Below are 1,153,433 nucleotides of genomic sequence, written 5' to 3' on the forward strand. Positions count from 1 at the left end.
TGATGAAGATCTTAATCTGTCCTAAGTGTTTTGTCTCACTCGTTAAAAGCTTAGTTTTAGCTCAACCTTTCTATTTGTTGTCACAATTTTGGTATTATATACCTATATTAGAAGCTGGCTTAAGTACTTAAAGATCATTTCATACCTGGTACTACAGTGCTAATAATAATAATTTTCACTAATAACATCAGAGCTGTAAGCTTATATAAAAGTTTTGATGTTTGCAACAAACCATACAAATAATGTTGAAGCCCTTTAAGATCTGCTAAATTGTTGTGGGGTTTGTGGTTTTTTTGGTTTGAATTGGTTTGGGTTTTTTTTCTGTCCAAACTTTGAAGAGATCAGATTTAAAAATGTATATTCTTCATTTGTGTTTCAATAAACCACTTCTTTTTCTCCCACACCTAACTCAAAACTTGATTTTATGCTTATTAACAAGCTCTAAATGCTTTTCATTCAAAGTCTTTAGAAGATTTAGCTAAATAGTTGACTTTTAGTCTTGGAAGTCCTTCCAGGAATATTTTCCACTAGGCAATACCCTTCCATTCTAAGAATCATCTACTATTTACCCAGCACTAAATAATCTACATGCTCTTTTTTTTCAGATGGATGTCTTCTTACTGTCAACCACTAAGATGAAAACTGACCAAAATCTGAAAGTCACATGAATAGTTTATTTTGCATACAACAAATGAATATTAAGTGCATTGTGAAGCACAGCATTAGTTAGTGTAGGAAATTTTAAGTGGAAAAGTTAGCAACAAAAGCCAATATATGCAGAACATTAAGACTGGAACAAGTTTAAGAATGTAAGGAGAGCTGTATGTGCACTGCTTTGAAGACATACTAATTAAGTTGTATAAAATTTGATAATGAAATACCAGTCTTCATAACAATGAAAGAAATGATAAGAAAATAAAATACACCTTCAAGTAATTTCTTTTTTCCAGTTAATGACTTAATATATAGAAATAAGATAGGTACTCATTCAATGCTTGCAAGTAAATCTTCTGTCTAAATATTGACATTTGCATGTGAACTAGGGGCTTGATTCAGTGAGTCCATTACCATGTAAGACATATCCCATTGGGTTTTCACCTTCCTATGCAGTGTTACACAAATCTCCCACAGGTCCTATGCAGCTTCTATCAATCAAAAATAAAGTCACAGATACACTAGGCTATCCTAAATGGCATTGGATACCTTTTATTAGGATGAATCAAAATAAATATCCAAGAAGTGTAACAGGAACCTTATAAGCCATGATCACTGCCACATGGAACCTGTAGTGAAATTGTATTGCTTGCAAAAAAGAAATTAACCTGCACCACAGAAATTTTTCTCACTGTTAGACATTTACTAGAATTAAATTAAGTTCAAAATGTATGTACAGAGAAAGGTTATTCCTTTTATGCATTTTTATTTTCACAGTTAAAGATTTAATGAACTTAAAGATGTTTTCTGTTGTGTTGAACAGAAAATAAAGTACTAAGAAATATATGGAAGAAATTTTATCAAAGTCACAATCTAAAGAAGTTCAATGATATATTGTGAAAAGCAGCACACAAAAATAGAGTCTGGAAGACTGGTTATTGCTTTTCAGTGACAACAGAACATGGACACAAAATCCCAATAATTAAAATCATGTAAATGGACTTTTTTGATGTGGCTGTAAAAAAATATAGGATTCAGTAGCCCTCATAACCCACATGAAGTTGTAGATATTTTGTAGCTCTGGATCTGTAACAAGTCCAGCACCATATTGAGAATCAAGACAAAGATCTCGGGGAAAAAACACTCTGGAGATGTATGAAAAGGTAAGTCCAAGGTCAAGAGTCAGTATCAGAAACAGAGAATTAAAAATTGATCAAGAGGTAAAGGGAAGAGATAAAAAAGAACTAGGACCTAGAATCATTCAAGTGTCTCCAGTGACATCAGGAATGAAGCAGAGGAACAGACACAAGTAGCTGTTCTAGCCTACAGCTCTTAAACATTCTAATGGCTGCTAAACATTCAGTCCAACAGGTATAAACAGTTTAAAATAAATTCAGTTTGTCTTATTAGAGGAAATTGATATGAAAGTTTTGAGAACCAGAATCAGATTCAATTAGGCTGGGAAAGACCTCTGAGATCATTAAATCCAGGACCCAACATCACCACATCAACTAGACCATGGCACTAAATGCCTTATACAGTCCTTCCTTAAACAGTTCCAGGGAAGGTGACTCCCCTCCCTGGGCACCTCATTTCAATGTCTAATCACCCTTTCTGTGAAAAATTTCTTCCTAATGTCCAACCTAAACCTCCCCTGATGCAGTTTAAGACTATGTCCACTTGTCCTTTCATTAGTTGCATGAGGGCCCAGAAGGTGGTGGCGAACGGTGCTGCATCCAGCTGGCAGCCAGTCACCAGTAGTGTCCCCCAGGGGTCTGTGTTGGGACCAGTTCCATTCAATATCTTTATTGGCAACATGGATGAGGGGATTGAGTCTTTCATTAGTAAATTTGCAGATGACACTAAGCTGGGAGCATGTGTCGATCTATTGGGAGGTAGGAGGGCCCTGCAGAGATACCTGGAATGGTTGGTTGACTTCAGAACAAGTCCAAGTTCTGAATCCTGTACTTTGGCCACAACAACCCCCTGCAGCATTATATGCTGGGGACAGTGTGGCTGGACAGCATCCAGGCAGAAAGGGACCTGGGGGTCCACAGCGAGCTGGACATGAGCCAGCAGTGTGCTCAGGGGGCCAAGAAGGCCAAGGGCATCCTGGCCTGTGTCAGGAATAGCGTGGCCAGCAGGAGCAGGGAGGTCACTCTCCCCCTGTACTCAGCACTGGTGAGGCCACACCTTGAGTGCTGTGTCCAGTTCTGGCTCCTCAGTTTGGGAAGGACATTGAGATGCTTGAGCATGTCCAGAGGAGGCAATGAGGCTGGTGAGGGGCTTGGAACACAAACCCTGTGAGGAACAACTGAGGGAGCTGGGGGTGTTTAGCTTGCAGAAAAGGAGACTCAGGGGGGAACCTTATCACTCTACACAACTTCCTGAAAGGTGGCTGTAGCCAGGTGGGCGTTGGTCTCTTTCTCCAGGCAACAACTGACAGAGCCAGAGGACACACTCTTAAGCTGTGCCAAGGGAAATAGAGGTTGGATATTAGGAAAGAGTTTTTCACTGAAAGAGTGATAAAGTACTGGAATGGTCTGCCTCAGGAAGTGATAGAGTCACAATCCCTGGATGCTTTTAAAAAAAGACTGGATGTGGCACTCTGTGCCATGGTTTAGTTGAGGTGTTAGGGGATGGGTTGGACTCGATGATCTTGAAGGTCTCTTCCAACCTTGTGATTCTATGATTCTGTGGTCAGCTTGATTTTGCAGAAAAATGAACGTTTGTGACTACACAGGAGATAACAAGGAGAAAAATAACAGCAACATTCTAAGAGCAACTCCTGTCAAACAATCCTCTTTTTAAATTTTTTCCTAATTATGACAGGGTAGCAAACCTTGTAGATAAAGAAGATACTGCTGATTTTCCATATCTTGATTTTGTAAAGGCTTTTTATGCATTGCTATTACTAATGAGCCTTGCTAAATATCTAGGAAGTATCAGGTTTTTCAGGATTCTACTAAGCAGTCAATGCAACTTAGTAATAATGATTTTGACAATGCAATAAGAAGACAGGATTAGAAGTGAAAATTACGTTAACTAACTGAAAAAGCAGCATGATAAAATAACATGACATCTTTTAGGACTGTTTCTGAAGTCCTGCAATTAAGTATAAATAATCTTCCCATATACAGGTTAGGAGCAACAGATTATATTGCAGCTACAGTAAAAGTTCTGGGAATTTTAATGGCTGAATAATGCACTTAGTGAAATAGGGAAAATATCCTAATGGAAATAATTAAATTTTATCTCTAACTTTAAGGCCTTAATATTGGTTGAAAAAAGTAACTATTTGAAACACTCTGTTACAAATAATTTGGCTTTTTTTTCCACTGAAAAAGGGTGATGGTCTCCCTGTTTAATAGTCATCAAAACCATATGGAAATTTTATAGATCCTTTCAAATGGCACTTAACATCTGTATTTAGGAAACTGAACCAATGCCCAGGTATTGACATATAAACTAAATGTTTACATGTAATCAACGGAGATGCAGCCAATATGGACAGGGGAGACTGTAGGGATTTAGTTTTTTTATGTAAGGATACGTTTGAGTTACCACATGTGGTGCACCAAAGGCTTGAGAAATCTATATGGGTAGAGCAGATTTAATACAAGGAATTAGAGAAGATCTTTGCCATCCTGAAACCACAGTACTCGTTCAGAGATTGTCCCAAAGCATTCCAAATGAATGAACATCTGTAATTCTTTAGCTTAAACTTTTATTCTATTGTTATGCTTTAGAGTAGACTAAATCACTGCTGTTGGCTGTTTTAGCCATATGGTCAGTTACCCTACAGGAAGTTATCACTGCTGATCTATGTCAGGTGTGTAGACATAGAAAATAATGTAGGTGTCTATAGCATGAATATCTCATCCAGGGCCATGAAGGCACTAAGAGGCCTGACTGTCCCTGACCAGCCCCCTGGGCTCTGCCCACCTTGCCTTCTCAATTCCCTGGCATCTGTCAGCCCCTGCCGCAGTGGCACCACAGCAGGGCCAGTCTCCAGCTCCCCACAGCCCTGCCCAGCCCAGCTATGGACCCCACCATTGATACACCCCTGGATTTGCTTGCTGGCCTTGTCTCAGGCTGTGCCCCAGCCTGATGTCTGGGGCTTGCCAGTGCCCCCCAGCTGTCCTGCTCCTGGCTGCTGTGTAGGACTGACCCTGGCAGCCAGACCCTGAGGAATCCCCCAGCTCCCTGTCTCTAGCCCATGCAGCACCCTTGTAGTCAGTCCTACTAAAGTACTGTTATCCTACTGTGATGTTCTTACTGAGCATAAACTATGGTAAAACAAAGGTTATTGCCTTCACTGTAAGAATAACCAGAAAAATTAACTTACAGTATTTAATATGGTATAATGGCCTCCTCTTCCTTAAATTTACTGTATATATTTAAAATCCTTCTGTTTTTCATTAGTTATTCCATATTTTCCTGATGACAATTAGTGTCAAAAAAATGAAAATAGTACAATAGGATACAATGTATAAAACTGAAAGCAAATAAACAGAAAAAAAGTACCAGAAAATGTCCTTGAGATGGCAAAGCAGTCCTTAATGTAGTAGTGACCAGTAAGCTTACACAGAATTTGTTCTTTGTCAATGGGATGTCAGAAAAAAGAAAGATCACCCTAAATAATTGGTTTTGGGTCAAATACATAACATACAGAAGATGCTGAAAATTGTTTCAGTTCTCACAATTCCCAGTACTAACTTTACCCATTGGGATTTAACTATACTTTGGCTCTGATGGAATTGCTCCAACACTGAAGCTTAGTAAACCAGTAATTCTGAACTGACTCCTATCCCAACATAGCTATGAAAGAGAGGGAGGTGCCATGAATATTTTCTGCTGGCAGCTTCACTACAGCTAAATTCAGAAGCAGCTTTACCAGCTAGTGAGTTGTTGAGGGGAAGTATGAAAATATTAGCATCTGTCCATTTTTAGAATTTTCATTGGAGATGTCCTTAAAGTGCCTATCTCTTTCCATCAATTGTCTGAGGTGCTTAGCTTAGACTCAAATGCTAATTTCAGATTTGCTGCAACATTAATTAAGACTGATTCACTCAGGCTTTCTAAGCTAATTAGATAAATTATAATTACTCCAAAATATATAGTAGTCTTCTATTTGTGATACAGCTTTTGTTCAAAAACTTTACATTTCCCAACAAATCATTTTAGACTGCTAACTCAAGAATGAAAGGCTGAGCAGACTCCAGCCTAAATGTTATTCTTTTATCTTGCCTGTTACATCTTCTTCCTCTCCACATATGCACAGATGAATTTATGAAAAATACATTGCAAACATGAATTATAAACTCCCAGAACATATGGCAGCCCATAAAGAAGAGCACCTCCATAAAAGCTTTGCTGAAAATGAAAAGCTTTTATTTTTCACAACAAAAGCATGATAGCCAGCAAGCCTGCAAGCACTACTAGGGGTCCACATGCTCTGCTAAAGGTGCGAGAGCACTCCTTGTTTGATACAATGCCACGTGGGCTACTGTGATGGTTATGAAAACAAAACCACAAAACCATGTGCACCACATCCCAAAACTGGTCCTGAAATAGACATTCTTAAGGCAGACACAGATCCTTTGACATGGAATAGAAACTAAAGCATCTCATGGCTCTCTGCTTATTGATCACCTTTCAGACCTCAACTACTTGAGAAAAGCAGGTACTAGCTAAAGTCAATTTAAATTTACAGGGGAGGAAATTACAGGGAGCTGCCATGAAAGAAATTTATTATGTAATGCCTGGAAGGATACTAGACAGAGTCAAGGAGGTGAATTTTGCCAGTCTGTGAGATGGATATATAAAACAACAAGAAGGATGATTATGCATCTAAATATGCATAATTAGCATACACAAAAATTGAGTCTGGAAAAGGGGCTGAGGTTTTACCAGCTGAAGTCCTCTTTTAGTGTCTTAATGGTATAAATCCATTAATAGACAAAAGACTTCAGGTGCAAGTTAAGTGTCCTGGCGAGGTAAATGACTCCTATTTTGAACAATTATCACATTACCAAAAAAGTAATGACAATCTGTAAAGGTTTTGAGAAATATGGGGAAAAATACTGAAAATGTAAACAGTTTGGGTTTTTTTTTATATCTACAGTCAAATTCTCTGTAGTTGGGCCTCCAATACTACATTGTCTGTCAAATTGTACACACTGAATTGGGAATCATTCAGAAAATCTGTTGGAGTCTCAAACATTCTTGCACTTCGTAGACTGTTTCATGCTGATCTTCTCATAGATTTTAAAAGCTTAAGTTATTCCTTAACTCATTCATAGGCATCTCTTGTATCTCAGTTGATAAACAATAAACCTTCATTTTGTCCCCTTATTTTACGCAGATATTCAAGAACATTAATATATCCCAGATAATAAGGTTCGGGGGAGTATTTTTCCTTACTCAATTTTAATATAATTACAAAATTTACTTCAGGGTTAAATGTTACTAAGACTGTATTTATTTTTCTGCTGCATGAGCCACCTACTTGTATAAAGAAAAAATTTGTGCAATATCATGCATCTGTGAGATCTGCAGTATTATCAATTTCCTAGTCCAATCTTACTAGTTTTGTACATCCTAGTGATATGACATTTTCCTAAGTGTATTACTACCTTGCATTTATCTAAATTAATTCCTTTACTCTGAGGGAACCTCTTATGACAGGGTATAATCAATCAATCATGCTCTGTTTGTAGTAATTCAGCATGACAAGTCATGCTTCCACATTTAAGTGACCAGATTCATTCTGAATGTTTACACATGTGGTATTGCTGCATCTTTGCAGCTCCTTAGTGCCAAGTTCATCACTGTTATTCTTAGCTCACAGTGACAGTAAAAATCAAATTTAGCTATCTCTAGCCAAAGAAGGTGATGGACTCAAGGAATAAAAAAAATATGTCTGGGAGAAGTCTTACCCATGCAAACTGTGAGAAATATCCATCTTTCTTTAGTAATAAGGGATGTGCCTACCTTGAAAAAGACAGGGTATTTTATCTGACTGTGTGTTTCAAGTAACGAGTCTAAGCTTAGACTCACTAGGATATGTTCTGAGGTGAATCCCATCCTTGAAAAATAAGTTTTTAAGTGTTGAAAATCATTTGACAACCAAAAACTCAGGGCTTCCAGTGATGAATTAAAACATGAGGAACCAACTTCCAAACACTGATGGAGACAATTAGGTGATAGATAAGTTTTGGTGATTGTTTCTTCTGTATTTTTGTATTTTGAAAGATCATGGCTGTATATTTGGACTAATTATAGGGTGCCTGACAGATATTGTTCCCAAATGTAGCTTAGAAATAATCCTTCCAATTATAATGGGTTATAGGATATTTATACAGCAATCTATTTAGGAGATTGGTACAACGGAACATTTCCATATGCAGGAAAATCTTTTCAAAATCTTTTCTAAGTTCTTGTATCACAAGATTTCTTAAATATTAAACATTAAATTTTGTACAATAAAGATTTATCTCTTCAAGGATTTTCTAAATTTTCCTGGTTTAATTGTTGGACTAATACACAGGTGAAACTATTGTATGATCACACTATAAACTATTATCAACATCATATCTCAAAAGAGAATATGTCTTAATGTCATGCTGATAATTATAGACTGAAAATGTAATTAAAAAAGGGATTTTTTGACCTTATGAGATTTTATTTTAGAAACTTCATCTAATGCTAGAAAATAGATGACTGAAATCTGGCATACACAATTTTATTCAGAATAAATGGTATCTAACCAAATTATTTGATTACCTGAATGGTAAAAAGGTAAATGCACTGATATATGAAATGCAGGTCTAAACAGATTTGCCAGGGGCTAAAAAATAGGCTCCTTTCAATGTATAAATTAATAATTTGGAGTCTCTTAAAAAAGTTTTTAGCTTTACATAGATAGCGATTCCATCTATATCTTGTGATAAGTGGGTGTGAAAATTCTAATGGAACTAAACCTTATTACTGATTAACAAAAAGCATCTGTGCTCCTGACATAAATACAACAATCAAGCACTAAAACAATAACCATGGAGAAATGATTTTGATCTTAAAGCTCTTTAGTGGAGAATAGCAATTTAATAGGATTTCAGAATTACTGCTCAGGAAAATGACAGAGATAAACCAATGATTATTTTTTTCGACATAATTAACTTTGAAGAGAACTTCTTGGAATTTCTGGGACTCTGCAGGTAATTTTAGCTGGCATCATGCCTTCCATCTATAAAATTGAATATAGGGCTTCTACTTTTCTCCTCTACATGCAAATGTCATTAATTTAAGAATTAGCCAATAAGATTGTTTAAGGCATACACCAGATAGCTTAGCGTTAAGTTCAGTAACATTACTCTATATTAGTGAATGTTTGCAAGTTTCACTGAGGCAAATATAGTAAACGGTGTTATTTTATCTTTAAAAGAGTTGAAGAGACCTTGATCAACTTTTTTTTTTTTCCTCAGATAGTCTACAAGTACTCATATAATAAAAACTGTTATAACATGCAGTGGTCACAGTCATCCAGTTATTTTCCTTAGACAATATATCAAGCTTAAACATGATTAATTCAAACCATAAAATATATGTTTTTTAAGTGCTAGTTTAATTAGGTATTTAAACAAATAAATAACCAAGAGATGTCTTGGAGGTTTTATGTTAGAATTAACTATATTTTGAAAGCCCCCCCCTTTTTTTTTAAGAGATCAAGGCTGAAATTATCTAGGGTAAAATATAAACAAATAAAGATTAGAACTTGTTCAAATATTTAATGATATTTTATTCTAATATTTCCTGATTTTTTTTATCTTTTATTTTTTTGTTAACACAATTTATGTAGTGTTTTTCTTTCTTTTGCAATTTCTTGTTCGAGTGCTTCAGCTCAATAGTATAGTGCTCTGACATGAAAAGAAACTACCAAGCTGGAAATTCTGAAGTAGAATTTAATCAACTATCTAATTATGAAAAACTTTTAAAAATAATCAGAATCTGTTTTATTGTACTATCACTTTTAAGCTTTACTGGAATATGAGCTCCTTCATGTGTTCTTCTATGTTTTTCATGCTGGCTTTGATATTTATTGCAGTCTATTCTTAGCATGAATCTGCACTTGGAAGACCTTCTTTCAAGTTTTAGGATGAATACATCATTTTCACTTTCTGGCATATGTGAACAAAATATTTTGTGCTTCCCTCCAGCTGATAGAAAGAGGCATTTCATTGCCTCTGTACAAGATGAAGCAGTGAGTGAGTAAGTATGGAGCGGAAAGATTGACTGAAATACAGATTTAGGAAATATAATCAAAAGAGAAGAATGAAAGTCCAATTATCTTTTTTTTTATTATTCAGATTTAAAAAAAAATTGCCTCATAGCTCCTTTTCTTAATGTTTTCTCCATGGATTGAAAGAAGCAAATTTTCTTTTTGGTCAAAGCAATCAGAAGCATAACAGAGTGCAGCAATGGTAACGGGAAACAGTTGTCTGAACTGAGAATATCTTGGATGTAAAATGGAAAGTTATAGAGAGCTTTGTGTTAATTTTGAATATAAGTACACAGATTAAAGTGTGTGACGTGTCAGATGCCATGAATTCCCAAGCCCATGGAATTCATCTTGGGTTTCAGTGCTCCTTCTCCAACTGACCAAGACTGGTGTTAAGGTATTCCAATAAGGATGTTTTCTTTGCTGAATAACTAAAGAAGGATGAAAGTTTTTTTGGATAAACTGTTAGTCTTCTGTGAAGGGATAGTCAATCTTGAGAATGAAATTAACAGTTTACCTTATGTTACTAAGGTGTTAATTTTACACCACCTACTTTTTTTCTCAGACACATTGCATGCAGAAAATTCATCTGTTTTAGTATTCTCAGCCCAAACACAAAAAATTTACTTATCTCAACAAATGTGATTGATGAATGAAAACAAGCTAGAAAGCACATACTTTACTTGCTTGCAAGAGCTCTCCCTAAAATGAAGTGCATCATTGAACTAAAAAGAATATAGTTTTTCCTTTGGCCAAAGAGAGAGCCTGTTGTTTGTTCAGACAAAGGACTTCATAAAATTAGGTGTTACAGCACCATCTGGTGACTCCTATTTAATATCTTATGAGTAACTGCAATATCCACTTAGTGGTAGTAATTTTCTTTAATTGGAATAAATAGAATATTTTCTTGGTAGTTTTAAGTAACAATATTGTTAAAAAGTCACGTTTCTATTCTTATATGGAAACATGCCTATTATTACCAGACCTGATTACTCTTGCACCTATCATTATATTATGTGTTGGCTCTTTGGGGCAGACACTAACCATTACTCTATAAAATGGACAGTAAGACCTGAAACAGAGTTCTAATGGAAAAGAATGTAAAAGTGAGCAGAATTTCTTTTTTAGTGCTACAGATTTTTTTAGATTGGTGATACAAATTTTTAAAGACAAGTTCAATATGTGTACTTTTAGTAGCTAGAATAAAATGCACATAAATTATGTTATAAAATCCTTTCTTGACTGTATTTTTCATTTGTTTTAGCAGATAGGTCACTAGTTTTATTAAGGAGTAATGAAGACAGTGTGAACTAAGTTCAACTTTTCAACTTTTCAACTGGCAACTGCATTGTACTAAATCTAAGGAAAAAATAATTTGGAAGAAACATTTTGGTCAGGCCACATTTTCCCTTTTAAGGAAAGCTCCTAGTTTGGCTCCCTTTAGAAAAAAAAATGGAGTCATTATCCAGAGGTAGACATACAAATAAGCAAACAATCATATGTGAAAACATGGTATGTCCAACAAGCAACATTACAGTGAAAGCCCTGATGATTTTGTATAGTTTTGCTTTCTTGGAGTTCAATATGGACTAAAAGCTCATGGAATTATCAGTACTTCCTAATAACATGTCTAATGGTAAATTACTCTATGAAAGCTAATACATGTGGGAAGAAAACATATTTAAACCTTTTATGTTTTCATCAATCAGAAGTCTGCAGTACTTAGGTATTAGTCTCAGCAGTAGAAAAAATAATTTTGGGTAAGTTACTGTAGATTTTGCAGGTGCAGAACAATATTTTCAAGGTGGGAGAAATTGAAGGAGGGTTCCTGGAACATAAACAATGTCTCTCCAATTTAAGTAACTGTGACATTTTGGACCTGAAAAGAACTAATTTTAGAGGAATGTCAATTTGTTAAGCCTGATACATTTTGTTGCTGTTAGCAAGGCAACAGAGAAATTTAGTTTTTCAGGAAATTTATGTACTGCATGGACTTAAGGACAGTAAAAGGGAGAGGCATAGAGAGTTGGGACTTTCCAGCTTTGAGAAAAGAGAGCTCAGGGGAATTTTATCCATGTGCATAAATTTCTCATATGCAAAGGTAAAGAAGACAGAAACAGAATCTTCTCAGTGGTACCCAGAGACAGAGCAAGAGTCAAGAGACACAAATTGAAATACAAGAAAATTAATTTCACCATAAGAGAATTATTTTTTTCTGTGATTTGGTCTAACTCTGGAATAAGTTTCCCAGGAAGACTGTGGAATATATATCCCTGGAGATACTCAAAATTCAACTGGGAAAGGCCCTTGCACTGAGTAGGACAAATTGATTAGGCACTTTCCAGAGGTCCCTGCTAGCCTCATCTAGACTATGACTCTGTCACAATTCATACAACGTGTACAAAAAGAGAGGTTGCAAAGAGCCTTGAATTTCATGTTACTTCCTGAAACTCAAAGAAAAAAAAAAAAAATCAACATTCTTTAGGATGACTTCAAGTATGAGCTAATGTTTTTTATGGATAGCACTTATTTTAACCCTTCTATCCTGTCTCAGATGCCAGGTTTCCCCTAGACAGATTACCCCTTTGATGTTTTAGTTAGTAAGTATTGTTAGGAGAGAGTTGTTCACTCACTTGAGTTCAAAGATACTTACTTTTTTAGTTTTTTGTCTCTTCTACTTTGAAAAAAACTCCAGTTATCTTTTGCAGGTTCAGTTAAAGTAAATCCCTACACCATCTTCAGAGCCAAATTCATACACTCTTCAGTACTGTCAATTTCAAATCTTCAGCTAAATCCATATTTGGGAGAGACTTTTAAGACAAATATGGCAGGATAACAAAGTTTCATCCATATGGATTGTTATCAGTTTATGACAACATTTCAAAGTTACCTGTTAGAAAAGGACTAAACAGCAAATAAAGACATCTACTGCAGTATTATTTTAGTGCTTCTTTATTATGGAAAGGTTGTTATTTTGGTAGTGCCAAAAATCCTTGAAACAGGGTATTATTTCAGTCTTTGGGATTTTGTGGGGGATGAGGCGTTTGAGGGGATTTTTACGTGTGGTTTTGTGGTTTGGTTTGGATTTTTTTACCTTTTTTTTAGTTTGTTTCTTTTTGTTTGATTTTATCCATATAAATAATCAAGGAATCACTCAGTCTAAAAGGAATCTCAGCTGGTCAGCCAGTTTTACCTCCTGCTCAGAGAAAGGTCAGTGCTGAATTCAGACCAGGTTTTGCAAAGCTCTTCTACTATCAAGACCTTGAAGACTTTGAAGAACAAAGACTTCACAGTCTCTCTGGGCAACCTGCTTGTATGATTAATTATCCTCACAGCATTTTTTTTTTCTTTATCTCTATTCAGAACCATGCTTGTCTGAATTTACATATCTTTTTCCCCTCTTTGTGATGTTGTGTACCTCAGTTAAGACTCTGGCTTCATCTTCCAAGCAACCTACTTCCAAGTATTGCAGTGCTGCTACCAGGCCCCCTCAACTTTCTTGTTTAGGCAGAACAAGTTTGATTCTTTCAGTTGGTCCTCACAGAATGTGCAGTGTTGGTAATCTGGATATGCTTTAAATCTGTTCAGTGATCTTCACAGCGAGAAAAAGGGATTGTAATACTAGTGTTTGATACTAGTTTTTCTCAATGTTCTAGTGTAGTGCTAAAGTTTTGATGGGGAAAGAAACTGTGAGATTTTATATTGTTATAGTAGTAACATCTATTTTATTTTTGTTTATCATCTACTATACCCACTAGTACTTTATGCTTTCTTCTGAACTTTTTTCAATCTGTCTTCACAGGAGAGGTGTTCCAGCCTTCTGGTCATTTTTACAGCCCCCCTTTGAACACTCCCCAACAAGTTTACTTCCTTCCTATGCTATTGAATACAAGAACAAGGCCTTGTGTGTTGGTCCTTGAAGTAAATGATGCGACACAGCCTGTGTTCACATGACTAAAACTTTCTATTCTCTTCAGATAGAGTATTTTATCCCTAAAGTCCCCTTAAATATTCCCTCAGCTGTGCTATCTCTCAGATCATGAATAGGAATAGACTGGGGAAATCTGTTTTGCAACTGTAGCTGATCTAGGGAGCCTACCAAAGGTAGGGGAAAAAAAAAAAAGCTATAATTGCATACTATGGGCTGTGCCCATCCCCTGCTGCATTTTTCTATTACCATAGATATTGCCCTTAGGTTCAATTATGAATTTGGTTTTCACCTTGGGAGTATGTAGCAATTTCTCTAGAGTCATATGAAGAAACATTTTCTATTCACACATGTTCACAGCTACGACTATCTGAAATTTACTCCAGTTCCAATTTTTTTTTTCCAGCTCACAGTTTACTGACAGAGGGAGGGGGCTACACTGAGATAATAAATTAAAATAATCAGTTAAAGGCACACTTTGGACATATAAGTAGATTGAATTAATCTTGAATATCCTTCTTCAGATTTTGAAATGCCATTTTGGTTTTTTCATTGTATGCTTATCATAAACGATAATATGGATTTCAAATAAACTATTTTACATGTCCCTATTTCTATACATGAACATTATTGCTTGAAAATTATCACAAGAATATACAACTATTATTATGTGTGTGTTTAATGACCTTTGCAATATGAGTACCAGATAATCAGACAAATATATTTGATATTCAAACATAAGATGTAATTAAGATATGAGTAAGACACATGAGCCCTGCTTTTGGGAGGACTATTCACTTCTAAAATGAAATATTTTTTATCATCAGAATGAAATACCTTGAAGATTAAGAAACAGAAAATATTGATATTGCATGTTACCTCCATTCACATATTTTAAGTGGTGAAATTATTTCCATTTCCTTATGATCACTAGACTAAGATGTTGTTAAGGCTTATACTGAGTTAGTTACATTATTTTAATATGAGTAGAATGGGTGTCTTGGGTATCTTCCCACAGGGTGGGTGCTCTTACCTACTTCAGTAGACCACCTGTTCAAAACCTAGAGTGTTTGCCTTACTAATAGGCCCCAGGCAATAAAAGGCTTTACTACGAAATATAAGCACATTGGGTGGAATCAGTGACAGATTGTTAGTAGAGAAATATTTTTGAAATAAAGTAGACTATCTAAGCATATGTCATATTCAAAATTTTTTCAGTTCCAAAAAATTATGCACTTCTTATATACTCCTTGCTTTTGATTTTTTCATTTTTACTGTTAGATTTAAAGTAATTTCCAGACTTAGTTTCTGAATTTTCAAAAAGATTCAGTCTTTAAAATGAAAGATAAATCATACCTTTCTCAAATGACCTCAAGATTTAATTTAAGCCCACTTCAAAACCCATACATGTCTTTTAAAATTATGGATTACAATTACAGATTGAAAGTATTGGTTTATCAACATTGGTACAACACTAACTGCAATATAACCTGCAACATTAGCAAAAATGAGAACCTTCATTCAGGTAGCAGTTTGTGGCAGATTTCAATAGATATGCTTTTGCCCTGAAGATGTACTTTTTTTTTTTTTGCTTTACATGTATTTAAATGTATAGATCTTAAAAACAGAAGCTAATTACATTGATGTCTTACAGTTTAAGGATTTATGTGCCTTATCTTAAAAGATTTATAAAGTCAATGTACATTTCAAAACAGTCAAATCTCTTTCTTTTTTTTTTTAGGATCAATAATAAACCTGGAAAGTCTTACAGTTGATTGAAGTTTGTTTACTCAACAAGTAACAGCTACCACAGTTTAGCTACTGAAAGTGATATAATTAACAGCTTCTGTTAGCTCTAAGGGATTCTAGACATGTCAACATCACAACTGATACTAAATGTGTTGCTGAACCACTTTTAAAACTGCACCTCAGGTATTGGTTACTGGAAATAACTGTTTCAAATATAAGAGGGGAAAAATAATTTATTACCTTATTTAGAAAAGACAGGAATGTTAAAGAATTTACACATTCTTTATGCAGAACCTTGGTTAGAGAGAACATAGTTTGTGTAGGATATAAAGAAAGACCTTATCTGTGAAGTCTAAGTTCCCTGAAAACACCAGTGAAACTCAAAATACCTGATATAATGAGAGCCAGGAGTTCATACCCAGGTTTATAAAGTTTAGACAGATTAGTATGAACTGAAATATTTGATTTATAATAACTATATTATATCCATTTTTTTTTAACTGCAGCAGATAGGCATCTACACTAAACTAAATGTTATAAATGATGCTTGTGTCTCTGACTAGAGGAGAAAGGACATAAGGTAAATTGCTACCTTCTTGTTACCAGTCATTTACAAGGTTAGAAAGTAGGTGTGGTCATTTGTATAGGTAATATGATTGTCTCAGTTCTTTCCAGTGGAGAAATCTCATTACCACTATAAATTGTATCCCAGAGATGAATTTTCATGCCAATTATGCCAGTAGAAAGAGACATAATTCTCTCCTAAGGTAGGAGACAGTTGACATCTGACATAGTTGGAATGAAAATTTTTCTGGAGGGAAATATTTTTCCTCCTCAGCAACAAAGTTATTACCATATACATTAGACACCTGGAAAAACTGGCCCCTAACATTTAGGTGGCTAAAATGAAGTGAGATGATGCTCATAACTATGATTATGATGCTGTGTATGTTGCCTACGGGGAAAAAAGTCTGATTATTGAATTCTTAATATGGGTTTCTCTATGAGAAATAAATCAAGAAGATGCAAAAATGAGGAAAAATAAACGAATGAAGGAACTGTCTGTGTATCTATTTCCCCAGAATTCCTTCAAGCTGATGTTAAGCATATCAACTAATTTTTATAATCAAATATATGCAGGGCAAGATTTGGGATAGAAAAGAGAATCCGTAGAACAAAACCTAATAATACTCTTTTTCCTTTTCTCTCAACATTGCAGATAGCACAATTTTTGGTAGCCCATTTCATAATGCAGTAATTGTGATAGCATGGTTGTTCATACTGAGTAAAATAATACAATGTAGTGTAGATGGGTCCCTCTCTTGACCAAATATATTTTAGCTGTTACATGAACCTAATATATATCTCCTGTGTCATCAGAGAATCACTATGAAACCTTATTGCCAGGTTGGTTTTGATATGTGCATTTCTCTTTTGTGATCAGTGAGATAGCCTTAGCTCATTATTAATTAAAACAGTGGTTAAAACTGCAAGAGAACTTTCAAGCTTTTCTTGGGGCTTATCCTTTTATTCCAAAATCTGCATTACAACTAATAACAAGTGAAATTAATAGCATTCCCAACCTTTCATTAATTGCTTCAAAAGCTGTACCCTTTATAAATTAGGAACAAAGCTATCTGTGTATTCTTGGAAAGGAACATAAGTACTTGAACTCTGTCATTCCTGTGTCACTCAGGCCAGCATCTTCTCTTGGGGAAAGACCCAATCAGCACAGAAAAGGAAGCTTTCTGACTGATTCGGGGGCAGATCATTAGAATAACACATGCACGCCTCAAGACAAAGAGTAAAAGATGGGAAGGACATTGTCTGAAGCAGGGAGAGAAAGAGACCAGTTCCTGGTCTCCCTTACCAAGTTCCTGGGTAAGAAAGGTGAAGTAACTGAAAAGAAAGGGTAAGAAACAGTCTGACAAATAAATGCAAAGCAAAAGAGAAAGGGGTAGAGGAAAAAGGCAAGTGGAAAGGGAAGGGACCACACAGCAATTCTTATTAGGGGCTGTTACTAAAAGGCTTAAACAAGAACCTGCAGAAGGAAGGAAGGGAGGAAGGGAGGAAGGAAGGAAGGAAGGAGGGAAGGAGGGAAGGAGGGAAGGAAGGAAGTGGCGGAAGGAAGTGGCGGAAGGAAGGAAGTGGCGGAAGGAAGGAAGTGGCGGAAGGAAGTGGCGGAAGTGGCGGAAGTGGCGGAAGTGGCGGAAGTGGCGGAAGTGGCGGAAGTGGCGGAAGTGGCGGAAGTGGCGGAAGTGGCGGAAGTGGCGGAAGTGGCGGAAGGAAGGAAGGAAGGAAGGAAGGAAGGAAGGAAGGAAGGAAGGAAGGAAGGAAGGAAGGAAGGAAGGAAGGAAGGAAGGAAGGAAGGAAGGAAGGAAGGAAGGAAGGAAGGAAGTCATAATTAGGCAGTCATTTTGATGACTGGATGGAAATCCAAGGAATAAGGATAGGAGTGGATGTCACTAAAAAATGTGAAGGAAGGTAGGAGAGACAGATTGTATGAAGAAAAAAGCATCAAGAAAAAGAACCATTTGAATGAAGAAAACAAAATAGGAGGTTCTAGGGCAGTATTAGAATAAATGGGAACTACTAAAAATTGTAGTAGTAGTTAAGGCAAGAGACATCAAAGCAAATTTATATAGGGATAGGATGGTAGAGCTCTCCATATTAGAAGGATGCAGGTGGAATGAAAATTTAGAAAATAAAACTAGAGTTCTGAGAAACAGGTATAACAGGCATAACAGTTTAGATACGCGTATCTGAAGAAAAGAGGAAAACAGAACTTGTCTTGCTAAAATATGATTCCCTCCAATGCTTGAAGGGAATGCAAATGACAGCAAATACCTGTGAAACCTGCTGCTGTAACCTCCCTTGCAAATGTTGGTTTAGAGAGCACATTCTTGGCAGTCAATCAGCTCAAGTGGCAGAGTGTGAGACATGTGAGACATTTTTGGTGGTGGTAGCAAAGTACGCAATTTATAGTAATGATTTTAATTAACCTCTTAATAAAAAAGGGTGTTACACATCAAAAATTCATGTTCAGAGATTATTAATGGTCAAAAATCAGGTAGAAAAATAGCAAATACAAATTAAGAAAATATTAGAAAGTTGTTCATATAAAGCATGATTTTAGGTCCACATCCCCATGCGGAGTTTAATCTTGCTTCCAGCAGGAATCTTACTCCATTTGCTGTGGAGAAAGAATATGCTTGCATTACAGCCAGTGTAATGAAGTGAGGAAAGAATCCCTAAATCTTCTACCAAATTATCTGAAGGTATGTTAAGCTCTATAAGCAAAAATTTTTCAAGAGGAGAAAAAAGGGTTCTGTGGTTAAGGTATTTGATTTGTGTGGCAAAACCTGCATACTTTTCATATTTTGTTTCAGCTTGCTGTGACTTTTGGAGCTGGATTTCTAGTGTCTCATTTACATAATAGTAAGTATTCCCAATTGCAATTAAAGGCATTGGATCTGTGCTATGAACACAAAATCCTTTAGGAAGCTGATTTCCTTTAAAATCAAGACTCACACGAATCGAGTTTGACATCAAATATCAGTGCACCTTTTCAGTCTCCATCTAAGTTCCTCAATTAAGACAACCACTCCCTCACTATGGAGGGTATGGAGATAAATTAATTCTTGAATCATTCAAATTCCAGAGGCATAAGTATTATAGGAAAGCCCATGACAATGATACCTAAATATAACAAATCTATCTTTGAAAGAAAGTTTGAATATTTTGTTGTAAATACATGACTACAACATTTAATAGTGAAGAGAAAAAAATATTGGATGTTTATCCATTTGAAAACTACTATCCATTCACTGTATGAAGTGTCTGAGACAAAAATAGTTTAAAAGAATGATTATAACAGTTTTATTAGCTTGCTCAAAAAAGATAAAATTTTGATTTGGCATGTAGGTTTGCCTTCTGATGGTTTGGGTTTTCCATCTCAATATTGCTTTTTTATTATGATTTGTTTAGTTAAATTCTTCTAACTCTGCTTTCCCTTTGGTAAGATTCCCAGCAAATGCACATGAAAAGCACCTTTAACTTTTAAATTAGAAGAGTTGCTTTCCATATTACAACAGTTGTACATATTCCTTCCTTAAAGACTAAAGTCCATGTACTCAAGTTGTCCCAAAATATTACCCTTCCCCATTTTCTTATTGAAAAAAGACTTGAAGTTGATATTGCTATTACCATAAATTTTACAAGTTTTAAGCTTGAGATATTGGCAAAATCTAATCTAACATTGTATTTTTTTTTAAGTCCTAGAGATAATCCAGAAAGTGATCATACCTGCTTGGCCCTTGTTGTTTTGTTTATTTTTAGTTGTTATTCTCCCTCAAATAGGTAAATTTCGATTTTTTATTTTTTTTAAGGAAGAAAACTTCAAGTAAGTACAGGAAATAAGTAGAAGACTTTTCTATAAAAAGGTTATCTTCCAAACAACTAGTAAGCATTTTGTTACTTGAAGAAAGTTGCATTTTTTTCCCTAGGTGTAACCTGCAAGCCATATTTTAAATAATGGCAGCAACAATATCTCTTCATGGGTGTTCAGTAAGAAAAAATATTGCATCAATTTTTTCCTCTATTTGGCAAAAGCTTCTCACCAACACAGATGATAGCACTGTTATATCAACAATAATGCAATTAAAGAAAAAAAAAATCTGTTGTTTAATTTCATCTTACATTTAATTGTTTTTATGTTAGTTGCATTCCCCTAAGAAAGCAATAAATTTTTGTGGAAATGTAACAGCTTATGGAAACACAGCATTTTACATTCAGATCTATCATACAAACAGCTGTGAATATTTATATTGGTGTTAATTAAGTCTGTGATGGTATTAATTTAGATAAGGAAAGCTGACCAAATCCCAAAGTGCTACAGGATTTTTAACATATGTCTGAAAAAAATAATCAGAGACTTGCAAATGAAAGTGTGGTGTAAGATCTCACTCTAAAGATAGCACCTTCATGACGTCCAACCACTGAACCTCATTACCAGTCATCTGCAATATCATCATGGCTATCAGCTAATACAATATGAAACAAAACCCTCTTGCTCAGAGAGATGAAGATTAACTACTAAGTCAAACTGACACTACAAACAAGGAGATAGCTGGCACAGCCTCACCACCAAGTGCATTAGAGAGGTAAATAACCTCATTATTCAACAGATTAAATCTGATGGAGAGGGTTGTTCAGAGTATAAGTCTCCTCAATTAGAAATTTACAGCTCAAACTTCCAATAGGAAATTGCAATACCAAAAATTTTAATGGACTTCCCAATAATGAAATTAGACATATTATATATCAGATCCAGAAAATTGGGAAGGTTTTGGAGATAAATGGTGCAGGTACTTATTCACCCATTTTAAAAAGCCAATACTAGGTCTTCAGAAATATTTAACTTTTCTATTTCAACTGTGGTGTCCAGCTTCCATTCCTGTAAATTTCCCTCATCCTTTCTAAGTAGAAATCTTCCAGTGTAAATGAGTTTCTGTGGATTTTACATATATTTTCACATATTCTGATGCCTGAATGTATGGCATCAGAATATGAGCATTGAGCAAGGAAGATCCTATATTCCAGTCAGTGAGTTGTGCTGCAGCAAGATTTATACACCGATTACCTTTATAAAGCTTCTGTGTGACCAACACAGATAAAATGTCTCCCTTTCTGGAGAGCAAATAATTCCTGAGTGGTCTGGATTGCATCTTGTTTCAATTAGTTCTGGGGTTTGTTATTTTTTTCAAATCCTTGGCACAGATATCCAGGCAGGATACGGAACTTTGGTCTTTCCTTACAGTTTTGGCTCTGGCTTCAGACACACTATCTACTCTGCGTTGGTAGAAAGGCAGGAGGTGAGCTCAGACACTGGATGCTTTCCCACTTTGAGCACTCTGCTCAATTATTAATCTGCTCTCATGAGAGGCAGGGGGTAGCCCTTTGGCACTGTAAATATGAGCCAGTTCGTGCCACTTGACTTTGAGGTGTTGTTGGTTTTAAAGACCCCTTTATTTATCAGGAGCAATGTAGCTGTCAGCATAGCAACTGGCTTTTCAGGTTCTCAGGTTCTGTGCGTACTGACTTTAACATTACCTATTCCACCTTTTCTGTTCATACCAATCCCTGGCAGGGGGCATGGCCTCCTCTTCCCTGAGATTTTTTGGAAATGATGCACTGCAGAAGGAGTAACAACAGCTGAGTCATAGTGTTTCAACTCTGAAAGGATTTCTGGCTATCTTTTTGCTTTTATTGTAAAAGGAAAAGTTAGACAAAAAACAACTCAGAGAGACTACCCAGATTCCTGTGATTCACAGGCTCACAGAATGACTAGGTTGGAAGAGACCTTGAAGATCATCAAGTCCTACCCATGCCCTAACACCTCAACTAAACCATGGCACTGAGTGCCACATCCAGTCTTTTTTTTTTAACACATCCAGAGATGGTGACTCCATCACCTCCCCAGGCAGGCCATTCCAGAACTTTATCACTCTTTGCATGAAAAGCTTTTTCCTAATATCCAATATTCATAATATCTTAATAATTACTTATATTCTAGTATTCATTTAAGTAATTGTAACAGAATACACCAGCTTTCATACTTTATATCTAGAATTAGAGTGTAGGGATAAAAAATGACTAAAAAAATACTAGGGAAAAGATGTTAGATCAACTCAGTTTTTTTCCTTATGATCAGGCATAAATTAATAAATTTAAATCAGTAGAATATAAGTATGAGCCATAGAGTATCATCAATATAAGCCTAGAAATTGTTTCAGTAAATCTAAATACTACAAGAGGTTAAATCACTTTCAACCTTCAGCAATCTAAATTCATTGTCAGTGCTTTAATGTACGGATTGCAATAATACAGCTAGTACTCCAGAGAAATAAACTAATTTTTGCAAAGTTTAAGAGCATATTTTGTTGCATATTATAGTGCAAAGGTTCTACCATCATTACATTACAATAATCCCATATTGCTAGTTTTCATTCCTCCTCGATGTTTCTCATAACCAACTCCTCTAGACACTAACTCCCCCACATCCTCACAGTAGGCAACCAATCCACTCTTTTATAGCACTCTTCTGATTGGCTACAGGTGCAGCCTGTTAAAATCAGGCCTGCGCCTAATCCTTAATAATTGGCTCAGTTGCAACTCTTTAGGGGGTAAGATTACTTTCTATACTACCTTTATTTACTTATATTCTATTCCCCTACAATATTTTCCTGTGTTCTATATGGTTTTAGGGTTTGGGGTGGGGGGTTTTTGTTGTGCATTGGTGGGATTTTTTTTTTGGGTTTTGGGGTTTTTTTTGCAAATAACTAATGCAAGAAGCTACATAGTACAGCAGAGGGATCTTCACAAGGTTGAGAGGGGAGCTTATGTGAACCTCATGAAGTTCAATAAGGCCAAGTTCAAGATCATCTCTTTTTTCTGGTGACTAAAATGTTAGGACCTGAAGGATGCAGTATGAAGTTGTTTAGGACATGTTAGGGAGATTTAGATTAGATATTAGTGGTTGGGCACTGGGACAGGTTCCCCAGGAAAGGGGTTGTGGCACCAAGCCTGACAGAGTTCAGGAAGAGCTTGGATAATGCTCTCAGGCACAAGGTGTGATTCTTGGGGCTGTTCCATGCAGGGTCAGGAGTTTGACTTTGATGATCCTTGTGGGTTCCTTTTAACTCACAGTGTTCCAGGGTTCTAGGATAGAATGCTCCTGAACCTGGGTCAGTACAATCCCAGCCACAAGTAGAGGCTGGAGGGAAAATGCACTGAGGGAATCTCTATGGGGCTTGGGGGTGTTGGTTGATGAAAAGCTCAGCATGAGCTGGCAATGTGCATTTACAGACAGAAAGACAAATGTGTCCAGGCCGGCACCAAGAGCAGCGTGACCAGCAGGGTGAAGGAGGGCATTCCATTAATCTATTCCTCTCTTGTGAAACTCCATCTGGAATACTGCATCCAGCTCTAAGGCCCCCAATATAAGAAGAACATGGACTTGTCAGAGTGAACCCAGAGGAGGCCATGAAGATGATCAGAGGGCTAGAGCACCTCTCTCATGAAGATAGGCTGACAGAATTGAAGTTATTCACCCTGCAGAAGACTCCAGTGAGACCTTATACCCACCTTCCCATACCTAAAGGGGCCAACAAGAGAACTGGAGAGGGATTTTTGACTAAGCCATGCAGTGATAGTGCTAGTGAGAATGGCTGTAAGCTGAAGGAGGGTAGGTTTAGATTAGATATGAGGGAGAAATTCTTTACTCAGAGGGTGGTGAGGCACCAGAACAGGTTTCTCAGAGAAACATTGGATGCCCTGTCCCTGGAGGTGTTTAAGTCCTGTTTAGATGGACCTTAGAGAAACCTGGTCTAGAGGAAGATGTCCCTGCCCAAGGCAGGGGGATTGGAACTAACTTTAAAGTCCTTTCCAAAGAAAATCATTCTGTTATTTCATTAATAAGGTTCTCTGGTATATTTTAGCCTTTTCTCTTTTAGCCTGGCATTCTTAACTGATATTCAGAGGAAGTATTTTCAAAATAATTCATTATATATTCAGCTGACTGCAAGTGTTATTTATGTTTGATTAAATGGGAAAAAAATCCACTTCTTATCTCTATCTTTTTATGGTTAAATTGATGATGAATGTGTGGAGTTGAAAGGGAAACAGATTTGAAAATATATATATATGTAACTCTTACCAAACAGCTTTATTCTCCACATAATATATGTATTAACCATTATAGTATATAAAATCTAACCCAAAAGGAAAACCCAAATAATTGGACAAATATTAGAATTTTGTATTTAGCAAACAGCAAGGAAAAGATCCTTTTGTTAGTAGCATGCAGATGAATTAGGAGTGATTACATGAAAAGTGTGGTTTCAGCATAAAAACCCTGTGGACAAGCATAAAAACCCTGCGTAGGTTGTTCATACTTTATCACTGACTACATGCAGAAAATTATACTTAAATAAAACCTTCATCCTCCTAGGATATCAGTTTCCAGGTCAATCTCTGGTTGCCACAGTCCTCTTTTTTTTTTCAGAGGAACAAGATTGCTGATTTTATCTTTGCTAGAGAGAGGAGGTCAAGAGCCAAGTGGAAGAATAAGCCATATAACCACAATGCTCATCAGTGTGGAAACCAGCCTTCAGGTAGGAGCTCAGGGAATTGCAAGACACCATTCTTTCCTTTTTCACTTTAGCAGAGAATAAGCCAAACCCTTACATAGAAGAAGCCAAACCCATGTATCCAGCTATGCCTCATCTTTGGGCAATCTGGGGAAAGAAAGATCTCACTGGTAGCTGTGTCAGTGAGGCTTTTAGCTAAAATAAAAGCACATTACTTTTAATTATCCCTTTACATCAGCCTTCTAAGTATTCTGGATGAATCCAGGACTTTTGCAGATAATACAGGATTGTGAATGTCTGAGACTCCTTGCTAATAGCTCTGACATTATAATTTATCCACTTGGAATAAACTAAATTTGTTTTATAATTAAAATCATTTGTACTATGTCTTTATTGTTCCCCAATATTTTCATCAGCCATTTACTGTGTATCCATTCAAGAGTCAAATAATTACATAGGAAACTAAAGGGGCTATTAAATATTTATAGCACACCTAGACACATTATTCTGGAGGTCAAAAGAACACAGCATTTGGCATAATACTGCAATTGAGATGTGCTACTGAGCACCTAGGAGTGCTTGACTGCTATAACAAATTATACAGCCACTCGTTCTACACACTTTTGTTGCTATTATCAGTTAAATTCTCAAAACAATAATGCTAAAACACACACCTGGAAACAGTTACTTGAAAAGTTTTCCTCCACAAAGGAATAGGAAAATACTGTAACTAATTTGTTCAATTAATATTTGTTTGTTTCTTGTCAGTAATATTTTATTTTTAATATTGAAAATGGACAATGAAAATAGAGATCACACACTTTAAAGAGGATTGAAAACCCTGGTAGTACATACAGGCAATACATACTCAGTCTTTAAGGTCTCTTACACAAATTCCTGATCTTACTAGATTTTTTCTCTGTGTTCTTTAAGTCAGTAGAGCCTACATAAGATTTTTTTCAAGCCCACTCTTTTTTTTTGTCATGTTGTATTACACAATTGCACAAGTTTTTTTTATTATGATGCTTTGATTACTTACAAGCATTAACAAAAAACCTTTCAATTATGGCACACTACATATATACATATATACATATATACATATATACATATATACATATATACATATATACATATATACATATATACATATATACATATATACATATATACATATATACATATATACATATATACATATATACATATATGTGTGTGTGTAGTATATTAAGATTTACATAAATCTGAGATACTCCCATCTACCCACTTAGTTCCTCTCACAGCCATTTGCAGTTAATGGATCATTCCTATCTAGTGTCTGGCTTAAGTGGTCAGGGGTAAGCTTAAGAAACCTGAACTCGCCGGAGGAGATTGTTTTCTAATTTAGGCATGCAAATGAGGTACTTGAAGTTAGATAGTGTGAAAAACTGCACTATGTATTAAAAAGCCAAACTTTCTGACAGACAGACTTTATACCATAAGGCACAGTTCCTTTTGAGAAAGAATTTTTGTAATGGTTAACAGCCACAGAAAACTCTTAGTATTACTTTACATATAGAACAGCTGGTACACCCACACACCAAAAAAAAAGTATTAAAGGGCTTTGTCAGTTAGAAAATGTAAATACTTCAGTTAAAAAAAGTTCAACACACTTACTTTTCTTTCTTTTATAAACATTTCAGCTAATTACTTACAGCTTTAAAAGCCTCATTTTATCTCCGAAGCATCCTAGAGTTAGAAGCCTTTATCTAGGTTTAGTAGTTGTGGTAGAATGCCATTTGCATTAAGTGATCAGTAAAAAGATGTCAGCTGCATCTAATGTCATAAAACAAGAAATGTCTAGAAACTGCCTGTCTATTTGGGCTTAGTGCAGAATCTCCCATTGAATGAGAAAATAGTTCTATTTGTTTCAAGAAAAAGCATATACCTAATTTGTGTCAAAATGTTCTTCTCAAAAGGTTGCTAACTAATCCACAAAGAAATGACCTGTCAGGACACAAAACTGAGTATATGCGAAAAAATAGCATTAGATTGTGCATGTCGAAACTGCTGGCCTGCATTTTGGTATGGTTTAGCAGTTATCTAAAACCTCTTTGGGTTAGACTCTCAGTGACAAATTTCCAGATAATGGGGTGTCATAGCATTCACAAAATTCATTAAGACACACTATTTCTATTAATAAACACAGTTAGGACTGTGACTTCAAAAATCTCTGTAGTAGGATTCATTTAGAGTTTTTTTGGAGACAATGAAGAGATTTCCCCAGTCCATAAAGCTCTATGCATAGAACTAACTAACAAATGAAAAACTTTCTTCCATTTCCAAGTGAAAATCTTAGTTCTGGGCAAAAGAATTCTGGTAGGGGAAGGAAGCCTCTGAATAAGCTTCACACTTTAAGATCTGGACGTGAGGCCAAACATGAAAATGTAAAAGACTGGTTTCAAACTAATAGAAACACCCAGTTCCTGAATTTCTAATTTATTAAATCAGTAAAGGTATGATAGGCATATCAAGTTTGATAATTTGAAGATCAAAACGCCCTATTTTATCATGTTAAAGTGACAGATTCATTATTCCATTCATGTGCATTTACATAGCTTACATCATTGGCAGATCACATAAAGAAAAAACAATGTATTTCCTTAACGCTCTATCTTAAAAAAACCTCCCTAATCAGAATGCTTCACTATCAATTATTTTCTATGCGTGATAAAGTCCTGATTTGCTGTTTACTACCCATGAGTTTTTTAAGAAGTAAGGGGATTTTTTCAATAAAAATAGTAAGAACAACATGGACATTCATATTGCAAGGCTGTTGTAAAATGAATAAAGTTGACATCAAGCAGGCCCTGGTAAAACAATTTCTGAACATATTGGGAGTAGGAGGGATTTAAAGAAAAGAAGTGGAATGAAAAGGAAATACTGAATCCAACTGAAATGCTTCAGTTTTCCAGAACTTTATCAGTAAAAGAGCCTATATTTTTAATAAAGCTGCAGCAAATTTAAAATTGAAAACTTTATTGTTAGGTTTTTCTACAGTTCATTATTTAATTTTCACTTATATGATTAACCCCAGTCTTAATGATATAAAATCAGAAGTATATAGATTTATTTCACTCAACCCAGTGAAATAGGTAATATTCCAAGACATAATCAGAAAGAAAGGTGTTTGTTGATATACAGGAATATTTAGAAGGTAGAGTCAGGTAGACACTAATGACTTTGTAAAGTTTCTATCATCCTTCAAGCATATATAGTGAAGTCTGGGTTTTGACTGGTCTTTTTTTTTTTAGCAGAAAGATAGGGAAGTTATTTAGTATCAGCAAAACTTGCACAATGTGATGACCTGTAAATGAACAAATCAAAATTAATTGCAGATGTTGCACACAATTTAAAAGAATGCTCCCCACACCCTAATGTTTATGTAAGCAATAGTAGCCATTAAATCAACTTGCAAGACACAACATCTGAGTCTGATTTCTTGTGAGAGAAGGCAATATTGTGGGTAATGCATTGATCTTGGACCCAAGAGATTCCTAGCTTTTTGACAGCTTTACCACAAATGTCCTGTCTGACCTCGGAAAAGTTTATCAGGTTCAAATCCACAAAGAAATATAGTCATTCTGTTATGGAAATTTAAAAAAAAAAAAAAAAAAAAAAACAAAATTCAAAGTATAAATCCTTTGAAACTCTAAACATAAATATTTCCCAAATATCTTAGTTCTGCTTCTGAATACATTCAGAAATTTTTTCCCTATTGCAGGTCTCAGCAGCTTCATTTTATTTTATCTACCTGATCAAGATTCATGAAGTGGATATGGGTTAAGCAGACTGTTCTAAAAATCAGTAGACAGTACAGCATCTAAAATCTTTGGTGGATTCAGCCTTTAAGATCTCATTGTTACTGCTGCAAAGCAGAATAATGTGTTATGTATTTCTGTGTTTGAATATAGACCATGCTGTAAGTTTTTCAAGGTTGCTTATTAGATGTATTCAGGTGGGGTTCTACTTCTCAGTTATGCCTCACTTTCTCTTATTGGACTTTTTTCTTCTGTATAAACATTTAAATATCAGTTTGAGAGAGAAGGCAGATTCAAAGTCTCCTTTCTCTAGGTCTACACATGGTAAATGTGGATATGCTAACTTATGTGATTTTTCTGGACAAAGTATTGGAGGTAATCTATATTTTAAAAAGACTACTAAAGCTTCCATGAGAAAAAAGAACTCTAAATGGGTATGGCAGTAGAGCATAGGCAGTTGTGAATCCAACCATAAAATGAAGCAAAACCTTGTTTGGTTTGGCATTTTTGTTTCGGTTTTGTCCTTTTTTTTATCAATGGAAAAAAAGATACTGATTTTAAAGGCTTATTTAATACCTGTATAGATTGCTAAATGTTTGATTTATGTTGGATCTAACATAATCCAGGACATTTTTAGAATTTACCTCATAAAATATCCTGTGCACTGAATTTTTTTGTCTAATTGATTAAAATGTTTTATAAGATTCTCAGAATTCTCAGTAACTCTTTCAGAGGATCAAAATCTGGGCATAATATCAGCAAATAAGTATCTATCACATCTGATCAAAAAGGTATGAAAACTGTGGAATTACTTTCCTGAGACATGACTCTCCTCTGAGAAAATTGTTTTAAACAAACAAACAACTTTTGCAGGCAGAAAGTTTGTTTTTCTTTCCACTTGCTGTGTGCATTCCCATTAATGATTAGAATATTAGCTAGCAGGAACCAGCTAAACATTCAAATGTGGAGAGCATGTTTGGATAATATCGTGGACTTTTTAATAAACTTGATAAAGTTAAGTTTCCTGTAGTTACAGTTAATAGGACTTTAAAACAGGTTTCAAGCAAAAGCAGCCATGCTGCAGATCTGTATCATCCTGATCATTGCTTTTGCATTTACATACACAGATTACATTTGCATATCTTGATGACTTATACATTTTAACTAAATTTGATTCCACAGGAGTGTTTATATCAAGGGAACATGAACATTTTAAATTCCAACTTAGCTCTAAATTATTGATTTTAGGAGTACTGTGAAGGTTTTGTGCATTACTCAACTTTATGTAAAACGGCCAACTAATGACAATGTTTAATTCCGAACTCTGTGTTCCATTAGATTTATAGACCTCTCTCAGTTCTGAGCGAGAAGCACAGATATGGCTTTGTAAAAAATTTATACAACATAACATTTTATCATTTTGTTAATTTCTTCAGGATAATATAGACATGTCTACATGGGCTGCAGTACTTCAAAATCTGAGACTATTTTTGGTTTAGTAATTTTAGATGGCATTATGCTTTTATGAAATATATTTGTAACCTGAAACCAAAAATGACAGACATGGCCTCATCAGTCAATTTAAACATAATATCAAAATGGTGTTTCTGAAATTACTTCTCTGAAATATTAAATCACTAAAATGTTAACAGTAACATTCATTCTTCCCTTTGTGATTCTTTTGGACTCCCTAATTTGCAAAGAATCACACAATTTGGACCTGCCTTTGAAAAAGAATGCAAGACCCAGATTGCTGCTTTTTGTAGCAAGGAAGAAGATATATATTATCCTTCATACTGTAAGAATAAATGGTACCATCAAGTTCTCACTGATGTGAACTGAGACTGATTATGCATAGGATATAAAAAGAAGACTTGATGGGAAATGGAATTTCAGGAAATTACACTATTTCTTCAAGAAAGGGGGGAAACGCAGTAAAATCTGTGAGGACTGACATGTACCACAGGGACTGGTACTAACAGGAGCATTTCAGGGATTTTAAAACTCAGACATGGAGAGGTTACTCTTCTCAAATAATAGATTTTGCTTATATAGCCTAGCAATATTTTAGGATTCAAGCTAACTTGAACAGACATGGAATTTTAACCTAGGAAATAGTCAGTAAAGTCCTCCAAATTCTGGTATACATGGAAACATGACAAAGAGATACATATGAATGGAGGAAAATAAAAACATAAGGATTTTAAAAGCAAAAACAAAACTAAAATTCTGATTGAGGACTATGTTAAAACCAAACCCAAACAACTAAAATGCTTAACTAATAATTCAAATAGGTTGGACAATAAATTACAATAATAAAGATTTCAATTTCAGGATAGAAAGAAAGCGAGAAAAATGTTAGAAACCAAAAAAAACCCTAACACATTTATTGACTAATCTTTTTTTTTTTTTCCCTCAACACTTATGAAACAGAATTCCTCAATGCAGAAGTCACTCTGGAGAGGTATGTTTAGGAATCATACTAACGGGACCTTCCTCTAGTCCTCAACATCCAGGATTGGATTGTAGTAGTGATCTCTGTAAGAAGACAAGGAAGAAGGAAAGAGAGAAAGAGAGAAAAAGAGGAAAAGAGGAAAGGGAAGGGAAGTTCTGGGAAAGGAAGTTCTGGAAAGTTAGGGAAAGGGAAATAGAGGGAAGGGAAAGGAAAGGAAAGGAAAGGAAAGGAAAGGAAAGGAAAGGAAAGGAAAGGAAAGGAAAGGAAAGGAAAGGAAAGGAAAGGAAAGGAAAGGAAAGGAAAGGAAAGGAAAGGAAAGGAAAGGAAAGGAAAGGAAAGGAAAGGAAAGGAAAGGAAAGGAAAGGAAAGGAAAGGAAAGGAAAGGAAAGGAAAGGAAAGGAAGCACATAGATGCATAGGACTTTAATTTTCTGAAATCCATATGAAAAAAATGCCCTCCTAGGTATCAGGAGGTCTTAAACATTTTTGAATACATCGGTTGACAAATTCATGTAAAATATCATTTATGAAGTAACAAAGGTGCTGGTGCTACTTTAGAGTTACTTTAAGCAAGCAGAAGGAAGAAGTACAGGGGCTGGTTGTAAAAAATTAGCTTATAATGAGTAATAATGTGCTGATTCAGTTCACTTTAAATTGCAACACAAACAAAAATGAATATATGGCTGAATTCTGGGGTTTTAGAAAAGCAAACTTCAAGAAACTAAGAAGTTAGTTATTAGGGTTTACTGAACTGGATAATTCAAGGATTTGGACCTAGTGGCAGCATGGAATTAAGTCAAAGGTGCAAACACTATCTAAAGTTTGTATTGCAAGCAAGAGTAAAAAAAAAAATGTCTTAGCAGGAAAGAGGTACAGACTTCTCTGGAGGAAGAAACACCTCACATAGGATATGAAGAGTGAAAAAAGAACTTAAAAGGAATAAAAAGAGGTATTGATCAGCAAGGAGAGCTCTGTCTCAGAGGTCAAAAAGAGCAAAATAAAACAAGAATGGAAAAAAGCCTAGTTAAGTTGAAACTTGGAAAGAAAATTAAAACAAGCAGTGAAAGTTCTTCAATCATACAAATAAAAAAGGACAGGAAAAGAGAAAACTAAGCTATACATAAAAACATTTATGAAGGAGCTAATATAAATAAGGCAGCAGAACCAAATACTCTAAAACACTGGTAAGACATGACAGAAAACTCTGATCAGTCAGTAAGAATGAAAGTAATGTAAATTAGTATATTTAAGGCAGAAACAAAACTTGAAATGCTTATACAAACTTGATGAGGTATTCCATAAGCTTTGAACCGCAAATATGAAACAAATATGTAGATAAAAGTAAAAAATGAGAGGTAAGTGATTTCAGCTTGCATCAAAATTTTAAAAAATCTTTTTATATGTAAAAAGGCTTTAAATATCTATAGTGCATAAAATTAGCAAGAAATTAACGGTAAGAAACAGTGAAACGGGTGAAATAATGTGTGAATCATAAGAAGTGTGCAGGAAGTCACTGGAAAAACACAGTATGATATTCAAACAGCATCTTTCCAGAGTCCAAGATTCTCATATTCTGGAAGAATTACTGCTTTTAGTCCACAGTTTCCTAAATGGAATAATATTTTTAGGTTCATCTAAAGACCTATTGATCTACACTATTTGGTTGTTTTGAAAAAAAGTTTACTGTGACAACTAGGTTTACAATATTTTATGATTTGTGATTTCATTATAAAGCAAGGGTAATTTTTTCAGCCATGTATTTCCTTTTCTATGAAGGAATATTGTACAGAATAAGAAGTACTTCACATCAGCGGGGCAGTATGTTTGGTCTTGGATTGTGAAAACTGACCTTACTCTTAATGGCACTTAAGACAAGTCATAATGACACTCTGGGATGGGTCATTGGTGTGCAGGATGACTCTTCCTGGGACCAAGCTGTGGGTTTCTAGTTAGATGTTGGGAAATATATCTACCTGAGAGAAAGATGTATTTTTATAAATCCCACAGGTTTAGAAGGGTTAGAATATCATGACTATTTGTAACAACTCCTGCAGAGTTGCTTCTTTCCTCCTTTAGTGGCTCATGGGAAGTGTTTGAAAAGTACTTGTGCTTTTTTTGCAGAAGTTTTCAGAGAAGGATTTTTATTTTATATTGGACTTTCAGGATGAAAAACTTTAGGAGTTCCTTAAGTTTCTTCTGATAAATCATGTTAGAGAACTCCCTGTTAGACTCATTTATGTAGTCTCTGCTGACTCAGGCTTACTACAGTATTTTTTTTTCCTTTTTGGTTTAATTAGTATTTGGTTGCACTCACCTAACATTGTACAGATTTTCTCTCCAAGGAGCAGAAAGGTGGACTTCTCTTTCTGACTACAGTATTATTTACTTGGTTTTTCAAAATATTTTTAAGCAGTCACTATTAATGTTTGGAGCAGTGTCAATGCTCACAGTTCATTCAGTAGGGAATATCCAACCTAATTTTCATTGCTGTTTTTTTTTTTTTTTATATTTTCATGAAAAGCTGCTGTAAATATTTTGGGTGGATTATGAAGGAAAAACTAGAAAAGGGAGAAAACACCCATCTATGACAAATCAACAGGAAGAAAAAATAAAATGATGGAAAAGCAGAGCCTGAACTATCACAGGTCCCACTTGGAGAGGACTACCAGTTCATGGAGGCCTAAATTCAACATTTTTTGTCAGCATCTTGCACTGACTGCTAAGACCATTCTGCTGCAGCTCTCAGCTTGAAGGCTGTGAATCCTACTGAGCTATAAAGAAATTAGCTGGAGTGTATCAACCCAGAAGTATGTACCTTACCAAGCAGGACCACCAACCAGAGCTAGGTACTACCTCTGCATAGTGTTTTATTTCTTATATACTATCTGCAGCAGCTCATTTCCCTCTCCATTCCTCTTCTCCCACAAGTGATAAAGAAATAAATCCTCTCAGAAGATTTTCCTCATTAGAGCAGGAATATAATTTTTCCCAGAAGTGTCTGTATCTGGTAAATCCTAATTGATTGGACAGGCTGTAGAGATAATAAGCAGATGAATAAAATTTACAGAAGCCCTGAATGTGTTTTTCATTTTCGTTTCAGAGACTGATCGCATGAAAATGGAATATCAAAGCCCCAAATGAAAAACCTTTATTTACACAGAAATTCCTTAAAAGGGGATTTTACCATGCCCCATGCACATCTGGGACTGTGCTGCTATCTTGAGCAGCAAATTTAAGGATGATGTCCAGACTCGGTGTATTAGCTGGACTACTGGAAAGATGAGAGCCCGTTTTGAGGCTGGGTATCTTTGAATAGATCTTGTTTGAATTTATACTGTGTGCTGGACTGGAAAGAAAGAAGATTGGGTTGGGGGGCTGACATTTTTTAGTGACATTTAAAATACAAAGCCTTTATTCATTTCACAAGAGGTTTGAGCCACAGATCAAAGCTATTTATGGAAGTTGAAATGACACTCAGCTCTTCTAGTAGGAGAACTAGTGGATGACTGCTTTGACCTATTCTCCAGGTGTGTCCACAGAATAAACAATGATCTAAGATGATTCTTCCATCTGAATAGAAACACAGAATACACTGTTCATTTATCACTGTCTCTAAATGCACACAGAGAAGCAGACACCTCCTTGCTATACACCTTCTCCTCCTCAGGGTTAGCAATGTTGAATAACACAGATATGATAACATTCTCCTCTAACTCACTTTGCAGGCAGCGATCAATTTTAATTTCTTTCTTTTTCTAGACCGATGTGAACCTTCCTAATGTTTTCAGTACATATAAACTAAACCATAAATAAACATGGGTCTCATTTGAAGTTTTAGATGGTCTCACATATGTCTATCTACAGTATTCCATCAATGTTGCCCTATACCATTATCCATGCATCTGTCCATTTCTTTTTTGTCAGAAGTTAATCTCAGCTCTCTAGGAGAATGTCAGACCTGAACACCAGCTCCCTTTGAGAGTTATTCCATTCATTAATTCTTATCATTCCCTCAGAAGACCATATTTCCAAACTATTTTGAATATATTAAAAGAACATTTGAAGCAAACAGTTGTAAATTAATTTGTAAATTTATTACAATTTATGTATAGTTAATTCTTTGTTCATTTACTTATAACAGCATTTTCCTTATGATTTTTTGTATGTTTCTTTCTGTCCTTAAAATTTTGTGTTAATTATCTATAGTAGGGTTTCTTGTACCAAACAAACTACTGGATCTGGACATTGTGTAGGTTTTCATTTAATTGTATATATTTCTGTTTATGAAAAATATAGAGATAACTATGGAGCTGAAACAAGTAACCCAGCTTCTTTTTCATTGTCCTTAAGAAGGGACAGGGATGCCTGTATTGGGACTGGGGATAATGGAAAGTGTTGTAAAAATGAAAGATTAATCAATGTCCTAAAATGGGCATTAATGCCATCACCATATCAGTTTAAGCTGATGGAGTCTTGATATTTTTTTTATGAATACACTCAGTATATTTTAATCAGATGCAGGCAGGTATATTCCCAGAGAATAAATGCAGCTCAGTGCACTTTAGATTACTTTTTAAACTTGGAAACACAATGGATGGGGAAAATCTTTGTCATCCAATATTTACCCAGCCTGATCCCAAAAAGGAAAAAAGTTGAAGTCTACTCAGCCTTCTATAAAAGTTAAAATATTGTCTAAGATCATCTAAACAGTCACATAAATAAAATAATTTTCCATGTTCCTTTTTACTCTCTTGCATTTGTCAACAATTCCAGAAAATAGGGACTTAGTTGTAAACTGTTTATAAAATATCCTATATATATCTTCCTCAAACATTAATAAATTACCAGAGACTTAACCAATAGCATTTTAGCTAACTGTAATTCTTTACTAACTTAATCATAAAATGTTTTAAAGACTTGTTAGAATTTTTCAATGAACTCTATTAATAAAGTACTAATAACTTACCACAGTCAGTAGAAAATAGAAGGCATTATTAACAGAGAATAAAAAGAAATAAGAAACATCAATTAAATTTTCTCATCATGCTTCAGGCTTTAATTTTCTGATTACAGTATTGATGTAATTTTTTGTTTCTAAAGTCAATGTCTAAGGAACAGTTTCCTCTAGAAAAGACTAAATTTTATGAGTCTTGGAGACCTACTGTGTATTTGGTTTTATTCTTCTAGGGATATATTAATTACTTGAATAAGTAATTTCTGGCTCTTTCATGTAATTGTTGATAACTCTCATGCTTATACATACACATTTGTATATATATCTTAAAAAGCAGGCATGATGTCTAAAGAATGTTCACATCACATAACCATATTGATTATGAACTTTTACAGTGAATGACCTTCAGTCACTGCTCTAGATGACCCTAGGTACAATGTATAACTCTTGACTTAATTGCATGGTTATGAAGCTAGTTAAATGCATTTTACCAGAACCCATAATGAGCAACTTTTTGTTCAAAAACCTACCCATTAAGAGGTCTATGGTGTTCTAAAGCAGCCCCTGAAGGTCAGACACAACTCTAGAATACCTCAGGCAACTGTACCCAGCCTTCAGCAACCACTCATTGCAAAAGGAATTCAGGTACCTGAGGCTGTAGCGCATTTGCCCACACACCAGTGTCTAATACATTCTGAGATGTTTGTCCTCATAAATTGCACATGCTTTCCAGTTGTGTATCACACTTGTTTTTCCACTGGGATGTCTCTACTGCTCTCAAGCATCTGAAATGCTGACAAGCCCCTAAATGTATATGTAACTTGTTTTATCTTTGTCCTGAATCTCACCCATACTGACTCATTGAGCTGTCTATGCTACAAAAATTAACATAATGTACTCCTTTAAATCTCAGAGGAAGCCATTAATATCTGAAGGAAAGAGATGTGGGCTTCACAAGAAGAGAGGAGACTTTGTGGGTATCACAGTTTAAATGAATTATTTTTTTCCTCTCTTGTATTGCCTTCCCCGTTGCAGAGGGGACGTGTTCTTTGTTCTGTCCTTCTTGGACAATTTCATTAAGTGAGAAATAACAACTGTTTCTACTATAAGTGTGTCAAGCAAAATGTACATACTTTTAATATAAAAAATCTCCTCATTTTCCCATTTCAGACATCAGCACTGCAGCAGTGGAAAAAAATATGTCTTTTATCTTTCCTTAAATAAATAATAAAAATAAAACAATGCAGAAAGTATATACTTTGTACTTATTTAGTGCTTGTACTTATTTAGTATTTTATGAAAACCAGCCAATGGAGCTGAGCAGAAACATTCAAATACCTCATCTAAATTTTAAAATCTTAAACATAATGAATATAAATTACATTCCTTATATTTTTCAGGTTTCTTCCTTTTTCATCTTAACTTTTCATCAGCCAGAAGAGTGTTTTCCTGATAATTAATCCATGTAACTCCTTGAAATTTCTCTTACTCCTAAGAGGCCAGATGAGTCTTTTTCTCAGTAGACAGACAACTTTCTGAGCTGTTTACTGAGTGAATGAGAATTTCACTACCTGTTACACAGAAAGTACAGTTCTGTTAACCTTTCACTCAAACAGCCTGCTATTATCTAAAGTCATCTATCTACAAATGTATCAGGACAGAGCATTTCCTCATTAATATAGCTCATCGCCACAATAAAGAATAAAACAGGCTTCCTGACAGAGGATATTGAGCATCTTGCTTTCATCAAAATAAAACATTACCAGCTCTTGCCTTTTCCTGACAAAGAAAAAAAAAAGAAAAAAGAAACTTTCACTTAAAGTATTGCAGGAAAACTGGTAGCTAATTAGTAAGCTTTCCCCTGTGGCCTTACTATTATATAATAGTCTCTACACAATTGAAGACTTATTAAACAATTCCCTGATTTCCTTCACAACAGCAAATTGAATGTCTTTTTTTTTTTTTCTTTTTGGAGTGCTATGCCAGTGCTAGTGATCCAGTTCACCTCTAGTAAATGTGATAGAAGTGAATAACCTTTTTTGTCATTGTAGTTTCTTCTTCTGCTAATCTTACTGTAATTATTTTTTTTTTTTACATTTAGAGATTGAAAGATTGAAAAGCTCTCATCCTTTCCAAAGGAGATGATTACTGTTCCCCTCCTTGCTAAAGTCGCTCTCCAAATTTCTTTTTTTTATTAGCTTTCATATGTTTATAAGTACATAGTTTTACAAGTATTATTCTCCCACAGATACAACATATCAGTTAATTTGAGAGGTCTCCTTGTACAGATTTATGTCAGGCTTTCTTCATTGATTTGGACCAATTAATTTCAATTTTATAAGACCTTCTTTCTCCACACAACAGAAACACTACCTGCTAATAAGACAATTTAAATGGTGCAACAGAATTTCTTCATGTAATATATCTCTATATTTGGTTATCTTCATCATAAAGTGGAGTTATGAAGATATGATGGTCCAATTTTTTTTTTTTAATTGAGGCCTTAAACATATATCAGCCAACATCTTCCAACCTGCTGCTTGAGACAGCATCAAAGTGATTGTATTATCCAAAACCCTACCATGCACCCTGATAATTGTAGATAAAGTTACAGGCATATAACTCATTACAAATTACTGCAAACAGGAGGCTAATAATTTTTTTCATATTGCTGAAACATATAAGAAATCCAATTAGTACTTCTGATTTTGAAGATTTTGAATGGATGAACAAAAACTACCAAAATGGAAATTTAGCTATGTGGTGTTTAAGTGGTAGCAAATAAACAAATGCCATAGGATATCCATGATAAAGTGTATTTTCACTTATATATTCCTGTATTTTTAGAAGAAGACACTAAATTATGTTTGAACAGTGCAATGACCAATATGTTGGAAAAAAAGGGGATTACATGCTTCACTTGTTTCCAATTATTCTAGTTATCTGGCTATGATGAGGGAAAAAACAGAACCACAAGATTAAATTCATAGAATAAGTTATTCCATATACTACTACTAGTAACTTCCAAGGGCTACTAGTATCTTTTCCACTGATTCTACAAAGAGCCTTTATGAGACAAAGGAAGGTGTAAAAACTGCTTTTGTTCTGTCACTGTAGTTTTTGCATATGTGCATAGACCAAATAAACACAGAGTAAAAAATTCTCTATTGAGCCACCAAGCAACATTTTATTAGCTGCATCTTCAACACAGAAATTCAATTAATCCATGCAAAGATTATTCTGCAGTAACAATCAGAAGATTTCCCTCTCTTCATCTTTTTTTTAGTTTTTCCATTCCTTGATTTTGAATAAGGGAACTGAAGCGTTACAGAATTATTTCTTTACAATTATTACTTCATTTCTCTGCTGGACTCATCATTCAAGGATCATTCTTAAAAATTAGTTTTTGAACTCAACTTTTATGTTTTATCTGCCAACTGTGTGGAACAACTACTGCTTATAGGTAGGAGAGAGGCCTCAAGCAAACCTGCCATCACTGTCATGTATGGTTTTTACATCATACCTACTGGCCTACAACTGGTTTGCTTGGGTTTATTACCCTTTTGCTTCTGTTTCCACTTGGCTAAAAAATGCTTTTTTAGCCAACATGGGAAAAATCCAATGACTGCATCTAATTCAGAATAATTCTCACTGTTTTTTATTTCTTAATTGTAATCCATTTTACTTTCTTTTCTCTTAGTTTTGTGCTGACAATTTTATAATCACATTACGCTAGATATCTAGTTTTTAAATCACAACAGCTGGAAGATGGTTTCACCTTTGTGTGTGCTTGAATGGACTGTTAGTCTTCAAAACAAAGAATAATGCAGATGGGTTTGGTATTTTTTGTTTTCATGATTTTTTTATATCCTGAAAAAAAAATTAATCTAAACATCTGGCTTTTTATTTTTGCATGCTCTGTCTGTCAAGAGAAGTTGTCATTCATCATGGAAGAAAGAGCAGGACTAAGCAGAACCATGATGTGACACTGACAGACTTATCAGTCTAGAAAGTATATTGTAATGATAATATTCAAAATATTGGTAGGTAATTCAATATATTTCCATTCAGTCTATTTCCTTAATAAATGAAACATGAAAGGGCTTTATTTTTTGTTTATTTCTGACATAGAATATTGCAAAAAATTCAGAGATTTGTGATACTTCAAAAACTAAGAGGACAAACATATTAATCTAATGTGTACTGATTCCTGTTAATCATTACACCTGAAAACAATAAATATTATTGGTTTAAAACTAGGTCAAATCTAGTACTTACTGTATGCTGTCCAGGCAAAACTGTAGAAATTCCTGAACATGGAGCAAGTTTTCCTGTCAGGTTGCCTCATTTGGTCCCATAGTGACAGAGGTGAGAATCAATGGACCAAGAACCCCTCTACAAGTAGGTGTGGATGGTTCCTTCTCTTGATTTACTCAGAATGGAGTATATGCCAACCAATGGTTTCTCCAGATGAAATCTCTTCTGCTTAAGTTTTCACGTATCATAAATAGTTTCATCTACCAGCCACTGTTGATCCAAAGAGAAGATATACTAATAAATAGTATTTGTCATCACTTCTCCTGACTTGAATATATAAATAAAAAATGCATTTTTTGTCTTTGTGAGCTTCCTGCTCATCCTGAAGCTTAATTGCCACTAACAATTTCTTTAGCATTTCCAAGTTACTGTTCTCTGCTTACTCAATTTTCACTGTGAGGTCACTGGTATACATTAAACTGTAATTTTAATATGCTCTGTAAAAATTAAAGCTAGAGTAATTTTCATAAGACTCTACAATTAGGAAATTGTAAAGCATTCTCATAGAATGAATATAAAAGAAAATCTGTGTGGATTTTTTTACTACCTGAGCTAGTTTTTCAACAAATGTTTCCATTTTTCTCCATAAAATGACTTCTGCAGATCACAAAAATATAAGGTTTAGAATTTCTCTATCTGTTATTTGGGCAAGTATTTTAAAGCAAACATTTACTGTCAGTTTCCATAGTCATCCTTCAGTACATCTTGATTGCATTCATATTTGCATACATTAGATAAGATCATAGGAGTTTAAAGAGGGGTTTTTGCTGGTTTTTTTTTTTTTTTATAGACTGTATTTTGACAAGCATTTGGGGTTATATATTATGTTAAAACTGACTTTACAGGTAGCTTATCAAGTGTTAAACAATTGGTAATTTTACATTTATGTATAAATAGTACACATATATAATATGGATGGATCACACTTAAAAAGATGGTTTTTTTAGAGTAACAGTTCAAAATACTGTGCATTGTAATGCATATTATATATACATTAATGGAAATAATTAAGTTTTGTATCAAGAACAGCAAACTACTTTTTCTCTGTACAATATACCCTAACTCATATCAATAAACTTGTGCCCCAAATTCCTTCCCAAAAATGGCAAGGAAATATCCTTGTGGGGAAAATAACATACAATCAAATTTAAACAGTAAGTAAACTAAATTAATTTAAAATAACAATTTTGAAAACATGCTTAAAATTAGTCTGAACACTTGGAATGTTTGGAATATTTAGGAATCTGCAAATATTTTTCCTGAGCTCTTCATATATGAAAAATATATATCTCCCTTCACTGTGTTGTGGCTTGTTCTCTCATCTTTCAGATAATAGACACAAAAGAAATAAGAGAGAGCAGAAAAATATCCAGAACAGCACTACTAACTAAAACCTGAAACAATTGAAGCTACTTTAACAAAATAATTTTCTTTTTTTTTTAATTCAGAAGGATAGATAAATGACCAGGCTGTTTCATTCAAGCTCTTTTGACTCTAAATCTTAACATGTGTTACAGAAATCAAATAACGATTCAGTCTCTTCCTTCATGTTTAGTATTCCCATTAAATAAGCAGTTACTCCAACACATATATTTCCTGTGGCAAGAAAGCCACTGTAAAGCATTTATATCTTACTTAAGATGCAAATATTTTTGTACCTGTTCCAACACAAGCCAAATGCAAGCAATAAAAATACTTTATTAAATAGGTGAACGGGCAGAAAAGCCACATGAAGATGACATCTTCTAATTGCCTGTAGTGCATCTGCTAACAAACTGCCAAGGCTCAAAAAAAAAAAGCACTTCTAGGATAGAAGCCAGGACAATTGTAAAGGCTAAATTATTAATTAATATCAGGTAGCTATAATAACTTGCTGGTTTCTTGCCAAGATACAGCATGTTGCTGGAGGACTTCACAGAAAGGTTTTTATGAATGCTGAAAACTATAATAAATCTCAGAAAGTTCTAATTTTACAGGAACCTGATGCAGCCTTTTTTTGTGGCCAGCAGTCAGACTGAAAAAGCCATGATGCAATTAATTTTCTTAGATATTAAGATTTTAGATTTAAATTCAACACAATGAATAATTTCCCAGAAAGTGTAAGCAAAAACTAATACATTGGTTGATGAGTTCTATATGCTTTCTTAATGTATTTCTCTGAAACCAAAAAGCCCTCAAATCATGACTTGGAATTTAAATTTTTGAATTATACAGTGAATTCATCTCTGCATTTATTAACCCACATTCTGGTCAATAGACATCTGGTAAGAAGCATTTTTTACCTAAAACAGTAGTATGATGTTTAATGCTACATGCACTCTGGTTTTAGAGCAATAACTTAATCAGGCATCTCATGATACTTGTGCTTTTTAATGAACTAGACTCCTGGGATGATCACTGGTAGTTAATTCCCTACACAATGGAAAAAAGGTCATCTTGGTTCAGGTAAAGAGGATATTTATTAAATCTGCCAGAGGCTGAGAAAAAGAAGCTATATTTCTTGATGATGTCTTTGGCTGCATCATGACTCAAAAATACAGGAGAGTTCATGCACGTGACAGGTTTCATACACCTATCTCAATTATGCCCACATATAAAATTAATAACCAGAGGACAAGAATATTTTATTATAAAAGGAAGCAAAGAAAGGAGATAGATAGTGCAAGTCAGACCTGTTTAAGTAATTATTTAAAAATTGGACATTCCAGCCTAATTTCCTCAACTTCCTGAGAGGAGCAATGACTGAAACAGGAGCAGATATAGAATTTAAATTATTTTAGAGAATATTATATGTTCTCTTAATTGTTCTTTAGAACTGATGAAAGAAAAATCCTAGTGTCATATTTTATACATTCTAAGATAGCACTGCTTAAAATTTAGCAAGAGAAAACACAGGAAAAAAGTAATATGCTGTTTATTGTGTAAATTAGAAGTTATTTTGCTTGGCAATGAGTAACAGAAAAAGTTGTCTCACACAGATATATCACTAGGTATTTTTTCCACATTATATTTCATAGGTTTATTTATTTTCATCTCTTTGGACAAACAAATGAACGTTTAAAGTAAAACTTTTAAGTGTTTAATATGATAAAAGCTAAAATTATATTATGTGTTTAAACCTTATTAGAACATTGAATATACTCTAGTTAAGTTCCAACTGTTTTAAGTTCATATAAATTCAGTTAATATAAGAATAAGATTTATACGGACCCAGGATTTATTATCCTATTTTCTGTTTCTATTTCCCAAAGCACAAAAGATCTTAAAATGGAAATCTCTGCTATTATGCACTCTTAATTACTGAAGTTCATAGACAATAACAAAAGTTTGATTGCTGAAAATGTGCGGCTGTATTCTTTTCAAGAGACTACAGTTTTCATTATGAATCAATTAAAATTGGATGAACCTGTGTCAAATCCAATGTGACACTCAGAAATATTTCATATAAAGTTTTCTCCAAACATCTGTAATAGCAGTTTCACCAGAAAATGTAAATCCAACACCATTTCTTCTTTAGCAGAATGTTATGGTTTTAATCAGTTTTCCCAATCCAATTTATATATATATATATTGGTGTGTACATAGGTCTGTGTGTTCTCTTACTATATATGTGACTGGACTGTGGTTCATACTGTTCTAGTAAAACAACAGATGGACCTTTGACAAAGACAGCAAAGACTCTTTTTCTTTTCTAATAATTTCAGTTCAGAAGGAAAAAACAAGCCAAAACAAAACAAAACAAAAAAAAAAAACCAACAGAAACCACAACACCTAACAGTGATTTTTTTTTCCCTACTTATTTCCTGAGGTATTTCAAAGCACTTCAGAAACAGAAGTCTAATGCTACTGAACCACACTGACCTCTGAAAGGCAGGGAATCGCCTTGAAATACATACTTGTTCAGTGGTTGATTTGGGAAGATAAAATGCTGTCCAGGGCTGTAGGAAATGACCTTTTATATATTTTATAAGGTCAAAGGGTGTGAAGTAGACATGTTGGGCCATCTATTAAAAACAACAAGGTAAAAATAACTGGCCAAAGTATTTACCTGTTTGGACTTTTCCCACGTCTTATAAGAATGTGTTTTAAAAGTATTCTTGATTAGAGCTTCACAAAAAAAGCAAAGCCTTAGATTATGAGCTAATCTAGTTCCTATACCTGTTTGATAAAACAGCTTCTTTGGCTTGACTGAACTTGGCTGTTCAGATGAATTTCCCCTTTTCCAACATTTACTGGTTTTCATTGATTCAAAATAACTTTCCTAAAAATAACTCTTCAGTGAGAACTGAAATCTCCAGTAAGAAAAAGATCTGTCTTGAACAGAAACACTTTGAGACCAAGTGTGAAAACAGAATAAAACTGAGCTTAAGTATAATTGCAGTGAGGTGTCCTGCATTTTCACTGAAACAAACTGTTTCATTTTTTTTTAGACATAGTTTGAAAGAGATGTCTCCTGAACAATAAAGCAAAGAACTTAAGAAAGGACAGTAGAATAACACAAAACTTCAGTGCTGAGCACTCTTTTTGTTCAAAAATCCTCCCAGAAGGTAAGGATTTAATAATTAATTGTTTAATGGATTATTTAAGGGTTAAATAATTAATTTAATAATTCCTTTTTCTTATCTCCTTTCTTAACAGCTATTCTGTTAGGAGCCTGAATTGCCAACATGATGATTTCTGTCTTTGGCCAGAAGTAAATTTTGAGGGAGAAAACCAGTTGGCAAAAAGCCTCACTGACTCCAATTACTATATGTGATTTCAAATTGTAAACCTCACAAATATAAGAAAATTTATACTCTCCTTTTACAAGATAAAGGTGATAAAGAATTAGATATTGATGAGGAAAAAAAAGCAAAATTATGAGCTTTGGTATTTAGAAGGCAGAGTTATTTGGGGAAACCTGCCCATGAGAGGAAAAACAGACCAGTTGTTACTTTCAAAGATCACAAGAATTGCACTTTATTTCTAATTGAACAGTGGGATAATGTTAGTCAGAGAGACAGACTCAGTCTAGCACATCACTTAACAGATAAAGCAGCAAACAAGCAGTATTGTGCCATGCCTACTCTCATACATCCGCACCAAAACACAACGTGTCTAAACACATGGCAAAATGTCTTGAGCTGGAAATTATTATCAAGGATTTAGGCTTGACAAGTACTCATAGATGAGCAGTTTTGTAGCAAGTACTCTCTTTTCAATTGCTAGAAACTTAGATAAGCCTACAATTTATGAAAGACACTCAAGTTTATATTATAGTAATGTGGAAAGCATTGGACAAAACTGTTTCAAGTAAATTCTTTTTTAGTGAACTTCAGTAGAAACTGAAATACAGCTATATTAGCAGATGCATGCTGACATTCAGAAACTATTACAAAAATAATTTCCTCCATTTCTTTACCCAACCCCAGCTATCCACCACATATGCATACCTTGCCTTGCACATCTTTACTGGAAATTAATGTGCATTGCAGTACACTAATAAATCTCAGGATGAAGAGTAAATTCAATTCCAGAGTAAAACCAAAATCAGAAATACAACTCAGCATCATTCAGTTTCCTTAGAGCCAGCAGACACAGAGTAGACAAATTCTGAAATCAGGGATTATACCAACCCTCTAAGCCTCACACAACCAATGAGATATTACAGCAGAGCACCAATGTCATTATAGTTATGAGCAAGGAGGGCTTGCAGTTTAAAAAAAATGACTTAAGTACTCTAAAAATCTGCATCCTTAGAGTATCTTGAAATTCGCTATGCCTCACATGCATGTCAAGTCCTATTTGCTTTCTGTATCTGGGGCAAACACTAGCAAGAGGCAGTAAAGTTATACCAAGAGGTATGTACATATACATATGGAACTACAGGAGTTCTATGTAAGTGTAAAGCAACATATAAAGATTTGTTATGCAAAAAAAAATTGTGTATAAAGTTATAAATATATGTGCATATATATAAACTGTGTAAGATTTCATGTGCTCCTAAGAAATCTCCCAAGCAAATCTTAGTTTGTCAACATTTCTCCTCACTAAAACAAAGCAGCTAATCTCCGTTTCAGGCCTCGCTACTAAAGAAGTCAGGAAGGCTTGTCTCAAACACTCCTTTGCCAGGGAATTGAAGTAGATGTATGTGGTAAGCCCAAGTAAGTTTGTCCTGGTTGTCACTGCTGACAACCAAAAAGATGTTTCCGCATCATCACTGACAAACAGACAGAATGCTAGAAGATAGCCACTATTCTGATCCTTGCTGAGGCCATGGTGGGATGGCTCTGTGGAAATCAGGAGGCATTTTAAGCCGAACTAGATTCTGACTTGCCCTAGGTATCAATGAGTATGTACTACAGAATATTGGATCTTCATATTAGCTCATATTTGGAAAGACATTAAGTGTTATATCCAGTTCACACACAAAGAGCTGAGCTTACCAAGCTTACATGCCTTTTGGAAACAACGGAAATCCTGTTACAAAGAAAATCTGATTTTAGATTGCAAAAAAAAAAATCCAATATATTAAATTCAGAAGCTCTCAAATGGCTTACATTTCTACTGTGTTAAAACAATACTATGCCATAGTGACACCTATCACTCAGTCAAGTGGCATTCCTAAAAATTTATATGTGCAAATACTGCATCCAGTCTACAAGACTGGATTAGTAAACAGCCCACTATAAATAACGAGGAAAATTTAAGATTTTCTGAAATAATGTTTCAGGGAAAATGTTTCAGATATTTAGCACCTAAGACATAGCTAATAAATAACTGTTAATGTTTGCATGGAGTAACTATCAAGAAACAAACAAAAAAGGGTGTGTATCTAGCAAAGACACAGGAGACAGAGGGAAGGACAGTGTGAGGGATGAAATTAGAGAAGGAAGAAGAATGTGGGTAGAGAAGGCAAAATAAAAAATCAAAGTGTAAATTAAAATTAAAATGGAAAATTAATAAGGGGAGGAAGAAAGAAAAGAGGAAAAGCAAAAAGAACACAAAAAAATACAGGAGTACTGCCAAACAGCAGTATTGCTAAAAACCAAAAGGGAAATGAGACCTAAGTATCTAATAAAGATATATTAATAATTTAGCTTGAACTAATTGGAATTTATATTTTTGAAATTCCGTTTTTTAAAAAGTTAACCAATTATTTTAAGACACTGTACTATGGTCTACAGAGTCATCTAATAGTCAATACAAATACTATAAACTAAAAATTAATAAAGCTGACGGCACCAGAATTTGACTCAAACAAGATTTTTATGTGAAGAAAACTCTCTCTTCAACAGTTCCCCCAGACTGAGTATTCATTATCGCCTTTGTTGTGTTTAAACATATTTTTATGCAATATGCAATTCCTAATGTTTTACTTGTGATAAGCAAAGCAAACAAGTGAAACATGATACAGTTCAGAAAGAAAAATGCTTCTTAACAACAAACACTAAACTACGGTTGCAGATAATGAACTTTCCAGTTTGGAGTTTAGTTTTGGTTGGTTGGTTAGTTGAGGTTCTTTGTGATATTTTTTTAAATTAAGGATTTTTTCTCTAGCATTTTGCTAAAATCACAATAAAAAATAAATAGAATTTAAAAGAAAAAAGTAAGAGCAGTTTACTTTTTTTCATTCAGTGTTATTTTTCAATGAGGTTTTATTCCAATTTTCTTTGTGTGTATTTACATGGGCAATGGAGTTTTCAGAGGTATCCAAGCAGCTGACCTGGAAGCTTTCAGCATGTAGATACATTAAAAACCAAAGAGGTAGATTTCAACTGTAGATTGTACATACTCAACACTAAATAGCTACACTCATATTTTCATAGGAAATACTAGCTCAGAATCTAGGATTCTTACCCAACAAATTCTAGTCAGTGGAGCCTGTAAAGCTATCCCCACCTAAAATTAAACAGTGCAGTTGGCCAAAAAACAGCATTGCTGCTCTTTTGGACATTCTATGTTGTAAGAGGCATCTGCTCAGGGCTGTGGGATGTGGAGCAGTGCCTTTGGGCTACCTGTGTGGTATGGAAGTGGTGGCAGGCCTTCAGGCAGCACAGCCAGTACGGCACATCTCCCACGACATTGGACACCTATGGATTAACGAGTAATTACACCATGATGTTTGTTCAGCACTCCCCTATATTTAGGTTGCCGCAAGAGGAAATAACACATCCTCATGTGAGTGGAGACTCACTTCAATTGCTCATTCATAAACATCTCATCCTTAATAAGAGGAGGATCCAAGTCATCCATGACATTCTCAGAGTACTGACAGCTTTAGGACACCAGGTCATGTTAGAGTGGCAGCTGGCAGCTCTGAGTAATGCTCAAGGTTGTGCAGGGTGGGTACTCTAATGGGTCTAGATATTCATCTGTAAGGAGCTAAAAGAAGTCTGGTTACCTGCTTTCACCTTCAGATAAACACTATCTTTGGAGATGACCTCCTAAAAATTTGGACTTAAGACAGGTATCGGCAGATTCAAAAATCAGTCAAGTCGGATACTGCAGTATCTACAGTTTAGGAGTTTAGCCACACAAGTTGAATTTTCATTTAAGTTTCAGGTTCCTTTGAGAGACAGAAGTCAAGAAAGCTTCTGAGCTATGTAACCTCAGACAGTCTTAAAAGTATGTCCAGGTTCCCAAGACACCAGTAATGACCAGTGGCAGAGGCAGAGCCTTGAGCATGCCTCCAGTTTATGAAGGCTAAGGAACATCAATACCCAGTCTCTAATGTCTCCCATCTCCTCCACTTCTTTCTCTCTTTGTGTCTCTGTTTTCTGTCTCCACCCCCAATGTTTTCATAGTGTTTATCTAGGCTAGGTCTTATGACATGCATAAAATTTACATCTGCAGCTTAAAGGAATGTGTCAATATATTTATCACTGAACTGCTTTTTTTTTTTTTAGCATTGCTAATCTAACACCAATTATAACATGAAGGCTAATATTAATGAATTTTTCTCAAGAAATATAGTCTAACCTAATAAATATGATTCAATAAAAACAAATTTCAGGAAGAAGCCAGAGAGCTACATCCCTGCATGAGAAAAAAAAATTCTGAGCATTTTCTTGTTCAAAGTACTGAATATCATAATATAACAAAGGTTTACAGCCACACTGCCACAGGTATATTTCTGTCAGCTCTTTTATAAATGAAATGTCTCATCAGTCTGCAATTCCATTTCTAAAATACAATCCATATTCCGATTTTGAACTTGAAAGAAGGTGTTACATACCTTTAATAATCATGGCATGGTTCTATTAAAAATCTAAACCAGCAATTAAATTAAAAATTATACGAAAATATAGCTTCAAAGCTGGTATTTTATTATCCCTGTATTTATATGTGTATCTCTAACAGATTTACTAAATCCACAAAAATCACAAGGTAGGGGTAGAGAAAGAAGTTAAAACGAAAATCCTAGACTCTGATCTCAGTTATATATTTTAGTAATTTTCATATAAATGACTTCTAGTGTCAGTTGCATCAACTGAGATAAATATTTTTGTCAGATATTTATTATGAGTAGTTTTACAAAGTATTTACTAATAACTGCCAAACCAATTTAATCAGTCAGTTATCTGTAATATAACCACGAATAATACGATCTGTATTATTCAAGTTTTTTTCTTTTTTTGAATAAGCTTATTTTTATGCATAAATTGGCTAGAAACAGAGTTCAGTCTGGAAGAGGATAAAGTAAAATTACAGAAAGCTCTGAAGAAATCAATACATTTGCTTAATGTCAAGGGCATTTGTTGTAAAAACAGAGACAGTATCTTTTTTGTTGCAAGGTATGAAATGTTTATTCCTATAGACCTAGAAGAAAAACAGATGTATTTAATAGGAAGAAAAAAGTGTCAAATTTAAAATAATGTTCATCAGAACAGAAAAATAAAACAACAAACCAATAGATTTAAAATTTATATCCATGTGTTATGCTGTTGTTTTGGAAAAAATAAAGTAAATATATTTACACATTCACCACAGATTCCTTATTAAAGTACAGCAATACTAAATAAAGGGATGAACAGGTATCCTGAAGAAAAAAGCTTTAAGTAACAGCCAGACAAGAATTAAGCACTGTCTGAGCTCAAAAGGGTACCCAAGACTTGAGGCATGCCATCAAATTCCATAGCTTTCTTGACATTTGCATGGGAGGGTATTTCTTCTGCACAAAATGATATCTAGACCAGCTGTCTACCTCTCCAGAAGAACCATTTACACTTAGACCACTGAGAGCACACCTTGGTTCTCAGAGTTGTAACCCCTCTATTTGAAGCCCACAAAGTGTGCCATGCCAGAAGATGTGTCTCTGGCCAATTTTGAAAAGCAGGACCAAATAACAACCCTTTGTCATTGCGTTTCGCCTTTTTGGTTTTGTGCAGGTATTCATATTTCTGCCCACAGTTACAATGAATTTGCTTGGAAAGCCTGACTTTAGAATCTTAGTTGAACTGGAAATGCAGAATTTTGCCCAAAGAACTCAGAAACAGACTTCTAAAAGTGGCAAAATACATTAAAACTGTGAGTACCTCAGAATCAGGAAAAAAAAAAAACAAAAACAAAAAAAAAGGAGGAGTTTGTTAAAACTGTTACATGGTGGGTGGAATTTGGCTGAAGATTAATAGATGGGATTTTCAGCACAAGAAGGAACAATACAAATACATCAGTTCCATTTTGCATGTGGTGGAGCAGGAGTTTCCTACTGGGTGTCACATATCCAATAAAATGCAATATGGTCAACAATTTGTCATTCTTAACAACTCAGCAACTTACCAGACCTTGACAGTTCTGTTGACCTTATTCTGTGTTTTCCAGCATGAAATCTGAAAACTCATATTCACATTTTCTTATTTCCATTTCTCTCTCATTTTTTCTCTATTAATTTAATTTTGAAGAAGATACTACTACATATTTCTGGAAAGACTGGAAAATATAACAGTACATGGTTAAAAATGTGATGAAGAGAAGAGAAGAGAAGAGAAGAGAAGAGAAGAGAAGAGAAGAGAAGAGAAGAGAAGAGAAGAGAGAAGAGAAAAGAAAGACTCTGTTTCAACAGCATTCCTGCTGCTGAGAGGCTATTTTTCTGCCTGTCACCTATACCCAAGTTTATTTTTTTATGCTTCCTTTTTACATTTAAGCTTAGTATTTGTTCATCTATCCAGACATCCTGCTGCCTTTCTTTGAGCTGCTTCTCATCAGAATGGATTGTTCTTGATCATGAAAAGCAACCAGTTGTTTTCTACCTCTCATTTTTCAGTACCATATTCCTTGGGATTCTTCCACGCAGATATATGAAAGGTCTGGTCTTATGACATTGAGGACTGAGATCCTGTTCCCTCATCTCAAGATTATAAACACAAGCTCATTGTATCTTCAGGCAAGGCTGCTTCCATCCTTCTCATCTCTTGTTTGTAAATATGAGGTCCAGAATATCTCCCCTCATTAGCTCCTTGACCCGTGTCAAGCAATTGCCATAAGCATCCTGTTGGTTTTTCCCTCCGCAGATATCCCTCTCATGTGAAAAAGGCCTCATCTACCTGTTCTTCCTTGTCAGATCATCTGCAGCACACACCCTCAATGATGTGTAAGAGTGCCCTCTAATCCTCACCAGCTCTCAGCTGGCTCAGCTCTTGTCCCTGGGCAGAGTTCCATGCAGTCCAGGGGCTCCCTTACAAACAGCACAATTCCTTACTCTTTGCCTTTAACAATGAGAAGAAGAATTTGGTCTTGTGGTTTAAAATAAGAAAAAAAACTATGCATAGATGAGCAGAACAACTTGTTCTGCTCATCTATGCAGATTTATTGAAGTTCTTGTAAGTTCCTACAAAAATATTAAATGTAAACTAAAATTTTGATCCAAATGAGTAGGACATTGCTAGGATTTTGCTAGAATTTCATCACTGAATCCATAAAACTATGTTGTAACATATGGACTTCCAGATACAAACACCCACACAAATTAAAACCTATATGAGACAATCTGAGCAGCATTGCTTTCTGAAATGTTTAAGACAGGAGATATTTAGAGTATAGAATTACAGAATCATAGAATGGTTTGTATTAGAATTAACCTTTAAGGATCATCTAGGTTCCAACCCTCCTGCCATGGGCAGGGACATCCTTCAGTAGACCTGGCCTTGAGCACTTCCAAGAATGGTGAATTCACAACTTCTCTGAGCAACCTGTTCCAATGTTTCACTGCCCTCCTCATAGTGGTTTTCTTCCTTATATCTAGTTTAAATCTTTCTGAGTAAAACCATTGCCCCTCGTCTGATCACTACAAGTTCTTCCAAGAAGTTTCTCTCTCTCTTTCAAGAAAGGCCACAAGATTTAATCAAGAAAAGGAAGCCAGAGCTACATTAGTTTATCTAGTAGAATCTTAATGAAACCAAAGCTTATCTCAAGAAAGCAAAAATGGTTGTAATACTGCATGATCTTGAATCCAGACAGGCCACTGCTGCCAGAAAAGCTAAAATCAGTTAAACAAATGGGGTGTAGGCTGGCCATGGTCATAAATGACTGCAAGAAGCAGAAGATATGTAAAGGTTGAAACACATTTGCTGAAGTAGACATTAATAGCTTTTGTCTGTACTGGAAAAACAATTAGGAAAATAAAAAAGCTAAACATTTAAAGTGATCTTTTGGTGTCAATAACACAGTATTGTAATTGTGTCCACAAGAAAGTTCCATATACCTAATTTCCCACTTTCTGTTATCAGTCTAGGCCCAATAAAAAAAAATCTTACTTTCATCCACCTTTTTCTCTCTCTCTCTCTTCTTCCACGGTATGACACAGGGAAACTTAAAGATTTAAAGATTTGTCTTCTGCATGATGAAGAGAATGATTTTATAGAACCTCCCTATAGACACTTGATCCCATCATCCAGATAATTTACAAAGATACTAAAAAGCATTGGGTCAAATATTTATCTTTGGGGGCCCCACCTGTGACAGGCTGACAGTTTGAAAAGGAACACCACCCTCTGGGTACAGCCTGTCAGACAATTCCCCACCCAGCACACAGAAACTTGTCTAGACCATAACACATCCATTTCTCCAGGAAAAGGTTATGGGAAAACCTATTAAAAGCCTTGAAGAAATGCATGGAGATAATGTCCACTGCTCACATAATATCAACCAATCAGATTACTTTGTCATAGATGATCTGGTTTGTCAAGCACAATTTTCCCTTGGTGATTCCATGCAGGCTCTAGCCAATCATCTGCTTCATATACCTTGTGATAGCTCCTGGGAGGTTTTCCACCATAGCCTTCCCAAGGAATGAAATAAGAGTGATGGGCCTTATAATTTCCTGGAAAAATCTTTAAGCCCTTCTTGTAGATGGGGATAACATTGGTCTTCTACTAATATTCTGAGATTTCTCCATGATTTCTCAAAGATTATGGAGAGTAGCATCACACTGATATCAGCCAGCTCTCTTAACACCCGTGGGTGGATACCCTTGGGTCAGACCCTTGGGTGACCCACCAAGGGTGAAACCTTTGGGTCAGATATTCTCTGTTTCATCAGAGGAGTTCTACTTTTGCACTAACACTCCCGTAGAGGTAGCAGACTTAGCTTCAATAATTTGATTGCTTTGTGCCACACACCTTAACATAACTCCTACCCAAAAGGTACCATATGATACCACCATAAATAACTTGTATGTTAACTCAACAAAGAAGAGTCTGTGAAGGGTTAGAAAGATCTTGTGATTATTATTCCATAGCATACCATAATTCCCTGGAGACTTTCCTTCTTAATTTTCTGGTTTTGTTGGTTTCAGTTTGTTTTTTTTTGTTTGTTTGTTTCTTTTTGTTTGTTTGTTTGTTGGTTTTGTTGTTTGTTTGGGGTTTTTTTTTGTAGTGGTTTGGGTTTTTTTTCTCTGCAGGTTTTCCTCACAATATTGAAGAACACAAAAGCTAACAAATTAAAACCTTATAAACAATGTGAGCAGTGTGACAAATTTGGGTTAATAGCTATGTCACCTTGAGAAGGGTATTTTGGCTTTCTGAATATTCTAGTATATTTCAATGTCTATTTTGAATACTATTTCAAAATAGCTAAATTAGCTCAGCATTCATTTTGAAAGTGGAAATAGAATTAACACATGAAATCTTAAGGACCTGAAGTTAGAGGTCTAAATCTCAGGTAGCCCTCCAAATCTCATATTGCAGTCAATAACCAGAAATGGGCATGTGCAATTTCTGAGCTAATATAAGCATAAATGAACATATATGTTTTCTGTGTCATTCTAAAATGTCTGCCTAAATTGCTGGGATAATCTGATTTTCCAGGGGATATACTTAGCTGCTCAAATATGTTCATCTATTGTCATATGAAACTTTTTGACCTTCCAAGGCATTAATGACATTTGGTAAATCAGATGCACAGGCTGTAGGAGAGCTTCACCTTCTCGACCAGCAGCTAGAGGTCAGATATAATAATCAATGAAATACTGCTGAAAATAAGAAAAGTTAAAGCACTCAGTATACGGGCAAAATGGCCAGAATAGAAAATCTTCTTACACAAAATAGATATCACACACAGGAAGCAGAGTAAAGAAAGGTTGGGACATTTAATATCATGGGGATTTTGACAGACAAATAACTATTGAGCAAATACAATTGAATCAGGTGACAGAAACTGGAAATCTACAAAAAATTATCTTCCCAGACAGTCACAGACCCCATACCAGAACTATCTTAAATTCTTTTAACTACTTTTAGAACAGTATCCTGTCTAGGCAACATTTTAAAATAATAGTCAGTTTCAGTAACATACATAAATGAATCACTGGCTAACAGGATTTACTAAAGTAACTGAAGAAACCTAGATTTTTTTCTTGATAAAGAAGCATTTTTTTTTGGTTCTTCTTTTTAATCTGATGAAGTTGTAGTAGGATTTAGTGATACGCAAAACTTGAAATTTTCACATTACCATTGCTATGGCTAAATGTATCAGATCTGTAGAAATGTTGAGTATCATTTTAAGAAAGTGAATTCAAAAAATTTTTGACTGTTGTAGTTCAAACATGAAACAAATTTACAATATATAATACTTTTATTGTGTAAAATTTTAGTGAAACTGAATTTAATACTCATTTTTAATTGACATCACAGTATTATCTCTGAAATTTCTCAGTAAATTATTCTGTTCAACCAAAATTGCAATAGACTTCACATTTAGACCAATTTTATTCATATTTTGAAAGAGAAAATATAGCTGAGTACTTCCTGTGTTCCTTGGATTAAAACCAGCACAGTTATCCCAATCCATATGTAATGGGTTCCTCAGTTTACTCTAGATATGCTTTCAGATGTGTCTACATGGAGACACTTGGGAAAATATATTCAAACTAGAACTGTGAATTTAAATTGGATTACTTAAACAAGATGAAACTCATACAGAAGTAAATGTAATTTATCTGACTTTACGAAGTGGCCTCAGTAATACAATACAAAGAATATTAAGGAAATTATTTAGGGTAGTTTAATTTATTTATTCTGAAAGTTAATTAGAGCTATTTTTTCCTGAAAGACCCAAGTGTGCAAACATTAGAAGTTTAAGAAAACCAATATTTGATACCAAATGGTCGCAGATATCTATGTGGGTGTCTGTAAATTTACAGATCTACATATCTATGTATAGATGGAAGGATAAACATAAGCATTTGTTTACCCTTATCATTAAATATTAAATACAAGGTGGCAAACTACTTAACTGAATAAATTTTATTTGATTGTATTAAATGCAAATAGTTCTAAGGAACAGGTACACAGTTCAAACAATGACTAGTTAGCAATTTCCTCGCATGAACATTTATTTGCACTCTTTTTAAAACACCACAAGAGAATTACAGCACATCCTGCTGAACTGTGTAACATTTCATTTTATTTTGTGTCACTCTCTAGATGTAAAGACACTGCTTCAGGGTGCACTATAACACTGACAACTTCTTGCATAGCAAGTAAGGTTGAATAGTTCAGTAGACTGGAATAGCATTGACTGTTTATATTAGTAAATCAAGAAGTAAGTCTTGAAATTTTATTAAAACAAAATCTCTACACTTCCAGGATATTTTTTCTCTTATCATATCAGATATGGCCAGTTCTGGCCCCAAAATTCAATAAGACACAGATAGACTGCAGAGACTTCAGAGGAAGGCCACAAAAGAATCAAATGACTATAAAGCCTGCCTAATGATGAAAGATGGATGAAGTCTCTACTCCCTGGAAAAGAAAATGCTCAGGAGGACCTCATCACCATATTCCAGTACTTAGAGGGCAGCTGCAAAGAGGATGGAAGCACTCTTTTTTCAATAAGTCACACAAAGGCAAGGGCAATGAGTAAAAGTTGCTCCTGATGTTTTTTTGTTGGGTTTTTTGTTGGCTTTTTTTTTTTGTTTTGTTTTGTTTTCTTTTGTTTTGTTTTGCTTTGCTTTGTTTTTTAATAGTAAGAAGAATCAATCAGAGGGAGAGCCTTCTTGGAGACATGGGAGACTGCCTTTCACTGGAATTTTTCAAGGTGCAAGTGAATGATGTTCTAGGTAATCTCATCAAGGATCTCTTTCACACTGAAGGTTGAACTAGATGATTTTTTGAGATCCGTTCAAACCTAGGTTGTTCTATGATCCTATAATTCATTGTGATTTCAAAATTATTCCTGTGTTCTACACAGGAGACAAATTTTGTGTGACTGACAATATGTTTCTTAAAATGGGTACCACTAGAGTCAGGATTATTCTGAATCTGTTTCTACCCATCTTACATAATGTTCATCTTTGTTTCCTGTTCCTTAATGAATTTCCAACAAATAGAATTAGCCTACTTTGACTAGTTAACACTAAATGTGTCAATGGGTTGTGAAACTATGTAAGTGAAACTGAAGCCATTGCTGTCACATATATTTATACTTTTCCTGCAGATATGCTAAAAAGAAAACTGCCTTACACCACTGATGCATGACTTCTGAAAGAAGATCTCAAATCAAAATGAGCATTTTCCTATTTAATTATATTTATATTCCATGTCAAATTTAATAAATTCACTGCATTGTTTTGAAGTTATACCACTGAAGTATTTAGAAGCCATTACCATTTTTTATTTCTCTGTAAGTAGTGTTTTAAAGCAAATGTTCCTTGAGGGTTGAAATCTATTTTAATTGCATATAATTAAATATATTGGAATTTTATTTATCCTTTAAAGTCTTTACAATGTGTTTGAGATACAGCTTTTCTCATTTTAAATAGCTTAACCATTCTAGGTCCACTTTTTTATTCCAGGCTTATTTTACTACAGATTTTCTAGTTAAGTCTGTTAGATGGAAATTCTAGGCCTCATCTGTTTCACTTAAGAGAAACATTGACCCTGCAGTGTTAGCTTAAATTTTTTATGCTGGCTTTAGCAATTAGTCATTAGTAGTACAGAAGGTTTAACACAATTTTTGTGACTGAATACTCATAGCCCAGGTGGGATTTTTCAAATAGTTTTCAGAAGTCCTAAAAAAGACCCAACAAAACATAACAACAAAAGAAAAAGAAACCAAAACCCCCCAATATTGTTGATATTTTTCTGAAAATTACAGATTTTGGTCAGCTTCAGTACATGCGTATGTACATTTTAAAATATATACATGGATATATACCACACCGTACATACAGACATGGCAAAAGCACAGTGTGACTCCTATTTCAAGGACTGGTGCCAGGAAAGTTGTAGTGCTACATTTATATGGAGCAGAAGACATGTAGGAAGATTACAAAAATACAATAACTCCCAGAATACTGGAGCCAGTTCTGTGAAGATTCAGCCCATGAACAAATCTGGTATTATACAGAGTCAAGCAATGGCAGATAGAGAAAATAAACCAACTGAAAATAAGAAACTAAAAGAAAATAATTTTAAAAGAAACAAAAACATATCATCACATGCTACAAGATGGCTAAAGATTTTATAGTAAATAGCCCTTCATTCAATTATACAGACAGATGTTTCTAATAATAATTGTGATGTCTTGACATGTCTTTCCTGACTTCTGTGTGCTACCTTAGAGAGATGTGGCTCTTCCATATTTCCCAGACTTTAATGAATGACTAGGATACTCCAGTAGAGGACACTGTGAAGCTCATTGTTGAATATTGAAAAGTAACTCAGGTAGGTACATATATTGACTGTGTTTGACTGAAATCCACAATTTAGACACTTCAGTTAAGCACAGACATCAAGTATTTTGCCTTAGTGCAATGATTGAAGTCTCCTAATACCAGATCTTGGAAAATCAATGACAACTTTTTATCAGCTGGAGCTACTCTCTTGGATGACTATCACTGGCTAAGCATAGAAATGGTGGAAGTTAGGCACCTGTGACTCCTTGGGAGACAGTCTGTCTAGCCTTTCTCTGAAGACAAGCACCTGATGAAGTACAGCTGGCTTCTTTTCTTTAAAATATATTGTTGATCATAATATCAAACAGACTTTGTTATCATTTATCAAACAGACTTTGTTATCATAGTGGTTGGAGCACTTTCACAAACTACTCTGGCACTCATCTCAGCAATATGAGGTGAGCCTCTCAGCCTTTCAGCACTAATCTCACCTCCATATCTTAATGACCCATAAGATAATGGAGCTGATCCCTCTGGAATATGTGTCACAACATATGGAAGACACAGAAGTGATTAGAGACAGCCAACATGGTTTCACCTAGTAAAATTGTGCCTGGCTAATCTAATGTCCTTCTAATGTAACAGTGGACAAGGGAAGAGCTATGGATGTCATCTGCCCAGACTTCTGCAAAACCTTTGATACAGTCCCTCCACAATATTCTTGCTGCTGCATCGGAGAGACATAGGTTTGACAAATGGACTTTTAAATAGGTAAGGAACCAGCTGGGTGGCTGAGCCCAGTGAGATCTGGACAAGTGTTCAGCATCCAAGTGGAAACCAGTAATGAGTGGTGTCCTTCAAGGTCCATGCTAGGATAAACATTAGGGCATATCTTCATCAATGACATGGGCAGTGGCACTGAGAGCACACACAAATTTGCAGAAAATGCCAAGCTTAGTGATGCAGTTGTCTCACTGGAGGGATGGAATATCATCCAGAGGGTTCTGTGACAGGCTTGAGGAGTGAAACCATATGAACACCATTAAGTTCAAGAAGGGTAAGTGCAAGGTCCAGCATCTGGTTTGGGGAAGTCCACAGTATCAATGCCAGCTGGGGAGTGAATTTATTGAAAGCTAAAAAGAATCTGGGGATACTGCTGGATGAAAAATTACATATAAGCTTACCTTGAAGCCAGAAAGACAATTATATTCTGAGTTGCAAAGATAGAAGAATGGTCAGCAGGTTGAGGGAGGTGATCCTGTCCCTCTACTCCATTCTCTTAAGACCCCACCTGGAGTACTGCATTCAGCTTTGGGGTGACAAAGGAAAGACATGGACCTGTTAGAGAAGGTCCAGAAGAGGACCAAAAAAAAAAAAAAAATCTGAATCACCTCTTTTTAAAAAGGCTGAGAAAATTGTGCTTTTTCAGCCTGGAAATGAGAAGGTGCCGGTGCAAAATATTCAGGAAAATTTTTGCATTCAGTTGAATTTATGCATATGGCCAAGTTTATTCCAAGAAACAGTACTCTGTTATACCTTCAGCTAAAATTGAGGATTTTTTCTAAGTTTTCTAGTTGGTTTTTTTCCCTATTAAACTGTCCCTAAGCAAAATTCAAGAAAATCCTGAAAGGTGCTATTTACATATTACTGCTGAAATTTGATGAAGGTAACAAGGAAGACAGTATAATAGGAGGAAGAGTTTTCTGTAGTCTGCTCATCAGAGGGGACAATGAAAATACTTTTCATTTCACTTCACCTTCAATTTCAAATCATTGCATCCCCTTTTCCATTTTTTTTTTTTCTTTTTGAATTAGAGCATATTAAATTTCGGTTTATCTTTGCTACTTCACAATTTCTCAGGATTCTAGACTTCTTTTTCAGCTTTCAGTACATAGTGAGAGACTCCAAGCTGCTACAACACAGAAGTTGCTTTTCATTATCCTTTTCTTCACTGCATAAGAAAACAACTGTCATGGTGGTGTTTTTTATTTATTCATAATGTTATTTATCTCTGAAACACTCAAACCCAGTGCTCAGAAGATTTAGTTTGAAAATTATATCAAGTTATACCATGCAACAGCATAATGAGTGTGAATGAGATTCAATGGTAAAGGATAAAACCAGATTGTTGGTTTTCTTAAGGGTTCTTTTATGTTTTTCTTCAATTTCAACTCATTCTTTTGAAACAGTGAACAAAAAGGAAACAGTAGACAGCTTTGCTTTTACAGAACTTACAACACAGCTAGTTAGAATTTTATACTGACTATAAAAAAGACAATGCAATGTATTGTGTAACTTAGGAACATCCTACATGCAGTTTGAACACAAAATATTCGTACAACATTTATGTTTTGATTACACTCTAAGTGCTGACAAGGTACTGCATTTATGAATAATGCAAAGAAACTGAAAGAATGGGCTTTTTATATTCCATTCTGAGCCTCTGTTTTTCAGGCAAAATGATTTAACAATGTAAAACACATGTCATTGATAGAATATGATTAGAAATACATTGTGTTCTTGACAGTTAACAATTATTCCTGTGTGCATTACTGATGCAGTCATTGTAGCTGTAAAAGTTAAGTGTCAGGAATCTTAAAAAAAAAAATAAACTATAGTAATTTCAGTAATACCTTGTACTTCCAGCTCTATCTGAATAATTTTTGCCATTGAAACAAATAATCAGGGAAATTAACATATAAATATTTGGTATTTCCATTGATCAATTTAGTAAGCATTTAGGAAAAAAATGCAATCACACTAGAAATACATTCAGAGGCATGGTATCCCATACTCAATTAAATCAAGTAGAATAAAACAAAGAAACAAACAAAAATTCCCTTAAGAACCCATGTACCCTCATCCTGCCTAGTGAAGCTTTAAGTTTGGAAAATTTGTTGTATTTTTAATTGAAATGCATTGCATGATTAGTTTTGATTTATGAAAAATGAAATGTCTAGGCTGTTTTAATTTCCCTTTGCTGAAAATATTTTTAATCATCTTTTTAATCAATATTAGGGAAAAAGTCAACATTGTCACAGCTACAGGAGGTTCCCACAGAGCCTAGCTCCAGCATAAGCAAAATTCTCCAAATGACAAACATTTAATGTTGGGCTACACTAAACAATTAGCCCCCTTCAGAGAAAAAGCATCTAATATGTTAAAGGGTTATTTGTTTCAAGCGACTTAAAGAGTTACTCGAAGTTTTACATCCAAAAATGACACAATACTTCTCATTAGGATTTAATTAAAATGTTAATTAATTTAGTCACTTTAACTTTGTAACATCTTCTGTTGTTGGATGGTCCTCAAGAACTTCTATTCCTATAATATAATTAGGACAGAAGTCTAATCAGAGCTATATTCCATAATCGGAAGAACACCAAGATGTGAATACTTTCTTCAGAATTGGTTATAGTTTGAAGAACTTCCATCAAAACAAAACAAAGAAACAAAACAAACAAAAATGCCCCAACCCCCTAAAACAAAGCAAAACAAACCAAGAAAACAACCATGAAACCATGTGCCTTCCATGGGGTGGGAAAATAGTGTGCACACGCTATACCAGCACACAAAGACTTAGATATGTTACTATGCAGCTACACGCTCACCTGAGTAAAGGGGAGTTTTTTTTGTTTATTTAATCAGTCATTAAGAGAATGTTGGGATGAAATTTACTCAGCACTGCAAATGCTTTTGTCTTTAAAGGGACTCTAGACTTCCTTGTCCAGAAATAGGTTTCTTCACTGTAGAAGTCTAAAATTTGTCAGGATTCTGCTGATAACCTCCTAGAAGATAGAAGATATCTCTTTAAGGATTCTAAAACACAGAAGTGTTTTAGAATTGCTAGGTTATGAGGCTGGGACACCACGGTGAAGAGGTAACGTGCTCAGATCAAGCTGCCTCCTATTAGATTTGGACTTGGCAGTGCTAGGTTAATGGTTGGACTGAATGATCTTAGAGGTCTTATTCCCCAACTGAAATGATTCTCTGATTTTGTTTCCAGATACTTTCGAAGAGGTGCTTCCTTTGAAATACCCAGCATAAGATGTTTAACTTCCCTTTCCTACCTATTGTTTAAAATAGTTGTTTGGGGAGACAGACCAAGACATAGCAAGGCAGAGGAGTATATTTGGTACCTTTATTACTTTTGCAAAAGCATCTACTTTCATTCTGACTGCCCACTGTATCACTATACAGAAACCCTTCTTAAAAGAAACCCCAAAACTGAATAGGTTGGAGCCTTCTCATGAGGAAACCAGAAGGGAGGATGGGACTGTCTGTGGTCACTCTGAAGAAAAATGCATTCTCTAAGAATTACACGGAGGATATGTTATTTATCAGTTGTGAATGATAGACAGATCTCTTCTTCATCAAATTCATTGAGAATCACAGACTTTTTTCTTCTCTGCAACCTCTTAAGTCTTTCTGCAAGGAGAACCATCTACTTTAGAAAGAGTTTTAAGTAGATTTTGATCTTCCTGATAAAGCGAGCACTTAGATGCCTAACCCTATTTTGTACCTTTTATTGACTTTGAGATATATTGTACTAGTAAAGGTTTTAAAAATAAATTTTCAATCATTATTTGTTTGCTATATCAAACAGGATATTAGACTTCATCAGAAGATCTTTGAGATTACGCTTCAGGATGGCAAGGAGACACCTAAAAACTGTCTGATGAGTTTAAATAAAATTTGCTTTCAAGCAAGAAGGCTTCTTCTAATCTTTTTATCTTTATGAGATAAAATCATAAAATCTTCTACAAGATGAAGGGAAGAAAGGGACAAGGAACTTAATTTTCAAAAAAAGTCAGCTCAAAAAAAATTCAGCTCCCTGACAAAAGAGGAACTTTGATAAATGTTCAGTAAAAGGTAAGGGTTTTTAAAACATGTAGGTTTATCTCATGGGTAATATTCTTTGAGATTATTCAAAATTTCTCTGCAACATCACTTCTTATTTTATTTAGTTTAGTTGAAGTCATATACTAGAGCTGGTTACTGATCTCCAGCCAGGAAGACTTTCCCTGACCTATAATCCTACCAAAGCATTCCAGTTTAAAATGTTTGGAAAGCTGTTCTCAAGACTCAGCAAGGCTTAATTTAATATCAGAATTTTCCACTTTTTTAGTCTATCAAATAACCAGCAAGAATTTAATTTCATTTTCATGCAGTTCATTTTGTATTTATTTATTTCACTCAGAATGCACAGTCAGGAGAAAAGAGAGATGTAGTTGAAAAAGTGGGAGGTAAATAGATGATTAAATTTTTTTGGTTTTAGAAAAGGTGTCAGTCGGCAGTTTGCTTTACAGTCAAAGTTAGCATGTACTAGTTAGAGCTCATTAAAACAGGACCTGTATCTCTCACATATATAACACACCAAAAAAAAGTCAAAAACAGTGAGACCTGAGCCATCCTTCTCATGACTTTTACAAGGTACTGCATTTATGGGTAATAATAATAATAATAATAATAATAATAATAATAATAATAATAATAATAATAATAATAATAATAATTTATCATTCTCATTTAATATCCAGCTGTTGTTCTAGAAGGCCAGGGACCTCCTTTAGGTCCTGCTCTGTGTATGACAGACTGGTGTGGAGGACACCTTGGGATGTCTCCAATGGCAGTAGGTGTCTGTATTTCAGCAGCTGAATTGGCCCCATGTATAAGAGTTAATTATGATTGCAGACAGCTTAAAGTAGATGTCTGTGTACAGGTATTTGCATGTAACCTAGAGCTCTAAGTTACCATTTTGGGGCTTGAAAAGAGACCTCTGATCAATGAATCTTCTGTAATCCTGAAGAGCTATCAAGTTCACTCTAAAAAACACATTTGTGTTTAGCAAGATATCTTCTCATTCAGTTATATTTTCTATAATGACAGGATCTCCTGGGTTTTGGCATTTAGCTCCTATGCAGACATCTGTCTTTTAGGCCCCTTCAGTTAGTTATCAAGAATGTGCAACAGTTCACCAGCCAAACAGTGTGATCTATTTTACCTAATTTTAGCCATGAAAAAAATAGTTTGCTTGTCTAGACTGGTAGCCTAGTTCTTTCTGTATTAACAGATATTCCAGTTTTCAAATAATCAATTATACCACTTGTCTTCAGGCAGGAATAATGGCTTCCTGGAATGAAAACTTGTTTTTCAGTGCAAAAGAAACACACATAATTAGGTTGCACTAATTAAGCCTAATTACGTTAAACTTCAGGAGATACAGGTGAGATAAGGCCAGTGATGTGTGTTTCTTTCTCTGCTTCTACAGCTTCTTTATCAGTGCACTTTTATGCATCAGATGTGGATTCTATTTATTTTCCTTAAATTATGTGTCAGCTGAAGCTAAAAAACTCAGATTCCTTTAATCTTTACTATCAGTGATCAGTTTTTTCCTGTTAGATATTATTATAATCAGCTTTAATTACCATATATTCAGACTTTTAAATGACTAATGGATTAGATATGACCTGCTTCAAGCTCTTACTCTACGAAAGAACTGAAACTTTACAGGAGAACTAATTTGGATCGTTAGATAACATATGTATTTTGGCCACCAGTCCTTTCTCTCAGAAATACTACACTTGGAAATAAATGTCTTTGAGGTAGAGACATGATTCTCTTCTTTATATTGCAATCAATGGATCTAAAGCATATTATAGTGTGTTATTGGAATAACACTATTGCAGAGAAACATAACACATCCCACTACTGAAAGATAGTATGACTTGTACAAAGAAAATTTAATCCACTGACATATACTTTTATATAGCATTATAAGAAAGCAGGATAAGTATATTAAATTGCTGGGGAAAGAGACAAAAAGAAAAAAAAAACCAACACCATTAAATTTTAGCCTCCCCAAATCCTTCTGCAGTATTTCTTTCTTAGGTTTGATTGTTCCTGAAAGAGTGACTGTCAATTACACTATGTACTCATTTGTATACTCATATAAACTCTTGCAGTTCAGCCTAGATACTCAGGTTAGTAAGGAAGAGGGCAGAGTGGAGGGAAGGAAACTTTAATTTTTTGTATTAGAAAACAGACGCTTCAGGAAAGACACTAGAACAATGAAAACAGCTGAATTTGTGTCACTCAGGTAATAATCTGCACATGGGATTGTAATAGTGACTCTCTGACCTTCTCTGTGGAAGTACATTCTGTGTCAGATCATGAAAGCTGGTAGTAGTAGAGAGAGAGTTTCTTGTTTGAGAAGTGATTAAGTTGAATCTTTATCTCCTAAAAGATGAAAAAGGAATTCCATGATGTCATTTGTTTTGAGCTTTTCTGTTATAATGGTAGAACTTTTTCTTCCATATGAAGCATATAGAGAAAATAAAATTTTATAGATAGTCTATGATTTCTGTTGAATTTAAGCATTAATTTTTTAAAATTAATGAATTTTCTAAAACCCAAACCAATAGTTTTTTACCTACAAGAAAAATTCCTTACAGAGATAATTTTTAATAGAGTAATTACTAACCCACATATGTTATTCTTGCTCTCACAGTCTAAAGTAAATTTCTCAATTTTTCAACAGCTCACATAACACTGAATTCAGTTCTTGGATGTTTATGAAAGAAATGTAAATAGTTACTACAGCAGGCATACAATATTGAGACAGAAATCACGACAATGAAATAATATAGAATTAATGAAAAAGAAGAGACAAAAGCTGAGGTCAACTTCAGACAGTTTGTGTGCTGGTATTTATGAATGGAACTAGGCAAAACAGAATTATTGTCAGACTTGATCTCAGGCCCTTGTTGCTTGATTTGAGAAGTGTCTGTATAAGGCAAAGGCAGCACAAGCACAGTTAAAAATCTTGTGTTGTTTGAGAATGTTGCTACTAGGTCTGATTAAAAGCCCAATAGTCTCAGTCAAGTAACCTTAATGCAGCAGATACTTAAAGAAAGAAAAAAAATTCTACATATGGGTAGAATAAATTCTTCTTCTTGTCCAAAACCTAGTAAAGAAAAGACTTCTGGAGCCAAAACCTAAATTCAGTTCCATTTTGTTTAAGTCTTTTGTCAGCTCCTCCATGGTTTGCAGCTTTGGGTCTCCACAGCATTCTGTGATGTTCAGTTCCAGTTCTTAGTGGGTAACATAAAAGGATATGACTGAACTGTGTTGTAAGGAAAAGTATAAATGTAGCACTTGAAAATTTCATTTAATCTCTTCTTCTTTGGGGAAAAGTATTAGATAATTTTATTATCAGCTTTTCAAACACTCCTTCCTTTCTAGGTGTCCTTATAAGTGCAGTTAAGCCTCTTGAGACTCTCCCTATAGTTATCATAGAGCTGACCTTCTTCTCTCATTCTTTTTCTGGTTTACTCTTTGAAGAGGAAATGACCAGAACTGCACACAACACTTAAGATGTGGAGGTGTCATGGATGCTTCGTACCACGATAATGAAGTTCAGAAAAACTGACACCTGTCTGGAAAAGATGTATTTTTACTGGTGAGATGAAAGTTAATGAGTCCCTCTTGATGAAGATCAAAGAATAGGTGCATGGAAAAACAGGCTAGTAGAAAATGATCCTATTAATTAAGTAATCTTTCTCCAAACTTTAAAATTTCTTTCTTCCATAATATCTATAGGAAGCATGAGGAAAAAAGTTTAAGAAAGCAAGTAGTTTTCTTTGTTTTTGTAAAATTTCCTCAAGCAATCACAGTTTAAAAATGTAAAGGAAATTGTAGTGTAAGCATTTTATTTTGTTACAAAATTTTTGTATTTGTATTACAGAGTTTTGCCTTCTTTTGTGATTCTACCACTATCGGTAAGGATGGTTCTAACACTTTTTTGAAAGTGGCACAATACTTTTAAGAAACTTTACATTTCATGGCTTTCACAGTTATAGCTTATGTAGTCTAAGATAATTTTTCATCTTAACTACATAAGGTAATCTTGGTTCATTACATTTGTCCACATTTTCCAGAACACTTGCTTTGGTCAGTCTGCTATATTATTTGGAGGTATACTAATTAAGCTTTAGGTAAATGAAATAGCATTTGAATTTAAAATTATGTAAGACCCATTTTTACCAAAATTATCTATTGAGTAATAAATCAGCAGCACAGGTCACCTCTCTGATGAAATTAATCTGCAAAGCCACCTGTGTGACAGAGCTAATGGCATATTAGTGTGATTCATCATTAGTGATCATCAACAGCTGATGATGTATTAGGATGTTGCTCCAAGGATGGTGCTCTCCAGAAAGAATGAACTTCTATAATTAAATCATGTCACCAAAGTCAATTACAAGACCATAGTCTAACCCAGTCAACAGCAGGTAGGAACACAGGCATGAAATAAATTTTTCTGAAGCTTCCTGGTGGCAGCTTTGCAACCTTTTTAATCACATCTCATTACCCTTGTGGAAAATTATATTTGCTCAACTTCCTTCTCCAGTAGCATTTGACAACACACTATTAAGACCTCCAACACTTAGAAAGGGGAATATTATTCACATAATGTAAAAAAAAAAATTAAAATGTTCTTGTCAATAACACTCCTACATATTTCTATGAAGGTGGCAAACTAGGCTTCCATGAGAAATCTTCAGAGTATTACATAAATAAATAGATGGCTTCCTCCTTAGCCAATTTTTATCTTTGTCATGGCAATGGTCAGCAAAAATTGGAGAGGAGAAAACTAAAACAGAAAAAGAATATTGGATGAGTAGACCACGTAGACCCACATAATCATTTTAGCTTTAAGATTAGGTCACAAAGTTCAGTTTGGAATGATAGAACTATGACAACATAAAATTACATTGTATTCCTCTGATGTAGCTTTCAGTCTTTCCACATGTCCAGTCTCTGGATACTTGAGAGTAGAGATCAGCACCTCCCTCTACATTTCACTCTCTCAGGGAGCTGTAGAGAGTATGTGGTCACCCTTCAGCCTCCTTTTCTCCAAACCTGAAAATCCCTAAGTCATTAGCCACTTCTCATAGGACATTCCTGCCAGCTCTTTCACCAGGTTTGGTGACTTCTCATGGACACACTCTTCTTTCACATTCCTCCTAAATTGTCGGGCCCAGAAATGCACACAGCACTCCAAGTGAGGCCACACCATGCTGAATATAGCAGCATAATCCTGTCTCCTGATTGCCAAGTGATGCTGTGCCCCAGGATGTGATTTGCTCTCTTAACTGCCAGAGCACATTGCTGGCTCATATTTAACCTGATGTCAACCAGCGCCCTCAGATCCCTTTCTTGGGATGCTTCCCATCTGCACTTCTCCCTAGTCATATTTGTATAGCATATTATTATAACATAGCATTATTCCATCCTAGGTGCAGAATCCAGAATTTTGTCTTAGATTTCATCCTACTAATGATTGCCCAGTGTTCCAGTCCAGCTCTATCCTTCTACAAGGCCTCCTGTCCATCGCAAGTGTCAACAGCATCTCCCAGTTTGGTATCAGCAGCAAACTTGCTAACAGTGCATTCTACCTGCATGGAAATAATTGATAAATGTATTGAACAGGACTGGCACTAGAACTGAGCCCTGGGAAACACTGCTGGTCTCCAACTAGATGCAGTCCTATTTGCTAGGAATCTGAGCCCGGTCATTCACACAGTTCTTCACCCAACAGACCATGTACATCTCCACCTCAGAGTAGGACACCTTGTTCAGAAGGTTTCTGTGAGAAACAGTAACAAAAGTCTTATTAGAATCCAGAAAAACTACATCCACTACCTCTCCTTCATCCACTAGACAGGTGACTTTTTATACAAGTACATGAAATTAGTTAAATAGAACATCAGGAGCTGGAATTTGATGGTTCTGGTGGGTCCTTTTCAGCAGAAAATGTTCAGGGTATTCTATGACTTTCCTTTGTGAACCTGTGTTGTGTGTATGTTGATTGCATTGTTCTTTAAATGCCTTTCAATAGCACTTGAACTATCAGAGTGCTTCGCACCTAGTCCCTGGCAATTTTTGAACGTCTGTCCTCGCCACGACCTCTTTTTGTTTTTCTTCCCATTTATTACACCTGAATTCCCATGGTTCTAATATCCATGTCAGCCTCATTTGGGGAACTCAGTCTGACAATATTCTCAAATGAAACATTCTCCCTATAAACTGAGTAGAACAAATTTTTTGTTTTTTATAAAAAACAAGTATAATTGATAGTTCTCCCAACTTTTAAAAAACTACAGCTCCAGGATTTCAGAGCTTCAAATGCCCACATCATTAGCATAATATCCACCTCACTATGTCTAATAACCTTTAACGAACTTCAGATTTGTTAATGTGGCTAAGATTTTCTTGAATACCTTTATTTTTAATTTTTTTTTAATTTTATGTGTTTGAGCATTTTTAATTTTATGTATTTTATGCATTTATAATGTTGATCTTCTCAGCATTTTGTGGTAATGAATCTGACAGTGTAAATACATGTTAGATGAAGAACTTTGTTTTTTCTTCATTTTCAGCTTGATGCTGTTTTAACATTCTCTTACCATCACATTGAAACTGGACAATATTGTAATCAGGAAGGGATGAGTCAGAGCAGAAAGGTGACTGGTTCCTTTCCTCTTGATTAGCAATTGATTTTGACAAAGTAAGACATGGATTTTACACCTTTACTTCTGGATTTTTTGCTATATATATTTTTTATTTATTTTTTAAGTAAAGAAATAACTAATAATGCTGTAGCATTACAAAGGGGAAGTACCTACCAATTTCACATACCTGTGGGAGTCAAATGATATTTGACAGTACAAAATCTAAATCACTTTCTGAAATGTAGACTGTCTCCACAACTGTGAATTCATTTGACTGAATGTGAATGCTTACATGATAAGTATGTACATTTGAGCTTGACATCTTCAGTTCTTTTTATGTTCAATTGAAAGAGAAGGATTAACTTTTAGAGAACAGTTGGTTACATTCTAGATTAGACATCCATATTTCATCAGATGACTCACATTCTTAAAATGTTAGTTTTCCAGAATTTTAGGGTTGCAGAGAAAGGGCACAAACAAAAGTACTAAACTTTCTTAAAACCAACCCTACTGTACCTGACAATGAAAGGTATCAGGCAGAAAATCTACACTGATAACACTGATAAATTTTGTGACGCAAAGAGAAAAGCACAGTCAGGATCATATGGACCGATACAATATTTTTCCTAATGCATGCACAAAAAAGAATCAAAAAGGTGAGACTGGAGTAAAACACTCCTCAGATTCATCATGTGGTGACTAACTACCCTGTGAAACACCTAATCAACAGGAAGAAGAGTGATTAAATAATCCTGTCTTTCAGATGGAAAAGCCAACTACCAAAGATATTTTCATTGTGAATGAAGTTGGTTTGACCTAGATGGATCACAGCTGCCAGTACAGACTCAAGTCACAATGAGATGACATTTTATTCAATCTGATAACTCTGAACAAGATATATTCCACTTCCTGCTGATGGAAATCCCTGCCTTTTGCTTTTCTGGCAAAATGAACATGATGATAAGAAGAAAATAAGTGGGAAGCCGATTGAAGACAATGGAAAGTACAAGTGTTTATAGGAGGGTAAAGATAGAAACAAGGGAAAAATTGTGTGAGTACATGTACATGATGTGCCTGAATGTACTACATTTTTTCTACAGGGAAATAGGTAAGTGTGCTCTGATACTTTCAGTAGAAATGTGGGTGAAAAAAAGGTGGACACACTAGCAAAAGATACATAGGGACTACCTACATGTCATTTTGTCTTCCCAGAGAGTCCTCTCCTAAGGTGATTCTGTACCTTTTTTTTTTTTTTTTTTTTTTTTTTGTGACAAGTGGCCTCCAGATGTCAGAAATTTATTCATTTCCTTCTTCCACAAAGAGATCCAAAATTTCCAGATTACATCAGACACATATGAAGACATACGGCCTGTATGGCCCCTGCTGTTAAAAGAGATGCAAGAATCCCTTCCATCCCTCCATCCATCCTGAGCTGTCAGGTGTAAAGCCCTAAATTCTGGCATGGTCTTCAGCTTCCTGCTCAGTATTAATCTTCTCTAAAAATTCTCACAGGAGCATCTATTTTCTCTGGTAAGATAGGAAGAGTTTTGCTTCTATATTGGTCTTTCCAGACTCTTTATGAGGTATTCATTCTGCTTTGATCATGAAAACACTTCTGGTGCATTACCTTGGCAGCATAAATCACGGTCTCAGCTCAAGGTAAAAGCACCTAATTTTTACATAGTCTCAAAAAAAAGGTCAAGACATGTAATTTATATGTATAAATCCAAATGCTCTTACAATACTCTGAAACAAAAGTATGGCCTCTTCAGCCTTATCCTGTCTTAGTGAATGAAACAAAGTGAAAAGAAGCCTGAAACCTCATTGATCTGGCCTTCTTTCCTCCAGGCTTTGTAACATACTCTGTCTTAGAAGGAATTTAGAAGGAACAATCCCCCAAAGGAACATAGAAGGCACGAATTCTATGCACTCAGATTTATGTAGCAAGTAATACTTGCTCATCCTCAGAGAGAATAATCCAAGTGATCCATAATTTGAAGTACAGATAAAATTATCAAATGAAATTAGAAAATAAAATTCTTTAGAATATAGCTAGAATAAGTAAAATAAACTGATCAATATAAACCAAATTAAGATTTAGGTTTTAACAAAATAGATATAAATTAACAGGATTCAGGAAACTGAAATTACAGTATCTCATCAACAAAGAGAAGGTATTATGAACCTAATCATTTATCTTTTTTGTTTCAAGGGCTGACTGACAGTCCAAACAAAAAAAAAAAATTGGAATTGATATAAATGCTGGGACACTGAAGAAAATAGCATATTTTCTCATTTCTTTGAAATTATCTTCATTTCTAGTATGAGATTCAGAGGGAAAATTTATTCTGCTGAGTCTTTTCCAATATAAACTCTAGTATCAATGCATAATAAATATGAAACAGCACTCATTAGCTTTAAAACTGACAAAACTATACTCATTGTTGTCTAAGATGAAAAGTGGAGGAGAAATGTCATGCACCAAAAGATTGATCTTATGATAAATTTTTCATACACAATTGCCATATGTGAAAAAGTGGAGAAACTTCATATACATATTGTCACACTTTGTTAAGTACAGTTCATTCCTGAAGTGCTCTATATCAGTAAACAGAATAATTGTATCAGTAAGAGAAGAATGTAAATCTGAGGAAAAAATACATGTCCGTATTGTAAACTTTGCTTTGATGTTATGAAGATTATATGTTGCTCAGGAAAATCAGTTCCATCTTTCTAGCATAAATAATACCAAAAAATAAAATAATGTGCCAGGATTCCTAAGAGGACAATACAGACATTAGAAAATCTATGGCAGAGCAACCATAGGCAACAGACCACTCTTTCATAACTCTAGATTATTTTATTCCTCTAAAATTAAGTGTATCTAGGTCAGTAGACTGGAAGAGCAGATTCTGTCTTATTCCACGAGATCTTGAATAGTCACATTCTAAAACAGAGCACACAAAATTGGAAATTGTTGGTGAGAATATATGTGGTTAAATCATGGTACTATCTGTGGCAATTGAGGTTTGGCTCCTGAAGCACCTCAGCCAGCTGACTTCTACACATGAAGAAATAACAGTGGAAGAATTGAAAGGAAAGGCAGAACTGGGGCTTGCTTTGCTGTTTGAGATTTAAAACAAACAGCTTTGTGGGTGTCCAGCAATCCTGCTAGTGCTGCACTGAAAAGCTTCAGTGTGGGCACTAATCTTTAGGCTAGAAAGTTTGACTCTGTATTTCTTGTATATGTTTCAGCCCCTGTGGCCTCCGCAATGCATAGCAGTAGTCAAAGAGATATTGGTATTCTTGTCTAAGTGTTGTGAAACGGAAAACTGTCTTTCTAGTGATTCAAAAAGGGAATTTTAATCTCCTTAACTCCATACCATAAATTTTGTCGATACTTTATTATTACATCAGTAGATAAGTTTCATAGGGACAGGGGATGTCTAATATGTAAACTGAAGACATGATACATCAGATATCTGTGTTTAAATATCACAACATTTCAAGTTAAAGTGTATTCAAATTTATGATATGTTTACTTATACTCTCTGTTGAAAAGACATACGAACTGTGCAATGTCAAGGAAAGTAAAGAATGCTCTATATATTTATGTTCTTTCAAAGCAGACACTGAAACACATTTTTTAGAGAAAAAAATACTCTTCCTCAGTATCAGCACTTAGTTTCAACATCCCAAAGTTTAGAAAAGGTTTAACATATTAACATACAAAAAAGAATTGTCTCCTATAAAATATTTTAAAAGTTCAAATCAATATTTTAAATATTAAACTATCATTAATACCTCAACAAAATGAGTAGAAGTGCAAGTTCCATAAGCAACTGGTAACTGGTATTCAGTTTTAATAGATTTTTGTATTTAAGTAACTTTATAAATGTTAGAAAAAGTAGAAAAAAATGCTAAGTGTGGTTATTGTCATATAAATCAGGCAATAGTAAGAATCTGGAAAAAAAGACTGTCCATCAGTATGAAATTATAGACAGGGATTCTAGGTCATCCAGTTTCAATTGTAGAGTAACTATGGAACATTATCATTCCTTTTAATCCAGCTAGAGTGACATTTGAAGGTAGTTTCAACTTTTGGCTTCGTCTCTCCTAAAAATTATGCGCCTGAACATCATTCAAAAGGTTGCAAATGCGCTTTTAAAATTTGTCTCTAATGCATGTCAAAGTTACATAGGTCAGACATTCACTAAGTTAAATCTGCTGAGTACATTTGATTGCTAGAGAGCTCTACTAGTCAAGAAGAAATTACACTATAGTTAAAATCACAGAGTTCTTTAAATGTTAGGCAGTTAACATTGACTTCAACAGGCAAAGCTTTTTCCTGGAAAAAGCCTAAAAAACTGGAAGCCCAAGTAGAACTTCACCAGTGAGAAAACATCAAGACAATGAAAGAAATGAGAACAGTTGACCTCTTCCTGTTTCTTTTACAAGGAAATAGCTGGCCTAAATTCTAGTTCAGATACATCTCTTGAATTTGATAGGATTTGGCCCCAACACCAAACTCCCACTTTTAAATACTTAATATTTTGAATTCCAGCATTTTTCCAAACCTTTTGCGAAGACAAAATTTAGATAGTTTAGATAGTTTTCATGACCTCCTAAATTTAAGCAACAAAATTTCAACCCTTCTTATTTTAGAAACCACCATAGTGTTTCTGGATCTGTTCCAAATCTCCAGGCCAACTAGTCAGTCATCAGTCATCTTCAATATCGTGTCTCATACCTGTCAAAAAGAGATGAGAGAAAGAAAGTTGCTCTACATTGATTTTGAATTTTGCCTCAAATTCACAGAAATAAGTAATTAACACAATTATTTCCAAACATTTCTGTGGATAATAAATTACAATATTGATAATAATTAAAAAATAATTAATTGCATTTAATTATCATAATTTATGTGAATTTATGTTCACGAGACCTCTTCTTACACTGGCCTTACTGCTACCTTGACTGGTGTTCATTTCTTAGAAATGTTGAGGTCAGCTCAAGGGGAAAACTTCCAAGAAAAAGCTAGATGGTACAAGAAATAGTACTAGTGATTTAGTAGGTAATATTTTCTCCTCTGATTCAACACTGAATCAGTGGCTCTGCTTTTAAGGGGCACTCTGCAGTTATAAGGATAATATTTCAGATGAAAAATTAGTTCTAAGAATTTGACTTCACTATTTCTGGCCAAACAAAGTACAGTTGCATATATTTGTCTTGTCTTCCTTGCAAAGTCATCTCTTGCAGAGTTACATTTTATTGTATATTTCCTTATATATCTCATTTCAATAAAGGTGGTGAGGAGGGGGTTTGGAGATTTTTTTTTGCTTTTTCACTTTATGGCTGAAACTATAGAGTACCCACTGGGCAAAGTTACTTTGCCCCTTGAAAGGGGTTTCATGTTCTATATCCTTTTCATTGGTTACATTTTTCTAATATAATTTTTACTGCCATATGAGTATTGTAAAACACTGGAACAGTGTTCTTAAGGACACTGCAGCATCCCTTTCATTGCAGGCTTTACAGAACAACCTGGAGAGACTCGTATCAGAGACAACAGCAGTGCACCTGATCCTATTTCAATACAGAGCTGGATTGAATAGTAAATGGTTTCTGATGTCCCTTCAAGCCCTACCTTTGTCTTACTTTTACTCATCAGACTTGATTGTAACTCATTAAGTACCTTAATCAAAGTTGCCTTCATCCATGAAAAGTGTCAATAAAAGTACAAATAAAATAAAATAAAATAAAATATCAAAGTGGCTGGCCATCAAAGGTTTGAAAGATTAAAAGCCCAAAATGAAACAAAGTGGAATTGCAGAGGCTTTCAAGCAATTCCATACAGGCATGTCACTGAGTTGATCTTTGACCCAGAAACACTGCTGACTTACAGTACAATATAAACACATTGACTGTCTACATAGTCACATTTTCTTTTCTTCCTGAGCAATAATTGCACTTTCTCTCTGCAGTACTCTCTTAACATTTATCAAAACACCAGAGGAAATATGGAACAAAATATAGCAGCATCAGTCCTCAGGAAGAAGGCTGATGCCGACAACAGTACCCACATAAGCTATTTAAAGTACAATAGAGTTCAATACTAATATTTCATTTGCAAATAAACAGAGTCAAATAGGCCCTCAAAATATGAGTATCCCTTCAAAAATGAATGAAAACAATGTAATATAACATGAATTGGTTACATGTGTACAAAATATTCCCCCTTTCTAATTTAATTTTAAGGTTGATAAATATTTTGCCAAACTAAGCAGTACCACTGACTTGACCTCTTATTTTAAATTGTGGACGTTCATTAATTTGATAGTTTTTCTAAATATATTTTATTACTCTGGTGAAAATGATTTATGTATTTAAAAAAAAAATCTGAGCAAGAAAATATCTGGGGCAACATCAAAACTAGACATCAATCAAAATTGTTCTAATAACTAACATGGCAAGTGACCCAGTGTGGAAGAGTTCAGTTTTGTGGAAATGAGCTCAACCAACCTGTGGAATTATTTAGTGGATTTTACCTAATATTTCAACAGGCAGCACAAGGGATTAAAAAAAAACCATGGAGGGGAGAAAAACAGATATGAATGTATGTATGCCTGTAATATATTGTGGTGAATTGATCTTGTCTGGATAACAGGTTCCCACCAAAGCTACTCTCCTCCTCAACTGAACAGGGGAGAAAATGATGAATGAAAGCTCGTGGGTCAAGCTAAGAGCAGGGAGAATTACCAATAACCATTGCAGGCAAAACAGTCTTGACCTGGGAAAAATAAGTGAATATATGACCAATCAAATCAGAGTAGAACAGTGAGAAATAAAATATCTTAAAATACCTTTCATACTCCCATAAACAGTGAAAGACTCTATGTTTCAGCTGGACTTGCCTTTACTTTTTTTTGTCTTCAAAGGGATATTCTGCAGAAATACTTTATATTCAGAAAATGAAGAAAGAAAATAAACACCTGAATTTTTTGAGGAAATTAGTAAGGTAGCAACACAAACTGACTTTAATATCTAATAAAAATTAATTGATACAATTTTATTTACCTGAAAGTAATATTGCATGTATAGACTAAGTGATACTTTCTAAATTATAATTTTTTGGTTTTTTTTGTTTTTTTTTTTAAGAGTAGAACATAAAAGACTGCTTAAGATTAGAAATGAGAGACAGATGAAGTTAACTGAATGCATTCCCTATCTTAAATTATTCACTGAGCTATAGGGATGTCAAGAATTCTAGGGACTGCCAACAAATATGGGTAGGAATAATCTGCCTTGGTTTCTAGTCACCCACTGGGCATGCATGCTTGAGCTAATCACTCCAGGGTTTTTCACTGCCTGTGGAGAATGATCAGTATCTGCAGAAACCTGTCATCTCCCCTTAGGCATTTAAAAGAGGACAATGAGTCATCCTTAGCTTGTTTCAATCTATTGTCTCAAAAAGGAAAGGTAGAGACCTGTAAGCTTTCTACACCTCTACCTAGGGCAGAAAAATGATAGAACAAGTTGAGGGGTAAGGAAAAAAAATCCTAACTTAATATTAAAGATGGTTGAGATTTGGTGTTTTCTAAAACAGCATACATGGCCCCTGTCAGAAGGAAAGGGCTTGTTCATCATTTCATACCTGGTTACAGTTCTCCTTGGGCTATAATCTGTCAAATGGATTTGTAGACACTGTGACCCAAATAAAATATATCTGAAAATGTCACAATTTTATTTTTTAGGCAGAAATTTTAGGCAGTAAAACTGCACTCAATATATTCTTCACTTTAATTGCTTTAAGCTTTCATTATATGCCAAATCCTTCAGGTCTTATTTTGTCCATATCCAGATATTTTCTTTTGAAGTCAAAAATTTGGCAAAATATGGAGAGCCTAAAGAGATGGAATAAATACTCCCAGATATTTTTAAAAATGAAGATGCCAATGGGATTTGTGCTCTCTCATAATTTCAAAGGGACCATCAGTAGGAGATGTAAAAGGCTTGGTTCTCCTAAAACATGAGGCTTTCTGCTGAAAGCCAAATGTCCTCTTTGTGAAAAACCCCGGAATGCAATCCTATTCCTATTTCCATGTCACAGTGGCCTTCTCCTAAGTTATATTTGAATTCTTATGTTTCTGATTCAGGTTATTGCAGAGTGATTCTAGAATTCCTCTGAATATCTTTACTACTAATGTGACCTTGAAAGAACTGTAATATATATCACTGAATTTTACTTTCCATTTTATCCAAGTTACAATTTTTAATATTCTGGCAACAATAGATGTTTATATTTCAGAGAAATGTCTACAACAGTAAGAGAGTTATAAGTTTTCATTTTATAAGTTTTAAGGAAAAATGGGAGAAAAAAAAAGCTATTTAATTCACTATAGGATTTTCTCCAGAACCTCTGAGTCAAAAGAAAGATATTGAGTCACTTCAGTATCTGCCTCTGGAAAAGAGAAGTTTGTCTTGATGGTTTACATGTACCTGGAATACTGCCTATTTGTCCTTGAGAAATGTTTGACTTCTTTTATTGGGCTTTCAGAAACATTAAATCTTATGGTGCTATAAGCTTTCTATCATTACTTTGACTGTGTAATTTATTCCATCTAATCAGTAAACCACAAATGTTCTTCACTTTTACATCCTTTTTTTGATCATGCTATAACACCTCAGCATTACTTTAAAAATAAAATAAAAAAAAAATTCATCTTCATTTCAGCCCTTGTTTCTAAGCCCTCCTTCTCAAATGTTCTGCACACTGCTTTCTTTGCCATCTGCTTTGCTTCTTCCCAGTCTGAAAGAAGTTCATCCATATTTTAGCCACTTCTGATGGCTAAAGTTTAGTTGTCGACTGCTCCCCAAGTTGCTCACAAACCTTACTCCCCTATTTTATATTTTTCTGATTGTGACAAAGGAAATTTCTCTGATCTAGCAGTGGCAATACAAAGGCAGGGATCCCATAACATTCACAAGAATAGTTTCACAGCCTTGGTTAACTTATGATTAAGTAATGTAGCAGAGCTAGCTTAACTTTCACGTTAAAAAAAAGTGTTGGTTTTTTGATGTTTGGGTTTTTTCTACATGGACTTCATTGGGTTGGCTGATGAAGAAATTTATAACCCAAATCTTCTCTGCCTTTCAGTTAATAAACTGTAATGAGAGATACTATTTTTTCTGGCTCACTCTGCCTTTGAAATTCATTAACATCTTTGAAAAGTGATTTTTCTTGTTTTTTCACACAACTATTTTGATCATGTTCTAGAAAGTAAAGTAAGCAAAGTACCAAGTCCTTTAAATATGTCCACATATCTCAGATCATTTATTCAATTTACTTGCCTGTATCCTATCTCTTTACCAATCTGGATTCTTTGGCAGCAGGAGAAAAAATTATATTAAAATATTATATATCAGCTTATTTAAATAACAATATTTAAATAAAGAAATTGAAATCCAGATTCTAAAAGGTCTAAAACACAAAATATAAGACACCAGGCTGTTGTCATTGGCCAACAAAAATTTGAGGGGCTCCTTATTGGCCAAAACCAGAAGTGGTTACAGGCAATGTTTATTATTTCACTAATATCCCACTAAATTACTCAGAAAATTGTTGGGTAGTAAATGTGTGACCAGTACATAAGGCACTGTAATTGCAATCTTAAGCTATTTTGAGAAAAGGAGGTAGGAGATTTATTGAACCCTGTTAGACATTTCTAATTTTCTTCAAGTTTGTTATAAAATGTGGAAAATAATTGAAAGAAAGCTATCTAATCAGGTCATCATCCCATTTTTAGTGATGTGGCGCAAGAGACACAGTTCAGTAGTTGAGGTCTCACCCTTTAGAGAAGAATTTTAGAAAATAGTATCAGACATTGTTATTTCATTTAGTTAAGCTAAATTTATTGTTTTCATTTAGACCACTACAAGTAGTATAAGGAAATTATCTTTTTAAATTATAATGGCATTTGTAATTTTCTTTGTGCGAACTGTACTGTATTGACCTGGTATTTAAAAGCCACAAATATTTGGTATACTGCTAATTAAATCATCTGACAATCTGGATTAATTATTATATATTTGTTATGTATGCTCTGTAGAATGAATTAAATATAATAGCCAATAACACATCCCCTACTGATTTATCTACACTGTGGTAATATGCACAGTGGTTCATCTACCTGTATGTCTGCTGTATTATGACATAACAACATGTGCTTAGAACTAATTGAATGTTTAAAACATTTAATTTATACATAGAATAAAATGAGGTAAAAGTGCTTTGTCTGCTATTGCCATTCAGCTGAAACAACTTTTTTTCTTTGTCATTATCTGTTAGCTTACAATGGCACAATAGTTCCATTTTTTGGCATGTTTTCCTTTTGAAAACTGTATTTGAGTTATGTATATGCATATTTTCAATAAAATGAAAGACAGTTCATGAACAATAGCATTGCATAGCAAAACTACATGTTCTGTTGAATTCACAAGTAATCTCAATTCTGAGCATCTGCCAGGATTAGTCTTTGAAATCACATCATGTTGTCTCTTGTGCACTTACAGTATAATAACTTGACATAAAGTAAAACCTGCAACTCAGAAGCGTAAAAGCCCTTACAGTTTAAACTGGTCCTTGGATAACTCACTGAGATTATACTGATGTCATTTTCAAGAGTGCCTGATTTGATCCAAAGCTAGATTTATTTCTCAGACTCTGATTTTCCTGAAACACATAGACAGTAATAGGTAATTATTTTGGGGAAATAAAATTGTTTCCTTAGTGTAAATACATGTACTTCCAGTAAATTACATTCAGGTTTAAATGTTACTTCACTCTTGAAGGAAGCTGTTCAAGCATTAATTATTCATCTCAAGATGATCACAGATATTTTAATGTAGGGACTTTTAAAAAGAGTAGAGTAAGACACAGAAAATGAAGTCACCTCCAAGGAAAACCACAAGGCCCTTTCAGCTGGGCAAACACATGGGAGAGGTAAATCTGTGAGAACCTGACTGAAATGAATAGAAAAGACTGAAAACCAAAAAATTAGTGAGACTGAGGACTTAATCACCATAATTTAAATGTATGCAAGATACATGTATGTATCATATTTAAATGTATGCTGGAGAGTCCATTTAAATAAGAATTATGCACAGGTCTCATTGAGTCAGAACCAGTGCTTAGTAGATTAAATATGTGTTGGCATAACAAGGTAATTAGAAAGAGAAAAATTGCTATCCGGACTTTTACAAATATAAGAAATTCCACTATAAAGGTAAGTATTAGATGACTGAAGAGAACTGTAAGCTGGTTGAATGGTCCATGATTGAAGGCTATGGCAAGACAGAAGACTTGTGATAGAATCATTGAATTGTTTGGATTAGAAGAAGTCTATGAAGATTATCTGAACCCTCCTGACATGGGCAGGGACATCTTTTACTAGAACAAGTTATTCAAAGCCTCATCCAGCCTGACTTTGAACACTTTCAGGGATGGAGCACCCACAGCTTCTCTGGTCTCACTACTCTTCTCATGAAAAAAAATCTTCCTTATGTCCAACCTCAATTTACCCTCTTCAGTTCATAACTGTTTCCCTTCATTCTATCACTAGAGACCCTGGTAAAAAAATCTTTCTCCATCTGTTTTATAAGCCCCTTTTATACACTGAAAGCCCTTAGGGTGTCTCCTGTAATCCAGGCTGAACAACCCCATTCAGTCTCTCCAACAAAGACTGGCAGTTGCTCATCAAGACGATGGTATACATCAAAGTTTAAGAAAGATGGACACAATTCCTTACCTGAGAGTTGATACAGTTTCTTAAGCCCGTGTTGGGAAGGTAACCACTTTTACACAGGAACATGTGCGAAGGAAACCAGTCCCAGCAGTCACTAGTGCCAGCTTGTGGCAAATAACACACTTTTGTCTGGTATATCAGGGAAAGAACATTGTTCTCACACTAGGGAATCTGGCAATCTATTGGTGAAGTCTAGAGCAAAGTGACTTCTTCACTGAACTTTTAACTCTGAGAGTAGATAAGGGGATGAGGTCCAAGCAAAGCCAGGCTGTGGTGGGTCACAATGGCAAAACCAGCCATCCACTAGGTAGAAAGAAGGAAAGAAGAAATGATGTCCTGCAAAATACTTTTTGCCAAATGTGTCCCAGATGAATAAATAAAGTTGTGTCCCAGTTTAACAAATGTTTGGCAGAACAGCGAACCAATAGAAACTACAGTCATCTCACTTCACTATCTTTCACTCAGCCTCATTTCAAAGGGATATTTTGTCCAAATATGAATAGTGTATTTTCACACTAATTTTCTTTCATCTTCTGTAGCATTTAGCACCTGTCCAGGATTTTAAAGCTCACATTATTTATAGTTTAATCTGCTAGAAAATAACAGTCAATAAAACAGATAGTGTGATTTTTTGGTAGCTGACTGACCATTTGAACATTTCTTTACAATCAATAAAATGGGAAATAGAACTCAGATTCACCAGCAATAACTGTTTTGAACAAATACCAAAGAAGCAATGAGTTTGCAGAACAAATGGGGAAGGGAAGGGAAGAAGAAGGGAAAGGGGAACTGCAATAATTCATATAAAATTTCCTTCCTGTGCATCAAATTCAAACAAAATCAGTGTGTAACTTGTATTAAAGAATACTATTTTTTTTTCTTTCTGTATTTACTTTCTCCTTATCCAAAGTCAAATAAAACTTTTCAAAACAATAAAGAAATTTCAGTTATATTTGCAATAGTGTGTTGACTAGATACTCGACCCTGAGCAGACACTTCTATTAATCACAGTAGCAAAGAACAATATCACGGAACTATTTAAAATTTTAATAAATTTCACTTAAATTTATATAAATTTGATTGATAGAAACTCAAAAAATCATGGCAGGAGTTACTGATGAAATCTCAAAGAGGTTTTATTAATACAGGCCCTTTTAGCTGCTGTTCTTGCATGCAAGGTAAGAAGATTAATGCAGTGAATATGGGAAATGTTTGAAAGCTGTCGATCACAAATTCTACCATAAAATATATATTAGAGGGGTTGACAGAAGCCATGTATTCTGCTGAGATTCTGGTAGAACTGTTGCTGTTACTCTCCTGTTCTTATCAAAGTTCCACCCAACACTATTTGCACTGCTCCATGATGTAATTATAATTAGGAAAGACCTTGGGTCTTAAGATCCAGTGTGTATTTCCCTTCAATTCCAATGGGTTGGTTTGATTATACAGTTTGGAAACCAAGCATCAGGTGCAAAGATTTCAACTTGAACTACATGTGAGCTTTGGAAACTGAGGCACAAAGACAGCATCACCCTTAACTGCGAACACTCAGAAAATGGGCAGAAAGGGTTAAACCCCTTCCTCACTTGCTTACTCAGACTCCCCTTCAGTAACTTCCAAATAATAATATCAAGGCAGCTTCTCTTCCTTCTCAAGGCAGGAAACACCTCTTTCCTATTTTTACACAACATATGGAAGGGCACCTATGCCTCAGAGATGCTATCTCAATATGAGTAATGAATGATAAGAAAGGCAATGAAACTGGGGCAGCATACTCAAGCATGAAGAAAACTAAGCATTATGTGTTATATCTAACATCATGTCCTTCCTCTAACTAAATTACTCCAAGAGGTGTTTCAGCATATGGCTCACAGAATATGCACAGAATGACCTAAAAGCCACTGAAATACTGGGGCAAATAACAGTGTATAGTATATTTCATCCATTAGGATCAGTATTGAAGAGTTTTAAGCAACCTCTTTTTAGTAGGTATAACCCCTGTTTTAAATAGATCCATTTGTGTAATTTTTTTTCCATCTACAGGTTAAATACAGATACACCAAAAGACTTCAACATAAAAGAACTTTGACATACTAACTTATCTGAAGTGAGGCTTCATTAAATACATGAAAAAAAAAAAAAACTAAAATATCTTAAGATGACTAAAACACACATACACAAAAAGAAACTTAGCTTTTCTATTCAGACTCCATAAGTGACAGTATTTTCTCCACTAAATCTTAGAGAAAGAAAGAATTTACAAGTATTCAATTCATACCTTCATATTGATCCTCTGAAGTCAATCCACATGGTTAATTACCCTCTTCTACTTTTCATTTCTACTAGAAAGGTTACTTCAAATATGGTTTGGAGTTGGTTTTGAATGAGGGGAGACTTCTGAATTTTGTCCATGGGGTTGAAATTTTATAGAGGCTTTAGTTATGTCAAAGGATTTAAGTATTTCCACAGTGCAGAAGGAATACATGCTATTTATCTTTAGTGCCTTTTTATTTTATAATATGTAGGAGAATGTAACTCAATTCATATACAAAGGTTGATAAAGTGAGAAAGGCTTGGAAGATATGTGCAAAACAAGTAACTATTATACCAAGGTAAACAGCTAATTCATAATGAGCTGTGAAAATGAAAAAGCTTTGAGAAAGATTATTCCAAGGAACCAATCCATGATCCAATGATGATTTTTAAAATGCCACTTTGGCCCCTTTTAACAGTTTTTTTCCATTGGATATAATGAACTCACAGCTTCACTCCCTCATGCACACTAAAAAAGAAACTAAAAACTTGGAATAATTCCCCCAGAAAGTCATAAGAACAACATCCTTCCTGTTTCAATGTGAAAAGAGTTAATTATGTATTCAGTATTAAAAAACTCTTTTACATCATTTGAATTCCTACAACCATGTAACTTTCAGTGCAAGTAGCTAAAAGATTTATGTAATATTGCATATAGAAGCTTTCTTTAGCTAATTACATTCCTAATATCACTTGAGTGAGGAGCAGAGGAAAGAAAAGAAGGTGAGGAAATGAAAGTTTTCCCCACAGTAGACCTGACTTTACTGGGAAAAAGTTTCAAAGCTGTTTTAAATCTGTATTTTCAGAAGTAGGTGTCTCTAGAGTTTCCAAATCTTTATGTTGAAATGGGTTGTTAGGTCGTGCCTGAATATCATTATTCTGGAATAGCATTAGCAAACTCTTTTCCCTGCTATCCCAGACTAAACAACTTTCTTATATCAAAATGATCCTTTTCAATGGAAACTGTGGATATTTTTACATACTTTTTTTAGCAGTTAGATTGTATCTTGGCGTAATCAGCCTTGATGTAAATCTAGCCTACCTCTCAAAGGACAGTGTTGTACTGAATAAAAAATTGCATAGACTCTGTTTTCCCGTACACAGTTTTAAAAATAACGGTAAAGAAAATTATACAGAACTGTGCTGTTCAGGCAGACTTCTAATGAATCCAGGTGATTGATAGGATTTTTTATAAACAAACAGCCACGCAGAAGCCGTAAAATGGAAAGGAGGATTCATAGAATAGCATTATGCTAATCCCAAGAAACTAATTCTAGTGATGTACTACAACAGCCGCTGTGTACGTTCCATTCACCCAAAACAAGAAAATATACTGCAGAGACCACTCAAAAGTTTAGTGCTACCTTGCTGTGCTTTACTGCAAATCAGTGTAATATGAGTTTCTAGTGCCAATATTAGGATTTTGTGGGGAGTTGTGAAGGTTTGCTAGGGTTGTGGTTTAACCCCAACCAGAAACTCAGCTCCATGCAGCTACTCACTCATTTCTCCGTGGTGGGATGGGAGAAAGAACCAGAAGAGTAAAAGTTAGAAAACTTGTGGGTTGAGATAAAGACAGTTTAATAGGGAAAAACAAAAGAAGCACATGCAAGCAAAGCAAAACAAGGAATTTATTCACCACTCCCCATGGGAAGATAGGTGTTCAGTCATCTCCAGAAAAACAGGGCTCCATCATGTATAGTAATGACTTGGGAATAAGAAGTGCCATCATTCCCCTTCCCACTTTCCTCTTCCTCCCCCAGCTTTATATGCTGAATATGATACGATGAATATCCCTTTGGTCAGTAGGGGTCTGTCTGTCTGTCTCTCCTGGCTGGGTCTCCTGTCAGCTTCTTGTGCACCCCAGTCTACTTTTTGGTTGTGTGGAATAAGGAGCAGAAAAGGCATTGGCTCTAAGTATTGCCCAGCAATACCTAAAACATCCCTCTGTTTTCAGTATACAAATCCAAAACAGAGTCCCATACCAGGTACTCTGAAGAAAATTAACTCTATTGCAGCCAAAACCAGTACATCCAGTTTGCAAAAGAGCTGGATAACCAGTTTTTTCTTAATTCATAGGGGGTAATATGGCACATTTCTTTCTTCATCTAAAATTTCTAATCTCAGTAGAACTTTTTTACAGCAGCATAATATAAACCAATCCATGATTGCATTTTCTTTGTGAGCACAATGTCCTTCACTCTTCTCTATTTGTCTTAGAATATTACTTTTCTTCTCACTTCCTTTCCATTCACCAGACATTACTGAAAACTCTTGAGCTTTAGAAGATGGCCACATTCTAATTTCAACTTATCAAGAAAGGAATAGACACAGCCTTTGCAAAAAGTTTCAGAATATATGTGATTTTTGTAAATCTCCATTATGTATGCAATTTGATTAGAATGCACGTGCTGGTCTTAAACATATCTATAATGCTGTAACAGTTATGTGGGTTTTACTGTTATAGTGTAATAACATATGTTTTTGAATTGGTTAGACATTTTAACTATCACTCTCTGCTCTTCTCTAATGGCACTTGTGGAGATGTGTGATTGACACAACCAGTAGTGACACCTGACAGCAGAGAATGTGGGCCTGGAGGAGTGGGGGAACAAACAACAGCTACTTGTCAAAATTACATGATCAAAGTAGCCAGAGATTTCAGCGACTTCTGTTAAAAGAAAATAAACAGAAAAGAAAAATATGCACAGACACACAGAGGTCTGCAGTTAGAATTTGCATATGCAAAACGTAACAGAGGAAAAAAATTGTTTTTAATGTCTTGTTTCTCTACAGTCTGATGTGATAGAAAAAATTCCTTATGAGGTACATATCTATGTAGTTTATGCAATTATGAAACAGAACATCTTAATTATTAATGAGCCTTTTTTCCTCCACGTCTGTGAAACATCTGTCTCCTTTTATGTTATCAGTGACTAAGACAAAGAAACCAAGCAAATTCTTCAGATAAAATTATTTGGTCAATATCATATAAAACACCATTAAGGTATTTTGGGTTTTATTAATAGTAATAAAACACTATGTTTGTAAGATGGATTAAATAAACAAAACCACGACATAGTTTTTAAGGCTTGACAACCTGTCAGATTAGAAAGTACAGAAACTATGAGGACTGCTTAATGGATATAATTACAGAAACAAGTAACAAGTATAGTCCAAGGGATTACTCCCCAGCCATGGCCATGTAACAAATAATGCTAATTACATATTTATAGGTTTTAATAATTAAAATGGACTTCTAGCATCAACTGACCTTGCATTCAATACAGTTTACAGAGATTCTTATTCTCTGTGTTACAGTGTGTTTTCTTACATTCAACTGCAAGTCTTCAAGGATGAAGAGGATGCACCCAAAGATACTACTATAATTAATTGCAGCATGAATTCAGCTTACAAGTAGTGGCCCTTGATCTGCTTCCATATTCTATGGAAATCTTTAATAAATTAAATCCTTTATTTAGGTGACTTTAGAAGGTGCATTGGATTACTTCCTGACCTCTCTTTAATAAGATGAATAAGATACAGAGTCTATAATAAAGATGCTATTTATTGGGGTTATTTATGAGAGCATGTAGGGACAGGACAGGGGAAAATGGGAAACTGAAAGAGGGCAGGTTTAGATTAGAGATTAGGAAGACATTCTTTACTGTGAAGGTGGTGAGACACTGGAACAGGCTGACCAGAGAAGCTGTGGATGCCCCATCCTTGGAAGAGTTTATGGCCATGCTGGGTAGAGCTTTGAATAACTCTAGTCTAGCAAAAGGTGTCTCTGCCCATGGCTGAGAGGTTGGAACTAAATAATCTTTAAGGTCCCTTCAATTCCAAGCCTTCTATGATTTAGTGATTCTCAAATCTCTCAGTAAGACACATTTTTCAGTTTCTGAAATACCCTGAAATCTCCCCTGCAGAGTAGGAGGGCTTAACTTATGTCTACTATTTTCAATGCTTGTACATGAAGTGGCAGTCTGCATAATTTATATATCTCAGATAAACAGGCTCTCTAAAGATCGTGTTCACCAGATCATTTTAAGACTCATGTTTTGCTATAAATGTTTCTAATAGAAATCTGCTTACATTTATTTGAAGTTAGTAAAATCAGTCTTGAAATGCATATATCTTGGTTCAGACAGCATGGATGACCAACAGCTTATTAAAAATTCTTGACTGGGCATTTATCCATATAAACAGCAAAAGTGTTATTGCCGTGACTCTGCAGTCTTAGCAAATTGTAAGGACTTCAAGAGCATACTTGCCTGTCTCAAACATTGTCAAGGCCACAGAAGAAAATGCTCTTGCTAATTCCAGGCCTGGTGGAAGTGAGGATGAAAAATCTACTCCAAAATTCTCTTTGCATTTAAGTACCACAAGAACACTGAGCTACTCACACTTATCAAGGTTATTCAGAAACACAGAACTTGAGGCAACTGAGTTTTTCAGTGTATTTTTGGGTTATTTTGTGTCTAGATTTCACTTATTTTCCTTTTGGTTTAGTGTTTGGATTTTTTTGTTTGTTTGTTTGTTTGGGGTTTTTGGATGGTTTTGTTTTGGTTTTAGGTTTTGTTTTGTTTTTTGTTTACTTCTTTTCTTTTTTTTTTTTTTTACACCTTAAAGGATACATCCATCCACTTCCCAAAAGATTTTGAACAGTAACATTTTTAAGAACAGTAATAGCCCAAAACTATTCATGACCTTCCTTTAAACTCATATAATGCTTGCAAGAAAGCAATTACGTGTCAAGCAAACTCTATTTCAAATTACACAAAGTATGGATAGTCAAAATGGCTTAATAATTTCTAGTTTCTAATTTCTTGTATTAAGCTTAACTGTATTGGCAAAATATTCATATCAAAACACTTATGCTAATGAAAAAATTAGTTCCAAGCCTTTAATTTTTATAGCATAATTGCTAAATGACAAAAAAATGTGGAATTCAGATATAAGTCAGTTAAAGCATGAAGGACTCAATGTTCTTAAATTAGAGGATGATAGCAATAATACCTTTCATTTTTACGGCATCTTTCATCTTGGAATATCAAGAGGTGAAATAAATATTACTGATTCCTTCAAAATATTACTGATTCTTTCATGCAGTAAATTTGCAGATAAGAAGTCACTATATTGACATTAATGGTATCAAAAATGAAGGCAAATTCAATAAGTAAATGAGGTTCCCCCACTTTTGCTAGAGTAGTTCTTACATCAGAAGCTAGCAGAAAGTTCTCTGAAGTGTTATTGATGTGACAAGGACTATAGCCACATGTAACACTGAGAATAGACTTTAATTGCAGTTTTAATTCTCAACAGTCATACACAGGATGACTGCTTTATTCACAGGAAAGAAATAAGCTACAAATATAAGGCTAGTTAAACATTCGGTCCCAGGATATTGTCAAAGTTAGTTGACTACAAAATACATTTATCATCCATTGCAGATATTTAAATCTGAATAGATTCCATTTAAAAGATGACATAACTCTACACTTGCACTGGGCTTGCCATGCATTATTTATATTTTTCATCCTTTTCCATTTGCAAGTACACTGTTACCAACTTTTACATATTTACATGTAGCAGAACAATATCAAATTCACTTGCAACTCTTAAATGTCATCACTGATCCTTTTGGAAGGAACAAAAGGGTAATTTGTATAAAGGCTAATATCTCCCTCAATGCTGTTTTATGACATGTCATGACCTAACTGAAAACCATAATTATCTTTATGGAATAACTGTAATCTTTTGATTAATAGGCTTTCATGAGTTGAAACTGACTGAAATTTGGACTCACATTTAGATCTCTTTTTCAGAAAAATAAATCACTGATAATTCTACTGAGTCCAAAGGATCAAAATTAGTTTAAATTCAGTATACTAGATATCAGAATAGAGATAATCTTTCTTGAAATTTCTAAACTATCTTCTTCCATTGTTTTTGAAAAGGAAGAACAATCTTGCAAGAAAAGAAGTCATATATTATCACCTAACTACAGAAACATCTTGAGCTTGCAAATTAGAGTATGAATCCTTATCAACAGATGTAAAGAATGGGTTACATACTGTTTACTGCTTCTTTGATTAGTGAAGTTATATAGCAAGAGGGCTTCATTTTGGTTTGCGTTTTTTCTGGAAAATGTCATTAATAATTGCAGTCAGTGCATTCTGTACTTCACCTCTTGGCACGCAACCGCACCAGCTGAAGTGAAAAAAAGGCCAAGGATTCTAGAAATCTTAAATTACTGCAATTCCAGACTCTTCTCATTCTCCTAGAAATGGGAACCTAATCAAAGCTCTAATGACAAGTTCCAGACATGGTAATAAAAGAAGTTTGAGTCATAGTGGAGATGTGTTGCCTTCAAACAAAAAATTTCAAGTCCATTCTGCACAGCTTACCTCCTGGAAATCCCCTGCTGTATTCAGGGAAATATGCAAAGCCAGCTGTTAAGGAATGGTATAGGCATCTATTAATTATATTCTTTCTTTTCTGGCTGCACTTGGAATTCTTCTAGCAGGCCGTGAAATTCTTATATGCACTTCTGTGTTCACAAAACACTGTTCACAAACAGCACACCTGAACAGCAATGAACATAGTTTCTTATACTTAGAATAAAACAATACTTTAAATAAAACACAAATAGTAATATATTGCATCACTTTTTGCCCATTTGTCATTTCAGATTGAAGAAATTGTGCGTGGAATCAAGTCCTGGAACATTAAATGATGATCTTCTTGCAAAAGACATCCTTTTCTGTATTTCTTCTCAGCTAGGTGTTAATCCTTTCTCAGCATTTTTTGGAGCTGAGTTAATGTCTAAAAGTTCACCGGCACATAAGCCTCCTTCCTAACTTGCTACAATTGTGTCTTCTGATCTTAAAAGTAGTGGTGCTTTATCTAGTTAAAACATATGCCAAGGCATTAGTAATATGCAGCTACAACTGACCCATGCAACTACACACACACATACCCGCACAAATTCCTCCCCAGAAAAAAATATTCAAAGTCTCTAGTGCTTTTATTTTGGCATGTGATACATGCAAGGGTGACCTCAAACTACTCTTTTGTTTCAGTAGGCTGTATCTTGTTTTCAAGAAAACATGCTTTCTTTTCTGCTTCATAGTAAAGTCTAGATGTTTTCAGTGATATAGTTTCCTAACACGCAGGAGTTAGAAGAAAATTCACATGTTTTGACTTTCTGTATTTAAAATTATAGGATAAATTATACCAGACTCAAATTAAAGTGAAGTGTCTTTAACGTGTTTGTTAATATTGTTTTCATTCCGCTTTTATTGGTATTGCCTTTTCTTACTTTTTCTGACTTGACTGAGAGTGCTGAAAAATACAAAAACTCAGAGAAATATTGAAAATAGTAAAATATAGACAATTCTCATAAAGTAACTTCCTCATTTTTATGTCTACTTTAGTCTGGTGACATCTATTTCCTAATTAGGTGTATAATTCTAAGAACTGAATGCAAGGGACAAATACACATATTTTAAGTTCCAAATTTCATATTCCTTAATGCAGGCTTAAAACTTGCTTTCAGGAACATCCTGTCAATAAGCTTATTCAATGAAATATTTACAGACATCTAGCAGAAAGGGGATGCAAACTCAGCTTAAGCATACTTCCATCGCTTATTTAAGCAAGTACATAAAGACAGTTTTTGAGCTATTAAGAAAGCTGTACAAGTCATTGACCTATATAATTCACAGAATGGTACCAGAGCAGACTTCTGTCAGTGGCAGATAGACTTGTTAAACAGTCCATCACGTCCTCAGCGAGTATATCAGTCTCAGTGTACAGCAGGAGTCTCTGACAACAACAACCCTGTCATGCTAATTGCTAGACCAAATTTTATGTTAGCTTTATGTGGAGATAAATTATTCAGAGCAAATAACTTGGATCACCATGAGCTGGCAGTTTAGAGAGCTTTAGGGGAGATATTTACTGAAATTAATTTATGCTTTTAGAATATGAATGGTCAATCAGAAAAAATGTGCACAATATAAGCTGTCTTAAAATATTAATTTTTATTTTTGGATAAAGCTTATGCATCAATTTTCATTTTATATTTGTGTGTAAGGAAGGAGTCATGCAGAATCTGCTTGTAATATAGTCCCTCAAGGAATATAATTTAAAAAGACAATGTTGATATTTCATTTAGGCAATTTTCTTCTTATCTTTTTACACCATGTAGGTAGCTTAACAGTTAGACTGCCTTAGGATATTTTTGATATTGCTGGGACTCTGATATGTCAATATATAAAATCTAAATAATTAATTGATTCTAGAAAGCAGACACTAGTTTCTTCTAGACAAGTTTAAGTACTTGAATGAGAGAATATAATTAAGTTATCGATAATACAGACCAAGCAGACCAACTGTAATAAATTGCAACCCATATATTCTCATTTATAGAAAATACTCTCTATTATTTATATTTGTATTGATAAACTAAGGAAGTTTTAAAAAAATATTAAAAGAGATCTTCATAGAGTATGATTTTTATATAAAGCTCAGTTAGATTTTCTGTAGTTCACATTATTCATTGCATCACTTGGAGCAGTTAGCTTTCACATTCTAAGCAAGGTTTTGCCACACTGTATTTTGCCTTGGAAGACAGCTCCCACAGTTCACCTCAACAATCAAAATCAAGCACTCAGTCTGACTTGTAACATCCCGTCCTCAGAACATCTGATATTTGGAATAAGGAGATAAAGACTTCTGGGAAGTAAGCACAGTGTGATCACTCTGCCATTAAGAACACAAAAGATGGACATTGTTAATCTGGGTATCATATCTGAGGCTTCCTTTTGGAAACACTACACATCTTGCTCGTGTTCTCCTTTAGAACATTATCTTCCCATAGATGGATTCTTGATACTGAAGGATGTCATTTTACCTTCTATTTCCCTCACCATAAAGATTTAATTCATCTTTCTGTTGCACTCTTTTTAAGTTGTACATTTTTTGGCTCCAAGTTTTGTCTCTGAGAGAGCCTTAGTAAGTGAACTGTAGAATTCTATATAATTTTACTGCAAGAAAGAAATATAACACAACTTCCTTAAAAGATTTAAGGAACACTCTTTTTCCATCCACTTCTCCTTGATGTATCTGACTAATATTTCAATTGTATACCTTAATTAGTATATTCTTGGTTTCAGCCTGCTTGGCTCTGAAACAACTTTCTAAATGTATATTGTTAGAAACATGAATTAATTTTGAAGAAATAGTTAATGTACAGACATTAACTGCACTATTTTTCTTTTTTTATTAAATTTATAGTTGACATTATTCTGCAACTGCTATCTGATGGCCACAAATGTTGTAATCAGAATGGGATCCAGAAAAACCCTTCCTAATTGGGTAGGTACTTGGCAAACAGGTAGAGACATAAAATGTGCTACATGCCCAGTTGTGCACCTGGTTAGGACTAGAATTTCCAAGGATCTCTTCTGCTTATAACTACTTCACACAAAGTAGTTTGCAGTCTTGACAAGTGTTTAAACCAGTTTTTCAACCACGGCTAACTCATGCTATAAGAGCTAATTATGCTCAGAAAACCAGTTACATAAATTTTTTCTTTAAAGTCTCTGGTGGGATTAGCCCTGGTAATATATAGATGCAGTAATGAGTATGTAGTTAATTTTTGTGCTCAATTTTACATAACTGATTAGGGATTAAAGCTTATGTTCAAGGTGGAAAAACCCTAGGTTTTGTGTCCTCCTAAGTCTCTAAATACTTCCCCTGGATTCAAATCTTATTTTTTCCTTTCCCAAGAGAAGAATTTAATCACCTGTCTGGGAAAGAAGGAATGTATGTTCTCCACATTTGCTAAATCTGTAGAATCCCACAGACAGATATGAAATCTTTCAGAATCATATGGAAGGCTGAAGAGGGATCACAGCATAGTAACCATATAACCAAACTTCTAATTTGGGAACAAGAAGGTCATTAAATCTGGCTTCTGCTTGTGTCTTTCCCATTTCTTAATATACAAACAAAGTACAAATAGAAAGTCATTCTCTTTGATTAATGGTCCCATCACCATGTTAAGAGTCTAGAAACTTATCTCTCTCATCCCATAAATCTTCAATTCTTAGCTGTAGTGTCAAAGCTCTGTCAGAAGAGCTGAGGAGAAATCTCCCTCTGTTTCCACTGGTTAAGTCACTCTCCTGGGAAATACAGGTTTGAACTGCCTCAGGCTGAGGAAGCCACAGAAATGAGATCTGTTACATCTTGAATGTGTGCTCTAGGCTATCATATGAAAGGTGGACAACTTTAACACTTCCAGACACATTTAACAGGAGACAGGGGGGGAAAAAAATCTAGTTTTCCAAAGAAACACTGTCAGCCTAAAAGGAGAAAATTTCACCCTGTTAATTGCCATCTTAAATAATAAGTGAATTTTGAACAGTGAAGCAAATGCCTGAGTTCCTTCTGCTGTTTTAATATCAGGTAATTTATGTGTTTCCCGGCTTACTCTGTTGGATAATGGAAATAATGTTTCCTAGTGTTGAATTTTTTTTCCCTAAAATGTACATGGAAGTTTAACAGTGGATGAGAAATTATAAATTTTATTTTGGGAGATATATGGTTGCATAACAATATGGTCCACTGTCATTTCCCCTGGTTCTGAGACTAGTTCTAACTTCCATGTGAGTTTTCTCACGAGGCTGAAGAATTCATAATACAGCTCTAGGTCTACACTCAGTACTGATCCACAAGAATAGTTAACTAGTGCCTCTGTATAGAAATAGATAATTGGGTGCTATACAAACAGAAATTATACCAAATATAGTATTTATAAAAAGTATACAATACATAGGAGATAAAAATGCCCTCTCTCTGGCATTCTCATTGTTTTAAATCAGATTTCTAGTATTCTGTGAAGAACCCTGGGTTGGTGGCAAAATGAATGCCGAATAATGGCTCAGTATGCTTCAAAAAGATTTGTAAATAAAGTAGCAGTCTAATTATTTGCTAAAGTGTTTTCATAGAGTCATAGAATTATAGAATGTTAAGGCTTGGATGGGACTTCAAAGATCATCTAATCTCAGCCCCCCTGCCATGGGCAGGGACATCTCCCACTAGAGTAGGGTGCTCAATACCCCTGTCAACCTGCCCCTGAACACTGGCAGAGTTGGGACACCCACAGTCTCCCTGGGCAATTTGTTCCAGTGACTCACTACTTTCACATGAATGAACTCCTTCCTCATATCTAACCTAGATTTCCCCTCTTTTAGTTTGCATCCATTCTTCCTTCTCCTACCACTATAGTTCCTGATAAAGAATCCCCCTTTGTTGTCTTCCTTGTAGGCCCCCAGCCGATACTGAAGCATTGATATGAGGTCTCCATGATACCTTCTCAAGGCCGAATATCTCCAGCTTCCTCAGCCTGTCTTCACAGAGGAAGTGATCCAACCCTCTCAAACTTGTGGCTATCCTCTGAACTTGCTCCAAAAGCTACATGTCCTTCTCATGTTGGCAGCAGCAGAACTTTATGCAGTCGTCTGGGTAGTGTCTCACAAGAGCACAGTAGAGGGGGAAGAATCACCTCCTTCCACCAGCTGGCTACTCTCCTTAAGATGCAGCCCAGGATTCAGTTGTCTCTATGGTCTGTGAGCACACACTGCTGGCTCCTCTCCATGTTTTCAACAATTACCCCCAAGTCCTTTCCCACAGGTTGGGCTGCTCTCAACCAATTCTCCTCCCAGCCTGTAGGTGTGCCTTGGATTGCTGTGATCCACGTGTAGAACTTTGCACTTAGCTTTGCTGAACTTCAGGACGTTCACATGGGCCCACCTCTCAAGCACATCACGGCATCCCTTCCCTCCAGCATGTCAACTGCACACACAGGTTGTTGTCAGCAAAGTTGCTGAGGGTGCATTCAAACCCACTGTCCATGCCACCAACAGAGATGTTGAACAGTATCAGCACAAGTACCAAACCATTATTTTGAATACTTTGAATTTTTACTTTCACAGAGATATTTCATGTTTCAATGAAGAAATGCATCTGGTGATTTGTAACATAGAGGCAAACTGTTATTCTGTGTAATTTCTATGAATTGCATGTTTATATATAGTGGGTGGGACTGGGGAAGAAAGAAACACCTCACGCTAGAGGGTGCGAAACGCCAAAAGATAGGTGTTTTCTTTGTTAGATGCAAATTTCAAAAGAAAGTTTATAACTGAATGATACTAAATATTGTAACACTGCAAACAGTGAAACTCTGATGGTCTCTGGGAAGTACAGAAGCAATTTGGTATGAGTACTATATTTATTAAAGCACTACAGTAGTGATGACGGACAAAAATTGTGGTAAACATTTCTGAAAGTCAATATTTGCTCTGAACAGCGTATTGTTAAATTAATAATTATAAAAACCCCAACCAAATAAAAAATAAACAAACAACATAAAAAGAATATGTTATTATACCTATTTCACAAAGAAAGTTTCAAATAAAACTAACCAAACATCCTTTCTTATAGTAAAACCATGATTGTTGAATAACCACCAATGCAAACAATTTTTTCTAAGTTTTAAGAGAAATACATGCATAGCTGAATCTTATGAGTCATGAACTTGAAGCATCAGGGACCTCTTTAAAGCTCTTAAAAAAAAAAAAGTTGTGCTTTTTTTAATTGTTTAGTATTATAAGTGTTGAGAAATTCTGCTTTTTCATAATTCCATGAAATAGTTCAAGCATGAGCAAATGTGTGAACATAAGCAAAATAAGCTCAATCTTCATGAGCAGGACAGCAGTGACATAGCTGTACTAAGAATATGTATGTCAAATACTCATTTTGCACTTGGTCCTCCTGCACTTCCTTCATGTAAGAAAAACAAATCTCAAAACAAAAAAATTAAGCATAGCTTATAGAAAAAGGAAAGGAAATATGTATAGAAAAGAAATATGTTCACTAAAATCATAACCAGATTATTAAATTGCCTTGCTCTTGTCAAACAAGCCAATAATTTCTTTAAAATTTTATGCATCCATTTACAATGGCCACAGTTGATTAGAATACACTAATCACATAGATGGATTATGGTTATTTCCTTTACACAGGAAATAACCATAATGTATATATGTGATTAGTGTATTCTAGACAGTAACAGTTTTCACTTAAAGCAAATGTAAAGTTCCAAGTTTGATGTTATTAAAGGCAGCCTGGCCAAAATGTAAATGGTACAGCTTTAGTTTGTCTACACCTTCACTCCAGCATGAAACCCTAGAGTGTTATGTGAGATAGCATACCTTATTTCATTTTGAAATGCCAAGAAAAAAATTGTCGCAAGATGATTTTTCAAGATTAAATATAAAGCTTTGATAAAAACAGTTTCAGAACAACAAGGGTTGTTAATGTAAGTCTGTCTTAGCTATTAGAAAAACTATTCTGTAGGTATCAATCTCAGATAATTTCTTTTCACCCATTTTCACACACCTTTGTTCATGCTCAGTACTCACCAAATGCTAGAGTTAATTGCTTAGGAAACTGAATACTGGGTAAAGACATTGCCCTATTATGAAAATTTAAAAAAAGAGAAAAGAAAACAAAGTGCAGAATTCTGCATCACTTAACATTACTGTTATTTCAAGTATGAAGGTACAATAAGTAAATAATACAGTAAAATAAGAAAAAAGGCCATGTTTTTTTCAAGTTAGTTGGTTAACATCAATGAGTACAAGCAGGGGACTGAGTCTTTGTAGACATGATCAACCAGTAAGGCAGAGAGAACACAAAACTACATGTCTGGCATGGTATATCCCCTGGTCAGAAGCCATCAAACAGTAATCATGGCAATCATAAGAGCAGCAGGAGCTTAAATCACACCCTACCAGCAACATGCAGATGGTGATAACCCCTATGGATTCTTGCACAGATGTTTTCTGGCAAGTCATCAGAGGTACCCTTATACAGAGGCCACTAATATCTCCTAGTCTTTCATTCTTGAAACACCCAACTGAACAACAAAAATTTGGTAGAGTTACAAGCTCTACCAAAAGTAAGAGTAGACATCCTAAAAAACGGGCAGTACTATCATCCTCACATATGACCCAAATGATCACAGGAATTGATACATCCAAACTCTTTTGTTTTATAAAATTTTATGCCATGTTTTCCTAACAAAGTATCTATCTATCTATCTATCTATCTATCTATCTATCTATCTATCTATCTATCTATCCACATTGAAAACCAGAAATTTAATTTCATTTCTTTTGATTCTGCCATTTCTGCTCAGTTCTGAATATGCATATGTGGAACAAGTGAAGTAAACTATCCAAAGCAAATAGGGGTTTGTAATTAGAATCAGTTTCTCTTTTTCAATAAGTCTGTTGATTCCAGAAGCATATATTATCTAATACTCCAAATGAGTAATATGAACCAGGCAGGGGTACATTCTGTCTTCAGACAGCTAGACTTTACTTGACATCTGTATTTGATGTCTACATCTGAGCTTATTGCCCAGATTTCAATTATTGACAATAATGAGAAAGGTGCAGTTAGAGGCAGTAACAAAATTAATTTTAAAATAGGCATATAAAATTACTCCTTTGAACTGACCCCTGGAGAATTTTGTTTCTCTTCACAAATGATAAAGAGACCTTGGTTCATCTGCACTAATGACACGACCTGTATAAAAGGTTTATAAAATAATTTGTGGTAAATCATGCTCTAAATTTGGATTGTTTTATTTTCTCCCATTAGTAAAATAACAAGTCATCCTTCAATCTACAAAGAGCCACAGCTCTTCGCTTTCTCTTAGCTGGAAGTCTCCAAACATACTTTCCACTGCTTTTTATTTTAATAAAATACTACTCATTTAAAAGGCAATATGTAATTTTAGACATTAACCCATTGGAATGTGTCCAAAGACAATCAGAGGGATGGAACAGCTCTCTTACAAGGAAAGGCTGAGAGAATTTGAATTGTTCGGCCTGGACAAGAGAAGGCTTCAGGCTGACCTAATTTAAGCCTTCCAGTACCTTAAGGGATCCTACAAGAAAGATGGAGAAGGACCTTTTTATATGCTCAGGTAGTGACAGGAGAAGGGGGGATAGCTCCAGAGTGGACAGGAGTAGGTCTACATCAGATATTAGGAAAAAAATTATTTTCTGTGAGTGTAGTGAGGCACTGGCACATTCCAGAGGATGGAATGCCCTATCCTTGGAATTGTTCAAGGCCAGGTTTAATGGGGCTCTGAGCAACCTGATGTGGTGGAAAGTATCCCTAACCCTGGCAAAGGGATTAGAATGATCTGTAAAGGCCCCTTCCAACCCAAGCCATTCTATGATTTTATCAATCTTTCCCACCTTAATTTTTCAGGTCATATATTACTAGCTTGTGCTTTTCTTTCTTAAGGGAGTTGATCTTAATTTTTTCATCACTTCACACAATATTTATTTTGTTTCTTCAAGTTAATTCAGAATGAAAGACGAATTTACAGTTAAGTGTTTGTTCATACAAATGCAGAAATTTAACACAGCCAGCAGTTTGCTAGCTAATCATCCAGATCAGCTGATCTTAATTTAGTAAGATATTTTCTGAACTTTTATACTACTTTCTAGTTTCTAAACTATCTATTTGTCTTTGCCACAAAAAGCAGCCAATATACAAATTACTCTTAACTGTATGCTAATCTCTCCTTTAATTGAGACAGAAATACCTTAGGATTTCATGACTATTACCTCTTCAGTTCCTTCCCTGTACAAAATAGCACTGCTACAGGGAAGGTAAAAGATACTTTCTATCTTCTCTCTAATGTATTTCTTTCAAAAAAATAGGAACGACAGGTATCTGTCACAAGGCATTACTTGGATGTTTGACAATATAAGAGGCTCTTTTCAGCTTGCATTTAGGGGAATCCAAAGTTTTTGGGACTTTAAAAAGTAGAAATTAGGAATGTGTCAGCATTTCAAGAGTTTTTATTGCAATTTTGTTTCCTGGAAGAAACAAAAAGATTTAAAATAGTACTGCTTTGTCCACAAGCAGAGCATAAAACAAACCCAGCAGACTAATTCTTCATTAAAGATTTTATTGTGATCTCTGTAATTATTGGTGATCAACAGGATACTAAAAAACCCAACAAATCAGAAATGTGAGATATGCCTCATCTCTTTTTACACCATATGAGTAAATTGTCATCCAATACACTGATATAATTTACTTGAACTATGATAGTGCCCAACATAAGTGATCATGTTATTACAATTAAACTATACACACAATTCATGTAGTATACTTTAAATGCATCAAAATTTTCTAACTGTTAGAACTTTAACCACAACTAAATAGAAAATTATCAACTAATCAACTGTTTTCCCTGGAATGATGTAGTAATCTGTGTTTTTCCCAATGGTAGTCTACTCTTTTTGAATTGTATTGAGAAAAGAAATGACCAGAAGTATTGCAAGAGACATGTAAGATTGACAAAAGTATCCATAGAATCTAAAGAACAGGAAATATAAACCACAAAGTTACACTGATAAAATCCCACCTACCTTTTCAAAGTTGGAGTATACCATCTTCCAAACCATCATGCTGAATTACAAATTAAACTGCCTATCTCATTGTACTATGCTGTGTAGCCACTCTTGAATAATCTGCTATTCTTTACCATGCCAAACACAACATGACATCAATGGTCACCTCTTTCAAAGCAGTTGTAATATTTGCTTTGTGATGCGCTCATTTCTGATCACTACAAGAATCATTGTACCATTTCATTTCAAAACTTGTAAGTATTTGGATGATTGTTTTCTTGAAGTTTTTCTTATTTGATACATAAAGATACATCATATATACACCTTGAGTAGTGTGACTTCTGGAGTTAGCAAATTCTTATATACATAAATATTTATACATATAGCTTCTTCTCAAGTGACTAGGCAACAGCTATACCAGATTAATCTTGTTCTTTGAGATAAGTCACTGCACAACATGAAATGCTTGTTGATAAGCATCTTCCGTTCAGTCCTTCCCATTGTAATGAGAGGCTTCCTTGTCCTTAAAAGATAGTTGGAGTTCTTCTCAGAGAACTATGCTTGTTTCAGTATTCAATAACCAGTATCTGACAGCAAAGTTTCTGATATGGGCTATAGCGATGGTAACAGCATGCATGTAATTATTACAAACTATTAATGCAATTGTTTAGAACTGTAAAGGTTTAGCCACTTCCACAACAACCGCGACTGTGGTGTCAGTGTCGCAACCTCAGAACCAGACCAGCTGGGAGTTGTGTGGCAAAATGAAATAGTGACAGAAACGACTGAGATAGCCAAAATGAACGTAAACAAACGGAGCCAAAAAAGAACTTTAACAAATGGAGACAAAATAATCAAAAGAACTTTAACAAACGGATCACCCCATACTCCACGTGGTGGTATGGGGTGATCTCAAAAGACATTGAGGTCAGGCAAATACAACAGTATATAGGGAACAATCTGAGGGCAGGGGATCAATGAACAGGGAGAACCACAAACACAACCATATATGTAAAACACTACCAACCAATCATCAATGAGAGCTCAAAGCACAACCTTATTTGTAACAACCTTATCTACATAACATCTCCCATGATCCAACTCTTCTTATCCTAACTTATCCTGGTGTTCTCCCTTTTAACATCTGGTTTCCCAGGGCCTTAAATTGATGCTGTCTGCATAGGTAGTTGAGGCCAGTCCATTGTCCATTCCAACCAGCTGCAGTCCCACAAGAAACAAAACAAAAATCAGTGGAGTTCACAATTATTCCCTCAATGGCTAGCATTGGAATCAAATATTCATACAAATTGTGGACACCTAGGAAACCTGTTCTTTGACAGTAAGTGACTGAATTTTCTGTGTTTGTCAAGCAAGAGGGCAAGAGTACTGAAAGGTTTGTAAAAGAATATTGTATTCATCTAATTTAGAAATCTGAATAAGGGATACTGATTTTCATTCTATAACATTAAATAATCATTTTAACTTCTCAGAAGAGAGGATGTTGCAGGAAATACTTCAGAAACCACATTGCATTAGTGAACTTGATTATTTAAAATTTAGAATACATTCTTCTTTTTGCTGTACACTGGGATGAGCATCAATACTTTCTTTCATTACTGAGTTTACATAACTTTCAAAATACAGTAGGTTAGGGCAAAATTATAGAAAATTAATCAAAACTGCTAAATTCTAAAATATAAAGAAGTTCTCTTTAAATAACAGGAAAGATGTATAATTGCCTGACCTAATATTTGGGGTTTTTTTCATTAAAGAAAACCCATATTTTTTTGTGGTTCATTTAGCAAAACAGCATAAACCCACACATATGTTTCAAGTGCATTAGTTACAGATAATGACTAATTCTACTGGTCTACATTGGAAGAGTTTCGTAATGGCAACATTAAAAGTAAAAGCCAAATGACATTACATTTCTAGATATTTCAATTATCTGTATTGATAATTCTTTGAAAAAAAGTCTGAACAATGATGTAAGTAGTACTTTATGAGGTCCCCTAGTTTAAGGCCTGATAATGTCTTTTATTAATATACACAACTGCTTACTATCAGCTCCACTGTGACTAGGAGCAATAGATAGCTTTGTCTGTAACATTATAAGTAATGTTGCACATCAGCTATGTTGTAATTCACAGGAGATTAAAAATGTTGATAATATGCCTCTTAAATCACACTTCTGATAGCCTGGAAAAGTAAAATACTTACTTTTCAAAAGACCTTTAAGATCATCAGCTCCAACCATCAACCTAGCACCACCACCATGTTTCACCATGAAACCATGTCGTCAAGCTCTGTATCCACATATTTATAAACACTTCCAGATATTGTGACTCCACCACTCCCCTGAGCAGTCCGGCCCAACAGTTTTAGAACCCTTTCTGCAAAATTTTCCTGATACCTAATCTAAACCTCCCCTAACACAGTTGGGGGCCATTTCCTCTCATCTTGTCACTTGCTACCTGGGAGAAGTGACTGACATCCACCTCACTACAATCTCCTCCCAGGTAGTTTTGGAAGGTAATATTTCCTGAAACTCCTTTTCTCCAGGCTAAACAACCCCAGATCCCTCATCTGACTTGTGCTCCAGACCCTTAGGCAGCAATGTTGTTTTTCTCTGGACTCGCTCCAGCCCCTCAATGTCTTTCTTTAGTTAGAGACCCAAAATTGAGCACAGGACTTGAGGTGTGGCCTCATCAGTGTCACAATCCCTTCCCTGGTCCTGCTGGTCACATTATTGCTGATCCAGGCCAAGATGCCACTGGCCTTCTTGGCCACCTTGGCACTGCTGGCTCGTGTTCAGTCAACTATCAATCAACGCCTCCAAAACAAATAAATTCATGAGGAGGCTGGTGTTATTTCTTATACTATGATGTACATGATGCTTACAAAATTCATTTCTCATCAGTTGTTCTCATCCTTGTATCTGGAATGAAATTATAAATGCAGTTTCTGACATTAAAACATTTATTAAGATGAATTTTAAAAGCAGTAAAATATTTTTAGAAACCCCAAACATTATTCCTAATTGGAATCCCCAACGATATTCCTGTCACTTGTTTTCTTTATGAAATTTGAAAAAGGGATAAGAGAAAAAAAATTTCTTTAGGAAAAACTCCATTGGAAATAATAGTGACAGAAATTGATTAGAAAAGGTGTTTTAAAATAATCTGAAGTTTTGTCTTTGCACAGTCCTTTAAATGAGTATCAGGTCAAACTAGTCTTCTGTGTTGGATCTGAAATGTGGGCAAGTCCTTTCTTTCTTCTTCTAATGCCAAAGTAAGAACATCCAACCAAAGGGGTATAAGAAGATGCAGAATATTGTGGCTTTACTTCTTCCATTATTTACTGTAGGCTTTGTCATTCGTTCATTATCACTTACATTTAAATAATCTGTCCTTCACAATTAAATATTTTTTGTATTTATGTATACTAGGCACGGATTTATATTTTTGGTGGCTGCTTCCTCAGATAGAAGATTGCATAGATTATCTGTTCCAGCTTTAGTTTACATCCAAATTAATGTCACATCTGTAACAAAATGGTTTGCTCCCCTGTTGTCAAACACTGTAGGGCCAAGGTTAGCAAATTAGTTAGAATTAGCATATAGACCTTCTGGCAGGAAAAGAAAGCTTTCTAGTTGGAGCTGGGCACTCAGCTGGATCTGTCAACTCTAAGCTGCCACAGCCTCATTATCTCATTTGTCTTAGTTAGTCTAAATTGGCAGTTATGTCTTCATGGCAAATGTTTGTTTTTACAAATGAGCAATGAAGCAGTAAGTAGAAGACATAAAATGAAGATGAAGAATGAGTCAAAAGCTTATAGATAAGAATTAAGGTCCAGCCTAACATGGTGACACTGTTGTGGGTGTGTAGTACAGGCCACCTGATCAGGAAGAGGAAGTTAATGAGGCTGCCTAAAGACTTCTGGAAGCAGCCTCATGCTCCCAGGCACTGGCTCTCATGGGGAACTTTACCTTGGTAACTGCTGGAAAGACAAACAGAGCCAAGCACACACAGCCCAGGAGGTTTGTCCAGAGCACTGACCATAACTTTTAACACAGCTGGTGGAGAAGCCAATGGGGAAAGCCATGTGGTACTAATAAAGACAGACTGGTTTGGGATATGAAGACTGGGAGCAGCCTTGTCTGCCAGGACCATGAGATGGTGGAGTTCAGGATCATGGTTGGAGGAAGTAGGGAAAATTTCAGGAGTGAAATTTTTGACCTCGTCAAAGACCTTTATGGTGGTATCCCATGAATTAGGACTCTAGAAGGTAAGCATGTCCAAGAGAGTTGGTTAATATTCAAACATCCCTTCCTCCAAGGTCAGTATTTGTGCATTCCCATGAGTAACAAATCAAGCAAAAGGGACAGGAGTCCTGCATGGATGAGCAGGGAAGTACTGGCAAAAACATTATTTTTGCTTTCTTTAACAGAAAAAGGTTTATGGAATGTGGGAAAAGGGAACAGACACTTAAGATAAATACAGGAATGTTGTCAGAGTGTGCAGGGATGCAACAAGGAAGGCTAAGGTCCACCTGAAATTAACTACAGCAAAGGATGGCAAGGACAACAAGAAGAGCTTCTTCAAGCATGTCAGTAGCAAAAGGAAGACTAGGAAAAATGTGGGCCTGCTACTAAATAAGGTGATGAAGGATACAGAGAAAGAAGAGTTACTGAATGGCTTCTTTGCTTTGGTCCTAACTGCTAAGGCCAGCCCTCAGGAATCTGAGATCCTGGAGGCAAGAAAGAAAGTTAGGTAGAAAGGAAGCCTTTCCCTTTGTTGAGGAAGATCAGGTTAGAAAATGAATAGGAAAACCTGACACCCACAAATCCAAGGACCCTGGTGGGATGCCCCTACCAGTGCTGAGGGAGCTGGCAGGTGTTATTGTTAAGCCAGTCTCCATCATTTTTGAAAGGTCACAGAGAACAAGTGAGGTGTTTGAGGATTGGATGAAAGCCAATGTCATTCCAGCCATCAAAAAGGGCAAGAAGAGGGATTCAGGAATCTACAGGCCAGTCAGCCTTACCTCCATCCCTGGAAAGGTGTTAGAACGGAGTTAGAAAGGCTCATCCTGCATGTCATCATGATGTATGTGCAGGAAAAAAGTGTTATTAGGAGTAGCCAACATGGATTCACCAAGGAAAAGTCATGCATGACCAATCTGATAGTCTTCTATGACTGACTGGGTAAATGAGAGATGGATATTGTCTACCTGTACTTTAGCAAGGCTTTAGACATTGTCATCCATAATATCCTGATGGGCAAACTCAGGAAGTGTGGGTTAGGTGAACAGTGAGATGGATTGAGAACTGGTTGAATGGAAGAGTTCAGAGTGGCATGATCAGTGACAGAGTCTAGTTGGAGACATGTAGAAACAGTGCTTCCCAGGGGTCAGTCTTGTTCAACTTATCAATAAGTTGAATCAATAATCAGTAAGGTGGATCAAGGGGCAGGGTATATCCTCATCATGTTTAGACAGGTAGGAGAGTTAAGCAGAGAGAAACTTAATGAAGTACAACAACAGCAAGTGCAAGATCCTGCATCTGGGGAAGAATAACCCCCTGGACCAGTGTAAACTGAGGACCAACCTTCTGGAAAGCAGTTCCATAGAGAAGGACCTGGAGACCCTAGTGAACAACAAGAAGTTGATGAGCCAGCAGTGTTCCCTTGTGGCCATGAAGGCCAACAGAATGCTGTCATGCATTAGGAAGACCATTGCCAGCAGGTCAAGGCTGCCCTCTACTCATCCCTGGTGACACTGCATCTTTAGTACTGTGTTCAGTTCTATCCCCAGCTCAGGAAAGACAAGAAACTAGTGAAGAAGGTCCAACAGAGGGCTGAAAAGATGATTAGGGGACTGGAGCACCTGTCTTGTAAAGAAAGGCTGAAACAGATTGGCTTGTTTAGCCTGGAGAAGATATGATTGAGAGGGGACCTTATCAATGCATACAAATGTCTTAAGGGTGGGTGTCAGAGGCTGGGGCCAGACTCTTCTCAATGGTTCTTCCCAGTGCCAAGACAAAAGTCAATGGGCACAAACTCAGTCACAGGAAATTACCTCTGAATATGAAGGAAAGCCTCTTTATTGTGAGAGCGACAGAGCACTGGATCAGGCTGCCCAGATGTGTTGGAGACTTTCCTTCTCTAAAGATACTTTGAAACAACCTACACTAGATATTCTCCAAACATCTCTCCCAATCCCAGCTGCCATTCTGGAATTGTAAAGCCAACCCCCCCCCCAGAAAACTCTCTTAAAGGAGCTTACAAAGGGTCCTCTATTCTGGGAAAGGCACACAAGAGAAATACCTACTACATATTTTAAAAGTTCAAAATTATTTTACTAGCAAAAAAAAAATCAGAAAATCAAGGAACTTTGGCAAAAAGTTTAGTACAACATCCAATCAGCATAAAACACTCCTCAGAGCAATAACTTGGCCCTTTTAACTTAGCAAAAATTTAAACCTGTTTGATGTTGTTACTTTAACAACAGGCTATTAAGTTTAACACATCAGATATCAAGTTACTCAAAATGTTCCAAGAAGAGGGCATTAGAAGAAATATAGAAAAGATACAGAAAAGCACACATATGCCTACTAACTCCTGGGTTCCAGCAGAGTTCACACAGAAATTCCAAGAAGAGGTAGAATCAAGACATATTCTTGCCTCATGCTCAGCCTAAATACCTCTGGGCCTTCTTGGGCCCTCCCCCCAGGAGGGATTTCCAGTCATTCGGCCACTCAGGAGCAGGGTTAGGCCAAATTGGAGCTCTGCCTCAGGTGTGCCTGCCAAGGATTCAGTGATTGGCAGCTCTGCAGGACTGGGAGACAGGGGGGTGTGGGGAAGTTCAGCGAACAAGGCCTGACCTGCCCCCTCCCGCACATGGAGGCATCTTAGAATGTCTTGAGACATCAATCCTCCCAAGCTCTGACAATGATTATGATTCTGTTACGTTTCCCCAAAATTTAATTGAAGAATGCTATAGCTTGTGACTGGCTTCTCTGATTTTAATTCCCAGGCAGTTTTAAAAGCTATCCTTGTATTTTCTGACTCAGTAGATATACTATAAATTTATGGAAAGAGAGGTTATGAAACTAATGTTAAACAAATTTGTCTTCTTTCTCTTTCAAATTTTTTCCTTTTCTTTTTAATAACATCAACATGTCTAGCATTGAAATGTTTTAGAAAGCATAACTAGATCATCAAAAAAACATTGCCACAGTCATGATGATGTATGTACACCCCATTTAACAGCACTGACCAGATTAGGCAGTCAGGAAGGTTATACATCTTATTAAATAACATCACATTGCACTCTGGGCCACAAAATGACAATGACAGAATTTTCCAGTTAATCAGCATAGAAAGGCATTGCACAAAAGAGAGCTATAAAAGTTATATAATATGCTTTTATGCTTAGCGATATCTGGCACTGCAATCTAACTTCCAGTCATGTTCTGAAAATGACATTTCTAAAGCACATTTTAAGTCCTGAAAAAATTTCCTGGCATAAGAAAAGTACTTCCTTCTAACCCCCCACCCCCCTTTCCAAATTTTTACACTCCTCTATTCAGAATAATGGGGAAGTTATATACTTTGAAGGGTGTTTGGCCCCGTAGTTTCTAGACAACTATGCAAGAACAAGTGAAAATTATTATGCAAAATAGAAGATATTAACCACATTTTTCTGAAATATATAATATATATGTATAACATATAAATATATAATATTAGAGTGTTTTTCCAATGGCACAAAGTTAAGTGTAAAGGAAATAAGTTACTTACCCTTTATAAAATACTTCTATGATTTTATTGTCTTTCACTTAAGAAATGCTCTACTGCCTAGGATCTGAATTGCAGACCTGTGAATCAGGTTTAGCTCTGGTTTTCATCCAGTGACTGTATAATATAAAGCAAGGACTGTGCCTGCAGTGCATAGTTACCCTTTCCAAGCAGAGTAGCCTAAGTATGCTGATGAATGAGACCACAGCTTTCATTCTCATCATAGAGCTATGAAATTCATCACTGCATAACTGGGAGATCTGTGGGCAGGGAGAATCTTATTCTAGTTCAGCCTTCAGGCCCATTTATAGTATAATTCTTTTGAAACTGAAAAGATCTTTCTGTGAGTGTTTATTACACATTTCTTACATATTGCATCTACAACTCCCTTTCATGAAAGGCTCAATTCCATTAAGATTTAGTAGGCATGATGCTGGGTCATCTATCCATTTATGTCTTTGTGCTCCTATAATGCACATATAGTTTGTCTAGTTTATAAATAAAACTGAGGTTCAGGCTAACAGATAGATCCATTACTGTTTCCACAGCCATTTTGGACATACGCAGAGGGAGAAAAATCAGTGTCCCATCAATTTATAAGTTTGAAGGGAGGAAATACAATCATCTAGAACCCAGAGGAGAGGAAGGAAAAAATTATGGTTTACCTTGTCTAGTTGACCTCTAAAATGTTTTGGATTCTCTGAAAGCTACTTACAAATGAAATGTCCTGGATAATTACCTTAATATTTCTTTAATGGAAATAATTCCTAATGTTATTGAGATGTAATTTATTTCATGGATTCATTCGATTATTTAGAAACTCTAGTTTACTGTATTACATAGGGCAACTTCCTAGAATGGTATGCATACTGTATTACCAGATTATGTAATCCTATATTATGTTTCTTCTAAAATAAATGAATCATTAATAAGAATGATATGAAATTTAAGACACTTGAACATTTTTCCTGGGAAGTTAAACTTGTAAACTTGAGCTAACATTAAGACAGACAATGAATTTTTTAATCAATTTTTAAAAGACTATTAGTACATAATTAAAGCTTTTTGAATTTAATTTCTCTAATTTAATATGTGTTTATTTAAAATATATCTGAATAAGTGTGACATTTAAAGAAAAATGTTTAATTAAAATAAATAGTCTTGACTATGCTTCTTTCAAACACCAACATTTTCAGCAAAACAAACCTTGAGTTGTTTCACAGGGAAAGATATCATCTGATGATTTGTTACAGGAAAAACTGATTAAAATGAGGCCAAAATAAGTGTTTAACATTAATTAACCTGTTTTATGAACTTATTATTTAATAACATGTTCATTATGATTTGCACTGCCTGACTTCTGATCTCTGACCTAATTTTTTAGAAGCAGCACAGTTCTAGCAGGATACAGTTTTGGACACATTGTATTACTTATGCAACACACTATGCAGAAGTATATGAAAATGCACCAGGTTAAGGGCACTTGTAATTAATATTCCCAGTAGAAAACCTGTATTTTTCCAACTCCATCTTCATTGACATAGAACCTTCTCAAGTGGAATCTCTTGTTAATTCCAACTTTCCAACTTCAGGACATTTGAAAAAAAAAAAGAAAAGAAAAAAAAAAAGACTGAAACCATTAGAAAGACAGGAATAGGACACAACATTCAGAGCCACAGTTACGCAAAACAGGCAACTCTGTGATCAAGGAGCATCAGCTGGAAAAGAAGGCAACAGTCTCATAAGAGGGGAAAGCTCATGGAGAAATCAGAAGTTGATAAAGTATTTATGGTGCACTGATTTTTTTCAGCAGTATACAAGCCTTACAAATATAAGGAATCACAAAAACATGGAACAAAGTCAGAGGGCTCCTAAAATACAACCAAGTAAGCAGAGAATTAAAGAACTACCAGGAAGATAGATCAATAGTGCAGCAGTGTGTGCTCACAGCCTTGAAGGCCAGCTGCATCCTGGGCTGCAGCAAAAGAAGTCTATCTGTCAGGTCAAGGGAGGTGAGTCTCATGAGGACAGAGTAGAGGTGATTGTATCAACACAAGAATGATGTGGATCTGTTACAGGGAGTTCAGAGAAGGGCTACAAAGGTAATCAGAGGAATGGAACAGCTCTCCTACAAAAAGAGGTAGAGAGACATGGGGGTGTTCAGCATGGAGTGAAGTGGTTTATGGTGACATAATTGAAGCCTTCCAGAACCTGAAGGGACATACATGAAAGATGGAGAGACACCATTTAAACCCCGTGTAGTGACAGGACAAGAGGTAGCTTTAAACTGAGACTCGGTTTAGATTAGGTATCAGGATAAAGATGGCAAAGCACTGTAACCTGTGGCCCAGAGAAGCTGTGGTTGCCCCATCCCTGGAAGTGTTCAAGGCCAGGTTAGGTGGGGCTCTGAGCTACATCACCTAATGAATGGCATCCCTGCCAATGGCAGAGGGTTCACATCTGGGTCAAACAGGGATGAAGCTGGGAAAGGCCTAACCTGCTTGAAGTTGAATCTGGTAAGGGGCAACAAGAAGGCTTTCTAAATGTCTATTACTAGCAAAAGGAAGACTAGGGAAAATGTGATACTACGATTGTGTGAAGAACCTAGTGATAAAGCATAAAGAAAAAAAATGACGTATTTATTATCGCTGTACCTCAGTCTTTTCTGGTAATATAAGGGTTCAGGATTCTCAGGTCCATGAGGCCTGTGGGAAAGTATAAAGGTAAAAAGACCCTCAAGGGAAGAGGTTAGGGAACATTTTAAAACAAAATGAACATGCACAAGTCAATAGGATCTGATGGGCTGCACTCATGAGTGCCAAGGGAGCTGTTTTATGCCATTGCAAGGTCAGCCTTGATTATCTTTAAAAGGTTATGGCAAATGAAAAGGATCCTAAGGATGGGAGAAAAGAAAATGCCACATCTATCTTCAAGAAAGGCAGGAGCAAAATCTTGCCTAGAGTCTAGAGTACAACAGGCCAATCAGCCTCACACTGTTCCCTTAGAAAGAGATAGAGAAAACAATCCTGGAAACAGTTTTCAGGCACATGAAGGTTAAGATGACTGGGAGGAGTCAGCATGTATTGACATAGTCAAAATAATGTAACCAAATCTGATAGATTTCTTATGATCAGATGAATGGTTTGATGGATATGACGAGAGCACTGGTGCTTATCTCTATTTTATTTGAGCTCTTGACCCTTACTCATAACAGCCTAGCAGACAAGGTGGCAAAGTATGGGCTAGATACACAAAGAGTGAGGTGGATTGGAAACTGTCAGAGGTGCTGGGCCCAAAGGGTTGTGAATAGACATGTGAAGTCCAGACTGAAGGGACTCACTAATGGTCTACTCAGGAGTCAATGCTGAGCTGATATTGCTTAAGTTGATATTACTTCATTAATAATGGGGAAGATGAGACAGAGTGAACCCATGGCAATTTTATGGACAATACAAAACTGGGAGGATTATTAATACAACAGATGGTTTTGCTGTCATTCAGAGGGACGTGGACAAGCTGGTTGAAAAGAATTTTATGAAGTTCAACAAAGGCAAAAAATTCCTTCTCCCTGGGAGGAAAAGCTTCACGCACCAGTACATGCTGGGGGGAAAAAGATGAAAAACCTCCTTCCGAGGAAAGGATCTGAGTGTCCTGGAGGACACCAAGCTGACCATGAGTGAATTATGTGTCCTTGTAGGAGAGAAAGCTCCCTCTGAGAGCGCTGCCAAAAATAAGTTCTTTGTGATGTGAACATCTATAAAGAAAAATCTGACATTGAAACAGAGTCATCACTTTATTTCACATAAAGGAAGGAAATAGCCATCCAATGACAAATACTTGCAGTCAGTAGCAAATGCCTTAAACTGATATCAGAAAGTTGGAATGACCTATATCCTACTTTCCAATATCTAAAGTTATTATTTCTCCAGGTCTCTCTTTTCCTCATCTCAGCTCAAAACCTTATTTTCTTGATAGCAATAAAAATTGGAATTTTTACCCTTGGAAAATGTAGGTCTGAATCTTAAAGAAATTCTGTTAATCAGAGCAGAAAAGCTAGCTGAAACAAAGGTTTGTATTGCAAATTTGAAACCCAGGTCCTGCTACTTTTATTGTCCTTCCACTATCATTTAGACCATGCCTACAATTTTTAATGCTTTCCTGTTTCAGTCTTTTCAGAAAATCTCAGAATTTTGAGAGGTTTTGCTTCTTTGGCAAGCTTTGAAATATTTATATACCTATTTTCAATTTTTTTTCTCCATTTATGCATGAGGAATGATGTCACTGATCATAGTGACTGAAAAAGTAGTTTAAGGACCAATACTACGTTGGACTTTGCCAATGATCACTGGTATGTGAGCAGTTAGTGCCTAAAGGCCCCCTAGAGCTGCATAATTATTAAAGTAGTGTGGAAAAGCTGAGGTCACCGTACTCACACACTCTAATTTTTAGTAAAGTTTTGCATTTCCACACAATAAAGCAGCAATGTGTATGACTCACTATTGAGGACAATAACATGTTAGATTCAAACTCCAAAACTCACCTTCTTGTTTTCTATATTTGATATTCCTGTTCTCATTTCAGTTTGTGTCAGAGTCTAGAAAGACAGGCTTCAGGTATTAGATCAGCTGGGGTGGGGGAGGTGGGTTGGGTTTAGGTTGTTGAGTTTTTTTCCCTTTATAGTGCTGTGCAAATCTATTTGTGCTTGAAAGAACCAAATTCACTCACATGACTCTATCCCTTTTATTATTCATATTGTAACCTTATAATGATGCAGGGCTTGATGGAACTTCTCTTAGAGAGGGGACATTTGTTCTCCAATATCAAACAAACGTAAGTACTTGTATAGAAGGTGTCATTTATGTTGTCTTCATCTTCTGGTGTATTTAATGTCAAGAGGGTACAACACTTCTAGATTATTAAGAGATCTGCAAGTCTTACACAATTATTTTCTTAGGATGGCTGAGATGGGACTTGAGTCTGAAACTAAAACCACGAGCATGAGAACAACAGAACAGAAGATTTAAATTTCCACTTTTTTAGCATCTCTTCTAGTAGGAACTTCTCCAGTGCTCATTACTTCTTTATGCAAATTCTTGAGCAATGAATTGGGAAATTCTTCAATTCTTTGCTCTTAGCAGTGTCTCTTAACTCTCTTACAAGAGGCCTAAGGAATACAAGTTTCAATTCTGTCCAAATTACTAGATTTTATTTTTGATCCTACAGATATTCTCATTGATGACAAATTACTTTCTGAATCCTGTCAAGCTCCTGGCCTTGGTGGTATAATAATCCTCATTACATAAAGTTCCTTTTTCTATGCAGTCAGATACAGTTCAGTTTAGGAGATGTCACACCATGTATGTGTGCATATATGTATTTGCATATATTATTATTGCTACTATAATTTGGCAGTAAGGTTGCAAACAGAATGGAACCTTTCCTTTAACATTTCCATAAGAGTGAATTATTGCAGTGCCTTGACAATGGTGTTCAAGAAAGATGTAGAGGGACTTTTTACAGGAACATTTAGTGACAGGATCAAGGGGAATGGCTTTAAACTGAAAGTGAGTAGGTTTAGGTAATATATTAGGAAGACATTCTTTACTGTCAAGGTGGTGGGATGCTGAAACAGGTTGCCCAGAGAAATTGTGGATGCTCCACCCCTGGAAGGGCTCAAGGCCAGGCTGGATGGAGCTCTGGTCTAGTGAAAGTTGACCCTTTAAATGGCAGAGGGAATGGAAACTAGACAACCTTAAAGATCCCTTCCAACCCAAACCACTCTATGATTCTACTTCAAAGAAAAACAGCCTTTCCACATTCTTGAAAGAAAGGTTTGCTTTTACACTCTCTGGACATATCTGTAGAAAGATCAGCATAAGTAAAACAAACTACTGATACAGATTCTGCTCAAGGTGCCCCTGGAAAAAAACCCCATAAGCTCGAAGTCTGAAAGTTGCAATTCTTGCATTTTTGTAACAAGTTCTTCAGGGAAAATGTTCATTTTGCAATGATTTTTTTTTCATTTCAACTGTAAATTTTCTGCTAGATGGAACTCAATGATCTTTGAGGTCCCTTCCAACCAAACTGATATATGATTACTTCTCAGTTAACTAAGCATATTGAAAGCCCAAGACTCTTTGTGTTCATACAAACATTTCTACACTATTCAGTCATTAACATCTACAGATTTTTCTATACTTCAATAAACAATGGACTAGAGGATCCTTAATCTTTAAAATGGAGATAGATTATAAAAAGAAGTTTTATCTCTTCATGAGCTAAATATCTCATAGTGATCTCATAACAAGAAGTACCTCACTTCTTCTCTGAGTCCAGAGAAATCAATGGAAATTAACATAGAATTAATTACTAATTTTGGTAGGCCATGAAGGAATCATGTATGGAAAAAAAATTACCAGACTGACCTTTCAGTACGGTAAGTTTTTGTATGACAGATAATTTTGTGGATCAGCTATAAAATGTTTTACAAAGCAACTGTCTGTGAAATGGCTTGTCATGACCTACAACTTAAGGTAGCACTAAATGTTCTTCAGCCTTATGATTGCACAAGTCACAAATTGAGTGTTTCCTATAGTTTAAATTAGTTTTGAAACAAAACATACATAAGAAACAAGAATTTGTAATATGTGTTATAGCTTCACTAAAAGTGTTTTAAGGTATGCTTTGTAAGAACAAAATTCCTTCAAAAAAGCAATTGAGAAGATATTTCTGATTTCATACTGAATGAACTTTGATGGCCACTGTCTATTCAATATCATCACTGTGAATTTTTACATTAGCAAACTCAAACTTCAGCCACTTTGAAATTTCCTAGTAGGAAAGGTCAAGTACTCAGAGATGTCTACATACATCTCTCCTTGAATTCCTGAACCACTTCTTATATGAAAAGCCAGGCCTGAATATCTGGTTCAGTGGTGTTGGAGAAGCTTGCATTATCCTTTCTAGTGCTAGGCAACAATTGTCCTCTATCTACTGACCTCTTTACTGTCACTAAATTGTTTCTGTACTACTTCTCCCTAAATTGCATCTTTTTGCTCATAAACCTTTATGACTGCTGAGCTTTCTGAATATGTTCTCAGAATACATCATAAAGATGGGGTCAGCTTGCTTCTGCATTACTAAAAAATAAATCAAAACAGAAGCTTAATCTAACTACAAATTATACTTGTACTTTTGAGCTTTGTGTTCATAGAGAGTTACTTAAGTTCTCCTTTTCCCAATGGGTTGGATGCATGAAGTCTTAAAGGGATATAACATCTCAAAAGCAAATAATCAGCAGTTTTAGGCCAGAATAACCTTCCACAGTCTTCTCTGATGTTGGAAAATAACATCTTCTACCATCTTTTAACTACATAACTGTCATTTAAGATCTATTAAATGTAATAATTTCTAATGTGTGCAGTGTTTTTTGCCATGACAATAGAATTTTTTACCCATCTGTAGTACCCCTGCTATATGTCTTTATGTAAGTGTTTTGTTGACAGTTATCCCACAGTCCTGCAGTATCAGGTCTCCAAGTGGGATGAAATCTGTCTCATTTAGTCCCCCACATTTTGAATACATTTTTTATTATAGAAAATACCATTTCTCCTATAGAAAGATACTTTTCCACATAGAGAGATGAAATAGCAGCTACATCTGAGTACCACAGAGGAAGATACTGTATAATTATATTTAGACATCAAAATTTATACATCTGGGTGGGTTTTAGTTAATGGATACTAGAAAACCACAGATAAACAAAAATAAGTGTCTGTTTTCTGGTGAAATGAATTGCTTTCTAAACTGCTTTCACTAGTTATTGCTAGATCATCACTGACTGTAATGATGAGATAAACACATAAATGGATGCAAAATTGTGCCTGAGACAACTAAATTTAATTAACTGCAATCAACATCTACAATCTATAATTTGGAAGCTGAACTCAATAACCAAGTGCAAGGAAAAGTTCCTTAAGAATGCAATTCAACCCTTTCAATGTTTAGATGTATAGGGTAAGCTAGCAGCTCAAAAACTTGTCAATTTTTGTCAAGTAAAGTTCAGATTCTACATGGAAGTAAAGATCAAACCAAGATTCAAAGTTGCCTCCACAGTCAGTGCTGAGGATTTTTGTTGATGGTGTTTATAGTGATAAGGAATCAGAAAAAGTAAAAACTGGAGACTGAAAGTGTTGCTCTATTAGTGCTAAAGAAAAATAACATAAATCACAATATAAAACTGCACAAAACTAATGTAGTTCACTTAAAATCATCTTCTACTCTGCAAAGTTTATAACATCCTATTTTGATCACAGTTCTTTACCCTGAATGTTTTATGTTTAGAACATCTTACACAGGCCTTGCCCTAATTACCTAAAATAGTCCTCCCATAGTAATATGAAGATTTCAATTTTACACCTACTGGATTAAAAAGCCACAACCGCAGGCTGTCTATGGGTGATTAGTTCCTCAAACTGAATTTTAAATCAATTTAAAACAGGCTTAGTCAGTTATTTTAACTGGTTGTTTGGTTGTTTGTTTAGGATTTTCTTTTCGTTTAGTTTTGATTATTACTTGTTACTCCTCTTAGTATTTCAAATTGAAATTTTTAGTAATTTTATATGTACTGTTCAGTTTGGCCTCTTCCAGAATGTAACTAGCATATATATGCCAAAAATCAGTCTGGAATTTAAAATTTTCTTTAATATTTTACATGATTGTGTTGTAAAATTATTTAAAGCATTATAATTTCCTGTTTTGATCAGAGGAAACTAAGGTACCACTACCTAAAACAGACATTGCCAATCACTAAACTAATGGCAGATATAGCATGACAACTCTTGTTTTCGGTCCAAAAATAATGCCTTTTTTAATGAGTGACTAATGTTATGGGATTGAAATGTCTGCCCCATGTTTTCTTATAAACACTTTCTTCTTCATTGCCTCCTCTAAATCTATTCTTTCCACTTCTGCTGAATTAAAATTAATTCATCTTGTCAATTCTCTCTCTCTAGACACTCAAAGTGATGTGTCAATTTCCTGCTCACAGCCCTAGAAATGTCTGACACTCAATCCTGAACCTGATGTTTCAAAAGAGTCCTGACTTTGTAAGTGCTGATCTCTACCTTTCAGCCTGAGCTTGTTTTTCTGAAAATGAAGAAATAATCACATATAAGACCTATTCACCCATCGTCTTTCAGCACTCCATTACTACAAAAGATCCTTCACATCTACAGATGCTTTCCGTCTCCACCTATTTTAAACTGCATCTCACACAGATGTAGATGCCTACAGTGTAGCCATCTTCATGCATTTAAAAACATTGCCTTGTCTTTTTCCTCTGTCCAAGATGATCTGGTACCATAACCAACCTTCATTTGAGACACACAGAGACATGGAAATCAACATAGACACAGGCCCTCTGTGTCACAGGATCTGGCACAATTTGCCCTTAGAATTTGCATATGACTCATTAGTGGAAATAAATGAAGGCCATTTTGGATGAGGCTTTGAGCAACCTGATCTAGTGGGTGGCATCTCTGCCCATGGCAGAGGGGTTGGAACTACATGATCTTTGAGATCTCTTCCAACCAAAACCATTTTATAACTCTGTGATTCTACCAGCTACAGGAAACCAGTGGCCTTCTGCAGCACTTGCTGACAGCCAGGCTTCTGGCCTCCACAGACTCTCCAGAAGCAGTGGCCTCTGTAACTGAAAGGAACTGAACCCAGTCAATCTCCTCTTCCTCACTTCCATTTCTGTAAATGTCTCACAAACCATTTTCAGTGAATATGCAAACTGTTGTGCATGCCTATTCTCTTTTTCCAAGTAGCCCAGCTGAAGATTTTTCTGCTCAGCCTCAAAATGAAAATTATCCTCTTCTTACAATCTTTGCTGAGAACTGACTTCTCTTTGTCAATTTAGATGTCATCAATATGTCCACTAAAGGAATATAAAGCTAGAAGTAAGGAAGATACAAAAACTATGTACATACTCATAGCATACGTCATATTTAAGACACATTTGCTTTAGAAAAAATTCCATGATCCCCTATTGTAAATTTTGTCTCTTTTGTCACTACCCTTCAACTTGCATCCGATTATGCCAAATCAAGAACATAAAATCATTGGGGATTGTGGAAGTTAAAGTCTTTACCCTTGAAACTGATCAACTGATCAACTATATTTGGCACCAAAATAAGAACAAAACCAAGCCCAATTTAAATGATTCTTTGCATTGTAAAAACTGTGCAAACTCTTGAACCACCAGACCAAGAGTCATGCACCACCTTAAGGATAGACACTCTAGTGTACTAAGAACATTCACTTTATACTTTTTTCTATGACATGTACCCATTCATTGCAAGGAATACTCATATTCACACACAAACTCTTCAGCAGCAGCAACAGCAGCAGTGCAGATGATCACAATAGTGACACTTTTATTACTAGCCCCTTCTTTGGTATTCAGAATATTTTTTCTCTTGAGGGTTCTCTTGATGGACACTAAAGAGACACACTACAGAAACACATTTTTAAAAAAGGTTGTCTTTTGAGGCATTTTATTTCATTGTTAATTCAGTTAATTTAAAGTAAAAATCTTAAAAGCATTGCATTGTAGAAACCATAATTTTGACCTCATAATACTGAAGTACCACTGTTAGTTTGTTTTGTTGGAGTTTTTAAATTTTTTTTCCATTTAGAATTTCTGTACAGCAGAGTCTTGCCAATGAGAAGAAAGGGAAATGTATTTCAATGTTCCCTTGCTGATTTCTGGACCTGCTGAAGTCGATGGCAAAATCCTATATGTCACTCAATAAATTAAGATGAAACCCATAAAATTAAGGTATCACTATATTTTTCTTTGTTTTAAGGAAATGTGTTAATGTTAGGCATATAGTTTTTTTCATAGGAGAGCCATTCACAGAAATTTTCTAAAGGGAGCTGGCACAATCTTTCTCCCACTCCTGATGCAACAGAGCTTTTAATTATTGTCTGTACTCAGCAGTATTTCATTTCACAATTATTTTTAGCTTCACAATTATATTAGCTTTTAATGTGATACTATTAAAAAAGGCTGATAGAAATATGAAAAATTAGGTACATAGTAGAGCTCTTAGCATTAATGTGGTTGCTTACTTATAGAAGTTTTTCAGTTTGAGATTTCCTCAAAAAACTTGTCTAGCCTCTGTCTGCCACTTCAGTGGATTATGAATCTCTCACAGGTACTCTGCTGTATCTGTTAGCTCCATGGAGCTGTCTCATGTGTTTGGCATGCTCTCAGGTGGAACCAACATGCCTGTGTCTGGACAAGTGAGTCACAGACAGGATTCTGTGCCAGGTAAACTACACTTCTAATCGGGAATCCAAGCTTTCATACAAGAATAGTAACAACCCAAAAAAAACCAAAAACCCCCAGTGGGCTTGAGAGCAGTGTCTAAATGCCTCTTGAACTCGGGCTTGGAGCTGTAACCACTTTACTGGGGAACCTGTTTCACTGGCCAGCCACCCTCTGGAAAGTCCTTTTCTGATAGCCAATCTAAACCTTCTTGACACAGCTTCATGCCATTCCTGTGGGAAAATTTCCTGCCACTGGTCACCAGAAAAGAAGACATGGGTGCCTGATATTTTGCTTTCTCTTGTGAGGATGTTGTGGATAGGTACAGGATCTCCCCTCAGCCTACTCTTCTCCAAGCTGAACAGACCAAATTATCTCAGTCTGGCCTCTCGTCTAGACCCTTTACCATCTTTGTAGCCCTCCTTTGGACACTCTCTGATAGCTTTGTATATTTTTATATTGTGGTGCCCAAAATTGCCCCAAGCACTCAAGGTGAGGCTACCCCAGAGCAGAGCAGAGCAGGACAATCCCCTTCCTTTGCCAGCTGGCCATGCTGTGCCTGATGTACCCCATGGCATGGTTGGCCCTCCTGGCTGCCAGGGCACTGCTGACTCATGTTCAACATGCTCTCGACTAGGATCCCCAGCCCCCTCTCCTCAGTGCTGGTCTCCAGTGTCTCATTCCCGAGTCTGTACATACATCCATTTTCTTATCATTAATGCAACTTGATTCAGCTACTCAAACTCAGCAGCCCTAGGTACTGACACAGAGCATTTGAGTCATCCTCAGGGCTGACTGCATCCAAGGCAGCCAGGTTTTTGGTAGATTCAACATACAGCTTGAAAAAATCAATACCCTTCTAGTATAGTAGATAGAGGCAAGGTAAGATGCCCAAGGATGTGTCCATTTGCCCTAGAAACTATGAATGGACTAATGAATTGATCCCTACATTTGCAATCCTGTCAATGGGAGCCTAAACATCTATAGTGGGATTCAGTTGGCAAATACGGGTATTGGATGTCATGCAACACATTCATCTGGGTCAGGTAGAGACCAGAAGGAACATAGAGAAAACCTAGAAAACCTTCAATCATTTGTATCATCATCTGTAATCTAGATAAGATGCTCAGCAGTGCTAAAATGACATTATATGCCTATAGGAGTCAACCAAAACTTTCAGCTTTCTACCCATGGGTAGTTACTCACACAAAGAATTGAACTGTGTAAATAAAGGTATCCAATACTGCTTTAGATTAACTGTGCTATAGCAACTAGCAACTGACACAGCTAGAGCAGGGCATCTCCTTTCTCTTCCTTGCAGATTTGGATCCTCTTAGCTATGAGTCATTTTTTGTGGAACCAAATCCTGCCCTTATACATAAAAACCTCTTTCTAACTGCAAAGGTATAACATAATCCTATCATCACCTTTTTGAAAATCAGCTTGTTCTCTTTAGTACCAGACTTCAAAATAAGTTTACACTAAGCTGACCTGAGGCTACGTAGGCATCCATCACTTTATTTTTGCTCCCTACTTCATCAGTCAGTATAGATGGATGCCTGATTTAAGAAGACTAAATCTCCACTCATGTAAATATAGTTTTTAAGCATTTGCAATTGATTTTCTACACACTGAATACAAGATCTTTGCCTTACTCAAGAGAATTATATCATGTGTTCCTGGAGACATCTCACCAACTCCAATGAATCGCTAAACAGATATGCTGAGTTGAGTTTAATGGCAGTCTAGAATACCTATTTTTCAGTAATGACTACTAAAAACAGGTAAGATGAGTAATGCAAATGTAGATACTGCAACACAAATGTCTTAAGTTATTTTATATGCATTCCACTTTGGATTCCTATTTTTTCCCTTTTGCCTCTACGGTGAGTTATATTACATATTCACTAACTTCTGACATTGTTCCTGCTCATTTTCTTTTATAAAACTCAAAATTTATTACTTTTCTTTCAAGTTACTTTGCTTCCTAATCACATTCCTAATTTATTTTGTAAATTTTCAAGTTATGCAGTGATATTTTAAAAAGCAATCCCAGAAACTTTCTAATTAAAATATCTTTGCATGGAAGAGTTTAATCTTTTAAAGAGCGGATATTATACTTGCCACTGTCTCTTTGATCAGTCTTAAAATATGTGATGCTCATTCTGAGTTGATCAGTAATTTTTGTCTCTTGCAAAGAATTCTTTTATTCATTTTAAAAGTTTTGGGATTTGTATTACACCAAACTATTTGTGAGAGGTCTGTAAGCTTGATGGAAATCATTTTACTCATAGAATTTGTATAGACTTGATTGCTCTATCTAACACAATTTTGAATTTTGGGAAAGAGAGAAGACTATTTTAAACAACTCAGTTCCATGAGGGAACAATTTTTCAGTAGTTAGAGGACAGAAAAGAAGGTAAATGTTGGCTCTGTGGAAAGACTGACTCTGGCTTCTGTCGCAAAAGACGACATACCTCCTTTATTATGTGGTGAGACTCTGGTTCTATTGTTCCGCCTCCTCAATCTGACAGGGGAGAAAAATATGACAAAATGCTCAGTGGGCTGAGATAAGGACAGGGAGAATATTCAGCATTTATGACCACAAGCAAAACAGACTCTGCTTGGGGAAATTAATTTGATTAATTACCAATCAAATTAGAGGAGTGTAATGAGAAATAAAACCACATTTTAAAACACTCTAACCCACCCCTTCCTTCTTTCTAATTTTCTTTCCACCTCCCCCAGCCACTCTAGGGGGCAGGAAATGGGTTCCAGTCAGTTCATCACATGTTGTCTCTGCTGCTCCTTCCTCTTCAGGGAGAGTCGTCCTTATGCTCCTCCCCACCATGGGCTCCTGTTTCCCTAGGGGTACACAGGTCTCTCCAGGAGCCTGCTCCAGAGTTGCTGTATGGAGTCACAGCTTTCTTCAGACATCCAATGGCTCCAGTATGGGATCTTTAACACAGGCTGTGAGTGGATCTCTGCTGCTCTGTGGACGTCTGTGGGCTGCAGAGGCACAGCTGACTCACCATGGTCTGCACCATGGGCTGCAGGGAAATCTCTGCCTGGTGCTGGAACGCCTCCCACTCCTTCACTGACCCAGGTGTCTGCAGAGTTGTTCCTCTCACATATCCTCACTCCTCTCTTGTAGTTGCTGTTTAGTAACACAACAGTTTTTCTTCCTTCTCAGCTCTGTTTTCCCAGAGGCACTATCACAGTCACTGATGGGCTTGGCCTTGGACAGCAGGTCTGTTTTAGAGTCATTTGGCATGGGCTCTATAAGACACAGGGAAAGGTTCTGGTATCACCTCACAGGAGCTACCCCTGCAGCCTGCTACCAAAACCTTGCCACATAAACCCAATACAACTTCATATGCTGGTTACCTATTCAGCTGTTCATGTAACCTCTCTGTATGAGCTCCTGTGTAATCTGCTGTCCACTGAGAGGATGTCAACCTGTAATCAGTGTCTCTCAAAGTGCTTGCGTTTGGGGAGGTCTGGGGCCAAAGCTACCCCAGAGGAGCATAGTTTGCAAAAAACTATAGCTGAAGGCTCTGAAGCTGTTATCACATAACCCTATTTGCCTGCAATTTTGACTAAACACTGTTGGATCTACATGAGTTTACTCAACAGAGTTCTCATCTAAATTAACGGACATATGTTGGCCTTAGAAGGGATTCAAAAAAGCAAATTTCTGATCCTTTCATACTAGTTATATATTGTGGTCAATTTCTAGCACCATTTTGTAACAGAAGCTGTTAAAATTTTTCCTGAGGCAAAGTGATACATAAGAAATTTTCATTTTTATAAAAAAAACTGCTTTCTTTATCTTCCCCCCCCCCCCCCCCCATGCTTGTTAATGGAGGTGGATAAAAATGGGTCTACTTTTCTTTAGAAAACTTTAATGGAATCATAAACTTCCTGTATTTCCTTTTGTAAGAAAGTGGTAACCAGACAATATGATTTGTACTTCTCCATGCAACTTTCTACTGTTTGGTTTAGATAAATATTAAAATTAGGTTATTTGAAAAGCCTTCACTTACTGATGATATTAGCAACTGCAACTATTACTGCACTTATACTCCATTGACCTTTTAGAATCTCAGCCCTAAAACTCATTGCTGTGTTCTGATCAAATTGCATGTCTGGGGCTCTGGGATGATTTATCAGTTAGAAATTATTTGAAGGGATGCCTGATTGTAACATATTTCCCTGATGGATCTTCCATAAAACTTACAGTAGGCATAGAACGAGGTCACAGAGGTGTTATTCAACTTAAAGTTTCCATTCTAAGTTTCAAAATCTCTGCAATCTGGCTCCATTTACATCATACAGAAAGAGCAAAGCAATGATCCTAACAACAATAATGCAAATTTAACACTTGACCCTTATAGAGCATGTAACCCTTTTCAAAATAGTAAAGGAAAACTGTCTCAAATTACAAAAGAATCAAACATAGTAGATATGCATTATGAATGCTCATGAAAAGAGAAAATAGGAAGGATGCTTTATACTATATGGGTGGGTCTACAGAACTCGGTTACAAGAAACATGAAGGAATCCTTTATAATCAGATAGTAGGAGAACTTAAAAAATATTAGAGCAGTTATAACTTTTTGCTGTATTCTTCCTCTCTTCTGAGATGGTGGTAGAGAAAAAGAATAATCAGCAGCACAGTAAAACAAAGTCTCTCTAAAGTTAGTAGAAGGAAGCTGTAGCTCAGAGAAGAAGATTCAACCTGTATCAGCATAGCTAAGTGCAAATTCCATAGCATCATAGACTCTCCTGATTGGGAAGGGCTCTGCAAGGGTTATCAAGTCAATTCCTGAACCTGCACAGGACAACTACAAGAATCACACCATGTGCCTGAGAGAACATACTTCTTTTTTCTCACTTTTAATTTTCTGCAATAAGTGAACATATGCTACTATTTCTGAAAAATACATATGTGTAACCTCTTTCATGTCTATATGTATGGCAGGAGCTGTGAAACAAATATCCTGTTTCCTTGTAAATTTTTCCACTGTATCCAAAGGGATATATTGGGCCTACACAGAACCTGCAGCAACTGATAAACAAAATTAGAGTTCAGGAAAATGTGGATTCACTCAGTGTTCACTAACAATCAGTTAGGACTCCTGACATGCAGAAGAGTTGTAAGGATCACACTGGAACACAGGAAGTATGGCATATTCATCTCATCAGCTTTAGAAGGGAGTTTCTCGTTATAGTAATATGTCAAAGGTATTTGTGATCTGTTTCAAAGATTCTCCAAACTGATGAAACTGATGCATGACAGATCTAGTAATTAAAACAAGAAATCAAATACATTTGATTAATTTAAGAAAAGTGTTTGTGCCATGTTCCAAATCTGAGATCTGTCATTGAAATCATTCAACTGCACCAAGGAGATTTTGTCACTAGAGCATGGAGCTGACCACATACATTCAATAAACAGAAGTATTACTATGTTAATTTTAATCTTTAGCATGTGCAGTTTTCAATTATCAAGCTATATGTTGCTGTGCATACCCTCAGCTTAGAACAAAAATACAATTTAAATCTCTGACTTCCTTTAATAAAATTTAAAATACCCTAGTGACTTTTTTATCCATAAATGGAAAGATAACATACAGCACATTTGTAGTTATCACTAATCCCCCCAAAATTCCACTTTATGAAAAATAAAATATTTTCTATTTCTATACATGAAGATGGCAAACACTCTTCAAAAATAATCAAAAGTAGAAGTGTATGGAGTAGGTATACTATGCATAATCTGTGTATTTACTGAAATATGGCATTATTTCATATCAAATTTCACTGAATTGTACCCTACCTGAAGTAGTGTGAAGGGACTTTCCCAGTGTACAGCATCACCATGAGTAAGACAACAGTGGTGAGATTTATTTCAGAGAACAATAAGCAGCTTACTTTGGTTCATAAGTAAGTTGGTGTCCTAGTTCCTTGAGAACAAAACTGGCTCTGTGATAAAACCAAGGGCCTTATTCTAGACTCTGAGCCCAACTGGTCAAGTGGAATCTTTGTAGAAGTTAGAGCGAAGCAATAACATTCACAATTTACTCTCACTTATCCAGTATTTAAAGGGTTGCTCTCTGAAGCACCTGATATATAATTAAAATCAAGCCCTTAATTAACCCTTCTTTATGCATTTAAGATAATAACAATGATTAGAGTCTTGTTTCATTGCTATAAATGGCAAATATCCCCAAAGAAATGTATATTCTCTGAATTAGTGCTCACCCGGTGATTTGAGTACCACTTACTGTGTCAAAAGCATCATTTATTGCCAACATGTTGGCTTTTTTTCCTCTTTGAGTTTTGCAAGAACATTCTAATAGTGAGCAATTTTAATGTTGGTAATCTACATAACTGACTGGAATGAAACAAGACAAGAGAAGTGTTAAAGCTGTGAGCCTTGAGAGGTCAACACTGCTTCTTTAAAACCCAAAACCAAGGCTGAATTCCCATTTAGATGCTTCGTTGGACACAGAATTAAACAGGACACTGAATTAAAATCTGCACTGCTTAAGAGTCTAATGCTAATTCACCAAAATAAATGGAAAAATTACTATTCCTTTCAAGACCATTTTTGGACCAGATCCAAGAAGCATAATTTCCCTCTTACAAATAAGCAGCTCTTCATGCAGCAGCCGGTTCCTGAGCTCCAGTGAAAGCTCTGAATGAATAAAATGTTGCCATATATATATTACCGAGTCATGGTCAATTTGTTGTCTACCAGCACACCCATGTTCAGATTTTGTATATCTGACCATATTTCAAACTACAATAATATTGTTTTGGGTTTTGGGCAGGCACAGATTTTTCAGCAAATTCTTATCTGAATTAAATATCTGAAAAGTTCTTAATTTTTATTTCAGATGGAAATTAATAAATTACAGCAAGAGGTAAATGTCTCCTCTTTCAGGCTGTGAGCAGTTTTGATGGTACAAAGCTCATGAATTTCATCTATTTGAATGAGTAATGATATCACCAAGGGTGTAACCAGTCTGTCTTGCATCACACATATCTGAATCTGTTGTTTTGAGTTGTTAAAACAGGGACATTTGGGCACAGCAGTCTGACCTACTGAAAGTAAGGATGAGGTAGGTGTCTAGTAAGCTAAGGTGAATTAAGAATCTGTCATGGACCAGGAGAGAGCAAATCGCAACCCCCACTGGTTAAAGATCCTCGGGTTTATTTAAGAAGCAAGAAGATTAGAGCTTTTCCTCCACTCTTACTCCTTCACTCCCTCACTTAGTCACTCCACTCCAGCCATATGTTCAATAGTCCTTGACATGTTTTACCTGCAGGGGCATCCCTACTGGTCCAGAAATGTTGGGCAGAAATTCGTGTTGGTCCTTGCCATGCTGCTGCTCACAGTGAGCAGCCTTGTGTATTACCTCACACAGTCGCAGGACATCCCTTGGCATTTGTCTGTACACAGTATTTGGATTTCCATGGTCTTCATCCATGTCCAAGATTTTTCCTTCAATCAAGATATTTACCCATTTTGAGGGAATACTTCTTCCTAAATCTCAATAGTCAGTGTGCAGAGGCGCAACACATGGTCATCTTCCTGATTTGCAGTTCTGTCTTATGCCACTTGTCAACTGGAAGATTCAGGGCATGCTGCTTTTGTTCAGTTCAAGTTTCATCAGTATTTTCAGACACATATTCACCCAGTTATCTGCCATGTTAGCACTCACATTTTAAGCTGTTTTTTCACAAGAAATACGACTTTGTAAAAATTACTATGGTTATCAACATTTCAGATCATAATATATTTTAAACAAATGTCAAATAAATGCCAATATTCACAGATGATTCCTCTAATTCCAGAATTTTTCTTTTTATGAATTTTTTCTCTGCCTCTGCAATGCTGCCTCTGGAAAAATAGATATGATTTTCTAAAAACTGGATTTCACTATGCAAGTACTTTTTGAGTATTCATATTGTTTGCAATCACTTTTTTGCCTATGCCAGATGAAGTAGCTATATACTTGTAACAAGTTAATTTATCAAGGTGAAAGGCATTAACTCATTTCAGTATTTAATCACCAAATAAAAATTTACTAATCAAAGCAGCAATTATAATTTAAAATGCATAGAAATTAGAAACAAAAATTAAATATAAATAAGTTAATATTTTATAATAAGTTAATATTAATAATTTCAAAGAAATGGTTATATCTGGAAGTCAAGACTGAGGTTATAACTTGGTCTGAAGTTCTTAACCTTTTCAAAAGAGCCCTTCAGGGCACTATTCTAACAATAATCATGAAGAATTCCCTATACTAAAAGGTATAACCAAGATCATGTGTTCAGATTCAAGGGTTATAAAGGAATGGTTTGTGATAAAACGAATGTCATCTTAACACCTATAAATAAATTTAGGTGCCATCATGACATATTTACTAGACATTACAAAATATTACACAAAAAATTGAATTTTACGAGATTCTATGTTACTAGAAATTGTTCTATGGAACTGTTCCATGTTCTGGACAGAAAGCAGCATAACTTTGTCTTTTAAGATGTTTCTAAATCTTTTATTTTGACACATTCTAGCACCCCAAATACTGTGAAAGCCAAGACCTCTGAAAGCACAAGGCATGATATGGCTTATTGGTCTGAGGGTGAAAAATCCTGCCTGCAGAAAACACTGGTACTCCATGAAAGCAATGCTGAAAACGAGGGCTGCAGAGAGCTTACAGACGGGTGGTTAATTTGTCTGATGAGGCTCAGTGCAGGTCAAATAGACTTTTGTGTATTGAGTCATCATAATGTCTCTGAGACAGACAGTCATCTCTCTGGCTGGCTTTTAATGTTTTGGGGACAGCTAATGGAGAATTTGTATTGTTCAGCACAGAACTGGATGTGATTTCTCCATCTCGTGATCATGTACTGGAAATGACTAGGACAATTTTAGTTGCAAGGTCACTTCAAACCTCCAGCCAAACACCAGGAAAGTTCAGGGAAATCACTTTTTTTTCTATATTCTATACCTTGAATAACCTGAGAATTCAGTATGCTTGTTTCATTAGTCACAAATATATTGTCAGGTTCATAGTTCTATGATCTAAATATTCAGCATTGGTAATGCAGAGAACTGGTAATTTTCAGTGAGGGGATGAAAGCACCTGTTAGATACTAGCAACACCTCTTTACAGAAAATAATACAAGTTGTGCTGTTGCAGCATGTTTTTGCAACTCAAATTTCACTTTTCAACAGGTAGTTTACCTGAACTAGATTAAAATTGAAATTAATTACCACTGTAAACCAAATTGATTTTGAGTTTTTAAACATGTGCCACAAATATTTCACACTTTCAAATCATGGGCAGTTTTTAGTGAATTATTATAATGAATTGTTGATTATTACTACCATAGGCCAGATAAAATTAGTTTAGAACTGTTTATTGTTTATCAGTCAGAGTTGCTAGTTCATGTAGCAGTACATTTCTATCTATCATTCTATGACTTATATTAGCTCTTGGATATATATGCTGGTTGCATGAAAGTGTACAGCCCCTCTGGAAATTTTTTTTTCTTCTCAGAACACTTTATTAACCTACTGAGAAAGTAAATTCTACAGTGAGAGTGGATAATGAGAGAGAAATATTTCAAGACAGATCTTTATGTTGGAGTCTTCATTTACTCAATTACATAAATACATCATTTATGACTCATTCTTGCTATCAAGAGATACATTTTACATTGCAATTTTCATGATCTAATTGTTGACAAAATATTTTAAAATTATTTGTTTTCTTGTTCCTCTTTCTCTTCAAATTTTATGGCTTTGGATTTAAGAATTAGGAGGTGAAAAACACTGGAAGACAGAGTCAGCTTTGCCAAATACCTTCAGCTTTGAGGGGCATCTTCACCATTGCAGATTGGAATAGAACTCAGCTCATAAGTACATAAGTGAATGGATCAGATCAAACAAAATAAGCTTAAATCTGAGACAAACCAAATCAACAAAGAGATTCGCTTGTGTCATATTTTCATGCTACTTATTTTTCACTGCTTCCTTGTTTCAGTATATGTTTGCTTGGGCCCTGTGGGAGGACATTTGTTTTTATGCTTACTTCCACTTTCTGATTAATGGATATTGCACGGGGAACAAAAACACCAAGATAAAAAAACAAAACAACCCATAAAAAAAGGCTTTCTTAGCTTAATTTCTGTGCAGTAACATACAGATTATAAAGAACAATAGCAGCACAAACCATTAAGAAGGCCATCTTGAAAGCAGTGGTCAAAAGGCAGAATCATAAACTTAATATTACATAAAAAAACATGGCAAATTTAGAATTGTATTTTGGTGGAAGAAAAATTTAAAAATGAGAGAAAGAAAGAAAAACATTTCAAAGCTGCATGCAGCAAAGTGATAATCAGTGATTATTCATCTTTAAATTAAGGACATAATTTAAATGTTCAGTTAGATTTGATCTTAAAAGCCAAGATTCTTCTAAGTCTGAGTTTTTAAATGACACAAATTGTTTTATATGAGAATTCTGAGAAAGGAACTGTAACTAAAGAATGGATCACTTCATGATTAAATAAATTTTAACCTCTAAAAGTGAACTAGAAGAATAAATCACAGATTGTTCACTTTTCACATAAAATTATTTCCACACTAGACCTTCATATAATGCATGATGTGAACTCACAATATCACAATTTTTTATGGCAGTTGCCAAACCCAGAGCTCTAAAAGAACAAAATCAGAAAAAATCTATATGAAAGAAATAAATTGGTTGGCAAAAAGCTCTTTAACATCAATAAATCATCAGGGTAGACAATAGCCCATTTTGCCATTGATTAGTAATATTTTTTATTCATTATTTTTCTCTAAATTTCTTATTTTTAATTGCTCATTGGACAATAAATATGAAAAATTGCAACCTGCAGATTGCTTCCCATAGCTACTTAAAATTTTCTGTATATGTCTAGTCATCACCATCACATGCTATTTTTTCTGCTTTTGATATATCTGACTGTAAAAAGAGCAGTAGAGAATAACAAACAGCAAATAACAAATACATATGTCCATGTGTGAATGCCTTTTTTTCATATGAGCAGGTATCTACAGAAAAAAATTGTATTCCCCAAGCATCATTACAAGAAAAATTTGTTTCTGTAAATATTTAATGTGTGCAAAAAAAAAAAAAAAAAGACAGGTTGGAAACAGTTAGTAAACACCCATCTGGATTTAGACAAATATTTGTAAACACTGTATTTATACATTTCTCCATATTTCATTACATACACATCTTTCCCTTTATGCTTTCTAAAATGTGCACAAAAGTAAAATGTGGGAACCAGGGAACTTTTAAATGAATTTTATATTTTTTATTTGCCTTATTCTATATATGAAAGAGAGTTAATAAGGGAGTCTCAATTAGTTTTGTTTTCATTCATTAATATTGTGTTTTTAAAAACTGTAGCAAATACATCATATCTCTCTGAATATTATTATTACATTCTCTGATTGTTATCTTATGTGATATGGAAAGTAATCAACTATCCAATTTTTGTTGAAAATCGCAAAAAGACTGTCATATAAGATATAAGAAAGCAATTTCCTGAATTCATTGACCTTTCAATTGATATCATAACACAGCATAATCACTAGGCATTTAAATTAGCAATGTAACTCAGCGTAGACGGATAACTGTGAAATCTCCAGGGCTTGTTGCCTGAACAAGACCACAGCACTGTAGCTAAAAGGGTAAATGTGCTTCATGTTTAGGGATGACCTTTAAGTACCACAGCTGCCTATCATATGTCTTGTTAATCTGCCCTGTTGTTGGGTTCATCTGCTTATTTCATCCTCCTTTTTTTGTAGAAGTTTAGTTTTCAGTCAGGTCTGACACTTCTGCCACAGGTGCAAAACAGGTCTGTGTGCTTTATTTTGCTTTAATCTAGGTTCACAGACATCTGCCTGAGGAAAATATTTGAACACTGAATAACGGATTTACTCTTAAAATCTTTGTCTTTTAAATGAAAAAATAAATAAACAAGGGGAGTTTCATATTGCTTTTCCTTTGACACATATATTTGATTATAGTTTGATTAAAATCATCTGGCTAAAATGAATCATGATTTTATCTTCCTCAAGATTAAATATCCAGCCTAACTTTTTATAGTCTGTATAGTCATCGGAGCAGAACTGGCACTCATAACTTTTTCTGGGTATTCTAGTACCTAATCAAACATGAGGCAAAAGAATGTCTGCATAAAGATCTATCTCCATTTCTGTACTGAGGATAAAGAGCAGCAACCTGTCTCTCTCTGACAGTAGACAGAAGAATTCAAAGACAAGAAGGGAGGAGAATTCCAGGACAAGTTTTTTTAGAAGTCACTGTTGAGATAAGAATTCAAGGTCTACGAAAGTTTGTTTCTTCACAATGCTTCTTCTGTGTGCAATTATAGCCTTTCTGGGGACATGAAAGCGTAGATGTATGATTTCCTTTGTTTGAACTTACAAAATTATAAGTTTTCAGTTTGTGAGCCTTTGAAATTATATATACATGTGTACAGAGACTGGACCCACCTAAGTAGGATCACAGTTCAGCATAAGCTGTGTCCCATTAACACAGGGGAGATTATTTAATGAAAACCAAAATAAAAACAAAACAAAGCAGCTGACTTCCTTAACCAGTACTTTAGTCTATGAAATCAAATTCCATAACCATTGACTGGAAAAACTCTGGAAGAAATCTAAGGAGTGTTGCTTGATGAAGGACTGGAAAACTTGATTCATTGGTGTTTGACATGGGTTTGGGATTACTTGCCTTAGAGGCCAAGTGCCATACCACTGAAAACCCTTGACACTGACAAGAAAGGTGTTAAGGACTGATTTCAAAAAGCAGTTGAACAAACATTCTTATCCTATAAGTCACGTCTTCTGGACATTCACAGCTATATTTTTGCTCCAGTTAAATTTATACCACTATTCCTTTATACCACAGAGTGAAGTCTGATCATCTAATTCAAACCTATTCACTCAGTATTACTTACTGGCTAGCTGAAGACCCCAACAAATTTGTGCTGTAATAAAGTAACATCCCTAATAAGGTGATGATACCTGATACTTGGTAGCCTGAACAGAAGTACCAGAATGTTCCTCTTTGTAGAGAAACACAAGTTAATTGGTAAAATTCAAGTTAGTTTTTCTTTTAACTGAGGAAAGGACTACAGTTTACTGTACACAAATCACTCTGTTCTTTTAATCTGTGTTTTTTTCGTCTCTGACATATAAACTTTTCTAAAATAAGCAGTAATTTTCAGGGTTTATAACATTCATTATCCCCACTGCTTATCTTGTGTAGCAGGCTTGTGCTTTTTAAAAGGACATTTTTCTTCTTGTATTGCTGTTTACTTCTCACACAGTACTTTTACAGAGAAAATGTCATGTTATAAAGTGTCCAGGTAACCTCCATGCAATGTTTTTTTAACCATAACTTTATTTCACAAAAAGGCTTTTTAACAACAAACCCAGATCAAAGCACTGCAGAGTTTGGAGACAAAGCAAAAGTTCCACAGTAAAGAAAAATCAATGATCTTTCAAATAAATCAAGATTAAATCAAATCAAGCCAGTTTAACAGAGGATTTTAAAGCCAAACAGTGACTTGGCTTACCTGATAGCCAACCACAGGCACAACAGATCACATGAAAATAAAGCCAGTAGTAAATGCTTGTATCCTCTCCAATCTCATGTTATAAACAAATAAAAAGACATTGAGCTAGGTCCTGACACTGTTATTGGCAAGTATCTGTTCCACAGGATGTCTTTCAGTAGGGCAGAGCTAAAATTACATGGTATTTTATATAAGATGGCGGAAATTGACTTTTATCATCAATCAGCTATATCATTTCAAGTAACTGTGAAGTACTGAAAGTCAATAAACATATTGGAGATATCAATTAATTATTAGAATGTCTAAATTGAAATTCAGTAAGCTGTTTCAAAATATGCAAGCCTTAATTACTTCCTTTTGCACAAAACACATGCTAGATAGATTTTTAGAATACTATGTCTCATTAAACACCGTATTTATTTTGCAGTCCTAGTGGGGTGAAAGGTTTATAGCACATAGTCAGCAGTAGAAGGAAAAAATATTTGACTTGAACGTATACATTTGTTCTTATACTGTAAGTGATTTTGGCATTTATAAACTGGTTTTTGCTCTGGGCTCTCTAAATCTCAGCTAAAATGCCAAGCTAGTCATCAGCCATCCATTTCCCTTTCATCCAAGTGCTCTGCACAGTGTAGAACCTGACACATTAGAAATTGTGCTGATATTCTGCATACATGCACAGTCTCAGTTTATTGTTTCAGTTGCCAGTTAAGCCTGGCTAGTTTTGCATAAAGTAGCACATCTGACTTATCAGTTCAATCATAAAATATAAAGTGATAATCATAGTTGAAAAATGAAGTTTCTTTCTAAGCAACCTCCAATATTATTAGCAGGTAGCTAGCTCATAGCAAAAAAGTATAAAGATCCAACTTTTTGATAGTAGTTCATAGTTTATGATTCATCTTGTACTAGTCTAATATTTTAATGTTCAGAATTTTTCATGTTCAGAAAAAGGAAAAGGAGAGCTAAGGCCTTTTCACTACTAAATATTAGTCAAATGTACCCAGTGAATTCACCAGACTTCCTAAAAACTGGCAAACAATTAAAAATATCTGAATGTCTTTAGTTACACAAAAATGTAGCACCAAATGTGGGATACATCTCATTTAGCTTTATTAGCATAAAATGGAGGCATCAAACTTTGAGCTAGATAGACATCCACTGTATGCTCAGTATCTTCCTAGAGCAAGGAAGAAAGAGGTATTAGATTTATGACTTTAGCATATCAGACTGTGGGTAAGAGTCCCACTCCTCACCGTGCAATGTTAAGAGGATAAATATTTTTATCTGCTACTGATGTTAATATATTTAGGAAACATTTACAGCTGTCTCACTGGAAGGTAACACCTCCAGTCACATCTCAAAGTTTTGCTTTAGAGTCTCCTCTGTGTTTTATGGGTCTAGAAAACATGAAAGTTTTTTGACATGGACCTTTTCATTTTTCCCAGCTGGATGCTGATTTCTATAAAACAAATTATAAAGATCATTTTCAATGAATTTATTTTCATTCATCTGTATGGTTACTCCTTTTCAATTCCTGTGTCTTGTTAGTGTCTTAACAAAAGGAGAACAGAGACACTTTAAATGAGTATCAGACAGGGTCTTACTTTCATATTTTTGCAGGTAGTTTGATATTTTGAATTCTCACAAATCCCTGTATGTTCTTATTGAATCTTACACTGCCTTTGCAATTATTTGCTATGTGAGTAGTGGTAACTTCAGGAGGACAAAAATCCTAAACTTCTTGCAGAAAATACAGGATGCTTGTCCCAAAAGTTTTACTCTCTGGTGGTTTTTTCAGTTCAATTTTCCAATGCAGATCATCTTCACAACAGCTGCACTAATAGTCAATACTCCATGCCAGGTCCTATTTTCTGATCCATAGAACACATTAAATCACTTTTACTTGCTAGTTTGCCAATTAGCTTTTTCCACTGGATGAGTTTTCTTCATCAATTAAAATTATTGGTGATCATCTGAAGTAATTTCCCTAGTTCATTGCCACTATTTCTGTGCCACTATTAAAGCTAGTACATTATGCCTTTACCAGCTGCCTTTTACCTGTCTACTGATCTAAACAGACTGATGCTGAAATTGAAATTACAGTGATGGATATCAGACGTGCTCAGTAAGAGATTGGGATCCACTCAGAATTTACCTTTTTTTGTTTCCTTTATTTAGATACAACGAATCACAGAATGGGTTGGGTTGGAAGGGACCTCAAAGACCATCTAGTTCCAAACCCCCTGCCATGGACAGGGACACCTTTCACTAGACCAGTTTTCTCAGAGCCCCCAGCCAACCTGCTTTTGAATTCTTACAGGAATCTGAATGGAGTTTCATCCACAGCTTCTCTGGGAAACCTGTTCCTTTGCCTCACCACCTCACAGTACAGACTTTCTTCCTATCTAATCTAATGTTACTCTCTTCCAGTTTGAAGCCATTCCCCCTTGTCTTGTGATTACATATGCATGGAAATTAATATATATAAAATAATACATATATATGTAGGTCAGAATTCTATCAATTTCCATTTCAGCGAGACAGAGTTCATCCTGAAACTTAATAATAAGGTTTAGAAAAGACATCTACTTATGTAATGTAATTATCTAGGACAGTGGAAGCATTTTAAAAGAAATCATGTAGACAGTTTTTTAAGAATTTGATCACAGCTTTAGAGTTAGGATGTAGCAGCTAAGCCACATGTGATGGGTTGACCTTGGCTGGATGCTTGGTGTCCCTCAAGCTGCTTCCATCACTCCCACTCCTCATGTGGACAAGCAGAAAAATACAAGAGTCTTGTTAGTCAAGCTTAGGACAGAGAGGGATCACTCAGCAATTATCATGAGCAAAACAGACTCAAAGTGGGGAAATTAATTTAATCTATTACTAATCAAAAGTCAGAGTAGGGCAATCAGAAATCAAACCAAATCATACAACACCTTCTTTCCACCCTTCTCTTATTCAAGTGTGCCCAACTTAACTCAGGATTTCTCTACTTCCTTCCCACCACAGAGGCGCAAGGGGACAGGGACTGGGGGTTGTGGTCAGTTCACCACATGTCTCTGCCATGTCTCTCCCATGGGAGACGGTTCTCTATGAATTTCTCCGGCGTGAGTCATTCTCATGGACTGCAGTTTTCTGTGAACTGCTCTAGTGTGGGTCCCTTCCATGGGGTGTCGTTTCTTCAGAAACAAACTGCTTCAGTGTGAATCTGCTGTAGGGATGAGTCCCACCAGCAAAGCTGCTCCAATATGGGCTCCTCTCTCTGCACAGACCCTGCCAGCAGCCTGCTCCATGGGGTCCTGGTCTCCACTGGGTGTATCCACCTGCTCCAGTGTGGAGCCTTTCATGAGCTGGAGGGGGGCAGTCTGGCTCTCCATGGTCTTCACCATGAGCTGGGCAAACTCTGCTCTGGTGCCTGAAGCACCTGCTTCTTCACTGGCCTTGGTGTCAGGACAGTTTCTCTCACATACTCTCACTCCTCACCTTTGCCTGGAGCTGTGAACAAGATTTTCTTCCCTTTCTTATCTATATTATCATGCTACTGCTGTGGCTGATTGGCTCAGTTTTGGCCTGCAGTTCTACTGGTCATAGAGGAAGCTTCTGGAATATTCTAAAAGAAGTCACACCTGTAATTCCCACTGCTATCAAACTCATACCAAACTCATATAATACACCATGTTACTTCAAAGCAGAATAATTTTCTTCTGTTTTTCTGAACAGAAAAATAAACAGACATATATATAAATAAATGCCCTTAGTTTTTGTTGGAACTGAGCACCAAAGATGCAACATGATGTCACTGGAAGCCTTGAATGTGAGCTCTTAGATTGTTACACAGGCCTGGACCTCACTACAAAGGCTGTATAAACACTAAGTCACTCAAAAACAAAAGGCCTAAAAAGTTATGTGTCTGATGAGTAGTGAAATATATTCAAACATTGAATTATGTCTTTCCTTTCTACTTCTATTGAATGAGATCTGAAATTCACAGCAGTCAACCTTGTAATAAAATGGTAATAAAACATAAAAATGGATTTGTCAGACCCTTCTCACATCAACTTCCCCAGCTCAGCAAAGGATACATTTTTATTCATCTCAGACAGGGATCTAAAATTTAAAATTCCTTCAGGAGCTTAGGGACTCAAGTGATGATTTTAGACATGAGCAAATGATCACTGTTCCTCTTACAGTTCAGGATATACCCTTATACCATATTTTTATGCCATAGTTTTTGTCATATCCACATGTTATATTCTTAGCATTAATTTAGTAAAGTGGTTTGTGACTTCATATTCATTTTATGCTGAATTATTAGTTTTTCATAGAATCATGGAATGCTTTTGGTTGTAAGGAAACATTAAATGTCATCTAGTCCAACTTCCCCTGCAATACTCTGGGACATCTTCAACTAGATCAAGTTTTTCAAAACTCTGCCCAACCTGACCTTGAGTGTTTCCACAGTTTTAGTCTTTAATATCTTACATCCTATTTGTCCCTGCAATTCTCTCATCCTTAGGTTAAATGTTATGCAAATAAGGTGAAGGAAAGGAATAAGGTCTCTGTTATTGGTCAGCTCAATTTTTCAGCACATAAATAGGATTAATCTTTTCCTGGATGATTAAAATTAGCTCAAGATTTTCAATAATTGCAAGGAGGAAACAGAAATGAGAGCTGAAACATTTTCACACCATGACAAACTTTATTGCATATATTTGAGATGGTCTGAGAATACTTAGCTTTATTAGGTTGTCATATCATGTTGCACATTCCCAAAATGTATCAGCAGTTGCCTGTTTCATTTCCCTGTAAAAATTCTGTATTTGACTAGTTCATGATGTAGACCATTCAGTCTTCATATATTTTTAAAATGGAAGCTGGTTTAGAGATCATGTCTTAGAATATACTGTGGAGCTACTCCGGGAATGGAGAGTCTGGTCCTAATATCACAGATCAATTTAAAGACTACATATACTTTGATGACTCCCAAACTAAGGTAAATTTTTACTATTCTTAGCACTTTGCATCCATCTGTCCTAGATAGTATAAAAACATAAATATGAGAAGTACTTTTGACAAGAAAGAAATCAAGGCACAAAAAAGAGGAAACATGCAATACTAATTAATGGGACAAATATGAGAAATACTTTTGACAAGAAAGAAATCAAGGCATAAAAACAAAGGAAACAAGCAATACTAATTAATGGGATAAATCCAGATGTCCAAGTTCCATCCAAGAAAAGAAACCTTATATGTGTTAAAAAAAAATAAATCTTGCAATGTCTCTTAGGAGTGAATAAAAAGAAGCAGATATGCTGAACAATTTTAATGCCTGTTTTACAATGAAATTAATCATGTCCTAATCTCCATTCACTATATCAAGCAGATTTTATTGACTTTGAAGAAAGACCCACATAAAAAGCTTGGATAGACACATCTAAACTCTATACCTAGTGAAACAAATCCTACCTAAACACTTGGAAATTGTTGTGCAAGACATCAAACACTTTTTAGCTTCATTCCTTTTTTCTAAAAAAAAATTAATGAAAGTAATTGTAAAATTTCTCTTGTTTTCTTGAAAACTTTATATCTTTGTATCTTCTAGGGGCTTTTTGCTGTATTTCTGTTTGAAGGTGAGGAGTTGGGGGGTTTTTTACCAGGAAATTAATTACATTAATTACATTTTTACCAGGAAATTAATAACCTAAGAAAACCTAGACAGAGGAAAAGAGGATAGTATAGCAAGGCAATTTTTGACCTTTCAGTAGTGAGTTGACATATTTTTCTCTTAAGCCACTTATAAAATTATTTTATCTTGCCAGATAGCTATAACAACAAAATCATTTTATAATTACTGCTGCTTGCTCCTCTTTCTATGTGCTTCATTCCTCTTATATATTTCCATATATGCAAACATCAGCCTATAATTTCTCTCTGCACCATGAAACTAATATCCTGTGATGGAATGTTGTTTTAATTGAACTTTGAAGCGGATGTTGAGCTGTCATTTCTACCAAAGTTTCAATAACTCTTGTCTAAATACTGTGTAGTTTCTTAAAGAATAGTCCTTGCAAGCTCAGAAACCTCTTCTTTAATACATTTTTCTAGGTTTAGACATCATGAGAGAACTCTTTGTTGCAAACTCTTATTCAAATGTAAGTTGTCATGCTTTAGTGCGGTGTTTCCAAGGATATGAGTTATAAAGAGTCAATATCTATCTGGTACTGAGGTTGATGATTAAATAAAAAGCTTATATTTCAGAACTCATTATTGTACAAGTTATTTGCAACTAGGCCCCTACAAAACACTAATTAAAAAAAACCCAATCAAACAAATTCCTACAAATTGGACTCCCATTATGTGTGCTGACAGATGCATTACTTCCATACTGAAATTCCTATTTCTAACAGTTAGACCCAAAAACTCCCTAGGAAGATTTTGCACCATGCTGCTCCATAATGGTCAAGATCCCCTGTCCTGGTAGAGTTCTCTAGAACCAATTGGCTAGCTTTGTCATTAAAGTATATCTGACTGACAGCACCATCTATTCATGAGTCTTGGAAAGGTCAACAAGATGCATTTGGAACACATATTTGCAACTGAACTTCTGCTTGAAAGGTGAATTAAAATAATGGAACTGTAAATAAGGGGATGCAACAGAATATAAATGAGAAAGAAACTCTGAAAGACTTCTGACGAGGTTCTTTAGCAGGACAGGAAAATTACTTGTATCTAAGGCAATTATTAAAAAAATGAATTTCTAAATTTTCCTGATAAATCAAGCCTCTGAAACACTATGTTTATCTTTCCAATTTTTCTGGCATAGCAACCATGAAATGTCTCTCCTGTACAACTCCTATCACTACAAAATTTTTGATGTTCAGTGTTCTTGCCTAAAATAGAAAAAAATTTAAGTATAAGAGACTGTTTCCTTCCCAAACAATAAGAAAGACATTTTCAAAATACACAGACTTCATAACTGAAAGACTGCCATGCTGAAGCTGAAAGTTTCCACATTAAAGAACAACAATTTGCACAGCAATTGAAGGAGAGGATGATTTGAAATACTGGTAGATTGCAGATATATCCAGGATCAAGAGCCGTTTTTGATCCTTTAGCAACTGGATGAACAGAAAATAAAATTAATAAATTTGTGGGGTTGTTTGTGCCTGTGACCAAAGAAACACTGTAGCAAGGAGTTGGAAGTAGACTCCCAAGATGGAGTAAATAGGAGAAAATAAAAAATAACCCAGAAATGTGCATTAGCATCACTATCACATAGAGGCTACTGTTTTCTAGGCTCCAAAATGCAGTAATGCAAAAAGGATACTCTCAGACTCACTGGCACAGAATCCTGAGTGTCAAGGCAAGGTGAACAGGACTTCCAATACCTCCTACGAAAACAGAATAGCAAGCTGTTTATCCTCAGTTCATCTGCAGAATGAATCAGCTCTGACACGACTCAAATCTGTGATCAAAGGGGGTGAGTGAACCAAAGTTATTAGTGGTGTAGCTGAGTCAAGTACAAGCAAATCTAAATATATCCCCCAGGAGTTTACTGAAAAAAAACCCCAGAATATAAACTAATATTTTCCAGCTCTAAACATTCCAAAACCCCACAAATTCTTTATTACATGTGTAGAAGATTTTCATGTGAACATTAGAATGTTGATGCCTTGACTGGTCATTTTCATTTATTATTATTTAATTTTCACTGATTATTATTGACTGAAAAATGAATACTTTAGTTCTAGAAACAATACGTTATGCTATGTTGTGTTACATTTACTATATTGGTTTTATTGTATTATTTGACACAATTATGTCTTTGGATGTATGGATCTTTTATATTATCTGCACTAACATATACAAAAGATTTTGCTCACCTGTTGCAAACTATTCTTGAAATACCAAATATTTCTATTATCCCAATGCTTCAACTACCAAAGCCTAAAAAAGCTACATTTAATTTTTTGCTATATTCTTCTTAAATGTCTGCAATTAAATCCAAGACTACTCAAACATGCTTCAGGGGAGCACGGATATAGATGACTTTAATGGAAGCTGGATTTCATATACTGATATACTTCTCATTAGCACACTAAATACTGACACTACCTTACACTGACATAAAGAGCTAAATTTTCTAGAATACAGCCGACTGCAGATCAGAAGTTTTCAGCTGTTTCTAAACTGCAGTGAATATACATGCTGCATCCTATGGACCCAGTGCCTTCACTTTTCATATAATTACTCTCTTGTCAGCTCTGTCCTTCTTTCCAATAATTCCAGCTCATTCTAATTGGAGCTTCCACTAAAATGAAAACCACAAGCTGCTCCCTTCCCCCCACTCCCCCTGGTAAGACAGACAAAAGGCAGAGGTAGGAACAATGTATGGCAAACAGCAGTGAGATAAGAAAACAAACAGTAACAGCATCATTATTAATGACAAAAATCTACAAAACTAGGGTGATTTCCATGCAAAGATGCTCACCAACCAACCTGGCATCATGCGGCACTCAAGATAACAACAAAATGGCAGCAGGTCCTTTCCAGGCCACCTTTTCCTTCCTGACCATAATCCACACCCCCTCCTCCTCAGAAGTGAGAATCCCTTATTCCACCCCATGGCAGTTGAGAATAGCAATCTATAAATGCCCACACTAGGCTCTGCCCCCTCACAGCTGCTGTGAAAAAATGAACTCTGTCCTGCCAAGAACCAGGACAAACCCTCACAGTTAAAAACTGTTTGTTGATGTTCAGAGGGAGCCTCCTGTGCTTCATTTTGTGATACAATATAAAAAGGGTAGGCCAGCTAGGAAGTAGAACTTGGACCATGTGTGCTTTTGTAGGGAAACAAAGTTGCAGCATATACACGTGGTTCATTTACCAAAGGATTTCTGAGTAACCTTGCAAATGACAATGCAGTCCACTGAAAAATTACAGCAGCTCTCCATCTGTTTAATTTAGGATATGATAAATAGCATGCTGTTTGGATTTCTCTGCAACTAGAAGAGATGAGGTTCAAAATCAAGCTGGATATCTGTCTGCTCTTTCAGTAATTTCACAGTAGGGTTATCAGAGACTATTCTGTCTAGACTAATTGAGGGAAAGTTCATTGCTGTTGGAAATAGGTATCAGTGAAGTAATGTTTCATTTCAACCAGGAAGACAAATTGCTGTGTGTCTTACACTTGAAATAATTACAGTAACCCCTCAAGAGAAAGGGGATAATATAGGGGAATAATCAGTTAATTGTAATAAGTGATATGTTATCCCTGTGAAGCTTAATATAACAGGAACTACATGAAAGGTATTTGAGAACTGTGATGCCATTCCTCACCAACTGTAGGAGTACATAGCAAATAAAGTCATAGCTCACTGAAAACAAATATTTTTAGTCTTGGGAATGGCAAAGGGTTCTACAGATTATTTCTTTCTCATAACATTATATCAATATGGAAAAATCATTATTATATTTTATGAAAGCCTAGAACATACAGTCTACTTGTATCTTTAATCAGTTAACATCAATTAGGGTACCAACAATCCGAAAGCATGATACCTTTGAAGAAAGTATATGGAAGAGAAGTATCGATTCACCACCTATTGCAATAAAGGTAGATTGAATTTCCTAGGCTATTTCTAAACCAGAATTATATGAATCTTTTTACACTTAGAAGTAAAACAATTTTAAAGGATTTGAAGAAATCTCTTATTAAAACCTTTGCCTAGAAGTGTCAATGCCTATTTTCATACAATGATTGGACTTTAACCGATCAACAACCAGCAGTTTGAATATCCTTTATAATCACCATCCAAAATGGATTTTATGTTAGGTATCTCTTCATTGTAAGCAGATAGCTTCCAATGCTTTCACTCTCCATAGTTAGATGAGGGTTTATGGGTATCAAGATGAAAGAATGGGTGATTTTTTTATGTTATTTTCAGATTTATTTAAAAACATCTGAAATGCTAGCCAAATTAATAGGAAGGCATTTTCACAGGAATATATCTTGTCTTGAAATTACTGGTTCCAAGCACTAAACAAACATAAAAAGAAGCACAAAATTATACTGTTGTATTATCTGTCTCTAGTCTTCATATTTCTGTGATCTTTATATAAAGGAGAATAAGATAACTCTAGCTGTCTGATTCTTGATCCTGATTGCAGTTCAGAGCCCAAGAACTGAAGAAAGGTTTTCTACCAGAGCTAACAATTGTGACATACAGAAAGTGCAATATTTCAGGAAAATTCTAATCTGCTCAATTAGGGCAGGTCATAAGCTATTGCTACAGCTGCTGGAAGGAACAGTAACACAAAAGATGTTCCACAGTCTCAAAATCTGATGGCTTCATTGCTTAAACTTGGGCAAGAAATAACAAAAACTTACTGCCAAATACAGCCGCAATCATGGGTGCACATCTGGGTCTTATTCAAATCTCAATTAGACCTGAGTTAATTAAAAATAACTTGATCAAGACTATTACATTTAGAGCAATTTAAAAACAATATAAAGTTAGAATTAGGTCAATCACCTAAAACATATTAAAACATATTTAGAAGGAGTATATCTTGCATAGGTTTTTTCCTTCTCCTTTTTACTACTTTCCCAAATCCCAAAGATATTTTTGTGTAATTTTTTATTAAATTCTGAGTCATGCTATAGAATAGATTAAATTACTTTTTTTTCAAGGTCTGCAATTCTAAACCAGCTGGGAGACAACATATGCTTGCTTGCTCCTTTGAAAAAGATTTTAGTATTTCATGGCTAAAAATTACATTAATATTAATTTTAACCTATATGAGACATGCTAGAGGTCAGTTAAAGACAAATGCACAAGCTAACAATAAACAAATTACTTCATTTCACCTGAAAACATGTGTTCATATTACACTTATGCTTTAACCCTCACTAGAATAGTACTCATTCAGTTGAAAAAACTGCTCTAAATGAGTAACAAGCGTTGGCAAGTTTGCACCACTTCCCAGCTCAATATAGCCAATATAGTCATAGCAGCTTCTAAAACCTGGGAGAAATGATGCAGTAGTCCATGTTTCAAATTAGCTTTTCTCTGGTAAAGAGTTATTTTTATAATTACAACAAGATTGACTGGACTCTGTGGTAACTGAAGACCCCTACTAAAAATTCTGCGTACCTTCAGAGAGTGCATCAACCATTCTTGTTATCCACAAATGTTTTTATGTCCTTTGAAGTGATTCGTCTTTCAACATGTGCACACAGACTATATTCCAATGCAAAAAAATTTATTTCTTATCTTTCATTCCTTAGCTTAACTCCCTAAATCAGTTAAACAATCAATTAGTTTATTATTGAAGTGGAACTACAGTTACAGTTGCAGTACAGTTAACTCTGAATTGTAGTAAGATACCTACAAAGGCTGTGTCTCATCCCTCAGGGTGGGAATTACAAAGGCAGGGATTCTTTTTGTGCCTAATCCTTCATAAATGATTCTGGCCATTGTTTAGTATTTCAGAAATAGAGAAAGAGTTTTTTAAACCATACCAATTTCTTTTAAAAGCATACAGTTAGTACCCAGTTCTAGGAAGACAAATTCTGTTTTTCTAATATGAATTAAAGAGCAGCCATGTGGCTTCCATTCAGGCTCCACCAATTGATTTTTATCTTTTCTGAGGTTAAATTGCTTGCTATAATTAATGCTGCCCCCAGGTAGTTGTAACTTTTATAAATAATATCCAGCATGTGATAATAGGTCTCACTGGCCATGACAGCAGCATGGGGTCACATTAATACAGAATAAATGGTCTTGAAAAAATTCACTATTAAATTTATCTTTTCAGCTCTTTTCTCTTACAAATAACCCTGTAGTAGAAATAGGAAAAAAGAAAAACCCTATCAAATCCAGATAAAGTTCGTCATCTCCTAAATGTCTTGAATTGCCAAAGTGCTATTCATGCATATTCTTATTTTTATTTGAATGAATCAGGTTTCATCTTTCACATGCTGTAAATCCATAATAAGGTGTTTGAATGCAGTATTCAAAGTGCTTCCTGGAGTACACCATATTAAAATGGCTGCTCATACAACCAAAACACTTCTTCCCTTGTCTTCTTGGTTTCAATGGTATGCACTTCAGTATTCTTCACAATCCATCTTATCTCATCTCAGGCACAACAATATAAGATTAATAATATTAACTTTTAATTTGCTCTTTTACTTTATCTGAAAACACAAAGCTGGGGTAAAGAATCTTGTTTTCATTCCAGTTACGATGTAAATTGAAGAGCTAGTGGATGTGTAGACAGTTTTTGAATAATTGTAGAGGTTTTTCCAGGCCAAAAAGAAGAACATGGTATATACCCAGCATGTCTAACATCTGTCAAGTACACAGATGATGTCTATGAGTCACTATTGAAAGCTTTCATTTAAACCATGCTCAAATTATACTCCAGAGACAACTAGATCTCTCAGAACACAGAAAGCCCAGGAGTAAGAGAGCATGAGTGTAATTTGTACAGTCAATGGACCAATGTCCTGGAGAGAAACTAGGGAAGAAATTGACCATATGAACAGGCAAATTTTTTAATACCTTGTCATCATGCCATATCTACTAACCTGGAATTTAGGACAATCTTTAAGACACCAATATAGGCAAAGTCAGTGACCAAATTAGAATGAGAAATCTGATGGGTCTAAAGAAGTTTCAGTTACCTTGGCTAATTGATGAGAAAATTTGTAACTCTTCTGAAGGTTGAATGGCTGCACAATCATCTCTCCCAGGAACTGAAAAATTCCCATGTCTCCTCAAAGTGCAAGATGCAGGTAACATCTTTGTTTTCTCTAACAGAAATATACAGAACTCTGAATGTTTTTCTAGAAATAAGTGTGAATATAACATAGTATTCATAAATATTTCTACTGCTGGCATATCTCATTTCCAGCCCTCAATACATCTACATAACCTCGTTTCCCACATTAGAGTTTTATCTCCATTACGTTCTCAAGGGTGTGGAAAGAACAACTTCTTAATCTAACCTAGTAATCCTAAATCACTTATTTAAAAATTAGCAGCACCACTGCTTATTAGTTATGTTCTACTGTGTAAGTAGGATTTTGCACTGTCAATAGTCATTGTACATCCACAAAAAGTGGGACATTAACCATAGCAGCCATGTAGGCATCATTTCAGTAATGACTCATGCCACTGCTCTAGTGTTCTGCCCTGTGCCTCCCTAGATCAAGTTTGGCATTATGACACTGATATCTTAAACACTAATGGCCCTCTTGAGACCAATTGAGGCAGCTTGAGATGATCTCAGAATATTAAACATCCACGTTTTGAATAGCTTCTGATTCATGAGGAGGATACTTCCAACAGTCAAGCACTCTCCTCCAAAGGGATCTCTGAGTCTCAGAGGTGCTTAGCAAGTGAAGAAGGAGCATAGAATCCAGAAAGCTTGAGACTGCTTTGTATGACACTTGGCCCAGTTAATGTTAGTGAGTATGTTATGGGTCAATAGAGCAGTAAATCACAAATTCACAATTATCTGATTTTGTATTCTTCCCATTAGGATAGGATTGCTTTCTTAGCTGATTCTTACAAAAGAAAAAAGGAAAAAAAAAAAGAAAAAGAAAAAGGTGCCATTCAGGGGACACTTAGTAGTTTATTCATTGTATTGGTAGAGACAGAAAATAGCAGTTTTTCAACCTTTCTTTTACACAGTGTGAGTCCTTAACCAAAATGAAAGCTGTAGTATACTTGCCCATGTACTAATAATGAATACATTACAATTAAAATACAGAAGTAAAAGCTGGAAAAAAATAAAACCAAGAAATCTGGCAGTGTTTTAGGCAAATAAAAAGCTACAATGTAAAGAGGAGAAGATTGAAAATATTTTGTCTCAGAACCAGATATTCAACAGATTTTCAATGTTACGCTAAGTTATAGAAAATTCTTCAGTACTCTGCTGTAGAATATTCTTAGCTCATGGTCTTTAAACATGCCAGAAGGTTATTACAGTCCCTTTCCCATGTTAGTTCTCTAAAACTTAAAATTATCTTATCACAGTAATAAACTAAAGCTCACTTTCAAGTGCTCCTAGGGGAATGAATGCCTGAAAGGATTATTATGGGTTTTAAGGCAATGACCTCTTGGCCATCCATTTGAATCTAATTTGGCTAAGTAATAGCAATAAACTGTTACAATCCAATGAATATTTAATGGAATAAATAAAATTACATGTGTATTATTATTTTTGATTAATGGTTTGAATCTGACTCTCCTTGATTCTTGAAAAAATTTATATTTCCATATTGCCATTTATATGCAAATACATTTTAAAGATAGGTCTATTACTTTCTAAATCAGGCTGGTTTAGAAGAAATTAAGGCAAAGAGAATGTGATACAACAAAGGGAGATATGTATCTTATTTTCCATATACACCTGTGTTTTACAAACAAGTTCTGAGTGCTCTACAACTGAGCAGTAAAGGTGTAATAATGACCTCTTGCCTCTCTTCAAACTCTATGAGATAGCTAATAGATACATTATAGGAAAAAGCCTTGTGACAGAACAAGAGCAAAAGACAACTCCTTATTCTCTTTTCACACCTCTTTATTCAGCTGAAAATAACCTTAAATTAAACCATTTGATATGCTTAGTACATAAGCCATAAATAATTGAGGGTCCAGTCTTGGAGAGGTTGTCTTTTGAGGATCAGATATTCCAGGTATTATATCCCTGCCCTTTCTAAACTGTATGGTTGCATAGATGAGAGAAACTAGACAAGCAGTTAATAATTTATGGCTTTGATTGGGACAGTTAACAGACATCCTCAAAGAATCACAGTAATTATTGACCTGACTCTTCTCAGTATGAAATTTTGATACCACTGGCTGAAGTGATGAATAAAATCACCCATCTATAAGGTTTAAAACTGTACTTCTGGAACCTGGCTGGTGCTCAAAAAAATATCTGTGCAACAAAACAAAGCTGATAAAAGTGGTTCTCAAAAATCTGAGGAGATAAATGATTTTGAGATGTTCCAAATTACCTGAATCCCAATATCACTACCTAGCCCCTTTTAGTAGTTTATTCAAATAAACAAGAGTTTATTTAAAATAAACAAGGATTTTCTCATACTGGTCACAGTGTTGCTGTACTCAGCTTTATTAACTCTCATGTTTAAATTATAACACACAAAGAATGTTCATAATTAAGCAGCAATTTCATCTTAGCTACTGCCATTGTGTGCAATTTTATCCTGCACAGAAATGTATGTTAGACTAAGACACTTTTCATCTGGAATCATTATGTTTATGTAGAGCGGCTGTTCTCCATATGATAACAGTTGCTCATTTTGGAGATCAGAAATTAAATATATGTGTGTTTTACTGTTTTACTACCTGGGAAATCACCTACTGCAGAAAAAGTTCTTGTAAAATGAAAATGTTTATCTTGAAAAAAAATGTAACTATAGGTCAACAACTAAAAAAAAAGTATTTTTAATTTATTCTGTTATTGTCTGGTATGATATAGTATTTACATATACTAATATATTCTATTTTCTTCAAATGAGGGAAGTATTAGCTATACATTTCATACAAAAAAAACTGGGAATTCAGTTTGGCTATTTTTTTGAGGAAATACCATTAAATACTTCCACTGAAGAGCTTTTCTGGCAAGAATTTCCAACTGAGAGGTCTTTGAAATAGATTTTTTTTGTTTTTCTTAATCAAATATAAAACCCATCTGTATTGAAAGTAAATTGAAAGTTTTGAATTTTTATGTATAAAGCAGAAGGATATTTTCTGTCATTTGACATTTATAGATAGTTCCTGCAACTAAAATAATCATGCCATGGCATTTAAAAATTGAAAAACCTGAATTCTTCTCTTTCACTTTCCAGTGATTTTTCACTTATACAACCAAGAAAAAAAAAAAAAAATTTCAAAAAACCCTTGAAACCCAGCAGCGCTTTAGTATCTTTCCCTTAAAAATGTCAAAGCTATTTCTTTTTTTTTTATTTTACAGACCGAAATGAAAACCAAGTTGACAGATATTGCCATTATAACATGTCTTCTACAGTCATCCCAAGTGAATGCTTGATCATTCACACTCTTATAGTTCCAACATAGCTCAACATATGGTAGGATATTGTGACACACTTGCATGACTCATAAGTCAGGGATCTGATACATAAAACAGGAATCAAAGATCACAATTGCTCTTCAAGAAGCACAGGGGACATGGTAAGGGTTTTTTTTAAATTTATTTTGTTTTTCTAGGCAGTTTGATTCCAACAAAGTTATTCACGAACTGCCAGTTAGTTTATCATTGCACCCTTTGTTATAACAAAAACTCTGACAAGTCTCAGTATTTCTTTTTTCTCAGGCAGAAGAAGACACTTCATCACTCATAGCCTGCATGCAGCTAACTTCTTACTTCAATGCAGCTGTTTAAACATTGACAAAATGATTTTGCTAAGCTTTCTTAAACGTCCTGGGTCTTCTAGTTTCACAGGAAGAAATTATTTAGAGTAATGAGTTTTGTAACTCAAGACTGAATCCTAAATATCTTTAAAGATAAACCCTATAAACTTCATAGTTACATTTATTTAGCCTTGAAAATGCTGAAATTTTTGTTTACAAATCACTAGAAGCTAAGTTTCTCAGAAAAATAACTCAGTTTCTCAGCAGACTGCTTTACTTAGTATATGAGCTTTGGGTGTTGGTACCCAACATGAGTCTCAGCAGAAAGAAAAATATGGTCCAGCTATGCTGGACCAGTTATGATTTCTCACAACAAGCTTTTAAGGTATAAAATATTAACCAGTAACCAACAACATTAAAATTTTAAAAGTATTTTCTTTTACAAAACACGTAGATCAAAAAGACTGAATGCTGTACCACCATTATTAAGGATCTGACTGATATTTTATTGTCAGAAAGGACAATAAAAGTGTTCCACGTCCAGGTGGGCAGGTTTTGGACTGCTTAGGAGACTAGTTGAGAGAGTCCTTTGGGAGGCAATGCTGAAGAGCAAAGTCCAGGAAGGCTGGACATTCTTCAAGAAGGAAATATTAAAGGGGCAGGAGTAGGCCATCACCTTGTGCCAAAAGATGAGCCAGTGGAGAAGACCAAGCTGGCTGGAACTCAAGGAAAAAAAGGAACATTTATAACCTTTGGAAGAAGAGGTAGGCAGCTCAAGATTACAAGGATATTATGAGGTTTTGCAGGGAGAAAATTGAAAGGGCCAAAGCTCAAATAAGAATTAATCTGGCAACTTCTATAAAAGACTATTAAAATTTCTACAAATAGATTAGTAGCAAAAGGAGGGCAAAGCAGACCCTTCATCCTTTATTGGGAGTGAGGGAAAAGGTAGTGATAAGGGATGAGGAAAATGCTTTCTTTGACTTGGTCTTAGTAACACCAGTTGTTCTCCAGCTACCCCGCTTCCTGAGCAGAAAAACAGGAAAATGAGGACAACGAAGCTCCCATAATCAAAGGGGAAATGATCACCTGTTGGTGATTTTGCTTAATATCTTGACTTTCTCCTAATAAATTAATTCTACCTTTTCAGGCAATAAGATATATAAAGGTGATCTGAAAAACACCCTGAAAAATATGCAACTATTTACATGAAAGATGGAACAAAGATTACAAATTAGTATTTTAAATGGAACCTGACAGTATTTTTGTGTGCCTGTGACCAAAAACAAGCACTGTATAAAGAGTTTTCTAGGTGTTTCAGAAAGGTTAGGTTGTCATGCTTTTTTAAAAAATATTGTTCCAGATATGGGATCTAGAAGTACAGAATCTGTCTGATCTGGGTACATTTAGGGTGGAAATCTGTACATCTGTAGGGAAGATATTTGTCAACACAATTCAGGAATGAATCACAGAAAGGGTCAGTAAGTAGCTCACAGTCAATTTGAGCTACCAATTTCCCCCTAGAATTAAAGATTTTCATACCTAACACTAAGAACATATTTACATTCTCTATATGAACACAATAAAATGTAGTTGTTTAAATAATCCATGACATTTAGAACAGCCATCATGAAACACAAGCTTTTTAGCATGCATGTATGAATAAGGCAGTGCAGTCAAAGCAGAAATTCAAGTGTATTGTAAAAAATTCCCAGGCAATTAACCTCCCACCAGAAAAGCTGCAAAGATACATTTACTAGCATACAACAGGCATATATCAGTTTTTTGTTCATCAGAAGAGTTCTAAATGGCTAAAGTTAATTTTTGAACAATTATGAAATGCTATAAAATAGTATAAATAAATATAATTTTAAAATTTATTTTATTCCTGTACATTTTTAACTAGAATTTGTATATCATCTTTATTGTGCAAATTTGCGCTGTAGCACTCTGGGGTTATCCTTTCTTCTCTGCTATGGCAGGCATGCCAATGATCTTCTCTTACATCTTAATTTCTTCCCAGGTATATTTTGAAAAACAAAAGCTTAATTTTTTCCTTGGTTTTTTTTGTTTAGATTAAGTCCAGAAGCTATGATTCTCTCCAAGATTGGCTGGAATCCCTGGCCACATTCCTTTACTGACACTTTTCACAACAAAATATCATCTCCGCAAAAATTATCTGTATCTATGCAATGAAATAAATCTGCTGCATTTCCCAGTAATATGCAACACGAGTTGAGGAAATGGCACATTCCAAGAAGCCATACAGTGTGCACAAACATGAGCTCTAGTTTTATATGGTCATATGCCAGAACTGGGATAGTAAATCACATTACCTGGCATCAGCCAACTCTCAAACACTGTTTCCCACTGCAGTTAAATGAAAAAGTGAATTTCTAGGTATTTACTTTCTTGAGCCTATCTATAAGCATAAGTCCCTAGCTTTCTTAGTCTTTTCTCCATGATTTTGCATTTTTCTTATGGTTCAACAATAATAAAATACAATTATTATACAATAATACAGTTATTATACAATAAATTACAACAAGTTATTATTTATAAACAAGTTTTATTAATAAACAAGTTATTATGCATTTCCTCTTCAATCTCTAATATCAAGATTAAAAAAAAATGTCCTCTTTAAACTCTATTTTAGAGTATGGTGAGTTTTCCAGAATTTCCCTCTGTGCTATCTGCATAACCAGTAGTATTTTTTTTTTCATTTATGTTTAAGTCAAATGAGTGACCAGGTATAACCTAATCATTAGTGGTACACTCCTTGTAGAAATGAAAAAAGAGACAATTTTGCCATATACTGGCACAAATATTTATACAAACATATAATTAGGTTTGTGGAAAAAATAATCTGGTTAAGACCCAAATAATTATCCTGTCTCATTTTTGTTACTTATGGATCTCTTTAACAGTACTAATTTCATTATTTCATGTACCACAGTCCCTTTCTTTCACTCAAATTAGTACAGTTCCTATACAGCTTTCATCCATTCTTTTATTGCTATAATAATTCAGGAATAGGTCTTCTAAATCAATGATAGTTTATTCTCTTTGTAAATAAGGCACACTCTGTTTTGATACTTGCAATCTCTTACGGTCATAAGAATTTCTTGGGGTGTTTTCCAAAATGTGATGAATTGGCTTTGTACTCTGCTGTGCATAGTTCTGAATGGACTCCAGTTTTTAATTTCTCATATCTTTCTATTTTAATATCATTCTTCATAGTACCTTCTCCAACAGTTCGAAAATCCTGTCTGTTTTCCATCATATTCAGGTTTCTTCAGGTAATTTCTTTGCTTACCAAATTCTGCTTATTTTGTTATCTTAAATTTGTTTTCAGTCAGGTTCTTTTAATGTTCATTTGTCCTATTTTATAATTTTCCTTCTATTTCTATTTTATAATAGGGGATTCCAATTGCTCCCCCAAATTGCAAGAGATCTCATTCATAGATGCATTACAAATTTTTCTCTGCTTTTCTTTTAATAAACTCTATTAAAAGCACCTTTCCATCTATTTTACATGAAGCTAAGTACCTCTTATATCTTTAATAGTTAAAGAGCTAGCCTCCTCTGCTTGAATTAACTGAACAGTATTAAAATCAGGTAATGCTTCAGAAATAGCTGCTTTAGAAATATGACTGCCTCTAAATGTCTTCTGCTGCCACCCATTTATTACACATTTCAAGTGAACTTTAAATCTTCCACATTTCCAAATACTTTTGAGTCTAGTGAAATTTTTCAAGACTCCAGTCTTCTTTTACACTTCTTATTTCATCTTTTGATGCTGTGAATTTCTCTATAATCAATGCAGAAAAAGTGTCTAAGAATAGTAGGGTACTTTGAGACTCACCAGATTTCAAACTGATCAGCACTGTGAAGGATGGGCCATTGCATCTTATAACGTTCATTTGACAATTAATTCAAGACTACATGCATTTTTAATAAGAGTGGAAAGGAGGAGCTTGGGAAATAGCATCCTGACAGCCTTACCTTTGTGGCTGGGAACAGAACCTCCTGGATTCTATGCTAAGGCACAAGGTTGTGATTTGAGACAACCGGCATGTCTTTACCAAGGACAAGCCCTGCCTGACCAACCCAGCGGCCTTAAATGATGGAGTGCCCACATCAGTGGACAAGGCTTTGGAGCGACCTATGCATAACCTGGTGATTAAAGGGGGCTTACAAGGAAGATGGGGACAAACTTTTTTGCATATGCTATCACACAACAATAAGGGGTAATGGTTTTAAACTAAAAGAGGGCAGATTTAGACAAGATGTAAGGAAGACATGTTTTTTACAATGAATGTCAAACACCAGAAGAGATTATCATATAGATAATTAGAGTTGTCCCATTCCTGGAAACATTTAAGGTCAGTTTGGACAGGGCTTTGAAAAACATGTTCTAGTTGAATATGTCCGTGTTTATTGCAGGAGCCTTTCGAAGGCTCCTTCCAACCCAACTAGTATAAGACTAAATATTCTTCCATGGCATCCTAGTTTAGGCATGTTGTTAAACACCCACCTCACCAAGATTTTAGGTAATTGGCCCCATGGAGGTAATTCAGCTTATCTAACATTAAGTTCTTTGTTGAGTCAAAGGAGGAACTCCTTTGAAGATAAGCAGACAGACATACAGTCCATCCGGATAAGGCAGCTGTCTTTTTTTATTTAATATATGTGCTGGTTTTGGCTGGGGAAGAGTAGTTAATTTTCTTCAGAGTATTCCTTATAGGGTTGTGTTTTGGATTTGTGCTGAAAACTGCTGATAATGGACGTTTTTGTTATTACTGAGCAAGGCTTACACAGAGCCAAGGCCTTTTCTGCTTCTTGTACCACCCCATCAGGAAAGAGGCTGGAGGTACACACGAAGTGTAGAGAAGACATAGACCTCAACTGACCAAAGGGATATTCCAGACCCTATAGCATCATACTCAGCAGATAAAGATGGGGAAAGAAGAAGAAAGAAAAGAATGCTCAGAGCCCTGCTTTCCTGGAGATGGCTGAACATCTGCCCGGCCATGGGAAACAATGAATTAATTTCTTGCTTTGCTTTGCTTGAGCACATGGCTTGTATTTTATCTATTAAGCTGTCTTTATCTGAACCCAAGATTTTTCTCACTTTCAGTCTTCTGATCCTCTTCCCAATCCTGCTAGTAAGTGAGTGTGTGGGGTTGAGCTGTTAACTGAGGTTAAACCATTACAATGTGTAAGAAATCTTCAAATGATATTTTTTCAAAAAGAAACTCAAGTTAATTAGATCAACTATCTAGCTATTTGTACTACAGGAAAATTACCCGAAATTTCCACCACAAGCTTCTTGGAACTCAGTCTTGGAACTCTTCAATATAAGAGTGGAGAAAAACACTTTTTGCCTAATAATCTACTACATTATGCATTCACTGATAGAGGTTCTTGTGAGAAGACTTAGTAATTTCTATAAAGTCAAAAGTGGGCAACCACAATTGCATAGAGTTTTGTTCTGCTTTCTAGTTAATATCAGGCCACAGTTTAGTCCAGTGTGTATAAACCACAAGACCAGCCAGAGGAGAGAGCCTCATTAATACTACATACAGCAGAGTCCTAATTATTCAGGACTCATAGCTCCAAATATGTTTGCAGAACCCCTTTTTCTCTTAAAGAGCCATCTAACTGTAGTTTGATATTAAATTTTACAATTAGAGAAAAAATGCCCATCTCAGAAAAAAAACACATCTCAAACGTGTTGACAAACAAAATTAAGTAGATAAAACATTTTCAGAATAATGAAAACTAGGTACTTGAGTAGATGTCCAAGGAATGAAAAAACTTACTGTTTTAAGCAGTTCCCCAAGATAGTTGAACTATGATGCTTCTACCATATTTTAAGTGGCACATAGGGACACCAGATTCTATGTCTACCACTATTTACAGGTAAATATTCCACTTAAATTTCTTTTCTTGATTTTGCAAATTTCCTACAACAATCTGTTCAATACAGTTTATGATAAAGTATTTTTAAATCACTTTTGCATTATACCTTTTTTATCATTAAAATCTTGTGTTCTGAGATAGTCTTTTTATATTTTTTTAAATCTTATTTTAAATTATTATTTTTCCATGATTCTCATCATGCTTATCGTGCTTCAGCGCACATAATGCATATTGTACTCTTCAGTGTTCACTAATATGACATATTTTACAAGTCACAGCACAGCTTTGCTGCAAGACTTATTTGCTACTACTCCTCTGTACACTGTATACTGGTTATAGCACTAGAACTAACATATGTAATACGAAAACCTCTACTGAAGACAAGATCACATAGTCTGTCACTCAAATACTGATTTGAGTGAAATTGGTTAAGTTAATAAAAATCCCCTTTTTCTGCCAACCAACCAATCAATCAACAACCAACTTAAACATTCTCTTAACTTTGGAAGACTTGGAAGGAAGCATCAAATGATTCAGGGGCTAACATTACTGTCTTCTTCACTTTTGTTCAGTAGTGTGACATCTGTTGAATTTGACTATCTGCAAGTCATAATACTTTTTACCACTTTTGCATAATGTTTTTGGAACAATATGAAGCATCATTAGTGTATTTCAGTTCCAAATGTTATTGTCTCATGTTGCTTTATTACCATAATAAACTTGTGAATCATAGTAACTAACACAGTAGGTCTCCCGTAGTGAATTCATTTTCATATCCTCTTTTGTTATCATAAATGTGATCCAGAAAATTGTAAAGTCAGCAGTTCTGTGCAGTTATTAATAAAGCACATTACAGGGATGCATTAAAGCCTCAACAGCTGTATTACAATGAAACACTCAACTTATAATTACAATTATCCTAACACTTAATAATAATTGGGCCTCTGCGTCTGTAGCCCATTTGCTCAATAGGAGATTGGGTCTTGTCAGAAGTAGCCATTCCCTCAGCAGGTGACCTGGTTGCAAACATAACAGAGTTTAAACAGAGCATGAAGTTAGTAATGGCATAAAAAGGGCAGATCTGCAGGTGGGGTTACCATCTGTGAGGCGGAAAACGCGAAATAATGAGCTATATGGGCTTCTCTCTTCGTGGAGATCAGCTATCCAAGGGTGAAAAGAGGAGAAACAAAGATAATGGATGAGAAAGAAAACAAAGTAGACAGGTAAAGAACTTATCTGACCTACCATACACAGCTTTCTACCATTAACAGTACATAGGACTACAATGTCAAGAGCAAACAACTAGTTACAGTAATACTACCACATTTCTTCCAAAACAGAAAATTATTTTGAGAGTACTAGGAATTTATTTTTGAAGCCAAACTTTCTCTTCAAGGACAGCAGCAGGGATCCTGGAGATAGGTAGACAATTGCCCATTATAGCTTCTTGGTCTCCAACAAAAAGAAAGTATTGATACACTGTAACCTTAATCAAGAAACAGCAGCAGGAGTCAACCTGCAAAGCTGTCCTTACAGTCTAGAGATGGAGCTGAGCAGTCTGGAAACTTTTCCAGTTGGTAGCAGATTCTTTACGAGAAAACAGCACTTCTCTATGAAAAGGAGTACTTTGCATGCAGGAATTCAAAGGAATAGAAAAAACCCAAGTTTATACCCATTGTCATTACCATCCCTACCAAATTACTGACACAGAGGTGATACATCATGAGATGAAGTTGCCATTCCTCTTACTGTACAAACCATTATCTAGATCAAGGCTGCATCTGCTTTTGGATGCAGGATGGGAAGATAAAGAAGATTCCTTCTTCTAGGAAAACTGCCTTTACATGGAATCATCCTTGCCCAGCACTGCAGATAGGCCTATTGTGTAGAAATGCATACATTGTGAACTCTTTCAGACAAAGTGTTGAAACAGTGACTACACATATCTTCCTGTACTTTATTCTATAATGACTCTGATCTGTTCAAAGAAAGTCTTTCATATCATGTGGAAGAGCAACTGAGGTTTACTGGAGCCTTATCAACTCCTGGTCTGTTATTAGTTGGACAAAAATGTCCCTTCCATAGTCTCCCTTCAAGGTATGATGTAGCCAGGTGGATTTATGCCTTCTCAGCATGGTTACATGGCATAGGAAGAGGAGCCTACCTCAAGCAGAATGAATCCTTTGCAAAATCTTCTATTGCAGTTATTAGCAGGAGGGAGAAGGAAAAATTCAGCTCAGCCTGAAATACTGTTGAATCTCTGATTAACAAAAGAAGGAGAAGCTGACAGCTTGTTTTAATGAAAAAGAACAAAATAAAACAAAACAAAAAAAAAGAAAAAAAAAACAGAAACAATTAAAAAGGTGTTTTCTACTCCGTCCTCCCAATTTTTCTTGGAAAATCTAGGAGGATAACACTGTGGCGTAGAAAAGATCTAAAAGATCATGAGAAACTAATGTGGGAGGTCAGGAGATTTGAAGTATTTCTTTTAAAATATATAGAAGCTGCTCACTGAAACAGCATTAAGTGTATAATTAGAGGTCAGGATTGTGATCTGGAGATGCAGAAATAAAACTAGTCATCTGCTTATATATCTACCTTCAGTTAGAATGAATGGTCCTTTTATCCCTCTTCTTGGGAATGTTTATACAACTTGCTCAAACCAATGTTCTAGGAGTACATGAACTTAATCTCCCTCCATGCAAATTGTTGAAAGATGATATAAGAGTTAAACTCTAGTGTCAAGCTTGCATTCCAAAACACTAGGAGAGGAAAAATGCATAAAAAAGTGGCCTTCAGATACTGATAGGACAGAAATGGGACCAAACAAACCCAGCATTGATTATTATCTCAATACTTCAAAGAGTTTCTAAATTAAATTATCTGAATATCCTATTGCAAGTCCATGTTGGCATAAAAGGAGTGACGTAACACTGCAAGAGTATCAGTTTCTAGTGAATATTCAGAGCTAGAGGGATCTGGGCTCTTTATATAGTGAAGCAACTTAGGCACCTTTAAAAGATAAATCTATACTCCTACAAGATGTTCCCACCTAGAACTAGAGTTGTGAAGACACAGTTGGTGATCCTTTAGAATTACTCTTAAATGCTGTTCAATTAAACCCACAGTACGCCTTTCTTAGGATATATGAATATCATGATCCAAAAAAGAATGCTGGTGATATGTTTCTTTGATGGAAATTTTGAATCCATCAAAACTTGCTGTCAAGTATTTTAATTTTTGTAAGGGGTGGATGTAGCATAAGTGTCACACGCCCATGTTTCTTTTAATAGAAAATATTTTTATGTGACAATCAGTTTAATGTTAAAGAGTAAAGTAAATCAGCATACTTTAGACAGAATGAGTGTTCATTGTGCTCTAGTTTGCTCATAGGAAAATAACCTAGGGAAAAAACCTTTCTCAACACTTCTTTGGAAAGAGGTACCAGGACTCACTTAAAAAAAAGATACAAAAGAGAAAATTATCATCTATGGTAAGTGAATAGGGTTTATTCATAAAGGAAAGTTCTCAAAATGTGGTCCCTTTACAAAGATTAATATAGTTGTATTTTTATTTCTTAGAAGTTTGATCTTCATTTTATTACCCTAAATGGTCTTCATTTTATTACCTCTGGTTCTTATACCATCAGAGACATTTGAATTAAAATTTCACTAGTAGACTGATTTCAGGTATTCTTTTTCCCTAAAAAAACCCCTGTCTTTGCCAAGACAGGTTTGTCTTTGTCCTGCCTACTTGGGTGGAGTTTGTCATATATTAATCAATCTTTTGGGTTGGGAAAGACCTCTAAAATCATCAAGTTTCAATTGTAAACCTAAATATGTGAAATCCACAACTAAACCATGTTCCTAAGTGCCATATCTAAATATCTTTTAAACCCCTTCTCTGGGGAGTCTCTTCCAATGATTGGTAAACCTCTCATTAAAAAATGTTTCATAGTATTTAATTTCAAACCTTCCCTGCTGCAACTTGCAGCCATTTCCTCTCATCCTGCCACTTATTACCTGGCAGAAGGGGCCAATTCCCACTTGGCTGCAACCTCCTTGTAAGTAGTTGTAGAGAGTGATAAAGTCACTCCTGAGCCTCCTTTTCTCCAGGCTAAACAACCCCAGATCCCTTGCAGCTTCTCAGAGGGCTTGAGGTGGTCAAAACCACACAAATTACTGGAGGTAGCAATGCAAGAATGGTAGGGAAGAACAATTGCCTTCTTTGACCAGCCAGTTATACTGTCCTTAAGGCCCCCAGGACACAGCTGAGCCCTTTTTTCTGCTCAGACAGCTGTTGACATGTATTCAACTTCCCAACAACCCAATCTGCCCAGGTCTCTTTCTGAAAGGCTGTTCTCCAGCTGCTTGTCTCCCAGTTTGTACATATCACCAAAATTACCCCATCCCAGGTGGTGAACATAGCACTCTCTCTTGTTGAATTTCATACATTTGGCGATTACCCAGCTCTCACATCCATCCAGACCTCTCTGTAAGACCTTTCCACCCTCGAACTCCTCCTAGTTTGCTATCACCAGCAAACTTACTCAATATACATATGATTCTTTCACCAGGTCATTTATGAAAAAATTAAGGTCCCTAAAATTAGGTTTTGGGCATCCCCACTGGTGATGGGTTGCCAGCCTGGCATAACCCCGTTTACTAGAATGCTTTGAGCCCAACCCATCAGTCAAATGTTCACCCAATGTATGATGGACTTGCCTAACTGGATGCTGAACATTTTTGTCCAGGAGGACACTGTGAGAGACAATATATGTGAGAGACATTGCTGCACATAACATTGAAACATATTATTGGCATACATGCTCTAAATTTTCTTCAGCTTGAGTATTTTCACTAATGAATTAGTGAACTATGGGAATAGATTTGGGTAGGATTACATTAAATGGTACTTGCCTGTCATACAAATGTCTTCCATTGAACATAATAACTTATCTTCAGGTTTGCATGATTAGGCCTGGGCCTGATTTACCAAGCTGGAAGTGGATTGTGTTCTTCTGATTTTCATGCACTGGGGAATCCTACTTACAGACTTGTACAACACTATATGAGTTGATTTATGGATTTATGAATATTATAATATTAGAATACTTCATTGAGTTGTTAGATTTAGACTGGCTTGCTTTATATAAAGCATTTCTTTGAAATGTGCCAGTGCTCAGTTTTGATTTTTCACTCAGTAGATTTAGCATTCAAGAAAACATTTTCTTATTAGCTAGACTGCTTCACTTAGGGTGTTGTAATTCCCTAGCATTACTACATCATTGTTCATACATTATTATTGATTATACAATTTAGGGTCAGTATAAGGCCCTTATGTTTAAAATCTCAAACATACATTGCCAAGCATTTCACTGTTATGATTCACATTTCTGTAATATGGTCAACTGTTCTCTATTACCTGAGTCCATCAAAACTCAATATTTTTTATCCAGAATTAGTAATTGGCTCTTCTGCAGTTGCTTGAAGAAATGAAAAATTTTTATTTTATTTTAAGAATATCATTACAGATATTCTACAATCTATCTCTGATTGTAGAGAGAGATAGATTGTAGAATATCTGTAATGATATTCTTAAAGGCCTCCCTTGATCATCACTTCATGATACTTAAATATATTGTAAAAAATTAACTAATACAAGTAAAAGAGTTTATATATTCCACCATGCAGCTTTAATAAGGAAAATTAAAATAGGTTCTAGGGAAAGTATCTGAAAAATTCTACTGAATTTCAGGTTAAATCAACTTGTTACTCTAATTTTTAAAATTATGCGTCATCAGTGTCCTCGTATGGTGTAGAAATTTTACCCACAGTCATCCAAGCTTTGTCTGCTTAACTTTCGGAATAATATATTACTCAGTACTCAAAAATACATGAATATTTAGGCATTAAAAAAATAGTATTTTAAATGTATAAGTCACAAAGTAATTTATTAAAATGTGTCCTTGTCCTTAATTTTCCCCCCTTTTTTAGTAATACTTTCTTGAAGAATATCACCATTCTTCTCATGTGACTAGAGACACCACAGCATTTTCCTCCTAACAACTGTTGAAGGGATAACTCTCATTTATTTATTCTTTTCACAGCTTGGAACAAAAGTTGAGTAATCAATAAAAAGCTAAGTTAGAAATTAATGTACATATTTAAAATAAAATAGCATATTACACCTACATTGCTTCAATATGTACTACTCTAGCAGATAGTTTAGTTTCTTGCATTATACAGAAAGTGTCACCATATAAAAGAAAGGAATTGGGAAAAACTCTGAAGCATTATGTAAAGAAATATCATTTCCTTCCATACATCTTATAAATGCAAAGATGTGACTCAGAAATAAATTCTGGTCACAAGGAGATAACCAGTGATCTCAGATGAAAGATGAACTATAAGTGATCAACATTCTTTATAAAATAGATTCTAGTCAGCAATATTTGATTACAGTTTGAAGGAATTACAGGGTTTATGAATTACCTTTAATTCATATAATATTTCAATAATAAAATCTTTCCAAGAGGAATTTCTATAGTAATTTTAGTGAATTTAAATTGAAGCTTCATTTACAATATGAAAATCACATTTTTACACTATATTTTATCACTGTAATGATTCCTAGCTTTCTCATAATTTCTGAATAGTAAAATCCATTTTTTTAAGATTATTAGTAGCAATAATATATCAGTATATCAGAATTATTAATGAAAGCATATATATTATATAAACTTTACTTTCATGAATTCTTTATTAAAATACTGTCTTATACAGGGAACATGGCTCTTTAAAAGAACTATGCTTTGATTGGTTAAGAGTTTTTGATAATATATTTTTAACTTTATATAAATTGTAACATATTCAAAAGACTTGAACTAAATATATCTAACCATGCCACATTCCAATGACATCACATACACATTTTGCAAAATATTCTCTATAATATTATAAGTACAAGAAACATATTAACAATATCCCAGAACATATATAAAAAAATGTTGTGATTTCATAATTATAGGTGTGATCCCTATTCAAGATTTTCTGCACAGTGAGTGAAAATAGAAAAAACAGAATTCGATAGTTCTTTTGGTCACTTAACAAAAAATATGCTGATTTTTCAAGCATCACAGGTTTCTCTTAAAATTCAGACGAAGCATAGGTAAACTTCTAATAGCATTACATGATATGAATATATTACAATTATTACATTAACAGCCTCTCAAGATTCAAAATTGAGGTTTTCCACTTCAGTGAGTGTATGAAACCTAATAAAATATGCATACCTAACTATGTAAGTCCTAAAGGGTAATTTCACGCTACTACAATACAGTTACTTAATCTCTTAGCTTTTTTTGTGTTTTGCAAATTTTCGGGAAAGAACTTCAGAAATCTGTCTTTTAAGTAGATTTAGTGTTGCAAAAAATGAACAGGTTAATAGCAATTCTGTCTGTGATATGCTTTTTAAAGTTGCTTGTTTGGCTCCCAGTAAGCTGTTCTTACAACCTCTAAATTTTAGTATTTATATTAAAATTGAAACCAGAAGAAACTAAATGCACATAAATTGTTATTTATAGCAGTTTCATATTCATTCTTCAACCTAATCAATGAGTACTAAAACTGGAAGTGGCAAAGCAAGTTTGCACTTCTTTCTCCTTCAAAAACACAAACAGTAAATCATAACCACACATAATTTCTGCTGTTATATATTGTAAAGGTTATGTTTATACTATGAGCTGTGAATTAGATTAATGAGTTTTCTCAGCACCATAAACCTCCTCCACCAAAACAGGAACTAAATTGCAATAAATCACTGTTTATGTTCGCGCATTTATGGGACAGCAAAGATTTAGAGCTCTTCTACTTGGAAAACTGCCCCCAACACAAGAAGAAAAAAATTACAGCTTCTGTATTGTAAGGTGGATGAACAGGGGCAAAAGCATGAGCATTGTTTTCACTTCACTATAATAATGTCAGTAATTTATTAAAAGAAAGTGCTAGAGCAAAGCTTTTTTGCCAATGCTTCAGCCAAAGTGGCAACACACCATACATATACATTTTTAAATAACAACATATGTTTTCTCCTTTTATGGCACTGAATATCACAACTATTAAATTACACATATTTTACATTATTCTTGAAATGAATATTTTTTTGTAAAAAAAAAAATTAGTAATGGAATGGTATAAGAAAACTATTCTTTATATACTGCATGGATTAAAAAGTCCTTTCATGAACTTGAACAGCATTATTTACTTCTACACATTTACATTGGTGGTTTCAGATTACTGTGGTTGTGATTTCTAAATGTATTCCTCATAGGAAAGTACTGTACTTTCTGCATTTTCTGCATTTTGTTTCATCAGTCTTTCATTCTACATTTTATTCCATCAACTACCTATAACATTTTCTATTATCTGCACAAGAGAACAAACTTATTAAGACCTCTCTAATTTTTAAGAATGTTTTCTTCTTGATATTTTTAACTATCTGGTCTTAAAAAATAAAAAAAGAAAAGTAATTTGTTTTCAAGGAAATGTCATGCAAGTATACCTACTTTCCAATGTCTATTGTAATATTTTCTGGTTTTGGAGAAACCCCTAAAATTATAACAAGAATGTTTTGTAGAGCTACTACTTTGTTTTCTTCTAAGAGCTTCAAAAAGGGGAGCAGTGTTCTCTCCCCTTTCCAGGCATAAATGTCTTTGTAAAGAACTTAAGTCATCCCTTCACCATATTGCAGACAATTCGTCAACACAACAAAGAGGGATATTCGTACCACTCCATGCATTGTTAAACTGTGGAACTGATTTTTATAGAATGTAGCAGATGGCAAAATCTTATATGAACTACAAAAGTCATCAGATAAGTTCAAAAAAGAAAAACAGGCATGAATTGCAAGATTTGTTAAGGAAGTGATATTTTGCGCTTCCTACACCAGAGCTTTGTGTTCCAACACTCTTTCTTATAGCATGTATTATCTGCTATCAAGAAAGTAGTAAGTTGCATGGTGCTTAACTTACTTCTTATGGCTCTTAATCATTGAATGGTTCTTATTTTATGTTCTTATGTAATGTGGTGTCTTCTTCACTCATCTGCAGGAACCTATCCTCTCATCTGAGAAATGGTAAAATGGTAGCAGTTACTGAGTCTTTTACATAAGTGGACAAGTGAATGTAAGATCTTTCACAGAAACAAAAATTACTAATTTTAAATTTAAGTGATTGGTTAATAAAAAGTAATGTCTTGAAGGAAAAAGTGATTAGTTTGAATTTATATGCAGAAGGTAGCACACAAAGGCACATGACACTGTAAAGGTGAATTTAATTTTCAAAACTTTGGGCACCACTGTCTGCATAAAAACATATTATATCAGGTTTATAGTTTCTTAGAAAGCAGAAATGACTTTTAACTAAAAAATTCCCAAACCATTAGAATATGCATTTTGTAAGAGAAAAGTAAATCTCTTACCTAATGCAGTACATTTGTATTGCTCTTCTTTCTCCCTTGAACCTCCTCAGCGATTTTATGCATCATATTTTAGTTATTTCAGAATATTGAAAAATGACACTTATGGCCAATGAAGAAAGACTTTCTAAGAGTCAATCTAATTTCTGCTGATTCTATATGTCAGGATGCTATGTTCTTCAATTGCTTATTCCTTTTTACTGATTGTAAAAGGAGAATATACATTCACTTTGTCAGATATAGTTCTCCTCACTGTGGCAATCTGCATGTAGCCCTCCTGAGGAACAGTAAGTCTTTAACTCAAAATGAAGTGTTTTTTTTTTTTTTTTTAACATGTGGAGAGCTGAAATCAATGGCATCTACTCTAGAACCAGAATAGTATGTTAAGCAAAAAAAAAAAATCTCCAGTTAAATCACCAATCCCAAATATTCTTGCTCAGATTAACTCAGAGTAATGTCTAGTAAAGGTAAATTTATGGATTCAGAAAATGTCAGATATAAGGTTCCAATGAGATTTTATTCCTCAACTATACCAGAGTAAGTTACTTAATTGCAATATTCAGCTATGATATTCATTGCCCTGATTTGAAAACAAAAGGTTAAAGTTTAAACTCTGTACATCTGAAGAAGCAGCAGGAACAGCAGAATTTTCTGTACAACAACTAATGTTTCTGTTGATCTGATACAACAGGATCATTCTAAAGGATTGACAATTTTTATCAGTTTTTAAATCAATATTTTCCTTGGAGGCCATACAACAATAGAATGAACTGAGTTAGAAGGGATCCACAGGGATCATCCTGGCCCTGCACAGAATAACCCCAAAAATTACACCATGCGCCTGAGACCATTGTCCAAACACTTCTTGAACTTGTCTTGGTGAGGCTGCCCCAGCTCAGAGCAGAGCAGGACAATCCTCTCCCCTGCCTGGCCATGCTGTGCCTGATGCAGCCCAGGACAGGGTTGGCCCTCCTGGCTCCAGGGCACTGCTGGCTCATGTTCAGCTCGTCATGAACTGTCATGTTCACAAGCCATATACACATCTTGCAGTGAGGGACAGGTTTATGGATCCTTGCTTGTAATGGGTAGACAGCACTTCCCTTCTTCAGCAGAGACAGTCCTTACATTTTAAATCTGCATGACACTGACAACATGTTGGCACAGTTGTCATGATTTCTATGCTACAGTTAGTGTTCCCATGCAGTGGAAACAATGAACATGTTTCAAAGTCACTTTTTATCAACTTAAATGACAAATTCTGGAAATATCTAGCTCCTTATGCCTTAATTAAGGTACTTAGTCATCTGGGTAAGCAATTACTAATCTCTGCAGTTTTTCGCTAAAAGAGTTAACTGCCCAGAATCTCCGAGGTTTTTAGCACATAAAGGCTTGCAAGTGTATCCATCATATTAAAAGCAAAATTTCTGGAATATTTATAGACTGATTAAATTTCCAAGATGTGCTGTGTTTCCCCTTGAAGTGAGCAATTGGTTATTGTATTCTCTGTCCACAGAAGAAGTTTTGAGTAGCCTAGGTTTTCCAATTTTTTTCAAGTTCTTAAGTGGATTGTGGAGGACTGCTGACCTGATTCCCAATATTTGGTTTAAATAAAAACCTAAAATCCAGTCTCACTCTGTACTGGCTGGTTTTGTGAAAAAGTTTTGTTCTTTCTCCAAGTAAAATACAAATATAATTTTTATTATAAAGCATAAGAAAAAAGCAGTTTCTTCTGTTATACAGAAAACCAATAAAAATGTACCAAAGATAGTAAATAAAAAATACTAAAGTTCAGATTATTGTCTAAAATTCCACTAAGTTTTACAACATCTCTTGATGCATTGCTTTACTTTGTTTGCTATTAGGTACATTTAGTAAATTTATATTAGACTTGCTCCATCATAAGAAATCATCATTTCACACAGTGAAGATCACAAACAGAAGCATTAAAATAAGAGTCATTTAAGTTCCATACTAACAGGACTAATATTTTTAGAGACAGACATATAGATTTGTGTAGCTGATAAAACTTGTGTTGTTACATCATAAGATGATTACACAATTTTTTCTTATTCTTCTACCCTTTAAAAAGCATTATGCTCAGAAAATATTCTTCATCCATTTCTAATGAAGAAATAAGGAATTTTACAATTTTACAAAGAGAAAACTTTCTTCTGCAATGATTTTTAATTTTGTACATATATCCCAATAGCTATCTGGAGAATGTGGTTGTTTCTTAGATAATGGAAAAACCACATACAATTCAAATTGTATGTCAGGTGGTCTCACCAGACAACTCAGGTATTACACTAAAACCTAGATGTTAAGTGACATATTTTATTATGATTTATGGGCAATCACTTGTGACTTGCTGTATCTGAATTGTAATGTAGTAATACTGATGGGCAAATAGGAGTCAGAGGATATGCACATATATTAAACAGAAATTTCTATCTAAGTAGTAGTGATCATTCTCTACCTATCCTTTATTAGGCAGAAAAAGATAAGAAAACCATGTAAGGTACTCTTCAGAGAAGTGAAATTCATGATGAAATTATTGATTTGTGATATTTTACTAGATGTATAAAAAGGAAGGCTCCTTTTTTATTTTTTCCCAATTGTGCTCATAATTATTTACTATGTGGTGGATTAGTGCTGTTAAGTCATGCATTATCTTGAACTTAATTATAATACATGTTTCTGAAATAAGTAAAAATGTAAATAAACAGATAAGAATGTGGAACAATTAGAAACAGAGTCTGCCAAAAACAGGTTCAATTCATACATTGATGGTTTTAATTATATGAAGTGTCCTTAGAAGAATGTAGCATTTACACCACAATCCTCTTTGTGAACGCTAGAGGAGGAAAATAGCTTACAAAGTACATAATATAAAAAGGTGATCATGACTGCCCCAGTGTTGCAATCATATTTGGCCAAGTGAGGAATTTTGACATTGTTACTAACAGTGGCTTTTCAGTGTAATCTACTCCTATACCTTTTCATTTTCTTCTAGTAAAACTTTTGGAAACAGCAACGTTTAGGGCCTATGTAAAATGTCATATGAGATGTTATTTCAGCTGGTATTTTTGCTGTCATTCCAGATTTAATCACCAGATGATCACTATTTTGCAATTTTGAATTACCTGAGTCATCTAACTACTTGACAGAAAGATTTTTGACATGACTTCTGGAAGCCAAAGGATTCTTCCTCTCTCTCAAAATTTCTTTCCACAACTAAGGCTTTCTAGCTAAGTTTTTCTGAATTGTTGTTTTCCCTTAGGTCACTCTTACCAGGAGTTATTTCAAGGTTATTGTGTTATTTTATTTATCTTAGATTTTTTCTGAACAAGGAATGGTCAGACTGTAACAAGCATGATTAATTTACTGTAATGATTAACTTCCTATAGCCTTCTTATAATAACTATCTGAAAGATTAGACTTATCATCTAGGCTACTTTAGGTCTCTTAGAAAGCAAAGGTAAATAAACATATAAATAAAGAGACTCATCCCCTCTTAAAGTAGATGCCTAAGTTGGATAAAAGATCACCTACATGGCCTATCTTCCCCCCATTAATGAACTGCAGTGGAACCCAAGACAAAGCCAGCTTACTGTAAGCCCCCTGGAGTTTTCTGTGGAGTGCTATTTGTACACTTCAGCATCCTAGTACAACAAGTTTTTTGTAACTATAAACTTAAACCAAAAGATTAACCTGGTCTTGCTCTGGAACCCGTTATGCTTGGATGGAGATACTGCTTTAATTTCATCAGGAAGTAACACGCTATTTGTTTTCTGTTGTGCAGACAGGGTTGGATTTTTTTTAAAAGTGACTCTGTTCAGTGCAGTAAACCCACCCAGTAATAACACAGGTATAATCCCCACTTCCCAACCTGACAGCTGACAAATTCTGGAAGCTCAATTCTTGTTAACCAGTAACCTTTCTGTTTCCCTGGAAAATGCAGTGACAGTACAATGAGGATTGTAAGATTCTTCACATTATTTAGCACAGATTTTGTTCTCCCATAGAGACTACAAATGCCATGAATAATACAGATTCTAGATTTGGCATTTCAAGTATTTTGCCCCTGGTTTTTGCTAGCTGTGGGACTCACGTTATTTTACATAAGCAGCTCAGGTGACAGGGTAATAGACAAAAAGTATGAAAGAATTAATCATACTACCCCTCCAGACTTAAATTACAAATGGCACTAAAGAGACAGAAAATACCTATGTGAAAGGAGAATCTTAATTGTGACCTAGTTGGTTTTATTAGAGTTAATTAGGTCAGTGGAGCTGGCCTAATTTTTTAATTAATAAATTAATTCCAAAGGAGTACATTAAAATAATGCCAGACTTTAATAATCCAGGGAGGGTAATTACATTGCAGAGATTACAAAAACAGTTTCTAACAACTCATTTTTCATTTGAATAACTTGACTCTTACATAACAGTTTTAAACTATGCTGTACGGTAGCTACAGTGTAGGTGGTACTTCTTAAAAAGTTTAGATAAATATAAACTAGAAAGTATGCAATTTTTTTCTCTCCCAGATTCTCTAGTCAGTATCATTTGGGAAAAATTTATAACCTTTTTTTTTCATTCCTTTCCTATGTATTTCCAAATAGAAAATACAGATAATTTTAGCAACCTGAAGACATTAAAATTGTGGATAAATTTCCCAGTTTTTTTCCAATAATGTCTTACATTTAGTACAGTTATTCTTAATACTCAATTTCTCTGCTATTATATAATTATATCTTTTTTCTTTTTTTATTCCCTTAGAGAAAATAAAGAATTCCTAACAATTACAGGAAACTTTAATTGGTTTTGAATATTATAAATAAATCAAGTTTCTTCCCTGAAAAAAAATAGACCTGATGAGCTGTTTTATATTCCCAAAGGAATTCTAAATTCATTTAGGTTAAAATACCACTAAGATTAAGCACTTTTTTTTTATATGCCACTTAATTTGAAAATAAGATGTAAAGAAACTAACATAAGAAAAGAGCATTGGATAACATGGATGAGACTGTTCATGTTATACCATAGGATCAAATTAAATTATTTTGAGGAAATTTTGAAAAATGAGAATGGCTAATAATAAGACATCAACTTTTATTAGCAATAGATCTGAAACCAATTCATTCCTGGCTTCACCTGAGTCATCACTGCTCAGTCTTGTAAGCTCCATTGCAAGTTCTTACACAGCATGGAAAAGATAACAGTTTATTATGTGGTCTTCCTGCACAGAAGAAACTATATAACTATGATTCTACATTGCCTTATACAGGTTCATAATCTGGGAACACCAAATCCATAGGCTTTCGAGCTTGATCTCTCAAATCCCATCACACAGAACTTCAAATTCTGGAATTTTATAAAGTACAAAATCTACTACTTAAAGGTATAAATGTAATGTTTTCTGTTATTGAATGTAAATATAGATTATGTTCAATTCAATGTTACTTAGAAATATCTAATTTCTGTATCTCCTAGATCTGCCCTGAACCCTACCTCTGGAGAGATAACTATCTTCAGAAAACTATAAGACATTTCGTCTGTGAGATATTTTTCAAGACAGAGTCCAGAAACCAGGAGTTCTAAATCTACAGATAAATTAACTTATAATCTTTTTTGGTACACTCTGTCTGCTAACAACTGACATATGTAGTAAGTTAGGTATTTGTTTTAATAATTCTTTTTAACAATAATGAACCAAGAATTCCAAGTATATCATGGAGTATGATACACTGCACAAAGCACTGGGTTTTGAGTCAGGAAAGAAAAGCTATATCACAGGCTGGCTGTTATCATACACAGAATGTTAAGGTCACTTCATTAGTCTGTTTCTTTGTCTTCTTGTTTATAAACTGGAACTTGTTTATATAAAGGAGACTCATATGTAAATATGAATTTACTACATTATTTCTAAACTGACAATGATTATAATTGTCAGCCATTAGCATTATTGCAAGTATAAGTTCCTGGACATAGTTTTACCAAGTATTAAAATTTACCTATGAATATATGATTACAATAAGACAATAAAAACAGGTGAACCAAGTTAGGTTTAGATTTTTTTTACTTTATATAAATATGAGCTGATAATGTAGGTTTAACAATATTGATGCTGATCTAAGATTTTTTTGTATCTTAATATTTTTAAATCTTCACTAATATTTCCTGAGTTAGGGAAATATTTGTATATTAATTTGGGATCCTGGTGAAGAAGCAACAGCAATTTCCAGGATCAGGGCATGCTCTAGTCTGTGCCCATAAATGCCTTTTCAGTTCTTCAGATTATCCTCCTAACACTCAAAAATGTCATGATATATGCTCTTTTATTTCTAGATAACAAAGTTCCTAGTTTCTTCCCACAAGGTGTATCAGTTCACACTATGTGAAAACTCAGGAATATTTTTTGCAGTAATCTCGATAAAAACAAGAACTTCTGCATATCTGCCTGCATATACTGAACTAATCTGACTACAAATTTGACTATTAGAAAAAAACGGAATAGAATATAATTATGATATGTTATGGTGCTGTCATATAGAATGCTAACAAGAGAAGAAAGCCAGGGTTATTATGAGGCAATAAAGTGCAATTTTATAGGGAAAAGTATCACAAATTAGCCAAAGTTGTTCTTCCCAATCACAAATCAAATCTCCAGACACCTGCAGTAGCTGACCCAATAAGAGGGCCAGTAAGTTGTAGTACATGTTGGGAAAGGGACATACAGAGCAAAAAATTAGCAATCCTGTTTCTAGATAGTTGTAGGGTTAATTGGTATGGGAAAAGTTTAGAAATTATGGGAAAAATATTTAGTATTCATAGATGTTAAATATCGGGGGTTTTTCTTCTTCTTCCTTTTTTTTATATTCCTTCCATTTTTGGTGAACCAGTAATTAGGATTTTCTTTTGGAAGGTGAAGTTTTTGTCAGTCACAATCAACCACTAACATGAATGTGAAGGAGTTCACAGATGTCAAAATCTGCTATGCCAGTAGTTTTAGTATGATTAGGAAATATCGTCTCAGTACAGAGATCCAGCCTGCCATTTCTGGAATGGTATAGCACTATCCTGACAGGAATCCAGTGGAAAAAAACCCCTTTCTTAAAGGAGAAGGCACTTAAAAGGAGCTCTAAAATTGTACCTGTAGGAGAACTGAAATGTGCTAATGGTAATTTCCTTTCTAGTACCACCTCAAATAGTACACTTGTCCCAGCCGTGCTGAACAGCGAATGCCAAAATGCCACTTTTCAGTCCTTGACAAAAAGCTCTGCCTTGAGCCAGTTTGCTGAACAATGGACCTAGGAGATCAGCAGCAATAAGAAGCTTAAAAACAACAGTGAGGAACTGAGTTTCTTCTTGTGCTTGTTTCCTCTTCTCTTGTTCTTTGACTCTTTTCATGTCTCTCTGACATGATGCACATATTTTAAAAATACACAGATAATTTCAAAGTCATGCAAAGACTCCAACTGACTTCGATACAAAAGAAATCCCTTTCACCATTAAGAACATGAGCCTCCTGATACACAGAACAATGGTATTGTCCTCTAACAAAAATTTTTATTTTCCTCAATGACAAGACAATTTAAAACACACAAGAGTGTACACAAGAGTTCTAATTGCCGTATTTGTCAACAAATAATACAAAAAATATTTATCTTAAATACACAGAATCAAGTAAAGAAATAAAACCTCATAAACAATAACAATAAAATCCAAACCAAAAAACACTACTGTTTTTTAAAGTGAAACTGCCTGTCTTTATGTTAGACTTTACTTACTCTGGCATTCTTTTTGTACTTTGTAGAGTAAAAATTATGAAGGATTACCTTATTTGTGGAACAATACATACCACGAATGAAACATCAAAAGAATAGCCCTCTGTAGCAGATCACATTGTAATGCTTGCAAATACATTGCTACAGTCTAAGATTTTTGTACCTATATCTTCATTTTACAGGCAAGGTTGATAATGACTGTGCATATAATATATTTTATTTGGATTTGTAGCAAGCCTTTGATCAAATTTTACACGACAGGCCTCAGCTTAAAACTACAAGCTTCAGAGATCCAGATTAAGACACAGAAAAGTAAAAAGAGCTAGCTAGAAAATAGACTAGTGATTGTGTGGTGGGAAAAAACCCCCAAAATTTACAGTGGTTTAATGTAGATCAGTGTTCATATGTTAAAGTGTTAACCTTTGCAGAAAGTGTGAGGTAAGTAACAACACCTAACTAGCTGCCTGTAAATGTAAGGATGACACAGAGTGAACAGAGAGGTGGATGGCACAACCCACACTGGGGTGGAGGGTGTGAGGGGTGCTGGGGTGCATCCTCTGCAGGGAGGAGCATGGACACCTGTTCTCAGGGATCATTTGGGTGGCACAGGCCCACTGCTACACACAGGGGTGACAGTAAATACATTGGGCAGTCTCAGTTTTTGAGACTCTACCTCTATGAAAAGCTATTATCCCCTTATGTGTTTAAAATACTTGCTTTCCTGCTCCCGTTCTCATGAGCTGCATCATTCACAAGGCCACTGGTGGTGTCCCTATGCTCTGCTGTGTGGTAAGGAGGGAGATAAGTATACATTACATCACTGAATTCTCACTGTGAGAATATCCTTCAGTGAGCTGGATAAAATATTTTACTTTATGGCACAGGAAAAAAAATGATGTCAAAGTCTACAACTCTTTAAAGTTGTTTATTATTGTTCTATAGAAATAAAACAGTTCTGAGTTACTCCTTTTTGTGCAGTTTCAATGTAATTATTAACTTGATAAATCCAAATGTAGAAATATAAATAAAAGCAGACTGATTTTAAAGAGGTTTAGAATTAATTGATTTCATTTGTGGGTATCTAGTTCTTAGGAAAGAAAATAATTCTAGTCTAATATATATGTGCTTAAGTGCTAATCAAAAAGTGGCTTTAGATTAAATATGTGCCTTTAGATTAAATATTAAATATGCTTTATCTCATATGTGCACTGTATAATGAATGTTCATAATTTTTTTTTGTCCTACAACACTCCTGAAAACTTTCTTTCCAATAGCAGGACCAATAACCTCCATTACTTCCCTGAAATTAACTGTTACAAATAGAACAGAACAGAAGATAACAGAATAGGCTGGAAAAGACATTTAAGATCATTGGGTTTAACCATAAACCAAACACTGTGAAGTCCACCACTAAACCATGTCCTCAAACACCACATCTGCACATCTTTTAAGTACCTTCAGGGATGATGACCCAACCACTTACCCGGGCAGCCCATTCCATTGCTTGACAACCCTTTCAGTGAAGCATTTTTTTCTAATACCCATTCTAAACCTTTCATGGTGCAAGTGAAGACCATTTCCTCTTCTGCTGTTGCTTGCTACATGTGCGAACAACCAACCCCAACTTATTTACAACCTCCTCTCACCTAGTGTTAGGGACCATTAAGGTCTCCCCTGAGCCTCCTCCTTGCTAAACAACCCCAGCTTTCTCAGCTGCTCTTCATAAGGCCCTTCATAAACTCTGTTGTCCTTCCCTGGACATGATCCAGGACCTCAATGACTTTCTGTAGTGAGGAGCTCAGAGCAGAAGACAGGATTCAAAGTGCAGCCTCACCAGTGCTGAGTACAGGGGCACAATCACTGTCCTGGTCCTGCTGGCCACACTGTTGCTGATACAGGCCAGGATGCCACTGGCTTTCTTGGCTACCTGGGCACAGACTGGCTCATGTTCAGCCAGCTGTTAACCAGGAGCCCCATGTATTTTTGCACTAGGCAGATTTGCAGACACTGCACCCCAAGCTTGTAGTGCTGCATGGTGTTGTTGTGACCAAGGTGCAGAACCTCATAAAATTGGGATTGGTGAATCAATCCATCCTGTCCACATCCCTCTATAGAGCTTTTGCACCCATCCAGTCCCACAGACTTGTGCATTCAGCAGGTCTCTAAACATTCTTTTGTGGATTATGGGACTTCATTCTGCTTCCCATCTCTATCTTCTAGCTCAGGGGCCTGGTTATCCAGAGAAAAGCTGATTTTAGTATTAAAGACTAAGGCAAAGAAATCATTAAGTACTTCAGCCTTTTCTTTTTCCTTTCACACGATGTTTCCCCATGCACCCAACAAAATATGGAGATTTCCCTTAGCTCTCCTTTTGCTACTAATATTAAAAGGGTTTTTTATTGTATCTTAACGGGAGTAGCAAGGTTAGGTTCTATAGAATATTCCTTCTACCTCTTTTACCCGATTGTGTGGTGTATAACAGAATTCCACCATGCTATTCACCTTGTTGGCCTTCTCTGGTCTATAACAGAATTCCACCATGATATTTCCTTGTTGGCCTTCTCCCTGACTCTCACCCATACACACTATTGTCACCATCATTAAGCTCTAGACAGTCAAAATTCTCCCTAACATACAGGGCTGCCCCATCACCTCTCCTTCCTTGCCTATCCATTCTGACAAGTTCTTAGCCGTCCATTATAGCACTCCTATATTGTTGTGCAAGTTGTCCCACCATGTTTCATTGATGGCTACTGTATCATCATTTTTGTGCTGCACAGTGGCTTCAAGATCTTTCAGTTAACCCTGCTAGCTCCTGTGCAAAGATCCTTCCCCGCACTGAGACAGGTTTACCCTATCTGTTACCAGCAGGCCAAGCATCCTGTAAACTGTCCTCTAATCACAAAAACAGAGGCTGCAGAATGGGGAGTCTGTGTCTCACCATGGTCTTCACCACAGGCTGTGGGGGAATCTCTTCTCAAGCACCTCCCTCAGCTTCTCTCATGTGGGTGCCTACAGATTACTCATCTCAGTTTTTTCCTCATTCCCCTTTATGTTCTGCCCTTTCTAAAACATGTTTTGCCTAGGGTACCACCACCTTGGCTGTGGGGCTCAGCAGTGGATCATTTTGGGAGCTAGCTGGAACCACCTGTGCTCCTCACAGGGGCCTCCCTGCAGCCCCAGGAAATCAGCACCTGGAGACCTTCACCTGATGCTCATTTATTACAAGTGCAGAACACCTAGGCATATTGGTGATGATGAGAGAGACGGGGAGACTTGAGTAGTGGTCAGAATCTGAATTTATTGTGGACTACATATGCTTATATACCATTTGAGGAAGGCTAGTAATTTTTTACTACAATGACTGGGTTAATCATCACATAAACAAACATACATTTTGCAACATCTCTTGCTTGCAGAAGTTGACTCAGTCTTCCTGTCAGCCAGTCTTGATTCAATCCTCAAAGCTCTGTTTGTTCTTGCAAAGGCACCCTAATGATCAAATCTCTTATGCTAATCAGGTCCAAAGTACATCATAAGCATTGTAATTCAACATAATTGTGAAGCTTTACGTTGATTGCATGCATATACCCTTTGTACAATAAATGTGTGTAAAGTAAAGATGAACTTTGCCCATGAGATATGGGGTGAAGGTTTGAATGTGTAAAATTCTCAGATACTTCATGGACCAGAATAAGAGGTAGATATAAGAGTAAATACTAGCCTTCTCTCCTTAACTTTTCATGTCAAAATGCATTCAGCTTCTCTTCCTGAACACCCGATAGTTCTCCTTATCATCAGATGCTTATGATTTTGATTATTCATTAAAGTGGGAATATTTAAACATTTTATTTTTTAATCCCACCTATTCTGCATGCTTATTCAAATTGTCATTGTTTTCATCCAAATGGCATCGTGTCATAGTGATGTTCATTCACCAACTAATATTTCCTCTGTATATGATGAAAACTTCTATATTCATTGCTTTTCATTCTATCAGTTTTCAATACTGCTAGTTATCAGTCCTTGCCTGTGAAAACTGATCATACCTAACAATTTAGTGTACTTTTTCTTTTTTGTTCTTGAATGTGTTCTTTTCAATTAATTATCAGCCAAAACTGCACTGTTCCCCTGCATTTCTCAAATGCCTCTGGGTAAATCTCTCTCTGCCGTACAACACTAGCTCTTTATGCAAGGGATATATTACAGTTTCTCAGACAGAATATCTGCAATTCTACTGAGGTTAATTACTTTATATATGTTTTCTTAGAAATTATTTTAGAATATATTCATCTGGATTTCTTTTAATCATGGAGCGGATGCTTTCACCTCAGAATTTCCACATGATGAATGTCCTCAATGCTCTTAAAACTAAAGGAACAGCAATAGACAGAATATGAAAATTAGCTCACTTAGACCCAGAGCCTGTGCTTATGATATTGCACACAAACCTGAGGCATTTTTATCATTCATTACATGGATGATGTTGCCCAGTCTGCTTAAAAAAAAACAAAACAAAACACCAAATCCTGAAGAATGCTTAACAGCACAGACCACAGAATACTGTTCTATTTGTACACATACAATAATTGGAGAAAGAAATTTTTCAAAAGAAAAACTCTGTGAGAACATTGTAGAGATATTTGATTAAACCTCTCCTACTCAGTAGGATAAACGGTATTTTTTTTATCAAACCCAGAAGAAATTATTAAACTTCTAAGGGAAGAAAAATAATTGCAGTCACTAGCCACCTCAGCTTTTTGGACAGAAGATCCCCCTGTTAAAATTGCAGGAATCAGAAAGAATTGAGAAGGATTAAAAACCAAGAAAACAGAAGAAAATAGAGGTGGGAGAAGAAAATAAGCAATTTAAACATTAGATTAAATGTAATTCTGAGGAAGGACAACAAAGATTTTGGGGCATAATGAGTGAAGAAAGCATGTTTCAGTAAACTAGGAAATTTTCTCTTGTAATTTCATTCTCATACTATTCATCAAGTCCATATTTTGCATGGGTTTTTGGAACCATAGACATTATCTAAAGAAAACATTGCATCCTCTCAACATGTTTTCCTCCTAACTATACGAACCTACAACATCTCAAAGCTTTCAATGTCTCATGTAAAAAGGGGTAATATTAGAATTAAAAAATCAAAGTTATTGGTGATACATTATGGTTACTTTTGATCCTACAAAACAATCGCATGACAAAGCTGTCTTGCAGTCCTCATTTGGATTTTCATTGGATCCCTTCCCTATATTTACAAATATTAAAGAGACTAACAAGTTTAACATTTACTCGGGGACAGCAAAAAAAGAGGTCTCAAGTATAGATATATATAAACAGCAGAACACTTTTTAATCCCAATCTGTAGAAAGTGAGGGACAACTAAAGCTTCAAATCAGAGCACAAGAAGTATTCAGAAATTTGTCCATGAATCTAAGCTTCTGAACAATGTTACTCCACCTTGCTGTCAATCTTGACACCAATCAGGGACCTTCTGAGTGATGGAAATCTCTGCATCATCTCCTCTGAATCTCTAGGAAACGTCTTTCTTTCCCTCACCTTAAGGAGCAGTAGGGCATCTGTTTCCTGCTTTTCTGAGATATCTATTGTTTAGAAGAACTGCATTCTTACCTCAGGAGCTGCCACTTGGTCTCTTTATTTGGCCTCTGTCACCCTGTCCCAAGCTGCAGGTGCCTCACCCTGGTGGGCAAGTGCCTAAGTGGACTGGGAGCAGGCAGAAAGTACCAGATTCTCCAAACATTTCCATGTGATCCAGAGTGCAGGAATGTTACTTTCTGTGGGCTTGCCCCATGCCTTTGGAAGAAACAGTACATGAACAAATCAGATATGCCCAGTAACAACCACAAAATTACATATTTTCATGGATATATTTCTAGAAATAATGCCTGAAATTGAAGATTTGTGAAAAGCGTCAAAGGAACAGTTCTGTCCATTTACTTCAGGAGATGTGGTTAGGCCACTGTGATCAAGGTATTTTGTGCTGACAAACCAGAGTTCATTAGCAGTACATTACACTGAGTCTTCCCTTTTTTTATACTTTCCCAATTTCCCTTTACACAAATTATAGAATTTTGAGGCTAATGATGGATACAGCACAGCACAATCGTTATTCACTGGTCTGTTTCAGCAAAGAGGCTCCTACATGCAAACCCACAGAGAGTCATGGATGATGGGAAATAATATAGAGGAAAAGCTATTTTGTTTTTCATATTCAGCCTAATTACTGGTATATAATGAGGTGGCAGACTCACTGAGTACCAAGTGTACCTGCAGAGAACAGAGTTCATTTTCAAAATTTGTCTCAGTTTAGTGAAATTTATGAAGCTGAGAACAAGATGACAGAAGTAATAGCTTTCAGAAGAGAAGCACAAGTCTCGAATTCTTTTCCTTTAAAAGATAATTATGGTAACAAATATTTGAAAAAGAAAATATCCTAGACTGAATATTTTTTAAGTACATATTTGATAAGTATTAAAAACCCCAAACAAAAAAACAAACAAAACAAACAACAACAAAAAAACCAAACAAAAGACTTAATTCTGGTTACATTCTTCCCTTATGAATTTGTTACTTTCAGGTTACAGAATACTTGAATTCCCACCAATAACAGAAAAAGCCTTGCTATGGGCAAAAAGAATGCATTGTATATGCAAAGCTGAGAATTGATTCTCAGTCTCTTTAAATTAAGAGTGCAATCAAAGAACTGTTACTCCAGGTGCATTGATTCTAACATCTGATTCTAGGTCAAATCAGATGCAGGTATAACAATGTATACACCAGCTCTGCAGAATCTACTTCTCCTTTGCTATGCTCAGCCTTCTACTTCTCCTCTGCACCCTGTTGTCAATGGCTTCAGTTCTTGGGGGTTTTAGGTATTAAATCATCAGTATACCAGTGATGAAGGATGTATGGTACTATGTATTATTGGTTTCTTCCTCCTCACTCTAGGATCCACCCAGGTTCATTTTTATACACATATTGTCACATCCCACATCTTCCTTCCACCCGCCAGTGCACCATAGATCTGAATTTGCTGTATATGCTGTGATTTATACTTAATGGATACTTTTTGGTTTTTGTCACCCCTATAACTGGTTATTTTTTCCCTCCCATGTCCCAAGTCTGTGTTCCTTTGAGGACCAGTAGCTGAATGCTGGTGAGTGGGTTAAGGATGCTGGGGTCTGCTGTCACCCAGTGCCTGCATTTTCCAGACCCCTGTGATCACCCTGTGTCTCCATTTGCTCTCCTGTTCTCGGTTTGCAGCCTGTCACAGGCAATAGCAATAATATTCTTACTGGGTTACAATGCTACACATTTGTGATACAGGAACTTCTGATCCAATTTCACATTGAGCAAAAACGTACTTTCTCACAGAAATAGTAAAGTACTTTGTCTGAACGAAAAATATGGAACTGTTTTGACAGTGATTAAATAATATATTGACACTTCCAATTTCAACATTTTTTTTTCTCTAGTTGACTCTGCTAGCCCAACATTTTTAATGGGAAATATTAACCTGTTAATAGAGAATTAAAAGAACTTTTGCCAATAATATCCCATAGATTTTCAAATAAATCTTCCAAAACTGACTGCTAGATTCTATTTCCTGATATTAATACTTTTTGTTACTTGATTTCGTTCCTCAAAAGTGTAAATATCCTATGATAAATGGATTTACTGAAAGTTTCTAAGATCTATTACCATTGTTGAGTCCTTTTGCTTAGTTACACTTAGTGCAACATTTATTGTCCATGTTTAAATAGGTGTGAATTCTAAAATACAAATTTTATTTATAAAACCTTAAAATCAGCACTTGAACAGCAAATATTATATGTTTTATTCAATACTTTTATTTTATATGATCTTTATGCTAATGTCCTTTTATTGAACATGACTACTCTTCAAGACACAAAAGTAATTTAGTCTAACTATGATGATTCCAACTGAATTAATTAAAGTCACACTCCCTACTGTGGTTAGACAATGATTTAGAGTACCAGAGTGGTAGTGTAGATTGATATTTGTTGTGTAAACTGAAGTTAATTTAAAAAGTTTCAAGGTAAAATAATCCTTCCTATTTTCTAAATCACCTATAATACTATTTCAACAGCTTTACACTATGCTTTCAAAAATGGATGCACTTTCAGAGATTTTTTTTTATCACTTTGCCATGGTGATAAAGAAAATCTTCAAGATTACAATCCTTGGTTCGCAGTATTAGAGAGACTCTGAAATAAGAAAGTCAATGCTTATTAGGCAAAGAGCTGACAGAAAAGAGAGGAAAATCAAGAAAATAAAGATAAGGGAAACAACAGGAGGTTGCTTGTTGAGCCTAGTGACCTTATTTGCTGCTCTTATTATGCTAAAATTGTGCCAATCACAGAAAAATAGAGGAAAAAAAAGTCCTTTAAAATTCAATTTTTCAGCACAGTAGTTGGATATTATTGGATTTTGTTTCCTGCATCTATTCTCAAGATTTTACTTTTTTCCCTCAGGGTAATACTTTAAAATGCAACTTGTTGTAAGCTAAAATGGAAAAACCTCACCTGATTATACATGGGTAAGTTATTGTTACTGACATGTATGCAAGCTGCTAACTAGTGCTGTGTGCCCTTCATTCAGCCTGCATTATTTCCTTGACAGGCAGCACCAAAATTACTGGGCAAGACTGAAATACAGCCTTGAACTCGTCTCAGAGCTTATTAAATATTTAATAAGTAATAAGAATCCATCAAAGGATGGACTTTCCCCTACCTGTGACAGCTGGAGGCAAGAATTGTTTTACATCTTGGCCTGAAAAGTGATTCTCTATGAAAATGACACGAGCATAAGAGGCAGGAAAGAGGAAAAACACTGTTGTTAGCATTTAAACACAGAGTAGTCTGTGAAGAGCTGACTTGTTTGCTTTTATTATTATAGGGCCCCAGGAACTAGGAACTATGACTGCAGACACAGCTTTGTGTATTTTTCTATGTGTATGAGTTGGGCAGTATGAGTTGAGTAACACAGAAAGCTTTAATCCAGTTTCAACTGAAATTTCATCTTTTCTGCTTCTGCTATCAACTACTTAGGTACCATAATAGCTGAACTGTTTTAGTGCTGTTACTTTGAGTGTAATTAAGAAGGAAAATGTAGTTCCCTGCTACATTTGATGAAACACGCACGCATATACTCAGCAGCGCTTGTAACAATCCTTTTCCTGAATAAGAAATGTCTTCCCTGTATCTCTTCTGAATCTGCCCTCTATAAGCTTAAAAATGCTATCCCATGTCCTATTGCAGCAGGCCTCATTAAGAAGTCCATTCCCAAAGAAGCCTGTATTTTGGTGAATATGCTGAATTTGATTCCTTTCCCATATTTTCCTCTATTGTGCAAATCCAGATTATCAATTCTAAGAGCTACTTATCACTTTTATAGTGTTGAAAATTGTTCCTTTAAATATTTTCAGTTGAATGGGGTAAAAATTGAAGACGAAATGAGAGTTCCTAATAAATTACCAACTTCAAAGTGACCTGAAGTAGAGAAGTAAGAGGCTGAAAACTCTCTGTGCTGAAAAATCCATGAAAATGGAGAAGATACCCAGGTGAATTAGTGCTTCAACCCAGTGCAGGACAAAAGGAAGAAATCTTATGTCTTATCATCACAGCCCCCATTGCATTTGTTGCCTTTTTTTCTTTTTCTCATTAAATTAGATAAGGGCTTCTTTAATAAGCAAGAAATTTTAGAACTCTGGCATTCTCCATATAATTAAGCATGTGGGAGACAGGGTTTCAAACTGTGAAATAAAAACAGTGTTGCAAAATTTTTGATGTCATAACTCTTGAGAGATGAAAAAAACATTTTTCTCTGAAAAGTTCTAAGAATTGATCAAGTACTAGAAAAGGGTCTGAGAGATTCTTGAATTAAAATTAGCCCTTAAAAAAACCTAGAAATTATTCAAGTGGAATTACATTATAATCAACAATTCAATGTATAGAAAGTATAGAGATACTCTGACTGAAAATCCTAATGTAATACAAGAAAAAGCACTCAATATCAACTGAATGCAAAGTTCAGAGCTCAGGAATACCAACAGTATATCAATTTTATCCAAATGCATACAGGCTAAGAAAATTTGCATTTAAAAAAAGTTAAAAATTGAAACAGTCAATTGGATCTGTTTGCAGGTAGCTACAGTGAGCCCTAGGAAGATAAAAGAATAACTGCAGCACCCCTAGCTCAGATGAATGTTTTGTCAAAGCAGTGGAAAATTGAATCTAAGTGAACTATCACACTAAGGCAACTGTAACATTTCCTTATTCAAAACGAAACAAAGGTGCACTACTATTTTTATAGCTGAAGCAAAATTAACAATAAAATACAAGTAATGAAAAGTAAAATGCAAAAATTCCAAACTTCCAATGGTGTGCTTATTACCACTAAATTTATATATGAAGAAGATAAAAATTAGGAAAGCTTTTATAAGCTTAGTTAAAAAAAAATGTTGTTGGGCTAAAAATGCATCTAGCCAGATAAAACTAATTACTGATTTTCATATCTGGGACTATAAAGCTTGTATTTTAAATACATATATTCCAGAATCATATTCCTTGCTAAAGGGACATTGGGTCCAAAGAAGTATTAAAGTTATAAAGGCAATCTTAATGATCTGTTTCATGAGGCTGTTGGAGACAGAGACTGAGAAAACATAAATATCAGAGTATACATCTGATCATGTAACTCCCTGCAGCTGCTAGGCACCCCACCTCAGGATTAAAACAGGAATTCCATACTGCTTCTGGAATCCAGAACCCAGGATAAACCTCTGTTCAGAACTAATCAGAATCTAGAAGACAAAATGCAGAAGCAAATAATATCTACTTATATGAGTATTCAACTCAGGAGTTTACTCTCTCTGCCTCTAACCTTTGTTAACTTTCTTAATTAGTTAGCAGATAAAATAGGTTCTGGTATTTTAAGCTAACTAGAAGGATTTTTATTTTTCTGAAATGTATTAGAGAGAGACCAAAAAAAGCATTAACTGAAAGAAATGGGTAGGTATCAGTAACTTCCAACAAGGGATAGGGTGGCCCTTTTTTCCCATCACAGAAAAAAAAAAAGCTCAATCTTTTCCTTTGCCTTGGGGAAGGACTGAGAACAGACTGTCAGTTATGCATGCCCCCAAATCTTTATTAAGAGCCCTCAGAGTTCAGTAAATATCAATCACCTTCCTATGGCTCCCCCTGGACTTCAATGCACCCTGAGCCTTTCACAGCATGTGATATTCACTGGCTTAGCTACACACAAAACAAAGTACACAAGCACTACATTGTAGTTTTAGTGTCTAGTGACTGTATAGTGTCTAGTTACTTTATAGATTACTTTCCAGCAAAATAAGGAATGCTTCCTGTCTTTGGCAGAGATTTCCAGAAGTCTCAGTGGTATTTATAATGAAGGCAGAGAGATCCAATGATCTGATGAACTTTTGCACCTTTCAAGTTGAAAAAGTGAATTTAGATGTCTCCAAGGGTAAAAAGGCTTGAGCAGCTCCAGGTATTGATGATTAGAGTGCATACCAGGGATAAGCTCATCTTGTCTTCCATGACCTAGATTGTTCTCAGACAGACATTGCCCATAATTGATATCAGCGTGATTGATAACTAGCTTAGCAAGCTCCTAAGAGATACAAGGAAATAAGGAATTCCTCAATATTTAGACTTTTATCTTAACAAGTTTAACAGTCAATCTTGACAAGATTATGAAAAAAAATTATTGTGCTCTATCATGGATTATGCCGCATACTGGTTTTCCTTCTGCTAAAAGAAAATATTCTGTATAACTGTTAGTGCTGTGCAAAAATGTATTGAACATTTTCTGTGAAGGGTCTTAATTATTTATTTCTTAGCAAAGCAGTGAATTTAGTCTGAATTTAGAATGGTGTCTGTTGTTTACCTACCCAGCAGTGAACAGTAAGAAAAACAGAAACTACTAATGAGTGCAAGATATTTAAGAATGTCTCAGTGGGGTAAAGAAATGTTCTCTCAGCCATTCTATCTCAAAGCCAAAATTCACTCATCAAGCATGAATTATATCTAAGTCAGGGAGACTGAGACCTAGATCACTGTTAAAATCTAGACACAAGACAACTACTGATTTTAATAAGTTACATACTTGAGTGTTCCTTGGGATTTAGGTTGCTCAACGTACCCACAATTACATAACAAATACAAATTTCACATCCAAAACTTGTAGCCTATACATTGAGCCTGGCCTCAAAGTTAATTTTATGCCCTAGAAAATGAAATTAACCATTTATCTTTACACCAGTTTCTCCTGGAGAAATCAAGATGTGAGACAGATTGCAACAGAAATATCCATTGCAGCCTTCAATCCATCATGGAACAATTACATACAGGTAGTCACCTGCAAAAAAAGAGGAGAACCTCACTGCAAAAAAGAGCAGACCATGATGAAGTTGACCAGGCATTTTTTTAATTGGTTGCATCTTCATGGTTCTCCCTGATGAAGGTGTCAGCAGACAGCTGACAACATAAAGCTATATCAACACAATTTCATCAATATGATTTAAGGGGAGAAAAAAAAAAAGATTTTAAGCTCCTACTCCCTACACCAAATTTAGCAAAAATGTGTCTGAATAGATATTTCATACAAAACATGAATTTCATTGCATTAAAAAAGATTCCAGTAAACTCAACATTTTACTTATGTATTTCTGTGAATATAAATGTAAGCAGTAAGAAAGGCAGCACTATCTCCTTTGGTGCTATTTTTACCTCCCAAAACAGCATCTTTCTATGCCAAGAATGAAGATGTTGCTTGTTTGTTGCTCTCTCCTTGTTTTAACTACGTACCAAGGACAATCTTGGTTAGAGAAGCAGGTGTGGTGTAAAGAATAACTGATGAATTCAGGAGGAAGGACTCATTGTGTACTTTCAATAAAAGGAACTTTCTTATTCAGTCTTTCAGGACCCAGTCCAAGTCTCATTGAAGTCAGCTTGATTCTCTGCTCTGATTATTCAATACAGAATCATCAGAGACAAAGTAAACAAGACTTGTCCTAATAAGTTCCATAGGAGCTACAATCCTGCCTAAGGAAATCAATATGACTTCCATGTCTGGTTGTACATCACTGTACCCATTGTGCAATGAGTACTTTTACCCTCCAGATTTAGACATTGAGAGCACTTACTTCATCTAGTCATAAGTGCACCAGTGCTCAAACTCCCTGTGTTCTGAGAAATCCCAAATACAGCTGAACTTCACAGCCTGCAGTCTTCTAGTAACTTCTGTATCCTCTAGAAACTTAGAGTTCCTATCAGATTTTCATGTCTCACAGAAAATGCAGAACCTCAGCTGAGTCAGAAACGTAAGCCCAGATAGCCACCAGTATTTAATTCCATGGGCTGTGCCCCTTTTAGGTTTATTACCTCTCATTCCCCATTTATGCTGTGCTTGGCAACATAACATTAACCAGTAAGTAAATGTGGTGAGTTTAACAGTCCCTGTCCAGCAACTAAGCCCCCACTCTGTCATTCATTCAACCTCCCCTCGGTGGGATGGGGAGAGAATCAGTAAGATATAAATGAGAAAAAGTCATGGGTCCAGAAAAATGGCCATTTTATAAGTGAAAGGAGAGAAGAGGAAGGGAAGGGAAATTTTAGGCACTACTTCTACCTGCAGAAGTTTTATATCTGTTGTTCTAAGAATATGGTAATGGATGCTGTGTGTTGATACTCAGATTGCACATTTTGTGGAAGAAAATTTTGGTTTTAATAGAAGAAATAAGGATATGTGCCTATAAACTAAAAATATGTGCCAACTGAACGAGAATGGCTGTTCATTTTTTTTCTCTCCCTTTGAGCATATGTGAATGATCCAGCAGCAGTCTAACTCTTAATTCTTGTATAGGTAATTACCTCCTAAATAAGTTAATCAGCTTTCTTACCTTCTAAAAGGATGCATGAGTAAAAGGCAATTTCTGACACTAACACCTTGACAGGAGGAATAATGTAAAGTGACTGATGGAACAACATAAATAGCAATAAGCCACTAAGAAGATTCCCTCTTGAGTTCTTGCAAATGTGATTTTAGATCAGCTGCACTTTCATTTCTTCAGCTACACTTTTTTGGCAGTATAAAAACTTCTGAAGTATAATTTCTACATCTTTGACAGCTAGTGATGCTATATGCTGTCTTTTGCTGCTAATTATCCAGCATAATTTTCCTGGAATTTTTGTTACTACTTAAAACTTCTTATCAAATTACTGTTTCCAGCTACATTTCTGTCATTCTTGGGTGTTGCATAGCAGTGAAAAGACCCAAACATTCACAACATTTACATACAGTAAACTTTGCAGGTGATTATCTGAAAGTCCGTGGTCCTATCACAAAAGAGCTGATTGCTGCTGTGCTTTACCTTGACTGTGTGTGCACTTGACTCTGAGGGCCACCACCAAGCTGCAGCTGGCACAGCTGGCAGCAGCACACCTGCTAAGCAGAGCAGGCTAATGAGGATATCTCACACCAGCACACTTTTCTTTATGGTGGATAATATAGTTCTTCAGCAGAGGAAAAGTCCTTGTCCCTGTCTGCAAAGTCCAAACTCTGCATGGGTCTGCCACAAGCCTGCTCACTGCTTGCCCTGAAATGACAGCTGCAGTTAGCAAACAGCATTACATAGTGGAACTCTGTATTAATTTATTTATTTTTATTTGCCTTCCAAATACTCTTTTTTCAAACTTTTCTATGCTTTTTTTATAGAATTATAAAATACAGGCAAAGAAACCAAAGCTAAAACTGTGTGTCTCTTGCTATTGTGCCTTCATATGTACAAAGTATTATGAATATTCTCCTTAGGTAGGAGGTATACATCTGGTCACCATAAATTATATATAAAACAGTTAGCCAATATTTGCTCACCTTCAAGTAAAGAAAGGTAGAATGGTTAAAAATTAGATGTCTCCAGCAGCCTTTTCCATGTCAGTTGTTGATCAGCTTTCAAGAGCCATACACTGGCAAAATCATACCATCTAAAGTGTCATATTGGAGGAAATGTGTTCTTCTAAAGACTCTGAATATTGTGTTTAGATATTTTTACAGGCAAACACTTTATTAAATATGTATTGAATAAAATGTGTACAGATTTTTCATTTTCTAACAAGCAACTACTTGTTAGTATTTTAGTCTCTTAAGAAAATATACTATGGCTCTCTAAGAATTTAGTTAACAATTGTTTGGAGTGTGATTTTATGATAAAAAACAAACAAACAAAAAACAACAAACTTTTCCCAATTATTTTTTCACATTATGACACCCTAGGTATTAGCTGTTCGCATAGGTGTTGTGTATGTGCCTTATTGTATATGATTTTTTATAATTAGTCCTGCATTTAGACTCCTATTAACTAACAAACACCGCTCATATTGAACTGAGAATTAACTTGCAGAACAACTAATAATGTTTATGGAAAATAAGACAACTTTACTACTTATGTATTATGAATTGCAACTCTAGCAAAAGAGGAAATATGATTGCATAAATAAGACTACCCAACATTTCCTTTTACATTACTCACCCTAATTAAATAGGCTTTCAGTGTTAATTGCCCAATATTTCACTTTCAGATTGATTAGGACACTGTTTTCTTGAAAACTGGAATTCTGCCCATATCAACTTCAGTTCTTTGTCTTTCTTTTATACTTTTTCAGCATAAGAAAGCTCTGAAGCTGTCTTACTGACAGAAGCCAAAGGTTCATAACGTGGACTGCTTTTTTTCCCCCCCACATACTCTGTAAAGAGCAGGGAAAAAGTTACATATTTTAAAGATTCTTATTAACATAAATCAACTGGTCATTATTGAGTTTAGGATGGCAGTCTCTAAGGTGATACTCTTAAATAACTTTGATATTATTCAACTTCTTAAATTGTTTAAAATTTGTGTAAGTTCTATAAAGCTGGTGACTAGTTATTCAATAAGTTAGATATTTATTTGGAAGTAATACTTTTCTTTTTATCTATCTTTGAAGTCTAACTGAACTTATTTGAAAATTTAAATAGATATCTATTTTTAAGGCTTTTACCCCACAAAATAATTTCAGTTTTAGTATTAAAGAATGTGCTTGAAATTGGATAATTTGTAAATAACTATTGCAAAATTCTTTAGAAAAAAAGAAAAAAATATCTCATGTATCTTGGAGTTCATGGAGCTCTATGTTGCCTCAGATATTCTCCCTAACATTTAAAAATAGCAAATGCTTGGTATAACATTTCAAGATACTTGTTGTATCTTGTTATACCTGTTGAAGAAAATATAGTTCTTGTATCTTTAGTGTTCAAAAAGGTGTTTTCAATCACTGGGAAAATATCACTGTGGCTGGAATGTAGTTGTCACTACACTTGCATTTAATAAATTTTGAGACCTTGGATGCAGATTTCTGAAGCTACTATGTTGATCAGTTATTTTAATTACTTCATCATTTCAGTTGAACTACCTGAGTTTCCAGTCAGAAAAATATAAATTTAAGTTATATTTCAACCAAAGTTTTTACACATTTTTAATATATAGCACAGATCTGTCATTTCCTGCCAAAGCTCTTTGCCAGCAGATCAAGCTTATTCATTTATTTAAACAGCATCAATAGCTGCTTTAAGTGAAGGCTTGGGAGAAGCCCTCTGAACCAATGCCTCCTTGCACAAACACAGAGGAAGTCAATAATTTTTTAATTCCTCAGTTCTTCATTCTCCTCTTTCTCATTTTCTTGATTACATCCAAGACTCAGGCACATGGAGGGCACAAAGTAGCTTTGATCGGGCCCAGCCTGAAAGTTTGGGAATAAAACTGTAGGGCTTGCACTAGATGTGAATTCCATCAGCATAATATAGTGAAAAGCAAAGCAGAGAAAAATACTCATAACACAGTGATTCCTATATCATCAGAAAGATGAAATTAGGAATGGAAACCTGCCAGTATTTTGAGAAAACCCAAAGACTTCCACTAAATTAAAGTATCTGTAGAAATGTTTTCCAAACTAGTAATGAACTGTAATCCTGAAATATTTAGTTAACATAAAGTTTTATTTGTAATTCAAGTTTTCTCACGTCCCCATAAGACAGTCTAAAAGGTTTGTTCGTACCTGAAAAGGGAACTTTTAAAAGGTGTCCATGCTAAAGTTAATTTAAGCTAAAAATAAATGTCTTTTGTTTCTTTTGTAAACATGGGTTGTTCTGGCTCTGCTCTTTTGAAAAAAATAATATTGAAAATTAAAATGAGTAATTAACAATGTCTTCTCCCTTATCCCACTAGAGAAAAGCTTTTATTTTCCAAAAAAAAAAAAAGACCATTAAGCTGCTTAAACAAAACAGAGCATAACTAGACAATTTTGGGTTGTAGGCTATGCACAATTGCATCTGGAGCTAGTTCTGCTTATATTCATTCTATAAATGCAAGCTAAGAAAACAAAAGATTTTCAAGTCCTCCGCCAAGGGCTGCAAGGTAATAATAATAATAAAGCCACAGGTCAGGTGCTTCAAGATACTGCTTTATAGTACCTGATACAAAAATGTACATGAACACAGAAACTCAGTGCTTTGAAAACCAAGGTCAGCACAAGGTGTGCAGCTTTCAACAGCAGATTCAGAGGCTGAGTTGTAAAATAGTGATTGTCAGAGGGAGAAAATGAAAATCCAAACCTCATTTTGCTTCATCTTACTGCATTCAGAAGGTGCACATGAAGTGTCTGGGCCCTTTTCAGCTTCAACCATACCTCAGGCTCCTTCCACTCACCTGTGGCCTCTGCAGTGACAAGACTGCTGCTCTGCTTACTCTGCTGATGGCAGCAAACATTCCCCTGGCTATGGAAGTGCCTGTTAGCAAACGGTGTTAAGGAAAAATCTGGGCAGTACAGAAATCAATAGCAGAGCTTTTCATCAACTATAATGAAGCTGAATTTCATGTTGCAAACCAGAATTCTTAAGCTTCAGCTTGCTGAAGTTCTTTTCATTGGCATTCAGGAGCTGAAAACATTTATCCAATGACAGTTAATTTTTAACTTACTTATGATGGAAAGTGCTTTAATAAAAAGCCCATGTATGGCAAAAATAAAAAAAATTGAGAAACTTATTTATGAAATTAAATCTCTGTGTTTACTATTTGTAGACTCTTACTGGAAAACAGAACTTTTCTAAATGTATTCATACATGTTTAATACATTTCAAATCAGAATGAGGACATGAAGCTACAAATATTCTCTTGTTCTTTCATGCTGTGAGCATCTGGAAGGGACATAAAATAAACAGATGAAATTGCAACCACCACTGAAATATATCTCTTCCCTTTATTTAGTGTCCTGAAATGATTAATGCTCATCATCCCACACTACTTCAGTCGTTAGAATAAAAAACACAAATTCTCACATTTCTTGTTTAATTCATGGTGGGATAAGTAAAACCGTATTCTGTTTATTTAAGTGCATTTTAACTAATTAATCTGATCTCTTTCACAAAGAAACAGTAGAATCGTACTGGAAAACTAGTATTTAGGACTGTTTAGAAACTGATTTCCTTCCTTCCTCCCTCCCATTTTCTAATATTTCACTGAAGATAAAAGAGGTAAATCTGAACTGAAAAATAAATGTTTGAAATGAACATTCCAGACCATAAAAAAGTGTTTCAAGTACTTTGATTTTTTTTAAATGTTATTTCTTGCATTTATGAATGCACATACCAGCAAATACATTTAAGTATATAAATTTATATTAACATACTATCTACTCTTAAATCACTGCTTTTTCTGTTTTATCATTAGCGATTAGGCACTATGAAATAATTTTTATTCATAATGCATTTAAACTTAAGACCCTTCAATTTTGGAACATTTAGGCCAGATTTATTTGAAAAAAAATTAAACAGGATGTTGCAAGGAGCTAGTCTTGATTCTGGGCCTGACCAAAGACTAGGATATTTCCTGTGACTCAGTGGAGGGTGCCATCACACAGTGGGATGTCTTCTCAACCGGTTCTGTCAAATCAAACTCAGCTACTTGGTTTGAGTTGGTTACTCCAGACTCTCTTCATACTTAACAGAAAAAAATCCCCAAAAAACTTCAGACTGTGATTTGTGTGAGCCCAATGATGTGACTTGAAAGGTGATTTCTTCCTAAGGACTCAAACTCTAAGTTTCTTTGCCTATAGTCCACTGATATTTCAGATGCAGATGTGCAGACATTAAAGAAGAACTCTCCTGGCCCAGAGGAACCATAGCTTCAATACACCTTCCTTTATTCAAGATATCAAAATGACCAATGTTGTACCAAAGCCATGGGCCTTCGTTACCTCATTAGAAAGGGCAAAGACCTTCACACTCACGACCCACGTGTGAAGTGGTGAAGCAGTGCAGCACAGCAGGAAATACTCTGCCTTGAATATTGTTAAGCTCTGAAGACATGTAGTTATTAGATTTCTAAAGTCCATACCTCTTCTGGGTATTCTCATGGTTGCAGATCTTCACTGGCTCCTTCTTCTGCATGCTGCTCTCTCTCAGGTCAGGGCTCCCCCAAGACCCTCCCTGCCTGGCTAACCCGCCCCCTTTTATCCCAGTTATCTTCATTGGTCACAGCTGCAGCCCAATTAAGGACATCGCAGCTGCAGCCCATCAAGGGCAACCGGGACCTCTGGGGCAAAGCCTCTATACACATATTCAAATACATTTCCTCTACTATAAAGACAGACAGATTTCTATTTTCTAAAATATCAAGGTGAGGATAAATTCCCAGATTTTTAGAGCACTGGCTACAGACACACCATGCACTAAAGTACACAGCTGTATAAATGCTGCAGAAAGTATGTCTTTTATACACTGCTCCCCTCTGCTTCTAGAGAGACCAGGTTAGAAAAGCCTGGCTCTTATTTCTCTATGGTATGAATACAAATCCTCAAAAAAGGACACTCAAATTTGTGAACAGCTTGCAGCTTGCCTCATGTTTAAGGTAATTTCTAGCTCAGTACTAGGAAGTCAGTGAAGGGTAAATAAGAATTATTTCTTTTTTTTTTTTTTTTTGGGGGGGGGGGGGGGGGAATATCACCTATAATACTTAGACCTGATTGAAAATAAGACTGATTTCAATGTTCAAATAACTAGAAAATTTAGGGGGATAGTAAAATGTCAAATAGTTACACACATTATCAGTCCAATAGCTGCAAAGATCTTAAGCAAATCTTCTAATCTAGCCAAGTATTTTATTTTAGCTTTCCACAGTTATAGTAACAGGCACCTTTCACTCAAAGCCTAAGTAATCTTAGACCTTAATAGCTTTTCACTGCAACATGAATCATACTTTCCTTTACTCATCCCCAGTAATGGAAATGTGAATTTGAATTATTGGAATAAGAAAATTATAGGTAATTTATGTTTGTTGTAGTCTTGTTTCTATGATTTTGAAAGAAGATGGCCATAATTTGTAACCCTGGTAACAGGGACTGCACAGTCATTTGTTAAATATGACCCTACAAACAGCTTGTTCCTCTGGATTTTTGTTGGAGGGAAGGAAAAAAAAAAGAAAAAGAAAAATAAGAAAATGAGATTAACTCATCATTTGGGAATTTCCTTCTTGTTGTTATTGTTAATTATTCAAGCAGCATTAGAGAATTAAATATTACAAAAGGATTTCAATAATAACCACTTCTGCTGGAGCTATATTTAATTGTCTCAAAGGAAAAAAAATCTTTTAAATAATGTCACTGGATAATAACACCAAAAATTACCATCCATTGAAGAACACACTTGATTTCATCACATGCCTAATCAACTCCTATTCAGATTGTTGCCTAAGAGTTGGTTAAACATTTACTTACAATTGCAGCAAACACAGACCTTAGAGTGAGAGTAACTACATAAGACCTGAAAAAATCCTACAAAGATCCCAATTCTTTGTGAAAGATGTGGATCATGACTCTGCTCCCTCTGAAGTAAACAGAAATCGAAGTTCTTTAAAGCTTGCAAGAGATGCCTTGTAACTTTCTAGCATCTTGTCCTCAATTAGCATCAGTTTACAGCTGAAACATTGGTCTGTTAATTTAAATTGATTTGATGTGATGGAGCAGACTGTGTTCTAAATGCTTTTTCCTAAATCACACTCAATTAAATAAAAAGCTTGTGATGTGTTGATGGGATATCAGTGCCCACAAGCTGTAGGGTTTGGCTGTATTATATAAATGTTTCTTTTTTAAAACCAGTCAATCTCTGTACTTCTCAGTGCTATATCATTTGAAATCCACTGTTGAAAACATACTTATCCCCTGAAACAGTCCCACTCTAATGACCGCATTACATTAACAACCTTTTTTCCCAAGCATGTTCTGTCTGTGAATCTAGTGTACCTTTTACCCATTACATGCCTTCAGACATCCAATTTCACAGACATTTTGCACAAAGTAGTGAATTTCACCCTCTTACTCCATTTACCAGGTGTTTCTTCAGCTCTCAAACAAAATATTCAATCACCTAAGCCACTGTCACATCACTGAATTTTGCTAGTCAGAAGAAAATGAACACACCTGTGCACAACTTTGTTTGTTTGTTTGTTTTGTCATGCAAATAAAACTCAAATGCCCTCTTCTGATACACAGACATGTCGAGATTTCACCTGCCCTCTGTCAGGTCTGGATTTAATCGGGATCCCATACCTTTCCACATCTAACACTAGTTAATGGCTGATCATAAATTCCAGGCAACTTTCTTGGATAAACTTTTTTAGTGCACAATCAAGACAGATCCTCTTTATGTAATGGAACACCATATGGTGCTTCTGATAACACTGTAAAACCTGTGCATGAGCCTCCTTGAGACACAGCTGGCTAGAAAAATTTGACTTGGAAATTTTTGAAAAAATTTTCTGCGCTGCAGTGTAGTCGGATTCCTCATGGCAACATCCAGGCACAATGCACAGGGAAAGGAAGAACCACTGACTCAGCTGTGCAATTTCTCAAATATGCATATACACTTTCATATTTCAGTACTAAAGCACAAATGTACCTAAAATTCAACATCCCAGAGAGCATTTACCATTCCTATTCCTTTCACAAGAGAGTGAACTCAGGATTTAGGGTATGTTCTTCGAGACCCACAACCCTCTGGCCTGGCTGACCTGTGTACCTGGCTACTGAAGGAGAAACTTCCCAGTTCGCACCAAAAGCTTCCCCCTTTTTAAACAGTCTGTGACTCTTTCAACCCCCTGAGCTTATGCTGCAAATTTCCCAGCTCTGACATGAACATGCACCGTTTCCGCTTCTGGGCAGAGTTGTTCAAAGTCAATGGCCCTGCTGCTAGCAAGCACATTGATCCACTGGTGTAGAGCCATTAAGTGTTGATGGCCCTTGATTGCTCTGTCAAAGCTTCCCAGCTACAGTCTCTCCCCTACGTGCCAACTTCCTGCTTTAAAATGAATGCTTTAAGCTGCACTTAATAGCTGCACTGAATGCTTTGAGCTGCACTTACCTTCAAAATGAAGTGTAAAACACAACCGCCTATTCACAAAACACAAATGGGAACTACACATTGACAACGATATAACCCCAAAACATCACTACTTTTGTTGTGAGTTAAAAGAATGCCAATTACTCTTTTCCAGCAATTAAGACTCTAATCTAATGAAGGAAATGAAAAAAAGCAGAGTTTGAAAGAATATCACAAGAGTGAGTATGGAACAGAGAAGTCATCTCTGAGAAAGTGCATGGGTAATAATTCTCTGACTTCATAGCAAAAAAGGCCAAACTCTTACTAGGCCAGACCAAAATGATGAGCTATATGAATCTCAAGTGTTGTCAATCATGTGTCTGAACTACCCTAAAGAGTCGAGTTTTATATGAGACTTTTCAATGAGCTCAGTTTGACTCACTCTTTGGCACAGTGCGTGCTATTACTGATGATTTGCACACTAAATCGATGAAAATTCCCATAATAAATTATTGACTTATTTAATCCCATTTCACCCAGCCAGGCATATAATTAATCACAGTTTTGCAAAACCATGAGCCTGTTAAAATCCAAATATGTATGTAATCAACAGTGCTTCTCAGATTAGCTTTAATCTGTTGACTAATAACATGAAGATTGATATTCACACTCAAACAGCCCCTCTATCCATTGAAAGCATAGATGTATATTGAAACAGCAAGTGGATTTCATATTTTATCCACTAAATAGATGCCAGATGCTCAGCTGTTGTCACCTGGTAGAGGTCTATTGAAGGAAATGTCAATTTATACCAGCTGGTCTATGTGACTACATGTCTGGGTGAAAGTGAATTTCTATGATTTGTATAGAGAGTTCTTTGTTCCACTTACTTGATTCTTCTTTAATGATAGCAAAATAGAGTAAGCTGCATATGTTGTTTTAGTTTAGAAGTAAAATGTACAGCCTAATGTTGCCTTTATATTTGTTAAAAGAGTTGCATTTCCAAACAATATCCAGAAAAAACAGTTACATCCCCAGGAGTAGGAAGAACAGTTTTCAAGTGAGTTAAAAAGGTGAACAAAAAGAAGTAAAGAAAAAAAAAGAAAAAAAGGTTGCAGAGAAGAGCCCAGGAAACTCTAGAGGAAATAAAACTTGAGAGCAGAAAATTCGATGCAAAAAGAATTTCAGTAATGAGCAAATGCAGTTACAATGAGCTGCAGTCTCAGGTGTTTCCGTACATGGGGGTTTTTTTCTGTGTTTCCAAAAATAACATAAATATATACAATAGATCAGTCTATCCCTGTCTGAGTTAAATATGATTTTTGGTAGCTTTGCAGTTGTTGTTTTCAAGCTGCTTTTATGTCTTATTTTGATATGCAAATAACGGAGGCTCAAATGTTAAATCACCTACCAAACAGCAAGACATTCTTATTTTATTCTACCTTTCTAAACATTTTTTTTTTTCTGGTTTTGCTTTTCTAAAGGCAAAAAAATCTCTTCCAATCAGACTGGAAACAGGACTCCAATCTATGTAATTTAATGGGTGCATTCTGAGATGAAACCAAGTAAACTTAAAATAATAATAACTATACAGTGTTTTTAAAAACAGCAAGGTTTTCACAAAGGTATAATTATAAATAGGAAAAAATATACAACCTAGTGACTTAAACATTGTCAATTTCACTGAGACCTATCCTTGCTCAGATTCTAAAGGAGCTGAGTCCCCAGTAGAATTTTTCTTCTCCTTTTTTTTAAGATAGTATTTACATATACATACAGAGATTTATGATAATGCATTTGCAAGTGTTGCAGCCAGCCAGAAACAGTGAAGAAAATATATCTGTTACTTGCTTATATAAAGAAATGCTTATAAGCAGAGAATGCCTATGCCAGGGTGTGAGAAACTACCCCTGAAATTTGAATTGAGTGCACAGTAAGAAAGCTTTCACAGCATAGTATCAGCTGAAGTTGGGCTGCTGGGACAAGCTCATCTAAAATATTCTCAATATCACCCTCAATTAATGGTTCCACCAAGAGAAGTTTCCAAGAACCAGTGGCACAGTCATAGGCCAACATGCTTGTGATTGCATACACATTTCTCATGTATATACATATATATATATATGTACATGTAGGTATGAAAAATATGTATGTGTGTGCATATATACATGTGTGTGTATATATATATTAATATTCATACATATATTATCCTGTGACCCTTTATACTTAACAAAGTATATTCCACAACAGTGTATGCCAACAAATCGTGTTCATATACCTGTTTTATTTTTTTCTTTCTCTTTTAAATGAGCACTGGACAACACATTCTGCCCAAAAGAACTTCTATTTCAGTAACTAGGCAACAGAGGTAGAACAGTGATCAATTATGTCACATTTTGCCAGTAATCAGTGCGTATGACATCAAGGTTTCTTTCTTATCTCTCAGTAGTGCACATACCACAGCTTGCTAATAACTGCCAAATAGTAAGGGCTTTGCTTTATAAATAAGTGAATAACAGCAGAGGCTCAAATAAAGTCAGAGGCAGTATTACATTGGAAATAATTAGCCATGGTAGAAGAATACTTGCATAAACAAATCAAAACAAGCAAGGTCCAGCCACCTCTGACAAGGATCCCAGGACATAATTGAAGGCACTTAGCAAACCAGCTGTTTGGAGAGAAAAGGAAGACTATTATTTTATTCAGTTAAAATTAGCAGATGTACTTCAGGGGGCAGAAAGCAGTTACTTGACCTGGAATTTGGCCCAGCCACACCCTGGTTACGTGACTGTTGTGGTATAGATCTCTGTGGCCACAAACAGACAAACTTACAATTCACAGAGCTGCACTGGGATTATGGTATCTGCTTGCAATTTTTGTGGGTACTTTATAGACTATTCCAATACTGAAACTGTAAAGCAAGTTTCAGTACATACACTGCAGACTTGAAGGTCTGTGCATTAAAATTTTATGAAAGTGGATCAAAAAGATTATTTTAAAAGTTCTTCTGGGAAATGTTTATTTGTGTGTTCAACATTGCAATATAAATTACTGTAAGTGAGTTAAAGATTCTAAACAAAGAGAATACCAAATGCCCCAAAATAATTCATTTTCCTATGTCATCCTGTTCAAGAGGCATAACTCTCCTTTATTTTTTTTAAGTTCTTTGGACAACTAGTGAACTATTGCATAACACAGGCCCACTTTCTGTCAAAAATAATCACTGACTTCAACGGAGCTTGCCAAATTTAGATCAGCAGTGTCCAGAGTAGAAACTGGACCTCAGATATCATAAGTTTGTTAGAAATTTTTTGTAAAACCAGTATTTTCCTGCGATTGCAATTCTGAAGAACTGTAGACTTCCCCATGAAGGAACTAAAAAGATAAAATCTGCTGCTGGACCACAACTCTGACAAGTACATACAAGGGGATTTTTTTCTGTTACTGAGCTATTATGTCTACCATACTTTGGACAACATAATGTAGTCCATCGTGCCTGTAGGTTTGCTCAGCTTGTGGTTTATAATGTTCTCTGTGGTAGTCATTACACAGCCTGCAGTCACTAACAGTTGCTGAACATGCTTTTGAAGCTCAGTATAGAAGCCTGGCTTGCTCTCTGACAGACATTGAAAATGTTGTCTGTGGAGTCAGCTCATTTATTTAGATGTAGATATACCTAGAGTGCTACATATGTAGGTTTTCTTAGAAACAGCCTATCTATTTCAGAATAAACTATATGCACTTAGCTGGAGGGACTGTGTGGATCAAGCTTAGGGAAAAAATGAGATTTGGCAGAGGACAGGCAGAGAAACTTGTTTTACAGAGAGTTTTATAAAGTTGAACTGGGGGAAAGTATCTAACCCAACATCATAAAATATTGAAATGAGAGCATGCAATTAGGAAAATTATTCTATGAGATGTAATTAGATCTGTTTGATGTGAAAACTGGATGAGTAATCATTTCCTGTATGCAAATACTTAGTGTACATGTATTTCAAATATAAGGTCTAAAGAGTGCATACACTGTCTGCAATATATATTAATGACACAAATCTTCTAAATGGGTGTTCAGATATTAGTTGGGGACTAAACAATTCTATGAAAGGGAGTTGTCATTTTTCACAGCATTTTAGTTAGGGAGTGCAAGTGTGGTATAATGACTGAGGAGCTGCTATTCACGGGAGTGTTTTTTAAATGTACTCTACTAGAATACTTTTACTTTTTACTGCTTCACTGGACTGAGGTAAAAAATTATATGTATCTTTAAGGAATGTCATTATTTGTAACTGAGTGTATAAACTTAAGGAAACAAAATAGAACAATTATCTATTTCATAGAATCATAGAATAAAGTGGTTTGGGTTGGAAGAGATAATAGATAATCTAGATCCAACTCCCTGCCATGGGTAGGAACACTTTTTACTAGAGTGGGTTGCCCGGAGCCCCATTCAACCTTGCCCAGTGGTGGGGCATCCACAACTTCTCTGGGTAACCTGCTCCAGTGCTTTACTATCTCCTAAGTAAAGAATTTCTTCCTAATATCTAATCTAAACCTATTCTCTTTCAGCATGAAGCCATTCCCCCTTGTCCTGTCACTACATGCCCCTGTAAAAAGTCTCTCTTCATCTTTCCCATGGGCTCCCTTCAGGAATGCCACATTTCAGTCACCCTGAAACCTTCTCTTCTCCCATCTGAAGAATCTAAATTCTCTTAGTCTTTCCTCATATTAGGGGTACTCCATCCCAGCTAATCATTTTATCCCTCTTAATCATGACCTCTAAACAACTAATTTTTTCTAAGAGCACTTAGGTCTGCACAGCAATATATTTTGTTCATTAGGTCAACATCAATGATGTGCGCTCTGTTCCAAAATTAAACTCTCTGCTGTGGGAATACCTGCTAATCCCTGATAAAGTTTCTTTTTCCTGGAGTGTAGATTGTATTTTCATTCAAGGCACAGTGACTTTTGCCACTATTAATGTTATATGCCTACTTCAAGATATGTATGATAATGTGTGTTCATACATGTATATATATTTTTGAAGAGGTATATCATTAAAAAAAGGACCACCAATCACTTCTCCAGATGCAGAAAACAAGACAATGGTATTTAATTTTTCTATTTGTTATTAAAAATACTGTGTCTCTTTCCTAAACTTTTCAGAAAATTTAGCAAATATTTATTGATAGCATTCAGGCTCTTAAATTAGGAACAGGAATATATATTCCGAAGAATCCACATTTTTATGGACTACTCTATATGCATCCTCTTGATACAACTGCATCGGATTAAGTTCTCAGACATACATTCTATTTGTACAGAAACATTTGTAAGTATATTGAATAGGAAATTCTGCATCTCTAAAAGCAAATAAATGAGAAAATAAATGACCTACAAGCACCAGTCACTGAGTTGGTAATCAAATTTTGAAAGTCTTGAAAGAGAATTATGGGATTGCATATTAAATACTTGACATTATTTTCTTTTCTCCCAGAGAGAATATGACTTTCCTGTGCAAAACATTCAGATTATAGTTTGTGTCCTGTGCTCTCAGCCCTTTAAATTGTTTAAGACTTTAAAATTTAATCAAGGGATTTCTTAATGGAGGCGAATGAAGAGTAACATCACAAATACATTTGACAAAAGGGTAACAAATTTCTACTTAATTATTTACAATGGCCTTATACTGCTACTTAGAGACACAAAGTAGTCAGGCTCCTGAGCATCAGATCCAGCAGTCTGGAAGGACAAGGGCATCAATTCGTCCTCACATCATGCAAACAGTTTTCAAGATTGCATCTTGTTGATCTTGATGAAATTACAAGTCTAGGATCTGATGCAGCATGCCAGTAATTTATGATCACAGGTCACTCCAAGCTGAATGCTTTCAGGACACATCAAGCCTACTTGTCATTTGCATGCAACTCATTTTGTCACCTAAGAGATTTTTTACATCAGGCCACTGAGCAGGCATTTTCAGTTCTGGAAGGCCTGAATTTTAAAAAAATGACCTTTTTTCATCCATCACAACATTAAAACAAACATCAATGCAAAATGTAATATTAAAGCAATTAACCTATTATCTTCAGGTCAGGTGTTTGTTATTTTGCCATTTACAGAATGACAAACTCTCCCACTTGGCTGCTGATGTTTGGACTGGGCCAGCTGTCTGTTCTTTCTAAATGCTCTTTCAGTTGATTACATGACTATGAAGTGCCCTTCTACCCACCACTTGGGATTACTCCTATTTAACTCTATAGCTGAGCAATTTTCCCTATATTGCCTATTCAAGGAAAAAGGAAAAGCAGATTCTGTAGCTGTTATGTAATATTCTTCTCACCTTTCAATATTTTGGACAGGTTTCTTTACTTTTTTTTTTTTTCAGGGAAATCTTTCTCACTTCCAATGTACTAGGTGGGAAAAGAAAAAGTAAATATGTTATTTGATGTTATTTCTAATGCTATGCCACTCACAGGAACCAGAGGGCTTCTATAAGAATAGTAACAATTTAGAAAAGCAAGGTATCATTTCTCAAGGCATTTCAAAATTAATGCCTACATGGAAGAAGTATACCAAGCTTCATATAGACTCACTGGAGGAAGTTTAAATATTTGAATCATTCTGATTATGGGGGATGGGAATTGGGTAGTGAGGGGTAGCAACAGGAATATAATTTATTAGCACTAACTTAGTCATCTTCACTCTATGTCTGTCCTAGTCATCCTCAAGTTCTTTGCAAACAGCTCCAAGAAGAAACTCATCTCACCCAATGACATCTAAGATAAATCAGAAAAAAAAAGCCTCCTGAGGGTTCTAATTTTTATCTAATGACAACGGGGAGAGTTAAGATAATTCATTCAGCTTCAGACACAGAACTGATGGTTCTCAAAATTATACAGAATGAATCCTGCATCGGGCATATTTTTACTCTAGGTGCAGCCTGCCAACTGGGTTAAACCTGTGCTGTGGCATAGTTAGTGCTCAGCTTCTGTGTATCACAATGCACTCCAGCTAATTACAATGCTGAAGAAGTCTTGCTTCAAGTCTAGAGCATAACAATAGAAATGTTTACGTGACCACATAAAAGCATTCTAACACAATTTTAAAAGGTATTGTGCCTGTACAGTCTTTAAACTATGCAAAGCTGTTTAAGCCAGACTCAGTCCCAAGGAGTTAACTTGGAACTGTCTCTTGATCACACGCACAACAGGGTAACTATACACGAGATTAGCCCAGTAAGATTTCCATTTTAGTAGTAAATCTAAAGATCAAACCTGCAGCTGCTTGTGGTCTGGTCCAGATGGACAGACTTCTGGACTGCCTGGGAGATCTGTGAGAGGTCTTCAAACTTGGCAATTAAAAATGAGGGACAGGAACAGATTGGTGACCCACAAAGGAAGATTTATTAATATGAAAATAACAAACTGGATGAAGGCGAACATGGTACAAAGGGCGAAGGGCCAGGGTAAACACAACTTATGTAAGACAGGATAGAGGGGGAGTTTGAGGGTGAGAGTTCAATAGGAAAGAGGGATTAGGAATATGTAGAATTTTGCAGCCCTTTCAAACCAATAATCTTACAGAGAACTTTCTGCAGGTGATCAATATACAAGCACAGGGGATGCTGGGAGTGAACCAGTCTCATATATATATATATATATATATAATGTTCATGGGTTTTTTTGATTTTTTTTGCATTTGGATGTCATGCATAGCTTGGACTTTAAAGGAAGTGACATGGATGTATCATTTCCTTCTTTGCTGGTATACCATGTTGTACTTTGGACAGCCTTATCCTGTGACCTTATGCTTTGCCTGTTTTACCTCATCAGCTTACACGTTTCAGGTACTATAATTGGACAAATATCTCTCCACCTTTTGTTATTCCATATATTAAGACAAACAGCTCAACCAAACTCCCTGTCATGTCATCCTGTCATCAATTCACACACAACAGAGGGGGAAAAAAACACCTCTCCTTCTCTATTGCTACCAAAACTGTCATACAGAATTATAAACCAGGTCACATAATTTCCCCCAAAACATTTTCCTCAACATTCATGGGAGATGAAGGTGCAAAAAGCATCCAAGCGCGTATTGTCACTTATAGGAGAAATCTGAATTAGTCTTTCAAAAGTGTAAGGCTTTTTCCTTGTTCATATCTTTTCTGAGAAAAAGACCCAGGATGCTTGGATAAAGAAGTCAGTTCTAACCTCCAGCAAATGCAAATAGGTATTGCAAGAAAAATAAAACATTTTCTCTGTGTTCTGTTTTTTCTGTAATATATGCCTATCAAGGTTTGAGCAACAGTTCCAATTAAACAAAACATAAAATCTTGACATTTAGTGTTGAAACAGATAATAAGGGAGCACAAGTGAAACCTTTCAGGGGAATAAGGAAACTGAAGGTGAGTCATAGCACCTGGAAAGATCCGTTGATTCTGTATGAGACTTAAAGGACAAATTGCACGCAGACTGTAAAAACATAAATTTATACCAGATACAGCAATTTGGGTGCTTCAGGGCCATACATCTGTTTTATATACTGCTGAATAATTTAGTAATGAATTTTAAAATTAGAATAAGTTGCAAAGGGCCATTAATATTGCATGGAGCATTGTTGAATTACATGGTATCAAAATTACATCTATTGTAGAGTGTTTCTTCCAGTAATGGTCACCTATGTTTACACATAGTCACTGCTTTTCTTAATTGTATGTTAGTGATGTTTTGGAGACTGAAATCAACAGATGTTATATAGTATATAGCTCTTCCAGATGGCAAACACTCCTGCTTTAATGGCCTAAATCAGCCTTTTTTTATCATCAACACCTAAACCATCACTACAAAACTGTTTCTTTTTTTTTCTTGGAACTACTAAGTTGTGAAAAAACATAGTAAATCTTTCAGTGCAACTCCAGAAACATGACAAACACTGAAGATCAAATTGTTTAAATTTCTACTTGGTTATGCTACAGAGAGGATTTTCTCTGAAGTTCCCCAGGAAAAGCTTTGAAAAGTGTGAAAACTAGTGTTGTTGAAGAGAAATCTTTCTGTATCTGACCAAGTGTCAACATCTTTACCTTTTAAAATGCCATGCTTTTATGTTCTCATGAGATAAAAACACAGGGCTTTCTGAAACAGTGAGTGGAGAATAAAACTTCCTCTTTATTGTTAAAATGTAGAAGAATGTTTTATAGAGTAAATTATTTTCTCTAATGCAATATACAGTATTATTTTATAAGGATGGCATTGGTCAGTCATTCTTGCTACCACCTATATTGAATAAAAAATATTTTGTCATATTCTTTCAGTGAATGCTGTCTTCATAATGGAACATACGTACTGAAAAGTGTTTCAAGATGTTGACAGACTCTTAAATCAGCATTTTAAAAGTAATAAAAGATTTTTTCATCTGACCCTGTTTGATTCAGAAAGGTACAACCCTGGCACAGCACTGTTGCAAACAGCTACCACTATTTTCCTTTCTGAAGCCTCATTAAAATGGTTTAAGTATCTGCATTCCCAAATCAAACCCATATTCATTTTTCCTGTGATATTACTGTCAGTCTCAGCACAGCTGTGAGATATAACAACACAGCCTGCTGCAAATGAAGCAAAGATCTTTATTTATTTATTTGAGAGTTTAAAACAAGGACAAAAATTATATTCAAGAAGATAATTTCTTGGTTTGTATTAAGATACCTTCTATATTTAGTCACCTGGTGACTCCTTTAACCTCTCCTTGCTTCCCTAAAGCTCACTGAATCAAGTTGACTTTGCAGGCTTCCAGACAGGTACTTAGAATGGATGCACACGTTTTTTTTTTCTCTCACTCCTGCCTCGAAACACAAGGTCATATCTCCACTCTCTGTCCCTTGATGGGTACTCTCCAGCTGAAATCTGTTATGTAGCCATCTGTTTATTAAGTATCAACATTCTGCAAAATGCATCTGTAAAAGAATCTATTTTTTTTTTTAATAACAACTAGCATTTTAGAAAAACAATTTCCATTTTCTGCTCACCAGACTTGACAGTGAATTCCCTCTACCTTCTGCCCATTTTGACCTTATTTACTGCGCAAGTATAGATATTTTTCCTTTGCACCTTCTTCAGTGAATAGTGAACGTTCTTCTGTTTCATGTATTTTGTCTGTGCTTCAAAGTACTTGATGATACAATTATTGTGGTAATGTACCCAAGACTTTCTAAGATGTTTTCTTTCTCATGTCTGTGACTGAATGCATACTGAGTATAAATCATTAAATAATCACAATGCTAACAAAGGTCCAAATTTTGAAAACTGAAATGTCATCTTTAACATATTGAAAAGATTCTTCACTGATATAAGAGGGATGAAAAGAAAAGAACTAAAAAACTTTTATTTCTTTGTGATACTAAAATTTCTGAGATTTAATTATTAAAATTATAGGAGCTCCTTAGTCCATTTGTTACTAGTCTGATATTTATATGTGTGTGTTTAAATTCATTCATGCAGAGAGAACTGGTGATTGCAGACGACAAACACAAGACTATGAGTTCAGTGTTCAAATTCCTGGACAAATTCCTTCAGGTGTTACTGCCTGGCGTCCTGGAGGTATGAGGATGTTGGCTCCTCCATGGACACCTTTGTATGGAAGTAGATAGGCACTGTGCATTTGGCTTTGGCAAAAATTGGAAGAAAGAAGGACATCTTTTACAAGGAGGCACAGAGAAAATATAAATTCTCAGGCATGATTCTGGTGCAGACAAGAGTTTTAGCAGTAACTTACTGTAGCAGCATGGGTGCTACCAAGGTTCCTGGAGTGTCCCTGTCCTGTGCTTCCAAGCCCGGAGGCTGCTAACAATAATGATGCTGACAGAAAGAGGCAAGGATGGTTCTTTGTGTGATTGGCAGCAACCAAGTTTATTGAGACACAGGAATGCTATACAAGCCAAAATGAGTTCGGGGACAAAGACAAGAGCAATCTGAGGGCACAGGGTTTTTGTATGGGGTGACAGGGGAGGAGCTGAAGGGCAGGGTCCAATGGATACAGGAGAAAATGGTGTGGAGGTGGGACTAGGGGTAGGGCTAGCCAACAGAGCAACAAAGGCAGAGGAAAGCGTCAAAATGGGCCCAATGGAAGCACGGGGAGAAGAGAACATTCCAGGGGTTAACCATATATGGGAGATAGGGGCTGAACTAGGGTAATCAAACCACCAGGCCAATAGAATATCATTATCTTATATAAATCTATGTATGTTTGCAATGAACTGGGGGAGAGGCATCTTTCTCACCCTAAATCAGGGGTTCATGATTACACTTAAAGCCAGCCCTCCATGGCTGGGGGATTGAAGCACTAGTTGTAGGCTTCTGAGGTTCCACAACTTACAAGACTAGTTATAAAAAACAGATGAAGAAGAGTAAAGTATTATCACAGCACACTTTTTATCTATTATACTGTATTTTTTTTTTATCATCATTAAGAATCACTGCAGCCTACTACAACCTGAAAATCTCAAATCTTAAGCCAGTGGCAGAGAGAGTAACTTGAAAATGTATTATTAACATTATAACCAGGAATCTGGTTGATAGAGAGAAACAGGCATCTATTTTAAGACAGGTGTTTAAGATCAGCGGTTTAAGATCAGCGATTAACTTCGGGTCAGGACCAAAAGAATAGCTGACCATGGAAGAGTTAAATGCCCAATGTGCTGCAGTGATACACAGTGAGCCATATTTGTAGCTAATAGAGCAAACTAATTACCATGGCATGTAAATTACTGACAATTGCATGTCTTTCTTAAGTGTGTCAGAGTGCAGGTAAATTATCTGAATAGGCTGTTGAGCTACTCTGAGTCATTCTAGTTAAGCCTAGCTGATGGAGAGAAAAGGTGGATGCTGCAGATACTAACAGAATCCAATCTCATGTCCCTTCTTATTCAGGATGATTGTAGCTAATCCACAATTCAGTTTCATAATGCCTTTGAATATTTCCTACGGGGCAGCATGATCTATTCATATAAACATATATAAAAGTATGTATCATATAGATTATACAATTATTATTATTTTATGTTAAAAAACTATGATCTTGATACAAATCATTAAAAAGTCAACATTTTGGCAACCCATACCACTTTTCATTGATTGTAAATTGCAAGTCTTGGAAACAAAATATGATTTTCATTTAGATTATTCACATAGTCAAGGTATGGCATTCTCAAAAGCACCACTTGGTGGTGGAGATCTATGTAGTACAGAAAAAACTGAAATAACATATATGAGAGAACCAGGGAGAAGTAAAAATGACTTAAAAATCTATCTGCACAGATAGTTTTTATATGCAAAAAATATAGTAAAGCTTTATTGAACACTACATAGATTGGCCTTAATTTTAACTCTTTAATGTTAAGTTCTAAATGGAAAAGGCATGAGTAATGTATGTAGTGTCATTTATTTAGTACAGTTCCATGACCTTCAATACATTTCAAAGCAGTATTTGCTGCTTCAAGATTTGAATTAGTCTCTCAATCTTCCTGCAACAGAAAACTACCAGCTGTGACCATCAGTAATTCCTCTTTTTTTGTCATAACAAAACAAGTAGTGCCATATCCAGAGATAAATTAGTCTGGTGGGTTCAGAAAGGGGAGTCAGCAAAATTAAAGAAAGAATGAATTACCTAAGAGCAGAACAACAAGGCTGAGAAAAGACTCATGCTGAGAGTGCTGTGGCATGCATAGATGTATAATATAATTAGAATAACAAAAATAATTGCCGTACTTCCAGCCAAAGAGATTCCAAAATTTCTGTTCTCAAAATATAAATTAAAATGGCCTCCTAAAATTTCCAAACTTTTTTTTTTTTAATTTTCTGGCACGTTTAAGTATCTGTTGTTACTAAAATTATCTCGAATTCTAGCATTCTTTTTGTTCCATTAAGTGCAATAGATATGTGTTTTGAATCCTTAGAAGAAGAGAAATCCACTAATAAATAATAAATGCACTATATTTAAGAAAAAACACTTTTACACATCCGTCTTTGCCACCTCAAATTTGATGCAACTTGAGATGATGTCTGTATAGACAGAAATTACCAAAAATTATTTCCATGACATAAAGATCTATAACATCTTATAATAACTGGGAATCTACTGTATTTTTGAACAGAAGGATCCCTGTTGGCATTGAAGAAAACATAAAGATCTACAATTTTATAGACTGAAAGTTGATATATCAATGCCATTATAGGTGTGAAAATAAGATGAAAACCTCATGAGTGGTTAAAAATAAAAGTAAAAAGTATTGAAATATTGAAATCAGAAAATTAATGAAATCCAAGGACTGCTAAATCTGTACTACTCTAGGAAGAGTACAGGGCCTCAATAAAAAAAACAAACAAAAACCTCATTTTGTTCAGTCATCCACAAGCAGTACAAGTACTGACTATCAGTGCTCAGCTACAACAGAGACACCATCACAGGTGCCACTGTGTAGCTATTTAAAGAGCAAAATGTATAGCCTCTAACATATCTTAGAAAAATTAAATGGTTTGCATTGGAAAGGACCATAAGGATCACCTAGTTCCAACTTGCTACCATGGAGAGAGACTAATCTTCCTCTAGACCAGGTTACCCAGAGCCCCATTCAACCTGGCCTTGAACACCTCCAAGGATGGGACATCCACAACTTCTCTGGGCAACCTGTTCCAACGTTTCACTACCCTCACAGTAAAGAATTTCTTCCTTATAACTAAACTAAGTCTACTCTTTTTCAGTTTAAAGGCATTTGTCCAATGAGGAGGCATGTCCCTCTAATGAGAGTGCAGCAGAGGACAAGAATCATGTCCCTTGACCTACTAGTCATGATGATTTTGATGCATTTTCCACTCAACTTGTCTTTGTGCTTGGGATTGCCTCTACTCAGGTTAATGACTCTGTTCTTGGTCTTGTTTAATTTCATGAAGTTTGCATAGTCCAAGCTTGTCCAGGTCCCTGTGGACGTCATCCCTTCCCTCCAGCACGTTAACTGCACCACACTGTTTGGTGTCATCACCAAACTTGCTGAGGGTACACTCAATCCCACTGTCCCTGCCACTCACCCCTGAGGAACCCATTCATCACTGGTCTCCACTTGGATGTATATCTGCTGATTGCTACTCCACAATTTCCTAAAATTCCACAGACTGCCTCTGTCCTCAGTTCCACCCGTCTTAAAAATGTGGAAGAGAAAACAAAATCAAAATTGCATATGACTAAAGATTTAGTTTAAAACTAAGAAAGAAGCACAGTGTCCATTGGTCAGTAACTGAGAGATGATAAGAGAAATAGATGCTTTCAGAAACATACCTGTGCAACTCAGCTCATTAGTGGGATAAATCTGGTAAATCTAGGCTGGTTTAATCCAGCAGCAAAAGGTAATTCTATTTATAAGACAGATCTGTCTTGGATACCACACTAGAGCCTGAAGTCAACATCGCTTTCCTCCTATTCATGTGTCGCCTGACTTGGGAGGACTGAGCACACTGAATAATATTTATCCCAGATGGTTTTAGGTACTGAACCAAGCACTATTCCTGTCAGTTCCTCACACAGGCAGTGGAGACCTGAATGACCTATAGCAGTGCCAATCACAATTTTGCCACTTAAGTTAAATGCCTAAATTTAGGTGAAATTAATGCAGGTCTGATTAACTGCATAAAAATGGTTTCTTAAGGCCAAACTTGCCCCATAAAAGTGTAGGAGGAAAGCTATTTACTCCCACAGGTAAATTTTTGTCCAAGACATTCAGATGTGTTACAAACCATAAGTGTGATTGATATGGAGCTGACCCAGGTAAGAAAAGTTGTGGCACCTTAGCCAAAAGCTGAAAAATTACTGTGCTAATATGTGAATTAAGGCTAGATTCTTATAACATTTTGTCATATGTTATGTATATGAAAACCCAGAATTGCTCATCTGACTTCAGTAAACACAGTCCCCAAAATACTTGGTTTTCTAGATTTTCAACATGAATGGGGGCAATATTTAGTTAGTCACATGAGGTTTTTTCCCTAATATACAATATATGGCAATATCAACATGGCAATAAACACAGATCTTTCTTGGCTAGTTGTTTTGCTCTCCATTCCCAAAAAATCTGTCAGGCAGTCTGTCTCTAAAGCTTTTTGATTTTCTGAAATAGATGGTATTATGGAGCTGTGGTAGTCATTCCATGGTTAAGGTTGTAATACCTTCCATTAAAAACTCAATTAAGCCCTTACATCTAATTTTAACTTCAGACTGTTCTATTAGAAATTTCTCTTGTGTGGTATGCTAAAAGAAGATGACTTCTTTTCTTTTCCCCTAGAAAGTTTGAGGGTAATTGGACAAGGCATTTGTGAAAATGCTGGAAAATCAGTAGTAATTTGCATTTTACATTATCCTAATGTATTTCAGAACAGCATATCCCCAAACAGCATGTTGTAGAAAAAGCAAATGTGGTTTATTCTTCTGTCTTCACTGAGGACTGAGGAATTTATGATTTTTACAGGACTAGACAGATTTACCAATGCTAGGGAAGAATCAAAAGCTTAAAAGGTTCTCAGAAGTTGGGCTGCTGTGAGAGCTTTTTGTTTACCAGGTACTCAACAAAAGCAGGCTGTCTCTGCATTTACCTGCTGGTAGATGGGTTGGAGATGGAATTGGGAATAAACAGAGATATCAGATTAAGTTTTCCCTTACTAAAAAAAAATAAAATAAAAGAAGCAAAATCCCTTAAAATTCATTGATACAAATTTTCAGATATGTCTCTCTATTACTTTAGAAAAAATATTTCATTAGAAAATTCTGCAAGGAATAAGAAAATTGAAAGTCAGGAAAGTGTAGCATTTTAAAATAAAATTTAAAAATCTAGAAATCAGAAACTCTAACATTCCTATGCAAAGTATCAGCACCTCCATTATTCCTTTTTTTACTCTTGGTCAGGAAGCTTTCAGGTGTATCTGAAATGCCATGTATTGACCTTGAATTTTAGGTCATGATCATGTAGTAAGTGATAAACCACCATGCTGTATTACTACAAAAAAATAATATTAAAATATAGGTACCATAAAGTACTGGAAAAAATACAGCAAGTTTAAGCAAAAAGAAAAATATAACTTTATATTGTTCTATTCTTCTTTCCCTAGAAAGAAGAATAGAACAATATAAAGGTATTATGAAATATTCTCTCTTATGAAATATTCTCTCTAAAGTTCTTAGAACATACATATATAAAAATTACATTATTATCACAGGTATTTGATATAATTTCTGATATAAATCTTTCACTTTAATTTTTCACATTTTACTTAAGGGAGGCTGAGAAACATAGAGCAAGTGCCATATCTATAAGCCTGTAAACTGGGCAACAAAATATAGCCATTAGACGTTGAAGACTAAAATTTACCTCCAGCTTGCATTCAAATAAAAGATTATAGTATTATGCACACAGTTCTTCACATTAATATTTTATATACCTTACTAAAGGTTTTAGCATATTGTATTTCATACAATTTTCAGTTATATTAGAATATATAATTATATAGAACATATAATTATGTCTCAGAGTAGAGATTGATCATTAACCCAGGTGTATGCAAGGCATGGAAGGAAAATTATTTCCCCTAATTTTAGCCACCTAAAATTTAGTCACCATTTCCAAAGCAGTAGTCTCAAACTCTAATTATCCCATGACAACAGAGAACACCTCCAGAAAGCGAATTATCCTCTTTGAAGATGCCAAGACAAACTTCAGTTTCCTCAAAATAGGCATTCTCTGTTTCAAGTGTTGTAGGACATGAGACATGAAGATTGGGTTGGCAAGCACAACTAAGGAGACCCCTTTGGAGCTGTTGCTGAAAGCATACCACAGGACATACCAAAATGCTTAAAATGTCACTAGACTTAATGCTTTGCGAATTGGATTCCACACAGCTGCCATGTTTAAACCAAATACACAATTTCTTAGTGATTTAAATTAGGTAAGAGTATTGCCACCCACACTCAGAGGCAGAAACTAAAACACAGAGAGTCTAACACGTGAGTTTGTTATTCGCGTGACTTTTTTGAAATTCTGCTTCCTGGAGAACAGTTGATATAGGTCTGACCATCTATGTTGCAGAAGACTTTTACTGTCACAGAGATTAAAAAGAGGTATAATGAGTGACTTTTATGCCAAGGACAGCAAGCATAGAAAGTTCTGTATGTTCTTAACTTGTAAAAATAATTTCTGTTTAGTAAAATAATTAACCATGTTCAAAAAATACAACTTTAAGTCTCATAATCTTTACATGTATGCTTAAACTTAGCAATTCAGAGGCTTTCTTCTGAATGAGAGCTTAAAAGTTGAAGGTTTGACAAAAGAGAGAGAAAACAAGATAGCTCAAATAAATTGAAGATAAGAAAGCTAAAAATATTTCCTTCTTTCTAGAGTATTATATTTTCTTGGAAATACATAATGATCTAACTACAGTGATGTTCCTCTTACAATGAAAATTTATTCTTAAATGATTTAGCACTGTATGGCAGTGTATGATGAATAAATGATATATGAAGATTAAGTAAGGAAGCATTAGAGTGTCAATTGCTTTCTTTTTTAGCAGAATTAATCCCATAGTTGTATTCCAACCCAAACTTGCGTATTTTATATATCATAGAGAAGGAGCTCTTAAATGAATTTAAGATGCTATTTTTCTTGTTAGGACAAAAATCTTGAGGTCTAGACATGCCCATATAATTACAGATTTTTGTATGTTAGAGGTGCTTTGGATAAATTTTGCCAACCTACTCTTCTTCTTCATGTGCAAATGATGGCATATCAACATTTGAACATAGTTATAGCTGTCTACACTTAATAGACTACTGGAGGAATCAATATTAACCAGCTAATTTAGTCTACAAGTTTCTTGTAGCATGAAATAATTTTGTGCAGAGATTTGAAGTCTATTTAAAATTATTTTTCTAATTCAATAAGTTTCTGACTCTTGTATCTTAGCCATTTTAACACCAAGGTAGTGATATTCCTTGTAATCAGCTGTCAATCATATTTTCAGCTAAGGGCTTGCCCTACATACAAGTGTGAAAAACACTTAAAAAAAGTTTCTGTGTTCTTTAACGGTTTCCTAAATCAATATGACATATATTACTCATATTTCTTCAAACAATTACTGCATTATTACTGTCTCCTGTCAAAGGACTAGCAAAAAGAATCCGAATCCATCTCAAATCAATTTAGAATGACAGATTCACTTAATAACTGAGATGTGCAGTACACAGATTTTATTTTTTAAGCTTACAGAGAAAAATAGCCCTACTGTTCTTTTAAAATCCCTCCTGCAAAAACATTCAAATGGCACTGAATGTTAAAAATAGAAACTGTGATTCTTTATAATAGTGTATATTTGATAGACATTAAAAACATTATTAAATCCTTTACTTTATCTTGTTTGGCATGAGAAGTTTAATAAGTTCCATTTCAATGTAATGGAGTTTTTGTGTCTGTACATTGTGTGAAAGTGAAGAAATGCAGAACAGGCAGCTCTCCATTCAGAGTTCTAATAAGCCACTAAGACATAAGCCCTGCCTCAAATGGGCTGCTGTTTTTCACTTTTCTTACACATTTGGGAGGCATTAAGTAATTTTTCCTGTGAAGGAAACTTCTTTCCCTATCCAAAGGTAGTGCATTCCTCGTACACTGTCTAAATAACAAGCCACTTCCAGACAAATGTTAACTGAGGAACTTGTGTATTAGAAATGCTATGTGTAGGTTATATATGGGTAAAAGGCCATGGTGAAGATTTTGTCTCTCAGATATCCTGTAACTGCAGGAATCCTGGAAAAGGATAGACATTCTGCTTTCCTTCTGAAGTATGGTGGAGAGTTTTGAGTTTTGATCCTTTACCATAAATCTTCAGTTTGCCACAGGATGGTAGAAAGTTTTATGTGGTCTGTGATATACAAGGTCATATAAAATAGATGTTCTATAGACCCTGTACAGAACACTTACAGTTTGTAGGATTTGACCTAGATTATTTCCAGGCCTCTTCCATCCTATGACCCTACTCTTTGACCTGCAGAGGATAGCAGGTTAGACAGGTTACACATTTCATCTCTAATACCCAGAAAATACCTTTGCCCAAGTTTTCAGTCCTATCACTGCAACTGCACCATGCTTCTGAAGAAAACTCTAAATTCAAAGGTTTGAAGCTTTGATGAAGTGCTTGAACTAGAGCTGAATCTGAGGAAAGAATCTGACAGTGATACTCTGAGCAATGTGAAATTCTACGTCTGAAGAAGGATGAGAAGCTAGCTGGAGATCAGTGCTGATTAAAAAGCATTTCTATGATCAGGCACAGAACAGTGGTGCTCTACATTTCATTTCTGAAGTCTGAACATGCACTTGGTTAAATAAAAAATAACATTCTCGTTTATTTCAGTGATTGTTGGACTAAGCTTTTGACAGGAAGCTTGTCATACTCTTTAAATAAGGGGCAAACCTTCACAGCAGCACACACTTCCACTTACAGTTTTCAGAATACATAATATCCTACAGAAATTACAAATGAAAGTTGCTTCTAGTTTGCCTTCTCTCAATACAGCTGAGTCTCATAAATTTTAATTGAGCCATAGAGAGCAGAGTGGGTGAAAAGGAAGTGCAATGGGAAGAAAACAAAGGTGACCTGATACATGATACCTTTCTGTCAAAGCACTTCTCATAAAATACTGACTGGTACCTTAAGGAAATGAGTATGAATTATAGTAATGGGGAGCAGAGGGAAAGAAAGATGTTAAACTTGCCTTTCTTTCTTTAAAGGTTATTTCTAATTTTCATTTAATCTCCTTAATGAGATGCCTGTTGTTGCCCCAGACATACTTGCCTACTTCAACAGGTGACAGATTGAACTGCAAACTTCAACTATTAGACAAAAATCATAAAGAAAAAAATTATACAAGTGTTCAGAAAATTCAAAATGGTCACAAGTGAATGACCCACTCCTGAGTTTTAAATGTTAATTTTATACAGCTGATCTTCAAAATAAAATTGTATATCCTCCAGCATAAAGCATTATGTGGATATTAAATATATGAGGATGTTAAGAAATCAGCCTATTTACAGTTTATGGGCCATGTTTCATATTCAGTGTCAGGTTACAGGCATCCCTTTGAACCTGGGCCTTGCATGTCTTCTTCTGACTTTCAGCTCGGCACTGAGCTAAATCCCACAGATGGTGTTACGAGAAATTCTTGCTTTTATCACAGAGAAGACAACAAGAGTCATTAAAATTTGATGACTTAAATGGAATAATGTTCAACAAAGAGATACATGAAATCCAGAATAACTTTCTTTAAAGTTTGTGTGTGAAAGATAGCATTACTTGGTAACTGATTACCTTGAAAAGGCTTCAGCTACTGAAAAATTTGGTTGACAATTATAACAGAAAGGTTTGCACAAACTCTTCTCTCCAGAATAGGTGAAGTCTGTAATAAAAGTCATAATCCTTGTCCAGAGTTATCCATGAGAGAGGACCTAATGAAGATCACAGAAGCTTTTCTAACCATTGACTTATCTTCATCCACAACAGGATGAAAAATCCAGTGATACAAGGGCATGCACCCATCCTGAATGTGAGAATCTCTCCTGGGTTATTCAGTTCACATATAGCAGAATGGCTACATCCAAAATACATAGAAATCAGTGATGGACTACTCACTACTGAAACTCATATGGGCAAGGTGTAAAGACAGTTGTTGATTTGGTTCCTTTTTTTATTTCTTTCCCCACAGAGCAAATTCAATAATGTGAGGGCTCTTCTGCAGCTCAGCAAAATGATCTTCTGATGGCATGAAATCAAGGCCATGGATTGCATGCCCAGAGGTGTATAGTTAAGGCATGTATGAGGTTGGGATAATATTGAAGGGAGGAAACAAACCTGCTTGACTCTTGTCTGCCACAGCGTTAAAAAAAGAAAAGATCTGTATATGTTTGCAGGTTAGCTGCTTGAAGCATTGTGAGTTTTAGCATGAATTACCATTCATGCAAGCTGCAGTGGCAGAGAACTCCAGGGTTCCAACTTCACCAGGGGGAGCTTGGAATTGAAACTGATTAACACCAGAGATGCACTCACAGTGGGCAGAGAGGAGCATTCAAGCTAAGAGAAATTTAGGAGCAGGTATTCCCCTGTGTATCTGGGGAAAATGTACTTGGAATAGGTAATAGCTTATTATTCTTTCAATGTGTATACATTTCATCTTGGTTCAGTCTTACTTAAATACTAAGTGATTTCTTCTCCGTGATAACACAAGGCAAAGTTTTATCCTTTCAGAGAGAGTATCAAAGTTGAGAAGGGAATAAGAATGCAAGAAAATAGTGATTATTATCACTTACAATGTTTTATACCAATGTAAGAGAGCTTTCTGGATTTTTTTTTAACCTTCTAATATTTCATGATGTTATAACTATATTTTTTCTACTTGCCTTGCCAATGTATATTAAAACTTTCTTTCCATCCATTCTCTAAGAATTTAGGTAGAAAATTACCTTCACAATGAAAAAAATATCTGGGTTTTTTTTTTTTTTGTTTCTGTTTGTTTGGTTTTGGTTGGTTTTTTTAATGCTGTATGATCTCTGCATCTTTGTGCTAAATGGAGATGGTCTCTTCTTCCTGGCCATGCCCAAAACAACATAAAATTCCTATTTGTAAGTTGACATCACTGTTATTTCAATGCTTCTCACTAAAATTAAATAATTGTAGTTGGCACTACATAATCAGATCAAAATAAGAGTGATTTGGGAAGTGTAGAAGAACAAATGATTAACAGTGAACAATTTAATAACAATTAGCCTCTTTACCATTTAACAAATGCTCACAAGTAGCTTAATACATTCTCAGCTATATTCATTCCCTGTGACTGTTCACCACATATTTTCTCTCAATTGCATGGATTTTAAATGCTTCATTTGAACTGTTTATTCAAAAGCAGTAATATTTTTTTGACAAAATTTTAATTCAATGAATTGATAAATGTAAATGAATTCATGTATCTGGTTCAAGAACCTTAGATTAAAAATTCATAATTTACTCTCTCATATCTTTGCTGTCTGAGCAATAAACAGACTTTTACTAGGAAGTTTTCACTGGAATGTCTGCAAGTATTGTAAGTACAAGTAGAAGATATTTAATAGCTATATTCTGTTTGGTAGGGTAGTCTTCTAGAATGGGAAATTGAATCAACAAAACAATTTAACCTAAGTCTGCCCATACATCAAAAAAACCCTCCTTCATACCAATATTAAAAGAAACAGGTCTGATAATAATTTCTGAGCCAGCTCCCTCTGGAAAGTTGTTTAATGTGTTGGCATAAGTTCTGATGTCTCTTTATTTTCCTTCTTTTTCTCTAATGCACTCAGATAGATACACACTGAGCAACCTTACTTGTAAAAAGCTATCTATAGCAGCATAGAGGTCGGCCTCACCCCTTGGCCAGAAGTCCTTGCAACAGTAGTTTAAGAGGCATAATGTGGCCTGTATTTTTACTAGCAAATGTGACAGGCCTTTGGCAGAGCTGTCCTAAGCTCTCCCTCCTCTCATTTCAAAGTGCTTTACTGCATTTTTGCATATTCTTTCTCCAAAAGTTTCAGCAGGAATGATCAAAACAGCCATTAAATCCCTTCCCTACAATATTTTATGATTGTGATGAGGCTCTCCATAGAAGACTATTGAGATGTCACAGTGTTTACCAGAATCTACTACTTTTCAATCCTATGATTCTTTTGCATCATGCTGAACCCATTGATCACTCATTTGTCTTGCACATGGATTCATTCAAGCATAAACAAGGTTTAATTTATCCAACTGTTACAACTGTGCTTGACAATAAAGGAGAAATGGCTCATGCATAGCCCTCCGTTTTGTTAAAGCTGATGCCTTAGGCATAATTTTTCTTTAATAGCATCTGTACAGAGGACTCAAAATTTATTTTCTTCAAATTCCAAATTCAGTGACAGATTCACTGTAAATCTAAGTATGAATATGTGCAACTGATGGACACAAGGTTAGTAAAAGGGCAAGGGACTGAGGCTTTCATTGGAAAGCCTCCATTGTGTGGACAGAAGGCAGCTGCTGCTGCTGCTGCCACGTGATGTGCTGACAAGGGCTCTAACTGTTGCTCAGTTTCCTTTTTGTAGCTCTACTCACAACTTTGAAGTGCTGACACTTGGTTCCCCTTTCCTTTAATGACTTTTATTTTATCCTTATCACTTCAATATCTTCTCTTGAGAGACTTGCAGGCAGGTTATCAGTGCAGTAGAATTCTTAACATCTTTTCCTTTTTCTTTTTTTTTTTAATCATACCCATACTCTCCAAATTTAGAAATGCCTGGTTTTAGACCAGCAGAAATGGGGGTGATAGTCATAGTTAATGCAGAGTCCAGATCCCCAGACAAGTTTATAGGGATGGGGAACATCCAAGGTCAATTCCAAGGGAAATCATCAGCAAGCTCAGGTTAGGATCAGGTCCACATACAACAAGAAGTGTCAAACATAGCCCAGGAATTTCTGTGCAGGTCTACAGTGATGAGGCAGGTCTGAGGTCAAGCCAGAAAGTCAAGCCTACAATTCCCTGTATTTATCCTAGTTTCACTAAAGCTTTTGTTTAATGAGCTTTATTCAAATTGTAATCACCAGCATCTATACTAATCAAGTGGGAAATCCAAACAGTTTGACCTGGTAGAAGACCTCTTTTCTTTCTTATCATAAATTTAGACATACCCTGTGATGGCTACAATGAGAAAGAAAAGTGTGAACTTTCCCAAAACCACTGATTTTTTTTCATAACATATTCTTATTCACAAGGCAAATACTGCATGCCGGTCTCCCTGCTAGCAGCATGGTATTGCATTTGTTTTGGATTTGTGTTTTGTATGATTCATAGCCATATTCTGCAGCCTTTTCCCTAAGTATGTCAGTATTATTCTGCTGAATACCTATTCTAAAACAAGGTCTCCCCTTCTGCTATCTCTGTAGTGATATTTGCTATTCATGCTGTCCCCAAAGTAATTTCCTACTGCAGTTACTGTATTTTATAAACAACAGATGCTCCTTGCCCCTTGTCCATCTTAAATGATAGCTGTCAAGATGTGACATCAGAATAGGCCACCTTGGCAGCAAACAAACATAAAATACCCCATTCCAAAGTCTGGACTGTAGGTGCTTTTCAGTGCTAACTGCTCTGGCAGGAGATGTGAATATAATTCCAATTCTTTTGCCTTTTCTCTGGGTTTAGAAAAACAACCTTCCCAGAACACTTAAAATTCTGGCAAAAGAATTCATTTAATAAATTATGCTCCAATTAAATGCAATCATTCGTGTTGCCAGTGGGTACGATTCATACCCATACCAATGCAAAAGAACAGTAGAAAGCAAAATCTACCCTTTTAGTTTTGAGCTAATTTTCTTTCTTTCATTCATCCTAGAATTGTTTTGACTGTGAACTGAAAAAAAGAAAAAAAAAATCCTCTAGCATGATAATAGCTATTTTTCATCCTTTACCAGAGAAATTCAAGAGAATTTACATGGTAATTACAGGTCAAGATTTAAAAAGTTGTGTGAAGATAAATCAAATTCTCTTACACCTACTCTCACTGACTTGTCCTTAAGTTCTGTTGGATGGAAACCAGTACTGTTTTAATTATTAATTTTTCCCAGGCCTTATTTTTATGCTTTCTTTTCTCAGTGGAAATTTTAAAATGTAACTGCATATTTTTTCTTTTAGAACCTATTTTCCAGTACATTGTTTACAGACACTTGCAAATTCAGGAGAGCTAGCTAAGGGAAGAAAGCTGTGTTGTCAGAGTTTAACTCTGGACATTGCATTTTCATTGTGAAAGGGTTCAAGGGGCTGAAAATAACCAAAAATTACTGTCACTTAAATCCTTCATTTGCTTCTATTCCATCTGAATCACAAATTAGTTCAAAGAGTCTCATGGCCTGTATTAAGTTTGGTAAGATGACTAAGAAGTATGAACCTCTGAAATTTCTTACCTGTCATATGTTAGAAAGTTATGCCAGTTTAAACCTTGAATCAAAAGAAAAGATCATAATTTGTAAAGATACACAATTGTGAATTTCCTTTAAAGCAGGCAGGAGAAAGATGATTTGCATGAGTTTGCACACCAGGGACCCTGAGGACAATACAGTTAGGATCCAAACTTACTACAACTTAGATGTTCTTGCCTCCTGACTTAATAAGTTCACCAATTTACAGTTTCTTTAGACATTAGCAGAATTAGAATTCTTTAGAATTAGCAGAAAGCAAGTAAAAAGTATTCCAAGTGAGTTTCATGGAAAAGGCTCTAATTTACAGGGCGTTATGAATAATTTTTGTACTTCCCTCATACAAATTAATAATATGAAATGTCTATTAATTCACCTATTTCATCCCCTACAGTACAATAAATCTACTCTGCCCTAACATGAGTCTACCTTAAATGAGAAAGTAATGAGAAGCTGTCCTAGAAAGCACCTACTTGGCCAATGATTTGAGAAAAATTTCTGACCACACACATAGGAGGGAAAATCTATAGCAGATAAATTAGACATACAAGTCAAAAGAAATTTGACTTTCCCATTAAGAAATAAAATATACATAGATATAGAACTCCTTCTAATATGTCTATTTTTAATATGCCATTCATAATGGAGATTGTGCACAAAATTCAACCATTTCCACCCATTTCTAACTTTCTTTCTAACCTGGAGCCAACAGTGATTTCATTTACAGAATATTACAAAGATCTTTCTGCTTTTACAATATTTTAGAACATGGTATCATATAAAGTAATAGTCACTGTGATCAACTCTCCTCTGAAAAGTGAACACTTTGAAGAGACAGAACTTTACTGGCTACTCCAGCATTGCTGAATGAGGTTCCAACACCAACTCAGTGTTTTTCTGCTTGTATGTGTAATATTCATACCAGTACTTTCAGTTCACATGTCTTAAAGGGAGTTTACATATACCTGATGAATACTCTGTTAATTCAATTTATATTTCCCCAGTCCCATAGTCTTGGAATATTATTATTACTTTCCAGTTTATTCAGTCTGTGACCACACATTTGGGCATACTAAAACACAAGTTTCTTTGCTTGTTTCAAGTTTAGATGCATCCATATAACTTCCTAGCAACATATTATTCTTTCCATCATTTAATATTTTCCAGTCTTCATCAGTCATGTTTTAATCCAGGACAAGAGAATTGTTTTAAACTAATAGAGGAGAGATTTAGATTAGATGTTAGGAAGGAATTCTATACTCAAGAGGGCAATGAGGTATTGGAACAGATTGCCCAGAGAATTTGTGGATACATCATCCCTGTAAGTGTTCAAAGCAAGGTTGGATGGGGCTCAGAGCAACCTGGTTTGGTGGAAGGTGTTCCAGCTATGGCAGAGGAATTGGAAATAGATGATTTTAAGATCTCTTGCAACCAAACCATTCTTTGATTCTGTGACTCATATCTACACATTAGGTGGCCAGGGGTAGATCTCTATTCTCTGAGCCAAGTTTAATGCCAAGACTGTTTAAATATAGCCCCCTGCACATTGGCTGTATTCACAGTCTGTCATGCTCCTCTGACCCCAAAGCATCAGCATCTTTATTATTTTGAGGAAAAATTCAGGTCATAGACCTGAAGAAATGTGAGAATTGTTTTGGACACTTGTTTGAGAAGGGCAATGGCTTAGCAAACAGCCACAGCCAGTTTTACGGTCTCCTCTCTCTTTCCAAACATACTACTAATTATTGAGCACTGAACTTTATTAATACATTGCAAAAATAAGAAAGCAAAATCTACATTACTTATGGCACATCATCTATGAAAAATGCTTTTATTTGCTGTGTAAGTAGTCTCACATCTTCTTTGCAAAGAACATCTGTGAAAAATATCATTATTTATATTTTCAATTGCAGCACACAGCAACTGTATCACAGAATGCTTCAGAATGGTGGAAGGCACCACAGTGGATCATCTGGTCCAACCTCCCTGCTCAAGCAGGGTCATCCTAGAGCACATCACACAGAACTGTGCCCACATGGTTCTTGAATATCTCCAGTTAGGGAGACTCTACCACTTCTCTGAACAACCTGTTCCACTCCATGGTCACGTACACAGTGAAAAAAATTCTTCTTTGTATTCAGGTGGAACTTCCTGTGCAACAGTTTCTGCCCATTGCCTCTTGTCCTATTGCTTGGCAACACTGGGCAGAGCCTGGCTCCATCCTCTGGACACCCTCCCTTCAGATACTGATAGACAGTGATGAGGTCCGGTCTCAATCATCTCTTCTTGAGGCTGAACAGGCCCAGCTCCCTCGGCCTTTCCTCATTACAGACATGCTCCTGTTCCCCAGCCATCTTTGTTGCCCTAAATCAATATGTTATTTCTAATTCCAGCCTACAGCTACCGCTGATTAGCAAGAAGATTTAAAAAACAGCGACGATGTCTTTCAATGTTAAAAATTTACCGGGAGCTTTTGAAACTGTCAGAATTTTTGCAGCAAATGAAGTGTACCACTTAGAGAAAAGTAAATGAAGCTGAACATATACTTGATATTGATTCAGTCTACACACAGATGGCAACATGGATGCAAATAAAGTGCTTGTCCTTTTATTAGGCCTCAGTCAGGAGCATTATGCTAGACACTACACAAATACACACCGGAACATTCTGTTCCAGTATCATCTTTCTCCTGCTGCACACTAAACTCATTGATGACTCATTTGTATTGCCCAGGGAGTCATTCAAGCATACAGTGGGTTGATTTCCTCCAGCTGCTCTGAAAAGTTAAGAAGGAAGGAAGGAAGGAAGGAAGGAAGGAAGGAAGGAAGGAAGGAAGGAAGGAAGGAAGGAAGGAAGGAAGGAAGGAAGGAAGGAAATCATAAATGCATAATTTAATTTTGAAGGTTTTTCCTTATGTTTCTTGTAACAGGGATGTGATGGAATGCCCTTTCTTGTTCTGGTTTCTCAGGTTAACTTCTTAGTTTCCATGTTTCCTTAGTCTCTATGCCATGCAGAATTTGTTTTTGTAATCCTGTCTCCTCCCCTTTGATGCATTCTCCTTGCTTATTCTCCACTGCTTCCATGGCATGTGCTTTTACCAGCACATTACCCCGCTCCTCCAAGTGTGGCAAAACACTAGGAGCAATATAGGAGTTAAAAGTGTATGCTATTCACTGGCCAACAAATAAGTCTCTGAGTATTAACTAAACTAAGTAATGCAATTTTCAAATTCAAAATGTTCTACTGTTTTCATTCAGAGTGTGATGTAGTTAATATGTTGCAGCATTGTACATGATCAGTTCTACAGCACAAATGATTATTATATATATTCAGTTTTCCACAGAAAAGCCCCATTGGCAACAGGTTTTGTCTGAGGACAGTTTCTACCAGGTAACAGGTGTGAGACCTCCCCCTGCCCCATCAATCCTTGCTCACAGCAGGTGCATAGTTCTGTCTCTCACAATTAAGTCCTAGTGGAGTTTGAAACTAGATTTCAATCAACTGCTTTCTGATCCTGCGGATGGGTCTCAGCTACATTGGCATACAAAGTTTCTCTCTCCTCTTTTCCTGCTTTCTCACCTTTTAGAAAGAAAAATTGAAAGACTTTTTTTAGAAGTCTACTAAGAGCTTTGATGTTTAGGATTGACACAAATACCTGCTACTTAGCTCCCATCAGATACAGTAGAAATTCAACTATCTAAAAAGAAGAATAGTTTTTAATATTCTAAAATTAAAGACCTAGAAAAATCAGGCTTTTGCATGGAATCTTTTTGCAGAATAAGCTACAAAGTATTATAGTATTAGCTGCACAAAAACCTTAAATGTACAAGAAATTATTAGATTGCAAAATAAAAGCATTCTAAAATTCAATTAGTATTAAAGAAGTATTATCAATATTATAATTTTAATGTCTTATAGGAAAATTATGCAAATACAAGTGCAGAAAAAAAGGAACCTTAAGAGAAGTATTGCTTAGACTTAGATTAAGGATGTCTACTTCTCAAAGAAATTAAGTGTTCCTGATGACATTTAAAGGAAGAAAATCCATTATATTTGCAGTCAATCATCACTAGGATTCAGAGTTAATATCATACGCTACCTTTTGTACCTCATCAGAAAAGTCACAGATTATGATTTGTGCATACAGTGTCCCATAGCATTCATCTAATGGAATGTTAATTAGTTTTATTGTTGGTAGTATTTTTCTTTGGGGTTAAAAGAAATATATCTGTAGTTTGCTGATTGGTACAACTTAGTCTAAACTTACATTCACTAAAAACAGTTAATAACTGTATTCACACTCAGATTTCTGGAAATTGTCTAGTAACAGTCATTAGTGATTACTGAGGTGATCCTTTGACTCATATTTTTGTAGAGAAGAAAAAACCTCCATATTAGTAATACCCAAACCAAGGATAATTGATAATGTACAATCTTCATGCAGGTGCTCCTATGAAAGACTGGTAATACTGTCCCGAATATGACTGTGATGCACCATTACAGGAAACAAGAAGTGCTGCAACATTCCCCCAGAGAAAAAGGAATATGCTGTTCCACACAAATACTTCCCTTCTACTAATGCTACCTTTTGTCAACTGTTGTTTGTAAAATACTTCTTGTAGGGTTATTTAGTTAGATGTATTTCCTGTAAATCAAATAGAACTGTTAGGTCAAGCTCTATCTGGAAAACTGGGGGAAATTATCTTGACTGACTGGGTCTGATAAGCAATAAATACTGTATCTTTGGTAATAATTCCCACTTTAGAAATAATAGGAAATATCAAATGCAAAAAACTGACCTGGCAGTTAAAATAATGGGAGGGGAAGATTGATCCATAATGGCAAATAATAGACCAATGTTATTTGTTAACATTTCCACCTCAGGATGTTTTGACAACAGATATTCTCTCATTATCATGAAAAGCTTTTCCTATTCAGCCATTATTCATCACCCATCCTTCCTTGTATCTCCTATAGCTCATTGGACAGTATTCATAGCCTGCATTTTTCACAAGATGACCTCTTGTCCTTCCAGAGGATCAAGCAAAATTATGCTTCTTATTTGCCAAGGTTCCCTATATAGAGTTTTCTGGCTTCAAATGAAGCATTCCCAACTTATCTGAACATTGTCTTATAGTACTGCCATCTCATTCAGTCTAAAGACATTATTGTAACATCAAGTGGGAGACCATAAACAGATGTACATGAGCCATACATGCTCCTAAGGAATGAGATTAAAATGTGGTATTCCTTCTGGAATAAAATCTTGGATCAAATCCCATCAAATAGCTCTAGCAGTATTTAGTTCCCTGACTAGATTTTACTGCCCAGCTCTTTGGTTTATCTTCAGATTTGAGGCAAAAAAATCTGGAATTTATCTCCAAGCCTGGATTTTTGTAATTAAATGGGGATGTGGTGGCCAAAAGGCCTCAGAACATGTGCTGTGAACTCCACATATTCTCTCTAAGTCTCTAAAGCATTTTGGTAGCACAATGAGTATCGGAGTGATTGCAACTCTACAGCCAGGAGCCTATTGTCTATTTCAGAGCAGTGAGCTGAACCCAGTTCAGCTGGCTTTTTTGGCAATGGCACATGTCTAATCACAAGTTCTTACTCCCTACTTCATGCCAACTATGGCAATGCCATAACCCCTCCCTGACAGCCTTGGTGACCTTCCTTTACAAGCAATCCAATTGCACAAGGTTAAACCCAGGAATGGTGAGACTGTTGTGTAAGGTCACATGTTCCCATTCCAGCGGTAAATTATAGGCTTCAAATGTCAACAAAGCTGAAAATAATGAAGGCCACTGATAGAAGCTCTCAATATTATAAAAGTTATTTTTAATGTTTCTTAAAAGCAATGTAAGTATGGATTCAGAAAGTCACATGAGCTTATTCTTGTGATGCAGGTAGTAGCAGCCTCTGCAGAAAGGAGGTCAGACTCTGTTCTTGTTTATGTCAAGGACTCAAGGCAGTATTCCTGGTTGACACCAGAGACAAGGAAGAATTTCACCCTTAAAAGCTCATATTAAAGACAGGACAAAGAGCTTCTTTTTCAAAGATGCTTGGTTTCAATTTGTGTGTATTGGTCTTGATCGTTATCACTGCTCTATTTTTATATTGACACAATTCAGCTGGGTACTGATGAGTCACTTCTAATTTAGCCTAATATATTTGAAAGGAAAAGGGTTCAAACTGTATGAAAAATCATACATAAGGCAGACTTTTGCTGCTAATATGGGTTAGAAGAATTGTCTTAGCTATTTTGGCATTCATTTTGCAAAAAAAAAGTTTTAATTCCTTGCTTCTGACAGGCTAGGGATTGTTTTCTGTTATAGTACTTTATGAGCCACATCATTTGCTATGTGTCACATTTATCAAATAATGCTTATTAATAAAGTAATATTGAGTTTTTGACTAATTCATCTGAAAAATCCTTAGCACCCACGCATGATATAACCTTTTTGTAAATGTGAGTCATTTACTTAAACTAAGGAAATGTTTATGGCAGTGTAAAACATTAATTAGTTATCAGTCTAAGAAAATACCAGGAACTAATGTTCAAATTCCTTGTATTTTAACAGATGTCAAAGAGATTAAGTCAAACAATTAACCTTCTTTTGACAAAAAAATGTCATAGAGGAGAACACATACTTAGTGTACCTTTTAGACACAAAGAACATGCAAAAGCAAGCAAAAATCTAGTCAGCAAAAAGAGACAGTTATTTCTGTACAGAGATATATTTTACATTGGATGTTATTTGGGGTGCTTCTAGCCTTCATTCTATGCTTCACATTGCTTGGGCAGCATCTGCTAGCACCATTCCTTAGAAATATAGTCTGAAATACAAGTTTTAAATCGTGGTCAGAGTGGTCATGGTAATAGTTTACTAACCCATATTAAAATCTAAGATGCAGTGACTCTGCATTACCTTCCTTTTAGGGACTGGCTTGTCCTTGGTTAAATACTGCCCTTGTAAAATTGCAAGACAAAAATAAACTGTTTTCCTCTTAACTAAACACAGATAACCCTGTGATGTGAAATTACTGAAGAGATATGATTTGGGGAAATTACAGTTCCTTGCTTAGTATGTAGTGTGCATGCCCTACAGCCATCCCTAACCAGTAGCTCCCAATTTCATTTAAATTGTAATGATTTCCTTTAAGGACAATTACGTTGCCTAAGAGCAATGCATACATAATAATGCTGCTTTGGCATGGTTCAGTATAGAACAGGAGTAATAACTGTTTATTAATATGATAATTAACTGTTAATGCTTAGCAACCTAATTATATCGGTTAAATAACTTACATTTTTAAGCCAAATTCTAACAGAAGGAATTCTATTAAAAATAATAAAAAGCTATGAATAGTATAGTAAAGGGCACATTTACAGTTAAAATGCTGGATTTTGACTTCACTTGCATGAAACGGATTTTGGATTTCTGCATATTGTGAACAAAAGAAGTTGGAAGGGTTTCCTTGTTCTAATAGAAGATGACTCAATTTCAGAGTTTGGGCCTTATTTCAGACAATGCATAAATGAACTATGAACAGCATAAAATTTAAAGAAATAAATAAGGTTATGTGTACCCTTTAGGGTTATTAGAAAGATTTGAGAAAGGGAAAGATTTTAGCAAGAGCTGCACAAGTTTCACTAACAAAGTGACCTTAGAAAATTGTCTTATTACTTGTCCTTTGTTTGGTATAGTAACAAGAACCACATTGATATTGAACAAACACATCGACAAACACAACCCTGGTTAGGAACAATAAGATTTCTGTGCCAGACCTCAAAAAGGTGAACTAATTGGTGGTAGTCTGAAAGAGGAAAATCAATGATCGTCAAATATTCAAATGGTATCTTATGACAAAAAAATTCTTTGTTCTCTGTTTTAGCCCAAAGAAAAAAAAAAAGCTGAGGAGGAACAAGACAGTCTCCAAGTCAGAAGTTAAGTAAAACTGAGGAAGAACTGAATTGAGTAAAGTCAGTGAACTGAACAAAAAGAACAGTCTTTAACTGAACAAAGAAATGTTGAAGTGAAGCTTTAGAATGTGTTTCTAATGATATACATAGCAAACCCAGCAACAGGTAATTTCAAATATTCAAAATTAATTTAGGAAAATTGTTCTCTGACGTACTATCACTGTACTTAAGATATCTGTGCCATTTGATTATTTCTTCCCTTATTCACTGGATCTGCAACCTGTGCAGAAAAGTCACAGTTTCCCAGTTTCAGCTCTGTAGCTGCTAATTTTTATTGTTTTCTTCTCATATCTTGACCAAACAATGCTTAAAAACATTGTAATTGGAATTTTCATTATCACTCTTCTATAGACTTCAAAAAAAACCAGCTCAGGAATGACTCATGTCAAGATATCTAGAATCACAGATAAGAATGAATCTAGGTATCCTGAAGACAATGTCCTATCAGGGGATTATGTACTTTAGGCAAACCTTAACATTTATTTAAGCTGCAAGTGGAAATTTTCCACCTTAAGTCTTTCCTATAGCACTTTCTTTTGCCCCATAGTTTTGAACAAATATTGTGTCTTGTTTATCTAACACTAACCCTTAGTCCAGATTTTTTAAATTATAATAAACAGTTTTTTGAAATTCTATCAGTCCTTTACTTCTGGGATTTCCTACCCCCAGCCCTTTCTTCTGCTTGTCACTATTAAGTTAAATAAGAACATAATGTAGAATAATTTTACATGATCCTTCTGATAGCTCTGAAGCGGGTTTTATATCTATCTCCTATCACATTCATTATCACAATCTATAATTCCATTCTTCAGGATAAAGAATACAACTTGATTATGTATTCCTAATAAGTTCTTCCTTATGTGGCATTCCAACATTGAAAGTTTTAATTATCAACTAGCATTTGAATTTGATTTTGTTCCAAAGTTAAGAACAAGTGGCATTTGCAGAATGCAATGTCATACCAGCCAATGTCACCTGGCTGGTAGATAGACACTTACTGACTCTTTTTCCCTAGGAATTCATTGACATGATAAGGTCAACATACAAGGGGCATGTTCAAAAATATCAGGGGCAATAGGTAACACAGGGATTGATTCAAAATACCCCAAAGTGATCCAGAAGTTTTGTATTAACTCACTAGACTTTAGAATATAGATATTATTAATGACAAAAATTAAAATATATCTTAATAATGGTCATTTGAATCACAAATATAATGGTAGGAGAACTGACTGACACAAAGTGTACTCTCAGATGTCGTATTACCCTTACTCAAGAAAATTTCATTTGAAAGAATTGAAGGAAGCAAAAAAGGAACACTGAAATTTGTGACCTTTCATTACAACTGGAATAAATCAACTCTAAAATAAAAGGGCATAACACTAGCACTCTGCATTCTCCACACTGAGGAACCTCATTTATCTCTTAGAAGAGAAATGGATTTTTGGCAAACTGAGCTGGCTGACAGTGTTCTGACTTGTTTGAGCCAGCTATTTCAGGGTGATTCATTAAGATCTATTTCACAGAAAATTTAAGATCCCTGACTTTTCACTTTTTATTTCAGAATTAGTAATTCTGCTGCAGTGAGGTCAATTAAACCTTGCATTATTATCAAGCTGATAAAGTAAAAAAAGATTTTTATTTTCCTTTAACTCAGTTATGGATGGTGCAGCAGACTATACTGAGTCCTAGAACTCTACTGCAATCAGAATTAGTAGATTGAGGAGTCACTGGACACACACACACACACACTATATATATATATATGTATATATAAACACATATACATGAAGTAATTATGGTTGACATGAATCCCAGTATTATTTGAGTGTTTGCCCCCTTCAGGAAATTTGTGCTTGTATCCCTTGAGGTGTCAGTGCTGCAAAGATAGAAAGAGGGAGACAGAGTTGTTCAGAGGAATGTAAAGCACCAGTGCAATGCTGGTTAGTACCTATACAACATCTATGACCAGCAAGGTCCTTGTCAATGGCAAGTTGAACCTGAGCACCTGAGTCAGCAGTGCCCTGGATCCAGGAGGGTCAGCCACGTGCTGGGGTCAATCAGGCACAGCATGGCCAGCTGGGCAAGGGAAGGGATTGTCCTGCTCTGCTCTGCATTAGAGCAGCCTCACCTCGAGTGCTGGGGGCAGTTTTGGGTGTTACAATGTCAGAAAGATATAAAGCTGTTAGAGGGTGTCCTAAGGAGGGAAACTGCAGCAGTGTGACTCTATTGTCAGCGTCCGGCTATCTCCAGCACTGCCAGCAGCACGAGGGGGCCCTTCTCCCGAGAGCTGGCTTCGGGATAGGCCTAAGGCAGTGCCCAGCTTGCGGCTGCAGGCACACCTTGTGCAGGACGGAGTCTAGGAAAGGCTGTAACGAGCGGAAAGAAGACGGCGGACTCAGTAAGGGTGGGGAGTGAGAGTGATTGGCGGGGTACCGGGGAGGGATCAGAAGGAAAAATACAAAGGTTTCCAGGGAAACCAGGGCGGAGTTTAGGGGATACATTGTTGGCTAGGGTGGAGCCAGGGAGACAGACAGCTCCAAAGGCGGGAAGGGAGAACTGGGGTAGAACCATTTTCAGACAGAAGGGGATTGGAATAAACCAACCTAATAACTTAACAAAACACACTACAACAGGAAACAAAGATGGTGAGGGGAAGCTGTAGCTTGAGGGGAAGCTGTATGAGGAGCAGCTGAGGTCACTTGGTCTGTTCAGCCTGGAGAAGAGGAGATTGAGGGGACACCTCATTGCAGTTACAACTTCGTCATGAGGGGAAGAGGTAGATGCTGATCTCTTTCTGGTGACCAGTGACAGGACCACATTGAATGGCCTGAAGCTCTATCAGAGAAGGTTTATGTTGGATATCAGGAAAGATTTTTTACCCAGAGGGTGGTTGGGCATTGGAAGAGGCTTCCCAGGGAAGCAATCACAGAATCAAGCCTGACAGAATTCAAGACATTTGGACAGTGCTCTCAGGCACATGGTGTGAGTCTTTGGATGTCTTGTGCAGGGCTAAAAGTTGGACTCAATCCCTGAGGATTACTGAGGAATAGATCCCTTCCAATTCAGAATATTCTGTGATTCTGTGAACGTGATGACCTGACTCTACTGACCTTACCTCATGCCAGATAGAGACAGCTTGCGTAAACTGAGTGGCTCACAGATTCTGACTCAAGCACCTTCTCAGACTCTTCTGAAATGACTAAATACAGCCTGAGAAAGATGATCTACCAAACTATTTTGCAATCATTAAGGAGCTGCATAAAGCTAGTCAATAGGTAATACTCCATGCTTACCTCTGTATGCAGAAGTCATTTCTCAGGGAGAAGAAGCCTCTTTCAATCTAGAATCACAGTTTAGGTCCATTCCTGACAGTTTGGAGGCTTAGCTGAGCAGGCTTGTATTTGTTAATGAGTAGATGTCAGCGGTGGTCTCTCTAGATACACTATCCTACATGCTAGTAGGGTACATGCACTTGACTGGTACCACTTGCCCAGTAAGGGATCTGTGCTGGGTTTGAAACTCACCTGGAAGAAATTTATAAACATTTTAGTCTGCTTGAGTGCAAAGTTTGGCTTTCATGTGTGGCTGTTTGAGTATATGAAAAGGAATGCAAGACTTGTGGCAAGTCAGAACAGGAGAGAAAGATCACTTGATGTTCAGGTTCTGAATGTCTTCTGCTTGGATGTAGAGAAAATCAGGTTCTGGTCCTCACCAGCTTGCTTCTGATTTTCTAATCACCACGCGGTGTGAAATGCATAAACAACTCAAGGCATAAGGATTTGAAAGTTGATCTGTTTTTATCAGTGACCGTTCACTCATCTCATAGTCCAGGTTTCTAAATTGCCTCCATTTGATTCCAGGTATCCCACATCTCTTTGTACTTTGGTTAGGATGCAATAGCAGGAAACAATCCATGAAAAGGCAAACTGCTGGGGCTCTTCCCTCACCAGAAAACTGGAACAGGAGAAATACACAGGTATATATAAATACTAAGCAGGGAACAAGACTTACAATAAGTTTCTCATTTCCTACCTAGACTGCAAATTGTCTGAGCTGGAAGCTGCTTGGCTGAGTAAAAAGGAAAGGGACAACTTTCCTCTGGCCCTGCATTTCAGTGGAAGTGCCCACAGCTGCTACTCTCCAGAGAAGGTCCATGCCCTGTGTGCACTTCAGGAATGCTGTGCATGCTCTGCTACACTGTGACTTGTGCTGGTGACACAGGCATCTCAACCAAGTCTGGCCTCAGACTTGGTCGAGGTGCCTGTGTCACCAGCCCAAGTCACAGTGTAGCAGAGGTGAGTGCTGCTCACCTCACTCTCTAGGGCCACTTCTCCTGTGCATGTGTGCCTATCTATGAAATTTTTCAACTCAAATTTAAGGCAAATTTAAACTAGAGTAAACAAGTGATGAACCATATGCTTTGGGGATGCATATCCACATATGGTGGCAGTTTTTGCGATGCTCACTTTTCCTAATTTGCACCACATCAGTCGTTTCTTAATCTCCAGGTATACAAAAAAAAAAAAAAGTAATATATACAAATGGATAAAAATTACTTTCCTATCCTTCAGTTTCATTCTTCCTGGTGGCCTAATGTTCTTCCAAGCAAAAATAAGAAAATATTTTATTGCATTTTCCACAGATTGCTGGTCATGTAATTTTTTGTAACTTGTCTTTAAGGCTCCAGTGGAGTGATAGAAATAGCAGAGAGGGATTAAAATAAAAATCACTCAATGGTTTGTATAATCCTCTCCACATTGTTCTGTATTGTGGAAAAATCTTTTCTTGTCTCTTGGCATCTTTTTTTCCAGAAAATTAGTAAACTGGAGAAATGTTGGGCTGTCATATGTCTCCCTGTTTAACAGACTCTCAATCACTTTCATTTAGTGAGTGACACTGGACCTCAGAAGTGACCCTAGACCATATTCTCTCTTAATGTCACATTATTGTTATTTATTGTATCACTAGAGATAGATGCATCAGTTTGTAGACTACGAAAAGCAAGGTTGCTTTGCACTCCTCAAAACAAAATAATATCCTGTTCATAAATTAGTACTCAAACACAAAAGAAATATATACAAGTCCCACTGTAAAAAGAATAAAGTCACCACTTTATTTATTTTTCACATACTGTTATTCTGTCTTGACAGGATTTTCTTAGCACATATATAAATACAGACATGATTAAAATTGTTGATGACTTAAAAAATAGAAATGAAGACATTGTGAGGGAGAAGTCTATAAGCTGACTTGAAGAGGCTGAGCAATTGGTTGTGGGAACAGTATACGAAAGTAAAAGGAAAGATATCTGGAAATAGAAGGTAAAATTACTTAAAGGATCACATAGCAATATTCTTGCAAGAGATAAAAAAGGAAAATATTTTATTCCTAAGTATATTTATATATCTATATGAACTTCAAATAAAGAACAAAAAACAATAACATGCCAATGTTCTCACCCATTTCAAGCTGATGAAGGATTTTAGAACAATAAAAGCAATAAATTCCACAATTTTAGGAAGAAGAAATAGAACAGCTCATACAGAATAAGAAGATGCCCATAGCACTGAAAAAGGAAAAAGCTTTCATAGAGAGAACATTTCCAGTATCCAAGATGCAAAATCTGCAAAAATAATTTTATAAATAGAAGTATTTATGATGATGTGCATCTATATTCAAATCTTGAGATATTAACAAAATAATCTCAGCATTTTTTTATTAATTTTCTGCCAGCACTGTAAATTAGTTCTAGAGCTCTTTTCTAAAAAAAAAAATGTAATGGGTAACAGTGTGTGGAATAATTGTCTTTATACAGCTGAAGTTGACTTTATTATCAATCAGTGTCACATTTGAGCCATAAATATTTGTCCAATGTCACAACAACAATTAGCATTATGTAACACTAAAAAGCTGAGGGCCACTAAACAGTTTTGAGATTTCACAGCACAGCTTTTTGTCCCCTTGAAGCTGTTTGAACCTATTTTCTCCTTGTGATCCATTTATGAATAACAGAGGAATAAGTTTGATCTCTGCGCTTGAATTCATCCCAGCAAGACTCACCAGTCTTGCTTTAAAATCAGTGGAGAAAACCAGAAACTTTTGAACCATTGTTCAACTCATTTTAAAGTGAGCATTTAAAATAGGTCAGAAGTATTGTACCTTGAAAGGTCTTATTTTTATCTCTTGATTAGAAAAGGAGCCTAAAAAAGCTAAAGCACATATAGAGGTTTCCATGGTAAATTTCTAACATTAAATGAGGTTAATTCTATTAATATAATTGAAATCTTTACTTTTCTGTATAAAATCCTGGTTACATGTGTCCAGAAGTACAGGTAATGCCCCAGTGCTCACTCTGCTTGTTTCATTAATTCTCCCAAGATTCTGCCAGAGCAGCACAAAACTTTCAAATATATGTACACTGAATTATCTTCAACATTTTGTGTCTCAGTCAAAACACTATTGTCTTCAAGGTAATATTTTCTGAAGATAATTAATTATTCACATCCTCAGACAATGTTATGATAAGAAAGAACAATTTATGTCACATTACTTCAGACATCTAAAAGTTACAGACATAAGACTGAGTCAGTCACTCTAAGTTCCCTTGATAGTAACTAGAAAGAAATTGGCACCTCCAAAGAGCAATCCATCTGACCTATCCTAGATAGCAATCTTGGGATGAGAGGAATCATTCCCTTGAGGTATCCATTTCTCTTCATTGATTGTAAAGAAGGAATAAGGAAGGTTAGAGAATTTTTTTCCTTTTAAAAATGCCAAAACTAGGGCAGATAAATCTTACACTAGTAAGAAAAGAGTTTGGCTACTTTGTACAGAAAGCCTGTAAGAATACATGAGCCAAGGGGCCAAATTAAGCTGTGTTGAAAATAGAGCAACAGCACAGAATTTGGTGGATTTTTAAACATGTTCTCACTATATATTCTGTATAATTGGCCACTCAAGAAAACTCAGGAAAACTGTAAACAAAAAGGACTTTCTGATTGAATACAGAAATGAAGTATCTGTTCCAAGGCAGCCACATATTTCATACTTAATGTTAAGAATATTTATAGGAGTTCAGACTTAGAAAAAACTTGACAGACTAAGTTCACACACACTTTTAGAGTAACAAATTAACCCTCTTGATATTGGTGTCATACCTACAGAAAAAATTAAGGTCAACAATCTCCTTCTAAGTAGGAGGCTGTCAAGAGAGTCCCAGGCTTAAAGCCAAATGCAGAACTTGACCTACAGTGAGTGTATATTTGAAAGCTAGTCAGGGCTGGGTGGACAGAAATGGTAGGTTTGGAAGAAACTGCCTGGAATATAAGGGGAATAACATTTTCTTGCCAAATTAATTTACAAGAACCATCCTGTATCATTGAAACAAATATTTAAAACTTGTAATTTAAATTGTTCTAAAACAAGGAAATTTCTTGTAAAGTACGGAAATTTATTTTGTTCCACCCAGAATTTCCATAGTTCTAACTTACTAAATTTGGCATGAACTGGTTGGGTTATTTTGGCAATATTAGCTTCAAGTATAAATATCACACCTTTATAAAAAGTGCAATGAAATAAAAGCATTCCTAAACTTTTTTTTACCATAATAGCAAAAATAAACTTTTCATATAGTGATATTTAAATCTCTAATTGTGGTGGTTTGACAGGAAATGTGGGTTTTTTTGGGATGCTGTGTTTTGGGCCAATGGATATTCAGGCTGTAATATTGGCATTTAACCTGGCCATTAGGACATGGACACGCCTCTGAGAACACGGGGTTAAAAGCCTGACACGGAAACACACGAGGCTTCAGCTGTGTTTCCAGGGGAAGCCCATGGCACAAGAAGGACTCCTCTCCTCTTGATGAACTAAAGATTGATTGTCTGAAGGGTGGTGCTGGACTAAGAGTTGGTGATTTGAGGAATAGATGTATTGTGTTGGAAATTTGGTGAGGGGAGGAGGAAATGTATTTGTAAGGTTTTCATTTTCCCTGTGTGTGTGTTCCTTTTTATTTGTAGTTGTAGAGTAGTTAATAAAGTTTTGTTTTCTTTCTTCCCTAAGTAGGAGCCTGCTTTGCTTATTCCTGGTCACATCTCACAGCAGCTACCAGGGAGAGGGTATCTTCATGGGGGCACTGGCATTGTGCCAGTGTGAAACCATGACACTAACAAAGAATAATGTACAGAGGGGGAAAAAAGGAATATTATGCACATTCTTCAGATGAATATTGCATAAGGTCACGTTGGATGGGGCTCTGATCAAACTGATCTATTTGAAGATGTCCAGGCTCATTGCAGGGGCTTGGACTAAATGGCCTCTAAAGGATCCTTCCAGCCCAAACTGTTCTGTGATTCTATGATTCTATAAATTAATATTTTCATGTGCATGATTTCCTGCAGAGCAAACATATTGAATAGCTGTCCTGAAGTCAGTAGCAGCATTACAAAAATTGTTTAATGTCAAACTTTCAAATGGTTCTGGGTGTACTGGGACTCTGTTTTTTTACACAGGTTATTGCACTACAGGTATTCTTGTCCCTCACTCATTCTGGTCAGGACACTGACCAGAAAAATAATGTGTCAGCATTAATGAATGCATATTTTTGCATTACAGCAAAAATAATGTATCCAGTGTTTTACTGAAAAGAGACAGGATTTGCTGCAGTCAGATGTGGGGCACAGGCAGGAAAGAAGGGACACATGCATTAGTGAGCACTGGGAGAAGGAGAGCATTAGGGTAGAGCCAAAGACAGATGTTTGATGTGCGAGTCAGATCAATTGAAGTACAAGAGTAGTATCATGAATACTTTGACATGTCTAAAACTTCAAAATAATTTCACTGTAAAATACATTTGACCACATTTAGAATTATATAAATGCAATATCAACAATCTACAATGAAAAAAATAGATTTTTTGATTTTACAAATATGTTTCTCTGAAAGAAATGTAATACTCTTAAGAATTTATCAGAAACATCATAGAATCATCTTTTTAAAAACTGTTTTAAAGATAAAAAACATCTACAAAATTTCCCCTCCCAGAAAAGAAATAGGAATGTTTTTTCAGCTCTGGTGAACCCAGATATGCCTACAAAAGGTTACCCATAACATATGGCCTGATGCACTGACAAAGGACAGAAGGAAAAGACTTATCAGGACCTTGAACACAAAGACTAAAGGAAATACAACATTATACTGTGCTTCTGTGTTTGGGAGCACCCCAGAGACACAGGAACTGCATACAATATGAGAAAGATGATGCAAGACTCTATTTTGTTCCTCTTGAGTTTATCAAAAGTTATATCAATGTTAACTAAATGAGACTAGGAGTAAAATTTTCCATAGTGATAATCTTATTTCATAATGGTTCTTTTTTAAGTGTCCATGGGGGACACAAGAAGGAGAACACCAGGTCAGATAAGCCACCATGCAAATACATTATAGTCATTTTAATGGTGCAGAAAAGAAGACCGAGTTAGGATCCAAAAGGTAGGAACTGAGAACAGAATTCCAAGAATATTTCTTGCTCAGCAGGTGAACTGAGCAAGATGGGGAAACATAAAGGAAAAGAAGGTTAAATATGTTTGAAAACATATCAACAGTAGATAACTTACAATTTGACTTTCAACATAGAGCACATAGAGGCAAGTCCCATCAGGAATATTTACCTAAAACCTGTATGTGCATAAAAATATGCTTTTTTTCTAATATGAGACTTAATAAAAGATTTCAGCAACAACACAGTTCCATTTCACAGATCTCAGGGGTTTTGTGGACATTTATTTTAATTTTTACCCATATATTGTATTCAACAGAATGGTCCATGGTCTCTCATAGTGGATAAGCACACAAAGGTCATATGGCTCCACACCTGGTTGAACTGTTCAGCAGAAATGCAGCTGGACTGCGGGAACTAATTCTGTTAAATTCAGCAGGTACTTCCCAAAGTAAGTAGCTGGGAACAAACTACTTATTTCTAACTGAAACTAACTACTTACAGATTCTTTAATTACATCTTTCCTGTACAGTACTGAATCCAATAGGCCTCACAAACAGCTTCCTATAATGTAGAAGACTTAATGATAAAATGAAGTCAGTGTTCTGGATTAATGCCTTCCAAAGCCACAGGCTGTTAAGTAGATGACCAGAACAATTTTCAGACATGTTCACTAATCATCAAAAGGTCCTTAGTACCTAAGAAATGACCTTGAGCATGGTTTATTAATGCTTATCGTTAACTTAGTGCTACTGCATTCAGTTTTTGGACAGAAAGTTGCTGCCAATCAGCCTTAAAATAAGCTCAAAAATCTTCCTACTTGTATTAATATCAGTTAAACTGCTTATGATATTTGATGGCAGGTTTTGACTGTGAAATTAGAAAAATATTGGATGATGATATACTAGTGAGCATAAGACACAATTATAATGACAGCATTTGTTACCATAAATGTTAGAGTATACTATCAAACACGAAAATTCAGAGCAAGAGCTTAAGAAGGAAAGATTTAAAGCATATCCTTTTCTTAAGTAATGCACTTTCTTAAATGTAACACATGTTTCTTATGATCACTGAGGATCACATAGAGAAAGCTATACTCTAAAGGAATTTGAATACGTAAAGGCTGATGGTTAAAGTCATGCTGACACTGGACAAAATCTGAACATGAGAACCGGGTGGAAAAAGAATGAGGAGAATAGTATTGCATATGAAGGTTAGAGCAGAAAATTGGGGGCAATTAGTCTGGAACACTGCGGAGAGGCCATTGTTCCTGGCTAGGACATTTGCTGAGACTGCAAATCACATATTTATTTATTTCTGCTGAACTAGCCTTCTATGTAATAAAGTGCTGCAAGGGCACAGACCAAGAACAGTAACATAATTCATTTGAAATTAAGCCACAGCAACCAGCTTATAGATAAATGGATAAAGAGCTACATATTTTTCTGACATAAATTGGGTGTAACGTCATTGCAGTCAATGGAATTGTATCATTTTACATCAGGAGAGAATTTGTTCTAAAACACAAGCAATAGCTTTGGCAGTTATATCCCATTTCCAGTAATACCAAAGCTACAGAAAAATCCCATTTACAGCTTCTTGTTGATCCATTTAGTTGTTCTGTCTAATGGTTAGACAGGTCCTCCAAGAATTAAAAAAAATTAATTAATTTCCCTGCTGGTGATATCTGAAGACAAAAGTATGCAATTAAATTCTGACACTTTTTACACCTAAAAGTTTCACTGAGCTCAACACCACCATTTTATGATGTACAGATTTGGTACATTGTTTCCTATAGCTCTTTGTCATTTAAATTTCTGAATATTTGATTAGCAGTAAATAGAATATCTGCATAAGTGTAGATTCCATGACACCTTCAGTTCTGATGTTTCCTCTAAATATAGCTGAATCACTAAAAGAATGAGCTAGGACAATTTGTCCAAATTGAACATTTAAACAGTTTTTTTTTTAATAAAATCCCCATTTTTAATTTTTTAGGCATTTAGAAATTCTTTTAAAACTTACAGCAGCAATAATTCTTTATTTCACAAATTCCAGAATTTCAAAAATTAATCTAAATACTTGACTCTGCAGAGGCATTGCAATCCTTTCTTGCTCACATTTTCCTAGATATTTGTTTCATTCTTGTTATCATTTGTTGTTGTTGCTCATCCTGGTATTTCTCAAGTGAAGAAAGAATCTAAACTGCTTTGAGAGGACAGATGGATCTAAGAAGCCTTAGATAAGCCTTACTTTTATTCTGGAATATCTCCATATTTTTAATTCATGTTTCTGGCATCTCATGGAATCCAATAGGAAAACAGAAATGCCTTTTAGTGAAAGGGAAAGCTCTGTTCCAGAAGATATTAGTAATTTCCTAAATATTGCTACATATTTCTTCATGATCTTTGAACAAGCTACATGGACTTCTGACAGCCTCTTATATTCTTTATATTTCTTCTTTAGTCTGCTTAAATACAGATAAACCAGGGAGAAAAAGAAAATATTCTTTTTAGTCCTGCTTGGATCACAAAGAGCTACTTACAGTTGTGACAAGCACAACCTTTTCATCTTTTTAGAAAAAAAAAGGGTTGTCCATACCTTTATATGTAACATTAACAGGACAACAGCTTACACTGGAGGTTTGTGGAATCTGGCAACTTTAAGAAAAAATGCAGCCTGCAGTGCTGAGGATTCACAACAAATTTAGACTCTATGCTAGAAATCTGCTCTAAACATATTTTGGTGTGAGAAGTGCTGTAACTGTGTTATTGTCATATTAGGATACATCTGCAAAAGGACTTGCAAACCAAGCACTGACACTGTGGCTTTACTGTGTCACTCAGAAACATTTTGCTGGGCTGCCACCTACATCTATAGGCCACCTTTATTCCCTGTCCAGCAATCTCCATAATAGAAGTTCTCATCCTACTGTACTGCTTTGTGCTTATACCCTGGTAAGGCTGTTAAATGTCTGGTCTCATCAGGAACTTCCAGTGTGGCCAACTCTCCTGTGTGTTTGAACAGTATCACACAAAACACTTTTATCCAGTATCTCAGTAGTCTCCTAGGACAGAGACTCTGAGAACTGAATCTTCACCTCTAACCTTGGCATCCTTTGAGATGAATACTCTATTACTGTATTAAGAGTGGCTGGGACTTTTCTGTAGACTTTCTTATTGTTCAGTTTTTATTTGTCAGGTTTTGCGTAGCAGTGTGTAAAAGTGGTGTCTCAGGCTCTAGCATAAAAGAATTCTTGTGTCAGAGAAATAAGTATGACTTATTGAGTAAGGGTTTAATTCTTTTCTCTACCCTCAGTATTTTCAAAGAGCTTTACTATTTCAAATGACTCTCTGACTGGCTTGCAAGTTTCTGGGACACCTCCCTTTACCAATGCATTGAAAGAAGGAGAAAATACAGTTTTTCTGCAGAACTCTCAGAAATTAGGTATTGCAGAACATAAATTCTTCTCTGGATCCTTATCAATCTCCCCAATGACCTGAAAAAGAACAAAATTGTACTGCATTTATATCCAGCACAGCATCTGAATTTCAACACATTAATATAATGTAATTATCGTTAGGCACATAGAGATGCAGATTCAAGGTATCCATTTCTGATGGCCTCACATCCACATGGAGAGGCAGGTGAAATGCCATAGCTCTGCAGAATATGCTTCCTCTTTATCAGTCACCAATGCACAGTATTTGTAAATACTAAAGCATTTTATTTCAAATCCTTCTCAAGTTAATAATGGCTTTCAAAGTATTATAATAAATTCACCCTCTTGGAATGTGATAAAACCAGTGGAGTTTCACCAGATATGTACATGATTTGGTAGCAACAACTTTTATCTGCATTTCATTCATATCAAAGGATCCAATCGCCTTTATAAGCGGAGGGGTGAGTTCAGATACCAATGAAATGCAATCACCACAGGCGACATGCAGCAGATTTTCTCTTCTGTTTTTTTTATTTTAATTTTAAATTTACTTAACAGTTTGGCACTGGTAGTAGAAAAGAATCTCAGAGATGAGATAAATTGCCTGCACTGATTTTTTTTTTTTTTTTTAATTTCCTGAACACAGCAAAACATATTGTGAAGTTTCAGGGTCAACCACAGTCACAGTTTCAAAAAAGAGGAAGGCTAAATTAGACCCTTAACACATAAACACAGGTTTGAGGAAAGTTACTTACTAACCCACTGATCACTAGCCATCTCAGCTAGGTTGAGAGCTGCTTGATGAGCAACTTATTTGGGTAGGGATAGGTGACTGTTACTAGCAGAGGAATGTTTGAGAGAAGAAAAGGTGTTCACACAATGACAAGGCTTAAGACGTCAATAAAGCACATATTTATGGCAGTGGCATTTAGCAGTTAACTGCGATTCACGGGTTTATAAGCAAAAGACATTTAGTTTGCTAATTACAATACCAGCTGCAAAACTGAAGAATTCTGCTACAGTTTATGAGGCACAAAGTGTGGAGACAAAACAATAGAACATTTAAAATCTGACCATTAGGGGTTTTCTACTAAAATAGCATCTGAGTCCATCAGAGTACTACTGAAAGAACTTTAAATGTTCTCAGTCTTTCCTGCTCAGTCCCTGTCTTGCATTACAGTTTCCCATGCTGTTAGTCCTTCAGTTGATTGCTTTAGCACAGTGGATGGGTGTTTGGTGTGTGAGAGGCCTTGACTGGATATTGTCCAGGGAAAGTTTGATTCAGTGAAATAGAAAGTCCTTTCACAGGAAGACCAGCACACAAACCACAGATGTCTCAAATAATTCGCCCAAGTTGTGGGCTCCAAACCCCTCTTTTCTGCACATGACACAGCTATGAGAAAGTGGGCTGTGACCTCTATGACATTTCCAGGTGGTCCATATCAAGACCTGTTTTGTTCTACACTTCTAAATTTTCATTCAATTTTCTGAAATTCGCTGTTACTCTTCCATTTCCTCTACAGATGTGAAACTGTTTTCAGTGTGAACTTATACATACTATGGACAAGTAGATAAACAGACGACTCAGTGGAAAATATACACCTGGTCACACCCCTACAAATACACCAGGGATGATCTGCACACAATTTATGTTTAACAGGATTTGGAAAAATTGCCCATATCTTATAGCAGCAAGAGGGTAAGATTTCTTTCTGAGTTAAATATAACAGGGTCATTACCCTGGTTTTTGAGGCACATCCAGATAGAAATACCTATGAAAGTTACCCTCTGTGTAAGGAAGCAACAGCAAAATACACAGTAAAGGAACTTGAAGACACTTTTACATAAAGCTGATCTGAGTCGATGTCACGGGATTACAAGTTATATAAAAAGAAGTGAAATGAAAGCCATGGGATGATATCCATCAAAGTAGTGTAGCAAAGTATATAAACCACCCTTTGATAGCTTTCAAGCATTGGATGTTACTGAACAGCACTGACAGTAAATGCAATCCTGTAGTGGTCATTTACCATTGTATGTTAGCAGCCTCATGCTAAGTGCTACTATGCATGCTGTGCTATCCTTAGGAGAATGCATTTACCCCTCTGGAGCCACCTAATTTCCTTTATGAAAAAGATTTTCACATCAGTCAAAGTGAGTAGGAAGGGCCACTCTGTTCAGCTTCCTTTTCTGTCCTCTGTCCATCTCATTTTTGCCCACTTGCCAGAATATTTACATGAATGAAATCTACTTTAAATATGCAATGGTTAGAGGAGATGTACTGGAGAACTTGCCACTAAATAATGCCATTTAGCTAATTAAGTTAGACTGGTAATAAAGCTAATGATAGAAACAATAGTTTTGGCAACAAGCATCGAGTTCTGTGAAGAAGAATGTGATTGCTGCTTGGATCCCATTCACTTTTGAAACTGCCATTTTGACGTTCATAAAGTAAGCATGGCTTTGTGGAAAAAGAGTGCTTTCAGAGATGCATGGTCAGTAATGACTACAGAATGGGGATAAAACAGGCTGTTTAAGATTCTGTGCGTGTGTCATGCCAAACTTTATTCTCCAGAGGGCTCAGAAGCTCACAGCCAGCATCTTCTGGAAATGTGTCACCTTTGGTTGCTATTGATCAGTAGCTACCTACTGTTGTGCTGGAGATTCAGCTTACCAGCAACAAAGTACAGCAAGCACCAAGGGTGCTGCACAACAGTGCACAGAGCTTTTTGATGAACAAAGTAAAGAAAGAGATATCTTTGAATAAGGTCAGAAATTACTCAGTGATAACATGTTTTCATGTTATCTGTGAAAGCATCACCACAGCTCAGTTGACAGAGGTGAGAGACAACTCCAAAACACTGAGAAACAATCACAAAGGCTATCTTGTTTTTTAGTACTGAAGAAAAGAGCTTGATTCTTTTGGCTTTTTGTCTCCATTTTTTTCCAACTGAATTTGCACTGCTTTACTTCAGTTTTACGTAACAACACCGTGTGAAAAGTGATTTATTTTTAATGTATCACAAAAATAGTTCCTAAAGATGGTTCTTCTAAACTGCAAAAACCCCAAAAGTTTATAATAATTTGAATTAAAAAATAAAAATTGCCTGAGATAAATACACATGCAAAAAAGAAGTAAAGTTATGATGAATGGGATGCACACAAGTCACCAAAGTGCACACAGGCACACAAGTTCAGTTTACAGTCCAGTCAACCTATGGACTTTCTGCCTAACTTCCTTTCTGGAAACCCATAGGCCATTGGGACTTTGCATTATGTTCCCCCTTGAAATCAAGGTCCAAAACTTTGTTACAATAAACTTTTATTTTTTGTCACACTCATTGGAAGGATAAACCTGTGCTGATTGCATCTACCTATTCTCTGCAGCCCCTGAAATCATGGTACAAGTCTGTTCAGCCCCCTGGCAGGCAGCAGAAAAGTCCTTCTGAGCATATTGTGCTCAAGTGGAAGACATGCTTCATGCTTTGACTAATCATCTGACTTGTTTCCTTGAAAAATCCTTTACAAACCTACACATCTCCAACCAAGCAGTGGCAAAGAGGGGGACAGGGAAGAAAAGAAAAAATGAAGTCAAGAAAGAAGAAAGCTTTACTAGATAAACACAATAAGAAGATGCATAGATATTTTGTCTGAAGCCATTTGTGGACATTTCAGAAGGATGCATCACCAGGGAACTGAGTGTTTTTTGTCTAAGTTTCTGCAGTTATTTCCCATGTGGTTTCCTCCAACATTTACAAAAAAAATCCACATTCAATTTAGAATAATAGCACAGTCATTATCTAACTGGTGATACTTAACTTTGGCAGGGGAAAATTTACTGAAAGGTAGTACTTTTCTTTCCCATATCAGCCTCATTTTTGTGATTGGCAGCTGACTGACTCTCTTGGTTTTATGAGTATATTTGCCCTTTTATTTGCATTTCCAGCTTTCCAAGGGCTGTTAGGAATGGTTGGATAAAATTTACATCAATATCAGACTATTAGTATGTAATTAGTAATGTTGTTTGTGCCAGAGAACAGGCAACTATGGGAAAACAGGGGATGTCGGCTAAAGAAAGTCTAAGGCCCAGTCTTAAACATATGCTGTATATTTACTGTAACGGAGGAAAGAAACACCAAGTTATTTACAAAACCTGGAGAGATCTCCAGCCTGCTATTTATTACAGGAGGCAATGTTCAGCAGGCTTAATAAATAGATGTGCCCTTCAGACTGCTCTCAGTTTGTCCTATCATGTCTTTTTCCATCTTCTGCCTTATAACATTTTCTATGCCTTGTAAACTGATAGGAATTCATTCCTCAATGGCCATACACAGAGGTTAATAAGCTCCCAGCAGCAGCTGACTTGGCGCTAGAGGAGAAATATTCTATGCTACATCCAGTTCAGAAATGTTACCTTCATATCCCCTTCCCTGTTTTGGGAAACTGTGAGTCCTCTTCCACTTCAGTTTTTCTGGATATAGATTGGCAGTGTGCTAAGTCTCTCCTCTTGTCCTGTGTCCGAGAGGTTCATTGTGAAAATTGCAAGTCGATGTGACGCTGAGTCAGCCAGAGACATGAGGTAGGTGTGCCAACATTGTTCCCTATGTCAAACCACAAAACAGGGCTTTTAGTGTTAAAAAAACATAATTCATTAGGACCCAGGATAGGATGAAGTAACCATTACAATAGATAGAAGGAAAATTTCTGGGGAACACAGCTTAAACTGTTTGAGAACAAATCTCTCCCCATCCACTGTGCCCGTCCTTCCTTCTGACCTTGTTCTCCATCCTGCAGTTTTCACAGTGGATTGCAGCAGACTCCCTCTGACTGTCTCTGAAAGTTTCCTTTCTGTCACCTCTGTGTCTGTGTTCTCTGTTTTCTCACTGATTTGCACGCCAGCTGCAGGCTCCCTGCCTGCTCCACCCTGCACTTGCCAAAGGTTGTCCTGCAAAGCCTCTAAACTTACTCTCAGAGATAACACCATCTCTGTCTCCCTTCAGAGGGTGCAAAATCCAGGACAAAACAAAGCAGCAGCTTTTGACCTTGCTGTCCAGCACAGCCTTTTAGAAAAACACACTGCTCATGGAAACTGTGAACAAACAAGTAACTCAGGCTGTTTAACATGTCACTGTGACACGGTGGTGAGCGGGAGGAAAGGCTAAAAGAATTTAAGGGATTATTGGGGGACAAGCAACTAATCCTGTGTGTATTTCTCTCACATTTCTTACATTGTAAAATGTCATTCACTTGTGCAGCCATGAAGCAGAGGACTTGCTTGTTTAAGAAGAGCAGATCAGTAAGGTACTGAGGATTTCTATTCCTCAGAAGGATTCCTTCTGAGGTGATAAAAGATCATAGTTATCTATACTGGCACAAACAGCAAGGTGTCTCTCCCTTGTAATATTAGAGTCGAAATATGACACTTTCTGTGCCTTAAATTCAATTTTTTATCCTTGGAAGACATGTACAAATTCCACTATAAAATAAATGGAGTTTTGCACCAAGTGTTGAGAATGTTAGAGGTTAAAAATATTCTCTACCTCCTGCCTCATCTATGCCCTGCCATCTCTATATATTTTCATACATATGCAAGTTTATGCTCTAAAATGTTCATAGCAAGAGTTTGCTATAAAAAATGCTATGCATTATACCTGATAAAATGCTAAAATAAAATGGAATTAAAAAAAGCTGTGAAATATACCTTCGATGCTGCGTGATGCTGCACTAGGAAATGTACCTCAGAAGAAACTGCGAAACCTGTAACCTAAAGCATGGCACCAATCAATCCATAAGAAAAACTAATATGCATGATGCCTGGGTTTTGTGTACTCAGTGAGCACATTGACATGATAAGACTTTTTATTATTTGAATGTGCTTTCCCAGAAGGGGAAGTATAAAAAGTACACTGCCACCAATTCACCAATTTGGATTGAGGTCTGTAGCAGTCTGCTGCAAAGGAACCAACCATAATTGAAGGAAAAGGAGATGTCTAAATAGGCAAGCCTTTCTAGAAAAAAAGAAACTAAAACAAAACACCTGGAAGAATGCAGACGATTGATAGAGATTTTTTTTTTCCCCTACAGCTTTTTTCAACTATAGTCCTTAAAAGATTTTGAGACAGTAATTAATGTAAAAGTTGAAAAGTCCTCTGTTTACATATTTTTATTTTCCTGTTCCTTGCAATTAAATTCAGTAATATGAGCAATGGTGATGGATTTTTTCCACCTTTTCCAATCTTCCAGTTCCTCAGTTTCTTAAAATTCTGAAGTCATGAAAGCACTAAAAGAAATATTAAGCCCTGTAATTTTTCTAGTCAGCCCTTTTCCCACATTAATTTTTTAAAGTTAAATATTTCTTCTTTCATCATTCTGAAGCTTTTGTAGTCCCGAAGTCACAAATATAAAAATAAACCCTAACAGAACTATCACTCCATGCACTGAACCAAATGGCACAAATAAGGTAGGAATAGAAAGGACAAGTAAGGAAAATCTAAAAAAAAACCTAAACAAAACCCACCTATTTCCAAATTAGTAACTTTTAAAAATGCATGTATATATGCATTTTTTCCTCGTCTCTTTTCTTCTAGTTTGATCTTTTCAGTGCTGAAAAAAATGCAATTCACTGTCTATTTATGTTTTTGGCTTTGTGCAAATGTTTCTCTGCTTTTCAATAAATTCTACTCACAACACGTAAATATCTGTGACAAAGACCATCCCCCTGGAGTGTTACAGGATGCATTGCTAAGCAACATTTTTTTAGTTTGCTTTGGTTTTGTTCTCTTTTGTTCTCTCTTGGAGTTCTTTTAGTCACTTGCTGTCCTACTGTGCGAATGCAGAGGGAAGTTCAACCAGGGCCCCTCTCTGCAAGAAATATGCTATGTAAAGAATTCAGATTTCAGAGAGCCCATACAGAAGATTATGACATTTCTTAACTGACTTTGAATCTGATGTTCAGAAACAGAATCCCACTGGTATATGGGAATATAAACCTGGGGTATTTCTACTTTAGATTTCCATTATTCCCTGAGTGGATGTGTCTGATGAAGCCTCAACTTCAGAGCAGAAAATTAACTTTTGCACTTTTCCCCCCTTCTTCTTCCCTTTGTGTTTTAATTTGTAAAAGAAATCTGAATATATAGACTAGATGGGAATCACAGAGCACCCCAGCAAGGTCCTTGACTAGGAGATCAACAGTGAGGGCTTCAAGACATGTGAGAGTCTGCAGCTGCCTTTGACCTACTGTTGAGACAGGCTCAGCTTGTCTGAGCCCCACATAACTAAAAATATGCAGAAAAAAACATAAAAGATATCTCCTTGTATTGATGGGAATCAAGCATAAGCCTGAAAGTCTAGATGTGAATCTCCATACTTGAAATGTTTTTTAAATTATTAATGGACATGGATGCCTTAAAATTGGCAACATGAAGAGCAGGAATGCAAGCGCTCTCACATTCATAGATAGATCTGTGGTTGTGTAAAGTCCTCCCAATAGAGCAAACTTTGCCAAAAGCTAAAAACACAATATCAAACTTGGGCCTTTTCCTTAGAGGAAAAAGAAAAAAAAAAAGGTTGGATTGTTTTTTTCTTTTTTAAACAGGTAAAAGCTGCTTCTAAAGCTGTCATTTGAGAATATGAAGCTTTTCATGCCCTCAAACCATAAGGTGTCTTCCTGACTCTCTCTTATTAAGGCCTGCATTTCTGTTAGTGCTGGTGTTAGGGATGCATGGCAGGGGTTTCAAATGGGTTTGCAGCTGACCAGCAGCAGACAGAAATGGTAAGTTTTCAGATGTTTATGACAAAATTAATCTCTACAGACAAGGAAATCTTATATTGGTATGAGGCTGGCAGCTCCAAGGAAACCTTGACATAAATTTTCAGCAAACATATTCCTGCCATTGCAAGCTGTGCTATCCTATCAATTCAGTGTGATTATCTAGTCCAATACTGGGAATCCACATTTAATAGATGGCTCCAGCAGCAATCCTCTGACACCTTCAGCTAAAGCTTGTTCTCACTATCTTCTTTACCCTCATCTATATTGCTGTCTATAAGAGAGCTTCCCAGTTCCATGAATTGGTATGTAAGGGCAGGTATTTGCTTCATAAACTCCTGCTATTTCTCAGCTGCTTGTCAGTGCAGTGGAGGATTTTCAAAATGGCATGTAATTAACCATTACTGAAAAAGTAAAAACTAAGTGTAGCAGGTAAAAATGTGATTTGTCAGGGTTGTTCCTTCCTACAGATTTTTAAATAGCACCATGTCTCTCCCAAAAATGAATTCATGAATGACTATTGTATTTTTACCAGTGAACTGTACTTGTGGAAGTGGAAATTCCTGGCTTCCCTCCAGAAAAATAAATACTCTATGAACAGAAACAATGCCTCAACGTTTCATATAATAGGGTAGTAGTGCAGATGATTATAGGACACTTAGCTTACTGATAGTTCATGGACATCCTTACCCACTTTAACAAAAGTACTAATTTGTAATGTGCTAACAAAACTAATTTTGTTCAAAAGTTGCATTTTGGAAAGTAGTAACAGTAAGAGTTTCACTTTGAAGTTTCACACTTGGAGCAATTTTATTTGTGTGATCTATTCCACTGAGCACAGAATCCATTTTTTCAAGCACTGAAGCTATTTGGTGGGGTCAGCTTGAGACAATCTGGCAGTGCCTTTAACACTGAGCTGTATCACCCCCCAAGGGCAATAGAGGTCAAGGCATTAGGCCACTGACATCTTGACAACTGTGCAACTTCACTGTGATACTATCAAATAACAGCACATATAAAATGTAAATATTCCCATCAACCCAGCAATTAAGCGTAAAAGTATTGTTATATAACCACTAAACAAAAATCCTAGTTAAATTTTAACAAACTTACACAGATTCTGCTTTCCTTCTCCTTTGGTTTCCTAACTCATAACCTTTCTCTTTGTATTACCTTTGTTTCTTGCTTCAATCTTGGCCTTTGTGACTACAGCCCTTTCTTGTCAGAATACTCCCACATCTTTTGCTACCTAGTACTTCTAAAATGTGTATCATTTCTACAGCTAAATTGAATAAAGAATTCCTTTGCTACCAAAAAAAAAAAAATAGCATCTACTGCAAGAGATCACATTTTCCCATTTGGAGCTCCTATGGACTGCTTCCATTTCCCCAGCTATCTCGAGATAGGAAGCCCAGCTGTTTGCTTTTTTCACTTCTTTCATTAGAGTTCACACTTTACCTCCAGATACCCTGCTAGAGCAACTGTCTTCCTACACCAAAGCCCTCTGGAGATGTATAAACATTAGTGAGCATGTTAGAAGCACTAATGTGCAGAAACTCACCCTCTGCTGCATATGTGGCCTCTCAAGCTCTGTGCAGGAGTGCTCTTCTGTCTGAAAATAAAAAAGAGTGGAATAAGAAATAAGAAGACTTCTGTGCAACTGCAGCAACACATTTTTTTCCTCCTTCCAAATGCATTTACTGAGCAAACACCCAAATCCACTGGAGTTGTGGCTAATGAGGCACCTATCCTGCAAGGCTGTGGTCTCTGTCTCCTCAGGAAGAACATGGTGTGCACTTCCTCCATCCCCTCTGCCCCACCTTCATCTGCCATCAGCTCTGTGGTCTCTTTCTTACCTGAGAAAGCAAGGTCTTTTTATTATGTGAATAGGTTGAAACTGTATTTTTAATTATTTTACCAATACTACTGTTACTTGATCACAATGAAATTATGGTCCTATTTTCCTTTTCACAAAACTTTACGAGAGAGTCACTAGAATAGGGAATGCATCATCTGACAGGCATCTTCTTTCCTTTAGATTCGTTCCTGCAAATGTTTGCAACTTTCCTTGTCAGAAAATAATGCACTGGATGCAGTAGGATTTTTCATTAACTTGGTCACCATTCTAATAGTAACAGTATTCCCATAATATGCACCCAAATGAATATAGGCTTATTGTTGGATGTAAGTGATGCTGACCTTCAAAATGGAATGGTTACTCCAAAAAAATCAACATTATAAAAGAAAAATTTCCTTTTTTGCCAGTATTGTCCTATCAAAGATTTTATCTAAGTGGTTAACTTGACAGCTTTAAGAAAACTTTGTTATGATTAATTAATGTATTATGTCTTGCTTGGTTTTATTTCATACCACAATTTTTAATTCATTTCATATTACAATATTTAATTAATTTAATTAACAGTATAGCTTCATTAAGCAATGATATGTTTTTAAATTAAGCTAATTTCTAAAACAGATTTTGAGTTACATTTTAAAGCATCTCTTGCATTCAAGTTCTATACAAATTGCACTCTTGTACCCATGCCTGACCCATGACTGAAATTAGGCACAGTCTTAGATATTTAAATTCTTGCAACATAATAAGAAACTCTGACAAACAGAAGTGGGATAGATCCTTCTTTGGATAAGACGGATAGCAGAGAGATGCAGAATGTGAAAATGTTTAAGGTCTAGACAGAAAAAACCCTACAACTTCAGTTAAGAAAAACAATAATGATTTTCCTACTACTTTCTTATTTATATATAGGTATTTTATCTGGTTGGTTAATCTTGGTTTGTGGCTTGCATGCTTTTAATAAAAAGGTCTGATAAATATTTTAACCTATAAAATGGCAGGACTGAATAATTAAAAGAGAGAGAGAGACCTGTATAACTCATCAGCTTTTGGTGAAATGGATTTTTGTTAATTGTTGCCTCTCAGTACATCTAAGGTGAGAGATGGAAATCTAATAATGTCAAGTTGTGAATATAAGATGACATTCACAATGTGCTGCTCTTTCACATCCTTTCACAGATATTTTTTCCTACCATAGAGTTCAAACAATTATTTGATGAATTAGGAATTATTATTTTCTGGGTCTAGTTAGGTTTTAAAAATATTTTCTATAAATTTCTTAGTGCAATTTGAGTTACATATAAGAAGCACAAATAACTGAAGGTGACTGGTAAAAACTACATTATATATAGTTTATTTCCTTTTTTTTTTTATATTATGGCAACCTGACATAATATTTTGTCACTATAAAGGAACCAAAAACCAGGTTTCACACTAATAACACGTTAGCCTAATTCCTTTAAATGCCCGTGATTAAATGAACAACCTTAACGCACCAAGTATTCTGTTGTGACAGTTTTCTAGGATGCCTGGAGTCCCAAAAGCAGGACGCATTCAGCAACACTTTAAAAAGTAAATAAAATAGAAGATTACCATGGCAACTGTCCAGCCACACGCTCCGCATCGCCCGGCTGCTCCAAGGCGCTGCCGGGGGGAGGCCGGGCTGCGGCTGCCCTGCAGTACCCAAGAGCGGCCTCTAGATGCCGCTGTTTACTGCGGTTCGGCGCCGCGGGCTGGGGGAAGCGCGCCCGGCGGGAATTGTGCGAGCCCAGACCCCGGCTCCCCGCGTCAGCAGCCGAGGGTTCAGCACTTTCAGGGAAAACAGGCAGAGCTTCTATATTTATCTGTAAAAAATAACGATCCTCCCCCCCCCAAAAAAAAAGAAAAAAAACCCAAAAACCCCAAACTTGTTCTTTCATTTTCCAATAGGATCGCTCTCTGAAATACAATTAAAATAGTTTTCATTACATCGTAAGCCATAAAATGTTCCGCCTGCCTAATTACAGAAACTCCTTCTCACATACACACATACTTAATTATTCTGGATGTCTTTGTTTAAAAATGACACTGTATAAACATTAATCCTTTTTTTTCCCCAACTATTCTTTGTTCCATGATCTACATTCATTGTAGCACAGTAAATTTGAGATCATTAGATCACTTACTGCTATTTAGATGTAAATGTCTTCAAGGAAGATTAATTACTCTCTAATTTGGATTTTTTTTTTAAATGAGGATAATGAAGACATTCTCTGACACTTATATGATAATTAAAAACATTCATAAATCAACATAACCCCCACAAACACAAAAAAAAAAAAAAAAAACCAACCAAAAAAAAACCAAACAGAAACTCCCCTTGAGCCTCCATATAAGACAGTTCACAGCAGATAAAATTTTGGAAAGTATATAGGTAATTTTTATGGCATTTAAACTAGTAAATGAGGTTAGGTGAAGCTCCAGGAAGCCATTTAGTAGTTGAAATGTTCATGTTCAAGTTGCATATTCCTTACACGAGCACCTTGGCTCCCTCTACAACACAGGAAGAGTGCAGAATTACAGAGTGCTATCTTTAAGAAATGAAAGAGAGACCACTCTTTCCTTTATACCAGTCAGAAAAGTGGAAACTCTGACTAGCATGGTGATCAATCCACAAGCACATAGAGAGCATGTACTCATACATGTAACTCCTCAGTTCGGACCTCCTGGCAGATTCTCTCAAAGAATAAGAGAGCGCTGTTTAGGCAACTGAAAGCAACTGTTACCAACTGTTATTAGGAAGGCTTTTGAATTACCTGCTATAGACCTCTTAGAAGTGGAAAACGAGCCACCAAGAGTACTTGTATCACAGGCTAGAAATTCATTTTAGTGCTCTGAGGAAGCAGGAGAGCTGAGAGGCTTTTTTTCTTTTTTTTCCTTATCCTGGGAGACTCAAGCATGCACCGCCCTTTTGTACACCACCTGCAACTCATTGATTGCTTGGGGAGGATCAGGCCTACTGACACTATGAAGGATTTTCTTGAATGACAGTTTCATGCAAGGGATGTACACTGCTCATGGAATAAAGAATGCAAGCCAAGATTCACACTCTAGTCTTGTCCACTATGCCTGGGAATCAGCACACACACACACACACATACACAGACATATACAGCCTACCAAGACACAGCTAAGAAGTTCTTCCAGAATTTAGGAGTTGTGATTTTGAATCTATAAGGACAAAAACCAAGTAAGCGTGTTTTAGGCTAGAGGAATACTAAAACCATTTAAACATAAATTTCATGGTTGTGCTTAAAAATAGAGCAAAACAAAATGCACTATGCTTTACACAAAGCTTGATTCTGTAAGCATGCACTGTTTTATCCACTGAGAAAAGAAACAGGATCTTATTTGTAGATCCTGAAATGACTTGAGATATGCATTGCTTAGATAGGGCGAGAATAAGAGATTTTTGAACAGGCACAAAATCACAAATGTAGCTTCTCAGAGCTTCAATTTAAATAGTGGACAAACTTCCTTCAGTTAGATGACATTAAAGGTAAGACTTTTAGGATTGCATTGTGAGATAGATGCCTAGGTACTGTCCGTAACTTACTTGAGACAACAAAGTTATTTTTAGACCTGTTTTTGAGACTTTGGCATTTTTTAACCTTATAGCTTCTCAGATGTCCTCCACTATTATGCAAGATCTACTGCACATCAGAACAAGTAGTATCAGTGTTAATAAGAACAGAATTTGTGACTGCACACTTTAAATTGGAGCTCTCTTAGGCTAAGTGGGAGCACTGACATAATAATTTATAATGCTAACTGAAAGAATGGAATTAAAGAAAGAATTACAAAAATGAGCCTCCTGTCTGTATTTAGTGGGGAGGAGCTGTATTTTAGATATGACCTCCTCTTAATATCATTAAAACATGTAGGTCCTCATCCAAAACTAAATGGGTTTTTTATGCATTAAAGCTCATGTTCAGGCACAGCATAATTCTGCTTCATGACCAACTTTTTCATTTCCACTTTTGGGAAAACTGAAACATACAAACTTCTGCAAGAGAACCAGTTATGTTCAACTTTCAAAGGCTGATTCAAAGCTAATATCTACTAATAAATAAAAAAATAACAAGACAGAAAGATTACTCATTAGCCATAGATGTGTCCCTGCCAAAGAATCCAAGCTTTGGCAAAAACCTTCACCTTACAGTATTTTACATTTTACATGTTTCAAAGCAACAGATAGGTCTGGCTGAGGAATACCTACACTGTTGTTCCATTGAGAGAGTGTAGGGCACTGAGTTATCACAGACCAAAGCAGAGTGACAAAAACACTTTTGTCAATGGAATGGAGACTTTCACTCATGTTCACAGACTTAAATCCAAGATCAAATACTGGGGATAAATGGATAATGGATAATGGGACTAAAACCTGAAAGCTCACAATTTCACTGGTTGTCTTTTAGTAGGATATATACAGAGATACACATTTCTGTCTGTACAGAGAAAGATTCTTGCTCTACCATCTTTTCAATGCGTGCATCTTTTGGGCTAGCATACAGTCTCTTTGTTCACTTAAATTCAATCATGTTAATAAGAATCTCAGAGTTTTTCAATTTGAATTTTTTTATTATTTCTGTCAGTAATGAAAAGCATAATATTGTGCTGAATACAGCTGGCTGTCTCACTGTGTAACCTGAAGTCATCTGGCACTCATGCTCATAGAACAAATACTAATATTTCAGTAAGACTCCCTACATTTCTCAGTCAAGAATCAGCTGAACAGGAATGCAAACCAAGCAGCAGCTGAAGCACATCTTGAAATGACTAGTGTTCAGTGTATCAAGTTTACTGAATTGCACAGGAGTTTTGTGGAATTGACAGCACTGAAGCAGTGGGGGAGAAAAAGGCTTTATAATTATTACTCCTCACTGGTATGGTAACAGCATATGTAAGGTGGATCTGGTTTTACAATGACTAACATAGTTTGTTATGCCTTAAAGTAAAAGACCTCACAATTACAGCAATCAGATAAATGTATCATTTTTGTATTACACCTTAATGTATTTTTATTCTGGCATTGGGTGCATTTTACCTGAGTTTTCTGTCCAAGAAAATCTGTAAGTTTCTTTTTCTATTGCCCAGATTTACTGTCTTCAGTGACAAATAGTTAGACAGATATATTCTATAGAGAAGAAGAATGTCTGAAGAGGACTGTGAATAAACTCAACTTACTGTTTTTCAAAATATTCTATCTTAGAAACAAGTATCCTCTCCTCATCGCAGACCTGAGGTTTGCAAGCACAGATATACATGAATCAGACAGAAGGCCTTCAGTCTATCTAAGCTTTAAAAAGATAAAGGGGAAAGACGGAGATATGAAAGGGAATCTAAGAACTGATCCCTGTAAATCTATCTGAAAATAACAACTTTCTGGCCTGTGTCAAAACAAACTTTGTCAGGGAAAAAAACTGTGGCACTTCCAAGCTATTCCTAATATTGAATTTTTCAGATTATAAGCTGTCGTCCCTTGGAGGGGGCATTTTCCTTGCTCACACAACCTGAGTCTGTTCAAGTCTATTGCAAGAAAAAGAGCGATGGGTGCTTTGTTAGGCTTTGCTGTAGACCACTGAGGCATCCTCCTGCCTCTGCTAGGACTAAAAGCAATCTAATCTACCTGTCTAGACAAGGCTTTGCACAGGTCTGATCCCTTCCTTTGGTGCTGCTTGTGACATCCAGAAATTTGACAAGGAAAGCAATTATTGATCAGTCTGAAGTGTGTTTTGCAGTGATAATTGTCTAAGCATGACTGAGTGATGCCCCTGTAGATAGGTGCTTACTTATTTCCTGATGCATGTCATCCTCAGAGCGACAGAAACACTGATAAGAGAGAGGACAAAATGACTAACTTTGATGGAGTTTGTGTTGAAACATCTGCTGCTTGTCAACATGGGAGGCAGAAGCAGTGATTTATTAGTAATAAAGAAGGAAAACCCATGAAACTCCAATTTATTCTTCCTCTAAACCATTTTCTAAGAATGCCCAGTTAGTTTCCATAAAGGGAAAATACTGCCCCGTAACCTGTATGTTCTTACTTTGCTTACATTATTACTTACATGATAACACATTATTTACTTGAAGACTTTGAGTGACTTTTGCCCATTAAGAAACCTGGACAATAAAGTCACTAAATGGAACAGTGAAAATCTATGGAGAAGTCATATTGTGGTCCTTTAGATTTTTTTTCTTGCCCAGAACCTAATATTTTTTAGGATTTTGAACGGAATGTAAATGACAGCAAAGATATTTGGTGACATTTCCTATTCTGTGAATACATGCCAAACACAGACCTGTAATTTTCCCCCACTGTTTTTGTGTGAGTAATTTTGTTTGGATTAATCCTTTCTTTCAGGCTCAGCTCTGCATGAGCACTGTGCAGAATTCTGGCTTCCATATAAAGAGGAGCTCAGAGAGGAACTGGCCTCCAGAAAGCCAAAATTACATCAAAGTACTTCCCCAGAACATGGTGGCATGTAGAGAGTTGGGGTACTGCTGCCCATAGGAGGAGGGCACACACCTTGTCTTTTATAGATTTTGAGTCCAGAAGAACAAAGAGTCTTTGAAAATCACAGCCATGCCAGTGGGACACAGAAAAGGGATGCAGTCCAGGAATCTGTGCTCCTCCCTTCAGTGCATATGCATGGCAAATAGATGGGCATCATCTGCTCAATGAAAGGGTGTAGGGTGTAGCTCTTGCAGTATTTCTACCACCAGGGCACTAAACATACAATTTCCAAAAGATAAAACCTCAAAACCATAGATGCTTTGGTTTAACAGAGACATTAAGAAATACAAAAGTGTTAGAAATACGAAGAAGCAATCATGACAGCCGGCTGCTTTTAAACAGAAATTAGTCATCTGTCTGCCTGCCTTTGTAATTTAAAGAATAAAGCTATGTCCACGTCAAACAAGTATATTTTTTTCCCCAGAGGACATAGGGTTTAATGAAGATTTACTACCTTAGTAACCTTTTGTAAATGGTGAGGCATGACTGACAGAAGAGTAGGACTCAAAAAAGAAGATATTTAAGTTCAAATCCAGGTGTAAAGATGTCAATCTCGCTAATGCAAGTTAGTGTGAGTATATATATTGATTTAAATTGAGAATTTTCTATATTCTGTGCAAGCAAGGAGCAGGTCATAAGTTGAAAGCAGAAAAACAAAGTAAATGTCTGTTTTGGTAAACCATGACAATGCCTGAAGGAGGTCTCATTCCACGGTTTGGGTCTCATTCTGATCCTGCCAGCATTGCATCAGCATAACTCTGTCTACTAAAACTACATTAGTGTTCTGATGGAAATGAAAATGCTTCAGTAAAAATTTCTTCAGGTTTTTTTTTTTTTTTTTTTTTTTTTTGTCTGAAAGCCTTCAGTTCTTTTCCCTTCTACTCTTTTTAAACAATAAAGCATCAATAAGACATCAGGTTATTTTCAGGTTCTGGAATATTTTTGCCTTACACAAAAGCACATTGGTTGGAATCTGCTTCTGCATTCAGATTCATCAGGTACTTCTATCGTAAAAAATGACATGACTGTAGCAAAGATTTAGGCTTTTTTTTTCATTTTGTACCATATGAAATTACATCTAAGTGGTCCAATTATTGCATTTTAAACAGCATTTATTACTCTCCTTTAGTAATATCCAAATGGATTCTTAGTATTATTGTAAATAGACACTAAGCCTTCTGATGGAGAAAAAGCCCCACATACTTTCAAGCAAACAATTCAAGCCTGCATATTAATCTGTACCTTTAAATAAACAGCAATAATTAAGGGGAGTTGGGCACTTTGTTGTATTGTACAGTGACAGGGATTAAACACTGGCACTGCAAAATGCCAGCTTTCAGCTTGTGCACTTCTGGACCCTTCAGAGCCATGAACTGACATTTGTAATCTTTGTCAGTCAAAAAAAAATGGCAAATTCACTTAAATTTAGTTCTGCCATTCAAATGGAATGAAGGTCATCACCTGCCCCTTTTGTGATTTGATTATCCAGGGACTGAGTTTATTTTCCTGAAGAAAGACACATTAAAAGGTCCCAATTCTGCAACTCTTCCCCATCTCAGCAGCTCAATGGCTTAAATTATTAATCATTAACTGACTTAGCTACTGCTGTTTATTTAAGAGTACAGATTATTATATAGTCCTGAGCTGCTCGCTTAAGTGTTTTTCCTTTCCTAGAGCTCTCACAACCATTCTGAAAAACAATTAAATACACTTTGAAATTGCAAAAAATAGTATATTAAATAAATAGTATTTATAATACAATTACCTGGCTTATTCAAATGCTGTACTTACATATGATTTACATTACCCAAAGCACTTTTATTGACTTCATTAATGTAAATAAAGGCTATAGGTCCAATCCTTCTGCCCAAGAAGACTAGGTCACTCTGAAGCAAGCTCCTGAATTACAAACCATTAGGTGTACAAAGTCTGGACCAAAGCATCATGCTTGCAAGGAGAAACATGCTTGTAAGGATATACAGAAAACATGGGCTCCACAATCCTCTCCATATGCTGCTCCTGACTCTGTAGCATTCCTCTCTCATCTTTACAGAAGCCCTGAACATTTTGGCGGTTAGGAGTGCAGCAGATTACAGGCATCACTTTTTGGCCCAGTGCTTCCTGTAAGAAGTGGGTTTCTTGAGGTTACTATGAGACTGAACTCAGCAGGAGCCAAAATCAAGGATACAGCAATGCCAGTGCCAGTTAGAGCAGAGAGAATGTCTGCCCTGTAGAGGTGGACTCCTTCATGGATTAAAAACTATCTGTAACAGGGAGACTCTTCACTTCTTTACCTGCCACACTGAACTCCTAATCTCTTCTCCTTCCAGGGACAGCCACATCAGAAACACCCTGAGAGACTTCAGCAGAACTGGCAATATGGCCTTGAATACTTCCTATTGCAGATGGGACCAAGGATGGGTTTCCTAATGACTTCAGCAACGTACAGAAACAAGACCTCTGGGGATAATATTAAGGATTGCTCAATAGTTAGCACATAACCTGCTATCTGAACACACAAGCGGATTTTTATAATGCATTTTTTCCCTACGCTGCACTGAGGGGGACATCCTAAAGGTGCATCATAGGTCAGGTTCCAGTGTTGCAGTGCTCTGTCATGAAATAAGGAAGCTCATTCATTAGCATATGAATCAGCTCTCTACAGAAAGTGGTAGAACTGCAGGAGAGGAAAAGCCATTTTGCTTTAATAATAACAGCCTGTAAGAGGCAATCCCAGGTACAAAATGATCAAGTGACCAGAGCCAGTTCAGTGAAGAATGATAGCATTTTATGCTCAACACTTTAAGATTAAAGTCTTTAGTTAGCTAAGCATAATGTGAATCAGTTTCATGTATAATGCATTGTGTGAGCCTGTAGCCACTGTGATACAATGTAAGCAATTCCATTTAGTGCAATTTGACTGTAGCTAGTACAGAATAATTGGAGTCAGTTTCTAGCATGCTAGAATTTGAGTCAAATATGATATGGAAAAGAATTTGATACATAATAATATGGAGGCAAAGATAACAAGCAATGATGTGGATGAATAGTTAGTGGGTTATAATACAGAAGTCATTTTAATAAGGTGTGATGTGATTGCCAATCCAGTGTTCTTGTACATAGACAAAAGGCTAATCCATAATGGTAAGGAAAGGCAACTATTAAGAAATAGTACAAATAATGGCACCACAGCTGAATTTGAGGGGAATGTGACATCAAATACTGCAGTTTTCTCAAATATAAGAGCTATGGAATAAACATCTACCAGAGGGTAAACAAGAGGCTACTCAAGTGAGCACAGGACACGGCTCAGAGCAGTTCCTCACATTGCACGGGTGGCGTTAATGCTGCACTGGGTGATTCCAACTCCTGCTCAGGAATTCAGCCCCTTCTGGTTTTTTTCTACCATTATTAGAAGCAGTTGTGACAGTTCTAACCCCTTTGGTACTCTGGGCCTCAATTTTACAATCTGGTGTGCAAATACAACAGTTTAAAGACGTGCCTCTGCCATGAGGTTAATAATGTATGATTAGTTAAAGTACTACAGCGTTTTAAAGCAAGCACATAAACATTAACATGACAGATCTACATGTAAACATTGTTGGCTTTCTAGAATTACTTCTGAAAACAGCAAAAATGTGCTATTATTATGACTTGTGATTGCATTGGGTTTAAGTCCAACAGACACTAGTTCACTGAGATTTTTTTTTTCTCTTCCAAACTTTTCACAAGTCTAACCCTATGTACATGAGAAGAGCTCATTTATGAGCATGTCCTAATCGGTTCTGACTACAAGTTTAAGTCATCCCTGAGCAAACAGAAAACTATTCAGCTTAGCAATAAAGTTAAATAATTATTACCAGGCTATGTGATGTGACTACAATGTGACATTGAAATGACTATGGTGTGATTAGAATAAGAATGTTATATGCCTGTGATGTTACTAGAATGAGGCTATAAAATGTCTGTGATGCCATACTGCTGTGATATGACTAGTGTCAGGAAAAATGTGTGTATTATTAATGCATACATAAACATGCCATATTTCAGAAGCAGACTGCATTACACAGAATGCTAGCAGTTCTAATTATCTCCTTTATTAATGGCTGTTCTGCTTTGTATTTTAAAATACAAAAGAACTGCATACTTAATTCATTCACAGAATTCTTTTCCTAAGTGGTTTGGCAGTAAGGTTGCTCCTTCATGTCACTTGTTTGACTTTCAATGCTGGGGCTCCAGCCATCCTTCTTGTATTACATAATGAAGATTTTTCTTAAACTATTATTAGATCCAGTTCCGTTTTCTAACATTACTTGATGCCATCAAAACCGGGATCAATTTTTTTTCTGTGTGTAACAGTAACAAGAGTATTTTGGACACAACTACAAAGCACAGGGAAACTGAGAGTGTTTAATCTTTATGCATCATGGGATTACAGGATGTGCAATGCTCACATCCAGTATCTGCATCCATATGACTTGCAAGGATATGTACATTTATCAGTATGTAGCACACAATTCCAAACCATGCAAATTACTGACCTCTGAGAGGTACAAGCAGCTCCCACCATTTGTTAATAGTGCATCCTATGTGCAGACACATATGAGAGCCTAAGAGCCTGCATCTGAAAATGTAAAATCTTCAAGGTAAAACTCGAACCTTTAGCTCACCAATGCTATCCACTGAAAATGTGTAAATGAGATAGTACCACATACAGAAAAAGTCAAATGCTGATGTTATCTTTGTTGTTTTTCCTATGCATATATATTTGAAAGGCTCTACCAGAAGCAGCAGCCCGCATGGCCATGTACCTGGGCATACGAAATTGGATAGGTTCTAGCATACAGCTTGTAAGTTCAAGCTGAGAAAAGCTAGCAATAAAAGCACAGTCAAATAAAGGTTCATTCATGGTTCAGAAAACGTTGAAAAAGGCACTACATATAATGCACTATAGATAATGCACTATAATCATCTTCTTGTCACACTTTTGAGGTCACTCATATCATAATACATTGGCATTTTATTACAGTGTCTTCCAGCCATGTGATGCTTCTTTGTGGCTAGCTGGATAATTTACCTGTGTCATTTATGGGGAAGGCGAAACGATCACTTTTATTATTTATCAAACCACAGAGAGGAGGAATCTTTTCCAGTTCAATGTTTAAGCAGACAAAACCCAAACCAGCAGAGTAGCTCTCTCCCTCCCTTGGCGAGTGTCTCTCTGACCCTTCGGGAAAGGGAAGGAGAAAGGTGTGCAGGCGTAAATGGGAGCCGAGACAGGGCTGGAGTCAGAGCAGCCTGAATTATAGATGAAAGGGCATGTATTAAATATAAGGCTGAACCGGGCGAAGGCGGGCCGGGGCAGGCGATTGCCTCCGAACGTGCGCGGCGCCGGGCGGCGGCCCCACGGCCAGCGCTGCGCTCCGCGCCGGGCCCGCATCGCACCACGGGCGGTCGCGCTGCCCCGCGCAAGCGACACCGAGCACGCACTGAGGCATCCCCCGCCCCGCAAAACCTCACCCCGCGCCGCCAACCCAAACGCACCCCGAGCCCTTATTCCCCAATTACCCCTCAGCCGCGCGCAAACCCGGCGCTGCTTTCCGCCCCCTGCGCGCCCCCGACCGCGGAGCGCTCGCCCGCCCTCCGCCCGCCCGTGTCCGCCGCGCTCCTCCCGCGGAACGCCCCGCTCCCGCCGCGTCCCCGCCGCGTCCCCCCGGCCCCCCGGCCCCGCCGGTCCCCTCCGCGCGGCGCGCAGCCCCCTCCCGCCCGGCCGGGCCGGGGAGCGACGTGCCCGGCGGCCAATGCCGCGGCCGCGCTCCGCCATCCACCGCCCCCGCCGGCGCGGGCCAATGCGGTGCGGCGGGAGGGGTGGCCTCGCTCCGCTCCCACCCTCCCTCTGGGCTTATTGAGAGTTATATCAAGAATTTCAGTTCAGAGAGAGAGAGGGAGAAGGAGAGAGCGTATGTGAGGGAGAGAGGCTGGGAGGGAGGAGGGAGGGAGGGAAGGAGGGAGGGAGGAGGGAAAGCGCCGCCGCTTCCTCCCGTCACTAAAGCAATAACCTATTAGGATTTCTTTTTTTGATTTTTTTTTTTGATTTTTTTTTTTTTTTTTTTTTTGGGCAACTGTCACCCCAGAGCTAAAGAGGGAGAAGCACCGTCAGACCAACTCTTGCCATTTCCAGTCAGAAGTTGCAGACTTCATGTAGCTGCCTCTGCTCTGCCGAGAGAGGGACGGGAATGGTGTGCAGTGAAGAGTGGAAAATACCCCCGCTCTAAGAAGTGCACCGGATTTTTCTCTTGCTGTTTGTTTGGGTTGTTGCGTGCACGTTAGGCACCCAAAGGATCCCCGCTTCACAGGAATGAAACGTGGAGAGGATGACTAACGACAGAACTGTGAATTTGTTCCCTGGAGTTGATAATTTGCCACCCCGAAGCAACACATATCTCGAGGAGGAAGCGTTTGGCTGCTGCTGATTTCTCCAAAACTGGTGGTTTACCAGATGCATTGTGCTGTATCTGCTGGAAGAGATCATTGCTTAGCTGCAGCAGATCGTCAAAGGTAGACAACTAACGTAAGTGCAAAGTTACCCTTAAGCTGGGATGCATTTCCTTTAAAGAAAAAAAAAAAAAAGCCAGCACACAGTATATTTATCTAGGGGAAGAATCAGTGTTTGGGATTCTGTTGGTGTTGGTGGGAAAGGCTCACCTACACGCTGTCTCTGCATCCCTACCTGCATTACTCTGCTGGAAGTAATCACAGGCATCAGTTACCGTGCAGCTTAATGCAGATAAGATTAGTGCTCGGGGCTGCCTAGTTCTGTCAAACTGTAGGTGCTGGCAGCCTTGCACCCCGATAATGTGCGGTTAGCAGTGCATGCAAACAGAAGTCTGTCAGTCGCTTTCCTTTTTTTTTTTTTTTCTTCCACCTGCATTATTAGTCTGCAGTATTTATATGTGGCAGCTGCTAATATCATCCTGAAGGGAGACCAGTGTCAGTGGGGAAAGGCTGCACCTTTTTTCCTCCTCATATCATCAGAAAATGTATATTCCCCCCATCTGTAAACATGCTTCCTGCTTCTAAGTTACATTTGGAATTTCCAGCCTCCTGATTTAGACTGTGTTTAAAAAAAAATAAAGTTTTAGGTTATTAAACAGAAGGAGAAGTATCCAACATCTGGAGAAGAAACATTGAGCTGAGAGTGTAAGAAACTGTAAGTCCTGTTATTGTCTCATCAGTTAACAGGGATGTGAAGTAGCCAGTGACGACTGCTGCAGCAGCAGCATGTCCGGGTGGTTATTTCCCAGTACGATAGCTATAGAGGGGCATGTGAGGCACAGCGAGCAGAGAAAAATCTGGTTAGCAAGAGCTAAGAAATACATATGGAAGCAAACAGCAAATTACATTTGGCAGCTGGCAGAGCAGTTAGAATCTAGAAGTAGTCCGGGAAGGTTTTTTACTTGTACCAATGACTGGGTGGAGGAGGGTAGAGGGGGAATGCACTTTAGGGATTACACGGTGTACCAAGAAATTATTCAGAAAGTACGTGTGGAAACAGTAGCTGCCCTTAATCCTGCAAGTAGTTATTTTCATTCGTGCTCTGAGCAAATGCAGCCGATGGGATATTGGTGCATTTGTCCGGAGGGCTTGCTTGTAAAAGGGAGCAGTAGGAAAATGTACTGCTGGAAGCATGCATTGCAAAAAGAAGTAGTAGTTGGAGATTGTAGATTTATCATGCCTAAAAAAACAATAATGCTGTTCTGTGTGGTTGTGTTGACAGTGATGTCTCCAAATAAGAAATGAGATGTAATGCATCCTGCAGTCCATGCATGCCTCCTCTTGCAAATCGCGCATCATTCCTCTCTGGAAACCTTTAAGTCCTAAAATCCGTGGAAAGAGAATAAAAACATTATCATGGACCTGAGGGATTTTTACCTGTTGGCCGCTTTGATTGCCTGTTTAAGGCTGGATTCTGCTATAGCTCAAGAACTTATTTACACTATTAGAGAGGAGCTGCCTGAAAACGTGCCCATAGGGAACATACCAAAGGACCTGAACATTTCTCATATCAATGCTGCCACAGGGACCAGTGCCAGCCTTGTCTACAGACTGGTGTCTAAAGCAGGGGATGCACCTCTGGTCAAAGTGTCCAGTAACACGGGGGAAATCTTTACAACATCTAACAGAATAGACAGAGAAAAACTATGTGCTGGAGCTTCCTATGCAGAAGAAAATGAGTGTTTCTTTGAACTTGAAGTGGTGATTCTCCCCAATGACTTTTTTAGGCTGATCAAAATAAAAATCATTGTAAAGGATACTAATGACAATGCGCCTATGTTTCCATCCCCTGTCATCAATATCTCCATCCCAGAAAACACTCTGATCAACAGTCGCTTTCCAATCCCATCAGCAACAGATCCTGACACAGGTTTCAATGGTGTGCAGCATTATGAGTTGTTAAATGGGCAGAGTGTCTTTGGACTGGATATTGTAGAAACTCCAGAAGGGGAGAAATGGCCTCAGCTGATTGTGCAGCAGAACTTGGACAGAGAGCAAAAGGACACCTACGTGATGAAAATCAAAGTGGAGGATGGAGGTACTCCCCAGAAATCCAGCACAGCTATCCTGCAAGTCACAGTAAGTGATGTCAATGATAACAGGCCAGTCTTTAAAGAGAGTCAAGTAGAGGTCCATATACCAGAGAATGCCCCTGTAGGCACCTCTGTAATTCAGCTTCATGCTACAGATGCTGATATAGGAAGCAATGCAGAAATCAGATATATTTTTGGTGCCCAAGTCGCCCCTGCAACCAAAAGATTTTTTGCTTTAAACAACACCACAGGGCTGATTACAGTTCAGAGGTCCTTAGATCGAGAAGAGACTGCTATTCACAAAGTGACAGTGCTGGCTAGTGATGGTAGCTCTACACCAGCCCGGGCAACTGTCACCATCAATGTCACTGATGTAAATGATAACCCTCCTAACATAGACCTCAGGTACATAATAAGTCCCATCAATGGCACAGTGTACTTATCTGAGAAAGATCCCATCAATACAAAGATTGCCCTAATTACGGTTTCAGATAAGGACACTGATGTGAATGGCAAAGTGATCTGTTTCATTGAGAGAGAGGTCCCCTTCCACTTGAAAGCAGTTTACGACAACCAGTATTTGTTAGAGACCTCTTCCTTGTTGGACTATGAGGGCACCAAAGAATTCAGCTTTAAAATTGTGGCTTCTGATTCTGGCAAGCCCAGCTTGAACCAGACTGCCCTGGTAAGAGTTAAGCTGGAGGATGAAAATGACAACCCTCCGATTTTCAGCCAGCCTGTAATTGAGCTGTCAGTTTCTGAAAACAACCGGCGTGGTCTATACTTAACAACTATTAGTGCCACAGATGAAGACAGTGGGAAAAATGCAGACATTGTTTATCAGCTTGGTCCTAATGCCTCCTTTTTCGATCTGGATCGAAAGACAGGAGTTTTGACAGCCTCCAGAGTTTTTGACAGAGAAGAGCAGGAACGTTTCATTTTCACTGTTACAGCCCGAGATAACGGCACCCCTCCTTTGCAGAGTCAGGCGGCTGTAATTGTTACTGTGTTGGATGAAAATGACAACAGTCCCAAATTTACTCACAATCATTTCCAGTTTTTCGTATCAGAGAACTTACCAAAGTATAGCACGGTGGGGGTGATTACAGTGACTGATGCAGATGCTGGGGAAAATAAAGCAGTGACCCTTTCCATCCTGAATGACAATGAAAACTTTGTGCTGGATCCGTACTCTGGAGTTATAAAGTCCAATGTTTCTTTTGATCGAGAACAGCAGAGCTCTTACACCTTTGATGTTAAGGCAGTGGATGGAGGGCAACCTCCTCGCTCTTCTACAGCAAAAGTAACAATAAACGTGATGGATGTTAATGATAACAGTCCTGTTGTCATCTACCCACCTTCTAATACTTCTTTTAAGCTAGTGCCACTCTCAGCAATCCCAGGATCGGTGGTAGCCGAAGTCTTTGCTGTGGATATAGACACTGGCATGAACGCTGAGCTGAAGTACACGATTGTAAGCGGCAATAACAAGGGTTTGTTTCGGATTGATCCAGTGACAGGTAATATCACTCTGGAAGAAAAACCAACTCCTAATGACGTGGGCCTGCATCGCTTAGTTGTCAACATAAGTGATTTGGGTTATCCCAAATCCCTGCATACTCTTGTGCTTGTATTTTTATATGTAAATGATACTGCTGGAAATGCCTCTTACATTTATGACTTGATACGCAGGACTATGGAAACACCTTTGGATCGGAACATAGGGGACAGTAGCCAACCCTACCAAAATGAGGACTATCTCACAATCATGATCGCTATTGTGGCGGGTGCCATGGTTGTCATAGTGGTGATATTTGTCACGGTTCTTGTTCGTTGTCGACATGCATCCAGATTCAAAGCTGCCCAGAGGAGCAAGCAAGGTGCTGAGTGGATGTCTCCCAATCAGGAAAACAAGCAAAACAAGAAAAAGAAAAGGAAGAAAAGGAAATCTCCAAAGAGCTCTCTTTTGAACTTTGTGACCATTGAGGAGTCCAAACCTGATGATGCAGTTCATGAACCTATCAACGGGACAATAAGCCTTCCAGCAGAGCTGGAGGAGCAAAGTATAGGAAGATTTGATTGGGGCACAGCACCACCATCAACCTTTAAGCCTAACAGTCCTGATCTTGCCAAGCATTACAAGTCTGCCTCTCCGCAGTCTGCTTTTCATCTCAAACCTGACACTCCAGTTTCAGTGAAAAAGCACCATGTGATTCAGGAACTCCCGTTGGACAACACCTTTGTTGGTGGTTGTGACACCCTTTCCAAACGCTCTTCCACTAGTTCAGATCACTTCAGTGCCTCAGAGTGCAGTTCCCAAGGAGGCTTCAAGACAAAGGGCCCCTTACACACCAGACAGGTAAACGAGCACTTTTACTGGTCTATAAGTACTGCATACAAGTGCCCGATCAACCAGTATTAAAAGTGCCACTGTGTTGTGGGGTTGGTTTTTTTTTGTTGTTGTTTGTTTCATGCTAATTTAATTTAGTTAACATTATGGGGGGAACAAAAAAAACCTAAACCAAACACCAAAAACAAGAACAAACAAACAAAAACCTTGACCTTAATCATGTGTTTGCAAAATGCCTCTGATACTTTGGGTTTTCAAGAATTTTGGTTGTTAGAGGACTATGCATGTGCACATACATGCATATGAGCAAAAGTGAAGACTTTTTTTTTTCTCCCCAGTATTTAACTGTCCAATTGTAAAACTTATTGAAGAACTGTTTCCATATGTGCTAAATTTCAGTCAGAAATTTGACTGTATCAAGGTTGAAGGGATATGTACATCGTCTCAAATTTCAAAGAGAGTTGGCTTGAATTTCTTTTGCTGTTCGAGCTGATTTGGAACCTTGCTAAGTTAGTGTTACTAAAAGGGTTAATTTTTTTTTCCCTAACAAAGACAGCCAAATTTCCAAGCTACTTCATCAGTGAAGCACGTGGTTTATTGGTAGGATATAACTAAGCCATACGTAAGTCTTCCTCTTGTTTGAGTTCAACATGATTTTGTTGTAATAGACGAAAGTTGGTATCGCATAGACAGTTTGCTGCGTATTTTAAAAAAATTGCCAAAGCATACTTTTGAAAGGAATGCGTTCTCTGAATACATCTGAATTATGCAGGAAAAAGAAAAAAAAGTCAGCCCATTGTAAATATTTCCTCATCTTAGTAATGCATAAGTGATCTGACATATCTCATTTTAAACTGTGGAACACGCCATATGAAGAGGGATTAGGAAGCTGAGAGACTCATATTTCAACCAAATCCAGCATTAGGTGTGCTTTTTGCTTTTTCTTTTTTTTTATTTCTCCTCCTTAGGTTTAATAACTCCTTGCTAATAAAGATTTAAACGCGGTGCTGTCTTAATTCATTTTACGGGCGCTCCTCTTGCGGGCGCCGCGGGAGCGCGCGCGCGCGCGGCCCGTAGGTGGCGCCAAGGCACCGCGCGGCGCGCGCTGGCCCCGCGCCAGCCCTGCGGAGGCTGCGGGGGCCGGGAGCGCGCGGGCGCCGGGAGCGCGCCTGGGCCCGCCGGCTCCCTCCGTGCTGGGAGTCGCGTCCGTGCTCCTCGCAGAACCCCCCGGTGGACGGTGGTTTGTCCGAGGTGGGCAGGGATGTGGATCCTAGGGAAGCCAGCGAGGCACGTTTAGGCTTGTCCTTGCGAAAGGATTTTGACGGTAGCCAAGTTTAGGGCAAAGTCATCCTGTTGTTGTTGCGTTAGCCTTAGCTGTGATGAGCGTTCCCAGAAGTGCGTCTTGGCTTTGCGTGTCTGTGAGGTGTCACGCTGACAAGGTGCTAAGAATAAAACGAGCACTTTGGAGGCAGCTCTGCTAAAGTAACTGCTCTGGCACAACTCCTTCTTTATGAGACACTGAAAACACCACAGGAGAATCTCACAAACCCCTAACCTCTCTGAGGGACTTCTAAGAAGGGTCTACTCCCTAAGCCATCTCACAGCACTGTACACACATTGTCAGCGTAAGTTAAAAAAGCTATCACAAAACCCCCCAAAAATTATAGAAGAGCTCTGCAAAATCTGTGCTTACTTGTCTGAAGTTTTCTCCTCAGTTTTAGTTGCAAAATGTTATCCCTCCAAACCACACATTCCTTTTCTGTTCTGAGATTATTTTAATTTAGGCATCAATTTCCAAATTCTATCAGAAAACTCAGACTTAACTCCCCATAGTATCTAGAGGCAGTTGGGACACCCAGAATTTTTTTACCTGACAGAATGTGTAAGCTCTGCATGGCAAAATTGAACATGAGGGGGATAAAACTCCCACAGCCATACAAAAACAACTAGCAGTATTTCCAGAGTTACCTGTGTTAATTACATTAAATACCCTGGTCTCCATTTAATAATATCTGTAATTATAACTATATATGGACTTGATTCAAATTTCACTGAGGTCTTAGTGTATCCTTTTTGAAGTCAGTAGATACTCATGATTTGGATTGCTTCCTGAAAAAGCTGTATTATTATATGTAAATGAAAATACAACTCTTTCTTAGGTAGACAGTTACCTAATCTGAGTTTGTATATTTTTATTCTGTGGGGAATGATATAGTGTCTTTTTGGTTTTTTTCTCCCAATGATGAGTGTTACAGTATGTAATCTTTTTAGGCTTCCTTTTCAATTTTGGCAGGAGTAGTATAACCATCAATGGTAGTAATCATCAACAATCTTCCTGTTCTTCTGTCTGTAATTCCTAAAATTATGATGCATCTTAGCTAATATTCGTTTGCACAGCAGTGAAATACACCATCATATGTCTTTAAAAAAAATAGCGATAGAGTATGGCCTTTAAGCAAAGTATTCAGATTTAAAGATCTTACTGAACAGTACTGTGTGCTAATGCCACAGCATCTGAAAACAATTTTTACAAATTCCTTTAGGAAGAGATACTTAGTTCTGTGGCATTATACTGTTTTCTTCAGGTTTAACATAACTAATTTCTCTGCATCTAATGTTGAGTTATGTTACTTATGTATATACAGTAACTTGGTGGGTTTTGTAAAATGCATGGGAATTGTTGTGGATGATGTTAAGATAAGGAAAGATGAAATATAGGATAAATATATGTCTAAGAAATACTAGCATCCTCCACCTTTACTTACAATTTCTTTTAGTTCAAGGTAAGCACACACACAGTGTGTCTTGCAGATACATTTACATTAGCAAAGAGCTGAGACATAAGTCAGCACTTGGACTTCATTCAAGCAAAATTCCGATGCTTTTGTTGGGCACATGGCCCTAGAAATCTGTTAGAACTAGGTCTTAAATCAAAACACATTTAGAATTTAAAATATAGTGCTCAATAAAAAATTCTTAGGTTTTTTGGGGGGGTTTGTGGAGTTTTGTTTTTTGGGGTTTTTTTTTGGAGGGCAATTTCTGTTCAATCATCAATTAATTCAGTGGAAATTCTGTGGTTAAGTTTTTACATGTGACTTTGAATTGTACAGGCTGATGTTTCACAAGTACCCAGTATGAAAACCAAAGCCTCCTTCAAGTGCCTATCTTGCAGTAAACCTGGTGGATGCTCTGAAAAGAGCATTTTTGAATACTTGAACTTGGGATTGTTCTAAATGCTAATTCACATAATTAGGAGTATGGAAAGGATGTTGCACACCACCAGCTTATATAGCTAAGCTTCCAAAATCAGTGTTATGACTCATAAAGAATACTGAAATCTATGCAGGCTTCTCAATCAGTGTTCTTTTCAGTATTTGATTGAACTTTAAAATGCGCTTCAAATTAGTAAGTCATTACACCAAACAGCTACATAGAAATACAGCAGAAGACGACATGTTGTATTCTTCTATGTGAAAGACCTCGTTTGAAAAGCAAATAAACAGACAAAAACTCCTACTCAATGTCATTAGATTAACAATAGATTAAATAATAAAAGAAATTAAGGCAAATTTACTGTGGTTATCCCAATTTTAAATTATAACAACTTCATTTAATCAGATTTAAAGCACAGCAGTGACAAATAACACAGGTTTAAAAATATGTATCAGTATAGGTTATGGGCAAAACCTTCAGTCTTCATTCCTAATCAAAATGCATTTAGGCATGTGCTTAACTTTCATTTAATGTGTAAAACTGAAGCAGATCCTTAAAGTCCAAGTGACTTGAGATGTTGTCTTCAAGAAAAAGTTGTAAGCACACTATAAGCACTTTTCTGAATCCAAGTGATAATTTAGAAATTTTGGAAATGTGCACACTTCTAGAAGATTCAGGAAAGCTGAATATATGTTAACACTGTCCTTGTATTTCTGTGCTCTAGTGGCAGAAATTAGGGATTTGGGGCTCGAATGACACATTAACTACATTCCATACTAAAGTATATTTTTAATCTTATACTCAATAACATAAGCTCTGTAGAGATTGCTTTATTCCTTTTTTAGCCAATGGACTTCTTGCCTGATCAAGAAGCAAGTAGCCAGGCTCCTGCTGATCAATGCACATCACTTAAGCTTTATGTGGCAAATCTAATTGATGTTATCTTACTTTGGAGTGTTTAAATTTGTAAGTTTGGAGTTTATGTAAGAGAAAAGAAAAGCTGAAAACATTAATGACTCTTAATTTGATACGCTGAGAGTGGCAATTTCAAGGTGCATAAGTTGATGGAAATCTGCATTGGAACAGCAGTGCAGAGCTTACGTCACCTGCAAATATTAAAATTCTGTAACCATAGCATTCCACAATTCTGCGTGCAGTATTATTTTTAGTGGCCTTGTTTCATCACTTAGTATAAATAAAAAAACACATACATTCTTTTGTATGCTTAGTTTGGTTTATGTGTTAGCATGGATATTAGTCTTGGGTGAGGACTAGTCATCTGGAAAAGTGTCTGCATGTAAAATTCAATTGTTTTCTAGTTCTGTATATTTGTATATGTATACTAAAATATTAGAAATGGTGATCATGTATAGTGTATTTTTTCTATTGTTGAATAACTGAAAAATAGGTTAACAGATTTCACTGAACTGTCTAAAGAAATCCATCTTTGAGCTGAGACCAAGCATGGAAAATTTCAGCTGAAAAGAAGAATTTTTCAGAAAGTTATGAGCATGTAAAAACTGGGAGCTATAATGGATATCTGAACATAACCCTAAGCTATAATGCCATTTTCAATAGTGACGGTAGACGTGCTCAACTAGAGTAGGGAACATTGTGTGTATACAGATCAGACAGTAAAAGCTTAGTAATCTTCATTTCTCTTTAAATGTTTCCTGTGCATGAGATTTTTATCAGAATCACTGGAGCCTCATCTGTCCCGAATATCCAAAGCCAAAGTTTCACATATGCTAAGAAATTTGTGCCACACACGTGAGTGAGAACTGGATCTTGAGAGTTTTATGCTATTGCAATTTTGTGATAATTTTCTTTTGTATATAGGAACAAGGGAGAATCTTTTTAGTTTCCATTTCAGATTTTCAGTTCCAAAGAATCTTTTCTTCTAGCACAGCAAAACCATATCAGCCACACTTTATTGACAGCAATTTTATTGTAGCTAGAGGCTTACAGTAAGCTGTTTATTGCTGTTCCCTAACGCAGTTGACAGCAATTGGGGAATTAATTTTCTTGCCCCTGATGTGCTTTCTTGGGTATAAACAACAGATGTTAAAGATATGAAAACTGTGACCCATTTACATTCAGCAGCTCTTTACGGGAACAGTCTACCTGTCTGAAGTGCAGGTTTCAAGTCCTGAGTAATTTTGCTCCGTCAGTTCTAGGATTCTAACTTTTTCAATATTGTTTATCTTATACAAATACTGTCAAGGGCCAGGTACATAATGCCTATGGATAGATCCTCATCTAGGCAATTTCTGTTCAAAAATGGCTGGATTCAAGTTTCATTTAGTTCAGGAGATGCTGTATCTTCTTATTCAACCATTTAATTGCATTGAACATATAGGATTTAACTGACAGAATGGACATAAAGTGTTCTGAAAGACCTAACAGGAATTAAAGGTGCTACCTGATATTCTGGTATCACTTCTTTCACAGAACGTCATGGTGGTCTGTAAAATCTATACTCATAAGTTTCCTTAGTTGCTATCCAAGTGTGGCCATGTTGCATACATTCTGTAATGTCCATGTCTTCACTGAAGAAAAAGAACATACACAGAATCATGTATCATTTTTTCCTTCTTTTATTTCTTTGGCTTTCCAGCCCTTGGCACAATGTATGTAAAATTATTTATCCCCATACACTGATGTGGGCACTTAATCAGTTCATTTCTGGTTTACATGAGATAACATTCGTTTGAGTGGAAAGATTTACCAGACTGTACATAAGAGATGAATGGATGCTATCATATTTTACTGCAATATGGGGGGAGGAAAACATCTTTTGTTATTTCTGTCTTTTAGAAAGACATTTGCTATGTAAGGGGCTTTAGCATCTTACCTAACTGAGATTTTAAGTGCTAGTCTTGACACAAAATGCATGTTAACTGTTCCCTTACAATTAAAACACCATACAAAAAATTCCTCCTAAAGGAGTTGCAATAATTTTCTTGCAATGTGTTATTTTCTAGTGAGCTATAAACTCTCTCTTGAAGCAGAAATAGCTATTTCTGGCAGAAGACAACTTAAATTGATATTGCTACTTTTTCACTGGTTGTGAAATTACAAAAATTTGAAATAATAAAATAAATTGTTTTGAACAGCTTTATTGTTGTAGCCGTACAAACCTGTGTGTATATTATTCCTGGGACCACTGTGTTTCAGGAAAACATAAAGGCTGCTACAATTTTGGTACAAAAATTCTTGTTAATCTTTCTAAAAGTATCTGGACATTCAAATCTTGGAATGATTTGGCCTTCATTCCCAATTTAATTTTTGGGTTTTGCATATACTCTGAGTTATATGTGATAATACAGAGAAAGGTAGTTAAAAATTAGATTTCTGATCATACTGAGATGTTTAAATTGTACCAATCTCAAAAGTTACCCATTTTTTGCTTCTTTTTCTTTTGCAGCAAGTGAAGTGGAGGGTGGTGGGGGGGAGATTTGTTTTAAAGTCTTGACATGGGTTGTCCTGCATCTTCTGTTGCCCAGAGAGAAAATCTTGTAATTATTCATTTCATTGTAAATATTCATATTCAGGAGCTCTTGGTGTGTAGAATATGTAGTTTCCTATGACCTGATGTTGTAGCTTTGCCATTTCTTTTGTAAAAGTCACTTTGAACTTTTAATGCACAAATATTAATATTATTACTTGAAAGTTGGTTCAGAAAATGCACACTTCCTGTTACAAGAGGATTATAAAGAGCCTTTTTCTAGAGTAACAGTTCATCATTTGAAGTTGAATCCAAGCTGGGATAAATCTGCTGGTTTTTTCCATCTGCAGCTCTTTCTAATGCAAACTTCTTTATAAAAAACAATAGGATAATATTGAGATAATATTTCCAAAATCTAAAAAATATGTAAAATTAATCAGAAGTGAAGTGAATTAAAAATCCTTTTATTTTGAGCTGAATCTGATAAAATGGGAAAGATCAGCAGGATTTTGCTTTCTTCCTTTGCTTCCTGCCCCAGGTTTGCAGAAAGGTGGTTTTAAAATAACCATCTCTTCCCAATCCAGAAAATGAAATCGGATATTCTCACTGGCTGAAGGCTGAAAGAGAATCACTACTGATATTGATTTATAAAATACTTTGTAGCCTGAAACTGATATTCGTTCATTTGCTCTCATTCCTCCCAGTGAAATTGCCAGATGCTTCATTTGTAGTTCTGAAGGATGTTCTTATCACCTCCTAGGCTTTCATGTGTTACTAGCAAGAAAAATCTCTTGTTGGTTTTCTTTATCATTAAAAAATGTTAAATATCTGCCTGTACAATATTTTTCATCAAATGAACTAATTTAGGCTATGCCTTCTAAGGTCATAGAGCCTTTAAAACACTGAAAAAGTCAAGAGGAAGACCATGCTTCAATTATTAATGGTATTTTGCTATTCTTCCAAATTCTATGCTATTCTTTTGCTCTTCTTTGCTATTCTGTTGATTTGTAGCCTGCAGTAGTATCTCTTAAATGGCTACGCGTGCTAGATGTAAATATCTGTCTCCTTCATAACACATAAAGTTACAGAAACAATTGTCTTTCTGATGTAAAGGTTCTATAGGATGCATGTGTTCCTACATATGACCTGTGTAGCTGCTCTGCTGAGCTTCATGGTGAAATGCTTTGATCACTGAGGTCTACCTTCTCTTACCAAAAAATTATTTGGAAGAGAGTTTTCACAAAAGCTTGATTTTACAGGAAGGGATGCAGGAGCTTCAGAGAAAGGTGTAGGCTAATGTATTTTAAGATAACACCTCCTTCCTGTGTTGACAGGCCGCACAGCCTGAAAGGGAATTATATTTAACTCCTGGTTTTAGTAGCTTTCCATTCCGTGAGCTAGGTTTTGAGAATATTGTTGTTATTCCAGTCCCTCTTCTTAGAGCATGTGATGAATATTATCATGATTGCTTCAGGTGTCCAGCTTCTGATGGTGGATCTAACCTTATTTCTGTACGTGATGTTCACAGAAAGTACAATTGGTACAGTTTTCACCAGTACACATAGCTGGTAGTGCCTCAGCACACGGTGCATTTTGCTTCTGTTGAGACTATGGTGGGATTCATCTTGTTTGACTTCTAATTCTGTGACAAATCTAGTCTACTTCAGTGGGTTTGTGATTTACCCCACCCTGAAGAAAATGTGGTGCTTTAAGCTGAGTGACAAAGCTAAACAACACAGCTCAGTGAGTTGCATCCCACGTCCAGTGAAAAGTATAATTTGGTGTGATCCATATTCTTCACTTTCCTTTTCTCACCAAGGTCAAGAGAAGGGTTTTAAGGTTATATATTTCTTTAAGTGAAGGTATTATTTGAATAGTGCATGTGGGCACAAAAATGTATGTGCACAGTTGCCCTTGAGAAGTCTTCTTTAGATTACAACTCAAATTCAAAGGTTTCCAAATTAGCAGAAAGAGTTTCACTACTTTTTATTAAATCATTATGTGGCCATCATCTATCTATTTTGGTAAGACAGTGCAATGAAACATCAATTATTTTGTTTTGATGCTGATCTGGCTTTCCTCAGAAATGCGTGTTCCTTGGTACCTGATTCTGTGAACTTTAGTCCAGACCATTCACATTATAGTGTAAAAATGTTTCTTTTACCTCTCTGGTAAAAGGTATGTGTCTATAGCAGTAGGAATTTTCAGTCAGTTGTCAGATTGTCTCACTTTCACCATTGCAAAAATACAGGCCAAAATGTCAGTGACATGCTAGGTTACCACTAAGAGAATTTGAAATTGCCTTCAGTTTGTGACAACAGTACTCTGAAACATGGATGGTGTTGAAGTCTGCAGCATCCAGAGCAGCAGGAGGTAGGCTGTGTACCAGTTGCAAAGCCTGTATTTTTAACTACTGACAGATAAATAAGAAGCAAACAAAACCAACAAAATCCCCAACCAAACAAAAACAACCAACCAAACAAATAACATCCCTCCCCCCCCAATTAAATCTGCATCTGCTAAGGACGGTAAACGTTGCCTGTTGAAATTTAATCTCTCTACTGTACAGGAGATGGACTTTGCTATTTGAGATATCATCAGTTTCATTGCAGAAAGCTGTTACATCTGTCAAACATTTCAGTTTGAACTGAACGCCTGATTTTTTGCCTTTGTATGCTACAAGAGCACCAGCTTGTCAATCAACAGAAGTACAAAATTAGACAAGATAGGTGATCTGCTGCTGTGACTGGCATTTTATTTTTTTTTAACAACATATTTTTTCTTTCCTAAACTTAAAAATGGCAGTATTTTTCTTTAGTGGGGTAACAGATGAGAAAAATTGATATAATGGAGGGAGGTCACTCCAATCCTGTTAGTCTTGGCTTCTAATGCCCATTCTATTGAAAGCACTGGTACAGTCCAGGTGGACAATGGAGCTGTAGGAGACTATCTGGATGAATTTTATGAATGTCCATTTTGTGTGAATGAGGTGAAAATATGAATGAGACTTATTTGTTATTCTTCATTCTCACTGTGGTTTTACTGCATTGCAACAAACCTCATGCAGCCCAAGGCAGGGGCATAACCAGTAGGGCAGGACCACTTTTGGGGGGGCTGTGTAGGCTTTCAAGCTGCCTCCAGGAAAAGCAGGCTCCAAAACCTTCAGCAAGTAATTTGAATCTTGTAAAATTCGTGGGGTTTTGATCTGCTTCTCTGAGTACAAATCAGAACTTTTGTTTCTTAATGTGATTTTCCAAATTCCAGACTAAGAAATGGACAAAAGCCTTTTGAGAGGTTTGAGAAACTGATGCTCTTCTATGGTTTGGTGATGTGTCTATTGATAGCATCCCCAGTGAACATCTCTGGATTTCAGTATCACTCAGCTTTGTTGAATCTAGGCTTTGGCCCTCTTCTGTGCTTTAGCAGTTGATTAAGAAATATTCTAATCCATCACAGACTACCAAGAAACTAATGGCTTGTGAAGTATTTTAGTCTTCAGGCTTCCACTATAAATGATATGAAAAATAGTATCATTTGGCTGATGCTTAAATACATCTCTTTCTTTTATGAGATACTGTCTCTGTCCTTTCATGTTTCTCTTTTTTTTCTCTTCTTTTATTCTCTGAGAATGCTTATTTTTGTAAAACATATTTATGCACATATTAGAAATCTGAGTTTCACCCTCAAATACATAGTATCACAGTGCAGAAGTGGCACATTTTATGCACAATCTGTTCTAGTACACCCAACTCATAACCACACACTGCTTGTGTCCACACAAAGACTTTTAATGAACCATGGTCTTTAAGATTCAAGGATTTGAAACATTTGGAAGCATATCTGTATAGCAGCATAATATGGCAAGCCATTCTATATGTGTTGTAGTTAAAAAAAAGTAGACAAAATAATTATTTCATATATGTTTTTATTTGCTCACTTTTTTGTCTTTTCTTTTTATAAGACCATTCATACTTTTATATACGGCACAATTTGTAATAGGCATGCTATCTCACAGACTTATGATAGAAAATTGATTCTGAAAGAAAACAAGAACAAAAGAATGTTAGTCACAAAGCAGAAGAGCGGAGATTGCAACTCACTTACTGGATAGTGCTTCTTGAGTTCAGCAATTTGAAAGGGAGATTGGGAGGAGAGATGAAAACATTCATATATCTGTACATTTCAAAATGGTTTAAAGATGACTGAACTTGTTGGAAAACTTATTCTTTAGTAAGAAAGCTGGCAGTGCTGCTGTGATATACAGATTGTCAGTGATCCTTGAGTATACTTCTTCAAAGCAGTGTGCTGAGCACTTTTCAGTAGAGCAGTTCCATTCAGTGCCTGCTGAAGCTTTATAGATGTTGCAGAACACCTCCAGACAAAGTACTTCTCATTGTCAACTATGATATTTATGTGTCAAAAGTATGTCACAGAAGTAATTCCCAATTTTAGAACTTTCATTCTTTGGATCAGTGGTGATCACATTAAAAAACACTCTGCATTCACTGTCTCACACTCGGTATTATTTAACATTTTCATGTCCTAGTGCTAAATAGCAGCCTTAGTTGTATTCAGTATTGTGGAAATTCATTTCAGTAAGCCTCTAGCTACTGAAAAGTGTTATATCTTACATCCTGCTGTCCTCAGTAAAGATTGTTGGGGGTCAGGATAACCCTCTGCACTGTGTGCTCCTGCTTGCTACTGCTCATGACATTTGGCATCTGATAGGGATGCTGTGATAGCACCTTCAATTAAAAGCCATAGGCAACAAACATAACAAAGAGAATCCTTAAGACTGCTTAACATTATGCCATTGCTTTGACTTGAATAAAACCAGCATGAGAATAAATTGCCTGTGTTAGCTTAATTGTGATCTTCACCTAAGCACTACTCATGAGACCTTAGACCCAGCAGAAAACGCTAGTGGGAATATCAGGGGCTTTTTGTGAGATTGCTTAAATTTATCATATTTCTTTTAGAAAACACTGACACAATTTTATTCCAGCTTTAAAGCCTTAAGCTTTTGCTGCCTGTTTTGGGTTTTCATTACTTTTATGTCTATACAGTTACACAGATAATGAAAAACAAAAAAAAAAGCCTGCATATCTGAGCATATAACACTGCTCTGCAACTATATAGCACCTCATTAGTTTTTTCAGTATCAGAGATAAGTTAGCATTCTGTCATGAAATCTGAACTGCCACCACATCTCCCTGAAGCTTATAAGCCATGCCATAGTAACTTTCAAAAAGTGCATTAACTCTTGCAACAGAAGACTCAGTCTTGTAAACACAAAGAAATCATATGGCTCTATCTATCTGTGAAGCCAATTTGTTTGACATTTTCTTCTGTAAATTTTGCTGCTCTTAGAAATCTTTTGAAATAGAAAGGGAGAAATTTCAGTTTTGTCTCTTTTTGCACAATGCAATTGACTGAGGTAGACCTAACCTCATTTACATTTGGACTGTGCTGTACACTCATTACTCTTTGAATGTGATGTGCCTTTTCTCATTTTTTTAAGATTCTATCTTCACTGAAGGAAAAAATGTTTTATATCAAGATTGCTGTTGTGAGATATCTACCTAAATGTAAAATCCTTGTGGAGACAAGGTATTTTGTACCTTACTGTAGCTGGAACAATTCACTCGGGGTTGATCTCTACTGGCTATGTACAGATGAATGAATCTACAATACCTTATCATTAGCAGGATTTTCTACTGCCTTACCTACTTCAGCGTGAAATCATGCTGCACTGTCTTGCAGTAAGGTGCCTTTAAGGATATGATTTATGTGTGTACTTACTCTAGGTTATTTAACACTTCTCAACTGATGCCAAGTGAGTCTGTCCTACTGTCTGGAAAAACCATACAATTTGGTCCTGTGGTTGAATTAAAGTCCTTGGGCTTTTCACATATAATACTGATGATATTAGCAGAGGTACCCCTAAGTGTTCCTGCCAGGCTTGCATCACCATCTGGTGTAATTCCAATGCATTTTCATACATCTTCAATGTCGGTGTTACTGTTCTGCAAACTGTGCTGGATTGCCAATGATTGCAGCTGCATACAATGGCTATAACTCAGTCACCCCCTAAGGCGGAGTAATATGAGTCACCAAAATCAAACATTAATTCAGCACAGGCCATTACTTTGTGATGGAAATGGTATAGATGTGCCTGTATTCTATTTTTACTAAATTAAAACACAGTATTTTGTAGGAAGCATGATCAGAATAAAACATTCCATCCATGGGCTACTCCATGTTGGCAATAAATGTTCCTAGTAGACTAGGAACAAATGTCAGTTCCTTTACAAGTGAGGTAAGGAGTTCTGGGCATGAGTTGCCTTCTTTGAGTTTTTTTGTTCTGTAGCTGAGTCTTCCTGCTCCTAAGAATGCTCTTCTCAGTGTGTGTCTTCCACCTTTTGAAAGTTTCTCCTGAAACTGTCCATAGGTTTGGGGTTTATATTCTTAAAATGCTCCTTTGTGTTGTCTCATCTCTTTATTTTTGAGCTGATCTCAATGATGTTTTTTGATATTTTCTACTTCTGAACTTTCTAGGTAATTTGCTTGCCTCATATACAGGTGTTCCTGTACAGGTGTTCCACCTATCCTCTCATTTTCAATATACTTTTATTAGCAGTATTTTCCCCCATCAACCTACCTACAAGACCACATATTTGATACAGTCAGTAGTTTCTCAGTGTGAGACATTTTCCATTCACATGTGATACCTGCTGGCTGCTGCTTCCAATTATGCCATATGCTGGAAAGCTGAGTTGTTGAAGTATTGGAGTGAATGTTATAATCAAACTAGTTAAGAAGTAGCAGTGTGTCTCATAAAGGGTCCTGGACAATGTCTGATTTCTGCCATAAGCAAAATACTGACAAGTCCTGCTTTGTTTTGCTGCTTTTTCAGGTGGCAGAGAGCTAGACATACATTCATTATATTGTAAAATCATAACCTTCGAGATCTTGCTGAATCTGCCCTACAGCTATTTATCACATGATTGCAGGGAATGAAAATAACATTCTTGCTTCTACTAGGAATATGTTGCTAACCTTGGGGCAAGATAGTGCATAATTTTATGTGTGCCTAGTCTTGCTGTTATATATAGACTGTTTTGAGATGAATCAGTGTTATCATTTCCCAGAATTTAGCACTAGTCCTTTAGCAGAGCCAAGGAGATTTCATATACTTAGGCTCTTGGCTACAATAGTGACCAGGGATCTCAAGTCTGAGTCACATTTATATTAATGCCATTTTATAGTCATGGACAAAGGCCAAAAAGATGCTAATATAATTTGCTCCCAAGTTATTTTATTTTTTTTTTAGGTTAGGGCTGCATGTAACTCTACTTACTCTAAGTAAAGGCTATCTGAACCCAATTCTTATTTCATATTCATTAATTTTGTAGTTGTGAAATCACAACTGTTTCCCTGATGGTTTTGCATGTAATCAAGAGTTGAATCTGTCTTCTCATGTTTGTGCGATAACCCCTCTTTCTTCCTCCCACAAACAGGCTGAAGGAGATGCAAAGATCTCTAAACACCTTTTTCTGTCCTGTGGCACGCATCATTCTCTTGCAGCTTCTTGAGTAATAGCTGGGTTTAAACAAGAAGCAGTAATTCACTTTAAATAGCAAAAATTATGGAAGCTGAAGCTCAGTCCCTTCTCACAATTACCACTTTAACCTCTGAGCTGCCAAGCTGCTGCTTTTATACACATAGCTCTACTATAGCTGTGTAACAAATACACAGCTCTGACTTCTTGTGTTACTCTGTTTGCAGGATGATATGCCAGGAGTAGTTTTAAGCACATTGAAATAATCTGATACTACATAGACACTGTCTGTCATGGCCCACTTTTGAGCTACTTATGCATATAGACAACATTTTTTAGTATTGTCTTAAGATAAACATTTCTGGAAAAAAAATTCCAAGCTATGTAAACTGAGTTTCAGGTTTTAGTGTCTGTGATATTTTATCATCCTTAGAACAACAGGACAGCATGAAATTAGCAGAAAAAGACTGAGGCATATTCAACTGAAAATGGTTGAATATACAAAACACTGAATATACAAAACACTACATCCACTGTTTTAAGAAAATAAATACTTTCTGAGTGGTGTTATGATAGGCTGTGCCCTTAAAAGGAACTTGTACAGTTATAAAATAGATGCTATTTTCTAATCACGGGGGATGAAATAATCACATTTCTAGTCCACGGGTCTGTGATATTTTTAAGTAGTTTAACACAATGGTAAAATGCCTTGTACTTAATCCAAACCCACTGGAGCTTCAGATTATGCTGTTCCAACTTGCTGTGTGAATTTTCTTCAGGGGATTCCAAGTTGATTAAAGCGTGATAAAAATTGACATCAGGAAGGGTGAAGTTTGTTTTTATTCTCTTCTGTATTGAGTTAGCTGTCTTAAAATTTAGGTATAAAAGCAGCAGTCCACTTTTTCAGACTCAGCCAAGGCAAACATAATGATTTTAAATTCTGCAGAACATACTTGGGCAAAGTGCCCATTTATTTTATTGAGAATTTTGCCTGATTAAGAACTGTTTCTCCCTTATCTCTGAGTTTCTTGGACAAACTGTGTTGACTCTGATCCAGTAATGTAGAGCAAGCTTCTTAATCTGGCTCATTAAATAAAAGCTCAGCTGGGAGAGGAATGCAGTATTTTGTCTTTGCATTTCAATTGAGTCGAAACTTCTTCTTTTAAGCTCAGGCTGTGAGAATCATCTTCAAGCAATATAACATCATACACAAACTCAGGTGATAGATGCTTGGAATGAATACAAGTGTATGATGGGACACATCTTTCCTGTTAACAAAAACAAAAATAAATAAGCGCAGCGTTCCGGCTTCTTTATTCAGTTCTGTCAAGCAATACTGTTTTGACTTCAGCACTCCTGCTGTTTGGAGTCGTGGACCTTTCTTTTTACACAGACAGGGTATTATCCTAATCTGCATGCTGGGAAAAAGTCCAGTTGAGAGTAGCTGAAATTCTAAAAGAAGTTTCACTTTTGACCACATCCCAGTTTTAAATCAAGATTGCTAATGTAGAAAGGCTTGCTACTTCTAGAGTTGTGGAGAAGGTCTTGAACCTCTTTCTCAAAACCTTTTCCCTCACATTTTGATTTCTTTTCTCTGTGAAAATTGCTCGTATTTCTGCCAGTGTAATAATGAAAAGAGTTGCACTTTTTATTTCTCAAACAAATGATTATTTTTTTCCACTTGTACTGAGACTTCAAGCTCTGCCAAAAATCTGAATAAAAATCACCAATTGTTCTGTAATTTTTTAAGCAATTACCATTAAATACACACACTGTGGTTTAAAATGCTGTAAATACATAAAACTCCAGCAAGAAAAATCTACCACAAATCATAAACAAGTAACTGATGCAAGTACTAACATACATATTTTTCATTTTAAAACATATGAAGTATGAAACATAAATACATTGTCAGTAAACCCATGAGTCATCTAGTTATCATTTTATCACATGTTGAATGAGGGGAGGCTGCCTGTTAACTGAATGCTTGTAAGCTAATTTATCTTGCAGGAGTACCAACAATACTCAGTTTAATATACAGAAGTACTTGCTAAGAAGCTTACCAAAACAATATGGTGGGTTTAGATTAAAATCATACCAGAAGGTCCATCCTTCAGTTCTCTGAATCATAAGAAGAAACAGATTGTTTTAAATGGAAGATGAGAAATAACGTAATCTAACCAATCTGCACTTGGCAGAGTCAGGATAGGATGGCTGAGGGTTTTTTGCTTATTCTGAGCTAATATATTTATTTGACAGAATACTTAAGAACTGACCATTTTAATTAAGAATATGTTTTCCTCAAAAGCAAAACTCTTGGTAGGTTCAGCCAGGTCTTTATTGGCAGGTAGTTACATAATGCTCCTCAGGGTCAACCAGCAGAGTTGAAGGCATCAGCCCACACTTGGGAACTGCAATATTTAAGGCATCACTGGAAAAAAGTAGGTATTTGCTTCCTTCACAGTTTTTATTGCTTCCCCTAAAGCCTTCTGTCCATGATTCTTGAACTTCGAAGTCCATGAAGTTTTTTCTTCTGCTGCTTGGGAACTGTCACCTTTTAGAAATCTATTGATTAAAGTTTTGTGCCCCCCTGTTTTTTTTGCTGATGTTACAGGCTTAGCTTTTCTGCTTCTTTAGGGCACCTTGGCTTTTCTTCCTACTTTCTTCCTACCTAACCAAATGTAGCAAATGCAGGCCTACTTTTTTTTCACCTTTGCATTATTTCCCAGGAGAATGAACAAATACTCCTGTGGAGTAACCATTATCTGTTAGGAAGTGAATGATTCATCTGTTGCATGTTACTGGCTTGTGCTGTTTTATCAACAGTCAGTATTAAAAATGTAGACCTAATTAGCATATTTGGGTTTGGAATTTTAAAATAGAAAAAATTCCTGTTCCCTAAACCAATGCATTTAATTCTGTATCAATGACAGCTCTTTCAAACAGAACAGGCAAAAATACTTACATGAGATATGTTGTTGCATAGCTCCTGAAAAAAAAGAAAATTATAGTGGTACTATAGTAGTATATATATAGTAATGGTACATAGAAGTATATATATATATATAGTTGATTATATAATTTAAAGTGTTTTAGAATACAGAAATATCAATATTACTCTTTCAGTAAAGGGTAAACTGAGAGATAAAATCTTACAGGTGATGCTTATTTTCAAAGCAAATGGTAGAACATGGATTAAAAACTGTGTACATCCTATGCAGAAGCACTTATAGAGAAGAATAAAATTGAATTAGATATAAAGTGTTGATGTCTTCATGGAGGAAAACATAGCAGTTTTAGAAATCTGGGATGCCAGTACCACATCAGCAGCTATTTGCATAGTATTGTCAGGGACAACTGTTCTGTAGACAATCCAGTGAATCAGAGCTGTTTGATTAATCAAATCAAGTCTCTGTTGTAGCAATGCAGAGAGGTTATGTCTGCTGGCAATCTGATTTGAAATCAAATGCTTATGGATTAATGAACACAAATCAATTGCTTCTAAGCCCCTTTTCAAGTAAAATCTTAGGTCTTTAGAAATGTAGCTAAGTAGGGAATGATTAGCCTGGTCTGACAGTACAAGTGATAATTTATCCCCTCAAAATACACTCTTTACAATTAAAGAAAATCCAAGCAATTAAAAGGAGCCAAAACAAAGCAAAGAACAAAATTTGCAAGTCATGTTTGCTATTTTATTAACATATGGTAATGTAAGCAATCTGTAATCACAGTTATATTGCATTCTAATTGAACAATAAACGTAACAGAAATATTTCATATCAGCTGAGGATCTGTCCCACAATCTGTGTTTTAAAAAGCAGTCCAGGCCTCATCTCCAGATGACCCTTGCACTTTAATGTATTGAAAAAAAAAAAAAGAAAGTGTATTCTTTCTTTCTTAGCAGTAGTTGTTCATTATATAATCTTTAAAAAATGTGAACAATGTGCATATTATAAAAGGAAGTGTGTAATCCATTTGAGCATAAAAGAAAGTTCTTCTGCTTTTATAGGAATTGACTCAGAAATAATTCATGTACAATTTTGCATTCCCTTGGTCTCTCTCTTCTCCAAGAGGGCTCTGCTTTGGTTAGATACTAAATTAGTTATATCTAAATGCCATCTTTGTTTCTGCCCCCACTGAGCTTAACAGTAAATTTTCCTAGCTAGAATAAAGAAATCCTTGCTTTCATATTTTATCCCATCCCCGTGGTGCAGTAGACCAATAAGAAGCATCTAGTTCTTATTGAGTTAAGCGAATAGAAGCACTTTTCTGAAGAAAATTGGCTGACTTTCACACACCACAGAAAAAAATCATCAATTAAAAATGGAAACAGCTGGAAATTAACATCTTCCTCTCATTGAAGGTGAATATTAAACTGCTTCCGATTATACTTTCCCTTTCTTTGTTTGAAGATGATCATTATTATTTTACAATTACGCTTTCACTTCCTAAGGTAATAGTCATAGCCTTACCTGCTTGGGTTTCTTTTTGAAAAACTTGACTATGTGTAGCATTTTATTTAAAACTAGCTGTACTGGCTTTGTGCACAGCATAACTGAATCCTAAGTTCATTGAGGATAAAATTTTTATCAGAACAGTTTAGGGTTAGCAAAAGATTTGCATTAAAATCTCTGGGAGTTTTGCATTTTACACAAAGTGCTTTTGAAAAGCCTACATGCCTCATGTTGAACTCATAAAGATCACAGAATTCTAAGGATGCTGTCTGCTATTTCACTTGAAAGGTGATTTAATCTGGAGGTTAGAATATTTTAAATGGAAGCATTAGTGATGACAGTCATTAATCTGAAAAAAACCCCAACCCAACACCAAAGCAAAACCAGCAAGGCATCAGCCACTCTCTTAAAACTTTAAGAGGTAGATGCTGTTTTGTGCAAGGAGAAACTCCCTGAACTGGCCTCTTTGATGAAGTTTCATACTGTGTCACCATCTTAAAGTCATGATTCTTTTAGTGCGTAATAGTGAATAATATCTTTTAGCTGCTTACTTTAGTGCTAATTATTTAATTTAATTTTGGTCAGTTAGTTCTATTAATTTAGGTTGATTGGCTGGTGTAGATTTTCTAGTTATTTTGGTTGTATTAGTTTAGTTGAGCCTAAATAACTCAAACAAGAATAATATGAAGCCAGTCATCATGTTGTCTTATGACTGTGCATGTGCATGTATAGATATGAGAACAGAGATAGACATGTGCTTGTACGTACAGGATTACATGTATCTATTGAAATACTGAGGATTCTGCTTCAGAGAGAAGACATGATGGTGACCAAAGGTACATTATGTGAATAACCCAAAAGTACTTCACGTTGTCCAGTTGAGAAGTTAACCAAGTCCTCATACAGTAATGGACAATGTCTATTTATGAAAACAGCTGAAGATCTAATTTCATGACATTTGAAGATTTATTTTACAGAATAAAAACAGAAGCCAATGAACCATCTGAAAATCCAGTGCAATTGCAGTCCAAATCAATGTGAAGCTTCTCCTACAGAGACCTATGGCATATATACATCAAAGGTGAATATAATCTGTAGGAATGCCTTTAAACAAAAGCATGATAGAAGTCAGATGAAATGAACAGTTCTCCCGGGTTCCTCCTTAGCAAGCAGTTCCCTGGCTGAATCCCTGTTGCTTACAGTCTAAATGAGAGTAAAAACACATAGGGACATCACTAAGGCATCAGCAGTATGGTTGGAGAGAGTTTCTAGCTGGAAGAGATCATGAGGCACCTCCAAACAGATATTTCTGATTCCATTTGCGTTAGATGCATTTTACTATTTATTTCTGGATGTGAAAGTCCTCAGCATTGCAACTATGTGAACCTTTGGTCCTGTGGGATCTGGGCAGATATTTGCAAGATTTCAGTCAGGGAAACACCATGCTGACGCTGAGAGTGAGCTGTTGAGTGCAATTTCCATGAATAGATGTGTAGAACTGTTGCACTGTGCTAGAAGATAAAACTCCTTGCCACCAGTTTGGCTTGTACCGTTGGATGTGGCATGGTTGGGTTTTGCCTGTGCTGTGAGAAGGCCTGTCCTGAGCATCTCTGTAGGCAAAACCCATGTGTCAGTGTCCTTTGGGCTAAGGTAGGCAGCAGACTGGTGTGATGGTTTTTGCAGTCCATGCTATCTGCTACTACTATTATGACCTTTGAAGAGAGGTGAGGGTCAGAATTAGATGCCTAAGCCTTCTTTTTCCCTTAATTCACTTACCACTCTGTCAAATATTGAATGTGTATCATTGCTCAGCATGCATTAAGATTTCTTAAACTAAATTTGTTGAGACTTTTAAGTGTTTTACCATAAGAGTATCCTGCTGTTTTCAACACTGTCGAAGGAGATGAAGCTAGTATCACTGTAGATGACTTCTGATGGTGTTATAAGTGTTGAAATTCAACAGAAAAGTCTCAACTATTTTTAAAACTAGCTTTGGAAAATTATTTTACTTTTTCTTTCAGTGTATTGTTTGGGTTAGTTTTCAGTAGTCTTTTCAAGCTTAAATGTGAGCCCTTCTGCAGAAAACTTCCCACACCTTATGCTCTGTGTAGATCAAAACAAACAAAACTAGCTCAGTGGTCTGGAGGCAGGATACACTGTACCCATGGGTGAGTAAGAGTGATTTATGCAACAGGATGCTGAGATACATAAGTGATGGGTGGCAAGCATGTAGATTGTGTAATCACACTCATGGTTACTGTTACTGTAGAAAGGATAAGATCTTGCTGAGTTTCTGAAGGATGAGATAGTAGTGGCAGTACAAAGTTTCCAAAAGACAAGTCAGATCTGAGAAATAAAGTGTTACAACAATAAATATCTCAGTTACCTAAGAGCTTTATTTTAAATTTTCCTCAATTTTGTGTTTGATTGTAAAGCTTTGAGCTTTGCCTGTTTGGTTTTGGTTTGTTTTTTTATTTTTTTATTTATTTATTTGCTTATTTATTTCCTCTTTCAGAATTAAAATATCTAAATATTTAGTCATATTTTTTCTTAATTAAAGATTGTTGTTGTATATGTCACTAAAGACCTTAGTGCAACTAATGAGCAAACAAGCTTTTGTTTAAAGGCTTCACTAGATAATCAATCACAAATCCTGACTGGGAGCTTGTAGCTGTTACTTTTTCATGTCAGTAGAATTAAACTAAGGTTTACAGCTTTAAATTAATCAAGCTGATGAAAGGCTGGGGGTTTTTAATTTTTTTGTTTTCCTAAAAAGTAGATAAATTTGACTTCTGTCTATATGGGAAAAGTATGATAGGGATATACATGATCAGAGATAGAAATCCTGCGGCTGTGTGCATATGAGAGGGAGAGAAGATCCAGGCAGATAGATTACTTTGCAGTGTAAAAATGTTGAATTAAAAAGAAAAATGCTGGTGTTTACAGAGAATGTTGTATTTAATGAGAGCAGCCCTGGAAAGGAATGCTCCCAGTAATCTCTCTTTAACTGTCTCAAGTGGAAGAAAGCCAAGTTGTTCAGTTGCACAATGGGTTGCAATCATGTGGGAGAGTTCCCGGTTGGGAGTTGAAAACTGAAAACCTGACATGCATAAGTGAATGAAGCTACCCTATGTGATGTGTTGATTTAAGATTCTTCTCTCCCTCCTTAAAAATACGGCCTTTGTCTGGGTGCTGAAGAGGCGACATTGCGAGACACAAAATTAGTTTAAAATTGACATTTTGGAAATCAGCGATAATTTGTCCTGACGTTATGGCCACTGGTTGTGTTTGTGACAAGCAGGCTTGATCCAAGGGGGCACTGTGAGAGCCAAATTTAATAGACGACCATTGTAATTTTCTGCCTTGCAGACAGCAGGGACTTTCTAATGTTCCTTCACCACAACAATCAGGGATTACTAAATAACAAGTCCACAGGATTGGGGGAGGATTGAAAGGATTAATGGAGTATGACAAAATTGCACCTGAGGGGGAAAATCTGTAGCAGTTTTTGTATCCTGATGTGGTACATCAGGCAAATTGGCAATTGCTACTGATCTTTACACATGCATGTCTTCAAATAAAGTGAGTGAAAGTCAAGCAGATGCAACTATGAGGCTAAGGCTGTCATAAACATTCATGTCATCAACTGCATAAATCACTTAATACTCTCGTTTTAAGTATTTTGATGATCAACTATATTAAGCATCAGTGGATTGTAGGCACTGTACTAAATCATTTTTTCACTCCACTATAACCTCTTATCCTGCTAAACTAAATCCTAAAAAAGATTAAAAATGTAGGGTTAGTCCAACCCTTTTTTTCAAAGATAAATAAGGAATACAGTTTCTGTTTAGGAATACTGTTTTCAGCTTTAGAACTTAAAAAAAAAAAAAAAAAAAAGCAACCCAAACATATAAAAATTGTTTTGCAATCTGCATTCATGAGCTGATCTGATATTAACTAACTCCCACTATCCCTCTGATAAATACTATTTCAAAACAACAATAGCAATCCAAGCCCTCAGTTCTTATGGGATATTAATGTTTTTTTAATAAAATGTTTAGCACTATGAAACACAAGCAGTTTGAAACATAGCAGTCTGTTAACAGATACTTGATTTCTTTTCACACTGGTTTAAACCAAAAATCCCACCACCGGTGGCAGTGAATTTTACATGAAACAGAAACAAGGAGAAACAAGAAGAGAATTATTCATCTTTATTTTTAAAACTATTTTATTTGAAAAGGAACTTAATATACAATAAACATTTTTTATTACCTCTCTAAGAAAAACATAAACTTGGGACCATTATTTTGGCTTCATGGAAATTTTAGCTTGATGTTGTGTTCCTAGTAGCTGACTTAACCTTTAAATCATGGTAGTTTTCTTTTCCTCCCTGTTTGGTATAAACAGTCATTAGGGAAAATAGCAACTGGTGCAAATGGTTTAACTTTATGTAGGTCTACACAAGAAAGAGTAAATTAAAGCAGAGAAGTCACATACACACAGTTGCAATCTGAGGTCATCTCTCTCTGATTGTGAATTGTTTAAGGAAATGTTTCTTCAGCAGCATTGACTGAAGGTCATGTTGTTATTTAGACTTTTGACTAGTGGAACAGCAAACGATTCATTAATTCCATTAGCCATCCTTTCTGCACACTGGGAAAAGCTAATGTAATTGTCAACTATTTCTCCTGTATACTTAAGCTGTCAAGGATCCTGGAAGGCTTCAGTTATTCTCTTTGAAGATATCAAAGGAAGGGGTGGGCTATTTTGTATATTTAAAACAGAAATAGAGAAAAAATATGCCACATAATGTAAGCTAAAAGATTTCTTTTTAACCTAAAGTGACACTCAAATACAGTAATGCTGGGCAGGTTTCTGACTGGTAAAGCTTCTGCTTTCTGGAGTGGGTTTTTTTGTTTTTTTTTTTTGTTGTAGTTTTGGTTTTTTGTTGTTGTTGTTGTTGTTGTTTTTTAAATTTTCTTTTACTTGCTATTTTAAGAAAAAATCTTAAAGTACAGGCTGTCAACATGCCATTAAACCTGTCTTGTCTCCAGGAGCCATGCCAGGGATGTCTTGTTTCCATTCCCTTCAGGTTCCTGAGGCAGTTCAATCTCACCTGTGTGCTGTTGTGTGTGGTGGACAGGCGAGTGTAGCATGACTGAAGTCGGTGGGCTTGCTGTGCTCTTCTTGCATGGATATTAGGCAAAATTGTGGTGCATATTTTTTTTTATAGCTTGCCACCGTGAAGTTTCTGGTGGCTTAGTGGACAGCAAAAGTGAAAAACATCATGTGGATCTGCAAAATTATTGGTATTTCTTCCTGCTGTTAACAGGGATGACAGCTGAAAGCCTGCTGCATTTAGCATTAGCATGTCTACTGCTTTTAGCAGAAAAAAGCAAAGAGGGGTTCCAGGGAGAGTAGTCCAAACTGGTTTGCATCTGAACTGCAATTTCCGCCCTCCAAGTGATCACTGCTGTAGGTAGTGTTTTGCAGACAGAGAGTACTTTTTTTCTCTGTAGAAGAGACAGCTATACTGGAAAAGCAGTAAAGTTCTTTGGTGCAAGATACTTAATTTTAACTTCGGTTAAAAGAGAGAGTAGGTAAGCAAATCCATGTAGGGTGGATTTTTGCAAATCCATGTAGGGTGGGTTTTTGTCACCCCAAAAAGGAAAAACGTGCTCTCTTCTGCAAATCTTAACATCCCAGACATCCTTGGTGGTGGTTAAAAATCCACCATCGGTCATTACACATTTCAGCATATTCCTTTTATTCTGCAATAATGAATGCAAAGCTGTCTTGTCCTTTGCAAATACTTTGAGCTGTTCAGATAGCACATTGCAGAGTGGTTGGACACAAATCACATAACCCTACTATGCTCTGTTTGAAAGGAAAGTGCAACTTTTAATTCATTGTTGGCTAACTAATTTTCTGCTATGCTTTTCACACAGTTTTGAGTGACAGTCCCATACCCCCAGTACATAATTTGTTTAATTGCAGTGCTGAAAACTTGACGTTCTCTTTAAAGATTTAATTTTTCATCCTGATTGTAAAATAATTAGTAGTTTACTGCTTACTCTTTTGTCCTGAAAAAGGAAACACATTTTGCATACTTCTCCAGACATAACATTGTCACTGTGTGATGATTTTTTTCTCTAAAACATGAAAAACAGTAGAAAAGGAGATCCATCTGTTGGGAAAGTTTTCCTCTGTGTGTGATATATAGTAATGAGTAATCATAAATGTAAAACAGTTGATGTGACGATTTCCTATATAATGATTATGCAGTAGTTAGTAGCCACAGTATACTATATTACTCCTGTTATGTATTTTGGAGGTGGACGCTATGGATTCATAATACGGTTTAACTTGTATAAGTAGTATCAGTCCATCTGAGGGATATTCTTTCCCCAGGTTGAGAATTACAAATTTACAGTGTTGATTTTTTGAACCTTATGAGCCACTACAGAGTGGAAAATATTTAAGGATAGCAGTGTATGTGCTTCTGTATGTTACTGAGTGTTAAAATAAGCAATCAGTTGATTGTTAAATAAACCAATATATATATATATATACAATGCATTATATTTATGCAAAAAATAGTTGCAAAAATCAGGTGAAATGTTTCACTTTTATTGTAGAAATAGGCACCATTGATATGTATTTATCTATGCATAGTTTAGGAGAGAAGATGCTGTCAATGATTCTGTAATATTTTCTTCATTGTAGTGGCTATGGAGTTGAATAAGAATTCACTGATATGTATAGTAATGAATCTTTAAAACTATAATTTCTAATCAGTATTGGACAGTGCAAATGAACAGGTGTCCTTTAAAAATGGACTTTTGTACACTTTGAGTAAAGAATTACCTAAAAAAAGTAAAAAGTAGTTGTACATTCAAAATGTATTAAATTCCATTTTTCCTTTGCTATATTTTGTAAAATGTTTCCATTGTAAACAGTATGCCTCTCACACATGTCAAATCAAAGCTCTTTATTTTAGAAATATATACCTAATGTAATTGGAAGCTTATTGCACTCTCATGCAATGTATATATTGTGACTTCAAAAAGTCTGTACTGAACTTTGCTCAAACTACTAGTATGTGGATTTCTTTAAATTTATTTTTAATTAATGATATGAAGGATAATATCCTTTCTAAATGTACTTTAAAATTCACAATAAAGTTTCAGAAGTTCTTTTGTACAATGTTGAGGCTTTGTGTTGAATTTTCTTGTTCAAATCCTTTTAAACAGGTATCTTGACTAAGTTCCACATTCCTCGAATATGTGTAAATCTGTGTTTAACATCATCACGATTTAAATCAGGTGTGCCCTGTCACAAAGTACTGTAATTCCATTTACTTCAGAGTAAATTAGGCTACTCCACTGAGCACAGTGTCTCCTGGCACTTCTGTAATTTCTGCTGGAGATTCAATGTGTGTTCAACAATGTGTTGGACATCAAGGGTGAGATAAAATATATCTCCATTTGTATATCAGCCCTATCCAGGAGATAATTCAGAATAAATTGGATGAAATAGTGGGGAAAACATAGAGAAAAACATGTGTATTTTGGAATATCCAAAAATCTGTTTTATAGCTCCAAATGAAAACAAAAGGAAATATGGCAATGCTGGAGAAAGATGCAGTGGTCTAGTACGCAGTTAAATCTATTGCAAGCTTTCAGTTTTATTCTGAAATTCCATGTCTTTTGTTTTTATTGTTATTATTGGATGATTTGGTGGCAATTGAGGTAAAAATATTGGTGGCATCAATGGGGAATTTGCCAGAGTAAAGGAGTAATTGAGCCCTATGATGCTTGGAATAACAATAATTTTTTTCATGTCTGACTTTCTTCATCTGGAAAAAACAGTGACAATTGTTTTTTCTCAGATATAAAAATTTCTACTTACCTGTATGTTTAGCAATGGCTAAAAAGGTTAAGCAAGAGGATGGTAAAATTTTTCTTTTGAGAACAAAACAGTCTTATTCCCCATGAAATGGACTACTCTTTAACTGTTTACTTAATCAAAAGAGGATTTGGCTTCTAATTTTATGGATGAAGTCTTAAAAAACATTTAACATCGTGACTGTAAAAATTGCTACTGGCACAGTTTTAGGTCATCTTTTTACATGTTTGACAACTCCATATGGCATACCTGTATTATCACGAGATAGTAATTTTTCAAGATGCTTTCACTGGCACTGCATATCTGAAGACATATATAGCTTGATAGTTTCCATTCAGAAATCCCAATATAGCTCCTTAACAATGATTAGCTAGAGTTTTGCACATTAAAAATGTAATTCTGATGACAAGTAAATCTGATTTGAGAATGAGCTGGAAATGTCTTTCAAAATCCCCTATTTAACTTGTCTGTTTAAATAGGTAAAACTTCTAGAAATTATTTCCCACTGCAAAGCTTCAACTGAGGTCCAAGGCAAAATTAGACCTAATTATCTTAATGGCAGATAATACTCAGCTGAATACTTTACTTAAAAAATGCGTTAACTTTAATGGTGCTATTCATACAAAAAATCAGATCTTTCTTTCTGAGTTACTTCTTCTTTAAAGACCGAAGAACAGTTTTGAATTGTCTTCGTAAAGAACCTGAAATTCAGGCTCTAAAGAGAGCCCTCAGATCTCTGCAGAGAGATAGTTTCACCATACTCAACTATTTTTTAACAGTCTGTAATAACATTTATCTCATTAAAGATCTGCTATGGGGCTAACTCAACACTCAATTATGGTGAAGCTGATACTCCAAATGAGAACCATTTTCACTTTTAATTCTTGAAATGGGAACGGATGTTCAAGTATTTGCGTCTGAGGAAACACTGATGACCAAAAGGAGGTAGGATCCTGCACTTTTCTTGCAAATATAGCCAGAGACCAGAAATATTTCTTGCAAATATAGCCAGAGACCAAAAATAGCACACCAACATTACTCACAACAGAATAAACAAAGCACTCACTGTCATCAGGACTGCAGGTCGGCACACTGCCTGTTGACAGGTTTAATGATAGCCATCACCTGCTTGGCTTGCTGTACTTGGGACGCATAACTGTCTCTTGATGTACGGCTTTGCGTCTTTCCGCTAAGGTTCACATCATCACCTTTTCCATTATGGATCTTTTTATTGCAGTACTACTGCCAAAGTTAAGTTATTAGACTAATCTGCATTGTGATTGGGTAACCCAGGCCCATATTAGCTGGCAGCTGAATCTGAGAGGAGCCTGTTAGTCTCCGTATTGTGCAGTGCACTTTTAAGTGCTCCTTGGTGTGCCAGGGATTGTGTCATCCATGCTGGATGGATGGATTCCCCTTGTACAGAATCTGACTTTTCCTGATCCCATAAACAGAAGTCCCGTCCTAAGTTTCATTTAATAAAGTCTTTTAATACTGCAATAACTTGGTAAAATGGTGGTAAAAGCAAAGCGGTTGTTGAATTAGGATATGGTAAATTTCCCTAAGTAGGACAGACTTCCTGTATTGGGATTTTTTAAGAGCCATGCAAGAGACTGATGAGTGCCAGTTTCTAGGCCATTTAGTCATATTGAATATGATACATCAGCATGCCTTCTTTTTAGCTTAGAAAGAGTCAGATTATGGCCAATATAAACTAAAATCTCATAATTGATAGCCATCATCAAAGGGAAAAAACAAAAACAGTTTATTATGGACTTAGGGGGACAATTTAATTAGTTTTTGAACATAGATAAACTCAAAAACAATACCCTACAGAAAGAGCTCTGAATTAAGATCTTATTTTGATCTTATGGATGTTACATTTTTAAAGTTTTTTCAGATTTTTGTATATCAAGTGATACCATCAATCCATGAAGTTAGATATTAAAAGGCATTTAACAGTCTGACTCAGTCAGTTATTTCTATATGCATGAATTAATTTCAACTTTATTTTCTTAATAGAAGAAATTATTTTGCTGATGAAGTCTCAGGAAGTACGCTAGCATCTTTGCAGCTTTCTTGAAGATGGAGAAAATTTCCCAACAGCCAGCATTTAAACATCTGATAAGAACCTGCTTCATAAGAAAAGGAGGAAAATTATTTTGTCTTTGAAAAAGGCTTCCCTTATATTTTTGATGGGGAGCAGATTTGCTGTAGGAACTTGTTCAATTTCATTTTTGCATATTCACTCCCCATTTAATACAAAATGTTTTCTTGTTTGCAACATGAAGCAGGATCCTGTCACTGCACTGCAAAGGGAAAACACGTAGTGGGCTTGGCATTCCCTGACAATGTGCTTTCATTAAAACTTTAAAATGTAAATGTATGAAGAAATGCATGTCATATCCCATCACAGAGCTTCACAGCTATTGCATTCATTGCCACTACTGTGTGGCAGAGTTGCTCTGCTTTTTTTAGCTTGTTTGCCTTGTAAATGTAACTATATACAGCAAGTTATATTTGGGAGTGAATGTTTTGCGAACCTCAGCTAATCAATAGGAGCCTTAGCTCCAGCTCCATTAGACCATTAGCAGTTTAAATTAGTAACCAGTGGTTATCAGATCTTTAACCTTGCAATTTTTCTCCCCTGCCAGGTTCTTTCTCAAACTTTTTGCAACACTATTTTCAGGTCACTACTCAATGTCTTATCAAAAGGAGTGGGTGGATTAGAATTCAGATAGATGGGAAATGTTAAACGGAAATTGCTCAAGTATTGCTTTGACTATGGCCAGAAAGATGGTAATTAAAAGCAGTGGAGAACATAATCCTTTTCTGAATCCAAATGGCTATGACATTTCCTACAGCTGGGAGGTACAGGGCATGCTTTAACCAGCTACAAAGCTATTTAGATGGATCAGAAAATAGAGTGTAGAAAGATAATACCAGTGAATCCAATTCCAGAAGTGTCACATCATCCATCCTTTTGCCTTTAGTTTTTTATTTTAATGCTAAATACTTGAAATATAATCTATCATTTGGAACATACGTTAATTACAAAAAAATGTAAGAGCTCATTTTGCTGTCAGAAATATTACTTTTTTGGTCTGACAGTACACAGCAATATGCCTGACAATAGCATTATGTGTGGTTTGGAAAATATTTTCCTTCTCCAGCTTCTTCAAACTGGCCTTTCCAAAGGCTTACTCAGAGATCACAGAAACAAACCTCATTTCATGCCAGAAGAGCATACATTCCTTGGTTAGAGGGGGTAACCACAGGGTCTGCGTGCAGAACCAAGGCAAATTTTCCTTTGCTGACAGGAATGTCGCTGCTCTGCCCTACATGGGAGGGAGAGGTGGAAGGAGCTGCAGTTCTCTGTGCTTCAATGTCAGAACTTTGAGACATCATTTTACAACCAGTACACTTGGTACTTTTCTCCAGGTGTACTTTTAAGTCAATTCTTTCTGTGATTTGATGTGTTTCCTTTTATAGAAGTCTCTGGCAGGACACTCATGTCTCTGTGGTGACATACCTGCATACCACAGCGGTACAGTAATAAAGCTTCAACAGCGTTAAGTCTCTGAGCTTCTTTATGTTTTTATGCCTTTAAAAAAAAAAAAGTGTTTTGACATGGCTTTTTTTTGGGTTTTAGTTATAGGTTTGTTTGGGGCTTTTTTTGTCTTCATTTATGCTGGCCCAGTCTCTCCAGACTTGAAAAACTATTGAATTTTTTTTCTTTTCTAATTAATATTCTTTCTTAGATTTTTTTTTGCTGATGTAATTCTTTATCAAGATGACAGAATATTACCTTGTTGGAGGCAAATGTTGCCATCACTTAGAGTTATACCTTTAAAAACGGAAGCAGTATATTACTGTCCTGATCCTAATGCTTTTATAGGTTCCACTGTAAACATCTTTGCTATAGACCATGACAAGAAACTAGGTAGTCTGTCTTTGTAAGTGTGACAAGAATGTCAAGCTACAGTGGAAATAAATGGGAAATCAGCATTATTTAAAAGAAAAACGAATCCACTGTCATATCCAAAAATAGCTGGTTGCCAAAAGCAAATATTTCACTTAGGTAAAGGCTTTGAGCCATCTTAGACAAGACTATTTAAAGAATTTTGAGGAAAAAAAAAGATAAAATGAAGATCTATAATTATCAATAAAGATATTAGCTTCACTAAGAAAAATAAGTTCAGAAACTCTTTTAAGCATTTTCTCTAAAGAACTAGTGACACAAAAATGCTGTGTAAGAGAAATTGTTTCAGAAAAATAAATGCTGTCCTTTAGTATTGTCAGTTGCCTGCAATTGTCTTGGTTTAAATTCATTTGAGTGAATAATCTAATCACCTAGACACCTGTTATAGTTACTGGAGAGAAACAAACAAATTGGGAACATTGATTGATCTCATTTCATCCTGAAGTGGCCAAAATCAGTCCTATGAATGTAACCCTAAATGTTAGAAGCTCATGTGTAAACATGAACCCTGTAGAGATTTAAAGCTAGATGATGTCCATTTTTTCAGACATCATATTTCTTTGAGTGTTCTGTCTAAGTATTTCCAGCCACACTATTTCTCTGACAAGGCTGTGAGTTCAATATATAGAATAAAAGTCATTACTTGCAGTGCTCTTAATTTAGAAATGTGCAAGGAATAGAATTAAATGGAGTGGAATGTTTTCAGTGACAGCAGGCTGAAGCCTGGATAGTCACTGTCATTGCAGTACCTTAACAAAAAGCATAATTGATGATCCTAGCATTTTAGATATTCTTTAACAGTAATGTAAAGTAATATATGTGCATTTATACCATTTGACTACTTAATGACAATTGATTTATATGTTGGTCATTATCTCCTTTGAAGCAGATGAAGGAGTGAGAACATTTCTAAGAGTAAAAGCTCTATTTTGACCTATTTTTTAGTTTAAAAAAAAGAGCATTAAAATTAAATTTCATGCTGGAAAGTGGCTCTTTTACCTGCATGCAAACATTGTCTTACAGCCACCTGTGTCTGTCTCATGTCTAACTTACTCTAAAAATTGGCATTTTTCTAATGGCTAGCCCAGAAAACTCAAACCTGAATGACAGGCGTGAATTCTTTCTTTTGTATGCATCATCACCAATTAGACATGAGTCAGACTAAATTGCTCAATCAGGTTTATGTGTTTTTCTCGTTCTCTGAGGGACTTGCACTTCTCTAATGGTTTTGTCACAGATTTAATTTGTTTACTTTTTCTGGATGGGAGGGGGTTCGCTTCATTATTAAACCCTAGATTTTCTGACAGGGATGGAAGAAGCTTTATTGAAATATTTTTTTGAATTTCCTTCCAAACTGAACCTTACTGGAAAATTACTCCAAAGGGTATGGACTTTTATCTGTGCACCTCAGTGGCAGCACCATCCTGTCCAAGCTCCATCTCCATAACGCCTTAAGGCACTTAACACCATGAGTCTAGCTGAGTGTCAAGGATGCTGGGGACTGGGATACTTTGGTTGTTCTGATGCTCTGTTTTATATGTTTGAATTCACTGCTTCCATTCATTTTCACTCCAGGGTAAAGAAGATTTTAGCTTTCAATGACAGCAACAATGACCATAACAATTAAAAAAAAAAAGAAACAGGGAAGGGAAAGACAATTTCAAGTATAAATTCTAAAAGAAAGATCAACAAACCTATGTAATTTCAAAGGTCTATAGATTTTCAATAAATGCCCTAGATAATATTTATTTTGCAGCAGGATATGATCAACAGCCTGGAATTTATAGAAGACTCTGAGCTCTCAATCCATTCTATTTTTTTCCAGCTGTTCTGCCTTTGGGAGCAGTGGAGCAGTCTGGAAAAGACTGCAGCAGATGAATCCAGAGACTCCTTTAGAAACAGAAATGAGCAAAATATGTCAGCATTTCTCTACTGACAATTTGCAATAGGTGATCTTTCTCAAAAGTCTGTTGCACAGTACTAAAAAGACACACAAAAGCTTAGTGTGCCCATGGGGCTTCGGAGCCAGATAATTTCTCTCAGTGAGTTCACATCCATAAGTTAAGGACTATATTCTGGATGGTAGCTTTGTTGGTATAATAAAGTCTCATAAAAGAGAAATATATAAAACTAGATCCATTACCATGGAAATAGTGAAAGGTCATTTCCATGGAAACCACGGGAAGCTCTCATGCTATGATTTTGAGGAAGCCTCTCTTTGAAGATGTGATGCATTTATACAGGGAACCTTGTTTTAAATTAAATTAAATCTATGTATGTAAAGTGATAGACATTTTGAAAACTATAACTTTGTACAGCCATTTGCTGGAAAAGGAATGAATATCAAATTCAGATGTGTTCCTCATTTTGGCTATGGGGAAGCTGTTTGAATATCTTTTTTTGTGTCTAGTGCTGTAAATAGCTGAGATTTCTTACTGAGAACAGTAACCTTTTAGGATTCAGGACTATCATTTCTCTTTTCTATGGTTTCCCTTCCTGACTAAGCTGGATGCCAGAACTTCAGCCTCAGGAGAATGCTTTCTAGCAGATATGCATATATTTGTAATTTGAGAGCTCATCATTCAGGCACGATGATGAGAAAATTTCAAGGATCTACCTTTATCATGAAATTCTCTAAAATCATTACAAAGAGTGGGGTTCCGTAGAAACGTCTGTGAAATCCTGTGCAAGCTAATACATCCTAATTTTTGTTCCTTAGCATCCATCACCACAATTGTTTTTGATTTTTCTCTTTAGGCAGTCCCATATGTAGTTGTTTTTAGAGACTTTTCAATAACATTTCATCAGAACTACATAGATGATTAGCCTAAAAATGTTGCAAAAAATCTTACTTGAATAAATAATTCTCCAGTATTTTTTCACAGTGAGAGAATGTACTGTTTCTATAATGCAAGGAATGGAAAGGTAAATGGATAAAAGAACACTAAGGTATTTAAAGGTGCTTTTTATGATACTGGAACACACATACCCTGCCATTATTGCGTATTTCCAAGCAAATATAAAGTTGACTTGCAAAATCTTTGAAAGTTCCCTAAACTAGTTTTAAAAAGTAGATCAACTTCAGGATCCTTGTGCACTGGAGGGCAAGAATCCCTACTTAAAATAATTTACATAAAATCATAATGAATGTTGGAGCCAGAGTACTTTCTTTTTCTCTTATCTCATTAGAACCACTGAAGCAAAATTCAGGGCATCTACTTTTACATACCTGGTTTAGATTTGAAACAGCAGTAAGCTTTCAGACATCCAACTCCCCAGGGCTGCCCATGAAGTCGATGGGCAGAGTTAGTGATATCTAAGGTTAGGCAGACTCTGCACTACAGGTCTTGCCCACAGAAGTATTTAGGAGTCTATGCCCCATTAAGTCATTGGAATGCAGTCACTTAAATGCCTTTCCCAGCCTGACTGTGCAAGTACTTGATTACAGAGGAAGCCCAGTGCTGCAGCCACCTGAATCACCCTTTATTTTCAGAACAGCAGTAGCTGTAGGGCTGTGGTTGCACTTTTATAGACAAGGTTCTGCGTACTGTCCACACATTCATTTCTGTCAGAATTTCAAAATTCTAACCAAACATTAAAACTTTTACCTTTCTATGTTTGGGTGAGTTAAGGATCAAAATGTGTTAAAACCAGCATTTCTAAGTTTCCGCTAATTCAAAGGGTTATCAGTAGTCACTTTGAATAAGCTTGGGCCTGGCTTCAGTCTCAGTCTGGGAGTCTAGGACAAGGAGTTCTTGCTAAAAATAGTATCTGCTTGCATCTGCATTAACTGAAAATCAATTCAAGTTGTTTATCAGAAGTTTTTTTTCAAGTGGGAAGGAAGAAGTGATATAATGATTTGATGCACAGGTCACTCTGCATAAGGTTTTCCTAATTTGACATCCTGACTTTCAGGGTGCAGGTAAACTGAAAGAGATAAATGAAAACATTGTGAATGCTCTGCATGATTTGTCATTTCAAGGGGACAGCCTTGGTTGGAGTCATCATACACTTTATCATGAAGTCTAGTACATCCATGCACTTCAGACTTTGAAACTGGAGACTTTTTTAATTGTCAAATACTCTAAATGCATAGAAGATTTAAGGTGGGGTTTTTTTTCCATCATTGTATGTACATGTGTAATTCTTTCCACCTGCAAAAAAAAAGCAAATACTTGAGCTCCTTCAATATTTAATTTATTTTAATTTAGTTCAGTGATGCTCCCTACGATATCTCATATTTTTGGCCAGTGGTCCAGATGAAGAAGTGCAGATGCTTATGCTACTCCTGACTGAAGAATGTTGCTAAAGTACAGATGCTTATGTTATTCCTGACTGAAGAATGTTGCTAAACATTGGAATGTTGGTTTTGTTTTGTTTTTTTTTCCTTCCTCACTTTTAAATTCCTGAACAAAGACACAGATCTTGATAGCAGAAGATTCTTTTGACATGTGACCACCATGATGGGTCAGCTGAGTGACATCTATATTAGGATCTTTCAAAAAGTATTACTTATATTCCATCTTTATTCATTTGTCTTAGTTTCATATATGATACAGAAGTCTGTTTTCATTTATTTGGTTATTTCAGGTGTCAGTACTGTCCTATGGCATTTATCAGAAAGTGCTGTGTTAACAGATTTTCAGGAAATCAAACCAAAATATTTTAAAATTAATGCAACAGCAAATAAAAATCAGTCCAAATTCTATATCTCCTATATCTTCTTAAGTTTTGCTTCTCCAGTCTTCCCCACTGGGAAGTTATGTTCAAAGTTATAATTTTTTTGGCAGGAAAGTTCTGAACTACACTCAACAGAAAGTACGTCTATACTTTTATATTTATTTATTTAATCAGTTGCCAAGAAACTGCAGTCATCTAGCAAGTTCTTGTTACATTTGGCCAGATCCAGAGAAAAGGCAGGGAAATACTCAGAGAAGTTCAATGGTTTTGAAACTAATTTCATTTGTATATAGCTAGAAATACCAGAGAGCTGATTCGTGTCATGAAAATGAATCAATCCTATGAAAAATACTGCAATTCAAGAATTCCTTTGCAGAGGTGTTGGAAATGAAAAAAAAAAAACCTTGAAGTCAATTGGGGTGGAGGAGATAGGAAGAGAAAGAATAATGAGCATTTGTATAAGGTTTTCTTTATGCCTTCCATAAATAGTTTTTAAATATGTAGATGACTTCCTTATTTTGTCTAAATTATTTTTATTTCTAAATCAAAATTTTGCTACTTTTAACCTTCCTGCTGCCTCCAACATTTTTTTTTTCCAGCTAGGTTTTTAGAAGGCTATATTTAGTACAGTGAGCCAGCAGTAGTCAATTGTCCCAAGCAACCCCTGACTTCTACCATTTGTAAAGGTAGTACTTTAAACAGCATTCTTCCATATCTTCCAGTCATTAAAACAAGGAATGAAGCAGGACCAGACCCATTTGGTCTGACCTTATTGACCCAATCCAGATCTATTTGCAGTTTTTCTCAGCGATGCTGATACCCTGATACTCTTTTCACTTTTAATATTTGGAGGTATTAAATATACTCCTTTGTTTATTAATTTTTAAAGGATTTCATTAATAAATGCATAAAAATGGGTCTGCATTTCTAAATGAATCATTTTCATCAAAGGCAGTAGGCTATCATTACAACTGATAGTGTTTAATTGACATTTTTAAGATTAAAAGAAAAAATATAGTTTTGAATTATTAAAATGGGTCAAATGATAATTTGATGGTTTGAGCTCAAGAACAAGAATCATAACAGTATTTCTTTGTATATTTTCTGCTCTTGATTATTTCAAAGTGGGAAATTGGAAAATATAAGTTTGATTTCTTTGGAGGATATTTATCTGCTAAAAAGGGCAAGCAAAAGGTTATCCTGAGATGACATTTTTTGAGTATTATATGAAAAGAGGGATGATAAGGATTGTAGAAAGAGATGCAAGGAGTGAAGAAGCTTTACTAAAAAGAAAAAAGGTAGCAAAAGTGAAATTATCCATAATTTCAGTTTTTCAGGAGAATATATGCTAAAATGTCAAAAGGAAAAATATTCATTTTAATTATTATTTGTCAGTAGATGAGACACTCATTAATTTTATTATCTGATTTTGTGTTTTGATTACAGACAATGTTTATATCAACAATAACTTCAAAAGTGTTCTGTCACAACCAGATCCCATGTGCCTTGCTCTCTGCATTTGCAGAACATTTTACAGCACTGACGCCAATTCTACAGACAGTGCCTTTTAGCAAATTAAAGAAAGTTGTATATGTGTTTCAAGATCAAATCCCCAGTTGAGAAGTAACTCAGGAAACCAGAGACAGAATTTTGAGTTAGTTAGATGGTAAACAAAACTGTAGGAAGATGCAGCCAGTAGAGATTTTCAAACAAAAAGCTGTCCTCAGTCTGTATTGTATCATACAAATGTCAAGAGTGCTGTAACTCAATTGGAGATCAGAGAAGATTGTCCTTGAAACACAAAAGTTTCTAAAAATTTTTGGAGTGGAAGGCAAAATTAAAACCAAAAAGAAAAACATGATAGTCATGCCAACAGAAACAAAATCTAGTCTCACTCTAATTTAATGTGTCAATTTTTTAATGGTAATACTACATATGCATGGGGTACATCTCTCTTTTAACAGCTGTGGTAATTGAAATGCTATTCGCAAAAAAGCCAAAGAACCTCAACCAATTCCCTCCAAGTCAAAATGTGGCGCTGGTGTCCTTAGGGGTATGCTGGGTACAGGAGAAGGGCAGAAGCAGGAGCAATCAACAGAAAAGAGGCATCCGTTCATCCTGGGCTTGTGAAAAGCCCACGGCAGGGACACAGCTCCAGCTGCCTCATAAGTGCTGGGCAGGGGCTGAGGTCAAGAAGAGGGGATCAAGAACTTGTTTCTCATCACCTCCCATACCCTCCAAAGGCTCAGGGAGGGGTTAAAGACAAGGTGATTTCTTATTAGTTACTGACACTGAACAAACAACTTTTATCTTTACCTGACCTCCTGTACTTCCCAAAGGCTTGACTCAAGTATAAACATGTATAGAAGGTAAAAATCTACCCAGCAGTTCAAAGTTGCCCTTTAGTGGACAATTAGAGCTGTACAGTTCTTGCTTGTTTGTGATATTAACCACACTGTCAGTGCTAAAGGAAGTGATACTAAGTATAAGATGATAGTATAATCAATAATAATGCAAGATATAAGGCTCACTTCTTCCATCAGTGAAAAAATCTGCTGAGTTAATAAACTGTATTAGGATAAATTTTGATTTTTTTGTCCTTTCACATTGATATGATGCCTAATGAGTGAGGATAAAATCCTGCCAAAGATGCTTTCAGGTCTTTTATGAGTCACTAGCCTTGTTGTGCATGAACTACATAGCAAAGGATTACTACATTTAATGTTTTGTATAGTTTAATTCCTCCTTTAATATTTAATAAATAGAAATAAAAACCACTAAGAAGTTTGTTTTGTGGGGTATTCCCTATAAAACAGCCCCTTGGTATTTTTATTTATTTTCACTTTGAGGATTTTTTTGGGTTTTTAAGTCTTTTTATTCTTTATATTCTTGTAAGAAACCATTTATTTGCAAGGTTCTACAGTTATGGCATGACTGACAAAGTGACTAAACACATAGGAAATTAGTAATCCCTATTTTACTTTTTTATTATATGTCCTTATGTATAATAACCTTGTATAGAACATGCTTTTAAAATCTGTGTGTGGGTGTGTGAATGCATATAATTGAAGTGAGATGATGTGTTTGGTGTGCCTTACATTCTATCTGTTCAGGTAAGTAATTTGCCTAACTTTTTCCAGAAAAGTGTTGCTTAGTTTTGTTTGATCTGCTCCTATAAAATTTTAGCTCATCTCAATGATTTCGCAATTTTCATTGTGTAGGCATTACCTCTGTCTTCTAAATACTGAAGGCTTTAAACCCCTTTTTTGTTGTTTTTATTTTCAAGATGAAGCAACAGCTATCACATTCCCATTGATAATAATAGAGATTTTGTGTATGATTGCTGTGGGAGCTGGCATAGTGGTGTAACACATCTATCTAGATCATCCAAATGGCATTCAGATTCCTCCCAGAGTGTGTTGGATCCATGTCCAATCCCAATTACACAATGCAATCAGATAGTTATTACTAACTGTACTGGAATCACCAGCTTTTTGGAATGTCGAGCTAATAAGCATACAAAGAGATAAAATATCTTTGTAAATAAGCATTAGAATTACTATGTTGGGGATATTTTCATCCTTCTTGATATTTATTTTCATTTCCATCACCCCAAGTTGCACACTATATATTTTAGAAAGTTAAGATTGCTGGTAATGTGATCAGAAAAAATTACTGTGAAAAGCCTGTAAATTCATGTAACTCTTCTTAATGACTTTGCTGTCAGTGCCAGTAGAAAGTCAAAGATGGCTTTTCTAATTGCCAGCTCTGTGAATACAGTGTCTGAAAATCCATGTTTCTGACTTTTACATTTATCTTACCAATAAAAATTCTGCAGTTCAGATTTAGATAAATCATTTTGCTGATGGTGCATAAGATAAAACAGAAATTCAACTGACTTTTAACTGAGGACTGATTCTGTAAAGGTAAAAACTTGTATTTATTGTTAAAGGAGACTTGCCTGACTTAGAATAGCTGGGCAGATAAGTCCTTATGAGGGGGAAGGACAAGAATTGGTCCAGCAATGACTTTGCTGAGTTTATTTTTAAATATATGTAAAATACCTGACCTTAAACCTGCTGAAAAGAAGATCTGCTCTAATTTCAGCAGGCTTTGAATGTTGGGCTGATTAAAGATTACAAAGCACTTACTTCTCAGTTCTTGTAAGTACATTTATGAGAGTTTCTAAGGTTCTGCATGTACAATATGTACCATTATAATACCCTGCTGAGACAAGATAGTTTGAATCTGTCCTCCATCATACTTATTCTGACTCTGCAGATGTGAGGTCTAGTTACAAGACCTGGTCTTGCCTTTTTCAACTTTGGAAACATATTCATTGTATTTTCAACTTAATATATTTCAATGACTATTCTCTGAGAAAATACATTTTGAAATCCAAATTTTCTAACAAATGCACAAGTCCTTTTTGTGCCCTTAACTGGAGAATCTGTGAATTGAGTGTATAAGGAAGGTATGAAAGGCAAAAAGTCCTTATAAATAAACCTTTATGCTTCAAAAATAGTTTGATGGATTCAAACACCTCTTTGAAACAAAGCTCAAATATGCATTTGATACAATGATTTTTAATGATGGAGTCCATGGGTGTCTTGAGACATCCCATTTCCCATTTCTGGGCGCTTTATACCAACTGCTACTGTGTAAGTCAAATCCATCAGAGGACACCTTTCTGCAAATTTCTATGCTCTGCTGTTGCAGAGCTCCCTAAGGGCTCTGGAGACACAGGAGGAGAGATGTTTATTACGAGCTTCATTTATTGAAGAAAACAGCTCTTGCATTTAGGGGGAGGATCACAGAGACACGGTGAAACTCGGAGAAATCCCTCAGCTCTAGATTTTAAATCTCCCAAGCTTGCTTGTTCTTTTATTTGTGTCATTGTGCACAGAACAGCATGACCACTGTTTGCCTCCCGAGCCACAGCTGCCAGCGGGTGGGGGATAAGCAGGAGGCCCAGTGCAGCAGAGGGGAGGGGAGGATGTTTACCCTGCCCCAGCCTGCCTGAAGTTTATGCAGGAGGAACTGCTATTAGGGAGGTACAAAATTGTTAAAATTGGTGGATTTCTTATCTGACAGGGAACTTTCTTAACCTCTGTCTCTGTCTTTCTGCCTCACAGAGTGAGAGATTTTCCACCTCTCTCTAGCTCCACAGGATTTTCTCTAGCTGAAGCTGAGCTGATCAGGGCCTGGCTCTGGGGAATCTGGTGAAGTGTTAAAACAGGCCAGGTCTGTGGCTCAGTGGGTAGCTGGTGAAATTTCTGCGCAGTATAGGCAGTGAGGGCTTGTTGCTTCTTGGTTGCAATCATACTCTACTTCAGCAGTGTCACCTTAGAGGTGTTTCTTTATTAGTATTCAAGCTGTTCTGAAAATGCCAAAAAAAAGGACTTCTTATGTAGCTTCGCTTCCTTCCTTACTGATGGCTGATACAGATTTGCAGCAATTGCCAGTGTACAGGCTTTGGACCATGTGCTTCAGTTGCTTGGGAGTAGCACACCTTTGAACAGACATCCCAGGAGGCTGGGTGGCACACACTGTGCCAGTCTTCAGAAAGGTATAATTCACCTTTACTTAGTTACTCAGCAACTTCAGTGGGCTCTTATCATCCCTCCTGGACACACAGCAGCATAAATACACAGCAATCACTTCACTCCCCAGCTATACCCTGATTACTCTCATGGGTGTGCAAGGAAGAGGGAAAACCCTGCATGTAATCTCATGGATGCTGCAGCTCCAGTTTGGCCTTTTGTTTGTTTGGATTCTCAGACATGATGTGTAGAATAGATCAGTACTTTTTTTCTCTCATATGCTAATTTATGTAAGTATGTGAAGTTCTACTCGGAGGTGGGATCAGCTCATAGACAAGAACCATGTTCAGGGTGGGGATCACCTCAACTGAGCCTCATTTTCTGCAACTGAAATATTACACGAGCTCTGGATATAGTTGTAAAGAAACAGAGGGTAGGGTGTCACAAGTCATTTAGCATTTTTAACAGCACCAGATGACCTACAATTCCTTATTTTGCTCCACCAACTATTCATACTAATGCTGTGGCAGACTAATATTTCTTGCAGGATCAGATTATTTGAATTTGATATATTTGATCAGAGAAGGAACTGGTTCAATGTAACACCTGTATGTCATGCAATGCCTCCCAGGGAATTTTAATTGCTCTTACATAAAAAAAGTTTGAAGCTTGGGTTCTTTTTTTTTAAAAAGCTGTCTATTATCTAGAGCAGCTGTGTTATCTGGAAATGTTTTCCTTTACAGCATGCATGATGTTTAAAACCATGCTACTAAAAACAATGTTTTTATAAACAAGCACAAGCTTCTCTTCAAATCAAATCACTTTTTTGTCTCTCTATATTTTTTTCAAGCATATTTGTCTCTTTCATACCTGACTGTGTGTTTTATTTGCCTATGGTTTTTCTCTGCCAGTCTAATCTGTCTAACCTATTTTAGGCTTTTACAGCAGGCTTATCACTTCAGTATCTAGGTATTAAATGCTTCGATGCATTTCTGAAGGCTTTCATTTTACTTAAATGCCTTTGAACACACTTAGAGAGTGTTATTAATTGGGATCAGCAGCCCAGGTACTAATTAGGTATTGCCCTTCCATAAATTCTTTGTAACTTTCCTACAAACAGAACATTTTGGCTAACTCAATAATTTGTAGATGGAGAAAACCATTGTATGTGTTTTTGTCAATCTTTGCTGCATACCTATTTGATATGACATGGTTAGATTGTGCTTATTTGTCGAATGCAACCATAAATCTTAATAAATAAAGTTGTTGGCAATTATGGTTGTTAAATTCAGAGGGAATTTAATGAAGACAGTGAACTTTAAAAGCAGTCATCCAATGACAGTTTAATTCTAACATTTTGTTTTCTTTCATGTTTGGTATGGTTTAAAGGTTTTTATTTGTTTGTTGCTTTTTATCTCTATTATTTCATAGCAATAACTTGCCTAGAGTATTTTAAACAACATTTCCTTCTTCAAAACAGTGTGACTGTACTTATACAAGTCCTGTAATTTTCAAGCTGAAAACTCAATAATAGGATGGCAAATAAAATACCCAACCTTTTATGTGAGTATGACAAATTGTTTAATGCATCTAGTATTATATCAGCATTTCTAGCACAAAGCCCAGTGAGCACAAATTTAAATATCTCATAAAGTATCTTGAAGCTTATTGAAAGCTGGGAACTCTGGGAACTCTGGGGACACATCCTGCCTCCAGAGGTTCGGTGTCTGGGTTGGTGCTAGATATCTACCAGATGTAATCACACTTTGCTGGCTTTTTTACACAATAAGGAATGGATAGTGTTTTCTCCTGGTAGTGGTTCAGAGACAAGAAGAAAGTCGTATATGAGGAGCTTAAGTTACATACATAAATTCTTTCCTCAGACTTTTTTTTTTTTTAATGGGATTGAAGTATTTGCAGGAGAGTTCAAGAGACCATGTGCAGTTAAGAAAATAAACGAATCTAATGCTATAAACTCAGTGGGGAAAAATAAAATGCATGCTAAATGTGAGATGGTTTAAGTCTGATTCCCCACTAATGGGTTTGAAGCATAACTCCTCTGTCTTTTATGCTGTAAATTTTGAACTGCATTTTTTAACTTTGAAATTGTTATGATGAGAATGAAAATTGGTTGTTAGATAGAATAAATGTTTGGCTATTTATGAGATGAGGCTAAGAGAGATTTGTTTAACTCAAACAATAATCTTTCATTTGTACCACATTAATTTTTACACCAGAATTCTATTTCTGCATTGCGCATTTCTTTTCTAGTATGAGTGCTCAATATTGTTTCCTCCAAATAATTTTGTGAAAGCACGAGCTTCCTTGCTACATTTGGAAAACACTCCATTTCTTATGATCCATTTTTATGACCTTTTCTTTCAAATAGGCTCTATATTTCATGTACGTCATAAAGTCAGACAAATGCAAGTATATTCGGTGCATTCAGACAAAGTATATTCAGTGATTAAAATTTGCAGTTAGTATAGTTTAGCGTCTTGGCATAAGCTTAAAATGAACAAGTTTTTCAAATTATTTAACTTTCCATTACTTAAGGGCCTGAAAAGAGATGTGCATACACATGAATCAACATTACAGGAAGGAATATTCCCAGTGTTTAAACTGAAGCAAAAGAATTCTTCCTAACCGTAGCACTTAATGGTCTTGAAAATTGTAGGATATTCTTCCCATTATATTTACTACAAAGAAATTAAGGAAGGAGCTTACAAGACATTTAAACCTTGCCAGATTTTGGCTAGAAATTCAGCACCAGCATTGGTCAGGAATGGACCTGCCGTATTTACAGAGGCAATATCAAATGACATCAATTGTAAAACCATATGTAAAATTGCATCTATATAATCCCTGGAATTAATTTATGAATCTCAAAGGAAAGTAGCAGTGCACTGTTGCACAGCTGCACAGTTGCACTGTTGTGCAGTTGCTGCTGCAACTCCAGAGCAACATGCCAGTTCCAAAGATGACTGAAAGGTTTATTTCAGCAGGCTGATTTCCGCACCTGGAAATAAAATTATCATAGGCTGGTAGCACAGTGATTTATGAAATATAATGGGAATCGAATCTCAGATCTCAGAAATCTCCACATAACCTCTGCACGTCTACAGCTATCCCTGAAGTCATGATGCTGAATCCTAAAGAGCTGGAAAAGAAAGCAAGCTTTTGTCAGAAGTAGAGCCTTTGCTATTCTTCAGGAAGGAAGCTTTTGTTCAGCTTAGTGCAGTGAGTTACAGCTCAGCAGAACTTTTTGTACTTTGTTTTTGGCTGACATTGGACTGCAGCTGTGATACAGATACCTTTTCAATGGATCTTTGAGGAACAAAATGAAAGGTTGAGACAGGGCAAATATTTTTATGAGGTCCTCAGGGAAGTTGGATCCCTGGAGAAAAGGAGTGATGATCAAAAATTCACATAGTAATCTGACATTCACTGTTTGCCTGAAATCTGCACTTTAAACTAAAGGACATGCAGGTCACGGTTAAAACATGCAGTGTCGTGACCACAGCATCTCTCTTCTTTCCTCATTACTTCCAGTAGAGCGTCCCATGTACGCAGCAATCTGTAGATCCCCAGAGAGTCAGATTGCTGTGGAATAGCCCCTCTTCTCTTAAATCATATTGGAATGAGTTCTTCTGCCAGTAGACCACCAACTCTGCACTGTCATTCATACAGAGAGCCTTATATGAAGGAGTGACCTGGAAGTCTGAGCTGGGTATGCACCAGCCACAGTACAACACACTCTGTGTGCTTCCAGCCATGTCATTTGCCCCTAGAGCATCTGTTACTTCTTCTGATGCTCATAATTTATGCTAATGCCCAAAGGTGAGCTATTTGTGTCAATGTGTACACTTAATGTATTTTTTTATCTACACATATATTTCTGATAAAATTAAACTTTGTAGCTACACTGTAAGAACAAATGGAAATTAGCTGTGTGAAAAGAAAATACTGAATAAACTGTCATCTTAAAAACACCTGACACATTTTCAGAAGAATACAGTTGTATGTATATTTTAAACATGTGAAAACTCTTTACTGAAAAGTGGTGTTGGCTGATGACAGGAATGCAATACAGTTTGGGACTAATGAGTTCTCTAGGGGTGAAAATTATCTATGTAATTGGCAAGAAAGTTTTCTTTCTTAAAACTGATTGCTTTATTTATTCAGCTTAGTAGAGCAAGTCTTTATTGTCTGAATTGCATGTAAGTTGTTTGCTCTGCCCTTTTTTATTCCTCACAGATTTATCTCGCATTTGTTTGGAGTTTCTTACACCAGAAAATAGTTTTCCTAGAGAAAAAAAAAAGGGAGAGCAATTAATCTGCTTCACCATAGTTGAACAGTTCTTGAGTTGAACTGTTAGTTCATATTGAAAAAAAACCTTCCTTCATCTAAGAAAACTATTTCAATTTTTAAAATGTATACTGTGAAAAGTAGTTTTACAGCTCAATCCAAATCCATCTAAGCTTTGCAGAGTTGCTTTCCTTCAAGGGTGGATGAAATTTCTTATATTTAATGACAAATAAGTTAAAATATGTATGTGTTCAATGCCTCATGTTTTGTCCAGAGCATGTGAATGGCACCAGTCTTTTCTCCTGATCTTTTCAGGGATGCCTCAGTGAGAAGGATGGCAGGTCTAAGCATTCCATCCAAAACACGAGTTGTTAGCCTCTCCATTCTGACTGCTTTGCTCCTGGGCATCACTGTCCTTGTAAACAGATGTTTGGAACTTTTGAGATGAACATGACTAAAAATTTTCCCCTTTATTCTCTGTGTAAAAAATACCAAAGATTCTGGATAACAGGATGTTTTCCCTCTCTGTAGGCTTTGGTGACCACTGGTTCAATAAGGTTCTTGATTACTTATGAAAAAGGAAACTTTCCTCCTCTTTGGTTTTAGGAGACTTTTTTCCCCTTCTTTCTTTATAAATAGTTTAGAATACAGTTTTTGGGTTTTGATGACAGGAAAAACATATTAGCTTTTCAAAAGATTCTCACTAGAACTCTACAACTTTCTGATGTCAATCAGTTTAAAAAGTTCTAGCCAGTTTTCTGTTTATCTTGTACAACTTATAGAATAAAACAACTCAAAGCATCATTCCTACTGTCATGCCTGCATCCAGCCCACCATCCACATAACTCATTAGCATGAAGAATTTAGTGGCCTGAGCTCTTGGATGAAAAGCAGTAGCTGTTCAACTCCTGCTGTATGTCTCAGACATTCTCCAGATAATGTGGTACCTCTTAGTTGGCATCATCCTGAAAATGTATCTTGGATGGATTTTTATTTTCAAAGTGATAGTTTCCTGTACAGTCTGCTCTATCCTGGATCCAGTACAGTACAGAGGAAGGTAATTTATCATTCTTTAGACTGATTTCATAAGATGACATAGGTTGGCTTCTGTGAATTCAAAAATGCAGCAATATGACCTGCCAATGCTGCAGTGTCTGCCAATACTAGCACCTGGAAGTAATGTCCTTGCAGTGATCTCATGCCTAGTAAATTAGGGTTTCTAGAACTCTCCAAAGGACACTCATCTTCCAGTCTTCTCCCCAGAAGCCTAACCCTCCAAAGCCAGAACAGAAACAATGGCTGTTTCCAAAACAGAGGACCCAGTGGTGACGTGCCATTGCAGCTCGATGGATGAGAGGTTGCAAGTACTGTTCTGGATTGTCACTGTAAGGTACCCCCTCCCTAAGGGGGAAAGATTGCCTTTAAAATGCTCAGGTTCTCTCTGTCCCTATGCAGCCCAGGAAGGAGGGAGCACGATGGCAAAAAAGATGACTTTTGAAAATCTGACAAGGGGAAGAGAATGCAGGCTGTTCTGTGACTAACAGTGGCTATATGAAAGATCTAAAAGATCCTTCTCCACAGATTTTTCCTTCTAACAACAGGAATTAGAAATGGTTGCTCACAGTGCTTTTCCTTATATGGCAGCAAAACTATCACGTGTTTTGCTTCCCAACAATTTTGGCATGTATCAAATGTGAAGCTGGCTCAGAAACAGCTTGTAAAAGAGAGAAAAGTAAGACTTAGCTCCAGTAAGTGCCTGAACACTCTTTTTGGTTCACTTGGCATGAGGAGGATGGTATTTCAACTTGACATTGACATGAGCATTTCAATGGCTGGACAGTAAGCTCTCTGATAAAGCCATTGTCTGACTAGGAAACAGGGCTCTCGTACACGGCAGCTTCTTTATAGCAATTATAGTAAAAATTAACCTTTCAAAAGTTTCTGTTTGAGGGCCCAGAGCAAGGATTAATTTCCCAGCAACAATCTAAGCTCTTGTCTTTTCAAAAGAAAATAAAACACAGACAGGATTTTATGAGCAGTGTTTAGATGCATGTAAATATATGTCTTTTAATTTTCCTATTTAGGGTCTGCTTCCAGATACAAGCACAAATGATGAGTTTTATATGTGGAAACAAACTCTGCCTAAACTTTGCCTAAAATTCAAAGCAAAATAAAGAAATAACCTGCACAAAAAATAATGGTATTTAGAAAATGACGAGCTGAGAGTTTTAGGAATAGATTTTGACAAGAACTGGCTGCCTCATTATGCTTAGTATTTTTGGCATGCCGTTTGAATATAGTACTCTTTCTGAGAACACTGCACAAAAACATAGCTTTGATATGCTTTAGGATGCTTATTCTATGGTTCTCTGTATATTTCTTAGTTTTGAATTAGCTGCCATTGTGTGTTTTTTCAAAATGCCCATGCAACTCTTTTCATCTGTCTCTCCTTCTTCCTGTTCTTTGTTTCCTTTCCTTTGGTTATAAGCATTTTATATCAGATTTCTGAATCTGTTTTACTATACTAGAGCAGTGCCAAAAAGTGATATCATCTGGATGTTAAGCAGAGACATTATGTATGTATTGAAATTATTCCTAAGTCATATATTCTATATAATTTATGTGAGGGAATAAAATGGGGGGAATAAAATTTCTGTCATGGCTTGTAACTAATGTGCAAAAGACTTGCTTTGTCAGACAGTAAGTGGATATACACAGTGAGAACCCATCATATTTAGGTTAGCAGTTTGCAGTCCTTTCAGTTGTTTTTGGTTTGGGTTTTTGTTTTTTTTTTTTCATTTGAAGGTTTATTATCAGTTTGCTGTACATTCATCCAGTTATTTAGGATTCAGCAATCTTATCTCTGAATGTATGATCTTAAACCATTTATTAATCTGAAAATTAGTCTTCTTTTAAAGAGAATTTTTTCTCCTGACGAGCATCAAGAAAACCCAATTCCTCGCTGCTTTAGATGAATGGAAATTCTTTTGGTTTGTATGTGATAGCAAACTAGGATTTCTGCCAGTTCCCTTGATTGTATTAGAGAAATTCCAGACAGCTACAAAGCAGTAGTGGCTTAATGCATGTTTAGTATTGTAAGTCTCCTATTGATGGTGCATTAATAGCTGTCATCAGAACTATTGCATAAAAATGTAGGTGTCAGCAGTGCTATGCCTAATGGCAGCCTCCTTGTGAACACGTTACAGAGAGAGGTGAAAAAGGATAGATTATTGGTTTAGACCCTTGTCCCTTATTTAGAGGAAAAGAGGGGTGAAACTGTCACTTTAAATAATAATTTTCTACTTGAGGAGATGGTTTGTTGGTTATTCTCTCTTCTTGTAATGCCAAAGTTGATTTTTGTGTACTGGAGACAATAAATGTAATGCAGGAGCCTGATACATATTCATAATTTTGCTCTAAGGCTAAAGTGCTTTCCTTGTAAATTCATCTAGCTACAGATATTGTGAGCACCAAAAGCAATTACTTCACCCCATCAGATTGCTATAAAAGAGAATACCATTAAAATCCTTGTTCTGTATTTATTGTTCTAACAGTGAACAAGAAGAACATTCTGCTGAGACACCAGTGCAAGAACCAAAATTAGCATGCTTTTATGCAATTACATTTGACAAACCTGGACGCCTTTTTTTTTTTTTTAATGTGTAATGGAGTAAATTTATGTACCTATCAAAAACAATTCATAAAGCTCTCCAGTGCTAAATTGTAGTAAAGTGGGAAGGCTAGACAAATTTAGAAAAAGAACAGCATGCTTTCCATATTCAAAGAAAGACATGGAAATAAGAAAAGAATGCTAATTTCAAGTAGTTGTTTCTATTCCCTGTTTTTTTGACTGTATAACACCTAGAAATAATTCATTGGTTGGATTCTACAAAGAGTTCAAAAATATGTGTCCTGCCTCAAATACTTATATATAAAATAGAATTCAAATCTGCATAAAACCAAAGAGATTGTGGAAAACAGGAAAAAATAACAAGAGAAAAAAACCAAACCAAAGCAAAACATAAACCCCAACCTAAAGAAACCTGGGAATTGTTTTATAGCAGAAGACACTTATAAGTGAAAATTAGAGAATAAAAATTAAAAAACCAAAAAAGAATGTATTAGCTTTCTAAGAGGGTAACTAGGAGACATTTCACCAAGCTTCATATGGATGGAGATATTTGTTTAAAAGTGAACAGCATACAGAAGCTGGTCTCACAGTCTTATCAGAGACAGAGGTAAAATTCTCAATATGAAAGAAAAATGATGGAATGGTGAAAGGTCAGTAGTGGATTTTCTTGAACATTTAAAAAAAATTATGGCAAAGTAAATAATACAGAGGAGAAAATCTTTAAAAGGAGCATAAGGCAGGGAATGTGATGAAAGCATCAGACCAAATCAATTATCATTTGCATAAGTAGGACTTTACATTTGTAGGACTGCTGGAGTGTCACAGTGACAGTTGTTGAGACAAGGGGTCAGCTGTGAATATATGAGATGGGGAAAGTTATGTGATGAGTTTTTCATTGTACTTCGGGAAATGCAATAGATAGATGTTGGCCTGGAACTTTTCCAATTCATGGAGCTCCCACACTAATTATACCACAGTGATCATTGATTCATTTTGCAGTCAATGGACAGAGGCACCTCCAAAGCATCCTCTATCCTAGTTCATGAAAACAAAGTCAATGAGATTTTTTTTTTTCAGGGATTCTTGGCATTTTTGTGATTCCAGGTAGTTCAGGGACTACGCCAAGCAGTAAGATTGTCATAACATGATGCAGTAGTTTGATGGTGAATACCAATAGTTGGATAGTGAACGTAGATTTTACTGCAGTTCTACCAAAAGGCTCCATACTCTGTTAAAATCTTGCGCAGGCACTGTAAAATAAAGCCCTTTATACAATCATGTGTCTTTCTGGCATCATGTATCTCACTCAGAGATGCATGGAGATGGAGACATCTGAAGAAGGAGCCTTGTGGACCAGAAGCTTTATGAGGTGAACCACAAAGAGCTTTTGAAATGTTTTTAAGTGGACTGAATTGTGTCCCAAGATGTTCACAGACCTTGTTTCTTCTCCATTTAATGGTATAAATTGCAGGAACTGTTTTTCTGTTTGTTAATGAAGGTAATGTGAACTGCTGCAAAACAAATTGCATTAAATACATTTGTATATCATCTCAGATGAAAAATCCAATTAAAATTACTTATTTGCCATGAAAAAAATGATCATGAGAAAGAAAATTATTTTTAAATGAATGTTTTTTATGAGTTTTGCCAGTTTAGAACTGGTGTATACAGATTTATTATCTAAAGTTGTCTTTTTCTAAAAACAAACTGCTCTAAGAAGTCTGAGAATGTCTATGAATAAGTACTTGCAGCTGAAGCAGAGTTTAATACACATGGAAAGAATGTATTTCTAAGTATCTCCAAGGACAAATCCCTATTTTTACACAGATTTTCACATTTTATTTTTTCCTGCCTCAAGTAAAAAAGATTTGCTCGGGCAAATGAGAGTTTTCATAGTTAATTGTTTTGCTGTTTTTAAAATTAACCTCAGGACAAGGTAATTTCCTATGCAGCACTGGACTTAGGTGTTCATTTACTGCTTTGTGAGAAAGAAACGGTATCACCTGGATCTGTCTCTTGAGGAAGGACTCTCCAGAGGCCAAGCCACTACATGGTGGTCAGGAACAGATATGTCATCTGGGGAGGCATCAGAGGTGTGGTTGGAAGATTTTGTTGCCCTTATCACTGTGGTACCTCAGCATGATAGTTCAAATTTATTTAACATTGCTGTCTTCTGTGAATTAGGATGGTATTGCCCTTTCCTCTGAGCTGGCAAACATGCTGGATTAAGTGAATTGGCAGAGATGACCTAAGAATTGTGTACAAATAGTAGAAAACAGACACATGCTTCCTTAAGCCTATTTAGTTGCTTACCAAAGAAGCTCATTAAACACCCACCCTCCCCATCTCCCCCCTCTCCACTTTATTTGTGTTCATTAGGGCAGGTGTCTCAGTAGTGTGCATAGAGAAAAGCTTTGAACTTTGCTGGAGTTGTGGTTATATATCACATAATTCCTAGAACACAGAAGCAAAGATATAATCTTACAAAATTGGGTAATTTTGGAGGACAGCTGCTACTTGGTGCTATATCTATGAAAAAGAAAGCCAAGCCTAACTACCAAGGAAAAGGACAAGCATGAAGTACAGGGACACCACCCTTGCAGTTAATCCAGCAGGAAGCAGACACCATCATCTTATTGTCATGGTTCTTTTTGATATTTAAATTTCTCAGCTGTTTTGTATGTCAGTTTTAGAAAGAATATTTCCAATTCTGGTTTGGTTTCTCTGTTCCTATCAAAGCTTCCTGCCCAACACATTCCCATCTCAACATTCTCTCTGCCTACACACCCATTACAAGGTCTCCTTCAGTGGTAGGATTCATTGCCAATGATCTGTTCCCTCATCTGTCTGTCTACACAAGGGCTTTTGTTGCTGAAAACACTTTTTGTTTTTTTAAGCAAATTCTTGTCTTGTCAACAAGGCCTGCCTGTGTCAAGGTGGGACTAAGAAGTAGATTTAATTCTGGATGTCCATATGCAGTAGAAGATAATCTGAAGTTTGGCTGCTGTTCTTAAGCAGTATTGGACATTCTCTAGTATTCCAGATATATTTTGGACATTAACCTCTGTTGCTTTAGTTACATCTGTACTAATGAAAATTCCCGTAAAAGTTTCACAGCAAAAACTATCACTAGCAATTTAAGATAGGGGAGCTATCAGTTCAGTTCAGTGTTGCTAATAAATTCAATAATACACGAAATTGAAAGAAAATAGGTCTTTTCCATGAAGAGGCTGTAGTGCAAGTAGGATAGTTACAATGAGCTACTGCAGCCATTGTCAAAACCTGTTTAAAATAAGATTAGATAATTTCATTGTTGTACCATTTTCAGTTGGCAAGTTGTAACTTTGTTTTATGAGCGCTGTTTAATATACAAATTTCACTGGAACTTGAAGGAGACAGTAATAGTTGTGATGATTTAAGATTAGGAGTATTTGGATAAACATGTATGCTAGTTGTAATAGATCTAAATTGTCATCTGAGATTACATAATCTGATTTATCATTTCACTGAAGAATTGCAGATAATAGTTTACAATATATTTTCATATGTGGTCTTGTCACTGTTTCTTTTAGTAAATAATCCTCTTCTGTATAGCAGAAAAAAAAAAGAGTTTTATGTTTTCCTAAGGACATGTAAGATTAATGGAAAATAGTTATTTTTTATGTAGAAGAACTTCTATTATTCGCTCATTCACTTTGATCAGGGATGGACAGTTATGATCTTCATGTACTTATTTATATTTAATGCATTTTGTTTCTCCTTCATGTTCTGGAGTTGCTAGAGTAACTGCATTTGTGAAAACTTGCAGTTAATTTAATATCTATTTGCCAAAGTTAATAAAAGCACTCAAAAAAAATTGCTTCTTTGTCAACCTATTCTAATGATGATGGTGACTAGACAGGTCATGTCTCAGCTTCCAGAATCAGAGGGAGACATGAAAGGATTCTGGTAGGAAAGTATAATTACAGTGTAAGTGTTTTTGCAGAAGTGTTTTTGCAGAAGTATTTTTGCATAGATTTCCCAACCAACTCTTCAAAACTTTACTATTAAAATTTAATGGCTTGTTTAACAAATATTTTCTGTTTCAGCAGTCATGAGCCAGCTAGCTATTTTCTCTGCTCAAAGTGGCAGTCTGCTTGACACAGGAGATCCTTTTCTCTCAATGCACGATCACAGAGAGCACGGCAGAGAAACGAAGGCATACGCACTTTCCATCCCCCTGCTAGGCATTGTGGTGCAAAGGCAAGGTTGCACCTTATTTTCCTCCCTCACTCAAGCCTGTAGCCTTTTTGTCAAGGGCGCTGAAGTACATCCAAATTTATTTTCTGATGCAGACTCCTGCTGACTGAAATCTAGGTCGAAACCTTGTGACCTTCCTTCATGTGCCTTCTCTCTGCTCCTCAGCAGCAGCGCTGCTCGGTGCCGCACTGTGAGGTGGAGTTTGGCTGCTGAGAGGCACACGGCACTGGGCGGGCTGGGCTCTGCCTGGAGCTGCTGTTAGAAACCTTTCTTACGCAAGAGCTCCAGAGTCAATGCACTGCCTATTTAAAAATATCACATTCCTCCAGGAATGCTGAGTTATTTCAGTAGTGATCCAGTAGTGTCTCCTAGGAGAGGGAAATAGCTTCCCTCTCCTAGGAGTCACGGCAGAGGTCCTGCTCCTGGCAGTGAACAGCAGTGAGTGTCCAAGGAATGGGGTGAAGGCAGGGACATCACAGAGGTGACCTTCCAAGGTGGGGGGTAATTTATTTCTTGCTGCTCCATTCACAGCAGTGAGTTAGCAGCTAGTAAAGCAGGAGATCTTCTTCATTTGGTAGCAGGGACAGAGAGAGTTAACGCGAAGTAATGGGAAGTAGAACATGAATCAAGCAGGAGAAATATAGCTTGAGTATCAGAGAAACTACTTAGCAGTAAGCTGTATTACAGAATCAGGCAGATTCCCAAGGAGAGATGACGAATTTGTACTGCTTGTGGCATTTAAAAGTGAGCTGCGCACAGCACATTAAATACATTAAAAGGGATCTCACTGTCTCTAACAGAATGGCAGATTAGATTAATATCTCTAGATACAAATGTGTTGCTGTCCAGACAAAGATTTAAATAATTTCCAGAATAGCTCAAATAAACGCAACAGGAACTAGATCCCTTTTCTTTAAAATTGTAAGCAAAAAGTTTCAACTTGTTTTTCTTGTTTGTCTTGCAGAAATTACTTTCCTTCTGTGAACCAGAGTTGTGTATTTTAACTTTTTACACTTGTTCAGTGTTATAAAGTTCATTTAATAATCTGTATTTAATTAGATGTTGAAAAGATGTTGAAACATGTACTTTTCATATATATATATATGTGCATTTTTAGAGAATTAGGTGACTGGAAACATTTTGCATCATTTAATTTAACAAAACTAAATTACTATGTGCTTATTCTAGGCACTACCAAGTGGTATCTACATGGGAATAGCATACTGTTCAATTTAAGCAAGAATTTAACAACCTGGGCTTTCATTTTAACCACTTGAATAGATCTACCTTGTGTCTTTTAATGAATACTTTGTCCAGAATATCATACACACTCTACTGAATTAAATTCTCCATAGTCTGGAGCATTTACTTCCAAGAATATTTAATATGCACCTGCCTGCTAACATACATTTCAAATCTCCATGTGAAGCTATGAAGTAGAAATAAGGCACTTATTTAAAAACTTCACAACATTATACAATTTTGCCATTTAAGACCATTTAGAGCTTCAGGCACTTAGGTAACTTAATTTTTATATGAGGGAAGAAATTGATTTAGGTATTCAGAAGAAGATGAAGTCAGAGAGTGCTGTGCCAGGTGTTTCAGCTGTAGAAAAGCTTAAACCATGGAAGGAGCAATGTAGCAGCAAAGCAGACCTGCTGAATAATTCATCACTGTCTTACACACTTCTGCTGCTGTACCATTATTTAGGGAAGAATATTATATTGTTATTGATTACAGCTGTTGCTGACACGTTTCATTTGCTGGGAGATGTGTGTGCATGCTTTGTATTTCCGACACTTTCACCATCACCAGAGAAACTTATGTATGAGCTCGATTAAAATTTAAGAGGCTGGATGTTGTACACACATGTACACATACACTCAGCATTTATCCCTAATACTTGTGGTTTGGGCAGGGTGAGCTTGCTTCATGTATCAGAGGAGAAGCTTTCCCACAGACAGAGTTTTTGAAGTGATGAGAAACATTTCTTACAGGAGCACAAGTAACTTTGCCTTTACCAAAATACCGCTGGGAAATCGACTTCTTGGTTACACCGACCCACTGTCCCACGCAGCCACGGGAGCGCGTCCCAAAGGATCTTGGAGCATCCTCTGCCACAAGAGGAGGCTCTGCTGTACTGTGATCATGGACAGACCCATTTACATGAGCCAAACCCCAACCGTGCCCTTTCCTTAGGCTGCTGCAGTTGCTGGTACAAAAATGAACTTTTGCCTGAAGTTGGCTAAAGGCCAGAGGAACTTGATGGCTGGTAGTACATCTTATTTGAACAAGGAAATGGAATCCTGTTCCTCACATACTTGAAAACAAATACACATGTGTATATGTTCAGGCATATCTATAGGATTAAGAGAGATAAGAGAGAATTGAATATCAATATGAACTATAGATTGAAATGTATACATATATAGATATATGCCATTATTTGTGCTTTCAGATTTACACTGGAGCATTATAAAATATTTTAAAACTTCTGATGATTTTTAGACTTCTGAAACAGTGAAGGATATTTTCCTCTGTTAAGGAGATTTTTTTCTGATTTATTTGGTTGGTTGGTAAAGGAATACCTGGTATAGATGAAAAAGATATTGTGATAAAATCTATATTGTCTTGGAAGAGCATTGAGACGATTCCAAGTGGTTGTGGTGAGCTTTGTCTTAAATGTTGAGCTTGTAGGGGATTCTGCGACAAATTCTGAACAGCACAGAAGGCTGACAGAAAATAAGCTGCTTGTATCCTGGAGAAAATGTTTTCCTTACCTCTCCTTGCATGTCCAAATTCATTAAAAAAATTAAAAAAAAGACTATAAACAAAATTCAAGGAACCCTGAATGCTTTAGTAAAGAATAATCAGATTTTCTTCCATTGACTGAAAATCTACTTGGTGGAAATAAAATTCACTTTATACCAGATTTAATCCTTGGTAAGATACTGATCTGTTGAAGTCAATGGCTGCTCTCCCAATGATTTCAGAGTAAGGGCTCAGTCCTAATAGCCAGTTTTCTCAGGTGGCAAACAGTGATTAGATTCATAAATATCTGCTTCTGCTCAGATTTTGGAAGAGCCAGTTCACACTTAGCAGGTCCAGAAGCTTAGCAGATTACATGATTTCCCAATATATCAGTCATATATACAAAGCATATCCCTGTTGGAGATACACAAGTTGCTTTGGCAAAGCTTGAATGTCTTTTAACTCTCTGAATACTAGATGAGGATTGCTCAATAGAATATTCCATAATATGACTAGAAAGCATTTCTTGCAGATTTGTTCTTGCTCTGTCTCTTTTTCTTCTTTCTTGGCCTAGAAGAGAATTTTTTTTAAATTTTACTCCTTACAACTTATATGACAAGATTGATTTTAAATAGATTTCTTGTCACCTTGTCACCTTTGCAGAGACTCTGTATGGATATTGGATCAATATCTGAATAGAAATTTGTGAATATATCTTTAAAAATCATTCTTCAAAATGTTTGGCTTTTACTATGGTAAAAATGGGTGACTGCTGCAGATTTAAAAATAGGTTCTTAAAGGCTTTGATGCTTTTGCATCAAAGACCTCTCTTCCTTCTACTATTTAGTTATTATGATTTACCTAATGGAAATCCATACATAGATTTAGCCATTGTTTTGATTCTTGGCAGCTAGTAAAATGAAAAGCAATAAATCTCTGAAACTTATCAAGAATGTTAAAAGCTACAGCTTATCATTATTTACTGTCTAGAGATTTTGGTATATCTGATTAATTTTCAAGATAAGTGCCAAGAAAAAAAAAAAAGAATGCAATGTATCTTTTACAGAATGCTCAGCAAAACTTACAATAATATGGTAGTGATTAGTGCAGAGTAATGCTTGCAGCAGTCATATAGTGCCAGTGATTATACTTCAGATCCACTATAAAAGCAAGCTGTTCCTGATGTGCTCCTCAAAAGTAGGACAAAATGTTCTCCATTAGTCTGTTGCCACTTAACATCTTTCTCTACGTCATGTCTTGATTTTTCTCTCATGCCATCTGCAGAAAAAACATGTCTCTCAACCTTCTAGATCCTGAGATAGCAATGTTCAGAGCTGTAAGAGGAATTAGGCTGTGTGAGAAGTGAATCTTGTCATGGTGGTTTTGCAGAGGTTTTTAAAAATATAGAGACAAAGAACAAAGCTGACAGTTTTTTTAATTTTTATCTACAGTAAAAGTAATTGTATCATTGTTCACATATAAAATCATCTTCAAAATTAACGTTTAAAATTTAAATATAAATCATAATCTGTGATTTTAACCTACTTTTTGCTGCCAAAATATATGAACATTTACACCTTTATTCTCAACCTTAGTCATTAAGATTCAGAGTAATGTGAGAGCAGAATGCATTATGGGCCAGCTGAATGTACATTTTCTTTCTCTAGAAATGAAAACATTTCATAAAAATTTATACACAAATATGTAGTCATTGCCAAACGTGCTCTGTGTGTGTATATACACACCTGGTATCACATGAAAAGGGCTCTCACTACATAGAGAGCACTGTGGACTGTTATGACAATCTGCTTGTGTCCCCTTGCCAGTGCGTCCCCTGAAGCAGAATGCTGATGATATGAGCCTGGATCCAGGTGTCCTACTGAACTGATGCTGTGGTGCTGAGCGTTTCACCATCCCTGGCTGGCTCCTGTGGCTGCTTTGTACGTTTTCATGTGCTTTTATAAGAAGTGAAGAAAGAGCAGGAGTGCGTGTCTTCTGTGGGGCAGCACTGGGACCTCTGAGCACTGGGTGGTGATGAATGTGGAGTGGAAAAAGTGCAGAAAAAAAAAATGAAGTAATACACCTAAATTCACAGAGCTTTTTAGATAAAGGAGCACTTGTGACCTAGTGACACAGTGAATGGTGCCTTTTTTTGTACATACATTGCTTCCTGACATGATAATGCTGTCTGTGCCCTAAAAAACTAATGCCAAGAAGCTTGTGGAATTATTCCATCTATGAGAAACATGGCTAGTTGGGAAAAAAATTAGAGGCTTTAGTGGGGCTCAAAACTGTGCTCTGCGATACAGTGACAAACTTGAGGCTTGTAAGGAAGCCTCAAGTGATTGTAAGGAAGCACCTATGGACAAAGAGGCACAGGAACCTAGGAAATGGAATGTGTTTGCCCTCTGTTGATAGAGGGCAAAAAAATAATGGGGGATACAACTAAGGATCTCATGGCAGGTCTCTGAGATGATGTCTCTGAGACATCATATGATGTGAAGTTTTGATGAAGCCAATGAAAACTGGGGGAGATGTGCATTGAAGACATGTCTCACTCACCAGTGTCCATGTGTCATGTGGTAGATCTCTGAGACTTTTAACATGTAGAGTGTTCTCCTCCTTTGGTTCTTTTTCTCTGTTTCAAGCATGGTCTCTTTCTCTCTCCCATTTGGCTTCAGTTTTGATTTTCTTTTTACAATGAACTTCTTCTTTTGCTTAACAGTGAATATTTGATTAACAGCTGTTCAAATATTCTCCAACTTCCACTCCAGGTATGGAGTTTTGATGTTGTCTATGGTTTTGTTTAATTGGTTTGTTTTGTTTTTGGGGTGTTTTGTTGGTTTTTTTTTTGTTTGTTTGTTTTGTTTTTGTTGCTGTTGTTTTTGGCTTGGTTTGGTTTGATTTGGTTTGGGTTTTTTGTTTTGTTTTGGTCTGTTTTGTTTTTCTATGTTTATTTTGTTTTGTTTAGGTTGGTTGGTGGTTTTATTTCTTTTTGTTGTTGTTGTTGTTGCATCTTTCACACTGGCTTTTTAATTTGGGAGTTTTTATCACTGCTGCTTTTTGCAACTCTCACTGGTATCACCATTTTAATTTTTCTTATTCCATTTTGCTTTCCATGCTGTATTTCATTTAGTAGTGAGAAGGGAGATTGGCAGGTATTTTGTGCCAAAAATTGAAGGGTTGGAAACAAAGGGTTTTACAGAAGCAGATAGAATTATTTATTGTGGGAGAAAAAAAATCTCAGTGATCTTTTAAAATTAATTGAAATACCTTCAGTACTGGAAACACAAATATCACAACGTTGTGGAAGAGCTTAGCCTAAAGCAGACTGATGCCAATACAGGGATCACAAGTGACTTATAGTCAATTGGCATTAAAGCTGATTGAAATCTGTGACACTTCTGTGAAAAAGATGCCCCTCTCTCTGGGATTAACTGGCCTTAGTTTATATTTACAGTGTGAATACAGCTGCTGTTGCCATAGGATATGATTGCCTTTCATATTCTGCGATGTACTGTCTCGTGTACTGTACTAATTATGTAGCATGGTTTTAAAGATTTTTCTGTTTTCCATTTTCCAGTTAAGAACTGAGGCATGCACTGCTTCTATGGCTTGCTCAGGGTAAGATGTGGATGTCTGTTTCAGAGAAAGGACTTGAATTTCAAGCTTGTGAGTCAGTGCCTTAGCACTCAAATAGTTGCTACTCTCTGACACCTGTCTAGTAATCAAAGACCAAAAAAGTGAAGGGTAAAATGTCTATGGTATACCAAACTTTATACTGAATAAGAAACAGAGGGAAAGAATTAACCTAAAAAAGCCCATCCTCTAAAATGTTCTTATACTATTGAAACTGGGCCACTTGGGCACCCAGGGATTCAAGATTCATGGATTTAGGACAGCAAACATGAAGGTGCTTGGTTGTATATCCCCGTAGCTGAACAACCCACCAGGGATACAGGAATCTTAGAGATCTACTCATTTCACTGTTCATGCATTTTATATTAGAAAGTTGTCAGGTAAAGAAAAAGAAAGGAAGAATAATGGAAATTAAATCACCCCCTCCTCCCCCTGAAATAGGCTTAAGTTAAACTTTAGGCATAAATATAAGTTTATTCTTCGTTATTCTCATGGAAAGTAGATATCTAAAACTGCTTGAATGAGATATTGCAGGCATGTTCAGAAAAAAAATGCCTAGAACATGATGTGCTATGAACCCATAAAATAGATAAACTTGATCAAATTCTGCATTTTTAATTCTTTATGCAAATATTTTCTTTTGTATTTGTTTCAAAGAATACTATTTGTTCTTGCTGAGCATAAAAAAAGGTACAGTTATATAATCTAGATGACAACTGTCTGCAGTTTGCCATGTGCCCCTGAACATGATGAATAATGGGTGCAAAGAGAAAATATGGTCAGCAATAATATTTTCTCTTTAATTAACATCACATCAGTACAAGAACACTTCAGCATGTGTCTTCATGGACATGATTCCCACAGAACTGTTGAGTTATAGAGAAGAAATGTTACAGCTTTGAATTCCACTGTCTTATGATAAAATATTTCTAGAATAAAACTGAATTGGTTGGCAACATATTCACTTTCTTTCCACTGTCTTCTATATCCATGTATACCTGTAAGGTGTTTTTTTCTATTTTATTGTGGTTACTCCTTTAACAATTTTCAGCAAATATTCCTTTGCCAGTATTCTTGACAAGTTTTGTTTCTACACTTCAACATCCTCCTCCACTTAGGGGTAGAATAATGTCAGTCATCCTGCTCTAAAAAACAAATACGGAAAATGTAATTTCTTTTCTTATTTTTCCTTTGGCAACATGCTTTTCTCTGTTTTTACTGTGGAAAAAATGCTTTTTTTTTGAGAATGGCCCTTTTTTGGAAGACTTTATAAAGAATACAGCATCATGGATTTTAAGATTTGGAAAGGAACAGGATCATCTTGATGGACACAGTGAAGTTTTAAGCAGTGACTTGAACATATGTGTCTCATTTACATGACTCTGTAATTTTAAAGGTTGCAAGATATTTCTTAATGTTTGTTTCAAGACAAATAAATAGGATCATCAAATCATAGAATCGCTTATGTTGGGAAAGAACTTAAAGAGTCCAACCATTAACCTAACACCCCCAAATCCACCACTAAACCACATTTTTGATCACCACATCCACATGTCTTTTAAATACCTCCAGTGTTGATGATCCCACCATTTCTCTGGGCAGCCTGTTCCAATGCTTGACAACCCTTACAGTGAAGAAATGTTTCCTAATATCAAATCTAAACCTCCAATGGACCACCTTGAGGCTGTTTCCTCTTGTCCTATCACTTATCCATTGTTGTCTGGGAGAAGAGACCAACACTCACCTCACTATAACATCCTTTAAGGTAATTGTAGAGAGACACAAAATAAAAATAAATAAAAAGAGCAAAATTCTGTTATCTAGCTCAGAGAACAAGCAGTGTGTCACAGTTCACATTCATGCACCCTAGATGCTCCTAAAGGCAAGATGACCAGTGTCTTGCAGTTTGGGGACTGTCTCCATTCCTAGATAACCCCTGAACTACACCACAAGAATTTCTTTGACAGCAGTAGTTCCCTTAAAACTGTCAAGGACTGTGCCTCTAAACATGGCGACTGTGCCCTACTCCTGTTTAGTTTATGAAGCTGGATGAACCTTTGATTTTTATTGTTCAGTGACACTGTGAGAAGGAACACAGAATACTGAGAAATGAGCTACATATATTATTATGGTTTTCTGCCCCCTACACTGAACCTCAGCAGTATCCTACTTCCATAGTGGTTCATATTTGGGGATTATAAACCCAGAGAATGATAAACACCAGGAATTATAAATCCCAGAAGATGATGATTAAGCATGGATTTCCAGAACTCAAATTTTGTAGATGCAAACTCAAGTTTGCATCAGACCAAAAGGGACACTTGATTAACAGGGCAAAACAAATATGGCTGATTCTAGGATACCATGGTTTAAAAAAGTTTTTATGAAAAAAGTGGTCATATCTGAAGAATGAAAGCTAATATTCTTAGTATGCACTGCCTCATAATTCTGTATGTATTGAGAGGTCCAGTTACAAGAGTCATTATTAAAAAGCAGAGCTTTTTTCCTCAAGCCACATATGTACATGCAACTTGTTTGCTTTAACTTGGCAGAAGACTTCAATGAGTGAAAACCAGTGATGAGGAATTAGATACCTATCAACTTTCTGTATTTTGGTTTTGGTTTTTTTTTTGGTTTTATTTTGGAAGGGGGAAATATTCAATGCAAGACATTGAGATGCTTTTTCTAATCTAACTGTATTCTTTTATGGAGGGCTATTTCTTTTCAGAGGTATCCCAATTTTCTTAGTTTTCTAATCTTATATTATGAAGGATACCAATAACATATCTTGCTGAATATTCCTATGTACAATGGATGCTCCTAAAATATTAATGTCCAGTAAAATCCTTATTAAAAAGTGGAGGGATTCATTTCTGTGCATAAGTGCACATGCATGTTGATGTAGAAACACATTATGTGTCTTTCTACTTCCTTCCCTCCTTCCTGCCTTTCTTCCTTTGTTCCTTTACACATTACTGCTTGTAGATTTCTATTGTCTTTTACCATCCAGAAGGGATATCAATCATTTTGAGGCTGAAGTTATTTTCAGGAAAATGTTCATACTTTCAGGAAAATGCTTTTCATATTGAAAAATGATTGATTTAATCAGAAATATGAAAGCTTCTTTTACCTGTCCATGGAGTCTAAGAATTTGACTGCCCTTATGTTGTCATTGCAAAATAGAAGCAGAAATACGTATGCTTCTGCAAAAGACATTCCTTCAGTTTTGCTTTTTTATTGCTGAAGCAGCTTGAATGGCACAGCATAGGTTCAGATACTGAGGATACACAGCTGTGAGAAGTGTACTGTTAATTTTATCATCTCAGAGGGAACCAGGCCTGAAATAGGTTATTCCAATTTGGTACTGTTGCAGAGAATTCATCTGGGGCTGGCCTCAGTGTCTGCTTGGAGCACTCAGACGTCATCTTTGAAGCTAGCTGAGGGACTATACTGTTATCCCAAAGGAAGCAGAGTGGATTTGTTCCATTTGTGTGTTTGTACTCACTTTTATTCTGAATGTGATAGAGTCAAATGAGGCAAGCTCAGGAGTTTTACAAGCTCTGTGACATGGTGTGGCTCTTAAGTTAAACTAAAATCATATTTACATAAGCATGCTTGGTTTGATCCAGAAAACAATGTATATTCATATTCTGATGGAAAACACAGAGAGCCTGACTTCTTCTGTAGAGGTGACATGATACTCTGGCTGTAATGTAAGTTACCTAACTCAATCCCAAGGTGTAGTTCCCAGAAATACCTCATTATTGATACACACACACCCCTTTCTTCTTTTCTGACTGAATTCTTCCTGAAGTGAGATACTTTTTTAAACTAGCATAAAGTTCCTCTGAGAAATAGTTATAGAACCTTCCAAATGAAGTCAAAACAGGAGCCTGTGCAGCTAAGTAGTGTTTTCCCCCTCCCCACAACTGGAAATCATTGCCTTCTTTGCTCTGTCTCTGTGGTGTTTCTGGACTCCTAAGGTGAAAAGGAAAGACATTTTTTGTTGTTGCAGTTGTTGTCTTAAAAACAAAAACAAAAACAAAAACAAAAAAAACCACTGCACCCCACACCTCACCACACCCTGCTGCCTGCACTATGATTCCATATTTGAGACGACTGGCATTATGCTAGATTGAAATCTTCCTAATTGTTTAATTTGAGGGACATCAAATGGGTTAATAAAAGTTTTGTCCTTATTACTTGGAAACCAGTTCACACTCAGTGACTGCTGTGTGAACAGAAACAGGTTTATTCAGGCAGTAAGATACAAATCTTACAGTGCTGCTTTTTTTTAATTTAAAAGAAAAAGTTTACCTCTCTAATAAAAACAAAATTGCATCAATCTTCCTGGTTCCTTTCTGAGACAGTAGTGGTGGTAAGTCATAACTGCTACTGAACATCTATCTGAAAGCCAATGGCTGTCAGTGCTTTAGTATCTCAGTCATCACAGTATTTCTGGGTTGATAAAGAAGCAAAGGCTACATGCTGCTCTCCTTAAGTCAATGAGAACTTTGCATTGATTTTGAAGGAAGAAAGATGAAGACCCAAGTGTGAGATCTCAGATTTTACATTCTGGTTATCAATGATAAATATTGACTTCTTTCATGGTAAGTACTAAAGATTATTTTCTCCATTTTACAAGTGACAAAAATCAAAGCTGAGAGGTTAAATGCCTTGTGTTCAGCCACAGGTAAAGAACATGGAAGAGCTAAGAGGCTCAGAGAAATCTTGACAATCAGGTCTGAACTGAATCTTTCAGAAATTTGGCAGTTATAGGAGGCAGCAGATGAGACAGGAGGCATATACTGACTGGAGGGCCAGGGAAATGCAGAGAGATGCTTCAGGCATTAAGTTAAGCATGGGCCAAAAAAAAAACCTAAGAAAAATTTCCAGGCATAGACATGCAGTATATACTTCTCCTAATGGAGACATGGGGGAGTCACTTTGAAGTCAGGACTTTAGGGGTGTGGGACCCCAGGCTGGGAATCCTGATCTCCGTGCTCACTGCCTGATGAGGTTTGACAAGGTCTCACACTGCTTCACTGGCACTGTGGGAAGCAAAATTGCAATGTGCAGATACAGAAGTGCCAAGTCTGGTATACTTTATTTGGAGAGGCTGAGATTGATTTAGCCAGGTTTCTCTAGATTACAAAGTAAGAGAAGGAGCTGAATGTGCAGGCTAGAAGCCCTTTTAACCTTAGAACATGAAACCTTCTGCACTGATCAGCTTTTCCTAAAGGCCTTTCAATGGAAAAAAAAATTCTTTAGTATTAAATGATTTAACTGGCATGATGCACAGCACAAGGAATAGGATTTTGTTAGCTTTTTGCTGAGAACAGTTTTGCTGTCTGGAGTTTCTGCAGAGGGGAAAAGAGGAAGAAAAAAACAGCTATAGGGGCTGCATGTTGCACAAGCTGGATTGCTATATTATGTTTCAGTTTTATCATTTTCTTTCATAAGAATTCTAATTTAAAGTAAAAATTATCTATCACATTAAAATAGGTGGTAAGGATTATTACTAAAGAAATAGAAAGAACATGGAGTATTTTCCTGGTATTCCCCATTACATGTGTAATAGCTTCCCTGTTACCTAGGAGAGGAAGCAATGTATGTTAGGTATAGAAATTAGAAGGAGATAGGAAATGCCTCTAATTGGTCCCTAACTGTCTGTGGAAAGAGATGTTGCAAACAAGAAAAATATTCTTGTTAGGTAATGGTTTTGCATCCTAATTAATAGAGAAAAGGGAAAAAAAAACCCAAAGAATTTGCAATTATTTTGAAAAAAGTCTGAATGTATAGTCATCAGCCATAAAAAGTGTAATATGCATTTCATTTATATATGTATCCATGCATAACTACTTATAAATTCTCAGTATCACTGACTATTACTGGGCTGCTGAGGACTTATGTTAAATAGATAGACTTGCATTTAAATGCTGATCTCAACTTTCCACAAGAGACCAGTAAAAAGTCTTTCAGTAGAAAAGGCTGGGATCAGCAAAACATGAAATCATTATAGCTGCAGACTTTCTAGACCTGCTTTGTATTAAGCTTTTGAAAAGGACATTTGTTTAAGGATAAGATAGCTTTATCTTGCCTTGAATGTTTAATCTTATTCTATGGCAGAACCCCTGTATTCTCACAGCAAGGGCAGGGAACAAGAGCTGGGCCACAGAGCTGTCCACCCCCTCCAAACTGATGCATGAGAAGTCCTGATGCAATCTTACTCTTAAAGGATGTCTACATTAGGCAGCCTGGAAGTCTTTGTCCTGATTCCATCATTCTTTACACCATCATTTATCAGAAGACACCCGTGAAGATTTACCTGGGTCAGTGTCCTAGGGGATATACCAACTTTTTCCTCTTTCACTTCCCATACAGCAAGCAAAGATAAGGTCACAACTCCACTCCCATGGAGTATGACTTTCTCATCCTGTCAGGTTCTTGTTGAATCCTACCATGTATTTGGTCATACAGTGATGTTGCCATTTCCCTATGGAAACAGAGTGAGAGGCTAGAATGAAGTGACCTGCATTTTTTTTTAATGGAAAAAAAATTAAGGTACCATGTTTATGTAGATTTTACTTTTTTTCCATAATCTGGAGTTTCACTGATATATTACAAAGGAGCATAGAAGGATCCCATAGCAGTGTAATCCTGTGGAAATGTGAATGAAAAATTGTAGATTATCTGACCTTTAACTGCTAATTGATTTATCCTTCAACTGCACTCAAGTCATTAGGAATATTTCAGACCTAGGTTATCCCTAATGTCTGCAACCTGTAGAACACAGGAACAATGCAGAAAGAGATAGTTAAAAGGTGATTTGCATTTGGATTTGCAGAAGTAAAAACATTCAAAAAAGCTGTAGTATGATAGTAAATATTGTTTAGAGAAACCTTTTTTTTTCCTCCAGCATATATTTTTTGAGTTAAAAAAATGCCCTGTCTTGACTTCTTGCTGCACCAGCTTTTTTTGGCTTTCACCTGACAAAAGATAACTCCTCATTCTTTTCCCACTTCTTCATGATTCTTGAAGAGGCAGGACCTCCCAAGGCACTTCTTTTATATATCTGTTCTTCATCTTTTCATGCTCCTTTTTGCCTTAGGTATTAATTTGTTTTAAATGGGGATTTTCTCAAGGTAGCTTACTAAATTCACCTATTCACTACTTAAAAAAATATGTAAAAAACCATAGTGATCACCATGACTTCATAAGCAAGCTGATTCTTGCTCTATTCTTCTGAAATATGAGTGAATGGATGTCTCCTGAAGTAAGAACTATGAATTATAACAACAGATACACTGAAAGGATGCTATAAAAAGTGGTTGCATGTGTGTGGTAAGCAAAGACCTCAAAGAAAGAATCAGTTATCTTATAACAGCCATATACAATGCCTGTGATTTGTTCATATACAAAACAAAACTAAGAATTCAACATATTGAGAGGATCAGAGCTGAACTTAAGTGCAGTTGTCTTTTAATAGCTGCATGTACTAAAAATAGCAACATAGAAGTTGATTGTTTAAGCTCCTCAGAGATGCATGACATGTATCTGAGTCTATAATTTGGCACCTGGGATATAGAAACTGTTGTCACCCAAAGATTTGCTTATAATCCAATGATAGATGGCATAAAAAGTGTCTGTTCCTAGAAATGAAGGGTGGTCAAGGAAACAAGCTTTGAAATCCTTATTCTGTTCCCTTTTTTTACACTAACTATGATTCTACTGAAGTATTCATATACCTGATGGATGGCAAACAGGAACATTGTGACAGAAAGTGCTCTGCTTGGTAATCCAAGTGCTTAGAGGTAGATCACATCTCCTGAGCTGCTGAATTTTAGCTCTGTGTAGGTGGAATGTAGCCAAACAATGTCCGCATAGTTTGTGCACTAGTGTATAATTAGCCAAGCACTTAAGCTTTCTTTTTTGTTTTTGATCTTTTACATGTGATAACTAATGTTCTGTACATAAAAATGAGACAAAGTGCTCTCTTCAATTCTTTCAGAGTATTTCCATTTATAGAGATGTCAGAGAGCTTTGTTTTGTTATAATTCTAGGGAACACGAATGTCTGAGCTTTGAACTGATTAACATCTTGTGCATGCAAATCTAACACAAAAGAATCTATTTACAGCTTGACTTCACAGCAGATTGCTACCATATTAGCAAACACCTTTAAGTTGTTTGAAAAGTGATGATTTGTTATTTCCTTTAGGCTGTGTATCTCTCACTTATATATGGCTGCTTTTTTCTCTCTTTTAATAATATCCCCATCATCAGCACCAGCACCAAAAAAAAAAACCCAAAAAAACAAACCCAAACCTTTAATAATAACTCCCTAGGTTGATGGATAATATTCATTAAATAATTTAAATTGTGGCATGGAAACTTCCTCTTTCAGTCTATCTGTGGTTATCTTCAAGGTTTTACATATGGCTGCAAGACAACCCATAGAATCTTAATGCAAATTAGAACTTCAGTGTGACTGTGACTGAGTATGCAGAAATTGTGCAACTAAATGCATCAGAATAAATTAGTAAAGACATCTGTTTTAAATGGTTTAAAAAACAAATTTCTTTTTAGCTCTCTCTGCTATACACATATATTATCAATTTAATATTGAATCAATACAATTTCTGCTGTAGAGGTAAAACCTGATGCACATTCATTAGCTACAGACACCAATAAAAGGAAAGCTGAATGATCATTCAGACTATTTTACAATCTCATGCCTAGGAGTGGTTATTTTGGGTCAAGGATATTGTGAAGGAGAGGGCAAGTAAGGACAAACAAGAAAGCTTGCTCATTTGCTCCTCTGTTGTGCCTGTTCTAAATTTGGCTGTTTTCAGGGAATTCAATCCTAGCATGTTTAAAAGCAGTGCTGAATGAACAAAAGCTTGTCTGGAAAAAGGGGACCCAATTCTTAGTGGATGTGAGTTATCATGGCTGCACTTATATCAATTAAGCTACGGGTTGCTATATACAATATTCCAGAAAGCACACACATATTCATATTCAATCTATGTATATCTTTATTGTAAGATATTAATGAAGAGGAAGGCAGAATCAGATAAATGTTTACATTTTTAATGGGCATAGAGAGTAAACCTACTCAAATGTAATACAAATATATTTTTGTAGTTAAATTTTTGTAGTAGACTAAGAAATGTGAAAATAAAGACTGGTAAACATTAAATAATAAAGTTGTAACAGTAGAAATTTCACATTAGAATGCTTACACAAAAGAAAGACTAATTTTAGGATTCCACTCATAATTTTTAGGAGCCCTAGTCTTGGAGATGGATTCTGTTGCATTGGATATCATCCAGTTACTGTTAAATCCACAACTGAAGTACTGTATCAAGTTCTGGGCTCCCCAGTAGAAGAGAGGTATGGTTATAGAGTCCAGTGAAGGGCCACTAAGATGTTTAGGGGATTTGAGCATCTCTCCAGTGATGCAAATGCAGAGAGATCTGGAACTATTCAGAAAAAAAGAGAAAAGAAGGCTTGTGGGGACCATGCCAATGTGTATGAATGCCTAAGGGGATTGTGTAAAGAAGAGCAATACACTCTTTTTAGTGGTGCCCAATGACAGAGCAAGAGATAAAGGCACAAACTGAAACATGGGAGGTTGCTCTTAAATATGGGGAAGCTTTTTTTTTTTCACTGTGAGGGTGACCAAGCACAGGGACAGGTTGACCAGGGAGATTGGAAGTCTCCATCCTTGCAGATATTCAAAATCCATCAGCATTTTGTCCAAAGTAACCAGCTCTGTGTATCCCTGGTTGAGCATGGGGCGTTGGTTTAAATGGACTCTCAAAGTCTCTTCAATCCTCATCAATTCTGTGGTTCTGAGAAACCTGGCTGCTAACTAGTGAATTTTTGAAAGTTTGAAGCTTGTTTATAGTGCTGGACTTTTGCAATAGTGAAATGAGGACTATTTTAGGCATCCATTTTAATTTATCTATTAGAAGACTAAAAACTCAAGGAAAATAAATTGTTGTCTTATGCTAATGTGAGAATTAGTCTTATACTTTATGTGTAGTGGAACTTATATTTATGCAAATAGAGTGTAAAGAAAGTAGCTAACTAATAGCTAATTCCTCTTAATGGCAGAAGAAACAAAACTGATGAAAATGAGACTTCACTGGATGAAAAACATTCCAAGATGGGGGTAGCCAGTGTTTCTAAGGATGTGAAGTAACCAAACCTAAAATTGAAACTGGTGCTTGGATGTGAACCTTACCATCCCTCTTTCATAAGTGGCCTATTTTCAGTAGATTACAATATTGAGACCATTCTATGCTAATAAGAAGGTATAAAAATATTTCATACACACACTCACACACACATGCACGCACTACTGTTACTCATGATGTACCTTAAAGTACAACAAAGAGTAGGATGGAAAGAGCAATCAGAGGGAGGAAAGCTTCTGTGAGAGGCTGACATCACAGCTTTTTCAGGTAGCTCTTGAACAGACTGAATATGGAAGGGAAGAGCAGGTGTTCATCTGAAATAAGGTCACCAACGAATAGAATACCAGACACAGTTTGCTAAAATTGGGTCTGACTCATTTTGGAACAGTATGAAACATTTTTTCTAAAGAGGACCAGTTCTCAAAAGGATTTTTTTTTCTCCAAAGAGCTGGTTGGTCAGTCTGCTTTTAGAACATCATATGAAGGGCTGAGTTGTTGAGAAGTGCTGTTACTAAGCCATTCAAGCTTTCATTGTAGAACCTTTGCTCTTCTTGTCTTCACGAGAGCAGTGAAAGTTAGCTAGTACAGTAAAATGATGATCAAGTATTTTGTCTTTTCAGTTATATTCTTTTCTGCCACTCTTCAATCTATTGTATGCCTACAGAGCATACTAAATGTATCAAAATATAGTATTGTCAAAATATAATGGAACTGTGATTAGCACAATAAATGCTGAAAGCACTGAAACCCAGTAAATAATACCAAATCTTCAAGAAAAATCCAAATTAAGACTTCCTAGTTTACAAAATGTAACCCTGACTTTATTGCCATATACAAGCAAAATGCTAAACAATTTTTAACAAGAACAGACCTTAGTGATCAGAGATATAACAAAGAAGGATATATTAGGCAGCCTTATAAAAGATAATTTCTTCTCTGTTCCTATCTGAAAAATATGGCTATTAATCAGTCAGACATTGTGTGTTACCCAAACATTGAATTAAGTCAATCAACAGAGAAAAGACAGTATCAGAGATAAAAGAGCTTGTACACCCTGCGATGCAGAGAAAACTTATTAGAGGAGGGTTTTGGGGCTCCAACTAAACAATTGGTTTCCTTTGTGGTCCTCCTTCTGAATTCTTATCAGTCATGTCTGCTAATGTCCTTTGCCAGCCTCTCATTCACAATGTTTGCTCTCAGTTACATCCCTCAAGATGCTTGGTTTATTGAAGCCTGGTTAAGCTCAAATAGCTGTTTCTCATGTCGACCTGGCTTTTTTTTTTTTTTTCTAAGTTCTTGAACTCACAGGTTTAATTTTTGAGATTTCTTTATCACAAGAACTAATGTTTTTTAGCACTGCAAAATCTAATGGAGCATTACAAAACAAGGGAGACCGCCTTTTCCTTATGCTCCTATTTAATTTGGAAATATTAGATGATGTGTTAAACAGCTCTTTAAAAATCTTGAAGATATGACTTGTGTCACCTTTATTCACATTACTCCTAGGTATTCATATTATATTACTTGTTTCAAAATGGAAAAAGATCTCCTTTGTTGGATCAGAACTGGAACAGTGAAGATTTAAGAAAACCCATGCCTCTGCATTATTCTGCAAATCCTAATTAAAATAAATTTAAAAAAAGCAAATTACTAACTTTTCTAGTATCTTGTAATATTTTTCATTGAGACCATTTTTACATTTCAATTTTACATTGACTTACATTTCACCCTTGATTTTGATGGCTTTTAAAGCACATAAATTAGCTGCTAATACAGTCATACTAGATCCAGGAATATTCTCAGTTCTGTTGCTGCATGTTCAGTTACTGATAAATTATAGAGGGGATCATCCCAAGTATGATGTCTTTTGTGTCTGATGAGAAAATGCAGCTGCATGGTTCACACTCAGATAAGATTAATATATCTATACTGTGCTGGGGAATTTTCTTGCTGGCATGTTGAAGAAATCTGTTGAGTTTATGTTAAAGTCATTCATAAAGTTGGTGATGAGATTACAGATGATGACCACTTTCAGGATTAATATGTCATACAAAATTCTAAAGATTGTTCTTATTAAGGATGACAGTACATTTCCAGCTATTTAAATACCTAAAATGTTCTGTCTAATTTAAAATTACTAACCTATTACTACCTGAACTGAAAATTAGTAAAATTCTTTATAAATTCCATTTTCTATGTGAACCAATAAGTAGCAAACCAACAATTCATTACTTTTCTTTCAAAATACAAATATGGGAAAAATTGGATGATATAACATTTGACTATTTGAATTTGCCTTTAAGAAGGTTTACTCAGACGATGAACCTGGATTTGTCAAAAATCTTTTGTCTATCAAGGAATTCACTTAGAGCCTAAAAATATATTAATTTGAGCCAAGGGTAAAATCCTAGCACATTGCAACAAATTTTAAGGCTGCTTTGGCTTCAGAGGTTATCACTAATTTATTGTGGTTGCCTAAAGAAAAAAATCCTGAGAAACTTGAATTTAAATGTTCCTAATTCATTTACATTGTTATGACAACTTAATCTGAATTAATCTTGCTGTTCATATTATTTTCTTCACATACATACTTTGTATTTTTCCAATTCCATTAAGCGTCTTTGCTTTTAGGAGGGGATCTTGATGGTTTGAGATATTTTCTGAAAAATCTCAGGGCGTTTTATTACCAACATGCTCTAAAATTTCAAGCATGATTTGGCATTTTCAATTCTTCTATTTATCTTTGCCTTTGTATTTCAGTTGATCATGTCCTCAGCGTCCATTCTCTGACAAGTCTATGGACTTTGGTTTCTATGTGGAGATATGGTTTGTTTAGTTAGCAAAAGCACTCAGCTGTATGCCAGAAGCTGTGGTTATTATTTAGAACTAACAATGTTGAAAATGCAGTGCTTGTTTTTTCAGTACTTATTTTGGTTCTGTTTGAAGGCACTGGGCCAAAGTCATGAACAATATGAAAAGTTATAATCATATTGATGTTGGTATATTCAATCCTCTAATTTTGAGGTTAGATTGGCCCATTGCCTATGCATTTCAACTTTCAGAGAATCTGATATCAGAGCAATGGACACAAAATACATTTGCCTGTCAGTCTTTTTCAATCGCTCGACAGTCGGTATGGTATATCCTCTATAGCTGTAATTATAGTTCTCAAGGGATAGTCAAGACACAGAGCTTTCATTTCAGACAATGCTTGTTGCCTCAGAAGGGAACAATAAACATGCAGATATTCTTACACAGCCACTGGCACTCACAATAGCTTTTCCTAGATGTATAGGATCATAATGCTGATGAATTGTATGGTTTGTTGTACATTTTTTATACAGTTTCCAGCAGTCTCAAATTGCAAATGAGTCCAAAGAATTAATTTATAAACTTCATCTATGCTAGTATCAATAGCCCAATGAAATGCTAAAGAGAGTTGCATAATAAGTCTATGCATTTTTTACAAATATGCATAGACTGCACATTTAATTTCAAAGTTGTATTTATCTGCATGGTAGATAAACACTTAGATTGGTAGGTGTAAACTGAAGGTGAGAGATGGAGTCTGCTGAGGTTTCCCTTCTCCTGCATCAGAACTTGACCACACATCGGGAAAAGTATAGGCAGCAAAATGGTCCTCTGGTGCTGTCCTACATTCTCCTTGAGCATCGGCCAACTTTTGACTAGGAGCAAGTGCTGGAACATCTTAGCACAAAGGCTCTGCTCTCATCAAATACAGCTGAGTGCAGAAACAAAAGACTGCTGTTAAAGAAATCACTGCGCTACAGGAGGCTCGCATGCAGGCAAGGTGGGCCTGCATGCTCAGTCTTGGGTGTCAGTCCATCCACTCACTGGCTACTGCAGATAAGACCTGGGTAGCAGAATGAGCTGCCCTCTCCCTCCCACTCTGCATGAGACAGTATGACCTGGCTACAGGAATCAGAGATGGAAATGGAAATGGTCTGTCATTCCTTGTCATAAACAACGGCTGTTCGGAAGAAATTGAAAAAGGTTCTAAAGTGGAGGCAAAAGTGCATTCCTATTATAAATGTCATTTATTTAAATACCAGGATCACTGAAAGGGTATTTTATTCATTTTCTTGCTTTTGAAAAATTGAAGGAATATGTCAGAGAGTTTCACCTCAATGATCACAGTACAGAAAGCAAGGAAACAAGAGGTCAACTGGCAGTTGTCGGTTTTCCCATTACATTATACATCCAAAAATTAGGCTCTCAGTGATTTACCATTTGTGCTGTTTAATGCTTTCATCCAGTTTTCAAAAATTCATTAAAAAAATAGTATTGAAACTCACAAATACTTAATTCTGTCAGAATGGAAGTAAATTAGCATAAGTAATAATTAAATTTTTATGCCTTCTTGTTCTTTGAATACTGTTGCTAAGCCTTTTTTTTTTGGGCACTATAATGGTTATCAGTTCAATAGATTATTTATCAAGTACCTTTTGTTTAAGATTTTGTTTTTTTAATAAAGGTAAGAAACTGAGGGGCTGATTATTTTTGTTGTCTTAGCTGGAGATTACTAAATGGATGACTTCTTTTAGAGTTGTGTTTGAATAGGTTTGGACACATTTCACAGGAGTCTCTACCTTTTCCATTCACAGAATTCCCACAGAAATAGTGATTCTAGTAACTTCAACACCTTAAAATTACTTGAATGACTTTGTTTTCAGATGTTACTGTGAGCAGCCAAGCTTCTGTGTGACTAGAGAGAAGGAAGAGTGAAAGGTCTCTTGCATCTTTTCTTCAAAGCCACACATCTTTGTCTTCATGTGACTTTATGTGTATATCTTTGTGTTCAGGGATAGTTTTAGGATGAATACAAGCTGGCAAAGAAAAGAGGGATTTTCTGGACACCCCACATGGCCTACATTTATAAAAATGATGACGAAAATGAGGGCAGATGTGAAAAAAGGTTCAGGTATTTTTAGGGACATATATTTGCTCCACTCACTACTCATGTACATAACTATGAATGAAAAGGTAGAAGATTAGGTTCTGAATATTCAGTATCACAAATTCTCCACTGTAAACATTCATGTGTGAGTAGTCTGCTGTTCTTCGACCCAAGCAAGAGAGGGAAGGGAAGGAAAAGAAGTTAGAGGTTTGCTGTGAAAAAACACTGGTGTATTAAACATCCTTTGAAAGATGAGCTTTGCAACAGGAGATGTGCACCACAGCTGAAAGACATAGGAGATCAAATTAGGGGCCACAAAAAGAAGTACAAATACCTTTAATCAAAATTAATTTGCCTTGTCTAAACTCAGAAGCTAAAAGTAACCCAATTCTGCTAATCAGAAACTTAGTGGATTGTAGGCAAATTATCCTAAAATTGTGATATATTTTTAACCACTGAGAACAGGTTTTTAATTAATGAAAGAATGATAACTTTTCTTTTCAAGATCTCATCTGCACACCAGAGTAAGTCACAGGAGGATACATGTGCTGTGGATTATTACACTAGGATTATTACGCTAGAAACTAGGATTATTAAATTGTAATTGTTTATGAGTTGGTCAGAGTAATCAGAAGAACATCTTATGTTCTTTAAATGAAGAAGACTGCCAATTAGGGTTTTTTAATTATTTAAGAGTAAAATAATTAAATAATGAGATAATTGAATAAATTTTGTGTTTCTCCCGATTTTGCTACTAGCCAGCAATCAGATAATTTCTTCTTATCAAAAAAAAGAAGTGGATTGATTTTAAGGATTTAAATTCTTTTACAGGACTTAAACTAGCTATGATTGATAATGTGCCTGCAAGTTTTGGGAGCCTTATTGATCATACAGAGTTTGAAGCTTCTCAGAATTACTTTGCAAAATGCTTATGAACTCCCATGGAACTAAAAAGAACTATATAGAACTTGAACTAAATGCATCCTTTATTTTTGAATAACAATTTAAAATACCTGGTAAGAAAAATGGACCAAAGCAATCATTTAAATTCAACAGCATTTTAAAATTTTGGTAAATTCACTTTTGATTGTGAATGTATGCAATGTTTTAATTCATTTTGAAAATTAAATTAACATTTGAAATTATTTTGTGAACACATAATTTAAATAACACCAGAACTCAGAGTAGTTGGCTAGTCCTTTGGCTTTAGAGGGGAGTTTGGATTTGTTGCATTCATTTTCAGCTCTCCTTCATGGATTACTGAATGTTTCTGTGCTGTAAAGCTGTCTTTTCCCCCACCTCTCCAAAATGTGCTCTTGGGCCAGTTTCAGGGAGCATGCATAACTAACTTCCATCACTTCAGCACAAATAAAATAAGCTGCTGGAGTCTTTCTTCCCCCAAGTCAATAGCTGTGCAACTGCATGCCTCCTCCTTTTATTCATCTGATTGTACATATTGCTTTACCCAGAAAAACCTGCTTTATATGCCTATCTTCTCAATATATTTTTGCTTTGTCTTCCTGAGTCTTAAGCCATATATATTTTTCTTCCTCAGAAACCATCTTCCAGAGAGAACTAGAAAGCACCTTTCAAAATGACCCATGGCAGACAGACTCAGCGACTTTAATTTGCTTTTACATTCCCTCAGCAAAACAGAGATCACAATTCAGTAATCTGCTGGCAAGACAAACAAATAGTGACAACATCAAGCACTCTGGACTTCTCAGAGAGCATTCAGAATATAAAAATAACCAAGTTCATATTTGTTTATTTTGCCCTTTGGTTTTAGAACAGTTTAAGTCCACCTGAGTGATATTTTCAAATTCCCTCCTGCAATAGGGATCTACATGTATATTTTATTTACAAGCCACATGGCCTTCTTCCTTAAAATGCTCAGGCATTCTTCTAAGCTCCAAAAAGCACAGAAGAGGCTACAAAATATCTGATAAATCTTGATAGTAAATACAAAATGTGCAACTTCCCTTGGACTGACTATTCCTTCCCTTTATTGGGGATGGAGGAATAAAAGAGGAGGGCATAATTGCAGTTCTTTACACAGTCATTTTATTCTCAGTTCTGCTCCAGCAAAGGTGAGACTAAGGACAGTTTATCCTGTTGCTAAACAGGAAGATTTACTTAGCTCAATCAGTCTCATATACAAAATTGAAGTTCTCCTTTGATGATATTGTTTATTCTCATTGTATGAATCGTTTTTACACTTAAGTGACTTCAGAATTGAGCCTGCAGTGAAGTCAGTGTGAATGAGGACACTGTTTTAGAGGCCTACAATATGCTTATTTTAAATTGAAGAAAATTCTAGAAGAAACCCTTTACTTTCTTACTGCAAGTTGAACTGAAGCTGAGAGGAAGCAGTAATTCTACCTCTGCCACTGCAGAATGGGAGCCGGGGGCATGGGGGGCAACACTAGAAGAAAGCCAAATTTGAAATCTGTTTAAACAGCAGAGACTATGAAACCCGGCTTGCATAACAGGGTAGAACTGTACAGACATTTCAAGGTGTGCAGCCCTCTAGTGTTTTAAGATCAAATACTGTGAACAGTGGGATCCAACAGCTTTTCTCCAGCTAAGGGAACTTTCTGCTGTGCCAAACAACTTTTGCATTTTCATTCCCAGCTGAAGTGTAGCAATGAAGAGACCTGATTCAAGTAAATTACTCACGCATCAGCTGCTTGCCTGCATCTCACTTATATGGAACAGGTTACAAGTTCCAGTAGCTTTTATAATCAATACAGCAGCTCACTGAAGAAGGCATACTCTGCACAGACAGATTTTGTCATTTATTCTGTAAGTTCCATACTTGCAGATATGGTATGATATGGTATATTGCATAAGATCCCTTTATATTACGGTGCTTTGCAATAATTCTGAATTTCATTGAATTTCATTGAAATAAATAGAATCCTACCTTTTTGCTTTCAAAAAGTCAATTTGACCCATTGATCTAATTTGGTTCATTCTATTTTACCAGTCACTTAATGTACCAACTTTCTGAGTAAAATGCTTCCATAGAGGTGCCTACTCACCTGTTCTGGAAACTTAACTCAAAATAACCATTCCTCCCCTCAAAACAAGCCCCAAAACAAGCCCCAAATGAGCCAGGAGAATATCACACACAGACCCTGCTGGCCAATATGTGTCTGCTGACAGACTTTCATGCCCTTATTTTCATGTCTTACACCACGGCTGTGGCAGTGTGCTGGTTTTGGCTGGGGAAGAGAAGTTAATTTTCTTCAGTGTAGCTGGTATGGGACTGTGTTTCAGATTTGTCCTGAAAATAGTGTTGAAAATGTGGAGATGTTTTAGCTATTGTTGAACAGCTTTTATGCAGAGCCAAGGCCTTTTCTGCCCCTCACCCCACCTCACCAGTGAGGAAGCTGTGAGTGCACAAGTTGGGAAGGCAGACAACTGGGACAGCTGACCCCAACAGAGGAAAGGACTACTGAATACCATATGGCATCCTGCTCAGCATATAGAGCTGGGGGAAGGATAAAGAAGAAGGGGATGTTCAGAGTGATGGTCTTTGTCTTCCTAAGTTACCATTCCATATGATGGAGCTCTGCTGTCTCTGCCTGCCCATGGGAAGTAGCAACAAATTTATTGTTTTGCTTTGGTTTTGCTTTACCTATTTCTCATTAATTTCCTCACTTTTACCCTTAACGGTGCTCTCTCCATCCCACTGAGAGGGTGTGACCCAGCAGCTCTGTGGGGCTGAGCTTCCTGATGAGGTTAAAGCACAGCAGATGGGTGTGCCCAGGGCTGCTCCTGGTGGGGGCAGTGAGAAGGGTGGGAGCCCTTGGCCAAGGAGGGGCCCCAGCCCGGGACTGTGACCAGGTACAGCCATGAGCCCTGGATGAACAGTTACCTCACCCACAGCAGGTCTGTGAGGTGAAGCCTTGCCCTGGGGACTGGGACACTGCCATGGAGACTTGCTGGGATGTGTGCCCTCACACTACCCCCAGGTGAGTGATTTTTTTCTCTACTGGATATCCCTCAGTGATCCTATGGCCCTTTGGGTGGAGCAACCCAGTCTGCTGGTTCCCCTGGGGCTCCATGTCAGTCTGTGAATGCGTGCTTTGGATCTTTGTCCTTGTCCATGTAGCAGCAATATGCCAGCAGGCACAGGGAACTCGTAACCTGTTAAACACCATGGGACACATCATGGTCACCCATGGTGTGTGTCAGTTGTGGCCACTGGTTTTGGCTTTCATCAAGGTTTGTCTGATTCTGTTAAGTGAGTGGAGCTGTTTTTGCATACCTCTGTGACACCCGTGCAATTCAGCACTTCAGCAGCACGAGAAACACAAGGTGAAAACAGTAACAGTTAAGGAGACTGCCATCGCACATTTTCTTTATTGCCTTAGAGTGGGAAGGACATGTTCTCAGGGCAGAGCCTGTTGCCCTGAATGCAGTACTTACACCATTGTAACAGTTATGGTATTATGTGCTTTAAAAATCCTAAAATGAAAAAAACAAAAACAAAGCAACAAAAAAACCCCAAGCAACAAAAGGATGCTTCTAGGTAGCAAAGTAAAGAAATATAATTTAAAAATTATAAAAATTATAAGTAATTTAGCAAATTTACAAGTAATGAAAAATAACTATAGTTACCTAAATACATACTCAAAGATAATAGTTTCCTGTGTTAACAATTTTTCTTTTGAAACTTTGGCTTTGTAGAATAACTTTTGAGTTCCTAATTTTGAAGGGATTTTTTCAACTTAAAGTAGCAAAGTGGTATATCCATAGCCAGTGTGTTAGTCTCATATGCCACAGTAACGGGATATTTAAGAAGGTATATATTAAAAAGAGTTTATAAACCAATATATTAAGACTGATTTGTTTTCCGAGATTTATTTATAAATGTGGTTGAAAATCATTTTATGGATTATATTACAGTGAGTGAAAAAGGGGTGCTGAAGATGCCAGAAAGAGCAAAATAAGTCAGCTTCAATTTTTCCCCAAGCTGAGCAAGGAAATCAGAACCTTCTCAAGTTTCTGAGTAAACCTCTGTGTGTTGACTCTGTGTGTGGGGTGTTTTATCTGTGATGTTGGTAGCCTAATGGTAAACATCATAAAAGCTCTATGAAAAAAATAAAATTGTTCGCAGAGCATATGCAGTCACCCAGAGCAACAGAGGGGATTGTTCTAGGACAAGTGACAAAGTTTCTCCTGGTATATACTGATTTGTCACTCCCCTTGGGAAATAAATACGTCAATGCATTTGTTGCCTTATGTGTAATAACATACCCTTCCAGCCAAAGAAACAAATAAGTGCTTCCCTCCTCCTTCCCTTTACACATAATAAGAAAAACTGAAGTCATAGTTTCTGTCTCCGAGCAATCCCTCAAATAAGAAGCAGTGTCCTGTAATTTGATTCAGTTAAGCACTAACCTCCATTCCATTATTCAGGAATGTCAAATCTAAGCTTATGGGAGTAGAATTTTGAGTGAGAGTGTTTTTAATGGGCACAGTTTGTCTTGATTTCACATGCAAAGGGAGAAGAAACAAGGCACAGTGAACCTGAAGTCAGCGTATAGCCTGTGTGTGTGGGTTTGCACCTCTCAAGGTGGGTAGGGTCCATACAACGGGTGTAGTCACAAACGCAGGAGGTGCATTCGATGATTTCTCACTGCAGAGAGTATTCCTTAAGTGCCCAGCAAATCTACAAATTCAGCTTTATATTCCAACATGATCCTCTGTAGTGGAGACTACAGAATAGCTGGACTCACTTGCCCTCTTCTTGGTCCAGGCTATCTCTTGCACTTTAGAATTTGGGGGGTGGAAGAACTTAAGCAAAGATGGTTTGTGACTTTCTTGGTACTGCAACATTGAGTTTCCATCTGTTCCACTCCTGTAAAAGAATGCACATTAGTGCTGCCCCAGTGAATATAGCTAACTGTGAGTTCAGTCTGGTTTTTCAGGTGTGCTTTATAGGAAGAGCCCAGCTGTGCTGGAGTAGGGTATATTGTTTTCATATTGCTCTCTGTTTAAGGAAAGCTTTGGTGAAACTGTGCATGTGGGTTGAGTAAAACACAGTATTTTTTTATTTTAATTTTTGGGGGGTTTTGCAGTCACTGGCAATGTTAAAAAAAAAAGGTATGTAATAAAAATTGGTCTCAAAAGTTGAATTCTCTAGAAAAAATTTGTTCTGAAGGATCAAGCTGAGTTTCAAAAGCTTTTTTATTTTACAAGACAATACTGCATTGATCAGCAAAGTGTAACTAGCAGCCATTTTCTTGTATGCTTAGTTTAAAAAATAAACTGGAAGAGGAGAGAACTGTTCTGTTTAGTGCCAATCATTAATCCCTATATTTCCTTTTACTGTTGTTTTTTGAGGGTTGATTTTTGTTTTCTTGTTTGCTTTGGTTTTGTGATTTAGTTCTGTTCTTTTTAGAAATTTAGTTCTGTTTTTTTCTGAAAGTAAAGATAGGGAAAAATAATTGTAGAGTATCTGTTATATTCAAGAGATAAATTTTTCCTTTCCAGTTATTACTTGTTACTTGACAGTGTCTTAGTTCACAGTGTCGCATTTTGAAAGCTCTGCAGTCATTTTAGACCTTTGAAATCTCTTCATGAATACTTAATTCTGCATTTGTAGGAGAAGAGTCTGTGCTGGAGAGATCTGTAGTATCGTTCAATCTGTGGCCTCTAGCTCTCAATGCAGATTGTGCAAGGCAGCAGAATAAATTAGTATTACTTTGAAACAACATTTGTCCACTGGAATGTCACCCCTTCAGATCCTTGCACAGAGCATACAGAATAGCACCAGATACAGACAGTGATGTATGTTCCACTGAGGTTCTCCCAATTATTGTCATGACGCTCTCTTGCCTTCATTGATGTTTTGTGAGAAAACAGAGACCAGCGGTTGTTCCAAAATGTATGTGTGTGATGAATGTCATTTATTTTCATTTCTTTGTTCCCCTGTAAAGGAAGTGACTGGGTAAAAGTGAGGTAGATTTATTTGCTTGTAAGGGAAGATACCAGAGCAGAGGATAGAGAACACGTGGTAGCTAAGCCTGAAGACACTGACATACTGAAAAGTGCAGGGAGCAGATGTGATGCAGAAATAAAAACTTCTGAGGGATGCAGAGGGTACTGTGCAGAGTGTGCTGGAGCCCAGATTGAGTCATTTTGTCTGAAACCAAGCCTAGGGAGAAGGAATTGCTTTCAAATATATGACTTGGGATACAGCAAATGGGGCCTTCTTTACAATCCTGTTTTATTTCTGTTTTACTGAACTGGTTCTGAGATTTCTCTGTTAGAAATATTTACTTTAGTGTTAGTTCAAATACAGACTTGATTTAATGAATAATTCACAGAAATCACTGGGTTGGAAGAGACCTTAAAGATCATTGAGTCCAACCCATGCCGTAACACCTCAGCTAAACCATGGCACCGAGTCCAGTCTTTTTCTAAACACATCCAGGGATGGTGACTCCACCACCTCCCTAGGCAAACAATTCCAGTACTTTATCACTCTTTCAGTGAAAAACTTTTTCCTAATATCCAACCTGTATTTCCCTTGATGCAGCTTGAGACTGTGTCCTGTGGTTCTGTCAGTTGCTGCCTGGAAAAAGAGACCAACCCCACCTGACTGCAACCACCTTTCAGGGAGTTGTAGAGAGTGATGAGTCATTTCTCAGTCTCCTTTTCTCCAGGCTAAACAACTCCAGCTTCCTCAATTGTTCCTCATAGGGCTTGTGTTCCAAGAACCTGTTGAAGAGTTTTGGGTACTCTTTATCCTAAAAGGAAGTACCATTTCCATATAATGTAGTACTTCAAAGGTCTGGATGCCTTTGGCTCTTGTCACGAGAGATTGAATTTTTCAGAAGAGGAATGTTTTTTTTTTTCTTTCTTTTAAAGCAACCTGCATCCTGCATGAATTACTTGCTCTGAAAATGAATTCTATAATCATTTTGCTGTTAGAATCAGGCAGATGCAGATCAAGAATGGCATAGCATCTACCCTAGATTTTTCCCTTTTCTTTCCTTCCCTTTTTGTTTTTAATTGTTTAGACTTTTTTTTTTCCAAAAAGGAAAAAAAATCCAACTCCAATATGAAACCACAAACAACAAAAAAAAAACCCCAAACCACATAGTTAGCATGCAAGGTGCTGCTCTTTATGCATGTTAGACGCAATGTCTTGAAGACCATAATGTGCTTCTGGAAAATGGGAAAATAAGCAGTAAGGAAAAAAACAATGGATTCCTTTTTGTTTTTCTGCTTTTTAATATCTTCCAACAGAATTAACTTCTTTGAGCTACTCACGTATGGCATCCTTAATGTACTGAATGCCATGCTGTTCAGACAAACCAGAACCCGTAATAAAAACAATTCAATTAGACAAGACACTTAACCACTTTACCCTTAAGTGTAAATTGATACGTGAACTGAACTCAGTGGAATTTTCCCACCGAGCTCAGTTATGCTGGAATAGATAAAATGTCACTGGTTTGTGTACATCTTCTAAAAGTAAGGGGCTTGGCACATGCCATAGCAATTCTGGCAAACGTTCCCTCTCACCCTCTTTCTTGCTTTTGAATTTCCTGAGGGTCCTAATTAATACAGTTGGTAAGAAAAGCAGTCACAGTCTGTTGGCAGCCCAATGGACTTTGATCAGAAAGGAGGCCAACTTCTTGCCTCTTTTTGATCTTCAGTTTATTGGCCAGAATGTCTGATTTGGATATGAAACCTTTATTTTTTTCAAGATTTCTGTAATTATAAATTCCTTGCCAAACAATTCAATTTTTTATATTTCATACTGAGTTAGTGTCTCTACAATGATGTCCTCTTTTTGGGGAAAAGTTAGGGGCTTTTGTGCTCACAAACACTCTCTTGGGCCACAACCAAACATATGCCTCCTTAGCTTCAGAACACCTGGGACACACAAAAACTGTTATATTTACACAAGCTATTGGCTATATATACTTATGAAATAGAAGTATTCAGAGCTCGAGTATAATGTTGGAGTTGGCTCTATAGGAATGGCTTATTTAAAAATCTCTAAGTTAAAAAAAAAACTAACAACCCACCAAAAACCCTAGTTCTTACTTTGACATTTGTTTTGCATAGATTTAAAGCTTTTTAGAGGAGGTAATCTTGTCTAATCTCATTTTACAGGTTGGAAGAGAAGGATGTAGCTCTCCTAACTTCACTGAACAAACCAGTACTAAAGTTACAATTAGAAATTGAGGCCTCCAGGCTTCCTGTCAGAGCTTTCTATGTTAGGTCCCATTTACAGGCAATAATATAAAATAAAAGTTGTCTCATTGAAAATTGCCTATTCTGGATAGACCATTTTTAGAGTTGTGTATGTACGAGGTTTGTGTCCTTTGCATTTGGTGTTGCTAGTGTTACATTATGCACCTATTAAGAACTGTGATGCCTGTGCATGTCAAAGTGGCTAGAAATTAATGGGGATTATGGTAAAGACACTTGCATAGCAGACTTTGATTCTTGTTCTTGTTTCTTTACCATGGAAAAAGCTGAGAGAGCTGGGCCTGTTCGGTCTTGAAAAGACACAACTGAGATGGGACCTTATCAATGTCTATCAGTATCTGACACCCCAGAATGGAGGGTGTCAAGAGAATGGAGCCAGGCTCTTCTCAGTGTACTGACCAATAGGACAAGAGGCAAAGGGGAGAAACTGATGCACAGGAAAAACCACCCAAATATAAGAAAGAACTTCTTCACTACATGTGTGACCATGCACTGGAACAGATTGTCCAGAGAGGTTTGGAAGTCTCTGTCGCTGGAGAATTCAAAAACTGACTGGATGCAATCCTGTGCCATGTGCTCTAGGATGACCCTGCTTGAGCAGGGAGGTTGGACCCGATGACTCCCAGTGGTCCTTTCTCTTCTGTAATTCTGCGACAGAGGGAAGATAATCCCGGCATGGAAGAAGGTGGAGGACTGGCAGTAATTGATAAGGATAAAGACTAGTTACTGACACTTCTGGAGGAGTATGTGACCACATCTGGGAGCATGAGAAGTCCAAAGCTTAAGTGGTCACAGGGAGAGGGGAAGTTCATTTACACTGCAGCATAATTTGAGTAAAAGAGGAGGTCAGAATGCAGTAGTGACATGGACAGTAGATCAAATGAAACTGAGAAACAAAAAGCTAAATGGCTAAATGGAACAGCTAATATTTTCCTAGTGAGGCTGTGTGACATTCCATTTTAATGTGAACCAGAGTATATCCCATGGTCAAGGTTTTCCATGTAAATTGTCACTAAATCAATGACAAACCTACCTTCAGTTACAGTATTTTTTTCATGTACAGAGCTAGATGAGAATACCTTAGATCATTCCCACTCCGAAACCAGGTGGTAAGGAAGTTGCTGTTAGAAATTGGGACAGGAAAGAGAATTTTAATGTAACTGCACTTATAATGTAGTTAGTCTGGGGTCTGAATGTGGATTGAACAAGTCAAATTTAAGAGTACAGGGTGTAACGCAGCATGCAGCCAATTGCTGGCAGCCCCCTGGGCTGGGTCTCTCCAGAGAAAGATCAAGCACTCGGCAGTGGAAGGGAAAGATGATGTACTAAAAGGTAGGCTTAAAAGTGTATCAGTCTACATTCTGTTTAACCTCCAGGACCTTTGTGAAGTCAAGAAGCAGAGAAAGTAAGGAGTCATCAAAGAGAATGGAAAAGGAAGGATACCTGAGTCAAAAGTGGATAAAGGAGAAAACAACAAGGATATGAGTGATGATAAGGTGGAGGGAGGATAGCACAAGGGAGAGAAGGAGCCATATTGTTCTTTGGGAGAAGTGTGGAAGAAGTTCCCTTTTAGAATTTTGCACTATGCAGTATCTAAAGTTCACAATAAACATTATTTTAGTATGAACTACTATTTCTCATAGTACATACTGAAAGGTTCACATTTGAACATCTGGGTTTGAGCCTGCCCTGTGGCAGTGTGATGGGTAGGAGGTGAAGGTGGGCACCCCCAACATCTCACCTCTTCCTGAAGCAGGATGGTTTTCCTGGGCTGCAGGCACAGCATGGATGAGACAGCCATGGGTGAGGCAGGGCTGGGAGCCACACAGGTTCTGAGGCTCAGGTGGGGTCTGTGCCAGACTGACTGGAGTGATTCAGGGCTCTTATGGCAGGTGGTACCAGGGCACTTCTCAGAGGTACCACTCAAAAGTGGAAAGGCAGGAGAAATGGCTGCTCGGAGAGTGGTTCAGAGAGGCCATTCATACCCCTACTCTGTCCTTTCTCCCAGCTCAGGACCTGCCACATACTTAATCATCTTCATTATTTTTATGCTTTCCACTGAATGGATTTTTTTCTTAATTCTTTTTGAGACAAGGCAAGAACCTAGACTATTTAAGGTCACTGTATTTAAAGGTTTTATTTTCATTATTGTTCTGTCTTTTTATACTCCTAATTCTACAGGCCTTAATAACATTGCTGGGCTTTTTGACTACTGTTGTACATGGAACAAACGGTTTTATTGAACTGTCCAAAATACTTTCTACATCTTTCTCTCTGAATAGGTGCACTTAATTTAGAACCCATTTGTACACAGGGGGAAATTCACATTATTTCATCCAGTGTATATTGCCACTTGACTACACTGAATTTTATCTCTTGAGTTTTCATAAATTCATAACTTTATTAAGCTTTTCTGAAGTTCTCCCAGGTCTTCTCTAATCTTGAGTAACCTACGTCACTTTGAATGTGAGGTTTAAAGGTTCCATTAATACTCTAAATGGTTTTTAATTTTTTGTTTTGTTTTGGGATTGGCAAGGCAGTATCAGAGGTACATTGAGAATACCTTTGTTCAGCAGAGCTGCTGTAATTGCTTCTGTCTCTTGTAGTTTGAAGAAAGTGAAATAAAGTGAAAATACCCATTCATAACAAGAAAATGTAAAGTCAAGTAGGCACAAAGTTTTTAATATTTAATTTTCCACATTATAAAGCAGACTCTTCTTCTCCGCCTTCCCATAAATGCAGAAATGGATAGGATTAATTAAACATTAAGCCATTATTCTTCCAAAAAGAAAAGTCCTTGCTGGCCATGCTTGATATAATATATTCCCAAGGTGATCTTTCCCTCATTAGAAGTTTTTCCATCATTAGTTTAAAAATATTAATAATAAAAGAATAAATATTTTGTTATCATATTTCTTAAATTTTACTGGGGAAAGGGATGCTATTTTGTAAATATTCCATAATTAAATAATTAACTGGAGAACTTATTCCATAATGGAAATGTTGTGTGACATTCAGTGCTTTAGAATTAGTGACATTCAGTGATTTAGAAATCAGACAGAGTCTGCAGGAAGAAAAAGATTTGTAGGTCCTCAGGCTCTAAGGAAGAAGCATATTTACTTTCTAGACTGTTTGCCTTCTAGAAAAGGAGAAAGAGCAGGGAACGAAACCAACAGAATAGGGCCACTAGCATTTTTAGCTAATGATATGCAGTGTCAAGAAGGTGCTATTTGTATCTGTGAGATATTGCTGTGGGCTGACAGAATAAGAAAACAAGAAACATATGAAGTAAACTGAAGGAAGCAAAAAGATTCAATCCAGGAACAAAATAAACCAGAGAATTTTTTTTTTTTTTTTCCGTAAAAGCCATACTTGCTTAAATTGCTTAAGGATTGAGCATATGAACACAACTACTGCATTGGTGGTTGTCCTTAGTTTATCTTTATTCCTAGCTTTGTTACTTTGCAGAGTAAGTGCTAAGTGGATAGTTCTGGTCTACATTTTAACCATGATAGTACTGAATTAAAATGATAACTACTGACATATATAAGCAAAATAACTTGAAAAAGTAATTTGTCTTTAAAAACCTACAAAATTAGGTGATAGGTGAGGTGAGGAGGTTAGAGAAGAAGATAGATCTGTGCAATATATTTCCTGATGTCATATTGGTAAATAATAGATTGTTGGGAAACTCTCCAGGTGTAGGGAGGTAAGAATTTTAAGAAACAGTCGGAGCATGTACCTACTCCCTTTATTGCTCCATGGAAGCTTAGATGAATTCTGCTGATACTTTAACTCAGACTTTATCTACTCCCTTTTGAGCAATAACTCTGCAATTTGTAGCACTGTATTTTAATCTCCCAATGGTGTATTTACTACCTTAGATCATATGTTAACAGCAGATTGAGTCCCAGAGGAGAAAGGGCAAACCAGTCATTACTTAGATGTATAAAGCCTTCTCTCAGCCAACATCCACCAGTGTCTGTCTAAAACGAAACCAAAACAAAAGTGGACAAATGCTACAAACTTGGTGTGCAAATGTCAGTAGGAGAGGAAGTGAAAATGAGACAGTGGCCCCATCACTGCTTTGACTACAAGAATTCAATCTAAGGTAGAGCCTTTCTAGCTCCCAACTGCCATAACTTTGATTAACCTTGCAGTGTTTCAGCACAGGGTCATGTTATCCTGTTGACACTTTTCCTTTGAGATGTCAGTCACATTTCAATAACTTTCCAGTGCGGGCTTGTAAGTCCTGTCTCTTCATTGACTTAGAATGAGGCAGGTTGCTTATAGAATACAGCTTGAGGTGTCACTCAGATATTCTTGCATTGTGTTATCTTTGATTGACTTGTCTGGCATGGTGAAAAATTCATGGTATCTAACTGCCCCTGTTTTGACCGTCAGGGATGTCCTTTTTTATTTTTTTTTTTCCATTTTCATTTTTTAATTCCCAAAACTCTCTCACCTTCCTCAGAAAATGAGATTTAGTGTTTGCTTTTTCTTTACACTATTAACAAGCACAGAACAGTCCTGTCCTGCTGATGTAGTATCTTAACATTACTGTCCGAAGTTTAGGTTCTCACAGCATGAAAAGCATAAGCTCCACTAATGGAAGATAATATGTTAATGATAGCAGAGAAAGCACCATTTTAGGAAAGGGCATAAAGGAAATTCTGATTGGTTTAGCTTTTAGTTTGTCTGGCTTTTGTAATTCGTAAGGGTTGGGCCCAAAGTCATTTAAAAAGGGCCAGCAAGAAGAAAGGAAAAGCAATTCTGGTTTTAATGTTTATTATTACCAACACAGACTGTATCTGGCTTTGTGGAAGTAGAAAGCTATGTCCCAGGACAGTGATTATTCCAAGGCTGTGTTATTCAATAAACTGATTTATAACATATGATTCCAGTTATAATCCAAGAGTTTCTCCATTTATTTTCAACAAAATAAATATTTCCCTGCTGTAGCCACTTGAGGTTTATAATCTTGTTTTCAGGAGTGCCCTGGCTCACATAAACAGACTTACTCCCCTTCCAGTGCTAACAGAAAATGCAGGGCCAGTGGGGAAGGAGGGGAAAATTCTTTTATATAAAATAGTTCATATCTGTTTCATAGTGTTTCATAAATCTGGTTCCCAGGCAGTGGAGGAAAATGAATAAGAAGCATTTTTTCAAGCAGCTACTATAGCTGTTTTTGCTTGGCTGAAGGAAAGAAGTATATAAAAACAGCTAGTGCTGGAAACTGGATGTAAAACAATAGCAAACAAAAAACTCTTTAACAAGCATAATCTGTTGTCAGAGAAAGGCAAAGACATAATTAAATTCGCAACAGTGCTTATTTTTCTAATGTAAGTTGTGGAGGAGGCAGTCATGCTGAGATGTGGAGAAGGAAGCAGCGGCCGTATCCGGAGCATTGCCTTGCCAAACTCTTGAATGCATGTCCGAGGCTGAACCTTGGCTAGATCTGGAGCCATCCATGCAGTGCACAGGGAGAGCTCTGTGTCTGGGGTGGAACCCATAATTTACTGCCACGAGGAGACAGCTATTTAAGCAAGATAATAGAAGGGATGAGGCAGAGTCATGGATCATCATGTATGGTTTGAATAGCACAAATTAAAAATACCCCATGAGTGCTCATAGCCTGGTGCTGTGGCACTTAGCTTGGCAATAGGAGTTGGAATACTCTTGAAAAACAATTGAACTGTATTTTTTATGTTACAGCAGTCCTTGAACTACTGGGTAATTGGGACTAATTGTTCTTTCTGCAGCCAGGTTTTATTTTTTAAGAGGTACTTGTATAGACTTCCATCTTCTACTAGTGCTTGAGAATTTCTGTAAGAACATGCCCTCAGAAAAAGAAGACAGAAGTTCATCTAGTTTATTGATCCTCATGGGTCTAAATCTGCTCTCGACCTCTGTTGAGCTCTGTTGAAACTGAGACTTGTCCCCATGTCTCCAGAAGTGGGAACTTGAGTGTGTGAAAATCTTCAGTGTATGAAGTGTGGTGGGTTGATCTTGGCCAGATGCCCACCCAGCAGCTCTTTCACTCCTCTTGCTTAGCAGGGCAGACAGAAAATTAGATTAAAAATTTCATGGATTAAGGTAGAGACAAGGAGATCAGTTACCATCACTGGAAAAACAGGCTTGACTGGGAAAAAATATGATTTATTAATTTATATAAATAAATTATTTATGTTATTTATTTATATTAGCATAGAGTTGTATGTTGAAACATGAAGAAAAATTAAAAAATCATATTTCCCTCACCAATTTCCTCTTCACCGAGATGGAGGAGGATGGGGAATGGAGGCATGGGTACAGTACACAACAGATCTTTTCTGCTGCTCCTTCCTCTTCAGATTTTCCCCTGCTGCAGTGTGGGGACCTCCATGGGCTAGAGTCCTCCAGGATATGCTTCCTCTGTCATGGGGTCTTTCACAAGCTGCAGGGCTGTCTATGTTTCAGCACCTGGAGCTCATTCTCCTCATCTTAGTGTCTGCAGGGGTGTTTCTCACATTTTTTCCCCCCCCCGTTCACTTCTTACTACCTGTGCCCTTTCTGAAACCTGTTTCCTCTGAGATGCCACTCCTTGGCCGTGGGGCTTGGCCATGCCCTGCAGTGGGTTGGCTGGAGCTGTCTGCCAGGACTGCCCCTCACAGACACTGCCCTGCAGCCCTCCAGCATCAAAGCCTTGCCTCATACACCTAGGACACCAAGATGTGGTACCTGAGAATGGTAGATGATGTGTGAGTCAGCACAATGGAGGGAGCTGGAACAGAGAGTAAATTTATTTACATTTCCCTTTTCTCTATATTTTCTAATGTTTATTGCCTAAAGTTTGTGAATCTTAATATTTGCAGAAGCTTTGAGAACTTTGGCAAAACCAGTGGGTTCAAATTTGTCCAAAAATTAGTGCATTGACAGGAAGTTCCACCTTCTAATACACATTACAAGCAGATGTTATAGCTTATTATGTCTTAATGGTATCAAGAGATTAACCACACCAGAAAAGGAGAACTGAGCTATGAAAATGTTACAGATACGTATGGATGTTAGGTCATCATATACTTGGAATCACGACTTTTTTAAAGAAAAGCAGATAACATACATTCATAAATATCCAGATGCCCTTACTATTAAGTATTTTTTATGATGATTTAATTTCCATGAGCAGTTACATGTGTTTTTTAATACACTGATAACTCTTCAAAAGTTTTAGAAAATAACATTATGGCGTTTTCCTAGCAAGTAATTTCTTTTGATTTTTATTTGTTTATTTTTATATAACACATTGCATCAGTGCAAAGAATGTCTACGTATGTGTACGTGTGTTTTTTATGTGTGCAGTATATTATGTGTAATATAATGAAAGAATTCTTTCAGCAGCAGCATTATGGCCACTGCAGTGCTAAGGAGCTCAAGAAGTGTTCTTTCTAAAACACACTGAACCTCCATGTGCTGTGAACTTAATTATTCATTCATCTGTCTTGAAATGTAACAGAGAAATAAGAAAAAAAAATATTTCCCCGTGGAAAATGGGACAACCATGAGGAAAAAGACAGAAACCTGACATGACTGGAGATATCATGCTGTGGGCCTTTGTCTAACTGCTGAGATCTGTGTATTATCACAATAAATGGCTGTGGAAAGTCTTTTTAGGTATCTTTCTGAAAGTGTTCAGGAGCGAAATTCTGAAGTCACAGTCGAATTAGTGCTTTAATATCTATTGCCTATTGAAATTTGTCTCCTGACCTGGGTGCCTGTATTTTAAACAGTTACTGAAGACATTTAAGGTACATAAGCAGGTAGGATCACTCTGGAGTTCTATGAAGGTGTTTAACTTCATTGCTAAGAAAAGTTTCTTGTAGAAGCAAATTATCCTACTTCAAAAAGTTGAATTTGCCAGATATTTGTAATGTAGGTGTAAATAAGTTAAGTTCGGCTGGAGTGGAAATGACCATATTTAGCTAGCATGGTCAAATATGTAGTGAGTACTAAGTAGAGAAAAAATGAAGGGAAGGACTAGATTTTTATAATAACTGAGTGCAAACATAAATTTGCATTTTCACTTATTAGTCAAGAGTTTTTTACCTAACTTTTCAGAATTGTGCAATTTCACTGGGAGCTTTGGCTTTTTTCAGGATGAATAAAGATGTTAGGAAGCATCTGTGTCTGTACCCTGTACTTTTTTTCTCTTTACAGCTCTCTGTGCTGCTGGTGTTTAAGCCCTTCTTGTTGGGAGCTCATTCCAGACCTGGTATAATTAGGCTGTCTTTCCAGGTACTTTGCCAGCACAGCTCTACTGAGGCTTGCAGGGTAGTGCTGTAGCTATAGGACTGCACTAGCAATGGCAATGTGGTATGCATTTCTGGGGTAATGACAACAAATTCATCCTAATCACGTTGGAAGTGAATTAATAAAATTGTTGTTTTGATTTTTTAAATTTTTAGTGTACTGAATCTATCTGATTATATGTGAGTGTTCTTTGACCAGTGGCTATCATCTGAGGTGATGAGTCTGGATCATTAGCCTACTTTTGCAAACACTTCTCATTGCCTCTCTCTTTTGAATGCAGCAATGATAGAGTAGTGAAATGTTAGTATTAGGTTAAGCTTTTATTAGTTTTTATCCCACTTTACTTCACCGTAAGTCATATAACTTATGCATGAATATATCCCTGTGTGAGTGGGAAACATAATTTTCATTCCCATCAAGAAAGATGAGTTCAGCCCAGTTCAGAATCTGCATCCTAGCCTGTTAGATGAAGCAGCATCAACTGCTTCAACTTTGTGAGTGAAGCCAGATTCGCTAGATGTGATCCAAGAGTGCTTACTGTGGAAACTGATCTAGCAAGCCTTTTTCATGGATTTGGATGGACTAGAGGAGGTACTCAGTCCTGAGAAGGCAAGGAAATTGATTTCGTGCCTGCATCAGGTGTGTGACTGAGTTAGAGAAGCTTCATGGTCGCTGCACAACCTCCAAGCTTCAACAGCAGATTTTGTGAGTACTCTTAGGTGGTCTTAATTGAAATGTAATTAGACACGATCTGTTGATGCAGCTCAGCTGTGCTATGTCTCAGGTCATTTGCTTGTGTGAATAAGCCAATTTAGATAAGCAAAAAATACTAATTTTAAATAGAAAAAAATGTGGGTTTTTTGGGTTAGGTGTAAAGAAAACGTTTTGAGTGGCAAAGTTGATTAAGCAGATCAACTTTGTGATATTTTGTGGTATTGCTGTTTTGTGATATTGCTGTCACTGCAGATCTGGAGGACATGAACTTGTAAACATACTAATTCTTTTCTTACGGGTAGAGGTGACTTGCAGTAGGAGGACTGAAAGGCCCACAAAGGACTCCACTTGCCCTTAGCCATTTAGCAGAAGTTACATTGTAAGCCTGTGTTATGACCCACCCCTAAAGAACACCGTAACCCAAGTTCTTGTTGATCGATCCCTTTGGGGTGGGGTAGAATGAAACAACACTGAACGATTGCTGCTCATAAATATATGTATATAGGGTTTATTTTAGAACAATTTGGTTGTGATGGTTTTGGTTATTTTTGCCTATAGTAACATAGCAATGTAAAAGCATGAAAGTAACACTTAAGGAAATGTGTAAGGAAAAGAAAGGAAGAAAGGATAAGATTAGATACCAACACCTGTGGATTTCATGGCTAGACTTGGTTGTTGCAAATTTGATGTCTAGTGGTCAAAGTGGTGGTTGCAGACTGGATTCATCAGGGGTGGGGTGTGGGAGGAAAGTCCCCCAAACACAAAGTCCATTGGATTTATATTATGCATGTTCTAGGGGAAAATGCCCCAGAACCTCCCCTTGGGCTGGGAGTACTACACTGGGTGATGTAATACTGGATCATGGGACATGTCAGGAGTTTTTGACACCTTCTAAAATGTTGCAGCTGCAGTGTTAAGTCAGCAGAGTTGGGTCAGTTATGGCCCATCTTAGCCTGTCAACAGGGTTGGACACCTGTTAATGTCCAGGTACTTACCTGACCGGGGAGTTATCACAGCTGAGTCACTTGAATAAGGACAAAGAAACAGTACTTTGCCTTGCAGGATTTGCCTCTGTCCTCTTCTGGTTCAACACCAGCTGTAGCCTGAGGTGTGTGCTGTGGTTCCCCTCTGCACCTGGGAGGTTACTTTGCACATCAGCAGCTTGCCCCTGATTGTTATTTGTTATTTAGATGTTTTACATCAAATTCTGAGCTAGTATGGTTTGTCTAAAATTGTTGTTGCTGGAAAAAAACTGCAAGAACATGATATGTATTTTGTTTGAGTTCCTTCATTTAATCTTGAGGGGAAATAAAATTATTTGCCTTTGATGTTTAAAAATGTTCAGTATTTTAAGCAGCAGCTATCATTCCTGCCTCTGTATGCTCATGTGCCTCTGGAGAGAAACTATGAAGTCCCAGGGATGATTCTAACTGCAGCTTCAGTGCCATAGTCACTACTGGTTTGATTCTTACCATGCATTCACCCTGGGGCAGATACAGTGTTAGTTTCAATAGTATTTGGGTTTTATTAATTTTGCTTCATTGTATATTTTCACTTTCATTTCATTTGGGCTTTCTTTTCCTACAGAAAAGTTGTATTGAAAGTAGAAAATAAATTAAAAGAATCACTGACACACTAGGAGACATACAGCTCAATAACTCATTAAGGTTTAGAGATGCTTATTACATATATTCTCAATTTTCATTCACAACATGCAACATGCCAATTCCATCTCTCTTTTGACTGTGCATGGTTGGTAAAATGAATTAGATTTTTTCCTTTCACAGGATGTATTGTCTATTGAGATCCATGAAAACAAACACAATAAAAATTCCAATGAAATATTATTGTATAGAAAAAGTGGTTGCTTTAAAAGTCTGACTATTTCAAGTGCATTAATTGTACAAGGTACAGAATGTAATATTTTTTGAGAAAAAAAACCCAGGAACTTCTTTGAATTATTCATGTTTTAAAAATGGCCTTTATGACAGTTGTTTTCATAACTCATTTTTACTGCAAGTTTAGCACATACCAAAGCTCCCACTGAATTGAGAAATTAGGGTAGTTATTGTTTTATCTATTTTCATGCTTTCTTTTAAAGATAGAGCTTCCTTACTGTTAATATTCTGCACATTGTAGTGAATATGATACTTTTCTTCAATTCATCAGTCTAAGATTTTATCCTTCTTACACTAACAGGATAGTTTTCTAATTAAAAGAGTTTTAATTATCCTTTCTCTCCAGTGTGGGGAAAACCTAGGAGCCTACATAAATGGTACAGTCATAATACACCATGAGGAAACTAGTAACGAAATGAACAGTATTAAGCCTAAGATATTTTTTCTGGTTTTGGTCTGCAGAGGGGGAGGGTCAGAAACTCTAAACTGTCTCATTATCCTGTCTTTGTTCTGCCTTTTTGGACCACATGGAAATAATTTGATAAAGGCTGTTAAATGTCTTGGGTGGAAAGAGGGAGTAAGGACTGAGGGACAGGATTTCTCTCTTTGTGGACTCAGGCTGCCTGATGCATGCAGATTAGCCTGGATCTAGGTCCATGCTTCTCACAGTCTGAATCCAACACTTATATTTATTTAGCAGCTAGAATCCTACTACCCTCCCTGGAAGAATGACTTTAGATCCATATTTATTCATTATTTTAAGAATCTCATTTATGTGATCAAAAAGGGTACTTTATGTGCCGTTTGACACTCCTGTATTACAGTTGCAATGTTTTTGTCCCAGAATACAGATAAATTACCAATCTCTTGATATGTGCCAGGTTATATTCCTATTTCCTGACCAAATAAACTGATATAAATATGTTGCTTGTACTACACTTGAATACTGACTCTCAAAAATTGTGGTGACATCCAGAAAATTACTCATTAGGAAGAGGTATTTAGAATAAATGAGTTGTAGATTGAAGAAGCAAATGTGCTATAAATCTCATATTTAAATGTGCTTGATTTAATTTACAGTTCTGATTCTGGTCCATCTTCATCTGAATATTGCTTTCTTCTTCAGGATTTGGAACAAAATACAGAGCAGCCTAATAGGATATTGTGAATATGTAGTTACCTTAGACAGGCTTTTGGGATTTAAAGGAGAGTAAGAAAAGATGTTTGCCCTAATAAAGGGATTTTTTGAAACAGAAGAAAAACACTAATTTCTAATGAAAAACTGCTAAACATAAAAATTAATATGCCATATGGCAATTATGCCAAAAGATAGAATTTATTACCAAATAAAACTGTTGGCTTGTGCATTTCACAGTTTCCTCCATTCCCAACCAGTGTGTTTTTAGAGGCTTTCTCTAGGGTTAGTTGCCCAGACTTCTGCAAAAACAACAGTTTGTCGTTATTGCAGGAGGTGTTAGGAAATCAAATCCAACCGGAGCACCGAATGAAATTACAGACTCGTTTTGTCCCAGCTGCGTGACACATGCCAAGAGCTGGTTTTTCAGTGCAAACATTTAAAGAAATGAATACAGAATTCCATTTGTTCTTCTACTGAATGAATTATCCTTATTGTGTTTTTCATACTTCCACATGCTATTTAGTGTTTCAGCAAAGTCCTGTTTTCCCTTCACCTCAGTGAAAATGGTTTTAAATGTCCTGTTTTATTTTAATGTGGTCTTAAAATTAAAAAAAGACAACCTATATAAAACATGAGTTTGATAACTAAATAACCTTTATCAGACAGATTAAACTGTCTTTAACTGATTCATCAGTGATAGCTTATAACTTATAAAGCTAAAAGCTTCATATGTGATTTATCATTGTTGATGCTTTATCAAGTGACATATTTTCTAAAAAAAAAAAAGTGGAATTTCAGAATGATTCAGAAATTATGGTATTACAGAAAATTCTTATGAAATTTCTTCTTATGTACTCTCATCTCAAAGAGCCTGCTAATGAATACTCACATCCCAATGTGGTTTTGAATTTTAAAAAAATGTGTTTAAGATCTGTACGTCTCTGCCATCAATTTCCTTTATTATGTACAGTTTTAATTAGGTCACATTATGGAAAGTATTTCCCTTCTTCTTCCTTCTCCCACCTACTGCAGCTGTTCATCTATGAAAGTGGATGTTTGCATTATCACCTAAGATGGGTGCTCTCAAATGGTGAGGCTGCAGTTAGCATGCACTTTTAGATAGCATCCATGTAGCTTGCATACAAATTGTAACGTGACGTGTTTAGGGGATTTTTTTGTGTAAGCACCTGCTGAATGAACTTTCTCAGTGTGCTCAGCAGTGCTTAATGCATTCAAATTGTATTGCCATAAAGAGGGTGAGAGGATGAATTTGAAGACGTGAGATCCCCTCACTTCCACTTAGGCATGCAGCGTGACTCTCACAACTAAGTTGGCCGAGATCCTTGAGACATGAAAGGGAATTCTTCAACAGGAACAATGGTGTTTTTATTTGGCAGTAGGAAAAGATGTGAGGGAACACAATTAAGCTCCATACGCTTGTGCTGAATGGCTTGATTCAGCTATGTTGGTTCACTGATATTTCATTCCTGTTCCTGTGATTGGCATGGGGAGGAATACAGGAGAATGAGTCCATAGACGCTCTCTTCAGAAGGACAACTTTCTTATCTACAACCTGTCAAATTCGCTAAAAGCTAATGTCAGTGAATTAAACCCTTTCTGAGTGTACTTGTGCAATTTGTTCATCAGTTCGGTTCTGTGAGCAGGACACATCCTTGAATGTCTTCTGTCTCCCAGGCCTCTCCTAATTTGCCGTCTTTGGCATTTAATGTCAAGGAAATAGTATAATGCGAATTTGTGAAAAATATTTTCAGCAAGTTCATGCTGATACGGAATTTCCCTGAGAGGCAACATTAATAATGGGTTGGCACAACACATTTGCTGGAGTGGGTTTGATGCCTTGATTGAGTTTCCGTGGTGCGTTTGTTGTTGCTTTGGGGAACGTGTGGATATTGGGTTCAACAGACCATAGAATTTTGAATTAACCTCTCTTTTTCTCTTCATGAATATAATGGCTTCACAATCTGTTCTTGCTTTGACCTTTTATTTAAGGGAAGAAGTGAAGGTTTGATTTAAAACAAAAAAACTCTGCTATTTTTGAGAGGATTGTGAGGGAAAATAAATATGCATAAGGAAACATTGATTTCTAAGAATCTTAGACTACTTTCCCCAAAGAGTTTCCTGCACTGATTCTCCATAAAATATTCATTTTAGCCCTACAGTAGAAAAGATGAAAACCATTAGCACTAAGTTCAGAATATGGCAGCTCCTGTTTTACCCTTTGTTTAGGAGAAGCCTATGATGATTTTCAAGAGTTCTGGTAAATGCTGGCAGATGTCTCATTTTAGGTAATTTCTCTTTTTCTGAGAGGTGTAATTGAATAATGTAGTTTTATAAGATGAAGACAGAAAAATAATAGATTTTTTTTCGTCTTTTTAATTCTCTGTTGCAGTGCTCAGAGTATGTTCTGCTCGCCTTTTCACTCAAGGAATTTGCTCTGAGGGTCTCAAAACACCACAGTAGCTGTCTGATCCTTTCATTATTTCCAAAGCTTAAGAAGTTCCTTTAGTGTGTGAGTGTGTTTGACAGAGCTACACACTTGGATGGGAGAGAGCAAAGCTGCTAATAGAAGATAATAGTGAGAGGCTGTATCTGTATTGCAGAGCGAAAAATGTCCTCAAGTTAACTCAAGGGAAAGTTGGTATAATACCTACTAATGTGGTGATCTGTAAACTGAGATACAGGGTGAGTATGAAATGGGTTTGGTTTAATTATGGCATAATTGCTGAAGTACATAACCGTAGCACATTATTTTTACGCCTCAAATTGATGTATTACAAAGAAAGTAAAGATTAAATTTATTCTTCAGTATTTCACTGTGTTTAATCCCTTTTTGCTTATCATGACACACATTCTAGTTACTTTAAATTACTATCTGCTTTCTTTAGCTCAATCTATCTAAGGTGTTTATATCTAAACTTTGAATTCAAAATTTAAAAACCCCAAAACTCTGTGATATCTTTTTTTTAAAAGAAAAGCTGGTACAAACAGTGTTCCAAGTTTATTAGTTTAACTCTATTTTAATAGCAAGCCATTGGCATACTCCTGAATGTTCTTTCTACTTAAGTGCTGGGCATGATTACAAAGCTCTTTGGTGCTTTAGTGATTTGTTTCCAGAAATCCTTGTTGAAATTTGTGTAGGTTTTAGTAAGTGAGTTAAATTGGGGAAAATTAATTTAAACTTTGGGACAGCCTGTCTGTATTCCAGACTGGCAGCAAATGATTTGGGTGAAATTTATTTGCTCTAGGAATTAGCTGAAATAATAGTGACCAGAGTTTTAAATGTTCAGAAAACTGTGTTGTAAGACTTGTAGAAGGCTTTTTTAAATTTTTTTATTTTCCACTGAAAGGGCCAAAAGTGGCAGCTTCCATCCCTTGTTTATAAAACACTACAGCAAGCATAAAATGGTTTTGCATTGGTTATTGTATACACCAGGATTTTTCCCCAAATTTTCTTATTCTCGCTATTTTAGTTCTATTTTCTGTGACATCAAGTAAAACAAGAAACAGATAAATTTGTCTTTGCAGCAAGACAAGCTTAAAGTGCCATAAACACAGGGTGAAACTGAAGGAGTAGGGGGAACTGTTTTTTTATGAAATGGCTTAATATTCCATCTCTTTTTGGTCTTGCCTTTGCACCTACCACAGGCAAGAGACTGAATTGATCTTGCATGGATCCTAATTTACTGAATGATCAGCACCTGTTGCCCTGTTTAAGCAGGGCACAAAGAAATGAGCCTCCCAAGAATCCTTTAAAAAGTTGAGAAACTTTTTTTTAATACTGTCTGTTCCATTATTTTTACCTGTAATGGTGACAAAGGAAACTTTTGTCAAAAGTCATCATGATATTTCCAAGCCCACACAAAAAATGCTGCTTTTTTGCATTCAAATAGAAGGCACTTAACTTGTGACCATATGGAGCAAAAGTAATTACTGAGGATGAAAGACAAATCAAGACAATTAACATGCTTGGGTTTTGTCAAAGAGACAACCTATGGCGCAGAATACTGCAGTTCAGGTTTCATGGGTTTTGGGAAGGCATCAGAGTAGTGATTTGAAAGATTTATTCATTTATTGCAGTGACAAATGCAATGAAAATGTGTTCAGAGGCTTGCTTTATAGTCAATTGCTTCTTGTAACTGATCCATTTATCAGGTATTTGACTAGGAGGAACTCAGTATAACATTGTATTGATGTAGATCAGAGCAGAACAAAGTATGTTGAATTTCATAGGCTTGGCTATACAGCAGAGCTGAATATCAGTGTATCTTAAATATCAGGTATTTTCTTAATAGGATTTGCTACCTGTTGAATATGATCTTTCTGTCACAGTCTTAGAGCATAGTAATTTATAATGATAAATATAAGGAAATTGTAGATATACAGAAATAAAGGAAAGAGATTGCTCTGAATTTTCTTGTATGATTTTCATCAAGGACACAATAAGAGCTATTCACTGTTTTGTGGCAGAATATTAAAAACTGAGTGTTTTAGAGCATATCTTCACATTCTCTCTGATCTAGACAGTAAAAGACCAGTTCCTCTGCATAGGATAATACAGCTATGCAGACACATTATTTCTTCAGTTGTTTTGCTCTCACAAATAAAAGATTTCCAGGGAAGTTTCAGCTTTTAAAGTCATTAAGAAAATGCTCTTAACAAAAAACCCAGTGAAGGAGTTTGCAACTGGCCACACAGAATTAATTTGCAGTGTCCAGCCTTTATGATTATAGTGGGTGCTTTGATGCAACTCTGAGAATTAGGGATGCCATTCAATCGTCTGCTACTGCAGGTTCTTCAATCCTGAGTGGAAGCAATCCTTAATGTGGCATTAAACTTTCTTTTACCTGGGTTAAAAATGAAACATTTTGCCCCATTTAGGAAATGCCCCAGCATTTTTCCATCCCTGATGGAGCATTGCTTCCTCATTAAGGCTCAGTATATCTGATAGGAATCTGGGGACAGTGAGAAATCTGGAATCCAGTGTATGTTCCTACCTATGTTGCAAGTCTCCATGTCACATTCATCAGATTTATAGTTATATTTTTCCTGAATATCTAATTTTGGAATAATGAATAGTCAAGCCTGTTTTAGATATGGCTATGCTATTGCTAGATATGGCTCTACAGTATCCCTTTCCTTACAACAATTTTTCTTTAATGTGAGATTTGCATGGTACTCCCCTCCAAATGTTTCAAATATGTAACATATGAAGATAGAAAATTACAGGACAGAAATTGACTTTTTTCAAGCCTTTCTTATCAGGGATGACATTGTAATAAAAATGATGGAGTATATCAATAAAATACTGTTGTCTACTTGTGAAATGGTAGAAATAGTCTGAAAATAGATATTATGCACTTAAATTAAAAATTAAGAATGTGTTGGTAACCTATGATAAAAAATAACAGACTCAATTGGAAAACTAAAAAAGAACATAAATTTTGCTGTTTGCAGTCAGCGTTCTGAAATGGTGTGCTGTGCCACACATTTATATGCCTGCACAAATGTGTGTCCATTAGTCATGCAGTTATTGTGATAGTGGGCTAACGATGAGAACGTGAAGCCAGAAAGGGTAGGTTGCACATACGCACAAAAGGTTATTTTGCAGTTGACCCCATTGACATAACTGTTGACCTAGAGTTGCCAGCAAAGCTATGGCATGTTTTGAGATTGACTCGCCTGAGAATAGCAGCAACTTGTCCAAGAGTTGTGTTTTTGTTTTCTTTTTTTATGTCAGAGAAAGCAGCCTTAATTAAGATTAGTGTGATGACTGTAGCTGAATTTTCCTTCATTTAGTCAAAGCCTTTAAATTTCTTAATAGTGCTGTTTATAGTATGCTAATTTGAGTTAATTGTACTGCACTAGATGAGACACTGATTTAGAAATGCTTGTAATAGTCCAATTTTGAGTGGAAAGAGACCCTTTCTTGTTTTAATCTTGTAGGCGAGTATTGTCTGCTCTGACCTGCAATTCATGTAATAAATCATTTTTAACACTGGCACAGGTGTCCTTTTGAGTTTAAGTATGTTTTCTATTCATGTTGTCTCCTATAATTTTTTTCCAATGTATGGCTCATTATCACATCATTCTATGCACAAGTATTTTTATAACATCAGTTTTTGCAGACATTTCTACTTTCATAGCTGAATTTCGTATATTCATTTTTGAGTTTTCTATTCAAACTGTATGCATGAGCTTTAAAATACCATATTCAAATCACTCTTGCAATTTTTCAGTGAAATTTGAATCTGTCTGAACCTGATTTATTGTCCAGTCTGGAAACAAATGGTCTGATCAAGTAATGGTTGAGAAAGTAGCAAAGAATTCTAGAGTTCTATAATTTCAGATATAGATAGCTACCTCTGGCATTACAGAGGTGAAAGCTTGACTCTGCAGAAATGATTTATAGTAGTTCTTAAAAGTACAGTATTTCTGATAGACTGTGTGTAAAAAAATACAGGAATTTCTCTTTTAAAATTCTCTTCTGTTTGAACTGAAAAAAAAAATAATGGGGAAAATAATATGGTTGATGATCCAGTCCCTTCCAAAGCAGGATTAGGATACTTAGGTTGTTCCTGATAGGTTTTTTTCTTAAAGACACCCAACTGTGGGAATTCCAAGGCTTTCTTAATAATCTGTTTTAGTGTTGCAGTAATTTCTAACTGTTAGAAATCTTTTCAGCATCTTGGCACAACTAAATTTCGCTTGTTTTTTATCACAGACAAGACATTCCTCTTTAGGTCTACCTTTTATACATTAAAAGATTGCTATCATCTTTATCTTCAGCCTTGTCTTCTTAAAGCTTTAACAATCACATGTTATTAAATCTCAAATGTTTCCTTCTTGGTGAGACTCATGAGGGTTTTCCTTTTGACTTTTTCCTATTCATTTCCATCTCTTTGAACTGCCCCAAACAGGATAGAAACAATTCATCTTGAGTTTTCCCAAAAGCTGGAGCGAAGATTTCTCTTTTGTATTGTGCAGGTATTTTTCAGTTTTACATATCCAAGGTGTGTTTCTTGCAACAGAACACTTTTGATTTATTTCCAGATTGGATTGAGATTGGATCTCTAGATCCTTCTCTGAGAAACCTCTGCCTACACAGTTGTGATATCTAGATTTGCTCAAGCCCCTCAGAAATTTGCATTCTGGCTGACCTTTCAACACAGTGGAGGGTCCAGTATTTGCATGTAGTCTTAAAGTGCAATAAGCACTCTCTTCGCAGCTTTTTTGTTAAAACTTTAAGCAAGCCTGTTAGAGGGGAAAAAAATGTAAAAGATAACTTTAAAGCAACGGCATAATCATGATTACACTTTGTATACAGTTGCCTAATCAGTTTTGAACCCACACAATATTATTAGCACTTAGACAAATTTTCCATTTTTTTACATGCAGGAGGGTTTTCTATGAGGCAAAGGGTACAAACATAAATGACCTTGCTCACAACTCAACTCTCCACAAGGTCTGTTACTATTTTGTGGAGACATTGAATTCTGACTAGATTTGTTCTTAAATGATTGACTAATTCTTAACTGATTTTGGACCCTTCTTATGTCCTTTTCACATTGAGAGCTACTTAAAAATCATGTGGTTTATTTGTTCCAGAGCTTTTCTAGGACTTATTAGGTGACAGAAAAAATTGTTATTTCCAAGTTTCCACTTTTTTGAAAGATGAATATTATGTTTTTGCTTTTTTGGTTTTATTGATACCTCATGTGTGCTTCCCAGATTGCTTTCCTGATGGTTCTGAGATGGCTATACCAATTCTCTAAGTACCCTAGGAGGAAGTTCATTGGGCAAATCTGGTCTGAAAACTAATTTACTTAAGTACTCTGTAATCTTATCTGTCTGTATTTTTTAATTGACAGAATTATTTTGTTTTTTGTATTAATTATCCTAGTACTCTTCTCATTGTTGACCTTTCTAATTAAAACTAATGCAAAGAAGACGTTAAGTGCTTTGGCCTTCACATCTGTTAGTAACTTTTTTTCCTCTGTTGGATAGCAGAACAACACTTTTCTTTGTCCTCCTCTTAGTCACTTTGAATAGATTCAGTTTGATTAGTGCAGGGTGCAGATATTTTAATTATGATTTGTCCTCCCAGTAGGCCAGTTTAAATTTCCACAGAAGGGATTTTTTTTTTCATTGATCTTCCTGTATTTGTGTTCACGCCTAAAATTGAATTGCTGATATTCCTGAAAACTCTTATACCAATAAATACACATTATTTAAACTGAAGAAAAAAAAAAAAGAAAGAAAGAAAAAAGCATTCAAGCCTAAACCAAGGAAAGTCAAACTGAAGAGACTTGACAGTTTTGTTTGCGGAGTGACACATTCAGCCCCTCATTATTCACACACAATGGAAGTGAACACTTCAGCAACTGGAAATCACTTTGGCATCATCTGTCAGTCAGAAGATTTGATGGTGTGAATGTTTCTGATTCTCTAGCCTACTAAAAGGGGACCTTTTATATTCTGGAATAGCTTTATTGCATTTAGAAATTTTCAGTCTTGCCTGTTCTACTGTGAGACATGAAAGCATCATGAAGCATGATATTAACATGGATGTGTTAAAATTAATCTAACAAGAAGAACATTAATATCACAATCTAAGCTCTTTCAGCATTAACTTGGACTTATTCTCTTTGACTTGCTTAAATCCCATAACTGTTTTTCTTTAATATAATCTCTTTAGGTCTACTCCTGGTGCAATTTTAAAAAATAAATGCTTAGCAGATATTCTCCCTGGGACAGGACACATGGGAATGGCTGAAGATAGTTTAAAGCACTTAAGAGAGCGGTCAGATTGGGAATTTTCACTGAGTCTTTAAAATTTTCTCATGTGTCTGAAGCTGAATAAGGTTTTACCATTTTATGTGCAATTTTCAGGGTGCCTATGAGCCGAAGATTGGGAATGTTGACAGCCAAGAGAATATGGTTCTGGATATACTTTTGTCTTCAGGTGGGACAAGAGTGTTGAATGTGATGGTAAATACTATCTACTACTAGTCATATTTACTATTAGTCACAGGGAGGAGAAGCGATCTGGCTGCAGGAGACTGAGATTTACGGTGCTGAAAATGTATTAGTCCTGCATTAAGGAACTTGAAGGAAGGCTCCAGAGCTGGAGGAGAAATTTGGCTTTGCTGTGTGTGTATAGCAAGGAAACAATGTGAAAGAATATGGTTGAGTTAAGTTGAATCTTTCAACTTACAATATATATTCTTTAGGATGACTTTATCAACACTTCTGTTGGATTTAGAAGTAAAAGGACATAGAGCATCAGATGCTCTTGTAAAATACTCTGCTATATGTCTTATAACCAGAAAACTTAAAAGAAAAATTTACTTGTTGTAATACAGATTGTCAGTGATGTTAGTGTACTGTAAGCACTGTCAGACATTTTGCTAAACCTGTGATAACTAAGCATTATGGCAAAGATATCTGAATTATTTGTGAGATTTCAACAGATTAAAGTGTAGATACAGTATTTTCTAAGGGATAGAAAATGTGAGACTTTAGGGTGACTGTAAATGTAGTCCAAGACATGAAAAATACCTTCAAGTTAGCAATATCAAAATAGCATAAGGTTATTGCCAGCAGACAGAGCTTTTTTATTTGTTTTTTAAATTTTGTTGTTTGAATCCCATGAACTGCTTGCTCTTGCTTGGTTGGGCATGTCAGGTGGTAACTTGCTGTAGGCAGCACAGCAAGTGAAACCAATGAAATATTATAGCCTTGGGTACCTAAAATCCGTGGTATTTGTTAGCATCATCAGACAGATAATTCTGAGCGTAGATAATAGTAACTTATCACAGCCCCACATAGCACAAGGATGAAATCGGTCTCCCCAAGCTAAATCTGAAAGAGCTGACAACATATGCTAGAGTATGTAAGCTGTAGCTTTCATCATTCTATTGATTAAATACTGCTTTGACTAGCATACAATTACAGACAAACAAAGCAAAAAAAAAAGTAAAATAAACCACCAAAAAAACCCCAAACCTCAAGCAACAAGTAACTATTTCATTTTATGACTTTGTATTCCAGAAAGCATACTGAATTAAGCCTTCCATTGTTGCCATACTTACAAAATTGTTTTACAGTCTTCTAGACATTGTATATTTTCCCACTAAATCTTAGAATTGAGTGGAGACAAGAGTCCTATCTGCCTTGTGATAATTGAAAATAGCCTACTAAATAAGATCGCAGATTTCATTGGTTATTTGGGGCAGTGTAGCAGAAGACGACTTTTTGCATGTCCTCCATTCTTCTTAAATGTCACATGTGTCTTTACTAGGCTGTGTGTCATTACCCATGAAACTCTGTTGCAGTTATCTGATGATTAAATTGCAGGTTTGTGCAAATAGGTATAATTTAGCTAGTTCTGAAACTTGCTGCAGAGAGCATGCTTTGGAGTCAGCCTAGTTCTTGCAGTGGAACTTGAGCAAAAATTACTTGGCAATCAAAATAAAACCTAAGATTTTAAAGGGGTAAGTATCCAGTATGTGCCATAGTACATGTGTAAACATTGTTTTCTGACTCAAAAACATTAATTTCAATAACCAATTTTCCTCTATAATAAAATTACATTTTCCTGTCTTACTCTACCTGTTTATCCACCTTAAGCTCTAGGTATTAATAATAATTTTGTATGCACAAATATATCAAGTAACTTCTGATTTCAAATTTTTCACTTTTAGTCTTCAACAATTTCCTTTTAAAAAACTTATGAAAAACTACAACACAAATCTTCCATTTTGTTTTGTGCAGTAATATGTTCTTGATAACGTAATATTGAGAACAATTGTTGTAGACTGATTTTTACAAAGAAAATGAAATAAACCCAACCAGTTCTTTGGATCTTTTTGGCCATATTTAGAGAGAGGCAGCTTAGTGGTTTAGCTTGAGCCTGGAAATTAGAAAAAGCCCATCTAGACCACAGTATCAGGACTACAACATTTGCTTGGTGTATTTGAGAAGGACTGAAATGATTACAGTCCTTGTCCACCTACATTCACAGGGTGTTCATCTAACATCCATTCCCACAGCAGTTACTTTCCAATAGATTTTTTTTTATGTGAAAAATTGTTTTTTTTTTCCTTTTAGTGTCTTTTGCATTTTTTTGTTTCAGTTTGATATTGTAACTTTCCTATATAATTCCGAGAAAGAAATAAAATAAACCAAATTGTATGAACAATTACTATTACAGTAGACCTTTAACATGCTATGTCTGGAATTATTAGTGCATAAATCATCATCTTAAGAAGATTTTCTTGTCATGAGCTAGAATTCAGTGAAGTAGACCTTAGCCCTTTGAAGTGTTAAGATCTGCTGATCACATTAAAAAATCCTTCTTCTTATTGATTTTATTTTTCTTGGAAAAATAGTGATAAAAATGGGTCCTAGAATAAATTTAATTTGTAAGTTTTTCTCTATACTGCATAAAAGCATCCATTTTTCAACTGTTAAAAAGTTGATGGTCTTATTAATTTTACTGAAAGTGAACACTTCGGTAAAGTTGCAGTTAAGTCTCTGGTATAACTGTAATTTTAGAGTGGTAAAAAGACAGCTAGATGAATCCTAAATGAGAGAACATTTCTTTCTTTGTGTGTTGATACTAAGGACTCATTAAATCTCATATTGGGCTTGCAGGCACTGCAGAAGGACAGACATTTCAGAGATCTCCAACCTCTTAGGAACTTTGGAGGTTAATGAGTTATCCCATAGTTATTATTTTGTGTTTTATCAGGGGTTTGCTCTGGGCTTTTATTTGATTTTCAGATTGTAGTGTAATCTCCTATTTGTGAGTGTTGGACAACATCAACTTAGAAATGCTGTGTTTTCCAGTACTGATGGGCTATACCAAAATCTTTTAATGCTCTTTGAGACTTTTGTGATTCTCCAAGTATCCTAACATCATTAAACATTTCAGACAAGAATCAGCAGGGCTTTGTGGAGTTCTTCAGAGACCCAAGAACACTTTGGCCAGGGTAAAGTCTGTCGCACTAGGATCTGCTGGGCGTATAAGGACCTCCAAATATTCTATTTTGTAGTGCAGGATAAATAATGCTTCATTTTCTTCAGAGCCTCCAGGCTAACTTATGTCTCATGCGTGTCACAGAAGTGTCCTTTTTGAGGTGTTTTGATGTCAGGATGAAGGTCAACTGGTTAGTATGGGGAGTATATTTATATGTAAATATCTCCACTTCCTTCCCCTTATCCTTGGCAGCCTGGAGAGGCCAGTGGGGGAGCACTGCCTCAAAACTAGAGAAGCAAATGAAAAACAAGAAGAAAGGGAAGAAAAGGGCTCAAAAAATCGTATTATGATATTGCTGGAGGATCAGAATTGAATAATTTTTATGTCAGTTGGGATCTTTCATTGTAACTATTCTCATGTTTGTTTTTCCAAGACAAAGTTTTAAAAAAAAAAAACCCACCAAAACCAAGATGCTTCTTCTTCTACCAAATCTTCTAGGGCCATCATGATATTGTGCTAGCTTAAGCTTCCACTGTTCTAACTAAACTTCCATTAAGGAAGTATATAAGAAGATATTTAAATATCTGGCAAACATGAAACCACCTGCTCTAAAGCAACCTAAGAGCACCACCACAGTCATTGGTGTTACACCTTTAATGTAGTTTGTTTTATCCAGAATTTTCATGTAGACCCGTAAAGCATAGCAGGAACATCACCATTAGAAATGATGATTGATCTTGTGCGTGTTATGTGTTTGAAGTAGCAGGTCTCTGTCTGGGGAAAAGGAATCCCATTCTTTACACATAACACTTAGGAGTCAGTAGCAAATTTTCCAGCTCCTTCTTTGAGTATTTTATCAGAAACTCAGGGTCAATTCTCTTCAGATAGAAGCATCCTTTTGGAGAATTACAAACAAACTCAAAACTATTCCTCTTCACACATTCTCTCTCATACTCTGCAGATGTCTGTCCTTTATTTAGAGACTTGTAATCAAGACTCTCATCTTAGTATTTCTGATTGCTTCAATAAACCCAGAAAAACAAAGCAACCATGCTTTTTTTGAAAATAGATCTATCTTTTGAGGTAAAATGTATACTGGAGCTCATTATCTTTGGAACCTAAGTAAGAAGTTGAAGAATGAGAGTCAGTTGAATGAATGTTTCTCTTGTGAGGGGGAGAGGATTAAGGGAGCAAGGAACTAAAAAGACATTTGTTTTATAGCAATCAGGCCTTCTTGTGCTGACATGCAGTGTTTTTCCACTCCAGTTGACATGGTTAGACATCCTCTGACACCCTCAGGGGTGTAAATCAGAGACTGAGAATTTTAGACTTTTTGTTCTCTGGAGACATGTACCTAGTATTTTAAAGATTATTTATTTTTCCCAACTGTACATTTGCTTAGATGCACATGTGTTTAAATATATGCAAATATCTATCCCCCCTCAAATCTTCAGAAGGCAAGAAACTTCAATATGTATGTCTTGTTAACATTTTGCTATACATCTTCCAGAGGTGTACTAGGAACAGCCTGCTGTACAGCTGTTCTCCTCCAGCTGAACAGGTTCTTAGGGAATGAAGAGCTTAGAGCAATTTGTAGGCAATGAAGCAAAAAGAAAAATCCACAAAGAAGCAGCTGATGTTAGCAGCTTTTAAAGAGAATAAAAGGAAGGAGGAAGAATAGGGAGACAAATGTAGAACAGAGGGAGAGAACACGATTTTGGATGAAATCTGAATTACTGTTTTTCAAAACCAAGGAGAAACTATGGTGCTTACTTTTATAAGCCGCACTTTATCCTTTCATGCTTTTTGCTGCCTCCTGAACAATATCTGTGCTTACCATTCGCAGACACTAAGCCAGTGCTTTACCTTCATTGCACAAATGGCTGGGAGTTCAAGGCTGGCAGCCAAAATTTAGTGTTAGAGCTTTGTCACCGACACACACCTAGAACTCAGTTAGGGAAGGTGTTTAGGGCATGTTAAATTTTAAGCACATGTTTAAATCCCACTACTTGCTGTAACACTATTCTGGAATGAAACTGGCGTATTAAACTCTGCAAACCAATCTTGCAGTGCCTGTTCCCTTATTTGTACGCCAGGAAAAACAATGCTTAATTCCTATGTGTGTTTAGTAGCTTAATTCAGGGTGTTTCTACACCACTCTAACATGAAAGAATTGTGATTCCTTACTGTTTTTATTAGCATTCATAGGAATTGTTGTGTATGTAGTTCAAAGAAGAGATATACATCTAAATTTTCTTGGCATTATACAACTGAAAATTTTAAAGGAAAGACTGTATTGTCATTAAATCAATATCAGAGTCAAGTTCATCTCCTTAACACAGAAATCACATGGAGTTTACTTTCAAGTGGTCCTTTAGTGAATTTTTATTTGCTCTTATACAAAGTGAGTGTGAGATATTCACAGTCAAAACTATAAAGCAATATACAGTTCATTTCCAGCAGGACCTGTGAACTAAGGAAAGCAGTGAAGTGAAAAAAAACTATGAACACAGTATAAGAGCAGCTGTGAGAATACTAGATATTTTTACTTAGACATTTTCATACAGGCATTTTTTAGAAAGAAAATAAATACTTCATGGTATACAGATAATCAAATAAATCTTTAAAGAAAAAAATGTATAAGAATAAATAAACCCACTTTAAAATATAATGTTTGCTGTATTTTTGAAAATGAGTTAGTGATTTTAAATTCCCTATAAGAGTACATCTGATATTCCTGAGATATGCAATTGATGGGATGCAGTGTCATGGCTCAGAGGGACCCATTATTATATTTCATTGGTTCGTTTATTGCCCGAGGGTGAGAACAGGCAATAGAACAACGTGTCAAACTTACTTTTAACCTTTGGTCTTAGAAGAAGCTAAATTAAAGGTTTAAGTGTATTTTAGGTTATCATCCTTAGACTTGTCTCTCTCCTTCTCTGTTTGCAACCAGCAGGCATGAATGTTATCTAGTATTCAGTGTCAGCCTCTTATATTGTGTTCCACATAGACCTGTTGTTTTCACAAAAAGTCCCTTTATGCTTTTTCCTCTACTTTCTGTGACAAGCTATAGGTTGTGTCAGTTAACTTCAGTGATTTCTGCTTAGGGGGGAAGGATGTGAAAAAATAAAAAAGGAAATATTTCACTTTTGAGTGACATGAAAAAAGGACGAAACTGGCATATTTTTTTGAAATGTACACAGGTCACAAATCAGACAAAAGATTGTGGCACACATGCTTAGGAAGAGGAATAGACTGTTTTAAAATACTGGAGGAGGAAATGGCAGAATATGCTTTTATTGCAGAAATATTATGGGTGTTTGTCAGTAATTGCAATGCTGTTAAAGCTGGTTCCTTACTGAGCTTCAGACATAAACTGTTTGTGTAGGTCAGACAGAGGGCAAACCAGGCCAAATCACACCTGTGATCTAGAGAAGACATGTGGCTGTGGGCCAGGAGATCAGGGAAATTAATTTTACTATAAATTTAGAATAAAACCATAGCTCTGTATTTACTCCCACTTTCCTGCCTGCATCCCCTGCCCTCAAAGTCTTCAGTCATCAAGTAATGTAAAAAGTAATGATGGATGCTGATGGGCTAGGGGCCACGGTGATGATAGCCTTTCTTTCTTCCCAGAGAAATTTGTGTTTTGCAGTATTAATGTAAGGATGTTAGTGTCTCTTAAAAATAAAGAAAAAAAAATAGAATAATGTAGAATAAAATAATGTGGAAAGTTTTTTTAGCAAAAAAAATTTTTTTAGCAGCTTTAAGATTTAAGGAAGAAGCTCCAAAAATCCATTGTTGTAAGCCAAGGAGACCTCTGTTCTCTTGGGTAAAAATATATATATAAGATCATCTTATATGACTTTGTCATTAGAAACCACTGAAGGTGCTCATAGCACTAAACCTGTGATAATACGCATTATACTACAGGCAACTGCTTAATTCAAGCCCAGGTTCTTGACTTCAGGTTAATTATTTTATTTTCCTTGTCTGCCAGTTGTTTTAGGGTGGTGAAGGATGGAAAGTGCTGAACTGTCTCTTCACAGACACTGATGTCATTAAGTGTCCTAGCCTTTGCCCCATACACGTAATTCTGCCTGTCGTTAGATCTGAATAAAGCCAGCTCAGCAACAAAGACAATTATTTGGAGAGAAGTTTTATGTTACAGCTCTTTATTTCACTACTGAGGGTTTTTTTGTGTTTAGTGACTCCGTCTTGGGAATCCACCTCATTTCTTGGCTGCAATGACCTTTGTGTTTATAATGTTTCATCAGTTTCCAAGCAGTCAGTTGGAGGTGAATGCTGTAGTATTGATATATTTATCATCCATTCATGTGATGGGAACATAATTTCCTTAACTCCCTGGTCCCTCTCCATTTTAAGCTTTTCTGTAATGCATTTTGCTGATATCTTGAAGAAGTATTAGGTTCGTTGCTTTTCAGACAGGTAAGAGGTTTTATGATTTTAGGTTTCTGTTTTAAATATATCAGTTTGCACTTTTTATCATTCTACATGATTTTTCCTGTGCTAGAAGTTTGAACATGTATCTGTTGGTTATATCATTGTGTCAGTGTTTCATCCTTATTACTAAAATATTAATACAATATTCTCTCTTTCTTAAATGCTTTTCAATCACAAATCTGAGTGTACTTTGTAAAGAAATTCAGTAGTTAGTAAAGTTTACATGTTGGGAAAGGGAGGTAAAGGAATTGCCTTGAATTAAACTTAGAAAGCTACACTAGAACTGGACATTGAGGCCACATTCATTACCCTCTTCTGCTTCCAAAAGAGTGAGGTTATCATACTCCCATGCATACAAAGAAACAATTCTAATGCATGAGGAACCTTTCAATCTCGTTGCTTTATTCCTTTACCTTTGGGGCTTTTTTTTAATTTTTTTTTTCCCCTCAGTTGGATACATTGCTTATTTCTAAGGAAATTAACTGTGAATTAAAAAAAATAGATTAATTTCTGCAAATATTAGCACAATCAGTTTAAATTAAATTAATTTAAATTAAAGCATCATATTCAAAATATCTCTACTTGAGAATAGCCAGGTGTAACTTTGTTTTGGGTCTGGCTTTTTCCTACTTTAACAAGGAATAGGGCCTTTGCTGTGCAGGGTTGTCCAATAATGTTATTCATTTACTGCCTAGATAGCATTTGACAGCACAAAAAGAAAAAAAAAATTTATATCAGCTGCAAAAACTTACACACCTTCTTTTGTTGTGACAGTTCTTCTGAAATATTATTTTAAATAAAAAATACTTTCAAAAAAACCTCACTTCATTAAAAAAAAAGCCAGTCAGTTTACTAGTGACATTTAAATGGATTAGTGCCATGTCTTCTGTATGATGTTTCCTGATAGTCAAAGTTTAACAAGAAAATACACACCAAAACACAGTCCCTGTTTGCAACTGAATTAGTTTTTTAGTAATAATTTACTGAAACTAGATTTAGTTCACTGGAAGCTTATTTACATGGTCATGTTCAGGAGAATTAATCTGTAAAAATGAATATGAAGTGGATTATTTAAACCTAATTAAGTCCTTATATTGATGTTCATTCAAAATAAAAATTGCCTTGATTTGGTTTAACTTAACTCTCTTCCAAATGAATTACGACTCTCAGGGATTTAATATAGTTTAAATAATCAACTTTAAGAACTAAATACAGAATAATTTTGCTGCATGCTTTGGTGTATACAATGTGTCTGGGAGAAATCTGACTCTCAGATGTCAGCATAGGTGTAGACAATAACTAAATTTAATAGGTAGTCTGAAGTCTTGCAAAAGATAGTAAATTTATTTGAATTTGGAAGTGATATTTTAGGAGAGGTCAGGATACAGACATATAAACTCTTCCACAGGTAGGAATTTAGGATTCCAGGGATGTAATATCTTGGTACCTGCTTCCATTAACTGTGGGAGAATTCTAGTCTTTAAGGCTAACTTTTGTTGAGGTGCTCGTGACCCCGTCCCCTGGGAAGGAATACATTGGATAGGATCATCCTCTGTGTGCAGTAGGAGGTTGGAACTTGGCTGGTAATTAGAATTATTTGTCATTTATTTAGAACATGATAGTTTCCTTATTCTGAAATTTCTATTTGGATATATTCCGGTAATAATCCTGAATGACCAATAAAGTATTCATGAGGTTCTTTTTTTTAAAGGATGGCTTTTCTTTCAAAAATTTAGAGTATCACCACATAGGTTTGTGAGTGACAGATGACTTTAGGCAGGCATAGGACCAGACAGATTCCTAAAGGAAAACAGTTGTGCTGTGCTTGAATGAACATGGAATCTTGGAGGAACATAGAGGCATGGTTGAAATGAAGAGATCTCTCCCATGAGTGAGCTTCTTAGTATTTAAAAATGAAGTCTCCTATGGGCAGGAGAGACTTGCGTTGCAAATGATGACAGTCATTAGAGTATTCAAAGTAACTTCCTCCTGTCCCACTTTTTCTCTGCCACTTTTGCATGATGTTGCATGATTCCAGTACTTTCCCTTCAGTTGTAGTGGATTGCATTTTTTCACATGACACTTAGGAACCAGCATTATTTGAGGAAAAAATACTTTGAGTGGTAGATGATATCTGCTTATTTAAAGCAACATAATGAATGATGCTTGTCTATGATCTTACTTTGATAAATTTCCCAGTACATCAAGGATGTTAACTACTCCAAGGTAAAACTGTTGCAAGGACTGGGGAGGGGGAAACTCCAGAAAGTTAAGAGAAAGACTGATGGTTCTGTGTATACAGTAAGTACACAATAATTCCTGATATAGGTGATTTCATTTTCAAAACATTGGAAACATGATTGTCTTCTTGATTGATTTTTACATGGTGCAGTTTAAAAACTGGGTTTGTTTTTCTCTGCTTGCTTAGTAGAAAACATCATTGAAGGGAAAACTATCACTATAACAAAAAGCATCACAGAAATGTTCATTTCAACAATACTAACTTTATACACTGATTGTGCTATTGGATTTTGAAAGAAGAGAAAGGAAAAAGAAACTGTGAAACAATAATAAAAGGAAAGCAACAGAACAGTTTTGAGAACTGAGAACTACCTGGTAATATCCTTCACATTTCACCTTTATTTGAAACACAGCACAGAACCATGATGGTATTTATTACTGGTGAACAAATATACTACTTTACACATACGGATCAACTCTGGAGTAACTGAAAAAAATTATAATGGGGAAAAACAGAGTTAAACTGTGTAAGCACAGAACTGAAAACACACATTTGATACTTGCAGAAAAGAATTCCCTCTGCTGAGGGTCCCTGGCAGGATAAACCAGCACAATCTGCCTAGCAGTACCTTCTCCCTCACCCCCTGGTTCAGGTCCCCATCCTCTGCTCTTCTGTGAGCTGTTGCTGCTTGCCAGGTCCACAGATAACAAGCCATACTAAAAAGCAGTTAGTACTCTTCTTCTGGCTGAGCAAGCTAAATATGCTGTGGGCTCAGATGAACTCCAGTACCTGCAGGTCAGGAGGAGAGTGAACTGAGCCTAGAGTGAAAGAGGAAGGGGAAAAGGGCAGATAAAACTGCTTTTGCATATACTTGAACATTCAGTTCATAAATGTTCAACAAATACAAAAATGTTTGTTGTCTGTATAGGTACATATTTGTATCATTCTTATATGCTCATGCAGTACATCTGAAATGACGTATCTGTTTACTTCCCATTCATAACTTTGGAGGTGAAAATGCTTCTTTCTTTGTTTTTTCATGGGGTTTTGTGTTTTTTATTTTTTAGTTTAGCATCATAGTAAATATTTCTTGGGTAAATATCTTCTGAAACCTCTGAATTATTAAAGCATAAATTAGATGATTTAAGAGCAGAACATTGTTTACAGAAGTGCACTTGTCATTGCTGGAGAGGTAAAAGAAATAATCCTACTATGTCAGTAGTCTCTTGGGAAGACCTTACCTTCCTGATATCATCCATGTTTCTTGTAGTTCAGAACACTTGTTAAGCTGAAAGGGGGGAAGAGAAGTGCATGACATTTATATTTGTTGTAACATAAACCATTTCTTATCTCTCCCCTCAGTCCCTCTCCTCTGCCTCCCTTCTGTCTCCATTTACAACTTCACTATCCCTCCTGCCTACTGGGACCATAACCTTACTGTAATCTTTCTTCTTTTTTGCTGCCCTCTGCATATCTAAGGCAATCTTTTCTTTTTTTTTTTCCTTCAATATTCTCTAACCCCCCCACCCCCCCAAAACAAACCCGTATTTCTTTAATGCGTTTGCTTCCTGTTCTTTCTTTTTTTTTTTTTGACTGAATTTTCTCCTATCTAATCTCTGCCTCACAATTCCCAAATCAGCCAGATCGTGGGTCTGAAATCGCTGGTGACACTGCCAATTATATCTGCTAGTTCTTGTCATCGGTTTGTGGAACTGAACACCTTATTTCTTTTCTTTTCCCTGAAAGAAAATCTGAGAGAGATCTAACTATGCCAGAATGAACTGTTCTTCCAATCTGGACTGGCTTTCAATAAGCCTGGAAAGCATCTCTATACCATCATAAACTTCTCAACAGTTCAGCAGTCATTTTACTCACACTTGTTAACATATTTCATGGTTTTCATTTTAATTAGACATTTGGTGGTGCAGGTTTCCGTTTTTCAAATTTCCAAATGAGCCTAGAGGAATTTTGTCAGGACTTTTTTTTTTAAGCATTTCTATCTTGGAAAAGCAGTTTAACTTGCAATTTATCCTATTTAGATTTACAGAGTAAGCATCCCTGTGCTGAAATCCCATGAGTAGCTGGTCTGAACTGGTGCTCTGCAAAGGCGCTGAATACAGAAGCAGCAGTAAGTTTAGGTGCTAGTAATTGTGACCACAGCCAGTTTCACTCAAAATACATTTAGAATATAAAAGTGGTGTATCTTTCTTTTGGAGCATTTGCCCAGGAAGTGACAAACTTGGGAAGATCTGAATGGTGCAAAGTTCCTTTGTAGGTTTCACCCTGAATTTTTGTTGCTTCCCTCAGAAGAATTGATATTTTCATATTTTGCAGAATGTTTTGAGATTGTCTCTTAAAAAGAAATGTTTCAAAAAGTTGTATAGCTTTTGAAAGAAGCCTTGAAGAGTCCCTATTTTGAATTAATATTTCTGTGTTAATAGTTTTGAGGTTCAAATTAATGCTGTTATAAATGGCAGCACTTAGATGTGGTTTCTATGTTTCTGACTGCGCACTCACCAAGCAGATGTGGTAGTTAGATATCTTATAGCAATTCTATATAGGAGAACAGCTAAAAGTATGAAGTTAATGCAGCAAAATTAGGGACCATTAAGCCCCTATATAGAAACTTATTGAAAAGTGGAGTGCTTAAGGGAGGATTAAACTATAAAAAATATAAAGGCATTTTAATTCAGAATGAGAGAATCTACATATAGCTTAATGTGTTTTAATTTCTTTCCATTAACTTATACTTTTAGTTGATTCTTTTTAACCATCCCAAATTCAGGCAGTCCCAAGTGATACTATGTTTTCTTAAAAGCATACCTTTGGAAGTTTTTTCTTTAAAACTTTATATCCTTCTATCCCATTCCATGCAGGTAATCCAAGAAAAATTCTTGTTTAAAAAATGAACAAAAAATTTAATAGTAATATGCATTCTGTTGTCAACTGATTATGGTAGCAGACATGACCGTGAAAACGAGAAAATTTACCATTTTAAAAGAAATAAATAAGTTGAAAGAAAAATCATATTTTACAAGTAGAGATTAAAGGCTTGAGGGGAATTTAAAAGTTCATGAATCATGGACACAGTGGAAAATCATGGAGAACAGAAAATAAAGACCAAGATAACAGTAAAAGACATTACATACCTGGCCACTGAAACTGAATGTTCAAACCTGACAATTTATGATTGAAGTGAAAAATACAGATGTTTGTGTGTTTGGCACAGCTGATTGTAAAGAAATGCATGAAGCTGTGCTATGCCAAAGTGGGGATTTATCCTGTTACTTCATGATTGTTCCCAAAACAGTCTTTCTCTTCTTTATTTCTGTGTTGTCTTTTCAGGCTTTACTGATTTAGTAGGGATTCAGCTTGGCTGCTTGGTTGTCATTTTATTGTCCCTTAACCAGAATCACCATCTCTTTGTAAAGGAATAGATACAACTGCCAGATGAACTGTCCACATTATAATCGATCGAAGTTTTTGTCAATCACAAGTATAGCAACTCTGCATCCTCTTCACTCTTACTGAGGTTGCATCATGGACATGAACATTGCTACATCAGTCCACTGGAATCAACACTCCTTTTTGTGTTATGCTGTGTCATGCACTTAGGTAAAAGTCCAAACAGCCATAATGAAGACAGAATACAGTAATACAGTAAGAAACAGAGATATCAACAACTCACATAGAACTAGAAAATGCTCTGCTTCTTTCTAAGAGTTACTACTTTTGGGAAGAACAAAAGATCTGCTGGTTGGTTATTGCTGATTTGAGCTTTTAAAGGACCTTGCTAATGTCACTTTAATATATTACAATGCAATTGTTTTGGTTTTTTTTCTTTAATACTGACCTATATAATAAATAAGACTAAAAAATTCAAATCTGTTGTTGTCTAGAGAGATTTGTTATCATGTAGCAATGATACAGTTGACGCTAAGTAGATGTATTTATATAATCTGGTCCTTTTTTTTTAATATTTAATTAAATAGTAACAGTAGGACAATGGGAAGTAACAGTTGAAAGCATACAGCATTTCAGTTTGGAGATACATTAGCTCTTCAGTTCAGATCTTTACAGAGGTGTCCTGTTACAAGGGCAGAAGCACAGCAGTCTTCATAGAATGATGCCAAAAGCTTGCATTTGCTTTATCATGAATTACAGTGGGCTGCCAGTCCTTGGGCTAGTGCTTTTTCTTGTTTACCCATGCATTTTGTTGTTCAAGTGTGTAGACTTGCATTCTCTATTTAGAGAAATCAATGCTTTCATCCACCCTCCCTTTTTTTTCCTTTGCCAACCATTTTTCTTGTCAGTTTGCTTTCCCCATTGCTGGGTGAGCAGCTTATGAGAAATAAACCACTGAGGCACATCAAACCTTATAAGAAGGCCAGGGCAGTAATTCAGTGGCTGAGTCTTTCCAATCCATTCTCTTTCAAGTGGCTTGTTTAAAAACAAACAGCAGAAACAAAACCTCACAGTGTCTCTTGTTGGTATTTAACAAAACTATAGAAAGACCTTTTGCCTTAATAATGTCAGTGACATGCATTTTGTTTATCTTTCTAATTATTTATTTATAGTTGACATGAAAATGCTTCCCACTAGACATCACTAAATGCACAAAACCAGTTGTGTATTGCTTTTGTGAGACTTCTGTTATTATAACATGATTAAAATAGTATATTAATTATGCATCCTGCTATAAAACTGAATACAGCAGAGGAAATAAATATGTATTAATAAAACATTAGTTATTAATCTGTGTACTTGTCATTTCAATGAGATGCAAACTACTGCCTCTTCAGTTCATGAAGACCACCGCTACCTGTTTTATAAGTCCACTTACATCTCTATACCGTGGAAGGATAACTTTTTGTTCAAAGTTGTAGGAGGATAGAGTATAAGTAAATAAAGGTGTAAATAAAGTAAATAAATCTCACCCCCTAAAGAGTTGCAGCTGGGTTAATTATTAAGGATTAGGGGCAGGCCTGATGTTAACAGGCCACAGCTGTAGCCAATAAGAAGAGTGTTATAAAAGAGTGGATTGGTTGGCTGAGGGGGGTCTGGAGTCAGTTGGCTGCTGCAAGAAGAAGAAAGAGTCAGTCCTTGAAGGAGCTGCCAATGAGAAACATCAAGGAGATATGAAACTGTTGCACTAAGGAGACAACAATATGAAACCTTTGTGGTATAATGACAGCACAAAGTCACCATGTATTATAAATGAGTAGTCCCAAGCCAAAACTGTTATATTAAAAAGCTACAAATTTTACCTGACTGTGAGATAGAATGGTAACATAATAAAGCACATTTACCACAAGACTGGGCCATGTAGAGTAAACTTTTAATCATTAAAAGTGGTAGACACCTTTCTGAAGCAACAAGATTGATTCTGACCTTTTTTTTTTCTGAGATTCCTTTTTCAGCTAGGAAGGGAACTTTTATACTAAAGGGAAGCCAGCTACAGCTTATGGACTTGAAAAGTGTTGCAGACATGCATTTAAAAAGCAGTAGGCCTTGTAAAGTACATCATTAAATTGGATTGCCTTAAGAGATTATTGCAAGGTGTGTGGATATGTTAGATGTGAAGATGTTACCCTTACTAGGTAGTATCCAAGGGGTGTCTGAATCTTCACACATCAAACTGTCTTTCAGTTAAAGGACAGAATCAGTAGATCAGGAAGTAAAACAGGAGCCAATTAGCTGCAGCAAACTTTTACTAAATAAAACCATTTGCTTTCTTTTTGGCTCAAGATAGAATAAAAATTAGATTATTTAATGAAAGAGCTGCTTGGCAAGATTTGCACTAGGAAATTAAATGTGCCAGGGATTACTGATGCCAAAGAAGCTAACTGTCATAGATTGACCCATGTCTATATTATTAAAATTTCCTAGTTTACAAAGAAGGTGAGTGCAGAAAAAATGCCTCTAGAGAATAATTCTAACTCCTAAAGTTTGTTTAAAATATAGTTTGGGATGGGCCTAGTCCTAGTTGTCCAGGAATAAAACTAATCCATGGACTATTTACGAAAGTTAACAGGGGTTTGTCTTTCAGTCTCTTGGTTCATTTGCTAGCAGTGATTATTCTCTTGGCAGTGGTAGTGTTGTTGAGTGAATGACCAGTATGATGAAGTTGTCCAAAGACGTGTTTTTGTGGAAGATTTTAGTTTCATCATTAAATGGCATGTATATGACTTCTGTATTGCTCAGAATTTTTAGATTTAGAATGGAATGATGCATACGAAGGGGAAACTTCACTGCTGTTGAGGTTAAGTTAAAAACACACATAGAATCCTTAAACTGACAGCAATGTTATGGTTGTATTTTCAAATTATCTTAATATTGAACAATGATAAGTATAAATTTTCATCATGGGTGTCCATTCTTAGAAGATGTTTTATTATCTTGATTTAAAAGTTGTGTCAGCCAACACAGGCTAACATAATTACTGTTAATATTAGTGATAGCAACATGACAACAGTATAATGAACAAACAATATAATGAATAATATGTAACTCTCTCTTGGGATTTGCACCAAGAGATCTAGAAGGACATGAATAAGAATATCAATATTATTTTATGTACTGTGAAAGTCAGAGTCAAGTGGATTCATGACCAGAATCACCTTTTAGGTCACAGGCAGCATCAGGAGTAGAATGCAGACCTTTTAAATCCCACAGTATAACTCTGTTCAATGTAACATCATCTATGCTTTTGCACATAGGTTAAATTTTTTCCCCCATAAATTCTGAAGAAGGTTCTGAATGATGTATCATGGACAAGTCATCTTCAAGAGTCATGATTTAGAACAATATGGGAATGTTTACTGAACTAAAATGGCTTTCTCTTTTCCTGTCTCTCCTGTCTTGTATTTTAATATCTTCCTAGATTCCTCTGGGAGAAGACAGAAAAGATCACCCATTCAAGAAAGCTGTCTGCCAAAAAGCAGATTCACCTATCTATAAAGACTTCCTGATAAATTTTTTATATACTTCTAAAAAAACCCAAATTTCCAGTGGTGGAAAATAGCAGTCTCTTTTTATGCAATCTTTTCAGTGCATCATTATCCTTATTCTTAGCAAGATGTTTTTTTCCCTTAGTGTCTAACCTGCATTTCCTTTTTTCTAAGTCCATAGTGTCCTCTCCACTTTCCCTTTTACAGCAACTGTTGATATATTGAAAAATTCTTGATGATGTTATGTGTGGAAAATCTTGACAATAGAGTTTACCAAGGAGTGAATCTATTTGTTCTTTTCTTATTATATGCAAATTTTCCCATCACTTTCATGAGAACATTCGGGGAACATTTTACTTTTTTCCTTGAAAATGTGCCTATCTTCTTCCTTGTTAAAACCATTCTGTTCCTGACAGTATGAACCCCCCCAGTAAGAGAGATGAAAACACATGAATATTGGTGAATACTAGTTCATAAACAAAAAAAAAGGTGACAAAATCCCTAATTGCTATTGTAATTGTTCAGCTATTGTACTGTTGAATTCCCTTAATTTAAAAACAATATTGCAAAATTATATATTCACTTTTTTCTTTATTTTGTAAAAACCCTGGAGTGATTTATGGGAGAGGAAATGAAACGGTCTGGGTGGCTCCTGAATACTTTAGCTGCTTTAGGGAACCTTGGTAGAAGGAGTTGTCGTGCATTACCTGTTTGTATTTTTTTCCTCTTCTTTATTATCTTCCTTTTTTCACAAATGCATGTCCTGCTGTTTACTAAACTTACATAGCAACAGTGCATTCTTTCAGTTACTTTGAAGGGATGCTTTGGCAGTTCTGTATTCTCCTAAATGCATGCAAATTCTTCTGTTTAAAGCACTAGGCCTTCTTAAGTTCTGCATATGCACTAATGGTGGTGTAACCAACAGGGCACAAAATAGCAATGTCAGAAGGGTTATCCCTTTCTTTCCACACTGATACATAGATGCTTTCTATGTTTAAACTAACTTTTTGCTTTTTTGCCTACTTTGGTAATGTTTATTTTTGTAATTAAACCCCTCCCAATTTTTTCTCTAAGTTTTTGGTTATGCTGTACTCATTCATCAAGGTTGGTAAACCATGGAGAAAAAAAACCCTGTAGTGGATTTCTTGGCTGGGGAGAGGAAGTTGGCGTCACTTCCCAGGGTCTTTATAACACTCCTTTAGTTCCAGGGACAGGGAAATTTACTTAAATGACATTGTTGCTCTGGCATTTCTCCAAGAAATACCTCCTATATATACAGGCATTTTAGGGTATGGGGAGATGAGCAGTGGAAAACCATGTGTCTCAATCACACTTGAAACCTGTCTCTAATTCCAAATAGAAAGTATTCCAGTTCTATCTCAAGACAGCGCAACCTCGATAAATTATTTCAAAATTCTCTTTTGGGAAGTTCTGTGGCATCTCTCATTTGCTCAGATGACAGCTGAAAGGAAGTCTGCAAAGTAATTTGCAGGATCTGGAAAGACTAAGTAAAAATTGTTTGTGAAGCTAGAGAAAGGTTAATGGGGATTTGACAGGCTTCCTACCATATGCATTGGTCTGAATTGTCTGATACCTTTTTGTAATAAAGAGCAGCAACATGATCTTCAGGAGTTAAATGTTGGGTGGTGGACATATGTGGAATATGAACTTCAAGAATATAGTTTCATGAAGATTTGGAATGGTTCTTGCCTTCCTTTCCTATCATTGCAGCCAAGAAAGCCCTAGCTTGCTTTATATATAACATCTATGGCTTCTAGATTTTAAGCAGCTGATAAAGTATAGATATTTTTGACTGAGCATCTTCATCACATGTACACATACACACATATAGGTGCAGACACACATGCACACACCTGCTTTCTCTGACAAACAAACACAGAAGAGATGTCCAGTTGATGAAATTATAAAAATGCTATACAAGTGAAGTACTGCCTTGGGATTTCTTCAGACTAATGTTTTTAACAACATGCCAAGGCATTGCACCTCGGGCCCCGGATACAAATGGAGTCTGTAGTGAAAAGGAAAGGGGTGAAAAAAAAATGACAATATAATGCTGAAGTGAACTCAATGTTATTGAATGGTGCTAGAAACTGGGAAAAAACCCAACAGTGTAAAACTCCTTTTTGATTTTCTATTCTTGCTCACTGCCTTTTGTGTTTGATGGAACTCCTTTTATGAGTTAGATAGACTCTGATAAAGGAAGTAGTGATACATGAAGTAGCACTATGACAATGCATAAAGTGGTCATTGTCCTCACCCTCACTGCACTTTCACACCATTAACAGTGTAACTAATAAGACTTACACTTAGGATCTCACCTTTGTGCTTCCTGTGGTAGTGCCATAATTGAAAAGTAGCAGTCTCTGCTAAAGCACTGTAAAATATATCAGGTTGTTCTTGTCGCTCTAAACAGACACATCTTATTATTTCCCATGTGAGGAACATTAAGTGACTTGTTTCAGCACAAACAAGAACTCAGAAATTATGATGGGGAACTCATATATTTTTCCATACTCAGTTTATTTGAAATATCACTAAAACATTAACAAACATGAAAAATAACTGCATATTTGGCACTGAGGCAAATTACCAGACTGTGTTAACTAATTTTAGAATTCTTTACATAAGCACCTATCTGTATGAAAGTTGTAATTATCATCCTGCTAATACTGAGATTTCTTTTTCTGGTTTCTTCTCTTCATTCCCTTTGGCCTTGTTTTTATCCCCCCTCAAAGTACTTTTATCCCCCTATCCAGGACCTGCTCTGAAGTATTTTGCTTTCAACAAGAGACTGTCATTTTGTAGCAGATGCCAGTTCCAGTCGGTGGGACTGCAAACAGAAAATACCCAGGATAACTGATTCATCCTCCACAGAGACCACACGTAGTGCCTAGGAAATGTCTGCACTTCCAAAGAATGGATGCTGTCCCCAGCTCAGGTTTCAGTACAAAGTGCCAGAACAGGTGTCAGGAGAATTCATTTTGGCTTGAACTTTATGAACAAACTAAGGTATGATGAGGAATGCAGTCTCCGTTGACGTTGCTGCCTGCGTTCTTGCTATTTAAAGAACAGAGGAACAAGTTTCAGTGCACAAAGTGGGATCATTTCCCCCAATACCTGATTTAATAGTATTAATTTCTACTTACACAGTCTCTTTCTATTGAGAAGCTCACACTCTACAAACATGAATTAATTAAGCTTTATACTCCCTCTGTGCTTCATAGGTAGAGTCAGGAATAGAGTGGTTTAACATTATAATAGTGTGCCAGCTGGGAAATACCAGAAATCTAGTTCTCTTTGCACATGCCCTGGGGCAGATTCAATGCATACCTTAAATGCAAGGACTGAAAAAGACCATAAGGCATGTGATTGATAATACCTCTAGGCTTACAGTTTGAGATAAGGACCCCGTTTGGGAGAGCTGGAGTGCATATGGCAATGAAGCAAAAGGCTGATTCCATGGGAAAACATCTATGGCAGAGCCTGCTAAGGTACAAAGCTTTTCCAGTGGTCCTTGAAGAGACTGTTGCAGTGACCTGTATAGTTCTGACTTGTTGTCTACTCTCAAGTCAAACCAAGTAAATTGAAGCTACCTCTTCCTTATAATGATATCCCCAAGATCAAGGTGGTGGCTGTGTGCAGGTATGGATTTGCTGGTCAGGCTGAAAGGGTAAGAGCACTTCCATTTGGCATCACTTGCTATGGAATGTACTCCTGAGCTGCCTGACAGCCATAAATACTCTGGTCAGTAAAACTGGCTCTTTGTATAATCCCTGGTATTGGACACAGAAAAGTCAGTTGATCTTATCAATCAGGTGTCTCCTGGTTTTGTTACTATTAAAAGTTGTCCAATAAATTTTTCTAATTTTTTTGCTTTGAAGCCCTATTTCTTAACATGCAGTAAGGCTTGATTTTGTTTTCCAGAGTAGCACCTTTGCACTGTATGAATCATTACCTCAATGCCAGGACACTCTTACAAGGAGAGTGACAAAGAGAGTAAATGTATATTTAAAACATAGAAACTCATTTAAAACATAGAAACTCTTTTTAGAGTAATGCCTAGAATAAAATAAAGCCCTCACTGTTAAATCATAGGGCTGGGCCAATGCACACTGGGACAACAAATTTGAAATGTTGAAATGGTGCTTTATTTTTAAATGGCTGAATACCTGCTGCAGCATCCATAACACTTCTAACTTCTCTAAACCTATGTAATTTATCCTAGTGAAAAAAAGGAATGAGATTTAATCTACCTAAAGAAAAAAAAAAAATACCTGCTGTTAAGTATACATCCTAGTCCCATACTGTCCATACACATTGGTTTACAAACAAGTGACTCAATGTCTTCTAAAGAGAGTGGAGGACATGAACTGCTTGAGCTACAGTTGCTGAAAGCATTGCAATGACTTAAGCTTGGAATAGGCATCATATCTCAGTGAGGAGGGTCTTTATGCCCTGGCAGAGATTTCTCTTCTCCTTCTGGCAAGTGTTTGAATACTTTTGCAGTATTTCAGACTGCTTACTAATCCCCAGGCTGTGGTGATGCTGCCACCCAAGGAGATACAAGTCCCTCAGGTCACCCTAGGTTACCGAAGGAAACATGAGGTGTTATCTCCTTCTTCCTTTAGAGCCTAGTCCATAACCCTGTACAAATGTCTTTCCTCTAGAGTGTAAGGGGGCAGTGTAAGGCCTTTTATTTTTTTTTATTTGTTTAATAAAAATTGGATTCTATATTCTATTCTATGTTTTTAGCCATTAAAAGTCATCAGGGATTTGTTTCCTGATATTAGGACAGATCCTCAATGAGCATTTCAGAACTGGAAGCCACTGATTTCTCAGCCATAAAAATGGATTCCAATCCTACCTTATCTTAGAGTCCCACTACTCAGTATGGGTCAGATTATGTCTAAATTCTGTTTGCGTTTTAGGGTCAAGCTAGAACTTCATGGCAGACTTATGGAGGGAAAAATAATTGAGGCATTCTACCATCAGAGGCAGATTGTCCATCCAACATTGCAATAAAAGAGATTGGACTTGCCAGTTTTTTTGTAAGAGTTCTGCTACTATCATGTACCACCTTATCCTTAAATGGCAACCAACCACTGGCCAAACCAGGCGATGTCAGGCTATAATAGTAACTTTTGGCATAGAGTGAATCATTCAAGGGAAGTAGAACTCAAAATAGAAAGAACTACCCTTGAAGTTTTCTATCTGTACATGTAACCACTGATGAACTCCTTAAACAGTACAATAGGAACCTTTCCAGAACTTTTTGAAAACTCCAGTTGGATTTTTTACTAAAACAGTTTCTTCACATTTCCAGATCTTCATGAGTGTAGGTGATGGTGTGTGCCCAAAGAAGGCCAGCAGAGCTGGTGAAAGTATTAGAGCACAAGTCTTATGAGGAGTGGCTGATGGAAGCTGGGGTTGTTTAGTTTGGAAAAGAAAAGGAGGCTTAGGGAGGACCTTATTGCTCTCTACAACTACCTAAAAGGAGTTTGTAGCCATGTAGGTGTCAGTCTTCTCTCTTAGTTAATAAGTGATAGGACAAGGGTACACGGTCTCAGGTTACACTGTGGAGTTTTAGCTTAGCTATTAGGAAAAAATTTATTCATAGAGATGGTGGTCATGCATTGAAACAAGCTGCTCAGGCAAGCAGAGGAAACATCATCCCTGAAAATGTTAAAATCATGGGTATGAGTGCTTGGGCTTAAGTTTAGTGGTGAACATGGCAGGGCTAGGTTAATAGTTGGACTCTAGGGTCTTGGAGGTCTTTTCTAACCTTGACAATTGCTTTTTAGTTAGTGCAACTTCACTGACATAGATTGCTGGTAGCTGAAATACAGAAGAGGAATGTCTTTGATTTTCTCAAGTTGCTTCTGAGTTAAAGTTGCTACAGTCTGGACATGTCTGTTCAGTTTAGCTTCCTGTTTTGGTAGGTGATCGTAGTTAGGAGGATAAACTTTCATGTGTCAGAAAGTAAATTTAGTATTGTAACTGTGTCATGCTGAGATGGATTGAAGCAGTACAAAATGAAAGGGAGAAATCAGAAAATGAGGTTATGATGTCAAATTCCCTGACTGATTTTGAATTAGAAGCAGAAATATGCTTTGCTCTCTAATCGTGATTCAGTTTTACCACCCAAGTCCCCACCCCAAAGAAAACCACATTAATTCTCTTGAAATGTTCTTTCAAAATCCATTTTGATATTGTAAGAGGAAATAAAAAGGGCTGAAAGATTAATAATAGAATGCCAATGTATACGTGTAATCCAGACTTGAACCTGAGGGCAGTCCTATTAAGGAGTTGAATGACATCTGTGTGTAATTTAATAAATGACTGTTGTAACGCAACAGGAGAAGCTCTCAAACACATTGTTTTTGTGTTGATTGCTCAGTTCAATTACTGTAAACAAATAATGTAATGTTATAACAGTCACTGAAATAAATCTAGCCTAGAAGGGTTGGAAAAAGGTTGGAAATATCAACGCTGTATTTATTCCTAATTCAATGATTTGTTGTTAGACTCACCTAAAAATAAAAGGTCATGTTTTATGAGTATATCTCTAGCAAGGTTACCAATTTCAAATGCTTAATGACAACTTTTAGCTGACTGTTGGAATAGATTTTTTTTCCCTAGCATAAATATTCACAAGTTACTGTAAACACAGAAATACGTAGCAACAGGTAGAGACTAAATACATTATTTGGTAGACTTTTATTTCTATTTAAAGCCATTCCTATCTGAATGGGATTTTCAGTAACCTGATCTAGTGGAAGGTTCCCTGCTCACAACAGTGAGGCTGGAACTAGATGGTCCCTTCCAGCCCAACCATTCTATGATTCCTATAAAGAGCTGGATTTACATAGCTAAGATAGATGAACTAAAGTGAGTTTTAAGTTACCAAGTGGTATCTTAGATAATAAGCCAAGTTTTTTGTGGAAATTCCAATTTTGAGATATAACACAGTGCTCCAAAATAATTTTTCTTATTCCTCTTTTTCCAAATACTACAACTGGCTTCTTCTATTTAAACAATTTCATCTGCTCAGTAGAGCTTCACATTCTTTGAATTTTCATTCCCTTTCCCCTCCTAAACTTCTTGTGTAATTTAGTTACTTTATATCCCCAGCTTTTTCAGCAGCAGCCTTTTTCCTTCCCACGAGCTAGCCCTACCCAGAGCAATGCCTTAAGGCTGAGAGGACAGGATGCAGCTGCCTCTAAAAGCCTGTCAATGATGCTTCTTTTTAAGTCACTAAGAACTGCTAGCACAGCTGCACAGTGATGTGGATTTACACTTTATATTTTTTTTTCGTATATGAGGAATTACTCAAAAGAATAATGAGTTAGCTACTGATGCATGAAGGCAAATGAAGACACTGCCTTATGCTTAATGGCATCCTAAGGACAGCCCTGCATTTTAGAGCCAGTTTTTCTGGGGAGACACTGCCCGGGTCGGATGCTGCGGTTATTCTTTACAGGGAATTTGAGGAGATTCTCATCTTCAGATGTGACAGAGTAGGAACAAATTGGAGTTAGCATTAAATCTACAGCTAGTGTCTTGCATCCTTTGAGCACATAGTTGTTTTTGTCTTGACAGCTAACACAGTACCAGCAGACTGCAGCAAAAGCAGTTAATTTTGGGCTGTAATTTATGAATTACGATGCATTTTAACATCAGTGGATTTTTTTTTATTTTTATACAGAGCAGTATCTGGTGGCCTAAGTGATCAGTGTGTCCCCACTTTTCCTGCACTCCTCTTTTTTCTGCAGGCTCCATTAGTTACTAGTTTTATCCAGCCTGAGAAAAGCAAAAGGCAAGGGAGCAAGCCTGGCAAGGCTATAAGCTGAGGTTTCTTTGCCTTTTTGTTTCCCTTTTCCCTTTTTCTGTTTATTTAAGTTGTAGCTGTCATCCACATGGCAGCTGTGCCTGGTTGGAGGAGGGCAGTGAGAGCAGAGAAAATCCAAGCAGTAACACAGCAAAAGTGGATGCTTCTGGATGTTTGTTGCTATGGTTAAAATTGACAAGTTCAAAACATATCTTAACACAAGCCATTGTGGCCTTTCTGAAATTTCCAGCTAGGCTGGTTACAAAAGAATCAAACATTTGTTTGCTTGAAGAGGTTCTGTCCAAATGGCTGTCAGAAAGTGTGGATGTGTGGTTTGGTAGTGGCTCACCTGGTGATTCAGGTGCTCTCTAACACCAGATATAGGGGAAGAGGCTTGGGTTGCCCCTTCCCACATTCCTTCAAAATGGAAGTTCTCATCTGAAACTCAGAAAAACTGAGTTTCATCTTGAAAAAGAAAAATCATGTGCACATAAAGGAGGTTTGCAAGGAGTCAAGTGCAAAGGATTGCATTAAATTTCCCTACTATAGCAACATTATTACTCTAAGAATCTCTTTGGATTTTAATACATTTAACAGAATCACAGAATGGATAAGGGACCATAATGTGTCATCTACTTCAGTCTCCCTGCTCAAGCAGGGTCTTCCTAGACAATTTATATTTTTCCTTTTGCATCATGTTAAATTTTTTGTGATTTGTGTTCTTGTGCAGGTTGTGGCAGATAAAGTTGCTACCTTTAAATGGGATAATAAAAATTTCATTAAATTAATCAATTTCATTCAATCTCCAATTGCAGAGATCAAAACCTTTGTCTTGTAAATGGGCTGGAGAAAACACTTTCAGAATGATTAAAAGTTCTTTGAAAATGTAATTCTAACATTTAAAAACAAATTAACTGCCAGTTACCATGATTATGTGTGTTAAAATGTGAATATAATGTGTGAAACCAGCAGCTTCATATGGTGTTCATAAAAGGGAGACATCAAATAAATTTAAAACTAAAAAAGGGTAAGAGAGTACTTGTAAAATTATCTTAAGGTTGTACTGTAGGTGATTAGAATTAATTTTATAAATTTTTAAAATATGTACTATATATATTTATTTATATATATAATATATATTTAAATATATAAATATATAAAAATATATATAAAATATATAATATATATATTTATATATTGTACTATATTATGAAAATATTTGCTTTGGTGCCTTTATTAAATTTAGATTAATTGCTAAAAAAAATGTGAAATGTCAGATACTTCAACATGATACAACACCTTTCAAATACCTGGCAGAATCTCAGAGTACCTATCAATACATTACTTTGCCAGCAATGGAAAATGATTGCTGTATTTCGAAATGTCTTCATAATTGATTCATGTCATACACAAGTGAATTTTGGAATATCCTTGTGAGCTTTTGCAAACTGAGTTCCTAAGGCTTTGGTGCCTTTCAGCCATAGCTTAAATACCCCACAAATACATTGAGCATTTTAGTCTGTAAGTCTTTAATCATTAAATTATAGATTATGTGGGTATGCTCAGCATTTAGATGGGAATGAAATCTGGAAACTCTTGGTGTATACCAGTATGTCAAAGTTCTCATGTGCCAAAATATCTGCTGGTAAAACCTCCACCGCTGCTGCATCAGTATATGCATATGGAAGTTCATATACTGAATCTTCTAGTTTGCTAAAAGCCCTGCCTTTTGCATCTTCAAAGAAAATGTTCTTCCTTTTGGGACCCTTTCTTGACAGTTTTCTTGGGATAAAGAAAACCTCTCACCTGGGCAGAGAGCCTATCACTTAAAAATCACACCCAGGACCCAGTATGCATGCTTGTATGAAGGAGGAGTAGCAAGGACAGGTAACATTTCCTGTTCCTGAATTTTGCTTAAGAATTAAAGAAATTGTATGACTACTACTCCTTTTGGAGCGCTTGTCTGAAGAATGGGAGGCAGTGTGCTGGAAGGCTCCACAGCCTGAGGTTAGTTAGGTGAGGCACAATCCAAGGGGTGGGATATGCATCCACTCATCATCTTCCAGTGATTACTTTCTGCAACTGTGTTCAGCTGCTGGCTTTTACAAGGCTATTCTCTGGTATGTCAAAGTGTGAGAAGAACCTGACATCCTAACAAGATCTACACACAGTCCTGCAACTGGGTTGCAGATAGATATGTCACACTGAGTACTTTACCTTAGATAATTAGCACTATGATTAGAAGAGTGCCTGCAGACTATGACGTGCAGCAGTGAAGTTAGACCAGTACCAGAGGAAGTATGTCTTAAGCCTCCTGTGAAAAAGGCAGCTTCTGCTGGCATGTGATAATATAAGCAGTGTCCCTTTTCATGGAACAGCACTGGGTGTCATTCTGGCAATGTTGTATCAGATAAGGAAACTGCTGAGAAAGCATTCAATGAGATTTCTTGGGGCAGCTGCTTTATACGACTATCCAGGTATAAGGAAATGGTTAAACCTTTCAAGTTTGATTCCCAGAAGAAGAAAGCACTAGGAAAAAGGCTTAAGTTTCATCTATAACAATATTAATTTTTGATTGATTTTTTTATTAAATAAATTAGAAACTCAATAGGGTGAAAGTTTTTCTGCTTTCAAGGAGTTGGTGTATGCTTTTGTTTGGAAGAGATTAGGAATGTGATTTCACAGAGCAAACATAATCTCATCTTAAATGTTTACAGAATGCTAATTTTATGCTTCTACCTTGGCAGAAAAACAGAATAGCATTAATTAGTTTGACAATTTTCTAAAAGAAACATGTTCTCTCCCTTTGGCTAGGACTACATTAGTAAAAACCCCATTCAGGCCCATTCTTTGACCCACAGATAATGCAGCACAGTTTGCATCCCTATGGCTAAACTTCCCCCTGTTCTTTAACTGTCCTCCAAAAGAGGATTGCCTGCCTTTGTACCACAAAGTGGAAATTGCAACTGGGTCCTCCTATTTCACATGCAATACATAAACACTACTTGGGAGATGCTATTTGGCACAACTAAACAAGTGAGTATTGATAATTGTGTGCCATTGCTTGACCCTGTGTGTTTTATATTCTAACTATAGAGGCAGCCTGTGGCAGATGTCATACGACCACCACAAGAGTTAATACTAAAGGAATAGCTAAGTACTTGTTCTGTACACAGAACTTAATTCACTGGTTGCCCACATAAATGTTAGACAAAATTATACCATAGTTCTAACTAAAAGGACTTCTCCAAGCATTGAGAGGTCATGCAGAAGTCTGTGAAATGCCTTTTCCTGCAAGTCTAAGTTAGGCATACTAAATCCTGCATCACATTTGGATGATAAATTGGCTGTTATCCTCATTCTCTACCAGTGGCTGCTTTCTATAATGTCACAGGGTGTTTCCTTTTCGGCAGTTATGGCATTTGTGGAAAAAAATTGTAAGTGTCTCTTGAGCTAACTAAACAGTTTCTGTGTTTGGGTTTTTTTTTGTGCTCCGTGGGATGGAATTCCAAGATGGAATTCCAAGTGATTTTTAATTTTTTTTTTTTAATCTCAGAAATTCTATTACAAGAGATTCCTTCAGGTATTTTGATACTGAGACTTTATATCTAGAAACTGATCTATAGCTGTGGATGCAGATAAATTTTTAAATAGCAAAAAAAAAAAAAGTTCAGAAATATATGTATGCATTTTTCTTTGATGATTTAAGGATGCCCAAAGGAATATTTCCTATTCATATAAGATACTTAAGAAGATAAAATAGTTGACAGATTCTTTACAAGAAAAAGACACATAGACATTTGTGTTCATAAGTATTCAATACAACTGTTTCTGATTCATACATCAAAATCTCTTAATGCTAATATCTTAGATCTTCTTCCTGACCCCTCCACACACTCCAGCACTTCATATAGGATTGCCTCAGGATGCACAGTGCTAGGAATTAACAGTGTTGTTCTCCCCTGCAAAATTATTAGTATTTTGGGAAATGACTAACATGAAGTAAGTTACCCTTGTTGGTTAACCATCATGAGTTGTGTTTTCCTGTTTTACGGAAAGAAAGTTGCTCAAAAACTCAGTGGCAGATTCAATGAAAAATGGGTCCTTGGGGTCCTGAGCCCCAAAATATTACCCCAACTCAGCATTAAAAATGAACTTTAAATTTTGTGTTAGTTAAGCATCTGAGACATTCTATTTCAGTTTTTCTTTTGTAAGTATAAAAAGTTAGAAGTTTCTTATGGTGTTTAGTGTTTATAATGGAAAATTACTTAGCCATTTGAAGTTATAAGCATACTTCAAATAAAGCCTGTTTTATCTGTGTGAAGAAGAGTAATTCCTTCTCTCCAGACTTCCTAGAATACAAACATTATTACTGCAGTTTAATGTTGTGTGTGGATTGTTACTGCTAGTTCCCTTTGCTTTTTTTTATTTATTCCTTGGTATGTTTATTCATAGGGGAGTTATGAGATTGTGATTGAAGTTGGAAAAGACTGTTCCCTTGGGCTTGAGAAGTGACTGACCCTAATCAGCAGGGCTTGTTGTTAGTGCTGCTGGAATCTCTTCATCAGTGACTGGCAAGTAGTTTCCTGTCAAGTTTAGTTAGGATTGGGGTTTTCTCTTTTTTTTTTTTTTTTTTATCTCCAGCATAGACAATCTCTTTTTAATGTACAGTGTGAGTCCTGTGCTGTCTTAAATATACAAAGAAGAAACCCCGTGTTTAAAATGGAGAGACTATTAAAGTCTGGTCACCTTTATCTTCTACCTCTGGAGTTTTAAACTAAGCTTGATTCTGTCTTTGCTCAGTATGTTGGACAGGAGATACATGAGGCTACACAGGTAGAGAGTACAGGTGTGTGAATATGCTGTGATTGGATGAAGGAATGAAGACTATACCCTTTAGGAAGGATATTTTCTTCACTCCAGTGAATGAACTGAAGGGAAACAAAAATACCTGCCCTTCAGTTTTCCACACTGGGCAATTAATGGTATTAATTGCCACTGAGTTGTGGTATGCTCTTTATTTGTTGAATAAATTTATAAGGAACAACAGTTCAGTTGAGGGGATTGGATCCATGTTTGAAAAGGCACAATTGCCCCATTTCTGAGAGTGACTGAATTCCTTTCAACATTGCATCTTTTAAAAAATCCATTTTTCTTTGCAATATTTTTCTCAGTATGATGGTCTGGCATTGACCCTTTATATTTGCCAGATCCAGGTAAGAAGATACAGTTCTCAAATAGCCATTTTTTCTCGATGTTTCTGGCTATTGTTCCTCTTATTGTTGCAGTAGTGAACAAGTCTCATTCCTGTCATTTTCCCCCTCTAACTTCTGCTTTAGGAAGAGAAAAAAAGAAAAGAGAAAAGGAAATCACTAAAGGGAGAGTGACATTTTTCACACTTACTTTTGATGGTCAGAGAATTTATTGAAGTGCTGTTCTTGACAGGATGGTTTCAACTGCAATTCAAGCCTGGCCTCAGATCTGAGTCAAAGCCAGGATCTGACTACGACAAAGGGGGTTTGCCTAAAACCTTCTCACAGTTCCAACTACATCAGCGATGATCAGAGCTTCCTGTTTTTGTAGATTGTTGTCAGACTTTGTTATTAGACTAAAGTGCTCTAAGACAAATGGGGGTCTGTCATAGAAGTGCCAAGTGTTATTAATTATTAATAAAATATTTCATTAAATACCACTGTGCTGGTAGTGATCAGCTGCAAATTCAAGGGGCAAACTCTGAGATGGCTGGTATGTAAGTAAGGAATCTGTAGCTTTATTTTCAAGATTTTGGCCCATTGTCAGAAGGAATAGCTCTCCTTTGTGAAAAAGCTAAAATGCTCCAGTATATCTGAGGATGGCTTTTGTTTCCTGTGCATCTCAAAGCAACTGCTTTCCTCTCCCTTTGTTTGCCACCTCTTGACATGCTTAAAGCGAGGAATGATTGAATATCTGATTAACTTCACATAAGAAGCATTTTTGCCCAGTTTTCTGACGAGATGCTGAACCAGTCCAAATCCTTTGAGTCTTATGTAGAAGGTAATCCCACGATCCAATGTCAGAATAATCCCCCCAAGACAGCTTAAATATTTGTAGTTCTTTCTTAAATCAAGAAATCCCTTGGGGTTTATACCAATCCCAATTTAAAAAATGACTTGACCTGAAAACCCTGGAGGAATGTTTGAATGAGGTTGTCTTGCCTCTGGCTTCATGGCCAACTTATTCTAATAAGACGTGAATAAGATATACAAGGTCCTAATTTATAATGTGATATGAAAATTATACATTCAGTGAAAGGCTGGGGGGAAAAATAAGGGATGGCAATGGTGATAGAGACAGCATTTATTGTGATTACTGGAAGGGGGCCTTAGTGGGCTGGGATTATTGTACTTTAAGTGAAATTGATTTTGTTCATGATTTGATTTTAATCTAGTTTAAATGAATCAAATTCTACAAGGAGCAGATATTTAATTTAGTACATTAGGATGAAAAGGACATCAGTTCAGAGAAGTTTAATGCATATGATGTGATAAAAGCAGTATCTGATTATGAGGGGTTTTTTATAGTAATTCCTTGTTATTTCATTACTTCTTGGACATTTTTTTTCCTCTACACTTAATATTTTTATTAAAAATAGCCAAGATTCTAGTCTCCTTAATGATATTAAGGCTGATTGCCTAAGCAAAAACAATAATAGCGCTAAAAATTGGAGGAGGACACAGAGGGAGACAGAATTCCAGACTTCACACAGATTTTTACTAGGGAGCTACTGTTGGAACAAATAGAAGATCCTCACTTGGCTCCAGGACACTTGCTACAGGTGAGCTCCTTTGCAGAACGAGCCCTGCCTGTCTTGTTACAGACTGCAGCTGTAAACAGAGAGTCTGTAGAAACCAATCTCCTACAATTTTCCAGTCTGCTGTTTCCTAACCTAGAGGAGCTGGAATGCTTTGCAATTTGGAAGAAGTTGATTGCAGTTGAAGAGAGGTCTCCTGTACTTTAGCAGTCAGGACTGGATGGACCTTTTTTCTTCAGTTAACACCAGAGCTGGCAAAGCCATTCATGCTGAGAGTGTAAGGTTCAGCCAGTGTATAGGTACACATAGATTTCTTTTTCTCATACAATAATTTATGTGAAAATATTCCTATTTCACTCTCTGCTCCCTGACATCCAATTACTATTCCTCTTGTTGGAAGAAAGAAGTACTGTTGATTCACTGGCTTCCTTGCACATTTTTACCAATGTTTTTTGGGTCGTTATAGATAAATCACAGAAGTTGCAGTTTCTTCACTGAGGAATGTTTTCTGTTTGGTTGTTTAATGAACAAACCTTTTATATGCTTAAGGAAAAGATTTGCTGTGATGAAAAGGACTTTCTACTACCATCTACATTCACAAAGATTGGCATGGGTCACAGTGATCTGCATGGGAAAATAATAAAAAGGAATAATGAAGGAGAATTCTTACATCACAGATGGAGGGCATGAGTTGGTAGAAAAGCATTTTAATACATCAGTCTGGGAATGCTTGATTATATGTCACCTTGCTGTGCTTGCTTGTGTTAAAACAAATTATGAGTGTTCTTGCCCTCTTTGTATAAAATATAATTAAGATTTTTCATCTGCTGAAATGCTTTTCAGCAAAAGGAAAAAAAAAAAGGAGGAGGGAGAAGACAAAAACAAAAAGGCAACTCTGTGGGCCTGACAGCCTGTGTCCAGAGGATGGGACCTTGAATTTCAATGCTTAAATCTAATCATGTGTCTCAGGCAAAACTACATCCCCCTTTAACTCCCCCTTCCATGTAACAAGTTGTTCCAATTTAAAACCAATTTAGCTAAACTGGGACACTGGTGGATAATTGTCAGATGCCTCCTATTTGGAGGCAGAATTCACTCTAGAGAAATCTCTGGAGACGGGTTTACACTGACGTAAATGAAATTAAGATTTTAAAAGAGTGCACACTATCTGTAGAGAATGCATTGGATTTCCCCCTTATTTTAAGGCTTTAAAACTAGCACCTATCACCTGTTTTCCTAGTCCAAGAACTGTGGTCATGGTGGTTCCACATCCAAGGCTGAGCCAGCATAGGAACCATTTGAGCGACACATCGCGAATGCGGTCTGTCATGACAGAGATGCTATTTACCTTTCTGATTTGAAGTGTTGGCTCATTTTTGGAGTATCCAGTAAATAAGCCCCAGATGAATCAGCAAAAGTAGATGTTTTATGTGTTAGTATGTTTTACAGACAGCGAGACAACAAATAGATATATTGTTTCCTTCTGTGTTTAACTACTTACCTGTTGTAGGCAGCAACTTCAATTTTACCTTGCTGTTTTAAAATACAAAGGTTTTATAACATCTACATTGTTTTCTGTCACTAAGTAATTGGCATTGGCATATGAGACTATTATTTTGGATCACATGAAGGTCACTTGAGGTTTGAGTAAAGCTGTGTTTGACATGGCAGGGGATAGAGCACTGAATTTGATCCATGTCTTATCAATAATCTTGGATTTCTTCCACCTGCAACAACTATAGTTTCACTGTGTCTCTTGCTTTTTCCTTGAAATGCTGGCAGTAATGAGAATTTTGTTGTCATTGCTGACTATAAGTCTTGTACTGAGATTGCATCAGCTCATTTAGCTGGAGCTTTTCAGAGACCTACTGGCAGAATTGCTTTCCTTCCATTTTGCGGATTTAACCCAAAACCCAGTCTTCAGTAAAAGAGGTTCTACTCTTATATCCATTTTAAAAATTACCAGAACATGTTATGCCAGGGAATCCAATTTTCTTTATATACAAGTACTTCTAAATTTTCTGAATGCTTTAAAACATTTTGTTTCACTCACCAAAGTTAAAATCATGTCTTGAGAAGGGTGGAAAGGAGCAATGTAAACATGCAAATCTGGACATTTTATTGATAGGATAAACTAATATGGTATAATTAAAAGCTTTTGTATGTTAGTATTTTATAGTATTGTGTTTCCTTGCTCTTACTAGGCTTTGAACTGCCTGAAACTGTGAAAGCCAATATTCAATGTCACAGATGTGTGCAGGAGAATGCAAGCGGGTTGACATGTACTTGTCAGTGTCAGCTGAGAAAAGAGATGGCATGGATTGTTCAGTGGAACAATGAAGGAGGTGGTGTCTCTGGGACAATAGCATTAGCTGGCAGAGCAGATGGACTGCTAGCTTGGGAGGTCTAACTAATCCTCTGTCAGAACAAAGAACAAGAGTTTATGCTTTACTTGGCAAAAATCCATTAAAGTAAAACAGAAATTGGGATGTATTAGGAATCTTTAGTTAGGGCTACCAAGTTCAATAATTTTGCCTGTAAAGGCTGTTTGAAAGGTTCCAGTATGAGTGAATGTATCAGCACACAGATTCAATAGTGTTAAGCAACTATAGAAATTTTCAACATGTGAGTAAACTCTCCTAGGTACAGTGAAAATAAATTTCTAAAATACAGAACCTTTACTAGGAGACTGTCTTCAGTTCTTTATAACTTTGCCAAAACTAGCTTATCTGACATTTTCCCTTGCCAAGATTTGCCTAGCCTCAAGTTTTTAAAATGGCTAGAGACAAAATACGTTATTAAATAAAATTTTAAAAACTCTTGTATCTCTTTACTACACCAAATTTAGCCCCTCCGTGCTTTGAAAAAATATGAACCTGGAATTGGTAAGAATGCATCTTTCGCTCTTTCTTTGGGAAAACCTTACATATTTAGTCCACTCATTCACATTTAAAAATACCTCAGTTTGCCCTGGCTCAGTAGCAACATTTGCATTTGGCAGCTGAAGTCTGTGATTTGTGCCTGAATTGAGATCTCTTTATCTCTCTGAAATCACTGGTGTGACCTGACTGCACATGAACCATCCCTAAATAGAAATATCCATGGATATGAGGGTGAGCGGTTCTTCCAGTATGGTACTTGTGAGGGCTCTTGGTCTCCAGAGGGAGATTCTCTTCTGCGTTTTCAGTAGTTGTCCGGTTGATGTCCAAAAAAGAAATGAGAATTGCAGTCTGGCTTTGTTGCAGTGAGGTGAGGAGTACATGTGGAGTAGAAAACAGGGAATTTGTGTGGAAGAGATACCTCGGTCAGCAGGAGCCACCTGAGCATCAGTGTGGCTCATGGATTGTGCCAACTGCAGCTGCAGCTAGGCAGGAATGTTAAAACAGGAGGTAAAAGAAAAGGTAGCAAATTATATTGGCATGTTAAACAGGGCTTAAGAATCTGGAGGAGCAGAAGCAGACTGGATAGGAATGGTCACTGAGGAATATGTTAATGAGAAGCTCAGCACTGGACAATAATTATGAACTGGAAATTCTGAGTGAGAAAATATTCATGAGGGCTAATTGGAATGGTGGAAGCTTCCTTTTGTAGGATTGCTCTGATACTGAAAGTGAGAAAGCCAGGTCAGCTGCCTCTGCCAGATATGCTGTCATCCTCTTCATTGCCTGGAAAGGGAATTAAAGAAAGAGTACCTTTTTATGCCTGAAGTCATCCTGGAGACACATGACTGAATTTCAGCTCTCATTTCAGCAAAGACTTGTGTTTCTCATTGTGTTTCTCACTCCCTGTGTGACAGCCTGTAATGCAGTATTACTACATGCAGTAATTCTGAGGTGCAGAATGCCTTTGCACTTGCCCCAGCAGCTGAGGCCAAGGGGTATCTGTTCAGACCCTATTCGAGGCTGTGAAGTGCCAACTGCTGAGAGAAGTGACACCCTGAAGCTCTGAAATTTATTTTGCACCTCTCTTTCAGTTTCAACAGATGCACATCAGCCTTCTTTTGTGAAACATGCCCAGCAATGCTACCACGTACTGCACCGTGATGACATGTGGATAAATCTGTTAATATTTAGAAAGAAATAAAAGCTATAGCAGGAGAATCAGGAGCCCCTGAGGAAGTTAATATCTCCGTATCAAGAACAGCATGCTGGAAAGGGTGTGTGGTATATTCACTGAATAATGAGGATAAAGTAAGCACAGACAAGCTGCTGTTTAACAAGAAGTGTGTCATCTGTGCACTCACTGAGAAGAAATTGCAGATGTCATTTGCAATGTTTATGTACAGAGAGGGAAAAACAAAACAGAACATTTGTTATTATGATATTCCTTAATTTCTGGTTACCTGATTTTGTGGTGTTAACTGCTGTAAAATTTCAGCAGTGAAGCTTTCACTTAAGTTTAGGCTAGGCCTGCTACTCACCTTCCCTACTCCAGAAGGCTTTCTTAAAAAAACAAGCACTCAAAAAAAGCTGACCCAAAAAAAACAGCCTACCCACCACAAAAATTCATGCTTGCTAGGAAGGAGTTAAATAACAGGCCCTTTTTCTGTCTACTTTGCTAATCTGGACACTGTGTTAGATTTACAATTGCCTATGAAGTTATCTACCCTGTTAAAGCTCAGAAGAATTTTCAGTGACGCTCATTTGTAGTTATACCTGCTGGGGAAAGAAAGAGCTTGTGCAATTACAACTTCTCTTATAGCCATTGCTTATCTGAGTCTGCCTCCGAGTCAGGAAGCCTTTTCTGGCTTGAGCAGTGCAGTGAAGAATGACTCTGCTGCCAACAGAATGGAAACTCAAAACGAGATTGAGTTTAAATCCACAGCTGGGACTTGAGCACTTGGCACCAGGGATCATAAGGTCATTGCAGTAAGACAGGGAATGTGCATGCATAGTGTGTAAGAAACACTTCAGCTTGCCAGTCCTCACTGCAGATTTTCACTCTGTGGTTTATGTGTGCTGTACCATAGATACCCATTTTTTTCAACCTTCAAGAAAGCCCTAAATCTATATGATTTTCTTTTTTTTTTTTTTTCATTTTTATGGTCAGAAAGAAATATTTGTTTCTTAGAGTTGTCACTTCCAACACAGTGGAAAATGGATTTTCATATACTTTTTGACAATCAAAAGATACAAAATGTCCTATGAAATATGATTTTATTGTTCAGGCTAACAAAACTCACATAACTAAAGGCAACTTGTTTTTTAAACATTGTTTTAGATTTGTGTATACCTTTTAATGCTTTGTGGATTACAGATTGCACGACCACTGCATTTAGTAATAATATTAAATTCAGGGAAAAAATACAGATTTGTAAAGATGAGACTATATTAGTAGACAATTACAGTCTTACAGATTTTCTTTCCACTGTTTATTTCAGGTTAGATGTATTACCTTGCATTATTCTTGATAAATGACCAGAAGAGAAATTGTCTCTTTTTAAAGAGCCAGAATGACCTCTGAAACTGGAGGTGCATATTAATCTTACAGCCAATAATCCTGCCTGAAAAATACATAAAATGCATTTTAATAGAATGAGAAGTAATAATTTCTTGCAGTGAAGGAAAGGTGAAAGCTTCACTTAGACAGAAATCAGAAACTAGTCTTTGCTTCAAGGACTTAGGGTAAAACATGATAGTATAAAGAGAAACAGTCATGAGAGCATATTTGGGAATCTGAAGATTAAGTTGGCAGGAATAGAATTGTTTGATAAGAATGTACTAATAAGAAAAAACCTTTAGTTGGCATTTATAATCTCTTTGTGACTTCTGTAATTGCTAATGCACAGATCTCCCAGCCACTGAGCATGTTTTGTCTGTCGTCTGATAGGTACGACAAACTTGTCAGAGATTAGATGTACGTACTTTATGCCATATATAAACTATACTTTTAGACATCTGAATCCTCACAAGAGAGAGCTGATGAGCCCCCTAAGCTTTGAAAAACAGAGCTTGCGTGGGATAATTGAAATGCCAGACATAAAGCCATATTAAACTGAGCTTCATCAGTTAAGCCTCTCACAGAGCTGCATGTGCTGTATAAAAACTAGCAAAGCAACCAACTGGTACTCTAACTTTCAGATGGCAGGATCGATTTCTTTTTTTATAGAAAATGGGGAATAACTAGGATCTAAAAATGCAAATAATGCACACCAAGGATGGACTAAATGTGTGAAGGAAACTAAGAGTAGCAAAAGGTAGAACTGAAAGCTCTGTCATTTGATTTAAATAGACTGTAACACTGGAGGCTATTAAAAGAAAAATGAATCTAGATTTTGGAGTCTTATCATTTGAGAAAACATTCAGTTTTCTCAAATGATAAGATGGATGGGAAAAAACCCAACCCTTTTGCAATTCACTGAATCAAAAATGGAAAAAAGGAAAAAGAGTTTAAAGAGTGCTGGCACATATTGTTCTGAATTTAAATGGGCTCCCTGCAGTTGCTCAGTGAAGCTGGCATTCTTGACAGGCCAGCAAGTTCAGTTTAGTGATCAGCTACTTCGGGTTTTTAGGATCTGTGGCTCTGATAGGAATTGAGATGCTTCAGGCGGTCCCCACTACAGAATGAGAGGCGAGTACAGGGAGAATTGGGTCTCTCAGCACTTCCAGTCTCTAGGCTCCTTGACAGAGCACCCCTGGCATGACTAACTGCCCTTATGGGAGTTCTTAAAACACTCTTTTGGAATCATCAGCAGTTCATCTATGCAGCAAACATAAAACCAAATATTTGTTGGGGTCAATGAATACACACTCAGAGGAACTCATCAGGGAAGATGAATAGAACTTGCAGTAATAAGGAAAATGTCACTTTTCAGTGACTTTCCTGTCATTTTTTTTTTTGTTTTGTAGTGGTATCTTCTTTGCTTGACAAAGCTTCACACCTATTCCAAAGCTATTCAAACTTTCATTTATACTGAAATGATTTTGACTGCCAAATCCAACATTTATTCAGTAAAATAAACTTTTCTGTCTGTGATATGTTGTAGCATCTTCATATTTATTCAAATCCTTTCTCTCTCTTTCTCTCTCTCTCATTTTTAATTTTTTTTTTCTTGGCAGGACATTTTTTCTGCCTGCAACTTTCCAAAGTGGTGATTAAAGACACCCAACTTAATTACTGATTTACTGCTGTTAAATGATACCTCCCCCTCCCCTCCCCTTCTCTCCAGTTAAATTATTTGCCCATTTCTTATCACATGATGTGATTGTATCTGTTTAGCAGTTTACTACTCAGCTTCCACTTGGATCTCTGTTGCACCATTTGCTGACAAGCAGGAAATCTGTAAAATAAATAACCTTCACTTTACACGATGTTCTTACAAAACAGGCTTTGTTATTTTGAAGCTCGTTCTGCCAAATGACTAACACACAACATATTCATAAGTATCAAGGTTAGAAATACAGACCTGTCTTTATTGGCACTAATTTATCTTGGCAAAATGAAGATCAGGCTCTTAAAATATGATAGGGCAATTACCATTAAGCTCCCTTCTCTTAACCTTTCACTCTGGTTTCCACCTTTATGTATTAACCACAGTGTTTTATTTCATTCTGATTTGTTTTTATTGTACTCCCCATCAGGCTTGCAATAATGCTGCTTTCTGTGGCTTCTATGTGCAAAACACACACTCTTACAATAATCAACCTTTTGTTTATTCCATTTCAGGGGCAAGGGGGTTTGAAGAGAAGTACCATGAAGCATTCTCTTCATGCTCTAACAACAGGTTACAAATTGTGTTAGACTCCTATTGTAGGCAGAAGTGTATTATAATGACAAAAGAGTATTGATAGATGAAAGAATCCATTAACTGTTTGTGCCTGTCATCTTTCTCATCTGTGGTGCACAAGTTTCACTATATATCTGCCCAACAAACCACTGATCACAGACACTAAAAAACAGTTACAGGAAGCTTCACTCATACAGAATACCTTTGTCTGCTAAAACTCTTTTGGAATGTTGCTGCTGACATTTCAGCTATTGAAAGTAGTCTTTCTTTGCTCTAATTAGACAGCTGAGACTGTCAGCTTTTTCTGTGGAGTGAAATTTTTATGAGATTTATAGTGGCCTCTTCTTCAAGAGGTATTAACTGTGAAAGGACAAATCTGAGTAGGAAAACTTGCCACTATGAAAACTATTCAGATTGTGTTTGAGAGTGTGAGAGCTGTTAAAGACACACTGGCACAGGACAGGCGATTTCACAGAATCTTTTTCAAAAAATTAATTGTATGCATCCTGGGCTTGTCCTGTGGGTACAGCAGTCAGGGGATGACTTTGGTGGCTCTGTAGAAATTTTCGTGGCCATTGGGAGGTCATGCTTCACAGACCATATTTGGTCATTTACTGGAATAGGCTTCTTTTTAGTGCTTTTCTGAGGTTTGTGGGAAAAGGCTCTTCATGGCCCCTTCCTTTGTTGGAGCAGTGCATCTGTACATCACTCAGCAGGATTTGCTAGCTCTCAGACCCTGGGTATTGTGACTGTATGAAGAAAGGAAAATGTTACATTGCTGGATTTCCCTTAAATATCCTATCTTCTATTTGCTTCACTTTGAGTTCAGTGTTTACAGTTCTTGAAGGAACAAAACCTTGGGAAGCTTTCAATAAAAGTAGACAGAAGGGTAGTATACTAGTAGTTGTTATTTTGTTGGTGAGGAAACCAATGTAGATGTGATGTATGTGAAAATCAGAGCTCAGGGTATATAGGGTATTAGTATTGTGAGACCTACCACACAAGATCATCTCTCCTTGTCAGTGACACTGGATTTTTAAGATCAGATTATTTGATATTTGAAACAAGACAGCTTGCCAAAGTCATCACTTTAGTATCTTCCAGTAGATGCACTCCTTGTTCAACTCAATAAAATACCCATTCTCAGCTTTCATTAAGCATAAGCCAAATATCACCACCTCCTAAAAGTGCACTGCAAGATTCCAATATGTAGCTGCCTTCTGCTTATACTCCAGTAAGCTTGTGATAAGTTCACTTTAAACCAGATTTTCTTCCTGTTCCTTGCTTCCTTACCCTCCTTTCTTTGCTCATAAGGGTTTAATTTTCACTAGCTTGCCAAAAGCATAATTATGCTTGCTGCATATAAATACCCAGTGGAGATCAGAAGAGAAGACAGAGAAAGTAATTTTTAGAATTCTAAAAAAAAAATATCAAATGTAAACTGCAAGTGCCAACAGTATTGGAAGTGTGTGGGCTAGATCACTAATTTCCACTAAGGCAGGCTTCATTCAAGGAGAAAATATGGTTAAATTAGACACACTTAGGTAATGAATTCTTGCATATCCCTAATGAGCACTTCAGATTACCGGCTATTAGAATCCTAGTATACCCAACCTAAATTTGGATGGGACGCTACCTACACAACTCTCAGGAAAAAGAGCTACATTCACTTTTTAGTACATGGGCAGTTCATTTGACTGTATAATGTTGTGTGTCATAAATGCTGTCAATTTAAATAGGATTTAACTATCTGGATACACAGAAAATACAGTCTGGATTACGTAGAGAGTCTTTGTTCTTTATGTTAATTTGTGATTCACTGAATTCCTGTGAGGCAACTTTAGCAGATTGAAATTGCAGCAGCCCCAGTGACTTTCAGCAAGCTCTGCTTGCTGATCTGTGTTTGGAAAAGAAAAGAATAATTCTGCACTTAGTACATACTAATTTTAAAGTTTCCAGGGCATTCATTTATCACTTTCTGTAACCTTTGATGGACAATATGGACTGTGGGCTGGAAAATGCAACCACAGATTCACAATTTAGATGATATAGAGTTATATTTTGACATAGGCTGTGTTTCTGTCAGCATGACTTAAAAAAAAAAAAATGCCTTCAGATCAGAAGGTGAAATTCATATGGTCTGATCAGAAATCCCTTGGAGTCAATGAAAAAAAACCCCAAAAAACTCCTGTTAATGCAAATGGACCTTATATTAGACTGAAAACTATCTCCCTCAAAGTTCTTCTAAGCACTGTAGCTGCTTATTTTTATAGGTTATATTTTCTCTAACTCTTCTACTAAGGGTGTCTAGAACTGATATCTTTTTCTCTATTTTGCCCTAATACCTTTCTCCTTCTGGGCTTTTATCCTGGATCTCACCGTTAACTTCTGTACACTTCTACAGAGTTAAATCCCTATCTTTTGTCTTCAATCAAATAACTCTTCAAAACTCCTCCCTTTTATGAAGTCTTTAGAGACAGCCCGTTGAATTCAAGAAATCTGAAAAACAAAGAATATTCTAGACAAATACATAATATAGTTAATTACCTTCACTGGAAAACTGTGTTTTCTCAGCACAGTCAGGAATATTCTGATTTTCCATGTCATTTTTCCTTATGCCAATTTTTTTTTGCACTCTCCACTATTTTTTTTGTTCATTGGCATTAAAGAGCTTCTACATTTAGTTTATTATCACTAACATTTTTTACATTTTTACAGAAGGTTTCTCACCTTATTTCCCTATAATGGATGATTCACACATGAGGTTAATATATCTCTGAGTATAGAAACTCATTAGATCTTAAAAATACTCTGCTGCTAATGTAGTGCCATACTTTGTTTTTATCTGGTAGTGATGTTTTAAAAACACATAATCAAATTTATTTGAATGTCTAGCCAAAGTCAGAATGCTAACATTGCAAATAGGAATAAATTGTCCTGTAATATTTTCTGATTTTTGAACATTTGTTTTGTGTTACCTTGTGCAAGTATAATGAATCTCTTCCACTACTTGCTATGGATGAAGTGTTCAATAGGAACCCACTGACAGGTGGATAGGAGTTCATTTTTAACCTCTCTGCATGAACAAAATACTAATAAACTAGTTGAAAGCAAAATATACTTCTGTATGCTTTCTCTATGCATTAAAATTTATGTCAATCTTTCCCTTCTGTCAGGTCATGAGTGACATTTGAACAACAATTTTTGTTCACATGTGGCATATCTAGACTGTCTCTGGATTTCTCTTTAAAAATAAGAACAACCTCTTCCCCACCCCCTCCTCAAGCCCACAAACCAGAACAATTCCATAATTATATGCCATTTTCAAAGCCCTTTCTGTCACCACTAGAATGATATACACAAGTCATTCTTTTATTATATAGAATTGATACTGTATCTTATTTGATGCAATTTTGCATACATATAAAGGTTATTTTGCTATAAACAAAGATTTCCAGCATCTTTTTAATGGTGATTTGTTTCAAATATCATTTTTCTATTATCACCAGGATAATAGCAAAAAATAAGGTTATTCACTTTTTAACGAATACAGTTAGATACTAGATCTTGGTTCATGCATCTGTACCATCACAAGAAGCAAAAACTCTAGGAATTTGCATTAAGATTCTTTTGTGCATATAATGCTAATTTTTTTTTCCTACTTGTCCTTTGCAACCAAGGTTAAAAGTAATCAATACAGATAACAAATTATATCTAGAAATATTTGAAATTACAGGCTCAAATTTTCCTTAGCTAACAGCTCAAAGTTAAATACAAAGGGGTTATTAGGGATCTGCTTACTAATAACTATGATTATCCGAAATGAAAAGAGTAATTGTTATATATAAATTGCAAATCTGTCCTCACAAAACAGAATGTTTTCTCAGGACCCGTGGGCAATGCAAATATAACAGGGTAGTTGTTCTAATAAGACTTACTGAACATCTATTCCAGCAACTTTCTTTTTTTGTCAAATTTGTGAAACCAAACACTTATCTATGACAAAAATATAATGATAAGAAAAAGTAGGGCTGCTTGGCATAAGATAATATTACATGCAAGGTACTTGCAAGATCTTCTCTTCAATATCAGAAAATTGTAGGTTATCACTGGCTATGTTTCAATGGGAGGTCTTTTTTTTGTCTTGAGAGATGTTTCCCTTTACAGTTGACATCTAACTTTCACATCAAACCTTCACATGTATAAGATAAAAAGTTTGGAAAAACTTTAAATTCCTCAGTCAGCATTTCTTTTATGAGCTCAGTCACAATGTTACTTTACATAGCATATGTATGTCTTTTTCACCAATTTCCTTTTAGTTATTTTTCATAACCATGGAAGAATTAGTGGTGTTACTACCTTAGAGATGGAGCAGCATCAGAAAATGGGATAAATGAATAATCTGGATTAAAAGGCTTGGATGTAAATGTGCAGCTTTCATTGGTCAAAAAGAAATAGACAGAATGATTGGGATTGTCATACTCTGCTGCTTTTCAGTTCTCAAACTCCTTTTTTTTTTAAGATAACAGATGTTTTTCATGCATAAACCTTCATTTTGGATAATCTATGCAAAAGGAAACCTTGAGGCAGGAAGATAATCAACAGGCGTGCTTTGGGGAGGCAAAGGAATTGGCCTGTAAGGGATTAGTGGGAAATATTCTAAGGAAAGGGGAGTCATTGTGTTCAGTTCTTGCACAATTACACAAAGATGCTTCACAGAACCCATTGTTTAATTTTGTTTTACTTTTCTTATACATAAATACAACATCAGAAAAAGAAAAATCATTAAAATCTTAAAATTATATGATGCTTTTTGAGCACCATAGTCTCTTCTGTAATTGAAGGTCAAATGTTTTGTTGCTTTGGCACAGTATGATTCCATCAGGTCTGTGGCTGCATCAACAACAGCAGGTTTGCAGGGATTTATGACAACTAAAACTGGTTTTCAAACTGAATTCCCTAATTTTATTTTCACTTTTTCTTAAGCTGTTCAGAAACTGTTTTAAGTACAATTGCATATTTCTTCCCCTGGCATTTGTCTGACCTTAAATAGTTAAAGCTGACACCCAAGTAGGCCTTTTTTTAGTGCACAAATCTTTGTGATATGCATTTAGGTGTTGTCTGTTTCCGTTTTACTAACTTGTTGTGTTGTTCATCTAACTTCTCTGAGTTGAGCTGAAAGACTTGTATTTGGAGCTGTAGCTATCAGTGGAAGTAAATGAGTTGCCTCTAGTTACAACACAATTTTTTTTTGCCCCTTAATCAGCAATAGTCAGGAAGCCTGGAACAGGATAAAAAAAAATCAAAATAATTGGATGTAAGAAATCTGAAGGTACAGAAGAGATGTCTTTTTTTTTTTTAGTGGCAACTGTAGAATTTGAATAATTTAACCTTTAAAATGTTGTTTATTCTGTTGTGATCAAGAGGAAAAAATGTCACTCCTTTCTTTTGCTGATGCCATTTACAGGATATGATTACAGATGCAAGGTGTAGGTGCTTGTGTACAAGGAACCTTCATCTCAGTGAGGAGCTTTACTCTGGGAAACAAATCAACCAGAACACTTAAAAAAAACCCAAAAAAAACCAAAAAAATCACACTTGGATTTACCTAGCATTACTCTGGGCATTTAGAAGCTGAAGGGTTTGACTTGGAAATCTAGATATGAAAATCTGTCATAATGTATAAGAAGAGCTTTTTTGGTTTATTGCCCAACTCTTGATAATTTTCTTACTTTTTAAAATAAATATTTGTGGTCACCTCATCTCTTGTACTCTGGACTTGGTTGCTGCCTGGGTGCTATTTGGGACAGTCGCTTCCTGTGGGCTGGGGCTGGCAGCTGGAGTTATCCTCTCAGGGGGCACAGAGTGCCTGTTGCCCCAGCCAGGAGCAGAGCAGCTGGGAGGTGGCAGGAGCAGCCTGAGCACTGGGAATCAAGCCCTCCCTGGAGGCTGGATGGGACCAGGCTGGGCATCATCCCAAGGCCTGGACTAGTGGTAGGAGAGCTGGGTATGGGATGGCTGTTGATGCCAAAGGTGGTTATGAGTAGGTGGCATCTCCTTTTCGCACCGTGCGGTTTCACTTGTGTTCCCTTTCCTGCACAGTGGCACACACCACTGAAATTGAAGTTGTGTGTAACTAAATCAAGAGACAGTGGGATGATCAGTTCCAGCTGCCATGAAATGATCTGATACCTTTTTGCCACCTCCAGAAGTCAGAAAATTGCTGTTGTCTTGCTTTTCCTTGAGGAGATGCAGTTCAGGCTGTCATTGTTACACTGAGTATTAGTAGTGCCATGTGCTGCCTGGTACTAGTCTTTGTGGAGCCTTATTCATAGTGTCATGCCCATATGTGGTTTGTCAGCACTGCTTCACCCCTCGTGGGGAGATGGTGGTGTGCTGTCATTAATATCCCTATTCTGGGAAAGCCAACAGAGAGAGTGTTTGTGGAAAAGTGCGAATAAATCAAGGAACAGATCCCTTACTTGGAACTTTGTAGCAGAACTTTGTGTGCTTTGAAATGCGACCGAAACACTCAAAAAACCCAAAAAAACAAAAAACAAAAAAACCCTAAAACTTCACAGCGTGTTACCCTTGTGTCTTCCAAAAAAAAAAAAAAAGCTGTGTTTTCTGGAACATATTGCTTTGGCAGGTCTAGAATATATGTTCTGTTCTCTGCAGCACCACTGCAGATAGTCCACTGGAAATACTTTGTTTGCCATGTGAATCATGGCCCGTAGCACGCCTTAGGGCATGGCACTTGTGGGGCTCAAGTGAGAGCTGAGTTACTGTATATGCACGGTATACTTGCTTAAACTTTCTTCAACATAAAACACCACATTTACACATTAGACAAGCACAAAGAGGTCCATGTGGAGCTACTTTCACTTGAGGCAAAGTGTCCTTGTAGAGTTTTGAAGTGTGAAGTCAATTTTATCATTTTAAATTGTACAAATAAGCAGAAAGCAAAGTTAATTTGTATTCTTTTTCCTGTTTCAGGGCAATCAAGGGGAATTTTTTTTTTTTTTTTAGGAGGGCTAAGACAAATTACCCTTTTGTGAGGATGTAAGCCAGTTTTCAAAGGAATATAAAATACAATAAAGAATGCAGGGAGTGAGCCTCTCAGATGAATTGAGATATATGATGGGTACATTTATTTTGTGCTTTATTATGTGCAACTCTTTGTTGCACCTAATGTAGATGGCTGGAAAGGAAATAATTGTGTTGGGTTTGTGGTCTATAAGAAAAAGTGCTGTGCATTTCTTTTTTTCTGGGGAAACACTAGATATTGGACATACCAGTTGCATATTTGAATATATTTCAAGATCAGTCTTACAGGTTGTATTGCATCCTACTTGAAACACTGTCATATGCAGAAGGATAGTGCAGTGTGAAATTTATCACTTTACCATACAGGTTTTGGGGCATGTGTGCTGTTCCCATGAGTTTTTAAAAACTTTTTCTCATCTTATGATCTAGTTATTTTAATTCAAAACTGGGGGCTTTTTTCATCCCTGAGGAGGCTTCCAGAAAATGCTCACCAAAACATAGTAAACAATTTGAATTATTTGGGTTTGATTTAGTTGGAAGTATTCCCAGTGTACAGTGGCAGATCTAAGAAGATTGATTCATGAACAGCAGCAGTAATTCAGAGACCAAAATGTGGTCCTTTGAGCTTTTAAGGCACTATGACTTGCAGAGGGTTAAAACTAAAGTCTCTCTGTGGAAGGCATTGGAATTACATCTGAGAATGAAGCCACCACATCCCAGTCACCATACTACAACAGTAAGCTGAGAGTAAAATGCCTGCTGGAGCAACTGAGGAGTACTTAGTTTTTGCTGTGACTACGAAAGCTTTGGCAATTGCCTTTTCAAACCTAGAATGTCTGGGTTTCATGGAGAGCTTGGGATTGCCTAGCGAGGGGTGGTCTCTACAGCTGCCTGAACCTGAATAGACAGGCCAATCTAAAAATCAGCCTCTCTAGCATGTAGTTCACCCTGTATTAAGCCCCCATTTTAATTTACAGTCCATAATATAGTTTCTCTGGCAGAGATTCATAAATCTCCATTTCACCCGAACGACTGCTGCATTATAATGGTGCTTTCCCTGGTGCTGCCTCTATCTCCACGACGCCTGCCTTTTAGGACACGCAGCATTCAGCAGTGGGAATGTCACCTGATGCCAGTTCTCAAAGATGCCTAGTGTTATTGAAAATGCATTGATACCTCACATTGCCATGCAGGGCCATGGTCATTAAAATTTCATCATGTAAACCCTGCTGTCTTCACCAAAGAGGAATTGAGAGCCATAGCAGAGGACGATCATGCATTTTATCGGAATCTTCTGAAAGGAAAAAAACCAGCAGGCTCAGAGCAGAAAGAAACCAAGATTGAATTCACTTTAATTTAAATATAATATAATAAAATGTCAAAACCCGTGAAATTGACATTTATCTACTGTAGTTCATTTTAACTTTTTCCCCAGAGTGGCTCAGTGTCCCATGGTTGCACAACAGTTCAAACCAGTTGCACATGATGTGATTTTCATATGTTTTTCCTGCACGGCAGATATTCATCAAAGCATGCAACGGACAGCTAAAGCAAGAGGCAGCAAGCTATAGATTATCACATTGATATTTTAGGGGTCAGACTGCCAGATCAGTAGGTTTTGAGGCTGAACCATTTGTGCTTTCTAGCACCGATGCAGATAGACACAGGCAGGCCTATAACTAAGCAGAGAATTCTGCGGGTATGACAATGAAGAAGTTTCCATTAGAAAAAAAAAAAAGAAAAAAAAAGTGCCATTTATTGGCCAAAATATTTTAATTTGTTATTAGCGAAACCTCACAAGAAATAAGTTTCTCCTTGTTGTGGTTTTATTTTGCTTTTTCTTAATATTGTACTTGTGTATGTATGGTTTCCTTTTCAGTTAGAAATAAAAAGAAATTAGAGAAAGAAGATTACAGAATTAATTAATTTTTAAAAATATATAGGAAATATTTATAAAATACCTACTCTGGGTTAACTAGGAAATACATGAAAAAGGTGAATTTGAGGTGTTTTCTGAAGTGGTAACACCTTTTATTTTTTCTTACTGGCTTAAGCTAGCCAGTATGCAGAAATTACACTTCACTCCTACTGAAGACAGAGTCTTTCTGAGCTTCTCTGCACCTTTTGTATTAAGATCTAGTTCCCCCAGAAGAAATAATAAGAATGTAACAATTTGGATTCACAGCCTGTTGAAAACTTTAGATTCACTAGTTTGCCCCTAAAGAGAGGTAAGATCTATAACCAAAAGTTTCTAGCCCATGTAATTGTTCCTTAAATGAATAAGGATAAAGACAAAACCAGATCTCCTGCAGGTAAAAAAGTACTTCTGTTCTCATGTTTCATGCATAATGTGAGCTATTTTAGTGGTAGGTGGACTTCAATGAATAATGAATTCAGAAAAGGCAAACCCAATTTTACCCCAAGACTGGTATCTAGCTGTTCTTGATTTAAAAGTAAAAAGGGGGACTTTTTTCCTGTAAAGCATTAGTACTAGTGCCAAACACTTCAAAGATACTTAAAAGAAGCAGGTGTTTCCATTACTTAATGAAATAAAGGAGCAAAAAAAGAAAAAAGATTTTTCTAATTGAGAAGTAATGTTCATTGCTAGTAGGTATTGTAGCTCCTAGCCAGTAGTGGGTATTGTATAAATGTCACTTCTGGATTTTTTTCTTATTTTTTAAAGAATCATTGGCTTTAGATCAGGTGGCTAACTAGCAAGTGTACTTATTATCACCATGATTTCATTTCCCTTAGGAGCTAAAAATGTTTATTTCAGTGGTTGGTTTATCTTCTCTTTCTTTTATAAATGAGGGCACTTTTGCTTATCTCTGGTCAGGCTAACTTTGATTTCATAGAATATTGGATTGTCCCAAGATTTTTAGTAACTGAAGCCACAATTTACTTCAGGGAAGGTCTAGTTTAACAATGACAAAATGTTTTGAAATGACTCACAAGCAAAGATATGTTGATGTTAAAAAAAAAAAAAAAATTAACTGTCCTCTATGAACAAGTTTATATTCTGAGCTACAAGGGTCTATTTCTTTCCTAATTTTTTTATAAGTGTGTTTCTACTTTTGCTGGAGACACTCACACTTTTACAATTCTCTTGAAATTCTCAAAAGAGGAGGTGAATGGCAAAAAGAACTGTGATGCAGCCATTTGTGAAAGGAGGAACTGATTTGTCTGTGTGAAAATCTCCACAGCTTCATCTTTGTCCCCCCTTGTCTTCAATAGGCCCTCTGAGAAAGGAGGATGGCAGGTTGGAGAAGCTTTAGAGTAACTGCTGCTCTTCTTTGAGGGCCTGCTTCTGGCATTGTTTCAGACCACTGATCTTATTCCTACGGATTCAAGTGCATTAGAAATAAATAAACAGGGGATTTTGCATGAAAGATTTCTGTTTGCTTTTTTGTCTTTTGATGTACTTTATGATCTAGCTTTTTATATGGATAGTAATCATCTCAGTGAGTATTATCAGGTACTTAGTGAAAAATAGCAAGTTGCTCTTACCTACTAAAAATATCTTCCATCCTTTCTGAATATGAAGAAACTGCAAGAACTTCCACCAAATGCCTACTTTTTATAAAAATCAGCTAGATAATTATATTTTTAAATAGTATTTGTGGAAAGGGTTGTGATCAAGTGTTTAAAATCTAAAATTTGAAAATACAAAATATTTTGAAGCTGTTCAAGTTGCTTAGTTGCTTTCCAAATAATTAGAATATTATTTTTCTTGTTTGTGCTTGTAGGAATGTTTAATATACTTGTAGCTGAAGTCTGCTTCCTTAAAAAAAAAGAAAAAAAAAGATATGCCCTATTTTTGAATGCATATAACCTTTTGAAACTTGTAACTTGATGAAATCTGTTTGGACTTGTTTTCATGGATCTAGCAAAAGAGAACTCTGTGATCTCAGTTCTCTTTCTTTGCTTAATACCAGGTTGTAGGTCAAAGCCTTCATGAAGCTCTTCAAAGAAAGTACCAGAAGAATTCCCATTATGAGTAGTAGCTAAATGACTTGGGTTTAAATTGTGTCCTTTTCAAGAACAATAAAAAAACAATTGCACTGAAATATTGAAATTAAGTCAACACAACACATCAGTATAAAAAGCCAGTATGATTCAGATGAAAGGCATCATTTTGATTTCATGTTGTATGAGTTGCACTGAAGTGTAAGCAAATGAGAACACAGCTCCCCCTACATTCAAGAAAATTTGGTAGCTTTCACTAAGGGCATTTCTACCAGCTGTCATCTTTATATTATTATTTCTTGAATTCCTTCAGCTGTGGGAAATATGATGAATAAGAGCAGTCTCATAATGTATATTGATCATCCAAGTATTAATCTGCTCAAGCAACATTTACCACTCACTTAGCACTTTTCATTTCTTTAAATATGAAAGCACTTTTAAAAGGCTGATTTAGTCTGTATTTTTCCATTTTATCTATGGAGGAAACAAATCAGGGCACAGCTAAGTGACTCTCCCCAGTCATGACCTCAAAAGGGCGAGTGAAGTGGCTTGAACCCTCATGTTCCTTGGGCTGAAAGGGGACACCAATTTGGCCAATTTCTTCAACTGTGGCTGTGCCTGCTATTTCTGTAAAAGCATATTTTGTGAAAATGCTTCTCTCTATATTTATTCGCTGAAAATAACAATTTCTTCCATGTTTGTTTTATCTTAGTCTACCCATCTTCATGCCATTTATAGGCTTGAGAAACACATGCACACAGATATCTGTGTAGATTTTGAGGGCTCAGTACGAGGTTCTCTTGTTCCTCCTCTTGATCATGGTGTACTGTCAATCTTAGGAAAAAGTGTTTTAGGGAAGTCTAGTTCAGCACTTCAGCTTTAACAGATGTAGTACTTCATTTTTATCTCTTTCTGACAGTACTCTAGCAGGAGTTTTCCAGGGGTCTGGGACAATGTTTTGTGCAAGATAAGATAATACAGTGCACACATGCTGATTCCTAAAAGTGTGCTCTCTAGCATACCACGTTGATAGCACAGCAAGTAAACAACAATAACTACCTCTCTGGCACAAGCATCCGCAGCTATCACCAAGGGACACTGCCATCCAAAACCTTTTCTTCCATGCAGTGCTGCACAGCTGGGCATGGGCACTGTGATTTATGGTCCACTGACTGCAGCTTCAGCTAGCCTTCTCTGAAGCAGATTTTGCTTTTAAAACAGCCAGTCTCTGCTTTATTCTTTGTTTGAAAAAAGAAATCAACTGAGTTTTCCACTAGATTTGTAAAGTTCCAAAACCTTTTGTTTCAGTGACAAATATTTCATCTGTAGAAACCTTTTACATGTCAGGATGGAACCATCCCCAGGCTGATTTAAAGGCAGAAGACAGAAATGGGCCACTCCAGGCTTCCTCTAAATAGTTTAGATGAGAACAATGAGCTAACAGTTCCATGCAGGTTTCAGAGGCAGCTGAATTTGCTGGATTGCTGAGTCACTGAAAAGCTGTAGCATGAATGAAACAATAATTTCTTTCAATTAGAAACCCATGGAGGCAGGAATATACTTCAGCTATCATGGAGGTAAAGTGGAAGTTCGGCTCCATTTTGGTGATGTATTCCTCCACTGCAGTAGGGCAAGCAGTGGACAATGGAACTGTGCATCTGCTTAGAGACACAAAACTTTTCCTTTCCTTTTTCCTTCTTCCTTTCAGTATTTCCTAACTATTTTTTGTAAATTCATTTTACTGTTGGCTGACTGTCACTGGTCACCATAGCAACAACCTCTGGTAGCAGCAGGTCTGGGTTGCCCAATGTGAGCATCTTCACATTGAGCCTTGCCAAGGCTAGCTTTTAATCCAGGGTTATATATTGGCTCAACACAGTAAGATTGTTTTCTCCCTCTTTAACTGTCTGTCTTACTCATCTTTTCTTGAGTTGCTTCCTTCTCTTTCCTAATGTATCTTTTCGGCAATCTGATGTTAATTTTCATTTTTTAATATTTTTTATTATTTTGGAGGACTGGTCAGCTTAAATATCTTTTAACAAAATAACATACAACACAATTGCATTAAAGAACCTCTTTTTAAACTATAATTCATGATTAAAAATAAGGATTTGAGGTCATCTTGTTCTTAGGAAAAATATTTACAGTGTATTTGAAAAAAAATTACTTGCAAGCTCTTTATATACTTTGCATGGGATAACAATGGTGAGGTTTTTTCTAGGGTAACATGAAGAGAAATACGTTTAATGGAAGTGTGTTTGGAGACAAGCAAGGAGTATGGAATAGGTGTGAATGGTGCAGCACTTAATGGCAACATAACAGTCTTTGGAAATTTTTTAAACCCCCATACTCTGACCGTAAAACAGCATCTAATGGCAGTTGAAACCTTGCTGTAAAGCAACTGTAGCAAAGTGGTTAAGAGTACTTGGTTGGGAAATGAGAGCTGAAAGAGAAAACTGCAGTGCAGTGATTGGTTTGATTTGCTGAATAAATTGCTATGTTCAGATTCAATTTGTATCAATAAGGAAAGCACTGTACACCTGCAGAGCCTGTCACATTTGGTATCCAAAATTCTGACACAGCTAGTCTTAAACAATCTTTTTACTGTTGTCAATAATGAAAGCCAAAAAAACCTCAAAGCACCCCACCAAAAACACCTGACCTCTAAACTTGGAGTATTTGCATTTTTGTTCCATATATGTGAAAAAAGGGAGCAATGTTTCTTTGGGGTATTTCCTTAAGGAAACATAATACTTTTAATAAATATATGGAATATTGCACTATTCTCAATGGATTATTTTAAAAGTAGCCAAGGGGTACTGTTCATTCAGTGGAAGGGTTTCTCTTTATTAAACCTGACTGAAAGCTAGAAGCATAATACGCTGTCTCCTTAATACAGTGGAAATTGCATTTAGATAATTTGCAACTATGATACAAAATGAACAAATGTGTAGGCTTTTACATTTGCACCCCATCCACTGATGTTTATCCTTGTCTGTAATCTCTGTAGCATTGCAGAATGGAAAACAGCTGGTTTCTAGGGAGTGCTTTTCAAGTAGTTTTGGGTTTTGCTTTGTTTTGATTTTTTTTAGGGGATGGGGGGGATCCAAAACTCTTTGGATTTGTTTTGCAATGACCAAATAATTCAAAATCTGAATTGTACGTATTTGGTGGGTACTTTGGGGTTTTCGTTTTTGCTGTTGTTGTTTTTGTTGTTGTTGTTGTTTATTTGTTTTGGTGGTGGTTGATTTTGGGGTTTTTTTGAGTTAGGAAAATCTCTGCAGATTTTTTTTTCTTTTTGGAGTTCAAACTACTGTGATGGGGTTTTGCAGGAGAAATAGAACTGAACTATTATAAATTATTGATAGAGAATATTATTTCTGAAGAAAGAGGAAGGATTAATATTAAGAGAAAGTATAATGGCTCCAAGGTGCAGAAGTTGTTTTAGACCCCACCTAGTAGATTCTAAGGAAACTTGTCATGTATTTATAAAATGGCAGACTTGACTGAGAAGCCTAGTTCAATATTTTCTCTCAGGGAATTCCACTGATTTCTAGGAGAATACAAAGACTGTAAATTAATAATTTGTTTGAGAAAGTGTAGTGGTTTGATGATAAGTACCCTTTGTCCTGACTCTTCAAGCTGCTATGTTCGTACCTGATTTTAGTCAGAATCCTGCAGATTCTTTCTGATGGTAAACATACATATTTTTGCACAGCCCAGCACTAAGTACAGACTTAGAAATATCGCTTCTTAATTACAATTCTTGTTTGTGACCTTGGGGTCAAACTACTTTTTGAAAAAATGCCTACATGCCAAATTTTAAAGTGGGTTTCGCACTTGCAACCCAAAAGACTTATGGTCAGTTCTGTGAACTCTTTTTCATTTTTCCTTAATATTAGTTTAACACACTAATGTTTAATCAAAGCGTTTGATATTTGAATGTTAAACATAGCTATTTTCCTCTGGACACCTAAACCAATATTAAAACAGAGTAAACATGAGCAACTTGTTTAATTATTGTTAATGGTCTAGGCAAATTTCAAGACTGAAAAATCAGCAGTTACTACACATTTAACAGAAATGTGATTCTATTTTTTTTTTTTTTGTATTTTTACCATGTGAACTTAAAATATTTGGAGCTGCTGTAGCCTTCTTCAATAGATAATTTCTTTACACTGGAGGGATGTTTGTTGTCAGGATGAAAACTATGCTGACTTTTTGATGACTCAGTCAAAGAAGGTCTCCTTCCTAGTATAGACAGGAGTTAAAAGTCAGTGGTCAGAAGCATATGTTTAGTTTGGAATATGTATCCCCAAGTATTCTGGGATAAATTTTTCAAGACATGTATCCTTGCCCTATATCTAACGTGAGACATTCATATTATAAGTTAGTCCCCAAAAATATTCAAAATATTCGAGAAAATTTTTCTTAAAAATTTGTATTTCCATGCAATATATGTATTTTATATATATATATATATATATATATATATATATATATATTAAAGTCCATATGTAATGATAGGGATTTACTGGATCTTTTTCATTTTGGGGGGAAAAATACCCCAAAAAACCAAAAAAGCAAATAAAAAAATAAAAAAAAGAAAGATCAGTGAGGGAAAAAAATAAAAAAAGAAAAAGCAAGCTTACTTTTCAGTGGTGGATCAAATGCAGAAGGCAGTTAAAAAGAGAAAAAAGTGGTAGTTAGGGGAAGACCTTGACAGTGGAACTGACTGGTCTGTTAAACAGGGTTAAATTAATTTATTTTTATTTGACCTTGATCTCTAAGTTTGCTCACAGACCTAGTTAAATTGATATCTAGGATGGCTCACCATACTTCCTTAGGGCTGCACAGAAGGAGCCATTAAATACTTTTTCTTGTAGTCACTGCTGGAAACAGTAGAAACTGTGCTACAAAGTGTTTGGCTGTATGGCAGAACTTGTACCTACCCACCCGAAGAAATAAAACCTATTTCTAAAATATAAATTCAGAGGCCAGTGGATATTTTGGCTGCAGCTGTGAAGGTGAGTGGCTAAAAGCACGAGCAGTAGTCACGGCCATTCAGCTGTGAAGATGCCAAAAAAATCCACCAATATATAAAAAATACAAAAAAACCCATCAAGATTTTGCTGTGTTCTAGGGTTGAGTTTTTATTGCAGTTAGTGTTTTATTTCTGACCATGAAAGCTGTATTTTGTGTCCAATTTTCAGGCAAAGTCAGATGTCCTGACATTTACTGTAAGTAAACAAGAATATATGAAGGAAATTTTCTATGATTCCTTTGTTTATCCTAACAGAAACAAGTAAGTTCTCCACCAATGGCAAGATGTTTGAGATAAAATATGCACAATGGCATTAATTGTTGCAGTGCATGAAAAAGTAGGTGGACTGTTGTACTTGTGCCATGTTTCAAAGGCGTGATTTTTTCTTGCATTGTATTTAATGCATCATTTTGTTATAAATTCCATGCATATTCATTCAGCCCTTGCCATACACAGAGAGTTTTGCCTGAGTTCCTGTCCAATTTCTGCTACTTTATAGAAATATTTGAAGCACTTTAGCCCAAAGGGATTTGGTCTTGTGGTGCCTGTGTGTGCTGCCAGATTTTGTCATTTTATGTATTTATGTTCTTGATAGATCAACTGCTCCCTGTCTTCCTCTACTTCTATGGAGCTTTGCTCCTTTCATTTATATTGTTAATGAAAGTAAGGAACCTCTTCCTACATGGCTTTGTTGACTATCAAGCTTTTGAATGGAGGAAGCGAGTCCTGACTTTTGATTTCTTTTTGGTTTTAGAACAAACAGGTTAGAAGCATTGAGTTTCTGAACAAAAGAGATCAGACTTATATGATGATGCAAATGATGATTCAGAAGAGGTTTTAAAAGCAATGCCAATAAATATGATCACAAGCCATACCTACTCAGCTATTTCTCTATCTGTTGGCACAGCTCTGCATGTGTTTGCTACCCAAAGCCATTAAGCAATTTGTTTGCAATGAAGATGGTTAAGCCAAATGCCTGAAACAGAATTACTATGCTAGTCATGCCAATATTCCTTGGTGTACAGAGACAGAAAGCTTCCTGAGGCTGTGGCTTATTGATAGGTATGTAAAGACCTACAAGTCAAGAAGAAATTGAGAGGATGTTCAAGGATCTTCCTGTTTTTTCTGGATTGCAAGGAAAAAGGATAAATACCGAATAACAGCTAAACAAGTTTAGCAGTAGGAGACGAGAGGCTTTTTCGGCCATGTGACAAACATTTGCCTTATTCATGCATCATAAATCTGCAGCTTGTTGTCGGTTTTTCCTTAGTCTTCCGGTACAGAGCCCTCGAGCATACACACACTACTTGTTCTTGGAAATATATTGAAATAATAACTGTGATTCAGTTTGAGGTAAATAGAAAGGGAGGGACTTCTAATTTGGAGTGGCTAGATAAGTACTGTTCATGACTTTACATTTATTTGCTCCTTTCAAAGATATTCCGCCCCTGCCCCCCCCCCCGGCCAAGGTCCTACACTTTGTGTTCTGCTTTTCATTTAAAACCAGATAAAGCCAATTACATTGCAGGGAGTTTATGAAGAGCAACTTTTGAGGCCTGATTTCCTCCTGTCTTTCTTTAATACAGAGTAATACAAAAATAATGGCAAAATTTACATTGCCAAAGTGTAAAGTGTTAAAAAACCCCAAACTGGTCATTTATTAAGAGAGATGCCTGTTGTAGAAACTGGGACTTGTGCTGGAGGGAGTTTACCGTAGATTATTCCTTAAAATGACATTTCAACACATCTGGCAGGAGAATTGGTGAGCTTTCTGAGGTGGATGGCTGACACCTGTGAGAGGGGTGCTGTTTGCTCCCTGTATTGGGTTTATGGGCCAAAGTTTTGATAGTGGGGGCAGCTACAGTGGCGGCTTCAGTGAAAAGCTTCAAGAAACTTTCCCTGTGTCCCATGGAGCCAATGCCATCCAGGTCCAGGATGGAGTCCCTGCTGATCAAAGGCCAAACACATTAGTGATGGTGAAAACATCTCTATGATAACTATTTAAGAAGAGTAAAAAGTTACTGTGTTGCAGTACATGGTGAAGACCAAGTTGAGGCAGCTGTGCCCCTGCAGCCCATGGAGAACCCAGAATGCCAGAGCAGGCAAATGCCCCAAGGAAGCTGTGACCCTGTGCTGGAGGAGGCTCCTGGCTCCTGTGGACCCACGGAGAGACAGAGCCCCTTGCTGGAGCAGGTTTGCTGGCAGGACTTGTGGCCTGTCCCAAGGGGGTCCTGCGCTGGCAACCTGTTCTGAGGGACTTCACCCTGTGGAAATGAACCATGGTGGAGCAGATGCTGAAGAGCTGCATCTTGTGAGAGTTGTTCCCACAGGAGAATTTCATGGAGGACCATGTGGAGTAGGGGAAGAGTGTGAGGTCCTCTCCCTCTGAGGGAGAAGCACTGACCTCAGCCCCCATTAGGAGGACATAGAGATTAGGGTATTAAGGAAGGAGGTGTGGAAGGAAGATGTCACTAAGATTTGGGTTTACTTCTCATTATCCAGCTGTCATTTAACTGGTGATGAATTTGGTTGATTTCCCCAACTCTAGTCTGTCCTGCCTGTGACAGTATTTGTTGAGCGATCTCTTGCTGTCCTTATCTTAACCCATGAGCTTTTCATTATATTTTCTTTCACCTGTCCAGATGAAGAGGTGAGTGATAGAGCAGCTTCTGTGGGTACCTGGTGTCCAGACAGTGTCAACCCACCACATGCTCACATTTTTTTGATTTGGAAGTGCTTGGCTTTCCTCTAAATTCTGCCCACTTAGACCAATAGCATTACTGCTGTGCAAAACTCCAGTTGCAGGTTTTTGTCACAGAGATTTTGCATTGTCACTTGGTAATTCTCATTGACTTCCCAAAGAACTCATTTGCAATACAGAGTCATTCTAGGTACAATTACAATTATTTGATTGGTTATTATTTCAACCAGATCACATATTGCATATCACAGGAAATTGAAAAGGTTTCATAAACACCTGTTCCAAATTGTGGCTTTATGGGTGAAATTTAGAATGAAAATACTTTTAACCATGAATTTTTTGTTTTCTTTTTTTGTGGTTTTTTTTTTTTTTTGTGGTTTTATTTCTTTCTTTTTTGTGTTTCTTCTTTTTTATCTCTTCTTTTTTTTATGAGATGGGACTCTTTGTTGGAATCATTCTCAATTCTCATCAAATACATAGGATTTAAATATAAATTTAAAATAGAGATTATTTTCTTTTTTATCAATATTAGGGAATCTCAGATGATGACAACCAGATTTCTTTTCTGTTACATAATTTTTTTAGGTTTTTCTTTTATTTAAATCCATATCTTTAATTGCCAGATAGCATTTTTTGTGATGATAAGTGATGAAGACAGTGAGTCCCACTAGTGGCCACTACCTACAGCTGGTGCCCAGTCCACATTCTAATCCATTCTAGCAAGTGGTGGCTTGTGTTCATTTATGTAAAATTGCCATTGTATTTCAAACTTTGTATTCTAGTAAGATATGCTTCTTTAGAGACTGTTTAGAATAAGACTGACAAAATCTTGTGTTTTAAAAATGAAGGGAGAAGCTTTGAAAGTTTTTTTTAAAGCAACTCTTTTCAGAGTGAAAGCAAACCACATGCACATCAAGAAAGGAGAGTATGATAGACATTAAGAAAAACACGTACTATTTCTCTATTTTTTAACAGATAGTTTGAAAATGTCATATAAAGGCTATGTTATTCTTTTCATATTAGAAAAATCTCAGCAATGCCTAGACAGCAGGAAGAAAATATTCATGGATTTCTACATTATAGTCATAGTTCCTCTCATTTCCCAAAATGCACAGCTACTGTGTCATTTTAAGATTTAGAAGTCACTGCATTTATGTTTTAATGATCAATGGCAGCTCTTGATCTGAGTCATTAATGAGATTTTGACTGCATCTGCATTTAAAACTTGTGTATTCTGCAATGGAGAAAGTATGCTTGGAAAATGAGATTTCTGTCATGGTAATAATAAGTTTTACATGCTCAAGCTGAGAGGATTCAGTCTCATGAATCCTTTCCTCTACCCTATGGAAGGTTACACAGTACAAATTTTCTGTTGAATGGGGAGGGCAGAGAGAGAGCTCTTGCTACTATTTCCAATAGAGCCCTTTGTTCTACAGGCACATAGGAAATGGCCCCTACTTGAAGGGGCCATTCTTCTTCTTCTTCTATGCTGAGAGTAAAGTGGTAGGAAAAGTCTCCTCAAAGTGAAATGTGATTTTGTACCTCGATTATTTATTAAAATGCTTTTACTTTCTTTGAGGGCAGCAGAACACCTTGAGAATGACAGATTGAATGTGTATGGTGTCACTTGGGGGATGTTTAATATATTGCCATAGATATTTGGGTACAGTTAAACTGCTTTTAAAAATAGCAAATAATGGCCTTCCCAAACAATGCTTGAATTGTAATTCTATTCCTTAAAATCATTCCTTATAATTGTTTTTGTATTATAATTTTTTTAAGTTTGTGAGTATCAGTGGGTATTTTTATCAGTAATAACTTGCTTACAGGTTAGAGGAGAGAAGTATAAATATTTTTCATGCTAAAGAGATAAATTCTTAACAGGGTTTGCCTTTTTGCATGCTGTTTTCTCTGATGTATGCATTTCATTAATCTTTCTATACTTTCACTCAGAGATTTTTTCTGTCTACTTCATATTCTTGTGAAAATCTGGTTAATTTCTCTTTGGCAATAGGCTAAATTTAAATTCCCAATACAACAAAAAGACAGAATTTTCCAAATTACAAGTTGGTGAATATATAAAAAAACCCAGAGTGAATGATGATTGTTTTATTGTAGAAGCGTTTCAATGTTGTATTTAGACCTGTTGAAAAAAGAGCTGTTATAGGTGCCTCACTGATTCGTTTATAAAGCCACATGTTTTTCAGGGGATCACTACATATAGTCTAAATAGACCAACAGCTGTTGCAAAGCTAAAATACTGCCCATTAGGACATTAGAGAAGTAGCTTGGAACAGCTATAGATTATTTTCAGAATGTTGGGACCAGCCTAACACTTCAGATGCCTCACTTGAATGAAAACCAAATCCGTAAACTGCCCAAGACATTAGAAGACATTGGTAGAGAAGTAGCACACAGCAAAATAACCAATCAACTAAATGCTAATATTTTCTTTTGGACAACATACACCTGATTTCTGTTAAGGCCGAGAGTCACAATCCTAACCACTGTTTTAGAAAAGATTGTTAAAAATGTATGAAGTTACGAATAAAGGTTGTCCTGTAGGCTATTCATTATTTGGAGTTAACTGTATGGGAATTTGGTTGGCATGAACAATTTAGTAGAACATACTACTTCTAATTTGGCCATAGTAATTAAGGAGAATGGAAGATAAGGTTGACAAGATCGATAACATCTTTTTATTTTCTCTGTCAAAACTTGTCTACTACTGATTAAAATTATTTCTCAGCCCCGTTTGTCCTATACAAATCTTCAATTTGGCCAAATGCCAGCTCTCAGGTCTTCAGCCATTGTCTCATTTACAGCAGACAGCTTATCCTTTTGCTTTTGACTTACTATGTAGGAATTGCAGCCTGTGTTAGCACTTGGGAATTGCAGAACTTAATAACTAATCAGAATTATATAATTTTACACAAATAGCTACAATTCCAACAGATTAATTCACTTGGAATGTTTATGACTACATGATTCTGAGTCTCAGTTCTTTTAGAGCTTGAGTAGAGGACAGAATATCTATACCCCAAATATACCTTCCCTCCAAATGTTGAAAAAAATCAGACTGTAACATGCTTAGGACTCTCTATTCCTTCATCCCGTGTTAGAACTTTGCAGAATGAGAATAATTTAGGAGTGAAAGATTCTTTAAGATCATTGAGTCCAACTGTTAACCCAGCACTGCCAAGTCCATCACTGAGCCATGTCTGTAAGGGCCACAACTGCATGTCTTAAATACCTCCAGGAATGGTGACTCAACAACTTTCCTGGGCAGCCCATTTAAATGCTTGACAACCTTTTCTCTGAGATATTTTCCTGGTATCCTCCCCCAGCACAATTTGAGGCCATTTTCTCTTATCCTATTGCATTTTACCTGGGAGAAGAGAACAGCCCCTACTCGGCTACAGCATCTTCTCAGGTACTTGTAGAGAGTACAAGTTCACCCCTGAACCTCCTTTTTAATAGTCTAAACAACCTTGGTACCCTCAGCTGCTCCCTGTAAGATTTGGGCTTCAGACTCTGCAGCAGATTAATTGCCCTTCTCTGGACACCCTCCAGCACCTCAATGTCCTTGTGGTGAGAGGCCCAAAACCAAACACAAGATTTGAGGTGTGGCCTCACCAGTGCCAAGTACTGGAGGAAAATCACTGCCCTGGTCCTGCTGGTCGCACTGTTGCTGATACAGGCCAGGGTGCCATTGGCCCTCTTGGCCACCTGGGCACAACCAGCTCCTCAGGTCCTTTTTTGTTGGGCAGATTTCCAGCCATCCACCCACAAAACAGTAGGGCTGAATGAGATTATTGTGAACCAAGTGCAGAACCCATCACTTTGCCATATTTAACCTCATGCAACTCACCTAAACCCATGGATCCAACCTTTCTACATCCCTCTGCTGAGTCTTCCTACCCTCCAACAGGAAACAGTCCCACCAACTTAGTATTGTCTGCAAACGTACTAAAAATGTGACAATAGTGTCCACTTTCATCTATCTCTGGATAAATAATTTTCTGCTTTGTACTTTGAGATCTTTTGGAAGAAATGAATGAGCTGGAAAAAAAAATGTTCTTATGTCTGAACACTGACAGTTTGGGAGATTAGAAGGGAAATGAAGAAGAATAGTTCAAGTGAGAACTCCAGTTACCATGAACTAAAAATCCACTGAATTTCGTGAACTAAGGAAAAGAGTGATCCCACAGGGGTTTATAAAAGTCTTATTGGCTCAGAAATTGCTTTGCATTTTCGTAATTCCTTTTACTAGCAATTTTAATCTCAGGGGAAACAAAAACCCAAGATATTTTATGTAGTAATTGTCCACTGCATAGCATAAGATGACCACTCTGTAATACCCCTTATAATATTAGAACGTCCCCTTATAAACCTAAAACTTCCAAACTGACCATCCTAGATAAATGCAAAAGGGTTTAGAATTTTAAATTTAAAATAATTAAAAAAATTGAAAGGTATACATGCATAAACTACTGGCTAAGAACAAAAATCAACAATTTCAGGCCTCATCCTACAAACACCTTACTTAAGTAATTGCTTGCTTATATTTAAGTAGTGAATATCATTGGATTAATTATATGGATGACGGTTGCACATCTGGACCCTTGTTCTCATTGGAATCCTGAATAGAGGCTGATTTTGATACACGAGTGGTTTTGTGGAAGCCATTACAAATCTGATATTACCTATATTTTAATACTGGAAAATTTTAATGTGGACAAAGGGAATAGTAACAGCTTCTGTTCTGTGCAGCAATGCCCAGAGGTAAATTTATGCTAGGACAATAGAAGCAGAGAATGTGTTATTATCTTTGCTAATGCTAGGACTCTGTGGTTTATTTTAGGATTTATTTTTTAAAGGCATAGGTGCATAAACCATACCATATACAAATGTTAAGTGAAAGTTACATTTATAACTATAGTTAGGTATTAGTTATGTTTAGACTTAATATTAAGTATGTTTAAGCTTTTCTGATTGCTTAACTATTTTCATGGAAATGTGGCTTGTATTCTCATGAAAACTACAGAATAAAAAAAGCTGTACTTTGCCGTTGGTGTCTTCCAACCACAGCATTCCTGATTGAAATGTTTAAGAAAAAAAGGAGCTTTTCAGCCTTAGGGAAACCAATTCAAAACCATTAAGCATAGCTCAATCTCTGCACTGAACAGAAAAAAAATCACTTTTGGATTGAGGATAAAGTGTCGTGTATGCCAAATCCCAAATAAACACCAAATAAGGTGTTGAGAAAGCTACATGCAAGCCTGTGAGCTCTGCATAGGACTGAATATGATTTTCTTTGTTAAATAGATAAAGACGTAATAGATTGGAGAGCATAAAACTCCATAGGCCTTTATTTTAAGAAGGTCTCTTAGTTTCACCTTTACTCCTGAAACCTGACTTGCAATTGGGTAAGTGAAAGTCCAGGTTTAGAAGGTTCACTTTTTAGAAGAGCTGAATGGGTCTTATAACATTCTGCACATTAATTTTTGTCTTTTAAAATAGGCACAAATTCTCTTTTCTGTTTTTAAAAGACATTTACCATAATGGAAGCTGATGGAATGGTATTCACTGGTACTTCTTCCAAAGCTCATTATCAAGTATACAGTGTCAGAAAACAAAAACAAGTGCCCTACAGTGACACAAAACAAAACAAAATGCCCCTTTAACTAAAATGCTGAAATCTATCCCATCCATATTTCATACCATGAACATTTCTGTCTAATCTAATTGACTTAAATTTTCAAGATAAAATTGTTTAAATGGTAAAAGATGTGTATTTGTCTATATCAGACACAATTCATAACAAAAAAACACAGACCTAATATGAGATATAGGGGAAAAAAGGTATAATATGTTGTTTAGCTTCACTATGCAAAACAGGAAGATAGCATGCATTGTGTAACATGATTGAGGTAATATGGGAAACCTAGTTTTGCATAACCATAATGAGACATTTTATCTTTTGTTTTAATAGATAGGTGACATTTATTTTTCTTTGCTAAGAAGGGGAAAGCATATTTGTTAGAATGGTTTTCAGTAAATGTATTAGTTGTTCATATGAAAATGTTTCTTGACTTCAGGGCATGCTTTTTAAGTGGTGACAATATTCAGAACAGAGGACTTCAAAAGGAAGACTGGCAGACTTGAAAAGGGAGCATAAACATCTAGGTGAAAACTTTTTGTAACTTTTTGTTGCAAAATAATGATCATTTAGGTAAAACTGCTCTTTCTGATCAGGTGGTCTCCTACTTCTTTTCAGAATATGAATTTTCAAGAAGGAAGATAATTTAAAACTAGGTGAGTTTTAGTAAAATAAAATTGGCAAAATATGGCTGAAAACACAGTATTTGTGCATAATTTGGGTATTTCTTTTATTTAGGTAGTACTTAAAAAATACAATGCACTATTTTGCTTGTAGGTGCCTTTCAAATTAAAGGCATTTCCTTGTTTCATGGTGAAGGAATTGTAATCAATGAGAATTAAGTATTAAAAATTTAAAAGGTGAAGAACTATAAACATACTAATTATTCGGAGTTGGTGTTTGTAAATTTTCAAAGATTGGAAAAAAACTCTCCTATTCCTGTAGACTAGAAAGTATTCATTCTTTTTATTATCCCACATAATATAGGATCCATTTCTTCTAGACTTTTAAAATTAAATTCCTTTCTGTTGCTATCCAGCTCCTCCTCTTTTGCTATTGAATGTTGTACTACAATAGCATATTTATGCCTGAGTGTCTTTGTTACATGTCCTGTGGATTGAACTCAGCCTAAAACCAGTCTTGCAAACTAACTTAAACTCCCAGGCATATCTAAACCATATGGTGAGTGCAATGTGGATGTCCCAAAGACAACACAAATAGGTAATCTGCATGGTGATTTTAGCATTGTGTGTGATATACCAGCTCAATTTGTGAGAGGTAGAACATTACCCATTTTTTGCTACTTTAGCATTTTTATCCTAAAATAGAAAAAAGAGAAAATAATGATGGACTATGTTTTGTTAGTGAAGCATGCATATGAAAGTTCAGGAAAATAGTGAGTGCCAAAGCAGTGTACTAATATATACAGTCCCAATTCATAGAATCACACAGCAGCCCAGGTTGGAAGGGACCTTCAAAGGTCTAGCCTTTTGTGGGAGGGAGAACTTTGATGAGATTATCTGGCAACCTGCCACATTGAATCTTGAAAACCTTCTGTGATGGAACTTGTTGGGGAAGAGAAGGAGACAAAACATACCACATGTCTCTGTGTGGTAGCTAGTCGTATCTTAGCTCAGTTGGGGCTGCCTTTCTTCTTTCAGGTGTTATCCCTTGGTATCTTCACAGTCTCCCTATGGTGTCCAGTTTGTAAGCACCGTCTGAATTCAACTTCTTTTCAAGGCATGTACAGCCCCCCAGCTGGCCCTATGAGCACAGCTGCTCTCTGTGCCCCCACCCCCAATATCTTCACTTACTTTGTAGTTCCTCCCAAAACCTCACAGAATTTAGCAGGTATTTTGCTGGCTACATAGGTAGGTACTTAAAGGTTTTCTTCCTGCCTCAATCCCTTCCAGCTTTGAGAATGTCATGAAATTTATAACAGAGGGAGGAATACCTGTTTAAGAAAGTTGTTCAAAATCTGTGATCCTGCTTCTATCAAGTATTTCTCACACCCTGTTTTTGGTTCAGTTTTCACTTAACAGATCTGATCTGAGAAGTTCTTTTATGCTTATGCCTGCCATTGTTTACCTGCACTGAAAGCCTTCACATAGAAAAAACTAGGTAAAGAAAAAGCTAATGAATTAGAAAAGAAATAGTATAATAACAAAAATGGGAACAAGAATACTTTATCTCTCTGAGCAGCCAGGCAGGCAGAAAGGAGAAAAATGTGGTAAGTAAGCTGTGGAGAATAGGAAGTTTAAAAACTAAAGTGCCTCTATTTTAGAGACACTGCATATGTTTTCCAGCTGCAGGATGGGAAGCAAGATGTCAGTAGCATGGCTGGAGGGTAAGATAGGGCTGGAAGACAATTGGGGCACACAGAATTAATTGTATAGCTGTCACAGCAAAAATGTATTTAGTTCTGCATCTAGAAGTTTCACAGTTGCTCCAAACAAATGCACAATGCTATATAACTTCCAACAATGGTTATACTAATTGACAATGGGTGAGAAATCTAGCTGGCTAACTGGAATGGAATGGAATACAATAGAGCACAAGACAATTATTCTGCAAAAGGGAAGGCCAAAGTCCTAATACTAAGATTTTATAGGAGATACTAAGATAGTGGGGTAGGACTGGGATAATAGTAATTAGAACAGAATAGTTATTCATTATTACACAGCCTCCCACCAAGGCTGCCCAGATGTCTCAGGAGAAAATGCCAACATACGAAGCAAAGAAAAGAACAAAATAATCAGACAGCCAGAGATGGGAATATCCACTTAGAGGGAACTTTTCTCCAAATTCTTTTTTAAATTATTTTCTTTTAAATCATGAAATATGGCACATAACCTCTCTTTCAAAACCTTTTAACAGTTAGTTAGCATAAAATTCCCAAGAATATCAAGAGTTGTATCTGCCAAGTCCTTCTTTGAGTCTTGGTAAGGTCTTGACATCAGTGACATCCTGTGGCATTGAATTCCATAATCTAATTATGTGCTGCATTAAAAAGTATGTTCTTTTATCAGATTTGGAGCTGCTGCTTTTCACTTTCACTTAGTGTCCTTTTGTTCTTGAATTAAGAGACCCAGGACTACAGAAGCTCCTGATCTATTTTCTCTTTGCCACTTACCATTTTTATACTTTCATCATATGCCTCCTTATTCATCTTTTATTTTTTTTTTCTTAAGGTTAACAATTCCAGTTTTTTCAGTCTTTTCATATGAAGTCTTGTCTATATGCCTAATTATCACAATCAGTCTTTTCTGAATACCTTCTAATTCAGTAATATCTTTTTGTGATGGGGTGACCAGTACTTCACACTATTCCAGAGAAGGGAAAATTATTGATTCATATAATGACATATTTTCTTTCTTTCTTATTCTTCACCTCATTTTCTTCTGTAGCTGAAAATTTTATGTGCTTTTTTGACTGCAGCTGCTCATCAAGCAGGGCTCTTCATTGAGCTGTCTGCATGAGACCCAGGTGTTTTTCCTAAGATAGTGCTAGTAAGTGAGATCTCTGATAAAACAAATAATCTGTTACACATTTAGATTGCTTTGCTTTGTTTTTGGTTTTTGGGGTTTTTTTGTTTGTTTGTTTGGTGGTTTGTTGTCTTTTTTGGTGGGCTTTTTTGTTTGTTTTTTCAACAGGCCTTATTTAACATTTAAATAAATTATTGTCACATCTTTTAAGATGGCCACCCATCTCCCTGAGTCAATTTTCTCTCAGATTTCCTGTCTTATTTAGACTTGGTTAACATGATTTCCTTGTTATTTGTAAATTTTGCCAAATTTCTGTTCACTTTTTTTTGACATTACTTAATACATTTTGAACACTTGGTCCTTGTATGGTGCCTTGAAGCACCCTGCCATTGAGGTTTTGCTATAGTGAATATTGACAGTATTTATGTTTTGTTTTTTTAATCTTTGAGAAAAGTTTTGCTTCATTTTGCATCCTATCCCAAAATTACTTAGTCTCTGACTTGAGATGGAGACTGAATCTCTTGAGAGGAACATTGTTCTCACCACATTTATTCAATTACACTAACAAGGTTAAGGGCCAAGTTGCCTTCATAATTAAAACTAAATATTTGAGACACAACTATCCTGTTTGCAACCACAAGTATAGAAATTAAGGACAGAAAATGGAAAAGTAATTAATTCATCATGTTGGGCAGACACGTTCAAAATCAAGATGGGAGCAAGCTTTTAACACAGCAGTTCTTAGAATTGTCTTGGTGATAATCCTAAAAACCAGGAATTTAATCAGTCCAAATAGGCAGGAATATATGAGTCTACTTCTTACACCTCAGACTTTGTGTGAAAATAAGGAAAAAGCAAACTAGTGGTATGGTCTAGACAGCTGTTAATTTTCAAGGCTTTATTTCACAATCTGATATGAACCAAGATATTTTAAGATTTGAAATATTTAAAGTTCTTGTTGGAAAGGGGAAGGGCAAACTTATTTTGAGGCTTTATACGTCCTGACCTCCCCTAGGCCTGCTTATTTCCTGGTATCTCTCTCTCTTTCTCTCAAGTGTTCTCCATCCTCTCCCTGAGAGAGTCTATGTGTGCTTCACCAACCCTGACTGCCTACAGTATGCAACAGACCTCACCACCTTTCTTCACCAAGAAGATTGCTTGCACAGAGAAGGCTCCTGAGACTGCTTGGGACACCTTGCACAGATGCATGCCACTGCCTTGAACTCAGAATGGACACTAAAAGAGATCCTGAACATATTGGTGGGAAATATGATCAGACACCTGCAACTCAGACCCTACCTGTTTGGTAAAGGAACTATAAGGAAAGCTAGCACTTCTTGTGATATTCCCATAGTTTTATCTGACATAAATCCTGTATTTTCCATACTGAAGTCCACCCAACCCTAATCCAGACTATTTTGGGTGGAGCAGAGGTTGATACCAGTTAACAGGTGACAACAGGGATCAAGTATTTAATTTGTGAACAAGCCTATGAAAATGCTAGTAACTCCTCAATAACTAGTGCTGGTGCCTGATAGGCTGAGAGGACAGAACATAAAATATAATCTATGTCTATCTATGGACCAATTATACATACATATCTATATATATATATATGCACACATATATATCTCTGTGTATAAGAGTATTTATACTACATATATTCTTTTTCCTTTAGCAAGCTGCTTTGATACAGTAAAATATAGGATGCAGAAATATAGGAGAATAACAGTAAAATTTGCCACCGTGACCTTTTTGTTAATTCATAGCAACACAAAAATTATCATTAAAATATAGCACAATCGAAAATTTAGTTTCTCATTTGAAGGAAGAATAGGAAGAAAACTCAGTGCTCTCACTAAATTGTTGAAGCTCTAAAATACCACAGGGCTTGTGCAAAATAAGACAGTGACAGAGATGGACCACAAAATGTATAGTCACACCTATTAGTGAACATATTGTTATATTAATGGCACTTCTGCATCAAATATAAGAATAGAAATTCAGTTATTTTAGAGGGAAAAAATTATAGCAAAAATATGAGTTCACTGCAACAATTCAAAGCTGAATGCTTTTCACAATAGATTTGCAAAATAAGCAGCCACCTAATAAAAAGTTATGTCAGTTTTTACAGTTTGCCCACCAAACCTAAGAAAATAGCATTAAATGATTGGCGGCAGAGTTTTGTGGAAACAATGCACATGGAAAACAGTGACAATACTGTGCCTCGTGCTGGCTTCATACTGAAAATATCTGTGCTTTGCAGTTGCTGTGGAGTAATATATCTCTTGAAATGTGTGTACATTTAAGTAGTATTAAGAGATAAATATATGCCTTTTCAATGGTGCTTTTTCATTTGGGAGAATGTCACAGAATACTTTTCAGCACCTCTAGGAAGCTGTTACTCACTATGCAAAGCCTGTATCCCACTATATTTCGTGTAAACCCATAATGATAAAATATATCAACAAATAACTATTTAAATGCTGTCTGAAATAAACCTGTATCACTGTAACAATTCAGGGAAGAATCTGTACTTCTTTCTTTTCGGGATTTTTTTTCTTTTTTCTCTAGAACCTATATAAGAATTGGTTTGAATATATTTAGATTTTCCCATTTTCAGACAAGCTTCTTGTTTCTCTACTTTCCTTAAAAGGCTGTGCATCTTCCTACGTTCCCCAGTGTAGCAGGATATCAGAACCCATAAGGGACACTGCATTTTCCAAATAGAATGTTTTAATACTTTCCATCCTTCCATGTTGCCAGTCCCAAGTAATGACTTCTTTCTGGGGAGTGGTATCAATAGTTATTACTTTAATGTACAAGATAGTAAGTGAAATATCACAATGGGAATAAACTGTCAAGGATGATATTGGCTAAAATACCTGCTTATTTGAAAGGTCCAGTTTCATCATGAAATCTGTGACAAGAAAAACATCAAGTTTGAATCACAGGAGTTTATGTAACTACTGGTAGAAGGATTGGGTGGTGTGTTTTTGGTACCTCTACATTTCAATTTCATATAAAACAAAATGCAATTATGATATTTTTTCCTTTGGGCTAAGTAAACTAATAGAAATATGAGTCACAAAAGGTAATCTTTCTGAATTTAGGGTTGTTTTTCTTTTTTTTTCTTTTTTTTTACCTGAAGTTTACAGCCATAGAAGTATATCTGTATGATACTCAGCTGTCCTATGCTTGATCAAGAACTTGATTAAGGGACAATTTGGTGCTGTCTTTACTGGGGATTTTCCACATATACACAATCACAGAGACATAAATATATGCAATTTTTCTATTTAGATCTTACAATATCACTTAAAGTTAAAAATCATAACAGCAAAAACCAATAGGAATTCTGTTTTTATTAAAGTGGAGCTCAGATTTCATCCAAGTATGACAAAAATACTGTTGAAAAGCTTTTTTTTATGAACACTCTCAAATTACTTGGTATTTTGCTTTTTTATCTTGTTTTGTTTCAGTTTTTTTTTTTTGTTTGTTTTCTCTATGACAGCACTCTATTTTTCAAAGACATTGAATTTTTCCTGACACTTATAATTAAACTTTTTTATGTAAGACAAACCATGATCCTTAAACCATCCAGTCAAATCTCTCCAAGCAGAAATATATATGATTCCCAGAAGAAAACAGCTGAAAACATTAAAGCTAGATGGACAGATACATTAATTATTACATTAACTTCAAATATTTTTTTCCATACCAATGTGACTTGGAGAAATGGAGAATCTATCAAATTAAGTATTTGACAGGTAACATATAAGGTATCATGTCATTTATCTGTTAGACAAGAAAATGCTCTTCTAGCTGAATCTTAATAAAAGAAACTTCTGTCTTCATACTAAGAAAGATTTCACAAAATACTTGGATCGTGCCTATGCACAAGATGTCTACATTATATCCTTCCATATTAAGTATTCTTTTAAGAATATTAGTGTATCATTAACAACCTGTAAACATCAGCAGGTATGTGAATGCTGTCCATTCATAGAACTTGACTTTTGAAAACATAACTCTCAGAGTGCATCCTTTGAATTTTCCCAACTGGTATGGAACCCAAGGCTGAATCAGTGGAAATACTTAATCTTTTCCTTCCTATCAAAATTAAATACAGTATTGCAAACTTTTGTGTTGTATTCTCAAGCTCTTACTGACCATTTATTGTAAAACCATACCAAAAAAGAAATAAAATTCAAAATGTTCTCTAGCCTGAAGATTTCATAGTTGTATTTATCTCCATAGTTCCGTAAAAGCCCTATTCTACTGAATGAATAATATTTTTATTTTAAAGGCAAGTCTTTAGTAGGAAACTTAATACAAGTTACCTACCTTGTCACTTAAAATAAATGGTAGCTGTGATAGCTTTACTCATTGACTTGTTTTTAGTTGTTCATCTGGTTTTTGTTAAATTTCAGATTTTATTGATTTTGAACAGTGAAATCAGATTGGCCTTTAACTTGTAGGTTCCAATTCATATTCCATTAATCAGGTATAACATAGTTCTCTTCATGCAATAGTAAGTTAGAGCTGCAGGAGGCAGGGGGAGAAGAAAATCCCCAAAGAGAAAAGCAATAAATTTTATACTTTAAAATTTAAAAAATATATCAGTTCAATTAGCTTCTTCAAAACTATGTGTATTTTCAAGGTACTGATTTTTTTTTCCCTAGGCTAGTTTTAGGGAAGCAATTAAAGATTTAAAGTACAGACAGAAGTGTTGATTGTAGTTACATCATAGTTTGCTGTTACACAATACACTTTTTCTCACCATAAGACCAAAAAAACCCAAATCACCACCCCCATCCCCCAAAAGACATAGTACTTATTTTAAAAAAGAGACAACTGGTAAAGAAACTTGTTAATCCTGTGCCTAACTGTAAAAGAATTTTAATGTAGCAGTAGCTAGTTTGCATGCAAACATCTCTGAACTGCCTGGTAAATTTTAGCCCAATGTTTGAAGTTTTTTTCATAACATTTACTGAGAAATATGAGATTTAAAGTAGTGTATGTTATATAAGTTCTTCCCACCTCCCAGGATTTGGTAGATCCAAGTAAGTAGGCCTATCATGAATGTCAGTCAGTATGCCTTAATACAGATTCAGTTTGAAATACTTGTACTGAAAACCTACTTGCACATGTCTTCTGTCATTCCATGTCCTGTGCTTCTCCTTAGATGATCAGTTCATAGCAATTGCTGTGTGGGAAGCAGATCTGATTGGGATGGACAAACAATGTTGTACTGAGTAAAACTTATTTGAATTGAACTTTAGATATATATGAATTAATAGTAATTGTTATACATATAGGGTTTTTTAATTTTAGTGAACCACATATAGAAATGCCTGACTTCTTTCAAAGTAATTCTTTGAACGCCTGTGTCAGCTAAAGATTTTCTTGTACACTTAAAATAGATTTGTGGTCTTTTTGTTATGTTGTTTTTGAGATCATCAATATGTATCCTGCTAATGGAATTCCAAGATAAAATTTAATCTTATATTTAAGACTGTATCATAGTCTTTTCCCTACTCTTGGTACATAACTCACTCACTTTTTTATGCTATGGGCAGTTTGTATTCAACTATACATGGTTTTCATCTTGCCTCTCTAAGTTTTATCAAAATTGCATGCATTCACATTTCAACTGAGACAGAAAAATAATTTCTTCTTTTTCTGTCTCTCACCAGCTTATCTCATTTACCATTCTTTAAATAAATAATTGATAGTTGATTCATATTTTGCTTAAGCCCTTTATTATGGCTTGGTTGAAGGAGAGGCTTTCAGAAGCTAAGTTTGAATACCTGGATTGCAGCTCTCATTATGTTGAATTAGGATGCATAATTTATGGCCATATATTAGTTGTGATATATGGAAACAAATAGTTTAATATTGTTCTGATACAAAAAGAATTTAGTAATTTCTTAGATGATTGAGTTTGTGTGTGAGAGATGATAAACTAAGCAAAATCAACAATATGCCAGGAAATCCTTCAGATATTTACAGTATAAGCTTTTCTGTGTCCCAGGAGATCAAAAGAAAAGTATGTGGGTGGTGCACTTACCTACTTCTCATCTTGAGGCTTACCAAAGTGGTTGTCAGCGGAAGATCTGTATTGAGCCAATCAGGCATCCAGTATTAAGCAAAATGCATGATCTTTGTCCCCTTGGTAACAGTTGTGTTTAGCAGAACGCAAAATGTGTTGCTCTAAATCATTGCTCTAATTGGCACCTTTGTTGACAGTCTCAAAAGAAAGGTCAAGATGTGGTTAGGCGTGGGACTGATGTACTGTCTTACTCACAGCTGCAGCCTCCTTGGCTGAATGCAGCAATTTATTGAGCAGGCATTTGCTTTTTAAATTCTACGGATATTTTAGTAAATTCCATTAGTAGATACTATTTGCATTTAATCTTCTTGATTTTTTTTCTTTTATGCTTTGCTACAGATAGTGTGATTACTGCATTAAATCTAGGTGAGAAAAAAGGAAAGTGAGATGCCAAGCTAGTGCAAAAATACCTGTAAACCAGTCACTTAATAAATTTGCTTACTGTTGACAGGAACTGCTTTATGCAGTGGAATATTAACACCACCTAGGCCAAGTTACTTTGGGTGTTTGAAAAAAGTACATATTAGAATACCTGAGTTTAAAAATGTCTATTCCATATATAGTCATATTTTATGAGATGTAGGCACTCAAAGAGGGTGATTCAGAGTCCTAAATTAGTTGACTAAAGTTAGACAGTGTGAATACCTCCTACAGTAACAATATGTTGAAGAAGGACAGAAAGCAGGCAAGTGAAGACAGAAATGGAGTGATAAGGACAATAAATGAAGTAAGTCTGTAGTGAACTCTAGAAACTATTTGAAATCATTAGGAATTCTTTGACAAAAGGAAGATCAGTTTTCTTTAGAGCACAAGCTCCAAACCAAGAAGCATCTTCATGGGTAACTGAAACAATAGTGTAGGTATGACACTTTCAGCTGTGACTACCTCAGCATCCATTTGTTGTATCTACATTGCAATTGTTTCTGCAGTCCCCAGTCAGTGCTGGAGGATTAAACTACATATATAAATAATTCCTTCTTCAAAGAGCTTACAAAAAAAATAGGATTCATAGGTGAAGAATAAGAAGGGAAAGGGGAGATGAAAGAAATGGAATTACCTGCTCAAAGTAACGAAGGATAATAATTCTGTCTTACTATAACATGGACTGCAATCTATAATCCCTTACAATTTCCATGTGTGAAAGGATTTATAGTACACAGCTTTTAGAAATTACTTTTTTTAAAAAAAATTGCCTTTACTAAAAGAGAATACTCATGAGTAATGGTACCACGGTAAACAGTCTCATTTACATTTATGAGGGTTGGGTAGAGCTCTTGAAAACATAGTCCTTTCACAGTATTTATGGGGTTTATTGTGTTTTATTGTATTCCCTATTTTATTAAAATAATTCCTTAGGCTGTAGCTACCTTTTTAAAGAGAAATCAAGAATTCTGCATTCATCTGTCTGTAAATTTATTAGCTCATTAGTCACTGTACAAGAGGATGACAAATCTCAATTTTTCATCCTCAGAATCAAAGTTTCCTAAAGAACAACATCCTACGTATCCCAGACTTTCTTTTTTTTTAATTGGTGTTTAACATCTGATTAGAAGACTTTTTGGCATTTAATGGGATTGCTACAAAAGTTTCATGTCATGTATGGACATATATATGCACACACATACTAATGCTTTGCACCTATCCTTTTACCTTTGCACCTATCCTTATCATCCATTACCCTGTTTTGTGTAGGATAAAAACATTTGGCATGTAATCATCTGTCAAGATCTAGGTACCTCTGAGAAATTTTCCATTAGAAACTGTCATTATTTGGCATGTTAAAGTAAGTGCACAATAAAAAAATAAGTATCATTGTTTGTGAAGAAATGGGAAGCAAATTCTTCTGTTAAAATCAGTAAAGCTGTTATTTCCCTTGCTGTTCTCTTTGATGGACTTGCAGTTTGCTGACTCATTGTAAATTGACTCTGTTGATACAGTTTTGAAAGTTCACATGCTTAGTTTTGGTAAAGCTAATATGTGAGTCATCAGCTGTGGATTCAGGCTTCCCAGTTGTAGTAACAAACTGTACAGATGGTCTGATATCAATCTATTTCCAGTGGCTCTTTTTACAAAAGTACACTATATTGGTCTAGAGCAATATTTCTTGATCATATGTGGATTTCCTAAATTGTATGGTATTTTAGATTTGGGGTTAGATTTGACCTGGCCCATCTGTTGAAGACATTATAAATATGTTACTGTATATCTTATATTGTGGATGCAATTTAGCATCCAATGCCAGTTATTAGAAATCTGTTTGATCCTACTGTATAGAAGGCTTCAGCTGAATCCCTGTTTATTAGCAGAGAAGTGCTAATTTCAGCATGCATTCTTTTATTTGCTAACATTCAAGAGAAGTACTTAGGCATGTTGCCTTCTGCCTGAAAATACTGAAATTAATTTATATGGCCATTTATCCTATTCAACAAGAATATGTCAGTTTTTGATTAGCTACAGAAAATCTCAGTCTGTAATCGATTCCTAATGGCTATAGTTTTCTTTAGATAGGCTCATAAATTTTGTCTCCTAATAGAGAGAAAGTGAACTGTTGCAGTGTCACAAATTTAGCTATGTTAGCTTCATAAGTACTAATTATTGAGGTATTTACAGGTCTAGAAAAAATCCTAAATGTTAAAGAATTAGAAAAAAATATTTACTTCTTATTGTACCTATCACTTTATAGTTCTTCCTTTGTCTAACTTTCCATACTTTCTTGGGTCATTTCAATAGATTGTTCAGATATATTGGATTAAGAATGTATCCTTGGGTAACAAGGATACTGCAATCCTGCAATCTACTGCAATCTACTGCAATCAGACATGACTTTATTTGTTCTTGAGCAAAGAGATAAGCCCTTTCATTTGACCACTGTCAAATTTCTCTTTACTGTGGAGCAGGAGCCAGACACTGAATATATCTCTAGCATAGGACATAACCCTGCAATTATCACGGAGCACATCCCCAACACGATGCAAATTTTGTATTTTGGCAACAGAAAGACACTTCCTATACTCCTCTTGATGGTGTCCTGATAAACCTAGACAGGAAATAGGGCACATGGACCAGGCAGCACATGGAGTCATGTTCTAAGAGTGTTAACTTTTTTCAGCTGGAAAAAAGTTAACTTAAGTTAACTTTGTTAACTTAATTCAGCTGGAACATTCTGAGCTATTTATGATGATCTTGATTTTCTGCTCTCTTACAACATCCACACTAACCACATTTATTTTGCTTGCTTATGTACATATTATTGCTTAAAAATGTTAATACTTTTGTATGTCTGAATTACAAAACAGGGTATATACCTCAAAAATCACTAAAGCAATAGGCTTCACTTAGTAGCTGAAACTGTGTCAAATCTCTCTTTAAATCTGAATCTTTTCTTCTTCCCAACACCAAAGGTGATTTGAAAATTAACAAGAAAATCACTTATGAAACAAAAGTGGTTGTTGTATTATAATGAAAGAAAAAAAAGTGGTTTGCCTGTTACCAGAATAATTAAAAGCTGGTTGTGGTTTAACCCCAGCTGGCAGCTCAGCCCCACACAGTCACTTGATCACTCCCCCACAGTGGGATGGGAGAAGTGAATCAGAAGGGTTAAAGTGAGAAAACTCATAGATTGGGACAAATTCAGTTTCATTTAAAAATTTACAAAAAACATTTACAAAATGAAACATTTTAATCATATTTTAAAAATTTAAACATCTACAAAATTAAAAAAAAAACTAAGGAGATAATTTACCATGTCCTGTGTGTGGGCAGGTGTTTGGCCATCTCCAGGCAAGCAGGGCTCCATCATGTGTCACGTGGGACTTGGAAAAACAAATGCCATCACTCTGAATGTCCCCATTTCCTTCTTCTACCCCCAGCTTTATGTGCTGAGCGTGACATCATGTTGTATGGAAGATGCCTTCTGTCAGTTTGGGGTCAGCTGTCCCAGCTGTCCCACCTCTCAGCTTTTCCTGTACCTCCAGCCTCACTGGTGGGGCGGCAGGAGAAGCAGAGGTCTTGAGGCTGTGCAAGCACTGCTTAGAAATATGTAAGACACGTGGATGTTGTCAACACTGTTTTGGTCAGAAATCCAGAACATAGCACCATACAGTCTACTGTGAAGACAATTAACTCTATCCTAGCCAAAACATATTCAAAATTAAATTCAGGATTTTATTTTAATTATCTCATTTATTTCTTGAACCCAATGTATTCTTCATATAAATACATAGCATGATATTTCCAAAACCAGTTTCTGTTCTTGGATCCAGTAATGTACACTTCAGGACAGACCACTGTCTATGTTATTGTCATGGAATGAAAGAAAAATCATTTTTGTTTCATTTTTTTTTTCTTCACATTTTGAATAAAAAAATTAAATTTCCATATAAATATGTGGTTTCTGTTATAAAATGTGACTGCTTGTCTGAGGCTATAATCTATTTTCTTGGGTCATTTAAAGAAAGATAGGATTAGATATAGCATAGCTCAGCTTTGGTTTTTTTTCATTTTTTACTGGTAGTAAGTTCATCTCACTGCTTGTGTTTCCATGCAACCATATGTTTATGTGAAGTCACGTTTCACTTTTTGATGAATAAAGTCCTTCTAATTTCCTCTCACATCAGTTGTAGGACTCATAAGTGAGGTGCAAGTGTCATGTAGTTAGACCAAGAATATCATATATTTAGAACTTATCAGCATAATTATGTTTTGTTTCATTATTCAGAACTTATCAGCCCAATTGCGTGTTTTGTTTTGTCATTTACTTTCTTTTATAGTGTTTACTTGCTGAGAATTTTCTTCCTGGCTTTCTGGAAGAATGCCAGACTCCAAGGAAGTTTCTCTTCCTCTTCCTTTTTACCTTCTTATTCAAATGCTCTTGTGTATTCAGCAAGAGGATGCCAGCTGCATGAATTCAAAGAGCAGAGAGTGCAGGAGAAGACAATTTTAGCACAACTCACTGCTTTCTGTAGTATTGCTTATTGGAACCTGTTGTTCATGTGCTGACTAACATTGGAACACGTGGCAGTGTGAGATGGACAGCTATTGAACACCAACATTTTAGGATTCTGGGAAAAAAGCATGCCATGCATTTTTCCTTTGTTTGACAATGTGAGGAAGGGCATTTTTCGGGCCACTTTAACAGCCATTTGCAATCACTTTGTTTAGTGTCTGTGCAAATACATAGTGCAGCTCAACTATGCTGTGAAAGCCTTTCAGTGTTAGTGTTGAGCTGTCCTGATTTATGTAAGCCAAATGTTTTCGAAATGGAGCCACTTGCTGAAATCTTGTCTCTGGAGAGATGTGCCAGGACAGGGGCATATTGGTTTTGACTTAAGAACTTGTAACCGTTTTTCCTAGCCAGATTAAATATTACTAATGACAGCAGTTCTACAGGGAAACACAAGAGAACATTCTGTAGATAACTGTACAGGGGGGAGAGAATATATCTTCTCCATGCCTGTTGTTTTCAAAGTCTAGTCTTAGAAAAGTAAAGGACAGGAGGAAAATAAATTATTAATACTGCTCATGAAATTTTAAACGTACAAACATATCTTGAAATATAGTAGCAGGAGGGTGATAAACCCACACCCTTTCCACTTTTTTCCAGTAGTGGACATGTTTGTGCAACAGCACTCAAGCACAGCTTCTTACTGCAGGTGCTTTTACCATTTTGGGAGTTCACTGCCCTTGTTTTGTTAGCCTCAGCAGTTTGAAAGTGTTGGCTCACCCGCAGTGCTTGCAAATATATCACTGTCCATGCTGCCTTTGCTTTTTGTATTTACTGGTGTCTTATGCTTCAGGGTTTCCGATGCCCTTGAGAAGCTGTGATCATTTTTTACATCTGAAAGAGTGCCAATTCATTTATTAAGACTGAGTCTGCGAGGCCCGGATAAATTTATTCTATCTAACATTTAATAAAACATTAAATTAAAAATGTGACTTCTGCAGTGACATACTCAGCATTATCCTTCCAAGGTTTATATTTGAACGTTGCAGGGCCCCACCTTTCCAGAAGGTAACGTGCTATCAATCTAGCTCTGAGGTGACAAGGCCACTGATGTTTTCTGTGGTGGTTATTTAATAATTAATTTTTCATTGCTAGTCTGTTCAATAAATGGATTGCAACATTTAAGACCAGTTTAATAGGTTTACAGGTCCCTTATAAATTCCAACAATGATAATAGTTAATAGGAGAATAATGAATTTGAGCTCAAAGATCTCAAGATCAATCAAGCAAATTAAATCTGGCCTAGGCTGTGGCTGCTGAAGTGGTTTTCTTGTTTGTTTGCGTGTTTGATTGTGGATTTTTTTTTCCTATAAAATATAACCTGTGTGGATTACTCTATCTGATGATTTGTTGAATTTGTTGCCATGTTAATTTAAATCTTTAATCTGAGGATGTGGAATGCATATGAAGTGGCACATTAAATCAATATTATGTTGCAAATGATGTCTCCAAAGAGGGTACCGTTGTGTAGGGGAATGCAATAATAGGAATAATAAAAAAAAAGTGTATCTTGATCTTTCCACATATGTTAGTGCAATGCTGTTTATCAATTAAAAATAATAATAAAACAACACATACCTCTGCTTGTAAAGGCAAAACTTTTCATTGGCCTTTATCACATAATCAAAATACTAAGTAAAAAAAAGGTTCAGATAGGGAAGCCTTGCCAGTTACTATGAGGATTTGAGAGCATTAGCCCTACAAAGAAAGAGTGTATTGCTTAACAGGGGTTTGCTTGGCATTTAAAATAGATGGTTCTTGGTCTCATTAGAGTTCATGGTATTCAGAGGTAACCTGATTAAGAAAGTTAATAAAGGAGGGAGGTACATTTGGTTTATCTTCTTGCATTATGTCTCACCCAGAGCCTGATTGTTCACTTTTTTTCAAACTTTTTTGTATGATCACTTGGACTGGGGTGATTCTGTCATTTCACAGCCATTTCCACAACTCTTTATTATTGCACACACTGGAAAGAGATACAAAGTACTGTTATTCCTGGCTCTGAAATTATCTTACTGAACATCCATTGACTTCATTACCCATTTTGTACATTTGCAAAATACAAACCAAGTTGATGACCTCAGTAAAAAGTATGAATTAAAAATGCTGGATAAGAAAATAGTATGTGAGATTCACAACAGTAAGAAATTGGGGCATTCATTTTTCTAGAGCTTTGGCATATGATTTAAGATCTTTTCTTACCAGTTCTTTTTTAAAGGAATTCTGGTTAGACAGGACATTATCAAAAAAAATTGATATAACCTTGAAAACAAGTGGTGGGGGAGGGAAAACTCTGCACAACAACCACATCTCTTGTAATCTAGAGAATACAACCTTGGGTAAGACTACAAATCTAAACCAACCTCAGGTAACCAATACTGCATGTAAGACATCAAGGTATTTCCTTAACCTTCCTTATTCTTGACAGAAACCAAGACTACCACCTCTCAAGCTTGCAGACAGTGATGGAGCAAGTAAACATTGCCTGGGCAGTAGTTAGCTATGGATTTTTTTCTCAGAACAACTTCTAGAGGGAGCATAGGCTGTGTACCCATATGAAAAGGGAGAAAAGAAGAGAAGGGCTTGGGAAAATCAGTTGTGTTGGCTACTTCAGGTAGAAGGAAAATGAACCTGCAATATTATGTTGTACTACTAAACTCTAGAGAGAAGGTGGGAGGATATTATAGCAAAGTATAAGAGAAAAATTTGACAATGAGGGTATCACAAGATGATAAAAAGAGAAGAAAAGCTGGTAAACCTCCATTGCTACAAGAATTAATTATTTAGCCTGATTAGTGAAGACTACATGTGCTTAGAACAGGTACAACCTATCATTAACTGGTAATAGCCTGTTTCCAGGCTAGGCAGTTCCTGACTAATAACTACTATTGATGTTGATGTCTATCCTTAACAAAAGTAGTTATTTCACTGCTGTAAGCTGACCAGGTGCTGCAGGCTGGATTTGCCATGCTGGAACCCATCAGTATCACCTGCTGTTATTGCAGTATTTGCCATTTTCAAATTCACAATAATAGAATCATACAGTAGATTGGGTTGGAAGGAACCTTAAAAGGTCATCCAGTCTAACACCCTGCAATGAGAAGGGACATCTTCAACTAGAACAGGTTGCTCAGAGTCCTGTCCACGCTGACCTTGACTGTTTCCAGGGATGAGACATATATCACCTCTCTGGGCAATCTGTGACCACTTATCTTGTGAGAGGAGCCATTGGTGGCCAATTTCTGCACACCATTTCAGTGGCTGGCAGTGACCACTTTTCCCATTGGTGAACAGTCATCACTGAGAAGCAATGGGCACTGACAAGTGAATGCAAATTGCACCTAACTGCATAGCAGCTCACCAGCAGGGTGTAGTCTGTGTTAGCTCTTATTTTGGGGCAAGGAGATGCAGAAAGCTGTTACTGCTTCCTGCCAGCTATAGGTCCATAAGTAGTTTCTGCAATGAGTTTGTGATTCACAGCAGGTGATGGACAGTGATAGTTTACTAGTGAAGTTTGTAGTGACTTCAGATAAAAAGCCTGGGGCTGAGGAGGGAGAAGATAGGAAGCGTAGTAGGAAAATGGGATTATTGTAACTAGAAGGGAGGATCAGGTAGCAATTTTTTTTTTTTTTTTTGCTAATACAGAAGATGTAACATACAGGTTTTTGAAGGATAGAAGAAAAGACATAGGAAGAGGGTTTACAAAATGAAAATTTTAGATGGAAATTTTAAATGGCCCTTCCTTTTCCTCATGCACTCTCCTTTAGTCTAACAAATGTCTTGATATTGCTGTGGCTGAAATCCACTTAATATTTGCTCTCTGAATACCCATGCAATTTCAGTGAAGTCATTCCTGAAACATAATGGGAGATTCAAACTTAGTTCATATGGGCCTACAGATCAGTCACTAAATCCCAAGGAATGCTATTTTCTAAAGGGTGGGAGGAGCATTGGTGGGTGGCTTGACTGAAGATAAGTATTAAGAATAGATATGATAATGAGATTTGTCCTTGATGTACAATAAGTGCACAGAAAGAATAGCAACAGCAAACCTCTGAAGCTGGAAATATATAAGGGGAAATCAGAACATGTAGCAACTATTCTTCCTCATAGAAAGAGTAGGATAATTTATTAAAAGTAGTACCTTACTGATGGCTCCATATAGGCAAGCGGGAGAGTATAGTAATTTGTTTAGTATTTATTTTATGAGGCTAGCAATAGCACTGCAAATACTGCAGTGATGCAGAATGATAATGTGCAAATGTTAGCATGAATTAGTGGCCCTTTAAAATGCATCCTGGTACTACAGAAGCCAGGCAAGCATTTATTACAGTAGTCCTTACTATTGAGGAGATTTTAACTTGCTGTGTAAAATATCCTTTTGTAGCCTAAAATAAATTTTGAAGAGAGAATGACTAGAAATATAAGAAATTGTATTTCCTTACCTGTTAGAAGTGCAATGAAATAACTCTTAAGAAATCAGCAAGGTGTGAGTTTTATTTAAATTGTACACACAGTTCATTCCTATTCTGTAGGTACGTAACTCAAATATAAAATCAACATTATCTCAGATACAATGTCATCACCTTTAACTCCTTTTCTCTGGAAGCTAGTTATTTCTATGAATTTGGGAATGAAAAATCCTGTTCCTTGCACTCTCTCTAACAGTTCTTTGGTTTGGACAGAGTGCAAAGATCTGAGCAGGAAACCTTTGCTGCTGTGTACTGAGAATCTTTCTTTAGCCTGTCCAAATTACATTTTTTATTTTCTGTAGTGCTTTCAGCCTGATATAATTGTCACCTTCTTGGGGTTACTCACCTAACCTTGGTGTTACTATTCGTTCATTTAGGGTACGGAATCTTATGTCACTCCTTAAATACCTCTTACGGTTGAACATGCTATTTAAAAGCCTGGGCTTGTTAATAAAGTATGGTATGTGAGGTATCAGTTAATTCTATTTTAGGTTTATGAAAAATACCATTTTAGTTCTACAATATTGTAACATTTGAAAAATGTTGACTTAAAGACAATCACTACATATTTCTGCAGAAAATGCTGTGAAGACATTTACTTTTACAAAAATATTAAGTTTTAGGCAGACAAAATAACTCTTTCAACTCCATCTAAATTATTTCTTTTGTTATATTGCTACTTTCAGAGGACTCTAGAAGTGTTTAAATGTCCACATAATCAATTTGATGTGTGTGCCTCACTTTAAACTTGGGATCAACACAACACCGTTTTGTTTTTGGTTTTGTTTTTTTTTGAATGAGTTTCCAAATAAAATGCAGTTTTTAGGTTTTTGCTTACTGACTGAATTTCTTCATTTTCAGGCCATGCCATGGAGGATCAGAGTGGTTTTCCCTCAGGGTCCTTTTTTAACAATAGACAGCATCAGAGGGAAATTCGGTGAACAATGAAAAGCTCCAAAATGGAAACATTGCATCATTTCCATGGAACCCTGTTTTTATCCCATATTTCTAGTTGCTAAGTTATGCACAGGAAAGCTTATTTTATTAAAAAAAAAAAAAGGAAAAAAAGAAAAAAAAAGAATAAATATATATATATATATATATATGCACACACAGTCCAGTGTAGCAGTCAGTGGTCTTATTATTCATATAAATACCTAAATCTCCTTAGACTCTGGCTGGGCTCTTAGCTTCAGTGATATCTTGAGGGAATATGATAAAACATGCTTTCCAACACCAACTTTCTCCTTTCCTGGGAATAAACTACTTGTTATTATGAGAAGGTAGTCATTGTGTTCCTCTGGCTCTGATAGACCTGATCACATAACTTACTATCAGAGTGGCCAGCTTCTTATTCCCTGGGACAGAAAAAATGTGTTTCTTCCTCTCCATTTTATTAATAGTGTTTAGATTCTAATGGGTTGGTCTTGAGGAATTGAATTCATACCTGCTGAAAGCACCAGCCCAGGCTTGATTCAATCAGCCATATAGATCATTTATGGACCATGGGCAGCCTCAGGGAAATGCTTCTTCAAAAATAAGTAAGAAAGTATGATCTGAACTCTGTATAAATCCACATCAGACTTATAACAGGTGGGTTGAAGTAAAAGTAATTTAGAAAAAAGATTAGTGTTCCTTTCAGGAATATGCAGATTAATGAAGTAATTAGGACAGAGGGCCAGATCCTCAGGGCGTTGTAAATCATCATCACTTAGCTGAAGTTACTGAAGCTCTGCTGATTTATAACACCTACAGAATTGATCCAGTAGCAAATCCTTAGTGATGATGTTGGTATTTTCTCCTGGTAATAGAGCTGCAGGCATCCGGGATGACAGTTGGTTTGAGGGGCAAGTTCAGAATATAGATAAAGACAACATGCATATTTAGAGCATGTGGGGAACTTAAGACTGCAGAAGACCTTCTGGAGTTTCTGTGTTCAGTTCCTTTTTACTGTTGCAAGCAATGACATCTTATCATGCCATTCAAATTTTTTCTTAGAAACAAAAAGTGGTTGGTTGAGGCAGGATGGTATTTTAAGCACATACAGCATTACTCTGAAAAACAGATTGAATAGAAATTTTATCACATGCTGCCCTCTGGTTTCTTTTATGATCATTATTTCATCTTTCATTTGAGAAAGGGAGGAAGTTGTCCATTAAAATTTGGTGATAGGGGGTGTGCTGTGTGTGTTTGTGGGATCGATATAGACGGACTATGTTTCTAGAACATTGAGGAACATGGTAGAAAGGCACAGTAAGTTGACTTGGTGCTCTGTAGAGCAGTAGGAAGCTTCACTTAACTTACCACCTGAGTTATCTGCTCATCTGGGAACAGTCAGCACACCCCAGTTCTCTGTGCTGTGTCTACTGAGCAAGGAGTTTGGTCTGCCTAATCTTTAGTGCTGGCAGCAATATGCAAAGCCAGAAGGACAACAGCTTGGCTTACAAGTAGCATGCTGAGTCTGCAAAGACCAGATAGATTGAAAGACTGTCTATTGACTTGTAAATTCAGGAAATTTGATAGTGAATCCTGTGGTGTACTCAAAATGCAAAAGTGTTCTGTACTGTATGAATGCAATTAACAGAATAGGATTATACTTTGGATGAAAATCCTATTTTTATGCAGAAGTTCTGAATAAACTCTGGAAATTTTTGTTTAGTAATGAAGTGTAACCTCAGCTCCACAAACATTTGAAATTGTGTCATTGTTTTTAGCTGGAGATTTTTGCTTGCTTCAGATACCAGAGGAGTGCATATGTGACAATGTGGTGTGCAGGGGGGAAGATGTGAGAGAAGGAGAGAAAGGAGGGCTTTTTTGATCTTCCAAAATGCTGCTCCTGATTACTGATAGGGAAGATAGAATGGATAAGCATTTGGTGTTCATTCCTTAAACTCAATCTTTTTTATTTGAATTTATCTAAATTTCCTTATCTCCAGAGAAGAATGAAAATGAACATTTTGCTGAGAAATGTGTTATGATATTTCTAGATGTATTTTTTCTGACTAGCTTTGAGAGTCTCTGATGTTTTGTAGATTCAGTTAAGGTACCATCAAATCTTTGCAAGGCAATGTATACAGAAATTGACTGTCATGAAACACTAATAAACATTATCAAGTTTGTTGTCTTTCCAAACCTGCATGTTCTTATTTTCCTTCTCAAATGCAGCAAATTTTGAATGAGAGCTGCTTTATTTATTCAACTAAGTTGTTTTGGAAGAATAAGAATAACAAAAGATTTCCATGAGTGTTTTGCTGGAAAACTATTATTTGTTCCTCCTAACAAAACATTGGCTCTCCTGCAGCAGTGTAGTTACATTTCAAATCTGGAGTTAAGTCATATTGACATTAAAGAGAGGCTGCCTATGGTGAACAGTTAAATATCTTAATATTTAACTGATGAGTTTTGGAGTGGTGGCTTCAGGGTTTTTTGGTTTTTTGGGGTTTTTTTGGGGTTTTTTAGAGAGGAAAGGTACTTTTTGTGCTGTTGTTTTTTTCTTGATTTGTTTTTAGAAACAGGTCAAAGAATTCAGGTCATGAAGAAGTTCATAGCAATATCTGGTAAATCTAAGGTTTGAGACAGAACCCTGTCGCTTGCAGGAACAACATAAATTCAGATGATATTTTAAGTATCAGTAGTAGTGCATGTGTTCCCTGGCTTAGTATTCTTGAGGAAGTTGCACAAGAAGAGAAAAACTCAGCCAAGTCTGCAGGAATGTGGCAGTGTGAAGGAGCTTCAGAGGAATATGGGCTAATTTTGTATAGTGCTACTTCCATTTTCATATGCATTCATCACTATTAAAAATTAGTTGGAGGATGAATTGCATAATTTCTAAAGGAGGTCACACGTATGTAAATACAATTTGGATAATGAAATCTGAATTTTAGAAACTGTTTGCTAGCTATAGTATTTAATGGGAAATGGTACATATTAAATCAGCAGCAACACCAACACCCGACAATTATTTTAGTATATTGCCCACTAAAGGGCACTTTTTAGACATACTATGCAATAAAAGTTATGAATTGAGCCAAACTTACTATGCTAAGAAAAATTGCATTTTTTCTCAAGTGTATATCTGCAAAGAGAGCATTTACCCCTCTTCTGGGAGCAGCTTGACATTGGATAGGAGGAGAGCGGGATGAGGGAATATGTGACAAATTATGAGAGTTGGAATTTGCTGGGCAGAACAGGGAACAGAGGTGCAACCAATTGTAGGAAGGATGGAGGAAAAGGTTGCTCTTTTTTTTGCCTGTTCTTTTTCTTCCCAAAGGGACAGTCCCTTCTATGATGTTGTTTGTAATAGGCAAGCTATTGTAAGCTAGCTGATCTGAGAGAAAGCATGAGGAAGAGACACAGCAAGCCAGAGAGAGATTTGTCTCTAGTCTTTTCTTATTTTCTCATGTCTGGTAGATTCAGAGGTTTTTTCCATGTTATGTATCTGGTTTTCCAAATTAATCCCTAATACAGCTCAGTCTGGAGAAAAAAAAAAGAAAATTAGATATTAAAAAAAGGAAAAAAAAAAGAAATATTTTTAATTGCCTGAAAAGAGTGCCTGAAAGAAAGAAAATTGGCTGGTTTGCTTCCAAACTGTTGCTGAATCAAGTCTTGTCATAGTCATAAAAGAAATAAAATAAAAGAAGTTATTAGAGATGCTATGCAAAATTTTCCAGATGGCAAAGCCTCAGGAACTTTTAGCCTGATTACAAGCAGTATGAATAAAGGACTCTGATGGTTACCAAGACAGCAGCCACCACGTTTGGTGACCTTTCCTTATCATCAGGTGGGTTTGTTGTAGATGCTAATGGAGAACACAGACTTACCGCCAAGGCCAGTGATTTGGGGCATTTCAGGTTTCCCACAGGGAACTGACTACTGAAGGAATTTTTCTTCTTTGATAAATGGATTTTCACCTGAAAGTTTGGAATGGGTGTAAGGGTATTATCTTGGCATCTATCCTCCAAAATTCAAATTCTGTGTTAGCCAGTTTGGTCCTACGTACAATGAATGAGTTAATCAGGAGCAACCAGGCATGTCTGACAAGCACAATAATAAACATGATAACTTGGAAGGTGTTTTCACCATGTGGCATTTAGATATTTTAACAGTGCACATGCAACCATTTTGAAGTATCTTACATAATACACTGTGGGAACAGTGAGGAACTCACTTAGTGAAGAAATATCTAGGATAATGACACATACAGGTGAGTAACTGGGTCCAAAAATGCATCTCACAGAACCTAACATATCACAGTGCATGGGGTAGATGAATATTCTAAGAATAGGACTGTAGAGTCTGAATGCATATGGATATCTCTCCTTCCATAAATGCTGGATTTAGGGAGATTTTCACAGAGTTATGGTCTCACTGGATCTGACCTTTTTAAAGTCTGAAACATACCTAAAATTCCAAATTCTTATACCTCCCTGTGCAGAACCTCCAGTAACTTCATAAGGGCAGGCATGTCTCTGACAGGTATTTGAAGTAACAAGGTTATTTACCTTAGATACCTTAGATACATGACATCTAAACCATTAAATTAAGAATGGATATTATGTATTTTCTTTGAAATGTAATTACATCTTCATTTAGATATAGACTGGCAATTAATATGAATGAGAATGCAGGATGATTTTATAAGATTTGCAGCTAGACAATTCAATGAGTTGGCTAGGGGATGATAATATCTTGTCCAGTTTTTTTGTTCAGCATATTAGAATTAGTTTGTGGCTCAAAGCCTTTTCCAGCCATCTACAAACAGCAGTTTTCATTCACTATGATTAGGACTGAGTTTGATATGAGGTCAGCAGCTGATTCACTAAAAAAAACTCTTTTCAGTGTCTTTTTGCTACACTAAATTCTGTCTTTTCTATCTTTTGTCCCATCATGAGTTCATATCTTTGTTCTGTGTATGTGTAGAGGCTTTTCCACTACTTTTTGGTTTTTTTTAGTCAATGATACTCCCTTTTATATGTATGTATGTGTGTATGTCTATAAATATATCTTTCTGTTTACAAACATCAGATCCTTTTGGTATAATACTTTCTACATTAACTGACATTTTGTTTCCAGAAGGTAAAGATAATTCATCCCATGGAAGAGCTGAGCTCAGGTCACACAGGTGTGTGTATACATCTGTATTACTTCGTACTTAGAAGGGAGCCAGAGCCTTTCCTGCAACTTCCATGAAGCCTCAAGTCTGTAAATGAATTGTGGCAAACTTGAAATTCATGTTTTACAGAGAATTTGTCAAATTGACTTTCTATTTGAATTCCAAATTGGATCGGTCATACCGAACTATTTTTTTTCCTGAAATTTGTATTTTAAAAATATTTTGAAAGATGGGAATGAAATTTATAAAAGGTTGACAGCAACAGGGAAATCTGTCATGACATTTTTTTATCATACTTTACCAGTCAGCCTACATTTCATTTTTTTTTCTCTGTATGTCATAACATTTTTTACCATATGAATATGCATTACACTTATTCTTCCAGTTTATTTTACTATAGCTTGTGATGTTCAAAGGAAAATTTTATTTTATTTACTATTAAGCAAAGTTTTGATTGTCTATGCATTTTTTTGGTATGTAAAATCAGTCTTCTTGAAAATCAGTCATTAGCTCCACTTTGTTTGAGGATAATTGTTGTTCTTTTTTTATTATATATATCTATTATTGTATTAATGAATATAATTTAGATTATTGAACCTGATAATTCTTTGGGTGAGTTCACAGCAAGGGCACTTTGGGCTGAATGAAAAGTTGTAAAACTTTAGTCAATAAACCAATTAATGTGTTAACAGTGTACACTATTAGGTAGTGGTGCAATGCTGATCATACAACAGTCTTTAATCTTGAAGAGGAATAAGGTATTACTCTCCTTTTTTTATTTGTGCTTAAAAATTTATGTGAGAGTAATGGAAAGTAAGAGCAAGTTTCTTCAAATTATTCTTTCAAATAAATCACTTTTGAATAGAACCAAGCTTTAAAAAAAAAAACAACAACAAAGATAAACAATGAAAATAGTGTAATTTAAGAGATTGCTTCAGCTTCTTAAAACGCAATTTGTTTAGGAAATTAAATGCCTATTATAATATTCTGAGTGCTATCAATAGAATTAAGTGAGGTTTTTATTTTCAGGAAATGATAAACTGTGTAGCAGACTATGCCACACCCTGCAGTTTGTCTCCCCCCTTGTTTTAAGATTAAGAGCCTCAAGTATCATTAACAATCAAGGCAGGCTTTCCTACAGGAACAGTATCATTACAAATAAGTAGCTTAGCACTCTGTGCACGTTAATGCACAGAACAAATCCAAGCACTGATTTGTGAGCTCTAAAACCCATTAGAACACAGGCCCCAAAAGGGGCAAATCACTGAAATGTACTAATTATTGGTCAGGCTCTTCAGAAAGACTTTGGGTCAATGCCAGCCATTTTTAACATTTTCAGTAAGTTTAGACTGAGTTTTTTGTTTGGTTCCTTCAAAGAAACTTGTAGGTAGAGCATTTGTTTCATGCATGTGTAGATTGAAACCCTATGGATTTATGTGAGGTTTTGTGTTAAAAGAAGATGCATATTTAGTGAGTTCCAGAGTATTGCTGGGATAGGAAGGGCTATCACACTGTGCCATTTCTGAAACCTAAATTTAGCCTGTCCTTGAACCTGGCCCAGGTTGTATCACCATTGTTACTTGCCTGTCTGTTGCTGGGGAGCTGAAAAGCAGTCAGCATAAAATAATAAATGAGTAAATGTTTACGCCAATGTCATGCCTGGTGCACTGCAGACTGTCTGGGGCGGGGAACTTCTCTGTGAAAAATGGACAACCTGTGAATTTATGGCTCTGTCAGGTCATTCTCATGTCTAAGGGAATGGGTATAGTAGTTATCGACCAGCAGAGAATTTATATCTGGGATTGACTATCGCTTTTCAGTACAATGGATTGTTTCTCACACGTCTCATAAATAATGTTCAGCTTTTCATTCAAACTGATGAGTATACCAAAAAGTTGTATTTTCTGCTTTATTTCTGCTTGGTGTTCAAACAGTGTTGACATCTTGCCACTTTCTTCTGCTGCTTTTATATCTATGAGGCCTGAGAGAGAAAAGAAGATAAACAGCTATAGAAGTGCCTACTTGCTTATTTTTTTTAAGCAGTCAGAAACCATTTGTTAAAGGATGTGTACTGACACTGTCTCTCATCCTGGCTGAGTCAGTGGTGATGGGAATGGTTCTCTACACTTTGGAATCTCAGGTTGAAAATGTTCCAGGAAGGTGGTAGAAACTAAAGCTTCCACTGAGTAAATGGGATGTTCATTGGCTTCAGTGAAACTTAATGTATTTTTACAGTATAGCAGAGGCTGGCAGGGGTTTTAAAGCATATATTCCTTCAAATAAGCTATTCATTCATGTAGGAGCTGACAAAAAGCAACCACTTATGGTAAGGTATGTTTGTTCTCTCTAACTAGAATAAATCCATCATCTACTCTTTTGGTGAGAGGACCATGGTCCTACACCACACTTTCTTTCAGATGCTCTTGTGGAAGCAGGGGAGAATGGGAGAAGACAGAGTAATTCAAATAGTCATAAAAATTCATTGTAGGCTTTTCCAGCCTACACTCTTCATTTGTGAGCAGGCTGCACACAGAATTGGTGGAAAACATTGACTACAAAACTTGTGGCTTTCTAAGTTTCACAGGGAAATCAGATGTCAGTATTAGGGATATGGAGCCTCTTCTGGTGTGACTATCCTTCTGTCCTCTTCAGAGCCAAGGCAGCATTCATTCCTTTCTTCCACTAACTGTGTTGGACCCCAGAGCTGTCTGCCCACTTAGTGCCTGTCTAGCAGCTGTGTACTTTGGCAGGCCACTCCGGGGACAGTACTGCGGCTTAATTCCCAATTTAGCTTGAAGTGAGCCAGCTTTGCTTTTGCTAGTAGTGTAGGCATGGGAAGCGTGGTGGCAGCTCTTTGCTGAAGTAATTACTCAGAATTTCCTGGATTGGGCAGTCCTTAATGGACTGATACAATGGATACACTCTCACATCAAATGTGAGTGGTAGGAACTGTTGTACAGTTTACACCACAGAGGTAACAGACCTCCTGGGGATTTGCACCTCACAATACACTGAGAGCTAGGCATGACTTCTTTTTTTCGGAGGGGGAAGGGATTGGTTTTGGTTTGTTTGGCTTTTGGGGGGTTGTTTGGTTGATTGGTTGTTTTTTTGGGGGTGTTGTGTTTCTTTTGATTTTCCCTTCGGCTTCATTCTCCCTCAGAACAAAGATGTACCCATTCTTAAAATGCAAACTATACCCTATTTTGTTCCTTTCAGGAAAATAATTCCTTTCTAATGATTTCTAATGCTTTACTTGTACTATCATACAGTGGAAGTACTGCATGGGTTTATGTTACAATGCATTCTTTTTCATAATAAGAGCAAGTTTGATTAAGAAAGGCTTGAAGTGGATAAACAAATCGATTTTTTTCTTAATCTTTATTTTAGTTTATTTTAGTATTCTTCAGCTGCATTTTAACTGCTGTATATTAGTTTGGATTTTTTCTCCCTGTGTCTTTGTGAAGGCAGATTTTGGTTGCTGTTGTAGTAGATCACCAATCAACACTAAAATATTTTGCCTTGATTTTGAACTCTTAATATCAGAGTTAAAGGATATTTGGATTAAGTTTAGTTTGAATTATTCCTTCCTCCTGTTTGAGGGAAATACAATTAAGGCTGAAACAAGATCTCTTTTGCTTAATAAAGAGAGAACAGTGTATCCGATATGTGTATCTTTATTCTCAAAGTCTCAGAAGTGAATTCATTAGAAGGGAAGCTAAAGTACTGATTTGGTGATAAGGCAGGATGCTTCCACATGTAAGATTTAAGTTCAAATTTACAGCTTCATGCTTTGGAGTAGCTACTAATAAGAAGACATGGTATAATTTCTTAACAATTTTCCCCTTGTCATACACTGAATTGCAGTAATTGAAAATGGGTCCAGAGGCTCTGGTCAAAGACTGAAACCTATTCAGGAGTTCCTGCACTGAACACCTCCTATCCCATGGCAAGGGACCATGCTAATCAAAACCCTGAGGAAGGGCAGGGTGAAACTATTTCTAAATGCAGGCCCAATGTTAGCCATGTGAGACATTTTTATGGTTGGATTTGGGGACTGGTTTTTATTGTATTTTCACTTGATAAGAGAATTTGACTGTAGCTGAGCAGTAATACTTCACCAGGCTTTGCTTGCTAGAGCCTGCTAGGCATAGCTCCCCTGGGAACAGCATACTCCCCTCTGATGCCTCTGAACAGCCAAGGTTTGTTTTCCTTGACCTATGGATTTCATCCCAATCTACAGGGATCCTGGAGCACAACGGATGCTCTCTCCCTTGATCCATCTGAAAGCATACTGTGTTGCTATATAGCTGGTGGGCTTAGACAATGTGTACACATAAAAGGCTCAAATAGAAACCACTGACCTTGTTTGCTTATTCTAGCATGGTCTTTTTTATCCATTATGAAACTGAGATCAAATGCACAGTGCTGCTGAAAGCAAAAGGCCTGCCTGTCTTGGACAACCAAGGGAATGTGTGTCCAGTGATGAGGATCAGTACAGGAGCTGCATCTGACTCGTGTGATGCAGAGTTAAATATGTCTCAAGCTCCCGTAAATGTGAGTGACAAAGAAGCCTTGCCATTCTTTGTGAGCTTCATACTTTATGAATTGGTATACTTTTCATAGCATAGTATTTCCTTTCTGTATCCCCCATGCCAGTGTAGGTTTCGTATCTAATCCCTTGGATTCTATCAGTGTGTCTAAAATGCATCCCATAAGCTCAGTGAGAGCTTACATCCAGTATTTTGAATAAGCAAGTAGGATTTCTTGAATAGTACTTCATTTGTAAGAATTTTCATGCATGGTACTGTGGTCAAAACTGTGTTGATAGCCCATAAATTTCTCAAGAGAAGAAAGATTATGTGTTCATGACTTACACAGAAAAATTATTCTTCTTTCTGCTGATATTTGCTTGTGGGTTGGGTTTTTTGTTTGCTTCCAAAAAAAAGTTGTATATTTAGAGATGGCTATAAGTATGTACATTTTTAATTGTATAATAGATATGATGCTGTGCTACTTAAAAATGATATGCTGTGATAAAGCACTGAGCCAAGATCTGGTGCTCAGTCTCTTAACTTCTTTAAAGATTTTGAATAACCCTTGGTAGCTCACTTATCTCTGTAATTAATTTCACATCTGTGAAGTAAAAGTGATTCTTACTTTTTCTCTTCCTTATATATATCACTGTTAAATAGATGAGAGAAAGATTCTTTAAAAAGAATATTTCTATTTAACAAATTGAGCTTGCTGTATCTTATCTGGGTTTTCAGTTAATCCTCTAATTTACTCAAATGAGATTATTAAAAGTAAAAAAGTCCTTTTTCACTGTTGTAAAACAGTAAGGAGAAATAAAGTCTTTTTAACTATAATGAAAATAGGAATCATTATTACATTTTTTTTTTAAACAGAGAGCTTTATTCTTGCATAAGTATGAGGACAAATCCTTTTTTTTTTCCCCCTTTTCCAAAATGATATTCACTTTTCCATTTGTGTCCTATTGATCAATTTGGGGTTTATACATAAAAACATAATGATATTAAGGTGTATTTGCATTATATAGAGCAACATATACATTTTTAATGCCTTGCATTTAAATTATAGCTTAGACTATTTTTAGAGCTCTCCTTACTACAAAACTCATGCCATTTCATCCAGTGAGTGATTCAGTCTCTAAAGTCTGGCAAAGCAAATAAACATCTAACAGCACATCTAACAACAATGTTGTACCTTTCAGAACAGCAGTATTACCTTTAAATCACTAATCTGTCTTCACGGGGCTTGATATACAATAGTGCATTTTATTCAGTGTTGGTGCATATTGTTACTAGAATGAGTATTCAGGCAGCTTAGAAATGAGTAAGAGAAAAGCAAAGTTCTAGCAAAGTTGTCCCAAAACCTGGTAAGTTTCTGAATAATCAAATACTGAGGTGAGATCTGGAAACAACTGATTTCTAAAATGAAGGTGCTGCCCCAGCTGTGTAAAGTGGATACTTTTAGGGCTTGACAGTAGCTGAGAAGATGTTTTTAAAACTGTAGTTTTATACCAGGACACTTACTTTTTACCATAAAAATGTATTTTCTTTACCTATTAAAGTGCAAAAACCACTTCAACTTCCAGTGTAGCTGCAAAAATAACGTTTAATTTTCAACATATATTTTCTTTTGCCTCTGAATGTGAACAAAAGTGGTTTCAGTGACTTTAACTAATGGAAATACTTTGAAGTAGGATTTGGATTATTATATAAATTCTTGATATTATTCTGAGAACCTAATAAAAATACCAGAGCTAAACTTCCAAAGATATTTCTTCCTATTTGAAAATCATATATATGTGTGCTGTAATTTCTAAGTTTTGGGGCATGCAAAATTTGGGCTTGATTGTCTTATGATAAGCACCTATTGTGTATGCTCAGTGATCAGTGCTATTAATGCAATAATGGTTATTAATGCCGCTATCATTCTAAAATAAACAGAATAGAATGGTTCAGTTGAAAGGGACCCACAAGGGCAATCTAATGTTGGATTTATCTTTCTGATATAAGTTTGGCTGAACTTTAATACTTAATTTGAGAGAACTTAAATACTTAAAATAGGTAAAATCATTCTCTAAGAGGTAAATATTCATAAAATGATAGCGGTCATGTATCCACAGATAGAATTTGCAAGAGATGAATTTCATACTAACTCAAAACTCAGGCAATTAGGCCTTACCTACTGGCAAGGTGAAATTGCAGAAACATTTTTTAGCTAATTGGAAAAGAACAATACCAACAGCAAACTCATTACCTTGCATGAATCACAAAGTTACTCAGCTAAAGGCACTGAAATATTTTTTGGTACATGCTGATATAAAGATTTCCTAAAATTAGACAAGATTTTGAAAGCTAAAGTTAGATTTGTTATTTTGAAGTTTTGGGGAGTTTTGGTTGAATAACAGCTTATAAAAATTCCTAGTGTTTGTTATAGAAGATGAATCCTTGGCTTACTTTAGAGAAACTGTTTCGATTTTCATGCAAGTCACAACCTTCCAAATCATTGTGCCATAAAAAGCAACCTTACTCTTTTCTCTCCTCTCCCACTTTCCCCCTTAAAATGCTGTTATTTTTGTCTTTGTTACCACACACATGTTGAGAGTTTATTCTTTCACTTACAGGAATTTCTGTGATTCTGAGTGCCACTGGAAGACAGTAAGCTTAGACTGAATGTTAGAAAGAAATTATTTTCTGTGGGAGTGGTGAGGAATTGGAACAGGTTGCCAGAGAAGCTGTGGATGCCCCATCCCTGAAAGTGTTTGAGGCCAGGCTGGCGTGGTCTAGTGGGAGGTGTACCTGCCCACGGCTGTGGGGTTGGAATTACACGATCTCCAAGGCCCCTTCCAACCCAAACCATTTTGTGATTCTATGATTCTACAGTAGAAAGCAAACAACCTTAATTTAAAAGACCAGTGGAGGTGTTTTGGAAGGTTTTCTTCTTAAATTGATAGAGAAGCATTCAGACAATCCTTTCTGCTAGCAATTCTGCTAGAATTTCTGTATAATGCTGAAAACTTAAGCCATTGAAGCTCTTAAGAAAGTAACTGTAACTATACCTATGCAATGCAAAAAATTAAAAGCATAATCATATGAGGTTTTTAAAGTTTAGTGCCATTTATAGAAATTATTTTAATTTCTTTTGTGCTGACTTTTTTCTAATTTTTTAATCTAAGATTATGCTGTAGCTGATTTTAGGTTCTGAGATTCTGCTTCAGTGCTATCTACATTTTTATATAAAAGAAGAATCACTAAAATTTAGAATTTTGAAAAGCTACAGTTCATGTCATATTTGAATCACTTTTAGTAAAATACAAATTGTTTTCTTCTTTTTTATTTTTCTTCTGGAATAAGTAAAAAAAGAGAAGCTGGATTTGAAATCAGCTAAGTCCTAGTATGGTTTTGCTTTTCATGGTGAGTTAAAATAGGAGTATCTTATTAATTTTTTTTGTTTGTTTGTTTTCTTCAGAACAGACTAGGAGATTTAGGGAGAATGGAACAGAACAGGAGATTTAAGGAGATGCTTAGAAAACAAATATCACTGTAAGTCAACAGCTTTTCAGCAGGCTATTTTCTTGTAGAGCCTTTCAAGGCGATACATTGAGACAGTGTGGATAGGCGGTGTCTCACCTGACTAGTGTCTTTCTGAAGTAAATAATTTGAGCCTTTTTTCTTAGTGATGCTTATGGAATTCTTTGCTGTGCAGGTAGAGAAACAGGATATCTTTGTTGCTCTAAGGAAGCTGGAGGCCATCATGTTGCATCAGATTTTGGAAAGACGTATATGAGTCTGATATCACCTGCATGCCAAGTCGGAGATCTTTTGACTTTCAATTCCTCTTCCTTATAATAACTTCTACAGATTTGATTACTGAGTCTTTTATCTCTGGCAACTTTTGAGGTAACATAATATTGTGTTAAAAACAAGTGGAATATTTTGAGGTATGACTCCAAGTGCTGGTCTGGTTAGAATGTAATTCAGCATCTCTGTTTAGTACAGAAAGCTGGAGATGGAATTGTGGGCATGGAGGAGAGGTCTTTTGGTGCATACTGAGAACCTTACACAAGCTTATAGAAGTTCTAATCCCTGGTCCCTAGTCAAGATGAGAAATACCATTGCTTTAAAATTGTATTTTGCACCTCTTTTTTTGTGTTGTTTCAGTTGGTTTTGAGAATTAATTACACAAATATTTCAATGAAGTGATTTTTTCAGTATCATTGATCTCCCACACATGGAAAAGCTTAAAATAGCTATTACACTGGTTTGATGGACAGGAACATGATAGGAGAACTTAGATTAGCTTGGAATTTCCAATTAAATAGTATGACAGCAAACTTTTAAGGCCAGTGACAATAACCCAATGGTGTATTAACAAGAGTGACTTCAAAGAATATGTGACATCTCATTTCAAATAATTTCTTCAATGTCCAAGAATATAATCTTCTCTATGTTTGCATATGTTGAGTAAAACGGAATCCCTAGATAGTTTGTCATTATTCATTCTTGTGGAAATTATTGAAACTGCTCTTACTCTTCAAGTTTGGCATAAGCCCTTATTCAGTTTAACAGTGCTGTGATTTCATCACTGGTATGTTTTTGTTTATCAATACTTTATCCTTGTTCTTTGCTTCCTCTATAAATGATGAATTTCAGAAAGATTTTGAAATGTGAAAACTTAAAACATTGTTCTTTGGAGGGTTAATACCTTCTGTCCCTGTGTCCTCTCTGCCATATACAGTCTGAGATTTATTTTTGAAATACAGCACTTGAAAGTGTTGCTGTGAGGCTTATACCATGCTGCCTGCTCCTCCTCTCTCTGTGGGAAGTCATGGTTAGGCCTCAGGCTTGTCTCACATATTCACCAAATTGTCATTCAGAACAAGAACACGATGATGATCCACTATTGCTCAGTATTAGCTTACGTTTTGGCATCCTTCAGTTGGAAAAGCTTTAATTCCTACTAACATGGAGGCTATTTTTTGCAGGATAATAGAAATTAGGATTCCTAAAAGCCAGTTGGATTGCATATCATCAGCCTCAGTTGTAACAGGAATTTTCTAGATTGATTTGAAAAAGTGAAATCTCAAATCAAGCACCTTCTGCCTTTCATCTCATTAGACTGTGGCAGGGGGGGCAGTTGTGTGTGAAATTTGTTTTTCTTTAACTTTTTTTCTTTGATTTCCTTGATTTTGTATTTAGCCTTCAAACAGCTTTTATTATGTGGCTTAATTTTTTTAAGTTTTAAGCCTTTAAGGGTTTTAGGCCTTCATCTTAATGGTTAATATTGCAAAGGAACATGTTAATAAGAGCTGAAAACATTATTAGATATTGAAATGCTTAGAACAGGGATGAGATATAATTTTCCTGTCTTCATGGGAATTTACAGTTACTATTACCAATTAAATTAGTCTGCATGTGTATTTTAATGCATATAATGTTTTATTTTAAAAAAACGTATGTTTTCACAATATATGAAGCAGTATGCAAAATTATCAGCCATTAGTCAATATTTTAAAGTTGTCATATATTCCAAATTTTCTAGTGCTGACAAAATGAGATAATTTATGTGGCAATTTGCAGTATGACATAAATATATAGCATTCATCAGATAAAAATGGTTGCTGAGGAATTATACCATATTTAGTAGCATTAACATTTTTTGCCCTTTACCTAATGGCGTAAAAATGCTTCTGGAATGAAAATAGTTCTTTTCTTGAAATATATCCTCTATTAATATTGCTTGTAATTTCTGTTATGTATCACCAATTATATCTTGGCACTTAGCCTATCATGGTGGATATGCTGTGAGAGTTGCAAAACCATTTAATCTAGAAGACCTGGCGGACTGCAACAGTGCATTATATTTACAGCAGAGAGAGAGAGAGAGAGAGAGAGAGAATTTAGGGAGAAATGAAATTTTCCAGAAACTCTTGCTAATGGAGATTGGATGCCTACCAGAAATGATGCTAAGGAGATCTGAGGTAGGAGAGCAACAGAGAGACAGAGAGACCTTCTGCTCTGTTGCCATTCAAGCTGTAACCTGTTATGACAGTTGTCAACATTGCCCTTTCTGATTTCTCCCAGTTGTATTCCATTTATTATAAGCACATCAAAGAGATGCCTGCTGGGGAATCCAGAGGAGAGTCACTGCAGGAGGCTGGCTAACAGATTTAGTCAAAAGTATTCTTGCCCCCTGCTATGAGCCTTAATTTAATGAGCACTTTACAACAACAATATCAAAACAGGTATGCCCCTTGCTTTCAGTGGAGGGGAGAGGTGAGAAGAGTGGGCTTCCAAAATGCATCACATGTCTTTTTTGGAGCTGGAATCTGGACCCCTGTCATTTTGTCTTGTTACAGTAAGCAGAGCATATTAAGTTAAAAGCTTGATCTGTTATACAAGATGCATGATGTTTGAAGGCAGACAAACCCTGCAAGGTTTTCTTACTGACTCCCAAAAGATTTGGGTTTTTTTTTATTGTTGAAAATAAGAGGTAAGAAGGCCTGTATCTATTCAGGGGATGGGTGTTTTTTTATTGTTTCTTTTTTTGTGGTTTTTTTTTTAATTATTTTTAAAGGGAAGATAGATATGACTAAAGCAATGGACAAAGGGCAATATATAAATCTCAAACTGCATAAGATAAAAAATTAGTGGAATAAACCAATACAAAGCTTGTGATGTATTGGAAATGTTTAAATAAAGATAGCAATCCTGCATACAAGACATCCAAGGGTCTTTCACTTGTTGCTTTGGAGAAGGGATAATTGTACCCTCTACTGATTCAACCTCTTGCAGCTCCATTTTGCTAGAGTGGAAAACATAGCAAAGAATCACAAACTATTCATTAGAATGAAGCAGTTTCTTGTGGGAAAGCAGCTGATCAGATCTGTGGTACATGTTTGTGGGAGCAACTAAAAGGATTCTCCTGAAAAGTAGATTGTAGCCTCAGTTGAAGCAATGGGGCTTCCCAATGCAGTAATTTTCCAAATATCATGCAATGGTTGCTCAGAGGTATGTTATCCAAACTCAGGTAAAACAACTACATGACTACAAAAAGAGCTGCACAAAATGCACACATGCACAGGAGAATCATCCACTGAAGTACCAAGAAAATAACATTACCTTGTGAAGGGTTATGTAGTTTTGTTATATTTTGCAAATCCAGTTAACTGTCTAAAATATAGACACACATTAATCCCTAGCACAAATTTCACAGGCTCAGAGCTAATTATTTACCTTCTAAGTAAATGATTTCACAGAATTTTCCTTGTGTTAATGTCCTATAGACTTCTTTTAGATCAGTTTACAAATGACCAGTTTTTTAGATTATTCACTAGAGTTTACAAAATCTGTTGTTCTATGATGCTAATTTAATTTCATTTTCAAAGAGACACTGTAGGAGGCCATCACCAGTACACTAATATGGGGCAAGCTGTTACTAATATCAAATCAGAATTCATTAAAACACAATGGTGGAGATATCAATCCTTTATTAAAGTCAGGTTATGCCAGTGCATTTCTGTCAATGCAGAAGGTGAATAGTTCACTCAGGATTTCTAGTGCAGTTGCTCATAATTACCCTACAGGATGTTGAATGTCAGTTTGTTACATATTTATGCCCCAGGGGTCTGAATATTTAGTTTAATATATCACATAATGGACCTTCCCATTATATCCTACCTTGTTTCCAGTTTTTCCTTTTCTTCCAGTGGATAAGGGAATCTCTTTTTTACTTAGCAGAAAGTCCCTTTTTTTATGCAAACCAGCATTATTGAAATGAAATTGATCAGTCTCATTTTCTCAGTTTTTCTGGGTCCTACTATGACTTTTAAACTTCAGAGAAAACAGACAGCTGGCTTTGTAGCTTGTAGGAGTATGGATATCACTGAAGTCTAGATAACATTAATGTGACTGGGAGTTAATTTGCTTGTCTACGTGCTCTGCATTGTGGGGTGCATCTTTAGGTAAAACAGTTGTGCTGGAAAAGCAATCTGCCTTCAGAGCTGGGGAGTATGAATAAGAGGAGATAAGAGGATTCACAGCCAGAATAATTTCTAACTGATGCTGTTAAACCTTGATTTAGGATATTTCTGCACAGCTTGGCCCATGCTCACAAAATGAAACTGGTGGACTGTGCTGAGATCATAGGCAGTGATTAAACATTTATAGTTAAAGTAGTATACTATGGTATTGCTGCTGCCCAGAGGCAAAGCATTGTAATGCAGATTCAGTATTGCTGCTTCAAGAACTCTAAAACAAAAGGGGACTTAAGAGTCTCTTCTTTGGTACTTGCTTCTGGCTGTTCTCAAAACTACATGTATTCTTCTCCTTTATTTTAGTAGGGGGTCAGGGGCAAAAGTAGATGAAGGCTGCTAATAGTGCTTCAAACCCACACTTTCCATCTTTTGTCTGTCCTTTGGGTCTGTCCTTTGCTTCCAGTTTACTCCTATGTATATTAGGTTACTCTACTTTTATAAACTGGTTTACGCAATTAAATTCTGCAACCCCAATGAAAGCCTGAAACCCTACATAGCTGTGTCAGTGGTGATGGCCCAGGGGCAAGACAAGTAGGTAAACTAGAACATGTGCTATTAGAGGGCCAAAAGTTGTTGAAGACTTTTGAATTTTAAAAACATTCCTGTCATATCCTGTGATCACTTAAGGCGTATATATGAAAATCATGTTTAGAATGGGTGTGTGTGTCTTGTTTATTTTTAAGTGATTGTAAGAAATGATTTCTTGACTGCCAGCAGCAGCTGGTATTATTCAAGAGTCCCGTGTTGTGCTTTGTTTGTGTTTATTTGCATACCAGAGACTGCTGTTTGCATAATAAGACCACTTCTAGTTTAAGTCCCTGTATGGCTGATTGCACACACATCTCACCACAGTACTTTTATTGTGCTATCCCAACATCCAGCTCAGCTTTCTCTCTCACAAAGTGTTGACTTGGTAATGTTCATTGTTTCTGAAAAAAATAGTAGGGTCATGGCCAAATGGTTTTGATGCTAATTGTCATAATTGTTATGCTTTGAATTTCCTGATGCTGACAGGCTGGTGAAAGAGGAAGTGAGAAATGGGACTTAAGGACATAGATCATCACATCTTCATGATGCACATGGAACAGTTATGATAAGCAAGTGCTAGTTTACTGCAATAAATGGCACTGAGAAAAGAAAAATGGTTGTCTGCTTAAGTGTCTTAGAGGAGTAAATTCTAAGATGACCTACCATGGGACATACAGGAAATACTTAAAACTTTTTTAGTCTGCACTTAATGCTTCAACATTGGAATTACATTTTTAAAATCACTTTGTAAGCATGTATACCATGTACTTAGAGAGGACTTTTATGATGAAATTACATAACCTGTGATATGATTAGTCAGTGCCATACTTCAGCGTAACAATTAATGTGATTTAAAATGAAGTACCTGCTGGTGAGGCATCTACAGGTAAATGTGCATTGATAAGTTCTTAATTAACATGTAGCTGAATAAAAGCATGTCTGAAAGCTGAGCATGACCTTTTCTCTGGAAAGGACTGGAGATTTTGACTGGTTTCTTAGAGAAAGCATGGTCCTTGTAAGAAGAGATAAATGGCACCATCTCATAATGGAAGTGCTGCTGCTTTCTTAACTGATATTTGTATTTTTATGAAATTTAGCTAACCTAAGAGTGGCAACTGTGTTTCACAAGCACGTAACTCATGTCAGCACTTGAAAAAGGGAAGATCAACACAGTTATTAGCCAGTAAAATACAATTAAAGGCAATATCTTGTTTTAGTGCTGAGTTTTGAAAATAGGGATGTGACCTTTAAAAGTTGTATTGTCTTTTTGCCAGCTTATGACAGAATCTGTACAAGCCTGATTTGTCACAGCCCAGCATCATCAGTTGAGGAGATTTGTGAAACTTCTTGCTGTTGCTTATCTTGTTCTTTTTTATCTGGTTTTCATTTCTTTCTGCTTTTGTGTTTATCCTATCATTCAACATAAAGATAACTTAAGCTTCACCCACTGTGAGGAAAAGGGAAGAAGTGCAAACTCACATCTACATGAACATCAGCATGTCAGAAAAACAGGCATGTGTATGAGAGGAGGATTAGTGAGTCCTTTCTATGGCCTGCAGTAAAGGAAAAGGAGATATGGAGCAACCACAATAGATAGAAAAAAGAAATTAGGGCCTTTATGGATAATGCCCTTACAAAGTGTGGATGTGACATAAAGGCTTGGGCAGGGGATTGGGAATAAGGTCTGTTGGAAACATAAGAGTTTCTTCAGTTGACTTATCTTTGACCTTAGGGAACTTCTTTGGTGGCTTGCTTTGCTTAACTAAATCCTAATATGGGGTGGGGTTTTTTTTGTTTTGAGTGAAGGTAGAGGAAATTGGTTGTTTGAAAAATGCTTGAAATTCTTTGATGGAGATAAGTGACTCTTACTGCAGGCAGTTGGCATCATTTTTATACTTGCATTCTGCTGAGAAACAGTGAAGGGAAGGTAAAAAGTAACGCCTTTCACACCTTTCTCTGTCTTGCAAAGTGTGTAATTGTTTACCGTGGTGTAATGTAAGTGTAAAAATGCTACTGAACTAGAAGAAACCATAATTTTATGCTTATTTTTCCAGGTATGGATCACTACACAATGATCAAGACTGTAAGTAAGTCAGGCTTTCCTGGTAGATACAGGGTACCCATACTAGACATAGTATGGTACTATGCTCACAAATTGCCTTGAGAACCCTCTTTTCCTTGAAGAAGACATTTCTCATGGGAAAGCAATCAGAAATAACCTTTCTCTGTTTGCACAGTTTACCTCAATAATGGCTTGAGACTTCATTTTGAAAGTGGAGTAGGAGAATATGGCATAATTGCTGAGATAATCCTGCCCAAATTAGCATCAGTTGTTGATCTGATTTATTGCCTCTTCTTGGGTTACCTGGTGGCAATAAAAGTTAGATGGACTGTGCTATCTTTTGTTGAGCAGTAAACCTGAGCTTTCTACTGCTTGCAGAACTCAAGACTTTCAACTTTTCAACTTTCAACTTTTTTTCTATGTGACATGCCTCTGAAAATGTGGCCTGACAGAAGAGGCAGTGCCTTCCTGTATTCCCTTCACTGAACATCACCTTGCATAATGATGTAGGAGTTAACTATTTGCATTCTCTTATCAGCTAGAATCCTTAAGTCAAGTTGGACTCCAGTGAAGTGGCTGGATGATTGACTGTTTGGGGGCTTTGGGTTTTGGTTTGGTTTGGGTTTTTTTTTTTCCTGATTATAACATATTGTCTATATGTAGTGATCTCTTTTTTCTATAAATGGTGAAGGAATGACTCCAGATATGTGGGAAATTGCCTATGTTGTGAAATTTTAACTCTTTGGTGTCATTAGCATCTGTATTTTAAAAAAATAAGACAGACTAATTCCCATAAAGCTCCCTCAATGTAAGATCTTGTTAAAGACAAAATGTGTCTCAGCCTAAAGTCATAGTGCACTCTTTAGATAATGCAAATTTCAAAACCTTACCCAGCTGTATTTCAACCCAATGACCAATATATAGAGCAGATGCCTTTTCTGTAATTTTTCATAGTTTTATTGACAAATAGGAGATCTGTGTTGGGAGAAAGGCAGGTGATGGGCACTGCTGTTGTTCAAAGCACTGCTATTTACATGTGGCTTCTCTGTAAGGGACCATTTCAAGTTAGTCCTCTTTTTAATTCATTCACCCCATTCCTTAGAAGGCAGCTTTGAGAATGGCAATGATTAATTTGTGTATGAATAATATTTTTGTCCTGTCTGGGTCTCAAACATGATAGGATCCCAGCCCTGGAGGTCAGATTTCTTTTGCCAACGGTGAACTCTGGTTGACTGCTTTCTGCTGTGATTCTGTGAACCATATCAGTATTGATCAAAAGAAAACTGCTTTCACGTCTCTGATCTCTGACTGTGCTGTAGAATAACTCTTGTTTTAGTCAAACTGTGCTTGGGTAGTTTGCTGAAATGTTTCCTTTTTTTTTTAAATCTCAATTTGCATGATATTTGGCAATATAGCATGTTACTTGCATAAATGGGCAGGCTTAGTTTTATTAAGCTCTTTGAAGCAGCATAACAACACATTCTCATTTTCCTCAAGAGTCATTATATTGGACTTGGCTAAGATTGAGTTTCTTATTTTCTCCCCTCATCCTGCTGAGAAGCAGAGTGGTAGAGTTTTGTAGAGGGATAGAATGTAAGAAAACAGTGCAGAAGGTAGTCTCACACCTGAGGAGTTACAGCTGTACTAATCACCAAAGATTAGGAACAGCCTTGCCCTTAATAGGGTATAGCTGTGTCCAATAAGAAGAAGAGTGCTACAAAAGAGTGGGCTCGCTAGTTGAGGAGAGAGTTGGAGTTGGTTGTGCTGTGAGGAGTTGCCCATGAGAAATCAGTGAAAAGGTATGGGACTTTTGCAATAAGATGACAATAGAGTTTGGCTAGGTACCTGGTGTACAGCCAAGGTTACCCCACCACAGTCATCAGTGCCAAGTTATGCATATTTTGTAAGCATGTTCTTGAAAATTGTGTTTAAGGGTTGTAAGTGCAGGCAAGTTTTTTGTGTCTTTACAAAGCTACAAATGGCAGAATAACCAGTTTTGAATTTTGGCATGGAGAGAAAAAGAAAAAACCCAGTTTTTGCAAAGTGCAATGCTTAAAAAGGTACAATGCAATATTTAAGGAGATGTTTCATGGATCACCTCACTCTCTAGAACAGTGGTAAAACTCCAGAGAAAGTTGGAGTCAGATTTTGAGTTCATCAGTGAAGCTTTCTGCCTTTGTATGAGAAGAGTGTGTGACTCCATATTTTCACTTACCTATGACCCAGTATTACTGCCTGGGTTGGAACAGTACAGCTTTTTAGTTGCATACAGTGAGATGGCAAGTTTAAATAGGGATGTAAGAGTTGATTAGGAAAATTTGTTCCTGAGGAAATGGAAAATTTGGATAGTGAAAAGTCCTCTGATGGGAGGTGGTTGTCAGTAGCTACAGGGATGTTTTAGAAATCACCTGGTTCCATGTTTGATAATCTCTGCATGCTCTCTGGCTGGGAAGATCAGACCTTAAAAAAGAGAATGACTTAAAATAGGAGGCAGGAGAGAGAGGGAAAATGTATTGTGGCTGTTCAGATGAAGCTTACTGGCTAATTTACTTTATTTCTTCAACAGCTGTGAAGGAACAGTTTGAGAATCTGCTAGAACAATTAAGATCTATGTGTACAAATTCAATTGGTATTCTAATGTTGTATGTTTAATTGTGTTAAACTAATACATGAGTGAATTCTCTTCCTTTGTTTTGTTTTTCTTTTTAAGAAAGTCTGAGAGATATGACCAAGATGAGCTTTACTTGTTTATGAGGAAAAAAAAAAGGAAATTAAAAGATACCTATTTAAAATAAACAGTGTGTCTGTATAAAAAAATAACCAACTTAAAAGAGGAAATTAAGTCAGTTATAGGAAGGTGAGCTAATCCATAATAGATATTGAAATTGCTATTGAAATAGTAAAGCTAAACCAAACAATGTCCTCACTCAAGCATCAGCAATCTCTAAACAAATAGTGAATTTCTCTTGCTTCCATGTTGAAATATGTATTTCTTTTCTAAGCAGTGTGCTGCAACTCATGAGTAATCACAGCATCCCTCTTGCTGTAGAGGAGAATTCTGTTTTGTAAAGGAAATAGCAACTATAGACAGCAGTAAAACAGGCAAGGGTAGTAATTTTTTCCAAGAATGCCTTTTTAACTTTTATTGATAAAAAATACACTTTCAGATAATACCAATGCTGAAAGGTTTTAGTTGTTTTTTTTGTTTTTTTTTTTTTGCTAATAGGTGGAAGCAGATTATAAATTAATATCAGTGAAATTATTACAGGCAGTTATTAACATCTCCATAAGAAAGTATGTGTTAGTAGAACTATATTGTAGATATACTGGATTTAAAAAAAACCAAACCATATTTCTTGGCTTTGTAGAGGTGTAATGGTCTGTGCATGTTCCTAGCAGAGAATCTTATCCTGAGGCATGCAGTTCATTTATAAGAAAGTGAAATAGTTGTGTATTGATGTGACATGAGTACCTATTTTTTTTAAATATGGGGTTCTCTAATCAGACATAGAAAATGTCACTCTTTTATTCTTTCCTTCTTTAAAAGTGATTGGGAGGGGATTTTGACTCACATGACTGTTAATTTATTTTGTTTTCTTCTAAGTGTGGTAAGCTAGGAGATGCATACTGCATATCATGCTGTGTTTCTGTTGTCATTTTGAGATGATCTCCAGACAGTAAGGGCAGACAAAAAGTGTATGCCAAATGGACCAGACAGAGGGAAGATGGTCAGATGAATTAAAAATAGAATAAGTAGATAAATATTCCAGACCTGTAAAGTGGTGGGCTTTAATATCTCAACCTTCTTTATTGCTTTTCTTATCCTCAGATACTGAGTTCCTTTTGAACAAGCAGGTGTACTGCACAGTATAAGAACTTTTCATTAAGATGTCAGTTAAGATTTATTCCTAAATCTTAAAAACATCAGAGCATTTATAACTTTATCATCTTAGTAATTCAAGATGATTTTCCATCAAATTTTGTCTCTAAAATATATCCACAGTGGTTTTTTTATTTAATGACCATCACAAGTATTTTTTAATTTTAGCATAAAATTATTTCACTTGTACTTTATATCTCTTGAGAAAAAGTTCTGCTCAAACTGTTCTTAATTTTTTAATCTGAAAAATATCACTTTTTAAATGGGGAATAGGTGTTACTATCTAAACACTTCAGTTACCTCATACTAGGAAAAATATGTTGCATGTAAAGAAACAAGCAAAAAACCCATATTTTCCTCTGTCTTTGCATATCTAGGCGGCATGTATAGCAAACAGTGTTTAGATTAAACTTAAATTTGAAATGCAGCCACCCACCTACCAAAGCAGCACCAACTATTACTGAATTTGCAAAATTGCAGCATCTACTATCTGTCACCCAAGCCTCCCATAAATGCCACCTTCAGCAGACGTGTAAGAGTTTTACCACACAGAGACCATCCCTGGTCCTTCTCTCATGTCATAGATATGTTGTAGAACATGGTGACAGAATTTCTGCCCAGGGAGTTAAACACCTTGATTTTGATTCTGAAAGTGTACAGGGTTCAGCAGCCCATCAGGGAAAACTGCCTAATTATGATATTTTCACATGGTCTGCATAAGTGAACCATCTGCAGCAGTGAAACTTAGAATCTACACTAGCTAAGGGTTAAAAATGTCTAGACAAGAAGAAGGTTATCCTAGAATGCTTTTTGAAAGCAGTCTCCTGTCTCTAATTCTTGATCTGCTCCCTCTATTTCAGTGAGCCTTTTTTGCTATGGTTTTTTTAATAGGTAGATAATCTCAAGTGCTGATTAGAAGGAATTCTGTATATTTTTAAGACCAATAGGTCATCAACTGTAAAGTGCTGAATAGTTCAAGCACCTGTTTTTGTTGTTTTATTTTGTTTTAATTTTGTTGCTGTTGCTATTTTTTATTTAAATATACCTGACCTTATTTCTCAGAGGATAAATTAAATTCCCTGCTATGGAAGTTGTTGTTTACAACCCTTGCAAGTGTTGTGCCTGTATCTTGGCAATGAGAATTTTCTTTAAAGAGCGGGATAATGTACCTAGTCCATTCCTTACTAAACTCTGGTTTGACATGTTTATGCTTATTTCTGGATCAGAATTACATTTTACATAAAAGGAAACAGATTAATATTATGGGTTAAATGAAGAGACACCTACCTGGAATTTCAAATTCTAAGGATGAATGTTGAGAAGAATGTGTGTCTCTTTTATTCTAGAAGTGTACAAAAGACAGTAACAACTCATTTTGTAACTGGAGCACCAAAGTATCTTTAAAGTTCATTTTTATTTGATTTGACAAAAGTAGGAGACTACTTTGCTTGCAAGCTCATGTCAGCTTCTGTTTTCCCTTACTGAGTGGAAGGTGAAGTAGTTAAACATCAGCAGTTGCCACTGTTTAATGTTTTTTTATGAACAATTAGATCTACAGGACTGAACAGTGGAACAAAACTCTCTCTTCTGCCTTAAATGTAGAACTCCAAGATTCTATGCTGTAAATCTTACACCAACAGCATTCAAACATGCTGTAATTAACTGACTGATATTGTTATTGGATAATGAGTTTAACATGAGATGTATGAAGGCACAGGTGTATGAAAAAATGTCCTAAATTGTTCAGTTTCTTTAAGTGAAAGGAGGATGCAGGCTCTCATCTCTCCATCAAATAATCTAAAAGGTGTTAATTTTAGATTAAACTGATACAATATTTCATTGTATCAATTCATTGCTTTGTCATTATAGTATAGTCACTCTTAAAGGTAATATTTTTTCTGAAGAGAATAGTATTTGTAATTCTTTTAAAATTTCTTCCATTTTTAGAGATAGGTGTTCTGCTGTGGAATTGAAAGTGAAGAAAATGGATGTATGTGTTTGGTTTTACTGGAATCCATCACTTCTACAAAATCCACCCATTGTGCTATTTCAGTTGTGTAAACATAGGTGCCTAGTGTGTGGTTTGGGGGCTTCCTGGAGAGTAGTGAAAATTATTTTCTCTCCAATCATGCTTGTCTTAGTTTATCCTGTGGTGTTTCAGGAAGTCTTTGAAGAAGATGGAGAAAATAGAAGAGTAAAACTTTATTTGAGAGAGAATGCAGAGAAGCCACAAGAAACAGAACAGATAGAACATATTACAAATAGATTAATCATCATGTTGTCTTTTACAGCTTTTCTGTAAAAGCAGCTCTCAATGTGTAAAAATCTGGGAATGTGGATTCATTAGCTTGCTCAAATTCATAATGTGACACAGATGCAGTATCTTAAAGACAAAAGTCATGAAAGCTTGAGTAGTTTTCTGCTGTTAGTAGAAACTCCAGTGAGGTAGGAAATAGGAGTTAGGACTGTAGCTATCTAAGTACCATAAATGCACCGCTATGATGAGGTGCTTACACGTTCAATGTATACTTTAATTTCTTCTTGACAATTTTATCTCTTCTTTAAGTACAGTAACTTTTAAAACTTCTTTTTTCAAGTTGCAACTTGTTTCATTAACTACTTAATGTACATTTTGAAACACATCTTCAAAGATAGGTGTGTTTTAATTGTCTGTGGAAATCAGAAGCTGAGGAAGTACTGAATATTAAATAGGAAATGTATTGTGGTTCTGACATGTGAAAGCTAGAAATCTTACTTTAGTCTTCCTTAGGAAAGTTTAGTAATGTGCAATTAGAATGTTAGTAATCTACTGTATTTTGGTTTCCAAAATGTATCTTGCATTGCCAAGGTTGCTTTTAAAGTAATAGCTGATATTTCATTTACTGTGATTTAAAATCAAACAAGCCAAAATTAAAACAAAGAAAGGAACCCTGTCCCTCAAAATAATAATAAAACCCAACAGAACAATGACAAAACCACTAAAATAGACAAAACAAAAACCAAAAAACACCCAAGCACCTAACCAACCAACAAAAAATCCCCAACCCTCTTAGCTTTCTTCCTCATCTGGAGTCCTGTTCCTGATGCAACAATCCAGACAGTAAGAGGTAATAGTGAATATTCATGTAAATGATTACACACGAGAAAGACTAGTATGAAAACTTGACAAAAAAGGAGCCTAAGTGGGTAGAAAAGCCATAAGTTCTGTGAAAGAAAAGTGAGGAAAGTTTTTATATTGTGGTGTTACCTCATCTGTTAGTCTCTATTCTTAGGGTAGGAAGTCAGAGCAATTCATTTCTAGAAATTTATGGTTAGTAGATTGAGAGGCTTAAGTATAAAGGAAGATTCTTTTTGGAACAGCTTCACTTCAACCATAGTGTTGTAATCAAATTCACAGAGATGGGAGCTGTAGAAAATATCTCTCGACCATTTTTTCAGATAATGGAATAGGGTTATTCTCTATAAAAAAAAAGAAAATAAAATCAGGATTGTTAACCTAATCCTTAGCAAAACTGTATGCTTTGTTTCAGAAGCTGCAAATAATCACCTCAATTCCTTGCAGATAAAAAAGTTAAAATATGTCACTGAGCTATTGCTGTCTTAGCTCCAACTGCTTTTGGAGATGAACTGTATGTTCTTATGAATCTTCATCTAAAATATCTTCTTCCCTCTTTAGCTGTTAGCTGCTTTCTGAGGACTTCATCTGTTTTTTTTTTTTTTCAGACTGAAAGATTCATTTGGTGTTAACTACTAAGGTCTTTCACACTAGTATTTATTGCAGTAAATTCTATGAAAATAATTCTTTTCTTTCTGGAAGGGAAAACACTATCCTCTGCATAATCTCTGTAAGTTATTTACAGAGAATAAACTGTTATACATTAGAGATTCATGACTCCAAGAGTTTTCCACATTTTTTTTTCTGCTGAAGATAATTAGAATTCATGTAACCAGACCTACTGTGAAAACAGTCTAAGGTCTGAGTAACAGAAATCTGTTTTTATGGAAACAACAATATTATTGCACATATAAGAACTGAGGTCTTCATTTTAGTATTAAAAAGCAGAAAATAACCACCAGGTATTAATGTTCCCAAAGGGCTGTCAGTAATGTTTTCTAATAAAGCAAATGGCTATGTCTATAAACCCATACATTCCCTTTGCACATTAAGTAGTGGATGGGAGTTGTTAGAAAAGATTTACTGTTCTCATGGTAAATACAGGTAAAGATTTGATAAGACAATGTTTCCTAAATACAGTAACTTTTCTAGCCCTTCTGCATGGTTTTCTGAAAGACTATGCATTATAGCTGCAAAGAGATTGCTCCTGACAGCGATATCCTTCATATGAGAGCATTGTCAAAACATGTGTGTGTATCTATAAGGACAAAAACCAGCTGAAATACATCACTTGCTGAACATGTTGCTGGGCATGCTCAATCTGGCTCTGCAACTGCATAACAAAGCTTAAGGCACTCGTACAACAGATGTAGTGACTCTGGGCAGTGAATCTATACTCTTGGAATTATTATTTTTTAATAATTGTTAGTGAGGCTTGAAATATTTTCATATTTTGGGTAAGGAGGAGAAATGAATTGTCTTAATCACATGAATTCACATTCAACTTTTGTGTTTTGACCAACATTGTTGCTTTGTACATGCTAAAGGAGCGTGTAAGGTATAAAAAAAATAGAGGAAAGAGAAATTAGCTTTTCTTGCATACATTTTCTATGTGACTTCATAACTTGTCATTGTAGTCATTGAATCACATATTTACTGCTTGAGGAGTTGCATACATTATCATGCTGATTAGATGACAAAGAGACACGATTGGGTTTGAGTAGCTGTCATATACCATCCAGGTGTTTACTCTTCCTTACTCAAGTGAGGATGAGACTCTATTTTTTGTCCATAATGGGAGGGATGTGTTTTAGATTTCTCATTGAACCACTTCTGAATGTCTGTTCTCACTCACTGGGAATCTGTATTGTGTATACATTCATTGTCTTCATCTCACACAACTTGATGTTGTCACTTGTGTGTGCTGTCTTTTAACTTCTGCTCCAGGAAAAACATCCTAATATTTTTATAGTCAGGTTTAATAACCAGCAGAGAGATAAAATTCTAAAACTAACCCATCTTGACAGAAACCTTTGAACATTTGTTAGACATATCTGGATTAGGAGGCCAGCTCTCTTTTTTCTAAGAGTGTTATAATAAATGACAATCTATAGAGATGGAATGGGATTTGGCATTGTATGCTTTTGCAATGCTTCTAATTTAAGAAATATACAATTTGGGAATACTTTATTTTGCACTTGAGAAGGCCTAAGAAATGTGGGTACTTGTATCAGGCCTGTAGATGCACACGCGTGATTGTTAAGTTTTTGGATTTTTAAATGCCCAAAATGATTTTCCATTCTGTGCTTTGATCTTTTTGTGATTTGATTTATGGTCTGTGGTATCAGTAACAACTCAGGGTTGCTCTGAAGCATAGTTAAGGGACAGACTTTCTGAGGGAGGCACAGAAATAATAGATTACTCATTACTGTACAAGAGCTGTGTGCCTTACTTGACATGTAAAGAAACAACTTGTGTTTACCATTGGATGTGATTGAGTTCTGTGATTCTAGTTGGGAACTGTAACAGCAAAAATAGACGTTCTGCCTTAGGTGATGCTGTTCCTATCTCTCCAGTGCAGACCCTTCTCTATTGCAGACCCCGATTCCCATTTCCCTTTCCACCTCCATCATATCCAGGAAAAAATACTTGAACCACCTGGTGCAGTGTATCTGCAGGAATCAATTTTCATTTCCCACTGGCATGTGAGCAACCACTTGCAAGGTGAGTCAGTGGAAGCCGGCTGCTCCTCTGTTGGAAGCAGTGCATGAATTGTGGAGCATTACTGATGTGTTCTGGAGTGTGGGGAGGGAGCTCCTGTCTCGTTTGCCAGCAGCGCTACTGTAGAGAGCAAAAAGTCACGTCAGAGCGCAAATGAGGGATTTGTATCACCAGCTTCCCTGTGAAATGCACTGTGCTTTACTCTCTCTGTGAGAATGGTGAATGTGGTACAGCCACCTGTCAGCAGCCTGCTCCTCCACGCAAGAGTAGCTGATGGAGTCAGTGCTCATCTGTGGAAACATCTGGGTAATTAAGCTGAAAGCCGAAGAATATGAGAGTTCAGAAGATAGCAGAAAGTTTCAAATATACCTTTAGATAGAGATTTGATTATCACATGCTCTTCTCACACTTGGCTACGTAACTCAATAGACATTGATCAATTGACAGGTGCATCTGCCAATAGCATTAGGGACTGTTATACTGGAGCTAGGATAGAAAGGGAAAAAGGTGATCTCTTTTAAAGATTTTTTTTTTGTAAATACACATCACTCACACCTTCTGTTCAAATGGGCATTATGCAGCTTTCTACTTTCTGTTCCTATTTGCAAGTTTTGTTTTTTAGAGTAGGATTGGTACAAAATAAGGATTTAGCTAAAATCTTATTTCTTCCTACAAATAAGTGTTTTCAAATAAAAAAGTGTATTCTTATTGCAATAATAACTTGTAGGTGGTGCACATGCTCATTATATCAGTATTAGATGAAGTATTGGTATGGTAGGCATAAGATGAGAACATCAGTGTGTGTGATCTGTAATTGCAATATGTTGTTTTTTGCAGAATGTAATTTTCTATATAATATCTACAGATGTTTTAAAAACAAGCAGAGTTCTCAGAACACATGCTTTTCTGAAGATTCAAAGTGCATACAGCTGCTTAGTCTTGATTTTTTTGTTGTTTGTTGTTTTTTTTCCCTTTTAAATCGTGTTTTTATTATAAGAGATTGTGAATGTCTTACATTAAGGATTAAATTAGGGTTGGTGTTAATTGAGAGTTGTTTTCCTGTTAAAAAACCCACAAGATTTTTTTTCTAAAATCATGAATTCTGACTTTCTCTGATAATGTGTTGGATTCAGCTGGGAAGCAAGTGAATGTGCACAGATGTGAGAAGTTTTGTTCTACTCTGAAGTTTTGTTGGGAACTTTCAATAGGAGACTATTTAGGAGAAAGGCTACATGATTATTCATTTATTCCTTTTATTTCTATTATATTGCAATGATACTATTCATGTCACAATTCAGTTTCTACTATTTACATTTTAACCTGTGAATATAGTCAATTTTGCTGCTGAAAAAGAACTGTGTAGTGTTCCAGTAACTCATCTGCTAACATATTCGGCTGGCTTTGATGAATGGACTCAGTCTAAAGGATTCTCTACTGTGATGTGTGATACCTTGAACAACTAGAAATCTGTTTTTCATCAACACATTAGAAGGAATCATTTTTATTGTCACATGTGAATGACTTGTTCTGATTGTTATGTTTCCTCTGTCATACTGAGCTGCTCATTTAAAGTGTGCCAAGAGATCTTACTGGATAAAAACGTTTGTTCACATAAATAATACCTCAAATATTTAAAGCAGATTGATCCCCTGTGACTGTGATGTTTTGGTTATTTTTTAAATAGGAGTGACAGTTCTGGTTTTACTAGCATGCTAAGAATGTTGAAAATGTGAGAACAGCAACCAGTCTTTTAACATGAAATATTAAATTTGTATTAAAATTTAGATATTTTGACATGCACAACAGGCAAAAAATCTAGTTGTTTCTAGCTTAAATATCTGATCATAACCCAGACACTGAGGCACTTATATATATGTATATATATTAAAAAAAGTGTATGTTCAGCCAGACCTAGGAAGTAGATTTGCAATGTAAAAATGTTTCTGTCTATATTTGTTTTCTCAGTGGAAGAAAAGCTTAATGTGTGCACACAGTATTTCTTAGGTAATTAATTAATTTCCTATTCTTTGTGTGGGGCAGAATTTCTTAAAAACATACACTCATCTGATTTGCCTCTCATTTTATTACTTGCATGAAAATTTGCTTGGCTTTCCGATATTCTCTTTTACGTATTTAATTTTTCTCAGATTCTGAGAAGGCATTGTGTGGAGGGAGTCAACCAGCACAATGCCCACGATTAATGATAAGCCTTTCCTTGTCATTCTTTCTCTGCCTCATTGTAGGCATTTATAAGAAAAGTAAAAGAATACAATGTATCTGTGCTTCTGAATGCAAAATCCATCACTTCACCTTTTCTTCCAGTGAGAAGATGTACAGTTGAAGGGACAGACCAGGACAACTGGTTTCACTAAGAAACGCGTAGAAAGCATGCTTCTTTCTTCTTGTCTATTATATTTACTTTTAGTTTATTTTTTGGTTGGTTGGTTTGTATATTTGTTTGTTTTAAAATTTGTTTCTTTGCTTGATTTTTAAAATTTTGTAGTAATTTTATCTGTAATATTTACTTATCATTATGAAAAAACCCAAACCTTTTTAATATTGTCATTTTCCACTTATGGAATTTTTTGAATGGGACTGTGGAAACAAATCATCACAGGAATTTAGATGCAACAAACTGACATCACCAGGGTATCACAGTAGACTTAGCTTAATAATGCTATTCAGGGTCATAATGTCTGCAGGAATTGTTAGATGCTTACTCGAAGATCCTGTACAGTAAGATTTCCTTAACTTTTTCTCTTACAAACATTAACACTATTTTTAAAGATTGTTCTTAGTGTGCTGCATCACAGAACATGTTAGAATGACCCCCGTGCAGAGAAAGGTTTTGAGTAATGCAGTCTTTAGGGATTTATGTAATGCCACTTCCATTGGTCATGGTTTTTCATACCAGTCTTCAAGGTCCAGATTCAAACTCCAGTGGAGTCAGTAAAATACTTTCTTCTTTGTTCAGCAGACTTTTTAATTGGTATACTCTGATTTTACTATTTCTTCTAGGGTTAATTTTTAAAGCCTTTATACTCAGATTTCAAAAATATCCAGAGAGCCCTTAACCTGAGAAGAGATTTCTTGCAGTCTAGCAGCTATTGCAGCTTACAGTTAATTACCATCGGCGTTCAGATACTCAGTAAAGAGGGGGGGAAAAACCTTCTGATTCAGGGTAAAGGAAAGAGTCAATGGACATAATATATGCTCACTTCAATTCTTTGCTGTACATTACAGCATCAGCCAATTGAAGGACATTTCCCAACTATAGAGTGTGCTTTTTGTACAACGTTACTTTATTTAGAATTCAGTCAGTAGCATATAGTCCTCTACTGGGAAAGGAGTTTTTTTATAACTTTTCTTACCCTTTAAAAGACAGAGGCTGTGTCTTAATGATTTTGCAATTGTGTGACAGTACTAAGAGACCTATTATGACAAAAAGAGTAAAACCATTACTAGGAGTCTACCATGTCTTGTCAAAAGATTCATTTTTCAGTAGATTTAATGGATTTCTTGACTGAAATCTTGGGAGATTCTGGGTCTATAAAATTACTGATGTAGCCTAGTTGTATTACTAATGTAACCTGAGTCTCTTAAACAGGCTGTGAGGGAAAAAAAAAATACAACAAAAAGATGCTTGTAAGAAAGTAAAATTATTATGTCGTCTTCTCTGAAAAAAGGTATTTTTTTCAAAAATGCATTACAAGAGTGGGTAGCTTTCACAAAGAACCAAAAAATAGTCAATATAAAGAGAAGATAAGGTGGTAATAGTTGGTGATTCAGTCTTCTCCATATTGTGGCAGTTCCCAATAGACCTTCCAAAATAAAGCTCTGTGGAGTTACTGGAATTTAAGATTTTTTAAATAATTTGCTGCTGAAGATTTTAAACAATCTAGACTATTATGAGCCACATTCAGATTGCTTACTACATACACCTAAATTTTGTATTTGTTGAATGCTCATGCAGGGACAGTAATGGATAATAATTTTAATGGCTTGCTCTGTTGAACTGAGTATTTTCTAGGGGAAATAATACCCGAGTACCAGACCTACCACTTTCAGTGTATTGTCTTACCATATAATACTGTTAGATAGTTAAGCAAGTAGGTTTAAAAGATGCCCATGGTGGCTTTGTGCATTTTTTTAGAAACACTTCTGTAGAACTCTGTTTTTATCTGTATTAAATTCTGTTGTATTTTTCCACTGGAGTATTGTTTGCCAGTTGGTTGCTACCACAGGTTTGATAGAACTATCAATCAAAATCATTGTAAAAGGGAAAATGAAAAGCAGACAAAACAACACAGTGGGACTGGCTGTGAACAAAACTTATGGCCTTTTTTGTACTGTGGCTTGGACACTCATCAGAATGCCCTCATTTGTTTGGATGCAGTTGAACTTCAAAAGGGCAAGACAGATGTGCTGTTTTCAGGCATCTTAATTTATTTTGTGACACAGTTCATAAACTTGCAGCTAAATGTGAGAACAGAACACATTTTTGGGCCAGCTCAATGTATCTTTACCTTCTCTGGAAACAAAAGTATTTCATAATATTTTTTGTACTGTTAACCTTCCATACCTGAGTTGCACTACAGCAGAGTGAAGAGCCTTCCCTGAGAGATGTGCCAGGATGCTGCTGTCTGCTTGGCTGACATAGCTCAGCACTTCAAAAACCTGGACAGATGGGGTGCCATCTCATGAGAGACAACATTCTGCTGGGCTTCAGAGGAGCTAAGAGTTGAAGGTGGGGCTTTCTGTCCAGCTGGCATATCAGTTTTGCTGCTAGCTTGTGTTACAGCAAATGAGGAGATGATGACCAAATGAAAAAAAAAAAGCTAGACTCTGTAGCTACATCCATCAAATATAAGTATACCTTTTATGTTCTGAATCTCAAATCTTTAAATGGGCAGTCTTTAAAGATAAGAAAGGGCTTTAAATAGACCTTTACTTTTGTTGTCCTACTCTCTGTGTTTGGTCCTGTATGTTCTACCTGTAAATGTCCAAACTGCTACAGAAAGAACTTTCTCAGTCCTCCAAAAGTCTGAGAATGTCTTCCATTTTTGTGTTTTTCTTACTATTCCTATAAAAAGCACAATGTACTTTCCTGGCTTTGTGGTCTTTATTGAAACATAAGCTGTGCTTTGTACACTTAGTGTATTCTTTCTGTACTACTCACCAGCACAGCTAGCTCTTGTATTTTTGAAGCATTTGTGTATAGGAACAAATCAGCTGCATATGAATAGATCTGCACTGATGTGCCTTCTGCTTGCAAACAGCATAAGGCAGCCGAATTTCTACAAGAGATCAAAGAGTTAGGTAACATGAGTAAAGGTGTGCATTGGAGACAGAACAGATGCTCCAGAGTCTTTTGAACTTTCACTTACCACTTCCCCATTCCCAAGCATGGTGTCATGGCAGCAGTTTTTCACAGTTGTTAGAGAATGCATTCTCTCCCAAACTGTTACCAGACTTTTAGTGCAGCACTTCAGGCATGTGCTTGTGCTGTGTAACTGCAACTGAGTGTGGTTAAGGCTTATGCAGGCTGAAGTGCCTTGTGCTGAGGACTGAATTTAGCACTTATGAAGAAACTGAAACTGAGTAGTCTTCCTGTACATGGGAAGGGCTCACTATCCATTCGCTTAGCTAAAACGCAATCACTTTTTCTATTCATTTCCTGGTATAATAGTTCTCAGCTGTCCAACAGAAGTGATATTAAAAAATACCACTTTATATTTTAAGAACTATTTAATTTTCTTGCCCTGTCTGCAGTATGGAAAAAAAATAGAAGGCTGTCTTTCCTGAGCAGCTTGCACCCCCAGCATAATCTACGGTCCATATGCTGATGTGGGCCTGTGCACACAGCTGATTGTGACTGGAAATGAAGATGACTCTTTGTCTCTTCTGTCATGTTGAATTCTAAGACTGGCATTTAGGAAACCCTTTTGAATGAGTAGCTTCAAATTGATCCAGTTTGTTGAAAAGCTTGAGGCCCACTGAATTGAAAAATAGCATTTGGATTGGAAAAAAATGATTATTTCAAGTCACTGTGCAAGCTTTGTGAGACTGAATTTTGCATTGCAGCAGTCATTTAGAGTGTGCGACTGCTTGTTTCAGCATTCTTTTAATTCAGTGACTTTTATCCCACTAAACTTAGAACAGAAAATTATTTCTGTATATATATATATGTGTATATACTAATCTGTGTGTGCCTGAATGTATTAGTAACTGCTATGTCTAAGAAATAATTATTTAAAATACCTCCTAATGTTTGAAAATGTTTAGAAGATAGTCAGCTGCATTTTTCTGAGCACATTGCAGATGTGCATACCATGTGTTACGTATGGTTTTATACAGATCAATAGACTTGCAATATGCAGTTACAATCTATGGCTATAAACCTAAAGGCTGAAATAAGATTTCTAAATAATAAACTATTACGGATGAAATTTATTGACAGATTAATATTTTATCAGTTATTAATAAATACATGAATTGTCAATAGTGTTTTTGTGAGCACACAATATGACAATTTCTAAGCTTTGCTATTTTTTCCTTTAAGGAGGTCCTTATTACTAGAATGTTGTATTTTTTTTTCTAGTTGTAACATCATGAATCGTGAGTAAGCCTTCTGTTTGCAGCAAACCTTAAAGCTGTGAACTGCAATCTCGTCCCGCGGCCACAGGAGCTGGCGGGGCTGGCTAGCCGCTCCCGCAGTGACCGGTGGAGACCACGAATCCCGCCACTCCCAGGTCCTCTGAGAGAACCCCGAGTAGGGGCTCTGTCTGCAGCGTGGTGAGGCAGGCGGGAGCAGGACTGCGAAGCGCTGAGGCGAAGGAAGGAAGGGACACACGTGTAGTTGCCAATGCGCCTTATTAACCCGGGCAGGGCCAGTGACGGTGTCAGAGAAAAACCGTGAGGTAGGCCCTGATAAAGGGGATGGGTGTAATGGAAGGAGACATGAGGGACCAATGCACGAAGCTCAGGGGAGGAGCGGGGGACGCAACTGAACCACTAAGTATGGCACAGGGGAGGGAAAAGGCTCAGGAGACAACTCATATCTTAAGTAAGGGATGATTTACATAGAAAATTCTCGAAATAAAGGGGGGGAGGGGGGGTGGTTACAATGATAGACAGGTCACTGGCGGGAAAATAAGGGACAAACAACTCAGGAACAAACCATTATGAGGGAGAACATGGGGGGAACCGAGGGCCAAACCATAATCTTAACTTATAAAAAATAACCAACTTTACAATAAAACCCGTATAGAACACACAATGCTACAGTGAACTTCAACATTAAATGTTGAAGTTTTTTAGTAAGATTGCAGTATTCTTTTATGCTGTGTTTTCAAAATGAGCTGGGCATTATGAGGAAAGTTAAGGCTTACTGATTATTTAAAGGCTTGCTGTTGATTTAAAGTGTATAACTTCATGTGTTTCCCATTTCACTCTAACATGTTTGTTTTGTTTAGAGGTTATCAAAAGGATCTGGCAAATTCCATTCTTCAAAAGTCACAACACTGATCTCAGTCACGCATTTATTGGCCACCTTCTCTGGCTGTATGTCCTCCATCCTCAGAAAAGGCTGCCTGCCTGGAAAGCCATCTCAGGCCATACTGACAGCTTGAACAATATTAAGGGATTGTAGGAAGTTCTCACAGTCCAAACAATGGACAGTTTACAGGCTAATGAACAATTTGACCATGCTGATACATGTACCAGAGGTTAAGGCTATGACCTGCTGCTGTTCAGATTACTAGGACAAATGTAGCCACTGGGACCAAGATTAGCAATTTAATTAGAACACTGTAAAATACATATCCTATGTCATTTGTTGAACAGGATCTATGTAATTCTACATCTATTATATAATGGTTGAAAGAAAGGGAAAGTCAAGAAGTATTTTTGTGAACAATATCATTAGAAGGTTAGGTTTTAGGGTGTCACATCGTAATCTTCAGGTACCATAATTTGCACGTGTTTCCTGTTTCATCACAGTGAAATGCTCTCATGGAAAATATCAACAATTTGGCATGTATTACACCTTGACACAGTTAAAAAAAACCCAAAACCAAATGAAAAAAAAAAAAACAAAAAAACCAAATCTTCTAGAAACTTTGTTGTTGTGGAACACATAGAGTACAGGTAGCTCAGGGTGCAGCTGCAGTGGGAGCTGCAGGTTGAGCTCTGGACAGGAGCCCAAGGCAAGAGGTTGTGAATTGCCCATCTTTTCATCTTTTGTATAGCAAAGGACAGGACATGTGGCACAGCCAGGTGCCCAGACACTCAGTGACACAGCAGGAGCCAAGGACTGGGTAGGAAATGCAAGAGTTTCACCATCTTGGACTGTGATAAAAACCCAGAGGTTCCTTTGTCCAGAGTCCCTCCTGGGAGGCACAGGGAGCTCGGGCTATTCCTGTGTTACTCTGCCATGAATATAAGGCTTTGTGGAAGGAGGCATCTGAGACTGCCATGGGAAACCTGGGGTCCAGCAGGTCAGGACACCTCATCTGGCTGTGTGAGTGGGGTGTATGGGGAGTCAAGAGAGGCAGCCTGGTGCAAGAGAGGCAAGCCTGCTGCAAAGGGGCTTTGGTGCCAGTAAAGTCTCTGGTGGCTGGAGTGTGATCACCAGGGAGCCTCGGGAATGGTCTGACTGAGAAGTGTCCCTTAACACTGTAAACATTTAGGTGAAGATCAAGGATATCAATCATGATGATAACTAATGCTAGCAAGAATAATATTGGGGATAAATTTCCTATGTAAAGGTTTGAAGTAGTTCCTCACTATTAAAAATTAGGATGAAAATAGGACAAGGATCACCTGACCTAAACATGTGTAATTTGTACAGTGGGTTTATTCTGCATGATCCTGGCAAGAGCTGGAAACAAGATGCTGGGTTTAAAAAAAATAAAATTTCCTGAAATTTTCTTAGCAGCTTTTAAATTCCAGAATGTATCTTTATTCTGTTTTCCTGTTTTCTTTTTCTACTGCTGTTCCAGTAAGCTTTATAAGCTACAAACTGGTGTCCTCTATTATGTAGAGGACAGGTATTAGCCATTCAGTCTTCCTGCTGCTAATAGATGGCGAAGCTTTTGTCGGTCCTGAGACAGTACAGTGACACTTGTTCCGGAGTGATGCTTGTATGGAAGGGAGCTACGCAGCAGGACCACAGGGGAGAAAACAGAGTAGTTTCATCAAAGTGGTAGTTACTATGGGTGCAGAAGATGTATTCTTACAAAGAGTGTAACTGCAGTTGCTTACACGTTTGCATTTATAGATGCAGTATGCCTTAGAACACCATCAAGTCAGTGACTTGCAATCTTGTGCTTAGTTTATGGGAAAACTCAGAACTGACATTTTGGTGGCTATACATAAATAGAATAATTTGCGCCTAAGAAAAATGTCATACTTAAAATTTGATATTTTTCTTTTCAAAATGAAGGAAGCCTTTGGCATAAAATTTATTCAGGGTCACACTTCACCTATGACCTGTTTTTTTTTTTCCTTTTCAAACCTATGCCTAGTTACAGTTTAATATTTGCAGTCTCTAGATTGTCAACATCATTGTATAATAACCAACTTATTATAGAAAGCAGCAAATGCCATGCTGCCAATCACTTGTCCATCACACTAACAGGTGCACTGCCATTGTCAGTGTCAGGCTGAATACTGGGGATCAGTTAGACAGGTGAAGTAATTTACTCATCTTGTAGTGGCAGAAGGGGACACCTTATCAAGGGAAAAAGAGAAGTGTCTTCCCTTGGTGCATTTGGTATGTGGCTATGTAACTTGGATTTATAGTCTCTCTGTAGGAGCTGATGTGCACACTAAATTTCACTCTAAAGTGGGGGAGGAACTTCTTTTGGTATTATGGAAGAGTATTTCTTTTTTCCTTTCTCTTCACCTATCTACTGCTATTCTCACCCTCTCCCCCCAACACCCCCATCTTCAACCCTTCAATATTGTCAACTGAACAGACTGCTAGATTCAAAATGATTAAAAGATCTGCCAGTCTATTGGAGTAAAAGAAAACAAATAAAAATAAAATTTTAAAAAGACACAAACTTAATTGAGAATGAGAAAATATATGTCTTTATTTTTTTCCACAGTCATTTTTTAAAATGGTGGTTAGAAGAGAGAGGTCCAGAACATGTTTACCATTTCATTCAAAGAATAAATGTAGAAGTTATGACAGCAAGTACTAATGCCAGTGCTCACTTTTCCTGATCTCTATAGCTATGACAGCTTCTGGTTAATGCCCAGAAAGTTTTGGAGGCATCAGAGAAAAAAGTTGCTTTATTCAGCTGTCTTTCTCTGTTACTATCAGTGAGATGACAAATTCCCAGGTATCACCTGTGATCAGAATAGAGCTTTAAGTAGGAGAGCTAAGTTGGGTGGTTTTGTTCTTGTAGTTCTGACTAAAGCCATCTGTGGTCAGGTACAACCAGTAATTGCCTGAGCCAGTAAACAGAGATATTACAGGATCTATGAGTCTTCAAAGTCATAATGGTAGAGGCAACCAGTGGGAAGGAAGAATTCATGCTAATGATTTGGAAACCTCACTTTTATAGCAGCATGGAGAGTGGTGGCTGATTAGTAGATGAAATACACTGGAAGTTAATTCAAGTTTATTTACTGAAGCGTTTTTTGGAATACATATACCCTCACACTAGGAAATCTGGGGATCAAACAAATTTTAGGTTGCTTAAGTGTCAATTTTCTTTACGATACTGCTAATCATAGCCTTGACCTGTGGGTTGATTGGGGTTTTGTGGTCCACTGACTGTCTTGTTTATCAAATAGCTTCTATAATCTCCAATTCCATCATCTAAATATGTAGTTCAGCAATTCTTGTATAGAGCTGAGCTTTCCCTTCTTCCCTTCTCTGTCTACCAAAATGTAATGGGCAATGCTAAGGGGGCCTTGGGCACAGTATCACATTATACCTAATCTTATGTAATTACAGACTGCTGCCAACAAGGCTCCAAGGATGGCCTTGTACTTACTGTTGCTTATCTTGTATCCCTTAAAAGGTAAAGAAAAAATGTTATTTTCCACTAATCAGTAAGAACCAACTATCTCCTAGCTGCAGGAGTGCTGGGCAATGAAGAGGACTAGGATTAGCTTTTTCAGTGGCAGGCAGCAGTTAGGTGGAGGGTGAAAAGCTGAACCACTGCAGTCCTTCCCTGTCCAGATTTGACCCAACCTCACGTATTGGCACCTGAATCATTCCCTCTGTTTACTTTGCTGTTATTCCCTGCACAACAATACCAGCCCATTGCTATCATGCATTAACTTCTGAGATTCTTTTTGATATTGCTGTTATCTCTGCTTAACCAATACTGTGTTTACTGGTATTAAAAAGCATTATCCCACCTGCACATTCTGTTTACCAAAACAGCATTAACCCAATAGCCTGTGATTGAAAAAGAGATTTTTTTTTTTTCTGATGTAATTTATGAAGTTCAGAGCCATTGAAAAGTTTGAAGGCTCTGATCCAGAGCATTTTTTTTTAGGTTACTATTTTGAAATTTAATTTGCTAAACAAGAAAAGCAGAAGAGTATTTTGAATACATGGAAAAATAAAACAAAAGCAAAATACTGAAAATACCTCTTTATACTGGACACCAAAGATGCATTCTCTTTTGTTTTAAATTGACATTCTTGCACTGTATTAGAAAACTGGACTCAGACAATCAAGATTGGGTCCTGGAAATGAGCCTGAGGCTTTAGCTACACAAAGCTCCAGGCTGGATGTGCACATCACCTGCTCTTATTCTGGCACTCCAGCTAATACATGACCTTCAAATTCTAGGCTTTCCCTGTTTCTGACCCTTTTCTTCCTGTAGAAAAGAAATGTGGATGAGCACTCTGGCTGCATCCTAATCTGTATGATAATTTGGTAAATCAGGCCCCTAAGGAATGGCTAAATTCATGCAGACATGCAATTTCCATCACTATTGAGACTGTTGGTTCTGTATCAAGAAAACCAGAGGCTAGGTGATCCCCTGGCTCCAGGTGTTTTGCATTACAGGACTGCCAATATGGAATTGAAGTTCAATAGGACACAAGGCTTAGGAACAGGAGAAACTTGCTTTTGGTAAAACGTCATTTTGGCAAAATAGATGCTTTGGCAAATGTTACTCCCACTTTTGTTTTAGAAAATATATATTGTTGGTGAACTGCAACACTAGAAACACTCCTCAAAAGTATAACTCAGGAAATATATTTATTGCTGTTTATTCTTAATAAAATGTTCAACAACAAAATGTCTGTAAATATTTCAATTAGATTAGAAACCTCCACAATGTCTGAGACTGAAGATTTAGATTTTGAGTCCCCTATACATTATTTTTCTCTTTCAGCTGAATGGAGATTGGAAAAATTAGTTCAGTTATTAGTTCAGCTTTTTTAACTTTCTCGTCATTTTCAGGGACAATTTTTAAGGTAAATTATGCTATTCACTGACAATAAGCATGCTAGTGTTCTCTGCTGCTTGCAGTTCTCTGTATAAATGAACACTGTCTCTAACACAGGGAGTCCAGTTCTTTACGTGACAGCTAAATTCCTTTTTTCTCTCTTAATCTTACAGTTCTGTTTCTCAAAAAACCCACACCATGCTTCCTCTCTTTCAATGCCTTTTGAATATTTCTTCTATTTCTGCTATGTAGTACAATCTAAAAAGAACATAGTCTTTCACTGATTCTGATATTACGCTTTCCCACCTAGCGATACGATTTTGTCTGAACTAGAACCAATGCTTTCAGATCTGGTGTGTAAAGCTAAGTGTCTGCACCCACAGTGAATTGAATAAAAATTGCAGTTAAATATACCACACATGGATTCAGGAGCTGAGCCGTTAAGTGTCAGGTCTGGAAATGCTTTTTGTGTTCTGTAGCAATGAGGGGAAGAAGGAAAGGATAAAAACCAAGGAAAAATAGTGAAGACTTTTTTTATTTTTCCCTTTTTTTTAAATCACAATAAAGTTATGATGTTGTCTTCAAAGTGTGTATATGAAAGCACCTTTGTAGAAAGACTGAATTCTTTAACTACATGGTGCTGCTTCAGAAGCAAAGCTGCCCTGTAAAATGCTAGGAAGTTCTTCGTCACTAGATTGCTTTAATGTGTTCATAAAAGCTCTAATAATGACTTCATTTTTTGAACTCTGTACACATTGAAAAATTTAGGGAGTGCTTACTGCAGTTCAGAGATGCTCTATACATTGTGACATGTTCAGTTGCTGTATTGTGTGCATTTTTTTGTTTTATTTGTTCGATAGAACAGTGAATAGAGACATCAGATGTTATAGGATTTCTGGTTTAAAGAGTGAATACCTTTTTCTGTCTGAAAATTTATATTCATAAATTTCATTGTCATTATCTCACTGGGAAAATAAAACATAGGGCACGTGACTTCCTGATGAAGATAGGCAGACCTCTTAAAAATTTTGTTGCTTAGAGTACAGAAAGCAGAAATCTTACTTATATAGGTAAGATTGTTTGAAGATTGAAACCCCAAAGGCCAGCTCCAGAGATGGACCATGTCGTCAGCTCATGTATGTGAGGTTCTTCTTCCAGCAATTTTTTCAACAACTTGCCATTTAAATGTTATCACTTAAAGGCACAGGTTATTTCTAAATAATGTGAGGTACCATACTGTCAACTGTTCATAGAATATTTTTTAAAATAAAAAATAGCTCAAGTATCTGTTTTTAAGAGTATGTTTTAAAAGAGATGTCTCAGTTGCAGCTTTTTTGGGGAATACCTGTATTGCTGCCAGCTTACATCTCCCACTGGGAGACACTGCGGAGCAGGGATTACCTCAAATAGGTTTTAGCAGATTAAACAAGCTACCAAAAAAAGAGCTTGTCTTTATTTTTCCTTCGTCTCTTTACAAATAGCAAGTGGCCAGAAGGGGATGAATTACAATTTAGTACATCAACCATAACTGTTCTGTATCTCAGGAGGTTTTTATTACATCAACTTTAATAACATATAAGTAAGGTATCATCTCAAAACTTCCAAAGGTAATAGCAAGTACATATGTGACATCATGCTTGTAGGAACCTGTAGCTTTTCCTATGTTATTGCACTGTTGCTACATTGTAAATTTAATTTTCTGTTCTCAGTCACTATTTACTTTGTTTTGCATCTGCTTTTAGGGACTGAAAAGCATTTAAATTTTGAAGCAGTGTCTACTGACACAAACCACAAATTTTCTAAACAACAATTTGGGCTTGCTTTTGCACTGAATGAAAGATCTTTTCTCTTTTTTTATCTCATTGTGAAAAAAAAAGAGTAAAGCTTATTCCTGCACACATGAGCTGTGGTTCTCTACATGCAGCTGCAATTCTTGCTCTTTGGTCTCTGAGGGCTGTTGAAGTAAATTGATAGTTTTGGGTTTAAGCTGATCTTTGAGTTTCAAGGCAGAGAAAATGTGCATAGACACTCAGAGCCTACACTTTGCATGGTGTAGAGAAACGCAAGCCCTGTTCTGTCTCATGGTGTGCAGCCACAGGTTACTGCTGAGCTGCTCTCCATAAATGTTGCTCTGTGTGAGTAAAGCAGAAGAAGCAGAGCACCTTTGAAATTCCACTCCGTCAGTAAAAGTAAAATTCTACCTGAAAGGTAGGGCACATTCAAAAGATTTTTTCTTGTTAAATTGTTGCCTCATGCCCTGTCTGTATGTAACTGCAGGCGTTTTTACACATTATAATATTACCTTCACTGTTGTAGCTGATTCCCTGTTAGAACCAGTGATCAGTTTCCTGTTTGTCTCCAACCAAAATCTCTTCTTCAGTAACTTAGCTATTAAAGGTGAAGTGATGCTGCTTGCCTCATTGATAGATGATAACATATTAATTACGTAATACAAATTCACAGCGTTGAAGACATTTTACAGAATTGCTTGCTTTTTCTCTCTAAATTGATCACAGGTGGGTAGATCCTTTGTTTCTTCTACAAGCTTTATGAACCAATTGTTCAAAAATAATTCTTAAGCCTTTAGAAAACAATTTCATATCATTGGACTTTTAAAAATTCTTCCTGTTGACAAATAAGTAAACTGTTTAAAGTGGATGCTTAAGGTCTAGGTATACATTCCTTTAATATTTTTGCAGAGGAATGGCAATCACTTAATGCTTTCTAGGTCTGAATTACTGTAACAGGTGCAAGCAATATTTGTTCTTCTCAACCTTTATATTTGTGCTGTCTACATATTTTACATCATCATTCTTTATGTTGTTTGTGGTGATTTTTTATACTGTAAGAACAAGGGAAAAGGAAAATCAGTCAATTTCCCCCAGAATTTGGCCTAAGCTTCTGCAAAGTTTATTTATAAAAAGTTTCTTCATATTAATTCAAATGAAATTACCTTTTACAGTGGTATAGTTTATTTTCAATAAATGATATTGGGATTAATTCTCATATACAAAAAGCATGATACTGTAAATCATGTAATTCTTGAAAAGTGGTTACAGTCAAAAAGGTAATTTTGTGAGAGTGTGGAGTTCCCTATTTCTTCTTTCTCAATGATTTTTGTATTAAATGTGTTTAGCTTGCAAGTCTAAAAATCATTTTTCCAACTGCCAGATGTTCAAACTGAACTTGAGATCTTAAATCTTTTTCTCATATCTTACCTACAGAATAGAGTTTAGTTACTGAAACTTAGATGTCAATCTTTTTTGTGATGGATGAAGCAGAATAGGGCCCATCTCCTTCCAAGTGGCAGCTGGAGTGACATTACAACTCCATTGCAACTATTATGAAAACACTCATCACTAGATGAGGAGACAGCTGTAACTCTGTAAATAGAAACTGTTCTGTGGTCTGGAAATATGCAATTTTTTACATTTTAAATTATGTCTGTGCACACCAGAGCAAGCTAGAACAAATGCAGGTGTAATTATCTTTCTTTAATATGGAGAGAAAATATAGCTGAGGCTCTGGAAGCTGTGTTATTCAAAGCCACAAAGGCTGTTTTTCGTAGTCTAATGTGTATCACTTTAAAAATGATTTTCTCATCTCTATAGCTAGTAATAAAAACATTTTATCTTCCTGAGTAGTTGCCTTTTAAGATAGTGGGACTGTAAATTGAAGAGATGTCAAATGGCACTTGCTTGTCTGGCAAGCATTTCTTTAAAATATTATTATATGCACTCAGGTATCTTCTATCACTTTTCTTTTTCATTCCTTAATAGTTCTCCCAAAAACCAAAAATCATTAACATCTTGATCTCTTTCACCTGTCTTCCCAAGAGAAACCAAAGCCTCCAGGTCTGAGTGTGATCAGAATTAAGGAACTGGGTCATCTCAATCAGCTTGTACCTTGTCCATTATGTCTGTAGGCTCTTTCCCCCCTGTCTTTTTAATATAGTACAACCTGGTCAATATATGATTCAGTAAAAACATGAATATTTAAACCAGAAGTTCCAGTCCACACTTTTAGTAAATGTTTTGCTTGGCAGAAGCTTCATTACACAATAAATAAGTCTTTTGGAAAGAGCCAACTGCTTCATATAAAACAAGCTCCTGTTCATTTATTGCTTTAGGGGAAGAACAGTGAAAATTCACTGTTACTGGCCACATCAACCTGAATGAAAGCCAAATAGGAAAATTGAAAATGATTGTCAAGTTCATCATATCTAATACAATAGAGGCAAATTAGAGTTATCTGCAGCAGCAGAAGTAGCAGCAGATTGCATTATAAATCATCATATCATTGACAGTCAATTACATTCAAAACTTTTCAAGCATGAGGCAGCGGCAGTGTTTATCTACTAACAAACTTATTCAAGCCAGAAAACACAGTGTGGGTGCATGAGGAGAATTTCTTGGGGGTCTGAAGGGTTTGCATTATAAGGAGAGAATTTTATCAAAAAATATATTCCATGAAAGGTTAGAAAGCGTGAAACCTGGTTTGTTGCAAAATTCATCTTTAAACCTAATCTGCCTTCCTTCTTCCACTGCAGCAAATGCACATTTGATTGCTGACTGAGAGAGCCCTCCTGTAATGTCAACTTCTCTCCAGTCTTCTCTACTTCATTACCACTTTTGCTTTCACAATAGTTCTAGCTCCCTTCTGAGTTCCCAGCATTTTCCCCCTTCCCTTGTTCTTTTGTTTGTTTGCTTGCTTTTAATTTGAAATCTGTTTTTAGTTTGTCTTCAGGAGCAAAGAGCTTTCTGTAAATTATTCAAGGTAAGTAACCTTGCATGTTAGGAAATCAGTCCCTCGCCTAATAGATATTTTATTAAATATATTAAATAAGTCCTAATCAAATAGATTGTATTAAAATTGATATAAATTGAGAGAAGAGTCTAGACAAAATTCTACTAGTGAGTTTATTTTATGAACTCTCAGAATTGGACTGAGCCTTCAGAATTAAATGCAATTTTTTCTCTACTGAAAGTTACAATGAGTGTACTTTCTGGCTGTTCCCATGGGCACCAGGGAGAGCACAGAGCAGGAGCAGAAACTTCTGGTCCTAAGACGAGGGTTTGTGATTTTGCTGTGGTGCAGAAGAGGGGGATGGTGTTCCATATGATGATCCATCTACTTTTTTGATACACATAGAAAGCCCTGAAGCCGTAACAGAATGTAATGCAGGGTTAGTATTGATCTTATATCCACATGCCTGTATTGAGTAGGAGAGATTGTTGGGTTTTAGGGAGAAGGTCCTAAATTTATTTTTTTTGTAATCAAAACTGGGTAATCTCCAGAGGTTCTCTAGCACCAGGTCTCTTCATATTTTCAGAATGACTTGAGAAAACTATTGCAATATGGCAATTAGTTGCTCTAATATTAAATTTGGTATAAAGTCAAGGTTGAGAACTGTGCTGCTGTTTTGCAGAATAAAAAAAAAAAATTTAGTAAGAAATAAGAGACCAGAGGCCCAAGGTCTTCCTTCTGCAAGAGGTCTCCTTTGTGCTCCAACTGACACTGCCTCCATCCTGTTCCAAGTCAGTTGACTCCAGATGTACTGCATAGAGACATGCTTGTGATTCATTTTAAGTTACATTCCTAAACTACCAAGCAATTTTGCCCCCCAACCCTCTGTTTATCTGATATAAGAGGAGCATGAGGGTGAAGAGCCTAGCTCGTTACAAATCTGCCGAATTTCGCCATGCCTGGGAACTGATACTGAGTACCTCTAAAATTAAGTAGCCAGTTGAAGTACTAAACTTAACACTTCTTGGATAATTAAAAGGAAAATAGAGGTAATCACAGAAAGTGGTTCAGATATTAGGTGGGATAATCATGCCAAGAATCTAGAACAAAAACTGAGTTAACATAGATATACCGTAGTTAGCTGCCTGAAGATAGGTAGGAAAAACCTATTAAGTCCTAGATCAGAATGAACATGAGCAAAATTGTTACACTGACATAATTTTAAAGTGCTTTTAAATTAGCTGAACAAGTAGAAGAGAAAGACTTTTGCATAATGGTGAAGTCAAAAGTGTGTGTGCAATTTTACATTTCTGGAAACATTTAAAAAGTCTCTTAGCTAATGTTTGTATCTGGGAAATCAGAAATAAAAATGTGGATACTTTGTGTGGAATTCAGACACGTTGGTTATGCTGCTCTTCTTGAACTGTGCAGTTTGACCTATGCTCTCTCTACCCCATGGGTCATAACCTGTCATGTGAGGGAATCACTGGGGAATTAGCTGTCTTTTTAGGAGATCTGAATCTCCTCCACTCTTTGCATGATTGCCACTTCATGAAATTCCAGCTACAAAACAGAGGACAATAATGCATTCATTGCAGTTGTTTGCTTTTGGCTGGATGTTTCAATGAGTCTGAGCTAAAACCTGTTTCTGTGATTAGTCAAAGTTTAGCATATTTTCAAAGCTTTTCAGTTTTACTAAAGTCTTCATACAAATCTGGCTGTAAATCATATCTTTATTTATCCATCTCCTTTGCCTCTTTTAGCTTTTTATGAAAACACTCTTGCATCCACTGTTGAGTTAATGAATACTAAATTTAGTATATAAGTAGTTTTGTAGAGGATTATGTTGCATATCCGTACCATATTAAGAAACTGGTGTTTGGTTGGTTTCTAAAGCTTCTTGACAGCTGGGGCATGACAAAGAAAGCTTTTCTGTATACTTGTTCTGAATTTTTTTGGGCATGGATTATCAAGTAGCCATAAATAAGCCTTATTGACCCAGGTTATTATTTTACGTTTGCTTTCACACATTTCACATACTGAATTGTGTTGTGTGTTTTCTTCAAAGGAATAGGTCAGGGTTAGTAATTCTCCAGGTGATATTCTGAGAACTGGTTAAGCCAGAAGGACTTGATTTTTTACAAACACATATTTTGTTAGCCACCATGAATAAAATACTAGATTTTAAATTATGGTTTTGATTGCTTGAAATTGAAAGTTCCTACAATTGTGATATTATACATACAGAAGCAAACTTGTAATAGGAACGTTGGTAAAGATTAAGAATAGGAATTTGGTCTCAATAACATAAAAAACTGTTCAAATGACAAGCTTGTGGGGTTTTTTTTCCTCCTTTTCAATACATAGTTCAACTTAAGTCATCTTTTGGAGCAGTTTTCCAATGTTTTTCTTTTTAGCTGTGCTCACAGAAAATAAATAAATGATTTTTCACTTGTACTATGTGATCCTGCTAGTATTGATCAAAATAAGTACAACCTATCTTCCTTTAAGCAGTGTACGATCCTTTATTTGAGGTCCTGGAATTGGTCTTGGAACCCAAATTTTCTGCTCACTAGCTTTATTTGGTAGGGTTTAATGTTATAAGCAGACATGAACAGGGCTTTTACAAAGCAGCTCTGACATACGGTTAAGTAGACTTTAGACTGTAGGAATTCATTTCATACTTTGTTCTTGCTCTCTCGTTGAAATGTATGCATTGCCCATTAATATTTGGGATTATGTTCAAACTCTTGAACGTATCAAACCCTCAGAACTGTCCACTTTCTTGTTAATGCAGTAACAGCCTCATCATAAGACTTTGTATTGTAAGTGACTTTCCTACAGTTGCAGGCCCTTGAGGTCCATCTTCCTTAAATGCAACATGACCCAATTCCTGTACTTCCAAGGAAAAGTTTAAAAAAGCTCTTCTGTTTCATAAAGTGATGGCATCTTTTTGCATATATTTTGGATTTCTTGGTGGGTTGGGGTCATGCTGGCATGGGGACGACTGCCTGTCTGATTTTAACTCCTTCCCAGTGGGAAACATCTTATCTGCATGTGTTCTCAGAATTCTGTTCTGTATAGAAGACATGAGTAATTTATGTAAAACTTTTGGGATTTGCACCTTCTCTTATTTTGTAGGAAGGAAAATGATGGATTGTCAAATCATGCTACATGTTTTAATTTTTGATAGAAGGTGCAAATGTGGTTATACAAGGTTGCTCAACTCCAGTAAGAAAGGTTATTAATGTGAGAAATTATTTGCTGAGGTAAACCACCTGTGTTAGACAGCAAAATTCATCACTCCAGTCTTGTTTAGTCATGTACAAAATACACTGTAAACATTGAAAATTCAGGGGAGTTAATGCTTATCCAAAATATTTTCAGGCCATCCTAGCAGGAATGCTGGGCATCCATAATGAATGGTTTTGATGGTGTTAACACAAAGAGTTTCTTTGACATGATCTAAGGTTTAGGTTCCCATTTGTAAGGTACAATTTGTTGACACGGGATTCAGTGTGCTGTGACCCCACAGAATGTTTTTACCCTCCTCCTGTTTGCAAGGCAGTAAGACCAGGCATGCAGGTAGCTGTGAAGTAGGTAATGATGTAAATTTTGGTAAGTGAAAGTGCAGCTTATCAGACAAATTATATGCTGTCTAATAATGCAAGGTTTCTATTGTACTTAGGTGTTCTCATTGTTTCTTTAAAATAAGATTGCTTTCCATGTTTTCGTAACATTTTAGAATATTCCGTAGTCTAGCTTCCAAGTCAGTCTTCTGCAGTCCCATTACATTAGTATTCATCTTGTTCTGTATATCTATTCTTTATAGTTTTAAGGAAAGCAATTTGATTGTTTTCTATTTGTTAGTGAGTATTAAAAAGTGTGCTTCCCAGGACTCCTGAATTCAAATTGCAAGTCAAGTTTCTTCAAAATAGTGAACCCAAAACAAACAAACAAACAAAATCCCCCCAAAACAAAACCAAAATACACTGCAGAACTATATACATAGGCATAAGAATAAAGAAATAACCTGGAAATAAAGATAACATAAAATTGTGCAAAATGGAACCCCTATGTTAATTAGAAATTTATAAGAAAGAAATCATTAAAGGTTAAGTCAATCTTGTATGCCCATAAAAATTAGAAAATACTACCTTTCCATTATATAATCATAGAATCATTAACCGTTAAGAGATTGAAAGGAATTTAAAGATCATCTTGTCCTAATCTGCCCTGCTATGGGCAGGGGCACCTCCCACTAGACCAGGTTGCTCAAGGCCTTAAATATAAAGAAGAGAGAAAATACAGGATAGTGTAGAGAAAGCTGGAGGACTCAGTTCAGAGTTCAGTGCAGTCTTCATGCTCCATGATATAGAATGATTTGACAATATCCAATGGAAGTACTTTAATGAGTACATAGAGTACATGAGAAACATGGAGACATAAGCCTTAGAAGAGTTGCATGCTGAAGCATGGCTGCCTAAAAGAAAGACCTTAAAAAAATGAATTAATAAAATTAAAAATTAACGACTGAGAGCTTTCTCTGAATCTTTTATATTTTGAGAACTCATGGAGGGAGGGATCTAGGATGATTCTGGGATTCAGAATAAGAAAAACAGACCCATGTTGTCATATCCACTCTGAGCTGAATCTTTGGAAATAGTCTAGAACAAGCATTTAATATGTACAAAAAAGTGAATTTACCTCTAGAGTACTTTTGACAGGCTAACAGATCCATAGAAATCTGTAGATGTAACACACCTTGGGTTTAGAACACTCTTTCATCCTGTCATACATGATATTCCTGTAGGCAAACTTGGGCTCTGTTTCATTGTTGTCCTGTGATGCATGAGAAGCAATGAGTTACTGTTAGTGTTCCCTCAGATTATGAAAACATGTCAACAGTCTTGCATTTGTCGGTGTTGGGCAGAGTGTTACTTTCAGTGTTTCCATTAATGATGTTGATGATAGACTAATGTATCCTTGTAAAAGCTGCAGATAGAAATCAAAGTTTTAACAATGTGTAAAGGGCTGGTTGAGGATTGGCAATAAAAATTTTGGAAGGCATCTTCAAAGTGACAAGCTGATATTTGTTCAAGATTTGTGGGAACTGTTACACTCAAAAAGGAGAAATTAAATACCCCAAGGTGAAAATACCTGGCTTATCAGGTTATAGTCAGTCAGCAATGAAACATGAGTTAACAATGTGATCCTGTAGAATATATGAACGTGTTTACTGTGTGCAAGATTTGAAAAACAATTATTCAAGTCAATGCTTTTGAGACATATCTCGTATGTTGAGTAGTTTTGGTCATCACATTTTAAAGAAGAGTTGAGGAGGCTAGAGACAGTCCAAAAGAAAAGAATAAGAATGATGAGGGATTTTGAAGACATGACCTGTACAATATATTGATAGAATTTGTTTTATTTATTTTGCAAAAAGGATGACTCAGAAAATATGGTGTCTCTATTATGCACAAATTTGTTGCAAGCAGGATGATGATACTGTTTTTCTTGTCCGCTTAGTGAAAGAGAAGAATAAATGAGGTTAATCTACAGATTAAGTTTAGGGCAAAAAACATAAAAGCTTAGCAGGAAGTAAATCTGCAATAAACTACCTGCATGTATTTTGTTTTCTGAAGTTTTCTTCAAATTTGCCAAGTGTCTGACAAATGAGTCAAGTATAATTGCTTTCCTTTATTTTCTGTAGCTGAAGTAGATGTTCTGTGAGATCTCATTTCCCATTCATTAATATGAATCCATAACATTTATGTTTATTGTACTGGGTTTATTTAGCATCTTTGTGCCTCGGTTCCTTATGCTTCAAATACAATGATACTTTCTTTTTTTCGGTAGTTGTGGTGAGAGTATATGTACATGAAATATTTAGATTTCTTGGGTACTGTGACAATGGAAGCCATATACGTTTACACTGTAGAGTGACAGACAGCTACTCTATGCAAAGTCACTGTGAAAATGACATTTCTTTGTCTTGAATTCTTGTTTTCTATTTCTGGGAGATCGGAAGATACAGTGTCTTCACAGAGTAGTAAAGGAAATATCTAACCTCAGTTGTGCCTCTTGGGACCCATTGGACAATTTTTGGAGAAGTGTTATTTGCATATCTCAAATCAACTCTTTGGCAAGTGTGGGAAAAGTTCCTAGCTGCCAGTTTTGACAGCCACAATTCTGGCAGCTGCTAGCCTTGAAGGAGAAGGAGACAAAAAAAAAAAAAAAAAAGTAATGGCATTGGTATTTTTGTAGAGCTTGGGTGACATTTAATATTACCTGCTGAAAATAATAAAAATAAAAAGGCACAAATGTGAAGGAGAGAAAAGGGTTCCAACTCATGGAGCAGATAATAGTAATTGAGTATTTTAAAGCTACTCAATGACTATTTCATCTCTGAACAGTTCCACTTGCAGCTTGTTAAACTGAAAGTAGAAATAAGAAATTATAGGCTGAAGGAATGGGGTTAAAAATAAATTCTCAAGTGGGCCAGCAAACTGCAACTTCTTGGGGAAAAGTGGTTTAGCAAATGTCAGTTTTCTGTTGTTATTTTCACAAGAAAAGGTCTGATACTGCTAAGTATTTCTCAAAAGGGCGGTTACTATAATATAGAGGTAAAGATATATAATAGTGATTGTAAAGAATAAATAGTTTTTTTAGGTGTTTGAAGGATTTAGAAGGAAAACTTTATGAAGGGAAGAGATACTGTTTCATGCATTTTATTTTCACTTGCAATATTTTGATAGTACTTCTACAAAATAAAACAGATGAATTTTTTTCAATTAGGTGTGAGGGGATTTTAGGGAGACATCTTGATGTGGCTTGGCACTGGTGCTGGCTATTTTAGTAGGATTTGTATTTTCATTCACTAGGAGACTGTGGACTTCTGAATGCAAAGCTGATGTTACAAGAAATTTTTCTTTATTAGGAAGCACGTAGTTTGACCTGAAGGTCACATTACATTTTCTCTTGTGTTGAAGTACTATGGATATTAATCTGTATTTGTCTTTTGTTTTCTGCTGTATGTTATCATGATGCATTGCTGTTACAGTGGCAAATAGCCTGTCAACACATTTACTGGACCGTAACCCTCTTGGGATAATCATTGAATTTTCATCAAGACTGTAATGATTAGTGTTCCTGATTATGATAATCAAATAACTAATTAGCTATCATGATTCAGAAAAGACATAAAATTTAAAATGTTTTCAGAATATGTTAAGATAAGTTTTAAGGTACTTCCACTTGGTTTTGGTTTTGTTTTTTGGTTGGTTGTTTGTTTTTTTGGTTTTTTTCTAGAAAGTTTAGGACATGTAGGATGAAATGGAAGTTGCCAATTTTTACTGATAAGGAGCTGAGTGTTTTTTCACTCTGTCCTGTATTTCTGTTCCTTCCCCATAATTTTAGGCATAGCTGATTAAAAAAAATACTGTGAAATTGCTACTGGACTGTATAAGAAAAGGCAATACATTTTTCTGGGGTTTGTATGTTTCTTTTCCCTTTTCTTTATATTTTGTGCCCTCTTTTTCAGATTTTCAGAAGTGCTAAAGTCTGACTAGATGTCACTGTATAGGCAGAGATTGGTCTCATCTTCACAGATTGCCTCACAGTGGTGTTGTATTGTGGCACTGAGATGGTGTTCTTCTCACCTTTATGTCTATTCTCTCTTTTTGTACTTGAACATGATGAAAACTTGTGGTAGTGTTTCATTCAGATTTCCTGCCTTCAAAAGTGAGTGTCTGACTGGAATTGATGGGCTTTGATGATTTGTTTGTTTGTGTTTGTTTGTTTTTATTTATCTGTTTAATGATATGTCAGAGAAAGACAGCAATGCTGGAGTTTGTTAAAGGATTTATTACAGGCGATTCCAGTTCCTTGTCCTTTTCCAGAACTACTGTTGGATCCAGATACTTGCAATTGCATTGTTTTCCACGCTGTCCTTCATCTGTGCTCATTTTAAATGTCACAGAGAGAGGTGGTGACATTATGCTAATTTGTAATGGATTCTAGTGTTACATTGCCCCATTTCTTTGACCTCAGCAAAGAGCACTTGCTGAGAAGAACAGAGGATGATTACCTCCCCTCTGAGCATGAACTAGCTGCTGTGGCTACATGACCTTGGATTTAAAGAATAAACTCTAAAAATTGCTGTGCAGAGGTTGTACAGGTTCTGTGCCTAAAACAAAGAAAGGATTTCAAAGAGAATTTTTTTCTCCTCTGTGACTGAGTTTATAGATTCTTCCCCATACAATGTATCTCTTATTCAGAAATTCCCCCCTCCAAGCTGTGAGATCAGTTTTCAGTAAAGGTGAAAAGAACTGTGGCTCACATACATTTAGGGTATGCTCTTTAAGAGATATGAAGCTTTTAGAGGAGAATTAGATGAAAGACAAAGTATTGGAGTTTATTATGAGTTCATGGCTGGAATTAGACTGTACCTGTATCAAGATAAGGATCTTGCCTGAAAGATTGCTGTGGTTTGATCCTCCTGCAACCTAAATGCAGGAATTATTGAGCTCCTGACTACAAAAAGACTCTCAAAGCAGCCCCTGAAACTATATCAATTCTGAACTGCTAGAATATAAAAAAATGGTGACAGGATCAAAGCCATAGTCCAGCCATCACTGCTCTTTTTAAAAGAGAACTGAACAGGGTCATGTGAGAGGACCCTATCAATGGTGGAATTGAAGGAAGATTTCAGTCTCCCTTTGAAAATATACTGGCATTAATATGATTTTGAAGAGCATGAATAAGAAGCTCTATAGTCTAAGGACTGCTGCAGGAGCAGGTTTTTGGCCTTTTTTGAGTCAGTTACAATTACACTGGAGCTCCAAATAAGGGGTGAGTAAAGCCTGAGGACATAATTCTGAATTCATTCCTCACCCAAAACTCCCCCTCATGCTCCATGGGAGGATAAGGGGGAGTTTTGTGTTGTGCAACACTGTATAAATTCTTGATTCTGGTTCACAATGAAAGTTAAATCCATTGTTCAATTTACTAATTTCTTCTGAATCAAACAAAGCAAAACAAAAGAGAAAAAAATTCCAGTAAACAGATTGGAATTCCTTTTGGGAAAGATAAACTTTTCTCCAGATGTGTTCTGGTACTTTGATTTTGAAAGACTAAGTGGCTCACACTTGGTGAAAGTCAAAGGCTATTGATTTCTGCCCATGGAATAACTAATATTTTTATATAATACTTTTGATTTGGAATCTTGAAACTAATTATTTTTTCTCTTGATGATTTACCAGATCATTAATGGTAGTGAAGTGAAATCTCTAAGACTATCAATGATTTGATGAATTTGATTTTTTTTCCATCAGGAGAACAGGAAAAGTAAAATTGTGCTCTGAACAAATACAGAGTGGATGTCAATTTAGTTTCCTGTAGTATTTTTCCCTCCATTTTATAGATGGATTTTATTTGTTCTTGAAGGAATAGAACTTGGCTTTGGTATGCCTTTGAACTTCATAGATTTTAAGATTTCATAGTGGGCTAGATTTTTGTGGATTTAAAATGAAGGAAAGAACACTAATCTTAGTAAAAAAAAACCCTCAAGCTTTTCAGTCATAATGAATGTCTTCTTGTCTTTGTATTTATTATCTTTTCACCCCTTGAAGCTTGCAATTGTTTGTGGTGCCAAGTTGGCAGAAAAGAAAGCTTAAGATAGTATAGAAAGATGATTTTAATATTCATTATATTCCTATCTTACATAGTGAAGGTTTGGGAATCAATTTACTTCAAAATGTCACCTGCATTTTGGTCACATTCACTGTCCTAAGGTCCAAATAAAGTATGCTCTATGTCTAAAATGAACACTTCTGTGGGTGTGCACATGTATTTGTGCAGATAATGAACTGGGTTTTTTTGGTGTGTGCTCTCAGAATATCCCTAATTATAAGACCCTAATACATTATTAAAATCTACAAAAATAAATCAAATTTCTGTTAGCTTTCTTTTTCCATTAATTTCTAAACATGTGCAATGAAAAAATTGAACTGTTTTTTTACATGTCCAATCACATCTGTTACAACTGCTGAAATGCATCTGCTTATGGATTGTGTGGGGTGCTTAAAAAGATATTACAGCTTTATTTAGCAAGAGGTAAATTTGAACTCTAAGCTAAAATACAGCTAGTTTCCATATTTAGATAGGCAATCACTTATTTTAATCAGATCTCAGTATTACAGTGTCGTACTTCACCTGTTTCAGAAATAAATTTCTTTAGGAATAGTCTGCACAGCACGCTGGGATATTTTAGCACTGTGATAAGGTCATATTTCATATTAAATATCTAAAAGGAGTTAATTCTGTGGTGTAAATCTAAGTTTATAAAATTGTACGATATAAATAGTATGTTCACTACACAAAACACTTCAGTTCCTTAATAGAGTTAATCTATTTAGCAGCAAATGGAATGAAATTCTTTAGTTATCAACTATCAATTCTTTAGTTATATCTGATTTTTTTCTTCCTAACACATTATTTGGACCAAAATGGCATTTGTATTAATCTAGTTTTAAAGTTACAAATGCCTCCATTTCTTGCGTTAATTTATTTTAAGCATAATATCAAGGAAATCATAGTGATCTGTGATGCAGATCTGTAGAGATGTTATCCTATTGCCATTTGAAGCCTTTCATTGCATTTTCCTTCTATGAAATAAATTTTTGGCAAGGAAATAAATACAGGTGAGGAAATAGCAAGGCAGATCCCATTACTGTTCAAAGTATGTTTTGATGAGAATTTTTTTAAATGCATATCCATGGCAACTTGGACAGAACAAAGGTATAAAACTCAAATACAATGGTTATAAGCCATTGAAACCTGAGAAACAGGCAGAGAATATCTGAAAAATGTGATCCATATCAAAATGTTTCTGCATTCCTTCTGCTTTGTGAATAGTGACTTAAGATTCTATTTTGAATATTGTATGATGGAAAAATGGACAGTAGTGGAATGTGAATAATCTCTGCAGTTGGATTTTGAAATACAAGATTGACTTTCCTAAATGTGAGCTTTTGTTTACCATTCTCCAATTGTGGGGTTTTTTCCCTTCATTTTTTTCCTTTCGCACACTTAATGCTTTGTTGGATTTTAGCTCAACTAGTCTGGCTTGCATATTGCAGATCATTTACTAGGAACCTGCTGGGTTACTTTTAAAAAGTTCTTCAGTTCTTAAATAATTCACCAACAATTCCATTGTAATTGTACATTTAGTGTATTATTTTCAAGCCCTTATTTTGAATGGGTAACTAAATAGTGATTTATGTTTCTGCAGTATGTTGACTGTTACATGTGTAACAAATACACTGTTAAACTTCAGTTCTAATTTAAGTATTGTCAAGGAATGCTAGTTTCTTTTTTTCTGTTTCAAAATTCACTTTTAAACAAGGTATTTAAAATTAGACCTGGTTTAAATTAATTTTCCCTGATATTTTTAGGTGTGTTTAATTATGAACATATGCCATGGAGCCAAAGTGTTCTAAATGTACTCTAATTGGGATAAAACATGCAGTGGGAAAAAAATGTTATCATTATTTGATATCTTTATGTCTCAATTTAGTTTTAGTGTCACAGTTTCAGAATTAAAGGAAGAGAGTTATTCTTAACATGACATATATTCCTGATTCGATCCTTATCCGCTGCTGGTAGTTGGTTTCCACTGTGAACACCATCCCTCTTCACAGAGACCTTGAGGCCCTTGTCAGTGAAGGCTCAGGCAAAGAAAGCATTCAGTACTTCAGCCTTGCTTGTGCCTGCTGTCACTGAGATACCTGCACCATTCAGTAACAGTACAACATTTTTGTTGTTCACTCTTTCACTGCCCGCACCGCGACAGAAATTCTTGTTGTTCTTATGTCCGTTGCAAGTGTCAGCTTTAGGTGGGTTTTTGCCCTCCTAACACCAGCCCTCTGTGCCCTAGAAGTGCTTCTAAATTGCTCCTTTTGTGACTTGTTCTGCTTTCATCTCTTGTAAAATGCCTTTTTCTACATTGGAACAATAGTTTGTACAACTATGTAGCTGCGTACAGTGATATATAGTTTTGTGACCAGCAGAGTGAGGGATGTGATTCTGCCCCTCTGCTGGGGTCCCCAGTACAGGAAGGATACAAACCCCCTGGAATGACTCCAGACAAGAAGATTAGAAGGATGGAGCAGCTCTCCTGTGAGGAAAGGCTGAGAGAGATGGGGTTGCTCAGCCTGGAGAACAGAAGGCTTTAGGGTGGTCTAATTGCAGCCTTCCAGTACCTCAAAGGAGACTACAAGAAAGATGGGGAGGGACTTTTTACAAGAGGGCTTAGTGACAGGACAAGAAGCAATTCTAAACTGAAAAATGAGAGGTTTATATTATGAAGAAATTCTTTATTGTGAGGGTGGTGAAGCATTGGAACTTGTTGCCCCAAGAAGCTGGGGACGCCCCAGCCCTGGAGATTTTTGAAGCCACATTTGAAGGGGCTCTTAAGGAGCAATTTGGTGGAGTGAAAGGTGTGCCTGCCCATGGCAGGGGGTTTAGAACTACATGAGCTTTAAGGTCCCTTCCAATTCAAGCCATTCCATGCTTCTGTGATACTTAACTACTAATATATGATATAAAAATAAATTACAGCTTTGTAAGTATTCTGCTTTTTGGTGTATTATTATCCTGTGATCTTTGCAACTATACAAGTCAGTAGGTATTTACTTGTATTTATTTATTTGCTGTTGTGGTCCAACAGTCTTTGATGGTACATTTTTTATGACAAAGTGCTTATTCAGATTGGTTGGGATATATTTCAGTAGTATTTAACTTGTACCACACTTGACTGAGTGTGTGTCAGGCACAGTGGATAAGAATCAACATACTTCTCCTGATATACACATTTTTTGAGAACATTGTCAGAATTGTTATTGGCACAAGTTGTTGAATAAGCAAAATGGAAATCACAGTTTTCCATCCTAAGGTTTCAACACCATAAAAATGTAAGTCGGGTAAGTGCTTTGCAGGAATAAAATGGCTAGTGATGGTAGTAATATCCTTTTCAGGTGTAAAACTATATAAATATAGATGTATTGGATGTGTGTAGGTGCACTTTTATCTAATCATAAGCAAATTGTTGTTTGATTACCTTCCTCCTCCCACAGACCCCTCTATTTTGATCTCCATTTAGTTTTGAAGAAATTCCCCACTTCGTGTTCTAAGGAACTTGGTGTATAGTCCTTACCTATTCCTTCCAATCCATGTTCTTTATACTCTTTCCTCACTAAAGGATGTGAAAAAATGTATTTCCTGCAGGGCTTTTAAATTTAGAGCATGGGGTTCTTAATGAGGGTGTAGAAATTGAAGCAAATAAATAAGTAAAACATGTTTTATTGAGGAATAACTGGTGTAGCTGAGAGAGTGCTAACTCAGTCCTGATGTCTGTTGGTATTTTAATGCATCCTGCAGCATAAATATAAGACTCCTGCCTCCTTAATTATAGAAAACACATTTTATAATGGCTCTATTGATCTTTCATGAACAATGTTGATCTTGTAGGAAGGGTAGATGGTGCAGCTAAATAACGATGTACACTGCTATTGCTTTCCAGCAGGGTACAGGCATTGAGTGCTTCTTAAACAAAAATATTCAATTATTTGTGTAATTTATGTAGCAAATATTTTCAATATTCTAAAAAGCAAGTGAATATCGTTCTCAATTTCATGACTGGGATTGTTATCAGCCTCTGTCATTCATAGGAAATTACATCCTAAAATCTCAATAGATAGTGTGTAGCTGCTGTAAAAGCTAGTGAGATGAGGTAATGCTATGTAGGCAGCACAGATTGTCCCTGATTGAATACAGATTGAATATAGCATTTGGAAGAACTTTTGCCAATCACTGAAAATAGTCATTATGTAATTAAAATGGAAGAAATGCCTTCCTGGATTGAGTGACTTTTTTATAAGGGAATTAATTAGTGATCTTAAAATAACAATGATATTTCAAGCTGGATAAACCTTGCAGAAAAGTTGTAGCAGGCATCATAAAGTACAATGAAGTTCAAGCTATCCTACCTTTTTTCAGTCACTTATCAACACCTTTTTCGCCCACAAGTGCTGAGTTCCGGTACTGAGAAGGAAACCTCTGACCTTGTCTAGAGAAGCTGTTTTCTGTGTTAGGCTATATTTAATAACTGATTAGATACCATAGATAATCCTGAGATACAAAATAAAGAACTGTGTAATTTTTTCCCTGTATTGAACTGGTTTTTTAATCTAGTCTTCTTCTTTAAGTAGAGTTTGAAACACAAGCTGACTGCATAAATTAAAATATCTCATTCCAGGAGATGGACAAAATCCTTTTGGCATCACTCACAAGGGATAGTTTTGCATAATTCAGTGCAATTGGAAAGAGTATTTGATAATAAGAATAAAGGTCAGAAACGCAGGAGGAAAAATTGTCTTTCTTTTACAAACAAAAAGCATAAGTACACTGTGTGCCAAATATCATGCGTCAATGGATGGGGGAATGAATTGTGTGGGATCTGACAAGTTCCAAGTACTATCTAATGGCATTTTAAAATCTCCTGTTTTATTGTGACTTTTCACAAATACTGTTTGTTACAGCAGATAGCAGATCCTTCAAAGAAATTGCATGCTCTTCTGGAAAATGAGCAGCTATAGGAAGCAAGCGAGCTTACTTGAACAACTGAGACCTCTGAATTCATCGTGTCTCTCTCAGGAGATAGAAAAGCAGCAGTATTTCAAAAGAAAACATTTAAATTTTTACAATATTGCTGCAAAATTGCACTATTTGCTGTCAAGAAAGTAGAATGTAGGGGTCCTGTTCAGTGACCTTTGATGCAAAAAAATACTGGACTGAAGTTGGTAAATAATTTTTTAGTATATTTGTCATTATGGAATTTTCTTACCCAATGTGTCCATCACTAAATGTTTTCTATCATAAGAAAAAAATGATTAAAAATCCTTAAAGACTTATTTCTTAAGTAGGTGGACTGGGGTTTGAGATACCATTTTGGGAGAAGTTTGATCTAAGTCTGGCAAAGATTCATTCAGTTATTCTGAACGAGCAAAGATTTTTATGGTGTCCTTTCTTTCAGTCTTCAGTCTTGTTGCACTTGCTAGCTGAGAAGAAGAAATGTTTATAAAATGTGGGGAGAATGTAAGCCCTAAATGTAATGTAATGTAAATGTACATTCTCTGTAATGATGTGACACACTTCTGTTGATGTATGCTGAGTTCTGCTCTGTCAATAATTTGGACCACTCTAAGGTCAAAACTACAGCTCCCATCTTGGTCTTGTGCCCTGCTTGTGGCCTCGTTGTGTCAGTCCATGACCCAAATACATATTATCTCTTTTTATGATTCATATTATTTTTGGGATTTAAGACTGCTGTCATCTGAACAGGGGTCAGTAACTGATGTAAATAGGTCATGATGTATTGATAGTCTTTGGATGGGGAGCAAAGCCTTATCTTTCCATGAATATAGAATCAGGAAAGAACAGAGTATGTGAGATACTTGCATTTAAATATTCACTTATTCTCTTGGGCAGTCACGTTTTGTATTAGCTGAAGAAGCGTAACATATAGCCATGTTTATGGTGAGAAACAGTAATCTAATTGAACTGCTTGAAAGGCACACAATTTACTAGAAAGCTGTCAGTGAAGACTTCATGAATAGTAAGTGTAGAGTAATGCAGGCCTAAGCAGAGCTCTAAGAGAAATCCGTAGTCTGGCGTTGAGTTTCTATGAGCCATTCAGCTTCCCCATGTAAAATTATCGGACTTTCAGACTTACAGATATTTTCAGTGATTTCCGTGACTTGCTCTGTCTGCAGCACTTGATGTTATTTTTTTCTGCAGTGGAGCTCGTTATGGATAATCACCTTGAGCTGTGACTAGCTGACTAGTTTCTCACAATCATTTGGCAGTCAAATTCGGTGCAAATCAGCCTAGCGAAGTTGACAGGATTCTTCTCACAACTGTGCACGAAATCCCTATGTGATAATTTCTCATTTGCAGAAGACTGGAAAAAGACATTATGAGGTATGTTTCTAGGGAGTCTTCATGTTTGTGTCACTGACTTTCTCCTTGATCACTTCAAGGGTTCTCTTTTATGTTGCTGTATCCTCATTAATTTTGTTGCCATTTTCAGCCTGTTTTTCAATCCCTTTTTTTGTGTTTTATTTTACTGTGCTTTCTATAGGTTATTAATTTATTAATACTAGTTATATGAAATTAGACAAGGAGAAAAAGCTTTAACATTAATGCCATGAAGTAAAATGGTCCTGAAAAGATCCTGCAGAAATACTGTTTTCAGTCAAGCAGTTCAAAGAACTTCTTAAACTTGGAAAGTCTTATTAGATTCTGGTTTTGGAAATTTCTTCTAGAGTCTTTGTAGTGCTATTCAATTTTATTAAGTTTTGGGGTTTTGTTTTTCTGTTTAGCTCAGTAATCTGATTTTCAGAATGCTCTGACAAAAAAACACTGAGCATGTCCTGGTCAGATCCACATTACATCCTAAACATTGTGTCACAAGTACACTGAGTTCATAGTAAATGTCACTGGCAGGATGGGATAGTCTTCATTTACACAAGAATTTTAAATATTTAAAGTATGTAGTTTATTGACAAGTGCTACATAGGTCTTTCCTAAAATCTTCCAACATTAGCAGATTTTCCAATAGTATTCAACTTGGTCATCTCATCAAATACTGTGATTGCCTTTCTTTGACATTGACATTCCATTTGATTAAAAACTTATCCTTGAATTTTAGGTGCTTCCCAACTCTAGCCAGAGATTGTTTACTTAACACAAGATGGGAGTGCCTCAACTTAGCTTTTTTCCTTATAAGATAAACTACTCATTTAATGGGTTGCTTAATATAAAAAGTTGAAAAATACATTCTTACTTATTATTTCCTCAGATTTAAAATTGGTGTATTAAACTTCTTAATTTTATACTTAGCATGGCAAACATCAGTGTTAAACACCTTTGTCCAATTGTAAATAGAATGTGTTTTGGCAGCTGTGAGATTTCAGAAGATACCTAGATACTCATTAATTTAACTTATATTTTTTTACTTGCTTTGAGTTAATTGAGTAGTTCATCCTTAGTTATCATTTGGCATTTTCAGTGTTTTATACTTATAGGCAGGCTTTACCACAAAAGATGTTCTATTTCCTTTGTACATCCTCCTTGGTCTACAAAAGTTATTCAAGCCAAAAACCTTGAAACGTGCAGATGTAAAATTCCAGCAACAGCAGGACAGTCAGATTATATCTTCTGACTCTCCTGGACTAACTTGATTTCTTAGAGTTGATTTACCCATAGAAGTCCAAAAACAGTTTAACTCTGGATCTGGGATTCTTTAGGAATGCTTAACTGTGCACTGTAAGACTAAACAGATCTTCCTGGTTACCTTTGCCATGACAGCAAAGGAATGGGATGAAAATATACATTTCTTTCAGCTGATATGAGTTAAGAAGCCCCTAGATTGTAGATTAATTTGAGAAGTAGGCTTGCCTGTTATCACTGCAGTAATAGGAATGTGAGTGGCGTAGAGACAGACTAGTCCTCTTTCTTTTTCTCCCCAAGTTGGAGGAAGGAGAAAAAACCTGCCCCAACACCTCTAGTGATACATCAGGTTGATTTTATGCCATAGTCCCAATCAGCATGATTGCAGCATATGTATACACCTTACTGATCAAGTAGATGCCAATTTAGCCATGGCAATGTTGTGTTCAGTGTGGGCTGAAATATGCCTCATCTTTTGGGAGATTTGGCACACTGGTCTAACAGTTGCCCTTAGCTAGTTCCACTTCCATCACTGCCCAAGGTTATATTTGGGGTCTGACTGCAGAAGCACCTGGGACTAGAGCATAGGCAGAACAATGCGAATATAAATTGTAAATATGGATAAAGAGTTCCCTTTCAGTGTTGGCTTTGGTTCATTTGGTTCTTCCCTCTCCCCATCTCTCCCTTTGGAGAGGCAGTTGTTGCTTGTTTTCCTTCCCTCTAGAGCAAATAAAGCAGGAAGGATGTCGTTGAAAGTGTTGGCTCATCTAGTCATGTTTAAAAGAATATGATCTGGATTTTCTGGATTCTTACATTCCTTCAGACCCCTTTTTTGTATCTGAAGGTGTATTTGTCTAAGACAGAAAAGGAGAAACTTAAGAAGTTAAAGTAAAATATCAGTAATTGATAAGAAGCTAAAAAAGATTTCTTATTGTGTGTGTTTTTTGTTTTATTAGTGTGACTGTGCTTAATGCTCTGTGGTTTGCAATTTCCAGAAAAGTTTAAATCTCTGTTTCTGTGTACTTCCAAACCTGAAGTGCATTCTATGAAATATAGCTTACGAAGCACGCATGCCCATGCACTCACTTTCCCTGAACAACTTGTGAAAATTTCTCTGTCCTTCAGAAGCTAGTTTTTCCTTGCATTTCTTTACCTTTGTATAGCAAGACATTAGTGCAGTTCTTTTATCCCCTTCTTTTTATTGTATCAATAAATGTTCTTCTTGGCAAACCCTGTTTGGCAACAGTTTTTACTGCATGCTCAAATAAAAACCAGTATGGAACAGCATACAAACACAATGTAATATCTTGAAGTGTGAATTAGTAACCTTCAGATTGGGTTTGCTGCCTTGCCCCTCATGGAAATATACTCAGAGATCCTATTTTAATAGATGGCAGTGTTTGCCTCTCTTACATACTTGTTTGTACAGTGAATAAAGGATAAAAATTATTTCTAAGGGGATCTGTCCTATCTGTAGTAGAATGCAAGATTGTATTAAGGAGTAGTAAAAATTTGCATTTCCTTTCTCATTTTCCTTCTAGCTCAAAGTTATAAAGGTCTTCTATTTAATATACATTTTGATCTTTTCTTGAGAAATAAAACTGTTACAGGATATTTGCCTTTTGCTGGTGTGGCATCTAGGCAAAAATAATTACAGATTAAATATTTAACTTTTTTTTAATACTGAGTTTTTCATTACTTTGCTGTTGAGTATGTATCATTAAACACCATGCCTTCAAATAAAGTGTGAACAGTTATTACAGTTATTTTCTTCTAAAGTAATTACTTCCATGAAGATTTTTATTTTTCATTTGTAAAAAAAGCATTGAATTGATCTTCTATTTTGAAACAAAATCCAAAACTTAAAAAACCCCAAATTTTATAATAAAACTTTGTTATTTATCTCAAGCAGATAAACATCGATGACTATTATTAATTCTTACTAGTCTGAATTAAGAATTCTTTTTGAATTCCATCTCCTTGGATTGCTGTTCAGAAACATGACTTAGATTTTTTTCTGGAAAAAGCAATCACCCAAGAAGTATTGACAGTGAAGTAAATGGCTGTGTCTAAATGGATATATGTGGAATACTTCCAGCTTGGGGTGAATGTGTTGCCATATCTCATTTCTCTCAAAGGATGGGACCTCGGTAGCTGCACATGTGGTTTTCCATGAGACCAGCACAAATTTTACTCAGTGTCAACACAGAAAATGAATCTCTCTATGAGCAAGAATTTCTTCTGTAGTTGAAGGGGGCTATACCAAGTCTAATGATTGAAAGGAGTAGGAGACACAATTCAGAGGAACTGAAACCAGCATAAAAAGAGACAGAGCTGTATATAAGGCTAAGCACCTAGATAAATGTTTGTTATGAAGGGGCATAATTGAGTGAGTCAGAAAAAGTGTGGAGTTCATGAAATTAAAATCTAAAATCAAAAGGGTTCAGATTCTGGGAGCTCCAGAAGTTCTTTATGTTTGTTTTTTTGTTTTAATGTCAGGAGGTCTGCTCTTTATCTAAGAATGCATTCTTAATTAGGGGGTCACATCACTGTAGTAAGTGGGTGAATCACAAGTATTCAAAAATAGAAATCCTTGCAGATTTATGCAAAAATGTTTATTTTCAGAAAGCTTAATTGCATGTGGAAGCAGATGGAAAATTAATGGAGTTCACTTTATGTCTGGGAGCAACTGGAATTTGAGTGCAGAGTAGAAGTGGCTGGAAAATGGAGGAAAAAAATACCATTTCACTCATATTTACTCACAACCTTCTAGTGGGCCTACTTTTTTTTCCTTTAATGGCTGTTCCTAAAGCTTCCACTTTTTCCCCTGTTCTGTTCACAGAGAACATAATATATTTATTCCTCTCCATTTTTCTTTTTTTCTTCCCCCAAACAATTGCATTCTTTGGTGTTGCAGTAATTGTTTCTTGGTTTAGCTTGTGTCTTCTGGTATATGATGCAACAATATCTGTATTTTCAGACATTTTAAATACATGGTTGTGGTGCTTCTTCCTTAGCTGCTGCCTCGTTCTGCTGAATTTAGGAGAGCCCCAGAAATATAATGAGTAAACTATTTACTTCTTGCTATCACAACAATTTTTTTCCACTGAGTGGGTGAATGAGTGGGTAAAAATCTAACAATTTCACTAGTTACCTAAATAGTTTTGTTAACTAAAATAATTTAATTAATCTCAGTACCCATTTCTTTCAAATATCAGTATACAAAAGAATGGTCCTAATATACTGTGTTCAGGAGTTCCTAGCCTATTGTGTCACAGATTAGGACACATATTGTGTATATATCACATGTTTTAGTTTGTGTGGGGGTTTCTCTTTCTCTGCTTTCTGCTCCTGAAATCTGTGGTCTAAGTGAGTGCTGGCTCAGGGGCTATAGCTTATCTTTGTATTCTGTAGATCTTGGTGGACTTCCATTTTGCAATTATACAGGGAAAATGACTGGCATTTTTTTCATTTTTCCTGTGCTTTTAGATATTTTCTATGCATAAAACCTTATTTTACATTTCACTGATTTTAGCTGACAGCTGAAGCAAAGTAGTTGTTGTTTCTATGCTATTTCTGTAGATCTGAATTGTTAATTTTCATCTGGGAGGTAAAATGCTTGTACTTAATTTGTTTTCTGATGTACTTCTATGAAGTAACAACTGAGCATAACTGAGTAACAATCATAAGGCTTTTGACAAAGCTTTTCAAATTATGTTATTTGATAACTATTTTGAAATAGAAGATTAAATGTAGAATAATTTTATATATGTCCATTTTAGGCGAACATTTTGAATTCAAAGTGTGAAAAACAACATTGGGTAAAATACTCAATTTGTCCCAAATATTGTAACATTAATTATTATAATATAATTAAATGGCATAAATAAAATGCCACTGAAAGTTAGACTAGGCAGTGTTTCAATGCAAGTGTCTGTTCCTGTCCCTGTGTTCGATGCTTCAGCTGAAGCAGTTTTACCAAGTCATTCAGTGTGCACTGTATGGGTGCCTCTGATAAGACTTCTTCCTTGTAGGGATGAAATCCAAAAATCAATGTCAGATGAAAATCAAAGTTCTCAAAGTTTGAAGGATTGATGGAAAGAGATTTTAATGAATGCCAATTTCAATTTTTACCTTCATAAATTTGTCAGAAAGGGCAAGCATGAAATTCCTGGTTGTAGATATCTGGGAGACATGTTTGAAATTAAGGAGCTTAGAAAAAAGTTAGAATTAAAATGAAGACTAAAATTGTGACTGAAATGAAGAAATACTTTTTTACATATTTTACCTGGAAATGTAGCTCAGATTTTGAGGAAATTAGATGTATGCCTGTACCTTTGTGAAACTGTTTTATAACCCCATTCCAATTACTTCTCAGTAATGCACATAAAATTTAATTGATTCCATTCAAATAGCTATTTCTTCTTATTTAAAATAAATAAAAAATCTCATCTCTCAGAAACAGGCTTCCTAGGGACACCACCAAGTAGAAGACTCAAACAAGAGAAATTAGGATATGTAGCCTAATTTTTCTTTTTAATTTAAGCATGACATCACAAAAAATATTCTGTGAGCTGAGGTTAATTTTGTTGATGATCAATTACAGTCATACAGTCAATACACCATTTTAATTGGTAGTACTTCTGCATCCATGTCTTTTAATATAAACCCCATTTTTTAATAGTTCTATACTGGTTTTTTTTTCCTGTTTAACCTAGTTGAATTTTCCTTTGCTAAAAATTGTGTGCTTGTGCCATACATTTTTTATTGTCACTTAAGGAGCTGATTTTAAACTATGATGGGCAAATCATTCAAGTGAAAACAAAAGTAGTTGCTCTTTCTTCATGTACCAGGATCAAATCAAAGCTGAGTAATAAAAACAAAAGGTAAGAAATAAATTGGAAGCTTATTCATTGTAACAGCTGGGCTCCATATCTACTAATTCTAAACCTGAGATTTGCCCCTTTAAAATATTTATTCTGAAATAAAAATACAATTAAGAACAAAATGGGGAAAACCAGCTGAAAACATTTTTTCAATTTCTGCAAAACTTCTTTGGAGCAGATTATATAGTCTGTTGAAGTGGGATCTTAGTTCTTTTGATAGGCGGGATTTTTTTTTTTTCAATAAATATTGCATTGAAAACACACAGCCTTATGATATTCTTAAGAAATCTGTGATAAAGATGTCCTTTCCTTACATGAACTTGGGCAACAGCATGCCTGTGCTTTGTGAAGAACAAAGACTTCGTAGGTGGTCAGACTTTGAAAGAACTCTTCATGCCACAGGCATAGTCTTTTCCCAGGTGTGATTTGAGAGAAGATCCATTTTGTACTCAGCTGCATGAAGCAAAAACTGGCAATGGAGACTCTTCATCCATGGAAGTTCCTCAAACTTAACTAGACTAGACAAGGCCCTGGGCAAGCCAGTCTTGCTCTCAAGTTAGCTTCTGCTTTAAGCGGTTTGAATGGGCAATTACACCAGTTCTCTTCCAACGTAAATTATTTTACAGGCATAAAATGCACTGTATTTTAAAAGTTGGCATAATGGCTGGGCTCAGAGTGCATCTTCCTGATGTGATAGCATCCTTCCCACAATAATTGCTATAGCTTAATATTGTGCTTTAGCTCTGACAACTCAGATGTCTAAAAGCGATTGAAATTAAATACGGCAGCTCCCCATGGGCATCCCAGAACCTTTTGCTCTATAGTCACCTAATTAGAGATTTACTTTCTTATTCCCTTCTACATTTTCATCTTCTTGGGAAAAAAAAATGCTCCTGAAGTCCAAATGTCGTTTTGATTGAAGTTTAGCTTTAGCTAATCACATGTGCTTGCAGTGCTCAGTGTATGCCTAGCAAGCCTTGGTCTGGAACTTGAAAGAAACGAAACAACCAAACCCCACAAGAAATTGTATGCTCTTGGTTGTTACTTATTAGAAATAAAAATTTTGGGGGATATGAATTCTTTTAGAGAAATATTTTCCAAGCTAGTTATCACAAATACAGCATCAAGTATGGGTGTATTAGTTTCTATTTCTACAATAATAAAAAGAAATGAGTCTGTCTCACTTCTGCTTTTTATAGCTTGTTTTTCTGTCAGAGTTGTGAGTTGTTAGTAGAGGAGCTAGCTGGAAGAGACAAAATATATGCAGAGAAAGGGCTTTAGCATTATGAAACACTTCTTACTGAACACTGACAGAGCCCAACCCTCCACTTTCTACTGTCCAAATGCCACCATCTTTCCTTAGCCATAAAAAGAGGCTTTGCCAGTCCCCTAAATGAGGAACCAAACATGACAGCTTAGCTGATGGTGTTGACATTGGCAGCAGGCTTGATGGACAGAACCAAACCTTGCTGTGGACTCTCTCCTGCTAATTAGCTGTTCGAAGGAACTCTGTGTGCCACAGGCACAATCTTATTGCAAAAGGACATCTTTGCTGTTCACCCTGACAGCTGTGATGCAGCTGTTCACAGTGTGAATTGAGCACAGAGCAGGAGGGTGGGAGGTGGAGAAGGAGGAGGAGGATTTAGAGCAAGTGGCAGCTCAGGTATCTTGCAGTGCAGCCGTCCAGAGCTGTAATAAACCACTGGAATGGAGAAGATGGGAATTGAAATTTATAAAATGCAAACATAGTTTAAGCATGAAAAAGAGGAAGAGTGAGAGGAAGGGAACAGGACTGGCCCATGAGGCTTTGTGAGGCAGCTGGAGCTGTATGTCCTTGAGATTAGTGCAGGCTGAGGGGTTTAAAATACAAACCATCTTGATTTCCTATAGTTCATGCACATGACCAGGGATATTAATGGGGGATGTGCTCCAGAAAGTCCCACAAGTGCAAATGTGGGGAGCAGCATGGGCCTGAATAACTTATTGATGTACCATAGATCTGTTGGCTTTGGAGGGAGGGAAGTGAAGCCTCTTGCCTGGCTGAGGGAAGGAGTTGAGAGAAAGTACTTGCTGTTTGTTCTGAATGATTATAAGTGGGGAATGAGAGAGTTTGAGAAAATGCTCCTGCTTTTTTTCAAAGCACATACCCTTGCTGAGGCAGGAGCTCTTATGTGATTAGATACACAGTTATTTGAGACTGAAACGTGTCCTCTATTGTCACTGTGGAAGACGTGTCTGACTTGGTTAAACGTTAACTATGCACTACAGACAATAAAGGTGTGGTGTTGATGATGCACAAGATTCAGGTGAAATAGTGACATTTTCACTAGTGTATGTTTGTTAGTTCCCATTAACTTTTACTTCCAATTGATTGGTTTTAAATGGACAGAGTGAGGTCCTATTTTGGACCTTTTGTAAAGGAAAACTATCAGTTCTAAACTTACCAAGCATTTTATAATTAAGTTTTAGAGGGACAATAGATTGTAAAATTATTTCCAAGGTTAAAGTAGGTTTGCAATTTTTTAAAATGTTGATGTCATTTAAGAGGTAAAAAAACCAGTTCAGAATAAATAAGTGAAATAAGGATAACAGCAACATTCCCCTCCCCAGAATTCAGTCTAAACATTTTAGCTAATGCTGAGCATTAAAAAAAAAGTTATTACAGTATTAATTGATTTTCCTCTGTGTTTTATAGAAGCAGAAAGATTAAGACAAATATTTTGCTTGGAATATATCTGTCCCAGGTTAAGGGAGGGAGTGATAGATTGCTTTGAAAACTTCCTTGTAGAAAGCTTCTGGTATAATTTTACAACTGAGTGAGTTAGTTTGTGATAGCATTGAGATTTGGGATGTCCCTGCAAATTGATTCTTTTTAAGTATTTTTCTTTTTATTGCTGATTACTTATGGGTTTTATTACATGCAACTTCTCTTTTCTCCACTGACATACAGACAAAGTAACTAACAGTATGCTGCAGTTGGTAGCCAAAAATGTCCCAAAGCAGATGTTTATATTGTCAGAGCAAAGAAACCACACATATGCTTATACACATCACCAGCATTTCCTTTTTTTTTTACAATATTTGGTACCAGGCTCTTGTCTTGCACTGAAGAAACAATAAATAATATAAAAAGAAAAAAAATCAAAAAACCACCCCCAAAAATAACAAAGATGATTTTCATAATTTATACATATATTAAAAAAAATCCAAAACACTTAGAAAAGATCAACTTATACATTGGGGACTTCCTTAATCAATCCTTGCTCTTATTTATAGTTGGACTGTTCCTGTAATTTTCATTTGAGTGTACATGATGTATCCTGTACTATATTTACAGAGGCTTGCAATGCTGTATGGTGACATTCTGTTTATTATCATTCTTGACTTGTCAGGTAATCCAAATTATTTTACTGAAAACTTTAGATCTTCTTCATAAATATTTATTGTGCTTACACAACCTGAGGTCTTAGACTTTATAGAAGTCTCACGACAAATGCCAAATCAATTTTTTGTGAAAGTGATTTTGCTCAGTTAAAAAAAAAAGTGAGTGCTTAGAGGCTTTGTCCACCATTTCTTACCTTTTTGTTATGTTTTTTAAATTTTGAAGAATTCAACAAGCCATTTATATTTCTCTTTATATTTCTCCTAGCAATATTTTTCAAAATTGTATACTCTTAGTGGTTTTTAAGTGCTTAGATTTTGACATCTGTTCTGTGTAACTGGTTACTCAGCTTAATAGTTTTAATAGTAAATCATATATCAATTTCTTTTCATGCCTGGTTTAAGTGTTCATTGCACAACTTGAGATTTAGGAACAGTTTCTATGTATTTTTCAGCTTAAGTAGTAAGAAAGCTCTAAAGATTTGTATGCACTTTCATTCCTGTGTTCTTAATAGTGTAAGTTTGTCATTGCACATAAAATTGGTAGTTTCATAGAAGGGATTTTTTGTAACTTTATATTACTAGTCTAGTTCACTAAAAGTGGACTAATTTTACATCTATTCTTGCAATGGCTATATATATATATGTTTTCTTTTCAGCAGGAAAATGGTAAATTCTCTATAACCATGTATTTTCAGTGCCTGATATAAGACAATTTTTTGTGGCTTATTCACGAATGGCTGCAGCTGAACCTTTGCATTCTATGCTATATTAATGACACAAAATCTGACTTAGTTTTGTTAATGACTAATTCAGGAAATAATGATATCTTTCACTTTTATTTAGATTATAGAGAACCCAGGACAATATTGGTAGATTTTTAAGAGAGAATATATCTTCATGTTTCTTCTGAATTTCCAATGTTTTTGATAATAAACAAACCTGGGAATTTTAATTTAATTAAGACCCCTGTCATGCTTGTCTTAAAGCTTAGGCAGAATTGTGCCCAGAAGATGGATGCAACTTGCCAGTCATTAATAGATGATTTAGAAAAAACCCTTAAGAGTTAATATATTTAATAATCCTGCTGCATGTGATTATGAACTCAGTAACAAAAAGAGGAGAGAGGCTGGGAATTCTGGCAAATTTTTAACCTTGTAATACTGTATAAAATGACAAATCAGTGAGGTGAAAGGAGAATGACAGTTTCTCTCATTCCGTTTTCATCACCAATATCTATTATTTCTTTACTGCGTTGAGACTGAAGGACAACAGAACACTCCTCTAGACACTGGGTATTAGATATACTTATGAAGAACAAATATATGAGTAAGATATTTGATTTTTTTTAATTTAGCATTTTTATGGTAGTGAGTTTTGTTTTAATCTAGGAACTTTTTATTAGAGATATTATGATAATCCACAAGCCACTGATACCTTCAGCAGTCATAATCTTTCAGATTTCTTCTCTCTGAAATTAAAATGAGTCCCTGAGTGTTGCAGATACAATCTGTTTGATGGCATGTTTATGTGTTTATGAATTTCTACGAGATGAACAGGAAAGAGAGTTGTACAGAGAAGCACAGCTTTTCACCTAGTATGTCAATACAGTCAGTATCCACTACAGAATCATATGTATATTCAGTTTTTTATATACAAATATATATCAGGGGAGCAGTTAACAGGTGCATTAAATTGTGGGCTTTTTCCCCTAAATAACATTGCAAGTATTGGTAAGCCACAAGGGGATCTTTCAGTTCTTTTTTTTCAGGAAGAGAAATTTCATGTTTAGTTTCTCCTCATTTATTTCTTATTCCTTGCACTCTTCCTTGCTCTCAGTTTCTCTTTCACATTCTCCTTCCCTGTTCCTGTCACACTCATCCTGTGCAGTGCTGCACTCTCCCGTGCCTGCTCACTGCCTCCTACATTTTCTCAGGTGTGGTCTGTCTCTTTCATGTGCTCTCTTGTGGGTGCTATCACTCTATGTCTTATTACTTATCCTTGCACATTCACTTTCTTGCTCTTGCTTGCTTGCTTTCCCTTGTTTACACAATCTCTCTTACACTCACTCCCTTTCTCATTTATGCTCTCGAATTCTTACTCCCTTTCTTTCTCCTGTGCACTGTATGTCTTTGTCTCTTCTATTCTCTCACTCCTCTCAAACTTACTGTATCTTATTTTTTTTAAAGGAAAATATGAGGGGATTTTTTTAGCCAGAAAGTGGTCAGGTATTAGTGACCATTATGGTCTGGTTTTTAAAGTTATTAGAAATGCCTCTGCCTGAATTAAGGTACAAGTCTCTGACAGTGACACAAGTTAGGGTTGATAACCAGGCACAATACTGCTTTATGAACATTCTTAATTGAATTTGTAGGTGAGATTTTTTTTTTCTTTGAGATCTTCCCTCCTTCCTTCCACCCCCTCCCTGCCTTCAATCAAGTCGTTGCTTGGAGGCAAAGAGGGTAAGAGGAGAAGGGAAAGAAGCTCATTTAGCAGCCACGGTAGACATAAGCATCATAGTACCAATCAATCAACACACATGCTCTCCCACTGAGACTCCCCTGTGACCTTGAGGATTGTGACAAATGACTTAGAGGACAGAACAGACAGAAGGTTTGTGATAAACCAAAAAATTGTGTTCTTCTGGGTGATGAAGAAAAATAAAAATGAAGAGTGAGGGTAGATACATATTTGGTTTGAACAGGAGTCGATAAATTCTGTAACTATCTTTCACTGTGCTGGCAGTGGTTAGAGGAGTTTACTGTCACAGTAATCAAGACTTCTTCAATAAACCTCACTGCAGTGTTTACAGTACTTCTTTTTTGTGCAGTACTCCCCTGCTTTATGGCTCTGAGCTCTCAGCTGTGCCTGGAGGTAGTAGCAGTTATTGATAACTAATTCCAGAGGCAACATATCTCCTCAAATTCATGTTGAGGGAAAATAATCAGCAGAGTGAATCACTTAACCTGGACAGACTTCGCTCACTCTGAAATCTGCAGCACATTAACTCAGTCATGAGAAGATTATTATTAATCATAAATGTTTGATACATCAATAAGTGCAGCAACTTACAGTCTGGTTGTAGATAAAATTTCAGCAGATTTTTAAAAACTATTTTTACATATATTAAATATTTTATTTTTTAATAGAGAAGCTGAAAAAAGAAGTCTTTTTGTATTATGTATCTATGAATCTAGTGCAGTATGGAGAAGGGTGCATTTTCTTGCACACTCCAATATATGTCTAGCCTTAGCAGAAAACATTTTTAGGAGAAAGATCTTTTCCCACATTATTCATTCTTAGTGTCTCCTTCAGAATGCAGATGGTATTTTCTTTACTGATTCCTCCCATTCCATTTTTTTCTAGCTCCTTTGACCCTTATCAACATGGCTTTCTGTATTTGCTCAGTGTTAAGCACCTAGTAATTGTGTTTGCTATTATGTATTTCAGCTAGCCAAACCACTGATACTCTTGGTACTATACTTAGATCCCTCTACTTTCCAGCTCTGTAAAAAAGACCCCAAACAAACAACTAGTCACCCTTCTGATGAAATATAGACTGTCAAATACGCATCAGAGGTTAGTAATGCTTGTTCTCCATAATTGCCATTACATTCAAATGCATAGTATATAAACCTGATTTTCCAATCTCATTGCAGGAGTTTAGAAAACTATTTCCCTTCATATCCCTTTCTTTGTTCTGGGTGGAAGAGATCTATTACAAACAAATTTGAAGACTTCATTTTTTTCTAATGACAGACTGCACTTTGCAATGCAGGAAAATGTATTTTTGGTTCATTAGACTCAGTAACAGTGCTGGTAATCCGAAGTCTAAATGAAAGGAAGTGTCATGTGTTGGGGAAGCAGGCAGTTAAGTGTCATCATCCTTCTAATGATGCTGAAAGCAGGTCAGATTGACTGGTAAAATGCCCAGGTCTCCCTTGTAGCAGCTATGATCTGGTGTATGTCTGATGTTTTAGTGTATCAGAATTATGAGTTAAAATAAAGCATTACCTTTTGAAGAGTTGACCTAATTTACAGAAATATAGTCCACTTTAAAAATGAGTAAGTGACAAGCCCTGTGAGGTCCTAGGAAATGACAGAAGAAAGTAGTCTGTTGCTGTTTCAAAAGACTTGTGATAAATATACCAACAAGGTAATTCACTATCAGAAGGCAGCAAATATGTATCAAGAAATTAATCAGAAAATTGATTGTTCCTGGGGATTTTAATGAGGTAAGTAACCCATTCCTGTATAAAAAATTAAAATCTTTAGCACCTTGTTCAAGGTAATCTTGTTTTGAAAGTGTTAAAAAAAGTGTCAGATTTAGCTGAACTTTTCATTCAGGTAAGGCCAAATTGGTACTGTACAACTTTGCAGCCCATTTATCCCTTCATTTACCCTAATGAGGGATTTCAGAATGAGTCTGACAATGGTAAATGACAGAAAAGTGGGATTATAGGTTGGTGTGAGGGAAAAGATATAAAAAGAATGGTTTATGTCTTAAGCCATTAAGACTGAATTGCATTCCTAGGTGCTATGCTCTATTAATATGAGTAACTATGCTCAAACGTAGAATACAAAACTGTAACTTTCTATCCAGTAGATGTTTCATATGCAAGACAAGATATTTTGCCTGACACTACCAGAAAGCCAATAAACGGTTTTAAAGAACTTCAGCTTCTCCAAGGAAGAGTTATGGAAATTTTTTTGTTTGTTTGGGTTTTTTTTTTTAAACATTGGATCACTTATTATCATGTTGACATGTTGTCCGTTTGGAATTAATTTATTTTTAGTTGGATCAAGTCTGTATCTAGTAGTTACTTTTGGTTAATCTTAAATAAAAAAAACCAAACTGACAAAAAACTTTTGAAAGTATCTTCAAGGACAGGGAAGCATGAGCATCTGGGTATTTGTATTAGTTTGGGAACACAACACGTGTACCTTTGTGTCTCAAAGAGATAAGGAAAATAGAACAGAAACTTGAACCCAGGTCATTAAAGCCCCAAGATAACACTTTAATCACTGTACCTATCCATCCTTTGGAAGAAGATTATTAATGCAACTATTTTCATCTTCTGCTTTTAAAAGTCTGTTTTCTTATAAAGTGGCAAAACACCTCAGTGGAGAGTTCTGCTGCTCCTGTCTGGATTTAATACAAATTGAACAGTAGGTTGTGTTATCAATGCCAAAAGCTTTCAGGCTCAATCCAGTTCTGGTTTATCCCAAAAAAGAAAGATTAGCACATTTGATAATAGAATGCATATCCCTGTATAAATGTTCTCTCTATATGGTGGAAGTATGGGTACTTTTGGCTCATTCAGCTTGTTGCCAGAGGTATGAAATACTAGAGGCCAAATATTGATGCAACAATATAGTCAGTTTAATGAAAACACATGGTTTTGTAGGGTGAATGCAAGGTGAATTTGACTATAAAACTAGCAGTAACTCTGGGAAGTGTTAAGTATGGTTTAATGTAAAAATAAACACAGTTTTATTGGGAGGAGGAATAATATAAATGTTTTGAAAGGAGAGCACAGTAAAACTAGAGCTTAATAGTTTGCATAGATAAACTTTGTTGCAACAAGATTTAGTTCATTAGAACATTACAAAAAAATTGTGCTGTAATATTTGGGAGAATGTGGTATTTCAGCTGTTGTCTAATGTGTGCCATTTATGCTTGTCCATAGATTGATAACTGTGGAGAACTTGCCCTATATAGCACACATAAACCCAAAGCAAACAAAAAAAAAATCCTTGTTTTGTCAGATCAGAAATCTAATCTTGTGTTTTTGGGCGTTTTTTTTGCCCCAGTGGAGAGGTCCAGGGACAATGAGTCCTGGTTGATTCTTTATAATATTTAAATGATTATAAAGCTAGAAGCACCATGGCTTGGTAAGGGTAATTGGGTAAATAAGGAGAATTGAGGAAGAAGAAGCCAATATATTACCTATTCAATGGTGACATTGATTCTAAAGAGAACTTCTTAAAATAGGTACTTAAAATAGAAGTTATGTGACCATAGCTGGATTTAAGGGAAGGGTGTACCAGACTCATTGCCAGTAAATTCAAATTTAAGTTATTGGTATTCCTTTTAGTAACAAATATTAAACCATTACTTTTTAAACAAAACAATACAGAAAAAGAAGAAACCCATAAAGGTTTGTGGTCTGTATGTCCCTGAGTTTAGCCTTTAAGGAATAAAAGAAAAAGAAAGCCTCCCATACTGTAATGAAATGAATTTTATTTTGCAGGCACTGGGCCCATGCCATTTCATTTCATTACCAGGATACGCTGAGCGGGCTGGAATCAGCAAGAACTACAGGCAATGCAAGCTGATGATAAGCATTTCATCATGGCCCTAAACATATTAAATTTTTAGCAATAAATTTTATCAACACCATCTTCATGGCAGGATAACATTTCCTCCCCTTCTTCCTTTACCCCACTCTCCCCTCACCCCATTGGCTTTTTCTCTGCAAATACAGCTTGTACTTGGCTTTTCTGAAAACAAATTTTTAAGAAATCAATAGCTAAAAAAAACATTTACAATTTAGCTAGTCCAGTAATTATCCTTCAGGCTACTGCCTCTACTGAGGGTAATCTTAATTCTATTAATAATGAATTCTGTTCTTACATAAGACTATAATATAGCTCACCACTGAAAACGTGGTTTTAAGCAAATACATTCTTACTGAGTGGTCTGCTGGGGAAGAAGACCACACTCACAGATATGTTGACTGGCAAAGCCAGCATGTCTAATATCAGGATATAAGTCGGGAAAACCTGAAAACTCAACTGCTCCTTCACTAACCTGTAAAGCTTGATTTGAAGCTTGTAGTGCAAGAATCTAGGGGAAAGAAACAGTTAGTGATTATATTTATACAAGCAATCATTGGTCATATAGACATACATGGAGTAAGTAGGGAGAATGCTTCAAGATCCTAAAGAAATTTTTAACAACTGTGTACAGCTTCTCCTTTAGCTCTTTCTAATGCTTTATACAGAAATCTATCCTACTCCTCTATCTCATATTTCTGGTCCCTAGTCTTACTGTTAAAAAGAAAATGTGTTTGCATGTGAAGGAGTAAGGGCTGGTAGCAGTGAAAATTGGAAAATTAGTAGGCACATCACCATCTTGTTTAAAGAAACACCCTGGGGTTTGAGAAAAACTGATTGTTACATTAGGCTTGGAAACATGGGGAGGACGGGCTTTATCTGATAGGTACCTGTCCCCCTTTAGTCTAATTCTTGCTTGCACTCAAGAGGAAAAAAGAAAAAAAAGGAAAAGTTAAAGGAAAAACTACTGGAAAAAATTTCTCTCTCAATTCTAACATAGAATATTAACATTTTTAGGCATAAAAATATTATTATTATTATTATTATTATTATTATTATTATTATTATTATTATTATTATTATTATTATTATTATTAGTTTTTGTTATATAGTATAGTATTTTAGTAGATTGCATTGGTACAGCTCATCCTGCATATATTTCAAAGCCAGATGTACGTCAGATTTCTACAGGTTGTTTTGGAAAATCTTTGGGAAATAGCAGCTGCCATTGCAATTCTTGGAAGTGGGTAAATTATTCTTGAAAGAAAGTAGGGAGCCTAGGTACCTTCTGATATGGTTTTCATCACTGCGGTGTCTGAGCATTTCATACAAGTAAAGATAACAATAAAGGTTTTTCTCCTTCTTCCTTTCCTGCTGGGAAAAATACAGCAATGGCTCTATGGGACATCTGGCACAACATATAATAAACAATTAGAGAAGTGTCTATGCCCTGAGTTTATCAGACACTGTATTGGTCCCCATGTGGCTGCATCACATTTGTCCCTATGCAGAAAGTTTAGCACATAAAAGGCTACTGTAAATAGGGATGGAATCATCTGTAATCTGTGTTGTGTCCCTGGTGCATTCAACAGGAAGTATTAAGCTTAAACTGCAGCACTGAAAACTCAGATTAAAAGTTTTTCCTGTGATAGATGCAAAGAACTATCATCTGAAAATAGATTACCTGGAGAAACAAAAACTTGTCATCACTGGAGGTTTATTAAGGGCAGTCAGTAAATATTGGTTAATAAAACTATTGGCAGAGTTTTTGTCATCTCCTACAGTATGAAACAAGGGGATGACATTCTGCAATTCATTTTAACCTTTTAATTTTAGATCTCAAAGGAAACACAGACAGTGCTTCTTTCATTAGATATGTGCCTAGAAATTCTGTGTGTGACTACTTCCACAAGTGGCAATCTCACAGACTTCTAACTCTCTCCCAACTGCATTTTTTTTCCTTTCTGCTGGCCTTCCTTCCTTACAATCCACAAATTCAAGAGCAGTAACAATCAGGTTGCTCAGGAATTGTATCCCCCACTGTCCTACCTCACTAACACATTTAAGCTTCATGGCCAAACCATGTCAAGAGGAAACAAAATTAAAGACTAGCTATTTCATACAAATATTTTGGATTTTCCTCTCACCTATAGCATATTAATATATATTAGGACTGTGTCTTTTTTCTACTCCTCCAAGGATCAACAAAGAAGAGCTCCTTCCAGTAGAACAAAATGCAAGAAAACTTTGCCAAAAAGTAGGTGGAAGTTTCAGTCAAATAGAAGGTGATTAAACTTAAAGTGGAAATGTGAAGGTGAACAATTCTCTTACCATATCAAAGAATTTATTAGTTCATTTGTTTCAGAGCCAGATTAGGTCTTTATTCCATATGTCCTTTGATTCTACTGAAATTCTTTTCAATTAAGACATGGATGAAGACTCATGTGCTCACCAACTTGTATTGAACACTTGACATATATAAAGCTACTCCTAGAAATGTAAAATGCAACAATTAAAAATTATTTTTTCTTTATTTTAATCCAAATGTATACATTTTAATTATAAAGTTCTTAAGAACTGAAAGCAATTATTTGGTTCAAGAATATTTAAGAAAATAATCTACACAAGAAAATAGTTTCACATGCTAAATTGCAAAACCCTTAAATTTTCCTTATGCTAACATCATCTTCATTTATTATTTAACCTCTTACTAAACGCTCCTGTTCTCATTGATTTCTTTTTGTTTTTTTTTTTTTAATATATAGGCCAGGCATTCATTTCTTCTTTCTGTTATTTCTGTAATTTTCACAAGGGCAAATTAAATCTGCTGCATGACAGCATTATGTGACAGTTCAGTAGTTCCACAATTCCTACAAATATTCTAAGTCTATTGCTGTCATAAGTGATGCTTCTCTGTGTGACTTTCAGAGAGCAAAAGCTTTTTATAGGCAGCTGTGGTAGTTGTCCCATTCGCAGTTCTTCAAGTGAACATAGTGGCAGAATTCTGTTCTGGTGTGACAAAACTCCCTGAGAAATCATCTCATCCTCATCATGGATTGTACACCTCCTGATGCTGTGCAATACAAAGTATCTTTGCAATTTCCACATGCTTCTGCTGTGCCTTTAGTCTCAGAACTTGTTTGTTTTTATTTGTACTGAATGGTCTTCAAACCAAGGCATCTAAATATATTGACAATGGCATATAACCTCCTGATTGTATTATGTTCCCTTCTGTTTTATTACCAGCATATTTTGTTCTGTATTACTGACATTGCCATTTTAATAAGTACGCATTAAAAAAAAAAAAATAGAATTAGATTTTTTAAGACAATTTCAGTTGCCCCTGTTTGCATTGCTTTGTAGCAATGCAATTTCCCATATGCCATTTTAAAATATTTAAAGCAACCTGGCAAATATAATTGCTCATTTGTCCTTATGCTCATTGTTAGTCTCACCAGTGTCATTTGAGCAGTTATAAGAAGGTAATACTTCGTGAAACAGTTCAGCACTAGACAAATGAAGCTATTTTACCACTCTCCAAATGCTGTTCTTGTTCACTTCCCATCAAAGCACTGTAAGTGGTGTAAAAGAAATATGAAGTTATGGGGAAAAGGACAATAGATGGTAGCAAACCAAATCATAATCTTGCAGGCTGTCATCAATCCATAATTTTTCTGAAAATTTGGAAAATATTGACCTCTCTCTGCAAAATTCATTCCTAGATTAAAAGAACTGCTTTTGCTTTCCAAGTTCTAAAACAGTTGTCAGTCATCATTAATTTATTTATAATTGTGTTCTCCTTCTTCACCCCCTTGCCTTCAATATCCCCCTATCAAAAAAACCCCTAAACCTATGGGGACAAAAATTATGGTATATGGCTGCAAGCTTTTTGTTAGTATGACTAGGAGGTACTTTTCAGTTATTTTCTATCTACCTTTATGGATCCAGGTTCTGGAGTTTCTAATAGAGCACTGCAGAATAGTGACAGTGTTGTTAGATGTTGAGAAATGCTGTAGAGATAAAACAAGCATTTTTCTTAGATGTGAAACATAACTTTAAGTGTGGTTATCATTTGTCTGTCATACAGCAGTGACTGAAAATCAGTTACCTATTCTTATCCTTTCTGAATAATCACCTTTTTAGAAAATGCAGTGATAATAAAAATATGTAAATGCAATAATAATAATTATATGATAATAAAACTACATAAGTCTTGATATTACCTGCTGCAATCTCCTGAATTTTCATCATCCCTACTGATGCAATCTCAATGATACTGAGAAAAGACAGATAGTGATTTGCAGCTACTGTGCTCCTATGTCTGCAACTTTCCTTATTTGCCATGAGATGCATGTTTTACCTATCATCAAGTCCTAAACTTCAGACACCTTTTACAGGGCAATTATTTCCAGTCTGCATGGGGTTGTTTCTTAGAACTTTGCATTTCTCTTTATTGACTCTCCTAAGTTTTCTGTTGGTCCAGTCCTCAATTTTATCCAGTTTCTTCTGGATTGAATCTCTTCAACTTGTCAGGTCAAGCACTTACCCAGTATTGCTTCTGTTTTCAAATTTGCTGAGGGTGCAGTCTGTATTGTCATCCAGTGTGTAAATTAGGACTGCAAATGAACCACTGGGACAATCTGCTTGTCACCAGCTCTTAGTCAGGTGCCCAACTTTGGTTTCATGTCTATACAACCAACCTTCACCCTTTTCTTCTAGCCTCTGTATTCTCACCTTCCATATGAAGAAAGTGTTTGATTTAATATCTACAGTCTTGCTAAAGCCAAGATAGGTTCCATCCACTGTCTTTTGCAGCCAGACATTTCATCAGAGGTGTCAGGTTGCTCCTATCAGCTGGTCAAGCATGACGTAGCATTGGTAAATCCATGTTGTATATTCCTGATAACTTCTTTATTGTGGTCTCTGTCATGTTGCAAATTCCTGATCTGAGGGTCATAGCATTATTCTCTGTGTCTCTTTTTCCTGCTTCTTTAAGGATCCTTAATGATAGCATTTTTAAATCCATCAGGGATCTCATCAAATTGCCATGCAAGTAATAGACAGTGGACTAAAGTCACACCACCCAGTCTTAGAGCCCTCTCAGGAGAACCCTGTCAGGTAGTATGGATTTGGATACATTTAACTTGTGAATATTATCCATAAGCTTTTATAAGTTTTTCTTCTGGTGTGCATACTAAATAATTTTTCTGTTAATTATGTTGGATATTCTCTTTTGTTTGAATTTTATAGAACTGTTTTTTTCTTGTCGTGCTTTTTTTCTTAATATTGAGATAAATTGAACCTAGTGATTAATTTTCACATTGTTTCCTTCAATGAGGACTGTAGTGGATGTTCTAGATTCAAGCAACTGGATCTACAACACAAATTGCATGTACAGATAATATAATTTATGTGGTTTCTTCATGTGTGGGTTCTCTTCTGTTGCTCTATTTTGTATTTCTTCCCTGCTCCCCACCATGGTTGTTGTCTGTTGTCACCCTGCATATAGCATTAAAATTTCCATCTGGGCTCAGATCACAAGATTCTGCAGTAACCTGAACACTATTACTAGATCAAATGGCCTGGAATATTAATTCATTGTTCTCATAAATATTTCCTGAAAACTCACTGTTTATACTCTCTATTTTATTTCCTTATTATTTTCAGAGTCAGTCAAATGACGGGCAGAGTTGGTTAGTTTGAAGTAGTCTGAAGTGTTCCCCAACTCCATTACAATTAATAATTTGTTAGGACAAATATGCTACAAAATACATCATCTGCCTCACATATATGCAAAGATCTGTACATTTTAAGGTATGTCTCTTATTTTAACATTTCTTAGAAAAATCTGATTAAATACATTTTCACCTCTGAATGTTGAATTCTTTCAATGATGTTGCCCAAACACAGTTGATATTTTCAATGTGGTGCCTCTTTTCAGTGGCTTTGCAAAGCTCATGATGAGGAATTTTGTAAACTCAAACCAGCTTTTCCTGCCTTTCACATTTCTGTTGAAATACAGACATCTGCACTTGAAGTTTAAAGGGAAAAAAGTATCATCAGGACTTGTACCATCTTATCTATTGTAGGTGTTTGCTTCTCTTTAACTGACAAGATAGACAGACTTTGGGGCTTCTGCAGTTGCAAATGGCCCACAGTATAGATATGGCCAGATAAATGTCACCCTTAGAAATTTAATTAAATGGTCACAGACATTAAAATCTTCTTAAATTCCTTTTGTCAGTTGTTATAGTTCAATAATCCAATGTGCACAGATCAAACTCAAGGTGCTGATTTTGGAGTGGGTATCAGTCTGGGTAAGTGTTCTAACTGTTAGCAAAATAGGATTGATTGATTTGCAAGGTGAGGCAGCAAGATTAAACTTGCCTGGCAAACCACAATAAGCAATAGGATGTCTGAAAAGACAGAACATAGCATGAAGAGAAAAAACGTGGAAAAATTGTTTAATTTCACTGGGACAGGAAGAGAATTGTTATACTAGGATCATGGGAAAGGTTAAAACAAAACCAATAGAAGAAATGTGGTGCATAGTACTATGAGTAATAAATCATCTTGAAAATCTCACAATTTCATCCTTTCTTGACCACCACTCCTGACCACCCCTATCTCCTTTTTAGGAACCCTTGACAGTCATGGCAAAACTTTCCTTCTGGCCAACACTTGGATATTTTCAGTGTATTTCAGCTTTGCTGGCACCTTTCCTAAAAGTGAAAACAGTAGCATTTTTATAAAAAGACAAAAATAAAAGAGGAAAAAATGTCCTATTCACCCATTTCTCTGTGTGAAGGCTTCACATTTGTGGTTTTAATGCAATTAATCAAAGACCAAATGCATTTGTATTCCTGAACAGTTCAGGAATACTTCATATTTTCTCAGTGTAGCAGTGTGAAATGGTGCAGGATGCCAATGGTAATAGTTCTGGGAAAGATATCATTCATGCTAGGACAATTCTTATGGGTTTTGTTTTAGATGATGGATTGCACATTCTCAGTCATTAGCAAGCTAAAGGCTTTACATGTGCTGTCTACATTATCAAATTTCTCACTCAGTTTGAAAGCCACGGCATTTTAATTGAAAGGAATGCTAGCCCCTCCAGCCCTATCAATGTGTCAGGGTTGTTAGACTCTGAGAAATAACCTTCCCATTTCAGAAAAATGGACAAATTCCATACAAATGTTTTTACCTCAGCAACCAGTGGGGCTGAAAGGTGAGTTGGCACATATTCAAGTGCAAAATATCAGTGAACTCTATGCTACAAGAAACTCTTTTAAAATTCATTGACTTGAAAGAGATTGAATATCTGAGGCCTTAGCAATGTCTATCAATGGTGTTAGTCTCCCTAGAACTGCCATAGAAAAGGCTTTCTCCTTTGAGGCTAGCTTCAGTGTACAACAGAGATTACTAGATCTGTTTCAGTAAGAGAAGGGATCAGAGCAAGGGAATTGGGAATTTGTACAGCAGAAGCTCTCAGATCAGATTGGTGCAGCTCATCAAATGGTGGCATTTAGTTTAGCTCAGGTCTCGCACAGTAAAACAAAGCTGAGTAAGTAGAGAATGCTTTAGTGCTTTGCCATTGTGATATGTCTTAAGATAAGCAGTATGTTGCATTTTAAAACAAAATAGGTACTCTATTTATATAGTGCCTTTATCAGTGATTGAGAATATTGCCTTTTCCAGTGGAAAGTTACTTATAGAAGAGTGACATATACATAGTTCACACAATGCTTAGGCATAACTGCTGATGTATGGATCTTGTAGGTAATGGATTTTACTTCACAGGCTGCTGCTGATGTTCTGGCTACCCTCTTCTAATCCCTATTCTGAGGACCTAAATTTGATAAGTTATTTGCACATATGCTCTTGGTAAAGTCAAATACTTATTTTAGTTGAGAGGGAAGATGTGTGCAGATTTCTGAAATGTGAAAGCATTCTTTAAGCAGTTTATTTTCCAAATACTTTTATTATTGAGTACAGATTAGCATTTCTAGGGTATATTCAAAGTTTGTCATTATGGCATTTATGAAAATATAATTTTAATAATTATATGTATATAATAAGGCCGACACGAATTAGGGAGAATGACTAACAATGATGTTGAAATGCATCTGGAAAAGAATTAGCTTTTGTATCTTCCCCTAAATAATCTCTAGTATTGTATAATATGAATTTTAATTAAAAAAAAAAGAAAGATTGAAGAAGCTTTGAGTGCTGTTTTCAGGTGCAATCTGAAATGTTATAAGATTTATGGAAACTTATTTACACAGAAAGTTCAGTTCTGAGACAGTTTGGTCGCAAATTGATCTTTCTGGAAAGAAAGACTACATTATGTATCCAAGTCCAGACACTTATTTGAAGAAGTGGTTACATTATACTATTCAGTAAATAATCAAGGGAAATTGTTTAAATCTGCACTGTTTCAGTTAAGTACATTTTCCAGGTTTACTCTTCCAATAATTGTCAGGGGTCAACCACTGATATTAAAAATCATTATCTTTTACTCCTGAAGTCTCTTTGCTATGGTTTTGGTTGTTTTTCCTTTTCCTTTTGTCTTTTTAATCTGTATTAGTACTAATTAAACTAAATTTATTTCTTCACAGACACATATTTGCAGTGTACTTTTTGTAATTTCTTTCCTATTAATGTGAAATTAGAAGTCATCTGGTAGATCTGAAGAGCCAGCAGTTGTAGTTTACTGTGAGCATTTTGTTTTGGCTTTCTTTCCTTCTTTAAATGCAGTAGAAGTACCTTTTATAGGCTCTATTGTGGTAGATGTCTAATGTGCCTTTTATTTAATGGCTCCCAAGGGAACAGTTAAGTGACACATACTTTGGCAGATGCTTCTGACCAAATGCTCTGTTTCTGTGACTATTTGGTCTTTTAAAGAACTTGTTTCCCTAAGTTTTAAAAAGTCAAGATCCTTCTAAGTGTGGCCCTTGTGGAATGATAGCCTAGCTTCCAGTACCATAAATCATCAGATCATTGTTCCAGATAGTGAAAAAGTATTGGTGTTAGCTGACTGTATAATAAAGCTAGTTCTAATGGGAATTCATGTTCATCTCATGCTTTTCCAGTTCAGGAGAAGAATATGGAATGAGATACAGCTCCTGTCATATAAAATTCTAGCTTTCTCTTTGATCTATCAGCACCAGTTTTGACCACACAACTGCCAAAAAGGCAAGTCGTGCTCTTTTCCCTGCCTCCAGCTGTCTGTTCTTGCCACCTCTCTTGTGTCAGTGCTAGTGATTGTTCTGTTCTTCTGGGAAAAATAATAATTTGGGGAGGCAGGTCTAGGTTTTAGTCAGTTCAAGGAACTGACATAACTGGTGAGCTATGTGATTTAAGTACTGACATAGGATATGCCTGGAAAAAGAGAAGAAAGTGAGGGCTGCAAAGTGTGAGACTGTGTAAATGTTGATGCAAGTTTACAGAAATAAAAAATTACCATGGAAAGGTTTGATTGGGATTTGAGAATGTTTGCTAAACTCTGGAGTTTAGCAAATGGCAGCTGCTTAATTCTCTTGGTATAAGTCCTTGTATCCTGCTCTGTTATTTGCATTTTCAGTTTTATTGATACCTCAAGATTTCTGTCAGAACAAGTGAGTTAGATAGCCAGGTTTGTTTTCCTTTATAAGTTTGTGTGCTGATGCAATTATTGATTCATTTGTATCTTGGACTTTGCAAAGGCGAAATAAGACTTCGCTTTAGCTCTCAGTGTGCCAAAGCTCAATTTTTTTTCTGGTGAAACCAACAGTAGGAAGAATGCAAATTCTTTCTACTACTTTTGATGCCTTAGGGTGGTACAGTTTGTTTTCAGAGAAGCCTGGTTGTCATGGGAGACACAGTGGGAAGTGTAGTGTTTTCAGCTAAAGACATTCTGTAGCATCTTCTGTTGAACTCTGTAACAGCGAGAATATCACTTTATGGACAGAATACTAAATAAATATGTTGCTGCTGTTTGTATCAAACTCATAGTTGGTTTATTTTGTTGTTGTTTTGGGGTTTTTTGTTTGTTTTGGTTTAGTTTTGGGGAATTCTGTGGTGTTTTATGGTTTTGATTTGTTTTGGGTTTTTTTTTGGGGTTATTTTGGGTTTTTTTTTCTTTTTTTCCTCTTATTGGATACTTAAAGAGTAATAATACTGAAGAGTCAAAAATATGTGTGGTTTGAGTCATTAGGTACTAGTCTTTATTAAAGAGAGAATTAGAAAACACCAAAAACACTCTGTAAAGTCTCACAGTTGCCTCTATAGGACAGTTCAGCCTTAGCTATATTTTTTTATTCATATGATCATTTTATCTGTTGTTTTAAGCATTACCCTGCATAACTATGAAATAATGAGAACAGTTGTGGATTTCTAAATAGCTGTCAGGCTGATTTTCAAATCATCAGAAGCTGGGAGAAAGCTTGAGGGATGCTTGCTTATCTCTTGATTTTTCTAGAACCAGCATGAATTGTTTGATGTAAATCTTGGTTTGGAGTCTGTTTTCTGAAATAAAGGACTGACTATTATTTTTTTATATTTTTTCTCTCTAGAAGAATGACCAGTCCTGTATAGAGTATGCACATAGAAAATTACACAATGTTGTTGTGCTGGCTCAAAAATCATACTAAAAAATTTTAGAAGTGAGAGGGTCTTCCTCTTTAGTACCCCATCTTCACTGAGGAATTTAAGGTCTTAGGCAATTAAATGTTGAACTTTAGTTCAAATTTTCAAGTAGTTTGTTTTCAGCATTGAGGTTTTTATCCAATCCTCAATCAAATGTAGGCTGGGAATTCAGTTTCTTCCTCCTGTTTATCCAGATACAAATAAATAAGACATGTATGTAAAAGAGAGGGAACCTAGGATGCTGTGATGGCCCATTCAAATAAAAGCTGTTTAGGAAAAAAAAAAAGGATTTCTGTTACACTAGGTGATTAGAATTTTTTTGGCAAGTAAAAACAATTAGTTGATGGATCCATATAACAAATTGAAGAACTTTGTTGAATACTCCTGCAGTAAATGCTTATGAGTAAAAGGTACTAGACAAAATTTTTGCCATAAAAAGTTAATTTATAAATTTCCCTTCTCTCTATTTAACTTCTTACAATGGTTTTTGCAGTTTGTTTTATGCTTCATAAAATTATTTTCTTTTGGCATTAAACTACCCATTTGTACTTTAAGTTGAAGGCTTTTAAAATAATTTTATTTTCCTAAATTCAGGATTTAAAATATTCTGTGTAATTAAATACTGGAATTGCATCATAGGACTAACTGCTGTCTACTTTTGCAAAATTGGACAGAATTAATTATCATAGTAAAATGGATTCTAAAATCATTGATATGATAATATCTTCTCATGATAATATTGAATTTTATGAAAATATTAAAAAACTGGATTTCATAGTTAAAAACTTCAAATATGTTGCTATGTTATCAGCTGGTTATGAGAGCATTCTGCATAACTATATATATCTATCTATATATATAATTGGGGAATATTAGATTAATAGGACACTGAAAATGTCATTGCAACACAGAACTTGCACAACTGATGGTTTTGAAAGTTAATATAGACTAATCAAGTGAATTTTGTCAATAGCTGGGGAGTAATGAAGAGGCTCATCTTGGCTACTTAAACTGAAATGGAGTTACTGAACTGTATCGTCCTGGTCAGTCCTGGTTGTATGTGTGTATTCTAGGCACAGCTAGGGAAAGGAGGATTTATACATTGTTTCTCTGTATTTTCATGTCAGTTATCATAGAAATGAATGTAATAGATCTCTGATCTTCACATCCTTAGATGGTGGGGATCTTGAAAGACTCTTTCCTCTTCTCTTAAGCTGTATCTCACAACAGGAGGAATGACTTCATGATGACCACTTAATTAAGGAAAAAAATTTTTGCTTTTTTTACCATAATACTGCTAATTGTTAAACATCATTCATTTCAAATGTAAAAGTGTTAAGTGAAATCAAAACAGGAGAAGAAGTTGTAAAATTTTCACTCAGCCCTAGAAGGGGAACAGGTGATTGACCCAACCATGTAATGGTAAGTTCTCTTTATTTGAGGGTCAAAGGAAGGATTCTGTTTAGGCTGACTTAGGCATCTTTTCTATTTTCTTGGTTTCCCAAGCAAGGCAAAATTTAAAAGTCAGAAGAGGTGGATTTTGTTCCTCAAGATTATGGTTTTAGTAAAATGGTTGTGAAGGTAAGGGTAAGTGGAAACATCATAGAGGATATTTAATACAATCACGTAACATAACGATCCTTCAGAAAAAACTGTGAGTATACTTATAAAAGTAACTTTCCATCAATAGTCATAGTTACAATTGTGTATGCTTTCACAGAAAACCCCAGAAACCACAACAACAACAACTACCAATCATTCTCCTCAAAAAAACCCAACAAACAACCAGACAAACTAAAATCAAAACCACATTTCCTTTGTATCTTTTTTTGCAGTAAACAAACTTTAAAAATTTGACTGAAATATTTCATAAAAGATATTGACTGTAGACACAGAAACTTTTGAAGAATACTGAGTTAAAATACTTCAATTAATGAGTTTTGAAAAAAAAAAGAAAATAGGAAAAAGATATTAGAGAAAAATCTGTTTTCCATCTCTGTGTAATTTAACCTGACAAAACTGACTTTCTCGAGGCTCATATGTATCTTATCATAGTGATAATGATACCTGTTGGCATTCTGAATACCTTATTAAGCAAATAGTTCCATACAAAATTGAAAGAATCAAATCAGGCAACCATCTGACAATATGGAAAATATATTTGAACAATGATCAGCAAAGATCTTTTCTGAACCTCTTGACAGCAGAATGATAGATGCCTATGCTGGGCTACATCCATAGCAAAAGTAGTGGCATCAATATAATACCTACATCATATATAATGCTGAGTTACAGACTTTGTTGTTTCCTTTGCCAGTTATGGAGCATTTGACTGTGGGGAGTTAGGTACCCTTAAATTATGGTAGGACATTCAGCAAAAATGCATTAATTTAACTTTAGGCTTAGGTTTGATAGTGTGTCATTTTTGTTGGTGGGGGTTTCTTTGTTGTTGTTTTGTTTGTTTGTTTGCTTGGGTTTTGTTTTTTGCTCCTTTTTTTTTTTTCTGATGTATGAGGATGTTTTTTAATTGATCCAGGAAGGTGTCTAGTTCAGGATACCATCCAAATTCTGGTGGGCTTCAGAGACTCTGGCTCAGACCTAAGATGTCTACATATCAGTTAATCTACTCTGTTTTCTTTCCAACAGTCACTGTTGAAATACTTTTAAAGTGAGGGTTTGTGCCATTCAAAGGGTTCATTCACTGCACTGCTAGACATCTTTTAAAGATGAAATTCATTTGGTGCTGTGCTACCTACAACCCTAACCCAGCCAGTAGTAAATACAGACTATTGAACATATGCTTTCCTGGCTAGCAGTCAGACTTCTTTAGCAGAGATTCTTTTATGCATACCCTCCATTTTGAGCTAATGGAATAGTGACAGCATGTTTCCTAAAGAAAACCTGTGTATGAGAAAATTGCTTAGACATGCATAATCTTTTTTCAAGAAGCTGTCAAGGATTTGTATTGATGCTTGATGGTATGTTATTAACATGGTTACAAAAATAATCTAAAGGCAGTAGAGCAGAGCTGTTTATACTATTTGTGGTAATATTACCATTACTAATTACATTATATTGTAATACTCACTGATATAAATCAACTGCTGGCAATGAAAGGATTAGTGTGGGATGGTATAACAAGCCAAGATTTTAGACCTTTGAGTTCAGTTTGGCATTATCTTGTTGAAAAATGTTTTTCTTCTTGTTTAATGTGAGTGAAACATTTTTGCTATGCAAATTGCTGCAATGACAGCATTATTTTATTCTGTTTTCAGTGTAGGTCTGGCTTTTGTAAAATCAGAAAAAAATTAAAGAGCTTGAAGATTAAATGTTTTGTTTAAAACGGTAATTCATGTTTACAAAGAAGCACAAAAGAGAATGGTTATTTTTTTTCTCTATATGGAGGTAATGGATGACAGATAAGACAGTTTAGGGCATGAATGAGCCTTCAACTCCTTAGTCAAGCAAATCTGTTAATTGTAATATTATATGTGTAATGGGTTAAACCCCAACACAACCCCTTCCTCTCTCTCCAGTACTAACATCAATATAAGAACTGGGATGTGTATCATTCAGATAGACAAGAAAATTAAGATTAGTCTTTATAGAAGGTATGTAGAAGAAATGAATAGGAGTGTCTGTAACAATGTAGGTTATTTATTTAAATCTTGACAAACTTTATTTTTACAGTTTGTGAGAGGGAAAGCTACTAACAGTGAGCTCAGTCAGTGTTATCCTAGGCATTGTAATCAAGGTAGCTTCTGAATTGCTTTGTTTGTTTGATATCCTGGTGGTCTTCGTTAGGACTACTTTATCACTATTCTTTATAATGAGAAAAATAAACTGATCATGTTAATCTCCTTCTGATCTCCTCCTTTCGGTTGTCAGAAGGCAGCAGTAATTACCTGTATTCTTCTTCCTCAGTGAGAGGACTGCTGCTCCCTTCTTCATAGAAGAGAATTGATGTGTTGCCTGTGCAAATCTTTACCAGACAGTTTCAATGTATGTGTTTATTCCCAGCATGGATTTGAACTTATAGACTTCATAGGATTGGAGTCAAAGCAATAAATTGCAGAAAAAAAAATTGGTATATTGAAATACATTGCCAATTTCAAAGTTGAATCACTTTTGGGATTCCAGTAAAATGTAGATTTTCTCTACTAAGAGTCTTTTCACCATACTAGGGTCTTCTTCTGAGATGTAAAGGGTTTTCCTTTGCATCATAATACGCTACCTCTGAGAGAAAATGAGGAAGGGGCATTTCCACTTTTCGAGAAGGATTCTATTCTTTTTTGTGGTTTTTTTTGGATTGGTTGGTTTTCCTGTTTTTATTTTTAGCATATTGTCACATAGCATTTAGAAATCTCTGGAGAGTACAAAAAGTCTACTCTTTTTTTTTCCTTTTTTTCCCATCACTTATAGTTTGCTAACTTAATGCTGCAGCTCCTGAACCAATCTTTGCCCTGAATGTTGCTGGGAGTGTGTTCATACAACTGACCTTACTGCACTTTCACCTGAAAAAAGTTTCACAGCCATGAGAGATACATAGGCCCTTATCATCCACTTTTTCCAAAACATATCCACAGAAAAGTGCAGTGCAATGAACAGCAGTGCAAAGAGCCAATCATTGTTTGTCAGGTAGTGGTTTGTATCTTAGATCTTTTTGGCCGTAGAGTTACCAGTAAGTAATTTACTTGTGTTTCTTCATTGATAAATCACATCTACGTTGAGCTAAATTTAAACCACCAATTTATTTCATGTAGAGGTAATCCACATAAGCCTAAATAGTGGTCATCTGTTTCTCAAGAACCACACATTATTCTTTGTCTTACTTACCCTATCTTTCCTTTGCCCTTGAGATGAGGGTGAAAGACTTCACAGATGATAATTTAGGCAACACCGGAGAAGCAAACAACCACAATAATTTGATATTTGTAGGATGATAATATAATCTTTTATGGCTGAAACCAGTTATAAACTCTCATCATTAACAGTCAGTCCAGATCCATTTGAGCCATAAAGACTTGCACTGTACTAGAAATGCCAAGAGGTATTTAGTTATTAATTGGGTTATGTTGTCCTTATGCATGGATTGCATCTAGATGCCTGCTCAAAATAAAAAAAGGATTCTGCAGAAATTAGATATTCAGTACCTTACATGTGATAAAGTTTTACATCTGTCAAGTGGTCTCACATCAGGAGATCAGCATTAATTAAACATTACATAGACAATAAGTAGAAGAGAGAAATGAATTGACTGTAAAATATGAAAGGTGAACTTGATCTTATGTTTGCACTGTCTTTGCAGTGTTAATTCCTCCTTACATCTCATTTTAACCATTACTAGTCAAGTATCAGAGACTTAATTTTAAAAGGAATCTGGGATAAAGGCTGGGGATATAGACCTGTGAGGCAATGGTGATTAAGAGATGTAATTCTTACCAGTAAAATTTTTGATAGTGTAAAGTATTGCAAATAAAGAAATGTGTGGAGAATGCACATGCTTTGGGAATAAAAACTGAATTATGAAACCTCTTTTTGCTTTCTTCTGATGAGGTAGAATTTCTCTGTCGTCTCCAAAACATTTGTGTTGCTAGATTTTATGTGTTCTGTATTCATTCCTAACACCAGCATAGGCAGTTTCTATACTGGATTTAAAAGAAAAAAAAGGAAAATGGCAGTGAAAAATGTACTTCAATTCTTTACCTGACAAAATGTTCATTTGTCTTTCTAAAAACATACTTAATTGCTCACACAGGAAAATAATTGCACATCTTGTGAACCTTTTAGTTCTAACACTGGCATATTCTTACTTTAATTATTCTTCATTCTTTAAAAAAAAAAGAATTTGCCTTTTAGGGTTTTACTTCATCATTTAGGAAATAACTGCTGCTGTGTAGGTTTTTTTTTTGTTTCATTTTTGAAAATATACAAAATTTCTTATCTTTGTAAATTATATAGTTGCTGCTTTTTCTTTCTGTTGTTTTTTTTCCTCTTCCATGATGAGCAGCCATCAACAGTAGGTATCATATATTTAATATTTTTCTGTGTGCTTTCAAGTGGCGTAAATTACAGCATTTAAACATAAAGATGAGCTGTAGGCAAAAGAACATCAAAGTAAATTTAAACCTGGCCAGCTAGAAAAGAAGGGAAGCCAGTGATTTAATCTGGTGCTGCTTCTTCAACAAAGTGTTTACTGTGAAGGTACTTTATGTGTGTGTATTAAAAAGAGTGAAAATCACTTTATCAACCTTAGAAAATTTCTCCTTCTTTCTGTAATCTGTTGGATCTTTTATTTCTTTAATATAATTAAAAGATCAGAAGTTCATTTTGCTTAAATTTCTCATAAATGAAGGCATTGTTACAGAATCTTCACAGGTATTACAGTATCCTCACAGGAGGATGTAATTCTATATAAGAATCCATATGGAATTGTATCATTCCTAGACTGTATGTTGGTGCAGTACAGTCACTCTCAGGCTCTCTAAATGAACAATTAAACACCACGGTGTCTTGACAGTTTTCCCATTTATATACACATTACTGTGCTGTTGAAAAGAAAAACAAAACAACAAAGGAGATTATCTTTGCTAAGACCTATTAATGATCAGCCATAAATAAGTGTCATAATTTTTCTTAGGACAATGTTAGTATCACATCATTTGACAGATTACAGGGTATCTTATTTTTACTTTCATGCAGGAGCCTCCTATTCTATTTCAGTGTGAGAAAACAGAGGGGTGGGCTATCGATGCTACTGTATCAAAACCATAATAACAGTAAATTCCCTCGAATACAGATTTTTTTGCTAGATTTTGTTGCAAAATGAAGTCTGCAAAATGAAGGGGTTTATTGAGGCTTACAAGTAAAGATTTAATTTTATTCCTCTTAGACAGATCAGATATATGTTGCAGGTTGTGTGAGCCTCAATAGGAGGAACAGGCAGTGAACCATAGTCTCTAAACTCCTGTTTTGCTGGGGGTGAGACACAAGACTATTTAGAGTCCCTTATGTTTTTTTCTATTAGTTTCAGTGAGGTTTGTCGGATTATAAATTTTGTGTATATGCATTTCAGTTGCATAATTCTGACAGCTTGACTTCCAAAGGCAATTGTGTAATTTAGGCAGCTTAACTTCCTAAGGCACTGTCACAACATCTGTCAGAACTGTTGAAAGAGGCCAAAATTAAGTATTAGGTGTCCAGGTAATCAAGGTTCTTCAGAATCAGGGTTTTACTTGTGAAATTGAGCTAATTTTTGAAGATAACAAAGTGCAGCAGGCTTTCTTCCTGAGGCAAGGTTATGATTTCTAGTGTCTGTATGTTTTAATATATGATCCTAGTGGAAAAGGAGAGGAAAAAGCCTAAGAAGTTTGATTAATGGAAGTAGCTTAGAAAGAGCTAAGTATGAGGACTGATCTCAGAGCTCTTAGGCTGGGAAAAACGTCCCATTAATTTTAGTGGGAGTTTTGACTGCACAAGGACTTTCAAGATCAAGTGCTTTCTTGTTCATTAAAGGATAGAAGGTAATTAGAAATAAAGCACAGAAAAGATTTTATATAGTACTGCTTTTGTCAGCTGAAAAAATCCATATTATTGTAGGAGTTTTAGGCTAATCTTCTCTCTCCCTTTCTTGCATAAAATGATGACACAGTAGGTTGTTTTCATTACTCTTAGAGGTCTCTGCTTCTATCTGTTCATTTTATTGGGAAAAAGCAATTGAGAAGTTTTTTTCTGTTATCTTCCTGCTGTTGGATTGCAATCTCATCTTTGAGATGCTGACTTTGTCATTTCCCTCTTCCATCCAAACCGTTTAGCTCAAGGTATTCCCATAACATTTTTGTTTGTAAATGTGGGATGATAAATGAAATAAAAAGCAAGTGTGCATTTTGGTTGAAAGATTTTGCTGATGTCAGCTCACAAAATAGAGAAACAGTTAGAAAGAAAAAGGTGAAACTGTACTAAGTTTTACAGAAACAAATCTTGCATGTTTTATAATACCTTAAATTATGTTGACTTTTGAACACCTTTTAGTGATGCATTAGGTTTTAGCTTTTATATTTTTCATATTCCATACTGCTTTAGTGTGTAGTTCTGACCTTCATATTAGGGGATGTTAAGCTCTCTTCACAGAGTAGGTGGGCAAAACAATTCCTTTCCTTGCTTGGGACCAAGGACAACTGATCCAAATTTCAGGCCCAAGAGCATAAACAATGTGGACTGAAAAGAGAAAAGGATGGGACTTCACAACCCAAAGCTATAATTGGACAATTAACTCCAGTATGCTAATGGACCAGAACTTATAAAAGTGTGAGACCTTGTGACCAATCATCCATTTTGTGACCATTTTGGGTTCATCTTGGGTATAGCCCTGGCTGGGCTCTTGTACTGCCCAAGGTGTATCCATTGAGTCCTTTTAATAAATACTTACTATATTCTCCATCTAGCCTCTGTTCTAAGTCAGCCTTCACAAGGCATCATTAGGGAAGCCATATATTCTTAAGACCTTTTGAACCCAACCCTGTATTTTAAATGTTTGTTAGTCATGAACCATTGCAGGAATCATGAATTTAGATCATCAGCTGATGGGAGTACTTTCTACACTGACCTTAGGGACAAGGGACTCATCTCCTGTTAGAACTTCATTCTTTGTAATACTTAAAAATAAGATTTAACTCTTTTTTTACAACTACTTTTTTTCCTCTCCTCTAAATCAAAACCTTTTTTTTTTGTTCAGCCTCACGCTGTAATTTATTTATTTGAAGAATTGGTCCAAGTTTAATTGTGAGTGGAATTGCCACTGGAAGACTGAGAGCAGGGGATTGCTTTCTGTACAGGGATTGCTTTCTGTACAGCTTTCTATGAGGTGTTGGTACAAACAGGGAAGTTGTAAAATGGATGAAGATATTATGAATCTGTTGCTTCTCTGGTTCTCTTTTCTGTCCCTGCAATATGTAATGATCTTAACCATTCCCAAAAGCACGGGAAAGTGAGAGAGACATATTTCACTTCTGATGTAGCTGTAGCCTACTTTTTTGTAGAAAAAAGGCATTGTATTTTATGATCCCATTAATTTGTCTTTTCAGTCTGAAAATTGTTACATGAATGATATTTTGTACCTGCTCATTTCTGTTTTATTTTGATGGTCTCCCTAAGCTTTTAGCTAGCTAAGGGGGTAGGAGAAACATTCATTATTTGTGATGGAAATTTGTCTTGTAATTCCTTTCCAATTATTTTTAGAAAACTACTTATTATTTCTGCAAAGGTGACATTTCTGTAAAGGTGACTTTCTAACAAGTAGGGACGTATTAGTTAATTGGAGTATACTTTCAAAAACTTATCACTTTATCAAAGTGGACCCAACTGGTCAATATGCATTCTATGAGAGAGCTTGGTCCACAGGGACCCCTTCTTTGCCTTTTAACCAGTTTGATTCCATTGCCTTTGGGTGAATTGCTCTTCAGTTGTACTCACATAAATGAGGAAAACAATCATATGTAAAACATCACAGAAGGTACAGGCAGATTTTAGAATGAGGCGTTCCCTGTGGCTTTACCTTATTGTTAAACTCTCCTATTAATCTCCATGGATTACATAAGTGCCTTTTCATGCAGAGTGTAAAATTGAGTAACATTTCTGCTTGTGTAAGACCAAATAACATTTCTGGTTGTGTAAAGCGTTTTTATTTAGGGGTTTGTGGGTTGGGTTGTTTTGTGAGGTTTTTTTTCCCCCAGTTAAAATTTTATATGACAAAAAGGGATTTCCTGAATTTATTTGGAAATGTGACTTCAGATATGAAAGGAGAATACTTTTGGTAGATAAAATCCTTAAGATGACTTTCTGCTTTCAAGGGGAGTTCTTGAAAAAGCTTTCAGAACTGTGATACAATTCTTCAAGAACACAGAACTTTTGTGAGACATCCAAGGTACCTGTTGGGAGTACTTTGGAAGAGACATATGTTTTCCATTGCAAGTAAAAGTACTATTTGATGTAGAGTGTTCTGAGGATTTTCCTCACTACAGAGTGGTAAAGGAGTGGATAAACCATTCTGTACAGAATACTAATGTTCTTTCTGAATATGGGGCACAGAGTGCTTTTTTGCAATTTGGGCATATTACTCTACAGAGAAAGGATTTGAAATTGTCCGACTTTCCAAAAACATTACTCTTAATGTAATGTTCTCTCTCTGGGAAGCTTTCTTTTCTCAAATAAAATAGAACAGTTTTCTGAAAAGGCCTGGTGTGGTGTTGCTTGCTAACTTTCTGACTGTCCTTCCAAATGTATGTGTTGTTTTGGCTTAGATAGTTCAGAACTATTGTGGTAGTTTTCTGTTTTTGAGTTAAATAAGAACATCAGTTCCTCTTAGAATAGGCAGATTTGAAGGTTCTGCAACTTAGTAACCTACTGAACTTTCCCTCCACTGTTCTCTCACATTCATACACACACAGTCTTTATGACTCTAGTCCTTGGAGATGTGATATTTTGGGGTGTGTGAGTATTATACTCAAGAGGGAACCTGAAGTAGTACATAGTGCTATTTATATTCAGCAGTTAGTAACAGAGCGTGAACATCCATTAATGCTCCCACATTAAACACAGCTTTAACTGCAGTTTCAAAGATCTGCTGGTTTTGCTTTTTTGAGTCTCAAGGCTGATTAATAATATCTTAATAAAAAGCTTAACAGTGCATTAAACTAAAAAAAGGATAAAAGTTTCTTATTATGAGACATCTTGGTAGTTCACTAAACAGAACAATAAAAGCTCATCTGAATTTCTGTTGCCTGACTACAACAAAATGTTCAACAATCAGCTTTCAGAAGCCACACTGATGTTTGATGTAGCATTTTAAGTGTTACCATCCATATGTTTGGTAGCACACTAGGCTGTGAAGTTTGTGAACCCTCATAAAAAGCTATTTATCTGTCTTCCATAGAAATTTACTCACATTTTGCTTTCTACCAATATTGGGCCGTTTGGGGAGGTGGGTGATCTGAAGATCCGTAGTAAGAATGACACATCTTTTTTATTTAAATATTATTGCTTTTTAGGCACTGAATTTTGGAGATATGCCGAAGTACTTGTGGGAGATTTGGGTACCTGACAAACCATGGGTGGTAAGATATCAGATCCACTGCAATAAATAAAATAAGCATTTAATTTTAAGATAGGTGTTTTTGGGCCCTTCTGTCACTGAATTCAATGGACTGAACTCCTGCAGGGCTCATAAGAAGTGCAGTACTGCAAATGTATGCAAGTGTGCTTGCATTCTTTTCAATATCGTCACACCGGTGCAAAGTTGAAGTAATGCCTGTAGTGTACTAAAACTGTGTGGTAGCATCTGACAGGGGGAAGAGAGAATTTTTCAGCTGAAGATTTTAATAAGGCCATTTCTCTTATCTTTACTCAGACAAGTGAGTGTTTAGTTACTGCCTCTCAGAGCAATTAATAGCTCACAGCTGGACCTACTGAACAGCACCCTTCTCCAGGCCTCCTCTTGAAAGTCTTGTTTAACACTTCCTTCTGGAGTCCAACCCAGTAAGTGAGGGACAGTAACAATCTCCTTTTCAGCACCATGTGGATTTCTCCGAAAATGAGTCTGGCAGATGCTGTCTGTCATCCACTATCAAAGTCAGGAAGCAGAGAAGAACCAGAGTTCAAATATTTTGATTTCTAAAGCCCTTCATTAAGGAAGAGCCATAGTCTGTTCAGATATGTCCTTTTTTTTTTTTTTTTTTTTTTTTTTTTTCCCCAGAAATGCAGTCTAATCTGTCAGTTTCTACCCTGGATTTTTGTGCAAAATAAAGGACTGTAGAATCTGTCCATTATATGTATTTTTAGGAGATTCTCTTCAAAACTAATACCAGAAAACTCCATGTGGAAGCTCAGAACTTTCTAGTGTTTTAAAGGTTGAAAGCAATAAATGCAATTTAAATTTAGTTGCATCCCATTATATATTTAATTACACTTGTTGACTATTTAAACTATAAATTTACAGAACAATGTTATTTCCTTAGTAATATAGGCCTTGTTCCCCAAAACTACACACTTTTTGTCACTTCCTTTAAGCTACATCAGAAGAAAATTTCCTGGAAACTGGAGTTTCCTGTATCAGATTATAAATTTAAAATTACATTTTCTAACTACCTATTGGGTATTTTAATTTTTAGCCTTAATAGTAGGATACATTAGCTTCACTTTAGGCATGCCAGAGATAAGGGGCTTGCTTTAATTTTGTCAGTGTAAAATATTCTGAATAAACTTTGTTGAATCTCTATTAGTGTAGTATAAAATTGAACTAGATTAAAACCTCCTGGATATCAATCTCCTTTCTAATTATAGAGAATGCAGTGATTATAAATTAATTGATTACCACAAGAATTTTGAAGGAAATTTTCAGTAAAAAAAAAAGACACAGTTGAAGCCAAGTAATTTAAAGTGAACACAGTAATAAATGATATTCACAGTTGAGCTAGATGATCATTGTAGGTCCTTTCCAATTGAAATATTTTATTCCATTCAATTTAGTGCCCAACACTAGAAATCTAGCTATTTATAAATTCTTTTTACAGCAATAAATATGGTTGGACCTCACTGAGGTGGACTCAGGCAATGGAACAACATGTGAGACTAAACATACACATATGTCTTTAGCTCACCTTTGGTATATCTCCTTTTGTATTGGTCCTGAACACAATGTTTTAGCAGAAGCTGTCAAGCCTAATATTTTATTTCATTGTATATTAATTTTAAAATAAAGAGTTGTACTATACTGATTTATTTAAATCTAAGGCCAATATATATGTAATGCTTCATGATCAAGTCAATTTTGAGAGAAAGTATATTATTCTATACATCACATTGTAAAAGCTGGCATCTTAAGAGCTACAGATATTAAGGAAATGTATTTCAGGAAGGTAGACGTTAATTGCCAGAAAGCAAGTACTAAAGTAACTAAACAGGAAGAAAATTCTAAGCTTTCAAGCTAATTTCTGGAATATTTTATGTAACTCTCAGCTTTTCCCTAAGAATTATCTTTGTCAGACTTTTTTTTTTTTTTTTCAGCTAGGTTCAACACTTCAAGAGATTTAAAAAAAAAGTGTGAAATATTTATTTTCCATTCTTGTTCTAGGTTTTCAAAAATGGAGAAAGTTATTCTCTTTACCAGCTGATATTGGACATGGAGGACCTTTGGATCTTTTTTTTTTTGGTTTTGATAGCTGACAGCAATAGCCTGTCTAGTCAATTTAATTAAGGCTTTCTTTTCTGTGCCTTTGAAATTGGGCCTTGAAAAAAATCCTGCAAGCTGTTTCTTATGTAAAGTACTTTAGGTGTTCTACCATATTTTTATCATTTTAATATTGATGTTCACAGTCTGAGAAGTATCTAAGTAATGTTGATGATCTCTAGAGTGAATGACGACTGCACATTTTGCAATGCATTATTGAGTATGAATAAAGTTGTCTTGTATTCTTGCTTTTTTCTAAAACAGCTGAATTACCTATGAGTACTTTGCACATCTAAATAGCAGCCTCTTTCAAAAGGATTCTTGGCAAAGCAAATATCCATTAACATTGTATCTAATAGAATTTAAAAAAAAGAGCCTTAAAACAAGTTTCAGACCTAATGGATTTTCTATTTCTTGAAGTTCAATTTCAGTCATTTCAGCCTTTAATATTTGTGGTAGATGGTCCTAAATACTAGATGCTGAAGCTTTTAGATAAGTGTCTCATGTAGGTCATAAGCAGCAGGGCAGACAGCACAGTTTTGAGGGAGGACTGGGCTGGGGTGAGATCGCTGCAGGAAAGGAAACACAGCACTCAGTGATGAATAATCTAAAATATATTTAGATAATCTAATATATTAAGGATGTGGGAGAGATGAGAACACGTGGATAGCACTTGGTCTTTTAATCAGCCTATTTTGCAACAGACACACATTCCCACTCACACACACACACACATACACACCCACACCATTTCAAGCTGCATTTCCTTCAGCCCAATTCAAACCAGCATGCAGGGCTACAGGACACACACTCCAACTGCACATCCTGGCTGGGCCCTAGCTGTCAACTGGATTCTTGTGTGTGTGGTTCAGGTTTAGTCTTTTGTGGGATGCTGGATGCCCTTGGATGTATTCATTCATGAGTAGCTATTGTCTAAACTGTCTGTGGATTTATAAATCATGCTGTTGGTGTAAGCCACTACAAACCAAGCCAGCGAGCCTGTGGCCTCATTGTCATGTGGCTTCAGGCCAACATCCCTGATATCATCCATATGTAAGGCCAGCTAGCAGTTGTCATGGAGGTTATTATCATTCTGTTCTCCCAGCCCAAATCTGTTACAAAGTGTGAAGTCAGCAACAATTATGTAACAGAGTTCAGCCAGTGCAGCTTTGTCTTGTGTCTCACACTAGGTTAATTTTGTTATTTGCAGATGGGCAGTTGTAGCCATGGTTCAATTTGTCTAAGCTGTGCTTTTGGGTAGATTCTTATCTTGTGTCATGCGATCAAAACAATCCTTTCTAGGAATATAATGGTACTTTGGCACTGACAACATTAACATCTGTTCCTTGGGCGTGGAAATACTGCTTCCCACACCAACACACATTAATACACAAATCTGGGGAGTGCTTGTATAGGAGGGAGGAAAAAAAATCAGAAGCAGAAGGAAGGAAGGTTTGTGGAGGATATATTATAAGCACGAATCTTATGACTGAGCTTGACCTAAATTAACAGAATCTTTCTTTGAGAGAGGAAAGAGATGCAGATTCTAAGAAATGGGCTAAGGTTAAAGGAGAGAATCACAGACCATTCAAATATCTCACTTGATTGTGTACCACATAAATGACTTGATTTCCAAACAGCAGATGCAGATTGTAGATACTTTTTTCTCCTGTAAAAATTAAAAAAAAAAGAAAAAAAAACCCCACCACTTTTTCTCTCCTGTTCAAGCTAGATGACAACTATTTGAGGCAGGATTCTGAGAAATTGAATGTTCTGTACATTTTAAATTTTGCAGTCTGTGTATACAAATATGGTTATAAATCTTGTCAGAAGTTTTCACAGATTTTATTTTGTTCTGATTATAACTCTAGATGCCTATTAACTGGTAAAGGAAGTACCTTAAATTGGATATAATTCAGGAATGTTGGACAAACAGCAATCTTTTTTGTAATTAGATTTTATTATGTCTTTGTTTTCAAAGTAAGCTTCTTTGCATTTTAGAACTGTCATTGCAATTGCTTGGGAAACAGTGCTTTCAAATTAATCTAAACAGATTCTGGTCAATGAGACACTGCTCTTCTGCCTCAAACGTGAAGTGAAACTGAATTTATCAGGTTTATATAAAAATAAATATCTACATGTGTATCTTGACTTCACTTCTTTCCCTAATTGGTAACATGCAATGTACGATTCTCATTTTTGATTCACCCCTTTGGTGCCTGCATCTCCCCTTAGGGAACCAAGCTGTTTTCCTCTCCTGCTGTAATTGAAATCAAACTTGTTGCAGTCTGTAATTGATAGTGAATCTAACAATCTAATGCTTTATATGAGACAGATGCACAGCAGAAGCACATGAAACAGCATATGGAAAAGTAAGTGCCCTACTGGGGTGAAGATAGATTCATTCTTGTTTTGTTAAACAATATTCCAATACTTTGATCAACTAGTTCACCTACATTTTAGTAAGTTAAGAGACACATGTAGAACATTTGGAGTATATGTGCTGTATTAATAGAAACAGTTGGACCACATCTTTCAGTCCTCATGAAGAACCGTACTTCCAGACTCTCATATACTTGCTTTGACTGATCTTTTCTCCTGAGACGTTAAAGAAAAATATTCTAGTTTCTGTCTCACTGTTGTTATGACAGGTCTAATGGCTCATAAGGGAATGTAAATCTAGATGTTCTCTCTCATTCTTGCTTTGGCATCTAGTGTAAATCATAATCTTGTATAAGGAAGGCATCTTTTTGTCTCTGAGTGAAGACATTTGCTAAGAATTTGCCATTGGAGCAGGATGCTGCTGTCTATCAGCAATATGTAACATATTCCTGTTTTTCTTCCTCTCTTTAGTCATATAATGCTTTCATTCTTAGTGAATAAAATAATAAGCTATTTGCAAGTCTTATCCTCTATCTTATATCTCCTTTCTCTCTCTCTCTCATCTATAAGGGAAAAGAGAGCCAGTCATGAATGTTATATTAAGTAAAACCTTAATATTTTAAAATATGTGGGGTTTCTTTTGTTTTTTTTCTTTTTCACTCTGTTGGAGATTTACTCTAGTTTCAACGCTTGGGAGAGTTATATAGTTTTAATAGCATTATTCTATGTAGCTTCTCTTTATGACACAGCATACTGTAATTAAATATAGAACTAAGAAGAAGTTGTAGGTTAATAATAACTGTGTTTGCTGATGGATTTCTTAAGATATTTTGAAGCATATTTTCTTAGCTGAAATAATGTAGTAGATGCCTTTGTGGATTTCCTCATATCTGGTTTTGAAATGAGCCTCACATGTTCCTTCCAGTGCTACTGATAACAAGCTGTTATCAGCACATCTGAGTCAAGCAGAGTAAAGCTTTGAGCTATTGCATCCATAACTAAGATTGAAGACCTATCTTAAGTCAAAAATCACACTTATTCTGTGATGCTTCTGACCCTAAAGATGTTGTCCTGTGTAAAGTTAAAAGGATTTCTCCTGCGGTAGCAAAATTCGTTTAGGTATATCTAAATAAATATTAGCTTTGAGGTGAATACTTATAAAGAGATTTAGAGGAAAGCTAGTTATTCTTTAACTCCTCAGATAATACCTGGTTTCTCAGGGATCTGAGAAAAAATAGAGGAGGAATTAACTTTACTCTGCTCACAATCACAGTAGAGATTATTCTCATTAAATATTTATCCATCATGGAGGAGGAAGAGAGTTGAGTAATCAAACAGTTGGTGTTAATTTAAATGTCAAACCCCAATTAGAAAAAACATTCTTGCAATCAAATTTTATTGTGTTTTCCCAGTCTGTGCTCTGAAAATATCCTTCACTCAAGGATTTCCACTCTGAGGGAAGAGAGTCCAATATGGATTTGACTCAAATTCCTCAACTTTTTCCTCTTTTTGAAAATTCCATAAACTTTCTGTGACTCAGCATTTCCTTCACAATGTTAACTTGAGGCTGTTAGTTATTTCTTGCAAATAGATTTCCCTCTGAGTTGCTATCAGTTACTATCCTGAATGGATTCTATGTTTTCCATTGCTGCACTGGAGGTACCTGTTGACAATTTATCCAGCTTCTCAAGCTTTCTCTGAATAGGAGCACAGACTTGCAGCATACAGAGCATTTTCCACTAGCTTGGTGTCATCTGCAAACTTGCAGAAGATGCCCTCTGCCTTATTATCCAGTTTATTAATGAAAGCATCAGCTACAAAGGCATCATTAGCCCCATTAACCATCCCTATGAACAAAATGCTGTTGGAACCGTTTGAACCTGGCAGTCCCAGCAATTTTTCCAGGCACCTGAGAGTCCACCCACTCAAAAGATATTTCCACCAGTTTATTAGTGTGGATTAAATAAAATATTTTCTAAAAACATAACAAGGATCAAGGAGACCCTTTTTCACCAAGGCAATGACCTCATCATAGAAGACAGTCAAGTTGGACAAGCATGATTTGCATTTGGTAAATGCATGTAGGGTCTCCTCCTATTCTGTGTGCCTGGATGTATTTTCCAGGAGGGAATTTTTTTTGAGTACTGAGCTTTGGCTGGCTGACCTGCTGTTTCTCCAATAACAGTCCTGTTTTTTTTTCAAAAGTGGGCAAATATTCCTGCTGCCAGAAACCTACTGTAATGACCCAGACATTTTTAAGATCATAAACAGTGGCTGATGTCCCATACACTAAATTGGTTTGTGCCCCATTCTTCTACTGGGACTAATTCTTGAGTCTCCCAGACCCTAACACAGGCTCAGAAGAGCTGGGAGGTTTGACACAGTCATTACCCTAGAAACTGAAGAAAAGAAGTCACTTATTACCTCAGTTCTTCCATGTTCTTTGCCACAAGGTTCCCTATATCTTGAGTGATGGTCCCTCATTCCCCTTTGTCCTCCTTTTCCTGATAAAATAACTTTCTTTTTATGCATCATAGTCCTCAGTAGTATGACCTCTAAGGCAATATTGCCTTTTGTAATTCAACCAAGCACAGTCAGGATTTCCCTGTTATCTACACTGACCTTATGCTGTGCCTGTAAGATTTCCTGGGCTTCACACTGGGCTTTTCCTGTGCTTTGAAGAAGTTGTCACTGATGATCAGTCAGCTCTCCTGAGCATCTATACCCTCCAGGGCAGTCCCATTAGATCCCACCAAGCAGATCCCTAACAAGTTTAAATCTCCTTTTCTGAAGTCTAGGTTTGTAAATTTTTTTTTCTTGGTAATAGTTTCAACTGTGGGTAGCCCGGTCAGTTTATCAGCCACCAGTACACTTCTTTTAAATAAACCAATTCTTGATGGTGGCCAGAAGTTTCTTCAAATTTTAGTGCTCCACCATTTTGACCTTTCAGAAGAGGCTGGGAGTTTCTTGTCTCTTCTGAGAACCACCTTTGTGATTGTAAGGCTTCTCCAAGTTTTATTAAGAAGGTTTCATTTCCTCTTCTTGATCAATCAGTCTTTAGCAGACGCTCATCACTGCACCCAGCCTGATCTTGATCCGTCAGTTCCGCCAGTTAATCATGTGCTCCAGTGCAAATCTCCATGAATTCAAACTGTCTATGTCCACAGAGTGCAACCTCTCCTCCCCACTTGTCCTGTGGAGCCTGTATGGACTCCCTGCGATTGTTTTCAACTCCACGTGTGTTTGCGTACAGGAACCTGAAGTGAAGCTGCACTGTGTTAACCAACCATGATCCCTGTGCGTTATGCTCGTGTGTGACATGTTTGCACTTTCATCTGCCCTTTCTCTAAGTCTCTCTCTCTCAGATCACTTGCTCACCATCTCTAGATATCTGAAATGCCTTTCACTAAATTGGCACTTCTCTTCAAGCCTCTTTTGTAGGCTGAGTCTTGGCCCACTTTATTAAACACATCACGACATAGAAATATTTGACATATATATTTAATGTATGCATACATACAGAATATCTATGCACATATTTCATATCTATCCATCCTTAAATACTGTATGAAAGTTCATGAAGAGAACAGACACTGTGTATATTGTTCTGCATTTGTGCACAGCAGGAGAAAGAAGAGAATGTAAGAAACTTCCTAAAGTACTGAATAATTATCTTTTTGGTTTGGTATATTGCCTTCAACTTTTTATCTCCTACATGACTTACTGGAGGTATTATCTTTCAATCTGCTTTTTCAAATGGTACAATGTGTTTTTGGTTTTTTTGAACATCATTGAAATGAGAGACAGAAAACAGTCATGCATATGCCTGGCCAATTTGATGGTGATGATTTATTCTTCTTTGTAAAGAAAGTGGTGAAATGTTTTGGAAAGGCTGGTCCTGTATAGGGATTCAAAACACAGTAGTTAAACAGACTCAGTATTCTTTTCTTCTAGAACTATAATTACATTAAAAAAAAATCATCAACATGTAGTATTCTAAACACATTTGACGTGTAGTACTAAATTCTGCCATTAAAAAAGACATTTTTGCATACTCCCACAGATTTACTTTCTTTAAAAGATATTTTTCTTGGTGGGAAAAAAATAAAAGATAATTTTTATGTATTTGAATATTTTAAGGAAGATATATCTATTATTTGATATTACTAAGATATCTGTCTTTTCTTGTAAGTGGGGTGCAACAGAAGTTATTTAAGTGGGTATTTTTGATAGTATATTGGTATGAGAAATCTCTTGGACATTCCTGAGTTTATATCATTCCTTATGCTATTTTGTTTTCTTAAACCAATGATTATCACATAGGTGAGATGAGGAGGCATTCATGAGAACAGTTCTTCACAAGTTTTCTTCACCTGTCCCATGACTAAGAAAGTAAAATTACTTTCCATGCTGAAGGAAATTTTTTCAGTTGCATTTTTCCTTGGAGGAGGAGAGAATGAAAACGAACATTATGTTCCAGAACTCAAAGATTTTATGACCTAGTGTTAAATGCAAAGGTGAAGTAGGATAAAAATAGACTACAAATGTGATTCACGATAATAACAATTTTAATCTTTTAGTGGGGGGGAGGGAGGAACATTTCCTTTGATTGAAGATTATGTGCCAGAATTTTTTTTTCTGTTGATGTTCACCTGAGATGTTGTTTCTTAAATTCTTCTAAATATTGACTGTATTAAAACCCATGCAACCTGCTTTATAGTGTATTAAATGAGGGCACAGCCTGTGATTAGGCAATGGATTGAAGCATTCAATCACTGCCTGAAACTGGAGTTTAAATACCTACATTGTAGATACTTAACTTTGAGTGTCTGAGCCTAGAGTTGCAGCCTAGAGTTGCACAGCCTCCAAGTGCATAGTGGTTTTGTTTTGTTTGGGGTTTTTTGTGCTGTTTGTTTTGGCTTGTTGGTTCTATTTGCATTTGGGTTCTTTTTGGTGTGGTTTGGGTGTTTAGTTGCTGTTGGTTTTTTCCCAAATCATATCCAAGAATTTGTTAAAGAAGCTTGGGAAAAGTCTGCTCACAGAGGCTGAAGTGGTGTATGTATGTATTGTTTTTGTCCATCTTTTTTGTGCCATGTGACATCAGATTATGTCCTCAGCAAGACTTGTAAAAAACAGCCCACAACAGCCCACGTGGTTGTCACTGAGGGCAGAATTCTGTACGTTTTCAAATGCAGAAATTGAACAGGACATGAAATGTCACCATAGACTAGCAGGAGTGTTTTGTGAGGATAAACAGAGGTTGTAGGGGGATAGAATATAAGAAAATAAAGGTAGTATAGAAAGTAATCTTACCCATAAGGAGTTGCAGCTGAGCCAATTATCAAACATTTGGAACAGGCCTGACTTTAACAGGCCACAGCTGTGGCCAATGAGAAGAAGAGTGCTATAAAATAAGTGGATTGGGTGGTTGAGGGGAAACTGGAGTCAGTTGGCTGCTGTGAGAAGAAGGAAGAGTCAGTGCCTAGAGGAGATGCCTATGAGAAACATCAAGGAGGTATGAAACTCTTGCAATAAAGAGACAACAATATGGAACCTTTGCAATATAATGACCACAGGAGGTGATACAGAGAATGTAATTCAACACCGTCTTTGTCAATGATTGAAGTAGCACAGATAAGGATAACTTTATGCTGATTAAAGTCAGCAGACTTTTACCATTGACCTTCATAATGCTTCTGTGTTTTACCCACTCTATGTGACTAAACTGGAATTTGGCCAAATAGGTGCCAGTGATTCTTCTCATCAGTAGAAATTTAGTCTGTTCTGGGTAAAACCTTTGTTACTCTTCCTGCCATTAGGGTGAGATACATTGACATTTCTTAAGACCTTTAAAAAGTTTTCCTCATTTGTGATTATCCACCTGATTTGAGCAGAGAGGGATAAAACATTTGTAGTGACTTTAATGGCCTCTGAGGACTGAAAATAGGAAAAAGAAAGAGGTTTCTTTTTTTTTCATGCAATATGTATCAGATTAATTGTTTCTGGTTTAGGATTAATGAGGTTTTGTGGCTGGGAATAAAGTGGATAAGCAGTCACTGATCTTTGTAGGAAAGAAATGGAAAGTATTTTATTCTGAAATGTTTCAACATTGCTGAGTCTTTGAAATCAATTTTCTGGGTTTAATACAGTGCTGTTTTGAGCTGTCATATTTCTAATATATTGCAGCACTGTAAACCCTCACATCCTGGACCTTCTGTTAGAGGATTGGGTATATGTGCCTGAGTACGTGAATGTCGCAATCAGGAAATAGCACAAAGTGAAATGGCTGTTACTGTGTGTTTTTCAGCTTCGCAGTGTATTGCCGATCACAGGGATTTATTGCAAGAGAGGGTTGTTGATTTGGGTTTTTTATTCTTTTTGTTTGTTTTACTTTGTTTTCTACTTAGATGATCTTTGCTGTGCTTTATTTTTTACTATACCCTTCCATTGTCAAAAACAATGTATCCACTAATAACTGCCCTTCCCTCACTAAGTAATTCCTTAACATATAGTAAAAGAAATTATTACACTTTTTTTCATGCTTTCTCTGTTTCTCCTCTTCCCAAAACTCAACCTGACCTCTACCAACTTCTGTTAGGTTCATAATCAGAGGCTTTAGAAAAATAAATGCTGCCAAGTGTATTGGCTAGCAAGTAATTTGTACGCTTTTCAATTTATAGAACTGTCCCTCGGCCTCAGTTTTTAATTTGGTGCTTTAGATGAAATCCTATTTGGGGAAATCAATGAGAAGTTAACCAAAGCCTAGGTAGCTGTAGTGGTTAGAAGTCGACAGCTTTGATTGCGTGCCAAAGTGACATCTAGGTCTAGTTTTTCTGTTTTACTTATTCCTCATTCTCCAACCTTTGCCATATCACATGGTGCTATCCTGTCAAGCTTTGATACTGGTAGGAGAGAATTTGTGTGCTGAACAGAGCATTGCTTGTTACCTTATACTGCAATTTTACAGTGACAGAAATATCAAATGAAAGAAAATATACAGCAGAAATAGTTTTTGAACACAATTTCTGACAGTGTTCCAGCTGCTATGCCTGTTGCTCTGATGTCCTTCACTGCTGATGATTTAAACCAGGCTATTGATTAAATCATAGCATTGGTTGAAGGTAAAAGGCCAAAGAAGAATTTATATAACACAAAAGGATAAGGATACATACAGAAATATATTATTCATACTCACTGCACACAAAATTAGTGTGGGTCAGTTCATGTTTTCCACAAAATTTCTTTACCCTTTTTGTGTTTTGAAATATTCGAAATATTTTTGATGAACTAATATGGCTGTTAAACTGAATGATAGCAACAAAATTAGGACAGATAAAATAACTTGATATGAATTTCCTTCCCCTTAGTAATGGATTTAAACTCATAAATACACATTTAAATGTATAAATACACATTTAAATTTTATGTAAATAAACACATAAAACTCAAAAACTGCTGAGGAACGCGTTAAATCCAGGTAACTTGGGGCGAAGCTGCAGTGGGAGCTGCAGACTGAGGTCTGGGTGGGAGCCCAAGGCAAGAGGCCATGAACTGACCACCCTTATCACAATGAAGGCACAGGGACATGGAGAGACAGCCAGGTGACTGGACACTCAGTGACACAGCAGGAACCAAAGACTCCGTACTTTGTCAAGCTTGATCAGTGAGGGGATAAAAGCCTAGTGATTCCTTTGTTCAGGGTCCCTCCTGGGAGGCACCAACTCAGGCTATTTCTGTGTTCCTCCGCCATGAATAAATGGCTTTATGGACCGAGACATCTGAGACTCTGCTGTGAGAAAGCTGGCACCAAACTGGTTAGGAAACCTGGTCTGGCTGTGCGAGTGGGGTGTGCGGGGAGTTAAAAGAGAGACCTATTTAGTCACTGTAGCTGAAAAGGGGCTTTGGTCCCAGCAGGGTCAGTGAATGGTGGGCATGTGACTGAAGCAGTCCCTCCTGAATAGTCCAACTGGGATGTTTCCTTAACAAAACTAAATAAAGACAGTTCTCAGCTATAATGTTATTTACATATAGCCACATGTGTGAGCTATTATAATATATATTTATACTTGTGTAATAGGTAGTATGCAGAGGTCAGTTAGCAAAGTAGATGAAGTGTCTCAAGAAGTCAACAGACTCGATAAAAACCAGGTATTTTCTGCGATCCTTATAGTACCCATAAGCATTTTACCATGTAAATCCAGCCTCCAGATGTCCATGGTACTGAAAACCAGGCACTGTAAACAGTGGGTAACAGAACAGATTTTAACAGTATTACAGTGACAGGAAACCAAGACTAGAGGGGAAAGAAAATAGAGACCATGATGCAGGGAGAAGGTGAGAGTGATGGGTGCCTGCTTAGGTCCTTCTCTTCTTGGGGGAGGTCTCTCATTGCAGCCATGGGTTAGGAAGTGGGAAAAGCAATCAGCTTTTGATAATGCTGTTCAATTGTGGGTATGGCTAACATTGAAAGTTCTTTTGTGGGACCGCTTACATCATGCTTTTATTTTATTCCAGTTGGCTGAATCTGTCCTGCTGAAAGTAGGTCTGAAGGAAGAGTAGGGGTTTGATCTTACTCTGAATTAAGTCAATACAGAATTGGTTCTGACTTTAGTGGCACAAGTAATGTCCATAGAGAGAAACCATTTAAGCCCTCCCAGCATATTTAGAATATTTCCAATGTAAAATGGGAACCAGAAACTGAAAGCTTACAGTTTTGAACCTAAACCTACTTTTTTGCTGGGCAGTTGTTAGACAAACGAAGATTGCTTTGATATGCCATTATTCATTGTGAAGATGGAGTTTAATAAAAAGTCCAGAGGAGTAAATTAGATCATATTTCTGTATCTCTTACTGTACTACCTCAATATTAATTCCAGAACATAAGGCCAGAGAAGGATTTTCAAATAGTGGCCTATAAACTGCTAGTGACCTACTGTTTCAAAAATTATGCCAAGGCTAACTAAGGAAAGCCCAAGAGGTTAAGTTAATTAGATTAATATTAAAATTATTCATCGTTGTCTGTGATTACATCTGTCCATGTCTTTTCCATATTGTTGCTAAAGAAGTTAACAACTGAAAGCAATTACATTATCAGCAAGAAGTGTTTCTTTGAGTTTTAGAGTTGTTTTTTTGGTTTGGATTTTTTTCCCCTCATTAACATGACAAATCCCAAATTGAGATGGGATTTCTCATGGGATTTCTTTCCTCAGTTACCTTTGGGGTGTCTTTTTCAGCTTCTTCCATTTTTTTTTTTATGGCAGTAGAATTAATGTATGCAGAAAACTATTTATATTTATCAAAATAATAAGAATTTGAATGAGAATTTGTCTTTTGTCTAAGGTTGCAGGTACACCTAAAAATAGAAACTGTGGGAGAGCAAATTCCCAGACACAGACTGATGTTTAAACAGGTTATCATCTAAGTTGTAGATGTCAATTCAAGGGCAAAACCCCCAAATTAGTTTATAGGTTCAATGTGGCAGAGTCTATAAGTTCCTAAGCTTTTTCAGTTAAAGTTAATATTTCTAATAGTCTGTCAATGCAGATGCATCGGGCCACCAACCAAATTGGCTGAACTACACATTCTGCTGTCAAACCTGTGATATTCAAATATGCTTAGACAAAAGGGCTAATCCCTGTGAATGATCTCCATGAGATGACATATCATCCAGTGGGTGGATTTTAGGAATGTGTATCACATATTGACAGTGCTGAGTACAGTGTGAAGCACCAGCCAATGCCTTTGTTGCTTGGAGGTGGACAGATGAAGAGCCGACCTGCAGCAGGGGGTTCTAACACAGCTTTTGCAGCACTCTGTTGGGACAGACCAGGGGCTTGTCCAGGGAGGAGCATAATCATTGTGTGCATCCTTTTACTTTGCATGTGAAGAATTAACATTTTGAGTATACTGTATTTATTCGGTGAAATTGTACTGGAAAATAATCTGACATTACAGACACTTAGTGGCTTTCCTTGAAGCTAGTGTCGTTTCTACATATCAGGGAACACAAGAGTTGGAAAAGAGAGAGAGTTCAAATGCAAGGAATCATGACTCAATGGAATATTCTAAGTCAATCTGGTGCTCCATGTGTGAGAACTTTTTTTTTTTTCCTGATTTCAGTTCTAGTAATGTTTGTGCGAAGATGATAAAGCAAAAGCAGATTTGAAACATGGGTATAGAATGCAGGGCAAAAATTCAAATGCACATTTAAAAAAGAAAAGGAAAAGATAAGCAAACGCAAAATATGTTTTTCTCAGAAATTAAAGGAGAAATTAAGTTTTAAGTGGTTTTTTCACAAAGATGTTTAGGTCTAAACTGATTATATGATCAAGTCTAGGAGACAAAGATACATCTGCTGGGTGTCCCATTGAGCAGCTGTAGTTCTTTTCCTTCATGCCAAGAGTTCCATTCTGCCTGTCCCAGCATGCAGTTGCAAATTCCCTTCCAGGAAGCTCCATGTTGCAGAATTTAGGTGTTCAATTTCTGCATAAAGTCTGTGTTGAGAATGGGTACATAAACACCCAATGTCCTTTATGGGTCTTTACAATGATCTAAAGCATATTTAGAAACAAAATTCTCAGTTGTCAGATTGCAGATTTCTTTGTAATGCTACTTAAATATGTGGAAACATGGAAACATAGGAAGCTTTTGAACAAAACAAAAATATGAGAAACACATATATTCTTGTTTATTATTATTCAAGAGTGTGAGATCTCTGCAGTGAATATACTCCACTCCAGACATTTAGTTCTTATGTAATAAGTACAGTGATCTTGAAAGAAATTTGACAAGATAAAAAATAATAACTATAAAGATTGTTTTATACTTCTCCTGTAGTGACTGCATTGAGACCTAGAATTGATTGAAAATTGCAAAATGCATGATCCTGCCTCAAATTTTTATGCTACAACTGCAACACTCAGAAGTCCAGAAATCACTAGTTGCAGATTACATGCAAATTCCATGAGGTCAATGGCAATTTTTCACATCTTGTTTGATGAGACTTAGGGTGCACAGCTGTTATTCTGCAAGTATTTTTAATACTTCACAATCCATTTCCTTGGAACCAGAACCAGCTCCTTCCTTATTCTACTTATACAGGTTACACTGCATAATCCACAAAGGTGCTGTTGTCTTTGCTTCTGTGAGGAAAATATAAATTAGTTTATTGTGATATAAAGCTCAGCACTGCACATGATGTGAATTCTGCATTGCAAACATTAGTGATGTTAGGCTAACAAATGCTGGCAAAACATGTTGGAAGGTGGACTGCTGGCTAGGCTCTCTGAAACAAGATACTGAACCCCAGAATGCTAGCATGAAATCCATGGAAGCTTTGTCATGATTTAGTGAAATGTCAAATTATGCCTGAAGAAAGATGGACAGATGTAACTCATAAGCACAGTAGGAACAGATGAATTGCAAGGTCAAATCTCATTCTGGAGTAGAGCACGAAGATTGATTTTTATTTCATTTTTAACTCTACCAGAAGATTAAAAAATAATGAAATTAGGTTTTCACGCCTATGCATGAGTATCCATACAGTGGAAAGGTTTTCTCAGAAGTGTCTCTTTTTTCTCATAATTTTTACGTATAGATTTTTCTTTTTAATTTTGTTTTTTGTGGCTATATGAATGAAGATGACTTAGGAGAGTAAAACTTTTGGGTGAAAATCTGTAATTTTGAACAAAGAGAATTAATGACCAATTTTCATGCAAGCTTTCATGTTCGAGATTTAAACTTATACATCAGTTGTACAGAATGAATTTACAACAATCTATCAACCTGCCCTCTCTTGAAGAACAAAAATCTGTAAAAAATTATATGAGCTACATAGGTGGTACCAGAGGAAAAAAAACCCAACACATTATATTTAACCCTTCAATGTAGGGATAGATAATGAATGAAGCACTCATCATCAGACACTTCTGGAAGCTTAGATTAAATGAGGTTATCTCCATTTGGGTCCCACAAAAAATAGTACTCTTACTGCCCTTCTGTTTGTTTTTGGCCACCCCTGCCACATTAAATGAATTAATTCAGGGACCCAATTATTCCTTCATCCTTAGATTCCATTTCAGGTGTGCTGAATCTGTTTGATTCATTTGTTTGGGGCTTGGCATAGGATAAAGATTAAGGTTCAAGGACAGCTTTTCAATTTACCTCACCTGTCCTTTGATCTTGGACCAAAAGCAATTAAAGGAGTTCCTTTGAAATTGGAGGATGTCTAAGCGTGGAAGAAGATTGCTTGTGGTTTCATGTGTTGTACTCTTCTGTGGGGCTAATTTCTCACCCACTGCATTTTGGAAACTAAGAAGGACTTCCTCTTCACTACGTTTGTCTACCTTTTAACCTCAGTGGCAACTAAGCCCCACCCAGTCGCTCACTCACTTTCCCTGTGGTGGGATAGGGAAGGGAATCAGAAGACTAAAAGTGAGAAAGCTCATGGGTTGGGATGAAGACAGTTTAATAGATAAAGTAAAAGCTGCACATGCAAGCAAAGCAATATAAAGGATTCATTCACCACTTCCTATGGGCAGAGAGGTGTTCAGCCATCTCCGGGAAAGCAAGGTTCTGTGATGTGTGCTGGTCATTTGTGAAGACAGTTGTCCTATAGACCCATTGAATCCATATCTTTTCAATTTGGAGAGAAAGATATTGTGGGGACCCATGTCAAAGGCCTTATGCAAGTCCAGACAGATGACATCCATAGCTTTTCCCTTGTAATGTAGTCACTCATCACAGGAGGCCACTAGGTTTGTGAGACAGGACTTGCCCTTGGTGAAGCCATGCTGGCTGTCCTGAATCACCTTCCTGTTCTCCAAGTGCCTTAGCAGATCTAGGAGGATCTGTTCCATCACCTTCACAGGCACAAAGGTCTGGCTGACAGGTCGGTTGTCCTCAAGGTTCTCCTTTTCTAACCTTTGTAAACGTGGGTGTAGTGTTTTTCCCTTTTCCAGGTACTTGGGACTGAGTCTGAATGCCATGACATTGCTAATAGGGAGAGTGGCTTGGCAACTGCATCAGTCAGTTCCCTTAGGACTCTGGGATGCATCCCATCATGTCCCATAGGCTTTTGTCTGTTCTGGTTCCTCAGGAAGCTGCTCTTCTCTTACAGAGTCTTTGCTTTTCCTAGTCCCAATCCTGCTTTCCATTCACTTGAGTCAGGGAGAAGAGAAGTCACCAGGATGGCAGGAAGAGAGTTTACCAGGAAGGCTGAGGCAAAACAGTTGTGAAGTAGCTCAGCCTTCTCCTTGTCCACAGTTTCTAATATACCAGTTGTGTTCATTGGTGGCATAAATGCTTCCCTTGACCTTCTTTTTCTGGCTGACATACCTGTAGAGGTGCTTGCGATTTTTGCATCCCTTGACAAGTTCAGCTCCAGTTTTGCTTTTCATTCCCTTCCCGACACAACTGGGAAACATCCATATAATTTTCCCAGGGTACCTGTCCCTGCTTCCACTGCCTGTGGAAGTGTCTGTGTCACTGAATGGCACAGATATTTTGTTGAATTTGTTGCATGTCTCTTTGTACTTTCGCACTGGTGAATGTCATCATGTGTATTCTTTTTTGTTGTTTTGCTAAATGTAGCTTGTATTCACATGTCTGTAAGAAAAATTCATGTCTTGCACCATGTCTAAATATTTCTTCTGACTGTGATTTTTTTGAGGAATGTTTGGACTAAGTTTCAAAGAAGCAGCTATACTTTTGAAACTGTTGTCATGCTGTCACTTCTTACATGATAGAACAAACTTTCTGAAGTTACCTCTGTAGAGTCTTTATATATCCTGGCTTTTCTGGCTGTGAGTCAAGATCCCATTAACAAGAGTTCTTCTGATCACTCATGCTACATTTGGCAAAAATAATGGGATACCTCCTAAAGAAGATAAGATCTAAGCTGTAAAGGTCCTCAAAGATGAAAACAATTTCAATTACCCTTCCCACTGGTCCAGATATAAGTGTAGTTTAATCCTTGTAACCACCTCCACTTAACAAGCGAGTCACACATTTTCTATCACATGGAAGCTGTGAATATTCTGAAGTGTAGCCTGAGATTGAAGCCAACACATAAATCTCTTGTGTAGATGGACAACAATATGACTATTTTTTCTTCTAATTAGTGCACAGCATTTTTGCATAATTTCAGGGGAAAAAGAGTTTTGTTTAGTAAGAATAAATTATTTGGTTTGGTATTATTTCAGTTGAGAAGTATTTGTTTTTAAAATACTGACCATGACTGCAATGTTATTTGAAACACTATATGCCACGGTCAGTTGTCCAGCTCTGACACTGCATGGTTCAAGTCAGTAACAGGTAACACTGTCAGTAACACTATCTGACACAGCCTTTTGTATCAGATTTCCTTAAAGAGATATTGTTGAAATTGTCTAGGCTAGACTCAGAAGTTAATATAGAAATGTGAATTATCAGGGATCTACCTTTTGCATTTAGTTAGCAAAAGTGTTCCTTTCATGATACACAAATGCATTGTTATGTGACCTGATAAATGGTTATAAACTCATCAATATCACTCTATTGAACTACAGTTCAGTATTAATAAATAATTGTAAAATTAAACATAGGTCAAGCATTTGATAATTTTGCATTTGTCAGTGAGTTTTTTGTTTTTAATGTCTTGTTATCTTAGGTAGGAATGTAGAACTCAGCCAAGGTACATTTATTTTCATTTTCAAGTTCAGCCTTCCAAAAATATTTCTTGACAATACAGAGAAAGTAACTTTTGGAGAAACTAGAAGTGGGATGACTCCCATGCATTAGTGTGTTCAGAACCTTATAAGAAAACCTTGCACAGGCATACTAATTACCAACCAGATCATGTAAATATATTTGTCTGGTTCTCTCACTAGAGCTGCAAACTGTAGCTCCCTCTCCAAGCAGTTATGTTGGCAGATGGCATGCTGGTCCTTTTCCAGTAGACTTTGCCAGCTCACAGGGCTACCACCCACTCCCTTCCTCTTTCCCCAACCTTGCACCTCCTGTATCTTTTTAATACCCTTGCATCTCCCCAGAGCTCTTGGAAGGTGCTGTATTTAGAGAGAGGACAGTTTCATGTTCCAGGAGATTTTAAAACATGCCAACTAAGGCTTAGCTGGCATGCTAAAGTTTGCAAGAGCATCTGTCTATAAAATATTCTGACTCTACTTCTTACTGATCTCTGTTGGAGGCTTTGAGGGGAAGCTTGCAGTTCTTGTTCTACAAACTGAAAAAAAGAGAAAAGTCCTTAAAAAAAAAAATCTGTAAAATAGTTGAAACTTAATAGAAAATATATTTTGTTGGTACCAAAAAAGACAGCTTCAAGGCTACTACTGTCTTCTCTTTCCTGCTTACCATGATTTATTCTAAGAACTTGTGCTTCCAATTTGAAAATTTGAAAGAGACTTTTTTTTTTCAGGATGGAGGCTCTGGAAATAAAGACTGTTTAATATGTGAAGTTAGAGAAACACTTTTAATGTCCAAAAGTGAATTAAATCTGAAAGTTAAGGCAATGAACATGATCCAAAAAAAAAAAACAAACCAAAACCCAAATCCACAACAAAGTTCAGCTTTGTGAGAGATTTTCTTATTAATTAGTACTCATATAACATTATGGGAAAATCTATAACACTAAGCAAGATCAGATTCCCCAAAGAAAATGGTTGGCTATGCCCCAAAGGCTATACAAATTACAATGAAAACATGGGCAAGTAATGGGTATCAAGAAATTTTGTTAGTTTAGAACCATAAAATAAATGTATATGTACTCTTTATATTTTAAAATATTTACCAGCTATTGAGAAACACTTGTGGTATCTCTATCAAATGTAGTGACATAGTTTTTATTAGGCAGAAAGTAGGTTTGGTGCCTTTACATTTTAACTTATGGTGCACCTAAACTTCATCTACTATTTGCACAAAAAATATCTCATTACATGAAGGTAATTAGGTATCTGTCATTGCCAGATGCTGTTCCTTTTTTAAAGACGGTGACATTTCAGCACTGAATTAAGACTGGATTTGAATAAGGATTTACAACCGACCTTCTCTACACTACTTTCTTATCATAAAGCACACTGTACCTAGGTAAATGCAGTTTTCTTCATGCCATTTGCAAGGAGTGCTGTTTAGGGTAGAGAACAGGACTCAGAATTTTGAGGAAAGCTCATACTTTAAAGCTGGCACAAATTAAAGCAGCAGTTATGACTGAAAGTTGGCAGAGACAGACTACAGAGTACTTTGCTCCAGCAGGTCTATCCCTGCACGACTGGCTTCATTATCAGCCAGAAAGCAAAAAAATTAAAAAAAAAAAAGGAAAAAACCCAAGAAAATGAAAAATGTGAAGATCACTACTTTGATGCATTCCTGCATTCAAATGCAGGTTTCCTGGCCAGGTGGGGTTTTTCATGGGGGAAAGGTTCTGACTTACTCTTTTGCACTTCAGTGAAAACCAGGATCTTGTATGGTTGTTATATTTCTTGTGCCTATGGAAGCAGAGATCAAAGAAATATTCTTCATCACCTCTATGCTCCATTTGAAAAGCTGATGAGCTGTAGGATATCTTTTTTGCTTTAGTTGGTCTCCACAGCAGTATTTGCTCCATGTGACATAACAGTTCTTACAAGCAGTGTTTTAAATTCCAGAGCCAGTCTTTGAAAGAAGATATCCAAAAACATAGTGATCCTTTCTTCTTTTTTTTTTTTTTTACAGGAGAGGTTTTTTTGTTTTATTTTGTTTTACCACATGTAGCTGAATAAAGTTACAGACAGAAGACTGCTGAGTCAGTAATACGTCTAGTGACTTAGTGCTTCCGTTTCCATGTACTGAATCCAAAAGACGCTTGGTTCTGCGCGTGTCAAATTATTATGATATGTCTCTCAGTCACTTTCTGACAATTTCCACTGTTGTCATAAAATTGTTAGCAATGTTGATAGAGTAATATTTTCAAGAATAATTAGTGACTTTGAGGTTTTTTTTACTTGTTGATTTTTTTATTTTTTTTTTTTGCTTTTAAGCCTTTTTCTTTTTTGAGTTACTGTGGTGTAGTACTGTATTTTCACAAGCATGTAGTCAGCAAAGGTAATACTTCAAGGTAAAAGTCCTATCAACTATAACCAATTACTCACACATTGCACCCTCTCATCTTGTGGTCACTGCTAGATCTTTGAGTTTCTAACCACTTTGTAATTGTAGCTGCCTTCTTGAAAACCTTTATCTTGTCATGGAATCATAGCATCATTTAGGTTGGAACAGACCTTTAAGACATCAGGTCCAGCTGTTAACCCAGCACTGCAAGCCATGTCCCCGAGTGCCACATCTACTTGTCTTTTAAATATCTGCAGGGATGGTGATTTAATCAGTTGCCTGGGCAGACTGTTCTAATATTTGACAACCTGTTTGGTGAAAAAATGTTTCTTACTATCGAATCTAAACCTCTCCTGGTGCAATTTAAGGCAATTTTCTCTTGTCCTCTCACTTGCTACCTGGGAGAAAAAAATCAGCTCCCACATTGAAACCTCCTTTCAGGAAGTTATAGTGTAGATAAGACCTCCCCTGAGTGATGCAGGTGAAATTCAGGTCTTCATTTTATCCAAATTTTTATCTTTTTTAGGCTAGGTATAGAATTTGGGAGAGATTTTGCATACCACTGCAGTTCTAACAGAGTTGTGGTACCCCAGTAATAGATTTTCAGGTATTGCTGAAAAAGAAGTTAATGCATGAATTTGGTTTTAGCTTTGTCTCTAACAACTGCAGAAAAGTGTGGTGAGTTCAATAATACACTCTTACAAGACAAAGTTTCACCAGATCAATCACAGGATGTTAAGTAAGTTTATTGTTTGACATATCTTTATTAAAATGCAAATTTTGGCATTTTCCCAAGCTGGCAAATCCTTTCCACTCAACAGTGTGAAGCAATAAAACCCACACAACTGTATTCTGAGAGAAAGTAATATTGCTAGGGCAATTTACTAAAAACAGTAGAAAAATTCAAACCTGGGTCAAGAAAAACCATCAGAAGATTCTAAAAGGAAAGAAAGATAATCATAATCTGGCTTTCAGTGTTGTCATTCACCTCCCTTTCTTACTTATTAACCAATACTTTCTCAGGACTTTTACTGTTCAGTACTCATCTTCATGTTCTGCAGTCATACCTCATAACAAAATGACTCAAATAGTGTCCTGAATGTTTTCAACTGCAGCTTACCAGTATAAACATTCTAGCTCATCGCTATTTGAATACCATTTACATAAATTGAAAGAAATTGTACAGTTACATTGTGAACTAAATGAAGACCAAGGAGAAATCATTCAGTAAAAAGTAAGTGTTTGGCTAATGGTGTGGGCACTGAGGTATTCATCATCCTGTATGTAAGCATGTAAATGGCAATATATTGAATTACATTCCCTTTGATCAATTACTTACTGTTAGCAAAACCCTGTTGTTGTTGTTGTTGATCTAACTGATTGAATTGGCTTAATAGCATCTAATAAGTTGCTTAATATTAAAAAAATTCAAAGTGTGAAAAGTTATACAAGTGGGATAATATCTAGTAAGTCTAGAAGAAATTAGATTTAGCATAAGTGGAGACAGAGGAATAGTTACTGGTTGGAAGGTCCCTATTTTATAAAGCAATGAAAATATCTAGAGGGAAGTACTAAATGCTGCTCAAGCTGTGCAAGGGTACAGGAAAACGTTGTGCGGGTGCAAGTTGTGCAGGTGAAAAGGAAATTAGTCCTCAGTTCTGAGGACATATATGCTATGATAAGATACAAAGTAGAGCTAATTAATTGTGGGTAACACTAACTAAACTGGCTGGTATGCACTCCTGCAAATTATACAGAGAAGTCAAAATATTAGTATAATGCTAGCATTAACAAAAGCTAATAAAATATTAATGTCAGAAGAGAAACATTAGCAATCTTTTGTAGGATACGTTTATTACAGAGAATACTGGATTGTTTAAAAAAAAAAATCAAAACAGATTATCGAGATGACCTGGCTTTGTTTCTGATTTATTTTTGAACCAGAGAGCTGAGGCTTTTACAGCTGCCAACACGGGAACTGTTGGACTCTTAGCAAACTATTCTGAAAATGGAGAGTGAATGGAAGGACTACTTTCTCTGGTTAAGACCAAAAGGATGAAATGAGTAGTCTTGGCTGTGTCTGCCTTGGCAAAGAGCCAAACAGGATTCAGACAGTGTTTGGATGACACATTGTAGAAAAGAAGTAATGTTTTAGCTACACATGTAATATGCAAGGAGGATTACCCTGTATCTCCAGTGACTGCTTTTATATTTTCAGAGTTGGAGAACAGAGGCAGAGAAAGAGCTTGATTTAATGATTTAGAACTTCATTTTAGCCATGACAAATGGCTGAAATGGAACTTTGACTTTAGTGGGAGGGCTAAACATTCAGAAGAAACAGCTTAATATTGGGGGTGAAATAAATCACTGCAATTTTAGTAATTTGAAACTGTCAGGTGAAAAAACTCTTGCATGTTTCACCAAATAAAGAAAAATACCCTAATCATATGCCTGTAGAACCAAAAGCATTTAACAAACATTAAAAGTACGAAGTTATTATATTCTTTTAAATTTGGTTTATGGATAATATATTTCATGCTCATTCCCACCTTCATGAAAACATAACATGTGTCCTGGGATAAACATGCTGCTAAAATCTTACAAAAATTTAATAATTCACTGTTTAGGTGGTTTGATAAAACTGTCTGATGTAAAATGTAAGGTCTAAGTAGTAATCACATGATTGGTCTGCAAAATGAGTCAGGTCTACAAAGCTTTTTTTGTCAGAAAGAAAACAGCTTTTGCCTAAAGAATGGGTGTAAAAACCAAAGAAAACAAAATCAAGACATTTAATCTTTAATTGGCATTACTGATGTCAGATCCTAAGAAATTTTAAGATATTCAAAGTAGAAATATAAACTCTCAAACTATAATTTCAAGTCAATGCATCCTTTCTTATTTTTATCGGGACTCCATGATTCTCATTCAAACCTGAACATTTGTAAAATGCATGCATCTTTTGAAAGCTGAAAGAACAACAGAATTAACCAAGAATGATGTGTCCTCATTTCTGCTCATAATCCATCAAAAATATTTCTGTAAAGATTGATTGAGCTTAGAGAGTCCTCTAAAAAGTGACAGTTGATAATGACCACATGCGTGAACTTCTGAAATTTGGAAATTATGCATATATATATATATGAAAATATATGCCCAAATGAAATGCTTTTTTTTTTTAATATTCCACTTTTGGAGACATTACTATACTTTTGGTAAATCTCTTATGTTAACAATGTGTTATAGGTTTAAAAATGTTACAAAGTAATTGTCCTTAAATTAATTTTTTTATGACATGAACAAAAAGAATTTCAGTTTTGAGTGTTATAGGTCTTTTAAAAGTCCATGTTGTGTATTTCATCCCTTACTCAGTTCCAGTTTTCTCTTTACCACCACCTTAGAGTTCAGCAAAAGTAAAGATCTTTCTCCTTAATATTTAAATTTTAAAGACATAAAAAATATAAGATGTGTATTCCTGAAGAGCTTTGTCTTTTTCCTAGAACGTAGCTCTTAGTTACCTTGGGCACAAGTACTTATCAAGTTTTTAAGAGCCATATATACATAGGAATTTTATTTTGTGTTTACCTATTTTTCAATTATACAGTACTGAATGAAAGTAATAGGAGATTCCACTATCAGTTTTTTTTCTTCATTCATGTTTGCAAATCAGTCTTTTTTTTCTTTTTTTGTCCTCTGCAGTCACACAAGTAGCTACTGTCTCTGACTCCTTTCTTCTCTTACAATTTTTCTTTCTTAGTGACATTTTTATTCTATTTTAATTTATTATTATTATAATCCTTTTTTTGTTTGTTCATGGCAGATATTAGTAGTACTCTCATCAATGTATCTTCCACCATAACAGAAAAAGTTTTAGTGTTTTCCATTCAACTTACTGCTTTGCATTTGTAAGGTTATTTGCAGGTATTTTTAATGTCTCCTTTTCTATAATTCAGCAGAGTGTTTGTGAATTGTTATCATAGAGTACATATTAGTCTGAAGAAACTCAAACAAGTCTGTAGGAAGTTTGGAACATTTTAGCTGTACAGGAAGGCCACGAGCATTATTATGAAGGTTAATCAAGAATAAAGCCTTAAAAAGAAACTCTCTCCTAATCACTATTTTTGCAGATGATAAAAAGAAAGCCAAAGAGATGAAATTGACAAATGTAGCATATAATGGTCCTTCTTGGAGCAGTACTACAGGGGCCTCATTAGCAAACGTTTTAGTACAATCATTTTTACCCCTGTGGCTGTCACTTCAGACTACTCAGAAAAGGTGGCTGTAGGAGCTAATCACAGTGATGCCTTTCTCAATTGTATTTTCCTTGTAAAAATGAGGCACAGGAGAGTTAGCAAGTTCTAATTGAAATCAGAATTATCATTGCCATGGATGGCATGCTGTGTCTGTAGGGTATGTTTGTGCCAGTGGAAAATTACCTTTTCCCCCTGGTAAGTTTGGAAGCTTTATACTTAAATGTAAAGTTGTGCTGAAGTCAGTATTAACATACATTTTTTTCTACTATTTTCAATACCATTTCCATCTGACTGAGCAGAAGTACAGTTGTTAATTAATGTTTAATATTACTAACTGTGATTGATAAGGGGAGGGGCAGACTTCAAGAAGATGTGCCATTTACATTGCAGTTTAAAGTTTAAATGGGCTCTCTCTTCCATGTTATTCATTTTCCTTCAATATTCCTCTATTCTCTTTCAAAAATTATTATAAGTACCATTTTTCTGTGCGCAGTTTAATTGCCACCTTGAGAGACACTACAAGACTTACGAGGCTAAAAAAAATTGTTTAAGACCAGAGTAAAGCTTTGCAGTGGCATTATAAATTGAGGGAAGATCTCAATTTTATTCAGTTTTAGAGAAGCATCCTCTTGTATTGATCCCTCATATAGATACCAGAAAATAGACAAACGAAGCCAGAAAGGAGATTGCTGAACTTTCATTCCTTCCACCACTGAGATTTTGCGATGGTGGAGTAATAATAACTTGCTGTAGTAAGTATTAAAAATATTTCTCCCCTTTTCCTCTTGGAAAACAAGAATGTATTAAAAAGCAAAACAGGGAAAGAAATATATTACTTAGAAAGTTTTGAGATCCATTAGGGATGTCTTTTAATTTCTGTTCATGTCCTAGAGCTTTCTAGATTTGAAAGACTTTACAGTTTTAAAGAATTTACACATTCTTAAAAGGAAGAATCCCCTCTTAGTCTATGAGTCATTGGTGAAGCCTTATTAAACTTTAAAGTGTTTCTCTCTGAAAGAGCATGGTACCACAGTGAAGAAGACATGAATCTCTGTGAAAATAGAGGTTCATTGAACCATACTTTGATTTTAGTACAGACTTTTGATTAGTTGAGAAAATGGAGGCCAGACCTCAAATGTCTTTTCACAGAACATTTGAGTGTGTGTTTAATCCACTTTCACTGTCTTCTAGCATCTTAAAATGAGATTTAAAAGTTAAAAATATTTTACACCATGTTGTTATATCTCAAATGAATTGTTGAATTGCTAATTATTGCCATCACTAAACATCTGAAATTGAGTAGAAACCACAAAATTGTTCCTAAGATTTAGAAGCCTGAAAACATTTCAGTAAGTTAAGGAACTGGGATTTTCTGATATAAGCACAAAGAACCCACTACAGCACAGCAGTAATATGTCCCTGGTACCAAGCAAAGGCATGCTTAAAAAATGAGAAAAACTTAAGAACAGAAATTCTGTCAGTATACCATCAGCAAAACACTGCATTTGATTCTTGATAAAGCTGATCATTGAAGGGAAAGGGTGAAGCTGTTCCTTGCTGAGCTAATTGTAGGCCTTTAGGCACTACCTATAACGTGGCTGCTTTATCCATGATCTCCTCATCTTTGGTCAAGGAAAAAAACTAGTGTTATGGAATAAAAATTGGGATAGCAAAGAAGAGGTTTTGAGTTCTTCTAGTTATAGAGAATGATATTGAGACAGCAATAGGCAAGGAGTCTGAAAACAGGTAGCTATAATGGAAACTATTTTTCAGCTTTAACTGAAGCAGATGCTATCACATACGTTTTGTGATACTGACTTCTAAGGATGTGAGCATAAGAAGTGATTAACCCAAGAGGTTATACTGGCTGAGGTGAAATTAAGGTCAACAGAAGTACAATAAATCCTCATGCTTCTTGAATGTCTAAGTCCGAGTGCAGATATTCTGAAGGGTTTTATTTGTGACCAAGAGAATTTTTTTCTTTTTTTTTTTGGTGGGGAAGCAGTATTGTAGAAATAATTCCCTAAAGTCTTGGAGGTGCAGGGGAGCTGAGAGAAGTAATTCTAAAGCTGAAGTCTATAGGGATAAACACAGTTTCCATAATAATTGTTGTAACTGAGTCATAAGTGTTTGTCTTCAAAGGGAATACTTTTATAACTATTAAAAACTTTGATTTTAAAAATTTTAAGCAAGATTTAGGTCAGAGATAGAAAAGAAAGAATAAAAAAACCCCAAAAACAACAAACACGAGGATAAGTTCAGGAGTTAGAAAGGAGAGAGAATTCTTGATCTCTTTTCACACAAGTATGAGAAAAATATCAGAAAATGATCCAAAAGAGGTAGGAAGGAGCTGGAGTGATGAAATCAACACAAAAGACTGTTAAAACTGTTTCACTTTTATTGACATTATGGATGACAATATTGGTGCTGAACTGACTTTCTAGTCTGTTGTCTGTGTCTGAAAAACTAAATAACCTTCAGACTAATTTGGCTCATTTATCTGACTAATCAATTGTCTGGTTCCCTCAGTCAGTGCAAGCAAAGTAGCTTAGTAGCTTTTGTATTTTCTTCTTTTTTTATTATTCCTCTATTCTTTGTCCTTTCATCCTCTGTTTTTCTACAAAGATGGACATGGTGAGAGAGGTATTTGAAGCAGTTCTGATACAGATAATAAATTGCCTTTTCCACTGCCTCCTTCCGCATATCCTCATGTCCATGTGCTATCCTGAAAGCATGAACAATTAAGAAGGTAAATACTAAAGTACTAATAAGAATTGATTTAGAAAATATTTTACAGGAAGGAGCTACACCCTTTACAGATGTAAATTTTCAAAACCAAAATATTTTCCTCTTGAATTATCTTACTTTTATATTAAATTGTTCTTTACACAATAGTAGAAAATGCTGAAATGTCTCTACTATTATATTTCTGTATTGACTTTTTAAAAAGAAAATCTAATATTGTTGTAGAAGGTTTTATTTATATCTAGTGGTATCAGGTTAAAGATATGGGGCACAAATATCATAGCATTGCATTGAAAGAGCCACAGATTCTTGCCACGTTCTTGTTCCCAAGTTATGTTCACTGTCTCTTTTTGTGCTTGGTTTTCGTATGCTTAAGCACTTTTGTAAGTAGGACAGACCTCAATGTAGGCTAATATACATGATTTTAGTGGTTTTTTTCTCCCTCTCATAGTAGTTTTTAGTTGGAAGAATGTTCACTAAACAGTTGGGAATATTCTTTATCCAGAAGAGTAAATATTTCCTTCCTTTCTCTCTTTTTTCTTTTTATTTTTATCTTTGGTGTGGCTTTGTTTTTGTTTTGGTTTTTTTTTTGTGGGGTTTTTTGTTTGCTGGCTTTGGGATTTTTGTCTTGTTTTAAGGAAAATAATGGTGAGAAATTACCTTTGTGTCATACCCCCATGAATATCAGGAAGGGCTCTTTTAGTTTATAACAATTCCCAAATTTCTTTCAGAGACTAAGTAAGTTTCAAGAGACTTTCCCCAAGCTTCAGATAAACAAACATCTATTATAAACTACAATGTGTATTGTTAATGATGTTCTCAGAGGGCTGTCTGAAAAAAAAAAAGAGAAAAAAAGAAAATTCTTAATTGTCAGTATCACATTCAAAGTGAAGGAAGGGAGGGCAGCAAAGGCCAAAGAGCCAGACTTCACTCTACTACTCTATATTCTGTTAATGCAGATGTTGTAATTAATCTTTTGAGTCAATCACCCTTCTGGTGGCTTATGGGGAGAGCACAGCTGTTAATATTTCCAATAAACCTGATTGTAGTCAGATGAAATTTCAAACAGATTTCACGCAGGAAAACAAATTAGGTCAGGAGAAATAGCCACTACAAATTATTGACCCCACAGATAGATAACTTCATCATTAGCTCTACTTCCATAAACTGATCCGATGATGTAGAATTAAATCAGACACTACTTCACTGAATAAACAGAAAGTACAGAGATTATATCTATTTTTTCCTTCCTTTCTTTTTGTATGCTGAAAAGTGTGCTACTGGATCAAGTGAAGTGTAGACTTTTAAAATCCCTAAATATGGGGAGTTTAGTGTGGTTTCTTTGTTTTTCTTCTATGCTTTTCTATGTGTTAAGGCATACCTTCTGTAAAGAATTCATTGTGGGTCTGTCTCATAGATGTATGTGATATCTAAGATATCCAGAAAGGGGAAAACACCAGGGCTGAGAGGAGATCTTGTTCTACTATGAAAAAACATCAATGTATGTACAAAAGAGATAATTTAAGGTGTGTGTAGGTTTGTATGTGTACCCATGCAGTGACTTCAAGATCCCACTGTGATTCTTAATAAACTGAGAAATTATCTCAGGCCCAGATAAATAAATGAATCCTAATACCCCTTATATATATGAACAGATGTGCATACAGGTAGTATGCACATATAGACCAGGACAAAAGGCACTATTATTTTACTTGTTTTTACTGTTTTTAATATTTTAGTGTTACCTTTTTAATGTCTTTCCAAGGCAATGAGTTTAGTATCACTTTGTATAGAAAGGAGAAGGAAAACACTACAAACCCATGAAACATCCTAAAGGCTATATTACCCTGTACTAAGTTAGGTGGAAAAACTATATGTTTCACGTTGCTTCTTGCTTTGGTGTGATGAATCTTCAAATATCTAGAAAATTTTGTTTGTCTCATGGAAATTTGTAATGTAGACATAATATTGCAACTGAATATAGGTTGCATATATACTGTATACTATATACACTAAATATTTAAATTTAAAAGGACAGTGTGATTGGAGTATAATGGGAGAAGACTCCAAAACCAGCCAGCTTCAAGCTTCAAAATTGTTCTTGACTGTATTGACTAAATTCGTTAACAGCACACATTGCTAGTAGTTAGCACTTAATCACTATCAATCATCCCTGACAAGCTTATTTTAAATTAGCTACAAGTGTACAATGCCACTGAAGTGATACCATTTTAGTTCATACTGATAGCTATAATCCATCAGTCCGGGGAACAATTTGAGAGGGAAAGCCATAACAGAGTCTATCACCTTCTTTCCTCCTCATCCCTGCCTGTAAAACACCATTGGTGTTCTGTGTTCCTCTGACTCTCTGACTTTTCCCCAAAAGAAAATTGGGTGATATCAACTTCTCTTGACATTTATTTTTGGGATGAGGGCTTCTTCTGGTTTTGCAAATTCTGCAGGATTATTCTGGTTCCATCAGACACCCTGCCTGCCTTCTCTGCAGGATTATTTTGGTTTTACCAGACAGTATTCTTGCCTACTCTGCATACTTAGTTCTTATCTTGCAGAGTTTAACTCTTGTGCATTTTTTAATGCACCCTGTTTGTGCCACTGCATCACAACTCCATCTGTGTCTTTGTCAATTAAGGCTATTATTTATACATTAAAGCTGAGCTGCACTGCAAGATGTTATTAATGTTTTTACAATGTGTGCTTACGTTCTGGACCTGGTTATGCTATTTTAGTGTGCTTATGTTTGTTGCAAGAAAGTAAATTCTAATTTTCTTGCTTAATAGGCATTTAATTACTGCATTCAACAGGCATAATTTTTGGCTACAGTAAAACCAAATCATGTTTGGAAGCAAGGACATTTTAACATAGCTTGAAACTTGGTCCCATACATGCATCAAAAAAAGGGTAAATGCCTAGTCAAGTTCTAGTTAGATTCAATTTGTGTTTAAAAGGAATGTCCTTTAATAAGTTATTGAGTCTCAACAGAACCTAAGTGGTGCCTTTAGCAGACACAAACTGAACTGCTTCTGTGGAAGAAAACTTAGATATATGTTCTGAAAAGTTAGGCAAGTATGAACTCTATTCACCACTTTGAAACATGAAGTCTAGATGGCAATCAATGATTTTAAAACAGTTCAAAATCAGGATAGTTTACCTTGATTGCAGTCATAAAAATCCTGACAATCACAAAACTGTTCTGAATGTCTGTGAAAACTGTGTTGACACATCTTTTTCTATATTTTTTCTTAATATCTATTCATCTAAATAAATAAATTATAATTTTCCACAGGCAATTAAAAAAATTGGAAAAGAGATTTGGAAAGGTCTTGCCATTGGATGAAAGAGGGAAAGTATTGCTAAACGTAAGCACCTTGTGGTACTGAACATGCTGAATCTTGTGTAGCGTTTTTGAAAACCTTCCAAAACTTTGTGCATAAGTTATCTTCATGAAAGGGATACAGGTCACCTTCATTATGCCAAATTGCATGGGAAACATAAATTTTCTTGACCATCAAACTCCATAAGTCTTAAGGTCTCATAGCTAAGTAAATTCAAAAATATTTATAATTATTATTCTTATAGCTCATTTATACCATGGGGAAATAGAAGTATCCTTGTATTATAGAGACCTGTCTCATTTTGGAGACCTGGTTTCATTTAAGTAGAGATCAAATATTTTATCACCCTCAGTGAAACCAAGTATTCATTAAATACTATCAGCCCCATGTTGCAAGTGAAATTTAACAGAAAAAGAAATTCTTGCTGTCACCAGATGCTCTGTTCCTTCCTTAGACCAGCACTCTGGGATCATACATGCTTTGGGCAAATCTCCATGCATTTGTATAAAGTGAAAAATTGAAAGATAGAAAAAGCAATATTAACAAAATAAGAAACATCTAACCTAGTGTGTTTTTATAGGTTAAGTGACATAAATGTTTAGAAAAGGTGTATTATTCTTCTGCAGAAGAAGTTTCAGTTTTGGAGAGAATAAAGTCAATTATTTTTACTGTATCAGGAGACTACCCAAAAAGCATATCTTGTCTTATAATCTAAAAACTGGTTTCATGAGTAGAAGGCACAGACAAGGTGAGGCTAATGGTGTCTTGAATATTGGTGGTAGGAGATATTATCCTAGTTTCAAGAATGTGTATAATTATTAGTGATAGGTGTGATTTTTTTTTTTTTTTTTTTTTTTTTTGTTGCAGTGCTTGGTTTTTTTAGAAATCTAAGGTTACATCAGGTACACAGGACAAATGAAATTACTGAAAGCTATTTCCAGTTCAGATTTAAGAGCTCACACTTGAAGAACCACTCTTTGTATTCCCTGTTCTAATAAAACAATTTGATATCTGCATTGAAATGCATTTTCAGTTAATCTTTGTCTCGAGGCCAGTGGAGCACTGTCAGTGTTGAGTGTTCTTTGGCTAAAACACTGAGCACACACCACAGCCATTCCTGCTGTGCTGAAGACCAGCTGGGAAAAAGATATGTACTCTGAAGTTAAAATAGTCAGAACAGGTCCCCTACTTGATAACAGCTGAGTGCTGTAGTCAAATACAGCTATTGCAGCGGGATTCTATTGATTTATACTGGATAAAACTGGTGCTTTTATCAAACAGTTTTGTGGCTACTCAGCAGTCTGTGTCAAGCCATAGGCAAAGATTTTCAGGAAGTTCCTGGCATCCAGAGAGACAGAGAAAAACTGATTATTATACTAGGCAAATCGCTCAAATCACTTAACAGCACGCCTGCCTCAGTCAGATGGAAAGCACATTCACATTATTTGGATTATACTGCAAGCTAGCACAGCAGAAAGATTAGGCCTCCCAATTTTCCAGGTAGTGTTTAAAATCTTTTCCCTAGCTAAAGGATATAGCTGACAGTTCACACTCCAAAGTCAAGTTAATCTGTAACATTATCCGCCCATTTTGCACTGAGCAGTCCCCAAAGCAGTTTGTAATATGCATATGAACTGAACCATTGTTGTGATCAAATTTTAAATACCCTTGTGAAATGGGAAAGAAGGAAAGATAAAATAAAACCCTGCTGCTCTGGTACTGAAGATTGACAGCAAAAGGAAAAGTATTGCTTCATTGAGTGCATGGCTCTGGCTACAGTGGCTGCATTAAGTTGCTGGTGGGACTTCCAGTCCCTCCTCTAATGCATGGCTAATAGCTCAGCTCTGTAGAGTCAGGAGATGAAGCTTTCCTATTTCAGAATATTATGAAGTTGCAGTGGTGTGAAATTAGAGTGATAGTTATCATAAATTTGTTTCGGACAAGGATACTTGGTTAATGCTGCTCATGAATGCTTTTCCATGTGGTAGGTGTTTCACAGTAGCTCACCGCTGCATCAGCAACAGTGCAAAGCGACAGCAACCGTTTTCTGAATTTGGTGGCTTTTAAAATGATTTCTTGCACTAGAGATCATACATCTGTTTGAAAGCAAGAGGCAAAACTGAGCACAAAGAAACAATTGCCATTATGGCAGAAGGTAGAAAACAACACATCGTTGTTCAGTCTTCTGCTGGCATTCTGCCCTCTTCTAGAGTGGCTGACACCATAATTAATTATACCCATATGCCTCATAGTAGTGAAATTCACTCCTGACTTTACTGTGGACTCAGAACTGATCCCATATGAAAAACTATATAATTCACTTAAATATCCTCGACACGATAAGAATGTCATGAGATTAGTAAAAGCTTCTATACTTGATGACTCTTTTGTCAAATTTGAGAGCACTCTGTTGGTATAGTCTCAACTATAGTATCAATAAATAAATTTGAAAAAGGATGTAATTTGTATTATTGCTGGTTATATTCTTTCCTTGTGTTTTTATCTTTTTGCTCTTTCCTATAATGGCCTCTATTATTCTCACAAAAAGAAAGTTGGACGAAAGTAATTTTTCTCTCTTTACCTTCCTGGGCTTGGAAAAACACAAGTATTTAATCCAGGTTTCCTCACAGAGCAACAGAAAAGTCTAAAATGTATCAGCCCACCCACCCCTCCTCCCATTCAAAAACTGTATTTATAGTATTTGAACTATCCTGTAATTCAAGCAATGGGAACTGAAATCTCATATGACACTTTTAGAACCAGTGCAGCTTATTCAGCAGTGAGAAGATTTTATAGCAGTATCTTTTCTCCCATGCATTGGAAATACAAAGACATCAGCTTTTCAGCCTTCAAATACTTCGGTAAACATCACGTCAACAATTAAAAAAAGCTCATAATTGTGATGAAAATGAAGTAAGCAATGATGAAACTTCCACCTACTATTACAAAGTCTTAGACTTGGTAATATTAAATGTAGTCAGCAAAAATGTTCCGTATCAGTTTGCTTTAACTGATAAATTAGAATGATGAATCATGTATGATGTAACTAATATAAATTGTGTTGATTCCTAACCAAATCCAAATGCAGTTTATAGAGATAAAGTTCTAGAATATTACTGAGTTCTTGTGATGAAATAAATGTGAAAAACATAGTGTTACGTAGTTGGGGAAAATCAGTAATGAAACAATTAGATTAGTAGTACTATGACATATGTCTTAATTGATTTACTTAGTTCATTGTGAAAGACTTTTTTAATGCCAATATTCATGTATTTTATCTTGAATTAAATGTAATTATAAATTCTGACACAAATATTGTTTGTATAGCAATTGGTCACAAAGAGTAATTCATTAATATTCAATGAAGTGTTAATATGTGCAGAGCCTAGAGTGATTGTAAACTTCTTTTTGACTTTAGATGGAAAGCTGTTGCATTGCAAATCTATGTATAATTGTGTTAATCAGTCCCAAAGTGTATTTGAAGTTGAGACTTATATTGTTCTTTTATGTTTGACCTACAGTGGTGCAATGTGAAAACATTATCATGACAGAGAATGGGTTTTCTAACTTCCTACTCTGCAAATATAGTTAGAAGCAACTGGATTATATTATGACGCCTTTGTTTTCTTTTTTGTTTATTATCTAAGTTACAAATTCAGAAGGATTTTTTCTATCTGCTTTCTGTTAGGAACTTGAGAAAAGAGAAAGACATAATGAAGTTATTTTTGAGAGGGACATTTTTAGAGAAACATTTGTCCCTAATTTTTGGGGATCTTTATTAGACTGTAAATATAAAACACATTTGTTTTGTTTTAGAATAAGAGAATAATTCTTTTGATACATCTACACAGCTGAAATTGGATAGAGTTGCATGTTGGCAGCTGGGAACAACTGCTTATAGTAGACTTAAATTATTACACTTTGAAAGTGGAAGTAAGCAAGTGAATCCCTAATCTTTTTGATAATATGGATTTCTTGGCTTTTCATAGGTAGTTGGGTGGGAAATAACCAAAGTAAGGTAACATAAATCAAACATCAAGCCCAAAAGAGTCCTTCTCTCAAGCTTCTATTGACCTGTAATATATGATTCTAAAATATACAAAAGTAATGTTGAGCATGCTGCATATCAAAGGTGCTTAGAACCTTGCCACTGCAGCTGCTGACCTTCTTTCAGACCTTATCATAGAACCACAGAATCCTTTAGGCTGGAAAAACTCTGTAAGATCACTGAGTCCAAACACTACCCCAGCACTGCCAAGTCCACCATTAAACCATGTCCTGAGTGCGACAGCTACTTGTCTTTTAAATACCTCCAGGGTAGCTGACTCAACCAGTTCCCAGGGCAGCCTGTTCCAATGCTTGACAGCTCTTTCCGTGACAATTTTTTTTCCTAATGTTTAATCTAAACTTCCCCTGGCACAACTTGAGTCCATTTCCTCTTGTCCTTTATTGTTTCTAGAGTGTCAGGAGAAAATCGAAAATTAAGAAAGAGCAAAAGGTACATACACTGCAGAAATGCCCATATTACCAAAAACAATTTGGGAGATCAGCAAGTAAGGGACACCTGCAGCTCTCAGCAGTTCTTCCTGGAAGATTACTACCTGCTGAGAAGAAGAAAAGCTTGTATCACTGTAGGAGGACATCACAGAAGTAGGTCAAATGCCCACAGGTGACTGACCAATATGGATATGTTAATACATGGATCTTGCTCATACATTTTCTTTCTGTTGGTTGGGGGTTTGTTTTTCTCCTTTTTTTTTGCCTTTTTTTAAAGAAGTGTCTTAGTAGCGGGCCTCTTGCAACTTGCCAGCCATCTGTCATTTAGCAGAAGTCTTTTGATAGCAGACTACTTCCAGTATTTTGGTCCCTGTTTGTTATTCAATTCCACTACACTATTACCTGACCTTTAGTAGTAAAAACTGCATACAATATTTTCACATTAAAGGATAACCTAAAGAACTCTTCTTTGAAAATGGTATTTCATGATAGAGCAGTTACCTGGATTGCCAAATTTGACAAACTAAGATTGTTGTTTTTGAAGCTGTAAGGAAATGTAGTTTCTTTTCCTTTTTGTAAAGATATTTTGAAAGGTAATATAATTTATTATATTGCTACAAAATATAGATCTTAATAGCTTGCATACATTTCAGCATTCCAGTTATGATTAATTTGGAGAAAACTGATTAAAAGAATGTAGGAATTTTTCAAAAAAGGAACAATGGAAGCAGTGGAGTTTATGAGGACTCAGGTGTTTAACAGCCACGAGCTTTTGGTTTCATGTGGAAAAACTGTAAAATAATTTCAGCACAAATACAAATTCAAATCATATTTTCAGAGCCAAAGTATACAGATTACATTAAGCTTTTACTGTTATCTGGCTTCAAGCTTTATGATTCTGTGTTCAAGATGGCAGAAACACGGTTCTGAGCCATTATTTAGAGCACTCTAAAGTTTTTTAGTTTTTTGCATCTAAACTCTCATGTTGATTTAACACATAGGAAAACTTTGATCCTGTCTGAACATATCTCAGTATCAGCTGCCTAGGGGATCTTTTGTACAGATATAACACCGAAATATCTTTCTCTATCAGTAAAATGAAATTCTGTTTAACATTAGTTAGGCTATGCCCATTTATTTTGGTAGACTATTTGCCCCACAGGATTTATCAGAGGAGCTTCAGCTTGCATTTCCTATGTCACTCATGCTAGAGAATACTTTTTTTGTCCAATTTGAATTGGATTTCACCAGCATAAGACAGACTGCTTTTTTAGCTGACCTTTCAAATCTGTTCTGATATGTCCAGTTGAAAAAAAATAGTTTTCATAACAATACTCCTTAATTCAAACCTCTCCCATTGTATATATCTCCTCCCACACCTCTGAGAAAAAAACTAACCAAAAAGAGAAAAAGGGAAAATGAGAGGAACTCTGTGAAATGGCATTCCAGATGTTGTATAATTTTAACACTATGTCATCTACATACTGTGAAGATCTTCTCCAGACCTCTTACAGTGCCACTTGCTTACCTGTAACTTAATTGCATGATATTTTCAAACAAGTCTACAACCTTGTCATGTTTCCCTTTTCACATCCAAAGAGTGTGGCCGGATGAACAGTAGGTCTCCCCAGTTTACTTTTCAAGTGGAAGACAGGTTTGACTTGGCGATGCTGCCAACAGCTAAGGCAGGCTGAGGGCACAGCTTAACTGGCTGTCACTAATTGAAGGGAGAAGACTAATGGCCACATGTAAAATTTCCACAGTAATGAGAGCACTGCACTGACACTGCTGTGCTGCTCTGTGAGAGACTTAAATGTTTTACAGGGATGGCAAGGCAGTACCATTCTCAACCCCCTCCACCCACACAGCCTAAATGTCATAATGTAGTGAACAAGCTGACTTGGCTGAGGAACTTGAGGCTGTTTCTTTTTCAATTCAAAAATGGAAAGAAAATTGGGCCTAGTGGAAAAGCCCTGACCAGCTGCAACTCAGTGCCAGGACCACCACTTAACCAACATCTAATGACAACCAAAAAAATTTCTTCATGCAGACAACAGCAATTGCAGAGTCCTGGTAATTCCACATTAACAAGATTGCTTACATGACTTTTTAAGTTATGCTACTTTCATGACAGAGACATGGCTTCACCAATAAATAACTAACACAGCAAATTTAGCATGATAGGAGTAAAGGAAGAACCCACCACAATGATTTCAGTGTAGAAGGGAAAGACTGAACAGCATCTGCTGTTTCCCATCAGAAAAATGAACAGGTTTCATTTAGGAAGCTGAAACAAATCACTGCAATGTAACAGGGGAGAGAGCAGAATTATCTCTTTAGACTTTCTAAAAGGTGGTGTTAAATAGCTCCAGTCTGCACCAAGATTTAGTATAAAATATTTTTTTCTCAGTTATACAGTATATTCTGGCTTAGAAATTCATTTTGTCAACATGAGCATGTTTACTGTTGCTTTCAAACTCTCAAACTAACTGGCTTGGCAGACAGGCAGCTCAGCTACGGAGAAATGTGGCTCAGCAGCTGCATCTCCCTGCCTGCTTCATAAAAGGAAAGGAGGAGAAATCATCTTAAACTTTATAGCTGCTCAGGGCAGTCTCACTGATCATTGTCCACCCTTGCACATGTCCTACTCTAAGGAAAGTAATGAAGATGCTAATAAGGTATGAATGGTATATTATGATGCATGAGGTAGAAAAAGAAGAGGAGGCTGTGTTATTCCAGGTAATTTGGACAGGTTTATATATTTAGATACCTGTCAGGAAGATATTCAGCTAATTCAGAAAATTTACCTTTATAATTTGTTCTTGTTGTGTTCCTTCATACCAAAGACATTCGGCTTTTAACAACCAAAACACTACAATTAGAAAGCCCTTGCCAAGATTTTAACATATAAATGTTTTTGTAGCATTCATTTGGCCATACCTTGTTATTGAACTCATAAAGTGCTTCTCCCAGACCAAGAACAAGCCATAGGTAACATAAATACTTCTTAATTAATATCTTAATATCAGAGGAAGTATAAAACAGTGTTTAAGTGCCAAAGAATCATCAAAAGTCATATAGTTTATGGAAGAATATAGCTTTCAGATCACACAAGGGTACTTGCTTGGTATTGCCTCTTCCATTTGGTCTTATTGCAAAACTTGAAACTGTCTCATGTTTTAGGATTGAGGCAAGCATTTGAACATGCTTTAAATGCTATTCTAAGGGAAAACATTTTTCTTTCTACTTCTCCAACTTAAGAGCCATTAGGTTTTACATTTTCTCACAGCAGTATTGAGATGTCACCACTGCATCAGTTTTTCTCTTTTTTTGACATTGGTCCTATAAGTCTATAGAAAAATTCTTAGCTGCACTGGTAGATCAGAGGTATGTGCTCTATGGCAGTATTTGTATGTTCATTTATTTTAATAAGAATTACGGACTAACAAATTGTACTTCCTCGGAAAGAAATTTAAACCCCAAAATCTTTAAAGTCACTCTCTTTTTGTCACAAAGAGATAAATTAAGCCAGGATTTTTATACTATATGTATTTATTAATAATTCCCTAGTTAAATTGCCTGATTAATAACTTTATCAATTTAATATTGTTGGAGCTATTTCTCCTGTCTCTTGAGCTTAGAAGTAAGCTGCTTGTGGGGTAGGTTTGGACATTGTACAAGAACTGGTGCTTACATGCATGCAGCGTGCAGAGATTGCAGACATTTGTTTGACAGTTATTTGCTGTAACACTTTGAAAAAGTGATAGGATGCTACTGATAAAAAATTTTTCATGAGGGATAGTTACTGAATTCATATAGGATTAGGTATTCACAGAATTATGGTTAAAGGACACAGAGAATGAGTTGAAGAGGTGGGATACCCCTAGCTGTTCTTTACTGTAAATCTCAGCCTTAATCCAAAAAGATTGTTGGAGCCTCTGAAGGGGCTGGCTGATAGTGGTGACTGTTATCCTAAAAAACAGATGGCAAAGTGAGTGACACCTATAAATGTGCAGGCTGTGTTACTTCACTGACAAGATGCTAAGCCCTTCTGGCACTAAAGTAAAAAGACAGGTGTTTTTGACACAAAAAAAGGAGTATTGAAACTATGCCTCAAGCCATGTGGAGAGTTGAAGCCAATTTTTCAAGTAAAAGTAACTAAAAGTCTAAATTGGGGTATACATGTGAAAGCACGACAGCTTCAGACCTTCCCCATCAATAAGTTTTTGACGAGTTCTAGTGCCTGTCTTGTGCCTGTAGAATTAGCTGATCATCTTTCAAATTAAACTTTAATTTTCAAGGCTTGAATAGATGGTAGCTTAGCTCTGGAAATCTTGTGCAGTTCATTTCCAAATGAATGAGATGGCAAGCAGTATTTTTGGACTTCCCTTTAAGTTTGGTGATAAAATTCTTCAATTGCCTTTTGGTCTGCCTTAAATATAGTATGAAGTTAATCAAGTATTCATATACCACATATTATAACTGTAATTAACAATGTCAGGTTTAGAGATTCATGTGGCCAACAGGAAAGCCACAATGATATAAAAAACAATATAATGAGAATACTTACTTTAAAATCCATTATCACTTAAACAGATTACTTTGTTTAAAGAGGTATTGAAGTTAATAGCATTTAATCTACTTTCTTGAATGTAGTGGTATTGATTTTCATAACCAATGAAAATAAAGTTTCAATAATCAAACACTACCAGATGGTAAAATCTCCAGTACAGTTTTTTCTCAGAAAAATTAGGCTTCTATCCTTCTTTCTGCTTCCCAATTTAGTACACTAATTTGTGTTTATGGATGAAAGGGACCTGTTTAGTAGTAAAAACTGCATCAGATATTCACCAAAATAAAATGCAGTGGAACCCACTTGGAAAGAAAAAGAGAAAAAAAAAAGCTTAAAAAATACAGTGAAATGTGCATTCTGTTTGTTCCCATGAAGTGAAAGGATCACCTCCATGAGTTAAAAACTTTCTTTTAATTTGTGTGACAAGACTTTCATGTATTGAGTAGTCTGCTTCTGGTTTTCAACAACTACAATTTCCATTACAGTATACTAAAAGAATTAGTGCCAAATTATTTTGTCCTGATCCCCTCTTTTTCCTTCATTTAGCCAGCATAGTCATCTTCTTGGCAAATAGTCTTCTTGCGCATTTAGACTTGTTTCAGCTGGCTGGTTTGTTATCAGAATCCTGGTGAAAACCATGTGTCCAGCACTATGTGCAACTGATTGCAGCACACTTTAGCAATGTATGCTGGGGGAATTGAACAAAATTGTGGTTAGAGGGTATAGCTATTTCAGTGACAGGTGCAGAATAACACATGCAGTGAATGACCATTTGCCCATTAAAATTAATCATAAGACCACTTTATTTTATTGTTACGTTCTCATCCAGTGTCAATGATAAGAAAGTGACATTTAACTTAAAAAAAATCATTTTTGGGTCCTAAAGAAGCCAGTACCAGAGAAAGCATGGCTTCTGTGTCTTCTGTTGGGATAGTCACATAGAAGGGAGATATCCTTTCAAGACTTTTTTCTTTCTTCATTTTCCATTTGAACAATGCTGGATAACATCCTTGAGTGTAGGTACTGGAGACAGAGACTTCTCTCATCTCAGTCTGTGGTTGTACTGTTAGGCTGCCTCATTTCCTTTATTTTCATGACTAAGAATGCTGCATTCTTGATTTTACAAGATATTTCTATAGGAAGAGTAGAGAATTTTTATGTTCTATCCTGGTGATCAGGGCTTCAGTACAGACTGGGAGGACCAGGTTTTCTGGTTCTTGAGTAACTATCATAATAACATAATTAATGTGCTAAAGCCAACCACCATAACCACCTATTTTTCTGATAGCAATGTTTAAAAAAAATAAATTCTAGACATGACTTTAATTTACTGGATTTCACTTACTGACATTCAAGTGAATGCTTATTCAATGAACAGGTTTATTTTCACAGTCAGAAGTTTAGATATGATGAAACTTACATGGTTTTACTGCATTGTTAATACCAGTAACTCCTGATTTTTTTTCTATTTTTCTTTGCTGTTTATTCACTTCTGTTATGCACAAGACTGGTTCAGTTGTGTTTAAACATCATTTACTGCTGAAGCACTTCTCAGAATAGTTCTTTTAATCTGGACTTGCTTACTTGTTTCTTCGTAAACTCCATAATATGTTGATATGTTTAATAGATGACTCTTCTAATCCTCAGATAGTTTATTTATGTTTTAATAGTTAACAGTTAATAAGTGTCAGAAATATAGTATTGCTCATGAAAAAGTAATTTCCATTTTATGTCTTATAATTTTTGCTAACAACAACATGGAACAAGGGACTTATTTCTCAGACATCATCTCTTTAATACTGTGATGTGCATATGGATGTCTTTTGGATAAATGTCAAATTTGAATTATTCTGTGATGCTAGTTCTTTTTCAGTTGTTTAAGACTTTCATCCATGTCATTCATGGTATTTCATTACTATCTAGAGGGAAATTCAGCATTGGCAACTGTGAGTTTTTAATTTAACCTGAAAGAGCACTGGACTGCTTCTCCATCTGTGTTCTGTGTTTCACCCAGTTTGGTTTTCTAGACACAGTTTTCAGTACTTGTTTCCTGTGCATCCAGACGTCTGGTGACATAAACTCCTTCACTTTGTGAGAAGTCATATTGTCTATAGGACTTAGTTGTAAGACTTCAACAAAGCGCATTAACTTTAAAGTATAAAATTCTCTCTGACCTGTTTCCTTGATGGCAACCCTTTTTCACCGAGGCAGCCATCTCACATCACAGAATGTGAAGCTGGAGAACCAGGTTCAAATACAGTCATTTAAGCCTCCTCTGTAGTTAGGGTAGTGATACAAGTGGATCTGAGGATAAATTCTAAAAGTTTAGGTGGTGGACTACATCTGGAACTGTGTGAGTTTTTTCCAAAACTTAGCAGCGAAGGACATTTAGGTAGTTTACACTAGATTACTTAAGATATGACATGTAAAATTATATTAAATAAAAAATATGTTTGAATTCCATTTCACTGACTTCTGTAGTTCCAAATTCTAAAGGCATCAAACCACCCTTTGTAATGTTTCTGTAAGAAGCAGAAATGTTATATTAAAGGTGGGAATTTTATAGAAATTATTAATATTGTTATTATTTAAAAAAATTAATTCCCAGCTACTTGGAATTAGGTAGTCTATACAGTAATTTATTGTCCTGTCAGATAATCTAAGTTTGGGGATGTCTGACTTGGACAAAATTTTATTACTCAAAATGAAGTTTGCAAAGGTTGCAAAGTCAAATGGATAGTATTTTTCACATGGGAAAATATTTAATGAAATGATAAGGAATTTCCAATGATTTATATCTTGATTTTCTTTCTTATTTGTATGACGACACATTAGCATTACACGCCACTCTCTATCAGTATTCCTTACCAAGCACAATATCACCTCATGATTTTCTTTTAAAAGTAGAGGTAGATACTAATGAAATATAACATAACCCCTGAATTGCTGATATTTCCATTGACAGTCTTCCATCCCAGTATTTGCTGATCTCCGTGGTGTATAATTTGACATCTGATTCCCCATGTAGATAAAATGTATTCTCTTGAAATGCTGTATCTTGAATCTCTTGGTGATAAGACTTATCTACCATTTGTACTCTTTAATGAAGTCATGTATTTCTTTAAAATTATTTAATAATTTCATATTCTTTACAGAGTATTACTTATTTACACGTTTATGCTGAAATCAACCTCAGAAACAAATACTCTAATTACATTTCATTAGATTACTCAGTAGAATAGTATTAAGCCACTGCATATATTGACTAAAATGTTAACTTCAATTTGTTTAAACAATGGAATGACACCTGTGCGTCAATATTACCTCTCAAGGAATGTGGATCCTGCTGTGTGCACAGACATTATGTAGGTTTCATCTAGTTCAGTATTTCACCAGGTAGAATTGCTAACATATCAATAGTATTATTTAATGTTTTTTTCTCATTTATAAAGGCAGGAGAGGCCATATGATAGTCTAACATGGAATTCTCCATTACAAAGGCTGGAGAGTTTCCTCTTATTGATTGCCCCCTTAATTTGAATCTCTCTTTATAAGAAAATATTTTTTACTTTAAAAATAATCAATTAAAGTGAATCTCTCAGAACATTTAAAAATTTATTTTAATAATTAAGCATACTGTTTAAATAACATTAATGGCTTTTATTTTGATATGTTGAATATGGTAGTCATTTAATCTTGGTGTACTTGTGTCTGCCAGATTAAAGCATCTCCTATCAGAAAATTCTTAATACAATCAAAGGTCATTGTTTGGGGGTTTTGAATTTCTCAGAGCTACAGTTCTTGAACCTTGAAGCTGTCTTCTATTGTTCTCTTAACTACCTCACTCTAATAATTTTTATTCATGATGTAGAGACAAGCATCGTATTCAAGTAATGGTCAACACTACATGTAATAAAAAAACCTAATGCATGGTTAAGTTCAATAGGAAAATCTGCAATAACTGTATAAGTATTTTGACTATAACCTAAATGTTGTTGTTTGCTGTCTGTCATGGTTTAACCCCTGCCAGCAACTCAGCCCCATGCAGACACTTGCTCATCCCTGCCTGGGAGGTGTGAAGAGTGAAAATGAGAAAACTTGTGGGTCAAAATAAAGTCTCATAGGTAAAGCCAAGGCCACGTGTTCAAGCACAGCCAAACAAGAAATTAACTCTCTAGCCTGCCTTAAATTGGCAACACCATTTCTTCATGGCCCTGTACTGGCTACTGTTCTAGCCCAGTTCTGGAGTTCTACCCCAGCCAAAACCAACACACAGTCTTGTATTTGGAGCTCATGTTCAGCTGATTTTCTGTAAGAGTCCTCTAATCCTCCTGAATGTTACTATTTCCCCAGCTGTATAAACATGCTCTGAAAGGGTTTCTGTTAGTTCATTAAGCACCATCACTCCCATCCCACATTTATTTGTCTTGTTTTGTTTTTTGTTTTTTTTTTTCCATCTGGTCAAGTTAAAATACATAGTTTGATGGATCCCAGATTCCAGAATGATTCAGAATTCCTTCTAATCAGTCACTTTGTTTATTCACTTTCCACTAATCTTTATTTAATCTGTGAACTTCATACCTTCTTTTTTTTTTTCCCCATTCATAAAAATCTGAAATCACAGTGCCAGGATTTGTGACCTGATGAATACCAGCAGAATAAAATTTCCTTGATAACAAATCTGTGTTTACCTTTACATTTTAACAATTCCTAATTAGCTATTTTTATTTAGTTATTTAATGTCAATAACTACTACTTATTTATTTATATATTTTTCTACGTAAAGAAATCTTGTCAAAAAGAATAATATTAGTTTGTTAGAATTTGTTTTCCATGAATCTGTGTTATATTATTTTCTTCCTACTCATGTCTGCCTTATTTTTTTGTATCTAAATTGCTACAGATGAAATTCCTACAGTATTACCTTGCTTACAATTAGAATGAAGTTGGCTTCTACAGCTTTCTATATCTTCTGCAAACTATGATTTTTTTTTTTTTCTCTGTGTCACCTATTTTACTTGTTTTATGTTTATTTCACTATACTAGTTCACACCATGGGTCTTTTGAATTTAACGTCTGCTTTGAAATGCTGTTTTCTATTCCAAGCTACATTTTAAAATGAGCACTGATGCATTTCTTGGTCATTGTATATTTTGGGATCTAGCAAAGCACCTATTTTGGGATTTAGCAAAACACATACACAACTTTCCCTAACTCAATTTTTTTCCTTATCTGAATCTGATCCATTGAAAGGTATCTACTGGCTGTACTGTGTCACATTTGCATGTTTATGTGCTCTTGCTCATCGTTGAACTAAGTCTTTAGCATGGAAGACAAACTAGAATTTGGGAAAAGAAACTTTTCTTATTCATAGTACTGAAAGATCAGAGATCTTCCCAAGAGCATATTATGAATAAAATATTCAGCACAAAGCTCTGCATAAAATTACAGTGCAGCTTCCAGTGCATTAGGACAGTCTGTTCCTGATTCATCAATACACAGCTGTCCCCAACTCAGTTTATATGAGGATATTGAGAAGCACTCATTTCTTCCCTGAATGACCCTAAATGTATCACATGAAAGATGGAAAAAATTGTTGGTGGCCTTAGCATGAATATAGCAGTGTCTCTGCAACCTTCCACTCTTGTGAACAACAGCGTGGGACTCTTTAATGATCACAGCTATTCATGACCTCTTTTAGTATTGTGTTATTTCCAAAACAGCTTATAAAAATTGGCATCATGACAGTAAATTGGCATAGTATTCCATGAGGTGATGAAGCTTTAACCTATTCAGTCGAGTATGATAATTCAGTTAACTTTTTTAGGCATAAAATCTGTGAGTTTGTAATAACTGTGCTCAAAAGTATAATACCATTAAGCATGTAGGAAGTAATTTTCCTCCACTGATGTCTGCAGGTTTTTGGTTTGTGTCTTTTTTTGTTTTATTTGGGTTTTTTGTTTGGTTTTTGGTTTGGTTTTGTGTTTGCTGTTTGTTTGTTTGGTGGTTGTCTATTTTTTTAACTGCAGCTCAGTAACTGAGCACAAAAAGCTGCTCCATTTGTTCTGCTTTTGGCTGGTGAAAAATGTTATGTCACACTTTTGGCTGGTTTCAGGGAGTATTATATCAGGTATAACAGTTAAGTTATATTTGTAAGACTGTGTGTATTCTTAAGGGATAGAAAACAGTTATCACAGCTAATCTGGTAAGTGTTCCCTTCAGTAAACCATTTCCCACACACGAAGGACAAAATTTAAGTTCTGAACTAATAAGCCCTTAAGAGATAAAGTCCCTACTAATTATAATTTCCAGTGCTGCTTTTTTTATTCCTTTGTAGTCTCAGTAACAATTTTAACACCTTGTCAGGCATTCAGGAACTTCCATCTGTGCAGCCTAGTGCATTTGTGAAATAAACCCATCTGTACAGCTGATTAAAAATTGGATGTAGGCCATGTTTTGTCTTTATCCTGAAAGAAACAGTATTGCTGCAGCAGTTGTTGATGTAGGGTCTGAATACCAGAGTGGAATGCACAAGGCTAATGGAGCAAAATAGCTTTTAGTGTTTTCATTTGTATTTAATAATTGTTTAAAATAAAATCAGAAAAAATTAAGTGTGACAAACAAGACCAATTAGAAAGGCTGCAGAGTTCAAATCTGCAGTTAGATGCAAGAAGGAACTCTAGAATTACTGTCATTTCAAGTATGTGTTCACACAAGGTCAATCCAATCAAATAGCAACTCTTCTTACTCTTCTACAAACACATAAATTTTTTCTGAGAGCGCATGTATGTGTTTTTCATTGCTATGGTACTCAGTTATCAGTTGCACATTGTTAGAAAGGTAGAGAAACAGTTGCAGAGTTCCTTACCTACAAATTAGGTCAGTGGGATAACTACATCTGACTACTTGATTTGCATCCATATTTTGCAGTCAGAGACCGCCACTGCTAAAAGTTTTATGGGCACAAAACTGTACCTCCAAAAGGCTTTAAGGAACATGCCTTCTTTAGAAAAACAAAAAGAAACAACAAAAACCCACCCAGACTAGTAAGTTGCTTAAAATTTCACATGAGAAGACATGAACAGGGAGTGAATTATCCTCTCACAAATCTCATGGGCATACGGTAAAGAAGAATTTAAGAGACAGAATGGGAATCTTTGTCTTGTGGGTTTTTTGTATCCTCAGGACAATTGTTATCACACAACCTCCTCTAGCACAGAAATGCACATCTACTTTTTGCTATCATGAGAGATGTAGCAGAATTCTTCCGCACTGAGCTGTTATATAAATAAAATAATGAAATAGACTCTGATATATGGGTCTGTGAGCTGATATTAATGCAAGCAAATAAATGAGATGGCACAGCACCACAGAAATGTACTAGGTCACATTTTACTGGTGCAATGTCAAGCACCTATTTCCCCAGCACTGCATAAATGTGTCTAGGCTGTGGATTATTCCAAGGGTATGTAAGACAATGCTTTCTCAAGGATGTATGTCATGTACATTAGTGTTGTATGGCCATGATCTTTAATGATTTCTAAATTAAAGGAGGTATAATATAGCAATAAAATAGGATATATCACTGCCTGTTCAATGTCTCCTGTGAGACCCTCTTATCCTGTCACACCAGTAAAGAATTCCATGTTGTATCGTATATGAAAACACATCTAAACTTCCTTAGCTATGACTTAGGTCTGTTGCCCTTTGTTCTGACATAAGGGTAGGCCTCCATTCTAGCTATCTGCAAGGACTTCCAAAGCCTGTAAAGTGAGACACTTTCTTCTGAAGTTAAACACGTGCAACTTAAAATAGAACATGAACATTATCTTTTCAAGGTGAGGAATATGAAGGATTTTAGCTAGCTAAAGATGCCAACAATACTGCATCAAATGCTATAACTCATAAACTAGATCTACACACTGTTTTATACTGCTAAAAAGAAAAAAAAAAGAGAGGAGTAGGGTTTCGTTTGCTTTTCTCAAGGTAGTTACAGTAATTAACAGAGAAACAGGACCTTAATTACCTTAATTATAATGTAGATGCAGCTGATAATTATATCTGGTAGCACTATCATATAGTCAAAAACAAAACCAAAACAAACAAACCAAAACAAAACCCAACCAAATAAAAAGCAAAACCACAGATCCCAGAGTTATACTAGAAAGGAAAAAAAATCCAGATGTTCCAATGAAAGAATAATATAAGTGAGGTTTATTCAAACAACCAAGATAAATAATTGTTTAAATATTAAAGCTCATCTCCTTAGGTCTTTCCTAAGATGTTTCTTATTAGGTGGAGAGAGGTGGGTTTTTTTGTTGTTGTTGTTGAAGTTGAAAAGTGAAAACATGTTTAATCTTGGGATGGGAAATGACAACTATAATTATACACTGCAGAATTGCTGCCCACTGAGTACTGTTTTGTTGAATACGGTTCACTTTTTATGATAATAACAATACGTCATTTGGTGAATTGTGAATTCCCTCAAGGAATTTATGATACAACCCAGGAGCTGAATAAATCCCACATGCTGGTGTCTGACTAGAGAAATGCAGCTGCTTCTTATATAGGACAAGTGTCACTAAAATATTTTTAAAGTACTGTGTTTGAAATTTCAGTTTCATATTATCCAGTTAAATTGGCTTGAATTCACTTTTTGTTTTTTCCCCCCACCCAACTCACAGTTTAATAATGTGCAGGTTAAAAGATGATAAGACATGGTTTTTCCTCTCCTTTTCCAAACACATTTTTTGGTCTACATAGTGCTGAGCCATCAGGTTTGGGTGTATCCTATTTTCATTCTCACAGGTGCAAAGGGCAATTCATTCAGGTATAATCTAATAATTACCATTATTTGAGGAGATTTTCCTTAAAGTCAAGGTACAGCCTGGTGACTCATATTCTGGTTTCTTCAATAGGCTAACAGCAGAAAGCTTTCTCATTCCGTGTGGATTGAATGACTAAAGGTGCTCCAGGGAAGTACTGTACTGAAGACAACAGAAAGAATTAATTTAAGCAATGTCATATGTAAATCCCTGTTGCCTTTTCACACCAGAATGTTAATTCTAGGGATATGAACCCACTGGAGTTTGTGTCAGTCTCAGACAGGATAATGTAGAGGCATAGCACAACTGAGGGAATAACTTTTAGGTTTGAATAATGCTGACTCCAAATATGATAGTGACAAATTCACCTGTGGTTTACACTGGTGTAACATAGGATGTCATTTGTGTTATAAATTGAATAATAAAGAGAAGAACTTATCTCATTATTTTTGCATGAAACAAAAACAAGGCATTTTTATATACAGTCTTATTTATGCAGTGTAGTATCAAATCAGGCTGAATGTGGTAAAAGATTTTTGGCGTTGTGTTTGCAATCAACAAATTTAAGGGACTAAAGCTTAACATTTATGTTTGCCTCCCCCGATATATTTCCTGACCAGACATCTTTTTCAGCCAAACTGTTTGAGCAGCTGATCCAAACTCATTAATGTAACAGTATTTCAGCAAAAGTCATGCTGATAGCTATTGGTTCGTTAGTGCCTGAATCCAGAAGGCATATAGAAATAGTTAGAAACAACTGACAATCTTGGCTTTGAATGCATAGCACTTATAACTGTTTTAATTTTTTTCAGAGATTTTTGCCTGTATTTTGAGTGATCAAGATTATATGGTATTTGTTAAGGTTGCTAGGAGATTAACTTTATTATTGTATGTTTATTTCTCACACCAAGTTGCAAATTAGTTGACACTTACTAACAATGTGTTTATTGTGATCTTACAAAGTTGTGGTGTTACACTAAACTTATCACACAATTTCATTGACTAAAAATGACATCTGTAGTTATGACGATTAATGTATCACTCCATGGTATAGCTTAAGTAAGATGAAGTGAGAGGCTTTTTTTAGAACTAGGAAAAAATCTTAAGAAAATTTGCAAAGTTTACCAGCCCAAAGAGCAAAGTGTAGACATGGTCAAACACAAAAAGTTTCATCAGAGAACTAGGAGAACCAAGAATATGCCCATCTGGTGGATATGATGTTGGAATGGTTTTGGCCTGGACAGTTTCTTCATCCCCTGATTCATCTGCCTCATAGATTTATATTACTTGATTGAGTTTAAAATGAAGAAAAGGGAGGATCCTGTGCTGTAGCAGCAAGAGAGGTAGGGTAAAACAGACAAGAACCAAGGCACGTCTAAGCACTTTCTCAAACTGACTGTAATGGGTGAAATTCCCTGAGATACCTATTATCTGAGGTAACTGTATAAGGCTTGTAGTGTAGTTCTTAGTCATCAAAAAAATTCATCACCCCTAAATGAATAACTACAGGTTGAATATGCAGGTAGAGCCCAACAGCAGGAGCTGGAAAGCTTGACAGACTGCAAAAAAGAAATGAATGTGAATGGCTTGAGACCTTCTGAGAAAATAGGAGTGCATTGGAAAAATAGCCATGGGCTATACCATATCTATTCAGAGAAGCACCTTGCAACATGTTTAAAACCCACTGAAGTAGACATCTGAAAAACATTCTTCAAAATTTCAAGATTAGACTTCTATCAATGATTAACCACACTGATAACTTTCTGGATTTTTGGGGTCATATAACTTGTTTCACATCAAAATTACGTCCCAGTTAATTCAATCCTCTGTGTAGTCCATAGTGTTTTAAAACAGTTAAACAATTCAGCCTTCTCATAAGTTTATATTAATCTCAAAAAAGAAAGATGGTGAGTTAGTGCTGAAATATGTTGTTTTGCAAGCAAATAAAATTAGTAATTGAAAAGAATTTGGCTTTATCTTGAATACTATCATTAGGGAAGGAACATATGGAGCTTTTAGAAAATGCAGAATTTCTTTCTTCTGCAGGTGTCTTCCAACTCCTAAAGGGGGTTTAAAGCAGAGACTCTGACCAACTTTTTTGTATTAGTAAACTTTCCCACTGTGCTTTTCAAGTTGTTTAATGGACACACAATTTGTCAGATGGATGCCAAAGTTTCCATTACTTTTGTATTATGGTATTAAACTGTTTCAGTATCAAATGGTTTAATTGAAATTAGTGCTTGGAGCAATTCCGAGAAGCAGTTCTTCTTTGAAGCAGTTTACCCAGTTTTTAGATTTTTTTTTTATTTATTTATTGTTGTGTTCTCAGGGTATATTTCTTTGGAGAGACATGGTTTGACTGCAGAAACTATATGTTAAAATAACACCTCGTTTAAAGTAATCTTAGAGGGTGAGACTGTATTTGAACTACTAATATAGAGAGTAGCTACATATAGTTTACAGGTGAAAGTATAATAGTGTGAGCATTTTTTGATTAGTACAAATATTAACCACAGTTGTCCACTTGGCTCCAGAATCCCATGCACTCGGGGAAAAAATAATAATGTGGTTTTTTAACGATGTCAAAGTACTTCAGGATATTGCTTCCCCAAATATTAATTCTTCTGTGCAAGTTCCATTTTCCTTTAAGTGCTGCCCCCAATTAAAGCTTTAAGCACTTAACCTGTAGTTGTGAAAAAAGCAGTTTATGATGGGTGTAATCTTATTCCCAGAGGTCTAATTATCTCAGTTGGTTCCCAATTAATCCATGAAGTTGTTAGGTCTTCCTTTTAATTAGATCTGTTCTTCTTGAAGAACAGTTTTATTTTTCATATTTCACTTTATTAGTTCCTTCACTGGAACCCTGCAGGGTGGGAAATCTTCTTTGATATGTTCTTATTTGTTTGATTGCTGGTTGATGCTTAATGAAGATGATGATCTTTACCCTCAGTTTGCATTAAAGTTCAGTTTGGAGATTGGAACATAAGTCCTTTAAACATGAAAATTAAATGTAAATATGTACCAAGTGGGAGAGTGAAGACTTTCTTTGTTCTAAAGCCATTATGTTTTTTTATCTATTTTTTTTCATGTCAAGTCATAATTATCTTTGGTCCAATCTCACAAAATTGAAGTTGAGGTAATCCTAAGCACATTTTGAAATAGAATTTTACTGAGTTTATAGTATTTTTTTGTTTTATTTATTTCATTAATGGGTATATTTAAGAAGACACATATATGAGGAAGTCAGACATAAAGTCTTATTTTCCTTCTCCCTTTCACCTGTGAAAAATATCTTTTCATATAACAGGAATTTACAGGCAGGAATAGAAGCTGCATTAAGTAGTCACAAAATCCACCCAGTAAATGGAATATTATCTGAAGACTGTCTGGACTTTCACTTATCCCTCCACTCCTTTGTCAGCTTTGCATGATAGAAAGCTGTATTGGTTTATCTGACAGTGTCCTTTCCTCTGTTGTGTCTCAGTGATATTCCCTTGCTGTATTCCACCAAAAAATCAGTTTACTCATGAGAATGGTGATTCACTTCAAGGAAAAAAAGTGATCATATGTGTTCCCCTAACTGTGGAATTTAACCAATCAATGAAACTCTATTCAAAAGGTGCTATAGAGTTTCAATGACCAAAATACTTTCTTCCCAGGATATGCAATTCTGTTTTAAAATCTGCTATAAACAGCATCACTTAGCTGTTTATTTCTGCATTAATTTTGCAGGTAGTGAAATGAATGTCAGTTCAGAATTCACCATACCCTTTAAGGATTACTCAATAATCCGTTAGAATTCTTTATGCAGATATAGTAAAGTTCATGGAAGAAAGCAGTATTCATTAAGACAGGAATAAAAGTAATAACCACTCATCTCCACAAACATGCTTTTTTTAATGAAATTACACAGACTACATAAATGAGAATGGATAATATTGTAGAGAGATGAGGCTGTGATATATTTTCTACAGTAATTGGTGTTGTAGTGGTGTAGAGTAATGGTGATGTAGTCATAATTTTGTGGTTCTAGGAAGAAAAATATATAAAAATGCTGGGTTAGGACATGCCTGGCTGCTAAGAACTCTATTTCTTCTGTCAATAATTAAGAACTATTAAAATCATTTAGACTTCCCTCAAATTTCATTGTATCCCTTTAGACCTGAAACTTTGCAGAGGTGCTTTGTCAGATGTTGTTCATAAAGAGAAGATGGTGGTGTTTAGGATACTAAAGAGAACAGCAAGGAAGAGTCAAGAAATATACATTGTCTTCTTCCTGACCTCTGGATATTGGTTAAAAAGTGGAAGTCCGAAGGATTGTTTCAGCTCTTCAACTTTTTGTAGGGCTGTGACCAAGGTTTTTCAACCATAAGCCATTCAGGCCTTTTGCTGTAGAACAACATGGGCAGAAAAATACTGGATTTTGCAGTCTAAGAACGTACCTGTTAAGTAAAAAACCACCAAAAAACTGATGTTTTTCTTCTTTCTCTTGCAAGTGTGATAAGCAGACAAGAAACACATGGGACCTGTCTTCCACCACCACCTTAGAGTGAAGCAATTGATGCTGAGGTCTTTCTTGTCTGGTCCTGTGCTGAATGTCCTGGAATGCAGGAACTCCCTTTACCATTCACCTGAGGCAGTTTGTGGGAAGCAGTTTTTGTGGTTTTAAGCCTCTGCACATTGCAAGCTCAGTCTCAGTGAACACCAGCTGTACCTTCATTTCTAAAACTCGCTCCTAATTCAAACAAAAGTGTTCATGGAGTTGTAGCCCTAGATACATGCAGGTTTTGACTGATCTGAATATAATGTAGATTTCTGGCAGTCAAAAACCATTTAATATGCCTGAACTATTGATACACTTTGTTAATTTTATCAGAAGCTGTATGTTACCTGATTTTCCTGCTACTGTGTATTTAGTTGCAAACTCTGCAATGAAAATAACTTTTTAGTTTCTAAAGGAAATATTTAGTAAACACAATAAGAAACAAAACGTGTAGGGCCAGATGGAACTGTGTCAGGAAACTGAATGTGGTTATAACTAGCTTTTAGGAATTCAAGTGATATATAACATGTCATTGCTGTGAATTTGTACCTAAATATTTAAGTTGAAATGGTAGTGAAATGCCCAATGCTTTTTGTGATTGAGCTTTACATATTCTGGTAGCTGTTCATACAACCATATTAGATATCCTAGCATCAGGTGTCAATTTTAGCTAATGTGTGCAACACAGGTGTTGCACGTGAATATTTTTCTAACCTAACGTAACATAAGGAACATAAAAGGAGAAGAAAACTGGTGCTTTAATGGAAATAACTGATACTGGACCTTGTTCATACCTAATCCACAGTGTTTAGACATTACAGCAGGACCTTCTATCCTTTTCATCTACCCTAATCCTAAACTTTCATCTTCCCATCATGATCTCAGGTTTAGCAGAGTAGCAGTGATGCAAAACTCTTTTTAGCTAATGCCATTGATGCACAAAGCAGTTTGGCACAGGGTATGAAATAGAAACAGCTGCTAAACTTTCTGTCTGTGTTAGAAATCATATCTTTACTGATTCCCATGCAATTGGAAGTCTTGGAGAAAGAATATAATTTAGTTTGAAAAAGCATTGTAGTTTTCTGAGATAAATCATTGGCTTCTTGTCCATAGAGACAATGATGTCAAATTTGCCAGTAGCTGGCATGACTCTGCCCCTCAGTTATCAGTGCTCCCTTAAGTAAGTGAAAGGAAAAATCAAGTCCAGCCCCAGAGCAATGATCCATGCAAGTTAAGTGCACTTCAGGGACAATGTGATAAAGCTGAGGTTTTGGCTGTTGGCAGGTAGATTAAAAGGAAATGAAGAAAATATTAGTTTTGTGTAACTAAAAGAACTTATACAAATATTTTAAAATCCCCAGATATTTTAAAAATATTGTTTTGTGGTGTATATTATTTCTATTTAAGTGTGTGAAATTTTTAAGTTGATTTTTATTAAAAAGGGGTTCTTAATTATGAAGTCTAACCTCTAAAATTGCTCAGACAGACCTTTGTTCATTATGCAGTAATTAGAAAGGCACCATTAGCATCTATGCTGTGAACTTTTCAGTGTAGTTCAAGACACATAGTAGTATAGCCAATTAAAAACATTTAAGTGGGTAAAAAAACTATTAAAGCTAATTCATTAGACCTGCATATTTTGGGGTCAGTGGTACAGAACATGCACATCAAAGCAGAAAAAGCTTGAGTTGCTAATATGCCCCAAAGCACTGAAGTGAGCAGCATTGCAGATCGTGAATTTGAGAGGTAGGGCAGCCTTGGGGTACTGATTACATTGATGAGGATATGGTAATGAGTTAAGCAGCTGTCAGGAGTTAGGAAGACCAAAATCCACAAGGATGTGTGGCTAAGTAACAGATGCCTTTAAAACTCTTTGGTTTGTTACTGTTCAGTAACTTAGAGGAAAACTTTAATGAGGTGGCCTCCACAGTATTTTGTACGTAGATTAGGGTTTTTTTCAATTTTCAAAAGACTGGTTTCTTACAGCAGTGAATAAGCTCAGAGAGATCTGATTTTAAGAGCTACCAACTCCTATGTCAGGTCAGATAGCAGAAAGGAGGGAAGAAGGTGATTTTGAGGAATACTTAATAATAAATTAATTAAATCAATACAGGGTCTTTACAATGCCTAATATAAATTCATCTGAGAGGAGACACCAGTGATCCTTGAAGGTCTTTTTAAGGCCAATGCCACACTGGACTTATGTGGTCAGTTGGTCTAATAGCCAGTGATATTGCAAATATTTCTGACAACCTGACCAAAACCTACAGGCTGAGAACCAACAATAGAAATAGGTGGGTCACAAACTTGAAGTTGCTAGTCACTAAAATCATAAATCACTTTCAGAGAAATTATTTTTCACTTACAAAAGTTGCCCATCTAAAAGTTAGGTGCTAGATCAAAACTATTAATCCAGGGCTGTCTATGGTCGATGGAGAAAAATAAAAATCTCAAGGGAGTGAATCATGCTGCTCAGGGGTCTATTTTCTGATATTTGAATTATTTGCTGGAGGACCTTTCTCTATTGTCTATAAACATGGATGGCATGGGCAATTTAAACTTAATATCTAGCTAGTAGAAGGTTAAAATAACAGACTGCAAAAGATGGGTTAAATAATAATGTACCTGTGACAAATTACCCAGTTGGTACAGCTGGATAACTATCTGCCTATATCCTATCCATTTTTCTGTGCTCCTAAACTCCAGTACTTGCAGACCGCTTATTAAGTGCATAGAGTCAATGGTCTTTTTTTCCCCACGCTGCAGTTCCCACAAATGTTCCACCAATAAAATGGAATTGTGCTACTTGGACGGTATTGTCAGTAGCAGGGTGCAAAGTGGTATCAGCCTCAGGAGAGGTGTGGGCAATCACTGACACCTGACCTCAGTTAAGCTTATATAAAGTGCTGAAAGGCCTCATACTGATTATAACAATTCTTCGGGGATCGCCATCCTTCCCTCCTGCAGCTCATGTACAGCTCTTTTAATGAGCTGCTCGGTGATCTTGTCCACAGCGAGGCTGGAAGTGAAGACAGTTGAGAACCAATCAGGGATGTGATTAATCACTGTTAACACAAGAGCAGGGCACTGCCGACTGTTGGTATGCACTGTTTGATTTGAATGCATTTATCTGGGGAGGTGGGAGTCTCTCTTTATTCTGGCAGAAGCAACCCCGCTGCTTCCAACAGCTGCTGAAATCATGCATGTTTCATTGCTATTAATTCAATGTGAGAAATCATTATCATTGTGCTGAGGTGCTGGACACCTGTTATTCTTTCTTGTCTGAATTCTAAAGTCAAATTAATAAGATTCATGTGCTCTCAGTCAATAAAGTTTTACTACGTAAATGTTTTTGTCCTGGTCAGAGTTCAATGCCTTCATTTTACCTTGGAAAATGATGCAGGAGGTATTCAAACTAGCAAGACTGAAGAGTAAATTGAAAAGTGTGTAGCTCTCTTTTATAACAGATGTGAATAGCTCTCTATGATGATACTCAGTGTGATAAAAATCAAGGATCTGAGTATCATTCCTTTATCTCAAAATTACAATGCTTTTTTCCAACTGTTTTTGGCAGAACATTATTAAGATTTTCTTTTGCTTGCTTTGGCTCCCTATTGAAGATGATGGATGGTTACTTCCTTTTGCTGTCAGCTAGACAGTGAATAGCCAAGTGAAAGGAGAGGAATAAAGGACCAAACCCCTTTCCATTTCACAAAGTCTTAGAATGTTGACTGGGAAGGCAAGCATTAAATCTATTCCAAATCTATTTACTGTAGGTTGCCATCCATCACCCTGGTATATGAGTGCCTTCTAAATGAAATAAATGGCAGTACAGAGGGTGTAGCTGAACAATAACACTCTTCTTGTTCGAGATAATTAATAACCTCATCAGGCTCACAAAAGGTTTGTATTTTTTGTGGAATGATTTGCTTTCCCCTCATCCAAATTACAAAAATTCAAATTTTCAGTATTAAGTAGGTTTGTATAGTGAAACACTTTCTCAGAAAACTGCTCTGTAGAATTTTCTTAGAATTCATGAAATTTCATAACACAAAAACCCTCAAGATTTAAAATTGCTAAGTTAAGTTCTTCTGAGGACCTTCTTCATAGCCACCTAGTTGCCAGTTAGTATTTTGAATTCATACTTACCATTATAATCTGAATGTACCTATCACAGGGACAAAACTATGATGATGCTAGGTGTTAAGGTTTTAAATTTATTTTTGTTTTATTTCATTGTGCAGGTTTTAAAATAATTTGTGCAAAGATTACTTAAGGCCAAAAGAGATATTTCTCGAATTGGTTAATTTTTTTATTGCTATTTTGACATGATTTTGTATAGCTGGGAAGGTCACACCTTGTTTCCTAAATAATTAGAAGCTGTAAGGTGGTGGCTTATTATTACTGATAATAATTATTATTAATAATTATTATTTTATATAAATATATTTTTATTATTATTGTTGTTGCTGTTCTTCTTCTATTATTTCTTGTTGGTGTTGTTTTCCTTAAAATAGATGCTGTTAATTTAAGTTATCATATAAGTAATATCTGTACTCTTTACTGGCTGGAAAATATTGGTGAAATGAGTGTTCTGTTCACATTTTCAGGGGAAATGATCAGGCTATGTGAAACAAACAGTTCTGTCTTTTGCTTATAGTTTGTAAAATTGGGAATATTAAGTTATGCAGATATTTATGTTTTTTATTTATCATTTGAGTTCATGAATGGCTATTAAACTTTGTGAGGTATTAGTGATCTGATCAATACAGAATCCATAAAATTTTGCCTGTTTCAGGTGGATGGTGTCTGTTTGACTAGTTATCTGAACGTTCATTGAAGGGCAGCTTTTTATTATTTTTCCCCCTTGTTCCTTAAAGAGTGGCAGGAAGTGAACTATGAAGAAATTAGTATATTGAAAATGTTCTAGAAATTTAAATAGATTTTTATAGTCCTTGAAGCGAAACTCAACAATTCCAGCTATCCTGAAAATACTTAATACAAAAGTGATTATAAGCACTTAGCAACATGTCTCTGATGTTTTATGTGTATATGTGATCTGCCTCCAATATTTACTTGCCAGCAACACTTGCTCATTGCTAGCATTTCTCACATATCTCATGCCAATTTTTTTCTGTTTCTATAGCCATTTCAGGTGTTTTGTGTGCTTTTCTAGTAGTTTAAAAACAGTAAATAATATGAAATGTTAATTAAGTACTTAGGAACCATAATAGAATACCTGCTTGCACTTTGATTGACAGTTCATTATATGAAATAAAGTCTCAATCAATAAGTTCCCAGCCATTTGTCTGGCATAAGTAAAGACAGACTATTAAGATTCCAATATTTCTTAGAATACAGCCAGATGGAGACTGGTAAGTACCTTTTAGACAAAAATGTGACATATAATGGAATGTTGGCCTGTTGGCATGAAAACTAGACTATGCTCCATTTATGCACTGTGTAAATAAACTGATTCAGAAAATGGAGATTATAAATATTGTTTATTTCTGGATTACTTGTATTACCCACAATATCAATGGACCATTGAAAGAGTATTTTTTTCATATTAAAAGAGCAAATAATCATTGTCACACCAACCTGTTTTCATAAAGCCTATGTTGTACTGTGGATATTGTAGCTATGCTTAGAAGATGTGCTTAATTCAGATGGCTAAGTCAAAATTAGATGTCCAGGATACATTTTCATGATTCTGAAGTTAGATTTCCTTTGTGAAAGCAAGCTTGCTCTACTTTCTAATTCTGTCAGTGTGTGATCAAACTCATGATGCTGTGAATCTCCCTGATTCTGATTTTCCTTTAAGATTCTGGTGACTTGATCATAGTCAAACCACATTACAGAGCAGTAAGTGGAACTTGGACGACTGATGAGCTTTGGCTGAAGTATGGCTTTAGTCTTCATGAAAGATTACAGTATAATATTTAACATATGGTAAAAAATTAAAGTCCCAAATTTGAGTGTACTTTTCAACTCATTCAGCTATACCAGCTTTTGAAAATGTGGATTTTTGTGGCTTAAATTTCAAAATCATCCTGAAATAAGAGCTATTAATTAAATTTTAAACTTGGTGTTTTATGTAATCATTTAAATCTGAATTTGATAGAATACAGAAAATGTTTGCTGCATCGTCTTAAAAATTTTATTCTATTTTTTAATTTCATTTGACATATTACCAGTGCTAATAGAAAAACTTGTTTCTACTTGACTTGACTTTATATATTCTGAGAAAATATTTAAAATGGGTATCAGAGAAGGATTAGGTGTTTGGTGTTTTTTGTTTGTTTGTTTTTCTTGTTTGTTAGGAAGGGAGCCTTTTGAAAACAATATCCTTAGTTGTGCAAGTATTCCAAACTTTTTTTTGGGGGAGTGGGCAGTGAGGAGAGGCATTTTTTCTTGATAATTTGTAATAGCTGAAGTTACTTGCATGCTTGCAGGCAGCCCAACCATTTATCATTTTCTGTTACAGGCTCTCAAAGTTACAGTGTATGTTACGGAACTGAAACTTGGGATATTATTGCAAATTCCTTCAGCAACTATTACCCTATTTAGATTATGATTCTACAAATATTATCTCTTGACATCTCAAAATTTGTCAATAACTCTTTGCATGCTGGGATGTGCAACATGCTTAAGAGCTGCAACTATTTAATGATGCTTCATTAATTTCAGTGGAATGCTGGGAGGCATATTTTCTAAGTGACATACTTATATCACTGTTCTGGGAATACATCATGTTTTGCAACAATTACAACTTCCACAGGGCAATAAATCAGTTAACCATATTCCTCTAGGCTCAGAAAATTAGCTGAATTGCTGTTTCAGAAACAACTTTTCCCAAGCTCATTTAAAAGGAGGAGGTTTAGGAAAGGCCAAGTGAGGTGCATATATAGGCGCTTTAGAAGGGCATCATGGGGGCTGGGAGCAGGATTCTTTCTGTCACAGTATGCAGCTAGAATAATGACAAAAATGTGCTGAAAATGACCTATTGCTATGGAGCAAACTGAAACAAGAAAATAAAATAGGTACTTATGTTCTCTGCATTTTAATAAAGATGATGGCTCCACAGTTTTCTTCTAGCTGTGGAGGTAGGCAAAAAAAAAAAAAAAATAGAACAAAATCCTGTGGTAAAAAATTGTTTTAACTCCTGATGTCTCTCTCTCCATTGTAAGTTTGCATCCATGTGAAGGTTCTGATGTTTGTGAGATACTGTGATGTTCTGAAAACAAAAATAACAAATTATTGAGTACCAAGGAAAATCAAGAATTATTCTTTGAATATTGGAACAAGCGCACATATATATTTATTCTGCATATATGTGTTTGTGAAATATAATTCTCTAGGGGTTTTTTACTGTTTTTTTCCCAAACTTCAATATCACTCTGCCTACTGTAAGATAGCATGGCAGAATTGTCAGGTAGTCAAAAAACAAAACCAAAAAAACCAAAAGATCCAAACCAAAACACTCTACCGGAAAAATAACTCCCTTAAATAGGAAGCAGTGTAGCCTTATAGCAGCAGTCTTTATTGTGAGATGTCCTACAGAGTATTGCAGTGTTCTGTGGTTTTGAATTGTTGGGCTTTTACTGCGGGATGTGTGGGTGTATAAATATACACATCCATCTATATGTGTGTATGTATATCTCTAGATGTGAATAGACATGCACACACATATATATCTATGTATAGCTTGCTCAAGATCATTAGGGCTGACGTCTTCAGAAAGCTGTACTTTAAACACACTTGTGCACCCACACATCAACACAGGAAATTTCTCACTTTTTATGGTCATAGGGAGACTTGTGAAGTATTCAGTAGCTCACAGGCAAGAGTTCTTCACATGATGTGGAGAAAATGTGTTCGTATCCTGCTTCACCTTTTATTGCTATACAGGCAAAGAGCTTTGAAACTAAAAAACTTTTATAGCTGTAAAACTATGTGGTTTGCTATAATTAAAATACAGGAAAACACTGGAGCATAAAGAATGGGAAATCATATAAATGAAGTACATATTTTCAGTCCAGTGGGCTGACTGTGGAGATTGGGAAATGTATGTGCAAAAATATTGACAATTTGATACAATTCTGGAGACTGGGTAAACTGCAAAGATTTCTTCTAAAATAAGACACGGAAACAAATTTGGAATAAGTATCAATGTCAACATTCCGTTGCTATGTTGGACCGAAAGAAACTGTGAACATGACAGACTCTCCAATGTACCTCTGCTTCTAAGTTTTCCATATACATATGTGTATTTACATATACAGCAAGAACTGCATTTTATCTGCATTTAGCTAATTTAACTCTTGGGGAGGACTGATTAATATATTTAAATGAGCCATTTTCATATGTGAAAGCTGCACCTCCCAGACCTGATACCTAATCCCTAGAATTATTCATCCCTTTACTGGCGTGTCAGAACCACAGTCAAAGGGATGACTCCTGTTAACATACTCAACTGAACTTGCAATTCACTCCCTCAGCAGTGGGTGGGATAAGACCTACATAATCTTGCAAAATACTTATTTGTGCTTGATTCCCTGTTACCACAGCATCACAGCCTGCTAGATATAATTAGGAAAGTAGACCTGCAGTGTGTGTTCAGTCTCATGCATAGAGCACATACGAACTGCAGTGACACCTTTGGTTGAAAAGTTACCTGTGCATCTCCCCCAGACTGCACCTGTGTAGTACATGTGAACATGTATACACTAACAAGGTGCCATAAAGCATCAGAAATTTTGATTCATTTTTTCCTATAAATTCTTCCCTTTTGCCCTTTCTTAATGTGAAATTGAATCATTGGCTTACACTAGCCTATATAGAAAGCATGATTTAGATTTAATATGTGTCTATAAAGACATGTATACAGACATACATACACACATATATGTATATGTATATATTCTATATCAGTTAGTTTTGAGAAACACAAAGTATTTTCTTCTTTGTGAAAAAGAAAGCCTGTATTGGAGCCTCTTACTCATAGTTGCACTTCAGTGAGTGTTGCTGCTACACCATACTTAATATGATCAAGACCTGAGCCCTTGTGAGCTGTCCTTTGTGTCAATCTGCAATAATAACCCAGACTGTGGTACACATAGAAGTGCATTTTCTTTTTCTAATCTAACCTTTGAGGGAAATGGTGCCCATTGTAGGTTTTCTGTACAAAGATTGAGTTGACAGAACATACATTTGATTTCTGTTACTAGATAATTGAAAGGATGAAGCTCAATTTGTGACAATCCAGAGCAGGAAGATGTGGGCCAGTTGAAAAGAGTTCACTACAGGTGAGCTATGAGAATGATCAGTTGTCTGAAGAAAATATAATCCATGAGGAAAATTGTAAAGAACAGTGGTTGTTCAAACTAGACAATACCAAACTTGTGTGGGCATAACAAATAAAGACTAAAATCAGCAAGGGAGATTTAGGTTAGACACTAGGAAATATCTTGCAACAGTAAGGATGCCTAAGGACTGGGTTAGAGGTTTGAGGAAGGTTTTGAAAACTTCACTTATAAGAGTTTTTGAAATTAGACTAATATCAGCTGGGATAGAAACAAGTGTAGGTATTTCTATGAGGGGAAAAAGGGATAGAAATTATGATCTATTGATCTTTGTAATAGCCTTTTTTTCCATGATTACACCTTCTGCATCTCCACAGGATTGCTTTCAGTTCTCTGATATAATGAAAATATATAGGGAGTTCTTTGTTAGAGAAAAAAGTTGGTTTTGGTATTAAAAAAAAATCTTGTGAAAATTACTCCTCTTAAGAATTGTCGTGGGTAAATGTATAAACTACTGTTTTCTGTTGTAAGGAAATTTGAATTTCTTAAAAATCTCAACAAGCAGGTACTAGTATTGTGCCTTCTGATATCTTTTAAATGCTGGCGTTTTTCATAGAGGTAGGACAGACATATTTAGATCTGGTTTCATGTATTTATTTTTTATCCCTGAGCACATGATAGTTATGTATACATGAAGATAAATGTTTGGGTTTTTGAAATGAGTAGCTATAAAAACAATTTCATCATGCAATCAAAATTTTATCCGAACCTTGAAAAAGAAAACATGAAAATAATGATGTTTAGCAGCAGAATTCCCATGAAATTCCTCGTGCACAGAGCTGGCTTAATAGTGTGGACAGTTCAGTTGGACTTGAATTTTATGGTACATCTAAGTTGAGAAACATGAACTAGAAGCTGGATGGCTGCTATTATCTAATCCATCCTTAAAATGATTCCCAGGCAAAATGCTGCATGAAGAAATATGGTTAATATATAGTGGGTATTAGATCAGCCTTCAGCTGAATCAGAAAGAATTAGCTTAAATAGGGAGGCAAGGGGGCATTCTTAGGACTTGGCTTGGATATTGGGAGGTTAAAGGGCTGGAAATGGAAGTAAAGACTGTAAATATTGGTTTGGCAATGGATTGACAGTTGTATGCAGGTTACAAATTTTGGAACTTATAACTCACTGATTTTTTAATGGGATTTTATGTTATGCAGACATCCTTTTACTGATGTTTGCATTTTTCCCAGTCAAATAATATTTTACATTAATATGGCATGTCTGTTTTGATTTGGTTTTAAGGGAGCTATTCTAGGGTTTTAAATCAAGCAGTGAAATTGCTACTGTGCTGTATGCAAGTTTGTAAGTGATTAGTAAATAATATAAATGCCTATTTCATTTAGTTGGTTGATAGATGTATAAAGCTGTACAGTTGCAGATACAAGAAAAAAACCTCAAGCAATCCAAATGCAGCATGACTTTTTTTTTTTAAAGAGAGGTAGATTATGTCTGAACAGCAAGAAAATAGATGAGGGAGATTTGTCAAGACATGGAGGGAAAACTGTCCCAGGTGGGTGGATGATCACAAACAAACCCTACAAAAGTAAGGAGATTGCATGAAAGGATGGAGCTGCACCACAGTTGCTCGAAAAATAAATATAACTTTGACCAACTCAGGGAGTTTTTATTTGTTGACTGGTTTTAAGGAATTATGTTTTAACTGAAGCATTTCTTCCTTACATATAATTAAGTCAAATTTCTCTAATGTTTTTACAGTGTAAAAAAATTTAAACTCCAAATTTAATATCTTTGCAGTTTATGTAAGTTAGAGTGTATTTCTCCTTCTCACAGAAAAGATTGGCCTATTAATAGTGTCCTTTTCAACATATGGGATTATATTCTGTCAGTACTTAAACAGGACATGGTTCTTTTTTTATCCTGAATCCCACTTGTACTCGTAAACTGATGATGCAGAGTTATCAGCATTAATTTTGTTACAGAAATCTTGCCAGATCTTTCTCATTGCCTAATGACTATCTGTGCTGTAGCTTGTATTCTATCAGTTTCCCAGAATTCACTGTTCTTTTAACCTTATTGAGTGATTTATTTTTGCACTCAGCAGGCTCTGAATATTCATTTTTTTATATCACAGAATTGGCTTTTTACATGCATCTGTTTTTGCAATTTTTAAGGAAAAGAAATTTGTACATCCACTTTCAGATTGTTTGTGGTCTTTTTGCAGAATTCTCCACCCCCTTTCTGATTCTAATATAGGGAGGATGGAAAATGCCTCTAAACAATTTGCAATTAATGATTTTTCAATTTCTTTTAAACAAAAAAAAAGAAATTAAGTATTTTTAAAACAGAGATACAAGTAGAAACAAATCTTTGTTTTCTCTTGAACTCAGGGTATCTTTTAAACATTAAGAAATTATGGCTCCTCAAAAAACATTCATCCTATTTTTGCATCATCCCCACCTTGCCAGTATTGACAGACCATTAATTTAAAGACCTGTGGCCATCTGCTAAAGGTTTATATAAAATTTTTACACATGCTCATGGAAACTGTCATATAGCTTACACAAGAAAATGCTGATAAATTAATATTGAGCTTCTTAAGTCATATATAGTGATGTCTGTCCAATGTATGATGGATAAAAATTAATTCATTTAGTACATGGAGAAATAGAAGAGCCTAGAGATGATTCTTCTTTTTATTTTTTCTTTCCTTTTTTGAAATGGGATCAAAAACTTCTCTGCAGATGACCAGGAACTAAGGAAGAGGGAAAATATTTGAGATAATAAGAGAAAAAGATTATAAGATGTTCCATTAATTTTTAGCAAAGAAGTTGGTAAGCCCAAATAAAATTCCCGTATTGGAAAAATCTGAGTGCTTGGCAATAAAGCATTAATATTTATTCATCAATTAATTTGGCAGGAAAATAAAATCCACAAAAGAAGGCTGAAATTGTAAGGGAAGACTGATTCAATTTTTCAGATACAAATTTCTTCATTTTTTCATCAAATGGGGATGCTGCCCCTAACAGAAGTACCAACTGAAGCAGACATCATGAACATCCTCATTCTATTACAGATATTTAGTGGATTTTAACTTCAGTTATGAATAGCAAAAATCTAGTTATGACCAGCAAAAATCTATCAACCAAGAGTGCCTTGCAAGGCCTGAGGGAATCAAAACAAAAGTCGTGCCTTTGATACAGTATTGCTTTGACAAGTGCAGCAACACAAGGTTAGCAGGAGCTTTACTGCACTGCAGTGTTCACCTTTCTCCTGACTAATCTTTATGCAAGGTTAGAAGCTCTGTGGTTTCTGATATGTGTGAGACTCCAAAGTGTAAATAGTGTTGATTTTTTTTGGAGGTGAGTTAGACAGTCTTGACCTAAGTAAAAAATATAGGACACACAAAGGTGTGAGTTTTGCAATTTATACAGATACTGTCCTTGTGAATAAAATCCCTGTGATCTCTGTGGAAATTCTCTGCTTTCTTCCTGACAATGAGAAATAATCTTGTTCTGTCAAAATACCTGAACATATTATTCACAGTGGAGATAGGATATGAATTCATGATTACAGGAATCAACAGTTAAAATAAATGCACCATTAGTATTTGGCACTTGTGAATATTAAAAAATCCTCCAAAACACTAAATTCCAAATCACCTGAAGTGAAATGAAAAACCAGGGGTATTTTAGAGAGGTTCTTTTGCCCTCCTACTTCTCCACATTATAAATTGGAGCCCTCTTCTGTTACATTTTAAAACAGTTTAGTATCTGCTGTGACCTGCTAGAAAATGTGTTGTATTTTTCTTTCTTTTCCTTAGAAGATAAAGATATTTACTAAACCATTTTTGTATTTTACAGAAATTAAAGATTGTATGTGTCATTTCTTCTCTGCATCAAAAATACTTGGATTTTTCCTCACACTCCTGCTGGACACAACTATCAGGATTATAAGAGTACACCAAAGAGCACAGAAAAACACAAAATGAAAATAAAAAAATAGTACTACATGTGAACATCAAAATCTTTGGTGATTCAGGCGGCAAAGAATTCTTGAAATAAAATCAGCTTTTACTATTTTAAGAATCCGGTGCACCTAAACAATTACAGTATCTTAGTCCTTTCAGTGCCTGAGAGGAGCAAATTATAATTTTGGTGATGCAAGTGAGGAATTGATTTATATTAATCAACAAAGTATTTTCATTAAAGGTGCTCTGTGGTAGGGATTATGTATTTCTGTAAAAAACATGAGCAGGTGGCTTAACTTTTACATAGAAGCCATTTGCCATTTACCTTTGCTGTCAGCAAAGACATTCTTTTATTCAGCATTTCTTTTATTTTACAGCTTTAGGAGCATTCCAGATAAATGCTCATGGAACCATGAGGAAACATAGTATCAGAGATGTTTTATCACTCAAAACTGTGGGTGTTAATCTCCTAACATTTTTTAAAGGGAACCCATACACTCTTCCTCTCAGCCTCCAACTGTCAGAGCAACTATGAGATTCGAGGCTTTTCCATACTAAGGTATGCCTGAAAGCAGCTTGAGTGCTTGATGTAGAACCTGGCAAAAGAAAAAAATTTGAGTCCTAGAAATGCAGGGAGGTTGGTATGAATCTGTCTGGTTGACAGATCAGGCTTAGGTGGCTGACTTTTAAAAGGAATTTGTTCTTTTTGTCTCATCACACCTATTTCTACCTTTCAGGTTATTTTCCTGGTAGATTACATTTCTGAGATGTTCTGTTGTTTTAAAAACATAAAAAATAAAATCTCCATATTTCATCTACCTTATGGTTGTTTTTTGCTATCTTGTAATTCAGGGAACTTTCATCTTTATGAAGAAGAGCTATCTACTTCTATTTCATTTTATTTTATTGCCTGGTTGATTTTTTTGTTTGCCTGCGTATTTAGTTGAATGTTATCTGGTGGTGTTGGCTCCTTTGTGGAATCTAAAAAGCTCAAATTCATGTTTTGAAATGTTACTTATGCAAAGGAATTGTAGAAATACAAATAAACACAAATAATTATCCCAAGCCTGGGGAATACTAGAAAGTTTTCATCTTTTGTATTTGATGTAAGTGAATTGTGTAAGCCTCTTGTATGTAACTTAAATAGATAGTTTTAAACATGGTGATTTTCTTTGCTGAACTAGTAAGCTTCTGCATCCTGTAAGGATCCAATATGTATAGAAAACAGAAATATATAATTTTAAAAGCTGACAGAAAAGATATTATTGAGGTCATATAAAGTGATAGAAATTAAGTTACTCCAGGGATAAATGAAAAACAACTAGATCTTTGTTTCTAGATATCAGAGAAGGCTTTTGACAACAATTTTAGGAGACTTCACTACCTTGGACTAAAAATATTTTAAAAGAAAGTAGGCGGTTTGACATAGAGTAACAAACAGCCAGTTTGGTATTAAAAAAAACAATCCTAAATAATTATTTAATTTCCCTCAATAAGAGAAGCAGAAAAATATTTTCTTGTATTGTGTTGTCCCCTTTGCGTCTTTGGCATAATGGCATTTAAAGCATCATTATGTTTTTAAAGTGAAAAATGTTGTCTTAAGATGTATGAGCATTACAGAACAACTCTGTGTGATTTTCCTTTGAAGTTCTAAAAAAAATTCTTCTCATCACATTGTGTGACAATTTCTTAATAAGAACATGTTGATGGAGTGGAAGCTCAATGATTTTCTGTGTGAGTGGCAAGGATTTCCTTTGAGTTAAAAAGATTGTGAAAGTACACTGTAATGTTTATATTGATCTAGACACTATCTATAGCTGTCTTTATTACATTTTCTTATTTTGACATAATTTATTCATGACTAAATTACTCTGTGGAGTTTCAGGAAGATGAAAAAGAGGCTTTCTTGTTATTGTAAATCCCCTACAAAAGCCGACCCAAAAACATATTTTAATTCTTAAAAGCTTTACTAGTGTAAGAAGAAACTCAGAGAGGAAAAAAAAACAATTATGACAAATATAGTTCACAAAAGACCTGCCTTAGCATGATACACAGTTTTTACTTAGGAACACATTATCAAATTGCATGTTGTTTAAATGAAGTCTTATCACCCCTAAATTATTTATACTTTAGTTTGAAAAGTAAATAAATGTTAAGTGACTCATACTTTTTCCTTTCTTCCGAAAAGCAACTAACTCTAGCTATCAAATGCTCTGTATCATTTATGAACTAGATTTTAGTCTGATTTTTTTTAAATTAGGTTGCTTAAATATATTTTATACATAACCCAAAGACTCATGAAGGATGAGTTATTCATTGTTACGCAGAAAAATGCAGTTTTAAATTTAAAAAAAAGTCATTTGGTCATTTGGGACAAAGCTCTTCTCATTCATCTTTGTGATAATTCTCTTGACGACAGTATAAAGCTGGAGGTCCTGGAGATGTCATGGATCATGATAGGCTGATGTTGACACTCACACTTGGCACTATGTTTGGCTGTTCATGCACAAATATCAAACCTGCTCTTCTGCAAAACCATCCACCAGTCCACTGTGTTAAGGTGTTCTGTTGGAACAGCCTTTCTGTGAGGTTCTGGCACTTGCCAGGCCCCGTGGTTTGATCTCCATCAGACTCTTTGCTCTGCCACGTCAGGCGCGCCTGGGGCTGAAGCGGTCTCAGGAGCAGGTCTGCTCACACACATTGTCTCAGTGCTCTTGACTTCACAGGAGCTATGATGATGCTTGCTGCCTTATTTAACTGCTGTCTTACCTCAGAGGATAATCTGATTTAACAGTGCTTTACATTGTCTGTTCAGGAGAGCAAATGATTACTCAAGGTACTACATCACAGAGGATTGAGTATTACCATTTGAGAAGGCTACATGGATGAGATAGATGCTTCTGATACAAATTGTAGAATTTAATGTGTAATAAAATGTCTTTTGGTGTACATGCTTTCTAATTAAGGGTCTTCAAGAGTTACTTTTTTACAGAAAACTTTTTTCACAGTTACACATAATAAAAATCTGCAACTAACAGCAAAAAAATTCACAGTGCAGTATCTTTCCCAAAAGGTACACTTTTTCCCTCATTACTGAATTTGTATTAATTAAAACCAATTCCTGGGTTGTCAAAGATACAAGGTGATTATTTATTTAGGGTAATTTGCACTATAGCTTAGCACCCTGGTGTTTTATTGATAATTTTCACATTTTCACTGCAATTCCTCTTTGATTTGGTGGACTGTGAAATTTTTCTTACTCCTATGAAATGGGGTAGTATGCAATAGTCTGTCAAATGGGAGACCTTTTTCCAAGTTTTAAATTTTAAATTCAGTGTTTATGCTTTTTACATTTAAAAACAATCTTATTTATACTCTGCCACCAAAGGAATGAGTGGATTTCACCATTTCACCACTTATGGTACTCTGATCATGTGCATTCCCTCTGGTGATACATGATTAAGTCATGAAGAAATCTAACCAGCTGTTTCAGAATGTACCCATTAACCAGAAGATCCCTTCAAAAGGTCCAAAACAAACAAAAAACCAGAAGTCAAATAAGATAAACTGCAAAGCTCCTTGTCTTGGAGTTTGTACCACTGCCTGCAGCCTAACAATTTTTCAAAAAGGTTAGCGTTTAAAATTCTAGTAAACCTTCCAAGCTTAGTGTTGGTGCTTAGTTTGTGGTTTTTTGCTTTGGAGGGCTGTGGAATGAGTTTTGTGAGGTGGTTTAAATCAAGTGTTTTAAAGACAAAAAAGATTGTAAAAGGAAAACAAAGACAACAAAAGCAAGGAAAAAGAAACCTAACCAATCCCTATACATTACAAAATTGACCTCGCATTAGTTTCCCTCTGGCAAAGAGAAGATACTATTTTGCTAGAAGTTTGCTTCTGATTAGTCTGGGTAGGAACTATCTCACCCAAATCAGTCGTCTAAGAGTTGTCAAGTTATAGACTGGACATGTAGCTCCTCCTGTGGTCAGTGGAAAGACATTGATACCAAGTAATTAGTACATTTCAAAAAAGAGATGCCTGAGAGCAGTGGGAATTGTCTGGAAGAAGCCTTTGGACTAGATAAAAAAGGAGCCTATATGAGTATTATACATAGATGACTAATTTTAGATGGGGAAGGCTGAAGTGCTTTGTTGGCAATTAGTCTTAATACATCCCTTGCTGCATATACAATTTTTCATGCTTAAGGTATTTATCAAGTGCTCTGTACTAGAAGTCAGCATCATTTCCCAATTCAGTTACAGGAGTAACACAAAAATATTTAAGAATACCTAGAGGAGGGGCCATGCAGTATTTTTATTTCTGTCCTAAAGTATCTGTAGGAAGTCCACCACCTTAGCTCATGTTCAGTAATTTTAAAGGAAATTTTATTTTCTCCTCTCTTCCTTATCAATATGTTTGAGGTGTTCTTCTTTGGGTTTTCTTGGGTTATTAGGTTGTTGGGGTTTTTTTTGTTGTTGTTTATTTTACATTCTTAGAAACCATATTCTTAGATTGGGAATATCTGTTTTGTGATTGATTTGGTCACAAAAGTGTTCAGACCTTTCACATCAGTTTTCCATTTTGTGAAATACAAATAATGCCTTCAAGAACCTTTGCCACACAGAACTTTGAATACTGCTATGATTAAAAATATTTACCACTGTAGAAAATATTCATAATTTTTGCTAAGGAAAAGTTGAAAAAAAGCACCAGTCTGAAGGTGTAGTAAATATTAGAACACAAACTCCATAGGTGATATATTGTTAAATACTGTTTGCTAATTAGGAGCAATATGAGGTTGACTTGCATTTTGTTGGTAGTGTTGAGTGTTATAGTTGGTAGAAAGGAACAGCTTTTGGATACACAGGTCTCTTCTTGATCCTACTATGTCAAGCAGGGCCACCTGCCACTGTGACTCATTTAAAATGACTCTGCACAGTCTAAGACAAGAGATAACAAATATGTCCAGGCCATGGGAGATCAGAAGAGAGCCACAGACAGCATTGGTCAGCAGTACCAGTTCAGCTATTTGTGAAAACAATTGACTTAAATTACAATACTTAAACCTTCTGGAGTTAATTTTATGTTCAATTACCTGTGCTCATACAGCTTTAGGTGTGTTTTAATGCCAAATGTAAACAAATTTTGCAGAATAGATTTAGTCGGCAAATTTGGAACTTAGAACACAATGAAAGGCATTGCCAAGGGGCTGAGTCATGCCTTATTTTAGAAGATTAGCTATAGTGTCATATGAGTGAAACACCTACGTTTAACTCTGGTGCTGTGGTGGGTTTGCCTTGCCTAGGGAACAAATTCCCCTCCAGCCACTCAGTCGCTATTCCTTCTGTGGGAGTGGGTGAGAAAATCATGAGAATGCTGGTAGGCTGAAATAAAGACAGGGTTACTCTCGTGGGGAATATTAATTTTCTTGCAAATTAAAGTATATTCAGGTAATAAGGAACAAAATGACATGTTAAACCAACACTTTTCTTCTTCTTTACTCCCATGCTCTTGGATCCTGTACCTTCCTTACCGTCACCCTGCAAGCAGCACAGGAGAATGGGGAATTAGGGGTTGTGGTCAGTCCCTAATGGCTCCTCTCTGCTGCTCCTTCCTCTTCACAGTTCTCCTCTCTTCCAGCAAGGGTCCTTCTCATGGGCTGCAGTTCCTTCAGGATAAACCTGCAGCTTTCTAGGCATTTCTGCTGGCTGAAGAAGAGTCTCTATTCTGTTGCCTGGACCATCTCTCCCCACTTCCTTCTTTTCTCACCTTGCTATTCATGCAATTTTCAAACTTCTTCCTCCTCTCACTACTCTGTTGTCCAGTATTTTGCTCTTTCATGAACATGCCTCCCCCAGGCACAGCTCACCTCTGTCCTGTGGTGGTTCCATTTGGAGGCAGCTGGAACTGGACTTGTCTGAAATAACTCCCTGCTACCAAAACCTTGTTGTTTAGACTCAGCTATTCATAGAAAAAGATAATGCCATGCATAATCAGCCTAAGTATTGAGAAAGTTCTGACCTAATATTTCCATGAATTCTCCTTGGAGAGATTGGACTCTTCCTGGCATGGGAAAAGATTTGAAGATAAGGCTGAAACAAATACAGTGTGTTTCCCAGAGCATTTGAAGTATGAATTGATAATTCAGTCCTGTTGAATTCTCAGGCTAGCAAATTACTAGTTAATCAAAGATGTAAATATAGGAGGGAGAGAAGGCAGGTTTTGCAATCATATGTGTGGCTTTTTTTCTGGTTTCGATAGTTATCTCTGTGTATGCAAAGAATAAAAGTCTCTGATCCCTGTAAGTAATTTTTCAGTCCATTGCTGGAAAAAATATTGAAGTAATTGCAGTTTCAGTAATAGTCAATGAGAATTTGTAATTGCAATTTCTGTGAGGACTACATAGAACCGTATATTAACCAATATATAGAACAATATCCATATTTGCTTGATCAAATATGCAAGAAATTTTAAGAAATTTTTAAGAAATTTAAAAAAAAATTCTCTTTAAAGTCTCTGTAAAGTCTCTGCCACATTGAATATATCCATCCCTGCCCAACCCCTCCACCACTCCCCCCTCAAAAAAAACATTCAAAAACCCCCAGTAGTACTATGACAATATAAAAAAAGGATAATTGTGTAACTTCCATTCATTAACCTGACTGGGCTTTGAAAATTGTAGTCCTCTTAGCTATTATCTTTTACAGAAAAAAAATTTCAAATTGAACATTTCATAACATTGTGTTACTTGATTGCATTGTACTATTTTTCCTTTTTTTCATACTTCACGAAAAAGTGTAAAAAGAGATCCTTTATAAAAAGGATTGTTTATGAATCTCATAGTGAAAGAAGAAGCCAATATCTGTTATTTGTTTCAAAGACAAAAGAAAATACCTGTCCTTGGCCTTGACTGTGCCTCTGGAAGGAAGGCTATCCTGATCATGTATATTTAAAGCAAGTGACTTATACACAGTTGACATTTATGACATTTATAATGGTATGTCTTGAAAACACTCACCTTTTCCAAACTGACTTGGTCAAGATTATAATGAAAGTAATAACATGATTAGACCTGGTATTAACTCAACAGTGATATTATCTTAGAAATGCTTTAATTGTCAATGGTATAGGAAACCTTTGTTCAAATCTTAAAATATCTCCACATGGTAAGACTGTGTAATTTAAGGCACTAGCCAAACATAGTCCTTGTAAGGTATAAATTGCATTTGAATGCAGACTGTTCTCCAAGTTTTGCGGGCTGCTTTTTTTAATTCATCCTTTGTGCAAGTTATTTCAGAGGGACAACCAGATGAATTGAAAAAACAATAGAGTGAGACATGGAAAACAATCAAGGTATTTTCCCTTTTCTAGCTAACCTTTCTAAAATCATGCTTGATCTTCAGAAACAAAATGAAAAGTGTTCTCTTCTATTAATACTGAGAAAATATTTCCCTTGATGTACAAGAAGCAACAATAGATTTTAAATAACATTGTGCATAGAAGAATTCTCTGTGGGAAACTTTCATTTCTTCTTGAAAGTAGCTAGTATATTATCTCCTGAATAAGTGTTATGGCTAAGTAAGTAATCCATACACATGCACAGTGTTTTAAGAAGGTGTGAGTTAGTCCACTTGCAAAACAGAAAGAGGACATTTGGGGGCCAAATTCATGTCGCTTAATATGAGGCACTTAACCAAGACAGGGGAAACACAGGTGTAGATGTGCCAAGTTCTAGTGGAGTCTAACAGAAATCTGAACTGGCTTACTGAGATCCCTGCTTGTCATTGCTGACTCTTCAGGAACACTGGGCATTTTTAAAGGCTTTGCTTAGATGCTTTTTATTCCAGTGTCTGTTGGCTTTTGCTAGCAGTGACAGGAATAGGATGAACAATGATTTTTCTTTCCCCCTAATCATGTGAAATTGTCAACATAAAAACAAAGCTAACAATAACTGTGTTTGAGTTATCCCAAGGAAGCAAGCCTGAGAGCTGTGTCTCTAAAACCACTTTAGTGAAAGGTTAATGCTCGTTAGTGTGGAGTCAACAGCACTCTGATAAACCTCATAGTTTAAACTAAATGACAGAAAAAGAGCTAGTAGTACACAAGTGAGCATTACAATAAAATGTGATGCATTGCATTTATAAAAATAAAAGCAACAGGCTTTAGAAAACTGGATAATGCTTGCATTTGATATATTACAAGCAGAGTTTTAGCTGCATTTTTTCTTGCAGTCTCATATGTAACATTTCTGTTGCTAAAATGATAGGATAAACAAGATATATTGGTTAAGATCAATATGGGACCTGGGTGGATGAAGATCAGAAAATGGATACGTTGGCTCACAGCAGCCTGCCAAAGGGTGGTGGGTTTGGAGAAGGGAAACAAGACACAGCCTGTGGTGTGGAAGACCTGCTTTCTCTGCACTTTCTCATTTCTGTAGGAATGCATGACTGGTTTGGCAAGTGTAGGTTATTTGGTAGATCTGCTCCAGCACTGATTTAAAGAAAGACTAACCTCAGGAAGAATGAAGCAAATGTTTTCTACATGGAAAAAGGCATTAATTTAAACTACGGATGAGCAGACGCCTACATTTTTCTAATCTGCATGACCGCCTTTTTCTAGGCAGTTATTGGGATCTGAACCCCAGATTGAAACCATCTTTTAGATTGAAGCAAGCCAGCATTAATCTAGCTAATCAGTGTGATAACTTTATTTTTTTAATACTTCACTAACAGTCTAAAAGCACAGTAGTTGCTTTTGGAGGATAAACATGGAATAGAGAATGAAAATAAGTAATACTCTGAGAAGTAAGAAAGATCAGAACAGTCTGAAGTTAAAATTAGTTCTGGATTTCCACTTAGGACAGTTCAAGTTTCATTCCTCCTTTAATATTTCAGAACTTTAATTGGTTAAACAATAAAATTCCAATTCATGAGTAAGAGGGTTTTTTTAACATGGCTCCTTTTCTGTAGCCCGTTAAGGAAATTCTAATTAATAAAAAAAAAGTTGTTTCATGAGCTGGAAAGGGATCATGAAAAGTGGGTGCTAAGAAACAGATATAAAGATATAACAAAGCTGTTGCTTTGGTAGTTTGGATCAAATCTCACAGACATCTAGCTGTTCATGAGCAGAAGTTAAGTGTCTATTCCAACTCCTGAAATAATCAATAATAACAAATATTGCAGTCAACTTTCTGTTATAACCTTAGGCATTTCAGATCAGGAGGACATATAAGATAACCCTAAAGATTTTTAAACACATTGAAAGTAAAATAGAAAAATTGATTATGGTTTTCATTATTTTTGTGTCCAGGTTACTATAACTGCTGACAGTAGAAGACACTTGTATGCTTCATTTGAACAGTACATTTACTTGAAATAAAAGTTTTGAATATGACAGTCTTATATGTGGATTAATACTTGAGGTCTGTGGATAACTTTTCTCTTAAAAATTACAAGAACTTGAACATTTTCCATGGAATCCTATTTATCTTTTAGGGAACTCCCACAAACTATTATTGCATTTTTATGGTTCAGCTCATTTGGTTTCTTTCACCAGGAATGCTGTGTCCAGGACTACAAATTCTTACTTTAGGTACTTATTCTCACATTTTTACTCCTTATTTGAATGAATTTTTTAGAACTGAAAGCATGTGAAGACCTGCTTTCTCTACAGAAGGTAACAGCATGCCAAATATTGTCTGACTTTGCTATTTTAATGTATGATAACCAAAGTGGTACCTAACAGAACTCTAATTCAAAACTTAGTGTGATATTTAATTATTTTTTCTCCCATAAGACGTGTGTAGAACAGTGTAAGAGTTAAAGACAGAGGAGGCCTGGTGGGACAGTTTGAGGAGTGAGAAGCATTAAAATGTCAGTGTATGACAAGTATTTTGGTGCTGCGTTCCTTCAAAGATGAGGATTAGCTGTGCTTTCAATTGGTTTTCATTTCCTTGTTGTTGTAGTGGAACTGTAATTGGTTTCTGTGGGCCGAGTACTTCATCCTCTCTTTTGCAGCAACGCTGCCTTGGTCATGTAAGGGTGATGTACCTATTAATATAAAAGGAAATGTAAACACACTCCAAAAGCCTTTTTAATAAGTACTTCAATAACAAAAGCCAAATGCTATATCTCATTCATTCTTTCTCTGTATATATTTATATATTTTATAAATACATCAAAAGTATTTCTTTGTATACCTCTGTATATCTCACAGTAACAGCAATTGGCAACCAGCCATTGTTTTTGTGCAGTAAAACTGTCCATAAACTTAACTGTTTCTGGATGGTGTAAATCACTGCTCCTGTGATTAAAATAAGTTATTTTAATTGGATCACTTCAAATCACTGACTCACTGTAGCACTTTGTGAATTTGGAGATACTTTAAAAAAAACAAAAACGATGTGGTGTTCTATCCTATGGAAATGAAATCCAGAACACATTTCCCTCTGATGTCAAGATATATTCCATTTTCATGGGTACACAAGAGTATATATACATGAATGTGCACAGTTATATTTTTAGATGTTTATATTCATAGCTTTATATATGAATTGATTTCTATTTTAGTCAGTGAAAAAAAGTAGAGAGTACATAATCATTTGTAGAATGCTCGAACCCCAAAATAGTATGCTTTCCTTCAAAACAAAACTTATTTGGTTGACTGGTTAATTTAAGCACTCTAAGAGTGCCCCTATTTAACCAGTATGTTTAAAAAAAAAAAACAAACCAAAAAACCAAAAAAACCCAAAAAACCCCAAAAAAACAACCAACCAAAAGAACAAAAAAACCCACAAACAAACAAACAAAACACCAAAACAGCCCCATTAAAATTTGGTGTGTGTTTAATACTGGATAATGTATGGTAAATCAGAGTAATCAGACATTTGCAAAATCTAAGTGTATCACTTACACCCTCTTCTGCTGAGACGTATTGTGTGTGTTCAGATGCTTTGTTAAAAGCAGTTAATTTCCTACCCTAATCTTGCAAGATTGTTCCAGAAACAAATTAATGTCAGTGATTCATTTCTTGGTGTTATTTTTCTTCAGTAGTATTTACCTGTTATTTCTACTTACTCCATCAAGTTGCATTTCCATAACAATTCCTCAACTCCTTTTGCTTTAGTGGTTTTAAATTCTACGTAGACTTTGTGCACCTCTCCTACTGGCATGTCTGTTCCTGTTCTCTGTAGATTCTTTCAAGAAAAGGATGATAATGCCACTGATCTCCAGTTCCAATAAGCTGGAATAGAAAATAAAACATTTCCTTTGTATTCTGAGGTGCTTTTGTTACTGGAGTCTAAGCTTGCTTTGGAGAACACATAATCAATTTGCCTCTGTTGAAAAGTATTTTTCAACATCAGAACTAATAAAGTTCTCGGCTTTCACTAGATGTTAATGTTTAGAATTATTTTACTCCAGATGTATTTATCAAATGGAACTTGTTGTGGTCCATAGGTTTAACTTTTCTTATAATAATTTCTCTTTCTGTTACAATAAAGTAATCTGTGATTTTTGTTACCTATTTACAAGTATAGTACAAAATACTAATCCCTAGTCAGCTCCAAATAGGAAATATTAAGCTATTTCTACACGGAATTTCCTTTTCTTGGACTATACCATTATTGTTGACTCAAATGACCAAAATATATTTATCTTCCAAATATAGCTGTTTTCATGTGTTTCCTCATAGGACCTTTCCCTGTCCCACCTTCTGCTTTCTTCTCTGATTAGGATTTCCAGAAGCTCTCACATCCTAAGAAGTATTAATAAGGGCCACCTGCCACTGTGACTCATTTAAAATGTCTCTGCACAGTCTAAGACAAGAGATAATAAATATGTCCAGGCCATGCGGGATCAGATGAGAGCCACAGACAGCATTGGTCAGCATAATGGGCAGTGGTCTCAGCATGAAGGCAACCTCACCTTATGCTCCATTATTCCTCTGTGTAAAGGCTCAGCAAATGTCACAATCCCATAAGCAGTTTGTGGCAGGTACCACATGCTGCTGTAAGGCTGCACATAACCACTGCAGAGTTAGTTTTTAACCAATATGTTTGATACTCATCCCAAACATTTCTGAACAGGTTTTTCCTACCAAAAAAAAAAAAAAAAGCAACATTTCTTTCAAAAAAAAGACTTTTTTTTATTCTTGGAGGAGCATGAATATGCTTCTCTTTCCTGTAGTTTTGAATTATTAATTAATTCAGTCATACTTCTAGCTCTAAGGAACCCTAGCTGAAGTTATGTACTCAAACTACTATTCTTTCTGTATTTTATGCACTTTTTTATGGAAAAGTGTATTTTACCTTTTCCTTAGTAACATTTTCTCTTGGATGATAGTATGGTGCCCTTTAAATATACAATTTTTATTTGTTTTAGTCTAGCACGCAGTTAAAGACCACACAAACACAATGGACATAGATCTGTCAAACCCTTATGTACAGAAGGGCATGGCAAAATTGTCTTTGCATACACACAGCACATGTCTGAAAGAGTAATTTCATACATGGCAAAGAATGTGTTCTTGTCATGTTGGCTCATGTTTGGTCTTCTCTCTTTCTGTTTATTTTAAGCTGAAAAAAGATCAGACATTCTTCAGAGAGTCAAGGTAATGTAGTGAATCTGATTTTGTTATATTCCCAAAAATAATAATAAAACCCCCATAACTATTTTTTAACAATAATGAATAAAAAAACCCCAAAAACCCAGCTCCTAACCAAAAACCCACAATAATTGGAAAGCACAACTGAGAAAACTGAATACTGCTGTGCAAGAGGAAAAAGTTTTTTCTTTAATTCAAATACACTAAATAACATGTAATGTTTTCTTAAGTATTAGATCTTATTTTTTAGCAGATAGGAGCCTTCTACTTTTTGTAACTTATTTCTTCTAAAGTATTGAAAACATTTATATAGAAAATTTTCTTTCCCAATTCTCTTGGAGTTAGAAACAAACTTGAAGAATAAAAATCTGAAATAGAGCAATGAAGTATCTTCAACCTGAATTTACAGAATGTAGACCATTAAGCAAAGTCACTGCCATTGAAGGGAACAGTTCTTAAGTTGAAAACATTTCCTACTTCTCCATATCAACCTCCAGAGAACAAGGATTCAAAACCAGCATCAGATTCATCTCAGTTGCACTGTGGAATGACATGAACCATCATCATTTTTTGCTGCAATTTTAGTGAACCTTACACTCCTATAAAAATTCTGCCAACTTTGCTTAGATTAAAAAACTGACTTGGCAATAGCTGCAGATTAAATAGTGTGGTATGACAGAGGGAGTGACGACTTGTCTGGAAGGGCAAAAGATATATCCTAGTAAGCCTGCTCATGTAGTAGATAAAACTCTCTTTCTCCCCACTTTGAGTGCTAGGAATGTTATTAGTCTTAGAAGCATTATCTGTCCCTTGTAAAGTCTGTCTGACTATAAAGCAGATGCTCGTTTTATTCTGCTTTACTCAAGCAATCATTTTCTACTTTCTCTTGTTCTTTAGGATGTCACTCATCATTTGGAAATGATCAGAAGCTTTTCTTGCTGCCAACCCAACCCAGCAGAACACTCTTAGAACTTTTCTCTGTGTCTCTGGAGAGCTAGCAGATAATTTGGGTTTTTAAAGTATATTGATGCAAGGACTGAGTGCAGGTGTTCATTCATTTGGCCCATTTCCTTTCATACTGATATCTGAAAAGGTGTTTGCCCTTTGGGAAAATGTCTTTTTCAACTGGCCATAAAAGACATTTCAGGTTAAATGTTATTTTACACCCTAGGTGTCTTTGTTCCCAGCCTGTGGTAAGGGGGACATGTTATCAGAAAGACATTTTATGGTATTTTCCTACTTCATTAAATATTCTTGAGGAAGATACTGTTTGTTTGCAGCTTCAGCTTGTCAGAGAAGTCCAGTGTAAATGACATGTTGGAAGGGTCTCAAGTAGCAGAAAAAGGTGGACAGAAAAGATCCCAAAGCTATTTTATATGCGAAATCAAATGCTTGTGACTGAGATGCAGTTAAACAGCAATTGTATCATTTGCAACCAGAACTTAGAAGGTTTTTGTCACCAATCCATGGCTTTAGAGTAAGCCTTCTTCTCCTGAAACGGTATATAAGCTGTCAAATGCTATAATCAACCAGCTCATCTAGGCTTATGGCAAAATTAAAAAGCCCTGGGGATTTTCTAATGGCTAAAATATTCTGTCTCACTTTTGATCACATCCCAGAATGTACTATGATCTCTTAAGTTTTGACAAGACTGCTTCTACTTTGTCATTTTGTGGAATTATAATTGACTTTTCAACCCAACCACCATAAATTTAGTTGGGGGGCAAGTTTCAGTCTACAAGCTTAGTTTCACTGAAGCATATGGAGTCCTGCATGGTCTCACTAGAGTAGGCAGATGCCAGAGTTTTAGCTGTAAGGCAGAGTTTTCTGTATTGCATCCTTCCCACTGGAATGTGATGCCCAGGAAATTCTAGAATTAGTTTGTTATCCCCAGGGTATTTGAAATTTTAACACACATTTTTTCATACCATCCTTCTGTGTGTATGTATAGTCTTCAACAAATTCACATGTACATTCATATAAATGTACCTAGCTACATATAGAAATTGCCACATGGGAAGCACTGTTTACTCTTTTCTTTTTTGTCTTCTCATTACTAATAGATGTAACTTTAAAGTATTGTGTTCACAAAAATGATCAAATAAAGTCAAAACCAGTTTAAATATTTGTCCATTAAAAGAAATACTTGCACTGTATTTACTTGCTATGAACATTAATCCCTTTGATTTCCTGTACTTACACTGACTCTCTTGCTATGCCAAATAAACACCTCTCAAAAAAGACAAGGCGAACGCGGTTTGAAAAGGGCAAGGCACAGAGGCTGAGCAAAGATGGTGTCAAAATACTGAATGCCTGCTCTTGTGACACATTGGGTATGATGAGACTCCATTTACTTTTGGGCTTAACATTAGCGTGATCCTCAGGGATGCCTTTACAGAAATCTGCCTCTGCTTGTCCTGGTTGGGTATTTGTACTTGGGTGAAGAATAATTCCTCCCCACAGATGAATAAGAGAGTAACTGAGACAATTCTTAGAGATAGCAACTTTGTTCCTCTGCCAGCTCTTGATGGTTACTCATCCCTGTGTAATTGTTCCTAGTGTTTCATGAAAAGCCTGTTAATCCCTATAGGTTGTGTAAAGTGATTCCCTGTGGATGATCTAATCGAAGCAATTAAGGTGGGTTTATTATCACTGTTTAGTAACTGGACCCATATTCTCCTGTTGTACTCTGAGACGGAAACAAATGCTGGCCAGGAAGAGTGATGGCTATTTCCTCTTTCCAAGTGTGCAGAGAATTAAGTGGTGTGAAAGCTAAGCTGATAATCAGGTGGGTGAGTCGGGGGTTAATTTGCAATTAGAAAGTTTTCCAATTTATTAGATGGTTCTCTTTTAATTTAATTTCTTTTGAAGGTCAGTTTTTGCCTTGATTATCTCTTTATTTTATCTGTTAAAAACAATGGCTCTGATAAAAGGTTTTCCTGAAACCCAGAACACAGCACAGGGAACACCTAAGGGAGCACATTAGCATGTAAAAGTGAGAGATTCATCTCCAAGGTGACTAATTTCATGAAGTCCTGTAGCTTCAACAAAAGTCAGTGATAACTGGGCCTGTGCTGGTTACTGTGGCACTGCCCATGACCTGCTGCCTTGGAGGGACTGCTGGCTTAAAGCTCTGGACATCTTGGTGCCACTTGCTCCTTTAAACTCTCTCACTACTGTTTTGTGATGTTAACTACCAGCTGTATTGAGTGGATTTCTGAAGGTCTGCTTTTTATCCAGTAAAAATACATCTGCGATAGTACATAATTCTTGTCTTACTATTTTGTTTTTCTCTCTTTCTTTTTTTTTTTTTTTTTGAGGTGAACTCTGAGCTACAAAATGCAAATCCAGGTAGCAGACCCTTTTCTGTTGGCTTCTTGAAGCTTACTGGCCTTTAGCTAACATAATTTTAGCAGATAATATTATTTCTCAGATTGCCACACCTTTCAGACTGCACTGTCTCTAGAAATTTACAAACGAGACATTAATAATATATCAGTAAGAGTCAGTAGGAACAGGAGTTTCCCTTTCTAGTTCTTTTGTCAAAATCAGCAGCTTAGACTGTCACACAAAACTTTTGGGAGTATTATGTCTAATACTTGCAGAAAATTCTTAAATGTAGTCTTCTTTAGCCTAATGTATCCAGAATGTTTTAGGTCTTTAAACTATTATGAAGGCCTTGCAATTTTGATAGGCTCCAATGCATTTCTGACACACTTTTTAATCTCAAAATGCTATTGAAAACAATCTCATTATAGATTGTTCAACTAACTGCAGAGTCACTTGGCTTCTGAGTAACCAAAAACTACTATTCAAAGGATGACCCTAAAATAAAACACATCTTTATTCAGGGTCATGTTTTCCAGGGTCCTTATTTCTTCAGGGATTGTTTTCATCTGAAAAACTACAAAAAAGCATAAAAATAAAAATAACCAAAAAAGCCCCAAAAACACTAAAAACAAAACCAAACAAAATTAAAAATTTGAATTGACTTAGCCTTGTACTGTTTTGGATAGGACTTTTTTTTCTTTTTCTTCAGTTTAATGGAAAGAATTTGTCAACATCCTTATCTGCAGTTACGTAAATGTAAATCATCAATAGCTGAGCTACTGTTAGGGACATTATTCTGTATTAACCACCTGAAGTCCAGGGACAGAACTTGGCCTCTTGGATTTTTTTTGCACTCTCAAAGACCTTCAAACTACAGGGGAAATTGCTAATCTGAAACAATTAAAATGGACACAGCTCATTAATGTTTTTAGTCAACTGCTATAGCATCAGTTCTCTAGATTTATCTGGGAAAAAAGTCAAGATACTGAATCAGGATTTAAAAAAAGATGTGCAATTTTCTCTTTTAAGCTGTTAGAATGCACACAGTTGGATTCTTTTCTTAAATCTCTATCTGAACCCCCCTCAGAATTGCAGCTAGGGATAAAAAGTAAAAAAAAAAAAAATACTGTAAACAACTCCTGCTCCTGTTGCTCTCTGAAACTGTAGGTGTGAAAGGAGGGGAATAGCAAAATATCTGTAGCTGTACTATTTTTGAAACTGTGGGACCTTGAAAAGCAGCCTGGCTGTACCTCCCAAAAGACTTGTGTGCACACCAGAATGGGGGTGTTTGTGCTGGATATTAGGCTTCACCAATCACCAGTATTCCCTTCCCTCAGTCTTAATGGTGGCAGCAAACCCGAGCTGATTTTGATAAGAGTTTTTCAGTGGTATTGAGAAGGAGATTTTTACCGTAATTATGAGGTTCTTAAATTCTAAAGGGATTTTGACTGCTCTTGAATTTCCCGGCCAACCATTCAGACAGGAGATATGCACTATGCTAGGATACAAGTCATGGTTTCCATTTTCTTCATAGACTTTTTATGTTCATGAGTTTTCATTAAAATGGTTTTCATTTTCTTTCTTAAAAAATAAACTTGAAATACTTTTTTTTTCCCCTGATAATTCAGTTAAGGGTTCTTATAAAAGTCAAAATCTTGTTCATACTGATGATTTTGGCCTTATTTTCTGCATATTATCATATGAAAACAAGATCAGCACAAGTGGCAATCTTGCATTCATTTGAAGTATTCAATAAAACATGCATGTTCTGCAAACTGCAAGTTTTAGAATGTAATTTTAAGTGCTGTGTAACATTATATAATACAAATATTGCCTTCTAAAAATTTTGAATGTCTGTTGCAAAACACTACTTCTTAGGAAAAAACCCTTGGTGTTTCATGGAAATACTCCCAACATGATTTCCATTTTGACCAGTAAAAAAAAAAAAGCTTAGACTGTCAAATCTGCTGTTACTTAATATAACTAAAACAGTGTGTTCTGTTAAATCTTATAAATAGTATAAAAACAGTTCAGTATGTGTTGCTTTTCTGGTTAAAGCAATCATGAACATTTGTAATGGTATTGTAATGGAGAAACTTTTTCTTTTCTGCAATATACAGTTCTAAAAACTTAATCTAACACAGTCAAATCAGTTGTTTAACTGCACTGAATCTGCATTGTCCCAGCCAAACAGTGCTTATCCAGGGTTCAGACTGAAGTCAGTTTTCAATTCAATTTTCCCTGTCATATTGAATGACTCCATACAGTTTCCGTGTGCTGTTAATAGCTTTCATGTACTGAGCAGCCATTTCAGGAATAGATCCTTTCCTCTCTTGCTAGGCAGAATTTCTGAACTAAAAGACCCCAACACAGCAAAACAAAATAAATGAAAACAAAACAGTTTAGAATGGGAAGATATAATATTACATAAGAAGCAGAATCAGAGTAAGAAATTGTTTTGAAAACCTTCTTTGAACAATAGATTTGGACGAAGCAGAGAATTGGTGTGAAATTTTGTTTGCAAAGTTTAAGTTTTATGCATCCTGTGTAAAAATAAACTTTCAAAAAAGTTCTGACACTATTAAAAGGTTGCAGACAGTTTGTTACCTTTACACTGCTTCTTTATTACTTTCTTTTTAAGTTTCCTTACCTGAGTTTGGACATTAAGATGTAAGCCAAATGACCCAATCCATGTGAAGAAGTAGGTGCCTACCAACCACAATTCATCTCATTTTGAGGTCACTCAGGCAGATCACAGAAGTCATGCTCTTGGCATAACTGTAAAAGAAGACAAACTTGCTAGTTTGCATTGAAATAAAACTTCTAGATATTTAAAAATTGTACAAGATTATTTTTTTTTTAATTGTAGGTACTTATGAAGTATGTATGAAATTTGTATTTCAATTTGTATTTAGTAACTACTGAGTGGCCTTTATTGGCCTTTGTGGGTCACATGGAGTATCTTGAATTTTGAGGGTATTTTAAAGTATCAACATGATGTACAGTTGAAAAAAAAAAACCAACTGAAATCACTGGAAAGCATGCTGTTAATTGAATATATTGTAAAAGTTAAATTTAGAAGTCCTCAGTGCCACATATCTCATCCACAATTCTCAAGGCTGCTGTTGCCATTCTAGGCCAATAATTCTCTACCATCATCATGATGGTAAAGTCATAAATATCTCATTCCATGTAGAATAATTGCTCGTTACTGCTATCTATGCAAAAAATATGGTTCTACCAGACAATGACACACAAAAGTAACACAGGTTAGCCATAGCCACCTGTCCAATTAGAGGCGTTGTCACAGCTCAAGCAGGTAAAACAGAGCTTCAGGTCCAGGAAAACTCAGAAAAAGCAGACCTGACAAACCTCAGTTGAGAGACTTTGCAGATTTAATGCAAAGCTTACACCTGTTTATTACAGACAATACTGCATTACCAGGCTACACGGTTAGAGTCTCTAAGAGGGAGTGATTAAATTAAATCATGGTATATGAGTAAAAATAATTACTAATATGTGTTTGACTATGAAAAAAGAGTGATTCATCCTGTTGATTTTTTTGTTTTACACAAATATCTGCTTACTGCATTCCACCACTTGCAGCATAATAAATTTTTATTTTTATGTTATATATTTTTATATTATTTTTACATTACTATTTACAACAACCATAACAGGTTATCTGTAACAAAGGTTCCTAAGCTTTTGGTACTACAAAGCATCAACTATGGTACAATTTTTACTAAGGAAAATGGAAGGGAAAATTGCTTATTTTTGTCTATTAAATAAGATTTCAGTCTTGAATATTGAGAGGCTGTACATGAAAATTGTCTTTTAAAAAACTTTACACTAATTTTTCTATTTTGTTACTGTTTCATTTTTAAAAATCACAGTGATCACACTGGATGTAATTCTTTCCTCATACAATTTTGATAATAGTATTGATTTCAGTGGAATTATTCTTCATTTGCCTGATGTGAACAGAGAATCAGATTAATTCGCCAAAATTATTTTCTTGCCATATTATAGGAACTTATTACTTTTCCCTGTCAGACATAATCATGATAATTTTAGTAGGGAATAGGTTAAAATAATCTTCATCCTGTTGGGCAAATTGAGTCAGCCTGCTGCTGTGTTATATAGCCCGTCTGTTCTGCCAACTTATTTTTGATGAGCTTCTTAGAAATAGCTGCTTTTATGCCAGTGACTTAGGGTAGGTTTGTGTGTAATTATGCTCTTAGTAACATTGCAAGTATAAAGAAAGAAGGGAAAAAAAAAAAGACATAGGTCTTTTATGGGACCTCTTGTAGGCTTCTGTCTCATTATGTTAACAATCTGCCTAGAGAATGGTGTCAGATTTAGAGAGCAGACGAGATTGATTTACTTTTCAGGCCCTTCTACCCAGCCTAATTATTGCGTTACAAATGGCGATTCTTTCACCCCTCTGAAGGAGCACTTTGATTAGTGTCTGCAATGCAGGTGCCAGGGCTTAATACGGTAAGTGCATGTCAACTAGTTTCTTTCATCACATAGTCAAACTGTATAAAAAAAGCCATTGCACAGTAGGAGCTGATGCATGGCTTTACCAGAGCTTATATGAGCTTAAAATTGATAGGGTTAGAACAGCTACGAAATTTGCCATCTTGTTTTGTTTAATTTTTCTGTTGTTATTCTTATAAACAGGAGAAAAAAGGGTAGATGTGAAATAGAAACAAAATTAGAGTGAATAGGTAGTTTGCCATTGTAGAATTTTATTTAAAATTCAGATCAGATTTCTCCCTTCTCCCTGCCCCCAAGACAAGATTGAATGGTTCTTCTCACAAATTAAGTTATAGTTTCAACATTATAGTCTCTCTTCACTGCTCATGTACTTGATGATTTGACTTATTGAAAGGGTTTTATTATTAAGTTGATGCTCTATTTAATTGCTTAAAGTTTCATTTATAAATAGCATACTTTTTGTCAGTTGAGAATGATTACGTAAATACAGGTTTGGATCAGTAAACGGGAACACAGGATAATTAGCTCTAATTCCTTAAAAAAATTATTAATCTTCATTCATGCCAAATTCAACAGGCATTTTCAGACACGCTTGACTTCTCATTGACTTTTTATTGGAAGTTTCTCATTTATTTTGCGTGTTCTCTCATGTGCTAGAAAAACAGTTAAATCTCTTTTTTTCCACTTTACACACACCAGAGCAGAAAATGATCAAAAATAGCCAGTGTGACATCCTTTTGTAAATAATTTTGCATTGCACTATATGTATTATACATAGTACTATAAAAAAAAAAAGGTGGGGGGGGGTGCAATAGGGAAATTGTAGGAATGCTGCTATTCTGAGTGGCACATAAAGGTGAGGCCCTTGAGATCACTGAAGGGAGTGTGATGTTTCTCAAACACCTGTGTGTTTGAGTTCCTGGCTCAGGGAACACCTGCTTCTTACTCAGCTACCTCATTTCCCTTGGATCCTTATTATGAACTCTGTCAATCCTCATCCCACGTTTAACCAGCATTGCATGTTAATAGGTATCATTTACACCTCAAATGACTTTTCTGTGTTCAATGTGATACACATTCCTTTCGAATTAGGTCTGAATATATTCTGAATTACACAAAAATTGGTGGGTCTTCTTCTTAGCTATTTGCTGTGCTATTATTAGTGGTATTTAGTGTAATTATCAGGAAACTATATCAGTAATCATTTTAATATTCATTACTTATACAACAAATATATCCTATGCCTCTTAATAATGTCTTATAATAATTTCTAGTTTATCTTAGATTCTTTGAGTTTTAAAAAATTTACTTTCTAATTATGGATCATCACACAGAGTGTAGCTGTCAAAACTAGTGTTTGTGTTATATAAAAAAAAAATTCTCGTAACTTTAATAAAATAAATGAAAATACGGAGACAAATGTCAAGTCCAAAAGGGCTAAGATCTCACAAAATATAACTGTAAATTGTTGGCAGTCAAGTAATTTTTTTTAATATACCCAGGTCAAAATTTTTCCTAATTAAACTAAAACAATACCATTATACCTTCACAGCTGAATTCATTGTAGCCACCTCTGTTAATCACAATAGTCTTAGCATACAGGTGTAGACTTCTTGAGATCAGAAATTAGTGATGAATAGGAATATAAGGACTTAGGAAGCAGAGCAGACATTCATCAGAAAAATCTTCACATTTTAAAATTAGGCTACCTTCATCAAGTATTATTTGACAACAGTAATATTGACTCCAAAGTTTTTACTCAACTTTTATGTGAAGTCTATTGCAAATATATTCAATATTTTCTCCTGTGTCTAGATCTTATCAAACTGCATTTTAAAAAAATTTAGAGATTGATCATGGTCCAGAGGCTGAGTCAACACTTGAATTTTGTAAAAGTATTGTCCTTTCCACAGCAAATTTCTCTTGGGGAACCACTGGCTCTGGATTTTTCAAAAAATGAGACAATGAATGGTGCCTATTTTGAAGGTTTCTTGTAAAATCCTGCAAGGCATGTGTAAGGTACTTTGCAGATTTTTGGTTTTCTTTTTAAGCTATCTTATGTTATATTCCAGAACTTTTCATAACTTCCCACTTTTTTATCCTGTATAGAAATTCTGAAATGCACCATAGTATTATAAAATACCTCCTGTAAGTTGCATGCCTCTCATAAAGATATTAGGAAGAAATCCTTTACGGTGAGGGTGGTGGGGTGCTGGAACAGGTTGCCCAGAGAAGCTGTGGATGCAGAAAATGTTCAAGCCCAGGCTGCAGGGAGCTCTGAAGCAACCTGGTCTAGAGGAAGATGTCCCTGCACATGGCAGAAAGGTTGGAACAAGAGGAACTGTAGGGTCTCTTTTGACCCAGACTGTTCTATAATGATATGAATTCAAATCTTCTATAGGCATGAAGGAATTAAATATTATGTAAACATATTAGTGGCTTTTAATGTACTCTGGTAAACTGGAATCTTAAGGAGATTACTGTGGTCTGAGCGCCAAATAGTTAAAGGGCTATTTAAATGCTAATGCTATGCAAAGACCAACATTTTTCATCCAGTTTAAAAAAAAAGAAAATCGAAAAAAAACCCAACCAAAACTACAAGCAAGAAAACAAGCATGTACAGTAATATAATTTAGGTACCACAGAAAAAATGCAAGAAAGACAGGAATAAATTACTACTATGATTGCTATTGGACATTAACCCTCCTATATTTTCTAGTAAAATAGTTTCTATAAATTCATCCTTTTTGGACATTTTCCTGTACTGACTCACTAAGTCACATGCAGTGTGTGATATAATTTTAGCTTTTGGGGATGGTGCTTATGCTCAGACTGTTTGAAGAATGTGTATCATATACTTGAGTGTAATTTAAAAAACAATCATAAAGGGGCAGTGCCACTCTGACATGTGCATCTTGCAGCAGAATGAGTTTGAAATTTGGTTTCATAAGTTTTTAATGAAGTAGTAGACAGGAATTTTAATAGACCACACTTTCTCACATATACTGAAAAAACCTTACAGTAAATGGGAATAGAATTAAACTGCATACTTTCAGCATTGTAGCTAACTAAATAAGAAAATCCAGCTTAATCTCCAGACTTGGGAATTTTAATTTAAACCTTTGATTCAGATTAGGCAATTACTTATTCTTTGCACTTATCTGCTCAAACTAAAGTATGAGGAGTTTCAAAGCTGCAGCAACACTTTATCATGCTTGCAACGCTAATTACAACATAGCCTTTTTCAATTGCATGAGAACACAAAGATCATCTGTGTCATCATTCCTGCTTGATGCATAATTATGACCCAGTGCTTTAATTTGAATTGTCCAAAGGAAGGTTGAATTAACTTCCTTGCCAGTAAATAAAACAGCTGGGATTCTGTTAGTTCCCTGCAGAGATCTCCAGGCAATATTTATCAGAAATTTCAAGTGCAAAATAAACTGTTGTGCTATAGCAGTCAGTCTTCACAGCGCTATGTGTACAGCTGTAATAAGTGGCAATATACAGTTAAACAGTGTGAATTTGATCTTGTTACACCTTTCCTATCAACATTTCATGTTCTGATGCACATTTACTTCCTAAATACAATTTTTGTGGGAATGTGTAGTACATCCTTATAGTAGAAACCAACTGTGTTTGGGGTTTTTTTTTTGAGCACAAATGTTCTTTTCCAAAAGAAGTTGGTGCTGATAACAGAAGCATTGATGCTTATTTTATAGAATCGATGTTTATAACTCTCTCTCTGTCACGTATTTCTGATTTGAGTTTTTAGCCCCTTAAAAATAACCTTGGCCCAAAGTTGTTAATGTGCTTTTATGTTCATAGCTTAAGGACATCTTGAAGGTTAGCTAGAGAGCCTTGCGCTGCCTTTCCGAGGTTAGGATGTTTGCTACAATAAATACTCTTTCATCTGCGCAGAGACACTTTGAAGCAACAGCAACAAATGGCACAGCAATATTAATGACAGCAGCGGGGTCCTGCCGGAGCAGGGCGGCTGCAGGAGCGAGCTGCGGCTCCATGAGCCAGACCTGCTCCGGCCGGTCCCGCTCCAGCCGGTCCCGCTCCAGCCGGACTCGTTCCAACCGGTCCCGGTCCAGCCGGTCCCGCTCCGGCCGGACTCGTTCCAACCGGTCCCGGTCCGGCCGGTCCCGCTCCAGCCGGACTCGTTCCAACCGGTCCCGGTCCAGCCGGTCCCGCTCCGGCGGACTCGCTCCTCTGCAGCGCTCCTGAACTGTTTTGTCAACAGCTCCATCTGCAGCCCGTGGGCAGCCGGGAGCCGCGCTGCCAGCGCGACACAGCTGTCCGGGAAAATTAGATTTGAAAGGCAACACCTTAAAACACCTTTTTGCGGTTGAAATTTTGGCACTGTCAGGTTTTATATGATTTCTGAGAGTATAGCCCTAGGCTCTGTCAAGGGGAACTCACTGGGAAAGAATCGGCGAGGGAGCAAAAGGAGAAACGAGGCGTCAGTGCTGCTGAGGGCCTGCAAGCAGGCACAGCAAACTCTCCAGTCAGCTCTTTAAATATGTGCACGGCAAATTAACCTGGATGTATGATATTAATTTTTTTTCCCTATTTCTTTCTGCAAATATGCTTTTATTTGCAAAGGCCAGTCCTATGCTTTTGGTGACGTGTCCCTTGTGTGACGTGACTGTGAGAATAGTGTAACTCACTCTGCCAGCAGTGGGATTTCAGTGGTGTAGTGGGCATGTCCAGCAGTGGAGAAGTCTGAAGGGTTTCCTTCAGAGTGTGGGGCAAAGATTAGCATTTATACCCAGGGTCTGTGGTTTGGCAACACTAGAGGGCTGTAGAAGTCTTTTCTAGTCACCTACAGGTGACTGGGGTTTTGGTATCGGTTGGGTGGTTGTTTTTTTCTTTTTCCTGGGGAGTGAAAGTGGTACTGGTAGTGGAGGTACTTGGGCAGGGCAGACAGTATGAATGAACATGCTAAGCAGCTTTCAAACCAGCATTGCCTTTAAATGTCTTTCAATTACAAGAATGAAAGGAGTTAAGTTAATCTATAAGTGAATATCTTTATACATCCTGACTTTTAATAATGTAGGAATTGTCATCTCTTTGTAAAATCATTCAGCATAACATTTGTCTCTTCCTCACTTTATTTCATACTTTAATTAATAGCAAGTGAATGTAGGTTTATGTTTTGTTTTTTAATTTGTTTGTTTGTTTGTTGTGTTTTGTTTTTGTGGGTTGGAGGTGGATTGTTAGACTCACTTTCATGCATGGAACTATTTCTAATTCTTCCATTTCTGTATGTAAGGTGTTAAAAGGCTGTATGCTCTCTTTAGAACACCTTCAGATATCTTTTTTGACCTATTGGTGCTCTTGACAAATTAAAATGCCATTCACAATGGACAGGAACATTAGTCAGTAGGCAACAGTCATTCATTCCCTGGCCACAGAACACAGTACACAGAAAGCCTTCCCTTCCCCTTTTCAGTCCTCATGACAGCAATTGCTCCTAGATGTCTGTATAGATGGGTGGGACTTTGGTATGTTTTAAAGATTAACAAATTTAGATCACTTCAGATAGGTGTGGAAGTGAATTCTACAGTGAAAGAGCACTCATATACCTTGTCATTATTTCCCTATCTTTCACTCAAAGGTGGTTCAGTGGTGTCTGTAATCTTAACTCATGGGGAGTGACTCAGTCTCTCAAAAAAGCAAGCTTCAAGTCATTTTGGGCTTTATAGGTCAAAAACAGCACTTCAAACTCCACTTGAAAAACAACAGGCAGCCAGAGCAGATTTGGAGAGCAGATGTCAAATGCTCATAAAGGGATACAAAGCATATCAAGCAGAATAGCACCTTCCTATAACAGAATGTTTCCAGGTTGACTTAGTGTGAGACACAATGTAGGGTTTATATTACCAGACAGATAGCTTCTTGCTAAAGATATGTTTGCAAAATGCTAAATTATGATAGCATATTATAGCACAGAAAGATAATTATGCATTAAGAGTTTATCCTCTTAATTTTCTGTGTTACAAGGTCATGTAAGAGTGCACTCAGAAGGGAGCAGCACTGCTCAGTGTCCTTCAGTTTCACCTATAAAGAAGCAAGCTCTATTCAAAACTCTACTCACTTGGCATTGTTATTGTCATTGTTTCTCTGAGAAAGCATCAAGAATTGTATTATACAGCCTTGGATATCCCAAATAAGATGTGAGAAATTCAGAAGAAGAAGAAATTGCTCCTACATATTCTTCTGATCTGAAAGTCTTCCACAAGTCCTTGTGTAGTTGTAAGTTTTGTAAAAGTAGAACTTGTTTTTCTGGAAATAATTCCCCTTGGTTTCAAAGACAGTGAATTTAAAAATACCTATTCATTTTCAAACATTACATTTTATGATCCCTTAATAACATTCTGTATGAACAATACTAATTAATATATTCAGATTCTGATCTTAGATCAACTCTTCCTTTTAAATGCAAATATTTTTCCCCCTTTTTATCACTTTGTTATTGCCATAGATTTAATTTAATCTATCTGCTTTATTTTTGGAAACTGCAACAGGTTGTTTGCTCTGCTTAGGTGGCTCAGGATGTACAAACCATGGCCAGTTTCCCGAGCACCTAGCTGGCATGAGCTCAGCATGCTTTATAAACTTAGTATGCTTTATAAACTCAATCAGTCCATGCCTGTATTATGTGTGAGGCCATTTTACATCATGAAGAAACTCAGATGTCTCTCAAGTAGAGAGAGGCAGTTCTTACCAATGTGTATTGACAGGACGTGACATTTTAACATAGGTGGTAAAGAATGCAGCATCCAGTCTGCTGCATCCCTGGCATGATTTCTGTGGCCACCTTGTTAAATTCTGTGGCCACCTTGTTGAAAATGAGAAGGGTTTTTTTGTTTGTTTGGGGGTTTTTTGTGTTTTTGTGGTGTTTTTTGTGTGGTTTTTTTTTGTTTGTTTTGTTTTTTCTGCTATAGATTATAATTACATGAATTTGTTTCAAACTAGCATAGAATAGCAAAGCTTTGCTATTTTTTGCAGTTATCAAAATACAGTGCTAGTAGGGTTTGTTATCAACTATTGCTGCCAGGTGTTCATTGCAAAAGAGGTAAACAATAGGTACTCAGTCTGGTTAAAGGGGGGAAAGAAATCTTACAAAGCTGGGAACAAATCAAAGTTAGCTCTATCCCAGCAATTCTTTGTATTTTCTTACTGTTAAGAATAGACTGTCAAAGTGAACAAGTAAAGTGGGATGCTGTTTTACTAAACTGTCCAGAAAAGGACAAGGTAAAAATGTATAGCAGATTCCTACTATCACTGCAGCTGAAAGGAAATTTTGGGACAGTGTAGTTCAGGTTTGCAAACTATTGAATATTTTATTTTGATTTAATGGTGCATACAGTACCTGGAATGTTTGTAGGGAGTTTGGAAATCCACTAAGCTGATTAAGGAGCATCAGGTCTTATTTAACCATATTTTTGCTTGGCATCAAGCAGGGCTTAATATCATTCTGGATGATCTTGTTGAGCTCTTTGTAACATTACTGCATTACTGATGTAATAACTTACTGGAGATAAAAAGTAATGTGATATCAGTTATTTAATTTCTTTTATTGATTTTTCTGACCTTGTAGCACTTTCCCCAGCATCAAGTGTGAATAGCATGACCAAACAGCTTCATATTCATATAAAAATAAAGTACAAAGTAAACTTTCCAACTTGAAGAAAATTAACCTAGAGAACGTTTGTGCTGTATGAGGAAAGTTGGTTCTTGTCTCTTTGATTCTTTGCATTTGGGGAATTAAATCATAATGCTTATTCTATCAGTAATGGTTCAGTTTTCTGGTGCCACATAATTTGGTGTTTGGTAACAAGGTCATAATCAGCTAATTCTGATCAAACTTGGTAAACTGGTGTGAATTCCACTGTGAATGCTGTAAAATCCTATGAAGTTGGACTGTATTTACAAATAAAAAACTACTGCTTCAGGAAAGTAGTCACTTTCACAAAGTGAAAAAAATTTGCAGAGAGTAATACTGGATAAACAATGGAATGTGAGCTCACAAAAATGAAAGGTTTTTAAAGATGTGACTATGCAAATACTGGGTAAGACTTAGCAGATTATATTATCCCAGCTCTTGGCATTAGTATGACTGTTTCATGAATATTGTGTCCTATTCTGGTGCCATCGGTTAGGAAAACAAAACAGAAAATGTCAAAGGAGCACAAAGAAATGATTGAAAGGACTGGAACACGTGCTTTGCAGTAAAAAGCTGAGCTTAGTCTAAAGAAAGAAAAGAAAAGTAGACTTAGATATTTGATTATAAGCTATAAATACCTATACCAAGAACAAGAATTTCTTAATGCTGGTCTATTAAGTCTGTAGGCAGGAAAATGTTGACGTGTAATGGCTAAAAGCAGAATATAGACCAAATTAAACTAAAAATAAGGTGGATATTTTAACTAGTCCTGGAAACTATTTTCTGATGCAATTGATAGATTTTTCTGTCACTGGAAATAAAAATATGACCTTTATTCATTTTCTTCCTTTACAGTTATAGTCTATGTCAAGCAAAAAATATTGAATTTGAAGCAGAAATAATTGAAATGTAGTATCTATAATATACAGGAAGTCAAATAACCACAATATTTCCTGTCTTTAGAAGTGCATTAACCTAAAATAGAAAGCATGCACACTTTCCATTTCTTTTCATTTCCTTTCTATATCCTAGCTGTTAAACTACATGCCAATTTGTTGTCTACTCCTGAAAATACGGTGTGTATAGAGAGCTTCCACTTATGTCAATAAGATTAGGGGATCTTAAGGTCATACCCTTCATATAAAATATAATTTATTTGGATATTGGCTACCTTCCAGCTGATACCATAACAAATTCTACTTACCTTAAAGCATACTGATTTTTTTCTTATTTCGAGTCAAGAATGTATAGCATTGCACAGGTGACCAAGTGTATTATGGGAGAAGTTTATCTTTCTATAGAGGATTTAATACTACCCTTCCCCAGAGGCAAAATGCCAGATTGATTTGATGGACCAGTTTACCATAGCAAATTGCATATTCTAGAAGCACTTTTGACCAAGAGTTACTGTCTGTAGTGTACCATCTGTTAAAAGTCTGATATCTCTAAATTTAGATGATCGGTGCAGTCAATTTGGATAGTAAATTATTCATTTAGACACTGTAGTGGACACTTCACCACATGAAAGCCTGCTTCTGCTTCTTCGGAAATTTTAGTTAAGTAGGATACAAAACTGGTGGATAAAAGCAAATTTATTTTTCAGTACTTGGAACTGATACAATTACCTCCATCCACAGAAAACCATGTATCAGTGGAATTGCACTTACAATACAAATACACTAATTTGACACTCAGCACCATAAGTTATGAAGAATTAACTCAGGCCCTGCAAACCTTTACATTACTTTGAGTAGACAGTTTGTAGGACAGAACACCATACCATGTATGTCTTTAAAATGCTCTGTCCTGAAAATGGGAGGAAGCAACACATAATGTGGAACTGCCAGTTTTTAAATTTTGCTTTCCTGTTACCTCTTTGCCCTTGTATTCAGTGGGGTATTGTATAACTCCTTTGAGAACAATGGCTAGTGACAAGCCTGACTTGCTGGTTAAGCCCTGTAAGTTGACAGCATGTCTAGGCTAGACTGGTGCTAGGCCAGTAGTTTGTGACTGCCCAGTGGGCCAAAAAATAAAAATTGTAAGTATCTAATAGGCTTGCTATCAAAGCTGAAGTTTTCTTGATTGTAGGATTTAAAGACAGCCCACTCCTAAAATCCTAGCCCCAAATGTAAATGACAGCTGCAGACTGAGCTAACAAGTTAGGAAAAGGGGTACAGGATTTAAACTGGAAGACAGTAGGCTTAGATTAGATATTAGAAAGAAATTATTTACTGTGAGGCTTCTGAGGCTCTGTAACAGGTTGTCCAGAAAAGTTGTAGATGCCCCATTCCTGGAGTTCTGATCAGCCTGGTCCAGTGGAAAAAGATGTCCCTGCCCATGGCTGGGGGACCAGAACAAAGTCATCTGTGAGTTTCCTCCTGACCCAAATAACCCTCTGATTCTCAAAGGTATTGTGGGTGTGACTGGTTACATTTTTTTCTATCAGGTGGTTTTTAAGTTACCTAAGCACCAACAGAGAGCATCAGAAGCAGAGGGTGGGTTTTTGGTTTCTTTTCAGCTTCTTCTTTGACACCCTGTGAGACAAGATGGACTGTACCCTCTCATGTTCTGTGCTTCTGTCTCTGCATTTCAGGTTTTGCCTTTTTCAGCTCTAAAACAGGCTGTGCTGGCACTGTGGACCCATACATGCTGCCTATCAGCAGCTTCAAAGCCTTTGTAAGCCTCATATCTAAGTAATGATGGCATTGCTAAGTAACTTTGAAAGGTAGAAGTGAAACACATGTAGTACATTAGGAAATATCAGTGCTGTTTCAGCTATAATTCATGCTGGAGAATTAAGGAAGTAGCTCAGAGCTGACACGTTTTCAGGATCATCCACAGGAGCTGGTCTGTTACTCAGGCGTAGGAAGGCAGGATAGGCAGTACCTTCAGTTAGTGTGATGGATAGTGGCTGTGTAAAGGACAGTAGCTGTGTGATGGACAATAGTATTATCACATTATATACAAGATTCCCATGCTTGATTCCTTGTTCAACAGTCTTGCATAATAATTTGTTAATTTTTAAAGCTTTCTTGGTAATGACAATGTTATGTTATGACCTGTATAGTCAGATAATACAACAATGATATGGTGTGCTGCCATTGATCTCTCTTTATTTCTGGGGATAGATGTTTCTGAGAGAATTTTCAAATCAGGAACATTGATAGTCTTAAACTAAAAATGTAGCTCTAGTGCGAGTTTTTGTTTAAAGTGATGTGGTGAGCACGCTGAAATATCTCTTGCTGATTTGGATATGTGTGTCTCTCAGAGCACAGTTTTTACTGTGTTAAATAAAAAATTTAGGATAATGTACATAAAACTCAATAATAAAAGCAGAATTCTATAATGTTTAATTATGTGTGTGCTTTTCTGTTTTCTTTCCTTTGAGATTAATGGTGAAAAATATTTTTCCAATAAGAAGTCTCCTTATTTAGAATATAAGGGAAAATAACTGTAATATGTGGCTTGTTGGAGGGAGGAAAATTATTGGCATTTTTAAAAAAGTAACTACAGACTGCATGTACATAATTATGAAACACTAATTACTTAAAGGTCACAGAAAGAGTTTTCAGGTTTTTTTTTAATATCCCACGGTTTCCTTTTTTATAAAGCATAGTAATTAAATTCCCTATCAACCATTTTCATGTGGTGTCATTTTACTGCATTATTCTAAAAAGAAATATGATGAATTTATGCTGGTATAGGACTGCTTATTCTACTATTTGCTATTTTTGCTGATTGACACATGTCTGGAAGACACCTTAAGAAACAATATAATTAGTCTATTTGCATTGCCTGGAATTAGGTGACCTTTGGTTTTGACAGTAATTAGACTATCCCTGCTGTACTCTGTTACTTGCTGTTAGTCACTAACCAGGCAGAAAAGGAGTCCAAGCAGCTCATTTAGTGAGCTACAAAAGCTTTTCAAATGTCATTAAAATGAACAGGAAATTATAATTAATAGTACGGTCTCATTTTATGGATGCGTCCCACAGATAAAACATGGCTAGAGCAGTTATTTATTTAGTTGAAAACCCCCTTAAAATAAAGGAGTTTTCTCAAGTGCTACAGCACCTGAAAGCATGTGCGTGTTCTGAGTGTTTTCTTCTCAGGATGTATGTGTGTAGGTGCACTTTATAACTGGTTCTCCAAGGGTACTGAAAAATGCACATAGCTCTATATTTTCTTTCTATAATCCAAAGCCACATCTCTTGTATCCATCTCTTATATAAGGCTTCATTATTTTTTTTTGTTTTTTTGTTCATAAAAGATATTAAAAGGCAATGTGGTAAATTTCTGAGGAATATTTTCTACACTATTGAAAGCGACTAGAAAAATCTCTAAAAACCAAATCTCCAGGTACTTGCATGCTTGATCATACATGGATGATATCCTCCTGCAGCAATCCAGCCCTGCAATAAGATAAATCTAGGTTGCCATTACAACAAATTGAAGGTTCATGCTTTCCTTTCGAGCAGCTAATTGAGGAACCCAAGTTGATAGACTGGATTAAATAGACTCCTAGATTAGGTCTCGCTTTTGTGCTTCAAGTTGCATGGTAGAATGATTCAAAATTGTAAGGTATCTGTCGTAAATGGCTCACCAGAACTGAATTTTACACAAAATATCAGAACTGTGTTGAAGATTTACCAGTAAGTAATGACTACTTATAACCCAGCTAAGATAATAACCCAGTTAAGATAATTGATCTATGCATTTTTGTGATTGGCTTGTAATATAATATTGTAGCTCTAGAAGGCAAATGAGGCATATTCACAGGACAGTATTAAAAACTAGGGATGACCACATTCAACTGAATTCTATGATATGCTCCTATTTTGTTGATTGCAGTGGCTGTGGGTTAAAAATCCTTTCCACTCATGAATGTTGAATGTGGGACTGAAAGGGTTGAAAATAGAAGACTGGCCAGGAGAAAGAGTTGTTTTTAGAATTGTTTTTTGCTCAATATGACCTCGCATCTGGGGGATGCTAAGAATATTCAGTCACATTGTTTTCTGTCTTGGGAAGTGGTGTTTCTGTAGAAGATAACAGAATGCTGTAAGGACCTAAAAAGCATTCTTCACAGGCCTAGCCCTGTGACATAAAGGGGGTAGGGAAATAGGAAGCTTGGAGATTGTAAAACAGAGCCTGACAAAGAATTGTGCCTGCTCCAGAACTTTTGGTATGTGAGCCAGGAATGGTGGAACACTTTTTGCCTCTGCTAAGATGGAATAAGCTTCAGCTGTTGATTGTGGCCATCTTGGTGTTACCTGTATATATTTGATTCACATACAAAGTGTGTTTTTTTCAGAAGATTGCTGGAACCTTTTGGGGTGGGGGCAAGTAAAAACATCAATCCTTAATATTTTTGTGATATTAGGATAAATATATATTGTCTATTTTTATATAAATGTCAGAAGAGTTCTCTTAGCTGAGTGCATTGTATGTATAGTATAGCTCTGCATGCAATTTTATGTCTCTGGTTTCATAAATAAGCATCAGATGTTAGGAATTTAAATTCAAATTAATGTTAACATAATGTAGAATTAAATGCATTTGAATTAAGTGATTTTTAATCTAAAGCAGCAGATATGCTTTTCACTTTGCTTTTTCACTGCTGACACCAGTGCTTCAAGTCCTCAGCCAGCAAGTGGTTTGGAAAGGTCAGCAAGTTGAATATTTTTCTTAGGAAAAGGATTTATCCTACCTTATTTAAAACATCCAAGTCCCACATCTTAGAACGCTCATCTTTCTGTGGCTAAAGGAAATAAAGTAGATTTACTGTTCTGTAATCTACAGATGAGTGTTTTTCTCTGTAACTATTTATGCCTCTGAATAAAAAGTTAAGGGTTATTAAAAGTAAAGGGTTAAGTTATCTAGGATGTCTAATTTCAAGTTAAACATCTGATTTTAAATTTCAAGACTGAAATACATTGATCACGCCATTCTCTAAACTTTGACAGCTGTGTCTGAGTATCATCAAAGAGCTCAGCTGAAAGAAAAGCTAACTTCAGCTCCTCACATTGCAGTTCTGTATATTCAAAACCCCACCAAGTTCGCTGAAAGAAGGCCAGAGACCCACACTACTCTATCTTTCAGTTGTTTGGGGCATTTTTTTTCTATCTTTTAATCAAGAAGCCACTTTATTAGAAGTCCATGTACAAGTATTCCTCACTCACTTGCAGAAAGGGTTAAAAATTTACAGTGTCACAGCTAAGACTCCTGAAAACTCAGAGGACCTGAATCAGTTTTGACAGTAACAACAGACAGGTGGTCGCAAAAATGCATAAACTAATTTAGAACATTCAGGACTTGCTATTAAAAACAGGAGATTGACAGCTCGCAAACTTTTTTTTCTCAGGATTGAAAAAAAAATCTTTTTCTTGACATTCTACAGTCATTTGAAACACTGGTTCAGTGAGATGTCAAACTTATAAATGGAGCATTCAATATAAAATGGTTATTTTCACTTTTTTTTTTAATCTCTATTAGTAAATTTGATTTTTTAAAAATACCAATCACAGGAAAAATCCAGTTATCTATAAAATTACATCATGTGGATGCATGCCAAGAGCACTGTTGGCAGAGAGCTAGACTTTAATAGATTCAACTGTCTGAAAAATCAGACACCTTATAATTGTCTGATGAAGCAGAAAGATATAGGCACGTCGATAGGCTGCTTACCCTGACCCGTTTTAGATATATTTGTATCTAAATGCAATCACATCATAAACTTCTTTTTTTTTCATTAATTTTTGACAATGTATATCAGTTACATTGAACTAGGTTTGACAATGAGCTAAGATTGCATCCTTAATTTTAATAACTATTGTTTGCTGAGTTTCACATTGTTTGACTGCCAGTGGTGAAATATATGAAATTTTGCCCCTCATTCAAGTTATAAGAATGGAAAGCAGCCCCTCTACAATGTGACTTATCCCAAGACAGCGATACTTAGTTACAGTAGTTCATTAATTGCTCAAAAAATCAATCTGTCTCTGTAGTGAGGCAAGAAATCTGAAATTCTTAAGTGAGGACTCCTTTGAATGATCTCTGACCAGACTTGAGCAAACAGCAGCTATTTGGCTGAAAGCAAAGGAAAGCAAAGAAAAAATAGATGTTATCTTTTTTTTGATGTTATCTTTTTTTTTCTGTCCTTATATTAATCTGATAATACCTCTTAAGGCTACTTTAGGAATTTTCCCATACAGCCACATTGTTTTACTTTATAAATTTCCAAACATATTGATGATAATGTTTCATTTTGATAATGAGAAATTATATAATGCAGAAGTGAGGGGCTGGGAGTAAAGCTTTAGAGTAACTGATTGAGTGCCATGCCACGTCAATTTCCTTCATGAACAGATTTTTGTGTTTGTCGCTTCAAGTTTACTGAATCCCTTATTTTTTGAACTGCTTTCTTATAATAATAAGGGTGGAATTAGCAACAGCTAAAACATGGATGCATACAAGGTATCCATTCTATTTTATACATAAATAATGTAATTGAAGTAACCCATATTAATTTAGAGAATTTATAGCAAATATCAAGGTGTTCATTGCTCTTTTAACCTGCAATAGTTTTAAATACTAAAAGGAAATGGGTCTAGAGTATTTCATCTGCAACCATTTTCCCTTCTGTATTTCTCATTCTACCAAGTAAGAAACAGAATAATCAGAAGTTCTTTGAAAGTTATTAAAACAAAGTGTCATCGACAGCCTAAGATGTTAAAATAGAAAGTTGTCACTGACATTTTATCTATGCAAAAAGAGATTTCTAATCTCAAGATGTGGAGATAAAAAATGACAGATAAATGGTAAATAGAAGTACAGTATAAAGGTGTCACTTCTCTTTTGCATCTCCAGCTGCTTTCCTTCTCAGCCTTATTCAAATTTATTGCTGATTCTTTTCAAGGCTATAAAATCCTGGAGTGTAACACAACCTCACATAATGCTTCTCTCAACTTTTATAGTAGAGGTATGATTTACTATTGCAGTAAAACTCTGCTATCAAGTATTTTCTAACTGATTTTATCTCTTCTGTTGATGAATAAAATGTAAAATGAGATTCCCATATGAATATATAATTGAAGACAAAGTTACTTATTGCAAACTACTTTGGGAAGCAAAATATATTTAGATGTGTTAGTTTAACACTGGCACAAAAGTGTCTCATGATGTGTAATTCTCATCTTTTATATCCAGGAGCTTCAGAATTTAAGTACAGTGTTAAAGAAAAAAAAACCCAAACAAAAAACCAGAAGACTTTGACTAGGTGATCGCAGGGGCATACAGTATTTTCTGTGTTTGATTTCTGTGTCAAACAATTGAGTAATTACTCCTCTTTTCATAGTAGAGTTCAAATCTAATCCAAAAGCAATATTGTCCAAGCTGTTTCTATATATTCCAGTTATGCTTTCTTTTATCAAGAATTTCATTCCTAAATGATAGAATTCAGAATTCTTTCCAAAGAAAAATACATAACCATTCTATTCATACAAAAATTTTCATGCACCAAAAAACAAAGTGGGTTTTACACCTGCTCACTTTCCTCTTTATTCATTAACCATTACTTTAACAATATTTTTCTCAGCAATGCTCCATGATGATACAAATAGAAGGATAAAATGAAGAAAGAAAGAAAGAAAGAAAAAAAGAAAAAAGGAATAAAGGAAAAAGGGAAAAAAAAGTGCTGTATATTTCCTGCAGATGTGAGTGCTTTGAATGCCACATCTTAGAAGCTTTGGCATCCATTAAACATGCTACCCCCTGTGGCTTAAAAGCAGGTTTGGTTGATAGTAAATTCAGTGGGTTTTTTGCACAGGTCTGTATGGTGGAGTTGCAATTTAGCGTAAAAGAACAGCTTGTAGTCTGAAATGTGTGGCATGCAGAAACTGTGAGATGCACAGTGTGGACATAGAGAAGGGAGTGTGTTCTGATTCCCATGTGCAAGGATTTCTGCATGGAACTAACCTAGGCATGAATGGAGATGGTATATACCCTGCTGAGTTGCCTTTTGTGCTTTTATTGCAGTGCTCATACCAGACTTACACACTGTTTCTCTGCTGGTTTCTCTTCTCAGATGAACAGTGGGAGCTGCGCTTACTATTTGCTACCAATTCTTTTTCCTGTTTGCAGCCCTGTCAGATTTACTTGAAAGAATTTTTGGAGCAGTGGAAAAAATGTTACAAGAAGGCTGCCATTTATAAGAAGCCTTTTTATTAGGGTTTTTTGAAGGCTCTTTTTTTTTTCATGAATGATCTCAAGCTTTTGAAATGTCTTTTCCTTCTGAATTGGAGCTAAATCTGAAAATTCATATGAAGGGATTTAAAAAAAATAATTTCAGTTTAATCACTTTTATTTAAATTCTATTTTGTACTGTAATACACAGAATAATATAAATAGAAAATGAACAGGATGACAGTTCATGTCTGCCTGTGACAGCATGGTTTGGGATTTGCTAACCTAGTAGATCTCTTTCAATTCTCTGAATAGTAATTTCAGAAGAAAGGATTAAAGACAGTCATCATCATCAGCTTTTTGCTTCTTGGAAACAAAATTTCAGCAAAATTACAACACTCTGTGTGCTGTTTCACTGTTCCAGTAGAAAATATGTTTAATATACATTTTTAAAAATTACTTGTAGAAGTAGACTGCCATTTTGTAACAAAGGTGTATGCAGACCAGCACTTTGAGTTTGTGCCAGCTTTTTTCTGCAGCATGGATTGCTAGAAGGTGAAATTGTGCTGGTAACCTTGAATTGCTCTTATAAATCAGTAATCCAATAACAATCTTCTACCTGCATTTTTCTTCTCCTTCCTATGGGGTTTTAATTTAGAGTGAATGAATGAACCACCTAATTTTTCAGTGAACTGCATCATTTGCAGACAGGAAAGGCAGTGATGCCTTGTGAAGGCTGACCTAGAACAGAGGCTAGATGGAGTTAAAGTAGGTATTTATTAAAAGGCCTTAATGGATACACCTTGGGCAGTACAAGAGCCCAGCCAGGGCTACACCCAAGATGAACCAAAATGGTCAAAAAATAGACAACTGGTCATGGGGGTCTCTCACTTTTATAAGTTCTGCTCCATTTGCTTTTTTGAGTTAATTGTACAGATATAGCTTTAGTTTATGAAGTCCCATCCTTCTTGTTTTTCTCTCTTCAGTCCACATTGTTTATGCTCTTGGGCCTGAGATTTGGATCAGTTGTCCTCGGTCCCAAGCGAGGAAAGGAATTGTTTTGTCTCTTTACTCTGTGAAGAGAGCTTACCATCCTCTAATATGAAGATCAGAACTACACAATAAAGCAGTACAAAATCTAAAAAATATAAAAGCTAAAACCTGAGGCATCAGCAAGGTGCAGACCAGAGGACTGCGTCCTTACTGCCTTGTAGCCCTGTGGAAGCCAGCAGAGGATTTGAATTAAGAAACAGAATAGCAAACAGGAATGCTGTTCTGAAGCATTCTACTCAGACTTTTCCTAGCTAAGCATTACTTACCAAAAGACAAGAGGCTTATATAAGTACTTAATAACTCTATCTCAGGAACATTGTAATAACAAGCTTTGAGAAAGGAGATTTTAATTATAACTATTTGAGAAATTAGAACCTGTGGCAAAGAAAGGGGAAAAGGCTGATCTGAAGTCAGAAAGCAGAGCAGGGTATTAAATTCATGATTCACAATTTTTAGTCCCTACAGTAAATGCCTTAACACCGGAGGTGTGTATAAATCACTTATCTCACTTAATCAATTGTCCTCCATTGCAGAGGAGTTTGGATTAGTAGCATCTGTTTTTCTCATTTTCTGTCTGCCTTTGGCAAAAAGCTTAGTCTTCTGAGAACCAAAGTGCTAACTAAAGTCTTTGGGCTTAATTTAAGAGCTTGTGGTTGAAGCTTAATGGTTTATGATATATGGGAGGTCAGAGCAGATGATCTAATAGACCCCTCTCACCTTAAACCATATGAAACTACATAGACTTCTGAAATATGATAAAGCTAGAGCCAGTGTCACAGATCACAGTGATAAATGCTGAACAAAACCTTCTGCTTGGCTGCAGCCTGAGAACAGGACTGACTATGATCATCCCAGTGCTATGAAGAGATTCAGCCTGCCCTTGTATGGCAGAGAGGAGCAGCAGTGAAGGAATCTGAAATAGCTTGAACTTGTTTTATTGCTGGCATGTTTTGTGAAAAAAGAGATTTGTTGGAAAGTAAGCTCACACTTAAAGGAAGTATGGTTAATGCTTAGTATTTCAAGAATGGGGTTCACCTAAATGAAAAGCTCACATTTTCTTATCAAAGGAACAAAACCTGTTAGTTACAGAGGACATTGATTCTTTTTCAGAGTCTTTTGGCTTGGTTCAGCTAACAGATTCTCTTGAAAAAAAATTAGTGAGTCTGAAGTAAGGGACTGAGTTCATTATGACTACTGAGCTGAGAAATTTCTAAAAAACTCAATATATGTGGGTTTCTAGAAGGGTCTAAACCCATTTCAGTATTGTCTGCATCCTGTATGTACCAGTGAAAAATGCTGCTTGAGAAAAGGGTTTCATGTCCTTCATTTTAGGTGTGTTTCAGTCACAGAAGGCTGGCAGTTCAGGCTCCACTGAAAAGCATCTGCAGAATAAAAGCTAATTAGAAAATGCATCAGAGGTGGAATAGTTTTTGTGTGGAAATAGGCCTGCTTTTTGTATACATATTTCAGGCAGGAAAAAACTGCCACTCTCAGATGTGTACAGGCAAAATAAAGATAACTGACAACCATATCTAGCTCCTGAAATATGTGCAGAGGCAATAGCATTGCATTTCACTCCAGCTGTTGTCATCCTTTCCCCCTGCCCTCTCCTTCCCTGAGCAGCATGACTGCTCCTGCTATTGCTTGGAAGATTTACTCAGCAAGTAGGTCTTGTGATGTAGGACACTGCACTGCTGGCTCTACTGCCCTTGTGCAGTGAGAAGGGCCTAATACCTTATAAAGATCCAAAGACAGGGATTTAGGGAAGATGAGTTTTGTGCACAAGATATGATTTTGTTTTGTTTTGTTGGTTTTTTTTTTGAACTTGGATTCTAAAGTATTGTCATTACAACAAGGAAATGAATGGAGCAGGACCACATTTTATAAAGTGTGAGCAAGAGATGTTGCTGTAATCAAGGTGTAAGATAAGAAGATGGATGGAGATCTCAGTTTTGTAGATATAGATGAGAGATGGCTTTCTTAATCTGTTGGACAGAAAGAATCCATAAAATTTAGGCAAAATCTGGATATAAACACCTAGAGAAGGGAACCTAGAAACATTCCTTAAAACAGCATTATTTTATTGCAAACAAAAATAAGAAAGCAATCAAAAATGCAAAAGCACAATAATTTCCCTATAGGTCAGTTCCTACATGCAAGCCCAAATTCTAAATGCACAGAATTCCTCAGATGGAAACTATAACTTTCTAAAGAACCACATAATAAAAAAATAATGTTATGCTAGCCAAATAAAGTTGTTTAAGGCAAAAAAAAATCCAATACACATTTATGTTATTAAAGACAAATAAATATCTAGTGTAGATATCAGGTAAATACTACAAGTAGCTACCTAAACAGGGTGTCCAAAGAGATGCAGAAAATCTGGAGAAGGGTCTGAGGGAGCTGGGGTTGTTTAGCCTGGAGAAAAGAAGTCTCAGGGGAGACCTTATTGCCCTATGACTATCTGAAAGGAGATTATAGTGAGGTGGGAGTCAGTCTTTTTCCCAAGTAAGAAGTGACAGGAGAGGACGAAATGGCCTCAAGTGGCACCAGGGGAGCTTTAGATTAGCTATGAGGAAAAAAAGCCTTTACTGGAAGGCTTGGAATGGGCTGCTGTGGATGCACAGAAGATGTTTAAAAGCTGTGCACTTGGGGACATGGTTTAGTGGTGGACTTGGCAGTCTTGAGTTTATGTTTGGACTCAATGATCTTGAAGATCTTTTCCAGACTAAATCATTCAATGATTTTATGATTCTCTCTTTCAGGTGATGCCTTAAGTTTTAGCTTTCATATTTTCCGGGTTCTGTACTGCATCAGTGTGTAACTCTGCACTTCATGTAAAATGTTAGCAAGTTCTCTCACAGTTCAGTTAGACAAAACAACCCTTTTCCAGTGAGAACCAAGGACACCCTTGCAGCTTCAGGCCCAAAAAGTGTAAACAACATCGAATTGAGGAGAGCAGTCTGGAAGGCTGGGACTTCATAACCTGAAGCTGTAAATGGACAATTAACCCCAATTTGTAAATGGACCAAAACTTATAAAAGTGTGAAAATGTCTGACCCATTGTCTATCGTGGGAGCAGCCTTGGCCAGGCTCTTGTACTGCCCAAAACGTATCCTTTGAAGGCCTTTTCAATAAATATCTACTTGAATAAATACCTACTTTATTATTTTAAAACTGTCTAGCCTCTGTTCTAAGTAGCCTCCCAAGGCATCACAGGAAGACAAAACTTACTCTGAACACCAATATTGACTGAGAGACTGAAAATCTCTTAGTCTCACAAAGAAACTAAAAATATAAAAGCAGCTTCATGGAATAAATTCACAACTGGCAAAACTGGGATTTTGATGGGATTTCAACAACATATGGTTGGCTGACAAAAATTTCAAGCAGAATCACAGAATAGTCTGAATTGGAAGGGACCCACAAGGATCATTGAATCCAACTCAAGTGACTGGGCCATAAAGGTTTGAACCCACAAACTTGATGTTATTTGCAGCATGTTCTAACCATCTCAGGAAATTCTGCAGTATGTTGCTCTTCATCTTACTCACGATTTGTGCATAACCTGATCTTTAGAACATCACTGTTCAGCTTTTCCCTTTCCAGTTTTTTTGTAGATGAGGACCTGTGTTGTTTGTGATTTCATGGTGATTCTGCAGGTCAGTTGAAATTTGAATTTTTGGTTGCATTAGAAATGGGTAATTGTAAGAGAAACATGAAACTGGCCTGGATGGTACAAAACAGCTCTCCTAATAAACATATGGGAGTGTTACAAATATTCTATTGAAGGAATGACATTACAATGAAATGTGGGGGGCTTGGTAGTGTTTGGGTTTGGGATTTTTTTGTTTGTTTGTTTGTTTGTTTTTCTTTTTAGGGTTTTTTCCTTCCTATTAAATTCATCACAATTCATATTTATCATTATCCAAAAAAGGAAGAAAAACATGTACATAAAATTGCACATGAATATTGAAGGGGACTAAACCACATTTTTACCTATGCATTGAAGTAAATGTTGACTTCTGTTATTATGTAAGTGCACCAGAGTGCAGATAGGGAAAGATTGTGCCTATATGTAGAGAAATCTCATCCAGCTAAAGAAAATGAACAGCATTGAAGGACACATTAAATCATCTCTTTCTTTTTAGTTTTACTAAATATAAATCAGAAGATTTAAAGATTTAAATTTAAAAGTGTCAAGCTAACTAAGGTAACTACAAGCCTCCCTAATCAAACACCATCAATATGATAAGTCATTCTTGCAGAGGTTACACTGCTTGGCACACTGCCTCTTAGTTCCTGGAAGAGTGATTTCCTTGTCAGCTTTTCTGGTGATGAGAAGGGGGTGGTTTTTGGGGTTTTCTTTCACTCTTTGTATTTAGCAGGTGTCAGGATACAAAAATCACTTCTCAGCTGTGCTTTTGGGATTCACTTTTTATGTGAATCCACTTAAGAGTGTCCTTACTGAAGAGATTTTGGGCTGTGTGTGACCTTTATATCCAATCCCACCTTATATTTATAAGAATTGAACCTTACTGAGGTATTCTCTAAGATGTGATAGAAATGTCAGAATTTTCCTGAAGAATTTTCTGATTTTACATTTACTAACAGCCCTTTGCCATTTCCTGCCAAGGCAGCACATTATGTTTTCTTCTTGTGATTGTTTGCTGCAAGCAAAGGGTTAAATCAATGTGAAAATAGTAATTTCGAGCTATAAAAGTAGTATCTGAATCATGGAGTTTAGATTCTTTATGCACTTAAATGAGTATTTTGTGTAAGCAGGGGTATATGGCAACCACATGTTATTTTGTGTAAATGTAAGTAGATTGGCAACCACAGGTCATAAGTGCAATTTGATATTAGGCTTTAGCTGAAATAATGTGCTGGTAAGCTGAGCATTTTGAGGTGATGATGGGCTTGGGCACATAAATTTTAACCTTCCCTCAGAGGAACACAATGAAAACTTCATTAAATTTCTTTCTGGGTGTGAATGGTTAATAACAACCTTGTGTTGGTAATAAAAGACAACCCAATTTTTATATTGACTGTGTATTTTTTTTCACTGCTTCCTATATTATTAATCAAGAGGTGGAGATGGACTCTGACAGGGGACTGATGAAATCATTCGGAGTTATCCTGTTTCCTCCTTGCTGGGATGAGATGGGGGGTAGCAGAGAACAATTGCTCAGGCTCCATGAAGGTCCTCTTGCACATGGATTGACTTAATTGACTTTTCTGCTTAATACTCCAGACGATGTAATGAGTTGATAGAACAGGTGGCATTGCTTAACAGATGGATACTGCATGCTATCTGTCTTTAAACAACTGAAGTGATGATTTTGATTTGCTTATCTAGTATCTTGCTGTAACTGGGATTTGAATGAGGTCTTCCTAATTATGAGTTATTTCACAGCTGAGTGACTTTATTCTTCTATTAGTAAGAGTCACACTAGTCCTCTTTAGGCACATGTATATATCTATTATTGCTGGCAAGTGTCCTTTCCTTCTTCCACCCCAATAGTTAAGGTCTTTCTTTCTAGCTGCTATTTGTGTCAGCACAATACACATCAGAATAAAACAGCCCCAGTTTACTTTGTGTGTGTGAGGAGATAAATTGGAGAGTAGGAGCTCTCTCTGTGCATAGGTAAATTTTGACCTTAGATGTGAACAACATATTCTCAATGCTGAATGTTGACAATTCAATGCCATTTGACATCTTTACTTCCCCAGTCTAAAGAGGGCATGGAATAGTATATAGGACACATAATTCTTCTGCCTGCTGTAAGATTAGAAGTTTGTGAAAGGTGGGTATGCGGTTACAGGTTATCATAAAAATAAATTGCCTTTACTGGTGGCTAAAAATGTTGTGAACTAATTTCACCAGTTCATTTCAGACCTTTTCATTTAAACCGACAGAAGCAAATTATGGTGCTATAGCTCATTCATCCATGATTTCACGCTCCTGCACCCTAGGAAACAAGAGGCAAACCTCAAAGGGTTTCTCTGTGGTAAAACATTTTTAATTAGTAAATAATTCTGAAGCTGTGCATTCAAAGCAAATCCTCACTAAGCAAGCCATATTGTCACTTCCAATGACAGCACTTCCAGATTTCTTAATGACTGTGTGCATTGGTTCACTTTTCACAGCAGCTTTTTCTCCAAAGAGAAATAGTCAGAGAGTGAAAGAGAGTCAGTCCTGAACACTGTTGTTGTTTCTTGCCAGTTAGACTAGCATACAAATTGAGCCAAGTTTGTCTTTGTGGAAGTGTTTCAGTCTGCAATCCATGAGACTTATAAATAGAAATTAAACAGTGAGTGTTGAAAAATATGAGAAAATGTCAAACAAATATGCCTTTATTTTAATGGATGTATGGTCAAATATACTATTTTCTGGTGATGGCTTTAACAGACAGACTGAAAAACAGAAATGTGATTGTCTTTGTAATGTTATTTTGCTTTAATTCATAAAAAATAGAAACAATCTGAATTCCTAGGCTAGGATCAAGAGAATATAAATAAAACAAACAGGAAGTAAACCTGAACCACAGATCCAAAGAATTTTAAAATAAATTTGGCAAAGATGAATGAAAAAAAGTTGTATAGAAAGCCTAGAGTTTGTTTTCAGTTACTTTGATGTTCTTCCCCCAAGCAGGACTGTCTTAGCAAGGTGTTCTCTCTCCCGATCTGTTTGCAAGTTGCCATGGTATATCCACTAAAAAAAAATTATATTTAATCATTATTTTGAAGTTTCAGAATCTTGCACCCAGAAGCTGTTATTAATGATGCTTACTGGAAACTCAATTCACCCCCCTATGTGTAGGAATTCCAATACAAGTATTTAATTACCTAATCACATATCAATCATTATATCCAGAGAATCTTGATCTTATTCAGTGCACAAAATCGTCAGTCCAAGTTAATGAGCGAAACTCAATATTTTCCCTCCTCCTTATTCACTATCTGTTGATGTTATTTGTTGCAATGTTCATATCCTGTTTTGAAGACAGAGCTATTAGTTTTCTCATGGAATTTGCTATGACACTTATCACTACTGTTTCTGAATGCTTTGCAAATATTAACATACTGTTGCTGCACTCCAGTAAAGAAGCATAAGGATGTTAGTACTCTTTGTGGCTTTGAAGTGGCACATAAGCCACTGTTGTATGCATGATCTCAAATCTCAGACCCTAAATTAACCATTCAGGAAATACAGAGCAGAAACTAAAGGAGAAATTACCTGGCTTCAATAACATTCCATCTTACTTAGAGGAGGTCATGCAGACATTGGTTTTAGTCAATGTAAAGTAAGTGGCTTTGACAGAAAGGAATTCATCCCACCTTAAGGATGATGTGTTTAACATGGCATCCTTGGCATATGCCCATTTCTCTTTACTGGCTTGAAAACTAATCTATTTTTTTCACCCTAATTGGTGATTTGCAGAAAATGCAACAACTTCCTTAGTACCATATACATTCTGAATAGTGAAAGGAGGGATAAAATATTATAGAGTGGGATTTATCATATAGCTTTTCCAGGAATATTATTTAAACCTTTAACCGATACCTTTTAATACCTAGAATTTGGAACACATGATCCATTCCTGATCACTAGAATACTATTTGCTGCAGAAGTTTCCTTATTCCCAGGAGAGTTCTGTCCTATTGCCATTGAATCAGGGCATATTTCCTCCGACATTCTCTTTGTGGATTTCTCCTTGTCTTTTCCATCCATTTCCTAGTTCAAACTGCTCAGGCCAGCTAGAGGCTTTTCTTCCAATTCTTTGTAACATTTGCTTCCTTTTACCACCTTCCTCTTTCCCCACTGGAAAGTAAGAATCAATATCTATCCTTACTTTGTCCTTGCCTTGTCATACCCACTTGGTCTTACCCACTATCTTTGTGTGGCCTTTCATGTCATTCTTTTTTCCTGACTACAAGGTTCGAACTACTTCCCTGACTTCAGTCCTCCTCTTTCTATCCAGTTTCAGTCCTCTCTATGTTATGTTCTTTTCAAAGACTCAGCCTCATTTCCACTGCCTTGGTCAGTGCACATGCCTTCCTTTTCAATGATCTAGCTCATGTTCCCTTGGGGACCTTAATTTGCCTCTTACGTCTAGCTCCAAAATACAAGAGAAAGTGTTGCCTTCCCACAAATTACTGTATTCTTGAACAATACAATGCATGAAAAATTATATTCAGGCTTGCTTTCCTGGATTTTAGTTGTCAAAAGAGAAATCAGTAAATAAATGATGAGTAAAAAAACCCAAACAAACAAAAAAAAACCAAACAAAGAAATGGAAGGACCACATTAGGAAAGACATTATGAAATCTGGTTGAAAACATATCTGCCTTGCTAACTCATCTCCCCCAAATCACATGTTCAGCAATTGATAGGAATGAAGCTGTTCTATAGTGTTTACTTTCTTCAGACTTTCATAGTCTAAACTACTGCAGAGCAAAATTAACCTCCTTCTCATCAGTCTCCTGCTGCTCAGAGAGTTTTGAATAGCAGCAGGAAAATATGAAGAAAGGCTCTTGTCAGTTTTAACTCTGCTGTAGCCTGTCAAATCTTTGGGTTACAGCAGTGGCACTCCAGCTGTCTGTCTGCTGATTTAGAAAGCAAGCACCACATTGCCTTCATTCAGTTTACAGTTTTGAGACCATTTTTTCAGAATTTTTTAAAGACCTTAGATTCTACAGAAGCTGATAAGAGCTTGGAAAGAGTGAATATATTCACTTATAACTCAGAGCAAATTTCCAGGTTGACATTAATTTAGTTTCCCCATGTAAGTGAACTGGAATTTAAGTATTACATTGCATTTTGATATCCTGATATTTCTTTATGATGAATATCTCACTGAATGTAATGAAATTAACCCAAGTACTAGAAACATCACAAGAAAGAGATCCTGCTGAGTGTTCAACTGAATGAACATATAGGCAAATGGGCTCTTTTAACATTTGAGTGAGTCTCAGAGGAATTATGAAGGCAAGTACTGGCATGTAAGAAGCTAAAGCCTCAGCCACATTACAAATATTTTTCTTCAATGATTTTTAAAAGATTTATTTTTTTCTGCCTATGCACAGTTATGGTTTGAGTTATTGAAATCACTTGGGGAATCGTATAACAATGATACTTCATGTGAATATCAGATAGAATCCTCATCATGAAATCTGTAGTTTCTTGCTGCTTCAAAACAAAATGGCAAATGAAGGAAGATCTTTACCCTGTCAGGCTTCACTAATGTATTGCAGCTCCCGTAGTGTTCTCCTTCAGAGTCAGAAAGCTGTGCTGAGTGTAGGGAACATTAGAAAATACCAGCTAGTTCCCTAAGCCCCACATCTAGCCTTTACTGTAAAGCATTTTAGAAATAGGCTGTTATGTTGGAATTGCTTTGTCCAAGTCCTTTAAAGACAACAATTGCAAAAATTCAAGCTGCCCTCTCTCTCCTTGGCCTGGAAAGACCTGGGTATTCTCTCTGTCTCTGCAGCCAGCTCCACTGGAATTTGAAGAATTACTTCAAAGTTTGATTGTTGGTATCCCAAACCCTGTTACACTCTGGACAATGCTTAGGGAATTAGTTTCAGACCAATATTTAGGGTCTAAAGGAACATGTCTGTTTAATCTGGCAAAAGCCATCTCAGCAGTATTATTAAGGCACTGAGGGAATTTTCAAAAGCTGGTGTCTTTGTTCTTCTTCCTCCTGGCATATATCCTGAATTGCTCCTAGATCAGAGAGATGTGAAAGTCCCTTATGATTAAGGGTCTCTTTGTGAGTGTGTGAGTGGCCCTCTGCCAGACCACTGCTTTTCATTTCTCTAAAACCTTCACGTGTAGATGACAGACAGTAGAGTGAATGAGTGATATCTGTTAGAAAGAAAGAGAGAAAGCTGTCACTGGAGTGTTGGCAGATTCACAAATATGTGACTATTCTTCCATGCTTATCACAAGGCAAGATAGTGGCCATTGAACTGGGTATTGCTTTGCAAAAAACCATGGCCATAGGAAGAGAGAAAAACTTTTAGGCATCTCATGTCATCTGCCTTAGTTAGAAGCTGTCCTTGCTATTTTGCTGTGCTGATGCCTAAGCTGCTGCAACTTGCTGATTTCAAGTGTTGGTAAACAATCTGAGAAGAGATGATGTTTTTGATTTAAGCAAATAGGGAATGATTAAAGCTTTTGATATCCTACTGCATCTGTACTCAACTAGGTCTGAAAGAAATTGAAGTAACGCTGCTGGATCCATGCAATTGATGTGGGCTTCTGTATACTGTGAGGCTCTAAGTTAATTGATGCAACTTGTACTTGGTGGGATTTACTAAACTGGGAAAAAAAAAAAGGTAAAAAGCAGAAAACCAAAAAACAACAAAACCCAACCCAACCAACCAAAAAAATACAACAAAAAAAAAACCAAAACCAAACCCACAAAACCATAGAAAAAAAAACCTCAAACATTTTAGAATAAAGCTTAGATACCCTTATTTTAATGTAACATGGTAATCTGCTTCTAAGTCATTATTGTCTGCTTTGTTTTAGAAAGAGCAAAGCCTGGGAGATGGCAGAGTAATTATTTCTTCACCAAAGTGTGCCTAAAAGATAGGAAACCTATTTCTGGAATTTACAGGGAAATTGTTACTAGGCAGAGGGATGAGGATTTTGCAAAATATTTATTAGAAATGTCTAGGTTTCAGCTCAATCCTGGTTTTTGATGGTCTCTTAAAAAATGTTATTTGTAGCAGTTTTTCTGAGTTTTCTGTGAAATAAAGCTTCCAAACCTCTTGCACTACCTATTATCTATGTTGGTTTGGTTTTTCTTCCTAAGATGGGTGGTGCTTACTGGTTTATAAGTGAGATTCTATCCTGATTTCCATTAATAAGGGCCAGAACCTTATTATCATTATGGTTTTCTATTTCTAATCTAGATGTTTTAGGGTGTTTGGTCAAAGTCCTTATGCAGAACTGTTATATAGGTTATGCAAATTATATGTTTCATATAGAAGGGTGCCAAAATCATTAAAATTAGGCACAAACGATTCAGATAAGAATATTGATAAAAAAACCCAAACCCACCAACATTCAAGATGGTATGCAAACATATATGCCTAAACAAAATTTTCTTGAGGGCAGTCCTGAAAGGAGTTTAGTGTTGTCATATCGTATACAAACTAGGGAGGGGTATTTCCAGTTGAAAAGAGATGGGAGCATGCAATTTTTATATAGATTATATTCTTGCACTTGCCTCTGATTCAACTGTAATTCTACAGATATGTGTGAGAGTAGCTATAGTCTCCATCAACACATGTAATTTATAAGTGCACCCAGTGCTGTGCTGTGTAAGCACTTTTAGATTCAGGACTCTCTTAATCATGGAGGATAGACTTATTAGATAAAGAAAAAAAAAGTATATTTTTAGCAAATAAAACCAGATCTGCTCATTTCTCCAAAACAAGGCAAAAATGCTGAGAATCTAAGTGTCCTAATTGCAATTCCAGAAACTTCTCATGGTATTTCTTATTTATTTTATGTAGCAAAACGCATGTGAAAATTTTGACTCCCCAGTCTAATTAATTCTGCTCACTAATATTCTGACTGGCAAGTTTTCTCTAGGCTGAGCTTTTGTGGTTCTGCTGTTCATATTCCTAAGTATTTTGCTAAAAAAAATCTCACTATGCTCATTTGCCTCATTTAATTTCACTCAGTTATGACTGGATCCCAAGCAAAGGTCTTTTAAGAAGAATTTTCCAGTAGTTTTTGCTTCTTTTAACCTCTAGAGCTTTCATTGGTTTCACCAATATGTGTGCTTTTTTGGCACCTGCTTTTGCTGCCTAGATTGTGTTAGTTCTTCCCTCAGAATCAATCGTGAGCAGCTTGCAACCAGATGCCTGATTAAAAAGTTAGCAGACCTTGAGTGCAATTACTTCAGCTCTATGGCTTTCACGCATTAAACCCAGTGTTAATTGTTTCCCATTTTTGTAACGATCCTTATAATAGGACAAACCAGAAGAGATCATTTCTTGAAGTTAAAACAGCAGAAAATAAAGACATTTACTCTGATTAATCATCTCAATATGAAATTAAAAACAATCACAAGTAAATATAGAGGTCTTTGTGCTAGATACCAGTGAAAATTGTTGATATGGTTTGAAGTATTTATTCTGGAGCCTGGCACAGTGCACATATATGTTGTATTAAAGTTTAGACAGAAAGCAGGATTGAGTAAAGCAGTTTTTGAGTTGCTGCTTTGAAGGAGTGTCACATCATTATTTATACAAGCACTATTCAGATATTATCATAGATAAATTCCCATATCAGGTAATGTGTAGATGTACTCATACTTTCCCAGAAATGAATAGTTCTGTGGTTTCACTTGGATTACTCTTGTATCATGTCACTTTAGTTAATGATCTTTGTGTATTAAAGAAATATAATTAAAAATATCTTTATAGTAGCAATAAAGGAAAACCGAGTGAGCGAGCTGAGTAGATTTTCACAGACTAATAACATCATCTAAGATTAAAACAACGCCTGTAATGATACCAAAATTTACATTTATGTATTTTCACAACCATTTGTTTATGCAAAATATCATAGTGTCTAAGAACTGTAAAATGGTTTGGGTTGGAAGATACCTTAGAGATCAAGTAGTTTCAATCCCCTCTGCTAGGGCAGGGGCATCTTCCACCTAGACAAGGCTGTTCAAAGCACCATCCAACATATCCTTGAACAATTCCAGGGATGGGTCATCCACAACTTCTCTGGGCAACTGCTTGCAGTGCCTTATCACCCTTACAGTAAAGAATTCCTTCCTTGTATCTAATCTAAGTCTATCCTTTTCAGTTTAAAGCCATTCCCCCTTGTCCTATCACTACGTGCCCTTATAGAAGTCCATCTCCAGCTCTCTTGGAAGCTCACTTTTGGCATTGGAAGGTGATATAAGGTCACCCTGAAGCCTTCTCTTCTCCAGGCTGAACAGCCTGACTCTCTCAGCCTGCCTTCATAGGAGATGTGTTCCAACCCTTTCATCATCTCTGTGACTCTCTTCTGGACTCACTTCACAGATCTATGGAGCATCCACATTGCTGATAAAGACGTTAAACAACACCAGCCCCAAAAGGGACCCCTGAGGAATGCCAATTGTCACTGGTCTCCACTTGGAGATCAAGCTGCTAACTGCAGTTCTTTGAGTGCAACCAAATTCCTTTTCCACTGTTGTCCATCTGTCAAATCCATGCCTGTCCAGTTGAGAGACCAGGATGTTATGCAGGATAGGGTCAAATGCTTTGCACAAGTGCAGGTGCTTTTCCCTTATCCACAAACACTGTAATCACATTGTAGAAAGCCAACAAGTTTTATAAGCATGATTTGCCCTTAGTGAAGTCATGTTGTCTGTGACCAATTGCCTCCTTCTTGCTCCATGATCTTGCCAGGCAATGAGTTGAGACTGACTGGCTTCTAGTTTACCAGGTCTTTGTTATTATTTCCCTCTTTTAAAAGTTGAACTTATGTTTCCCCTTTTCCAGCCAGTGGGAACAAACTTCACTAGACTCCCACGACTTCAGATGGATAGTGGCTCAGCCACTTCACTTGCCAGTTGTTTCAGAAGCCACAGATATATCTCATCATGTTCCAAGTATTTGAGTACCTTCAGATTCCTTGGATGGTCTTGAATCTGATAATTTCCTACTGCAGGCAGTTTTTCATTCTCAGTCCCTCCTTTTGTCTTCTGTGGCTTGGATGCTGTAGCTGGAGCACTTGCTGGAGAAGACCAAGACAAAAAGTTATGTGCCTCAGCCTTCTCCATATCCCAGGTAACCAAGTCTCCCATTTTCTTCTGCAGAGGGCTCACATTTCAATCCTCTTTCTTTTATCTCTGCTATATATGAAGAAGTTTTTCTTGTCACCTATGAACCCTGGGCAAATTTAATTCTATTACATATATCCTGTTCTTGCCATCACTTGATAAGGCTCTTCCTATATTTTCTTAAAGACGCCCTTGTTGTTTGCAAGTAGTTGACTATTGGATTTTACAAGGAAATGTCTGGCAGGGGGGTAGGGTAATGGGGAAGAATAAACATAATTCTTAATTGTTACTGGTTTAAAAATCAAAGCATGACCATGAATATCTTAAAGTAAAATTCATTCTTATAGAACTGCAATTAAGAGATTAAGGAAAATAACAATACATTATGAATGCAGCAAAAGAGGCAAAGATAGATTTGCTTTTTCTTTCCTTCTCTTCTCTTTTTCTTTTTTTTTTTTGCCTTTTTTTTTTTTTTAAGAAGGAATGTATATCCCCAGAAACAACTAGAAAGCATAATAATTTAGATCCATCAAGCAGGACACATCGCTAACAGTAATCATGTGGAGCTGTTACTGCTACCTGTATTATTTCCCCATGGTTCTCTTGTTGTCTTTACTTCATCCAGTCTTCAATCAGATTGTAAATTTCATAAGGGAAGAGCATTTTTCCTATGTTATTCGAGTATTTCCTCTCACAGTGCTACTTTTCTGTTCTCTCTTCCATCCTTCCCCTTCTCAGTGTTAAGCTTTTTATAATCAAGTGAATTGAAATTATAAGCATATTTCTTCTACTTCAAATTATAAAATAATAAAGTATTTATTCTCTGGATAGCATTTGCCATCTGAGCATCTTAAATTCATTTGCAAATATCATGTTAGCTTTCGAAAACATCATGGCTAGTTGAAAAAAAAAAAGGAGCAATGATCTTTCCCATTTACCAATAAACACAAATATTAGGTGTTTCACATCACTGGCAGCTGACAGCAGCTGGCCACTATCAGGAAGTTTTCAGTACCTGGAAGATAGACCCCAGGTGCCTTATTCTGAGTTTAATTGGAAACTTTCTATTGATTATAGTGACTTACATTTTATTATGTATCAAATGTGCCACAGAGTCTGTCTTCTGACTCAGGTACTTCAAGCACATGATCACCCTCCATCCCCTGGGTGAGAATGACTACTTATATTCCCTCACATGTTGGCTTCTCTGTCATTTTCAGTTTAGCTTAGAAACTCAGTATCATGAATTCTTTAAGATGCCACTTGTCTGACCTGGCCCCTGATTTTAATTGTTAAGATTCAGGCTAGCATTCCAGATGGTCCCCTCTACCAGGGCTGCACAAACTGGACCTGGTTGGTGTTTTGCCGTTTCTAAGGAAAGTGCCAGCTGTTACTCATTTTGCTTGTTACTGAATATCATTCGAGATTATACTAGTGGGCAAAGTCCTAAAGGATATTTGGCATTACTGCTCTGGTGAATATCTGTAGCCAGTGTTATTGAGTAAGCAGTTTCATCTATGCCTGATTGTCATCTTACAGAAAAAAGGACTAAAGGGAAAAAAAAAAAACACAACACCAAACCCTACCCAAGAAATTAGAACACATCTGTCTTTCTTTTTCTTCCATCTGTCAACCCAGGGCACATACCATATATTTTTTTTTTCCTAGTGTGGGAAACATTTGGCTTCCTCATTATGAAGTTATCAATGTACAGCTTGATTTTGGATTTTTTTTTGATAGTTTTACTGTTCTTCTTAGGACTGCTACTCAAAATACATAATTCCAGAGAGCTTATAATTTCAATTCTAGAGATTTTAAACTATGCAATTTTCTAAGAAATAATGATAAATAACCTTGCCTCTACAGAACAAAGCTCATACCCTCTTTGTCAAAGTGCACAGAAGGCATTCCTCTAATATATACATATTTTAGGCTTTTGTTTGCATATGATGTAGAATGAATTATTTTATAATTTTGATTGTATTCATTTCAATAAAACTAGTTACAACTAATATTACCTAAAACAATTCCCATGGAAGAGGAGAAATTTGTGATAAGCACTTATCCAAATATATTCATACCTGCTTTTTTTCCTCCAATTCCAGGAACTCTTGCAGAGAAATGATACCAAAAAGACTGATCTAAGTCCCCTAGCTGCCTTTTTCCTCCAATACATGCTTGCAGCTGTTGTGACTCTACCTGGGCACAGCACATGTGGTGTTTCAAGGACCAAAGTGAATAATACATCTGTGCCAAGTGGGACTTGGCTGTCCTATAGCCTGCATATATGGGAGGTTTGGTCTGACCAAAAGTGATGGATGCTTGACACCTTAGCAGTTTGGCTGGTCTGTCTTTGCATAATGGAGCCATTAACAGAGTAATTGTCTGTCAATGAAATCAGCATTCCTTATTGCAGTGCAAGGCCTCCATTACCTTCTGAGGAAGAACTGCAGGATTTGGCCTTTAATGAAGCATGCCTGTCATTCCATACTGAAATGTCGATCTTGCTTTGACTGCCACATAATTTTTTATTGCATTTTTTTTGGACAGTGTATAATTCAGAAGTTAAAGGCAGGCTTCATATATAGTTCATTAATTACACATAAGAATTTGATCTCCATTTAGAAACTAGAGAGATAAGCTATTAAAGGAATATATATTTAATTAATTCTAGGAAGTTCAGGCACGGGAACTTGCATGTACAGACAAAACACTGACACACAAAACACTTCATGTCAAACCAAAGTTTATATACTTAAGGCTTATTTAAGAAGCCATAATCAGAGTTAATTTTTTATATTGAAGGAATACTTATTAGCACACATTAGAAAAGAAAATCCAAAACCACCACAGGGCAAAAAAGTAGAATATGTATAATGAGTATCTCTAGTACAAAAGATAATATCTGTGAGTAATGTAATTTAGATTTAAAAGGTTGGTAAAGTCAGAACAATCATAAAAATAAAAGATGACAGGAAAAACGTGGAATTTTATTAAATTTACTGGTAGCAGAAATGCCTATAAAACAATCCTAATACCATTGAGATCAGTTGAAGACTTTTCAGTGACTATACTAGTTTCTAAGTTAGGCCCACATTTATTCTTTCTGCTAAGGAAATTCAAAATTGTGTGAAGAAGCATTAAAGTCTCCATTTCAGAGAATTTTCTAAGACTTGTTTTTAGTGCTCTTTTCACTTCTTTTAAAAATATTACTAGCAACTGTAATGTAATGACATCTTCTTCCTCTGGTCACCCTCTCTAAAGAAAATAAGCACCTTTCCACTTTCACATTTTTTGAAGAAATAGGTGTGGTTGTCTGCCATTTTTGACTGGTTATCATCCAACTTGCAGTTCCTGTGGAAATATCTCAGACTTCCATATCTGTGATCTGTCAACAATAGACATCAAACCAGGGAGTTTAGATGCATTCTTTACATGCCTTGTCAACCTGTGAAGACTGAGATAAGGTAGCTTCCACAGGCATTGGGCTCTGTGATTTATTCTACAGTTTGATAACACCTTAAATCTCATAGTGCCACCATGCATTTTCACCCATCTGTCATAGAAACGATCATATCAGAAATGATCCTGAGCTACTATATGTGAGAAATCAATATTAAAACAAGCCATTTCAATTTGCCCATATATAGGAGTAATTTATTTAATAATTTTTTGAATGCTAATTTCCTACTTAGAAGTGTGTCCTGTCTGTTCAGTAGATAACTAGTAATGTGGAATTTATAATGATGTAACAGCAATATTTTTCAACAATTGGTTTAGGTTTGGATGCAACCTATAAAGACATTTTTTAAATATTCTCTGGGAAATGAAGACACATAAGACATGTGCATATATACCTTTAAAATTTTTTAAAAATTTCATTCCTTTGTGGCTCTGTGATTTTCATGCTTTTATTTAAATTAGTATTGTTGCACAAAATAAAATGTGAGACAGAAGTTTTGTGCTTGTCAGTTTGCCTAATGAAAAGCTAGAGTTCAAAAAGCAGATACAAATTGCCCTTGAAATGTTAGTAAATGTTGGGCTCAAAAGCCAGCAGTCCTTAGCCATTTGTATTAATTAACATGGTCATGTGTACTAGGTAGAGAGTGCACAAATAAATCCATCAGTTTTAAACACTGGGATCAAATGTAATGGCATCCAACAAATTCTGTGAAATGAGACACTTGCTAGTATGCACATTAGAAAAATAAATGCACCAATCGCGAAACTGTTTTATGTTCAAAGTAGGTGTCCAACTTCCTGCTTCCTCCAGTTTTGTAGACAGAAAATGAAGAAGTCACAGGCCAAGGTTGTATAAAATTCTTTATTTTTCTGAATGTGACTTAGTGAATGTCTTTACAACAGAAGCCACGTAAAAGTAGGTGACTATTAGCATCAGTTAGTGTATCTTCAGAGACTTCTGCAAAGTTATTCTTTTAAGCTGCTGAAAGAAGTTCAGCAGTGTGATTTTATTTTACTAACATTAATCTCAAGCAGCACAAAGTAGGTTATTATACAACATCAGAATATAATGTGAAGTATCAAATATTTTCTGCTTGTTCTAAGGGGAGCATGGCATTACCAGCATTACCTGACACTATCTAAATGATAGTCAGAGTTCTTGTTTTCCCTATAACTTTTAATGTGTCAAGACCATGCCATATGTAATTTGTGGAAAATGCTGAAAATTGGATGGAGTCTAATAATAATCATAATTCTTGTCAGGTCTCATTTGACTTCTGCTTGAGGCCAGCAGAAAATACATCCTAACTGTTTTTACTCACAGTGAGATACCACTGAGAGTATCTGCTGTTTTGATAGTACAGCAATACCACTGTCACATTGCTGATTTCCATGCAAGAAATCACTTTTTTCTTGTTTCCTTTTTCATCCTGTTTGTTAATGAGGTTTAGCTCTCTTTCTGGCTAAGCTGCTGGTACTTTTTTGTTTTGGTTTTTTTTTTTTTTTTTTTTAAATGGAAACCTCTGTGTGGAAACACCTTCATAGGTTTATTCTTGATTTTATGTTTTATTTGGGATTGTAATTTCATGTAGCAGAGACTTGTCCCAACAGTTAACATGGCATGGGAATGAAAGACCCCCTATCAAAATAATACACAAAACCCCAAAAATCCTTCAGCCACTGAAAATACTGGTGTGCTCTGTGGGTTTAGTTTTTCAAGCTTTGACATCATAAGATAGTTCAAAGCAGATATACATGTGTATTATATGCGCTGGAAGAGAAGTTTGCAGTCAGTATTTTTAATATACTGGAGAATCCCAAGGGAAAAGCTGGGAATTTTTTTTTTTTTTTAATTTTCTGTATCACATGTTTGCATATGCAAAATGAAAACTCCAAAGCTTTCGGAGTTTAAATTAAAAAACAAAACAAAACAAAAAGCAACCAAACAAAAAAACCTAAAACAAAGTCATAAAACTGTGGATAAGAAAGCAGTTCTCAAGGACATGCTCTCCTAAGTAAGAAAACATATGTTTTTATGGTGGAAATACATTACTGTCTCGTTCTTTTTCTATTAGAGGTGCAGATATGTTAACAGAGGTGTTTTAATTAGCTTATAGTGTGTGGAATCAATTGGGACAATAATATTAGTTTCAAAATTAATATATTCTAGAAATTACATCTCTCCCAGGATGCACTAGCTTAACCATATTATCCTTGACAGTCGTGTCCACTCACTCTCAGTTTTTCCAGTGTGGATCCATTTATCTAATGTGACAGCTCTAGTGCTCCTTGTGTTAATAAATGTACAGCTGCTTTCTGGAATCATAGCATGCAAACATTCTTGTCCTCAAAGAGCAGTGCTGCTGCCGTTTCTGCTTTCTGTGCTTGTAGGAGAGGACACGACTGCTGACTCAGAATTAATTGTAACCCACTGAGTTGACAGTGACAGATACCCATACATGCCACTACTAGTTCAGGAAGCAATGTCCTAATTTACTATTCTCCAACAACATCCCTAAATTGAGAGCCTCCTTCGTTTCCTTCCTCCTGTCCTCATGCTAATACAAAATATCCTTAGAGTCTTTATAAGAATTCTGCCTTTTTATGCATTTTTTAATCCTTGTTTTATTGAGGATCCATATAATCTTAATTGAATTTCCTCAAACTCACATAAATAAAAGTGGAGATTTCCATCATGATGTCACTATGAACACTGGTTAGTTTAGAGTTTGATCATTTACAGGCCTTCAGATTTTCTTTCCCCCATGCCACCTTCCCCCCTCCTCCCACTTTTTTTCAGTTTAGGACAGTTACTACCTTTAAAGCCCTTTGGTACAAACTTCCTAGTGGACACTGGTCATTTTTTATTAAACCCGAGGATATTGAAGTATGTTTTTCTTCCTTTTACATGCATTATTAAAATAAAAACATTCAAATCACAGATTAATTCTAATATAGAGCAAGGGCTGCATCACCCCAGGCAAAAGATTGCTACCTGCACACAATATCCATGGCCTGCTTGATTTCCAAGGTTATATGTGATACTAAAGTGCTAATGGAACAGAATACTAAGGGGATTTTATCACATCTGTCTTTTTGCTGAAGATCACTGTAAAGTTTCCTGCTTCCTGGCACTGCAGAACTCTGCATATCTTCTGTAGTTACTGACAGTGATGGAACCTTAAATACACAGTACTTCTGTAGCACAGTAATTTTAGGCTTCAACAGTAAGATGCAGTGTCAGTAATGATTGTTGACATCATACTACATGTATCAGTTTACTCAATATAATTAATAAGCCTTAGTTGGTGGAACACTTCTGTAACTCATTAAATACTATAATCATAATTTATGTTAACATTATACATGTAAATGCAAATATAGTAGTCAATTTTCTTATATATTAAAATAATAGGGTTACTTTTATAGGCAGCCTCCAGGTAATGTACAGTCCTGAGACAGGAAATATTCTCAATTGTTCCTTCTAACATTTAAAAATGTAATTTATAGGTTAGAGTAAGTCCTCAAAGCTTTATTATCCCATTCACATTATGGAAGCTGGATGAGTTTTACAGAATGTAAATCAGGGTAAATATATTATTATAATTTAACTTGTTAAATCTCAGCAACAGCTGTTTCTACATTTAGTACTTCATATGCATTATTGATCAACACATGCTTTTACTAATGTAAAACTTCTCAGAGTGTAGAGAAGTTACTCTGGTTATTGTAATTGGTACCGTACTTCTGAAATGCTTCTTCAGTTGAGTGCACTTGTAATGTGCATTATCTGTCATGCTAGGAGTACCTCATCACCAAAATAAAACTAAATAAATAAATTGAAGATCGCTGAAGTCTTCAAATTACTAAAGATCACATAAATTACAATTCTATTGCAACTAAATTGTTTATATGCAAGTCAGTCTAGTATCTTTTTATCAGTGAGATCTATTTCTTCAGGGTCTTGCATCTTAAATACTTTTCTTAAACACAGATCAAATTTTAAGTATTGAATATCTAAAGTCATGTGGCTAAATAGTTATGAACATAATGCAAGATCTAGGTAGGTTAATTTGGGGCATTTAAATTTGAAATCTCTGAACTTCATGTCTCTCTAATGTCAAGGGTTATAACAACAGAGTTGTCAAAGGAATTAATCTGTGTTACATCTTCTAATACATGCCCCAAGTTTACCCTGTCATTTATAGTCAATGATTGAGTACAGGCATTCCAAAAAGGCATGGTACTGTTATTTTACAATTATATCTCTTCTAAGGTGGCATGAATGTTCATTAGAGCTGCCTTTCCCCCTCCATTGATTTTTAATTTTTAATAGCTATATACAAATTTGTTCCATTTTAAATGAATCCTTTCTCAGGCTTTTTTTTCCACAGAGTTTCTGGTAAAAATATGTAATAAATATGTCAAGCTAACATGGTTTACTAATGCCTAGCCATTTGGGTGAATAATATTTCTGAAAATGAGCTTAGTTTTCTATTGGCAACACACATGGCTATTTTATGTTGTATTGTACAGAAATTTCCATCTTTTCTCTCCATTTTCCTTTCCTGCATGCATCTGAGATATTAATTTTCATATTTGTAGGCTTAGAACTGATTTTCTGTGTCTCAGACAATTAATTCAGGAGGATGGGGGCTAATATTTAAAATGTTCGAAATTTATTAATATTTTACCAGTCTCCAAAGTTGAACAAGGTAATGCTCTGATTTAGACTACATTAAATTTAACACTTAGATTTCCTGTTATGTCAAATTTACCTTGCAGTCAAGATGATTTTAGGTAAATAGAAATGCTTATTTATAATGCTTATAGAAAAGAACTATTTGCCTTTTAGGTGGATATTAGGAAGGCAAAACTTAAAACATATAATAGTCCTGTGTCTAGTGTCTTTAGTTAAAGGTTTGTCAGTCTCTTGAATGTCCAATTAAAAACAAAACCAAACAAAACCAAACAAAAAAAACCAAAACCCAACCCCCAAAAAACCTAACAAAACACAGGAAGAATTTATGAAATAAAGACTATAGTTTCATGAAATAAAATGAAGGAACATCACCATATAAATAGGGGAAGAATGTGATACTGCCTCAAACGTTAATGGAAACCACAAATTTGACTGCAGATTTTTCTTCATTTTCTTCATTTACTGTCTCTGAAAAGCTAACACAACTCTCCAGCCAGACAGGCTCTTTGTTTTCCATGTTTAAATATGCTTGAGACCAGCACGCTGTCAATTCCTACCTATTCATGCATCAGATGGTAATTAATAATGTTTTTCACCTTTATGAAAAGGCCAGTTTTGTGCAGCTTTAGTAGCAAGACAGATATAATAGGTAATTATATTTATGTTTCCTTTTAATACATTGCAGTGTAATTTACAGATTTCTATGAAATTTTAGTACTGAAAAATTGAGCAGAAGAAATCAAATTATTGTCTGGTATAGCAACAATTTACATTCTGAAATCAATACCAACATTGTTACCTTAAGGGGAAAAAGAAGTATATACTGAGGCACTCCAGCTATTTATATGGATAGCATGGTATGAAGAAGTAGCATGAAGAGGCTGTAGCAATTGCTTTTTTTTTTCGTTCTTAGTTTAGCTTGAAAGATTGGCCAAAACCCTATCTATCTCCATTATCTTGGTTCTGTGGCTAAGATATCAAGATGAGCATGGAGAATGGATTATCCCCTGCAAGCAGGATCCTTGAATAAGGACTACCATGGGGACTGCATGAGGAAGTTTAGTTTAGAAGCAGCCAAGAAAAAATAACTCTATTTCTCTTAGCAAATTGCAGGGATCTACAGCACAATTTGTACATAACACAGACTTGAGCCAAGTTTATCAGGGAAAAGCAAAAGTGGCTTTTACTAAGAAAGTAGATTGATTTTATCTCAGATTTACATTTTTTTTGCAAAGTTCAGTGAAACATGAAAGAAGAAGGTGAGTATCAGTGAGCTGAGTTAGACAAAGCCCTGTTTGAGGGGCTTTGTGGCCTTCTTGTGAGACACACTACAACAGTCCTTGACTGATCTTTCCAAACTGGAAGAGAATGTGGGTTGTATATTTTAGGGGCCTTTCACTAAGTCAATCAGAACTGCAAAATATAACAAATCATTGTTTATTTATAAAACAAAGAGACACAGGAACCATATGTTAATTCCAAGACCTTGCCAGTTCTTTCCATGGAGCAAATACAAACATAGATATGTTTTGTTGAAACTGTCACTAATCTGTTTTTGTGACTTGGTCTTCATTTACAGGCCTGATCTCATAAGAAAAAAAAAAAAAATCCATGTTTTAGTACATGAAATAGGAATCTTTGTTTTGATCCTGGAAGGAGCAAACTTTATGAACCAGACATCTTCCACAAAGATGTTTGGAATTAAGCATAGATTTTTCTTGTGTCTTTACAACATCTTAAACTTGTGCACAAGCAGTATCCTCTCCATAATCATCATTTAATCATCCCGCATGTTTTTTAGGATATTTGTCTACTGTCTACACTTGATTTTATTTTAATATGCTTCTCCTCTGAGAATTGAGTGAAGTTTCAGTAAATTATGTCAGGTATAGGGTCTTCTGCTTATTTTCCATAATAAAGGTAAATTGTTTGTTCATGTTTCACTTTTAAGCCTCCATATCAACAATCTTTCCATAAGGAAAATATTCCCAGAATGTTTTCTTTGAAGTTGGTTTTTTTTCCCAATATTTCTCTGTCATCTTAACACAAAGTATACCATAATAGTTCAGAAAAGAAAGGGAAGTAGTTTTTGTTGATGCAAAACCTCCACATCTGAAAACAATATTTCAATTACAATTAAAAAAAAATGTCATGCTTGAATATATATTCTGGTATACAGACCTACATCCCATTCTGTAAAGTTTAATTTGTCTTGCTGTGAACTGGATCTTTTAGTGGCTTCTTCCTGTTTGGAAAATCAAGGAGAGAAATCATGGCCATTTTATTCACAACTGTATTGAGTGAAGAAGTTTAAAGTACCTAATTTGTAAACTCAAAATGCAGCTCGGCTGGTTAAAATTCAGCAGGTTCTATTTCCAGCTACCCAGTGTAGAAATGTTTTTTTAATTACAGCTTGGTTTATAACAATGGATAGGATCTGTAGCCAAATTTGTCCCTGTGAGACATTCAGCAATGGAACAATAGTATAATTATTTCTGGGATCCCTGATTAGCAAAAACAATACAATAGTTGTACAAAGCTTGAAGGTTTGGTTTTTGGAGTAAAAAAGAAGCTAAATCTCCTCTTAATACTGATTTCTGTAACTTGCTGTATGATTCAAGTACATAATTGGAAATAAAATGCATTTTAGAAGCTAGTGCACAATGGAAAGAAGGGAACAATTTTGAAACCCAGTGCTTACACTTCCTACATTAAAGTTCTGTTTCCACACAGCTCATAACTCACCTGCCACAGGACATTTCAAACATTTGATATCACATGGCATGATTTTTCCTGTACTTCAGGCTTTTATCACTCAGGTCAACAAAATACCTTACATTATTTGCAGCCCACTTTCTACCCATGTATGAGTGTGTCTGGGAAAACAGGGCAGCAGTGAAAAAGCTTGGTCTCATGAGTAATGCCTTAAACTCACTAGTATTGGAGTATCTTTTCTAGAAATCTATGCTGAGGCACAATTTCTACCAATTCTTTTGGTTGTGTAAGAACTTCAATATTGCAAATATAATGCTCTATGCAACTTTTCCAAAGCCATAGATTTGTAATGGATGAAATTGGAAATTGTAGTATGGGAATACATTTTATACAGCTAAGATTGTAGAAAATAAAGTACTTCAGTACAAAATTATGTTTTCAGCTCTGGGAAAATATGAAATTGCATCAAATAATTCTATATTGTCTTTTATTTTCAGTTAGAGTTGACAGAATTCCAGAATGGCTGAGGTTGGACAGGCCTCTGGAGGGTGTCTAGTCAACCCCCTGATCTAACAGGGATAATTATAGCTGCTTGTCCAGAGCTGTGTCCAGATGGCTTTTGAATATCCCCAAGGAGGGAGACCACACAGTGTATCTGCTCCACTTGTGCCCGTGCTCAGTCACCCTCCCAGTAAAAAAAGTTTCTTGATGTTCAGAACCTCCAGTGTTTCAGTTTGTGCCCATGATTACCTGCTCTGTCATTGGGCACCACTGAATTCCTCATATTAGGAAGGACTGAGAAAAATAGAAGGGGAGAGTATGTGGAAAGAAAAATGACAAGCTGCAACACAAATATAATTTTAAGTGTTTTCAGTATCACCAAATAAAGTATAATAACAAAGAAAAATGCATTTTCTATGTCCAACACAAGTTCTAGTTTTTTGTACTTGATCAGTAAGATTAGAATGTCCCCATCCTCTGCCATGCATTCCTCATCTCTACACCACAGAGTATCACAACAGAGTTTGTGTTGCTATTTTTATTGGCATTTTCAAGTACCACAGTTATTACTTACATTCCATAATTTCACAAATTACAGTTCTTAGAACATACTAGGCACCTTGAATTTGTTGCAGCAGGAAAAAAGGTGCTAGACCAGTTTGATGTGTCTTTGATTTGATATAATTTGGTTGTTACTATGTTAAAAAAGTGTTGGCTGGCTGAACACCTGGTCCGAAAACAGGAAAAAAAAAGTGTTGCTACTATGCTTGAACTGTCCTGTTTTCAGCACAGGAGTTTGCTTTCCATTATCACCATCTGAGATGGTGTTTCTCTTGTGGGTATAAAGTCATGCTTCACCTAGAGGAGCTTCATGGAATCTGCTGCAATAGGTGATTAAAGGAGAATGATTCCTAAGATTGTTTTCCTGAATTTTAAACTCAGCCCAGGTTCAAAAACCCCACTGAGTCTAATTGTTCTGAATTATATATTGAAGTTGGTTTGACACGGGTAAAATTATAGTGCTTTGACTGAATTCACATTTCAGCTTTGGGTATCACATAACAATGAGGTGATATTTCCTGATTAAAAATAAGGACTGAATATTTTTCAGGACCTGAAGAAGACCACTGTTCCTCCCAACCAAATGCTTATTCATGATTGAATGTGTCACAGATTTTAGATGTGAATTTTGGCCAAGTGTTGGGACCTGAACCATAACCTTACCTCATGCTTATATAATCCCACGTATGTTGCAGTGTAATTAAACTTGTAATTTCTTGTTATCATTAGTCCCAGTGTTGTAACAACTATAAACCTCATTACTCAAAACAACTTTAATCTGTCTTTAGGTAAAAAGAATTCAAACCTGGATTTTGTTGCCTGAGCAAGTAGATAAACATGAGCTTAGTCTAAGAATATTGGATTTTCTTCTGAAAGAAGAGTTCCTGTCTCTACTGTGGTGGTGACAAGAAATTCAGTGAACAATCAGTGAGGGGCTCAGTGCTGGATCTGGACCATGCATCACATCCTGTGATGTGTTCTGCCTCCAGTGGAGAGTCTGTGTACCTTGCCCAAGCCATCTGTGCATGGTGTGTTGGTGTGGATTCACTGGCAAACTCCAAGCTGGACCAGCCAGGAGTAGGAAGCCCCAGGTCTGGGTGGGGGTATCTGGCAGGCAGTGGGGCAATGCTGATATTTGGGGAGGACCCATGAGTGTGGCCTGCCTGTGGGACAAGTGTGTGAGTGCTGCATGTGGGCAGTGAGCCCCTGTGAGACCAGCTGGTGAGCTGGGGACCTGTGGGGTCCGTAAGGGGGACTGGGATCTGGGCAGGGGTTCTGGGCAGGCAGAGGGCCTGTCCTGGTGCTAGGTGCTTGTGAACCTGGGGAGTGAGGGGTGTGTGCTGCACTTGTGCCTTTCTGCCTCTGACAGCCCAAGACAAGGGGAGGATGTGTCCCTGTGTGACTGTGTCTGGTGTGAGTCCTGAATGGGGGGGCTGCTGGGGCCAGAGCCTTATCTGAGGCTGTGTAGCCACAGCTGTGGCCAAATCAGTGTCCATGTGTGTGTCTGTGTTACACACTCAGTCTTGGTACTGCAGCAGCTTTCCTAGCCTAGAAATCCCAGGCTGGGCTCCAACAGCCAGGCAGGAGGGTTCTGGACCAGGCGGTGGGGGCAGTGACCACATATCACATTACTTGACACTTTTAAGCTCTCAGTACATTGAGGACAGGCTTTCTTTTCAATTACTAATATGCCCAAGATTTGAGTCTCTTTTTGCAGGAGGCTTGTTCCCCTCATTGTTTTGATACCACAATTTAATCTAAAATATCTTTGTGGATGGCATGCTGTCCATCCATCATCTCTGGAACTGGGTCACTGTTTACATGACCCTTAGATTTTTTATAACCCTTTGTAGTGATTGGTGGATTCCTTAATGGGTGGCTGTTGTGGGTGAGAATGGAAACTTCAGAGAAAATTTATTAGAGAAGCCCTGCTGTTGAGTCATGGGGTGCAGAAAGGCCCCCCCATGCTTTCTACACTTCTCAGAGAGGAATTTAGTTGTCACTGGATCCAGTCTTAACCCCAGACTTTGTCAATGCTTTAAGTAACTTTGTCCCACAGGATTAATGATGGCAAGTCAGATACATTTCTATAAAGATGAATTAATTTATTATTTAGATGACAAATGATTAGACAAAAGATCTTAATCAGATTTATTTACTACAGAATGTAAAAGCTAAAACTACTAGCAGTGTATAGTATAGATATAGTGGACTATATCAAAGTTATTACATAAGGCTAGCAAAAAGGAAACCATTATTAAGTAAAGCTTGATATGACTCACCACACCAATGCTCATGGGCAGATCTCTTTAACTCAGCCTCAAAGAGTATCCTTGAAGAGGTTTCCCCACTTCAAGGGAGAAAACTTCATACACTTCAAGAAGGAATATGGGAGAGGAACCCAACTGTGTGAAAGTGGACTGGACTTCTACAGTATATAGTGATTGACTGCCAGTCATATGTCTCCAGGTCTCCTTAGCAGCTTATCTGTCAAATCTTTGCCTCACTATCAGGATCTTCCTTTGGAGTTGGTGAGTCAGACTGCTTTTAGCATAATTCAATGGCAAAACCAGCACATGACAGCATCTCTCAGCCCACCAATGATAGATTGCAAAATAGGGCATTATTTGAGTTGACCACATTCCAAAGCAGATCATTCTGCTACAGTGGCTCAGAAAGGCAGGACAATCTACTTTTCTCAAATCATTTAAAGTATGGATTTATAAATTAATAGCAAAGAAGTTGCCAGTGTTAAGTGTTAGGCTTGGGTAATTTTACTGGCTAAATGGTCACTGTCAGTATAGAGTGAGAGTGGATTTTGGCTGTATGAGGAATTTTTGTTACCCAAGATCAGTACTTTTACTATATAACTCATGAAATAGGACATTTTTGTAATTATTTATTTAGGTAGTTAATTAGTTATAGGGGCTTTATTATTTTGCAGATCCTAAAAAATTGTTTGTCATCTCCTTCCCTATTTTGGGGCTTAATTTATCAGTCATTCATGTCTTCTTATAGTGTCTTTTTGGTTTAAAACAAATGAAAGCAATCTCCTTTCCTCAGATCATACCATGACCTGGGGAGAGGGTGGGTGTAGGGAGATGCATCAGAACAGTTTGCCACTTGATGACTTTGATAGTGACATAAATTCTTAGTTTGGAAAAACAGATCTCCAATTTTATCTTTCTGAAAGTAGTTGCAGAAAGAGAAGATTTTAAGTTATGCAGTTAGCTACATTTCTATTGTGCTCATATTGAAGGGGAAGAATGAGATAGCAATTAAAAATTGTTCAGGGTGGTAGTTCCAGAACAAAAAAAGTTGTAAGAGAAAGTAACAAAATGTGAGCTGAAGTTTTTTCTTAGTGACACATGTAGAGTTAGGTTCTCTGTTGATGTAATGAATACATCCAATGACTCAGAGGATCTATTTGGTTTTCTACAGCTGGATTCTATTCCTAAAGCTAGAAAAGGAACTTAAAAGCAAAATACTAATTATAAAATCACAGCCAAGAGCAAATAGTATTACATTTATTTCTATACTGAATAACACAGTAATCTAAAGTTGACTTAATCAACTATATCCACCCAAGGGAGATCAATAAAAAAGAAACCTGGTAGATTTTATTGATCATCATATAAAATGGTAGCAATTACCATTAACAAATAGTCTTTAATAAGCAAACATACAGTTAGTACTATTAACTTGAGGTTTTTCTCATTAAAAGAAAAATGAATAAAGGAGGAGAAAAAAAGGGAAAGCTGGGGCCTGATGATGTTTCAGGATGGATACAGGACACCTGATGTTAACTACTTTAAAAAGTATTAACTACTGGAAGATACCTGTTGTAGTATTTTCCAAATGTTTCCTCTCTTCTGGCTCTGTAGAAATCTTGAATCATTAGCTTAGATATACCCCATAAATTTCAGATGACTAATATTGATGAGAAATAGCCATTAAACTAAACAGTTATTATGATTAAGAAAAACTTTGTGAATCTTTACTTTATCCTAAATTAATCTAGCAAATCAGACCACTGAAGCTGCCAATTTTTTTTTTAATTTTTTTTTTTTTTTTTTTGTGGGAAGATGTGCTTAACTTAATTTAATCACTCTCTTGAGGTACTCTTAAACTAGTTGCTTCCGATCCTTCAAAGATGCAGTATTTTGATCCATGAAGACCTATAATATTCCTTTCATGAATCCAACAGTCATGGTTGCTAAACAATTTGCAGCAGTGCTATCAGCTCTGAAGCTCTTGGGGAATCACTGTATCATTCTGTGGCCACAATTCAAAAGTAAGATTATTTCTCCAGATGAGAGAGGTTCAAAATCAATAACAGTTAACTAATCCAAGTGCACACTGAAGGTTTTGTTTGTTTTTTTTTTTTTCCTTTTGAAATGGCTATAGGTTTGTTTTTTTAAGAAGTTCAGTAAAATGTGTAATTCTGCCTCTTAGTCCCTGTGTTTTTTTGTGCAAACTCTGTGCTGTTTTATTTTTATTTCTCTTACCAAATTGATAATTGTTTATTCTGTCATTGCATTTTGTGAATCTTTGCTGAACACTGTGAATTCACACATACATTATCAATCTTAATTATCCATTTTACGTACATGACTGCTATCAGTTAAATATAGACAGCTGTTTATTCATGCTACTATTCCCAAAAGATGACAACCATTTTTATGGGTTTGTTTAGTTTGGTGGATGTCTTTTTTTTCCAGTTTGAGTAATGATAATACAGTTTTTAAACTCAGAAATATATACTTATTAAATTTTTGGATGTCATTTGCTTTTCATAACATAGTTTCTAATGGTTTTTGCTTCTCAGAGAGAGGTTTTTAAATAGATTATGTTTTGAAAATTGTGAAAAATATACCTAATTTTCCACTGATCAATTTCTTAGAAGAAGTTTACTTCATGCATGAGGGCATATAGACCTTTGATAGACCTTTGAAAATTGTCTCTCCCATCGGCCAATTTCCCAACTAAAAGCAAGCCAGAAAAAAAAAAATTAAAAAAAAGAAAGACAAACCAAACCACAAACAAGCAAACATGTTAATAGCAATTGCTTCATAAGCATTGCCAGGGATCTATTTTTATGTCAAAAGTTAAAAAAAAAAAAAATCAAGAGAACCGAAAAGAAGAGCACTAATCAGTGTGTCCTGTGCTCTTCTTTGTAGTCCCAGCGCCGTGTTACATTTCACCTCCCCGATGGCTCCCAGGAAAGCTGCAGTGACAGTGGTCTGGGAGACCACGAGCCAGTGGGTGGTGGAACCCTGATCTCACACCCTCTCCCTCTGGTTCAGCCGCAGGACGAATTCTACGACCAGGCTTCACCGGACAAGAGGACTGAAGCTGATGGCAATTCTGACCCCAACTCGGGTGAGTCACCACCTTATCTCTGCTTATCTGAGTTGCTTTGCTAACTTGGTACTTTCTTTTTCATCCCTTTGAGCTTTGCAATGGTAGAGATGTTTTTAAGCACGTGCATGAATGTTTGTTCATATTAGCTCATAAGGATTGTTTGAAAATAATGTAGTTTGCCTGAAGTGCCTCATGTTGTAATTTGACTGTGGAAAGAAAAGTATATCCAGTAGAATAAATGGCTTCATACTAATTGCACAGTAAGTAATACCAGCAGGGGAGAAGGATGTCCTACAAGGTAACAAGTTTTTCCTGATGTTTGCAGTGCTGTAGCTATTTAGCTTTAGACTTTGTTTTAGTAAAGTCATTCTAAATATCAATTTAAGTTCAAGGGCATGGAGGTTGCACAGTCTTTTAGACTAACAAAGAAGTCAGTAAATCAGTGAAGCACTGAAAAATTGAAAGAACCCAAATTTCTTAACAGCCTTAAAATTCCCTGTTCTAACATTAAGAATCACAGGGTTTCTTTGTTAACTTGGAGTGGCATGATGTATTTGAACTCTCAGATACAGGTTTTCATACAAATATTAAGGATGAACTATTTGATTTGGGAACTTCTGCCTTTCTCTTCCATCCTCCTCTATAATATATTTACATTATTGCTGTGTTTTTGTGAGAGCACTAAAAACTGAAGCAAGATCTTAGCCAATAGGGTGATTAGTATTTTGACATTGCAATGTGGAATGTGGAGACTCAGACATACTGAAAACAGAGAGAGGGAAGTAGCACTGCTCTTAAGTTTCTTGGTTTTTGTCTAGAATGTGAGACAAAGGTTAAAAATCTATCTGTGCTCTTGGAAGGTAATTGAACCTGAGTCCTCTTGCATCCCAGGAGTATAGAAATAAGAAATAGTTTCTGTCTTTGGCATTTCTCCCTTTTGTATAGATGATTAAGTTGTCACTGGGCCTGTACAAACCAGGAGAGAAGGTGGCCTTGGGATCTGATGAACAATATTAAGGTCCATCTCCTCATTTGGGCAGAGCTGGATCTGAATGATGACATTTACATCATGGCAGATGACAACATGAACTTTGGAATATTGACTTTGGAAATATTTTTCTCATATGTGTATAGGAAGACCAAGAGGTTGTGTTGGATGACACTCTACAAAGAAACAATTTGAAATGTTTTACTGAGAATTGCATTCTGGTTTCTTTTCCTCTATTTTCCTTCTACTTTTTTTTTTTTTTTTTCTCCTCCCCTGGATATGATACCTGCATTTTCTTCTCCTTATCAAAACAGAAATGTTTTTGGAGCTATGATGTTAAACCCTTAATCTGTACAAATACAAAGAATGATAAAAGAATAGCAACTATGAGTGGATTGACTCTGGAGCAAGAATGTATGTCTGCTTAAGCAAGCGAGGAGCTTAAGTGGAATTATCTGGTTAATTCTCTGACCACATATGAGACTTGTGAAAGATTTAACAGCATCAGAGAGGAGTTTTTAAGGCAGCATTGCATGTTGGCACTGTCTCATTGGCTTCACAGACTCTGAATTGTACATCCCTTCAAAAGGCAGCATAAAAGTCCTCCAGGAGAGTTAGGAAAAAAATGACTTAGTAAACTTTATAGAAAGTTATTAAAAGTGCAGTTTTGGAAATTTTGTGTTAAACACATTGTGCAAACACAGTATATTAATCATGATCATCTATTCATGCCTAATATAGACACTAATAGAAGATTAGTCAGAATGAGTAAGTGTTCTTAAAAGCTATATGAAAAGTTTTAATATGTTTGTGGTTACACCTAATTTAGCCTTAGGGATGCTAAATTTGTGTCAAATTTATGAAAATCTAACCATCAAGCTATACTATTAGTGAAGTATTGAAGTATAGTTTTTTTTTTTTGTTTTTACCAGATATTGAAACAGTACACTCTGTATCTCATCAAATTTCACAAACTAAGAAAGGAATTATATGTTCAGTACTGTGACAGAAATTTTTCTAGAAAAATCCAGGCCAGGATGGGAGTCATGTTGTTCATTAGATGGCTTTAACTTGTATATTGTATTCAGTATCAAGGTACTGCCTAAGCACTGTATTAAAAGTTATTTTGCTACTGTAGGCACAAGTTTTAATGGGATGTGAAATAAGATTTAAAGCAGTATATGGTTACTGAAGATGCTGTGAAAATTTTCAGAAGAGAAAAATGCTGTCTGGTATTGGCCAAAGTTACTTTGTGGGTATTTACATGTGTTCATGGTTAAAATATGTAGTATCATTTGAACATTGTATTCCTTGACATTCCTAAGCTGAATTTCTAGTTCTATTGCAGTGAAATGTTCCCTAGTTGTATTTAACTGTAGAGGTAGTCTTGTTTCAGTGGCTGTTTAAGGGATTGCTGGTTATGAAATACCTGGGACATGCTAAGGTGAGCTACAACTATAAAGTAAGGAATAAAGCCCTAGTGGAGAGTTGTAGTATTATCATGTACATGTACTGCTAGCAGTTTTGGATTATAACTGTTGCATAGCAATATTTTTATTCTAAATGCTTCAACTGAAGAGAAAGAACAGTGTTTTTGGGAATGTTTGCAAATGACCTCTACATCAAAAACACAGATTTGTTTGACTGTATTGTTATGAAAGTTCATTCAAAGTAAAACTTTTCTTCAGCTCATGAGAATGTGATGTTAATCTTGGTAGTAAAGTCCTTGCCTCATGCTGAGAGCAATTTTGGTTAATGACTTTAATGCTCAGTGAATTGTGTGGGTTATTACTGTACACTGTGAAGTTACGTGAATAAAAATACAGCCATTGTTTCTGAAAATAATGTCCTATTTTAATTATATTTGAAGAGTGACCAAGGCTCAGGTCTTCAAAACCTGAAATAGGGGGGAGAAATGTGGCAAAAGTCTTGCTAACTTTTTACACAAGAGTATGAGAAACCTTAATGCCATATTTACTTGCAGTCATTACCTTCTACAGAGACACAAGAATTACAATTACATGATTTAATGAAATAAACACACACAGTGAGAGTACATTCATCCCGCTAATCTGAAAACAGAAATCTCTCACACCGGGTGAAACTGAAATGAAGAGAGAAGCCAAATATTAGCATTGTCAGCCACACACTGTCACTGTAGCTATGAGAGAAAGGCAACAAGATAGAAATATGAAGTCTTTCATAATGAGATGTAAGTCCAAGTTTGGTTTGCATCGTAAGTCCAAGTTTGGTTTGCATCACTGAAAACTTTATTTAACCTCTTCTTTATTTAGGTCTTTTATTTTGAGGGTTGTATTCATTTTTCCAATAAATATTTTGCATTTCTCTATTGTTAATTAATCAGTATTATTGATGGTCAGATGAGTTTGATGCTAACCTGTCAATTACAACTCCTTATAGTTCACCTTTGTCTCATTTGAAGCTTGATACACTTGATTCCTTTTAAAAGGAATATATTCCAAAGATCTATCATCTGATACAAGTTCTTTACCTTTTAGCATATCAGATAAGAATTTAGAAAACATTCCAGTTTCTTTAGGATGTAAAAAAAAAAAAAGGCCAATGTAAAATTGAATTCACTTATACTATTTTAAAACATCTTTCATTACCAAAAATCCTGCTTTCTAATGGTTTTAAATGTGCATATCAGGAAGTGTACTTTTAACACAAACATCTTTATCATCAGTTGCAATAAAACTGTACAGCTCTCTGATGTATTTTGATGTGAATTATTTTTTCAGGTATTGCTAAAAAATCTCCTGTGCTTTTGTTGTCCAGCAGTTGGGTGCAGACTGTTACTTCTCATTACTATAAGTGTGGTTTTCATCAGCGTGAAGAAACAATCCACTTGATTAGTGAAGAATTCTTCTTTCACTGTGGTTTAGTAAAAGTTGTCAGGAACTTAAATTTGGCCTGGAATTGGTAACGTGTCTAAGAGTTGTATGCAGCAGAGCTGTGCAATAGAACTGTATGAAGTAAAAATGTGCCTCCTAGTGTAAGGAAGGGGAAAAATGCATTTTCATGAAAATGCTTGATAAATCACATTTTGATAGCTGCAAGCTGTGGATGTGATTCATTTTTCTTCAAAGAGATAAAGAGGAATAGCATATATTTAGTGGAGTGTTAGAACTGCTCTAGGGAGAAAGCCTACTGCACACTGTGGATGAATCTATGCAATAATTCCAACAGTTTAAAACCAGACAGAAATATAATATTTATGTCTTCTGATACATGTTTACGAAGCTAAGTAAATGTTTGCCTAATTTCTACGCCTCATTAATAAGTAGTATCAATATATATCAACAAAGTAATAGCTTCATAAAAAACATGGAGCTGTAGCAAAAATTGTAACACACCCACCAGTTTCAAGATCATGTTTTTATTTAGCAAAATTAAATGGAACATTCTATTTTGTCCTATGTTACTTCCAAAGCAATTCCATATTCTTGGAAGTAATGTTATAATGCTGTCCTTCAGTAATAATGTTTGTGGATGGCTTTTTTGTTTCCAGTGCAATAAAAACTGTGTGGTTAAATTTGGCTGATAAATACCTGAGTTCACACTTTTTAATAAACCTATTACTATGGCAGTTTAGTCAAGTAATGTCAGGGGTGTTAAATGGTACTCTAATTCCAGTAATAAGTAGGAATATCTCTGCGGCAGTGGCTTAATTATGATTAAAGTTCAGAGTAATGGCAAGACTGCCTTGTATTACACTTGGTCATATGATAGTGTCCCATGTGGAGAAGCTAAGCCTCTGCTGCAAAGAGCTTTGGTTTTACAGTGTCACTATCATTACACCCAGTGGGTGATGATGGTTTAACCTTGAGGGCATACCCTCTGCTTAATCCTGTCTTTCATTTTTCTGCCTCCAAAGTTTCTTCTTTGGCAATACTGGAGTGGTCCATAGCTAAACAGCCTAAGGCGTAGAAAGAAATGCTACTGTATTAATGCCTAGATCTAGATAATTTGCCGTCCATAGTTATTCTTGTGTTTTCATAATAGGAGACTATGAGAACTAAAATAGGAACATTTGCCTTTGAGTCACATCCTCCATTTCATTAAACACGAGTTCATACCTCACACAGCACACAGAATCTAACACTGTCACATTTAGCTACAGGCAAGCAGGAGTAAGAAAAACTGGAGTCAGGTTGGTGAATTAGCCTAGAGAAGAGCTATAAAATAGTCTGAAGTCTGAATTCAATCTTAGCCCATGCACTTATGACTTTAAAAAGATAAATAAAATCTGAGAGGCATAAGAAGATTGCTATCTCTTTACATCTCTTTGATGCCTCATTGCAGGGAGGATTTAAAAATTGTCTTGGTTCAGAAAAGCCACTGTGCTACCTCTGTTCCTATTCTACTCTCTTTTCCTCCGCACACCAAAGCTAATTGGAGTGTAAATCAGGAGGCCATAACCATTGAATGAGCTGTAGGAGGGGAACTTGTCTCATTGCTTCTCCAAGAGGAACAGGTAACTTTCCAAAACTTCATAGCTGCTGCTGCCTGAGAAGAGCACTTGCAGGTCCTCAGCAGTCAGATGAAAAGGCCACATGGGGCAGGGGGACTGTGACAAAGGTTGGAGGATTAAAGGGAGAGGAAGCTTCCACATGAGATGAAAACTGGTGCCTTTCTCTGCCGTCACTGATGATACCAAGGACAGTTTAAAACCTCAGATGCTTTTGCCAGGTTAAAACAAGGGACTTAAGGAATTAAGAGTAATTTTTCTCCTGTGAGTATTTTCTGCTCACAAGGCTTTTCTTCATATCACAGCAAGCCCAGATCTACTGCAGACATTCACAGACTTTTTTACGTTTCAAAGTGATACCATTATCCAGTCAAACCTCTACTATAGCAAAATGCTTAGTGTTTCACACAACTTTCCTTAAATCAAAAACTGAGGTTTTAAAATATTCCAGTAATAAAATAGTCCAGTGATTTATTTCCACTGGTGTTTGATTACATGTTTCATATGGATTGACATGGCAAGGTTGTGGATAGGGGGGCTTCAGAGGGTGCCTCTTTGATAAGACACCAGAGGGGGGGTGCCCCCTATGTTTGACAGAGCCAATTCTCAGTGGCTCTAAAACAGATTCATTGCTGCCCAAAGCTGCACAGCAGCTGGGGGGAAGGAATAAGAAAAATGTGAGGGAAACAAACCTGCAGACACTAAGGTCCATGACGAAGGAGGTAGAGAGCATGCTCCGACACCAAATAGCTTCCCTCAGCTTGTGGGGAAGGTGGTGCTCCCAGCAGCCCGTGGAGGAGCCCACCCTGAAACAGGGAGGTATGCTCTCCCTGAAGGCAGTTGCAGTCTGCAAAGGGCACATGCAGGAGCTGTGGCCCCTGGGGAGCTCCCTCTGGAGCAGTCTTGTCTTGGAGGCTCACATACTGTGGGAGGGACCCATGTGTTGCTGGGAAAGGACCCCATGTTGGCCAGAGGAAGAGTATGATGAGGAAGGGGCAGCAGATACAAAGATTTACTTGCCGACTGCAACTCCTTTTCATATCCCTTAACACCACTTAGTGGCATCTAATGAATTTGATCCTGGGAAGAAGGAAGGGTTGGGTAATGGGAAAGGTATATTTAGTTTTGTTTTTCTTGTTTCTCACAATCCTACTCCAGTTTTTATTGATGATAAATTAAATTTCTCTTCCCCAGGCTGAGTCCGTTCTGCCAGTGATGGTAACTAGTGAGTGATCTCCCTGTCCTTATCTCAACCCATGAGCTTTTTCATCTCATTTTCTTCCCCTCTTGCTGAGAAGGGGGAGTGATAGAGCAGCTTGGTGAGCACCTGGCAGCAGCTAAGGTTAACCCACCAGAATATTAAAGCTGGTGTTGTATTCTCAGTATGAAAGCATTTCTTTTCAGTTTCTACCTCTTGTCTGTGTGACTGTACCACCCTTTGTCAATGTGAAGTCTGACTTCCAGAAGTGCAAGTATATTTTGAGGCCCAAGGGACTTTTTTGACTAGTACAGCATCCTGCACAATACAAATCAGAAACTCTAGCCAATAACCTAAAAAAAGCATGTGTCTTCTGCTGGTATCTACAGCATATGTTACAGAATGATTTCTTCATTTAATGATCTTCAGTGACAGAGGAAATAGTACTTACAGTGCTTACTGACTTCAACTGAATCAGGCTTTTATTTGATAAAAGAGGTTTTTGGTGTCCATAGTTCAAATGGAGTGCTCAAGTCTTCTTGAATCTATAATACACAGGTTAATTAGTAGTAGTATTTTGAATGTTGCAACATTTTGTTCTTAAGCACTTTTTTCCTCTCTGTATGTTAGTACTGGTCCAGTGTATGTCCAGTAATATATATATATATATTTTCAGAATAAGAAAAATAAAACATAAGTCTTCTAAATTTTAGCGTTTTAAAATATTGTTTTTTTCTTTATCAGTCATTGTTTTGATCTGAGTGGGATTTTTTTTCTGCCTTATGAACATGATGTTTAGCAATAATTTTTAGCAATAGAACAGCAACAGATTTTTCTACTGTTTAAAGACCTTCCATGGGAAATTAAAGTCAAAAGCATGACTGAACACATATATCTTTAATCATCATGAAATATATTTGAAAGATTTTTTTTAGCATTCTAGGTGCTCTATAACCTAACTGTGTTTGACACAATTCACCTTTTAAAAGTGTGATAGTGTGATTATGGTAGAAATATTTGCTTGATTTTTTTGAGGTTGCTGTTTCTGTTAGTGTTGTAACTTCAGTCACAACAATAGGAAGTTACTGTTGTGACAGCTGTGACTCCTTGTTACCTTGAAATTACAATTAATTTACCAATGTTACATGTTCTTTTACTAATAGAGTCTTAGTAGTGCAACTCCAATTCCCAAAAGCAAGTTGACAAAAAAGAAAGATTATATTTGTGAGAATAAAGTGTTGAATTTAGCATGGCATTGTTAATTTCAGACTTTAAATGGTTACAAATTTTAAGTAGAATTAGAATTGTTGATGGCTGCAATGAGAGGAATAACTTATATAACAATGAGGAAGAATAAGCTCATTGCACCCACACAGACTTGGGCCTGACAACTAGAAAACAGCTTTGCAGTGAGAGAACTGGGAGTCCTGGTGGACAGAAAATTAGCCATGAGCCAGAAAGACACCCTTGAAGAAAAGAAATCAGTCTCCTGAACTGCAATAGAAAAAGTGCTGCCAGCAAGCTGATGGGAAAGTTCCTTTCTCTCTACTCCTCACTGGTGAGACACAGTTGAAGTGCCAAGTCTGGTGCTGGTTTTTCCAGTATGGAAGGGAAATGGAAATTTGGACTGAGTCCAGAAAAAGGCCACAAAGATTATTAAGGTATTAGAGCATCTGTCACATGGGGAGGTGCTGTGAGAACTGTGACTGTTCATCCTGGAGAGGGGAAAGGCTTAGCAAGGATCTAATTAATGTGTGCAAATACCTGATGTGGTGCAGGAAGGAGAGTAGGGAGAGAGACAGACTTTTCTCAGTAGTGTACCAAATCAAAGAATGGGACAACTGGGCACAAATTGAAATGGAGAGACATTTTCTTTAAACATAAGGAAAAAAAGAACTACCACATTTTCTTGTTATTGGAACAATGGAACTCTGCATCAAGTTTCCCAGAGAGATTGTGGAATCTTCATGGACATTTTGGAAATCAAAAAAGACATTTCTCCAACTGAGTCGTGGTAACTCCCTGAGCTGGGCAGGAAGGTGTGACTAAACCCTCACCGGACTTCCCTTCCAAGTTAATGGTTCTGAAATCCTATAAATTATTAAGTTTTTCTTGCATAGATTGTGCAATACAGATGTGAACTAAAAAAAGGAAAGAAAAATCTGTATTCTCTAAGGTAAATCAAGTATCAACTTGTAAATTTATGGTAAGATTTCTGTACTATACACAGTACAGAAATCACACAAATAGTTACTATCCAGGTTACTCGTTGCTTCTCTGGTGTAGCTCCTGAGGTAGAATCTGAAATGGGTCAAGTAAATATTGTAAAATAATGCCTTTACCACACCATAGGTTATGAATGAAGGCTGTAGAAAATAATCAAGTAATACCCCTGTTAGTTGTAGAAATTAATGATGAACTCAGCTTCATATTAGATACCCTGAATTTGGATGCTTACATGCAGAAATCTAAATATTTATCCTAAGTGTCTAAGCTCCCTTTTTGATTTACTGAGCACAGTAACTTTCATTTAAACTAGGAACTTACACAAAGTTTGTTAAATTTCACTCTATAGTCCATTCACCATATTTTTGTTGAGTGTAATAGGAGCTCAAACACAAAATTCACACAAAGATCCTTTGGATTAGATTTAGCTCTGCAATTTATATGCATAGGACTCAAAAATTTGTTATACATTGGCATTTGGTTGAATACCTACTTCTTGTTAATTGCACTCCCTTCTTTCCTGTTTGACATCCACGTCTGAACAGCTTGGGTCCCCAGGATATTTCTTACCTGGCATTGCTGATGGTTAGACAGCAGAAGTTAGCTTTAGGTTGAGATTTATTCAAAAAGCTGTGAGTGCAGGTGCCATGTGTGTAACCTTGTGATGTATCTGTGACGCATTCAGATGTGAGTTGGAGATAGATGTGATTCTGAGAGTCTGAGATCCAGGTGTTGTCAGTGGAGACCTTAATTATCATAATTGAGACTAGACACCCAGACAGTTGTGTTTGATGAATGTGTAGTAAGTGCATCTAATGTGAGAGGCATAGTTTTCCAAACTACAGTGACGGGATTGACATTGTGTATAGAGGAAGCTCAGACACCTAAATTTAGTTGATTCCCACAAATCCAACCTTTTGTGTGAGATAAATCTCAGCTGTTCTTGTTGAGAAGGGAATACTCATATGTTTTGGGAGATTTATCAGTTTTTCTTATCTATCTACACATTACATTTTTCAAAGGAAAAGGGCATTGTTAATTTTTATGCCTCATTTTTACAGTACTAATTAAATAAAAATACCAGTTCCATACCTTCCTTTTCTTCTTTTTTCCTTTTTTTTTTTTTTTTTTGGTATAACTGAAATGAAAACATCATACCTTTTAAAAGCACAATTCTAAGGAAGGATTTCTAAAAGTAAAATAATTTCTGTTCTCTAATCAGTTTTCCTTCCTCCAAACAATCACCAAATATTGACAGGGATGTATGATAAGTCTCATGCCATTTTGAAAATTAGCATGTCTTGAAGTGCAGACGATGCATTTTGACTGTCTCTTTAAGAATATATGTATGATACATTAATCGAATCCAGGAGTTCCTTCCTTAAAGCAAATATCTTAGTAAGCTTCACTTTCTGGGAAGGAAATCTAATCTTTTGGAAGAAAAAGTGTGCTATCTTAAGAAATAACATTATGCAAAAGTGTCTTCAGGTTTGACCTAGACTTGTCCAGAAAGTAGGTGTTCATTTTTTTATGTTTATCTTATGAATTTATCTTTTCCTTTTTGTCAGATTTTATGTTTGGTTGTTTTTTTTTTGTTGTTGTTTTGTTTTGTTTTGTTTTTTCCTAAGGAGAAATCCATGCATAAGAAGGGAGGTTCTCTGAATAAAATTTGAAAACTATACTATGTAGATAATGAATATTCTGTTTTCTTTCAAATAATTGCCTTTGCAAGGAATGTTTTATTGTTTTGTACATACATTTGCTCTGTTTGTCTTTAACAGGAGGAGAAGGACAAGGAAAGATGAATTAAGTAGATGAGGAAAAAAATAAGGAATTATATTTGCAATCTAAAACCCATAAAAGTAAACCTTCTAGAAATAGGAAGAAGAGTTGAATAATTTCTTAATGTAATGCTTTATCCCCTTTCATACTAATCCAGGTAAATGCATGTTAAGATAAGTAGGGAGAAGGAAAATAAGAGTAGAATACTTACCTTTTTTTCACTGTGCATTGCATGTTAAATATCTTTATTCTGTGGTTGCAAGGTGAAGGCCTGTGTGCTACAGAGACTCCATCTAGACATGGTAGCAAAATAAGCAACTAAACTTAGGACATATTTACCTGTGGCAAGGAAAGGAAAATATATAAAAAGCTTTTTCCAAAACATTTAAAAACTTTGGAGTTTGTTCCCATCTTGAAATAAAATATAGATAAAGACATAAATAAATATTTAACTGTTCAGGACAGTTTGAAAATTTTGCAGCTTTGGCAAAAAGCTTTTCAATAGAAACCCTGTGCTACATCAGCACAAAACCCACCACCAAAAAACAAACAAGCAAAAACCACCAACAAACAAACAAAAAAAATCAACCAAAAAACCCACAAAAAATGTTTAGTAACATCTAGACACCTTTGTGAGAAGGTAGGAAAACATTTTCTTGTGTATACCTATATATATTTCTTTTGTACCTTTATCTGTGTTTGTAGCTCCACAATGGAGTATTACACAGCGCAGTAGGAACAGATCTGGATGTGAAGATCCAGAACTGCTGCTGAGAACACAGAGGTCACTGTGCATACTTCCATGGCAGCATAGACTTTTGTGGTCCATGAATGCCCATTCATTACTGAATTTGTTTCATTCCATTCCAAGGGAATTCCATCCTTGTACTCCAAGAGGTCTTCACAAGTATGTCAAGTAGAGGTGATTAGGAGATTAATGTCAAACGTACACTCCTGCAAGTTAATGTGGTCTTACTATTTAGTAAGATATATTTCTATCTACATGAAACAACTCACCTATTATTTTAAACAAATCTGCATTATTGAACTGTCATCTAAGTACTTCATGGTCAAATATTCCCAGCATATGTATGGCCATTTTTAAGTTCTTCACTCTGAAAACCACACAAAAATGTCATTTTCAATACAAAACTTGAAATGAAATTCTATGTGTCTACCATGTAGGGGAAGGATTCTCGTTGCTCACGTGGTGATATGCTCCACTACTCTTTTAGATAAGATCTGTGTTGTCTTCAAGATCTAAAAAATGTGTTTAAGTTCATTGAGAAAGATTGAATAACTTAATTATTTTACTTTATCTTTACTGTACTGAACTATTCTATTCCATATCTGCATTTGTTAAATAGTGTCATGGAGGTAACTATTGAAGACGTACTCATATCAAGCAAAAACATCAGTTATAAATGATTCATTCATCTAAAATAACTGGGAAAAAGCAAAAACCTTCTCAACTTTATAATAATTGCATATTTTATAATCCAAGAGCCAAATGGTGTGATGTTTATCACTTTACACATCCTTCATTTTTTCTTATGTAAAATATATATATGACTGACAAGCGAATGTGATGGAGTAATTGACCAGTTTTGATGCTTAACTTTTACTGAATATTAAAAAATATTTTTTTGTTAAAGAGCAGTAGCCAATTACCGAATTTAAGGGAAATAAATTTATTAGTAAAAGCACGTTAAGTCATTGCTATCTAAAATGTACTTGAAATATACAAGAACATATTTCAATATTTCCAAAGACTTACACTGTAACATAGCAAAGGCATACAAAATTGATTTCATTTTCAGTAGAGAAGCCAATACAATTTTAGTGTTTTGGGGTTTTCTTCTTTTTATAAATGTTTTGGTTTTTCAAAAATTTAACAAAAGAGGCTGGTTTTAATTGGTGGTGTTATTCCAAGGCCCTTGAAACCCTGGCACTTACAGTTGCTAGGAGTGTGAATGTGATCTGGCAAGCTCAGCATAGTCATTAACTAATGGATTGTAGCTACACTCTTTCAATAAAAACGTGTAGGTGGTTAGTAATACAGTAGTGTTACCAGCAATTTTAAAGTCATTTGTAGGTTAGTTTGTGAAATTAAAAGTGTAATCAAAAATTTCCTTGCCCTGCTGCCTTTTTCAGCTGATTTAAGTGCAGATTCCGTGGATCATTCAGAAGAGAAACTAAATGATTTAAAAATAATCGTCCACACCACAATGGATTAGTTGTTTGAATTATAGTTTCACAGTTCATATATTTCTTTTCATAAGAAATGAAAGGAATTGTATAAGATAGTTTCTTTGTGCCATTACTCCAGGTCTTAATATTTATTAATTTTTCATATACTACACATACTATCCTTCATTATTACTTCATTATGAATGGAAACCATATATTTCCAGATGTAAATAGGCAATTAGTAATATGAATCCCTCTTGCATGAGCAGCTACACTGTTTGGAGACATATTAATTATACATTTTGCAGAATACTGAGAATATGTAACATATGTTATAGATGAATATAGGTCACTGTGACAGCTGTAATAGATAAATATATGCATATCTATGCATACAGACATGCATAGATATAACACTTTCCACTAGGGTACAGAGATATTCAGACAATCTAGATGTTAATGATACTGACCTTTGTCTACCCAACTTCCCTTCAGCATTTAAAGAGACAGCATGACTGATTTTAAACATAAACATCATTAAAAATAAGCTGAAGCATCAGTAGTTATATTCTGTTAATACTCTCTGTGGTCTTACCAGACTCTCAGGGCCACATTTTCAAGAAATTCTGGCTATGCTCACATGTTCTATTTCTGCATATCTGGACTGCTGTGTTAGGCATAGGATGACCGCCAGTCCATATTTGAGAAATCTAACTAAAATAGTCTCTTTAGGGACATGAAGATGGAGAAGTGTCTACAGGGAAATTCCTCATTTGAGAAGTGGCTGAGGTCACTTGGTCTGTTCAGCCTGCAGGAGACTGAGGGGAGACCTCATTGCAGTTACAACTTCATGAGCAGAAGCGGAGGGGCAGGTACCAATCTTGTCACTCTTTTGACCAGTAACAGGACTCAAACAAATGGCATAAAGCTAGGACAGAGACCTCAGGGAAGTGGTCACAGCATCAAGCCTGTCTGAGTTCAAAAATCATTTGGACAATGCTCTCAGGGACATGGTGTGACTCTTGGAGTTGTCATGTGCAGGGACAGGAGTTGAACTTGAATGATCCTTGTCGGTTCCCTCCAACTCTGAATATTCTATTATATGGTTTTATGATTCTATGATTTTTTTGACCCCAATTAAACACTATTCACACTTCAATACATAGCCTATGAGTTATGCCTTCTAATAAAACAAAGTACACTGTTAAAAAAAAATAAATGTTGCTTTACATGCTTTATTTTCTTTTGGGCTAAAGGGTGATTCACAAGAACATGCATGAATAATTAAAAAAAATCATCATAAGAGCACAATAAAATTTAAAGAACCACTTAAGAATAAGCAGTTTAATGCTTTGGAAGATATTTTAGTACAAAAGAGACTTATGGTCCAGAGTCTTTCATTTTCAGAGGAGCATTTTCTGTGAACTTTTGTGTGTATTTCTCCCTTGCTTGCTTGTTTGACAAAAAGTATATTCTGCTATTCTGTCTAATCTAATTCAATTGTTGTATGCATTTATTTGTTTATTTATTAATTTTGAATGGATAAATCCTGGTAGCACTGTATGATGATATCTCTTCTTATCCAATGTCCTTTGTTTAGAATTCCATATGTTTAGGTTGGTGACAAGATAAAATGCCTTTCCCAGCTGATCATGTCCGGAAGTGACTGCTGATATTGCCTACTCTGTTTCATAAGTATAGGGAGAGAAAAGGAGAGAAATTAGATGAGTGTCATTGGGGCAGCAGAGAAAGGAATGGCTTGGAAGGTGTCAGGTAAACTGCCACTTGGATAGATTATGCATGACAGCATGGGCATTGTGAATGAAAAAGTTGAGTGCTGTGCAACTGAAATTGCTATAGGTAATGATTCCATGTACATTGAAACATGTTAGAACAGCTCTGTGCTGTTAAAAAGTTAGAAAGCTCTTTTATTTATGACTCAAAAATGCCCATGAATCATTCTGTCAACTGAACAAACTTGAACGAAAGAACGCCTGTCCTCAGAAGACTGTGAAGTTCCAGAACAATCTGGAAAACAACCCAAATTGAGAAAGAGAGTGCTTAACCAGGGGAAAAGATGAGTGCCATATTGCTTAATTCAGCCTCCTTCCTTTTTGGTCTTGTCAAATGTTTGCCTATTACAAGATGCCAGCCTACTCAGTGCTGTATTCTGCCACAAGTTATATGGCATCTCACAAATCTGGCTGTACACTGACAGCAGTCTTCTACTTTTTTTATCTGGTTGCCCATCAAAATCTGTATAACTAGGCTGAGGCTATGAAATTGGAGTAGCATGTCTGGACTAGCCAATGATGGTAAACTGCTGTGGTGCCAGATGTAATATTTGAGAGCACTTAAAACTCATCTCTGAAAGGTATTGAGTATTGCTACATTCCTTCTAGCAACAAAGATTTGGTGTTTTTGTTTTCTTTTTTATATCATATGACTGTTTTGTTGTGATTTTTTTTCAAGTAAATTTAGCAAATCTTGCACCTTAGCCAGATTAAATAATTAGATCATTTTAGAGAATCAAAAAATCAATCAGGTTGGAAAAGACAGTTGAGGTTATCGAGTCCAACCTATGACTGAGCACCACCTCATCAACTAAACCATGGCACTGAGTGCCACGTCCAGTCTCTTCTTAAACACCTCCAGGGATGGTGACTCCACCACCTCCCTATACAGACCATTCTGGTGCCCAATCACTCTTCCTGTCAATGACTCTTTTCTTCCTAATGTCCAGCCTAAACCTCCCCTGGTGCAGCTCAAAATGTTGCTGTATTGTTCTGTCACTGGAAGAAGAGATTGACCCCCATCTGGCTACAGCCTCCAGTTGTAGAGAGTAGTAAGGTCTTTCCTGAGCCTCCTCTTCTCCAGGTAAAACAGCTCCAGGTCCCTCAGCCACTCCTCACAGGACTTATTTTCTAGGCCTTTCACCAATAATAGCTTAATTTAATTCTTTAAATTATTTTACTTGATGAAAAAATTCAAATCTATTTTTCACTGGAACACATGAGTGACTTTAAACAGGTGTAGCGCCTACCTCAGTAGCACTAGTTTTGTTTTGATGGAGTGTATTCAACAGTTTTGATCATTTGAATTGGCCTGTCACAGTCAAAAGGGGTCGGTCAGTGTAGCCAAGTGTATTTCTCTGGATGATACTTCAGCAAAGTCTCAGTTCAAAATAGCTGAGAAATGTCCAGTTAAAAAAATATAAAACAAAAAACATATTCAGCAAACTAAGATATAGCCACCCCCTCAATAAATAATTGGAAATAAACTTCTTTCTGTAGTTGAGAATCAGCTTTGCTGGTAATTTGCCTTGTGAAAGGTTTGTTAAACTGGGCCATTCATCTGTGCATCAAAATGCCAAACTGTGAGCAATTTGAAAATAGCAGTTTCTACTGTAACAGTTGGTTGTACCTCATAATAGATACTGGATAATTTTAAAGGAGAAAAAGGCAATGGTTTTTATTGTTAGAGTTTTATTTTTGTTTGTCTGTCTATTTGTTTATCCAAGGTTCTTTTTAGGCAATACATTTGACAAAAAATTGTCCTTATTTATCACTGTAAGCACTTTTGATGATCAGAAAAAAGCCCAAAAAACAACCACATTATTTAGCACAGAGGTCTGAACTTCCAGCCTTTGTGCACAGTTATACTCAGATTTTCCTCCTTAGACAACAAAAGTGGGTTTAGGAAGCACCAGAATGATAGGCTAATTATGAAGCCCATGGTTATTTCTAGATCTGTTTTACAAAATAGGTTCTTTGATAAACTGTACTAATCCAGTAATTTATATTCAGCCATTCAAAGTGTAATACAGAACAAGTACCTTATCTCTTGCTGTCTCTTGTTTGCTCAATCTTTTCATGTGACTCTTACAAAACTTTGCCACTTGATGCCCTTTCAACTTTTCCCAAGTAGCACCTAATTTGTAAGGGTTTAGAAGACCCACCAGTTTTATCTTCATTAACATGTTTTGTGGTAAACAAATTTGGCATGCAATAATTTCTCTGCATGAAGATTAATTCAATCATTAGACTAACATTTGCTGCACTACAAATACCCATTTCGACCTATTGAATTTATTATTTAATATCTGTGGGCACTGATTAGCGGTTTTGCTCATTATCACTCTGAACCTGCTAAATAAATCATGGCCTTAAATTGTTTGTGTGATTGTTCCATGAACTTGTTTTAACCTTTCTGGCTGAAGTGTTTCAACTTGATTTAAAAAAGATAAATATTTCATTTTTCACATTTAATCTTGACAATTGGAACAATATATGAAAAATTCTCTTCAACTATACAGAAAGAGTCTCTGCCCCATTACATGGGCCGGCTCTATGCAGCAAAACAAGAGTGCACTTTTATTTTGCTTAATACTCATACATTTCAACCTTCTTCACCTAATAGTTTTTATTGGTCACCTCCTTTTTTTTCTTCATTACTTATGTATATTGGATGTGGGTTTATATTGATAAGAATTGGATGCAGGTGCCCTAGCACTGGTGGTGGGGGCTGCAGGGTGACCTCTGTGAGGAAAAATAGGAGAAACTTTGCTGCCAACTCCCAGGTCAGTGAAGGAGGGAAACGAGATGTTCCAGGATTCAGAGCAGAGACTGCTCTGCATCTCTGAAGAAGGAGTCACCAGAACAAGTATATTCACAAGTCAGGAATGAGAGACTGAAGTTGAGCCTCAAAAAGGGGTGAGTGAGTACAAAGTGTTGCTTTTGTTTCTTTTTTCTTTGCTTCTCACCACCAAGCTCTAATTTAATTTGCAACAAATTTTATTTTCTCAAAGTATCACCCCTTTTGCCCATGGTGGCAATTGTTAATCAGTCTTCTCATCTCAGTCTCAACCCCAAAGTGTTTTTTTTCTTACTTTCTCTCCTGTCCTGCTGAGGAGAAGCAGTAAGAGAGGGCCTGGTTAGGCATTTAGTATCCAGGCAAGACCAACACACCACAAGTGGTAGTTTAAACCAGTTACCTAGGAAAGTAGCCTCAGGCTTTAGAGAAAAATATTATTCAATATATACTCATCTTTACCAGTTAAAACATTATGGCTAGGTTTTAATCTATCCTATACCTTTTTACTTTCTAGATTTCCAGTGTTTCAGCTTCTGTTTAATCTTCCTGAATCTTCTCTAGTTTTATCTTCTTTAGTTATTTAGGCCATGCTTACCTATAAGAGAAATTTGTCATGTACTGACTCTGTGACATTACCATACACTCATATGTGAGGAATTGTGGCAGAAGTTGTCATAACTCTTCTTGATTGTACCTAATGAAATTTTGAGAAACTAATGATGTTTTGAATGTATATATATTTGCATTTCAGAGGATTCTGTCATGTCACTGAGGCAACTTTCAGAAGTGCAAGATTTCAGAGCAAGACTTATTCTGGAAGAGATACTGTTCTCCCCCTGTTTTGTTCAAGCTTTTGCTTCTGAATAAAATCTTCCTGTGCGGAACAGCAAGCTTTCTCCTAAAATAGCTGTACTGTTCTGTGTTTCCCGCCCAGGAAGGCAAGCTTCCTTAGTGGCAAGAGAATATTATTGTAGTCATAAAGCCAAAGATAATAAGCTGTGTCTCATCTATATTATGGTCAGCGGGGAGAGGTAGCGGCAAGAAACTAGGAACTATTGCACATGGATTATTTTCCTCTTTTCTTCCATGAAAGAGCTGTAGAAAGTCCAAGTTAGTTTGTTATTTCAGCTCCTTACAGGGGTTGCAAACATACCATTCAAATAAAACACTTCCATAATATAAGGTTTTGTTTTCTGTATAAGTAAAAGGGACCCTTGGAAGAAAAAAACACAAAATTTGCCAATCCACTTTGTTCAACAGGAGCTCTTACAGGTGCCAAATAGCCTGTGCTGTGCTATCACTCACCTCATTTACACTGCCGCCCTGAGTTTTTGAAGACTGTTTTACACAGTGATATAGCATAATAAGAATGCTTTGAAATATTAATATTAATTCCTTAAATCATATTTTCCCTTTCGTACAGCAACTATAAATAAAATCCTTCATTATTGTCATAAGCCAGCATTAAGAAGCCAAATGCTGTCTGAAGCAGTACCCCTTTTCAAATTGAATCTAGCTTTGTCTTAAACACAGTACTGTAAGAATTTAATTTCCTTGCTTTATCATAACAAAAAATGTTGGATTTCCATACTTACAGATTTTTTTTCTGAAGTGGATCAGGAGACATTGTAGGCACTTTGTATTATGTTCTATATCCCTCCATTCCTTCTGAAATACAACACATTGCCATTCTGAATGGCTCATCCAGAAACTATGAAAATGAATTCTGAGTATTAAATAATGGATAACTAAACCTGAAAAATGCATTTTAGAAAACTCAGGGGTTAGTCCTTCAATTTGCACTACACAAATCTTTTTTTAACCCAAAAATACCATTATCATTTATTTTCAGGTGAGTGTATTTTTATTGCATGCCCATATCTGGAAAAGCATTCAGATCTCTATTTTTTTCCCTGAAATTACTTCTCTGACATACAACTGTGAACAGCTTAAAAGGAAAACCTGTAAACAGCTGTCACAGAATACATTGATGTTTCACAAGGCTTTGCTTGCAATCTTTTTTTCAAAGTACTGTAAGAGTCTCTGCTTATGTTTCTATTATAGAAAGCCTCATTCTCTGCTAAATAGTGTGTGGATCTTTTGTCTGATGCTTTATTATTTCATCCTTTGGATCTATTTTTCACTTGGCTGAGTAGTCAACTATTTAACATGCGTTCAAATAACCTTTGAAAAAGGCTTTTCTTGATGTTCGGTATGCAAAGCCTGTTCTCCAAGTGCAACCAACAACACTCTTGTGGCTTTTTTATTTGCTTTATTTTGGTTTTCTTGAATTATTTTTCACCTTTATTCCTAATCTGGCTACAAGGAATAATTAGGAGTGTAAACCCACAATTACTTACATCACTTCCACCTGCCTGTGCAATGGGAAATCCAGACATAGAATACAGCGGTGAAAAAACCCCTAGTAGTGAGCAAGACATAAATGGAAAAAATTGGTCAGCATGTCAAGTTCTGTGGTGTTAAAATAGAGGCTTGACTGATTACAGTACATCCCATGGGCCAGTGTCTCAGCGGTCATGCAGAGTCTCTGGGGCCTAAGTCACACATTGATCAAGAGTGCCCTTTAAGCATTCATGTAGATAATACTGAGCTCCAGTTGTTTTCATTACTATCACAGTGTAGCTATGGATATTCCTTGCTGTTTCTTCAAAAGAATCTTCAGAGGTGGATTTCCAAATGTTCCAGTTGCAGAAAGATTCTTCTCAGTTTTTTTTAGCTTTATAGATAAATTATGAACCCCTAAGATACCTCCCTTCCCATCAAATGAATCTGTTCTTGTTTTTAAATAATTGCTTATGATATAATGATGTAACTAAATGTAATATAACAGCTGTCATAAATGCAGATAAAATTCTAATTAGCTAGTACCATCAGGATTTGGAAAACATGTTACCTGGTTAGCAAGGCAATTCTTATTTTGCAGGGAATGTTTCTGAAGTTTAGGAGAGTTCTACCATGGCAGGCTAACTTCTGATAGAAGATTGATTCCAGCTTTTGATTTTCATTGTATTCCTCAAATGGGTTGAATTCTAAACCATAGAGCAAAAATCGTATCTGACTCCCAGAAAGCAGTTGAAAAGGGAGTATAGCTTATCTAGACTTGATACATGACCATAAACACATAGTTCCCCAATTAGAATTGTGCATTGTGTTGTGTTTTACATGAAGTTCAACTTTCATTTCAGACAAAACATCATTAAATAAATCAGAATTTACAAGTCACTGACTTGAAAATTGTGATTCTTGCAACTGTTTTTTAAACCAGTCAGTTTATTGCTTCACCTGTTTGAAATTTAGCTCCAAATGAATTGCACTGGATTTTTAGTTAGTTTAGGCAAGTAAAGCTTGTTCATGTGCTACTTCTTTACAGAATTTTCCAAGATACATGTTGTCTTTATTGAGAACAAGCACATGCTAACCACTGAAGATAGATGATAGCATCAGTTGAATTGTGGTGCAAGAAAGGAAAAGCGCTTCTTTAACTGCTGAAAACTGTTATATAAAAACATAGCTCACGACACTAAGAAATAGCATGCTTGCCTTTGTGGTGAGTGCTGATGATCAAAACAAGAGTCCTGAAGACAAAAATGTTACTATATCTGTGGCTACACATTTTTTGACATTTCTGTATTCGTTATATTTTGAGGAAAATAACATTTGTTTTATTTGGTTCTGATTTAATTTTTTCCTCCTTCCCCACTTATCCCAACCTTGTGTGCGTACATATGTATGCATTCCTGAGGTTCTCTCCTTTGAGTGTAAAATAAAATAAAAAGTAATAACACTGAAAAGCCGATGGGCAAAAATTGATTCATAAATGAGAAGGTGGCATTCATCTTGGAGCTCTTATTGGAAACCTAAATCTCAGTAAATTTGTAGCCTAAGGATACAATGGGCTTAAAGGATTTCTGTCTCTGAAGAAAAATTAGAACGCCTTTGAGGTAAGGTAAATGGAAAAGGTTGTTTGGGCAAATGTTGAGTTCTACCACTATTAAATGTTAAGCACCATCAGGGGGTATCTCAGTCATTAACAAGAGTGGCATGTTGAAGATTGTTTCAAGCAGGAGAAGAGTTATGGATGGCTGTATGGAGGTGGCACAATGCCACAGGGAAATTATTTCAAGCAAAAAGAAGACTTTTAAAAATATATTGTGGGAAAAATCCTACTGAAATAGCATCCTTTCTTTACATAATTTTTTTTTTTTTTTCCTGAAATAACAACCATGAGTTTTCTTTTAAATGAAGCAAATCTGGGACACTAACTTTGAAGTCCAGTGTGCAACCAGTCCCCCATGATCTTTGGCATATTTTGTCTTCACTTGCAGTGTAAACAGAAGTACCAACTTAATCAAAACACAAGCATGCTCACTTCATATCCAAGTAGTTAGCAGTCTTGACTGACTTCGAAGTGTTTTATGGACCTTGTGTGTTAGTTTTGTATATAATTAAAAGGGCTCTCAGGGCTTCTGTAGGCAGCCAGCAAGTTAAGCTATCTGGTGTGAGAATAATGTGTTGCTATCTAGGGAAGGAAAGATTTAGGAGCCAAGCTAGGATCCCTGTTTTAAGCCAAGAGAGTTTGAAAAGTGAGCAGACATGAAGTGTTATATCTCTAGGCAGTAGTTACCAGATTTCTTATTACGCTAGCACATCCTCCTGGCTGCTCTGCAAAATAGCCCTGAGATTAGAAACTCTGCAGGAAGCTATCTGTGTTCTCACTGTTGGAAATATGTTGTTAGGAAGACAGCAGCTACATGGAAAATGGGTATTAAGATATTCTTCAGCATCAAGAATATTTTGCTTTCCCAGTTTGCCTTAAGGTATTGCTTAGAGAGAATAGCAGGTAGTGTGGTCTGTGCTGTAATCCTATTTGAAAGTAAATAGTGAGAAATAGCATAAGTTCACCTTCTAATGTATAATGTACAATAAATTGTACTGTGGAACAATGAATTGTACTGTGGGACAAGAAATTGTACTGTGGAAGGACCGTAATATTTTACTCATATAGTGCTCTTTAGTTTAGTACAGAAATACTTTTTGTTTTCATATCGTTACCATTTCCTATATTATATTATCATGTGATACCCTTGCAGCTTCTTACATTGGGTTTAGGTGGAAAGGTTTGTTAGTGGGGGAATGCATTTACAGGGATGGGTTCTGTGAGAAGATTCTGGAGGCTGCCCCCATGTCAGGCAAAGCCAGTTTCACCTGGCTCCAAGAGAGATCTGCCACTGGCTAAATCTGGGGCAGTCAGGGTCTTTAGGAACACCTCTATGAAAAGATTGAAGAAAGGGTAAAAAATGCTGTGCAGCAGCACCTGGAGAGACAAGTGATAATATGTGAGAGAACCACAGATCAGTGAATGAGGAGGGAGAGGAGGGACCTCAGACACAAGAGCACAGATTCCCCTTCAGCCTGTGGAGGTCCATGGTGGAGCAGGTATCCACACTGCAGTCCAGCCTGTGCCAGAGCAAGTGAAAGCTCTGTAGGAAGCTGCAGCCTGTGCAAAGTCCTTGCTGGAGTAAGTTCCAGGCAGAACCTGTGATCCTGTGGGATTTAGTTAATTCCTGAAGGATTGCACCCCATGGTAAGGACTCAAGATGGAGCAGTTTTTGAGGAGCTGCAACCTAAGGGAAGGATCCATGCTAGAGAAGTTCATGGAGGACTGTATCCCATGGGAGGGATCCCACACTGGAGCAGGAGAAGAGTGTAAGGAGTTGTTCTCCTGAGTAGGAAGGAGTGGCAGAGACAATGTGTGATGAACTGACAGCAGCCCCCATTCCCCATCCCCCTGCACTACTGGAGGGGAGGAGGAAGAGAAAATAGGGAGTAAAGCTGAGCCTGAGAAGCAGAGAGGGGAGGAGGGAAGTTGGTTTTAGATTTGTTCTTACTTGTAATTACCCTACTATGTTTAAATGGCAGTAAATTAAATTAATTTCCATAAGTTGAGTCTGCTTTGCCCGTGATGGTAATTGGTAAGTAATCTTCCTGTCCTTATCTTGACCCATGAGCTTTCCATTGTACATTTTTTCTCTGTTCTGTTGATGAGGGGGAGTGATAGAGTGGCTTGGTGGGCACCTGGTGACCAGCCAAGGTCAACCCACCACACTACTAAAATCAAAGGTTGATTATTTATAGGAGACTTGACAGCAATGTGACCTTTTAGTTTCCTTTGAGCTGCCACTAACAACGGTGCAGCCCACAGATTACAAGGTCTTATTTATCCTGCTGTTTCTGTACACTGGGATTTTATTTTATTTGTTTTTTGCTTTGCTTTGGTTTTTTTTTAATATTCAATGTCCTTACTTTGGACCCTATTAAAAATGTAGTTTCGGTCCCCTTTATAGCATTCTGGGTTATGTTTGATCAGTTTAAAATGATCCATGGGACAGAAGATTTCATCAGTCCACCTAACTTTTGTCTCCCCTTCTCCATCAGTTTTAATCTAAAGGAGAATAGAAAGTTCTTCCAATCTTTTTTTTTTGTCTTTGGTCTACTTGTACAAATGACAGTTACTTTAGATCAGATTATAGACACAATTTTAGATACAGTTTCTGAGATTACCATTTACTTTGTAAAGGCTTTAATAGGCATGTGTATATATACCAAGTATTATTTCTCATTATTTTTTTCTCCAGTGGTAACACCACTGACAAGAAGAGAGATATTAATAGAAACAATATGACACTGATATGCCAGCTGAAGTATGAACTATTGTAAAGCATTGATGTAGTAGTTTCAGGTCTATCAGACACTAAAAGCATCAGGCCTGGAGGAGGTTATGGGTAAAGGAGGTAAAGTGCTGGACTGACCCAGATTATCACAGATTGTCAGTTTTCGCAGATGAAGTGCAACTATACATATCTTGATACCTCCTGCTCAAATAAACACCTTATTATTGATAGTTGTTATTGAGAGGTTTAGGTAATGTAATTTTGTTTGCCAACTAATGCTGCAGAAATAAATGCAAATTCATACTGAGATATGTGAATGAATGAATACATTTTCAGAAACTGATAACAGCAAATACGTATAATCATGCATATAGAAAACTAATGTGGTACTTTACTGGATTTGCTAAGCTCTTTTTAGTGACAAAGTTGCTCTACAATTCTTAACCATCTTGTTCAGGGTATTTAATGTCTTTAAAAATTAAAACTCATTATACCTATTTCATATTTAATACAAGCCTAAGAGTTCAGGGAATAAAACGCTGTGAAAGAAAATGATCACTTTCAGAATAAGATGTTACTCCATTAATCTTGCAGAAAAAGATTCAGGTGATGTGAACTTTTATATAGTTTTCAGTGAAACATAACACTTGGCAAGAGGAATTAAAGATAAAGAAATGCATGTAAAGCCCTGAAGTGTTGGGTTTATTCCTTAACTAGCAGTTTTAGGCTACAGATTTAATGCATAGCTTCTGAAATGTTAAATATCATACATATTAAGGCTACTTAATTCAGATTTAACAGTAGGAGTTTTGGAGGCCTGCCATGTACAAAGTAAAGGGAGAGAGGTAAGCGCTCCCCTGATGTTAAGAGGAGCCATCACTCAAAAGAATTTCTGCCTAGTTTAAAACCATAGATCTGCATGCTGAAATCCTATGGATGATTTGTGCTTCAGTCAAAAGTTTACATTAAACCCAGAATAAATTGTCCCAGTTGCAGTATTTATGTGTCAAAGCAAGAAATTTTTCCCCTTGTCTTTTCACAGTTTGAATAAAGGCCTACTAAAACCAATTGAAGCTATTGCCTATTATGGGATTTTGTAAAACTGTGATGTTTCAATGTAAAAAATAGCAGTATCAAAACATTTTTATAAATAATAGCGCAATATCTGTTTTTTCAGAGCAAGTGTGATATTGATTGACAAGGAATAGCTGTAGAGCAAACTTTAAATTACAGTATTTATTAAGAATGTGACTTGTAATTAATTATTTAAGGGATACATTTTGTCCTGATTTACAGTATTGAAGTTCTCTGGAGTTGGACATGCTCATTAACAGCAAAATGAAACTTTCAATTTAAAAATTTCATGATTTATGTTTTGAATGAAGATGTTATTCTTATAAATAGACTTAAAGCATAGAGCATCTGTACTGAAATCTGACGTTACATCTTTTTGAGCAGGGGCACTGAGATACATTTTAGTTACTTGATTTATGAAGAAAGAAAGAGAATTTAGGCTCCTATATTTGATGTGAGAGCACATGATTATGCTATTTACATTCCAGTTTTTCCAGGTTTTGATGTAGACACCCGTTAGTGTTCCCCAGCTTCGTTACTCTCTCTTATCTTGTGTATCATAATTTCCTTTATGTGCCTAACCATTAGTTAACATAACTGATACCCTGCTGAGGAATTGAGAGACAGGTGAGGCATGAACCTGATCCCAGAAAGCTGCAAGTTTAGAAAATTAATTTCTGTACTCTTTATGAAGCTCTAACTACAAAAGAACAGTATTCAAGAAGTCATTATACTGAGGAGAAGTATTCTAAGATCAGGAGTTAGAAATGGTTAGAAGAAAGATTCAATGTATCAGTAAACTTAATTGTTCATTTGTGATTCAAATGACATTTTCTCATTGAGGCAGCAATTCACAATTAAAAATCCAATTCTTATATTTGATGTAAATAGCTTCTGTGCGCCTGAATTTGTAGCTGAGGCATTAATAATCCTGGAGAAAGAAAATAAGAGATGCTTGGTTTTACATAACCTATTAAATGGGGCATCACCCAAGACTGTAGGAGATTGCACACAGGACTGCTTTGAGGAAAGAACACAAAATTCACTGCAGATGAATAGTGAAAGATTCCCTTGAAATATGTGGGATGCTGGAGTCTTGTCCTACCACAGAAAACTGCCTGTGCCTTCTGACCACTGGACACATTATAGCCATAATGATATAATGTATAAAGAAAAACTGTAGGAAAGAAGTACGAACCTGTCTTATTCCTGCTTCTGGGGTATTTTCCTGGGTTACTGTTTTTCACTATGTGTGGAAATCTGGAAAGCAAAGCAGACAAGAAGAACAATGGAAGGAACTGGCCATGTATAGTAGAGAACAAATGCTTTCAAGGTAATAAACAGGGACAACCAGTGCAATCTTCCCTGAGTACAGAAAAGATGCAGCAATTGTGGGAAAAAAAAGGTCTTTATAGTGCACTTTCATGGAACGTAGATGGGCCAGCCCACTGACAGCAGTCTCATAGTTTAATGACAGATGTATGGTAAAGCCTAGTTATTAGTCTTGTCTAAAAACAACCTGTGGGGAGATTTTGTGCACCAGAGAAAGTCATAAAGAATTTCAAGTATGCCGACTGAAGAGGAATGATTTTGAATCAAGAATAAGAACCAAGAACACAATAGGCAGAAAATTGCAAGGCACTCTTCAGCTTTCAAGACATGGTCATGTAGCTCTTACTTAGAGGCATCCAACTGGTTATGAGGCATAGCAGGCATGAGTGGACCAGAATTAGTGTCCTACATTTATAGCATCCAGGTACTGCCTGGGGAATTACTGTCCCTGCTAGCCTTCCATCTGCAGGGAGGCAATGATTTTCTAGGTAGTCACACATTAAATAGTTTGGTAAACAGAATTGAAACATTTTTTTGGCTTTTTCAACTATATCAGTTCTAAACACACCAGACTCCTCTGTGGGCTTCAGTACAGTGAAGAGAAGCAGTGAGGATGAAAGAAACAGTAGATGTTCACTATTCCCTTTGTAAATATCTCTTTTAGGATAAAAGTAAGCTTTGCAGTGTAGAACCTGCCAGCAAGGTCAGAAATAGAACTCAAAATCATCCAACACCCTTCTTTTGCTCTTTACAGCTGGGGAGAGAAGAAGGTTTAGTCATCAAACTGCAGTCTAATTAAGGAATTATATAAAAATTGCATGTAGAAATTCTTAATGTTTTCATTGTTCCTCTTGATTTTGCATAATTTCCCTTGGAAAAGATCAGAATTATTATGCCATCTCATTATAGTTGTGTAATTTTGTTTCTTTTTGGGTTCTTTTTGTGTTTCGTTTTGGGGGAGTTTGTTTGGGAGTTTTGTTTGTTTTTTTGTTTCACTTTGAGTTTTTGTTTGGTATGGTTTGTTTGGTAGATATTTTTTGTTCCCCTTCTCTGGTTTAGATTAATGCTCACTCTTCCTGTTTCACCTAAATTTAATCCCTAAAGCTTGTTAATTTAATATGCAATCATATAATATTGACTGTGAATCAGATGCCTTAGTGGGAATCAGCAAAGTTTGCTGAACTTCATACATCCAAGTTTATAAAGAGGCAAAACTTTTTCTCTTCAAACATTTTTATTTTTTTCAAACCAGTAAGTCATCCACTACTATGCAACTCAAGCGGAACACCCAATCTTAGTAAAATATGAAAGCAATCTCCAGTTGCTAGAACAGGTTGCTTCTATTTCGGTTGCTATGGAGCTCTACAAGCAATCAAAGTGCAGACATGAGCTATGACACGCTGCACCTGATGTGTTTCATTGATAGGTGCTGGGGGACCCAAGGCAGTGCAACATCTGTGCAGTAATGTCATATTCCCACACAGCCAAACCCTAACCTTCAAGCAAGAATTAAAGTTAACCTTAAAAATGTAGTTGCATTGAATTTTCATACTACGGGCAATATACTTTTATGCTTGTAAAGTAAATTTAATAGGAGTTCAGTAAAACCAATCCCAGAAGTGCTTGTGGTGTTTTCTCTTTAGTGAGATTTAGTTTCAGAAAATCAAATACTGCAGAAGAACAAATGATGCAAACATATGTAATAATGCACTTTTATGATATTCTTATGATTGGATGCAAATTCACCAAGCTATTTCTGTACTTCAGCATGTCTTTATGTAACAGCAGGTTTCCTCTGAAGTTTTGTCTTTTTCTCAGAAAATTAATGATTTTTTTGCACTTTGTGGGTAATTAGCTACCTATATATTTTTCTATTTTCTTTTCTTTTGATAAATCTGTTATATTTTATAATTTCCTTTGGCTTTTGCTTAGACATTTAGGTAAAAATATTGTTAGCAGGTTTTTTTTAATAATGTAGATAATACATACATTATAGATGGCATTTATTTGTTTTTTATAGATATGTTCTTGAAATTAAACATAGATATGGGTAAAGAGGAAATGCAATATGGACACAGGGAGTATGTGCATCATTTGAAATACAAAAATTAGCTCATAAAGAGTGAGTTCATAATGTGTCAAGATGTCTCAATAACTAAATAATTTTGTTATTCTTTAACATGTACACTATATTTATTTCCTCTAAACTATATTTTAATTTTGGCATCTTATAAGTTTAATAAAAAAAATCTTCACTATATGTTATTCATAATACATATGTCATTCATTTTATCAACTAGTGGAAAATTGGAAAATGCTCTGACCAATAATTTTACAATGGCAATTGTTCAGTAAATAAGGTCTTTCTCAATCCTTTCTAGTAAGAATTTAGAAACAAAATCAAAGCTTTTTAAGATGGGAAAAAAAAAAACAAAGAAAGAAAAATAATTAAGAAGAAAAAGGAGATATTTTGTAATAATAAAATGTTTCTCTGTGGACATTTTTCTTGTAAAACATAGCTATTTTTATTTTCATTTTATGTTACAACGTTTTCTGACAACCTTTCTACATTTGCCTTGCATTTTTTATTTTAGTAGTTCCTTTTCACCAAGTATTTAATGCCACTCAGGGTAGTAAAATTGAAAAGGAGTTAGGCTGTGGCAAAATAATTGATGTCCCTCTAGGTTTGCCCCATGAGAATGCTCACATAATAACCCAAATCCCCTTGATTTAGGTCTTGAAGTTTAACCTGTCAATATGTAATTATGGTTCCAAAACAAAGCAGATTATTTCACAGTTTTAGTGTGGTTTCAACCTTGCAGAATGGAGTGGAAATATCCAAGGCTGGTAAAAGGGATTGTCCCATTAGTAGTTTTTTATAATGACCTCAGCGGACTGAGACTAAATTTTTGTGTATCATCTCAGCTATCTGAAAGAAGAGTCCTTTTCTGCTCCCCTAGTTAATCTAAAAGGACTGGAACTTTGATTACTACTATAATTTTAAAAATGCAATGGCACATTTTTTGCATACTTGCAGACTGGGTAAATAACTCTCTAGAGATAACATTTTTTGTCACACCAATGCATTTTCTGTTACGGATTGTAATTGATCTTTTAAAACAGTTTTATGATGGCTTAACATTAGTATGGATTAGCAGTGAAATTTCCCTCTAAAAAGAAAAGGGGATCAGTTAAGGTAACGCCTCTTCTATTAATATATTTTTAGCAACTCAGCAAATAATGTGGAAAATGTTCATGCTTTCTCAGTTCTTATTTCTCTGTCAGCTGTTCTTCCTCACCTCCAGTTTGGCAAGTGGAGTTTTTAAATCCCAGCAAAGAGGGGTTTGTTGATATGTGTTATTAAAATAGTGAAGCTATTAAGAGCTTCCGTTTACTGTACTTTGATAGATTACATAAGCCTGGGTGGCCCTCCTAGTAAATCAGTCTACTGTAAAAAAGGAGAACCACAACAATGAAAGGCAATTACATATGCACTTTTTCCTAAAAAATGTGGATGCCGTCGCATGGTGGCTCAATGTTACTGCATTCCCTCCTCCAGTCTCTGCCAACTAAGCCACAGCTTTAAATCCTGTGGAATTCATGGGCTTCTGATAGGAGGAAAATTCCTGCTATTATCTGTTAACTTGGATACCAATGACAAGCGTCAGTCATGTACTTCAGAAATCAAGAATGCATGTCATTAAAATTAAAATTGTGTCATTGCCGTTGCTGAGACTGACTCATGAGAAGTTGTCTTCAGGCATCTTGACAAGGAACAGCTTCAGCTCACAAATGGCTTGAGCAGAATAAGCTCAAGGAGCATCTGTCAGAGCAGGAAGGCTGTAAGGGGGGGTTGTGCCAGGCATATCCAACCCTATTGTGACCAACTTTCGTTAAAACCAAGCAGACCATCATCTTCTAGGTCCATAAATTCACATTATTATCTCCTCAAGTGTTTCTGGTTTTCATTTCCATATTCTGTTTCACCTGAAATTTTTGTGGTTTTTTACCTACCCTGCAAAGTTTTGTGATACTGAAAATGGTAGACGATACTGCTGCCACTTATATTAAGCAGTAATAATGTATAATCAACTAAAGAATTCATTAAATAACAGAAATGGCGAGCATCTCACTACTTTTTAATGGAACAAATGGTCATGAAGGCCAAAAAAATTATATGGTGAATACTGACTACTAAATAAATGCATCTATTTTTGAGCTAGATTGGTTTTCTGTAAGTAAAAGCATTAGAAGCAGGACCAAAGGTTTTTTTAGTGGCTTTCTACTAATTAAGAGAATTATGCAAGTAATTCAGTTTAACCAGATATTGCTGTGTTTTTTGCTTGAATGGAAAAGCTTTCTATTTATCGATATTCTGTAAGCACTTACTTTTTAAAAATCTCATACTGTGTTTAAGTTGTTGCATTTTTCCCTGAGCATACAACTCAATAGTTTTCATTTATACAAGCATAATAATATGTGCACTGAAGCCAGAATAATTTCAAGAGTCAAGGAAACAGGAAGGAAAATATCCTTTTTAAAATATAAGTCTCATAATATGTTGGTAAATGTGATTTTTTTAAAGCAAATGCTTAAGTTTAATGGACAAAGTATAGCAAACACTGCATTGTGTTTTGTTGCCTTGGTAATAGATTTATTCCTGCAGCATATCAAAACATGTAGTTTGGTTACTTGGAAGCTATGAAATTTGCTAGGAAGTGCATGGCAGTAAATCTCCAGATATAAATTATAAATTCACTTTAATAAAATCTGCTCTACCTCTTCCTCAAATTCTTTAAAAATATTGCATTTCTGTTTACCTGTTGTACATTTTATCTAAATTTGTTACCTCCACTTTATTGTGTTTTAGAAAGAGATGACATATTAATATTTTTCTTTCTTTTATTAGGAAGAAAAACTATGTTAGGGGTATTTGGAGAGAAATAGACATTTGGAATTAAGGTTTATTCCCTCAACTGTCATTAGCATTATTGTTTGATTGTTATTATGGTCTTTAAGGAAACTAACTATGTCTGAACAATGACTTCAATACAATGGTAATACCAATAAATTGTGTAACCTGATATTACATTGAATAGAACCACATTTCATGGAAATTAATATTATTTTTTGGAGAAGATACAAAGGACGTTTTCAGAATCTGTGAAAAAAAAGTTCTCTGAACAGGGTTTTCATCTGCAAATTTCAATCTTTTCAAAGAAGAAATAAGTATTGCTATTCAAATAACCATTTCATAACAATGTGGATATTTACTCTAAAAGTTTTAGGACTTTTTAATGAAATAAAATCCTAAGAAATTCATGTTTCAATGGAATTCTAGATGTAAATATGCTTTTAGGAAATACATTTGAAAGCTTATGTTATATTTCATTAGATTAGCTTTATTTAAAATTCTTAATTTTTGACAAGAAAGGCTATCAGACTTCTCTCGTGTGACTACTGCTGTATAAACCATTTACAGCTTGTTCTTCCATCCTCTGAGTGCTTATCTTCTCAGGATTTTAATATTGGCTTGCTAGGCAGCTCCATCCCCATCACCCCTTCAAAAATGATCCTTTCTGGAGTTTGTATCATACTTTGTGTTTTCATACCATTCTTCCTGCTGTCTTCTCTCTAAATTACAGCACAAATGCATTTTGATTAAGTCACTGGATTGTAACTGTTCCATAATTATCAGAGTACTTGAATAGTAGTTTAGATCTTTGTGCTTTTGAGGTGTGACAAAAAATGCAAAAGATATATGTGTAATTGGTAAAATAAATCCTAATGACCTCTGATTCAATCCCATCTTTTACTTTCTCTACAGTTCCTGTCTTGGGGCACTAAATGCCTACTTTGTTTAAGAAATCAAGTAACATGCACTGCAGTTAATTAATTGGAGAACAATTACTCAGAGGGACTTAAAAGGGACCATTACTACTCCTGTCCTCTTGCTGGGGGGCACACAAAGGGAATGTGAGTGACAGGATGCTTAGTGGTGGTGAGAGGTTTCAGTCTGCGCTCAGAAGCAGTCCTCCTCAAAACTCAGAAGGTGCAGAACAGGCACAGAGATATAGCTACTAAGGAAATGTTCCTCTGAGTGTTTATATACTGGAAATGTCTTATCAGACCTGCTTTGGTGAAGGTGATTTTCTAGGAATACAAAAAGTATTATAAAGTTAAGAATAGTTCCAAGTGCTTCAGCTGACATTGTTTTTTGGGTTTCTGCAATTAAATAAGCTGTAAACAGCTTAAGTAGCTGTTCTGAAACTACTTGGAATTATCTTTTCTGTAAAACATATAGAAGTTTGAAGCAGCCATTTGGACGCCTCTCAGAGTCTTAAAATCTAGATAGTCTGTTTCAACAAAATATAAATTTAATTTGCTTTCAATTTTATAATTTACATGGGAACTTTTCTATTAGATTCTAAGAGCTGCTTTTCTACTGCCTTCAAGTGTTTTCTGTACCATTGTCTTATTGACAGATTTCTCTGTAATCCCTAACACAAAATTAAAATCGACCCGTAAACTAAAACAAGTGTTAAGTGCTCAATTCACCCCTTACTAACCACATTTTTTTCTCCCTATCCTTTATTAGAATACAAATATTCCTTCCTAAATACTTCAGGGAAATTCTAAAATTCTTCAATGTTTGACTGCAAAGATGGGTTATTTTGTGACTGGGTGTCTCCATAGGTAACCCCTACGCTAATATTGAACTCTGCAGTAGAGAGCAGGAGAGACCTGTTGATTTGCAGCACTGCAATAAGCTTCTGCTTCTATAATAGCTGCAATATATAACATTCATAAATTGCAACAGCATCTTCTCTGCTGCCAGACCATCACTTCTGTTAAGTACAGCCTAAATTCTTCGGGAAATCTTTTCCCCATGTGACTACTGTAGCCCATGATCAAAGTGCCATGTAATTTTCTCTGAGAACTTTTCTTATATGTCTTGTTTGACAGGCAGCTTTAAACTGATCCTTCCTTCCTTCCTTCCTTCCTTCCTTCCTTCCTTCCTTCCTTCCTTCCTTCCTTCCTTCCTTCCTTCCTTCCTTCCTTCCTTCCTTCCTTCCTTCCTTCCTTCCTTCCTTCCTTCCTTCCTTCCTTCCTTCCTTCCTTCCTTCCTTCCTTCCGCACCTTAGTGGAAACAAAGATTACAGAGCTAGATGCATCTTTCCAGTACCACACTCACTGCTTATACCTCTGATGGCTCTGTTTAAGATCTAGATCCTTTCTGCTCCCTGATTAACCTCTCTATATCCATATTGGTACGCTGTAAAAACAAAGGAAGAATGGGAAAATGGTGCAAAGAGTTACGAAAAAGGTAATTCAATACTGGGTGCTGCTGTGCAAGCACTGAAAAGTGAGACAAACCTAGGTTGCAGAGAGGCCAACAAACATAAAATTGTGACAATAATTACTGCTTTGCAAAGAATACTCTATCAAGAGTAGATAAGTGTGGCATCCAAGCTTCAGGAATTGGAAGGTGTTTGAGGAATTCAGACATGACTAGCTTGCCATGTGGAGATGCTTATCTAGCACAGAGACTAGACATAGAAGTACAGATTATTTTAAATTCTTTTATTTCTCTAAAAAAATTGATGTATTAGTATAATATTTTTTCTAATAGTACAAGATGCAATCCCTTAATTTTTCTTTCAGTCTAATCTAAAACAAAAAACAAATAAAAAAGCTTCCTGCCTGTTTCATTTTTTAATGAGGTTAGAAGTGTGATTTTAAAGGTCTAATAATTATTTGTGAAATTGAGTAATGATTATAATTTTAGATACTTATTTACATTTATTTTTCATAACTCCTGAGAAAGAAAAGGATTGTCTTTCATCACATACCACATATTTTATGGTGAGTGGATAACATATTCTATTTTTATATAGAAAAGTATATAAAATTATGGTCCCTTACATTTTGGAGAATATTAGTTTTTAGGTCAATGGTTGGTTCAAACCATGTGAATTTTCTGACAGATGAAAGGCAGAACACCATTGGAAAACAGCTTTTTTTTTTTTTTTCCCTTGGTCAGATAATTAATTTAGGAAATATTAGCTCATGCAACCAGAGAATAAAATCTTGAGTAAAACAAAATTTTTATATAATCCCTGAGATTTTTCATTATGCAATAATATATCCATTGACTTTCATGCCTTAAAATGATAGAGCAAATTATGAGAAAATGACTGTTTAATGAAATCCAGATGGAAGCTTTTTGTCTCATTGGAATTTTCTCCCATTCCCTCTGCTATGTTACCAATTCTAGCAATTTCAATTTACAAAAGATGTTGAGAATACTATGGGGAGTTTAACTCAGTAAACCACCTAAAATGACCTAATTTTTTCCAGAGGAAAAGATCCTTCAATATTTTATGTTTTTTTTTCAGAAAAAAAGTTGAGCCTTTAAATCTCACATAAAATATTTTTAAAGTTATCTAATGATTCCAAATACTCATTTTCCTAGTATAAAATCCTACCAGATTTTTATGTTTTGGTGTGGTTTTTATTTCCTCTAAGCATCTGGTTTTCTGATACAGATAGAGATGTAATGATATGCTGCACAGAGTAAGGGCTTTCTCTGTGTTGCCTGTAATTTGCATCCATTTATCCCTCAGCCTCAAGTTTTGGATTAAGACCTTTTTCTTGGAAAAGTAATCCTTCGTTTCCTTTTCCCACCTCTACTCAGCACTACTCAGTACCCTTTTAAATAAAAGAAATAAATTATGCAGGCAATCAGAAAATACCTCTTGTAAATATCCACGAGGATTTTGGTATTAGTGGTGAAAAAGGGTAGTATTGATACTTTAGTTAGGGAATAGTAGTGCCAGCCTAATAATTAAACTGCATGCCATGGTGAAAATAGTTACAAAGATTAGTCATCACATCACCTTGAACACAGGAAAAGTGTAAAAAAATAAAACCTCAAGTGCTGGCTTTCTTGCCATTAGAGATAAGTAAGGATTTAAAGAGAAACTGGCAATATTTGTTGATAGCTGTAAGTACTTTTGTATTCTCAAATACAGGAATATACCACATTTTTAAGTATATGGCATCTTTTTGTTTTGTTTTGTTTTGTTGGGGTTTTTTTTGTTTTGGTTTGGTTTGGTTTTGTTATGGAGTCAGAATTAAGACTGTACTTTAGTAAAGGATGAAAGCAAAGCTGAGCAGTTTGGTGAGGCCTTTTTTGCTTTTTCTTCTACGGAATTATGCTTTATGTTACTGGGTCTGGTTGCAGTGGATTGAACAACTAATGAAAGGAAATCACATCCTCTGTTAGCATAATTTTTTTCTGTGTTTCAAAAATCCATTATTATTCTAAATCCTTAGTTCGGTCTTCCTTCAAGTATAGCCTGGAAAAAACAGTGGAGAAAATAAAACATTGAGAAATACCCAAAATAATACATTGAGAAATAAAACATTGAGAAAATAAAAGGCCTTAGTAAGTTTTGCTAAATCAAGATTCACCTCTTCTTGTCATCAGTCCCGAATTTACTTTTTTGGCAAACCATTCCTGTCAAGTGAGTACAGAATATATTCCTTCTACCATATGAAAAATTGTGTTCCTTAGGAAAACCTTTCTAGAACGCCAGGAACAAAGTATCACATGGTTTTGGAATGAACCTCATTGCAACGGGTCATAGCCTTCAAGGGGTAAGAACATATGACAAACAATAATGATGTGGGCCCATTTGTTGTGAAAGCCAACAAAAATTAATGAAGGAAGCAGTTTATCAAGTTTATGCAGAGAACTATGGCAGCTCCAGAGGGCAATGGCTTATTAGAACCTCTGTTCCTCTGCTTTTGGTTCAACTGGTTTGAAAAAAATATTTCAGATATGTCCATATGGTGGCTGAGAGTGACAGGATATTGTACTGTATTCTGAACAATTGCATAATTCTGCATGACTGTAGACAGCTTCACTTTCTAAAATGACCATTTAAATGATGTATTATCTTAGCTAGCTTAAACAAAGCAATGCAAAGCCAATTATTTACCCTATTGATAGATCCATTGCAGGAGTGTATTAGGTATTTTTTCTCAATTACTTAGATCTATTAGAATTGTCCTTTTTGTGAACTGCTATGGGAGCAACTTCTTTGTCTTGAAGACTCCCTGCTTTTTTCTTCAATCAAATTGAACTATTTTGTGTTCTAATTTATTCCCATTTGATGGTGTATTGTACTGAATAAATGTATGCAGGACTTTCCAGGTGTTTAAGAATTAAACACTTCATGCATACTTAAAGATAGATGGACAGACAGACAAACATAAAACATTATTTGGATCTTAGCAGAAATTTCTATTTACTTCAGGAGAATCTAGATTTCCATTACCACAGGGATGCTGAGAATGTGCAGCACAATAAGGCTACCAAATAGCTGTTTCCCTTGTACTTTTTATTTCCAATACTCTTTATTTTTATGTTGCCTTTATATTAGCTACTTGGAAATAATTTTAGCAGTAATATTTAAGAGCTTCAATATGTTTAAATAGTTCCCTAATTCTACTATCTGCCTGCCTATTTACAGAAAAAAAAATCTTGACTAATCTATTTATATGTTCGGTTAAAAAACTTGTATTAAGCTGAACAAAATACCCCAAAGAAGTATTTATTTATCATAATTATTTGTCATAAAATATGTGTGTGCATAAGGGAGTGTTTCACAAAACGTTGGTTTTGGGTGGGGAGTTTTGTTTGGGTTTTTTCCCCTCAGTTTTGGTGATGAACTATTTTTACAATGCAAATTTTTTCCTGACCCGCATGCAAAATTACAATGTTATAATAACATAAATTAGCAGCAAAATAGCTATTTTCATACTGTTTCAATACAATGTGTGGTTTGTTTATTGAAGTTAATGCTCTGAGAATGTGGTCTTAAACTGATGGGCCAGAGTAATTTTTTGGACGACTATGTGTTCATCCAGCATTTGAATGTAGCAGCACTTTTGTTGCAGGAATAATTCCACTGTAGTGGATGTTTTCTTCATCCACATAAGAAAACTCACTGTCTATTTATTTCAGGCTAAGGCACTCCAGGGGTTAACTAAGCCTAGTTTCTATGGTGAGAAAAATAATTGGTATCGATTAGCAGTTGGTGCAACATTGCTGGAAGGGCTATTAAAGCCCTAAAGTACAGTACAAAATGATACTGAAAGCATCATGTACTCCCTAGACTGTCCTACACTAGCCATTCCTGTGTTTGAGATGTCCTCCTGACTTTCTTATGATTCTCAGGAGCTTTGTTATACTCAGTGATTTCAAATTCTAAAGAACATTTAATTAGTTAAATGGGGGCTAGGGTGAAGGGGAATTACCCAGATGTAAAGGTGGCTGTCTTGCTCTTCAAACAAAATTTGAGAGCTATTTCATTAAGAAAGAAATCATTAAAAAATTGGATCTTCTAGCTATATCTTTTATGCAGCTTCACTGTATGCAATAACAAAGTGACAGCAAGGGACTGGAAAGTGCATCTTTCTTTCCCTGTGCAGCTATTTTATATTCTCTGTCCATGAATCTTCACTGAGAGCCAGGAATACACTGGACTTTGCATAAATGCTATTGCAGATGATCTACCCATATTTATCACTTATATTTTAAGACTATTGCTCATCAAGAAATTATTTAAAAATTAAGCTAAATATAGCATAACTCAAGGAAAACTTGTGTTAAAATTAGAACAGAAGTTGCATATCATGAGCTTAAATCTCTTTTCACTTTGATGGATGCTAATCCATTATTTCTGTATATCAAACTGAAAATACTCATCATGACATTTTCTGACTCTCAACAACAACAACAAAAAGTTGTTCAGTAAAAATGTTAAGTGCAGTTAAATGCTTTAGGGCATTATTTAGAGGCAAGGTAGTGTCTAAATAATTTGTTTTGACTGTCTTTTGCCTGGTCTGACTCAAGAGACCCTTCTGGGCTGCTAGGTGGTTGTGTCAGGTCAAAAATCAATGAAGGAAGAAACTGGGAGTAGTCTGGGGTTGACATTGCATGGTCTATGCAGAGGTCCCAAAGGAAGATTCCAGTCCCTGTGGCTTCTACACCTGGCTTACCTTTGTTTAGAATATTTGCAATTGCTCAAAAAGAAACTGCATTTTCATTAAAAGGTTTAGTGATTCGATTTGCTTTTATTTTAATTCAAGCTCTCTGGTAGGAATATATTTTAATTCCCTAGCAATACATTTGTTCCAACCTTAATAAATTGCTTCTAGGACTTAACAGAAGCAACTGCTAAAATGGACTTTTCTAGCAGAAGCCGAGCAAGTAGAGATGCTGTGGCAAAGCTCCACATTTTTATTCTGCTATTTCTCTTTAACTTCAGTGTATTGTCACCCAGTCTGCATTGAGTGGTTTGGATTAGAAAAAGGTGGTCCAACACATAATTTTTCACAAGTAGATAAAAAAATCTAATAATAGAATGTACACCTATGGTCTTTATGTTTGTATATGTACATTGTTACCCTTAGTAAAAATATTGAATTTTTCTTATTAGGATGAATCTGCTTATCTTTTATTTATTAGCAGTGCTAATATAAAAACTCTTAAATATTAATTTTGTTTGAAGGAAATAAAGGAGCTTTATAATAACAGTATCTTTGCTTAACCCAAATGAACTGTCATTCAGATTAAAACTTGTAAATGTATTATTTAGGAGATACAGGATAGAACACTAACTTCTCTAGACAAAGGAATGTTACCTTATAACACAGTACCTCACAAAATAACTAAGTAATTTAATTCCTTCTTGCAAGATGTCTTGGGAGTCACTTCACTGTACATTTTTACACACTTCCAGATGTCCAAGATGAACTAGTTCACCTGCCCCAAAATTTTAATAAGATAAAATTTGAAAAGTCAATCTTCAATGAAAAACTCTATCATCTTGAATCAACTTCTTCCAAGTTAGCCTTCCATAAATGAGAGGAAATGAAACATCAGCTGTCCATCGTGAAACTGACAGCACAGAAATAGAAATCCAAGTGTATTGGTGGCTTTTGGGGGAGCTACACTTGAGTTTTAAGTTACTGTATAAAAGTAATAGTGATTTGCAAGAGCTTATTCCAAAATAGTGATTTGCAAAGAGCTTATTGCTGTCATTTCTGATTCAATTAGTGAAGCAATGCTTATTCTGTTTTTTAAAGCCATTACCACTGCCTGCTTAATGTTTCTTTTTGCAAACATACTTTTTGTGGTGACACATTGCAATATCATTATCACAATGGTATTGTCCTTCAGTTTTCGGATACAACATGACAAAACATATGCTACGATTGCTGGGTGGCCACAGGACATTGGGACTAATGTATGAGTAATGCACATGGGGATCTTTTGAAAATGAGGTGTGAGAGACTGAAATGTTAATGGTTAATGGCCTAACCAAATGGCCACTTGCAAAAACAGGGAGTGCTTTGCTGATGATGTGCAAGGCAAAAAGACTTGCACAGGTGCAGAAGGCATGAGCAGCGGAGGATGACCAGGAAACTCCAACCTTTGTTTAGCATGATCTGGGTTTTAAGCCAGGTGAGGAAAGGGACTAATAAGCAGCTGATCCTGTGAGAGGAAATAGTGCTTTTTATTATGCAATCTCCTCCCTTTGAGCACAGGCTCAGATGTAAAATTCCTCCCAGGGAAGGTATTGGGACATTCACTCTCAGGCCTGAGGGTTTTCATTCCTTTTGATGGGGCATAACTGGCTTTATGTGAAAGGCTCACCTGAGAGGCAGCTGTCATGTTTAAGAAGGTGTCATAAACCATCAAAGACCTCTGAAGAGACTCAAAATGTTTTATCAGACACTGTAAAACCTCTGGGGAAGTATCTGGGAATTCCCACCTGAATCTCAGTGTGCATTAACCCACTGAACTTCGTGTTTCATGGGCTTCCCCCGCCTGTGACAGATCAGGATTGCAAACATCACTTCAACAGATGGACAGCAAAATTGCAACAATCAACTTTAGTCACTGAATTCAGAGGTGGTGGAATTTTTCCTCTCCATTATTTACATTATACTTTCTTCTTCTCCTTCTTTCTTCTTTCTATACTTATTTATACTTTCTTTGTCTTTCTTTCTTTTTCTTATATTTTTACATAAGTGATGTTTTTACTCTTTTTAATTTCTACAGAAATTACCCATACCTCTTTTCCATTGCAAACAAATAGTTCTAGAATAAGCCCTACATATATACAAATATTTATGAACACCAATTATCCAGGGTCATTTCACTCTAATCTCCCCAAGGGATCTAGTAACAAGAATCTGAGTTACCCTCTCCTTCAGGACAGGTCATAACATACTGGTTTACTGCTATTTTCTCAGTCCCCTCTCTTCAACTCCACCTAATATTCATTTATTGCAACTTTTCCAGATATTCCCAGAGTTCCCTCTATTATAAAAATCAACCCAAATATTATACTTTGCAGATGATCTAAACTTATATTCAGTGATGAAATAAATTACTGAAGAATGTTGAAAGAACTTAGAAGTAACTTGAACAACAACAGAATTCCACACTTCACATTACATGGTGACAAATCTCACTGAGTACTGAGGTAAAGAACTTCAAAAACATCTGCTAAACATAGACACAGGTAATGATAAACTAATCAAATGCTTTTGTGGATGACTGTCATCCAGCTTTACCTAAGAACAGACAAGCTGTCAAATCAAGGTACTCATTGTTAGTATTCAGTCAAGAAAGACTCAAGAAAATAGTTCATTTGAATCTCTTTCATATAAGTAATATCTTTTCTGCAAATTATTTGATCTGAATAACACATAAATAGAAATACATCAATCCTGGATTCACCTCTTTCACTGCCATGCAAATTTTCCTGTTAAATTTCTCAAGAAAACTGCAGTCTCCCTTCCCAATATTCAGCAATTTACACAGAAACCCTTACTGTTACTGTTGGTGAAAAGAGAATATGCCACATTGTTATATTTATAAAACTTCTTGTGGGCTTTATCCTTAGTGAATGGTGATTTTCAGGTCTGTAGTTCTAGTAGTCTGTTTGAAGTAATGTGAAGAACAGTAGTTTTCTTTGCACTACAGTAGGGAATTAAACAGTCTACAAATATATGCAAATAAATATCCCTGTTCTGGGCAAGATTTCAGGCTGTTATACTGCCTGAACTTTCCTGATATCAAGGAAACACATCTTTACAAAAGGATGTAAGGCACTGTTTTGTCAGTGTGTGTGTCCTGTGGGGAATGTCTTTGTTTAAATGTGAGTGTTAGACACACAATGCAAAAGTAAGGGGGAAACACTAAAACCAAGCTACAGCACCTTACTGATTTGCATTCAATAGAGGAATTTATTACATTTTCCTTTGGAGATTTTTTTACATTTTTTCTTCTTTTAAAAAGAAATGCACAAATATGGATTCTTAAAAATAGCAAACCCCCCCCCCCCCCATATTGAAATGAAATCTCAATGAACCGTATTTATTATAGCTGGTCAGATAATTTTGCAAGACTTAATAAAATCAGGAGCCTTTTCTTACTTCATGGCCACCCAGGATCTCATTTTACTAGAACCATAACGCTACAATACTTAAAATAATAAACCAATGCAAAAAAACTCATTGCAAATAGATTTATCTTCTAGTCTTTAAGTTTGTGTTGGAAGAGAGATGATTATGCCTGTTGAAGCTCTACTTTTTCTCAGGAGTAAGTTGGGTTACTGTGTGTTCTTTAGCTTGGCTGCCAAATGCCTAAGTCTACAAGTTTAATGGTAATATTCTTTATACACATGAAATCTCTCTATGGTGAATTCTTTTTTCCCTTTGTAACTTATGACTTCTGAAAGATGTGAAATGATTTAATCAAATAGATAGAAGGAAAGATAGGGGAAAAATCTGATAAGCATGAAATCCAATGTAAGATGTAATTTTCCACCAATTTAGTATCTACCTTCAAAAGATATTGTCGGGTAGAGGTTGGGTTGAAAATAATTAGTTTCTGTTTTCTGTTGTTTGCAGGGTGAATTGGGACACAGTCTGAACAAATGATGTTTCTTGTAAAACTGTATTAAAGCAATATCTAGAAGAAAATTGTGGAAAAAGGAAAACATTTTGCTATTGGTACCCAGGTCTCAGGAATATACAGTTGAAAATATTAATGATTTTTGCATTAGTCTTAACTCCAGGAGATAAAGTCCTTCATCATTCATCTCAGTCTTGACTGAGAAATGAAATGGCAATCTGTGACTTCTTAAATCATATATTAATGAGATTTTACAGCTTTTTTTTGAGAAAAACTTTTATTTCAGTTTTGTTATTTTTCTCCCTAAGATATGCAAACCAGCTCTTAATCATGATGGGACATTTGTGAAAAAATGTGTAAGTAATTATCAATTCTCTTTATTTTTCCTTTTAATGGAGAAACTGGTATTGTGTAGTCTTTGGCTAGTGTCACAGCATACAGAGTGAAATAAATAAGAGCAAGTGGTATTACCAGGACAGAGAAACTTATATCCTTTGAGTTATGCAAGCAATGGAATAATTTTATTTTTTTTAAAAGAAAAACATATTCCTCTCTGTTAATTTTCATAATTTCAGAAGCATATACAGAACCCTTTTCATCCTTGTCCTTGTTCTTCTATCTAAAAAGCAGTTTTCATTTTAAAGAGAAGAGTCTTAAATTAAAGACAGCCTCAAAATACCCTTGATCTGCCTCCTGCTGCTGACCAAGAAAGGTAGATGTGAGGCACCACATGTGGTAGAGAAAATTCTGCATTATGGCTGGATTGGAGGAGCAGCAGTGACAGGGACAGTATCAGAACACTGAGTATTACTGTTGCTATTTTATTGCTTTGTGTTTGTCTCTTGATGTTTGTCTAGTGCTGAAAGAAGGTAGGGACAATTGAAGTGACGTGACCTATCACCTCATATGTGCTGTGACAGTTCTCGCTGTGTGCTATGGACCCAACCGCTCCCTGGGTAGTAGAACATAATTTCAATTGATTTTGCTGGGAGTTGAACTGAGGCAAGTAAGGGCAGAATTTTGTCTTTTGGCAGCCTTGGTTCTGTGCTTGAACATTGCAAAGGCAAATAAGGGTCTGTGTGATTCCATTCCTTCTGAGTAAACTACTGTTTGAAAAAGATTAAAAAACCAGAAACTTGCTGCAATGTCATTATCAGTTTGAAGCCCCAGCTTGTGTCACTGTAAAAAGAAGGGGAACATAAGCCAAGTTTCTGAAAATGTCAAGAATTATCTCTGCTTTGTCAGATTTGAGAGTGGCATCATGGGGCTTAATTAGACATCGTGTAATAGAAAATGCAGGGGTGTTAGTCAGTAGTGAGTGTCTTTCACAGAGATATAAACATTCATGCTGCTACATTATTCGACATCTTTCCTGTGAGCTTCTGAATGACCTAAAATATAAAGAAAGATTATTCTGCTATGAAATGTCAGGCTCATGCTCAGGTATAGTTTCTTCCCTATTTGTTTCAAACAGGTCTCTCCAAATATACTTAAAAATCAACTGCAATGATTAGGATTTTAAAATATTAAACCAGTGCTTCTATAATAAGTTTTTTTTTGTTATTGGAAAAACTTAAAAATACACTATAATTGCAATTTTTTTTCCTTTGTGAGGTTTTAAATTTGTAGGAAGTTGAAGGTATTGCATTCACAGAATTCAGCTGTGCTTTCCTAAAAGTGTATGTGCATGAACTTCAAAAAAGTCCTGATACAATTAAATACAAAAGTTTTTCAGTCCCTTGAGTTTTGGACATATTTTTGTAGAAACTTATCTTTAGAGAAATGTCATCTCTGAAAATTATAGGAAATACTAAATTTTAGAAAGTCAGTAAGTCCAAGATAAGCACTGGTACCAGTTTTTTATGCGTAATTTCAGATTTTTTTTTTCAGCCAAATTATTAGACATTTAGATGATACCAGATGACTGAAATTTAAATAATTCCAAAGGAGACATGCATACCTAAACATATTATATTATATGTTATATTATATTATATTATTTGGCTGTAAATAGAAGGTAATAAGAGATGTTTGCAAAATGCCACCTATGATTCATGGTTATAATACACTTTCCTTCCTGTGACGCTTGAATTGGTACTAAACTGTGATAGAATGGACAGATTATAATAAGATGCATAGTGAGTGAGCTGTTAATATTTTTGCAATTATCATAGAAATAATAATTTTTAAAAATAAAAATAATAATTTTTAAAAAAGGGAGGTGGAATTTTATTGATGTAAAACTGTGAAGTGAAATAAAATTTTCATATTACTTGAAAATCTCTATCCCCTTGCATAGGTTTACAGAATGATTCCTTTTTTTCTGTGTATTAGCAGTTTTTATTTTCCTTCAGAAATTTCAAGTACTTTTTGTTCAGTTTATGAGATATTTTTTTTCTTAGTTATGCTGCTCAAGTCTGATATCACACTTTTTTGTTTACCAGGTTGGGGTAATAAAAATATCTTGTATCCTCACTGATATCAAGGGACTAGAACAATCTTAATAGAGTATATTTTTCAGACAATCTTAATAGAGTATAGTTGTCACCCACAAGGGTGGGTGCCTTGAGCCCTTCCTTTATGTTTGATCAGTCTGCCAATGTCCCAGGAAAGCTGAGACCCCTGTGCCTGACCAGTCTGTCAGTCTCCCATAATGGGCACTCCACCAGACAGCCTGCTGGATCAGAGGGTTGTTTAGGGACATGTGCCAGCAGCATATCAGAGTTGAATCCTTAATTACAGGTTAGAAAGAGGCACCCCTGTCCTGGATCTCCCCATTTTTGTCAACTCTGTTATCCACTGTTGGACAACAGTGCCCTTGGAGAACTAACTAATCACTTCAGGGAGCAACACACTTTCATCAACAAACATACTGATAACAGAAAATCGTGACAGATTAAGGCTCAAAGATTGCTGGTGGTAGTAACTGACTGCAAAAATTAATTCGGAGCAATAAAGAGACAAGCTCAAATCACCAGGAAAAACTAAAGTTCTTACCAATAGGTGTTCCCATGTGGTAGAAGTTTCAGTCCATTGACTGATCCCAGAAATTATGATGGAGTCTTCACTAACTTCTCCCCATCCCTAACTCACTTTTATACTATATCTTTACATTTAGGTAGAACTTGAGTGATTCTAGTCATACATGCTTTTGTTACTGATTGCTGTAAAATTCTCGTTTTGCTGTTAAAGATTTAGTCAATAAAATCTGGAGCACTAGCTCAGTGAGGGGTGGTCATACCTTGGGGACGGCTAACTCTGTTATGGAGGTGTGTTAATATTACAATGAGATTCTAATGAACCAAGTTCATCTAAGGAGGGCAATTTCACCACAGCCACCAATTCAACAGGGAGCCATCTTCTCCTCTCACCCTTGGTTAACAGCTGCCAAGAGGTTTATCCATTACATGGTGCTCTCAATCTCCCATCCCTGCCAGGATTACTACAGATCATGGCCATGGTGTCTTCACTCCTCTCCTGCCTCCCTGTCATCCCTCTTAGCATGCTTAAGATGCAGGCTGTGTTTTTTGGGGAACTACCATGGAACAGATTCTGTGCAGGCCAGCTGCATTCCATCTAGGAACAAACAACTGCATTTCATCGTATTATTTTTGTACTGGTATAACTTCTGTTAGAATGGGACTATAACTTAAGTGTTTTCTCAATCTTATTGCTAGTTGTCTTCCTACAGTAGTGTTCTTGAGATTGATTAGAGAATGAGTAAATCTTTTCCCCTGGGCCTGCATATATGCATACTGCATCACTTCCCTTGATGTATGGATATATAAATGGTAGAAATATAGAGATTTATAATGATGGATACCATTTCAACTCTATAGAAAAATGCATGACAGTGTCTGTTATGTCATCTACTTCTGGGTTACTAAACACAAAATTAATACTTCAGAGAATCTGGAAAACTACAGTTTAAACCTGGTTTTATTATCTTAGACCTATCCAACAGAGAATGCAGTCATGCATTAATTATGGAAATATTTTTACTAATGTAACATCCTGTCACATTTTGCCATCAAAACAGCAAGAACTGTAGCTGAATCCATTCAAAGTAGTTTAACATGAATTTCATTTGGTTTTATTCCCTGTTTTGAAATTACAGAGATATACTTTAGCCTAGTTAGAGTTTTGCTATGAGAAAAATGGAAAAAGCACCATCACTCCAACATGCACAAGTTTTCCTTTTGCTGGCTCATTAGAGGGAATATCTGCTCAGTGATTCTGTCTCTAATTGTTTGCACCTTTTACACATCTGGTGCATTTGGAGAAATCCCTAGCTCTTATCTTAGAGATAAATTATGCTTTTAAAAATAAAAAAATGTCATCTTAGTGTTTTCTTTTACTAGGGTTGAAAAAACAAGAGCAAAACAAAACCAATTTAAAAAACACACACAAAATAAAAAACCCAAAGCAAATTAAAACAAAAAAACCCACAAAAACAAACAAAGAAAAACAAAACAAAACAAAACAAAAACAAAAAACCAAAAGAAAACCACCAGCCAAACAAACCTGAATATCTTTAGCAACGACCTTCCTAACAACTGCCTTTTTTCCACCAATTTTCCAAATAATGTGCTACATTGTAGCCTGTTACATTAAATTATATCCATCATGTAGCACTATAGCACCTGACTTGACATCAAGGGATGTGAAGGCACATGTTACACATGAAGAGAGAAAAAGATTTTTATTTTTAAAAATCATTTTAAAAATGCAGAGGATACATTTGTGTGTTTGTATATCCTTACTTATCTCATAATTAACATGCAGAAGCCACATTTTGCTCACATTAAGTGTTTGACTTAAACCCCCTGTACCAAAAACATTTTGAGTGCAGAAGAAAGCAGTGTCCTTAGCTTACCCTGCCACCCTAAAACACATTGCTGTGTCTGTTATGTAACATCAGTCATTCAAAGAGTTGTCTGTTAACATTTGAGTGATATAAAGGTATTTTAATTCTGGAGGAAAAAAAACAGGACTCGTTTTTTCCCCTATTTTATATCATCTAGGCTTCGTATGTGTGCACTTAAAGACTGGGTGTTTTTTCAGCCACAAACAAAGCTTGTGAGTCTTAGAACTACTTTTAATTTATTTTCAGTCTCCATTATTTGTTATAATGCTATACTATTTGTAATAGTAGATTAGCAGAATAATTTTTGTCCAAAGGATTCAAAACTCCAAAAGTCAGCTAGCCTCATTGCTTCCAAACAGTATTAAATTCAGCATTTGATCTGGTAATATGAACTTTTCTTTCATGTGTAAGTATTGTATTACCATAGTTGGCAACTTTAATGCAGATCATGTAACAATATCCAAATTTTTTATTTTATAATGGGCCCTTTCTCTTTTTTCTAACATAGGAGCTTTTATTTTTGTTTTGTGCAACATCAGCAAAATGGTAGGCTTAAGCAAATAATGTATTAATCACATGTATAATAAAATTAATAAGAAAACTGCACATGAAAGTAATGTATTGTGTTGTCAAAAAGTAACAGCTTGGTTTATGTGCAATGACTAAAAAAAGCCATTTTTGTGTTAATGTCAACTTTTGATCTAATCAATACCGATTCTGGTTTTGTTCCTAGAATTCTATTGTTGAGGATCTCTTGAGAACTGTTCCCAGTCATTGGTAAGGGTGAATCAAAGTACCTCAGAAAGCCAGCCAAAGGCTTTCATTTTAGCAGTGCAGGACATAGGGTCCCTGCTTTATTTAAAATGCAGCTTACATGGCCAGATAGTTTCACCATCTATTTTAGTGTTTATTCCTACTAATCTGTAGGAAACATCATTCATCTTTTCATCTGTGTTTTCTGCATTACAGAACTATGGATTGGAAGAGTTCTCAGGAAGTTGTGTAGTTCAGCCTCTCCACTGAAGCCAAGGAGCAGAACTCTTGAATAGTGGCCATCTTAGATTACACGTGGTTTTCCATAACTGACTCTTGAAAATCTCCGAAGATGGGGATTTTGCAGCCTCTCTGTGTGATCTGATTCAGTGCTGTACAAAAGCTTTTCCTAATGCTGAGTAGATGTCAAAAGTCACAACTGGTAGCAGTTCCTCCTTGTTTTACAATTTGTCATTACCAAGAGTTTCACAGTTGTGGTTAGAGATGTCCAAGTAGTTTTAGGCTTATTCTCTCCTCTTAACCTGCTTTTCAACAGACTGAAAAAGCCAGTTCTCTCAATTTGCTCCATCAGGCAGGAATCTCACCATCTTGCTTGTCTTTCACTGAACTCATCACAGTTTCCTAGCATCTCCCTTGAACTGAGACACGAAATTGAACATGTATTCCAAATGCAGCTTTACTGGGTTTGAGTTGAAAATAATAATTTACCTCTACCAGCTGACCACATCTTTTCTAATGTAGTCCTGTGTGGGATTTGTTTGCCACAGTTTGATCCTACTTGACCTGTTGTTCACTGTATCAGCCAAATCATTTTGAGGCTGGCTGGTACTGAGCCAGCTGCTTCCCTGTCTGTATCAGCACATGGGTTTATTCTGTCCTAGGTACATAGTTCTGCACTTTGCTGAACTTCATGAGATTTCTGTTAGCCAAATCCTCAGTCTTGCAGTCTGTCATGTCAGCAAGCTCTTTTAATATCCTCTGAATCCCATCCAGTCTCATGTATTAAGGCTACATTTGTGAGCTCTAGGATACATATAGAAAACCTGAGGACAAATGTAAACACAAAGTAAGGGTTTCAGGGTGTGAATAATACCTCTGCTTTTCTCATCAATAGGCAATATCTTTTCACTTGCCTTGGCCTCACAGATTCCTCCTGTGAGCTACCCTCTCAAATTTTATGCTTTGATCCTCATCTGGTATTCATGAATAAAACAGGTCCAGGCAATGCTAGTTTCATATATGAACCACAAGAAAAGTTTCATTCTTCATGGATAATACAAACCCCAAAACTGACTGAAGCATATATGTATGTTTGTTGGTGTGTATTTCTTTTTAAAATTTTCTTTCTGTTTCTCTTTACTTTCTTTCCACAAGTGCTATGGACTTTCCCTGTTGAAAATCCAAAGACAAAACTTTTTCATTGAATAGTTTTGACTAACCAAGAATTCCAAAATGTGGAGAGAGCAGACACAGACAGTCTGGAAATGCTATCAGATTTATTAATTTTTAAGCATACTATGAGAATTGAATCAGTAAAAATACTTCTGCTTCAGAAAAAGAAAATAAGTATACATAGTTTTCTGTGAAGAGGAAAGATTGCTGAAATCCTTTTTGATTTATATTTGTGGTATATATAGCAGTGACAGTCATTATCAAATTCTAAAATAGACTGTGTATTTTCTTAGTATAAAAAGAAGAGTCAAAATATTACAAATAACTAGTAAAAAATATATTAAGGCATCCTTAAAAAATGTTGAGTTCATATACTAACTTTCTATTGATACCAGTTATGACACTGAAAAATGCACATATGAGCCTTATAATTAGCAATTTTTAAATAAACTAATCGGTATTTTTGATGTGTCACAGATTATGCAGTTATATAGATACATTTTCTCCTAAGGAACCAATTCCTTGTTTGCTTATTATCACTCTATCTTTATTTCATATAATATGAAATATTTCCTATCTGTAACAGTAAGCCCATCCTTTTGTGAGACTTTTTTGTTATTTTTGTTGTTCCTTTATTAACCTCAAATAACCTTAAATAAATTCATGAGGAAAAGAAGAAAGGCAGGACTAAGCAGACTTTTCTTCTCAGTGAAACCAGATTTTTACTTATGTTGCACTATTTTTATCCTCCTAGAAATTTGGCTTGGTAAAGTTCTGTTAGCAAGACAGATACAAAATTTTAATGCCAGGTCTGATTAGAATTGTTGTGAGTTAATGAATTTTCTTATAATATTTTGAAAAATTCTGATAGACATATTATGTGCAATTTTCACTTACTGCCTGATAACTTTAGTGATTTAGAGGAATGTGTCAGTGTTTCTACAATTTGATGTACAATTGATTTTTCCATTCCCTCATTCTATTCCCTTAGGAAAAGCATGTAAAATGAGAAAATGAGAAAACAGAAAGGAGGAAAGTTTTTTTGGTTTTTTTTTTCCCCCTCAAAATTCAGTCATATCAATTGTTTATAGCACTTAATAAATAAAAGGTCCTTGACATGTGAAATTGACTCTTTCTATGGCTTATACTCAGGAATGCATATTCAAGGTAAGCCACCAATATGATACACTGGGATTTGTGTGTTGAATAAATAATTAAATGCACCACCCAACAACCACTGACTTTTCTCCTATTTGTGTACTGCCTAAAATAGAGACTATTTCCAGTATCATCCTGCTATGGCATTTTCCTTGGACTTTGCATTTTTGCTAATAAGAATTGTTATGGCCATTTCTGAATTGTTCTCTGTCTAAATGTTTTTCACTTTATCATATGGTGAAAAAACTAAAAAAGTAACCATTATTGTTTTGAGAAAAGCACAGCATTAACATATATTTGAAAGACATTCATTGCCTGTCAAATACTTTGACATTATGGGATTATAACTGAGGGAATGTTTGGATAACTCAAAAATAGTCCATTATCAATAAATTGGGTTCACTTTTAAATGTTGCTAATGTCCTTATAACACAGCAATTGCTATTTCACATATGGGTTGTTAAAAGAAGTAATTACACATAGTGAAGTGAAATATTGTCACAGTTCAAATATTCAATAAAACATCATGCAAAGAAAGAAAAAAAAGGTGTTTTTTTTTTCTTTTGGGGAAACTGCAGCAATGAGACTGAGTTAAGGTTTTGAATTGGGTCTTTTCACCTTTATTTTAAATATCATTATTAATAATACAGTGAAAATACAGAAAGTGATGAGGTAGCTATATTTGGGGATGACTTATTTAACTTCAATGAGATATTAATTCAGGATCAGAGAAATTGGTGGGAAGGTATTAGGTAACCCAGGTAGCTGAAACAAGTGGTAAATTAAACACAATACACTAAAATTGTAGGGCAAAGTAGCTTAGAATTGAAATCAATAATATAATTTCTGTTCTTTTAAGTAATATATATCAACTTAAAAAATCCACAACTGTATTTGTGTAATTTCTAGTGGTACAGAACTTAAGGAGTATGTCAGCTTAACATATTGATATATTAGAACGAAAAGGCAAGTTTTAATATGCATAAGAAAAGGGATAACGAAGAATAGAAAAAATATTATAATGCTTTAAACACCTCTTCCTGAATGCTGTGTAATACTATCTGCCCTGCATCTTAAAGGATATCACAGAACAAAAAGAGGTTTAACTGTATATAATGCAATAATGAAATCTGTTAAAAAGTTGTATTGAGAGAAATAAGAACTGCTGCAAAAGAAAAGAGGAATGAGGAACATTAAAATAGTAGTTTTTTTTCTGATTTATGTTATGTATCACCTATTTTCACATACCAAACTCTACATGACTCTGAACAAAAGGAAACAAGGACAGTAAATTGAAATTAAATGTTATGGAATCCAGAAATACTTTTACGTTTACAGTTGTTTTATTTATGTACATGTAAATGGTTTATGCAGCTCATAAAAGCAGGACATGATTTAGGTCAAGTATTAAGGAGGTTTTTTAAAAAGGAATAGCGATGTTGACAATATATTTAATTTCTGTTAACAAATTGTAAGCCATATTTTTTAAATGAGAATTTAAATCTAAAGGTTAAAGTATGCTCTCTTTTAGATTGAATAACCCTAGATCTGCCTGTTGTAGGTTTCTTATATCATCCTCTGTCAGAGACAGGATATTGAACTAAATAACTCTTGGGCACATTCCAAAGTATCAGTTCTCTCTTTTGCTCAGTGCACCATGTGTTTATAGTAAAGCTCTATTAATACCAAACTAAATGCAGGTTCCCTGTAGTGATGCACTGTCCTTATTTCCAAAATTGAGAAGGGAAAAAGAGCTGGGAATGAAGCCAAGGACATTACTGATGAAAGGAAATAGGTGATAGAAGAAATTACGTAGATGGGAGATATATACAATTTATCAGTATAAGCCCAGGCAGGAGAACAGTATGGAAGGTTCAATTTTGATTTGCCTTGATCTAGTCTTCCGTTTCAATACTTAATAATAAAAGTACCACTCTCTGAGTTTTGAGTCATATTTACTTCCTTCTATTTGGAAAAGAGAAGGTACTATGTTCAAGACTCAGATTGTGAAAACTTTAGGAAAAAAGCTAATTCCTGGCCCAAAATTAATTTAGTTGTACATGTCACAAGTATTTTCCATTTAATGAAAAGTAGCTTGTTCAAACTCTTCTTATTCTAAGTAGTTTTGCCAAAGTCAGTCCCCAAAGTAGCACTGTTCAGCGGGTAGAATTTATCATCCTTAAATTGTTCTTCTGTCTTATTCATCAGATAGACTTATGAGCATTTCACATATTTTCAGAACATACTGTATTAGCAGCTTTATAGTTCAGACTGTTAAAGACCTTTGTTTTTCAGGGTCTGGCACAAACTCAGAGTCTCAAATACATTCATGCACATTTTTAATCAACCACTCTAATTACATTGCTAATAGCTGCCATTGAATTCGATGTCCTCTGAATTTTAATTTTCATACTTGTTCTGCTGTAAGCTTTCTGGTCACTATCAAGGTAAACAATTAGGAGATTATCTGCCTGTTACCCAGCCATCAGCATGTGCTGAAGAGACACTGTCTTCATAACAAGAGAATAGCTTCATCCTTCATGCACAGTTAAGAACTCGCAGCTGACTTGACTGCATTTGAGGCTCAGTGGATAAAGAGTCCATTAAATCATTAAATTTCTTTCTGGGTATAAGTCTTTTTTTAATAACATGATTACAAGGACCAATGGCCAAGAATATCTGTCCTATTGTGGCTATTCCAAAACTGAAACAAATCTCTGCCAGAAGTTTCTAGATAGAGTCTTCCAATTTCATAGCAGGCCTAAGACCAAGATATGCATTTCCACATTTTTTTTCTAGGACCTTTTATTGTTTTAAACCATCTCCAAATATTTAATTGTAAATAAATTTTTCTTTTCATAGGCAAAGTATTTGGGTTCTCCAAAGTGCTAAGACAAGCATCTTTGATAGAAAATTGCTAGGCCTGAAACTAACAAAAATATTACTGAGTCTAACATGTATAATTTGTTCCATTATACATGCATTATACAACATTATAATTTACATTATACAACATTAAAATTTGTTCTATTAAAAAAAAATTACTTACGTGAGCTTAGTACCAGCATCTTCTCCCTGTTCTCCACGTCCCTTAGCTTCATAATTCAGAAAATTCTGTATTTAACCAGTAGATTAGCATGGATTCCTATTTTCCTTTAAGATTCCAAACTCCATATTATGCACCAGGCTACCTTGTAGTTTACCAGCATATCTGGCTAATTTCTACACCAAATGTATTGCAAATTATTCTAAGGCACATTGTGTGAATTTGTGAAGTCTGATTTAATCCTTAGCTGTCTTTATTTTATGCTGGGCCACAATGACCTTAGCTCTCTTCTCTAGGATTTGTTGTGCCATAAAAGCACTCAATTCACAGAAAACTTGATGTCATGGCTTTATTAGTTTTTATCTTGCAAAAGTTCGTGTTTTCTGGTGCATTGAGAAAGGGAACCCCCGCTTCATATATGTTTTTGTGAAGTTCTGATTATTTTTTTCAAGACTTTTAAGGACAAGGTAATTTTCTTTTCATTATGGTATGGAAGACAGAGGATCTGAGAAGAAGATGAAAGACTTTCTACTGTTCCCCTACCTTGTATCATAAGCCTTTTTTTTCCTCAGTTCTTTTATTCCTACAGGTGCTCTTTTTAATTATTATTTGTTTGATTGACTACCCTGCTAATTGAAACAGGAAGGAAAAAATACATTACACTGAGATTCTGTCATCTGTGTGATTTAACTGACTGCTCGGCAAAGTTTAGGAAATAGAACTCTTTTTGTTTTTAAAGGGAAGAAAAGATAGTCCTTTAATGCTAAATGCGAAGATTTAATAAAAACAAATGTAAAAGAAAATGTTTTCTATTTGGGAAGTACTTGAAGGTCTTAGATCTCCATTATAGAAAAAAATTAGGGAAGTATAGATTAAAAAAAAAAGTGATTTAAATTAATGTTTGACATACTCAATACTTCCATTTTTAAATTAATAATTTCTGTTAAAAAACAGTGAGCAGAACACAAAAACTTGAATACACTGACATGGCCACTACAATACATGGTACCTCTTGAGAACTATGATTTTTGACTTTGAGAGAATTTTACCAATGCAAATAATGTAATAGGCAGCACTGAAATACTATCACCAAATTATGAGCTCACATATCTCACCAATTCCAGGAGAACCTCTAATGCTGACTTTGGTAAATAAAGTCATTACATCATTCATACACATGTAGAACCCCTTCTGGTTTTGTCCAGAATCTTATTGATGAAACTGTGGAAGCTACCTGCTAAGAAAAAGTTTTATAGCTGAGCCTTTAACTTAATAAATGGTGCACAATAATCTAGCTTGCCAGACATCTATAACCAAAGATTCATTAAGTCCAGCTAATTAAATAAAAACAGTAAGCTAAATAATAAAGATGAGAGTCATGACCTGTGACAACCTCAAGTCCTTTCTATGACACAGAATTAATCTTTAATCATGCCTAATGGCTGCCTGCATATTTAATGCCTGCTACTGTTACTATCCTGCCCAGAGGGAATCTTCAGTTTCTTTCCTTCTTTCCTTAGTTCTTTTGGGAATATGTGTTAATTACTCTTATAGAGAAACAATAGTGCAGATTTTCTGAGCTTATCCTTTTTTCTCTTTTTTTTTTTTTTTCCATCATAACTCTTGGAAGTGTAAGTGCACATAAACTTTTAGTTGTGTCCTCAGTGGGATCACATTTAGGAATAACCTCAAGAGTTCCAACAGCATAAGTTGCATTAAATTTGGGAGAATGAAAGTGACAGTTTGATACATGTTTCAGGTCAAATTGAATTTCTTGCTGAAATGTCTAAGTTGGCAAAACTGGCACAGCATATCAAATGTGCTTTGATACTCTAACAGATGTTTTTTAATAATCTTAGGGGAAATTAAGAATTTTGTCGCCAATCTTGTTTTCTCCTGCTCTGAGCAGGAGGAGCTTAACCATCAGTTTTTACGTTCATTTTTACATTTATTCAGTTCTTTGATTCTGCTTTGCTCTAGAAGGGAGAAAGGTATTTCTCTTAGAGTTGTAGATCTCTGTAAGGGAGAATGTGCCCTGTCAGATTTTCATAAGCTTTCACACTGTCAGTGAAAATTTTATTCTAAGCTCACAGAACACTTCTCCTCTTCACTGCTGCAGAGAAAGATATGTACCATGAACATAGTTTAACTAGACTTCTGCCTTTCCAGCATAACATACATTGCTATAGTTGTCCTTTATTTATAGTTGTCCTTTATTGCAATTAGTGCCACCTTTTGAAGGGCTGCTATTTCCAAGAAAGAAAAGAGCTAGGGAGCTAGCAAAAGAGGTTACTTTATTTTTTTTTTTTTTTTCCTATGACAGACCTTTTTTGGACAATGAACTTTTATGCTACTTTCAGTTACCAGAAGAAGAATCCCAAATAAACCAAACTTCTGAATAACCATTGCCAAGCACCTGTGGCCATTAATCTTCTACTGCATCCTTCTGCTTATGTGATTTGCCATTCAGATATTTTAGATATTTATCTTCAGCTCAGTCTCTACAGGAACCTTTGTCTATCTGTCTGAAATCAGCTAAGCATACTTTTTATGTGTGGTGATGCTTTTTTCTTCTAAGTCTGACAGCAAGAAGGCACTTCAACAATAAATAAATTCCATTATCATCTAATTCTGTAAATCATTGAAGTATGTGCTTAGTGTTCCATGTCTTGTGGACTTCACATATCAGATATCCAGCCAATGCAAATTAGCATAATTTCACTCATAACTTAAGTCACTTTGATTTACACCAGCTTTAGAATTGATTTAGCCTCAGTATCGAGAGCTGCAGGTGGTTCCTGAAGAGACTTACATTTATTGCTTATAAAGCATGAGAGTTCAGTACTCTTTGATCAAGTTCTTTTAGATACTGCACGTGTGAATAGCTAAAGTTTATAACAAATTTACTTATTTGAAGACAATTGATGTTACACAGGAATTCTGATTTAGTGGAGTGATACAAAATATGCTGAAAACACAACATGAATGTAATTTATCCTTAGCAAAATATAGCAGTTGCAATGTATAATTCAATCATAATGCCAATGTAGTTCTCATTATCAGTCTCAATAATAGACTCAATGAAGTGAGGTTTATATCTTGTGTAAACTCGTTTTTCATTTTTTCCTCTATTTTCGAGTTTTCATTTATCTTCAGATATAGGAAGGTGAAGAACTTGCAGCAGTTGAACCTTCAAATTCAGCAGCTTCCTAGTTTTTATATTTAGGTAATTTCCCAAGTCATTATATTAATGGTCATAGCTTATTTAAATCCAGAAAGAAAAGTCTATTTTCTTACTTTTAAAGGACAGAAACATGAGGCTGTGTCTCAGCCCATTACAGAAAGACTGCAAAAGCACAACACCAGCAAAGAGTTAAACACAGATATGCATGATGAAGCTAAAACAGATTAAAAAATCTGCACATCATTTTGTATACAAAAATAAAAAATATGCTCAAAGCATCCCCTTTCATTGTTTTAGAGTACTTACTGCTTTATCTGAGTGACTTTTAGTCCCCCCATTTTTGCAGGCAGTGGGCATAAATTGCCAATTGTATGAGCAAGCATCTGATGTGTATGAGGAAAGTCAAAACATCCCAGTGATCCAGCCGAAATCCAGGGATTGCATTGTTACTTTTGGGTGAATATATAAATATTTTTGTACCTCTGGACTGAAAGATACTCTTACAAAAGACAAGAATCTTTAAGTAGTAATGGTGAGTCATGGTGTCAACACATATGAGATGTGATGCAAGTCCTTAGCATGATCCTGTCATTCCACACAAGTGGAAAAGTAAAGTCTTCCATGGTTGAATTTGTCTAAATTCAGGTTCAACCAAGTTGATGATGTTTTTCAGACTGGAAGACTGGTGCTTATTGGTATCTGACCTCTCACTCTGGATGTCCAAGTGCTCACAAACAGTGGCCAAGTCACACACTCAGTATTTGCGTAGATAAGAACTGACCTTGTTCCTGTTTTTTCTTGCTATTTACTGAAGCGTGCCTGACTGGCTGAGATTTTATCATTTCAACCAGTGCCAACTCTGTAAATTTTAAAGTATTTTATCTGCTCATAGCACTGAGAGGAATTACTTGCATAATTTCCCAAGTACTTGTTGAGGTACCAAATAGCTCCCTGGACATGGAGCATTTGGAGCTCTGCATGGAGACCATCAGGGCAGAGTCTGTCAGCATTCATCCTGTTGCCTCAGCCAGGAGTAGGGCAGCCAGGGAGCACATCCATAGGGATGGGAACAGGCTAAGGCCAGGCTGTGGGCCCACAGACTCAGCAGTGCCTGTGACAGGGCAGGGCAGGATGGTAGGGTGCTGAGGACAGCCCTGCTCTGGAGTTGATGGAGCAGGGTCTGATGGCCACAGGGGACTGACATGGGGTCCTGGGCAGGGTACAGGGAGGTCCTTGGGGGCCTGGCCAAAATGAATCCTGTGAATAGTCAGGTCTCTCACAATCCTTTTTTCTAAGCCACTGCTTTCCTAGGCAGCTGATTTTTAAGTAAAGTGTTGTTAATTCCTAGATATATTAGCTTTTATTTGCTCTATTGAAATACAACTTGTTCAATACAACCTTTGATATCAATGGTCCACATCATTCTGTAAAAGTATTGCGTCCTTAGTATTTATTACTCCATTAGTCTTTGTATCATCTGTAACCTCACTATTAAAAAAAAAAAAAAGCTACTTAGTCAGTAAAATACTAGTAAAATGTATAGAAATTGTGCTGGATTTACAAACCCTCTCAGCAGGACCACAATAAGTGCTGAGTTACTAGGCCAGCACTAGCAGATAGAGAAATACAGAGATAATAGGAAACTTTTCTCCTTCCTTTAATGTTTCTAGTAAGATATTGTGCTGTGTTCACAGGGAGTGGAGTAGTTTGGCCACAGATTCCTCTGACAGCTTTTGGATCATTTAAGGACATGGGACCCATTGTCTTAAATGGAGACTGAAAGTAAGGTGCTCAGTACTTGTAGTGTTGGGTGGTGCCAATGTATGGCTGTGTTTAGAGGCAGTGCAGTGCTCAAAACCAGTGAGCTTGTGGGAGTGGTAAAGAGATGATGATGACGATGATGATGTTGATGATGATGATAATGATGATGATGATGAAACAGTGTCAAGAACCTCGCTCTGCAAATTTACAGTTCTGGATGACTCTGCTTGCAAGGTCAAATTGTGACATGTTTTAACCATTCTGTATAATGATATAGGAGAATTTATATTTTAAATAATTAGCTAGAAAATTTTATTATATTCTGTTATTTTGTGAACTCATCTGTCACATGCCTAGCACCTGCTCACTGCAAGTCACTCTTGTTTCCAGCACTTTGCAAAACCTATAGGAGTTTTGAAGGATGATAGGATTTCCTTTTTTCAGTTTTTTAAGCTATTAAAGCTTCTTTAAAATACTGGCCTTATTTGATAAGAAGTCCTGCTGTCACATGTTTCTGGCTTTTCTAAATCAAATAGAACACACAGAGATGAGCTGTACTGAGGACTGAAAGAACAGTTAGTCTTGTGAACTGAAATGTCTGCTATGAAAATATGAGCATCTTCAAGACACAATAAAGTGCTAGCAGTAGTGGAGCATTAAAATGGATGTGAATTTATATAACTGTTTGCCTCTGTCTTTTTCTATTCTGTTTCTTTGAAGGTAGATAGGAATGTAAGCACATAAAAGTGGGCTAAATTAATGAAGGCCATGTGGAGTAAAATATCTGCATTTCTACTCACGTGTCATTGGGATGGAAAGCTTTATTTAAGTACACCTTTGTCTCTTACCTAGACAAGTAGGATAAGTCTAATGAGTGTGAGCAGACATTGCTTATATCTGTATAAACCCTATCAGTGCCTTTTGTCAGGCAGAAAAATTATGATAAAAAGGAAAGAAGATTAGCCTTTGACAGTGACAATTCTCTATAAAAGACTTAATAGTCATTGATGGTGTTTAATGTGTAACATACTGGATAACATTTACCTTTGTGATGAAACTTCATAAGGAAACAAAAGCATTGGCTTAGCGGGTTTTAGCTGTAGTTGGACATTATGTGCTACAGAAATCCCAACAGAGCCCGCTGTTCGAACAGTTCATTGTTATTCAGTTTGTTAACATGACAATGATCAAAGATATGCAGGCTAAACCACTCATTTATTCTAATTAAAATAACTGTTTCAATCTGTTATTGGTTTTCTCCTTATAGGGTGTATATCTAGCAAAAGAGTAATTGGTAACCTTAAAGTGTTACAGCAAATGGCATAGTGCATTCTGTCTCCAGGGGCACTGTTATTTGATTCAGAAGGACCAGCATTTTTAAAAGCAGTCCAGTTTTTGCTTCTCACTTGTAATAAAAGTGGAGGCCATTTACTGAGGAGTGGGCTTCTGGAGGCCTTCTGGGTAGCTTGACACTTTATTTTGTATTACAGTTGAAATATGACAATAAAAAAAGGCACAAAGCAGACTGATGTATATCTACCTTAGGTTTTCTTTCATTTCAGAAAAGCATGCAAAGGCTGGCTTTATGTAATAGTCCTATTGATTTATTCAAATCAAAAACAACTTTATGGTATTTGGAGAAGTTGGTTGGTAGGTGGATTTACTGGATGCCTTCTTTGCTTCAGTCTTTACTGCTAAGACTAACCTAGTTCCTGGAGGCAAGAGAGAAAGTCTGAGGAAAGACAGACTTATGATTGAGGAGGATTGGGTTAAAGATCACTTAGGTAAACTTGACACTGACATATCCATTGGTCCTGATGAGATGAGCCCATAAGTGCTGAGGAGATGGCTGATGTTATTCCTAAACCACTCTCAATCATCTTTGAAAGGAAGGCCAGTGGTGTCCTGGGATGCATTAGGAAGAATCTGGCCAGCACATCAGGGGAGATGATCTTGTCCCTCTGTTCAGCCCTGGTGAGGCCACATCTGGAGTACTGTGCTGAGTTCTGGGCTCCCCAGTTCAAGAAAGACCAGGAATTACTAGAGCAAGTCCAGAGGAGGGCTAAGAAGAGTTAAGGGAGTGGGACATCTTTCTAATGAGGTAAGACCAAGACAGCTGGGAACCTTAGGCTGGACAAGACTTAGATGCATTGATGATGAACTCATCAATACATACAAATATGTGTGCGGCTAGACTCTTCTCAATTCTTCCCAGCAATAGGGCAAGGACCAATGAACACAAACATAAACACAGGAAGCTCCATACAGGGAAAATCTTCTTTTATCTGAGGGTGACAGAGCACTGGAACAGCCTGCTCTGTGACGTGGAGTCTCCTTCCCTGGTGATATTCACAAACCTCTTGGACACAATCCTCTGCAACTTGATGTAGGTTAGCCTGCTTTAGCAGGGAGATTGGACTACTTATCTAATCCAACTATAATCTCCAGGTGTCCTTTCCAAGCCCAGCCATTCCAAGATTCTCTGATTCCACATGTTGATTCTTGGTACATTTTATTTGTTGTTTGTCATGTCCTGCAAATTAGTTGTATTTAATTTAAATTAACTGACCTTTTAGAATTGCAAAATAATTGTCTTTCTTACAGTGAGAGATGTGCTGGCACTGAACTGACTAGCTTGGTCAGCAGTTTGAACATCATCAAAATATTCAACCAATTGCTTCAAAATAAAGAACTGATGAATGTGCATATTCTTTTCCATTTTATATCATCTCTTACAGTACATCTCAGAACCCACCTCGGAAACTGTAATTAGATTTGAGAATGATAAGTGACAGAATCTGCCTTTCTAAAGAATCTAAATTAACTTGTATGATTAAAGTTTTGCACTGGTAAATGTTCTGCTCTTAAATCTTTGTTTGGGGAGGACTACTGTTTTATTTCCTGTATCCAAATGATGGTTATTGCACGGTGAAATGGACAAGGTATGGTGGTGATCCTTTCATTGGAAAGTAGCAACTGAAACTACCACTACCATTGTGAAAGTTTTCTTCTACACGGCAACCAGACCAAGTGTCCTCAGAGAGTCAATGTGGTTCTTTCCAACCTGGAGTGAAAACAGCACTAGTACATTGTTTATGATCAGACAATAGTGCTGGCTAACACCTGAGCCTGCGTCTCACCTAGGTGGGTGCATGCATTACCCAGGAAGTGCAGCTGAACATCAGGCTCAGCTGGGAACTCATAGTTTTAACTGCCATCTCCAATGCAGGAGGCAAAGCAGGAATACTGATGTACTTGGGCTGTGGACTCAGCTGTGAAGCAGCAATTACAAGCTGAGGTAGCTACAAGCAGATTTCTGACTGCTGCTGGCTATAACCTGGGAAGCTGAGTCAATATCAAGACATTACGTCTTATAGGCTGGAATTAAAATGTACAGTTGGTGAAGTAGGGTGCAGACTTGAGACAACTATTAAGCCACGGCCTATTTCCTCTCCTTGGCTGCATCTGGGAACCAGACATGAATAATAGTCATAACTGCAGTAACTGTTGGGATGTCTGTCTAAAATAAAAGTGTCACAGTGACTGAATTGCAGGTATGAATTGCTTTATTGATCTTTGTTAATGCACTTTTTTTTTCCGTCTTTTTTTAAACAAAGAGTTGGTAATTCTTTCTTCCTTTCATCAGGAAGAAAATGCTTGCTTTCTGCTGAGATTATGTGCCTTTCCTCAAAATAAATTGTCTAAATACCTGTCTAATGTGTAATGCTAAATATAAACTACATTCACACATCTGTAAAAGCAAGGTCAAAGCAGCTGCTTGTTGTATTTGTAGTAATGAGATTCGTAGGGGGAAAAGGGTGTGTCTAACAATATTAACAGTGTAAATTTACCTTTATTTCTGAAATCCCAATTATTTTTCATTCATCCCTTCCCTGCTCTCTCAAACCCCACATGGTTTTCTAATCACCTTAAGTAAATACTTAATTTTTCTTAAGAGCAAAGTATAAATAATACTTGCATTACATATATGAAGTGCCACTGAGTTATGTAGAACTCAGATTTACTTCAATGGCAGAGATAAGCTGAGTTCCTTATTTTAGATAATATTACGAAACAAGAAAGATTTTCTTTGTGACAGAGACTCTTGTTCCTCAAACGTTATTTCTCTGTCCATATTCCTGCATAGAATATAGCTGCAAAATAGAATTTGTACTCCATTTCCTCCTGCAGTGGCTTACCTCTCTCTTGCAGTTTTGTCACAACAGGTGGTGGAAAAAAAACTCCAACCAAATAAACATTCAAAATAAGAAAATCCTGAAGACCTGAAAATAAGCCAGAATAAAAATATAGCAATGTTATTTATTTTTACAGTGTACTGTGATATAAATAAACAGTAAGAATGAATGCTGGGAATAGGAGCAATATATTAAGCAAGGACAGGAACATTTTAAAATCACTGCTTCTTTCTCTGAGAAGAATATCAGTCTTACTTTTCCCTGATTTTTTAATTTTTCCCATTCTTCTAACCTTCCTTTGCCACACAAGCTTTCCACCCCATCAGTTAGGCCAGCAGCTGAATCAGCTATTGATTGAGATAAACATTAAGTGAGTGATTAAAACTTAGCAGTGAGCAGGAGCTCATTGCTTGGCCATTGAGAGATCAGTAGATAGAAATAGAAAAGCATTCTCTTCAAATGATAATGAGAGAGAAAGTGTTTATAAGTCATGAAATGATAATTGGGAGATGCTTATGGTTTTATGGCTCCTGATGGCAGCTTGGAACATATTATACCAGAGCACCTCAGAACTGTCCAGAGGTCTTGCTTTAGCAGTTCCTCTTCATTATTTTGCATTATTACTCTTAAGATGTAATATTTGCCATGCAGGTGTCAAAGAGAAAGGAGTAACATAGTCACAGAAAATTCTTGGCTGTGTTTTCCTTATATCACTGACTTGCCACTGCTAATTCATCACCCTATCTCCCTAAAGCATGTGAAGATTTTAGGCTCATATTTTTATATTCTAACTTATAGGGCCAATGCAAATAAATTCTCAAAAGATACAGTGTTCATATTCTGTACATTTTCTTCTGGACTGGTTTTATCTTCACATTTTAGATTAAATGCCTGTTATTGGTTACAGTGTATTGGGAATATCTCTGTGGTAATAAGTGAAGTGGCCCTGTAGAAGCAGATGCATAGAGTGAAACAGGTGGTGTTGTGTCCTCACTGAGCATGTTTTAGGGTGTGTATTCGTGCTCTTGAGAGTACCTCTGGTTTGATCATGTGGACTGAGTACCCATCACTGGTATCTTAATTTAATCCAAGAAAAACTATGTGCTCTAGTAATTCTTTGTGCTGTGAGCCAAAGAGCAGTAAATGGGAAATTCAAGAGATTCCCTTCAAAAATGTACTGCATATCACAAGTAAAATGCTAGTGCAGGTGTTCCTTACTTAAAATGCCTAATTAAGACTACATGAATAAATACTTAATAGTTAAATCTTGACTAATATTGAAAAACTACTTAATAAATAGACCTCTTAAGACTAGTAATGAGACTGCTTCACAGTGAAGTGCTTCACAGTATGAGTAAGAACATTAAAATCTATCTTAAAGTAGTAAATTTTAAACAGTGTTCAGGATTCATAATTGATGGAGTCATTTGCAGACCAGAATTAAGATATGAGCTTTTTTCATATTAAGAAAAGAAAAAATTTACTCTGTTTCAATGTTTTCTTTGTGGCTTTTATTCATAGAGTCATACTGCCTGTCTGGGCTGCAATTGTTTACTTACCTATGGTTAATGCAAACTTTAGAAAGAAACAAACATCCCAAGCATCCTGTTAAACATTCATGGAAAAGGCTGGATACTGACAGCTGTTAACATAGTGGTGATTAAATAGCACTTTGAAGGTATGTTATCCGAAGCATAATGTTTAGGACATTTAAGCTTAAAGGAAATGGCCAGTGGCAAATAAAAGATTTGTCTTGTAAGAGTATTTTTAAGTCACTAGTCAATGCCAAGCAAGGTTGACAAGAATAATAATATATAATTCCTTTTTAAAAAGTAACCCCAAAACTCAAGTGTTTAATTATTGATCCAAGTAATATTTTCCTTTCTAACTCATCCGGGGGCTAAGAGCCATTAGTTAAAGCATCTGACAGAAACTCTTCCTAAAGGATTAATGAAATGAACTCTTCAGCAGTTTGTGAAAAAAGAATTTTACACAAGTAGATTAAAGAAAACAGACATGTAAAGCATACTGAATCACTTAGAAAGAATAATAATTACACTAAGGTTTCTTCCATTCCTCCTTCCCTGTACACTGCTTTGGAATGATAATTGGTACATCAGTCTAATCCAACTGGTAATTAGTGTTGCATGTGAAAATAAAATAATTTTCAGGCTAAATTTGCTACCTTTATTCATACTTTGTTACTTCACCACCCAACACATCGGTGTATTTTATATATACATATATATATGTATATTGTGTAAAAACTAACTAATTAATATTGATTAATAAGATACTTCTTGCTCAAAGGAAAAAAATCATAATTATGGGCCTGTCTTTCTCTTTTGACTGTTAAGGTGTTCATGAATTATTTGTACAGAAATATTTCACAGTGTGTGTGTGGCATGTGTAAGGTATTTAAGTTCTGTTATCGCTATTTCTGTTAGAAACCTTTTCACCCATTCTGTATAGTCAGCATACAATTTAAAAAAAATTAGATACCCTAAATTGTTTTTGAAAATCTATTCTTGTACCCATTGCTATTTCTTGAAGCCTAACACCTTTAAAAATTGAGTCCAGAGAGACTTTGCCAAGCCATTTCTGGAAGACAAAGGACTTAAACACAGATCCTAGCTTTATGCCCCAACCTTTAGATCATTTCTTTACCCTTCCAGTCTTTCTGTGGTCACAATTCTAATAAATGTCAGTGGGAGCAAAATTACGAGTGTTAGAGTTACGAGCCAAGAGTGAGGAAAAGCTGACTTAGATAAATTTTATTTTGCACTCTTGCAAGCCAATTTTCAATAATCCACTTTATGGCCCTCTACACCCTGTTGAATTGTGGGATAAAAAAGTGCAACTGACATAATTCAGCACATTTCATCTAAAGGTAGACTCTCATTTGGAGAGAGGTGAGGTAGAAAGTCAAAATTAAATTGGTTTGGTTTATTTCAAGCCTCAGGAGCTCTAATGGCATATGCCATTTCACCTAAACAGGTATTTTTAGTGTTTCATATAGAATCAAAAAGTGTGCATTGGAGTTCCTATCTATTGTAGAATTAAATCGACATTTTCACTTGGGTATACTCCAGGAGTGAAATTATGGCCCCATTCAATCTGATGGAACTTTTTGCAATTGACTTCAAGAGGGACTAGGACTTCACCCCAGGAGTGTACTTTCAGGCTAGCTAACATCTTTTTTTAATGTACCCCCTACACAGCCTATTAAATATTCTTGTCATTACAGAATACAGAAGAGCCCATTTTCCAATTTGTCTCGCTCTGACGAGCACTGTTTCATAGAGCTCCTCTCAACCCCTGTTGTTTCCTACTTACTAGTTAGAGCATGAAAAAGCCAGTGGGTCAGAGGTTGCTTTCTCAGTCATCACGTATACCTTCTAGCAGCTAACGGAGCATGAAGGCTTCCTAACGGGCAACCTGAATTTAGTCGCAGGCTTTTGACATACCTGGTCCATCTTTTATTTGAAGGTTTTTATTATAGGCATGGTTTAGTAAAAAAATCCCCATGATCTGAAACAGCTGGCCTATGGAAGTCATAGGGAGAGAAGGCACCGTGAGAAAGGACAGGGAAACAAGGTTCTGAGCATCTCTTATGCAACCACAACAGAAAGAAAAAAATATCCTGGGTTTTAATTGCTATATCTTTTGTCACTCCTTACAAAAAAGCTGCTTTAAATTTGTAGTTCATTTCAATAACCCTGAAAACAGATTACTTTTGTATATGTATAGAAGCACCCCAGAGTCAGTGTGTACTGCCATCTCTGCAACAGTGCTCTGGCTGCTGCTGTTCCACAACACTGCCTACAGCTAACTGGAGGACAGAACTCAAAGAAAAATACATAAAACTGGTTATTTTCACCCAACAGTGTTTATTGAGGGATACAGGAGGCCTGGACTTTATCACAATTAAATTTGACATTATAAAATATGACAGCTGAAAAAACACTGAAGCTGACTGAAAGTTTGTTGTGTGAAGGATCTAATCTTACAAGACCTCAAAGAGAATTTCTTTGGATTTAATGGGAAAACTTAGGAGTCTCCCCTGATGTAGTTAATTTAGTGAACATTTATCTTCTACGTAGATATTTATATTAAAGAAATGCTTTTATTTCCTTTTTGTAAATAGAATGAAAATCAAAATCTTAATGATAAATTATGGGGTGACCAAAGTCTTAATTAACTATCTGTTTACTTAATTGTAACTAAGAAAATATATAATCCTCTGTTCATGTAATATTCTGATCATACAAAATACATCAAGAATCATATAAATTAATAAAAACAAAAAAACTAATAGATGCAGTCTCACGAAGAGACAATTATTTGCTTGATTTTCATGCAGAAATTCAGATGCAGAATCCCATGTGATCAAATGCCAGGAATTAGATTAAGTTCTATAGGTTACATTAAACATACACTTTTGCACAAAATCACTCTCAATTTTCCCTGATATAACTATGTGCAGTCCTGCACTCTATTTTACTGCTTGTGCAGATAAAAAGCTCTGCTTAGCACTTATCTTCAAAGCATTTTACAAACAAAGCATTTTCCTAACTGTGTTAAAGTATGCAATCATTTTTTTTGAGCCTGAAGTGATTCTTGCTTAATTTGGGAAGGTTTAGGGACTTTTTTTTTAATAATAGAGATGGCTAATATAAAGCATTAGTATGGGCTTGATTCAACAAGAGCATGAAAAAAAACCCTCTATGCCCTGCATATCTAATGCACTCGACAGTTTTTAGGCTGACTTACTCAACATACAGTATTGTTGCTATGGTTACTCTATGTTACACTGTCTCACATGTGGCCTCTATGTATATTTATGTATAAAGACCACTGTGTCCTTACATCATAGGGTTTCATACAGTTTATCTTTTGGGATGCTCTACTTCACTGATTGAAAGCTTTTTAATGGATATGTACAGTATTCATGAAGAAAATAAAAGCCTTTGCCTTCCTTCATTTGTATTCAAGAAACATCAGAAACCTCAAATGTTATTGCCAATTCACTGTGTGAGTGTCCATATAAATATATGTAGTAAAAATATATTTCTTTTTAAACACTTGACCAAAGGAAAAAAAAATATTGTAGAAGAAAAATGTTTATGTGCCTCTTTTATGTCCAGGTTGAAAGACTGGTTCATTCAATAAAATATCATGTTAAGATTGTGTTATCTCATTCTTGTTCATTTTTGTTCCCAAAAAGAGTTACCAGAAAAGTGGGCTACTCTACTGGGTGTGTGATTGGGTGTGTTTGTTTGTGACTTTTAAAATCTATTTTATTTCTAGACTCCTATCTAGTAGACTTGTTACACTTAATTTTACAACACAAATAAGCCATGCTTATGTTTTGCCTCTTAAAACCAAAATTAGAAGAAAAGCTTTTAGGATGTCTGGGGACAAGATCCTAATAAAGTTCAGTCTAAGCACTTTTCGAGAACATCATTTTAGCAACTTCAATCCCTTTTGTTTTCATTATTTATCACAATTTGTATAAATGCAAAGGGTGAGATAAATTAAAGATAACATCACAATGATTCTCCATCCAAAGGGTAGCAGTTGGATACTTGAACTGAAATACTTTATTGGCAATGATAACAGGTCAGGCTTTGGCTGTGTTGGTCTGTTTAGTGTCTATGTAGTTAATTAACTTTTTTATCATAATTTAAAAGACACAAGACTAATTCAGTTGCTGTTGTTGAAGTGAAAGGAAACTGGCTGTGTTGAATATATGGATGGCTGATAATCTCACAGTGCTGAAAGCCAGAAGGGACCAGACAGGCACAGGACAATATTTGTAAGCAATGCAAAGCTATCCTTTTGCACTAAGAGCTAAAGCAGGGATTTGCCTCTCAAGTAGGCGGTCATCCATCACCTTTTATAGAGATTCTTTTTGTATGTATCCACATTTTCAAGATTTAATGTGAGTGTACAGAATTGGGTAGGAAACAGAATATAATTAGACTGTTCTTTAGATATGCAAATTGGAGTCATAGATTTAAAAGGACTCTGAATCATTTCCAACTTGAACTTACCTTTCATTGCTACAGAAAAACACAAAAACACATATTTGCAATCAGTGCTTAGGCAGGTCTTAGCTGCACAACCTTCTGTAGTAGTTATCATTGGTTTAAATAAAATAAAATTGCTTTCAGTACAATTTACAGAGCTAGTTTTATGCATTCTTTGGTTTACCACTATATTTACTGTGAACATTCCAGTATGGCTAACTGTCTGGTAGAAATATTAGTTAATGGGATAAAAACAGTGAAGGAATCAGTTTAAAAATCAGCAGTCTCACAGAGATTTAGATATCATCTTACTTAAAAATATCTTCAGTATATATTCTTGGGAGATCTCTATTGGTGGCTAAAACTGCAGCCAAGCAATTTCTCATTCTCAAAGCAGTTCTCATACACCTTAAGTGCTCAAGAGGGAAAGGCAAGTATCTTCCATCCATCCCCATCTCTTTTCAAAGCTAGATTACCTCTGTTGTCCCTTAAAAACCTCTGCAATCATTACAATGAAGAAATGGCAAGTAATGAAGCATGTGAACCATGAAGAGTAGGATACTCAGTCTTTCCAGGGAGACATTAAATTCCCAGTTTGAGAAATTAGAATATGCTTGGAGACCTAGAAATATTTTTAGTAGGTTGTAGAACAGTAACTGCAAAAGAATAATTGAATATTCTTATAAAGATTGTAGCCACTTTCTGCTTAATCAAAATGGTTCATCTACCTTTTTTCCTGTATTGCATTGCTGTCTGTGTCTCTAATATGGACATTCAAATAATGAAAAGGAAACAGGGTGACTAGATTTTGGGTCATGTCAAACAAGGTATTTTTTTCCATCTTTATTATGGGAAAAGAGATGTCACTCATCATTGTCTTGTTTTTCCAGGGTAAAAATGACTGTACTAACAAAACTATAGAGATTTACAGATGAAAAGATAAGAATCATTATTATTTAAAAAGTAAATTTTTGTAGTATCTTTATTGCAAGTTGAAATATAAAGATATCATTGTTTTAAACATAGGGTGATAGCTTCATACATATGACATTCAAAATATGCTTATAATTTTTGTTCTTTTAATGATGTTTCTGGACAATATTTACCATATGGACTAACTTGTGTGGGTTAAACATTACCAATTCTAACATTGCAATTACAATGTTCAAATCTGCAGCCAAAAATCTCAGTTTCTCCTTTTGAAACTGGGATTCAAGATAGAAATAATTTAACAAAAAAATTGTTTTTCCATATCCAGGTGTATATGAATATGTTAAGGAAGAGTGACCAATATTTGTTGTTGTAACATTGGAAGTAGTTTCAATTGTACAAATATGCTATATATGTTGACCTAATCCACCCCAAATATCATGTGTTACTCTACGTCATTAAAACATCTGTTAGGATCTGAGTGTTAGCATTTACTTGTCATAAACCTCCTCACATTTACTCCCCTAAGATTAAGTCTCATCCACCCCATGCTAAGGTTAGATACCTCTATACCTCTGAGTGACTATGCCAGTGTCTCTGGCCATGTATGCCACAGGGTGAAGGGAGGGCTTCCTGTCCCCAGCTTTACTTTATAGTAGGCATCCACTGTTTCTGACCATTGTTTCCTATAACACAGATGTGGCAAAGTCTGAAAGCACCTCCAAAATACTTTGGAGTTGCTGTGCAGCCTGGGCTCTTCTGTGCTTGGCTGTGGTTGTCCTTGATCAGCACAACTACAGAAACATGCTAACATGCTCAGGATTTTAAGGAGCTTGGGCTGTGGGCATTTCTGAACATATCCTTGAGCATTTCTGATGTACATAGTGGGGAAATGTAGCCCTAGAAGTTGGCATGTATGCTTATCAAACAATTGGAGGGTACCGTATGTCTAAGCTGCGTAACAAAGAATGGGAAGGTAATCAATACTTAGAATTGCAACAAAAATCACAGATGGGCCCTTTGTACTACTTTCACCTAAAATTGTGGGTAAAACACTTTCTGGCTTATTTGCTTTGTCTAAAAAGTGGTTTGGTTCAGGCTGAGCATCTGCAGTAGACAAGGACAACAGTGAGGGGAAGCAAAAATGATAACCAAGGACATTCTGTCTATTATTATATTATACTGAACTGTCAGGAAAAATTAAATCAAAAGGTTGTCTGATCTCAGAGGAGAATCCCACAGAACTTCAGCTAACATATATGCTATTCTGCCTTATTTTTTACTTTAATCAACTCTTTTTTTTTCTGTGTTCTCAATTTTCACTGTTATTCGGGACTGACAAATGGGAAAACATGACAGATGAAATTTCAAACATTGAAAGGCAGGCTAAAATCTTTTCAGAATGCTTTTAGGCATCATATTTTGTTCAACATTGGTTAACTGCCTCATGAAGTTCAACAAGGGTAAATACAAGGTACAGCATGTGAGTCAGGGCAATCTGAAGCACAAATACAGGCTGGGCAGAGAAGGGATTGAGAGCACTCCTGAGAAGAAAGACTTGGGGATGTTTGAGGATGAAAAGGTTGACACCATATGTCAGTATGAGCTTGCAGCCCAGAAAGTCAAACATATTAAATCAAAGGAAGTGTAGCTAGCATGTTGAGGGAAGTGATTCTGCCCCTCTAATCCGCTCTTGTGATACCCCACCAAAAGTACTGCATCCAGTTCTGGGGTCCCCAGCATAAGAAAGATCTTGATTTCTTGGAGCGAGTCCAGGGGGTGACCAAGAAAGATGATCAGAGGGCTAAAACACTTTTCCTGTGAGGACAGGCTGAGAGAGTTGAGGTAGTTTAGCCTGGAGAATAGAGCTCTCCAGGAAGACCTTATTGCAGTCTTCTAGTACCTAAGAGGGGCCTTTAAGAAAACTGGAGAGGGACTCTTGACAAGGGCTTGTGGTGATAGGACAAGGGGCAATGTCTTTTAACTGAAAAAGATTAGACTTAGATCAGCTATAAGAAATAAATTCTTTACTGTGAAGGTGGTGAGACACTGGAACAAGTTGTGCAGCAAAGCTGTGGATTCTCCATTCCTGGAAGTGCTCAAGACCGGGTTGGACGAGACATTGAGCAACCTGGTCTAGTGGAGGGCGTCCTTACCCATAGCAGAGGGGACTGGAACTAGGTGACGTTTAAAGTCCCCTCTAAACCAAACAATTCCATGGTTCTGTGATGATTCTGTACTATAACAACTAAACTATTGTCACAGTACAACTATTAGTTGAGGGCACGTTCCAGTACAAAATACTAGTGTGAGTTATAAATGCTGCATTAATGAAGTAAAAAAAGAAAATGTGCTTTGGTTAGTGCTAGGCATTCAAAGAGTCTTTCAATAAAATATACCTAATAGACGTAACTAAGTGCTATCAATCATTGCTGCAGAACTTCAGAAAGTTAAAATTTGATAAAGAGCAAATACTAGAGAGTGATATATGGTGAAGATTTTTTAGGTTGAGTAGTGTCAGCAAAGGTGCCCTCTTCAAAGTCAGGAAATTTTAAGCTGTTTCAGGATGGAAGAGATATCATTTAAAATGCACATTGGCTGCTTTCTGACTTTTATGCAACCCTTCTGTGTCTTAAATAACATTGCTATATCTTCCAAGTGGTACCAGCCTCATTCTGTATTCTCAGTTATGTTGCAGTATTATTATGTACTTTGCTGATGTCCGATTGCAAACAACCATTGCTAATCGGCTTACTTGAGCTTCCATATATAACTTTTAAAGAGCTTATGAAGGTAACCCATTGAGATTAAGAAGGCATAAGGCCTGTTGTTTTCAGGTGCCTGACAGGGAGATGGAAATGGACCCACCTTCTCATACAGTGCAGCAAAAGTAGAACAGCTTTCTATCAGTAATTCTGATTTATCTTTAGTGTGTCAGATTCAGCACTTTATCATCAAACTCACTGTCTTATCACTGCATAGCATTGTAACAGGGATAACCCAAAAACTGAGTTGCAAGAGGTTCAGAGGTTTAATATTTGGTTCAATATATAGCAGTCTGTTTTCCCCTGTAGTGATTTAAGGTTGCCCTTTAGGCAGTTTAAAAAAGACTATTCATATAATAATAAGTATTGAGGAAACAAATGTGACATTAAAAAGATAATCAGTGTTTCCTTTAGAAACACAGTGTGGAAATACTGAAGGTGAGTGAGGAGAAAACAAAAACCTTTTCTGAAAATCAGTTTCCACAATGATTATAAAAATGGTGCAAATGAAACAGTCATTATATTTCAAATATTTCAGTAAACATGTTTGATATTTGTTCCTCGGTATAAACTCTTTTGGATTACAGTGAAAGAAAACCACACTGAGATGATACCATTTTAAATCATAAAACAGGCAACATGATTTTTTGGAGTTATTCTTGAGAAAAGACTGAAAATATTTATAAATTTAACAAAAAGATAATGTAAAAAAAATTATACTTAAAGGACACTTGTCACAGTTTAGAACACATACACTTTTCTGAAAACAGACAAATTTCTTAGTGTCTTCATTTTATTCCAAATTGTGCATTTTCTTTGCACATGGGGTAGTATTTAAGAAGCTAGTATATTTACTGCATTCATTTTAATTTTTTTGGTGACAACATATTTTCTCAGAAAAATGATTGATATGTACAAATATAAAAATATGTTTCGTACTTAATGCAACTTTGCTGGGCTTTGATCGTGTAAATATGTGATGTCCATCTATAATATAATTAAGAAGAAATACTCATTCTCAAAAATTTTAAATCGTAGTATTTGGGCTTAAAGAAGGGCTGTTTTGTACAGCATTAAAAATTTTCAGCACAATTTAGAAATATAAGCAATCCCCCCCCTACACACACACACACAATCGTTGGGTGACATTAATATATTGCCGCATTGACTTCCTATACTGTTTCTGTGTTTCTGGCTTGTATACGTGTACTCAGGCTAACTGGAGTGCCAGCCATGTCAGCACAAAGCTCAGAGAAAACTCAGTCACCTTCTTCTTTGATGTCCTTCCTCTGTCTAACCAATTAACACAAGAATAAAGAATAATTTTCCTCCTACCCATGAGGCATATGAATGCATCAGAGTAGGTTACTCCTGTCTTTTCTGTCGTCTCAAGCATGAGGTGCAGACAGTGACATTCAGGTGCTCTGAAATGATGCCAGAAATTTTGATTTGAAAGGCCAAATGAACTGAATTTGAGCTATGTTGAGAAAGTAGTTATTAAAAAAAGGTAGGAGGAAGGAGTAATCTTTCTAGCACACACATATGTGGTATAATGTCCTCTGAATGTGTCCATCTGTCCATTCACCTTGTAGTACTGACTGCTGCAAGTTTTCCAAGTTTAACATCTTTGCTGCAACACCTGTAATAGTACCTGCATCATCCATTATGTGTCAAAATGTGACATGTGCCAAAAGTGACATGTGTCTTTTGCTGTGATAAAAGAAAAGGAAATTGGTTTTGCTTTATGTAAGGAAGTACTTTATACTAACAAAGTTAAACTTTCTGAAGAGAACTTAAGGAAAAATAGATAGCACGATTGAAGTTTTAATTTCTGTGTATCTCCAGCTCATCCGTGCATGTTCATTAAGCCTAAGGAGACAATAAAACATGGCTGCATGAAAGTAATGTTTGATGTCCGATTGTTTCTAAGATATCATGAAAGGAAGATTATTTTTTCTCTATGGATTTTTTTGTTGTTATGTAAATAATTGCCTTCTTCTTTATCTGATCAAATCCAATTACTTCAGATCTCCCAATGCCCAAGAGCTTTTTGCTCTTTGTTTTGAAATATTTCTCTGTATTAAAACATTTTAACTCTTACGTAAATGTCTCCTGTCTCCTCTACATTTAACAAATCTTGAAGTTCTGCTGCTGAATTAAAATCTTTAATACAAACCTTTTGAGTCTAAATGTGCTTTATTTCTGGTAGCTAAAGAAACTGTAGGTAAGAGATTTCAGTTCTCCTTTTTCTCTCTCATGGTATTATCCTCTAACATAACTAGGCTTGTAGCCCCCACTGAGAAGTCTTACCAATAAAGAGAAGAGAAGCACAGACATCCAAATTTAATTTCCAAGAGTCAGTGCAAATTTTTTAATGTTGTATTTTTAAAGAACAAACTGAAAAGTTTTTTGATTTTGAAAATTTTCTTTCCTCTTTTTCCCCTGTACTAAAAAGAACTTATCAGCTGATCAGCTGTATCCTGCTGATGGTGCCTTGGACTGTGGGCAAGACCACAGACTGTGGGCAAAAACACTGTGGCTATATGACATGAAGGTAACTGCTATGGCAGCATCAAGGAAATAACCTCTCACATTAAACACTTTAGGCTTGGCAGGTTCTGTAACTATTTAGGCTGGAATTTTCCATTCTGGCTAGTTGTGTCAGGACCACGACTTCAAAAAAGTCTGCCAAAATGGTTCAGCTGTTTACAGCAGCTAGGCTTCAGAAAAATGTGTTGCTTTTCAAAACTAAATTGCAAGTGACCTTGAAACTTGGCAGAGGAGTGGCATTTGTGTCATGAATGTTTCTTTTGCTATCCTGTGACAATCCAAGCAAATTTAGCCAAGTTGAAAAAGCACATATGTTCAGTAGATACTTACCAGAAGTTCACTACTGTTACCTCTAAAAAAAAGTCACTGAGCATGTTTTCATCTCTTACAGTTTCTATTGCTGTCCAGATGATGAGATGCTCTGCTTAAATACATCAAAAAATGCTTCAATCAGGTCAGAGCTGCAAGGGTGAAACTAATCACACCTGCTGTGTTCTGCTTTGAGCAAAGACTGGCTAGGAACTCAAAAGGGAGCAAGGGAATTTATCTTTCACGTTCTTTGTCCCTGTCCCACTCCCTTTTCTCCTCTCCCTCCACAATGTGTCTGAGAAAGCCAGCAAGCTCAGGTACATGGCATTTAAGCAGGCAGAGTGCTGCATTTGTAATAGGAGTTTGGGGAAGGTTTCCCTGGATATGGAGCAATCGAGAGAGAAGCTGGGGAGAGGGAGCAAGTGGACTGAATTAAATTGACTGAGGAATTACGGGACTGAGAAGTACACAGCTGCAGAACAGGTGGAAAGAAAGGAGGATATAAAAAAAGAGAAAGTTACTTTAAATAATGTGTAATAATGATATCTGACATAAGAAGCTGCAGCCCCATAACATTTTTTCTCCATAAACTGATTGCTTTTGGTTCAATGTTTCCTCTAAATCACTCCTGCTGTTGCTGTAAAGTTAAACTTTATAGCTAGAATTTTCCATTTCCTTTAAGCAGGGTATTGGTTTCTTTGAAGAAATGGTGCATTTCAATCCCTTTCAGTCTGTCAGTATCTGAGGAGTTATTAACTTAGTTTACTTTTTCTCTGCCTTTCGAAATCTGACATGGATTTGTCCCACATCTCCCAGAGGCTTCCGTGCACAATTAGCCATTGGATTCACCGAGTAATTACTTCATTTTTCATGTAAAATGTGCTTGATTTATTGTGTACTTGGGAGTGGAAGGCAGAGACAGGTCAACAACAGTTAGAGGAGATTAGCAGTGAAGATTCTCTGCTCCTGTGGTAGCCGTCAATCCCTGGGGAAGCTGGCTGTGCAGAAGCAGTGCCGCTCAAGCCTTGGCAGTGGTGCACCATTTGACTTTGCCACTCCTCGGTGGAATTACTGTGAGTGACTGCCAGGCAGTTTTTAATCCCTACCGAGCTACAGACCCCAGCAGATTGTGGAAATGGTGGAGGTGTTTAAAGAATGTGCTTGTAAAGAAAAAGCAGATGCCTTTTTCTCAATGGGAGATGTGATCTGTCTTAGAAGCTATCTGCCAGGCTGAGTAATTCCAGTGTACTGGCAGAAAAATGTAGACTGCCGTATCTTTTCAGACAGGTGTTATTTGTACTCACTGCTCTGGGTTAATGGCTTTTTAAATAGTGGTTTCAAAATAGTTATGCTGTAAAAATTATATGGAATAATGTGTTGGGGTTTTTTTTCCATGAAAAACAAAAAGCATGGAGGGGCTTCTTTATGAAGAAACATGAGTCATGAGTTGCTGAAGATATATATATATATAGATATATATATCTATAGATACATAGATATGGTAGATTCTGATAAATACTATAAAATGAAAATAACTACATAAAGAACACTCAAAAAATTTCAGTTGTTATAGAACTTACCATATTTACTGTATTTTTATATCAAATGTATCAGTGTTGGTAATGATTATTCCTTATATTTTTGTCATTAGTTGTTCTATTTTTAAAATCTTTCCTTGGGAAATGTTATTGGAATTAATTTTATTTAAAGAAAGTGAGGAATTTTATGCACAGAGGCTGGTGAATCTCTACTGTTTTTGCACAGGAGATCAAATAAGTGACTAATATAGTACTGATAAGCCTTAAAATTATTGTGTGTTAGATGATGCTTCTCTGTTAAGCTTGTGCTGTCAAGTCTGTTTCTCAGTATTCCTTTTATGGGAAACTAGTCAGAAATATTAGGTTATGGTGGTAGATACTTATGAGCTTTTTAAAGATAATGAAGATAGTTTGTAACAGGATTTTTTTATTGTCTGTCCTCCTTTGGAGCACATTTAATTTTTTTACTTTTCTTCTACCAACTTAATAATTCTAATCATTGTCACAATATAAAGGTCATTGCACTAAGAAGGCTTTTTTGCAATCAAATGATATTCATGATGCACAAAAGTTTGGTGCGTATATATAAACTCAATATTCCACAAAAGCTCCCTTTAAGCATTAAAAAATGAGAAATGTATATGTATTGATTATAAAGATCCAGTAAGATGATACAATTTTAAAATAGGGAATAGTTCAACACTGTGTATTCCAGTCTTTAACTAGCTTATATTCCAATAAGGAAGGGCAACTTCCTGTCCTAGGGACCATCCCTGCCTCCTCTGCTTGAGAAATACAGCATTTGTATAAGACAATGACCAACTAATCTCTCACCAACATCTACTTACAGTACTCTGGTAGTGATTAAAAATTGTACAGGATTCATAGAATTACACAACAGAAGTTCAAGTAATCACGTATTTTCTGAAAGTTAGCCAGTTCTGTGAAGGAGTCTTGTCAGGAAGGCTTTATTGAGGATTGGTGGGTGTCTGTGCTGGCATGTAGACATGAAGCAGTCCTGTCTTGGACTGAGTAAATTCAGTGCATATCTACAGTCAAATAAGTGTATCTGGCATTTTCAGTGCATTTTTTTTTCTTGGTTTTGGTTGCTTTTCTCTAGTAATATTTTACAGTAATTTTTAATTTAAGTATTTTTTTGTAATTGTTTGTGTTTATAATTTTTTCCCCAAGAAATGAAAATGTTAAAGCTCCTTTTCTTCTTCTTCCTCCCTTTATTCTAACTCCAAACTTTAAAAAGAAAAGGAAAAAAATAGACCCTAAAACCAGATTCCATAAAATTCTGACATAAAACAGGAAATGTGTAAAATTGCTAAGTACTGTCAGTGAAAGTCTATGAGTATAATTTCTAGTATGCTGATGGGGTTTGACTGTCTGATTTATGTGCAGCAAATCCAGACAAGTGATTAAAGTGCAAATGTACCCTTTTCTTCTAATCTTATAACTTTTCAAATTTTCCTGTGCAGTAGAACAGAAAGACAAAAACTTAATTCCTGTGGTAGTAGTGAAAAAACAGCAAAAAGTTTTAAAACTTTGAATTGTGAGTCATGTGTAGAACTTGCATGGTTACTTGCATGGTTATTGTCTTTGTAAGATTTGAAGTCCATCAGGGAAAACAAAAGTCCCTTAAAATAATTTTAAAAGTCAGCACTGTTCAATATTTGTGACTATGTGGTATCAAAGTTACCAGTACCATGACTTTCCCATCTGATTATAGCAGGCATAATCCATGGTGTCATCCAAGCAAAAATTCCCTTTTGAAAATACCACTTTTTCCTTATGCTTTTGCTTTCATATGTGAAATGTAGGGTATTGCTTGACTGATATGTAGAGAAAAGAGAAAGGAATAAAAATCTAAAAATTCAAATAATAGTTATTTGAATATTATTGAATAATATTGTTGGCTGGCCTAATCTTTTTGTCAGCTTTAAACCAGCTTTTATGGAGGTACTCTCTTAAAATATATTCTTAACCTTAATCAGGATGTCTTAAAATTGATGTCAATTTTTTGGCTGATATTCTGATTTTGCCCAGTTTGGTCTGATACAGAAATCATTTAAATGCCTACATTCTTTATTTTATATAAAAAGACTGAATAGCATGCTAACAGCTGATATAAAATACTAATGACAAATGTATATATTAGAAACAGTACTGGGTATTTGTAACTAATAAACAGATTTTGTATTAGGCCAGTTTTGGGCTATATGTTTCTAAGGTTCCCTATAAGATAAACTTAGCTTTAGCTACTCGGTCTTTTCTTGTAACATTTTTCAGAAATAAGAAGTAAATCAAAAGAATCCCATGTAAAAAAAAAAAAAAAAGTCTCTTATTTATAAGGGAATTAAGAAACAAAGAAAAACAAAATCCAACACACACCCTCCCTCCATTTCTTTAGAGGTTTGCTGTCTTCCATGTTTACCATTTCCTCAGTTATGTTGTTTGTTTTTATTTCCCCTTTACTTCACTGGAGATCAGTGCAGTTTTGGGAGAGAGTGAGATGCAGAGTGTGTCTGTTTCCTCTCCTTTGTGATCTTTGGCCAGCCTTCTGATGGGTAACTGTTTTTCCGGTATTGGTGACCATTGGAGAGGCACCAGAGGACACCCAATTATATTGATTGCAAGGGTGTAGTCATGTCAGAAGCCTGATCTCAATCACACTCTATTTCTTCATGATAAAACTAGTCAGGCTATATTACTGCTACAGTACCTGAAAATGGAGTAGCCAGCCAAATATCTTCTAATCCACCTTTTTTCATCATCAACACAATGTCTGCTGCGGGATAACTGAACAGATGAAGCTAAGTTTTTTCCTTTCCTTTGTATTTTCTCAGATTGCTTTCTCCATAGCTGATGTTTGTTTCAATTATTTTTATGCCTGAAATTTGTGTTTCCACTTTTCTCGAGCTATTTGTGATTATCTTGAGCTGGAAAGGATGCTATGACCTTTCTTTTACACAAAATTTCAGGGGCTAAGCTTTCAACAAGGAAGAGAGAGCAAGATGCAATCAGTGTCTTAGGAGCTTAATTTTATTTTTTTTTTCATTTCTCAGTACAGGTTCCAAAGTGTTAGAGTCTAATGATTTTAGACTTGGATTTTATTCAGTACATCTTGCTGCAGACATTTTGCTCAGTTTGGGAAGTTATTCAAATACTTATAGGACCCAAGAGTGAAAATATTGCTATTGCCTGATGATTAGCACATCTACCCAGGAGATAAATATGCAACTTTCTGTTTCTGTTTCCATTAATTTTTAATTGTTTATATGAAGTAAATTGACAGCAGCTCCCAGAAATGTTTCTAGCATATCCTTTTGTAAAGAACAAGCAAAGAGTCACATCTGTTCAGGCAAACAAAAAAAAAATGTAAACCTGGGTTCTGTGTGCTCTTTCAAGAAAGAGCAGTTTCCAACCTTTTTCTTCCTTTTGTCAATTTTGAAAATGCTGTGATTTATGACTTAATTTAATCTGTTTTTCTTAAAGGTTTCCCATAAAAACACTTAATTTAACATGTTTTTATGATTTTATATCAAAGAATATTAAGTGTACGGTATGTGTCAGTAACACAGACATACATTGACATACATTGCCCAATTTAGATGTCTTTCTTTCTTTTTTATTTTTGTTTTCTACATATTCTGAATTTTATAATTCTGTGTAAAATATCAGCATATCTACAATTATTAGTGTAACAACTGTTTCAAGGTAAGAAATATGCCAGCTATTTTCAGGGTTGATTACTCATTTTCAGCATCTATTTAGAAGACTAATTTGTGTAGTACTTTTTGTATAAATCACTTTTGATTTACTAAATATAGCTTTTTGTACTTTTTCTCTAACTGACGTCAAATTGATTAGACACTAATGCCCTAGTATGTCACTAGACTGTTTTCATCTGAGAAACAGAGGTAAGAGAGTCACTGAGAGCCCTGAGAGATTTCCAGCTGAAATGAGTTAACATCTTAAAACACCACTAAACTGCCCCTACTTTCTATCCACTCTACTCAATCATAAGAACTATTAACCTTTGATTAACCTTTATGTTAACTATATATTTTCAAATTCCTCATAAGCTCCCATGAGAACAGAAGGCTAAATTTCAGCCAATGTTCACAAAGTATTTAATTTTCATGCAAATAATTTAATTTTCAACAATCAGACCATAAACGTTAGAAAAAAAACCTAAGTTCATGGGCCATAAACATTCAGGATAGCTGTGTGTAAAAATATAACTAATTACGACTGTGAATATCAAGTACATTCATTAAAATATGATTCAGCATTAGCTGAATGGTCTTACTTTACAAAGGAAAGCAGATGCAGGCTCTGAGCAAGCTTCTCAGCAGTGTAGGCAAATTGAACTTTGCCTCCTCTGAGTTAAGTGACATATAATTTATTTGGTCTTTACTGCAAGTGACATTGTAATTACATTTTGAAGGTGATGTTCTCCTCTGTCAGGATAAAGTGTACTTCAACCAATGCATTTAACCAGCAATTTACATTCCTACATACTAAATTCCTAATTTAGTATTTTATTACCAAGTCCTTCCTTCTTTATGCTTACCACTTACTTCATCCTTCCTTTTTTTGACAAGTTTATTTTCATTTTAATCTAGGGCTATTCTGATATACTTTGAAAGGCTTTGCTTATTTTATTCGCGTCGCCTTTCTCTCTCTCTCTTTTTTTCCTTGTTGACTTGTCTCTCTAGCTATTCCATAAAAATTCCTAATATTATGCCTTATGCTTCATCTCCTCAAATTAATCTGTTCTGACATGTTCTTCTAATCTCTTCTTAGCTCACTTTTTTGCTCAGTCTTTTTTTGTCCTTACTTTTAGCAGTGTCCCTGGTTCTTTTTTTTTTTTTATCCTTGTGTGTCTCATCTGTGACTTCTCTGGAGACTTGTAGCTGGTCTGCCCTTCAGAGCTGACCATTTGCAGACAGAGATGATGAATGGGACAGAGGGCTGGCAAGGAAGTGCCAATTAGAGAAGCACAGCACTTGCTGTTCTTGTGGAAACTACAGTGGGACGGCAAGGTAGTTAGAGTAGTGAGTGGATAAATGTCTTGAGCTTTCAATTGTGGCATAGGAGAGAAACAGACTGCATTTCTGAAAGCTCGCGGTAATGCTGGGACCAATCTTGTGAATGGTATATTCCTGACATGCTTGAATAACCAATCACCCAGAGTAAATAAGCACCAAAAAGTAATGAAAATCAAAATACAAACTATAATCTGTGTGTGAGAAAAGGGCATATTTGGTTCTAAAGGAAATTAATAACCATTGTACAACATTGTTGTTGCTTATTAAAGTCTGAATCTCTATCACAGACAATTCTCCTTTTTCATTTTCCATTCCTTTTCATTTATTTGAATATAAACCAGTCATTTCTCTAACACAGTGATAATAAAATAATGTGAACATAAGGTTTTTAAAAACAAGAACTTACTTTTGTCTGTCTCTCTATATATGATTCATATCTCTTTTTTATATAATCAAATAGTGATGGATAAATAAATTGCTTTCATTAACTTTCTTTTGACAGGAAATCTTAAACTACCGGTAATAAACATTTCATGTGGTGAGCTATATGAAAATACCTTCAGGAAAATTTTTAGTGGTCTTTCCAGCATGTGTTGTTTTCCAAGAAATCACTCAAAGACTATGTGCTACAGAGAGGTTCTTTTCCTCCTAGTTTATCATTTATGTACTGAAACCAGACACATACAGAAAACTGTACATAAAAGTAGATGTGCAGGAGATTCTGACACATACAAAATCAAGGTATCAAGATACCAAATAGAGCCTCTTGTCTTATCTTTGGTGATGACTGCAGGCAAGTCTTACCTCATTTTTTTTTTTTTCTTCAATTATATATATATATATATATATATGTAGGTGAGGTTGGTAGAGAAACTCTTAATGTGGTATATCTTGGGTCTAGAAGAGCTGGGACTATTTTTGCACAACTCTATGCCTAACTGATAACTCCTGACAGGAAATTGAACACAGTCATAAAGTTGCTGTATCCCAAGAATGCTGACAGGATGAACACAGACATAATATTACAGCACAGAGGTCCATTCCCAGTTTGGATGAGCAACATCCCAGTCTACATTGAGTATCTCAGGATTTTAGTATGTTTCTAGTAATGATGGACATTCTAGTGGGGTTATCTAGCTTGCAACACCTACCACACCCAGACTGTGACTAATTTCACTGAGATTTTTTCCTCTTTAGCTTGATTTTAATAATAACCGCAGTTTTAAATTAAATATATGTATGTTATAAAAATATGTAGGCTTAAAAACTCATTGTAAATAACTTTTAGATGATGATATGAAAATGATCAGATGTTAGTCATAAATTATTTTTACAGGTAGGAAAAATGCAAGACTTTTGAAGGTTGCTGTATTTTGTATAATGATAGCACATTGTCAATACTAAGTAGGTTAAATCAGTTCATGTATTTTCCACCATGTCAGAAGTGCTTCCTCTTATCTATTTCACAAAGCTCAAGAGTGTATTTTCAGATAACAGCTGAACTCCATAATAGAGATCATATTTCATCTAACCACCATCACCTGGTTGACCTGTGATAGCTGTATGGTATCACAGTTGTAGTACATTGTAATTTTCACAGGAGTTTTTTTGTTTATTTGTTTTGGTTTTCTTGTTTCTTTTTGTTTTGTTTTGTTTGTTTTTTTTAATTGAATAGAAAGCCTTTTATTGAAAGCTTCTCTATATAGACTACTTTAAACCGCTCTACTATCTAGCAGCAAAATGAACAGTATGACTGTGGTAATTTTTTAAATGAATTTGCCAAACCCTATTACATTCTTAATCCTATTTACTCTGATTCATTGTATCTTAATTACGCTCAGTAAGCTTAGAACCTTAGGAGATTTAAATCTGCAAAATTATCTTGTGTTTTTCCTCTTTACCCAAAACAAGTAACAGGTGAAAAACCGAATTTGTTGGTATGTATGTTTCATTCCTGCATTCATATATGAATAATAAACCGTGAGTGGAAAAATGCGGCAAATTCACACAAGAAGGAAATTACCCATCAAAGTAATGTGTTCTGAAAGTTTTCTTAGGCAGTAGCTTTTGCATGTCTGATCTCTTTGACAGTCTCTGAGGTGTCTTTGAATTCCTGCTTCATTCCTACTTTTTAGGTTGGAATTAAGGGAAGAGGAAGAGGAAAAAGGGGTTAGCTAGGAAATTAGAAGAGAAATGTGTAAGAAATTGATCTCTGTTAGTTCTGCCATCTATCCAAAAGTGGGAATGTTCCTCTCCTGACGCACTTTTAGTTAGACTATTCCAAAAGCTACCTTGGTACTGATGATATGTAACTACTGTTACATGCTTGTACACATGTGCACCTAATACATAACCTAATCAGTATGGTTCACTGTATCAGTGCTACACTTAGAAAGTGAGCTGATAGAGAGGGAGAGGTGCAGAGTTACAGAGACTGCATAGAGACAAACAGGGTGATATTTCCTGAGCTGTGTCAAAGCCCTTCAATGACTCTCCTTCACGTTGCTCACTATCATATTTGCCTCGTCAATCATTAAAAACTGAGCTCAGTATGAAAATGGTGTGTCAGATGTCATGAGCCTCACAGATCTAATACTTCTGTTCCAGTTCCAAAATGGGATTGTATAGTTTCTAGAAATGACAGGAAACTTCTGTTTATAGCCTGGTGCAGAGGCAGCAAACCTCATCATGGTCCATTTACTTTCCAATTGTTCAGGAAAATAAAAGCTGAAATATGTGAAGAAAATGCTAAAGAAGCAATTTTTTACTCTGCTAATAATGTTCTACAACACACAAAGCCAAATACTGCATTTTCTCTCTGTGAGTGTAACTCAAATTTAGACTTGTAAAGGGTGTGAGTGAGAAAGATTTAAACATAGGTCTTGGTTTAATTTAGAACTGATTGCTCATTAATCTTTGGAATAGTTATCCAAACTGTCTTCCAACTGCAGGGGAGGCAATTGGCTGCTATCATCAAACCCTGCTGCGCAGTATTCAGTTCTTCTCTGGCACAATATTTAGCCTTTTGTTCAATGTTTACATACAAAAAATTATAGAGAAAATATTGCTTAATGAGCTAGTATAGTTTGATCAAAGGAGTTAGGCATTCAGTGTCTGCAAGTCGGTAGCCTGTGTGAACCCACTTGAGTTGTTAGATGTAAAGCATAATTATTTCACACTTTTGATTTGGTGAGGCAGGAACCTCTGACGCCATGGAAACTGAAGGACTGCTTGAGCTAATTCAAAACCATGAATAAGATGTGCAATGTCTAGATTTAATTGTGAATTATTACTTTGTCCCTCTCTGAACCCCAATTTGATTTTTCTCTTCAGTGGGATAAAGGAGCAACTCTTTGTACCTAAAGGGCTGAAAGATTCTGTGGGATGGTTAGGTCCTTTTTAGCTTTTAACTCTTCCTGGTGAGGAACTGTGATGTCTCCTTACCATTAAGCAGGCAACGAAGTGGCAAGAGTGATTTCCAATCAGGACACATATTGTATGTTTTCCTGAGCAGGAGTGAACCTTTCCTTTCCTTTTAGCTTATTTAAAAAGACAGGCTATTTGGTGACCCATATAATTCTTTTGGTGTTTACTGAGGTTCTTCTTTAGTTTGATTGACAAAAACTGAATCTTTTTGAATGTCACAGAAGTGTTAAATGATTTAATGTTGATCGTATTAGAAACCAGGCCATGAACTGTCCATCTGAGAGCAGACTTGTTAATTGAGCAGTTCCACTGATGACCTTTGTCAATATCACTTTAGAACAAAATTATAATAGAAGAGCCCAAGTTCAGCCTTTACTTTCTGACTTGGCAGAGAAATAAAATACAGCAGAAAAATAATAGCATATTGTGTTGAATAACAACTATTTTTAGATTGTATCTGCGGTTGAACAAACAGCTCTGCGCATGTGCAAAAATATCGATATAAAACTGTTAGTGAGCTATCAATTGGGATGGTATTTATTTCTGAGAAATATATGCATTTACCTGTTAGCATTATGATTAGAAAACAGCATACTAGCAAAACCTAAATAAGGAATACATATTAATTTCAGGACTGCTGGCCTCCAAGTAATGTCAAGGAGCCCAAGGACAAGGACTTTTCATGTTATGTAGTTTTTTATATCCCTGTTCTGGCAGCAAAGGACAAATTGAGTAATAGGAAACTCATGCCAGTCAAAAACATTTTATTTAGTGTAATCCCTTGTCAGGCTAATGTAGAAGGATATATCTTATTTTAATGGGACTGCCACTGATCTGTCAAATAAAAAAGAGCATGTTGTGTAGCTTAAACATGTTAGTATTTCTGTCTTAAAAAGACACCCAAATGCAAACCATTTCTTCTGTCTAAAGCCGTCTCACCAAAATATCTGACAGTGGCCAGAGAAATCAAAGCAGGTGGTCTGCCATGCAATAAAGTCAAAAGTAAAAGCATCTTATCTGTTGTGAGTTCTATTTTTGCAGAAAAATAAATTAAAGGATGGGATATTCTATAAGGATATAAAACAGAATAATCATAACATATGCTTTCAATATATGTATGGAATTTTAATTATTATTACATTATCTTAGATCTGTGAATTCTGTAAAGAGATGTTATATTGAATTAGTTGTCTATTTGTCCTACTTGCAATATAAGACATAGTGTTTTGAGAAATAAATAACACATTTGGGTTTCACTAGTGAAATATTTAATCAACATTTTCTGCCAATTCTGCAAATTCAAAATTTTCCTTTTGAAAGTAGTCAAAGGTCATTCACTGTTCTTTGGTGATAAAGAGTGACAGTAAAATTGTGTGTCTGTATGAAGCATACATTTTGCACCACAGTCATGCAGATATTTTTATATAAATATGTATGTTTATATTCATAGAATATAGAATAGTATGTACTATATAGTATAGTATGTACTATATAGTCTATATACTCTTGTATGTATAGTATCATATGGGATGAAAGACATCTGTTGTTCATGGAAAAGTTGAAATTTCTGTAATGTGAATTTTAGTGATAGCCGAGAGCTTCTGTCTGAAAACTCATTCCCATCATAACTGGAATATTCTATAGGAAATACATAACATCTTTAATCTGGTGAGGGGGTTTCATGTTGCAGTTTCTTCCCTCAGATTGCTGACTCTGAAGGTAGGTGTTGAGTTCAGGAGTGAGAGAAAAATCTGGCCTCCCAGGCCTGTTTGTTCAGACCAAGTGGCTCTAAAATTGGCTTTTGAGCACTTTATGGATGGTAAAATACACAAGCTCTTACCTCATCTGTCTCCAAAGAGTCTCCTAGTTTTTTCAAACCTATTATGCTCCTACCATATTTACCTTCTTATAATTTAATTCTAATAATCTGAGTAGCAAGCCCCAGTTCAGGAAAGAAAACACTGAAATATTTGTGTTTTGTTCTAAAACTTGCCATCAGACAGTTAGATTCTTTTCTCTTCCGCTCTGTACTATTCCCAAAACATTACTATTTTATAGTTTTATCCATGGCTGTCAGAGTAAATGCATGAAGCCATGTTTATGGCTGTTATAAAACATATGAAAATATGCTAAGCCTTCATTTTAAAGTACTGTAATTCTAACACCCCAGAGCTGTAATGGGAATAGTAGGATAGCCTTTAGAGTTCACATATTCGAGTGCACCTTCTGTACTGTGAACACTGGGAAATGACACCCAGTGGATTATTTCAGCCTGCAGGTGAGATCGCATAATCTGTATTAAGTATGAGAATCCTTGTGCAAAGACTCATTTTAAATTAAACATTAATTATTTGTAATTCTTTTTCATGGTTTCAGATGTTCCTAAAACATAGCATGGAGTTACTTTCTTTCTTCCTTTTTTTTTGTTTGTTTTATTGGGGTTTTTTTGAGTTTTTTTTGTTTGGTTTTGGTTTTGGTTGTTGTTGCTGTTGTTGTTTTGTTGGGGTTTTTTTGTCTTTAAACTCTTTACTGACCAGCCATAAAAAGGGGCTTTCCAGACAGGACAAAAAGAAAGGACATCTGTCAAAAGTCTTTTTGAATATGAAATTAGAGCAATTAACACTCTAGGTGGTGGCTTAAAGGCTTTAATGTGCTGATTTAAGGGTATAAAGCCTCCTTATGCTTAGGGAGAGACAAAGTAATGACTTTAACCTATTAAATAGTTACGCATATTTTTTAAGATTTTTAATGGGTTGAACGGCCTATCAGAAGTGATTTTTTGAGTCCTATACTTTCTACTATCTCATGTCCCAAGCACCCATTCTATGGAGTCATTCTGATGAATCTTTCTCACTGTCAAACACCACAACTTGACAAAATCATTTCATACTTCAATTTATAATCAGAGCTTCAACTCATTGCTTGGCTTCTGACTGCATCTTCATGCGACTGACTGAGCCAGTGATCCCTGCTCCTCTTATGTGTTGCTGCTTAGATGGAATATTTCATTGTTAATCCCACTTGATAGGATAACTCTCAGAGTTAACAAAGACGGTGTTGAATGGAGATCAGTGTCAAGCATCGTTTCAGAGTAATGATTACAGGGAAGACAGCTCTACTACTTTCCTCTGTGGGTAGCAGTTCTCTACAGCACTCAACATTTCACGATTTCTACAAACAAACAATATATATGGAAGTGATTTTAATCTAAACTAAATTTTTAATTCTAACTTGGATTAATACTCAAATATCGGTGAATAGGAATAAGTGAAAATCAAAATAAAGATATTCTTTAGGTATCACAAAAGACCTGGCACAGCAGTAATGCTATCATGTTCTCTTAATAGAAGGTTTAGGCCAAGGAACATTTCATAAAACATGAAATCAACAATAGTAATGTAGACTAATCTCAACTTGAATGTAGAATAATCTAAAGTAGAATTGGCAAATGAAATATGGCCTCTGGTATGAACTAAATAGCACAGACAACGTTTCTGTTTTCTCTTTAATATCTTAAGCAATGTAATTTGGAACAGCAGCTGAACCTACCACTTAGGGAATTATCAATAGTTTTAATCATTGCAGATAAATAAGTCCCTCAGCTTTGCCTCAGGCTCCATAATTTTCCTAAGCAGTACAAAGCTGCTGATATAAATGCTTCTGTCTCAGGTCTTCCTACTTAATTGTAACCACTACATGCCATATGTATTCTACTGTCTCCAGCTAGGTGTTATTAATACAGAAGCTCTGTATTTATTATCCACTGAATTGCACTTCTTCAGGGAAATATAAATTAAATTGAATTATTATATACTTCCTTATGTTAGTAATAAATGAGAAAGAGAAATGTAATCTTTCTTTGATACACTAATTCCTTGTAAAACAGGAGGATTCAAATCACATTAGGATGACATATAAAGAATTCTCATAATATTAAAAATGTATTTTCTTAACCTTAGCAAGGGTTGGTTAATTTCTTTTAAAACCATCTTATTTTGCCATATATTACATTCATCATAGCAACACTAGCCCCATAGAATAGAAGGATAAAAACGTATAAATTATATAATCCACTAGATTTGCCTGATTAACCAAGAAACCTTAAAAAACCCCCAAAAGCCCACCACCACCACAACAAAACCCCCAAACAACAAATTAACAACAACCCAAAACAAACAAATAAAAAACCCCAAAATCCCACAACCAACCAACCAACCAACCAACCAACAAAACCCACAACAAACAGTGCCCAACCCCCCATAAAGGAGCATAAAGTGTCTATTTCTTTAAGCACATTATTCTGGGTTTGGATTGGTGCTGTTGTATTAACAGATAAAATATTTTCACAACAGAAAGTTGTTTTGTGAGGTTAGATGTCTGTCTTCCCAGTATTAGAAAGGGATGGACTGTACCTTTGCCTGGAACCTGCATTCTAAAGTCTCTACTTCATTTTAAGAAGGACTCAAATGTACCATTTTTTTTTTTTGCTAAGCATGAAGTGCTGAAATATTTATTGCCAGCGTGTCTTATGAGCCAATCAATTTGCACAGAACTTTGGAATACTTGCCTAGAGTAGGAATTTGCTCTATGCTGTGAATTCTGAGGAGTATGTATTCATACTAATCCTAAGGATGACTCTTCCACAATTCATAGGATTATGACGTGTAGAAGCAATCGTTCAGCTATAGGGCTGTAATCAGTAAACTTGTAGTGTGTATGTTTATGAAGTGCTTAAGAAGGCCTTTCCTCTAAAACCTTTACTCAAAATGGATTGAATTTGCTGCAAATGTATAGTGGTGTATGTGCCCTGCAATAATGGAAACATTTCAATCGATACATATATGTATATGTGCGTATATATATATATATATATATATATATATAAATGTATATGTGTATATATATATGTGTGTGTGCGTGTATACATGTAATGTATTGTTTGTATATATTTCACTTTCTTTCTATGTACATATGCCTACAATCTCAAGTGCTTTTGTGTGATGGCTAAATAGATAGATAGCTAAACAGCTAGCTAGATTAAAATTCATTCTTCTTCTTGTGGGTTAACCCTGATAGCCAGGAATGGGAACCTCATGAGGCTCAGAAAGGCCAAGTGCATGTTCCTGCACCTGATACAGGGCAACCCCCAGTATGAACAGAGGCTGTGGGATGGAGAGGTTGAGAACAGCCCTGACAAGAAGAACTTGGAGGTACTGATGTATGAAAAGTTAGATATGAGCTGACAATATGTGGTTTTGGCCCAGAAATCAAACAGATCCTGGACTAGATAGGAAAAAACAAAAATTACTCAAGCAAGTGATGAAATAAACCTATTTCAAATATTACATCTTAACTTTTACTTTGATAGCTCAAGATGAACAATGTTTTATGGAGTGGGGACAGGACCCCAAGGACTGTTCAGTATGGAAGATGAATTCTTAATAAATAGTAGTTTCCTACCAGAACATTTTTTTTATATTTTCCACCACTTACTAACTGATAGAATGCTGAAAGTCAAACAATTTTTCTACTCAGTCATATGGTCTGCTCATATCTGAACTGTTCACTTTGCAGTGTAGTATCTCAAGCTCTTTTATAAAGTTAATAGCAATATCTGCCTGAGGCAACATGCTCAGAAGCCTTCTGCATTGACTTTAGAAGAGGGATTACCACCAAGGAGCATTTCAGCAGCTCAAATTGCAGATTTCACGTATGCTGGCAGCAAGGCCCTGATGAGTGTTCCAAACATAGTAGCAAGGTGCTCTGGAGCTGACATCACCAGGTCAGGGTGAGGTCTGCTTAAGTCAGGTTTTCTATATAGTTTTCAGGTCTTTTCAGGAGATTTTGTCTCTTCTTGCCTGTGAACCACTCCTGTAGTTTTTTCTCTTTACATTTTGAGCTAACTGTACTGCTTCAGTCAAAGATAATAATTTAATTTGTGTAAACACAGAAAAAAAAATCTTTGTTCAATATAGCATCCACAACTTGGTATCTCTTATTGCAGTCAAGTGCTGTGTCTCTTCCTTCATAGAGGGTGGTACATAGTTCAGCCAACGTGATGCCAGCTCACAGCCATGTTATTTAGAAAGCCTACTTTGATCAGAATGGATCTGTTCTTGCATTTTTACCCTCTGTGCAGTGTCTGAGTCTATTTTTAAAGACATATCTCAGCCAGCAGTGTAGATGCATCCAAAGCATTTATATCCTTCTGTAAGAGCAAAACTGAACAAGTGATCATGATCCATCCCATACTAACATAGAAACTTTTCTAATTTGAGTAAAAAACAAACCCAGGTTTTGTTTACAAATGAGGGCAGATGCAATTAACTAAGATAGATATTGTTGTCTTGTAATGCTTCTTAAAGTTGTCGTATTTGTGTGATACTCTTTTAGTTCTACAGATAGAAACTAGGTTTGGGTTTTTTCCTTCCCATAGGTCTTTGTGCATTAGATATCTCTTTTGATTTTCTCCTTTTGGCTTTTAGTTTGGTTTGGAGTTTCTTTGGTTTTTGTTTGTTTTGTATGTTTGTTATTTGTTTGTTTTGTTTGTTAGTTTGTTTTTTTACTGGGAGATAATTATTTTGTTAATGAGGGAGTAGATTAGATGCTTGCAAAAAACTTAATGGAATTTTGAATGTTGCTGTCATGTCAGGCTGTGTGAGTGCAAAAAGTACAGAAGCACAGTGGGGCATCAGATCCAGGAGGTGAAGGCTAAAAGATATGTTTTTCATTAGCAGAGATTGAATGTCATACTCTTTTCTTTCTTTCTTTCATATATTAGTCTTGAAAGACAGAACAATGGACTCATATTTTGCTAGTGTTTTTGGTGTTTTTTTTTCAAACTACAGAAATATCTAAATTTTAAAGCAATGCATTGAAACTTGTTGATGGAATTAAAACTATATCCTTTCATTAAGAGAGGGCTCTTGGTTTGCTTAAGGATAACAACAAAAGCCAGTTAGGCAATTATAACCTGTTATGTAGTGAATACAGGCAGTAGAGAAAGTATCCTGTACCACCAGCTCCTTCAAATTAAATCTACAGTTTATTAAATTAAGTCCATGTAAGATTATATACTTTTATTTCATTATGGAGCTTTGAGATAATTTTTTTCTTTGAACTTTGTGGGAGGGGAGGTAAAAATCCTGACTTCCACAGTTTCAAGGACAAAGCAAAGCATAGTCTTTTCATTTTCAGGATCTTTTTAAGCTAAAGAGGGTCACATCATTTGTATGCTGACATCCTTCTTATTGTTTTTATTAAAGAAAGGAGAGTGAGAGTCTGAGAAATCTTGAGCCATGCCTGATAAGAAATTTTTAAAAGATGACCCCAACCTGTGCAGGATGATTTATGAAATCACGGTTTTCATTATTAGAGTTAGTGCTGACTATGTTGTTTTTGATTGATATGCCTGGAGCTTATAGGCTTCATTTTTTTTTTTGCTTAAGCAAAGAGCAAGGGCATTGGAATTTTACTGGAGAGCAAAGTTATGTAAAAGACATCCAGGTACCAAAACAGGTATCACTGAAGATAAAAGGGCAACAGAGAAAAATTATTCATGCTTTTGAAGTTGCTATGTAACATATATAAAGCTTAAAATTTTAACAAAACTTTAGGGAGAACAATGTTGAAGAAAAGAGAACAATTTACTTTTTGTACACAATCACTGGTGTAAAATATTCCAGATAATTTGATTCCCATCTTCATATCTGTCACTAAAATTAAAAAGATAATAAAACATCCCCTTAAAATTCCCTCCCCCCAAAAAGAAATTCCAAATGCAAAAACTGCAGGAAAGTGTCAGAGTTATATCTACTATATTGGCATACGTGTGGTATGCCAATATAGTAGATATAATTTACAACATAGTGCATATCTCTTTTATTGAGGTTACAAAAAGATATGACTGCTTTTGAAAACACTTAAGATGTCTAAACTGAGCTGACAGCAAAATATATGTTACATTAATATGTAGTTTACATTTCATGAATATTTCACCCATCCTGTTGTCTATGTCCAGGTAAATGGCAGTGCAATTTATTTTTCATTATTAAAAGTCCAAATTGTCAGAATAATATTTCTCTTTCAAAAACAAAGCAAAACAAAAAAATTCCTAAACTTTTGTCTTGTGTCAAACTCAAACTACAGAGGGAGAATGTTACTTTGCTTGGAAAACTAAGGGAAAAAATTATTAATGCATTTTTATGAAATAAAATTTTTGACTGAGGGTGAAGTATATTTGTGGAACACAAGGTAAGAATGTGTTCTGCAGTAATATTTATTTGTTATTATAATCTCGTTTGCTGGGGGTTCTTGTACAAGTTAAGTTATGGAGGAGCATAACACTCATAGAGAAGAATGATATTGCTGCTCACTTGTCAAGGTCCAAAATCACAGAATCATAGGGTCATAGGGTCATAGAATGGTTGGGTTGGAAGGAACCTTAAAGATCACCTAGTTCCAACCTCCCTGGCCTAGGCACAGGCACCTTCCACTAGACCAGGTTACTTCTAGCCACATATTTGCTGTCTTGTGGTACTTAATTTCACAAGTAATGATATGTTATGGCACCTATTGCTAAACACGGTGCTGCTGAGGTAAAAGACTTTACATTAGAGTTTCCATTCTCATCTATCTGCAGTAAAAAAATTCATTTACTGCAGAAGCCACTGGAAATTACCGTAAAGCACAGTGGAAGCTAGGTGTAGAATGAAACTACTACCACCACAGCCAGAATATGTTATCACAAACCAGTTTACCTGCATTTTCTGTGATCTAAGAACAAGCAGCTGGTTACAGATAGGTTGACTTGGCCATGTCTGGAAAACCTCATTTGCTTGATCTTATGGCTGAGCCTTAAGGAAGCCACATTGCACCAGTAAGAGTTAAAGTGCATATGACCACCAAAAATAAAATAAGGAAATGAGGGAGATGTGGAGAGCTGAAGAATAGAAAAGAGGTTCTTTGGTGAGAGTTTATTTACACAATTTACTGCATAGGTATGAATATCATGTATGAACAACTTTTAGACAACAAAGCATTAATAATGCTGTTATTAACATGGTTGTGTAATATTAGCTTCATGGTGTAAGTCAAAATCTGAGTTACTGATTTTGGGGAAAACACTTTAGACAATAGTTACACTCTGCACTGCACACATAGCTGTAGTAATGCAAGGTGTCACTTGCATTATTAGTAAAGTTCAATACAAATACAAGAATCCTGATGTATTTTTAGTAAATGCAAACTTTTATACTTTTGAGAGATTTATGTTTTGTCAAATTGACATGAGCAAATTGCTGTTCTGATATGTCTCTGATAGTAATTAGAGTATTGCAGAAATTGCTTTGTACAACTGCCTCTTTTTAGCATATATTCTAAATAGTGCCCATAATTGCAGTGCTAAACAGTCATTATGTAGAGGTGTGTAAGTGAGGAATTGGTGAACTTCAAGAAGCTGAAGATATGTTCTTAACACTTCAATTAAACATCAGGAATTTTTTTAGATCATTAAAATACTGAAATGCCTTATTCTTTTAATGCCTATTTGGGGTTTATTGGTTAATTTCTTAAAAATAAGAATGTATTTTTTGTTCAATTCTGTTTGCATGCATGATTTTCTTTTGATAGACAAAGTACACAATTCAATCAGGTTTTGTAATTTTTTCAGTGTGACTTTTATTGAAGCAAGATATACTGAACTGTGATCAATATTGGGTAGTACAAATTTCAATTTTATTTTAACCTGCAGTCTTGTAAACAAGTAAGAGTTTTGGGGACTGTAAAAGGTAGCTTGATTGCTATTTAGCTTCTAATACAAAATGTCTCTGGTTTGGAAGATCACAGAATCAGAGAATGGTTGGGTTGTCTGGAGATCATCTAGTTCAACTTCCCTCCAGGTTACACAGGATTGTGTCCAGGCTGGTTTGGAATATCTGGAATATGTGAAAATGAATTCCACAGTCTGTGTCAGAAGCTTTTCCTCATATTTGGGTGGAATATCCTGTGATAAAGTTTGTGATTGTTGCCCCTTTTCCTGTTACTGGGCACCACTGTGCCTTGCTATATTCCTTTTAAAGTGATTGAGTAAACAGTTTTACTAATGCTTAAACAAAATATCTCAAACCACATTCCTTCTCACAACGCACACATTTGTGATCTAGTAGCAGTTTGTATGAAAGACTTTAGACAGAGGCACATGTAAGATATCTCATTTCTGCCACAGAACAGTCTGTTTAGGCAGAAGATGTTTTATTAGTGGGGTTTAGGAAATCTGGATGCTTCATTAATTCCCATCTATTGCTTTTTTGCAAGAAGCTGACTCTTGCTTGTGTTCTCATTTGGCATGTTCATTCCACTACATTTCAAGAAAGGGAAAGACTTTTTCTTCCCACTCAAATCACATGTCTGGACAGTCCTTGTAGAAAAATGTGATTTTAGAGATATGTCAGGTACTTTTTTTTTTTTTCAAGTACTCTTTTGATTTCATACATTATTTATTTTAATGCTAAAATAATTATAAAAAAATCGACATAACACAAGCAGTTCCTTATTCAGATAGTCAGTATGACTTTGAACTAAGGACAAGTATTCTGGACAAGGCAACTGTGGGTTCTCATGAAACTCTCATCTGTGTAGATGAGTTCATACCATTTAATAAAAACTTTGTTTAATACTCTTAGTCCTTTAAAAAAAACCAAAACATAATACTTTCAATAGCTTAACTGATTTCAGTGGTGTTCTATTTCTTAAGATAAAACAGTGACATTTTTGTACAAACAAAGGAGATTCCACTTCTTTGCCATTAGCTTTCTATTTGATATTTCAGAAAATTGCATTACATATCAGGCTCTGTGTTTCATACACCCTGATCTATATTAAGCTAGATTTCCTAAATACAGATGCCAGTCATGAAAGAAGACATACTCAACCATATTTCTATGAAATGAAAGGAATTATGCGTCATAACTCTTCACATCTGCTAGATAAGTTCTTAAAACACCTCTGTACTCTGATATTCCATATTGATTGTAAAGGAGACTGTCATGGCTACTTCACACTTACATGTGTAACTTTTATGAGTTCTAGAGTTAAGTGAGATGATTCTCTCTTTTAGTTGTAAATTATCACTTTAAACTAATAACAGTTTTGTAACACATCTGAGAAAGCAGAGAATCCATATGTTCATGAATTTCATTTTCAATTTACAGATTTGAAAAATAGCAGCAACATGTATTAATTTTCCCTTATAGAAGGAGTATGTCTTAATTTATTCTAAGCATGAATTGTACCAAGTGATAAAATACAACCATTCTATTGATAAAAACCTCAAAGTAAAATAATCCCCTCTTTTTTCCCATTTTTTGTAAAGGACTTTTCAAAACCTTCAAATTTTAGTTTAGGTTTGTTGTAGATAAGATAAAGATATGCTTATTATGTAAAACATTGATAATTTTCTATAATAGTTAGGTACCATCTTTCTTGACCACTGTGTTTGAATATAGTGTCATTTCTGGGGCTTCTAAAGGATTGAAAATAGAAGATTATTCCATGACTTGAAAAAAGTGTGTCCTTTCAAAATGATTATTTATGAAATTCAGAAACCCTGAATCATTTAATCTTTTGTGAAATCCTTTTGTAACATTTTTTCCCCTCTTCTTGCATGGTTAAATACAATCCTGTGCTGAATCTCTCTGAATCAACTGAAGGCAAATTTTAAGTAGTGGCATGATAAAGAAGTAATATTTTTTTCCAAATACCTATCTTTAGATATTTTAGGCTTAGATCCAGAATGAGAGCATTAATTTTTTTGGCATGAGAAATGGATATATGATAGCTAGGTGTCGCTGCTTTTATTATTTCCCATTGGAGATGAAAACTCTGTTGGGATTTCAGGTACACGTACAGTTTAAGAGAGTGTGCTAATGATTTAGGGACAAAGCCTAAGCCATTATTCAGGGACAATACATGATGCCAAGGGATAAATAATTCAATCACATTGTCAGTACTTGTATCCTCTTCAAATAGTTTCCCTTTCTTTTAAGTAGGAATTTTGATCCTTGAGGAGCAACAAGCAATTTCTTTGTTCCTGTTATGCATATAAATTAAATGGGGGGATGGGGTGGGGGGAAGGAGGGGGGAAGCATCTCTAATGAAGGATAAGTTTAAGTATTGCATTCTCTGCCTTGACAGCATTGACTAAAATTTCTTTCCCAGAATTCACTCCTGGAATATTATAGCTTTTGTATGTATTTCTAGTAAACATAATTAAACAATAATTAAATATTTCTAGCTGTGCTGTTCATCAAAAAGAAGCAGAGATAAAACATGTTTTCTGCAATTAGTAATTTGAGTTGATCCTTTCATAATTTGGTTCTGACACCTGCTTAGACAGAAACCAAATTTAATCAAGAAGTAATTTTCCTGCACAGTATTTTCTACTGGGAGAAAAAGCATGAGGCCAAGACTATCTTTCATGCAGATGAGTAGCCTTGGGAGAGACACACATCATACAAAGAAGATAAGCATGGGTGTCATAGATTTAAACAAAGGAGCCTGTCTGAAATTTTAAAATCTTGGAAAAGCACAAATTGTGTTCATGATGGAGATCAAAGACAAAGCAGAACATTAATTTAATAGGAGATGGAAATTTCTGTAAAGATGGGAATGAAATTTAGAAGAAAAGTCTTGTTGACTATGCTGTGTCATTGGGTTAAACTTCAACGTGCAAATTAAATGCCATGTAATCATACTGAGTCCATTGAAAAATGAAATTAAATTCCATTATAAAGGAAAAGTTGACCCAAATAATCCTAGACTAGGTTTCAGCACTTTACTTAGTCTTCTTGACCAAACAGGAGAAATCAAAAACCCACATTTTATTACTTGAATACATCTCTCATGGCCAAAATCGTAAGTTCTAAAACAAAGGTTAGAATTTGTGCTTGAATAAATGATATTTGCTGGTGTGTACTTGACATTTCTTTGATTTTTTTAATTGAAAGCTGGAGTTTTATTCCAGAGCTAAAGGGGCTGGGAATAACTAACAGCACCAACTGTCCATTATAGTGGTTCTCATTCCAGTACCAGCCTTATCTTTGAACACTTGTCCTGTATGTTGCTTATTTTTCCAAAAATATGTTTTCGCTTTTACTGTCTTCATAATGACAATTATTTTATACTCCACCTCAACCTTTACACATCATCTGTTTTAAAGGAAGGAGGAACCCTGAAAAATATGTCCAGAAATGTCTTTATCACAAGGTCATCCTACACAGAGAGAAAGAAACACTGCACTAATGAATTTTAAAAGAAAAAACCCTTCTACACGCAGAGTTGGGTATCTGAGATGGCTGTAATTTTTAGAAAAATATATGAATATGTAAGCATATTGCTTTTTGTGTCACATAAATCTTTTTTTTAAGTTTTGGATTCTATAAATCTTGTATTTGCTTACTATTAGTTTGACTAAATGATAGTAGTAGCCAAAGAAGGAGAAATATTTAATATTGTCATATATTTCTCAGTGCCATTTGACAGCAGTCACAGAAGAACAACCATGAGTTAAATGTTTTCCCAAATCTTCTGCCTCCCCTCTGTTCTGCTGCCTGGGCAGCATGAGTCTACGTGGAACTCAGAGCTTACAAAGTCTCTTGATGGCTTTGTCTGTGCTGGTTCCTGCAGTATCTGCCTCACTCTTTTCTTTGTGAATATATATGGCTTTGGGACACTCCTGAAATGTAATGTATATCTGACTAGAATTTATTGATATGGCATTTAAAATTACCAAATATATTCCCGGTGTTAGAGCAAGAACAGTGCGAATAAAACAAGAAAATTCTAAATAAAATAGTGGTTTTTCAATTGAGCTCTGTAAAAGAACCAATTTTCAAGTCTGTGGGCCATTTTCAATTAATTTGTCTGTCCAAAAAAAATAATTTCCCTTGTGAGGAAGAATCCTTTGCTTCTACGTTCTGGATCGGTGAATTTTATCACTTTTGGTATTCAGAGGAAATCTTGTCTAGCGGGGACTATAGTATTTTATCTTTATTTGCTGAGACAGTTTTGGTTTCAGAGTGGGTAAACCCTCAAGTGAATCTGTAGATTGGAAGCTAAGCCTCAAGGTGTTACATCCATTTAAAGATTTAACTGGGCTTTTGTCATTACTGTAATTGCTTACCTTAATTTCAAAGGCTGCTACCTGCAGAAACCTGCTCACGAATGTAAAAATGTTCAGATAGTTCAAACTTAAGCTCTTCCACCACTTATCTGAACAGCTACATGTTGAAGAGTTCAGTCTGGATGTTCAGTGTACTAAAATTAATCCAGGTTAGGAAGTAGCTTATCTAGCCATAATAATTAAGCCACGCTGCAAAGCTGGGAAAATAATATCTGTGTACAGAACTTCCAGATAAATGATTTCTTGACTATCCAGCCCTGATAAATAGACCTCCTGAATTTTTAAAACTAGAAAAAATTCTTCTGTGACTTAAGTACTTTTTGCCTTGAGGAATTTCAGTCAGTTTGGACCTGAAATGCAGTCCAAGGATGAATATTTAATTTTACTTTCTTTATAAGTGAAGTCGAATCGCTTCTACAAGTCTGTGGGTGACAGTTTCAAATTTCATCTCAGGCAGGCAACCATCAGAGAATAATATTACAGCTGAAGAAAAAGTTGGTGTCTCAGTAATGATATTTTAATATTACAGAGCAGTAGTAAAGAGATCTGCACTCCCTTGTGAATGCTTCTGTTGACTTAGTAATCAATATCATCATAACAAGCAGCATATGTAAAATCATACCAAGAGCCAGTGCCTGAGGATAATGGAGAAATGCATTCTTCACATTTTCCTGGGTTTGCAGTTTATGACTTGTTCAGTATAAATGATTCAGAGCAGTACTATTTCCACCTGCAAGCCAGATATGAGCACTGAGCACTCGTGATCCACTCCTGGGACTTTCACATTTGTGGTCAGAATTACTCGCATTTATCTCTGTCCCAAGGAAGTTTTCTTTGGGGCATCTGCTTGTCTTTTCTAGGACTAGGGTCAGACCAGAACATGGTTGACCAACTTCTTCAGTTAGCATAGTGGAAGCTACTAGGCAAACAATTGTCACTTCCATCTTCTTAGGCAGAACCGTCATTACGCGTTTCTGCATCCATGACTGAGAAAAAAAGTTGGTGCAAAGAAAAAGGACCTGCCAGTCTGGTCAAAAAAAAAAAAAAAAAAAAAAAGAGAGAAAAGAGAAATTACAATAAATTATATGGAGTTGAAACAGCAAGAATACAATCAGAGGATCATAGGATCATAGAGTAGTTTGGTTTGGAGGGAACTTTAAATACCAACAAGTCCAGCCCCCTGCAATGACAGATGAGTTCAGGGACATCTTCATCATATCAGGTTGCACAAAGCCCCTTCAACCTGCTCTTGAATATTTCCAGGATAGGACATTTGCCACCATTCTGGGAAGCCTGTGTCAGTGTTTCACCACCCTCACTGTAAAAAATTTCTTCCTTACTTCCAGTCTGTATCTATCTTCTTTTAGTTTAAACATATCATCCCTTGTCTGATTGTAAGTCACCACAAAAAAAAGTCTGCCCCCACCTTTCTTTCTCATAAACCCCTTTCTAATACTGAATGACTACAATGAGGTCTCCCCAGAGCTTTCTTTTCCCCAGGCTGAGCTACCCCAGCTCTCTCAGCCTGTCTTCATAGGAGAGGTACTCCAGCTCTCTGACCATCTTCAACGCACTCATCTAGACCTGATCCAACTAGTACACATCTTTCTTGTGCTGAGGACTCCTGAGTTGGATGCAGCCCTCCAGGTGAAGTCTCACCAGAGCAGAGCAGAAGGGCAGAATCCCCTCCCTTGCCCTGCTGGCCGCACTACTTTGGATGCAGCCCAGGATACAGTATGTTTTCTTGGCTGCAAATGAACATTGCTGGGTCGTGTCCCTCTTTTCATCCATCAGCACCCCCAAGTCTTTCATTGCAGAGCTGCTCTCAAACCATTCAATGCTGAGCCGGTATTTTTGCTTGGAATTGGCCCTACCAAAGTATCACACCTTGCACTTGGCCTTGTTGAACCTCATGAAGTTCCCATGGGCCTGCTTCTGAAGCTTGTCCAAGTCCTTCTGGATGAAATCCTATCCCTCGGGCATGTCAACTGCACCACACAGCTTGGTGTCGTTCTTCAAACTTGCTGAGGGCGCAATCAATCCTGCTGTCTATGTCATTGATGAAGACATTAAACTCTACTTGTGCCAGTACAGACCCCTGAGGGACACCACAAGTCACAGTAATTTTAACACTGTGCTTGGTTTTGCAATGTTTCATTGTGATATAATAGAAATAAGAGACATAACTGAGTCCTGATGGTGCAATATCAGGGCATAAATCTGACTCTGACAAGTAGCTATGGTAAAATAATTATATAGTCTTTTAGTTATTCAGCTGCAATGTTGCAGTGTGCTTTGAAGAGTCACAAAAGTGCATAAATAATTATTATTTGTGTTTAATAAAATAACAATGAGCTGTGAGTTGTTAAAAATAGTATTTCTGTCTAAAACAATGAAAACTAAACAAATTATGTTTTTAAAATTTATTTAGAAATGCACCTTTGAGTAGTTTCATATTTTCACTTCCTGCCTGCTTAGCTTCATTGTGTTTCATAAATGGTATCTTGTCTGTGTACAGTTGTTTGCATCTGTGTGGGGGGGAGGGAGTAGGCTTGTGTGCAATATTCTTTAATATTTTTCAGGGGATAGTTTGCTCACTTTTCTAATAAGATGAATGAAGGGAAGTAAAATGTGCTAGTTTTTTCAACTGGTTCTATTAGATTGATTCCTGTAGCTTACTGAGATCAGTAAATATCCTTTTCTATGTCAAAACTAAATATTAAGTGCTTTGCTGGATATGGTCCTAATCACTTAGCAGTGTCTCAGTAGACATAAACACAGAACAGAACATTGAAATCAGTATTGGTATCAGTGAGAAAAAACAACCAAAACCCAAGCCTCCCTCCCTCAACCTCTAATAATTTTTGGTTTTAATATAAATCTGTAACGTAATCATTTTGGGAAGATTTCTAATGTGTGGAGTAAAAGAATGTTTGTTGCTCATCCACTGATAAGGTGGTTTCCTAATTAACATACCAAATGTAGATGACTGTCAATACAATAGATCTTGTGTGCTTCTCACTAAGGGAAAATGTGTGTAACCCAAAAGGGAAATGGAGCAGAAATGAAATGCTAGTGTTAATTTTAATACATTTTAACAAACTTAGGAGATGTCAGTCTTTGGTCTATACCACTCTTTTTAGATTTCAAATGAAGCTTTAACATAGCATTAGTTTAAACTCTAGCAAAAAGGTGAATATATAAGTAAATCTAGAGAAGATTTAAAATATTATCATCAATGTGATTTATAATTCCTGTTCTTTTTATATTTCTTACCAAATCCCATTGGTCAATTTTGTACTTCAAAAAGTCAATTTCCCTCATAATAAATTTATTGAGATCATGCTCTGTCTTACCTCTTTGAAGGGTAAGTGCCTAATAAAAAATACTGGTTTTGCCAAAAGGATAAAGGAAGACAGAGACTTCTTGATGATGTAATAATTTATCAATCACCACAGGGTAAATACTATTTGCACTGAATTGAATGTATTACAGTATTGGTATTGTATCCTTGAAACAGATATCTTAAGAACATTGATAAAATGTAAGTTCAGAATTAACTAATAAAGAAGATAATTATTTAGACCTTTGATCTTCAGTATGTTTCTACACATGTTCTTCTACTGAGATGTAACCAAGAAGAGCTTCAAGTAATATTCCTTACCTTCAGAAACCTTTTTGCTCTCTGGAAATTTATATTAATATGGTCATTTACTGGGACTGTGCTGTTGCACCTGGAAATTCATAATCAAGTCTCCTTTGCCTGCAGGTGAAAAGCATATGCCTTTTTTGATTTCTGGCTTTTGTTTTACTATATCACTTTATTTCTTTTTCTTTTCTACTCAGATATCTGTTGCTTTTCTACACAGTATGTAAGTGTTTTCAACAACATGGAAATCTGTTGCCATTTCCTCCTTATAAGTTTTGTTGGATTGCTGGGAAATGGTTGTTTGAGCTTCTGTCATGAAGTATTTGGGAATCAAATCCAGGTTGTTTGTCAGATAAAAAATCTAACATTTCAGAGTCTGTTAGTTTATAGGTGACAGGTGAAGTACTGTATGTGATTTTTTTTTATTTAATGTTTGTCTTCTTAAGAGGATGCTTGATAGGGTGCTGTTGTGCCCCACTAATACAATACATTTATGTTGGCTTAGAAATTGAAATTTCTGAGCATTTTTCAAAACCAAATCGATAGTTCAAATATCATCCAGGTATTGATTGTAAACTCATCCTTTAAAACTGTTAATGTAATTCTTACTGATTTCATTTGAAGAATACTGACTACAATTCTTGATTTGATTCATACTTTTGCACAAAAAAGGACAGACCAGTATGAAACAGGAAATATTTTAAATAAATAAAAAAAAAGCAGAAAGAATAATCTTTTTTAATAGAAGTATTTTCAGAATATACAATATTATTCTAAACTATTCTCTTCGGTGCAATTTTATTTTCTCACCCAATAAATGGGATATCTACATATTAGATACTTGCATTATGTCAGCATGTATATGTGTATCTATCTCAGCCATAACTGTTTTGTTCTTCTACCAAATCCCTGTGTACACACACAATTACCTTGAATATTTTCTCTATTCTAGAAAGTACTGCTATCTAGTAAGATTTTGGAAAATAGACTTTAATGTAAAAGTAAGGTTACTCTGTGTTCCTTAAAGAGCAGAAGTCTATAGCATATGACTGTCAGAACTCAGGATATGTCTTGAAGCATGCTAAATTACGTTTTTATTTTTCTCCAAGCAAGCAACGTGCATTTCCTCATTAAATCTGGAAGCAAGAAAAATCAGGACCACATTATGCTAAATAATGTTCTTAAGTTTGCATAAAAAATTGTTGAAAACAAATAATTATATAAAATCTTAGGTAATGATTCTGGAGACAGAATCTTTTGAAGAAGAATCTCTGTCCATGCTTTGTATTAATAAAGAATTTTAGCTATAGTCTGACATCAGTAACAATATAGAACACAAGCAGAATAAATATTCAGTAGATTTACATTTTTCATTTGGAATGTCACGTATTTCTCATCAGAATGAGAAAGCTCTATATCTGCCTTGCCAAGCTATAGATTATGACTGTAAAACATATATAAACAAACTCATAACAGCTTCAAACCCAGTTTTGGTTTAATTAAAGGCAGTTCAAAGTAACTGGTCCAGTCCTATAGTTGCCTTGAGGTTTTGCATTTCTCTAAGCACCCGGACTTACTAAGATCCCCAAAACAAGCATTGCTATGTCTGTAGCAAGTGAGTTTTGCTTTATGGCTGGTCAGTTATATTAGGAACAGCAAGGGAAATGAAAATCTGTCATGCACTATGGGAGGTGGACAGCTTGTTTCCATAATCTCTTGACCTCCCAATCTGATCTTGTGTTTTCAGCCTTTTCAGAGCAATTTATGTTTTCAAGGCATTTGCATAGCTGCTCTCCTGCAGAGCCGCTATCCCTGGTTTCTGATCTGGATGTGTTCTGCTAGTTTGAGCACTAGACATTTTAAAATGTCTGAATTCTGACAAGCAACTGGTGACATTATGATAGAAATTATATTTTTAAAGCTATTAAGTACTTACTGCGTATATATTCTATATTTCACTTATCATTTGACAGCAGAGTAATTGCAAAATGAACATTTAGATTGGATTGAGGACACCATAAGCTGCAGCAGCTGTGGGTTTGAAGAAAGACTTGGTTGTACATGCTTTTGCAGTATGTCAAAGTAAATAAATAAATAAAGTTTGCCATGCTGACAGAATGCACAAGGTACCATTTGTAGTTTCTTGATAAATCTTCATGACTGAACTTTTACAACACTTTCAATATAAGAGGTTAATTTCCAAATCTTGGGTGAGTAAAATTGCCTTTTGGAGTGTGAGTTAGAATATGTGCAATTCATTTACAATGGAGTAGACTGGAAAATATTTGTATCCCTACACTGCTTAATTCAGTTTCTAAGGTTGGTATTGGTTAGATAATTTACTAAAGCACAAGCCTCAATATTTTCCTGTATCAGCAGCACACATATTTATCAATTATGTTTTATTATATAATAGGATTTCACAAATATTTACAAATAATATTTGCTCCATTTAATTGCTGTTCTGGATACATGTTCATTATATAGCAAGCTTTATTTTCAGAAACCTTGGTCAGGAAATGTTGTTGGGACTGTGCCAAAAAAAGAGATTTGTGAACAATCCTTTGAGTTTCCTAGAAAAGAAGACTCAAAAATATCTATGAACAGTCAGTCCCAGGCTTGTTTTTTAGCTTTGATATTAGGTTTTGCACGAAATATTTTAAAATTAAAGTGTATTGAAATTACTGTAACCAAAACATAGGTATATAATTTAAGTATTTCTTACCTTAATTTCAATTTTCTTGTTTTGCCAGGTTTTGAGTCAAACATAAGCTTAAAAACTATTGTTTCTTCTAATTTTGGGATCTGACTAATTAAGCTCCTTCTAATAACATGGGCTATTTACCTCATTAATGTAATTTCATTGTTATTCTCTGTTATTACACTCAGTACTAGACTGTTTTTCAGCAACACTTGCTATACAGTCATACTAATTTGTACGGTTTCACTGCCCTAATATTCCACTGAGATACTACTTTAATTAAAACATGACCTTATTATTCATAACTAAATGTGAAGCATAACCTTTTATCCTCAAGGAGTGTCATCAAAGGTTGCATCTTAGTTCTGAATCAGATCAATGGCTGTCATGCAGGATGAAGCTCTTATCGTCTGTGAATGGCACCCGATGGTAATTTATAACAGTACCTGCCAACTCATCGATCTTTAGAGGCACAATGCACTCATTCTCAACCTGCTTTAGATGCTTTCATTTAGCACTGCCTAGCCATCACTCCCCAATGATAGTCAGGAGGCAATTCATAAAATCAGAGTGAATTACCGTGTTTATATGTGTCTTAGCATGAAAGGCAGTAAGCAATTCTCTGAAGGCTGAAATAAGTTTGTATATGCTGTACCATCAATTTATTTTGTTATTGTACCTGGAGGGGAGAGACTTTTGTTTTAAAAGGTGAGCAGTTCTGCTTCAGAGTTCAGGGACTGTGAAGCAAAGCTGAATAGTTGTACCTATCTTGGAGAATGAGTGAATGGAACACCCTGAAATGGAAATAGATAGCCTCAGGTCAGCATAAAAATTAATTACCATGACAATTGAATATACTGTAAGAAAAGTAGCTAACAAAATAACCAAATGTAGTGGGTGCTGGACTATATGGATTTTAAGTAAGCATTTTTTTCTGTAATAAAGATACTTTTGCAAGAGTGAAAGGCTGTTGATTGGAACCCCCTACACTGTCCATAAAGGATATTGGTATCTGCATCACTCTTCACAGGTCATTCCACATCTGGTTCTGTAAGACAAAGCATCCTTATGCAAAGTTTTTATGCCCTGACCTGCTTTCAGTTCTTCAGTCTCCTGTTCTGCACTTAACCTAGGCATTTGATAGATGCTGTTGGGGTGGAGGGGATAAGGGTGATGGAAGAGGAAGGGCTACACAGGAAAATGCAGAAACCATTGTAAGAGAGTTAGATAACCATTATGATTTTTTCCTTATTGAGTTGGATACCCTTAGAGGGAATTATTTTGGTTTTCTTTTCTGTCACAACCAAGCTAAAACCAAAAATTATCTTTCTTAAGCTAACATGGTTTTAAAAAAGGTCATTTAATGAAATAATTTTGTGTACTTGTTTGCTCATTATTTAGTATCAATTGATTACTCTCATAACATTTAATAAGACTAGGTCTAATCAAAAGGTCAACTGACAATTACTGTTACTCTCTGGTACTATTTAACTCAGATGGTAGAACACATGCAGCTATGGAGCCCAAGCACCTTTTGCAGCTCTGAAGGTATTCTAATATTTTTTTTCATGATTTATCATTTTTGTGAGGACTGTCTAGAATAAGACTGTTTTTTGCTTTTTCTGTAGCATAATGAAATATTATTATGGAAATTTCAGATCTATAAATAAAGGTAATAAAGTTTTAATATTAAAGAAATCTTAGTATAATTAGAAGGCTCAGCAAATTGCATGCTATAGAATACATAAGGTGTCTTTAAATTGACTGAAACTACAAAAAGAAAGACACACACACAAAAAAAGAGAAACTAATTAAAAATCTTTTTTATTGCAAATTAATATTTTTTCCTAAACATCCATTAATTTTGCAGTCAGGATTCAGAAACCACAATGAAAGAGAAATTTAATTACAAATAAATAAAATAGTAATAAATAACGTCTCCTCTCAGAAAAAGGAAAGCAATCCAGTTCGAACCAGTAAATTCCATCCTATTTATTGTGCCACTTATGCAAGAAACTATATTGAAAATCTTTCAGAGTATATTTTTCCCTTCTGCATCTATTTTTTTCCAAGTACAATCATTGCCATTTAATTTCATACATAGCCTCCTACTGTTACAAAGCATACAATTGTATTAGTATAGGATCACCCCCTAAGGAACAAAAAAACAAACAAACAAACAAAAAAATCAAATGGAAACAAAACCAAAACCCTACGTAGATAAGCATTGATAAAAAAGATAAATTATGGTTCTAGTATTTTCATTTGACATCTTAGTGATGCTTTGTTGAATTCCTTTTACAAAACTTAAAACAAAAAAAGGTTAATTCTCCTCTGAGAATGATCTGTGGATTAGTGTTACCCACCACAACACTAACCTTTTGTCCTTGCCTTTCCTTAGTTTAATTTTAATCTCCAAAACATAGCTCACCTAGAATGTTTTGCATTCTTTTTATTGAATCTGTTTCATACTAGTCTTCCAGTTAAGAAGAAAACCATTTTTTTCTTCCTTCAAGGCAGAAAGTTTTCTAAATCTTAACAGCATGTCATTTTGACACTGTACTTCAGACAAGAAAAGAAAAATAGTAATGAAGCATGTTCATGTCCTGAAAACTGACTTTTAAATTTTTGTGCCAAGTTCAATTGGTTTTTCTTTTTACTGAAATATGAAATTTACCTAATTTTTGAAACATATGTATGTATTTCTTTGCTTGGTGGCCTTGAATGTCTGAGCTTTAATTTTGAAGGTGAAGGTGGCATATTCTAACAGTAACCTTGGGTTCTGTACTTAACTTGCATCCTTGAGAGTGCTGCAGTAAAATAGTAAAATGGTTTAATAAATATCTACTAAAGTAAGCTTAGTTTCCAGCCCATTGGGATTTACAGATCCTGTTCAGCGGATCTGTACCAGCAGATCTGCTGAACAGGATCTGTAAATCCTACCAAGCCAGTCTGTACCAGCACAGGGGGTTCTGCCACTGCACTTGCACATCTGTGGCTTTGGAGTTTTTCAGTTCCCAGCCACTCGCAGAATGAATGGCCATTCCTATTCTTCCAGCCTGTAGAAATCCTTCTGAATAATAGCCATGTTCTCCAACATATTGATAACTCCCCCCAGTTTGGTGTCATCCACAAACTTGCCTAGAATACATACCATACTTGTTTGGACTTAGTCTTATTTACCTTTTACAGATATAATTAGGTCATAGACTTATAGAATGAGTTGGGTTGGAGGGGACCTTAAAGATCATTTAGTTTCAGTCTTGCTTGCCATGGGTGTGGTCACATTCCACTAGATCAGGTTGCTCAAAGCCCCATCCAACATGGCCTTGAACACTTCTGGGGATGGGTCATCCACAACTTCTCTGGGCAACCTGTTCCAGCGCCTCATCACTCTTACAGTGAAGAATTTTTCCTAATATCTCATCTAAACCTGCCTCTTCAATTCAAGGCCATTCCCCCTTGTCCTATCACTACACATCCTTGTCAAATGTCCCTTTCCTGCTTTTTTTGTAGGTCTCCTTTAGGTTCTGGAAGGCTACTGTAAGGTCAAAAAAGCAACATCTAAAGTGGGGTGTGTTGTGCTTTTAGAATTCCATGTTTTTTTGAGATAACTACAACAAGCATAGAACATTTAGGAAGAAACATTAATTTTATTACATTTTTTTCTTCGATAATTTTTAGAAATTGTAAGGACCATGAGATTTCCAACTGTGCCTTTCAACTTGAAGTCACACATTATAATGCAGTTTCTCCATTTCTGCAGCAGAAATCAGCCATTCTTTTACTAGACTAAGTTATTGGTCTATTAAAGATACTTGCTAGTGCCTTGTCTAAGCTTTTTGCTGATTTGTTTGAACACAAATATGTTCATGTTGTTCTTGTTGTTCATTTGCTGATTTGTTTAGAACATGAATCTATGAACATGCAAAATATTTTTTCCTGAGTTACCAGAGAACTAAGGTGCAGGTAATACCCTGTTTTGATAGAAAGTGACTTTGTTACTTCTTTTCTCACTAGATCCTGTATAAATCCAGTATATCGGTAATTTTAACATTTTACTCATGCAAATCTTCCCATCATGTGTCAGTAATACTAGCTAGGTCATAAAAGAGCAATTCCAATTCCAATTTCTCTTTTTTATTATCCAGTTTTCTACCATTCATATACAGGAAACTAGAGTATTTCTGTTCAAGCTTCTTGGTGCCTTGATTAATTTTATTCTTGACATCTTGATTTTGTGCTAAAAGAGTGTTCATCTGTTTCTCCTTAACCCCCTCCTTGGTAGGTGCTCATTTATGTACTTTAACTGGCTGAGTCAGCTGATTCCCCACAAGTTCTGTGAAATCAGATAGATAAATAACACATGCACTAAAATGGACCATCACCAATAAATTCTTGCACAGTGACTAGAGAGACATAAGTAATCCTGTATTTATGTTGTGATTAATATTTATTTAGTAATCTAAGTCAGGCATCTGGTCTAAGCTGCTCCATGGACTTTCTCTATAGTCCATGGAGAAAGGTGTCTCCATTCTCTAAATTTAAAAGCAGTCTTGAAATGACTAATCATCTGCACTTTTTCTGCTGATGGAAGAAACAGCCTAGATAAAATTTTCCCAAATGGAATACCATCTCTCATGTTCAGGGATAGAACTCATTTAATGATTAGCTGAGTCATCTGGAAATGGTTATTTCTTTTCATTGACTACACATTCCAGCACATTGCTGCCATTCCTAACTGAAGATAATTGAATTTTACCCAATGGGGAAAAAAATCATCCTACTAGCTGTGTGTCAACACAGAATACTCTTTCTATCCTCAGTAATGAGTCCTTGAAAAATATTTCTTTTTCTTTTTTGAGCTCACTAAGTTCTTTATGTTTGTGAGTAGCCATGATTAACCTGCTAGACCAGTCAAACAACTGTTTTCACCTATTTTCTCTTCTTTTCAATGAAATAGGAATAATTTCCTTTAAAAGGACCTTTTCCATATGTGGAATTTTACCTGGACCTCTAAGCATGTGTTTGTCTTGCCATGTTTATTCTCATCTCTATCCTAACATCTAGAATGTTTCCAGATCTCCTAACCTTTAGGGATTAGTTGTCATTCTCTTCCTCTGGTTTCCACTCTTTCTTCAGTATCAAGTGAGCATAATTCTTAAATCAGTTTATCAAATTCTCCTCTGTTGTGCTTCTATTTCTTATTAGAAGATAGTTACTAACCCTAATTTCTGCAAATTGCCTCTTTTTTTTGTTTGTTTGTTTTGCAACATAGTCTCTGTGCAAAGAAAGGACCTTATGACTTCAGAAAAGAACTAAAGTGCGGTACCAAAGTCTCTTCTAGGGTATATCTTCCAGGGTTATTCTGATTTTACGTTTAAACGTAATACAAAACTTTTTTTTTTTCTCTACTGCTTTGTAACATTTATTTTAGGATGTAGAAGACAGGGAGAGGGGGGCATGTTCTGTGATGAAAGCTTATAATTTGATTATTACAAGTGGTTATTACAGTTGAGTTCATAGTCAGAAAACATATCTGGAACTCCATTTCTGTGCCTGGACTGGCTGACTTCATTGTATCTCTGTTAAAAATCTGAGGAGAAATTTGGTCAGTTTTTAAATGCCCTAGAACATGACATTTAAAATAGATTCTCTTGCTCTGTACCAGTTCTTAATCAGCTGACAGCATACTGAGAAGAAACCGCATTGAGTCAGCAGCCACTACAGGCCTTTGTAACACTTTTGTTTCAATTAAACAGCTGGAGTCTCTTGGAATACAGAATTTATGAAGGAACAAAACTTAATAAATTGGTTTGCAAACACTGAATCCAATTTTTATATCTCTTCAATGCCTCAGTTTCTCCACCCATAAACCAAGAGTAATAATCTCTCCATTTAAAACTTACTGAATTATGTTGATAAAAGAATGCCACAGGACAAGCAAGTATTATTAACATCACTATTATTGTTACATTTATAGACTGTAATGTGCCTAGTGACTCATGATACAAAAGCAATTGCTTTACATACAGTCCTGTGACTGAAAGTACAATATGGTATTAAAGGCAAACGTACAATTATAGATTGCCAGCACACCTGAGGGGAAAAAAAAAGGAAAAATAGGATTACTCACCAGACCCTAGAAAAATCCTTTCTTTGTGGACAATATATGACTCAAAGTCTTCTTTTCCCCTGATAGATCAATGCTAAGTCTTGTCTCCGGGGGAAAATCAAGATCTGCATTTAAAGAAAGATATTAATAACTAGAGCTAGGTGTTATTTTCCAAGGATGGTAAGTGTTATAAGGTACTTAGTACAAGAGAGAATGTGAAATGAATAGTGAATGATATTCAAAATATTCTGAAGAGTTCATCTTTTGTCATTTATAACATCTTATAGAGAAAATTATAGGTTATATTGTAGGGAGTCTAATAAATCTGTTACTCGGGAGTTATTGGTGGGGTCTGTTAATGCAGTTCAAGTTTAGCTTCAGTAGGAGTTCTCAAACACTAAGAGACACTATATGTTCATTAAGACCTATCATGAAAAGAGATAAGACTTACATAAGAGAGAAACAGATGAGATGACCCCCATAAAAATACCAAACAAAACAAACAAAAAAACCAACCAAACAACAGAAACAAAAAACCACCAAAAAACAAACCCCAAGAACTAAATGAAATAAACACACAGCAAAACAACTTTATTGGTGAAAGCAAACAGCTGTGTAATTTTGTTTTGGAATAAATTTTTAATATGAAATGAGAGTAACAGTGTTCTGAAGATTACGTAAAAGCTGGGTTAAGGAGACTTTTAGGTGTTATGCAAACAAAAATTTGGTTCCATAACTTTTAGTGTGAGGCACAAGAAAGAGTGATACAGGGCTATAAGATTCTGAGCAGTGTCAGATGCCTTAATATACATCCCTGATTTACTTGATTAGTGGGAAATCCTCCAGAACTATGACATCTTTCTGAATGCTAATAGGATGTACTAATTTTTAATGGGATGCACTAGGAGAATTACAAACTTCCCACTGTAGGAGATCACAACTGAGACCACCTCAGGAACCTGAAGAGCCATGGGATCTGATCAGATGTATTAAAGGTCATGAGAGAAGTGGCAGATGAAGTGACCAAGCCATTATCCATCATATTATAAAGTTCTGGGAGTTTGGTGAAGTTCTTATTGACTGGAAAAACCTCCCATTTTTAAAAAGGGGAAAAAAACCCCAAACCCTGAAGACCCAGGGAACTACAAGCTGATCAGTCTCATATCAGTGCTCAGCAAGATCATGGAGAAATTCTTCCTAGAAACTATGCTCAGGCACACAGAAAACACAGAGATGGTTGGTGACAATCAACATGGCTTCACTAAGCTCAAGTCAAGCCTGACAAACCTGCTGGTCTTCTGTGATGAAGTTAGAAGCATGGTGGGTAAAGGAAGAGCAAATGCCATCTCTCTATCTTTGCTATATACAAAGCATTTGACACATGACATCCTTGCCTCTTAAGTGGAAAGACATGGTTTTGACAGGTAAATCATTCAGTAGATAAGGATTTGGCTGGGTGATTGCTCTCAAAGAGTTGCAGTCAACAGCTCGGTGTCCAAATGGATAACAGTGACAAGCATTATTCCTTAGAGGTTGATTCAGGAACCAGCACTGTTTAACATTTTCACTGGTGACGTGGACAGTAGGATCAAGTACATCTTTGGCATTTTTGACAATGACATCAAGTAATGTGGTGCTGTTGAAATTCTGGAGGGAAGGGATGTCATCCAAAGGGACCCTGACAGGCTTGAGAGGTGAGCATGTTCACACCTCATAAAGGTCAACAAGACCAAGTGCAGAGGGCACATTCTGCAGATGGAGAATGCATTGAGAGCAGCCCTGCAGAGAAACACCTGGGGTTGTTGGCAGACAATGCAAACAGCATGACCTGGCAAGGTGCACTTGCAGCTCAGGAAGCTGATTTTGGCTGCAGCAAAAGAGGCATTACCAGCAGGTCAAGGGACGTGATTCTCCTTGCCTCTGCTCTTTTGAGACTCTACCTGGAGTACGGTGTCTAGCTCTGAAGGCCCCAATACAAGAAGGACATGGAGCAAGTCGAGAGGAGGCCATGAAGATGATCAGAGGGCTGGAGCACCTCTCCTGTGAGGACAGGTTGAGGAGCTGAAGTTGTTCAGTCTGGACAAGAGAAAGTTTTGAGGAGACCTTATAGCAACCTTTCAGTACCTAAAAAAGGGAGCCAAGAAGGGGACTAGAGAGAGAAATTTTGCAAGGACATGTAGTGATAAGGCAAGGGGGAATGGCTTTGAACTAAAGGGTGGATTCAGATTTGGTATTATGAAGAAATTATGAAGCTGGTGAGGCACTGGAACAGGTTACCGAGAGAAACTGTAGGTGATCTCTGGAAGTGGTCAAGACCGCATTGGATGGAAGGTGACCCCACCTGTGGCACAGGGGAATTGAAACTTAATGATCTTTAAGGTTCACTCCAAATCAAGCCATTCTATGATTCTAGGAAATACTAGTTTCTGTCTTTATATCTAATCTCTTTATCTAATGGTGTAGAATATTGTGCTGTGATTGGGCCTTATCACAAGTTAACAAAGTAAAGAACCAAAGTCCTCTTTGCTTTTCACTAAATCTTATGTAATGCTTCATTGCTGACAGTTCTGAAATTCTGCTTTTTTACTGTTCTGGATCTCTAAGTAGTTTTGTTTGTTTTTTTGTTTGTTTTTTTTTAACAGTACTTGAAATCATCATTTTTAAAGGTGGCCATGAAAGACGTAATTTCTTCTTTCAGACTGCATAACTCTCTTCCAGCAAAAAGTACTGTTAGGCATTTAATTCTCAAGAAGACCCAGTCAGCATATTTTGTCCTAATTTTGCTTACAAATAGTATTTCCATCTGTGTGGACGGGGAAACTGAGAACTGGGAATGATCCAAAATCAAATTGTTTATATTCTGTCAACTCACAGTGTCTTTTGATTTTTCATTGTTTAAACTATATAAATCTTTTGAAAGCTTACTGTTGAAGATTGATTTCTCAAGACAGTGTCCAGCAGTGCAATTATATTGAGATGATTATGCTTCATGCTGTTTTTAATCTCTTTTAGGAAATAATAGAAAAAAAAAAAAAAAAAAAAAAGAAGTAGCTGACTCAGCTGCACACTAAATTTTCCTGGCTCTAGCTGGGCTGGCTTGGAAGCAAGGGTCCTTTTTAATGGCCAAAGATGCCCTCCTGGTGTTTTCACCATCCCACAGTGGTTGCTGTGTATCAGGTGAAGGACTAAGGAGATGATGATCTTTGCCTGTGAGTTTCCTCTTCCAGCTGCACAGGTGGATGGAGAAACAGGTGGCTCCCTACCTTCCCACTACAACTTCTACTTGGTTCTGCTTTGGAACTTGACCAAGAGGAATAAAATGATGCAAATCTTACTGTATTTGAGCTTCAAATCCCATGAGCAGTACCTGAAAAAAAAAATATTGAAAGCAGGGAGTTGTATCATAATCTAAGGAATACATTATGGGAAAATTTTTTTAATCAGCATAACAAAATTTCTCAGGATCTTGCTTAATTGCTTAATTAGTGGGGTTTTTTTTCACAGAAGTTGAAATGGAGATATATATATAATCTAAGGCATATACTAATAGAATTTAGTAGATAAATCTGGTTTCATCTGAGTTTGGCTTATCTACTGTTCCATGTTTGACATCACATATTAGCTGCAGCCATGATGAGTTCCTGAGCTTGCCTAAGATGTCATGTCAGTACATGCAGATACAGGCCTTGTCTTTGGCCTGGCCTTGTTCTGATAAACTTGGCTCTGCTGGAAGGAAACTGCAGTAGCAATCAACGACTTTTATTTATTAGTTCTCTCTTATTTTACCACTACTAAAATTGCAAAAAAATGAATTGAAGAATAATATCATTTTAGTGGTTAAAATAATAGCTGGAAGTGGATTAATACTTATTCATTCACACATGATTGGGAGGAATTGTTTAATGTATTTGAAACTTCTATGGTTTTTAAGTTATGATCCTTCTCTTCTCTAATGAATTTGTAAATAAAAAGTACCATGCCCCAGCAACCTCTGATGTGTAGGATTCATTAATAAAATGACACTAGTAAAAAGATCTTTGTCATATTTTCACTTTATATTATTGTACTCTCAATAGTTGTTTCTGCAGCACTTCCATTGTGAGACAGCATAATACGCTTTCATCAAAGCACAATGTTTCTTTGTGCTGAAAACAGGTATATTGCTGTCCTCATTAAACTAAATTAGGTTGTCAACAATGACTATATATCTAATTATTTAGTTTGCTGGCTTTTTCTAAGGAGACATAGTGAATGCAAATTATATATAAATCTGACTGAAGTGCTTTTTTCCAGGTTTGTAGTATTTGATATACACTGATGTATGTCCAGGTAAAGACAGTATTTTCTTTCTTGGCTTTTCTTTCTTAGCTTTATTGTTCTTCCTGTTACAGAAAAGACTTGAGGTCAGACCTTTTGTTTGCATAAATCAACAGAACTCAGCTTGCTCTAAGGCTCTAGCTTAAATTCATTGGGCATTTTTTCAATAAATACTACTGGTTGAGATATGTTTCTAGTACAATTTAAAGAACTTTTGAATATTTTCCCAAAAGAGTGAAAGTAGCCTAACTTTTGAACTTTTTACATTGAAAGCCCAAACATTTCTATTTCTTTTTTTTTTCTTTTTTTTTTTTTCTGTTCTTTAATTATTATTTAGCTAGAAATGCTGAACAACCAGTGATAACAATACAAAGTTAAAGAGGGGTTTGAATGAAAGTGACAAAAAAATTAAAAATAAGAGGAAAATGCTAAGTAGAGCAAAATAGTCTGGAATACAAATACTGAATAGCTTGGAAACCAATAGGTAATAGAGATGTACCATTTCTGTAATGATAAGCTACACTGGGGCAAGAGTTCATGTGCTGAGATCTGGCCCAGTGTGGTCTGCTGTCAAGGCTGATGTTTTTGTTTTCTAGAATACAACTGGGACAGTGAGAATTGATTTTTCAAGAAAGAAGATGGAGGTTTTTGTTAGAAAACTCAAATTCAGCAAAAAAGTTCAGAAACATGTCAGTTCCAGTGAAGATTGTCCCAAGAAATATTTCCCACATCCATCGATCTTTTTCAGAAAAGAGAGAGGAAAACACCTACTCTGCAATATTTGGTGACTGGCATTCACTGGCATGTACAGTTCATGCCTGTGCTTTGCCTCATTAGTGTAAGGAGCTAGGACACCGTCCTCTTGAGGGATGCATGGCTCCAGTCCCTGCCAGCCTCTTCTCTCCCATTGTTTCTCATTCCAGAATGGATGTAGATCTCTCCTTATTCTTGCAGAACTTTGTTTCCTCAATTTTAGAATAAGAAACTTTGTGAAAACTTAAAAAATAAATATTGATGGGAAAATAATTTCCTAGGCAGGACTATTTGTGGTCGTCTGGTTTACTGCCATGGTATGTCCCTCTCTCAGCTCAGAGCTTGCTCCCAGTAAGTGACTGATTAGCCACAGATTCTTTAGAGAAGACGATTAGAATTTTGGATACACTAGGAAAAATATTTATTTCTCTCTGTTATTGCTCTCTGCAATTTTGTGATGTTCTGCTAAATGCAAATTGCTCCTCATTACATTATTTTGGTGGCTTGTTTTCAAATGTTCATCCACATGTTTATTTATAAAGAGATTGCTATATATGATGGCAATTACAGTGTCAGTAAGAATAATAATTCAGCAAAGCAAATCCAATATTCATTGAAGAGACATGTAGGAAAGTCTTTATTATTTTAAAATTATAGCTAAATAATACCAGAAAAGTGTACTCACACTACAGGGAAAAAAAACCTCACTTTAGATACTCTGCTTATGATGAAGTCTCTAAAACATTAGTAATTACATGCTCACAATGAGAAAATTTTATGGTTGGAGGAAAGAATTACTAAATACTTATTATTACAGCAATGCATATTATTAATGGACATAATAAAATATGTGAATTAATACACAAAGCAAAATAGTGTATGAGAGAGCTCAATGCTAACAGTCTTTTGGAGGAGGAGGTGGAAGCCCCATTGCTTGAGTTATTTAAAAAGGGAGAAAATGCAGCATTTTAAAGAAATAGACTGTGCTGCAGAGTTTTGTGCCAGACCAGATGCTACACTGTACTTGCAAAATCTGACAGAAGTGGATGCTGAGTTTAGCAGATGAAGATGACAGCATGAGTCAGCTGCTGAGTGCCTAGTATCACATAGGTAAGCTGATCTTTTGAGAATATCATCAATGAGTCCCAAAGGAGCTGCCATCCAGGAGACCTTTTCTATTTTATTTAATCAGTACTAATGAAGAGGCAGCGAAGAAAGACAAGCCTTCCCAGTGACTGTACCCATTTCTATTCTGAAATGCCCTTAAGGTGATTCTTTTAGTTCAATGACTGTAAGAGAAGGCAGATGAACTTAAATACATTTCTTTAAAAATATCTAAGTGCTTTACGTATCTAGTGTAATTTGGAGCTTGGAAATTACTTGGGGCCCTTTTGAATCTTGGTTGCTTGACAAAGGGAGAAAGGGACAGTACCTGTGGAGGCAGATGTACTATCTTCCTGTTCCTATGTGGAAACAACATAAGAAAATACTCCATCTGGTTGTGTGGGTTTACAACACACATTTTCTCTGCTTTCATTTGATATTATATTTCATATTATTTCCTAGCTAAAACTAGTATAGAATATTAATTTTTCACAGGTTCTCAGGGAGTATAATGAATAGTATTAGATGGGGCTGGCATACTCAAATATATGCTTACTTTGTAATATAGTCAATTTGTATTAAATTACTAGTTTTCAAAACAATTTTGTTTCAGCTTGAACTGACATTTTCAGAGTCAAGGCAATTTAAATTTAGCAACTTGACTGCACTTCTTAATTCAAGTGCACGATTGAAAAGATTGAAAAAGCTGTTACAATAGCTTAACTCTAGCTCAACAATTTGAGAGCCAAGAGTAATGGAGAGTAGAAATCATTCCTCTCTCAACACAGGCTGCTAAAATAATCTGAGGATTAAATCTAGTATTTTGGAGGTACATGAAAAAAATTAGAACTTATACTTTTTCTGCCCATCTAATTCTTCAGTGAGACAACTGGGCTTCTAGGTTCTTACAGGAAAATATAAATAAACTCTTTTCCTCCACAGGAAAACTGTGGATGGTTTTGTTTTGTTTGATGCTTTGGTTTCCTTTCTGGGGGAAAGGGTTGGGTATTTTTAGTTCAGTTCTTTAGGAGAAAGAATGAAAATCAGAATTAAAAATCCCAAATATTTCTGTTACCACTATATTTTTCTGGACCGTCCTGATTACATTCAGATGGGATTTTTGTGAAGAATTTGAGAAGAAGTATATTTGAAATTGTTGTGTCGTAGCATCATTCGATGCCTGTAGATCTCTAGATATAAAAATATATACATATATGTTTTTGATTTAATACTAAACTCAGGATATCAGGGAAAGTCTATCAGATTCCATTTTGCAGGTTTTACTTCTTGATACTATTTCTGATCCAATAGGCAGTGTTCTCAGTCACAGAATCACAGAATCATTAAGGCTGGAAAAGACCTCCGAGGTCACCGAGTCCAAGCTTTGGCTGATTACCACCTTGCCAGCTCGACCAATGCACTCAGTGCCACATCCAGTCCTTTCTTGAACACCTCCAGGGACAGTGACTGCCACTTTTCTGGAGAATCCAGTCCAAGGCCTAATGACCCTTTCAGTGAAGAAATTCTTCCTGATGTGCAATGTGAACTTTCCATGGCATGCCTTGAGGCTATGTCCTCTTGCCCTGTTACTGGTTTCCTGGTCAGCATTAGAAAATGCTGAACCCCACCTGTTACAATCTCCTTTCAGGTGATTGTAGGCAGCTATAAGGTCTCCCCTGAGGCTCCTTTTCTCCAGGCTAAACAACCCTATCTCCCTCATCCACTTCTCACAGAACTTATTCTCCAGGCCCTTCACCAGCTTTGTTGCCCTCCTTTGGACATGCTCCAGCACCTCAATATTTTGTGGACAAAGTACTAAAAGTACAACCCCACCAGTGCTGACTACAGAAGGACAATCACTTTCCTGGTCTGTGATTCACAGGGAATATCTTGTCTTTCACAGATTTCACACTCGCTGAATATTGATAAAATAAACTGGGACACAAGAGAAAGAACATCATTTGGAGTTGCAGATTCTTCTTACAGAATGTCATTTCCCATGGACCCATGGACCTGCTCAAGGGCAGACTATAGCTTTAAGATTGATGCCAGTCCATTCTCTTCACTTTCACTTGTAAAGCCTACACATATTAGTTTTTTTATTATTTTTAAATTTTATTTCTTATATAAAAAATTAAACTGTCATTTTTTCAAAGTTTCTGCTTGATGATTTTAAAATTTCATTTCAACCCAAATAAAGGTGAGATTTACTGATAAATGAGGTGTGAGTGACTTCATAGTGAATTATTCATTGATATATGGGAAGTAAGACGTCCTTACTAGTTTTCAGGATTTTGGGTCTTGCATCAAGATCAAAGCAAACATAATTGAAATTATGCTAACAATGCTATAAAATATAGAGAACTGAGAGATGGAGAGCCTAGTCTCTTCAGGTTGTAGCAGAACAAATCTTGAAAAATAAGTGCTTTCACAGCTACCTAAAAATCAAATCGAGGAATCTCTGTGGAATATTTTGACAGACTGTTTATCAGAAATTCACTATGTCTGGGAGAAATTGAGGAAGTCTGTTTGCATTCTTGTTAACTTTAATACAGTAAAGCTTTGCAATATATAAACATCACTGTGGTGACAAGTTCTGCAGTTTAATTGTGGCTCAAATTCTTTTACAGTTATGTATTTTTGATGCAGAATTAATTTGGAGAATTAATTTGGAGTTATTCTCTTCTGAAATCCCTTTGGTGGACTTCTAGCCTTCTGTTTTGGAATCCAGAAGTATTAATGAATTTACTTGTGAAATCTTCATGAGACATTGTTAGTGATTTTGCAGCAGGTATCACCCATGTTAACAAAATATGTGAGTACCTATTTTTTTTAATGTAAATTGCAAGAAAGCCTATGAAATCTACCCAAGAAAACATGGAAACTTACTGGAAACATAGACCTATGTTTCTATTCCCTCTCTGTAGAGAAATATATCCCTTAGGCTGTTTCAACATTGAGACACAATACAACATTGAATGCCATTTTATGGGTTAGGCTGCATGCTTCAGTTAAGTCCTGAGTTTATTTCTAGGAGGAATCCTGAGCTATTTGCTCCTATTTCTTGATCAGTAGACCTGTGTCTCTAGGTTAAAATAAAGTGTGGTCCTCTACTTCATGTTCCCTTAGGGGGAGGACTGGGAAATCAAGTGTTTACCAGTGTTGAAGAACATGTCTTCTTGAGTGTAACATCTATGTATGCTTCTTCACTTCTGTGATATTTTTTTTTTTTTTTGTTCTTCATAGAATGTAAGCCAAAAAACATATTGTCAAACTTGCTCTATGTAGAAAATGGCTGAAGTGTTTCATGGTATCTTTCACTTTGATATTGTCACTAATGTAAGGTTAAATGCATTTGTGTGTCATTTCGAGAAAGAAAACTCTCTACAAATCTATCAGAAGACAGAAATTCCTTTGGGAAAAAAGTTAGGGTTGCAGTAAAATTAATGAGTCAGAGGCTGTGGTCTTTCAAGTCTCTGGACACTAAATCATTCCTGAGATGAACATAGGAGACAGAATTTCATCCTTAGCCACAAATCTGAATAAATATAGAGGATGTGAGAGTGTTCAGTTACTTTCTTCTCCAATTATGGCTGGGGTTTTTGAAATTAAAAACGGGGAGAATAAAAAATCTATTCCAAAGTATTTAGGGATTAAGTAAGGACTTGTTACAAAAAAACCCAACCAAAACAAAAAAAACCCAAACCAAAACAAAACAAAAGACAAACCAAAAAGACAAAAAAAAACCAAACCCAAAAAAAAGGCAACAACAAGCCTCCACATTTGGATTCAGGTTTGACCTATAAGAGTGGTTTAAGTAATATGGTTTAACCAAATATGTTGCTGGATCTTAGAACTTACGTATTTTTTTTTTAATTCTATGTCATTCTTCTGTGATTTACTTCCACTGTAATATAGGAAGAGAGAGAGCTTCTTTTCAGTTAAAAAAAATACATAAATCCTCTTTTCTTTTGTTTGTACGGAAAAAAAAAAAAACGCAGTAAAATCCTACAAACAAAAAAAGTCTTCCACTTACAAATTCACTCATTCACTAAAAACTGTTACTTTAAAAATATTTACAGTACATACTTGCCTAAAATACTTTCCCTTATGATTCAATTCTGTATCTTCTGTTGTCTGCGGCTTAGATATTTCTTGGTTCTAACAAGGTAGTATGAACACATTTTTTGTCTTTTGCTTTACTCCTTTGCAGCTCTAACAGGAGCCCTAGCATAATGCTAGACTAAATTGATGCCTGGCTTTACCCATCCGAATTAAGGCAGCTACCTGAAGCACTGAAGTTAATTTCGGTGCTCTTAAAAGCTCTAAAATAAGAGTCACAATTACTGGGTTTTTCTCTGTGAAGAAACAGGCATCTCCAAAGGATGACTCATTCATCTGTGAGTCTGTCTTTTCACAGAGCCTACTGTGCTCTCTGTAATTACCTGAAGTTAAGCTGACTAAACTGAGCCTTCACCATTATGCAAAGTGACCATGGATGGGCAGATTTTGAGATTTAGTTTGAAAAGGGAAATAGTTCCTCTGCAGTGCCTAGCCAGCGTGCAGCAATCTCGAGGCCACGGCTGTGCATGAGGCCATACCTATGCATGGCTGAGCACTGAATGCTTGCTCATTCGCTGCTTGCCACTGCTGCTCAGACTGCCAGGGAGTGTCACAGCTCCCATGGATGTTCTGCATTGAAGGACAGGCTGAGCCACAAGGAAGTTAACTAAGACAACTCCATTTTCAAGATGAGAGGAAAAGGAAGCATCAAGGAATTAACTTCGGTCCAATGCATAGTGGAGTATCGCTAAGCCAATTAAAAGGACAACTTCTGCACCAGAACTGTTTAATTTGGATGTGTGCATTCTATTAGTTTGCTGCTACTGTGTTTTGTAAAATGGCTAAGTAAAATCTTGTGAAAGTGGATGGGTGAAGAAAGAATTTGAGAAGACATGATCAGTCAGTTGCTTGGGAAACAGCACTGAGATTTTGAGGGAAGGGAAGGGAAGGGAAGGGAAGGGAAGGGAAGGGAAGGGAAGGGAAGGGAAGGGAAGGGAAGGGAAGGGAAGGGAAGGGAAGGGAAGGGAAGGGAAGGGAAGGGAAGGGAAGGGAAGGGAAGGGAAAATGTGTTACTTCATCTGTCTTTAGTCATAATGACATTTCTTGGAGAAAGTTCTTTGAACTGACTTGATCTTTAAATAGAGTAGCCAAGGCTTGTCTGTCTTTTAAGGAAAAATGTTTTAATTTAAAAATGTTTAAAATGTTCAAGAAGGAAGTATTCAGCTGAATGATTAACAAAAGACTGGTTTTAGTTAATACCCTCAATATGTGAAAGACAATAATTAAAATATCATATTTTATTTCTAATTCTGAATTTAAAAATGTGTATCTCTTAATTTTACCAATGTTAATACACATTTTAAGCATAGCTGTGCATTACAGCATGACACTGAAACATGGAAGGATGCTATTGGAAATATTAGTAGCTTAAGGCTAGGTCCATAAAGGGAGAATGGTTCACTCAAAGAATTCTTATTCCCTGAGAATGTAAATATTCTTTGGATGCTTAGTGCATCACCTATGCACCAGTAAGAATAAGATTTTAAATAGTGTGATTCAGAAGAGCTTAAATATATAAAGTTTTTTATTTATTTTTTAGTTGATTTCCACTTGACATTTTTTACTGAGCAGCTCAAGTGCATGGATTTACTTGGGGAAAGAGGAGAGAGGAACAAAAAACTCAGACTCTTATTCAGATTGGGGTTGCAATGAGCACTGAGAAGAGTGTCATGCCCTACCTTTGGAAGAGTATTCTCTTTCTTGTTGGATTCATTGGTGAACATACTCTGGAAATTGGGATTCAAGGTCAACCTCTTCCCACAAAATAGAGAAAAACACATTTCTGTACAGTTTCTGTAACATTCCACTGATTAAGAAAATATTAACATACGAGAAACTTTTGCCTAGATCTTTTTAGTGTTTGATGAAACTTTAATGTATGTTTCCTGAAAGATTGCATCAAGTACAGGGCTATATGTGTATTCTTACTAGAGACTTTCTCAATGTCTTTTTATCTTTCTCTGTTGTGCTTGTATGATCAATTGAAATAGTTTTTGAATGAAAAAAAAAAAAAGAAATATGAGTCAGGATCTTATTTCATAAATTGAAAATGCTGAAGATCCACAACAATGGGATACATAGATACATAGTTTACAATAATTTTCTCTTTTTTTCCTGAAAATGCATAGATAGAAATAGTTAGAAATGCAGAATTGGAAAGATGACAAAATATAAAAACATTATTCCAGTCCCAGCTCCTGGGACTGGATTTCTGAAGTCAATTATTTTTGTATAGAGCACATAAACGCTCCTGGAGGCTGTGACAAAAATGTTAAACATTCTGAACAGACCAGCAAATTCTGTCAAGCCATTAATCCTGCCTGTGATGACAGCCATTTGAAACCAAAATTTCATATTCTGCTGGACCATGACTACCTTTTTCTCTCCCTTTTGGGCCTTTCATTATTCCTTCAGGCCTAGTCACACAGCAATGTCATTTATAGCAGGCCTCAACCCTGTTTTATAATGTCTTTCCCCTGCAGTCCACAAATAAAGTTGTAACATTCTTTGTGGAAATGGCTTTATTTGTTGTTTGTGCTGAATGTGGTAGATACTTCTAAATCTGATGAAAGAGAAGCTGAGCAAAAGGCCACAAATACCATATGGTATCTGATATGCTTTCACATTTTTTCTGTGGTGGTGAATTAATGTGGTGCAATGGCCCGGCTTCTGAATATCTTGTGGGACCCCACTTGGCAATGCCAGGAATTATATTTGTAACTGAATGTTCTGATTGGTTTGGCACCAGCAGTAGCACTGGGGCACCCTACACAGTTCCTGTTCCATTGCTGCCATTCCAGGACAGGCTTTGAGCACAGGCTTTCATGATTTCAAAATGTAAGGGAAGGCTGAATCAATGGGAGATACTCCCATTTTTACCAATTTTCCTATTTCTGCAGTAGTTTGGGTAGCTACAGCGTCCAAAAGAGAGGTGTTGATGTAAGGCGTGTGCTTTCAGGATTGGACAAACAAAGGCGTTTCTAAGTCCTGTCTTCAGCACCAAAGTAAGGAGTTTAGCACTTCTTCCCTGAGACATACTTTGGATATAGTTTTTCTTATTCTTATATAACTGATAGAATTATTCTTGGCTGAAGATCTACATTATTTAGCTTGTACCACTGCATGCTTTCATAATAAATGTGCACCTAAGCATTGTACCTCACTCTATGGCTCATAGAAAAATATGGACCCTGGCATTAATTGCTCACTATTAAATGATTTTAGTAATAATTACACTAACTGTGGGTGTAATTGAGTGAAAGTGACAGCTGTACCTGTCTAGCTACTGTATAATTTTGGATTGAACTTGATCACTAAAGCAGATCTTAATGCAAGAACAGTGCATTTACAGTTTGCTCCCACATGCCTTGAGGGCTACCACTCAAGCAAACAGAATATTGAGGTTTGTAACACTAGCAGTAGAACAAGTTTTAAATGGGATGGAAATGATGGCAGGAAAATAAGGAGCTTCCAGGAGGGGTATGTTTTTGTTGGAGTGCAGACAGAAAAATAGGGTTGAAGCAGGAGGGGATGCTGGCTTTCCTTTCTAAGCTGGCAACACTTCAGTTAACAAATTTACTCTGAGAATTTCTCATTCTGACCTCAGCTTAACTATCAGAACTGAACTTGTCTTTTTCCTGAGCTTGTTTTCCTAACTCTACCCAACATCATCTCTTCCAATCACTACTTCAGAATGGTAATCTGTACTGGAAAACTGTAGATTAGTCTTCTGAGATAGAATCACTTCAGGTAGGTAAAGCCTTTCAGGTGTTCCTACCAGTTAGAAAAACTGGGTCCTATAATTAATTCTTATTACCATGTAGCTATTCACCTTTCCCTGTCTCTTTCTCCATATTATGTTCAGTTCTTTTTAATAGGCTCATAGACAACATAGATTTTATTGCTCATGATTATATCTAGTTCTTGGCTTTTGATTTGGGGATTTTTTTGTTGTTTGCTTGCTTGCTTTTCTCTTTTTGGTGTGGAGTTTTTTAATTGATGGATCTCCTATACAAATGTTTAAAAAATAAACTTTGAAATTTTTGTATGGCCGACAATATGTAGTTCACCAAGTCTCAACAAATATAGAATTTAAGCATAGTAAAAAAAGTCAACACAACACAATAAAGTAATTTGGATTGAAAAAATCTAAACTAAAAAATATCTAAATTTTTGGGAAGATTGTTTTTCAGACTGACTTTTTTGAAAACTGTAACATACATATTTTTGCAGTGAGGCTTTCAGGAAAATTTAAAATCAAAGTCAGAATGCAATTGCATTACATTTTGAAAAAAATATAGCATTAGAAGATGCACATTTCTACTTTATTTCTTTTCTATATCTTCCATGGGTTTGTGCAACGTTTTTATTTTTGAAGATATCACTGTTTGACCCTCAATGTGTGTACTGAGTTTAAATTGAAATGCAACAGGAACATATTTATTTACTAGTTGCTTCAATACTAACCATCAGAATATCTGAAAGAGTTTTTTGCTAGATAGTATTGTGATGAAAAATAGCATAATCTTGCAAAGAAACTGCTGGATAGGGAAACAGTAAATTAATTTAAATTGTTTAGACACCCATCTATGCATGCATGTACTAATTCTATTAATGCGAATGCTAGCCTTTTTTTATAGTTTCACTGAGCTTACTCCTGACTTTTATACTCAGAAGAGCAGCTGTCAGAACTACAATAATGTCTGAACAAAGATACTCTAAATGTTTCTTGAGTTTCTTTGTAAATACAGAGCTTTTGATCATGTCACACTTTATCACTATGAACACCTATGGAAGTCTCACCAAAAAGTAATGTATTTTGTCTTCAAGTCACACAGAATACCATTAATTGTTTTATTTGCCTTTTCATCCATTCCTCTCTGTTCTTATGTACTTGCTGACAGCTGTACTTAGTGGCATGACTCACAACCTTCCCTGGAGCAGAGCTCTTTGAGCATGTGCATTACTGTGTTGCTCAGCTGGATGGAATCTATTGCCCTAGGTTAGCCCATCATGTAGGCAGCCACTTAAAGGAGACTGATTCACTTTTACACAGAATGTGTAGCAAAACCCTAAATTTGCACTGGCAGCATTGTCTGTACAACTCAGAGAAAATTCTGCAGTTAAAAATGATATGAAGATCAGGATGCTCTCCTGCTTCTTTTTACTAATTATTAACTACAAGGATTGAGAAAAAATGCTTTGGTTTCATATTCTGCTACTGTATTGGTCTAAATAGAATGTTGGGGTTTTGGCAAGGTGTTACAAGTTAATCTAGTGAAATAGAGACTGTTCAGATATTGTTGGAAGTTTGGAGATTTCTTTTGGCAATTATTATCCTGGGCCGAGTACTATTTACATAAGAGACTATGTTCTGGGTGAGTTCTTCACCAGCTGATCTAAGAAAGGCAGTCCTAGTGCAAATAAACCCTGCCACTGTTAGGAGGAGGACACATTTTCATATGCTGCACTAATGGAGTTGTGCTTCTGGCAAGTCACAGTTTACTCATTGCAAATGGTTTTCAATTAATATTCCAGAGTGGAGAGAAGTTTTGCCATATTTTTATACTGATGCACTTTTATTTTGTTCAACTGGCTTTTCAATTCAGATGAGATAATATTTATTCATTTTTTCTAAATTTATTTATTTATTCATTTTTCCTCCTCTTCACCATGAGGGTGACCAAACTGCTGAAATCAAGAGTATGTTTTCTATTGCAATTTATAAACAAAGAAATAGGAGTCTATCTAAAATGAATAGCTCTATCTAAAATGAATAATCCTGTTTTTATGCTTACATCATTTTATTCAGAGGCAGTAAAGCAGGCTAACAAGCAATGATTCTCTCTTTCTGTGATAGTAAAGCTTAATTATCTTGTTGCTTCTTAGTAATGCCACGAATAACATTTTGAACAAGCCATGATTAAATCCGTTTCCCTTTCTGTATGATAATCTACAGGAAGAGTTAGTAAAGTTTCAAGAACAAGTTAAAAGCTGATTACTTTTCTTCAACATCAGTTTTTTTGTAAAGTCTTACTGAAATATTAGGGAGATGTCAGAGATGATGTATTCATTCTGTAGTGTCTGCTCATTGCCAGAACTGGGAAAAAAATATTCTCCTTTATGTCAGTGCTTTTTAAAAGATATTCTTCATTTGAGAATGGTGGATATTCAGCAAGTCCTGTGTCTTCCTCTGTGTCATAAAGAAACACAACACAATAGTCCTTAAGAAGCCAAACATCACAAACCAGTTGGAAATTTATTAGAAAATGTATACTTTAAGAATTGTACTAAATGAAGACAAAATAGAAAAGATCCAAGAAGTTTCTGTGGAGTACTCTATTGACTTCACACAAAATGGTATTTAATAATGGATAAATGCCATAAAAGTGTATTTTCAGCTTTCTGTGACTCTGGCAGATGAGCACAAATTAATTTATGCCATAAGCATGTAAGCTTCTGAACCCTTCACTGAATTTCACCGAGGGCAAATAAATGCTATAAGAGTATTTTTATGCTTCTGTGGCTGTGCAACTAAAAAGAACCCTTTCACAATATTAGCTAATTGAAATCAAAATTGTCAATATTCTGCAAGTAGAAGAAAAAGATATTATTGGTCTCTGTGTTTGAGTGAATCCATGTGTGATTCAGTGTTGCAAAGGCATTTGATTTTCTTACTCAAGCTTGTGTTTCTTTCAGTAAATCAATGACTTCACATATGCAATAATCAGAAATTTCTAAATGATCAATTTCTTTTCATATGCATGGCTATTCACTTTGGGTTTATAGGTTTTTTTACCAACAGAAGAATGAAGTTTTTGAATGCTTTATCTTCCTTAACAGTCAATGCTTCCTCTTGATCCTGCAGTGCCTGCTCAAGCAAAACATCCATTCTCAGTAAAATAAGGGATACAGAGCCCACTGCCCTTGCTAACTTGTTTTTTTTTGGTTTTTTTTTTTTTTTTTTTCCCAGTGAGTAGGACTGGTTGCACAATGTAAAGCCTCTGAATTATGACTAAGAAATCTAGAGTTCTCTTAATAAATCTGCCACTGACTGTTATAGGACTAAGAACAATTCTCTCTGTTCCCATCTATCTTTACATTCTTTCTCTGTTTTGTGTATAAAGGTAATTTTAGCCAATGGCTTGTCTCCTCACAAGTCTGCAAAAAATTTTTAGAAATGTGATATCAGTTAAGAATTCTTGAGGATACTGTCATAACAAGAAATGAAAAACCAAATCTACAGGAGGCTTGATAAATGACCAGCTTTTTTTTTTTTTTGTGTGTGTGTGTGAAATAAATTAGACTTGCAGTCCACTTGGAGAAATCTTCATGAAAACAAGTGACTTTTGCTTGTGAGCTCTTTGTCTTTAATTTCCACTCATTTTTTTTTCTTTTAATTTGTTTTTCTGCTTAAGAAATACAGAGGTTTTATCCATTCATTTCCACCTGCAGTTACACAAAGATTGAGGAAAAGTTGCTTAATGCTGCACTTAACTATCCTTCCAGCAGCACATATCCTTTAAGTCCTGTGTTTACTGACAACACAGCAAGCAAATGCTGTGAAGGTTAAGCACAGTAGTTAAACAAAAAGTAATCCTCCTACACGTTCTTCCAAGGTCATTGCCAGCAGATTATTAGGACAGGAGGATGGGAGTCTGACATTAAGTGTTCTCTGGTTCAGTCAAACTGAAAGATACACAAAAAATATCTTTTTCCTCTCTTCTCAAGTATGCCCATGGTTTTTATTGGAATTTTGCATATGGTAATTATTTGCCTCTAACAAACAATTCTCAAGGTTTGTTTTCTCTATGGAAACTGACTATTGATTGAATTCTGTCTTATGGCATAGTATATTTACTTCTGATGTTAATCAGAGGGGAAAAATATAATTCTTTTATATAAATTCACAATCACGAAACACAGATCATAGGATTAATTAGCCAGATGACCCATGCAGCTTTCATTCACCAAGTTCTTTAGCAGAATAAGACACTCTTCCATAGTAATACCATGGTGTGAAGGTTCAGTTACAGAATCTCTTAATGTAATACAATAGGAGAGAGTATATTTTGAGGAAAATGAAAAACTTGTGTTTGTAGTTTGGCCTTATCTAGTTAAAATATGTAGGTCAAAATTGATTTTGTAAAAATTAAGGACTATGCAAAAGACAAGAAGATTTATTAAGAAAGAAATGTATGTTTTTATACATTTCATTACTAAAATTTGTGGTGAATATTTACAGTAAGATACCTCCTGCCTTGGGGACACTTTTAAAGTGCCCACGTTAAAATGACTTATTAGCATACTTAGTCCTTATTAGTATAATTCTGCTAAGGACTGCACTGCAAAACAATAGGACCTTCAGCTAAAGTTATTCATAATAACCAATAATAAGAGACAGAATACTTTGTCTGTTTCTAGGAAATTAGCAAACAGGCTGTTGTTAACCAAGGAAGAGGAAATTATTTCAGCAGCTAGGGAAATTGTACCACTGCCACTGAATCCCAAAGAAATGAATCCAGATGCATTAGTAAAATTATGCAATTTTAAGTCAGCTGTAACAACATATGAAAATGCATTAACAGAGAGGAAGGAAAAAGGGGATTGAATACCTTAACAGTTATTTTATTTCTAAATATGATTTTTTCTTATAATTATTTACAAAGGCTTCCATTGATGCCTTTTGAATCTCTTTTTCTAGCACTAATTGCTTGATCTTTAATTACCACCCAAATCAGTCCAGCGCTTACTTATGAAATTTAAGTTAAATCTACACTTTTAGAAAAGCATAACATTCAAATATTTGCATTAATGTTAAAATAATATTAAACTTCTATTTTTCAAAGAAAAGGGTCTTGGTATTAACCTTGTGATGAATCTCTGTGTAAGTGGTAATTCAGATACTGTGTAGCAGTAAGAAAGCATATTAACATTCACAGCTATTAGAATGAATTTACTCTTAACATCTCTAATATTCCTGAGTCTCATTTTGATATAGAAGTCCACCTTTCTTTAAGCAAAACCTATGCAAGTGAACTGTGAGACAGCCGAATATAGAAAATAAAATCATCATCATATATTAAAAAAAAAAATTATCTTGCCCTCAATTCAAGCAACTACAAGAGTGTTATTCAATAAACCTTTTCTCACTGGCAGTTCTATTATATTTAACAGGGTTTTCATCTAGGTGACACCTTTTTCTGTAATACTATTTTGTATCATCACCATATCATCTCATGCAAGAGTGGGTAATGTAAATTAATATTGTAGTGATACCAGTGACACTAATTGGACTAGCTTACTTTACTATTATTGAGGAAAGAGGATTGTCTAAAATGTATTTAGAAGGCTTGCAGGAGAAACAAATACAATGCATCATGAATGCATTTGTCTAAGTTACTAATAATTTCCTTTCTGGCTTTGCAGAATGTTATTAAAATACCTTAGTATATGGTGCATAAAATTGCTTTTTTTTAATAGAATTGATGACAAATGAGAAAAACAAAATATTACTGAGAAAAGCAAAAAGTGTGGGCATAGGAAGATGAGTGTGTGATCACCACATGAAGAAATAAAAATTCAACAACCGCTTGAGTGACATACATTTAAAAGTAACTTTCCTCATTGTAATTGCTGTCTAGAAAATGCTGGCCAATTTACAGAAGATTTACCAGTTATATTTGTCTTTTCCATTTATCATAGTCAAGAATAAAATAATCTTCCCTGGATACCGCTAAAGGGATGACCTAATAAGATGCTAGATAGACCATTTTATTTGTTACTGATTTTATTGTCAGCTAAATCATGGCTGCAGACAATTCAGCTGAATTATAGTTTGTGCAAAGTAAACATTTCTTCAGCCACTGATACCCATATTGTCATTTAAGTGGGTTTCTGGGACTTGAAATGGTACTTAAGATAATATATTTCTTTTAAATATATATGTACCTATAGTATATTCAAATTTAGCCTCAAACTACTAAAAGGATCTTTCATTTGTTCATAGCCTTTTCAGAAGAAAAAAGCTACTATGTATTTGCTACAAGACAGGTATTGGGAATACTTGTATGTGTAATGGCATATAATATTATTTTTTCATAGCGTGTGAGTGAAATAGCTCCAGGCTTTTTTTACCCAGAGGTTTTTTCTCAAAGTACAGTAGCTGTTTTATTCCTCACTGAGATTATAGCAGTGTTAATGGGGAGTGAGATATCTCCCACCTCCCAGCCTCCAGATCCTCCAAATTTGTATTGGAGTTTTTAATTTGGTGCCTTTCAGGAAATAATGTCTATTTCCAAGTTACATTTTTTGGGGGTTTTTTCCTTCCTTTTTATTTTAGTTTCTGGGTCCCCTGATTTTGTTCTGTTTTAATGACTTTGTGATTCTTCCAGCCTTTACCTCTTGTAACTGAGCTTTGGGAAAGCTAGTATTTTATTTTGTTCTGAGTTTATGCTTGAACTAAAGAGGATGAGAGATTGTTCATCTATCCACTCCATTGCACAGCCTCTAGGAAACTTGCATAAAAGTAAAGTTACTGGAACTTGGAGTAAATAAAAAATCAGAAAACCAGATTAACCGCCTGTGACTGCTAAGCCTGAGGGAACCAGGTCACAAAGAGGCAGAGCCATTATAATTGAAGTAATTGTGTTACATACTATAAACATAGACCAAAGGGTCTGTAAAAATGGTTGTCCATTCGAAATATCTCCTGTACTGCAACTGAGGAGGTTAGAGATAGAGTTTCCTTTTGACATGACTGCATAAATATATATACAGCATGATTGGACTTGATCAAATTGAGCACAAAAGATGATTTGTAGGTCATTGTTCATGCATTTTGAAGTTTTTATGTGTGAAAGGGAAGCTGCCACTTTCTAAATGTTATGCATGCAAGCAAGGGCTAAGTGAACTGGTACTCCAGCATTTTGGGAAGCAGTTGCTGGAAACATCTGCTCTGTTTATCTTAGGATGAGAATGCCACGAGCCAGTCTTGCACTGCCAGTGCTGAGACTGTCACTCTGTATAGAGCTAAAAGACCATGTTGTGGCAGGAAGGATGACAGACACAAAAAACATCACATGTGCATTATCTTTTGAACTTACTGATTTCCTGTCAATGAACTAATACCTCACGGATTTGGAACTGCTTTTAAAATGAGTTCATATGCTTATCAGAGTTGACAAAGTGACAAGGGAAAGAAAAATAATTCCCTGCTGTTTCCTTGATTTGCTTTCCTATCCCTTGCATTAAGATTTTATAGGTTCAACTTGGAAATGGGATTTCTTTGAGACTTCAAACAAATCAACAGACACTGAAAGAATGAAAACTATTGCTTTCAGTAAAATATTTTATTTCTTTTAACAAAATAATTAACTTCATTTTACTTTTAATACCAGTTAGTTTTAACATTATTTATGCTTAATTATTCTGCAGAAAATATACTCCTAACCTGCTAACCTATCAAGCATTTTGTATTGGAAAATTGGCTATTGCTTGCTGCAAATAATGCTTGAGTGTTACATGAATATTACAAGCTCTTCATATCACTGTTCTCAGCATCTGAGGTGGGGCAGACTCACTTCTAGTTATTCCTCAAATCATTTCCCTACTGAAGAATTTTATATATATATATATATATATAATTTGGTATAACTGTTTTTTGCTTAATCACTTGATATAGAAACGTTATAGATGCCCCAAAAAAAGCCTTAGAAAAACACATTGAAGAATAGCATGACATTATCTGTATTTACAGAGTGAGTTTTTTCTTTTCAGGAGTGAATGATTAAGTGGGAAAATAAAATATTTTGAAGTCTGCATAAAGTACTGACCCTAAGAATGACCTTCTATAGATTGTAAATCTTTACTTTACTGTGGGTACTGTTACCCTGCAAAGTGAAAGGTGAATGCACTGTATCCTTTTCTTTTTGCAATGTATAGGTAAGTAGTGGATCAGGCTGTTCTTACTACAAAAAAATAAGTCTTCTCCACTCCTGAAGTTGTTGTTGAGTAAAAGTCATATAATCTATTTTGGACAGCTGTCTCACAATTAAAGAATTTTCCTCTGGAAATACCCTTCTGGATGTAGAGTGAGTCTGAGGCAGTAGTTTATAGTAGATACTCAGCTTTTAGGTTGATAAAGCTAAGGGAGATGAATCTCACTCTTGGTTTTCTTACACAAATAGTCACAGCAACTATGGTTTAAACAAAAAAATAAACCAAAAGCAAACTTGCATCTTCTTTATGATATGCTGATAGTTCAAAAGCATCAAATTTTACTATCTCAGGTGATGAGTGGTAAATCAAGCTGAAGTTATTTAGTTACATCTTGAGTTTTCCCTTCTCATTCCTTCCCTTTGCTTCCCTCCCCTCTTGGAAAATAGGTTGCTGTACTTCTCATGCCTTCTTGATAATTTCCCTATCAAAAATAATCCAACACAAAACTACCAAACAAAAAACATTAGTCAGGAGCTGCCTCTGCAGTGAACTCAGCTGTGTCCACCTATCAGACTTGCCTATCAGATAAGGTGCCTTATGAGGTGCAGGTCCATTTCTGGCTTTCAATGGACTTCAAGTGTGAAACATATCAAAATACACAGTTTAAGTCAGGTAGCCTCTCTGGAGTTGCCTCTAGGTCTATACAACAGCAGAATTTGTGGCAACTGTAAGTTTTCTTAGCAGAACTTATCAGTACCTGGACATTAATCACACATCTTTTCTCTTCCTAATCAGATTTCCTGTACTCTTCTATGCACAACTTGTTTGGTCTGTCTTTGCCTCAATTCCCCACCTTTTGAAATGCTTCACTACAAAAACAGATATTGCCAAGCTTAAATTATTTAAAAGTCTAAAGCTATCTGGGTCTGTAATGACAGAAATCAGCTGTTTATTAGCTGAATATCTGTTTTTAAAAAAGCATTTTTGTTTTACACGGGTGTCTTAGCTGCATGAAAGAAAAACTCTTTGTGTGACCTCAGGTACTTTCTCTAGTGACCTAACTAAAAAACACTGACATGAAGGCTGGAGTTTTTGCAGAAGCAGTTACAAATACAACATTTTCATTGATTCAGTAGTTTTCCAATAATAAAAATGTCATTAATTGAATTTTTTTGAGGATTGAAGGCCAATTCTTCACAAACTGCTTTGCAATTTATGCTCCTGTTTGACTAAAGCTATGTCCTTGTTGATATTTGTGAGCTATTTCAGGAAAGACTTGAGTGATAAATAAAGAACAAGTACTTTTGCACTGTACCTGTCTGTTGACCATAGGAATGTTTGTTCCTACAAGCTTATATTTAGAACATAAAGAGCCAGCCTTCTGGTCTAAAAAAGTGAAATTATATGCAGAGTTAGCATGCAGAAGTGAAATATAATGATATATAAATATATACATATTATATACACTATATTACTAAGAGCAAAAGAGTCAAAATCATAGCATTCTGGAGAAGTAGTTCTTGAAAGAAAGGGAAAGAAAGAGAGAGAAGGAAAGAAATAAGAAGTAAGGTGTACTTGGCTAGTATAATTTTTTTCATAGCAGTTCATATGGTGCTGTGGTTTAAATTCATAACCAAAGCAATACTCAAATAATAGTTGATAAGACACTTTAGTGCTAGCAAGAAGGCCTTCTCTGAGTCTCACTGTGACACACAATTTTGTGACACACAATTTTGTGACACACAACTTTTTGTGCAATGGGTTGGGAGCTGACACAATCCTGCAGACATCCTGAACCAACCAGAGATACTCCATACCATATAATGTCATGATTAGCAATAAAAGGTAAAAAAAAGCTTTAAAAACATTAGGTGGGTTTGTTTTTTGTTTTTGTTTTGTTTTGTTTTGTTTTTTTTTTTTAAACTTACTGCAACATGGTGAAAGGTTGTCTTTGCATCACTTCTTTCATTCTGTTTTCATCTCTCTTCTTCATTTCCTTCAGGTTTTGTGGCTGCTTTTTCTTTTGTTTGGTTTTTTTTTTCTTTATTTTTTCTCTTTATTTTTTTTTAATGTAGACACCCAAGCTTTTATGCTTTCATTCTTCCCTTCCTCTTTTTTGACTGACTGAGCATCTCTGTGGTGCTTAGTTGCCCATTAGGATTTACCAACAACAGAAGGCAGTGGTAAAGTTAAGAAAAAAATCGTACTGATTTCTGATGCTCTTTATGTTAGGGTATATAGATTTTTCATTTGTAGCATATTATTTAAAATGTGAATGAGAAAAAATTTAAAAGGCAGTGAATTACACTGGTTGTTAGCAGATACTTCAAGATTACAATTTCAGGGAAGAAAAGTCTTAGCATTGCTTTGTACTCAGAGTTATACAGACCTATATTAATCTTAAAACTGTAGTTGTTCCATTGTGTAAAGGATTGAATTATGAAACTCCTTTTACAAGCCTTACTATTTTGTGGTTCTTTTGAATACTTAATAGCACCACAAAGCAGTTACTTTTGAAATTACTGAGCTCCAAGGCCGTCCATATAGTTGTTAGAAAAGCAGATCATATTCCTATTCAAAGCCTAATGTCCCTTTTATGTGTAAACTAAACTCAGGAGGTTTCACAGAGAAGAACATATGCTCATGCAGCTTATCCCTAATATACAAACACACATTTCTTTCTGAACTGCATTAAAGAGATTGTCTTCATGGTTTAATTTTCTCATATTAGGCTCCTGTCCTCTGACAGGAAGCTGGATGGATGACAGAAGCTGAAAATAGTCCTCTATGTTAGACTAAACAAGTGTCACCTTCAGTGGCAGCCTGCAAGACAAGATTTTCAAGTATTTTTCTATAAACAGTGTTACCTTAGACTGTGTACTTCTAGATGAAATCTGTTGGCTTATTTGCAGTGGACAACTACTTTAAAACAAAATCACACAGGAACTAATGCCTTCTAATACATTGCTGTCCCCACCAAGAGCTCTTGCTATGTCTCTATTTGCTACTTCTTCAGATAACTACTTTATTTTTCATAACTCTATTTCCAGACATTGATTTCCCTTTGGCTACCATACTCCACTGGTTCCTTAAGTCTTGATCAAGTCTCTTTAAGTGACTTCTTTGAAGTGCCCTTATCTGAACTAAATATGAATTTGTTGGCGTTGCTGAGAGCCAGCATATAGAATACATACTTTTAATTTATTTTTTCCTTTTATTTAAGATTTTTAAACAGTCTGCCCAACTCTTTCTCTGTAACCCAGGGGCAGGCCTGACTAGGATTTCATCCTGCACTTCTGCTTCTTCCAGATGTAGGAAACAGTGAAAATCTTCATGGCTTTCTCTGTCTTCAGAAGCAAGAGAGTACTTAACCAGAGCCAGAAACATTCACAGGAATGAATGTTCACAGGAAATTGAACCTGACGGGCTGGACAGAGACACTGGAGATCTTCTCATCCTCTGTTGCATTTAAAAGTCTTAATATCTGTGTAGAGACCCCACAATCCTTCTGGGTAATGTCTTCCAGTGTTTTCCCATTATCATGCCCTTTGGAGGACTTCCCATTCTCCAATTTGTGTCCATTGACTCTAGACCAGTCACCATGTAACTCTAAGAAGACTGGCTCCATCTTCTCTGTGCCCTTCCAAAAGGTATGTGAGGTCTTCTCTAAGCTTTCTCTTAAGCCTAGAAAGACCTTGCAGCCTCTCACAGCCTCTCCTTGCACATCATGTGTTCCATTCCCCTCATCTCACCGGCTTTGCTGTGCCCACTCAGTGTACCAGTATCATTTGTGTGCTGGGGAGCCCAAAACTGGACACAGCACCTGAGATGTAGTCTCACAACTATAGAGAAAGATTGCTTCCCTAGACCTGGTGAGTACACTTCTGCTAATGCATCCAGGTTGCCAATTTTTGTCTGTGCTTCAAGGGTGCACATGATTCCTGTCCAGTTTTTTCATAAGAATGTTCAGACTTTTTTTTGTCAAGTTGCTTTCTCTCCATCCAGGACCCAGCCTATAGCATTGCCTGGGATTATTTGCTCCCAGATGCAGGATTTTACACATTGCTGAACTTTGTGATGTTGCTGTCAGCCTGTTCCTCACACCTGTCCAGGTTCCTCCAAATAACAGTCCTGCCCTGAAGCATATCATCTGTTCCTCCTAATTTTGTATCATCTGCAAATATGTTCAAAGTGTCCTCTCTCTCATCCTCCAAGTTTTTAAGAGTCATTGGACAATATTTTCCCTAATAGTATTAAAAGTTGGCTTTTTGTCTGCCAATCACTGCTCTTTAAGACCAACAACAGTCCAGCCTATTTTTCTCCCACTTAATTGTGCAGTTCTCCAGTTCACAGCTCATGAATTTGACTGTAAGAGTACAGTGAGACTGCCAGAGATCCCTTGCTAAAGTCAAAGAATGTCACATGCACCATTCTCCTTCCATGCATACAGCCAGTTCTCCCATTGGAGGAGACAGGTTGGCCAGGCACAACTTGCCTCTAAAGAGGCAAGGGGTACATCTGAGGCTGCTCTCTTGAAGGCTAAATTGTGAGAAGGAATGTTCTGCAAAAAGAGCACAGAGGTGAAAGAGGCCTTTGGTCCCCAACATTTCTGTGTGAATATAGAAGGATCACTTGTCAAATCTCAGTCCATGATACTTATGAGACAGGTCATGATAGAGGCTTATATTAATTAAAGTCTTCTGTCCCCACTCCCAGATTTTCAGTAGTGATTAACCAACCCAATGAAAGATTAGTGCTCCTACTCTAAACCCCATGATGTACTTTCCCTCTCCCCCCATTTCTAGTTATTTACCTTGTGAGACTCATCCAGCTTCACCCTGTTACTTAGATTACCTCTTTAGTTACTGAAAAGAAGTGGGCTTTTCTAGGATATGAGTCAACTAATTTATTACTAATAGCTACCTGGTAATAACTGAGGATCGTATTCTAAAAATAATAGTTCTTACTGTGTATAAAAAACTCTGTCTTAGTTGTAGGTTTAGTAAGATAAATCTCACATGGAAACATTTCTTTCAAATTTCCCCAGGATATTTCTATTACAATTCAATTATTATTAAGTGGATAGGAGGAAAGTATAAATCTGGATTTACCTCTCATCTAAAATATTCCTACTTAAAGATCCTCAAAGATTTTTGCATAGATTATGGTACATTATATCTCACACTAATACATATATGATTGAGTTTCCTTCTGGTGCTATTAGTTGTATTCTATTTGAAATGTCTGAACAATCTGTTTCCTTTTGCTGCTGCTAGAATGAGTTGTTTAGGCATTTTGGAAACATGACAGTTTTTTAAGGGATTCAATCTTGCCTGAGTCAAATATAATGGAGTTTTGCTATTGCCTTCAACACATGCAGGATCAGGTCTTCAGTCTTTTTATTCTAATGTGCTTCTAATTATGTTACACTTTTGTCCTTCTTCTGTGCTTTTCCTTGCAACATTAAACTTAATTTGTTAATTACCCAGCATTTGCAAATTACGAGGCAAATCTGGAACTCATTTCCTTTGCTGCTCGCTCTCTGTCCTCCCTCTTAAACAAATGAAGTGATAAGCATATGACTACTTTTTGCTAAGCTTTTTGTCCTTTTATTAAAATCTAGTACACAGTGGTCCCCCCTTAGAGTCTTACCAGTTTATCTTATACAAATTACTTTACTTTAGGTTTGCCCTGATTCAAAAAGACACTTAGGGTTTCAACTATCTGCAGTTGTGTTAGGAATAATAATGAATTTAATGAGACTGCTCATGATGAAAATTTGTCGGTAATTACTATTTGGTAGTCGGGGCTGATTTCAGAATAAATTATTACAAGGATAAAGGCATTTATGAAATTCTGTAAATACTGGAATAGCTGTTTACCTAATTCAAAAATGGCACGTCCAAAAGAAGTCAGCTTTGAATAATGAAAGTGATTTAAATGCAGAATCCCATCCTTTACATGTGTTTCTTGAAACACTGTTGAGCACCATATTTCTGCTGTGGTAATCACTTATGCCAGTCTGAGATTAGCTACAAAGAGTATCTTCTGAAAGATTATTCAAAGATTTATATTGAAAGAGCCAACCAAAAAACTTTTAGTAAGAAATCAAAATCTCTTTAAAGGTTTTCTCAACTTGAGCTCTATTCATAGAGCTCTTGATACTGTCAAGGAGCATGTCAATTGGAATACAGATATCTGTCCAACAGAAAGTGTCCTGAGATCATAGGATCAATTTTCATAAGCAATTGAATAGCCATCAGTCAGCAGTGATGCTTCATTTGGATGTTTTAATGAACCGAATCACATACAAACTAATGATCTGTCATAAATTGAAAAGTCATAGTCCCCTTTAGTAGTACTAGTCTTTATACCCTTTAGTACTCCAAAGTGTTCTAATTTTTCTTCTGTTTTTTTCTCTCATTTATTTTTCATAGTATTTCTTTTTTAACTGTTTTCCAAGCCTTGTCCTAAAGTCTTATTTTTCACAAAATTGCAAAATTTTTTTTTCCAAGTTTATATTTTATCAGGTACATTTAGGTCCTTAAATTTGACTGTATCTCTTGGGCATTGAACTAATAACACTAATAGTAAATAACAACTTCACCTCCAGGCAAAATTAGACCTGCAAAATGAAGGTAGCCATGCTTGGTTTCCCATAATCATCAGAATTGTTCTTTAACTGTTATAGCTTCTTGATGCACCACCCTGGAGGTTCAGGTCTCATATGAAATTTGGAAGATTTCCAGGTTTAGAGTCTTGTCTCTGCAGCAGGAGTTTTCTGATGCTCCAAGAATCTTTACTGCAAGTGCAGATCTGAAGAGCATTTAAGCCCAGGACTGGGGGCTCCTTCCTCCAAGAACAGAGAGCAGTGACAATCTGGCAGCCCTGCAGCCACAAGTATGGGATTCAAGGAATCTGGCTGTGGGGCCTTCCACATGCCAGCATCTGCCTGCAGCTCTGCAGCTCAAACCTCTGCCCACCACCTGGTATCTCCTGGCTGCAGAGCATGTTCATAGTGTGCATTCACTGAGCATTTATGCTCCATGAACTAGAATAATGTTTAGTAGTATTTTTAGGAAGCTGACTTCTAACTGTGCTATGGCATGCTCCATAATTTATTGCACAAATTTTAGTAGTCATAAGCTTTTCATAATATCAAACATGAAAAATTACAGATTTGCAATATTTTGATGTCTTTCCTCTGTTGTTTAATAACAATGTCGACAATCGTTACTAGAAGGAAAAGATGCATTATCATTCCCTTTTGTAATTTCCTGTCATTAACTTCATGCCTTAGTGCAAGGGTCATGGTTTTAAAGATGGATGTCTGATTTTGGCTAGCTACATGGTCATGGTTTTAAAGATGGATGTCTGATTTTTGGTACAGCTATAATGGTCCATGTAATAAAAATACTTTCAATCAGGTGTGTGCACACAAGGGCCTATAGGGTGAAAATTCAAATCTGAGCCAAAGCTGCAAATTAATCATCCTAGAGACTCATCAAAAAATGCATTTTTCCCTCCATTCAGCCTTATTTCATGTCTTTCTCATTTGCAAAATGAACACTGTGCTATTTATGATCTCTTGGTTATTCTCTTCCCCCCCTTCTTTCACTCCTAAGTCCATCTAGAGCTTCTCGGAGTACTTACTGTAAATATGCCACCATCCTTTCAATTAAGCTGTTATGTGATAAATGTAAACATATATACTAATTTTCATCTGCCTTTTTTCAAGTTTAATTAATGTTCTAAACATGCATCAACCAATTGTAAACATGCATCAACCAACTTGGGTTTGCCACTAAAATAAGGATTAAGTATTCATTTGGAATGGTTATCATACACTGACTACTGCTATACCAGGGGAACCAGATGGAATAAAAAATGTCATACTGAATTTTTCCAAGGACTTTTTCTTTAAAGAAAAAAAATGGGAAATTGATAAGGAAATAATAATAATAACAATAGAAATGTTTACAACATGGATTGGAAAATGCATTTGTCCTTGCTGCTGGAATTACCTATCCTCACATTTAAACCTACTGCTTTTGAAGGTGCATGATCTTTTCTGACATGAAATTTCTGAGACCTGCAGCAGTTTAGTTAGCACATGGGACCATTCCCATTAGCACATGGAACAATGACTAAAAGTTTCAGTGTTATACAGTAAGTTCATTTTAATTGTTGTTCATCATATTTCATTCCTTCTGTAAAAATCCTCTAATTCACAACATTCTTACCAGAATACAAATAAACCTAAAGACCAAGCAACCAAAGAAAAGAAACTTCACCAAAAACCAAAACCACTACCCCAAAACATCTACAAGAGCACCAGCTATTAGGAGAGGTCATGGAAGTTTCTTTCCATCTGGAAGCCTTTTCATAGTTAAAACTATCTTCTTTTTATGCTTCTGAGCTACAGTATGCAAAAGTCAGTCCTACTAAGATATAATCAGAAGTGTAGGATAATTCTAATGCTGTTTTACAACTGATGAAATCAGCTTCAGCTCTGTGTACCACCTGATTACTATGGAAACCATTCTGTCCAACAGAGTAATTCTGATCAAAATGAATTATTATTAATCTTACCAGTCAAGGGTGGATGGAGGTCTGAACAGCTTATGTTAAATTTTCTGGTACACGCTGAAAGGTTCAGTAAGGGTAAATATTAATTCCTAGGCTGTTAGAGAGCACGAGTACATAGTTATGAGACCACTACAACCAACTGCCCAAAATTCAGGTACTAGCAGATTGCAATATGAGCATCCAGGAGTTGGACATAAATAAAGGTAGTTTTCTGGATGGTAAGGAGTTACAAGAAAAACTGACATGGGAAAATTAACTGTCTCTTTCAAGGATAGTCAAATGGTGGTTCAAAACCTAATGCTGGAATGTTGTGCACAGGTAAGTGTTTAGACAGGTAAATAGTAAGAAAGTTGTACACAAGTTAGTGTTTAGACAGGTAAATAGTTATTCTTGCCAAAATATACTCAAGTTAGAAAAAATGCTTCTGTTTTTCAAAGAGAGACAACACCCACAGTTTGTAATAAACATTGAAATCTACATATTTTAAAGAGATTAGAGAGGATGAGATAGAATCTGAATTCAAGCTTCTGCTATTTGAACAGCATTTGTTTTTTATAGCAAGACTGTGGAAGCAAAAGAGAGGCCACCATTCTCCAAGAGTTCCCTGTCTCTTGAAACATGTACAAATGCTGAACATTTGGTGTTTCTGGACTTGAGAAATTTTCCATGTCACAAATTTTTGTTTATAGCAGACAACACTCACATAGGGGCCAATAAAGGTGACCTAGTCCAACCCATTGCAATGAGCTAGGACATCTTTAACTAGACCTTAAACTTGAATGTTTCCAGAGATGGAACATCTACCACCTCCATGGGCAACCTGTGTTAGTGTTTCAACACTCTCATTGTAAAAAAAAACTTTCTTACAGCTAATATAAGTTGACTAATGCCATGAAAAACATGATATTTGTACATCAAAACTATAGAATTTCAATTTTCTTGTGGTTCATATTTAAAAAGACTAGAAAGAGAGGTTTTAAAAACAGAAAATGTCACAAACTTAGGGTGAGGAAAGAATGAATGAAGAATCTATACTGAAAATAATGGTTATTGCAATAATTTGGTTCTGTTTTAGGTAGAATAAAAATATATTTTTACTTTTTAATCAGTAGATCTGTTATTTTACTTGTTTCTCATTTAGTGGAAGAACAAAAATTGTACAGTTCCCAGTGAATTCACTAACAATTAAATACATAGATAATTAGCAATTATTTCTCTCAGTCAAACTGTTCTCCCAGGCTATTTCTGTATGCAGTGGGTTTAGGTACCTTCAGACAATGGTTTAACTCCATCTTAAAATGGTGTTATTAACCTAAATTTCAAAGTGGCCTTTTATTTCTTTTAACTATAAAGGCAGCATGGACTGTATGTTCAATTTGATTTTTGAAGACTAACCTAGGTGAATGAATCTTGCACTTGAGGATCCTCCCAAATGACTGAGTGATTTGGTGGTTAACCACTTGTTCTCTTTGTACCAGTTACTGCCCTGCTGACTTAAAAAAAAAAAAAAAACAGTCCACACTGGTATAAGTTTTCTCTGTAGAACAGATTGCAAGATTAATAACAGGCTGGGGTAGAAAGCTATTGGGAATGACAGGGAATGGATCATTTTTAGTATAGTAACATACTAAGGCAGTGGTGACAGAAGGGCTGGTTTTAGGTTTGCTTTCTAGTTTTATTTTGTGTGTGTGTGACTGGATTAATACTGACTGTCTAAACATAGTTATTTTCCTAGCTTTTGTATAAATAAAAAATGAAGGAAACATTCTGCCTACTCTAGTGATTTGGAACTGGTATGTTGGAAGCCAAAAACATGGAAGGACTCTGTACCTCATCATTGTACTTTATAATATCAGACTTTCAGTTTCCCAATGGGAAATAAAACAGGACTTCCTTCTTACTGTCTTCACCCTTGGTGGCCAATTAAAAGCTTTTTTGGTTCCAGCTGAAGACTTGGCAGGTCGACTGTTTTGGCCACAATGTGATGAGGAGTATAATGAAAGTTAAAGTTAAATTACAGTTCAACACCTGTGGCTGGCTTGGCTCTGTATTCATGTTTGACACCAAGCCAAGGCAAAGCCAGAGTGAGAATCTTCTAATGTTGTTTCTTGGCAGTCAAAGTCACCTTAAATATCAGTTAATACGTTTATCTTTTCTCATTTATATAGCTAGCTCCAGTACTTTGACTTCCATCCTGCTCAAAGGGACAAACTAGGACCTTGGCATGATTCCATTACTGCAGGTTTGGCTGAAGGAGTTATTCAAATGTAAGATAAATTTACTTTCTGAATGGAAAAGATGAAGCACAGCAGTTATTGAACTTTATCATGAGGCACATTGTTGTTTTCTCAATATCTGATTTGAACTTCTGTTTGAATGGGTATTTTGGTTTTATCCCCACCAGTAACTGAGCCCCATAGAACCACTTGCTCACTTTTCCCCCAGTGGGGTGGAAGGGAGATTTGGAAGAGTAAAAGTAAGCAAATTTTTAAATTGAGATGAAGACTCTTTAATAATTAAAGCAAAAGCTACATGCACAAGCAAAGCAAAACAAGCAATTAATTCACCACTTCCCATGGGCAGACAGGTGTTCAACCCTCTCCAGGAAAGCAGGGCTCCATCATCCACAGTGGTTACTTGGAAAGAGGGAGGATATCAATTCCCCTGCTTCCTTCTTCCTTCCTCAGGGGTATATGCTGAGCATATAGAACACTAGAACGTTCCTTTGGTCAGTAAGGGTCAGCTCTCCTGGCTGTTACTCCTCCCAGCTCCTTGTGCTCCTTGCCTCAGTGTAAGCACTGCTCATTCATAACACACTCCTTGTGTTATCAACCCTATTTTCAGCACAAAACATAGCCCCATACCATCTACTGTGAAGAAAATGTACTCTGTCCAAGCCAAACCCAACACAATGGCAAATGATTTTTCTATTCTGTGAAGTCTTCTGAAATATTTTACATTTTGTGGTCTGCATTTAATAAAACTAAGACTTCTGGAAATCTACAAGAGGTTAGCAAGACCTGTTTACCACATAACAGCCATTTTTCTGAGAACTACTTTACTTTCAGAGAATGGGTAATAGATTCGTTTTGAAAATTGACATGACTGTGGCAAAGCAGGCATTTGGAACTGGCTCTTTGGAGTAAGTAAAACAGATCCATTTATTGACTCTTTTGGGCTGTTTCTCTCAGTCTCATTGTGCTTGTCCCTCTTTGAACTTTTTATAAAATAGGCACTTGAACAGGATCTTTGTTCTTTATCAGGAGTGAGTACTCTAAATTCTCCCTTTTATGTAAATCAGTATGCCAAAAAATGGAGTAGGGACACAGAGCAAAAAAAGGAATGGTATTTATCTTACAGGCAGCACCCATGTGTATGAACTACCAATCTAGACTCTGATTACAGGCTACAAAAGAGAAAGGAAGTTCTAGGAATAATTCATCTTATCCTAAAGCAGATATCTAATAGATCAAATAAATTCCATGCTAGCAGCACCTATTTCTCTCCATTGATTCTGAGGGAAACTGAACTGATTCGTTTGTTGCCGACATTGTGGTTTTGCGTCAAGGAGATAAGATTAATTGTACCTATGTTGTCACTATGGTTTAATGTTTTGACTATTTGTCTGAAAACAGATGAGGAGACATGGGCCCCTTAGAAATATGGTAGTGAGACCACAAAATGTTGCTGGTTCTTCACAGGGAGGTTAGATTAGTGATAGAAAATGACTGGGGTAGGCAAGTGTACTATACTTGAGCAAGGTGTGGTACTGAAGGCAGGTGTTCAGAGATCATGTTTAGGAAAAAAAAGTACCTTTAATTTTCTTATCAGTGAAATAGTTGCAGGTCTTGAAAGTGTTTCTAAATCTAAAACTATACCATATAATTACTTACTATCTTAACTATTACTCTGAGTTTCTTAATGAACTTGTGTGTATACAAGCTATATTAAAATAAAGGTAGTTAAATTTTTTTCATTCTCTACCCCCATTGCTTTCAATGTTAATGATGATTACATTACAGAAGTATGTGAACACTGGCAGATTTATACTATATTGTTCTTTGACTCTATCAATATAAACCACTGGCATTGATGAAGTATGTGCATGTAAGTATTTATGAATGCATACATACAGCCACAAAATATATATAGAAATTCTTACATATTCTTATGCAGGCATGCATATACATTTTTTTAGCTGTTATTTGTTCTTAGAAATGAAACTTACACAAGTAACCAAGAAAAAGCTCTTATATCACAGTAGAAAGATTAGGTCAAATGTTTGTTTTTCATAATAGAAAATTTTAGTCTCCATTTAACTCTTTTCTAACTGCATCTCAATAAACATATATTGGAAAATTGTCTTTTTTTTCTATTTGATTTCTTGGCATTGTTGGTTTTAGTTATCTGTTGGATGGTTTGGTAGGGGATTCTGTACTGTTTTTTTTGATCCATTGATTTCCATGTTGCTGCTAAAAAAATTATATAACATCTCTTGCATCTCCTACTCCAAGGCATTTTTCTTAGAAAAATAAATGTTAAGCCAAAAAAATTAACAAACTCAATCTTAACTGGAAGAAACAAGAGCAATCTAAACTTAGATAAATAGAAAATCTGGGACACTATAATGTAAGTCATTCCTTAAATATATGTTGAGGTATACTTCTGCTTTCATTCATATGCAAATATTATGTATTTGAAAGGGAGGGATTCATAGGTTGTTTATTATCTTTAAAGATTTATCTGTCCTATTATTGCTACAGTCCAGAGGGTGAATACTACAGAGAAGACCTCTTAACAGAACTGACTAAAAAAAAGAAATAAATTTAGAGCTGAAACTTTAGATAATGGGTCACTGCCACAGTTTTCAAGACTGTAGTTCAATCTTCAACACTGTACTGCTATTACAGCTTCTGATAAAGAAATACTGCTGTGAAATTTTGCCTCTAGAAAAACGAAGTGCAATTCTTGCTGTTCAGAAGTTGAGAGCTGAGACCAGATTGTGCTTTAGAAAATCATAGCTGTCATTTTTTCTACTCTTGTTCCTAAAGGAAAGTAAACTATGTCAGTTGCGAATATCTGACTCATTGCCTCTTTCTGTAGTATCTCATCCGTGCTAGCCATTCCAGGGTGACAGCTGAGTAAAAGCCCTGACTCTATCTCCATCTCCATGTTCCCACCTCTCTCTTTTGAGAAAAAGTGGCAGCCCACAGAGATACCTGTTATAAATGCCTTTGGGTTAATTTTATCCTTTTGTGACCTGCATTTTAATACAGGTAATAGCAGAGAGTAGACAAGTCTGAAGATTCAAAAGGGCTTCAGATCATAACATTTATAGAGTCACAGGTAAAGGGGTATCTGTGCTGAGCTTACATTTAGCTAAATAAATGTTTTGAACACACTAAATACAATAAGTATTCTACAGATAATTTTTATGTGGACGCATGCCATCCCCTGTGAATTTTGTGTTGACTAAGGAACGCACCTTATGAAGCACCAGGAACTTGCTGATTGCTTAATCAATATTAGTACTACCTAGTCAAAACAAAACTAAGTTCTAAGCCTATCTGAGTTCAACAAGAGTTTGGAGAACACTCTCAGACACATCCTGTGACTCTTGGGTCACTGGTCCTGTGCAAGGCCAGGATTTGGACTTGATGATCTTGATGGGTCCCTTCCAGCTCAGCATATTCTCTCATTCTGTGATACTATGAAAACTATTAGTTAAATTGCAATGCTGATAACACCTATATACAGTTTTGTTAAAATATTGTTAATACTCAGTAACATAACTGTAAGCACAGATGCATACAAAGTTTCTCATATCCATCTGCTTTTGCTGATCTTATGGTGACCCTCCCAGTGCTCTGCTGGATCCCAAGGTAAATGAACCATTTGCATTACAAAATGAAGTAATACATCCTGCCGATCCAGTTACAAGAACTCCCTCTTTGGCAATTTCCCCTTAACTTAAAGCCTAGAGATGTGTTTCTGTGAGAACATTTGGCATCTTCTTTTCAGAAATGTTGTTTCCTCTTAACTTTATGTTAATTCAACTAGGAATATTTTTCTTATCCAAATTACTAAAAGGCAGCTATAAAGCCCCGTTTCTACCTTCTGTCAGTGATTGCATCTGCTCCAATACATTCCTTAATTTTGCTACCATGCTAGTATGGGAGTCAGTTATCAGAGAGCAACTAGCTGGAAATACAGGGAAAGGACCACAGAAATTATCAGCTCTCAATGCTACAGTCATACATATCAACAGAGGTATTCCAGGAACCCAAGTTATTATTGTGGCTGCACTGTGAAGAGAGCATGCTAAGTCTGCCCTTTGTTTGACTGTTGTACGAAACATAATAATCTATCATATGAGGTGCATATTGAAATCCTCTCTGTGATCTCATGTCACAAAATATAAAGCTGTCTACTTAGGAAGTTGCCTAAACAGTGAGGCTTTTATGTCACTGGCCTGTCTCTTGCCTTAGTGATTTCATTTAAACTAATGCATATGAAAGGTACTTGACATTGTATGATCTGAGCACTTGTGAAAAAGGAAGAAGCTAATCTCATGAAAGTTGTTAATAAGTCTTAAAGTATTATCAATGTTTTAACACATTATTCACTTTTGTATGGTATTAGGGAGAGGGGAGTTGGCTGATGTGATAAGAAACCAATTAATATGATACAGAAGCAAGTGTATGATAAGACCTTTGTTCAGAATATTGCTGGCTTTGGTAAAACCTCCCACACAGTCATTCAATAGATTCTTCATTGCAATTGTGACAGGCTTTTTTAATGTCCACCCTTGGAGAACATAGGGATGGGATTTGTTTGTTGCTATTTGTATAGCTTGGAGCATTATCAGCAATGAAGTAGCAATTTGGAAATCATCAGATTACTTCTTTTTTTGAAAAACGTCTCTATTACCAGCCCACAACTCAAACTCATGAGTAACTGACACTTTTTAATTTCATCTGAGTATTCAGCTCAAATGTTATGCCTTCCATTTGAAATATTATAGTTATCATCCCACTAAAAGACACATATTTTATAATTTAACCTGGAGTGAAAGACCTTCTCTTATGAACCTCAGGTTAATCTTGTGTTTGAGAAATGTGGAACTCAAGTTTAAATAATATGCATATTTATAGGCACTGAGTGTTCTTCAGTAAACCCATGAGCTTGAACACATATTTTAAATACAACTCCTAAAAAATTTTATGTATTCTACAAGTTCTTACATGCATGTTCAGCACTCTAGCTTTTCAATAAATAAGAAAAAAAATATTGAATATGTTTTATTTTTATTGATGCTGTTGTCCTATGCAATATGGTGTTTCAATGATTGCTAAGGGCATCATTACTGTTCCTACTGGAGTTTAACAGTGGTGAGATTTAAATGATTACATTGTTAGATTTCCCTTTGTTTTTTAGTCTCTTTCATGGGCCGTTGCTTAACATTTTATTATATGTAATGGTTAATTTCCCCTTACTATAGATACTGTTTTACTTGTAATTGTTAAGTCATAATGGAGTTCTGTGTCTTTAAACCATGCAATAAATCTTACATTGAAGCAATGCTGAAACTATTTTGACAGAGATTTGTAATTTTGGATTGTGATTTGCCTGGGATCTCCAGAAGTTAGGTGTGCTGTGTCATTGTAAAACTATAATATTTCAGACACTACATATTTCCATTTCTGATTTTTTTTTTTTCATTAAGGCAAGTCTGTTAATGGCTGCAATAAAAAAGTGGATTTTTAAAAAGAGATAGTTAAAGATGAAGCAAGCAGCATAGAGCAGGTGAATAGGAAGCTTAATTCTTTCTATCTCATAAACAGATAGGCAAGACATTAAAAAGAAATGAACAGTGAAAAGTCTAATGCTAATGAAAGAAAGTTAAAATTACTCTTTCCATACACAAAGTGCATTTTCTTTAATTTCATTCTGATCATAAGTTTGGCACCCTGTGCTGGAAAAGAGTAAGGCCAGCAGATGTTGCCTTCTAAAGCATGTTCAAATATGCTCTCAGCTTGAATTCAGAAGACACAGCTGACTTCATTTTAAAACTGGGATAAGAAGACGAATGCAAGATTTAAGATCTGGGTGACAGCAGTTAAAGAAAGCTAATCATATTTTTAGTTAACTGTTTTTTTTTCAATTTGTTGCCAAAAGGAAGTTGTTAAACACTCATTTGCTTTTTCAAAGTGGAAAATTAAAGCCTTCACCAATGTGCTTCTTTTTCTACTTCTCTCCCAATAAATGAGATGAACTTGCCCTTTCTAAAATAGATATTGAACTCAGTAGCTTTGAGATTAAAACATTGCTATGTGTATTTTAATTCTATTTTCATTACATTACCTTAAATATTTTCTTTTAAATTATTCTTTATTTAGTTATTTTCAGTAAACTATGTTCTATTCTAATCACCAAGTTCGTAATTGTTTCAGGCACAAAAAATAAAAGCTAATTTGTTGACATTTCCTGAAACACCAAAACATCCAGCTGATACTTAATGGATTTCTCTATCCCTTCCTTAAGAGGCAGTTTCTAGTTTAATTCCTTCTCTGGCAAAGGGTGTTTCATTGAAGCATAAATTCAGGGATCTAAAGGTTATGAAAATAGCTCTTTGCTATCCTATTTATTCATCTGGGGTCATGATAGTTCAGTCTGAGATACCAATCCCTTTCTAAGACAAAAATAGAGAATACACTAAACAGAATGAATTATTTCTCTATGTAAATAGCAAACCTATTAAGTAACATTGTTCACTACTTTTAAAAAATTGATAGATGCTATGAACAGGGTCTCTCAAATAAAAATACCTCACTATTGTCATAATAAATCTGCAAAATGTTAAAAGCTTATCTAAATGAAGTTCTTCCTTGGATCTTCCAAAAAGCTGTACCTTTTTGAGGATGTTGCTGTGGATATTCTTAAAAAAATGTTTCCTTGATAAATGCTTGCATTATTTAGCCCACAAGCTGCTTAATACTATTATCCAACAATATAATTGCTAATTCTTATTGCTATAAAGATATTTCACCCTGGATTGTCTCAAAGTCACTTACTCATTTCAGTTATTGTGTTTCATAGCGCTCTAAATTTCTAAGCACGAAGTGGATTGAGAAAAAACCAAAGTACTAGCTGGGACTGATGAAATTGTAAGAGAAATCTGGATGAGAATATAGTAATGTCTGGATGACTTTAAATCCTTTCAATCACTGACACTATAATTATCACTGTAATTTTTGTGATTCCTATGAAACATGTAAATTTCATATTACATTTAAAAATGCTACTTTTAAGTGTGGTTAATGTTCCTCTGTCATATCTTTATGCAAAAGGTGACAGTCAAAAACATTCTGGATATAAATGAGGAATTTGGTGTTTTTAAGGGAACAAGCTTGAAGGGTCATCATTCTTAAAATGATGACCAAGAGCAAGAATGCTGAAATCAGTCGTGGAGTGAGGATGTTTCGCACGATTCTTGATCCCATGTTGCTGCTGCCAGCAGAGCCCAGGATAGAGTTTTGAGGGGTGAACCCAAAGAATACAAAGAGAAATAGAAACACTTAAAGGTATATATACACACAGAGAAAACACTAAGTACTTTAAATCTGGTATCCACTTCTAAGAGAGGTGTGAGAGCTCCTGGTGTAGTCAGTGACTGCTTAGTCGCAGTGACTAAGTAGCTAAGGCTTGGTTAGCTGCTCACACAAATGTGCATGGTACTATGTACCATAAAATCTGCTAAGGTCAAGCAAGACAGCTCTGCCAGCTTTGATGGTAACTTTGATGAATTCCACTAAAATAAAAAGTTTAAAAATCACACTTTAGTTTATTCATCGCTTAATACTCTCTTGCTTAGCAGTAATCAATTTCCACACTGACATAAAGCCCTTGGCTTTTACTCCCTAATTTATTCTCTTAGGAGCCACATAAGTGCCCTGCAAAGCTAAAAGTTCATTTCATCTTTCTTTAATTGCACATTAATTTCATGTAACTTTTACAAGAACATCTTTGAAAAGCAAGATAATTTGACCTATTCTTTTATAATTGAAGAACTACAAAAGCAGGGGGAAAAAAAGAGTTGCTGAAATTCTCCTTATATTAATGAATTAGGCTTTTAATTGATTACACATTTAGCTTTCCCTTTAAAACTATGATAATTATAGGTTAGCTTTTTCAATTTAGTTGGTAATCTGTTAATTCTTATTTAATAAATGTATTAATTAAAATAAATAGGCTTTATCTTTATTTCTGTGTGACAGCTATCAACATAAGTTGAAAACTTATGCAGTGTAATATCAGAGAGCACTCATAATTCCATTCCTCATATTCCATGTATAGTTTAGAACCATCAGAAAGAAAGGCTAGCAGGTGTAATTGCTAAGAGTAAAATATTTAAATGCAGTTCTTTCAGTAATTTATTAATCTGTAAAAATTTAACCTGAAAACTTATTTTTACTTGTTACAGTTTTTCTGTCTCTCCAGAGTTTTCTTTGCCTCCTCACCTCCCAGCACCTCACAAAAATGATAACTTCAGTTTGAATTCAGTTTCTTTTAAAATATGAAGGGAAATGGAAAGTTTGTAAAATGCAGCCTTAATACCCCTGCTTAAAATCATAGCTGTACTGATTTTGAAAGGAAATACCCAATAAAATCTTCTGCTTAAAATTAATTTACCTGTTAGTAACTTTTGATATTCTGTATGTGCTGGGATGTGTATTTTGATATTGTGTATGCGCTAGACCTGGCTGGGCTGGAGTTCATTTTCTTTGTAGCAGCTCCTATGATGCTGTGTTAAATATTTCTGACCAAAAGAGTAATGATAAGACACTAATAATCTATATTTTGCTAAGTACTGTTTTCAAAGGCATCTCTGCTTTTCACTCTGCTCCCTTTTCCCCACCACCCCCCAGTGAATAGATTGGTCACTGCTCAATAGGTTGTAAATTGAAAAATCTGTGCAGATCACCTGAACTAACCAAAGAGATTCTCCATACCATGCAACATCATGCTCAGCAATAAAAAGGGAGAGGTGAAGTTTTAGGAGGTTAGCCATCTTTTTCCTCAGGCCTGGCCAAACATTATCTACCCTTTGAACGGTGAGTGCTGTTGCATAATTTTTATTTTCTTTTTGTCTTTTCTCTTCATCTGCTTATTAAACGATTCCTTCTATATTCCTCTTTTGCTTAATGATTTATTTATTTTTAAAAATCTTGATATAAAGGAGTTTATTTTTCTTTTATTTTTTCCTTTCCTCTTCTTCAATCCCAGTGAAGGCTGGATGGGGAAAGTGAGTGAGCAGAGGTATAGTGCTTAGCTGCCCACCAGGGTTAACCCACAACACTAGGACAACTTTTATTTCTTCTTTTCCCAAGAAAAAATAACTTATGGCTATATGTTCACATCTGTTTGGATCACCATGATTAAAAGCAGAGAAGAAATACAATATGTAATAATTCCTTTATAATTTTTTCAGTAAACATGAAAAAACATCTGTCCAGCTCACCTTGTGATCAGTCTTCTAAAGATTTGAGACACTTCCTTGATTAAATTATGGGAAACAGATTATAGACTCCACAACATTGTGCAGATTTGTTCTAATCATGATAAGAATTTCTGAAGCTGAACATGTGAGATGTGTGTGAGGAAAAAATCATTCTAAGTAGAATCAAGAGGAATAGTAACTATGAAAGACATGAAGTAGGTTTCTTTACCAAGCTTGCAAACGAGATCACACATCTAGCCAAGACTTCAGTCTTGGCAGTTCCAAGACTCTGTAAAATTCTGTCTTGCTCTTGGTTATTGGTTGCTCCAGTATCTAATTCATAATTCCTCTTCTTCTAAACCTCTTTATGCTTTTTTTCCTACCCAAACTGTTTATTTCAGTTTGCAGCAGTGCCCTACCATTTTCTCATCACTGCAAAATAATTGTTGCAATTAATTAAAACAGCTTTTTGAGATTTGAACCTTATGTGTGTTTAACCAAAACATGCTATTTTAACTATTAAGTCTGTGTGAAAGTTGATGGACTACAGGTGTTCTTGTCTGGTGTCCTTGTGTGCTGTAATCTCTTTGGTGTACATCTGTCCAAGGTGCTGAGAACTGTGAATAACATTTTCAATGCTGCTTTTCCCCAGTGTTAGATGGAGCTGTGCACATGAAGGAGTAAATATCAGGCAACACAGCACAGGTATGAGGTGACAGAAGCCATTTTGAGCCTGTTATATTGAAGGAAAAAACATGCTTTAGAATATCAAATATATGCAATAGTGTTTTTTCTTCTGGAAGATGTATCTGAAACAACAAAACAAAAAACAACCAACTAACCAAAACAAACCAACAAACAAACAAATGAAAAAACCCAACAAATCAACCAACCAAAAAAGGCAAAAAAAACCCCAAAACACCCACATTCTAAATTAATCACTAACTAGAATCAGCAATTCTAGCTCATTTTTTCAGCATACATTCATTTATGGTAAGCGCCCATTATGGAATGGAAACAACAACACTTATTAACATTACCTTTTAACAGCATTTTTTAATTTCACAGAATTATTTAAGTAACAAATTTACCATATCCAGGATACATTATTTATTTCTAGCATCTAGGTTCCATACACTTTTGTTTACATTAATTTGTATCAAATTTCTAAAATATATTTAGGAAAATAGATGGCAACAAATGTTTTCTTTGACACCAAGTTAATATTTTACACCTGTAAAAATTATCTGGTCCATATAAAGACGCAAATGTGGTTTAACCACAAACATGCCCACCTCCCCCACCCCAGTGGAATAGGAAAGAGAATCAAAGTAAAACTTTTATATTGAGATAAGAACAGCTTAATAATTGAAAATAAAGTAAAATACAATAATAATGTTAAATAAGAATAATAATAATGATAAAAAAAGTAAATAAAGAAGTGATGAACTGTGAAACTGCTCACAGCCTGTTGAATCATGCCAGAGCTGCCCATCCCAAACCCAGACTGGCTGTCTTTCTGGGCAACTCCCCCCAGTTCATTGAGTCGACATGGTGTTCTGTGGTATGGAATATCCCTTTCATCAGTTCAAGTCACCTGTCCCAGCTGTGCTTCCTCCCAGCTTCTTTTGCATTCTTCCTCACTGGCAGAGCATTAGACAAGAAAACAGTCCTTGACTTAGTATAAACACCACTCAGCAAAAACCAAAACATCAGTGTGTTATTGACACCATTCTCATTCCAAATCCAAAACACAGCACTGTAAGAGCCACTGAAAACAAATTAAATCTACCTTAACTGCAACCAGGACACAAACATTGAAACCTGATTCAAGGTTAAAGAGTATGGTACTTGTTTACAAGTGTACACAAAGAGCATAACAAATCAAATTTTCTTTCAGTTAACAGTATTTAGGGTAACAACTACTTAAGCATAAGTTTTGGGGACAGTTATTTTCCTACATGGTCATACAGGTCTTCCTACATGACCTTGTTGCTGAGAAGTGATCATAATGTATTATTTCAAAGGATAAAAAATTAGCTCTTGCTATATTCTGATAGTGCATCATGAGAGAAGTGGTGAAGAAAATATTGCTTTGAAGGCAGTGTAACCCCACATGTTTAGTAGAAAGAAAGCAAACCTCATCTATCATCTTTATGAAAAGTACCAAAATATGGTCTTTGATGATCCTAGCTAGCCCAGTGGCATTGTGCTGTTAGTTATTAGCTGCTTGTACCAGGCTTTTACAAGCTCTGGAGTCTGTAAATAAGCTTTGCTCTTATACAAACACAGCCTAGTTACAATCCAGGCAGTTGTGCTACCTTTGTGGTTGTGTGATAATGGCCTGGCATGTGGACACTTTCATTTGATCCCTATTCCATGTCATTTCTTATCACTATAACCAAGAACATGCATTTGAAATTACAGTTTCTGCAAAAGAATGCACAACACTTATATGTCAGTTAGATCTGTTTAATAGCCTGTTCAACACAAAAGATTTTGAAGATAGGAGCATAAATTCATAGCATTGCACAATTTTTTTTTTATTCATAGCATTGCACAATTTTTTTTTTGTTTATTTAATCCTATAATTTTAATCTGTACTCTTGTGGGACATGATGTTCATTAAATTTCATGAAATCCTGATCTTGTTAGCGTCGAAGGAATTCTGTGATTGTCTTTTTTAAAATAAGAAATTCATATACATTAATCAGGGCTTCAGTGGATTCAGATTTCCCTTTTGTTTCATTCAAAAAATTGTTGCTGAAGTAGTGGTGCATCTATAAATTTTTATCCACATATAAGGAAAATTGTTTCCTTTTTAATGGTTGTTCTTAAACAGTTTATACTTCTATAGTCATTCTTTGCCACTTAAAGCATTAAAAAAAAAAACTTTTTCCAAAGAGGAACTTTGTAAGAAATAGACATGCTCTGAAAAAGTTACTTTAAAAAAATGAAATTTGTGGTTATCATCTAGCTTGTGTTGATAAATAGTTCAATTCTGGGACATAACAAGCTGGTGTAAAATTTGACTCTCAGTAATATTTCAATGACATGCTACAAATAAAAGTTAAGTCTTGAGATGTTAAAAAAAATAAGCAGCTGGACATGGAAATTATTGGTATCTCTCCTATCCCTGGTAATTTTTTTAGACCTGCTTTACAGGCAAATTATGAAACCTAGGGGCAAGTGAGCTGTATCTATGATATTATATGTGTGATAATAATGCTAAAAAACCATCAGGCTGGGCAGTTCCTCAGCCCCTTGCAGAACCATGTCACATCATTGCAAGTAATGATTTATCTAGCCTTTGCAGTAGCATCTGCGGTAATAGTGCCTTGACCAAATGCCCTTAAGGAGCTTATTTCTGCAACAAATTGATCTTTACGTTAGTACCTTTTTCTTATTTACTTCCACCACTTTTCTGTTCTTTGCTTTTGGCCAATGCCCCATCCTTATAATTTTCTAGACTAAATAAATCCCTTCTTTCTTTTATGTAGTATTACCCTGTAGGTACTTGAAGAGACTGATCATGTCCCTAGTGTTTTCTGTTTGGTAGATGGCACTAGATCATTTACCGCTCCTTCCTATGGTTTATTTTCTGGTTGTTGTGTTTCATTTTGTTATTGATCCTTGTAGTCCCGTAGTTTGTTCTGTCCAACTTATTATCTGTGAGAAATAGCATTGCAGACACTGGGCAACGGGCTCACAGTGAAGACATGCAGCTTCCCTGCCCAAAGTGGAGCAGTAAAAGTGCTTCTGTTAATGCTGAATGTTAATGCTCACTGTCCTGGGGGTGCTGGTACCATAAGAGATGTCTCCTTGGGGTATCCACATAGCATGGTCCTTATTGGTGGAAGAGGCACAAAACCAAGTAGAACTTGAGGCTCCATTTTCATTTGGACAATTGTTTTGTGATCTTTGCCATGATCTGCACTGAGACATGAAATGAAAGCTGTCCCATAGAAGGTGTAGATGTGTTGAGGAACAGCAAGGGAAAGGTCTAGTTGGGTTGTTCACGCTACAAAATGTCAGACAGTTTTTGTTTGCAGATTCAGATTATTATCAGACACACTCTGTAAGATTTCATCTTTTCAATTCTGTTCTGATACTCTTCCATTACAGCTAAGTATATATCCAACTGTATGCATACACTTATGGTAAGTCAGGGTAATAATTACTATCTGGGCTGCTTCTGAGGTATAAATTTATATCTTATCATGTTTTAGCATTCCTTTAGTGTTGAGGCTTTCACTGCTCCTAGAAGTGAATGAGCCAGGAGAAACCAGGGCTGATTATACTTCATACCCCACTCATCTGATAGCTTTATTGGTACCTTCAGGATGAGATGAGTAAGTTTACACCTGCTCTTTGTGTGCATGTATATGCTTATAGACATACTCATGTATCATTCAAATGTAGACAGTGGTGGAATTACTTCAAGTTGTCTTAGAAATCTCAGCTGCAGAGCAATATGGTAGATTTTGTTTCTTTATGTGCCTTTTCTGGTTTTATTTGTTTGTTTGTTTGTTTGTTTGTTTTTCTAAGTGTGTGCAGCTGAGGTGTGGACTATAGTGATGTTGAGTACAGACATGAATATTTACATCGAAAGAGAAAATATCCAGAATTTCAAGGAGAGGGAAGTCTTTCATGATAGCATTACAAATAGAGCAGGTAGCAGAAATCTTGTTTTCAGCTGCCACACTTTGTAGTGCTGCTTTCACCTTGGATTCATTTCTAGCAGTTGGCTGCACCTGCACTCACCCCTAGGGGCTGATCCCATGCCAAGCAGTGCAGAATGGCTCATGTGCAGGACATCACTCATGGCTACCAGACCAGACTTACCATGCTACATAGCACAGAGTTCTGGCTCTCTGCAATGCCTATGTCACCCTAAGACAAAGGAATCATTTTTTGTGTGCTTTCTCAGGTCGGGGTGTTGGAAATACAGTGTACTGCAGTCCTCAGCATGAAAATTTTAAAGCACAAAAGGGAGTGTGAGGTTGGCCTCCCCTTAAGAGGGTCCTGAGGGCAGGCAGGAGTATTTGCAGGCAGACTACCTGTGTAAAGTGTGTTAGAGGACTGTGCAGAGCAAAGAAAACAAATCTGATATAGTCATGTGTTTAGAAATGATCCCTGGACAAAGATCTGCTCAGAACCATACACAGGTTGTCTTTTGGAAACAATGGGTTTAGAGAGATTTGTGTGACAATAAAAATTAGGGTAGGAGGATATGAGGAGTAAACTCAGCAACAAAGCTATTTAGCTTACATAAAGGTGTTTGTTGAGTATAGTTTAAGGCATTATTCTTCACTCCTTATCTCATAAAATTGTATTCCATAGTTTTCTCATTTGTAGATTGGTTGCAAAGCATAGTTGCACAAGTATCAAATTGTTTTACCATGCAGATAAGGCAACAATGTATTTCATCCTGGCTATCTCTGAGTAGTGATATTTAATGATCTGACAGCCGTGTTCAAATGAAGAATCCATTACTTTAACAGCAGACACAGAATTCCAGAGAAAAATAATATTTTAAACAAAAAGTGATCTATGTGTGGGTGTGCCTCACTCAGCATTTATTACTCTTTATGGCAACTCAAACAATTTAAGAGATACTTCTTCCTTCTCCACTGTGTCAGCCTGGTTCTTTTGAAGAATGTGTGTTCTCTGCAGAAAAAGCAGCTATTAATCCCACCATAGTTCTTGCATTTTTATGTATTTTGCATGCAACTCCTGCACAGATTTAAAATAAGTTTGTGATGCTGGTATTAGGAAGAATTAGGTTGATAATTTCATCATTGTCCCTTGCAAATCTTTAGCTGCTTACTTTTTTATGCTTGATCTTGAATCATTCATTTGCTTTCTACTTGTGATGCAATTTAATACAGCAGAACTTTATTGAGACAGTTTAAATGTTATATTGATATGTATATATTGAAGCTCATTGGTTTTTATTTCTTTCCAAAAATAATCTGTGCTGAGATTTTGGGGTTCTTGTTGAGATTTAGTGTGAGGAAAGATACCTTAAATGCATTTTCTATGTCATTATAAGAATGACTTTACCAAGGGTAAAGTAAATCTTCTATTAGAATATTTCTGGCTTTATTTGCTCACTTCACACTCATCTCTTCTGCCCAGTGTCTAAATAAACTCTCTGAAACCAAAGTTGTCAGACATGATAAAAAAGATGAAAATAAGAAAGGTAAAGGATGGCAAAATTCATTCCTATGGGAACCAGTGTTCCAAGCTCCATGGATTCTTCTAGTTCATCAGATGTGCCTGAGGTAGAGGGCAACGTCCTGCATCAGTTTGTCTGTCCAGAATCACACCAATGTTGCAGGTCAGAAGAAAACTTCTGAGTCTGAAGTAGTATGCAGATTGGACGTAGACTTAGGATGATGTGGAGATACATTCCTCAACAGTGAAATGTGCACTCACTGATATCAGTTGAAGGCTTTCTTAGAAAACAAAGAAAGAAAGAATATGACCTGTGATTTACTCTAAAAACATTGAAATTTTTTAGACTAACAGAATCATTCGGGTTGGAAAAGTTATGGAGTCCAATGTTAGACCAAACATCACCATGCCAAATAGTCCATAGCACTAAGTACTACATCCTGGGGTTTCTTGAATACTTCCATGGATGGTGATTCCACCACTTCACTGTACAGCCCATTCCAATGCCTAACCACCCTCTTAATGAAGAAATTCTTCCTGATGTCCAAATTGAGCCTCCTCTGGTAAGTTTAAGGCTATATCCTCTTGTCCTGTCTTTTGTTGTCTGGGAGAAGAGACCAACCCCCACCTGGCTACACTCTCCTTTCAGGGAGCTGTAGAGGGCAATAGGGTCTCCCCTGAGTCTCCTCCTTTCCAGGCTCAACAGACCCAGCTCCCTCAGCTGCTCCTCACAGGACTCACTGTCTAAACCATTTTCTAGACAAACTCCAGCACCTCAAAGTCTTTTTTGAATTGAGAAGCCCAGAACTGCACAAATTACAATACTCAGGGCATGACCAGCACTGAATGCAGAGGAACAATCACTTCCCTGGTCCCACTAGCCACATTATTTTTTATGCATTATTATTTACACAATTTTTTTTTTTACACAGATCAGGATTTCTTTGGTGTTCTTAGCCACCTGGTCACACTGTTGGTTCTGAAGCAGCTAGTTCTGTCTAATATGGTATCTATTTTATTTTTAATATTTAAATATTTATAATGAATTTGATTATTCATGAAAAATTACTGAAGAAATAGAAAAAATAATAGTTCTACCAGACTACAGGAAAATATCAGAAAGGCTGGAAAGTATTGTTAATTTCAACATAGCACAGTCAAAAATATTCTATCCTAAGTGGAGAAAAAGAAAATCACCAAAACTGGATTTTATTTTTCTTCTACACACTTCTTTTCCATTAATTTTCTTCTCACTGAGAGCCATCTTTTCTTCTTCCTCAGAGAAACTTCTCGGTCTTCCTGCTAGCAACAGAAGTCAAAAGTAATGACCACTTTAAAGTTTTATATATTGGTTGCAAGCTCAATACATCCAATAAATTAATGAGTACTATGGATCTCCTCTCTTTGACTTACTGCTTAGGGCCATCTTCAGACAAAAAAAAAGGTTTTGCTTCCTAACTGGAAAGATTCTTTTAAAGTCAAAAAGAATAGAAAGATGATAAGTAATTCTGAACCTTTCAAGTAAATGACAAAACTTTTCAATTGACATCAGCAAAGGCCAAGTTCACCCTCCATTCTTTGTGAGGTTTTGACAAAGCATGAAGATAACAAGCTACAGGAAACAGGCCTGGGCTGTCTTCTCACTTCTATTTGTTTCCCATACATTCCCATGTCCCAGCTGGGAAACTGCAACTATAACCACTATGCTTTCTTATCCATAAGATATCTGTAGTGATAATACTGATTCAGCAGTATAAGTGTGTATAAAGCAGTGCTTTAACACTTATAAATGTCTCTCTCCCACTGACTTAGAATTTTTATAGGGTCTTCATTGTGACTTGAGATTTGAGCAGATGTGCAGAAAGAAAAATATATCATTACTACATTCTGAGGGATTTTTCACATCACTGCATTCTAAACTTTTTAACTAGGTAGCTTTTTATTTTTCTTAAAAAATAAAAAGAAGAAAAAAAGAGATTATGAAGTTTAAGCATAGAAAATCCATCATACCTGTACTGATATATCTGATATATCTATTCTTTCAGCCTGTAAAACTGGAGTCTTATATATATATAATTTCTTTTCAAGGGAAATGTAGAGGTTCTACACCCAAGACATAAGATAAATAAAACAGGGTGAAAGTCATCTTTGGACTAAGTATGCCATGAACTCTGGAGAGTTACATCTGTCCTTATCACCAGGTTTAAACACAAAAAGAAATTATAATTAAAGAACTGTAAATATACATAGTACTTTAGTCACAAATAGTAAGTCAAGGTTACCTTCTCCAGTCAACCTTTCATGTATCAGGAGACTTACAAAAGTGAGTTTCCCCCTTCAGATGACTAAAGGCAGCACAAAATTATCCATTTCCACTGTTCATTCCTTCTCCTAAGCTCCTTTACAATCAACTCTTCTTAGTGAAAAAAAAGGAATTCTTCAAAAGGTTTCAAACATTTACAAGATAAGGAGAGATGCATTACATTTGGATATATAGAGCCATGTCTCATTTTACATGTTCTGAGAAGTGCATCATTGCAACTGAATTGGGATTGAATGATGCCTGGAAAAAACCTATAGATTTGTTATAGCAAGGGTATAAAAATAGAATGGGAAATCTATTTGTCTATAACATATTCAATAAATCTGTAAAATTAAAAGTATCTTTTGAAGTGCTATAGACTGAAGTGCCAAAACAGCAGGTCGATTTTTAAGCACATTCAGTAGAGTGTTAAGTTTATTAACATGTTTGCAGAGGTTCTCCATCATTAACAGTGGCATATTCACTAATCTCTTCTCACTTATTTCAGAGGTATATTCTTTGTATATAGCTATCCACAGTAGCCTATCACTATTTTAATCTGTCTGAATGCCCAAATCTTCTGTTAGACATACCTGAGCAGCTCCCTGAAGCTGATAGGAGTGAAGCGTGAAAGTGTTTGAGGGCTGGTCAAGCCTAAAGGCTCTTCCTGGAAATTCTTATAGGAAGTTAAGATTAAAATTGTTGAACTCCATGATACTTCCTTAGCATACTGGAAGGTTCATGTGATGCTAGACTTGACAAGTCTTTTTATTTCATCAGAATCCCTATAGTCAACATTTGGTAATGTTCATGAGGGTTAAACAGAGTTTTAAGTAGTTTGTTGTCACCCCTCATACTGCAAGTGTCAACCAGCTGTAAGTTTAAAAAAAAAGGCTTTGTGGGAGTTAGTTGCTTCTTCCAGAAATAAAAGGATAAACATGAAAATCTAATCCCATGTGTTCTGAAATATATGTCTTTATGCATGTAGTGACTATTGCAGAAGAGAATCTACTGTATGTTTTTTATTTGATATAAAATCACTGTGATTGGGAGAAATGATGGAATACAGCTATTTTTACTCTTGTTTTCCACTGAAATACTTCAGTTGTCCTTCACTTACACCCCCTCATCACACCCACAACACACATTCATTATATCATGCTTTATTGTTTAGTCATTCATTTAACAAAGGTATTAAGTCAAGATGTTTAATTTATCAGTTGTGTAGGATTCTCTTCCTCCACCATTCTTCTTTAAAGCAGGATTTGATACTTCTTGTGCAGTGATGTGAAGGTAAAAAATGAAGTTTTTTTTATGTATTTCCTTAGACTCTCCTTTTACATCAAGATTTATTTTTTTTTTTAATAATTAGAAACATAATCCTTTAAAAGGCTCTGTGGTGGAATAGTGTTACCTCTTTTTCCTGTGGAAGCAAACCAAATTGTGGTACGTAAGAATTAATTTCAGTTTCATTGCTCAAGAAGTATCTAAAAGACTGTAGTCAGATTAATATGAAAAAAAAAGTGAAGTAGGTAACAAATAGAAGGATAATAAATCTAAACACAATCTTAAAAGTCAAAATCTTGCATATGTATATGTTCTGTTCTTCTTGAGGGATTGAAGTTGTGAGTCTTTTGCTTACTTAAGTTGCAGGGAAAAGAAATAATGTGTAAATATATGGGAATGGTGATAAAACATTCTGGTCTTGAAAGTTTCAAGAAAAAGTAAAAAAAGCAAGTTTATTAGAAAAGTGGATAGAACAAAAACTGTTTAAAATTTCCTACAGCATTTCACAAACTTTGCTCTCGTGCTCTTGCTTTCAATTTATCATCTAAACATATATATTTTTTTCTCATATCCAGCTATGGAGAGAAAAAGATCACAGTAGTTCAGTTAGCAGGTTTGTAAGGGTGTTTTTTCTTTCTGCAGGCTATCAACACCCCACTGTATTGTTCAGCATTTCAAACATAAATTTTGCTTCCTCTGCTGTTCTGTTACATTTCTCACATGTTCTCACTGATTTGCTCTTTCAAGCTCTCAGTTCTCAAGAATTCTCAAGCATCTTGCCCAGAAATATGGGGCTGCACCAGAGCTTTTCCACTGCTTAGGATGAGTAACTGAAGGCTTCCTAATTTATTTGTCTAAAACTACTAAAAAAAAACTACTAAAAGTAGTGATCAGGGTTCTGTTGCCTGAAATTTTGCATGTATCTATGTTTTCACTTTTTCTTTTAATACTACTGAGTCGTGCAGTGAATGTAGCAAGTCATAAACAGAGTAGAACATTTTTACTATTGCTTGTGAACAACTGTATCTTCTATCATATATTCACACAGGAATAAATAAATTATTTACACACAAAAAAGTCCTGCAGCATGGTTCATACATGTGTCATCTTGGACTGTGTCCCTGTGGAGCAGACTAGATCTGTCCACTCCACACAGTGTTGACCTGTGGGTTTCCTTAGAGCCCCATCAGGTACTCCTGTACAAGGAATTAGTAAGAGCTCAGGATATTTTGAACTAATCTGAAGGTGTTGCAAACCATCAAAGAGGGGTTTTGTAGCATGAAACAAAGGATGAGTGTTGAGTTTCAGGTTGAGCATGCCTTGTCCTCAAGAATGCTAAGGCCATTTTAGGATACCAGTGTAAGCCTGCTGGAGAAGTGCTGATAAGGGAACAGCACAGGGCACCACGGTGGTGACATTCATGTTAATTTTAGAAGGGGGCCCTGACATGAACAGCTTCCAAATTCATAGTCCATGCTGAGTGGGTTCCTTGCCCTGCAACCCCCAAACACACATTTGAGTTTTTTGAACCAATAATATTTTCCTCAGTCTCTTACAGAGCTGTGCTAGGATTGAGTCCTGCTGAGAGCTGGTTAGGGTGCTGCAGAAACTTCTGCAGTTGCTATGGCTGGTGCTCCAGTTTGCTCCCTTATCTCATTTATTTAACAGTACAGATATACTCTGTGTTTATTTCTTCTTATCTGTGTATTCTTATAGCAATGTGGAACAGTTGTGTCACTATTTTTATGGCTGATCCAATCTTTGGCATTTAACTAACTTTTTTTCTACATTCTGTATGAAGATATATCTATAAATACACATACATGTGAATCCAGATAAAACTGTTTTCAGTATTTGCAGATATCTTTCAGGAAATAAAATTTGCCTCATTCTCAGCATTTAGAACTATACCAGCATTTCTTTATACTAGTTACTTGTTTTTTTTCCTTTTACATAAAATTTCCCCCACCAGCTCCAGAAACTTTTGAAGTACTTGCCTAACCCTGGAATATTTGTTTGGACTTCTTCCTGACTTCAGTCATCAGGTTTTATAAACCATAAAGCAGAGACTTCATAAACCACAAAGCTAAGTACAGTACTGGGTTTATCTTGGCGAAAAGAGCCTTAATGCTCTAACAATTTTTCCTTTATAAGCAATGTCCCTATTGCACTGTGGATGCCAAAAGCATCACATGCTTCTTTTTCTTAATCTCTTTAGAAGGCCCTAAATTTTTGTTGTGATTTATACCCTCTCAGTAACTAGTTTCTAGTTTCATACTCAGCAATATCACAGTCCTCAAGTTGCTGACCTGCTCAGCAAGCTGTTTAGGTGAAAATTGTGGCAGCTGGCTGGTTTCCAAGCATGCCTGGATCTCCATTATTCTGGAATCCCTGTGCTCAGTTATTTCAAACAAAGCAACTTTTCAAAAAAATTTAAATAATAACTACAAAGAAAAAGAAAAAAAAATGAGCTAACTTAGGAAAATTTAAAAAGACCAACTGAGTGAGTGGCTAAGTATATTGACCAATGTTTGGTGTACTGGTAATCAAAGCATCCTCAGTATCCTTGTCTCATCAAAGTCAAAGCTGACTTGAAGAAAAACACGTGAATAATCTGTTTTTTGAAAAACCAACTATGCCATTCGTAGTTTTGGCCTTTCTATTTTTAGTATTAATGTAACTTAGAAATAAAATGGTGATTTTCAAATACAACTCCATTACAAGGAGAACAAACACTAAGGAAAAATGCCTTCTTCTCATTACTGCTTTTTGAAATCCTTCACCTGATCAGGTCCTAAAGCTGAAATTTAATACTGATTGCCCAGATGTGCTGAGTTTAGTCTCCTTGAAAGAAATGGTATGTGTAAAAATGCTTGTTATTTACTGAATATCTACTTTATTGCTTCATTTTTTGAGCATCTCTACCCAGATGGCTCCAGGAAAACCCTTCACCCAGGAGTTTTCTACTTCTCTGAAATGACCATGAAGGACCCTAACCTGTCCCCAGATAGACACTTCTGTAGCATAGATAGGTGAAGTTATTTGACAGAAATCCTACCCCTTCAGTTTGCTAGAGCCTTAAATCTATCATTGAAAAATGTTGTTTCATCTGTGAAAAAACACTGGTATGGATTTAGCATTCAAATGGCATTAAAAATCTCAGGATAGTAACTGAAAATTCCAAAAATAATACACAGTTTTAACTTTATTTTAAAGATCTATCCAAGTAGTTTACTTAGTTAATAGCAACCAAGCCGTGATTAAAATTTACTGGCAGCAGTTGCAGCAACCTCAATGAAAGTGCTTTTTCTACTACCAAATCTGGAAAACTTAGTGGCTTCTTACAAGAACACATTAGATAGTTTTTTGTTTGTGAGTCTTTACCTCCCAGAAGCCACAGTAGCAGGCATTGCCTGCCTCTTGTGCCCATTACTCTTTACTGCAACACCATCTTTCCCATAGGTGAACAAACTGGGGAAAGTGAGGGGAAAGCTCAGCTTCTGGTTTGTTCTTGCTCTCTCTTTTTGTGTTTTCTTTTTATGAGGGGGTTGTCTGTATTTGGTTTTCTTGTTGGATTTATTTTTTTCCTTAACCATGCCCTTTAAATCAAGTAATTTCTCTCCATTTCAAAGGACAAGTAACTACATTGAAAGACTTTTCATGCCAAACCAGTGCATTTAGGGTTTTTTTTATTAACTTGACCACAGGAATCAGTGGTCACTAGAGATTATAGGGTTTTTAAACATCAAAAGCATGAACTCAAGAATTGCATGAGTGACCCTTTTGTATGATACAGTTGTTTGAAGGTTTTCTTGTGGGTCCTTGTTTATTTTTCACTGGGAGTAAGGAAACATTGCTTACTGTCCTGAAAAAGAATAGCTGCAAATGCTAGCATATAAACTGCAATATATGGTCAGGAGGTTCAGATAAGTAAAGTTCTGCTCTGACAGCCAATAAATGCAACTATTGTAAGCTTATGTTTTATTTCTAAATATCAGCATGAATCTTGTTAGAGATTCAACCCGAACTGTTTTCCTGAAATTAGTCAAGCTAAATCTTTCATGTAAAAATCATCTATGACTGTAGGGAGTTTACTTTATTACTTTGGAATGAGGCACAATGAAAATAGATTTTTTTTTCTGTGAAATTGGTAAGTTATAGGGAAATGGTTAAGGCTGTGAGGTGTGGCAAATCCTGAACTACATTTTTCTGAGATTGGGATCACATGTGGGGCAGCATCAGACTTTTGCATGGCCGTTTGCATTAGATGAATGCTGCTCGAGGGCATGGCAGTGGAATTGGCTTCCACTGCTTACACAGTTACATAATGCACTTGGAATGGAAAAAGGGTGCTTCTCCATTAGAGAATCCAGAAAGCTGTGTCCCTTACTGAACCCACTGTTTAATATGCAGGAGAGAGCATTGAGAGGGGGAAGGCAGGGAGAGAGTGAGCTGTAACATAGGGCTCTTACACTGCTTCATAGCAGTTTGGGTGTTTGTTATTTCATTGGCTTTTGTTAGTTTGTTTTTTTTTTTTTTTCTCTTCCTATCTGTGCCTGAGCATACTAATTGCTTCTTTTGCTCTTCCTTGTTAGTTCTGTTAGTTCTTCAAACGCTGTACTGTGCATAATGCCTTACACTGAGGGGGAAAGTGTGAAGGTCAGCTGGTAGTATGGCATCTCTTTAGCAAGAAGGTTTTACTCTCTAGTATTCTCTACACATGGTCTTTTCACTTATAGCAGTGCTTTGTACTTAATTTTTTACTTGAATGGATGGTCTGTTTCCAAGGGATATTGTTTCTTTTTGGTGCTTTGTTAGGCAGTCTTTTTTTCTTTCTTCACTGTGTTTGTGTAGGTCATGTGAATTATGGCCAGAAGCTTTCCTTGGAAACCTCGGCTTGAATTTATTTGAATGAGGGGCCCAGGTACTGTTCTGTAAGAATGCCTTTATGAAAGGCCCTTTGTTGCAATTTTGGAACAGGGAAGAATGCATTAGTGCAGCCCTGAAAGTGACTGCAAAAATGATAGTATGACACTATGTACTTGTGTTTCCTTTACTCTTTCTTAAATGGGCTCTGTTGCCAGCCAGGAAAAAAGAAATTTTCCAAATGCCAGGTCAATAAAACCAGCCTAGAATCCAACAGCCAAGCTAATATGTGTTTTCTGGTGATACATACTTTGGACTTGTAACCTAATTAAAATCTTTGTTGCGGTTTGAATTTGAAAATGAATCAAGCTCATTTACTTGTATGTGAACAGTAAGAGTGGCAAATTCACTTTTCCACAGTAAAAGATGAGTGTGAGACATAATCATTATTAAGATCCAAGTTTATCTTTGTCATTGGGCTGACCTTTAATCCACTTAGAGTTGATATTCCTGGTGTGCCTTGTAAAAGAATTTAATTCACAAGACAGATATAAAACCTGATGACTGTTGGGTATTGAAGAAGATCAAGCATTTACACTTATTATTTTGATCTATTAGCTGTCAATGATATACAAGTGTCTTGAATAGATATAGGTACATTCTATAATAGTAATTATAAAGAATGCTTGTAAATGTTCTGCCTATAAATCACCTGGTGTTCCACAGCTGCATCAAGGCAGTGTGCTGTGGATGATACAAAATCATGAGTGTTTTGAAAGTGAGTGCAAATAATGTGCTTTAGAAAGCCAATTTGTACTTAGTTTCTTACAATTTATTTTGTTGACATGATATTAATATTGCCAAGTTTGAAATATAAGTTGTTTTCTCTTACTTTAACATTTGATATTATCATAGTGTATTTTGTAAGATTAAATCAAAACATGATATTGATTTAAAGTTCTAGGAATGAAGAATTTTAGTGTAGGTGAATTTAGCATATTACATTTCTTTGCAGTGTGTCAGGATTAATAGGAATTCCATATCAACATGAATAGTGACATCTCTGCACTATTCATTAAGAATATTTAATAAATCAAAAATCCCGGTCAAACAGCAGAATTGCAAGTAATTATAACTTTCAAATAGTAAAATTAGTGAAATGAATATTAATGGATGAAGCAAATTGCTGTGGCACAAACAGTTTCTCAGTACAAAGTACAACAGAAAAATCTGCCTTTGTAAAGACTCAAAATACTGGATATTTTTTAACCTCAAAGGAAAGTTTTGGCATACTTAATATATATCAGCTGAACTGCTGAGTAACTATTATAACTTTACTTGCCCTGAATTTTTGGTTCACAGTTTTGATCTTGAGATCTAAAGTTTCTTCTCAGGTGAAGCAATTTTCACGTATGTAGTAAAAAAGAGTGCAATTAATTTATTGTAAGTGATTCTTGCTAAACAAATACTCACTGGGTATTAGACATAGGCTCACAGACAGCATCCTTTAGATGGTTTCTAGTTTTGCAGTATGTTAGCTACTTATCTTTATTATCAACTATCCACTACCTTTTTTCCACTCTGCATGTAACATTTGGATTTGGAATAAGGCTTGTTTTTGTGATAGCTGGCCTATGTAACAAAATACCATGAACAGGTGTATAATCATAAATATTTATGCTTTCCTTTATGCAGAAATTCTTGTGTGTTAAAATTATGTAAGGGTTATTTACTGATTTTATATCAGAATATTAATAATTAAATGATTCATGAAACATATGCACATTTCTTAACACTGTAGTTTTATAACAATATATATCCCTCTGTACAACCATCTGGCATCAGTTAGTAATAGGTAAATTACTGTAATTTTAGTACAAAAGAAATAAATATGTCAACTCTGGACTGCATAATATTACTGTATCCACTTACCTTTCACCACAGATTTCATACACAGAGCTATAGTAAATGCAACAAGCTTTATTTTTCCTGGTATTTTGTTTTCTTAGCATAGATCTAATAACTGTTTTGATTGTGCTATACATATGTATATATACATATACATATATATAATCAATGAAAACGTAGACACACATATGTATGAATTGGCAAAACATTCCTTGTGTATGTATAAAGATATAGGTATGGATATGGAGATACATTCACATATACACCTACACACACATGTGCATAAAGCAATGTATATATTCAGTAAGTCTAAGAGTATTCCTCATTTAATCTCAGAAACAGGGGTTTTTTTTTTGTTCTAAAAAGCCTTTACTTTTAAAAAGCCACCATGTCAATGGAAAATGAGAAGAATATATTAAACAAACAATGGAGTGAGAACTGGGACAGAGGGAGATGAAAAGGATCGCCAGTTATTACAAAAGATGTCTTTGGCAGTTGGGAAACTGGGCTTTGGTATTTATTTCCTTCACATATAAAAAGAATTCACCAAAATTAATTCAGTTCAATATATTGTAAATGGGAAATAAATAGATGGAGTTTTCAATTAATTGAATTAGATTAAATCTTGAGGTGGGAGTGGTTTTGCTTTTTCTCTGAAAGCTCATTAATTCACTATTCACAAAAAAAAAAAAATCTTAAACCACCCAAACAAATTTTCAGCCAAAAATACCCCGTATTCAAATTTGTAAATATCTCTTGTTCAGGAATGGGAAACATATCAATCAGTAACAGAGACCAGCCCTGATGTGCAGTACCATGGATGGCCCTTTGAGTTCACAATGAGTCAGGAGATGATTAGCTTTTAAGCAGAGATACAAACCCAAGACAATGACCTTGTATGCTACAGGAAAGTGATGATTTGTCTAAATGAGATCTTTATTTAGCCAGCTGTTGACAGCTGGCATTGGCTGCAGTGAGATGGACTGGACTGACTGGGTCATCCAGAAGCTCTGCCTCAGGTTACAGGGGAACACGGATAAGCGCTGTGTTCCTGAGGAATGCATTCAAAACAAGATTTGGTACCTGTGGAACAAAGAATAATTGAATTGTTGTGCCTTGAGGGGAAATATACATGGCATCCAAACCAAAAAGAATCTCACATTTGTTTCTGATCCAGCTTGGGTTTTTTCCTAATTTTTTGCTGTAACTGTTTCACTGGTATTCTTTTTAATACCAGTGAAACGATCAAGGTCTCATCTGCTGCCAAATGCTTTTAAGTGCCCCTAGTATTATCTGTATCTAGTATGTGATTTGCATAGATGGGCCCAAACCTTGTCTAGGCAGGAAAGCCTTTCATATAATTCAAGACTGATATAGCAATGATCTTTACATTCCCCTAGCCTTTAGTAGTTTGGATTCCATGCTGCTTTTTGACAGGTGTCTTCTCTTCAATGCTATAGTTTTAACATGTCTTTTGTGATATAGTTCTATCATTTTTCTGACTTATTTCAGCTCATCTGTTTTTATAGTCTTTCAAGCCCTGTTTGAGTTCCAAATTTATTTTGGAAATATGACAATACTTTGTTTTGATATTTTTTCTTCAAGACTGATTTTATTTTAGTATTCAATTTTTCTTAAAGCCCTCTTGGTTTGGGTGGGGGTTGTTTATTGGTTGTTTATTGGGGTTATTTTACAAATAATACAATATGACACTCTTGAAAGTAAATAGTATTAACACAATATAATATGTTTCATGATAATTTACAAAAGGGTAATTTAAAGCTTATTTACAAAAAGTCCATTGCATCCATAGCATGTACTCAGTACATGAATAGAATTGTAATCTTTACCTATGCAATAGATGCACAAATGTGTTATTATTTTGTCACCATAAATATTTTCATTGTATCTTCTAAACTGAATTAGTCTTTTCTAGGTTATAGTCTCATTGGTGCAAGAATTTATAAATTTTTGTTAGTGTTAGTTTAACATTTTAATTTTTTAATCAATATTATTATGTATTCAGGAATTCTTACTACTTTTTTCTCAGACACAACAGCAAGATATGAAAGAACTTGATCAGTTAGCATGCAAGATCAGGAGAGTAGAAAAAGCCTGTTCAGATATATAGATTTAATTATTTAAATACTTAAATAATAAATACGTATGGTTGTTGAATAATAATTCTAAAATATTCAATAAGCAATATATTACTATTAGTTTTTCATTCTAGATACTTTCTTAGTCTTCATCACCACAATATGTAATCACCTAATTTATCTCCAATTTATTTCCCACATATGGTTTCACCAGGGTAAAGCAAATTAATCTTGGTTATTTAATGTCATTTGCAGTCTTCATTCCCTTCTATTGTATTATATATATATAAGGACAGTGAATTACTATGTTTCTGGGCTATTGTTTTGCCTGCTTCTTTACTAGCTTCTGAGAGAAAAAGTAGAGTTGTGTAATAATTCAAATCTAAAAAAAGTTTTATTTTTATTAGTAATGTTTTGTACCCTATCTGTCTGAATCTACTGATAAAATTTTCCATTTTTTTGTCATTCCTATTTCTGTTTGTCTATGTATCACATTGGCATTATCTTTAGGGCATCTGTAAGCAACTATTGATATGAATTCTTAATATTTTTATTTTAGTAGAATCTCTGTCCAAGTGACTACCACAGGCTATCCTTACAGAATTTTTTTTAGCACTCGTACATAATCCTGGACAGTGAGCTCCTGGCAAAAACCAGAAACCACGTGAACCTAATGGAATCAGAGACAGCAAAGCATACTTTTGCACTTGTGTGTCATCGCATGCACAACCAGTGTTCATTCCTTTCCTGGAAGCCCCAAGTCAAAATAACTCAATATGCTAAGGAAAAGAACAAAAGAGAGCTGGTTGAATATAAATATAGCTTCTATCTCGAAAGCCTAAGAGGCTCACTTGTTCCTAGCTAATATAATAAATATGTTTTCTGATTGTCCAGGCTAGCTGTGTGCTTCCCAAACAATTATGCACATACCCCGGGACTGGAAGCAAGAGAATTTGTATGCATGCTGCTATCTTGTTGGCAAGGCTGGACTCCTAAAATGTGTTCCTACCCAGTACATGATGAATTATTCTGCAGGCTAATTCTGTTGTTTATAGGTTGCTGTAGGCCACTCACGAGCATGGTCATTCAAATACAGAACACTTATAAATTCTGGCTTTAAAGAATACATATAAACTTCTTGCCATGCAACACTAGCTTGAATCACCCAACCTGAATAATAATGTCAGTGCCAGGTGTTGTGGAATAAGTTGGGGTTTTTTTATGAAAGCAGTGGAACGTTACTGTACCTGACTGTTCTTGTGGCCACTGATGTTCTTGAAACATTGTTCCCATAACCAAAGAAATTATGGCAATTTTTGGATCTAGGAAAATTCTTAAAATAAAACATAATTGTAGCTTAAAGAAATCACACGTGGTGAAAATTGTGGTCTCTTGTGGAAGATAAGAAAGTTTTGAACTGCTCATATCTTCATGATTTAATGAAATTAGATCTTCAAAATTCTGGAAGATTTTTGTTTGTAATTTTAATTTTAAATGCTATAAATATATGATCTTCAGTTTTAAAATATTGAGTGCTCTCTTTAGCCCACAGTGATTACTTATGAGTAATAATGCCCTGACAAGAATGGACGTCCTGGAAAACCCTTGATTAAAATAGGATGAAGATTGTGGCTGTTAAACAGGGTTTTACTTAAAGCAGGAGTTGCTTTGCATGTGACTGTGATGCCTCTAAGAGCAGTGAGATTCTGGGGTGTCTTGTGCCTGGGCAAGAGTGGGTGCTGTGAATTTAAAAAGGAACTGCTGCATGGAAGCACAACACTTCAAGAGAAAATTTGAAGCATATTTATCAAAGCCTCTATTAATAGGCTTGGATTTAGGCTTGGTCTGTAAGTGAATTGTGAATTAAATTTTATTCTAATGTGGATAAAATGTTTTTGGGTTTTTTCTGACATGGAGTCAGTTGTAATTTCAAATCCAGCTTTAACAAACCTTTTCAGCCCATTATTTCTAGCCACCTTTTAAATAGTTATGTATTTTCTACAGAACAAGGAACACTTACACAGCAAGAATAGAGATGGAAGCAAATACAGAAAGTACCTGTGCTGCTCTCCCAGCAGGATCTCAATAATGGTATTTGAATGCAGTGATTGAAGTAGTGAGATCTCCTAGTAATGAACTCATATGCACTTAGTGATTCACTTTTAAAAATCCATTTGTAATAAATTATTTCATGACATTCCTTCAATTATTTATGATACCAAATGGTCATTCAACATTCTGACTCATGGCTTGATCCACTTACATAAACACATAAACATAGCTATTCACTGCATGACTTTCAAGGGTGCTAGGCATTTTTACTTTACTCAAGCCTGGTTTAAAATGTCATTCAAACTGCAAACAGAGTCCAAAATTGATTAGCTGTCCTAAAATCTAAGCCATAACTTGCAATTGTGGCATTGAAAGCCTTGCCTATATCATAGATCTGTATATATCTATATCATAGATCTGTGTATATCTAAAAGCATACAGCGTTCAGAATAAGCCTGTTTTAAATAAGTACATAAGTATATTAATACACTTCTCAGGGGTTTTTGTTGGTTTTCAAATTTTTATTGAAAATAGGTACTTGATTTAAATTCTCTACCATGATTTAAAACATAAAACAATGCATCAATGACAAACTCTGTACTGCTAGTCTAACTAGTGGGGTTGCATCTCAGATATTTATCTCCTCTTGGGAATTAAGCTATGGAGAGCTACCAGGGCAATCTTCTGCAGGGTAATAAACCCTCCAGTAAGTGGTGGTCCTTTTGAGGAAATTGTGCATTCAGAATGGAAATGAACCTGCTTGCAAAACTCAAATGCATACTGGGATAGGCAGCTTTGAGCTGAAGAAATCCTATTTTTCTGTTATGTAGAAAGCTGGCTGGTATCATTAGAGTCTTCAAATATGACATTGACAATTGAGATGAGCATCTGGTAGCATTTGATAATGGTCTACCACTGGAAATAAGGTAATAAATTTCCCTGTAATGGTTCACTGCCAACAGTGCTCATTTATGAGTGAAACAAGATGACCATTTATTTTCCCAGTAGGGCAATGCTGCAGATTTGTGTTCTGTTCCTTTTGGTGAAGATCTGAAAGGGCTATTAAAGATATATTATTGCAAACTAAGTGCATTGCTTTCAAATGCTCTGTGTGAAAATTCCTTGTTGTAATTATGTTTTAACGTCACTTCGCAGATATATTCAAGCAGGAATATATCTGAATGTGCAGAATCCAGCTCTTTCCTCTTTACTACAAATGCATGCTCTCTGCATTCAAAGAGTAAAAGCATAAATTTTCTGTTGTAGGCTGGAGGAAATTTGTAAATTGTACTATTTTAACAATGCAAAAATCAGCTTAAAGCTGGTTCATATGCACTTAAAACAGCCTTTGTTTCTGCCACCTCTGAAATAGAAAATGCTCTAGGGCCTGGATTCACAACCAAGCTTATCCAAGGCAACTTTTCACACGTGCTGAGGTATGCACATTTAGGAGGTATTTTTAACTATGAATCCAATGTTGGATTTTTGTTTTGCTTTCATTAGCTGTGCTGTGTTTCTGGGTATAGCAGAAATTCTGCACTATTTGGGCAAATATCTAATGTCAGTGTAGGTTGAGATCCTGTGCCTTTAGACTTCTGATATAACTGCTGGAGAATACAGGCACACTTCTACACTGCAGGAGTAGCTGGGTTAGCACTCAGCTTCCTTATGTTGTCATAAGATTATGACAGCTTTGTTAAAAGCTTTCTCCTCTTGTCTCATTGCTAGTGTGTCGAGAGGAGAAGCTAGGTAACTCCAGTTCTCTGTAAAAACATCTGTGCTGAAGCACCAGCCAGAACTGAGACTGCGTGTCAAAAAAGACTAGCAACTAGCACCCGTTTGTCAGTGTAGTAGTCTGGATTTGATGATTTGGAAGATCACTTCTGCTGTGCTTTTCTTGTTAAGATGCTGAGCAGACATCTGGGGACGTTTTATGCTCACTGAGAGTGTAACGTACTTTGCTGAACGAAGTTACAGTGTTTGCTGCTCCTGCTTTTTCAGTTAAAAAGAGCTTTTTCTTTTTTCAAGCCTTTGTACCTGGGGAGGGTGAAGGGTGAAGGACAGTAAGCTTGTTCATGATAAATGAGTTGCTGCAGTAAAAGGCATTGTATTGCTTACTGTGTGTACTTGTTGTTAAGGAGAAATACAGTTGTAACAGCATTTCAGTTTCTGCATTACATGCATTTAAGTGCCTGTCCACTAAGGACGCCTACTTCCACTGATTCAAGTAGGAAAGTTGGCACATTATTCCCCAGTGCACTAAACTCTATATTGGCTTCCATTAAACGCTGCCAGACAGGCAGAACAATATTTGAAACAAGACTGTTTGAACTGAAATGTAATTGGGCTCATTTAAAGTCTTATTACAATGAAATCTGACTTCCTCCTTGTAATTTGACTTGTAGAAACCTCTCAAAAAACATTACCTTTTGCCACAGGCTGTAAATTTAAATTCTGCACTAGGTAAGCATAATGAGAAAAGAAAGTTCTGACATGGCTGGAGATCATATCAGGTCTGGCTTGATTAATTATTTCCACACGATCAATCAGCACCTTATTTAGATAACTGGAGGCACTCACTAGTTAATTTGTGGGAGTAGAACAATGGGGGCAAGCATTTATATGGTCAGTCAATACTCCAATTAGTGTTAGAAAGTCAAATAAAGCCTTGAAAATAGCTTGTAGAAGAAAAGAGACTGAAATAACACAGCACCTTCTGGTTTTAGATAGACTTTTTCTGATTACACTGCAGTGACCCCACTCACCCTCTCCAAAAGTATTTGCCTAATCCTTCTAATCATCTGCTTCATTAAATAGAAATGCATATATATATAAAAGTTTCTGTATACTTTTAAAGCTAGCTAAAATAAATACCAACAGTGTATTCATATAACATCCCTAAAATGTGCAGCCCTATATCTACTCATTGCTCTTCTACCTTAACAGGACTTGCTTTCACCTGCAAAATAGACACTAGATCTAGGGAGTAAAAAGCTGCAAAGCTTTGCAAGGCAGAATTCATAGAAATGATCAATTACAGCTCCATTTACTGACTGCTGCAGGGATTATTTTGCCTGAAATATGTGGTGGCCAAATCTGAACACTGACTCCTGCATTCATAACAAAATCTCTGGCCACAGTGTCATGGGATGACCTGGCAGAGGTTTATGACAAACCTTCTCCAAAATTACATTGCTGTTGTTCCCCACAGCATCTAAACACCGGCAAATGCTGATATATGAGAAAAAGAGAAATAATCATTTTAGATAACATTATAGTTCTCCACCTTCTGCTTGTAAATGGAAAGAAGCCAAATTTACAATCTGATGTTTCAGGTAAACCATTTTTATCAACATAAGAGTGATTTCAACAGAATTTTCTGTGTGGAAAAAATAGTTTAGAAAATGAACAATATTTTTAAAAGAAAAATTTTGAAATTTTAGCACATTTAAACATTCATAGTATCAGTCAATCAACTCATTATGTCATAAAAGTGTTGATGAAGTAATGTTATTATGTTTTTTTATTTTATATTAATTAAGAAATTTTGGAAGGAGAATTTTGGCTTTGTGTCTGATTAAAGAAAAAGGAAGTCTTTTTTCATACACCTTTATTTGGTGAAAATATCATTACTTTTCTTAGATTTTTTAAAAAGTTACATCATTAGCATATTCTATTACTTTTATATTTGATATCTCTTTTTTATCCTTAAAATCATAATTTCTCCATAACATCAAGCAGAGGTTAACTTAGATGAAAAGCCATCACAAAAATCACCAGCACAGTTGCAATTTTTAGGTTCTGCAGAAATGTAAGTACAAGGATCAAATGGGGAAAAAAAATGAATGTGTTATCTGAAAAGCCCCAGTTATTCAACTCAAAGAGAATCTGAGGTCCCTTATTGTTAGAAAATTGACTTGACTTCCACAGCAATGACTTTTGTTATTGTGTTTTCCTGATTTTTTCAGCCCTTCAGGGAGAAAAATTACTTATCTTAAGGTATGCAAGTAAACATATAAACAAAAAATATTTGCATACTTCTGTAGCGTAAAAAATAAATTGGTTTATTGCTTGCTTGGTACTGCTTCCCAATAGAAATTCTTTCAGTTTCTTGGACAATTTTTGAATCAGTTTATAAATAAAATCTTCAGCAATCTGCGTGTAGGTGATCTAAGATGCGATCTAGTTTACAAGTCCTTGGTCTTGTATGACCTTATTGGGCATAAGTTAAGTAGGTGATAGGTTGGAATTATTTTGATATTTTTAACATAGGTGTAATTATTCTACATTATAAGTGCAGCAAATGTGGCAAGAAATAATTACTCTGCTTACTTAGGTTAAACCAAACCAAAGTGGTTTAAGGATTTTTGAATCCTGTGTAATTAATAGGCCAGCTGGATAAACTGTATGTTTGGCATCAATACCAGCAATACAACAGATAAAGCATGATATTGTACACATACAAAGTGTACCCCTACACGTCTCTAAGTGCCCTCCAATAACTCCAGGAGGCTCTAGCTGCACACACACAACTATGTGCTTCTGTGCACGTGCAAACTCGTGTCTGCTGGAGCTGCAAGTGTGCTGGCTCTGTGTGTGACCTGCGCCTCTGCTCTTCCCTACAACCCATGGTGGGTGTGAAAGGTCCACTGGGCTCACACAGTGGTCCAAGGTGAGCTCCCCAGCATGTGGTCACCTTGTCATGCCATGCCTCAGCTGGAGTGCAGCTGCCTATGCTGTCAAATGAGGCAGAGACCCCATTAGACCCAGAAGGAGGTCAGGACAGTGGTGCAATGACTTGAGGCAGTGTAACACAAGGGTTGGAGTGCTGCTCTGTTACTTCTCTCCCCCATCACAAAACGTCGCGCCTCTTTATTCTTCCAGTCAAAATGATTTGTTTCTCATAAGTCCCTTCCAATTATCTGATTATTGCTTAATCCAAGTGATGACAATTTCATGCAAGGCTTGTCATTGGTAATTTCCTCTTTAGGGGTCTCTGGTTTGGGGCAACATTATCTCAGAATAGTATATTCTATTTACACACAGTGTTAAAATTCACTCTACTATCCATTGCCATAATCTGTTTTCAGCCTGAGCATGTTAAAAGGAGGAATCTTTGCAGGTTCCTCTATGGCAAATCATCTAACAAGGTTTAAGGATAAGACCTTCCAAAGAAAGTGAAAGAATGTTAGGGAAGGGAGTGTGTTAATAATTGTATTTGATCTTGCACCCTAACACTGGCTATCTTTGGTCTATTAGCATGGCTATACCTTGAAAAAGAAGCGTATGAAAGAGAATTTAGGTAAGCTTCCTCTGACAAAGTAAACAATTTTTTACAAGAGAAAAAAAATTTAAAGGGGCATGGGAAAATAAGAAAAGGTGGTTGTATCTTTTACTGTGTGTCATCTGTATCCTGTCCAGCCTGATTCTTTTCCAGCAGCTCCTGCAGAAACCATAGAAGTGGTAATGTATGCCCTTTACACATGGCTGTATGCCAAGCCATAGGATTTTGTTATAATTCTCCTTTCCTACACTTCTTACCATATTGAATTTGTCCTTGGAATGGACGACATCATTAGAAGTGAAGACTTAATTATAGCCACTTAGAGACAATTTAAGAACTGTTGTTTAATTTACTGCAATTTTAAAGTGGAAGCTGCATGGTAGTTTGGAACTTCAGCAGTTTTAAAACACTGACACATAAGACACTTAGTCAAAGGTTTGTGTAGCACAAATTCATTCTCAAGGAGAAGTGAAAGCAGTAAGGGCTCTCAGACTAATGTTTTTAAAGCACAGTACTGAGGAGTAATCTGACCAAATCTTTTCAATTTAATGGATTTTCATAGTTTCTTTAACAAGTCATTCTGACCGGGGTTTATCTTGCCAAGCTTTAGACATTTACAAGATGCACATCTGCATTGGAAATGGTTAACCTTAATGGATGTCTATTTTAGGGTATAACTCATTCGTCTATTTTGGTTCACTTCTTTATGTACAAATGAATCTTATGCTAGATAAACTTGTTTTTCATTCATTACAAAAGGTGCCAAGGGTGATTACCTCAGATGTGGATATTTAGTCTTATTATATTGAACTCCATTCCAGTTGCCTTATAAACCATAAAACATTTGCTTCTATTCAAAATGCATGTGTATGAGGTTTTTGATGGATTTGTTTTTCATATCTGACAGTATCTAATTTAATCTTATTACTTTACCGTCTGTAATTCTGGGCTCTCTTTTCTAGTCACTATACATGTGAATTTGAAAATACATATCATCTGTCATACTCCTGAAAACATGGTAAACTCATGATAACTCTGTTAGCCTATGACAACTATGTATCCAGATTGAGGAGAATTACATTAGCATGGTTATTTTTCAAAATGGTTGTAGTTGTTTTTCTCTTTATTAAGAGACCCTGCTGGGGAGTCAGATACCACCAGGGATTTTGATTACTTGTTCAGTAACTCAAATATATTGCAAGTTCTCTATTTCCCTTTGAATACGAAAGGTAGGGTGGTATAAAACAATGTACTTGTTCCTTAAAACAGAGTAAAATTTCCAGACTGCAGTTGGGTGAGGATGGGTTTGTCAATATGAAATTACTGAATAATCCTTAGCAGTTTTAGGAATATTGTCCCAATAAATGGATGATTTCCAATTCTAAAATATTCAACATAGTGTAAGAAAATAAAATAAAATCAAATCCCTGCGGATTGGAAATGAAGAGTTGAATTTTAACTGGCACACGTAATATGTCTTACTTCTGTAGGTAAGATTTGGCTGATAAATGTGCTTCAATTTTTTTGTCACATTCCACATAATTTTCTAATTCAGTCATTTATTCCTACAAAGAAAAGAAAATACATTTCTATTTAGAAGAAATACATTTTTAACAGCTGACCTTGCATTAAATTGTTGGTTTCTGTAAGTGAACATTACTGATGGTTTGGCACTGGTAGTTTGTTTCTAGTTTCCTCCAGTAGAAGACTAGCACAGAAATGGTTTCCCCAGCTTTCTTGAAAGCCTGTAGGTGGGCATGCCAGATAGGAAAGTATGTAAAATCAGATCCTGAGGCCCATGAAGGAAACGTTATAATGCAGATTACAGAATTTTTCCAGTTGGTTTATTTGTTTCAGTATGTTTTTTATAACAGGACATTGCACTGTCTTTGGGTTACAAGGCTAGATTAAGCCAGCAAATTAATAAGGTGGGGGAATATGAACCTCTTTTCATGCTTTACCTCCAATTAAAAGACAAAAAATATGTTTCATGGCTTTGCACTGCATTTTACCTTCTCTATAATTTTCTGCAGTTCTGAGATCCTGAACAACACTACCTGCTGGAATTGTAGAAAGTCTGCCATCAGAATCGCACAGGAAATTGAGTTCTCTAGTAGTAACATGTGCTACCTCTGCAGCTGGGGAGATGGGTGTGAGTGGGGAGCAAAATGTTGTATCCTTCTTCAGTTAAGTTGCTGCCCCTGGCCTGCCTAGCATAATGGTGACATGAAATTAAGTTTAAATCAAGTTGCTGGCTACTTTAAAAAAAGGTATTTTAAGTTTTTGGTGATCTACTTAATATTTGGCTGGTGAGAGTGGTCAGAGAACCTTTGCAAATGTTCCTTAATGACACCAAGAAGAAAGTAATAACTATATACATAATGTTGTTATGAAAATTAAAATAGTCTTCAACCATACTACTTTCTCCCTTTTACTTGAAAACCATTTTTCAACAACAACACTATTAACTATAGAAAAATGTTTTATTTTAAAGGATAAAGGAAGAAAATTAGCATTTCCCTTACCAGTGGATGTATTTTTTTCTCCTGTGTATAAATGCACACAGCTCTCATAATCCTCAATGCTCTCAATTATTTTTAGCTTTGACTTAATATTAACTGGTGAATATTATCAGTTTCAATGTATTTCAATACATCTTTTCTTTCCGAATTTCAGTTCATAACTTTTTATGTATATAATTGAAATTAATTTTAATCTCTGCCTTAACAGAAGCCCATATTTAATGGACTTCTAAAATATGCCCAGTCAGTTGGCACAATCAAAATATTTTTTCATATGCTATAGAAATGGCTGAAGGAAAGATGACAAGTTTTAAAAAAGTTCAAAAATATGGAACTTTAAGATAAAATATTAAATTATTTATACTATTTCTTAGCAAGATTTCTGAAGCATTCAAACACATAAGCCAGTGTTAACTACATGACATTCCTCAGATAGTTAGATAATTTTCTTTTTTCCCTCCAAACATTTCCATTTCTGCAGAATCTGTAAAATTTTGAAAATATATTTATTTTTTCCCCTGGCCCAAAAAGAAAGTATCAGAATTCAAATTTTATTCCTCAAAATAAGACTTAGGTTATTGCAAAGGATTGTGCCTTTACAATTATTTTTCATTTTCTTCTGCTTTACCCTGGGGTGTTTTTAGATAAAAGTTATGTTTATGAGCAAATGAGTTGTCATGACTTCTTTGTTGTCAGGTAATCTTTCATTGATGCTGGAAACCTAAGCACGTAGATGATCAAATTTCTCTAATTTAGAAGCTGTATCATAAATAGTTTTAGTACATGCTAAAATACTTGGAAGTAGCACTTTGTTGCTGACAAGCTCTTTTTGTCATCTATAAAGAACTTAAAAATTACAACTGAACAGACAGCCTCTCTTTACAAGAGTAACTTTTCATAGCTAGAAAAATTGCAAACATTCTTTCAAGTGTAAGTTACGAAGAAAACTGGGACCTTGCTTCAATATCCTTGTGTATTCACATCTGAAAAAGTGAAATTTCTTTTCTCTTAAACTAATTTGGTAGATGAGAATAAGTTGTTTGCTATTTGCACTACATAGCCCTGAGGAGGACATGATAGCTCACATGTGGTCATGATTGCTGTGTTATATTAAGACCTGACCAGGTATGCAGAAGCAAGTTTTATTTTTTTCCCCATTTGTGTATAGTCACAGTATTATCTCCTAAAGGTAACAACATCAAGAGTAGCAGATAGTGGTTTCTTTGATCACTGTGTGAAGTATGTTTATGGATTTTCATACTCTTAATTTTTGACAAAGGATTATTTTTTTCACACCTAAGATGTCAAGAGATGAGCACATGAGAGTCCAGCTACAAGTGATGTCACACCACTTGTGCAGTTCACATGATGCATGGTTTGTCTGCATGCATACCAGTAAGATTATTTTACTAAGCAAATGGTATAAGATTGTCTCTGCATATTTGGCAGTGATTATAGATGGGAGAAACTTTTTCACTCTGAAGATAGTCAAGCACAGGAATAATATCCCTGGAGGTCCCTGAAGTCTCCATCTCTAGAGGTTCTCCTGGATGGAAAAAGCCCTGAGCAATCTTTGCTAATCTTAAGGGTGATGCTACTTTGAGCACACAGGGGACCAGAAACCTCCTGAGATTCTCTCCCAATTTAAACTCTTTGCTTTCTCCATTCTTTTGGGCAGCAGCTGTGGTGTGCCCAGGACCTGTTTCCTACCATGACTTAAATGTCCGGAGTAGTTCTGGTCACTACAGGCAAAACTAATTTTATCTATTAATATTAAAATATCTGATCAAAAGGGGTTATTTGCCAGCTCAAGCATGTTGTCAGTTGGGGGAACATCCAGGAGTGCTTCTTTAGCTCTGGAAGTCATTGTGTTCATCCTCATGACCTCATTTCACTGCTTTCCAGCTAGCAGCTGCAGATTTGAGGGGGAAGCCTCAGGTAATATAATCACTTTGATTGAACATGTGCTGTCCCATTTATTTTCTGGAAGTTAAAAGAGGTCAAAACAGAATTTCTGCATGTCCTATAGCACAGCTACAAGAGCACAACTTCACAACTTGGCCAAGAACTTGTTTCTATTCTTTATTCTTCAAATAAAAGAAAATATGCTTGCAAAATTTTTTCTTTTTCTCCTTTTTTTTTTTTTTGAATAAATGAAATATTTATTTTTCAGGGAAAGTAATTAAATATTTATATGAAAGCAGATTTAGATTTTTTGGGAGTTTTTTTGGGGTTTTTTGGGGAAAGGGAAGGAGAGGAATGAGATTTTCCAGTTTTGGACCTATTTGTCCAAATAATAGGACAAATTATTATTTTTTGTCCTGAAAATAAGGACAAAAGAAGGCAATTTTTTTTAATATATAAATATCCTGCTTATAATGCCATTCCACAAGTAATCCAGTTACCTTTCTTCTTTTTTAGTTTTGTGACCTTATTATTTATTAGGGCCTTGTGATGGTATTTTACAAAGTTGAGTGTGTTACTTTTATTAATGTTCCTATTTTTTCATCAACTTGGATGTTCCCTTATAAATAAAAAAGGGTTTCACAGTCAGTTGAAATCTTAGTAAGGTTTTTATTTGGTGCACAAATTCTCTCATAAATAGAAGTCTATGAGGTTTTCTTTTTTAATAATTTGATCCAATTTGTACTTAGTATATTTTACTGTGGACATGTCTGAGAAGCCTACAGACTAGCCTGAGAACACAGAGATGTTGGTAATGTATGTTTGGTAATATTGCTGTCAATGTGTCACTTTATACCTTAAAGTGGTTGCCTCTGACACTAGAGGGGGGTTGTTGTTGTTGTTGTTTCTAAAAAGAGCTTAGGACATCTTGAATTCAAAAAATGCAGCTTAAAAGGTATAATTCTAAATTAAAGTTGATTATTTCAATTATATAATCGATAAAAAAATATGTTAATATACTATCTAAAATATTCTATTTTTTTCCCACTGTGTAATTTAACAAACCTTGAAAGATCTATATTTTGCATTTTGTATTAGAGGCTTCAAGTATCTTTTCTTGATTGAATTCTCTAAAGAGCTATTGCTCCGTAGGAAATGAAATCTGTTCAATGCTTCTGTCTTTTATATTAAGGCTTTTTATTGTCATTCATAAACATGTCATTGTAATACCTTCCACATAACTTGACTATCAATAGCAAATCTCTAGTGACAACATAGGATATATTTATCCTGCATAAAACAGCTTCAAGGAATGTTTCCAGCCACTGGAACCAAATTGTCTACCAAATTGTCTACATTGTTAAATTGTTAGATTTGTCCCTCGTGTGGTTTTGGCCCAGACCAAGTAAGACTCTTCCAAGCAGCTCCTGGGCACAGTCCAGCAGCCAGAAGAGACCAGAGACCATCCCCAGTAGGCAATTCAGATATGCCTCATCCTGACCTGATTGTTTTGGAGAGCAAAAGAGTTAATAACAGCAGCCCAAGCTTTACATGCTGCTGATCTCAATGCCAAAAACCAGTCTCAGGATGTGTAAGTCACAGCCTTGGAGCCTTCTCCTCTCTTTCCTGTATCAAAAATGTCCCAGTGAAGACATTTTATTCCTCTATGTTTGTTTGTAACATGCTTTGCTTATTCTTTTGGATGTCTTTTGCCTACCATTTTCCTCACCATTCCATGTTCCATCTTGAGCTTTGTGGACCATTTTGTTCCAGAGATATCAGTACCAAGGTGTTTCACATGAAAAGTACTTGAGGCAGTGATCACTATGTAGATTTAAATCCTCAATGGAGTGTAGGAAACCAGCACAAGTGAAACTTTGATGCTGTGTATGATGGTTGTAGAATCATGTGGTAAATCATGACAGTAAAGCATAATACACAGCATGGGTTTATGTTTTAATATCACACTATAAAGTGAGTAAATGCCAGGGAACGTAGCTCATTTTTATTGTGCAAGTTATTTTTTCCTTTGCTGACTTATTTATTTGTATATATTTAGATTAATTGCAGCAGGACATGTATACTTGAGTTGTAGCAAAGTTATTACATGAAGGAAAGATAGAGGTTACACAGATCTTAAAGCTGGGTGTAATTATATTGCTTCTTGGTGCCAGAAATGAGAGAAAAGGAGCACAGTATACTTGCATCTGAACTCTACGAGCTACCAGATGTTATATGAATCAGAAACAACTTATTCTTTTACTAGAGTATCTGAAAAACCCATATAAAATATTATTATGTTGTGAAAGTGTTGAATTAAAACAATTGCAATATTTCATGTTTAAATCCATTTTCATTTAAAAACATAGTTTTGCACTCTACTTTCTCCTTCAGGCTTTCTAGGAAAGGGATTTCCATAATCATTCCCATAAAGAGGAGTTAAAAATGTAGCCCAGAAACACATTTTGAATGAATATTTCTATTTCTGTGTAATTCAGCTTTCTTGGGAAGTATATTTTTAATATCTGACCACTTTTGCTTATACAGAGAGAAAGAATGTAATATCATTTACAGTTTTGTTCCCAAGAAGGTCCATTTTCAGTCTCCCTCCAGCAGCAATTACTTATAGAACTATTAATATTGCTTTGAAACAATTTCTGAAGCACTTGCAAGTGTCTGGAGAAAGAGGGAGTTTCATGCAATTTAATTTTCCTGAAAACTGTAAGATTCTTTTGCTACCAATTACTGTATTTTTCTGCTGTAAGTTTGCCATAAATTAGTCACATGTGAAACTTGAGGAATGCAAAATTAGATTAATGCAGACTATTTTCCAGATTTTTTCCCCTGTAGGTTTTGACAGAAATAGCCAGTTTGTTAGAAAGACTTATTAATAGATCCCTAATAATCTCCTAATTCCATGCATTGGCCTTAGGAGAATTCTCAGTACAGTTTTCATACACCGTTTTTTAAATCTTGTTCTGAAATGTGACTTATTTAGGATTTTCTATGTCATTTCATTTTAAGTCATTATCAGTACCAAGTAGCCCCTACTTCTCAGACCTCTGAAGGATCTACTATTTTTTCACCAAATTATTGGTTCTCTTAGCTGCTATTTAAGTGTGTATGGTCTATAAATATTTTCATATTTATTACACTGTACCTGTTGTCATTTATAGGACAGTAACTTAAAAGTGAACATGTTCACACACATTTCCACATTTAGCCTAAAGCCCTTTAGAAGCTTTGCTGTGGTTACTGTTTATTTAAGATATTTGCAGCCTCAAGTACACTCTGAGATTTTTTTTTTATTTTCTTTCCATATGATATGCATGCTGTTGTCTTTTGGGGTGTTTTTTGGGTTTTTTTTGGTTTTTTTTTTTTTTTTTTTTTTTGGTGGTTTGGTTTTTTTTTTTTGAGCTGAATAACATTTAAACACATATAAGGCAGTGAAGAATACATGTGCTTATATGTGACATTTTAAAGAACAACTTCCATGAACATTCAAAAGACATAATTGGAAATAGAGGTGCTCAGAAGTGGTATTAAAATGAGCATTCATACACACATGATTTCTGTTCAAAAATAATGTCTAATCTAAGACCAGATAAAACAACTGGTTGTGATGAATGAGAACATGGTGGAGGAAGGATCAGCATGCCAAAGCAAACAACAGATGATGGATGCTACTTTCTATGCCTAGGACTTCACTGAAAATGCATTTGTGGCAGAGTAAAGCAAAATATGAAAATATCCCCAGAATAGCCAGCAGCAGCAACTGATTTAGAAAGAAGCTGGGAGAACAATTCAGTGGAGAATTCTTGAAAATAGAAATCCAGAGCTATGCTCTCGCTGATCTTATATAACACTTCATGTTACAATTTATCTATTGTTGCAGGTAGTTGTATATTGGATGAGCTTGCCAGTAATATGTTGCAGATAGTTTTTTTGTTTTGTTTTATTTTGTTTTGTTGAGATATTTTTTTCTTTGCAAAGTTCTGCAGAAGGTTCTGATTAGTTTCCTACAGGTCTTAATATTACTTTCTAGAGTATTGAATTTAAAGTTCTTGTAAATAAGCAAGTTTGATAAGTAATTTTACAAATATGCAAGACATTAAGCAAGGGAAATCAGGGCATCCAGATTTTGTAAAAAAAATCTGCTGGACTCAAAGGTATGCATTATTTCTAGCTAAATGTTGATATGCAGTAAATGCTTTGTGCATCTTGTTACATTCTCCAGCAGGGAAAATGAAAGGTCCTTTGCATGATTTTTGAATTGTGTTTTAGGTATCAGGCAAAAGATCTCTACCTTCAAGTGAAATTCCAATGCTAGAGCAAATTAACAACTGGGGAACAGCTTTTTCATTAGGTCACATATTTTTAGTGTTCTATGTAAAATGCTATTCATTGCCAGAGGAGATTTTGTGACGAGAAATGGGAAAAAGAGCAAAAGGGTGAAAATAATTAGGAGATGCAGATTAGAAAGCAGTACAGTTGGGAATATATGTGATTATGAATACATTATGGTATTTTAGGTGGATTAATGTCAGTGCTAACTTTGGAATGCAGTGAAATGAGTGAATGTTTGGTACCTTCCTACGAATATTTAGAAGTGAAAGTATTTGGCGATAGACAGAATGTTTTGGTTTCCTCTCTCTGTTACTCTTGCTGGATGTTACTAATTTAAAATGGCTTCCTTCTCCATTCCATGGTTCAATTTGTCTCTAACCTTCTCAGTTTTGGTTTCTACTTAATTTACTTCTGTGTTTAGGGGCATGGGTGTCAGCAGGCATGATAACAGCCTACTTTCTACTAGAAAGCTTAGCAGACAGTATATTTTGGTCTTTTACTGACCAGAATTTGCCAATCATATGTTGCAGAGAGAGATTACCTTGTTTGATATCTAAGAACTTGTTATTTAAACAGCTTATTAGGCTGAAAGCTGGAAATTAACTGAATTCAAAACTAAACTAATTCAGACTCCTTTAATCTATGGGATGCCCTTGGTCATGTTTCTATTGTATGCAGGAAGAATTTCAAAAGGCCTGAAAAACTAGCTTTTCAGAATGAAAATTTTGTTTACTATAAAAGACAACAAATGGATGTCGATGATTCTTTCACTGTGAGGAAAAGATAATGTGAATAGTAGTAAAACACAACTCAGGTAATTGTGAATGCTGACAATAAATTGCACTAGTTCCAAATGAAGCTTTTGAGTAAACTGGAAATGTCACAATACTTTCTTTAAATTTTGATGTTCATCTCACAAATTTCATAATAATGATTTTTCTATATTTGAAGTTGGGAATATCTATTTTTCATTAAATACTCCAGATTAATTCTTCTGGTTTAGCTGGGTTTCTTACTCTGTTTCTGCTTTGACAAAATTCTTCTGTTAAAAAAGGAAAATGTCTAATCTGAAGCCCTTGCTCATAATTCATCCAGAGAATCCTAGGAAATGAATGTGAACCAGATGATCTAGTTCAGTGTTCTTCCCTAATTCAGTAAAGTTCTATTTCTGATTTTCACTTTATTTCAAGTTTAACTTGGTTTTCAGATAAGGCCTGAGGTGACAAAAATATTTAGCTATAAGATTTAGACTTTGAGCAACATAGCAAGGGAAAACAAACAAACAACCAAAACCAAAACAAAAACAAAAACAAACAAACAAAAAAATAGAGTTCTTAACCAATCAGTTTTGAAGGACACCATAAGTCTTTTAGAGATCCTAATGAAAAATTGTACAGAGCAAATGCATTACAAAACACATATATAGGAGGTAAGTTTTGAAATAGCAATTCTTGCAAGACAGTATCAGGAAAGTACATTCTCATTTAATCAGGGAATGAGGTGCTGAAGAACTAATATTTTTAGAGAAGGAAAATTAAGTTTGTGGTTAGCCTATTTCCAGGAAAGCTTCTTAGTGGATTAGAGGTTGTCTACAGATAGGATTGTCTATATAATTAGGCTTAGATTTATCCTATTACTTGATACCTTGTCAGGTGCCTCACTGGAAGTTTATTAACTGCTAGCATGCTGTTTTTTAAGGGAAGAAAATATCCCCAGGGAGTGATTCAGGTATAAGGTATGCTATGACCACTCTTGCTCTTCCATGTGTCTCTCGACTAAAATGTTGGTGTTGTGAGTACAACCACCAGATTCTGGATCAGGGAATGATATAAATTTCTTCAGTAACAATATCCATGATTACAAGTAATAGATTTCAGAGCAATTTTGATATTTAAAAGCATTTCTGGATAGCACAGGGTTTGCTGGGATGTTTTAATCTGCCTTCCTATGAAACTGTGCAATGTTCCTTGTTGAGCCCTAGTTCTAATTTTACTGCCTGTCTTTGAAAATAATTTTGGAAAGGAAGGAACTGCCATTTGAAGGTAACAGTAGCTCTGCAGTGATTATCCACTCCCTGGTGTCACTGTTACACACATGAGGGTAGGTGAGATGAATCCCATTGATACCAAAAATTCTGAATTATTGTATTCTGCTCTTGGTCAGACCCTCTCATATTAATCTGCACAGAGCAGCATGTGACCAGAAAGTTCAAATCTGTCAGTTTCCAAACATTAATTTTCTGCATTTGTTTTTAGTTTTGATTTGGGGTTGTAAATATGTTTTCTGACACTCAGCCTAATCTTCTTCCTAATATTTCAAAAGTTGTTTCTAGAAACTGTGCACATAATTTATCTTCTGAATTTTTCAGTTCACTCAGCAAAGCCATTCCTTTGTAAAATCTAACTTTAAATCAAGGGGTTTTTTTTATTTTCTTTTTTTACTTTTACCATTACAATTAATGCCTCCTGTTCTTTTCATGTTTTTATTAAGTATTTTCTTCATCTTTGCTTTTGGTTTCTAGTATTTGCATTTGTATGCAGTCTTACTGATTTAATTTAATTTAGTTCAGTCTTTGCAGTTAACCTGGGATTATATTAGTGTGTATTCATTTTCCTTCTTCACATAGACTCCCAGTGCCACATTGGGCAAATAATTTTTGTTTTGACAATTAATTCCTGTTTGCTTGCCAGAGGAAAAATCCATTAGCTTTCTGAAGATCTCATACAAAACTCCATTATGACAAAAATGCTAATCATGACTGGCTAGTCATGACTTGCTAAAGCTTCATTCCTAACTTTGCTGTTTTGAAAGCCACTGGACATTCTTCCCATAATCTTCATGACTCTTGTGTCATTTCCAGCTGGAAACCTTTTTGGTTGAGAAATGGGAAGCTGCAAAGCTTCAGTGTGTTTTTTCAAGGACATAGACAATAGATTTGCCAGGTTTGTTCTTTCCTGAGAGTCTTTAGGAAACCACAGTGTAGGCAGACTACAGACTACAGAAGTGGAAGAATAATTTTATTTCTGCCTGGGCTAACTGATGAATCAAATCACATGGACTCAGGAAACAGAAAACACTTATTTAAGAACCTTGCACAGAAAAATAGGGGAAGCTTCTTCCTAACCATAACCATTTCAGAATTATGGTTAAGGCAAAATTTGTACACCTGAATATGCAATAAATTCTGCCTAAGTAGCTGCTGTTTTCTTTCTATTCTGCTTTTTAAGTATTAATGTTCCAATACCATTTAAATGCTACACTCTCATTTCTAGAATTCTTTCAGTTTAACCACTTGAAGGTACATGGCAAAGGTTCTCTTACACAGAAGAATCTTTATTCAATATAGAGCTTTAATTACATTGTCACATTTTTAAGCTTGTGTTTAAGTTTCATTGACAGAGGTCAATGGTTCCTAAAGCTCATGCTTGAAGATGTGCTAAAGTGCTTCTCTAAATGGAGATAATTTTAACACATGCTGAAGTGCTTTCCTGACTCTGGACCAAATTACATCCAGGGCTAAACTTGGATATCTCTAGTGAGATTAATCTAGCATATACAAATTTTAATTTTATTTCATTCTTTATATCTTCCTTGTTCTTTTCTCTGATGTTTCCCATTTGATACTTTGATATTATTTATGCTCTTTTGAAATGAAGATTGTATGAGTTTGCATTTTTTTTATGAATCCCACTTTGCTGAAATTATGTATCTCAGCATGTTATCTCACTCTCTGAATTCTCATAACTCTGTCATGTAGAGCTGTCTTTCACTTCTATCTCACACAGTGTAAGCAAGACCTGCTAATGGCAGCCACTCTGGAGCTTCATACCTTATTACAAAATAAATGAATCAGATAACTGGTATCTACATCCCTTAAAGTGTGCTTGGTTGTAGAAATAGGCAGAGAGAGAAATGGAGATGGTGAAAAAGCTGAAACTTGTGTTGGATATTTTCAAGAGAAGGAAAGCAGGAAAGAAGCTTTGAGGGCATAGACATTAATAAATTTTCTTTTATTCTGGAGCAAACATGAACTTACTTCAGTTGTATCTAGGGGAATACTACTTGAACACATGTGCAGCTAAGACTAACAGTAGACTCTAAGCATTTTGGAATGCCATATGCTTTGCACTCACTAAAAATAATCCATCACATTGCCTCCTTCTGTACAAATGATTAACTCTGCTCCCACCAATCCAAGCCATTCACAAAACAGGGACTGTCTTAACAGTATATTTTTAAAAACCTGGTTGCTAGCCAGTATTTATAAGTTTTTGCCAGAAATGATTTTTTATAAGAACTGCACTGTTGGAAAGAAAAACTTTTGGGGTTTTGTTTATTTTTGTGCTGTAAGGGAAGCTACTCATCTGCTTCGAAATCACCTTTGAAAATTCAAATCTTAGTACTTCACATGAGACTTTTCACTCATATTCAGTGCCTCTGGCTTACAAGCAAGTGTCATATGGTTGCAATTAAAACGATGTCACAAAAACTTCATTGTAAGTAGGGTAACATATGCTCTTAAGGGGTTTGTTTCAATTTCCAGTGCTTTGAGTCTTGCTGGGGTTGGGAGTCACATCTTTCACAGCTAGTCAGCTTTCCTGCCTTAGATATGTCAGCTGATGGAGTGCCAGTTAAAACATCTTCCGGAAATGCTGACAAGTATCTGAAGGGAGAAAGCCAACTTCCCCAAAATAAACAGAGATGACTGAAGAATAGGAGTGGCAAGTTTTGCTCCAGAGGTGGTGGTGCATCTATCAGTTAAGCAGACAAAGTGTGGCATTTGAGAAATATTTTTTGAGGGATGGAGAAGGGGTTTCAGTATTTCTACCTTCTGCTATGGGAACAGCCACAGACTTGCCAAATGTGAGCCAGAAATAGGGAAAACAAGTAATTAAAAAGCCCCAGCCAAACAGCACTGAGAGCACAGAAATGTGAGAAATATAAGATGTTTGACATTCATGCTTATCATAGAAGGCTAAAGCTGCACAAAGTCAGTCCTGTTGCAAGAATGATCTAAATTAGTGAGAGAGACTCATCTTGCATGCCTGCACTCTTAAAATGCTCTCTTAAAATGCATAGCTGCAAAATTTGTTGGATGTGTTTGCAAAGAAATGCCTTGCAGAGATATTTTCTCATTATGAATTTCTTAGAACAGGGGCAGGCATTTTACTCAAGTTCTTGATTCACGTTGGCACATGTACAATCAAATTTTCCTAGATTCAGCATAATCTTTACATCTACTATGCAAAGAGAGCAGGGAAATCAATCTGCAAATTGCACATTCGAACGCTATAACAACATTTGGTCTTCCTTCGTGCTTTTTTTTTTTTTCCCTGACAGAGATTTCCCCACACACACTTTCATTTTAATCCTTTATTTGGCAATTGCATTTCCCTTCCCATACGGTTCATGTCTCAGTGTACACTAGTAATTCAGCTCTGACTGTCAAAAAATTAGCAGTTTAATGTGCTGGGTCAAAAGTAGCCATTCTTAATTATTTTCCCATATAGCCCAAGTATATTCTTTCAGTTATGAACATTGGGGGAAAAAATCCTGCTTCAAACAAGATCCTATTTCAGTCTGTTGTATGACTGAACTCATCATTATTTCCATAAAATCCTTAAACATATTCCCTTTGCCATCTGTGTTAAACTTCTTACAAGGAGGGAGATGCTAAACTTCCAGTTGATGTTCATAGAAGCTAATATTTTATCTTTGCTGCAAAATCTTTATTTGGTTTCTTGGCCATTTACCAAAGCAGGCTTATGGCAATAGTATCTCCACTGTTACTATTATTACTTATAGTAATAATTTAAAATAAAAATCAAATTAAATATTTCACAGTTCATAACAATGGAAAGAAAATATTTTTCTGACACAACAATTTCTCTCACCAGTGAATTCTGCTTTTACACAGGGGTGAATCTGTTTAGAATGGCAGAATTTAGCAATGCATCTGCTTTACTGTATATCTTAAAGGTGACAGTATTGATATTGAGGGTGTTAACTGTGCAAGCAGTACCAAGGATATTTAAAAATTCTGGGTGATGTACGAGTTGTTTTGTTTTCTGAATCTAGCTGACACTTTTACAAATTTATTTTGTCCTTTTAATTGCTGTCACCTAAGTTGTTTGATTGCACTTTGCCTAAACCATATTCAGTCTTTTTTTTTTAGGATATCTTCACAATATCATATCCAGCTATAGTTACACTAATTTAATTTTACAAAGAAAACAAACACACACACAAAAAAACCACCAACCCCAAAACAGAAAAGCAAAATACTCTACACCACACCCAAAAATTACCTCCTCACCCCTGCTGAGATTAGTAGAGAAATATATCTGAGAAAGATTTAGAATGGGAAAGTTCAAAACCTGATCATATAGATATGAGTTTAGAAGCAGCATTTATATTCATTAACAGAAGCATTGTTTCCTCAATAGGGTGAGTTTTAACAAGTTAGGAGCAGAGTAATTTTGAGTAGTCCAAGAGCAGTGACAACATTTGGCATGTGATGGCCTTAGTCAGAAGAGGGGGCCCTCCTCACACTCTATTTGGTGACTTGCTGTGCTTTGTGAGGGTTTGACCACATCAGACATTTAGGTCAGGAGGGGAGATTAGGACTCACTGTGTGTAATGTATGAAATTATGGGACAATGACCTGATCTGATTTAGGACATGACATTAAGCCTGTGATAATCTACTTCCTTTCACAACAAAATCTAGCACAGCATTGCTACATTTGTATTACAGTTAATGCCATGAGAAAAAAAAAAAGTATGAGAATTACCTGTCAAAAGTATATTTTGTGTGTACAATTAAGACCTGCAGAACTATGTGTATTCCAGTTGTTTTCACCTCAAAGTAAGTTTGTTTTTTTTTAAGTCTTCTTGGGATTTGTATTTGTAGTTTCCTGACAGCAGTACCAATGGTTACGGCTGAAAGAGTCTGTATTTCTAAGCTATGTGTTATACTGATAGTACTATGAAATATGGCAAAGACAAAAAAAAAAGCATATTATATTGAATAAGTAAAATTTTATGTTTTCTCTTTATAAGGTGTTCTGATTAATCGTGTCAGACTGAATAGTTGCTCAGATGTAGCATTCAATTTTTAATGCTACTACACAGGACCATCAGCTTAGAAGTGGCTTCCAATGCCTGCTGTCAGTGTTGTTATTCTTTTTTCTCTTCCCCTGTGTGAATCAAGAAAAAACATTACAGTGATTATATAGTGGTATATCTGCATTAGTATTTTGGTTTATATCCATTGTTCTGCCCTAAAAAAATTCTGGTTTTCTCTTTCCTCTGTTGTTTTGCTCTACAGAGCAGTTTTGGTGTACTGATTCAGTTTTAAGGTAGACTTCTTTCAGAGAGAGCTGAATTCTGGCAGATACACACCAAATGCTTCCTTGCCTTCTTTGGCATCTGAACCAAACACTGGCTTCAAGTTGGCACACACATGGTAGGGATCTTAGTCCACAGAGCCAGATAAGATAAAATTCAAAGCAAAAGTCCTCCTCCCCAGCAGAGGGAGAGGTAGAGAGAGAGGGGTTAGGTTTTTGAGTAAAATGATTTAGTAAACCACCCCAAATTTCTTGCTATTATGCCCAGAACATATTACACAGACAGGATCCTGAAAGCTAAGGGACACACTCCATCCATTTCAACAAAATAAGCCAAGTTATGAAAAGATGGAAAGTTACATTTTATGTCAGTGAAAATTTGGCACAAAAGGCATGCAGATTAGACTAAATTTGCAAATTTCTTTAAGAAGTATAAATTTTCTGGGGAGATAACTCTAATTATCCATTGTGAAAGGGTGGTGAGGCACTGGAACAGGTTGCCCAGAGAAGCCGTGCGTGCCCCATTCCTGTAAGTGTTCAAGGAAAGGCTGGGTAGAGCTCTGAGCAACCTCACCTAGTGAAAGGGGTCCCTGTGTGTGGCAAGTGAGTTGGAACTGGAGGATCTTTAAGGTCCATTCCAACCTAAACCATTCTATGAATTCAAATGTTTTGAATCCTGTTTGAGCACTGAGGAACCTTCAGTAACACAGCTACAAAGTATGTATAGGTATTATTTTCAAGCTCTAGGTGGGTATCTTCTCAGATCTGAAATTGTGAGGTGGTATTCTTAATACCTTAAATGAAATATCATGTGTTCTGATATGGAAAAGTCATCTGCATAATTCTCATTCATCTCTTCAATTCAAACCATTGTATTCTGTACAGAAAATTTCAATTTATATAGAAGAATGACTAGTTTGAATTATACGTGTTTTCTGTTAAAATGCAGAACTTGAAACAGATGGAGGACTGTAGGAGTGAATTTATAAGATTAACACACAGCTCTTCACATCAGTTGGGAAACTCTTTGTGAGAGTGCAGGTAGTATGTACTTAATACATTCTGGTGTTGCTTTTGTGTAGATTGAGAGTTGTATTGATTCAGTAGAAACACACAGTGGGGGTATGTTTTTATGTAGATTATCTCATTGGTTAGCCAGTATAGGAATAGAGAAGATCTTAACTTGAGTATTTGAGAAAACAGAGTGGTACCCCATTTTAATAAATTACCTTCAGCTTGTTCTCAAAGACTTTCTCTGATCAGAGATTGTATCAAAATGTTGGCTTACCTTTTGTGTCTCTTACAAGTAAAGATTTCTTCAGCTTCAAAGAAAAAAAAGTAGTTTGATAGAGCTGGGATAATTGTTTGATGTGCCTGGATCAAGCTGCCTGAAAATACAAATAAAACATATATGTTTGCATGGTAATGATTAGAGAAGATGATATCAGGTTCTAAAATTCATGTTTATCAATATTAGCTTGGATTTTTTCCTACGTGATGTCAAGTACTGTTCAAGTACTTGACTTCAGGCTGTTTTCACTGTATTTTCAAATCACCCAGGGTTGCTATACTGAAATATATATTTTAAATTTTTGAAAGATTGTGTTTGTCCTCATTCCTTTGTGTTAGACTTGTGAGCTGCCTGTGGAAACCACTGTTTTAAAAATAGTGTCAGACGCTTGTCAAGTACAATGACAACACACATTTTGCAATGAGCATTTGCTCAACACAAAGAGATCTGTGATCTACTCTATGGCAGTCGTGAAGGTGATAACCCCTTACAAACAGCACTTCTTGAGATTAATAAACACCACCTTGGTTTCAGCATCTGGAGTGCGAGTTCCATTTTGCATAGAGTGACCTTGGTGGAAGCACTGAAACAGAGATGTGTTTTTGTGTGCATGTGCGCAGGTGTGTGTGACTGAATTTATGACTTGCTGTAAATACCAGCTACAAGGAAATAACATCCCTCACTATTTCCTGCTTTCTTACTTTATCATTATTAATTCACAGCTTTATTTATCCAGGAGATATAAAAAAGAACATCTTTACCTCTGTTGTTATCAATGTTGTTTCCTTTAAGATAATAAAAGAAAATATCTCTGAAATATGCCCTCATACATTTTTGTTCGAGCGCCAAATTCAATAGCTGCTGATGTCAGATGAAAGATTGATATTGAATTAATTGAGTGTCTAGCCTTTATTAACCTTTATACAATGTGAGATAAATAGTCACTGCAGGTAACCTATTGCAATAGACAGCTGGCAAAAGGTGGTGTACTTGTACCTTCTCTTGACTGTACATGTCGGATTCTGAGTTTGTATCCTTCCACATTGGGTCTTCTGGCTGCTTCCTTTAGAATGCAATTCATCTTCATCAGTTCTCTACTGAAAGAACAGAACCTACTCATCAGTTTTACAGCCAGTAACACTTTTCATTGTTGTTGCAAAAAGCTTCCAATGGCAGAACCATTTCATTTTTTTTAAGGAAACATTGCATGCTTACACTATTATACATTATGACTTTGCTATGTGAGTGGAAAAATTTTAGTTGTCATGTTTTTTTTATGGACTGACCCAGTATTTTGATTTATTTTACTAGTGATTTTTAAAATGTCCTGAAGAAGGACAGGGTGGTATCCATTCCATTCCAGTATTTCTTAGCTGCTGCTCATTCAGTTCTCCAGAACTGGCTGACCTACAGGCAACAACATTAAGGAAATGCTGTTCACAGCAACATATTTTCTTCTACTTTTGAATTTCAATTTTATTTTTCTGAGGCAATAAACAGCGTTGGAATGCCTATGAAGAAGCTTTTTACTAAGCCAGAGGTGGGAGAGCTTTAGAATTTGCAACCAGTGGTTATAAAAGCAAGATTCTGAAGTCAAAATTTATGCTGGTTTAGATCACATGATGAAGTCTCACACACACACACACACACACACACACCCCACACAATATTACATTTTCAATGAAAAAATGAGCAAAAGAAGCATAATGAGATGAATAGCCATTTTCAGATGCAGGGCCTGATATTTCTCAGTGAAGTTTTTCTTCAAATATTTTGTACCCAGTGAGTGCCTTCTGACTGATAACATGCCTTAGAGAACTGAAGTATTCTACATGGTAAGTTTAATAAAATAGCACACTTTAGAACCTAGTCACACAGTAAAGTCACATAGCTCTGCATTGTGAGACCATCTGTATTGTGAATGTAGCAACAAGTCATTCACATCATTTGCCATACAATAATAGTCAGGGAGCTATTTTAAGAGCAATGGTCCTTACATTGCAGACGTCTAGCAAGACACTACAAAATACAATTTATTTACTTCAGTGCTTCACAAAGATTAACTTTATCCTTGGGAGGCTAATAACCCTAAGCTCCCTTAATAGTCCATGGAAAGAAATAAGCTCTCTCAGTTGATTCTGAGCAGACCCCTAACTTGAAGGATGCAGACCATTTGGAAAGAGTACAGAAGAAATCAAGAAGAGATTTCAAAACAGTGATCTGCTTGTAAAGATTGTGGAAATTTGCCTTGTCATGAAGAGAGGGGATGACTGAAGGATATTATAATTTTAAATTTTACATACCAGACTGCTGCAAATTCTGTCGTCCATAGAGACAGTGAATAAGATAAAACAATAATATAGTAAGGAAGATTTATATTAAACAGTAGAAAAATCTTCCAGCAGTATAGATATGGAAGCATATGGTTTTAAAACTACCTCAGGAATAGTTCTATTTTATGGAATGGGTTAAGGAGATTTCTGTCTTTAAATGAACTCTAACTTTTGCAACCATTATCCTTGTTTAATGTGCTAGTTTTCATTCCAGTTTTCATTCTAGTACTTAAAGCTTTTTCAATCATCTCTTCATTCACTGCCCCTGTTGAACAAGTGGACTTCACTGTTATCTTTTCAATGCAACAAATTTTTTGTCATGGATATACTTATGTAATAGAGGACTTGGCTTATTTCTCTTTTCATTTTTACAAATGAAGAAGAAAATAATTATCATGAACCAAGTTTACTCATTATAGACTTATAATTCAATACTATTTGTCTCTGTGTTCTTGTAAACAATTCAGTGGGTTTGGTCCTACAGGATATGTCAGTATGTGCACTTTAGATGAAAACAGTAATAAATTTGACAAAAGGTGAGAGACTAAGGTTTCAAATGGGCTGTCTTCATATTTTAAATTTATATTAACAGCGACATCTTCTTTAATCAGTAATTTATTGAAATGAAAGTCCATTAGTATCGTCCTCAATTTGAAATTCTTAAGTATTAAGGATTGAGATCTTACGTTGTCATTTCCTAATATTTCAATTGAATCCATAATTTTTGTGAGCACTCTAATTACCATTCATATTACCATTCATAAGATTAAAGTTTTGGGTTAGTTAAACTTTTAATGGTGACAACACCAAGTATGTTGCTGGTTAACACTTTTTCAGTGGGTAGAAACTCAATGAATTTCTGTCCAACACCACCTTTTTTCCTTTTCTTATAATATTTATTAAACTCTCCCAGGCATTTTATTCAAGTATTTTACCAAAGTTTATCTGGTTAGAAAAAAAGAAATAAAAGCACAATAAACATTGCCAAGTGAGTTGAACTACAGAAATATTAAATACAAAAATATTTAAATGGTCACATACTTGTAGATCTGACCCTACAATCACATAGCCAATTAAAAAAAAGATTAAAAGCACACAAGTGTGAATGCAGTTTATAGGCAAATTAACACCTACAATAACTACAATAACTTCCTACAACAGCAGTTCAAGATTATCCTAATCTTAATTTTACTTCCTTCTATTTTAAATTGTGCTTCGCAAAACTATGTAGAAGTTTTAAGCAGCATGTTATTCTACCTTTTTTTTTCACTTTATTTTTTCTCTTTCTGTAAATTAAGTAGAATAGTTAATCTTTTTTTTTTGCTCTCCCCCTCTTCTCCAGTAGTACAATAGGTGCAATTTAAAGACACTGCACATCCCCCAAGTGAACTCAGATGTTATTTTGCTGTTGGAAACACACAGCATTTATACATTGCATAACAGCTAAATCAAACTATAAAAAAAAAAAAAAAAGGATAATTATGTGGTAAAGCCGTTTGCTAGATGATCTGGTATATGTTCTCAATAGTAGTAGGGAGGCCAGCAAATGAGAATAGCAAATTATTTTCATGTAAAACATTATGAAGTTGTGTGACCTCTAGTAGCACAAACATCAAAAATCGGCAGTAGAATGGGCAAGAGAATATAAAATATCATGACACTGTGTAAAGGAAAAGCAAGCTATCTTCACGGTCATTTTGCTCAGTTTTTCTCTTTGCTAAGAAATGGTGGATGACCTGAATTCAGGCTACAGACTGTAAATCAGCAAAATGTTGAAGAGATTTCTATTTTTAAAAATCTTTTGTCTGATGGAAATTTTCCTGTACAAATTATTTCTAGGCATTTTCTATATGAGGAGACCAGTGCCAGTTCTTTAGGCTTACATGTTCATGCCATTGGAACATTCTTATTTTAGAAGTTCAGAATTATGGAAATATGTGTGAACAGAATTTTTTATTAGAAAAGTAAATAAATGCCTATTACTTATGATCCAGGGAAGAAACCTGGAAATAAGATATTGTTTTAAGACCTGCAGTAAAGGAGAAAGCATATGTAAGCAATCAAATGTAATCTCTATTTTTCTGTAAACTGCCTTGAATTTTGATCCTTGACTCAGAATTTTAAGTGCTTGAGATTGGCAGTGCTTCATGTGCGTAGTCTTCTTGGGAGATATTTTCTTTCAGCTAGTAGATGAACCATGAAATTGCTGAAATCAAATGGAGTCTCAGGATTGCACAGAGAGCACAGGCAGTTTTTCTTTGTTTACAGCAGTGGATAAAACAATGTGCCTGATGAGCTAAGCCAAGGAGAAGCATTTCTGCAGAGATACATTGTGAGTTTTTTCTCTTGGATTGAATCAGTGAACCAAATTCTCTGCTGCTATAAATTGTTGCAGATTACAGTTTTGTTAAAGGATTGCTGCTGTCCATTCTGTGCGTCTTCCATTTACGTTCCTGTGCTTACTGTTCCAGCCAGGGTTCTCACAGAACCGCATTTACCACTTATGTATCTGATTCCCCTGACAAAGTCAATTTTGCACCACTTCAGAATTAGCATTGGACTACACAATGAATATAGCAAAGGAAGAAAATGTATTTTGTGTGCATTCCTCTAAAGGGAGTAATTGGAGGAGCAGGAGGGTAGTGGTTTGAATTGGTTTGGTATAGAAAGATGTATCTGATAGAGAAGTTAACTCTTTTTAACTGTCAGAAAGGTATGGACAGTCTTTCTGAAAAATTAACTGATGTTGAACTATGTCTCTGATGGAATAATTGTATCTTGTAAATTATTACTTTCTGAATCCCCATAAACAATAATAATCCACTGTAGGTGTTGTAATGCTAATGATAATTGTATAAAAAGAGCATTGAAATTGCAATTATTAGAATTTTTTCCTTCTTAAGGTGCTTTATCTGTTGCGGTGATTCAATTTAATTAAATTTTCACAGGTTAGGAGGTATTTTTTTAAGCAACTTTGTTAAATGACTCTGGCACTTCAAGCAGTAAGAACTATCAAGGTCATCCCTTTTTTTTCCTCATCATATCCTGCAGAATGAGTTTCTTAAAGCCGCTAACCATTTAAAGGAGACGTAATAGGCAATGTACTTAGGGCACATGATAAGGGGATTTTTCTTGGGGAGAATTTGTAGAAGCAAATTGTTGGGCTTTTTTTTGTCTTTTTTTGCTTTTCTTTTTTTTTTTTTTTTTTTTTTTACAGATCAGCTCACTAGAATTCACATGAAAATCAGACAAGGTTTTGGTGGGTATAAAGAGCTGTTCTCTGAACAAAAGTAAAATGGGTCTGTTAGATCTGGGATGCTTATACCACAGATTTAGGAGACCCAAAAAGAAGCAGTCTCACAAACTAGAGTGCATTAACTCACACATTCCTTAAGATGATAAATAATTATCATGAACTTGCATGTATACTATTTTATTTTTTTTACATTTAGATTTTTTTTAACTAATCAAAAGTACTTGCTCTTTAATTTCATGTGCAAGTCTTTTCAGAGCTGGCTTCTGACTGCAAGTGCTACAGTATAATGTTAGGTGTCCATACAAAAATGAATGTAATGTGCTGAAGAAAAAGAACATGGAGTTTTTGCAATTGGATTTCCTTTAAAGGCAAAAAACCAAACGAACAGGTGTTTGACAGGTCCTCAGAGACTTGGAACATTCAAAGTGGTCCCAATAGAACAGAATTTGTGGACCAAGCACAGGTGAGATGCAGCACAGTAAATGCAGTCCAATGTTACACTTGCAGAGTTTATTGCATGCGTCTCATCACATCAAATTTAGTTAGAGCACCTCCTCCTTTGACTTGCTACTTGATATGCTGTTTCCTGCAGATCATCCCTCCTTGTCATATTTAAGGCTGTCAGCATAAACTATCCCAGTGCCATGGTGTTGGGCTTGAAACAAGAATGGGGAGAAGGTAACACACAGTAGGACTTCAGCAGAATTTTTCACATCTGGTGCTCCTCAGTGTCACATCCAATAAAAGCTCTAACATAAGAATACAGTTGTGGTGGCATGAAATGTTTGTTGATCTCAACTTAACTTCCCTCATTCGTATGCTTTTGTGTTAAGACAAGAAGGAGAAAAATGGTAAATATTAAAAGTCAATCAAGTTTTATACTCAATCCAAATTATACCTCAGAAACATCTAAAAAGAGGGATTTGGAAGAATAAATGGGACCTTTTTTGGGGGAAAAATTCCAAACCAAATAATTTCGAGCCAAGGATAAAGTATTTCAATTCAGAAATATGGGCTTGTAGACCAAAAATCTTTAATGCAGATTCTTTATGCACCTTTCTGTAGCTTGACCTTCCTGGATTTTCATCTGCAGTAACCTTTTAGAAATGGCAGACATTTACATCATGAAAAGTTCCATTTTTCACTAGAAGAAGCCCCACATTTTTATGGGAAATTTTCAATTAAGTCTACCTAATCTGCTACAAAATTTATGCTTTGTTTCTGCTAGCTCAGGTAATTGGTTTCTTGCTTTGTTTCTATTTGACCTATAGAGAAGCCTGTCACGGATACAGAGGCAGGTAGGATGCTTATGTCATAGGAACAGGTCACATCAAAGGACATCACTGGACTTGAGAAGCTCTGATAGCTTCTATTTCATACTGAGCTGAAAGTAAATTTTAAAAGTACTGTGTAAAGGGATTATCTGTGTTGGTCTCTGTAGTCCCATGAAAAGTACCAGTTTCTTCTTCAATAAAAACTTTCCTTCTTCTTCTTCTTCTTTTGCTGTTTGTTGGGGAAAAAAAAAAAAACAAACAACAAATGGACAAATAAAGAAAGTAGAACATCATCAGACAAATAATTATAATGCAATAACAGATTGCATTACTGAGCCAGGCAAAAATAGGGAAATTGTTAAACACCATCAAAGCCTAACCTAAGAAAAATATTTTGGTTTTCTCTTAAATGTGATAGTCACATGCACTGCTGGGTTCTAATAAGTAGATTTTCTATTGACCCAGTTGTTTCTCTTCACAATATCCAGCCACGCAGTGACTGCTTTGTGCCAGGTGGCATTTCTCCAAAAATGTGATATTTCCACATCTCTGTTCACAGCTTTCTGGAGACAGACAGATAAAAATACACCAGAATATCATTCTACCTGTGGATGAATGAAAGTGCATATGACACTGCAACTAATTTAATAGCAGACTAAAAAGACAGTCAAAGCAGAAGTTTATTAATGAGTTTAGGGTAAATGAAAATGTTATTAGAAAGCTAGAGAAAAGCTAAGAGAGCATGCTAAATGTATTTGAAAAATGAAAACATGCATACCAGAAGGATGGATTTATACCAAATATAAATTGCTGTATTGTAGAAGCTTAAAATAATCACTGTTATCTCCTGATTATCAGTGTTTATAGCAGCTTCTGATGAACTTTAAATAGCTATTGCATAAGTCAGGTGCTTGGAGTAAAAAAGGAAACTAGATGACTGTCAGATTGACAGAGCTCTCTGGCTTATTTGGAATCACAGAACCCAGAAGGCTGCTGTAGTGCACATTTAGTTCCTACCAGTTTGGTGCTTCAAAGGTAGGTCTCCCCCACAGAACTGCAAAGAAATCAAGGTTTCCATTTCCTTCTCTGTGCTGAAGACTCCCATTCAGGAACTTGATGTAGGGCATATCTGGCCAGTGTGAAACTTCATCAAAGGCACTTTGTTCTCAGAAAGAAAGAGTCTTAGAAGAAAAAAAGCTTGGAGGTGGTCTCCTTACCAACTGAGAAGGAATATTTTCACTCCCTTCTTTTCGTGGGTCTAAAATAGAAACCACATGTTGGTGATATGAAAACGTTTCTGGAAGGGAAGATGAAAGATATTAACTGCTTTGTGGACAAGATATCCCAGAAGGGTATATGAAACAAAGGATTTTTTAAAAATTGGGGGTTTTTTGTGAGTTTGGCCAAGATTAAAAGAGGGAGAAAAATGATTAACAATTAAAGGGATTTTTATTGCAAAAAGTTTTGCATCTGAGTAATTTTTTTAGTACTTTATATTTCTTCTTTCCAAACTGTGAAATCTGTATCTTCTCACTCATGATTTTAAAGCAGCAAAAGAACAAAACAAGAGAACAAAAGAGCAATGCATTGTTTATATAACCTGTAGTTGGTATCTTGGACTCTTGCATATATTAGAAGAATAGGACCAGACTGTAGCAGAGCATTACTATGTTCATGAGACAGAAATGTTTTCATCAAGAACACCTTACCCTTGATCCTCATAGCATTTTAGACTCTCTCTCCACTGTCCACAGAAGAAAAATTAAATTAGCTATTGTAAGCATTTCCCAATTATTAAAATATGGTCATCTGATAGTTTTTAGAAAAGTTCATGGGATTGTCAAACCCTGCTGTTTAAAAGCTGTAGAAGTTCGAAGATTAGTGGATTTTGAAAAATATGTTTTCCTTTTTATTTCTCTGTCTCCAAGGTTTTTTAGCAGTATTGATCTTCAAGTCAATGCATCATTATGTTGTTCTGTGAAGCCACTCATATCCTATTGCTATGTAAGTGCAGCCACTGGGGGAAAAAATGAAAGTATTTTCAATGAAATAATACTTGGATTACAAGCGAAGCCAAGAAAAGGAAAACTAACAAAAGGAATTTCACTTGAATCTACAATCAATAATATTTGACCTTATCTGGTGCTTAATTGGTTGGTTCTTCAAGTGTTTAGAATGGTGGATTACTTACCCTGGTTAGTGGAGCTGTTTTACAGCAACTATGTACCTCTGTATTGATCAGGGCTGTGTGCTTGGTCATGATTACACCGTAATGGATCGTTCAATGGAAAGAATTTACTTGAGTGCTGTTAGCTCTTAATAAGTCACCACATGTTCACAGAACAGTGTGATTATTCTGTTCTGTTCCAGAACTGAAAGATGCTGAAGCAATAATATTAGGAGACAATTTATAAAGCAGTGTTATCAAACTGGAAAGATTAAAGTTGAAGTAGAAAGCATTTGTGAGCTGTGAAGAGTTGTCAATCCTTTTGACTAGTTTTGCTTTTAACTATATATTTATTCAATTATTGCTACATGGAAGTATATATGTGTAGAAAGACATGCTTATCCATACAATGTCCCTGCACAAGGTTGGAAGTGTCCTGAAGGTAGAGCAAGATTAAGCAATTATATAAACACATCCTTGTGCTCTAGGTGGTCTTCAGTAAAGAAGGACTTTTGGTTTTCCTTTCTTATTCTAATTCTTATACTAGTTTTAATTTTATCCCCATTAAAATTTAACGTCTGTTAAATGTGGATGATGGCCAGCTACTGAGAGCAGACCCTCATCACCCAAAATACTTTGTTCAAAAGGACTAAGAAATTTATTACCTGTAGTTCTGTTCATTTTCTTTACTGCACTAAATTTAAGCATATTTCTTCCATTTCTATGAAATATAATAATTTTAATTAAAATCTCTCTAGACTTCTTTTAGGTCAGAGCTACATTCAGGCATGGATTTTTAATTATTGTCATTAACAGGAACTCCTCTACTTACTAAACCTCCAGTTTCATGTAGATTTCAGTAACGTGACAGCCAAGCATAGAAATCCTAAAAAGAACTCATTATCTAAATAGTGTGTCCCTGTGTAATTATGCAAGTCATTCAGCAAAACATTTCTGTTATCATTAAACAGCCAGTTGGCTCCTGTATGTTGATATGCAACCACAATAACTTCAGTTAGTGTTGCAGTGCATAAAATAAACACAGAACTGTTGACATGACATATTTAGGACAAAAGAAGCATACATACAGTAGTTAGAAAAAAAAAAACAAACAAAAAACCAGAAAAACAGCATGCTGAATATTTTTGGTTTGGAGACACTGCACAATTTGTTCATATAAATCCTTTGCAGAGTTTCTTTTTCAGTTATGAATTCAGAGCATACCCTACAGCATTTTCTCATGCAGCAGCAACTAATTGAGGGAATTCTCTCTATTATTTATGGACTTTACATTAGCTTAAAGTTCCTCATATTTCACAAACAGTTTCTTTAGGATGGAGGAGCATAACCTTGATCTAGATTTGCCAGTTAGATCCCATTAAATTCATGTAGCCTTATTGCTTCTCAGCCTGTGTCCCAACGCTGGTTTCATCTGAAGAAAATGTTCTTCTTGAGCTGAAAGAGCATGATGCATCTTTTAATAGAATTATTTTTCACTGAAAACATGTCAGGACAGCATTTGCAGCAAAGAATTTCTATAATGCAGCATGGAATGCAAAGCATCTGAGACAAGGGCAGAGAAAGCTTTAAAGATAGCTGGTTATTCAAGACTGTTTTGTAGATTGTAGATTCAGACCCTAATCAGTGTTCACAGTCTGATTGAGTAGCTTTATCTGGAAAACTGCTGTTGTCTTAAGTAAAAAAAAGAAATAAAATTATTTACAGCAAAATCTGGTTATATGTGTTTGTACGTGTAAAAGAAGTAAATAAGACATTTATATGTGGATTTTTCTCCCATCAGAAAGGCAGTGTGTTTAAGGGTGATATATGTGTATTTGACCAGTAAAACACCATTTTTTTTCTTAATGTAAATAACAAGAATAACACTTTTATATTTTTTTGTCCTACAAGTGTGATTTTCTTTACCAGACAGACATTTTTGGTTTTTAGGACATTTTTCATCTGTGTGACCTTTCAAACAATCATCTGTACGCAGACAAGTGTAATGAATCTTCTTCTGTTTTCTCTTTTCAATTCCGCTAGGTATTTGTGACAGGGTAGTTCATTATGGTTTTTTCTTCTGGAAGTTGCCTCAAACTTTTTTTGAATGAAAGGCATTTTTCTCCCCTCTTTTAAAAAGAAGATAAAAATAAAATCAAGTGCTTTTGAAAAAGTCTTGACAGAACAGTGAAATGCAAGCAGGAATTCCAAGGACTGGATAAAATGTGACACAGACAAGGATATTTTTTGTGGCAGTAACAATTAATGTAGGAAATATATTTACATGGGTTTTGAAAAGCAGACTGAAATCTCTGGAGGGAAAAAAAAAGCCACAGTAGTTCTTCCCCTTGCTCCAAGTTTATTTTTATAAACTGAATATGTTTATTGGTTTATTCACATACATAACTTCAGACAACCAAAATTCCATTTCTATTTTTATTAGCAGAAAATCACACAAGTTACAAAATGTCTTTTATGTACTTTCATTGGATTTGCTACAGAGTCTGACTATACCATAACTATGCCTGGGACTGTGTCAAGGCAATGAGGCCAGCTGGGCACCCTGTACCTCCTTGCAGTCTCAGGAGCAGCATGGCTGGATGCTGGGAACAACCCCTGCCCCACGCTCTCCTCCCCACACTCTGACTGGGAGAGGTTGATCCAAGAGAAAACCATTCTAAGCCCTATCTCACTTGGGCACTGGTGTTTTTTTCCTTTAATGACTGTGAGACCCTGAAGTAATTGAGAATTTACCCTTTGTAGTTTAGCCTTCTAGGTTCTTTGGCTGGTTTGCCCAAAACAAAAGAGAAAAAAAATAATCCCAACCCTAAAATAATCACTGTTAGAAACATGTATATGTCTTGGCATGCAATTACGCCTCTTTCCAATCCCACCCATTTCTCTCATATAAAAAATGTCATCAAGTGATTCATAAAGGCTAATTAATTGAAGTTTCTCCATAGCAAAGTGCACGTATCAGTGATGTAGAAAGCAAGCTACTGCTAGAAACTGTTCCTCCACTAATCAACATTGTGAATAAAACAACAAAAAAGCAAAGCTATACTTTTTTTATAGGTAGAATAACAATTCAAAGGTGAATTTTTAGCAGAATATAGCAGAGGAAATTATTTGGGAAAAATTCATCAGAAAAATATCTGAAATCCAGAATATATTCCAGCGATTAGTTTTAAAATTTGGTCTGAAATATCCTCACTAGCAAACATTTAATTTTCTATATTTATTACTGGAGTTTGCAGTCAAAAATATCATGGCATTAAGGAGAAAGAATTATGATATAATATGTTAATTGGCAACGAAAAGCAAGGATTCTGATATTATTTACTCCACTAAACTTGAAACAATATTAGTTCTCACCAATTTAAGTTCAATGTCAGTTTTTGACTGGGAATAGGCAGTAACTCAGATAAGAATCTCAGAATTTTTAAATCAGTTTTTCATGAAAGTTTCAAAGGGGACAAGCAAAGAAGGGGGCCAGATGCAGCATTCTTCAAATAGCAGAGAGTAGGAAAAGTGCCATTCTCATTCTTTGTTCATTATTTAACCCCTGTGATTTCTTCTTTGCTTCTTAAAAAGATCTGTATAACCAGTTACTTTGAAAAATACAAGAATTTCAAACCTTTTGATTATAGATTGCCAGGAGTGTAGCCTTCCTTTTGTCTATTTTAAATACCTAAATTGACCTTAGGGAATCTAGAGAAGCACTTCACAGATCTTTTTGATTAGCATTCATAGTATTTGAAAGAGTTGAATTTTTTCTCTTCTTTGAACACCACAAGCTCATCTGGATAAAAGAGGAGTTCTGTAAATTTAGGGACAGTGGAAATTCTCCAAGGAAATCCTGTGGTTCAATGAAAAATTTCATCCATACGAGAGCTGTGTAAACCTGACCCTCATGACTGCAGTACCAGTAATTCAAATAAAATCATATATAAAGCGGCATTGGGTCACAGCACAAGATACAGTGGTTATTGCTGTGCAGTGATGGATGGGCATATAATAATGTCAAAAACTGATACTGATTCATGAAGGGTCTTCTACTTTCAAAATAAGCAACCTTCACCTTGCCTTCAAAATCCTGCTGGGGGAGGGAACCGTTTCCCTTTCTTGGCCTAGATAGATATTTCAAAAGCTTATTCCCTGATACTTTTTATATTCACCAACTATTTGTGCTAGCTGTTTGCATGATTTACAGCAGAAGGGATTCACTCTACATGAGAAATCATTGTCTGGAATAAATAGCACAGAGATGGTATGCACAGCATAGAAGACAACCTGAGGTGAATGGCAGCCAAGAGGGTGTGATGGGAGTTAAGTTATGTATGTTTTACTTATAACTGTTTTACACCCCTTTGTGATATATAGGCAGCACAATGCACACTGTGAATCTTAAACATTTCTATTTCTGTTCCAGCTTTGAGGAGGGAGAAATACTGTGCTCTGTATTAATTGGATAACTTTGGCTCAAGCTTTTAAGTGTGACAAATGGAGATGTGCCAAACTGCCTGAAAGTAATTCTGGTTGTCAGTGAACCACAGTGGCTGCCAGTTTGCAGACAATTTCTAGTCTTCTTGAGTCTGTCACATCTCTTTCACACTACCTATTTACCATCTGAATAGAAAGCCAGCACTGTGAGACATAAATAAATGTATTTGTCTTTAATATGACAGTGTTTCTTTGAGGGACTTGTGCTACGCTGAGCTACACATCGTGAACCAACCTGAACTTCTGCAATGACACAAATTGCAGACAGGTCTCCTGAAGCAAGCAACAATTAAAGTGCTGTGGGAAGCCAAAGAACATAATTAATAATGAGGTGACTTTGTGGTTACCATGTAATTTTCTTATGTTGGAAGGATGTTTGTGTTAGGTTAGCTCATTCTCCCCAGGACACCTGAAAGGATATTTGTGATAGAACAAACAACCTACCCCTGCGGATGTGACAGCAGAAGGCTTTGTTGCTTTATGAGTCTGATCCAAAGATGCCTTCTGTTCCTTAGTTTACAGGAAATCCAGGGTAAACCTTTTATTTACAGATAGGGAACACTTGCCAGAACAGAATAAAAAAGCAGCTGATTAATCAGCATGCAGCCTTCATCTTGTAGGGCCTAGCTGCCTGGACCTTTTTAACATTTGGGAGATTAGCTTTGGTGAGAGAAATGTTGTGTGGAAATGCCTTTGATAGCTCTGTGTTTTAGTCTAACATGCTTTGCAAAGGGGATGGCTCAGGGTTTGAAAAAGTCTGCATGTTAGAACAGACGATGCTCATGGCTGAGGAAAAAAAATTACCTCATACCAGTTCTGTACTGCTGCCCTTTGAAGCAAAATGAGAGGAAAGCTTGCTCTGCAACTTCAGTTGATAAAATCTGTTTTCTGGAATGTTACCAAGTTCCAACATATATAATCTATATAAGAGAAATAAGGGAGACAAAGGATTGTATTCCTAAATAGCCTTGGAACACCCAGGCAACTGCTAAGAAAACAAAAATAAGGAACAGTGCCCTGCTAGTTCGACCCTTAAATTATGCAGCTGTTCATTACCAGAATTATATATCTCATGCTGCCCTTTGGAAGGAAGGCATGGTGCACAGAGATGGAACAATTACTGAATTATAGTACAATAAGAAAGGCCTCCTAAAGTGTCACATGCATGTAGAGGAAGATAAGAAAGGCCAGCCTAAGTTCTTGGCATTTTAAAGAAGGCAATCAAGAAACCCTTTGAATTCCTTGGTGTTCTTTCACTGCAGTTCATCTACATTTTTATGCAAGTCTGACAAAGCATCCCATTCATGTGTCAGCACTCTCATCTGTGGATGCATTAGTGTTTATTACAGGCTGAATTTGCAGATGCTACCATTTGAAAACAGTAATAGAGCCAGTTGTGTGGCCTTAATGTTTATATAATTAATAATGATTTCATGCTTCCCTCCCCAGTGCTTCTGAAATAAAACCAGCTACATTAGCATGGTCAAGCATAACAGGGCTCAATACAATCCTGTAAGCCTAAATTGTTTTGCCATAACAGGCTTTGAATTTTACTCTGAAATAAAATGTGTTGTCTTAATCAGCTTACTGTTAATGAATTATTTGGGTGACATATTTGGCACATTTTTGCACATTTAGCTGTGAGATAATTTTTTTATATTGATCACACATAAAATGTATACCCTGAAGAATGGCCTAATGTGTCTTGAATCTTTTGTATTTGAAAATAATAATGCACATTTTTCATCTCCCAAAAGTTTATATGTGACTATAGTCTGGAAATTAGCTTAAATAAACTTTTTTTTTTTAATTACTTGCAGTTATATTTCCAGATAGTGTTTCTCTTCATGCATTTAGATTGTACAGAGAGTACCTTATTCACACACAGGCTTTCAATGAAGCAAAAGTTATACAATTTTTCTTGTTGATATATTACTTATCCAGAAAAAGAGTATTTTCATAAAAAAAAAGAATTACAGTCTTCTCGTATATTTAATGAAAAAGTATTTTGTTTGACTGCATGTTAAATGTCTCCACATGTTGACAAAAGTAAAATTATAAGTAAAATTAATAATACATCAGGCTCTCTATTCTATTTCTTTTATTGGGAGTAGAAGATTTTAGTTATTTCTACATGTTGAAATAAAAAAAAGAAAAAATTTGGCAGATTGGCAGAGCATTTAAAGATGTATGAGGGTTTTTTTCATCTGTTTATTTTGGGTTTTTTCCTATTGTTTTATCCAGGGTTTTGAACCTGATTGATTCAGTAAAGTATCTGTCAATCAGGATCAGATTCTAAGCAAATATTCTATAAAAATCTGACAAAGGACAGTAAAAATTTTAGAGTCCATCCTTCTGTTTTGTAAATATTATAAAACTTTAGAAAGAGTAAAAGCAAAGCACACCCTTTTGATTACAAAGATGAAAAAAAGGAATGACTTGCCTCTTAGACAATCCAGCTAACAGAGTTAATATGTCTGGGGCTTTGGACTGATGAGCAAATACAGAGAGACCTCTGATAGGCTTACTGTGTGGCTATGCCTAAGAAACAGGATCCCCATTATCAGAGCTGAAAGACACTTTTATTGCTTTTGTCTCAGATGCTCTTTAACTGTGTTCACGGAATAGCTTTACCAGAACTTGCAAGGATTGTGTGTGAGGGTTCTTGTATATTTTGTCTTCTATTCCATTTACTTTGCTCTGCTGTAAGGTAGTCACTAAAACTTGTATCACTCCTAATTTCAACAATATGTCTACTGTATAGATGAGGAAAAAGTCACTTCTCCCATTGCTCCTTTCTCAGTGACCCAAGAGTAGGATGCTTGAGAAGGAAAATAATTAGCAAAGTCATCAATGCTTTTTGCCGTCTCTTTGCACAAGTACCTCAAGCAGTAAAGTACTTACAGTACAAGGGAAGTTATAACTGTCTTATGCAGTAACAGTTCAGAAGTCTTCTAGAGCCAAAAACTTCTAAGTCTTCAAGACATGTGTTTGTCTTTTACACTTAAGCTTCCAAAACTTAAGCAGACCTTAATCAGAAGCAATATGCCATGTGGAGCACAAAACCATATGCAAATCCATCGCTGAGAAAGTTCCCTCTTTGCCCAAATCAGTCAGTGGTGGAGAAGGCTCTGAAGGGAGGTTGTGTGCGGGGTTTTGGTCTCAGGTCCACACACTTACACTGCAAATTACCCTGTGGCAGCACTGTGCCTGCATAGCTCCTTTTCTGATGGGTGTTGGGCTGTGAGTGGACATCATGTTTATTACTTGCTCGCATTATTTGTTTGTGGTCAATAGATGAGGTCAGAAGGGGAACTTCAGGACAAGAAAGTGGGTTTTACAATTTTTCTGTGGAATAGAGAGTTTCCAAGAGGAAACAAGATATGAAAACTAATGGGGTTAATAGAGTAGAACAGAGGATCCTTAGCCATATGTAAAGATACAAATAGCATAGGCATTATTTTAAAACTAGAAATTGTATGTTAATAGGAACGTGACAATTAGATTTGAATGATCTTTGCCATTGCAAATGAAAGCCAATACTAGGACACTCTCTTAGATTGCTCATTGAAAATTAAACTGTGAAAGCTTGCCATTGCACTGTTTTAGCAGTATGTTTGCTCTCATGGAAGTTTTGTTTTTGAATAGGAGAATTACCAAACTGAAGTAAAGTGATACCATTCAATCGATAATGTTACTAGATTTTAAGATTAGGAGCTCTGTTTTTAATATTTCAGGATATGGTTTGAATAATATGGTTTGAATTATTTAGAGTTGCAATTTACTATAACAAGTAAAACGTTGTTTTTCTCAAATCCTTTCAGAGAAAGAAAATTTTCCAATTAAAATACAATAGGGCAGTAGGATATCATTTTTTCTTTCTTGTCCTGACATTAGTCTGGTTAGCAATAATGTTTGTTGCAAATTTATATTTACAAGTGAGCAGACCTTATTTCACTGGTTTTTATATTGCTGATATTGAATAGTATTGGCTTGTTCTTATGTCTCTCTTACAGGGAGAGATTCTGGGGGTGACACTCTCTGACTTTAGTGCTGCTGTAACAGCTGATACAGCTGGGGATTAGGTTTATGATGTCTGTGAGCAGTTCTGCCTTGAGAGAAAATAAAAAGAGAAAAGGATTTACATTTGTTTGGTGATTCTTTGTTCCTATGGAAATTGAAGACACCTTTTTTTTCTATGAGATGAATTTCAACTTTTCATATCTCTTGAGAATGAATTTCAGGCACCAGGGAGAACAAAAGAGAGCATTTCTAAGTAGGAAGAGTGCTTTCAGCCCAGATACAAAAAACATGACACCCCCCCACCAGTCTGGCTTGCTAGAGGGGTTGCTAGTCTGTCATCTCTAGCACAGTTATCTCAGTACTTCTTTTGAGTGATATAAGAAGACTCAAATTTGGGCCTGTGAGCTGTAGATAGCTTTTCCTGAGATCAAACAGAGAAAAGAATGTCTATTTTGGCTTTAAACACTGGATTGCAAATATAGGGCTGTTGTTCTTGTTATTGACAAGTACTTCTTTGTACCTCTTTCTCTGCACTCTCCAAATTCCATCAACAGCCATTAGCTCCAAACAATGTAACAGGGGTATTTTTTTCTTTTTTTTTATAAGTAGCAATTTTGGATGCCTTTTCTTTATGTCTTCTGCTATTGCTGTTAAAATATTCATATCCTTGATCTTAAATGAATAAGGCCTCTACGTTTCTTTAAATCAATGTGATTAAAAAAACCTTTCTCCCAGGGAATTCTGGGTGAATGCCAATTTATCCTTACAATAAAAAGACATTTTCCTGCTGGAGATTTGTAAGCTCTGGCTGAAATATAAGCATGATTCTGACAGCAATCCTAGGGTAAAATAGGAGTAATTTAGCTGAAGCCAACTGGTATTGGTGTAAACATGATTAAAATCATATCCTTTGCATATGTGAGACACACGTGTGTCTTAGCATAAGTCCAGTTGTTATTCTAGAAATGTTTTGGAATGAATGCTTCAGTAAATATTTCAATACCAGAAAACATTTCCCTGGTACCCATCTTAAGATAGGGCACAGACATTTTAAAAGGATGTATCATGTGTCAGCGGGTAATAGACGTAAAGGATTGTTTTCTTGATGCAGCAATTGTTTAAGTCATGAGACAAATGGACCAGCTTGTGACAAAAGAGAAACACATATCCAGTCTGAATTCTCTTATTCAGGAGGGAGGGATACCACCTCTTTCAAAAACATTGCTCTTAGTGTTATGGATAACGGGATGCTTTACAGGAATCCCATCTTTCAATGGTGCATTGCTTCAGGGAGGTATCAAATGGGTCTCTCTGCAAATAAATTAGTTTGCAAGTTTTGCTTTTTGTTCTTCTTGGCTTCCTCATTTAACAGTGCAGAATAGGCCTGAGTACTTATAGGGCATCCATTGCCATGGTATTAGAGAGCTACGTAATCCACAATCCCATGTGTTACCCTGTAAGGTATGGAAATTCTATTATCTTCATTTTATAGATGAGCATAAAGACACAGAGGAAACAAATGACCCTGCTAAGGTCACACACATTGTCTTTGATTTAAGAGATATTTTGAAAGATCTGTCTTCTGTTGCTTCAGCTGTAGAAGCTGAGGATGCCATGTATACACCTGAACTCGGCACTTTGGGTAATTTAGTAGTCAGCAGGGAGAGGTAGACACTTCCAGGGCACAATTCATCTCATCTTACAGTAAAACCTAGAGGAGTTCAAAACAATCACGTTGTGAAAGAGCCTGTTTAAAGAATTTAGTTGATTTGCTGAGAGGTGTTCTTCAATTAGAAATGCCAGTATTTCATCAGATTATTCCTTCTTCTAGTACCTTCCTTTACAAGATGAGATTTTTCAGCAGCATTCATATCGAAATATCTCACCTTCTTGCTAAAACTTCTTATCCTTAATGCTGCAAATTCTCTTTGTAAGGAATTATAAATACTTTTATCTTTTTTGCATTAGAAATAGTTCATTGTGACTGTAGTTTCTTAATACTTTATTGCTGCACAAGGTATCTGTATATATATCTGTAAATATAGTCACATTGTGACTATAGTTTCTTAATACTTTATTGCTGCACAAGCTTCGATTGTACATCAGATACCTTAACTGTAGTCAGACATTAGGCAATTAAATACGAGACTATAAACTTCCAATAATTTGCAAAATAAAGTCTACTGGTTTTATTGTGGGATAATATAAGAAACTAAATGTTGGGGTGGAGTCCAGTAGTGTTTTATCATAGACACTGTGTGGTCAGATTTATTCTCATGACAACACTTTCTCTTACTTTACAAAGTCATTTAATGTCTCTGTTTATCAATGGTTTTCACCTTTTTGTCTGTCTGGGTTTATTCTTCTAAATGAAAAAAGCTAAAATCTCCTAGTCTTTTCTAACAAGAAACAATCCTGCCTTTTTTTTTTTTTAATATTTCTTTAATTCTTCTGATAACTTGATTTTCACTCAAAGTACTTTCCAGTTTTATGTCTGAAACACATTGCATCAGCCCTTTTCCTATAAGTCTATATTAAGGGCATTACTGAAAATATTCAGGATTAGTTCTGATATTGAATTATGTGGGACATCTCTCCACCTCCATCTCTTCCCTCTTTGAATCAACCTACAGGTTCCATTAGCCTATATTCTTGCTAAAATAAATAATTTACTATATGGAACTTCATCACATGCTCTGCTGAAGTCCAGAGAGATGATATTGACTCAATTTCCTTTGATTCTAAAAATGAAGTAATTTACCATGATATTCCCCCGTTATCTACCATTCTTAAAATATTTGTCTCAGAGTTCCCCATTTATCAGTTGTCATGGTGTTATACTTTTCCTTTTAGTTCTGTTTTATTCTTTCAGATCAATTCTTATGGATTTGTGGAAACTTGTGCCTGCTTTGCTCCCCTCCAAGTTTCAGTATATATTTATGACATTCCAGATAGGTAGCACTCATTCTGTAAATCATTTATTTATAAAATGGGTTGGTGTTGAATGTGGATTTTCCCTCCAATTTATTTTGCCCATTTGTCTGTAGTAAATGCCTCCCATTTACTACAGCAGGTGCCAGACAAAAGTACACAAAGCACGGACAAGGAACCTTAGGTGATATGCAACTGAGTTAGCATGATTTTAAGCAACTGCTTCTAGTTGGTGCTGTGCCTGCTGCAGCCCATGCTGAGGGGGGCATTTGTGCAAACAAGTGTTGCAGTCTTACTTAATCAGCCTTGTCAACAAGGAGATCTCACTAACTCCATCTTTTAGCTGTAAAATAGTAGGACTCCAAAGGTTTGCTGAGACAAAAACTAAGCAAAGAGACACAGAGAATACATTCTCAATGCAATTTTAGAACATAGAATGCTTTTAATGCTGCTGCCTTCTAGGAAAGGCAGGTGCAAGACAGCACTGGACAATTTACCAAGAGGTTTATGTCATTCCCATGCTCTTGACAACATGGGTATGGAAACTGACAGAGCATAAAGTTCCTTTGAAAGTCAGGCTACTGAGAAGTTGCAAAGTGATTACCTGAGACTGTGAAATAGATTAATTAACAAAGAAAAAAATGCAGTGCTTAATAAAAAGTTCCATATTCAAGGTGTCTGCCAGGTGTGTTTTGCTTTCAGTGCTATTTTTCTCCCCACAGCAGGGAACAAAATTTTCCATTATAATCAGGAATACTGCTAGCACTTAATGCCTGAATGGGGGGGCCAAAGACAAATTACAATGTAATCAATCTTTCCAAACTTTTGTGAAGGGTTTTGCCTCTCACCTTGCACTCAAAAATGCTATTAGCATTAGTAGAAGTTTCAGTTGTTCCTTTTCCAGTTTTGTTGGCCTGGCCCACTGTCCTACAGCTATAGCTTTGGCCCCTTAATACTTCAAAAATCCATACTGCTAGGGTGAGGGATATCTGAAGTACTCTTAAAATGAAATTCCATTCTATTTTTTGTGTCACAATACAGGAAAGCAAAGCAAAAAAAAAAAAAAAAAGCCTCATCATGTGCTTTGAGAATGATCTGAAAGCCTTGGTAGAAGAGGGGCTCTGTCTAGATGGAATCCACTCACAAATGAGAGAGCTCAAAGGTATTAATTTTGCAAGTAAAAAAAAACAATTAGGTTTTTGATGCAGCAATTAGATTTAAGGAAATAATTAACTGTTTAAGGAACATTTCCTAATCTGAGTATACACATTAAAAGATCAAAGTGATGAAGTGTTATGGCAAAGCCAAAGGTGAGACATAGCTCCAGATTCAAATTCTAAATCTAGCTATCTATGATGAAGCTGTGTACATAATGGGTGCTATCACTTCTTGTTGTTTTTAAGGGAGATTTAATCAAAGCAGTATAATTGCAAGAGCTGTTCAGATTCATTTCTGTACATTAAGTTTGGTGATTTACTATATTTTATTGACTAGACCAACTGACAAGATTGACAGGATATCTGTTAATCAAAAGGAGGAATTAGAAAATACATGTATCTGTGGTTCCCATATAGGTATATACATTGCAAACATTTAAAATTTTATTTCAGTCCTATCTTTGTCTTCTCTGTAGCAACCACCTTGATCCTTTAAGCAGCAAATATGCAAGACATTTTCTCATAATTGGTTCAGATCACAGGACCATCAAGGTTGGAAGAAATATTCAAGATCATCTAGTCCAGCCATCAAACTGGTACTACCATAATCCCCCCTAAACCATATCCCCAAATGTCACATCCAGATGCTTCCAGATGAATGTTTCTAAAGCTGAACCCTAGGCTGGAATTAATCCTACCTTACTTAGCATTCTGTCGTTAATAACCTTAAGTTTTATACCTAAATGAATTATAAGAAGATGCCCCATCACTCATTTTAAGTGAAATTTCTTAACTACATTCAGTGATATAAATTTATAGGAGAAGAATTTTTCATCCAGGCATCTGAAAAGATGGTGAGAGGAATATTTTTTTTGAGAAAAAAAACAGGAATACAGATGAGAAGTGAGTTGAAAACATGTAAAAAAAGACAGTAAGCACAACTATAAAGGGACAGCTCGGGAAAAAAGTAGAGTCCTGAGCTGGAGAACTCGTAAAGGAAGAATTGGTATAGTATGTAGGGAAGCTAAATGCTAAAGAAATGGCTTGCAGATCACAAGGGAATTCATCTGTTTCCTTTAGTGCATCCCTTCCTAAATCAGGCCTACCTGTAAAATTCATTTTGTGTTCTGTAGTGACAAAAGACCAAGTTTTACACCCAATGAAGACAGTAGCAAAACTCCAACCTATTTCAAATGGGAGGATGTATGTGACCAATGAATGTGGGGAAAACAGCTCCCTGTCTCTGCTGTCCCACCAAATAAATTGACCTGAAATACATCTTTTTGTCTATCAGTAAAGAATTCTGGTATCTCAGCTCATCATGCTTTTAAGCATTTGACATTGCTTTAAATAACTTGCTGCCTCTGAAGTTGCCATTAAATAACTCACTTCATACAAGGCTAATAATCATCTTAAAATTAACTGTTATTTCCCTTATGACTACAGTTTTATAATACTTTCTCTTCCAAAGCTAAATTGTTGGCACAAAGCCATGCATTATTTGAAGGTGTTTACAGGGAAAGACAGGGTTTCCTAACCAAGTGTCAGTGATCCTTTTCAGCATTCTTGGTCTGAAATCAGCCATTGAACCCAAGCACAGGACAAAGTCATTAACAGAACAATAATTCTTAGGTGTTTTGACAAGACATTCTATGAACAGTAATTAACATCTGCACTGCCATTCCTGTCAGGGAGGCGAACGGAAATGTTAAGTGAGCTAAATCTAGTGACTGCTTTTCCCATTTTGGTAAATCACCTTTTAGTTTGTTTCTTTTTCATAATACAAGAAGAAAAATATATTATTTCTCTCAGGTTGTTCATCTGCTTCATATGTTTTTATTTCTGCAAGTTCAGTAAATACAAATGTGTTCATACTGCCCAGTATTTTCAGAAGCTTGAAACTGATAAGCCTATATTATACATCATTAAATTTGTGTCCAATATTATATCATGCATGTATTTTTTTTTTCTTAATTTATTGCTACCCTATGGAAAATAAAACCAGTTTACCTTTACATCTAAAACTGGAACCAAGAAAATAGATGCAGTGTATTGCCAAGTATTCACAACTCCCATATTATAGAAATTGTTGGATTCTTATGTGACTGGACAAGAAATCTCTCTCTAGACACATTTTTATAACAACAAAATGAATTCTACGAAGGTAAGCATGCCTTCCATTTTGTCTTTGGGTACTCTAAAAACCCAGTGGTTTGAGGAAATCAAACTAGCTATTTTTCTTGGCATGTTCCTTCCCAAAATTTTCTTTACATATGAACCCATGATTTTTTTAATGCTTGAGAAACCAGAATGTGTACAGACATAAAGGAGAATATACAGAGCTTGTAGCTTGTTGTGTGTGTAAATGTTCATAGTCTATGCTCATAGTAACAATATTTCTTCAAGCATCTTGCTTAATCCATTTTAACCTATTCAAAAATCAAAAATAAATTAGAATATTCTCTTTAAAAAAGTCCAGGAATCTGGAGATGAAATCCAGGATATTCCTTTAAATGTGTTAGTTTAGACCTAGTCTATGTGCATTTTGTGCACTAATTTCAGACATTCCTTTTACGTTGTACTTATATTTGAATGCAACTTAAAGTAGCCTACTTTAAAGCTATTCTTGCATGAATAAATAAAATATAATAAAAAAAGAGGTGTTACATGTTTAGAAGGATTCATTTGCTGAGATATTTCATCAAATAGGAAGAAGACAAAAAAAGGTTATCAAAAAATAACATTTCCTCTGTTAAATTTGGATTCATTATTCATGATAAATATTATTTGAATTCCTCTTCAGAATTACAAAGATAATTTTTTCTGCAGTCTTCCACGTGAGATTTGGAAGCTTGGAAGTATAGCTCTCTAAACATCCAAACTGGATTGTATGACTAACCAAAAGTATTTGGTGCATACAGATGTTGCTTCCATATTAATTTTCAGTACATTGAATGTAATGACTAAATTCAGCACAGGTTAATTTTCAAGCATGGTTTAATAAAATGCAAGTGTTTTGACTCAGGAACATTTGTTTAGTGGGAGTTTTACTGTAAACTATATGAGGTCATTAAGAGAATTACGGATATCTCTTCTGAAAAATGATGTAAATGAACATAGTTTTTAAAGAAATAGAAGAAATTGTTGCATGGGTATAGCTCAGACATAATAAAAGAAAGCACTTTCTAGTATTCTCTGTGCAATATGCCTGCAGTTCTGACAACTCAACTGGCACTGAGCTGAATTTTACAAAATTATCTAAATGAGATACTGTTATACAAACAGAATTAGGAAATGGTGTTTTTGTCTCTGGATTAGTTTAATGACATCTCTGACATCTGTGTCCTGTGATATTTATCAAGGATATATTTTTGTGTAGAATAGAAGACAAAATCAACACTATAATCAAGCTTACTATTTAAGCTTGATTTATTATTATTAAGGCACTTTTTCCTGTCACATTTTTCAATTATTCAGAGTCAAGAAGCTTAAGTTAGGAGAACAAATACCCAGATTTAGGTCCAAATTCTCCTAAGAGAAATGTACTTCAAAAGTATTTTCAAATCAGTTAAACTACTTATTTATATAATAACATGTATACATAAGGCATCTGCCACAAATTTGCAACAAATTCGGTTTAAGCTAAATCTGACTTTGGTCTGATTTGTACTGAAGGAAAAGAGAAAAACACACAAGTGGCAAGAAGCATACTTTAGAAATAGGGATTCATTAGAAGATGCATTTCAACCTAAATTGAATGTTTGTTGAGATAGTTGTAATTAACCTAATTACAGAATAAATTTATACTTCTTTGCAAAAATAGTCTTAATTATATTTCTTAATTGACAGTGTGTTTTAAACACCATAGCATAAATGCTCATTTTCATTGTCCTTAGATGAGCTGCTTTCTTGAGTATAACAAGCTTGTAGCTTTTTGATATTGTCTGATTTTCCCCCTTGAATTCCCTGCAGGTAATCACTTTTTCCCTTCCCTTCCCTTCCCTTCCCTTCCCTTCCCTTCCCTTCCCTTCCCTTCCCTTCCCTTCCCTTCCCTCAAATTAATGTTTAAATGAAAATGTTCAATTTGAAACTTTTTGCTTTACAGAGGTCAATCTAATGCTAGAAATATAATACTTAGGAAATAAGTCCCAGTTGTTATACACAGATTCCTTATTTATCAATGGACAGATATACATATAAAAGATAAAATAAAAATATATAGATATACAAATAAAAACATCATATATAATTTAGCAGCAAAATTCATCATATATATATGTAGATGATAAATTTTGCCTTTATTCAGTTATTGCTCAATAAAGTCAATATCCTTTTTTTAATATATCCCAGGTTACCATGCCTGTGCTCTGGGAGCCAGGATATGTATTTATCACAAGTCAGAAGATCAGGATTTTACTGTAAGTTAGGAAATGATCAGGAAAACAAATTATTTTAGCATTTTTTAACAATCATAAAAAATGAAATTAAATTCAACCTGAATGGTTTTGTTCTTTCCTGCTGTAAATGAGTTAATGGCCAGGCATCTAAAAACAACACAACGCTGTGCAGAGTAGGAATAACGATTGTTCAGCTCAGTTTCAAAACATTCTGCAAGTTCTTGTTTTGACTACCATTTTCCACATTGAATCCTACCTCTTCTCAAAGAGAATTTATAGAAATTACTAACCAAAATTTGATTTTATGTTAAACAGTTGACTGAATCTTCCAAATAGAGACTTAAGTTTTTTTAGACTGACAGCAGGTTCATGTTTGGGGCATATTAATAGATCAGAAAATATGACCATGTCAGAAGTGGTGCTGTCTCAGCATGTTGCCTGTAAATCAATTCAACAAAATATTTTGATCAAGTATCATAAATATTTAGGTGTGTGGGAAAAAAGATAGTAAATTATTGTGACCATGGGATGCTTTATGAATATTTTATTATCACCATCCATCATCACCTTTTGGGAACAAAGACTTTTTTTTAGGCAGCAAAATGAAGAGCTACATAATGAAAAAGATAAATGCTGAAAATAATATTATTCCAAATATTTGACCACTGGGCTCATTAAGTGATACAATCAAATTTAAAAGGTTCATTTGAATCCTCTGAGGAGTTCTTATGCATTAGATTGTCCTGCTAAAATTAAATGTATGGCAGGAAAAAACTGCCAATTTTGAGGAAATAAAATTAGATGAGATGGTATTCTTCAGAGGAGTAGCTTGAACAGACGAAAAGATGGATGAGTTCCATGCCATACTGAAGATGGTTGCAAATTTATAAAGATATGCTGTCTGCTCTTTGTGTGCCACAAAGTCTGTCTAAATAACAATATCCTCTCAGGGAGAGAATCTGCTGTTCTGGCTGCCCATGTATTGTTGAATTTGGACTATCTCCATTTGCAAATGTTGACTTTTCATCTGTGCCCAAAGAATGAAATCTGTATGAGAGATGGGTAGAGCTTTTAATCTTTATTTATTTGTTAACAAACGGGTTTTTTTTTTTTTTGCCAAATACTGTTTGCATTTCTTTTCTCCTGCTCTTCCTGCAAGGTGACTGTCTGCATCCACAATGTGACACTTCAGCTAAGAATACAAATTGCAGTCATTTGTGTGTCTTTGTTTGTTTGTTTATTCACTTGTTTGTTTGTTTTTAATGACAGAATGTATTAAGTCAGAATAAAAATCCCAGATATTATTTTGTATCTTCTGTATTTCTAAAGGGTATGCTAGAATTGGCTTCATTTGTCAGTGAAAGCTTATACAAAATGCAGCTTTATGTTAATGGTTGCTGATACATAGATTCTTAAGACCAGAAAGAACCACTAGATTATCTAGTGAACATACTTTTTACTTCTTTCTTTTTAAACAATAAATTGTAAAGTTTCACCCAGTTAAGTTAAAAATAAGTATTGGCACAAAGATCTGAATATAGGCAATATGCAACCCATGATAAGTAATGGAGCTGGATTTGTGTGACCAGTGAAGAATCATTCAGGTTTGAGCTGTCAGTTGTAGCTCAGCACCACTCCAGACCATGGCTCTTTGTGACACCTCCTGTGGCATCTTCCCACCCCCTTGTTGCAAGGACCGTGACCCTGTGAGTTCAGATTGTTGCAACTTGCCTGCAGAATGGTCACAGGCTTCATGCTGGTTCATGTCTGTTTGTTGGTAAAGACTAGGCAGCACTAAGTAAAATTGGCCCCTAGTATCTTACAAGCTTAGCAGACACAGGAATTATATGTGTGCTTTCTGACCATGCACACATGGAAATGCAGAGAGGTTTATATACATGCATGTCAATGCAGAAAAAGTAGTTGTAAATAGGAACAGAAAGTTAGGTCAGATAAAAAGAGCATCCTTACAGTAGAGCCATGACTGATGGAGGTGTACCTTGTAAGTAGTAATGGTATTGAATTTCTAGGAAATATATCAGAAAAAAATAATATAACAAGCTAAGTAACATTTCTGTTCATTATAGCTTTTATGGTAGAGAAGGTGTAAGGGAAAGGAACTTGAGATAAGAAATGCAGAGTACTTTCTTAACTTCTACTTTTTTCACTTTCTTAGCTCTGAAAAGATATAATGAAACTTCAGTCATCACACAACTGGTTAGAAACAAAATTTCAAGCAGTTGAATATTGTTGCCTTAAAAATTTAGCTGCCCAAGGAATCAAAGTCATGCAGAGTTTTTGTACAGAGTCATATACGTGATATAGAACCCATCTGGATCACTTAAATATTTCACAGAATAATGTAGAAAATCTTACTGCACGAGGTTTTCCCACCTTTTCAGAAAATACTTTTGTTCCTGCTTTTCTGTATCCTGGGCAGTCCCTTCCACACACCCCTTCTTCCCCAGCTTCCTGCCCCTCCTCTTATTGTGCTAATTAAGGATTCTCACAGCTAATATCTGCTAAGTAGTGCAGATATAAGCTAACCTTACAGTGTTATTTATTTCAGGCTTGATGAAAGAGAAGTTTCAGCCAAGACAGAGAACAGAGAGTAGCAGGGGTTTCTTGATCTGTACCTTAGTACAGAGGATGGAACACCAGGAAAGCAAGAGAGAAGCAGCAGGGTAGAAGGTGGTAGTGATAAGTCTACCAAAACTGGCAGCAGTGATAGGCGGAATCCAGGGACCTTTGAACAAGGTAATTTGAGGATGGAATGTGAATTGGCTGTGCCAGGTAGAATGACCATGGAATAAGTCACTAGAAATATATATTTTTAATAGACACTGAATGTTTCTTTTAATTAATAATGCCAAGGAAGCACACCCTACACAGCATGTGTGGGATTTTGTAGTCTTGGATTATTTTTTTAACAGACTAGAAATAAAGAACAGACTTCCCCATTTATTTGTTTGATATTTAAGAGTAAAATAAAAGGCAAAAGAATCTTCATAATATAAACTTTTTTCCAGTTTTTATATTTAATATATGACTAGTTGTAAAAGCTCTGTGAAATGGAATGATGTCATTTCAGTTCCATGAATGTTCCATATGTGGGGAAGGCTGTAAAATCATGAGGTCTCAGAGAAGGTCATTTAGTAAAGTAGCCCATGAAAGCTCAAAAAAACCCCAAAACCTTTCTGTGTTTGGGGATAAATAGAGCTGAAAACATTGCTGTTGTTTTCTTTTTCATGTTAAGATGCAATATGAAAAGTTAAATAAATATGATTGTCTGAAACACAACTGTGGTTGTGTTCAAATCCACTGTACTTCATGTTAGCACCCTGGGGCAAAGAGTACCTATTCATCTTGCTTGAGACCAAAACGTCTCACTAAGTGGAAATAATCTTGTGGCCTCAACTCTTTCAGAAATGAAGAATGAATTTTCTGGCTGTAAGCAAGAGAGTTTTAAAGAAGCAGGTTGAAAAGCAGCTGGTCATCACACCAGAATCTAGTTGCTAATTGCAGCAGTAAGTTAATCAATGAAATAGCTGTTTAGCTTCTGGGTATAATAAAAAGAGATAAAAGACCACACAGAAATTCCAGCATTAGGGTATGACCAGCTCTTGAGTGGCATACATTATTTTCCTTCTTACACCTGTCTGCTTTTGAGTAGGCAAGTCATGCATCTGCTTGACAGCTATTAACAGAATAAAATAACAACAAAAAAGCATTTTTGGGTAAGATCTGATATAAATATTTACAAAGACAATTTAAGGGAGTGTTTGTTATGCACTTTTGTGTTTGCTTTCAAAACATTTAACTCCAGAGACAGATGGCTTGTACAGTTTTATCAGCACTTGTGTCATTATATATTCAAGCAGCCAAGACTGATAACCAGCCGCACGGATTATGGATTGTTCAGAGAACAAATACTTTGAAAAAAAAAATCCCCCATATATCAATAAAGTACTTCAGCATGGAAAAGCTTGAAACAGAAATTGCAGCGACATTTTTGTGAAGAGAAAGGAAACAAATTAATGCACTTATAAAATTAAAGCAGCAGGAATAGGTTTTTAAGTGGTGTCATTGTATGTGTTAATGAAACAACTTTAGAAAATTGGGTGAAAACTATTGTTCAGCTGTGGTGGAGGAGAAAGATAATTACCATTAAGGCAACATTATGGCTTTCTTAATACATAGCAGCCAACTCTTCAGTCACACTATCCCCAGAAGATCTCTCTCTTATCATATTGCTCATGATCATTACACTTTATGCTGCTAAATAGCAACCTGAATGATAACGAGTCTTAGAAAAGAACAAATTTTTTTGATTGAGAATATAATAAAACAAAACAGAAACTCAAAAACCTAATTGTGAAAACAGTCTTTTTTTTTTTTTGTAGGTGAGATCCTTTCTTTTTTCCTTTTCATCTTTTTCTTTAATCTCACAGTAGAAAATTTGTAGAATCCCCTAAATCATGATTATCACCATTATTAGCAACAATATTTACCAAGCAATTATGGTTTATCTAAAGGCCTTAACAGGAGATAGCTATGGCAGGCACCACTCATGTTAGGAATGAAGCTGCCTTTTTCCTCAATAAGTGAGTAAGTAAGCATGACCATTCCCTTTAGTAGCTTAAGACTAAAATATATTATTCTAACAATTTGCATTTCTAAAAAAAATCACTTAGTGGATTTCTTTTTCTCTTCTGATGGCTCAAACCAAAAGGGAATAAAAATATAATTCTTAGTTATATATTAGATGAAGCCTTGAAAGGCATTTTGTAAACTTAAACCTCACAATATTTTAGTAAGGCAAGTAAATATTCCCTGCATTTTACAGATTGGAAGGCATGAGACAGAGGACTGGATAATATGCCTTTCAGTAGGAGTCTGAACCTCTTCTCAATTCTGGGCATTCTTACCTACAGGCATATGTAGAGGTGTGTGCAGCCTGTAACGTACCTCACAGCTGTTGGAACAGTTATACAGCTAAAAGAAGTGTCCTTCAGGTGTTCCCTGAGATTCCCAATCCTCTCCTAAAAGGAGAGTGTCTCAGTCTGTCTACAGCTGTCACTTGGTGTGACCAACATCCATATCAAAATTGTAATTGGCTGCTATGAGGACTGCATGGTCTTGCCTTTGATTGACATCTCTGCATAGGGAAGGTTGATCGGGGGAAGACTCTCACACAACAATTAAATTTCCAGTTCTAAGTTGGACAGTGGTATTTTGTTAAACTGAAAAACACCCAAGGAACAGTTCTTGCACTGGCAATCATCTCAGCATTGTTACCCCATTCCTGTCTGCTGCTCACAGTAGTAGCAGATATCTGAATATTCCAGTGCTCTCCAGAAAGTCTATGAGCTTAGAGATGGCTAAAGCAAAGGATGCTTAAAATTCACTCTGAGTGGAGCAACATTAACTGCCTAGCACTGTTACTAAAGAAAGCAAAACATATGAAGTAAATCTTCCAAATAATTTGTCATGTAGCTCATAGGGCAACATGCATATTTATTCTTAAGAAAAACCAGCTTATTGCTCAATTTTTAAATGGAATTTATAGTCTTATCTCTTGAAATTTATTTAAGTAAACAGAAAACTTCAGAACTATCGTACTGAAGGCTCTCCTGTCATTCTTTCGTTCCACTGCAGAGGCAAAGAGTGCATGCATTGTCCTTGAAAAGTGTAATTCTGTGGCAAAATGGTTTTTTTTCTATTTGGAAAGTTTTAATGTCTGCAAAATCTTTTTTTTCTTTCTTGTTTAATAAAATAGTAGTTTACTGGGAGAATAGCCAGGTTGAAAATAGTTCTGCCACTTCTCACTTTTTTTTTCTCTGAAATGGGAAAAAACCTAATTAAAACTGAACTTTAGTTGGCAGCTAAAAAAAAAAAATAAAAGTCAGCTTTTAACATGTGGATTAATTTTTGGAAAAGTGAACAATGTACTGTGAGTTCTTTCTTTACTTATAATTGTTTTGGTTTGGGTTTATTTCTCTCCAAGTACCTGCCTCAGTTTTGTTAGAACTTCATAATACAGGATTACAAGAGTTTTATAGGAAAAAAACCAAAAAAATCTCTCTTTCAGGTCTCATTTTAGAATTGTGGTTCATGGTTCTCATTGAAATCTTTGCTTAGATCCTACTTAACAGTTGTTTTTTTCTTTTTTCCTAATGATTTTGGTTTAATTATTTCACCTTGTATTGATCTAAATGGAAGGGAGCATTGATTCTATACATTTTTCATGTTCTAGGTTTCAGCAATAGGACACTTTCTTATGTTGGGAATTCAGCAGTAACTTTTATTATTGCTTATTATATTTTATTATAGCTTATTATATTCTGTCAGATCAACAGAGTACCCCATATTCTCTAGGTATTCAAAAAGAGTTGTTGCTCAGAGATAAGAAGATTAGCTAATTACGAATATAACATGTGGAAATATGCCTGATGTTTTCTTTTTCTTATATCTGTGTTTAAAATCAGTTGGAAGTGAATAGAAGTTTCCATTAAATTAATTGATTTAATTTCAGTGTTCAGAAAGAGATGTTAGTAAGCGTAATTTATTGTATATGCGTGGAGTACAGGAGAACAAAAATATTCTTTGGTATTTTAACAGAGAAATCTTTGTTAGACTGTCTTCACTTATCATTTTGAGTCTCAATTAGATTATTATTAAGATGCACTTTTTTTTCCTGATACATTGCTGACATTTTTCTTCTGATTAGTAACTTTGCTATTCATGCCTACTTGCTAATGTTCTTTCTCAAAAATCAATCTATAATTTCCTTCCAGTCACTGGGCTGGTTAATCAAGGAAATATGTCTCCTTAACTCTTCAAATGTTTTCACTACTAGCCCTTTGATTTACTCTGAAGTCAAGAAAAGACATCTCAAAATTCTTGCTCAAAATTACAACACAGCAATGACTTCTGGCAAAGAATATCCCAGATACTGAGAAATATCTAAGAAAAATAGACAAAGTGATTTTTCTGCCTCTTTCCTGGCTTGCCCTTCCTTATACAACCAGCCTGAGCAGATGAGCAAATTAAGTAATTTAAAAATGCAGTAAGAGTAAGAGGAATTCAGTGTTGCTGAAGGCATGGGTGACCTGTCTGCTTGGTTGCGAGAGGCCTGCAGCTGGCCCGCTGTGTCCTCAATAGTGTGTGAAAAGTTATGCAGATATTTAATATGCATAGTATTTCAGAAATCTTCATTTCTGTCTCCTGTGGTCTTATATTTCTATCTTACAAAGAATTATGAGAACATTTCCTTTTAAAGTGCTAGATTTACATAAGAATTTTTTTTTCCCCTTGACTTTTATGGTTTTATCTGTGTAGCATCTGAGATGTGTTGAATGGTCAAAGAGTTACAGATTTTATTCTCTCTCCTGATGCAATGTTTTTAAATGCTTACTGGTTACATATTAAATCAAGAAAATTTAACTTGTCTCTTACTTGTTGTGACTATACATTGGAGTGTGCTTCCACTGGGTAGATACCTAGAACTGTGCCTCAAGCTGTGTTTGTAAAGCAGTAAATATTAGAATAATCCTGTGTACAGTGCATTCCTTTGGGCAAACCTGTTTTTGGATAGTACAGATGTTTCTCAGTTTGCAGTAGGCTGTTATTTCACCAGGGTTCTTCAGGAGTAAATTGAATTGAAATCAGAACAGAATACATCCAAATAATAGGCCCTTAAAAGCATTAATTCTCACTCAGAATCTGTAAGGGTATGTTTACTTCCTTGGTTGTTTTCACTTACCTAGCTCTATTTCCTTGATATGACTTAGAAAAAAGGAGTTAAGTTTATTCGTAGTAGGATCTGAGACCAGTAGCATAGGGATAATTGAACTGTTTCTCCACTTCTGGAAACTAGGCAGGTACCATATACGGGGAGTATACGCCCTACAAAGCAACTAATCTCTAACAGAATGAAAATGCATGTAGAATTTACCAGCACAATATTTGGTTGCCGGATCATTGTTAGTTTTCTCCTGAGGTATATGTATATTTGTTTATATATGTTTATATTTGTTTAATGACAAATATCAAAATCTAATATTATGTCTTTTTTTTTTTCCCCTTTCTCCCCCTTTTTTCTTTTTCTGTTTGTCTTCTACAGATGGGCCTCTTGGTCCGCGAGGATTAGCTGAAGCTACAGAGATGTGTACTCAAGAATGCCTGGTTTTGGGTCACTCAGACAACTGTTGGATGCCTCCTAGCTTGGGCCCATACCAACAGCCAAAGTCTCCTCTCTCCACCTTTGCACCTCAGAAGGAATGGGTTAAGAAGGACAAACTAGTTAATGGACACACATTGACCAGGACCTGGAAAGAAGATAGCAACAGAAACCAGTTCAATGATCGAAAGCAGTATGTTTCCGGTGAGGGCCATTTCAACACTGGCAACCACATGACTGACATTCCTTTGGCCAATTTGAAGTCTTATAAACAGGCCCCGGGATCTGTGGAGAGTCCAAAGGAGCACCAGCTATAAGAAATGGCTACTTTGGACCAATGACTTTAGCTTACTTAGACTTGCTAATACTATGTGTGTGTCAGAGCTTTATGTACTGGGTAGACCTCTAGAACTATGCTTCACCTAGCAGAGATATGCATATCTTTATGTTAGCACCGTGGAAGGTATGATGTCCTGCAACATGAAAGAGTGTTTCTACTAGTTGTGTGGTTTTGTTAAATAGACATGATTAAAGTCTGCAGAGATCTCTCCAGTTTGAAAATATACTTTTTTGTTTCTTTGTTTTTTGACCCTGGACTGCTGCTATGAACAACAGAAGATGCATTTGGAGAGTGAGAGAGTGCGAAAGCTCAGTGGATTGCAAAGATTGAAAAGCATATCCAGTTAGAAAATTGTGCTTTTGTTGTCATTGATCTATGCTGGGACTGTTATACTTGAGATCATATTGCAAACAATTGAAGCTGTAAACATTAAACCTATTGTGCTATTAACAATGTTAGTGGACACTTGTAAGTCAATCAGCGTTCAAATACTTGTAAATAGCAACAATTATTACTTACAATTTTTGTGTACTTATAATGTTCACTTGAAAAGATACTGTAGCATATTTCTGTGTTTCACAGTTGCTTTTTAATTTCCTTCATTTGCTTTCTTGTTTTGCTTTTATTTTCAGTGATGGTGTTTCTGTGTTAGTAGTCTGTCTGACACACAATGTTCCAAGAAACTCAAGCCACTTGTATTAAAAGTGATGGGGTAGGAAGAAAGGTTGCTTGTAGAAAAGGAAAAAACCCTTTTTTCTATGTAGTAGCAAATGATGCCAGCATTCAGTTAGAATTTCTTCTTTTTTTCTATTTTTTTAAAATTTAATATTAAGAAATGAAAGGACTTGTGTAAGGGCTTAAAAACTTAGCAATTTTTTGTTTAATTTCCATTCTGTTTCATAAAACAGGGAAATTGCAAAACAGAAGAATATTTAAATGTGTGGTGGTAGGCAAGGGAGAAGGCTATTTGTTTGGGATCCTTGATCAAATTAGTTGTAGTCCATCGTTTAATGAGTGGTAGCTGATGTTGATCCCAGCTGAAATACGTGAAGGAAATTCGACAGGAGCAAAATACAATAATAATGTTTTTCCAGTTGGGCAGGTGTGTGTCTATATCTAAGACAGTTTGTATTGCTGAAACAGCAGCATTTGTGTTGATCTTCATCTGCGTTAACGTTGTAGTAACACGAGTGTTTTTAGACCATAGCCACAGAATATTTAATGTGTTGTGCCTTCATGATGTAACAGAGCATTCTCCTGGTAGGCTAGTTGGGGGAACTAAAGGGTTAAATCTCTAATTATTGCTGTTTAACTGTTTGTTATCATAGTTGGTCAATGCCTGGCAGGTACCAGTATCATGTCACCTCAGTCAAATCAGCAGAGTGACTCCTAATGTTAGTAAGATCTAAGTTGCACGCAAAGCAAATCCAAATCCAAAACATTTTTAGATGGTTTTTGTTAAGGCATGAAAGATGATTTACACAAATAAATAGCATGCAAAAAAAAAAAAGTCCTTACAGAAAAAAAGCAAGTTACTTATGCCACAGTGAAACATCAGTCTTAAAGTAACAAATTTAGCTAATCTGAAGGTGATTTTATTTTTAACAAAAAACAGAAGCTTTTTGTTTCTTTCTTTATTCTTTTGTATATAGCAGTTTGCTTTTATTTTTTTCCTCCACAGTACAAAAGGCTTAAAAATGGGTTAGGGGTGCATTGCTTATTGCAGTACTTATGTCAGTTTGTGAGGGGTGTTTGATGACTTTGACAGAATAAATATCTAACCAGTTATCCTTGTTACTGCTTTGCCAGTTCAACATTATTTAGTTATTCAGCTTTTGCAATAAATGTTCTGAATTTCTGATTGTGTTGTGTTAGTTCTTGGGCAGATTCCTAAGGGACTTTATTCCTGTTAATTTTTCTTTCTTTCTGTTATTGTTGGTTGATTTGTTTCTTTGCTTCATTCTGAATTTCTGAGTTATTTTTTGAAGCATACCATGGTCCATTAAATTCATATCTATCTATATGTGTAGGACTGGAGTATACAGCAAATGATAAAACCTGAGGGCTATATTCTGACATTCCTATGTAAGTAGGAACTTATTAAAAATTTGTTATTTGACTTGAATAAAGTTTTATTTACTCAGTTCAAGGATGACAGAATCTAGCCCACATTTGTTAGGCCTACATAGGCATATGGAATTAGCATCCTTGCATGAATCTCTGTAAAAGTACAGGAGTAACATATAGGAAATACAGCACTTGCCACACTTTGGTTTTTCTTTTGAAGAGTAGATTTAAGTCATATCAAAATACAGTAAATTCTTTACTACAAGGAAAATTTGAGTAGTTGCATAATAATTTTTGTTGCAGCACAGGTAAAAAACAAACAAAACAAAAGAAAATGCTGAACAACCTTGAAAAATATATATCAATAGGAGTACCTATTTTTGAACATGCTGAGTTTCAAAGCAGAGATGCACCAAGTTCTATATTAAAACCAGAAATACAACAATTATTTGAAAGCCCAAATAGCACCAACAGGTTTAAATTACAAATGCCTTTTTAAACAGAATGTATTTGAAACTATTTCTATCATGGGCAGAAAATAAAATAAGTGATTGTTGCTGCAAAAAGAGAACTATAGTCTGTTCCAACCTTCAATACTTTGTCCTATTATCAACCTGTGCAGGAGGAGCTAAAACAAATTTGGTTTCAATTGCTAGGAGGTGAAAATTTTCTTATCTAATTTTCTCAAATTCTGTGCAATTTTAGAATCTTAAGACCTTACCCAGCTTTGAAATGGTTATTAAATGAAAAAGACAGGAGAAAAAGAAAGTTGAGAAAGAAAGAAAAAAGAGAGCCAGAGAGACAGAGGCAGGAGGGAGGGAGGGAGGGAGGGAGGAAGGAAGGAAGGAAGGAAGGAAGGAAGGAAGTGGCGGAAGGAAGGAAGGAAGGAAGGAAGGAAGGAAGGAAGGAAGGAAGGAAGGAAGGAAGGAAGGAAGGAAGGAAGGAAGGAAGGAAGGAAGGAAGGAAGGAAGGAAGGAAGGAAGGAAGGAAGGAAGGAAGGAAGGAAGGATGGATATCTGCAGCACTGGGAACTGCATCTTAATTCCATTTAAGCTAAATTAATGTTTCCCAGATGTTTCCACAGAATTTAAATTTGGCCCTAAACATGTATTTAGTAAGTGCCATTCATTCACAACCATTTGGTTGGCTCAATCAGTAGTAGTACTACTATTGTCTAAAACTCAGGGAAAAAAAAAGGAAAAAAAAGACAAAAAGGAAAAACCCTTCAGGAATTCTGTGATATCTCAGATGAGGACCTTTAAAAAAATTTAAAATCCCACTGCACCCAATGAGATGACAGCTGAGTATTGGTGACTATTCAATTTTACTATCTTTGAGGCTAAATATTACTTAAAATTATTCATAACCTGTCATGTTACAGATGCCTCTCTGAAGTGAGTTCTGGCTTTTTTGCTTTCCTTCAGACAGAGTGTCCTTTATTTATTTATTTAGTAATGCACGCACTTAAAAGGCTGCTAAAAATGTTTGCCAAATATTTTTTTCATTGTTCATATTTTTGTTTTCACTGACCAAATCCCTTAGTCCAAATAGAAAATTGAAGGTATGAATTGAAGGTATGCATAGACATAGTTACTTAGTCCTACTTATTCTGATGCTGTGCCAATTCTTACTAAAGACAGAACCACTTTAGAAAAAAAAAACAACCAAAAAAAACCCAAAAAAGCAATAGAGCATTTAGACTTGAACTGTGAAACATTTTCTAATGGTTTAAGTAGTGATGTACTAGAACAGATTGCCTAGAGATGGGCTTGGAACTTTGAGGAATAGAAAGGAAAAATAGCTAACAACAATACATGGGGATTTTTTGTCAGAGGGAGCAGATGGATTAGATGCCTTCTTGAGATCCTCAACAGATGATTTGACTTGCTGAAAAAGTCACATCATGATGTGACTGAGCCCCACAGCATGATGAGGTCATATGACAGAAAAATTTTATACTGTATTTTCTTAGAGAAATAGGTTAATAAATTGCCTACCCGATGCCCCTTGTTGGAGTTCACTTGGAACTCTGTGGAGCACTGTGTGAAGACTGACAAAGAAACAAATGGAGCAGAATTAGGAGTATGCAGTATACATCAATTTTAACAAATAGATATAAAGAAAATTATATTCACATTCCTTGCCTAATGTGGTTATTACCTTAATGAGTTATTATTAAGATTCAAGATCAGAAAAAATCTTAAGGACTTTATCATGGAGTACAGTAAAATAATGGAGAAACTTAGGAAACTTTGGATGCATAAATGGCTCAAATGCAGGAGATGTATATCTGTGTTAAAGAGCAGGAGTGATAAAGACTAATATAGCTGACATGAGAAAACAAAGAAATGGGGAAAAGAAGATTGCAATATTGATCAGAAGTTGAATCTTGGGAAGTTTTAAGCAAAGGGAAGCATTAGTTGCTTTAATGAAATAGAAGATATAGTGAAAATCAGGGAATGTGGCAGTAGGAGACCCACAGGCCATAGACCCATACATGCCAAAAGACACAGTGGAAGGGTCTAGCAGCCTTAGACAGTACCTCAAAGTATATTACAAAAGTATGCTACTGGCATGAGAGCACAGCAGTGGAGGCATATCCAATGCAGACAGAAGGACAAGTTTTGATTTCCTGTGACCACAAAATATTTACCTGATTCAGATTATAAAACTTTTTATGGCATGTATCCTTGCCATAAGAATGAACAAATAAGCAGTGAGAGTTCTCTACAGGACATGTCCTCACATGAGCCAGTTCAGACTGTAAAAGCAATTCAGCACTCACAGCTCCATTTTTCCCATTTAATACACTTCTTTTGTGGAACTGTGTTCCAAAGTCTTGACTTTAATTAATTAACATGCTTGTAATCATTTCTGCTGTGATGAAAAACTCCAATAAGGGGACCAGCTCTAGAGCAGAGAAAGGTATTTTAATATACAGAGAACATGATACAACACAACCCAGAGGTGTGAATCAGCTCAGTATATCACGAATAGTTGAGTTGTAACTCAATTAATGTTAGTTTTATTAACCTGCACTGCTCACCCCCTTAGTGGACACATCCATCAAATATAATTACCCTCTAATCTAAAACCACCTCTGACTTTTCCTCTTGTTCCAAAAAGAGACTCTCATTGGTAGATGCTTACTTGCAAAAATTATGAGATACCCTTTTTTCACACATTTTTTGAGTTTCAGTTTAAGTTCTCTGAAATATAATACTTTATTTAACACAGCTGTTTATGTTATAAAATACTTTAGCAGTATATATATATATATCTAAATGGTAGGAGTCCATTCTATACTTTATTTTCAACCAGCTGAGTTGGAAGTAAGATCATAACACAGAGGGCCAGGCTCTGATCCTTCAGGCTTTATTGAACCTCTTACAAAAATGTCAGGACCTGTACAATAATTATTAACAGAAATGGCAAGTCCTTTAGTATATAGTGGTCAACAGAGCAGTATATAATGCTTTAGAAGAGGTAAACGTGCCATTTCCAGGTTTTTAAAGCACAATGCAGTTTACTTATAAACTGAAATAATTGCCAATAAATGAAGAATTACAAGTTTGGGTGGGGGGTGGTTTTGGCTTTTTTGCTGTTGCTGTTTTGTTTTGTTTTGTTTTTTGCATTGATGCAGACACATCACTTTGCTGGACAGTAATAGAACTTATGTGCTGACATGCACCCTCATCCTGCCAAATAATCTGCAGCTCTTTTGAGACATTGAATGCACTTAATTTCTTTAGAACACAGCAGGAAGCCTCCTCTTGTAGAAACAGCTCAGAATTTCACAGAACTGGGTCTGCAGTGAGAAGAATATCACAGACATGTGTGTCATATGCTATGTTTTGAAGCAAGAATGCTTTTTCTAACTGCAGCATCTCATGGTTCTTATTACAGTTCTAAGTTTATACTGCTACCTAACTGTACAATAGCAAAAATGAGGATGTTTTTAGCTATCAGAAAGTATCTGAAATTCTCACTGTATATTATGAAAAGAAAGAACTTAAAGAAAGTAATGTCCCTCATTTTCAAAAATAATTTGCTGTTCTTTCTTTCTTTCTTTCTTTTTTTTTTTTGCCACAGCCATTTTTAAGTCCACCTGTTGTGCCTAGGTATTGCAACACATTCTAATATTGCATGGCATGTAAATAGATACCTTAATTACTCATAATGATATGATTATATACACATATATATATATATATTATATATATATACATAAATATTATCAGTCACATAATTACTCAGTATTATTTAATGGAATTTTGGGAATATGGATTTTGTTGTTTGATGTACTTTAAACTGTATGAAGCAGCATATTATTAAGACTATCCTCACCAATGCTTTTGATTATTTATTCATTAAATAAAGTGCTTTCTTTTGCTTGTTATAATCCTGTTTGTACAACCATGTGATAATGTTAAAATGGGTAAGTACTGTACGGGAATCATAACTGTTTCTTTTCTTGTCTAAATATATACCTAAACCAATATTTATTAGTGAACTGAGTTTTATGAATGTGTCTTTTTTTGTGTCTTTATACATAATGCAAATTTAAAGGGAAGCTGAGATAAATTTTTTTCATACAATTGAGAATGCCCCAATAGCTTTGAAATGATTTTTTGCCTTTATCCACAAGTGATATTAGGATGAGATATGTACTTTAAATCAGATATAAAATTAATCCATAGTACAGTAGTTAAGTTTTGTTGACTGTAGCAATCAGAAGTAAACATACATTCTTAATTTCTCAGGTAAAGACATAATAAGTCTTGGATCAGATAGAGAGAAGCTCTATACTCTAAAGATAATGTTTATAACAGCTGATTTAACAGAACAGCTGATTTAGTCAGAAATCTGGTACACTATTCAGCTTTTTTTTCATGTATCATAGTCAGCTTTCACCTTTGTATAGTAGAAAGGATTAACAAAACTGGGAACTGGTTTTGGTAAAACCTTATATATACCAAATTCAATGGGAATTTCCTAGGTTATTTTTAAAAGCCAGTAGCCAGTATTTTACTGGCATTTAAAGCTGTTATTGTTCAAAGGAAACACATCTTCTGCTGTCATTTCACTCACTGCAATATTCCATAGGACCCTTCCCTTCCCTTCCCTTCCCTTCCCTTCCCTTCCCTTCCCTTCCCTTCCCTTCCCTTCCCTTCCCTTCCCTTCCCTTCCCTTCCCTTCCCTTCCCTTCCCTTCCCTTCCCTTCCCTTCCCTTCCCTTCCCTTCCTTCTTCCTCTCTTTTTCTGTTCCTTCGCAGGAAGGGAATTGGCAGTGGGGTCTGTGCATGGCTCTGCAGCCATGTAACATTTTTGACATCTTGTCCTATGGGTGCTAACAGTGATGAAGGCTGTTGACCTCGTTGCTCTCACAGTGGAGAGCAGGAGAGAGAGTGTAGCAGAAAGACAGGAAAGAAATGGGATAGGAGAGGGCTGTATGCATTAGGGAAGCAGTAAATTGTTATAACAATGAAGAGAGTAGTTTTGAGCCTTCATATCTCTCTAGCACCATAAAAAATGACACTCCTATGTGCATAGGTTTGTGTGTACACACAGCATTTAATACAATTGTCTTGTGGAAAAGAGGTATCCAGAATTGTGGCAAAGCTGTACCATTCCTTTTTTTTTTTTTTTTTTCTATATAAATATAGAGATGACAAGCAATGCCATGGGGTTTAAGTAACTGAGCATTGAGTTTGACTATTAAATTTATTAAATTCTCAATATCAAATGCTTATAAAATCTTTATCTGCAGGTAATTTGCAAATAATCTGTAGGCCTAAATGATCAAGAAACTGTGTGTTACCAACCAGCAAAGAAAAGAAAAAAAAGACACTACACAAAGAATTAAATTTCTGATAAACAATCCAGACTGTCCTTGCCCTCACAAAAGGGCACAGATGGTAAAGATACCGGTGTAATCCCATAAAGCAATTGGTGAATTTCTTTTCATGTGCAACATTCTACAGAAAAGTCTGGGTTAATACTATGTCTGAAATTTAAATTAATTCAATGTAAGGTTGAATAAATCCAGTCACATAAAATCAATATTCAATATCACATTAATAGAATTCTCTTTTTTTCTATTGCAAGTCACTATTTCATTATTATGTAACAAGCACTGCATATATCTTAGTACTGTTTAAGGAAGTTTTTTAAGAGAGCTTTCTTTAAATTTATGTATTATTTTGTGGCTTTTAATTCAAGTGTAGAGTTTGTTTTCTTTTGGGAAGAGAAAGTTTGAATTCTGTTTACAGTGTTCATACTTTTAATTTGGGAGGGGTTTAGATTTTTTCTTCAGGACTATTATTTACCATAGGGAATGCCATAGTCCTGTGCTTTTTCTGCATGATCTTGCACTCTTAGGACACTTAAGCTATCTTCAATAGGAAGTTCTTCTACATTATTGATAAACATCATGCATAATTACTGTCTACCATGTGGTGTTCAGACCCCCAGAGGAAAAAAAATTAAAAGGAGGCAGTCACATAACAACAATTGTTTTATTCACTAAAAAAAACCAAACCAACCAACCAACCGAAGAAATAACAAAAAAAACCACCTGTACTGTGTTATGAAAGCAAAATTTATGAGAGTCTATTCATTCAGCCAGAACTACCTACTTGCTGAGTCAACACACTGCTTGCTTCCTTCTTTAGGACCAACATTGAATGAAACTGTGAACAGTTATGCCTCAAGGTGAGTCTAAACCTCATTCTTAAAACAATGTGAAAAAATGACTCTGGAGCCCCTAGATGTATGGTTTTGAGGGAAATGAAATATTGCATAGGTCTCTGGCTCCTTAGATTTAGGTGCATATTTGAGCAGCCCTTTGAAATAATCTCAAGTCCCCTAACAGCTAAACAGCTATTTTTGAAGAGGTCCAGAAAGAATCCTTTTATTCCCAAGTTTAGCCACATTATATCTCTGCTTTGTGGAGAATCATAGAGCAGAACTTGTTCCAAACTTTGCAGCTGACAGCTGCAAAGTCTCTGGATACTCTACCCTGTCAAATTACTCATCACTAATATTGAAAACCTGAAAACCTATAGGCAGGACAACAGTGAAAAAGAAAGGTTGAAGCTCAACTCATTCAAGCACCCTATGGTTCAAAAAGAAAGCAAACAAACATTGTGGAAGAATGAGTGAAAGATGTATTTAAGATTTTTAGATTCTTATTTTCTTTATGAAATAGGTAGCTGCAGGGAAGTATATTGCTAATATTGCATTTTCTTTGGATGCCCTACTGTGTTTGGTTCAATTACCATGCTAAAGGCTAAACTCAATAATTTTACAAGCAATATTTCTACACAAATATGCATTCAATCAATATATGGTTATTGTATGAAAAGTAGTAAGAAATTGAGTTTTCCTGCACTTCTAGAATATCAAATGCATAATTACTATTTATAATAAGCTTTCAGTCACAGACTCTGTAATTCCTTAGTCCTGAACAATTGCATAATTACTAATTCAAATACATTAGCATTGGGAGTAGACATGGATGATTTCAAAAGGGATACTACTGATTTAATGAGGTCTCTGTACATTTCCAAAATTATAAAAATTCTGTTTAACAGCCAGCCACTGAAGCTTTTGGATATTTGAACCAATAAGTCAACCAACTGCCAACCAAAAGAATCATTAGAAATTAAAACAAACAGAAACGAGAATTAAATTGCATTTTTCACAATGTGAAGCTACCAAAACTCTATTTCCTGACTAGTTTCCAACAGTCTGTCTATCTTTACTGGAGAGTAGCTGCTGCTGGAACTACTGAATACCTAAAGCTGCCATTTGGGACAGTGTTTTGGTATTTTGAATGTTTGTGGCATTGTGATTATGCTAGGATAAATATGACAATAGACCATGGACACAGAAGGGCTATTCTGAATTCATTGCCCTTCTCTTGCATTCACCACCTCTTTTTTTCTGTGTGTGATAGACAGCAAATTATCAGATCCTGAGATTGTGGAGCTGGTATTTTGCCAAAAGTAAATAGTTGTCAGGTCTGTCTAGAAAAGAATTTGTAAAATTTTTTAATACTTGCATTTTTTTTTTCTTGAAGGTATCTTTATTCTGCAAAGGTCCCTGCATTAAAAGCTGCCTTTGATTTCAGTGGGAGACAGATTAGCTCAAGCAGTAGTTTTCATGTTGGCGGTCATTACATCAAATAAGGATGAAAGGATATGTCAGTCAGAGACACCACAAAATCCTTAAATTCGTAGGCCCCCGAGTAATCCTGCTGTGCTACTGACAATTACTATACACAGAGGAGGAAAGGGGAAGAAAGATTTTAATGTAAAAAGATTTAGACTACCTAAGTTGTAACATGGTAGCTGCAGATCTATCACACAGTACCCAATTGTATATCAGCACTTCCCATGGTGGGCATCCATCAGTTTTAATGGGACTTTTTAGTGCTTATAGTGTACATGTGAACATCTGCACATGTTCATGAATTTCTCACACATCTCCATCCAACAAGCTGCTCTTGAAATTAGGTAGATGTTGGCTTCATCAATATGTTCACTGGATAAAATAAATTAAATTCTTATCATCAAAACAGGACACCTGAGCCTGAACTACAGGTGAATGGGGTCATCTTTGTCACTTCCTAAGAAGTGGAGAATGGTGAGAGCTAAATCACCACATTTGTGGACTTCCAGCCAACAGACCTAAAGATCAGGCTGAGTGCTATGAACTGAGTTAGTGTCCTCAGATTGCTGAGCCCTGCCTAGAACAAGCAGAGGTAATATGGGAGGCAAGAACTACCTACAACTTTCTTTAGCATTCCAAAGAGGAATTATGCCATATTAAGCCCCAAATGGTAAGCCTACAACCGGCTATTTTGCCACTTGAGCTCCTACTGCAGAGGGCTGAGTGCAGCTGACACTGTCAGATGGGACCACCTCTCCTAACTTCTCCCAGCCCATCCTCAAAAATCAACTCAGCTGTTCTGAGAGACCTCTCAACACCTTCACAGCTACTTCTGGGGAAAACTGACTCCTACAGACAACCACAGAGAGCCCTATAATGAAAAAGGATGAACATCAGCGTGCAGACCAATGTGGTTCCTCCAAGCCAGAGCATTCTGCTTCCATGAAGTATGCATATAACACTTCTCCACTAGAGAATGAAAAAATAAAATAAAAATTAGTGAAAGGTTCACCTGAGATACTTTCTCAGATAGGAAATGTATTTCTTTACAAGCTTTGATTTCTGCTGCTTGAATTCTGTGTGAAAAAAGAACATTTTCCTTCTTATACAATCTGCCCTCTTTTCCCCACTTTTATTCCAGTAGCATTTCAGCCTTCTGGCTGCAAGGAACAGATGTCAATGTTCCTGTGTAGTCTTTCCCTGTTCCTACCTATCTTTGCTCTATTGCAAAATCTCCCAGGATGCCCAGGGTAAGTGACACATTTTAGAAAATCATTAGCCTTTTAATCCTACAGGACCTCTTTTTCTTCAAATTCAGACCTCTGAATCTTTTTAACTTTAAGGGAAAGACCACTTCTTTTTCCTCCTTTAGACCCTCACGTAAATCGGATTTTCTGTGAATTCAGTTTTACACAACAAACTATGTCCCAAAGATGATGTTGACCTGCTTCAACACCTGCCATGAATTACCTTTGTGGACAGTGCTCCCCGCATTTTGAGGGGAAATTCTGCTTTACAAGGGTGTTAAAGAGTGTACACTTGTAGGTAATTGTGTACAGCAGCTACTTCCACAAAATTAGAGGGTTTTAGAAAGGAAACAGAAAATGGATAGGATAGGATAGGATAGGATAGGATAGGATAGGATAGGATAGGATAGGATAGGATAGGATAGGATGAGCTTGACTGTCTGTAGATAAAGGAAGAAAAGGGAATGGGAAAATAAAGATATAATACTTGACATTTGTGATTCCTGTAGCCAAAATCAGGATGGATAGTCTCTGTGATGTCTGACAGTACGATGCAACATGCAATGTTCTGGATCATGGAATGTTCTGGATCATGGAATTTTTGATGCAGAAAGGTGAGGAAGAGTAGGGAAGTAACTCCAAAGAAGAAGGAATATGCAGTCCAGGTTTTAGGCCGCCAGACCCCTGTGCAGGTGGCTTGCTGTGTGTATGCTGTAAGTGAAGCTTTTCCCGGACCTCACAAATTCCACTGGAGTTTGAGGAGGCCTGGGTGTCTTAAATACAACAATGCTCCAACACATAAACAATCAAGCAGGATGAAAGACAACCTGATACACTTAGATAATCACTTTTTCAAACTCTGAGAACTGTAACTGCCTCTCCACCCTTGTCCAGAAGCAGCTCCTCATTTACCCATTCAAACTTTGCCCTGTCTGTCTGTAGATTCTCACACGAATTCCTGTCTAACTAATCATATGAGCATCATGTTGCTAGACTGAGCCCTGAATTTTCATTAAAGCCTGTCATCTGTATGCAGTCTTCTTCTAATCTGTGCATCTTTTCTATCAGTCAGCTCCATTTCCCCCCAAGCCTTTGTTAAGGTTTTTAAATATCACTATGATTCAGATATCAAGATAGGCATGCATGGTAGTGACTGAGAACAGAATGTGAGTGTCTCTCAAAGTTTATTTTGACAGTCTTAACTGGTACTCACAGTCCTGGCAAAACTGACATAATGAAAACATAGCCAGCGAGAGCATTTTATCAACAAATCTAGAAGCAGGATGTTATTTGTAATATATGTGAGAGGGCTGTATTGCAGATGTTGATGTTTTCTAAATCTCAGTGCATAGCTGCAGATGCCTTCTGACTACAGACATTTATCTTTCTGCATGTGTGCATGGGAATGGGGAGAAGAAGCAGTTATTACAGCTCTGAAGAGTACTAAGAGTTTTATAACCCTTTTAGTCAGATGAGCTACACCTATTGTGACAGCCATTTTGAAAGAAAAATAAGATAAAGTTGTTTTTGTTTGGTTTTTTCTTTTATTCATAGGGCTAACAATTTGCCTATATGTCTACCAATCTCTGATAATTTATTTCATAATGAGAAATTCCCAGTCATAAAATAAAGTCATTAAACCACCAAATAAATAAATAACATATAGTGAAAATAATATATATTAATTCCTGTCCTGAATAATTTACATTGAATGTTTTTAAATGCCCATTTTCTAAAATTTTGTTTGCTATATTGAAGAGTTTTATTCTCAATTCAGAATGCAATTGAGGGTGTACATAAACATATAATTTAGTTCCATGAATTCAGAGGTACTGAAAGCCTGATCTGAAATCTATTGAAGTTAATTAAACCTTTTCTATCTTCACTTAGAAATTAAAACAATTTTGTACACTAAGTAATTAGTTAGAGTATTTAAAAACAAAATTTGAAACTAGTGTTATTAATTAAATTGAGGCTTTGAAATCAGTTAAAAATATTTAACTCCAACTGCAATTAATGCAGAAACTTAAAACAGAGTTTCTCATCAACTCAAGTATGAGAAAATGCTTATGAGCTGGTTTTCATAATAGAATCCTTTCTCTGTATTTACCAATTATTTTTGTTATAATGTTCTTCAGGAATGAAGAAAATATCTCTCATGGTATTTTCTTCAAACATTGTAACAGGTAGAAAAGAAAAAAATCAATCAAACAAAATGACACAAATAACAGAAGGAAGAAAAAAAACCCAAACCATGGGGGTCATTCCAATGTATTACTGGGATGTGTTTTTCTAACTCCTTCATGAGTAGTGCTATGGGTTGCTGTAGTCCTAAGGGTTTCTGTTGACATTTAATTATTTTTATTCTTTTTTTTTGCTATGGATTCTATACTTTTGCTATGGATTCTATACTTTGCTCAGGTATAAGTGCACAGGATCATGGACATCAGAAGTGCCTCTGAATTGTCAACATTAGATTTGCGTTCTGCTGCCGTAGGGGAATCAGATCCAGCAATATTAGCATCCCTTGCCTGCACTCCATAGGAAAACAGAGTTGGGAGGGGCACTCTTTGCTGGCTTAAGAACAGGCTGGATGGCCAGGCCCAGAGTGTGGTGGTGAATGGTCCTGCACTCATTTGGTGCCTGGTCACTAGTGGTGTTCCTCAGGGCTCAGTGTTAGAATCAGTCCTGTTTATTGTCTTTATAGATGATCTGGGTGACGAGGGGATCAAAGACACCCCCACTAAGTACACAGGCAACATTAATTTGTGTGTGACTGTCAATCTGCTGGAAGGTAGGAAGGCTCTGCAGAGGAATCTGGAAAAGCTGAACCAAGGGGCTGAGACCAAGAATATGAGGTTCAACAAGAGCAAATACCGGGTCCTACACTTTGGACAAAACAACCCCATGCACCACTATAGGCTGGGGCAGAGTGGCTGGAAAGCTGCCCAGCAGAAAAGGACGTCAGGGTGCTGAACATGAGCCATCAGTGTGCTCAGGTGATGAAGAAGTCCAATGGCATCCCAGCCTGTGTCAGAAATAGTGTGGCCAAAAGGACCAGAATAGTGATTATCTCCCTGCATGCACCCCTGGTGAGGCTATACCTTGAATGTTGTGTCCAGTTTTGGGCCTCTTAATTCAGGAAGGACACTACGGTGCTGGGGTGTGTCCAGAGCAAGGCAAAGGAGATGGTGAAGTGTTTGGAGCACAAGTCCTGTGAGGAGCAGCTGAAGGAGCTGGGCTTGTTTAGTGGGGAGAAAAGGAGATCTTCAAGGAAGGCCTTATTGCTTTCTGCAAGTTCCTGAAAGGTTGTAGCCAGGTGGGGGTCAGTCTCTTCTGCCAGGCAACAGCAACAGGACCAGAGGACTAATCCTCAAGGTGTGCTAGGGGAGGTTTATGTTGAACATTAGGAGGAATTTCTTCACAGAAAGGGTGATTAAACATTGAAATAGGCTGCCCAGAGAGGTGGTGGAGTCCCCATCCCTGGAGGTATTTAAGGAAAGACTTAGCGCCATAATCTAGTTGACATGATGTTCAGTAAAAAGTTGGACTCAATGACCTCTGGTCCTTTCCAGACTAATTGATTCTGTGATCCCCTAAAAACCAAACACAGAGACCAGCAGAGACAAAAATGACCTTTTAACTGGAGACTTCTGTCCTTGACAACAGATTAGCAAGATAGACAACAGAGAGCAAGACCATGCAAGCTTTTGCTAGTATGTATAGATTCAACTGACTCCCTTCAACCTGGACTGTGATGGAATCAGTCTTACCTGGTTGAACAATTTTTATCACTTGGAGTTGTATTTGTGTGTCCTTGAAGTGTTACATTTCTCTGTCGTGCTTACATGTTACTTCTTTTAAGTCCAGCGCTCACCAGCTGCTGCAGGATGCCAGTGTCTTCTATCCTAGATGTGTGATCAGCCCAGTGCAGCCTTTTTATAATGATCATGGCTACAGTCCCTGGAACATAACTGTGCTCTGAAACTTTTTTATTGAAAATTTTATCCTGCCATCTGATGCACAATATGGTCCACAGATGGTGCAGATGACATTTGTCTAGGAGTCATGTATGTCGTCACTAGCCCATGTCTTCAAACCATTCAGCAAATTGGATAACAGAGCTGCTTCATAGACTTTTAATGTGACCTACCAATAAATGTTGAGCTGCTGTTTGACCTCAGAGTAGCCCGCATCCACAGCCTCATGGTGCAGTACAAAAAGCAGTACTTTTTCTTAATATTTTTAGAATAAAAACAGAATTGTAGAAGAATGGAGGATATATTACTGATTTCTTCTAAAGGTTTTTTTTTTTTTTAAGTCTAGTTTCCATTGTTCTAAACTGGAAGCATTCCAGTTGCTGACACGTGTCTGTTAAGAGTCAATACTTCTCAGTTTATAGTTCACTTATGTTTCTTATTTATTGCTATAAATAGCTATGTTGCTCATGGAAGGGCCAGACTTTGATCACAGCAGGCAGCAGGGAGTTAAATGTCTTATGAATCTGAGTGTACAGATAAACAAGTAATCTGATGCTCACAGGAGATCTGCTGATATATAACAACTATATGAGACTAAGCTTATAGAGTTTGTCACTCACATTCCTATTGTTCAGGACAACTAAGAATAAAAAGGGAAAATTTAAAACAAAACAAAACAAAAAAAACCCACCACATCTGCTAACTGATCAGATTTCCCCTCTTTGTATATGGAGAAAACTCAGAATGTAAATGGAAATTTCATCTCAACAGCAGCTTTTCTTTTTTGTTCCACAGAATCACAGAATGGTTTACATTACCCCACTGAGGGGAGTTATTCCTTTTTATTTGGTTTTTATTTTGTTTTAAATTTAAAAACATGTAAAAGAGTAAAAGAGAGTTCAAATTATGTTGTACTAATGCATTACTGCTATAGAGGGTACATTTTCCCTCCAGATCTACTGTAAATTATACAGTACTAGGCTTTTAACTTTCTCATATGGAGAATTTCTTCTGAGTAGATGTGTTGTCTTCTTCTGGACTATATATATCTCCTTTGTGGTTTTTTTTTTCTCTGTTTATAATCTATTTGTGGATAATCAGAGCTGATTGCTGTTTTAGGTGATGACAGAATTAAATCACATACTTCTTACATCATACTTTTCCTTTTGCAATATTTTCTGGTTTAATATTCCTTTCTTTTAGAAAAAATTAAATACTAAATTACAACGTGAACATATGTTTCCAGTGAGTTTCCCAGGTGTTTAGCCTCAGTGACTACAGTTAATTTGAACCCAGAAATATAGATGAATAATTCAACTGAAATTATTCCTTTTGATGTGTTTTGCCTATAAAACACCTTATCTTTTATTCAATGGATTTCCTCCTCATTTGTCTGCATTTATTACCTTGCAGTGAAGCTCTTGTTTTTTGTTTTCTTCTCAGAGAATGTAGAATAATTCAATGTATTTTATTAAACAGACTTAATGAGTATACGGGGTTAATTAAGTTTGTAATGTTTTTCATACCTGGTTAGTTACTTTGAAAGGTAATATGTTGCTTCCAGTTCTTTCCTTGGATATGACTGTGGAATAGTCTTAACAGTCTGTATGTGTCTCTCAGATGTTGACATCAGGTTGTTTACTGTCTTGTCCACACTGGTAAATAATGCTAGTGCTAGTAATGCCCAGTGTAAGCCTATTTCCAGTCTAACAATGGATCGTTTTTCCATCATCTTAGAGCTTTTTCTCCTAAAGAACACATTATCCACATCATTCCTCATCGTAATCATGACTCCCTGAAGGCTACATAGAAAGTTCACAGTATGGTGTCTTGAAACCCCAGAGGAAATATAGGTACCGGTAGGAGCGGGGAGCTTGGATAGAAACATTTTAGTCACTTTCTATTCTCTGGAAAACTTAAAGTGAGTTTTCAGAAAAAAACGAAGAAACAAGATACTTCCTAAAATGTAAGTTAAATCATTAACCGTTAAATGCAGAACTGTTTCTGCAGTTAAATGCAGAAACCACATTGAGCTCTTTCTCCTTCTGTGGTTGCACAAACAACATTGCAAACTATCCTCTGCATTCTTCTCTCCATTAAATATTGCTATTAATAGTGAGTCTGTTTCTTATAAGTAGTTAATTAAAGTGTTTGTAAACAACATTTCCCTTTCCATTTCTTTCTTATACATTCTCCAAGGATCAAAATCAGCAGTGAGTAAAGGACTTCCAAATACAAATATTTCAAATTAATTTAAACTCTTTCTCTAAGTATGTAACAAGTCTGTTTTTCTCCCTAGTGATTTATTAATTTTAAATATCTCTGTATATAGTTGTTTCCTTCTAATTTTAAAATACCCTCAGAGGCTGTGCCAGAAATTTACAGCACAAATAGAATGTGTTAGAGAGGAACTGTACTGTTAACTGTAAAAGATCACAGGTCATCTACATACATTTAACAAATAAATTTCAGATGCTCTGTATGTGTCAAGAAAAAGCCAGAGCTTAATCACTTAATGGCATGTCTATGTAGACATAAGCAAAGGTCTAGCTGATCCTGCTTTCCTGCTTTAGGGTATTTTGACTGACTCTCTCTGCCAAAATTCTTTAAATGTTATTTTCTAAGCTTTCCTTTCAGAGCAAGGATTAAGTTTTAAAGCTAAAAATACAGCATAGCTGTTCAAAAGTCACAGTCACTGTAGTACTAACTCAGCTTTGTCACAAATTACTGTTGATTTGTTTCTATTTAACTTGTTAATATTACATTAAACAATATAAATGGATTATACCTATTTTTCAAATAATACAACTTCAGGTCTCAAGTTCAATACTATATTTTTGCTCCAGAAACCAAGAAAAATTGCAGCCTTGGAAAATGAAACTCTTGTTTCATAAGACAGGGAGATACTGAAACCTAATCCTTCACAGATTTGCATCTGGTTTTCTCTAAGCCATCTTCCTACATTCCATGTGACAAACCTACAGAACAAAAGATAGCACATCTGGAACTAAGCTTGTGATGGTTGACTATGGAATAGACTTTATGTATCAGCCAGTTTCACATCAAGTTAAGAGAGGTTTCTTGCTTCAGAGAGGGGAGGAGTCCTTAAATTTAAATAAGCTGAAATTATGTTTACTTATAATTGAACATTAATTATATTTCCTAGGTCTCAACAGACTTTCTAAGTGGATTGGAGAGAGAGTTTTTTTCCCAATCATATTTTTGACATCAAGATTTTCAGAGAAGGCTGATACAGTATACATTTAAGCAACCTTCAAGGCTTAGGCAATTCAAATGAGAAAAATTTCAAATGTCTCATCAAGCCACTTTGCCAATTCTTTCATTGAAAGAAGATGATAAAAATCCTGACTCATTTGAGTTTCATTTTTAAGGCAGGTTTCAAAACTATGATTATAGTTTACTGTCATTGCATAATATTTCTAGAGGTTTAGTGATTTGATTTGTGTCTTATTGGGTAAGACTGCTGCATTTTTATATTTATTGACAATTTGGGGTGGTGGTGGTTTTTTATCCCCCCCTCTGTTTGCAGATTCAATATCTGAAGGTTTCTGCAGGGCTTTTGCAGAGGTAGTTTTGAAGGACAGGGGGATTGTGGGGTGGCTTTTCCATGTGGTTGAGTTTTGGTTTATTAGGGTGTTTTGTTTGTTTTCTATAAATAATGGATACGATTTTTAACACTTTCACCCCTGAAAAGACTTTTTCTGTGATTTTAATCTTCTCTTTTGGAGAGAAGTAGATTCACATGAACAAAAATTAATTATATAAATAAAAAATTAAACACCAGTTTGTTTTTGGTATGAAGCAGGTCCATTTTTTTAAATGATTTTTTGAGAGAAAGATCCCAGAAAGTTGCATTACTAGTAGAAATAAGAGGGACAGTTTTATTAGGGTAACTCTTATTTGCACTGACTGCCAAAACATGCTTAATGCCTTGTAGATTTTTATGTTAAAAGATTGCAGTTTAGGAAATGCTGCTACTGAAATGAACTATTCCCAGACCCAAGAAAGGCATTAAAATTTTATTTCCTGTAGGTTGTGTCACAGTGGTCAGTAAATGTTGATACGCTTACCTCACATGACTGTTACAACAAGAATTAAAGGGGTTTTATTGGGCCTGTTCTGACAGCTGGTACATCCCTGAAAATATCCCCTTAAATGAGTCCAGAAAACCCAATCACCCCTGAATGATAAAGGTGCATGATGAAGGCTTCTCTTTCCCTAGTGTGTTTAATCCTTTGTTCTGTCTTTTCCTCTTCATCAGGAATAGAGTTAAAACTAAAGCATGCGTTCAGTCTTACACTGTTGAAAGACATGGAGCCCCAGAAGAGTGCCTGGTTTAACAATTTGGATATTTTTCTCTCTTTTCTGCTTATCTTGTGTACACACACAAACCAACGTGAGACATCCAAGCATGAAATGATCTACAGCTCTGAACTGTAACATTTAATTCACTGGCTTGGGTGGGAGTGAGGCCTTGCTTCCAGGTGAACAAACAGTGTGTTCATTTTACATTCTGTGGTATGTCATAAAATGTTGCAACAGTCCTAGAAGCCAAGATCTGAGCTGCACAATTTGCTGTTCACATGCAGTATATAGGTACTAGGTTTGATTCTTTTGTGAGTAGATTAGAACAAGGATTAATGCTTGATCAATTCAAACATGTACTCCTGATTTTCAGTACAGAAAAAGCCCAAAAAAAACCATCAGGGAAAAAAATACAGGAAAGAAATACAACTGATAAAAAAAAAAATACAACAGAAAAAAAATACAACTGATAGGAATGCTAATTTCTGTTCTGTTCTGCTAAGAACCATACAAATGCTGAGGCTTCAGAAGGGTTAGCAGACTTCTCCAATCCTCTGTGACATCTTCAGTCACAATTCCTATCTAAAAATTACCCTTTTGGGAAAGGAAAACAAAGTAGACCTGTTCAATAGTAAAGTCAAGGGGCTCAGATATTTAGGGAGGCCTGCTCAGGCCTCAGTCAGGTCAACTCCCTGTTTGTCTGCTGTGTCCATCTTCTACAGAGAGCACTGTGAGAGCAGAAGAGTAAAGTGTGGGCTGCATTGCAAAGACATTTTTGTCTCTTTCATAGGGATATAAATCCAGCTCCATGTTTTTGTTTCATGTTGCAGAGAAAGAAGCATTCTCATTTTGATGAGTGACACAGAACTGCATATGCCCTTTTTTTTTTTATGGTATCTATATCAGTTTAAGATTACACATTAGCATGTCTTGTCATAGAATTTTCTTCAATATCTCTAATTTATCCTTAAAATATGATATGGCTCAGTTGCCATAGGTTTGGGAATATATTTTTCCCAGTGAGCTAGGGTGGGTTAAAAACTATTGTTGGTGAACCCTGCTTGTGACCTAAACTGACACTCACAGCAGGAAATATTTGGGATATAATAACTGTCTCAGCAGGACACATGGTCTGGGGCACAAACAGCAGTGCTGAATCACATTGAAGTAACTTAACAAAACTGCAGGGACAAGCAGGAAATCAGAACATTTTTTTCCCCCTTCTGAGATTCATTGCAAAAATTCTGTAACTGAAACTTATGACCTAGCGGGGTAGAACAGGGAGTTTACAACAGCTCTTTTTCAAACAGGAAGTACTTTAATTTCATAAGTGGCAGCACTATGGTTTTCATTGTTGAGGATGAAAGCAGTGTCAGCATTTCTACATTGCAGTAACCCTGACCATAACTTTGTTAGGAAAAGAAGCTGTAAGACTGCTTGCAATGGCAATCATGCAGAGAGACTCTGCAGGAAAACTTCTGGACTTACTCCAGTCATTACACATTTGGAAAGAGCTTCACACAAAGGTATTTTGTGCATGAATAGTCCAGAGGAATAGGTTTCTGGACCAACTGGTGTGTAGCTAATTTTAAAAAGTCAGTTTACCATAACAATTATTTTATGGGCTGTAGAGCAGATCTCATTAAAGTAGGAAGAGAATAATAAATTAAAGGAGAAGCAAGCATTAATACGTCTAATGCTGCCTCTACTTAATAGGAACATTACAAATGGTAATGAGAACACAGTTCATCTTTGTAGGGGATGGTGGTAAATATGGTAAAAATAGACAAGTTTTATATTATCAAGCACAATTTTCTCATGTCATTTCTTCTGTTCTTTTTTAAGCATACTACGTAGCAGCTTTTTTGTATTATATCTTTGTATTACTATTCTGATTACTTTTTCAGATCATTTTTTATCGTATTACTTTCTCCTTTTTAAAAAAGCCTATGTGTAAGTTAGCTATAGTTTTGCCTCTGCTGGAGTTAGGAACATTTCATTCCTATGTTTTCCTTTTTCTCATCTACCTTGTTTTGGTTGTTTTTTTCCTTTTTCTTTAAGTCTCCAAACACCTGGTCTCATCTGCTTGTGTAGAACACATACACGTGCACGTGTGTTGGTACACTCCACACTGCTTAAGCCAATGGATGAAAAGGCAATAAACCCCAAAAATTACACATAGGAGGTTTTTTCTGTGAACCTGAATACACACTTTTCTCCAGTTAGGCTCATAAAGTGGAACCAGTGTCCATACATACTGTAATAATAGGTAAAAATTTAGGGTTCACTCCAATACAATGTAAATGTAGACTGAAGATCATGTGTATCTATTTCCATGTAGCAAATAACTGAATACATCCTTTTTTCCCTAATAAATATATTTCTATAAATTTTTCTATATACACGATGCTGATTATTTAAAATATTAAAGTTTACCTGCTTTGAGCTTTGGTTTTATTTGTTAAATTCATTAAATTTCATTCACTTTTACTTTAAAAAAATGTTAATTTTATATATCATTGTATATAGAAGCCAAAGATTTTTTATGGTGCTTTGTTATTCAAGTTTATTCTTCCAACTTCCACAGTAAGTATCAAAGAATGACAATAGTAGTCAGCAGGAGTTTTCCCATTGACTTCAATAAAATCATACTTAGATTTGAGCTGAGTACATTTGAAAATCTCAACGACTACTGAGCGATTCTGAGAAAAACCACAGGGGTGCCTAAAATTCAACATTTACCATCCAAAAGGGAGAAAACTCTCCTGGAATTTTTTTAGTAATGGTAATAATAACTATTTCTTTCATACTGCTTTTTGGTCAGTCTTGGATCTCACTGCAAAGGAGATTGATACCATACTTCCCACTTCATGGACAGAGAGATGGAGGTAAAGTGAGGGGCTTGTCTTGTTCACCTCAGCATTTGTGCGGGCATTCAGTGCTGTTTGAAGTCCAAGGGGATTTAGGAGAGTTGCGCTCAAACAAAATCAAAACGCTGCTTGGGGAAGCAATCACATGAATCATGAAACACACTTACAACAAGGAAATGGCGTCATGGATTTGTGTAAGTGAAGTGAGTTCCGCAATCATAATAGAACCACTTCCAGTGCCAAGCCTTGGAGCTCAGGCTCAGCAGCAAAGGCTCCTCCATCTGCACTGGCTGCTGCAGGACCTCACAGCAGTGACTGAGGTGAACACTTCTGACTCTTCACAGACTGGTGATAAAAACAACAGAAGTTCTTAACAAGTCTTAAAGTTTGTCTAGTTTTCACTTGAGTTCATACGGGTTTCAGGCACTCTTGGTTTGCTCACGCTTAAGTAGAAAAGTTCAAAAGCAAAAATATGCTGTTCAAGTTGAAATGAAACAGCATCAGCATCATAGTTTTCATGGTTAGGTTGAGGGCAGTGTCAGATCACTACTTTGCACTGACTCTGAATGTATGAAATAAAGACTTGAGCTGAGTTCCAAGCACCCACATTTAGGTTTCTGTTTATCTGTGGTCTGCAGACTTAGTAGTGAAGCTTTCATTATTTCCAGTGTAATCCAGAAAGAAATTCATCTTGGGGCTTAATTCAATTGCCTAATCATAGACCTTGAGCACTAATTTGAGACCTACAGAGATGATCAATAAGGTTTCATAGATTTGCATGTATAAGACAAGACTTACAGGAATCTCACTTCAGCCTGAAATATCAGACAGATGTCAGCCAAAGTATTCTTACAACTCAAGTGGCAGTGGATAGAAATACATGGGTACTGAACTGAGCAGATTATTGACCATAATATGAGTTTATAATTTTAATATATAGACATATAGATACCCTCATTAAAGTTTCTTAATTAAAAATGCAATTTTATCTTCCATAGTGGATACTTTGCATGAGTTTGCAGAAACTGGATTGACAGAAAAGCTCAAGACGTATTCCATAGTTATTTTTTTTACTTTAAGGAACAAAATTAGGGCTGAATCTGCACTTACAATCTAACCAGTTCACCTGAAAAGAACGCAAACTAGAACTCACTATAAAGCAATAGAGTCAATGAGCTAATACAGCTCAGTTCAGTTCCAGAGATCAGCAACTACTGCCATGCTACTTGCCCTATGCAGTCTGCTTTGACTTCCAATGCATTTCCCATAGAGTAAGATACTCCTGTAAATACTATTTTTCATCCCTGTGGGGATTCAGGTAACCAAGGGTATTTCAAACAACAGTATTTGTCTTCTGTTTAGGCAACTGAATTAAATGCCTAATGTTCTAGCTGTGAGGGAAAATAATTAATATTGAAGTCTCAGTTTCTTGAGAAAAGATGTTAGAAATAGCAGAAAATAAAAGGTAGCATATAACAATAAGTATAAATTTATCTAAATCTTTGTTAAGAAGTGTTATAAAAACTATTAAAAACAAATAATGCACAGAGGGTGAAGATATTATTTAGGAAAAATGTGTCTGACCAAAAGACAGAGTAAAAATTTCAAGATGTCAATTGCTTCCTGATCAATAAGCATATATATGGCTTGTAACATATATACTGCAACATTTTAAAGAAAGAAAAGATAAAAATATGCATAAATGAACCCTTGAAATAAAAAGAATGCTTTGATGTAGAATTATTTCAATCTCTTTTTCTTTCTATACCATAGATACTCAAGTCTGAGTAAACAGGTTCGATCCTAATTTATTTTTTGAGGCAGAGGAATAGACACTTTAACAGAGTCAGTAAAGCAGTGTCTTTTAGACATCTGTATTAAGATTAGATGAATCTTGCTTTAGAACTGTTTCTCTTCACTGGGTAAGCTGACAACTTTCTTTTTCTAACTTTCATGAGAAAAAGCAGGTCTCAGACAATGCTGTCACTTGGTATCCTTCATCCAGTAGAGCTGTTATTTGTACAGTCCTGTAGAAATTCTCTCTGTTTTATCTATTTCATATGTAGGAAAGAATCAGTGAAAAACTTGACACTGTAAGTTTAAATTGCCATGAGCATCCCTGAGCATTTCAGACACATATCTTTATCCTCTTAGATGGGGCTGCATCAATAAACAAGTATGTAAGAATCTGAATGAGTGTCAGTCGAATGAACACCAAACTGAGCAAAGTATAAATAATAACAATATAAAAATGAGGATGTTCATTATGGCTTCTAGTAAAGAAAAGCTGCTGACTGGTGAAGTCAACTTTAGGAAAAATGATGTCTACTTCATATGCTTGCAATTTTTCTCTATTATCACCTTTGACTATTGTAAAAAAAACCATTGTAATTACTGAATAAATACAGATGCAACATTTGTCTCCAACAAAACATGTATTTGGCATTGTTCAGAAAAGCAGAGCCCAGAGGAAGATGTATTTGTATCTTCATTGGGGCATCTGGACACTAGAGTGATAAAATATTAAGCCTGTTTAGCTGATAGATGGTAGGGAGAAATGTAAATGGGTGCTTTAGGGGTCGAAAAGGGGAGGACTGGATGCTGTTCCCAATGGCTTCACTGGCAAAGGATGTTATATGCAGAGTGCAGCTTGATTAAGATAAGCAGGCTCTTGAGAATTTGGCTCTTAGATCCATTAACCTTAAATGTACTCTGATACTGACCTAACATTTAAACACTCTGATAGCCTAAAAAAAGAAATAAAGTATTAAAAAAATTATAATTATCATGGGATTTTGTTTTATTGGATTTTTTTGCTTGTTTGATATGATTTTGTTCTGTTTTGATCTGTTTTTTCTTTTTTTTTGTTTTGTTTTGGCTATTTTTGTTGGCTTTTTAAAACATTTTTGTTTGTTTGTTTATTTGCTTGTTTTACTAGAGAACTGATGGTCAAAAGAAGAAACTTTAAAGAAGAAAATGCTACATGGTCTAAATGAAAAGACTGCAATTTTTGATGATGGAGAAAAAAATCAATAGCGAAGTACTAGTTGTCTTCACATGGGCTTGGGTAGCTGGGCAAGATGTCTGGAAAAGAAAATTAATTTGAACTGAAGTTAAAAAAATCACATGTGTAGTTCAAAAATCTATAAGTGGGAAAAAAGGAAATAAAAAAAATCAGTGTCAACTATCTTTGTTCTTCCAATCCCATTTTACAAAATAATCATTTAGTGACATTATTTAATTAGTTTTCAGATATACCTCTCATGTTCTGCTGGAGAAATAATTTATTGGGTTATAAAAGAAAAATATAAGCTTAGTTACACAGATAAAGTCAGAATATTAAATTTTCTAATAAAACTACATACTCATACATAGACATAGCCAATATTGTTGTCATGCTGGATGCACAAAGTATAATTGTCATTTCAAAATACACACTTCTTTCCTTCAACCCTAGGAAAATTTTGTGTGAATAAATGTTAACACATGTTCAATGTCAAAAAATGTCCAAATACTATCATATGCTATTTCTTATAAAGAAAATAAAATCTTATCATCCATATGGTAAAGGATGAACTGGTTACAGATTTCACTGTGGCATGCCTCTTGAGGATTCATTTATTTAAACTGCAAGAAGCGAGTGAAGCTGAATTTCCTTCCTCTATGTTGATTGTGTTTGCTGACCTCTGCTAGGGCCAGAAGTACTGCTGTGAGATGCTGTCACTTCCTTCTCAGCTGTATCTTGGCACTGAGGCTATTGTCCCTTCAGCAGGGATCCCTTGATTCGGTGCAAGATCAGAAGGCATTGCCTGTGCCTGGCATATTTATAAACTAACATATGTGATCCTGAATCTTCCCTGTCCAAGGCAATAGATTGAAAAATAACAGACCTTATCTATTACTACATATATACTTTTTTCTGTCAATAGACTGCTATTTTAAGTCTATTGCTTGATTCATTCATATCCCCTTTTTCAAAATCTTGTTCAAGCTTGATTTAAATACTGCATTTCAATACTGCGATGTGTGGAATGAAGAAAGTATTTCTGCTATGCCTAAACGCTTAATATGTAATAAAATTGACTATACCTTTAGAAAAGTGATGTTTTGATGCATTGCAGTTTGCCTAGCTTACCTTCAAGAAGCATTTTGCTTTCGTTACAAGATAAAATAATGGTAAGGATCCAAGTATAATTCTGCTGTTGGCTAAGATCCTTGAAATGTGTCTGCATGCTATTTATATGTTTAGGTAGTGATTATCAAGATGAAAGTGTACTTGTTTCTAGTCACAGATATTCTTTTTTGCCTTTAATATTAACCTGAAAGCACAATTCAAAATTAGAATTGAGGAGGTTACACTGTGAAATGTTTGTGTAACTTAGCAAGGATTTGATGTGTTCTCAGTTCTATGAATACTTCTCAGTAAAAGTATTATTTAAATTATTCTCAACTAAATAGATTCCTATGTAAAGAAATAAAATTATGATTCATATGGGTATTTTATAGGCCTCAGCAAGGTGAAGGCTTTAGAGCAGATGACATATCCATATTGAGGTTATCAGAAAAAAAAAAAAAGGTAGGCATGATGAACATAAAAAAACACAAGAGAAAGAAAGACCTGATTTGAATGACCCAGACACTAAGTTATTCATTTGATATTCCAGGATTCTAAAGCAGTCTTAAATGGAATAATTGTTCTTTTTTTTTTTGCCACTACAGAAACATTAAAACGTTTCATTAGCTAAGTCTGGAGAATTCCCAGAGAGAATATTGACAGTCAAGAGCCTTTTTTATGTGGAACTGAAAAAGTCTTTTATACTTCAAGAAGTTACCATTGCTTTCTCAGGGTCCAGTTATGATTTTAGATTTTGATCAGAGGAGTTTACACTTCAAGAGGACAAATTGCTGCATAAATCCCCCAGAAGGAAAAAAAAAAAAGACAAACCAAGACAAAGAAACCTCAGATATTATATGTTATCATGGTTTAAATTCACAGTAAAGAAATATGATGCTGACTTTATATAAAAAAAAATTCAATGTTTTTTTGGACTCATATAACTGACTTAATTGAAGCCTCATCTTATTTCAAATTAATGCATAAACAAACTTCCCCTCATTTATGAAGACAATCCTTGAGTCAGTAGCCACACTTAATAGTTAGCATGATGATTTAGTAGTCAGCTGGATGACTTCATTGGTTTATAGTTGAGTCTCAGCTGTTATTTAACTGACAATTCTCAAGACACTTGTGAATTTTCATGTCTAACTTGAACACAGTGGGCTACATCAAAACCACTCTCATGCTTATTTCTGTTGTGCTCCTATTTTAGTAATTAATGCATTCACATTCATACATATAGAACATAGATTTATATATATATACACATGCATATGCATATACATATACATATTTAATTCACATATTCATTTCAGTATTCATATATTCCTCACAGTACATATAATACAATTTTATAAAAAGCATAAATGGCACAGCAAAAACACAGCTATAATATGTGAAGACAAATATGGCATGGCAAATTAGCCTAAAAAATAGACTTGATACTACTGCATGAAATACTTGAAGAGCTGAATTCAAATTATATTTTCTGTCTCAGTCTTGTTTGAATTTACAATAACTTTCTTGGAATAAATCTGCTGGTTACTGTGATTCTAGATACTTAAAATAAGGCAAATCAAAACAAAATTTGACTGTTAAAACATTTATGACTTTTTTTCATTTACCACATTTATTTTAGTTTAGTCTAGTTCTATTGTTGCAGTTTGCTAAGACACAAAACACATAAGAAAGGAAAAAGTACACTTTACACTTTTATTTGTCTATCACACTTCATAATCAAATTTTTAAAAAGTACCAACAAATTAGACTTTTACAATTAAATTGTGAACTAACACTTATTATGAGTACAATATTCACAATTGTCTTTCAGTTTCTTTTTGTTGCACCTCATTATATGTTTGCCCCAAGAAATTAAAATATAGATCTTACTATTCCCATTGTCTATCAAAATGTGAAATATCTTCTTCTAAATTCTAAATACCATAGGCATTAATTTAATAATTGACCACTGTTTTAATGTCATGGATATCAGTAAACTGTAAAATTGTAGGATTATAACTTCCATAGTATTTTTCTTTTTTTGTTTCAGAAATTGCAAGAAATTGCAATTACTTGGTAGATGTATGTTCATGATGAAAGTATGAAGGTAAGGAAAAATATATCACTGTACTTTTCTCTTATTAGCACTTTCTTGTTCAAAAGTTTGCTAATGAGCCCAGAAAAAAAAATAATAAATATTTATGAGGCTATATGCTTTCAACTTTACAGCAAATCTCATTTCCTGAAATATTACAGTAACCAGTCAGGTAACCACTTACCCATTTTCACTTTTGCTTTGTAAAAGAAAGTCCTATTAAAAGCATATACTGTACTTTAAATTGTAGAATTGTTTTTCCCACAGAATTACTGTTTCTAAATCCAAATTGCCAAATTGCTCTATAAGCCTCTTCCAACTGTCTGACTTTTTTTTTTCTTGTTTTTGTTTCTCCTCTATAAATTGGAAAGGATGTGGAATAAATGCATTCCTATTCAAATGAATCTGTTTCTACATAATAAAACAAATGCTGCAATGTGATCCCTTTCAGGCAAACAGCTCAGGAAAGCAACTGCAAGCTTTTTCTTACTTCACTGCTATGCTTTATTGCTGAAGTAAAACACTTCAGGGAGGTATTAAATATGCATGCTATTCTTTTTTCTAATTTTAGTGTGAGAATTACCTTCAGAACTGTGTTTATACAGTATGCAGAATACAGCAGATCTGTGGCAGAGTTAAGAAACCCATGAGGAGGTATCAAAGTTTATGCATCTTACTTCAAATTAAATCTCTGGATCAGCAGGGTATTTTCATCTTATCTTTAATAGAGGCAAGGAGATGGGTTGAAAAATGTCTTAGGTGCCTTGTGCTTCGTTGTCATTTTTATCCTTCCCTCTCTAAAACTAAAGAGATCCATTAAAACTTCATGATAAGCTCTAAAATGTTATTTGCTATCATTTGTTTTTACAGTTCTGTGAGATATTTTGCGTTTTCTAGGAATTTTGGGTTGGAATAATTTTAAGTATAAGCATCAGCTGAAAATACTATGTCTTAGAAAACTGCATTTTTGAGTATTTAAGCTTTCATTTTGGAACTAAACTCTTCAGTCTGAAGTCAATTTATATTTTTCTAGGACTTGGTATTTTCTGGGGTTAATTTACAACAGTCGTCCAAGTTCTTTTTCTAATGTTATATTGACTACTTACTTTTTATTTTAATTTGGAAGATAAAAGTAATATAATCTAAAAAATTAATCTGAAAGTGAGACAATTAATTCAGGTAATTATATAAGCACCTTCTTCAAACTGATTACTTAATTTGAGTACCCTCAAAGTCAGTGGGGGTTAAGGACCTCCTTAAAGATAAATATGTACTAATATGCCTGGGTCTAATGTCTACAATTCCATATTCGGAGGGATGGAACATTCATTTGCTAATTTGATGGCATGGCAGGACTGTGGTGAAACAGGAGCCAGTAAACTCAATGCAACGCAACTCCATGACTTGCTAAAAATGTTTAACTAAGTTGTAGGATACTAATGATTAAGCTTTTGTTTCTAGTCAACTTTGAGAAAATAAATATTTCACTAACCAGTTAAGTGCTCGGAATTGTTGTTATTTTTGTGATAATGCAACAAGAAATACCTCCAATAATCACCAAGTGCAAGTGAATGTCTCATTTGGGCTGAAGGTTCTGCTTACATCTCTGGACATAAAAGCTAAGTGATAAAATACCTAATGGTCATCTCCCTTGAAGGCCTGATCTGAATTCAATTAAAATAATTGGAAAATTTTCTACTGACTTCAATTACCATAGAAGCCTTCTTTTTCAGCTTTTACTTACACAATGTTCCCAGGGGACTCAGTATGGGTTCTATATGGACAAAATCTAGATAAAAAGCGAGTGACTAGGGCAGCAGACTTATTAGAGTAATTGAATGTATTTTCTAATTTTTTCATTACAATAGTCTTTTAGGAGGTGAGATTGTGCATAGATGTTTTCTATCCAAAATGAAAGCAAATACATTTGAAAAAATAATTCTCTTCCATTTTGTCTCTTCATAATGTTGTGTACAGACAGAAGAAGTGGGAATGTGAGAGATACACTAGATGTGAAACAGCATAATCAAATATGGAAGTACCACATGACTGCATTAGTGAGAGTAATGCAGGTTATTTTTAGCATTTATTACCAGAAAAGCAAGATTTATATTCAAATACTTGTAAGGCAGAAGAGGAAATGTTTGTAAAATCTTGGATGAATGCTCTAATTATTTTGTAAATGGTTACGATGATGGAACATTAATTTTGGTTCAATAAATTTTGTCTTTTGTATCTGCTTGTCTTGTGCTTCAGGTGTGTTCCACAAAGTATATCTTCATTTGAACATTAGAATTGGTTGAAAAAAAAGCAATTGTTTCAAGTAAAAATGTCACTAATATTTCACAAATATGAACAATTTTGCTGAATGTTTGAAAACACTTCTATCTGTCTATAGAAATAGTAATAAAATATTCTGGTTTAATAACCAGTAATTGGAAGAGTAGAGCTATGATTATTTTGGACTGAGAGTGGTCTACAAATCTTCCCTTTTCCATGTGATTGAATTCAATCTGGCCTAGGGCTGTGTTAAGTCAAAGCTCTTACTGTGTAAGGACTATTCAGTTGTACACACAGGAATAATCTGTGGTCACAGCCAAAATGAAAATAAAATCCTGACAATAAACAAGATAAAATACACTAATTGTCATTGGTTTGCATTACTGATTAGCTTAAACAAAGAAAAAGGTCATAAAAAAGTGGATTTTATTCTCCACACCTTTGAAAAATATATAAGCAAACAAAGCACAGTCATCAGCATAGTTAATTTAGTACCAATTACATATCCATTATAGAAAAGATGTTTACTATGCTAAAATGAATAATTCTTGGGTTTTATGAGATTAAATTCATTAGAAGACTGGTCACAGGTAAGTCCCTGCATCACAACATTTTTTAAAAGTGAAAGAAGTCTCTCTATGCTATTTATTTAAATATGCTTCTAATTTGTAAGTGATATAAGTATTTGTAAGTCTATAAAATATAGTTTGTATACTAAAATGCATACATATTACAGATGTAGTTTACGTGCATTTATATACAGTCTATGTTTAAATGGTTGTGTGTATTTGCATATGTTATACATGTTTGTGGGATCCCAATGGTAAAAACAGTTGCTAGGCTTCTATATTCAGCCTGATATTTGAAAAAAAATATTGGTTTGCAAACAGGATTCTTTGTGAGTAGGTATCAAAAAGAGATGTAAAAAAAAATCCATTTCTCAAATATGTCAATTATTGACGGGCTACAGAAAACCAAACACAGTCACTATACGTAAACTTTACATCTACTCTGGAAGAATTTGATTATACATATAAATATTTTCATTTAGCAATTAAAAAAATTTAAACTATTATTTTTCTTTTCTGAATGGGACCAGAATTTCTAGAGGTGTGAGGTGTCCTCTTATGGAATTAAAAGCTGGGAAGTAGCTTCTCACCTATTCATATCTTTTGAATTATTTGCAGTGATGACAAAAGAGAGCTATATAATTAGGTCCATTTCATAAACTGATGAGGTTCAGAGACATCTTCAAAATCATTTTATAGCAATACTCATGTAATTCCTAGTGTTTTTCTCCTTTTTTTTTTTTTTGATTGCTATGTGATGTATGGCTTAGATTTTTTTGAAACTACTTGAAGTTTATAGATAACATACACTCTCAAATTCTGTAGGTTACAGGCTTTAGAAGACATCAAGTCTGATTGATCTGCTTCTGTTCATGAGTCACTGTTCTTAAGTGTAAGATGGATTCTTCTTATTTTGTAAGCAAATGTAAATTTTTTTCAGTAGCTAAAGTAAACTCTTCAATATGTCATCTTGACTGATGTCTCATTGTGAAGTCTTTGTTCATTGATTCAGAACCTATCTCAGAATTCAACTTTAAATATATAGTGATAAGATTCAAGTCTGCATCCATATTTGGCCACTTCTTAACCAGGAGTACATTGACTTGAAAAGAATGAAGCAACTAAAGTAGCCAGGGAATTAAGCTGATTTGATTTAAGATAAGCAGAGATTAAAAAAATGTTAGCATTCACAGATTTGCTAAGAGAGAGCAAAAAAGCTGCATGATAATCCCTTGGCTATCACTCAAAGAGGTACATACCAGAGATAGAAACGTAAAGAATCACAGGAAAATTGTATAAGTAGGAGCTAAAAAATACAATGAAGTTAAAACTCAAAGTCTATATGAAAATCAGAAATTTCCAAGTCTTCAATCTGATGTCTTAGACCGTAATTGTATTGAGGAAATGCTATATTAGTGGGATTACATAAATCAAATAGGAAAACAGCATGGGACAACTCTATGCAGATGTGAAAGGCACCAAAAGAAGGGTATTTAAAACCAAAGCACTCCTAATCTCTTAAATTCATGACACAAATACTAGATATGGAGGAAGAATGAAGCCAAACCCAAGTATATGTTAAGGCTGAATCAAGTAAGAAATATGGAGTGCTTAAATTGTCTTGCAATTACAAAGAAGAGGACAAGATTGTTGATGTCATGGAGAAGAAAAATACCCCATAATTAGAAATCACTCCAAATTTGGTGTCACACAGCATTTCATTTTGCCTATGTTCTAGGACTGCTTTACCCTGACATTCATTATTTACTCTTCTTCTTAGCCTGGATGCTCACTGGCCAATGACAGTTTAATTTGTCATGCCTGCTTACAAGTGCCTGTTTTGGGGGAAAAGGTTCTTCTCTTCTTATTGGGACTCAAACATAACTCAGATGCATGATTCAAGAAACCCCAAAACCTACGTGTATTTGACATTGTCAAATTTGTGTAAACATCATGTCTCATTTGATAAGAGTGATGTAGCTTAAGAATGAAGCAGGAATTTGTAATCTTGTTTTTTTGACCCTGTCAGATAGAATGACTTGAACTTTCATCTCCCGGAACATTTCAGTGACAAGCAGTCTGAGGGGTATCCTCAGTAGGAAATCTTATATTTTCTGAAGACAGGTCACTGTGCTGCTGTGGATGGGCTTGTAATGGAGTTAGGAGGAATGCAAACTGGCCTTATCCAACAGTTAGGGCTCACACAGAGGGATGGAACTATTTGTAGAGAGATTACAATAAAAAATGGTGGGTTCAGGTGCTATTTTCAGCTTCTGTTTTGATCCATTTGGGGGTTTGGGATTTTTTCTATTAGAGAGAAAAATCCCTTTTGATTAAGTGTTATCCTCTGAAGGTGATGAGAAAAACTGATTCAGGCAGGTGGACATGATGTTTATACCTATCATTTCTTATCAGTTCTTATTCAGAAATTAGAATATAATTTTCACTACTTCTGTAGGGAATTTAATTACTCCTATTCTTTCAGGTATCTAGATTTTTGCTACAAGAGTGCACCTAAATTAGAAGGTCTGTGTTCTACCTGCAGTAGTATTTCATTAACTGAAGGAACTGAGGTAAATAAAAATGCACACATATTAATTTAATAAATTTGTAATCATTGCCTGAGCTTAAAAATGCATTAATATATGACAGATACACTGGCATGTATCAAAACTTGAAAATCACAAAACCAGCCACATTTTATATCACATTTAATTTGGTCATATTCAGTCAGAAAGAAAATAAATTCTCTATGAAATAGGGAAGATGATTTTTTTTTGCCTGTTCTTAAATTACCTCACAAATGAATTGAGCAAAAACTGCAGCAAAACAAGTTTAGTAGAGAAAGAGATTATGGAAATATAAAATAAAAGACTCTTAGTTGTCTTCCATCTTTTTACTGAGTTTGTACAAAGGACTGCTGTTTGAAAATGAATTATTCATTCCTGAAATTAAAGAAAATAAAGGTTTTATCCTATTTTAGATCCTTTTCTTAATTCTGTTAATCTACTTGCAATCTCATTCCGATCCTTTTTAATCAGTAAAGATTCTGCTAACATACTGGTTTAGTTATGGTATTAGTTGATTGTCTTCAATAGGTAAGGAAAAAAACAAAAGAGTACACTGGACATGTTTAAAGGGAATACAAAAGCTACCACACTATGCAAACTATACACTATGTAAAATAGTGTACCACACTATGTATCAACCACACTCTGTAAAATAGCCATATATATACATGGCAGTGTTTAGGTTTTGGGAATAGGACCAGTCATTTTTCTTATGGCTAAGAAATGAGCAAAATCCTTTGCTCCATTTAAAACCTGGTTTAGTCAAAGAATTAGTTCATACTATTTAGCATCTGGCCTATTTTATGTCTTCTCATGAAGCTCAGGGGATGCAAGCCTGAAATCTATTGGGGTACTTGGTAATGTGTTGAGTGCCAACACTTTCCTACCATAGTTCTTACTCCTCAAGTCTTTTGGATGCACATGATATGCACAGGAAAATCTTCTTGGATGTTCTGTAGCTTCTTATAGCAATATTGACAGCTTCCTTATCAGTACTACATTTACTTCCTTTTTTTCAGGAACTTTTGGAGAAGTTCAAGCTAAACAAATAAATAAGAAAAAGCCCTGATAGGTTTCTGGCCAATCTAGCTGTGTGAGAAAAGTTCCTCTGTAGCTTACTGCTTATGGTATGACAATTCCTTCAGCCTTGCTAAACAGTGGTTTAGCAAGGTTGCAATGCATGGATTGCTGCTGATTCTACAAGCCTTAGTTTTGTCTAATATCAGGAGTGTCTCATAAATTCATCTGCTCATTGCAATCTGTTGCTTTTTTAACTTTTTGTATTTTTTTTCTGACAAGGTTTTTGTAGCAGGTGGATGGGATACAAAGATGGTTTCTGGTGAGAAGACACCAGAAACGGCTCCCGTGTTCCAGAGACAGCTCCAGCTGGCTCCAAGATGGACCTGCTGCCAAATCTGATGTTACAGAACCTCTGCCATAACATATTTAAGAAATGGTGAAAAGCACTGTGTACCAGCAGCTGGGAGAGAGGAGTGAGAATATGTGAGAACAAGGTCACTGAAGACAAAGGATGAGGAAGTGCTCCAGATGCTGGAGCAGAGATCTCCCTGTCCTTATCTCAACAATTTTTTAGCTTATTTTCTTTGTCCTGTTGATGGAATAGGATTGATAGAGCTGCTTGTTGTGCAGCTGGCAGCCAGCCAAGGGCAACCCATCAAACTTTTCTCATAAAGCACCAGTTGGGAAAGAGTCAGTAACTACTTGGCTAGGGTCAAACTCATCCCCCAAGAGTCCTGGTCAAACACATCTATGAATATATTGTATTTAAAACAAAACAATGTCATACTTCATAGAACTCAATCCCAAACTAGCCTTGCGTATAGAAAATGTATAAGGTATAGAAATTAAATCTCAGCTATATATAGTTGTATAAATGGGTTTGTTGTTTTCATGTGTGTGCACGTTTCCAGTTCTTTATCGGTGTTCTCTGTGCCAACAGGAGCAGAAGATGAAGCTCAGACTTAGAGAAGCATAGGTAAGTATACAGAAGGACAGGAATTAAAAGCAAGGGTGACATTTCCTGGTGCGTTTTTTCTATATGGTGAAACTTGGTTGCAACAGTAACTGTTTCAAATATTTCAGGTCCCTGGGAAGTAGGTTTCAAGTGATAATTCTAAAATATGAACTGCTAGAGACCACTCTGATCAGAAGTATTTTCTCTTGAAGAAATAACTATTTTTTGTCAATTTAATTGTTGTCACAGCATAAAAAAATATCAAATGTAGTACTAATGACAAATACTCTAAGTAGAAATTGTTAAGGTGGCATAGATGTCACATTAATATGTATTTCTGTTTATATTTTGCCCGTTAAGGTATATAGTAGCCCCAACTCCATAGTTCACAGAGCATAACTCCTTGAATTAGAGTATTTTGTCCTTGAAATCTTCTTCATATATCTGTCACATTTGAAAAAGTATCAGAAGCTTCTCATCAGGATGAATTATTTATAAATATACCTAATATTTTGAAAAACAGATGTGAAATCCTTAAGGTGAGAATCACATGAAATAAATGAAACTGTGTAGTATTATTGTTGAATATTGATTGATTACTTATGAAATGAAAAGCTGATCAATACTTTGGAAAAGGATAATTTAATTTCAGCTTCCTATACCTATGTTTGTACCCTATTAATCTATCATTCAGCACCTGATTGCTACTGCTATTTCATTAAAAGTTGTGCAAAATCTGGAAGGTCATGTCAGTGACAGAGTTTTGACTGCCCCCATGCTGCTGATTATTTTTTAGGTTCTGTTTAATTCTCTCTTGTTTTCAAGAAAGTCATATATGTCTGCAAATGATGTGTAATGTTTGTTATTTCTGGATGAATGCACTTAATTATCTCTAAAAATCATTTAATCAACAGATGTCTCCTCCTCCTTCCTTTGTACTAATCATTCTCTATATTCGTGAAACTTTTTTTTTTCCCTCCTGAGTCCTTGTGTTCCCTTTTTTCTTAGCTCTAAAGGATTTATCCTTCAGGGCAAAGCTCTTTCTCAAAACCAAAAATTGTGCAGCTTCTTAAAGCACACCATAAAAGCTTTGCAAACATTCCCTGGAGTACGTTTGAATACATCCACGAGATCTGTCCAGACAGCTTAAAAGAAAAAAATAGACAAAAAAAAAAGAGAATCACATAATTTTAGTAATTGCTACAGTGTGTTGTAATGACTATTACTTCAAAATACTCTATGGTACTAATAGTACTACACCATGAAAGAAATGAAAATATTTCAGGGTCCACAAATCAGGAAGTATACAAAGGAGAAATTACCCTCATAAGGTTAATACCACAATTAATAGGGGGCTATGTTTTCTGGTAAATCTTAATGAAAATATGAATAAAATATTTAGAATCATCCTTCAAACTGGAAATATAAACAAAAAGCATTACCTTTGCAAAATGACTGGTAATATTTGTTTTATTGAAGCATAACTTTTTAAGGTCTGATACTGCAATATTTTCATCTACTGCTATTATACTACCTGTGAAACTAATATAAGTACCAATGATGAAAAATAGGTGTATATTATTTGTGTAGCATGAAAAAAACTAATAAAATTCTGCTTTTGTGCTTCAAAGAAGCATAAGCCCTTTAACATGACCACTTAGGTCATAAGAAACTCCAGAAAACAGTTACCTAACATTGCTGAAAAGGATGCAATTCTCCAATTTGAAAGAATTATTTTCATGCTCTTGGCCAAATATAAAGCTGAAAAGAGGACCAGTCTGAAAGACAAAACACTGACACAGTTTTCAAAGCTATTTTTTTTAATCTGTTAATTCACAGAAATGCCCTATACACTTGTTGACACAAAATTCAGTCTCTTAAAGAAATACAGACTTTATGTAACAAAAATACAATTTTTTGACACAACATCCTAAGAAGTGTTTTTCAGCCCCATGAACAATAGGATTGCTCCACCTTTTTTCTTTTTTTTTTTAACACTACTGTGTCATTTATCTATTTCTATAAATCCATCTAAAAACCTTATGCACTCCTATCAATGAGAACTTCAGACAACTTGTTAACATGTGTAGGCTTTTTTTGTCCTAGACCCTTCATTCTAGCATATATTATGGGAAGAATCCTTTTTCATACCTATTTATTTTATTATTAGTTCTTCTTATAACTATATTATTATTGCCTGTGGTGCCTAAAAACATTTGCTGCAACTCAAAACTTTACATGGCACATATCGGAACAATTGCCAATTCTCTATAGAGCTGACATTGTAAATACCGGATAGGTGCATATAATGTTTGTTAAGAGGTAGGTACTTCATAGGATAAAGAAAATGCAAGCATTTTTACACCATTATAAATTACTCTGTGGAGCTAGTCTCCCATCATAGTCAATACAGAGAAATAGGTACTCTAAGATTGCCTACCTGATTTATAGGTCTGAACCAAATAAGACATAATGCAACATATACATGGCTATTTTCCTTCATTAAGTACAAGAGGATGGCAGAAATACCACCTCTCACAGAGACTTCTACAGGGTACACATTGTAAGTTACACGAAATAAATCCAAGCTGTGAAAGAATTAAACTGCTCTTAAGGACATTGTGGATGTTTCTACAGTAAAAAAATCTATCGAGGAAAAGGTAAAAATAACATCATTTAACATAGCATGGCTTAAATACTTCCATATTTTATATAATGTTTCTAGTAAAAAAATACCTGTATCATAATCTGTATAGTAAATTCAGACCTGGACTACACTTTATGATTTTGCTAGTATGGGCATTTTGAAGTAAAATGTCTGAGAAATTAAAACCAGATATCTTGTTGGTTAAATTATTAGAAAGGGCAATTGTCCAAATTTGTTAATTAAAAAAATTCCTTTTTGACATACCATTCTGTACACATGGGTTCTGCTCATATAGCTGTGATGACTATGTATTGTTATTATGGTGACAGGATGTGGAATATTTAAGCCTTTCAGGGAAACTACTGCCAAAATCATAAAGGAAATATAATTTGCATGGGCCCCAAGTTCCCAAACACAGTCCTGTTTAGAGTCAGTTTGAAAGATAGTCTAGTGATAGTCAACCTGAAATACAAATGTTATACCTTAAGGAATAATGGCTACTAACAAAGAATGGATGCAATATATTCATAATGTATTGCAATGTCTGTCTGACATGGTAGTCTTCAGGACAATAAAATCCCCAAGATTTCAATTATTAACTCTTTGTCTGGCAACAAAATGCCATCTACATGGAATTTAAATTAGTCTGTATTAATAGGACTACTGTTCATTTGCCTATTAAGACAAATGACATCCAAGTTTTTTAGTCTTTTTTAATGGATCCTAGGGATCTACCACACCTAGAAAACTCTAATTATTAAAAACACCACTTATTGGAAAGAACAGCTATCTTTAGATACTAAGGAGTGGGAACTTTAAGATTATTCTTGTCATCATTCACCAGATTTTCACCAGCTAAAGATTCTGTGTACAGTAATCTCATCTACCCTTTTGCACAGTCAACAGAGAAATAATAGAATTTTTACAGAATGTAGACCATCAACTTAAGAAGAAATGTAGGATCAATAGAGAGGAGAAAATCATCTTGTAGTTAATCTCCTAACTAAGTAGTACTTTTTGTAGTGTACTTAACAATTTCTCACCATGTAAGAAAGGTTTGGGGCCCTCCTGAACAGCTTTAAATTGAAGCTGGTTGCAGATCTTGTTCCTCAGGTATTTGTACTGAATATAAGTTCACAAGCACACTTGAGAAAACATTTCTCTGTCTCTGCTGTCAAGGTTGAAGCACTGGCAAGAAGAAATTGGGAAGAAAAATGATCAAAGAAAGTATAACTTTAATTTACTGATGAAAACATGGTTACATAAGGAAGGGGACCCTTCCATCTGGCTGTATTAATTGTTGACTAATTTAACATTTACAAACTGATTCCATAGGATTTATTAAAATTACAGCAGTGACCTAATTATAGGTCTAAGAGGGCAACATTCAGCCTATATATGCTATAGGGCGTTTAATTCAATGTGCACACACAAAGATGAATGCACATAAAAGTACCAAGGTATACCTGTAAAAATTCCCCTCAAGTTCATGAAATAGATTTAATGTCTTTGCATTTCTCAATGAATGGATGTTGAGCCCTAAGAGTGGGTATATCTGCCCAGGCCACATCATTAGCAGTGATAGCCCTCTAAACCTTGCAAACCTGAGAATTTGATTGTATTCTGCTCAGAGGGAGGTGATGGACACAGCCTGATGCTGTCCAGGAGAGCTCAAATAACCTCACTCAGGATCACTATTTATAGGGTCTCAAGATGTTTTTCAATTATGTTCTGACCAAAATCCTAGTAGGTAATTACTAGAATTTTTTAATAGTCCAGTAATGATGGTACCATTCCACTTGGGCTACAATTCAGGTAAGTAATCTTCCAACACTGTCAGGGGATGAGTGATGATTTCCCATTACCCTCCTTGGTCAGGAAGCAGAAGTCTCTGGTATGGCAATTCCAGCCCCACTTTAGCTATGCAAGAGTTCCTGCTACTGCCAAAGGACACTTCACTGCCCAGCTCAGTGCACACAGGCCAATGGCTGACAGGAATTCCTGAAATCATGGAATGGTCCAAAGAACGGGGACAGTGTAGGCAGCACCACAGATATACACACATGGAGATGTGGACAGGCACAGCAGACAAGGACACAGCCACAGCTGGGGCTCCACAGATGTCCACAGGGAAGGCACTACCCCCAGCAGCCCTCACATTCAGCAGTCACACAGATGGCTGTGTCTCCTCATCTTCTTAGTAATAAGAAGCTTCTTAATAACAAGAAGGGCTGGCAGAGGTAGGAGTTAACTAGTGTGGCACACACACCACATTTCCCAGCTTCACAAACACACACATTTGTGGTTTCCTGAAGCACTGGCACAACCCCTGCCCCAGTGCCTGGCTATTAAAGGTGCTGCTGGCTCCTGTAGCTGATGCCAAGACCCCAGTGGCTCCAGGAGCAGTCATCAAGGGCCAGGGGTGCTCACAGCCCCAGTCTGAGTGCAGCACTGGCACCCTCATGTCAGCTCCCCCAGGAGCTGGCACTGAGTCCTTGAAGTGCTGGCACGTATGGGATAGAGAGTGAGATTTTGCAGAGGTCATTAAGAAAGGATGTAATAAAGCAGGACAGACTGCAGAGATCAGGTGCATAGCTCAGCCAGACAGGTGCACTGAAGGGCCCTGTTTTGCACCCTACTGTGCCTTTTCTACGTTTTTCTCTCCCTGTTTTTTTTTGGAGGACATTCTGGGTTTTCAGAGACAGAAGGAAAAAAAGAAAATGCATAGGGGTTTATGGAAAAGATACAGAGACACTTTATACTGTAGTGACATGTCTGTAGTGACAGAACAAGGTAATGACTTCAAAGTGAAAGCAGGTAGGTTTAGATTGGCTATAAGGAAGAAACTTTTTACAATGAGTATGGTGACACACTAGAAGAGGTTGTCCAGGGAAGTTGTGCATGGCTTGTCACTGACCATATCCAAAGTCAGCTTGAGTGACTTTGAGAAAAATGGTCCAGTGAAAGATGTCCCTGCTTTTAGCAGAGGGCTAGGACTAGATGGTCTCTGAAGGGCCCTTCCAACTTAAAACATTGTGCAGTTCTGTGATTCTGTGAGCTTAATATTCCAACTAGAACAGTAAGATGTAAAGAACCAGCAAATTCATAATGACTTTACACCAGCAATTTTAAGCAGACCTTTAAAATAATTTATTTAATTTTATATTAAGAGATATGAGCTGTGCAGAATTAATTCTGAGGGTAAAAGCTAGTCTAAACTCTACTTCATGAACCTTTTACTAATATCTATACTATTAGCAATTGTTACAGTGCTAGGAACGTGTTTTTGTTCATCCTTATTTCCAAAATCCATGAATTTTCTGTACAATTATTAAGCTATTGAATTATAACCTTATATGAAATTTAAGTAATCTCTGAACAGAAGTTTTAGCCTTCCTTTTTTAGGCCTCTGAAACTTTGATCCTCCTAGCACTGTGGTCTGCTCACATTACGTGAGGACAGTAATTGTGAAAATGTCTTTTTTATGTTAGTTTACATTCACCTCAGACTTATTTCACAAAGGTACAAACTTGTTGAAAATTGATGGAGAATTGAGCCCAACTGGTTTCATTTACATCTATATGATGGAAGTGAATATACCACACAGAGTGCAAGACAATTGACTTGAATAGCAAATGCTTGTCCAGGTTTCATAGAATGCATAACAAAGCATATTTTTTTTCTGTTTTTCTGCTTTCCCTAGATATGCATGTAAAGAGGAATGGAATAAGGAATTCAATGTTGGGTTTTCTCTGTATTATTAAAGCAAGGAAGAAAAAAAAAGAAAAAGAAATATAATCTCCTGTGTAATTCATATGAGATATCAGTGAAAGAGATGCAGGTCTAATTCTGATTCAAATTATATACTGCCTTGAAAATTTTTGGTCCCCATCCTGAATCTTTTGTATTCATTTTTGGAACTGAGAGCATTATCCTCAGTTGTGCAATAGAGACAATTTGTTCCAGGGTCCTTAGCCACTAATGTTCCAGAAACAAGACGAACTACAAAGCAATTCTCCCAATACGTTTATCAGAACAATGTGATACAAGCCCAAGTGCAATAGTAGCAACAAAGCACTGATGATATTTCTAAAGCACGACTTAATTAAGTTGTTGTTCATGCAGTAAACACAGCATCAGATTCCCAGGCCTGTCCTACTGTGCTGAGGGACTTAAGAGTTACATAGCAGACATTGGAAACAAGGACATGCTTCAGGCATAATGAAGAAATCTTGGGGGGGGAGAAAAATCCATGCAAACGAGGAAACAAAGGGAATTCATGACAGATAATTTAGAACAACATATTGGATCAAAAATAGCTTTTTATTTCTTTTCATGCAAATGAAATTTCTAAGGAAAATTACTGAAATAAAAATGAGGGGAGTGAATATTCTATACCAAGAGAAAGACACAAACAATAATAAACAAATAAGAATGTGAATAAAAGTGAACTAGGTTACACTAGGCCTTTAATTTACACTAAAATAAAATGAAATGAAATGAAATAAAATAAAATAAAATAAAATAAAATAAAATATAAAATAAAATATAAAATAAAATAAAATAAACCTTTCAGTGACAAGTGGTATTCCTCAGGGACTGATCCATACTGGGACCAGTATTATTTAATATTTTCACCAATTAAATAGAGGTATTGAGTGTACCCTTAGCAAATTTGAAGATGGCACCCAGCTGAGTGGCCCTGTTGACACACCTGAAGGATAGGATGCCATCCAGAGGGACCTGGACAAGCCTGAGAGTTGGGTGCACGGGGAGGGATCTCATGCAGTTTAATAGGACCAAGCACAAGGTGCTGCACCTAGGTTGAAGCAACCCCTGGTATCAACACAGGCTGGAGAGGAACAGATGGAGAGCAGCCCTGCTGAGGACTTGAGTGCTGCTGGATGAGAGGCTGGACATGACCCAGCAATGGCACTCACAGCCCAGAAAGCAAACCTGTCCTGGGATACAACAAAAGCAGTGTGGGCAGCAGGGTCAGGAAGGGGATTTTGCTCTGCTCTGGAGAGACCTCACCTGCAGGGCTGCATCCAGCTCTGGGGTCCCAGCACAGGAAGGACATGGACCTGTGGGAGCGAGTCCAGGGGAGAGACTGACCCTGAGGTTAGCTCTGTTAGTTAGAGTACAGTGCTAATTATGTCAAAGTCACGGGTTTGATCGCTGGTCAGGCTGCTCGCTTAAGAGTTAGACTCAATGATCCTTGTGGGGCCCTTCCAACCCAGAATATTCTGTGATTAGAGGGATGGAACATGTCTCCTATAAGGGAAGGCTGAGAGAATTAGGATTGTTCAGCCTGGAGAAGAGAAGGATTTGTCATGACCTAATTGTGGCCTCCCAGTAGCTGAGGGGATCCTACAAAAAAGATGGTGAGGGACTTTTTACAAGGGCAGATAGTGATAGAAATAATGTTTTTGAAATGAAAGAGAAAAGGTTTAGATGAGATGTTAGGGAGAGATTCTTTTATCTGAGGGCAGCAAGACACTCGAACATGCTGGCCAAAGAAGTAGTGGCTGCCTGGGAATGTTTAAGGCCAGGTTGGATGGGGCTCTGATCTAGTTGAAGATGCCCCTGATCACTGCAAGGGTATGGTCTAGAAGATGATTAAAGACCCTTTCCAGGGGGGGTCAAACTATTCTATTTTTAATGGAAATACTAATGATAATTTTATTTATTGCTCTTATAAGGACTAAGAATGACACATTGGAAGAAAAGGTCCATGGTATTTGCAAATATTTCTCAGCTTCCAGGCTTACCTGAGTATAAAAACTGCAGTGTCTCTTTCTGCAACACTTTCAGAAGGTACAGGTATGACTTGCTGTCCCTCAAAAACAGTGATGCTAAGGACTGACAAATTCTGGCTTATGTGACTTAGGTAGAAAACAAAGCACAGGGATGCCTGCCCATGCTTGATTTCCTAACTAGGGATGCTGTGAATGAATGACCTTCTTCATTCATCTGAAGGAAATAAGAATCAGAACAGCTGGCTTTAGAAAGAGAATTTATTATTATTATTATTATTATTATTATTATTATTACTACTACTACTAGTACTATTATTATTAACTCTCTGACAGTTTAAAGCATTTGATTGGGTGGAAACATATCACTTAATAATTCTGTGGGTTGTATCTTTCATCTGATGCAGTGATGGAAGTGGCGTGTGATCAATGAATGGCATTTTTTCATTGAAAAAATTAGATTGCAATTTGAATGTAGAATTGCTAAAATTCAATTTTTTTTAAATATGCACTTGATATTTCCCTAATGTTATTTTTCATCTATATAAATATTTGGGAATTTTTTCCCTTTTTTCTTTTCCTTGCCCGCCCATAGGTTGTGTGTTTGCAAATTGATTTTTGACATAATGTTTCTATATTGATGTATAAAAAAAATTTCCATGTACAATGTTTCAGGAAATAATGAGCATACTGTATTTATAAAGCACTGAATAGAATCTTGTATTTTAAAATTATTTTCTTTTTTAGTATTGCTTTACCAAGTAGCTCCGTAAGCCCTGAAACTAACAAAAAAAAGTGCCCTATGCACTGATCAAACCACTAGCAGAGATTTAAAAATTTATATATAATGTTAGCATCAAGGTTTTTTGGGTTCAAACCACAATGAAGAGGGACATACAGTCTTAGAGTTGGATGTGTAAGCACATCTGTACACCAATTCAGCAAGCTGCATTATAAGCTGGTAAATCCAAGTATTCTAGATATCCACCTGAAGAAAAAAGATTTGATTCTCTGATACAGGAGTCTGTAATAAATGCTAAAAAAATAAGTGTGCATTTTCAGCTTGTACAATTTTGATATTAAACCATAAAAAATATTAAACAATGAAAAAAAAATTTTGAAAGTTTACTTTTAGATTTAAGTGGTTTTTGAGACAGGTTTTATTCTTTTGGATGTTTTGTATATGTATTAAATAAGATACATTGTGGAAGTCCTTATCTGGGGAACAGTATCATCCTAAATATAGCAGTCTTTGTACTATCCTTAAGAGCTCTGCAATATTGAATCATAATGAATAGCATTTCTAACAACAATGTGTTTAATAACCACATTGTTTTATGTGCAACTTAGTGAGTCTTTCCATTAATATTTTATACATTTGCCAGTGTTACACTTTCTATGACTAATGTAATCTCTCAACGTTGAATTCTTAAACCAGGGATTTATGAGAAACTGCAGTGGCTTTTCATCTCATATCTCATCTAGTAACTCCAGCTAAAAGGGCAGTGTTGCACTTACACTTCTTTATAGCTCCTATCTTCTGTAGGAAGTCTGGAACTACTTCATAGAGAACTCTGCAGGATGATTTCAGCTTTTCCTTTGAGGAATTTCAAAGATATTTTCCTTCCAATAGGAAATTTCTATATTTTTGTTACACTTTCAACAGGGGAGCACTGCACCACATGACAGGGGACACTGAAATATGCTTTCATATGAGATAACGTAGTGCTTTTATTGAGGTTAATCCTTTGGTGGTTTTGTAAATAACATTTTTTATTTTTTTATCTAATTTTAAAATTTATTTTATTATTTAAAATAATATTTTTAGTACTAAAAAATATTAGACTGAAGATCTCATTCTTGTTGCTTTTTCCCAGTGCTTTCAAATAAATCTTCAAAGCCTGCATTGGTCTGAAGTCGACCTAATAGCACCTTTTTGATACAGAAGGTAGAAATTTCATTTTTCAATTTTCATTTATGCCAAATTTTCATTCAGTAACTAAATTCATCACTACTTTTCTCCAAATATTTAGAACTAGAAGATAGGTAAATTAATATCTGACTAGAACAATTCTCAAGATCATGCTTTCATACACTGTGCATCAAATTGAATCTACTTTCTTTAGCAAGCTTTTGAAACATATAATTGGTTAAATCAGTCTCCGTTTCTTGTGCATTTACAAATTAAATTGCATCCTGGTTAATAACATTTCCATTTCTAATGCAAGACAGTAGTGTTTGTACTGACTAGATAGTTCTCAGGTTGCTTAGAACTCTACTCTGCTTAGTCTTGGCTCAACTAGTTTTATTTTTTTCAGAATTCTCTGGTGGAAAGGGAATCCCTGGCTCCCATCTTAGCAGTATAGGCATGGCTTATCAGACAGGCCACAAGAAGTTGAGGGAAACCTGTCTGACATGCAGGAAAGATAGTGTCTGAACCTTATGGCAAGCCACAGGTGCCAAGGAGAGCAAGGCTAGATTGTGTTCAGCTCAGAATTTTAGAAGGGACATTCTGACTTGTTAGATAAGAAGGATGGGAAGAGAGAAGTGGCTGAAAGGGCAATGGGATAAATTCAGGCTGGAGTAAGGATAGAAGCAATATACAAGGGGATACCCTTTCTATAAGAGGATAAAGAGGTCAATCAAGGCACGAAATAGGATCCCAGGTTTATTGGTCCTATTATTTTTCTTATAAAAGGTAATACTAACCCCATAGGATTATAAGCCTCATACAAAAAGACAGGTATTTTTTTTTAAGGATAAGGATTCATTTTTTGATAACTGCATAGAATGATGAAGCAGAATACTGAAGTAGTCTGTGATGGATTGGTTCTTGTACCACTTCAGTAACAATGACATAAAACATGATAAAGTCAGACATGGAAATAAGTACATATAACTAATATGTAAAACACACTGATAATTTCTCAACTTCCTGGAGGATAGGAATACCTAACAGCTCCAAAGTAAGCAGTCTTAGGACACGTACAGCATCTGCTAACTACTTTTTTAGAAAAAAAATATAGAAATAAAGATGAATCTGAAAGGAGTTGAAATAGAACCTGAGACTTGCATATGCTTGATGAAAGCCCACTTTGGAGTTAAACGTTTACATTTACAGAAAACTTAAGATAATACCTTTAAATTTTGATGCATTTGGTTCAATGCAGGTTTAAAATATTTAATACAGGATGCTGCAAGCATCATTGGATGAAATTGACAGAACAACCACATAGATGACAGCAATTACAGGATTTATATTTCTCAGGATAATAACAGTAATGGCAGTAAGTTATTGCTTTCTGTATGGGGTAACTCTAGGGGTAGGTACAAAGGGAAAACAGGTGGGATGGAAAAAGTCTTTCATAACTTCGTGATTTAGAAGCTAATTATCCATATTCTTGCTATATTCTGTGATTCAAAATACAGCCTTGGAACCAATCTTTCAATAACAGACTTATCCTACTGCCAAGAAGAGGAAATGTACTGTGGTGTGTCTTTGTCTAGCTTGAATTAAAGATTACAGATTTAATCACAACGCAAATCTAAGAAATAAAAGATGTTGTACTGGATCTGGCTGGGATCAAGTTAATTTCCTTTATCATAGCCTGTATGGTGCTGTGGTTTGGATTTGTGACTAAAATAGTGTTGATAACACACCAATATTTTTCCTGTTGCTGAACAACATTTGCACAGCATCAAGGGTTTTTTTGGGTTTTTTTTCCATTCTTTTCCAGAAGTGAGAAGGCTACTAGTCAGGTGTAGTGAATAAATTACCTCTTTGCTTACATACTCAAGCACTTTGCTTTACCTATTGACCAGTCTCAGTTCATGAGGCTTCTTCCCTTCCACTTTTTCCCATCTGGCAGGAGAGGAGGGTGAGCAAGCAAGAGGAGGGTATGGGTGCCTAACTGCTGGCAGAAAGCAACCTATCACAAATGCAGATATAAAAGAGCAGAAAATAAAAGATTATATATTTATTCAATGTGAGGCTTCTTTACTTCTGTGATTGTTTTCATAAACATGTGCTAGTTGACTGATTGATAGTATTGCAGTCATGCTAGATTTCAGTATGTTTTTTGAGTGAGAACCTGTCTTTAGTTCAAACTGAGTTAGGTATTGACTGAACCAGAAGAAGAAAGCAATGTAAAACTAACAAGGGAGAGAATGGATAGCTGAGATGTTCAGTACAAGGTAGAATGGATAGCTGAAAAGTATGTTCAGTACAAGGTAGCAAAAAAGCACAAATATTTTATGTTGTAAACTCTTCTACAACCAACAAGATAGAACATCCTGGTTGTGAATAATCATAAGGGAGAGGCAAGTAAGAGATGCTACCTGAACAAAAATTGCTGAAAACCTGAGGGAAAAATTAACATAAATTTTCTCCTAGAACATTTTAAAATAGATATTTTAGGCAGAGTTTTATGCTGAATGAAGGAATGAAGAGCTCATAGTTGCAAATTTCCTTAGTGTATTTTGAGATGCTCTTCAGGCATACTGGTTTGTGCCAATCACATATTATGCCCAGTAAGTCAAGTTGCAGACTAGCACTTTGTCACTGTTTTACCATGATCAGTCACAAAATACTTCTTACACATTTTTCATCCTTTTCCCCTTAAGCTATACTAATATTGGAAGTTGTCTTAAAGTAGCATTAACCATAAAATTAAAATTATAAAGCTAACTGTGAAAAAATGAAACTGCAAATTGTGCATACTACAGAGCCAGGACAACAGTGTTGTGTAGATAGGTGCGTATGTGTTCCTTTATTCTACTTAGAATTTACAGCTCCGTCTGCTTAGGTTAATTTTTGGATGCTAAATGACTAGCAAGTTTTCACAGGAAAACTTACTCTTCTTTCAATCTTTCCAAATAAAATTTCAATCACATATATTCTTCTATAAACTTCATTCCAGTAAATTTACCAGTACATATATATATATATGGAATATAATTGGATTACCTTCACTCTACACATCCTCTCTTTGTAACAAAAAGACATGGAAGTCACCCATAGACTTTTTAGCTATCTATTGTAGTCTCTGTAGACATTTTTTCCATTATCTGGAGAAGAACATCTTTGGTGTAATGGAAAACTGCTAGCCCTGCAGCTGGAACACAGCAGTTTTCAGGACCCTTAGCATTTTCCTTGATTTTTTTTTTTTTATCCCTGTGACCTAAAAATTGTTATACACTAAAAACTCCATGTTCTTTAATTATTATTGAAGAACTAAGACTAAAACATTGATTTTTATTCTAGAACTACAATATTACTGAAAAATAGTACTGATAATCTATTTTAGATAAGAACTAGCAAAACAATTCTAAAATAACCTTTATGTATCCAACCTTTTGGGAATTTTATGTCACCTAAAGTACATGGAGTCCATTCTCCACAATCCGTTTCCTGAATTCTTTTTCAGTGTCTCAGTGCCTGTGTCAGAGTGTTATGGAATTGTTCATTCTACAGTTTTAAATAGCTCATCTATTTTCCAGATACCATTTGAAATAGAACCCCTGTAGTCCCAGAAAGCCAGAAGAAAATGTTTTGAACTAGCATGTCGACTCTCAGAGAGTTCTGACAGCAACATGCAAAATAATACAGCGACAAAGTCTTTCCCTTTCACCTGTTTCCTCTTGAGGTGATCAGCAAGAACTCATTAACAGAGCTTCCCATACCATTTTGTAAGTGTTGCTCCAACAGGCTATGCTGAGGATTTAATAGGACTTTCATCTAAAAAAGAAGAGAAAAAGATGCTTAAACGATGAATAGCACAAGCTCTCACTTTTTGCAATATAACTATACTCTATTTCAAGGTTTACATGACATTTAGAGGTAAAAACTGTATATACTTTAATAATAAGAGTATATCCCTGTGGTGTATCCCTGTACAGTTTACTTATGGGATGGAAATACTTCACTACAATCCGTGTCACTAGTAAACACTTATTTAAAAGCTGTGGGAATTTTAAGCAAATTTAAAGCACACAACTAAGCTGAAGTCCATGTCAAAATATGGGTCAATAAGCTGAATTTAGGACTCAGTTTCTGTTTAAAAGACAGTATGTGTTCAAGGCCAGAATGAGGATAGAATTTGGATGTTCCCAGGTTTTGCAAATTGACGTCACAACATCGTAACTACAGGGTCTAGAAACTTAAAAAAAATTACTCTTGTCCTGAGGCTAATAATACATTGAATTAAAATGTCATTATTATGGATAATGGCAGTCTGATTTTAATCTTTGAAGAAACAGAAATAAAAGAGAGACTCTTTGAACCTAATCCCAAATCATAAACTGTTTTATATTTCTGGTACTGTTCTTAAAATTCATCCCTTTAAGTAAAAAGCTCTTAGATTCATCTGTGGATTAGAAATTTTACATCTGATTTACAGATTGCTGACTTTTTAAATTAACTTCCCTCAAAAAAAGCAACTTTAAAAAGATAATCATCTCAATTTAAAGATCCTGTGCTTGTTCTTAAAATAGTTGCAACAACTCAAATACAACAGAATTTATCTGATATATTCAGATATTACTAGTTCTGAACAAAATACCTAAAATATATATTAAAGACCTTTATGTGTTATTAGCCGTGTAAGTAAAGATAGTGTAATTTTCTGTTTATTTAAGTCTGGTTACTGGAGCACTGTGCATTTCTTAAGAGATTCCTTAGCAGAAAGCAGTGATTTCTCATTCTAACATTGATCTATTAAATAAAAAGATGTTCAGAATAAAAGATTTTCAATTACTGAGATGGAGACTTTGAGAAGCCATTCAAAATTCTTTGCAAGTACAGCCTCCAATAAGAACTTTCCATTCTTAAATAAGATTTGTAATTTTGCAAGATTTTGCATTCTCCAAGACAAACTTCTGAAAACTAGACTGTAGACAAGCATAAGTTATAGGGTTCAAATAAAGAGTAACTGCATGGAATCTTATACCATGTGGAAGGTGAGACTAGATATTTTAGTGATCCTTTCTGGTCTGATAGTCCATGAATAGATGAATTTTTCAGGTTTTAATTTTATTCCACATTACAAACCTACATTCTAGAAAAGCACTGGAAAAGCATTGGTAGCAGAAAATAAAAAAAAACCCCAAAGTTTAAAACATTCTCTTTTTTTTACTTGGTAGTTTAAATATTCCCATGTTTCTAGGTAAATTATCTTAGAATTTTATATATTTTAAGGAAAATTCCTTTATTCCCTTTTATTTTTTTTTCCTTTACAAAAACATTTTGCTTGCCTTCTCAAAATTAGGTTGGTAGTTTTTTGTAAGTGCATTAGTGTCTAAGCACATAACACATTCCAGCATCTTTAATGATGCTGGAATGTGTTATGTGATCTTTGAAAGAGGATAATTAACAATAGAATACAATTGATATTAGGTAACAATCAGGCTGTGTCCTTTGACAAATTCAGGCAAATAGTCTGGTATTCAACTTGTTTAATAATAGCAGATAGTTGCACAATTAGGATTGTGGTTACTCAGACCCCATAATTTGGCTAGCAAATGTCAGTAACAAGGGAATTACAGACAGGAGCTGGAAAGTTCAAGTGTGTTTGTTATAAGCTTCTATGATCCTGATGCAGTTGGTGGACATTTCAGGTTTGCAGCTTATTGCAAGCTTTGTTATTTGCACTTTCTTTCACCCAAGCTGGCAGCCATATGACAACAACAGAACAATCTGCCTGTGCCAATGCAGTTTGTAGGCTTTGCTGTGTACCTACTTAAATGTAATCACCATTGATTTCCTTTATGAGAGTATCTGAATTTTTATAATATGTGTAAGACAGCATACCAATTCTGTACTTATTTAGAGCCCTGTGCCAAAACTACAGACCATCCTGAATAGACTGTTGGCTCAATACCATGACAAAATTGTACTTAGACAGGAAAATTTAGCTTGTCAGAACCTTATTTGTACACCAGGAGTCCAAGACAAGCAGAAAGTCATTCTTAACTATAACTATTCTCTTTTAACATTCAGAAAAAATGATAGGCCATCTATTCAGTGTCCACAGAAATATAAAATCTGAATGCTATCAGGATTACATTTCCCCTACTCTTCCTCTGCACTCTCCTCCCCCTTTTTTTTCCCTCTTTATGTATAAAGAAGCTGTGTATCAAGAAGAACTTTCACATCTGTCCAAAACTTGTGTTATCCCATCAAACAAAAAAAACATGTGTAAGGGGAAAAACTGGAGCAGTCTTAGTGGAAGAAATAGCTGTTTGACTGAGTCAAAGTAGGGAAAACCTCAAATTACTGGTTGATATAGTGAGTCAATAATCCTGTTTATAAACATATTTGACTACAATTTAGACAGCTGACACTGTAAAATTAAATGTATCTGAGTTTCTTAATATAATACATATATCTCAGTACAAGTTGCTGGACTTCTAAGAGTGAGTTACAGACCTACTTCTTTGCTTTCTTTCTCTTAGGAAACTAGTTTATTGCAGTCTAGTAGTAAAGATGGTTTATTTTAAAGATTTTTCTATTGCAATTTGCCATTGATACAATGAAGATGTGAAAGCTGACAGAAGAATGCTGTGGATGACTGCAAAGCCAGTGTTTACTTCTCTGTGGCAAAAAATAAAAACATACTTTGCCACTTTAAACAGCTCTTTTATTCTCCAAGTTGTGTATTAAATCGAGTCAGTGACGCCATCTGTCTTATCACTCTGAATCTTTTATGACTTGCAATGTAAAAATTGCTTACTAGAGAAATATTACAAAAATATAATGCAATATTTTTTAAAAAGCTAAATATTTGTAACTATGTCTTTGACTGTCTGCAATTAAAAATTTCTGATCTTGAAAATTTCAGAAATTGAAAATTAAAAATTTCTTGATCTTAACCAAAAACCCATTTCTGAATAATGTTTAATTTGTGTCCTGCTACACTCATACATGCATACAGCAAAGGCACTAGGTAGTATGGGTTCAATTTCAAAGACAGAGTGTAGGTTTCAAGTTATATTTAAAGTGTTGATCACTTCAGATATTTTTTCTTCTAATATGTTGCCATCAAGCTAGATTTTTCATTCTATCCTCAGAATTTCCAGTCATACTGGTGAAAGAGGTGGGTGCAAGGGAACAAAATCATAATTCATAACCCTTAGTTTAAGGCAATGGTACTGTGGAGGATGCCTCAGTCACTCCCTTTTGGCAGTGATTCTTGTTGAACTGCCTGGCATGGAATGATACCTATAAGACAGAAGCCTGTAGTCTTTTTGCCTAATCAAAATTCTTAGTGAAGATTCCTAAATTAGGGGCCACACCTGCTCATTTCAGACAGTCTATGAATTTCCAGATGCAAAGGCCATTCCAATTTGGAGATTAAACTGTTAAACTGTTGGACTGCATTAACATAACATTATTGGAAACCTTTCACAAAAAAGGAAAATTGGACAAAATAGTTCTTTACTACACCCCACTGATCTTAGCAGATAAACATGACTCTTCCAACAGTCACATCTTCCACAAAAATTTAAAATCATAGAATAACCTGGGTTGGAAGGAATCCATAAGGATCATCCTGTCCAATGTCTGGTCCTGCAGAGGACCATCCCCAAGAGTCACACCATATGCCTGAGAGTATTGTCCAAACGCTTTTTGAACTTTGTCAGGCTTAACACTTCCAACTCCCCTCTTCCCTGGGGAGCCCAAACAGTGCCCAGCCTCCATTTGGATGAAGAATATTTTTCTACTATCCAACCTCTCCCAATACAGCATCATGTTGTTCCTTTGAGTACTATCACTGGTCATCAGAGAGAAGTGATCAGCACCAGCCACAAATTTAAATTAGAAGTTGTTTTCATGCAATGCAATAAAGCTAGACAAGTTCTTTGTCATTATCTACTATCTTTGGAAACATGTAAGTGTTTAAACTTTTCTTTTTCTGGAGTCATTTACTGGGAAAAATATTAATCCTCATTTGAGTGTGTTAGCCAGTAAGCATTTTACTGTGTGCTCCATAGTAATTGTCTCTCATTGTCTCCACTCTCAAGTATGGCACATTAAAAACATAATGAAATTTCAACTGAGTAGATTTGCTGGGGTGTTTTTTCCCCCATTTTAGGTTAGTGTCGCAGCCACTGAAGTCTAAAACCAAAGTGGCAATCAGTCCATGAAATCCCATCTGCAATGGAACGCGTGTCTAGGTCTGTCTAGCCTTGTAGTCATGTTAAGGACATCTCACCTACACTGAGAAAGGCTAGATTGCCATCCACTGCTGTCCAGGCCTTCAGATAGGTAACATGAAAAGATGTAAGCAGCTGACTAAGGTGGTCTGGATTTCAGTTTACTGGTTTAGAATATGATTGTAACTCTGGGCCAGCTTTATTGAAAAATTAAAAACTTTCTCTCAGTGGCCTGGATCAACTTTTTGCCAAATTAGGTGCACTAGATTTCACTCTCATTATCTTGATAATGTTGCATTCTGTTTAGAATCAAAATATAAAAGTGGTCACAGTATTTTTTCCGCAAAATGACCATGAACTGACCCTTAATAACAAATTTTAATGTGCTAACCTTATTCACAATCATCAGTAAATAACAAAATGGTACAAAAAGCAATTAACATGAATTAAAACATAAATTTTAAACAGCAAGCTCTTAAAAAAAAAATTAATCAGACACCTACTGACTCAAGATGTAATTCTGTTGACACCGAAGACAGGTCATATATTATTTTAATTTCTTCTATCTAGCTTGCTAGTTTCTTGTTCTTATAATAGCATATATCACTGCACTATCTAAGTGTCACTGAAGAAATAGTAACTGCTCTAACAACTGACCAGTAATGTAATTTTTTTCTCTCTCTCTGCTTAAGGCAATTAAAATATATTTTTCTTTTTTATGGTTTTAACCCCATCTCATGTCTCATTTCCTTATCTTCTATTTTAGTACTTCTTCCATTCTTGATTGCCATTTCCAGTGATATTTGGAAAAATTTATATATTAATTTAAAGGGTGTTCAATTCAGGTTTATTTTAGTCTGGTCAGACAAAGTTTTGATGTTGTTACATGTATTTCTTTAATCTCGCCACCACAATTCCTGCAGATAACAATTATGAATGCAAGTCACCTTCATGAGGGCAGACATACTTCATGAGATATATCAAGTTTTAGAGACAAACAGAGATTAATTTTGAAGGTGGCTGATATGAGAATGACTGTTTCAGGTGTCATCACATTAAGCAATGTTCTGGGAGAAGATGGTGGTGATTTTATTTTATTTTTATGAATAAGGAGATGCCCACATTCTGAATTTGTTTAAATTTTTTACTGTTATGGTGCTGCTAACACAATCCAGATATTAACGAGATTCCAAGGAAATGTCAAAATGTGATGATCTATCACTATGAAGATGGGATAGAAGGATATCTTTTATGTCCACTACTGAAAAAAATTTTTAATTCCCAGTGAAGATGCATCTGTCAGTCTTGTCTGAAAGAAAATTAAGAAAACAGGTAGTTCACTTCAAATCCACAACATTAAAGATATTCTATTTCAAAATTAGATAGGATGCTACTGGTGGAAAATAACGCCAGAGACACATACCAAAGGAGCTGCAAAACAAAACAGAAAGATAAAAATAAAGAAAGATTTCAGGTTAGTTTCAGGATAATAAAACAAATGGGCTGCTCAATCACAACAAATACGTTTTGTATGTACTAATTAAGACCACTGACACCTTGAAGTATCTTGTTTATGTACTTTGCACTATCCACAGAACAATTTAAATTCTCACAGCTGTTGTCAAAAGTCAGTCTTAGTCCATTGCTTTAATTAATCTATGCTCATTATCAGGATGGCAGTCTTTCTATGAACATAAAGTCAAAGGAGAAGATGTATCATTAGTAGAATTTTTCAAGTAATTTGCAGGATACTGAGACATTAAATATTTTCTACCCTTAGTGGAGTTCTTTGATATGTAACAATAACAAAGACATCTCTAAGTACAATCTTCAAATAAATACTTGAAGGTTTGTAAATCTGGTGGATAACAGAAAATGCCACTCACACTGACTGCTTTCTTATTTCTTAATAAATTAAGGGGTGTTGCATAGAACATATGGCTCTATGACAATCTAAATATTCATCCAAGATTGTGAAAAAATACCACCTGTTACCAACTAAATATGTTATTACAGTGACTTATTAAAAAAAGAAAAAATGGGGAGTGGATTCTGCTGTAGAAAAATGCACAACAGATTGGATATTTCCCTTTCTTTCCCTGTTCCTCTTTTTATGGATTTTGTATAGCTTGTATAGATAATATGAAAACATATGCTGCAATTATTTTTTTAGGCTGAAAATATGTTCCTTACTGGTATTCTAATTAAAAGGTAAATATGTAACTTACAATTACATTGGATTTGAATTAAAAGGAAAAAGGTAAGATATAAGGGGAAATGCTACAGGAATATTTGATAATCATAAACATATATTATGACTCCAGCAAATTAATTGTAGACATTTTATTTGAAAAACAAACAAATGTACATCCAAATCTGTAAACACGTGGATACTCCCAAACACACTCTGCTTCTTCTCAGAAGTAATAAATACAATAAACAAATAATTCTGAAAAATACACAATAATATTTAAATTACCTGCTAGTTAAGAAAGCACAATCTAGACAAAAGGAAGGCACAAGGACTGAAAAACTCAAAGACAAGAAAATGCAGCACATATGTTTTTGCCTTTTTTTTTGCAGGAGGGGTTGGATTAAGTGCTATGTTAAATGTCTTAGTGATTTTAATTTGCCTTGTGATCTACAAAGACAGGTATTGAAATTTTAACAAAATCAGTCAAGAATAACTTTCAAGAGGTACTGGCAATTTATGTTACTGAGTAATACACTGAAAACAAAGTTAATTGGATACATAACAAGCCATCAATATTTTTAAGAATGGGAACTACTGATATTTATTCATTTGTCCTCTACTAATAATAGCTATATTAGGCCTCAGAGTGAAATATGTATTAAACTTCAGCATATAGAGGGGCTAAAGAAATATCAATTTTAATTAATGCTGCTGAAAAGATGCCATCTTAGTAAAATGATGTACACATACTTAGTAAAACAAAAGAAACAAACAAAAATTATTGAGTTATGTATGGTTTACATAAAAGACAAAGTTTTAAAAATAACATCATATCTCTCATCATTACATTCTGATTATGAACATGTCAGGTTGTATGTCCACTATGAGGTCATTGGAGTGACCAAATTTTAAATTGCTACCCAAAATTTGGAGTCTCCAGTGCTGATCATGTTTTCAAAGCACCTTTGATTAATTGTAGATAGCCTAAAGAGTAATGCATAATTCAAATGCTCCTGCTGACTTGGTCATGCTCACATCTTGGATTTAATGTTTGTTATAGTTAAGGACATAAATATTGGTGCATCCTGATAGATATAATTTGGCCATTAGCAGTAGAAGGTTGCAGACCTTGCACTGACCTGACTGTGCAGGGTCTCAACATTTGTCTGGGCTTGTCCTGTCAGCTGGTTTGAACTCCTCAGTACAGCCAGTTGGCTTCAGAGAGCAATTAATCTCAGCCTTAAGCAGACATTTGCATTTGACCAGCCAATTCTCTGTTGCTTTAATTATATTATTACAGATTTCCCCCATGTACCGTAGATGTGTCCCACTGCTCCCTTTCTGATCTGGCAGCTTGCCTGTGCCAATTGTCCTTGTGACAGCCTAACATAGATGGTGTTGGGAGACAGAGACCATCTAAATCCTTCCTTGGCATTCCCTGATGAAAACACAGAGAGAAACTGCAGGCAGAATGAACTTATTCTGAACTCAATTTACCTTAAAAGACAATGTAGTTATGCATAAAACCAGGTCTTCTTAGCTTTTGGGCTCCTAGGGTTTGCCAGTTCAGGTAAATGTGGATGTGATCGGAAGAAACAGGGACAGTTGCCTGAGCATAGAGCTTTCATATAAAGTTAAAATGACCTTTGAGATTTTCTGTATTTTTGCTATTTAACGTGCACATTTCCACACATTTCTGTGTTCTACAATGTTTGTGCTCTGAAGACCATGAAAGAATAATTGTTAATGTTTCATGTCTGTAATTTAATTACCTAAAAAGGAGGAAAAATATATAAAAGGAAGAAAATTGACAATAACTCAAAAAAGGCATAAAATATAATAACCAATATAAGGTAGATACAAATTTCACAAACATATATTTACAAAGTTATAAAGAAATTTTGTATGAACAGCAATGGTGTTGGAGAGACCACTAAGAGTACTGCATATGCAGGTACCTATTATTCTTGTTAATGTTTCTTATTTCATAAGGTATAATCCTGAGCTGGCTAAAAAAATAAAGGACCAGACATCAATAGAAAAGCCAGTAATACACAAGTATCTTATTATTAAAAAAAAAAAAAAGAACTTAAAAAAATTAGGAAATAGACCATAATAAACACATCAAACATTTACAAAGGCATAGTTTTAGTGAATAGGATGTCTCCAAACACATAAATCTATGAGCCATGTCCTTTAATTTGTCACAAGTCTGCTGAAGTCAATGGAATCATATTTTTCACTGAATTAAAATGTATTTTTAAAATATTTTTTGTTGTCTGTTAATATATTAGTTTGTTGTCTCAATTTTTATCTGCAATTTTTTTTACTCATTTGTAATTATGTAGAGTTACATTGTATGCAATCTGCATTTTGTTCAATTACTTGCCATACAATACCTTCCAACAAAAGCTATGCAATGAATTTTGGCTATGATATTCCCATTAAAGTCAATGGGTAACAAACTACTAAAATATGTGCTTGCCACTTTTAAAATTTATGAACAAGAAACAAAATTAGAAAGTTCAGTGGCTACAGAAAGTGTCTTTGTTGTTGAATCTGCTCAGTATTCAGTTGCTCAGCTTGCTGAGCTTCACTGGACACTTAAGTTTTAAATTTGCACTGCTGGTTATTTGAAAAAGCATCATCCACCAATTCATGGGTTTCTAGGATAATGTGGAACGGGTCTGAAATTGCACAGTTGTTTTCAAATTAGGAAGGATAACATCAAGAAAGAGAATGATAAGTCATTAAAAAGATACTTAAAAAAAAAGAGAAAAAAGAAAAAACCAGAAATAAAAGAAAAAGATCTTTTTGTGTTCTGGACATAATTTTTAATCTCCAATCATAAAAAAATCTGAGGCTACCATTCAGCAGTCATATATCTTTGTTTATCTAACTAGAATCCAAAGAATGAGAAATATAGAATAATAAAAAATAATAAAAAAAATCCCAAGTATATTCTTTTTTTTGTTTGTTGGTTTGTTTTTTGGTTGGGTTTTTTTTCCCCTGAAACATATAATCACTAAACAAGACAGCATGTTTTACTGAACACAATCTGCAGTCATTGCTTGGTAAAGAAAGTACTCAGCAAAAGATGTTCTCCACTTCATGAGTATATAAGACACGAAGACTAAAGAATGCAAAGCCTGGAATCATTACAAGAGTAAAGTTAGAAGCATTAGGCTACAAAACACTCATACATAATTTAATATCTCAGCTCTGGCATCAGAGTACTTCTTAATTCTCCTTTTCACTGAAATAAAAAATTTATTTGTTAATCATTAAATGGGACAATAAATATAAGAAAAAAAAGAATGATAGCCAAACATTTGTGAGTACAGGAAGGTTTGAGAAGACAAATACCTTGCTCTTTTGGAGTAATCTCTATGGTATGTCACTACTTCAGGGGTCTTGCTTGTGTATAGCACATGCTTAGGGTCTTGATTTTGGTGTAGTATATTAAAAGATATTTGGGGGCTGGATATGTAAGGAAGAACTGTGAAGAGACAGAAAAGAGAAGGCAGGTGTGTGGTAACCTGAACATTTTCAGCATGAAAAAAAGATACTGGAGTGAGTCTCAGACAATATAATTTCTTTAATTTGAGACATTACCATATACACGTTCTTTTCATGATCTACATTCATGTCATGGGTTGTAGTAAATAACTTCTTGGCCACCTGTCTGTTTTGGCACTCATGAGAAATGATAACACTTCTGTTCATGGTGTAAAAGAAGAATCATGCCAGCTGAGGTGCAGTTTTTCTCCATCATCACTGGGCTAAGCACCAAGTATCTTGCTGCTTTATTGACACCCCACCTATTCCGCTAGTTTGCATTTTTATTTAGATAATTTTGTCAATACATTAGTGATGCCTTACTTAACAAAATTTGCTGAACACTGAAACCTTTTCCATTTTGGCAAGATAGCTCTGGGTCCACAATTTTGGCAGGGTCCTGTGTGCTTTCCTTTCCCTGCCAACCACCCCCACCCCCCCTGGAGGTCCCCCCACCCTGGCTACGGCCCAGGACCCTTTGTCAGCCACCCAGGGCTATCAGGCCCTCCCCCAACAACACTGAGAAGGACTGGTCCAGCTCCCCACAGCCCTGCTCTGCCTGGTCACAGACCCCACTAAGCCAGAACCACCTGTGGGCCCATGGTTTGCCTCCACTCCCAGGAGATTTCTGATGATGGGGCTGTCCCTGGTGCTCCCTGTCTGACCTGCCCCTGTTCACCATGGTGGCCACCAGAGCATTCTGGCAATATTCACCTTGAAATTGTCCAGGTTTGTTTATGGGTTATCTTGGGATGTTATTCAGCAATGAACTATCACTCTCAGTTTCATTTAATTTAGAAAATCACTCCTAAGAGAATAATCCTGTGGGTGCACCTATGCCCCAGTAGAATAGTCAGCCAAAGTGAGTCAGTCATCAAGATGTTTTTTTCTCATTGTCTTTGAAACCCGTATATAGAAGCTGTTCCAAGCATACCTAGGACCTGTGGTATTAGAAAGAATCTCACTATCTCTACATCACCATCACAGTTTAACTCCAGCCATCAGCCAAACCCCATACAGCTGCTCAATTACTCCCCCACCGATAGGATCAGGGAGAGAATCAAAAGGGCAAAACATAGAGAACTTGTGTGCTGAAAGGCAGTTGAATAGGTGGAGCAGAAGTCATACACAAGTAAATCAAAATAAGGAATTCATTTCAATGCTTTCCATGAACAGGCAGGTGTTCAACCATCTCCAAGAGAGCAGGGCCCCATCACCAGTAATGATGACTTGGGAAGACAAATGACATAATCCCAAATTTCTTGCCCTTGCTTCTTCTCCCCTGATACTTTACAGACGAGAATGATGTCACATAGTCTGGAATATCCCTTTGGTCAGTTGGAGTTAGCTGTCCTGGCCATGTCTCCTCCCAACTTTCCATGCAGCCCCAGACTCCTCACCAGTGTGAGAGTACTAACAGAACTAGCAGAAAATGTCTTGGTTCTGTGTAAACACTGCTCAGCCATAACAAAAACAACTCTGTGTTATCAACCCTGTGTTCAGCACAAATCCAAAACACAACCCCATACCAGTCACTGCAAAGAAAATTAAGTCTATCTCAACCAAAGCCAGCACAATCACACAAAAACTTCCTTACAGAATACCTGTAGTCCTTGTAGGTGCTGTAGTGCATCAAAACGGACAAAAAATTGTCAAGGAATGATCAGAAAGTCAAAAAGAGTTTTCAATGGCACATATTTCCAGTACTAAACTTCTCTCTTTCACTCTGTCTTTCCCCTGGGTCTTCAAGCTTGCAAGGAGCTCCAAGTAAAAGGCATGTACCACATGGCAACAGGAACTGTTGTAGCAGAGTGAAAACCTAATAATTGTCATTGCCTTGCCATTTGCTGCTTGCTCAATGCTACCTATCTCTGTGCAAACTTCTATAAACACAAATATGCTGCTGTTGTTTTGCTAGTTCAGAAGAAACTGAGAGTACTGAGAAACTGAGAGTACTCCAACTTTTCTGTTCTCTCTGTAAAATGTGCAGTGATTCAGGGGATGCTGTGCAGTGAACTTGCTGCAGAGCACATGCTGAAAGAGTCTGTTTCTGTATTTCAAACATCTCACATAGAGAATAAAAGACCCTCATCCGTATCTATGGGATAATTTGAATAAACTCAATAGGCAGCACTTAGTAAAAATACATCCTTGGAAATATATAATGCAATATCCTAAAGTAATTTCATAAATGTGAGTCACCTAATACAATTATAATATTATAACAAGCCATTTCAGAGGCAAAAAATCTTCATGCATGATTAAATGACAAACTTTGTCTGAGCATACTGAGGATTTTTAAAATTGCAGCAGTCCTTTTATTTCAAGTTCTTCTTCAGATATAAGATGAGCTTTATATAGATTTATCTTCACTTTTTAATTTTCTAGATAGTGTTAACATTCTCTCTAAAGCAAGAGATGAAACAGAACTGAAACCACTAATGCATAAAAGACTTTCCTTCTTCAAAGACAAAGAACAATATACTTTTTAGTGATGTAGCTTTCACCAACATAATACCTCATTATTCATGACATTTTGTCCATTATAGCATGAGATTCCTCAAAAGATAGAAGTAATCATCCAGCAGAAAAGTCTAGCTAATTATCCATTGTCTGAGAAATCGAGCTGGTGTAATGGATGAAACATCAGTTGCAGCAATTGCTGGTGTCTACTGACAGAAGAAATACATCTCTCAAATTACTGTACCAGAAACCTCAGAAATCTGAGACTTCCTTACCTGTTCTCTCCAGACAGATAGAAAAGTTTGTTTAAAGCAGAAAATTATGTATATACACACATAGAAGACAAATTAAATGCCTTAAAAATAATTGTGGAGTGTTATATAAACATTACTTTTGTGGAATATACAAGGTCATTCTTATACATACAATATACAAGCTCATTTCTTATTGTTTTATAGAGAAATTAGTGATTCTGTAAGACCTGAGGAGGTACAAATATAAGGAACTTATTGAGAGTAGGAATACATGTTTTAAAATTTCACTTTAGTCAATTCTTTAAAACATATACTAATAAAAATGTATTTTGTTTGATTACTTTTTTGAAATACATAAAGCAATTTCATTTTATAATAGAGTTAGAAAAAGGCATAACATAAGTGCTTTAACACCTAAGCATGACTGCTTAGTAAGTTTTTCCATCCTAGGCAGCTAAAACTTAAGCAATTGAACTTAAAATTAACTAGTAGGAAAATTTAGACACTTTGGATACCAGAAGGAGTAGATTTGGCAATTTACTGGGGACTTCTAGGACAGCTGGAAAGAAAACAAGAAAGGCTAGGAAAATGGACTAAGAGATGAAGGAAAATATGATCCTGTAAACAGAAGTTAGAAATGGACAATGAAAATAGCATCTTAGGATAGGGGAAAAGTACCAGAGCCAGGGCATTCATGTGAAAAGATAGAAGATAAGATTAGACATTAAAAAAACCTGATTTTGATTAAATTTGAGAAGCAAGACCTGAGGAGAAAGGGAGATGTCCTACATTAAATGTTAATAGATTCTGCTGTAAGAAAGTTGGGCCTTAGTTCTGCCTTCAGATAAATTACAGTGAGAGGTGTATATAATGCAGAGGCAGGATTTGGCCCTTTTCCTTTGCCATTTTAAGGTGATTGAAAATAAAGAGAGGTCAGAATAAAAGATGGTTGGACCAGAGGATCATTGAGGTCCTTTCCAATCTGGTATTCTATGATTCTGTGATGAGATAGCTGGAGGATTATAGGCAAAGACTCTCTTCTCTGTAGTCTGTTCCCAGTCTAATTCATTCTGAGCTGTGCTTCATTTGCTGTATCTGGAAAGGTTACAAACTGGCATTCTCAGAGGAGCTGTAAAGTAAAATGAGTCCTACGGTACTAAGCAAAGATATAGAAATAGCTGTAGTTTTCTGATGTAATGTTGACAAGGAATATTTGAAGTGATTTTTTTTGTTATGTGTGCCTGTCTCATAATGTACTGCATTAGAGGTCAAAACTAGCTATCAATTTTTGTCAAAATCCTATTTAAAAACTTTTGCAACACTGGCTTATCTGTATCAAGTATTGTCATCTACACAGGGGAAAGAAAAATAATAATAATAAAAAAAGCAAACAGAACCCCTCCAGACCCCTCAAATCACCTACAAAATAGAAGTATTACGTTTGAAAGTCAGGGGTTTTTTTTGTTGTAGGAGCATTCAAAGCAGTTGTTTTTGTGTTCTTCTGTGGGTTTAGAACTCCATTCAGTTCACAAGTTGGAGAGCACCCTTAGGAGAAATTCCCTCCTCTGGTCTGCTCTAAGAGACGCATTCTGAGCACTGAGTGGCAGCATGAAGATTCAGCATGATGGAAACCAACTATCAGTCTCTAGAAAAATAAAAATAAGTATTTGAATCTAATTTAAAAGCAAAGCATTTTACCATGTGATTTCTTAGATCATTCTGAAGGCAGTATTTTTTGGGAAAAACCATCTAAATCCTATATAATCACCTCATACTCTAGTTCTCCTATGGCAGAAAGATTTACAAGAAATATTGGGAGTTTTATTGTGCCTTACAAGTTAGGAAAAATCAAACACATGAAGAAATGAATTGACATCTTCAGAAAATAAGGTAGCTTATGCATAGGAATATTGAAATGATAATACAACAGGTACACTGTACAATGAATCTCTAAGGAGATGAAAGAGAAAGATAAATAAAAACTTGTATGAAGATATAAGGAGGAAAAAATCAAGTTAATAAGATTATGCTTCTGGACTATATGATATCAGCTTGTTTAAACAACCCTGGTATTAATTGGGAATTCTCTGTGGCTTGTAGAATGGAGACAAAATTGAAAGAATTTGGATTTAGTAAATTATTACATTCCTAAATTCTGTATCAACAGCCCTTCAGGGGATAGTTTTTGCCCTATCTAGATTGAATTTTAAGCAATGAATAGAGCAACAGTGATAAATTATCGAAATAATGGAAGAAATAAAGTCAGATGTCCACAGTCCATAGCCATATTTTGCTACATTTTTAGAAAAGTGTTATTGTATACAGAAACAGAATGTACACAAAAAAAAAATTGTAAAAACAAAGGCAACAGTAATGAACAGTGTAAATAGTAGATTTGGAAGATGTAAATTCTATGACCAAAGACAGAGTAAATTGCAATAAAATATGAGTTACTTTCTAATATTTTAAAACAAATAAACTGTAGTTTTGATGTTTAAAATCTAGCAAACATCCATCGATTTCAAAGGGCTGTGACATATATACAATTCTAAAATGCATTTGATGTACATGACTTCTTAAAACATGAAGACAATGTCATTCTTAGTTACTGTATTCCATCTACCATGCACAATAATACAAGGAGGCATAAATGGATATGAATGGAAGTGATGCCAGACCACTGTTACCTACAAAAAATAAATTCACCTGTTGTGCTCCTCACACAAGTCCATAGTGGTATACACATCCCCCACATGTAATATGAATATCATGGTCCATGACCTCATCTGATATTGTTAGCTGACACATAGTATTGTAAAAAAAAATTAAAACTAAATATCTTACTCTGAAGCTTTAGTATTGTTTTATGATTTTGTTGAAAAGTAGTCAGCTAAAAGTAGTCAGAAACTTTGGAATATTTCCTGAGTCATGTTAACTGGTCACAAGTTCCCTGAAACTTAATGCTATGATACAGAAAAGTGTCGTGAATTTCATGATTTAGAAACTAGTTCAAGCAAGTAAAGAAGATTGGCAACTAGATTCAAATGAAATAGCAAAATAGGGTTGTCATTTTGTTATTCATGTTCATACAGGGACATTTATTGCCTGGATCTTCTGCAGAATTTTTAGAGTATTTACACCACTATTTTTTTTTCTCTCTCACTGGTGTATCAGTATCAGTATTAGAGAATCTGAATATTGAAGTTTGCCAAGAGAATTTTGATGTGCATTTCAACAAGAAAATAAATTGATTTAACACTTTATTTAATTTTGTGTCTTTTTCAATTAAAGAAATTCTCAGAACAGTAATATATAAAGAATGTAATACCTTCTCAAAGTTCCACCATGAGGGCCCCCTATAACAATAATAATAATAGTAGTAATAACAGCAACAACCACAACCCTGATAACAACAAGACCAATAACAGCAACAGTGACAATAGCAACAGACACCTGAGACACTTCCACTGAAGACTGTATGTTGTTCTGGACAGACCACTGGAAAGCACCTAGATTTAGGTACAGTGAGGTTTTCCTCTGTCTCACATCCCAAGGGAAATTTCTAAACAAAGGCATGTAAGACAACATTCCAAAGAACCTAGACCTTCAGGGGAGTGAAATCCTAGTTTTCTTGCAAACCCTTCTAATACCTTTGGACCTTTGGCCTGTTTTTACTCTGGTGAATGCAAATTATTCAGGCTAAGAAGAAATGTCAAAACTTGACTGAGTTGATCCAGTCTCTAACTGATTGGAAATGTGTTTCTGCTGACTATGCCTTTTAAATTTATGAAAATAAAAGATTTTTTAAAATAACATATAGTCCCTGCTATTGCTAAGTAAAAGGTTAGAAAAAGGGTTGACCATTCATACAGAATTTTTGCTATTGGTGTCTTGACCTATGAGAAACATTTGAAGGCCGACATTTGCTTGATGAAAAATTTGCTGCCACATGAAAGAAAAAGACAGCTGATCCCATGTACCAGTTGTTAAATGGTTTATAGGTTACCTTTTACGATAAGACAATACGGAAATATATGTGGATGATGCAGTCTGACATGACCTGTTTCAAAAGATTGTTTTCAAGTGCTTTCTTTCTTAGTTCTACTAACCCAAAAAAGGTAGGAAATACAATCTGATAGGAAAAGGCCTTTTTCCAACTAACACTAGTATTACATATGCATTTCTTATTCTTGTAACTTCAAGGAATGTTACTTTCTATCTCTTGTCTTATGCTGCTAAATATTTACAATTTATTAAATCATGCAAAACTCTAAGCTTTATTTAATACTTTTTATTAACATATGTTAATAAAAAATATATGACATCAATGATTTTATCATTATAAAAGACATTTATTTTCCCTGGATAAATGTGAATTTTAGAAAATCTTTAAAAGAAAGAAATCAATCTGATGATTCGCAATGTATGTTTTTTCTAGATTCAATAAAATGTGAGACAAAACCAGTTCTAAATAATTTATTTTCATATATTGTGGAAATTATCATTTCAGATACCAACAAAAAAAACGCTTATGACTGTGTTAACTATAATGAAATTATCTGTTGTTATTATTCATTAATGTTCTAACCATTTTCCCGTAAGAAATATTAAGCAATCTAAAAACTAGCATATGTTTGTGCAAATTATATTCTCCCTTAAGATTCTGTAAGAAGCTCATCATAATAAGCAATTATACGGTACTTCTTCAGCTTAAACTTTTAGATTAATCACAGAAAGGTTTTGCGCATAACCTTCTTGCCAAGAACATGCTTTAATGTGACAGGTTTATCCTCAATTAGGTTTTGTTAAAGAGTCTTCTTTGTGCTATTTTTCATGTTTTGGTTTATTACAAAGACAGTGCATTCTCTTTACATACATATTACTATTAAAAGGTACTGTGTTCAGCATACTGCTTTTATTTATTAATTTGAAAAAAATGGTGTTTTTTACTGATTGGCTTCTTTTGCAAGCACAGCTTAGTTTCTGATGATCAAGATGACAAGATAATATTATCATGCAAAACCTGTAACAAAAAGGTAAACCCTCTGCTTCACTTTGAAGAAAAGAATCTTTTGTAGTTTCATCTTATTGTTTGTCGATGTCAATTAACCCTATTTAATATATCTTCTCACAAATAATTTGCGTGTTTGAATGGTTCCATGCCTTTAGGGTGAAAGAGAAAAAAATGTCTAACTACAAATTCCAGTCTTCTGTACTTTTATTTGACATTATCAAAAGTACCACAGAGGCAAAATGTCATGTTATGTCATAATATAAAATGACAAGCTCTGTACAAATACATGAACAGCAAATCTTTTATCTGGTATTAGTGAAATAAGAAGCAAAGATATAAATGTCTTCATTTACAAAGGATATAGATACTGTAAGTAAAGAAAAGTGAAATCTTTTGAAGGAAGAATTTAAATTACTGTATGTGCATAAAATAATACGGGACAAGAAGAATGGGAAGGCTCTTAGCAGTATAATAGAAGAGGTCACCATTCAAGCTGTTGCTTTTTTCTTTGATAATTTTATGTTCCTTTATATGGACTGAGCATTCCCACTTGACTAGATACCACAAAGCTCAGGGCATTTCTGGTATGGCTGGCCAGCAGAGGAGAGCATTCCAGTGTCAGGCTGTTCTTTACCAAAAAGCAGGTCCCATGGTGTTGTGAGAAATCATTTACCACTGCAAGCTGGCCACTGGTGAATTCTCAAGATTACACTGATATTTGTGAAATAGCTTTTACAGCTGTCTTCTGAAGACAGATTTGTATTTGATGCAATGTGGAGAATGAAATGAAGCATTATTGTACAGAAAACTGGGATATGACCTGTAGTCTCAGAGATGTTGGAGTAAGAATTGAAAGAATTGCAGTAACATAATAATCACTCAGGAATAAGATACTACCCAGGACAAGATAGTACCAGAACTGAGATAAAGGTGATCCTCCTCCAGGTGAGTATACAAAGAAAATATACCCTCTTTGAACACAGATTTATCTGAACTTTATATGAGCTATGAACTAAATAAAGCAAAGAAATAAACACTACAAGGTATTATGCTGTAACATATTTTAAAATAGATTATATTTTGATGGTGAAAATATAATAGATTATATTTCGATGGCTGGCAGCCAGTCACCAGGGGTATCCCCCAGGGATCAGTGCTGGGGCCAGTCCAGTTTAATATATTCATTGCTGATCTGGATAAAGGGATTGAGTCCATCATCAGTAAATTTGCAGATGAGACCAAACTGTGAGCGTGTCAATCTGCTGGAGGGTAGGAGGGCTCTGCAAAGGGACCTGAATAGATGGGCAGAATCTAATAAGATGAACTTTAATAAGTCCAGGTGCCAAGTCCTGAACTTTGGCTTCAACAGCCCACTGCAGTGTTACAGGCTGGGACAGAGTGGCTGCCCAGGCAGAAAGGGACCTGGGGGTGCTGACCCACAGCTGGCTGGACATGAGCCAGCAGTGTGCTCTGGTGGCCAAGAAGGCCAAGGGCATCCTGGCCTGTGTCAGGAATAGTGTGGCCAGCAGGAGCAGGGAGGTCATTCTCCCCATGTACACAGCGATGGTGAGGCCACACCTTGAGTGCTGTGTCCAGTTCTGGCCCCTCAGTTTGGGAAGGACATTGAGAACTTGAGCATGTCCAGAGGAGGCAACGAGGCTGGTGAGGGGCTTGGAACACAAACCCTGTGAGGAACAACTGAGGGAGCTGGGGGTGTTTAGTCTGGGGAAAAGGAGACTCAAGGGTGACCTTATCATTCTCTACAACTTCCTGAAAGGCGGCTGTAGCCAGGTGGGGGTTGGTCTCTTTCACCAGGCAACAACTGACAGAACCTAAAGAGGACACAGTTTTAAGCTGTACTAGGTGAAGTTTAGGTTAGATGTCAGAAAAAAAATTTTTCTCTGAAAGAGTGATTGGGCACTGGAATCATCAGCCCAGGGAGGTGGTAGAGTCATTGTCCCTGGACCTGTTTAAAAAAAGACTGGAAGTGCCACTCAGTGCCATGGTTTACTTGATGAGGAGGTTTGGTCATATGGTGGACTTGATGATCCAAAAGGTCTTTTCCAACCTGGTTCATTCTGTGATTGTTTGATTCTGTAATTTTGAAACTGTTAAAATAATATGGTGCTCTTGGAAATAAAAGCAATTAGTAGGGTATTTGTTGCTTCAGCATCTCTCAGATGTCTTAAATTTACCTCATTGTTTTAGCTGCACTAATAAACAATGCAGAGATATAATTTCTGTCAGAGCAGAAGTTACCACAGCTATCTCAGGTACCTTACATTAAGGTACAATGACAAATTGTTTATGGATGCTTCTTTTTATCCCCCTGCTGATTATGAAGAGAACTCAGGCCAAATGATTCATCCTCTATGGCACTTCTCTGATGACAGCATAAATCACCCTCATGGGTTCTTGTTTTCCTCTGTCCACTACAGTGAGGAAGTTAGAAAGTTCTCAACCGTCTCTGAGTTTCAACTCTATTAGATAGAGTTATTATCTTTTACTTTTCTGTCTATTTTTCTTTCTGTTCATAGAATAAAAACTGCAGAACTAGTCCTTCTCTTCCAAGTGTCCAACTTGTTTTCTAGTGCTGGGTGCTGGGGATTTACACCAATGTTCTACTTTAAAAATTTAGTCAGAAACTGGTAAAGCAAAAATAAATCCATAACATTAACTTCAGTCTCAGTTTTGTCTGTGGTCAAGTTAATTGTTGTCATAGTATGGAGCTAGGTTTTTGTTTAGGTTTATAGTTATGGTTTAGGCTAGGATATGGTTAGGTTTTGGATCTCAGATTAAAACAGGATTGAAAAATCCAGTTATGTTTTAGGTATTGCTCAGCATCAAGGTCTTTTCTATCTCAAACTTCCTCACTAGTAACTAGGCAAGGATGGAAAACAGATCGTGGGGAGACATAACTGGGACAGCTCACCCCATGTAACATCCAATGCCATTCAGGGTTGTGGCCAGCAATAAAATCTAGGGAAAGGAATAGGAAGGGAGGACATTCATATTTATGACATTCGTCTTATCAAGTCACCACTGCATGTGATGAAGCCCTGCTTTCCTAGAGATGGTTGAACATCTGCCTGCCCATGGGAAGTGATGACTGAAATGCTTTTATTCCTTTACTTGCACAGATGGTTTTGCTTCATTTATTAAACCATTTTTATCTCAACAGTGTTTTTTGCTTTTGCACTTCTAATTCTTTTTTCCATACCAATGCAAAGAACTGAGTGTGAGGCTGTATGGGGCTTGGCTGCCTACCAGGGTTAAGCCACAATCACTCCTAAATTCTTATGCATGACCTGTTTTTCAATGATTTGTGTCAGAGATATTTTTAAAGTCTGGCTTACCTATTGAAAATTTGTTTGCACCTACAAGCCTATTTAGTATTACTTTATTAGCTTTGCATACACCACAGGGATAAACTGACTTAAGCATTTAATTAAAATATTTTTCCCTTTTTACAGAATAAGTATGCTAATAAAAGGTCTCTTTGTAAGAAAAATAAATAAATAAACTGAACTTGATACAACTCCATCTTTACCTTGCATCCTTCTTTAGAAAACTACATATTCCTCACAGGAATTTATTCCACTCCTTTAGGTGTGCACAGAAGCACACATGCATGCACATACACACACACACAAACAAATGCCAGCACTTTAAAATTTAGTTTTCAATCAAGCTGGAAGCCTTATATTGGAACAGCTGAACTAGTTGCTTACAAAGAAATTCTGCACAGATAGTTACAGATGGGTGCTGAAGCACTGTTTCCAACAATATAGGGCAGTCACTGAAGGAAAAACTGTGCTGGTATGTCACTTGAAATTCTGTACAAATGAACGATCACTGGGATCAGATATGTCCAAAGGTCAACTTCAGTGGTACAACAGTATTCTAAGACTTTGACAAAGCTTGATCAGTCTCATGAAAAACAGTCCATCTGGGCCAATTAGCTTCACTTTAGGTGCTGGCTTAGTTTCTTTACTTAGTCTTTTTGCACTACTGCATGAGTAGTTGATTGGGGATGTTTTGTTTGGGTTTTTGTTTTTGTTTTGGTTTTTTTTTGTGGTTTTGCTTTTGTGGGTTTTTTTGTGGTTTTCTTTTTTGGGTTTTTTGTGTGATTTTTGTGTGTTTTTTTGTTTTGTTTTGGGGTTTTTTTGTTGGTTTGGTTTGGTTTCATTTGGTTTGGTTTGGGTTTTTTCACAGAGTCTCAGGTGTTCAACACATTAACTAATAAGATAACTTTATGAATTTCATGAGCTTCCTCGATGAAGACAGTGTGTGAAATGTGCTTTGTGTTGTGGGTCAGAAGGACAGTCTGAATAGGAGTTCAAGTGTTTACTGCAATATGCTACCACAGATTTTACACTAAAAGACAGCGAAAAACTTGGATGACCAATGCCATATCTTGAGAACTTCTCCACCTATACATGATATCAAAAGTAATCCACAGATAGAATGAAGTGCCTGCCAATCCATTTAAAGTTATAAAAACATAGAAAATTAATTAGTAATATTTATTTTTTTAGAAGTCTATTCCTGGCCTGAGCAGAAACTCAAAATCTCTATGAAAAGTCTTTGACAATATTAATTTTGTAGATTGAAGCCAGGTTTCCAGCTTTTAATTCTGTTAAAAATTACAACAGTAGTTCAAGAAAATTTGTCATATTAAATTTTGATTTTCTGATTGTCTTTTGAAATTTTTAATCATAAATACTGATATTAAATTTGTTTTCTGACAGTGTTAATTTATCATTATGTTGCTATCAGAAGAAGGTAATTATATGGGCTTTTCCTTCCCTTTCATTTTATATGTTACTATTCCTCAATAAACATTTTATGTTGTGCAGATAGATGAAGTCATATGGGTAGATCTCAATCTTAAACTGGCATAGTGGCATGCTTCAAGTGCTGTGTGAGCTTAGGGCTGAAACTGTAGACAAGAATAATTTTATGTGCTTCATGCATATACACTGCATTTGAATCAATTTGAATTGTTCTCAGGTTATATTCTTGATTTGGCAGTTAACAAAGGTCACACAGTGTAGCAGTAAAAATTATTTTTTGTGTGTGTGTGTGCTTTGAAGATCTAAACTACAGCATAAGAGAGTTAAGGTCAAGTTTTCTCTGCAGACTCTGCTGATACACTCCCATTTCTCACTTGTGCATGCCCAGTATATGTAATAACCACTCCTCTTCTAGTGATGCACTTGATTTCCCTCATATCTGTTTACCAGACCTCCTAAGAGCATAGGAGCAGGCAATTCCCAAATACTGGAAGTCAAGTAGGGGTGCAGAAAGCCAGTTTGGCTGAACAAGAATCTTCTCTTGGAAATAAGGCAAAAAAGAATGGTGTATGTTCAGTGGAAGCAAGGTTATGTGACATTGAAAGAATACAGAGGTGCTGCTTGCACTGTAGGGGATGGTCCTGTGCAGGGCCAGGAGCTGATAATCCTTGTGGGTCCCTTTCAGCTCAGCATACTCTGCACATTCTGTGATTGTGTGAAATCTGTGGTAGATATTAGGAAGAAATTTGTTACCTTGAGAGTGGTGAGGCACTGGAACAGAGAAGCTGTGGATGCCCCACCCCTGAATGTGTTCAAGGCCTGGCTGGATGGGATATTGAGTGATCTGGTCTAGTGGAAGGCATCCCTGCCCATGTAGGGGGATTAGAACTAGATACTCTTGAAGGTCCCTTCCAAGCCAAAATATTCTATGATGATATGATTCTAACAGAGGCAAAGATTACTTGAAAACTGAGACTTGATAGGAAAAGAAGGAATTGAAAAGGAGAATAGTTTCAATTGCCACGGTTGGTTAAGGTGGAAACGTTGCCTGTTACAGATTTTTGTTGACAAATAAAGCTCCAGTGTTGAGGTTATTTGGGAGTGAAGGACTAACCTTTACCATCCACTGCCATCAAGACATCGGACAGATGGGATACAATACCTGGAGCCTTCATTACATGCTCTGTTTCTTATTTGTATCATCAGCCATTTAGCCATTGAGGTTCTTTCCTTAGTGTCATTTTTCTTTCCCTACTCAATGATATTTACTTGCAAAATGACATTTACTTATAAAGTGACAGTCTTTTTCACCCTCAAGTGGCATTTCTATGGCACACTGTGCAAATGTTTGGCAAAGATTTGCTGGATCGATTAGAGGAAACACAGGCAAAACACACAACAGATGTTGATTTTCTTGTAGCTGCGACTATTGTTTTGAAAGACTGACACAGAATTTTCAGGTTTTTCTGTATTTTTAGCAGCAACGCAAAAAAATTTCCCCAACTGCAGCACACACATAATTTCACCTTCATTAAACTGACTCTGAAGACTCCTAATAAGGGAGGCTGTATGTCATCTTTCACAAGATAAGCTGTTCTGAAAACAGCAAAACCATTACAGGACAGTCATGCATCAATCATGGAATTAGGTGAACTAGCTTGCATTGACCTTACAAGAGACTTTTCTCTAGCATCAGAGAAGCAAAGAGCCATTCCCCCCGGCATCTCCTTATTTAACTATCGCATTCATTTTCATGAGAAATTAGATTTTTGGTAAAATCCTGAGTCTGGTAAATATTTTTATTTTAAAGGATCAGTTTTCTATTCCTTTGTTAATGAGTTTTTTTCTGAATAAGCAGATACAAGAACTAAGAAATGTGTTGATATGATGATACATCATACAACCTTCAAGAACTGTTTGATGTGTTATTTTAGATTTGTGCATTTTCCTATGCATTGCAGAAACATGAAAGAATTGATCAGGTCTTGGCAAAACCTCAGTCATTAAAGACCCAGTTATTTTGGCTGAACATGTAGTTCACTGAATTTGGCACCACTAGCTCATAATCTTTAAGCTCAGTTTTAAAGAAAATAGTCAAAATGTATCAACTTTCCATGCTGGTTTAGAAAATGTTAATGAAAATAAAAATCCATGGCAATAAAGGGTGTCTGGATGTTTATGCTAGAATCAACACTACAGGTTACATTTAATAGTCTAACCATACTCATCTAAAATCATTTTATATGACTGACAGTGTCTGGGACATCTGCATAGGATTTGAAATACATGGCACAGGTCATTGTGAGGTGCACAAAGCCTTCTAGAACAGCAGCTGGATGCCAAAGGGAATACTCTGTAGGATCTCAAATGACTCTAAACTCTTCAAGTCTAAGCTGCTCAATTTTCTTCATGCTTGGAAGATTTTTGTTTCATTTTGCTTGTTTTGGTTTTTGCCTTTTTTTTTTTTTGGTGGGGGAAAAATTAATTTCCTAATGCTTTGCTTCAGATCAAATATGGCACCAGTTTTCACAATTGCACTGAGAGTTTTTTGGGTTTTTTTAGTTCTCCCTGTTTCTTCTTTTAATGAAAAGTTTCTAATCAGGTACTTCTATGTATTGAAAAATCACTACTTAGATAAAAAAAACCCCTGCTCCTCAGAAAAGGTAAGATAGATGTTAAAGAGAATGGGTAGACTTAAATTAGTCAAGTCCCAGGCTTACCCCACCTCATGACATTCACTTATTGCCTTAACTTCAGAGGTTAACTGATCCACAGTTTTGAGTCTAGCTCTAATTTAGTTTTGGACTCTCCAGTGTCTCATGTGACATAGAAGTCAGTGCAGCACAAGGTAGTGATCAGCTTAAAAATATCCAGCTAAAAATATCCAAAGAGTAAAAATGACTATCTGACATCTGCCTTGTCTCTTGAAAGGAAATTGTTCTTTGCTGATACTGAGAGGATCCTTCAGTAAGAACAATTCCTAGTTCAGTGTTTACATAGACGAATGAATCTAGCTTCTGCTATGCTTCCCAGAGCACTGCTTTCATGTGCCCTAAAACTGAGATTACAAAAAAAAAAAAAAAAAAAAAAAGCAAGCTGGTGTATGTTACTTGTTTCCCTTTCCTAATTGTAGTCAGGTATGGCCCTTCTGTCACACCTAATGACACTTTAATTGGAGAAAATACATCCTCTCAGACATGAGGCCAAGAAGATCTGACTTTTGAAATGTGGCCATCTACAAGCAGAAAGGATCTGCAGTAAGGCTTAAATGAGAGCACGAGTAATGAGAATGGGCATATTAACTTATTTAGACACTGTAATTTCTGCAATCATTTCCAGGTATTTTAGTGAGCCCATCAGTATCATGTAAGTTTGGTCTGAGCTGGGTTTCACACAGATTTGCCTCATTCATGAACTAGTCTCGGTTAAATGACATTTTAGATACTGAATCATAGTGTAAAATAACATTTAATTCTGTCATTCCTATTAGGTCTTCATAAAATATATGCCTTCTTTATGTAATATATGCAATATAGTAAATTTTTAGTAATCTAATTCTCAGTCTGTGTTATAGTTAATTTTCCAGAATTTCTTAATTGTTGTTATGGATACCGGATTTTTCATTTTCCTTCACATGCTGGGATGAATGGATATCACTAAGTGTGGTCTTGCCTTCTCATAACCTCAGGAAGGCTCTGAAAGTGTCACTTTTAATGACAGAAAACTAAATAAAAGGATGAAATTACAACTAAGAACAATGCTCTACAATCATACCACCATCCTGCGAGTATGATTGTATCTGGATTAGCTTTTATGTTGGGTACGAATTCATAAAATATAAAACAGAAGTGAGAAAACAATTTACATTATGAAAATGTCAGATTTTGAAATTAAGCATGGTAGGGTGGGCAATGCTGAATAGATTTTTTGAAAATTGCTGCCCATACACTAACACATATCCATATTCCTATCAACACTAACACCTATCCACATTCCTATAAACAATTACAATCAATTGTAATTGTAATTGTAATAATACAATTGTATTGTAATAATACAAGTAATTTTTACAAGTAATTTTTACCTTACTCACCATGTAGAAATGTATTTTTAAAGTATTTTTATACTCATACTCATTTGTATTTTAAATAAAAATATGAACATTTTTAATGTGTTAAGGTCACATGTAAACTATACTTCTTAGATAGATTTCCTCTGAGGATTTCTGTGCATTATTATGACATTATTTTATTTAATTAGGTTTACTTCTAAGAAATATTCTATAAGTGTTTCATCTTTACCTCCATTGTATTCCCCCAATGTGTTGTATACATTTGTATAAATAGTAATAATCTCTGTTTTATCTTTCAGAAAACTAGTTTAAAATTAAATTGCATTACATTTTAAACCTACTTATAGGGATAAAATTATGTAATATTTAAGGTTATATTCAATATTATAGGGGGTAGTTACAGTTAATTATGAAATATGGAAATGATACATAATAGAAGTTCATAAACCAGCTGAAAAAAAGGGCTAACATACAGGAAGAAATAAGAAAAATGCCCAGAAATGGAAACTCTCACTTTTCCAGTCCATAGTGTACTTATCATCATAAAACAAAAATAGTGAACAGAGGCTTCAATTACTTGAATAATTAGGTTCCCTGGGTCAGTGTAGAAAAATAGACCATTTATTAAAAGGACATCACAATAAGAATTACAAAGAGTAATGAATGTCCTCTGGGAAAAAAAATATATCCCTGAGTAATTAACAATGAAAAATTTCCTGGGGGGAGATGAAGAAAAATAATGAAAATAATAAAAATTTTTTTGCAATGAAAAAAAAAATTATACAGCCTAATCAAGGTGCAAAGCACAAATTCCTGTTTAAAACAGGAAAAGGAGTGCTAGATACTCTTGTATTGTGTGGGTAGATGGCAAGGGTGTAAGAGCTGCTAATGCAGTAAGCTTTATTTCAGTCTAAGTTCTGTACCATGGTCTGATATGATGAGAAGCTTACGCAGATTTAGTAACCTTATATGATGGCATATTTGGTCACATCAGCTTTCAAATATACATATTATAGAAATCTAAAGCTGCAATTAATCAGTTCAGTTGTGCTAGTTGTGCTGTGAGAGTTCCATTCCATTCCTTTTTTTTTTTTTTTTTAATCTGTTTCATCTCAATTCTCTGAGCACTGTTTAGGGCTGTTATCAGTGAATTTTAAAGTATTAGCATTAGCTGCAGTCTGTTAACAGGTGTTTATTTAGTTATGCCTTGGAGTGAAATACTTCTCCTGAGACTACAGTTTGAAGGAACTCATTTGCTGGATAATTTTCTACAAGGGTATATATTTTATTTTATTATATTTTTATTTTATTAATCTAGTAGAAACTTGATCTGTGTTCTAATGACCTTGAGTTAAGTAACATTGTGGCAAAGACAGCAACTGTGATAACAATGCTACACAGATAAGATATTGACAGCCATAGACGCAACCATTGTCAAAACAATTCTGATCTGTACTCCAAGTCACATGATCAAATGCTGGCCTTTTTTAGACAGAGATTGATTTAGCAGTCAAACAGTGTACACCACACTTCATTTTTTTAAATTTTTTTTCCTCCTTAGTTTAATTCCAAGATAGCTCTTTGTTTCTGTGAACATTTATGGGATGGTCTTGCTTCATTTTTTTTTTTTTTGATCCTTTCAAACTGGCACTTGAGGACCCCATAGACACTCTTGTAATTCTTGGGGACAGAGGGTGAATTCACAATAAACAAATGTCTTGAGAGAAGACAAAAGAAAAGAGGAAGAAATAAAAGTCATCAACTCAAGCACAAATCATTGCACGTGTTAAACATTGGAAAGCAGCACCAAAGTAGCTTTTCCATGTGATATACTGAATATCAAATTGCCACTCAAATTTTCTTGAAATTCCCTTTGAAGATTTTTTTCCCTCTTAGCATTATATATTTTTGTGTTTATTTCAGTTTGGTTCTTTGTCCCAACACACTACAGCTAAACAAAATGCCTCAGGCTCTGGAAATATTTGGAAATACTTTTGGAACAAAGACTTGACACAAGTATTGCACCAGTTAAACATAACTAGTTGGAAGGTCTTTTTGGAAAATCTGGGCACTATCACTTCTTATCTTGGCAGAATTTTTGAAGGAAACAGACTCTGAGTTCTGTACTGCTGGCTCCCTATTCTGGACGCATGATTAACATAATTTCAGGATGAGTTTTTTAAATTCCAGGTTAACTACATTTTGGAGCACATGCCTCTGTATAACCATTACGAACTTTGTGCTCCAAAAACAAAGTTTCTGAAGCATTAATTTTAATGTGCTTAAGTTTGTGTTTCTTAGGACTTAGATGAATCTGTAACACTAGAAGAGCATTTTAATTCTAATAGTAGATGATTGACACAACCTGAAATGTTATTTCTAAGCTTAAATTCAGGACTGCAATCTATAAATGCTACCTACCCAGACTTCACAGCACCTGGCATGCTCTAGGTGAGTAAGATTTCTGTCAAAACCTCTCCTGAGGGCTGAAGTTGGAGCTACCATGCAATCTCGGCGCAGACTTCAGTGTTACTGTGTTGATCTCTTCACTTAAAGATTGACTTAAAAGAAGATTATTCTATATCTACACTTGTCATAATTTTTGCCTATTTTATCCAGTTCTCTTCCAATGTGTAAGAAAGACAGCAGGTGATGATGAAGGCTAACCTAACTGCAATACCAGATTCTATCCTGCAGTGCTGACTTCATTCAGAATGGCCTGAAATGATAGGAAATTTCTCTGTTTAATGTAGTGAATTTGATTTAGATAATACATCAATAGAAACTTGTTTTATTCAGATCCAACAAAACTTTAGCATAATTTCTTTTTATCATATATGAGCTATTGCTGTCATATGTATTGTACTTTGACTATACTGTTATCCTTTTTCGCATATATATGCAGACAAATCATATACCTATATACATATATACCAATATATTCTCTTTTCTTCCTAATCTCTTTCTAATGTTTGGTATTTTTATCAGTGCTGAATAGCACAGAAAAAAAAAAGAAAAATGTAGCTTGATAGCCCAAAGGAACTGCAAGTTGGTGCAAAAGCAGCTATTCAGGTGCCAGTTTAAATGCTTTAAGTTATCTAAAACCTCAACACCAAACTGGAAATTAGCCATGAGTCTATGAAAACCTAAATCATTCTGGATCAGCATCTGAGGACCAGACCTATGACATCGGAAATGGCATTAGACACATATTACTGGATCACTGCCAGTGTGAAAGAAACAGCATTGTGTATCCTATGCAGCATCTCTGTATTGAGGTACAAAAATATGAAGAGGATCTATGACAATTCCCCCTGATTAGAAATGATATTACTCAGCCTATGTTAAGAGTCAGTGAGGAATAATTTAACTAATCTAGTTCCATTTTAAGGATGAACCTTCAGTAAGTGTAGAAAATTTAAGACTCCCAAAACAAGGTTCCTTTAGAATAGAGTGGCTTGATAAAGAACACCACTGCCCAGACACTATAGTGATAGAATAGCAAAAAGATTTTATTTCTAATAGTTTTGAGCTGAAAAATATATTTTATCTGAGAGTGGATGGAAAGTGTATTTATATCAATTCTCTACGTATTTAAATTACAGATATTTTTCAGCCTTGCCTAAATTTTAATGCTGGTTTTGATCTATGTGTCCTTTTATTTTTGTCAAGTGTGTGAAATTGCACTCATACTGGTCAAGCTAAACAATTAATGGTCCTTTTTTTACTGCTATTGCAAAAAGAAATTTCAAATGGAAATCCCAAAGTACACAAAGTCTGAATGAAGTCTAGAAACAGACTTTCTCAGACCTTGCAGAATTAGCAGAGTTTGCTGTGAGTCATCATACAGAACAAATAATTATTGAATTAGTTTTTAAAAAACTATTCAGAATTTCTTTTTATATTTACTGTGAATTCAACACCAAAATTTCTCTCACATGGAGACATTCACAGAAATTAGGCATATTGTATATGCAAAAAAAAATAGACAAATAAGCTAGTAAAATTATGAACCCTTGATGAACAAGCTGTAAACAGAGATAAGATTCAAATTTGCAAGTACTGGCTCAATTGTACTCATCTGGACAATTTTTATGCAATTTAGTAGAGTTAAAAACCACTGATAAGCCTGCGTCACTCATTCCAGATTTTTAAAATGCTCAAGATAACATCTCTAAGCAAAGATGATGTTCTTTAAAATAAATGGAATTCAAGATTTTTAAAGACAATCCTAATCTTTAGGTCTGACTGTCATATCCTTGGCACCATAAATGGCATATCTCCGTTTGACACCCATTTTCAGATTGCACACATTTTTTCATTATTTTTACAAACCACATTTAAAGTACTTTATAAGAACAATATTTAAAAAATCGAAACCAGATGTCCAGCATACTTACTATTACCTGTGTATATCCAGAAAAAAACACTGGAGCGAACCACTGTTCACTTTGCCTGCATTTCCACCAAAAGCAATCATGGTTTTGATGTTACACAGGCAAGTTACACTCTAGTTTCAGGCTCCCCCAACTCAACACCCGTGGGTTGAAGGGACACTCAACACGTCTTAGAGGGATTAACTAACCAAGGAACACCCAGTGAGCTCCCCAGTCAGTGTTTATAAGGAGCTGTGAAAGGCCACCCTCACACAGAGGATGAAAAACCACAATATTTTATCGTGACACTCTCAAACAGATGCAGAGCACACCATAGCACCAAGTGAACTAATATGGGTCCACAGTAGCTGCACTTATCACATATTACAAATAAGCAAAGCTTATTTTTGATTGACTTGTTTCTACCTATTTTTAGGCCAACACCTTTTTTCTTCTTGATTTTCCTGTCTTCAATCCACTACTTATCAGGCAAGACCAATTTCATTTGTCCAGTCACGGGTCTTGTCATGCCTGCCTCAGTATTGATCCTTATTTCTCCTGTCATGGTTTTGGCATCTGTCATTCTACCTGCTCTTTCTCCCTATTTTTTTTTTTTTTGGTGATATTTGAATGCACACTTGCTTTGGTCTATGTCAACACTCTTAGAGGGAATACAAATCACACCAAATTTTTTTCTGGGACATCTATTCTTTCTAAACCTTTCTTTGACTTTTTTTCAAAAATTGAAACTGCACAAAGGCAAATCAGAAGTCACAGTGGGTACCAGTCTATCTTCCATAGTGGAAAACAGGGAGAATGGAATTGTAGGGGTTGTAAGAGAATGTCTATGTGACATTTAGGTATTCTTTCTAAGAAGCAAGTGGTTGGATTTCTGGGCAGGAGTGTGGCTCATGAAAGAGCTTTCTGTTCTGAAGCAGCCAGTAAAATGGTGAAATAAATGGTATGTATATGTATATAAAATTCAACAATTTCCAAACAGACAGGGAGACTGCTTCAGATTCACAAATGCAGGCATCTATAGTAGAGGGGCCCTTACAAACTTAGATATCTAAGTTTCTATTATAGTCAGCCAGTACAGTTAACAAAGCTCAAAAAAGCAGTATCATCTGAATGCAGACACCAGAGGTGCCATTCAGTTGCTTTAGTTTGTCTACCATTATTACAGAAGTCCTAGGTTGTTTTTGTGGGTCTTTAGTTGCTGTTTCAGAAGGGCAGAGCTCTCTTGCATGTCCTATGTCAAATATCATAACCCTACATGGCTGTTTGTCTACCCTAGCATGTCTCAAAAGCCAGTCAGTGACCATTTTCAGGCATCTGAATCAATCTATATGTATATATATTTCCCATAGTTTAAATATAATTAAATTTACATTTTGTAATTTTAATTTTAAAAAGCACAAGACAGGATACAGTGCAACTGTCTGTGCTCAAGAAAAATTGGTTCAAAGATTCACTGTTCTGACACAGGTTATTGTTAACTGAGACTTGCTAAATTCAGAATGCGTTTGTTGTCTAAATTGCTTAGTTGAGTGCATAGCATTAAAAAAAATTATCCAACAAACTGAAGTGCTTGATAAAGCACAATGGGCAATAGTCAACATGTTTTCATACACACCTAGTACACACCTAAGCATTTTGCTGTTTGAAGAACAAACAGAACCTTGCCAAAGACCTAAATGCTTTCAAGTAAGTTGCCTCCCATCTGAAAGTGAGAATCTGTGTATCTCTGGGACAGGTGAGGCCCTGTTTGTATCAAAATGACCATATATTTAAAAAAATGAAAACAAATTCTCAGAATAAGAGATCTTTGGAAGAAAAAAAAAATTGAAGTTTGTTTTGTGTTGGTTTAGATTCAATTTATTTTTTTTTAACTTTTATGAGAATGTTAGACCAGGGGTTGTGCTGTCATGAAAAGCAGACACTTTTTTTAATAGTCACACAACATTTTTCACTAAGTGCATTATGAATGATAAAATAAACCAAGTTTTTAAACTTCAAAAAGCATTTTAGATATTCATAGACAACTGTAAGCTGTTTCTGCAAAGGCAGGTACAACCATTTAACAGATGATAAAGTGTCTCTCCCTGGAAAATATTGTTGACATGCATCACTTTCTTTCTAATTTAATCCTTCAATTTGAATAATATTCTAGAGGTAGCTAAGGGTTAAAGCTAGATAATGAGTAATAAATTTTGTATATGATGAGATTCTGTGCATTCTTTTGTTTCTTGGTTTTATGCCTCTCTCTTTTGGCACAGTTCAAATCTGACCATAGGGCTTTATAAGATTTCTCTTTTTTTCCCTTTTCCCCTTCCTTTTTTTTTTTTTCCTTAAACATCCTACATTTCTAAATAATGTAAGTATCCTGGCATGTACCATCTTTGACAAGTCAGAGCGATTATTTCTAGAGTACTGTCAGGTTAGATAAGCTTTCCATCTTGTGTTAAATCCTGTGTTGGAGTGCTTAATTCTAACACAACCTTCCACAGTCTGACAGCATGACATTAGGAATCTACTGATACATGGAGGAGCTACATCTGGAAATTGAATGATTCATTGAACTTTTGGGACATGTCTTTCTCTATAAGTTTCAAAATTTATTAGCATAATTCATGTTAAATAATGTAAGGCTTCACAGCATGAAGAATTTTTCAGGTACATCATGTGTATATATATATATATATATGTATATAAATATATATATATATATACATATGTCTGCATGTATGTGCATGTATCCATATCAATATATATATTTATGTGTGTAAGCAGAGACATAGCAGGAGGTAAGTAGTGTTAAAGAGATTCATATACTTATATTAAATTTTTTTTTTTCAAATAGGTTCAAAAAAGGACGTTACCATAAAGGTTTATCTGTTAATTTTTTTTCTATCATTATTAAAATTTCCTTAGTGGCTTTCTGTTTCGGGTGATACTGGAGTTTTATTACATATATATCTTTACTGTTTTTTAGTATGTTTGTCAGCTGTTGAAGGCCAGTTATATTGTAGTATAGATATGGAAAGACATATGGCATGTCCCTGTACACAGAAAGAAAATTTGACCACAAACTTATGGAAATTCTTGGCAAAAGTAGCAATTCAATTAACTCCACAGTTATGAATAACTGAAAAGAGGTGACTGTGTCACAATACTTTTTATAATACTTTGCACCATTATACAACCTAATTAATAAATGATTTCTCAAGAAAAAAAGTGAAATATTTGAACCAAGAGGAGAAAAAATTACTGAGTCAAGCAAATGAATCAACATGACCAAGTTTTTAAGCCTTAAAAGACTGGCAGATTATATTCAATTAATGTCATGGGAATAATCTTACATAATAACATGAGAAAGCATGAGGAAAATATTTCTAAGATTCAGTAATAAGAAATAAATCTAGATAAATTTAGAATTTAGGATAGAATTGAAACACAGTTACTTAATAATTATGGGTTTTAGTCATCATCAGATGTGCAGGATTCTCTCTCACTTGAAGTCTTTATCCCAAAATGAGAGTTTTTCACTGAAAATTCTGTGTTTCATTGCAAAGCTGTGAACTTGACAGAGGAACTTTCAGGTGAAATTGCAATGGGCTTGGCTGTAGAAGAAATCAGAATAGATTAAGGCAATTATTCCTTCTGGTGGTTGGGTTACTTTTATTTTTTTTTCAATCTCTCCTTAGGAAAGGAATATGGCATTAATATTCTGCTTTGCTGATGCCTCACTATGAAATCTTTGGCATGTCAATGCCAGAGGTGTGAATCAGGTGAAAACTTAGGAGAAAAGAAAATGAAGATAAAAAAGGAACAGGAAATTGTCTTTGTTTTGTTCTTGATGGTAGATTTCCATGAAACCAGACAATGAATTAAATGCATTTGGAAAAAAATTTCAATTGATTTCACCTATCTTGCCACCAAATAGATTAGGATGGTTTTTGTTGCTTGGTGCAAAGATGAATGTACACAATAACCTTGAAGGAATAATTTTTTACAGTGTTTCCTCTGCTATTGTAATTCTTTTAGTCTTGTACAATTTAAAAATTAACCCTCCTGTCCATCTTTCATACCCACCCATCTATTGTTCATGCCTCAGCCTTTATAAATTACTAATTCCTTGATGGACAGTGAGAGATACCCTAGCAAGTTTCTAGTTGTATGCAATGGAGAATTCTGTAGGTCTCTGATTTGTAACTTTAATCAGTTCTTCTGTCAGACAAATGGTTCAATTAATATGATTATATATAGGTATAGGTGCCCTGTCTATAAATACAGGACAGCATTTCTCACACGAAATGAGACTGAAATTCTAAGAGGCATGTATGTCTCAAAGAAAAGTTAATTTCTTGCAATTAAGAACTGCTTTAGGAGTGTTGCTGGTAAAATCCAAGCCTAAATCTAATAGTTATTTTGCAATTACATTTCTGCTGGTGAATATCCAAATGTTAGAGCAGATAATGACACATGCATCTAAAATATTTTAAATATTTTCTCCTATGTCACCCAATTTGTCCTGATCTTTTAATTTTTAAGCCCACTATATGTTATCATATTTTACATGCTTTTAACCTTCTACTCAAGTGAAAGATAAAACTTGTAATTTCAAAAAAGTCCATACATTTTCCCCTGTCACAGAATATTAATTGCTGTTATTTAAAGAAATTTGAAAGAAATTCAGCATGGCTGATATTGCAAATTGCAGCATTTATAACTTGGCAATTGTCTTAGTAGTTAGATAGATATTTTTCATTAAAATTACAATCTATTATTTATACTACTAATAAATAGGTCTAATGAGTGCATCATCTCATAAATATTGATGACTTTTTTTAATAAAGGGTATGAGGATTCTGATAATTCTGTTTTGAAGTATCTAACTTTATTCTGAAGCAGAAAACAAAATCTCTGCTTTAGGTTCCTAAATACTTAGGCAAAATATCAGGACAGCCAGGTAACTCAAAATGGAATGTAGAAACCAACATTTAGGGAAGAGGCAGAGGTGTATCTCTACCTAAGTTGTTGCCAACAGGACTGCCACTTGGAAATGACAGTCTGGAACTGTTCTGGTGAAAGGAGGCCAAAAGACAATTCTTCTCCGAAAGGAAATATAATCTGAATTAAATTCTGCTCACTGGGAACATGTCCTAAGTTTTGATGATAACAAACACTGATATCATCTTCATTTTGTCCAGTCTTGATGTGCAATTTGTAGGTTCTGAATGATACCAGGCTTTGATCTGTCCAGGCTCATAAATCTGAGATGTATACAGAGGTGCAGCTTAAATAGTGAGGTAAGCATCAGTAATAGAAGGAAAGTACTAATATAGGTTAAATGACACTGAGTTGAAAGGACAGATGCTCAGGAACCAACACATTTAGCCTGTGATGTCTGCTGAATTCCAGCTCCAAGGACTGTGGTTGCTTGTTGCCTCTAATAAAAATTATGTTTTCACCTTTTATGGGTATCACTCACTTGGTTTCTGTGAATTGGAAATTAATTTTGAAGAACACAAACTATTGCTCTTCAATATAAATAATCAAGACAGTAACAGTATATTTTTAAAGTACCGCATATATTAGAAACTAATTGCATGCAGGATATCACTAACCACAGTTAATTGCCATTGAAGAATGTAGATTGCAATTTTGCTGTTTGATTAATGAAAGTTTAAACCCCTTGAATTCTCTTTGTTCTTTGTAACCATGATTTGGTATTTATAATATATTAAGATAGGCTTTTTTCAGGGTGTTTAAATACTTAAGGGGAAAACCCTTTAGACCTCAATATTGTAATTTGGAGACTGTAGTTTTTAATGAGAGGTTTTCAGTTTGACTCTTTAGGCATTCCTTGTTCATTATCTCATCTGTGACCTTCAAATATTCTGGAAGGAGATATTGAGATAATATGACTTCTACTTTTAGCATGTTTGTTTTACGTACATCGAGGTCTCTAAATGGCGATAAGGAGGGCAGGAAAGAAATGCCATCAGTAGAGTATTTCTCTTACTGTGTCATCCCACTGATAAAAAAGAACCAGATAAAAAACTTAGAAAGCAAACAAATGCTAATCTTTAATAAGGAAACTGGGAAAAAGAAGAAAAAATATTCTAGAAATATAATGATACTCTCTCCTTTCTTTTTATTTAGTAAAGGCACAAGCATTTGTACCATGTCAGTATAGCATATACTCTTTATCTTTGACCTTGGAGAGATAAGATGCCTATTTAGGACACCTTTGGTAAATTAATTTCCATCAAAGGCATAAGGTATTTTGTCGAGGTTGAAAAAAAAACATTGAAGACATTACAACATTTAGACAGCAAGATCTATGTTCCTTCATGTCCACATTAGCCCAGAGTATGAGTCTTACTGTCTTACCCATGGGAATATAAAACCCCTTTTTCAGATAGATATCTATGCACACAACAAAGATCAGCACATACCCTGCTGTTCTTTGTAAATCTTTGTAATTAAACAAAAATTACAGTGGTTACATATATTCAAAGGGAGAAATACAAACATTTCTAGGGAAGAAATACAAACATTTTGGTAACAGATTAATTTACCTTGACTAGTCAAAGGTAAAATTTATGCCTTAAAAATATGCTTTTGAAAAAAAGTATGCATGTATTGCCTCCAATATCACAAATATCATTAAGCAAAAATGTAGGTATGAGTTGCTGTTTCCTACAATTCTTGTATATAATTTTACCTCAGATATAGAGGAAATAAGAGTAATGCAATTCCGGATTTTTGAAAGGTAAAAGATGCAAGGACTGGTGGCACTAACACTTCTAGATCCAAGTGTTTTGTTCGAAGGCAAACAGGTCAGAAAAACAAAGGCCTCCTCTTTATTATCTTCAATAATGAAGGAAGAATCCACTGAACTTATTAACATCTTTAATTATTTATGGCATTTGGGATGAGTCAGAAAGGTATCCATTTTCTTATTTACTAACTTAAATGATTAAAGATTCATTGTATCATTGATCAGCCAGAGACAGTTGTGCTGAAAGCCTGAAGATCTATTCTGTTAGATAGTAGGCCGCTCCTGCAAAATGTTTGAGAAATATCTTTATCTTTCAAATTTGAAAAGCTGCCATCTGGAGCTGTATTCCCACATTTTGCTGAGCAGCACTCTCTTGGCTAAGAAGAAAAGTCATATGTTCTTTTTGGGATAGCTTATTTATGTACTCTTGAGCTTCCCGTCACCAAGTAATTTTCAGTGTGAGTCAATCTTCCAAAAATGGGGATTTGCAGAGGCAAATCTCCACAGAGATTGGATGGCTTTTCATATCAAATGGTCTGGGTATATCACCTCTGCCTAGGCCAGTTAATCCACCATCTTTTCTTTTTCAGAGTTTTTGGTTGGTATTTCATATAAACTGATAAGAAAAATAAGCTAGATGAAACTGGAGCCATAGTCTTTTGTGGAAACTGGTGCAATAGAGTTGAGATTTGAGACAGGCTGGACATGTAGTGCAAGCAATCACTGCTTTCCAGTTGTCCATGCATGTGACATTGCTGAAATACCCACTTTTAGAAAACATTTTAATCCAAGTAAAACAATTATTTTCAGGCCAGTGGGTAAAGTAGTATACTTTACATGTAGTAAATAACAACTCTTCAGCTTGGCAGCTCTAATTAGCATTCTAAGATAATGCACTAGAATATGTTTAATGTCATAGTATATGTTTAATGTCAGTTAGTTTTGGGAGTTTATGGGGGTTTGTGTTTTTCCTCTTATTTTCCTTGAATCACGACATACTCCTTTTTGTGATGTGTCATTAAGTCTGGAAATAAACAAATCATTGCTGTAGTTCTGGCATTAAGAAAATCCTATACATGTGACAATATGGGGTAGTAGATATTTTGGAAGCGAAAAGGAATGTTTACTGTGTCTGTGCCAGAAAAAGATGTTTAGCCTACAGCTATTTCATGGCAGTATTAGTGTCCAAGTTCTGAAAGCAATGGAATAGATTTAGCTTGCTTGTAGACTTTTGTTGTTATTTTGCATGGAAAATATCAGTAGACAGAAAGTCTGAAAAGTCCCTCTACTCAAACAGTCATTGCATTTCAGGAATAACAAGAAGCATAATTGTTTACTCTGTATAACTGCAGAAAAACCCCTGTAAACCTGCTTTCCTCCACTACTCCTCCTTCCTGTTGCTTTTTTTTTTTTTTCTCTAAGTAACAGTGAATTCAGTGAAGCATAAGCTCAACTGATATCTATCTCAATTGATTAACTGTCTAAAAGATTTGATTTTCAGAATAGATGCCCAAGAGAGCTCCAATTCATTAGTGGTTGTCCACATGTGATTAGAAACTGTGGGAGGTCTAACCCCCTCTTTTAATTGATCCAATTTCATATTCCTCATGGTCATTAAGTGTGTTAATGGTAACTTAGCACCTGCATTAAGAAACCAACTTAACAGCATCCTACAAATGACTTAAAGTCAGCAGGTGTCAAATTTACAGGGGAAAAATGACATGATTTCTGCTCTAATGTTACTGCAGGAGGGATATGAAGTAATAAAATGTTGCAATTATTTAATCCATCATGATCAAGCAGTCATCATTTGATGATAACATGATTGTTATATAATAACTATCTTTTGTTACTTGATTGCCCCTTCTTCACTCAAGGGTATCATTCCTTTTTTTATGTTAATAACTACATTCATTTATGCTACTCTGTAAGGAAGTAAGTCTTTCCACTTTCTTTACTATAATGATATCATAAGATTGAAGAAGCTGTTTTAGCTGTAGGTTATGCCAGAAACACCCACAGATTCTTTATTATTATGCTGTGTTTACACAGATATTTTACTTGAGAAATCTATTTGTAAATCATATGAAAGGAAGCTCTCATTTTAATAGCATGCTACTTCTAAAGGTATTTTGATTCCAGCAGGATTGGCAGTACTTCAAATTAATGTTGACAGAGAATTTGAGACAGAGTTTGGGAGTGATTATAGCAAATATTCAACGGCTATATTAGTTTTTAATAAGGGATGTAGTAGTTAAACTTTTCATTTAAAGATATTGTTCGATATTGTTTCTTAGTTTCTTCCTCAAAATATATCTGCAAGACAACTGCATAGATAAACACCACAAATACAATTTCTTGGAATTGTACCTCTTCACATGCCCAAATTTGCCCCATTCTGAGCAGCCATATGCCTAAACCCTGTTCATTTCCAGATAATACCTGGAGAAATGTCTGTGCTCCCTGAAGTGTTCAGTTTGTGAAGCATTCTGACAATGGCATATTTAGCATGAACCTATTGGATTAGGTTGTCATAAAAAATGGAGTTACTCTAGGCTTTGTTACTGCACAACAGTGTAATTGGCAATAATTTCCCAAAATGTCTGAGAAATCAAAGAGCATTCTAAGAATGGAAGGGAATCAGGTCTGTTTTAAGCTGCGACAATGGGTCCCCCATACAGCAAAAAGAAGGAAATTCCAGAAATGTTCCTTGGAATTGCTTAGCATTTAAGGAAAAATCAAGCAGAAGAATATGAAAGACAAGGTCATGGGGGAATGAGAATTTAGGGGGTAAAGAATGCTACATTAAGAATGTAAGGGGAAGAAAGGAGTAGAGAATGTGAGATGCAAAAAGTAGGGTTTAGGGTGTTGGCTGGCAGGATAACAGATAAATGTCATCCTTTCAAAAAATGAATGCAAATTCTAATATTTCTAATGTTACAGAAAACCAACCTTATTGGCTTCTGGACCAACACAAAACCTATATATACACTAAGTATAAAGTCTAGGCCACATGTTTTTCAGAAAATAAAAGATTGTGCTCTGAGTTACAGGAAGACCCAGGGACCTGTGGCAGAAGCCAGGTGACTGGATAATCAGAAGCACAGCTGGAGCTGAGGGTCCTACACTTTTGTACACTTTGAAAGGGAGAATATAAAATCCCTGGAATTCCTTCATTTAGGGTCCCTTTCCAGAGGCACCCGGCTCTGGCTGTTACTTGTTATTTAGCTGTTGCACCAGGACTAAAATATTTTGAGATGCCTGAGACTTAGTTTGGGAAACCTAGGGTAGAGATGGTACAGACTGCAAGAATGGGGTGTGTGGGGAGTTAAAAGGAGCACCTTTTAATGGGAGAGATGCCCTGTGAAGGGCTGCAGTTCCACTCAAGCTGTGTGGCTGTGGCTGCAGCAGGGCTGCTGGGTGGTCAAATGGGAAAACTTCCTTAGCAAGGGGACCTATCTTTAGATGAAGACAAGCACATCTGAGAAAATAACTGGGATGCTGATTGCTATCAATTTCTAGTTCTTAGATGAATGTGGAACTATCCGGACAAAGTGCACATATTTGCATCTTTCCTAGAAAGCAGCAAGCATTTGGCTTGGTTATGAGAGCGTGTTGCTTTCTGCTACCATGCAGGAATGGTGGGAAGGAGGTTTGCTCCTACAGTCCTGTAGCTGGACTCTGTGCTTACCTGAAAAGAGTCAGCTGAGACATGGTATTAACTGGCACTGCTTGAGAGAGACCAAAGCTGTGCCCCTCAGAGAGGAACAACAAGTTCCTTGGGTGTTGAGCCAGAAGCACTGTGTTCTTTTACTTTACAATAACATGCTCCTGGGATTCATCTTTTGCTTAATAATTTCTCAGGACTCAAAACTCAGACTCTTTAGGTGAATTGTTTTGTCAGACCTCATTTGGTGATTGTTTTTAAAAAGAATAATTAGTTAAATGTGAGCTTCATATAAATATTTACATATATATTTAAGCATATATTCTTATACAGTGATATCAGATTTGTTTAATTAGTTCAGCTGAATTAACAGATTGTCATGACTGGCATAATGGTGTGTAATCAGCAAGTTTCTGTGTTAAAGCTCAGAGCACAAGTTTAATATGCAAAGGAAATGTCAAATTCTTCATGCTTGTATTTTGTTTTCTGGAACTGATAATATGAGTATAGCTGGTTCAAGAAGATGTAAAATGTGATTCTATTAATATTACCTTACATATTATGTTTATATAATTCTTACGTTTCCATCTGTGTCAGATTTTGATACAGAACAAAAATGTTGCCAGACGTTTTACAATTATGTAGTTAAATGGAAAAGTGAAAATGGAACCATCTGTAAAACTCCACTGCAAAGAAAATCTAAATGTTTAGTATTTTTATTCTTTTTGATGTATGCCCAAGAAATTGCAACAAGGAATCAAAAGAAGAATACATGCAGCAATAAGAGGAAAGAATAAAATCACAAATTTTTGTAACAGTAATTGACCCAGAATGCAGGCATTTGGCATCAGTCTAGTAGAGACAGGAAAGGATATAGACTAAAAAGTTTTATATGTACATATGCAGGTATATGTCTAAAAGTTTTCATATGACTCAAAGAGCATGGCTAAGCAGAATTTTCAATTTATTTTTTTTTTTAATTCCTGACCTCTTTTTCTGGTTTTTTTTTTTTTTCTGATCTTCTAAGTACAAATTAACAGAAGCCAAAGTAAGTAAAGTAAAAAAGGTGAGTAAGTAAAATAATGATTATCCTGCTCTAGCCTTTAGGAAAACTTAAATCTGTTGAAACTTTTCATTAGTATTTCCCTGCTTGTCTCTTTATTTCTTGATGAATTTCCCACAGGGGAAAAGATTCTTATTAACTGACTAATGAATACCTGGGTCATAAATATAAATTATGAAGATTCTGTAGACAACTTTTGGGTACAGTGTGAATAATTTAATTCTTCATTAACTCCTTAGAGTGAACATTCTATTATCCTGCTAAGTTTTGATTTTATTAGTAAATTTAATTTAATCCCTATACTTCTAATACAGTATCAAAACAAACAGCAACAGTTGCATAAATCAAAACACGTGCTGATAGTTTTCACAGAGTTCCAGCCAAATTCTTAGTTTGTATAAACTGATTTTTGTCTAACAAAGTCAGTGGTGAAATATCTTTTTATGGCAGTTGAGGGCTTGTCTCCTTATAACACAGAAAATGTATTTCCTTTGGGACCCTACCCAATACTGCATTTCATTTGTAAATTGCTACAAGCCTGGTGCATCAATAGCCTGGTGTGAGCAATTCAGACCAATATTTTTTTATCTCAGGGCAAAATGGGAAATATAGTTTACAATGAGAAAGCTTAGAAAAGCACAACTATAATTAGAACTATACAATGGATGAAAAATTGGGAATGTATAGTAGCTTCAGCTGATGTAGAAAAATACATTGTGCTGATTTGCGCTCCCTTCAAAAAGCATTGCTTTATTCTATTCAATGGAAAACCCATGAAAACTGATTGATGAAGATAGGTCTCTCACTTTTTAATGTACTTTATATATATATACAATACATTTTCACAGGTTGCCATTTATGTATCTATGTGCTGAATATTTTATTAGAATATTTATGATAATGAGAAGTGGAGAAAGCAACAAACTGTCTTTACCTGGTCACAGGACTTGAATACATTGAACTGCTTCACAGGAAACAGAGGAGTACTCTGATGCTTGGGACAGAGCAGCAAGGGAAGTACAGAATACTCATATGTGCATTTGTCAGCACATATGGAGACACCAGAATTCAGGTGGCTTAATCTTCTACTGTATCCTACTTCTATAATTTGGCTAAACATTTGTACCCAACAGAGCAGCTTGCTTGCCTGTCTTCTAGACTCAGACAGAATTTTGAAATTCGGTGTACTCCAGGCTCTCAGAAGGACTCAGTCTGCCTACTAGGAAGACTGAATGCTTCACAACATGCAGCAGTACCTTCTCTTTCAGTGCGTTCCAAAAAGAGTTGCTTGCTTTTTATGTTCCTAATGATTTGAGCCCTCACAGCAATTCCCTGAGCAACTACATTTGTTCTATTCCACATAAAAATAATTTGTCTTTCTACAGCTTAATTTTTGCCTTTGAAGTCATTAACACCAGAATCAGGTCTTGTATGCACGCTTCAGGAATGAGACATTTGCAGAGCATTTTCTTCTGTTTGGAGAAAGTGGGTTCTCGTAGTAACTAAATATAAATACACCATGCATTGTTATTACCATGTCTAAATGTGCTTTCATGATGAGAATAATTTGGGTGAATACATGACATTGGGACATTGCGTTTTTTAAGTTACAGTTGTGATTATTTCCCTTCATTGTGAACATTTTTTATCTACTGGTACATATCTGCACTACATGCAATTCTTTTCTTAACTGGCAAAACAGTTAAGATTTAAATCATTTTCTAACACAGCACTCATTTTTCTCTAGGTTTCCTTTTTATAGTTAATTTTTCATTCCTTCTGTCTCTAAACTCATTGGAAAGAAACAGGAGTCAAGGGCTTTGTGTGAATGTTGCTTGAGTCAACCTGCTTGGCTTAAAACCTCATCCTTAGGTAATGTTTGTATCAATGATCAAAGATTTAGAAATTCCTTACATTCTCACAAAAACATCTCTGTTATGAGTAAATATTTAAGTTGGGTGGGACCTCAGTAGAATTCTGGGCCAGCCTATCAGGTTCAGATACTGGGTAGATTAAGCTCCTCAAGATTTTAGGCAGTCAGGTCTTGTAACTCCCTTCCAGTCTCTCTAGACAAATACTCCATTCATTATGCAAAACTTTCCTTCCAGCAAATCTGATCCTTACATGGTTTAGTTTCTGCTGATTGCACTTCACATTGTGCTTGTATCATATAATGGTGTAGGTATTCTTGGAATTGCTTTCCTTTAAGTAACTTCACCTATTTGTCTTTTAGTTCTCTCAAGCGAATTATTGAATTAGCAGTCCTGAAAGATAACACTCATTTCTTGATCAAGGCACAAAGCAATAAAGGACCTACTTAGGCTGGCTTTGTCAAAAACAAAGCTAGAGTCTGACAATAAATGCAAATGCACAGAGAGATCTCAGTCTGCCTTTATACTGGTTGTTCAAAATAGCTGCATTTAGATATTATATTGCCTTTCTCATGCCCCCCACCATTTTTCGTGCAAATGCCAGACTCCTTTTTCTTGAAAATTTCATTTTTTTAACCTAATTTTTAAAGGGTTTTACATTCTTAGGTTATGTAGTTCTTGTTGTCCTACTCCCCTGTCTGTTAGGAAGCTAATGCATTATGTACAGGAAACTCTTTCTTTTCTTCAAATTATTATATTTACAGTGGAATAGACAGATGACAAAGCAGACACTACAAAAAAAATCAGCGCCCTGAATGTTAAAATAAAATCTTAGTTTTCAGTCCTTCTAGACTTACTATGCCAAGAGCTGGGATTTTACTAAGGTTCTTGTTATACCAAGCAATCTGTTCCTCTGCAGAAGTAGTTGTGCAATGTCATTTGATTGTATTTTGTCCAGTAGTGCTCTGCTTACTTGAGAGTTTTGGGGTTTTTTTTCCTCTTTTGTCTTTTTTCCACATTGTGTTTCCACCTTTTCTGTCTTCTTATAAAAGTACTTACAATTTAATGAGTCTTCTAATTGAAGCGAAAGGTGCTTGTTTGCACTTAAAAATAGCTTTCAGTGAATTTGTCATGTACCAGTAATAGAAGAGCTGTCTTTCTGTTATTAGCACTGCAGAATAAACCTATGGTTAATACCTTATTTACACAAACTGAAGACGTGGGGCGACCTTGAAGCTGCATTGTGTTCAGTGCCCTTTTTATAACCTTAATTACCAGGGAATATAGCGCTTTAAAGAAAGACTAACATTTCACTTTAACATCCATAATAATCTATTATAAAGCCAGCTAAGCCAGCCCCCAAATACAGAGAAATGTTATTACATGCTCAGCTAGCTGTCAAGGGGCCATGAGTCAGTGGCTTACAGTTATCAAAAGTAACAAGGTTGTTCAGAATTTCATCCAACAAAGCCAGCCAGCTTATGAAGGGATTAAGCACTCTTTGATTAGAACAAATGGAACACATCCTGCCCTTTTAATTAGCATTCCCTTTCACTTGGTTTTGTCTGGTAATTTGACACTCTTACTAGCCAATGCAAGAAAAGACTGAGTTGTGGCCTACCCATGAGTATTATAGCAGCAGTATATTAGTGTGCACTAGCTAAATTGTGAGCAATCTTGGAGATCATGCTCAACCTTCTATGAAAATCCCAAAGGCATAATGTCAACAGACAGAGTGTAATAATATTTAATGCAATGTGTGACAGCAGACTCCATGAGCCTTTAGGCACAATATATTGCCCTGAGGCCACAGTCTTTCTACCTTCCATTCTAGACAACCAAAAAGATTTTATGTCAGCTTTATTGATATTTTAGAGGTTTATATTTTAATTTCTCACTTAAGATAAGTCAGTCACAGCAATGTGTGTTTGCAGTGGTGAAGAAATGAGTGAAAAATATGTTGAAAATAATGAAATGTTCAAATGAAGACAGCTTGGTGTGGAAACATTCACCCTTGCCATGTTGAAAAGAAAGAAAACAGTTGTTTCATTGGAACACAAATACTGGCACCTTGAATTTGTACTACTTTTCCTCACTTTTCCCCTTACTTGGTATCTCAGTGTGGATTGGTATTTGATAAAGATTGAAGAAATTACACGTGAGAAGCCTGCTCTCCAGACTTCAGTTGTGCCAAACTCCAATGATACATTGCATAATTGCTGGATGAAATGATCATCAATGTTTTTCAAGCTGCCTACTTTCTCTGGTACCTTTCATTGACATGCATTTGAAATAAACCCCACTGTATGTTGTCCCTCTTTGTCGCAAATCAACTGCTTTAATGTGTACTTGAGAATGTCCTCCTGCTCACCTTTATCCTGTCATTCCCTCCTTTCTTCTATCCTTCCTTCTGTATGACCCTGAGTGCAAAATATCCAGGTTTGTTTAGCACAAACAGTGGTGACAGTCAGCTCGTGCTTCAAGAGCAGCTGCTCATCTCCTACTCTCCACCCACCAGACATCACCCCTTCCTCAGATCTGCCCTCTGATCTGCTTGTGTAATCATTCCCTAACACAGTTCAACCAGAAGTAGCTGTGTTAGAAAAGTTCTAACCTTTTAAAGGGTTTGAGTTAACCAAAATGATATTGACTCAATGGCTTATTTGGGAAGTAGGTATAATCTTGTTCCATTAATATTCAAATTTGACTTTTATCTTGTATTTCTCATTCCTAAAAGTACAAAAGCAGTGTAGTATTTGATTTATATGGTCTTCTGCTGGACTACAAAACAACTAATTTAAAAATATTATTTTTTTTTTAAGGTCCCTTCCAACTCAAGCCATTCTGTGATTCTATGATCAACTAGAATTAGATTTCATGTATTGTCTCCCAAAGTTATCATTATGTCTCCCCCCACACCTTTATTGTTCTGCAGTAGAGCATTGAAGCAGACAATATAACCCACATTTTTGTAGATATTTAGACTTTCATTTTCAGTTCACACCAAGACTTTGGACTCACTAGAAATACTTGAGCAAACTTAGTTATCACTCCTCCCAAATTCTGTAAGTGGGCACTATTTTCTTAGGGCAGAAGAGCAGGATATTTTGTGTCTCTGCAGTATTAGATTTAGGAAAGTCTGCTGGGAATTACACAGAGAAGCCTGGGTTTTGTTCATTGGTCTTTTTCTTCAAGTGCTTCTCCTCTTATTGGGTTATTTGCCTGCCTACAGGCAGGAAGCAGTATAAATTACTGTAAAAATCCATAGTAGCTGAAACTTCACTCTTATCACAGCTCTTACCCCTTTCTACAGTCTGTATTTTTGCGTGACCTCTGACAGAAACATTCAAAGTATATGCTTCAAGTTCACTTTTCAGACCTCAACAATATTCTAAATCCTTTTAGAAGGCAAATTGCGGATTCTTAAAAAGTCTACATTCTAAGAGACAATTCTAGTCCATTTTCAAGGATAGTATTAAAAAAAAAAAAGAGCAGCAAAATTCAATATGAAAACTCTTTCTGAAGATAAAAAAAAGAGAGCAAAATTATTTGCCCTTGAGAATGAATAAAGTATAGAGAACAGATCAGTTTAGGGTTGGCAGGTTTTTTTTGTAATATAACGAGAATTTCTGTTTTAATGAAAGAAAAAAAATTATTTCAGATTGCCTGTCAAAAGTAAGATCCTTTATAATGATGCATGAAATGCCACCACAATGATTTTTCTCCTTGATGTATATTTTTAAAAGATGATGGGCATGTTTTGGTTTGGGCATAATAATTCAAGTCATGCACATCATTGTAGTTCCTTTTAACTTGTTTCTTGTTTTCCAGTGTTACATTGGGGTTTTTTTTGGTTTTTTTTTAATGTATCCTGGGATGTAAAAAGCATTTGAAAATGACAAACCACCTAGTTTCGAGTAGACATTTTCAAAAAGAATTTTCCTTGAAGGACAAAACATAATGAAATTAAGTGAAATAATTTCTTTTTCCTCTTCTTTTTATAGAGGCTTTTAAGACATTTAATGTTCTATGAAATAATACTTTCTAGATTGCGTTTCTCTAATAGATGAATAACATAGAATTAAAGTAATTGAATAGAAGCTGTAAGGTAGTCATTTAGTTTCAAGAATATTAGTATAGAAACAACTTGGGTAAGTTGCAGGATCAAATATAAAAATTATCTAGATTACATCATAGGGAAAGTGGAAAAGGGCCAAACAAAAGTACTCAAGAATTTATCCAGAATGCAAGAAGAAGTGGAAAAAAGAAAGGATATAATTGTGGTTTATGCATTTCTTTAGATAAATTCTTTCATGTCTCAAGATTGAACACAGACAGAGAAATACTGTGAAAAAACCACTGTTTCAATTCTCTTTTATGTGTGTCATAAACACTTACTAAAGAATTAATTACACAAAAACAAGGAAGGGTACACTTGTCATTTGCTAATATGACTAAAAATCACTTTGATTTCACCTGTAAATATACACACATCAGATTGAAAAAAAAAAAAAAGGTGAAGTAACATCTAGCAAACAAATTACCTGGGAACAATTCAATTGCTAGGATATTTTGTTTGTGCCCCACACCCCCCAGTATGCATATAAATACAAAGACAGTGTGTATGCACACTCACACACATTTGTGTATGTTTACAATGAACCACATACATAAATATACTAGAGTGAAACATATAAGGAGAATCTCCACTAAAGGTGGAAATATTTGTGTATTTTACCAGGTATCTAGTTGTGCTCAGTTGTTCCCAACTGATTTTCATTTGCCTCAATGAAATTCCATCATAAACTAATACAAGTTATATTAACAATTCATAACTGAACTTCAAAAACAAGAGAAGAGAAAATATCCATTTTTAATCTGTGTCATTCAGTCTTCCAGGTGCTTTTTGAAGCAGAAATTTTAAAGAAAATAATTCTTTTTTTCTAGAATATATTTGAAAATTCAAAGTCTGGTGGGTTTTTTAGATGTGAATCTGTATGTTTCTAATGTCTATAAAGTAATGTCTAATGACTCCTAAATAAAGGAGAAATGAAAGAAGCCAGTTAAAGATTAAACAATATATCTCTACTTAAGATCAAATAGGAAACACAAATATTTGTTATTGCAACTCATAACTAATGATTACAGATTTGATGTGTTTATGCATTGATGTACTAATTTATTATACACTGCATGTATAATAAATAATGCTAATTTAATTATGCTTGATCAAATTATTAGGGGAGGGAGGAACTAAAATTGCTTTCCTGGGAATGTTATAAAAGGTTTGCAGAATAAAAAAGGAAACTTTGAAGTTAGACAGAATAGAAGAGGCTCTCATATCAGAAGTTGTTTAGAGCAGTTTATCACAAAAGGTTAATCCTTCTACTTGTTTTTGAAGGTACTGATATTGGTAAAGGATATTAATAAGAAATTAATGTTGAAAGGAATACATCATTATGAAATCATTCTGAAATAACTTTAATAATAATACTATGACAATGAGAATGTTTCAGGGCTTGGTAAGATGGTGAGTGTTTCAGCTATGGTTAGCTTTGTATGAATATTTAAAGATGCATAGATACACTTGGATTGCATTACAAAATTATTTTTGTTATCCAGCCATCAAGCATTTTCTTCCTGAAAATATAGACCCAATTCTTCTTTTAATTTTTTGGGTTTTATATATTACTAACTTGCCAGTATTCTGTAGGTGCTAAGATGAGCTACCATATCTATCAAATTTTAAATTTTAGTCTGCAAAGTTCATGTGGCATGAACTTTATGCCAACAGATTAAAAAAAAAAAAAGAAAGAAAAACAAAAAGCTCAGAAAAAACTACGATTTTTAAAACTATTATTTTCTAGATAGAAAATGCCATCTGAGCATAACAGTAGATACATGTTCACCAAAAACTTTAGAGATCTGATTTTTTGCAAACTTCAGGTGCTTCAAATAAAAGGAGAATTAATTCTACTGTAGTTAACATAAATTCAAATTAAATCACAAAATGATTACATTATTCTTCCTGTTATTAATTTTAAGTGATAAATTGTGTAGAAAGAGGTGTAAGTATAAGTGACTGGTGTATGCCTAAATTTGTCAAATAAGCATACTTTGCAATCAGGCTTCCTGCAAGCTCTTTTTTGAAAGCTCAAATACATATTGATGTATTTGAAACTATTTTACTTAAGTAAAATACTACTTCTAGCTCTAAATTTGGCAGGAATCATGACTTCACAGATGCTCCTTAAGGAAATATTCTGTGGTACTGACAGCAAAAAGAGAAAACTACAAAGCTCATGAGAAAGCTGGTGCTCTTGCTAATCATAGACATTTGATGTTCTGTCCAATCATAGGAATTTACAGTCATGTCTATGGTTTCTGAGCTGTGCCACAGCATTGCTCAGGATTCTGCCCATTCTGGCAATCTTTGGGTGCCATCAATTCTTTTAGCATCAGTTTATTGAGCTGAAAACTGATCTTTGTTTATTGAACTTTGAGAAAACCATACACATATGTGGCACAGAGGAGTTTAGTGTGCTGGAAAACTCCTTCCACTGAGGAGGGGAAGAAGAAAAAGAGAAAGAAGTTGGGAAGCATTTTTGAGCTCCCTAACATGCAATGAGGGAACAAGTTGACATTTACTTTAAGGCCTACAATTTAGTTTAAGGCACAGTTGATAACAGTACACAACTCCAAATTGAGCAGTTTGGTACCATATTGAATATACTTTCAATTCTTATGGAGTATACATTTTGTCTGCAATTGATTGCAGAGCTACATTATACAGAGCTGGAAAATTTGCCCTAGCAGGCAGATATTTTGGATAAGACTTTTGTTACACATCTGTACTTTTCAACACTTATGTAAAATGTCAATACTTAGCTAAATTATCCATATATCATTACTTTTTAAATTATTCAGATGCCAATTTATTGTTTTTCTGAGACAGAATTTTATTTGTGAAAGCAGCTGCAATACTGTATTGATAGTTGCAAGTCACATAGTATATAGAAGTATTGTATGTAACAATACAATATAGAAAACAAGGCAAAGTTAAAGTTCTTATATTTCTTTTTACTAGAATTAGTTACTCAGCAGAATCAGCCCTCTGCTAACTGACTAGTGAAAGCAAAACACATCCTACTCATGTGCTGACATATATCTTTCTGCAAAATATTGGGCACTAGATTTAGAAAAGGCCAGAGGCAAAATTGGTGGTTTATGGCTTTGGAGGGATGAGGTCTATGTCTATCCTAGAAAATTAAGAAGAACATAGTTTGTTGGTCCTGAGGACAAAGAACATGGAAATTATTTAATCCATACAGCTATAATCCCTGCCTCTGATAAATAGATTTGTTCTGTTGAAAGAGATAGGAGCAATCATTTTAGCAACAGTGTATTTTTGTGCTTAGCTTTAGGAATACCCGATGTTTTAAGAGGAAAGTACTGCTTGACCTGGACCAAATCTATGCCAACTGCTGAATAGTTTGGTCATGTACCCTGGCCAGCTCAGCGTTTTAAGCACAGAGTTGACTAATTTCTAATCCTTACACACTAACACTGTCCAGTGAAGGAAACAGAAAGAACTTCTATGAAGCTACCATCTTGAAATCTCTCATCCCGACATCCATCATTCCTTTGCTATTAAAAAGAAATTTTACCAATCAAACATTCCCTCCAGTCAATAAAACTACAGAAAACAAAAAGCAAAAACAAAAACCACCCCAAAAAACCCCACTACTTGGCCAATGACTGTTGTCCTAAGTAGACCTGTCTCTGTCATGATCAGAGGATCATGTATGGGTTATTTTCAGTTTATATATTTATCCAATAAAATATTACACTTCTATATATATGTATACCATAATGTTAACATTTAAGTTTTTGTTTTCTTTCTTATAAAAGGCTGAATTGATCTTTTGTGACATTAGAAAAAGACCAATTATAACTGTTTCAAGGTATGTTCTGTTTTATGGGTTTTTTTGCTGAAGTTCTATGAAAATTCTAATATTAAGCAAAGGTTATATTGATCTGCTGGTAGATTAAACACTGGATGAAGTCCACATTGCTTCTCTTACTTTTTCCAGGACAGCAGTGTTGGGCAGATGTGAAGCAGGATCATTTGCTGTCAGTGAATATGTACTTTATCAGATCATAGATAATTACTGCTACCTAAAATAGCTCTCATATTTTTAAGACCCATTTCACTCTTCACTTGTCAGAAGTCTGATTAATAAACATAGGCACTCCTTTATTCCTGGCAGCTTTACAGCTTAGTGTCAAATGCATGTCTCATTTAGTTTTAGTTGTTTAGCTTCATATGCCTAATTAAACCACTATAATGGAAACACAAAAAATTTGGAAAGAGTTGCCCCCAAAATCTTCTGAAATCTGCATTTTTTCAATATTTCATTATTTCTGGAATATTTCTGAAATATTTTAATAATAAAGAAAGATATTTCTATTTTTAAAGCAGTAAAAAAAGAATCAGTGAAACATTTCTTTGTATGTGGTTGCATATTCCAAATTTGTCATATACCTCTAAGATCATTCTTTCATAAGTTTAAGAATCTTGAGAAGTGCAATTATATAATGGTACTGACCATTACATTTTTAATGTTCCTTTTTGTTTGTCAGAAGAAACTGCATTTTTTTTAAATACATTGGGACTAAGCTCCATACTGTGCTAGAGAATTTTACACGTACCCTGTGTACTAAAAAGTTATTAAAACCCTGTGTTGGAGATAGACAACATAAATATTGATTTTAGGAAAAGAAAAATAGAGGCTTTCTCTTCAGGATACAGACAGATATATTGGCTTCTTTGTGCCACTGATATTCACTATGCCATTGATATTCATTGTGCCATTTGGGGCATTTCTTGAGAAATGGCCTGGTAAAGGAAGTCCTCCAAACAACAGAAGTAAAACTGTGCTGTGCCACATGTAAAATCAGATTAACTGGTAAGTGGATTTAGGGAATCTTTCCTATGCACGAGTCACGGGTTTTATTTGCACAGTTAAGATGTGGGAAAGCAATCTCAAAAAGGGGAAGTATTGAAAATTTTTCTTTTCTTATTTACCTCCTATTAGGAATAACTTCCTCATATGCCAAACCTTTGTTTACATATTTTTAAACTTTTTATTTTTTCCAAGAGGATATCTTTTGTTAAGACTTAATTTTGAACTGATGAGATCAATTTGGAATGAATACCACCCTGGTGTATTTTCTGTATGTGTTGTTGAAGATCAGCATAGTTTGGGCTGCACTAGACACGGCTTGAGGGCAGTCACAAGTTTCACTGCCTCTGCTCAGCCCCTTTGTAGCTCTTCCCACCCTGATGTAGTACTCCAGGGCACATACAGTATTCTCATGACAGCTGCTGTGGGACAATTTTATAGAATTTTTGAAGCTTTGTGTGTGGATGTGTCATGCAATGAATCAGCATCCAATAAAGAAAAACACAGTTTATTTACAGATTCAGAGAAAGAAAATCCCATTCACTCAAACTGAATTTAGGAGGACAACCCCTGCTTCTGGGATCCATCAAAGGCATATTGCCTTCCCCATCAATTTCTAAAAGCCTTCACACTTTTTTAGAGTAACTGGGAACCTAAAGTTTATATAGATTGGATCCATGGTAAAGCTGCACAACAGTTTAATAGTTAAAAGATGCAGACACTGAATAGTGTAGGATAACATAGTGTAGGAGAAAAAGTTAAATTGGCACAAGATATGATGTATCAGATAGCTATGAATTCCTGTGTTCAGGTATCTGAAATTCAGAAGGGAATGTCTGTCACTTATCTCATGTCCTTGTGCCAGCTGCCCATAGCATGTCCTTTGTATATCTTCTGTGCTGGAGCGGTGTGGCCGGTAGAGCACGCCCAGGCTAGGTGACCAGCCCGTCTCCAGCCAAGGGGGCGCTTCCCCAACTCGAAGCCGGGAACCGCGCCTAAGGCAATGATCCGCCTTGGGGACGTGGCCGCTGAACTCCGACCCGCAGGAAGGAAGAGGCGTGTCTCAGTGCAATCGAGTTTATTAGGCCCCAGACGGACCAAACACCCACAACACACCCCGAGGCTGAGAGCCCCGAGGCGAGGAAAACCTCGGTTTATAAAGAAGGTGGGAGGGGAGGGGGGGGTAACAAATCAGGAGAGAGAGGGGAAGGATACATTAAGGATTGACATGATAATAAAACCAATCACACAGAGTTAAGGGAGGGGCCCCGACCCCTGAGCAAATCACCCGACACCCTGGCCCGAAGTTTCTGGAAAAGGAGGCAGGGGTGCCGAGTGACAGGCAGGCAATCGGGGGTGGGGAACTAAAAGGATACAAGTTGTAACTATAGGAACTGGGGAGGGGTTTGGGGATTGATACTTAACTGAAACAAGGCAGGACTCTTTAACATGGCAAATGAAAGAGAGAACAGAACAAACTCAGAACGAACCACAACACTGTGCATCCCCGAAAGTTTTGGGAAACTCAATTATTTATATCTAATCAGATCATATATACTTAAAATCATGGAAAGTTGTCTAAATCTACATGAAACAGAAGATGATTTTAGTTATGACAGATGCAGTGTGCAGTACTGATGCTCCAGTTAAGCTTCAAATCCACTCAGTAAATAAAAGCTCTTTCTCAGGTATTTGTGAACAAGAGATAGTTAATTGAAGAATTGCTAGAATTCTTGCTTCATGACTTTTAAAAACTGTCACATCTCAAAAGGCTTTTTTAATTATAGAAAATGGATTAGAACTGACCCTACAGTTTACAGAAATAATGCACTGAATGTGAAGAACTAGTTGACTATGCACATGATATTTTTGCTGCTAGGAAAAAACCTCCAAAACCAGAACACTAAACCTAAACAAATACTTCAGATAATCCTGAATAAATAAGTGGTTTGAAACATGGAAAAATGTATGGTTATTTTTTGTACATAAATAGTCCATTAATGAATCTACCCTCTGGAATTTGTGTTTAAATATCCTATTCTGAGGAAGCATTAGTGAATATGCCTAGACAATGAAGTGTGAATTCATAAATGTGAGCAATTGTACTTAAAGTAATTTCTTATTCTCCTAAACTATGTTCATGCTTTGAGCACTGTTAGATAATGTTTCTATTCATAATAAAATACTCAATATCACTTACTTCACTACTCTTCCTGCCCTAAGAATTACTTGTTCCAAAGATCAAACAGCAAATTCTAATGGCAGTTAAGAGCAAACCTGGATGTTAAGGTATTCAGGCTCAAGCAGTATATCATATAGGAAAGTAAATTTCCATGTCAGCAGGACCAATATCTGACCATTGTTTTCTTTTAATTGGAACTATGAGAATTTCAGGTTAAGAACTCCAAAGTATACCATAGCTCAAAATGGAACAGATTCAAAGTCCTACACAATATTAGTTTTAACTGCATGTTCCAGTACCAGCTTTAATCCTGCTGAAAATTCTGAGGCATAGATCATGGAGTATTGCTGCATGCACCCTTTCTGATGATGTTGCACTATTCCGTGTGTCTGGAGAGTAGTAGGCTGCACCTCCACAGCATCAAGGATTTCCATAATCATGTTTTTAAACAGTCTTTTGCTCCCACAACATTTGACAGAGGAAAATCTTAGTTATCTTAGATGCCCTCCAATATCTATCTCCATCAAACCAGGCAAAAAGCATTGTTCTTCCTCTTAGGTAGTTTACTATAATATTTAAATAATTTACACGCACACATTGACCTGTGAGCTGTCTATGCTGCCATTATAGTCTGTGAGGATCTGGAAATTTGTTTATTTGTCACTTATGTGTATTTAGTATGTGATGAGATCTTTAGCAGACTTTAATAGATGAGATCTCTTTAATGAAGTATCTATGTGGAGCTAGCAGAAACAACAAAAGTCCTGCATGGGAGACCTTTGTGGTTCTGTACTGGAACTTGAGGTCTAACATGACATGAAAAAGCATTTCAAAGGGCTTATGCACCTATTTTGAAAAAATGAATCAAATCTGTATCAAAGTGAAATTGAGGATGTCTAAGGAATTAGTTCAGCCTTTAAGAGACTTGTAAATGTAGTCAGCTGAACAGCTTTTTAGCCTGCACAGGCTTAGGTCATTTGCCCTGAATATAGGCTTCTGGAGCCAATGATGATATGCTGGGATATCCAAGATATACACACAAAATTGACAGATGGGATATAAAGCAGACCTATGTCACCCTGAGTGGCAGCTGGAGTATTTAGAAAATGGCATGAGATGAACAAATTTAAGCAAATTGTTTGAGTCTCAGTCAGTGTACTGACCATAAATTTTATCATTTTACTTAAATGTAGGTACCTGCTGCAAATTTGCTTGCTCTAGAATGTGCAAGCCATCTTGCTGGTATGGTAGTTAGACCACAATGCTTTCAAAATGTCTCTATAGCTCTGAAACAAACTGTAGGACAGGCAAAAAAACATCCAATACCAAAAATGGTGCTAATATTCTGTGTGTAAGCAGCTGAACTAAATCCTGCATAATGTGGGTGAATCTGATTTCTTCCTCCGTGTAAAATGATGAGGTATACAGGGAAGGCAAGAAGGAGAATGACACAAGTGAATACTGCATTGATGAGGTTTTTTGTTAATATATATATGTAATAATGTACTGTGAGCCTTATGCAACAAGAATAAACTGTGCTTCATGTTTAGCAATATAAGACAAGAAGCACAGAAAGGTAAAATATTCTTATCGACACACCTATTTGAAAGTCTACAAAATAGCACTATTTAAGCAATCCCTTTTTTTTTCACATAATACTTAACAACAATAGCAAATAATTTTTTCACTTGATTTACTATGCAATAAAATGGTAAAGTCTCCAAGACTTTTCTGAAATGATACCACTAACAGGGATACCAGGTGTGGTTTACAAGACCATAAATCTTCCATCTGCTACACATACGAGTGTCTCTGCCTTCTAATTTCTGCTAAAGATGATCCCAAACTCACTTCTTAGAACACTAAAATAATGGCTTGGATACACTGGAAGAAGAAAAAAGTTGTTCAATACAGAGAAATGTTATTGAAACCTAATAATTCAAATTTTTGTGCCTTCAGGATGTCACTGCTGGAAATCAGGGAACACATGAAAGATAGGTATAAAATTCTAGTTCTATATTTATATTTACCAATATTGTAATGCTGCCACTTACAACTCACCTGTGATTACCTCTGGAATAATTCTGCAAGAAAATTAAATAATTAAATATAGTTTTAAATAATTTTTATGTACACCCATGACCACAGAATAATTCAAGTAGTTAACTAAGCTGAAATTAAATTTTGTCACCAAAAAGCAACATTCTGATGAACTTGTCCCAGTCCTATCACTTAATTCAATGTCGGTTGCCACATGCCACGTCTCCCTTTTTACCTGTGTAGTGCTTATTGATTTCAGTTGTGCTTTTACTTGATTCTAACACTTTTACACACTTCAATTTTCTTATGTATGCGGAAGAACGATTTTGTATCTGTAACTTAAATACCCCTACCATTTTCTGGTTTTATCTATGTTCTTCTTGAAATTGTATCTTGAGATTTATTGTCATCTCATCAAATTTGGAAATAATCTAGATTGCAACTGGAAGTTATGATACAATAATATGATAATGAAAAAAAAAAAATTTAGATCAGAACTTTCATTGATATTCTGGCTATTTGGTTGGAATTCTTACCATCATTTCTCCCTACCAAATCATATATTCTTATTTGGAAGTGTTCATAATCCATGTTTATCAAGCTCATTGTTTTCATATAGCTATGTCCTTCAAGTTTACTGGCAGTAGAATAGGATCCTAATCCCTTGGTTAGAAATTATAACCAAATAGCTTTGACATGCAAATGTATTTTTAATTAAAAAAAAAAACCACTATAGGAATTTTAACTTGGAAAAAAAAGAGTATCACATTTTTAAGGTATTGTGCTTAAATAATTCATCAAAAATAAAATGGAGGTGATGGGTGACATAAAAAAGAACCATGACGGTTCATTAGTCTTGATGGTATATCACACAATGAAAGAATGACAAGATATTCAATAATTCTGAAAGAAAAGATAATTTTAAACATAAGATCTATGTTTTGAAGCAGGTGTGTTTAGACAGAATTGAAAAGCAAAAGGAAGCACAGCTTAGCTTGTTGCTTTATACATATATATATATATATATATATATATATATATATATACATGTGTGTGTGTATCTGACATTTCTAAATTAACATTTTTGAGGCTGTTTGAAAGCGGTACACTAAAGAAGTATGCAGAGGTAAGTTTTAATTTAGTTGACTGTTCAGAGAATTGAGTGAAGCTCAAAGTTAAGAGCAAATGGAAGTTAGAGAAAACTCTGCTTCAGAGGAGAACTTTTCAGCACATTATTCCTATATTTTCTAGAAAATATTGCGATCTGCAAAACATAGTTTCCACTGAGTATTTTCACTGTTTAAGCTTGCACTTAATAATTTTCAGGAAACTGGATTTATTCTGTGTCCCAAATTTCTGACACTGGTATGTAGTTCAGAGAGCTGGCATATTCTCGCTAACATCTGACTAACCTCCCCGTCCCAGCCCAGTATTTAAGTTAGATATCTTAGTTTGAAGGATGGTTCTTGTAGCATTTCCCCCCACCTCAACGTTTGTTTTTTTTTTTTTTTTTTTCTTCAAGCAGAACAACCAACTTTGTTCAAAATTTTTGCAGGCTCCAAAGACATTCTGATTTAGTTTGCTTTGGCGTGTTCTGCTAGATGCCTATTCAGCTAAAGAGAATTGTACTTCTGCCCACAGGCTGTTGCTTTCTCCTATGTTAATCCTGTCATTTTGCCTGTAGACCATTATGCCATAACTTGGTGTATAAAGTCTCAGTAAGCATTAAAGGCGACTTCTCCACAGTAATCAAACGTGAGAATTTAATTGGTTTTTGATAGCTTAAAATTTGAGGAATCTCATCAGTTGAAGACCAGCTACTACAAGACATTCACACAAGGTCCAGTTTGCATATAAACAAAACATGTATGTGTAAACATCACAAGTAATTTTAGCATAAATTGAAAAACAGATACCCATGAGAAACAAAGCTATAATTTAAAGACAGAAAAATAGATTGATTTTTGTCATCAGAGTTGCTTATATAAACTAATCTGAAATCCTTGAGCAGAAATTCAGATGGAAAGACAATTCAGTCTGTCTCCCTAGAATATTGGAACAAATAACAGTAAACAGACACAGTAAAATGACAAACAGTCCAGAAGAAGATATGTAACTTTTATAGTTCTGCCTTTCAGAGATTTTTCACAAATTCTTTAGTTTTGAAACTTTTACGTTTCTTCTGTATCTCCTAAATGGTTTACTAGAATACAGAAATTTTAAAACTATCCTTTTTTATATTATCCATCTATGGGACTACCTGTCGGAAAGTGAAATTAATATATGCTTAGGAGTATTGAGTATCCATGGAAGCATATAATGACTAGAATTATTAGGATGTCCTTTAGTATGCTGGAAAATTAGTGAGATGGTTTCACAGTCCTCTCTTTTAAGTAATTAGGTCCTCTAAACTTCCTACAGAAGCATATACAGAGCTTCATAAGAGTGATGTTTTATTTTAATTTAATTTCAGTGGATAATTCTATTCCCATTTATAAATAGTAAATAAAACTGACTGTGATTGTAATTGAAAAATAAGTGCTTCAATATCTACAATTTCAACACATCGATGATGACCTACAAAAATAACAATTTATTTTTGAACTCCTGTTTAACACAGGACATTGTGACAAGATTTTTCCAATAGCGTATAACTTTTATTTTGTTATCAAAGAAAATGTCATGTTTTGCTTTCAATCTCAGAGTAACAATCTTATATCTGAGTTCAGGGACTGCATTTTCAAAACATCATATTTTAGTGTGAACTACTGACAAGCTGATATATGAAAAAGTCTATCAACAAAAAATGTATCCAAAAGACCTTTAAAAGTAACCTTAAACTGAGTAACTGATTGCAAGCTTATGATATTGGAACTGGTCACACCTAGCTCCTAAAAGATGTCTGTAGATTTCACACATATTTCATAACAGCCTAAGTAATTCAGGCTAACCCAATTTTTGCTGTATCACACTTGTCAAGGCACCCAGATGATCTGTGCAATCATCTGGATTTATGATCCAAGAAAAGTAGAAATTCCGTGAGGGGATCATAATAGAGAGAAACACTGAAAGAAATACCAGTTCTACACAGAAAGTAAGAATCAGTTTCTGATAACTACTTTCAATTCAGATATGTTCATGCTTTCAGAACCACTTCTTTTACAGTGAGTGTCTTATTAAACTTCCTAAAATAGTTATAAAATAGATGCTCTTTTCCCATTAAACAACAAGATCAACCTAATGGGAGAATAGAGCTCATTTTTACTCCTGGGATTTTACTTGAGGAGATTGTTGAAGCTTGCTTCAGTTCAACATCCAGCGCAAATTCACTGGCTAAGCGCCAGATCAAAGAACCACACTACTGTTCAAAGTGCTATGAGCTACAATTTGATTTCCAGAGGCATGAAAGAAAATGGAAGGGAAAAGCAAAGAAGTAAAAGATGGACAGATTGCTTAAGGTTATAGTATAGTGGCAAAGCCCACTAATATACAGAAAAAAAGCAAAACAACAAAGCCACACTATAACTCTCTGGTAGTATTTCATTCCAGTAAGGGAAAATATTAAAAAAATAGAAATTGTCTAAGTATATGATAAAAGCAAAATGTTGGTTATGGACAGACAAGATCAGGAAGGAATCTAAAAGACTGGACTACTTGGTAAAAATATATTCTCTAAATCTGAAAACCCATGGCTATGAATTTCAGAGAACTCAGGAAAAATCCCAGTAAGTGATGGCTGAAAGAACTCAGTTGCAGAATGTTTTTGAGGCAGTAATAAAGAAGCTTGTCTTGCTACTGTGGGTATTTTAAGACAGCAATTTATATTTTCACATCGAGTTCCAGTCTAAAGTTGAAATATTTAGCTTACACTATTTCTATTAGTACATTTCCAGAAGAAAAAAGGTAGTCAATTTGCAGGTATTATGGGTAGAACTGTCCTCTAATGCTCAGCATCTATTTTAAAGGTGATTATTTATTCTAGGCTCTTCAGTGCTACATGGCTGGAGTCAGATGAGAATTTCAGCCTGCAGGATTGTTTTTCCTTCCTAATTGTAAAAAGGAAGATAAAAGGTCTAAAGGTATGGTTCCATGATTCAGTTCAAACAAGTTTTATTTATTGGTTTTAATACTTAAAATACAAAATCTTGTGGAATGCAAGGGAATATCCATGTGTGAGGAGGCTGGCAGAAAGGTGCTCCTGTCTAAGATAGGCAACCCCATGATGACGATGGCTGTACCAACGACAGCCTTTCTTGCCCTAAATATTTCACATTCTTTTACCTAGAAGAATGTATTGAGAAACTCTGGGCTCTAGAACAGTGAGCCAACTGACATCTTGTGGCTTTTCATAGTCCGATATAAACTTCTCTTCCTCCGCAGTATTACCCTCCTGCTTTAGCCATAACAGCAATTTGGAGTCCAACCATATTTACTCTGGATGCTAGTGTGGAATCTCCTAAGGAAACTGTTACATCTACTATCACTTGCTGGGGTGTTGGGGGTGTAGCATTCTCCAAATCCTGGCATACAATTGAAAAATGTGCAGCTTAAAAGAAATAAAGCACATGGGAATAAGCTATGTACTCAGACAAAAGGAAAAGTATTTTCTAGCTTGCAGGTACATTGAAACTTAGTAATTACAAGCAAAATAGAAAATTAGGAAGCACAAGTAATGTAGGAACTACAAGTAAAAGTGATGCAAAATTGAGTTGTGTCCCATTGGGAGACATTCACCTCAGAATTTGTACTTGAACAGATTTAATTCTTGTTTCAAAATCATGTCAGTGCTGTTTATACTACTAAATTTGAGAAAGAAAAAGATGAAAAAGAAAGGGAAAAGGGAAAAGGGAAAAGGGAAAAGGGAAAGGGGAAAGGGGAAAAGGGAAAAGGGAAAAGGGAAAAGGGAAAAGGGAAAAGGGAAAAGGGAAGGGAAGGGAAGGGAAGGGAAGGGAAGGGAAGGGAAGGGAAGGAAAGGAAAGGAAAGGAAAGGAAAGGAAAGGAAAGGAAAGGAAAGGAAAGGAAAGGAAAGGAAAGGAAAGGAAAGGAAAGGAAAGGAAAGGAAAGGAAAGGAAAGGAAAGGAAAGGAAAGGAAAGGAAAGGAAAGGAAAGGAAAGGAAAGGAAAGGAAAGGAAAGGAAAGGAAAGGAAAGGGAAAGGAAAGGAAAGGAAAGGAAAGGAAAGGAAAGGAAAGGAAAGGAAAGGAAAGGAAAGGAAAGGAAAGGAAAGGAAAGGAAAGGAAAGGAAAGGAAAGGAAAAGAGGAAAGGAAAAGAGGAAAGGAAAGGAAGCAGAATTTCTGTATAGAGTTTTAGACTCATTTGAGAGGAGAAAGCAAACCAGTTACTTTGCTGAGAAGATTCAGTCTCTAGATTAAATTAATTTAGATAGATTTCTTTGGGTTTTGACTTTTACTTTTTTCCTATACAGAGACACAGATTGCAGTTAATTTTGCTAAAAGTCCAAACATCTTCAAACTGCAAAATGGAAAAACGTGAAGTTGTGTAAAAACTAAAATTCATGAAGCTTGTTTATTGACACTTCTCTACTTACAACACATTTCTGAGATGCCAGCATTATTTTCTGTTCATAGTGATGTGTGTTTCAAATTATGGCTATGTTTCAGGATAAATAAAGGCACTATAGTCCTGTATTAGGCAGTTCATCACAGTTATTTCCACTTAATTAAATTATGTAAAAACAAGGATGTTGTACAGGACTACAGAAGACCTCCTGCCATTGGCCATAAGAACAAAGTGGAAAAATCTGTGACACTGGAAGAATTATATTTGCCAAAACTGCTAAATAAAAGAGGATCAAAGAATGGTGTCTCTGAGTAAAAGCAGCATCCCCAGTGTCATTTCTCTTTACAGCTGTGTCATTCTAGAAAAAAATAAGACCAAATGAAACCAATAAAAACTAACTGCAGACAATCAAAAACATTCAGGGAAGACATCAACGACTTTACTGAGTGTAGTTGGCAATGTTTTGTCAGCAGAGAACTTCAGGTATGGGTTCTGTGAAGAGAAGCTGGGACTGCCTTGCATGCTGTAGAGCATGGCTAAGCCCATAAGCCCAGGTGGTGGCTTCTCAGTGATAACATATTCAAGAAAGTCAGGAGTGAAAAGTGGGCGACAGTCCTGCAGGCAGCAAGGTGACACAAGAAGGTGGCGGGGGAGAGAGGGAGGGAAAAAGTGCTCCAGACAGCAAGGCAGTGATTCCTTTGCAGCCCATGAAGAACCACCGGAGGCAGATCCCACTGTAGCCCATGGATGACCCCACCCTGCAACAGATGAACAGGCCCCAAAAAAACCTGTAGCCTGTACGATAGACCTATGCTACAGGAGCAGAGCAAAATTGTTAAGGGCAAGAAAAGCAGAGAGAACCTGTAACCCACAACCCCCTACTCCCTGTCTCTCCTGTGCCACTCAGAAGGGGGAAGTAGAGGATTCAGTAATAAAGAAGTGAATCTGAACCTGGGGAAGAATATGTGTGTGGGAGAAGGTGATTTATATTTCTTTTGATTTTGGTTCACCATTCTACTCTATTTCAAATTATTAATAATTTAAATTAATATTCCTTGAGTTGAGCTCTGTTAGAGCAACTGGCAAGTCATGTCCCTTTCCTTATCTCAACCCATCAGCTTTTTCAGCTTATTTTCTCCTCTTGTGATGTTGTGGAGCAGAGAAGAAGAGAGCAGCTGAGTGAGTGTCAGGCAGGTGGCCAAGATCACTCCACCATGATGATGAAATCAGTCCCTAATCAGTAGTGTGAGAATTTGCACACTACCCTTCTCTTGTTTAAAAGTAATGGTATACACAAAGGCAGAAGCTATAACAGAAAAGTGCCAATCACTTTCTCAAGGTCTGGAGAGAAAATTCTTTCAGTGCAACCTCAGACTCAAACTGTGGAATAAAAAAAAAAGTATTTTTAGGAAGCTCCAGTTGTATTCTGTTAAGGCATGAGCATCTACTTTTGTAGATTCAGAAAATGTTGTGGTCATTTAGCCTAACCTCTTGTGTAACATGGGCAATAGTATCTTATTCAGCGGCTTCTGCAATTAATCATTAGCCTAGAAATCCTGTCTTTACTTTTTCTGATTTAGATCTACTACTGACTATTGTGTTCACAGGCTAGCTTCTATTTAATTAAAAATAAATATTATCTGTTGAGATTTGAAATTTTTTGAAATTGCTCCTTTAAACCTCTTGTGTCACTGTGTCTTTTATTATTCTTTGGTGATTAGCTCCTTCGTGTCATGAAGGTAGCTGCCTATATGCTGCTTGCCTCCTGCTGTTTCTTGTAGTCTCTTGTTAATGTGGCAAGCAAAAAAATAGCAATTTTGTTACCTCATTCCCACCAATCCAGATATCGGTGCCTGATTTAACCTACCATTAAAAATGTCAGCCTGTAAAAGTACAAGCACTTTTTACATTACTGTGAAACTTGAAATACCAGAGACACATTTAGCTGCTCTAACTCATTATTTTAAAAGAGTATATTGTGCAGTAATGTGAGGTAAGAGATGGTAACATTTTCTAATAGATCAAATACATACCATGAATCTGTAAAGGCTAAGGAGTTCAGATCCACTGCTTTTGACAGAAGATCTGCAAAACTTACTAAATACACATCATTTCTGATACTATTAAAATAAGCTGTCCTCAACTGCAGGCTGCATAAGTCTTCATTTAACAAAAACAATACCTCAGTTAGCATACTATTTTAGAATTTCTAATCCCAGCGTAGAGTGTATTTCTTGTTTGTGTTAAGAACTTCTAGTGCATAGATCAGAGGAATATAAGAATAAGCAAATTAAAAACACAATTCCCATGCTATCTTTGTAGTAGAATTTAAGCAGCCTTGAAAAAATATCCTGTGCACGTGCATACACCCACAGAGAAGGCTGTGGGTGGTAAATTCATTGACAAGCAGTTAAAAATAAAAGGCAAAGCCCACTTGGTTAATTGCTCATGTTGCTTGCTTTCACAGTTGGCATTTTCTCAAATCAAAATGAAGTACTTTTTTCTAACATAGACTTTTAAGACAAAAGAAATGTTGAGCTGTTTACAAACCAAGTAAACCATTTCCCAAAATTTTACAACTGGTATATCTTTAACTTTTCACATGTAACATATGGAAGAACCCGAACAACACTAACAACAACCATCAGTTTTAAAATTTTAAGTGGATATATAAATATAAACTAAGTTGTTTGTTATCAGTGTCTCACTACAAGGACACCTACATGGAAATCAGGTAAGTGGAAGTTGTTACGTGATACAGTAGGATGAAAACATTAAATTTTTTCACTGCTTTCCAGTGAGCATTATACAGATATTTAACTCAGCTGATTAGAGCATTGTGCTAATAGTCTCAGGGTTATGGGTTTGATCCCTGCAAGAGCCATACATTTAAGAGCTGGATGTGGTGACCCCTGTGGGTCCCTTCCAACTCAGAATATTCTGCGATTCCTTGTGTAGCCAAGAGGAATTTCACACATTCTGTGATGAGAGCTGCTGTAGTTCTTAAAAGGCCCAACTGGTGAGTGGACCAAAACTATTCCCTCAATCAGGACTGTCTTCTCAAATGATTGCTATGATTGGTGAGAGCAGCCTTCTCTTGGTATGCAGTTGGTGAATGATATACGCCAAGTACTTCATTTGTTCACTGACTGTAATTTAATCTATGAATGACAGAGTCAGGTTTCTTCATCTGCATTGTTGATTTCAACAGCTGGATTAGATGAATCCCCATGCCATACTGATCCACAAATTCTTGGAAGGTGTTAATAACAATTTAGCTGTACAGAAGATGTAGAAAACATCTTGAGGATGTGATTCTAATTAACTGATTTTATTCTACTTAATTGAGAACTGATTGGGAATATGGATGCGGAGCCTACCTAGAAAGACTAAGTATAAAATGGATAAATTTATAATCTTCAAAATCGGATAGCAGAAATACAGAAGAACCAAAACAGGAATGAAAACTTCAAGAGAAAGGATACAAATAGAAATTTGTATGAAAAGGATGCAAATAGGAATTTGTATGAAAAGAATTTGCCACAAACTGTGAGCCTTGTGAAGGAAAATATTAAGTGTTACGAGTGATAAACCTGGCTAAACTGCATGTTTTCATTATAAACCTGGCTCAACTGCATGATCTTGAGCAAAAGAGGAAAGCATTCAGGAAATGGAAACTGTTTGTCCAAAGAGCAGACAAAAATGTGTTAGTAGTGACTATATCTACTTGATGGAATAGCTTATCTTTCGGGGTCCCTTCTAAACTTATGATTTACGAAGTACAGTGACCTTTTGCAAAGTATCAGCTTATATTTATATGAATACCATAGGTAGCTTAAATGATTTTTTGTTCTCCAATTCTTTTTGTCATTCAGGCTGTTCTTTTAACTTACACTCTCACCTCTAGGCATGTTGAGATACAGTTTAATAAATCAAAAATATCCTGAGGACCAAACTGAAACTGGTTTCCATTAGTTGAGTTATTTTTGTTTCATCTTCCTCTCATTTTTTACTGATTTACTGAAATATAATAAACTTGAAAAAATAGAAGTCAAAATTAGTTAGTAGAAACAGATGTTGAAAATTCTTACTGCAAACTGCTTATGAACATTCCCTTCCCCCCTCCCCAAGCCACTTATTTTTAATTATATATTTAAATATTAGGGACATATTTTCCGCCTGGTAGTTGATTCAGCATATTGCACTATAATTTCTGGTTTCTAATTAGCTGTATGGCTTTTTTGCTATGTAGATAAAATACAGAATGAAAAAGCAGCAGTGGCTGTAGCTCCCAGTCTTCAGACAGTAATTTTCTTTCCATTTTCTTCTTCCTTTTTATTGAATCATATGATAGATGTGTCCAGCTACATAAACATGCAAGACCTGGTGGCAGACAAAAAAAATGACACCAGCACCTGTTCAGAACTGGAGCGTGTAAGAAACTCAAAAACAGCTGCAACAATAAGCAGCAGCCAAAGCGTGTCTGGAGTGTCACTGAGCACACTGAGGACAGTTGGGTTAGTGAGGAAAACAAATACGTTCACAGGCCTCCGAACAATTCAGAACTGTGAGAACTGTATAATCATGAATTTTAAGCGTTTATTTTCAGGTATACATTACCTACTTGCCAAGTATTTAGAATTGATAAAAAAGATTTATTTGTGGTTTGTTTTGGTTTTTTTTTAAAGACCCTTGTCTAAAATGATTCTAACGGGTTTTGGAGAGTCTCAGCCGCGAAAACACACACAGTCCCGGATGACAAAGAAACGGTGCAGCCAAACAAAAGGAGGCCTCGAGGGCTCGCTCAGGTGCTGCTCCAAGAGGCTTTAATATCGGGAAGTCCGACGGTGCAGGCGGGGAAGGAAAGTGGAGTTCAGCCCCATCTGAAGGGAACCGGAGCCAGAGCGCTCGAGCCACGGGAGCCGCCGGGACCGGGGTTTTTAGGGGGCAAGGGGTAGGTGGGATCGGGGTGCCCTTCGACCACTAAGGAGGGGGTACAGAGGAGGGCTTAGAGTGGGGTGATTGGGGGCACACCAATAGGAAAACGGGCAGAGGGTGTTCTTAGGGAGAGATCCAATGAAAAAGTGGGGAGCAGGGAATTTTCTGGAAGAAAGGGTGTGGGTTACATATGATTGATAGAATCGTCCCATGGTGTCCCAACCCCATCTTCTCTGTCCCCTCCTCCCACAGGTTCCGATGATCTTTATTTTTAAAAAGATCCTTGTAATGTTCTCACATTTTTCAACTGTTTCTTGCTGAAGGAAAAGAAAAATATTTTTGTCTATTTTCCCTGAATCTATTATGTTACAAGGAAAGTAACACACTACATTATTATGTAGTAGAACTTTCTTGAAACACACTACATTATTATGTATTGTGTAACAGTAATGCACTAATTATTTCTTCATTAATGGAAGAATTTAGAATATATTTGATGAAATATAATTCTGGACCAGGAATACTTGTCAGAAATCTGATGGTTTCAAAACCAAGGATATCCCTCTTTTCAATAATGACCAAAACTAGCATTACCCCTGTACTCTGCTTGACTCAATTGGATCTGGAATGGTGAAAGCACAGCTGAGACAGCACAAGGGATTGAACTCAATTATGTGGGCAGGAAGTTCAGGTGGATGTTTCAACACAGTAACTTAGAGTGTTGAACGCTGATGCTAGAATTCTATGCATTTCATTTTCTGACAGAAATATTGGGTTGATATGTTTCTGTTTTTGTGGGAGTTTTTGTTTGTTTGGTTTGGTTTGGCTTTTGTTGTTTTTAAAGTTTCTGGGAAGATGAAATTGTAGTTGTCTAATCAGCACTACTTTCTGCTGCCATTTTGATATTAATTTCCAAGTCTCAATTTTTTGCTTTTCCTTTAGGGGCCCTTTGAAACTTTTATTGAATACACACACTCCTATTTGAGTTCCAGAAGTGCTTTCAATCATTCTGAGTACTTCATATATATCTGTCAACTCATGAGCTCATGATTGCAAAGTATCTTTTGCTACAGGTGTTGAAATCAGTAATAGAACTTTCTTGAAATGATTACTCATACAAAAAAAAAAAAAACAACCTGAAATGCAACTATCCACAGAATCAGTGGATATCTTTTTCCCTTGTATTTCTTCTCTGCCTTTACAGTTGTTTGGCCTCTGGTCCTAGTGTAGTTTCACTGCCTACACATTTGATAGCTATAAAATATTTCATGCCAGAGAAGAAAAGAAAAAAAAACCCAAAAGACACTTTCTGTCCTAATTTATGTTCTGGTACTGTCAGTAAATCTTAGAAAAGAAGCATCTTACAATCTGTACAGGAAAAACATCTAAGTTAACCTTTAAATACTTTAAATAGTTGCTGCCTTCTGTTTCAGTGAAACATACTGAAGGAAACTTCCTTACAAACTGTTCTTGAAAGTTGCACAAGATAGCGTGTCCCTTAACAAGCCAAAATAAACATGTACAATAACTGAAAACACTCTATTCTTGAAAATATTTTCAAATCCTATGCACAGATGGATTGAGAGTTTAATTACAGCAACCTTTGAGTGTCACACACATCACTCTTCTCTCAGAGCTGGATAAACAGCAACAAAACTATCCATCAGTATTTACTTTGACAGATATATATCAGTTTTGATTGCAACAAGATGCTATTTCATTTATGTCACCCAAACATCCAAAAAAAATGTTAATATCCTTACTATTGGAAGGATGTCTATTTTTAGATATCCAGTGGTGTATTTCAAGTGTAGCAACAATAATTATCAATTTGCAAAGGCCTAATTAATGTTTGAGTTTACTTAAAATGATATTCTGAGTACTTGCTTTTTGGTGCATATGTGGAAACACACACACCACCAAATTCTCCTTAGAGCATCTCCTTAGAGATGTTTCATCTCAACAGGAGAGCTTTTCTGCAATAGCATTCCAGTATGGTCATCTATACAGAACTGCAGCAAATTGCCATGTATTTTTCTAATATAGACCTAAATGCTTTGTAAAGACTTTGTAATGAATCTTACTATGGCAATTATGAATACAAGTGAAATAATACTCTCTTTTTTTTGGTGTTTTCTTTACCAAATAAAAAAACCTCTCTATTTTATGCTAAAATGTGAAATTTGAAAGCAAAACCAAAAGAGAAATAAGCTAATTACATATTTTATACTGAGAAATATATTTTCAAAACCATAGGTAGTGAATAATTTCCTATGCCAGCATCCCAGTGCCACAGTGGAACAAAACAATAGCCATTGTGAAGAAAAGCACTCAATAAAGTAAATATCATTCTACAGAGCTTATGGGATAGTAATGTATAATGTCACAGCACGTGTTATTTTAATTATCTTCAAAATAATACATAACGCATACCACCTTGTGCATAACAGTACATATTTGTAGGTTCTGCTTATGTATACTTGCCTCTTACTTTATTCTAAGAGTCAGTGGGGATTTGCACTTCCCTTCAGCTTCTACAATACCTTTCAGTGATTAGGTGAATGCAGACAGGCTGAATTTATTCCACTAGTGCTTAGAAGTGGCTATTTATTCCACTAGTGGCTTAGAAGTGAGCCAGCTGTGGTGGGGAAGCCAGTTACTTTGATGTTGCACTGTGCATGAGCTGGTATATCCTACTATACAGTATAACTTTGGATCAGAAATGTTTATGTGCCATCAATACTTTAATTTGTTCACAGAGTCATTTAGAATCAGGATGAAATGTTTGGTTTCTGAGGGAAATATGAGGACACATGTTTTCATCACGTTCGTAAAAATTCAAAGTACTTTAGATGATTTATGCTGTTCATGATAACATAAACTGAGCAGAAGGAAGACAAAGTTTCCACCCTAGTTCCTACTTTACACTTGGAAAATTCCCTAATCTAGAAAACACACTGAAATTGTTTGCAACTATGACAAAAGTGTGTCTGATTTTGTTGCTGAACAGAAGGGGGACTGATTAAGTGTGTCATATTCAGCATGTAACTTGAAAAAGGACCGTTCTACACTTCTCAGACATTTTATTTCTAAATGCAGATGTTTTTTAAAGTTCACAGTTTTAAGACTTTGGTATTTTCATTTTCCTATCCCATTTTAAAAGATCATTGTGGAAGGACTTGACATAATTATTATGTCTCCCCTGTGTTTTATGGATAAGACTTATATAGCCAGGTGCTTCTTGTAACCACTTTTAATCATTCATTTCTAAAAAGGCAATTATAAATTCCCTATCCATGGTAAACATTTAACCTCTCATGTCAGCAGGGCCTATCTTGTTGTTCTAAAGAGATTTTAGCTGTGAAGTGAAGATGGATTGAATTAAGTGTTTCAGCTCCCTGGAAATTATATGAGCATCCTACCAACATCACTCTAATCAGAAAACTATTTCCACTCTTCTGCCTTAAATAGTATCAGTCTAGGATGTGTGCAGGGAGGCTTTTAAAAATTTCACTACCAACTGTCCCTCAAATGGTACAAAGTGACATTGCTGTTGAATAGAAGGTGCTGACTCTTATCTGTGGTTAATAGCATCTATAGCATCTTTTGCTAGCCCCCATTCAGCTGCCAGTTAGCACAAAGCCACGTCTGCACGACTTTTAAAGGGTCTGCATTAATACACCCAGACAATCAATGGTTTCTGCCCCTTCCACAAGGACATTGGTTTGTTACCGCTGCTAGATGCTGTCAACAGAAAACGACACAGGAGTCACAAAAGGTAAAATGGTGTCAATTTAATCAGAGAATAGACAAAAGGCAAACAATGCTGTCCTGGAAAGGGGTATAGCAAGGAGACTCAGAGGTTGGCGTAAGCCACACTTGGCAGGTCCCAGTGAAACCAGATTGAAATTCAATGATACAAAATCCAGCAATGTGACACACAGGATGAGAGCTGTTGTTTCTATTCAATTAAAATCAGTGACTGCTACTGGCGTAAAATAAATTTGACAAAATACCAAGAGAATCTGTATTGTAGGTCAAACTATTTTCCTTCTAAACTAAAGGAAAATAACAGTGGGAAATGAGTTAGTGCAATTGTTGTCTAAATTACACAAAATAATAATAAAAAAGTGATCCTGCAATTTCCTGTTCACTGTGAAGTTAAAAAAACTCTACTGATTGAGCTGATTCCACAGCTTAGTTATAAAACTAAGCAATTTAAAGTGTTTATGTATTTATGAAAGTAGGCTGCAAGAATCTGAAGAGTTTTCTTTTTGGAATTCACACTGTGTTTTGCATGTAACTTCTCAAAAACCTGCTCATTTTCAAGGATTTATAAAAAAATAACATGATCTTCCTTGTTATTTGTGAAAAAGCAGGCTTTAAAAACAGTCCAGTTATGCATTTCTTTAATGTGTGTGCATCCTATACTGACAGGATACTGAAGGGACTGTATGCCAACGCAAAGTTTGCAGCTTCCTCCTTCGTCTCTGAGGTGAGTCTTGTAAGGAAAGCTTGCTGCTCAGCCAGGGAGGGATCCAAATGGTGTGTGATCTGATCTGCCTTGGTTAGGAGAACAAATCTCACATTAGGAGAATGAATTGCACATGTCCTGTGGCCTAGATGCAGGTTTGCCATTTACGCTCAGGTTATCTTTGTCTAATATTGAGCTCCAAGTGTTCTTTTTTAGCTGATGCAAATCCAGAGAGTTATTCAGTGTTCTGAAGTTCTGAATCAACTAGACATACCTTATATCTGTCTCTTCTGCACACACAAGAAATGTAAAGGTTGATTTTCTAATATTATTTGGTCCTTTGTGCATGTACATGAAGAAAATAATGCAATGAATGACAAGGATAATTGTTACTGTTCAGAAATCTCCCAAGATTCTTTTTTCTTCTATGTAAACTATTAAAATGGGAATATATTGGAAAGAAAAAAATCTTTATGTTTTTGAAAGTATGCACTTACATTAAGAATGCAAGATGCTCAAGATCATATAACTGCTGTGGTCAGGTGAACCAACTGTTTCTCAATTATTGGTAATACATGAATGCTTACATTAATGAGATTTTTGACTGATTAATCCATTTAACTTTCTTGTTCTGTTTTGCTGGTTATTTTCTGTAGTAAAAAAAAAAAAGACCAGACTGTTTGCAAAGACCTTTACATATATATATACACACATATATATACACACACACATATAGACATATATATATATATAATTTCTTGACCTACATAGTAAGTCTAGAACTTATTTGTGTTTTCTGAAGACCTTTATGGTTATCTGCCTGTCATTTCTGCCTGTAAACTACTCCAAAGTAAATGAAAGTAACTGTAATCAGAATGACTTTGTAGGATGTAAAGTGACGAGGGCAGGTGCCAGCCTGGTAACAGCTCTACAGTCGTATGGCATTCTACTGTGGGAAACAGCTGGACTGTGATTTATGAATGAGGATTCGTTAAAAAAACATCAGTATTGCCCTGCATGGACAATTACTCTGGTGGAAAGCCACCTAAACTCAAATCCAATGTATAAGGCAGACTGCTGGGCTTCTGAAATAGTGTGGTCAGCTTCCTTGGCGAGGGAGCAACTTGTGTTATAAACAGTTGCAAGCAAGTAGACAGTGAAATGAGTTGAAGATGCCTAAACCTGATTTGTTGAAGCTGCCTAAACCTGATTTGTTGTTCAGAGCAAAATCACTCACCCTTGGCTTTATCTATCCTGACATTAGATACTTGAAAGAGAAGTTCTTAACATAAACTGAGTATGTCTCCAATAAAACAGATGGAAAGAAGCATACACACTCCATAGAACTTTGGATGGGATCACTTGTGCCTTGGAAGTGCATCTTTTTCTCTATTGACAACCATTTTGTTTTGCAGTCTGAGGTGCTTATTTTAAGGAGCTTCAATGTTAGACAACATAAAATGAGCACCTAATGTAATGATGTTCTGAGCAACAACAAGTTCTATACAAATGTAGGGCTTTAAAAAGCTATTTTAATGAGTGTTAACAATGTAGTATGTCAGATAATATCTTTGAAAATTATCAAGTCATTGTGATGAAAAAACTATTAAAAGTAAAAAAAAAGAAAAATTTAAGAAAGCTTTTCTATTTTCAGTGTACAATCACTGGATCTCATATATGCCAGAAATTTTGTATTTAGATTTTATCTATTTGAAGGAATATCTTTTCTATGGAGTGTAAATTGAATTGATACTTTTGGTGGATCTGAACTGGTTTTGTACTACAAGTAACAATCATGAGAAGTTTGTAAATGCATGGACCTTTCTATTCATAACTCTGTCGGCAGATTTCGTTAACATTATTGAGAATAAAATTTTTAAAACCCAATGTATTTTTAAAATGTTCATTTAATTTATAGTTACCAACATGGTAGAAGGCATCAACTTCCCCAAAAGAACACAAATGAAAACACAACCAAACCAACCAAACAAAAAACCCACTAAAGGTCTTATTTTTTAGTCCTAGTTTTTGTTGGGCTTTTGTTGGAACTGTGTGTGTGTTCATGCACATGGCTCTGCATGTGTGTGTGTGTAAATGCATTCCAAATGTAGCAACTATGCGCAATGTTCTTGTTTTGTCATGAGCCTGGATTCAAGACTTTTTCCAGATAGTCAGCATCTTTTTCACTCTTGAGGTAGAAGATAGGTCAAGTCAAATACCTCCTGAAAATTCCTATTTAATTCTTAAGGGAGTCTAGATGATTAATTTATAAGGGTATCTACACAGTAGAAGTCCTAAGTTATGATTAATCCTACCCTATGAGTATGTTGGAGGAGAGATGTTACACTTGGTTTTGATACAAATGGCAGCAAAATCTGGCATATGGAGCTCCAATAGACAGTCAAAAGAATACGGTGATTTTTGTCTAGACTTCCTTATACCATACTAATATTTTATTTACATAAGTTGAAATGCAAAGGATGAGTTTTGATTTGTTGTATTTTGAGAGTAGAACACTAAGTACCTTAATTAATATATTTTGGACATTAAACATCTAAAGAGAAAGCAGTCTGATTTTGTTTCTGTTCCAAAATTTCATTGCATTTTTGTGGACACTTGGATTTTTTGACCAGGGAAGTGTATTAAGACATCAGAAAAACCAAAGATATTTCAAAAGTAGTGACACAATAAATTACATATTTTCCTGTTTACAGATGAAAAGCTTCTTATTATTGATATAGTAAATGGTTTTCAGTTTGAATAGATTTATTTCTCAGCTTCACTGACACCTCAGAGAAAAAGAGAATAACATGCAAAAAACAAGTGATAAAGCATCAATTTTTAAAACATAAAGGGACTGGGACAGCTTAGCCACTTATTACAAACCACTTTTCCATGGCTGTGCAAGATATAAGATTGAGTCTCTACAGAACTAAATTAAATAAATACAGTTCAAGGCATGTTTCTGATAGTTGTATAGCTCAGGTACACAGTACTAGTATCCCAGTTTATGCCCAAGACTAGTTTATAGCTATTTTGTAATTAAGTATTAAACTTTATAAATTATTTTTTTTAATAACTTATTTTGGTAAAAAACATCATTTAACTAGATTTAGTTGGGAATGACTCTACTTGATCACAGGGGTTGTTAAAATAGCACACAACTGCAACCAAATATTCAGACCGGATAAAACCCTAAGTAATCTGATATCATGGCTGACTGTTTTCAGCCAGGGACTTCCTGAAGTCCTTTCTGCCTGAACTATCAAAGAATGCTATTCAATTCTCATCACAACAAAACTTAATCCTCCCCATTCCAAGAATTGCCTAGAATTCCTTTAGTTCAAAAATACATTTCTGCTTATCGGAACACTGTGCCATGAGATCCATATTCTCTGTTCTTCCTCTACAATGTAAACTGTTCCAGACAACATTATAGACAGAATAACCACTGAAATCTATAAATCTACAGATCTACACATTGCTATATTTTCTACAAGGCAAACAGTCAGGTATTTTTCTTCTCAGGAAACCATCCTGTATTCTATTCTTGCATTTACTTTTCCACGCCCTTATGAACTCTGGTACAATAGTTGCTTCAGGGAAATTCAGAGTTTGAGAATGCTATAGCAAAAGGGGAGGAGAATTGCACAAAGGTCTGTAAATTAAGAGTTGTTGCACTTTATGAATGCACCTTAAAACCTCTACAACAGTGAAAATGTAACAATTGAATGAAATAAAATAGGGTGAAGTTGAGGTCTCTGTGAGGAATCTTCATCAGTACATGGGAGAAATAGGTCCTGAAACATGCACATATGGAGGATAATAGTATTATTTTCAAGAGGCAACAAGAGTTGAAAAACCTGAGCAACTGTAAGAGAATATGAAATAATCTCTGTGTATGAAGAGGAGCTGAGCTGAGCCCTGAGAGACAGATGGAAAAGAGCTACTTAAGCCACATCATCATATGTTGACTTTAAAGTCTTTATTCAGTTGCTTTTCCTGTATTGAAATTCTATTTGTTTCAGATTATGATGTGCAAAAAAGGGAAAGTAGTGTGAAACCAGTGGAAATGTGGTTGAAACAAATTAAACAATTCTGGTGCAGCCTCACCTCAACAGCTCTGTGCAGTTCTGGGCGCCACAACAAAAGAAAGATATAACGCTATTAGAAAGTGTCCAAAGAAGAGCCATGAAAATGGTAAATGGCCTAGAGGGAAAGCTGTACAAGAAGTGGCTGAGGTCACTTGATTTCCTTAGCCTGGAGAAGAGGAGCTTGAGGGGAGGCCCTTGATGATTGTCCACAGCTTCCTCATGAGTGGAAGTGAAAGGGCAGGCACCAATCTCTCTGGTGATCAGTGACAGGACCTGAGGGAATGGCCTGGAGCTGTGTCAGGGGAGGTTCAGCCTGGATATCAGGAAAAGGTTCTTCACCCAGAGGGTGGTTGGGTGCTGGAACAGACTCCTCACAGAAGTGGTCACAGCACCAGCCTGGCAGAGTTCAGGAAGTGTTTGGACAATGCTCATGGACACATGGTGTGATTTCTGGGATGTCCTGTGCAGGCCAGGAGTTGGGCTTGATGATCCTAATGGGTGCCTTCCTACTCGGGATACTCTACAAAATAAAATTTAATAGTACATACAGAGATAGAGAGAATTAATCTTTGAACTCCCTGAGAAACATTTCTGCCTTTGATACTATTAAACTGTAGGTTCATATTATACCCTCCTGACCTCCCTGCTACATCCTTTTTCCTGGTTTCCTATGCCCTTGGTGTAGAAGATGAGATTTAGATTATTTCAATGGCCTTGTGTTGTTGTTCTATTTCTAGAGTCCCATACTGTTGTTACCAGATTTCCAAAGTCCATACCTCCTCAGTGTGTTCTCATGGCTGTAGATCTTCACAGCACAGACTCCTTCTTCTACATCTTGTTCTCTCTCAGTTCAGGGCTCCTCCAAGGCTCTCCCTGACTGGCTAACCCACCCCCTTTTATCCCAGTTATCTTCATTGGTCACAGCTGCAGCCCAATTAAGGACATCACAGCTGCAGCCCATCAAGGACAACCGGGTCCTCCCAGGGCAAAGCCTCTATACAGATATTCAAGTACAATACATTTCCTCTACTATATTTCCCCCTTTTCTTTTACTTACAGAACCAGGTTTTACATTTTTTACATACAATACTTCAAGTACAATACATACCTTTCCCCATGAGTCAAAGGCCATGTACAACACACATAGCTCCTTGCTCAAAGGCCATACTCTTTCACAGCTCCTTGACCCAAAGACTATGTTTTCTCGCAGCTCTTGGCTGTCTCATCTTCTAACAGCTATCACGTCAGGGTCACCAATTGTTGTTGTTCTATTTCTAGAGTCCCATACTGTTGTAATCGGATTTCTAAAGTCCATACCCCCTCAGTGTGTTCTTATGGCTGCAGATCTTCACAGCAGTCTTGTCCTGAACTTTATTGTGAAAGATAACCCAACACCTGCTGAAAGAATTATGTACTAGTTACTAGAGATGGAAAAATTATTTTTCAAAAATAACTACATCCTTAAGCTCTCTTACACCTTTCATTTTTATTTATGTACTAAATGGTGTGAACACCTTTCTGCAGGGTAGAAATTTTTAGCCATGATAAATCCAGTACTGGATAGATGCACAAATAGTGTAGACTCTTTAAAAAAAATGTTTAAAAGAATCTTATAACCTGTAGGTTTAGTGATTCTTAGCTCTGTCTAAGTGGTTTTGTGTGTAAGTTTTCTGTGTATTGAATAAAGCATTGAACAAACTCTGAAAGATCTTTCTCATTTCTTACTACCATGCATGCGTGGACAAAATCAGTCAACCAGGAAAATAAAGAGATAATGAGAAACTAAGAATCTGTTTGCATTCCCAAGGGGCTCTTTGTGTTCAGATATGATATTTCCACTGTAACTTTAGTAGTTAGAAGGAGGATTTTACTTGAAGTCCTGGATGAAGGATTATTGATCCAGAAGAAAGGAAAAACAAGAAGGAAGCAAAATTACCTTCTTACCCAAAAGTTCAAAAAGTTTAAAACTAGATAGATTTTTACCTAAAACTCTCAATCTAAACCAAACCAGACCAAACTAAATCAAGCAAACTGTAAAGAAAACACACAAGAAACAGTAATAATACTTAAAAAAAACCCCAAAAAACCCCAAAACCCTCCAAGAAAACCCATTAAAATGGTATATGGAAGAAGAAGTTGTTGTGCATAAGATAGATCAGGGTTTGTTTTGTTGTTTTTTTTTAAAGACATTGATAAACTGACAGGTACTTGCAAATGTCCATGTTCACAGTTAAAACAAGAGCTTGCTTTTCTGAAGGAGTAAAGAGGTTGTAGACTTTTCAGGATTGTGGAGTAACATTTATATTTAAGAGCTGATTTTTTTTTTTTTAATATCTAAAGGAGGTGAGGATTTTTTAGGGTATTTAAGTACACTTATATTTACAAACAATCACTGCAACAACTAATCAAAAGTGTGAAGGCTTAGCATCTGAACTTGAATGAATTCAATTACACACATTAAATGGATGCCTAAATACCTTTTGCATTTAATCCAGTATGTTTTATTTGTTGTGATGTTTCTACATGCTGAGGTAAAAGCTTCCCTTTAATATCCTGCTTTTATAGAAACCATTTGTTTATCACTTGATGTAATAGAAGTAAATGTCATGGAAGACTATGCTGAAGCTTACTGACAATTTCTGAAAAAGAGTAGAGAAATGGGAATAGCTTTTATCTTTTCCTTCTGATCCAATGGAGGTGGGCAAACCAAATTTTTATATTAGAACATAATTTTAAGATAAGAACACCTAAAATGTCAATAAACTCCTTCAGTTAGAGATGCACTAAATATTGTAATATGTTCATAGCACAGAGTAACAAGCTGTTATTCTTTCACAGGCTACTCTTCCCCTGTTATTTCGCCCAAATCACACCCTTGTCTGGCTTTTAAAACTGTGAACTTCTCAGTCTTCAAAGGCCTTTCTTTTCATCCTTTTTTCTTCAACCAATGAAAAAAGTGGTAGGTGACATATTTCATATTTCATATTTCAGATACAGCTGTACAGCATCTATTTACAGGATGTATTTGTCATAGAGTTTTGCTAATTGAAATGTAACATGCAGATTATGCACATCCAAAACACCTTTCCAGTGACTAAATTAATCCATGTTATTCAGAGTACAAGCATGATACTAGTGGTTCCTTTAAGAAGTCTGGCTTTCTGTATCAGTTAAACATCAAACATCCCCACTTTGACACAAAGTGTTTTCATAATAAACAAAGTACATCACTTAGATTTTACGTCTTCTGCCTGTTATGAAAACTTGTGTAAAGACTTTGGTGACGCCTCGTGGAAAACTTTGAAAGTTCCTTTTTGTTTCCCAAGTAGTTCTGCAAATATTATCATGTATTTGCTTTCCTTTCTCATTTTAAGATGAACTATTTAGGACAAAAGATGATGTATCTCTGTGATGAGTATTTCTCATCACAGGTAATAACTGAGGTAAGGTAATAACTCATTATTTGTGCATGATATATATTCAGAGTCACAATACACACTATTATTTAATTCCTTTTATTATTTCAGGCAAGGATGAGGGCATTAATGGCAGCATTTTCCATTTTGTTCATTGTAGTTGAAAATGTCTTTGTCAGTCTTAAAATAATGTATCAAACCAGGAGCACCCCTAGAGGAACAGAAGGATTTTTTTCTTTTTCTTCCCTCCCTTGCACCTCCATCTTGTTCCTCCCTAGGTTATGAAATATGATAATTTTATCACTCTACTGTATAAGTAGACCAGTAACACAATTTTGGGATGTGTGGGCTAAACATGAGATATGGCACAATTCCAGGTTATGCTTGAGCTTTTTACTCTCTGGTGTGCACTGTTTTCATATTTTTCTGTTAATTATATTTTCCTTAGATGACAGCTGACTGGTGAAAAGAAAGGGTGAAGGCTTGTGGGAGTAGGAGTGGGCTGTTTAAATATGATTGGAAGGATCTTAACTCTGCATAAAATTTTGTGTCTATGTTGAGTCAATTTACCACCCATATACTTGTTACATGTAACTGAATAAGAAAGTGTATGAGAAAGACTATAAGATTTAATATTGTAAAGATATCAATTAAGAAAGAATTTAAAATAAAAGTTTTGGTTTTGGGTTTGTTTTTTTTTTAAGCTGAAGAGGAGGTGAATGTTCCAGGGAATCAAAATTCCAAATGTCATCTATTTCTTTATCTCTAAGCATCCTTTTACTGGATACTCTCAGTGAAATGAGGGTGGGACTACAGTTTACAGACATTGCATGAATGTTCTTTATTATGTGGTTTGCTCAGAAATAAGAATAGTGGGTTCCATGAAAGATCTTATGTCAAACTTAGATATAATAATATAAGGTTTTCTAAATGTAAATCAGTGCCCTGTATTTTGTTTTCTTCTACCCCTCCGCTGAGCCCATTCCTGATCAATGAAACAAAGGAAGGAAAGAGAGCAGGAAGACATTGACATCTGCTTCACAATGAAGGAGAGTTTTACACCTAAATAGCAAATGCACTTGTTACCTTTGTAGTACATTATATACTCCCTAAAATTATACTGTTTAAAACTAGGATTTGCCATTTGAGATTTTAAGTACAGATAGAATTTTCTGAGAATTTACAAGAAAGTTAGTTTCTTAGTATATGAGTTAATTTAAAGTGCTAATTTCAAACTTTAGCACGTTCTTATCAGAATTTGTCACAAATATTTTAAATAATAAAATACTTCTTCAGACCTGCTACTTAGCAAAATCTCATTAAATGCTGTTACACAGGCATTACCTATAATCTGAATGCTCATTTTAGGATTTTTTTTTCTTTTTCTAGTATTATATATAAATGAAAATTTAGTTTCAGTAACTCGAAAGACTGACTACTTTTTTCCTCAAAATATCACCTAATTTAACTGTTGAAAACAAGATTAGTAATACTTTTGAGGAGATATGTAGGCCACATTTTATTTACTTTGAAATTCTTTCTGTTCATGCTCTTTCCTTCTATCAGATACATTCCCCAATTCTTATTTTTTGAAAGGAAAGCGAAGTCTAGTTAGTACATCTTTTTTTCTGTACTTAAAGAAGGAAAGCAAGTGTTGTATACCCCACAATTTTAATTTAATTCCCAGTGATGCTCATTAGCCCAGACTGGAAGGCTAGAACATTTATCCTGTTGATTTCAAAGGTTACAGAGTTTCAAGTTCTTTCTGTTCTTGCACAAACCGGTGAAAATGAGAAAACTCTACTCCAGTCAGTAGTTGAAAGATAGCTGATTAGGTTTTACAGAGCAACAGAATTAGCAGTGCCAGTCTGTGAGCTCAATTCAAGTTTCCTTTGACAAAAAGCATCAAGGCCAGCTGAGTAGAATAGCAGTGATAAGAATATAGTTATCATTCATATTATCCAATTGTTATTCTTACCTGTTATCTGCCACAGATTGCTAGTAGCAGGAATGACAAAAAAAGAGTGAAGGCATTGTAAAAGTAAAGCCCTTTAATATTTTGGTAGAAAAGTTCACCTGACTAATTGGTTTCTTAATTCAGGTTTTTCTATGTATTTTGATGGGAGACACAAGTGTTATGAGTTTCCAGAATACACAAAACTAGGTCTGTTATCTGGAGAAATCAGTAGCCATATTCCCTTGCTTAGAATCATACATTTCTTCAATTTGACAGTAATTCTGATTAGGTTTTCCCCTTTTAGTTCTGTGTTTGGAGCTACAGTAACTTGCCAGAATCAATAAGGATACCTGATGTCATTCCCATTTTTCACCACATGTATACTCTTTAAGACTTAGACATACTGAGAATTTAGTAAATTTGAATAGAAACTACTTGAAAGTCTCGTAGGATGAAATTTCCATTTGTCATTAATTTTTAACATGTCTTTTCAACACTGTTATCCTCCATGATGTTGATGATGCTACTAATTTTCAAGTCAAAAGTATTAATTAAACTTACATTACACTTAGTGAAAAGGCTTAGTATCGTAACATGTAATTTCATTAATAATCTCTTAATTATGTCCCAAACAGCCTCAGATTAATTAATTTCTTTTCTTACTGTTTATCTACAAATTAATCTTACAATTTGAATTAGTACATTTATTCCTAAAAAGATTTTGATGAAATATTCCAGTAAGTTAAAAAATTATGAGTTGTGCATTTCTTTTTGTAATTTGACAAAATTGAAAGTATAATTAATTGATGATTTTACATGGTTTTTATCATAGCTTTGGCTAAGTTTTCTACATCTATCTGGTTTAGAGTTACTTTGCATTAGGCTGAAAATCATGTACATTATCTTTATTTCAGGTGATCTAGATAATATTGATAGCTATACTGAGTAAGGAGCTTTCCTGGGTAAAAGGGCTGGTTGAATTAAAGACAAAGGAATCTGCTTCAGCAATGAAAAAGCTGGTTAAAATACTAACATCTGAATGACACTTAATAGACACTATGAGGTGCAGTCTTCATCAATGAACTGGGGAAAATCATGGTCTCTCTAAATTATAAATATGCATAGCACATGCCCATGTAACATATTCATGAATATTTTTTCATTTCTAGCACAGTGCCCCTATAAAATAAGGGTAAAGGCCCAAAAAAACTATAGAACATGAAAAGGAGCTAGAAATAATGCACAGAAATTTGAAAATCCAAAATTTATAAACCAAGCCAGTATGTTTGTGCATGTTTACTAATGGTTTCAAGCAAGATTCATCTTTAGCACTATCATAGCATATTTAGGTTCCAAAGGAGTGAGAATGCAGCAATGCAAGTTTATTTTCATTGTCAGTTTTGCCTTCCTCTTCCTGCTGCTGTTTGTTCATTGTGTATACAAACACAGGAAATCTTTGAGCTTAGAAAATAAGTTTTTTGAAGTCCAGAAGAAACAGTACCATCCAAATCAGTTATGAGATTTGATCTTGCAATATTTATTAAATTTTCTCAGCAAGTTCTGCATGCTCAGCAATAGCCAGCTCTTCACTTCCATAAAACAACATCTAAGCTCCATAAAGGATCCTTTATCTGTAGAATCCTAAAGACAGTCCTTAAACTGAAGATGCACACAGAGGAAGCACTTTCATCAGGCACCATCTGATAAGAACATCACAGAAGCATCATCTGTTCCTCTGGCGGGGGCAGTTAGTAGCTTTAGCCTAGTCATGTAGAACTGTGATAATTGGGATGTCTCAGCTTGGTCACAGTTGGTGTCATTCTTATGCAGTTTGTTAGCCAGTGGGACTAATACAGCTGTATTGCAGTAAAAGTCAAATTGTACCAGAATACACCCAAGTATCACTCAGGAAAAGGTTTTGGTGCTTTGCTCATCTAGACATTTCTACTTGCTTGCTAATAACTGTTGCCAGAGGTTTTTTTCACCTTTTTTCTAACCTTTCTCTGCTTTTGCTTGTTAAGATGTATTTTTTTTTACCAAGATCTGTTTCTCAAAGTAAAAAGTTTTTAAAGAAAATGTGAGTTATGATAAAACTTTCTAAGCTTTAGGGTGAAATTATTAATTATAAAAGGCCACTACAAAGAATAGACCATGCGCTTAGTGGTTCAGTTAATCATCTCAGGTGTGAGTAAAATTTTAATGTCTACACAAAGTTATTTAAAGCAAAAATTAAGTTTGGCACCTCTTAAGTCAAGCAAGTACTCTCATGCCTCAGTGTCTTTGCAGGAATTATTTGCTTCGTGATAAATTTCCATTTTTTTTTCCTGGTGGAAAATGAAAATAATTTTCAATATTTTGTCATTTTATATGTGAAATTAAATTCTTGTTTGCCTGATGGTGTTTATATTTCTGATGAAATTTACTTATTTGCTTTCCACAACCCCAACTTACAGAGATCTCCTGCATTCTGATGGCTCAAATACTTAATTGTTTATTTTTACCTTAAAATAAATCAAATAGTGTTGTTTTGTGTTTGAAATCTAGTGTAGATCACAGCTTTTTCTGATGTAAATTTTCACAAATACTCCTTTTCTATGAATCCAGATAAAAAGTGATATTCACAACATTATCCTTGTACAATTGAAAAAGAGAAATACAAGAATACCTGACATAAGCAGATGAAATATATCAGATTCTGTTGAAACATATCTAAGGCATAACTCCTCCCACTCAGCTGACAGCTATGTTTCATCTTCCAGTTCCCCAAATAAAGGCAAATTGTACACATGGGATAAGCAGCAGGCAAAGAGGTTTTATTTCCTTTAACAAACAAATTAGCCTCTTGAATGACCAAAAGTATCCCCAACAGTCACTAGCTGCTAGTTCATAGGACTCCCATGGTTTCTGTGTTGTATCTGCCACCTCCTTGTACCATGCATCTCTCAGAGGAAATCAAATGACTCTTGAAGCTTCTGTTTAGGCAACTGGCTCAGGTTCTGTATACATCTCTTTTTTTGACCAAGCTTACTATAGAAATAGAAGCCTGAAACAAAACTCTTTTGTACCACAGGCAGTTAGATCATATGAATTTTCAGTTGTCCCTAATCAGTGCAATTTCATTCTGTAAATGTTTCTATGATGTAGATTTATTGTAAGTAGATTATATTTTGATTATTTAACTTTTTTTTAATGAACATCAATAATACTACTGGTAATTATGCATTCTAAGCATAATGACATTTGCTTCAAAACTACCTTTGATATCTACATGTAGGCATAGAAAGTTGGAAATTTAAATCAAAATCATCAGTTAGTATTTGAAAGTTATGTAAACTGCCATGATATCGTATTTAAGTAACAGTACCAATTTTCATGGCATCTGAGCACTCAGGAAGGCTGCCAATCTACAAATGACTTCCCAATGCTAAAAAGAAAGTGCAATTTATAGTTGCTGGAAAGTAAAGCATCTGCTGTGTTCTATATTCTTTATCTATATTATTTTTCCTATTAATTTTCTCTTTACACCAGATGCAAAAGTAGGGGCTTTCAAACATTGTTCTTACTGAGCTTTGAGGTAAAATATCTCAATTCAGAAAACTATACTTATGGTTTTCGGTTTTTTTTGCTTTGTCTTTCTCTTGCTTTACAAAGAGGGTTGCACAGGATTTCTTTTGGAACTGTCTAATAAGTTGCAGAATATGAGTTTCCTGTGTTGCCTGGGAAACAGCTTTAGGTAAAGCAAAAAACCCCACATTTAGTTTGGTATAAAAATGTTGTCTTAGAGAACTATACTTTTATAACTTTAGAGTTTTAAGTATGTTGGCACCTATTATGCTTGTGCGACTGATAAAATTCCTACAAACATGGTCATCTTTATCTGATAAAGCTTTCTGGTGGGCCCTTTGCCATAAAAGCATTAAATAACATTATGGACTCACTGGACAGTTGCCATGGAATTTTCCACCAGGCAGTTTGTGAACTGATTATGGATCCTTCATAAGCTACAGATAAGTTCAAAGGGATCATTAATTACAGTAAAATCAGGATGAAAATTGCAAGTATCTGCTTTTAAAAAAAGCATCAATTTCAAATGATTCACGGACTTATCAGTTAACCTAGCTCCAGACAGAGCACTATGAAACTCACAGGTGCTGTAAGAATTTCTTTGGAACCCATCACAGCTGTTCCTCTTAGGACACACTTTACTTGCCTGATTGTTAGCATCTCATGTCTTTTAAAATGTTTTAAAATGTACCTTCTCTAAGCCCCCTGAACATCTTTCATCCTGTTTAGACTTCCTTAGTAACCTTGGCCATTTTAAATAGCATCAGAGAAGGAGATTTTGGTAACTGAATAGATGTCAAAGTCAAAGTATTAAAAGGACTTTGGAGCCATTTGGCTTCATCTCAGAGACATGCTAATTTCATTTGCAGGCATGTAGAAGTCATTTTAAGTCACACAGGAACTTCACCTGTAGCTGTATCATAGAGTCACAGAAAAGCTTGGGTTGGAATCCATACTAAAGATCATCTAGTCCACATCCCCTGTCTTGGGCAGGAATACCTTCCACTAACTAGATCAGGTTGCTCAGAGTCGCTCCAATATGACCTTCCGTATTTCCAGGGATGACACAACTTCTCCAGGCAACCTGTTCCAATGTCCCCCTTCTTTTCAATAGCTTCTGTGGATTTCTTGGATATCACAATGGCCTTGAACCTTCAGTCTTTCTAAGAAAATATTTTCATGTCTATTTCAGTAGAGGACTATGGCTGGTGAAATTTGGTCAATCCCACTCACCCAGTGGCAGCACGTGCATGGGTATCATTTCAGATACATCATAGTCCCCACTCTTCCCTGATGGGTTCATTATGATGTGAGAATGTCTGAAGGCACTTTTGAATGGAATTGTGTGGATAGAGGAAAGGACTCTGATCCATCTCCATGCTGGGCTAATGGGGGCTGAAGACTTTCTAAAGTGAATCTGGTTCATGACCACCTTGCTTGGAGCATATGTCAAGGGAATCTGAAACTTTTTACATATACATGTATATACCTATACCCTCTTCATTTTTAGAAAGAGAAGAGTTGTGATTATGGTGAAATTTACGAAAAAAAAAGTTGAAAAAAAGTGTGAAATAATGGGAGGCCTTCATTAGTTGTAGAGAATGAGTTCATAAAAGCCCTCCGAGCAAGTATTTTTGCAATTCTGTTGACAGCCCTGAAACATTTGGATTGACATATATAATTCCAATATGAAAAGTTATTAGTTTTAGTTCATATTTTTTAATGTGTGCATCACATAAAATGGTTTCTCTCACCTGTTTCAGGATGTGTGCATGATACCATAAAGTAAAAAATTATTTTCAAGAAAATCTCAAAATACTATAAAAGTATTTAAATGTAGTGCTTATTGTTCAAAAACTAACCTGAGACAAAATATAGGATTTTTTTTCATTTTTTTAAAAATACATGTTCACTCATTAGGTTCATCGTGCCCATTCTTTGCTATCTATGCCATGCCATCTGTGTGGAACTATGCATAGTGTCTGTTGATGTGTGAGGGAGGATGTAGAGCAAAGAAATGCAAAAATTCTTGAAACACTTTACTATTGCAAGAAGTAGCAAAATACCACATTTTCTGATGACCAAACTGGCTGCTCGCTAACAACTTTCTACTCACCAGACTTGCATAAATCTTTTTAAATGCTCTCACTTATGATTTATTGTGTTCTGGCTGTTCAGTATATTAAAATCATATATAGTGAGGTCCAGAACTAGTTGTCTTACATAATATTAATTATGCCCATAAAATTTTTAATGGGAGAGTCAACCCTGATTAAATACTTTCTGCACTCTTAGCTGTAATACATCTAATATAAAGTTGATTTTAAGTATTATTTATATGTACACAATTATGGCTGGAGTTTCCAACCTTTAAAATTTTGTTAATTTCTTTATTGGTTACTAAATTAGCATCATGCACTTTATGGTGAATGGGAAAGATATCCAGAAATTTAGTAAACTCACTTTTATTGTAGTTGCCAAAATGTTGCCTTGATATATCCACACTGTTATGGAATATTCATCACATAGCTTTGTGAGGAAACAGGTCACAAATAAGTTTGTTTCAGGGTGAGGAAAAAAAATTCCATTCCACTACCAAGAAGAGACTGAATCTTTCACCAATATTTTATTCCACCAACTAATGTATAAGCAGTAACAATATTGTCAGAGGAGGAAACCAGGAATAATCTCTGGTTATACAGAGATTGTACTGCAAGTTGTACTGCAATGCAAGTGCAAAGCCCAAAATTTAGTGCTCTGGACAAAGTAGTAACAGCAGACAATTTTCCATGGGAAGTTGCAGTCTAGAGTGCCCCATAGCCCTCTTTTAGGCAAAAACAGACCAAGCAATTGTTAAGCCATATTTTAAGCACCTCTTTTGCCATACAGACCAAAGCATATGATGTGCTTACTAATATATATGCCTAAGGATTTAGACATAAAAATAAAACAGAAAACATAATAAAAAAATATTATTCTGATTTTCCAGGGCTTTCCTTCTAAATAAAAGCATATTTTTTCTGGATTTTTTGATATGTGATTCACATTTGAAGATATCTACAAATATGTTTTAATAGACTAAATAAGGCGATTTCATACATACATGTTTGTTGCCTAAAATTAGGTGAGATCAATTGAAAACAACAAGTAAAACTGGAGGTATGAATAATCAACTGTAGACACTGCTTCTGTTCAGCAAGAATGAACATAGTATCTATCTGCATGGGCTATGAGAACTGTCCTTTGCCTTGGTTTGCAGCAATTTTCTTTTCCTTTTGCTTAGATTAATTAAGTTTGACAAAATATTTCTGCCTTTGTAAAGCTTAATATATACTACAGTTTTCTATAAAACATTGTTATAACAATGATAAAGCTATATCTACTGCTACTATTTACCAAGAGGGGAAATAATTCCCTTTTCCTTAAACTGTCCAAATGATAGGTTTTTGTATAAAACACAACAAGATGAGAGTATAGGTAAATACAAGGGTTTACAAATGAATAATTCAGATATTTTCAATTTTACTGAGAATAAGTCAAAGACATTAATATATTCATTTCCATTGTCTAGTCCTAGTGTTCAAGTAGGCTCAGCAATCTTAGGAAATTAGGTAGTTTATCTTTACTAAAGCACTAGACCTTCAGGAAGAACTATTGTCCTTGGGTGTCCCTCCAGTCTTGAGCACGCATAGCTGTGAATGCAGATGAACAGGCTGGGTGTGTACGAGGGCACAAAGACTGGTCACAAAGAGCGACGTGTAAAGAAATTGGAGTCAGAAACATGAGAGTCCTTGAGGACTGTGGAGAGACCATAGCAGGAATAGTATTGTACTTAACATTATTTGTTTCCTGTGCCTTGGGCTGAATAATTTTGCTGCTGATCTGTTCAGTGAGAGAGACAATAAGATTCTCTCAAGTCCTTTCACTTGTACTGTAAGATTTAGCTACTTGTTTGAAACTTTTTCCCTATTGAAATTACCACATATCGGTAATACACTACAGTAATAATTATATTTTAAATAAAGTTAAAATTAATAAGCTTCATGATTTCACAGCAGAACACTTTAAACTTTTGCTATTCATCTTTTGTCTTCTTTTCAGCAACCTAGACTTTTTAAACTATGATTTGGAAGTAGTCTATAATAGTAGTCTATTATAGACTATTAGAGTCTATTATAATCCCATTATTTTGGCCTGAGAATCTAGTCAAAAGTTCAAGTTTCAGTTCTTTGTTTCCAGTAGGAGAAGCAATTGATTAATTTGAATCATGAGTTTCTGATGCAATTATTGCTGGTTTTAAAAAGGATACAAAAGGGTTTTCCTTTTTATTCATGATTCCAGAATGGTTCAAAAACAAGGAATATCGCTGCTATTTCCTTTTCTACTAATAAGCATATCATCCTGCAAAAGCCTTCCCTCTGCCCTGAATTCTACTGCTAATACCTGGCTTCTTCACTTATCTGTTATTATTTCTCTGCTGAAACCTCAACTCATGAACCTACAGCTAAACTTGGAAATTCTCACTGCTGTTCCAATTCCATTTAGATCATATTCTTGAGCAGATTTCATGTATCTTTCTTGAGAATGGATTTTTACCTAGTAAGGATATTTAAGTTTCAGAAAACATTATTTTTTCTGGAGTATTTAATGAAGAACATTATGACCACTAGTTTCAATGGCTTTTTCTTTATCACAAAGAAAGCTTTCTTTGCATTTCCATGGCTGAGTTACCAGCTACAGCTGGGCTTACCAGTATATAACTAAGACAAGTAATCAAGGAGGCTGCATTAGGCAGGCTCAAATCATTAGCTCAATCATTATCAAACTTCTGTGAAGAAATGGCCTATTTCACTTAGCAGTTTTCCATAAAATAGCTTGGCACAGTTCCTAGTAGAGTGCCCTTCAGGTACTGTTAGTGGTACAAAAGTGAACATGTGGCTGCTCACTATAAAGCGTAAACGGAAGGCCCAAATTTCATTATGCGGTCTGGAGTCATGTGCTGAAAAATTGCCTGGTTTTGTTTTATTGGAACTCAAAGTTGTGAATCTATAGTTATTATAAATAGCTTATTTAGGAATAGAAGTGGCAGCCAGCAGCTGTAAGATACAGTGCTATTGCTATCTTTTTCTTAATTGGTGTAACCATAGAATGTGATGCCTCCCCTCTTCTTATTCACCTTTGGCTTCTTCCAACCCACATGCAGATGAATGTGATAAAAAGACCTGACAGGATCTGTATTTAGACTTGTGCTAAGATGTAGAAACCTGACTAAAGTGGGACAGTCCAGTGGATATGTCTGAAATTACTTCTGAACTGAATCTATACTCAAATTTAGCCCTTGTAGGACTGTGGGCCAATCCAGTATTTTGTATGCATTATTCTCTTTATTATAGTCCCTGTAACAGTCCTGTCTGCACTGTGAACACTGAGATAAGCTAATCAGTGACCACATCTTTTGATGGGTCTGGAGTGACCAATCTCAAATTGACTGGCTAGCTGCCTGTGAGATCATCTGTGTAAGATTTAATTATCATGTCTCTGCATATGAGACAGCATTTTAGTTAGGCTCAGACTCTGGGATATCAATGTAAAATTGTAAATACTTCCTGCTCAGCTACAAATACACTTTAAAGGCAATGGGGATATAAATTTCTGCTTTGGACCTTTTCTTAAGTTCATAATTTCTTTTGGCAGCGCTGATGTAACTAGTCATTCATTTCTCCCTAGTCTACCTGCATGACATATGGTTCCATTACTTACTTCCCACCCTTTTCTTTTTACCTGGTGGCATCAATCACTTTATATTTAATTGAAAAGTCATTGTGGCATATCTTGTGAAGGAGTTGGTGGAAGTTTATAATAGGTAAGAGAACTTCTGTAATGAGAAATTAGACACCTTGCTCATATTTAGACGTTTCAGACAGCTAGTGCTGAGTTCAGCTGATCAAAATAGGCATCTATTGCCATTCAAGATGTTATTAGTGTCATTCTTCTTTTCCTTAGACAGAGAAAACAGACTTCAGATGGTGATATTTAGTGTCTATCAGCTCTTTGAAGATGTCTCAGACATCTTCGGGTATCGTCAATGTATAGAGAAACAAATAGAATTCCTTAATTTAGATAAAGTTAATGTTACTCAGTATAATTTCCAACCGTCATTTAGTTTAGCTTATTTTGTTTTGGTTGTGAATGAATGATTGCCCCAAGACTTGTTTTCATCATTATTATTGCTTGTTTGTGGATACTGTCATTGATGACTGCACATTTTTTTAAGTTAAATAAACAGCAGGAATATTTTTTAAAAGATGCGTAAATAAGCTGACACTTGTGAAAATATGGAAATGTACCAATGTCTTAATTAATGGATAACTAGATAAATATCTTAAATATATTTCCAACAAATTTATTTAGCTTCTAAATAAATTTTAAAGGAACCTACGCTGACTGCAAAGTTTTCTCATAAAAAGGATCATCAAGTGAAGGACCATCAAGGTATTTGTGAACTAGATCTTTGTAGCAAACACAAACTTATCACCTACCAATAGGCTAAATTCTGAACCTTAATACTAAATGAACTTCCTTTCTTTGTGCATGCAAACACAGAGAGAGGTGACTTTTTTCTACCATGTCAGATGAAGGGGAAAAATAAAAAAAGTTAGAGGCACAAAGCTATCATTTTTCATGGGTTAGTTGCATTCCCTAGTGATTCTGCTGAGTGATGGAGGTTTCATGTAAAGATCAATGACACTGAAAACTGGTTTATAACTCAGTATGACAGCTAGTATAGTCTCAGAATTGCTTTGCTGTAATCCACCCTGTCTTTCTCAGTTAGCAAACATTATCCCAATTACAGTTATGCCAAATATAGGCAAAACAGATGCTTCTTACAAGCTACAACTAATTTCCAACTGCAAATTTATAAATATAAAGATGTTGATTGCCAATTCAAAGTGCATTATATCAATGTTAAGAAAAGAGAAAAATATTGTTATACTATGATGTGTCCTCATCAAAGCCTAAATCTTTATTGATGTTTCTGGGGAAATGGGACTGCAGTGACAGGGATGGGTAAAGATTAAACTAAAAGGTGGAGAAAATCCTGACAGAATCCATTCAAATAGAATTTCAGTTCCAGTTCTTTTTGGTAGAAGAAGGTACATTAAATAGCACAGTTACAGTAGATGTAGAATTATAAATGAATGCCTCCTGAATTGAATATATCTGTAATTTTCACACAAGTTAATTGTAAACAACAAAACGGTCAAGTTAGATATGTGGAGAAGGAAAAAAGTACATCACATTTTTGCTCCTATGAATGCTGTCCTTTGAGTAGGAGCTGTAGTGCATTTGGAGAGTTTCACTTTCCTGTGAAACAGTAAGAACAGTCACACCAGGTCTCCAGACCAGTATCATTGTACTAAATGTATTTAACAGTGGGTACCTAGGAAGCAGGATATGGCAATCTGTATAAGACCTTGGAATGGTTTATTTTTCCACATGATATTGGTATGGCCACAAAAAAGGTCTAGATACAGGTTGCAACGTTCCTGTTCAGAATTAAAAAAGTATATGCTTCCCTGCTAGTTGACATAATAAGAGAAAGGCTATAAAACTATAAATGTTTAAGGAGAAAAAGGGGAAATGCTGATAAGTCAAAATTATTATAGATACTGACAATTAAGTTTTTATTTCTGTGGGGACTGACCATATGTTTCTTTGGTCTTCTAGTCTATCTGACAGGTAAAGAAAACTGATTGATATTTTTAATTCAAAATCTTTATTAATTCAATGAACAGCCTAGAACTTTTTTACTTTTCATCAACACAGGTTCCCCAAAAGCATGTAATGAACTCACTTTCTAGCTTGGAATGGGATACCTGAGTTTGAATTTTTTGATGTTAGGAAGGATTTTGAGACTGTATCTCCCAATTTCTGAAAGAGTACAAATATTGTATTTAACAAGGATAATTGTATCCTTTTTTTCTCAATTGTCACTTCTACATTTTTCAATGAAAGTAGCAATGCTTGCTAAATTTTGTGTTGACCTGATTTTTTTTTCTGTGTTTGAACTGTACTAAAGAGTATCTCCAATTCCAGCTGAGTCCTTGAGGAAAGCAAGACTATGCAGATTACCAAGGGGGCTAAGTATCAAACAAGTACATAGTGCTCAGCCATGCCAAAATGGCAACAGTCCTGGCTCTTCATGGCAGCAGTATGCCATACATCTTGAGAAATCTCCTGGGGCAATCTTACATGTCAGCAGTCTCTTTTCAGGATGTTTTGAGCATTATGGACTTGAATTTTGGTACTTAAATCACTTCTGAGTGCCACATTTGATGCCCAGGAGCCTTAAATCTGCAAAACAAAACTTAGTTAGAATTTTCTCTGCTTTCATGGTTCTTAAATTCAAGTTTATCTTTTAAAAATTTTACTTTCAAGTACTTTGGAAGCATAAAATATTCAGACACTACTGAGTAATTATTCTTTATATATAGATATATGTTTATATGAAGATAATTTTGTTGTTTATTTTCTTCCAATTGTATTCCTGTATAAATGATTTAGACAAAGAATAATTACAAGAGGAGACTCACTGAAAGGGTAATTGATACAATTAATGAAGTCAATTTCTTCTAAATTTTACATATAACGGGAATAACATTTTATCCTTTATAATGATCTGGAAGACAGGAAACAGTAAAAGCCTGAAACTCCTTTGAGTCAATGATGATTTACAGGCAGGACAGGTCACACTCAATTCAAAAAATGACACAGGACTCTGATCAAGACAGAAAACCTGGGTGTTTTTTTCCTATTTATACAGATCTTTTTCAAGACTGATTAAATTTTTGAAGAATTGTCTGTTTAAGGAAATTAAGTTTTATCTCTTATTTTCTTGTAGACTTCATAGGTTTCTTTTTGTCCAAAATTATATTAGTTTTATGAGAGATAGCTATTTCACTAAATAATCTCAGCACCTGAGAAAAGCTAAGAGTATAAGTGCGGCATAAATAAAATAATTATAATTTTTTTGAGGCTGGAGTATTAATTTCCACTCCAGAAGATTTTGGCTGCCCATTCAAAGAAGAGTAAACTTCCATGGAAGTTTTACAGAATTCTGGCATTTACATGGAATTAGTGCAGTTAGCCTAGCAATTGGCCTTTTCCTTTTAGTCTTGTAAAACAGATACTGAAAAAAAAATTAAAGAAGGAATTAACCAAAAGTGCAATATGCCATTGTATAAAGCCATCATGTGCTTGAAGTTTGAATATGGTGTGCATATCTAGTGACCCCATGTCTTTCTATTCCTCTCTCTAACTATATGACTATAAGTAGATATAGACCTAAAATGTACCTAGAATATTACATAACAGAATATATGCAATATATGTAGTAGACCTGCACAAGAGAGAGCTGAGGAAAGGACTGAAGCAGTTTTCTGTACAAAGAAATGTGAGATCCTACGGACTTCTAAAATTGTAAAAGATTTTGCTGGAATAAAGGTGAAAGAAAAAAGGGAAAATATAGTATGATATAGTGCCTAACCTAGAGAAAATAGAGAAGAAATGGAAATTTACAGCATGAGATTTGCATGACATTGAATCAGAACAAGGAGCAAGTATTTTTAATTAAATTATAGAAACAACTGTCACACAAAGCATATTAAAGTGGAAAACACATCGCTACAACATGTCATGAGCAAAACAAAAAATGCATTCAGAAAAAACAATATAAAGTCATAGAAAAGGCAACTAAAGATGATGTTTGAATGTGATCTAGACCTTAAAACTAAATTAAAAGGCAGTAAATTGTACAGACAAAATATTATTATTTACTTGGTCTGCTGTTTTAAATATCTATGTAGTGTACACCATGAATTTACATGGTGGACTGATATAATTAGGTTTATATTACCTTTTATTTAAAAAAAATAATTTTCCAGCTATAATTTTATTTTTCTAAATGCCTATTCACATCATGTCCATCACTATGGCACTGGTGTTCCAAAACTGATGTCTACCTTCATACTTAGTATTGACAAATAGATCAACCACTCCTGGACCATTGTTCTGCCACCAAGGCTTGTTTCCCCCCCAGTTCATCCCATCATTGCAGCAGTAGCAGACACTAGATAAGCTCCTCCCTGTTGAAATGGTAGCAGCCTGAGAAAGAGCTGCAGCAGTGTTTAGGAAGTAGAGACAAAACTGTGGGAGAAGGCAGACCAAGGGGAACACCTGTGGAGAAAGCAGTTGCTGGCAAGCAGGACATTTGTTCCTCAAACAAACCTCACAGACCCTTTCCACCCCCCTCCTTCCTTATTGACGGTTTCAAAACCCTCTGCTTGTGTTTACAAACTTCTCTCTCTCTGTAATCAACCCTTGTCAATGACACAGTATTGAATTTTTCACCGCTAGGATGAAGATGAAGCAAATCCTTGTCCATAAGGTAGGACAATTCAATTTTGCTTTCAAAATGCTGAAAGATGGAGAAGACACTTCCCTATCAGTACCTACATCTTTTCTTTTCTTTTCTTTTTTCTTTTCTTTTCTTTTCTTTTCTTTTCTTTTCTTTTCTTTTCTTTTCTTTTCTTTTCTTTTCTTTTCTTTTCTTTTCTTTTCTTTTCTTTTCTTTTCTTTTCTTTTTTCTTTTTTCTTTTTCTTTTCTTCTTTTCTTTTTTTTCCCCTGGTGGTTATTTTAGGCATGGCCAGGTGCACATTGGGAATGTTGTTAGCTAGTCTCTTGGCTAAACACTTTGGGTGACCATACAAGTAGTTCTGTTTAAACTGAATTTAAAAATTTTAAATTCTGTTTAAATTAAAAATTAAGGACCGTTGTGTTTAAATAAAATGACACTGATTAATTAGAACTGTTTCCAAGTTTTTTTTTTCAGGACTGATTTCAATCTAGTGTCCATATAAAAAGAATAATTTCTCTCAGATGGTAGAAACTAACTTTCTGATCTTTTCCTCTGCTTGAGCAAGTGATAATGGGAAAAGTCTCCTAGTTTTTGTATTGTCTCATCTTACATTATTTATATGTTGCCTAGCATAAGAAATTCTGTGACTCAGATAGGAATTCTGGGTTTTAATGTAGTACACAAGCAATTATAACATTTAGAAGTGAAACTGTAAAAATTGCTTTTACTGTTTTTTGCAGGAAAAAATTAGTAAGAGATCTTGGTGCTGATATTGCAAACTCCATCAATTTATTGTGATTTAACACAAAATACTTCAGCCCTCACGATCTTCAGAAATGCTGCAATGTGAAAAAGATGATACTAAAAGTTCCATTATGTTCAGAAAATGTATTCATTCACTTTAGTCGTTTCACCTCAATGACCTGCTGATATAAATGAGGATTTCAAAATTCTGGAGTGATGAGATCTGCTAAAAGAGCTTGTGAATAACTATTCTCACATCATCAATGAACATTCTCCGACACATGGTAGTGATCTACTTGAAACTCCCTTCTGGGAATTCTGCTTTTCAGAGTGCAGAGAGATGGCGCATTTAATTCTTACATAACAAAGTCATGGAGTTCTAGTAGTTGAAGCTCTGAAAGCATTTCCATTACAAATTTCTCTTCTCTTTTCAGGACTGTATAGGTAAGCTAAATAAAAACCAAAAAAACAAACAAGCAATGATTTTGGCAGCATGCAATGTTTTGAATAGATCCTACCAGTTGCTGAGGGATAAAGTGAAGCAAAGATGGTTATTCTATATAATAGCCCTGTGCTGCTTTTGTGAAAGTAATTTGGGCCAGTTCAGGTCAGCTGTCCTGGCTGTGCCCCCTCACAGCTTCTTGTGCCCCTGCTCACTGGCAGAGCATGGGGACTGAAAAGCCCATGACTTAGGGTAAGCACTACTAAGCAGCAACCAAAGGATCGGTGTGTTATCAATGTTTTTCTCCTACTAACTAATGAGAAGAAATGAACTCTATCCCAGCTTAAGCCAAGACGTTATCCACCCTTTATTCCATACCATAGAACACCATGTTCAGAATATAAATTGTGGGCACTTGGCTGGGAAGGGTTGATAGCTGCTTGGGGACAGGCTGAACTCTGGGTAGTAGCTGGTGAGGAATTTTACTGTGCATCACTTCTTTCTTTTGGGCTTTATTCCTCTTTTTCTCTCCATTTCAATACAACTATTAATATTATTAGTATTTATTATTGCCATTATTTTATTTTGTTTCAGTTATTAAACTGTTCTTATCTCAACACATGAGGTTTATTTTTTATTTCCAATTCCCCTCATCACTAGGGGCAAGAGGTTGATGGTGGCTTTGAGGGGGTTGGTGTTGAGTGAGTAGCTGCATGGTTCTTAGTTGCCACATTGTCACCTCCTTTTGGTTGTCCTGGAAATTACATTCAGACCTCCAACTCATGGGATGTTTCTTGATAAGTGGAGCTTGGTGGATACGCTTGTCAGGAAAAGAAAAAAAGCCCACACAAAGTAAGGATGGTTCAAAAACCTGTGACCTTGGGTGACCTAATTGGTATTTTCTATCACTGGTCTGATATTAGAATATTTTTCCTCACTACAGTACAAGGTCAATTATGTGAACCTGTTATTGATATAGATTCTTAAAAGAAAACCAGAAAGAACAAGAAAACACACATTCTCCAGCACTAAAATGTCCTGTCCTTTCTTTAAGGTTAGACTACACAATTTTTTTGAAATACCACTTAAGGAAAACATTTTGTAAGAGACAAAAACTATAAGAGTATTTTTAGATTGTTAACCTTCTATCTACCAAAAAAAGATCCCGGCTCACAGAGCAAGGTATTATTCTTATCAAGTAATACTTATTTGGACAATGTGAGCTATCTTCTGCTATTTATTTATACTATTCAATAACACTGATTATACAGACTTAAACCAAGGTGGAAACACAATTATTTACTGTTGTCTTTTGGATTATTTTCCCTCACAACACAAAAGATTAAACATAATCATTCCAGCTGGAAAGACTTTTTAGCTTAATCAAGGACAAACTCACAAAACCATTTTACCTGTTGTTTTGATGGTTTATGAAAAAGCCCCTAAAATTAAAAAAGTAAAAACACTTAAAAAACATAGAGTTCATCATAATAAAGTACTTAGATAAGTTTTTTTGGTTTTTTTGGTTTTTTTTTTTTGTTTTTGTTTTTGTTTTTGTTTTTTTTTTGTAAGAAACCTTTTTTCACATGCTGTGTTGAGAGAATAGAAAGAATAGATAACTATTTTTCTCTAATCTAGAGTGTATTTGAGGCATTATACAAGAGTTTGTTTGTTTTGGTTATTTTTTTATCAGTAGAGTAAGAAAAATACCTTGTTTGCTTTCTGGGTACATTACTATAATAAATATATAAAAATAGTATAGTGCTAGCTTCCAAAATGTTAATTGATTTTTCAAAGTTGTTTTGAAAGATGCATCATTATGTAAGTAATTTTGAAAGTAATTTGAACTTATAAATAGATGTCAAATAAGGATTTAGAAGATCAACATTTTATTTTCGTGATTTCACTGAACATTGAGACTGTTCATGCTAGTTTTTTTTTTCCATGTCATCTTCCTATCTATTCTTTGCCTCTTTTATTTTTTCAGAGAGTTTCTATTTGGGAGCCCATTTTAAAATTTATTTTTAGTGACCAGTTTAAACAAAATTTAAAGACAATAACAGCTTCATTTCAATTTTCTATTCTTTCCTGAGATCAGCCAGAAATTATTGGTTAATGGAATGGGTTTTGGTGAGTTAGAATGACAAGACTTTTTTTTTTCCAGACTTTTCTGTAATTGAATCTTTCAAAACCTATTCATGGAGATTTCAGTGAAATATCTATTTCTGCACAGAGACTTTAATGTACTTTCTTTCTATCTTTAGTCCATTAAGGCCTTTTAAAGATTCCATGTCTTATCATAATACCAACCCTGATATATCCATTTATTGCTCAGCATAAAAACAGCAGATTTATATTTTCTATTTTGTGAGCTTATTGGTTATTTTTGTAACATTTGTAATGGTGGGAGGTTTGTAGGAGTGAGGAGGAAACTCACAGGAGTGAGGTTCCTGCAGAAATAATTCAAATCTTGTCATAGTTCATGCTCAGTGCCACAACCCAGGATGTGTTACAGAACTGGGACCTGAAGGCGGGCCAAGAACTCATTCTGCTTACATTTTATTCAGTTACAAAAAAGTGAAGATCTGCTGGAATTTAGGATCTGGATTCATAAATCTGGAGTTATACAGAGATCAGCACTTTTAATTTTTCTAAATAAAACAGACAAACCTTTTAATGTACCAGTTTTAACATCTTCTGTAATACAGGATGAAATGTACTGTTCATAACAACAGGAAATTTTATTCTATTAGGAAAACAGTCATACTTTTCCCTTTAAAACCCCAAACACACTTAGAGGCCCTTAAGATTAAAAGGGAGGCACAATAATTTCCTAATACCATACTGAATTCTTTTCACTTGGGTGGCTGAATAGCTCAGAATAGCAGTTACCTTGAAAATAAATGACTGTGCTGAAAGGAAAATTAATTAATTCAGATAAAGTAAATAAACTCTGTGAACTGACTAATGTAGCAGAAATTACTGGATGCTGATACTGCTGTTTTAATTATTAAGTCCACATTAATTAATTTCAGAGCTACCTTTTTTGAAATCCACAGCTTGACCAATGTTCAGAGTGCAAAATATGCCAAAAGCCAAATTTTGCTTAGTAACACATTTGCAAAGGCTGGAACCAAGTCTTCACACAACTAAAGGTGATGAACTTTAAAAGAAAGTGACAGTTTCAATAAACAACACAGGATCCAAATAATTGTGTGGTACTTCCTTGACCACAAACTGAGAAACAAAATTTGATTGTGCCAACCTATTTCTTTCACAGAAGGAGCTGGACTTCTTGTTAATTGCCAATATGGTTCTGAATATAAAGGGGACTTAATGTCTCTTTGAGAATTGCAGTAAAATCAGTGATCATGACCACCCATGCAGAGCTCCTAGATGCAGTGAGATTCAGTCATGACCCACTGTGACATTACAACCTCACTGAACTTAGGGATGCGTGAATAGTTGAGAATGAGTTACATTACATTCAGTAGTTAGTGCTGATGATTCTTGTACCTATGGACATAAATAGTATAAAACTTATTTATACTATACTTTTTTCCTTACACTTCATATGTGAAGGACTCTTTCAGATAGTGCTATCATTGAAGTGCCTATTTCTGCTGTGGGATGCTCAGCAGGGATTTTACTATCTGTACTTTATTCTAAGAAGACAAAAAGTAAGGCAATAATATATTTAAGGCTGTCTTTTGTAGTGATTGCTTCCGTAACTTGCTAAAAAAATTACAGCCAGCAAATTTATATCTGCAGCATCACACAGCAGACAGCAGTAACATCAGTATGGTAACTAAAAGACAGATTCCAGAAGGATTTTGTTCTCTAATCCCTCATCATTTTGTTTGCTTCTTAAAATGAAAACACCTGTAGTAATGATTTCTCCTGACAAGCTGAAAGGAACTGAACAGAGAACAAGTTTAATAAAATGCTTTAATTCCAATCTTTAGTATAACTTCACCTTGTATCAATACCTCTTATGAACATCTTAATCACTTGCTTTTTCTTGTTTTCACTTGAAGCAAATTTAAATTTTTTTGAGAACTCTACACACAACTTCAAGGATAAGGCACGAATGTCTTTGAGAAAACCACAGACAAAACAGCTGTAGGAAAAGTTCTTATGAACACTTCATGTCATGTACTTGAATTAAAAACATTTAAGGACATAAAAGCTTCTACAAAAACTTTTAAATGCAAGTTTTTACACACTAAAATTGCTTTACCAGTATATTTCATCTGAGACTGTCAGCTAGCAAAAAATCCATGTAGATCAAATCCCTGCTTAATTAAAAAAAAAGGAGTTTTTAATTTTAATTACCTTTTAAAAAGCTTAAAACTCTTTTTAAAAATAATTTTTACTCTTGAGATAGAAGATTGCTTACCAGTTATCATCATAGGCAAAACAGACTTGAGGAAAAAAAAAATTATTACCAGTTAAAACAGTGTATGATTCTGAGAAATAGTAAAAAAAAACCCCAATCAACCCCCAGACTCCAAAACATTTTCTCCCACCTCCCACTGTTTTTTCCATCCTAAACTTTACTAATTTATTCCCAAATTCTCTACATCTCCCTCTAAAGCTGTGCAGGGCAGATTGTAGTAACTCATAGAAATTTCTGTCTCATGCACTCTTCTCCTCACCGTTTTTCCACAGGGATCTTTACCAAGCCTTCAGTGTGGATATCTGCTTCACCACAGTCTCTTAGCAGGCTTCAGGGGAATGGTTGGAATTGGAAGGGACCTTAAAGTTCATCAAATCCCAATCCCCCTACTGTGGACATTTTTCACTAGTTCAGGTTGCTGAAAGCCCCTCCAACCTGGTCTTGAAGACTTCCAGGGATGGGGCTTCCCAGCTTCTCTGGGCAGCCTGTTCCAGTGCCTCACTCCCTTCCTGACATCCTCATTGACCCTCCCACTGGTTCAAATACCTTCTTTCAAACATGAGCCGAACCACCTACACTGTGTCATCCCCAAACATGCTGCAGGTCCATTCAATCCCACTCTCTGTGTGTAATTAATACAAATATTCAGCAGTAACAGTGCCAGTACAGACCCCTGAGGGTTTGTGCCCACTTCTTTCTGATTTTGATTTTGACATAGAGCCATTGACTGCAACTCTTTGGATGAGGCCATTTAACCAATTCCTTATCCATCAATTGGCTTGTCTTTTAAACACACATTTCTCCAATATAGCCACAAGAATGGAGAATAGAGACTTAGCAAATGCTTTACAGAAGTCCAGGTGGATGATATAAATTGATCATCCCTTGTCCACCAATAGAGTCACTCCACTCTAAGATCAGTCATGCACAATTTGCTCTTTGTGTAGCCAAATTGGCAGTTTCTTGTCAGCTCTCTGGCATCCATATTACTTGACATACCTTCCAGCAGAATATCTGTTCCTTCTTCATGTTCACCTGGCTGCTTCTCACTTTTTTTTTTTTTTACTTTCTCATGATTATTTTGTGTGGTGCATTCCACCTTTTCCAAGTATCCCTGCCACATTAGCTATTGGGCTCAGCCATGTCCTGCAATGGGACAGTTGGAGCAGGCTAGAACCATTAATTAAACTTTAAACATAAATTGTGCTAAAAATGTTAAAATCAATCATATATATTATTTCTCTGATTTTCCTGCCTTAACTTCTCTTTTTCTTTTTTTTTTCTTTTTTCTTTTTTTTATGTAAGGAGCAGAAAGTGTGAGGGGTTTTTTTTTCCTTCCTTCCATGCAAACATCTATGGTTTTGCTGTCTTCCAGGAAAAGTTGTTGCTAGAAGAGTTTGCTCTAGTATGTTTTGTAGTCATAGAAATCTTTCAAATTATAACATTTTAAAATAATAAGATTTGGATTTAAAACACACTGTCTCTTTTGAACAAGATTAAATTCTAGTTGTGCAAATAATTTATTTTGAGAAGTTGTTGGCTATAGAGCAGAAAAAGAAATCAATGTTATGACTAAAACTACTTCCTTTTAATTCTTTTAATTGAAGGAAAAGCAGGAGAATTCAGTTTCTGTAATAAATTTTTAAAAAGAAAAAAAATATAAAAATAAAATTTTAAATGTTCATTTTGATAATTTTATCATATTTTTGCAAAATAAACAAAAAGTAAGTTATATTTATGTTGGTAGGGGTTTTTTTTTGTGCTTTTAAAAGAAATCAGATTTGTATCACTTTATACCAAGCTTAGACAGAGAAATCTTTTCTATTTTTCTAAGACTAGCTTTGCAGTTTAGGAATCGTGATAATAAATGTGCCCCATATAGAAAGTTTGGAGGCACACAGATCCAGAAGAAATATGAACCTGATCCTAATAAATGTTTTCTGGAATTCACACATACCATTTAGACACATCTACCATCAACAGTGCAGCATGTGTGGCTGACTTTCAGAGTTCTAGCTTAGTAAAAGGTGGCGAAGGCAGTTTATTTCTGACTTGATTTTCTTCTGCCAACTCTTTAGTACCAGTCCAGCGTAAATGAGATTGTTTTAATTTTTAAAATCTTTTACGCTTCCCATAGGTTTTAATCTATACTTAGCTATATGCAAAAATAGTTTGTTCTTCTAAGGACTGGATCATAGCAACTTGCAGTTTCCCAGATGGAAATTCAGAACAGCTGAGTTTCTGCTGTTTGCTTCCTGGTACAAGAAAAGGCATTTGTAGATCAGGCAAGCAGCAGATGGAGAACAATTGGAGTATATAATTATTCGGCCTGGACTCCTTTTAAATGGGAAGGCTGAACTCTATCTATTTGGCTGAGAAGACAGACAAATAGAGTAGCAAATGGCAGATAAACCTTCCAAAGATCCTTTAAAATAAATCTAGGCAAATATGTGAAATAACTTCACATATTAACTGGGTCTCTTTTTCTGTGAACTCCAAAATCTGGCAAGTCATTGTCGGTTTGCTTTTGAAGGTTGAGATTAATACACAGCCTACCCAAACACTTCTGTATGAATAAACTACATTGATTTCAGTATGTTACCTGAGGACTCCATCTGGTGACTCTCCTTTACTTTGCCAGATTTTGAAAAGCTGCAGCCTTACTGTGATCTAATGCCAAAATATAAAATCCACTGTAGGAAAGTATTAACACGTTGTGATTCTTGCTCTGTGGAAGTGAATAATTTAATTCTGTGACTTTTTGAAAATGCCCTCATAGGAGCATTACATTTTGTAAGCTGACAGCTAACAATAAGACTACATGCCAAAATCAGTGTCTAGAGAGCCATGATTATTTTCATTAATTATTCAAGACTAAATGAACATATGAAGGAATATACAGAGGGCATCAAAACAGAATAATGTGATAAAGTATTATGAGAAAAGGAAGGCAATCAGAATAATCCAAATACCAGTAAAATCTGAAATTAGAAACAAATAGAGGACAGTAAAATATTTCAGAAGAAAAATGGGAAGAATTGTATGCTCTTAATATATCTAAATTACCTTCTGAAACTATATACTCAAATCAAAAATTACTTATATATTTTCCATACAATAGTCTTCATAGCAAAGAAAGACTAACGGTGGAGAAAAACAGAGGAAACCTTTGTTTATATTAACAAAATGAGGATTAGAATTACAACCACGTGTACTAGAACTTTGGTTTAGAAAATCGATGCTGTAAACCAAAATTAATTTAATGACAGAAGAAAATTTTAAGATGACTGATGTTTTTACTGTGTTAAATTATAGGAAAAAATCAAACTAAAGCAAGAAAAATTACTAATAAGAAAAATAGTTAAGCAGGAATAAAACCATAGTAGAAATGTTACCTCCTATTTTTTGGATTTTGTCTTCCACCTTATTTGAAGTTTCAAAAGTTCAATTATTTTCTATGGAACTGTGGCAATCAAGGACTTGGATCCACACATAACATGATGAAGACTTCATCTTACATTTTCTTTACATAGTCAAGTATTTAAGCCCATTTTGTGTTTGTTTTGTCACGTTGGAAATGCTCGAACTGGAAAATAGGATATTTGTGAATATGTATGAGGCTCCCTTACCCAAACTCATTTAAGCTAATTCAGGAAAAGCAGATGGTTTCTTCACCTGTGCATCACAAGCAGTCTGACTGTGTGCTTATTTCTTGCACTGACAATGAGACTTCCACAGTACTCTCGTGGCCTCATTTCTAGATCCAAGTCAAGCAAGACAGTTTTGAGGCATCCATTCAGCTGCTCCGAACTAAGATGTGACACTTTAGGGTACAGTCATGCAGCTGTGTGCCCTGACCACTTTAAAAGTCAAGCAATGAAGTACCTATGGAATTTAGGCAATGTACCTGATGGTTGATAAAGGTTTCTCAATGTCATTTAGGGACTATCATGACTGACATTTCTCACTTTACAACTCATTCAACTAAGTCCACTTTTGAGCAGTCCAGAATGACTTAGCAAAATTAGATAATGTTCTCCTGAGTTATGAATCAAATACACCTAAAATTACATTTATTCATGGTAATAGGAGCTAATAATATTTTAACAATATTATAAGGATCTTGATCTTTGTGAACATCACCATTTTTACAGATGAAAAAATAGATTTCATAGCCACCATGTTTAAAAATCTTTCCTGAAAATTGAACCTTTTTTTTGGGGTTAGTGGTTAAGATACACAAGGAGATAGGCTATAATCAAAAATAATTAATCTTTTGCACAATTTTGGACTTTACTGTATTTCATTTGATTTTACACAATGAAATGTTATGCTTCAACACAAAGATTAAACAAGAGTACATGCAGAAATAGCAAATCTATACCTCATTGAAAAGCTGAAAATTATGATTTGATTATTTTATATGTTGATTCTTTAAAGAGTAATGGGTACTATTTTGCTTCAGCCAAGCTGATGTGGGTGCATATGCACACACCATTGCACAAAGGCAATGTTGTTGGCACAAACACAACTGCACATACAGACATGTACAGAAGGAAGTACTGAGCAAAAATAACAGATGTTAATGCTTTGTCCTTTCAAGTCAACATTTTTTTTCAAGTAACCTTAACAAAGTGCTCAAATCTGGTATATATTTAATAGTCTTTACTACAATCAGTATGACTAGAATTTGTATCCCATGTGCATTAAGCATAATTACCGATGTGTAAGATTTGTTCTACCAGAATTAAAATTCTATTAATTGGATTTCATATATTAAATACACTGTGGAGTAGCTAGAATGTATAGAGTAAAAACACCTAATTTTTAGAATACTTAGCAGACAAAGTGAGAGATGCCCATAAAGAATAGTTCATCTTAAACAGTTGCCCATCAGCATTTTACAACCGAATTTTCTCCTAATTATTGAATGTATCTGACTTAAATTACGATAAACAAGACACTCTTACCTTTTTTAATCTGATTTTGTAATCTACATAAGTGCAGTATCTACTATGGTAATCCAATGGTATGAGTTTGAGGACACAATCCCTTTAGTCTGCCACAAAGAGTACACTTTCTTAGTTTCCACTACTATAATGTCATGGCCATCTCAGCGCATAAAAATGACTGCATTGTACCCAACATTGCCCTAACAGCTGCTTTCCTGTTTTCATTATTTGTTTTTGTTATGAGTTTTTGTTTTTGTTTGGGGGTGGGGGTAGATATTTATGTATGTTTTTAATTCAGAAAAGTATAATACTCAATTGAAAGAAACACCATAAATTAGGGTTACCTTAAATTTCATGCTAAGGCAAGAGACTAAATTAGCTCAAAAGTAGTGGAAGATACAGGATTTAGAGGAGATCTGTTTCATAACAGTTAAATATATAAAGACAATATGGTGATTAATGATTCCTGAATCTGTCTGATGATTTTTTAGTCAAACTTTCACATGAAAAATTGACTGTATAAAATAAACAGTAGCCAGAGTGAAGTGGCTGCACTAAGCAGGTGACACGTATTTAAAAGCATTGGGACACACCTCTATAGACACCTGGTGGCTATACCTCTTACTGATACAATCACAATATAATGTCAATATGAAGTAAGTAATTTGGGATAATTGGAGAGGAAAAGTAAGTATACCTAAAGACCGATTACTTACTCTGCAACTGGGGGAGTTCATGGATCTATATCCTGTGCTGTGGACGTGGAAGAGTTAGAGTACTGATCTGTACCATAACAAATTTGTGTTTATTCTATGTTTAATACAGTGATAGCACAGTCATTCCATACTACAATTATATTAACATCCTGAAATTTGGAAAGGAAGAAGATTAGAATGAAAATTAAAACAGAGAAGAAACACTGCCATATTTCTTCTTGTTGCTGTTTTAGCTAGAGGGAGTAACATAACGATGTTACTTCTTCTCTGTGGAAGTTAAAACTACCAAAAGACTAGCAGAATCAGATAACCTGTCATAATAATTAAAGAGGAACACAGATTTTTGTGTCAGTCGCTGAACTGTCCTTTTTATTTATACATCATTTTGGAACACGATTTTCTCTTGCAAGAGTCTATAAATACTCAAATATTCTAAAATCCTCAGGACAAGGAGAGTTTTTTGCTTCAAGAAATCTGTAGATGATTTTACAGATGTACTAGTTATGAAAACAAACAAGCAAAAAAAGGATCACTCTTACTAAGGATCATCTTGTTTAATGACAGAACAGTCCAGACACATATATTCATGCAGCACAATCCATATATAGGCTTGCTCTGAGTATTTTTTCTGCTTGTATTTTTTGCCTACTGATATGCTCCCTTTATTTACTATGTTCATTTTTTCTTTCTTTTGCTGCTCTGTTTACTTCTCTTGTGAGGTCTGCTTCAGTAATCTGAAGATGCCATGCTGAGGCTTCAGTATGAATAGCATGGATATTGGAATAGAGAATATATACATATGATACAAGGCTCAGGAAAGCATGCAAATTTCTTGGAGGACAGCAACAGAATTCAAAATAATCTTGACAAATAAGAAGCATGTTTGAAATAACAGAATGCAATTTAATAGAGACAACTACAAGATACTCAGGCAGAAATAATAAATCGCACATGTACAAATTAAGGAACAACCATTTAGGTAAAAGTTCTGCAGGTCTCCAAGTAAGAGGATGTCAAGGTCACCATGAGCCAACAAAAAGAATCCCAAGGATCATGAGTCAGCAACATCAAAAAGTGGACATTATGACAAAGCCCTTATTGTGACATACAAGAGGCATACAGATATCCTTTTAGTCAATTCAGCATTCTTGAATACACTTGCATACTCTGTGAAATATTTTTTCACTGGGCTTTATAATGAGCACATAACAATTGGTGAGAGAGCCAACTGAACAAAAATACTGATTGAAGGTCTTGATTTTATAACCATCAAGGAAAGATAGAATAAAGAGGAGATTTAGGAAGAATGTGTTAATAGATTTCAAGAAAATAAAAGGCTATTCAAAGAAAGGGTTTATATACTCTCTGTAGGAGAAAAGAAGTAAAGGGCTTAAATTGCAAGAAAAAAAGACTCATTGTCTTGTATAAAACATAGTAGAAAACACTTTTGAAAGGAAAAGGTAGAGAAGAACTCAAAAGTTTGCCAAAGAAACCTGTCAACCTTCTGTCACTGAAGGTACTTTTAAGCAGATTAAATAAATGTCTGTCAAGAATGGATTAGTTTTCCAAACTCCTTTTCATACTTAACATAGTATGAAGGTTCTGAATTGACTTTAACAGAAAACCACTTTATTCTTCATTCTTTTCTCTACATGTTTTCCTCTTTCCAGTCTTTGGTATTTCTGAGATGCTTCTTATTAGTTTTTATGAAGATCTGGAAATAATTAAGGAAAATACTGAGAGCACATAGCCCTGCTTATGTTCTTGTTCTCCCTATGTTGTATGTTATATTTTCATTTCTCTTATTTTGCTGTGGTTTTTTATCTTTTTTCCAGCACACTGTCAGGTTTCCTACATAGGTGAAATCATATTGTGTATTTATAACCACTGTCATGCCAGTGCTAATTCTGAAGTTGTTCAATACTAAATCTCTATGAACATTCTTTACCTCTCATCTCAGTATCCTGCTATTTTCATCCTTCTCTGTGTTTCTCTGTAGGGCTCAGAAAAGAGAAATGCTGTCTATCATGTAGCTCAAAACTTATCACAGATAATCTATAATTAATTATATACTCACATTCTTCATATATTCTCTTACCTTTCTGTCACTACCTTTTATATGAACCCCTTTTGTTTTAAACACTGTACATACTGAGATTTGTATGAACTGACATATACAATTAAATTTTACTGTGAATTCATGAAGTGCTGGAGCAAATTTATGTTTGCCGGAATTGTGTAGAACTGACAAAAAAAACAAAAAAACCAAAACAGGAATAGAAAAGAGCATGCAAATGGTCATCAGCTGTGTTACAAAAAGATTTGTAAATTAACTTTTAAACTCTGGTTCTCTTTATTGTTTTTGTAGGTATTAGGGTTTTTCCCTAAGAAAATTGAAATTGACCAATTTGCCTTTTTCCCCAGAATAAATATAAAGAACAATCTTGTAAATGAGTGTTTGTAACAGTCAGCAAAAGAACAATTTCTCCATTTAAACGTGGGCTATAAATGCATGTTAAAATATACTCTCTACTCAATGTCTTATTTACATGCTGAACTTAGTGTTAAAGGTGGATTTGTAAATCAACAGAAGGAGAAAGGAAAACACTTGTGATTTGTTGATCATCTGTGCCTTCTGTAAAACACATCGGTCTGATGATATGTCTGGGGATGACTGAAGGTGTGAAGTCTGGATATATGCTCTGCATATTTAGTTACCAGCTGATACATTAATTTCTATAATTTAAGTAGGCTGCTGGGTAATTTTTTGGTATTAATTTAATGGTTTGCCATTGAGAAAAAAATCTGCTGAAAAAATAGAAATGTATCTGTAATAAAACATAAAACATTTGTATTAATATTTGTGCTCTTATGAAGTTTCTAAAATTTTATAAATTGTACTGCTAAAGGACAATATTACAGTAGACTGTTAGCAGCATATCTGCAGGGAAGTGTACATGTTCATGCATGTGTGTAGTCATCTTAATGGAAGTGAAGCAAAAATAATCAGGTAAACAGGTTATGGTTCATTAATAATTGTCAAGTAAAGTAGAAAAAAAAAAGGAAAAATAAGAAGCTAGACACTTCCACAAATGAATTCATCCCAATCTCTAAAATAAAACAGTTCACTAAATCAGAGTGGCTGAGGTTTGAATTATCTGGAGGTGGCCCTTTGCTTAAACAGGGCCTCATAGAGATAGTTGCCTAGGATCATATTTAGGCAACATCTTAAAATCTCCAGGGATAGTGACTCACAGCCTCTCCATGTAACTTATGCCAGTGTTTGGTCATTTTTCTTCATGAAAAAAGTTTCCTTCTGTTCTCCTGTATTTTGGTTTGTGATCAATGGTCCTTTAATTTCAAGAGATACCTCTTTCACGAGTCTGTCTCTGCCTTCTTTACAGATTTGCTTCAGATATTCATATACATGGATGAGATCTGCCTTGGCCTTCTCCAGTCTAAACCGTCCCAGCTTTCTCAGCCTTTCCTCCTTTAGGAGTAGCTCCAGGTCCTTCATCACCTATTCTTGTTCTTTACAAGTAGAAATAGAAATGAAAGCCCAGAACTGAACACAGTACTCCAGTGGTGGCCTTAGCATTGCTGAGGTAAGAGAAGGATCATTTCCTTTCATCTTCTCCCAAGACTCCTCCTTATGCAGCCCAGAATATTGGTGGCGTTCTTTGCCATAAGGGCACAGATCTGGCACAGGTCCAACCTGCTGTCTGTTGTTTGCTCCCTCCATTTTGCAAATCTGCTCCCAGCATGTGCTGATGCATTGCATTACTACTTCCCAGGTGAAGGAATTTTCACTTTTCTTTGCTGAAATGTCTGCCATTCATTTATTTTCTGAACTGAGCTGTGTCACCTACAGAAATTCTGTGTAAAGGCCTTGCAGGCTGAAGGGGGTCAGTGCCTCTGTTGCTGAAGAAGTCACTGCAGGATGAAGGGCAAGAGCATTTAAGGGTACTCAGACATTTCCGAAGGATATTGCTCAGAGCTTTCTGGAAATATGTGAGACTGACTCATCCTAAAATGCCTGGGGGAGGGCCCAAAGATGGGAGGATGGGTGGGTCTATCTGGATGGGGAAGCAGCCTTGTTGTATCGCACTAAATAGTTTATTTAGTTGTTGTTTTTGCACTGGGTGATGGGGAATTTTTACTGGGTAGGTCAGGTCATGTGGATGGTTTATTCCCCCTCCCTTTCACATGGTCTCTTCCTCACACACCCCCCCTGTTATACACCCCTGGTGGTCTGGTCCTCAGTAACCCCTCCCCTCGCCCCTCCCCAAGTGTATCCCATTGGCCGTGGTCCTCTTTCCCCGCCCCCATCCCTGGGGTATGAAATTCCACTGCAAGGGTGCCACGCCCTCTTTTCCACCTGGGTGGTCGCTGTTGCCAGAAGTGTCCCCTGCAATAAACAGGATACTTGCCCCACGTGGTGAGGAGCGCTTCTCGTCTCTTTGTCTGTGCAAGTCTGTGTGGGCCAGAGTCCAGAGCTAGCCGGATTTGGACTCATATAAAGCCCAGAGAGCACGGACTACTGCACAGCCTGGAAAGAGAAAAAGAAAATCATGGGGTCGCAGGAAAATTCAATTTTGAGAGCATGCCAGGTCATCCCTAGTGAAACCTCCTGCTCAAAGCAATATCAGATATGGTTCAGATCTCTTCTCTGGAGAAGCCCCAGGGATGCAGACAATATAGTCTCTCTGGGCACTTTGCTCCTCCCTGGACTGTCTCCATAGGGAAAAATGTTTCCCTTTCTCTCCAGTGTAAACTTGTCTTGTTTCAGGTGAGGCCCACTGCTTCTCATCCTTCCATCATGCACTGCTGTGGAGAACCTGGCTCCATCTTCTCAACATGCAAGTTGTAGGCCTTCTGCAAAGATCTGCTCTGGGCCCTCACCTGGGCACCTTTCCCCTGGAAAGCCACCTCCATTCCATTCAGATTCATTGTATGCCTACACCATATGCAGGACATGGTCCTTATCTGCTTGCCTTGCCCCAGGGCCCCCTCCTCACAGCTGCTTTGGTACTTATGACTCTGAGAATGAAGGAGCTGGCCTGTTTCTGGATCAGACCAAACAAAAGGTACAGCTCCTTCCAGACTCAGTCAGAGGATGCTGAGCAACTGTCCATATCTTGGGAAGACTTGTAGGAACAAACCAAAGAGAACTGTGCCTTGTCTGTCCTTGTTGTTTAGGTTATCATGTGCCACACCCTCCTTGCACCCACAGCCCCTGGGACAGCCCCTGTGTGGGACCCAAAGCTACTCACAGCCGGGCAGACAGAAGTATTGGAAGAGGCTGCCTTCGCGCAGTACCTGGATCTGCTTTTCTCCACCAAGCCAAAGACTGAGGATCAAGACCACTATCCTGCTGGAGCCTTCACGCCTTGCATGTGTGCCCACAGAAATCCTGGACAAAATGTAAGGGGACAGAGCCTGCAGCTGCTCAAAAGCAGCAAGACGAGGGAGTGTCTCAGTCACTCTCTGACATAAAAGAGTTCCCAGGAGCCGCCCATCACTGTTTGTCCAGTCAGGAAGACAGGTGTCCCAAAGGGAGAAAGCCTGTCTTGCAAGACATTTGGTATCTTCTTCCGACCTTGCAAATATGTTTTAACCTCAGGTGTACCAGATCCTGTGATGAGAAACTTTCCCTGTGCGCAAGAACCTGGCAAGAGGCAGCCCAGCAATGCAGGTGGAGGAGCCCTGGTGATGTCCTCAGTGCCAGCAGAATGTCATCCCTTGTCTTCTCTGAGGGCTGTCAAGGGAGAAGGATATACCCCTGGTCTCCAGAGAAAAAGTCCTAGCGATTGAGGTTGGAAGAGACATGTGGATGTCACTGTGTTCAAGGAGAATCACCTAGAGCCCACTGCCCAGGATGGCATGTGTACAGCTTAGCCCTGTGTATAAAACCAACAACAGCTGGAAATAGTAATGAAACTAATTTTATCCTGTTTCAGCTTTAAAAGTTAAAGTTTACAATGGTAAAGTATTTTCAATATTCTTATTGAAGTCCAAAGCCTTACCAATGAGATGATGAAGTGTTCTGGATGCTGAGAGAACAATCCTCATTAAAATTGTGAGTGATCTTGTTTTGGTGGAATTAGGGTAAGACTCCTCTCTCAAGTTTCTTCAATAAAAGTTTTTTGTCAACTTGTGTATGTGTGTAGGCTGGGAAAGCAGATGTGATCATCCCAACTGAGGGTCAGATCATTATCTGAACCTGAAAATATACTGACAAAACACTGAGGTTTTGTTTCCTTACAGAAAGAAAAAGGAAAGATGAAGACTTTTTTACTTCCTTCAGTTGTGAATGTAATGTTCTTGCTCATATTTTATTTTCCATATTGTCTCATAGCTTAATCTATTTTTTCTTGGGGTTTTTTTGTTTGTTTTTGGTTTGGTTTGGTTTTTTGTTTGCTTGTTTGTTCATTTTTTAGTTTGGTTTGGTTTGGGCTTTTAAATTTTTTTCATCTTGTTGTGGTTGGTTTTGTTTTAGTTAGTTTGGTTTTGTTTTTGGGTGGTTTTGGGTCTTGGTTTTTTTCTTTTTGCTTAAGTGGAGCATTGAAAAGGCAAGTTTAAATGTAGAGGAAAAGGTCATTAGACATCATTTTAGGCAATGAGCTTTAAAACTCAGTTGTCATTTAAATTTATAACATTTTTCCTCTGATTCTGAATTCTTCCCAACTAAAATTATATATCTGTAAACCTTCATAGATGTTTTCTCATCTGCTGCTCAGCATGCCTTTAACAGCTTAATCACCAGTTCATTAGGGCCATCTTCCCATTTTCTCCTAGCCAGTAGGCAAGCTTGTTTGAAATGCTTTCCCTTCTCTCTTCCCCTTTGTAAGGCAAAACTAGTTGGACAAGGACTTTTTCGTTCTGCTGGTTCTACCTGCTGTTATTTCACAGATGACTAGCTATAACACACATAATATGATGAAGACTTCATCTCACATTTTCTTTACATATTCAAGTATTTAAGTCCCTTTTATGTCATGTTGGAAGGGCTCTAACTGGAAAATAGGATATTTGTGAATATGTATGAGGCTCCCTTACCCAAACTCATTTAAGCTAATTCAGGAAAAGCAGATGGTTCCTTCACCTGTGCATCACAAGCAGTCTGACTGTGTGCTTATTTCTTGCACTGACAATGAGACTTCCACAGTACTCTCGTGGCCTCATTTCTAGATCCAAGTCAAGCAAGACAGTTTTGAGGCATTCATTCAGCTGCTCCGAACTAAGATGTGACACTTTAGGGTACAGACATACAGCTGTGTGCCCTGACCACTTTAGAAGTCAAGCAATGAAGTACCTATGGAATTTAGGCAATGTACCTGATGATTGACAGAGGTTTTTCAATGTCATTTAGGGCTGGCATGACTGACATTTCTCACCTTACATCTCATTCAACTAAATCCACTTTTGGGCTTTTTTAGGTCTAGCCTAGATGATAAACTCCATGCTAGGAATCCCATAAAGAATGGATTTTAAACTGTGATGAAGTAATATATGAATGCCTTACTAATATTAGCAGTGACCGCACTACGTGGTCATACAGGCTCTTGTAGATCAGATTCTTAGCAATCTCTTTCTTCACAGTTATTGTAAATTCAGTCAAGCATCAGTCACCCTATTAGTAACTTCATACAAGATGTAGCACACAACCAGCCTTTGAGTTTAATTCCCAGCCTGAAGCCCAGGCTTCACACAGGTAGCTGTACTGAAACTGGCACCCAAAGCATGCCTTAAGTATTTATCCTGATTGAATTGTTTGTTAATTCTTTAATGCGTTGTAATCATAATTTTTATGCTTTTGTAAACTTTGGTTTTGGAAAAAAACCCCACCCCAACAATGTAAATAGAAAGTGGATGTGCTATTTCATCAGTGTAAACTAATGAGCATAGTATGTTAAAGGTTTTCAAGAGGATCATGTTCAAAGTCTCATTGCAAAGTGCTAAACTTATTCCAATTCTATTTGTGTGTGTAATGGGAGTAAGGATATTGTGCTCAGGTCCTAATTAATTTGCCCATGAACTTTTATAAATCAATAAAAACTCAGAAGAGATCAATGATAGTGTAACCAAAAAGTAGTTCTGAAGCTATGTAACTATTTCAATTCCTATGTAAAACAACTACAATTCCTTTACTCATACTTACTCTTTACAATGCTTTTCCACTCAGTCATGCCAATGTACACAGATACCTATGCATAAGATGACATTTTTTACCTTTGCTAAAATAAATAGAAATTATTAGTTCATCTGAAATCTAACAGGTTCATTAACATAAATTGTCATTATGCCAGCAAAATATATTGGATTGTGCATTCACTTTGTAACTGCAGCTATACATTTGTAAATATTTAAAATATTTACTACTACTACAAAAGTAGTATTAGAATCCATCAGCCACCACTTTTATCATCGAGTCTTTTTCAAAATGAGGATGGACCAGATTAAAATTCATACACTTTTTGTAGTAGAAGATGGGGAGATTTTTATTTTGATGCACATTTTTGGAATACCAGTTTTAGATATTGCAGATCAAAGAGCTGTCCCAATTTCTCAGCTATTCATATGTTTCTTTCAGCATTGGCAATGGTCAGGCTTAAGAAGACAGTGACTTTCTGCACACTGTTAGATGCTGTTACTAAATAAATAAATACAGAACAGGGTTTGTTTTGGGTTTTTTTTTTGTTTTTTTCTTTTTCGGGGTTTTTTTTTTGTTTGTTTGTTTGTTTTTTGGGGTTTTTTTTCCATATTCTTTGTATTTCTTAATTAACAACTTGACTGAGTTTGTGCACTACAGTTTTTGTCTGCCTGAACCACCATATCCTGCAGGTTAAATTCATTTAGCATAAATCCACAGAGAATAAAAAAGATGCATCTGTGGTGGGGTCCTTGTAGAGAGGAAAAAACACAAAGCTTTAAGTATTTCTTTCTTGTATGTGTTATCTATGTGAATATGGCAAGAGAAATTTGAGCATTTGCTGAATTAAGAACTGCCACACCCTGCAGTCCTCATAGAGGAGGTGAATCTTCTGAGTCATACAAAACTAAAACCCTACTTGAGCATTGCTGGTCACTGAAATTTTCTAATTCAAATTGTGGAATCACAGAATCATTGAGGTTGTAAATGAACTTTAAGACCATCAAGTCCAAAAACCAACCTAGCACTACTACCATGTTCAACATTAAATGTTAAAAGTGAAGTACATCCAGGATGGAGATAAAATATGACCAGTTTTCACAGAAAAAAAAATATATTAGGAGATAAATTTTAAAAAATCAATAAAAATAAAAAAGAGGATCCGGTCTGTCTTTTCATTAATTAAAATCTCATGGCACATCAAAAGTTTGCAGAAACCCGAGCATATCAGCACAGTCCCTTTGTGTCAACAAATCTATCTGGTTCATGCTATCTGAAAAACATTTGAGATCAATTAATTTAGTTTTGAAAGATCTATTAAATAGAAATCAATTAACAGTCAGTAGAAAAATTATTTGAAATTCTTGTTCTTCTAAATGTCTCCATCCATTGATGTCTAGTTAGGCTTTGCATTTTAGCATAAATATAGCTGCACAATGTGCTAGACAGACTGATGATTAGGTCACACACTGGAGATGAAGGCACAGTTCTCTTCAGAGAATCAGCCTGAGTTTTACATGTGGCACCAACTGATGTAAAACTACAGTATTTGCAGTGAAGCTGCTGGGGTTGTCTTCCTCCATATCCTTACACTTGAGAAGTCTCGTGGGCATACATATCACTAAGCATGCTCAAGATAATAATGTTTAGCCCAAGGTAAGAATGGAAAAGTATGTTTATACCATCCAGTAAATATTGAGCTCAGTCTACTTTATATATTACCTATAGCCGAACATATCTTTATTAGTCGGCACAACAAGGAAGATGCACAAGCATTTAAATAGTGAATTATGATAAAATTTGAAAATTAAGCTACTTCATATTTTTACAAACATTTCAGGCATGCTCACATGCCATTCATCACAAATATTTCCATATCTAGGTGTCAACATTGTGGATTTTTTTAGGATTTCAGCTTGTGATTTTTGTATTTGTAGTGTGTCATTTAGACAACTAAACCTCAGCTAAATTCTTGTTGTTGCAATTTTCTGAAAAAGAAAACGGATTGTTATTTTTAGAGGCTGCAAGTGAAGAAGCACAGAGACTAGTTTTAGTGAGCATAAACCATAAACATATGTCAGCTGTTACTCTGTGAACAATACCTTGATCTTCAAGCTAATTATTAAATGAACATTTTAAACTGAGATTATTTCCACCTTTATAACTAAAATAAGACAGCATTTTTAGTCCTTTTGTGCTATTTTTTTGACTGGTCTTTTGTCAGTTTTACAAGCAACTGATGAGATGTCTCTCTTTGTCAACTCAGAAATAAGATGGTTCTTGACATTGGAGTTTTCTCATTGATTAAATTGTCATGGTGTATTCACAGCCTAAATGCTGCCTTCTGGTCACTGTCCTTTTCTTGTTTGGAAAATGACCTTTGTGAATAATTGCATGCCCCAGATGTGTCAAAATGAGGAGGATGCAGCAATCCAAAGTGGGAACACCTTAGAAAGTATTTGTCCGCTGATTATCTTGTAAACTGGTGGGAGGAGTAAAAAACAACCAGAAACTGGTTTTTCCAGTTTATAATTGAAAAGTAATTTAAGGTCTATTCAAGAAGTTTTATTTGTACTTTATATTTTGCTTTAGAATATGTTAATGATTGACTTGCATTGCTTGTAAGGATAAGTCTAAGCACTTTTTTGAGGCATGGGCCCAGTCACTGAAACCTTAAGTCTGTTTTTAAACTACCTATATACTTCTATTTGTGAGGCTATCAAAGACTTATAAGAAATTTATAATATTAGGACTACTATATTTTATGCCAATATGGAAACATCCCTAAAAGTCATTATTAAGAGTGGAAATTTCTGGAGTGCCGTGCATTCTGGCTGTACTCCAGCATCCTTCAATTTATAGTATGTCCTGTAGGTCTTAAATGAAGTGTCAGTGAAATGATATAAAATTTCTTCCTTTACATTGCTGAATTATCCGCACTCAGAACTGAACAAAACTTTTCAACTAGCCATTCTTTCTGAACATAATTTACCTAATGCAAGTAAAGACTTTCCTTGCAACTTTGTTGACTTCGCAGAAACTTCACAAAAGCAAAGCAGATGGGTAGGTTGTAAGGCTTTCATGAGTGTTTGTTTTTCTGCCTGTTCTCACACTGGTCCAATGACTGAGACATGGTTACCCTGGCTCCCTGAAATCCCACCTGTCTGGGTGTGGGCTGCCCAAGTGCCTGGGAGGTCTGGCTAACTTATAGTACAACTGGTAGTATACAGGAATGCCACAGCTCCATGGATAACCTAGGCCACATGCTTTCCTGGGCAGATCGTTTCTTGGCTGACTGTATTTTTCAGGATCTCTGCCCAGAAAACAGGCACGGTCCCAGTTCCCCAAGCTAGTTGGACAGATCTAGATTGCTGGCCTACAAATGACAGAAGACATGGATTCTGACTTCACTGAAGCAAGTTTTTCTCAAAATATTATTTTTGTTAAAAAATCCACCTTTTGGGTTCTTCATTCTGATCCAAAAAACCAAAAATGTGTAAAATTTTAAAATTTCTACAGGGTGAAAACTCAGATTTCAGAATCAAATGATATTACAAAGAATAAAGGAATTTATTTCAATCGAAAAAAGCTAGAATCAAACAAGTAATCAAATCAGGTGAAAATTAACAGCATTTTTATTTAGGAAAGAAAATCACAACTACTGCTATAAATGTGGAGGAAAGTTCAGAGTTGTAAACTAACTGTAACTGCAGAATCACATGATAAGACAGAAGGTGATATATTCATTCCTCTCAATCATGACAGAACAATTGCTTTTATGCAGCAGTGAAGCGGAAAAATATCTAAGAACAATTTCTTCATATGCATACAGTGCCTCTGCTTCTACATACCACAGATGCACATACAGATGCTACTGTTAGAAGAATCAAACACCAGTAAAGTAATTTTTATATTTGTTCATATATCCAAGGCAGGATCAATGTGTACTTCTGAGAGGACAATATAGATCACAGAACATCTTAAGAAATTTCCTCATTCAGAATTCAAGACAAAAAACAACCCTCTGTTTTATTTTGGAGTATCATCTGCTTGGAAGACACACAGCAAAACTAAAAACATGTTCCTGAATACTAATATTTGTATAATTTAATAGAAAGAAAGGAATATTCCATTAAGCAACTGAATGAAAAAAGGTATTAAAGAATGTTTTTATTTTGCTGATCTGACTGCTGTCTATATTTGCAAATAGAAGTGCTTCTCATAAGTAAAAGTTTTAGGATTAAAACACCAAAACAATTAAAAACTCAGATATCACCTCATTGGTTTTTTAGTTCATGGTCCACTGAGTAAGGAAGTCTATTCTGTCAATCAAGCAGAAGTGATAAGGCCATACATACACTATCATGTTAGGTTTTACTAGGATTCCAGTTTTTCTGTTTAGTCTTTGGGGCATATAGAAGAATTTGTGAGGTTTTTATCTGTGTGTAATGGAAGAGTTACCCTGATGACAAAAGTTTAATGTATTCTATTGAATAAGGCCTCTTAGGCCACTTTACCTGCAGAGCATTTTCTGATCTATGCCTGGCTCCCAGAGATGACACCACCATGTACATTGTTCCCAGGCTTGACTTGTTGCTGCTAAACTTGCCCTTATGACCCTAACAAATACTTTGTGGGGGAATAAGAGGAAAGAGAATATCGGGGAGGAGGGACTGGGATTCAGAACTATCTGTTCTAAGGCTGCCATGAGCTTAAGGCTTCACACTGCTGAGAAGACAGCAGTCATGACCTTGGTCACTCCAAGAAAAGCAGCACTGATATCACAGAAACTCTGTATTTCTGGCAGGATCTGACATGGAATTGAGTCAACTATCATCCTAAATTGAACAGCAACAGAGAACTAAGTCCAGGGTACCAGAATGAATAATTAAACAGTGCCTTCACAAAATTAGCTACCCAAGCAACATTATAACAAATCATGGATTCACCTAAGGAATAGAACATTTAGAGAGTAGACATTCACAGGTATAATGGACATGATTGTTATTCAGTATGGAATATTAATCCCAATATTACCGGGTGGGATGTGCCTGGGCTCTTCTGACCCTTGCTGCTGGGCCAAAGGCGGCAGCTGTGGTGTTTCCCCTCAGAGATACCTTTGGCTGGCTGGGTGCTGCAGCTGGGCACTCGGAACAAATCCAGGCATAGTAGGAACTCTGGTGGAAAAGGTTCAGGCAATGGTGAAGAGAAAAAGGAGAGGATTCTGCCATAGAGTTTTAATCCAGAGTTTTATTCCAGGATGACAGACCTCTGAATGTTGTAACAGCTCCCAAGAGAATCCGGACCACATGGTCCCGTCTCCTTTTAAGCCCCGGGGACAGGGGGCGGGAAGGGACAGGTGAGGGCCAACCAGGTGTGAGGAGGGGAAGGCTCAAGGGATACAGACACTTGGACAGGCCAATGAGCCCAGACCTGAGGGGCATCTTTTGAACTTCTGCCAACCACACCACGACCCTGTAGGAATGTTAAGATTGATGGACAGCTCTTAGCAGGAGGGCAAAGGGGGAGGGGAAAGGTTGGCACACCTGAGGGGTTAGGATAGGTGAAACAGGAAATGGCATCACACTGCAACAATTCAGCAGGAAACTTTTAAGGGCCTAAATTCCCTTTCCTTAAGCAGGATATGCCTAGATCAGATTCAGTTATTTGTTCACTCAAATTAACTGGCAGGACTCAGATACAAATAGTCCAGAAGAAAACCGTTAAGTCTTGTCAAGAAAAAAAACCCCAAACATTCAGATGATGAGGGAAAAGGATGAATTTTTGCACAGCAAAAATTGGTGGGGGAGTAATTGGTGCGGGAGGGAAGGGGGAGGAGGGGGAAAGCACAGATTATTTGAAAAAAAAACCCCAACTAATTTAGATATTGTGAAGAAAGAATAGACTTATTTTTTCTTAGTGTTTAGAGGGGTATTTAGTGGTTATACGTAAAGGTCAAATTACCTCTAACCTCAAGAAGATCTCTGTAATCACTTCCGCAGCAAATATGGTATCTGTCCAGCTTTTGGAAGCAGATTGCCTACATTCTTAAAGCACAATTAGATGGAAGGGAACTTTGACAAACAGAGAAAATATCTGTGAATGTTATTTTCTAGAAGCCATATGGAATACAGATATAACACATGCTAGTCTTGTTTTCATTTGAACATTAAAATACTGAAGTAATCTAACATTTCTTGGTAGCAAATGATGTTGTGTAACTCAAATTTTACTTTATCTCTGCACTTATAATGTACCTACTCACAGGAAATGGAAAATTATTGAATACTGAAGTCCAACCCTCAGAAAATTGAACAGAACTTTCATAAAAGTTATTTGTTTGTAGAAGTCATTTATGGGAGTCTTAAAAGGCTGAAAGCTTTTCTTGCTGACTATGTACATATTCTGCATGTAGATTATTTACATGTGAAATGTCACCTCAAATACATTTGATTATATTCTTTCAGAAAAATGTGTATTGGAGTTCTGTGACTGAGGAAGACTTAAAAATATTTATGTTCTCATTTGAACTGCTGCAATTTGGCTGCTGCTTTTGCAGTAATGCTTTAAAAATTATAAAGAAGTAATTAATTTCTTCCTCTTCCAGTGCATTTTAATACAGTCTAAAGATTCTAATTCATGTTTCTCCCTATCAATATTTCACTAAATATCACTAAATGTAAATACTACATTATGAACAATGTGATTTAAGTACATCTCCAAGCATAGAAGAGCTAAACTGTTTGGGTGACATCCAGGTACAGCACTCTTCAGATTCATTAGGTTGCTGAGGTTGGGAATAATACTTCTTGTTTTCAAAACAGACTGTTTCTTAGTCTTCCATTAGTATCCCTACTGATATCTATTTTATCATTACATCATTCGTTAAAGGCCACTGGTTTTGTCCATCACCTTCTTGTCTCCCTGAATCCTTTAATAGCTGAAACAAGACATGATCTTTGGAAGTTATCTTTATGGGAATAAGCTCTGGTTCTAGAATACTTTAGAGCAGTCTTTCTGCTTTGATTCTTTTTTGTATCATAACTGAACCAATTATAATCTAATCTCTATCACAACTCAAACAAATATTGAATATAATATTTTGCTTAAGAAAGAATAAGTTTTTCTTTTCAGAAGTGTATAAATCACCTAGGGGTAGGAAAATCATACATCATGACTGATTCCTAGAGTCATATTGAACAGATTGCAATATCTCTTATCATATTAACATAAGAAAGAACGCAAAAAACGAAATGACGGTTTCCTAATGGAGAAAGGAGTTAGATGGAGTACATAGATGAAAAATCTCTTCTTTATTCTGAGGGTCAAATTTTAATTCCAAATACTTTTATTGGCATACATAAAAAAATAAATGAGGCTAAGAAAACCCAACATGAAACAACAGGAATAATAGCAAATATAATAATAGTGTAATCCAAAACCATAAAGACGTGAGTTTAATACTTGCATTGTTAATGTGATTGAGTAAATTTTTAAGCTGCAAATTTTTGACTTATAGGATACAGGTTCCCCACTCCTATCTACTGTCAAATGAATGAATAGATTTCTTCATAAGGAAGTCTCTTCTGACATGTGGGTCATCTGCTTTTTGGTGGCTATTGTTCCTGAAGGGGATCTAACCTACAGTCCTGTGATTTTTATTTTTTTTCCCTACAGAGGGCACTGGTCTTTTTGAGCAATGAAAAATCTTCCAAATCACCCTCATAATAGGAAAACTTTGAGAGTTGGAGGGATTGCAATTTGATGGTACAGTGAAGTTTAGATGACAACCTTAGTCAGAACAAATGGCATAAATCCCTTCTTTCCATTACCTTTGAGTTTTGTTGCTCATGAGTCTATGCCATTTTCCTATTCTCACTACAAATTTGTGACATGTGTTCCCTGCTCCTATTACCATGCTGACAGTTATCTTTGCTGAAAGTCATGTAGTGCAATATCTGTGAATAAGAAACTAGCTGATAATATGGTAACTGCAGTAGAGTTTTTTCACTACACAGGAAAAGCAGAAGCATCTAGTTGAATTGACAGCTACAGTCTGCATCCAAATTTTACTACTTCAAGGGACTCAATAAAGTGCTTAATTGTTGTACAACATAATTTTGCATATCTATTAAAAGTTTCTCAGTCATGTGTTTTTAATAAAACACATTAAGAAACTCAGAAAAATATTAAAAAACCATGTGGGTAATGACAGCAACTGTTTTCAAATGAGCAGAATTAATGCTTTCGACAAATAAGAAAAAATAGTACTATCTGAGATACAAAATCGGAATGCCAAGCTATGTGAGCAGTTTCAAAGAGAGAGAGGAAATCTGTGGTGGCTTAACAGTGAGCCCTATGGCTTCTAACAGAGTCAGTTAAAACAAAAGACACAAACGTTTTTTTATCACTACCAGGCATTGGCACAAAAAGTAAATTCAGCTAATTTAAGCTTCTGCTGGATATTCAAGAATGAACATTATGGCTGTAAGTATATATAATCTCCTAGAGACAAGATCTTCAGAACAATTTAGTGCAACTCATAAAACAAAAGCAAATGGCGTATCTGGAAGGTATCCTCCTGTAAAATGCAGTGCAGGATGATATTTATTGATCCCTAATTTGCTTTAGTTGCCATAATTACTTCAGTGTTGTATTACCCTATTTCATCTTTGAAGAATGCATCATAGCCTCACTCCTGTTATTGTGAAGGTCCCTGTAATCTACTGTGTCCATAAAAATGGATACATAGGGAAGTAATTATGTTTTTGTTTTTTTTTCTCAGAAGGAAAAACATGAAGAGACATAAGAGAGCAGATTGAATTTGTCTGCTCCTTACCCAAGAAATCCTACCAAAATGGGAAATTTTGACTCAGTTGAAACATAATCTGGAGTCACAATAACTGATTGTTAAAGAAGAGCAGCTGTTCTCAAGCTTCTTTTGTTTTGCATGATTTATCATTTGCTTAACTCATCACATTTTTACAGATTCTGAATTTAAAAAATATTACATAAATGCAGATTGATATTCAGGATATCTACTGTAACATTGCAAAATATCCATAAAAATGTAAATAGTCCTTTTCTGTCTGTTGTGACATGCATCAAAATAATGTAATTAATGCTGTCATAAAATGATTAATAGGATCACTGTGATTAAAAGTTAATTCATAAGACAGACGATCTATTATTCTTTCATTTCAACTCATCAAGGATTAGATTAAAGAATAAAAGAAGAATTCTGAAGCATAAAAGTGAAATCCATGAGTAAAATTTATTTTTTCCCTACAGTACTTTTAACATTAATTTTAAAATCAGTCAAAATCTTTCTTTTATTGCACAATTTGTTAAAACTATATGTCTGTGTTTTGAAAGAAAAGAGAAAATACATTAATGAATATTGTTGGTAATTTAATATTTTCAAATGTTGTTCAATTCTTCTCTACCTTTCTGTTTTTCTCTATTTTACTGAGGATATCTGAGAATTTGGAAGGTATCATTTGGAAACTTTGGATACTGCAATTCAACAATGCACTGGAGCATAATCTTGGAAAAGTTAAAAAGCTGTATATATAAAAAATGCATGCTTTTGAACATTACTCGAGCTTTGCAATTTATATCCTTGCAGGTTTATTCTTGCAAGATACATGAAATAAATATTTCTTGGTTATGTCATTTTGACTAATATTACAAGCACTTTGCAGTGCTTTGAGAGCCTTTGGGTACCCAAAACTAAAGCAGAACCTCCAGATAACTGATGAATCATCAAAATACTGAAAATGCTGTACTCTAAGTTGTGGTAAATAGTGGATGCAAGAGTCAGTGGTTTAAAGATAAAATAGATTAAAATGAATATAAATTACCTTTATGATGCTGAAAGGGTTGATTACTGTGATTGAGAGACACAATTCTGTCCAGAAGCAATGTAATGAAGATTAATGAAAGTGGCAGGCCTAAGTCCTGCTTTTTGAAGTTTTGAAGAAATGCATTTTAAATCTTCTGTTTCTTACTCAAGATCTCAAGATGTAATATAAAAGTAGTCTATTATTAAATATTTTTTTATGTCTTTGTATTTTTACACTTATGGATATTTTTAAAAAACTCACAGGTAGAGAAAGAAAATGAAGCGAAGCTGTCCCCTTAAAAAATTCTTTTTGTTTCTTGGATGATTTTTGTTAACAGAGATCTGCAGGAAAGTTGTCACTGCTTTGTGTAGTGACTAGAGCTGTTACCTCTGGTTTAGATTAGATGCTCAAGTTTATGTTTTCCTTGAATTATGCAAGGAAGAGTGTTAAAGGAGGCTTGGGCAAATTGAATAACCTATGCCCATAAAGCCAAAAGCCTCTGATGACTCTTGTTTCTAGAGGGACTGGATATGTTCTGGTAATTTGATTGGAGGATTTGTTGTCAGTGGGAATGTTTGTAGTTGCCTCCACATAAGTTTAAAATGTATGCTCTTGTTAGTAAATAGGAGGAGCTAGTTTAAAATGTCCAGGTTTTGGCAGGCTGGCAGGAAAGAAAAAACTTTATACTGTGGTGTCTTTAAAATAACTTGAGGGCAAGACAGAAACTATTCCAAGTCACATTGATAGAAACTCAGGAGAATGAATTAGGGCAATTTTTACTCTCCTTCATACCAACATAAATCTGGAGTGACTCCACTGAAATAGATAGCTAATCCCAACATAATAAAATATAATTTCTTCCTTTTATTATTTCAATTAGAAAATAAGTAATAATGACTGCTGTAATTATAATTTTGTGACCTAATGAATTTGCCCAGGGCTTCCCTTTAGAGTAGAATTTATTGATAATGTGAATTTAGCTATTATAATAGATTACCTTCACTTTTAAACTTCTTTCTGTCATCTGGCCATTTTTCATTCAACCCTAGAGCTAATTCTTTTGTCAGCTCAAGCAGGGTTTCATTGTTATAGGGCAACACTAAGGAACCAGCTGACATATCCCTTTTTCCCAGACTGGGCTACAAGACAGTCTCTGTAAAGAAGGCTGTCTCTGCATATGACTTTAGGGTATGATCCAGCCCCATGTTGTTGTGTTGTTTAGGTTATATGATGTTCACTATCCAGTTTTCGCGACACGTAAGAGACATGACACCTGCCCCAAGCAGTTTGCAATCTAAAATTAGATATGCTACAGTGAGTAACAAGTAACGATTTTTGTGGTTTTGTTGTGGTATAAAAACTGGTGGGCTTGTAAAAAAAAAAAAAAAAAAAAGGAAAATAGAAGCTATTTCAATAAGTTTATGTGAATTTTCAGTTTCCAGACCAATTGTAGTTGTAGGTATCATATTACCTGGTCAAAGGGTTTCCAACTGCTAAGATAATTTGCCTAAACTAGAGATTGCAAATGCAAAATAAAGAGCACAAGAGGACGCTAGAACAAGACACCACTGACATGTACAATTTATCAGAACAATTAAATTATTCTAATTACTGAAGAGGACATAGTATAGCTTTAACTGTCATAGCTGCATAGCATTAGGATCATGGCTAATTTAGGAAATACAGTTCCCTGCAATAAAAGAGATGCAATTAAATCTGGAGTCAGTTGGATTTTTTATTTTTATGCTCCATAAAAAAACTACTCTCTAGCACATTCCAAACTTTTTGCAATGAAATGTTAAGCGGTTTGCTAGAGACAGAATATTAGAGGGAGATGGACAAAAGAGCTATACTTTTAGTGCTTCCTTTGACATTGAAACTGGCATATATACCAGTAGTAAATGTTACCTGTCTGGTATTTCTACAATACTTTGACAATGTAAAGCAGTGGAATGTTTGTGCACAAGGAAATACTCACTTTGTTAATCAGAGATAAGAAAAACAAACAAACAAAAAAAGATAAATACAATAGCTCTAAGTGACCCACATGATACATTAATCTTGACTCCTATGTCAACTTTTGCATATTAGAAATCTATTCAGTTCATATGCCAACAAACTCTGAACATGTGAAAGAACTGAGGATCAGCACAGCACAGGGATAAGCTGCCAGTGTGCTTTTTCCTGCAGTTCAATTCTCTGCCTAATACATCTGTTGTGAAGACTCTTTGCTATGGAAGGTTACCTCTGTCCTGATGCCAAACTGCAAAGGTCCACTTGAACTCTGTTTCACTGCTATTTTGGAAGAGTATAAAGCAGTAGAATATTCTGCTAACCCAGGACAAGCCCTGTTTACTTAGTTTATCAAAAATAAGTGTGTGTCTGGTAAAACTAAATAGAAAGTATGAGATTTTATATTCCCATTTTGATTTTTTATTAATTCAATTATTGAATTTTCAGGAAGTCTTCTTTTCCCACAAAGCTTAAAGTCTGGAAGGTAGCAAAAGGAATTTTATAACATTCAAAGTAAGATTTTTTATTTTTAGAAGAAATAGATATCATTATGAAAAGGCAGTAACCATCATCTCTCTAGGTAATGGGAATACTGTAGGAATTCATGGACCAATGGAGCCAATGGATAAAGTAGATATTGAAAACTGAAAAAGAAGCATAAGGAGATATATTTAGATCTTCTCAAAAATCTCTTGGTTTTCTATTTTTCTGATTCAGACATGCAGATCTCTATACTTCCTTGCCCTTGTTTCTCCAATTAGAGACTTCATGTGTAACTTGGAGATAAGTCTAATTGAAACTCCCAAAAACTTCATCTTCTGAAATCTCTGTGATCTTCATTCCTTAGGTGGTACATAAACAGCTTAACCAGTATCTCTTCAGCTGTACAGCTGCTTACTTATTTATTACTCTTTCATTTCTGTTTTTCTGTTGCGCTGCTTTTGTAAGACTTGATTTTAAACTACTGTCTAACTAGAACAAACAATTATGCAAATGAAAAATTAGATCCTTCACCCGTCAGAGAACTGCTACACATTTAATTGCTACAAGAAACCACAAAGAATCAGTTAATTCCAGAATAATTCAACATCTGTTAGCAAATTTAAAGAAGATACTGAATTTATTGTAGACCTGTAAATACTCAGCAACTTGGCAGGTGGTATTTTTATGGAGCAGAGAACAAAACAGAAAAAAAAGTAGATGAACTAATTTTTCTGCGTAAGGGACATTGCTGTAAAATATATATAGAAAATATTATAACTTTTTAATCTCAGGAAGGCTCCGTTGTTGCTGTTCATATGTTTTTTAAGATTTTATTGTGACTTTGGAGCTCATTCCATTTGGTGTTACATATGGAATTGTCTGTGCTAAATTTGCTTTTTCAGTGATTCAGGTATCACATTTCTCATATACTGCAGGAAACATCAGGCAGTTTATTTCCATGGGATATTATAAAGAGTGTTACTGGCACAGCAGAGCCTGAGGAAAGAGCAGGAGATCTTGTGGAAGGCTGCTGATCCCTACAAAGTGCAGTTTATGTTGCAAAGAATGACACATGAAGCCTCTGCTCAAAGTGTCGTCTGAGCTGGCACAATTGGCAGATGACAGGCAGATGCATATTGTGTACAAATAGCTGAGAGGCATAACTGCAAGGCAGGATCACTTGGGATTGCAGATGGTAATTCCTGAAACAGGTCATTTGTGAGGATGTCATTTTATCATTACAATTCCTAGTTTGCTTCCATCTTAGGGATGTAAAAGTTGGAACAATTAGTCTTTGAAGCCTGAAATCAAAATTCAAAATTTTCAAATACTAATAATGATATAAATATATTTTTGTAACAGCTGATCTTGGAATACCTTAAGAATGTGACTATTTTCATAGAAACATATTGAGGCTAAATTGATTTTCCCAGTAGGTAGTTATGGCTAGGGACCATGGGCAGATGCCTTCCATTCCTGTAAACACAAATGATTTACTCATGTTGCACACAGGTATGTGAATGACTGTGTCCAGGTTGCAGAGAGGGGGCAGAGCTTAGTGCCATGTGGGCACGGCAAAGTTGCTGTTCTAGGCTATTATGCAGAAAGGGAATGAGGTTGCAGATACCGCTACTCAGAATAGTTGTTGGCAGCACACAGCCCTTGACAAATCTCAAGAGGATTAACTGAAGCATCATTGGGGAACCAGAAGGATTAGTAAAATGAAAAAAAATTGTCAATTTTAATTTATGAAGCGCTGGGTATTTTTGTTCCACTTTCCCTCCTACTCTTGGTGTTATCTACAGAAAAGTCATTTGCAGACAAATCTCTGTGCTAATCTCATTGAGTTAAACTGAAAATGAATTATGAGAATGTCTTTAAAATTAAAAACAATTAAAAAAAAAGAAGGAGTTTAGGTCAAGGTAAATTATTCTGTGTTGGACACTGGTCAAGATTCTTTCATATATATCTCAAATATATGGTCAGGAACACAAGCATTGATATAACTATATATAACTATTAAAAATGTGATTTTAGATTTTTTTTATTATTAGCCATCCAGATAAGCAAATATTAGCCATCATTTGGCTATGCCCTTGTTAGAAGACAAGAGTAATTAAATTATATGCAGTAAGGACTCATACAAGATGAAACTCTTTACCTATAGGTTCTGTTCATACTCATTCCATTATCTCACTATGCACATGGAACAGTTTTCCATGGCACTCTGCAGTTGCCAAATAAATTCTGAACACAGGTACAGTAATTTCAGTGCAAAACAGAAATTGCCAACTGATATTGCCTTTATTTCTTTCAAAGTGTTTTGTCTTTATGAGAAAATACATAAAACAAAAGGAATGCTGTGGAATACTTCATTTGGGAAAGATCTCTGCTTAGACCTAAAAACATGACAGAATAAGATATGTTCTAGATTATTTATTAAAATTCACTGACAAAAAGAAGGGTTATAGTGTATAAATGGAAGTTGCCTTTAGAGTTAAGCTCTGACCATATAAACTTTATATATTAACTGAAGATTATTTATTTCTGTGAAAAACTAAATTCAGTTGAAGATCACTTGAATTTTGAAAATATCATATTATATTTTTTCTACATATTTTCCCTGATATTTCCTGCTACAAAAGGTGGCAAAACATTTTTTTATCTTGGTTAAGAATAATTTCCTTTAACTCAGGAAACTTGCTTTCGTATTTAAGCCATATGTTTTACAGGATAACAGAAAAACATTGCAGAATGATTTTTAGCTCCTTGTAGTGCATGGCATACATAAATATTTAAAGCGTAAATTACCTGTCCCTTATAAAAAACTTAAAGCATTGTTGAAAATGACTTCCTATAAATTCTACTATTATGTATAATCCTAAGACTGGTAAAAACTTTCAGATAATATATTAGAGGCTATAGTTTGATAAAAAGAGACAAAATTTGTCTCTTATCATACTTTTAGCTGAATACTGAATTAGGATAAAACCACAAATAACCCCTGGCAACACAGAGTGCCACTGCAGATTCCTGTTGTATTACAAAGATGTGGGTTATGTTTTGCATAATAACTTGAGGCCTTTTTTTCATCTAGAAATCAGAAACTGAGTATGTCAGTATAGCAGGAGCCCATATGCAGTGTCAAGCTTTCTGGGATGGACCTTTTGTTTCCCACTGAATAATTTTTGTCCTGTGGCCCTGAATGTAAATTAAAAAAATAAAAATAAACCAAAGCAAAAAAAACCCCAAACTGTCCCCCCCAAACAAACAAACAAAACAACAAAACAAAAAAGCCCCCATATCTCAGGTCTTGTGAATTTACTGATAATGTTGTAGAGCTTTTTTCTCATCAGACTTAGCAGACTGTGACACTTTGACATGATCCTGAGCAAGAAGAAAACATCAGCTGGGTCTTAGAAAACAATCAGTTGCTAGTATGAGGGATTGTTCAAAGTGTCCTACTCTCCTCCTTTTCTCTCTTCTTAGCTAAATACATCTCATAGTCTTCATGTGCTTGACTATAAGTGAGAGGGCAGGACTCTTGTCAAGTTAGGGGAGGGGGAATGATGGTCCTGTGGCTGTGTAGGAATTGAAGAGGGGAATTGCTGCTCTTCTGTATCTTTTCCTTATGGCTCCCCTCTCTGCAAGCTCTTTGCTAGATCTCTTGCAGTGACAAGGCCAAGGCAAACTTCCAGTTTCAGGTGAGAGTAGTATTACTTTTTCATATGGCAAAATTATGAAATGTATGTAATCTTTCTTGGTGTGTCAGGGCTGAGCTAATTAACTGAATTAGATGAATTAACTGAATTTTCTTCTGCTTCATTTATTATTGTTGGGCTTGTGAGTTTGGAAAATTATGGACTTTGAGCCCCATGAACCACTGCATTAACTGAATTTGGATCCCACATACCTATTTCCAACAGGTGGGAAAGAGGTGTATAGACACAATAGCTTCAAAACAAGTTTCTCGGCATGTACATGGAATACTTCTGAGACCATAAATATGAAACCTTGCTGTTTCAAGGCAACACAAGCACAGGCAATAGGTTAAAGATGGCAAAATAGGATAATGTAACATAAATTTGTATTATCTTCTCCTCCTAAAGAAGTACATCCTTTCAAACCCCAATTTTAATTATGTAATTTTATCTTCATTATGATGCTACATGATCCAGACTCTTCTGCAAGGACACTTGCTATCTTCTTTGACATTTTTGCGTAATATCATTTTCTTGAACAAGAACCCCAATTTGTTCTATTTTTACATATTACAACCCCCCACGTGGATGTCTTCTGTTTCCAACATTGCTTTACCTTGTTCCCTTATTTGAAAGGGCAGATCCCAATATTGTCTGTTGTGATCAGTGTAACAGAGGAGATGCAGAAACCACACCATGGAACAGCAGCACGGAACAATTTCTCATCAGCCCAAAGTGGTGCCTACAAAAAATGGTAAAGGCTTTTATTCAAGGGGACTAGCAGTGAAGTTCATCTAGAAGCTCTTCTATTTTTTCCCCTCCCTAACCTCCTCTTAATGGATGGCAAAGCAAGATTGGGAAAGCTTCTAATTTGCATTTTTGAAGGTTTCACTTATTTTCATTAAGGTCCTTAACACTTCAAAACAGTGTTCATATGGGAAGTTCTAAAAACATGCACAGTAGGGGAACTGGAAGAATTTGAAAGGCTTCTCTGCATTAATCTAGCTGGAAAATACTGAAAGTAAATAAATAAACCTATGCCACATCTGTGGCTTTCCAAATCATACTCTTCACCTGCAGATTGCACAGGTGATCTCTCTTCATACTCTGGAGGTTGTATTTAATTCAATATACTTTGTGTAGACTGGATAGCTTGTCAACATACATTTCACTGTTCTAGTCAAACAGGATTTCAAAATAGAACAGGTGACTGTAATTTGGTCAGAATACCTGCCATTGAGGGAGTCAACAGCTCATCCCAATTTAGTGTCATCAGCAAACTTACCTTCTTCTTACTTCAAGTTCTGCATTCAAATATTTAATAAAGATGCCGAAGATGTTACAACCCAGCATTGTGGGGTGATGGTAACAAAAATTCTTGTTAGTAGATCCCTTGGAGTCGATTATAGTGAAACAACAGTGAGTGATCTGTGTTTGTACATTTATAGATATATATGTAGGGTTTATTTTAGAACAATTTGGCTGCAAAGGAGGGCAGGTGTGCAGCCATTTTCATTGTTATTACCTACAGTAATATAAATATATAAAGGTGTGCAGACATTTTAGTTGTTATTATGTCTAGTAATATGAAAATATGAAAGCATAAAATATAACTTAAGAAAACGTATAAGGGGAAGAAAGAAGGAAATGATAAGAAGGCCTCGTTACAGGACTTGGTTGTTGCAATTTAGATGTCTGATATCTGTTGGTCCACTCTTGTAGAAGTGATGGTTGCAGACTGAGTGAGTCTTTGACACCTTCTAAGATGATACAGGTGCCTATTAGATAAACACAGTTCAGTCAGTTATGGCCCATCATGGCCCAGCAGCTGAGATGGCTTCAGGCTTTGTGTAAATGTCCTGGTATTTCCCTCCAGCCCTCCACTCCCCTGCAATGGGAGTTATCACAGCTGAATTCGCTTGAGTAAGGACAAAGAGACAGTACCTGCCTTGAAAGATTTGCCTCTATCTTGTTCAACACCCATCTGTAGCCTCTGATTGTTTGAGCCATTAACACTCTGGTCACTCTTTCACTATCAGTTGTGGGTGCCCCAGACCTGGGATGGTTGGACAGTAGTATCTCCTTTATCTCACAGTCCAAAATCCAGTTAGTGGGCCTGCTGGGCAGGAAAGGCCTTTGGTGCTTGCACATGGACAGCTATTTCTTTGCAGTTTGCTACAGTGAGCAAAATCAAATTATTTTAGCAATGTTTAAGCCATTAACCATTTCAGTCTCAAGCAGAAGAGAATCAGGCCTAGAGGTGGAGCCCTGAGGAATCCCACTACTGACAAGGTCACCAGTCTGATGTTGCTGGAAATGATATTATATTTAAATTTTTTTGTATAACTTTAGTCAGGAGTTTAGTTCACCTATGCCCAAAGGGGAAGAAATTGAACTTTCTTTTCAAAGAAACTTCTTTTTACATCCCTAGGCCTGATGAGCTTAACATCTCAGCTGGGAGTAGGACAGAAGATAGACAAAAGATAATGACCATTAATGAGAATCAACTCTAAACATCACACCTGGCATGGTCAGAGACTCCTGGTCTGAAAAAAGATAGTTAAGAGAATAGAAGAATGAGAACCTAATTAATGTTAAAAGTGAAAGGATTGATAACAAATAGGAAACCAAATACTAAGAACTCTGTGACTTGGAACCAATGAACATTGAATCAATTAATTTCTCTGTGTCTTGACTGTATAAATATGTGAAAAATCTAGCAAAAGCCATGAATGATGGAGGGATTTACTCTGGATAATCTGGGCAATGTGAAATGATTTCTGCTGCACATCCTGGCTAGAACATCCTGTAATGCCTTAATTCTCTAACACTAAAAATGTTGGAGTGATTTTGCTTTTCCTGCAGTTTCAGTGACACCCTATGCACTATAAGTCTGTGCCCAACCTGTGATCCAGTTGCTCGCCCATCACATGACATGGTTATTGGGTGTGTGCTGGACATTTTGTCTAGAAGGATACTGTGAGAGATAGTATCAAAGGGCAGTCACCTTGAAACAGCAATTTCTACTTGGAAATATTTTGATTCATTGGTGCATTTTTATCCAGCACAAACTACTCTTTGTTATTTGAAAATATATTTTTTGTTCTTTATAACTCTCCTAGGTATAAAAATGTCACTGTTGCATGGCACATTAACAACACAAAATGTTGAAGTAAATCTCAACAACCTATTTCTTAAAAAATACCAAACTGTTCCTTCATGCATATATTATACATGGCAGGTTTCAGAATGAGGGAAGGAAGCCACTGATATCGCCAATTCAAAGACAGTTCCCGTTTTCATAATCAAAACAGGCAAATTTTGAAAAATACAATCTAATCCACCTATTTAGCTCACTTTTCTGACATAGACATTTACAACTCTATGTCAGGAAGAGAAGTTGCCATTCAGATATCAATTTTCCTTAATTTCTGGGGTTTTTTTCAGATTTAAGATGATAGTGGATTATAAAAAAGAATAAAGATGTTGTGGCTGTCAATTTCTTTTGTTTTTTTTCATTTGCTTTTATTTCGCTGTAATTATCCAGAATACAGGTAACTGAATACTTCAACTACTTTATTTTCATGGTCTAACGTTTTGAATGGTCCATAATCGCCAACAATTCAAAATTCATACTCTGCATTGCATCTTACTAAGTGTTCATCACCTCAGCAGTGGGATAGTCATCTTTGAAGACTATAAATTGAAGAAATAGATGCAGTGAATTAATCAGAACTTCCTCGAGACTGAAGATTCTCTTCTAGCCCTCCAGATATGTTCTGCAAGAAGGGGAAGAAAAGGAGCTCAGGAATGAAACAGCCCATCCACTACATGCAGCTTATAACCTCTTGATTAAAGGCAACTTTTTCCTACACCAGGAAGTTAGATAATACAGTGACTGTTACTAAAATTGTTCCTAGAGAGATCTGGAAAAATACAAACCTGGACAGTGTAGAGCTGTACAATGAATTAGTAGTAAACATAAAGGATAAAATCAATTGATGTCTGGATAAAAACAATATATCGGGGAAAATATCCACAATTTTTCTACATTGTAAACCATGCTTTACAATGGTTTAGGAATTCTTTGAGACAACCACAGAGGTAAGACAACCTGGGTGGATACCAGTCAGAGATTAAACAAAATTCCTTTCCAAAAGTCCTTGAAGAGGCTAAGCAACATCTTAGATCTTAAGGACAGATGGGTTCTTGAATGGAAAAAGGAAAAGAGAAGGAGGATGGGAAAAGAAAGTGACAGGGAGGAAAAGGAAAGCAAAGGAAGAGGAAAAAAAGGGAAGGCATGGCAAGTAATAATTATTTATCTCAGACTCTGACACTGTTAGAGTGCTTCAAGAATCCGCACTAGATGCACAGATGTTCCTGTATGTATCAGTGCAATAAAGAGGAGAGTTGATCATGTAAAACTGGAAAAGACTGAGTGACAAAGCCATGGAATCCCTGTAGTCAAATGCAAAATCATGAATACAGGAAAAAATCTTAATTTCGGATTTAATAGTCTTAGATTCTGAATGATTCTAAGTATGATGTACTGGCACTATTTTAGATAATCCATGAAAATAGCTTATCTGAAGTGAGTACAAATCTGGGGAAAAAAACCCCCAAAAACAGCACAAAACCAAACAACAAAAAAAAAAAAGACAGCCCTAATTCCTGTCCTTCAAAGCCCAAGAACACACACAGAAACCACTAAGCCATGTCTCTCCACGTGTCCCTCTTTGGCTTTCATGTTGAATACTCTATGCAGTCCTGGTCAATATCTTGAAAAGGCTGAAGTAGAACAGGAAAAAAAATTATAAAAGACAGCAAAGATCACCACTGTTCTTGAACCTCTTCCATACTGGAAATGACTAAGTAAACAAACATAAAATCAACCAAAAAAAGGGTATTTAACATAAGATATGTTTAAACGACATGGTTCTTTGTTGCAGAATATTGAGTGCAGTGAAGTTTTACAGTGACTTAAGAAAGGAACCAGACAAAGTAGAAAAAGAAAAATCCAAAGACAACTTATCTGGCTCATGAGGTTACTGATCTGTAAATTGCTGTAGTCTGAGGAAGAGCTGTCCTTCACATTTTAAAATGGAATTTGTGAGCTATCTTTGGAGACAGGTGTGAATAACATGGATCTTCAGTCTTCTCCATTTGTCTGCTCTAAGATTATTATAAAAAATGTATGGTAGAATTTTATCAATGTTATTATTATTTTTGTTGTCATATTTATAACTTTTTTTTTGTTTTTCTCTTCCTCTACAGTCTCACCTGGAAAGCTTTCAGTTTACTTAATTTTTAAAAGAAAGTGGATAAGTTTAGGCTGAAATCTCAAAAAACAGTTGCAATGAGAATGTTAAAATCAGGGAACACTGAGATGCAACAATTTAATATTAAGAAGTAGGTACAAAAGTATAGAACTAGGAATTCAGTATTGTTAAGATATGTACTTAAGAATTGTGGTACAATTTTATATTGAAAAAATTTAAATTGTTTAAAGGTTATACTTAATTATGAGAATCCAGATGGTATTGTTGAGGTGTTGCTTTTACCCATCACAAGCTGTCCAACAAATGACTTAGTTTCACTTGGAACACAATAAAGTATGCTATCATCAAATCAATTCTTATTAGCTGCATCAAAATGAGCAGGATTTGTTAACTACTATGTCTAGGGGGAACATGAATAAATGAATACCTGAAGTTCCTGAAAATGGTATCACTGCACAGATTGAATGAACCAAAAGGGTCCTGCACTTCACTTCAAAATTGAACTGTAAAAAAAAAATAAAAAGACATCACCCCATAGTGTAGTTAATGGGAATATTAAGAAAAAGTAATTAATAATAGACATTTCTTAAAGGAGTGCTTATTGATAGAAGAAAATATCAAATATCTGCTCCTCTTTAAGGAAAAATTTGTCATTTGTGTATCTTTTTTTTGGTTTTCTTTTTAATCCCATATATAATAGACAAATTATACAGATTCTTTAAAATAATATATGAGGATGCCATGAGACTATTAAAATGGTAAATTGCTTGCTATGGAATTATGTTTTCCATTTCCTACAGAACCTTTCTTTAAATTGATTATGCATGGTAATGATAATTACAATAATCTTGTGCAATTGATGGTCATTCTTACCTTTAATATCTCTAAAATACTTACATATGCGTGTATTTATATATACTGCTGCTGCATCATGGCAGATCCAGAACTGCATGTTTTTAAAAGACACTAAATTCTCCTAGTTTATTGATTTGAAGCAAAGTATAAAAGGAGCAAACTAAACCCCAGTGAATGTGATTGTATTTTTTGAACTGACGTCAATGAAGTTTTTCACACTAGGGATGTAGAGTAGATTTTAGGTGATTATCTTTAGACAATAGCCCTGAAAAATGCCCATATTAATAGTATTTTTTTCAGATTTTGAATAAATAGAATATAAATTCTTTATGTAGAAAACAAAAATTTCTTGTGGAAATACCCATTCCACTATGAAAATAAATTAAATACCAAATAGTTTGGAAAAAAACCAAACAATAGTGTTGTCCTTGGAGTATCAGAAACACTATAGTTCAGAGCTGGGAAACAAAATGAATGATTGAGATTTATGAAAATCAGCTACATCTGTCTAAAGGCCATCTCAGAAAAGATTGTAGCATATATGCTTTCAAAAAGAAAATATTTGATAACAAAGGGTCTGACCCCTGACAACAGTGCAAAATTCAGTATTGAGAGGCTGAAAAATCTCTAAATACCTTTGAGATATGTTTGCACAATGCTGGAATGCATTCATTCAAAGGAAGTAGGAGAAAAGTTGGTTTTATTACTTTCTTAAGGTAAATCAAATTTGTTTTTCTCCATATATTTAGTTCTAAATTTCATGATAAGATATCTAGGTTGTGTGTCTGAAGAGAGGTTTTTACAATGTCCTGCCTATCTTTGGAATTAGTGGAATTTAGTCCTTCTGTTGACCCTCTTTCTACATGCGTCTGTCATAATTGCTCATATTATACTCCCAGAGCCATTTTGCATATAAAACACAGCTCTCTGCTACTTTAGTAATTTCAACTTACTAAGAAACTCTTTGAAAATAGTCTAGAAGTTGTGAAATATTGATGAACCTATTTTTTTTCTCCTTCAAGGTTTTTTTTAAGATTATCCTAATTCAGGCACTATTATTTTGTGTCTTCACAAATATTTCATTACCAAGTCCTCCAAGAACATACATCTCATTAACACACAAAATAAATTACAAAATATGAAACCTAATTTATCATCTCATATGAAAAGTGTAAAAACTGTTCTTCTAAGTGGATAAAATCAGAGTATGAGTTTATTATTGCCCAAAACTCTGTTGTCTTCTGGCTGACATATGGACACCTTCCAGTTCTCTTAATTTTCAATGCTGGTGGGACATAGTCACTGAAGGTGACATGTGGCATGTGTCACAATTATACCTTTGAGATCCAACAGATGTTCCAGTAACTGTCTTTCATATCATTTAAGTTTTGTCCTTAATTCTTCAGTTTAATTTTGTAGAAGACATATTTATACTTAGGCATCTAATGCCCACAGTTATCACAGAATCTGGGTGCCTAAATGCCCCTAGAAATTTGGCCTCATTCAGCAGACTAGATGTACACAGATTTAACCTGAATTTCAGCAAGTAATTACACTACCTTCAAGGTTTATAAAAAAAGAAGAAATGATGCTTCACTTCAAAAGGGTTATTAATTTATGTGCACAGTACTGACCATATAGTCAGAAATAGCAAAATGCCACAACTGGACTCAGACTTTTAGATTTCCATAAAATCAGCAATGAATAGTAAGAAAGTGTTTTGACAGACCAAGCATTACTCTAGAGCCCACCACCAAGTTCTGCTATTCTGTTTTCCCCATAGATGTCTAGTGCCCACAGGATCACTGAGAAATCCAGTCCATTTACTAAAAAAGTAAATTTTTTTTCAGTGAAAAATTATATTAATTAGTACCTGCTGTCCTGGTATAAAGACCCATTAATTAAAACATTCTCTTGCAAATTTTTTTTTTTGCTTTAGTATTTTGTAGCTAAACTAAAAACTGTGAAATCTTTAGGATAATGATAAACTGTAGCAGTAAGAAAGAGTAATCTGTGAATAGAAAGCTCAGCTTGTTAATCAGCAAGTGCTGTATAATCACATATTTTAAGAACAATATAATACAAAATGATGGGCACAGCAGCTGAACAGTGAGCACTACTGAGGCTCGATGTTAAGAGCAAAGAATGGCATATGTGACACGGGAGAATTTTGGGACCTAGAGGCAAGGTCAAATTGTCTATAATGTCTCTAACCATGAGAAGTTCTCAGCTTGCAGCCTCCGAGCAGTGAAATCTTCGGTGTCATAATTCTTATCAGCTTCCATATTTCCTGCTTTGACTGTAAGATAACCTCTGGTTATTGTGGGATGTTGGTTTGAGATGAGCACTGTCAACAATATGCACTGTCTGTAAGCATCTGTGCCATTTGCCCCAATTCACTATAAATTGTTCTCTTCAGGCTCCTAATTCAAACTCTGCTGTTGATTCTCTCATATAATATGTAGACTATTTTATTGGAGAGAAAGAAAATGTATTGAGCTTAGCAAAGCACAACATATCTAATCAAGCACCAGTTTCACAGGTATAAAAGGAGGTGGCTTTCCTTGTGTGATGCATAATTTGAAATAGTTCTGGATTTCAGTGGTTGTTACATTTCCTATTACTGTTTTGACTATTGGTGTATTTTAAATATAATGATTAGCTTAAAAGGACATAATGCAAACTACCCCAAACCACAGAAAGCTAGAAACTTTTGTGCAAGTGAAATGTGTGAATATTCTTTAAAACCTGAGAAACTGACCAGTGAGGTCAACTACTTGCAACAGGACTTGGTCCTGTCCCATCTTGGACTAATATTTCATTTCCAGTTCTTTCTATTTAGTAAGTGTTTCAAAAATTATTTTCACATAAATAGCTGATAAATTTTTTTCTGGTTTAACACTTGTAGGTAGCTCAGCCCCACACAGCTTCACACTTATTCCCCCACAAGTGAGATGGGAAAGAAAATGGGGAGGGTAAAAGTGAGAAAACTCGTGGGTTGAGATAAAAAACAACTTAATAGATAAATCAAAATTGTGCATGCAAGTAAATTAAAAAAAAAAAAATTCACTCCTTCACACCAGCAGGCAGATGCTTAGCAATTTCCAGAAAAACAGGCCTCCATCATGTGTGGTGGTTACTTGGGAAGACAAATACCTTAACTCTGCATGTCACCTCCTTCTCATTCTTTCCTTGAGCTTTAATTGCTCTTGATGCTGTGTGGTATGGACCAGCCTTTCAGTCAGGTGGGGCAGCTGTCCCTGTTGTTCTTCTGCATGTTCTTCCAGACCCCCAGACTCCTTGCTTATGGGGTGGAGTGAGAAAAACAAAAAAACTTCCTTCATACCATGTAAGCATTGTTCAGCAGCAGCTAAAACAGTGGTGCGTTAACATTGTTTTAGTTTTAGATCAAAAACCTAACACCATATGAGCTACTATGCAAAAAAAAAAAAAAAAAACAACACCCCAACCAAAGCCATACACTCCTCAGTCCATACAATATATGCAATGTCCAATACACTCTCATTAGGTATTTCTTTACTTCCCACCCTTGGATACATACACTGACATAATTTGCTTAGTCTGTGATCCATTCCTGTAAAGTGTCTATAAAATACTCATTTAGATCCTTTAGTCCATGATTTTAGTTCTATTCATTATGGTAGTTACTCAGGATGGGAAACACAGGGTGTTGCACAGAGTAACTGTGCACCAAAGCCAGGTCATGATGTTTCAGTGGTACACTAGCTCATTTCTTGTGAGGCTCATCCTCCCCTAAACTGTGTGTTTCCTGTTATAGTAAATCCTATAACATGCAACTCAAATAATGGGTTACAAGAGTTCAAAGGTACATCCATTGCTCATCTAATTATTTTTGTATTCCTTCCTAAGAGCTACAATTCTGCTGCTGTTCTATAAGGAATCTGATGTGAAATTTTTTTTTTGGATAAAACAAAAACTTGCAATTGCTTTATACATGTATATAGAAAACCCCTCAGTTTTGAATGGAGAAATTTTCAGTCAGTGCATTGGAAAATACCCTGATAAAAAGGTAAATAAGCACATCAACTAAATTAAATTAACTATTTATCAGTATAAGCAGACAATTTGCCTCTCAAAATGATTCAAGTGACAAAACTCAGATAAAAATACTTCATTTAAATATGAGAACAGAGATTTAAATAGATGCACTCTAATTCAGACCAAAAAACTAGAATAATTTCAACTAACTGATAAAACAGCACCAAAAACTCTAAATAAAAGCTGAAAACTTACTTTTGTATATTAAAGTGCATGATGTTTTCCCTCTGTGGAGGGGAAACAGACAGAAGTCTTTTATTGTACAGTAAACTTTTAATTCAGCACTCCTCACAGGCCACTGAAGAAGAGTTAGATCCCCTGAGTCTAAAGCATCTTCTTAGCCATGAGTCAGAAATAGAGAGAACATACCATGTTAATTTACCTTGAGCATTATTAGCTTTATTGGCATGGCAGGATGAGTAATTGCTGACTGAATTTGACTTTATAGGCATCCGAGTCCTTGGATGTACCTAGGACTTGGGTATAGAGGCTGACAGATGGTCATGAATGATTCTTCCTAATTAGGGAAAACTGAAGGAGTTTATATGCAGAATTCATGCCTGGATAGTTGTCCATGGGACATATGGCAGAATGCTGATGAATGTGTACTTTACACTTGCACGTATATCCAACAGGGAACAAGTACTGATAAGCAGTGTAACACTCATCAGTGCAAAAAGGACCATGTGAATAAAGAGTACATTTTTAAGTTTTCCAAAGCAGGATTGTGTGTTTTGATCACCTGGTGTGCAACAAGACTGCCTTTTCTCTTGTGCAGCTAGGTAGCTACAATAAATATTGCTCTTTCTACACAGAACAGTACCTTTCTCTGAAGTTGTTTCCATAAAAAAAGATAAAATCTAAAGTGAAGGTGAATAAATTTGACATATTTATGTAAACTTTTATCAATTGTAGGAAAAACCATAAATTCTTCACTCTACATGAGGACATAAGGTTACTATAAATCCATTGTTTCTCCTCTTTGTCAAAGATAGCTGAAAGAATTTAAAAATACAGCCACTCAGGCATAACCAGAAAACCTACTCAGCAAAATACCTTCTGAGATGGCCCTATCTGGAAAGTACATTATCTATTATATAGCTTCAAGTCTGGGGTGCAGAAGAGAACTCTGACTTCCCACCCTTTGCCCTCACAGTTGGAAAGAACTACTGAGGAAGGAAAGAATATATCTTGAATATGTCTAAAAGTATGTGGAATAAGCAAGGTCACATTTGGGAAGTTATCTCTATGTTAGCATTTCTTTTCTTATCAAAACACTCAAGAAAAACTCACAACATTTTCTTCCACTGTACTAGCATTGTCTTCATATCGATACTTTATTATTGCCAAATTATATCTTTGCAAATATTACTTAAAGGAATAATTACTTTTTAGCCTTGTACTGTAACTGAGTTCTGTACTTTACAAGTTATTCCTTTAAGAACTTCTGTCTGCTTACCTCTATAATTTCAAATTATTTTTTTTGATAGTAACAAGTCTTTACAGCAAATTAGAGAATCATGGTTATACATTTATAACAGAAAATAAACCTGATAATACACGAATGTGATTATAAATAATTTAAAACTTGATACTTTGTTAAAGTGTATATTAAACACCATTGAATGTTTAAATGTTTACTGAATTATTAAATTTGGCAACTTAGTTATGGACATGCTAACTTTTGCAAAAATATTTGAGCGAAAAAACAGTTTATAAAGGACAGAGTCTGAATAAATTAAACAGAGGCAGAAATATTGGAAAAATTTTCTTTAAAAAATATTAAATAGAGCAACAAATACCTGTGAAAACAAAAGAATATAATCCAAGATATTTTGTTCAGAAATGCAAGTTGAAAGCATATTTAGCTTTTAAAACACTTGTAGGGACAATCCACTCAAAGCAAATTTTATTCCTCTCTGACATCAAAATATAGTAAGCAAAAGAGATAACAAAAGCAGAACACAAAATATAAATGGGCATAAGCACAGTAATATTTTTCAAAAGATGCTGAGGCTTTTTCATATGAAGAAATCTGTTTTAAATTAGAAAAAAAAAGTTTGTCAGTCTTCGGAACATTATTTGGGAAGTGAATATCCCTATTAATTTTTTGTGGTTTGGATTCAAAGTGTCTTGTTTTTTACAGGGAATTTCACACTACAACACCAAATTTAAATGCATATTTCTTTGTTTGTTCTGAATAAATGAATTTAAAATAGCGCGCTACCAAAAAACGGCCCCAAACCCATTTAAAAATATAAGTATTTTTGTTATTAATGTATACTTGGAATCACAAGAAAACCTAAAACTAGGGCTCTCTGGGTAATGGATTTCAGGCTATTTTTATCACATGCTTTCTTTTCACATAAACTCAAAATTTTCCATGTTACCTCTTATGTCAAAGTAATTATTTACAGAAGTATTACTTATGCAGAAGAAACTGTTACTAGTTGGATTTGAATGGTTTCTAGTTGCCTTATAATATCCATATATTAATGAATGAGCATATATTTAAATCCCAAGCTGCTCTCCCTGTCAGCTGCTCCTATGGAATTTATAATACTGCTGTAGACTCAACTGGGGGATAGAGCTAGAAAACTAATATTGTCACTAGGATTTCTGGACACACTATGTAAAATATTAATGAGTAAAGTTGCATCTTTGGAGATCACTAGGATGGCTTAGGTATGTAAAGAAGGAAACGATTCTCTGCTGAATAACAGTGTATAATTTAGCCATAAATTCTAGGGTCTTGTTGCCATTCTGGAGACACAAATTATCCATAGACTTTTGTTGAACGAACATTTAACATTCCTTTAATAAATTTGTGTTTACTTGACACAAAGCAACCAAAGGATATTGGTTATTCTGTTCACAAAGACTTAAAATAAATTTGTATACCATCTTATAATCATTCTGTAGAATGATATTGAGTTCATATGTATAAATATCTACAGAAATTTTCAACTGCAGTTCAACACCCATATAACCTTTTTCTCTAGTTCTGTTTGCCATGATTATTTCAAAATATGTTGAGTCCGGGGTGGATTTTCAATAAGGATTCAGATAATACTTTTTTTTTCCTAAGTGCTATATATTGACTAATATGTTAAAAGACGCTTTGTTTTCACATAGAAATTTAAGAATTCAGGAGTATATTTATATATTTATATCCATATATCAGTGGTGTAACTACAAAAGTTAGCTTCAGTATTTGCACAATTTTTTTCTCTTCTATTCTAGTACATATACATATTCTCTCTCCTGAAAGTAAAGAAAAGTCAAATAGAAGTGATGCAATTATTCAGTTCAGGGTAGGCTTTAGCTGTGCCCTTATTAAATATTTTGGTAAAATTTCATTTCCATGCTCTGTAGAGGTAAAGAAAACAAATTTACTCTTAAGAATGCCATATAGGAGAATATAACATCCTTATAAAATTGTTCCTATTAGAAATCTATGAGATGCCAGTGTCTTTAATATCGTCTGTTCTCCCGATCTCCAAGCAGTAGGAAAAGAGATAGTACTCAAATACACAACCAAAAAAAATTTAGTACCATTCAGCCTGAAAAGCAAACAGCTGGAAATTGATAAGAAAAAAACTTATAAAATCATAAATAACATGCAATAAATGAATGGGGAAAGTTTTTTCATTTTTTCTTCCAATGGTGAGCTGTTAACATGCTCGTTAGTAGCACTGACAACAGCCTAGTGCTCAACGTAATATTTTACTCTTCCCCAGTTCTGGGTTCTGTGTGAATCTATTTTTAGCATTTTCCTATCAGTTTGCTTCATTTTGGTCAGGTCTCAGCTAAAATTTGAGTACTGCATGACAGCTTCCCCACAGAAATATAAAGAGAAAGTTAGAAGGGAGAAGATGTTTTCTTTTTCATTACAAATAATTTTTAGATGGATTTCTGATTCTTATAGACTATACCTATGGAGATACTCAACTTTTCTTTGACAATGACAATTCATTTATGGAAAATAAAGCACGAATACAGCTAGTAGGCAAAATGTTACTGGGGTATGGTAGGTCAAATCAATATAATGGAACTAATAACAACTTAATCCTTGTAATCCACAGAAGAATACAATGATTTTTCTCTCTCATCTGTAACTTTCTGGAAAGAAAATGGTCACATAATTAACTAACAAACCTTATTTATTACATGTCATACTTATGCACCATGGCAAGTGATGTGAATTTTGCCAGTGACTTCGATTGTCACTTGAAAAATTAATTTTCATCTCTAGCTGTTAAATGACAAAAAAGACTATTTTTTTTCTCATGTATATTGTCTTCCACCATTCCTTCAGCCTCCACAATCCCCCCAAAATACTCAAAGATATGCATACATACTTATTAATAATACTGTGACTTAGTAACTGTAAAGACTACTGAACCAAGAACAGTGTTCAATTTCTACTAGAAGTCTCTTGGATCATGAACACTAGTAGAAAGATGAGGATGGGTAAAAAAAGTACTAAAGTAATTTGTTCTTGTCAGGATTCTGAATACTTCCCTGCAATGCCTCCAAAGTAGCAAATCTATTGGCCTTCCACAAATCCTTCCTGTCATCCTGCAACCACAACTTTGGTAAGCATAAAATGTGAACAGCACCTTGATTATGAAAATGATGTTTACTGAGTTGGCTGCTGTAAAATATTAAAAAAAAAAAATTATATCCACCAGCAAATCTGGCCTAGTGGTTTTGTGCTTTTTGATCTGTTCCTGTGATACAAACATTTTTATTTATTTTTATGATTTTTATTATTAGACAATGCATACTTTTCTATTATTTGAGAATTGTTCAATGCTAAGTCACAGACAGGAGTGGGTGATGGGGATTGAGCTGCTTTTGTCTGTCATGATATTCTGCTCCTCCTTATGCTCACACTCCCTGAACACTACAGCTCACTGATTGACAGCAGAGGACTAAGCCAAGTAGAAATTTTAAGAAGCCTCAGGGAAGTATGATATTAAATATCAAACCAATATTTGCAGTCAGGCTTTAGCATGGCAGAAGAAGGAGAGTGTAAGCTTGCTGAAGAGAAAACAAAAATAAAACAATAGACTAGAAATGGAATTACTAGACAATGTTAGTAAATGTGAAATTTAGACAATCTTTTGTTGTTTCTGTGCTCTGCAAAATAAATCACAGCAGATCACAGAATATTATGAGTTGGAAGACACCCAGAAGAACCAATGAGACCAACTCTTAAGCGAATGGCCCATAGAAGGATCAAGGCCACAACCTTGATGTTATTAACACCATGCTCTAACAAAGTGAGCTAATCTCAGGGTCAATAAATGATCATAAGAACAGGTATTTTTTTCTTTAAACCCTCAGGTGGGGGTTAAAAAACAAGTACAATGAAAAGGCTTTCTCCGCTGTGATAAAAATCAATCAGTTTTGTCATTTACCTTAAATGAGAAAAACTGCAACCCAGTAGATTGCATGGTGTTCAGCCTATGAACACTACTGCTATATGAGCTTAACAAATGTACTTTATTAATATTTGTGGCAAGTTGCTTAATGTAATTTCATTACTTTCTTATATTTTATTAATTAAACATCACTGTAGTAGAATTTAATATGCGATTTTAAGCAAAGAAATTATTTTCTGTATCTCATTTAGATATTTTTTAAAAATTAATTTAATTTTTCCAAATGATGCTGGTATATGCACAGTACTACATATCTTTATTATTATGCTCCTGAGGATAGATGTCAAAAGACAACATGTAAGATTAAGATCATTGTAGAGTGCAGTTTGCCTAATTGATTGCTGCAAGATTCATTGCATCAGGCATACAAATAAAAAAGAAAGCATTCAATTTAGTTGCCCCTGTCTCTAAATATGTAATTCTGAAGCTTTAATTTTAAAAAGTATTCAAATCTCTGCTTGAATATTATCAAATTCCAGTTAAATTAATTAGGCAGATGTCTAATGTTTTTGTAATAAGATACTGGTGAGTTGGAGTCTATATTAACAGTAGAAAGTTCCAGATACTTAATAACTGGTTGTCTTCTGGACACATACAGCAGCTTTACACAGAATGTAATTATTTTGTGTAAGCACCATATCATCTTCTAATAATTCTTCATTCATAATCCTACTTCCACAAGCCTATGAAAGAACAGGTGAATGCTAACTAGCAAGTGATGTGATGGTGTAAAAAGCATCACAAAGAAGGCTCAGTTATTGTCTTTATGGTAATAATCAATTCTTGACTGAAGAAAGAATGAGATGCCACAATAGTTTCCTTGAAAAAGGGAAAGGATATTGCTCTACCTATATTCTTAAAGTTGGAATACCTGTATGTCACATTAAGAGAAAATAACTACATTTAAATTTACATGGGAACACTCTATGCCACAGCTCAGAAAATTATGCCTGTAACTACTATATCCCTAGGAAGAAAGACTAATGCTGTAGAAAAATAGTCTTCTTTATCATGAAAACTTATTTTAATCCACAAAACTGAAGAGGATATTTTCTTGGTGAATTTTTAAGTTAACTATTAAATATTAAAAGCTTCAAATCCTTGTTTCCTGTTCAAAAGTGTTCCTAAGTGCACTCATAGCTAAGTGAAATCCTGTAACTTCAAATGTCACTAGAGAGTGGCCCAGTGTAAAACATTATCCTGTAAAGGGAAAGCTTGCAAAATATATCCTTACGCCTTTTCTCATCTCAATCTGCATATTCTAGCTGAATTTGAGTATTTATCAGGCAGAAGATATAACACTGCATATTAATGTAAACAATTTCTGGAATTCCACTGCTTTACATACAAATCACATCATATCAGCTACAAATACTGTTGTACTGTTTGGAGATTTAAAGATGATAGATGTTTGCACTGACAGAAAGATTTAATAATTGCTAGCTGTCAAACCTTAAAAGCTATGGAGTGATCCATTATTGTTGCTTACTTTTATGTCTTCCCTTTTTAATGAAAAAGATACAGATTGTATTTAGTGCAAGGGAAATTTCCCAAGGCAATAGAACCCCATTTCCAGGGCTTGCATACTTAAAGACAACATTTAGTCTTCACATGAAGACAAGCCTCACTTGTGAGGCTTGTAATAAAGTGTAAAGGAAAGGTCTGATTCTTGATTATAAATAGCTAAAGGGATAAATTTCTATATATTTATAGGAAAATAGAAGTTTTGTCTTGCTACTTTAACAAAAGCCACTTGTTACATTTAAATATTCACACATATATGAAGACACAACCCCCCCTATTCACTACCCACCATGTTCTGATGAGTTTTACCTCATCTATGAGTTTCTAACCAGTCTCCCAAGAGAAAGAAATATTAGAAATAGAGTTCACTTTTACAACACTTATTCTTCCAACTAGGTTTGAACTCTATTAATCTGTTCCTCTTTTCATTTCATTGCTATTTTAATTTTATTTTGGTCTATGTGAATTCTTCATCTTGCTGACCACTCCCACATTCGTTCCATTACAGTCCTCTCGTGACTTAATAGTTCCAAATCCTTGGGTTCAAGGTTTATATTACTTTTCTCATCCAGAATCCTGTCCCTAAATTTCAGAAGGAAAGCAGTAAATAAAAGTAGAGAAAATAGGGAGTCAATTTGCTCTATGTGAATAGCAATGAAAAGGGGAAGTTTCTTCCCCTAAAATGTTCCAGACCTTGTGAGATTGTAAGGAAACAAGAATAGACATATTGATGCACTGGTAACTGCATCAATTAAAATTGTTCAGCCTATTAAAATCTAGAATGAAATAATCAGGTATATCATGAAAATATATCTGAAATAAAAACATCTCAACTAAAAGTAGAATCTAGAGTAAGAATATTTACTCCATTCTCAGAAAATATTGAAAATAAATTATTTTCCATCACAAAAATCACCCCTGTTCCTGCAGTCCAGGTCCAATCATCACTATTGAGTCAGCCCAGTAGGACACTCACTCTAATCTGGTGGATGTGTCCTTGTCCTCACTGGCATACCAGTTTCTGCATATAGCAGTTTCTCCTCATCTCAGATTTTTATACTATCTGACAAGCATGTTCAGCTGAGAAGGTAGGTATTGTTTAATTACTTATTGTTTTCTCAAATAGAGAGCTTAAACCTTGAAGGCCTTACTTAGCATGCAGCAGTGGATCTATCTCTTGGGTCATTCACCAATTACTAAAGGATTTGCTAACATGTTCTGATTTTCTGCCCCAAGTAAGTGATATTAGTGTGAGTTTGGAAACAATTATACAACCAAGTTCATTTATAGCTCTGGTTTCCATCCAGGAAGATGTGGTGAAGGTCTCACTTACATGAGCAGTCTGTTTGGATAGGTTTCATGCTGTGATGCCATACTACTCATGAGTCACTTTCCTTATACTTCCAATTATTCATTCACCTTCAGAATACCCTATTCTCATGCTTCCCTAGAAACAAGTAGGAGGCAGTGGAATGCAAAGGGATATTAAATAGCATGAGCATAGATACACTTTTCCTGTAGCTTGACTTCAGTTAATGGGCTAACAAATAATAGCTTCAGGAAATATATTGTCTTTTCCTTCCTGCTAAGTTGCAATCTGAGTTTCAGCACTGAAGTCAAGCATTTATCAGAATACATGCAGGATGTACTCAGTTATTTTTTGTGAAAATCATAGAAGGAAAGAAAGGAAGGGAATTTTTGAAACTCTGAGCTTGTGCAGATAGTACTCCTAGTTACCATATCCAGACTTTCCAAAAAACTAAAAGGAAATCCTACAAAGGAGTGAGAGACTATACATAATATTATACACAGAAAATTATCCTCATGTTTGTGAGAAAGGATGCTTTCTGCTGCTAGTTTAATACTTTATATCTATTTGCATTAAAGAAACAATTTAGTTAAAGGAATAAATAAGATGACCTTAAAAAAATTACCAAACTTCTGTAGTCATTAGAATGGATGCACCTAATTTCTTCATTTCAACTATATCAAGAATCAATGAATGAAAAACCTTCCAATAATAACTTGGATAAATAGGTGAATTTGGGTCAAGTACTATGATTTAAATAAATGGACTTACGTTATCCAAGAGGAGATTGTTTCTCACAAGGTTTAAACCAGCAAACATTCAAACACAAATACATTAAACATGTCATAACCTATTGCTGTTAGCATCTTATTACAAAGCTCTCATACCTTCTTGGTGATGTCTCATGGGCAGCTCCTCACACCACTGACTCCTTCCCAGCACAGCCAACAAACTCCAGCTCTTTTCTCAACCAGCTGACCCACTCTTTTATAGCACTCATCCTCATTGGACACAGCTGTGACCTATTAAGAGCAGGCCTGTTCCTAATCTTTGGTAATTAGTACAGCTGCAAGTCATCAGAGGTGAGATTACTTTCTGCACTATCTTTATTTTCTTACATTCTATCCCTCCACATATTGCTATTTCAGAAATAGGGCTTCAAGCTTTGCTACTCATCCTGATTTCATCTGGGATAGAGTTAATTTCTTCTCAGGAGCTGGTACAGTTGTGTTTTGGATTCAGAATGTTAATAATATTAATGTTCATTTGTTTTCTGTTAAGTTGTGTTTATCCTAAGTCTAAGGCTTTTTTTTTTGTCCGTGCACATGTTCTGCCAGTGATCAGGTACACCTAAGAAAAGTAGGAAAGAGCATTGCTGGGATGGGCGACCTGAATTGGCAAAAAGGATATTCTACCCCATAGTATGTTATGCCCAGTATATGAACTGGGAGAGTTGCCCAGAAGGGTGGCCAATCTAGGTTTAGGAATGTGCTCTGGCATTAGCCAGCAGGTCAGTGCATCTCTTGTTGGTTTTTTTTTTTTGTTTTTTCTTTTCCCTTTTATTATCATTATTATTATTACTATTGTTCTTTTTATTATTTACTATTATTGCATATTAGTTTATTATCCATTATTAAACTGCTTTTATTTCAACCTACAAGTTTTATTTTTGATTTTCCCCCCCATTCCATTGTGGGAAGAGGTTGGATAGGGGGTGTTGAGTGAGTGTCTGTATGGTATTTACTACCAGTTGGGCTTAAACCCCGACATTACTGAGGAGTCAAAAGCTGTCCAAATAGACCATATAGCTGCAGCTGCAGATCTGGTCTCAAACTAGATACAAGACAAAACTTTTGACTATGAGGGTAGTGAAATACTGGAACAGGTCTCTGTTCCAGAGATGTGGTAGATGTCCCATCCCTGAAAACATTTCAAAGACATGGACAGGACTCTAAGCAATCTGATCTATCTGAAGATGTTCCTGCTTATTGCAGGGTCTTTGAATTAGATGGTCGTTATAGATCCCTTCCAATCTAGATCATTCTATGATTCTGGGGATATATATTGTTTGTGAACTTTGATTATTTTACTTTAGTCAATATTTCTTTACCCCTAGCCCCATAAATTGCCTTCCTTTTTCCTCAGAAATAAATATGGAGGAAAGAAATACTAACACAATGGTCAGTCTACCTACTTAGGAGAACAGAGTTCTGTATTCCCTCCTACTTTCCTGTTTGCAAACATATGTCACAGTAAATACAGTTCTCTACCCATTGGACACATTCCACTCTTATTCTACTACTTTGCTCTGCAAGCTTCTTTCACTGTGATATCACTTGTCACTGCAATGAATAAAATAATATACAAGTTATTTCCCCTGTGGATTGATGACTAAACCATTTGTATTGATTGGTTAATCCTTGGAGCAGTACACACCTGTGGTGGGTTATGCTGTGCAAAGCAGTGGGGTCTGGGTAGATCAGTAGACTGACAAGATATGGGAAAGCAGAATGATATCTAAATATCAGAAGTTAAAAAGAACTAGAAGATTTTCAAAAGGATGCAGAAAAGGCTTCACATTGTCCATTTCAAGGTAAACCACTGAAAGCTTTTAAACTAGAATAATTAGGAAATATTAAAACTCTAAAAGAATATAGAACCATGGAAGCTTCAGGAATCAGTAAAAAAACAGCGTTGTTACAAGATGATGTTCATCAAACAGATTCCTGTAAGTCAGTGCTCATTACCTGAAGTTGTGACAACATAAGAAAGTGGAAGACATGTCATTGGTAAGTTCATATGATGGTGTTTAAAGCTACATGGTCAGGTCAGCTTGTTTGGGTTTTTTTTTGGGGGGAGGGGGGGGGTTGGTGTGGGTTTTTTTGTGGGTTTTTTTTGTTTGTATGTTTTGTTGTTGTTGTTAGACAAATGATCTCTGCACTATGTTCCTTGTCGGGTGTAAAGTTACAAATAGCTGTATTTTCAACAACTGGTCAGAGAGACACTTGAGTAATGATAAGATAACCTTACTGATGAGCTCAGAATACAGCTACTTCAAGTTCTAGGGAATTAATTAACAAAAGCCTGTTATATCTTTGTTTCTGGAACACTCATTTTAGAGTAGTGAATCATGAGAAAAAGTCACTACACTCATTAAACAATTTTTTTTTCTGATCATTCTCTTTTATAAATAAAAGTATTTCCAGGTCTATACCAATTAAAATATCTGGAGCTGTAACTGGGGATGCAGTTATGTCTCCATGGCACAATGAAATAAAAGTTAAACAATAAGCTATAGGTGCTGCTATACACCTCTCAGCAGACATCTGGATAAATGCACAAAGAAATGATTACAAGGAGTGTCACTGCCATTGCTCAAGCTGTATTGTACTGAATAATACACAGTGAAAAGAAAAAGAAATTATTCCCCTCTGTGATCCCACAGTCAGCAGATATTTTGTTGATGTAGTACCAGTCAGACAAAAAAGGTGTTTGATCTTACATGAGCACACGCCCAAAGGCCTTTAATCTGTCACAGTCATTAATGCCAATGACATTTCCACTGACCTGCTAGAATCCTTTAACTCTTTCTAGACAACATTTTCTGACATATCCATCCTTCCAATTAAATCTGATGATCACTTGGTTGAGTGAATATTCTCAGGAGCAAAGAGAAAAAGTGTTCTCCATTGTCTTTTAAATTACAGATCATGATGATGGCCACATAACACTTAATTAGCAAAATACTGAGTGGAATGCATTTTGTAATTTAGCTTCCAAATGACCTTTATATTAGAGAAGTCAGTGGTATGTGGGCTAGTATGGCACTATATGTGTTAGAAGAGCTAGAAAGAGACAAAATATTGCATTCTATACTGTTAAAGATTTAGAAAACTAAATACATGACAGTATAGTTTTGTACTTTTACCTCTCCTGAATGTTTTAAAGACAAACATCTTCATTTGGCAGTCAGAGAATTATTTTTTTTCTTGTGGCATGTGTACAAAGCAAGAAAGAAATTCTATATAACTTCTAAAATTCACTAAAACAAAAAAAAAACACTGAGGGAGAGATGTTTACCTATCTCAATAAAACAATGTCTGAGGCTTTCAGGAAGAAAAGCTGAGGTGTGCTCTATCTCCTTGTGGGTTTATGTGTAAATCTTTCTTTAGTGTAAACAGACTAGGCATAGGATGACTTATTTTGACCACTATCCTCAGCAACGCCACATGCTGTGCAGACAAAGCCTTTGAAAGGTTCAGTGTCAGTTATTAAGGAGACAGATGGGATTTGCAGCCAGCCTGCACTCCAGATAACCTCACAACAGTGATGTTGAGAGTCATGAAGTTACTGGGCTTGCATAGTTGTACAGCCATGGAAGTGAACTTATAGGTGTTGTCTGGCACCATTCTGAGCCAAACCATACAAAAATTTCAGCCACTTTTCTTCACAAGGCCAGGTATAGCATCCTGATAGCTCTGGAGGTGGCTGTTCTCCATCTTGCAGGTTTCAAATCAGAATGTATACTGGAATGGAAATGTGCAAAGAAACCACTTCCTTCCACAAGTACTTAGTAAAAAGGGGATTAGACATACCTAAGTTTTTGTAGGATTTCTATTACCAGTATATAGAGACATATACTACAGTGGGAATAAAGGTCCTCTCTATCCAATTGACATTTTCACAGCTATGGATGACCTTTCTGTTCTTCAGTTAGTATTTTCAGATCACCTTGCCCCACATTGTCTTGTCAAAGTCAGAACTGAAACTGGAAAAAACAAGAGCCCCAAAGCCAGATTATAAATCTAGGCAGAACATGTCTGTTTTATTGAAGGTAAGTGCTGTAAGCTATCTCCTGTCCTCATGTCTGCCAAATTCAACAGGATCAGAGCCAGACAGAGGACAGTAATGAGTGGCAGACCTTCACACAGAAGATAATGAAGTGTATTGAGAAAAGTAAGGAAATCACAGAAGTTTTAAATATTAAGAGAAAACAGAGATTTATTCCAAATGTTAGTGTATGAGGTACTGACTTTCCATATTATGTTGTGTGTTCATGAGACAGCAAACATCATGGCTCAGGGAAGCATCACCTTCTAGTCAGTCATTCACTGGTGTCCCATATAAATATTTTCTTCTCTAGGATGTTCTCCTCTCTTCATGATGCTTCTGCACAAGTGTAAGTCTACCACACTATGCAGTAGAAGGCAATGCTCAGTAGAACATACAATTTTGCCTCAGTTTCATTTTTTCTGTTTATGACTATGGCATACAGCTATCATACATCCTTCAGGAATTATGGGGCTAGCTGCTCCCCTGCTATGTGCATTCACATTCTCTGAAAAAATTCCTTTGCCCAGGATTTTTCTCCTGGGAAGCTGAGAGGCCTCAGAGAAAAAGAAAACAATATCTCATTTGCTTCTCCTGTGTTGTGCTCATGTGTGGAGCAAAACTTTGGAATGTGTTTGGAGATTGTTTACCCAAAGGTGATTGCTTGATTGGATTCTGGTGTGAGTTGTTTTGACTCATTGGCCAATTGAGGCCAAGCTGTGTTGAGACTCTAGAAAGAGGCACAAGTATTCATTATTATCTTTTTAGCATTCAAAAAGTATCTTTTCTGTATTCTTTACTATAGTATAATGTAGTATTCTTTAATATAGTATAGTATAATAAAGTAATAAATTAACCTTCTGAAGACATGGAATCAGATGCATCATTCCTGCCTTCGTCAGGGCTTCCCTGAAAATACAGTACAGCTAGCTTTGACACAATAGGGTGTGGGGGGACAGTTGTCATTCTAACTTCACCTCCAGGCTGCACTATGATCTTAGAAATGCTCATCAGGCCTTGGCCTTGACAAACATCACCTGGGCTAAGGTCCTCTTGCACTTTTCAGAAACACTGTTTGTTCTTCAAGAACTTACACTGTCCAATGGGCTCCTTTTTTTAACATGCAGGTGTGGAAATTTATTTTTCTTACCTGAATAACAATCCAAGTGGAACAACACTTTTGTTATTGAAATTTAAAGGAAAGTTATTGACCCAAATTGCATCCAGGATGGAAAATTATTACTCACTGAAACAATTTCCTTGTGACCTTATAAACAGTGGTCCTTAATGAGACTCTTTGAGCTCTCTCAGACTGCAGCAGGCTGTGACCAGAAAAGTCTCTCTTACTGGGACACCTCTCAGAGCCAGTGAAATCTCAAGTTTGCTATACTTGAAGACCACCACCAAAAGCCAGCGATGGAGCCTGGGCTATTTCCACTCCTTGAGGCTCAATCCTTCACCCATTGCAAAGAGGCAAAGCAAATTTTTCACAGGTATATATACACCTTGGATCTTTAGATCACTGTGTGTGCATGTGAATATGCTATAGAAAATGCATTATGAATGTTGCTGTCTTAAATTTTTAAAGTATGTTAGATTTGTAAGTAAATTAGGTTTAAAAGTGAGTTACCTCATTACATAATTGTGCCTATAGTAAATTCTATAGAATCTTTTTTTAAGGCTATTGCCCAAATAAACTATTAGTTTATTAAACTTGAAATAAACTATTTAAATTATTTTAAAATCCTTTTAAAATTGTTTGAACCTTTAAATTCTTTTAAAAACCTTTGACCTAAACCACTGGTCAAGTCCAGGGCTAAATTTGGAAAGGGGTCCACTCTGAACCTTCTGAATCAACAGAAGAGTCTGCCTTACTCCTTTTTATCCTTGCCCTTTCCCATCATTACACTTTTCCATCCCTAGCCTCCACATAGATAATTTTGGGTTGATTTTAATCTGAGTTTTCTTTGTGTGCTGTAACAATTTAAGAAGTAGTAGAGTGAACAATAGTAGTAGACTTGCCAACAATTTTTTATTTTCACTTTTGTATTAAACTTTTGCTGATACTTTTGCTGGTGATCCTATGAGTGACCTGAAAGACCCACTTCTGACAAAGGATCACAGACAGCAGGCAATTTGAAAAAAAAAAAAAATAGAAAATGCAATCTCATCACATGTCAATGACAAGGAAGAAGAAAAAAAGGATTTGGTTGTCCCTGTTACATTGAAATTAGGCTATCAGTTCTGGTGGTGGGAGGTCTGCCCAAGCCTTCTCTGTTTAAGTGTCTGTCAAGCATAGTATGAAACACATATATGCACAAATATATTAACCTGCTGGAGCTTCTGAATGTCTTCTCAGCATGATGTGCAAATGCTGCTATGCTCTGTTAATCTAAATCTGTGTAAAGTATAAGAAAAGTAATGTTCCATATACTGCAGTAATAGACATATGATGTGAATCTTGCATTCAACCCATTCTATGAAATATTTAACTATTATCTTGGGTATTTTCAAAGTCATAGGAAAGATGATGAAGAATAAAAGGGATCTGCAGGGGTTTTGTACATGCTCTTAATTTGGAAATGGAAAAGTGCAGTCTGACAGCTATCTTTTACAATATTATCATAAGGGTTCTAGATTCTTTAGGTTAGTTAGCAAATTTTTCTCTGGTTTGAATCTTTTTTACTTAATCAGTATGCAGAAGCAACATAGAATATTGGTATGTCTACCCCAGGAGTGACTTCTAGATGCCATTGCATTATAAATCATTGAAAAAGCACTAAATTCATAATGACTCTTACATTAAACTCACTGAATAGATTATAGTACATTTAATGGCCCATGCCCATCCTTTTTATTTTTTCAGTGACACTTATAGTTGGGGAGTTGTCATTTCCACAGTTTTCTTTATATATAAGTGGATTGTATTGCTTCTCACCTTGTTGTATGTTCATGATTTTGAGTAGCAGCTTTTTGTAGGTCTTCTCTGTAAAGGATAAAAGCTCATCCTCCCCATCATTATTTCTCCTTTGAGTTCTCTGGAAAAAAAAATCCTTTCAAACAGTCTTCTCTCCCTCTAAACATAAAGACAACAAAGAACAAAATGAAAATACAGCAACTCCCTTCCCCCAGTATTAGCTTTCCCATCCTTTGGTAAACCCTAGTGGTTTGAACTACCATTAAAAGGAACTTGCTTTTTTTTTCTACTTAAAGCCTTCCCTATTAAGTGAGAGTTCTGCAGATCACAGAGCGACAAGTCAGTTGCAGAATATATGTTGTGGTAAGTAGAATTAACCTCTTGACCTTCAGTTCTCCTCTCCTGTGATGCACACAGATATTTCTCTAACCGTGAAGATGTTTTTACTGACAAACAAAAGATAGCTTTTTGCCACTATTTCTCACTGAAAGTTGAGCTAGTAGTCTACAGAATTCAAGTTTTTAGGCTGTTTCAGCTGTATTTAGTGAAATTAAAGTTGTACATTTCTACTAAATATCTATCTTTTCAATGGCAAAAATGCATCCGTACTTATGCATCCACCCCATTTTGACTTGGAAAAAACCGGCAAATTTATATTAAAAACCAGATTTGTTGTACTTGTTTATTAGTTCTTATAAAGGTGTATTTGCAAGTGTTTACATGCATTTCTTAATGTTTTGCTTTTTTTAAAGAAAGGATACACATTATTTTGAAGAAAAATAGCTTGAAATGAAGCTCTGGTTGTCAAAAAGAGAAAACTACAATCTATTTAAAAAAAAACAGTAACAGAAAAGAAATTATTTTAATAGTTCTATTAGGGATCGTTCTGCAGAATCTGAAATTCAGGTGAAAGCAGAAAAGCTTGACAATACTTTGAACCTGACATAATCAAGCCAAAATATTTCAGAAGAAAAATTTCCTATGTTTCCCAGGAATGGAAACAACAATATATTGAATAATAGAAAGAAATAAAAGCTATTTTGTTATTGGTAGCATTAGGGCCAAGAATGAACTTACACTGTAAATGATGACCTATGTCTCTTTGTCACAAATGTTACAGATTGATTATGTAGTAAAGACAACAGTGGATCAAATTTTGTGTGTAATTAAAAATTTGTTTCTCTGCTGAGTGAGAAAGAAAGCAGAAAAATTAGAGTAATAGTTTCCAGGATAATTTTCTGACCAATTTGGGGAACAATTATTTGTTAACTTCCCATTAATATATGGGAAATTATGTAAATTGTGTAACTAAACCAACTTCTATAATTCTTCCAAGGAGGTGTCTGTGTTACCCTTTATTTCACTGTTTCAAATGAAGGTAGAAGAAATAAAGGGATTTATTCACATAATAATTTTCAGCTTGTTTGCAAGAATTTCAATTTTCTTTTAAAAAAAAAATCAATTGAATTAGAAAAGCATTGTGTGGAAAACATTTTTTTGCCAAGACAGGTATATATGAATCTCTGGGGCATTTGCATGTTTTACATTTTATAGTAATGCTTATTTTACTTGTGGGCATAACTACACCACACAAAATCTCTCAGACTGTGGCAGTACAAGAGGACACAATTTGTACTTCTGCAAAACCATGATACATTATTTTGGGTTCCTCACTGTATAATTAGAAACTTCAGAAAAGTGGCACATTTGAACATCTGTTGGGAAGATACACATGCTTTCAAGCAACCAAGTTTTCTAGAATAGGTAAATCCTGGAAGGGCTTTGGGCTCTTCATTGTATGACACAATTGTACTCTAAAAGGCCCTAAGTACTGGACAAAAAAAAAAAAAAATTCCTCTTGTACAATCATTGTAACTACTGCAATGGCCTCTCCATCCAGTTAACAGATCTTAACAATTTACTGTGCTAACTCTGTCATGTTATTTCTATAAGCACATGTTCTTAGCTCACAAGAAGGAGAAGTAATCTAACTTCAGCCTCTAATGAATGATTTGAACCAGCTTACTGTTGTTCTGTAACAATGTTTCCAAACAATATCTATTATTCTTTTTAATGTTTTGTGACTTAGTAAGCTTCTGCAGCTTAATAGTGAAAAGGTTTTTTTAACTTTTTTTTTAAGTGGTGTCTCCACAAAGACACCAAGAGATAATTTTTACATCATGTTAATACATACGAAATTTCTTGACAAAGGAGAAAATCCCAATCAAAATATGGATGAATATATTTAACCAATAAAATTTTATACATTGTAATTAAAGCAAAGTAAAGGGAAATTTTCCTCAGGTGAAACTATCTGGTTTTAGGCTAGTCATGCAACATTCGAGAGACAGTTCATTGCTTATTAATTTCTGCAATAAAGTTATTTTTTTCTGAAAATCTTGCAGGGTTTTCAATAGCCTCACTTTTTCTCTCTCAGGGAAAACGTGTGATTGTTCCTTCTGCTAAGACCAGTGAGAGCACAGGAGCATGGAAGCTCACCTGGGATGATTGTCTCTTATAAACACAAAGAACATCTGTGCAGATATATATATATATATATATATATATATATATATATATATATATATATATATATATATATAATTTGAACATTTGGTGCAATTTGATATTGGTAGCACAGCAGATGTGAGACTGAATGAGAAATTTGAACAAGAAGAAAAAAATGTATTATGTAAATATTTATTACATTTCTGAAATAAGTGGTTGTTACTTTTTTTTTTCTCTAAATGGGGAAAAACCTGGTTGTATTATTAATGCAACATATACATCCCCAGTTCTAAGCTGGTAGTTGAATTGTTGTTCTCTTTTCTGGGCTCTCAGGATAATCTCATAGGTTTTGTTTTGCACTTCTCATTCAGTAATTTTCTTCTCTGGTCAACCTAGATTTTATTATTCTATCTGGCCTATTGGCTACTCTATAATAAGAACTGCTTTGAAATTTGAGACAGAGAATCCCCTTTTTTTAATCCTTTCCTAAAAAAAAGCTGATGCATCTGAAAGCATGAAGGCATGGGGCCCAGCTATCACTGCCAGTTTGCAGTCACTTGGAGCCAGATAGATTCGACAAGCTGTTCACATACAATAAATTCAGTGTCAGACTTGTTGTTGACGTACAGAAGAATTCTGTGATGTAGAATACTTGGTGCAGACAGGACAGATGCAAATTATGACAACAAGGTCCATGGCACCTCTGAGATGCCTTGAGCTGGAGGTGTTACCTTTCCTTTCCCATAAGTCAGGTTTTGTTTAAGAGTCATGGGAATAGGGAAAAATGTCCTGAGACATTATTTACTCAAGAATAATCTCTCTTGTTGCAGCAGTCTTTTTTCACATCACCTTCTATCTTCATATTCCTAATTTAATTTTATGCAGCATTTAAAATTTCTTATCATATAAACATTCTATTTTACCTATTCTTTTAACAGTATTTGTTGTGTATTTGGGTAATCTGGGTATTAATATTCTGTCAAATATTTCAGCATATGATGAACCCAGTTTAAAGGGTTTTTTTTCCACACTCAGTGACAGAAATCTGAATTTGACTTTCCATTTTTTCTAAGCTTTCTTTCACCTAAACCTTATTTGAAACATGGTTTTTGGGTTTGAAATAACAGAATTCTCAATAATTTTATCAAATTCTTAAAAAAATCCTCCTTCTGATATTTGTCTTATTTCTTTAAAATTTTATTTTGTTTCTAATTTCTACATATAAGTTTGATTTTAATTCCTTTTATCCTCATTCTTCTATAAATCTTATCTGTTCAAGAATCATTTTTGTTGCTCATATATACTCACCATGGTAACAATTTTATCACTAAATGTGATATCTAAGCTTTCTAAGCTTTTCTAAGCATTATATATCAATGTGTTACATGTCTGCATTTCCTTCATACCATACCATCAAGTTCAGATGTCACTCTGACCTGTATGTCAGCAACCAGTTTTATTTAATTGGCTTTTATTTGTCCTAAAGACTGTATTGACTCCAGAGATTGTAAGATGTTTGCAAGATGAAATTATGGTAATGTTCTATTTGTAAGTTTGGTGCTGTTGAGGTAGAATAAAGACAATATTGAACAAACAAAATAATATATTTCAGTTATGTTACAGAATAAATGGCAACAGCTTGCACTGAATATAGAACATGAGAGGTGAAAAGGTACACTTGTCTTTTCTGTTCAGAATTGGTTTTCACAAGATAAAGCCTTTAACATCTGCAATCTGGCTTCCTGCCAAGCCAAGAAACTTATGAACAGGAGAGCAAATAAATACAGACTTTTATTTCTGAAAATGCTTTTGTGGTTATTATTAAAAAAATGCTAAACATGCATCTTGTTTGTTCTTGTGTACAAGAATACAGTAAATAATAAACTCTTAGATCTGCTTAGATAGACAGGTTTCATAAAAGAGCAGTATTTAGCTGACCCATCTTTAGTAGTTATAGCTGTCCATCTGCTTGCTTTGTTTTTTATAACATGAAAAATTCTATTTGTTTCTTTTAGGTTAAAATCAGAGTTCCACAATAACAAATTCCTAACTCTGAAATTAAAGCTTGTCTAACATGTTTTAATCAATGCTAGGTGATGAAACTTCAAAATTGCTTTCTCACTTTTAGTTCTTGAATATACTACATTCAGGCTACTGAAGCTAATTCATCTTCATGCGTGTTCTGTAGTTTTGCATTCTGACCAAAAAATTAATAATCACTTTTTGTTTCTCTTCCTTTACAATCATTCCACATATCCTCATGAAGAGGCATAAAGACAGTTTTAACATGATTCATTCATCCTGTTATGCATGTAGATGTTACATTTTTCTGGGTTCCTTATCTGGTGTGGGTAACTTTCAATAACTTTCCTTCCTTGTTTCTCTCTACCCTTCATGTTTTAATTTAACTTTTGGTGTAATGCAATATTTTGGTTGCATTAAAAAGGAGAACTGTAAGACGGGGTGTACTCTGCTGAATGCTAGGTATACCATAATGCAAAGCAGTAAATATTAAAGAAAAGCATCCATGAGGCAGAGCATAAAAACTAATAAAGACATACATGTGCTTCTCTGTCTGAATCTAATTCTAAGAAGAAAAACAAGTAGATCCAAAGAAGAATGCTAAACCTCTAAAAATATTTACCTCTTTGTGTACAGGATACAGGTTATGTAGACTTTGGTGTATATGGCCTATATATTCTTTTAATATTTTATTCATCACAGTAGATAAATTAATAATTATATTACTTTAATGACTGTCTGACTATTCAATAGATATTTATGCACATGAACCTGTATACTTACTTAGAATAAAGGAAGAAATAAGTTTCTGAAGAAAATAACAATAGAAAAAAGAAAATGCATAAATTGCCTTTTGAAACAAGGGTAATTTCTGCTTGGATAAAATACAAATTAATTGTGTAAAGCAGCAATGAAAAAAGGCTCTCTTTTTTTTTACATTTTTAAGGGACAAAAGGGAAACAAAACATACCAAGAAAGCATGGCACTTTCAATTTCAGATTACAAAATATGCTAAAATGATTATAAATGCTGATGATGTGAAACTGGGAGGCGTGGCTGCCAGACCTGAAGGCTGTGATGCTGCTGTTCAGCAGGACCTTGATAGGCTGGAGAGCTGGGCAGAGAGAAATCTAATGAGGTTCAGCTGGGGCAAGTGTCGGGTCCTGCACCTGGGGAGGAATAACCAGCACAGGCTGGGGGCTGACCTACTGGAGAGCAGCTCTGCTGGGAAGGACCTGGGAGCATTGGGGCATGAAAAGCTGACCATGAGCTGGCAGTGCCGCTGTGGCCAGGAGGGTATCCTGAAGTGCATCAGGAAGAGAGTGGCCAGCAGGTCAAGGGAGGTGATAGCACCCCTCTGCTTGGCCCTGATGAGGTCACATCTGGAGGGCTGCGTCCAGTTCTGGGCTGCTCAGTTCAAAGAAGACAAAGAGCTACAGGAGAGGGCCCAGCAGAGGCCACAAAGACAATAAGAGCACCACTTATGAGGAGAGACTGTGAGAGCTGGGCCTGTTTAGTCTGGAGAAGACTGAGGGGGGATCTCATTAATAAATATAAATGTCACAAAGATGGGTGCCAAAAGAATAGTGCCAGACCCATTTCTGTAATGCCAGCCACAGGATCAAGAGTAAGAACCAAAAATTGAAACACTGGAAGTTCCATCTCCACATGAGAAAGAACTTCTCTACATTGAGGGTGACATAGCACTAGAACAGTCTGCCCAGGGAGGTTGTGGAGTCTCCATCCTGGAGATATACAAAACCCATCTGGACATGCTTCTGTGTCACCTGCTCTAGGTCACCCTGTCTTGGTAGGGTGTTGGATTGGAAAATCTCCAGAGGTTCCTTCCAGCCCTAAAATTTCTGTCATCGTATGAATTATAATTTAGGTATTTTTTCTTGCCTTTTTTATATTCTCACAGATGTCCAGGAAAAATTATTACAAATAGATAATTTTTTAATATATATTCCACAAGAAAAAGATACAGCTTTTACCACTCTAACACAACCACAGCCAGATAAAAGTTCTTGTTGCACAACTTTAAATTTCATTTTGCTTTTTATATTCTATTTATTTCAGACAGATTTACATGCATTTAAAAGCAAATGCAACTTGCACTTGCAAATGAAAGTCATTGCCAAGTCCAAGCCAATGCATCACTACTCTACAAGAGCTGTTCACTTTTCAGAATCAGTTCACATGACTGGGTCCTAAGGGTAAAAAAATAAGAGAGGCTAAAAGAAAAGAAAGAAGAGAAATGCTCAGCATTCTGTGTGGTGCATTATGATTATTCATAAAATAGATGGTTTAAAGTACATGCTTTATTATTATCTTATTAAACTAACACACTGTTTATGTGAATATACGATACATTGTATAATAGCATAATAAAATTGCAACGGGATAGATAGCTGTGATGGAATGAGTATTGCTTCAGTGGTGCATGCCAACTTATGGAATACTAATGACAGCTGAAGTAACATTTTTTGCTTCAATGAGTTAGGCTATCAGCATCCTGGAAGCTACCTCAGTGAGCATGCTTTTGTCTGTTTCAGTATTTACAATACGGTATTTACATGTATGCTACGTAGAGGATCTAAGAAAGCATCCATCTCTTCTTTTTTCTTCATTTTGTTTTCTAAATTTTTTAATGGAGACAGAATCTTACATTTCAGTTGTGGAATTCAAATGTGAGCTATTGTAAGAGTTACTGTAAGTATAATGTAGAAAAAGGAGGCTTTCAGGGGCTTTGCCTGTCCCTTTGCTTTGATTTCTTGCGGGTTTGTGGGATTCTTGGTTTGAATTTGGGGGGGTTGTGTGTGTTTCAACATGTATGCTTAAATGCTCCCTATTCTGATGTTCTGTTTTGGCTTTTTGAATGGGTGCAGGGACTTTCTACCCATTGTTTATAATAAAGCCTTGTGGAGTACCTGCAGGAAGATATGGCATGATAACTGGCAAGTTGAATATGATTCAGAAACTGTATGCCTGTGCTAGTGGATCTCTTTTTAGCTCAGGGGTAGTTCTGTACTGTTTGGATTACACTGTACCTCAACAGTTTGAATCCTCAAGAGAGGAGCTATGGTTTCATGCATGTACTGCTGATTTGGCAGTGATTTAATCTGTTTTGTTTTTTAATGGCTTTTAGTTAAGCACATGTGCTCCTCAAACATTTAGAAAATTGAGCATCAAGAAATGGCTTATGTGGACAATGTCATTGTTATTTTTGCAGTGCAAAGCCAGACATTGTTTAGCCTCCTTTCACTCCCTGTCCAACCATCTGAGTAATGATTTCATTGATCTACATTAAATTGAGCTGTGCAAATGGAGAAAAAAAAATTATGAATCTCAAGAGGAACATTCATTGAGATTTTAATTCTTAGCCATTCCACAAGCTTGACAAATTTTGATGCTAAATGAAAAAAAGTTGCAAAAAAATCCAACCAACCAAATAAAATAATCAAAAACCAACCATCCTACAAAAAAAGTGAAAAACCAACCTTCCAGCATTTTTTTCTAGTGGAATGGTAGAAAATATTCAAGTAGCAGTTTAATGTGGTCTAGATTCCTTCCTCTTTAGTCAAATGTCTTTCTTTTCAAAGTAAATCTGATGATTATTGTCAAATCATTTTTCCTCAAAATTGCCTTGAAATCCGCAATGATGTACAAAAACACGCATTACTGTTTTCTGAATTTAAAATAAATTTATTAGTATCACCTACATCAATTATTTCAATACCTATAACTTTAGCTGCACTAAAGAAACTGAAGTTTGTAAACTCTACAGTAGCTTAGCTGTGAATGCTGAGGAGGTAGGTAGTTGCTGTCAAGTTTCAGGTACTTCTCCAGACATGTACAAGAAGATATGTAAGCTGGAATTCATTAAATATTGCTCTAGAAGTTAGACAATGAAATAATCATATAAGCTGTTCATCCTGGGCTACTTTTCAAAGTAAAGAAGATGAGCTGTCTCTAGAACATGCTTCAACTGACCTATGTTGAACATCTAAACTACATTATGAAAAGAATTGTTCACCGGAGGCCTCTGATATCCAGGGATTAGAAAATGAGGCTACATTCAGTCATAGACACCTATGACATGGATAGTCAGAAAAAGAATGTGAATCTCAACTTGACATCTTACTCCTTTATAGACAGATGTTAAAAAATTCACATATTTGGAGCTAGGCCATTATTTTAATTGGTTAGTGGGAAAAAGGTCAGTTAATTCGGAATTTTCCTTACTCCCTATATTTCAGGAAGATGTTTATGGAATAACGTATGAATTTTATATATCAGGTTTCTATTTGGTTCATGCTCTCTATGTCTTTTGTAGCATAAATTGATTCAGGTGAATTGTCTGATAGACACTATCTGACCAGAAAACAGCAATGTAAATATTAGAAACATCTCAGATACATGTGCTTGAATTTATGCAAGCATGGTCACACATTATTTTAGCTACAGCTGACATGCGCTTACAGCTTCCTGTATTAATTATGTGTATTTTATATGTTTAAGATTCTGTCTCCATCATGGTAGACTTAGATATTACAGTTGACATTTAAAGCAAACTCCCAGCTCCCTGGTTAGTGCATCTTATTTATAGACCTGCCTCAGATATTTTGCTTCTTTTTACCCAATGTCAAAATACACTTTTTTTTTTTTTGTATTTGTTTGTTTGTTTTGTTTACCTCCAATAAGACCTTTTTTTTAAAAGCCAAGTAGATTTCATAATATTTTTAACAGGAAAACTTCAGTTTAGTTTAGGTTTTGAGAGATTTTTCCACCTGTTCTTTGATAATTCAAAATAAATTATAAATTCACACATGAACTCTCCCTACAAGTAAAAGCCAAGCAGATGTTGAGTTGAATGACACATCTGTTGGCTTGAGAAGAAATTATATGTATGCCAAATTGGATTTGCCCTTTATTTTTCTTAGGAGACTGAATCTCATAACTGAAGCAGGCACAATATAACAAGGAAAATAATGTTTTTTAAATCATTAGTTCTATTGTAAATCTGTATTTTAATGACAATATTTTGGATCTTAATAATTGCATTAAAAACATTTAGTTTAGAGGTGAACTTTGCATTGAGATACATGACTGATCTTATAAAAATTATCATTGGAGGTACTCAATGATATTATATTAGCATGATACTCATATTAGCAGTCAGTGTAAAAATATAGAATTACTTCATGTCATCAAGCATATATATTTTTGTGAGCAGTATAACAATTAAAATCACTTTATAATTAGATAAATAAATATTTTACTATTGCAAAATAAATGACTTAATCTGTTTCTAAGGGAATAGTAATAAACAAATTATAATTTCTAAACAGCAGAATTAAAATTGTACACTGGCAAGAACTGAGCAAGCATATTATAAGAGAAACCTCCCCATGCATTCATATTATAAAAGGCATTTGGGTTATTGAGGGTGAAGTAAGAATAACATTTATTCAAATGTTCTGAAAAAGATTATGTTATAGAGATAATACATTTTGAAAATGCAATAATGAAATATCTTAATAACAATTATTAGTGAAAGGAAATGTACAGGAGTTTGTAATACAGGAGCAAAGAGACTGAATGAAATTGAAAAGCAACAAATTTGAAGTTGATTAAAGAGAGTACATCTTTACATGATACAAAATTAACCTGTAGTTTTCATTGCCACAATATATCCTTGAGACAAGAGTTGGATTGATAAAAGGATTAGACAGTTATGTAGGTGATGAAAACACTCACAGCCACATTAGAGAAGAAAAACAGGAAAAAATTATTTTAGCACATAATTTAATCACTAACTGAAAGAACAGATATAACTTTGACATTGTGCAAGTTGTTTAATAAAAATTCATTCCTGATTTTTTGGGTGGGTTTTTTTTTTTTCTTTTGTAACTTTACTCAGAAAAAAAAATCATTCTTAAAAAAAGTCCTAATCAATTTTTCAGTCTCATTATTTTCTGAGAAGTCTAACATTTTGGTGTAATATCTTCCTCTTCATCCTTATACATATAGAATCTGTTTAGGTTTTTTTTAATGTATTTTTCTCAGTGAAGTCTGCTTACATGTTCCTTGGTTCCCATTACTCAGAGCTACTGTTTTCTTTGTTATCTTCCTGACTGTTTTTACTGAACAGTATAAAGTCACATTCGTAACTCACCACCCCACTTTCTATTCGTCATCTGCAATCTGTGGTATCATTTCACATTTGCATTATTCCACTCCACAAAATTTATTCTAAAGTCACAAGCAATTCAATTAACTGAACATAGCTGCTCCCTACAGGTTTAATTAAAGTTTAACTCAAACTAATTTAAATAATGGTTTCCTGTTACTAGTTCATTGTTATGCCACTTAAACAAACAAACAAACAAAAAAATCTCAATTCAATACAAATCCAGTCAATTCACAGGACCTTGCACTGTTGAGGTAATAGAAATCTGTTGGTTTTCATTAGTAAATAAGGAAATAATATTTACTGGGGAAACTCATACTATCATCAGGATTTTAATATCTTTTCTTTGCATTTAGGGTTAAATGACCTTTCACTTTTGCATTCTTCTTCTCATTTAAAGATTCATTAACTCAGTATTTTGGTGCAGGGGAACAGCAAGATTTAAATAAAAGAAAAATAGTAAAACAGAATAGCTTGTTTTGGTCAGGATGTCAAGAAGTCATCTGGTCCAACCCATTGCTGAAAGATTAGTTTGCAAGAGGTCTTGTCCATGTGGATATTGACAATCTCTACGAATGGAGATTACACAGTCCTTCTGGTCAACCTGCTTCTTATTTATTTACTATTCCTGTGACAATTTTCCCTATTTTCCCTATTTGCAGTAAGAATTCTTGTTTCTGCACTGTTTCTGTACACTAATTCTTCTCCTTTTTCTTTGCACTTCAAAAGAAGAGTGCATCTTGTCTGTAATCGTCTTCTAGGTCACTGAAGATGAGTCATGGCCTTTCTCAACTGAATTCTCCAATCTGAACTGAATAAACTTCCTTGACATCTTCCCATGTGACTTTTTTTTCCATGCAGACCAGTGGGATAGTGAAGGACAAACAGCTAAGTTGTTTCAGATATTTGCATCCTTTGTTTCAAAAGGTGATGATACTTTTCAACTGAAAGTTTTATTTCCTATTCCACCAAAATAAAACAGGAAAGGGACAATTGATCAAATTGGCAAAGTATGCAGAGGAAAATAATAAGGAAATTCTAGAAATAGTTTAAACAAGTTATTATCTGACTAATTATACTTCATGATTCTGTGGTTAGACTGTATCTATTAGCTAACCTATACCTCTTAAAGCTACTTCTGATATCTTTATCCCATGCTGATGCCTGCTGTATAGTTGTAGCTTAAGTTAATGTTTAGAAATATTGTTGCTGGCATTATGAATCAGTTGACCTTAAAATTTCATGTTGCTCCTTCTATTGAAAATCATGAGATGAACTTTACAATGACCAGAACACAGAGCTCTGCAATAGAAGAAATAATATTACTTCCTTCCAGTAGTATAGCTGCTCAGAATCACTGTGAAAGTAGAGCAAGCAGATCAAAGGAAATATAAAAGATTAGAGTTGTAAACACTGTCAAGACGTGTCTCTAAAGAAAAGAGTTTGAAAGTGACCTTGTTTCATTATCAAAGACTAAAGTTCACATTCTGCAAAAACACCAATTTTGGATGCAAAATCAACTGAAGTAAACTAACTGAAATTAAAAAAAAAAAAAAAAATTCCAGGAGACAGCTATGAAGAGTGTGGTAGATAAAACTTACATGTCTTCTCCTTATTTTATATTTAGAAAAAAAAAAAAAAAACTGTAGTAAGTGAAAAGCCAAAAGCTTACATTTCATTTAGCAGTAGTGTATTAGTACTAACAGTGTAATTGTAATAATAATAGAACCAAATATAGCATTAAAATAATAAAACCTTCTTATTCAATATATAAAATGCTTCCTACAAGAAAAAATAACATAGAAAAGCAAAAAAAAAAAGCATAGAGAAAAAGTTAATTGCGAGGCTCCTAAAAATCATTTTGAAAAGAAAATTGCTTGGATTATTGTTAAAAATTTGTGAGAAAAACCATGAAACAGCTAATCAGCTCTTTGACAACTGCTCATTTTCCATCAATAGTATAATAGAAAAAAAACACCAAAAAAAAACTTCATCATTTTTCCTGTTAAAAGTTGTATTCTATTTTACAGTCCCAAAGCCAGATGGCAAATGATTGTCTGTGGAGAACCATTCATAATGGCAGATCCTGTTGAATTTTTATCCCATTTATTTGTGGATTCAAATACCTCATAGAAATATATCATGAAACTATCTCATTAAAACATTGAATATTTTTTTTCAGGAAATTGTAATTTTAATTCTGACATAACAATCCTGAACTCCAAGTGAGATATATAAAATACTTCAAAAGCTGAGCCTAGGAATTATTAATTCTGCTTCATATTAAAAATCACACCCTTGACAGATGCAGACTTTTTATGGATCATTACAATTTTTCATGTGTCCCAAATGTTAATGGCTCTTCTCCTCTGTTCCACAGGGAACAACTATCCCTTCTTTTCAAGTGTTATGACCCAGTAACATAATTACATTATAAATAGATTAAACATGTTTAATGCATTTTCCTGCAATTTTCCTGTTTCCTGTCTTACCAGCTCTAAAGTTTGTTCTTCTACATCTCTCCTAGGGGATGCAAAAGCTTTTCCCTGAGAAGCTAATTTTCTTTAGTTTAGAAGATGATCAATCTAGAATCTCTGTGAGTTCAGAGATCTATATGGTAGCATACTGAAAGACTTTTGGCAGTGACCTTCTCTTCCCCATAACTGAATTTCTAAAGACAACTCTCCTTTACACTAAAAATGGTGAAAAGGGTGAAGATCAAGTTAGTTGTCTGTGTTTTTTACAGTTATAATTCTCCTCTATCTCAATTAAAAGCTATTTTCCCTCAGTGCATAGAACTGAAGTTGTGCCATTGAGATAAACATCCGGGATTCACTCATCACTACATCACTCTGAAAATACAAATCAACACTCAATAAAAGGAATAGCAGGTATGATTCACCACACCGATATTTAATGTAAAAGGTAGAGAAATAAGCATGCAGGAGAATGTTTTTGTTTCTCCCAATAATGTTTTTGTTTCTCCCACTTAGTCGGTTAACAAGACCTGACAGTGATTAGGATGTCAGTTCTGGTGAGATCATAGCAAGAGTAGGCAGTACAGGGGAGATAACCAGCCCTGTCAAATTTTGTACTTGAAAGTTAGATTCCAGATCTAAGTTAGTAAGTGGATTGAAGAGAGGAATGAGACGCTGAAACTGGAAAATACAATTCTAGATCTGTCACCACGTTGCTATGCTGATTTAGGCAAGCCATACACTATCACTACAGCCCCATTTTGGCACTACTATAGAGTGATTAGACTTAATAGAAAGTATTTGTGTTAGGTCTTTCAAAATGTAATACATTAAAGAAGTGTGGTAAACATTAATTGGTCATTTTCAGCACTTTTTACCTTGTTTCCTTATTTCAAGGCCATTCCAATTGGTCTTGTAAGCCAACATCTAGGATTCTCTTTTCTAGCTACTTGAAACAACAACTGGTCCACTTGGGTCTTTAGCTTCCTATCAGCATACTTAATTTTTAATATTTTTTCTATATTCTAGATAGAGAGAACACATTCCATCACTTATTTATTCAGAACAAGGAAAAACCTTAAAATATTCAGCTCTTACTTGCTTATGAACTAGATACAGCATTGCTCATCCAATACGCTGATACTAAGCCTTTCCAGTTTGAGTTAGAGCTGAGACATTGCAAATCCCTTATTCACACTTTCATAGTTAAAGTTCACTATAGAGTTAATAGTCTTCTTAACTTTGTTAGAGACTGTGTTATAAATGATCAATTGAAAAGCCAAATTTATCAAATTGAGAAAATTTTTTTTTTTTCCACGACCAAAATATGGTCCTCAAAAACCCACAGACAAAGCGACAGCGTCGAGCCTGGGATAAGCTCTGGGTGAACCCAGATCTGACCTCTATCACATCAGACCTCTCTCTGTTCATGAGCACCACTTCCAGCGAGGCTATTTTATACAGTTTTTTATGCCTGAGGAAGAGGAGTCCCGATTTCTATTGTAACTCTGCACATGCATGACAGTTTCTTTCACTGTGCAGAGCTGGACAATCACTGTTTCCTGAGCAGTAGCCAGTGTTGATCATGTCAGGGGAAGTCGTGTATTCAGATGTATCTTTCTGGTGGCTTCTGCTATCTCAATGGACGGTATCTGATGGGCCATGATCATTCTTGGGTGTCTTCCGATCACTGGGAGAACAGCAATCATCGCACTGGCCACGTCTGCTCATAAGTAAACGGGGTATTGTTCTCCTGCTGCCTTCAGAAATATCGAGATTCTGAAATAGACATCTGCCTCTGGGCTGCTTGTGGTCAGAGACTCATTTGGATTTTACAATCTTATAAAATACATTCTCTCTATAAGCATGAATTATTTCATAACATATATTACAACTGGATACTTTCTGAATTGGTTGGGTGGTTGGTTGGTTGATTGGGGTTTTTTAACCAATTGGGGTTTTTTAAGTTTATTGTGATATTTAAACATTTTTATTTCACTGTTTTCAAGCATAGCTTTCCTGAAGTGTTTCAACTATGATAGTTCTTGTATTCAGTTGTTATTGTAATATCCTTTTTTTTTTTGATTGCAGACCTGTGTGTTTAGTTTTGGTCCCAAGATTATATTTCATAACCCTGTTCCAGAAAGGGACTGCCAGATTCTGTTCTTCATGCACTTGAGAACCAAACCTGGTTTTATTTCCTAGTACAAAACTCACATTGACAGAGACCTGCCTCTTGTCAATATTTGGTGCATATGTCAAGTTTATTTTGCCCTTCCTGTCTTATTCTCTTGGTAAGCAGATGATCCTGTCTTCTGTTCACTATCACAGTAACCAGTATGTCATCCTTATTTGTCTTAAAGCTCTGGTCATTCTTTACTTCTATTGATTATGTGTTTTCATCACTGGCTTCTTATATTAGAAACTCCCATATACTATATCAATAACACTTCCTTATTGCACTGTGTTGATTTCAATTAGATCTATCATGCCACTACTTTCTCCTTACAGTGCAGATAATATTGTACTTTCTTATCAGCATGTTTTGCAACAAGACTGTACTCCTCAAGGAATAAAGATGCCCCCAAAGTGGTGCAGTACTCATCAATTTTCAGCAGGTTTCTTACTTGATTTAAAGCCTTTCCTTCCTTCAGACAATTTAGGGAAAATTGATATTCCTTTGTTTATTTTTTTGTGATAAATCTTAGTGATTTATTGTCTTTTAAAAACTTGTGAGCTGAAATTTTTGAGTTCACCTTTCAAGCAAAAGGGAAGGTGAATTCACTTTTGTTCATTTTTGTTTTCTTTCTGTAGCACGTATCCTATACATAATTTCTATCTTTCAAGACATTTATAATAGAGGATTACCTCAGAGATGATAAAAAAGGGTTTCACTAGTATACTCCAGTATGCAAATGAAATACTTCATCTAAATTATAGCTCAATAAAAATGTTTAAGAAAGTACCAATAGAAATTTATGACTGCGATCTTTATCTTACAAAATTTCTTTTGTAACATTGTTGAGAACACTAAGCATTTGTTCTGAAATATTTAGAAGAAATATTTCTACCTCAGCAGTATGATATCTGTGTATTCATAATAAATGGAAGGTAAGTCTTTTGTATGCATTATGAGACATTAAGAGGAGGAGGTTTGATGTGGTTATGTCAGATTGTTTCTATCCTGTGGGAATGTAGTGAGGGACCAAGGCAAGGAGCATCTGCCATTTCACATGTCAAACTTACAGGGACCAGTGGAGCTGACAGACACTGAAGGAAGTGTTTTTTTCCAATTTATAAGGATTAGAATACTAATTTCTGCTGCATTTATAACTCACACAAGATGTGTAAGCAAACTAACCTGCAGTCTTAGTGGATATTTCTGGGTCTGCCAGTATAAACAGTGAAACAACTAACATAAAAGTGATTTTTTTTGTGGCTTTAGTGTTCTAGGTGAAATCAGTGATAGTGTTGTCCTTAACTGTCATGATTAATGACAAACATTTTACAGGGAAAAAAGTGTGTGTTGTAATTTTCTTTCTCAAAATAGTCATAGGGGATTAAATGATGACTGAAAAGTCATAAATGTGGCTATGAATAGCTAAATGTTAACTGGAGACAGCAGATGTCCTGTTATGATAATTATAATTTAGATTAAAATATAATTATGAATTTAAATGCAATAAAAGTATTTCAAAATCTAAAGAAACCCTTTCTTAACAAATAATTTATTATTTTTATAACTTTTCAAACAAAACTAAGGAAATAGTGAAAGTTTTAAAAGTTAAGAACACAAGTGGCAAAGAAATTAAACTGATTATTAAAATATTTTTCATAATTTGAGTAAAAATAGCTAGAAAAAATATTCTTTCAGCATATCACATTACTCTTAAAAGAATATTTGGTTTGTGTGAATGTAACAATTTTGCATTATTTCTCTCAGTGCAGCAGATATATATATCCAATGAAACAGGACATCTCACTTTAAAATTTAACTTGATGAATGTACAAAATTTTAATATACTTGGAGATTACAGTTTATGCTTTATGGTAATTATCAACAATACTGCTACTATTAGGTACCAAGCTCAATTGATAGGGCTGTCACTGGCCATCTGCTTCCTATCAGTTGGTCAAAAGGCTTAACAGATTCTCATGTGGCTCTCATCTCCCAAACTTCTGTATTTTCAGGGAAAAATTTTACTTATTTTTCATTAAATTAATTGAAAATTAAGTCATTACAATTTAATCCCATCAACATCAAAAGGATAATTCTTACCTGCATATTATTAACTTCTGGATTTTCAGTTCATTTTTCTGAAATTACAAAAGCAAGGTGGAGAAAGATATCAAAATGCTTTATTTCTATTCTCTGAGAAATAATATGAAAATAATAGGAAAGTTTGAGGTGTTTTATACAGACCCCAAGAACATTCTATGAAAATGAGAAAAAGAGAAGGAGAAAATGTTACAGAATGGAAATAAAGCTAAGGATCTGGAGTTGGAAGTTGGAGCTCAGGGACAGAATTCTTTAATATTATTAGAAATGATCAGGATACATGAATAAAATATATATTAAGTAATTTTACCAATGATACTAAACCTGGAGGAGCTGTGGACTCCCTTGAGGGCAGAAGGGGCCTTACAGGGAGATCTGGATATACTTGAGATCTGGGTGATTGCCAGCTGTATGAAATTTAGCAAGAGCAGGTACAGGATTCTCCACCCAGGACAGGGTAATGCTGGTTATACACACACATTGAGTGATGAGAGGCTGGAGAGAAGATCCACAGAAAGAGAAAAGGGGATTTGGATTGATGGCAAATTGAACATGAGCCAGCAGTGCCCTGGCAGCCAG

The 1,153,433-nt window shown here is 35.7% G+C and overlaps 1 protein-coding gene across 9 annotated transcripts; it reads left to right on the top strand.

The window, feature by feature from the left end:
- Nucleotides 1-263,488: 263,488 nt before the first annotated feature.
- On the top strand, nt 263,489-929,031 carry PCDH9 (protocadherin 9). 9 transcript variants are annotated; one of them, XM_054654531.2, is made up of 6 exons: nt 263,489-263,537; nt 263,712-264,148; nt 265,355-268,524; nt 557,519-557,584; nt 694,509-694,710; nt 926,777-929,031. In XM_054654531.2, the coding sequence occupies exons 3-6, from the start codon at nt 265,489-265,491 to the stop codon at nt 927,148-927,150; spliced, it is 3,678 nt and encodes a 1,225-aa protein (XP_054510506.1). In that variant the 5' UTR covers nt 263,489-263,537; nt 263,712-264,148; nt 265,355-265,488; the 3' UTR covers nt 927,151-929,031. The 9 variants fall into 9 exon arrangements, with proteins under 9 accessions (XP_054510506.1, XP_077029750.1, XP_077029752.1 ...); XM_077173635.1 differs by having other exon boundaries at nt 694,635-694,710; XM_077173637.1 differs by lacking the exon at nt 926,777-929,031 and adding an exon at nt 695,638-697,829.
- The last annotated feature ends 224,402 nt before the right edge of the window (nt 929,032-1,153,433 follow it).

This window comes from Agelaius phoeniceus, chromosome 2 (genome assembly GCF_051311805.1).
Source record: "Agelaius phoeniceus isolate bAgePho1 chromosome 2, bAgePho1.hap1, whole genome shotgun sequence".
Classification (NCBI taxonomy): Eukaryota; Metazoa; Chordata; class Aves; order Passeriformes; family Icteridae; genus Agelaius; species Agelaius phoeniceus.

Coding starts and splice junctions, on each gene's coding strand:
- PCDH9 (XM_054654531.2), top strand. CDS start 265,489: ATGGACCTGAGGGATTTTTACCTGTTGGCCGCTTTGATTGCCTGTTTA. Junction 557,585..694,508: donor TACCTGACAAACCATGGGTG/GTAAGATATCAG, acceptor TCTTCTTTGTAG/TCCCAGCGCCGTGTTACATT. Junction 694,711..926,776: donor CAATTCTGACCCCAACTCGG/GTGAGTCACCAC, acceptor TGTCTTCTACAG/ATGGGCCTCTTGGTCCGCGA.